Source organism: Marmota monax, unplaced genomic scaffold (genome assembly GCF_021218885.2).
Source record: "Marmota monax isolate L192 unplaced genomic scaffold, Marmota_monax_Labrador192_F-V1.1 WCK01_AAM20220418_F8-fsc00009, whole genome shotgun sequence".
Lineage (NCBI taxonomy): Eukaryota > Metazoa > Chordata > Mammalia > Rodentia > Sciuridae > Marmota > Marmota monax.
Genome location: NW_026694710.1, coordinates 10,834,418 through 11,987,850, shown reverse-complemented (window position 1 = coordinate 11,987,850; position 1,153,433 = coordinate 10,834,418). Strand labels below are relative to the sequence as shown.

The following is a 1,153,433-nucleotide window of genomic DNA, read 5'->3' as shown; positions in this document are numbered from 1 at the left end:
GAATAGACAACGATCATTGGAGCAGGAAGGGAGCTCAGAAGCAGACCCATAAAACATGATCTGAGACAAAGAAGGGATAGCAATACAACGGACAAAAGATAGTCTTTTCCACAGAAGGTACTACAATAGCAGACTTCTTTCAGTGGAAAAATGGATCTAGACACAGAGGGTACATCCATTATAAAAATAATGCAAAATACATCACAGACATAAATGTAAACTACAAAACTATGAAAATACTAGAAGGTGATATGGATGAAAACTATGGGACCTAGAGTTTGGTGATGCTTTTTTTTTTATTTTGAAAATTTTATTTTTATTTTTTATTCTAATTTGTTACGTATGACTGAAGAATGCATTACAGTTCATATTACACATATAGAGTACAATTTTTTATATCTCTGTTGAATCCAAAGTATACTCACACCCATTTGTGTCTTCATACATGTACTTAGGGTAATGATGTCCATGGAAATACGGTGGAATGAGATGGGGTTGACTTTCAAGATGCAACATGAAAGACATAATCTATGAAACAAAAAATTGATAATCTTCACTTAAATTAAATTTAAAATTTCTGCTCTGACAAAGGTTCTGTCAAAGAGATAAAAAGACAAGCCATGGATGGAGAAAGCATTTGCAAAAAATATATGCAATAAAGGACTTTCATCCAAAGTATTCAGAGACCTCTTAAAATTCAACAATAAAAAAGTAAACAATCTAATTTAAAAATGGGCCATAGATCTTAACATACCATTTACCAAAGAGATGTACAGATGGAAAATTAGCATATGAAAAGATGCTCTACATTGTATATCATCAAAGAAATGCAAATTAAAACAACAGTGAGATACTACTGCATACCTATTAAAATGGTCAAAACCCAGAACACCGACAACAGCAAATGCTAATGCGGATGTAGAATAACAGGAAATTTCATCATCATTGGTGGCAATGCAAAATGAGATAGCCTCTTTGGAAGATATTTTGATGTCTTTTTTTTTATTTTTTTTTTACGAAACAGAACATATTCTTACCGTAGAAGCCAGGAATTGTGCTACTTGGTAATTATACATAGAAGTTAAATAATGTCAACACAAAAACCTGCACACAGATGTTTATAGCAGTTTACTTAAAATTGTATAAACTTGGAAGCAACTTCAGTGGATAAATGAATGACTGGTACATCCATACAACGGAATATTATTCAGTACTAAAAATGACTTATCAATCCATGGAGGCAATGTTAATGCCTATTGCATATTACTAAGTAAAAACGCTCATCTGCAATGGAAACTTATCGTATGATTCCAACTATACGTAATTCTGAAAAAGGCAAAAACATGGAAGGAGTAAGAAAGACAGTGGCTGCCAGGTTAAGGGGAGGGAGCAACGAATCAGAAGAATACAGAAGATTTTGGATGTAATAAAACAACTTTGAATGATACGCTAATGATGGATGCATTAGCTTCAGCTTTTAGCTCGTACACCAAGAGGTGACCCTTGATGTAAACTGTGGGCTTTTGGTGATAACCGTGTGTTGATGGAAATTCACCAATTCTAATAGATGCAGTTCTCTGGTGGAAATGTTCATAATGGGGAAATAAATGCAGGTATGGAGACAGGGATGTCCAGGGAAACCCTATATTTTCTACTGAATCTTACTGTAAATGTAAACAGTTCTACAAAATAAAATCTTTTCTCAAGGTACGCAGAAAAGATACATTATGGAAAAAAAATGAGTTTTTTAAGAGTCTTTAAGAGTAGCAATTCTATGGAAACAAAGAGAGGCAGAGTTCACACTTACCTGTGGGTGTGGAGAGATGGACGCAGGGAAAAGTCAGGATGAAAACTGGGCCTCAGGCACAAACTGTTTGTAAAAGTATCTTTTAACTTTGTCCCAGTCTTTTAAGCCTAGCCCTGGTGATTCAAGAAATGAAAGAGAGCCCCTTCAAAGGAAGAGCTAGGAAACCCCATCGCCTTGATAAAAACACATCAAATGAGATGCTAACACCCCACATTGATCACACTCAGAAAGCCTGACTGAAGATGTTTATCCTAATCCTCCAATCCAGACACTTCCTGAGATATGGTCAGGAGGGCTAATTACTCCAATACATAAAAACAGAAATGCTCTCAACCCAAACAGCCAGAGAGATCTACATTAGCAGCAACAGCAGTAAACCCTGACGCTGCATCCTTGGTGAAAGAATAAAGCAATGTCGGACCAGTGACAGCAACATCCATAAAATCCAAATTGGATTCCTCCCTTGAAAATGAGCCACAGACTTCATCTCTCCTCCAATTGCTGCATATTAACAAACATGTAAAAAAAAAAAAAATCCAACCGGGAGAAGAGATTTTCCTTGCTTTATTAGACTTTAAAATCACCCTGGACTCAATCTGGCACCAGAAGTGAATCCATGACTGCCACAAAGGGAATGGATGGAAAAACAAATGACGTATTTAAGTTCCTGTATCAATCTATCAATTGAAGGATGGAAATAAGTGTAAATGGATGCCTTCAAGCGGGAAAGTGAGACAAGGACGCACATCTCAGAGCTTAATAGATGCTAGGATGAGTTACTCCCAGGGTTGGAGCCATGCCCAAGCTCAGGGCCTCTGATAAGCCAAGGAAAAACTACCTACGAGACACCACTGGGCTGGATATCTTGTGATAGTTATGTCATTCACAAGGAGGCTTAAAAAAAAAAAGAGAGAGAGAGGTTAGTGACACATTAGTAACCAAGCTCTCTAGATCCAGATGTGGAGCAGTATTTAGATGATCTTCTGGATGGTGTGATAGAGTAATGATTGATAATAACACACAATATGGAAAACAGCATGCCTGGTTGCTCATCAAAATGTGAATGACAAGAAATAAAGGATTACCTGAATTTTGTGTTTCCGGTGCCTAAAAATGTATGATATATTTCTAGCCTTGAAAGAACAGGCAATCTTTTAGGAAAAGAAAATACGGATTAGAAAACTCTTCTTAATAATAAGCAAATCCTTGATGTTTCCAAAGAGTGCCTCCAAAGTCTTTCTCCAAACCGAAAATACCAAGGAAACATATAAAGTTGTCCAATTCCCTTCAATGAAATGGAATAGTGCCGACATGTGGTATCTCAACAACGTTGTGCAAGGTATGTATGGAACCATCATAAAGCAAACCATCATGTCATTGGTGTGCAAAAAGCTTCTTATTCATTTCTCTCAATGCTCTGTAATTTGAAGAAGAGCTAAAACAACAACAAAACTACAAAATCAAACAGAATTCAGATTCAACCATAAAGGGATGTGATCACAAAGCAAAGTAATTCACATATCCTTAACTTCTTAAATGAGACTTCCTGGGTTATGTTTTCACCAAGACAATTATATTCTAATTATCTCACTTATTTTTAATGAGCATTTACATTCCAGCCTTTACTCCCCCACCGCGGGGAGCATCTTGACTCCAAGAAGCAGAATTCTAGAAAAAACATGAACTCAGAAAACAATGAGCTCTCACTCTCTCCAAGCCACTATCAGGAATAATATGCAAAATCCCCACTCTCATGAAAAAGGGACTCCAGTGAGGAAAAACGAGACATTAAACAAATAAATAGACAAGAAGAACTTTATACAGTGAAGTAGTCAACTGAGACATCGTATATGACATGTACAAAATGACCAGATGTCCATTTCTATGAATGAAGGGCCCTACAAAATGTTGATATTACCATGTGGGTTGGGACATCTTCAAAGGAATGAGCAATGCATTTAAGGCCAAGGGGAAAGCAGGTGCACAGACCAAACTGAGGCCTAGACTTTGGCTTCCCGAAGAAAATACAAAACTGCATTCTGTCCAGAAGCCAGAAGAGGGAGAGTGGAGTGAAATGAACTCCAGTATCTGGTCAGGGCTAGATCTTCAGGGCTTTGTAAATGAAGAGTGAGGATGCGGTGAAAGAAGACACCTCAGAGCGCTGCACAGAGGAATTACATAAGACTCAGGGTTTTGAGGAGTCACTCTTGGTCCCACGGTGAGAATAGACTTCCTGGAGAGAACACAGGCTAAGGCATCAACTGCAGGGGCCCAGGAGGGAGATGACAGGGCCAGGACTCGCTGCACGTTCATGGTCCTGGGGATAAATGTGAAATGGAAATTTCACATTTTCTAAAACTATTTTCAAAACCTCAAAGCCTAGGTCAAATTTTACATTTGGGTCATAATGGTTCAACCTTCTGAAACGTGTCTGAATTGAGCCAGTGTAGAAATATATATGTTTGCACAAAAACATCACTTTAAGGGACAAAGTGAGAAACCAGATGGAATTTTTAGAGGTTCATCAGTAGGAAGCTGCTTAGATAATTATGAGTTATGTATTATGTGATTATTACAAGTGATATAAGGATATATATGTTGACCAAAAAAAAAAAAGTATGTCAATGGTATAGTTAGGTGAAACATAGTTTGCATGACAGCACTTACTGTCAAAAATACATTGAATATATACAGACAGGCAGTATGAACAAAGAAAAAAATGTGAGAAGAAATTTACAAAACTTTCTTATTGACTGTTTTAATGAGAAAATTTTACATTTACCATTTTAAATGATCAAAAGATATATTTTTATTGAGGAGAAATGTATATTCAGTACCTATGCTAATACTTCCCCCCTTCCCGGGCTTTGTTTGAATTATTTGTGCACACATTTAAATATTCAGGTGTCACTTCTTTTGTCAACTTAAGCCTGTTTCTGCGAAGTAATTAATTTGTCAACCAACACAAACACCCTGAAGATCATCCGTTAAAAACAGAAGTACAAGTGAAACACCCTTTGATGAGACTATAATCATTTTAATGATAATAAATGAGCACTCAATTTTTATTTCTTCATATACCATCTTATACTTTCATCAATGAATTTTTTACAATGAATTCTTCACCCTATAGATTGTAATCTGTGCACATGTGAAGTTTTGTCCAACAGCCTACACTTATACCATAACTTAGCCTCTCTAACATTCCCAAATCACATTAAAGCCTATGGGCCACAAGCCTTCACACTCTTTAATGCTTTCTTGCCTATCAACATAAAGAAATAAAGGATTAAAAATTCTAATTATTCAAATTTTAAGATTAATGTATCTCTTAAACTTTACAAAAACCCTCTTGGTAATTATTCACTACACTATAACAAATCATTTTTTTAGATGCCCTTCAATCACTGATTCATTTATATATTCTTTCTCTTTCTTCTCTTCCTCTATTTGCCCTCCATTTTTTTTCTCTAATTTCTTCATTAATTTTGCTCAATGATTCACTTGTTTGTTCGTTTTACAAATGATTCTTGAATCTTTCAAATGACCAAGAGTTGGTAAATGTCAAATATATAAATAAGTATGACAGAAAGTGTTTCCTCCAGCAACCTAGAACCCCTGGCTAATACAAATGGCAGAAACATAAAGATATAAAACAGGGTGATAATGGCATGACTTTTTAAATGTGGACAATGTTAATTTTTTAAAAGTTAAATAGGAAATCCAAAAAAATAGTAATAATAATTTCTCCCTTGTACTGGACCTACGTTCTAGGTCTTCAGAATATGGCTAGCATTCTCTGAGTTAAGGGAATTGGTACAAAATTCGAGATGCTCTTTTGGGATGACTCCTACATGATTTCTGAAAAGCTGAATGACAACATTTAGACCAGGACCAGCCAGGAGAGGAAGGGGTGATTGAGCGGGACAGGCTGAGTGCTGAGAAAGAGCCTGGGACCTACAGGATTAAGCATTAGGAACAGCTGACACCGTGTGAAGGCTGAAAAATTGGAGGCGGAAAGCAAGTGAGAGTGTGAGAACTCCTTCCCAAGATTAGACCCGGCTCCTTTGAAACACATGGGGATCCCAGCTTTTCTCTCACAGGTTCTGCTGCTCATACCAAGAAGCACCATGCCACCTGCTGCTGCTGCCCTCCTAACCATAGTCACTCAGGTCCTGGAACTGAGTATGAGTTTTGGTTTAATAATAAATGCTACAGAGGCCGTTTATATTTGGAGATGTATCCTGTAGTCCCTGAGCATGCAGCCATCAGGGTCTCAGTCTCAGTCTCAGGTGTAAGCAAGGGGGACCAGGCCCTGAAATCCAACCTTTAAGACATCTTCTCTGTTCTTTGCCCTTACTGCATTCCATGGAGTGAGGCATTCACAGGGTCTGGTGGACATGACCTCAGAGGCCCATGCACCATCACCCCAAATCCCCAAATTCATAGGTACCTCAAGTCTCAGAATGTTCTGCCCAACTAGTCCCAAATCCTTGTTTGAGAGTCCCTGTGTGCCTTTCCCAAGAGGTGTTCAAGAGTAGCTGTTTGCAAGAAAGGGGCTGGATAGGGTCACTGTGGATATAGCTTAGCAGTACCATAGGGTTGCTAATACATAGACATCCTTGGTTGTACACAGAGGAGAAAGGGATGGGAAATATAGGGAAGACTCTATTTGGAGCTCTGGAAATGTAGCTCAGACTATATCTGTTGTTAAGGGCCAGTGGTGGAAGGGGGTCATTTCTTGTATGGAATTCTCAGGAGTCCAAGGACTATCAATTTGAAATTGTCCTTATGAGTCACTATTAGGTTTATTCATCAAGGAAGATTGATTTGTCTTGTTGTGAGCAGGAGCCAGCTCACATAGTCTTGGGAGAGCTGGTCATCAGCATCTTTTCTCAACCCCAAGGCCAGTGGACTTATGTAGGTTGCTTGCTGGCCACAGTGAGGATATCCACAAAATGAGCAAATTTTCTCTTTCAAAGACTCAATGATAAACCATTTATCATCCCACTACTGGGTGAAATAGACTTTATTAATGGCTTGGAGTTTAATTTATTACCTTTATACTTTTAGACATCTACACTGTATAGATACTAAGGAGATGACTGCCTGGTATAAGAGTGGGTGATTTCATAGCTGCTGAAACTCACTGAGAGAGGCATGGTCCTCAGCATGATGAAGATGTTTCTTCTGGAATGTCGATTCCATCATTACAAAAAAATAAAATAAAAAAGAAATTCAATGTTTAATCCTGTCCACTTCTGACAAGGGTTTATCATTGTAGTTAAATCCAGTTCTCTGACTTTTTGTTCTTGAATGAGTAGTCAAAGATTAATTCTCAGACTCCTCGTGTTTCACTTCATGGTTCAACAAATCTTCTTCCAGTGGACTAAGACTTTCTTTAACTTTACTTTTTCCTAAGGCAATCAGCATGTTCAGTTGGATCTTACTCATCAGAGATACTCATAGTTTTATAAAATTACTTGGAATGCTTCTATTCAAACAAATTCTATATTGCACAGTTCAGTTTTCAGAGAAATATCTCATTTCTGTGTGGATAGGGCAGACAGGAGCTTAAGATGAGGAGAATGGCAACCATTTAACCTTGAGGGTGAATTTTCCTTCAATTAGAGTCTTCAAGGAAATGGGAATTTAAAATGGGAATTAATGACACAGCAAACTGTCTTACTTGGGAAAATTGATGGTAGGTAAAGAAAGAGTAGTTGGGTACTAGGAAAATTTCACCCAAATGTACTTACATCTGTAAGATGTGGTTTAGTGTCCTCTTCTGAATTCCAGATATTTATCTCTAGTCACTTTTCAATTGAAGTATCTATTACAAATAAGTTAGTTTTAAGTAAGTTGTTTCTGAAAGCCTGAGAATGTATATTTTTCTCATCTCTTTTTATTTATGGAGGTAAAGAAGGAAACTCTTACTCAGTCACCATGATTATTGAATCATTTCCCCACAGGTCCCCAGGGACCCTCTGCTAATTAATTCTCATTTTCAGTTGCTGATGACTATGACCACGAGTGATAGAGTTTCCTTTCATTGGTTTTAAAGTAGGGTCTTTATGGACGGTTTCTGCATTTTTCTGTTGAAGGTGCATCTGCCATTTGTATTTGTTAAAAGTCCCATTTGAAACTCTTATGTGACTTTTATGTGACTGAAAACACCTACACAGCAAGTTCTGCTTGGAATTTCATGAGTTTATTACTGAAGAAATTTAGTCTTCAAGTATCAAATGGAACAGAAGAAAATTATATTTATTCTTGATAAGTATTATTTCTCTCAAGTGCTTTATACTAAGAATCTTGCAATATTATTCCCATTTTCTGGGAGAGTTAACTGAGGACCAAGAAGTGAAACATATTAGCATAGGTACAGAGTGACCCAAAGAGGAGAATGGCATTAGCATTCTCCATTAGGAAATGGAGATACCAGTTTTTAATTCCAGATCTGTCCAGCACTCTGATGAGGGCTCAGTTGGTCCTGTTTTTTTCAGGGTTTTCAATTTTTGCACGACTCTCGTGTATTTTTGTCTCTGGACAAATCAATATAGTTTGTCACCTTACCAAATCCTAGAATATTTTCATGGTATTCTATAGTTGGTCCAAACAATGGATTCATCTATAGATTGTTAAATCAGTTGTTTTAAAAGAAAATATTAATATAAAGTGCATAATATGTTAAAATACATATTTTCTTTCCTGTGTTGCTTATGCATTGTGGTGTTTCTATAGTCAGTCAGGTCATTCTATGCTCATTTTTCCCCAGGTAAAGTGTACAATAGGGAATAGGATTTTTTTTTTTTGCTTGTTACCCCTGCAAAATGGGAAGTTCTTCAATAACAATGAACTTGGTAGCATGCATGAAGCTGTATAAATATAGAATTCCCATGCTCGGCAGTGGTGATGGTAATGATGGTGGTCAATCACTAAAGCATGATGGGTACTTACTATGTCTCAGATACTTTCCAACTTCTGTATAAATTGTTGTACTCCTTATTTTGCAAAAGGAAAAAACCCGTCGATTTTCACACCTAAGCAGATCCACTATTCAGCCTCTTGAAATCTGGCTCCCTGGCCTGTACTCTTAAGCACTGTGTGCTGTGGAATAAAAAAATAACATTGGCTCTAGAGAAGAGGACCAATTAGAGGGAAAGGAATAATGAATAAAATGATAGTGTTCCCTTGAGAGGAGGTTCAGTAGCTTCTCAGTCATTCAGGGGCTCAATCCTGGGAGAAAATAAATAAAAAAATCGAGGTACACTGAGAGAAGAGTAGTTTAGTATTTCATCCCCAAGGTGGGACAAGATCCAAGAGTAGAAATTACTTTATGGTTTTCTAAAAGTTCTCTACTGACAGAATAGAGTGTCCTATGTAGAAGCAGTGGATAAAGCCAGTTATTAAGGAATCTAGTGGCCCATGAGTGGCAGAAGAGGTGAAAGAATTCACAGTGAAACAGCATAACCCAGTCATATCAAAAGGATTCCCAAATATCAGCTGACCCAAAATTGGCTAAAAAATAATTCAGACCCATAAGACCCTGAGGCCAAGAGGAAGGTGTGGCATAGTAGCAATCTATACTGCAGAGGAAACTAAGTACACCAAGAAATGGTCTTCCCCAATGCACAGCCCTGTGCATGTCTCCTAGCATCAAGTACCTCCACCGCCCTTGGAACCAGACACTATCCTAGGGAAGGATGTTGGAGCCCCAGCTGGACAGAAATTTAGTTTATTCTATTATAACAAAATGGGGTAGAGACATGCATTTAAATTTAAGAATAAAGCTACATTTCTTCCACATCAAAATTACAGACTGAAATTCATAAAAGTTACACGTGCAAGTGAAAAGAGCAGATACATCATTACACAAACCCTGCTTGCAGAACGATTATGCTTAGAGCCCAATGAATTTTTTTTTCTTTGATGCCATTTGATTATACCATAGCCTCTGTAGTCTATGAAGCTCAGACCCTGGGTCACTGTAAGGACTTTAGCACATCAATAAACAATTTCATTGTGAATTAGTGTCCATTGTCTTAAGTTCATCTGTATTCAATTGCTAGGTATGGCATCCCAAAGAACCACAGACAGGATGCCTTAGATATCTAAAATTCATTTCCTTATAATTGTGGAGGCTTGAAGTTTTAGATCAAGGTGGGAACAGAGTCGGTTTCCTCTGAGGCCTCCCTCCTTGGTCCACAGGTGGCCATCTTCTCCCTATGTCTTCACATGGTCTTTCCTCCAATTGGATTAAGGACCATTGTTAATGGTCTTGTTTTAACTTAAACTTCTTAAAGGTGGACCTCCCATTACATCCTGAGGTACTGGGGCTTAACAGTTCAACATATTAATTTTTGTGGTGACACAATTTAGTCCATATCATCAGCTTTGCACCAAAGTGATCTGTGCCTGTTGCACTGCCTGGTGGCACTTCAAGACCATGGAAACCTAGGGTCATCCTTATCATCAAGGACTATTGATCAAGCCAACTCTTATGCCATTCTCTCAATTAGGAATTATGGGATTGTGATGGATGCAGCGTGGGGAGCTTTTCATTAACTGACTTCTCTGGATGTGGAAATGCTGCAGACGGCAATCTACTCCACTGGCTCTCTTATTGAAATTTATCCTTCCATAGAGGTGGAGAAAGATCCAAACACTTAAATTATAAATGAGCTCAATGCTTTAAACGTAGAAAGTGTGTGATAAATATACATGATGTGAATGGATGTGAGAATAAAATATTACTGTTAAAATCCCTTGTGAGTGAATCTATTTTATGATATTTAGTAGTTGTATAACCCTGGTTACTCTTGTAACTCCTCTTTAATATGAGATGATAATTATTTACAAAGCTCTGTTGAATAACATGCTATATGACAAGAGCAACTTTTAAATTCTAATCACACTATATAGAATCTATTTTATAAATCAAATGAATATTAATTGTATATACCCCCATTATCTTTATCCATGTTCATTTCATCCATGAACATGCCCCCCAATACATCAGAGATTGTGCACACCTCTGTCTGCTAGTACTATTGTTCTTCTGGTTAGGGTGAAGGGCACCAAAAAATGCTATTCATTTGGATTCTGTGATGCTCACAAACTCCTTTGTGAAATATTTCCTCTTCCTTTATGAATTTAGAGGAAACAAGAAAGAACTTCCTCTGTCTTTCAAATAATAAATTTTCAAATATCAAAAAATAATTTTAAGCTTTTCAACATATCAGAATATTATTAGAGCAGGGAGAGGGCAAGAGGGCCTTAGCATAAAGAAATATTAAAAATGATTCTATATCAGTTGGATATAGGTCAGATTATGCTGCTGGAACAAAATAATCCAAAATCTCAGTGGCTAAATAAAGTTTATTCCTTGCCTTCCCTACATGCCAACATAGATAGGCAGGAAAGTTTTCTCTCCAGTCATTATTCTGGGATCAAGGAAAACACAGGGTTTCCCTTGGCATACACATCTAAAAGCAGAAAAAGACGATAGTAGTAAATTGCATAAACTCTACACTGAATCTTAGAGCTTCCTCCAGGAGGAGACATATGCCACTTCTGCTCCATCTCCTACCTGGGTTAAAGCAAGTGACATGGGCATGATTCACTCGTATTATAATTCTGGGGAAAGAGAGAGAGAGAGAGAGAGAGAGAGAGAGAGAGAGAGAGAGAGAGAGAGAAGCATTTGGCTAATGGTCATGATACCTATCACTTATTAAGTCACTCAATCCTTTCCACATGATGAAAGTTCAGTCTATATCAAGAAATGATCCAACCTTGAGGACATGGGAGCTAATAGATATGTCCCTACCCTCATAAACCTTATGTTCTAACATTTCTTAGTATGTCGTGATATGCATATGATGAAAAACATCAAATCAAGACAGAGGGCAGAGATGCTCTGGGGTGGAGTGAAAAGGCCCTAGGGCAGAAGCATGTCTTACAAACTCTAAGGAAATTGTGCTTAGAACACAGTGAGGAAAAGAGAAATGGAGGATGGGGTTACTGAGCAATGGGGGTGAGGGAGAGGATTGTTAGGAAGGCCATTATGAGTGGCAACCCATGTTGTAAGGGAAGAGGCACATAATCTAATATATTTCTTAAACACTAAGGACAAGGTACGAAGGCAACACAGAAGCAGGGAGAGCTGTTAGGATCTGACTGTTCTAGTGAGAAAGGATGGGTGCATGGACCAAAGCCGGGGCATCAGGAGTGAGGAGAAGTCAGTTCTGAGTATGTTTTAAAGACAGACCTAATATGAGTTGTTAATGGCTCAGCTTTCAAGTAAAGATTTAAGTTGAATCTTGCTGTCAAATATAAGCCATTTTTACAGACCACTGGTATTGAGCTGTATAGATACTCTAATATACTTTTTATATCTCCTGCTATTATTTACCATTTTTCCATAACTCATGACTAATCCCTCAAAGGGGCACAAATCAAAGAGCCCAGGGAAATCACACAACTTTATTTATCTTCAAAATGTCTTTTTTGTTAAGTGTGAATAAGTGAAAAAACCTCTTGAGACACCCTTTTAATCTTGAGTAGCAGACCCTATGTTCCAGGTTATATGCCATTATGTATACAAAGTAATTCAGTTTTTAATAAACGCTTTTGATGTACCTACTATGTACCATAGACTGGGGTAGATGTTAGGGTTATAGATGCAAATGATCCAGACATTGGCCAAGTAGCTGCAAGTGTGATCCATATTACTAAATTGAATATCAAGAACTCTATGGGAGCCATAATGTTGTTCGGGCAGTAAAAAGGAATACATTTGCAAAGTTCTTACCAACTTATAGAAAGAAAGTCTGTATCAGGAATTGGAAAACTATAACTTGTGTGCCAGCTGCATTTCTTTGAAAATAAATCTTCACTGGAACATAGCTCATCTATTCTTTTAAGTATCATACAAGGTTGCTTTCTCACTAGCATGGCAGGGTCAGGTAGCTGCAATAGAAACTGTTATGAATGACAAACCTAGAATATTCACTATCTATCTGGTCCTTTAAGGAAAAAAAATGCCCCAACTTATGGCCTATATAATGGTTAATAACCAGCCATGAGAATATTCATATTTTAACTGTGAGGTGCACAAAACCACTCTTCTTGGTTCAATCTTACAGGGTTGGCATTGGTAACAAAATTCTTATCTGATTGGCATGTGAAAGCAAGCTTAATAAATAAGGGCATTACTTTATGCTGGCCTGAAGGAGAGCTTCAGTCTTGTTGGATTATTTTTGTACAAGGCTAAAAGAGCCTTTCCAAACATGTGGCAGTTGGTCTCTCCCTCATTTGAAATAGTGAGAAAAACAGTAGAGAGGATATCTCCAGACCTAAGTGTTGATTTATTGACTTTGGCAACTCTTGAGCTCATGTTTACCTTGTCATGACAATAAAGTTATTGAAATTGAAGTTGAACCAAATTGACAGACACCAAGAACTATCGCTAAACTGGCTCAAGTACATTTTTTATTTATAGGATTCAGCATAGTGTATTATATTGGCATTTAATGAAGGCCAAAAACCATCCCCAAGCTCAGAAACAACCTAGAACAGAACAGTAAATTGACCAGCAGTTGTCTCCTCATCAGGGCTGAACACAGAATGCAGTGTGAACGGTGCCCCTCGGAGATGGCAGCGCAAGGGCACAGCGACTATTGTCATTGGGAAAAGAGAAATCCCCTCCAAAATAAATAACATTTGTGAACCTCGTACCCAAATCTAGGCCATTTTAGGGGATGTTAGTAACCACGCAGGCATATTGTCATATTTCTATGAGTGAAATCCTGTTATGCTTCCTATATAACTTTTATATTCTTATTTTCATTATTCAGTCATTTACATCTGCAACAATTTCAAGCTCCCTTATAGTATTCAACCATTTTTATTGATCACTCATCAGCATAATGAATTGATTAAATAAGTAATCTCAAAAGAGAAGGGGAGTACAGACTCTTTGTCTTTCAAGGAGACACAATCTAAAAAGAGAAAGATTATAAATTCTAACATTTTGTAAAGCACACAGTAATCAACATAATATGTGCACACATACACACAAACACAAATGTTTATAAATAGTGTGAAGTTTTTTAGCATTTTGGGCTCGTTGTCAAAGTTGTTCAGAGGAAAACATTGGGAAATGAGATTTGAATGAAATTTATAAGGGAGGAATTCATGACATTGGCGAGATATTTTAGATCAAGAGTTGGTTAAGAATTGATCCAATCTGGCTGGCTGACTGTTCTTGTAGAATAAATTTTATTGGATGGCAGTCATGCCCTGTTGCTTATGTACTGTCTACACCTGTTTTCATGCAACAATGAGAGAACTGAAGAACAGCAGAGAAGGCATACTCTACAAACCGAAAATAATTTACTATCAGGCTGCTTAAGGAAAAGCTTGCTGACCCTGTCTTAGAGGAGTAAAAAGTCTGGAGACAGAGACACTGACTAGCAAGAATATGTCAATTGTAAAGTGACTGAAGCATGGCTGTGCATATGTTATCTGTCTTCCTTGTATGATTTCTGGAATGAAGATAGATGTAGGTTAAAATTAATATAAAGGATGGTAATCACATAGTGCTTGGGCTTTGATTCCCTGACTTAAAAAGCAGAAATGATATCATTTACCCATAAATCTTTGAGAGGATCACATAGGCAAAACCCTTTCCCATGAAAGGTGACTGGGTTATTACAAATGGCCTTGGGCTGGCCTCTCTCCTACCACTGAGTTGTGAATCTCATGTAACCAATGAGAATCGGGGTCTACTTTCATATATATTTCTAACATTTTCCAAATGTTCTAGCATCTTCTTCTGAATGATGAACTAGATCATTTTCTTGCACCATTCTTCAGATTTTACTTCTGGATCTCTCAATTTACCCTAAGTATACATTGGAGTTGTAATCCATGACTTCTTTTTATAAAAACGGAAGGGAGTAGAGGCAATGTTACATTGCTCAAAATATGTCCTAAACCAACTTAGGACTTGTTGGAAATAGAAAATCATACTTTGTACGTCTGGGGTTTTTTAATTAATATTTTCAAAATTTAGGGAGAGAAACCTTTAAGAGGCCTCATATTGTTCATAAAAATCTTCTAAGTACTCCTGTGCTGTCCAACTGTGAAACTTGTCTTATCTCATGTATAATGCATCAAATACCAGTCTGTAGAACTTAAAGTAATTGTAAGAATTGTGGGTGGAGATGAACACATTTCCCTTTAAAGGTAGGACTAAAATGAAATTCATGGGAATATGCTGCAGACATTTATCCTCTTACATTCTAATCCTCCAGCTCCTCTCTTTCTTTCACATTACTGGTTAATTCTGTAATCCAGTTTGGAAGACAAATTAAAGATAGATATTCCCATATTTTTCTAATAGATTGAAGATCACCAGTATTCAGATCCCGTTGGATATACATCAGATTTGCCATTAATGCCCAAGTCTTTGACAATGATTCTTAAGTTCTTGGGAAGGGAAGTTTTGTATTGCATAAAAACTTTTCTGCAAACAAGTAACTTTAATATTATGCATGTGTATACACACACAAGTACACATATATACATATATATGTATATATATATATATATATATATATATATATATATATATATTTCTGCATTGATCTGTCTTCCTAGTGATACACAGAGAGAGAAGTTTACAAAAATAACATTTCCTGTCTGTTATGCTATGGTTATTACTCAGTATCCTTTAGGAGGAAATTTCATGGATTATGCTTCCTTTCTGCAGTCACAGCAGATGTAGGACTCAATGTTTATTTCGAGAAGGGTGCTACATGTTCCTCAATTCATGGAAACTTCAAGCCTAGAAAATGGAGGAGTCTAGTTAATATCTCCAGAGACCCACAGGGAGTGTCACGCTCCATAAAATTACTTATGCATTTATATACAGTGCGTGATCATCTCCTGGCAAGGGGACACAAGTTAAGCACCTTCTATATGCAGCAGGGAAAACCCCTTCAGCAAAAAAGTCTATCCATTGGCATGCACAAATTATACTAGCTTTAGTTTTACTATGTCAAAAGGAACATTCACCATGCTTAATGAGAAGCATTGGATTAATGTTAGCTGCTTGCAGCAGGGGAAGGAATGTTCAGATGCTTGGGGAAACAAGGCACCTGGAGAGTGCAGTGAAGGTCATTTACTCACATTGAAAAATCAATTATTTTCATGGCTGCAAATACAGTCTCCAATGTGCATATGGTGTGTGTGTGTGTGTGTGTGTGTGTGTGTTGAATATGTACATATATTTTAGGTACTTCTATTGTGAGTCATGTTTTATTTGTAAAGCTGGGAGAACAAGACCATCTTGCCTCCTATGACCAGATAATCCTTCAAGTGGTCTTTTCCTTTTCCTCCTTTGAAGAGGAAGGTTTGAGAATGTGATATGTGTGGATGTGTCTCTAGATCCCCTACTTTGTGCATCAACTTGATTGTTCTTCCCCTTAATTTCTTACACAATTGCTCTGGAGTGCTCTGAATTGGCAACTGAGACAGATCAAATGGCAAGACATCAATTTTTTCATGTTCAAGCAATTCTCATTTTAGAGACTAGGGGAATACAGGAGATACCTCTGTAGTAACACTTTTGAAAGCACCTATTAAGGGGAATTTTATGGTCAAATTCCAAAACTGACTTAAAGACATATTTGTGTTCAGAAAAATCCATTTTTTTGACCAAACTTCTTTGATGCCTATAATTTCCACCTTGAGTATCATCATCCCTTTAGGTTAAGCTCTTTGTTTTAGAATAGGCTCAAAGAATGTGTATCTGCTATAAAGTGAAGACATTGAGACTTGTGACTTGGGTGTATTGTTCCTTACCATGCAGGCTCTATTGAGTGAATTGATATATCTGAATATACTTTGAAAAGAAAATGTGTGGGACTGGTAGTTTATGATGGAGAGTAGGGAGGATGTGTTTATTCCATCACTGATTTATCTAAGCATTCCCTGTCTTTTAGTACTGAAGGTGCCTTATTAATTTTCCACAGTGGAGGTTGGATGTCCATAAGGAAAAGTGAATTCTGAGTTTGGTGAAAACAGTGACACCACAGGAGGTGTCCAGGTGCACCAGGCAGAGAGGAGGAAGGAATTAGGGGAAGGAATATTGACAGAAAAAGAAAATAAGGAGAAAGATGTAATATTAATCAAAGAAGCAATGTGGAGACTGTTCTCCCTGTGTCTTTCTTCTGGTTGATTCTGCTCACTGCCTGCATCGCTGGGGCCAAGGAGACAGAGGGACCCTTGTATGTCTGAAACAACTGTTAGGGTGGAGAGGCACCCGGTGCGGTGCTATTGCCAAACCAGAGGACACACAAGGGCTTCTTGCACAGTGACTGCCAGGTATCATCCTCTAATTCCTCTTTAAGAGTCTGGATCATAGACCCTGAGCCAAGATTTTGAAGTTAAATCCAATAAAACCATGCTTCTTCAAAGATGTAGGAAAGATTAACAGACCATTAAAGCAAGTGCAAAAGCCTTGGACATTCTATTCTCCTACCAATCAAAACCAAAGTACTTGCAGTAGCCTACCAGGGCCTCAAGATCTGGATCCCTCCCTTCTTTAGATCCCCAGTGCCTCTCCAAATTTAACCCTCTATCCCCTCACCTCAGAGTCATCTCTATGAAGAGAGGACACTGAAGTGTTCACAGTCCCTAGAACATTGTCTGGGAAGTGGCAGGTATGCAGTGTTTCTCTAAAGCAAGACATGAGCAGTGGGTGTATTAACTGCTCTGTTTCATAACTTTTTGAGTCCCAGACTCCTCAGTGGTAAGTATGAGAATGCTTCCTATCTCTCTGATAAGCTCAGAGATAAACACACACTGCACAGAAAGGTCCTGGCAGAATGTCCTAAAGGAAGTGAGTATTCAATAATTTCTTGTTTTGCTTACTTTCCTTTTTTCTTCTTCTGGGTATAATAATGGCAGTTAATATTTTCAGTGGACGTATCACATGCCAGGATCATGGGTGGGCACTTTATGATAAAGCATTGTCTCACTGACTTTTCTCAACTCTGTGAAGTAGGAAATGCACTGCTCCCATTTGTAAATGGGGATGAGAAAGGTTATTTTTTTTCCTAAGGTTATGCTACCAGGAAGCAATAGTCAAACCAGAAAGCAATTTAGGCTCAGTTGGCACCATAATCCCACACTTGACCATGACACATTAAGTGGCATAAGAAGAACCCAAGTGCACTACTGAGCTTGAATCCCACCTTGGGGAGATGACTGTGTATGTTACCTAAGATCCAATGGCTGGAGGACAAAGGTGTTCCTTACCAATGGACATCATAGTTTATTAACTTATCTTTTGTTGTCCTCGCTGTCCTTTACATCATAAGGTCATTTATACAACCCAGCTAACTTGACAGGTTTTCCGAGACTGTCCTCATAAAACTCCATCCCTATAAAGGATTGAACTGAAAGTCTTCACAATTTATAAAATGAATTTATAACCTGCCATTGATTATAAGCTTGCAGGGAATATCAATATAAAATTATATTTATACCTATGATATTGCATACAGATTATTTTTTAATCCGCAAATTAAGCCTACCTCATTGGCGTTGTTACCGCCATTTCATCTACAAGGTCACTGGATAAGTTAGACTATTTACCTGAAGTCACACAGTTAATAATGGCAGAGCTCTTAAAAATTTATGAAACCTTAATTTCAGTCATTGATTTCCACAGATGTTAACATAACTCAAGAACCTAATTCAGTCTAACCCCAATGCCTATGCTATTGACCTTTATTAAATTATAAAGTGCTAAATAAATGTTAGGATTTATTACACCTTATTCCACCTGAAAAATTTCTTCTCTGGGATGCCCTCCAAAGAACTTTCAGTTCCCATCCACAGAAATCCTCCTCACAATCATCTATGCAAAGAACCAAATTGAAATTCCTCTCACAAATATCTGAAAACAAAGGCTAAAACATCTCTTTGGCATTGCAACCCAAATGCTCAAGTATCTGACCACAGTGGCTAAATGGAGAGGCCCTGAGCTGTGGAGTAACTGGCAGGCCAGGCACAGAATTTCCATGGGCTGTCTAAAGTCAAAGTTGGCAACCTTCCCAAAGTGGCATCCCGAGGTCCTGACCCCCTGATGGGTAGGGAGGAAGGATGCAGGTGCTTTCCTTGTGGCTCATGTTCTTGGTGCCAAGACTGCTTGCCTGCCATTTACCAAATCAACTTCTGGTGGAGACTGGAGGTGGAGACCACTTCTGTGGAGTAATTAGGCATCTGGAGAAACAGCATCAATTCTGTCCAGCTGTTCAGCAAGAAGTTGGGAGCACTTCAGCATCTCATGCATTGCTTATGTTGTCAAAGCCACTGCATCTTACAGCCAGTGACATCCTTGCCTTTAATATTTTGGAAGATTTTCCCATACTTCTACTGGATGATTTGCTTTTAGAATCTCCAAATGAATCACTCAGTGCTATTGTTATCATCCTCCTCTATAATTCCTACCCAAAGCAGCCACATTCTCTTAGTTTGGATAAGTTTAAATTTCTTGGTCAGCTTACTTTGCCTCCTGAGCTCATACATCTGAACTCACTTTTATATCATAATTCCTGTTACTGTTATGCGATGGTCTACTGTTATAGACACCAGCCCTCTTCACACACACACACACACACACACACTCCACAAACTTCTACACTGTATCAAATGGTCCCAACACAGGATGGTATTATTTCTTCAGGGAGCACCAAAAGCAAGATCAAAACATGACCAAGTGGCATAAAACTGTAAGCCACCAGATTTATGACAACTCTCAAACGTTTGGCAGGAGGGCATCATTAATATTTGAGAAGATTCCCTGCTTTTTGGCAGTAGTTCTGCCCACAACCTTCCAATTAGCATGCTTTATGACTGGGGAGAAGCTGGGTTCTCAGCTGCAAGTACCTTGTCTGCCTGAAATCTTATTCTGTCAGATAAATTACAAAGGAATTTGTACAACTTTACCCAGACTCAGATTTAGCCACAAGATTAATATGAAAACAGGGCCCTCCCTCAAGTCTTCTTCGCGTTCTTCTGAGAGTTTTCTTCATTATGTCTTCCAAATGCTCTGCTTTGCTAATGGAACATTAAATGGCATTCTTACCAGGAGGTGTGGGATGGAGGTTTCAGCAGAATCTTCTCCGAGAAAGATCTAGATTGTGACATTGCATCGGGGACCGGGAGCAAATTACTTACCATGACACAATCTTCTTAGTTTCTGCTTGCTATGAGTTGAAATACAATTAATATAACTTGAGCTGAGCAGAATTAAATCTTCACTTAAAAACCCAGCCTTCACAGTGTCTCTTCAGTTTTGTGATTTGTGCCCTCTGGGCAAAAGCCCCAAATATCAATAGGGAATTTTTCTGAAGGTATTGTTTTGAAATATTTTCAATCTATGTCTGAAATGCTGCAAAGTCCTATTTGAGATGGCTTGTGGCTTAAGGATGTTCTTGACTTATTGTTGCATGAAAGGTGCCCCAAAGATTTCCCACTAGAGAGAACTTTCTCCTGCTTAAAGCAACTTTTCCATCCCATCAATCTGTTCATAGTGAAAACCTATGGGTGCACACTTTAGCTGCTCTAAATTTGTAGCATGTTGGTAGAAAACACTATTTCCCTTGTGATCTTTATGGTTTAATTTGAAAATCAGACACAAAAGCAAATTCTGCATTAACACTATGTACACACACAAAACATCTCTTGAGGTACCTATCATAACAAGGATTCCTGGTTCTATGATTAACAGTCCTATCACACATGTATTGTGCTTTGAAATTAAGATGTTACATATAATCACTCATTGCCTTTTCCAGTTAACCTTTACTATATCTGAAGCAGTTGTTATTCATATAAGACAACTAAAAGTGTCCAAGGTATATTAGAATTCAGAATAATTATCATATTATTTTTCTTTCAATACCTGACCCTTAGTAAATTTGTTAAAATCATATTTTTTGTCATATAAGAAAACAATCTGCATTCTGCTAAAAGTAAATAAACCAGGTTGCGGTTGTGGCTCAGTGGTAGAGCGCTTGCCTAGCATGGGCAAGGCCCTGGGTTTGATCCTCAGCATCACATAAAAATAAATAAATAAATAAATAAAAGGTATTGTGTTCAACTAAAAAATAAATATTAAAAAAAGTAAATAAACCAAAATTTCTTTAATAATCTTTGTGCCAAACCGAGAGTTTTCTAGAATGTTGCGATCCCTGAATTATACAGCTGTCAGGACTCAGGTCTCTTAAGTGTCTCCCTCTGAGCACATGATGTAAGGAGGCTCCAAAATACATTATAATTAAAATATTATTTTAAGACAATATGTAAAAGCCTAAACTAGTGCAATAAATACAGAATGAACAAAATATGGAATTTAAAGTCAAATCAAAATACGGATTTAAAATCAAGACAGGTTTTTTAATACTTTGCCTAAGTTCCCTTATGGCTCAGCAAGACATAACTCCTGTATTTCTTAATAGAACAATGGCAAATATTTACTTATATTGTTTGCATGATAATATTTTTAGCCCTGATGTTTCACTAGTTGTTAAGTACCAACTCACTTTAATATTTGATTCTTCGTCTCTTTCCACCTAGATGGTAAGTGGCTGAAAATGAGGAGCTCTGTGCATAATTCTCTATTGCAGTAAATTATTGATCATTGAGAACTGTTTAGCACTACTTTAAGCCACTCTTGGACAAGGAGATGAAAATTGCTCTTGTTAAGAAGCCATTTATCAAAACAAAAAATAAAAGGGGTCTACTACTTCTTAACATTGAAAGTTAGATATAGTACATGCCTCCAAAATGACATACATGATGGATTGTAGCAAGATCTAAATGTTCATTGTATCTTTAAATGAAGAGTGATGTGCACCCAGGAGACTTACAGGCAACAAGGTTTGGGGGGAAAAGTAGAGACTTGATTAATTACTTCTGCTTGGGATTAACTGTGTGACCTTAGGCAAGCTACTTAACCACTCTAGTCCTCCATTTTCTCACCTGTTATATGACTGTATTGAGTGATTCTGAAGATTAAATGAAATAACCAGTTTGAATCACAGTAGACACTGAGGAGTCTTTCCTCCCTATGTAATATCATCTCTATCACACCTAAGGATAACTTCTTTCAGTTCCAAGATACCAACTGAGTTTGTAATTATTCTTCTCTACAGATCATGATTGGGACTACTACACTGTGGAGATGCTCAAAAGTTAGTTCACCTCCCCTTTTCCTGTCTCTGGCTTCCACCCTTCCCTGCTCGTCTCACCTGGGGCATACACCAGATGGCAGTATCCCATTGAGGACAGGACCCTCCTGGCCTTTCAGCTCACTGACCAAGTAAGTGCCCAGTTGCTTTGCTGTATCTCTAAGTGAGTTACAGGTCAATGGCATTAGCCTTGGGGCCTAGTTGATGTTCAATGTAAAAATAAACATTGGAAAAACCTCTGCACACATTCCATTCCCCTTCAATTGCAACGCATTTCATTTGCAAGGTCAATTGGAAAAGGTACATATGTAATGTGGTAGTAAACATACACTTCAAGTAGATTTTTGTCAACATTTAGGTTTCTGTGTACTTGAACACGAACTGAGGATCCCTTCCGGTCCACCCAACATACACTGCTGGGCGCCAGAAGTGCAGGCACGAGCAGTGGAGGCCAGTGACCTTCAAGTAGCTCACTGTTTAATAGAAGACCCAGATTTTTATGCAACTAAAAATAGTAAAGTGTGATCAGAGTTATGCTATTTAACTCAGATGAGTTTGAATTTTTTTTATCTTTTATGTATCTGTTTTGGAGTTGGCACATTTCATGGATTTTACTAAATTCCCTTGCCTGGAGCTAAGAGCTCTGGAATCTCGTGGAGGCACATCACTCTTCATTTAAAGATACAATGAACATTTCTATCTAGCTACAATCCATCATGTGTGTGATTTTGGAGGCATTTCCTATATCTACCTTTCAATATTAAGAAGTAGTGTACCAAGCACTTTCTGCCACCTCTACTAATTTACCCTACCCACATTAACTATAGAACACCAGGTACTGCTCTTAGGAAAGAGTAAGAGTGAATGAACTCTAGTTCTTGCTCCAAAGGGCCATAAGTCTAATAAAAGGTTGTTGGTTAAAATCTGAACTTCTGATAAGAGAGTGCTCTGTGTGTGTGTGTGTGTGTGTGTGTGAGAGAGAGAGAGAGAGAGAGAGAGAGAGAAAGAGAGAGAGAGACTTAATGCATGACCTTGACCTTGCTACATACTTTTCCCAAACACAACACCATCAAGGATGGACAAACTGGGAAAATAATAACTGAAGTGTGTCTCTTCTGGTCACATTCCCATTCCTTGTTTCTTATTCACTCATTTTCTGTCTCTGTCCTGAGCCACCTCTGGCCAGGAGCAGTCATGTGCCCTCCTGTGACCTCTAAGGACTCATTGGAATCTGATTTTCCTACACAGAGCTGCCAGCTGGGGCCTGGGCAATCCGATCCGCACTTGGATCTTGGGCAGGCTTAGCAGGGGCCTTTCAGTGTAGGCGCCTCACAGATCCTGGCCTTGCTTGTGCCCCAGCATGCACAAGGACACTGCCCGTGGCATTCAAAGACCGGTTCTGCCCCTGGAGAGGCTTGCTGTCCCCAGCACTCTTGCTGCCAACACCAGTGGACGCTCAGCAGAGGCAGTGTGCTAGGTTGTCCGGCCAGTGGGGCCCCCGGTGGTGCCTATTAGATTCGGGGATGGCTGACAGATCAAAGTTCAAATTCAGCTGGATAATTATCTGAGACTTAGATTAAAAAGGGTGTCTAAGCCTTCTCTTCTACTTTCTCAAAGTGCTGATAACCATGTGATCCCCTCTGTACAAGAGGAAGACATAGAGCAGTCCTTCCAATCCTGACTTATCTGTGGTCTGTTGGAGCTAACATCTGCTTTTTTGGCTATGGATGATGCTTTAGGTACCCCAGTGCCTGCCTGTGCTTTCCCATGATCCTTAAGAAAGGAGACCCCATCTGGGAATCTGAAGCTCTTAAAAAATATACAGCACATTTTTTCTGATGCACCCTAAATGGGAATCATGACTTAAAATTTCCTCCTGAAATGATACAGTGTGATTCTATTGTCTCCAGGATACCAGAAACAAAGCGTGTCCTACAAGGTCAGATAAAAAGACAGCAGCAGGGGCCAGCTCAGATCTCGGGTCTCCTGGCTCTCCGTGGACTGCCCGCTCGCTCTCAGTACCCAGCTGACCCCCACGGAGGCCAGCTCACACCACGTGAGATTCAAGTGAGAGGTGACGACTGCACTCTGTGTGGAAAAGGGAGATGGGTGCTCACAAAGGCTGCGTGGGGCTCTGAAAACAAAAGGGACATTGTTGAAAGCAGGAGAAGGAGAGCCAAGGAAGAAGGAGTCGTGAGTTCTGAGAATGAAATGATAAAGCAGACTTCTAAAAATGTACAGAGATGCAAAGAACAAAGCCAGGGCAGGGGTGGGACGGGTCCTCAGTAGAGTCAGGTCATAAGCACGTGAGGAGCAGCTGGGTTCAGTCTGGACAGCAGGTTGTGGGCTCTGAGCAACTGGACGTCAGAGCAGGCTCTGGGGAAGAAGAGCACCATAATCCCACAGGAGACAAAAAGGTGGCCAGGAGGTGGAGGAAGTGAAGGTGCTCTGGGGACAGCAGCCAACTCCTATGTGCACCACTCAGGTCACCCAATACACCTGCTTTGAAAAATAGATCTCTAGTTCCCTCAAAATGACATTAGGATAGTGGGATAATCACAAAGGCTACTAGCTACTGAGTCACACGAGGAGCAGACCTTTGGCAAGTATGTTCCCTTGAATCAAAAGAAATGACTTACTGGGAAACGGAAGCTTACACACACCCCAGGGCCCTTGCTCGGCCTGGCATGGGACAGGCCCTCGCAATGTGTTAATTCAGTCCCATGTTTTATAAAATTCAACAAGTAGAAGAGTTTTCTATCTTTCTCATGAAGAATTGAACTCTAGGCCCCACAAAAAACTGTTTGCCCCTGGCAAGGAAGGTGTCAATGGTGATTCTGGCAGGGACATCCCCACTAGCCTCTTGTATCATGGTAGAGAGGTGGAGTTCTCTCTGAGTCTCACTGTTCTCATCTGTGACTTGGAGCTATCTGTCCTACCCAAGTTTACAGTCCCTCAGAGGCTTCAATCATATCATAGAGAATGAGGAACTCTAAGATGCATAAGCCGCTAGTGTGAGCATTTCAGAAAGTGTCTAACACTGGGTAAAGAAATGTTTAGCTTTAAAGGCAAAACGGCTTTCTCCAGGAGAGTGACTCATACAGATAGAGTCGGCTGTGCAGTCCGATGGGCCTGAATCTCCTTGTAAAATAGAACCATTACGGACACTAAGGTCTTTAATATCTATTTACCTAGAAGCAAGCAGACCCCCATCAGCTCCTCCACAGTCAACTTTCCCCACTTCAAAGACGCTTTCTCCAATCTTCCTGGGTACCAGAGGGAGTCCACACTGACAAAAATTAGAAATAGTCTGCTCCATTTGCTTTGCACAAATTGTTTATGGCCTAAGAGCATCGGGAAGGCGCCGCTGCCAAAGGCTGGCTCCCACGGCCCGCGGCTTTCCACGTGTGCAGCGGTTCACCGTGGCTTCTGGGCTTCACGCAGCCGGGGGAACATCACACAGTTATTTCTAAAGATGGAGAAGTACTTGAAAGGAAATTCTGTCTTCCCATCACGACCCTCCTTCCATAGTGTACCAGGCATTTCTTTTGATTTAGGTCCCTGACGGATTCCTTCCTTCCATCTGAAGAATGTCTGTCCTTGAAGGTCAGGGTCAGTGGCCCCTCTTATCAATTCTCATTTTAATTTGGTTTTTCCTTTTGCCCTCAGGAAGGTGTGGAAGCCTCCCTCCCCACTACCCACCATCCCTGTGAGAAGTTCAAGGGTGTCTGTGCTGAGATGGGGGGGTGCTGTGAGGAGGGCACAAATACACAGGGATCACGAAGAAAGGCATAAAGCAAGACCCAAGGTAACCAAGTTCCTATAATGCAGCAGACACTTCAGTTTATCATCTCGTTTAATTCTTATTGGCAGAGTGAGAGAAAGATGTCATAATATTAATTTTGCAGCATGGAAATCTGAATCTCAGTTAAGGGGAGTAAGTTTCTAAAAGTCAACAACCAATGAGAGAAAACCAAAATGAGACAGACCTTTGAGAACCCAAAGTGCATGTACCTTTCTCACATTGTCACCCCCTTTGAACAAAAATGAAACAAAGAAGAAGAAAGAAAAAACCCACTGTTTTCCTTGCCCTGGATATTAGGGACTGGATTCCATCAAGGGGAATGCACTGCCGCTGATCCCTGGCCTCTTCTGAGTTTGTTTTTAATTCCACATAATCGGAATGACTGCAGCTTTTAATCCCCTGAATGGCCATAGCATACATTGCTGGTTCCATGCCAATCCCCAAGGCCCAGGCACCATGCAAATACAAGAAAGTGACTCACACATTTGGAAAAATTCCTTGACTCATCCTGCTGGGGACAGTCAGTCCAGTCTGGTTGTTGGACCAAGAAATTCTGTCCTGGGCGACATCCCTGAGCATCCAGAGAGCAGCAGGGCTGCCACTTCAACCTCCACACAAAGCTCTGGTTGTGCTTCTCTGTGGCCCCCTTGTCAGCCAGGAAACGGCCCTATGTGCGGTACTCCAAGGGACCCAGACAGCTGCCAGGCTGCCAGCTGCCTTGGAGTGCTTTGAGTAGTTGGAGGTTTGAGTAACACTCCAGGAGACTGTGGTTATTTTCTCCAAAGTGGGCCATAGTGAATCCATTCTGGTTGAAGGAACTGCACCAGCTTGAGTGGTGTGTTCTTGGGGACTGCTAAGTGGATATTTCATGGCGACCTATACAAAGTGGATTCTTCCCCTCTGTTTTTATTCACCCATCCATTCATATAATAAATTTTATCGAGCAACTACTATAACCCGTGCTCTATGCTAGGAACACAGAAACAAAGATGCATAAAGCACAATCTGCTGTTAGGAACTTGCAGTCCAGCGAGCGTGGCTGCGCGTGTCAATAGAGGATTGTGGTAAATTGCTGGGTGCTACAGCCGAAGCACACTTAGGACTTAAAGGAGAATTTAAAGTAGGATCTGGGGAGAAGAGAGTGCAGAGTATTCAGAAAAAAAAATAATTATTAAGAAAAAAATTCTTAGGGAAGGCCTTCCTCACTTGAAGAAAAATAAGGACTGGTGAAGTAGAGCAAAATGAAATTAAACCCTAGTTCTGTTAACATTGAGCTCTATAATCATGACCTTGATTTCACCTGTCTAAAGCTCGTTTGTACACTGAGGGTGACATTACGGTGCCCACCTCAGAGACTGTGAATACTGAAGGAGCGTCGTGATGGATAATTCACTGTTTTTATTATTGCATGTGATGCCATACTGTCAGAGGGAAGCAGTCACTCCTGGTCTGGCAGGTGGCTGATTTTCGCAGTCAAGTTGCCTGGATTTTTGGTATGTGACTATTTCCTTTTAATCATCTAATGTCTGCCAGGAGCAGGGAACCTTGTCATTAAAGATTAGGAATGTGAGTGAAAAGAAAAGGCCTTACTGCAGCCCCAGCCCAGGGGGTGGCCTTTGTTCTCCTAGTTTACAACATAGGAAGAACATTCGGGCCCTTTTGTCTGCTCTTCTTCTAGAACAATGAGACTGCCCACATTCAACCAGGAACTGGACAGAAGGTAAACAAACATGATTTATTTTGGCAATCTTCATTTTTTTCACACCAGTCGATGATATTGTATATTGACTGTCTTTTCATACCGGTCAATTATATTATAAATTTTCTGTTATATTTGGGAGGTTGAAGCTGCTTAATAGACTTATCAACTACTCAATAAAATATAGCCGTGATTATTATTACTGCATCAGTCAAAGTTCGATATTGTAAGCAACAAAAGCTGACTCTGGCTTATTAAGAAAAGGAGTTTGTTGAAAAGATATTGAGTAGCCCACTGAATCATGGGGCAGGCTGGAGAGACAGGCTCAATGTTCATTTTTCAGGAACCGGTGTGAAGAGGAAAGCAAGGACTCTGGTGCCCTCATCACTGAAGATTAGGTGCCACTGACGTCCTCTGAGAACTTGCTGTTCCTGAAGAACTTGGATTTATGGCCACCGCAACGGGAGAAAAAGGAAGGCTCGTGGCTTGTGGCTTACTTTCTGCATTGCTAGGTCTTTGAGGTCTTTGATCAATAAAGCCCAGGCCATATGATTGCATTCTTGCTTCACGAGAAGCCAGATGAGCTCGATCTTTTATTGTGAGAAAGCAGTATCTATGTTGTAGCAGGTATCTACAATAGAAGGGATTCTCAAATTAAGAGTATGGAAAAGACGCCCTAAGACCACATGAAGGGCATTTATCCCTTGTATTAGGTAATTGCTACTTTCACCATTATCACTGCTGCCTCTAGAGAGGCGGTGAGCACTGACCTAAGTGTTATTAGCAAGTGTGATGTAGGAGGGTGAGGAACAAAGGGGGGACCTTTGCCCTCAGCCAGCTTTCACTCGGACATAATAAGGTGCATGTCCCAATCAAACAAAATCTGATTCAGTTAAGGTCTTTGTAAGAGTGGAGGCAGGAGTGAGTGTTAGAATGGCTTTGATTCACCACCGAGGAAAGGCCCAGTCCTATAGCATGGAGTGAGTTCTAAAGTAGAAGGAGAAAATGCTGGGAGCCCTTGAGCAGTTAACTCCAAATAAAGTGTATTAGAGACATTGTTGAGTCTGATACTATGCAAAGCACAGAGAAAAATAGAATAGATTTTATTTTTCCATAAAATGTATCATTTGGGTATTCTCAAGATCAAAGGAAGACTATTCCAAGTGTGAAATGGGTCTGAATGGTGGGATACCAAAGGGGAATGAAGTGCTATAATAATGACATTGAAGAGGAAAATCTATAAGACATTTGAAGAGAAAGCCCTGCCCTTGCCACTAGCTTGCTGTGTGAGCTTGGGCACATCTTGGAACCTCTCTGGTTTTCAATTTCATTGGCTAAGAACAAGTAATCTCTAAGGATCTCCCTATCCCTAAAGTAACATGAGTCTTTGATTTGATAGAAAATTGGAGAAGAGAGATGATACAATGGTGATATCAACATGATAGGCCTGAATGCCAACAGTTTATATATGAACCAGAAAATATTGTGACCTTACCTCAAAGTGGAATTAAACAACAACAAAAAAAATAGTGCCTCAGAATGTCTTTGTTTAAAAAGTTACATTCAATTTTGGAGGTTAAGAATAGATAATGTATTGGGAGGCAACAGATATGCATATAGATGAATCCTAATTCAATGCAAACCTGTTAGTTTATTTACGTTATTAATATGATACCCTAGAGGACATAAACCAATTAAAAACCCATTTCAATTATTAATTGGGTCCCCTAATTGAAGGGACATAATAAATTAATTAAAATGTCCTCAGCTCTATTCACTAAGGAAAACACCTAAGAATGGATTGGACAAACAGATCTGTCTTAAACTTTAAAATGGATCTCTTCCAACTTATTAGAAAAAGCAGCTAATCCACAGGAGGAAGTGTGTGAGTGTGAAGACCAGAAGGGAGCTAGATTTTCCACTGGGTTCTTTGGATGGGGTGCTGTAGACATGCCAGGTGATCATGCCAGGTCTCAATTTACTTAATTATAATGTGAGGACATTGAATCCAATGACTTAAAGAACACCTTCTTCTTCTGACCATCATGAGACACAGTGGATACTCAAGTTCCAAATGTCAACCTGAACCCTTGCAGCAGTTATGAGTCATTAATTGAACATTTACTGAGCAGACTCCTAGCCTCATCTTGCACTCAGAGTTAAAGGACAAGAATATGAAATGACAGCTCTTGTCTCAAGTAGCCCACTGTTTCAGGACACCAGACATGGGTACCAAACCTGTGAGGACAAGGATGACTGAAAATAAGGACTTGAGGAGAAACTGACTTGGCTTCAAATTACAACCTTGCAAGTGGATGCCTCAGTTCTGTTTCCTAGAGAGAGAGAGAGGAATAACAACATGGCAGAAGTGAGGATGTTCTTTACTGGAGGCCAATGGGAAGATGGTGTGTCATACCTGGTAGAGGCAGGAACTCACTTTCACATCCTTTCTCTATTGATCCTGACATTGTGGCTCTCCAGGGAGCTCCTTGGAGAATATCATGTTACTGAAGGAATGTGCTCTTTCCTGATGTTTTAGACTCAACTATCAACCGGCATTTAGGATGGCATCAAACAGAAAATAAGCTCAGTGGTCAGAATTCCATAAATTAAAAGAAGGTTTGGTTGAACTGAAAATTATTTTTTTCATGTTATAATTGAGAAATATGCCATACAAATCAAAACAGGATATATCAATATGTATTACAAATTAAAATATATTAATAAAAATAAATGAATTGAAAAACAAGTACCTAACATCAAGATGAAGAAATACCTTGATGGCTCCCATAATTCCCTCTACAAAAAATTCTGTCACCTTGGAGGTACCTCAATTGTTTGTGCTAATAACTTCATATCTTTCATTTACATTTTTATCACATACGTATATATCCTTAAAATGTGTATTATTTGGGTTTAGATGATGTTGAGCACTGAGTTTCATATCCCATATTGTCCCACATGTTCAGTGATGACTTGCATATTTCACATATTAACCTGAGAATCTTCTGTGTTGTTGTACTATATAAAATTATTTTATTCATCTTCACTGTTACATATAATTCCATTGAATGGACAGGCTAAAATTTATTTATAAGTCTATTATAGTTAGGTATGAGATGTCCCCCCAAAACTCATGTGTGTGAAATAAATTAGGAGAGGTCTAACCTAATCGATGGATAATCCAATCCACTGATACTGATTAATTGGGTTAAGTAGAGGCAGGTAGGGTATGACTGGAGGAAGTGGGTCACTGGGAGTGTTCCTTTGGGTTTACATTTTGTTCTTGGAGAGTGGAAGTTTCTCTCTACTTTCTGCGGCCATGTCCCGAGCTGCTTTGCTCTATCGTTTTCTTCTGCCATAATGTTCTGCTTCATCTTGGGTCCAGAGCTATGGAGTCAGCCAACCATGGACTGAGCCTCTGAAACTGTGAGTCAAAATGTTTTTCCTCCTCTAAGTTGTTCTTGTCTGGTCTTTTGGTCACAGCCATGAAAAACTGACTAACAAAATATCCCACTACTGGTGAACACTTTTTACTATTACATGCAATGCTGTTATGTCTTTCCTGATTGTCATATAATAGAATTACTCAAGACTACATATGTGCTTAGAAGTGATTGGCTTCCAAAGTGGCTGTTTCATTTTGGACCTCCAACAGGTGATTGCTCTACTTGTGCAAGACTACTTTATATTTTCAGACATTACAATGGCTTCTGATCTGGAATAAAAATGGTGTTTTAATTAGTTGTTCACTAATAACTAATAAAGTGAGACTAATTACATGTGATTTTTTAATTCACTAGTTTTTTCCCTATGCTAAAATACGTCTTCATATGTTTTGCCCCTTATTGGTATTATTGTTTATATATGAGGTGTCCCCCAAAGCTCATGTGTGAGACAATGCAAAAACATTCAGAGGGGAAAAGATTGAGTTATAAGAGTCTCAACCTAATCATTAGGTTAATCCCCTGGGTGGGGATTCATTGGGTGGTAACTGTAGGCAGGAAGTGTATGGCTGGAGGAAGTGGGTCCCAGGGAGCATGCCTTTGGAGTATACATTTTGTCCTTGGGCAGAGCTCTCTTTCTGCTTACTTGTGCAATGTCCCCTGTTACTACCCTCTCTTACACATTTCTATCAAGATGTTCTGCCTTATCTCAGGTCCTGGGGAATGGAGTTAGCTGTGTATGGACTCAGATCTCTGAAACTATGGGCCCCCAAATATATTTTTTCTTCCTAAAATTGTTCTTACAATTACCGTCTTCTAATTACTGCAGTGAAAAAGCTGACTAAATCAGTTGTCTTTTCTAATTGATTTGCAGGATTTTAACCAATTTCTTATATTAATCCTTTGCTGGTTTCATGCATTATAAATGGTGCTTGCAAGTTTGTACCTTCTCTTGTCAATGTCTATATAGTGTCTTTTGACAAAAATCTTACTTTAAAGAGAGCTTTAGAACTTAAAATTTAAGCTCATATTGCTCATGCATTTTTTTTTGAAGTCATAAACATATTTTCTTCTTTTCTTTTGGAAGTGTAAACTTGGACACCTACATTAGATACTTCATCTACCTGGAATTCTGCTTTGGAAATGGTATTAGGTGAAGATTCATTTATTTTCTTGTTTTCTCCTTTGTTAAGTAAATGCTCTCCATATCACTTAGAATTAGTCTTCCATCACTAACCTGCAGTGGGTGCTGTGTCAGACGTAAGGCTTCTCTACATGGCCAGGCAGGATTCAGACATCTCTCACCATGCCAGGCCATAAAATACTGTCTTTATTCTTATGTATTATGTATTAATTTTATATGTTATATTTTTATATCTCAGAAGACATAAATTCCTCTAGTTCTTATGTCTTGGCATTTTGGGCCCTTTAACCAATGCTTTTTATTATGAAATTAGCTTGGCAAAAATTGTCCACTAGATACTTATAGAATTACATCTAACTTCCAGATCACTTTGGGAAGAAGTCATATTTATCATATTGAAACAACAAATAATTCAGGCAAAAAATCTAAATAGACACCTCTCAAAAGAAAAAATACAAATGGCCAATAAATGAATAAAAACTATTCCCAATATCTTCAGCCATCAGTTAAAGACAAATCAAAACCACTTTGAGATGCCATCTCAACCTAGTCACAATGACTATTATAAAGAAAACAAAAAATAACAAATGCTGGTGAGATACAGGGGAGAAAGGAACTTTAATACCCTGTTGGTGGTGATATGAATTAACAGCTGTTATAGAAAATAGTATGCACATTCCTCAAAAAACTAAAATAGAATGATCATACAACTCAACCATATCACTCCTGGGTATGCACCTGAATGACTCAAAGTCAGCAAACTATAGAGATACCTGTGTGTTCATGGTTATCTCTGCACTACTCATAATAGCCAGGTTACGGAATCAGTCTATATTTCATCAATGGATGAACAGATACAGATAACATATTATATACACATAATGCAATATTATAAAGTTGTAAAGAACCACATAATGTCATTTGCGGGAAAATTAATGGAACTGGAGATCATTGTGTCAAGTGAAATAAACCAGATTCAAATACAAATATAGCATGTTTTATTTAATATGTGTAATCCAGATAATAAAAAATAGAAGGGGATATTGGGAAAGGGAACCAGATTGTGGGGAGGAAGGTAGACATGAGCAAAGCACACTATATGCGTGTATGAAGTTACTACGATGAATCCCATTATTTTATACAGTTAATATGCACTAATAATTACAGCAAAAATTTGTTGATGCTATTTATATCTATTAGTATTAAATTTTATTCTCATTTTTGTTAACTTCAAAAATGTTCTCGTTTGCACATATTTTATTTTGCTTTTAGATATTTTTGTGTGTATGTGTATTTCTATCAAAAATGGTATTAAAATATACAAATACAACCAAATTTTATGTATTGAATTGAGTTTTTACATTGATATTGTTCTGTGTATAAATAATATATTTGGAAAATGGGACTGATATATAGAAAAAATTGAATTTTCTATATTGATATTTATCAAGGTTGAAACATTTATTATTTATTATTTATGCCAATAATTTCATTATTTATGCCAATAATTCATTTGAATGTTCTTTGATTCCCTTTATCAGGTTGAGGGCGTCTATTTTTATTTTTAGTTTGCTCAGAAATTTCTCTTTATATGTAACTAATAGTTGTTGAATTCGGCAACAGACTTAAATTTATGCTTCTATTGAAATAATTATGTGATTTTCTTCTATTTACTAATGTGCAGAATAACATTATAAGTCTCCTACAGTTGAATCCAATTTGCATTCTTACAAGCAGATTGGTTATGATGTAATATCTTTTTTTTATATTACTGGGTTTAAGGTTGCTAATATATTTAGTATTTTTCCATTTATATTCATAAGTAAGATTGGTCTGTAATTTTCCTTTCTAATGCTTTCTCTAGATTTGATATCAGGTTTATACAAAGCTCATAAAATGAGTTGGATGTGTTTTCCTGTTATTTTATTTTCTGAAATACTTTGTATAAGATTGGAATTATCTGCTCCTTGAATTTTTGATAGAATTCACATAGAAAAACAGTTAGACTCATTGTTTTCATTATAAGAAGGTGTATTTTTTCTAATGACTTCATTCTTCAGTAGTTACAGGATGACCCAGGTATTTTTTCCCACTGAAGCAATTTTAGTTATCCATTTCTTTTTTTAGTTGATAATTGCATTTAGTTATAAGCTGCACCCTCAGATATATTGTCATAGGTACATACGTATTTATGTTTTATGTATTATATATTGTCCCAGCATTTCTATTCAATCTCACCAGACTTCTTTTGCTCATTTCATTGGTTGTTTTCAATGAACTTTAAATTTTAAATTATCTGTAATAATGTATTGTTTTTCCCTATTTCTTTATTTCTACTCTAATTTTTAGTATTTGTTCCATTTATTCTTGAGCTTATTCTCTTTCTTTTGTTGAAAATGGATTGATGTTCAATTTGTTAACTTTACAGTCTTCTTTTTATAAATAATTTATATTGCTAAAAATTGTGGAATGTAGCTGCCTCCCACAAAATGTGGGACACTATATTTTCATTGTTACTTTCTTCTAAGTATTTTCAAATTTCCATTATGATTTCTCTTTTGACCCTGACTTTTTCAAAAGTATATTTTTAAAATATAGTTTTAACTTCTAAAATAGTGAAGTTTTGCGATATGTCTTTTTAAATTTTTGAGCTGAGTTATATTCGATCAAAAATTACATTTCAAATAATTCTAATTTTTAAAATTTATTGGGTCTTGCTCCTCAGCCAAACTGCCTCCATTTTTTATGAATATGCTATGAATTTCAAAATAAATTATTAGAAATTATAAATTAAGAAATGTTATTATGCCTTTTTATATAGTAAACATTATTATTCTGTACTGATTCTCCTTATGCTTAATTAAATGTCTGGACTAAAAATATTTTTCCTTGCATTACTCCAGCTGTATAGTCTTCTATGATTACATTTTGACTTATTTTTCCATCATTTGCTTATAATTATATAGCATATTTCCCATTTATTATTTACAGTTTATTGTAAATAGTATGTGCATAGCTATATCTTCTTCTGAGAAGTCATTTTTAACCCAATAAAAATTTTTTTATTCTTTTTCTTTTTATTTTTTTTATCTTTTAACCCAATAAGCCCATTGACCTTGATTGTGATAACCCATATATTTTATTTCTATGTGAATATTTGCTTTCAAATTTCTTCTCATTTTTTGTTTTTGGTTTATTTTCTTCTACAATTCTTTTTTTCTTTTTATTGATGGATTTTTAATGGTACATTTGTCCCAAGATTTACTTTTTTTCCTTTAAAGTATATGTGTGTATACTTCTTATATTTTTTCCTTGAAATTTTTAACAATTCAAATAATTTAAAATAATTCAGAATGTGTCAATTCTAATCACTTCCTTCCAAAATATATTTTTTAGGGGGGATCATATTATATGGATTTATTTTTTAAATCTCATTTATTGGACAGTATTCTTACTCTTTTGAGCAGCCAGCATTTTAATTTCTTCTCTTGCTTGCCTTTTAATTTTTATAGTCATTTTGACTATTTGAATTTCCTGCTAACACTATTTTCCTTCTTCCCAATATACACCCATCATTCTTAAGAGGTAACTGATTCTACAAAAATGATTTGTTTGCTTCTGGAAATGCTTTCTTTCTGCCATATTTTTAAAAGATAGTTTGTATAGAAGCTGAAATTAGTTGACTGTTGTATTTAATAATCCAGAACTTTAAGGTCAAAATTTCACTATGTTCTGACTTCTATTCTGAAAGTCAGAGAACCGTTCCTTCTTTGTGGATGATCTGTTTTTCTTCTCTGGATGTTTTATAGATTTTAGATCTGTCTTTAGTATATTGCAATTGGAAGAAAAAAGTCTATAAACGGGTTGTTTGGCTGAGATTTGTTTTTATTTCCTGCAACTCCACTGAAGATTGCTGATTTTCATCAGTTCAAGACCCTTTTAGAACATTGTCTCTATGATTGGTGGCTTTGTTCCATCTTCTCCAAATTCTGGTTCAGTTTTTAGTTCTTTTCCTTCTAAGATGACTTCCATCTTTCATTTATGTTTTCTGTTTCTCTAATTTTTTAGATTTTCCCAATCTTAGGTAATAAACCAACCTGTTCTCCACACTTCAGATGTTGTTCCCCAAATTGTGTTTTCTTTTGTCTTCCTTTATGATGATTTTCATAAAGCTGAATTTATCAGTAATTTCCTTTATGGTGTTAGTGCTTTCTTTTTCTCTTAAAAAGTATTAACGTATTCCTAGTTTATATAATAAATATTATCCCATATTTAAAATTTTATTTAATTTTATACCTAAGTATTTTAACCACCTAGATTTTAGAAAGGATGAGAAAGAATGTTATACAAGTTCAGATTTTGTTTTCTATGTGGCAAATGCATTTTAACAAATCCCTTAACTGGATTCTATAAACTGAAAGATGCTTCAGGAAAACAGCTCTGTCTTATCCTCTTTGCACACACAGCCAACCTCTAGGGCTAACAAATAGCAAGTTGCTTTATATATTGTGAAGTGTTTTTATAAGCGAATTAATGACCTTCAATAATGCACAAGTTAATAATCTGTGTCTAAATTTCTGTCTTCAGAAATCTTGTGCAACAAGTAGTAAAGTAATGATACATGGAAAATATGGGTGTACTTTTTATGTTAGCATATTCCATCCATATTTACATACTTTATATAATTTAATAATTGATTTTATATTATTTTACTATGCTCTTGGTAGTTTTAATAATTATTATACAAACTGGCTCCAACTTACCACGGCTTGACTTACAGTTCTTTCAGCTTTACAATGGTACAATAGCAATACGTATGTGCTCAGTAGAACAAACTTTGAATTTTGATCTTTACTTTTCTTCTCATGTCTAGATACACAGTAAGACACTCTGTGGGGATGCTGGGTAGCAGAGCCAGTCCCAGCTCCTGTCAGCCTCCAGATCACAAGAGTAAACATGTGTACTCTACAGTGTGTCTTTTTCTAAGCTCTGACGTTGGGTAGGACAGGTGTATTAATGCACTTTCAACTTACAACATTTTCAATTTATGATAGGTTTATGAGGATGTAACCCCACACTAAGTGGAGGAACATCTGTATTAAATTATAATTTTAATGACTTCATCCCTTTTATTATGTTCATTTACCATATTTAATTAAACTCATTCTTTGATATTGGCCATTTAGATTGGTTCCAATTATTTTCATTAGAATAGATTGTATTTCTCATGAACTTATCTGCATAGCTAGTGATGTGTTTCTCCTGTGGTGTGGCTGGTATCGACAGCAGAAGCCTTATACTCATATAAAGTTTTGTGTTCAAATCTTACTCCACTCCTTACTAACTCAGAAATTACTTGATCACTCTGGGTCTCATTAGACTAAGCTCAGAGGGTTTCATTGGAACTAAGTAAAAATAATATGGTGGGCTTTGCCCAGCATTGACTCAACAAATGTTAATTGACCTTACCTCCCCTCCCCAGTATTCCTACTTATAACAAGTACATATGAGTAGAATTATTTAGTTAAAGAGAATGAACAGCTAATGGCTCTTGCCAAGTATTAACTATAGCAACTGTCTGACTCAATGACTCATGCATATTTAGCTTAGAACAGTACAGTAAACATGAGCATCACTCACATCACATAAATGGCATAGTCTATGAATAACTTGCCCTCAATTACAGATGAAGAAGTGAGGCACAGAGAGGTTAAGTGCTTTTCTAAAATCACACAGCTGATAAATGGCAGATATGAACTCAGGCTAACTCCAGAGATCATCTACTTAGTGCCACGGTGGAAGCTTTTACAAATATCTTTATAGTTTCTTAATTTAAAAATCACACAAGATTTAGGGCAACTCTTTCTCTACCAGTCATTTTCCAATTGGTCATAACATTTCAGTTGCATTCATTTCAGAAATATATACGCCTCATCAGCTGACTTTAAGAGGCTGTAAGACCTGCCTTGGAGATTCTTCTTTTGAATCCTCTATAACGTTTCCTATAGTAGATAATTAATAAATACACATTTCCTGATGTTTAGGCATTCTAAATGTTTCATTTCTCTGTGAAATATTCTTCTGATAAATCAATGAAAAAAGTTGTCATAAGAAAACAAATCCAAAAGGTGGGGAAAAAAAAAAGATCATGTTAGATCCACACTAAAGAGTGGTCTCATACAGAATATTTTAACAAATTTGGGGGGAGGGATTATATTTCTCTAGATACCTTAGAATGGAAGAGAGTATCAATGTTAAACTTTTGGCTAGCCATCTTGCCAGTCTGGAAAGGTGGATGAGTAAAAATCAACCAACTTAAACATCTACCGGGTAACACTACAATCCAGTAACACATCTCAGTTTACCTTATAAACCTGGCTACAATTAGCACTCTGCCTGATAAGGTGGATATTTGGATTATTGTTTCTGATTTGAGAGACTAAAGCATAACTCCAGATTCCAGGGGCAGCAGGAAACATGGAAAGATGTTTGAACCTAGGCTGATAGCTGGATTTGCCACCAACCGGCTGAATGAGCTGGAGCCGCTTCCTTGATACACGGAGCTTCAATAAAAGGTTTAGGTAACTCCCTTAACCTCACAGGGATGTTGTAAAGATTAATGTGATAATATATTATCATTGGCCTTGTAATAGGCACTTAAGAAAGGCTGCTGTGGCCATGATTGAAAGATTACTTATGAGGAGCACCTCCCTTCTATCACTCCTATAGTCATCTGGGCTTTGAGAGCTTCCAATTACTGCAAATATAAATTGAGATATGTTTAAAGGTATAAAGTATGGATATTGTTTGCAGCTCAGATCAGTAATTATATATCATACTGCAACCACTGTGACTAAACCTATAAAATCATATGAACACATTTCTACGCATTAACAAAGAAAGCCTTAAGTAAATCAATTATAGTTATTTGTCATATTGGATTTAAGAATAGATTAACTATCCTTGAGATACAGTTAGAAAAAAATTATTGGCAAGGCAAAAATTGCCTAATAAATTTTATTTTTACATGTAGGGAAAACCTTTTCTCCATTGAATGGTCTTATTTTTTTTTCAATGAATTTAAATAGCGGAGTCATCCCTTAAAAAATGAATTAAACTAGGGTCATAAAATTTTCCCCAAATCTGCCAAATAGGTGATAAGTTAAAAGAATAGTCTGATGCCTGTATGTGTCAATAAATTTAATACCACCACTGAGAAAATATTAACATATACTTGAGATTGATATGCTACCAAAATATATATTTGTTTTTGCCTACTCCATGATGAGTTGCAGTTCATGCCCATGATGTATAACAGAGTCAAATACTAAGACCTGGGTTTTATACTTGAAAACCAGTCCATTGACTCATCTAGACAGGCTTGAAATACACAAATCTGCGTAGTTTGTCCTTCCTTCTAGTGTCGGTACTGAAAGTCTCACTGCCATCCACGTCCTCTCTGTCACCCATCCAAGAGCTGAGAGCAAGATGCAGCCACACTGACTTCATCAGCAGAGTCTTGACAAGGTTCACTAACATCTCAGTTCATTGTGTCTTGATTGAAGGATGCAGAGTTAAAAAAAAAAAAAAGTAGAAAGGTTCCCTATGCAATAACCAAGGCAAGGAGAAGCAATTTCAATAAAGCAAATATTTACCCCAATTTTTCTGCTCAACCAGATCAATTAGCATAATTCAAACAAGAGATAATGGAGGGTCAAGTTTAGGAACTTATCTGTCAGACCCTAGAGTTGACACATTGGATGTGCAGAAGATTCATTTACTTAATTATGTCCAAGTGAATGATCAAGAGCATCAGAGACAGATGTATGACTTTGTTCCGAAGGCAGTGGGCACTTAGGTACTAGGGTATAGTTGCTTCATGTACATGTTCAAATCCACAGAATCTATCACGCTGATTTGAATGAGAAAAATAGAAGGAGAGAAAATAAAGAATAAAAGAAACATAGAAGAAGAGGAATTTCTATAAATTGATGTGGGCCATTCTGCCTGTACAGTTACTCAATATGCAATACCAAGAACTTGTAGAACCCGGGAGCCCAGCCTCTGCCTTCTGCTGTGGTATTGGTTCTCAGGTATCCCATGGAGCCTAATCATCTCATGTCATTAAATGTGCTTAAAGAACTTCTTTTGGGGATCAATGTGGCTTGCATGAAGAAGCCAGCTACGTTAACTGTGGTTTAACTGAGTACAGAGTGATCTATTCCAACCCTGGACAAAACCATGACTCAGCTTGATTCCAGGTCTCCTACCTGGAATCTGCTGAGGAAGCTTCCAGGGTAATGCTGAGAACACACGACCTTTGCCTTATTTATGCTCTGACTATAGATCTGATCACCCATGTGAGAAGCATTTCCATTTTGTTTCCAGTTGTGCTCAGTTGATGCAGCCTCTTAGCAGATGATGGTAGCTCATAAATAAGAGAGAGCTAAGACCATAGGTACAGAGAGACACATACAGGAAGTCCTGGGGCAAAGCGAGAAAAGGGCATCAGAGAGAACAGGCAAAACCAGGGGGTGGAAAGCACAAAAGGAGAAGCTCAATAGTAAAAATAGGGACAGGGAATGAATGTTGTAGACCTTCTGATATCTGTGACCCACGTAGCAAATGTAATTATTTAAAATTCACACTTTTGTGTCTGTGGTTGTACTTTAAAGCTTTAACTTGCAGTACTCCAGTGGATCTGAGGTTTGAAATATTAGCTTCTCATTCAGTTAATTGTAATCCCAACACTTAAATACTTATTAAAAGGATCCCTAAGTTCTCCCAAGTTGATTTGTTCTTTGAAAGAAAGAAGTTATTAGGTTTTACTTGATTTGGGCTTCTCCCATTGAAACCACATTGGAAACAACAGAAAGAATGAAAATCTCCTGCTGAACTGGACACCCCATAAAGAAAGGCAGCCATCGGAAAATCTTGTAACTTTCCATTGTGAGAACTTAATTTACCATACAGCGGCCCACCTAAGTAGCATCAACTGAGAAGAAAATTCTTGGTTGGATCCACTAATGCATCAATATTGCTTCCCACTAGAGCTTTTCCTGGATAATAAATGCTTATTTTAAAGACTAATGCAACTCCCTGCCATTAACAAAATGCTAATTGAGAAGTTTATAGGTATCCAGAAATAGGCTTGGTGAGGTTGAGAAAGATGAGAAAAATAAATGACACATTTCTGTTCCCTAAGAATTTTCATTTTTGCTCAGGGAAAACAAAATGAAGGCAGAAGAAACAGAAAATAGAAGATTGCTATCACGTTGCTGTCGTCCGCCTTATCCTGCTCCGAGTGCGGCAAGACTGCAGAAATGGGAGATCCGCATGCAGGCTCCAGGAGTCAGAATCAACCTCAATGAAGAAGGGAGAATTTTAATTAGGCATGGAAGAAATGGGTAGAATGTGAATAAGCAGACAGAGGAAAACAGCTCAACAAACGTATGAAAATGGAATAGCTAATGTTTGGGAAGAATGGGAAAGGGTAGCAGAGGCTCACCCAAATGGTGGGGAGGTGTTCCGATGCAGGGGTCCCAAAAGACACCTACAGCAGTACTTGCAGCAGAATGGCAACCTGCCGTGTCTACATTCTCTTTTCAAATCCAAATGAAATACCAAGACCTCATCTTAGAGGGAGAGAGCCTGTCCCCTTTCCTGTTTCCTGAGGATCCCCTCGGGGGTGCGGATGTCCTCCTGCATCTACTTCTCTTGTGGCTGACATCACGGGACCCCTCATCTTCTCGAATCTTTCCTTGTGCTTCTCCATCTTCTGAGCTGCCCAGATTCTATCTGATCCCACTACAGGATGCAGCCCACCCCCTTCACTACTGGAACCACTGCTAATTCAAGGTGGCATAGAACATGATGCTCTCTAACTGAGGAAAGAGTAAGGCAGCCACACAGAAGGACTTTTAGGGGGCAGAATGGGTAACAATCCAAAGCTGATACTATACGTCTATTAATATTTTTTAGCTATATCTACTCCCTAAAGGTTCTCATAATATTCTCTTTTTGCTCAAAATCCAGAGGCTCACATTTTCCAGTCTGTGGATGAGTGTGTAGATAATGTACGTTTCTAGTTCCACCTTCTCTTAGCTCTAGAATACAACAAAAGGCTCTTGCCCTCAAACCAGCCGAGACCAGAAGCAAAATTCTTGACACTTGATAATTTAAAGTATTTTGCTCTTCTTTCTTTATTCTCTACCCTACACTGCTACTGGGAACCTAATTTTGCATAACCTGAAAATTCCATCATATAAGTCTTCCTAAACAAAAGAGCTTCGACTCCAGGGCTTAATTCTGTCATTCTCCTATATTGCTGAAAACACCTATAGCCATTTCTATATTTTAGGGATACATTTTTTCCCTTCTTCATATTATTGGAGCTCAATTAGCTAAGCAAATCAGGGTCACCAACAAAATTCTTTAGAAGTGCAAAGCCCATTGGAAGCAGTCTCTGGACAATGCTTGGTTAATAATACTTGGGGAAAGGAAGATCTTGCCTTTCTTTCGATTTTGTTTGGTTTTGTTTTTGATTTTTTTTTTTTCGAATTTCTACCATATTCAACAAAATAAACTCCAGCAAATCAAAAGGAAATCACTCTATGAAAACAGGGCAACAGCATTCAAGGCACAGAGTGAGAAAAACTGGCTGTGTTGATAGCAGAGTTCTATTATTTTCACAAAATATTTTGCCCTTCACTGGTGACCCTTTGCATCTGTTGCATGTGGTGCCGAGCCAGGGACATTACGAGAGTCAATGGGGATAATGTGACAGATTCCAGTTCCCTAATGGGAGAGAAGCCTGCATTTATGCAGTTCTATGTGTACATTCTAAAGACTCACAAAACTACTTTGAAATCCTGTCGCTTTTAGATTTGCCTCAAAATCACCAAGGCCACTGTCTTACTCCGTGTAATGAGTGTGTTTAGGAAGTGTGTTTCCTTCAGTCTCTCCAAAAAGGGAGATATTTGTGAGGAAATGGTTTGACAGAGCTGTATTAGGGGAATTTTTCCTTTAATACAACTGCAGGATTAAGACCTCTATAATAAACCCAAGAGGATAAAAGATCCAACTGCCAGCAGGCGCCATACCTGGGCAGGGTCAAGGCCCCAAACAAGTCACATGGTGCCAAGTCCATCTGCCCTTCTCTTTGTCACTTAGATAAAAATCTAGGTAAGATGAACCTCGCTGGCAGCCTTCATCAATGAAACTGGAACACAAATATCACAATCTGTCATCAGTAGATAGAAGTGGTTTTGGGTCAAAGCCAAACCTCAAAGGGAGGCCCTGAGGTCCGCAGACTGATGTTGATTTTTACATCAGTGACCTACTGTGGTTATGCCCCTTCCTTCTTCTCAGAACCCCAGTCTCAGAGCTACTAAGGACAGCTCTGGAGTCGAGAATGAACTTGGCACAGAAACCGTGGCCACCTGTTACTCTCAAGGCACAGCCAAGGGAGGTAGGGATGGGAAAAGATTAAATGTCCCCTGCCATCATGAGACCTTTCCCTACTCGCAGACCTTGACTTTCCCCATCAAAAGTGTAGCCCATCTGCTTTGTCCACTTGCTGAAGCATAACCAGAGTTGCTGCTCTTTACTGTCCTAGAAAGTCACTCTGCGTGGTGACGCCTCTGTGTAGCAGATGCTTGGCTGCAACTGAACAGCTTTTGCTGCACAGTAGAAAGTGCCACCTTCCATTGCCACTAAATGTCTGGGTCTGCCTCTCGCTGCACACCACCCCATGATGGATGCGTGTGTAAATTCAAATTGCATGTCTTTTATGAGTTGCATGCTGTTTCTCCAGCTTTTTTTTTATACAGCATCCTCCTGCTTGCAATGAAACAAGCGTATTGGGTTTTATACGGTTATAAAATCCCACATAAGACAAACTATACAAAAGGCTTTTTATGTAGCTTGAGACTTCTTCACAATACCTTATTTTCCCCCACCACTCTCACACCCCCTTCTCCATTCCACTTCCTTCTTTCCTTCTCCAGTCTTGGGACTTCTCATTCAAAACATTCTGGATACTTCCATTTTTCTTTTTTTGTGTGTGTGTCTATTTCTTGCATCCTTTTATGAAGCAATGCCTGGGAATCATTCTTTTTAACTATGGAGGAGCACATGGGATGAAGGTTTGTAATGTCAACATCTGTCTTTCCTAAACAGATGTTGGGATAATCCCTGGTTGCACATTTAGTATGCTGGTCAGTACAAGCCAACATTCAGCTTGAGAGTGAGGATCCTCTGGTGTTTTGAGGCCAAGGCAGATATTTGAGTAAACTGTATGTTACTCTAAATGTAAAACTCATTTGGGGACAAAATATATAAGAATACAACAGTGTTAATCCATCTCCTGCTGAAAAATAAATTTAGTTATGTGTATTGTACTCAAAATGATGTAACATAACAAAATGATGTAACTACCTACATTGTGGAACTTGTTTACAAGAAAATGTGGGTAGGTTCTGCAGTGCCTTAGATATGTTTGTTTATGCAGTAAGCCCAGATAAACCTTCTGCTACATTGTGTGCTATTCTATTAGCAGTAATCAAATATTCCAAAAGGATTTCTTGAGTTTGAATTAATCCATAGTCAATCATACCTTTCAAATGAAATCTTGGATCCAGGAGTACTTCCAAAAGAAAACACCAATACCAGCTATATGTTTTGCCAAAGCCAGGACACTAACAACACAATCCACCCTTATGGACAGGTCAAAGAATTATAATTTAGAAGTCAGTCTGGGAATGTATCGTCATGGAGAATGTAATTCAAGGTGTCTGGGAAATATGAGACACAGGTTATCCCAAACTGTGCACTCAGGAAAAACAGCCTTTAGAGGGAAGTCATGCTTGAGCAGAAAGCTGTATGAAAGGAGGGCATGAGCCATGCGAGTATCTGGGGAAGAGGACAAGAGGCAGAAGGAGCAAGTAAGCACCAAGGGCTTCACGTGGGAGTGTGCATGGAAATAGGAAGGAGGCCAATGTTGCTGGAGCAGAGTCAGCTGGGGAGAAGGTGGGAGGAAAGGAGGTCAGGAAAGTCGCCAAGGGCAAGATCACGGCCTTATAGACCATGAAAAGAAATGTGAATTTTATTCTAAATGTGGAAAGCATGAAAAATGGAGAGCAGAGGAATGATGAGTAATTAACAAAATAGCACAATAATTATGCTTCCAAGTAATAAGAGGTATTTGGAAAAAAAAACAGGAAGCCAGAGAGGAAATACCTAAAATTTCTTAGGATTCCAAAGAAGGTAAAATTGGCTTTCATTATAGAACCAGTTGGCTGAGAGGGGGAAAAGGGAGTTTTAGAATGAGAAAACATTTATGTACAGATACAATAATACGCACAATAGCACAGGACAGGAAAATATCAGGATACACTGAGATGACTTCTGAAGTGGCCGTTCTGGTTGAGAAATGGGATGCCTGGCACATGGCAAGGCCTGTGTCAGATCCTCAAGTTCCCTTCATGTCATCCTAAGGAATTTGGACTTGAACCACTAGGACAGGGAACATCTGAAATATTTTAAGCAGGGAAGTGGTGCAGCATGACCAAAGTTTTATTTCAGAGTCATAAATCTGTCAGTCGTATGAAGAATTAATGGAAGCACAGGGGAGTGTCTGAGGTCAGGAGTACCAACTGGGTAACTTGAAATCTATATGGGTACCAAGAGATGGACTAGAACAGTGACAGTAAAGAGAGATCTAATGGCCTCACAACTAGCTATGAGTGGTAAAATTGAAGGCTGTCAGGGATAATTTCTTGGTTCATGCTTTGAGGAATTCCGTCAATGTTGATATCATTACCCAAAATAGGATGGAGGATCAGGTTCGAGAGTAGATGTATTTTCAGATTTGATACAAAACACAATCTGAAATAGAGATGCTCAGTGGAAAAAAAGACCTAGAGAAAGTAAGAGAATCCAGGAGGTAGAAGAGTGTAGGTTTACCCATTAGCTTTGGCAAAGGATGAGCAAGGGCAATTCATGAAGTAGAAAAGATGTAATGACTTACAGGAACCTGGGAGGATTAGTAGGAGATGGAAGGGGAAGAATAGTTAAGGAAGCTCACTCAGGGTTGCCTCTTTCTCCCTCTATATGTATATACATTCAAACCTAGAGCTATGTGTAAGTAGGAGTATATGGATGTGTGCACATATAGCTACATCTGTAGGTATCAATGCATACTTACAGTAATTAGGAGAAAATGCTTCGTGAGGTAAAATGGGCTTAAATAGATGGATAGGCTTTACTTGGAACAAAACAATAAAAATTGATCCTAAAATTTCAATTTTGTATGAATAAATATGGTGTCATCACCGAAAGAAGCTGAGGAAACCATTTGGGCACCGGCTGGTTGGTAGGAAAGGGAGTAACAAAGAATTACATGGCAGACATGTTGGATATCAGATGCTGGTAAGAGCCCAAATGTATATGTCCACTGCAGAATTGAAATTACACACTGGTTGTTTAATTAATCAGAAGGGGGAGATGCTGGGAGCCATTAGCCAAGTAGGTATGACAATTTCCTTGCCAGCGTACCCCATGTTGCAGTGACATTGAATGTAGGTGACCTTGCTGAAGGACCAGGGCGGATTAGGGTGTTCCTGGTTTAGGATAATCGGGTTTAGGGCGTTCCCAGTTTAGGTTCCAGGTTTAAGGTTTAAGATTATTCCTGCTGGGAATAGGGCGTATCCTGCTGCCTGAGTTCCCCTTGAGTTCTCACGGGATTCAGACAGTATTTTTGGGGAGACAGAAGCCCAGTGGATGTGGATTTGGGCAGAGAACATGGATTTGGGCAGAGAACGTGGATTTCCCCAGAACGTGTTTGTAGACGGCTGGTGTGAGTCCAGGAATAAAGAGTTGCTGTTTGAATCTGCAAGCTGTGTGGTGGCTCGTGATTGTGTGCCCAGCCAGACTGCGGCATTTGTGCCCAGCCAGACTGCGGCAGATCATAAAAAGTTGTCTGGAACAAGGGATCACTTTGAAAGAAAAGTAGTATTTGAAAGGGAAATAGTGAAAGGGAAACCCTCACACAATAGCCTCCATCATCAGCAAGGTGCAGGAGTCTTGGCAAGGGATGCAACTTGTCCCAAGACTCAAGAGTCATCCCTCTCCATGGTGCCCTAAATTGGCCCAGTACTGGCTGGATTCAAGAGGGAGAAACCTTCCTTAAGAGGTACGCACACCTAGATAATTCTAGAGCAAGAGCTGATGGAAACAGGATGAAAACTGCCTTCTCATGGCAAAGTACGTACAAAAAGTCACAAGAATGGTCCAGGCAGGACAATGAAAACAAGAACTTGGACTTAAGATTTTGGATAAACCAAAGAAGAGAGACTGAGGTCATGAGCATTTAAAATTGCTAGATTTTGCAAGAAGACAGCACAAAAAAAGTAATATTCTCAAAAAGATATGTAAACATGAACCTCCACTCCCATCAGAGATAAGGTAAATTAGCAGTGCTAAAATTAATCATTTCACCAGAGATTTTGCATCTAAGTTTAAGTTTACGGATTCTGAATTCTGGAAAAAGAAACTAACCAATATTCTCACGATGCTACCATCAGTTTTTCCTACCCATTCTGCTTAACGCAATGCCACCAAGTCTCGGATGGTCTATAGCAATGCTTATCTGTGTTCTTGGAAAATGATTTTATCTGGGATAATCGTCCTTGAGGAAAAGGATTGGCTCAGTCTGCAACTGGATGGCTGTAGGGCCAGTATTATGAAAGTCTCATGTGTCCCATTACTTCTAAGTTATCTTTGAAAGGTTAGAAGTACCAGAGCCTTGGAAATAAGTTGACATATCTTCTGAGATTCTGAAGAAAGTACACAGAACTTTTCAGACAGTCCAGGATATAGTTGCTGATAAAACCTAATGCCAACAAGCATGGAGATTATCTCTGGCTGAGACCAGGTAGAACATAAAACCTTGGAAAGCTAAATTCTTTGAATTTTAAGTACAAGGGTAAGTAGAATTCATTTTGGGGCTTTATTATTTTGGGTATTTGTCTTTAACTTGCAAGGGGGTTGTTCTAGTTTCTTTCCTCCTCATAAAGTTATTAATGAGATAGGTTTTATATTCAAATTGAGACATATCTATGTTTTCAGGATTGTATTATTGGCTTGCCCTTGTATATTTTGCTATTGGATTATCTTAATGCTATCATTCATCTGATTGATGAATTTCTGATATGCTCCATTGACAATGTGACTGGCCAAAATTTGCAATGAGATATAAAACAGGAAGTGAATTGTTCGCTCTGGTTAAAAATTGACCTTGAAGCTGATTATATAATATATACTTCTGAGCCATTTCATACCTTTATGAGGACTGTCTGAACTTCACCCAACCAGTCCAACAATAAAACCCAAAGAGCTCTCTGGCTGCTGTAGAAGAAACAGCCTCTTGGGGATGAGAGCAGTTTAACACAGGTAGAGGCTGGACTTTACTCCCTTAACAACAGTCACATCTTTCGTTAACTGTAGGTTTAATGGTAAGTTCAATGAGCAAAGAGAACAACAGTTTGAGGAATTTTAAGGACAAGTTCATCTTGTCCACTCTCCTACTCTTTGTTTCCATATAAAAAGATACGGTAAGCAAAATTATACCCCGCTCAATGACCTTCACATACAAATCCTCAGAACCTATGAATTTGTCATCTTCCATAGCAAAAGGGATGTTTCAGGTGTGATTCAGTTAAAGATCTTCAGGTGGGAAGATTATTTTGCACTATTCAGGTGAACCCAATAGAGAAGATTCCTCTTCCGTGAAAGAGGGAGGGAGAACGTCAGCATAGAAGGCAGAGAAGGAGATGCCACCATGGAAACAGAGGTGAGGTGATGTGGACACTGACGGGGTGCCACGAGTCAAGGGACATGGGTAGCTTCTAGTAGGTAGAAAAGGTAAGGAAGCAGATTGTCTCCCAGCGCCCGCATGAGGAATACAGCCCTGCTGACATCGGGACCTTGGCTTCGGGAGACTCATTTCAGACTTCCAGCCTCCAGAACTGTAAGGCAACACATTTGAGTTTAAGTCACTAAGTTTGTGGTTATCTATGACAGAAGCAATAGGCAAACTAAGCAGAAGGTACTTTCTAACTGTTCCTGGCCTCTTTCAAACCTTGCTTGTGCTCCTTGGGAGAAAGACTGTCTTGCTTGATTTTTATTTTAAGAAGCAAAACAAACAAAATGTCTGGCTTAGCTCACCTATGTTTTCTTTTGGAGAGTGTGGCTGCAAAGAGTGTGGCTGGTTCTCTATGCCAGAAACCTTTTCTGGGCACCTAGGGATACTGATGCTGTGTGGGTATCTTTGATTTCCAGAGCTGAGTGAGCAGGTCTATTTGGTTCTCAAACCTGACCTATGTAAGTAGTATGGTTATATCACCCATTTCCTTTCTGATTTTTCATCTTTTAAAATGTGGGCAAAGAGATAGGGTGCGTTTGCGATCTTGATGACACCCAAAAATACCAAGAGGAGGTGGAAAATCATGTCAAGCATTATGGGGAAAACTAGAGCCAGAAAGGAGACCAAGAAAGGCTGTTAAATTTGGGGATGAGAAGTTTTATTGTGATACACAGTTGGCCCTTCATATCCACAGATTACATATCCATGCACAGATTCAACCAACCTTGGATCAAAAATATTTGGGAAAAGAAGTCACTCCTGTACTGAAGATGGACAGACTTTTTCTCCTTGTCATTCCCTACACAATACAGTGTGGTTTTCATTCATATGACATTTAGATTGTGTTAGATATTATAAGTAATCTAGATATAATTTAAAGTACAAAAGAGAATGTTATAGGTTAAATGCAGATACTACTGCATTTTATATAAGGGGCTGAGCATTTTTGGATTTGAGTATGTGTGGGTAGGTAGATTTGGGGCTATTTCCCTACAGATGTCAAGGGAGGACTATATTAAAAATATATTACCTTCAGTGGAAATATACAGCATCTTGTTTAATTAAGAAATGTTAGAAGTATGACATTAAAGTCAAGGAAGATAAGTGTGACTCTTTATATTGTTATTTAATAGAATTTTTCTTTTAAGTTTTAGCCAACTCTATTAGATAAGAATAATAAATTATAGAAATTGCAAAAGATGAGGCCAAATTATAGGCATTTGCAGATAATATAATTATGTACCTAAAAATAAAAAAATAAACAATTATTAAGTCTCTTCTAAGAGAGAGAATTAAGATTTTTTTCTGAGTTAGAAGATGAGATTTTATGTATTCACAATCACACCTGTTATGTGCGTTTGCATGTGTTTATTCTTTTTATTTTAACCATTAAATTATTTGTTTTTGTTTTTCTTTCTTAATCGTATTGCCTAAGAGTTCAGTGAAATGTTGACTCAGAAAAGGCATTTTTGTCATTCCTGACTTTATAGTTATAAAGTATATTATCCTCATTTTAGAGTTACCTTCAGCAGGTAAAAGAAGTTTATTACTATACAACTGTGTTTATTAAGCTGTATATACTTATGGATGTGATTTGTAAACAGTGTATGTAGGATACTTCAAACAGTATTTATAATTGTGATTGGTCTTGTGATCTCTCTTTATTTCCATTTACTGTCCTTGTCTGGGTTACATATTTATAAATCATCTTTTAAACTCACTGAAAGAGTTTTTCTTCTTGTACTGATTATGAAATGTTTTATTTAGAATGAGAATGACCCATTATTTAAATTTCAAGTGAAATTTAACATGTGGAAAGTGACAGTATTCACAGAGAACATGTCTCTAACATGTATGATTTTGTGTTCAACTGTATTTTAAAAATGGTACAGTTAAACCATTTTTCTTTTATATAGTATGTAGATGGTATATTAAGATTATATATATAATTTTGCTAGATTTTAGTAGTTTTCCTTGAAATTACAACATGGGTTCTTGGCATAATACATTCTAACATAAATTAGTATTCTTACCATTTTCAGAACAGTACACCAGCTTTAAAGTAATTTAATTCCATTTCTATCTCTTCCTGATTTATAGCCTTATATTGTCTTATGTTTAATTCTATGTGTATAAGCCAAAAATATTCATTGTTATTTTTAATAATACACATATCAGTGTATTTACAAACATTTGTAGTATTGTTGTTCACTTTTATTTGTTTTTTGAATAATTATTCTTCTGCCTGAGCACCTTCTGTATTTCCTTTACTCCATCAGTGGAAACTGATTCCTTTGGTTTTGCCTATCTGCAAATAGCTTCACTTGTTTTAAAACACCAGATTTTGATATTGAATTTTAAGTTTGAACTAACTTTCAGATGTTACAAAATATCCTTCCATTGACTTGTGACTTTTATTATTCCTACTCCAGTTAACATAATGTGTCTTCTCTTGCCTCTTTTAAAATTTTGACCTTGTATTTTATAAGCTTCTCAGCCATTATGTTGCTTTACTCAATCTCCTCTTCTGTTGGTACTCCACTTACATATATTAGAATGCATCATTATATCACATTTGTTTCTAATGCCTTTTCTGTATTGTTCTTCTATTTGTCTTTTCTCACTCCAGTCTGTTTATTTTCTTTTGACTTATCTTCCAATTCTCTAATTTTTTCTTCAGCTAATAGTCTCAAAACATCCACTAAATTCTTAATTTTAATTATTATATTTTTAGTTATCTAATTTTTTATTCTTAATTATATTTTTATGTTTCCTGATAAGATATTCCATAATATGACTTAAACCTAGTAATCACGGGTATTTTTAAATCTGTGTCTAATAACTTTAATCTGTGCATTGCCCATGAATCTATTTCTATGTCCCAGTTTATTCTCTTGATATTTTAGTAAAATCTTATTTTTCCATATATCAATTTACTTTGCAATGTCAAATATTTCACACAAAAAATGTAGTAAAAATCAAATCTTTATGATACTGCATTCCTCATAGGATTTATGCTTTCTATCAGGAAAATGTGTTAAGGGAAAATAACCTTAATTTATCAATGTACAAATACTGCTTTAATTACTCCCCTATATTAATATCAATGGCTAGAATGATGCTTCTGATCAATTCATTGGCTTCTCATCCACACAGTACTCTAAAAATTACCTCCAGGAACCAATATATCCCATTTCCAGGAGTCAGCAAGGAATTAACTGAGCAACATGTATATTTACTTCAAGGTGCTGCATGCCAGTTTTATAGTTCAGAAGCTAAGCATTATCGAAATGATCATGGATTAGGTGGAAGCTTTCTCTGTGAATACTGTCTCTTTCCACATCTTTGCTTCACACTCGTTGACTCACGTATCTACTTCTACCTAATTTATTCATTTCTTCCACTGACCCAGGGAGGAGAAAAGATCCTGAATTCACAGAGCCTAGCAGACAAAAACAATATAAGTAGGATTGTATTAAATTCAAACATATGCTATGATAAGTGAATGTTAAGAGGTTTGTGGATTCTGCAGGATATCAGCTGCTTCATTTGATACAATTGAAAAAATTCCTTTACTCCTAGATGTTGGCACATGAATAACTGTGCCATTTCTTGAATGCTTAGCTATTTCTACTGAACATGAAAGGGAAAATGAAGCAAAATAAATAATCTAATGTGGCGTTTTCAAAAAGGCAAGGTGTGTGGTTCCAGAGTATGGAACTAAATATTAAATCACAGTCCAGAAGAGTTTTCCCCTTTGAAAGTTTCTCTCAATATTGATTTCTATCAAAAGAAAACCTTGATTTGATTTTGTTGGTTTTTAGGCATCTTTTCATTTGTTAATCTCTCCCCTTAATAAAGAAAAGTGCACAATTCTAGCTCTGAGCATTTGGCAGGCAATAGTATCTAGCTGCAATTCAATAACAATCCCCTTTTCTGTTGTTTTGCTTTCATTTCATTTGCTTACAGTATTACATTCTACTTATCACAAGTGGTACAAGTTCTTCTTTTGTGTCAGTGATTTTTTTTTATACTTCTAAAGCACAGTAAGTGAATGAAAAAATGAATCATTAGAAATGTTAACTCTTTGTTTGAATTCTATGAAATCCTCAATATCACACAATTTTGAACTACAAAAAGGCAATATTAGGTGGTACAAACTAATTATAATACTGTAAGAATTTTAATTATGTGATAAGTAAACTTCTAATGTGTAAAAATGACTGAAATCTGAGAACACAGTCATACCCCCTTATCTACAGTTTCATTTTCCACAGCTTGAGTTGCTTGCAGTCAACCAAGGTCCCCAAATACAACATATTACATATATAGTACAATAAGAAATGTTGAAAGAGTTGGGGGGAGTCCACATTACATAGTGTTTGTTAGTGCATATTGTTATAATCATTCTGTTATTTTAGTTATTGTTGTTAATCTTTTACTGTGACTTATTCACAAATTAAAATTTCTCATAGGTATCTATGTATAGGAAAAAAAATATATAAAGAGAGTTCAGTACTATCTGTGGTTTCAGACATCCACGGGAGGTCTGGGAACTTATCCCTAATGGATGGGAGGGACTCCTGTACCATAGCATGATGGGTAATCTTGATAGCAGCTAACATGAGTAACAGTTGACAAGAAGAATTTCTTCATTAAACAAGGAGTGATTCTGACTTTGATTCTAGCCTTCAAGTCAGCAGTGACTCATGTACTGTCTATCATTCCCTAATCTAGTGTATTAATTCACCAGATACTAAAGAAAATTAACAAAATCAGAGACTGAACACTATGCCATGGGCCGTGAACCCAAACATGACTTTAGCATCTAATTGGCTGACATATCTAAAACTTTGAGATATTGGAAGAAATGTACTTTTTAATACAAAAGTGGCATAATATTCTAATTAAAGTTACAATGTGAACTGAACAAAGAAGGGGGGAGTGAATTATTAGCAAAGTTGTTCCTTGTCAATCATGAGTCTTTCACAGGCAAAAGCCCTATTTCTCCTAAAATTCAGCATTTTAGTCTTATCACTAGATGAGTTATATCAAGAAATTGTAGAAGGCAGTTACTCACAACCAAAGGTCCAGAATACCAATGAAAAAGCTCAACATACAGTCTCTGAAAGTGAGATTTCAGTGTTAAATATCAGAAAGTGATGAAGTTAAAAAGCAAATTATAAATGCATTTCAAAAATGTGAGAAAATGAAAAGGGAACGGAAGTTGGGGGAAGATACTTGAGAAGGAATAGAATTAAGTTCTCTATCATGGGACCATCTTTTCTTGGCAGAGAATTCACGCAGCCCTTTTCTGTGACCGTGAAAATTGATGCAGTGTCACATATACATTTTAAATGTAAAATGAAGGAAGAAAATAAATAACTCAGGCCACAATTTCCAAACCAAGAGAAAGAGAAAATGGAACATCATAAAACTATACAAGCAAAGAGGAAAATCAATAAAATTCAATGCAGCACATCTTCCTGCTTACTTCTGAGCACACAAAGTTTGCTCATCTAGAATGCACCAGGTGTACAGTGTGTGTGATAAATCTTTCGAGTCTTCAGAAATATGATCTATCATTAGAAGCATTGAAAAATACCAGTTGGCTTCACTAATTGTTTTTTCTTTCTTCCTTTTTTTGCTTTCTTCCAAACTTGTGTACTGACCAGTACCTTGGTTACTTTGCCTCCCAGGAGTCAACACAGGAGTTAGCAGTTCGACACACATCAAGGACAATTCTTAACATCAACTGCCAGCTCTCACTCTCACAATCTGGAATCATTGAGTGTGAGGATGGATGGGCTCTTTTGCTTTTCTTCCAGGTGGAACCATCCCATTTTTATACCAGGATGTTAAGTTATGAAGCCTCCACTTCATCCCTGGTGATTGGCAACTTCATGATTTCAAAATTATCAAGAAGAGAGATTCTCAGGATTGCCTTCTGATCAAAATCATCTAGCAAGTTTTCTAAGATCCATCTTCAGCCTAAATAAGCAATATTCTCTGGAAGTTTTCATGAATCTTCATTTTTCAAAATAGAAGATTCTGATATAGCCAGTCATAGAACTACATATGGGTCTCTTTGCATAAAATTACTCATCCCTCCCTTTCATCCTTAGCATGGGCATGCTCCACATCTGAACAAGAAAATCCCTATAAAATCTTTCCCCACCCAAAGTGTGAGAATATCCCCACCTTAATTAGTCTAGCCTCCTCCAAATTATTCAAGTTTCTCACCTATTTTCCTTTAATTTCTTTCTAAAACCTAGTGTCTATAACTTCCAACATAAATACTTCACTATCCAGAATGATTCTAAAGACTGGCTAGCATTTATTGGTGAATCACTTTTCTTCTGGTGTGCATCTAAGTCTGAAAAACTCAAAAGATATATCTACTATGTGGCCTAATAAGTTACAAAAAAAACCCCAAAACCTTATTTTATATTTCTTAGCCACTGAACCTAAGAAAATTACACCATTCCAAATTTCCAAAGTGGCTCACTCTAAGCATTCCCCCACATTACTCAGAGTCACTGCTGAGAATTCCAATGAAGTTCCAGTGTCTGGATCAACACCCTAGCAGAGTCCCCTGCACGCCTCTTTCTGGGAGTTTTATTTAGGAAAGGTGCTGTAGTGATTTGCTCTTTTGTATGGTTCTTGATCAAACCCATTATTTCTATGGCTCTTTCCTGTTCCACCTTACCTTGTAGATACATCACGATGGATTCAGGATAACAGGCATATTTTTATTGCATACCACAATACAGAAATTCCTTGGCTAGGTAGATGGAGGCATGAGCAAGGTAGGTGATCTAGACTCATCTCGGCTAGAAGTAATCTGTGGGGTAATGCAGGATATTTATCTCTGTTTCTCAGTTTTGGTTAGACATGAATAAATACCGTTGGATGAGACAGGTCGTTTTTAAATTGCTCCTCAAATAAACAGAACAATAAAGCAAGCACTTCTAAAACAGAACATTAACAATTAACCAATTCCAAATGCTTTCATATTAAAAATCTTTTCTCCCCTACAAAATGGTATCAAAGGTTAACATAATCTATTCTAAAATATTGTATGTCACTCTCCTGATTGTCTTTAGAGTATTAAAATAGATGTGTAACTTTATAAAGATGTTCTTACTTCTCTATATGGTTGACACAACATATTTTCATAAGATATTTTTATGCAACTGCTTTTTGTTCATTGTTATTCTTTTACCAAGAAACCAAAATGTATCTATTCATTTTCTTGTCAATGGATGGGATGTTTGGATTGGACCCAGCTATTTCTAGAATAATTCTTCTATACCTTTCTTGGTATCCATGTGCATGAGCTTTTCAGTAGTATATATGATTTGGGAGGAAATTTTTTATATTTTTCCTTTGTAGGTATACATGATGATAGAATCTATTTTGATATATTTATACAAGCTTGGAATTTATCTTTTTCTAATTAGGATCCCAATCTTGTGGATGTACATGATGGTATAATTCACTCTGGTGTGTTTCATATGTACATAAGAAAGTTATGTCAGATTTCATTCCACCATCTTTCCTAGTCCCATTACCCTCTCCTTTCCCTTTATTCCCCTCTAACTGTCTAAGCCACTGAACTTCTATTCTTCCTTTCCCCCTATTTTTAGGCTTTTAGCAACCACATAACAGAGAAAACATTAGAACTGTGTTTTGGGGGATTGGCCTATTTTGCTTAACATGATAGTCTCTAGATTAATCGATTTACTGGCAAATCTCACAAAGTTGTTCTTCTTTATGGTTGAGTAATGGTCCTTTGTGTATATATGCCACAATTTGTATACTGATTTTTAACTTTATCCAATAAAGACAAATAACTTTAAAAAGTAGTTGTACCAATGCAAAATCCATCTAGTCTTATATGAAAATCCCTGTTGTTTTTAGTCCATCAATCTTTTTACTCCATTATCCCATATTTTTATTTTAAACTTTTATTCTTCTGTACTACCAATATCAATTAGAAAAGGATTCTATTGCCACAGAAGTTTCAGAACCCCAAGTTACAATGCATACAAATTACACTTGGCCATAGGGGAAAAAAATAATGTAGCAACAGAAGGATATGCATCAAGGCCAAAAGCTGCTTTATAGCAAAAGGTCAAAGGTTAAGCACAAGGTTAAGCACCTTTCTGCAGGGTCATACTGAGTACACTTTTCCTCTTGATCATATATATGGCATGCCTCAGAAACAGGGACCCCTTACAGAGATCCAGTCCAGTCTTACACCTGCTTGGCCACATAGACACATTTTTTATCACATTACCATCACTAAGGCAGAGCTCTCTGTGGGTCTCACCAAGACCAGGGGCAAATCATCAGTATCCTTGTTATTAAGAATGGTGACAAACATACAAAGAACCCAAAACCCCTTCAACCCTTGATTACAAAACAGCAATATTAATCAGTACATTTCATGCCTCACTTGGTAATCAGTGTTGTATTAGTATATTTTTTGTTTTAGTAAAACAACTGGGGCCAGTTCTATCACCATTCTTGTAATTTATAATTCCTATTCATACCTTTTGAATATTTTTTTCTCCCGGTATTTTTTTCTTCTTTTTGTGTTCATTTTTTAGAATCATTTACATTATTTAGATACCACTTTTAAAACTATAATATGCCTTCCTCTGTGCAAATTCAATTTGTCTCATTCTCTTATTCACATTTTAACTTCTCTTTTATATTTTTGTCTTTTTATCTGTCTGCACTACATTTTAAATGTTTTATGTTAGTCTTAGGATCCTTTAATCCTTTTTAACATTATGTTTAACTATTGCTACATAAAAATATTGCAAAAGTTAGTAACTTAAACCACTGATAATTTAATGTCATCCACAAATTTCTGGATGGTGTAGGGGTTGATTGATGTGGGCTGGGCATGCTAGAAACTGAGAATCTCAGCTAATGTGGATGAGTTGGAGGTTGGTAGATGAGGCTTGGCTTGGCCGGGGCAGCTTGATTGAGGTGACTCTGCTTTAGGACCTTCTCATCCCTGACTTTTTTACTCATCACAATTGCAGGACACTAGGAGAAGCAAAGGAAACATGAAAACTGCTCACAATATGAGTTCAGAAGTGGCACCCATCACATGTACCTCAGTACATTATTAGTATATTAGTCAAAGTAAGTACAGTGGCTGAAATCAAAGGTAAGATATGGAACATATACTATAATACAACAGCAGAAACCATCAAGTCCTGTGACAAATAGTGTTGATAGCAGGGAGACTGCAGAATGAGGCTAGAAATGCAACCTACCACAGGCAGAAAGAGTTGTGATGGATAACTCCATGTATCAACATGACTGAGCCGCAGGGCCTGGATATTTGGTCAAACATTATTCTGGATATTTCTGTGAGTGTGTTTTGGATAAGGTTAATATTTGAATCAAAACCAGTGATCTTTAAATACAACAGATTGCCCTCCAAAATGTAATTAGCTGAACATAAGAACAGAACAAAAGGCTGACTTTCTTACCTGGCTTTCAGCCTGACAACTCACTCTGAAGATTTTGGAATTGCCACCCTCCATAATTCAGTGAGCCACTTCCCTCTTATACACTCTTTCTCACTTCCTACACATGCATGTGCGTGCACACACACACACACACATACACATCCCACCAATTTTAATTATGTTTAGCATTTACCTCAATTTAATGTTTTTTACCATCATATATATTTAACATTGCATACTCTGTTATACTTTAAAATATATTTGGTATTCATTATGCTCCAATTCCAAGATCTGAAGGCTTTGCTTATCTTATCTATATTTTTCTCATTTGTGTACTGAACTTCATTGGCTCTTATTCGTTTTTTGTTTGTTTGTTTGTTTCTTAATTTGAGATTTTTCTCTGTCTCTGGTTTTCTGCATTAAATATCATATGCCCAGGTGCAGATTTTTGGTGGAGATACATTTATCCTGCTTGGTGTTCTCTGAGCTTCCTGGATCCCTTCTGATTTAGTGTCTATATTAAATTTGGAAAATTCTTTTATATGTTATTACTTAAATGCATCTCCAGTTCCTTTCCTCTTTTTCCTTCTGGAATTCCAATTACATGTGTTACACTTTCTGTAATTGTCCTTTGGCTCTTAGTTATTCAGTTGCATTTTTTAAATTCAGTTTTCTCCTTGTATTTTGGTTTCAGAGGTTCCTACAGATGCATCTTTAAGCTCAATGACTCTTTCCTCAGCTCTTTCCAGTTTACTGATGAGACCATTTCAGGCATTCTTCACTCTTCATTTCAGTTATACTGTTTTTGAGTTCTAGAATTTCCTGTGGAATTTTTTTAGTTTCCATCTCTGTTTTCCATGACTGTCTGTTTGTATTTGATGTCTACTTTTTTTCATTACAGTCTTAAAAAGAACTGAATAATTAAGACCTTAATATGAGGGCTTACATTTTACATTTCTTTGTTTGCAGTAGCTGTAGAAACTAAATGTTTACTCTGTGTTTCTGTTTTCCTCTCCTGTTGTCACAGGGTTTCCCTAAAGACTTCTTCTTACATAGGATCTCAGGCTTCTGGATCTTTAAGCTAGAATCTCTCATACAAGAAAGAGCTGGTTGACGTGGTGTTAGATATGGGAGAAGAAAATCAGCCTGTAATACCATGGCTAGATCTCAGTCTCTCAGCAAATCCATGTCCTTCTCTGTAATCCTCAGCAGTGCTTCTGTTTTTGTTTTTTGTTTGTTTGTTTGTTTTGTTCTGTTTTGTTTTTTACTATCTCTTAGATGAGACAGAAAGTTTAAAGGGGCTACCATTTGGTATTTCCCTTTCCCTAAGTCAGTTAGGCTGTGGTAAGAGACAAGTGTTTGAGGTTTAAGATCCTTTCTTTTGAGAAGGAGAAGGTTGTACTTTGCAAAGTTCTGTCCATCTTCAGCATGTAAAGCTAGTGGAGCTCAGGGAAGTAAAATTCACAAAAGCATGGGTGTCCCAAAGGCCACCCCCTTGGAGTGCTTAATTCTCAAGCTAGTCTGTAGGGAACCTATGGAAATTCATCAGTGATAGCTTAAGTGCTTCTTTAAGCACTGGCTGGAGAGAGGGCTCCTGCCTGGTGAGCTGCAGGCAGTCTGATTCCTGGTATTTGTCTCTCTCTCTTCAGTTTTGGGGGCAGAGGGTTTGCCTTGTGACTTCAATTCTTTGTGGATCTAGGAGGGTTGTTGATTTTTGTCTTGTTCAGCGTTTTTTGTTGTTGAGAATAGGGGAAATAACTTCTGAGCTCTTTCTGTGTTCAACAAGAAACCACATGGCTATTTCTTCATGTTTTTTATTTCTTTTATATTTTTCTGTTAAGTTCATGTTCCTTCAGGGCTTTAGCTCCTGGATTCTGTAACATCTGGGGGGAGAATGCATTCTTTGAAAGAAGATTTGCATTTGCTTTTGCTAGAAACTTAAGGAAAGTCTAGCCTAGATATATTTTACATAACTTCTTTATTTAGAATGTCTAGATATCGTAGATCCTAATCCCCAACTGGTATGATGGCTAAGATAGAATTAGAGAAAACTTTTTAAGGTTGATCACCTGAGACAATAAGGCAGAGACTGACAAGTTTCTTCCCTAACAGGGTACACATGCACATGCACACATACACACACACACACACACACACACACACACCTGTTCAGTAACAATTCTTTCAACAATACCAGTTTAAGTGTGACTATTGTAATTCTGCCCTGTGTATGGACTCAGGACCTTCTCTTCCCCATACAGCCTTAAAAAGAAGAGCTCTAGTTAGCAGAAAATCCACCTGTGCCTTTAGGATGGCTTATATTTTATTACACTCTATTTTCTATCTCACTTTGCTCTCTGTCCCTTGAGAACTTTCTCTATTTTTCTGGAGGACTGAAATACATATTTAAACATTGTTTTTTTAAAAAGAAAACATTTTTTCATGTATTTTTGAAGCAATGCTTTCAATGGCCCCCATCTACCATATTGCAATGGAATTGAAAGTCAGTTCAGCATTTATCTGTTTATTTAGTAGAATTTTCTTTAATAATATTTTAAAATGAAAATTTCTGTGGCTGCACAAATGCTAAAATCATTAAATTAGAAAATGTCCATGAGTGTTTCCTCATCTAAAATCAGCAATGTGGGCAAGAGTAGGAGCTTTGGAGTCACACTGAGTCTGATTTCTAGTTCTGCTATATATTGCTGGGTGACCTCACGCTAGTTACTAATGGCTAGTTACTCTACTCCAATCTCCTCCTCTGCAAAATGAGGACAATAAAGGCACTTATCTCAGGGCCAATATGAATAATAAATGAACTAACATATGTGCAAATACCTAAAATTTTGATGGCCACACAGCAAGCATTCAGTAAACCTCAAACATTACTATTACTTTGTTGTTATTTATTACTACTGTTTTGCAGTCATTCTTAATTGACTCTTCAAGATCATGAATAAGTCTCTGTTCTCTCTCTAATTTATAAGAGTTACTTATCTCTGGAATATACTAGCAGGCTGAAGTCATTATTTATAGAAGGGCTGGCCACCCAGAGACACCTGGAATTAGGCCTTTTTTCCATAAAACAAATGATCAGATACCTTTCAGGTGCAGGTACAGGAACATACCAACCTACAAACCTACAAACATGGAGAGTATCTTCCTTCCTTCCTTCCTTCCTTCCTTCCTTTCTTTCTTTTAAATCCAATAACAGAACTGCATCTCTCTTAAGGGTAAGAGAGAGGTAAGGCAGGGCTGAGGGAAGAAGTATTATTTTTTATTTTGTTTTGTATTTTATCTTCACAGTGACAATATAGCTGTGCTAGTATTTCTTTGTTTAATTTCTTTATACCTGTAGGCAATCAAATGGAAGATGTCCAAGTACAATCAGTGACATGGAACAAGAAGACTCTTCTACACCTACTTTGACTTAACATTTCTTCCTCCTTATCAGGCATCGCAGTTGAGGACCAGAGCTGTCCCTGAATTCTCACATTCGCTCAGTCGCCTTATCCTTGTTATTTACCAGTTTTACAACACTTGTTGTGCTAGACACTTGTGATATTGTGTTGTCTAACAATGATCCTTCCTCCCGAGATAGTCATGATCTAGTTAGAAAAATCATCCAGAGCAAGAATATATGTCACAGCCATGAGATGTGCAGACTCTGGGAGCCGGGAAAGCTGAGGGGAAAACAAGGCCTCAGAGTGGAGGTGGTATCTGAGCGAGGTCTTGAAAATGGAGAGGGAAATCTACATATTAGAGAAAAAGGGAGGGGCTTTCTGGTCAAAGTGAATTTTACTTGCAAAGGTGTATGAGCCAATCATTGGGCTAGTTCAGCATACTTGGGCTTCAGGGGAGAAGCCCATATGGCTAGAGTACAGAGTATGTACAGAGTACAGAAGATGCACAAAAATGAGATTCAAATTTACCTGGAGAGCAGTATGTTGAAGTGTGCAGCTTCATTTTGAGAGAAGAGAGTGGTAGGCCTTCCCAGGCGAAAGTTAAGCAGAGAATTACATAATCATATTTGTGCATATGGAGAGAGTAGTGTGGAATGAGATGAAGGGTGCTCACGCTGGAGAACAATGAAGGGTGGTGATAAAGGAGACATAAAATTGTGTGAGCACAGGCAGAGGACAATGAGGCTGAGTGAAAGATACCAGCAGGCAGAAATGACAGGACCAGATGAGTCACTGTAAATGCATGGTAAGAGAGAGGTAAGGCAGGGCTGAGGGAACTGACAGAACACAAATGTGAAAGTACTAGAAGAACATTAATTTGCTTTTAATTTTATACAAGGAAAAATGAGGCAACCCTCAACCTTGTAAGTGCAAACGCCTTTGCACTCCTAAATTCTGGGCCTCTGCAGCCCTGTCCTTCCCTGGAGCAGGCCTCGGGGACTCCGCCCACTCACAGCTCTCCAAAGCTGGCAACTGCAACTCTGTCCCTGGAGGATCCTTTCCCCGGGAGCTTCCCGGCTTCCTCCTTCCTTCCAGTCCCAGAAGACAAGTGCACATGACACTTTTTAAAAAAATTACTATTAATCACTACAGGGAAACAGAGAAAAGCAAGGATTACAAACACAGGGGAATTAGCATGCTTAAGAAATCTCAGAGATTTCTTTATTGTTCTCTTACTGAAAGTGTAACAGTGATCCAGTCCTTGGTTTTCCTCATTTTTAAAAAATAGTTATTTCTAAGGACATAGTTCAGCCATCTCTACAAACTATTCTGGGCCAATACTTCAAGACGAAAGCATGCTGACTTCTTTCTCAGAAAAGCCCCTGATCTTTAGACATCTGGCCTGAATTCCTTCAGGTCTGCACATTCGTTCGAAAGCATTTATTGAATACTTACTTTCCTTCAAGCACAGTGCTAGGCCCTGGGAATATGATGACATGAGTGACATAATCCATTCCCCTAAGCCTCATCAAATAGTGCTGGGGGATCTTGAATGCCCATGGGTTTACTAGGCAGCGTCCTTTTCCCAAGTGAGTAGGGGATTCAGGTAACTTCCACGGTGGCAGGGATTGTAAAAACTGCACGTTTTATTTACTGCTGCATCTCCATCACCACGAATAGCACTTGGCACATAGCTGATGCACAGTACATACGCTTTGAATCGTGAAATGCCCTCTACCCAAAACAGAAAGGTCTTCAAAATATTTCCTTTTATGATTGACATATTCAAAATAGCCCAATAAGAATAATATTTTTCATATTCATAAAACTCTTATGAAAAAAGAAATTCATTTGTTGGCATTGATTTTACTTCATTCTCAACTTCACTTGTTCTCTGTGAAGTGTATTAAAAATATCAGGCTGTGTTTTGTGTCAGGATTTATTTAACCTGCCTGCCATAAACCCTGTATATGAGGAGAGAGTAGGGAAATGGAGAAAGTGATCAATATGAGGACTTGAAGACATCACCAGTCTCCTTATACCAAGGTTCAATCTGGTTTTGATCCATATTTGTGACAGGTTGTATTTTCCAGTAAGAACTCCCAACACACAGGCCTTTCTCTCAGTGTGATTTTTGACCCTGCTGTTATGGAGAGGTGCTATCTCACCTTGAATCTGGGTGAACTTGTGGCCGTCGAAAAAAGGATGTTCTGTGACTTCTGCAGCTAAACCATGAAGGCTTGCTTGGGAGGTTTTCCAGGTTTGCTTGGGAGACCTAAAACCCTGTATTGGCCATCTGCCTGTCTGTAGGCCGCCATGCTGTGAGGAGGTCCAAACAGCCCATGGGGAGAAACCAGAGGGGAGTCTGGACATGAAACTGTTGGAAAAAAGAGAGGTGTCCGTCCACGTGCCCCAGTTTCTTCAGCTTCCTACTGTCTGGCACTGGGCTCTAACCTCAGGAGTGATTAAAGCTAGGGCTGCAGGCTAAGCCATGATGTCTTTAAGATGTAATACAATAATAGTTGTTTCAATTCACCGTATCATTTTAGTGAAGGGTTACATAGCAATAGATAATTTTAAATGATAGTAAATATTGAGGTATTTCCACTTAATACTGACTGTGGGTGGCGTTTGGTTTCCCAGGGATTGTTCCTTTTTTTTTTTTAATATATGACAGCAGAATGCATTATAATTCTCATTTCATGGCACTTGAATATATTCTTCTTTTCTTCCTTCCTTCCCTCCTTCCTTCTTTCCTTCTTCCCTCTCCCCATCCTTACCTCTTCTTTCTTTCTCTCCCCCCCCCGCCCCCTAGTTTCTCTTTCTTTTCTCTCTCTCTTCCTTATAATTCTCTTTTTCAAGAGAAACCTCTTTTTTCTTCACCTGGTCATGGTAGAGTGGTACATCAAGGTAACAAGGTTGAACAAGAAATCTAAATCTCTCCCAGGACTTCAACTCTTGGGCAGAGTGAGATAATTATAAAAGAAGAGCTGATTCATCCCATCTATCATGATGAGATTATTAGTCAATGTGCTGTAGGTTCCTGAAGGTGTTCTGGCTCTTAGCCTAGTTAAGCCTAATTTCATGAATTTTCCTTTAATTCTACACAAATTCTCTTCCTGTGTTAAGTTATCCATCATAAGTGTTACATAGGCTCTGAGATCATCCAAGTCAGATTTTTAAGTTTTTACATCCATATTGATCATTCCACAAACATAATAGTAACAGACTAATGCTAAATCTTCCTTTCTTGCTGGAGAATGATCATTTTGACCCCAGATTCCTTTGTGACATTTGATGTCCCCTCTTCAAATTGATGTTTAGGGCTTTCTGGGGACAGAACTTCCTTTCTCTCTTCTTTTTTTTTTCTTTTTTATATGTCAAACATACTCATGTTTATAAATGAATATTTATTTTTCTTTATATTTATAAAACAATGACTAACCTAATGGAAAAGAAAAGGACAAACAGTCTAGACTCTTTCCATATTACTAAGAACACAAGGTTGCAAATAAAAAGATATATATATAATTTTAACTAATTTAGTTAAGAAAGAAATGTATGTATTGTCTCATATAACCAAATTATACCAGGGCAAGAATGCTGTTCTCAGGGATGCTGGATCCAGACTTTGAACTTGTCAAGTCTATTTTTTTTTCCCATTTTCATCTCTGCTTATCTATGTGGGGAAATTTTACTTTCTCCTTTATCAAAGGAGCTTCCTCAGACAGCCTGGGGGTGGAAAGATTTAACCACAGGCAAGTTTAGGCTGAGTCTAGCATTAGTGCTGGTAGGTGACCTAGGAAAGAAATACCTCACGCTGACTCTCTGTCTTTATTTGGAAGCTGTAATCTTCAAAGGTCCTGCCTGCGAATTCCTTCCTGAGTGTGAAACAACTTGACCAGCCCCTGTAAACTGCTTGGCACAAGGCGGTTAGTTCTGTCCCCCTCAGCCACTCCCTGACGCACAGCCAGACAAGTGTTTGACTCAGACATTGGCACATAAACTCCAAACCCATTTCTACCACCACGAAAAGTCAGCCCCATGATAACCCTCAGTATGTCACTAGATATAAAGTTTCCCCTCAGCTTGGCTGCTGAATTCACGTGATTCAGAAGTCTCTGAAATTCTTAGTAACATGGGATCCTCAGTCATAGGACACAGGCTAACATTGGAAATCAATTAAAAGGCCTCTTATTTTCTAAGGAATTAGGAAACAATATACATCTATTAGATACCAACTACATGCCAGGCACATGTTAATTGTCCATCCTTGAGTATATACTCCATACCCTGTCCCTACAACAGTGCAGTCAACGCCCTGATCTGTACTCTAGGTGGTAATGACACCTCATTGCTGGGTAAGGACCTAAGTAGTTTGTTATATTTCAGGCCAAAACCAGGATTTGATGAGATTTATTCTTCATCAAGATTTGGAGCCCATTAAGAGACAGACACAAGTAGATGAGAATCAATTGTTAGCTTCCTTATTGACTTTAAAACAGTAGGTTGGAAGACTTGGCTTTGATTTGCAAATAAACAGGGTCCTGCAATTCTCTTTCTTATGCTCATTCTCCTTAGCCCCTGCTGGCCTAAGGTGAAAAAATACCTCACCCAGCCTGTCTGAGGTCAACCAAAATACAGGTAATATTTGGGAGGCAAAAAGAAAAAAAAAAGTGGAGTAGCTTCATAGAGCTACAGCCATTTAATGGCTTATCTTACTCTGCTAGAACTGTGGAGAGATGACTATTTCTATTCTATTACATGGGAAAAGGTTGATGTAGAGCAGAAATTAGAAGCAGGGGTTATTGTGTGGCATGAACTCCAGTTACAAATACAAAGAGATCAGGGTAAGTAGGTCTTTCTACACAGCATGCTCCTGGCTGCCACAGGTATGATGGAGACAGATTGGAGCATTGTCTCTGCTCAAATTCAGAAGAATCCGTGTTTCCTCCAGGTCAAATTCAGTAACCCTGAAGTTTCCTGTGCCGATAATCCAGGAATGTCATTATACGTGACTTTCCATTCTACCTCCGGTACCACCAAAGTCCCCACCTGGAAGGTCATTCTTAACTTATTCTCTGTCTCTAGATCCAAACATATCCCCATGCCCTCCCAAACCTTGTCACATTGCCCATGGACAGTGGCACTCCATCACAAACAGAATGTCCTACCTCTATTCTCAAAGCCTTCTCTGCATGGTCCCTGCCTTTCCTTCCTCTAACTGCAGTGAAAGTCCCTGGACTCAGCTTCTCAGCATCTCTCTCAGCCTTAGGCTGGGTTTCTTCCAAGTCTACACACATTATAACTCTGAGATGCTGTTTTATCCCTCCTAACTCCTCATTGATTATTTATACTCTTCTTCCTTCAGAGAACTTAATTTCTTATAAGTGTGTTTTATCAGACATTTTCATCTAGCTCTTCCCTGGTGTCAACAGCTATCGTCACAGTCCTTTCTGCTCCTTCAGGGATGGCTGAGTATATCCTTGTTCACTGCCACTCTGGCCCTTGTTTTGAAATCTTCAACACAAAAAGAACAGATATAACTAACATGCTGGCCTCTCACCTCTTCTAGGTCCTCGACTCCAAAAATACCTTCACATCACTTTAGCCTGTCATGTGATCACACTCTGAGGTTAACACCAACAACTGAACTCTAACTCACTCTCTCTCTCTCCCTCCCTTCCTCCCTCCCTCCCTCCCTCCCTCCCTCTCTCTCTCTCCATTTGTCTGGCTCTCTCTGATCAGTATCTCCTTCCAGTTAATTTTCTCTGAACTCCAACAGCAGCAATTCTCTAGTAACACAGAGTTCTCCAATCCATTAACCCTATGCTATTTATCCTGACCATGACCCTATTTCCATTCTCACCTTTGTCCTAACTTACCCTCATTTCCATAGTGTGGCATCAAAATTATTAAAAAAAAAAAAAACTCTCTCAACTTCTTTGTTCATATTTATTGCTTCTTGTACATTTTTTTTCTATGCAATGTAACAAATTTCTATGAGGTTAGGTAGCTTTAAAAGGCCTATGTATTATCTCAAAGTTTCTAAAGGTCTGAATTCTGTGCTTGGGGTATCAGTATAGACTAAAATCCAGTTTTCAGCCGGACTGAATTTTTCTCCGAAGGTTGGAGAGAGAAGGGACATTTCCCAGTACCCTCAGATTGTTGGTAGAGTTCTCTGTTTTTGTGGTCATAGAGTTCATGGAGCTGGCTTGGTCACAGCTGTTGAAAGTAGAAGGGAAAGTTCTACATCAAATCTTCATCTTCTGGGAAAGTGTGATCTCTCTTTTGAAGGACTTAGCTGATTAGGCCAGACCACAAAGGATAATGTCTTTGATTTATATCAAATACAAATATTTAATTATAGTAATGAAAACTTCACTAATACACTTTTGCCCTTGCTGGGGAGTTCCCTTGTGGCCTCCTCTGCTTGTTAGCTACAAGCTCTTTGGACTGGTTCTCTCTCCTCCTGACCCTGACCCTCTTGTTATATAGAACACTTGTTGCCCACCCTGCCTGATTTCTCCAAACTTGCCTAGTCATACCCATCCCAAGGTTCATAAAAGGACCATCCAGTTGCTCTATGAAGGGGCATTCTCCCTCCTTTGAAGGTGAAGGAGAAAGTTAATTTTAAAAATTATGTTTACACTGTTCCTCATTTTTTTTTCTTTTTCAACTTATAATAGCCCTAGTTTCTCTATATCAGTTGAGATACTTTGAGCTTCAAGTTACAGAATATTCCCATTCAAAATGTCTTTAAAAAAGTAAATGAATTCATTATCCAATACCTTACATCTGGAAGTCAAGTTCTACACTCTACTAGTACAGGTTCAAAGATGTGATGAGCTGAAGGTGGGGTTAGTTCCATTTCTGTTCTTCCCTGATCAGCCCTGGTTGACCTTCAGGCTTGTTCCCACCTTTAAAATGAAATGGTTGTCAGGGGATGCTTTACTTCACTCAAGCTGTAAAGCAAAATACTCTATGTTTGGTAATTTGTAAAAAACATAAAACTTATTGCTCACTGTTCTGCAGGTTGGGAAATCCAAGATCAAGACACCAGCAGATTTGGTGTCTGATGATGGCTCTTGTTTCTGGTCAGGACATGGCTGAAGGGGTTGAAGGCTATCCCTGTCCTCTTATAAAGGTACTAATTCCATATGTGAGGGTGGGATCTTCATGACCCAACTACCTCTGAAAGGCCCCACCTCTTAAGACCACCACCTCGGGGATTAGGTTTAGCCTGAATTCTAAAGGGACACAAGCCTTCAGAACACAGCAGGGACATTCTGTATTATATCCATCTTTACTTACATTCTTCTGAAACAAGGTGATAAAACCTTCCTCTCAAGCATGATGTAGAGGTCCTTTAATTTGATAGAACTATTTCAAATCACAGCTGACTCCCTTGGTTGAACCTTAAATGATCGTAATATTTATTTGATAATTATGCTGGGAAGACAGGTATAAACCAGGAAAGATCAAAGTAAACTTGGAATATGCTCTTTCTAATTATAGTCACTAAGTCAATGTCATAGGCTGACTTTAATCTCACTGATAGTGAATACACTTTATAATGTTTTAGTGAAACACTCTTCTGGTTTTCCACTTTGCTGGTTTCTCCTTTAAAGTCTTTGTCCATAGCTTTAATATTAGCTTTGTTAAGATTTTGCTGTGAGCCTTTCTCACATAGCATCTTCTCTCTACAGATAATCCAATCTACTCTAATTGCATCATTTATCATCTATGTGCTAATGATACCAAGTCTTTATCTCTAGTCTGCACTATATCCATGAACTCCAAATGCATACTACTATATGCAACACATGTTGGACATGAAGAAATGGTGACTCCATAAACACACATGTAACATTTACGTATTCAAAGTGTACCTGGTACTATTATGAAATGCTTACATGAGTTATTTAATTTTCATAATAACTTTATTGGCTTAGGAGGGCTATTATTATATTAATCAGGGTTCTACAGAAAAGAGAGCTCACACCACACACACACACACACACACACACACACAAATTTATTGAGAAATTGACTCACAAGATTGTGAAAATTGGCAACTGCAAAATCTGAAGGATGGGCCAGCCTTTTACAAATTAAAGAATATCAGATGGTGCAGTTTTAGTGCAAAATCTGTCACTGGGGTCAAGACACAAAAAAAGAACCAATGTTTCTAGTCAAATCTCCTACAGAATTCCCTCATTTGTGGATGAGATCAGTCTTTGATTCTGTTTGACCTTCACCTGGTAGGATAAGCCCACCACATTATGTATACTTTCCTCAGAGTCCACCAATTTAAGTGTTAATCTTGTCCAAAAATACCATTACAGAATTAGCCATAAAAATGTTGAATAGATACCTGGGCACTCTGGCCCAGCCAAATTGACACATAAAATTAACTATCACAATTATTTAGCTACTTTAAAATATGAAGAAACCAAGGCAAAAAGAGATGATTCACCCAGGTTCATAGAGCTAATAAGTAGTGGAGCTGGAATTCAAAGCCAGATGCTCTGGCTTCAGAGACCATTCTTTTAACAACTTCCATCTCTAAAATTGAACTCATTATAATGCTGGGTCTCCTGCTGTGTCCAGTAGGTCAGGGAAAGGAAAGATTCTACTTGGCTGCCCAGGTGGTCTACCTGGACATCATCTTTAACTGCTGTGTCTTATCAAATCAATTCCATCCAATCTAATCAGTTTCTACTGTTTCTACCACTTACTCCTATCCCAAATTTTTAAAGCTAGAACCTTAATTTGAAGCGCTGTCTTTTCTCACTTCTCTGTCTGCCACATGTAGAAAAATAATTGATAATCTCCTTCCTCAGTTTCAGTTCCTTGCATACACTAGCTGACCTAGGACATACCTCATGTCCCTGCTCCTATGCATTCATGTGTGCACATGTACAGAGACCCGCACTATCTACCTGAGTACTCCTGGTCAACTAGGTCTTACTCTAGCATCATTAACTGACCAAACAAGAGCTGGTGAATGGGTCTCTTCAAGGGCTTTCCCAGCCTCTTGTCTCCATGCACGTTACCTCCCAATGGTCTAGATACCTAGTGCTGTGATCTGCATGTATCCTTCAGTTCACGTGTTGGAAACTTCATCTCTCATGAAACAGTGTTGGAAAATGAGACTTAATGGGAGGTGTTGAGGTCATGAAGTTCCATCAGTCCTCCAGTGGGTTACAATTTCTATAAAAACAAAGGCTTTCCCTTATGCCTTTTGTGAGGGCACAGCTAGAAAGCCCTCACCAGATCCTAGTGCCTTCATCTTGGACTTTCCAACCTCCAGAACTGTGAGATTTCTATTCTTTGTAAAGCATCCAGTCCCAGATATACTGTTCTCATGCCCCAAAATGAACTTAGACACCTACTCAACTCTAGGTCTATTCCACTTCATAATGTAGTAGTCCATGAAATCCTACATCGCCTATCCATGGTAGATACTCTATAAATACTTATTAGGTCAACTCATTTCTTCATTTTTACTCCAATATTGCACCACATCTGTCTTGAAATTGTATAATCCAACTCAGGCATTCTGTATTGAAATCCAGGTCCATCTTGGCATATATCATCACAAAAAGAAAACACTTATTATTTATCAGTGTTTAACTATGGACTCTATATATGTATTGTGAGGTCAATACTTTGCTACCACATGGAACTTAAGATTTACCAGATCGGAATGGAAGACATTGAGTCTCATCTAGATTGACGAGTAAAGAATATCCAGTAGGAACTCAATTCACATGGTCAGCATTATCTGAGAACATCTTAGTGGGTGAATGGCATGAGTCATGGAAATGGTAGTCTCCAGACAGAATTTATAGTTTCAAGTATTCTAATATAGAGGAGCAGAAGACCAGTGCCAATGGCTGGAGAGAAAAAATAGAAGAGACAGACAAGGACCGAAGAGGTCCAAGGTTTGACTATATAAACAGACTTAGTTTTATTATAAAAGAACAGAGATCTAAGCAGTAGTAAAGGAAGGATCCTAGGAGTTTGGGAAAGTTTATTTTAATTCTGCAAGCATATGGTTACCCACTTTTCATGAGCAGCTACACATATCATGTCATGTACTTAAGTCAGCACACTGGGGACACTGAGGAAGGATAACCATGGCTACAATTAAGTAGGAAATTGTGAGCCACGCCTCCCATTGACAGAGGCTAGAGGGTACCCATAGTAATGGTAGAAATTTGATTTTCTTTGCTGACTTTTGCTCCAGAGTTTGTGCTGAACAGAAATGCAAGACAAGTAATTTCCTACTAACTTTTCAATAGAGTTTGCCTATTACCAAAGCTAAGCTGATAGGAGGTTTGGAGGCACAGACTCATTTTTGGCTTCATTCTTTCTATTCTTCCTTAGGGCTCCCTCTTATCCTACCTTTGCCACACTGCAGCACAGTGGTTAAGAGTATGTACACTGTAGACAATGTCTGGAATCAAATCCCACCGTACCACATCCTAACTAGGTGATCTTGGGAAAGATGCTCAAGCTCTCCATGTCTCAGTTTGTCATAAAAATTAAAGAGCTAAAAATATATGAAGTATTAGAATGGTGCTTGAAATGTAATAAGCTCTGTATGGTGTTCACTTTAGCGACACTTCACAGGCTTTGACCATACCTCTGCCACAGCTCTGATCACAAGGAAGACATTGTACTTTATTTCTGTATCTTTCCCATGAATTGAAGGCAGGTATGAAATTCTCTGTATTCTTAAATGCATAGCACAGTGCCAGGTACTAACTAAGGTTGAAATGTATGTTGGTGAATCAATTAATTCCCATGAGATATACAATGTCACTTTTCTTGTGTCTTCCAATATGAAAAGCAAATCACAGTGCCATTTGTAAATAATTAAAGGAATACAAAAGTCATTCCCAAACTCATGGGTCTGTGCCACCAAGAGAAATGACAGTGCTTCAAACTGCAATCCTCAAGTTGCTTCTGCTTTGTTTAAAAATTTCAATATATTACAGTAATTAAACTTCTTCATGACCCCATCGAAATCCTGTAACGCTTAATTAATGTTGGTAAAACCTTTTGTAATCCTCCCATGAGAGACTCTAGAAAAGTTAAAGAATCATTATTATTATCATTGATACCATCTTAAATGACTGCAAGCAGTTTGCTTCACCTGAATTTGTTGATTAAATCCTAGCTATGACCATGCAGAAACATAAGCAGAATTTGTTCTTACAACGTAGCCCGGTCTGTCCTATTTAGAAGATGGTAGACTAACAATATTAGTCAGATTTCTATCACTGTGAAAAAAAAAATGCATAGGAAAATAAACTCAAAGGAGGAATGCTTTATTTTGGTTCATGGTTTCAGAAGTTTCAGTCTAGGTCATGTGACCTAGTTGCTTTGGTCTTGTGGTGGCTGAAGCACATGATGGAAGGAGCCAGGGAGCCTCATGGGGTCTGGGAAGCAAAAAGATGAAAGGGACCAGGGTGCCATTTTTTTCCCTTCAAGGATGAGTCCTCAGTGACCCAGCCTCCTTACATTAGGCACAGGTCCTAGAGGATTCACCCCTGCCCCATAGGCTGGTGTTGACATTTTAAACACATGAGGCTTTTGGGAACACTTCAGCTCCAAACTATAACACATATATAAATATATGATTTTTTGAAAGTAATCATTTTTTAGAGAGGTGACATTTTAACAAGATAATAAGGAAGGGGTAAAGGTAAAAGCATGAGAAGAAGCCACTGGCATCAGCAGTCCAACCTGGGACCTTGTGTTCATAAAATATCTTTCCATGCATTTTGGAGTCAAGCAAACGTGAACTGTAAAGCTGTCTCTATAACTTATCTTCTTTGTAACTTTGAGCAAATTACTTAGTACCTCTGTTTCTTCCACTGATCTTTAAACTTTGTGAGGAGCAAGGGCTGTGTATGTCGGGTACAACACTCTCACCCAGGGCTGAGCCTCAGGTCTAACACATAGCGTGTGTTAAATATATGGAAATTATAAACATGTGTAAGTAATTATACAACTCTTCATACCAAACAGTTAAAACACGATATCCTCAGCATTTAAAAGATTAATCACCTCCATCTTTTGAAGTGCCATCATTCCATCATCGAGACTGACTTATTCCCCAAGAGTTCTAGATAACTGGATTTTACTGTGTTGTTTCCATGACTAACAATTCTGCTTTTGAAGGGCACTCAATCATGAAGTCATATCAAAGGCTTTACTCAAGATGTTCTGTTTATCTATTGCTGCATAACAAACTACCTCAAAATCTAGTGGTGAAAACATCCATTTTATTACACTCACAATTCAAACAGAGTGGAACAGGAAGACTCATCTCTGCTCTGTGATGACCAGGACCTTAGCTCAGATGGCTGGAGTGGCTGAGTTAACTGGGACACATCAGTGGGGGCATATGTCAAGGACCTTACTTCTCTCAGCTACATTCTTTAATTTTGTCTCCTAAGTCTAGACTGCCCAAGATGGTTTGTAAAGTCTGATGCTTGGGTTTGGGACATATGACACAACTGAGACTGGAGAGCCTTCCCTCTCTTCCCTGCATCTTCTTCACTTGACCAGCTTGAACTGATTTGACCAGCTTGACCAGCTTGAATATACCGAATGATTTCTCAGGGTTACGTACAAGAGAGCTGACTTCTCCCAGATGAGCATTAAAGATGCCTGGGCTAGGGCTGGGGATGTGGCTCAAGCGGTAGCGCACTCGCCTGGCATGCGTGTGGCCCGGGTTCCATCCTCAGCACCACATACAAACAAAGATGTTGTGTCCGCTGATAACTAAAAAATAAATATTAAAAAAATTCTCTCTCTCTCTCTCTCTCTCTCTCTCTCTCTCTCTCTCTCTCTCTTAAAAAAAAAAAAAAAAGATGCCTCCTGGGCAAAATTTGCACATGTTCTTATGTTCTAGCCTCAGATGTTCAGAACATTATTTCTATCACATTCTATGGATCATGAAAATTACTATGGGCATTCCAGATAAACAAGGAGAAAGTGAGACTCCATCTTTCAATGTTAGGAATAGCGAAGAATCTACATCTACCTTTTATCTTCTCCATAAAAGAAATAAATAAAAGTCCGTCTCAATCTCCCAGAAATCCAAAAATTATGAAGGATTCTGCCTTGTTATCATACTTTCTTAAAGTGGGTATCTGCCTGATCCTCTTGAAAGGGTAGGAGAGATGGGCTATGGCCATTTATTAACTGTGTTACTTTAAACATATCTCTTTATCTCTCATCTTGTCTCCTCATTTATCTCAGAGAAAAAATACTGTCTCTTTTATCCATATCATTGAGTTGCTGAGAACACAAGATAATGAAAGGAAATGTGATGAAAATGTAGAGATCCGACACAGATTCCAGAAATCATTGTTAGTAAAATGTAGGAAGGAAACTCTGGTCACCAGGATTTCCAAATCTATTCAGAAAGAGTTTATTATCTCGAATTCCTGGATTCATTAAGAATGAAGCATATAGGAATCCAGGAACCAAGTCATACTTCACTCAAATTTTATAGCCTCAGAATTGAGACTTTAGTTGTACCTGGGTCTGATTGTGCAGGGGCCTTGGCTTTTCCAGCTACGCTGTATCTGTCTCATATGGGAAAAGGAATGAGGAAAAATCTGCCATCCATGCCACTAGAAACTCCATTAAGCCATTCTGCATCTTTTTATCAATTTTGAAAATTTTTTGATTGTGAAGATAAAACATTTGCTCATTGTGGGAGCAGAAGAGAGACCCCCAGGCTCTGCTGCTTGCCAACATTCAGCCCAGCTGAATGGAAAGAAAACATACCTGACTAAGCCACTTAGCAAACACTGCTGTGTTCCCTCAAGTCTATGAGACTTAAACTGGGGTGGGTGATATTGTGTCTGGTTTTCAAAAATGTGAGTTTTTCCTTCATTTTGTGCTACTGAGTAATGTCTACATTTTTTAAAATAGCTGCATATTCTGAAGTTATTTCTAGAAAGATAGAGGTATCCTTGAATACTGTTAACATACGACCTAGTAAACCAATATGGCATAGACACAGTGGCACCTGTCCAGGACATCGCAATTCCTAGGATTTAACTCTGATTTTCAATTTCTTTTGAACACATGGAGGTCATACTAGTGGAATCTCTGGGATTTTCACATTCCAAGATTCTGTGGTCCCCTTTTTAAATACACAGACATTGTTGAGTCTGAAGCTATATAATTATCAACTAAGTATAATCTTAAACTCAAACAGTGAGATTGTCTCTGGCAAATTTCTACTGTGATAGAACAATAGAGGGTTTCCAAACAGTAAGTCTTCCTAGAATCACTTATGATCTGAGACAAGCGAACAATGCTAATTCTAACAAACCCCCAGAGGACAGATTCCCCTAAATCCTCCTTAGTTCATATCATTCTCCATACATCAGAACTATTCTCAGATCTCTGAGCCACTACATTTCACCTCTACGTGCCTTTCAGGCTCATTTTCCTTGTCTCTTGGCAGTATTTGCCACAGGGGATCAGACTCCCTTTCCTAAACATTTTCTTCCTTTGAGTTCTGAGACACACCCTTCTGGTTTTCATCCTACTTCTCTGGTAGATTCTTCACAGTGTTCCTCATGCTATTTCCTTCCATTGCCTGGTCTTTAAATGTTTGTATAATTCAACTTGTCTCTCTACATATGCTTCTTGAATTATCTCACTCATGCTAACTGTCAAAAATGTGATATCTAGTCAATAAATATTGAGTGTCTTTCATCTTCCAGGTACAATAATGGATGCTTCGAACCTGAGTGTACAGCCTGGGGCTTTGTGCTGAGGTCCAGGCACCACATAGGACCACATGCAAACAGCATCCTCTTGCAGATGCATGACACAGCAGAACCCCAGAGCACAGTGGTCACGGGCTGTGTGAATGTCCTCCTCAGAGTTGGGCAGCTTTCTGTCTTCCTTAATGTATGACTCAAAGTCAACCTACCCCGGATTAAACTCACCTTCCATTCCCAAAATGACCATTGTTCCTCTTGTGTTTTCTAGCTCAGTGAGCGAGATTCAAATTTGGCAAGTTGTGAAATCAGTATCTTTAACTTAAAAAGGTAAAAAAAAAAAAAAAAAAAAAAAGAACAGCAGCAACCTTAAAGGAGTACAAAGAAGATGAAGTGAAATAATAAAAATACAACACTCACTCTGGTGTCTGGCCTGTATTAAGTATCTCATATTTATCACATTAACATGCAAGCTAGAAATCAGGGCTGAAAAAATTGCTTGTCTCCTTCAGTAAATTCAAGCAAAAATGACTCCTTATGTATTTTTAAATTAATCAATTACATCCTTGCCTTACTATGATCTAGTTGAGGGTACCATCTTACTCTGCATCGTCCTACTAAGTGGTGTCCCCACTTCTAGCCATCTCACCACCCCCCCATCTACCATCTATCTTTAATACCACGTTCTTATTGAAATTTCAAGATATTTTTAAATATTCTGCTGTTCTGTTAGCCCTCTACATGGGTTTCTTAAGGTATTCGGGGTAAAGTCTAAACTCCTAATTGGGGATGCATGGGGACTTCATGAGGTGGCCCCTGCCTGCAATTCGCCAAGCTCCCCCTTGCACTTCAATCCACACAAACTCACCTGCTCCCAGTTCCCTTGGCATGTGCTGCTTTTGTCACTGGAAATGCCCCTCCTTCTGTCTTTAATTTGCTCTATGATTATTATTATTATTATTATTTAGAATTTAGTGTACAGGTTGTCTTTTCAAGGAAACTATCTCTGGTCACTAAGATGGGATTACATGGCTGCCTCTCTCACATCTGGCAACATGCCAGCTCCTGAGCCATGATAACTGCGTCTCACCCACCTTTGTGTTCCCAGTGCCAACCAAAGGGCCTAGACTTCTGGCATGCATTTATGGAAACAATAGATGAACATACAAATGAATGAAGGCTTTACCGTTCAGCTTCCCGCTGTCCAGGCAAGATTGTAACTATTGCCCCTGTGTACCGAGGAGTTGTTTAGCTTGCATTAGATTGCTGGGAGTGTGTATTGGGGGAAGAGGGGAGGCAGGTCCAGTCTGTGGCCCCTCCTGTCTACAGAACTATGGGACTTCCAGACAGAAATCTTTTGTGTGAGATTCTAAAGAGCTTCTTCAAGGTAGCAAAATCCTAAGGCAGTGCTTCTCCAAGGAAGCTTCAAGAATTCCAAGCTTTTCAAAAAGTATTATATTTCAATCAAATGATAATATAAATAAATACAATACACTATAAAAATATACCAGCTTATAACTGAGAGATACAAGAATTTTCAATGATGGTGTTAGTTTCTATGTGCTGCTATTTTAATTATTGAGGACTAATGGAAGGCCAAAGAAAGGAAGAGAATTGTTTAATACATGAATGTTGATTTAAAACAAAACATAAGGGTGATTACACCAAGCCTCATTGAATAACATAGAAGAGTTCATGTTAAAGTGAAAAGTGGAAAATGATGGAGGAATTTAATACATGCCACTTTAAAAACACGGGAAAAAAACTGTACCAGAGCACATCAATGCCATATTCACATTAAAGGAATTTAGTTTCAGAAAAACAATACCATCCATCATGGTACATTAGTGCTGTTATTTTAGATATTTTTTCTCTTTTTATTTAATTTATAAACTTATTTTTGCTTCATATAACATAAGAACTTTAAACATATAAATATTTAAGAAAGAGTATAATAAAAATAGCTTAGTATAATGCTAGAAACCTGAGAGAGTATCTTCTTTAAAATAATATGCACATTACTCAGGATGCAAAAAGATTATGTTAATGCAAAAGGGATAAGAGCATAACAAGCCTGACTCAGGAGTAAAAGCTTCCTTCTTGGAGTAGAATGTTGGCTTCTAGACTAAGCACACACACACACACACACACACATGCACACACATACCACACACGCACACACATGCATATCCAAACAGTCATGCTAACAGACACATAACAGCCATGAATCCTCACACAAGAGCACACAAGCAGCACATACTTAAGTACACACACAGTAACACACATGAAAGATATGTATCACAAACACCCCTATACTCAAAGGAGACAAGACACACATATTCCATGAATTTAATTCTGCAACTTAGGAAGAGAGGGATAGGAACACTAACTATTAACTGAGAACACAGTTTCCCTAGAGTTTGTGCAGCAGTTTTAATAATAGTTTCCCATGGTCTCATGGAGACATGTGCCAAGGCAAAGAGGTTTAAGAGTATCTAGACAAATTCCTTGTAGGTTTGAGAAACTATTCATAAATTTCCTCCTATATGCCCATTTTGGTATGAGAAGCATGTATGGGTCTCATCTTAATTTGCTCAACCCATTAGAATATGTATGCAACTTGCCAAATCTTAGTCATCTCAGTTATATATTTCCTGCAAACACACCCACTGTCACACAATGTGCCACCACAGGTACCATCTTACAGCATTACAGATATACTCACATCATGGCAGTTACCAAAACCTGAATTTTTGTTAAATATGTATACTGCTTTCATTGACTTATCTTTTTGAAGATCTTAAAATGCTTATATATGGAAAATACACAATTCAAAGTAGTTTCAATCCTTCATTCTTGAACATTAATTTCATTTTCTCTTCATCCTAATCCCATCTTATAAAATAGTTAACAACCTAATAATTAACAGTTGAATATACTAGCTAACTCTGATATTTCAATTAATTTTACTATGAACTTCTTTATAAAGTATATAATCTCTGTAATAAAAACAAATATCCCCAGTTATTAGTGGAGAATTCTAAAATTTCTTTCTTCTTGGTGTTTGTTTGTTTGTTTGTTTTGGTACCGAAGATTGAACCCAGGACTACTTCACTACTAAGTCACATCCCCAGCCCTTTTTTTGTATTTTTTATTTAGAATCCGGGTCTCACTGAGTTGCTTGGGGCCTCCCTAAGTTGCTGAGGCTGGCTTTGAACTCACAATCCTCCTACCTCAGCCTCCCGAGCAACTGGGATTTCAGGCCTGTGCTACCAGGCCTAGCTTACAATCTCTTTAATTGACTATGCATGTGCTCATTAAATGAAATTTACTATAAAACACTATATATTTTATTTTATAATATATAATAATATATGTATAGTAAATGCTACATATATTATTCATTTTTAGAATTAAAACTTTTACTCTGAATTCTAAAATAGTATGAAAAAAAATTTATTTTTCTTACTTTTGTCATTTAAGAATTCCATGCTATTTGAGAATTGGTCTTCATATTATTACAAAGAAAAGTATTTTGCGCTTTCATGTATTTAAATATGGTTCACCAGATATTTTGGAAAGGCGGTTAGGATATTTGATGATTTCCAAGGAATCATTTTGTGATGTGATTTTTCTGCTTTTCATATACTTTAAGTGTTCAAAGGACAAAGGACCATGCTAATTCACTCATTCATTCAACAAGATATTTACTGTTCCAAGAGCAGATGCCAGTCCTGTTTATAATGGTTTTATTGAGCTATGATTGGAAATATATATATATATATTTATATATACATTTATTTATACTTATCATATATTTATGTAAATGTGTGTATATATATATATATATATATATATATATATATATATATATATAAATGTTGACATACATTTATTCCTGTGAAACCAATACTGCAATAAGGCAAGGAGTGCACCTGTCACTTACAAAAGCTACTTGTAAGGATAATTTCTCAACCTATCTCCAGGTAGCCACTGAGCCTTCATCTGTCACTAAAGATTAGTTACCTTTCCTAATCTTAGAGTTGTATAAGAATGAGATCACATATTGTATAAGTCTTTTTGTTTCTCTTCTTTCAGAATAATTCCTTTGGGATTTGTCCATACTGTCGTGTTCTATTCATTGTTGATTAGTAATCTGTCATATGGGTACACCACAATTTGTTTATTCACTTGCCTGTAGGGCTAAATCCAGTTTGTAACTGCAGTGAATAAGGTGCTATATGCATCTAAGTGCAAGTCTTTGCCTAAACTTTTGGTTTAAATATCTGTTGTGATGATATCTGGAGGTTTTTCTTAGCTGTCTTTCATTAGGGTGAAGAAGTTTCCTTCCACTGCTGAGAATTGTTTTTTGTTTTTGTTTGTTGTTTGTTTTTGATTTTTTTTTAAAATCAGTAATAAGTGTAGGCATTTGTCAAATGATTTTTTACCAGCCATTGAGTTGATTATTATAAATTTATTTTCAGTTTGTTAAAATTGACTTTCAAAAGATGAACCAATCTTTGCATTTCTGAAATAAATCACACGTAGTCATGATTTATTAACTTTTTCATATATTATTGGATTCTCTTTTCTGAAATTTTAAAGAATTTGTATCAATGTTTATTACAGATATTAGTGTGTAATTTTATTCTCCTATAATATATTTCTTTGCTTTTTGAACCAGGGATATACTCACCTCATAAAATGAATTGAGAAGAATTCCCGTATCTTTCAGTTTGGGGAAGAGTTTGAATAAAATTGCTGTACTCTTCCTTAGAATTTTAGTAGAATTCACCAACAAAACTACCTAGGCTAGAATTATTTTTTATAACTACAAATCTATAACTTAAATAGCAAAAATTCTATTCAAATTTTCTATTTCTTCTTGAAAATTAATAATTTGTCCATTTCTCCTACTTGGGAATTTATTGATAAAATATGGTTTTAACTGTTCATTATTATCATTTTAGTATCTGTTTGATCTTGAGTAATATAATCTCTTTCTTTACTAATATAGTAATTTGGTCTTCTCTCTTTTTTTCTTCACACTGTCTAGAAATTCTGTTGACTTTACAATTTTAATTAAAGTAAGATAATTTTTAGACATAGTTAATTAATTTTTCATGGTTAATTACTTCTGGTGGCACATAAATTATAAGAATAATATCTTATATATTTATTCAAGTGACTTCCATTTCTCTGATCTTTTTCTTTGTTGCAGATTCATGTTTCCACATAATCTCTTTTTCTCTCGGCTCAGAATATACCCTCTAACATTTCTTGTTATCAGGGTCTACTAGTAATGAATAGAAAGTTGAAATACTATCTATGACTGAAAATTCTCCATTCATGTTTGAAAGACATTAGGCTACATATAGAATTCCAAGTCAAAGTCCACACCGACAATTTTCTTTTCAGTACATTAAAGATTGTTCTCTAATCTTCTTACTTGCAGTTTACAAGAAATGGAACATTTTGTTTCTCTACAAATACTTACTTCTTTAAATAAATTTTTAAAAAAGTACCCAGAATTTTCAGATACTCTTCGTTCCCTATATTATAATGTGGCACATTTGTTACAACTATTAGAATGATGTTGATATGTGACTATTAACTAAAGCTAACATTTTATTCAGATTTTCTTAGTACTTAATTAATGTCCCTTTTGAGTTCAAAGGATCTCATCCAGGGTGTGACATTGTATCACTTACCATTTCTCCTCAGTCTTGGCTGTGATAGTTCACATGTCTCCCCTGCCCACCCCATCCCACCCTCACCTCCAGATAATTGTAATGTTCTCTTTGCCATTAGTTTTGAGCAATTTGATTGTGATGTGTTTTCGGAAACAGTTTTATTAAGAATATTTAGTTTAATTTGGAACCACTTGGGGTATATTAAGTTTCATGGATCTGTTGGTTTATAGTCATCTTCAAATGTGGAAAAAATTTGGCTATTAATGCTTCAGAAGGATTTTTTTGTGTGTGCCCCTTCTCTTTTCAGGAATTCAAATGAGATATACATTGGGGTGCTTGATCTTTGTTTTGTTTTATTTTATTTTTATTCCTTTATTTCTCTGTCTTCCTTTCATAATTTTGATTGTAATAATTTTTAAGTTCACTACTTTTTTCTTGTGGGATCTGATTTTCCACTAACCCCATCTAGCGCAGTTATCATCTCACCTATTGCCATTTTCACACTGGAGTTTGATGTGGGTCTTGCATGTCCCCAAATCCACTTACCGTGTCCTTCCCATGCTTCAGCCTTGCAGGCACATGGAATACAGTCACAGTGGCTGTGTTATGACCCTGGTCTGCTGGTTTTGACGTCTGGATGTCAGCTATGTCAGTGTCATCCAGTTGAAGTTTTCTTTACTATAAGTCATGCCCTTCCCACTTCTTCCCATGCTTTCTAATTTTTGATAGGACGTCAAACATTTTGAAGTTTGTCCTTTTGAGTGCTGGATAATTTGCGTGTTTATATCAATATTGAGGTTTGATTCAGGACAGAGTTCATTCAGTTCATTTACTTGGAAACAATTCATTCAAGTCTTTCTTTTAACCTTTAGTAGGAGGGACTAGAGCAACATTTCCTCTAATTATAATCATTCTCCTTTACTGAGGTGAAACCTTTCTGAGTGTGACACACAAGACTTGTGCCTTTTCTTTCAAGCTGGTTGTATGAAACAGGTTCTATTTTCAGCTTCGTGTGCATGCCAAGCATTTTCCTCTCTAGTTCTCTGAGATGAGTTCTTTCTTCAATCTTTGCTAGTTACCTCATAGACACGTTCTGTTTTTTTCTCAGCTGTATACCTAGGGGGACCTGCTGCACATTTGCAGAGTTTTTATACCCCCAATTCATTCCTCTTCAATGTTCTACCATGCAAATTCTTACCACTGTGGTCTCCCTCAGCTATGGACCCTTGTCTCTTAAACACAAGTTGCCCACTGGGGCTACCGGGGCTCCCCTCTGGTCTGTGACCTATGGACTTTCACTCAGATTTCTCTCTGCCTCCTTGATCACTTCTGGATGCCCCTTATCTCATCTCTAAATATTGAAGGACCCCAAAGACCTCTTCTTTCTCTTTCATTATTCACTTGTTTATTGTTATCATTTTGTCTTATTTATATGCTGATGACTCCCAAGTTTATATATCTAACTTGGGCAGCTCATCTAAAATACATATTAAAGTGTTCAATGTATGAATTAACTGCATTGTAAGCCTCAGCGATCAACAAAACATATCCCAGTCTGAATCATGATCCCCTGCTCCTCTTGAAGTCTTTCCCATGTCAGTTAAGGGTTACACAATTTTTCCAGTTTCTCACGCTTAAAACCATAGAAGAAATCCTGGAATCAGAGTTGTTTGTTTTGTTTTGTTTTTAATAATCTCTATCTAATACTTCAACAAATCTGATTTTATCTTCAAAATATATTCAGGAAATTTACCATTTACACTATTTCCTTTGAAAACTGCATCATCTCTTACTCAGATGCTATCTAAAGTCTCAGTGCAATCTACTTATAATATAAGACTGATATTTGTGCCTTTGGTTAAAATAAATGTTGCAAAAAATCAATGTTTATAGAGAGCATATAATATATGGTATTAAAATATGATAATTTTTAAAGAACAGCCAAAATAATCATATATCTTAAGATCAAGATTTTGACAAAATTTCTACAGCAATATATTTTGAAACATTTTGAATAAATTTATTTTGGGGGGATTAATTTTAGATGTACAGAGAGTTGAAAAGATAGTTCAGAGTTCTACCTTTATACCACTTGCCCAGTTTCAGCTTCCCCTATTATTATCATTTTACATTATCATCTTACATTTGTGAAAGAAACCAACACCGGTACAGTCTTATAAACTAAAATCCAAACGTCATCTGTGTTTCACCAGCTTTTACATCATTCTCATATTCGTGTTCTGGGATCCAATTCAGTGTGCCATAAAACAACACAGGTGCCATGGCTCCTGGAATCCTCCAGTCTGTGACTTCTCTCAGTCTTTCCTTTCTCCATCTGAACAGTTCTGAAGTGTCCTGATAAGGTGTGGTCCATACCTTATCAGGTCCCCAAATGTGGTTTGTCCGCTGTGCTTCTCACTGTTAGAACAGTCCTTCCTATGGGCTTTTACGAAGGACACCAGAGAGGTGAAGCGTCATCTTCATCCCATGATGTCAGGCGTCCATGATTTCCACATGACATCATAGACCATATTAGTCTTGACTACAGGGAGTGCTGGTCAGGATCGTCAACTGCATAGTTACTCCTTTCCCCTTCAGATTCTCCGTTGTTTGGAAGCCAGTCACAGAGTCAATTTGCACAAAAATGTGAGGGGTTATTTGCCTTCTTCTATAAAGACTTACCTATTGTCTTCCACTTACTTATGTTTTAAATAGTTTGTCTATAATGGTATGTATACATGTTTATTTATGGTGTATTTTAGGTTGTAATCCGTAGTTAACATCATTTATTTTGTTGTTCAAATTTTTATAGCTTTGTCCATGGGGTACTCTTTCGGGTTGTTCCCTAAGTTCCTTTGACATAATCCCATATGTTTTTAATTTGTCTATTTCTTCAAATATTTTGCTTCTAAAGTATAAAAAAAAATCCAGTAATAACAACATAAAAATGTGTAGGTTTTTCTAACACTGTGGTCCGTATGAAAGCAGAACATTAGTCATTGTTTTCAATTACCAGCTACAACACAATGCCCAAGGATAGCTGCTTAACTGGGTTAAGATGCTCTGTGAAAGTGTCACTCCTTAGTCTAGCTTAAGGCTGGCTGGTGCTCCTGAGTTCCCCAGTGTACATTGAATTCCTATTCTATTATGGACACTGAAGTTATCTGTTACAAAACTATCTAAACATATCCCCTTTACATTAATATGCATGTCTGTCTTTGTTATCTAAATTTTTTATATTTAGTTGTACCATCTTTTAGGAAAACCATGGTCCCCAAAATATTTCCTTTTAGCCAATTGGAGAGGGCTGGTATATGACATATATAGCAATGGTCATGAAGAACTCCAAAGTGAATCAGGTGGCAAAAGCACGTATCTGGTACTTTTAGGCTTTGGTCCTTCCTTGTGTTCTCATGTTAGTAAGGTATGAGATGCCAAAGTATGGGCATATCCTGATACGTATATTTGAGTCATTGTAACTTGGACTTTTGTATGAATAGAACCCCCTGAATACATGACTTAGAAAATACAATATAATGAAAGTCAGTATGGGCCATGGTGATTGATATCTATTAATTTTTTAATGAAGTTAGCAGTTTTTTCGTTGAACTGCACAATTACTATGTGAACATCATACAATAAATGTTCAGAATAGACTTTTCTCCCATTTCATCTTATTTAGTCAAATGCTTTGGTTAATATTAACATTAACCAATTCCAGATGTCAACAATTAAGTTCAATCCAACAAAACATTTAGTCAGGCACTTTCCCCAGACTGAGAATAAGAAGACTTTACATAAACATGTGTACTGGATTTTTAGTCTATCTTAAGATAAAATAGTTGTGTTTAGTGACTAAACATATCATTACACAGATGCTTGATCCCCTTTCGCAGCTGTTCTTGCTGCTTTAGTTCTATGTAGCCCCCGTGGCTTGCCTTTCTATCCTGTGGCACTATATGGGGGGGATATCTGCCCACAAGGGGTTCTGGCTGATTTTGTAATGTGCCTGCGAAAAGCTAAGCTTGCATTGCAATGAGGTCAGATTTCATTTCTAAGCAAGGTCACGCTCCAGATTTGGTAGAACTCCAAGGGAAACCAAAGTGCTGACAGAAACAACTAAAAGGTGGTGATTCAGTAGGTGGCACTCTTTCCTCCCTACAAGTCCCAAATCCGGGTCTGAGCTGCGGGGTCAGGTCATCTTTTAGTAGATTTACAGCTCATCCTCTTGACCATCAGGCATCGCAGTGTAGAGGTGTTTGGTAGAAGCGGGAGGAGTGTTTACAGTTTTTTTCAGACAACAACTTTGTTTCCTTTAGTCCCTGTGTCCCAGATAAACATGGGCTCTCTATTTTTGTTTTACCTAGAATTTCAGCTTGATGAGCTGGATTATGTGGGCTCTTATATGACTGAAAGCCTTTACTCTGCTTGGAAAACATTTCATCAGCAACATATGACCTTTCCTCTTTCTGATTATCTATTAAATTCTAGCTTAGTTCCCGCAGTTGCACAGACCTTAAAATTAACCTGTCCTGGAGAGGCTTCAAATTTTAACAATGACCAAATATAGAAATAGTGCTTTCTCTCTTCTTTCTTCATGAGCTCACCAAACAGCACTCTTAGCTTTTATCAGGCTGAATATCAACCAAGATTCAAGGGATTGACTTATTAATGAATTAGTCTTCCTTTCAACTTTCCTCCGGTATAAAAACAAAACAATACAGGCAAAACATTGGAGCAGGTACTTCTCAACAACAAAACTTAGGAAGAAGACCATAAAACAAAGATTCAGCCCTCAATGTTAATCACAGAACCCCCCACCCCCCACTTTATGAAAATCACATGGAACTCCTTCAAGAAACCATTCAGGATATTTTGTTTAGATTTAATATCACTAATAGAGAAATCAAAGACCCCTCCCTGCCCCCTTCACAAAATAATCAATAATGGGTGATGATCTAACACTAAATGAAAAATGCAATATTATTCCATTTTCTTTCCTTCTTTTTAGAATTTTTCTTCTCACTTCTTTCCCTGGTTATATTGGTCTTTGTTTGCAATGTGACTTTGCTTTTGTTAAAATGTATGAAGAATGTCAGGTGTGACTGGACTCAGGATTTACAAAAGCAAAGGAGTGTAAGTAAATTCATTTGAGGTTCCATTAGTTCAACCTGAAAAGGTTGCCTGGTTATGATGGTTTGACATTTACTCAGTACTCACAGAATGTTGTGCAGAAAGGAGAAAATCACACGCACTCACTGGCGCGCGTGTCCTACCTGCTCACGTAAACACACACACTGTTCCATGGGTTCAGATGAACTTGATCAGTTCCACAGAAAAATAAAAGGTATGATTTCCCAAGAATGTGATAATAGTATTAACCATATCCTTTCTCTACTCATGTTGTTGAACCCCTGCAGCAGCTTCCTTTGGACCCCCACAAATCCTCCCACCAATTAGCTTTGACACACCAAAGTGTGCCAAGTATAAACTTTAGTTACAAAATTATATGATCTGCAAATCTCCCTAAATTCCTTTGGCTCCTATTCCTAGAACAATACTGTTCTGTACATAGTATTAATTGTTTCTGATGACAGGGATAATTTTAGAGAGGACTTGGCTGGCGTCTCTGGTCTCCTTATTTGCACTTCTTTGTGACAAGTTCTGGAAGAAGCCAGGCATAGATGTTCTGAATTCCCCTGTAATGTAACACACAATCCTGAGGTTATCTGTCCTGTTGGGAATCCTACATTCTTTTTCTTAAGCAGGTTAGAAAATGCAAAGTAAGATTTAGCTCGCCCGGTTTGTTCTTGATTTTACAGAGTTTAAGCCATCTTTGGGAGATCTTGTGATTTGCAGATTTTTGAATAAATCCTTTGACTGCAAATAAGAAATAACCACAGCTGTTTGGAGCTGGAGTGAATAAAACCACAACAAAAATTCTGCCTGTACATTGAGGTACCTCATCATATTAAATTAAATCTTTCAGCAAATGTTCACCTATGTTCTATGCTTTTGTATACTCTCTTCTTCCTCACGAAATACCTCTCACAAAGAAATATTCATCTTTCAAAATGCAACACAGATATCAACTCATCGAACAAGCTTTAACTTATTCTCCACCAATGCAAATTGAGCTCTTCTCCCCATTTCCTGTCTAAAGACTGGGCTTTGTTAACTGAGTCTTCATGTTTTGACTCACTTAGCACCATCTTTTCTATTTGTGGTGTCCTGAATTTGTGTAAAGAAGCAGACCTTGTCTAGAAACTACCACAACCCGTGCCACATAGAACCTATTCAGTAGACATTGATAAAATGAATTTATCTAAAGTAAAATCAGGAATTTCAACCATGAATATGCTAGAGTTGAAACATTTCAGATGTCATTTTGTTGGATCCACTAAATTTTTAGATGGGACAATCATACTCAAAGCTGGAATGAACTAATTTGTTTAGCCATGGTTGGTCGGGATAGATTGCCTTGGATTTGAATCCAATTCCTATGTAACTCTCCTTTCCACAGCAAGCTGTAGGCTGCCTCCAAAGTTGCGGAAATGAAAAGCTACTATTCCATTGGGAAGATACTGACTCTATAAAATTCTGACCTTGAAAAGCCTCCCTAGGGAGAGACCTGTGTTTCCTTCCAGAGTGTTGGAGGATGGTGGCGCTAACTAGATTGAGCAATCACTTCATCCTTTTCTGGTTCTCCCGTTAAATAGCACTTTATACCTCTTTCCTTGTAACATCACAGAGTTCTCTACAGGTACTAATTAGGGCCCACGACACTCCCCTGTGGAAATGATCTTATTATTATGACTAAAATGGTACTAAATATATTTAAGGTGTTTAACCTAAACTGAGGGAAAGGTATCCGGCTTCCAATACTGAAAGCCCTCCAATGCCGAAAATCTCAGCAGCATGGCCTGCAACAAAACCAGAATTAGAAGCAGCTTTGTTGGGTGCATCTTCAGAGCACCCCTCCACTCACCCTGCCTTCCATCTTTCACCTCAGCTCTACCTTCTCTGTGCATTCTTTCCAGATTCTCCTTTACCCCACTTCATCTCCAATGTTGGAAATTCCTGCAGCAACCTTCTGTCTAACCCTGACCATTGCTGTTTCAGAGGGGACATGACAAAAATGCCTTATATAGCTGACTGTTCTTTCACAAATAGTTCATAGTTGTGCCTTTAATTCTACATAACATTATACATATCCTGTATCTTTTAATTTTTCTATATCAATTCTAATCTGATCTGAATATCTGCTCAGCCTTTCTGCCTGGAAATTTATTCTGAACTCTTGGGGGCTTGGTTTTGGTTTTTCTACCCAGCAGACACCATAGTATAAAATTCCACTGAGAGAGGGTTTCCTTATGCCGTTAAGATCATTTGTAAAGAACCCACAACTTTGGGCTGCACTGGTCTTTACTGAAGTAATCATTGGTTAATTCTTTTGAGTCTCTTGATTGTAGGGAACCGATTGGCTTCTGAGCCTCCCTTGGGGTTTTATCTTCCTTTACAGATCTTGAGTTCTGAGGGTGGTATTAGAGAGGCTCTAGGAAGATCTCCATGGCTCACAAACCTGTGCTTTTTACAGTCTTTGAGAAGTTCTCTTCACCTTCAAGAGTTCAGTAACTCTCACTTTCCCATCCCAAGCTTTCTGTCTTCTTTCGGTGGGGTGGGTTGTGGGGATGCCCTGAATGACCTCCTTTAAATGGACTTTAGAAACCAGGTTCTGTCCTTTCCTTCCTTTGGGAAGGAGCGGAAGTTGAGATCATCACTGAGACTATTTTCACTTATCCACTCTTACTCTTCATTCTTTCTTGCCTGCCTTCCTCCCCTGCTGGCATACCTAAACTTTCCCCCCCACACACACCTAAATAACCATGACTCAGCCCAGCTTCTATATGGTCCTAAGAAAATACTATTTCCCTCTTCTTTAAGTGTTCCCATTTACCTAAACTTGCCTTTTCTGTCATTTGATCATCAAATTCCTACTTTCCCCCCAGAAAAACACCTAGGATGTCACCTTTCTCAATCATTTGGTATGTATTCAATAATTATTGAATAGTTCTAAGACTTAGAAATATTTTCAGTCTTTTTATAGATGTTCATTAAATATTCAATTATAATATAATAATTCTATGTATTTGTGGGGTACAATGTAATGTTTTGTAATAATTAAATCCAACTAAATCCATCACTTTACTAATTATTATTTTTTAAATTTTTTATTTATTAATCTTTTATGGTGGTTGTGGTTTGGATCTCAAATATCCCCCAAAGGCTCGAGTGTTGACAGTCTGGTCCCCAATGCAGCAGTGGTGGGACCTTGGGAAAATGACTGGATCAGGAAGGATTGAACTTCATGAACTTCATTGATGGATTCATAGCTAAATGTGCTATGGGAAGGTGATGAAAACTTCAAAAGGTGTCACCTACTTAAGTAGGGGTATATTTTGTCCCTGGTCCCTTCTTTCTGTCTTTCTCTCTCTCTGTTTCCCACTCACCATGAAGTAAGCAGCTTTTCTCCATCATGCACACCCCTCCATGATGTTCTACCTCACCACAGGCCTAAAAGCAACAGTCAGATGACCATTGACTGAAACCTCTGAAACATGAACCAAAATAAACTTTCACCTTTAAGTGGCTCTTCTCAGGGATTTAGTTAGAGTGATGAAAAGCTCACTAACACAGTAAGGGAGGTTGGGAGTGCTGAAGAGAACCCTCGAAAGCACTCAAAGGGGCTGATTTTATACCTGAATCTTTAATGAATTTGTTTCTCCTAACATTTTTTTTTTTTCTTTGGTGAAGGCTTAGGAGTTTTCTAAATATAAGATCATGTCATCTGCAAACAGTGAAAATTTGACATTTCCCTTTCTGATTAAATGCCTTTTTCTCTTTTTTCTTCTCTGATTGCCCTGGCTTGGGTTTTAAGTATAATGCTGAATAGAAATTAACCAAATAGGTATTTTTGTCTTGTTCCTGATGGTAGAGGAAGAACTCTCAACTTTTCAACGTTATGTTTGCTGTGAGTTTATTCTTTATGGTCTTTATTGTGTGGAAGTATTTGTTTCTATACTTATATTGATTAAGAGTTTTAAAAACTTTCATTCTCCACACACTACTTACCAATATCTCACTTATAAAAATATTTTATTTTTTAGTTGTAGTTGAATACAATACCTTTATTTTATTTATTTTTATGTGGTGCTGAGGATGGAACCCAGGGCTTCGTGCGTGCTAGGCAAGCGCTCTACCACTGAGCCACAACCCAGCCCAATATCTCACTTTTAATACCAATTCCCAATTTTCAGTAGTTTACCTTTTCCTGGAGAAGAGTGGGATGGCAGGCTCTGGAATCACTGATAACATGAAGACAGAGTTGAAGGAAAGACATCTTCCAACCTGCAAGCAGTTCATGTGCCAGGAAAATGGAGATAGAAATTGGAAATGACTCTGAAGCATTTTGACAGAAAAAAAGAAAAAAAAACATAGACCATTTTCTTCACAGGTGATGGAATGGGATATTTTTCTAACATATAACAAATCCGAGAACTTATAGATAAAGAAGGATGTGGTGAACAAAGAGAGATTTATCAAATTCAGAAAGAGTAGGGCATAGTGGCACATGTACTAAGGAGGCTGAGATGGTACCATGACAAGTTCAAAGCCAGCCTGGGCAACTTAGACCCTGTCTCAAAAAAAAAAGGGGGGGGGGGAAATATTAGTGCTAGGTCCATAGCTCAGTGGTACAGTGCTTGCCTAGCATGTGCAAGACCCTGTTGTCAATCCCCAGTACCACAAAAATTAATAAATAAAATTGAATAATTAAACTAAAAAAGCAAGAAGGTAAAGGAATAAAGGAATGTAGTATAAGAGGTGGTCCTCAGGGAAACAGAGATGGGGGATGGTGGTAGATTAGTGTGAGAAAAGAGATACACTCTCCCAGACTTGCAGGGAAGGTCAAATCTACCTGAAGATAAAGAAAGATGAAGAGCTGATAGAGCAGGGTTGTTGACAAAAAAGAATAATAATGATAATCGGGGTGGAGAGAAGATAAATCACCGGCCTCAGATAAAGTCACTCTTTTCAGAAAGCAAAAAAGGATATGAGAGTGATCCAGAAGAAAATTCACATTGGAGGCCAGAAAAGTTTAAGACTGTTGCAAATGTCACATGGCACTGGGAAATGTGGAACAAAATAAAGTTGGAAGGTGGGGTGTGGAAATGGTTCAGGATGAACTTAATTCATTTCTGGATACCTTGATCTCCAAGTCTCCTTCCTCACTCCAGAAAATAGAGAAATGGCTAATACCACAGATGGGCAAATGAACACAAGATAAAGTGAAATCACTTGTTGAACATGAAAATAAAAAATGCTCAAAATACCACAAGGACATGTCGAAAGTACAAAGCAGCCAGATGGAGGTGGCTCCGGAAGGCAAAGCTGAGGCCATTTGAACATCAAAATAAATAATGACACTAATGAGTTGTAACCCACTGAATGTAATAATACATGAGCCTATGCTACTAAGAAATGAACAGATAAACATTTGGAGAGAAGACATAGTAGAATGCCAACTAATAAAAAGAGAAAAAATGAAACCGCAAAATCACCATTGTGCCATCACAATAATAATAATTGAGTCAAGCGAGAACCCACAATGGATACGAAACGGATCAGTGCAAACTGCATGAATAAAATGATATTTACAAGGTCTTAAATATCTCCCACAAATCATTTATTAATTACACAGGGAAAACAGAAACTAAGTGGGAAAATGTGACAATCACCACTTTAATGGAGGAATTGGAGACAAATTACCCAAAATGGGGCAAAACAATGGACATAACAGATCTCTTGATATGATGCCTGAGAATGAAAGAAATTTACATTGATGGCATCTCTGCCTAAAATTGCCCATTCTAAATCAATTGTTAGGAAACTTTAGCAACGCCAAACAGAGGGACATAACAGGTCTTTGTACTCTACTCGTCAGGAATGTTAGTTTCATGAATGGCTAAGAAATAGTTCCAGATTAAAGGACACTAGAGTTTTGACAAGTAATTAAAACATAATCTTGCATTAAATTCTCAAAAAGAAAAAAAAGTCTATGCAGAGTAAATCTGAAAAAAATCTAAATATCTACTGTCAATAGAATTATTTATTAATGTTCAACTCCTGAATTTTCTAATTTTACTATGATTACATATGATAATGTGCTTTTTTTCTGAGGAAATATTCTTCATTTTTTAGGTGGAAGAGACTTGATGTCTGTCTGCAATTTCCTATCAAAGTGGTTAGGAAAAAAAAATAGCCAGCTTACTCAGAGAAATAAAAAATATGTGGCAAAACATTTGTATTAGGGTAAAGGGAAAGAAGAGTTCTTAATACTATCTTTAAAACTTTTCTCACATGAAATTATTTCAAAATGAAAAACCATAGTATGCACCTGTAGTCCCAACTACTCTGGAGGCTGAGGCAGGAGGATTACTTGAGCCCAGGGGTTGAGGTCAGCTTGGGCAAAATAGCAAGACCCTGTCACAAAAATAAACTAATTTAAAGTAAACAAAAAGTAATTTTCAATCAAGTAAGTAATTAATTAGAATCTACTAAACACCAGACCTGTGCTGAACATATAGAATAGTTAGATAACCATCCCTGATCTCAGGTGATTCCCAGCCTTCAGGAAGAAACAGGAGGAGCAACCAACACTCAGGTCACTGAGACACAGAGTGAAGGTAGAAGAAGAATGGATGGTTTATAAGTAACTCTTAAGGTAAAATGTGAGGACAAAAGGTAGGTTATTTCATTTATTTACCTCCTGGAAACTTTCAGAGGGTTATCTATTGCCTACCAGAAAGCAAACACAACTTCAAATGTGTCAGTCACATGGGTGTCACCTGCCTTGCTAAGCCAGGTGAATGCCACTGCCTGCCTAGCGGGTATTTTAGGACACAAACTGTGGTCATGCCAGGTACCACGGCATGGAGGATTTGGGGTGACTGGCTGCCTATATTGGTCTCCTAGTGCTTCTGTCATAGTAGCCACAAAGTGAACGGCTGGCACCACAATTCTGTGAAACAGAACCTGCTCCAGGCCTCTTCGGGTGCCCGGTGGCTGCTGGCCACCCTCAGGGCTCCTTGGCTGGGGATGCTTCACACTCTCCTCCACTCTCCTCCTCACCTGGCACTCTCTCTGTGTATGTGTTTATCTCTGATCAAATTCCCTCTCTCTATAAGGACAGGGTCATGTCAGAGTACTGCCCACCCTAATGAGTCTTAGATGTCTGCAAAGACCCTATTTCCAAATAAAGTCACATTGACAGGTACAAGGGCTTATGAATCTAGCATCTTTTGGAAGTACATAATTCCACCCGTAACACTGCCTTACTGTGACACTCACAGCTCAAAGATTTTTTTTCCCCCAAACCATGTTTCCAATCTTATTTCATATTCCTTCCTATAAAATCCCTTGTTCCAGATAACCTGCGTGCAGTGTCCTTGGAACGCTTTGTCCCTGTATCTGACCATGACGAGCATATTTTCTATCATTCACAGTCAGGTTGTTACACACCAAGCATCTTCCTGACTCACCATGTTGCTTGCTCGTCCTTTGTGGAATTTACACTGTGATCACACTGTGTTTATTTCTCTGTTACCTCATTTACTGCTAGATTATAAACTCCATGAAAGCAAGCACCTCACCTACAACTAGAGCCCCAGTGCCAAGTTCAGTCTCTGGCTCATAGGAGATGCTCAGCACAATGGCCGGCGCCTTAAGTACAAGGACCACTTATGTTTTCACCATATGCCTTCCTTCTTATTTTGACCAATTCTTGGATCACTGGTCCAAAGTAGGCATGCTAGTTTCTGAGTAAATATATAAATTGGAGTAACCTAAATGACAATAATAAGAGATTTATGGGAAAAAACAAAATGTCCCACAATAGGGCATTACTTGAAGGCAAACTAAATGAACATCTTTTTATAGCTACAAATACCAAAGAGGAGAAAAACTCAGCTGGAAGTAAATTAGAAATTGAAAATAATAAAATGTAGGAAAAAAAACAACAAAAACAAAACAAAATAAAATCCATAATACAGAAAAATGCTTTAAAGCCCATGAAAGCCTACGAATCTGCCTTGTAGCATACCCAGATTGTCAGCATCAGAAAAAACTGACAGGAAATATTCATTTTGGATCAATGTGTCATTGTTTTTGCTCACAACTTGCTTTTTTTGCAAATTGACTTAGTACATTCAGTCTCAGAGCTTTTGTTATTCTTTTTTGCTAATTATCAAAGGCATACAGAAGCCATTCATTAAGTCATTAAATGTTAGTAATTACCACTATTATTATTATTGGTCTTCACTAGATATCTTTGTGGGAAGTCGAAAAGAAAACAGATGTTAAAAGGTCTTTGTGTCTGGCCCAAGCTTAGACAGGGCTGGAAGGGGAGTACAGAGTCTCCTCTTCTCCTGGTCCACACTGCCTCTTCCTATCTGATCCATTCAGTGATAGCCTGGAACCAAGCTAGCTGGGGACAGAATGCCTGGGGTCCCGTTTCACCTGGCTTTCTCAGGCTTACCTTGCTAAGCTGCAAGGTTCTTGGGAGTGACTCAGCTGCCTGCTGTACTGCCAGTTGATAGAGTCACATGGTCAGTCCCTCCCAGCAAGGAATGTCACCATTCCTGGTTTAGTCACCTGTGTGCAGGCAAAGCAAGAGGGCCCCAAAGGTAAAATTGCAGTCACACTGATATAATTACTCAGCCGTTCTGTCCATGTACTGGAGAGCAGAAGACAGTGTGACACTGAAAAACAGACCCGATGTGACAGAAAAACAAGGCCTGGTGGAAAAATGCACCATGAGATGACACAGGGAGAGAATCTGCTTTGAGTTGGAATTTTAGGGCAATATTCAGCAAGACTTCAGAATAGCCACCTGAAGCCAGGTGCAGTGGGACGAGCTTGTAATCCTTGCAACCTGGGATGCTGAAGGCAGGAGAATCAAAAGCTCAAAGCCAGCCTCAGTCACTTCTCCAAGCCCTAAGCAACTTATTAAAAAAAAAAAAAGTAAAATATAATTTATTCTCAAAAAATAAATAGATAAAAAGGGCTGGGCATGTGGATTCAGTGGTTAATGTCCTGGTACAAAAGAAAAAAAAATAAAAATAGCTACAAGAGCAGTGAGATTAAGTTGAAATATATTTTAGTCACAGTGTGTTTGTGTGAAGAGCAGAAGGTGAACTTTGCAATGGAGGTCACAGAAGGCAACCTTGAGAATGGCAAACCAGCTCTTAGAGAAGAGGAAAATCCCCTCAAGAAAACAAGACACCCAGGCCTAACCTAAGCTGCTCCCACAATGACATATTTATCATCCCTTGCTTGCCATCTCTTCGTATCTCGTCCCTTACTGGTTTGGTGGTGGCCTTTTGCATAATGGCAAACAATGTATCACTTACGCTCTTGACACAGAAATATATACTTTTTTAATATGCAAGTCTAATGGATCCATTTGACAAAAGAAATCCCAGTGATCTATATTGTCTCTTAAATTGATCCAACATATTGTGGTGTTCTGGCCGAGTTATTTCCTGCTAATAATTTCTTAACAGAGAATGGAAAGACAATAGCATTAGTAAATCAAACCAAACCTGTGATTAAATGCTGCTGGAATACCAGGCGTTCGTTTGAGTTCCACCAGCCTGACTCGGTGGCAGCAGGCAGAGGAGGCCCATGTCATTTGCATGCTACAGCAAGGTGCATTATACAAATCACCCTAAATTATCGACTGCTGTGAAGGAACAGCATGCTGGTATATAACATCCATATATCAAAGGCAAAGCTCCACTGAGGATACACCTTGATTTCTCACTTAAGAGGGTGGTACACTTTGTTACGCTGGCAAAATACTCGCATTTTCCCAAATCCAATCACACTAGCTTCCCTCTAGGTTTTTCGGAGCCTTAGTTAGCCATCCTGGCAAACTAGGAGTAACCTCTTACTTAAAAACTTTCACATTTCTTTGCATCTGTCTCCATATGACAGCAAATTCTCTATCCCCCACTACCATTGAATTCTCATTTTAAAGCTGGCTTTTGTTTTCAACTAGAGCCTTAACACATTCGATCTCATCTTTTCGGGTCTGGCTTCCTGAGTTTAAATGACTATTCTGTCTCCTTTTGGTTTTTAATTTGGTGGCCTTGGGTTAGGGATGCATCTGAAGTCCACAGTGGTGTCTAGGGGTTGCAGTGCTCTCTGGAACACCTTTCTATTAGTGACACACCCACACATTGTCCGATCTGCCAGGAATAATGTGAGAAATGAAGGTCTTGGTAAAATTCTAAAACTCACCATTCCTTTCTGTGGCAGAGTGCCCTCCATTCTTCACAAGAACCCTTTTTTCAGGGTCTTAGGAGACATCCTTGATTTGGTTAGGGGAAGCTACTTGTGTGTAGTGAAATACATGTTTACTCACTCATTTTCCTTGTATCTTTGAGGCTATTAAAAAAATGGACAGGTGAATATTGTTGACATCATGGATAGGTGAATATTGTTGAGTGCAAAGACTCTAGTTAAGTCTAATCCTTGGTGTGTGGCACATTATTGTCTTTCACACACAACTTTCTCATTATCTATCTGTATTTAAGATAAATATTAAGAAGACCATAGAGGCTTGTGACCCCATCACCAATGACCTTACCTCTATCAGCTCTCTTCTGCCCAGTGCCACTCTCTATACTCTGCCGAGATAATCACAAACCTGAATTTCCTTCCATTGCTTTATTTAAGTACTTTAAAAACTTTTTCAGCAATGTTTGGTTTCAGTTGTTTTTGAACCTTGTAGGAAGGGCACCATGTAGCCTTTTGGGATGATTTTTTTCACTTAGAATTATGTTACTACAATGCATTTGTCTGGTTGCCATAGAGTAGATCCTCATTTATCTCAGTAGTTACATTATTTAAAGTTGTTGTGAACACTGAATTAACTGATACTGAACTATTGCTCCAAAGGGAAATTCAGGGTTAGGTTCCCGTGAGCCTCTGCTTACAACATTTTGTCAACCAGTCAATACATAACCTAGTTTTATGTGTACTTCTGCTCAAAAACACCTTATTTAATGTGTCATTGACTCATTAGCATTGGACTCAAGACCCCCAGGACTCTAACTCACACCTTTACAAACCTTATGGACACATGTACTTTCTTCATAAGGTGAAGCACAGTCTCAGTGAACTGAGGTGCACTCGACAGCAATTTGGCAATCACTTGGGGGCCACTTTGAGCAATGAATGCAGTAACAAGAAGCACAGATGTGAGAGAAATGGGGCACTAAATAGACCAGGAACAGGTCATTCGTTTATGGTATTAGAAATGAAATGAAAAGTCAGAGTCTCCTTGCGCAATCAAAGCCAGGAATGTCTACATAACAACTCAGATTTTCACCACCTTTATGGCCACAGGACCACAGAAGCACCAGGATTATTGATTGGAAATTACAAATAAATTGTAGTGAAGAGGGTATTTGCAGTTATAGAATCCATAAATGGGGATTTACTATAGTTGTATCTCATGTATTTTTACTATATTCTATCATGTAAATATACTCTATTTTTAAAAAAATCACTCTTCTGTATGAACATTTGAGAACTTTACCTGGAAACTATTAAAAAACAAATATTCATTTTTCAACTTACATGAACTTTACATGTTACTGAAATGATCACACTGAGGAGAAATGCTGTTCACTTATAAATAAAATATCCTGCATTAACAATATCAGGATTCCAACTTCCTTTTCCTAACAACAATTGTACACTTGACTTTGTAACAGAAACAAAGAAACATTGGATGAAGAGCAATTTTTATTACAAATTTTGAAGACATGTATATATTATGTTCCAAAAATAAATGATAGATGCACTGTGTTAGACCCTAAAAACACAGAGATAAAAGGCATAATTGTTTTCTGGAGGTTTCGAGTCTAGAGTTATGTTAATGGTAACATAAAATCATAAATACCACCAACATTGTGTGGACACTATATAGTCCTCCAGGGGAGGAAGTGTTGACCTCTGCCTTAAGCCCTGAGACAAAGCTTCCAGGAGGAGATGCTAATGTTGATGTTTGACACACCATGATAGACTAATTTGTACCATTCTGTGTTGCTTTCCAACAAAAAACTTGCCTGTGCCTCATTATTGCTTAGATTTGACATACAGAGAAATCAGATTTGGCTTTTACACATGATCATTTCCTGCAGCCCTCTCTGTTGATAGTAAATAAAGCATCTCTTTGGATGCTATGAGATGGCTTTGGCTCCAGTGGATTTTGACAAACTAGAATTTATCCATATCTATACTCCCTTAATCTGTCGGTTACAAGTGTATTGCATTTGTGCTGTTTCTAAGCCTGATGGTGTCCAATACCCCTGGTCACCTTTGTCCAAACAGTCAGCTCCTCTTCACAGGCACACATAACTTGTTGTGAGACAGTGGTTCTCAAAGTGTATATTTCTCAAACAGCAGTACTGGCATCCCATAAGCCCTTGTTAGAAATGTAAATTCTTGGCCATCCACCCAGACCTACTGAATCAGAACCTCCTGGCATGGGGACCTGCAGCCTGTGATTGCATGCTACACTTTGAGAACCAAGGCTAGAAGCAAATCTTTATTGATTTAACTTTCCCTAAGCACCAGGTTTTGTCAGGGCTGTGAATTGATCAAAGGATGTATTCTGACTCCATCTTAATTAAGGAGTTAGGGTAAGAATTAAGAGAGTAACTGATGAGAGGGCTCTGAGTTATAAATCACGAGCAGTAGGGGACAATTATATCATACAGGTTGTGATTGAGAGCGCACTCTGAGAAATAAAGAAATATGCCATTGTAGCCAAACCCACATGTCTGTACTGGGCACAACACTTCCTCTGGTCTCTTTAGACCCCTTCAGATGGATTTATAGGTCCATTGGAAAAGTGTTCATGTCCCTTCTATGTAAAACCCAGCCCATGAGTCAGCAGCCTTGGTCTCACCTGGGCACTTTAAGAATGAAAGGCTCTTGGAGCTCTGTACCAGGCTTCTGCTTTTGACAAAACCACCAGTTAACAATATGCCGGTGAAATTTTGAGAAACATCATTGCACATGGTACATGGTTCCCTATCTGGGTCTTCTTAATTTGAATGTGTGAAAAATGAAGGAAAACTGATGTAAGTCATTTAGCCCTTGGATGCAGAGACATGCCTTGTAAGAACAAGTACTTGTCTAGCTTCCACTGTGCACTGAACTTGACATGCTACATGTATCAATTCATTGAAACCTCACAGCAATCACAGGAAGTAACTACTATTACTACCTGCATTTTACAGAGAGGATAAATCACTCGTTCAAGGTCATTCCATTAGGATCCAACTCTCACCAGTTTTGCTCCTGGTTTGTGCTCCTGATTCTCCTCTGATTCTCAAATGAGCAGAGTGTCATTGCCTTGATTCAATTTATTGGTTTGTTAGGGAGCTTATTGGTTTTATACATCCTCAAGCCAAAACTCACGGAGAATCAAGCTTGTTCTGGACAGGGGCAATTCGTGGATGGAGTTGCAACCTTGTACCTTACTCTTCATGGTTTCTTAAAAGGGTTTTCACTAGAGAAACACTTCTAGCCTCTTGGGTTTCTGAGCTTTCTTTGTTGTTGTTTAATATTTTTTAGATGTTGACAGACCTTTATTATATTCATTTATTTATATGCCGTGCTGAGAATCAAACCCAGTACCTCACACATGCCAGGCAAGTGCTCTACCACTGAGCCACAACCCCAGCCCCTTAGGCTCCTGAGCTTTCTAACAGGGGATTCTAGGATGAAGAATTGGGCCCCAGGAGCATTAGTTGCTTCTGGACTCTCCTGGGATCTCCCATATTTCTCTGTAGGGAAATCTGATTGCTGTCAAATATCCCTAAAGAAGAAGGCCTGCCTCTATTTGTGAGGCCTGTGGTTTTTCAGCCCTACCTAGTACTGTGAGTTAAATCTTACAATCACAGAAAATTCTTAGCCGCATCGCATCTGATCTGCATCCCTCTATCTACCCATCATCACAAATAACACACATCTTTTCCCCTATATCTCTGTCTACCATATTTGACATCTCAGTTATTTCCAGAATCTATCAAGGAGTATAAGGGAGCTATTATTTTCCCTCCTTAAAACCAATAAGTTATATGCACAAAGGGGAGCAGACTACCTGTTCAGAATTTTCATAGCAAAAAATATTAAGTCATCATAACAAGCATAAGTGAAATCTAATTAAATTGATACTGACAACGAGGCAGCCAGACTTTGGGGGAATTGTCCACGTGTTTTATTCTACCATGTCTACCTGCAGAAGTCCTACTCACCTCTGGGATAAGGCCACCTCTTCAGAAGGCTCCTCTGTCATGAAACTTTCCGTGACTTCCCCAGGGTCACCCAGCTCCTCCTCCCATGCTCAGTGAAACCTTTATTATAAAACCCCAGACAGAGAAGCCTGAGGACAGGGGCATATTTTCTTTGAAAACATAGGTGTGGGCACAAAATAGAAATGTGCTAGATGTTTATTCAATGCACAAATCAATGAATAACTTGGACTTGTAAGGTGAACGTATTTTCAAATCAAATGTAGATCAGTGCAATCTTTGCACACAGAAAAAAAAATTTAAAAACCTACAAGACGCTCACGACATAATATTTTCTCTGGGCTGGTGAGAAGCTCAAAAACGAAGTTGAAATATAATTGTGTAAATTTAGAATATGTTAAGAAATTATAGTGACTTACTGCCCAGAATTTTGGAATAGTAGCAGACTGGTAAAGTTAGCCCTTTGGCCAACAAACATATTCACTGGGGAGAGACGATGTGGCCACAGTAGCAATCACTCAATCTAATCTTGTACTGAGCTTAGTGTAGGTCTTTGGGGAGCTCGTTGAAATGGCTAGGTAACACTGCCTGCAGTTGGCCCACAAGTGCTCTGTGGGAAAAGGCCCACTGACACAGTTGAAAGAGCTGAGCTCCTGTGAGCATTCTGACTCTTTTCTACAGCTCCCCCACCTCTGCCCTATCTGGTTTGCCTTGAACTTGCACAATCAATGAAGAAAGGGTTGGTTAAGCAAATCCCCGTATGAATTATCACAAATTTCAAATTGGCAAGGTCTGAATTAATGAGATTTTTTACCCCACTGTGTTCCATTTTAGCTCTTCCAGATAAAATGTGTTATGGAAAATTTGGAGGCAGTCCAAAAGCCAGCAACTAAAATGATTAAAGGTTTGACTAATATTCCCTCTGAGGAAAGTCTAAAGGAGCAGAGTTTATTTAGCCTAGAGAAAAGAAGGCTGAATAAGGAATTAATAGTAGTTCTTCAGTATGTGAAGAAGTGTGTGTGTGAGTGACAGGAAGCACACTCCCTTTCCAGAACAAGAGGAAAGTGACTCGTACAGAGGAGAGAGCTGAACTTTATCCTTAGGAGACCTTCCTGGCTACGCGTGATTCACAGCCTGGGCTGCCTTTGGGGACCGCTATGCTGGAGGTTTTATGAAAAGTCTAAACATTTACCTCCTCCGTGGATTCAGGTGAAGTCTTGCCTGGATGCAGGTGGATGAAAGTGGATGACCTCCCAGTGTCCCTTCTAACCTGGAGATTCCATTCCATGAAAGGTCATCTGGTTGAATTGATTAGGAAGTTAAAATTGCACTCCTGGGATCAGTGACTTTGTAACGGAAGAGAGAACTTCCCATTGTGAGGGGTCAGTTTGAATTTCATCCCGTTGGCAGTCACCCAAAATTATACCACACTGCCAGTACAGCCAGCACGGGCTGCGCTATCTACGGTAATAAGCCTTGTTGGCATTGCCTTGACAGTGTTCTAGCTTGCTTCTGGAAGAAAAAAGAAGAAAATGTGTCAGAGCTGCATGACCAGAACTGCAGCATCTTTTAGACTGACCTCAGGCACTAGGGCCAGTGAAGCCTTTAAGACTGAGGAAACAAGATTGTCTAAGTTTTAACCTCTAAACTCCAGAGGCTCCAAAGCAAACACACAGGATCAGAATAGGGATTCCTAGGATGTGAGTGCCTAGAGAGAAAGCTGAGGGATTTGCCATCTCTATATTGTCATCTGAAACACAGGGCAGTTTCCGCCTAAAGACCCTGAGGAGCTACCCTAGTAAACTGCCTCTCAAATGCATAACCAATTCCTCACCCAACCCTGAGCTGCTTTGCTCCATAATCATTCTTGCACGTAGCTTCTCCTTTGCATTCTCCCTACAAACCTCTCACTCAGATTCTTCTCATTCTCAGCTGGACTCTTGACATAACCTTATCACCAGTCTGTCCATCCTATCTATCCCTCAGTGCATTCTCCCCAAGAGCCAGACTGTCTCAACTGCAGTTCTAATTGTACCATGTACTGCTTAAGTTAATTCTGCTACTTTCCAAAATAAAATTCAGGCTCTATCACAGTTAGGCACTAGAGATGTGGATCTTCTTACTACTGTCTATTCAAATCTCCTATCCAAAAGTCTCCCTTGGATTTGGTCTGATTAAGCCATCTCCTGCTCCTTCAATGAATCCTGGTTGGTCAAGTCTCTGTGCTTTCACTCCTGTTACTCTGTGTGATTAAAATGTCTGTGGGTCTCCACTGCTGGCTGCTAACTTCATACACATAATCTGTCTTCAGCAAGATTTCCTAAACCACTCAGGGTTATTCCAGGGCTAAAACTATGTACCTCAGCATTCTCCTGACAGAGCCATTTTAGTAGCAATTTTTTGGTTTTTGTCTCCTCAGAATGGTGTTTTATCATGGAGCCCTTGTGGCCCCTGTCCATTTGGAAGCCTTAGTTACTCCAATTCCCCTTTAGTACTTTGAACAACTCCATAGCCCTCAAGTAAATTTCATTTTGAATTAAATGAGCTAGAGTTAGTTTCTATTAATCACACGCCCATCCCCAAATCCTAACAGAAACAACTCTTCTAGGACTTATCTATTTATTTGTGTGATTCACATAACAGAATGTCTTCTCCTTAAGAGCAGGGAGCAGGCATTAAACATTCTCTTACATTCATCACCTGTATGATGTTCACCTCATAAAAGATGCTCGTTCATAAGTGAATGAGTGATTTACATTATGGGATGAACATGGACAAAGAGCAATAATTAATACCAACCCAGAGCAAGGACACTAATGGCACATAAAAATAACTTTGTCCTTAGCTCTATTCTGGTTTACAGTATTTATCTATGATTAGTATGAAGATCCAGATGGCATACATATCACAGTTTGCAATTGGCATTAACTGGGAAGGATAGAAGATATATTCAATGACCAAATCAGTCCCAAACAGATGTAGACAGGCTAAAAGTATGAGTTACATTTTTAACATCTTTATTGAGAGATAATTTACAGACCATGAAATTCACCTATTCAAAGTATACAATTCACAGGCTTTAGTAAAATCACAAAGTTGTGAAACCTTCCTCATAACCTAATTTTAGAACATTTCCATCATTTCTAAACAAAACCCTATTTGCATTCATACCCCATTCCTCATCACTAGACCTAAGCTTAGTCAGTTCCAGATTTTTTTCTCTGGCTTCATAGGTTTCCCTTTTCTAGATACTCCCTGTTCAGGAAATCAGCCAATTTATAGCACACTGGTACAATGTTTGCAAGATTCACCCAGCCATAGCATGTACCTGCCCTTCAGTTCATCTTAGTGCTGAGTAATAGTCTATCATGGGGCTATATTTCATTCTGGAGATTCACTCAACAGTTGATGGATATATGAGTTATTTCACTTTGGGGCAGTTATAAATAATACCGGTATACATGTTCATGTGCACGGTTTATGTGGATATATGTTTTCTTTTCTCTTTAGTGTATGCTAGAGGTGAAATTGTGGGTGGTATGATATCTCTTCATTTAAGTTTTTGGAAACATTGTCCTCATAATATTCTAAAGTTGTTGCACCATTTCACTTTTTCTCCAACAATGCTTTAGGGTTCCAATGCCTTCACATCCCTGCCAATACATTATCATCTGTCTTTTTGATAGGGGTCATCCGTGGATGTATGGTATGTCTTATGGTCTGGGTATGAATTTCTTTTCATGACTGATGATGATAAGTTACCATTCCTACATCTGTTTTAGAGAAAACTTTTCAAATCTTTTACCCACTTTTAAGGTGGGTTATTCCTTTTTTATTAAATTATGTAAAAATATATGTATTTGAACATGAATAAATGTTCTTCACTGGCTGTGATCTGTGGTGATTTTCCTCCATTCTGTGAGCTCACTCTTCACATTCCTAATGGCATCATTCACAGCAAGAGTACTTTCACTTTTTCTCATTTTTTTCTTTTTTCACTGTGCTTTTGGTTTTGTGTTTATGAAGACTTTATCTAATCTAAGGTTAGAAGTATTTATCTAGTTGTTTTTTTTTTTCCTAAAGTTTTATAAGCTTAGGTTTTACATTAAGGTCAAGGATCCATTTGAGTTCATTTTTGAACCTGGTGTGAAGTAGATGTTCACCTTCCTTCTTTTGCATGCTAATACACAGTTACTTCACATCATTTGTTAAAACACTATTCTTCCAGATTTTAATTAGCTTGCTACTCTGGTCAAATATCAATCAACTGAAAGTGCATATCTGTAGTTCTGGATGCTTAATTCTGGGTCATTAATATATAGGTCCATGGCAGTGGTTTTGGTATGAGCTGGTTGTGCCCCCAAACATTATGTGCTAGAAATTTGGTTCCCAGTATAATGATGTTGGAATCTGGTGGAGGTTTTAAGAGTTGAGGCTGAGTAGGAGGTCATTGGGTCATTGGGGGCATCATCTTCAGAGGAGATTCATGTCATCAAGAACCCTGGTTAGTTCCCAGGAAGGTGGACTGTTACAGAGAGGTGAGCCTGGTTTCTGACATGCTCTGCCTTCCTGTCTTCCCTAGTTCTTTTCCTGCTTCTCTGCCATGTTGTGTTGTAGCCAAGGGGGACCTCAACAGAGGTCAGACAGCTGAAGCCATCTGATCATGAAATTTCAACCTCCAAAACTGGGAGTAAAATAACTTTCTTTACTCTTTTTCAGGTATAGCAGCAGAAACTAGATCAAGACATCCATTTACATGCTAGGACCAAAGTATCTTGACTCAATTTCTTCCCTAAGATATGAAATTGGGATATACTTGTCCTCCAACTTTATTCAAGATTATTTTGGCCTTCCTGGGTCCCTCACATTTCCATGTGAATGTCTCCATCAACCTTGGGAAATCAGAGTCCTGAATAATAGCCATGTTACATGAGCATAAAGTATCCATCAACAAAGCCACAAAAATATTGATGAATTAAATTCTTAAGGTGATCATTTCTTTCTGATTTTTGGCAGCACCAAGTTTCACAGTCATCTCTTTACTTGTCAATGGTAACTTACTGTCGTCACCATCAAACACTAATGTTTCTAGCTATTGATGACAGAAAGCTGTTGACTCTCCAATCACTATTCTGATGCCAGCCACCCTAAAAGAATAATAACAATGATTTTTATTTCTTTTAGAGCAACAGGACAGTTTTCCAGTCCTGAGAGAACTGAGCATGCACTATTTCTCTTTATAGAACCAGCATTTAGCAGCTTATATTTCTCAGGCTAACCCTGAAGTGTGAAAAGGCTGGCTTATGACACTGCCCTAATGACATTCATGTAGCCATGTGCTCACTGGTTATTGTAATATCTCCAAACATTTCCCAAAGACCCTTCCAAGCTCTTCACCAGCCATTTCTGAAAAGGCCCAGAAAATGTCTCAGAGATGGCTCCTGGCACTACCTTCTTGGTTAGAAAGTACCATCTGTCATTTCTCATGATCCAGCTGCAGCTCTGTGGAGAAGTGTAGGAGGCTTCAAGTATATAGACGCTGGAAAGGGTCCACACAGTTCTGGTGACAATTCCACTATTTCAAACATATCTCTACTGTATTCCCAAATTCACTGTGTCATATTCTATTGAAATCTTTTTCTAGTTCTCCAGGCTCTCTCTCTCTATATATTTTAATTGCAAGATCTCACTTATATGTGGACTCTGAGGAAAAAAAAAAGTCAAATATGCAGAAGTAAGGAAAGAATAAAACAGTGGTTAGGTGGGGAGGTGGAGAAAGTGAGAAGGTGGTCAGAGAATGCAATGTAGCAGACATGGAGGATAAATGAGCCCAGAGGTCTAATATACACCATGGGGACTGTATTCTCAGTATCCTCGGGTATTTATTGTCACTGCTTATCTAGATCACAATTTTGGCTGAACTATTTACATATTCATGATTTCATGTATATTTGATGTGCATATATTTGTACATGTATGTGTTTGTGTGTGTTCTCTAGAAATCATTTCTCTTCTCACTGGAGAACTTCTTAGAAGAATATTCTTTAAGAATGTTAGGAAGACTTAAAATATCTCTATCTATTGGCATTTAAATAATTCTTCAGCTTATTCAACTTTTTAAGTTTGATGTTCTTGTTTTTCAGTGGTTTGAGAATATTACCCCCATTAGTTCTCCTTGTATTGATGTGAAGAAGCTTAATATTAAATGATGTGCTCTTTTTCTCTGGAAAATTTTAACATATTATTTTTGCCTTTTGTATTCTTAGCATTCACCATAAATTGTTGAGGTGTAGATTTATCTTATCTTATTGTTCAGCACCAAAAATACATATTTCAATTTGGAATCTTCTATTATTCTCTAATCTCATAAATTCTCAGCCTTTATTTCTTAAAATATGTTTTTGCCTCCATTTATGTTCTTTCCTTTAGGGATGCCTATCATATAAAAGTTTAAACTTCTAATTTTAATCCTCATATACCCCAACTCTTCTCTCTCTCTTCCTTCCGGTTGTCTTGTGGTAGCATCCCTAAAGCTTATATTCTAGGTCAGTAAGCATTTTACCTGTATGAATTTTTCTATGTACACCTTACAGTGGATTTTAAAGTTTTAATTCACGTTTTTATTTCTTGTGTCTGAGTCACTTCTGTAACATTGTGATCCTCTATCTTTCCTTCCAGAACCTACCCTTCTGTCTTGATGCTGTTTCCTATTGCTGCTCCTGTCACCCCTCTCACTCCTATTACTTGAACTCCCTACTGTCTGCCTCTGAAGGGGAAGGCTACTGTGCTCTTTCACACCCAGAACATCACTTGCTCATTTTAGTGGTCTAACTATTTTCTATATTTTCAAGGTTGTCCTTTTTTTTTTCTTAAAGTTGCTTTTGTGTTCTTGAATGCTTCTCTCTCTATCTCTATGATATCACCAGGGAGAGCTTCTGGGCAGAAAGTACACTATACTAATTCGCAATCCTTTGGGGAAGTAAAAATCAAGATTGTCCTTTCCTATCAAGGGTAGAGAGCAGGAGGGGCTGCGGCAGCTGCAGCAAATACCCACACCCAAACTGGATTTCTTCTAAGAAAGTTCCCACCAGCATGGCTTCCTGGGACCAGGCAGGACATTGACCACATCCAGGGAAGACCGAAGACTGGGGAGAGTGACACAAAGATCAAGCCACAGGGAAATGAATTCTAACAACAAGGAACATTTTGACTGAGAAACCATTATCACCTTCCTGTAATCGATATTTTATACCTACAAAGGCAGTGATTGAGAGATAAAAAGAAAATGTTCTCTGCTCTCACCTAGGTAGTCCACCCTGGAGGGTTTCAGGAAGATGTGGATTGATCCTTAGCAACTGGAAGCCTTCAGCATTTACTGTCTTCTCTATTTGCTTCTGTTTGCCTTTATTTACACACACATACCACCACCACCACCATTACACAATTCTTTATTTACTTAGAATCTCACATTACTTGAAAACTGATTGCCCATAAATCTGTTGTCACTACTGATTCTGCATTTTCTCTCACATTTTCTGCCACTCAATTGTGTAAAGCTTCTCACTATGTATTTCAGAGGATGCTAGAGTAAAATTAGAGCAATAGGCATATATTTACTATATAATAACACAGCATTAAATAACAATTTAATGGCATTTTATAAAACTATCTTTTAAGAATGATATATATAATATGCTGTTATTTATAATATATATTTGTACATGTATATTTTATAATATATAATACCTGTTTATATATATATTCATATACATATCACATAAAACTATATAATATACTATTGTCTACAATATACTAGTATATTATAGTCTATTATAGTGACAGCATATTATTATTTTGTATTGTAAAATATCCCAAAATCTATGGGCATCTGTTTTCTTCTGATGAGTTTTCTAGTGGCTTTGGTTACCTATATGTGCGTATATGATAAAGAAAAATATTGTGTAAAATTCTTAATATTTTTCAGGTGTTTAAACTGCTGTTTCTGGGAATGGCCAGTCCTGTGTGTCTTCAAAGGCCAATCCAAGAACTTCTTGTTTTCTTTAGTGGTGTAGGAAGGACACAGGGAGGGAAGGAGACCAGGCAGAGGCGATTTTTCAGCTAGCAGGCATCAGGTGACTCTTAGAGTTTTTATCATGCTCTGCCAAAATGATAGATCCTTTCCTTCATGTGTGACTGAGGCAGAGAAAAGGCAAACACCTGAGAGACGTAGGAAGCCAAGGGGAGAACGCTGGGCTGGATATGGACGAGTATTTCTTTTGTCTCTGTGCAAACCAGGCTCATGAATAGCATTTCATCTTCCTGACAGCTCTATTCATGTTCTTATGAACTTTATTGCCAATAAGGAAACTGAGCTCCATGTTCAAAATCATCTGGGATTCACGAGAATACTGGGGAGAGCGGGAGTTCCCCAAATGCAAGTCTGAAGCTCAAGTTTGTACTCTCTCCACTAACCTGCAGGAGACAAGAGGAGTCCACTTCTGCCCTAGGCAGGACTTTCCGCTCCAGGTTTGCCCTTGCTTAAATATGAGCAGCCACAGGTTACCCACAGCTGTAAGATTGCTTTCCTGTGTCTTACCTTTCCTTTGCAGTACTCTGTCCCCAACCATTTAGGTTTCTTTCATTTTCTACAAGGGACCAATTCTGATAAACTAATTCTCACTTAGACATGAATCAAGAAACTGGAGTTATTTTTGATTTGTGTTTGTATCATTTGGATTCGGTTCTGATATATTTTTTTTAACCTTACCTGAAGAACCATAGACAAAGGATAAACTGCCCTTTATGTCATTAATTTATGTTTAATTCAAAGGATTGTATCTCTAAATGTAGAGTTTCAATCACTTGAACCTAAGTACAGAACATGTAAGCAGTAAATTTGCTGTCATCAAACAAAGTGAAATCTAGCCAATTATCCATGCAACATGAACCTCTGGCACCAGAAATCTTAATATCTGAGACTATAACAGAAAGCAGGTCAGGTGGTCTTTAAAAAGCATTCCCTTGAGACAATAGAGGCAGAAGTGGAGAAATCTCAAAAGTTTGGTGTGTGGATGTTTATCTGGCTAGATACCGTCAGTAGTTTTCTGTAGCTACTTTTTTTGAGCTAGCTAATGTTTAATTTGAGTAACCTTGTGGAAAGACCTGTTTAAGTGGCACTATCAAACAATAGCAGCAAGAGAAGAGATAAGAAGAAAGTATAAAAGGATTATTAAAGAAATGCTGGGGGTGGAATTTATCTCTCCAAACAAATCAGGGTGTGCTGAACTTAATAGAAAAATCCTGTAATGGCTGGACAGATAGGAAACTGTTATTTTCTAGAACTTTGTAGCATGTGAACGATTTTACTCTGATTTGGTGGGAGGGAATTAGGGAGAGGAAGCTGTGACTTTCAGGTCATTATATTTGTAACATAGTTCCTGGGATCTTGATATTCCAAACTATTTTTTTAAATATCTTATGCAAAGTGGCAAAGGATAGAAGGAGTAGGGTTTTGACTTATACCCTAAGCTTCTATCTGTAACTGAGCTATGCAGGAAGGAAATCTCTTTTGACCCCTTTTGGAATCCTTGTGCATCTAAAAGCAGCACTGGAACAAGTTTTGCCCTACTAAGTGGTCTGTTTCATTGCAGTTGTCTTTCTGAGTAGCTAGAAAATGTGTAAGACAGAGAACAGAGAAACTAATTACTAAAGAGAGGCTCTGTTAGTCTTTCAGTGTTTCTATTATCTGACTTACCCAGGTTCAGACCCTAGACTCTGAGTTTAGATGCAGCAAAATTTTCAGAATGTGTCCCTTGCATTCACTATCACAGAAGAGAATTAATAATGCACATGTATTGATTTTTTATTTGTATGCTTATTGGAGCACACAGGATGAAATAAAGAATCCAAGATTCTATTTGATCAATCAACTTGTATTTGTTAAGGACTTAATAAGTAGCTGCCTCTGTGAGATGTGGAGATGGGCCACCAGAGTGGGGGATGTCCCTTTCAGGGGCATACAAAAGAGATGGCCTAATAAGACATTCACAAAACAATCCTAACAGCAGGGAGTAAGAGTTACAGCTTTTGACTAGTTGTGTGACCTCTTCTATGCTAACTAGCAGTGTAAACTCACTGGACATGTTCCTGGAAATAAGGGTCCAGGACAATGGTTTGAACAACTAGTTGTGTGTCACAATTACCTGTGAAAATCCAAAGGTTCAAATAGATTGCCTGTACTCTAGACGGGCTGTAGACTGTCTCTAGATTTTGCTCTAGATTGGCTGTTAAGTCCTGTAACACCTAGATCACTGTTTATCAAAACTCAATGTGCCTCAAGGGCAGGTTTGCTATCAGAGTTCCTGAATCAGTAGGTCTAGGACAGGCATGAGAATTAGCCTTTCTAATGAAAAAGGAGGTGGTGCTCATGGTGCCAGGGTAAATGCACACAGTCATCATACCAGCTGGAGGGACAGGGTTGAGGCTGGGAAGAAGGCAGTGTAATCAGCAGCTTTGCAAAGCAGTGTAAAAACCAATCTGCAAGACGATCACAGCTTCCGTGGTTCAGATATTTTCATACACTGAGCCACATTTTCCCAAACACAATTCTGAGATTGCTGGATTATTAGAAGTGGGGTTAGGGGGATAAGCAATAAGAAAATTGCAGGCTGAGTGAAAGAGTAAATAGCATGTGCAAATCACTGTTACTGAAAAATACACTACACATTCAAGCAGAAAGGGGTCTTCCTAAGACCTCTTTTATAAGGATTTAATCCCATTCAACCCCACATGGGAAGGATCCACCCTGTGACCTAATCTTCTCCCAGAGCCCCCTCTTCTTAATACCATCTACTTGTGGGTAAAAATTTTATTGTATGAACTTGGAGGAGGGACATAAAATAGACCATAATAGATTCAGTGCAGGGAAGAGTAGCAAGTCATGCTCAGGCCATTCTTGAGCCCCAGTTAGGCCAATAGGCCAATATTCAGGGGCACATCCTTCAGAAGAATATGTATGAAATTGTTCTCTGTGTATGTAACTGAAAAGCTATAGTGGTGACTTTCTGGGAACAATGTCAAAGAGAGATCAGAGTTTGCAACTCCAGAAACAGAAAACTGCCCAGCAGTGTCCAAATGGCACTTATCCAGCTGAAGAAGAAGGAAGACCCTGCCCTGGAAGAACCGTGCAGCACAGAGTGACAATGAGCAGCCCTGCCTCAAAAGAGCAGAAAGGATGTTTTTCTGGAAAACTCTTTTATTTTCTTTCCCTGTACTATAGTTGAAATCTCCCCTGAAGCCTATTCAAAGCTGAGAATGGAAAAAAAATCACCCAGGAGATCAATGCAAACCTCATCTCAGGCAGAACAACCCTTCTCACCAAGCTGGCTCCCTTGCAGCCTTCAATTTTGCATTGTTTCTCCTCTGACTATGTATCTAATTAATTTTTTTTTTTTTTTGCTTTAAAAGCCCTTGTTGGTCTTTAAGCTGAATGTAGGCATTGAAATAAATGGTTGGGTGGTGAATACCTTAAAAAGTATGGGTTCTGGCATTAGACAGAACTGGATAGGAGCCTGAGGTTCACTACCCTTGTGCAAAATATAAAGCCTTTCAGAGAGACCCAATCGTCTCTTCTGGAAAACAGGGATGATCATATCTTTCGTCAATGAGTTGTTAAAAGGAATGCATCAAATTACACTTAGAGATCTTTGAGAAATGTGACTGGCACATAGTCAAGATTAAAATAAACATTCATTATCATAAAAACAACAATATTTTTAAAAAGAAGCCAAGTAATATGATAAATATGGCAGGGTGAAAAAAAAATAGTTGTGTATGCTTAAAACAAGAGAATAATCCATTTCCTACTAACTTTAACCACCTCATAAGCCAATTTATAATTGAGAGAAGGATTTGGTTTGACAATGAAATTTGAAGAATAAATAAACCTTAGACCTAGAAGGAACATTAGAATCAAATAGTCCTCACATTCAGATTATCAGATTAAGGCACCAAAGATGCTGTTTAAAGTCTGGGCTGCTGTCACAGGATACCTTGGACTAGGTGGCTTCAACAACAGACATATATTTCTCATAGTTCTGGAGAATGGGAAATCTTAAGATCAGGGTGCCAGCAGATTACATGTCTGATGAGCTTTCTCTTCCTGGCTTTCTACCAGGAGGGTGAGAGAAACAGGAAGCAATCTCTCCCCTTTTCTTCTTTGAAGGGCACTAATCCCTTCTGGAGGGCTCCACCCTCCTAACCTAATTTCCTCCCACAGGTCCACCTCTGATTCCCTTGCATTACAGATTAAAATTTTGACATTTGAATTTGGAGGATCAGGAGCATTCAGTACACAGCAGACATTCTAGCTCCTTTAATCTCAAAGAGGCAGAGGACACAGCCAGCATTAAAATCCATTCCTTATATCAGTCCATCACAATCTATCAGATCTTCATATTTGCTGAAGAAGTAGGTAAAGCTCTTCTTAGAATTCACACATTTGTGAATTTGCAAAGCTGATTCAGAAAAGGTAATTCCATAGAATATGTCACCCACATAAGCACTGCTTTGACAAACAACATCTCTATCCATCAGAAAAGTTTATGTTGATGCCTGAAAATAGACATCAAAGTGAAGGAGAAGAGTTTTAAAAGCAAACAAACCTTAGGCATGCTGGTAAAGGACACTTGCTTTGGAATGGAGCTCTGGGTGTTTAATTATCAACATGTGCCTTTCCATCCCCAGCCTATTAAATCATCTGGCCTGCTAATAATAGCCTGTTTAGCCATCAGGAGAAGATGGATGAGTTTTAGTTCCCATTTTCAAATCCAAGGGATCTGCCCTGTTTCTGAATTATCTACAGATGAAGATTAGTCACTAGGCATCTGTAGGTTGTGCAGAGGACACTGGAGTCTCGGCCAGCACATTTATCCTCCACAGTGGGCTCCTCTGTCTCCTCCAGGCCTTCCAGTGGTGGATGGACTGAGAGAGCCAAATTTAAAATATGGCAAAAAGAACCTTACCAATTAAAAGCTCTGTTTGCATTGTAAACTGATTTTAATCATTTCCTGTGTTTAAACTGTGAAAATATCCTGTATTTAGCTTCACAAAGAAAGTTTTGCATGTACTTGGACTGCTTTCTCAAAATTAGCTGGGTTTGTGTGTGTTGGTTTTAATACATATCCAGTGTTCCTGGGTTACCTGTTGATACATACCCAAATATTCCAAAACTTTGTAGCTTTAAACCATTTATTTGGAGATGATTTTCTGGATGAGGAATTGAAGAAGAGCCTAGCTAGTATGTCTCCTCTAGGGTTCCTGAGAAGGTAGCTGAGACTTCCTGGTTGGTGTGGTCAAGATGGTACAGAATGTGGGCTGAGGGTCTGACCTACTCTCTTGGCAGGGTGTGATCATTGGGTGTGATCCTTGAGGGCCTCCCCACAAGTTGTTGGATGTCCTTGTAGCAGAGCAACTGAGTTCCTAGAGCGGCTGTCCTTTAAGCCTACTAAAAACTGCAAGACTCCAGACCTAGCCTCAGATGTCCCAGAAGGCCACTTTCTCTGTATTCAGGGTCCAGCCAATAAAATTAAATTAAATTAAAGCAAACTCAGATTCAGAGAGATGGAAGGAGTCTCTTGATGAAGAATAAAAGGTGTAGCAGCTATCTTAAAGGAGTCAAGAAAAAGTGATCAGTTAGATTTTTAAACGGAGTCCTCCACTCTACAAACTACCTAATTGTGCACAGAAGCTTCAAAAGTATTTATTTTATTTACTCATCAGATCTCTTTCCACTCATGACATTTAATAACTATTTTGTGATGCCTGGAAGCGATGCTTTCAATCAATGAATCAATCACATTCTATTTATTTTTCTGTTTATCATTCCTTCCCTTTCCAGTCCATTCCCATATTGATTATAATACTCCAAATGCCATTCTGGATCCTGAATAACAAATCTAATCAGTGACAGATACTGAAAGCTTCGACATAACATTCACTGTGGGAGAAAGAAGGCAGACAATGGAGAAAACAATTAGAAAACACTTTCCAAGCTGGAGAAGCATCTTCACAATGCCAGTACTTTTGAGATATTTAGGTGGCTTTCATGCCACCCTTTACTTTTCATGCCCTAAGGAGTAGGGTACAAAAAAAGCAGTTTTGCAGATCTTATCAGTAGACCCAAAAGTAGAAATTAACTAGTAGTGAAAATCTCTTACATTGAGTCCCTTCTATTTGCATATATTTGCATATGAATACCCCACTAATTGTTTTGAAGTAACAATTAAGAGAACAATAGAAGAAAGAAAGGGGCTTGAGGCTGCAACAGACACCTGGGAGGCTGTATTTAAAAAGCTTCTTACATAGTTGATTTTATTTTTTAAATAAAGAGAAAGGCACTGAGTCATTCACACAAAGTACTACCAGAAGAATTAAAGAGGGAGAAGGTTCCAGACCTCTGATGTTGTTTTCTGATAGCCAGTTCTCTAACTCTTCCCACCGGAACATCAAGACCCTGCCATGTGTTCAGAACCCCAGGTTCTCCAAGTGCTAAAACAAGTTCTGAGGTGCATTCCCTCCACCAAGCCCACAGGTTTTCCCTGGTTCCTCTTCAAGATGGCAATTTTGAGTAGTTGTTTGAAGTTTCTTCCACAGAGTTGCCCTTGGACTGTGAGTGGGATGGGTGGCCTTCCGCTCCTCTGCTGTGTGGTTCTGAACCATTCAGCTCTAGCCCCACATTGACACAATTCACCTGTATTTAATTCTTCTCATTCTCCTGGCCATTTAGCAAACTTGTGCTCTTTCTTTGGCATGCTCATTAGGGATTTAGTCCTGCAAATCAATTTTGTTTTTCTTTTTCATTTTGCTTGCCTATTCCTCTTTGGATAAGAGCACTCTGGTTTTTCCTTTCCACAGTCTCATCTCATGTCCTCATTTTTGGTGGTTTCTGGGAGAACTCTCACCCCCAGCTCTAAGAATGGAGCTGAAAAAAGAGGTGCAGAGTACAGATAGAGGGAAATGAACCAGAGCAAAGTGACATAAGAAACAAAGAGGGGAACTGCAAGAAGGAAGGGAGGGAGAAAGAGGGGGAGGGGAGAGAGAAAGAGGGAGAGGGAGAGAGATAGAGAGAGAGATATGCTGCTGATGTGGTTTGAGATCTTGGATCCACTTTTGCCCCAAACTATGTTTTTAGTTCCACAAACCAATTATTCTGCCTCCTCCAACATGCTTATACACATATGCATACATAGACACTACTTGTTTATAATAGTAATAATTATTATTACCAGTTGCCTAATCTAGTATGATTTGGAATTTTTTTGGCCCTTGAAATCAGGCTTTGTTACTACAGCCCTTTATCAACCAGAAACAGATAAACAAAACATTTCCTCCAGTTGTTTATTGTACTGTACCTAAAAGACATTGACAAATCTGGAATTAAACACTAAATTAACTCCACTGGCTTTTAATGTAATATCTCCTAGCTAACAAAGGTTACCTTTCCAAATTAGTCATATGTATTATTGGGTTATTCAACATCACTAAATTATCCTATGTAAAATATTGAATTTCCATAGACTATACTTCTCCATTAATATACATATACATATCCACATATGCACTTTTCTAAAATCTCACTTCATTTTATCTTATTCATTCATTCATTCATTTTTTGTGATGTTAAAAATCCAACCCAGGGCCTCACGCATGTTAGTCAAGCACTCAACCACCGAATTGTACCCACAACCACATATTCTTTTACAAGAGGATAAAAGACCATATCACCCAATCCCCTGAGTAGGCACACCTCAATTTGTGTCTCCTGAGATACATGCATTGGGCAGCTTTTCAGAATAACAACTCCAAAAGCTCATTGCTCTACAGAACAAAAGATTTTTTCCTTAAAAATGTTACCTGTTGGGGTTGGGGTTGTGGCTCAAGCGGTAGCGCACTCGCCTGGCATGTGTGCAGCCCGGGGTTGGATCCTCAGCACCACATACAAAGATGTTGTGTCCGCCAAAAACTAAAAAATAAATATTAAAAAAAAAATTCTGTCTCTCTCTCTCTCTCTCTCACTCTCTCTTTAAAAAAAAAAAATGTTACCTGTAGGCTTCAGGCCAGTTCAGGTTCTGCTCCAAGTGTGATTCTGCTCCATGTTCCCATTTAGACTTCCGGGCTGAAGAGCAACCTCCATCTGGAATGTGCCATTTTCAGAGCAGAGAACACAGAGAGAGTCTAAGCTGCCCCATGCAACTTCTTATATCATTCTCATTCGGAATTGCCCTGGACAGGTCCAACTGCAGGACAGGAAAGCAATGCCACCAGCACAGAGGTATTGCAAGTTGCATGGGGAAGGCAAGGCCCTACGACTCCTTACAAAGAAAGAAGGGGAAGAGTTTGAACAATAATACAATCTGACCAATAGAGGTGTTCTCCCTTTACCTGACCCCTGTGAGGGACACCACTACCACTGAACCCAGGACCAAAGTTGTCCCTGGAACTGTAGATTCTTAACAGAGAAAGAACATTCACAGGAGCTAAGCCTCCTATGCTCTGCAGGGCAGGACCACCCTTTCTGTGATGGGTTTCCCTGAGGTTGTTGCTTTTCAGACTTGCTCAGTAGGTTCTGTGAAAATGAACAAGCCCAAAGTGCTGCTTTTAAATATGATTAGCAAATATTTTGACTATTTTGCAAAAAATAAGCACCTCTTAAAGGTTGATACTAGTAAGATGGCGTGGCTGCCAGTGGAACACAGATGCTTGCAGCATAGCTGATTTTAGAAATCCTTCAGTGCGTACCATTATAATAAGAGTGGGTATGTAAAAACACATCAAAAAGTATAGTGGCTTAAAACAACAATAATTTAATCATTTATTGAATTTAATAATTTATTATCTCTCATTATCTCTGTGAGTCAGACAGAAGCAGCTCATTTCTGTGATCTGATCCAGGATCCTTCATTACTATAGGACCTTTCATGTTGTAGTTTGATGACAGTTCAGTGTAGCATCGTGAAGTCTTCCTCACTCACACTATGGAGCTCAAGCTGGGAAGACTTGAACATCTGGGAGCTGCAGAGACTCCTTGGACATCTCTCTGTAGCTCTCTGTGATGTCTCTGTGATCTCCAATCTAGTAGCTTCAGAGCTATTTACATGGCAGATCAGATTTCCAAAGGCTCAGAGAGAGATAAAGAGAGACTCAAAGGGAGAAAGGTGGAACACTCCAGGTGGAAACTATATTGCCTTTTGCAACCCAGCCTCAGAAGTCAGGCAAGCATCAATATTTCCATGTTCTCATAGTGGAGTCAGTTACAAAGCCAGGCTCAGATACAAGGGGATGAGTCAGATACCCCATCTCTCAATAACATAATCACTTGTAAGAAGAGGATGTGCTATGAGATTAATATTGGTGTGAACATCATTAGAAATTCCAATTTGCCAAAAATAGGCTGTACACTCTTTTCCCTTATTCTAGTTCTGATGAAATGCACTGGAATTGAATGGGAAAAAATGTTATAGCTGAAAGGAAAAGACTATAAAATAATCTCATGCAACTTTTTCCAATTACAAACTCAAGGAGTTTAAGTGATTGCCCAAGGTAAGGTTGATAATTAGGTATAAATATACAAAAATTAAAATAGGAATCCCTATTCCAAATTCCTTCCACTGAATTTCAGCAGCATGATTTATTTTTACCTAACTCTGTTTTACAGATCGTGGCAACAGTGTAGCTGAAATGATGAATTCTGAAAGTATACAACAACTATTACCTAGTCTTGAATACTTAATTGGTTTGATGTGTTAGCTGGTGATGGTATATTTAAACTATTGGTCAAATGGTACAGAATAGGAGGCACAGAAAATGCAAATCAAAACTATTCTAAGATTTCATCACACGCCAGTCAGAATGGCAGATCAAGAATACAAACAACAATAAGTGTTGGTGAGGATGTGGGGGAAAAGGCACACTCATACATTGCTGGTGGGACTGAAAATTGGGGCAACCACTCTGAAAAGCAGTATGGAGATTCCTTAGAAAACTTGGAATGGAACCACCATTTGATCCAGCTATCCTACTCCTTGGTCTATACCCAAAGGACTTAAAATCAACATACTATAAAAATGCAGCCACATCAATGTTTATAGCAGCTCAATTCACAATAGCTTAACTTAAATGCCCTTCAATAGATGAATGGGTAAAGAAACTGTGGTATATATACACAATGGAATGTTACTCAGCTTTAAAAGACAATAAAATTATGGCATTTGCAGGTAAATGGATGGAGTTGGAGAATCTCTTGCTAAGTGAAGTAAGCCAATCCACAAAATCCAAAGGCCAAATGTTCTCTCTGATAGTGGATGCTGATCCATAATGGGGTGGGGTGCATGTGAAAAATGGAGAAACTTTCATTGGGCAAAGGGGGAGGTGGGGAGGGAAGGAGTATGAGGTCAGGAAAGATGGTGAAATGAGATGGACATCATTACCCTAGGTACATGTATGACTGCACATATGGTGTGATGTTACATCATGTAAAATCAGGGAAATGAAAAGTTGTGTTGCAATAGTGTGCAATGAATCAAAGTGAATTCTGCTATCATATATACCTAATTAAAATTTTAAAAAATTAATTTTTTAAAAAAGGATAGAAGACACAGAGACAAACCCAGACATCTACCATCATCTTACAAAGTGCCAAAAGCATATATTGAAGAAAAAACTGTCTTTTTGTCAAATGGTGCTGGGAAAACTGATTATCTTTTTGTGTAAAAATAAAACTAGACCCCTTTATCACTCACCCTGCACAACAATCAACTCGAAATGTATCAAAGAAGTAGGAATTCGACCAAAAACTTTGTGACTTCTAGAAGAAAATGTAGATGCAACATTCCAGTATATAGCACAGGCAATGCCTTTCCTAATAGTACTCCTAAAACTCAGGAAGTAATGCCAAGAGTTAATAAATGGGATGGCATCAAATTAAAAAGCTTCAGCATAGCAAAGGAAATAATTGGAAATGTGAAGCAAGAATATACAGAATAGGAGAAAATCTTTGCTAGCTACTCTCTTGTTAGAGGATTAATATCCAGAATATATGAAGAATTAAAAAGGTTTACACAGAAAAAATCAAATAACCTAATTAATAAATGGGCAAATGAATTAAATAGACACCTGTTAAAATAAGAAATATAAATTACTAATAAATATATGAAAAAAGTTCAACTTTTTAGCAATTAGGTAAATGCAAAACAAAAACTTGAGATTTCATCTCCCACTAATCAGAATGGCAGTCATCAAGAATACAAATTAAAAAAATGTGGAGAGGATGTGGAGTAAAAGGAACACTTTCACACTGCTGGTAGGATTATAAATTAGTACACCTGCTATGGAAATCAGTATGGAGATTCCTTAGAAGACCAGGCATGGAACCGCCATATGACCTAGCTATACCTCTTTGATACTTATCCTGAAGATCTGAAGCCATCATATGATAGTGATACATATCCAGGTTTATAACAGCACAATTCACAATAGCCAAACTATGGAACCAGCCCAAGTGTCCATCAATGGATGAAGGGATAAAGAAAATGTGGTATAAATACAAAATAGAGTTTTAATGAGCCATAAAGAAAAACAAAATTGTGTCATTTGCAAGAAGATGGATGGAGTAGAGACCTTTATTTAAGTGAAATAAGTCAAACTCAGAAGGTCTCTTATATGTAAAAGTTGGAGAGGAAAAAGGAAAAGAAATGCAAGGTGGATCTCATAGAAATCAAAGAAAAATCAGAAGAAAGGGACCAAGGGGTGGGAGTCGGGGAGGGAAGGGACAAGTGCTGGGGAGTAATATTAGCCAAATTCTATTGCTATATTGTGTGCATGTATGAATATGTAACTACAGATTCCATCATTATGTACAAATATAATGTACCAGTTAAAAACATAAAAAATTATTGGTAAAAATTGAAATATAGATTACTAAAGAATGTCAGGTGACTCTTGGTGAGACTTTTATTCTTAACTCAAATCTATGAAATAAACAATATTAGTTGCTTTTATAAAGCCTTTGAAACAGAATTTCTTTAAAGTTGAAATTCAATATTCTTGTTAGGTACAGGGCTATCAGAGTCTATTTTATATTGGGTAAGTAGTGATGGTTTGCAATTTTTTGAGAAAGCAATACATTTCCTCTAAGCTGTCATCTTTATATGTGTAAAATGATTCATAGAATTTCTGTATGCTCTTGGTATATCTCCATGGTCTTTAGTGGTATCCTCTATTTCACATACAATATTGATAATTTGTGTATTTCCACTTATTTTCCTTTCTTAGTCTTGCTATCTATTTGTTAATCTTACTAATCTTTAAATAAAATCAGTTCTTGGTTTCATTGAGTTTTTTTTTGTTGTTGTTGTTCTCAAGTTCATTGATTTCTGGTTTTGGGTTTATTATTTCCTTTCTCTCTTTGAGTTTATTTTGATCTTTTTCTAGGTCCTTGAGGAAGGAGCTTAGATTATTGATTTGAATCTAAGTTTTTGTTTTAGAGCTATAAATTTTCCCCTTAGCACTGCTTTAGCTGTGTTCCCCAAACTTTGATGTTTTATTTTCATTTTCATTCATTAAATGTACATTTTGAAACTGTTCTTTACCCATGCATTATTTACAAATATGCTATTTAGTTACCAAATGTTTGGAGTTATTTGTTTCTTTAAAATAATTCTTATTGATTTGTAGCTTGATTCCATTATGGTCAAAAAGCACATTCTGTATAATTTTATTTAGGTTAGAATTGTAAGATTTATTTTATATCTTACAGTAGAGACTACCTTGGTTTAAAGATTGTTGTACTTGAAAATAACATGCATTCTACAATAATATTCTCAAAAATATTAGATAGATTCTGTTGGTTGATGGTGTTATTGAATATTTCTATGTCTTTTTGATTTCTGTCTAGTTTATTTTTTTACAAATTGAGAGAAGGTTTGGATGTCTCTGAAGATAACAACAGATTTCTACTTTTTGTTTCATTTCTATGGGTTCTGCCTCACATATGTTGCAGTTCTGTTATTTGGTAAGTCATGTTTAGGATTTCTGTCTTCTGAGGGGCTTACTCTTTTATCAGTATATAATATTTCACTCTCTTTCTTGTAATTTTCTTTGTTTTAAAGAGTACTTTAAAAAACTACTTTATCTGATATTAGTATAACTACCTCTGCTTTATTTTGATTGTTTGCACACTTTATCTATATTTTATAGTTGTGTCATATTTTATAATGTGAATTTCCAATCTTTTAGATGCTGTAGTTATATCATTTACATTCAGCATAATTAATGATATGTTAATCCTGCTTTTTCATTTTTCTTTTCTTTTTATCTTTTAGTTTTACATTTTTCTATTTTCTTTTTCTGCCTTCCTGTGTTACTTGGAATTTTATTTAGAATTGTATTTTGATTTACCTGTGTTTTAGAGTATATTAAAACACTACAGATAAATAGCATATAAAGCTTTCTGTAGCTTTTTTAGTAATTTTTGAGTATTATATTATACATATGTGCATGTATTATATTTTTTTAATTTTTATTTTTTAAATTTGTATTCAGTGTGTATCTTATCATAACCTACCAATGTCATCACTTTATAAGTTCAAATGAAATATTTAAACCATACTTCTCTTTAGCCACCCTTTCTGCACCCTGTTCATAATATAATTGTATCAAATCTTTCCTCTGAATATATTTAGAACCATATCACAGTCTGCTATAATTCTTACTTCAACCATCAAAAAAAGAAAACAGAAAACTTAAGAAAAGAAGGAATTGGTATTGCATTTTTCCATATTTTCTTTGTTCTGTTCTTTCTTCTTCCCTGATATTTCACGGTTCCTTATTTGATGGTTTCCTTGTGTTTAGATAACTTATTTTAGTTGTTCATTTACAACAGGTCCAAGAGTGAATGAATTCTCTGTTTCTTTTTATCATTTTTAAAAAATCTTTATTTCTTCTTTGTTCTTTAATGATAGTTTTGCTGGCTGTAGGTTTCTGGGATGAACAGTTTGTGCGTATGAATGTAGAGGAGATTGTTGTTGTCATTTTTGTGGGTTTTTTTTTTTCTTTTTAGCTTTTGGAAAACATTGTCTCTCTTCCTATAGCTTCCATCAATTCTGACAAGAAACCAACTATTATTTTAACTGTTTTTTCCTTCTAAAATACGGTGTAATTTTTTTTCCTAGCAACTTTAAAGAGTTTTATTTCTTGTTAGTTTTCAGAAGTTTAATTGTAATGTGTATTTGCATGGATTTCTTTGATTTTTTTCCTGTTTAGGAATTACTCATCTTGATCTGTAGGTTTAAGTCTTTTTGTAAGTTTGAGAAGTTTTCAGTCATTATATTTTTATGTGATATTTTAGAACTGTTTTCTTTCTCTTCTTCTTCTGGGACTCCAATGATGTGAAAGGTAGATTATTTATTATAGTTCCCTGGTCCCCAAAACTCAGTGCATTTTTTTTCCCAGTCAAGTGTTTCTTTGCTATTTTTGGGGTGTAACTTCCATTATTATATCTTCCAATACATTATTTCCTTTGTCTCATTAATTTTCTTATGGAGTACATTCTTTAAATTTTTTATTTTAGTAAGAAAACTTTCATTTGATTCCTCATATATCTTCTAATTAATTTTTTGAATTTCTATCTTTATTTGTTGTATTTACATCTTTGTCATGTTGGTTTCAACATTTCTTGAATGTCTTTTTTCATTTAGTTTGAGATCTTCCTGGTTTTTGTTTGTTTGTTTGTTTGTTTTGCTTTTTGTTTTTTTGTCTGACAAGTGAGTCTTGATGGAAACCTGGACATTTTTGTGTTACATAAGTCTTAATCTTATTAAAACTCTTTAAGCTGGCTTTTTTTTTTTTTTTTGACATGACTCTGATGGGAGAAGAGGAGAGAACTACCTCTTTACTGCCAGGTGGAGATGATAATGCCAGTTATTGAGAGCTCGCCATTAGCCAAGGGCTGGGATAGACACTTAAACATGTTTGAATAATTGGCACATACAGCAGAGGCTCAGATGTACATGGGATCCCAGTATTCAACACTAAGGTCTCAGAATCCTTGTTAAGAAGGACAGCTTTGTAAGAAATTGATGAATAAGAGATTGGCAATTGTGGATTCAGAGTCCAGAGTTCTAAGTTTGCCTCTCAGTCTCTGTTGACAGCCAACCTGAGCAAGGCTCCTTATTACTCCTGGACAGAATTGGGAGATCTGACTTTCATGTGGGCTTCGTTGATGGAAGTGAATGGGCCTTCTTACCCCTGGATTATCAAAGGCTCACTCTGTCCAGTAGTGTCCTTCTCTGAAACTACTAGAGAAGGAGGTGGGAACCCCCAGGCAGGGGTAGAAGCCCAGGCTACTCACATGGTCTGTTTGACATGGTTGAGGATGGGGGTCAAGGACTGGAATCTTGGCTTCTTACCTGGTCTTCTCCAATGCTAGCCCAGCGAGGGTTTTGAAATTCCTTTTAACTGTACCCCATCCATCCCCCATCCCTAGGGCTGCTGGCTCAATCTATGCTGATAGGGATGGGCTAGAGTTTTAGCTAAAATGGAGCTGGTATAACCTAAATGTTCTCTGTCTCACCAGGCCATTGCCATTCCTGTTCTTTCTTCGGGAGCTTTTACTGGGGCTCTTTCTGTCTGTGCTTGTTGGTGCTTACAGGTTGCTGGCTTCCTTAGCTCTAAGTTGGGGTATGTGAGGCAAAAAAGAAAAAAAAACAGGTAACTAACCTCCATCTTATTCCTTAGGTCCTAAGGTTCCTGACCCATCATCTTTCAGAGGTGCTTTATGTTTGTTTTATGGGTAATATCCAATATTCTTAGTTGTACCTAAGAAGTCCCATTAACAAAGCTTATAAAAATAATTTCACTTGATAATTTTTTATAGTTTTTTTTTTCCTTTTCTGAAAAAGACCCAATCCAATTCACTTGAGAGATTGCCCAGCAAGTGATAGAATCACAGAGGGAACATTTCCCGCAGTGGTCAGCCTACTCGAGTGAATAGATTCAAAATGTGCTTTTGAGTGGATTCAAAATATTGATGGCTATATCATCTCCAGCTCCCAAAGAACAAGAAAAGCAGTAATGTATGTGTGCTTTCTTTTAACACTTGAACCAGAAACACCTACCACATCCTTAGGACAGATGTTAAGACCACACAAGAAATTATGGTCACAGTCCTGGGAGGACTTTCACTCTCAGGGCATCGTACTTCATCCTGGCAAAACCCCTGGGAGTTCACTACTGGAATTGATTTCCATTTTACTAAGAAGGAAAGAGAGGGTTAGGAATTAAGTAGTTTTTCCAAACTTTTAAAACTAATTAACAGGTAATCCATTGTTCAAAACTTGTCTATCGGACTATAGAATCTAGGTGTTTGACTTAGAGATAAGACACACTCAGATGAAGTGACTCGAATATTACCTTTTCAGACCAGGAAATATAGCAATGGTATGCCAGGGACACAGTAATCTCTAATCTCTGTCCAAATGATCCAACAGATGACGGGAGCCTTGGTAAATGCAATTCCAGCACAAATACTTGCTTTCAGAGAAGCCAACTGGCAGCATTAAAGAGAGGGGACAAGGAGCCTGTGTTCGTGGACTAGGGTCAGGTGGAGATTTCTAGACCTGTTAGAGGAGACATGATAGAAATGTAGGGAGCAGGCGTGGAACTCACTGGTTAATCACAGAGGATGCATGAAACAATGATCGACTGTTTAAACACAGAGGTGTGCCTTGCCATAAGAGTGCAATAAAAGTGTGTGGCAGAGGCATAAACTAGCCCGGAGGAACAGAAAGCCTTCCCAGAGGAAGCAACATTTAAACAGACGCCTTGATTCTGAGTCAGGTGGGGAAGGTCAGTGTTGGGAAAGTTCCGATCCAAGTGAACAGTCCGTGCAAAAGCCCTGAGCCTGGAAATGACACCACCCAAGGAAAAGGCTGGGAAGGCAGATGCTCACCCCTGTGACCGGAGAAGCAGGAGAGAGTGTCTTGGAGGTGGATCTCAGGGTGCAGGCTGGTGGGCTTCCTAGGAAGTGTGTCTGAAGTGCCTAGTTCAGCTTAGGTACTTCATGGGTGACAGCAATCTCTGTCTGCCGCCTTGTCTGTCTTTGTACTAAGCATAAAGGGCGAGGATGTGAAAGGTGCCCCTCTTACATCTTGAAAACCTCATCTTCTCCACAGCAGGAGTCCTCAAATGGTCCCGACTTGTATTTGGAGAGCAGTACCAACTCTGCCCTTGTGAAGACTCCTCTGCAAATAATGGAAGTTATTTCTGTGTCAGCTCCTGGGATCAGAGATAGCCTGACTTCGGGGATCCTCAGGGCCTGCTCCATGGCGTCATGTAGCCGATAAAAGGGGTCTGGAACTCTCCCAGCTACAAGGTCTAGTACCAGGGAGCTACAGCATGTGTTTTAAGCTACTTTGAAATCTGAGGATGTTTTTACCTCTTTGAAGCTCATTACAACCCTGAGCCAACTATTGATAATCCCACTGAGTCTGAAATCAAAGAGCAGTAGAGAGGTATAATTTTCTGGCCCATTCAAGCAACCTGCTTTGCTGAAACTCATTTCACTGTAAAGCCACAAGATAGTGTATATTCTCTATTCTTTCCTCCATTTAAAATTAGAATTATTTTTGCAGGACTTTTGCTTATTTATTTATGTAAAGAATGGATATCCTAATTTTGATAGACTAACTATCAACCTCATTTTGGTAGAATAATTAACTGTACGGGGTTGTTTCATATTCAACAAACATTTATTGATTCCAGCTACCTGTAAGGCAGACTTCCAGATGCTCACAAGGAAGGAGAAAGAGAGACACCAGGTTCCTGTTCATGTGCAATTCATTAAGTGAAAAGTTGAGGCAATAAGTAAGTAATGAAAAAGAAAGAAACAAAGGAAAGGAAAAGAAAAGATGGAGAAGGAAAAGAGAAAAAGGAAACATGGTGGGAAGGTAGAAGGGGGAGAAGGAAACTTTAAAATGTAATGTAATAAACCACACTTAGCATGTGTCCTGATTAACTATTGCTATGTAGCTCTCCACCTCAGACTTTTAGGGCTTATAATAGCAGTGAGCTTCAAAATTTAAACTAATAATAATAATAATAATAATAATAATAATAAAATAATACGCACAATAGTGTGTTGAAAATTCTAGAAGGATTCAATGACATTGTTTTTTTCTTTGACCCACATAATGCAGCTAGGAAAATAAGATCCACTCCCCCAAATCAATTACATGTCTAGCACATCAGAGCCCCTTGTGTCTGTGTTTGTGTGTGTGTGTGTGTGTGTGTTGTTCTCTTCCTATGTGGTATTTCATCCTCCAGAGCTCCTCCATGTGGCTTAACCCCTTCAAATTTTACTGGTCAAAGGGCAATCACCCTAATTACATGACAACTTGCTTCTAATGTGAGTAAAGACCATCAGCCAACTTCCTAAGGCCAGTGCCCAGAATCTGACACAGTGTCTCGCTTGTTCTCTTGGTTTGACCAGTCATGGATTCCACCAAGATTCAAGGAGATACTGACACCCCACCTCTCTGTGGGAGACCTGCCAAAACATACATGGGCATTTTTAATCTACCACTGACACTGCAGTGAGTGACAGAGGATAGCTTTCCTCAGAAGATGATTTTTGAACTAAGTCCTGAATGACAAGAAGAAACTAAAATGCTAATAACTTCTGGAAGCAGACAATGTGAGGCAAAGGGAATAGCAAGTTAAAAAAAAAAAAAAAAAAAAAAACTCTGAGGCATAAATGATTGATGTATTTGAGAAAAGAGTGAAGGCTATCATAGCTGCAGCTTAATGACTGAGAAGAAGACTTTAAGGAGATAAGTTAGGAAAAGTGGAGTCAATAGGCCACGGACTGAAGCTCAGGTATTATTCTGAGTAGGAGAGAAGGCACTGGAAACTTTTGAAATTAGTGTGAGCTAATTTACATATTTAAAGGATTAAAGAGGTTCAAGAATAACAGTTGGAAGAACACTAAGGGAATTATTGCAATTATTCCAGTACGAGATAATGAAAACTTTGACTACATAGATTCCAGGGAAAATGGATTTGGGATGAATGTATGTGTAGTATAGGTATAAGTTTAATTAGGCAAATTAAATATGAGCATATGTTTGAATGTAGGTATATGTGTAGATATAAGTACAGACATAAATACAGATGTAGAGATAGATTTAGAGATAGATCCACATAGATAAGGATTTAAATGGAGAGAGATTATGTTATAGATATGCATATAAAAATTGATATAGAAATAGATACATATATTTAAACATAAGATAGATAAAGATATGTAAGTAAAGATTTATGTACTCATACAGCTGGATATCAATTTAGAAATGGATACAGATTTAGAAATGGAGACACAGGCACAGATAGAGATACATTTGAAATGGAGAGAAGAAAATCTGTGCAAAATTTGAAGAAAATAGGTAAGAGGCTAAAGATATAAAGCAACCCAAAGATGACTTGAGCAATTAGCTGAGGAAAGATGCCATATACTGAGTCAGGAGAGATGGATTTATGGGAATTACTTCATCAAGGATTAAAAGTAAGCCCGAGAAATCCCTGAACTCTGAAATGCTTGTGTTGAAGGTGTCACACCTCTGGAGGAATGCTCTAATATTTTTCCCCTCTCCAGGCTCCCTTTCCTCTGTCATCAGAACATTTATTACCTCTGGACTGTTGTGCTGGGGAGAACTTCTTAGACTTTGGAGCAGAAGTGTCCTGCATTTAGAGTCCTATTCAGGAAGTCGTTGCCTATGCCTGTGTCTTGATGTGTTTCCCCTCTGATTTTTTTTTTTCTAGCAGTTTCAAAGTTTAGCATCTTATCTTTAGGTCTTTGATTGATTTGAGCTGATTTTTGTAAAAGGAAAGAGATAGGGATCTCGTACCATTTTTCTAAATGAGGATACCAAGTTTTTCCAACACAATTTTTTAGAGAGGCTGTCTTTTCTCCAACATTATCTTTTGGTCATCTAAGTCAAAAATCAGATGTTTGAAGCTTTTTGAGTTTCTCTTTATGTCTTCTTTTCAATTCTGTTGATAGCCATGCCTGCTTCTATTTCAGTCCCGTGTTGTTTTTGTTACATTCACTCTATGGTATATTTTGAAATTGAGTATTGTGATACCTCCAGCATCGTTATTCTTGCTCAGAATTGGTTTGGCTATTCAGGGTTGCTTCCATACACATTTTAGGATTGTTTTTTTTTCTTTATAGAAATAAAGAATTACATTGATATTTGGAGGGTGATTGTATTGAATCTGCGGATTGCTTTCAGTAGAGTAGATATCTCTATATTTTAGAAATCTAAATTCTTCCAATCTGTGAACATAAGACGTCTTTCCATTTTCTAGTATCTTCTTTAATTTCTTTCTTCAGTATTCTGTAATTTTCACCATAGAGGTCTTTCACCTCCTTGGTTAGGGTTATTCCTGGGTATTTTATTATTTTTAAAAACTTTATTTGTATTAGTTATAAATAACAGAAGTGTCTATTCTGACATATTTATACAAATGTGGAGTATATCTTATTCTAATTAGGATCCCAGTCTTGTGGATGTACACAATGTTGAGATTCACCGTGGTGTGTTTATATATGTACGTAGGAAAATTGTGTCAGGTTAATTCCACTGTCTTTCCTGTTCCTGTCCCCCTCCCTTCCCTTTTATTCCCCTTTGTCTAATCCACTGAGATTTCTGTTCCCCCCACACCTTGTTGTAGGTTAGCTTCCACATAACAGAGAGAACATTCTACCCTTGGTTTGTTGGATTTGGCTTATTTCACTTAGCAGGATAGTTTATTTTTGAAACTATTGTTGATGAGATTGTTTTCCTGGTTTATCTCTCAGTGGGTTCATTATTGGTGTATAGAAAAGCTGTTAATTTTTTTTAATTTTTTTTTTTTTTGCCGATTTTGTATCCTGCTCCTTTGCTGAATTTGTTTATCTGATCTGAAGACTTCAGATCAGATAAAGTATTTCAATGGAGATTGAAAAATATAAATTGAAAAAGTCTTAAACAGTAGTGTTTAGGTCTTAGAATTATATCATACGCAAGTAGGGACAATTGGACATCTTTCTTTCCTTCTGTTTCTTTCTCTTGCCTAATTACTCTGGGTAAATTTTCAAGTACTATCTTGAATAGGAGTGGTGAGAGTGGACATTCTTGTCTCATTCCCGATTTCAGATAAAATGCTTTTAGTATTCCTCATTTAGGATCATGTTGACTATGGGGTTTTTCCCTCATAAAGCCTTTAATTTCTTGAGGTAAGATCCTTCTAAATGTAGTTCCTTTGGGGTTTTTATTCATGAAGATATGACAAATTTTTCAAAGACTTTTTCTACATCTTTTGAGATAATCATGTGACTTTCATCCTACATCATTTCTATTTATATGATGTAGCATTTATTGATTTTCATATGCTAAGCATCCTGATATCTCTGGAATGCCAACCATTTGTGTGGCCTTCTAATGTGATGTTGAGTTTGGTTTGCAAGAATTTTATCAAGGATTTTTACCTCTATGTTCATGAAAGTTATTAGTCTGTAATTTTCTTTCTGTGACATGTACTTATAAGATTTTGGTGTCAGGGTGATACCACATTCATTGAAGGAGTTTGGAGGCATTCTTTCCCTTTCTATTTCATGGAATCATGTGAAGAGCACTGGTGTTAGTTCTTCTTTAAAGGTCTGGTAAAATTTAGCCGTGAATCTCTGTGGTCCTAGGCTTTTGTTGTTGTTGTTGAGAGACTATCATTTCTTTAATTTCATTGCTTGGTATTGATTTTTGTTATATCTTCTTCATTCAAATTTGATAATTTGTAAGTATCTAGAAGTGTATACATTTCCTGCAGATTTCTTAACTTTTTGGAATGCAAGTTTTCAAAATAGTCCTTAATGATCTTCTGGATATCAGTGGTATCAGTTGTAAATCCCCCTTTTATCTCTACTTATTAATTTAGATCTTCTCTTTCTTTTGGTTAATTTGGCTAAGGGTTTATCAATCTTGTTTATCTTATTAACAAGAGCAAACTCTTAGTTCCATCGATCCTTTGTTTTGTTCTTTTAGTCTTTATTTGATTTATTTCAGCTCTGATTTTTATCATTTCTTTCTTTTACCAGCTTTGGTTTTGGTTTGTTTCTCTAAGACCTCAAGATGCATCATTAGGTTATTTATGTGAGATCTCTCTGATTTTTTTAATGTATGTGCCCATAGCTACAAAATCCTCTTAGAACTGCCTTTGCTGTGTTTCAGATTCTGGTAGGTTGTGTTTCCATTCTTATTTGATTGCAGGGACTTTTAAATTTCTCCCCTCATTTTTTTCAGAGACCCACTGATCATTCAAAAGTGTGTTTTTCAATCTCCATGAGTTCGCATAGTTTCCACAGTTTCTCTAATAGCTCGTAAGAAAATAGCAAGAATCAACAAGTTGGAGGGCATCAAATTGAAAAGTTTCTGCACAGCAAAGGAAATAACAGAGTGAAGAGAGAACCTAAAGAAGGGGAGAAAATCTTTGCCAGCTCCTCTTCTGACAGAGGATTCACATCCAGAATATAGAAGGACCTCAAAAAACTTAACACTAAAAATAAGCAACCCACTTAATAAATGAGCAATTGAACTAAACAGTTTCTTTCTCAAAAGAAGTAGGACTGGCCAGTAGTTCTGTTTTCAAAAATATTCAGCAGTTTTAACCATAAGTTAAATGCAAATCAAAACTACACTGAAATTTCATCTCACCCCACTCAGAAAGGCAATCATCAAGAATACAGGTGGGAAAAAGCACTGGTGGGAATGCAGGGGAGAAAAGATCCTTTATATCCACTGTTGGTGGAAATATACACTACTATAACAACTATAGAAATCAGCACTGAGGTTCCTCAACTACTAAAATTAGAACCACCATGTGATTCAGCTATTTAACTCCCTAGTATATACCCAAAAGAATTAAAGTCAGTATACTACATAGATAACTTGCATACCATGTTTATTGTGGAATGATTCATAAGAGTCAAATTATAGAGTCAGCCTAAGTGACTGTCAATGGATGAATTGGATAATAAAATTTGGTATACATACAGAATGGGGTATTATTCAGTCATGAAGAAGAACAAAATCATGTTATTTGCAGAAAGGGAACTGGAAACCAAAATAATAAAAAAAAAAAATAAGTCAGACACAGAAAAATCAAGTATTGAATGTTTTCTCTCATATGTGCAAACTAGGGGTAAAAAGTGACATGAAAGTAGTAGAGACACTCTTTGAAAAGAGAAAGGGTTCAGGATAAGGGGAAATGGGAAGGTTTTGAAGGGTAATGGAGGGTGGGTATGATTAAAGCATGTTATTTGCATGTACAAATATGCCACAATGAAACCCATTATTCTGTATAAGTAAAATGCACTAATTTTTTTAAAAAGCCCTGTATTTAACCCCAGTGCCTGTCAAGTATTAGCTGTACACTGTGGGCAAATTGGCTCACTCTTTAAGATTTAGTTTCTTCAATTTCAAGGAAATAACTTTACCTATCTTACAGGTCTTTTAAAATTCAAAGGAAAAAAATGAGGCACATTTAACACTATATCTAGAAACTACTAGGACTCAAGAGATGTTAGTCTCCTTTTTGTTACATTCTCAAGCCTTTCAAAATTTTACTTATTCTTCAAAACCCAACCTTTCTCCAATGTTTTATGAAACTTTTTCTAGCATCCCCATTCCTCCTTGAATTATTCCCACACTATTTCCTTTGAGATAATGTAATCCCCCAATTAAACTATAATATTCTTGTAGGCAATATTTTACTCTTACTTATCCTCATTTTTCTGTAACATCCAGTCCAATGCTGAGCCCTTCATAAGTATTATATTAATTCCTGTTGATTGATTCCTTTTTCTCTCTTTTTGGTGATTTCTATTCTTCTCCAATACTGAAAGTCCAGTGGGAAAATTGACTCTTAAAAAATCTTTAATATATTGAGTCCCGTGGGTTTCTTAACTAAGTAAGACAAAGATTTTTTATTCTTATTCTTTTCAGGTGGTTTTATATTCAATAGAATGTTATAGATGTAAAAATGAAGGTCTTTGCAATGGATGAATTTTTTTCATCAAATTGTCTGAAGGTTAGACAGTCAACATCCACAAATTACATTGATATATCATAGTCTTAAGTGAATTGTATTATAAAAGAACATTTGAGAATACTAAAAGAATTGTTCAGTCCTCTTGTTGTAAAATTTACCTTTGAAGATTTAACCTGCTGGGGCGGATTTTATATATTGTTTTTTAAATGTATTCTTTACAAATAGTTTGTTTTATCCAGAATGTGACAACTGGATAAAGTTGGATTTTACAATATTATCTTACTTTCCTCCCTATTTCTACCTTGATGTGAAAATGTTCTTTCCCTTGCATATCCTGCAAAGACATGCTCCCCAAATCTGGCCTCTTTCTATCACTACAAAAATTATGATCATTCAGGATATGGTTTTGTCTCTAATTCTCATCAAATATAAGCAATGGTATTTCTGTCAGCTTCCTTGATGTGAAGAGAGTTTCTCTTCTAGGAGAAACTGAACATTGTGTTTCTAAAATTAATTCTCTGTGATTCACAAATCTTTATTTTCCAAAAAATATTTCTCACTTCATTGAATTATTGTTCTAGTATCATTGATCTTGGTATACAATGTTTTCATGAAATAATAACCTTATTTCAATAACTTAATTTCATGTATTTCAAATAGCACACAGACTAATATACCCTTACTATGTTATGTACTGCCTTTTTTATCATCTTTTTTTTATCAAAGTCACAAATTGATCATTTTAGAAAAAACACTGCACACAACCACAAAATCAATAAAATAAAAGAAAATATGAAGCTGGAAATGTTAAAAACATTGAAATTGGAAATTTAAAAAAAAAACTCCTTATCCTAGTGTAAGTATTAAAAATGTCCTGGTATATAACTTCTTAATGGGAGTTGGAGTATAGGTTATTCTATTGTTGAAAACTTGGCACAAAAATCTGTGCCTGAGGGCTGGGGTTGCAGCTCAGTGGTAGAGCGCTTGCCAAGCATGTGTGAGGCACTGGGTTCGATCCTCAGCACCGTATAAAAATAAATTAATAAAATAAAGGTGTTGTGTCCATCTACAACGAAAAAAAAAATTTTTTTAAAAATTCTGTGCCCAAAATGCATCATTCAGTACTTAAAGGAAGAAGTCAAATTTGCCCAAAGCCTTTTATTTGATACTTTTTTTCCATTGGTGCAAATGAAATTAAATACCTAACATTTCCTTAACAGCCCATAACATGGTAATATCTTTCCATCTTAGAGTTGAAACTTCACCTTCATAGGCAGCTATTTGAAGTACAGCTCTGTGTGTAGTCCTGAGCATTCTCTGTCTTTCAGAACACTTAGCGTGAGGTGTGATCTTCATACTTACCTGTTGGTGTTTTATTTTCTCTTTTACCCACTGGAACAGAGACTCCATAGGGATGTGAATGATGTTGGTCTCCTTCTTCACTCTGTTCCTGGTGCTTATGAAAGGACTGCTTCATGGTGCCTGCTCATCACATTTCCCCACGTATCGGTGAACCATGCACTTACACCATAGAAATAACATGTTGGGATGTGCTGTAGACCCATTTCCAGCTTTCAAGGACATGACTCTACATCCTTCCTCTCTGTTGTGCTCTCCTTTTACCCTCTGTCACTCTAACCAATGTATGACAAAGTCATGCCATTTGGAATTAATCTTGGGTTCAAATCCCATTTGATGAGTTTATTCATTAATCCATCTAGAAAAAGTTATGAAGTTAGGTGTTACAAATTGCTAAATAGTGATATCCCATGAAGTAAAAATCAGGCAGTGCCCAAATTATAAAAGGATTTACATGCCATTATAATTTCCAATTTGCCTATTCAATAGCATTTGAGGGGCTAGTTAAAAACTACATATTTAAACCTCCCACACTCTCTAAGACTTACTGAGTTAGACTCTCCAGGTGTAGCGCTTAGGAATCAGGGCATTTAACATCAATACATATTGTCTATCATGATTCAGCAAGTTTCAGCAATGCAAGTGTATTCCATACTAATGATTTTTCTCCTCAGAACTTAGGGAAAGTAGTGAACAAATTGAAAAAAAATAATTTTGGAAGGATTTGCTGGTGCATGCATGTAACAAGATGAAGAGGAGACGATGATCTGTATGCTAATAAGAGAGAAAACAAAGTCAGGGTTTTGCCAGTGTTTAGATTTAAGGGTTTAAGCTTCTGTTTGGGCAAAATCAGGTGGATAGTAGTTCCTTTCACTAAAATAGAACCTGGAGAAAGAGGATAGAATGAAGAGTAGAGGAATGTGTGTGTGTGTGTGTGTGTCTGCGTGTACATATGTGTGTGCACGTGCCTGTGAGTTGGTGGAGCTCCATGGTGAAGCGTTGATTTATAGGAGGAGCATGACTTCACTTTGGGACACATCAGCTTTGAAGTGTCTGTGGTACATTCAGTTCTGGTGGGCAGATGGAAAAATAAGTCTATCTTTTGGGGAGAGGTTTGGGTTAGAGGTATTGATATGCAAATGGTCAGGACAGAGATATTACATAGAGGAGAAAAAGGATGAGGTCAGACTCCCATGGAATTCTAGCATTAGAAGGATAGAGAGAAGAAAGAAGAACCTTAAAAAGAAAGAGGAAAGAATCATCTGATGAACAACATTATAGGGAAAAATGTCCGAAAGGATCTCCAAAAGAAAAATGATCACAGTATTCAATTTTGCCAAATCAAGTAAGAATGGAACCCAAACATTCATTGAAAATAGAAGTAAGGAGATCACTAATAAGATTTGGTGGAGAATGTTGGATAGGTAAAAATGGAAGTCTCACTGTAATGAACTACAATATGTGTGAAATGAGGATACAGATGCCTGTGATATTTAGGTTTCCATCTACAAGATGGACACAGTAATGTCTTTTCAATGGGCTCATGTGTAGATTAAATGATCTTACATGGTTCTAACACAATATCTAACACCTACTAGTTACTCGAAATATTTTGAAGGAGAATTTTTTCCAGTACTATTCATATGAGGCCAGGGATTATATACTAATTTAGCAGAATTTAGTTCAATATATGGAGGCTAAAAGCAAAAACTCAATTGATATAATGAAAATAGTGACTTATTTTCATAATTTTAACTTGTCATGAGGATATAGGGTAATGCTTTGAAGTACATTGAATTTATAACAGTTTATCTAGATAAAATCACTGCTGTGGTTTGAATCTGTCTCCCCAAAGCATGTGTTGGAAACTTGATCCCCAATGTAATACTTTTGGGAGGTGGGGTCTCATGGGAGGAGTTTATGTCCTGAGGGCTTCTTTCTTCATGAATGTATTAATGCCATTATAAAAGAAGTTCAATCGTGTCCTGTCCCTTGTCCTCTCTTTCCCTTTCCATAATGGAATAATACAGCAAGCAGGCCCTTGCCACATATCAGCTACTCTAGCTTGAACTTCCCAGCCTCCAGATAAATTTTCATTCATTTATAAGTTACTCAGCCTTAGGTATTTTGTTATAGCTGCACAAAAGGGACTAAGACATGCTAGAGATTTTTCAAAAATAAATAATAATTTCAGTTACTTGGAAATTCTATGGAATATCACAAAACCTTAAAATAAAACTGTGTGTATGCAAAACTGATATAATGTAACTAGTTAATATTTAGAAGTCGATTCTGCATTCCAATCCAGCATTATAGTGATGTTTATACACTGTGTAGCCAGGGAGAAAAAAAATAAACAAGAGGGTGCTATTATGGGTTTATTTAGTAGATAAGCTATATTTCCTTTATTCACAACAACTCTATCCTAAGAGTTGTCTCAGCCCCCCAAAACAAATATCTATTGATTATATACTACAGACCTAGTACTCTGTAAAATCTGTGCCTATCAATGGGTATAAGATGATGTCCTCTGATCAATTCAAGATGAATAAATAATGTTACATACCCTCAAAGGATTTATTATGATTATCAGGACTTAATAGAAAAAGTACATACACACAAAGGAACTGAAATTTTTATTGGACTTTCATTTCAAAAGTTTGAGGACTAGAGTTTTTATCCATGTTTGGAGCAGTTTTACTCTTGAGCATTGCCTTATAGAGTTGGCACTCAATATTGTTTATAGGGATCGAGGTGATGAGTTACTGTGATACCTAAACACTGTGAAATCTATGGAGCCAAATGTGCAAAATGTAACTGATCCCAATTATACCTGGAGCCAGAATGGCAAAAACTAGGTGCCACTGGGATGATGAATGAAATTTAAGAAATTTCAAACTAGAGGATGCTACTATGGGTTTGTTTGGTAGATAAGCTATAATCCACAGGCAGATGGCTCCTCCAGTTGTGAATCTATACTCTTGGAGTGGCTAACTAACACTCTAATTAGAAAACTTTTGCATCTCTGGAATTCTACTATACAGAATAATGTCTATAGTTAACAATACTGTATTGTTCAATTAACATTTGAAGTAGGATAAATCTTACAAAAAATGCAATGAAATAAAAAATGGTGTGAGAAGAAACTAGGAGATGATAGATGTGTTCTTGGTGATGATACGGATGGTTTCAGGAGTATATATTTAGCTACAAACTCATACAGATGTATACGTGGAATATAGCAGCTCTTGATATGATAAGTGTATTTCATCAAAGTAGTTTAAAAAGAAAGTGGACAAAATAGCATATCTTTCTTCTAGACTTAAAGTTTCTAATAAAAAAGGAGAAGAAGAAAGCAAGAAAGAGAACTCTTAGTCTGTATCTAGAATTGGTATCTACCTGTCCTTCTGTTATCCATATCTAGATCAATAATAATGCTTTACTATTTAGTTTAGTGGAATTCAGAAAAAAATACTGTCAAAATTAGTATCCTTTTAAATACCATGATCAATATTAAAAATGAATTTTAATGATAAAATTATTCAAAATATATGGTTTGACAGAAATACTGAAAAGAAATTCTCATCATTGCATTAACAGGATGAACAAATCCATAGAAGTCTCTAGCCTGTATTAGGGAATGACTTCTAACATTTCCTGTGCCAGGCCATAGGTTAGGAAGATCTCCGATTGTCTGATACAGACCAGAAAGGACACAGGTCCCTTCTTCTGGCCTGTTGTTAAGTCTGCATTTAAGTGTGCTTCTAAGGCAATGTTTGTTTGTTTGTTTGTTTGTTTAATGAAAGGAAAAATAATAGTTTATGTGAAAGAGAGTTGACTAAAACTTGTTGTTTTTAGGTAGCCAATGTATGGAGAATTGCCCTGACCTGCTCCTCCTTGAACTGTTTTCTACCAATAGAATTAAGTCACATACACCTCAAGGCCTTTGCATAAGACAAGCACACATGGACCAAAACATCACGGAAGAGGTATTTTTATAGTAAATGTCATCATCAAAGAGCAGGGAAAGTTCTAAGAGGCCAGCAAGAGGGTCTCCCATGATCCCACTCTTTCTCTATATTCCAACCAGGATACCCTTTCACCCTCCCACAATTATATTTCTATATGGTCCAGGATCCCAGAGAATGTTGCAGCAACCATCTGTATACCTTTCTGATACAAAATCACTTGTTCAAATAGCTCCTTACAAAATCATCTTTCAAATGTTTTTCAAAACCATCTTACATTCTGAAGTGTACCTATTAAAAATACATAGCTCTAAATACTTTGTTGACAATTTTTGAAGTCAATCTGTAAGTCTAAACTGCTTTCTTCTGCATGGGATGCAGTAACAAATGAATTTTAACAGAAAATGTTGTCACTTGTTTTGTGATACCTTGTGTCTATTTACATTACATTCTCAGGCAAGTTTGGGGAACTGACAGTGTTCTTCCCCTCAAAAAATTATATGCTGGATCAGCACAAAAAAAAATGGCTTTAACATAGTAGAAATATATCTATGCAATATTTAGACTATGTCCCTGCTTCATCTGCTGCAAACACTGATTATTAACTTCAAGAGAATATTTGCTCTCAAGCAGAGGTCATTCCATAGTTTACAGGAGAAACATAGTGGAATATGACTCTGAATTAATTCTAGAAATGTTTGGTTGGAGCCCCCATTAATTCTGCCTTTAATTTTGCATTTGGATAGCAGATTTGGTGCCAAAGCAACCCAAATTTCAGTTTTGTGTTAGGAAATCAATATTAATGACCAAGTGGGACAAGTTCTTCTGTCTACGCAGTATTGAAATGTGCCCGATGTGGTAAAACTGCATCATGGGAAGGAGCAGAGCTACTTAATAGCAAAATAAGTGAGAACTTGCCAATTTTTTCTCTCCTCTCCTATAATGACATCTAGACCAGAACCAATGTAAGAAGCATCTGGAATATTCCAAGGTCATCCTTCTGGGAGCTGCGTCTGCTCTCTTTCTTGCTATACTTTTTACTCACATATTCACCTGGGTTTCATCTGAAGAATAATTTTTAATAGAAGTTGTGCTTTTTAATATGAAATCATTTAGTTTAATGGGATGGGGGAGGAGATCTAATTTTTCACAAGGCACTGTGCCAAATTTCTCTAGTCCTGTAAACTACTTCTTCCTCATTTTGGATGTATCCTTGACACAGCCTAGAGTTAGCCCCAGGCATAAATGCACTTTTTTTAGGAAAAGGATTGCATCCTCCAATGCAGATTTGCATCAAGGTTTTTGTTGTTGTTGTTGTTGTCATTCTTACCTACAAAAAGGAGAATTTCTTAAAATGGTACATTAAAAGTCCTTGACATAGCAGCAGACAAAAATGGCGGATGCAGTCAGGGGCACAGTGGATGGCTAAATATATCTCACCTCAGTGGGCACTTTGGTATTTAGGTTTTCAGTGATCTGTTAAATGCTCTGCACATTTCCAAAGCTGTTTGCAGGCAATTCATGTAAGATGGAATAACAGGATGGTTTGGCTTTGCAAAACATGTATATTTAACAAATTAGTTTTGCTTCAGTTTGATCTTTTGGAATATTTCTTGTATGTTCATCTCTTCAAGGTTTAGAAACTTTCTTTAGTGGCTCTCCAATCTTTCCCACAAAGAAGTAACAAATGCTGTCTTTTCTGGTAATCTTTTCAATGGTGTTCTCACAACAGGATTATCAGAATTCCTTTTCCTACTATAGAATCCTGAATCAGCAAAATTTGCAGCTTTGCTGCATACTTAAAATAGGTTGGCATAGATTGAGGGGGGTACTGCCAGCATCTGTCACTTTATTTATTTATTTTAAATCCGTGGGGTCTTAAGAATATGACCAGTGTATAGAATGAATCTCTCCTCCTGAAACACCCCAGTGCCTGATGCTTTTCTTTAGTGTTGCCTCTGAGCTTCTAGAAGACATGACTAATGATTGTGAGTTATAGTGGCCTGGTGACTTGTCAGTGACAGATAGAAATGATGGGGTCCCTAAGTAGCCCTGTCTCCTCAACTCCCCAGTGTTGGTTTCTTTTTAGCCATTCATAATCAAGATTCAGTGTTCTTTTGGATACTCTTAAATCTCCCCATAACCTCTTCAAGACAGCTATTGGAAATTCAGAGAGGATACTGAATATATGGTGGAAATTATTTTATAAATGAAAGAATACTGGGTTTCAAGGCATCTGGGAAAACACTTCAGAGACAAAAGGAAAATAATAGGAACGAACCCACGAGAGTCTTCATTTGTTTCATTTCTGAAAACCCTTCTCTTATTGAAGTGGGAGGTTTCTCCTCTCTAGAACTTCTCTCTGAATCCTGATAGTTTTCTGCTTTGCATGTGTGTGTGTGTGTGTGTGTGTGTGTGTGGACATTGGTATGTTTGACCTTTCGCCTACCTCTCACTCATGGTTTCAATGCACAAAGGCTTACACTTGGGGTTGTGTTCATAGTGTTTTCCTCTGAAGATGGAAAGAGCTACTGGAGATGGTGAAGGTGCACTGATGCTGTGGCTGTTTACCATTCTGGTTGCCTGTCACCCATGGGTGCTTTGCAGAGACCCCACATTGCTTCATAGAATCCACTCTCCTCCTTGATTGCAGTCTGATGGGACTATAAGTCACTCATTTCCTGCACCTCTATTGCTGAAGGAGTCTTTGGAAGCACTGCAGGCTGCTGTGATCCATTCTTTTCCCTCCAACTTATTGTGGCCAACAGGAGGCTAGCACCTGCCTCCAACTCAAGCAACCACATGTTTTCTTGCAGAAGTTCAGCAAGAAAGAGTCAAGACCTGAAAACATGGTTGACATTCATTTATCCTAGCGTGGCACCTGGATAATCATGCTGGATAGGTCCTTCTGCCCTGATTGCTCTTGTTCTGTTTGGAACTTTGCAGGTGTGGTCTAGTTTTCTGGTCTATACATTTATTTAGAGAGCTATATAACATCTTTTTGGGAAATTTACTTTTGCTTACAATGCTCATTGTAAATTTTTATTGTTTGCAATCAAAACCAAACAAAATAAATAAATAAAGCAAAACAGAAAAGCTAAAGTATATGTATCTATTGTAAGCCATTTCTAGGACAAGTTTAATTAAGTATAAACACAAGCTCTTGGCATAATTCATTTCTTCAGGGACTATTTATCCAGAGCATTCCTTTGTGAGGTAGCTATACAAAAATTTTCCAATACTGATTTCACTTAGTTTCAACAAAACATAGTAAGCACCTACTATTTGTCATGTTGCATATGGAAAGAGACATGGAGAAAAAGCAATAAAGAAGATGCTTTTGAGAAGCTTGTAATTCAGCCTCAGAAATAAGCATAAACAGATGCTTTCAAAACAACGCCTTATCGCACATTGAGTGTTCCAGGGTGAACCTCTATTTCAAGTCCACATCAATGTAGACTTAGTACATTTCATTATCTCACACCAATGTGTTCATGGCCAATGCAGATTTCTTAAAGATGTGTAAGGAGGAAAGTGGGGAATATTAGATTGCTATGTAAAAGATCAATTGGTTTAAGATCAGCTTTACCTGTGTTTTCTGCACATATCCTTTCTCAAACTATCCTTTTGGTGCTTTCTCCAGGTGACTTTGTTCTTTCTCTGGTCTTGCTGGCTCATGTCTTCCTCAATAACCCCCCTTCTCTCATACAAACCCAATGATTTGTTTTTTCCCGAAAATGATCACTCTTCCACATTGTCCTTAATCCACCTCATTCTTCTCAATTAATCAAGGATTTTCTGGTTAAAGGCCAGTCTTAGAAGATAGTGAAGAAATGTAAGATATTTTTGGTAAAGGGCTGGGTCTCAATTTGTACCTAAAATCTGCCATTTAGCATGCATGTGCCCACACAAGTCCTCAAAACTCTCTGGGTTTTATTTTGTCTGTCCTAACCCAGACTTCTTTCCTTAAGGGACATATGTGCTCCATAACACACTTAATATCAAAGATGTGTAAGAAAATAAGTGCCACATAGGCAGATGGTTTGAACAAGATCACCTTTAAGCTGACCTCGGGTCAAGATGTCATCTGTTACATGAACTAGTACATAAAGGAAACCCAAGGGAGAGCAAGTAAATTAAAGATCACTAAGATTTTCAAAGCTACTTTCTTTGCCTTTTGAAGTTAAATACTTGTAAAGCATTTAATATTGGGTATTTTCATTCTAGCATGATCACTGGGACCTCACCTGGCTATACTCAGATACCCCTGCCTGTGAGCACCTTTCCTTGCCTGTCAGTGGAAGTGAGAAGGAGGGGGTTATGGCAGTCAGGCACACTCAGGAGACACTGAAAATGCTCCAGTTTAACAAGCAACACCCCCACACAAAAACATGGACCTTTCGTTGTAGAAAACCTGTTCTACTTGGGGCCTCTTCAGTAGCTGATCATGGCAAAAGAGGATGCTTCTGTGATTTCCAGAAGGGTTGGCTTCCTCAAGAACCAATTGAAGATCCGCACAGGAAATATTCAAAATCTAGCTGGAGATCCACTGCACATGGAACGTGAGACCAACTCTAGGGCAATCTGTCTTCCCCTTCCCTCACAGCAGTTCTGAAATCTCTTGAGTGATATTAGATTCTATTAAAAATTAAATATAGGACAAAAGCTGTGTGGTCACTCTTCCACTAGATTTGGTGGTAGGCAGCGGGTGCATCGCAACTAATGGACACAGGGGATTTGGTCACAGCTCATTACAGCTCTTGTCCTGGGCTATGTGTATTAGCCATCACTTCTAAGCAATCAATTTCACTGAAGTGGGCTTAATGGAGTGTTAGTATATATTATTGTATTGAAAATATAGGCAATGTGCTTTGCATCCTCACTCACATAATATAGTGAACAGTGAGGCACTTAGAAATCTCTAAGATAGAAATACTGTGAGCACCAGCTGCTTTGTAAGAAGCAATGATTGTGATCACCTCTGACACCAATGTGGGGAGTGGGCCCCAATGGAAGGAAGCATTGGTTGAATTCTACATGGACCTTCCCAGAAGGCATGTCTAATCAGACTGAGATTTTTTTTTTCCAGTTACTCTGCCCCAACCTGATAGGCTTAACCATGTACCACGTAACAGGCCTGTGTGATGGATGCATAACACAATTCTGTGTTTGGTGTATTTAAATCTGGAGGCTTCACAGCCATCTATCATCTGTCCAAACAAGACTTTTGGGGCAGGATGCCAGAGAGTCATGTGAGGATAGGCCTGATTGCTTCCTCCCACTGTGTGACCTACCATTCCAGAGCCACCAGAACCCCCTGAGAGTGTTGTCCTTTGAAAGAAAGCATAAGATGAAATGTGACTTTCACATGCTGAAGTTTCTTCAACTTGTGACTTCAAGTTCAACCAGTTTGAGACAAAAGAGGGATACCTTGCCTTCCTGAATTTGTAATACATGACTATCTGTGAGAACATGTTTTAAGCCCTATGGAAACATTTAGGCAAGAATTTAAAAAGTAAAAATGATAGGGGCTGAATATAGAGAATTTAGCCAGTATGCGTAAGGCACTGCGTTCAATCCCCAGCATTGCAAAAACTAAAAAAAAAAAAAGTAATTAAGATACCTCACATGCAACTCAAATTTGCATGAAAAACAGTTATTCCCTATTTTTTCAATCCCTATTGCATTAAAGTTTTGTACATAAATTTTAACTTGAAGCAACCCAGTGGACATATCCAGTTCAGCCAATTACTATGGCTTTTTTAATTTCCCTAGAAATTCCAATGATTAAAATCAAAAGAATCTCACTCCCAAGTTTACCAGCAGCCAACAGTTTTTAAACAAGACCTAATGCTGACACTAAATGTATTCTTTGCTTCATTTTAGCAGACTTGCAACATGTCCTTGAGATGGACTTACGTGGCATGAACTTTTCAGGAAAAATAAATGTACAAAGTGAGCAACTTTAGGCTCCCACCCCTAAATATGAAAAGACAGTAGCATGTTTTCCCAGTGTTTCCTGAATTAACCCTGAACCGGAAAATAAAAAGTTTCAGGTGACAGCATGAGTCCTTTCTGCCTCTCTTCTGGCAGAGGGATGTGATTGGTAAAGCAGAATGATCAGGTGAACATGGCCTAATCACCTGAGAGTTAGGCACCAGAACTCAGATTTTTTCCAATTACTCTGCCCCATGGGTGACATGCAGATGTCATGCTAGCAACAGCTCTCACCCTGTTTTAGGACAGTAGGTTTACTGAAATGAAGCTCCGTAGGTATCCTCTATTCTATATATTTCATCCTTTCTGGGAAGCACTTCCCCATCTCTCTTTCTGGTTTGGAGTATGTGGGGCTCGACTCTGGGTTACCAGCTATGGGTCTCTGTGCTCCGCCATTCTGGAGTCTCCACTGCAAACAAACTAGGCTTGGATGCAGTTGCTGTGGAATGCACTAATTAAACACATTTTACTTTACATAATTGGCATTAGGGCTTTTTGAACAAAAATGCAAATTTATGGAAATTGCTTGGAATACTTATGCAAAATAATATAAAAATGGACCCCTGAATTATTGGAAAAAATAAGGTAGTTTTAATTGAACGGCTAAAAGATTTGCACTTCTTTATATGATTACATCTAGTAAACTCAATTTAAAAAGTAAGTTCATTTGCTTTTATCTAACCCTTCCATATCTTGCTCAGTATTGTTGCTATAATTATCACCAATAAAGGGCCGATCTTATTTTCTATCTCTTTTTGCATCAAGCATTAGTTCTGTAAACAGAAATGGAATATGTTATTCTTTTGAACAGAGCTTCGTGCATTACAAATTAGGAAGTGTCAGGCCAAAGAGTTGCAAAGCAACCAATTTTTGCTGAAATCAGGGGAGGATATGATGCAGAGCCCTGCTTATTTGCTGTTTTGCAGGGGAATGACTTTCAAAGAACATGACTTTCCACCAAGGAGCATTGCAGGGCAGTTTTGAGGTAATAGTCTATGCTGCCCATAGCCTGGACAAGGAGTGTGCAAGGAGTATCTAACACTGGTGTATATGCAGTTAGAAGTGGAATACTACAGAGTTCAAAATGTGTGTGGCATGTGCGTGAATACTGGGAAATGGGTGCTTAATAAAAAAAAAAGTGTCACAAACTGCGGAATATAGATGCGTAAACACTGAATGACAGGATTGAGAAATAAAACATCACCAGGTTAAGTGACATAGACATTTACATGCAATTAACAAGCTGTTAATTATTGATGGACAACTCCCCAAATTCAAAGAGATCCAATTTAATATACATTCGGCTAATCAAGAAATTAGACTGACCTCCAAACTCCAAGGGTATAGAAGTAGTTTCACAAGATTCAAATAATTATGTTAATGTGTCAACTTTTTATTCAGAGATTTTTTTTTAATTTCCTCCTTAGACGCATTGGGGATGTCATGGAACAAATTGGGGTGGGCTTATTTTTCTTGTGCTATTTTAGTACCTGCACTTGGGTAATTATTTCTTAAAACATCCTCAGAATTCCTGGTGAATACTTTGTTCTCTCCACGTTGCAACCATAAAATGTAATGGGCGGTTGCCTAAGTCTATTTAAAAGTTGTCAGCTTCTCATCAGGAGACAGTGGGCGCACTGATCTTTATAAATAGAGGGCTACAGTTCTCAGACCTTTCTCCTCCCGAGTGATAAGTAGATAGTTGAAAAGCCCTGCTAGCAATTTGGAGTGGAGAAATGAAATTAGTAAGCTTTAAAAACTATTGCCTGGGAGATTCAGATTTTGAAAATCCAAATGGGCTATGATCTGATGATGTCCATCAACCTTTTTTTTTTAATGTGATGAGAACACTCTCTTCTGTCTTTCTCTTTGAATTTAATGCACCACCACAACATATTTTGTTGGCCCTACTATGTGCAAAATAGTAGAATAAGCCCTGAGAAGAAACAGATATATAGAATTCATGATTCTTGCTCTTCCACACAGACATATACAAAACACAGTATCAAACAATGTGTGGACAGGACTTGCTATGGTCTGAATGTCCCCTCCAGAGCTCATGTTGAAATCAGTTGCCAATGTGCAGATCTTGGGAAGTGGGACCTTTGAGATGAGATTAGGTCATGAGGACTCCACCTTCATAGGAAGTGGGTTAATTATCCTTGGGTTATTTTGTTAAAAGGGAGCTCTCTGGCACATTAGGGTCCCCTTGCTCCTGCCCTCTGTCTCCCCAGGTGATTCCTTTTGCCATGTCTTCATGAGACAAGAACACCCTCACCAGACATAGCCCTTCCGATCGTGAACTTGCCAGCTCCCAAAAGCATGAAAAATATGTTTTTTGCTCTACAAATTACCCAGTGTATGGTGTTCTATGGTAGTATCACAAAATGGCGAAAGACAGGGCTATACTAAAGGAAGCAAAGAATTAAATTTAAACAAACTTAGTCATTCCCAGGTATGTTACACAACAAATCTGATTTGGAGGCCCATTCTCCTGAGTTAGGAATTGATGTGTGTATGTATCACATTAGTGTAGTATAGAAGGCATTGAAACAATTATGTCACCTTCTCTTCCTCCATCCTTCATTCTCTTCATCTATTATTCATCCTTAAGTTAAACTATTTTATTTTCCCATGCAAGCTTTCCAAAAGTTCTCTGCCTAAATTGAAAAAAGTGCAAGTCTAGAAAGATAGGCTAAGAATCACTAAGTTGTTCACTTCAAATAGGTAAACATTATGGTATATAAACTAGATCCCAATAAAGCTTCTAAAAACCCCAAATAGCGAGCTAACTAGAAAATTTATACCAATTGAAATCATCAAAATAGAGTCTGAGCTCACTCACTCGTTCATTCACACATTAAGTATATTATTCATCAAATATTTGATTCGGGGTTGGAACTATACCTGTGAATATAAAAGGTCCCTACTCTGCTGCCCTAAGTCTAAGGAAAAAACTGACGTACCAACATGCCACTGAGCATAGGCTGATGGTGCCCAATGTGCCGAAAGGGCAAAGCGCCATGATCTGAAGATTGGGGGAGTCAGGAGGAAAGATGGGAGGGACCGGAAGGTCAGAGTTTAAGAAGGGGCCCTGCAAATGGTGAGCTCTGGTTTAGGGTTTTATAAATTAATAGACCTTTGGGATAAAGAGTACATGCATTCAAATTAGGAGAATCGATATTGAAAAGACCAGGAGGCATTTATCAAATCAGAGAATTCAGATTCTAGATTATGAAGTTCCAGTTGAGGGGACCAGTGGCTCATGCCTGTAATCCCAGCTACCAGGGAGGCTAAAATGGGATTATGACAACTTTGAGGCCCGGTCTCAGCAAAAGTGAGACCCAGACATAAAGATAGAAAGTTCCTCTCTGTCCCCAGGTGATGCCTTCTGCCATGTCATTTAGCAAGTGAAGACAGAGGTTAGATCATAAGGAGTTTTGAATGCCAGACCTGCGAGTGTGAACCTTTTAGGATATGTTGGATGGAAGTTGAGAGCATTCTGTTATGATTTTCTAAGACAACTCTCCACAGGTGTTTTGTTTTGGTTTGTTTTTCTCCCAGTACTGAGGATAGAACCCAGGGACTTGTGTCATTTAGGCAAGCACACTAACACTGAGATGCACCCCAAACCTAAAGGGTGTTTTGTGTATTTGTTTTAATGCTGTATACATCTGCATAGTGGTTCTAGTTATGAACAGAAGGTTCTCTCTAAACCAAATCTTCCTATAGTATAAGGTCCTTTCCCTTGAAGAAAGAAGGAACAACTTAGAATTTTAGTTTCTCTTCTTTTGCCAGTTCCAGAGTTCTGCTTTTAATTAATTGATCAATCCCATTTTTTAGTAAAAATTTACTATGTTCTCAAGAAAAGCAGTAAAAATGTATTTTGTGAAATTTATTAATATTAAGAGAAACCATCAATATGCAAAAAAAATACTTCAGCACCCAGTGAATTATGTTAATAGAGAAAAAGTACATGACAACAACAAAAGGATAAAGTTTAAACCAAGAGTAATGGAAATGAGACCTGGCACGTTTGTACATTTCTTCCCTAGTCTCAGAGAGCTTCAGTGAACTGACATAACGGTGTTCTGCCAACTTTCATGGCTTCGTGACCTCACTTGCTACAAGAAGGTTATGAGGCCACAGAGGTGATTACACCTGCCAGGAGCCTCACAGGTCCTGAGGACCAAGGCTGGAACTTCATGTGCAGTCCGTCGCCTGCTTTGAACCCATGTTCTTCTACCAAAGGAATCTTGCTCAGAGGCCATCCCACAGGCTTCAGAAATCTCACAGGGAAGGAGCATGTAAATGGTGGAGGTTTAAGTTAAATTATTCTGTTTTATGAAAACCCATTTATGTATGTATGTAGAGATGCTAAGGTTCTAACCCAGTGCCTCACATGAGCTAGGCATGCTCTCTACCACTGAGGTTCAAACCCATAGTCCACCTCCTTTATTTGTAGAAGCCAGGATCTCACCCATGCTAGGCAAGTGCTCTACCATTGAGCTACCTCCCCAACCCAGTATCTGGCTTCTGTACTCCATGCACCTAACACTGATATCATTGATATTTAAAAAGATGGAGGGCTTTGATGTTCAAGTTCCACTGATTCATTCTTATCCCCTCTTTCATCAGGTAACTTCTGTAAATAAATTATTTCAGCTCAAATGGGGATCACTGAATCTATACAATACCCATCAACTTTCAACAGCTATCTTTTGAATTCTAATTTAAAGGTTTTTTAACTATATCCTTCTTATTGCTTGTCTCTTCAGCCTTTCCTTCAGTACTACTGTATGTCTATGTTGTCGAGGTTCGTAACACTTTCAAGCTCTTACGATTTGAGGGATCTCTGAGGGAGTTCATGGAATTCATCCTCTATTCCTGGATACTTTTCTCCAGGAATGCTTTGCCCTTCTCTGGGATCCTGGATTTATGTCCCCTTGACCTCCTGCATGTCTTTCCACCTGACAACTGCTGTCTTCATCATTTCCCGGGGCTGCAGACCCTGCAACCTAGAAGCCATGCCTCTCCCTTCCTGTACGTTGGAATGCACAGGAGAGTAGACTGAGGTGGAGCAGCTTTCTAAGAACATGAGAGAAAAGTAACAATTGTTCCTCAATAAAGTTGATTTTAAAAGGAATAAACATTTAAAATTTTTTCAATAGATTTTTAAATTTCATTTTTTTTCATTTTTCATATGTATTTCCTTTTCCATATGTATTCCTATGTTATGTTTTATGACTCCCTGTTATGCATATTTTTGTGTTTGATCTACTTAAATATAATAAACATAGTGTACTTATAAGACACATCATATAAATTCAGTGCTTAAAGTCTGTATGTATCTCTTTCAAAGTAGTTTTATTGGTTCTGAATAATGGTGCCTTTCTTTCTTTGTGTTTGGATATTTTTGATTATGTACCATTCATTGTCTTTGAAAAGACTATTCCAGGGCATGGATTATGTTATCCAGGATGAAATTATTTTCTACCAGACTGTATTAATTCATGATCATACCATATCAAACTTTAAGTTTCCTTGGAATTTCCAAACACTATGTATCTGGGCTGCATCAAATCTGGCAAATAGGGATGTTATGATGATTATTTCTCAATAAACAGTTGATATCATTTTTAACCCCTCCCCCCACACACACACTTTATCTCTTCAGCATCTGGGCAACATCCCTGTGTCCTGTGAGGACAGAGTGACTTCCTAGTCAACCTTATCTTCCCAAAGTAATGTGGAAATGTCTCCTGTTCCTCTTTGAACATGGCCCTGCTTGCCAACACCAAAGGCTCAAGCTTGTCAGCAGCAGCAAACATCATCAGAGCTAACCCTTCTCTTTTCCAGTGCAGGGCACCACGTGTAACTCTGTTTCTATATTATCACAAATTTTCCACTTAGTAGCTCCTTACTATCTGCTCCTCTAGCCAATACTTTAAAGTACATTTCTTGAATGTTTATATAAGAAACTAAAAATTTTTGCCATGTTTAGCAAAATTATCATTCCAAATCACCTAAACACTACTACTGAAAATAGGATCCATGTTTGATTTGTATTTGTTTGTTTATTTGTTTGTTTGTTTGTTTTGCTTTTTTCCTTATCTTTGAAATTCAATTACATCACAAGTATGACTTGGTGTTGATGGTTTAAGGACAGGAATGGTGTTTGGTTTTGTTGTTATTGTTATGGGTATTGTTGTTATTGTTATGGGTGTTGTTGTTTTTATTTGCAAATACAAGTTTGGCCCTAAATTTTAAGATAGATATTTTCATTGTATATTTTAATTTTTTTAAATGTTCTATATATTCTCTTTTTATCTGAAGAATAGAAAGGCACTTTTTACATGTGTTCAATTTCTTTTTTTGTCTTCCATATTTGGTAGATATTTGATATTTCTATAATCAATTTTAAATATTATGCTATTCTGTTCCATTTTGTGAAAATTCCTCAAACCCACTTGCCATTTTCCTGACAGCTTTTTCTGTGGACAGTATGCCTTATTATTGCATCATAAGTGAATTTTCTTCTGTTGTGTTTCCATTCTCTTCTGTATCTTTCCAGAGTTCTACCTGCTTGGTTTTTACCTCTGGTGCTTGTTTTATAGTTTCTTCTTTAAATCTTGTTATGTGTTTTGTTTGATACCTTCTCTATATTCTTTGATTATTTTCAAAGATACACAAATGTCTGTTTATCCTTTGAATCTAAGACTTAATTAATTGTCTGAATCCGTCTAGTGTTTCATTGGGTCATTCCTAAAGTCTTTGGAAATGACTTTTTTTTTAATTAAATTATGATTTTTAAGAAAATAAATCCAGGTGACAGACCCAGGGGTTATTGGTTAGAAATATGTGGGTGGAGACTTGGACTTCCTCTAAATCCACACTTCCCATATAAACTAGTGATGGGCTCATGGAATCAGGATGTGACACTTTGAGTTAATATATTTAAGTTGGATAATGAGAAAGAGTTTTTCTTTATTTCAAATAATTACATAGCATTCTCTCCCTTGTGGTGTCTCAAAGGTTATCTTTGCAATATCCTAATGGATACAAGATTCACTAAGAGTTCTAACAAAATGTCTAGCACATGCGCAAAAGCATTTTGAAAGTATAATATTGTTATTATTGGTATTGTGAAAAAGTGTCCAAATGACGGGAATGGGATGTGTAATTTTTATAGCCTTGTAGTGGTTTTCTTCTGGTCTAATTCAAAGAATAGGAACAATACTTGAATTCCTTTGGCATCATTTGGAACGCAGTTTTGTTCAAGATGCCCTTGACTCCTCAAGCAATGTGGAAACATGAATATTTTCAAAGTTGTTTTGGATAAAGAAAATAGCTGCATAGAGGCCCTCAGGTGGGAGCATAATTGTGTGTTTGTCAGATTGAGGGGCAGTGTGAATGAAGCGGAGGGAAGAAGATGGGAGAACAAGATGACATAGGTCTAAAAGGAGCCACCTAGGAGATTACAGAAGTTTTGACTTTTACTCTGAATGAGATAGAGAACCACTTGAAGGGTTTTAGCACAGGAGTGACTTAATATGATCTGTGTTTCAAAATGATCCCTCCAGCTGGTGCTCAGAGTAGACTCTTTAGAAAGGCAGATGTGGGAGACCAATTGAAAATCTTTGAAATGATCTAAGTGCAATATGATGGCTGTTCATACACAAGCATTTGCAGAAGGGGGCATGAAATGTGACCAGATTCTAAGTGTAATTTGTAGCTAAAATCAGGAGAATTTTCTGATATATTGAATGTGAGTGATGAAAGAAAAACACAAAAAGGGACAATTTTAACTTTCTAGGCTTGAGAAAAATAAAAGGATTCTATTGTCATTTAAGTGAGATGAGAAGATGTTGCATAGAACATGTGTTTTGGAGCACATGACGAAGAGTTCAGATTTGGACATGTTAGGTTTTAGATGTCTCATAGATGAATACTATCTGAAATGGAACTTGAATACTAGTACCCTAGGTTGAATAATGTTCACCCCTAAAATTCATGTCCCCCTGGAACCTCTGAATTCAAATTTATTTTAAAATAGAGTCTTTGAAAATATATTCAAGTTAAGATGAGGTCATGTTGTACTGGGATGCTCTGACATTGTATATGCATAATTTGTCTTCATTGCTGTTTCTTGGCATACAACTTATAAAATCCATGCTATCTCTGAAGTAGCAGTGTCTTTTTTCATGTCAGTATGTTAACTGATGGCTGGGGGTGGGGGGGCTAGGTAGCTTCAGGATGTGAATTGGTCACAAGAAAGACCAAGGCAGGATTAGAAGGTTAAGACTTTCAGCCTCATTTCCCAACATCCCAAGAGAGGAGAGGGATTAAAGGTTAGGTTGATCACTCATGTCCAAAACTTTTATCAGTAATGTCTGTAAAAGGAAGCCACCATAAAAACCAATTAAAAAACAAAACAAAACAAAACAAAAAAACAGGTTCATGGTGTTTCTGGATAGCTGAACACCTGGAGGGTCCTGCAAGGTGGCTGCCCAGAGAGGGCACAGAACTTCTAAGTGTAATTTGTAGCTAAAATCAGGAGATTTTAGATGCCTTGATTTAAGTATTTCCTCACCTTCACCCTTTATCAAAACCAGTATACCTATATATTTCACTGAATTCTGTGAGCCACATTAAGAAATTAATCAATTAATTCAAAGAAAGGGTTGAATGAACTTTGATTTCTATTTGGTCTGTCAGAGCACAAAAGAAACAATGTGGGCTTGCCTTTGACCTCTGAAGCAGAGAGCAGTCTCCTCTCAACCTGAGAGATCTGAGGATGCTAGCAGACATGGTAGATGGTGTCAGAATTGAATTAAATTAGAGGACCCCCGGCTGGTGGTATCCTCTGTTGATCTGACCACATGCCTCGTGTGTGGGAGAAGTACCCACCCCTTCTGAGGTCACAGAAGCCTTCTGTGTTGCTGGTTGTGTGAGAGAAGAGTGTTTGTTTTTCTACACAGTGGACCCAAAAGCCAATATAAATGCTCTCCCAATGAGAAGAGGAAAATGTGGACACAGACAGACAGACTCACAGTAGAGAAGGCAATGTGAAAACAAGCAGTGAGGGAAGTAATGTGACCACACCCTGAAGGCCAGTGGCAATCAACCAAAGCTGGCCGAGGCAAGAAGGACCCACTCCTACACCCACTCCTCAGAGACAGCACAGCCCACCCACCACCCTGAGTTCAGTGTCTCCCTCTAGACCTGGAGAGGATGCATTTCTGTTACTAGAAGCCACCCAGTTTGTTGTGACAGCCTGGGGAGATGAAATATCTAATGTGACCTGCTTGGTCCTTGGTCTTGGGAAGCTTCATTTCCCACATGCAACATTCCTTGAGTTCTTTCCTGCCGGGGGTTCTCCCCAGGAGACATGCGCTTCACAGCCTGACTGTCCCTGAGGAGTTTAGAGGGGATACTCATTTTGTGTGTTACCCTAATGGCCACTTAGTTTATTCTCCATCTTGTATTCATGCAGATGATTTTCTCAACAACAAAAAAATATGTTTGAGGTTTAATTTCATCATGCCTCCCTATAAAGGGTTAAAATTATACATTTTAAAAAACAAGAAAACTTGAAAAAATATTTAACTCATTTCTTTGTATTATGAATAGTCAAATTCTAAAGAATTTTCAGGGAGTCCAGGATAGGAAATTTTTTTAGGAGATAGTATATTAAAATAAAAATTGGTTAACATTTTGTCCAGTTCATGAACACTAAGTCATGGCCATTTGATTTATGATGTATCTAAAATGGTAGTTCACTAAGCAATACAATATTGCTCTTGAGGAAATGATGGCTATTCACCTTCTTTACTTACGAGGAAGGTCTACATTCTTACACTGCAAGTGGCAGCATCTCATTCAAAGGGCCTTTGGTGTCTGTCCCCTGTTTGGAAATCCTACATCTGAATTTGCCTATGGCTGGAGAAAATAATGCACGTCTGTCTTCCATAGTGCATCCTCATCGTTTTCTCCCGTGTCATGTGTCCTCATCTTTTTGAGTTATGTGCAATTGCAGACAGAATGAAGCTGGGGAAATACCCCAGAAACTGCAGAGTTTCTCCTAGGGTCAGAAAGACAATAGGCATTTGGAAAAGTAATGGGAGATTCTCACATGGTGGGGAGAAGTTGATAGGGTTGAGCTGAAAACTAAGCATCTGGCTTATGAAAATTTTTGCTGTCTCTGCTGGAGCTAGTCAGCATTATGTAGTTCCTTGATCACTAGGGACTTTACGATCTGTCTTAAGCTATTTGTGCAGTAACAATAACTCTAACTGTTCATTCCATGATTTCTACCCTTTGTAGTGGAAAAAAAGAGTAAATGGTGTCGGAAAAATCTGAACATAAAGAGATGTTAAAATAAGGAGATTGGATGTTAAAAAACAAACAAAAGATGCAAAAGAATACCAGGAGATGCAATAAATCCAAATGGTTTCAAAACAAGAGGAGAAAAAATAGTTAACGCAAAACCAAACGGAAAGATGCCAATAAATAAGTAAATTTCTCATTCAGGATCCATTTAGGGGCTGTATTTCTTGGCGGAGTTGCTGCTTATTATTTTCATGTTTCCAGTTTCCCATCTCCTTTTGTCAGTCTATTGAAAGCTTGTTAAAATCTTATTTGCTTTTCCTGTTCTTTTGTTGCTGTTGTTTTTGCCTTAACTCCAGTGTTAAATCATGTGGAAGTAAAGCAAAAGGAAGAAAAAATCCACCCAGTGGTCACTGGAGTCGATTAGCTTTATAGATACTTTGTATATTGATCAGCTTCTGTTTCATTCAGACTTAATGGAAGAACAATTGGGAAATAAGTAGTTTCATCCTTAAGAAGTAAATTGCAATTCTGATGCAAAGCATCCCAGGATTTCCTTAGAGAGTCTGGGTAGAATTTGAAAGGGGGACTGAAATGGAAAAGAAACTGTCTACCTGTGGTGATATTCCAAGAAAAACAAGATACTACATGAAACTCTTCTGGATTAGTGGTACAAATCCTAATTTGGGAGCCTGATGCAATTTTTTTTACATATATGCATATATATGGGCCTATCTGCTTTCTGTGTAAAGTGGCACATACTAGACCTCAATAAACAGGTGATAAAGGTAAAGGAATACATTAGCTGATGGTGAGAAGTATATAAACCAACACAATTCAGAGTTATACCACTCCACAGAGCTTCTTATGTCATAATATCTTGATTCTACACTTTCAAACCAAGGACCATTTGAATAGAGACCCTATGGCTTTAGCCATGGCCCAACATTAGAAGGCACTATCTATTTGGTCTTGAGCAAATATCATAACCAGTGTGAGCCTCCATTTCTCACACCCAAATAGGATAATTTCTCAAGACATAGTTTTGAAAATGATGAGTAATAATATGCATTTCTCACTGTAATTGGGTGGTATTACTCAGGCTCCATAGTGAACCTTGCTCACAGTTAACATTGGAGACAATGAATGATGGTGTGTATGAAGGCAGAATTGTATTAACTGCTTTCTTTTCTATTCTCTTCTTCTTTGTCCTCTAAAACTTTCTTGATTCCCAGCATCCCCCAGAGAACGTCCCAAACTATGTCCCTTTTTGGCTGCCTTCCACTATGCTGTGGCTGAGTCTTTGTTCATTCTCTTCTGATAACTACCACCAAGGTCTGATTTCAACCCCACTGAGCTCCACATGGTACTAGGAACTAGAAGGAGAGCCATGGTGCCTTCTTGGCAATTTTAATCACACGTGTGGAATTCTAATGAATAATCTAATGGCCTATATTAAATCCACCTTAATTTAAGCCCTTCCTTGCTTTCTTCAGCTATTTATACCTCCTAGCTGAAGGTGAAAACAGATTCACATGCCTAGTATTGTGAATGTCTCTTTTCTTACCCCTAAGAAAAGACTGAATTTGAGAAAAGACTTCCGCCGACAAAAATCAAGAGACCCCTTGACAACTGATGCTGATGACAAAAAGTCCCAGGAATCCCAGCCACTATGCATGAGAACTTCAGGGAACACACTCCCAATAAGAGGTCTGAGTAAGGCTAATAATTTTGAAGGGATATTTTATGATGCCTCTTCTAGAAGATGCTATGGTGAATATTACTCTATACTGAAACTCAATTAAATTGGGACTAATATGCCCAAAGGAATGAGAGAAATGAATCTCTAAAAAGTTAAGATTACCTCTCTCTCCCCTTCCCTGGACCATCTCCCCTCCCCCAAGCCTGTTACTCTGGTGCTAAATATAATCTCTTGCCGTGCGTGCTCTGCATAACTGAAAATCATGCAGTGGTGATCCTCTTGAGTGTATTCCTTTCTTTCTTTATTAATGAAAAGGTTTTTATTTGTGCCCTCCGTTATTCCCAGAAGTACAACACAAAACAAAATGGGAAACCATGATTTATCTTCTATTTGATAAAAACATCTGCAGAATAAAATGAGCCTCTTGATGCCGGAATTGTCATCAATGATGACTTTGACAAAATGAGCAATACATAATTTGCTAGCTCCCTTGCGAAGCTGAAACAGATTGTCAAATAAAACACTGGAGGAGATGCATATGGGCTGAGTAGACCAGCTTTGAATAGGAACACATGCAGGTGGTAGCTTAGTAGTGGCTCTAAGAAGGAGGACTGCCCTAATTTGGAGGGTCATTTGCATTTGAAAATGCTCATTGCTAAATAGTGAGTATTCCCTATGGGAAAAGAGAGTGGATCCTGCCAAAACTGCAGCTATTTTTGTTCCTTGGTTACTCAAATAAACCAGGAAGCCCAAGGCAAAGGAGAGAATGGGTGATATTCAAACAAACTGTCCTTTAATGGTGGGCTTATAGAATACAAATCAGTAATATATGAAATGGATGTTTATAAAAATCAATTGCTTTATGGTTAAAGATGGATTTTCCATCAACACAAAGCATAGAAAGTCTACTAATGGGCATCCTCTGTATGCATTTTAAGAAATGGCAATCAAATGCTTTTATTAGTCTTTATAACTGAGAGTATGCCAAAATCACATAATTATTTGAATCTGGATTTCACAAGTCAGTACTGATTGCTCAGATAGACAATCAGAGTTCCTGTATCCTACAGATCTGGGTCCTCTACCTGAGAGAGCTGCCCCTATGGAAACTTCTGTCTGCTTTTTAATAAGAAAGAAGGAATTGACGTTTTGCCAAAATACTAAATTGATTATTCAAAATATCATTTTCCCTTCATGTATATATACTTCAATAAAGTTTTTAATCTTAGAATTGATGTATGTTCACAGAAAAATTGTGATGATGACACAAGGGTTTCCCAAATAGCCCATAACCAACTTCTTCTATCAACAGTTTCACTATTTCACATTCATGCGAACGAATAAATCCATGCCGATATATTTTTTTTTAGCTGAAATTCATACTTTATTCAGGGTTTCTTGGTTTTTGCCAAAATGCGCTATTTCTGCATCAAAAACCCCACCAGGAGCCATATTATATTTTAGGCTTCTGGTTTCCTTATGCTTCATGGTTGAGGCTCACAGGGGCTCTTTGTCCTTAGTGACCTTGACAGTTTTGAGGAGTGACTGGGGGGTGATTTGTAGAAGGAGTTGATGTGATATTTTTCTCAGAGTTAGATGGGGTGTGGGTTTGGGGAGGAAGGTCACAGAAGTGCAGCACCGTCCTCCTGGAGCACATTAGGAGGCTGTCCACTCGGCTGACATTGAGCTTACTTTAGATCCTTGAGCGAGGTTACTTGATCAGATTTCTGCCCTGTGAAATTACTGATTTTCTCCTGTATCCCCCACCCAACCCCTGCCTTTAACTGTCTTTTTCTCTGGTCTTTAGAAGCCAGCACATTCTGTATGCAGGGGGAGTTGCTACTTCTCTAACTCCAGATCAGTACTTGGTATTATTGGTTTCCTGGGTTCTGGTCAAGTTAATATAGGTGTGGTGGAATCTCATTTTAATTTGATTTCAGTCATCACAAATAATTTTGAATATGTTTTCTATGCTAACTTGCCATCTGATTCTTCTCTTTTGAGAGGTATATGTTTAGAAATTTTGTACATTGGGAAGAAAAAAATGAGTTGTCTGTTTGTTTTTTTAATTGTTGAGTTTTAATGTTCTTTGTATGTTTTTCATATAAATCCTTTAAAAGACATGTGTTTGAGCTGGGTACGGTGGTCCACATCTGTAATCCCAGCAACTCCAGAGGCTAAGGCAGGAGGATTGTGAGTTCAAAGTCAGCCTGAGCAATTTAGCAAGGCCCTAAGTAACTTGGTGAGACCCTGTCTCAAAATAAAACAAAAAGGGCTGGGATGTGGCTTAGTGATTAAGTGCTCCTGGGTTCAGTCCCTGGTACCAAAATAAAGTGTTGAAAATTGTCTCAGTCTGTGACTTATCTTTTCATTTTTTTAACAGTAACTTCTATAGAGAAAAAAATTAATTTTCATAAAGTCCAACTTATTTCTCTCTCTTTCTTTTATTTTATGTGTGTGTGTGTGTGTGTGTGTTTTCTAAAAGTTCATCAAAAGATCAAATATCACATGGAATTTATCTCGTTTTGTTTTAGGGGTGGTTATTCTTTTACATTTTACATTCTGGCCTGATTGACTTCATGTTTGTGGAAAGCCTGAGGTCTGTGTCTCTGTGTGGTCTGGGCTGTGGTCATTCTATTGATACATTGGGTAAAAACCCCTACCTTTCTCTATTGGAGTGTCTTTGCCCTTTGTCCAAATCAGTTGACTCTGTGTGTCTGATTCAGGCTGTTTGTTTCAGAACAGTGTTTTCTTCTAGAAATACATTCTGTCTGGATTACTGTAGCTTTATGGGAAATCTTAAAATACAGTGGTTGAGTCCTGTAGCTTTCTTCTTCTTCTTTTACTGTGTTGGCTATCTTTGAACTTCTGTCTCTCCATATAAATGTTAGAATCGGTCTGCCTGTATCTAGAAAACAACTTGCTTAGGTTTTTATCGGGATCATGTTGAGTCTGTAGATTACATCAAGAATTATCATTTCAACAATGTTGAGTCTTCCAATACACAAATGTAGACTATCCTTTTGTTTATTTGAACCATTTATTTTACATCTGTAATACTTACTCCTATACAGTCTATGATAATTTTTAGAATGATTCTAAGTATTTCAGATTTTGGTAATATTTTAAATGTAATTTTGTTTTTAATTTCTAACTCTCCTTGTTCATTTCTGGAACATAAGAAAGCAACTGACTCCCGTGTGTCGACATGGTATAACCAAGCTATACAGCTTCTGAGCTCATCATCCATTCATTTATTAATTCATTCATCTATATTTAAAAATTGATGCTTTGGGGTTTTCTACATAGATAATCATGCCACCTACAGATCTTTACAGCTCTGGTGTCTTCTCTTTAAGAACACTCATCCCATGAGAGCAAGGCCCCAGCTTTATGACCATTTAACCTGAATTCCTTCTTTGAGAGTCCCATTTGTAACCGCAGCCACGTTGGTGGGTGAGTCTTCAGCACATCAGAATTTCAGTGTTGGGGACACAAGAGTTCAGTCCACACTGTATTTTTACTTTACCTGAATAAATCAACATTTTTGCAAGGCAGGTTGGCTGATGATAAATCCCCTCAGTTTAAATTTGTCTTACAAACTTTCTCAATGTTTTTCTCCTTTGTTTTTAAAAGATAATTTTGCAGGATCTGAATTCTAGCCTGAAAAGGTGTTTTTGTTTGTTTTTCAATACATGTGATATCTCACTCCACAGTCATCTTGCTTGCATTCTCTTCAATAAGAAGTCTGCTGAAATTCTTCTTCTTCTCCCTCTGCTATAGGTGGAATGTTTCCCCACCTCTGGCTTTTCTCAAGCTTTCTCTCTTTTAATAGAATTTTGGGACGTTCCTCCTGCATTGTGTTTTCTGCATTGTGTTTTCTGAGCTTCTGGGATGTTTGATTTTTCTATCCTTCATTACTTTTAGAAAATTCACAGCTTTTATTTCTCTATTCTACTCTAAACACTTCTTTTCCGATGATGTGAATGTTTTGCTATTGTCTCACTTTCCTTGGAAGTCTATTCTGTTTTAAATATTTTTTTCTGCATTTCAGTTTGGAAAGTTGCCTTTGGCCTCTTTTCAAGATCCCTAGTTCTCTCCTCACCATGTCAAGTCGACTGAGGAACTCCTCAAAACCTTCCCTCATTGCACTTTGAGTTGTTGTGACATCAACGTTTCTTTTTCTTTTTTTTTTAGTTGAATTATTTATTTATTCTAATTTGTTATACATGATGGCAGAATGCGATTTACTTCATATTACACACACAGAGCACAATTTTTCAAGTCACTGATTGTACATAAAGTATTTTCCACCATTTTTGTCTTCAGACATATAACATTTCTTTTTGATTTTTTGCAAGGGATCATCTTTCTCCTTATGTCACTTTTTGGTTCTTACATGCTGTCTGCATTTTTTCATGTGAATGCTTACCATGGTAATTATAATCATTTTAATTTCTGTCTAATTATTCCAGAATACATATTATATCTGAATCTGATTCTCATGCTTGTTCTCAGTTGCTTCAGTTTTTGCCTTGTAACATGCATTGAATTTTTTTCTTGAAAATCAGACGTATTACATCAACACAGGACTGGAGGTAAGTGACTATTAATGAGGAGACAGTGTCTTGCAGGCTTCTATTAAATCCCAGCCCTGGCCCATCTCACGGGTCTTCCTCTGTATGTAGCACAGCTTTCCTCCCAACAGCCTCTGCTCCCTTCCTTAAGAGCAGTTTCCAGTCTATTCCATGCCCCACTGAGGAATTCCATTTCCCAATTGACCCAAGGCTCTGCCAAACCTTTTCCCCAAAGAAAAGTTTTGTTATTGAGAGGATTCTGGGTTCATTTCACAATAATTACTCCTCAATTCTTTTTACCAGAGCCTTGAGATATCTTTCCGGGATCGGTACCTGAAAACACAACAGAAGGCACTGAAATAAAACCTGTAGAGTCTCAGAGACTGTGGGCACAGGGAATTTTTTTGGTTTCATGCTAGACCACACTTAAACCGTTCACCAAAATTACCATTCACTATAACCTGAATGTTTGAGCGTCCAAAATTTATTCTATGGAAATCCTAACCTTTCAAGTATGGTATTGGGAGATGGGCCCCTGGCAGTTAACTAGGACAGGAGGATCTCCCCGCGCGAATGGGCTGAGTGTCCTTATTAGAGAAGCTTGGAGGTCCCTTGTTCCTGCCATTATATGAAGGCAATATGAAGAGGCCAGCAGAAAATTGGTCCCTGCAAGACAGCAAATTTGCTGTAGCCTTGGTCCTGGGCTTCATTGTTTCCTGAAATGTAAAAAATAAATTTCTATTCTTTATAAGTTTCCCAGTTTGTAGGATTTTGTCACAGCAGCTTCAAGTGGACTAAAGCACCACTGGAGCATTCCCACCGGTTGATGGCTCTGGGCAGGCAGATCCAAGGTGTGCTTCTGTGGGTACACATGCGCTAGAAATTTCGGAGTGGTGGTTTTGCCCTGAAACTTGAGTTCCCTGATTGGCCCAAGAAAATGTCATCCATTCTCAGGCTGCCTAGCTTTCTTTTGTAAGGATGTGGGCATTGACATTCAATTATTTCACATTTCAGAGCTCACGCTGGCAGTCCATAATTTTTAAGCTATTTCATTTACTGGTCTTTCATATAACTTAGTCTGGTCTTTTGAAATCGAATTTTTGAATGAACATATTGTGGAAATGAACTTTTTCACCTTTCCTGTCAGCGATCCTCCTCATGTGTGTGCTGCTACCTAAAGATGCGCTACCGCTGACAAGTCACCTCGGGATTTCGTTAATTTCTTCATCTCCCTCATCTGCTCCATGAGTCATATCAGTTTTCCACTAAAGACAAAAGTTTAAAAGAAAGCAGTTCTTAACTTTCTTATGACATAAAACAGTAAATAATCAATCAGAGTACCTTACGATTCCAATATAACTCCAGGTATCATTCATCACAGGGACACACTGCCTGTAACAGTCAAATAAAATGACAGGCCAGACAGAGTCTTCAAAACCACCATGTGCAAGTCCTGGCTGTGGAGATTTATATATATATATATATATATATAATATATTATATATATATAAAATATATAATATATATATATTATATATTATATATATAAAATATATATAATATATATATTATATAAAATATAATATATATATATAATATATATATTATATAAAATATATATATATATATATATATATATATATATATATATTTCCCTTCTCTCCCTCCTTCAGTCTTTTTAACTTTTTGGGAGATTGTGTGTGTGTGTGTGTGTGTGTGTGTGTGTGTGTGTGTGACTTTATGGATTTGGTAATTGAAAATTTAGAATCTGGGCTAATGAATGTGTCAAAGCATGGGACCAAGTGCAGCCTGGTGCTTCTCCACAACAAATGTTTAATCCTCCTTCCTTGGAGACTTTAGAAAACTCCAGTAATTGAGGAAACAAGAATATCTAACCCTGGAGTACAACATTTTATGAGCACTGTGTACTTCATGACACCCAAGGGATCTTTTAAAACAGACATTGGTGTTTGGTAAGTTTACCCTTTGACAAATGATTGTTTTACTGTATACAATACTCCATACAAAACTTTTACAACTATTACACAAAAGAGTAATAAAATAAGATACACCTCTACCCCCCACACACCCCATTTATCTCTCTCTCTCTCTCTCTCTCTCTCTCCCTCCCTCCCTCTCTCTCCCTCTCTCCTCTGTAACCAAGCGCAAGGTTTTTCTCTCTCTCTCTCTCTGTCTCTCTCTCCCTCTCTCTCTCTCTGTCTCCTCTCTCTCTCCCTCTCTCCTCTGTAACCAAGCACAAGGTTCTCTCTCTCTCTCTCTCTCCCTCTCTCTCTCTCTCTTTCTCTCTCTCTCTATCATTCCTAGAGAACCCTGTGCAGTGTTGATTAAATGAGCACCAGACCCCCCTCAGGGACAGCTCTTGCTTCTTTCTGAGTGATGCAGACACTGTCTTAACAACACTGCACCCTCCCCTCCCCATTGTCTGCCAATCCACAACCATTTACCAGGGACAGTGACCCTTCCAGAAGAATTGTCACTCAAGCTTAATAAGAAAAATCTCTCTATAAAGATGAAGGGGTACTTCCCATTTAATTATTGACATTTGCTTGCACCATCCTATTGGGAAATGGTTCAAGATTGATGCAGAAATTTACAAGTGTTACTACTCTCCCTCTCTCACCCCCACATTGTACCCAAAGAGAAATTTTTCCAGAGATGATATCATATGGCCATAACAATACATCCCATTAATTACTCTCTCTAAGGAAGAGACATGTGACACATCTTACAGAATCAGCTCAAAAGACAGAAAATCCTGAACACTCATTATGTATTTTCTCCTGACACAGCACATTAAAATTTGAAGAAAGAAGACCATCTTATCATAAAGTCAGCAAAAAAGAAAACAAAACAAAGCTCCTATTTGCACACCTCTGGCCCTTTGGAAGATTATGCATTATGCTACAAATATTGTTTTCCAGACATCCCACATAGTGTAGTGAAGGGAACATGAAATTAGTAGTCATAAATAAAGTCTCTCTGACTTCTTGCTCCATGTGATCTTCTAAGAATTACTTAACCTCTCTGTTCCTCATAGTTAAAATACTACCTATCACCAAGGTTGTCATGAGAATCTTGGTAAAAGTGAGAGAAAAACATATCATGTTAGCACAGAAGATACTCTAGCAAATGCTTATTTTTCTTTCCTTTTGGTCTTTCAATAGACACATACAACCTACAATGTATCCATAGATCCTTAGTTCCTTTCACTACTGGTAAATTCAAAGACAGTCCCTAGAAATATTCACTAATTCATTGTCTCTACTTCATCTGCTAAATTCTTCTTTCTCTCTCTCTAGGTTTCAAATGAAACCCGCCATCTTGGGCAGGCAGAATTCCAAGCTTGAAGGAGCTAGACCCCTCCCCTCTCCCCCAAAAGATACATTTTCTCTAGCCCATGACTAGATCACGGACTGAAAGAAAATTCACTTTAAGCACAGCAGAATTGTTTATAGGTATTTTCAAGAGGTTTCTGAAAAGAAAAATCCTTTCTTTCTTCAGAAATAGGAATCCAAAACTAGGTGGGGTCGTTGCATTCCCTGCCTGAGAGAGTGGATTTCAGTAGCGAGGAATGAGGCTGATGGGCAAAAGCAAGCTTCATGAACTCCTGTGCCACCGGCATCCCTCCAAAGGTCACAGCTATCAGGTGGACAACTCAGCCAGGCCCTTCAGGTCCAGCCCCAGCGTCTCCCCAGAGGGAAATCCACTGTACTTCTCCCAGGAAGTTTTAGAGCCATTGTTTCTGCCTTTGCACAGTCCCCATGACTGCAGTTCTAAGACCAGCACTCGATAGGCCACTCTTCTGCTTGGCTACCCATCCATCAGAGTCCAGAGGCACTTGCTTCAACTTTCAATGCCAAGACCTCCTCCTGGTGCTGAGCAGATCCCAGTCTCTGGGAAACAAGCAGGTTTAATTTTAACTGACTCTTCTGATCCTAGTTTGGTTCTTTGTCTGTCTGGTAGCAATCCACAGCTGTGCCACAATATTTAAAATTTCATTTTGAAGTGCCTTTACGGTTGTTTTGATTGTTCTGTTGGAGACTTGATGACTTAAATACATCTATTCTTATATTCTAGCATCTTTTTACTACCCTCCTAGGCAACAGGAAACCATTCAGCAAAACAATCCTGAATTAAAAAAATAAAAATCTGTCAGGAAAAATATTTATATTATGGTAGAAAACATTGCTTATATGCACATAGATGATTTTTTTTTTGAAATTTTTGGCAAAGAAAGAACCACACTGCTATTTGAAGTCTGTCTCATTTTATACAAGTTATCCTGCTTATAGTAATTATGAAAGTCCTTCAACCCCACACAAAATATCACATAATAAATGCCAAAGATCAAGAAAAGTCCCAGTCTTTTTGTACTTTAATTAAATTGATTTTTGCTATTTAGTTATTTAGATTGTTAAATGTGGAGTGTTTTTAATTGAATTCAAGTGAACCTAAGAGTGAAAGGATTTTCACAATCCCTAAACTTCCCTCCAGGGAACAGCAATCACCAATCAGAAGCCCAAGGTACAGATGCCCCCAGGCAAGAATGGTTTGAAAAGAGGTGAGAAAAATGCCTAAAAAGGGCAGAAAAAGACTGTGTTTCAAGGTGTTTGCTAATTCTGCTGGTAGAGAATGTTTGCTAAGTCCTTGGTAGTAAGGAGTTAACAACTTGGGGTTTTCTTAGATTCTAGTTTCCAAAAAATGCCTTCAAGCCACCATGTTCCATACCATTGAGAAGGGATTTATGACTGACCACTTCATTTAGATTACTTACTCAGCCTGAGAAGTCATGGGACAGTGGGACCCAACCCTGGCGTTGGAGCCCAGGAGATCAATCCAGTTTTCTCTAAATTCAAGCTGTGATCTTCAGTAAGTATCAGTATTTCTAAGCCTCAGTTTAATTATATGAAAACTATAGCTAAGTATACCAACCTGCAAAGGTTGTTGCATGGAAAAATGAGATTTATATCTAACATATTCACTGCAGTGTTCAAGTAGAGTAGGTGCTCAATAAAGTTCATTGTTATTCAACAGCCTTAAGAAATTTTACATTTGATTGTGTCAGGTGTTGTGCTGGGTGCCAATACAGAGGCAGGGGCCAAGTTCTTTCTATCTGAGGGCTCATGTTCTTTAGGAGACAGAAGCAGGTAACAAATAAATTATGAATGAATGAATGAATGAACATAAAATTGTAGAAAATACACGAAAAACAATAACAAACAGGATATTGGCAAGAGACAGAGAGAGATAATTTAATTTAAAATTAACAAGTGGTAAGGATTGAGGACTTACCAGTAGGGAAAGACATTTTAGACAAGAGCATATGCAAAAACCCTGGAAGAAAAGGCTCCACTTTCAAGGAAACCAAAGAAAACTAGAATGGATGAAGTTTTCTGAACAGGCTGGTTTGGGAATAAGATGAGTATACAGATAGACAACAGAAACCAGGATGAAGGGTAAGCATTTGAGTTTAATTTTAAGATCAATGGGTAAGGGGGTTTTGAAAGAAACAGAATTGTAACTTGCTCTGAGTAATCTTGGATATGGTGAATAAGCTATAAGAGAGCAAATGTTATAACAGGGTCCAAGTCTGAAGGTCATCAGAGCAGTCTAGTGAGAACAGATGGGGATCCAAAATAAGGTTGTAGTGATGAAAATGAGAATATTTGGATGGACATGTCACACGTGTTCGCAGCTTATGATTTTATTATTAGTAACATGGGTCATGGCACATCCGAGTGCCTACACGCAGTGCTACTGCCTGGCTTGCTTGAATCTGCACATCCCATTCTCAATCACTATAGTCCTTCATGTCTGTGTTGCTTCTTGTTAGATCCAAAGCTCCTGTGATATCCAGGGTGTTTTTCTCTGCTGTGACTAAGGGATCTTACCATAACAATATTAGGAGGAAGGTTTTATTTGAGGGCTCATGGTTTCAGCAGTCTTAGTCCATGGAAGGCCAGCTCCATTCCTCAGGACTCCACTGTAAGGCAGGACTTGATGGTGGAAGAGTGTGGCAGAGGGAAGCTGCTCACAACAGGATCAGAAAGCAGAGAGACTCCACTCACCAGCTATGAACACATACCCCAAAGCCACACTCCCAATACCCAGCCCTCCAGCTACACCCTACCACTTCAGTTACCCCTCAATTAATCCCGACCAGGGGATTAAATCACTGATTGATCTCAGGCTCTCATAACCCAGTCATTTCTCCTCTGAACCTTCTTGCAGTGTCTCGCACATGAGCTTTTGGGGGACACCTCATCTAAACCATCACACAGGGGCCCATTTTACCTGTCTCGTGTCATTTTTCTCCCTATTTCTTCCTTCCTGTCCTAGGAACAAATATATAACATTTGTGCAACAACAACAATGGCCAAAATAAATAAATGATGAACCTCACAGAGGGCAATTTGCAAGGAACACAAAGTTCTGGTTCTCATCCTCTCTAGGAAACTATTACAGCCATCCTTCTGAAATTTGAAGAGCATGGGCATTCTTCAGAGTGCCAGCAATGGTGCAGAAAATTCTGCCTGATGATCTACTTCAGGAGTAGTTTCTTAGAACATCCCATCATAAGCAAAGGTGAGCTCTTGGCCCTGGCATTATTGCTGGCCATAATTAGCTCTAGTTAAACTGCCTCCGTGTGTCCTGGCAGGCAGATCACCCACATCAATACTGTGACCAGTTTAAGTTTGCTCTGGGGAGAGATTGTGTGTGACAGACTTTATCTTCAGGGCAAACTGCCATCGAATGCAGATGCAGAATCCATGTCTTTGCCTAGTTCAGCTGAAGCTATATTTGATCGATGAGCCTTATGGGCAGATGAGCCTTATGGGCAAGTGTCAGAAAAATAAGGGCACGAATCATTTACAATCACATGACATCATTCGTTGGGGGACCTCAGCGATCTTCATGGGGTTTAATTGATTCAGAGATGCCTCTGTGAGCCAGGTAAGTGTTACTCGTCCCATTTTACAGACGAGGAGCAGGAATAATGAAGACATTAAGCAGCCTACCCAGGATTGCTCAACAGGAAGATGAAAACACCTCTCAGCCCGATCAGTCCCTGTCTGCCTTGTCAATTAAGCACATCAGCTCGTCATTACTTGCTGCTTAAGATGATCATGTTTTATTAATGTACACTGTTAAGCAGCTGCCACTTGGCCCAAGAGGTGTCCACCTTTCAATCAAGAAGAGTAATTCCAGTTTACAGCACGTAGGTGTGCAAATGTAAGGAAAGTCAAGCCACCTGCCTTTCTTGTATCACTCTCTGCCCTACACAAATTTTTACTTGGAAAAAAAAAAAAACAATCTGGCCAGAAACTTTGGATATTGTATTGCACCAAAAGGTCACGGGGGTCATTTTTGAAATAGGAAAGAAACATACGACAGCCTCATTGTTCTAGAAGGGATGAAAAACTGCTTTTATTGTATTAACAAACAAAACCCCACAAAAACCTCATGATTTTATATCCACAATAGATATAATGAACAAGCAAAAGCTCCCACACAATGAATCTAGGGGAGACTGAGAAACTTTGAAAGGCAAAAAAGAGTATCCAGGTAAAAATATTTAAAGTCTTTACTCGGGTGGGAGTGTGGTAAAATTTCAGCTCTTTGCAGGATTACAGAGTTAATGGAAAGGTGAAGGGCAGAGAAGCCAAGTCGGAGACAGATGTGAAGAAAGGGGAATTTGCTTTCAAGGCCCTAAGATGACCTTTTCTTTATTCACTTTCCCACACAGTGGTGTGTGGCTCCAAAAGAATCGTGAGGCTTAGGAATAGGAAAATATTTTGCCCCTTTTAGTTGAGCAAGATTTTAAATTTTTTAATCCTCTGTTTCTGAACATTTGGAATGTTGCTCGTCTCACAGGAACATAGTGAGGACAAAGTGAAACCATACCATGAGTCAGTCTACCTCAGTGCTTAGCACTTAGTAGATGCTCAAGAAAAGGTAGATCATGCTACCGTTTTTAGTAGCCTCTCCATCCTAAATATCACCCACATCCCCACACCTCCCCAGGGACGCCAGCTATTCAGTGTGTCCTTGCTATCCACCAGGAACTGACTCCCCATAGGCCATTTCACTTCCTCCTTCTTCTTTCTCACTACTTGGTTTTACAATCTAGTCCTTCGGAATGTCCTTGAACAGTAAATTGACCAGTCAGAGCCTCTGATTCTGTCTCTGTTAAATGAGAATAACAGCTTCCTTCTGCCTACCTTATCTCATAAGATTATTATAAGAAATAAATGAGGGAATAACTCAGTTCGCATTGTAAACTCAGGCATGCAGTAAATTTTAAGTTTTTAAACATTACCGTGATTATTTCTTAAGGCTTAGCTGAGAGAAGAAACCATATTTTAATTATTCACAGTAAGACATTAATGATAAAGAGTAAGTAGTTTACCCCTGCCAGGTAACATTGGTTCATTTTAATAAAAACCTTTCAAGCCTTAATCCAAAATTGGAAATAATAGTGAAAAACTTCAAGGTATAGAAAAGAACGTGGAGGAGGATTTATTTGAATGAGGGAACCCCTGAAATTACCCTCCATGTTTAACTTTCTAAACGAGGATTATCCGGGCACATTTTCCCGTATGTACAAATGCTTTCTTTGCACGGTGATCAAAGATGATCTTGATGGAGAAAATGCAACCAAAAGAACTTGATCATCTGGTCACCAAACAGACAGTGTGGCTCCCAGCTTCCCTGTCCCCTCCTCTGCCCTGCAACTTGTCTCTGCTCCTGGTATTGAAAAGGTTTTCCTGTGTAACCACCTCAATTTAAGCCCCACCCCCGCTCTGCAGCTAGGAAGAGTTTTCTGCTGCAAGTGTTAATGGCCCTGCCAAGGATGCCTGTCCTCTTAATTTGCAGCAGTGGCTGTGCTAAATGGTGCAAAATATGCAAAGATCTATTCTTACACCCCCCAATAGGAAATGCTATTAAGCAAAGGTCTTCTCTTTCATATAAAAATCCTTGCTAACTGTCTCAGAGGTGGAAAAGTAAGACCAATATAAATACAAAATCCAAGTGCCAAAAGCTAATAAAATGATAAGAAGATCCTGGCACCGATTTTCAATGCTTGCAATGACGTGCTAAAATATTCCAAGTCATACTCAGGAAGAACATTAGGCTGTTCCTATAAATGGTACCTAAGGATCAGTGAACGCAATAGAGTCTAATTACTATTATTAATAATAGCAAGAGTATATTAATCTCTCCTATCAGTAAGCAGGTATAATATTGACCTTTTCTTTCAAAGACAGCTATAATGCTATTATTTACTATGCTAGGCATTTTATTCTGCAGTAATAATCACAAAGTGATTAACACAATGATATCCCATTCTGCACTTTCAAAATTCTCTTGAACTTGATTGGACAAAAGAATGGTCATGCCCTTCAGCTGTGGAAAGTAGGGGTCACTCATAAGTAAAATAGGGTGGAAAGTAAACACCAGCCCAGCTAAGGAGATTAGCTGAAACAAAGAACCATGAGGTATCTCATGTTTACCCCCCCATCCATCTTAAATGTACCTTTTGTATTATGCCATAACCACCACCAACATACTTTGAGAGACACTCATTGATAGTAGAACCAGAATTCCTAAGGAAGGTCAGATGTAGCAAAGAGAGTTTGAACCCAATAGTTTCATGCATTCTTATACTTTTCTCATACTGGGGCAATAAAGTTTGTTTATATCTATGAATTGAGACAAAATGACATCTTTCACTTGGAGGGCAAGGCTATTAAGACCAGTATGTATCCGTGTGTAAGTCAGTCATTCATTACTGGAGCAAAACACCTGAGATAATCAGATTAGAAAAATAACTGATTTATTGTTGATCACAGTTTTGTTTGGAGGTTCTAGTCTATGACCAAATGGCTCTGTTTTTCTGAGCCCATGAGAAGTCAACACATCACACTGGGAATGCCTGGTGGAGTATAACCAATGGCCTCACAGCCAGGAAGCCAAGAGAGCAAAGAGAAGGTCAGGATCCCATAGTTTCCTTTTGTTTTTAATATTTATTTTTTAGTTGTAGGTGGACTCACATCTTTATTTTATTTCTATGTGGTACTGAGGATCAAAGCCAGTGCCTTGCACATGCCAGGTGAGCACTCTACCTCTGAGCCACAACCCCAGCCCTCCCATAGTTTTCTTGTAGGACATACTCCCAGTGACCTAAGGATCTCCTACAGACCCCAGCTCTCAAATATCCTGCTGCTTCTGGTGAGTGCCACCCTGGCCATCCTTTATCAGATGTGCCTTTGGGTAAAACTTACCATCCAAGCTGAAGTAATCCTTCACATTTTTCTTCCTCTGCTAGAACCATTTTGGAGGCCATGTGTTTCAAACAGCATACCTCCAAGAGAAGTGAAGATGACTACTCAGCCCACCTCAGTTTCATATGCAAGAGGAAGGATAGCCTTTTATTTTAGTAAGCCCTTGAGATTCTGACTGTCCATCTATTTCAACCATTGATGTAAATTTTCCTGACTAACATATAAGATCCCAGCACTGTCCTATATTGCTCAGCAAATTTGGGCATTCCATTCAACCCCTTGGAGTCTGTTTCTTTACAAATAAAATAAGAAATACCTTTCTCTCTAGCAGGCTACAGTTTGTAATAAATTCTTAGAGCATCTAGAAACTAGCAGCTATTTAACCACTGGGTCTAGTCCATGGCTTTCTCTCACCAGCACAGGATATTGTCCCATCCCTGATATTCCTAGACCTGTTATCTGCAGCTCTCCTATAGAATGTACCCTACTGTAGGCTAAATACTCACATATGCATCTCTCTGCTTTTTGCATAGGACTGTGAGCTCCTCTGGGGGCAGGGATTGTCTTTTTTTGATCACTTTATCACCAGAACCTGGGACAGTGTTTAGCAATCGATAATTGTTTTTTGTTGAAATGTAATTATGAATCTTGAAAAGAAAGCTTGCAGTAGCTTATCTGTCTCTTTCCTGCCATCACCGAGGAAAAATTGCCACGTAGGATGTGGAAGGAGTTTTGGAGAATGGAAGCGCATACAAAGGAGGGGCAGAGGCTGAAGCACAAAGAATGGAAAAGCAATTGAGGAGACAAAGAAAGAGGACAGGGATGACTTATTGATGTCAAAGGGGACACGGAGAAGGTCTGAGGGAGTTAAGCCAGATAACATAGTGGAAAGTCTAGGTCAGAGCACAAAGGTCATACATAGCAGTGCACCTGATCATTTTTGAAACAGAAAATGAAATGTGACTGAAGATTGGAAGTTCAGAGATGGGATGATCACATATCCAATGCTGTTGTTATTATTTTTTTTCTTTCAGCCAGGGACATGCATTGCTGGGATTTAAAGGGAATGAAAATTTGAGATTTGATGGCAGGGCCTCAACTCTCCAGATGTCTGGGGCCAAGGAATACAAGGCAGGGTGAATTGGTCAGGATGCTGGTGACAGTTTCAAACTTGTTTGACAAGTAGAACAAGACAGGATGATAGGACTAGATGCCAAGTGGAGTATGAGGCCTCTGCTATTGTCTCAACTAATGTAATCAGTGAAAGCAAGAGTCCCATTCTATCACTAAAAATGTCCAAGGGTAGGAATCAAGAACTACCCACTGCTCTTGAACGTATCACCAGAGTCCTTGGAAGGCCATCTGTTCTAATACTAGTTAGCAACCAATCTCTGCTTGATTGCTTCCCCTTACTGAGTCAAGGAGCCTCACTCTTTAAAGATGATGTCTTCTTGTCCCTGAAGCTGATGTTCCAATCCAGGGAAAGTCACAAAACCTGGGCAACCACACTTGACAGCAACCATCTCCTTGGCCCTTTGTCAAACCTGAACACAATGGGGACCAAAACAAGCCAGACCAAGGCACTAGCCACATAGATCTATGACAAGACTGAGTATTAAATTGTATGGAGAGAGAGAGGGAGAGAGAGAGAGAGAGAGAGAGAGAGAGAGAGAGAGAGAGAGAGAGAGACAACGGACAGAATAAAGGTAATTACAAAGCAAAGTTTTTAGGAAGTTCTAAGAGTTGAGACTAAGCCCTGAAGCTGGAGGCAGAAGCAAAGGCTAAACTAAGAAATAAAGTTGGGATAGATGACAGGAGGTGAGGAGTAAGAGGTGATGTTTCCCCATCAGTTGCCCTAAGCGTTTTTAATAGAAATATTGTCTTTAAAAAATTCTGTCTCTGTTCCCTAATCCTCTGAACCCTAATATATGATGTCTTTCTTTTGAAATTGAGTTCTGAAAGCAAGCCCATCGGACTTTTACAAACCCAGTGGCTTAAGACAGCCTCCCTGTGAGTCATTTGCAGGAATTGTCTAGAAGCTCCTGCCTGAGTCTCTCTACTGGATGTGCCTTCATTCCCCACCTGACTCTTTCATCTCAACTCTGCATTAACCTCTGGAACCTTTAACCCTTCACTTTATCCAGGACAATTGTGCATCTAGGTCCAAAGTTCCTCCTTAGAGTGCAACAGTGTATATTCTTGGCTTCGGGTACAAAACCCTCAACTTCTCAGTTTCTAACGGATTTCCAAGCTCTAATTCTGATTGTTGTTGTTAGTTGAAATTACTAATTATATAGCACAAATGTATGTGGTATCAAACCAGCCTAACTAAGCCACTAGCCCATGGTGTCTTTCCATAATTTAAATATGCCTTGCATTTATTTAACTGTTTGCTAGTATAATCTCTCTCTTTTTTTTAATATATGTGGGATGGAAAATCTTCAGCTGTCAGCTCCCTGATTTCTCCTGTTGACTCCTTACCCACATCTGGGTCACCTGTGTGGCCAAGGGGAATGACAGGGTGATGAGGATAATACCATCCATGATGCAGTCTGGAGAAAGGATCTACATTTCATGCAATCAAAGAATCTCACCTATCCCCTAAACAAATTAGTTCATTAGCAGGGAGAAAAGAGGAATCACTGTTGAAGGGACCAATGGATGAGATCCCTTTATAAAAATATAATCAAGTTAGTTAAGAAAAGCATATGTGAGAAAGACAATTTCATTAGATTTCCAATGAAGTCCTGTTTTCTTACCCTAAAAAATGCCCAAGGAAAGGTCATTTAACTATCAAAAAATGTGTTACAGATTAGAAGCTGGGATAGGTGTCAATGTCCCTGCTCCACATAGCAGGAAAAGTCATCTAGTAGGGGGAAATCATAGGAACTCTAGAGATTGGAGCAGTGGCCTACATCCCACTGCTTTATTGGCCCACCCTTAATGCACAGGGTGGGAGCATCCTAGACCTGCAAAACCAGAGAAGGAATCCCATCCCTAAAATCCCCAAAGGAACTAGCCCTTCCCCTGGCCTGTGGTGGAGTGACGGCTGTATTGATTTTAGCATCACCTCAGGGCCCTCTTCCCTTTGATTGGAGGCCAACATGTCTGTAGCCTTTGGAAAGTCATCCCTTGCCCTCAGTATCCTTCAGTCTCAGCTGGCAGTGTTCCTGCTGGTGCAGCCCACCCCACTTCCTGCTCCTGTGGTCCTCGGTCCACTCACACTCACCACGTCACATGGTTTCTGAGCTACACTCTGAGTGCTCTCAAAATCCTTGGAAAACTGGGAATGGGACCACCATTTGACCTAGCTATCCCACTCTTCCCACCCAAACAGCATACTACAGGGACACAGCCACATCAATGCTTACAGCAGCACAATTCACAATAGCAAAAAAAAAAAAAAAAGCTGACTAAAACAGTTTCTATGTATATTAGCTACTTGATCTAGTTTTCTGGGGAACCCTAATATCAAGAATTAAGGTGCTGCTTTAATAAACACCTAAAAATGTGAGGGTGGAACCAACCTAGATGCCCTTGAGTAGATGAATGGATAAAGAAAATGTGGTATATATACACAATGGAATATTATTCAGCATTAAAAGAGAATAAAATCATGGCATTTGCAGGTGAATGGATGGAGTTGGAGAAGATAATGCTAAGTGAAGTTAGCCAATCCCCAAAAACCAAATGCAAATGTTTTCTCTGATTTAAGGATGCTGATTCATAATGGGGTTGAAGGGGAATGAGAAGATTAGATGAATTCTAGATAGGGCAAAGGGAAGAGAGGGGATGGGAGGGGACATGGGGGTAGAAAAGATGGGGAATGAGATGGACATCATTACCCCAAGTACATGTATGAAGACATGAATGGTGTGACTCTACTTTGTGTACAACCAGACATATGAAAAACTGTGTTCTATATGTGTAATTTGAACTGCAGTGCATTTTGCTCTTGTACATAACAAATTAAATTTTTTAAAAAAATGCCGTCTTCAAATCATTTCTCTCCTGCTGCTTTATACTATAAGCAGTCAGGAAGAACCAAGCCACTCTTTCAACACTTTGCTGAACACATTAGAAGATGAGACTATTCACCCACCTTCTTCCTACTTTACAGTAAGGACAGCCTTTTCCCCATTGACCAGAAAGATGCTCTTCATTTCTGTCTGACTCTCATCAGAATCCTTAATGTCTATATTTATTTCAACATCCTGTACGTAATTATTCATGTCTTCTGAGAAGACAGAGCTTTCTCTATAGCTCTTCTATTTTCATCTGAGCTGTCATGACCAGAATCACCTTTAAAGTCTCTTCACAACAATATCAGCTTTTTTTAAAGTACCATCACTCAGTTACAAAACCACCCTCACATTTTTAGGTGTTTATTAAAGCAGCACCTTAATTCTTGATATTAGGGTTCCCCAGAAAACTAGATCAAGTAGCTAATATACATAGAAACTGTTTTAGTCAGCTTTTTTTTTTTTTTTTTTTTTTTGCAGCTGTGACTAAAAGACCCAACCAGAACAATTGTAGAGGAAGAACAGTTGATTTGAGGATTCATGGTTTCAGAGGCTTCAGTCCATAAACAGCAGACTTCATTCCTTAAGGCTATAGGTGAGGCAGGAGCAACATGGTGGAAGAGTTTGGCAAAGGGAAGCAGATCACATGGTGATCAGAGAGCAGAAAGAGATCTCCACTTGCCAAATACAAATATACACCCCCATTCCCTTTTCCTCCAACCACACCCTACTCACCCTCAGTTGCTACCCAGTTAATCCCATCAGGGATTAATTTACTGATTGGGTTAAGACTCTCACAACCCAATCATTTCTCTTCTGAACCTTCCTGCATTGTCTCACCTGTGAGCTTTTGGGGGACACCTCACATCCAAACCATAACACATACGCATCATGTTAGCTGTCTGTCTGTCTCTCTATATAATATGCATATATATTAGGTATGTGCACACACATGTGGATAGAGAGAGAGCAAGTGAGTGTAAGTATTGGCTTTTGTGACGATGGAAGCTATATTCTGATTTGTGTGTATATTGGAGACCCAGGAAAGCCCATACTGTAGTCTGAAGGACTGAGAGCCAGATGGTCATTGGTGTAGAGTCCAGTATGAGTCGGAAAGCCTGGACGAAGAGGGCCAAAAGCATCAGATCGTTGTCCCAGTTCAAGCAGGCAGGCAGAGGGAGGGCAAATCCAACCCTTCTCCTTTTTCTTGTTCTATTCATTTTTTTCAGTGAACTGAAGGATGCCCACACACATTGGGGAGGGCTATCTACTCTATTCAGTTCACCTGGTTAAATGCTATTGTCTTCTAGAAAACCCTTCTGAGACACACCCAGAAATAATGCTGGGACTCTAGGTGTCCCATGGCTCAGTCAAGTTGGAACATAAAATTAAGTATCACAGCTAGTCCTGCAGGTCTGTGTGCATCTCTGTTTTGACTTTAGATCTTCTCATCATCACAGAGTAAGCATGCAGAGCAAATTTCCTTGAGGAACTTACTCCGTTTTCCCCTCCCACATCATGTTAATCCTTCTCTCTCCTCATATCGCCATTGGTATTAAGCCATATGTATTTAAGTTCTCCAACTCAGAGAAAGAGAGAGAGAGAGAGAGAGAGAGAGAGAGAGAGAGAGAGAGAGAGAGAGAGCATGCTCAGTTAGAAAATGGGGTTCATTGAGAGAAAGAAACTTAAGAAAGTGTTTGAAAAACTTTCCCCATTTCATAGTTTGTGATTTTCTTGATAAAATATCTAGGAAAACACAGAAAGAGATGAGAGTGCATAATAAACCAAGAAACTAAGATTGACAACTAATCTACTGCCAAAATCTTAGAGGAATTTCCTCTAATTATAATATTCATGAAGTAGAAAAGTGAAACACAATTGTCAGGTGACATTAGCACATAACTTGTCACTTGCAAGAGATCAAAACTGCCAATGTGAAGGACAATGCAGTAGCAAATCGCCACATTTGCCTGTGCCTTGGCTCTGAAGTGCAGAATCTGCAACAACCAGCCACAGATGGATCACACAGCCACAGCTCTGCCAGACAGACTTGACAACACAAATACCAAAGCAGCCGTGTGCATGTGATGTGATGTGTGTGTGTGTGTACACATGTACATATTGCAATGAAAGAGATTACACACACACTTACAAACACATTTTACCCAGGTTCCCCAAATTAGATTTCTCCTTCTAAATATATTCAGGGATTACAATTTCCAAGAATAACTTTGGACAAGGAGGCTAAGGAGTTAGGCTCTAGCATATTTACATCTTAGAGTACAATCCAATAGCATGAAGACATGGGGAGAAAAAAAATTATAGAAGTGAAAGACTAAATTTTGCCCAATATTGTTTTAGGAAGACTTACTACTAACTATTTAGATGATCCATGAATAACTTTCCCTCAAATAATAACAGCAAACACTTATTAAATATTAAATGTGAAACACTACCTGGAAAGAAGCTGCCTGAATTCTAATCCCAGTTCAACATTTTGTAAACTCTGTGACCTTGAACAATTTACTTAATATGTATCTGTCTCCATTTCCTCCCCTGTAACGTGACAAAAAATTAATTAGTAATATTCTGCTATGAGTTAATATGTTTAAAGCATTTCAGTCCTTGTAAGTTTGATATTAATATCAATCCTCATATGACCCAATGAAGTAGGTGGTATCATAGTGCCCATTTCACAGAAAGAATAAAGTAGCTCTTGAAGGTGATAAATTACCCTTTTAATAATTGATGAACCCAGAATTCTAATGCACCTTTTTAATGTAGAGAGCAATACTCTAATTACTACTTATACTGCCTCCTTATAGCAAGTCAACAATAACTCAAGAATAGAGCGTCTCTCCTAAGACCAATGTCACCATTAGATAAATGACTGCTAGACACTGTAAATGTGGCATTGATCCATGGCTATCAACCAACCTTTATGTTTGAGATCTGAGAGTCATATTTTAACAAGAATCGAGAGCTGAATGGAAAGGCCTGATATAGCCTATCATCACCCATGGATGATAGATCCTTCATTGTTTAAAGATGACACTGAAAACAGGAAATAAAAAACGGTTCCAGTGAAAACATCCTGCACATTCAAAGGAGAAAAGGGCAATTAAGATGCAGAAAAATTGCACTTTAAAAAGCCACAAAAGAAAATAGGAATTTCAGAAGTCGTTTGCCTTGTAATCTCAATAAAATATGAAAACTGTAGTCTGAACAAAGAGATGAAAGATGAGATTATATGAAAATAAGTTGAGATAAGAAGGGAGTTGGCTGAGAGGCAGGTAGAAGCAAAAACTGGAGTAGGACATGATAAAGATTATAAGGAGATTAAAAATGCAATTATAGAATAGAAATCTGCATTAAAAGCAATAAAGAGCAACATTAAGGCTGTAGAATTAGCACTGATGAGTTAAATTCTGAAATCTGCAGAAAAAAGGCAAAATGAAGAAGAAAATCTTAAAGATGCAAACAATGATGATAAAGATGAAGTGCAGACAGACAGAGGTCAGATGTGAAGACACTTGAATTTTTAGAAGCATGGGTCACAACAAAAGCAATTATTTAAGATTTATTTGGAAATGTATATATAAGTACATGTGTGTTTGTGTGTGTGTGCGTGTGTGTGTGTGTATATATATATACACACACACACACTCATGATATATATTCAATTAGATTGAAAATAAAAATGAGTATTTAATTAATGGAATATATATATGGTTACCATTTTGTTTTTAATGTGTTAATAGGTCAGTGTTATGACCTAATACATGAATATGCACGTTGAGGAAAAATTGAACACTATGGAGAAACAAGAAAACATATGTAAAGGTATCTGCAACTCTATCACACAGAAATACTGCTAACTATACACTACAAATGGTTTAAGACTCGATATAAATATTAACATACAAGCAGACAAAGTATGTATGATGTTTTGTAACATATGTTTAGTCCAAAATTTTACTAAATGCTTTCTCTTCAAAATCAACAGTTGGGGTTGGGTATGTGGCTCAATGGCAGAGAGACTTCTTAGAGTGTACAAGGCCCTGGATTTCCCAGTACAACACACACACACACCCACACACACACGTACACACATGAAGCTAGTGAAGTCAACATCTGTTGTTTTTGTAGGGAAAGGGGCCAAAGCACAAAATACATTTACAGTTAAAATATTGAAGTAATTTCAGAAAATTATAAGTAATAAAAAATTTTAAAAGTTACTCCAAATCTCATTGACCCCAAAATAAACTCTGCTCCCATTTCCGCCATTTTGAAGATCATTCTTTAAGACATCTCTCTATGCAAATGGGAACCTATAAATACACAGTAGATACAAAATTGGCAACAGGTAAACATAGAAATAAATTGTTATTGAAATAGATTTAGAGAATTTTTTCATAAATGAATCATAACCAATGCTATATTAACATCTAAATTCAACCTAGTGTCTTGGGCATATTTCCATGTCAAATAATATAGATTTGTTTTATCATGTGGATCCCATTAGATAATCATGTTTGGCAAACCTTGATTTACTTAATATTTTCATTGCCTATCAATGTAAATTAGATTATATTACTTGCCCCTGCAACTTAGTTTTCTCATATGTGTAATGGGGATAAATAATATTACTCAGATTAATTTAAGGAAAAGATGAGTTTAAAAGTATGCAGATCTTTGGGGCTGGAGTTATAGCTCAGTGGTAAAACACTTTTGCCTGGCATGTGTGAGGCCCTAGGTTTAATCCTTAGCACCACATATAAATAAATAAATTAATTAATAAGATGAAAGATCAATTGACAACTAAAAAAATATTTTTCTAAAAAAGTAGGCAGATCTTAGTGTTTTAATACATAGAAAGAGCTATGTAAGTATTTGATATTATTGTACTAATGTCATAATTAGAGTATACTTTTTCAACCAAAAATATAACTAAGAAGAAAATTACAGACATTTTTACTAATTTCTTTATTTGTATTCTAAACAGAGCCAGAACTAAATTTTAGGGGGCCTGAACATGACATTTCTAAAACCTAAAATTCAAAACTAAGTACAAAAATTTCTAAAGCCTGAAAAGAAAATGATGCAAATGAGGAACTCTACAGCTTAAACCTTGTCACCTTCATGAACAAATATACCTCATTCCTTAAGAAAATACCTTACAGTAGGCAAGTACTGTTTATGTTATAGTTAGGTGATTTTTATACAGAACTTAGTACAAAGACAGCTATAGATTACATTGTTAATAAATATTGTTTGCATAATCCAATAGTAATTATTGGATCAAAAAAAATGAACATTTAAAATGTTGGTAGTTGGTAAACTCACTTCCAAAAGTTTACACTAATTTAAGTTCCTTTTGAAAATGCATAAGGGTTCCCATTTTATCATAGCCTTACCAATACTGAGTATTTTCTTTTTTTTTTTACTTTCTTTTTTTTTATTGGTTGTTCAAAACATTACAAAGCTCTTGACATATCATATTTCATACATTAGATTCAAGTGGGTTATGAACTCCCATTTTTACCCCAAATACAGATTGCAGAATCACATCGGTTACACATCCACATTTTTACATAATGCCGTATTAGTAACTGTTGTATTCTGCTACCTTTCCTATCCTCTACTATCCCCCCTCCCCTCCCCTCCCATCATCTCTCTCTACCCCATCTACTGTAATTCATTTCTCTCCTTGTTTTTTCCCATTCCCCTCACAACCTCTTATATGTAATTTTGTGTAACAATGAGGGTCTCCTTCCATTTCCATGCAATTTCCCTTTTCTCTCCCTATAGGTTTAATGCAGTGCCAATCAAAATTCCAATGGTATTTCTTGTAGAAATAGATAAAGCAATCATGAAATTCATATGGAAAAATAAAAGACCCAGAATAGCAAAAGCAACTCTAAGCAGGAAGTGTGAATCAGGCAGCATAGCGATACCAGATTTCAAACTATACTACAGAGCAATAGTAACAAAAACAGCATGGTACTGATACCAAAACAGGCGGGTGGACCAATGGTACAGAATAGAGGACACAGAGACTAATCCACAAAGTTACAACTATCTTATATTTGATAAAGGGGCTAAAAGCATGCAATGGAGGAAGGATAGCATCTTCAACAAATGGTGCTGGGAAAACTGGAAATCCATATGCAACAAAATGAAACTGAATCCCCTTCTCTCACCATGCACAAAAGTTAACTCAAAATGGATCAAGGAGCTTGATATCAAATCAGAGACTCTGCGTCTGATAGAAGAAAAAGTTGGCTCCGATCTACATATTGTGGGGTCAGGCTCCAAATTCCTCAATAGGACACGCATAGCACAAGAGTTAATAACAAGAATCAACAAATGGGACTTACTTAAACTAAAAAAGTTTTTTTCTCAGCAAGAGAAACAATAAGAGAGGTAAATAGGGAGACTACATCATGGGAACAAATTTTTACTCCTCACACTTCAGATAGAGCCCTAATATCCAGAGTATACAAAGAACTCAAAAAATTAAACAATAAGATAACAAATAGCCCAATCAACAAATGGGCCAAGGACCTGAACAGACACTTCTCAGAGGAGGACATACAATCAATCAACAAGTACATGAAAAAATGCTCACCATCTCTAGCAGTCAGAGAAATGCAAATCAAAACCACCCTAAGATACCATCTCACTCCAGTAAGATTGGCAGCCATTATGAAGTCAAACAACAACAAGTGCTGGTGAGGATGTGGGGAAAAGGGTACTCTTGTACATTGCTGGTGGGACTGCAAATTGGTGTGGCCAATTTGGAAAGTAGTATGGAGATTCCTGGGAAAGTTGGGAATGGATCCACCATTTGACCCAACTATTGCCCTTCTCGGACTATTCCCCGAAGACCTAAAAAGAGCGTACTACAGGGATACTGCCACATCAATGTTCATAGCAGCACAATTCACAATAGCAAGACTGTGGAACCAACCCAGATGCCCTTCAATAGATGAATGGATAAAAAAAAAATGTGGCATTTATACACAATGGAGTATTACTCTGCACTAAAAAATGACAAAATCATGGAATTTGCAGGGAAATGGATGGCATTAGAGCAGATTATGCTAAGTGAAGCTAGCCAATCCCTAAAAAACAAATACCAAATGTCTTCTTTGATATAATGAGAGCAATTAAGAACAGAGCAGGGAGGAAGAGCAGGAGGAAAAGATTAACATTAACCAATACTGAGTATTTTCTTCTGTTCAATTTTGTTGAAACATTAAAAATATGGGTTAGAATTTTTATCTTCTTAAAAAATAGCTTTTATATTTCCTGCTGTTTAGAAGGTCTTCTGTGCTCCAAGATGATAAAATAGTCACCCATGTTTCATCTCAATATTTTATGGTATCACTTTTATATTTTAATATTTCATCCTTCTAGGATTCACTATAAGGAATTATTTAGAATCCAATGTTTTAGATACTTAGTGAGCTTCTTCTGAAATTTTTGAGGAATTGTCAGTTTTGCCTGATAGAAAATATCATCTATATTATGTACTAAAATTCAGCACATATTTAAAATGGTATCTGTATTTTACATTTTGTTTTAATGATCTCTCAGGATTTCCGTTGAGAGTGCCTCATGTTAATTAATCATTAGAGGAAATAATATCTTTACAATAAATACGAAATTTGTACAGTCAGGAATTAATACATGTCTCTCCACTTGTTGGAGTCATTTTTTATGGTTCTTGGTAGATTTTGAGGGTTTCTTCATATAAATTTGAAAAATTTTGTTAAGTTTGCCCTGGGAACTTAATGATTTTTTTCTTTAGTTTTTAGAAATGCAATTTTTCTTTATTATGTTTCCTTATTGGCAATGGCTATGATCTGGATGTTTATTCCCTCCAAAACATGTTGAAACTTAATGCTCAAAGCCATAAGTTAATGAGGTTTGGAGGTAGGGCCTTTAGCAGGTAAGTAGAACTCTGAGGTCAGAGAGGTGGGGCCCTCATGATTATATTAGTGGCCTTACAAAAAGAGGAAGAGAAACCAGAGTTGGCAAGCTTTCTGTCTCACCATGTGACACCCTCTGCAGTGTCATGACTGAGCATGAAGTCCCTCACCAGGCCAAACAAATTTCAGTACCTTGCTCTTGGATGAACACAACTACAAACTAAGTAAACATCCTTTCTTGGTAAATGACCTATTCTGTGGTATTCTGCAATGGCAACAGAAAACAGACTACAGTAACTACTATTAGATATGCTAAAGTCTGTTTAACACATATTCAATTTCCTTAGTTAATTTCCTTTATTTCTTATTTATAGGTTTTCATTTGATTATTTCTATTTAATTTATCAAGCATAGAATCTTCATTGTTTTATTAATAAAACTGTACATTATAAGAAGTCTATAAAAAGACCAAATTCGATTTTTAAATTATGAGATGTTCTATTCTTTGAATTCTTCTGAGTTAAGGAAAAAATATTAAAAAGTCAAATTCATGATGTAGTCAAGTCCATATTCAATGTAGAAACCTTAAATGATTGCTTGTAATCAAATATGAAACAATTACACATTTCCTCACACTTTTTGCACCTTCTCTAATTGTCTTTTTTGATGCATACAATTTATTTCAAATTTTCGAGCATTTACATTATGCCCTGTACCATTCTTTACAGTCAGTCTTAACTATTTGTATATTTCAACACAATTATTCTATGCATGCTCCCACCATGAGCTCTTTATTTGAACCCATCTGTTAATTAGCTTTTGGTATGTGTGTGTGTGTATGTGTGTGTGTGTGTGTGTATATTTTTTATATGTTTATTTTTTTCTATGCAGACCTATGGTACTATTTTCTCCGAGTATTTTCAAGAGTATCTGTCATTTTCCTGCATACTTATTGTCCTGTCTACTTGAGCATATCTTGGTTGGGCATCATGATTTTAGGTAACATATTCTTCTCCTTAGAATTTTTTTTATTTGTTCTAATTAGTTATACATGACAGCAGAATGCATTTTGATTCATTGTACATAAATGCAACACAACGATTCATTTCTCTAGTTGTACAAGATGTAGAGTCTACCATTTGTGCAAAGAATTGTATGGAAGTTATCACCATTTTCTGTAAAATGTGAAGCCACTGTGAATGTTTTCATCCCAGAAAATAGACTTAATTTGCATATTTGAATATCTTTTAAAAATTTCATTATGATATAAATTTAGTAGTAAACAAAAAACTAAATGTATATTCTCTTGTTTAATTTTCCTAATTATTTGTTGCATGATAAAAATTATTTGGGTTTAGAGACTTAGGAGATGATAGATGTCTGATAACCATTTTGATTTGTTCATTGTACACTGGAATTTTGGTATTGATTTCCATGAATTTCATTTTTAATAAACCTAAAATATAAAACATATATGTAGATGCTTCCTATGTAAACTTTCAGGAACTTCCTAGACTATTTCAATATGGTAGCCCAGGCATTATTTCCAAAAATGATACCATTTATTATTTTTTCAAATATTTCCCACACTATGTCAGTTCTAATTTTTATCTGAGATACTGTTTGACAGATATTTGTACTATTTTATCTATATTGACTTTAATTTTTTACACATTCCTGTTTCCTATTTGAAATATTCCTTAATTCAATCTCTCAACTGATAGCTTATTCTTTGATAACTTCTACCTTTATATTTTATATTCTGTTTTTTTAAATTTAAATTTTACATTTATTAGCTATACTTTTCTTTGTTTAGTTTATTGTTTCATAAGTCTGTTGAAATAATGAATCCATATATTTAGGTTTCTAATTTTGAAGTATTTGGTATTTTAAGGTAAACACACTGACAATTTTTGTCTCTATTCTAGACACAAGTTATTTATATGTTATTCAGAAAGTAGGCATCAATATTTATAATTGAGATCAGACTAATTTGGGTCAGTGCATGTACTCTCTTTGTCATTTGTGTGGTCTGTGTATGATCACATGGACTACCAGTATCAGAATAAGTATCGGTATTAATCTAGCTTCCTAAGAAAGAACTTGGATTGCTTCGCTTTTTCTTCACATTCTTAAATAATCATCTTAAATATAAATTCCTCATAATGTTCGAAGAATTTCCTCTTTTAATTACATTAATGTATTCAATTTTTCAATTTCTTATTGAAAGTTTATTTTTCTGCCCCTTGATATAAGGCTGAGCCATTTGATTTGGCTTAGCCAAAAAAATGTTAGCAGATAATAACATGACCAGATGCTTTAAAGAAATACGCACTATAACGCTCTCTTTCTTCCACTCCGCCATTTCCAAAAGAAACATTCCCTGGGCTAGCCCACTGATCCCAGGTAGAGGATGGAAGACTTGGAGCAAAACCACATAGCCAAGTTTGGCTAGATCACTGACCCCTTTCCCACTCTGAGATTCATGAGCTAGCCAGGGTGATCACCAGAGATGCCTCTGCCAGACCAGCTGACATCAGCAGATCCAAGCCAAACTGTTGTAGATAGCCAAAACTTGGGGGATTTCTTGTTATGCAGCAGTATGATAGAGATTGGTAACGCTTATACTCACCCTGAGAATCATCTTTTGGATGTGAACATCATCCATTTTTCTTAATAGACATTTCTTTTATCTTACATTTCTTTTCCTATGAAATTTTCCATTTTTTTCTTTTTTAGATTCTACAAAATTTCTTAAAATGTATTTAACTTTCATAAGACCACTTGACCTGATGTACTTTGGCGTTTACTTCCATTCCCTATCAAAAGTATAGGCGTAATATTTTTCCTTAAATTTCACCAAGGTGCATGTTACTCTTGGCTGATTTTTAAAATAATTTTCACTGATGTGTAGCTGTTTTTTTCCATTAATATACAGAATAATACCTATTTTATTCTGTAAAAATTGCTCAACTCATCTTAATTTTGTTCTTGAAAAATGTTTCTCAAATCTCTACCTTTTCCTTATCACCATGTTTTCCCCCAGTTTTTCACAACGCATATCTACATACTCATATTTAGATGTGAATTCTTTCAGCATGTCACCTCCATGTTCCCCAAGAGAAGGATAACTCATCACACAGGAACTAAGGCACCTGAGCTGTCTACTTTCAAAATCATATACTTCTTTGTTCCTGTATCTACTTCTATTATTATTTGTTCCCACCTATTCTTTAAAATTGGTAATCTTTCCTATCTGTAAATGCCAAGTCACCACCTGTGGTCTCTTTTCCATTTTTCCCCCTTTCAGGATGTTTTAAATATTAAATTATAAATCTGTGGTTCCAAACATTTTTATTTTTTTTTGCATTCTTCTTGTCAGTATTTCAATTCTCAATTTTCTCCTAGCATGAGAAAAGCAAAGGTCTTCTTTGGAAGTATTCCATTTCTCTACTCTCTTATACAACCTGAACTCCAGAAAATGTTGCATAAGGTATAGAGTTTCTCCATCTCCTTTCCTCTCTCCACACTCCTGCACCCATTACATGACATTAGTACTGCCTTGCATCTTTCCACAGAAATAGCTTACACAAAAGACACAGCCAGCTACCATGTCAATAAAAGTATTTTTAGTCATCAGATTATTTCCCTTCTCTCTGTGTTCTCAGTAAATCATTCTCTAATTTGCTACTCCTGAAGACTCTTTCATTCTAGAATACAACTTCTAGATTTCTCCTCTTAGTCTCCCTTCCTTATTGGGTCTTTGGGTATCCATCTTTCTCTTATCACTCTACCCTCTCACTACACATTATTGTTAACCCTCTTGATTTCAATTGCTATTTGTTTAACTATTGATTCACATTCATATTTCAGAGTAAGAGCACCTCTGAGGTTACCAACTTGTCTGTGGAATTTAGATTTCTTAATCTCATCCTTATTTCTAGAGGAATTTAGAAAATAAAAAATTAGAACTGCAATAAGAAAATGAAAGATCTTCAGTAATATAAAATAAAATAAAATATAAAATGCTTCAGAAATATATTTAATAGCATCAATATTCTAAAGGATTAATATACTTATTTTATACAGAGAAATTGTACACCCATATGGAAATATGAATTAATGTTATAGAAAATAAGAAATTTTATGGTGTGCCCACATTGATGAATATTGTCTGACTATTGAAAATAATCATGTAGAGGAATATTTAATAATTTAGAAAAGCAAAAATATATTATCAATTCAACACCAAGAAGTTGAAATACAATATTGGGTATGCTGTTTTGATAGAAGAGGAAAAGTTTGGGGAGATGAGAACAGGAGCAGAGGAAAAAGATAAGAGGAGGAGGAGGTGTTAAAGGAAGGAGGAGAGGGAAGGGGGAGACAAGTAAAGGCTAAGATGGTGTTGGAAGTGAGAGATTCAATCCCTGGGTGCTGGTCAAAGTCTGGATTTCCTCTTATATGTACATTTTCTCTTATATGTATATGGAAGTTACTTGACCTCAGCTTGACTTACGTTCTTCTTTGTAAATAGGAAATGACAGAGTGTGTTCTTCTTGAGGTTGTTTGGAAGTCTAAATGCCTTGGTGTACAAAACAAATCACTTGGATTTGTGCCCAGGACATATCTTACATATCTTACACTAAAACATAGAAGTTATTTTTTCCCCCAAGGGGAAGAAAGCGGAAATATATAGGTCATAGGGTTCAGACACCTGGATTATGCCCTTGAGTTTCCCAGTTAAGATTCAGCCTCTGAGTCCGACTCAGATGAATTCCTGCCTTCTCCTCTCAGGATCTTTCCCTCTTCAGGCAGGTTATTTAACTTTTCTCTGTCTCAGTTGCCATATCTGCCAAGTGGAATAACAACAATACCTATCTAAGAAAATTAACTGAGCTCATGAATGCTTGAACATAGTGGTTCATCTGTAGGAAAATTTGCAAGAAAGACACGTCATGTCTAAGCATTTTCTTTGAAGGGGCAAAATAAAGATTTTCTTGTTTGTTCGGCTTGGTTTGGTTTTACTCTATTGTGTATGTAGGCCATATACAATAGGCAGTGCATACAGATGTTTTAAGATTTATAATTGGGTTATGTAGACAAATTTTCAAACTTGAAAAGTTTAGCTTCATTCTATCACAAAGTAAGTATTCATATACGTTTTGCATTCTTGTTAGAAATGAATGATCTGTGTAACATTTCTTATTACTAAACTGTCTCTCCATGATTTATATATTTTCTTTCTGGTAATTTGAATTTCATCTTTTAAACAAATATTTATTCATTTGTTCATTTCTCAATTCTCTGGAGAATCTTGTCCCACAAAACTTGAATGTCCAAAGTGGGATTGTTGCACATCTATGCTTCTCAATATTTGAGGTAAAAATTGGCAGTGAGAAGATAGACATTCAGACCCACATCTTCCATATGAGATCTGTGTGGAAATCCCAACCTCTACTCAGGATGATCTTCTTGACCATGAAAGAGACACTCTCCATTGAAATCTTGCACTAGCTTGTATAGATTTCTCACTCTAAGGATTTTCTTATTAACACAGAATCAGAAACATATTTTACAATTATTTGAATCACAAAGATGATTCAGTTTTTTAATTTTAAATGGATTATCAACTCCTAGGAGAGTAGCAAGGGACCTTTGTTATTTAATACCTGTTTTTGTACCTGGCACTGTTCTGGAACCTGGAGATCCAGTACAAACAGTACAAACAAGGTCCCTGTCTTCAATGAGCTTGTCAGCAGAAACAAAAAGGCAACCTTACCCATAGAATCACACAAAATACACATAAACTGAAAATTTAAAAAAATGATATTCATACCTTGAAACCTATGAACAATAAAATAAGGTTAATTTAAAAATAAAATATCTCCTCTACCTATTAAATTGGACTTAAAACTACTAATAAAATGATTTTTCATATAAGCAAAGAAATGAAAACAACCTAACTATCAAAAGAGAGAGAAATGCTGGAATGAATTATGGTGCCCTCACACAATGAAAGATTATGCAGTCCTCTGCTCTGAGGGAACATGAGATTAAGTAGTCACAGGATTCTACCCTCTGGGCATATCAATAGTAGCATTATGAATTGGATATCATTTCAGAACATTTAAGACTGAAACAAGAAATAGATCTTCTCAGCCACCATGAGTCACCTGATCCTATTTGTAAGGCTCTTGAACATTAAATGGCTCTTTGAAAATAGTCTTTTTATACCTTAAGTGCAACTAGAATCAGAAACATATATATTTTGCAGCTATTTGAATCACAAAAATGATTGAGTTTTTGTCAGTTTAAGAGGGATTATCAACTCTGCATATCGTATCTTTGAAATGCCAGTGGGCTCTCTTTTACAGGATTTTGACTGGGAGAAGCACACCCTGTGTCCTATGAAAGAACTAGTTGCTGCTCAGCCTTGACCATGCATTACCGCTGTGAATTTCTACAGTCTCTTTAGCACATGTTACTTAGCTGTAAATGGAGATTACAAGGAATCGTTTTAAAGCATTGAATTCTAAAACATGTATAACTGTATTTGTCTCATGGACAGCATTGTAAAAATGAGTTTATTTCTTCTTTTTATCCGTGCCCCCCCTCCTATTCTGCTCATCTGTCTACAAGAGGAGAAGACCCCAAAATGCCTAGATTTGCTTGGGAAAGTAAATCTTAAAGATGGAAAATAAGAAAATAACCCTAGTGTGTGGTGTGTGTGTGTGTGTGTGTGGGGGGGTACTTCTGCCTTGTCAGAGAGAACATTAGATATGATTCCATACCTTCAACCAGACAGCCCACACCTTATCCAAAATGGAACTCAAGCTAATTCACAGAATCAACTAAGGAAACTTCTAGCAACTAATAGGAGTGACAGACACCTCTATGCTATAAAAATAAGAGAATTGGGGACCAAGATCACCTGGAGAGGATTCACAATAAAGTCAGAGATGAAATGAAAGCCCACATCTGCCACTGAATAGTTGGAAGTTTAAACCTTCTAAAAGTAAGGTAGGCAGTCAGGTGTAATTTTGAATATTAAATTTTTTAATTAGTAATTATTCTCTGTGATAAGGAAAAAATGAGTATGAATGGTATGATGATTTCTTTTATAATAAATTGAAATATACTTAAAAATAGATATGAATATCAGTCCATTTGGGCTGCTATAACACCATAAACTGGGAAATTAAAAAAATTATTTCTGGTAGGTCTGAAGGCTGGAGACTCCAAGATAAATATCCTGGTAAATTGGGTGCCTTTGAGGGCCTGCTTCCTGGGGCTTTACCGGCCATCTTCTCCACTGGTCCTCACATGGTGCAAGGGTCAGGACAGCTCTCTGGGGTGTCTTTTATAGTCACTAATATGTGCTCATCCTCTATTTTCCTTCAAAAGGACCCACCTCCATACACTGTTGGTTAGGTTTCAACATATGAATTCAGAGAGACATGCACTTTCAAACCATAGCAAGAGATTTTAGAAAAAGAGTACTAATAAATAATACTGCAAGAGGTACTCAGATACAACCAAAGTAGAAAAATCATATATCTGAATTCCTGAAGTTTAGAAACCATGATCCTAAACAAAGCCAAGAAGGGTTAAAGGGGTGAAGGTGGGATATGCTTAAGCCAGCATTTAGTTAGAAGTTCCAGCATTTATTGCTCTCAAAACTACTTCAGTGCTTCTGACCTAGCATTCAGCATAGTTTCCTGTGTGCAATTGATACCTAATGAACATTACATCCTTTCTCTGTCTTTTGGCACTTCCCCTGTTCCTCGGCATTTTAAACACCCTCCACTGGTGATTAGACCCTCTCTTGTCTGTCAAAAGGGCCATTACCATGGAGGCTGAATCCCAGGTCTTCTCCTGGTCTTGAGTGCTGAGGCCTTGACTATTCAGAGAAATGTCAAGCTTGGTTAGAAACTTGGCCAAATTGCACACTTTCCTAAACTTTCAGGAGGACAGGCAATTCCCTACCTCAATTTTAGACCATTACACTGAAAAATCTTAAAGAAAATCAGTGATACTAGTACATTTCCATCTAAAGAACAGGGAAATCAAGTCAGCTTGAATTTCTCCCATAGTAGTTGAGGGTACCATTAAGTCCCAAATGGCAAAATGATTACTAAGGGAGACACTGTCATAGGCCTGAGAGCCAACTGTGAAAAGCAAATGAAGAGACACAGAGTTCCTGCTGGCACCTGGAGAGCAAACAGCCCCAATTTAATTGGACACATGAGCATACCCAGAACCTGAGAAATCAGCATGACTAATGGCAAGGAAGGGGCATTTTAAAATGTTATGACCTCCTGTCAATTCAAGTGCAGAATGGCCTGAGCTCAGGAAAAACACATGAAACATGCAATTCAGCAAGTGAAATGCAATCGTTTAAACCCATATTAACTAGAGTTCAGGGATACGGTGGTGTGTAGAAAGAATAGAGCAAGTTTAACAAGTATCTTCTGTAGCAGCAAAAGTCACTGTTGTAAGATAAAAGGAAAGTATCATTCCCTCAATCACTGCTGTGTGCCAAGCATTTCATATACATGTTGTCATTTATTTCTGCATTGAAGAAATTGTGTCAGGAGTGGTGGTGCCTGCCTCTAATTCCAGCAATTTAGAAGGTTGAGGCAAGGGGATCACAAGTTCAAAGCCAACCTGTGCAGGTTAGCAAGATACTGTTTCAAACTATAAATAAATAGGACCGGTGTGTAGCTCAGTGTCCCTGGGCTCAATCCACAGTACCTACATTAAGTAAATAAATAAGCAAATTTTTAAAAAACAAAATACTTACTAAGCCCCTAATACATCATTGCATGCTAAGGGATATTAAACTGAAGAAGACGATCTCTTTGGCTTCAGGAAGCTTAGAAGTCAGGGAGAGAGATATCAAGTAAAATAACAAATATGCAATAAAATTTCAGGTATAAGTAAGTGCAATGAAGATACATTAGGTAGGGTAAGCATTAAAGAGTGACTGGGAAGACAGGCCATTGTACACATGGTGGTGAGTGAAGGCCACTTGAGGACGAGCTTTTGACCTTGTGAGTTCAGGAGGTCCCAGTGGAGGCTGAGTAGAAATGTAGGGACAGCAGCAGGCAGGGGAAGGGCAGGAATGATCTTGGTCCTGAGGAGAAGCAAGAAAATCCACCATCACTGGGCTGATGGAGCCTGGGGAAGAACTAGAAGAAAGGAGCTGGGCTCTTCAGACAGAGAACAGATTCTAGAGAAAACCACTCACCCAGCCAGGAACTGGGGATCACCTCATCCTCAAGACCATCTGTGAGGGAGGTTTTCTAATCTTAGATTATTTTAAAATGCAAGAAGCTGGTCTTAAAGTTATCGTCAACTGTGTTGATTTTTATGATTTAGTTAGAGATTTGGGTAAGTAGAAGTGGATAATAGGTAGATTGATAGACAGAGGGCAGAGATAGAATATTAGAAGTTAGGTTATAAGACGACACCTCTAGCCATCACTTCTCTGTGGTACCATCTAAAGGAGATCCTAAGTCATTCAGAACTATGAACTAGAAGCCATTGGTTCCTCTTTCATAACTTTGAAATTGTCATATGCACAACTTAATTCTGTTAACATATAATTATCATTTAATTCTCAAGATCAGGTATGTGTGTGTCTAAAAATGTGGTTTTAAGGGAAAATTTTTAAGAGGACCCTTGCCTACAAACAATTTTCAATCTTTGTGAAGAAAATATTTCAATATCGAGTAGAATAATTTCTGAAGTTCAGACAACAGAAGGACACTAAATAAGGGACATAGGGCCTGGGGAACTGGTTGAAAGGCTGGAGTGACTGAGACTTAAGATAGACAATGGTGCCATCCCCCTGCCTCCAAATCCTTTTTCCTGAAATTAAGAGTTTAAAAAAAATTCCACATGGTAAAGGAAAAAAAAAAGGATGAAATTAAACTCCCAAAAGAAAAAGAGCATAGGGGTAGCAGAACTCTACCAGATCCTAAAACACAGTGCAGACCACCTTCCATTAAAACACTTATTACTGACACAAGAATGGAGCAAAACACAAAGTTCACCAGTATTCACAAGCAGCAGATGAAAATATGGTATACGATAAAAATGATGCCTCAAATCCACTGGGTGTGCTAGTTTCCTAGCGATATCATAAAAAAGTACCACACACTGCGTAGCTATTCTCTCAGGTCCTGCAGGCCAGAAGTTCAAAATCAAAGTATAGCAGGAAGTTGTGCCCTCTGATGACACTAGGGAGAAACTCTTCCAGGCTCTTGTCTTAGCTCCAGGGATCCCCAGTCCTTGTTTTGCAGATGGCCCTGTCTTCCTGTCTCTTCACTAACTCCTTTTAGTGTATCTGTGTGTTTAGTATTTCTATGTGTCCATATTTGTGTCCAAATTTTCCCTTTTTATAAGGACATCAGTCATGGGGGATTAGTGCTTCCTTTAATTACTATATTTTAACTTGATTTCCTCTCTAAAGTCCCTATTTCCAAAAAGATGGTCACATCTGAATTATTGAGTTTTTCAACACCTGTTTTTTCAGGTGACATAATTCAACCCATAACATTAGGGGTTGACAACAATAACTGTCCATTATGAAAAAAATCAAATTATGCTTATACTTTACATCGTAGGGTAGAAAGAAACTAGATGAAGAAGAGATTTAAATGTGAAAGCTGAAATCCCAGAGATCTAGTAAGACACTGGAGTAGATAGATTCAATAACTGAGGAAGAACACTCTTGTAATTTTAAGTCAAAATCCAAAACAATAAAAGACAATATTGATTCATTCGGCCATGAAACTATTATGAGTGTACAGAACTGGGAATGAAGTTAATGGCATCATCCCAGATATTTGAATCCAAGTGACTTTATAAAACACAGTATTTTGACAGTACATCCTCTGCAGCTAAGATTCAAAGTTTCAAGACAAGAAGTCTTGAAACACTTAATAATGTGATTGTTTGAAGCACTGTTGATACTATTATTTGGAAATTGTTTTATACTTTATAGAGTAATGCAAGTAAGTCATTTTGTTAATGTTACTAGAAATTAAGCTTTTCAGAGAAAGAGAAAGGAAACACAAGGATAGACTTAAAGAGGTTTAAAAAGAACTTTGTAACAGACTTCTGAATTGGAAACATCCATTTATAATCATGATATTTGCTATTTTAAAATATGCACTTTATAGCCCCAAAGTAATGAGACTATCATTTTGTTGTGGACCTGGAATATTTTTTTTGTTTGTTTGTTTGTTTTAATAGTACTAGGTATTGAACTCAGAGCCCTCTTCATGCCAGGCAAGAGTTCTACCACTGAGCCATATCCCCAGCCCACCTATCCTGTTCTTTAAGTAAAATTCTTTCTTTTAAATTTTTTTATTGTTGGTTGTTCAAAACATTACATAGTTCTTGATATATCATATTTCACACTTTGATTCAAGTGGGTTATGAACTCCCATTTTTACCCCGTATACAGATTGCAGAATCACATCAGTTACACATCCATTGATTTACATGTTGCCATATTAGTGTCTGTTGTATTCTGCTGCCTTTCCTATCCTCTACTATCCCCCATCCCCTCCCCTCCCCTCCCCTCTTCTCTCTCTACCCCCTCTACTGTCATTCATTTCTCCCCCTTGTATTATTTTCCCCTTTCCCCTCACTTCCTCTTGTATGAAATTTTGTATAACCCTGAGGGTCTCCTTCCATTTCCATGCAATTTCCCTTCTCTCTCCCTTTCCCTCCCACCTCTCATCCCAGTTTAATGTTAATCTTCTTCTCATGCTCTTCGTCCCTACTCTGTTCTTAGTTACTCTCCTTATATCAAAGAAGACATTTGGCATTTGTTTTTTAGGGATTGGCTAGCTTCACTTAGCATAATCAGCTCTAATGCCATCCATTTCCCTGCAAATTCTATGATTTTGTCATTTTTTAATGCAGAGTAATACTCCATTGTGTATAAATGCCACATTTTTTTTTTATCCATTCGTCTATTGAAGGGCATCTAGGTTGGTTCCACAGTCTTGCTATTGTGAATTGTGCTGCTATGAACATCGATGTAGCAGTGTCCCTGTAGCATGCTCTTTTTAGGTCTTTAGGGAATAGACCAAGAAGGGGAATAGCTGGGTCAAATGGTGGTTCCATTCCCAGCTTTCCAAGAAATCTCCATACTGCTTTCCAAATTGGCTGCACCAATCTGCAGTCCCACCGCAATGTACACGTGTACCCTTTTCCCCACATCCTCGCCAGCACTTGTTGTTGTTTGACTTCATAATGGCTGCCAATCTTACTGGAGTGAGATGGTATCTTAGGGTGGTTTTGATTTGCATTTCTCTGACAGCTAGAGATGTTGAGCATTTTTTCATGTACTTGTTGATTGATTGTATGTCCTCCTCTGAGAAGTGTCTGTTCAGGGTGGACCTGGAATATTATTTTTACTAAAACCAGGTCTCCTGGAAGATAAGGCTGAAGAATCTTTTATTTTTTTTGTTATGCTCCAAATGAGGAAGACTCACATAGTCTCAGGTACCACATCAAAATTACCCAAGGACCAAAATCAAGAGACATCTTCATTTTTCTTTTTCAGTATCAAAAAGAAAAATGCATGGAAATATTGTTTAAAACATGAGTTTAAATTAAACTAACAAGAGATAGTACAATAAATTAATGAAAATACATGCAAATGTACCTGAATACTCACATCACAGACACCTCAATGAAAGTCAGTCATGAAGAAATCAGACCACCAATTCTTTTCTCTTAATATTAGAAATTGAAAGAAAAGAGTTTAGTATTAATCTTGCCTGTTCAATAGAATCTGTAATTCAAGATTATCAAGTAAGTAGTCATGATGGGGCAGGAAAAGTAGTCATTAACTAGGAATTCTAGTTACCAAACGTGGGAAGAATGACAAGATGGGAAAGTCACCATTTTGTAATGCCCCAAATAAATAACTGATTCAGACAATAATCATCACTGAGTGAAGCCATAAGATGGATGGTTTTCTTCATGAGAACTACATTGTGGTGATCAAATGATTGCCACGTGAATGCAGGAAGGATCTTGGCCCCACAAAAGGTAAGGAGAATCAGACCTTTTGGCCACCTGGGCTGATGCCTGGTGAAGCCCAACACAGTCACCATTACAAGCTCTCCAGAAGCTGAATCTGAACAGACCAAGGGTTTACTGCCACATATAACCACGTAGGAAGCAGGAGACAAGTTAAATGACCCCCAAACAGACAAATGCACCAAGTGATGCAGGGAAAAGGGGTGAAAATTAAAGTAGGGAGGAAAGGTCCTTGAGTGGAAAATTAAAAGTGGTGGCAAACAGATATTTTGGAACCTTGTTTGCCTCAGAAGTCAGAAAAGCCAGGTACACAAGTACTTTATAGAAAATCAGAGTTCAGGTACTATTATTAGGCATATTAAGAAGTTATTGATAATTTTGGTAGATATAATGATAACTTTGCATCTGGTATTTGCTTTAAAGTATCTAAGAAAAAAAAAATTAGGGGTATACTAGAGATTGAACTCAGGGGCACTAGATCACTGAGTCACATCCCCAGCCCTATTTTGTATTTTACTTAGAGACTGGGTCTCACTGAGTTGCTTAGGGCATCGATAAGTTGCTGAGGCTGCCTTTGAACTCACGATCCTCCTGCCTCAGCCTCCAAAGCCACTGGGATTACAGGTGTGCACCACAGTGTCTGATTAGAAAAAAAATTTTTTGAAAGAAAAAGGACATCAATCCTTTATCAAAAGTGAATTTCAGGCACAATGAGGATAGCTGTTAAACATCAATGGTTGGCACCTGGAGTATTATTACACTTTTCTTTCTATTTACAAATAAGCTAGAAATATTTCATTAATTTTAAAAACAGAAGAAACAAGGTCTGTGCCTCCAATGTTGATGATTTTATTTTTGAAAGTCTTTCTTTCCCCTAAACTCTTATTGAATAGTGATTTCCTTGCACCATTGGTCTGTTACCTGCAACCAAAAACCCTGACCATAGGACTGTGAAGGCAGCTACTGTGTGTGTGTGTGTGTGTGTGTTTGTGTGTGTGTGTGTGTGTCTATCTACATATTCACACATACGCATACTGTTTACCATCTTTCAGACTGCATTTCTACAAAGTATGACCCTCTGGAAAACCATCAGACCGTAAATCAAAGGTATTTATGTACGTGATTTTTATTTACTGATGAATCATTGAATTGCAAGTAACAGCCTGCAAATGTAGTGATCAAAATACTTACGAAAACTAAACTTTAGTGTATGCAAATTTAAAAATATATATATGGGAAGTTGAAGGATCATAAGATAGAATGCAGAATGTGACAAAACACAATCTAATATACGTGGAAGACATGAAAGAAACTCACTGATGAGGTGGTGGAGCAGGAACGGTGCTAATCTAAGTCGCTCTGGAAAGTATCAGAGTCTGCAAGCTCCAAAGCCAAAGAAATTGTTCATAAGCACCGTCCCCTGGTTGGTGAAGTTGTTTCTCGTGGGGTGTGGGCTAATAGCTCTGGTACCTCTCTATGTGCATTCCCTAATTGTACAGTTAAACAGCTGGAAGATGGAGGGAGCCAGACTTCTCACTGTTGGAGTGGAGGTTATAGATACCTGGAAAAGTCTAGAATGATCTATGTTGTAAGGGATTAGAGTCATAAACATCTGTATGAAGTTACATGTAGAGTAATATAGATACAGATGGCTGCACATAGAAATATTTATAGGTATTTGTACATACACATGTCAGTCTATACAGAAACATGTTTCCTTGGTCTGTAGGCAAAGCATGCCTAGGAGCAATGGCAGCTCAGCAGCCAGGAGTTCAGTTAGAACCCAGATCCTGACCAACCCCTAGTAAATAGAACCAGGGTTCCTTGGAGAAACAATCAACTCTAAAACAGGCCTGGAAATATACAGGTATGTCCTGAAACAGCTGGAAGGGCCAGAAACACACACACGTGTGCACATGTACACAGTGATTGATGGTGAGGACCCAGGAATGGGGTCTATTTCAGTGGAGAAGCACTTGTCTAGTAAGCATTAGGTCCTGGTTCAATCCCCAGCACTATAAGGAAAAAAAAAAAGTTGAGGTCATGTGAAAAGAGACACAGAAGCCAACTGAAAGAGCTCCCAGTAGACAAATATTGAAAAACTTGGGCAACAAAATAAACAAATAACATAGTATTGGATTATGGCTCAAAGTATAAAATAAATGTTCATGAGTGCATGCTGATATAAATAAGTGATAAATAAATGGGGAGGGACAAACACTACCTACAGAAGAATTCCAAACAATTTACATGATTATTCCCTGGTTATTTCCCTCTCCAAGAGGTGGAACATAACTCCTGTCCTTACATTGGGCTGTTGACAGTGACTGCCTTTTATAGATACACCTATTATGAGAAGGGCAGGAAAAGTAACTTTTTGGTGGAGAAAGCATTGACAAACACACCCTCAGCTAGGAGACAAAGTCTGTTCCCTGGGCACAGTGTAAGAGAATTGACTCTGTTCTTGTTGTATTCACTCAAAACTCATTAGCCTACCATAATCATGAAAAAAATAAGACAGGATTCAAGGATATTCTGCAAAATATCTGATCAGTAATCCACCAAGTTCATCAAAAACAATGGGAAATGAGAAACATCATGGCCAAGAGGAGCCTGAAGAAACCAGACATAATGTGGCATCTGGGGGTGGGTAGGGGGAATCCTGGAACAGAAAGAGAATCTTAGGCAAAAACTGAGCAAATCTGAATAAAGTATTGACTCTGTTCTTAATAAGTGCACATGCTAATGGGAGACATTAATAATATGTGAAATCATCATACTATCATCTCAGTTTTTCTCTAAACCTAGAATAGTTCTAAATAGAAAAGTCTATTTAAAAAGACCATACTTGCATGTGTGTATATTTTTCTAGAGCTAGATAGAAGGAATCAAGAACTATTCCCACATAGCCCTACTCTCTTATTTTGCATTAAGGGAAACTGATTCCCAAAGGAAATAATTGGCATCATAAGATCACTCTGCATAAGATCACAAATTTTGCTTAGCATCATGACTGTTTCACATTTCCCTAAATGGCAACACAAGCTAAGATCAAGCTCAGAATTACTTGAATGCAAAATGCTTCCTCTGAAAAGGCTTATTTTCATTTACAGACCAGTAATTAATCAATTTTGTCAAAAATTGGCCAAATTCTTTTCTTGGGGTGAGGGAAAGAGTGCTGGGGATTGAATCCAGGGCTCTGGGTTCTCTAAACTCCATCTGTAGTAGCCCTTTCCATTTCTTTCTCCCTCCCTCCCTCCCTCCCTCCCTTCTTTCCTTCCTTCCTTTCTTCCTTTATTTTATTTTATTTTTTTTTTTGAGGCAGGATCTGGCTATGTTGCTGAGGTCATCACTAAGTTGTTAAAGCTGGTCTTCTTTTTTTGGGTGCCAAAATTCAGGATCAAACCAGTAAGGCTGGTTTTAATCTTGTGATCCTCCTGCCTCAGCCTCCAGAGTCACCGAAATCAGAGGTGTGTGCCACTGTACCTGGCAGAAAACTTGCTAAAATCTACAGAGAATTGTTGAAACATATTGGGTCCACCAAGATAATATTTTATCCATAGAATTAATAATGTTCCCATTGCTTGTCAAAGAAAACCAAAGGCCTCAATCACATACTGCAGCTCTTCATTTTATTCTTGCTGTTCTTATCTGGCCGACAGCTTTAAAACCCTAAGCTTCCAGGGCTTCGGAACTAAGCAGACTTGGGAGATTAATTCTCCTAATCAATCCTGGATGAGACCAAAGTTAATTCAAGAAGCCATTTTATTGATTCATATGCAATTAGACATGTAATTATCTCATAAACCAAAACTCTGGTGTTACCGGGAGTAACCTGATCTTACACTGTAGCAAGATCAAGATGAGAAGTCAAATTACAACCAGATTTTGTTTGGTTAGTACAGAAGGAGAAGAGGGAAATGTAGGTTGACTGACTGGGATTGTTTATGCAATTCAACTCAAACTCCCAGTTAAGTGCATCTTGCCACGGGAAGTTACTTCTTTGCAGTATTGACAGTGTAGTACATCTGTGCTTCTTTGATTCTTTTTTTCCTGGGTTCGTCAACTTGGCTGCACATTAGAATCACCTAGGAAACCCTGAAAAATGCTTATGCTGGAGTCTCAGCCCAGGACAATTGACCCCAGAATCTCTGGGGATAGGACTCAACCTTATCACATCAGTTCTAGAAAACAGCTCCCTGATTTGTCCAATGGGAAGTCACACTTAGAAATCACCCATCCATATTCCCCATTCTCCCTTTCCTTTCCTCTCCCACTGCTCCTAAAAGCCCAATTATTTTGTTCTGGGACTTTTATTTCAAAGAAATAAAACAGCTCAAATGACAATGAAAACTTCATATTTTAACAGACAACTGTCACGGATTCAGCAGCACACAAGAGTGCTAATGAATTTTCATGTTCAATTCAAAGAAAGCATATCTTTATTTATATACACTTTTGATCATCCTATGTAAGAAAAGGAATTGTTTCCATCAGACGTCTTCTGAAATCAGGGCATACTCCCTCCAGCTCTTCCTGGGTCAGCTGGGAGGGTTTTCATTGTTGGGGGATATGAAAGAAAGGTGAGGAGAAGTGGGCTCAGTCTTGATTAGTTTGTGAATTGTTACATAAGCAGTTTGGAACCAGTGTTATCATTCCTGGTTTTAAGTGCATCATTTCTGGGTTTCTAAATGGCCAATTTTTTATGCTGCTCCTTTCTTCCAACTGCCAGGGCTATGAGTGGGGTTTGGAGTTAGCAAGAGACATTGCATATGACTCATTCATGGGTTTGTACATATAAATTATATTCTCCTCTTCTTCCCTGCATTGCTTATGGTGTGTAAAAAATTGATCAGATCTTCATTTGAGCAGAGACAGAACAAGGACGCAGTCAAGGGTGAAAACGTGGTCCACACAGCTTTTGTGTGTTCTTGTTATTCATGTTTTCTGGTTCAATGCGAGAACACCCAGGTATTAGGAAAATTGTTTATAATTTTTCAAATGGTTATAAAATGTTGTTCCTAAAATAAAATAAGTTTAACAAAGAAGTAGTCATTTACAAATAGCAGTACAAAAGCATACAAAAAGAATCTAAATTTAAATTTTACCCACTACTTGTGCATTGTGTGGTCTAAGACTCATGGAACAGCTGTATTTCTCCTGTGTCTGAATATCAGCAGCATCTTGGTCCCCACCCACATTTACCTGTCATTTGTTTTCACCTTTCACTTCTTCCTTTCAGGTCTTTGGCTAGGAAGACGTATACATGTGTTTGCTTTTGTACATCTGGCTTCATCAAACACATCTGCCATCCTTGGGTGTGTATGTCTATCCTAAATATCTGCCTGAATCAATGCAGGCAGTATTTCTCCACAAACAGGGATCCACAAGCCCTAATCTTACTGTGTTTTAGAAATCAAACACAGAGTCTATTTTGTTTGACTCCACCTTATTGCCTTTGCTCTGCTTTCAGTCTCTCTCTCAGGGTTTAACTTTCATCCCACAAATAGTGGCCTACAACTTCCAAAATTCATTAGGAGTGATGTCATTCCAAAGCTGACACCAGGATTTAGTTCCTATGTTCCCAGGCTCTGAACTTCAGCTGTATCTCAAGACTGGAAAAAGAGTAAAGAAAGCTATTACACAGTATTACCGTTTCTACCTTTCTTTGTGCAAAGTAGTCTTCCACAAGCTAGGAAAACATCAAAGGAAAATATACCTGTATCTGTAAAATGCAATGTGCTTTAAAGATAAAGGAAAAGGACAAAATCAGGCCTTGACTTGCTCCAGTTGACAACCATTAAGAGAAATTTGCAAGGCTGCCCCAACTGCAGTCACACCCGGCACCATTTATATCTCTTAGATATTTTACTCCAATGGATAGTTCAGATAATGGAATGTAGAGCAAGACAGAATTCTACACATGCGTGATGGCAATCATTTATCTTCACCTGATTTTTCCTTCCTGTTGTCTCCCCTAGGCACCACACCACCCCTGCCTCATTCCCACTGGGCTTATTTATTTTATAGCAATAGCAAGATTACATGAAAACCTGAACGATGTGGGGACTTAGAAATGAAAGAGGATTTGGAAAATAGTAATGAACTGCTTTGACCAAGCCCTCAACACCAGTCAAAAGAAGTTAGATCAACTCCAGGCCACACCCAAAGTGGTTGCAACCAATACTGCCCATTGATGGCAGTCAGGAGAAATTTCCTTTCACCATCCATTATCTCCTCATCTCCATCTCTTTCAATGTGCATCATAGCCGAAGTTTCAAGGTTTCAAAGGAGCTAAAACATGCTTCAAATACACTGTCCTTGCATCTACTGTCAGGAAATTCAACAAGAGTTCCGTTGAGTTGTGCAACTTCTATATGCCAAGCCTAATTCATGGTACTGGGAATCTCAGAACAAAGGTGTCAACTAAGGCCAGGCATGGTGGTGTATGTCTATAATCTCAGTGACTCAGGAGGCTACGGCAGGAGGATTAAGAGTTCAAAGCCAGCCTCAGCAAAAATGAGGCACTAAGCAACTCAGTGAGACCCTGGCTCTAAATAAAATACAGAATAGGTCTGGGGATGTGGCTCAGTGGTTGAGTGCCCCTGAGTTCAATCCCTGGTTACCCCCACCCCACCAAAAAAAAATATATGTATACTAAGATGAAAAGGAAATAAACTTGAATCTGCCTTCCAGTCATTTAATAGGGAAAGGCAACCATAAAAATATGTTAATTCAACGTGATAAGAAACAGTGAAAGATGTATGCATAAAGCAAAGTAGTTATATAAGACTAAGCATTTAGAAAAGGACAGGAGGGGTACATGCTTTCTTTTAAAATGTACATGCTCAAGTCTCACTTCTAGCCTCTCAGAATCAATGTCCCCTAAGAAGGGACTGGCCATGTGTATTTTGAAAAAATTCCACATTGGTTCTCATTCATGCTGCTAGTTAAATACCTACATAGAAAATTTCAAATGGTGTAAGTGGAAATATCACTGAAACAACCTGTGAACTAAAGACCAAAGGATCCATTGCATTGATAGTATGAGGGTCTCTGACTTCTACCAAAATGAATTAGTGGGAGGGAAAGCAGAGAAGGTGGATTGCACTCAATGCCTTTCAGTTCTCTGTTGCTGCATAAACAAAGCACCACACAGAATGAGCAGCTGTGAAGAACATATGTTTATTATCTTCCACTTTCTATGGTATTTGGGAAACAACAGCCTGATTCTCTGCTTAAGGCCTCAGGAGATGCAGAATTGCAGTGGGCTGCATTCTCATCTTCAGGCTGGAGTGGGAAAGAATTAACTTCCAACCACACTCAGGTTCCAAAAAGCTGTTTCTTTGATAGTGTAACAATCAATGAGGCCCCAGCTTCTTGCTGACTGCTGGCTGGAGGTCGCCCTAATTCCTAGAGGTTGCCCACAATTCTTTATCATGAAGGTCTCTCCAACATGGTCATGTACTTCATCCAGTCAATAAGAAGAGTCTCAAGAATGCATCTGCTAGCAAGACAGAATAACAGATGTAATAACATGTCACAAAAGCTATATCCCATCACCTTTGCTTTATTCTACTGGGTAGGAACAAGTTTCAAATGCTGTCCATACCCAAGGGGAGGAAGTTATGCAAAGACTTGGGCACCAGGAGACAGATATTATTAGAGGGACTCTTAGGAACTGCCTGCCTCAAAATTTATACATTAAACATCTGTATGTTTTCTTTACCATATTTGCTGTCAGGATAGAGATAGGGGAAAGAGAATAAAGAGAAATAGAAAAAGCAAATAAGTGTATGTGGCCAGACCTTCAAGAAGCCTGTGTTATTAGTCTTTCTTTTGCTTTTATGACTGAATACAACAGACTAATTTATAACAGCATAATTTATAAGAAAGTAAGTTTATGTATTTACAGATCTGGAGGTTAGGAAATTTAAGAGCATTATCCCAGCATCTGGCAAGGGTCTCCATGCTGCTTCAATACATGGCACAAGGTAGAAGAGCAAATGAGACAGAGGATGGGGTCTAACTTATCCTTTCACCAGGAGCCCATCTCCACCATAACTGTCCCACACCCCAAGATCATAGCATTTCCCTGATCATCTAATCAGCTCTTAAAGGTCCCACTTCCTAATACTATTATAATGGTAATTAAATTTCAACATGAACTTTGAAGGCGGTATTGAAGCATCATCTTTAACTCGTCTTTGACTCTAGACTGAGTGAAGCTAGAAGGGAAGAGCTCAGAAGGACTTACACTGAGTACAGAGAAGAAAACAACCAATATGATAGTGATATTCATAGGGAAATATAGTCCTTTATGGTAAATGAGATACATTCTTCTTTTCCATAAAAGTGTTTGTATTCTCTTGGGCTGGGGATGTGGCTCAAGTGGTAGTGCGCTTCCCTGGCATGTGTGCGGCCCGGGTTCGATCCTCAGCACCACATACAAACAAAGATATTGTGTCTGCCAAAAACTAAAACATAAATATTTAAAAAATTCTCTCTCTCTCTAAAAAAAAAAGTGTTTGTATTCTCTGTTGCCTGATGTCCTTCTTGAAAGAAGGTAAAGTTTAATGATCTATCTTAAAGCCTCCTAAAGTGAAGATATTACCTAGTTTTCCTTTTCCCACTTATACCTCTCAGTTTCCTCCTCTCCCTTCTCTCTCCCTACCCCCCCCCACACACACACACACAATACTCTCTCATAGTCCCTGCCTTCTGAAATCACATCTGCTGGAATTACTAAAATCAAGTTCAATCTTCAGCCTAGTCATTTACTAGCTGGACCTTTGTTTAAATTTTTGGAATTAGAACTGAGGGGAAAAAAAAAAACTCACTAAGTGGCCGAGTTCTGTGGCATATGCCTGGTAATCCCAGCAGCTTGGGAGGCTGAGGCAGGAGGATGGTGAGTTCAAAGCCGTCTCAGCAACAGTGAGACTCTTAGCAACTCAGTGAGACCTTGTCTCTAAATAAAACACAAAATAGGGCTGGGGATGGGGCTCAGTTGTTGAATGCTCCTAAATTCAATCCCCGATACAAAAAATAGAAAAGAAAGACAACTCACTAAATAAAGCTAAGTAGAGTAGCTGCCATGAATAAAATTGGTGACAGTGATAATGTTAACAATGTTGGTAATGATAATATTAGGGAGTGTAGCAATGATATTATAACTTGAATGCATGGATTTATGGGAGGTGCTGCCACAGAATTAACTATTTTAGCAAGAAAGGGAGCGCATCAAATACCTGACACATCATGTCCTAACCTTACCCTAACCCTGACTGATGGGAAAGTTCCAGAACAAATGACGACTGGCAAAATCAATGATTCACAGTTTGAGGTACTTAGATGTTACCCAATGAAAGTAGTCAAATAAGGTTCAGAATAGATTCGGCCAAAGTGTATTAACTTCTGATTCATGTTTGTGTTCTAATGGAACATCAATCAATAGGTTAGTTAGGAACACTTCCCATTCATAGGAGGGATTCCCAAAGGCAGTGAAAGATGATACCTGAAATGCCCTTTCTTTAAGCATGTTTGATCTAACCATTTGGGGGCACTGGGTCATTCTGAATTCACACAAATGATATGCATTACACATGTGACAGATACCATCAATTCCAAGGAAGTGCTAAGAAGGCAAGTCTGGTTTGGGGCATAAACAAGAGAGATTATTGGGAGACCACACAAGTGAGAGAAACCAGAAGGGATTCATGTAGAAAGACCAAATGAGCCATTAAAATGATATTTTTGAAAGCTTTAATGGAGTGAAACAAAGCCTATGGTACAATTTTAAAGGAAAATACTACAGTATTCTAAATTGTACATTTAGTAGGTAATTTTAAAAATGTGAAATCTAGCTTTTCTCAAAATCCCTTCAACCCTACCCTGCCGGTACACACCAATAATTAGAAAAAAGATTAACATTAATGATCGGCCATAATGTAAATGATTAATGTTATTTGGTTATTTGGATGGTAGGACTTAAGATAACTTTTTCTCCTTTATATTTTTACTTTCTCAAACTTTCACAATGTGTATGAATTAGCCATGCAATTGACAAGAAGAAGAAGGATGGGTAGAGAAAAAGAAAAAGAAGAAAATTAGTTTTCTTAACTCACTGTATACACCTCTTCATCTAGCTGACTCTTACTGTTATTTGCCAGGCAGGCACTTTGTGGGGACAGTCACATATGATTACCTGGGGGCAAAGCTGTTGTCCCTTTAAATGTCAGTAAATGTTCCTTCCAAGTTGGGTCCTTCAGAGAAATTTATAAGGAGTCCGTCAAAGTCTCTGAGTCACTCTGACTCACTCTTTTTAGATAATGTACAATAAACTTTGCTCATTATAATGCTAAATTCCTCATCCAGTGGTGGTGTTCCTGTCTACCTTTTTTTTTTTTAATATGCAATGTATGAACTCGAGGTGTGTGCTCAGGAACGTCCCCATCTCTACATATGATGAGTCCTTCCTTTATGAATTCATGTAGTTTTCCCCAATTAAAGCCCCTTACTTTGCTTGAGGAGATACTGTTTTGAGAATTCTCTCCAATGCACTCCTTTGTGGCTGAAAGTATAGAACTTTCTTCACCCTTTTCCATCCTGGTTTTGCTTGTTGGCTTTGCCCGGAAAGGAGAAGGGAACATTGCCCTCTGCACTCAGTCTCTCAGTCACACCACATGCACACGTAGCTCTTACTCGACCCAGGAAGACAGCCCCATCCCAGAAAGGTACCTTGAGGACACATGCTATTATTCCCATGTCACTCCTGTTTACCACCACCACCACTAGCCATGGGCATTGTCATTGCTTCTCTGTTTCTCTACTGGACTGTAAACTCTGAGGACAGGGACCATGTGTGACTTCATTACTGTTGTGGACATCATCCAGTGCTTACAATAACTAGCACAGAGGAAGGGTAGAAAAGGGGAAAAAAAATAATGCAAAATTATACCTAAAAAAATGGGTCATGCAGGAAGTGTCACTTTACAGGTGAGCAAAAATCGAGGTGAGATGTCATTACATATAAAGGGCCCAAAGTGGCTCTGAAGAAGCACATAGTGGAATCAGGCGGGGAAGAGAATGGTCTGCTTGAAATGCTCATCCGCAGCCGAGAGCAAAAGAAGGTGGAGACAGACAGGAGACAGTCATATTACCACCGCTGAAGTTCAATAACAAAGCTGTCTCCTGATATAAGGGAGGAAGGAGACACTGTCCAGGTTTGGAGGAGAGAATTGGCATGGCCAGAAATAAATAAGAAGGAGAGTTTTATCCCTGGGACTGAACAACTCTGTGAAGTGGTGATTCCCTGGGCTCTGAAAAGGAGCCTGGGGTGCTTTGTTCCTCTTGAAGTTCTGGGAGCGCTGTGTCATCCTCCTGCTGCCACCTCTGTTGCAGGAAACCTGGCAGCAGCTCCTTCCAATCTCACTCCAGGTTCCCTGGCATGGGAGGGAGGACAGTGAGAGGCGGATGGGCCAGCGGCCAGTGCAGGGCGAGGCAAACACGTCCCCCCCACCCGCCCTCTCACGTGACCTGCAGCCCTGTTTTGAAGGGATGGGGTTGGGGGTTGTTTGTACTCTTTTGAAGAAATATATTTACAAGTCAAATATGTTATCCTGGTTAACCCACAAGAAAGCAAATAGAGCCAGAGAGGACAGAATATCTCTTCAGGACAGAACTCAAGCCAATTATGTCACCTTCTAGTTTGAAAAGCTGCTATTGTTTCTAGAGCCTAGAAGAAAACACTTGCCTCATTGAATCACAGCTGCTTTAAGGATCTGAGTGTCTAGCCTTGGGAATGTCATCCTGTTAAAGACTATAGGAAATGGGCTGATGACTTGGGTCTTCTGTTTGGCTCTGACCCCATGAGAGTTATTACAAATCCAATGCACCACTTCAGAAAGATTTTAATTACAAAGGAACTGGGGAATTAGGAGGTTATCTTCAGAACTTTGAAAGTAGCTTAAGCTGGCCAAGAAATATGTTCTCCTCAACAAAAGGTTTTAAAGAATAACCAGAGTAACAGCCAGAAAAGAAAAGCAGAAAAGAACAAAAAGAATACTATGTCGAGGATTCTGTGAAAATTCAGGAGCATGAGATAATAATCAAGGATTCCACAATAGGCTGAATTCTTCAGATGGGAAAATGACTTTTTATCCCCCTCAGCCCAACCATCTGTGGTTATATGAGAATTAATATTCAATTCAGAGTAGAGCCTAAAATGTGTTTATGACATTAAACTACCTTTCATGCTTTCAGTGAATATATTGTGGTCATTAGTGGGTTTTTTGTTGTTGTTATTTTGTTTTTTTATTGATTTAAAAAAAGAAATAAATGACAGCAGAATGCATTACAATTCTTATTACATGTATACAGCACAATTTTTAATGTCTCTGGTTGTATATAAAGTATGTTGACACCAATTTGTGTCTTCATACATGTACTTTGGATAATGATGTCCATCACATTCCACTATCCTTGTTAATCCCCTGCCCCCTCCCTTTCCCTCTCACCCCTCTGCCTTATCTAGAATATATACTTTTGGTGAGGAGACATCAAATTTGGCTTTTAATTTTAAATGTCATCTGGACACTAAACTTGCTTCATGACTAAATTTTATTGAGTTGAAAGGAGACATTTTCCAGTGATTACCTCATAAGATGGTTGTCAATGGGTGCATGATCTGGGGTCTATGCTGAAAGCCATGGACACTGATTCTGGATAAATTCAATGGAAGGAAATTTACTGGGAAGTTAAAGAGGAACTCACAGAACTAACAGAATCCTGAAGGACCACGTTTACAAAGGAACAAAACTCAACAAAGCTCCAAAATATGAGCTAAAACATAGCAGTCACTTCACAGCAGGGAAAAGCTGGCCAGCTGAAAATGAAATTATTTCCAAATGAAACTTATTCTAGAACTTCTAGGTCAAGATCCAAAGCCTCAATAGTCCAGCTCATGAAATTAGGATGGATACTTTCCATTTGTTTGCACCTTATTTAATTGTTGTCATCAATGTTTTGTAGTTTTCTATACATAAGACCTTAGTTAAAAGAACTTAGGCATTTTATTCTTTTAGGTCATGTAGTATATGGAATTATTTTCCAATTTTTCTTTTCTGATATTTCATTGCTAGAGTACAGAACTAATTTTTTTATGTTGACTTTGTATCATAAAACTTAATTAAATTCATTTATTAGTTCTAACAGTTATTTTTAGTAGAGTCTTTAGGGATTTCTACATATAAGACTATGTCATCTCTAACAGGGATAGTTTTACTTCTTTAACAATGTGAATGTCTTTTATTTATTTTTCTTCCCTAATTGCTCTGGCTAGGAATTTCATCACTAAGTTGAATGAAGTTGCAAAAATAGATATCATTGTCTTTTTCCTGATCTTAGAGGAAAAGTTTTCAGTTTTTCACCCCTGAGTATAATGTTAGTTGTAGGCCTTTCATATATGGCTTTTACTTTCTTCTATTTGATTGGGAGTTATTTATTTATTTTTATCATGAAGTTGTTGAATTTCATCAAACACTTTTTCGGCATCTAATGAGATGACCAAAACTGGTATGAAAAGTGGTCAGTGTCACTAACCATCAGGGAAATACAAACCGAAACTACAATGAGATACCACCTCATCTATCAGTATGGCTATTTCTAAGAAAACCAGATTTATCATAATGTTAGACAAGTTTGAACCACAGAACTGTTGATGGAAATGCCCAGTAGTGCAACTATATGGAAAACAATAAGGAATTTCTCAAAAACAAAAATTAAAACTAGAACTACCATGTGATCTGGCAATGTCACTTCTTAGTATTTATCCTAAAGGATTGAAATTAGAATCTGAGAAAGATCTTAGCATTCCTGTTTTTATTGCAGCATTATTCTTAATAGCCAAGATACAGAAACAATCTAAATGCTCAGGATGGATGAAGGGGTGTGAAAAAATCTGGTCTATACATACAATGGAATATTATTTAGACTTATTTTAAAAAAGGAATTCTGTGAAACATGACAATAGAGATGAACCTTGAGGACATTATGCTCGATGAAAATAAGCCAGTTCCAGAAAGACAAATTCTACATAATTTCTCTCATATGAGATATCTAAGAGCAGTTATAAAATCAAGGAGTGGAATAGTGAGTGATTGTCAAGGGATAGGGAAAGGGGAAATGGGGAGTTACTAAATGATGGACCTACAGTCAAACAAGAGGAATAAACTGTAGAGATCTGCTGCACAGCATGGCTCCTGTAGTCAGCAATATTGAATTGTACACTGAAAAATCTATTAAGTGGGTAGGTCTCAGGTTAAGTGTTCTTATCACAATAAAAAAAATTAAAATGATAATGGGAAAAATCAATATAAAACAAATTTTAAAATGATAGAGTGAGAGGAAAGTTTTAAAGTTTCAGAATATGGGTAACAGAATGAATCAAAGGGCAGTCCCACCTCTATCTCATACCAAGACTATACATAATGGACAATTCCCTAAAGGGTCAGGAGGGCATTCTTAGGAAAGAAGTCTTATATACTAGTCAAAAAAAATGGTAAATAGTCAACTGATCCAATAGTTGTAGGAAACACATGCAGAAAGAAAGTTTAGACAATCCAGCAAAAAAACAAAACAAACAAACAAACCAAAAAAAAAAAACATTTTTAAGAGTTGCACAGTTCTCCTGATTCAGGAAAAAGTGATAGCCAAAAATACAATATTAGGGTACTAAGTGAGTTAAATTTATTTTAAAACATATTTTTTTAAAATTAAATAATTTGGCTTGAAATTCTAAAGAATAAAATTGTCATTTGGAAAACTTTCAACTTCCATAGAAAGAAAAAAATATCAATCACAATTTTATGAATCCATTAAGTGAAATATTCCTGTTACTTCCTTCTGTCTTCTTTGTATGAGTATTTTGTAGATGTGTATACTTGTATATTCTTTCTTTTTTATTTTTATAATAAGAATTCATTTTCCAAAGGAATTAATTGCAGCCCCTTCCACTTCAAAATGAGAGACATCAAGAAGAGAACCACATCGATGTTCCACCATGTTGTCCTTTAAGAAAAAGGCATTTGATAACTTTCCTTGTTGAAATATAGGTGGGTACACCTACTACATGACTTTTGATGACTGATTCTAGTTGACCAAAGTACTTTTAGGGAAATCGTTAGGTGTTTTGAAACAACCTCGTCCAGGTAATAAGCACCAATCCACACAAGGGCAAGCATTGTTAAAGAGTCTTATATTCTATGTCACCTTTTCCTCCTGCTATTCTTAGAAATTATGTATGACAATAACTGGCACCATATAATACAAGTTCTGGAGCCAGACTGCAGCAGGGTCTTAGAGTGACTCCCTTTGCTACAGCAGTGACTGTACCTGGACCTGCAGAGTCCAACAGGTAACTGAAAGCAGGAAAAAGCTTTGCATCTCTGCTTTCAATTTGTAACTGTCACCTTTATTGCCTTAAACTTTGAATCAGGTCCCTGCTCAGCATGTTAATAATCTAAAAACTGGTAATACTGGTTTACTAGCCCTAAATTTACCTAACCTATCTCATCCCCCATCAAGCCAGAGGCCAGATCTGCCAGAGGATTGCAGCATCCTGATTCAAGATCTTGGAATGGTGCCTGTAAGTCCTCAGACCTTGTCCTACACCTTCCAGGAACTCTCCCTGTAGCAGGAGCAACCATCTCATGAAAACTGAATTGCCCGCTTCCAGGATCACAGGTCTGGCACATAAAAACCCTGAACAGTGAGTGGAAATTGCCCTCTCAAGTAATAAGAACTTCTCTGGAGACACCTTTTAGAACCCAAAATGAGAGACTGCTTGGCCAGACCACAGTTTGACCAAGACTATTCAATTATGCTTACCTCTCACCCAGTCCCAGTTCTTCCTCCACTGAAATCTACAGCTCATTTGGGCACCTTGAAGACGGGGCTGATATGCTCAGTCTCACTTTGTCTTCCCAATATGGCCATATTAACTATAGTTCTTTCTCTGCTTTTTACTATTGTATTTCTGTTTTCTTTTCTTTTCATTTTTAGGTGAGTAGTCAAATCTAGCTTGTTGACATTCCCAAGTCAGGTCTGTGGCCAAGGACACCATCAACAAGACTACCTTGATTCAATTCAAAACATCTTCTTTTGCACACACAAGCCTTTGTGAAATTGGAAAATATGTGAAGCTCACAGAGCATCCATCAGTTTCCCTCTGTAAATGAGTAATAGATACTATATCTTAGACTTGCCATGAGTATGAAATGAGATTATGTGTGTAAACCAACTGCTACAGATGATTTGTGTAAACCAACTACTGGCACATATTGAAAGCTCATTTAGTATTAGTGGTATAATGACAAGGATTAATTATTCAAGAATCTGAATGGGAAAAGAAAGGTTTCCAAAGTTAAGTGGATTTTGGAAATCTTGATGATAGTTTTAATTTTTTGGAGACTTGAGAAAGAATTTAAGTTATTAAAGACTGGGAAAAATCCTGCACACAACATTTTAAAAACCTAATTAGCCCCACAATCATTTGAGGCCTTTTTTACATCTATCCTTACCACCCATAACAAACAAGCATTTTGTTCATTCAGGGAATAACAATTCAACTTCTCCTTTTGGATGTAGTAATGTCAAGACAGTATTACAGATAAGAAAGACAAGACTGGCCTGTCCTGGTGGCCCACTCCTGTAATCCCAGTGACTGGGGAGGCGGAGGCAGGAGGATCACTAGTTCAAAGCCAGACTCAGCAAAAGTGAGGCACTAAGCAACTCCGTGAGACCCTGTCTCTAAATAAAATACAAAATAGGGCTGGGGATGTGGCTCAGTGGTTGAGTGTCCCTGAGTTCAATCCCTGGTACCCCCTCCCACAAAAGACAAGTACTGAATGATCTCTCTCATATGTGGAATCAAGAGACATTGATCTCACAGGAGTAGAGAGTAGAATGGTGGCCATCAGAAGCTAGATAGATTTGTGGGGAGATAGAGCTGGGGAAAGGTTGACCAGTGGGTACTAAGTTGCAGTTAGATAGGAAAACGGGGTTCTTGTGTGCTATTGTACAGTAGGATGACCATAGGTAGCAAAAAAATGAATGCCGCCTTTTAAAACAATCCCACTTCTTAAGGAATGAGAATGTAGTCTGACTACAACATCTGTCCTGCTTCTGGTTCTCGTCGGGTCCATGTTCTCATATATGGACTATAGGAATCATTTCCTTAGATAAAGTTGATATTTTCTTTGTGCAAGATATATAAGAAGTTATGTTTCCTTCTACATCTTCCATTTCATCCAGAGAACCACAAAGGCCCCAGGAAAGAGACTTTCCATCAATGAGTTTTGTGTGTATTGTTTGCATTACCAAAATGAGTCTCTTATAATTTCTTTTCCTTTAAAAAGGCTAGGGTGGACCAATGCCATTTTTTGGTTAAGTAAATGAAGAATATAAGTTTTATATTTATTTATTTAGATAGTTCAGAGAAATGCCAAGGTCTTTAATGCTGATATTGTTGATCCTAGTTTGGGAAAGTCAGGATACAGACCTTGACCCATGACATTCATCCTTCCTCTTCCACCTCCTTGGTCCAGACAGGATTATCTGATACCTTAATTAGAGGTATCAATTTTTTTTTTCACTCCCTCACGCTAACCTGCCTATAACTTGCTACGTGGTGAAGAGGTGGGTGGCATCTTCTCTGAACATTCCTCCTTCACAAATGCACCGTGACTGTTCAGGGAAAGCTCAGACACAACTATGAAGCTTCAGAGATCCTATACTACTGGCATCAATAAGCATATGTTATTCACATGCTGTGTTACTAATGGTATAGGTACCATATATTATTTGCAATTGTAAATAAAGAAAAATGATCAGAGAAGAAAACTTTGGGAAAAAATGCTGAGCTCATTTAGACCATAAGCCATGGCCTGAAGTCAGCAGAAGTATGATTGACCTGCCTTGGATAATGGGCATCCCTAAAATCAATCACCAAGAGTCAGTGTGTATGTTGAGACTGGGAGCACGGTGGTAACTATGGCAATAGGAAAAGAGGAGTCCTAAAAAGAAATGGCTGGTAGAAAATTCCTGAAGTCGCTTTAGAAGAAAAACGGTAAAAGAAGAAACTAAGATCTAGGTCCAGTACAAATTACACAGGACTTAAAGACTGCATTAATATATCTTACGTGTAATTGAAGACCTCACTAAGTTCTTCTGACCATGGCCTAAGATCATTGGCTAACTTGACTTGAGCCAGTTCTCTAAATCAAAATGATCCACCTTGACCATATAACATTATAAATCCCACCAAGTTGCCATTTTCCAATGTTCTGTCAGATATGTTTTGTACATAGAGTCAATATTACCCTTCCCAGGGACGTCTATTGGGGGGATACTGTAGTTTGATAGTAAGTGACCCCAAAGGTCTATGTGTCAAAGGCTTAGTCCTAGCTCATGGAACTTAAAAAGGTAGAGCCTAGAGGTATGTATGTCACTGAGGGTGTGCCCTTGAAGGAGATCGGGGAACTGACCACAGACTGAAGCCTCCAAAACTATAAACCAAACTAAACCTTTTATCTTCATAAATTGAATATCTCAGCTATTTTTTACAGTGATAGAAAGCTAACTTGCTTAGGTGACTTTAAGAATTTTTTTCATAGTCTCCATGACTACTTGTCATTACATTCTTTCATGTATGATTATTTGTCGCACACAAACCTCCCATATTCTAGTAATTTCTTGAATACAGCATGCTGTTACACACTGCTGTGCCAGTGTATATGTCCTGCTTCCCTCCGCAGATCTCCACAGGGAAAGCTCTTACTCATGTGTCCTGTCCTTCTGCCACACTTTTCCCGACCTCCTGTTCCTCCTCAGGAAAAGAGAGGCGTCCTCCATGTGACCCTAACTTCCCTGAGCATACTTCCATTATGGCAAACCACTGCACAGTATCATGAATTCTATTTCTATTGTCTCCTTTCCTTGTACTCAGAGTTCTGTATAATAGTGTGGGTTTGAATCAGCAGCAGCTAGCAAGGGGCACGAAATATAGTAGGCATCTAACAAACATTTCTTAAATTGGCAAATGAAGTGAGAAAATAATGCTTTATCCCTGAAAGTGGTTGTAGATTTTTTTTATTTTATAAATGAGAAAACAGGAGAACAAATATTGTTATTTATCTTCCAAAGCGATTAGAAAACAAATTGTGTGTCTATCTTGCCCATCATCATATCCTTAATTTTTTATGTTTAATATAGTATGTGTGTCCAATAAATAATCCTGAGAAGTTGTGGTATAAAAATCTCACACTTAATTAGGATTCTAGTTCAAGAAGAGACTCAAATACCATATCCATCTTTTACATGTGCACGAGGGTCCTGTTGGACAGTACTGACTGTTGTCTTTATTTGTTTTCAACAGTAAGAAAAAGCATCTATATATTTCTAACTTACTAAAATAATTTTTGTTTTACTCTGTTTTTTTTCCTTTATTTTCTATTTTGAATTCAATTCCCCTTCCTTGAAAGACTGGCATAATCCAAAATCTCCAAAGATTCAGTTCAAATCCAAATCAAATAATCAACCATGAGCAAAGAGTTGCTGCAGCTGTGGTTCTTGGGAAGCAACCCAGGTCAGTGAATATTGATATAGAGCTGACACAGAAGCCCTGGTGTTCCCTTGTCCATTTGTAAAATACCCTCACATCTTTCAAAATTTATCTCTACCATCATGGGCAATATTGGCTAAATAAATTATAGCAGCTATTCACACCAAGTTATTTTGCAGCCATTAGAAATCTTTCAGAGAATTTTCAATGAATTGGTAAAATTGTATATAATATTAGGTGATGACGTTGGAGAGAGAATTTTATCTACCATATGATCATGATTTCAAGATAAGTGGATGAGAAAAAAGACTGAAGAAACCAGATCAAAATATTGAGTGCTTTTCAAGAGTAGTGATTCTCTACTAACTTACAATGTCTTCCTCCTATATTTTTCTCTATTTTCCAAAATTTTTTTTCCAATGAACATGTGAAGCTCCTGTAAACCAGAAAAAAGTATTGTCCTATTTAATCCCAGCTCAGTATCATGAAAGGATCTACGATTAGTCATTTATACATCTTCCCAGCTTTGTTCCAACACTTGGCTCTCTCTCCGAGGCAATTTCCCTCAAGCTCCTTCTCTTTGTGAAATAAAAGGCTTTGACTCCAGTCAAAAGACTTTCAGAAATAAGAGGGAATGATATGGCAGAACAAATTGGTAGAGTGGAAAGAGCATGAGATTTTTGCAATAAGGAAGATCTGAGTTGAGTCCCAGGTTTGCCTCTTACCATAAACATGATCTTCACTATGTTGATGGAGCTCTCTGAGATCCAGGCCATTCATTTGCAAACCAGAACTGTGAAGAGCAGAAGAAATGCGCTCAGCAAGAGAAATAGATCCTAGATCTGGTGTGTTGAAGATAGGGTGGACTGGGTTAGTCAGTTAAATGGTGCAGAAAGAGGAGCAATGACCTCAAACTCCAGGTGAGCAAGAAACTACCGGAGTCTATTAGTGACTCTTACGCCCTGTAGCTTGCTTTGCTTTGAACGTGTACTTTACTGAGTTGAACTAGACAACTTCAGGTGCAGGTTGTATAAAATGTGGTTAAAAAAAAAAGTGGTTGGCTTGGGGCAGGGAATCCTAAACTGAAAGGTAACAGGTTATACAAGCAGCCATCTAGGTTAGGACTTAGATGTGTCAATCTTCCCTCTATTTACATTTGGGAGCACTTAAAAACTATTGATGTCCAGGATTTCTCTCAAATCAATGAAGGTGAGGGGGTGCGACTCAGGCATTCATCCTTTTTTAAAAAAAAAAAAAAAAACACTTTTAGGTAATTCTAATGTTCAGTCATTGTTAACAACTGCTTGGCTCTGCTTAGCTTCACTCCTCCCAGGGGCTGGACAGGCAGCTCTGGCTAGCCTTCATCTCCCCATGATTTGAGAATATTTACAACAAGAAGCTTCTTGACTGGAAGACAGATCATTGCTACTGTTTCAGCAACAGCTGAGCCTATGCAAGTGCACCAGGGAGGTCACAGGGAGCAGGGGACACAGGACAAGTTGGACAGCACATACCCTATCTCTGGGGGCACATGATACCCATCCAGCCCATGCCAATTACTATCATGTGGAATGCCTGTCCAGTGTTGGAGAACTTCATCTTTTTTAAAGATAAAACAGAACTCAAGATTTTATATAACATCTCCTGAGTTTTAAATGCCGGCTCATTTTTTTTTTTCTATGACACTTTAAGAAGCCAAAAGCAAACCATGTCTGTGGGCCAATCCAGCCTTCTGGTCAGTGGTTTGTGGCTTTTGGCTTAATACATATCTTAAGTATCTATCATAGAAGCCTTGGAGGGGTTGGTGGAATGGGCTATTTCAGTGAAATATGCCAGCTATGAAACAGAGACCATCTCCAGGCTGTTGAGGAAGGTCTCTTGCCTTTGCACAAGGGAGACAGCACCTGCATTGATGTTGGCAGTGTTTAGTTTTTAAATAAGCCTGCTCACCTGGTTTGGGCTTCTGCCCAGAGGCCTGAGCCAGCGCCTGCAGGGGCCATGATGATAATTCCTCACACACTGGAGCTAACATAGGTAAAGTGCGCGTCGCAGCACCTGGACATAGGAGATGGGTAATAAATGTTTGCTTTCCCATCACCTCCCACTTTGCCACTTCTCTCTCTCCCTTACCTTTTACCTTGAGATGTTTCTAAACATCTGGCATGTTCCTCCTTCTCTGGGAGGGCCTTGTTCAAGGCCATGGATAGCTGTGCTGCCATCATCATCTTCAGAGTTGGTGAATGTATAATTTCAACGTTTATTGAGAGGTCTGTTGTCCTCCTCCCCAACCTGAGATCAGCAAATGATTCTGACAAACTGGTATTAAAGCAGAGGTGCAAAGTATCTATAAATCATGAGTGCTGTGGAGATGTCTGTACAAATGTCAAATACACATTTGGTTTGATATGGGAATTCAGCTAGGAATTATTCTACAGTTAGGCTTATGCATCTGCTCAAAGACATGGATTTGCAATGCTTAATGCAGAAATTTTTGTGTGTGAGTTCAAAAATTAACCACAATTTAAATATTTATCTAAAGCGAGTCTGTATTTTTATAATAGGATCCTCTAAGTCAGTATTCTCAATCAGGAGGTCCTCGGCACCCCATGGGACATTTGGTAATGTCTGGGGACATTTTGTTTGTCATAAAAATGATAAACATGACTATGCTACTGGAATAGAGTGGGTGGACACCAAGCATGCTGCAAAACATTCTACAAGGCACACGACTGCCGTCCAAAACAGAATCGTCTGGCCCAAAATGTGCATAGTGCTAAGCCTGAAAAGCCCAGCTTTGCTGGTACTGAAGGGAAATAGGGAGGTCTGCAGACGCCCACGAGGAAAGATCTAGAAGCACATTGTTAAGAAATAATGCATTATCCACTCCCATTTGTGCACCTGAGAATTTACACACACACACACACACACAAACACACATTATATATTTATATGTTTGCATACGAGGCATGCATACATACTTGCTTATTCTGAGAATGTTCCTGAGGAAATGTACTTCAACGTTTCCTAACAATGGTTGTTACTGGAGAGGGATCCAAATCCACTGTAAGACAAGAACTAAATTTTATTTAATTTTGTGCACTTTTGTATTATCTTAGGTTTTCAGCAAATCAAGGCATATCACTTTCAATTAAAACTTATATTTTGGTGGTTGTTATTGTTCAGTAAAATGAAAAAGCTAGAATGAGACGGTGGCCAATGAGTCATCTTTTCCTCTCCCCCGCTCTCTGCAACCACTTCCTCCAACTTACTATATCAGTGCATTTCTCTGACATAGTGGTCTCCTAGGCAAAGCTCAGCTACCAGTAATTTTTGCTTTAATAAAAATTTAATTAAAATGTAAACTCTCTTAGGAAGATTTATGCTTTAAACCTTGTTTTTCAAATTCTGTTATGTAATGAAAGATTGTGTCATGTGTAGTGGGATTTTAAGTATGAAGTATTCTGGAATCAGGAAGACAATTTTGGACCTGCTGAAATGACGCCCCATATGGAAGCATCTCCTCCCTCTTTGTAATTTTTTTTTAAATAAACTATTTTGATGCTATGGAACACATAGATAGTAAAAAAGGTTACTATAGTCAACTGAATTAACATATTCATCACTTCACATAGTTATCCTTGTTTTGGTTGCTTTTGGGACAAGAGTAGCTAAAATTTACTCATTTAGCATAAATCCCACATACAGCACCATTTTCTTACCTCTCCTCGTGTTGTACATTAATCTCTAGACTTGCTCTTCATCCTTCACATCTGCTACTTTATACCCCTGACCTACATTTCCCTGTGTTCTCCCCTTCCCTCTAGTGCCACTCCTGGTAATCACCATTTTTATTTGTCTTTGTATGTTTTGCTTGATATTTTTTAGATTGCACAAATAATTGAGACAATGTTTTTTGTTTTGTTTTGTTTTGTTTTTCCTGTATCTGGCTTATTTCCCTTGGAAAAAAATGTCCTTCCGATTTGTTCATGTTGTGACAAATGACATGATCGTATTCCTTTTTAAGTTGAATAGCATTCCAATGTGTATATGAGTAAGAGCCTCTCCATTCATCCACCAACAGATATGTGCATAGCAATGCATAGCAAATGCATTGGACTGAGAGTGCCAATATCTTCACAAGGTGATGATTTAACTTCCCTTGGGCATTCCTTCAGAAGAGTGATTAAAAAGTCACATGGTAGTTCTACTTTTAACCTCTTTAGAAACCTTCAGTTATGTTCCATAATGGTGACTGCAGTCTACATTCCTTTCAGCAGCGTACAAGGGCCTCATTTTCTCTTTCCCACAATCATATTCGATGCTTTGTAATAGCCATCCTGATGGATGTGAGGTGGTATCTCAGTGCTCTTGGTTTGCAGACCCCTTCTTCTTTGTTCTTTGGATGAGTCTTGGAGGAATTTCCTTTTGAGATTGTATCCTTTACACGCATGTTCAAAGCAGTCACAAACTTAACCACGAATGACCTCTGCAATATGGACTGCAGATTCTAAGGAAGCACAAAAACGTTTGGTTTGATCTTTAGAATCTTCTTTTATTTCTAAATGTTTCCAACCAATCCTAAAATGACCAACTCTATTCTAATTCCAATAACCTATCATGACATTTTCCAGTTAACTGAAGATTATTCTATATTATAAGAAATGCTAAAAAATTGAAGACCTGTTCTACCTAAAAAAAAAAGAACCTAAATATAAAATAAGCTAGAATCTTCAATTTCTTTCTACAAAGAAGAAACAATCTGGAACCTGTATTTATATAATTTAAAAGAAAAAAAAAATAAAGGATGGCTGTGTGGGATAAGGGCTGGTATTAGACACATTAAATGACATTGTCATTTATAAAGGGCTGCATTTTTCCACCACCAATTACGTTGCATATATTTAAAATCCTTCAAGGCAGTAAATACTTTTTTAATATGCCACTTCTTTACTATGTAAAATAGTCTTTTATAGATTGGCCTCTTGGTTAATATCAGCCCTTCCAATCAAGCATCCAATTGTAACCCTGGCTCCCTCCCTTGAATCATTTTCACTAGTTGTATATTAAATATACAGCCAATACCATATAGTTATGATCTCCATCTGCAGACTCGGATATTTTCAATGGCCTTAGCAAGATTTCCTTTGGGTACTTTGAACAGAGACAAAATAGGCAATCGACTATCCTGAAGCAATTATAAAGCTGGGTTGTTCAATTTTGTATGGTGAGAATTCATTTGCCTGACACCTAGCCTAACATCACTGCGGATAAATGCAATAAAATCTATAGGGTTCGACTCAATTCTGGCATCATGTATCAGAACATTGTATCTTATCAAAAACATTTTCTCAGGTGAAATAAGCTGTCTATAGTTACAGAACTGCTTTAGCTGTAAATGTGATTGTCATAAAAAAAAAAACACATTAGCAAAAGGTCTACCATTTAGAGAGTCAAAAAAAAAATTAAAAAAAAAAAGCCATCCAACATGCTTTCCAAAAAGAAATTCAGCTTCTACTGGTGAAGCCCAAAATTAAAATACTTTTCTGTGAGCCAAATAGTATGGGTAACATCACTATAATTACTTATCTCGTGCGGCCACTACAAGAGTCTTCTAATTGTTCTTCTTTAACAGAGAATAGCAAAGCTTTCCAAACTAGCCTTAACACTTCTGCCAGGACAATCTTTCTAAATGACAGTCTCATCTGGTCACTCTCTAGTTTAAAACCATAATTCCTCCCTGAGATCCTAAGGGAAAGACTTGGGTGATTTCCCTCCAAGTACAAATGAGACTTTGCATGATCTTACTCCAGCCATGCTAGCTTCCCCTAATTCCTTCACTCTTACCCTACACTTCAGCAATACCTAAACGTCTTGCATTTCCCTGGATAGCTCTGCTATCTGGTGCCCACCTCCAGGAATTACGGTCAAGAGAGTAAGGCAGTTGCCTCAAGTGACAAATTTGAGGATGCCACCACAAAAAGAAAGAAAGAAAAAAAGTGGTAATTAAAATACACGTTAATGCAATATTTTTTTAAAAAATCAAAGTTAATGCAAAAATATGTAATGAATAAATTATCAAACTAATGTAAATATAATATTATATGAATCAAAATATTTATCCACTGATAATCATCCCTCCTGCTTTGTCTATTCTGTATGTGTTTACTATGCCCAAATGTTTTAATCCTTCAAAAAATGCTTCTTCTGGGAAGCTCTTGCTGATTTCACTCTTCACAGAAATAAAACTGGGGCCACTTCTGAAACACCACACTTGTACATGCTGTTATTTTGCTCTAATCACTCTGTCTTTGATCCTTTGGTCGGTTGACTGTCTCTACACCAGCTTCTGTTACAGAACTGCCTTAGAGCACACCTCTGTGAAAGGCACAATGCGTGTTCTGCCCCATGTCTCTCTCTGAGACAACATGGCAAGCAGATTTCTAAGATGGCCCTATGATTTCCACAGCTTCATGTTAAGCTCATGATGAAGTTACATTATATGGCAAAGGTAAAGCTCTCAAGCTCCTGATTAGGTTATAAGACAAGGGTAGCACTTTGCAGATGTAATCAAGACCCTGGATCAATTGAATTTAATCAAAAGGGTGATTTTCCTAGAAGTCCTGTTTTAATCATAGGAGAGGGTTCAGGTTTCCATTAAGTCAAAGGGTATCCTGCTGTCTTTGAAGAGCAAGTTCCATGAAATATGCAGGAAATGAGTTCTGTTAAAAAAAACTACTGAATGCACTCCAAAGAGAAGCCCAAGCCACAGGTGAGACTATCTCCCCAGTTATCACCTGATTGTAGCTTTGTCTGACCTGAGAAAAGCACAGTGCTATTCTGTTCTGTTCTCCTGTGTGCTGACTCCTGCCCCACAGAAACTATTTTAAGTTGCTACTTTCTTACATAATTTATTATGAAAAATAGAAAACTAATACAGAAGCTGGAAAGTAACACCCTAAAAGAATTCCCTGTGTACAATTTATCATTTACCCTTTAATCTGTTATAGCAAGCCTAGATTAATCTTTCTGAAGAAGAGCTATGAATGTGTTATTCTTTATTCATAGACTTTCATTTGGTCTTCCCCATTTCCCAGAATAAAATGAAACTCCAGAGTATATACTCTCAATGGCCTTCTTTTAACCTGTCCTTCAAAACCTACTTCCCATTACTCTATAATATTCTTTATTCCAGCCAAACAGCATTTCTTCTTTTGATATAGAACCTAGGTAATTCTTTTCTCTATAGTTTTCTCATATCTACTAACTACAGACTCGTGTTTGATGACAAATTCCACTGATTATTCAGGTCTCAATCTTAATTCCTACTTTATTGTTTTATTCTTAGTACTACTGAAGGTACGCTCTCTTAGCTTCAAAGAAAATGTTAAGTTGGACGAAGGAAAAGCATTTTTGCCCCAAATTGCCTCTGTAAAACCAAAGAGCACAAAATAAAAGTGACAAATGCCTTATATAATGGGAATAGAACATAACCACCATGCCCATCCATAAACTGTAAATAATCATTACCGAATATTGTGAAATATGGTGGCATCCAGGGACAACATTGAGAAAAGGTAAATGTTTTTACAGAATTTGGAAAGCTAGAAGAGATCTTAACAGTTGAGTAAATTATTTTGAGGGGTGAATTTCTGACTTCTTACATAGGCATGATGACATTGTAAGAGTCTCAAAGAGGTCTTTTGGAAATAACAGTCACAGAGGAAAAGGAATCAAATAAAGACAAGCATTGTATTAGTTACAGACACACACACTTAATACAATATGTGCATATATATACATATATGCTATTAATAACTGCATATATGTATGTGTGTTTGTGTGTATACTGGCTCACACAATATGGCATCTGAGATGTACCATGATCTATACATCTCAGCTTATGTCTGTAAGCTGGTGACCCAGAAAACGTCAATGGAGCAACTCAGTTTGAGTTCAAAGTCTTGGGAACCAGAGGAAGCAAGCACATTGCAAATCCAAACTAAGGACTGGAGAAGAAGAGACATGATGTCCCAACTGAAGCAGTGAGGGAGGGAAAAGAAAAAATTCCTTCTTCATGCACCTTTTATTCTATGAAGGTCTTTCATGAATTGGATGATGCCCATTGGAAAAGGGCATCCGCTTTAGTGAGCCCACCAACTCAAATGTTAATCTCATCCAGAAACACCCTCATGGACACACCCAGAAATAATATTAAAATTGGAAACCCTGCAGCCAGTCAAATTGAAAAGTAAATCAAACCAACTTTCCAAGAATCTGGTTGCAACTGAGTTGGCTGGCAATCACATCGGTGACTTTGCAGCATATGCAACATCCACAATAACCCCACTGAAACAGTCACCGTGGCAAATGAGGTTTTGCAGACCTTCTCCTGGTCCAGAGTAAATACATGCTTCTATGGCAGAATTTTAGTGTCAACAGACCTCAATACAAGATTGTGGTTCAGCACCCTTCTCAGATCTCACTACACACATTACTAGTCTTAAATAAATTGCTGGATCTGAAAAAAAAAATGGCTCAGATTTAAAAAATAATATGGAAGCATACATCCAACATTGAAATGACACAAAGACATAGATAGGAAATTAAAGTAAGATTAGAGAAATTTCAATAGAGACAATCCTAAATACCAGCATAATTGTCATAAAAAATCACTAAAAATGATGTAACCAATCTTTTAAGAAACAAAATAATAAAAATGTCACCCTGAAAGACTCAAGGTATAGATGCAAGTGATTAAAAAATAGAAAAATAATAAAATGAGAAGATAGCAATACTTACAAACAAATGAGAGAGAAAATTCAAAACAACTTCAGTTACTAAAATTATATTAAAAACATACACAACTGTCAATATTGCTAAAAAAATGAAGTCGTGGGCAAAGAGATACCCTTTAAAAATTGAAAAAATTAAAAAATAAAAAAGATTTTATTAAAAGTTATAAAGAAAATGATAAATCTGAATTATGGTAAAAATCAATAATGTACATGTAATCAGTGTCTCAGATGAAGTAAAAGGTAAATATGGAATGAAAAAAAATTTAAAGATATAATAAAAGAAAACTTTTCAGAAAAAATCTCAATCTGATGAATAAAAAGGGAAATTATGCCTTAAGAAAATGTCATACAGGTATACAGGGGGAAAAAAACATAAAAAATGATGAAGAATAAATCATCCAGGCAACACGCTTAATTTGTCTGAAAGGGGAAAACTCAGACTGGTTTCAGATTTTGTTAGTTTTAAACTTATTGAGAAACACATGAAAACTATACAGAACAATGCTGTCTTTGGAATAAGAAATAATAAAGTGTGATCCAAATGTTCTATATCGTTTTATAGAACCCATGGGCTCTTGTTAACAAAACAAAAATAAGTGGTATGACTCATTTATCAACCAATTGATGAGAAAACAGCCTGAAAATAAAATAAGTAGTAAATCCTCTAAGTAGATACTTATGACAAAGGAGGTGTGAGAATTATAGAATTCAGGGATTTATATTGCAATGTAGAATTATTACATAACTAGTATGAATTCAAAGGTGAAAAAGGGAAAGTCTGATGGAGGCATTTTAAACATGATGTTTTCTTCTCTTTTTTTAATAACTAGAAATTAATTCAATATATATTTTGATTAATGAAGGTCTTAAAAATTTAAAGGTACCAAGGAACCAAGTGATAAAGAGAGAATTACAACCAAAGCAGGGCATCAGAAGCAGGAAACGGAAATTAACTAGTAAACATGCTGTCTGAAGTTGACAGAGAAAAAGAGATTTAAATCTAACACATGAAAATTTAAATACAACTATCAGAAATACTAAAGGGAGCCCAGAAACTTTCTGAATGATCAAAAGAAAAAGGCACAAAAATGGCAAATTAGGGAAATGTGGATTTTAGGAGAATGTTAATTAAATAAAATCAAATGCAATTAATATCTTCTTACTTACTCACATATACATCAATATGAACTCACGTGTAGAAAGCTCCTAGAAGTAGGCTAGGGTGGTTGAGGGTGGGAACTTCTGGAAGGCTGAATTAGTAGAAAATATATTTTTATTTTTTAAGCTTTTAGACTGGCCATTTCATTATGTAGATGTATTGTTTTCTCAAAATTAATAAAATATGTATTTGTTGTAATTTAAAACAAATTACATAAATGTTTAAAACATTTTGTTTATATATCATAATTGCATATGAACAACAATGAAGACCTTCAAGAAGAAAATATAATCACATTTTCAATATAATTTTATTTCTTCCACTTACATGGAAAAGAAAAAAAAACAAATAACATGGATATTAATCCAAGATGATTATTATCTTTATATATTCTCCTCATTTTCCTCATAAGCATAATTTTTCATAGATTTTATTGTATTTTAATAGAGTTTCACATCCTAGTTTGTCATTAAACTGATAATATAACGAACATTTATTAGAATTATTTAATAATCTCACTAAGATAATTGTAACATCTGGAAAATATTTCTTGAAGAAGTTTGCCACATTTATTTAAAAAATGCACCACAAGCCAGAATTTTTCATCATGGTAAATAATGTTACAATAAATATTTGTTTTGCAAGAAGATTATCTTTGTTTAACACACTTGCATTAAGGTCTTGTCAAAGGAATCAGTTACCCTGAGTTTCTTTATTTCCTACCGGTTAATGCAATCTCTTCCTGATCTAAGACCTTTTAGCTCATTCATCTATTTTGGTATACTACCATTGTATGCCCTTCACATTTGTGCTGTATATACTTACTGTGTATCTCATAGGTGACTAATATCCACCCAATATGTGAATAAAGGAGATGGATGGTAATCAATGGAAGACTTTCTACCCAGTCAGTCATGACACATGGCTAACGCAGGACTCTACCCTAGAGCATGCCTCCTGTTGCAACTCTGCTTCATGTATCGCCCACCACTGCTACTTGAATATTTTCCAAGAATTTCTGAGTTTCCAACTTCTGTGGTTATTCTTTCTTATAATTAATCTCTTGAGAAGAGAAAAAGCAGGGTTTTTAAAATTCCCACCTCTTCTGGGAAAAAAAAAGTCAGTTTTTTCTACTTTAGGTAAGAAAGGAATAGTTCTCACCAACTAGAATCTCCCTCTGGCAAAGTGTCCTGGAGTGCATAAACCTCTGTGACACCAAACCAAGGGACATACACTGGTAAAGATGCTGAAAAACTGAAAGACTAAAGATTACATGACAGATCTTTTTTGAAAGTCAAGGTGGTTTCCAAATCTTTTCTTTCAGCAAAATTGAGAAGGACTAATCAAGTTGTCAGCTAATAGATTAAAAATAATTGATGATGCCTGGTGACTGTGTGAACGTGAACATATATTGCCAAAGAAGATCAAAGACTTGAGTGACATTGCCCCTTCAGTTTCCATCCACTGACATAGGAATGTGATTTCTCAGCACTTATATCTACAAAAACCAAAAATAGGAGCAGGTAATTGTGTGAAAATTCTAGTAATAAGTGAGATCCATCCATAGACCTATGGGCCAATGAAAGAATTAAAGGACATAGACCTCATTAAGAGATGACTATCCAATAAAATATTACTTTGATGCTTAATACTTTTGAATCAAATTTGAAGCATAATATGTTGTTTTGATCAATGACATGCCAATTCTATAACTCAATGTGAAAGATATTTTTAACACTTAACAGTCTTATGGTTACAGGAAACATTTAAAAAATTAAATCTCAATTTATGTGTGTGGTTTATTGTAGAAAAGTATGGCAAGGCAATCAATAAATTCCTCCCAAGCATAAAACACATGAAATTGGGATAAAATTTTTCAGAGGAAGTAGAATAAAAATACTAGTTTGAAAAGCAAAATTAATGCTGTTATATTTAAAACCATTCATGTATTTTAAATGAATGGTGGTAACTATTTAGTCATTATGATAGTTACATTGTACTGGGAAAATTTGAAGCATGATCTAACAGTTGTAATTTTAAATGTTAATATTTGCATTATGAAGGAAATTTTGATGTCTCTGAAAGTACTTAAATATATGATGAGAAATGAGACCAAAATATATATAAGTGTGTGTGTTATTTTACTTTATCATTTTAGGCATTTGGAGGCTGCCCCCCTAAGCTAGAGTCATTCAACTTTATGCTTTGTCACAACTGTTATTAACAAGTGGTGTGCACAACAGACAACCTCGCCATCCTTGAACCCTACTCCATGTCTACAACTCCAAAGTCTCACCAGAGGCTCTGAAATCATGTCTGACCAGCACCAGAAGGGCTGAGTTAAGTGGTGCATTTCTAACCAAGTAACCAATAAAGTTAAAATCTCCCATTGACATGGTAAGTGTGCCCCTTGAGCTCAACGGATAGCAAAGTGCTCCAGATGAGCTTACCTGAGCATCTCTTCTGCTAGGAAATGAGTTCTGATGGTCTAACTCTGACCACTCCGGTTGTTCCTGACACTCCCAGCCATCACTGTGCCAGATGCCCCTGTGGCCTCTTGAGTCTCCCAGTGTACTGTCCATACTGGTCCAGGGGGTATCAGGCCCTGCTGACTTCTTCAGTTCAAACTTTCAAATATGGAGCCCATCTGTCATGTGGAAAAGTATTTGAGGCTAAAAACCAATTTTCTCACCTTATTTTTTTTCTTTGAGGACTTCTGGTTTTCCCTATCTGTGGGCTATTTACAGTTTTATGTTAGAGAATTTTTGTTTTCTCTAAAAGCAAAGAATGAGTAGGGAGGAAATGGCATTGATTTGAAATCTGTATTTAAAATGTGGCATGGAAGATGGATACAAGCTTAAAGGCTAACACAAGTATATGTTATTTGAGATAAAGCACTACTAAAATGTTCCTTTATAAACCACTCTATTGAAAATGTAAAGCTTCCATTCTCCCCATGAGGAGGAGGAGACAATGTATTTCCGTTTCATAATGGAGAAGTATTAAAGGTGGCTGAACATCAAGCAGGAAGTTCAACGGGGGCTCCAGCATCTAGGGTGCCTCACAAACATGTCGAGTTGGAAGAAATTTATTTTTGACACAGTATTTCAGATTTTGATTGCTCTACCTCTTCCCCACCTCCCCAGAATGTAGACATCATTCATGTGGGCTAACTGGGCAATCCAGCTTGAGAGTATAGTGGTTTTTAATACCGAATTTAAAAGATGCTGAAAGAAAAACAATATTACCTATCCCCCATCCAACAAACTCATCTAGAATTTGAAGTTTCACAACATCACAAAGGCGCTGACACTTTCAGAAACAATATTGTTTAAGCACATAAAACCTGCCCTGGGGAGGTCAAGGTGTTGGGGATCCAGATGAATAAAAGACAAACCATTCCTCTTAGAGCTCATGATTGGTATGGAGGCAAAGTTATAGGTGATTTATAATTTATAATTGTAAACTGTAAAAAATCTGTAAGTCGTAGTGAATTAAATTTTTTTAATGATGGAAATGATAACCATTCCCTACTCTGGATTCTATTCCTTCTACATGGTGGCTGTTGGGTGAAGCATGTGTGTTCTTATTTCTCTTCTCCCAATGATGCCTCAAAGTGGATCTTATTACCCACTGAAAACTGCTGTGGGTAGCTATTTGGAGAAAATGAGTGACATTTTTTGACTTAGTATTTTAACAGTCCCTCTGATGTTTTTATCCTCCCCTCAGTGAGATGACAGTGCTGAGCTTGGTGTTTCTCAGTGAGACTGCAGTGCTGAGCTTGATGCTTCTCAGTGAGACTGTAGTGCTGGGCTTGGTGCTTCTCTCCTACCTTACAGTAAAGCTGGGAGAATTCATATCAATTATTTTCCTCCTCGGTGCTGCATGGCCTATTCTCCAGTGCCCCAAGACAGTCATTTAGTATGTTTTGACCTATTTTCCTGTTATTTAAAGCAGGAGGAAAAGTCCAGTACCAATTAAGAGGAAGCTTTAAGTGATTTGCTTTTGAAATTATCCCCTGTAATTTGAATGTTTATAATTATTTTTGTTGTCTATTTTAAACAGAACAGAAGGGGTTGGAAGGAAAATGTTCAAATTGCTCAGGAAACATACCAGCCAAGAGAAGTCTATAAAAATCCTAAATTCAAGACTCACTTGTCCTTTCCACCTGTGGTGGGCAGAGGCCCTCTGATCTCCTGGTTCATTTATTCACCTCTAGAGCATTTTAGTGTGTATGTCATCTGCCCCAGGAAGTCTCCCCAGCCTCCTTCACTGGGCGCTGGCACTAAAATCACTGGAGAGAGAACTGGGTCTTGTGGGCACAGTGCCATCTTATCCTGGTGCTCAACATTGTCTTCCTGCTGCTTTTCACCTCAGTGGTGGGTCTTGAAATGCATTTTGATTGGAAAGGGAGCAAAGGCTGTTGCATGATGGGGAAGCATCAAGATCCATGTCTGGTTCACCACTGATTTCCAATAATCTTGGCAAATACTCATTTGCTAAAAGCACCAGGCCACAGATTCCACTCTTTCCGCTTATCCACGAACACACATTGAGACATCCTTCCGTTCATTTTTAGCTGGCTTCTCTCAATCTATACAACATTTTCCTTCAGGCCTTAATAAATACTCAACTCCATTAAAAAAAAAACTTTCCAAATAATATATTTCCTGGTGTGTATGGTTATTGCTTATGATATATATTTGGCCATTAGTAATATTCTTCACTCTAAATTGGGTTAGATTATTAAATGAATAAACAACTTTTTACCAAGTTTATGAGCTCCATGGTGTGTTATATATTTTTAGACCTTCCATGAGTCTAAAAGCTAGTAATTCTCAGTGAATATTTAATGAATTGATTAATATTGTTATATGCAATTCTGTGGGCTGATGGTTCATTATGAACATTTTATTCTGTTGATCTGTTATAACAATATACTATAAACTGGGGAGCCTATAAACAGCAGAGATTTGCTTCTCATGTTTCTAGAGATCAGGATGCTAGCACCTTCTGTGTCCGGTGAGGACCCACTTGCTCATACAAAGATGGCAGCTTCTCACAATGGCCTCACATGACAGAAGAGATAAGAGAGATTCTGTGGTCATTTTTACAGGGGCAGGTATCTCATTCACAACGGCAGAGCCTTCCGAAGTTCCCACCACCAGGTCAAATCACCTGAAGATTATGTTTCAATGTGAGTTTTGTGGAAGAGGGGAGGACGTAAACATCCAATCCATAGCAATATAAATGAAAATAAAGGGCAATGTTAATAAAGAAGGAAAGTTTGGAAAATTAAAACAAAAGACATGAGCCAAAAATTCACAGTTTGGAAAATAAACCCCCCAAAAAACAACAACTTCAATTTCATAGTTATCAAAGAAATGCAAATGCTAATGTCAACAAGATGTGTAGTTTCAATTTTCAAAGCAAAGATATTTTTAAGTAATAATATTCAATGTTAAAGAAACTAGTGAGAAAGGAACATTTTTTAACTGCTAGCGGGAGTGTGAATTAGCACAACCTTTCTGAAAGTCAATTAGCAATATGTATGAAGAGTTTAAAACAATCCATACCTTTTTTATCATATTTCTAGAACCTACCCTATGGGAATAATCAAAGATTTGCCAAAGAAATGTGTGGGAAAGGATGTTCCGCATAGCATTATTCATAATAGCTCATAAAAACCAAATATCAACCAATAAGGGAGAGGATAAATAATAGTACATATAATGAGATTTTTATGTTGCCATTAAAAATGATGTTTCAAAGAATATTTAATGGCATGCAATATGACATGTAATGAAGTCAGGCCACAAATCTATATATAGAAATGCTAACAATTTTGTTAAAAGTCTAACCACATACAGAGAGAAAGTAGAAAGAAAAAAGGAACACATGTAGAGGAGCCAAATTTTTAATAAATGCAAGTAGGATGATCCTTTTAATTCCAAATATGTCAATAATTACATTAAATTAAAAAACATGAGATTCCTTCTCTCTCTTATTCTTTCTGAATAGATATGCCTAATATGATTATCTTCTTCTTGCTACTTATATTCATTTAGTGGCCACCCTAGAAACTACATCCTGCATTCTTGACCTTAATTAATAATTTCACTATCTCTCAGGCAATGCAAGTTCTAACACTTAAACATCACCACTGTTATACTAATTTTAACAATTAGTTATCAGGGGAAAATGTATGCATATATACAAATTTACTATGCAGACCCTCCCCAACTTAGGATGGTTTTTTACAATGGTATAAAGGCAGCATGCATTTAGTAGAAACCATACTTTAAATTCTCATTATTGATTTTTCTCTGGACTAGTGATGTGTGGTATGATAGTTTCTCATTATTCTGATCAGAAGCAGCCAGCCACAGCTCTCAGCCAGCTACAGATCAGATAAACAATCAGGACTGTATTGTGTTGCTATGCTTTGATGTTCAGTAGGTTAGGAGTATTAAAACGACTTTTGACATAACATTATTTTCAACTTACAACGTGTTTATTGGAACAAATTTTATCAAAAGTCAAGGAACATCTGTAGTTTCTCCTGATAAAGTAGTAATAGTAGCACTGTTCATAAATAATAATATCATATGATACTTTCTATTATAAATTTCATAGCCTAATTGATTCTTACAGAATTCTTCCAGTGATTTTTTTTTATAAACTCTTGCATCCTTTGTCCAACTATGGTTGTAGTTGATGAGAAAAGGTAGATATGACATGAATGGTTTAATATCTTACATTAATGAGCATTATAATAATGAAATAATGAAGATATATGTTAGAGCTTGGCACCTTGACATGAGAAATTTCCTTGCTAATTCTAAGATGTTCAACTAACATTCTTTGTCACTTTCCAGACAATCTGTAAAGACAATACATCAAGTAGTGCTCAGTTTTTATGGTGTAAATACTCTCATAATGATTTACTCCAAATTACAATGTAACATCACTGAATGATGCTGGGACAAGATGAACAGTCATGCATTATTACATTGTTTTTCCATCACAGAGGTATATTAGATATAAATAGTCTCAGTAGCTTAGATATAAAGAAATGTAGTGAAATAACTCAGAAGTTGTGATTTGTGTATCTACTACATCGCTATTTAATTCGATTATTTGTGATTTTTTACAATTTAATTTTTGATAATGGTTTAGGTAACACATGGAACAACTAGATTTCAAAATTAGTGAACATTAAGCAGTAAGTCCCTACCAATTGATGTGGGCTGGCTCCAGCACATGACTGGAGTCTATTTCAATAACTGAAAATAGGTTAACATTTTAAAAAGTAATACTTATCCATATATTAATTTTTCCAATCATTTTATCTCTACTTGCATTATTATTCTTGTTATTAAAATAATTTCCCCTCTTTCTGAAGAACTCCTTTTAGTATTTAACTTAATGGTATTCTGCTAGTAACCAATTCTCAATGTTTTTGTTTGTGTAATAGGCAGAATGATGGCCCCTAAGGATATCCACGTCCTAATCCTCAGAACCTGTTCATGTGTACATTTCAGGACAAAAGAAACTTTGCAAATGTGATAGAGGTAAGGCATCTTAAGGGGAGATTCTTTCATATTACACATGTTTTTTCAGTCTAATCAAATGAGCATGGAAAATTAGAGAAACATAAAAGCCTCAGGGAACCAAAGGGATGGCAGTTTGAGAAAGTCTTGGTCCAGCATTGCTAATTTTGAAGATGGAGAAAGGATAACACAAAACAAGACACAGAATGACTTCTATAAGTTAGACAAGAGAAGGAAATGGATTCTCTTAGTTTACAGAACAGAATTCATCCGTACCACAATGCTTACAGCACAATGAGACTGGTGTTGACCTTTATTGTGAAAAGACTATCAGCTTGCAATGATATGTGGCATCAAACGTGTGATTTGTTATGAAAGCAAGATAATACAGTTTGAAATGCCTTTCTTCGCCTTTATTTTTGAAGCATGTTTTAACAAAATTTTAAATCTAGACTGGGAATTATTTTTGTATACAATTAAAAATCTATCCCATTATCTTTATCTTTCCATTGTTTCTATTTAAAAATCAATAATATTTCTTAGCTCTATAACCTTTCCTTTGCAAATAATGTGGTTTTTGTTCTCTTGGCTTCAGATTTTCTATTTATTCTTATTTTAAAATCTTTCTACTATGATTGCCTTTTTAAAATTTATCCTATTTTCAGTTTTCTAAGCTCTTTAAATCTGTGGTTTTATGACTTGAATTGGTCTTGAAAAATAATCTGTTAGTATCTATTCAAAAGTAATTTTTCTCCATTCTCTCTATTGTTCTCCCTTACTCTGGGACTCAAATTAAAAGTTTATTATACATCTGTTCTATAAGTTTGTTGTGTTCTTTTCTATATATTGTATCCTTTATTCTGTATTTTTCTCTCTATACCTCATTCTGAATATTTCCTACTATTCTGTCTTCTCTTTCTCTAATCCTATCTTCTATTGCATTTACTCTTTTATTTATAAATTCTATTCAATACTTACTCTTATTTTCTTTTTTAATATTCGTATTTCCATTTTATTTCTTCTCATATTGTCAAGTTCTCTGTCAATTTTTTATCTATTTTCAAACATTAATCTTATTATCTTAAATTTTCTTTTTTGGATTTTACTCAAGATGCTTTTCTAGTTTTTGTTTATTTGTTTATTCCTTGGGGGGGAAGCATTTGGTTTTCTTTTATAGCATTACTTAATTGAATATTAGATGTTGCATGCCAGCAAAAGTTTTAAAGATTTTTAAGGTGCTGTCTTTCAGAGAGGACTTACTTTTCTTCTGACCAGTGGCTACAAAATGATCATGTCACCTTAATCAGTCAACATCGTCTACTTATCATTTGCTCTTATTCCTATGGTGTAGCACTTCCAAGCTCTCAAGGTAGCACAGACTGTTTACCTTAAGTTTTTCCCTTTATTGCTCAAATTTCATGTTTATTTCTCAAGTACTATAAAACTGATTCTTTTTTTTTTTCTTTTTAAAAATTCCTTGGTCACTTAGAAAGATTTCTCTAAATTCTTGTCTCCCAAATTTTGATTGCCTTGGTTGTTCTCTATATCTTAATATAACTTTTTCTTAGTATCTTGTTCACATTTTATAGTCATTTCTGGTGAAGGTTTAGTCTGATGCTATCTTTTCTGTTAAGTCAGAAGTAGAAGTGTTTCAGAGACTATACTTTGTTTTTGTATATGCTAAAAGTTTAATTGAACTTTGACAAAGAGTAGATATTCGGGGTTAATGGATGCAATTAATTAACCAGTGAATGAAATATAGTGTTTATGATTTCAAGCAGAAACTAGTATTTGTACAATTTATACAATACTCACTAGAACTGCCATTGATTTATGCTTTGATTTTATGCCAACTATTTACACTATTGGGCACTAAAAATAAAGAGTCTTATGGAAAGTATTATGGTACTATTGTTAGATATATTGTTGAGGAATTGGTTTATGATGATAGTAGAGTTCCCTTAGGCAAGCACTCAGAAAACATACTCATTTGGCCATAATGCTGGGAATAGTTGTCTATTGCCATGTACTTTGGTCTGATTTTATTCTGAACTTACAGTGTTATGTGACTGTTCAGGGGTTTGAGTTTTTTGTTGTTTCATTTTTGTCTTGTTGTTGTTGTTGTTGTTGTTGTTGTTGTTTCCCTTGATTGATAGAAAGCTTTGGGGAAATTTTGTAGTCTTCACATATTGAATTCACATGATATAATTTTTGGCCTAATTTCTAAATAAACTTTATGGTTTTGGTAGTTTTTGTTCCTCTTGCACCTACTTTGAATATTTTAGTTTATTTTATAAAATTTTTATTACTACTTCATTCTATTTTGGGAACATGATCAAGTACAAGAAAATTATTTGAAATTTTTTATAAAGTGCTCTCAATATATTTTAAATATCCTTTTAAAAAATCGTACTTGACTGCATTTACACTGGCAAATAGAACAACAACTATGTGACAAATATTTTATACTACAGTGCATTTAAAAATTTTATTTATTATTTAACATGTAACAAAATAGTCCAAGTGTTAGCTCTGCCATTTCTTTAATAGGTGAGGAAAGCAAAGCACAGACTCAATTAGGCAACACGTGAATAGTTAGAATTCAAACCCAAGGCCTGTATCTCAATGTAACATGAGTAGGAAATCATAAATAGAAATGGCTTTGCCTCTAAAAAAAATTATGCCAAGACTTTAGACACTCATTCCCACTATCTTTCTCTTGCTTTTATGAAAGTCTTCAATTATATCGTACAAATATTTTCTTAAGTATGATAATACTATTTTATTTTAGCTTAGTACTTACAAATCCTTTCTTTGCTTATCACCACACTTCCTGTAAAATAAGAGCCCTTTAATTTGCCTTTCACACATTTCTGCCTAAAGGTACACCTTCAAATGGATCAAACTTAATTGCATTGTGGCCCTTAGCTAGTTCAAATTCCTCAATCAATTCACCTCAGACTCATCTTCTTTCAAGACTAAACAACCCCATTTTTCTTAATCTCTTCTCATATGTTCAGTAATCCCTTCCATTCCATTTATCATTTCTGTTGCCCTATGCTCTCTCCAATTTAGCTATAATGTTCTTCAAATAAGGTCCTCTATCAGATGTGCACATGCTTAACACTCTCCCTTCTATACTTAAATTAGGCCAACTAAGAAGCTGCTCTGGTAATTTCAGTTTGTATGGTTATTATAGATCTCAAATCTGTGAAACATTGAAGGTAGTATTCAAAAGAGGTAGAAACAAATGACATTTTCTCGTGTTAATAATTTGAAAGGACATGGTATTTTCTCTAAAAAATGAAAAGGTACGTCTTCAAAGCCCAAGAAAGGAAGTGTTTCACTTGCAATATGGATTTTGTGATATTCATATTAAAGAGCAACTTTATAATTTCAGGAAGTAATATCATAATTATAAAGTAATTAACTATAGTTTCTTTTACCAAAATACCCAATGACTATTTTGTAGAGATTATCAGCAAGGAGAAGCAGCAGACATAATTTCAGGGTCTTTGTAATCATGAACTAAATTTATCATAAGATATTTGCTTCAAAAATAAATAAAAAGAATATGTTACCTAAATAAGTCTTCAGCTCTCTAAGGCATCTCTAAAGAGAAAGAAAAAAACACTGCCGTAAGAAACATCAATTACAAAAGCCCGTGAGTACAGCTACTTCCATGCAAGGAGTAATTACTATCTCCAGAGCTGACCCAGAGAATCTCTGTAGGGAGTGAACGCAATAGTGTTGTTGGCGCCATATGCCATGGGCAGCTCTATGCACTGATGGAGAGGACTCATTTGGGAGAGTTGGAAGAAGCCATGTGTGTTTATGCAAAATAATCTTGCCATCCTGTTATAGAGAGCTCAAGTGCTATATTCAGATTCTTAAGGGAAAGACAAAGGAGCAAGACCAGAAGTTGGGCAAAGGAGCTCACTGGTTAGATTTTGAGAGGAGTACTCAATTCAGACAAGGCTTGAGAGGGAGGATAAGTAAGCAAAAAGGCTTGGGGTGTGTGTCACTGTGGTGCTGAGCATTTTAAATGCATTTGGCCCTGGAAACTGAAAATTTTGGTCACATTTTAGTTTTAGATACAGACAGATCCACAGAAAATCAGATGGCACCCTTAGGACTCCATCTCTTAGCTATGGTTCTCTGTGTTGCTTCCATGGTCAGGCAGGCAGCTATCCGGTCCTCAAGAGTGATTCTTGACATTCGTGATGGTAAGAGAGCTACCATATAGTTCCTAGATTATATTTATATCCTATCTAACTCAATAGAAAGAGCACATTACTTTTCCAATCAGAAATTCAGAATGAATTCCCTTGGCTCTGATTGGCCTTGCTTGGTTGGATTGTTCAAACCAGGGTCACTCTTAAACCGCACTCAAATCACTCTTCCTCAGGTGAAGAGCAAGATGACCTCCACACACACACACACACACCAATTGCATGTGACGAAAGGGTTGACTATGTTTCCTAAAAGGAAAATCATAATGCTGGTGTCAGAAGATGTGAATGAACACAAACAAACAAAAAGCAAAAAGCTTTGTGCTGTGCTGCCCATGTGGAAGCCCAGCTACTCAAGAGGCTGAGTTGGGAAGATTGTGAGTTCAAGTCCAAACCGGGCAACACTGCTTGTCTCAATAAAAAAAAAAAAAAGTCTGTTTAATTCACTGTAGAATTAAAAGAAAAGGAGCTATTCTGGGAAACCCGATAGGACTATAAAAAGTAGAAAGGGGAATCACTTTCCACATCAAAATACTCATGTGTATTTCTGACTATTGCAATTACCCCAGAGATGTTTACCATGTTATAAGGATTTAAAATCCCAGTGGATGTCTTTGGCCATTTAAGGTTACTTTTTGTACCACAAAGGACATAGGGTCAGTTACTCCAACTGCCTCAGAAAACCTCGTGTTTCCTTGTTTGCACATTTATTTGTTTGTCTATCGTAAGGGTTGGGGACATTGTGTTACCTGATTTACCAACTTCAGCCCATTTAGTCATTCAAACACATCTGAGTGGTAGTAATAAATTTTACACATAAGAAAATTCGGTCACAAGAGGTTAAGTGAGTGACTTGTGATTTCCGCAACCATGGATGACAAAACTTAGTTTAAGACTCAAATTTCTTTGACTCTCTTCCTACATAATGCTGACATCAATGCTTTCAATGGGCAATACCATTTGAGAAGAAGAAAAAGTAAACTCTATAGTTTTATTGCTAACTGTAAACTATTTTCACACTTGCCTTACACAGTGCTCCAGATCCTTGCTTCCAATAATTGCTAGTGCTTTTACAACTAACTGAAGAGAAATGAGAATTTATTCAGTCCTGCATAGATTTGTACTGTTTGACAGCAATTATTGCATTATGGCATATAGTTAGGGGTATGACCAAATAAGTCGGATAGTATGAATTAAAATCCCATTTCTAGCATTGTCTAGATCTATGAATTCAAATAAGTTTTTAATCTATTTTCAATTTTACCAACTATTAAATATGTTTGATATTTTATATATTTCTAATAGCTATTCTGAGGATTAATAAATTATATGTGAAAATTGCTTAGAGTGGAGCCTTGGATACATAATTCACTCACCAAATATGGTTTTATTATTATTATTGCTGTGGCTGCTATTCTTGTTGAAATATTATGTAATTACCAAGAACCCAGCCAAACAGGAAGAGAACCTATGTACTCTAGGTAATAAAAAAGATTAAAATAAAGCAATTTTGTATGATTCCAAAAGCATAGTTTGGAAGGGATTTTTCAAAATGCACATGACTATAATTTATTCCCCAGTATCAAGAATTGGTTCTCAGCAGAGAAAGAAGTTGAACAACTATGGGAACAAAAGAACCAGCCATTCAAATCTGATCAGTTAAGTGAATTTGCCTAATTCTTCAACTTCCTGAACTTTGGGGTTTCACAATTGTTCATTTGAGATCACTGTAGCTGTGCCCTGTCACTTAAAGAGGCTTAAACAGACATATGGCAGTGGACATCATGACACAGAGGTCAACTCAATCCTCAGTGCAGCATTCTGCCTGATCTTTCTGACCCTAAATTGTATCCTTTTCATTAGCACTGTGTTTTTGTAAAAAAAAAAAAATTATCATTTCTCAGGTAGGTAAAATAAAACTCAGAAAGAATTTCATTCAAAATATATAGTTTAAAAGTTGTTAAGTGATTCAAAACTTCACCATCATTTCCTTTTTCAGCCACTTGAATCTCTCTCTGTTTTGAGAGATTGGTTGGCTGATCTGGGTGGTTTACCAGGTAGAATGAACCCCATCCTTATCACTGAATCTTGCCATAAATTTCAGAGATTGTTTCCCCTCTAAAATCCATATATTAAAACCTAATGTACAATAAAATGGTATTTAGAGGGGCAATCTTTTTTAAAGTATTTTTCTTTTAGTTGTAGGTGGATATAATACTTTGTTTGTTTGTTTATCTATCTATCTATCTATCTATTTATTTAATGGTGCTGAGGATAGAACCCAGTACCTCTCACGTGTGCAAGCACGTGATTCTATCCACTAGATTCTATCCACTGAGCCACAACCCCACACTCTCTACCACTGAGCCACGACCCCAGTCCCTAGAGAGGCAGTCTTGGAGAGGTGATTGGGTTATGAAACTAGAGCCTGTGAATGGAATTAGTGCCCTTATAAGAGAAAAAGGAGAGGCTTTCACAGTCCAGAGAGGCTTGTCCCCCTTCCTACCATGTGAGGACAAGAAAGTGCCATCAATGAAAGAGAAAGTGGGCCCTTGCCAAACACCAAGTTTGCTAGAGCCTTTATCTTGGACTCACCAGTCTCCATAACTGTGAGCAATAAATTTTGTTGTTTATAAGCCACTCACATTATGATATTTCTGTGACACCAGTCCAAACTGACTGAATGGTGTCTTTTACCAACACTAATGCTATTATTATAAAAGTAGCCATGATCAAGATGGCGAGGTCATTTGTGTAGAGTGAAACCTGCTTCAGGATCTTTTTTTTGCTCAGAGTTCCACTCATATTTGCCTATTTCTTGGGACATCCAGGATGTGAACTGCAGCCATATTTTAAGTATGGAATTGGGTATCTCCAGAACCTGAAGACATCTGTGAGAAAGGTATCTTTCCTCCTTCCTCACCATGTGAGGTGCAAGATGTGATCATTTGTCACTATTTAGATAGTATTTTGCAAATGTCTCAGATCTCTGAAATTTTAAAAATTCCACTGACAAATGTCCCTTGAATTTAAATTCTGTTTATCTACTCTTCTTTTGAGGACTTATATCTTACTAAGGCATGTAATACACTTGCCACATTTTGCTCATTCATAGAAATTATATGATGTCACTGCATAATGGACAAGTGTGATGTTCTGAAGTATGTCATGATCATCCAGCTTTCTTCAGTCTACATTTTGACAGACCACAGAAAAGTTTTCACATGGTTCTGGAGAAAGACTGAAAACTCATACTGTTGTCTCTTTTGTGTGAATTAAAACTGTTTAATTTTTAATAAGAGCCCAGGAACTCTAGTCAGAAAGAAGAAAGTTCAGAGGAGGAAGGATCATCAGGAAAAAAGTTGCAGCAAAAGGCTATTACTGAATACTTTTTGTTACCGGAGGGTGCATGAATCCGTGCGGTGGCTGCCACGTGCGCGAGCCGTGGCAATAATAATAATAAATATTCACCAGATTAATAGCTAAAAACTGAGTACTTGAGACTGTTTTTACCTATTATAGCAAATACACTACTGCGGCAGTCCGGCTGCAGCAAAATAACCGGGGGGTGACGAACAACTTGTGTAGATTGATACAGCAGGAGTGGAAGCTGTTTATTGTAGGACAGGAGGGGTATATATACATTCCACACAGCTTATCTTAATTAACATAAACTAGATACAGCAGTCAACCAATAAGGAATCTCCACACTTAATGGCTCACTGGTGTTACTTCACAAACCACTCCCTCTGGCAAAATGCCAGGCGCCATCTTGACTTGTTTACAGACCCTAACATTTCCCCCTTTTGTTTAATTTAAATAATGACCATGGTGGTTTTTACACAAACACCATAAATAATCTGCTACAAGCAGAAGGGAAGGATACAAAATGCCACAATACCAAGCCAATTGATGGCTCCATGCAAGAAGCCCTTGGAAAAATTATACCAGCAATGATACCGTTAGCAAAGGTACCGAGTTACAATTTGTTGTAGATTACAGTTTGTTGTCTCAGTCCAGGTAAAGCAGTGTCTCAATAGATTAACTCACAGTCCAGGTAAGCTCTGTAGGCAGCTAGCTTAAATCACAGTCCAGGTAAGTTCTGCAGGCAACTAGCTTGATCCAAAGTCTCCTCCAGTTCTCAGCAACACTGGAAATTCTTCCACCCTCGTCCTCACCTGCACTGGGACGAAGGCAGGAATTCCGGCAATGATGCTAAAGAAAATCCTGTAGTATTCCACTAAGAAAACAACCTTCTGAACAATTTAGTACATTATCTCAAGGTTTTTTACATTTGAAATAAGCCTTAATGGTGCTCATTACTCATTAGCTGCCAGGTGTGGGAGAACCATTGTAGTTACTGGCCTTGGAAATGATCAAACTTCAGGGATGCCTGCAACATCCCGGGCAGCCCCAGATGGCCCCGGGGAGAGTCTGGGGAGTGTTCCGGACTCAAACTGTCACCGGGCACAGGGAGCAAGAGCCTGCGAGACTGTGCCTCTGGGTCAGGTTTGGATTTGGGTCTCACAGTGGCATCCCGCTCCCCGGGCTGGGGGGTGGGGAAGAGCTGGCTTGGAAAGTCCTTGCTGCACCATGACCAGCTCCCGCACGTGGCAGCCACCGTGCCGATTCACGCACCCTCCAGTAACGAAAAGTATTCAGTAATAGCCTTTTGCTGCAACTTTTTTCCTGATGATCCTTCCTCCTCTGAACTTTCTTTTTGTTTCTGACTAGAGTTCCTGGGCTTCCATCAACACATGCCCTAACTATTCTTGGTTCCACTGGGGTGCCTCTTTCCCTTATCAATTTACTTCTCACCCCTTCCATATTTTCATCACAAAGACAATACAATACACTGAGACAAAACAAGACACAAACATACTGCATCAATCCTCTCCATTTTCTCGAAATGGCCATTTTTCCTCTCGCCCTATCTGCCTAGGGACGAGCAGATTTGCTCCCATCCTATCTATGGATGGGCAGCTTTTTTTTTTTCGTCACTTACCCCCGAGTGTCCCAGGGCTCCCAGTACGGGCCACCATCTGCTGCAGTCCGGCTGCAGCAAAATAAGGGGGGGGGTGGGATAATGAGCAACTTGTGTAGATTGATACCGCAGGAGTGGGAGCCGTTTATTGTAGGACAGGAGGGGTATATATACATTACACACAGCTTATCTTAATTAACATATACTAGATATAGCAGTCAACCAATAAGGAATCTCCACACTTAATGGCTCGATGTCCTTACTTCACAAACCACTCACTCCCTCTGGCAAAATGCCAGGCGCCATATTGACTTGTTTATAGACCCTAACACACTACATAGGTTATTCAGCTTTACATTACTATAACAAAATACCTGAGACAATTAACCTATAAGAGAAAAGCTTTACTTTGACTCATAGTCTTAGAGATTCTCATTCAAGTTTGGGTGGGCCCATTACTCTGAGTCTCCAGTGGTTATGCAGAATGGGAATACGTGACATACAAACTTCTCATTTTCTGGCCAGGAAGCAAAAAAGAGAAAGGAGAGGAAAAGGTTGAGGTCTCATAACTCCTTTTGGAGTATGTCCCCAGGGACCTAAGTACTTCCTACCAGGCCCCACCTACTAAAATTTCACCATCTCTCAATAGCACCACCCTGGTGACCAAGTCTTTCACACATGGCCTTTGAGGGTCATTCAGTATCTTAACCACAGAACCATGTCTTATAATACCACATCTGCAGTTGTGGTACTCTGAAAGACAAAACCTATTGTCTTTCAGAATCGATCCGACTGATAAGGTATAGTCTGGCGAATAAAATGGAGGTGTGATGGAAACTCCTCTCCTTATATGCCTTGGTTCTTTGAGTAGCATTTACTTCTACTGTTTTCCTGATTCCTTTTTCTTCTGTAGCTAACTTGATAAGAGGGATGTTGAGATTCAGAGGCTTCTCTTGGTCTTCCTTCCTACAATAACTCCTATAACAGAAGTGAGGAGTCCAACATGGGAGTATGACTACCAAGCATGCCCATTCCCATGATGTATTCAGAGGCGGGTAAGTGAATACCAGGTGGGTCCTTGAATCCACTGGACACACTGTGAACCAGACCTGGGCCACAAAGCCACATACTGCTTGGCTTCCCCAGGCTTCATCTTCACCCAGGGAGCTCTGTGGAGGCTCTGGATCCCCAGATTTCCATGTTAACTTGGACCCTCCTGCTTGAAATGTTGAATATTCACCTCCCCTATTATAAATGGATGAATCTCCCTGTAGGAAGTTTTAGGGAGACATTATATACTTGCCATGTGCTCTAAGATGCTTTCTCCCAGAGATCTGGCCTCTCCTTTAAGGTGGATGGATTCCAGATGTGGAAGTAGACTTCAATCCAGAAGCAAAACAAAAGAGCAAGAGTTCTATTGGGTGGCTCCCCTCGGAATCCTGATCATCCAGTTTTGATTTCTTTGGTCCATACAGATTACACAGTAAACTTTGGCTATTGTTTTATTTTCAATCTTCATAGCTGTGTGTAGGTCAAGTCCTCCTGGCTACCACTCCGATCCCACTCTTCATTACAATAATTGTCCCCACCTGGCTTCTGAGAATTAAGCTCTGCTCCTGGCATTTTTTATTTGGGACCCTATCATTCCTGATGCTATGAGGAGACCATTTTTTTTTTTAACATCCCCAATGTCAAGTCTGACTCTCAGAGGACAATCATCACTCAGTTACTCTGTGATGACAGAACCCTTCTCACAAGTGAACTCTATTGCTTTAATAAGCAAAGTCTTCTTTGGGTTACCCCATGGGGTCTGGGGGGCCTGCACAGTCGATCCATTCTAACATGCAAGGCTCTGTCATGAGAACTACAGTATTTCTACTCCATTTAATACAGCCCATAGCTTTTTCCAGGCTTCTCTGAGTCATTGTAGCTAGCACTACTTCCTGAGCTTTTGCCCAGATATAAAATCCTGCAGCCCAAAAGTACTCTCACATCTATTATGACATGGACAGTCACAAGCTGGTTTCAAACTCAGTGTTCCCTGGTATAATTTTCCTTTGTTAGAAAATGATTTTTGTTGTTGTTGTTTTTTAAATTTATATAGCTGATCAACAATTTAACATCCTTCTTTCTTAGAGTTGACAGGTGTTTTTTAAGAAATGGTCCAATGTAAGTGCTGGCAAATTTTGTCCAAAAATAAAGAAAGAAAAAGTAGCACAAGTAATCCATTTCCCAGCTGAACTCTGTGAATTGCCTTCATGTGCATATTGAAGAATAGGATTAGCAAAAGTTTCATTTTTTATAGAAACTTTCATTTTTATGAAATGCAATAGATCCCGCCTAATAAAGCATCTGAACTAGATTGAGATCAATCAGTTTATTGAATTAAAAATGATTAACTAACCATAATTATAAGTAAATACATGATTTAATTGGAAATTTCATTGATTTTTGTTCACTGATCAGTACCAAGCATGTAGAGTAGTACATTGAACTATCTCAACAAATATTTGTTGAGGAAAGAACCACTAAAATCAGTGGAAATGGGTTTGCATATATATATATATGTGTGTGTGTATGTATGTATATATATAGATTTATATCATTTGAATAAAGTAAATATTTGCTCATTTAAATGTTTAATAATACAGATTCCTAAAGTAAAAATGAAAATTTTATTTTTCCCTCACTCAATTTAATTAATTCATTTAACAAATGGAGGGTCTTTTACATCACAATGCCCGTGATACCTGCAGATGATAAAATGTTTAGCACAAAGAGACTGATCCTCTTCAAAGTAGCCACTGTTATTATACTGAGTTTTTATCCTTCCATTTATTTTCTTGTCTATGTTAAATACAAATACTCATACACATTTATATGTCAATTGCACACTGTTTAACTTGAATGGAACCACATGTTTATATGATTCTGTAGCAAACATAGTGAATTATACTAGGGTGTCTCAAACATCTTTATATTGTGTCAAACATCAAAAATAATATTATATGGCTCACAAGGATAGACTGGTTACAACATAACAAATAATGGGCATTTTTGTTTTTTAACATAACTCTCTAATAAGGTAATATTGACTCAAGAAAAATAATGTATGTAATCTATATTAATAAATTTTGATGTAGAATTTTTGTCTAGGTGTTTATAAATGTGACAGAATAATAGGTTTTGGTGTTTTTTGTTGTTGTTTTATTGATTTTTGTTTGTTTGTTTGTTTGTTTTTTACTTAAAAAAAAGCTACCCTTTCCCTATAGTGGTATAAGGATTTATAGGCTGAATTAAAAAGCTCTTCATTTTATTATAATATCTGTGATAGTTTTTACATAAATCAGGGGTTTCTTTGCTTATAAGACATTGATGGCTCCACTCATAAAACTTCTTTGGTTTATTTCCTTCAGCAGGGGGAAAAGGATGATAAAATGAGATCTTAATTTTACCTATGATTTCTCATCTAGTTAGATTATTTTCTTTCTTTTGGGACACATTTGTGGTCACTTGTATTTCTCTAGAAAAATCCTGTTATTTTACAATTCTTCTTTCCCAACGTTATTCCCTGTGGCTTATGTTGACATTCTCATTCACAGGAAGTCTGTGATTTCTGTCTTTTCTTGTCTCAATAGACTGTTATTACAGCAACTTCCTTCCCTGAAAGGGGTGCTGGCTGAGTGCTGTGTTTAAAGAATGTGGCTTATGGACAGGTGGACTTCCCCGAGAATCAGTGGCTTGATCAGGTTCAGGACTGAAAAACTACTCCCTCCCTCAATATTTCCAGACAAGGGTGCCCTTACTCTGGATGGAACACATCCATCCATCCATCCATCCGTGCACGCTTTCAATAGTAAGTGGAGCTACCTGTCTTTTTTCCTTTATTATGATTATTATTATCATTTTTTTCTTTTCAGATCCACTACAGAAGTGTGAAATACTAAAGTAAGTTTGCATAACACACAACTAGAAACAACCAGGAATAACTGCTAGTTTTAGCTCTGAGTCACATGCTGCAAGAGGCGTAGGATGAGTGTAACTCTGGCATAGCCACGCCTTGGTTCTGCCCACAGGGTGGCCCTACTCACTTCTTTCTTCTCTGTCATTCAGAGTTCAGCATCCTCGCAGTCTGTCTTAGCTAAACCACTCTTACCTTTTGTTATGATTTGGATATGAAGTGCCCCCAAAGTTCCTGTGGCAATGCAGAAATATATAGAGGTGAGATGCTTAGACGATGAGAATTATAACCCAATTAGTCCATCCTGGTTTGAGTGGATTACAGGGTGGTGCCCAGAAGCAGGTGAGGCATGACTGGAGGAGGTGGGTCACTTGGTGTTATGCCCTGAAAGGGCTGTTCTTCGCTGGCTCCTCCTCTCTCTTTCTGCTCCCAGCTGCCGTGAGCAGAGCAGTGTTCTTTCCTCTGCCACCATGATGTTCTGCCTCACCCTGGACCCAGAGCAACAGTCAGTCAAACCTGGACTAAACCTCTGTAACCGTGAGCCAAAGTAAACTTTTCCTTCTCCAAGATGAAAGATATTTTGATCATGGCAATAAAAAGGTGACTAATACCTCCATGGTTATGATTTTCTCTGTTGTAATTTCTGTATCAATTTGATTTTTATATGTTTTTTTCTGTGTCCAGAATTTTTCAAAATTTCTGTTTTGCCGGATGGCAGTCCTTCCTCTGTCTCAGGTCGGTGAAGAATATGTACCTGTTTTGCTGTAACCCCAACCCTGGGCAATTATAACTAATGGTCATTTTGCCATTTTGAAGGGTTGAGAAAAAAAAATACTTAAAAGCCTAAGGGATGACGTGGGTATCATATTTGCTTCCTAAATGTATTCATCTATTCCTGTGAGAAATGTAAGTGATTTTGCAGTTGTTTTCATACAACAACATAATTTATACATAAATTTACTAATTTATAGTTACGAAGTTGTCCTTTTCTTGCTTGTTGAAGAGTTATTTTCAAACTCTGTTATCTGGCAAGAACTGCCATTTTGGCAGCAGGATGTGGCCCTTGTTGGAGATGGTGATAGGGAAGCAAGTGGTCCCATTGCCACTCAAGGAGCTCCCTGTATGTGTCAACACTCCCTGACTTTAAATATGTGCATCTTTCACCACCCAGATGGTAAATGACAGGTGGACTTTTAGTGCTCCCTGCATCAGGGACTGTCTTTCCTACTCAGATCATGAAGTCCTTTCAGATATCAGCAGCATTACTCATCTCGATTATGCCACCCGTCTCTTTGATGGGAGGCTCCCCTGCTTCCTTTAAGAATAAGGTTGCGATTTAAGGTTTAACTTCCAACATTTAAGGCACTTAAGGTGCCACTTCCAATTTATTTACAGCTGCTGATCGATGACTACTTTCAGCTTGGAGCATGCACTCCGGGTCCGGATTGCCTCTCTCCAGTGCCTCACCTTCCCTGTGCACAGGGGAAGTGGACCACTGGTCCCCAGAAATGCTTGATGCCATAATCATTCCCTGGGACCTGGTTTGAGGAAGATGCCTGACTTTCTAGTTTTTGAACCTTGGGTAGTCTAATTTGAAAGGTGTTTGGATAGAAAAGCTGTTAAAACTGGAGCCTTTCTGGAAACACAAGTGCACATTTATTACTGTGAAACCAAATTTCTATTAAAGTTTTAAAATATTCTGCTTAATTTTGTTTGAGGCCACTAAAATATGTAAATGAAAGTACTTCTGTGGCAGAGTACTTGCCTAGCATGTCCAAGGCCCTGGGTTTAATCCCTAGCACCAAAAAAAAAAAAAAAACCTTAATGGGAGGGGATAGAAAATTGTTCCTCTATTTCCTTTAAAGGATGTTGGTTGTGTTTTGTTTATGATTCTTGTTTGGCTTATCATTTTTAATATAATTCTCTTGGAGAGAAAGCACAGTGCTCTGTGGTGGAACAATGATTGGCCAAAGAGGTATGTGGCATGGCTTTCAACCTCAATCTGTCACCAGGAGCTACCTGACCTTTTAAATCTCGCCTATCTGGCCATAAGCTTCCACAGCTCTGAAATCATCTTTAAGTCCCCTTTTATTTCTAAGAATCTATTTTCTATGCTACTGATTGTGTTTTATGTTGTATGATTAGGCTCTGAGAAAGTTATGAAAATTCCCATACAAGTAAATAGACAATCATAATAATGACAAAAACAAAAATTAGAATCCACAACTTCATTTTTCCCCCTAGCATGTCTGTAGTTATTCCAGTATTGTCTACAGGTATCTGATTTTATGGGAGTGCCATATTTAAACATTCATTATCAACTCATGCAATCTGACTTAAGTGCACCTAAGTACACCATCTGTCTTTTTCTTTCTTATATATTCCTCTGTAGTCACACGCGGAGATCTGCTATTCTAGTAGTGTCTGGAGCCTATTTAGCTGCACCAGTTACACTGTAATCAGCAAAGGAGGCATTCCCTTCCAAGCCCTGATTTTCAGAATTTAACAGCACCAACGTTCATAATGGCTCTACCCTTAAATGGGATACATTCGCACTTTTCTACACAGGTGTCTTTTTTTTTTCCCTCCCCGAAGCTCCAAAGGCAAAGTCTATCTTTGAGGGAACAGTTCAAAGCTTGGACCTCTTTTTAAACAGCCAAAGCACGATAAAAAAAAATGTTTTGTAAATGCAAGAGGGTTCTGGTCAAGCTGCACAGCTCTGCAAACCATTTCAAGGCTACTGCACCGGCAGAGAGTGGCTGGAAGGCTGCCGTCTGTTCCATCACTGTGGTCCCTGGAGCAAAAGCCTGGGTCTTTTGATTGGGTTCTACAGCCCCCTTGTTCAAACAGTGTGGCTGATCTTGGCCCAGGGAGGCATCAGTTCATTCTCTGCAAAGCAAACCAGAACAAACCTTTTCAACACATCAGTGATGGCTTGACGGCAGTGAGACCCAACTGTACAGGGGCCCCTGTGCTCAGTGGCAGGTCTTGGATTTGGGCAGCATAAGGCATGTCAATGAATAGGACACGGGGCTAGGGAGGAGGCTCCATGAAAACTAAAAATGAACCGGAGGATGGGATTTGGGATAATCTATCTATACCATTGAAATAAAATTCTCAGAGGATGCTGACTCTCAACACTCGTCTCCCATGCTATCTGTGATTTCTTGGAATGGAGATACTTCTAATGAGAGGAGGATTGTGTTTTTAAGTCTGAAGTCTGCCAATTACTAATCATATGGTTAGGATTGAGTGGCTTAACCCTTTTCAGTCCTGGTTGCCTCATAGGTATTATGGGAATTATAATACCCAATGCTTATGGGTGTTGGAAAGATTGACCAGACAAAGTACAGTGTGTAGATTGCTCTGAAAAAGCGAGAGAAGGAAAGGATACATATATAAGCATAAATATACAAATGTTTACATTTATATTTATATATACTTACATTTATATCTATGTATAAGTGCATATATATATATATATATATATATATATATATAATATACATATATATCACTAACTATATGCCAGACTCCATTCAGATAACTTTAATATGCTATTTCAATTAATCCAAAAAAACAAGAAATAGATATTGATATTATGAGTATCTCCATTATACTGATGAGATATTTGCAGAGAGTTTATGTTGCTTGAGTACATTCAGCTGGCTCTTGGTGGGATTGAGGTTTGAACCCAGGAAGTCTCCCCTAATCCACGCACTATCATCTGCTACTCTGTGCTGCTTTGAAAGAAGCCAGGCCGCCCTGCCAGCTGGTCCCCCACCTTCCTGGTGCATACATATGCTAAAAACCATCATTTGGTTTGTCTGGCCATCTCCAGATCAATGGGAACCACAACACCTCTCCTGTCATAGCTGGTTGAACTGCTTGGGTGACCTGGCTCAAGAATTGTCCATCCAGAAAATGATGATGTGACCAAGTGCAAAAGTGGAACAATAAGATTTTCCTCTCTACAGAATTTGAATGAAGAAATGCCAAGAATTTGTCTTTGAACAATGGGAATAAAAGTCAAAAACAAGACAGAGGCCAAGGTGGCTGGGATTAGTGATGGTGATATCAGTTTTATTATGTTCATATTAAATGTACCGTGATCCTTCAAAGAACCATAACACTGGTCTTTTCTTCTTCTATGATATTATTATTTCTCTCTCTCTCTCTCTCTCTCTCTCTCTCTCACACACACACACACACACACATACACACACACACATTCTGAAATTGGAATCATTTAATGTTTTATTAGTACACAGAGAGATTGAAGGAAATAATGGTACTAGGAATGTTCTAACCAGGTCCCTCCATTGTTTCAAATCCTTTCCAGGCATTTAGTTGATGTTTTCAATTCTTTCAAAGATGAGCTTCCCTTCATTCATTTTTTTATCATTTACATACACACTTGGACAGATCTGGTAACTAATTACTTTAAGAGTCCCAGATGGGGTTGGCTACAGTGGTAACAGGTGCCTTAATAAAAATAGTAGGAAAGTTTGGGAAGGGGATTGGGAGATGAGAGGACTGAAAAAAATGGGATGCCTTCCCAGCCCCGATTTCTAGCTCTTTCCCTAGGCCAAGCACCCCCCCCCATCCCGCCCACTGATGGTCTCCCTCTTTTCCCAACTCCTCTATCCTCATGAGAACCACTCATTTCGTAGGCTTTCATTCTGGCCACTCTTCCAGCACTGTGAACACTGCTATTTGTCTTATCAAGAGCCCTATTTTTCAATCATTTTCCCAAGGATACTCTAGCCAAAAGGCTAGAACAACTTCAGCCCTCTCCCAGTTGCAGCAGTGTGGAGGAAAAGTATAGAACCATTTTGCCCCAATACAGTAGCCACTGACCAAAAGTATTAAAGCACATATTGAATTTCAAAGGTTTAGTACAAATGAAGGAATAAAAATTAACATTTTTATTTTGGTTACTGGCTAAAAGTATTTGGAATTTGTTTAAGTAAAATAGGTTATTAATATTCATTTCTCATGTTCCCTTTTACTTTTTAATATGGCCACTCTCATAATTATGAATTTACTAGATAATTATTATAAAGCATACTTTCAGTAATTCAAAACTTTTTAAAATTATATATTTTATTTGCATTATATTTATGTTGAGCAGCACTGGTATAAAAGTCGATAACAATAATATTTCATTTGTCATTAAAATACTGGAATTAATACTAATGATAATAAAGACAGAAAAATACTTGTGGAGTCATTCCACTTCAAAGCAGCCTTGAATTGTGATGTATGTGAATAAAAATGAGGACAATGAGTCAGCAGAACTGAAGAAAGAAAATCTTAGAGAACAACTGGAGGGTCAGGAACCAGGCTGTAGGAGAAACAGGGTAGAGAAGAGCAGGTCAGGAGAGAGTCTGACAGAGGCCCCTTCTCCAGGGCTGGAGGTCTTGGCCCTGGACCCAGAGCCCTCCACCCCCTCAGGGCTTTCTGAGGGTGTGCATGTGCAGCTGGGCCCAAGCCCACCGCTTCTGGAAGCAGACTTCTCCTTGTGAAACACCTTCAACATGTGGCACACCTTCCTCTCTCTGGGAACCTCATTGTAAACACACCAAACAGGTCTTCTTTGTCTTTGTGCAGCCTGCACCTTTGTGGAAATAAGTACAACAGAAGTAATTGTTATATAACCAACTGTTAAACAATAACTAAGCCAGAAAAACTGAGGCTGTAGAAAGATCTCTGGAGGCAATAAAATGGGCTGATGTCTCAGGGGGCTTTTGTCAGGAGAAGCCACTCCTTACTCAGGAAGTGACAGTACAACCAGAGACGTGAAGGAAAAGGAAAAACCAGTCCTATAAAGAGCCAGGATTTGGGAGGGAAAATGAAGAACATTCCAGGCAACTTGTTCTAGGTCCTGGTCTCCCTGAAGTAGATCAAATTAAAATGTATTAAACTGGAGAAAGTCAAGCACCCAGTGAGAGAGGAAGAGCTTATATCTTACTGGGTGCAAAGCTTCCCAGAATCTATGGTGAGAAATGAAATTGTTTATTTTTCTGACTACACAAATAGCTCCAAAGAACTTTCTAGAAGGGTTTCTATGGGTCAGAATATTGAACCTTCTCTAGATTCTTGGCTATTTAGCATTTCTTACATAAAACAAATAATTTCATCTAAGATGTTAAAGGCTATCAACTTGAGGTTTCAAATAAAAAAAAAATACTTATTTCACCTGACTCCACATATTACTATAATAGGGACTTCTACAATTGCCCTCTGACCAGAGTTAGCAGGACTCAATGGACAGGTCATGTGGTGAAAACTCAAAACACTTGCATCCATGTGTTTCCCTATGGGCTTGTCTTCCTGGATGGAGCTGCTTGAAAGTCTCGGCAATTTTTCAGTAAACTGTGTTTATTTTACAAAGTTGTCATAAGGACAAAGTAAGTTAATAATTGTGAATTTACTATACAAAGTAGGAAATTTTATATACATATCGGAGATGTTCTCAGAGATGGAGGCCCAAACTCAAACGTCTAGAAGGTGAGCTTCTAAAATCATTAAGTAGATCACTTGGAGCTCTGCATAACTAGGATTTGTTTCAGTTCCAAATAATTGACACCACTGTTTTGCTTTTATTTTCCCAAGAGAAAAACTCTAAAGACTGACTTTTATGCAAAAATCTTCATTTTAACAATATTGACAGTTAATTAAAATATAATTTAAAATAATTTTGTCAAATAATCACATCTGTGAACGGAAGTTGAACCACGGCTATTCTGTCAGTAAAATTTTTTGTCTCCAACTTACATGGTTGCTAACACCCTCAAAGTGTCATGTTAGCACCTTTAGTTAAGTGTATTTATTGTGCTGAGTAGATCAAATATAGTCCAATCTTGTGGTAACCAATTATTTATAATTATTTCCACGATGAGGATTTTTCTCTTCAGGTGGCCAATTACTTCCTATCAAATTATCAGTGAAAACCATTATTTTCATTTCCACCTGTAGACATCTCAAGACTTTATTTTCCATTTGGTACAAGTACATGAAAAGGAAATAATAACAGCCAGCACAATTATGACTGCGATCTTATCTGTTGGATTGATTAGAACCCCTTCCTCTAATCATCTAAACTATTAATGTTAACTTTATTAAAATCTAGGTTTGAATTTGAATTTTTTAAAAGGACTTCATTTACTCTACCTTTTGTTTTTTTCTCTCTCATAAGGTAGTAGGGGACACAGGAAAGAAAATCTGAAGGCAAGCTTAGTTAGCAGAGGGACCCAATCTACCCTGCAATTTTGTTTCAGCACAGTGATTTTTGTTAAAATCCTTTCTCCATTTATCCAAATTTCATCTCTGGTGAATTACAATGAATTACAGTGGCGTGTTGCTAATTCATAATAATGACCGGGAAACCCAGTTCTGATTATCGAATACTGAGAATTAGCAAATGAGCAAAAAGGTAGAAAAAAATGATAATAAATAGAGGCCACTTCATAACAAAAGCATTCATTATGCATTTGTTTTCTTAATTATAAGCAGTTTTTAATGAATAGAAATTATGTACCTAGAATTTTCCAACATTAAATATTAGTTAAAAACTAGGTGCAAGTTATTTGGCAATGACTTAAAATAATATGTTGCCAGAACAGCAAGGTATGATTGAGATTGGTACCAAATTCACTAAATTTCCATTTAATATAATGTTCTTTGTCCTTTTCGGTCTTGAATCAGTAGTTGATACAAATGTGTTTCTGAGATTCTCATCCCAAGAAAATCAGGCAGTGTTCTAGGGAAGAGTTATCCAGTGTTGGACACTCAGACTGCTTAAAGGAATTGTGGTTGGGTTTGCACACAGGGCTACCCAGTGGCTATCCCTCTAGATAGGCAGAAATCCCCTCAGACATCTCCATATGAAGGTCAGCCAGCCTCACCCACGTTCACTTGTTAGGTGAACAAAGGAAGAAAGACTTCATGGACTGTAACAAAAATATAATTTTATTCTTTTAATGGTAAACAGAAAATGTCCTCATTTTATGGGGGAAGAAAATGTAGGTCAGAGAAAGTGCCGGCAGTTCCACTGAGAAAGAGCCACCTCATCCTCTTTTCAATATACCTTCTTAGATACTGGAAGATGTTTCCCATTCCTTCTCTCTTTTCTTTATTTTTTATTTATCTTTATTTTATTTATTTAGGTATTGTTGATTGAACCCGGGAGTGCTTAAACACTGAGTCACATCCCCCAGCCTTTTTTTCTTCTTTTTTCTTTTTTCTTTTTTTTTTTTTTTTTTTTTTGAGACAGAGTCTCACTATGTTGCTTAGGACCTCACTAAGTTGTTGAGGCTGGCCTCAAACTTGCAATTCTTCTGCTTCAGCCTCCCAGGCCACTGGGATTACAGGCACGTGCTACTGTACCCAGCTAATTATTAGTTTTTTTTAAGTGAGCAAGTTCTATGACAGCATAGATCTGGGTTTTCCTTTGCTTTTTGGCTCACACTGTGCCCTCACAGCTTAGTTGAGTTTACTGGCAAACAGAATCACTCAGCCAGCACATCTCCAGTGACTGAATATGTACCCTATGCCATGTGGAATCCCAGGCACCAATGATACAAAGTTGCGGACCTTTCCTTGAAAAAGGTTACAATCTCGGAGGAGAGAGAAAAATAAGCAAATCAATGAAGAAGGATGTTTCCACAGGAAGGAAGACCTCAGGCTCCCATGAACACACAGAGCAGGGGAACCTTGTCCAACATGGTTAGGTCATAAAAGGTCTCTAGAACAAAATGTTTGGGCTGATCTTTGAAGAATGTTAACAAAAAGCTGTGTGGGGAAGGATGGAAGAGATTCTAAAGCTTCACACAGTTCTTTGTGGAGAGGGAATAGAAAGGAGAGTAAAAGGTAGGTAGAAAGCAGTTCATAACAGACTTTATATACCACGTAAGATGCTTAAACTTCATGTTGTCTTCATCTCAAGCAGCATGGATATGGGCCCAAGGGAACAAGACTAGAGGAGCAAAATGAGAAGATTTGCCATACTACCTCTGAGATGGGACAAGGACCTCCTGTGGTCTCTCGTTGCCTTGCTGAATGTTATGGTTTGGATATGAGGTGACCCTCAAACCCCTGTGTTAGTCCTGTTGAGAGGAAAAGTGACTGGACTGTGAGAGCTGCAACCTTATCAGTCCCTCCTAGTTTGAGTGGATGGACAGGGCCGTAACTGTGGGCAGGCGGGATGGGCTGGAGGAGGGGATCACCAGAGGCTGGCCCTAGAAGGTTGTTCTTCCTTGAAGCCCCTTCCCCCGGGCTCTGTCTGTTTCCTGGCTGCCAGGAGCTGAGCAGGTTTCCTCCACTGGGTCCTTCTGCCATGACATGCTGCCTCACCTCGGGCTCAGAACGGTGGTCTCTGCTATCTACGGACAGAGACCTCTGAAACGGTAATTCCCCAAATAAGCTCCTGCCCCACTAAATTATTATGGTCAGCTATTTTAGTCACAGACATGCAAAGTTGACTAACACACTGAATCTGTTTCCTTCCCTAGTAGTCAAGAGGATTCATGAAAAACTACCCTTCCACCCACTTTCACTCTACAGTTTGACATGATTTCATCCTTAGCTCCAAGGATGTTTCTTAATTATCTTCAGTTAATCAGCACAGCCCACAGCAAAACCATAGTAATTGGAGTGGGAATAGGCAGATGATTCAAGCAGAGCAAGGAAACCAGAGGAGATCTGGGCTGGGGTTTCTAGAAGGGAATCTCCTTTGCTTTTCTTGAAGAACTTATTAGAGGGCAATTCTCTCTTCCTAGAGCAGGAAACATGTGACTGGATGTTGTTGCCACCAGACTGCAAATAGAAAGAAAATCAGTTAATGCTTCAGAAAAAAATACAGAAAAACAAATGTAGCAAATCTTACTTTAAGCCCACTCTATCTTGGGATCTTAGCAGTTCATATCACTATGAGCTATTTTCTTTGATCATTTAAACTATTGAATCTTTTTATTTTTCCTATAATTTAATGCTCTTTTTTCTTGGAAGTATCTTAACTGCTAAATTTCTAGCTGATCCAGGGATGATCAGGAGAAAGGCAGAGAGGTAATTAGATGACCCTTTCCAGTCTCTTAATTCTCACGATTCCCTTTCATTTTCCATGTATCAAGAACATACTTTCAAGGATTGGGGATGTGGTTCTGTGGAAGAGCACCTGCCTGGCATGCATGAAGACCTGGGTTCAATCCCCAGTGTTGGAAAAGAAAAGAGACTTTCAAAAAGCAGGCTTAGGACTGAAGAAAACTGGTAGGAACATCCCAAAAGTCAAAAGACTCCTCCTCAGTCCTCTGACAGCTCTCCTCCCTTCCTCTGTTGCCTGACTGTCTTTGGCTGCCAAGAATTTTCTGTTTGCTTCTCACCTCCCTCATCCAATCCACACTGAGAAGATAATGTGCCCAGCTAGCTCCAGAACAGAGAGCTGAATGTCAGCACACATTTCGCCTTGAATGAAAATAACCCACCCGTGCAGTGTGGGCCTCTGCTATCCAGGGCCGAGGCCATATTGGGTTGGGTGGTTAATTCTTCAGCCTTCTGGTCCTGGGATTTCAGCTAATGGCTTTGGGGTTTTGCACAAACCACATGCCCCTGGCTTTAATGTTGCCACTGTGGATGAGAGCTTGTCATGTTGTATAATATTACACAGTTACTCCAGAGCAGCTTTCTGGCTAAGTGACAGCATTTGACATGTCTCTAATATTGACGGTAGTGGTGACTTTCAACTGTTCTATTTATGTCAGGTAGAAAGAGAGCAGAGATTTTTAAATAAAATAAATATGTGTAAAGGAAACTTCTGGTCTAGTGTAGTACAACTGTCAAGACCGTCTGAATAAGTGTTCAGCTATTTTCTTGCCTTGAACCCTTGGGCAAGATTAAAAGAGTCAGTATCTCCATCTGTTAAATATAAACCATGGTAATGCCAACCTTGAAGGCCATGCTATCCAATGTGTCTAGGATGTTTTGGGTGGTGCCTGGCTCACCACAGACATTCAGTGATGGTTCCTACATTCATTATGACTCCTGCCATGCCCAAAGCTTTTCCAAGTAAATAGTTTCAACCAAGTACTTCACTCTGAGAATCTCTAGATAACAGTATTTCTACCACAAGACTAAGATGATTGGTAGGTGGTACCAACAAGTGATCTATGGTGTGGCCAAGAAATTATGACCTGCCCTGGTCCAAAAGTCTAAGCTGGATCTGAGAGAATGATAGATTCTTGCTGGAGTTCTGAAAAAAAAATCAGTAAGTTATTGAAGAAAGAAACTAAAGTATTTACAGAGAAGACATCATGTAGGGCCAAGGCATGTGGGATCATTGAGGTAATGGGAAAGGAAGACAGTAGGCAAGTTCAGAAAGTTCATAGTGAGAGAGGCAGATGGAACCAGAGAGAAGCAGACATATTAGGAGGGACTGAGTGATATGAATGGCAAAGTGTGAGACTGAGACCAAAAACCTTTTTGTTGAGGACTTAGCAACACCCAGTAGTTGAAATGGTGGAAGCTAATCCAGGACCAGGCTGTAGAGTGGAGATATTAATGGCAACCCTGTGGAATAAGAGCAGTCAGGCTCACTTCGGCTTTCATTTGCTATCTGTGGCAACTTGAGAAAGTTCCTCACCCTATGTATTTCCATAGGGAAATAGTGGAACCAAGTATTTGGTTCCTTATGAGGATGAAATAAGTTAATACATGTGAAGGATTTGGTATTTTACAAGAACATAGTAGTCTCTCAACAAATAGATACTAGACATTATTAGCTGTCACTCACTACGTATCAGCAGCCTTGAAACTGATACATACAGCAGCCCCTTAGTTCCAGTATGACTTCTGTTTCTCTTATGTCCAAATATATTTTGTAATTAATTGTTATTAGTCAAAGAATCTAATTAAATAAAAATGTATAATCATTTTCATTTGAAGAACAAGTTAAAGTATAAGAGATTAAATGTCAAGAACAAAAATAACGCTTACTTGTGTGTACCAACAATTTTGTATGCAAATCCTTCAGTCATATGCATATTTATGTGTGTATATATATATATATATATATATATATGAATGTATGTCTATATATTTATATCCATTTGTTCATTTTACAAAAATGTCTTGAAATCCTACAGCATTGAAATTCAATATAATAAGCAAAACAAAACAAATGCAGTCTTTGTACACCTCAAACTGAACAAGTAGTGAAGGAGGGTCATTTTTAAGCTGCCACCAAAGATGACAAACCTCCTTACTCTGTCTGCTCATTGAGGTAATGGCACCAAGTCATCTGTTTGATGAGTGCCTGTGTGACCCTGCACTAGTCGGGATAAGGCAGATGGGGTAGTGGTGACAAACTAGAACCACATTACAGACTTCGCGAAGAGCATGTGTATTTCTTGTTCACATTATGTGTCCACAGTGAGTGGGTCTGGTGGGCTGTTTCGCACACAGTTGCTGAGGAAAACTCTGCCATCTTTTATCAGCACTGGCCGGGCCACGTAGCCTACCTCTGCAACCTCAGTGGCAGAGGAAGGTCAGCTACAGAGAACCCTGCAAAGCCACTCTAAAATGCTCTGGCAGGAGTGACCACATCACTTTTACTACTAACTCATCAGGCAGAATTAGTGATTTGGCCCCATAACACTGCAAGGGGCTAAAAATTTATCTCAGGCCCCAGGGAGCACTGAGCACTCCTCTGTACTGGACAATTTTAAGGATAGTTCCAACCCCCTTTCGGGCTTGTCCCTTTAGCCTTTACCTCCATCTAACAAGCTAAGGTCAGACTATCTCCAAAACAGAATGGCAGCTGTAAGGGGGAAAGTACTCTTGTCAGTACTCTGATACAGTCCCGGTACCTAAAGTAATACTTGGCATAGATAAGGCACTTGGTAAATATCCATTAATAAATGAATAAATAAATGCAGTTGGTGTCAAGAGGCAGTGACATAAATGATAAAGAACATTTAAAAAGACCTTGAGACCAGAGGGAACTTGTCAAAAATTAATTAATTATTACAAAGTCTAGCTGGAGCAGAATGAATGAGAAGGAAATTGGCCCAATCCTGATGAGCATTTTATCTAAGGCTTGCAAGAATCTTCCAATGTAAGAATTGTGATATTCCTGGAAAATGAATTATAAACTGAAACTCAGAGAAGTTAGCAAACTTTCGCAAGGACACCAGTAGAAAATCTAAGAACCCAAAATGAGGTTGCACATTTTCCTTGGTCCCAGAAAAGGATTACTTGTCTGGCTAATTCAAACCAACCTATAGCTGCCAGGAATCAGACTCAGAAAAGTCATTGTTTTGAGGTTAAGAACAGTGTTTAAAGTGTCAGGTAGACAGGCACCAGTTTAAGCAACTCTCTTTAGTAGTGGCTGATAGGTTTCCAATGGTGAAAACATGTAGATTTACTAAATCCTGACGATTTACACATGTAACCCTTGATATGCACTAAGGAGAGAGCTAAATGTTTAACATTGAAACTCAGACACATTTCAAGTGAAATGTTTGAGCCCTGTTAGATAAACCAACATCATCTCAAAAGGGGGGAAGATGAGAAATCACCCACAATTAGCATGAACAGAAAGGGGAAAAGGAAATGCTAAAAGACAATGGGAGGCAATTTCACTCTGAGGCCACTGTTCACGTGGAAACACTGATGATCTTTTCTAAACCTTCCAGAAGCCATCATGCGGAGGCAAAAGCTGAATTTAGGAGCTAGAAACCACAGTTACATTGGTCTCAAATGTGAAACACTTCTCAATGTTTGAAGGATTCCCTAGGACACATCTTGAAAGGAGACATCTTAATTCCATTTAAAACGTCAAAACAGCGAACATCAAAATTCACTTCCTCAAAATCCTCTTCATATGTGTGCGACCTAAGCTCATCCAATAGGAGGTACCTTCAGGGGGAGAATCCAGGAAGCAGTCATCACAAACATCTAAATTCTTGTGGGTCTACTCAACTTGCAGCTGTCGAGGAGAAGCAACATCCAGGGCCCAGGGCCAGAGGCAAGGAAACAACAATGGTGGCAACCAATTGGTGTCAGTGACAGCAGTATCCCTGTAATGGATATGGATAGTCTCACAGTGAAATTTCCTACTATCTTGACAACGTTCTGAGCTTGATACTCTTTTTGTTGTTGTTGCTAACTTTCATGTTTCAACCCAACTGTCATTTCTGTTGCTTATAACTTAAAAAAAATTAAAATGACTACTACAACGTTCAGGTAATAATGAGCATGTTTATATCTAGCAAGGAGGTAACAGTAAAGTTTATGAAAGATGATAGATAGATTAAAAACTTAGCATTTATTGAATAATTATTGTGGGCCAGGGACTTTTAACTTTGCAAGTCTATGATCCAGTTCAGTCCTCAGATTTCACCTTCAGTTCCCTCTTTCCTGGTGGGTTAACTCACTTGGAAAGGTTAAGCAAAGTATTCAAGGCTGTAGATTAAGTTTTGGTTTCCTCAACACTCACTCCTTTCCCCCAACTCACTTTCCCATTGGCGGGATGTGCTTTCTTGCCCCACGGATATTGAACTTGGCCGTGATACTTGACTTGGAACCCCTGAGGGTTGAAGGTACTTCCCCTTAATGTAGCAATTGGTTATGTGACTTGCTTCAGTTGATGGTGGGTACAGAGATGTGAAGGTATGCTTGCATGTGGTTGGTCTTTTATACTCTACAGGAATATGGCCCTAGTAGCCTCCCAGTCTCAGAAGAATGAAAGCCAAATGGTGAATCTGTGGACTGGTAACCAAACCAGATGATGAGACCAGTTCAGTCAAACCCCAGCTGTCTGACAAATATCTAACTGAGCAAAAGAGTCTAGTTATCGGTTGCTTCTGAGTTTTGGAGTGATTTGTTGCTCAGCAGTTATAGCAATAGCTGACTGATATTGCTGGGCATATGTGTACCTAAAATTCAAACCCAGACATTTGATTTTTTAACCCATCTCTTAGGTCTGGAAGTTTACACTGAGTTTCTACAAAGGGTTATTAGACCCCAGTCCCTCACACCATGGAGATGGCATTAGAAAGTCCCTTAGGTAGAATGTCTATGATGGTGTCCCCACTTTTCTCTGACTAGAGCTTTATTTTTGTCCAGTAGCCTTATACTGTATGATCTGTCTCTGTGCTTCTTTGTCCCATGCTGGCCTCCGGAAGGCAATATCACCTGGCATCCATGCTAATTTACACAACCCAGAAATTCTCAGTCTGTCAGACAGCAATATCTTGAAATTCTCTTCTTAACTCAGAGATCAGCAGCAAAACCTATTTGCTTGCCTGATTTTTCTTCCATTTTTGTCCTAAATCCCTAGTTCCCAAAGCTCAGCTAAACAAGAAGTACATGAGGTGAGAGGATCTTGTGAATAACTTATGGTGATTCTTAAATATATTGGACACCTGCTGGCTCCTCCAGTGATGGAGAGTTTTGTTCTCTTTGGTTTAACAAGCACATCTGTGCCAAACACTTACTAAAAAATATTTTCCCACTACCTAAGTGCACTTTCCCATTGTAACTATTTCTTTCCTGTTTCCTGGAGATTTCTGCATAGTCACATGATGCCTTCTCTTCCCTCGTCTTGCATGTAACTTTCTCATGTCTATTCAACTGCTGCCCAAAGATTTATACCAGACTACTCATCTCAGGTCTCCTTACATCCTATTGACTTTGTGTAACTAAGGCCCAAATGATTATGTGCAGGGAGCTGGCCTTGCCTGATTGCTACCTGGAGGAGAGAAGCAAGACAGAGTTGACCCCTGAGCATCAGAGCTAATAACCACCAACCATTTAGTACCCTATCTTCACTGTAGTCACACAAGAAAAAAGATAAAACATCTTTAATTGTTTTGTCTCATGCAAAAGGCTTAGAAGCATGATATTAATAATTCCTAAAAGAGGGGTTTTGATTTTCTGAGAATAGCAGTTAGATACCGGTAGGAACTGAATCCTTCAAGCTTCTCCTTTTCAGGTAATGCACATGATTTATTGCCCACAAGGACACAGTGTGCTGATCTAGATGAGGTACAAGCTCATCCTGCTCTGTTCAGCTGGGAAGGAACAAGCCAGCACTGTCTTTCCTGATCTTGCCACTCAGGAAAACATTCTTGCTCAGAAAGCTACCTGCTTGTGTCTTGACAGCATGACATTACATTGGAGATGCTAAGGATTTGCCAGGAAAAAGACAATCAGATAGAACCACCCATGTGGATCAGCAATATTGAACCCATGCCAGTCTCAGGCAGAAGAAAAAATTGGCCAACCAAGTCTATATCTAAGTGGGTATTTACAAATACAGAGGAGGGATAGCTTGAGTCTATGAAATGAAGATAAAAACCATCAGGGAAAAGTCCTTAATCTTCTGTTATAGGTACAATCTCTTTCATCTTGTAATTTGTATAAGCAAATGTTCCTTATAAAGCCACACACAAAGTTTTAAACTTCTTGTACTAGTAACTATCTTAAAGATCAGGAAAGTCTCTAAAAATACCTAATAGGAAGGAAAGAGGTGAATTTCCTAGATGGTATTAATTTGAAAATAATCTGAGACTCAAAAATGTATAAGATGCCTTTTTAAAAAAAAAAACAAAAACGTTTTCCTCCTTATTAACAAAAATACACTGGTGCTGGGGATGTGGCTCAAGCTGTAACACGCTTGTCTGGCATGCGCGGGGTGCTGGGTTCCATCCTCAGCACGACATAAAAATAAAATAAAGATGTTGTGTCCACTGAAAACTGAAAATAAATATTAAAAAATTCTCTCTCTCTCTCTCTCTCTCTCTCTCTTAAAAAAAAGAAAAATACACTGAAAGAAACCAGTTTCTTACTCTCTTTATCTACAAATACCTAGGGACATCACATATAAGATTCTAGTAACATCACATAACATTAAAGCCAGATGCTTAGGGGAAGATGACTGGACTAAGCTGGTTGCTACCTGATTGGAAAGTGATCAGTCAGTAAGTCCATCTTCAAACTAATGGACTGTAGAAGCTTCAGATTTTGTTTTCTCTTCTGATGCGGGAGGTCATGCTATATCTTTGGTCTTATTAAGAAAAAAAATGAAACTGAAGGTTGACATTCTGGGTACTAGTCTCAGCTCTTGCAACTATCAGATTTTGGCCATGTTGCTTCAACTTTCTATTCCAACTTTCTATTCTACTCAACTTTCTATTTGATGAGGATCATGCCCTTTCTCCCTTCAATCCCAAGATCATTCACCAACTGATGCTTCTGCACCCCTCTTAAGTTTGCAAGGTATTTTCAACTTACACTAACTACATTGTTGCTAATTTACACATTTCCTTTACAACCCCACGAGGAGAAGTTGGCTAGTGGTAAATTCTTCCACCCCCAACTTCCCACTACATACCATATGGATCTAAAAACTGAGAGACAGAGAGATGAAGGGATTTACTAAATAGTAGAATAAAATTCACATGTTACATTCAAATGCCAAATTGCTTGTTTTTTTTCCTTTACACCACAAAAACATTTGTAAAATGTAAACATAGTTTAACACTGTAATCTGGCCTCCAAAAGGGATATGTTAGTAGAGGTAAGTGTGCCAAATTCCATTTTACTATTGGATATGTCAAGTCAGAAAATATAGTCTTGGTTGTGGGTCCATGAATAGCCCCACAGCAGTAAAACTAAGGGGGTCTGCACAGCCAGCACAGCAGGCCATATTTTAGTTAGTTTTTGCATCACTGTGACCAAAATATTAGAGGAGGAAATGACTATTTGGGGTTCATGACTTCAGAGGTCTTAATCCATAGATGACCGTTTCCTTTGCTTTGGGCCCAAGGTGAGGCAGAACATCATGGCCCAGAGGAAGAAATCTGCTCAGGTCATTGTGGGGTCAGGAAGAAGAAAGAAAAGAGAGAGGACTTCAGAAAAGATGCACTCTTCCAAGGGCATGGCCCCATTCTTCCAGCACATGGCCCCAGTGACCCACCTTGTCCAGCCACACCCCACCTGCCTCAGTTATCACCCAGTGTGTCCATTCAAACTGGGATGGGCTGACTAGGTCACAGCTCTCATAATCTAATAATTTTACATTCCTGCAGGAGCTTTTGTGGGGACACTTTGTATCTAAGCCATAATAAGCAAAGAAAGAGGAAATAGCTGCAGAGCAGGGCTCCACAGAGGTGGTAAAGTGCAGGAAGAGAGGGGCTTGAAAGCACTTGAGGTGGCAGTATTCACCCATACCTATGCAGCAAAGCAGCCACAGCACGGCAGGTGGGAACTGAGAGCTAGCTCCAGAGGGTATCAAGGGCCTGCTTCGTCTTGAAAAAAAGAAATTACTGCAATTCCTAGAAACGAGGACTCCCAATGCCAGCTGAGGCTGTGTGTTCTGTCATGAGGGTCCTCTTGGAACTGTCCCATCCTGCCCATGAAGTAGACAGTGAATTTCACAATGTCATGTGATACCGGTTAAGGAGTATGAGTGAAGAATTTTTAGAGAATGGAGAAACTTTCCTGAAGCCAAATGTCATAAAGAAAAAGGTTTGAAACAAAGTCTTTTGATCCTTCCATTATCCCACAAAACATTAGCCCAGGACCAAGACATTGCACGCAGTGTGAGATCACAACCCAGGATGGACCACGTCCCACTCCATAGGCTGGGGGAGGGCACCAGGTGTTTGGCACCAATCTGGGTGTGACAGCCAGCTGTCTGAAGCATCGTGAGAACTCACAGCTCCTCTACTGGGGGAGGAGTCCCTGGTCCCTGAAAAGCTGACGCTAGACATAGTCATTTCCTGAGGGGTCAATGTTGGGGAAGAAGCAGCCAGCCCACTACCTCATTGTCTAAGCATCCCAGTGAGCGCCCAGGGTCCTTTTCCAATAATTTGGCTCCTCTAGCCATACTGTGTCACTGCCAAGTGTCTCTCCAGCATGTTAGAGAACCAGAAAACTAGCTAAAAAGAACTCTGAGAGGCAGAGGAAATTTCATCCCTGCAGATGATCCTGAATCTAAGCTATCCTTTTCCCAACACATTGAATGAAATATAATTAATACTGATTTTTGTTTTGTTTTCTTTTATTACTACTTAAAAAAATTATTTCCAAAGCTTGCATTCCATAAGGGCATTTCGATATGTGGTTGAATTTAAGTAACATAATTTATGTTATTAGAGCATTCACTCTGCTGATAGAAACCGAAGCGATTCAGGGCAAACTCGCTGTCATATTGTTATTATTTAACAGGGACCGCAAAAAAAGCTGTGCTCCAGAGTTGCTGCAGAACACACTGTAAGACACGCTCTGTGTCCCAGGGGTGTGCGGCCCCAGCAAGGTTGTTATATGGTATTCATTGCAATTTGATGAACTTCGTTTATCTAGACAGCCACTTATTTAGGATGAATTGGAACCTACTGAATCATCTTAATTCAGAGGCTTCTGCGCTTCGGATGTGCAGCCGCTATTAAACTTGGGAAGATTCCGTGGCCGTGACACAATGAATGTATTATTCCTGCAGAATTCTCTGGTGTGATGTATCATGAGCTTAATGGACAGGTGTTGGGCGATACTCACTATCACCTTTCTTCCCCTTTTGGTTTTTAAGTATGATATCAGTGCCGCAGTCACTGTTACTCATCTTCCCCAATAAAGAAGTTATCTGTCACAGATGATGCTATTTCCCCAAAAGCACAATCATTCAATTCTTGGGGAAAAAAAAATCACAGCGCCTGAAACCCTGGTACAAGATGAGGGTTCCCCCAGGCACTGAGCTCTCTGAAGTAGCGAGTTAATGAGGAGAGAAGAGTTCCTTCTGCAAGTGATAGAGCCAGTGTACGGCATTCCATTCCTAATTGAGAGTAGGAACTCCCATAAACTATACATGGAGGATTTATTTGGGTTATTTACAAGGCCAAGAGAGGCAGTATGCAAAAAGAAAGGCTTGCATATGGAATGAATTCGATGGCTGAACAATTGTAAATTCTATTTATGGACTAGAGGGTCTTTTTTTCAAAGGCAGGTGATAGGTAAGATTTGGGAGGATAAAAATCTTAGGACTGTAACTCTCAAAATTCTCGGCTGTTATATCTAAGTCCAGTACCAGAGGCTCTTGCAATGCATATACCAAATGTTCATTGTCTCTGATGATGAAACTTAAAGTCTGGAAACTAAAAGCCAGACGGTAGGGCCTTATTCCAAAAAGTCACAGCAACTTTTAATCTTTTCAGACTTGAAGAAACACTCAGGGCGTTGTATCAGCCAGGTTTCTTCAGAGAAGAGAACAAATAAAATTTATATCCACATACACACAGTCAGCCCTTCATATCCATGGGTTTCAAATCTGTGGATTCAACCAGTCACACATCAAAAACATTCAGAAAAAAATTGTTTCTGTATGGAATGTGTGCAAGACTTTTCTTTCCTGTCAGTATTTTCTCAATGATACAGCATCACGTTTATGTGGCATCTGCACTGTATTAGGTGTTATAAGTAATCTAGAGATGATTAAAAAATATATGGAAGGATGTATACAGATTATATTCAAATGATACAGATTTATATAAAGGGCTCAAGTACTAGACACTTTTGGTAGGCTCAAGGGTCCTGGAACCCATTCCCCAAAGACACCAAGAGATGACTGACGGTATGTGCTATGTATATCTTTAAAAGATTGGCTTACGTGCAATTATTGAGGTTGGAGGTCTGAAATCTGTAGGGCAGACTCACAGGCTGGAAGCTCAGGCAAGATTGACGATATTACAGTGTTGGAGCAGAAGTCTGTCTCCTTGACATTCGCTTTTGCTCTTGCATGACTGGAAGAGATCCCCTCATATGATTGTTCCTTGTTACAGTCAACATCAGATGTTAATCATAGCTGCAAAAACCTTTACAGTTAGAAGACTGTTTGACCAAACAGCTGGGCACTCTAACCCAGCCAAGTTGACACATAAAATTAACCACCACAGACATCATCCTGGATCGTCAATGTTTACGCTATGAATTCCATCAAATGTTATTTCTTAAATTGGCATGTGTAAAACCAGGAGGATATGTATTCGATAAAAATAAAAACACATGGATTGAACTTTTTTTTTTTGCATTACAGCTTATACTAAAAGTTATTTGAATTTTTTAAATGTCATTTTTTGGGGGGTACTGATGTCAATTATTCTGTTGAAAAGAGGAGTTGCGATACCTCTTTAGACTCAGTAGTGGCCAGTGAAGACACATAGCTAACTTTGACCCATCATTGTCCCTTTCACCTGGCCCATGAGCTAAGAATGATTTTTGACATGTTTAAAGGCATAGGTGGCAATACATAAGGAGTTGTACACACCAAAGTGGTTATAATAGTAAACTTTGTGTGTGTGTGTGTGTGTAATTGCAACATACACAAAAGTATGTAAATACCTACAAAATATCCCAGACTGTGCCTCTTGGTCTTCAACTACTAAATTATTTACTATCTGATCCCTTAAAGTTTGCCAGCCCTTGTTATAAACCAAATACCTTATTTTTGAAGGAAGTTCAAACTACCTTGTCTAGCTATATAGAGCTTTTTAAACAAATCCTTAATTCATTTCTTAATATCATAATTCCTTAATAAGCATTAGAAATAGGGTTTTTAACCTAAAAGCTTATCTTTATTAAGAAGACTTTAAAATAATATATCAGGAGCTGGTATTTAATGAAAAAAGAACTTATTTAAAGCTAATAAAATCAACCAGACAGACTCCCAAGGCCTGCGGTGACCTGGCCTCTTGCTCTCTCCCCAGCCAAAAACCTTTACAGCTAGAAGACTGTTTGACCAAACAGCTGGGCACTCTAACCCACTGACTGCCCCCTTCCTTCCCTCCACTCCAGCTGCTGTGACCTCTTTATCCCCAGCTGCTTTTTCCCACTGTTCCCTTGGAGCACTGTCCAGCCTGAGATTACTGTGACTGTCTCTGTTCCATTGTGCAGATGTTCCCACAGATGGGACCAACTGAGACACTCCTAACCTCCCCATTCCTCATTCAGTCCACCACTGCATCTTAATTTCTATAAAGCCCCATCTGGAATTATTTGTGGGTTTGTTTATCTTTTACTAGTAGAAAGCCAGTTCAGAGAGAGCAGGAATCTTGTCTTCCTGCTCATAGCTTGTACCCCAGGATCTAGTGCATTCCAGGGCCCATAGAAAATATTCAATCAGTATCTATGGAGTTAACAAGTGGGCAGACAGAAAGCCTGCAGACAGAGCTTCTTAGTGATAACTCCCCTAGTTAAGTCACTGCTGGGATAAAAGTGAGCTGGGAAGTACTGAACCTGACTGTTCATTTATCTGAACTACACGGAGCACCCAACTTGTTTCAGGCAAAGTTCTAGGTGTTGAGAATACACAGTTAAGAAGAAACAAAGTGTGCCTGCCTGCATTCAGAGACTTCCCAAAATAACACACCAGGAGCAGTGAAGTTTGGGTATAATGCCATATTCCTGAAGTATTGTCAAATACGTTATGCACATTTTACTGAATGTGCTTTTTCTTACATCAAATACTTTCTTAAACTGCTCTTAGTCAATATTTTCTGACTTCAGTGTATGTGAGTATTCAGCATGGGGTTCCTTGAATAGGTAGGGCCTTGACTTTCTTTTTTTTTAACTGAAAAACAACATACAGAGGAATTCATTAACAACATGCAAAAATAATGATCCTCTGATTTCATGCGTGCTGATTCTGTCAGAGGTAGAATATGTCCATCAAAAGATGAACACAATTCTTTATCAATTGCTCAGCTTTCTAGTTTTCAGACATTACAGATCATTTTTAGTCAGAAAGAGTATATTGAACATGCTTACCGTACCTTCCTCCTTTTAATACTTCTTTATAAGCATTTACTTTATACTTTAAACATTTCCTGGTCCCACATTTGATTTAAAAATCTTCAGGTGACCTCCCATACCCAGGGACGCTATCCCAAGAAGAACAACAACTAAATTTGACAAAGGTTCAGAAACTTCTCAAACTAAGAATGGGAAAATAAAAATAGGGTCACTGGGTCTACACATTGTGGTTTATGTGTTGATTTTCTTCATGGTGAATTTTGTATTTCTAACTTGGTCAGCACACATTTATTAAACAGAAAAAAAAAGTCTAGTCCTACATGATATATCTTTCTTTATGCACCTGCCAATACCTGTGTGACCTTGTTTCTTGGAATGTACCCTTCTAAACACACACACACACACACACACACACACACAAACTAAAGGGGTGATTTGAGGGCCTGCTCTTATTTACTTCCTAGTAAATTTAGCAAGAAAATTTTTATTCAAATCAGGCCTTAACATGATGTTGAATATTTTGTTTTAGAATTTTTTTTTCTATCATCAAGACTAAAAATGACAGATGGGTACATACAACTGCCATGAAACTTAAAATCATGAGACCTGCTTGTGATATCACTAACCATCTTTGATCTTGAGTAAGTGACCTTGATCCTCAGTTTCTCCTTCTACAAAAGCATCTTATTATATCCTCATCTCTAATCTGCTTTCTTCCAACTATAGGTTCTATTATAAAATTTAAATCTGAGTTCTCTGAATTCACTTTGTAATAGAAACTTCAACAAATACAAATTAACAGAGTGTCAAGCAGATCCATGAATAATGAGAAGAAAGGAGATGGAGAGGAAAAACAATATATAAGATATGTATATATGTGTATGTATGATGATAAAGAGCCTCATTTTATAATAAGCATAGTTGATTTTAAGTAATATATCCAAGGATGATATATATATATATATATATATATATATATATATATATATGTCAAAACACACTTTAAATGTGTGCTGCTTATTATATGTTAACTATACCTTTTAAAGGCCCCTTTATTAAAATGGAAAATAGAAGAATGACACTTTGGCTTATAATATAAGCAGAATTAAATTGACAACCTTTTGCAGAGGAAAGTAAGAATGACATATATTTTCATAGGAGTATTTTTTTAAACTGTTGCTTGAACAAATTAAAAATAAAAAGAGCCCTTTAACAGCTACTCCAGCACAGCACTGAGTAGCCTCGTCTATATAAAAAAAAAAAAATGACTTCAAAACAAAGCCCCTGCTGGCTGAATTATATTTACTTCTGTTATTATTTTTTTAAAAAAACCTCCCAAAGTCAGCTGATATGTGTACCCATCATTTTCTAAATTACCGGTTGTTCAATCCCCACATCCCCCTACCCCCCAACTTGACTGGGAGCTGGAGCACCAAGACGCTGCTACCAACCGTGAGTGCAAGAAGGCCAACTGTTCACCTGCCAAGAACAGTCTGGAATTAGCATGATATTTAGTTATGTTGCTGCAAAGCAAAAACAAAGCATTAAAGAGAAAAAATTCAGAGAGACCAAAACAAAAAGTAAATGTCTCTGAATTCACTTTTTGATAGACTACATTCTATAAATACCAATTAACACTGTCAGACACACTCAAAAATAAGGAGAAAGGGAAAACATGAGATGAAGAGAAAACACAGGATAGGAAATGAAAGCAAAAGAGAAAGGAGAAATTGTAGTTTGTAGTTTGGGGACCAAAATTTATCCTTCTAAAACTCCCTGGCAAAATCTGTGCCAAAATGCTAACTATATTTATATAGAAAAGGAAATGGAGAAAGGAAGCAACTATCTACTTACTGAAGAATAGTATTTATTGTACATCAGGAGATTAAAGCAAATTGTTTACCTTGCATTGTCCAGAAAATTGTCTCAACACTTCATTTCTCATTGTGTTGAAAATAGAATTTAAGACAAATGAAAAGTTGTTGATCCAATTCTTTATAATATCTCATTGTCTATATATCTCAAGCAAAACATATTTGTGCATACATATATGTATTAGAGAACTTCATGGAATGGAAGAAAAGAGAATGGGGCAGTGTATTAGTCAGTTTTTGAGGTTAGGTATTTTATAAAGAGAAGAAGTTTATATACCTCACAGTTCTGACGATTCAGGGGCATGATGCCAGAATTGGCTCAGTTCTGGTGAATTACTCATTGTAACTGGTGTCACAATGGTAGGAGCATGGTGTGGTGAGACACCATGCCAGACAGCGGTGAGAGACCAGTCTCAGCACTCCCCATAGAACTAACCGGAGTCCCACATGAGCTATGTAATCCCTTCTGAAAGTGTTGTCCCCAGTGACAACCACTTTGCACTAGGCTCCACCTCCTAAAATTTCCACACCATCTCTCAACAATCACCACACTGAGGACCAAACTGCCAGTGCATGAACCTTTGGGAGAGAGTCAAACCATATCTAAAGCACAGTGAGCAGGTGATGCAACCTGCCGGTGGAATCCCCCTGTATTTTTTCGGAAGGGACAGGGATATTTTAAGTAAAGTTTTGTTTTCATTAGTGCTCAGCACTATTTTCTTTCTCTACAAAGAAATGACATTCTAAGTGGCATGTCTGTGTGTTATTTCCAAGTCCCAATTGCTTCTTGCTTGTTGCATCCCACATCAACAGCAGGAAAGGCGAGAGATTGGCCTGGACAATGCCATCGCAGTGGAGAGGTGCCTTTAGTTATTATTACCAGAGTAAATGAAGAAACTGCACACCAGATGGGTGTATATTATCTATCCAACTAAAAAAGTGTCTTGTTAACAGAGATAAATGGTCTGAAATGGCAGAACATTTTCTTGCAATTTTAAAAAATAATAGCAGCAATATTTCAGAGGATAATTCTGCAATTTTTTTCAAGGTTTCTGCTAAAAACCACATTTGATATTGATAGATACATTCTTAAAGTGTTCATTGGCACATTAATAAATATGTGAAGTTGAAAGGGGATTTTGTTTTAATCCCAACTATAATAATCTCTCTTGGAAGCTTGAAGACATGATATGAATGGCATGTAGCTTCCAGGAGGGCTGAACATGCTTCGTTCATTCTGGAGTCAGCATCCGCAAAGCAAAGCAGAGGCAGGGTGGTGCAGTGAGCTGTGCCGGTTACTACCTGTGTGACCTTGAAAGTGTAAAATAATGTTGCAGGGATTCAGCTTTGAAGACAAAATAGCGCACACAAGATTGCTATGAGAATATTAAAAGATCCCTTTTTCCTTCTGGGTTCATCATCTATGCATCCACCTCTCAAGGAGCAACGTTTGTAAACATGTTCAGGTTTTATCTGCTTGCGTAATAGAGGTCCTGGTTTTCCAAGATGGGAATGTTTTGCTTTCTTTCAATGTTATGGGCACATTGCTCCACTTGGGAGAGAGAATGAAACAAGATCTCTGGCACAAATATATAATGAATATTATCCCCTTCTATCGTCCTTGGCCTAGTTAAATCTATGTTACAGTTAAACTTAAAATCCATTATGAATATGAAAACAGCACCTTCATTTGCATTCAGCCATATCTGTGGGTAAAAGAGGTTATTTACTAGAAAAAAAATACAATTAATTTCAGAGATGTTTTATTTTATTTGGAAAGCCTCCTTTCTCCAGGAACATAACAATGACTTACTGATTTATAAAGTGCTATACTTTTGAGGCAGTCAAAACACTTTCCTTACAATTATGATACCTTGTATTTCTAATCTCAATAATACCTGGCTGGAACATAAAAACTGCCTTCAGAGAAGCTCTGGACCTGTTTTGGGGGTTGTGTCACCTCAATTGCCCTTGTAGTCACACAGGAGCGTTGAGTGCGTTTTAATCTTTCCATTTAGCATGTGGTTAGTTGGTTTGTTTAATTACTAGGAGGACTGAAATTTACAAGTGACTTATTTGCTGGTCAAGCCCAAAAGAAACTACAATGATCTATGCAATACCTCTGGGGGATGAAATGAAGATGAAGAAAGGTGTCACCCCTAACCTGAAGCTCAGCTTGGTAAGGTCTGGGTGTGATCAGAAGAGTGTCATTGTACTTGAGGGTTCCAGTCCAAGCACTGAAGGGTGTTCCTGCCGAGTCAATCACCTCTTGAAAAAGCAGGAAGAAGTCATGTCCAGAAGCACACAGGGTCTTCACCACCAAGGGTCTCTTTTGCTCTAGTATTTTCTGCTCTTCAGCTAAATGTTAGAGGAAGGGAATAGTTTGCTTGGGCTGAGAAGCCTTATCATATGAAAAAGATAAGTCTCAACCCAACTGGAAGCTGCGATTGATGGTAGCAACGTCAAATTCATCTCTTTTAATTCAACATATGAGAGAACTCTGGCACCCAGTGGGCCTGGAGTCCTATTTATGTGACTAAATGTGTCTCTGAAGTGACTCTATCACATTAATTTTCTGCACAGGAAAAGTACTACTGAGATCGGCTCCTCTCCTGATCCACCCATGAGCTCATGACTGAGCTGCCATATTATTTAACAACCTCACTTCCTCCCGGGGTTCAAATTTCAGACCACAGAGAAGGTGGTACAGGCTCCCTCTTGTGGCCAGAGCAAAAGAAAAAAAGGTGAATCTTGTTTTCCATATGCCTCCCCAGAAACAGAACATGCTGTGAAAAAATAGTAGTAGTGAAGTTGAGATGGAGACAGATCTATCTAAGCAACTTGGAGAGAAGTTCTGCAGCATTCAAACCCTGATCCCATGGTTTGATAGGCTCAACTGGATCCCTCTTCCCCCCATCCTTGTCTCGTTGTTCAACTTTGTGTAGGTTGGTAAATGACTCCTCTGGCCAATAGTTTGTTTGGGTTCATGCTGACCCCTGCAACCAAGCCAATACAGCCACCAAAGTATTATCTACTGAGCTGAATATTCTCCCAAGCAAAGATGGAACAGGAATCGGAAAAAGTCCTCATCCCTGGCATACATGTATAATGGTTTACCTATATAAGCACTTGGCTTTGACAGTCTGACTTCAAAATTTACTTCAGTTCTTTGGGTGTTAATTTGCTTATCAATGGAAATGGTCTTGGTGAACTAGATCTGAGGGACTAAGGGAGGTACACATGCCCCGGCTGTCCCGTGTCTGTACGTCCTGATCCTTTCTGAAGGACAATTAGTAGTACTTCAAGAGTCTTCTCAGCACCATCCCATACAAGATGAAATTGACTTTCCACTGGATCTTAAAAGACCTTACATTACCAGATAACCGTCCTAACAACAACCCAGGGGCTTAGATCAGGCAAGTACCTGGTTCCCATTTCAGAGGCAAGGAAATTGAGGCCGGTTCACATAAACCTGTCCAGCTGTTTTAACCCTCCTCCCCCTGCCCTCTTCAGGTCTCAGAGGGAGGAAGGAGGCCAGAGACCTGTGGCCACCCTTCAGTGCACTGAGTTTTTTTACTTGAAAGGAACAGAGTGGGCCAAGTCACTCAAAACCTTCCACATGGTCACATTGGAAATTATTTCCTTCCCTTCCCTGTCCCTTCCCTCCCCTACCTTACCCATCACATCAGTACCAGCTGGCTGTACCCCATATCACAGGAAGATGGGGCCCAGCCAATTATTGCTTGTCTGCACTAAGCTGTACCCTGGTGAACATCACTCCCCAAAGGGCTTAGCTTATGAGTGGGAAACAACAGAAACAAAGGGAAACTGGATCAGGGACCCACTTTTGAACCCAAGCAGAGATGCAAATTTGGGGTCTAAGCATGCCATTTAGTCAACCATGCAAATTAGCACATGCTCACTTGCCTGGGGCCCTGAAAGAAACCAGGAGGGGAGCGACAAGGAATTTCAATCTGTTCTGTTTCTCCTTCAGTTGACTTTTGGTCATGTTTTAGTTGGTATTTGCTTCTGTAGATGCCTATGGCTGAAGGTGAATGCTTATTTTCTTAACCCAGGCATTGGGAAACAGAATTGGATTAGAACAAATGAGCTAGATTGAATGTTAATAATAGTAAATTATAGAAATAAATAAGAAATAAAAAATACACACAGAGAGAGACATACACTCCTGAAAACTGGTGCAAAAATACAATTCCAACCTAGTCAAGCCCACATCTAAGAATCTTTCTTTTTTTTTTTTTCCTTTTAAAGGTCACCATTTACAATCACTGTTTATGGGTGCAGGGGTTAGGACGACTGTATTTAGTTGCAATTGTTCAAATATATGCTCTTCATAAAAGCAAGTGTCTCACTCTGACAAGGGTTGTAACCCTCATACATTCCCTGTAGCCAAGGCTGAATCAGAACTATTAAGTCCTATTCACTTGTACCTTTCCAGGGAAGATTCCATTTCCCAATTATTGGAACAGTGAGTCAAATAAAAGCAAATGTTGCTAAAGAAAACAACATGAAAGGAGCCTTTCAATATCTAAACAACGCCGAGGATTGATTGAAACTAAGTAGTTGGAAACACATCTCCATCCATGCCTTCAACTACAAAGGTGAAGGTGGTGGGGGTGGGGGTGAGGCAAGAGGGGTAGAAGCTTGAAGCAGAGACAAGGAGGAGAGAAAAATTCATTGAAGTGAAGAAAGAGAATTGGTATCTAGTATTTCCTCTGCAATTTAATGCTGTCAGGCTGGTATCTTGCACATCTACCCAGATTGAACACATTGCTATTACGGAAGCAAAGCTCTCTTCTAGGATAGATTAAAGAGCTAATAGGTGAAACCAGCTGCAAGGAGCATCTGTTTTTTCATCTCAGAGCAAGAGTCCTTGCAGAACTGGAAAAATACAGGTTCCAGAGTTCTCAAGAGATTACAGCCTCGGAGGGAGTTTCCACAACCTTCCAGTCTTTAAAGTGCCTAAACTCAATGAATCTTTCCAACCCGTGACTTTCCATAGCAGCTTCACCTTCCAAAACATCACTAATATGAAAGGACCTGGAGAAGCCCAGTTACCCTTTCCCCTGAGACACACCCTGAACATTGCTTCATTCTTTGACTAAGATCTGGATAGACTTGTTGGTATATCCCAGCTCCTAGGCTACTGTGAGTTGCTCTATTACTGACTTCCTAAAGGATTAGAAGACCTACCTCTCGGTCACCATAGCCTAATGAGTTAAAATGATAAGTCTCCCAAACAGTTTGAAGTCACACCACAGAATTTAAGGCTTTCTTTGAACAGGATCTAATATCTACACAACATGAATTGTGAGATGGGCCAGAGAAGTCACTCACGACAATGTTTGCTCAGCATTAGTGGTATGCCAAGCAATTTAAATCTACTCTCTCTTCACAACAACCCTACAAAGAAAACCTTATGGTTTCTATTTTCACTGAGGGAAAAAATTTTTATAAAGAATCTACAATATCCCTGACTACAAACTTAGGAGTTGAACTTAGGAGTTAGCTCATGAACCATGGAAAATATATCTACTTTTGACACTATTTGCCTTCTCTCCAAAGTCCAGTTTCAAATAGGAAACACTTCTGGGGTACTAAGTAGACCTCTGTATTTTCCTGTGTTAGGGGTTTCTGTGGGTTAGTAGCAGTGTTTCTTGAGTTCTTTTGACTGTGATGCAAATAGGAAATGGACCTTATATTGTGATCCTGTATTACATACTTATATTTATATATATTTATAGATGATCCCAGTATATATTTATAGGAATGTATATTTGGAACTGAAAACATTAATTTATTTCACATGTGCACTGCATTCTGATATATTCTATTGTATATTCAGACAAGGTTGGTATGAGTCCTCCAATGCAGTGATCAGGAATGGTCACCAGGAAACAAAAACCTCTGGGACGGCCGCTGAATACAGATAGCCACTAGTTGTATAAATTCTGTAAAGATAATTTACCTATAATAATAGTAATACCTCATAGAGATCTTATGAAGATTAAATGAATATTACATGAAAGTCACTGGCTTCTCTTATTCTGTTAAGTGCTTAGCACAATGTGGGATATAGATGGAGCCACTCTGCAATGACTGACACATAAAAGTGCTCAAAAAGTGTCTGTTATTTGTGGTAGTGTGTATTTATTATGCCTACTAAGTGTAGGAAAATATGACAGGAATTTCTAGGGAAAAAATGGAGAATATTTAAATAATTGAGGAGTAAAAAAGAGAGATCAAATAAGTGAAAGGCTTTCATGGAGACAAATGCTTTTTATACTGAGATCTGAACTTTAGTCATTTCCTTTTGTAATTTAATATAAAATAATATGATATATGTGTTTTCCTGTTCTTTTCGTTTAGACCATTCCTCCACTAGTCTATAAAATCTTTGAGGGCTGAGACTGTGTCTATTAATCCACCTCTGTATTTTCTTGGCTTGGAGCCCTGTCTTTTACATAGAAGTGACTCAGATTACTGCTTCCGGAATGGGTACACAAGTGAATGGAACAGCATTATTAGTTTTTTGTACCCATATGTCAGATCAATTTTTCAATTTAGTAGAAAGTAGGGTCTCAGAGACTTCTAGTCGTCACTGAAGTAATCAAAGCTCTCCCCCATTTTTATCCACGTTTTAAAGTCATGTTGCTATAAACAGTCTATATTTATTGAATACTGACTAGGCACCATGCTGAGCCCTACCTAAAAGAAAAAGCCAGAGTTGGAGAAGTGTCACCTGTCTCTATGAGCACATCCTTCTAAGCCTGGGGCACTTCTCGAGAACTCAGAGGGTCCCAAGAGGAGAGGGCACCCTCTGGCAGCCTAGGCCAGGAAGCCAGCAGCCTCTGAGCACCCCCTCCTTCCTCCAGCCTGGAGAAGGAGTCAAGCTGAGTGAAATAGCATCACCCCAAACTTCTATTTGTAGGGTCTTTTGATTTGTTTTTGTCTTTCTCTATTGATCTGGGCAATAGCACAGCAGAAACTGGCATTAGGAGAACAGTCCTGAAATCCAGAGGGAAGAGACCTATGAGATTATGGCACATTGTTTCCTGATCTTTCCAGCTTCTCTTTCCACCTCATGGGCCTCATACCCCAGGCCACTCTCCTTTCTACTTCTCTTAATAGAAGAGCAAGGGAATTACAAAGGCAGAATTCTCCAAAGCATTGAGGGGTCATGATTTGAAGTGGAATGGTTCTGAGTCACCTCTTTAAGTGGGACATGGTAGGAGAAGCAAGCCCTGAGATGGATGAGGCAATTATGTAGCTCTGCAGAATACCTACTGCTCACCCAGAGCCGTGCAGGGCCAAACAGGAGGAGAAAGCAGAAAGATTCAGTCCTGGTCAACCATCTGTCAAGGTTTCCTTCTAATAGGACATGTTTGACTCAAACAGAGAAAATTTATAAAGCTTTGAGGCTAAGGCTTGCTCTTTATTTATCTGAGATTCTTATGCTTCACAAACAGTAGGTAAATGTTGGTCATTAACTGATAAGTAGATCAAAGTAGGGCACGCTAAACACTTGGAGTTGGACAGACCCACACCCCAGCTCTGTCGCTTCCTAAATTCGTGATTCGGTGTAACTTGCTTGATCTCAATGTTGGCTCTCATAACTTTCATCTCATCTTAAAAATAAAAACTGAAAATTTGGCAGATCTGAGCTAAAACATTTAGTACAGTGCCTGACAAACAGCAGCTGCTCAGGGAAGTGTCGGGCTCGGTGGTCACTGTGGAGACCACGCCTGCCTCGCGCTCAGTGTGGGTGGTTCCATCTTCTGCACATAAGGGTCCCTGGAGAAAGCTGAGAGCAGAGTACAGTCCCCATGCGTATTCAGAAGCCCTTCTTGGTTCAGAAGTAGTCCCACGGATGTCCCCAATTCAATTACCATTTTCAAATCTCTTTCCCAGTCTCATTCCTCTGATCTGAGGTTCCACCCTTAGCAGTTCTTAGGTAATTTTATCCCTGGTTAATAGGCTAAAGGCAGGTTATTTTTACATCCTAGATGAAGAAAGAGAAAGCCCAGTTTCACCAAAGTGGGGTAACCAAACCACAGAGTGACATGTTGTGGAAAAAAACCATGAGGCAGGAAATGAGATTTACGTGGTAGAAAGAGGACATACTCCTTGGACAGATCTTGAGTTCAAGCTGTGAAATTCGCCAGCCTTTTGCCCTAGGGTAAATTATTTAACCTTTATAAGCCACAGATTAAACTGTAGATACGATCAACGTGGTTGTTGTAAGAATTACTTGACATAATGTTTGAGTTGTTAACACAGTTCCCGATACAGAATAATTATCCAATATTTGCTTTTAATATTTTCTCCTCTAAACTTGATATCAGAACCCTAATGTGGGAATAGCCACTTTCCTGCACACCCATTATGTCTTCCTAAAATAATTTTAAAAGTACTTTAATTTCACACCGCTTCACTGAACACTAATATTTCTCACCATTCTTAATCATGAGCCTTTTGGTTTGTGAAGAATTGATCATTTCTGTCATTGGATCCCAGAAACTCTCAATTCCTAAAATAGAGGCTTTCCCTCTTGAGCTAAAAGAAAAAAAAAAAAAACATTCATCAACAGTCATGACCAACTGTGGCAAGACTTATTCTTTCAAAGCCTCTAGAGGGCAAGATCAGTATAATTTGCTCCTAGATTTCTTCTGACTTGTGATTCCAATTTAGCCAGAATTATGAAATGTCCCTTCAAATTAAGTAAACTGCAGCAGTTCTGGCAGTATCTACAGGATGACAATATTTCCCATTAGCCTTGCTCTACAGATTTCAGTGAAATCTGAACTCTTATGTGACGGCCCCACCATTGGCCTTACTGCCCTTGATCACTACCAAGAAAGTCTATTGATGGAAGAGAGGCATCCACAATCAATAAGCAGTGTTGACTTTCAAAAGTGTGCCTGTCACTCACAGATGGTACTGATTACTTATTAGGATGTTGACAGTGTCAAGTCACAAACCAAGATATAAAGAAGAGAAAATCAAGGGAATGCATGAACTATCACATGGGAAGGTAGAAAGAGCATATGGTGAGATTCCATGTTTTAAAGGGTGCAATTGAATTAAGGACCCAAGAGTGTAGCCTTTGATACATTTCTCCAGGGAAGAAGCACTCCTTGACTTCTTGCAGACTGCTTGGCTGAAGCAGTAGACAGAGTCATGTGGGTGTTAGAGAAGCAAATGTATTTGAGGCATCTACTCCAGGAGCATTCATAGTTTATAGCATGCAATCCTTCCTACAACTCCATACAGACATTATTATTATCTCAGTTTTAAAAATTAGTGGATTGAAATTCAGAAAGGTTGAGTAAACTGACCAGGAGCTCATAGCTAAAGATGGAGGAATCAGGAGGGAACACACAGCTGTCCAGCTTTGGGATCTATACCTTAGGTTGGCAACTGGACTAAAAGGCAGATACATAAAATATTGGAGGCATATTACTTTGAAGACAGATCTAAAGAAGGATGATCTTGAATTCAATTTTGAATTCAATTCAATTCCATACATATTTATTTATAGCTCCTCTAAAAGACTCCTGTCAGTGACCCCTGGGAGACGGTATACCTCAATGGCTATGACTGTGGGCTCTAGTCAGATTCTCTTCACATTCACATTCACATTTCTGCTCTACCACTTCCAAGCTGCAGAGACCTGGGGGAATGCACTAACTTCTCTAAGCTCAGGTTTCTTCATCTGTTAAATGGATATTGAAATAATTACCTTGCATAGTTTCTGTGAAGATAAAGCAAGATGGCATATAAAAGCAAAGTGCACTGCTTGGCACAGTGTGTACACAAGGAAGCTATTGCTATTGCTCTGTTATTACAAAGCTGTCTTATAAGTTAACAGAATCTAAATGAAGAGGTTGAATTATTCAGTGGCAATGTTATGTATCAGAGGAGGATGGAATCGGAGTGGACAAAGCACTACTGATATAGGACAAGGAAGAATTTGGACTCCATCACAGGCCTCATCCAGAGTTACAGAGGATATTCAGGAGAACAGGAATATTAGCAGACTAGCCCCATGCTGGGAGCCATCCAGCAAACTGTCAGGAGGACTCTCACCTGCCTGTGCTAAACACGTTTTTCTGTTCTTCTTTATTGAATATCAGAGTGCAAATTTTTGCTAAAGTGAGTGACTTCACATTTGCTGTGGGAACCCAGTGGGCAGCAGGAAACCAAATCTTCTTTGGAGGTGTTTGTTACCCCAAGAATTTTACTGTCCTCTTTCCAAATCTATATGACCTGTTCTTCAGAGCTCCTGTTGGGCTGCTAGCAAAGGGCATTGCCCTCTTTTGAAAAAATCAGTTCATCAAGGAGAGTTTCCTCAATTCCAAGGATTGGTTTTGTCAAGGAAAAACGTTACCCACAATGGTTCCCCAAATTTATAGAAGTCACTCAAAGCTCCTATAATTCATCCTGTCCTGTCTCTTCTGGATGAACTCAACTTTGCCCTAATTTATTCAAATACAAGAAAACTCAGGGTCAAGGTGGTGAAAACAAGGCAGTGCTGAGTTTCCAGAACACTGAGAAGTAGCTCCTGACAATTCTGTCCCCGTCCAGTACTCTTTCATGTTAAAGATGAAACAGTCACATTAACTTCTTGGCTGTCAGCTCCTCGTAAGGTCTTATCATTTCATTGACTCAGCAATGCAGGTGGACCTGTACCAAGCCAACCTGATCTTCTATGATGTTTGTTTCCCATCTTCTCTAGAAAAATGCTTCTATAAGGCACATGAAGGAAATGGATTCATCACCTTCAATGGACAGGAATCAGGGATTGGCCTCTGCTCCAATGCCAAAGAGCTTCTCCAGCGATGCCCTTGACACATATCCCTGGAGAATTATTGGTCGGTCTTACTCTTTCTCTGCAGCCTGAAACTGGTCCCCTTAGCTAGTACTTTCTCACTCTTTTGAGGGGCTCATTGTTTTCCCCTCCGCCTGCCTCTGCTGCAGGCATCACATGCCTCTGCAAATCCCTGCTATGCATCCTCTCCTGTACCTTCTGAGCTTGACTCCTTCCCAGCCTTGGTCTGGGCACTTTTTCATCAGCTTCATTCTCTCTGGCATTTTCTCCCCAAGCAAACGTCTACCTGGGATTTCTTCCAAAGCTAATTTTCAGCTTTTGCAAAACTCTTACAGGAAGCAAGGTAAGCTTGGAAAGCAAGCCTTGACATTCAAAACATCCTGGAATATCACCCCAACTGGGTTCTTATTCCCGAGATGTTTGCCTTTCTCTTCTTGTTAGCAGAAGGCTGGAGTGGAAGAAAAGAAGGACACAATATGCTTGCTGAGACTGGTCTTATGAGACGGATATTTTCATGGGAACAGCCTGTGTGTTTACAGATAGGCCCTTGGGGTGGTTACCATTGGTGGTTGCTGCGGAAGCTCAATAACACCATTAGCAGGGATGCACCTCCACCCTTTCCTCACACCTCCCTCACACCTCCCTCCCCACCTCCCTGCGCCCAGACCCTAGTTACCAGGAAACAACAGAAAACCAAAATGATATGTAGACTCCTTTGTCAACAGAAAAGCTCATTTGCAGTAGTAAAGCCTGTGTTTGAAGAATTGAATCAGCCACATGCCTCTGTTTCTAAATGCCTATCCCCCCTACCCCACATCAAAAGCCAAGACACATGAATCTGCTCAACCTTCCATCAGTCTTTATGTTAACTGTGTATCTGGCTTCCTGATTAGCAATGGCTTGGAGACCCCCATGGCTGATACCAACGCAAGCTTGGAGTGATGGGGTTGGTCCTGGGCAGTATGCCTACTTTGTATTGGTCCTGTGTTGAGAGCCACAGCCGAAGGGGCCCCAGCAAACTTCCAGCTGCCAGCAAACTTCCAGCTGCTGGCTGATGATTGGCTCACAGCGGCCCCAGCAACATCTAGCTGATTGGCTCCTCGGCCCCAGCAACATCTAGCTGATTGGCTCCTTTGCGGTGATGCTCATTGGGCTGTTTCCCTGCCCTTTCAGACCACGGAGCTGCTCATTGGGGGACTTTTTTGGCTCCGCCCACGTGACCCAGCCAATCGGCCTCAAGAGCAGGAGGATTGTGGGAGGTGGAGAGAAGCTTGGGTGGGAGAGAGAGGCTTGTGGAAAGCCGGTGGTGGCAGTTGAGGCTCTGAGGGTTTTTCCTGAGAGGCTGTTTTGTTTGGCGTGTGTGGTTCTAAAAATAAAGTTAGTTTCTTTTGACAAGTGGCTCCTGATTGTGCCCAGCCAGACTGCGGCAGTCCTGGGGAAAAAAAATAAACCCATAGTCTAATTACCAAACCTCAAAAGTAGTGTTATAACTCCTGATTGGCTTTAGTCTTCCTGTTTTTCTTTCCCAATCCTGAGTCTCAATCTGGTTAACAACTTAGGCTTATTCAACCAGAGCAAACCCTGCTTCCATGCCCTTATGTTGATAAGAACTGACCTGTTGCATTTCAGATTATAAACCAAAAATTTATTATGCCACAGCTGAGTTTTTTTTTTTTAATTTGACTGTTTGTATGGTGGCAATAACTCGAATCAGCCTGAAGATAGCTCAAAAGGAACGGACATTAAAAGATCCTCTGAATTTGATGCTTTGGACTCTGGATCTTCCTAGAAAGGAAATTTATCCAGAGGGATTTGACTTGCTAATGCTTTTTAGAAGTGGCTTAAGGAACTGTATAAGCAGAAATATTTTAAAACAAATCACACATTAGTAGATGGAATCCTGGGAAATTGTGCCTCTTGGGTCCTGCCCACTCTTTCCCATCCCATGGAGAAGACTTTCCCATCCCATGGAGGAAAGAGGAAACAGGCCTTCACTTCATGCCAGTAAAATATAATGACTAAGCAATTTAAATACAATCACCAAGATTCCATGTGGCCAGGCCTCTTAGCTTTAAATGATTGTGGACTCATTTAAGCATTTGTTCACCAAGGGCCAAAAGTCTATGATGGATCACGTAAGTCAGAGCTAAGTAATGGTTCACCATGGCCTGGTTAATAGTTAGACAAGCTGTTCACGTTCGATTAGGGTTTTCTTTTCCATTGCTATAATTGTATGGTAATTAACTTAACAGACTTACATCTCATTTGGGGGAAATATGTACATTTTGAAGTTGCAGGAGTAAGAGATTCCACATGCCAAGAAAAAGTCTGAAATTATACCATAGGCCTCCTGCTGAGCCATAAAGATTGGATGGTAAGGTGTGTGCCTTGTGAGTTTCTGTCTCTAAAGGGGCTGGTGAGTTTCCTTAGCTCTGACTTCTTCTAAAGGCTCTATGCACAAAAGTGCTGCACCAGACATCTGTTGATAGATTAGAACTGCCAAGTGGCAAACAGCAGGAACACCTAATGCAATCTGACTTTGAAGCTCTACTTGAGATGGAGCACATGAGGCTTCCCCAAAAGAAAAAGCATCCATTAATGCAGGTACCACCCCCTGATCAGGTGTTTTACATAATGGAAGGAAATTCTTTTAAAGCAGATGGCAAAGTATCAGAGTGGGCATCCAGATTAAGTCATTTATAAATTGGCCATACTGATATCCACAGAGATCTTTTTTCCTCCTCTGACCTCCCATAAACTTATCTCTACCACACATTGCAGCTAATAATCATTTACAGCCTCGTGGTTATGCTAATTTCCAGAATGGCTTATATCTTAAAGAGAGATAAGACACGTTAGAGCAAGGGCCCATCTCTGTTTTCTTCTAAACTTGTTAGCTCCGAGCTGGCCCATTGGGCCTAAAACAGGTGAAGTTTCTTTAGATCTGTTTTGGTGTCAACATTTCTTAGAAGCCAACCTTGAGCATCAGCATGGGAAATTGCTTCTACTCTGACATTCTAGGGTTTTCTGAACTCATCAAAGACAGGACTCATGGTAAGATCATGTTCTCTGTCCCAGCACTATTCATGGAGGGTAAAGACTGTGGAGGTGTAAGTTTTATCCTTTATCTCGAGGAACATGTCTACTCAAAAGTTTATCCCCAATAGAGAATTGTGAATGAAGAAATGATCAAACACATTTACCTTTCTCTTTTAATGCACAGCATGAATAATATAATCATCCTTGTGATAAACAGGATATGACTATCATTTTATCTCTGTCTACAACAGAGTTTTTCTCCCACCAAGTTTCAGCAATCCTACCTCAACAGAATCTAGAAGGCGAAACATACTCCCTTAGGATGTATGAGCTCTCAGAACAAGACAGAATAGGGGGAGATGATAGAAAATTCTAAGGTTTCTGAAAGGCCAGTAAAATCTTGCTTGCTTAATGTGGCAAATGGTGAACCAATGATCACTCTCTTTTTGGCGGACAGGGTACTGGGGATTGAACTCAGGGGCACTCAACCATAAGCCACATCTCCAGCCCTATTTTGTATTTTACTTAGAGAAAGGATCTCACTGAGTTGCTTCGTGTCTTGCTTTTGCTGAGGCTGGCTTTGAACTCGTGATCCTCCTGCCTCAGCTTCCTGAGCTGCTGCAATTATAGGTGAACACCAATGCTCCTGGCAAATTATCCCTCTTAACTGTTGTCCATGACTCATGTCTCTTCTTCCTTGGACCCTATGATTTTAGGACTAACAGTCAAAACAAGGTTGGTTCCCCTGTTGTCTACACTAGACAATTCTAGAATTCTAGAAAACTAATATCCCTTACTAGAATCCTTGATTTTGAGTAGACAAATGTCCTGGAATTATTGATATTACTCCCTGTTCTCCTATTGACCTGCTATTCCTAATCTTCTACTATTACCCCATAAATTTGTATCTCTCCTTTTGGATATTTCCAAAATTGCCCATTTCTACTCTATAGCAGCAGGAAATTTTTCTCTTTCTGGTCCAAATATTGATATAAATCCCTCATTATATTTCTTCTTAGAAAAACTGAAACAGGCTGACATATTGGAGAAATACTTAAAATTATGGAAAGATAATGAGATCAGATATAGGCTACATGGTTCTTCTTATCAAGTTTAGCATTTATTTTATACATCCTTGGAAATACAGCAAAGAGTCTTCATATACCAAATCCCTGTTTCTGACACAATTCCATTCTCAAAAGTCTCTGGCTCAGTCATCTCTACGGTTCTTCCCTCTCTCCTGGCTGTCGGCCATATTGCCTGAGGATACCATCTTGCCTCTCCAGAACCCACATGTAGAACTACTTATTTATTATAACCTTCCAAGGATAACTTCCAATGTATTTAATGACAACATTTGTTGATTCAAAACTTGCAGACACCTAAGGCCTTCCCACTCAACTTCTGTTTCCTGATGGAGAGTTTTACTCTGGTGCATAAATAATCTGCAAGGAAGTCTTGTAACTGTGATCAACTTGAGAGATCTGATTTATCCACTTTGGATTATTATCAATTCTTCACATGTCTGGAGAGTGCTAAATGACTCACTAAAGGAAGCACAGTCACCCACATAGGAAGAGAAGTGATGTTTCACTTAGCCATCTAACCATACAGTTACTAAAATATATGTACAGTAAGCATGAGCACTACCTTTTTTGTGATTTATTTGGTATAGACACTAAGGTAATGGTGCTTGCAATGTCCTGCTGGTCATTCTACTGAATTAAAGGACTATGAGTGTTAAAAATATGGCTACCTATAATAACAATCATTATGTTCCATACATACATATTTATGTTTCCATCTCCTTAAAAACCAGGAGCCTCCGAAAGTCAGAGATAATGCCTTTTCAGAAATTTTCCATTCTTTCTCATGAAACACAATCTGACACTCAGTTAGCCCTCAGTAAATGTTTGATTGATTAATTAGCAAATGAACACATTGTTAATTCTAACACAAAGTAACTTTCCATGGACAATACTATTTAGATTTAAATTAAGGAAAACATAAGCAAATTCAGCGAAAGCACAGTGATTCAATTTTCTAAATGTATATGGGAAGCACAGACCTGAAAATGAAATCCTGGGTTTGGATCTTGTTCTTACCACTAAATAATAGAGATGTTATCTTTGGCAAGTTAACTCGGCACAGTTTCCTTGTCTGAAAAATGGGGATAATCATATTTATCTCATAAGGCTGTTGATAAAAGAATGTGCATAGAGACCTCAGCACAAGCCTGACACAGTCAGTATACACAAAGCCCAAGTGTCCGTTGTTGTCTTTGGTGTATCATTGTACCAATAGACAAGCAAGACATAGCTGAAGAGCCTCCTCATTAAGAGGGGTCCTAGAAATCTGAGCAGCTCTCTGTATGAGGCATCAATCTACAGAGAGCTGAGCCTCCAACTGTGGATTTAAAGGTTCACAGTTAAATCTCTGATCTCTGGAGACACTGACAAAGGCGAAATAGGGTCCTTTCAGCATATCTGAGAGTTTTGAATGAACATTGACGCATGCTCTGAGCAATGGGAGCAGCAGAAGTGCTATCTGACTACGTGCAGACAAGGACTAGTAAGGGTATAGAGCTGTGACTCATGGCCTCGCTCTCAGAAAGAGGCATCAATACCTCATTCCCTGGGTTCATATAAAGTCCCTAATGATATATGAAGTACCTGGGGTATTGCCCCTAACTAGGATGAGCTAGGGGAGCTACAGCAGGTCAACAGGGACCGGGACAGTGTAAAGCATCCAGAGCCCAAGGGATGACCATGGCTTTGGAGTGATGGATGTTAGCTAAAGTTGCCCAAAGAAAGATCTGGTGTGGCCAGGCCCTACTCAAACGACACACACTCTGGGCATCCATCAAATTGAAATCATGTTCAAGGTGAAATCATGTTCGCATGACCAACAACAGTGCATCAATCAAATGTAAATCTGAGCCCAGGATGTAGTGAGAAATCAGAAATACATCATAGTATCAAATGTTTATGGCAGTGTGACACAGCAGAAAGAGAGGATATTTTGAAAGAAATTTTATAAAAAACAAAATTATGGACATATATCATTCCACAAGACTATGTTGACCCAAAGAGGCATGTTCCACAATGTGTCCTTTCTAGTATTAAACTTGTGAGAAGCTCCAGGAGAGAAATTGTTTCTGTGCTCAAGTAACTGAGAAATGCTGCATGCTAAAGCCCTTTAAGAGTTATATTATATTAGCATATTAATAACCTGAGAAATCCTGTTAAAAAGCATGTTTATATTGTTTAATCTAACATTTCCCAATCTTCTAGGGTCACCGTTTTCTTTTCATAGCACTTAATATTCTGTAAAATAACCTTGGGAAATTCTATACCAGGACTGCCCATATTATAGGAACTATAATATGCCTTTTTTTTTCCTTTCTATATTCTCCACGTCATGTGCCATGGTACTATTTTATACAGAATATTCAGGAAGGCCCTGACCATAGGGAATTTCCTTTAATTATTCTCTCTGCCTAAATATTCTTCCCTGAAAAGAAGAATATATTCTTCACTGCCTCCTGGTCACCTATTTATAAGTCCCTCTCTGATCACATGACATAAAAATAACACCCATGACACATGATGTGGTGAAAATGTAAAACTGCAAAACCAAAAACTCATATGGGCGTTCCAAAGAGTTGTCCATATTCATGATTCTTTATGCAGGAGTGATTTTTCTTTCTTTCCTATAGGGCAATAAAGTAAAACTGCTGTGTCATAGAGTCCATGAAACTTTAATCTTAATAGATAAACCGAGTAAGTCCCTAAACAGAAAATGTTACAATACTAATTGAGACTGACCGTGAGAGAGATGTGGCTCTACTGCTTTATGGGAATTGATCATTTAATCCTCACAACATTTCTTTGAAACAGAAAACATTAGTGATTCCACGTTTTAAGATAAAAAACTTAAGATACATAGACTGTACTAATCTTCACAAGGCCGCTCAGTTAAAAGTGGATGAGCTAGGTTCCTAACCCAGGCATTTCAAACTGGAGGTTGGTGTGTTTATCCACAGAGTGGCCTGTGTGTCCTACGCATCTCTCCATTGAGGTACACATGGAATCCACTTCCACTGATTCAGCAGACAGGACTGCGGAGCACCCAAGATGTGGTATGGTAATGGTCAGACATTAGAGGTAGCCAGGGTTCAAATCATCTACGGTCCTGCAGGCACTAGTGAGGGCCTTCAGAGTTGTTCAAGAGTATTGATTACTTTGGCATCTTATGTGCAGCACTGATTGCTGAATTGAAAATAAACTGTAGAGGGCAAACGAGGAAGCTGGGAGGTCACTACCTATGTATTGCCAGGTCCTAGTCCCCTGGATTGATGATGGATGGATGATGGAGGTGACGGATGTGGTCTAAGGTGAAAATGGTAAGGATCACTCAGATTCAAGATATATTTCAGAGCAAAAATAACAGGATATGCTGAAGATCACACACGTCTCCCTGTGCTTTCAGGTCACCCTGTTGCGTTCTACCATATGAATATCCCATTGCTTATTTCACCGTTCCCTGTATTTAAGGCATGCTTCCCTTTTGCTTTTTTAAGAATTACAAAGTATGCTAAAATGTCTGTCCATATTCATGGTTCTTTATGCAGAAGTGATTTTTTTTTTCCTACAGGGCAATAAAGTGAAATTGCTGCATCATAGAGTCCATGAAACTTTAATCTTAATAGATAAACCAACCAACCTGCCAGCGCCCAGGTGCATTTTTCACTCCACTCTTCATAGGGTTGCCAGTGTGGTCTCAACGTGACATTGAAAATGCACCCTTCTCCTTGTTCCCCCAGTCTGTCTACAGGTTCTGCTGGGGCTCAGCATCCCCTGTTTTCCAGGGATGGAATGGTCCTGGTTACACCCCGAGCCTTCCCTTGCCTGGTGGTCACAATCACAAGCAAATCCCGACTGGCTACTGTCCTTTCTAGGCAGAATCAAGGAGTCACAGAGGGAGGACAGGTGTGGTGACTTTCAGAGGAAATTGTAACTGCTGTATTTAGCTCCCCTTGTAAATACGTGAGTACAGGGAAAGGGCTCACCAGTCCAGTAGTTATTGCCCTGTCAGGAGAGTGTCTTTTCACAGCCCTGGTCCAAGGTCAGCAAGTACCTTTAGGGGCTGTTAGGAACAGGTTGCACCGTAATTAACTGATTTGCTACAGTACAGTAGTAAGGCACGTGTTCCCTCTAACCTTGAATATCACCCAGGACAGAGGTGCTCATTGACCTGCAAGTTGAGGGCTTTCAAGGAAAAGAGATAACTGTGTCCAATCATCTTTCTTATGAAGGTTTCATAGCCCATTACTATCTGGCACACTCCCTTGTAGATTGCCTATCACAACAGACTGTCGACTTTCTGATAAACAGTGCCTTGGATACTTTCTCAACATTCTCCTATTAACCCTTTCAACCTCACATGCCTGGGAGCCAGGCAGCCAGGGATATATTATTCTAAGTTTACTAAGGTCAGTCAGAGGAATGGAAAGGTTAATTGACTTGGCCAAGGTCATAAAACAAGGTACAACGGGAATCAAGAACAGAATTCAAATCTCTGGAAATGTTTCCAGTCTAGTGTGGGAAATACAAGGGAAAGTATTTCCTCTAAGTCTGTATCTTTCTACAATCTCATCCACCAGGAATCTTTACACTGTCTGAATTCTTTTTTTTTTAAGAGAGAGAGAGAGAGAGAATTTTAATATTCATTTTTTTTAATTATCGGCGGACACAACATCTTTGTTTGTACGTGGTGCTGAGGATCGAACCCGGGCCACACGCATGCCAGGCGAGCGCGCTACCGCTTGAGCCACATCCCCAGCCCCTGTCTGAATTCTTATCAGTCATGTTTTTTCTTCATGCCACACACAGAAATTAATGTTATACGTGAGTCACTAGGATAAACGGATGATAGAGTCTGCTGTCCAAGGTGACTGACCTTGGGTCTCAGACACACCCGGTCCTGCCAGGGTGTTCTGAAGGTTGAAGGCATCAGAATCTCCACCAATTGTGACCTATATGGGGCAAACCTATGAGGAAAGACCCAGCTTCCTATAAAGTTCCTGCAAGGAACAACCTGGCCTTGACTGAGGAAGGATACCAAAGTATAGGATTACCCACAAATTGGGTCAGGTACCCTTGGGATCCTCAAGGCTTAGGGTTTGTAGTGGCTCCTGACTGGAGCTATAAGAGGTCAAGGATTCAGGATAAGTAGCTAGGGTAATAGCCCAGGTAAGGATGAACTACAGGATCATGAACATGGCCATGACACCTAATTTAGAAGAAATTCCTCAGCATTAGGTGACCATCTGTGTAGAGTGTTCTAGAAGTTAGCAATGTCTTCAAGACAGTCCGCCTTTTATTTTTTTTTATTTTTTTTTTTAATTTTTCATTGTTGGCTGTTCAAAACATTACATAGTTCTTGATATATCATATTTCACAATTTGATTCAAGTGGGTTATGAGCTCCCATTTTTACCCCATATACAGATTGCAGAATCACATCAGTTACACATCCATTGATTTACATATTGCCATACTAGTGTCTGTTGTATTCTGCTGCCTTTCCTATCCTCTCCTATCCCCCCTCCCCTCCCCTCCCCTCCCCTCCCCTCCCCTCTTCTCTCTCTGCTCCCTCTACTGAGATTCGTTTGTCCCCTTTATATTATTTTTCCCCTTCCCCTCACTTCCTCTTGTATGTACTTTTGTATAACTCTGAGGGTCTCCTTACATTTCCATGCATTTTCCCTTCTCTCTCCCTTTCCCTCCCACCTCTCATCCCTGTTTAATGTTAATCTTCTTCTCATGCTCTTCGACCCTACTCTGTTCTTAGTTACTCTCCTTATATCAAAGAAGACATTTGGCATTTGTTTTTTAGGGATTGGCTAGCTTCACTTAGCATAATCTGCTCTAATGCCATCCATTTCCCTGTAAATTCTATGATTTTGTCATTTTTTAATGCAGAGTAATACTCCATTGTGTATAAATGCCACATTTTTTTTATCCATTCATCCATTGAAGGGCATCTAGGTTGGTTCCACAGTCTTGCTATTGTGAATTGTGCTGCTATGAACATCGATGTAGCAGTGTCCCTGTAGCATGCTCTTTTTAGGTCTTTAGGGAATAGACCAAGAAGGGGAATAGCTGGGTCAAATGGTGGCTCCATTCCCAGCTTTCCAAGAAATCTCCATACTGCTTTCCAAATTGGCTGCACCAATTTGCAGTCCCACCAGCAATGTACAAGTGTACCCTTTTCCCCACATCCTCGCCAGCACTTGTTGTTGTTTGACTTCCTAATGGCTGCCAATCTTACTGGAGTGAGATGGTATCTTAGGGTGGTTTTGATTTGCATTTCTCTGACAGCTAGAGATGGTGAGCATTTTTTCATGTACTTGTTGATTGATTGTATGTCCTCCTCTGAGAAGTGTCTGTTCAGGTCCTTGGCCCATTTGTTGATTGGGTTGTTTGTTCTCTTATTGTCTAATTTTTTGAGTTCTTTGTATACTCTGGATATTAGGGCTCTATCTGAAGTGTGAGGAGTAAAGATTTGTTCCCAGGATGTAGGCTCCCTATTTACCTCTCTTATTGTATCTTTTGCTGAGAAAAAACTTTTTAGTTTGAGTAAGTCCCATTTGTTGATTCTAGTTATTAACTTTTGTGCTATGGGTGTCCTATTGAGGAATTTGGAGCCCGACCCCACAGTATGTAGATCGTAGCCAACTTTTTCTTCTATCAGACGGCGTGTCTCTGATTTGATATCAAGCTCCTTGATCCATTTTGAATTCACTTTTGTGCATGGCGAGAGAAAGGGATTCAGTTTCATTTTGTTGCATATGGATTTCCAGTTTTCCCAGCACCATTTGTTGAAGATGCTATCCTTCCTCCATTGCATGCTTTTAGCCACTTTATCAAATATAAGGTAGTTGTAGTTTTGTGGATTGGTTTCTGTGTCCTCTATTCTGTACCATTGGTCCACCCGCCTGTTTTGGTACCAGTACCATGCTGATTTTGTTACTATTGCTCTGTAGTATAGTTTGAAGTCTGGTATCACTATACCGCCTGATTCACACTTCCTGCTTAGCATTGTTTTTGCTATTCTGGGTCTTTTGTTTTTCCATATGAATTTCATGATTGCTTTCTCTATTTCTACAAGAAATGCCGTTGGGATTTTCAATGGCATTGCATTAAACCTATAGAGAACTTTTGGTAATATCGCCATTTTGATGATGTTAGTTCTGCCTATCCATGAACAGGGTATATTTTTCCATCTTCTAAGATCTTCTTCTATTTCTCTCTTTAGGGTTCTGTAGTTTTCATTGTATAAGTCTTTCACCTCTTTTGTTAGGTTGATTCCCAAGTATTTTATTTTTTTGGAAGATATTGTGAATGGAGTGGTTGTCCTCATTTCCATTTCAGAGGATTTGTCGCTGATATACAGGAATGCCTTTGATTTATGCGTGTTGATTTTATATCCTGCCACTTTGCTGAATTCATTTATTAGCTCTAATAGTTTCTTTGTAGACCCTTTTGGGTCTGCTAGGTATAGAATCATGTCATCTGCAAATAGTGATAATTTAAGTTCTTCTTTTCCTATTTTGATGCCTTTAATTTCTTTCGTCTGTCTAATTGCTCTGGCCAGTGTTTCGAGAACTATGTTGAACAGAAGTGGTGAGAGAGGGCATCCCTGTCTTGTTCCAGATTTTAGAGGGAATGCCTTCAATTTTTCTCCATTCAGAATGATGCTAGCCTGAGGCTTAGCATAGATTGCTTTTACAATATTGAGGTATGTTCCTGTTATCCCTAGTTTTTCTAGAGTTTTGAACAAAAAGGGATGCTGTACTTTGTCAAATGCTTTTTCCGCATCTATCGAGATGATCATATGATTCTTATTTTTAAGTCTATTGATGTGGTGAATAACATTTATTGATTTCCATATATTGAACCAGCCTTGCATCCCAGGGATGAATCCTACTTGATCATGGTGCACAATTTTTTTGATAAGTTTTTGTATCCGAGTGGCCAGAATTTTATTGAGGATTTTTGCATCTAGGTTCATTAGAGATATTGGTCTGTAGTTTTCTTTCTTTGAAGTGTCTTTGTCTGGTTTAGGTATCAGGGTGATGTTGGCCTTGTAGAATGAATTTGGAAGTTCTCCCTCTTTTTCTATTTCCCGAAGTAGCTTGAAAAGTATTGGTATTAGTTCCTCTTTAAAGGTTTTGTAAAACTCTGCTGTATACCCATCCGGTCCTGGGCTTTTCTTAGTTGGTAGTCTTTTGATGGTTTCTTCTATTTCCTCAATTGATATTGGTCTGTTTAGGTTGTCTATATCCTCCTGACTCAATCTGGGCAGATCATATGACTTAAGAAATTTATCTATGCCTTCACTATCTTCTAATTTATTGGAGTATAAGGATTCAAAATAATTTTTGATTATCATCTGTATTTCTGAAGTGTCTGTTGTGATATTGCCTCTTTCATCCCGTATGTTAGTAATTTGAGTTCTCTCTCTTCTTCTCTTCGCTAGCATGGCTAAGGGTCTGTCGATTTTGTTTATTTTTTCAAAGAACCAACTTTTAGTTTTGTCAATTTTTTCAATTGTTTCTTTTGTTTCGATTTCATTAATTTCAGCTCTGATTTTAATTATTTCTTGCCTTCTACTTCTTTTGCTGTTGTTTTGCTCTTCTTTTTCTAGGATTTTGAGATGAAGTATGAGATCATTTATTTGTTGGTTTTTTCCTTTTTTAAGGAATGAACTCCAAGCAATGAATTTTCCTCTTAGAACTGCTTTCAATGTGTCCCATAGATTCCGATATGTTGTGTCTGTGTTTTCATTAATCTCTAAGAATTTTTTAATTTCTTCCTTGATGTCTTCTATAACCCATTGATCATTCAGTAACCTATTGTTCATTCTCCAAGTGATGTATTCTTTTCCCTTCCTTCTTTTATCGTTGATTTACAGTTCCATTCCATTATGATCAGATAGGATGCATGGTATTATCTCTACTCCTTTATATTGTCTAAGAGTTTCCCTGTGACATAATATGTGATCTATTTTTGAGAAGGATCCATGTGCTGCTGAGAAAAAAGTGTAACTGCTTGATGTTGGGTGGTATATTCTATATATGTCAATTAAGTCTAGGTTATTAATTGTGTTATTGAGTTCTATAGTTTCCTTATTCAACTTTTGTTTGGAAGATCTGTCCAGTGGTGATAGAAGTGTGTTGAAGTCTCCCATGATTATTGTATGGTGGTCTATTAGACTCTTGAACTTGAGAAGAGTTTGTTTGATGAACATAGCTGCACCATTGTTTGGGGCATATATATTTATGATTGTTATGTCTTGTTGGTGTATGGTTCCCTTAAGCAGTATGTAGTGTCCCTCTTTATCCCTTTTGATTAACTTTGGCTTGAAATCTATTTTATTTGATATGAGTATGGATACTCCTGCTTGTTTCCGAAGTCCATATGAGTGATATGATTTTTCCCAACCTTTCACCTTCAGCCTATGTATGTCTTTTCCTATCAAATGCGTCTCCTGTAGACAGCATATTGTTGGGTCTTGTTTTGTGATCCATTCTACTAGCCTGTGTCTCTTGATTGGTGAGTTTAAGCCATTAACATTTAGGGTTATTATTGAGATATGGGTTGTTCTTCCAGCCATATTTGTTTATTTATGTTACTAAACATGGTTTGTTTTCCTCTTTGATTGTTTTCCCCCCTTTAGTGTCCTACCTCCCACTGTTGGTTTTCATTGTTATTTTCCATTTCCTCTTCCTGTAATGTTTTGCCAAGGATGTTTTGAAGAGATGGTTTTCTAGCTGCAAATTCTTTTAACTTTTGTTTATCGTGGAAGGTTTTAATTTCATATTCCATCCTGAAGCTTAATTTCGCTGGAAACACAATTCTTGGTTGGAACCCATTTTCTTTCAGTGTTTGAAATATGTTATTCCAGGATCTTCTAGCTTTCAGAGTCTGTGTTGAAAGATCAGCTGTTATCCTGATTGGCTTACCCCTAAATGTGATCTGCTTCCTTTCTCTTGTAGCTTTTAAAATTCTCTCCTTATTCTGTATGTTGGGCATCTTCATTATAATGTGTCTAGTTGTGGGTCTCTTATGATTTTGCACATTCGGCATCCTGTAGGCTTCTAGGATTTGGGGTTCTGTCTCATTCTTCAAGTCTGGGAAGTTTTCTCCTATTATTTCATTGAATAGATTGCTCATTCCTTTGGTTTGAAACTCTGTCCCTTCCTGTATCCCAATGACTCTTAAATTTGGTCTCTTGATGTTATCCCATATTTCTTGGATGTTCTGCTCATGGTTTCTTAACAGTCTTGCTGAGCTGTCTATGTTCTTTTCGAGTTGAAATACTTTATCTTCATTGTCTGATGTTCTGTCTTCTAAGTGTTCTACTCTGCTGGTAGTATTCTCAATTGAGTTTTTAAGTTGGCTTATTGCTTCCTGCATTTCTAGGATTTCTGTTTGTTTGTTTTTTATAACCTCTATTTCCCTGTATAGTTGATCTTTTGCTTCTTGGATTTGTTTATGTAATTCATTGTTGAAGTGATCTTTCATTGTCTGATTTTGCTGTCTGATGTCTTCCTTGAGACTCCAGATCATCTGAAGCATGTATATCCTGAATTCTTTATCTGACATTCCATCTGCTGCAGCTATTACCTCTTCTAACGTTGAGTTGACCTGCAATGCTTGTGGTCCTTTCTTTCCTTGTCTCTTCATACTGTTCGCGTTCCTTTCTACTTGGTGAAACTGTTGTGCTATTGAATTTTCCCCCTATATATTTATATTGGTCTTGTATAGTTGCAAAGTCTCCCTGGCAGGCGCGGGGGGCGGCTCTGTCCCTCTGCGGGCCGCTAGGCTTGTTCTGTCAGTGGTCACAGTTCTGTCTACTTTGCAGGCGCAGGCAGCGGCACTGCCCCTCTGCAGGCCTCTGGGGCTGTACTGCCAGTGGGTCGCAGGTCCGCCTACCTTGCAGGCGCGGGGGGGGGGGGCGGCTCTACCCTTCCTCAGGCCACTGGGCCTGTTCTGTCTCTCGGTTGCAGGTCTGGCCTGTTCTGATGGTGGTCACAGTTCCCTCTACCTTGCCGGCGCAGGGGGAGGGGGCGGCTCTGCCTCTCAGCAGGCCGCTGCTCCTCTTCTGCCGGTGGGTCGCAGGCCCGCCTACCTTGCAGGAGTGATTGGAAGCTCTGTCCCGCCGCGGGCCACTGGGCCTTTTCTGTCCGTGGTCACCGTTCCACCTACCTGGCAGGCGCGGGGGGTGGGGGGCGGCTCTGCCCCTCAGCAGGCCGCTGGGCCTGCTCTGTGCGTGGTCACAGTTCCCTCTACCTTCTAGTCCGCCTTTTAAAAATTCTTCTTCATGTCCCCTTCTTAGTACTTTGACATGGCATCTCAAACCTTATATAATTATCTTCTGAACACAGAAGTTTACTCACATTTCCTGTGAAAGCTTTATTATGTTTTCTTATTGGATGGACACAGAGGAGTCCAGAACCGTTTTTTGGGTTTTTGTTAGTGTTGTTGTTGTTGTTTGGCATACAAAATCCTTGAAGAGCAGTCCTCAAGAATAAAGCACCTGATCTCCCTCTCCTTCTCTCTAAGCCTATCTCAAGACCAGATTTGAGTCATACAAATGGCTGCTCCTTCCCGTCCCACACTGAACTCTTCTGCACCTTCAGGAGGGTCTTCGATGTGCCCTTTCACCTGTTCTCTGCCTGGCAAACTTCTACTCACAATCCTGCTCTTATGCTACCTCCTCTTCTAGATTTCCCCAAGTCTACCTAGCAATGTGGTTTTTATCCCCCTTGTCTGCCTACACTATCCTGTATGTTTCACGTATTCATCAATGGTGCGCTTCTGTCCTGTTTCTTCCATTGGACAATGCAATTTTCCCCAAGATCAATGTTAAGACTTATATCCAGCATCTCCCATGGTATAATGTCAACATTCCACAAGTGTTTGATGGATTAATTGATGTTTAACCATGTTTAAAGGCTAAGAAAATGTTTATCGTTTCCATCTTCTATATCCTTCCAGCAGTGGATGCCAGAAGTGCAAATGGGCTTAACGTCCTAATTTTGAATCTCTTTCCTAACTTAAGATTTTAGGTGAGTTACTTAATATCTTCAGACCTCCTTTCTCTCACCTAAAAAATAAAGACAATGAGATGAACTTTACAAGGCTGATGTGAGGGTCAGAGTGATGCCAAGATACACCACAAACCAGGATATTAAGGAAACACTTCTTTCTTCCTGGTTTTCTCCATTAATGCACGTTGAACAATCATAAAAATGCTTCTGCAATATTAGTCTTTATTTACATTTAAATCTACTCTCTTATCAAGCTTACACATTTACTTTTGATGGTACTTATCCATGTGAACACAGCACATTTAAGTACATTGGATAGCTGTATCTTTATATATTCATGCCAAAGTTTTAGATAACATTTCAAAGAAATATATTATTGTTGCCAAATAAATATCCATACAGACACAATGCATGAATGGCTAAAAATGTAGTCATTCTGATGATAACCTGGCAGGTAATATTCTATGGAGGTTAAGAGCATGAGCTAGGAGTAGAAAACAAACCTGGATTTGAATTCTGAAAATGGCCCTTCCAAGGTAAGACTAACTCATGATGCCTTGATTTCCTTGACTGTATCATGGATGTAATTAATGTATTTAATTCAAAGAGTTATTGTGAGGACTGAAAGAAACACTAAATGCAAGCACTTGGCATAGAGCCTAGCACACAGTATATTCAATAGCTGTTATTTTTATGGCTCCAGTCATTATTATTATTTTTTTTTTGGCTTTCACCCAAATTTGCTATTGCAGACTTCCAGAACCCTTCTAATGTCTCTCACCTATGCTGATGATTCCCCCATGTGTCTGTGAAGATGACACACCAACTTTGCCACATAAGCACAATAGTAAAGGGGACAATAGCTTTTGGCATAGACTGGCTATGCCCACAGCAGTTCCACCGAGGAAGCTGTGTGACTCTTCTCTATTAATCCCATGGGTGCTCACAAGGTAGTCTCCCTACCCTTTCAAATCCCTACCACCCTTCTACCCTCACACTGTTGCTCTGATACAGCTACCCCAAACTTCCTGCCTCCTGCTCCACAGTGTTCCTGGTGTATAACAACACTGGGTTCTGTGCTATTGTGAAGAGGATGATCTGTCACCGTCTGTTGTGCTGTGCTTGTGACATAGGCACAACTATAACCTATAGGTCTTGTGTTCAAATATTTGACAGAGTTTAGTGTGGGGAAGGTGGACATTAAGGCTATAGTTTGGGGTGCAATCTGAACGATTGAAAGAGTTCCAGTAAAATCTCTATTATTTCCTGTAGAGTGACAGAGTCAAATTGCTACACCCAGCCAATTCTTTTACTTCTCTCTTGTGTTAGAAAAGAAAATCACTATTGCAAATATTCCTCAAACTTCCCTACCCAAGTTCCATGCATAGTGAACCTGAACCCTTGTGTGGCTGAGAACAGACCCAATGGCCTAACACAAGAGCCAACTCTTTTTGATGTGTCATCTTTTATCTTGAAAAAAAACATTAATTTGGCATCCTCTCCATAATATGACACTAATATGAAAGATGGAATTGCTTGTCCAGATCTGAGTCCACTTCACAACTGTGGTGACCCTCTGGAATTCTACACAGACTTTAAGAGAACTCATCTCTCCAGATTGAGATCCCAGATCAGCCCTGGAATAAATGAGTTCTTCCTCAGGAGGTTTCTCCTTTGTTAGCACTTTGTAGAAAAATAGATTTCTGGTATGTTCTTTTCACCCACTTGTCAAACATGCTCTGTAATATTTAATCCCAGCAATGAAAACATTTTTAAGGCTGAACTTGATTCCTCTGTCCTCCAACAGATTTAAGCACAGCCTTGGAGGCATAATCAAGAGCCTCAATTTTTATTCTACCTGTGTATTGCCTGATAAGTGTGATGTTCTATCGACTGAATGGTCAAGAGCAGAAGGCTTACTGTGCATGATTATTGTAGGAAACCATAGTTCTTCAAAGTATGGGTATGCACAAGAGAGGCATTACAAAAATGCATCTTAATGATTTTCATGGAAGTATAGCTTTATATGAAGAAATTTGGAGATATCCAAAGGCATTGAGGGCCTTCCAGTAAATAAAGCCCATTCAATTAGTTCTCTCCATGTACTTAAGCATTTAAAAGCAATGGATTCATATAAATTATTACATTCCATATTCACACCAATTAAAAATTCCTCAGATGGTTCAGTCAATGGCCCATATGTATCATACTTCTAGCGAATCTCATCTCCCTTGAAGAAGCAAGTCAACCATATGCGAAGACGTAGGCTGTGCCAGAAGTATCAAAATGCTTTTTGGAATCCAATGTCTGCATTGTGGCTTATTGAAACACCTGTTAATGATTAATATAAGCCCAGATCAGCTCAGCATCAGTTGAATGACATGAAGCTAATTTCTAAAATAAAGGGAAATGAACAGTGGGCAAAGACCAAATGTACAAGTCATAAGGTTAAGCCATGTTACTGACACCTCCCACTGCATGTGGTTTTCAGCAAAATAAGCAGAGTTCACTGCATTCCTCTGAGACACAAAGATTTATGTCCCTCATGTGGATTATGCCACCATAAGGAGGTATGAAGTACTGATGTATGCCACCACATGGGTGCATGTTGAAAATAGGAGGCAGAATGAAAGCACAGGCACGAAGGGCCATGTAGCCTCCAGAACAGGCAAAGCCACAGAGACAGAAAGTTAGATTAGTGGTTGCCAAAAACCTGGAGGAAGGAAGATGGGAAGTGATTGCTAATGGGTATGGATTTCTGTTGGGAGGTGATGGAAGTTTCAAAATTCAATAGTGGCAATGGTTGTATAGCTTTATGATATACTAAAACCACTCAATTGCACACTTTAAAATAGTGAATTTTATGCCAGATGAATTATACCTCAACAAAGCTGCTAAAAAGGTAGAGGCTGTCAAAGGCCAACCAGTGTGGTACTACATGGAGCTCAGGAACAGGGAAAGAGAAACATAATGGAGGAAGCAAAAAGAGGCCTGGTCACAACCAAAAGCTCCAGAGGAGCTGCATTAGAATTAGCCATTTCTATGGAAGCTTCCAGAACAAAATCCAAAATCATTCTTGGACCTTACAATTTCCATTTTCAAGATCCAAGGAGCAACAGTTTTCTAGTCACTTAGCATTCCCTTTCTTTCTTTGTTTCTTTTTCTTGCCCTCATTGGATTTTCTAGTAATTTTGAGTCAGGTGGAGAGGAGTCCGCTTTGCCTGTGCTGTTCATTATGGAAATTGATTTGACCCTCATTTGCATCTATTTGCACCGCCATCAAGCTGATTTAGAATCCGAGGGTGGCTGCAACCTCCTCTGAAGCTGGCAGATTTGCTCTAAAAACAAAGCCCTGGAACTTTGCAACCAGCTCTGAGGAACTTGTTCTTTTGCCCTTTTGATTTCTGCGCAACATGGGCAGAGTTTCAGAGAAATACAATTCGAGGTAAAGGAAAGAAAGGAAACCTTTGTTGCTGTCTGCTATAAATAGACTCCATTCCCTTGCTTCCCTCTAAGCTGCTAGTCAACCCTGCAATACTGGGTTGCGCATCAGAAATAAATACATTGGTCTGTGGAGCAGGTAACCCCAGGCAAACTCGAAGGCTGGCAGCTAGAAACAAAGGAGTTAAATCTTAAACAATCCAATGTGGCCTGACCACTACAATAATCCTTGCTGTAGTGACCCACAGGTAGCTTACCAGCCCCAGGAAGGCAAAAAGTGCTGCACACACCTGGGGGCCAGAGAGCAAGCTGATAAGAACCCGGGATATTGAAGCTTTTCCTGGAATAGCTCTTCTTCCCTCTGCTCTTTCCTGGATGGTCATTGTCATTCTACCCAACTCCCCCTCACACTGGCTCTGTTGGGTCCTTCATGTGTCCAAAAACAACTGCCATCCTCATGCAACCAGCACAACATTTTATTGTCAGAATGGAAATAGCTTTATTGCTCTTTCTAATTGTAAACTATTGAATTCCCATTGTAAAAAAAAAAAATTAGTTCATATCAAAAGGGAAGTAAGAGGGCATAAAAATGAACTACTCCCACCACTTAAGAAACTCAGCCAGACTTCAAATGCATGGTCTCCAAATTCCAAGGGAATATTTCTTTTTTCCAAAGTGAAACCTAAGACACAATTTTCACTTAGAAATCCATCATGTGCATCTTTCCATTTCAATAAATATAGATCTGCACTATCATTTTTAGCAATTTCTATAAATGTCTCTATAATTTGGGTACTTAGTCTGTTTCGTACACACACACACACACACACACACACACTTATAGATAATATACACATTCAGTTTTTTTCTTATCCCCAAATTTATCCCTAAGGCCCTCATTCTGTCCTCAAGTCATCCAAGCTTCCCTGGTTGCACCTGACATCTGGGCCTCCTGCTGCACCAAACTGTTAACTCATCAGGATAAGTTCCCATCCTGGGCCCCATTCCTCAGGACATCCTTCTACCTGATGATCACAAGAAAACTGAAAGGAATAACATGATCTAATGGGTTAATAAGTATAGTGGCCTTTATTTAGTTTCCACCCATAAATAGAACAGGAATAGACTATAAAAATAACCTGAGGGAGCACTTCCCCAAGTCAGGAGTTCATAAAAATATAAGTTGGGTTTGGGGGTTAATGTGAGTATAAAAATCCCTGCTGACCCCTACTTCAGAGATTTCATAGTGATTGGTATGGAATGGGCCAGTAAAACTATCATTTCACAAGTATTCCATGTGATTCTTTGGATCAAATATCAGTAACCATTGTTTTTACCCATAGATATAGTTTGTCACTTCTACAGGGACATTTAGGGGTATAACTTGAGATGATGCCTGTATTTCCCTATCCTCAAGCCTGTCATATTTTCACTGCATCAGAGATATTTAGTCCAAGGAAACATTTTATTAGAACAAATGACTTCTGCACAGAATATTGTAGCAAGAAGGATTTTTGCCTGGCACATTAGTGACAATTCTGGAATTCAAAGTGGGATAAAGGGAGATTGACTCCAAGACAAAAAGAATCTTTTATTGTCACGCAAATCACATTTCACACAAATAGCTGCTTATATCCTATGTGAGCATGGGTATATGTGGGTGCACATGAATATAAACTGGTATCAGATAAATTAATTAAAGTTAAACATGATTACAGAGCCAATAATAAAAGCATAAAGCCTTTGAGGAGCTAGTCCTAGAATTGTCCCCAATGAGAAATCTATATCTACCAAGATATATATCAGTGTTTATACTGAAAGAGTGGATCTAATAAAAAACAAAGTTGTTTTTTCATCTGAGTCTATTTTCATCTGTACAGAACTGCTTCAGCAAGATTTTTCAACTTTCATAAGAAATGCATGTAACACAGAACAACACAGAACATACACGGGCAGAAAGAAGACTCCTTAAAAAAAATTCAATAGTGGGCTACTTATCTGGTCTGGTGGTCCTCAACCTTGGCATTTATATACAATGAGTACTTGAAAGAATCCTGTAATTCAGGACCTCGTAAAGATAGCAGAAGTGGTCATTTAAGATGCTCTGACCTCATGGAGTAGTAACTGTGATGGAGACCTTCCATTTTGCTACGAAAAAGTCATTCTTCCAGGGGTACTTCAGGTGATCGACTCAAACACTCGGTGTGGAAGGAGAAATAGGCTTATTGATTGCTATGGCACCTGTCATGGGTTGAATTGTATTGTATCCCTTAAAATTCATATGTTGAAGTCTTGACCTACCAACCATGTCTCAGAGTATAACCTTATTTGGAAATAGGATCATAGCAGATACAATCAGTTGAGTAAGAGGAAGTCACATAGGTGCATGGTTAGCCATTTATACAATGTATCTTAGGTCCTTATAGAAAAAGACTAATTTGTGAATGGAAGGAGACACACACACAGGCACGCACATGCACACACACACACACACAGGGAGAATACAGTGTGGAGATGGGAGGCCTGTTGACATGAGCCATGAATCACCAGAAGCTAGGAGAAAGGCCTAGAACAATCCTTCCCCACAGAATTCCCAGGAAGCATGGCACTGCCACATCTGACCTTGGACTTTGGACTATTAGATCTGTGGGAAAACGAGTTTCTTTTTCTAAACCTCTCAGTCTGTGGAACTTTATTACACATGTCTGGAAACAGTACCCCTCAGAATAGGACCTCCAACCAGGTGACGCATTTTAAGACAAGGGCAATGCAACAATAGGCACGTAATGCTAATGACATTCCTTGGTTTAGCTCTACGAAAGCTTATGTATTTGGAGATCCTAATGCCAAAGGAGAAGCACCTGGCAACAGGATGCTACCCGCTGACTCCCTTGAAATTCAAGCTGATTCCTCCTCAGCCATGTGTGGTTCCTTGTGGAGATGCACCAACAGGCAGAGAAGGGGGACTGTTCCTACCTGCATGACTGATCCTGGCCGGATGGGATCAATGCCAGGTGACAACTCTATGAGGGTGATTGCTGCCATCAGTGAGCACAAGGGGGACTATGCTTGCAACACAGGAGGTCCTCAAGGAGACTTCTTATTAGCCTTTTACCCAACAGAATTTATGATTAAAAATTGAATCTACTTACATCCCCTCCAAAACCAAGAACAGTACGGACACAGACCTGTGGGAATGAAGGTTCAGGCCACCACCTATCCAGCCAGGTACAGGCAGAAGGCACCAGGAACCTGAGTAGATGGCAGAAGATGGTAGTCATGATTAGCAAAGTAGGCCTCACACCAGCAATTAAAGCAAGATTAAGAAAGCTAAATGTCATGATTATTTGTTTTCCACTAATTTTCACCATAACCATTGGCTAATATTTAAGTTTCATGTAGAAGAATGAAGGAACTGGCGTCACCCCATGATACACTAGCAACATTAAGTCATATAAGTTTTTGTTGCCTGCAGGACAGCATGGTTGCTGAGGGCCTGGGGGACTAGACTGCAGGCAATCTTGTCTCCGTGCCTTTGCTCACCTCTCTTCCTCACCCCACCTTTGCCTTGAGAGGCTAACCTATACACCCTACAGCAATGGACTTCCATGGGCTCTGGCTTCTGTTGGAGGTAGCCAATGGGGCCACTGGAAAGAAGCAAGAAGAAAGGAGAAAAAGTTTTGCTGCCTTCCTCACTCCCCCATGAATTCATGGTGCTCCACCTGCTAGAGTCTCATCAGAAGATGAGATGGCCTATGAAGTGGCCCACATTGACTATTTCTCTTCTTTGCTTCCTGTGACTGTTTTTTCTCTCTGCCCTTTATTCCTAGAAATAGTAATGGGTAACTTGTGAAGCACTACTTCACTGCTCTATTTCTTGACTTCTTCCTGTATCTTCGAAATCATTTTCTCTATTGAACACTCATCCAATTATTTGATTGGAGTCTGTAATCATTTATTTGCCAGGACCCTAACAAAATAGAAACACTGGCTTGTTTAGCTATAAGTATAATGTAAACAAACCTATATTTAGCATAGTCAAATTGTATGTAAATACCACTCTCATTTTAATTCCTAATTTTTCCCTCCTAAGGAATTGATGAAAACCTCTTGCTGGTTGTGGGTCTAGTCCACCCCGGATTTCCATCTTATCAATGGCTGTATTGGGCTGGTCCTCACTTGCGGGAACTCATCTGACTTTGTCCCCTAGCAGTCTGCACTAGGTTTTACCTTTCCTAAACACAGATCCTTGTTATATCCAAGTCAATTTTTCTCAATCTGCAGTAAAGTTTTAATAATCTAAGTTTCACTTGGATTATCTTCTTCTTTACCAATGATATTGGTAAAATTTGTTCTCCCCTTAATATATTTTGGGGGAAAAAAACCTGACCACGTATCATCTTTACTCTGGCAATTGTTTCATCTCCATATTTCTCACTAAATTCACCCTCTCCCTGTCCCTCATCACTTCCTTCCAGCAAACTAAGCTCAAAGCAGTTGTGTCTTATTTAATAGCAGCTCTTGCTTCTAGAGAGGGACTTACCCTTCAACTATCGCATGGGTAAGTTCCCCTGGGTTAACTGCAGTCTCTCTGCTACTTGTTTTTTGTAGGAATTCTTCACAGAGCACACCAGCCGTTGGCGAGGGACTACCCTGTAAGCATTTTGGAATAAGAGCAGATATTTGAGGATAAGAGGAAACCTTGGAGTCCACAGGGCACCTTGTCTTCACTATCAACAATATGTATTGATGCTCTGGTATCATAGATGCTTTAGGGTGGGTTCTTGAGTTCCCTTAAGTGACACCTTGTCTTCCAAACACCATGTCACAGAGTCATCTCTTTGATCCTGAGTTGAGGCCACTCAATTCAACTCAACTTGATTTGTTTTAATTCAAATCTGAAGATAAAGATGGAACAGTTAATTACACGTGCTTCTTGTGAAAGTTTTGAGGAGCTTAAACCCGCTCTTGTTTCCTGCTTGGCCCTTTCCCATCCTCAATTTCACTTTCTCTTGTTTGCCACCCATATATTTTTGCCCCCCACATATCCAGGTCCCTGGTGCTTTGTGATGCTTGGGCAAACCCTGGTAGTTCTGTGTCATCCCTTTGCTTGGGTCTCAGGAAATGAAAGCTCTTCTGCATTGATTTAAGGAAATGCCCCTGTTCTGTATATATCCCTAGCAAGGCTGGCTTTAATCAATGAACAGAGATCTAACATGCTCATCTGCACTGTTTTTCTCTAAGGCAAAACAGGAGTGTGAGGAACTAACGTGATTGCCTCTCTCTGGGGAACAAGTTTGTGTTTGGGCTTAATGATGGAAGGCAATGGGGTCCATTCTTAATAAAAATCAAAGTCTTACTAGAAAATAAATTGGGGGAAAAGACTCTAGTTGGGGGAGGGCCCAGATGTTTTCCATTGATTTTCATCTTGACAGTAGGGTTTTTTTCTCCTGCTGTTACCACATGAAGATTCTTCTCCCAGAAGTTCTTCTCCATGAAACCCTTAGAGCCTTCTGTGCTTTGCATCTGTAATTGAAGAAGAGATTGCATCAAAGCAAAAACACTCTGTGTGAAAGGTGATGCTGAGAATAGTTCAAAATCATTTACACACGGCCCTATCATTCCCCTTCAGAGCACTTTTTTTCCATAGAATTGTGCACTCTACATATTTTGAGATATATGTCACATACAACAAAAATTATTTGAACTTTAATGTGAACAGTTTTATCCCTTTTGAAAAGTTTTAATAATTATTGTCTTATCACCACCTAAATACTCAAGATGTAGAGTATTCCCATCACCTTCCAAAATTCCCTTTTGTCTCAGAGCACTCTCTCTATTTCTCTTTGGTGAATACTGAGCAGCCTAGAATAGCAATGTGTTAGTATTCCAGTTTCACTGCATCCTCACTGACATGGTATATTGCCATTCTTGTCTATTTTTCTTTTTTACTTGAGCTATTCTAATAATTGTGTAGTAGTATTTCTTTCTGGTTACAATCTGAATTTCTCGAATGGCTAATGCAGTTAATGTGATCATTTGCCATTCAGTTCAAATATTTTGCCAATTGGGGTGATTTGTTTCTTATTATTAAGTTTTGAGACTTCATTATATATTCTGGCTTTTCAGTTCTTTTTCAGGTATGTGTGCATGTGTGTGATGCATGTATGTTTTAACATAAGTAATCCAAAGGAATATCATAACCCAAAGGAATCACATCCTCATTCTTTCACCATCTTTAGAATATCACTCATTCATCCACAACTATCATATTCCTCATTCAATCTTTTAATATTAAAACTTTGATCAAAAACATCTTGAAAGTCAAGTGAAAACTAAGGATGAACTCTCTCTCCATAAAAGTTTATAGATATACAAATTTTTGTATTCTTTTCTAGGAGTCCACAAGCTGTCTACTCCCAAAGTTGCACATGGACCATGAATCATGGATCTGAGGTTAGAAATTCACGTATGTACCCAGTTCATGCCAATTTGCATCACTGTAATTATCTGCAATTTTAATTTTAGGTAGACCCAAGCTATTTCTGGATGCTAAGCAAATCGTGTAACTGTGAAAATTGCTGCACAACAGATTCATTCTTATTCATCTTCAGCAAAGTCTGCACAGCTACAGGATGACTTTTCCTCTCCGTCTAGTTTCATGTTGAGTTACTGGAGAAGCCAGTCCCAAAGTCAGCATTTACAATTCTCTTTATCACCTCTATCCCATTCACTCTCTGCAGATGATCTTACCAGAGAAATGGAAGAAATAAGGTATGGATGGATTGCCCACTTAACTCAAATATAGGTGTGTATTCACCCTTTCATCTCCCTTTAATATCAAAGGAGATGTGACTCTGCCTCAGACAATGGTGATCCATCCTTTGGGACTCTTGAGCTCATTTAATCCTAAGCCTTGTTCCAGGAAACTCCTCCACCTATTTATTAATGTTACCTCTTTTTATATTTTCTTGGTTCTTTTTAGTTATATATGACAGTAGAGTCTGTTTTGATATAATTATATAAGCATGGAATATATCTTATTCTGAGTCAGCACCCCTCTTTCCCCTTCCTTCTACCCACCCCCTACTCCTTTGCCTCTATTGATATTTCTGTCACTTACCTATAGCTATTTTTAACTAATTTCTTGTGGCTGGACATGATGGGAAGATTCACTGTGGTATATTCATACGTACATAGGAAAATTATATAATGTTACTCTTAAATCACTACTTATTCTCAAGATGTAATATTGCTTATTTTTTTCCCATTTAAAAACTTAGCATCCCCAACTCAAAAGCTGATTTCTCACCTTTCAGTATTTTCTATGCCATCCATTCTCTTTTTTCACAAACAAGCTCTTTAGAGGAGGGTATTATACTCACTGACTCTAAGGATTCCATTTCTCATTCCATCACCAACTTTGTAGCACCTCCAACATCCCCGATGACAAAAAACACACTTAGGGAGCTGCTGGAGGCATGAATCAGTGATAGAGCCTACTATGTGTGAGGCCCTGAAGTCCATCCCTAGCACTAAAAACAAACAAACAAAAATAACACACACACACACACACACACACACAAACACACACACATATGAATTGATCATTTTCAACCCCCTGTTATACCTGTCATCTTGGAAATATTTGAAAATGCTAATTCCTGAGACTTATTCCTTTCTTGTCTTCTACAGCAATACTTCTCCAAACTACTTTGTTAATGTCTACAAATCCCTCCTAGGTCTCCACGAGTGCTTCTCCAGCCAAGCACCATATGTTGGTGATCCTCAGGGTTCTCTGTTAGACATTTTATATTCTCAACGCACACAGTGTTCCTGGATGACTAAACTGCATGACATTTTTAACTACCACTTACCTATTCACTGATTAGTCGCCACTCTTGACCTCATGCCAGAGCGCTTTTATGAGTTCTTCTCCTAAGCCACTCAAATTCAAACAGTCCTGAATAGATATCATTATTGTCACCTTTCCCAAACTATTCTCCCAACTTGTTTCTTCCCCTCTTCCACATCTCAGTGATTATCCCACCATTTTCTTTTTTGTCCAAGCAGATATCTGAGAATCTCACTAAACAATTCCTTTTCTTAAAATTCTCATTTCTAGACAGTCATTTAGTCACTCATCTATTCATCCATATAGGAAATACTTTCAGAGTGTATGCCAGGTGCCAGATACTCTGCTAACATTTTGCTGGGTTGAATCAGGCATTCTCGTTGCTCTCAAATTGCTTATAATTTAGTGTTGCAGAGGCTACATAGGATATTCAATGAAAGCTTAAAGGAAGGGGTATCCTAATCAGACTGAGGTGAGAAAGGCAGAGAAAACTTGCCAGAGGCAATCCTTAAATTGAATGACAAAGGACAAACGGTAATTATCTAAAGAAAGGAGAGGGCTATAACACAAGAAGGAAGAGCACACTTCAAGTCTTGGCAGTGTGGTCTATAGCCTCATTCACTCCTGATCCTTTCACTTTCTCTCCAGATAGACTGCCAGAAACTTAGACCCAGCAGGTCAGCCATATTTCTCCCCAATATCTTTGAAGAGTCTTCCTGTTACTTCCTCTGACTTTACCTCCCTCCTAACTGAGTCCACACTACTGCTGGAGGGCTCTTTGTAAAGCACCACCCACCGTGAGCATATTCCTTGACTACCTAAAATCAATCAGTAGCACTCAATTTTTTTTTTTTATTTACATCAAAATACACGATTGTTTAGCTTCTCAGGAGACTTACAGGTCCAGTGAGACACCAGAGTCATCAGATGCTTCAGTGACCGCTTAGTTTTCATCAGTTTTTACCCTTTCCACATCTCGGCTCTTCCTAACAATTGCTCCTTTCCTCTTGTCCCACGCCTTCCCACTTGCACCTTCATCAAGACTCAGTTAGGTGCCAAGTCTTTAGATACTCAGGAAGAAACGTGAGCACTATTTTTCTATGTTCCATAGCAACTTATGCATTTATTTATTATAGCATGCATCATATCATAACTATTTACTCCTCTATTTACCCAAACAAGCTTGGAATGTCTTTAGGAAAAAAAAAATATGTCATATTTATCTCCATATCCTCAGGGCTCAGAATAGTTCCTGGCATATTCATAAGAACTCGAAGTATTTATGGAGTAAGCACGAATGAATGAATTAATATTAGATACTTCCCTTGATTGACGAGGATGATTTCTGTTGTGAAGCAAACATTTCTTTCCCATAACCCTAAAGAGTTGGCATGAATTTACCAAGATCTCACTCTATGGTAGCTATTGTGCTAGGCACTGATAATTTCAAGGTGAAGAATGCATTTGTTTCCAAGTGGCTTATAATCTGTGGGGAAGACAGACATGCAAACAGGCAACTCTAAAAAAGAATTGAGATGAACTCTGGATAGGGCAGAGGGGTGGGAGGGGAAGGGAAGGGGCATGGGGTGAGAAATGATGGTGGAATGTGATGGACATTATTATCCAAAGCACATGTATAAAGACACGAATTGGTGTGAATATACTTTGTATACAACCAGAGATATGAAAAATCGTGCTCTATTTGTGTAATGACAATTGTCATGCATTCTGCTGTCACAGATAAATTTAAAAATTCATTAAAAAAAGAAATTTGATAAGGGAAAGAAAGAGAACTCTTGTGGGATGGATTAAGTAAAGAAAGTTTCCAGAGCAAATGCGGATTAAGCCAAGACCTGAAGAGTAGATAGAAGTCTAGGAAGGCTCTTTCATACATTGAGAATCACAAGTGAAAGTCCTAGGTGAGAGGGAAGGAGCACCCCACCTAGGAAACTGAAAGATCAGCCTGGATGAGCCATAGTAATCCAGGGGAGCTAATGGGAGGCAGGTTGTAAAGTCTCTAGTAACTCTTGGGGATGACAACAGGGGCAGAAAGATAAGGCTGGAGGATATCCAGGATCATGGCAGAAGTGTAGGGGGAGAGTTAGGAAAACTGGTGTTCCAATCCTCCAGGCAAGAGCCAACGGGGCTGTCACAGGAACTCCCTCGGATCCACCTTCCTATCAGACGTGGCTCCATGACCATGGAGGGAGAAAAGTCGCTGTGCTTGAAGAGCCTTGGCAACAACAAGCCATGGAATAAGAACTTGTGGCAAACTGGCAAGAAGGAGCCCTACACCAGAGGCCCATTTGAATATGCGAGATGATTCTTTTCAAGATAAGGCACAAGAGACTTAGATTCAGCACTGGGGCCAGTGCGATAATTCGGCCTGAGCTAGCCACACCAGAGACAGAGGAGTAAGCTACAAACGTGGCATGAAACAACCATGAAGGTGTGCTCCACAGGCCGGAAAAAAATCCCTGCTCTCAATGGTCTGCTGAATAGCGGCGGAAATGACGGGCAGTAAAATATGAGTCTTTTCAATTGGACAAAAGTTAAATTCATTGGGGAGGCAATATGATTCCTAAAAGGAGTCTCTATCATGAACTTCCTGGTTAGGAAATGGATGAGGAATGAGGCTTCTCTGGTTTTCCGTCACAGCCTGGCTTGGGCATCAAGGTTGAGTCTGGATTCTTCCAAGATGCTACTGTCATTTTTGCTTCCTTAGAATATGGCTCCAAGTCTTTCTTCCCTTAAAGCAAAGGTCACTTGGAAGGGAAGGTAGGACGTTGGTGTGGCAGCGTGGCAATTTTCTATTTTACCCCTTCTTTCAAAATAATTATCTTGGGAAGAGCTCCCCCAGGTCTCTCCATTAAGCCCCATATTTCAATGCCTCACAGCATAGCTTCCTCTTGGCTGGATAGCTTCAGAAAAAAAGATTTCAAGTGTCAACCAAGCTCCCTAATGCTTGAATATAACTCATTTTTTTTTTGCCATAAATGTTGGGCCCTATTTTTATAAAAATGAGAGATTATCTTGTCCTGTATTACCATGTGTGAAAATGTACATTTTGGAAGCATAGGTTTTCCATAACCTCTCAGGCACCCAATTAGAAATATGGTGTGAGGTCTTATTCAGTGACGTCTTCTCCAGATGAATTGCAACATATGCCTGACATTACACATTCCATGAGGAAGGCCAAGAGCAGGTTCTGTGGAGGATCTCAAACCTCTCATTATCCCTCCATATCATCCACTTTTCTTCATCCTAATGGCCATTGCCACACCTCAGCCCACTACCCCCTCTCACCTGGAGGCTGTATCTGCCTCCCAAATGACATTGCCTACAGTCCTGCCCCATCCAGTCCATCCTCCACACTGCAGCCAGGGCAATGCTTCTAGAATGCGAAATAAATGAATCATGTCTCTCCTCTCCTTAACACTCATCAAAAAGCTTCCCGGTGTCATTAAGATGAAATTCAAGCCCTTCAGAATGCCCTTGGTAGCCTGGCTTCCTGCCTTCCTTTCTTTCCTAATCTCTTTTCCTCTTGTTCTTCCCATTTTATGTTTCAATTGAGAAATGTGCACCTTTCAAGTTCTTTAACAGAATTTCCTCCTACTCGCTGAATACTTAGTGACCCTTTGTTTGTCAGTTCGGATGCCTTTTGGGAACCTTTTCTGCCTCTTGATAAACAACATCCAGGGCCCCTTTGAAGTTCATGTTGCATCTTGCATCTTCTTCTATTACCTATCACACTTTATCACAAGGGATGATTTCGCCATCTGATTCCCTTCCTGGACTGTAAAGTTCCAAAGCAGATAGCTACTCAAACATGTTCACTTTTTTATTCCTAGGACCTACAATAATAAATTATATACAAACTTCTTGAATGAATGAATGAGTGGAAGGATAGATGTTTGGATGGATACTTGGATAGATGGATGAAAGAGGATGGGTGAAGTAGAGAGCCTAGGTAAAGGATGTTGAGAGTTATGGAGGCTTATATGTCCCCTCCTTAATATGAAAATGACAAAAATATCATATTGTTGTAAAGGTTAAATACTCCTTATATCAGTACATACTATTATATAATGTTAACACTTATTATATTGTATTAATCCTTATTCTATGTAAAACACTTAGAACTATGTCTAGCCTATTGTAGGCATTCCTTCTCAAAATGTCAGCTATTATTAATCGTTAATAGCATGCTTTCAAAATTACTATAAATAAATGAGTAGGTGAAAAATTAAAAAGCAAAAAAAAAAAAAAAAAATAGAATCCAATAGTAAAACCTCAGTAAGGTCTCACTGGTATCTTGTTCCTGACTTTAATCACAAAAAATCGTTTTGAGACTTCCTGACAATGCCCAGCAATTCATCCACATTCAGCAGTGATAGTAGAATACAATGGAGTACTTTCTGCCCTAGGGTCCAAGTTCAGTTCTTATTACCAGAGTTATTTCTGCCAAACTCCTAACCTCCTAGACTCTGGACCTGCCTGTGTTCTGAGATCTATTACACCTTCATGCTCCCCCGTCATAGCCGACCTTCCAGTCTTTGGGTCCTGGCCCGCCTACACTGGTGGTACCTGATTAATTGGGCTTCTGCTTTTGACCCTTCCTTGTTTGGCTTGTATCCAGGATGGGTCAATGGCTTTAAGGACATGCCCCTGGGTAGTGCACTGTGCCAAGACACACAGGAGAGGAGAGCCACAGCAGTTGGTCTACATTAGCATAATTATCTCCCAAATCTACTTTCAACCAATTCATACTTTGTCTCTAACAAACCTATTTTTGACTTGCTCTTTATTTTTATTACTTCCTTACAACTCCATGCTGTCCTTTTTAAAGGCTTTGATTAGCATTTTCCTAAAGTGACATTTCCTTGGAAAATGTTCCAGTGGGTCTCAGGATCCCTTACACTGAAGAAAATGTACTTCAGTAATTCCCTAACTAGGAATAAGCCGGAAGTACTTAATGACCGACATCTTAGTCAACTTTTTGTCACTACAGTGACAACCTTCTCATGAAGAACAGGCTTATCTAGAATGTGGTTTGTGAGGTTCCACCTCATGGTGCTGCCATTGCCTTGGTTCTGGTGAGGCCTTCCCTGTCCACTGTGTCACCTCATGGTAGAGGCACATGCGTGTAGAGAGCTTGCGTGATCGGACAGGAAGGAAGTCAGAGAACTGTCACAATTCCTTCCTTCCAAGGGCACCCCCTAATGACCTAAGGCCTGTCTTCCCAGCAATGCCATCCTGAGGGTCAAGTCTTCAATCACAGTAGACCTTTGGGGGCACTTGAACTAGGTCCAGACGGTAGCAGCTAGTAGAGCAGAGGCAAAGAAGAGTTAAAATAAAGCTGGGGAAGGATCATCAATAGCCATGTACTATGTCAAGCACTAACACTTAAGAGTGGCATCTCAGGGTACTAACTGCACATGTGGGTAGGCAGCAGTGAGAATAGAACACAATGCAGTATTACATATGCATGAAGGTGAGATGATGTACAGAACATAATTGTGTTACATTCATTCCATATTTCTTTCCCCTTCCTTCCTTCCTCCCTTCCTCCTATTCTCCTATTTCTGCTCCACTGATCTTCCCACATCTTTATGATATCCAAGACCCCTCCTAATGTTTTTTTTTTCATTTCTTCACAAGGCATTGTCCATTAGTAACTAATCCTGAAATTTAGACACTAGGAGACTCTTGTCTACCCCTACGTGGCCTTTCAGTTACCCAAATGAAAATTACTAACAAAATCCCTGTGACTGTTAGCTTCGTGAGCCTACAGGAGTGAGAAATAAATTAGGGAAGTCATACATTTCCTCAGAAAAGGATATCTTCTCCTAGGTCTACTTCAGAGGTGGCAGTGAACATCATCAGCCTAATGACCTCCTGAGTCCTCCCAGATCTTAGCAGACCTCCTAGAAAAGACAGGAATGGGCAAATGGTCTCATGTAAGAATTTATTCCACTGTCAGTACAAAGTCTTTGCTATTATAGGCATCAGGAAACAATGATTTGTATGTAATTCCCATTCTTTTTCCAAGTTAGAAAGCCATTGTTCTCCTGTCCCTTTATTGCGTGACAGGAACAGACAACTGGCATTTTGTCACCAGACCAGAAAATCTACATCTGGATCTGATGTACTTCACACAATGATGCTGCATTTCAAGCTGTACTTTCAAACAAATTACATGTGGAATTACTGTGAAAGACAAATGACTTGAATTCATTTGGACTATATATATGGTGGAAAGTCTGTGCAGGAATGCCTGCCAATCAAAGGTGTGATCGTGATGAAAGCTATTGGTTGATCAGTCAATACTTACCCCCAAGGCCTTCCTCTCTGGCCTCCTTCACCACAGAGGCCAGGAAAGCTACATGTGTGCTTTTTCAGTTTCCCCTGCAACCAGGGTGAGCCTCAGGACATCTTCCAAACAGAGAATACAAAGTTCACAGGTCATGTGTGAAAGTTTTCTCTTTACTGATGAAAGGAGCAGAAGTCACAGATGCTTCACCGTGCCCTGTGTTTTGTGACATAAAGGTAGGCATGAGATGTAGTCCTGGGGTCCATGGCTACCATTTGGTAACCATGAGAAACATTCCAAGGGTATCAAAGAGGTGCAGTCCGTGATGTTATTGTGCAATTGAACAAATATCAGCAACCACCCATTTCCTGAATCTTGTGGTGTGAATAGTTAGTCACATAATTTTAAACCATTGTTAACTGGGTTTGCTGTTGTTTGCAATTGAAAGCATACTTAACTGACAGAGCTCTTTGCAAAGTCATTGAAGTCTCTAGCATCGTTTCCCTAATAAAAATAATAGTGAATTTATATTGCATATCTCTTTGCTTTCTTAGATCAAAATCTGTTTCTTCACAGTCCATGTGGGATATTTGCTCTCTGCTATGAAATCTGTCAGAGGTGATAGATAGGGTACAATTTTGTAATAGCCCCAACTGGGCAAACAATACAAGAGCCAGATGGCTATTATGATACATCAATCTTTCTAGAAACAAATTTTACAACATCAAATTTAGAAACCAAAAATATATATATATATTTTCCATATATATATACATATACATATATATGGAAAAAATAAAGCATACTATGAAGGAATAATTAGACAAGAATCAACAATGAAAATTTCACAGAACCCATGCTATCACTTCCACATACCATGCCCAAGTAGACATTGCTGACGATTAAAGCACATTTTCCCACACATACCACTTGCTACTGAGAAGCTCCTAACACAGAGTTCTAGGCAGCCACGACCATTCAGCTGGAGCTGGCACACAACGTGAAGCCCAGCTGTATTTCTTAGCGATTGCAGACACTCATTCTGGAGGTATTTGGTTCATGATCCAAGCACAAGTCCTTGCTCACTGGGAATTGATGGTATTTTTTCTGTTAAAGGGAGGATGCTAAGTGAGTTTTTTAATCATGTTTTTTGCCCTCCTGTTTCACTTCAGTCTTAATTGACTTTGTTGTCTTTATGATTATTCAACATGATATGCAGACTCTCATTGAATTTATTCAAGGCTTTGTTATTATGATATTTGTTTTCATCACCATTCATCATATGGATAATTGATTTCTTTTAGTTCTGCCCTTTTGCCTTTATATCTGAAACTTGTCTAAAACTGCATGTACTATTATATACACAAAGATGACTTCACTATCTCTTTCAAAAGATTGTTTATCTACCCTTTTAGACAAACCCATCGCTGTCATTGGAAAGAACCTGCTTGTAGGTACAGCTTTTAGAAGACTACTCCTCCTTATCTAGGAAAATAGATCCTTGCTCAAGTGACCTTCTGTTTCCCAATTCAAGTCTATCTGGATACTTAACTTAAAGGACAACTAAAAAGGAGTAAGCCATTAGGAGTTAATACTTGCCAAGAACATTGAAGGTACTTATTTGGTCTGACCCATATTGAAAGAGTGCTGAAAGATGCTGTGGAAGATACAAAAATAAAGAGAGATGCTATCAAGAAAACTCAGGCAAATTGCTGTTTAGTGACTTGAAAGGGAAGAACTATCTACGAGAGGAGCAAATTAGAAGGTATAAAGAAAATAAAATATAGTTTGTGGGGAACAAAATAAAGCATAAAATGTGGTTTAATAACATTTTAGAAATAAGTGTATGCACATAAAGATAACCTAAAAATAGGTTTCTACTATAAGTAAAGCCAGAAGTAAAGGGAGAGTAAGAAAAAAAAAATATACAGAAAGACTGACTTAAAATCAGCTGATGTTCGTGAGAAAGATTGGTCCTGGGAATCCAGCTCCTTGTATTAGGATGATGTGATGTTGAAGAGGACTCATAAGGTCTCTCCTTGTGGGGTTACTACATGCCCTCCCCAAAGGAAATACCAGAAAACTGCAGAAACCAAGAGGAGAAGCAAAGACAAGAAGGTATCCTAACCATGTATTCAGTCACCCAGTTACTCAGACATTTAGTGAGTTTCCACCACACTAGGCACTATTCTGTATGATGGTAACTCCAGTTAACAAAAGCCTAGAAGCCCTTGCCTTCATAAAGCTCCATCTCTACAGAGGGAAAGTGATGATACAACAATAAGGAGACATGAGATGATATCATCGCATATTGTATAATTATGCAAAATGAAACCTGAGTACTTGATGGCTCCTCAGATGCCACAGACCTGTTGTTAACAAAATCAGTGTGAGTAGATAAATTATGTATTTGCATATATGAATCACCTTGCCTGTTCTATGAGTCAGCATCTCTCCCTGTAAGCAACCAAGGCTTGGTAAATGGAAGAAGCTCAATTTCCTAATCAGGAGACGTGCATTTTACTAGGCAGACTGTAGCAGATCGCTCTCTCTGACCTTGGATTTGGCCAAGAAAGGTTAAACTGAAAAGAGAGGGGAGTATAATTGTCACAAACAACAACCTCAGAAAATAAAGAAAACCTCAAGGAAATAATACATACAAGGATGGAGGAAGTCCACAGCTACATATTCTGGCAGGATTGCCATTCCACACAGTCCGTCCCTCCATTCCTCCCTCCCTCCCCCTCCATCCATTAGCTGATCCACCTGTGTATTCTGAGGGAACTGAGAAACCTATCCAAAGGCATAGGCAAATTTATTCTCCACCGAAAAGAGTTGCCCTGATTTAAATCGGCTTGTGAACTCAGAGTTGGGTCCCACGGTGTTTACTCTGTAGGCTTTGCAAATAGAGATGATTCCTGGGAAAACAAAACAAAACTGTGACATAAGTCATATTTATCTTCAGTCCAGACTCTTTTTTTCTCTTTCTGTACTTTGCCATATCTGTACATTTCCTGTTCAACACTTAAGCCTGGGTATCCAGTTTCCCAGAGAAGCTTGTGGTCCCTATCCTTGATAGAGAAAGTCACAGTAAAATCCTAAAAAGAGAAAATGTGCTGCCTGTCAGAGTTATGACATGCTCTTTCCATGAATGATACAGAGATAGGGAGAGATTCCGTAAAGCTTTCAAAAAAAAAAAAAAAAAAACCTGGGAAATTTACATTAAATACCATCAGCCTTACATGGACATATGTCTTTGAAGTCCACTCTTTGACATTTCGTCAAGACAAAAGTTGAATAATAACCTTCCCTAAAAACATTCAAGATCTGCTTTCATTAAAAAAAAAAAAGTGAGCAAAATCCCTGGACACTTTTAACCTCACCTTCTGTTTAGACCACCTCGAATCCCCTTTGACAGACTTCCTGGTCCACCTTCCAGCAGGAGAGATTCCATAAACTAGAGATTTATAACATATGACAAGTCAACCCAGATTCTTATGAAACGAGATATGAGTCAGCAACATTAGAGCTGCTTGAAATTCAGGGCATTTCAGAGTGAAGGGGAGAAATCTCCAAGAATTTCACAGAGAATGTTTTACTCTTCTGAAAAATTGCTGAGAATTCTTCAGAAGCAAAGTGGTGCCTGGCTTTCTATTTTCTGCAGCCAGGTGGTAAATGAACCAAGGCTTTGCAAACAGAGATCAGACAGTCCACAGTAAGGAGGACCACATCATCTTGGGGTATCTAGTTGCTTCCACATAACCTTTACTGAAAAGTGGCCAGCCCTCAGTGGCTCCACCCCCTTCAAGAACACACTGTGTGTGCCAGGACACAAGGCCTTCAACAAACTTTCTGCCTAACCATCCACATTGCGTGGCTTTCCCTCTGTTTCCTCATCTTTTACACCACTGCAAATAGCAGTTAAGCAGAAAGTCTTTTGTATGTGCAGTAGATCATGCTCAAGTTTCAATTATCATTGAGTTGTTCCTTGATAAATTCATAACATATAACAAGAGTCTCCATGTATCAATTAGCTGCACATTATTGAATATGAGTTTAGAACTTAAAAATAGTTTGCTAATTTTTAGAAAAATCCATGAAAAAACAAATAGTGGAGCTCAGGAAACTACATTTTGAGAGAATCAGTCATTTGTCCAGAATGACACAGGTCACGTGTGGTGGAGTCGGCATTCGAGCACATGTCTGCTTGATGTCCAAACACAACTGCCTCTGCTTCTTCCCCTAATTAGTTCATCCCTGACTCTTCTGACTCAGTACATTGCAACTGTGCCTAGAAAGGTTTCCTCTGGTGCTCAACTACCCCTGTGGTGGAAAACAGGTGCTTCTTGTGCAATTTGAAAAACAACTATGAACTCTATGACTCATGGCCTTTAATTTCCTACTAACTTACTGATCTGTCTCCCCCACTTAGACTGAGAGCAACAACCAGAGACTCTTTCTTCTCAGCAGCCACATTACCCAGCATACAGTAGGCACTCATAAAACGTTTCTTGTACATGCCCACAATTAATGAATGATTTTAAAGATGATAAAGGGGAATCCAGGGACCAGGTGAAGCCCAGGAAGTAGTCCGCCAAGCCTTTCCCAGTCAGCACCATCTGAAGCCATCTTTCTTGCTACAATAATTTGCTGCCCAAACCAAATAAAATAACTAGACATTGCTAAATGCTCAGCCCCACCCTCACTATCCTAACCAGCCCACATGATCCAAAATATCTAAAAGACCAAATCACCTCCCTGCAAGGAGGTTCAAAGTACCATGAGTGGCCCTTCTGCAGGTTGGAGAGGGGCAGGATGGAGGCCATCAGGAGTCTCGATTGAATCGTAATCAGGAGCAAAGTGGCTGGACCCATCAGAATATGGTTAGGGAAGCTACAAGCAAATTTTACTGATGACTATGGATCCCATAAGAAGAGTAGAACAAAGAAAAGACCAAGACCGGAGGCCAGCAGCCATGGACAAAGGAGACCACAGTCGGGCAGGAGCCTAGTGGAAGGGCTTCTTTCCTTTCTTCTTCAAGAAGAGCAAGCTCTCTGCAGGGCTGAGGTGTGGGCAGGCTGCACCAGGGACAATGCAGAAGAGGAAATGCTTGTATTCCTGTGTTCTGCTAGGCTGGAAACTTCCAGAACAAACCAGAGAGCAGATCACAGAATCAGGGCATATGGAAATATTTCTCTCTCTCTCTCTTTCAACAAGGAATCACTATTGCATATAAATAAATCATCACATTCATTTTAATAGGTATTTGTTATGGTTTGGATATGGTCTGACCCCCAATGTTTTGTGTACTGGAAGCTTGCTCCTCAAAGTATGGTTTTGAGGTGGCAGGATGTTGGAGAGATGATCAGATCATGGGGACCTGCTCTCATAGAGTGATGGATGCTGGTTTCTCAGAGTGGATTAGGTTCCCTCCAGAGCAGGCTCTTGTAAGAGTGAGCCTGGTCCCTCACCAGAAATCGATGCCATTGTAATGCTCTTAGATTGCCATCGTGTGAGCTAAATAAACTCCATTTCCTTATAAAGTTCCAAGTCCAAAGTATTTTGTTATAGCAACACAAAATGGACCAGACACAACTATATATTTTATTCAATTAAATGCCTAATGCTATAATTAGAATGTTAAATGTCTCCCAAAAGGTCTGTGTGTTCAAGACTTGATACCTTGAGGGGCACTATGGGGAAATGGTGAAAATTTTAGGATGTGGGTTCTACCAGTAGGTTTTAGAACTAGGGCACATGTCCTCAAAGGGGATTGTAGGATCCTAGTCTCTTCCTTTCTTCTTTTTCTGGCCCCTGGATCAGGAGGTAAGCTGTTTCTTTCCATGACTTCTGCCATAATGTGCTGCCCTTGCCAGAGGTCCAAAGTGTTGGCATGGCTCAATCTTGAATTGGAACCTCCAAAACTGTGAGCCAAAATAAACCTTTTCTCTTTATATGTTAATTACCTCAATTATTTCATTATAGCAACAGGAAGATGACTAATACACCTTATTTTCCCATTCTGTGGAAGGGGACTCTGTGGAAGTTGGAAGGAGCACTATTTGCCTGTTGAATTCAGAAGAACCATATGTCACTTATTAATAATGCTTACTCCACAGCAGTGATGATTGACACCAAAGTTGTACATCCATTTGTACTTTTAAAACTATATCTATAATATTTTACTTCTAGCAATTTCTAAACTACAAATCATGATTCTTGATAATACATATAATATCTAAGTGATACTATCAATACTTGTAACATTTTTAGCTCTTTGGAACTATGAACATCCAATGAGGCAGTGCCTCAACAGAGAAATAATCACTTTATCAATGTTTGCTATTATTATTTGCCTTGATACTATTATCCCTATTCTGCAGTTGAGGTAACTGAGGCTTAGAGAAGTTATATTTTTGCCCGAAATAACACAACTAGTAATCTGTGGAGCTGGATTTGATTTCATTTGGATCATAGAATGATCTATAGAGACTTCTTGATGGGATAGAAATGGATATAGAATCAAAAGAGCAAGAGCATTCATGGAGCAACTTCTTTCTTTAACTTAAATCAGAGGACAATGCCAAAAGATACTTTCCAATTGGTTAAGAAAAGATGGCCAGACACTGTTTCGCATGGTGAGAAAGCATTCATTTCCTGGGCTAATTTCAACAAAGGCACCGGTACCCATCATCTCAGAACAAACTCATTCACTCCATGTTTACTGGGGAACTTGTGGAAAATCCTTGGAACTCAATTGCATTCTGACATCCTATTCATCTTCCAGCTTATTTCCCATCACAGGTCCTGATCTTATTAGAAGGACCTGGGAGAATAGCAGCAATGGCACCTTTTCTTTTTTTGTGTGACAAGTCATTCTGGAATGCATTTAATATCTTAAAATTGTCATTGATTGAAACTGGTAATTCTAAATAAGCAGTTCAAAACTAATATCCCTCTTATTTCCCCACTTAATCTTTTTTTCCTCCTGAGCCACATACTTGATCTTTTCAAAGGTATCTTCCTAAGTGGTCAACAAGCTATGGAATCATCCGATGGGAGGAACATGGAGGGAAAATCTCCAGTAGCACAGACCTCCCATGCGCTTGTCCTGTTCCTCACTGAATTTACTGCCTAGAAAGGAGCTTAGCAGATAGAAGGGGCTCAAAAATATGTAACAGACCCCCAAATAGAACTTATTCTTGAGAAAATTAGAGACTTGGGTCTCCACACCTGATTTTCCAGCGGGGCTTTTGTGACATGGAGATGGAAAGGAGGACGGTCACTCTGGGAGATTTGAGTGGCACCAGGTCTGTCTACTTTAAACATTCCTCCCAGAAATTTTTTTGTCAACTAAAATTCCCATCCTGGCCTCTGGATTTAGCATTTACAGAAGGATTCTGCCTTTGGAAGAGTTCTCAGTCAAGATAATTTAATTAGCTAATTAATGACCTTGAGCACCACAGGACAGAAATGTGGTGAGCTCTAGATTTAGGGGATAACCAAAGGGTGCTGGACCAAAAGGGCATCATAATTGGTTGCAGTCTGAACAGAGGAGACCGAAAAGCAAATGCTACAGGGAAGGCTTTCTCTTAATTCACAATCCAACTAACCCTGGTCCCAGTGCCTAATGAATGGTGTGTATTTGTTCCAAGAAGCCACATTTGCATGGTCCTTAAGAGAGAGATTGCATTATTAAAACCATGAGGTTGAACGCCTGCACCATCATTTCTCAGCTACCCAGTGAAGTGACGAGCCCCACGCTGGCCCAATTTCCTCATTTGTAAAGTGGGTATATTTGTCCCCTTTTTCTCAGGGTTTCAGGAATCAGAATTGAGATCATAAAAATGGCTACTGTAGGGCCCAGTGCAAAGGAAGCACCGAGAAATTGGTGGCTACTGTCCTTGTCGATCAGGCTTTTCAAGGCAATCTTAATCTTTCATAATAAAGCAAAAAGGAAGAAAATCCAGGAAGAGAGGACACTCATCAGGGAGAAGAAGCAAGGATAGGTGTAGGCATCAAGCACTGAGTACATGCCAAATGTTTACTCGATTACTTTTCACATACAAACACTTTTTGAGAGGGAATGAGATTCATATTTATGAGTTTGCTTTTTTTAATGTTTCTCCTCTCACTTCACCATGACCCTCAGACCCCAATTTTTCAGAATCCTCAACATAAACCTATGGGTCTGGGGATGCAGCTTAGTGGTAGAGAGCTTGCCTGGGCTTTATTCCCAGCACCAAAATAAACTATAATATTTACATAAACACTGATGAAAAGAGAAACAGACAGTACAGGAAGAACAAGGAAGTTCTACATAAACCAAAAGTTTACCTGCCTGAGGGCCAAACCAGGCCCTTAATCTTACAGGTCCCATGGGGGAGGGTGTCGGGGGAGAGGGCGAGCCCCACATGGCCAGTGGGAAGCCATCTCTTAGCAATAAAATCCTCCTGTCGAAGGGAAACTTGGTGTGCACATGGCTCCTACGACTTCTACTCTTAAGATTCCAGAGAAAGTGGCTAAAGGGGGAACTGATCCATTGCAATCCCAGAGTAACATATTCAGGGGACATCAACTTATAATCGTGGGATATCTTGAAACAGAAAACGTTCCATCCCTTCTGCTATTTTTCATCACCTCCGCAGAAATATTCAAATGAGTTGAGACAACTGCCTCACTTGGCCTTTGGATCTGTCTGTTAGCTACTCCAGGGCTCCAGTGCTTAGACATTTCTTAGCTCATGTCACTGACACCCTTCTCACATTTGACACTGACTCCAGTGACCTTGTAGCATCTGGCCTCCCAATTCCCTTGAACACCCGGAGCAGCCTGCTTCCACGAGCACTCCTTTGAACGTCCTTTCTTCTTCTTCTCTCTCTCTCTCCCCCTCTTTTTCCTTTTGACAAGGAAAAGAGCTATCAGGTGTCTGGAACATTCTTGAATAGCTGATTCCTGGAGTCCTTGTCCTCACTTCTTCCCCACTGCACTCCACTGGCATTTGTTCCAAGATCTGCTCCTTTGCAAACAACGACCTGGCACGGAGCTGAGGTTTCCAAATGTTAACTCCCTGGCACGAGTCCTGTAGGTGCTGAAAGGATTTTTCCCTGATTTGCACACAAACATTTCATTTTGATGCCTATCAGGGTCAGCTCAGCTTTTTGCCTTGCCTACAAGGTGGTTTGGAGGCCATGGCCCAGAGCATAAAGAAGTCTTTCTCCTCTTTTTTGGACTGCTGTTCAGCCACTCTCTCCTGGATACACGCAGTCCTCCCAGGCTCTTATTTATACCTCCTGGGCAGAGTTCCAGGGTGGACACTTACCCACTAACCAGTTTTTCAGACTTCCTCAGGCAGGTAGGTAAAGTTCCCTAGCAGCTTGGCTAGGCCTGCTCTCATGCTTTTGCTCAGATAAAATCTCATCTAAAGCTCCTTTAATCAAAGAACCCTTCCTCTTCCAGTGCCACTGTCAAAACTCTGATTTCCTAAGAGTGCCCGGGGACTGACTCTGCTGTCTACTTCAGGGGAAGGAGCCATCTCACCTGCCTAACTCTTAGAAACAAAAAGCAAATGGAGCATGGTAGAAGAAAAGTAAGAGAGAAGGAAACCCAGATCTACCACTCTGCCACTTATTCACTCTCTCATTCACAGAAGTCTTCTTGACCATTACCATATGGAGCTGGGGAAGGGTTTGGGGATTCTGAGATGCAACTGGTGAAGTCTTTCTCTGCACTTTGTCTTTCTCCAAAGCACACACTCTTAACATATGAGGAAACCGCCTGTAGTCTCTCTGACAGAGGAGAGAGGGCATTCCAATTAGAAGGAACAGCTTTTGCTAAGTACTGGAAATATGATAGAATATTCCAGAAGCCTTGACGGAGGCAAAAAGAGTGAGTCCATAGTGCAGAGGATCAACAGCATGAAGAGTTTGTAGAAGTAATATTTGGAGGGGAGGTAGATTACTCAAAGATGATTACCATAAATGTCAAGGACTTTGTCTGGTTCCATGGAATCATCTGAAACCCACTATAGGCTCTAAGTAAGGGTGGGGTAGAGTACAATTAGAGTTTTAGAAGATATATTTCAATGGCTAAGCAAAAGATATAGTGGGATTAATTATAAATGAAATAACGAGAATGAGAGGATAAATGTGAGAGTTTTGAAAGAAGTAAAATATACAAGGTTTAGTGGTCAGTTAGATGTGGTCATGAAAAATAGCGAGTGCTCATTATGACTAAGTTTTTGTCAGAGCAGTTTGGGTTGATGAAAATCTCTGAAAACAGGAATGGAAGTAGGTTCTCAGGCAGTAAGATGAAGTGTTCATTTGGGGACACATGGTGTTTAAACTTCTGGAGGACACTCAAAAGGAGGTACCCAGTAGTTAGGTGTCCAATAGTCTGAAGCTTGAGAAAGTGGGCAAGACGATTTCAAAGGCATCTTCCATAGTCTTAGGTGAGTCAGTGTTATCACGGTCACTGATGCATCCCCAAGGAAAACATGACAAAGACAAGATAATTAAAGGAAATAGCCAAGGAGATACCAGCATGAAAAATATGAATGGAAGCAAAGAAACTAATGGAGATGATACAAAGAATGACTAGGGCCACAAGGAAATGAGACTTAATGTACAAGTCTATTTTCCTATTTTCATGGCATGTCAGGATTACAAGCCATCTGTGTCACTTTAGAGACGTAGTGGGGGCACCTGGAAGGAAGACACACTGGCGAAGTTCTTTCCACTGGTCCATGGTAAAGCCAGAACTGGCCCATAGTAAACCAAGAGTGCCTGGTTCCAGCACAGGCTGGGGTTTTCGTTTTTGCTTTTATTTTTGTTTCCCTCACTGTCTAGAAGAGGGTATAGAAACTGAAACAAAGCTGAATTAAAACTTATATCTTTTGGCCCTCAGATTTCAGCACAAGTTTTCCATCTTTGCAAGGACATCATCCATCTGACCACTAAGAAAAGGAGATGTGTGCCTGGCTCATCCAGGTTCTTTTGTTTAGATTAGCCTAGGAAATGTCATATCTATCCCACCAAATTGGCTTTAGGTTCCAATTTTCTATTGAGGAAACTGAGACCAAGATATATAGAAACCCATGCCAAGGAGTCACATAGCTAGGGGTCAACAGTCATTTCACTGTCCATGGTCTTAATTATTTCTGTATGTCAACTTCTGCAGATTTGGTGCTGACTCCATATGCATTCTACCCAGCAGGGTCATGTTCAGGGGGCCAGCCTTAATAACACTTAGAAGATGGTAGACTGATAAAAAAAAGTTTTGTTCTCTATATTGGGGGACAGAGATAAATTCCAATGTGGAGCCATAGCTTTTGAGAAGTTAGCCACGTCTTTCAGGAAATGCCATCAGTTGAGAACTAGCTCCGAGGTTATTAATGAAGTCAGTGCTTTCTACTTTCAGAGCATGCCTATCATTGTGTGGGGCCCTCAGCCTCTTGTGTTGGAAATGAGTTCATGTAGCCCCCATATGACATGCTATTTTTATTCCTTGCCCAGATCAGCCATAGTCTAACAATGCATTTCAAAACACCACTGATGGAAGCGCCACCTGAAACCTCTTCTCCCAGATACGTATCTTCCTCCCATTTATCGTTTCGAGAAAAGAAAAAAATCTTACTGCACCGCAACATTTTCATCTGCTTTGGTTTCAGCCAGAGATAAACCGTGCCTGCTGCAAACTAATTAATATCACTCACCTGGAAAGCAGAAAATGGGAGACTACAGGCTTCTCTCTCTTGATAAACAGATTGCTAGGTAAGGGATACACATGGATGTGACATTCATTTGGCCGTAGAAATAGCAAAAATAAGACATTTTTAGACAGATATTTGGAAGTCATGAGCAAATATCCCCAGGCTCCATCCATTTGAGCTCAGGTGAGTCTTTTGCACTAAGTTTCAAGCTTCCGTAAGTCCCTAGAATCAGCAGAAATTTCTAGGCCCCTAGGAAAACAATGACCAGAGTTGTTCAAATAATGGCCAAGTCCTAAGAAAGCCGGCTGTGCATCCCAACACTGGGCAGCTCCTTCCCTGACTCAAGTTTCTATTGAGGCCCTGAGGTAGTCTGGACCAAGAGGAGTTGGAAAGCTCAACCCTCATTCTGCACAGACTGGAGCTCACTGTGACCCTCTTCCCATATGAAGAAATCACACTGTCACTACTGTAGAACTGTTGGGGTCTGGGTGGTTCTGTGAATAAAGCCAGGAGGAGGAAAACACCACCACATAAATATGTCTTTCTAATTCTCAAAGAAGGATGGAGGGATCCTTTTCTCATAACATAAATGGCCATAAATGGACATTTTTATATAGGACCTTGAAAAGAATGATATTCCAGAAGTGACTCAGAGCCAGGAAATTGGTGGATTAGTTTAGCTAAACTTGAAAATTCTTTCCATTTTTTATTCATCCACCCATTCAGTGAGTCGACATCTTTACAAACTCAACAGGCAAAATACAAGTCAATGAATAATTTAGAATATGATATCATCAATGTTATGACAGATGTATGTGTAGAAGTTCTACAAATCCAGGGACAGACAGTAGGGAGAGATGGGTCAGGAAAATTTTTATAGATGAAGCAACACTTGGACTAATTTATTGAGCAATAGTAAGTGTTCATAAGCAAATAGAGAAGAGAAATTTTGATTGTTCTCAACCTCAGAGGAGATCTGGGAAAAGGAAGTTTTGCGACTTCTGCTGTCCCTGTTGGCTAATGCTGCATATCTAGGGCCAGTTCAGACAGGACAGATTCTGTGGAGCCTCCACTGTCCTTCCTCCCTACAGAGTAGAGGAATTAATCCTATAGACCTTGGGACATTGCTTGCTTCCATAGTCATTGCACCATGTGCGTCTCCTGGATTTCAAATTTTTTTGAGGATAGTTGTCTCCTTAATCCAATTTCACCATTTTGGCAATGAAATAGCATCTGGAATATAGTAGGTGTGTTTTTTTTGTTTTGTTTTGTTTTTTAAAAAAGTTTGTCAACTATAATGTACGTCTTTGTACTTGATTAAGAGTTTCCTGGAGGTAGGAGGTATACAATTCTGTGCTTGGCACTGTGCTTTAAGTAGATATTGATAGATGTTTGATGAACAAGGAGTCACTCAAATTTGAGCCTAATGGTAAAGTTGATGACATGCTCACTATGGGACCTTTCTGTGGGCACCCAGTGTCACTGTTCTTCCTCCAGGCAGTGAGGACATGAGTGTCCAGATTTCTCTCACTTTTGCCCTAATGCAATTGCCTCTCATCTTGAAAATAGCTTACCAATGTGTGCTCTGCAGGGTTATCATTTCTAGCTTAATTTAAAAATACATAAATCACCAGATTTTGAATTCCCAGTATCATCTGTAAGCCATAGAAGAGGTATTTTGGAGAAAAGGATCTACCCTGGACTTTCCAACTCATTCTATTGATGCAGCTGCCTAATCTGTAATAAGACTTTTTCCACCTTCCTTTTTGGCTATACCTGAAGGAATTGTCAATATCACTACTGTTCTTATGAACTCCTTTTTTATCTGCATGATCTTGTTCTTGTTCTTGGGTTTCTGGTTCATGTTCCAATGTCATATGGTGCTAGACAACCCATGGTGTACCTGAAACACTAATGGAAGACTACATTCTTACTGAGGCTCTACTACTATATGACCCAAATCTTACCATTTTTGACCCTGACCATACTCTTTTGTGTCTTCTTAAACCCACATCCTGAGGTTACTTCCAATCCCTAGAGTTTACCCTTTCAAATAAAGTCTATGAAATGCACTGATACAGCCTTTCTCTTAAACTTCTTGGATTTCCTTTGGGAGCAGGAGGGGGAACCTGGAGGGATAGGCGAATTGCCATGGATTTTATATGACTTGTTACTGAAGATGTTTCGTTAAGCTGCCAAGAGATTCACAGCCTACCCACATCTCTAAAATAACCCGTTTTATTTCAGTCCTTGACCTGAGCTTTGTAGTAATCGAGAAAGTCACAGCAACTAAAAGGTGTGGAAATGGAGAGTTGTCTGTATATGTGTTGGGTGATCAACACATATGTCAGCAAATGGGGTGGGGACAACAAGAAGAGAAAGGGGCTGGAAAAACTGAGAAAAGCTTCCTTTGCTCTCCAGGTTTTCCTCGTGGCCATTCGTTTCTTGGATTTAGACATTCATTGATTATGGACAATGGTCACGGGTACAGAAGGTCCACCACCTAGAGGAGAAGTATGCCCTCCAACCAGGCTCATAGACCAAGTTCTAGCCAGATTCTTCCAGAATAACATGCTGCACTTCCTCCATTAAGCTCAATCTCCTCAATAATCCCCTTCTTATTTGGCCTGTGAAATGAATCACGAAGAGATTATTTTCGGGGCAAATCGGTAGAAAAATCCTGATGCAGACAGTTCCCCTTCTGATTGCAGCCTGACTCGTACTTATTGAATATCACATCAAGTAGTGGTTCAGGGGTTTCAAAGGAGAGTTCAGCAAAAAGTGGGGGGCGGGGAAGCCCACAAAGTTTTTCCAAGTACCTACTGCAGAGTTATCAGGTCACAGATCTAAATGTCAGCACTGTATGCCTGATTTGCACATTCCAAACCAATTTGGTAATTTTTTAAGAAATTTTTATCTGCATGCATGAACAGCTTTGGAATACTGAAACAATTTAGAATCATATTTATTTTGCTACAGTTCAATTAACTTAAGTGCTGAAACAGGCGCTCCTACTAGTAACTAGTTTAATCGGTTACTATTACAAGAAATCATTTCCTCAGTGTTGGGACTCTCTGGTGTCCTCTCTGGATAGGGCAAGATCTCACATAGGTATGCGGGACTGGGAAGGTGAAGAGTCTGGCAAAAATCTCTGCCCTAACAAAAAAGAAAATTCAAAGAGCTCATTCTCTTATTTAAAAAAAAAAAAAAACATTATCCAGGAATCCAAGGTGGGTTTCCATCTTCTGCTGTGATTTTATCACCTCCTGTTCCCCTGGAACAACTTTACAGCCAGCCACTCAATAAGCACAATGAGGGTGTGGATCAAGGGTCGAAGAGTTTTAAAGCTATTGCATAAATGCACTTAACCATGAACCAAAGTGATAAATAGGAAAGCAAAATGAATGTCAGGAGCCCTGAGAAGAATGATTAGCAAAATTAGACAATAAGAGAACAAACAACCCAATCAACAAATGGGCCAAGGACCTGAACAGACACTTCTCAGAGGAGGACATACAGTCAATCAACAAGTACATGAAAAAATGCTCACCATCTCTAGCTGTCAGAGAAATGCAAATCAAAACCACCCTAAGATACCATCTCACTCCAGTAAGATTGGCAGCCATTATGAAGTCAAACAATAACAAGTGCTGGCGAGGATGTGGGGAAAAGGGTACACTTGTACATTGCTGGTGGGACTGCAGATTGGTGCAGCCAATTTGGAAAGCAGTATGGAGATTTCTTGGAAAGCTGGGAATGGAGCCACCATTTGACCCAGCTATTCCCCTTCTTGGTCTATTCCCTAAAGACCTAAAAAGAGCATGCTACAGGGACACTGCTACATCGATGTTCATAGCAGCACAATTCACAATAGCAAGACTGTGGAACCAACCTAGATGCCCTTCAATAGATGAATGGATAAAAAAATGTGGCATTTATACACAATGGAGTATTACTCTGCATTAAAAAATGACAAAATCATAGAATTTGCAGGGAAATGGATGGCATTAGAGCAGATTATGCTAAGTGAAGCTAGCCAATCCCTAAAAAACAAATGCCAAATGTCTTCTTTGATATAAGGAGAGTAACTAAAATCAGAGTAGGGACGAAGAGCATGAGAAGAAGATTAACATTTAACAGGGATGAGAGGTGGGAGGGAAAGAGAGAGAGAAGGGAAATTGCATGGAAATGGAAGGAGACCCTCAGGGTTATACAGTGGAGGGGGTAGAGAGAGAGGAGGGGAGGGGAGGGGAGAGGTGGGGAGGGGGGATGGTGGAGGATGGGAAAGGCAGCGGAGCACAACAGACACTAGTATGGCAATATGTAAATCAATGGATGTGTAACTGATGTGATTCTGCAATCTGTGTATGGGGTGAAGGTGGGAGTTCATAACCCACTTGAATCAAAGTGTGGAATATGATATGTCAAGAAATTTGTAATGTTTTGAACAACCAACAATAAAAAATTTTAAAAAAAAAAGGATAAGAGTGAAAAAAAAAAAAAAGAATGATTAGCAGGGACAGTCAGAGCAGCTGCGAAGGCAACACCTGAAACAAGGAGTCCCTTCTGGCTTCCACGGAGGATCAATTGTCCTAATTGCATTTGCATTAAAAGGCACAACTGGCAAGTGGCGAAAAGGATTCCTTACAGGAGAAAAACATATGTAAATTTTCAAAAGACACAGAGTAGTTCTGCATGTTACTTTTGTGTATGTGGAAATGTAGTTGAAGGAAAAATGAACAGAAATTGCACACACGAACCATCTGGGAGAGATGACTGCGGAGGCAGGAGAAAGAAAGGGATTGGTGTGTGATTTGTTTTCACTTTGGGTATTTTGGATAAAACGTTAAGATCTCATAAATCTGGGTAATAGATATGCGGGACTCAATTCTATTATTTTGTGCACTTGCATGTTTATTTGAATGCTTTTCTAATTAAAACATAAAGAACACTTTAAAAAGAGTATGCTAGTGTCTGCTTTGTAGCCATTGTTAAACCATTTAATGAGAATTCCTCTCCCACTCTGGATAGCACAAGCCCTAGATTATTTTTATGTAGGTTCATAGAATTCCATAGATGGAAGGACGTGCCCACCTTCCCCTCCCCCCACTTCTTCATTCTAAAGGGCATTTTCACTGAGTGTGGCCACTGGATTGGGGCCCAGTCTTTGTAACATTAGAAACAGAGTTCTCTTTCCCTACTAATATTGTACTTGTTGTTCCAGGTACAACCTCAAAGAGGCTATCCATAGGCTGAGACTGTGAGTGTCTGGAGATCAGTGTCGACAGAAATCCCAAGACTTAACTGTAGAGAGGTTAGCATGGTAGAAAGACAGGCAGAGAATCTATTTGAGAAATCTGAAGAAGTTCCCTGTCACAATCAGACGGTAGTCAACCTAGCATTCTGTCAGAACAATGAATAGAGCCTCAGGATTGAGGAAGCCTGTGGTCAAAAGGTGGCTTGTCAAAGTGGCCATGGCTTCCCCGGTATCCTAGCCTTGAACCAGAAAATTTTAAAGCCACTAGGAAAACCATGAAAAGTGCTTGAATGTTGGCTCATTTTGTTATTTATTTCCTCAAAAGTAAGGGTGAACTGAGCCTCCAAATCCAGGCTAACATAGGGAAGTTGTTCATCGGTCCACTCAAATGCAGCTGGACGCTGGGGTCTTGGCTCTGTGCCATTCTCTGCCCTAAATCCTCATAGACATGGATGATACAGATAGTCCTTGACTTTAGATTGTTCAAATTATTATTTTTAACACTTTAAGATGGCATGGAGATGATATATAATTGGGAGGAAATATGTACTTTGAATTTTGAATTGGCATCTTTTCCTGGTCCAGCTGTACACAGCACAACCTTCTCAAGTGACACTGGACCATAGCAGTGCTCCACAGCTCAGAGTTAGCTATATAAGCCACAATCTCTGCAGCAAGTGCATTTTTGACTTGGGATCCTTTCAACTTAGATGGGTTTTCCAAACATGACCTGTATCCTCCATCCTCCATGACAGAATGACAGCAATCATTTTAGAAAACACAGCATGTGTAGATGAGAGAGAACAAGAGACTCACACAAAGGGTCCTGGCAGGAGTGTCCTACCTCTATTATTAGGAGATTCACATTTTGCTTTACTCTTATGCTGTTAACTAGATGTGGAATAAGATCTGTGTCTATTCCTGTGATCTCTGCTTAGAGGAGCTCAATGACTGTAGAATAAATGTAGTATATGAAGAGCTTGGCTTTAATCAGATGGGAACAACAAAACTACCCAAACTTTTCAATCACAAATGGCCTACAACAGGAAAAAAAATGTTTTCTATTAAACATGAATATTTTATTCTTGGAGGTGTTATAGAGAGCACAATAGATCAGAAAATAAGTTCTGAGGTCAACTGGACTTTGCCCAATGTGGAAAATAACTTCCTTGAACTTCTATTTCTTCATCTGCAAAATGGGAATAGTGGTATTGCTACTTATTCTTTAGGTAGGAGGATTTAAAAAAAGCATATGTGAACAACCAAGCGAAGTGACTGAGAGATGGTAAGTCCACAATATATGTATCATAATTATCATTTTCTTCACATCTTTCATAACACTTTGGGTCAACTGAATTTTCAACTGGACAGTAACTTTTTATATTTTCTTTCTGCAACAGGAATATTCATCTTATTTTGAAATGGGGATATAAAGGAAAAGCGTCAGTTAAGGAACATCGTTTCTCGAGACTTAATTTCTGGGAATCATATACCCAGCAGTGTCTCAGAGCTGATTCCAAGAAAGAAAGTCTGCAAACTGATCAAGTTTCTAACAAGAATTGATAAAACCCAGTTTGTAATAAAAAGAAAAGAAAAGAAGAAAAGCAAATAATGCCTTTAAATCTCCCCAATGCCATTCTCTATGGTATCTAGCAGATAAGACTTTTTAGGAAATTCAAATTTAACCTTCGAAATGCTGAAACCCTGTGAATGCCCCTTGAAGCAAGTAGCTACTTTCAGGTATTAAAATTGTATCAATTAGAAGAAAAAAGGGGGCCTCCCTGAAAGCATTGTTGAAACATGAAGAGCCTTTTCTTATTTGTGCAGTAGGATCATGCTTTTATCATCCCACAAAATTAAAGTTGAAAAGTTCTGTCCACAATCCAGGATTTGGAAATCCCTGCAGGCCTCCCGTCAGTCCAGCAGCACGGCAGTGAACAGGATTTTAATCGTCCCCTCCAAGCAAGCACCAGGGTGGCAAAGGCCAGCTGCTGACAGCTGACAGGGAACCACCCACACACAGGGCCCAGCCCTAGAAGTTTCCTTCTCCACAGCTCCACTGCCCTAGCTGGACAGTTGCCTCTTTTGTTTATATAATCCCATTGATAGTGTCATCGTAAAAGGCAAAAAGGAAACCATGGGAAATCTTTGTCCAAACCTTGCTTTGTACCTGAAGTTCAAGTCTGTTTGGTTAACCTTCTGTTTCTACCTTCTCTTCCCTTCAAGTGACCTTTTTACTCTTAGTCTTCGCCGTGGTGTGCTATGGCAGGCAGTGTTTCTATGAGCCCCTGGCACCATGTGACAAAGGAGCTCTTATGGGTGTCCATGAATTCATTCATTCATCAGGTGCATGCACAGGAACTCCCCTTGTGGGCTACCAACGTGCCACTGGAAATGGGAAATATCAGCCCAACACTCAGGTAGGTCCCATCCTCCAGAAGCTGAGGCCAACCGATGGGTGGTGAACTTCAATTTGCACTTTCCCTCTAACTGTGGTTGGTTTACACTGTGATTCATGTGGTTGACCCTGGAAAGGATGCTTTTCCCATGAATCCAGCTAAGTGGAGGAGAATGAGTGCATGCATTGCAAGTGATCATGAAGTCACCTGACATGAAAGTAAGACGGCCACATCACATGCTGTGTACCAGTTCACTAACTTACCCTTCTCTAGGATGCAGAGTGATTTACCCCCATTCTGTGATCCATACACATATTCCTGCCATCAAATGGGGAAGTGCTCACAGAGGGCACTATCTCTAAGTCCTGTGAAACATTACTCATACATTTAATTAGAGGGTGCAGTGATCAAACTAAAAACCTGTGAATGGTTCCACTAAGAATAAGCACGGCTTCATTTTCTTTTAAGAATTAAGTAAGTCCTTTAAGTGCACTGTGATAGGAATAAGAAAGGGACCTGGTTGGAAATGAAGTGAGAAAGCAATGATACAAATGGAAACAGAACGGGGGTTTTCAACACCACCAAAGTCAATCACAGGAAAGTACCTGTGAATTTCCTTAAATGACTTGCTGGAGGGTATTGTGCGGTAACTATATTACGATAGCTACTTTTTTTTTTCATCAATTAGTATTGTTAAAGAGAAGCTTGACTATAGACTTCCTAACAGCAGCAAAAATAAATTCCTTCCAATTAAGTAGTCTAATAAGCTATTTAGGGTTTTACCACTTAACATTCTTTCCTTCCCATTTAATTTCAGCTTTCACTTGGATGTCATCTTGTTGAAAATCCATCACAGAAAACTATGTGGAAAAAAAAAAAAAGATGATGTTGCTAAGTGTTCCTGATGTTCAAAAACCAGCAGAAGCACAATATTTTTTCTCCATCACCCCAGGATTTTTTGCTAATAATTTAGCTTCTTCCTACTCAAAATTAATATATGAAAATATATGAAAATGGTCAATATGCAAATTCAAATATCACACTAGCTACTTGCCTTCAGTTAAGTGCTATATGCATAAATTTGAAACAATACAATATTTTAAGGTTCTTGATTATAATAATGCCAGGGTGTGCATATGTGCATGTATAATTATGCTCATTTAATTTAATCATGAAAATATTATAGGATCATTTGGTTTTCTCCTCTAAAAGTTCTTTCACTTTTTTTTCAACTAATTAATTCCACTCTGCCGTATCTATAGGAGTGCTCATGGTGAGCAATGAGTGCTGATCTGAAAGGAGCCTCGTCACATTCCTATGGAATTATGGACGTGAAGGTGGCATGCGGGAAGGTGGGCAGCCTTTTGCCCAAGCACACATTCTCCTCATGGAACAATGCTGGGCTTTTCAGTAGGACCTCGTCCTGGTCCTGGAAATACCTGAATTTTATGTTCACTTCTTCTTGCGAGTTCTCAGTGTCCTTGAATGCTGGGAATGTGCCCTGGGGCAGTCACCTGATTACACAGAAGGGACCTGGACACCAGCCCGTGAGACCTACACATTCCACATGCTTGACTGGACTGCAGCTCCGGGGATTCTGCACAGTTACTGGAATCACATGGGATACATTGAGGGGAATGAGAAGGTGGAGGACATTTAACTTAAGCAGATCATGCCACAGTTAGTAGGAGAAAATCAGCCATGGCAGAGATGAAGCACGCCAGGAAGGTTTTTGCATATTATCTTTTCCCCCACCAAGGAAATAATATTTTTCCTTTCACAGAAAGACTTTGTTCCTTTTCTCCAACATGTTAACTGAGACCGGTCTAAAGCAATAGGCTGCTTTGTACCCATCAATAGAATCTCTACAGCATCTTTTCCCCCAGGGATTAATTCAGCTTTTGATTAAATCTTTCTGAGATTTAGATCATGATGTTACAAACCTCCAAGGAACTCCTCTATGAGTTGTGACCTTCTTTATTACTCTCTGCTGTTTGATAAAGTACAAAGATTGATTTATAATGGTGTTTAGTGTGTTTGAAAACAAGGAATAGCAAGGAGAATTGGAAAATGTGAGATTAATGTAAAGTAAATATTTCCAAAAGTATGCTTTGGTTAAAATATTCTATAATTAATACTGAGTTACAACTGTGTAGCTAGTAACACTGGTGTCAAATGAGTATAATAATATTATTAGGGCTGTAAATTATAACCAGTGATTAGCTAAATAACCCTACAAAGAAGGGAGAACTGGCAAGGCTGAAAAAAGAATTTCAACTCAATATTACACATTGTATATAGTTTCGGGAGATTTAGTTTGGAGGACTTTTAAAATGAGACAAGCTCCTTTTAAATAAACTAATCATATCAAGTGTTCACTTATTTTTGGTTTCAGTAATTATTTTTGCCATTAGTATCATCAAGGATGGAAGTGATTTAACGTTTTGGGGACAACATAAAATGAATCCTTTATCTTTAATCAGGACACTCCAGTACCAAACTAGTAGCTATTTCTTGCTTTTTAAAATTCCTTATTTTCTCTCTGTCCTCAAAGCGTTTATTAGAACAGAAAGTTAACCCTTTAAGCAAGATATCCTTCTGATATCCTTGCTGCCTCCCATCAAAAGATGAAAGAAGCCCTACATAATTTAAGCAAAGTGAAGGCAATAAATACAGTATTTGAAATAATAGTAACTTCATTTTCTATATTGATAAAATACTGACAAATTTTATCAGTGGTATAAAATAGAAGTAGCACCACAGGGAGCACTTCTGAATGTTGTTTTCACATTTTTAAAAGTATTTCTTGTGACTTTTGATTGGCACATTATAATTATACGCGATAGTGGGATCCATTGTGCCATAGCAGTACATGCACATAACGTCATTTACCCAGTCTCCTTCCCAGTACCTTCCTTTCTCACTTTTCCTCCCTCCCTCATCCACTTATTCTACTCTATTGATCTCCCTTCTGTTATTGTTGTTTTAATTAGTGCATTATCTATCTATCTTTATATAGGGCATCCATTGTTGTATATTTGTAGGTGGACATACCATCATTTGGTCAATTTCCTTCCTCAGTATTACCCATGCCCTCCCCTCCTCCCTTCCTTAACATAAAAATCTAAAACCTCAGCAGAGACAATCCATTCATTTGGATGCTGGATAGCATTCTTGATAGCTCTATCCCATTTCCAATATTTACCAATAAACATTCTTTACTTTCTAGGGGACTTTTGGGAGAGGGCTAGGATACACTTAGCCCCCTTGCCCCAATGCTATGCTGATGCTAGATTTTGCAGTGCAAGAGGTTGAGAGTGGCAAGGACCATCTGAAATTGGGGAGGGCAAAAGGCTAACAACGGATTCCCTGTCATCAGGTTGATGACCCTGTCATAAACCCCCAGGCACAACGGACATCCTGACAAGAAAACACATCAGCAATTACCAGCTCATCCCATAGGTAAACAGATGACTTACAGATGACAGGGGCTATATCTCATTATACGTCTTTGAGTCAGATCCAGTCCATCTACAGGAACATTACTTCCTACACTGACTATTTAACAGGACCCTCCCTAGGGACAGTGGCTTCTACTTAAAAATACACACTTTCCAGGGCTAAGAACAAAAACTGAGCTAATCGGTTTGATAAAGTCCCATGTCACTTTTCACCTCCGAACGTTCATTACAGAAATCACCACGACTGCCTTTACAGCTTGAAAGAAGACAAGGTAAAATACAGGAGGCACCCATTTCCTTAGAGCCGAAATGCATCCATGAATATGGAAAAGCAGGGAGAAGGGGTACAGAACCAGAGAGGAAACAGAATAATAATAAGCAAGTAATGTGTACTGATCTGAGAAGTATGCCAGCAGTTGGGTTACGATAAATAAGAAAAGCAAAAGTAGATTTGAAACATTCGTTTCCCTTTATTAGCTCAGTGAGGCTGATGTGTACTGCACATTAAAAAAAAATCACAGGAATTTTCATACAATGAATAAAACCACAACAATACATGTAGAATTGGCAGGTGGAAGAAAAAGCCCAGCAAGGGCTCAACTAATCTCTCACTTTCCCTCTTCAGCATAGTTCAACCAACAGTATTACACTTTCACCTACAAATCTTAAAGTAGCTCTTTCAAATCAGCAGTTCACATTATTGAAAATGTCTGTCACATAGGTACAAATTTAGAATCATCACATTATATTACATGGCTATTCTAGGTCATCTATAGATCAGGTCTTAGACTACAGTGATTGAAGTTCTCGTTACAGCCATCAAAGAAGGACACAGAATCATCACCTACTGTAAGCTCACATCTAAAGGCATGAAAAGGTTTCCTTTTTCAACTGACCCAAACGTCCTACCCCAATAGTGCAAAGTTCCCTCTCTGCTGCTTTGAATGTTGACAGCCCGACTGGTGTTCCTGGAGTCATTTAGCAAAAATTGACTTGGGTGCACTGGAAGAATTAGTCTGCTACATCTCTTTAAAAAAAAAAAATCCCACTTTTCTAAAGCACCAGTTCGGTTACCAAAATTGTAGATGTGGTACTTACCACAGTATGAAGGCAATGGCCTGGGTCTTCTAAAAACCCTGCAGATCTATGCTGAAATTGCCTCCTGTGAAGATGGGGTGCACGTGTTCACTGGAAATATTCTCTCCAAAAAATAAAAAAATAAAAATAAAAGGAACACACCTTACGTTTCGATGGGCTACCCACAGTGTCTGCATAAGGTACAAATGCTCCACTAATTTGAGATGCGATTTGACATCCATGGAGGAAAACTATCTTCATGGTGACAATATTTGTCAGACTGGAGGGGAGGGGATAAATTAATCCTCAACATGAAGTCTGTAGTGTTGTCTCTTGATAAGTGAGAAAAGAAACCAAATAGTTCACTCATGTCAACAATCCAGGGCGAAAAAGAGAATGTATTTAAAATTGGATCACAAAAATTTAAAGGCAAAATAGAGAACGCATCTGGTCCTTAAACACATAATAGGATTTACTAAATATCGATTTCTTAAAAATAATTTATTGCTCTTAATAGTCTTTTTTTTATTATTATTCTACAACAGAAGATACCCAAAATTCCAAAAGAAAGACTGTAAACTTTAGTTTGGCGTTCACAAAGAGTTAAAATACCTGCATTTAACCTACAGAACAACAAGAATTAGGCGGATTAAAGGTGTGTTACTGTTGTAACGCAGAACCTGTGAACAAGTTCTTTTATGTTGTCATAGTATTTTTATTGCTTTCTATCTACTTAGAAATAAGAAGCCAAAAACTCAAGCAAGCATCCGACAGGACAGACAGTGGATTCACTCAGAACACAGTATGCTGGTGATAAATGACTGCAGCCGTCAAAATCCGCTGCATTGGCCTGGGGGTGAGACCCATTGTATAAGATCGTGTTGGGCGAGAGAAAGGAAAAGAACGCTTAAGTAGTAGGTATGTCACATCTTCCAGAAAAGTCACGGGAGCCAAACAGTAATCGAATCTCAATTTAGAAACTTGAATACACACTCCAAACGTCAGTGAATTCCATTCCAGGGACTCCACACTCAGATGAAATCCTGATGCTCAAAATGGAGGTTTTTCTGAAGTTTTTTTTATTGAGTTTAGCAGAAGCAATGTCATCAAGAACAACATCATGGTCACGTCAGAGGCCATGCTAGTGCAAGTAGAAACACTGCTTCTGCAAAAGGCGAGTTTCCCCAATGAAGAGTTTACACTCCCACCTGACAACCGCCATGCATCCTAGGGGAATTTCTTCTGGCTTTATTATTTTTATCATCTCATAATTTATAATAAATAGGCTATCTGCAACTGATAAATATGTCTCTTTAGTAAACAAAGGAATGAAATATCAGTATTTATACAGGATGCATAACTGTAAAAAATACAGATAAATACCATCGTCATACTCTGCCAAGGGAAAGAGATACTGGCTTCAAAGATAGTCTTCAGACACACATTAATTATTGTAAAAATCATACTGTAATTATTACCTCAGCATTTTGTATCAAATTAAAATCACAAAAATTAAAACAGAACAGCATTTTAAAAAGATTTTTGACCTCTATTTTCAAAACTACTGTTGATAGAGAAAATAAAAACATTTCTTAATGGTTACCCATTGAGAGACTTTACATAAAATCATGATATCTTCTAGAAAAATTTTAGATGAGAAAATTTCATTCCCCTAACAAATCCAGTGTATAAAACTTCAAAGAAAAACAAGCAACAAGAAAATGTGGAAAAATATCGCAGAAGTGGTTAATACCTTGAGGGGACTAGGATAGTTTTTGACAAGATGCTCAGATAGAAGCTCACCTAAGAAAGGAGGGATGGATGTGCGTAAAGCGTCATTTTTTTTTCTGTAGTTGCACTCAACGGACACACACACTGTCTTTTGTTTTTTGTTTTTTGTTTTTTACAATCAAATATATATAAGCAGTAAGTTCAGCTTCTAAATATGTTAGTGTACAATAATTGGTTCACCTCATAATTACATTTGAATATTCTCGATTAAGAAAAATTTAGCAGTTTCGAAAAGAAGGCTGCATATACAGTGCATAGCTGTAACAAAAAAGAACATCGTTGTATAGTATGTACATAAAATAAAAATACTCCATTTAACATCTGTAAATACTTAACTACATCAGAGAATGTAGCGATTACACTATCTGAACACATCCAGAGAGTTCTACTCAACTCTCCTTTGTAATGTAACACCGCGTCCGCGTCTTGGGAAGAACTGCTGAACGAGCTGCACGCTTGACCATTGACAAGGCTTTTAAGATTTGCAGTGGAAGATCAACGTTTTGGACATTTACATGGGTGTCAGGACAAAGGACGAACTACAGAAACTTCAAAATGTTAGGAAAGTTTAGCATTCTGGTGCCCGCAGCATCCTCTCCCACCCAGATTCCATGGCAAAAGGAAAAGGGAAAAGAAAGAAAGAAAAGGGAGAGAGAGAAAGAAAAAGAGAAAGAGAAAGAGAGAAAGAGGGAGGGGGGAGAGAGAGAGAGAGAGAGAGAGAGAGAAAGAGAGAGAGAGAGAAAGAGAGAGAGAGAGAGAGAGAGAGAGAGAGAGAGGATGTTAGTTCTACGGAACCTGTGGTTTCTTCGGGATTGTCACATAATCATTAGGTGAGGAGAGAAAGCTTGCTTCAAGTTGATTTTGCACTTTCTTAAAAAACAGAGTACGGAGGCCAATGCCCTGGACATCAGCAGCTGTCGTATTAGGGTTGTTTTGTGGTTGATTGATTAGTTTTCTTTCCTTTTTAAATTTATATGTTTATATGTGTATATATACTTTTTTCCTTTTGAATAGATTGTGAACATTTTGAAGTTCTAGGTTTTAAGTGTGTCTTCATGGAACTGCTGCCATTTGAAGTGGTCTGCCCTTGCACGTTCTGGTCAGGTGCCCCTAGTCCTCACAGGTGCACACACACACACACACTTCCCCCAAACCAAGCGTGCACATGTGCACACGTACCCATACACATGCATGCACGCACGCACGCACATGAACACACACACACACACACACACACAGTCACCAAGAGACTCCGGGGAAAGCAAAGCTGACACCCATAAATAAACTTGTGCTTACTAGATATCACTCTGTCTCTTGCTTCTTCAGCAGCTCTGCTCATGTAAACCATTGTTGTTGTGGTTGTTCTTGTTCTTGTTGTATTGTTGTTGTTTTGCTGTTTTGTTTTTGTACAGAGAGTGTAAAGGAGGAGAAATTCATAAGTATGACTTGAAATAGTCTGTTAGGGAAGGGCGCGCTGTCCCGTGAGGTATTCACCATCTCTGTCGTCCTCAGCCAGGTAACATGTTACCTGCGCAAGCTTCTCTGAGCTTCTTTCAGTAAACTATCAAAATCCAGAGAGTCATACTTGCTCTTGGTGGAAGCAGGGTCAAAGTCATCTGAGTTTGAATCTGAAAGAAACCCAAGCCAGGTTAGATACACTCCTTGCTGGCAGCCATTAACACAAGCATCCCAATTCAAGATTATCCCATTCACTTGCAATTTAGCCAATCAATATGCTTTATAAAAGCAATGCTCAGATGTTATTGGATATATGCATATATATATATGCAGAGCAGGGAGCCATGAAGTTCCAAAAACATATACCTATCGATTTTTTTTTTTTAAGATTGAAACACTTCTGAGAGGGTAGGCAGGGCACACTTAATACCTATGTTTTATAGATAACCATCCTCCTCTTTTCCCTGACATAAGTGACTTGCTTAGGACTTCTCAATAACTTAGATGCAGAATCAGTACAAACTGGAGCTAATGTTCTCCTTACAGGGGTTAGTCTCATTAAGCATACAAGCCAGTTAAGTGGGACAAAGATAACCATCAGAACTTCTCGTGGTTCCCAACCTGCTATACTCCTTTTGGAGGACATATAGTCAACCCCTGCATCTACCCCTGAACCTCTAAGCATTGCAGCAGCAGAGGTGCAAACTCGCCCCAGATTGGACCCAGACAAATGTTTCAGATCCTGGAGGGTACATTCACCCTCTTTACTCATTAATAGAAACAAATATACAGCTATAAATAGAACCAAACTCTTGGAACCTTAAACTAGCCCAAGTCAGATTTTGTGCAAAATTCCACATGTTCCTTCAAATAACTCTTAACAAAACAGATGTGCTTCCACAGTGTGGAATGTAAAATGCAATTCTGTTACATAGTTCTAATTTTTCTCCATTGACATCTACAAAGAAGTCAGATATTTCCTGCTGGTCTTTTGCAAGTGAGAAAGGTTGGCTTGGAAGTATAATAAAAAGCCTCTTACAAATACATTCATTATTTGAAAAACATTAATTTGAAGGGAAAACAAGACCTTTCTGGAACACATTAACAGTTCTACTAAAATATGAGCATTCCCAAGTCAATTACAAAAGAAATTCTCAAAGTGATAGAAGAGCGTAATAGATAAAATGGAAGTGCAATCGTTGACAGAATTGTTTTGCTGAAAGAACTGCAGTGCTCTAAGTGCCCCAGCTCCAGGCTGATTTTCTGCTGCCCTCGACCCCCTCCATTAACTTTCACTTGCTTAGATTTTAAGACAAGGAAATTCCTTCACTTTTCTTTTTCTTTCATTCTTACCATCCCTTGTTCACGTTTCCACACAAGATTGTCTGGGTAAGAACAACAAGAGTCACAGTTTTGCACAGACATAAAAACAAAGATAAAAAGGTTCTATCTTTCCCCAGTAATATCCCAAATACTCAATTCTTAAATTACACTGGGTATGGTCCTCTTTCATGGTCTAATGAATGGTTTGCTTAGATTACTAAGGCCTCCTGAGCAGCTGTTGTTCAAATCAACTTTTTTTTTTTTTTTTTTTGTAGAAACAAAGTGTCATTTGGTGCAAAGGGGTTTGAGATCAGCCTCCTTTTGCCTACTATATCAGGATGGGTGATTTGTCCAGACGGTGGTTCATGTGACAAAAGGCAGCCTGAAGCCATCAAGAACATGAACACATACTCTTCCTTCATTTTGAGAATTTTGAGAATAATTAAATTTCCTAACTTTGGATTATTCTAAGTGACACCAGAACTTCAGTGTTTCTGTATTTTTATTTTCAACAGTTTCTTAACTGGAAAGTGTTGACACCTATACTGTTGTACAATCATGCTATGTCACCCAACAGGTAACCACCCCCCCAAAAAAAAGAAATCTATCTTATTGCATGAAATAGAATGTGGTCACATTTCTGACACAATAATATTCACTTTGCCCCTTTTCCTCCCACTAACAGAAGGATGGTGGAATTCAGAAGATAGGAGAAGAATTTTCTAGGAATAACTTAAAAGCCACTCTATTTTTCAAAAGGAATTATTATAAATAATGATACTGTATTAACAGAAGCAAATCACATCACATTTGTAAACATGGACACTAGGTAGGTATTCAAATTAATGTTTGTTGAATGAATATATGAATCTCAAAAGCCTGTATATTATTCAAACCATGGTTGAAAATATTTGTATTGGGATCTGGGAATTATTTACCAATAAATGGAGAGGATGTATGTAAAATTATGCATATATTCAAAATGCTAATAATTTCAGACACTTCTGGGTTAAAAAGGAATTCATGATGGATGTGTTATTTCATTTTCCTTGTATGTTGGAACATCAGTATTACACATAACTACTTCCTGATCAAAAGTTTTACGTTCAAAATACTGACTCATCCTTCTATTATGATCCTGTAGTCCCAGTATACTTTCTGTGTCTTTCCTCTTTAATATTTTTTATCAAGGTGTATTAGAAAGATCCATTTGCTTATAAGACAAATGGTAGAAAGACAGATACTGAAGATTCCTATAAATCAGGTCTCACATCCTGGCCTCACCAGAGTGGCCTCTAGCAAGTCACATTGAACTTCAGTCTTATTTATAGAAAGGGCTCAAGAATGGTAGCTGAAATCATCATGTTTTGCTTATTTAAAAATATTGTTAGTTTGACTAGTTTCAATAATAGAAAAATGGGATGTGTAAGCTAATTTTACTTAGAGGAGCATATAAAAACAAAAAATTGGTCCAACCTGTCTAATATGATAGGTCATTTTACTGTCTTGGTAAAATTAATCTGTATTTCATCACCATCACTTTATTCTTGAAATACATAAAAATTCCCAATTCCTTTAAGAGTCTAGTGTATTTCATTTTCACCATAGTCAGTGCCCATGTGTTCCCTGAAGCACTTAATTTGCATTCTTCAGGGAATAAAGACAAGACACCTGGGGAGAATTTCTTAGAGTTCTAAAGCTTGCCCTGGTGTTGATTCTTCCATTTTAAAACAACTCCAAATTTCTAACTTCCCATCGCTATAATTTTAAATTATGATCACGTTTACTATTTATTGAACACCTATGTTCTGCCAGACACTGGGATAACAGCTCCTCAAACTTTTATTTAATACAGCCTCCACAACAGTATTGGTAAGGTATTTCACCAAGGAAGAACCAGGAGCTCATGGAGTTGAATCATTTCCCCAAGACCCGTGGTAAGGCAAGTTTCAAAGCGAGGCTGGCAGGGTTCCAACGCAGGGATCTTTTGATTACACCATGCCTACTCTCAGAAAAACTACCTCTCCTGCCACCAGAGAGCTTGAGGGAATTGGAAAATCCCATGCCACCACAATGCACATCAAACACACCTCTAAGAAAATACAGAATGAGCTTAGCAATGGCAAAGTTTCTATTGCTGCTGGCTAGGCAGGGAGATGAGAGGAGGGGAGGAGGCAAGCTTCTCAGAAATATTTCAGGGAGGTGCCAGTTCAATTTGGAAATACCATCCAATCCTCCCTCTACCATGATGAATCGTGATCTAAAGGCCCCTCTAGGTAGCTTATTTTAAACTCTAGATGTTTTGAGAGACCAGAAACACCCTGGCCTTCATCACCGAAGGAAATAAGTCAAATCAACTCAAGGCTTCAATCTGTCTTGAGTGTTTTTATCAGCCAACATTTGAACAAATGACTTGCCACGTTTTATATTTTTATCCCTGGGCCTCCATCTCTCTAACAGTCAGCGGCCTCTCCCCTGCTCCACACTATCTATTTAGCTTGTGAAGTGAATTATAGCATATTCCCTCTGAACAATGCACACCACCAATATCAATTACTCCAGAAGACATCACTTTGTGGAAAGGGAAAAAAAGAAATCCTTGTATTTGGTATTCATTTCTCTCTTTACACCACGCAGGAGCGATAGCAATGATGTCTGGTAATGCTGAGGAATACATGCATATGCTAATTTTATGATTATAATAAATTAATTTTGAATAATTACGTTATATGCACAAGGCATTTGCCTTCCTTCACTCCTTCCTCAAGGAATCAAAAGGCACAGGAGATAAGGAATGACAGGCAAAAGAAGAAAATCAAAATTGGAAAGGAAATTAAGATGTCCACTGTAGCATTATTTATATTATCAAAAAACTAAAGAGTGAATAAATCTGTCTCTAGAATGGAATGATTAAATACAATGGTATTATTTGCCCAATAAAATACTGCATGATCATTAAAATGTGTTGATAGAGTATCAATCCTATGAATCACATCCTCAAACATAAGAAAGTAGACATTCCAAGACAAAACACTGCAAAGCAACACAGTCAGAGGGTAATAGTGGTTATCTCTGGGAGATGGGTTGATAGGGGATTTTACTTTTCTTCTTAATAATTTTTATATTTTCCAAATTTTATCCCTTGAGTCTATACAACTGTTATCACAAGGGAAACAATATCTGTTTCCTTCTCATCAACTGTGAAATGGGGATGACAATGGTATCATCCACCCCCTACAATAACTGGGGTAATTCAATGAGAAAATGCTTGCAAAGCCCCTGGCACAGTGTCTAGCACATGGACGCGCTCATCTTCTTATCTACTTCAAAGAAAGTAAATGTGGGGTGATGTAGCCTGTGAAGCTTTCACTTTTGCCTCTCAACTTGCAATTCATAGAAAATAAGAATATTTTTCAGAGTTTGTGAATTAATAAGGAAGAGAGAATAGGACTTTCTTCTATTCTGTTCCATTAAACAAACATGGCACTGCTAGGTTTACAAAAAGGATTCAGGGTAGGTATGGAAAGGAAAATCAGATCACAAACATACCCACACAAAAGACACATGTGTGCACTTTATACACTACAAACACACACACAACACATGTAAACACACACACACACACACACACACACACATACACAGTGCAGTGTAAGCACCTATGCAGCTAGTACAAGAATTTATTTCTGCCAGTTATTGCCAAAATCTGGGACCCCTTGATTCTGAAACTGTTTCATACATTTAAAAAAAAAAATTCATTCAAATATTCCCTCCAGTAAAATAAAGTGATGAGATGCTCCTACCCAAAGTGCCTGCAGAGTACGTTTGCTTCCGTTTTGAGCTCTACATTATGGATTCCTCACTCTACGTACAATAAAATCCATACCTAGGTCTGCATAGTTAGACTTGAAAAATTGCTTGCGTCCACAAAAGTACAGCTGGAAGTCAGTTTCGTTCGACCTGCGCAAAGTATATCCATTTTCAAGAGCAGCAAAAGCATCACAGGTGTAGCGGTAGGTAATGAAACCATAGCTGTCTCTGCAGTGGACAAAGAAGAGAAATTCAAAACTGGTTAAGGAGCATTAGCATACAGCACTGTAACCCTTTCTACTTTGGGAGACTTTGCTGGGGCCAACGTCTGAGCTACTGCATCCATTTATCAGTGTGATTGTCCTGTCAAGCAGCTAAATACTTATTTCTGGGACAGGAAATCTCAACTAGAAAGATTAATAAATAGGGATGAAAGAAAATAAATAAGGTTCTGAACTCAACATGTCATCTGTCAAAGCACTTACACTGGCAACTCCCATCCCAGTAATCTTAGGGCCATAATTTTTTACATACGTCAGCTTCTAAACAAGAAATAATCTTGAAGATTCTCACCCATCATCCCGCAGATTTACTGTGCACTCCTCAATTTCACCAAAAACTTCAAAGCGGTCCCTCAGTTCTGTCCGGGTAGTGTCAGGTCTGATTTTACCAACATAAATCACGCGGCGCTCTTCCTATGGGGGCAATGTAAGCAGAGACTTTAGCTAGTTCTGGAGACAGCAAAGAGGATGCCCCTCTAGAAGCATCCGTAAAGTACAACCATGCACAAGAGAAACTCACAGAGCATGCCAACTGGAACAAACCATGTACCATGCCCAAGAAAAAACTACCATGGAATCCAAATTCACTTTCCTTTTCTTCTGTATCAATTTCTTCTCTCTCACCCATGCATGCTTTTTCTGTGTCTCCATTCTTTCCTACTTTCCCTATCCATTTGGTCCTTTCCTTACATAAAATTGCATGTACTGGGAAAGAAATTTGTGCAATGAGATCTTTTCTTTTCTTTTTATCAATGGATAACTGACTAATACCTGTGAAAAGTTTGAATACTTATATCTTGATGATTAATCTTGAAAAATATTACAATACTGACCTGGCTTGCAAAACTATTTAATTTCTTACCAACTCAGAATTGTAATAAGGTGTTGTACAAATTTTAACATTCTTAAAAAATGGTTCTTAAATTCTAGTACACAAAAAATGACTTGGGGTCCTTGTTTAAAATACAAGCTATTGGGGTCTATCCCACCTGAACAATAAAAAAAGAAATTGTAAGACAAGGTTCAGCAATCTTCATTTATAACAAGCACATCCCAGTGAATCTGATCCAAGTGGTCTAAAGACAATAATTTGAGAAATGTAGTCTTAAAATGTAGGCCATTTTAAGCCATGAGTCTCTGAAGAGTGAGAGCTAAATAAAAGAGGCTATAAATTTCACTTTTCCAATAGATCTGGTCTTATTTTAGGAAAAGACTAGAGGGGTGTGGCCTAATTTTCACAATTGAAGTCAATATCATCATCATCTGAAAGTCATCAGCAAGTTGTAACTCACAAAATATGGGAAGAATATTTTGTAGCCTGAAGACAGATTACCTTAAAAAAAAAAAAAAAAAGATGCATTCTCTTTCTCAGTGTAAGAAGCAATCCTGCAGCTCTTGCTCTAAGGTGGCAAAGCCAATGGTGATAGTGTCTCTCAAAACTGGGAGAAGGGTTTTAAGAACACATGGAGTTGAGAACAAGGATGTGTTTACCAACTAGTCTATGTCTAGCAAGGCCAAAGGAGAATAAAATGAACTTAAGTTTGCACAGCATTCAGTTAACTGAAGCAAAGACCAGGAAACACAGGACCAAACATAGACTTCACCTGTCTAAGAGTTCTCCCTGGATGCACTGAGAGTCTCCATTCTTGGATGGTAGGAAAGGTAATTTAGGCTTGGAGTAAAGAGACATCCTACAATACCTATTGAATGCTTTTCCTTTTCATGTGCCAGATATTTAGCAAATGGCAGATAGGGAGCACGTGATGAACACTCATGAAATGTGACTGAACACAGACTCCATACCTCCTGGATGGACGGCTCATCTGTGCTTGGCCATATTTTACATACGCAATACTCTGGTCTCTATTTTCAGAGTCTGGGCTTCAGACTCAGTCAGCTATCTACTTGACATCTCAGGCTGGCCAACCCCCAGGCATCTCAAACTGGACCAGCCTTACCAAACCAGGCTCTCCAGCTGCCCCTCTCTTCAACTGGTCCCTTTCATAGGCCCTTGCACCAGTGAAGTTAACACCATCTAGACAGCTATTCAGGACAATAATCTGAGCACCTCCTTTAAACATATCTGATTTCTCCTTGTCTCCTTCACATGTCCAGTCACTAGGTCCTCTTGAGTTTAATCTCCTCAATCACCTTCTAGTCTGTTTCCTTTATTCCCACTCCCCTAAGCCAAGCTGCCAGATTTTCTTTCTGGACTAGTGTAACAACCCTGTAGCTTAGATCCCAGCGTCCACCTTTTCTTTCTTCCAGTCTGTTCTGCTATTGCTGTCAGAATAGTCTTTACTAGGGAAACAGGAATTTAATCATGTCAATTACTATCAAAAACATTTCAATGGCTTCTTATAACTTTTAACAAAAAGCATAAATCATTAACAGACCTGGTAGGCAGGCCTAGCATGATCCAGAACTATCTCCCCAGTCCATTCTTTCCTTGACTGGTTTCCAGCCACACTGAGCCTCCTTTGGACCCCGGTATATACCACGTTCCTTCCTCACCAAGGTCTTTGCACAAACCATTCTAGTGCTTCCTGGAATACCCTTCTCATACTGCACCCCAAGCCCCTTGCATACACTTCCTAGAATTACATTAAGCTTAGCACTCATTTCCTTTCTGAGACTTGAGATGAAATCATACATCTTATTAGTTGCTGTCATGGAATGCAGCTATTTCTATTTCTCCTTTGTAGCTCTATGCCCAGTTGTAATTAAATAATTAATGGTTTCTTTATTGTTCAATGTCTGCATCCGTAGTACCACACAGGACTTCATGAAAATAGAGACCATATCTTTCCTTTTAACCACTGTATTTTAAGTATAACTGAAATACAATCTCCATGAATAGTCCTTGTAAAAGAAACCAACTGCCAATTAGTTAATCATTTTGACACTTAACCTGTACCCTTGGCCACATTAAAGATGCCTAAGTGCCTTACTCTCCAACACAAAGGAGATTGATAGTTGGGTTGTTGCTTTTATTATAGGAAAAACTGCCCAGGTAGCTCAGCTAAGTGGTGTCACAAAGTGAATAAGTTACATGTTTGCAGCCTTGGGGGTCTTAAAAAATGACCTCTGGAAGTCAGAGGTGGTACTGTACTGAAATACTGGGTCCAACATAATTCCTCTGACAATGGCTATTGAGCCTACAGAAGTGGCCAGATGAAGCAGAGCACACAGCTCAGACTGCCTGGTCCATTTCCATGTAGATTGTATGTCTCAACTGAAGGCTGTGGTTGTGCTGTTCCACGGCACCCAGCACATCCTGGCAGTCGATGAGTAGAAGTGGATGGTGAGGCTCATGCTGGAGCAGTGCGCACACATCAGCAAGGCAATCACAACACCACATTCCATTCTCTTTACACAGCCAGCTTCAGCCAAACAGCCAAATGGGATGGGACTGTTATATAAACTTAAATTTCCTGGCTCCTGCTTGCATGCGTGTTATGGATTTTTTTTTAATGAGCCTTTTAGGAAAGTTACTACTATATAGAGGGAAAGGAGATGGAAATGCAGAAGGAGAGAAAGAAATTGAGCCATAGCAAAGAAATTGCTCAGCTACCATTATGGGAATACACACAGTCTACGTATTCAAGGAAATTTGAAGCTAAAGCTAAAATCGACCATATGTACACCCATATGCAGACATATAGGGGCTGCTCCTGAACTGCAGTGTTACACAAAGTTGTATGCAACAATGATCCACAAAAAAGAATATGAACCTAGAGGACCTTTTAGAATGGACACTGATGCATTCTGCAGGGAAAAGAAGAGACAAACTAGAGGGAAGAAACAGGAAATCCGAGGGCCGTTCTGCAATTGTTTAAATTACCTTTTCACCTACCATCTCTCTTTATGAAACATAGGAATGGGACCAGGCCTTGCTATCTTGCAGTCCCTTACAAGGAGCAGAGACTGAATGCATGTTGAAATTTTCATTTGAGAAAATTATTGAAGGGCTTTGTTTTCCAAGTGCTAAAAAGGAAAATAGAAGGCATCTAAAGGTCTAGAACGTAAAGACAAAAATCTTTCCAAGACTGGCCAAGATGTCTAGCAAAGAACCAATGCTTTTTAATATGTTGCAGTTGTATTAGACAGATGAATAGATTTCATATCTTTAAAAAACCTTAACATTTGCAGCCAATTTTTCAAGACATTAATTTCTAAACAGGAGATGAAAGGAAAAGAAATCAAAATGCTTAATAACATTTCCAACTTCTTAAAGGCTTGAAGGAACTCGAAACCTTTGGAAAAAGCTCCTTGAAAAATGATTTTCAGGCCAGTTTTCACTATTGAGGAGGACGGAACATTTATCAAATAACTTTTAGCTTCAATTTTCGCAAAAGCTAGTTTGCTGATGGGTGGGTAATAAAATTGAAGATTTACGTTGTATTAACAGCTATACTAAATCCTCGTTATACCAAAACACAGGAGATAAATAAAAGGAAACAAAAATGACCAAATTAACCACTTTGCTTTACCAAAATCTTTATCAAAAACAGCAGAGAGCCTCCCAGTTAGCCAAGGAAAACAAACAATGGTTGTTTCTCATCAAACAGTGAGCTGCTTAGTAAAAAGAACTAAGGAAAGACAGGAAGCAGTAGGGAGATGAACACTTATTGAACCCTATGTAGGCCAAGGACTGTGTTTAATGCATTTTTCTGGATTATCTCATTAAAATGTTCTATAATGCTAGATCCCTACAAGGAAGAGCCTGTTGTAACCTGGAATTTGCTTCTCAGAACTTTTATTCTACATTTCCAAGCCAATAATGCCAAACTTCCTCCTCCCCTGCTAACTGCTTATCGACCTTGACAATGAAGGGTGTGTGTTCATTTCCAGATTAGTTGCAATATGACTTCCTTGAAAAGCCTCAAGATAGGGCTGGAGGTGTAGTTCAGGGGTAGGGAATGTGCTTAGCATGCTTCAGACCATGAGTCTGAGGCCTAGCACCATACACACAAAACCAAAATTCCCAAGAGATTATGAATACCGGGGACAGGAAAGGGTGTACAAAGGTACTCTACTAAAGACAAAGCAAGAGAGGTAAGTGTTGAGATGGGAGGATACGGATGGCAGAAAGAAACACCAACTCTATGAAAAAATGCATTAAAAATCTTTGTTTTCCTTCTTTCTCTTTATACTGATTATACTCATCTAATTCAGAAGTCTCGCAATAAGTGTTTGCTACTCAGAGGCGTCCTTAAGGGAGAAACAATTTTCCAGTCATTTTGCAGTCACCCCATTCAATACTACCCAGGAATCTTCCTGCTTGTCATGGAAGGCTAATGTGAATAAATCCAGCCTCCTCTACTTCAGAGCTACTGTCCAACTAAAAACCAAGATGCAAGTAAACACACTGTCCAGTCAGAAAATATGAAACATGGCAACTACTTTCAAATAAATGTAATTGAAGTATAATTAATGTATGAAAAGTTGCACATATTAAATGTCTAGTTGGGGTGATATACGCACCCCATCCCAGCAGTATAACCAAGATAGTAAACTTATCTGTCATCTCCATAAAGTCCCTTTGTGTTCTCTCTCTCTCTCTCTCTCTCTCTCTCTCTCTCTCTCTCTCTCTCTCTCTCTCTCTCTCTTTCCCTCTCAGGAAATTTACTACTATATAGAGGGAAAGGAGAGGGAAATGCAGAACATGTAACATGAGAATGATCCTTTTAGCACAATTCAAAGTGCACACTCTCATATTATTAACTATAGGGAATATGTTGTACAGCAGAACTCTAGAATTTGTCCATCTTACCATAAACTGAAAATGTGTAAATACTGAATTTAAAGTTGCAATCTAATATTATAATCACATACATGAAACTGCTTCTTAAAAAGGCTTGACTACTCCAGCACTGAAAGAACACGGGGTGTGGTAGGCTGATGGGCTACAATGAAAACCTAATGCATTTCCTTCAAAAAGAATAACTGAAACAACTTCATTGTTTTCCATTTGGAATAAGTTTATGGTCATGGGTGATGACATACTGTTCCTGGCTCCAGGGCTGCATAGTGACCAACAATAAAGAGCAATGAAATGGATGGCCACTGCCCAGGCTCATCTGGGTTTGGTTTTAAGCACTGAGCCATATCATAATGTCTAGATTTGTCCTTTAAATTAACATCCTATTATCATGTTTTCTGGCAGGAAACTGTGCAGATTGCAAATGCAGTTAGAAGTAGAATGCACCAAGAAATTAGAGCAGTAACAGTTTAGACAGTAAATACTAAATTCTGGCTTGCAGAGCCCAATGTAATTTGAATTATTTCAAGTTTAGGAGACATAGAAAGGCAGAGAGTCAATTGGCTTTTGAGAAAGAGTTTAGGTGGGAATTGTAAGAGAATAGCTGAGGAAACAATGGTGATATTCAACCACACTGTACGATTCTGTATTAGTAATAACTAATAGTGTTCTCTTAGTTTCTGATTTGATGCCATGAAGTTTGGCTGGACTTAGATTTTTGGAGGAACAAGCAATGAAAAGTTTGCAGTCATCCTAAACTATGGAACTAAAAAAAATGCTATATAGTCCAAAAGACAAAGCTAGAAAACAATAATTCTGTAAATATTTTTATATTTTGAATGGTTCTTTAAAATTTTCCTTTTGGAGTCTCTGTTTTGATGGTCCCCTAAATATGTGAAGGATTTGATTAATGATTAATCCAGCACTGCATCCAAGATATTCCAAATTTAATTTGCTAATCATTCATCATTTTGAGGGTGTCTCCAAAAGTAAATGGGAGTCACCTACCTGGTAGGCAACTTAGAGGACTGCTCTAGTTCCCTTAGCTACTTCGTAAATGAGTTTTAAGCTAATTTTAGTCAAATGAGTCAAAAATTATTTCATGTAACCCTGTGCTCAAGTCCATAAAAACATACTTTGCAAATGCATTATGGCACAAGAAAGCAGACCATTTAGAGAAAGGAAATCAATCAGAAAATCCTCCTGTGGGTAAATTCATTAAATAGTTTCACTGTGCCTTCAAGATAGATTTCAAAATCTTTAGCATGAGTTATAGAACCCTTCAGAATCTGCCTTTCACCAAACCTCTCAATTTGTTATTTCCTGCTCTTCTTGTGCCCTAGTATTTTAGTTAAAAGACTAGTAGTTTCCTAATATATTGAACTGTTTTCCTGAAACTTAGTATGAGCTATAGCCTCTGCCTTGGACAGCAATATTAAAAAAAAAAAATGCCATGTAGGTAATTTTAAATTGCCAAAGAGCCACATTTAAAAAAGTAAAACAAACTAAAAATTCAATCTTAATAACACAATTTAGATCAATGTGTCTAAGCCATTATCAGATAAAATTCTGATTGATATTAAAGTATTAATTAAATATATTTCCATTATATTTTGTATTTAGTCATTAAAATTTAATCACACTCTGTATCATAAATCTGCCTACTTGAACTATCCCTGGGCTAATAGCCACCATACTTGACATTGCAGGTATAGGAAATTGTTGCCCTCCCTTCCTTTAGGGTTCAGATCATTTCAATCTACCTAGGGATGTCCTTCCTCATTCCCATGTCTGGGGGTTCACCCATATGCCAGTACAGCACCCTAGACAGACCCTCTATCATATCATTTATCACACTGTTTTGCCTGTTCTGCAACTCTATCAGACTTGAAGATCTCTGGTTATGGGGACCAGGTCTTATCTAATTTTATATCCTAAGCATCTAGCAAATGTTTGTCAAAGAAAGTAATGAGTTTTCATTTGTGTTAAACAAAAATAGCACATAATTGTCCAAGGGAGAATTGGTTCAACAGAAAGTTCCAAATTTTCCAATGTACATACCTGAATATACTTCAGAGTTTATATACTACTATAAACTTACTATTATAGATATCCACAAAATTCTAATGTAAAAAAATGTAAATAAATAGAAAGGCCAGTGGAGTGGAGAGAAGGGAACAGGGGAACAGAACCAGGAGGGTAATGGTAAGTAGGGTAGTGAATTGGAGCCAACTATATTCCATGCATTTATAATTATGTCAAAATGGATCCCATTATGTATAGCTGTCATGAACCAATAAAAATAATGAAACAAAAGGAAAGTTCCAAATCTTCATTAAGCACTTACTACCTACAGGTCCCTCAATTTGTAAGAATCTATTTGTTTTTGTTTTTGTTTTTTTATCTGCTTCTCAAAAACAAAAACTAAAACATATTCCCAAATGAAGATTCCTACCAATATCTAGTTTATAAGAAATGATTTAAGAGAAGCCAAGTTGACATTTGCAACACTACAAGTCCTCTTTTGAAGAGAACTTATAAAGATTGTCCTAGTCAAAGAATAAACTGAGGAACTCTTCAACATGTGAGGCACAAAGAAAAGCAAGGTGGTCTCTGCTTTTAAGCTGAGGATGGAAGCCCCAATGAAGCTTCTGATTCATGTAGAACAACAACACTGTCCCATCTGTTTGGAAAGAGTCAAACTGACAAAAAGACAGCTTGTTCTCTTTCTTGCAGATTGATATGAAGGTATTAATTAATTTTTTTATTAATTTTTGTATTTAGTCTTTAAAATTCAATCACATGCTGTACATTAATTCTGCCTAATCAAACTATCCATGGATTAATAACCACCATATTTGACATTGCAGACATAGGAAATCTTTGCCCTCCCTTCCTTTAGGATTTCTTTGCTCTAATTAGGAATTGGGAGCTAAATCATCTTTGAAAGGCTTAAAATACATACATGTTTTATATATATATATATATATATATATATATATATATATGGATAGATTCTTTCTTTCTTTCTTATATTTATTTATTTATTTATTTATTTATTAGGTGTAGATGGACACAACACAATGCCTTTATTTTTATGTGGTGCTGAGAATCGAACCCAGGTCCCGCCCATGCTAGGCGAGCGCTCTACTGCTGAGCCACAGTCCCAGCCCAATTTATATATTTTTTGATGAAAATATTAATCTGGCTTTCGAATTCAGTTATGTTTTGACCAAATGAGGACATATAAGATGAAACTATTAATCTCTATCTTTAATATCCTATTTAGCGGGGGGGGGGGAATCAAGAATTTTTTAAAATACAAATTTGCAGACACTAAAATAACTATTTTCCTACATGCTTGCTTAACATGATTCTCTTTTGTAATGATTAATTGTAATGTGCCATATTAAAAGGCTTTGTAAACTATATGGCATTATATAAATGTGAGTTATTATAATTATTGAATAGGCCATTAATTAAACATAGCAATATTAGAAAAATGGAATTTTTAATTGTCATTAGTCTTTGTAAGTGTTAACTAATGATTCTCTGGCAAATCTTAATATCACAGCTCATTTGAAAGTTGGGAAAAAGGAGGAAAAGTGTTATAATTTGCACAGGGCCTTTGATTTAGTCTTTGGTAGGTTCAAAGTTAAATGGCAGCAAACACCCCAGAACTTGGGTCTAACTGTTCAATTACCTCTCGGTTCTTTCCCCTCCATGCCTGTGATTAACAAACCTCTCATTTAGCCTCTTTCCTCCAGCTGGCTTGAGTTGGACTCTATGAGTCAGCTCTTTTATTTAGGTTTTTTTCAAAATTTTGTTGATGTTAGTGGGTTTTCTTAAAGGTACCATAGAAATCCAACTTCTATGGTTTAAAATCATTTCCCTAAGCCCTGGTTAGCTCAAAAGCAAAACATGTCAAATGCTGATGTTCACTGAACTTAGCAACTAGCACAGACAGGCCTCAGGTGCAATGAGCCAAAATAGAGCCATATCTGAATGATTAGCCAGGGCTCTCTGGAGCACCGTGTTGGGAAAGACCCTAAGACTCTGTGGGGGCTTGGTGGGGCAGAGTTCCAGAATCGATTAGGAGTGTCTGCCATGGACGCGTATGGGGTGTTGACCGTCACAGAGCTTCATTATGCCATCTAAGGTCTAGGTGCATAAGCAGCAGTATGGAGCTGGGAGAAAGTCTACTTATTAGCAGATGTCAAAAAAAAGAGTACTGACCCTAAGAGACAAATGAGTTAGGGGCTGACCCATCTGAACTAAGAAATGATGACTTCCCCAGCAAATCTTCCTCTACAGCCGCCTTTAAATCTAACATGAACCCAGTCTCTTCATGGACAATCCAATCCTTGAGTCTGTCAAAAAGATGAAAACGGAAACCAAACAGCAATACCTCCCCCTTGTCCACTCAGAGAAAGAAGCAACCAGAAAGAGTGAAAAAAAAAAAAAAAACTCATCTCTAGCCAGATGAAACCAGTATCTGCCCAAATAAACCTCTACTCCCTCCATTCTTCAAAACAAAACTCAAAAACAGTAATGAACTTCCAAATGCAACTAGAATGGGAAATCTCCTGACACAGCACTTTTTTCCAATAAGTTCTGTTAAGCGCGACTGAAAACTCATTGATATTTTAAAGCCAAAAGGCTGATTATAGCCCATTTAGACAAAGCCTTAGCTTTTGTTTATTTTCTAATCTACCAAAAAGAGAAAAGGAAAAAAAAAAAGCACATAGGAAAAAAAATAGCAACCCTCTTTTAAAAAGAAAGTTAGCTCCCAGCTGCTTACAATTGCCTTCTGCCTCTGCCTCTCTCTCTGCTTGGCCCTTTCGGATTCCCGCTTCTCGTACTCTTTGCGGTGTTCTTCCCTCTTCAGCCTTTCGTGCTGATACGCCTCATAGCTGTCATACCTGGGAAACACAACTTCGTCATTAAGTCAACCACCTCCATTTGCAGGAGCAAGATAAATGGTAATTTGGGGAGGTCAGAAGGGCTTTAGATACCATCTTGTCATCTAAAGGAAGGGATATAAGGAGCCCAAGGACAAGGACACGCCTCATTACCTGGGCCGCCGGCTGTAGGGCGATCTTGAACGTGATCTCACGTATAAGGGAGAATTTCGGTGCGTGCGGTGTCTGTAGTGGCTTGACTCATAGTAGTAGCAGGACCTGGGAAAGAGGAGAAAAAGGAAAGGGACATTTGCCACTGCCACTGACCCCAAGTTTACTGGCGCTACTGAACATCCCGCAGAACACCGGGCTACATAAACTGGCTTTTCCTTCCTAGTTCCTAGTGAGATTTCCCAGTGACAGCCTGTGATCAGCTAGTCAGCTCAGGGGCCTGGGAGGGATGTGTTCTCTCTCTCTGTTTCCTTATTGATGTGAACACTGAGCACCAGGTCTGGTACGCTGTCAGCTTTATCTCGCATGGATCTCAACTATCCTGGCACAGGGTAGCTCTCCAGGTAATGGAAAAAGTTAGATGAACAAGTTTCTTACAAATTGCTCTCTCTGATCGCATTGGCTCAAGGCACTGCGCCCAGGCCTGAGAGCTGAAAGGGAACTTGGGGAGGGAGGGACACTTAACAATGTGGTTTCAGCCAAGAGGAAAGGCCGGGGGAAGGGCTGGGCTGGCTCTGGGGTTTGGATACTTCTTTGACTTCCTGAGCAGCACCTTAAGGCCCGGGTGGCTTTTGACAAGGTTTACCTTGAGGAGGATCGACTGCCTGGGGACCTTGATCTTGACCTGGAATATGGTGATCGGGAACACGACCTGTGTCGAGAAAAGGACCTTGAACGAGAGCGCATCCTTTGGGGTCTTTGAGAAAATAAGGATTTGGGTGGTGACACAGAATCTCTACATGGAGAGTTAAAAGAAGAGCAAGAAGGCGACACGTCGAACAATGAATAGGATTGCGTGCCATCCCAAGGGCAGCTCAGTTTATCACTTTCATCTTCGCTGTCATCGAACAGGCCATCCATGGCTAGTCCTGAATTTATAAACATAGGTAGTTTGGAGAATTGTTCATTACTGAAATCACTGTCCCTCAGTTCACTGGTCTTGTCTGCTTCGTCGTCAAAAACAGCTTGACTGGGATGACCGAAGTGCTTGTTCAGCTCGGCTCGGATCTCCTGGTCTTGGAGCTGTTTTCTGGTGCCGCAAGGAGAGACCTGCTTGCTGGCCTCCAGCGTCTCTCTCAGGTAGAGCTGGTCTGAGTCTGTGGAAGAACAAATCTGCCTCTGCCAGGCAGAGGAGGCATCTTTATAGTCTAGTTGTCTAGAGTCTGGGAGCTCCTGTGACACGTGAATAAGTATTTCCGTTTTGGAATTAATTGACTGGCAATAGTCATGGTCACCAAACAGGCGTGGGCTGGGCCGTTTGGCCTTCCTTTCCTCGTGTCCACTGCTGGGCACTGAGGACTTACTGAGCTGCGCGTACAACTCAGACTGCTCAGGCCCGTTTTTGGTAGAGTTATTGCCTTGGGTACCAGAAGACTCGCTGTACCGGGCCTTCTTTGATGGCGGTGGCACCACGGTCTTGCAGGAGGACTTCGGCTTTGGAGAAGCCCTGAAAGGGTTATCTTGGTTGGCTTTATGAGGAGGAGTTGTGGGTGGAGTGAGGCCTGAGGAAAAAAAAAGAAAGAAAAAAAAAGAGTAGCAATAAAGAGAGAAAAGAGACAGAGATGATGTTCTTAAATGACAAGACACGTTTCTTAAGTTTTCTGAGATTTCAGACAAGGGTTAAAACTGAGTGAAGAAGCAGGAAGCTGAATTCAGGGCAACACTTGAAAAGCAGACTCTTCCCCTAAGCCTCTGTCACCAAGAAAAGATGGATCGGCGGCGCCAGGCAGCAGCAGGAGCTGTGGATATTTTGTATTTCAAACATCGATGCTAACAAATCCTGCTTCCCAGGCAACATGAAGGTGTCACCCCCGGCCCCCACAGCTCCAGCCATCACACTGCTCATTCCTTCAAGGATACGGTACAGGCTGCCTCATGGAAATTCAAGAAATGAGACTCAGGAGCCACAGAACAGGCCTCAGTTCCATTTGTCTGCAAAGAATATTGCAAAAGAGGCATGCGCTCAGGGCTCTTCAGCCCATCAAGAAAATGTAACCTTGAAGCTGGGGAATTAAGCAATTTTGAAAATTGGAAAAAAAAAATGGAATGAAAGCAAACGTTGGTCAGGGTGGGAATGGCAGAGGCATCTTCCAAGTCAGTAAAATACGACAGACCAGACGAATGCAGGGAACCAGAGTCACTCGATGACTTGACGGCAATGATTCTTTGTCTCCACAGTTCATTAGCTTAGTAAACCATGGCTAATGTAGGTATAATACGTTCTTGTAAGCATAACTAATACATTCTGTCTAAAATATGGTTCTGCAACAGAAACCTAAGTGAATGGTAACAGTAAATATCGCTGCGCCAGTGGACCATTTTATTTAGAGCACATCAGTGAGGGCGATGAGACGGAAGGATTGAAATGAATCCGAGCTCTGGCAACTAATTAAATAAAGAAGAAATAAAGGAAGAAAGAGGAACACTCGTCAGTTGTTGCCCTTCTTCCTCTGCCACGGAAGGGTGGAAAATTCCATCCCAGGCCAAGGTAGGAGGGTCTGTGCAGTACGGTAGCTACCGCTAAGTTTCACCCCTCAGCAGATTCTCCTCCTCCCTCCACACCAAGGAAGAAGCCTTGTGAAATGGCTCCAGAGTCCAGGGGACTTTGAAGAAGGGCAGGCTGGAGTTCAAATGACTTCATGCTTACAAGGGAACATTTTAGTTTACAATACACTGTCTATTTAGAAAGATGGGTGAACGCTATTCAGCAAAAAAGAGTTTTCACCCCACTAACAAGCCTGGGGTTAGACTTGAGGCAACTGCACGTTTTTCAATGAAAAAAAAATCCTACCTTACTGGGAGGAAAAAAAAAAAAAAAAAAAAAATATATATATATATATCTCAAGAACCAAGTAGGTCACAGAAAGCCACATGAAATTTTGATATGAAGAGGAAAATGCTGCCTCACTCTCCTATTTTACACACATACAAAAAAAAAAAAAGAGGTAGGAGAACTCAATGCTTTCTCCCCCCAAATGAACCATTCTACACCCATTTTTTTGGCAAATTTGAGTAATCATGGGTAATCTTACTAAATGAGAGGATGAAGGACATCAAAATAGGAAGGAGTTTGGCCTGATTCCCATTCCAGAAAATCCTGGAAGGCCCAGGAAGGCCGTGCAGAGGGGCAGACTCTTCTCTCCATGCTGCTGGGCCTGGAAGACTTGCTTTGGCTGGCAGCTGCTCTTGAAGCCCCTCCCTGCCCTTTGCTGCCGCTGACAGGCATGAACATTCGACTGAACAGAACACCTGTGCCACTCAGGTACGCCCCCTCTGCTTCCGCTTTCTTAGAAGAGTAGTCTTCTGTTCAATCTAAGAAGTCTGATGTGGTCCCTTTCCTCTCCTCTCTCTTTTTGTAGCTCTGTATACCTGCTCTGATCCATTTCCACCTCCCACTACCTTCAACTACCAACACAACAAATTTAAAGACACTGATGTCCAGGAAAGAGATGGCAAGTTTTCAAATATTCCTCATGGGCATCTAAGATGCTTAGAAAATAATGATGCATAAGCTGTTTTTCGGAATAAATATCAGTTAAATATGCCAAATGATGGGGCCCTTAAATTGGAGGAAGTGACGTACAACTTCCAACAACCCAACTGCGTAAATCTTTTCATTGTCACTCCAAGTTAGGGTCGTTTGTACCTCTCCGATAATTTACTGCTAGGATCACTCACTTCCTACAGGAAAGAGAGGGCTGCCTTCTTGCTTATCTCCTTTTCAATGTGAACTGTATCTTCTCTCGAAATAGATCTTAAACTCTTTTAGGGATGTCTCTCGGGCTTATTTCTCACAACCTGTTTTTGCTCATTTTTATTTTTCCAGCTTCTCCTTGAACAGAAAATCTCTCATTTCAGGGGCCCAAGATTCGCTTCAGAAGCTGGCTAAACATTTTTTTTTTTTAATTTTTTATTGTTGGCTGTTCAAAACATTACATAGTTCTTGATATATCATATTTCACACTTTGATTCAAGTGGGTTATGAGCTCCCATTTTTTACCCCATATTGGCTAAACATTTTTAATGAGGAGGTGCCCAGACCACATATGGAGCACCAGGGCCCTCAAGAATCTCCATAGGACATCGCCTCATACTCCCAAACCTGTGTTTCGACGGACACTGTCGATTTATAAAAAGAAACCCTAAACTTCAGAAACACCAAATTAGGCCACTATTAGAGATGAGTTCTAAAAATATCTCAGCTATCTAGGGATTTTAAATATAGAAATTCTTTTTAGTCTTGAAAATTCGAAACCCTGTCCCAGTACCTAAGCTCATTATCGCTTAAATAACTGGTTCTCAAGTTGCTCTTGGAAGTGGCAACACTATACTTTCTTTGAGTTAAAAACAAAGCCTTTTACCTCCTCCATGTATTAAATGGCTTCTGGCGATTGAATAGGAGTTCTTTAAACACCTACTATGTGCCGAAAGATATGACTGATGCTGCTATGTCAGGGATTCCACCCTCAAGGACCCCATGGTTCATTTTAATAAAAAGACAATTCTTTCAAATTTTTAATCAGTATATTTTTCTTTCAGATATGCTTGAAATTTATGAAAATGCTCAGAGACAACCCAACATGTCCAGTGAGTGAAAATATCAGGACTGTGAATTTCTGTTAGTATCACCTGTTAAACCAAACAAGTAATATTTGCTTATTGGATGGGAGATACTTTAGGATTAGTCCCGAGGTGACCAAAGGAAAATAATTTAGATAGTTCCCTAAATTTTTTACCCTTCATTGAAAGATCTTTAACCAGAGAATATCTCAGCTCAAGATTGAGAAATAGCAAGAATGACAAGATTTCCTATCGCCAAGTGCTTAATTGAAAATCTATCTCCAGATATGGTTGAGACCCCAGGCCAAACAAAACTAAAGGGCAAAGAGTTTTTGTTTTTTTTTTTTCTTTTAACATAGCGCCAAACTTTCCAGAGCTGCTGATGGGATCCCCAACCTTGCAGTGTCCCTGAACCCAGGGAATCTCTCCAACCTCACCTCCTCTGCCCACATTTCCTTTCCCCGGGGCAGGAGGAAGGTCAGTACTCAATTCCTTAACGTCGCTACCTTTGCTCATCTTCCCGCTAATCGCTGAACTCTCAATTTCATGCCACAAGCCTAAATCAACAGTGCTAATGCCTCCCATAACCTCCGGATTATTTCCTGTGTGTTGATTTTCTGGAGAATGTGTACATTTTGGTGTTGACATTACAAGGTATATTCCATGCTCTCTCTTGAACTTAGCAGGTTTTGACAGATTTATGTGAGGACAGATGGCCATTACAGGCTGAAGGCTGACAAGAGGCAGTTCAGAGCATTGTTAACACACTTGCACAAACTCTCAGCAGTGCAGCTCTGTGCAGAATGTAATTCAGACTATAGCTTTTTTATTGCTGCCTATTTTCTTTTGTCAAAAGAGCCTGCTGTGCAGAGCAACAAATGGCTGCTATTACCCAGAATGTAATGGGTGTCAGACAAATCACGTAACACAAACAATCAAGAGGATGTAGGTCATATTTCAACAGAGCACAACCTTAGCAATATTTATGATTACTGCATTGAAATGTGCTCTATAATAAACAAGTACCTCTACATCACTCACACTTCTGCACGGCAAATCTGGGCGAAGTGGCACACACTCTTACAGTCATCATTTTAAGCAGCCCCTTTTATTAAAAAAAAAAAAAAGTCAGAGACAAGTTTAGTTTTGTTTGGTCTTTCATTGTATACTCTAAAACAATTTTCTTTGAGGACTCCTCTTTGGGGGTTGTTTGTTTAATTGCATGACTTTGATAGATGGAGCAGCTTCGATCCGTTTCTTGGGCTCCACCATCCATCCAACTTCAGCCGGACTCTTTTCTTTTTTTTTCCCCTGTTTTGCTTCAGAGTTTTATAACATTTTATAGCATCTAGTGCTAACTCTGCAACTTAGTTTTGAGTTTATTTAACAGCAGGGATTTGCTTGAGGAGCACATCAATTCAGGTATTCAAGGAAAAACAAATAAAGGATTTCTAATTTGCGTAAAATCTCACCAAGACAGGGAGACCGGATAAAGAGAATGTGACTCTTCCTTCTCATATTTTGTAGGCTTCCAGAATGTGGAGTGGGTGAGACAGCAGGGGAAGGCTGGGGACCAACATCACCCCTACAGCAGTTGCTATTCAGTTGATAAAGGACCTCGCCTGCTCTCCACACTCTCCACCCTGCACTTTCCCAGGAATCATGGGTGCTGCATGCACCCCAGGCATTAACGTATCAGCACTTGGCACAGAGGGGCTCCACACCCTGCTCTGGCAATCTGGTTGACATTAGTTAATTCTGACTGAGAAGGTGCTGACTTTACTGTTTCAAATATTTCTTGTATCACTCTTGATTATGGAGGAACAAACGGGCCTTACCATAAAGTTCTGAACATTCCTATAACATGTACCCAACTCTCCCACTTGTCCTCATGGAAGATGAAGATATGATCTGGCCCACACGCACCTTCCCACAGAGCATTGCAGGTGTCCACCACTAAAGTCTAGAGTTGATGTGGGAGAGGAAACTGCTTTGTTATTCTGGGCATCAAGGAAATGGGACAGTACCTTTTCCAGAAAAGAAAACTAAGGAAGAAAGGATTGATGGTTATACAGACTGGATCTTGAAGAATGAGACTGAAAACAGAAAACGAAGGATGTGGTTGAAATATGGAAGAAATTCCTGACTGTGAGAGTTGCCAAGCATTGGAATGGGCTGTAAAGAGAATTTGTTGGGTCTCCCTTTCTTGAATTCTCTCTGCACAGGAATGGATTATATGACCTGTCAAAATCACCTTCCTGTTCTCTGATGCCATGGTTTTCTTTTTAAAACTAACGGACCACTGCTCATATTTTGCTTTGGTCTATTTTACCCCAGTTATGTCACATACAAAAAAAAGGCAGATACCCAAAGGATGTATCCAATTTATGCTGTTTGTTAATATTCCTTCCAGAAAAGTGAACCTTTATATGGTAAGTCCAAAAATTACCATATAAAAATCTACATGAAAGAAGTAGTTGATGAGTGTTTTTCTTAAGCTACAAGTTCACCAAAATAATGATTGTTGATTTAAGTGAAGGGAAAACATTAATTGAAAAATAAATAACATCAAATCACATATCTACTGTGATTAAAACCATAAAAGAAGCATGTATCAATGGAGAAAAAAAAGTTGCTAAAACATAGTTGTGCTAGGGTGATGAGATTGCTGATTATTCTTCTTGTTTTCTTCCTCAGTTATGATATAGTTACATTGCTTTTCCAGTGTTTGTGGTCATAACAATAAAAAAATCTACACATACATATGCACAAAATTTGAGGGCCAATTTTGTCCCTAGCCATATTCCTTCATGTCTGTGGTTAAAACCATCACCTTTTGGAGCTGACATTTGGCACTTCCCTTCAGAAGCAAACAAAGAAAAACCCCGTAGTACTCTGAAAATCTCCATATGCAATAGATTTAAATGCCTTCTGCCAAAAGAGCATTCTCTTTCCTCTCATCTTGCCTTACTAACAGCTATTTTGAAATCAAATTAGTTTTTACACCTGTAAAAGAGAAGAATTTTTTTTTATCAGCCAAAATGAGCTAGTTTAGGACAATCACAAAGAAGTCAGACCAGCTGGCAATGCCTAATAAAGCAAGCTTCCCATCTCATCCCTCCTGTCTCCCAAAGATACTGCAGATGGGGCAAAGACATTATTCGGGAGGTCTTAGAATTTTGTTGACTCCTTACATTTCCACTTAAATGTTTGGAAAATTTCACTAAAATTTGTGAGAGTAAAGAAAAGGAGGACACCAGGAGGCTTGGGCAACAGCTTGATCTACTTCTTCTGCCTCAACCAAACAGATGAAGCATGTAGAGCAAGGATCAAGAAATCAACATACGAAAGCTGTATCCAACCTATCCACACCCGTGCTGCACCTGCGGCAGACATCACTAATGGATCACGACATTCCCCACTGAGTGCAGAGTGGGCCTTGGAGTCTTTCTCAACACAATGCTCCTGGCAGCCAATACCAATCAATGACATTTGGCAAGTGAAATGAAACCTATTTAATATAACAGATGTCAACTATTATCTTTAACTTTCAGACTTCAGGAAAGAGATATCCACTCTAATCAGAAGATCTACTCTGAACCCAGAGTCAACATATAGCTTTTTCTTTAATAATAAAGGGGCAGAGAGTCCAAAATATATGTAAAGTGCCAATTATGGGATGATTTAATCATCGGAATTTATAAAAATAGAAGTAGTAGTTGTTGAGAGAATATGAAAGAGATGCTGGTTCTGCTGTGAGTGACTAAATCCCACACCCATACCCAAAGCAGTAATTGTTTGGTTTTGCAGAAGTAGGTGTGTTGGGGGCTGCCGGGGCGGGGGGGGGGGTGTCATGCCACAAAACAGAATAAATAACTTCATACTTGAGAGAACCAAAGAGAATACAGCAGCAAGATCACCAATCTTAGAGAACAGGTGAAGATAGTCAACAGGTGAAGCAAGGGACAGTGGCCTCCACAGATAGAGTTAGCTGTGAACTAGTAACCAACAGGCTAATATTTATGAATACTTGTATAATAGGCTGGCACTCTTGTTTTATCTCATATTTAATCTCCACAGCACCCCGGACATGCCAGTACTATTATTCCCTTCATCTGATGCATAGGGATCCTGAGTCTTAGGGAAGATGAGCAAACTAAGCCCATATGCTACATGAAGGTAGATCCACATTTTGAACTTGGGTTTATCTCACGTCAAAGCAAGGTTTTATACAACTTCACTGAGATATGCTATCTGCTTTTCAAAAGTCATAACAGTCTACTTTTATTGGTGACTTTGCTGTTTATAGAGTATTTTAATTCTGGTTGAAGCACATGCAATTGCCATTTTTTGTATGTAAAAAAAATGGTGAAATACTGGCAATATTATATTTCAACACATACTTTATTCCTTTGAGTCAGACAGTAATTTCATTTGGGAGTTATGAATATGACTTAAATTTGAGAAAACTAAGGACAAGAAAAAAAATAAAAGATTAAAAAAAAAGAGTATTAGCAACCAAAAGATTAAACGAGGGAAGAAGCATTTTGTCACTGCCCAGGCTGAATTTATGCTATTCAACCATCTCTGTGCTTCTTGCCTTCCTGTTTCTCTTTTTATGTGAATACCTTCTGTCCTTTTCACCTCCGTGCTTCATACTCTGATGCAGATGTTTTTCTCCCATAAGATTTCCCAAGTCAGTGGAGTCTATTGAGAGCTCAATGTCCTCCAGACTCCATTCCATGGGTCACCTACCTCTTTCTCTAGGATATGCTATTGTCTTAATGATTTTAATTCTTTTGCACAATTGCTGTCTTTAACTTTGGAGCCACGTTACAGGTTCCCTGTGATAACTCCCTTTCCTCTTTTGTGATTCTGAAGTACAATCAATGTTGGTCATATCCTGCAAACACTATTAAATGATGCATTTCACTAAAAGTTTTTAGAGGAGATGGAGACCATAGACATCATATACTGTGTAGCATTTCATACCTAGAATAATTTTATTTTTTTAAAAAGTCTTTCCTCTTACCCCTTTCTCCTCCTAGATCCCCCTAGGCAGGTTACAAACTTCACCTTCCAGACCCCTTCTGCACCCTCCAACCTCTTTCTCTTCTCCTGTTTTCCTGTAGCTCTAGATTCCTTTTCTCATGTAATGCAATATGGCTCTACCTCAGCTTCCCCAGCCTACCTCTTCACAGTTCTTATCATCATGCTTAACAAATAAAACCCACCCTATTTGCCTATCTTCCTTAGAAAGTGGCAAAACATTACATTCAATAAATAGTTTTTCTTCCTATGATGCTTATCAATATGGGTTACTTTTCCAATAGACTAGAATCTCATGCCTAAACATGAGAACATTTATCTAGCACCTACTAAGACCAAGCCATATTATGCTCCATGCTTTTTATGACTCTATCTTACACTTGCTATAAAATATGCCAAGACCTGACATATTGCCAGCATGGAGCAAGAATAAAAAAATATGTTGATAAATTGATTTCTATCAGACCCAATAATCTTTCAACAGTATCAAGAATGAAAGATTTAAACTAATAAGATACATATTGTTACACTGAATAAATAAATCTACTATATAAAATTTTAAAGATTCCTAATATGAACAAATTTTTTAATAAGTCTTTACCTGCCTTTTAGTAGATTGGGCTACTAAGCTTTCAAAATTATAAATAAGTTCTTTATGTAAGTTTTTGGACTTGGGATGTGACTCAGTGTTAGAGCACCTGCCTAGCATGTGAGAAGCCTTGGGCCTGATCTCCAGCACTGCAAAAGTAAGTGAGTAAAAAACAAATAAACAAATAATCTCCCAGTAAGAAAAAATGTTCAACTTCTACCAAGAATAAAATAAAATTAAGTGGTATTTTATGACACCATAATCTCACTAATAGAAGAAGAAACACGAATTAAAGGATATGTTCACGTTTGTAAATTACATTAATACTTTAAAAAGTATTAATGTCAGGAAAGGTGTAATGAAGCAAGGATGTTACTGAGCATGGTGGCACATGCCTACAATCCCAGCAACTCAGGAGGCCGAGGCAGGAGGATCATAAGTTTGAGACTAGCCTGGTCAACTTAGCAAGACCCTGTTTCAAAATAAAAAATAAAAGGGGCTGGGGATGTACCTTATTGGAAAAGTCCCCTGAGTTCAATCCCCAGTAAAAGAAAGAAAGAAAAAAAAAAAGAAATGTCCATTCAGTGCTAAAAATGGGATATAAATAAAAGTATCCCCTTTGGAAAGCAATGGGGGAATGCATATATAAGACCCTCCTAAGATATTTATATCATTATTTTTGACATTAACAACTATTAAGAATGTATTTTGAGAAAATAATATTTAAAAATGTATGAACAAAGATTTCCACTGCAGTACTGCTTCCAAATAGTAACATTAAAAAACAACCTTAACATAAAACAATGGAAGTATGATTAAATAAACAAATCAATATTATACAGGACCCTAAAAGCCTGATAATAGTTTGAGATGATATAAAATCCTTGTTAAAATGTTAATTGAAAGATTGGAATGCAAAATTTTATATATATACACTCACATACACATATAGTCATTATGAATGTATAAAACTATCCATAGAAAACAATACTGTGGATATCTTCATGTCTTAGAACAAAGGATAATTTTCCAATTGGTTTATATTTTGACTTTTTTGTAGTAGGCTTACATTATTTATAATCAGAATAATAAAAAGTGTTTTTGAATTGGTACATACAATTGGTTCAGAATCACCGACTAATCCTCACAACATTCTGAATACTCCCTGTTAATAGATTCCTTTCAGCTGAATTGTTACCAAGAGCCCTTGGATAGTTTCCCAAACCAGTTAATGCTCATTGCACCAAGGACTGATATATTGTAAGGTGGTAAAACATCACGTAAATGAATGAAATGTGAGTATGAAAAGTCACTTCTACAAAAAGACACATTGAAGGTACATTGCTAAAAGAAGGGTTGCAATTAGTTGTGAGAAGGTGGTATTACAAAACTTTTGGGAAAATTTATAAAAATCTAGAACAGTTTTGCATTCACATTGACATACAAATGTCTTTAATTCTTTTACTTTCAAGAACAAGAAACAAAAACTGGATACCATCTATGATATAATTTAAGTGTGATTTGTGCAAGCAAGTTGAAGAGATCCTTAGTTAATACACTTACATTCAAGGTAAAGGTCTCTTTTTTCTACCATAAATGTGACATTCAAGTATCTACTCATATGTTTCAAGCAAAAGTAAAACTCCAAAATTTTGTGTGCTTGTATCAATCTTGTAACTAAACCACAAATTATTGGTCCTTACTGGTCCGATAAGAGGGTCACTGTTGCATACAGTATGTACACACAGAGTTACTTCTAGTCATACAAGTAAGTTATAATTTGTTTAAGAAACCATGTTATGCATATACTTATAAGTAAATGTATATGTATGAATATAAAGACATATTTGTATATACATGTATATATGCATGTGTCTGCTTTCACCCACACACTATTTATATACCATGAAATTAACCACTCTACTGCTTGACCAAATCATGCATTCATGCAGTAGACCTTTCATAAGTAGGTAATTTAGCAAACTCAAAGTGTGAAATTAAACTTGGTGACAATGACCGTGGTGCGTGTAGGCACCATAGTTCTGGTTGAAAGCATCATGTTTAACTTACTGTTCCTTTGTCCTTATCAGCAATGGCCAGAGCCAAAGAATTTCTTGTTCAGCCACCTTAAGATTCACTTTCTGGGGGAGCTCAAGTACCTAAACCTAAAGCACTTAGCTCAGAAGCACTATTTACAACCAACTCAGAAGTTTGCCTAGAAAGTCTTCACTTAGTCCAACTCGGTCAAGCTCCTTCTTCTTCACATCAGGCCAGAAAAGACTGGCTAAAGGAGATCAGAAGTCCCAAATAAAGAAGGAAATTGTTCTTGTTGAAAAACAGATAAAAGCATTTTGTTTTGATGAATGGACATATTTTCAGTATTCTCCTTTGCTGGAAAGATATAAAAATAATGACATACAGGGTGGTGTTACGCTGGTGAGTGACAGAGAGTGAAAACACGTTCTAAGGGAGGTGCTGATAAATAGTTAAGTCTGAATTCAAATGTTTGCCCTTTGCTTTCCATCTCCATGATCTTGTGCAACTTACCTCATATCTCCAAAACTTATTTCCTCATCTTAAAAATGAGAAAACTATGACCATCCTCATGAGACAACTATGAAATTAACCATAATCACTTATAATCCCTGGCACATTTGTTGGGTGGGAGATCAAAATATTCATTTCTCCTTCTACTCAAGTTTTGGTGTCTTAATCAGGAATAGGATTCTTTGAGGATCCAGAGGGAAAATGTAGATCAGAAGGTCTGGTCCAGTTTTGACACAGGATAATCGCCTTCTCTTTAAAACACTTTTTTATAATTCATTTTTAAAAATAAGCAATGGAAAATATTTACAGATAATTTTGTGTCCAAATTTTTTGTAATCTTTATGTCATTGAGAATGCATTCTATTAGTAATATGTATTTCTCTATTCCTCTCTCTCTCTCTCTCTCTCTCTCACACACACACACACACACACACACACGCACACACACGTTCCAAGTGAAAAGAAAGGCTTACCTGCAGTTCCAGAGAGTTCCACACTTAAGGTTCGTTCAATAGTCTTGTTCTCAAATGGGGAACCCTTGGGGTCACTGGAAGATATGGCACATTTATAAAAACAAACTGAAATGGAGTTGCTGTAGCCAAATGTATTAGAACCCCCTTCCCTTTCTGAAAATGGTTACATTTCTTAATACTTACTTTGGTGACTCTGGGGTCAAAGGAAGAGATAAAGTTGTTGGTTTGGCTAAAGGAGAAAAAAAGAACTAATTATGAAATATGGAGTATTTTTTAGATTTATTTTCTTTCTACTACAGTCAGGTTAGAAACATGACCGGAAAATTGGAAAGCTGAACTAAGGGAATCCCTGAAAACTGGATCAAAGTCAGAGAACAGTCCATTATGCTAAAACAAATTCCAAACAACATTTGCATCAGTAAACTATCATTTGAAAACACATACAAAACCAGAATTTTTCCCAAAATGTACCATCCTGTTAAGAATACAAAATTTGCATCATACCATCAGAGAGAAATAATGCTTTCTGTTTTAATTTGGAATACAGTACATGGTTTGTTTAGACAAAAAAAAACAGCAGAGTAACTACAAGGTGACAGAACGTTATGAATATTCAGTTGATTTTACTCCTAAAATGTATAATTTTATATCTAGCCCTGAGAATAGGTTATTTCTATGAGGCTGAAGCTCAAGCAATAACCGTTCCATTCACTGAAAATTAATTGAGCGATTATGGCAAATTGTGGGCATTGACCCAGATGGCTTAAATGGAGTTTGGAACCCCAACTCCAATAGACAACTGAAGTTAGATATTGTGTTTATCAGTTGAGAGATCCATAGACTTGCAAAGAGAGCTCTCCAATTTCTTTCAGTCTTTCCTAAGTCCTATTTCCTATAGGAGGCATATCCCAATAATGAGAAGGAAGTGGGTGGGAGTCTTCTCATCACAAAATCTCCATGTCAGTCTTATATTCTGAACAGAAATAGGGACTATGTGATGAGAAATGTACTTGAGCTAGACATCCAAGTTTCATTTGTACTTAAGCTCTTCTATGGAGATACACTTGCATGTATACAAGTCTATATCAACATTTTTCTCATCAAGCAACTACTTTCAGAAGGTCAAAAGTAGTTATTTATGCAATGAAAATCATGAAGTTGAAACCAAAAGTGTCTTTATAATAAACTTTCTTATTTTATGGATGAAGAAACTGACACCCAACGATGCTAAATGATATTTGCGGGGCCATAAAACTAGTTCCTGGCAGAACTGGTCAAGATGTTTTCTTTCTCCTGTTATCAAAAGGAATTACATTCAACAGACTTTCAAATAAATTAATCAAAGCCAGTAATTAAGGTCCTTTGAAATGGGAAAATATTATTTATGTCCAAATTAGCCTGAAATTAGGTGCTTTACTTGGATAAATAGTATTTACATATTTAATTTGTAGATTTAGATTTAGTTTTTAAACAATCGAATGGTATATTATCTATCTGATGTGCATCCAGAAATATGAAGCTCATGCTGTCTTCTACAAATTAGGCACATCGATTAATTGGCTTTTACATATATACAGATAAATGAACTGATTTCACATTAATTTTTGAGTATGTCTAATTTAATGAGCCTTTCAAAAATAACTCATTTATGAAGGAACTTTGCCCACTTTTATGATGTTCAACTAAGAACTAGGATAATTCATACAGGTTCCATAGAAAATATAACCAGATAAGGAACTACATGCTATTTGACACAATAAATGTACATTGAAAATCAGAAACTGAATTCCAGTTTCGAGATGTAGTCAGACTCTGAAATGCTCAAGGGAAGACCCCTACAGTTGTGGTAGTTGTGCATAGCTAAGGCCAAGGGCAAGGGAGGAAAGAAGATGAATCAGCATCAGTCATATTTAATAGGACCAATGGCAAAAAAGAAATTAGAACTATAGGAGAAGTGCAGTCCCTAAACCATATTCAGCACTTAATCCCCAAATCAACCAGGCTCCTATACTCAAAGAGAATTGGTTTGGTTTACTGGGAGTTTAATGGACAATGTTTCAAGGACTGGTAAACTAGAGACTGCTGGGGTCCTTAAGGACAGGAATGCCTCTTTTTCATGTAGATGATGCTTTTTGGATAAACACATTAGGGAATGAATGAATAAATGGGACACCAACACATACCAAAGACCAGTGGATCATCCTAAGGAACTGAAAAGCACATGACCCCACAATATTACAGAGAGCACACGTGAAGTTCAGGGGAAAAAATTTATAGCACATTTGGAAAGGGGATCTCAGCATATCCTCTTCATTAGAGTCTTCAACTGTTCATGTACATTTTACTTCTTGATTTAACGACTTAATCTCTGAAGCTGAGCATTTATTGGTTATTAATAGTCAGCCATGTTTATTTCTTTAGGCCTTTAATAAATAGAATTGTATTCCCTTAGTAACAGGAATTTTTTTCTTTTTTAACCAATGGGTTTTATTTTGGGATAAGATTTTATGCTTTGCCACAGACACATACCTTAACAAAATCCACATGTAACTGGTCTTGCCTAGAGAATAAATCCTCCAGAGGCCTATTTAATTTCTTACTACCATGATCTGTAAGTTTACAGTGATTAATATTAGTGGATGTGGACTTATAAAAACCTCAAAATCTAAAAGGATCAGCTTTAAAAAAAAAGTACAAAGACTTTTAAGCCATGTGCTGCTGGGCTGGGTTCACTGATCACAGGATTTTAGGGAGCTCAGGACTTCAAGTTCAGCTTCAGAAAACCAATGTCTGAATGACAAGGTGCAGAGAAGCACAGCAAACTCTTGTGCTCACTTTCTATAGCTACCCCAAAGGTTACCCTTCCCTGTAGGCCTGCAGCAGAATGGGCCGCTTAGCATGGGGGTTCTGTCCCCCCAAAAAATAACTGTGACAGAGCTTGCCATCAGGAGCTAATCTGCACAAAGGGAGCTGTAAGGGAACTTGGCCCACATCATTAATATATATCTCTCCAAACAGACAGAAGATGGACAATGAACTTGACATATCCACCACAGAAAACCCAATGGAGAGCCAATTAGAATATTAAAGGGAAGTTCCTAAAAATCTTGTGCTAATGTGGAGGAGATGAAGGGAGGGGATTCAAAACAGTGGGGAAGAAAATACTCATGAATATCAGCAGCAACAACAGCATACCTGTATGAAACAATCATGGTTCAAAACAGGGATCAGGGACTATCATTCTGCAGCTAGAAGGAGAAGTTGGAGAAACAAAAGGAAAAAAAAACAGGTGGGTGTTTATAATGGTTATTTTAGAATATGCCTCCTTCTAGATAATGTTAGAGGTAGAGTAGGAACTGGCTTATTTTAAACAGCGGTCACTCACAAGGAGCTCTCTTTGGGCCTCCTGGACTACAACATTTTGAGGGGGAAGAACCAAAGAAGAAAATTATATGTTTGCCAAGAGATTTTCCCCAAATAACCCCAATTGACACTGGAAGCATCAGCTTTCTAGCAATGTATGGAAATAATAAAAATCAACCCAGAAGTTTTGTTTAATCTAGGCAATTTTTTTTTTAAAAAATGAGGAAAAAAAAAAAGAAAGAAAGAAAGAAAATTTTAGGAATTTCTAAATCCTTACATACAATATAAAATCTGTAAGCACAGCATGTGGTGTATAAATGAAGAAGAAAAGAAAAATGCACTTAATGAGGAGAGGCTACATAAATCGTGTTTACTACTTCTTAAGGTATAGAGAGTAAATCTATAGCGACTCGGTTTTTCCATTACCCAAAGGGAAAAAATAAAAGCTCTTTAATGAGTGGGCCAGCCCGGATCACACCTAACTTCTACCATCTCAGGGATTCAGAGATTCCCCTAAGCCTCAAGGATGTCGCAATTCCTTCCCACTCTGCTTTACCCTCCACCCAGCTATAATTTCAGGGATCTTTTGGTAGTTGCAGCTACTGCCTATCAGCGGAATAGGATATGCTCAATCTGTGTCCAAGCAAGGGTTTTCTTCCCCTCGGTAGTAAACTGCTGAATTCTCTTTCCACGAAGACACCCACGGGACCGAGCGCGCAATCAGCGCTCAGACCTGGAGTCTTTACTGAGCTGTGCCACAGCGCGGGGGCCCGCCTACCTTGTACATGGTGCGACTGCGATTGTGTGTGGGACTTCTTTTTGGAGGTGCATTTGTCTCTGCTGCTGTTCCTGTTCTCTGTGGGTTTGGTGTGAGGAGGGTCATCGTTTGTGGTCAGATACTTGAGAAGCTCCGAGCATGGACGTCTTTGTGGCTTTTGCTGTTGACAAATGCTCTTCGCTTTATTGCTCCATGAATTCTCGGTCTTAAAAACAAGGCAGAGAGAAAGCTAAAATTAGTGAACTGAACCTTATCAGAATGGATATAGGTTTTTTGAAGAGATGAGATTTCCAGTGAAGTGTTCAGTCTAAGTGTACTAGATCTATGAGCTGTGAATAATTGTTTGCAGAACAAGGAAAGAAAATTACATTTAAAATTCCTAAATGACATTTATGCAGCTTTTTATTTCATTTCTCCTACATTTCAATGTTCCTACTCAGCAACATGTAACTAACAAGACCCTACAGCGCCTTTACTGTGAATAAAAAAAAAAGTAAGCTGGTTTAAACCTTAATTTACAGCTGATTGCTGAAGCCCAGTATTCACAACTCTCTTAAGTACCCCTTAACGCTCCGTTTTCACTCACAGTGAATGGCAAGACAAACATTGTTTAATACAGCAAGCATTCCATCCAATTAATGACAGAGACAGATCTTTTGCAGCGATTCCAAAGAAATGTTTCTCAGGTTAGACAGCTGGCAAAACAGCCACCCTGCATCTTAAAGTCACTCATAGGCAACTACAGCCAGTCGGCACATGTTCTTGGAGTCTGGACTGCTATAGTATTCATAAAGTGAGCAAGGGATCACACTCTGTTGTATTTCCATTCCAATCATCCAAAGCCAAGGCCAAAACAAACTCTTTCGAGTTTTAAGTAGCTCCAATGCTGTTTCTGGAAACCCATTTCATAATCTTTGTCACATCTATGAGGTGGCTGCAGGACCCGGTTGAATTAATATATACAAACTTAGGGGCTGTTTCTCAGCTTTAAGCAACAACATGTTGCTTATTATCCCCTGTTGTATTAAAACATTTATGTTGGTACCTTAACAACTGCAGGGCTTGTTCTGATCCTGTGATTGTGGTTTGCATGATTCTGGGTACTGAGGCCACTGCATTCATTATAACTCAGCTGAGTGTTGGCCGGTGCCAGCAGGAGCTTCTTAAGCTGGGAACATCAGGGAAGGAAAGAGAAGGCAGTTATGGATCTGTTACACACTCAAATCAGCAAGTGAAATTTTAGACTTTAATTCATTATCATTACAAAAATTAATTCTACCACTCTTTAATTCTATCACCCCTGACCACAATAGTGCTCAAGGAAACATTTTTTAAAAAGTGAAGAAAAAGTTTGGCATTGTACTACCAACCGTGAAAGTAGTTCCTTTGCCTCCATTTGAGACTGGGCATTGTTCAGAATTTTTAAAATTATTTTTTGATATCATAAAGCAGTTGTTCCTAAAGTGATTTCCAAAGCACTACTATGAGTTAAGCAATGCTGCTTTGCTCAATGAGGACTTGGGCGTAGGAATCAGATACACAATTTTCCTCTAAAACTCAAATCAATCAAGTGGCAATACATGAAAGATAGTGTGATGCTTTTAACAGGTTTCACAAGCAACCCTCCAGATTGATTGACTCACAGAATGTTTGGGCAGAAATAGTGGCTATCCTGATCTCAGAAGGGAAAGAAAGGACATGTGAGCCGAGTTCTGTAGGTCAGCATGTAGGTTGGAAGACGAGGGCTCTGATACAGACAAGGCTGTCCTCCATGTGTTTCTGCATTTGCCTGGATGACTCTCAAGCATCTCCCTCCCTTATACACAGAATGTCTTTGGGCCAGCAACCCACCTCCCAAGTTGAATAAATGGTGCAGATGAAAATCATCTGGTTATCAATATAAAAAATCAGAGTATTAAACAGTAAAGCTAATGACACTAGAAGTGGAGAAAAGGCAAAATTAAACAAGAGGCTATTACATATGAGATATTCTCAAGACCAAAAATCTCAAAATAGAAAGGAATACAAGTATGGTCCCCATGTTTATTCTTTCAACGTTTTAAAACCTAGAGATGTGATAAAACTATGCCTCCAAATGGTGTACCCAAAGCATGTTACTAGAGTCTGGATGCTGGCGTTTCATAATTTACACAGCATGCTCTTACATCAGATTTATGGCAAATGACAAATGGCTACCATAGCTGAGAAGGTAAACTGTGTCTTAGAACTAATAAAACTCTGGTCTAGCACTGCATTGAAAAGAAAATTCGCTCTTCATTGCCTACCATAAATTTTAAGTAACTTAGGTTGCAAATGTGCTATTATTTTTCCAATCTTCATAAGAAATATGAACCCAGCGTCTTCAAATATTGCATACCCCTAGATCCAACAACTCTATTTCTAGAATTGTATGCAGAAGAATAAAAATGCAAGCATGTCAATTATTAGACAATTCATAATATTGAAAAATAGGAAGCAAAAGCCTAAATATCCAACCGTAAGTAATTACATAATAAATTACATTCCCATACAATAAAATACTATGAGACCACTAAAAATTATGCATATACTTAAAATTTTACCAACATGTTCATGGTATATCTTAAATCAAAGGAGAATCCAATCATTTTTTTATGCAATAGGTTTTTGGAAATCACAGATGAACTTTTAGTCCTTTTTAGTCTACTTTTTTCAAGTTTTCACCGTGAAGTAAATACTAAGAAATAAAAACATGCACATGTAAACAGCAAAAAAAAATTATATTTGATATATCTGTATTTATCTATATCTATAATTTTGCAGTTCTAGGGATCAAACCCAGCACCGCCTGCAGGCTAGGCAAGTGCTGTAACACTGAGCTACATCCTCAGCTTGAATGGTGGTTTTAAAAATACTTCAAATACTACATAAAAACTGAATTATCAAGACTTTTAAACAGAGAATGGCAGAATGTGCGACTATGAGTGTGCCTCAGGATTGTTTTGGCATCAGTCTAAAATCCAAACCTTCTACATCATGCCCATGCAGCCGGTAGCCAGAGGCGGCTCGTGGGAGTCGAACAGTAGGAAGGGTTCTTACTAGAGACGGCTCTTCTGCCTCCTGAGGTGGAGGGGTGCCGTCAGGCATGGAGGAAGGACTGGCCTCGTTGTCAGTGGTCACGTCTCCATCTGTCAGTGCATCAAATGAGGGCAATCCGTCTTCATCCACAGGGAGACTGTCTAGTGTCTCTGTGAGGACTGCGAGCAAGTTTGCCTCATTTTCTTCATCTATCTTCTGGAAAAGCAGAGAAGAAGGTGGAAGAAGACAGGAAGTGAGTTGACATTGGGAGGTGGGTAGCACTATTAATCAGCACGGGCTGCACACGCTCAACAGAATGAGTAAACTGTATGTGGAATCCTGCACCCTCGCCAGGACAGGATGACCGTGGCTTCCCCGGGCTCCTGACTCATATTGGGTCTGAACCACATGCTTAATGAACACCTCTGCAGTACTGGTCTCTGATTGCTGACTGTCCAGCTTAGCAGCCTGTATGTCAGCGCTTGATTCAGCTGTGGGTGATTCTGTGTCTTTCACCTTTCCACAGACTTGTGTCTTTGTCTTCTAACTCAATGGTAAGATTTAGGAAATCTGAGGGCTGAAGAGAATCTTAATCATCCTCTATTTAATCTGCGGATGCGGTGTTTAGATCTCCTATACAGCACCCTCAAAAATGTTTAGATAACCTTCCATTTGAACACTGCCAGAAACTTAAAACGATACCAGGAGAATCTACACACTTTCCTGATTTCAATTATAATCTCATCACTGAACACTCTGAAATCATTTATTTCTCTCCCTGACATCTTTCCCAACTTTAGTCATAAATCTCTAACTGCCTACTGGACATTTCTACTTTACAATAGCTCCCTCATCTTCAAAACCCAAACTTTGGACCTTTATCACAACAAAGCTGCTATTTCTCCTGAATTCTTTAGTTTGGATAACAATACCCCAAATTTAAATTCTGCAACTACCTCAATCCCTCTTTTTTGGATTGGTTACTAGGTGGAATCTTATTTTGTAATGACTTAAATGCACTCTTTTTCTTGTAGCCAGGGTAGTATTCTTTCCCACCTCCCAGATTCAGTTTCACCAAAACACCTATTGAAAACTAATCTTCAGTCATTGATTCCACAGACATGTTTGGAACACCTTATTTTGTGCCACAGCCAATGGAGGGGGTAGAGATACAAAGAGAAATAAGACAAAACTCTGTCCTTCCAAGAACCCTCCAGTGGAAAGGAAGAACATGTGAAAAATTGATTATAAAAGAGAATACTAACTTCAGTCCATGTAGAAAAACATTCAAGGACTCCCAACCTGGGATTGTGTACCTTGCTAATAAGAGAATGTGTTAAGTTCTATGCACCTGGACAATCAGTTCCAGGGCTGGGCACAAAGTCTAGGTAGTCAATGATTACTTTCTGAATAATTCATTGATCTGCATTTTTTTGCCAACAATATAGTCTGTGTGGATCACTTTCTTTTCCTTCTTTTAGCACTTTATATTGTTTGTCTAATTTGGCTGGCTTCCAAAGTCCTTTTTCTAAAAGTTTGGTTCGCTATGACATTAACAATATGTGCTAAATTATCCCACACAGATTCTATTACAAAATGCACCTAAGCTGCTGACATCTAATGAAGCCAACAGTGCCCACACTTCCTTTCTCTCTAGCACTGAACTCCAGTTAATTGACCTGACAAAATTACAAGAATCACAGAATAAGACAGCTAATCAGAAAATCAAATTGTATTACTAAAGAAATTAGGCAGGGTTTTATCACGTATACATTCTATTTTCACATAAAAATTGTTTTCCCTCATTACTAATCAGTCTCTATCCGGGAGTAAAACTATAGGCTTCTTTTTCTTTTGGACTCAAGAGGCCCAAAAGAGCCATTTGTACTCATGGTGGATATCAGTGCACATTTTTACATTTGCTAAATGCATCTCCCTGCTACTCCTAGATTTGAGATTGTGAGTCAAGTACTTTGGACACCATGTGGCGTGACCACTGAATGAAGCTTAGACGCCACTGAAGAAGGTCAGTCCTGACCAGAAGTGAATTATCAACTTCAAAATGGCACACTTACTTCCACTTACTGACCAATTCAGTAGCATCCAAACTGCTCAATTCAAAACAGAGCTTATTGAGCACGGCCATCCCCGGTTCTCCTATCCCTATCTGTGTAGCCCTAATAATAAAGGTAGGGAAAGATTTTCTCCTTATTTTCTGCAGAGAATTATACTCTGATATTCAAAAATGCCAGTCACATTCCTCTTTAGGTTCCCACATATGCAAACAGTCAAATTCAGACTATTAAACTATTCTAAATATAATTATATTTAAATAAAATATACACTATTTAAAATCATCACAAACTCATGAAATAATGACTATAAATTTCTCCATATTATCTCCATAAAATATTCTTTGAAACTGTGTCAAATACACATGTGCACACAGACACATACACACATTTTCAGTAAACTGAACTTTTCTCCAGGTATGCCATGATTCGAAAAGTCTTCTTTAACTGAAGTTCAAAAAAGAACTCAAGAAAAACAGTTAAAAATGTTTACCAATAAATGAGTAATTTTGTTTACCCTGATTTAAATTTTGTGTTTGGCTTTCCAGCAATATCACAAGCTGCTATTTGCTTTCAATCACATAATACAATAGTGCCTTAGTTCTATCCCTTGTGTAAACAAACTATGATAATTCCAATCAAGTCAAAATGACAAAGAACACTTAAATTAACTATTTTTCTCCAATTTCTTTAATAAGCCTGAGTGAATGTACACCAAATACAATGGCAAAAATATTGGAGGTTGATAATGTCATAATTAATTTACAAGATCTGATTAAACCACCAACTACTTTACTTTTCCTCTCTACTGGAACCACAATGGGAGGAGGTGGGTGTGGGGGGGTGGGAGATTGACATGACAGGCATGTGAGTGTGTGTGAGCAGGCATGCACACTCATATGGGCAGGGAGGGCTTGTAGTCAATCAATGTGTACCAGTAGGTCTGTGTTCATTATTTACAGTCAGTGTACACTCAATGTAATTGTTAAATATTTTTATTATCATCCCTGAATGTGAGTGGCTCAGAGATGCTCAAAGACCATTTATTGTAGTAACATTCTTTTTGAATTAAGGAAGAAAAAAATATTATTATTTCAAATTCTCTCTATGTTCTTTAATCATGGAGTTCTGGGAAGAAATCTTGCTATTTATTGATGACACTTTTGTGTCAAAGCTCAACACAAACACAACAACAACACAAAGTTGAGTGGACGCTGCCCCTCACTGTGGCAATTTCAATTAGTTTCATATGAGATTCAACAATCACATGTCCCAGACAAGGCAATGGATATGACAAAGAGGACTCTGTTAAACAATTAATGTCACTTTCTATTATTGCTTCAGTCCCAATTTACAGAGCAAATAAATCAAAGTCGCCATAGATGAGGTGCACTGGCCTATGAACACATGTCTGTTCACAAGTGACAGGGTATGGAAAGACAGTAGTCAGTAAAAGGACATCGCAAGGTAACCTTTCAAAGACTTGGCTGTTGATACTGCTCACTAATTCTTTGAAATTAGAAATTTATAAAAAATATGTTTCTTGTGTGCAAGTTGAAAAATAAGAGAAAGGAAAGCAGAGGGGCAAGGAAAGAAGTGAGGATCAACCTCTCCACAACCTAGCGCCATCTTGGCGCTGGCAGCAGATGTAGAAAGCAAGAGAGGAAAACCGGCCAACAGATGTCCCCACTGCTGAGCTCCTCGGCTATGGAGCAGCATTGCCTATGGTGGGGGGTGTCCAACCTTGGCTTCTCCTTACACAATGCTATTCTGCTGCTGTTCTTCCAACCTAAACCAAGGTCTCTGTGCCTGTAAAACTTCACTCTCCATGGGCTCTCCAGGAAGAAAGAAGGCACATCTACACAACCTCCCTCCAGGTACAAAGAATCTCCAGTGACAGATGATGCACAGGCATTTATACCCACAACCTAAAGTGTAGAATCCACAATGATTCCAACCCCATGCCACATCATCAATAAATGAGAGCTTAGAGCAGTCAACAGAATCTGAAGGCTCAGCACTGCTCTTTGGGACTGCTGGGTTTCCATATGACCTGGATTAGGTCTGACACGATTCAAAAGGTACAACTGAAAGAAAGTGGACAGTGCTCCTTTGGGTGTCCACAATCACTTTCAGATTACAGTGCTGGAGCTGTTGTATGATCACACGAACTTCCTCTTGTGTGGAGAGGTGACAAAAAGACTGTCCAACTGGTTTGCATGGGCCAGGCCGTCCAACTCACCCAACTCCACACCCCAGAGAGCAGATAAAGCCACTGAATCAAGGAGGAGATGAGGGACTTGGGGATGCTAACTGACCCTGAGGACAGCAGCACAGAGTGAAAACTGCATGTGGTATCCCAAAGATTTTTAAATGTGGCCTGTTATGGAAGGACCCTGCCCTGCTTATGGTAGTAATTTTTATCTGCATCTTGTAGAATTGCAATTACACTCAGCGTCCCCAGATTCTCACACTCGCTTGATCTCTGTTTGATAAAAATAGTTTAATAGCCATTTAATCACAGCTTCATTATCTTAGCTCTCTTAATGCGAATTAGGCCAGGAGAATTCTTGCTACCTCATTATTCAAATCATCAATAAGAAGGAAACAGGGGGGTCTTCTTATCATTCATTAATCAGTTTCAGTTTCTTCTTAGGTACTGTTTACTCAGAGACCAATCTGTGTGAGGGGTCACTTAGCCTCTCTGAGCCTCTATTTTTTTTTCTGTACAAAATTTCAGGGTTTTTTTTTTTATTATTTTTATTTTTGGGGTTTTTTTTTTTGGATTTTTTGCCTAATTCCCATTATGGATTTTTTTTGGATTAATGATTAATAGGATAAAAAATGAGCTGATAAACCCTGAGAATTCTTCAAGACGGAGTTCATACACATTCCAGTGTACATGCCCATCATCTTGAGTTCCCGCACTTGAATTTCATTCCTTGAGTAAAAGATCTACTGCCGACTTTTAGCTCTGGGCCACCTTCCCCCAAATACCCAGCATGCCCTGGGCTTCCTCCTTGCCCTATCCTGCTGATTTGGAAACAGCTAATGAAGACAAAATTAACTTCTACTTTAAGTGAGGCCTAATTAGGAAGGGAAATCTGCTAGAGTAACATCTGGTAGTGTATTCCAAAGCCAAATATAAATGACATTTTGGATTATCCACTATTTTGGATTATTTGTTCCACTAGGCCCCACCAGGAGTTCAAACAACTGAACAGGGAAGCAACTTTTATGATGGATTTACAAGTTGAAAGAAGGAATATAATTGATAATAGGTGTCCCACTCCTGAATCTCCACACATAAAGTTCCATACATGGTTTCATGTACAAATACAAACAAACAAAAATAAATAAAATGTTAATAATGTATAAATTTTGGTTTGGGTTTTGATGTGTAAAGTTGGATTCAAGAGTTTTAAGAAGCTGAATTCAAAATAAAGAGAAACTAAGTTATTTTCTGAAATGAAATTAAAAGGTAATCCAGACCAACCCGATGAAATAGAATGTGAGGTTATTAGATTTTTTTAAAGCATTATGAGCAGGAAAATGTCTCCTGATGGTTTATTGCACATTTCTGCTTTGAGTGATTGGAGCCTCTGCAGAAGAGGCTGTTAAATTTTTTTAAATTTATTTATTTATTTATTTATTTTTGTGCCAGGGATTGAATCCAGGGGAACTTAACAACTAAGCCATATCCCCAGCCTGTTTTTATTTATTTATTTGTTTGTTTTTATTTCGATAAGTTGCTCAGGGCCTTGCTAAGTTCCTGAGGCTGGCTTTCAACTTGTGATCCTCCTACCTCAGCCTCCCAAGTTTCTGGGGTTACCGGCCCTCGCCACCATGACTGGTTTGTGAAATATTTTGAATGCCCACCTTTAATACGACTCTCTTTGTCTCCCTTGACTCTTTCTCCACAATCCACAGTGGTTTTTCTTTCTTCCTTACATTTAGTTGCGGGCACTGACAGCGTGTCTGCCTCCCCTCTCACACACCCCATCAGGAAATATGTAGAATCCCCATATAGCACTATTTATAGGTTCCTAGCTCCCACCCCATTCAATAGGTGTCTCTAAAATAACCCACTAACTTTTTGTTTAACACACAGAAGACAGGGCTTTGAATAAGGGACAGACACTTGAAGATGGGGGAAAAAGACTTAAGAAATCTCAAGAGAGACCAAGCATGGTGGCACACGCCTAAGGCAGGAGGATCACAAGTTCAAAGACAGCCTCAGCAACTTAATGAGGCCCTGAGCAACTCAGTGAGAACCTGTCTCTAAATAAAATATTAAAAAGGGCTGAGTATATGGCTCAGTGGTTAAATGCCCCTGGGTTCAATCCCCAGTACCAAAAAAAAAAAAGTAAGAAAGAAAAAAAAAAAGAAATCTCAAGCAGATGTGTACAACAGAAAGTAATCAAGACAATAAAAACCACCTTGCCCTTCCCAATATATTATAAAATACTTTTGTATCTATTCATTTCTTACAAATGCTTTGGGAGTTTTCTTTTTGTTATTTTGTTATTTTATTCCCAGGACAGGTAAGTTGAATGCTAAAGTCACTAGGTTTTAGGGGCTAGTAGAAAGAGAACAAATTTTAATTTCACTCTTGGGCATAAAGACTACTTGAAATATCATGTATGTATATCTGTCCATATACCTCCCCCCAGCATCCACAAGTTCATTTACCAAGTACACATATTTAAAACAGAATGCATACATACACACTTCAATCTTTGGAGTCTGTTCTCACATATGCAACTGTAGCTGACACATGAAAGTATTTAGTCAGTACATGTGTTCTTTATCCCCGTTATCCACTCTGAGCAAAACAGTGATCAAGAACTGAGAGTAATGCTCACAAAGATAAAATAGAAACCGAATGGAAATAAAATACAAACAAATCTGAAGAATTTCCTCCACTGATATATTTAGACCTGTGGGAATCCATTTAATTCCCATGAATACGTATGCTGCTATTTAAGCAGGCATAAAATTTATATCACATCTGTACTTAGACTCCATTCTAACTTATTAGTTTATATCACACATTCATGAGTTAATACATATGTGCTGAACATGTGGAGTCTGCTATTCTGGAGAGGTTACAGGAGAGCCAAAAGTGTAAACAAACAGAGGTTGCACGGAAAGGCCTGAACACCCTGGTTGGTGCAAGCAAATGAGCTATTTGGGATCAGTAGGGAGCAGCAGAGGAGATGCTTCCTGTTTCTCACAATGAGAAGAGGAAGAAGCTGGGTTGTGCATCAAACAGGAGGCTAATTAGACCTGTAGAGCTCCAGCCAACATCTCAGTCATCCTCAAGTTTAAACCAAGAGAAAAGCAGGGTGCGGGAGAAAGAACCCAGGATTGTGAGGCGGGAGAACAGACTCACTTCCATTTCCACCCGGGTCTCACAACCTGGACTGGACCAGGTCAACCCTCTGTCTGTAATGCATGTTCTACAACAACAATGCTATAGGCTCCCAAATGGCCCCCTGTTTTGACCCCTTCCACTTGCCAGTCCACCCCAATACTCCATGCCCAACACTGGAGACGAAGGGGCACTGAAAAACCCAGGTCATGCCTTGCTCCTCTTCTGACCACCCCCAACCCCCACCCCATGACTTCCATGTCCTAAAAGAAAAAAACAAAATTCTAAGAGTGACCTATTATCCTAGGATCACCATATAATTTATCATCCAAACCAGGACATTTTGAGGGTGTGATCAACTACTCAGGGCTTAACCCAGACTACCACAGGCTAACTGGGGAATGTGAACACTCTCCACCACCTTATCATCATACATTGTCAACACCCCATTTACCTGAATCCTCTGCAGTACTCTGACCTCCTCACTGGCTCACAGGAGAGCCAGAAATTTTGTTCCAAGGCCTTTGCTCTTGCTGCTTCCTCTGCCTATGAGGGTCTTTTCACAGATGGTCACAGGGTTTCCCTTTCATTCCTTCATTTATTTAAATGTCACCTTCTCGGTGACACCTTTCCAACTGTGTTGGAGACATCCTAGCTTCCTTCCCAAATTTATTTTTTCTTTTTGGCATTCATCTCTATAGCTCAACATCAATCTTAGTGATTTATCCAAAAGGCTATCTAAAATAGAATCTCTATGAGGCCTATTTGATTACTGTGAAGGTACCTGGCATATAGGGATGTGGGTACAGCTCAGAGGTAGAAGTCTTGCCTAGTATGAGCAAGACCCTGGATTTGATCCCCACCACTCTAGCACTGCAGGGGGAAAAAAAGACATGGCATGTAGTAGATGCCTAATTAAATGAATAAGAATAACTTAAATTCCTAAGAATATAATGTAACTTTCCATTCTTCTTTTGTTGTTATTTTCTCTGTATTCCCCATGCTGAGCACCTTTGTCTTCTTAATAATCTCTATTTTAGACTGTGATTGTAAAGAAGCTTGCCTTTATCTCACATAAACCAGCTGATGGACCAGGTAAGTAGCCAATATATTCTGAGCTGGAAAGAAGAAATTTGAACAGAGTGGCTAATTCGGAAATTATTCACTGGGCTTTGAGTTGGAACAAATGTGACAAGCACCTCTTGTAAAGGATGGAGTGGGTCTTGTAAATGCAGAGATTCATTCTTCCCAACTCTGTTTTTTGGAAGTATACTGGTATATATCACCAAGCAGTCAATTTGCAAATGCCTTGAAAGAGCCAAGATGGTTTTTGAAGAGGAAATCATGCCAAATAAACTTACTATCGGCCCCTACAGGAGTCTCAGCTCACCAATTAAGAGGAAACAACTGATGTAGTCTAGAAAGACTAGAGCAACCCCTCACAACCCAACACTACTACAAGTGAGGCTGTAGTAGGTGCTAAGAGAGGTTAGAAGATACTGATCACTGTATCAAATCCCAACTTCACTCTTTTCTGTTCATTCAGAACTGAAGCAAAGCAAAGTACAAAATGCTATTTTAAGTTTAAAATGGCAATTAGCAGCCAATCCTTACTAAATGCTTCCTATGTGTCTAAAACTGAATCGATTTCTGTATATGCATTATTTCATTTAAACAATTCATTTAATGATATTATCAGTTCCAAAAGTCAATATTCTCAGCCAGGAGTTTTCAAACTGTATTCTGTGGAACCCTGAACATTAGTACAATTGCTGTAAGGGCTGATAATCAATATTGTAGTATAAGGTATATTTTGTGTATTTAAATACCAATATAACTATTTTTTAGAAAGCTATGCTCACACTTACATGTGTTATTTGTCTTATCATGAACATTCTGGAGACTCACCATAGCATTAACCATCAAAACAGAATCATTCTGTGCTTGTCTTGGGAGAAAAGCAAATATTTTGAAAAACGAGGATGAACAGTTTAAAACCTGTTAAAACCATTTAAAAACACTCATTTCTATGAAACAGGATTTTCTCAATCCTCTATGACCAAAGCAAAGTACAAAACAATCAGTTGCTAAGATAGTTACAAGATACTTATCATTATCTTAAACTCCAACATATTTTTTTTCTTTCCATTTAAATAGTGTCATAATTCTCTTAGGGAAAAAAAATGTTACCTTAATTTTAAAATGGCAAATAGCTGCTGATCTTTACTGAATGCTTTCTACGTGTTTGATGCTGAATTAATATCTATCTATGCATCATTTCATTTAAACAATCCATTTAACACTATTATCGGTCCTAAAATCACATGGCTAATGAGAGGAAGAATTGGTATTAAATCAGATATAGCTAAAAAATATTATTTTCACTTCCTTCTTTTATATATTAAAATTTTACTGAAGAGATTATTAGAACAAAATGGGCATAAACATGCACGATTCCAATCTATTTTAAATCAGAGGATGCAAAATGAGTTAGAAAGGCATATTATTTATTTACCAACAGATAAAACTAAGGTGATGGATATAGTTATATCCCATGAAGCAGAGTTGGTCTTCTGTGCAGAAAGATGAAGTTGCTTTGAAATTTCTTATCACTCTATGTTACTGGTCCATGTGAACTCACAGCCTATCTCTGGTCCTACTGGGAATGGCTGACTTTTCCACTAGAATGTTCTTTCCTTTCCCTTCATTTGCTTATATACTATCCCTATCTCAAATCCTATTCTAAGCTTTCTTTCTCCTATAAGATATCTTTCAACAAGTCCAACTCATCCTGATGTCTAGAAATTTCTAGATGCTTTGTTGGAACAATCGGGGTCCCTAGATAGAAATACAGAAGTCTGAGCCCCATATGGACCATTAATTAAAAAGAATTTGAGCTGGATATGAAGAAATGAAGGGATAAAGGAAGAACATTTTATACACTATAACCTACCCAATATATAAACTGTATGGTCAAAACTATACATGAATGCTCAGAATCCTACAGTTTGTATAAAGATCAGTGCCTACCAGGTACTTGTCAAGTTTGAGATACTAGATTGAAGAAGCATGGTTAGTTATGATTGAGTACATGAAGTGATTGCTTGAAATCAATACCACATTGAACACAATATCTCTGGTTGACACACCTTCCATCTGTGCACAAACGTGAAAGCTTATACCACATTTACAAATATATACATATATTTGTAAATAATATATATTATTGCTTACACATACTTGAGTGCCTAGTACATGGTATTATCTGATTTTTTAATACTGACTGGGAATGTAGCTCATTTGGTAGAGTGCCTGCCTCATGCCTCATATGCACAAGGCCCTGGATTCAATCCCTAGCACCACCAGAAAAAAAAAAATTGGTTTACCCTATTATCTGGTTTTATGATTGCCTAGTATATGTTATTATCTGTGTTTAGGAACTTACAGTTTAGTCTGCTGGTGAGAGGATGGCAGGTAACAAGTCCAGCAGCCCCTTCCAGATACAAATAGGTAAATATATAAAATACATATAAAGAGAGAATATATTTAGCTACATGTTTTCACACACACACACACACACACACACACACACATATATGAACATGTGTGTATGTGTTCATACACACACATGAAAAACCTATGCAAGTTCCCTTAGTAACTACAAATATATATGTTATATATGCATGGGGGGATGGCATTTAATATAACAGCTATATTACCTAAAAAAGAAATGTTCTAGGCAAAGAAATGAGTAAAAGCAACTTTAAAAGTCCCAAGGTAGGGACTTGCAATGAGCAAAAATTAATTGTTCATGCTTATTACGAGTTGTAAGTGGGAAGGAGGGTGTAGTCAAAATATTTAACAAACATCACACAATAGCACAAATCATCAGACCATCAGCACCAAGACTTCAGAAAGGAGGCCTACTGTAAATAACTCATAAGGCTTTCTTGCTGTAAATTAGTATACTATGCTAACCACAGGCATAAGCAGTGTTTTTTAGACTATGCAAGCAGTGTTTATAATAATCCTCTATTACAGCTAAAAAATTACAAGATAGTTCATTTTCTGCCTAAAAGAAGTGCTTAGAAGGCACCTTTGGAAAGGCCAACGTGACTTGTTCACAAAGACTTAGCACCACGAGATGTGTGTGAATCTGCAGCTGCAGGTCTCTGACACCTGGATCTGGATGACATTTCAGGTTGGGTACACTAAGACACAGGCATTGGCAAATGATCTGATTACTGCAGTATCCTAGCAATAGCATTAGAAAGAGAGAAAATGGCCTCAAGCTGGAAGCTACTCAGGGGCAAGTCTGCCCTCACTGTGGGGCCAACCAGGGTAAAGGAAATCAAAGTATGCTTCCTGATAATCCCCTGTTTCTTCCTTGGCCCTTCCCCAAGAAAGCAGGAGTCATTTAGAGTGGGAGATTGGATCTAAGACTCCTTGAGCAACTTTCCTATTCCACTTAAGAGTTCTGCACAGTCGTGAGCTGTCAATAAATACTTGCCAAATAAATACAATATGAGAGCTTCATTTTCTCAATGACTTTGCATCTAAGAATTCTACAAGGTTTAGGTTTCCAAAGCATCTGAGTTTGCAATCTCCTAGGATTTAGAAACTGAGCTTCTTTTAATGCCAGACTGAGTGCACCCTTCGTGAAGAATCTTTAAATACTTTCCACTGAATCGGCTCTAAATGCAGACTCATTCATGATTGTGGGTGATTTGTATGCATCTGTAAGTGAGCGTGCAGAGAAGTAGCATGTGACTTTGGATTAAACAAAGTGACTGATAACACCAAAGAGGGTGTTTGTTGTTGTTGTTGTTGTTGAGTTTGATAATGGGACTCAAAAAGCATATGGCCCCGCAATAGCATGGGCAATGACAAGAAAGGGAGGGGCAAACCAATCTGGATAAAAATTCCAGAGTTGCAGATAATGAAAAGAAAAAAAAAAAAAAGAAGGTCACTTAATGACTTACTTAACAACTCCCATTAAATAATAGGCCAGGCTGAAATAACACAGAAACACCAATTAATAAGTTCTGCAAAGAGTTAAGTCATCCAATGATGTGATATTGGAGATGAGAACACAGACACCCAAAGGGTTAAACAGGCTTCATCAAGGTCTATTAGTAACTAATCTAAGGCTGCATTTGTTCTGGGTCAATGGGCTCTTTTGCTTTGCTACCTATCATGTTGCTTCCCAAGAGAATAAAAGAAAATGATGGTGAGGTCTTTCCCTTAAACTTTAAGCTTCTGCATTGTTTCAAGGATTAAAAATGTGAAATTCCAGCATATCGAGTTCTAAAGAAACAGTGAGCTATGACTATTAATTTTCCTATCTGTGTTTTCAATAGATCATAAGCTTCTTGGAATTAGGAATCATGATTCCTGCATTAAAATGAGAGTCAGGAAATGTTACACAAATATTCATCAAGTACTTACTATGTACCAGGCTTTCTTGACACTGGGGATATAATAATGACCAAAATAATTTAAAAATCCCTGCCCTCAGAGTGCTTCTAGCAGGAGAAGACAGATGATTAAGAAATTAACTGACTATAAACACACACAAACAAAAATGTGAGGAATAAATGAAAAGTTAAGACAATTAAAGAAAGCTAAAAATATTTTAAAATCAGATGTATAAAACCAGAGCATATGAATATTTTTCTAAGGAAGTATTTCTCACTGAGATAACCTAAAAACACTTAAATCTTTAAAACTGTTGAAAATATAACTTACAGTACAAAACCCTGACTCCAAGAATAGTCCTCTACTTTCTTTTATACAAAATCAAAGATGTGTGTACAGCAGTAACTCTCAATTTTGGCTATATAAGAAAATCATGTGTGTGTTTGAAAAATCTATTTTTGCTTGGACTCATCCCAGAACAATTAAATCAGTATTTTTGGAGGTGGGAGTTTGGACTGAGCTTTACTCACTCCCATGAACGATTGAATGGAGAGGTTGTGGCTCAGCAGTAGAACACTCACCTTACACGTTCGAGACCCTGGGTTCCATCCTCAGCACCACATAAAAATAAATAAGTGAAATAAAGATATTGTGTCTAACTACAACTCAAAAATAAATATTAAAAAAAAAGATTGAATGGAGAGCCTTTGAGAACAATGGGAAATATTTGCTATGATCCATTCCGTGGGCTGAAGCAGAGAAGGCTTGCCTGTCAGTGAGGACCATCTGACCCACTTTGAGCTCCCCAGAATCCCTCCTGTGCTCCACCGAGAGTGGATTCTTCATCCAAGCCTGTCCCCTTTACTGAAGGAACTCTCTTTTCCGAATACCAGTTCTCTCCTTAATTCCCTGCTCAGATCTTTCTTCAGCACTTGTAAGTCCACTCATCAGACCTCTTTGGTATACGATGGGCACAACCTAGCAGCAAGAACCTCATTACAATGACTGCTAATATCAAACTTTAAAAAAATCATCAGAGACAACATTAGAGTTGCCTCTGGCCAGAGGTTGGACAGGCTGTGGGATTATGGGTGTAATGATAAAAAGACATCCGGGGACTCCATGGAGTGGAATGCGCGTCCATGAAAACGATAATCTAGGTAAGTTTTTACTAAAAGGAAGCATACCCATTAAATATTATTAAGCCGATCAAGGAAGTAAGCAAATAGCACTGCCCCGCCCATGGCCTAGGCACATAGGCTAAGAAACATCTGAAAGAATAAACACCAAAGTGTTACAAGAGCTGAGACTTCAGATGACTGTAACCTAAATCAATTAAAAAATAAAAATCCAAGGTGTATGCTCCTGTTTGTGGTGTGGGGAAAGAGGAGCCAGAGAAAAGCTCAAGTGTTAAGGTCAATTAGTTAAGGTCAGATCAGGACAAGCCAACTTCACGGACTCAGCTTCCAATTGACCTTCCTTGGGCCTTTTCTCATCTGTAAAAAAAAAAAAGTAGCAATGAAACCTGTCATGGGTATCCAATAAGGCTATTGGACATTAAACATATATATATGACTATGTACTTTGAGGAAGAGTTAAGAAGCATTATGTAAAACTGGAGTACTAAAGATTCATGCATTTCAGATAAAATCGTTAAAAAAAATATCTACTGAATTTCTCAAGTGCCATGCTTATACAGTTGAACCCTTGACTTAGATTTATTTCTTCCTCGTAACACTTCACAATAGTAGGTAGACTATAATAAAACTGTATAAAAACAGTCACAGAATCTGTACGAGATTCCATACAATAAAGCCACTGGAGCAGGAGAGAAACCATGATGCCCTCCCACTAACCTGTTCCCGGAATCCTCTTTGCCTTAGCTGATAGCAACAGTGGTAGAAAAACTACCAGGGCTGTCTGTTGGGATAATGTCATCCAGCTGTAATCTGCTCAGGGATAAAAGATCCAAGGCTATTAGTGTGGGGTAGCCCTGGAGTAGATGCCTTCGCCTCCAGCCACAATAGGAAAACACTAGCCTTTAGCAATTGATGGCAAAATAATTTGATGCCATTTATAGCATCAATTGCTGCTCAATTTGGCTCTGGAAGAGCAGTCAATATTCCTGAAACATGCACCCAGGCACTCTCATTTGGCTGCTATTCCCATCAATAGTATGTCCATTGTGAATAATTCCAAAGTAGTAGTCTAAATTTGATGGGATTTTGCCCTACAAGAATAGAATTCAAGTTCTAATTTTAACCTCTATAGGCATGGGTCCCTTGTGGAGGCATCTGGGCTGTACAACCTGTAAACATGGAGACCACTGCTTGATGACATCATGGTAAGGATTAAATGAAACATTGGGCATGAAGGACACCATGGAATACCAGATAAATATTTCCAACTATTTCTTTAATTATGTTCCTTAGGTAAAATCACTTGAAAAGTATTACACTGTCATAAATGAGAAAAACTTAAGAAGAAACCCCAGGAAACTCAATGACATAAGAACTTAATCTATTACCTAAAATGAGCCATATCACAATCCTTATAAACTGGGTTTAGCTTAGATGGTAAAAGACTCAGAGATATTGCCTTAAATTCACAACAGCTGAACTAGGACAACAATGTCATTTTAAAAAGTAACCAAGAACCTCCCAGTCAAAGGAAATACAAACAAAGGATATATGTGAAAAGGAAATTTATTGTGTTTGAACATGATAACAGGAAGAAGCTAATTAAAATATTTTCTCAAAAATAAGACTAGGGGCCAGTTGCGGTGGTGGTACACACCTGTAATCCCTGCATCTTGGGAGGCTGAGACAGGAGGATCATTGAGTTCAAAGCCAGCCTCACCAACAGCAAGATGCTACGCAACTATATGAGACCCTGTCTCTAAATAAAATACAAAAAAGGACTGGGGATGTGGCTCAGTGGGTTGAGTGCCCCTGAGTTCAACCTCAGTACCAAAATAATAATAATAATAATAATAATAATAATAATAATAATAATAATAATAAGTCTTGAATAAAAACTATAGGTATTTTACTTAAATTATTGATAACATTAAAGAAAAAGTCAGTCATTATCATATGCATGCATCAAATTATAATGTACCCACAAATATGTACAAATATTTTGTCTCAATAAAAAAGAGAAGACTTAAAATACTAAATAGGGGTGGGGATGTGGCTTAGTGGTCAAGTGCCCCAAAATTCAATCTCCAGTACCAAAAAAATAAAATAAAATAAGGGAAAAGGTCATATACACATGTAGGGTTCTTGAAGGCCATGGCCATGTTTTACTTGGCTTTACTCATTCAGTTCTCCTTTTATTCATTTGTCGATTTAGAAAGTGTGTTTTGGAAGGCTGGTGTCTCAGGTGTGTGAGCACACAGCAGTGAACCTGGTGGACAGTATCCCAGTCTTCATGCTGTTTCGAGGATCCTAGCTAGCCAGTATTCATTCATCCGCAAAGTAATATGATTATTTGCATGTTGTATGAGGTTAAAAAAAAAACTAAACCGAAAAATATGGAAATGAAAATCAAGAAAGGGAATTAGAAGAAAAAAAAATGGAAGAATCCCTAATGTTAGACTCATTTTTAGTTGTAAATGAAAAACTCTTATTCTTATTATACTACTTTTTGGGGCTGTGGACTTCAGAAAATAATCACTGTCTTTGAAATGTGAATTAAAGTTTTAATCACCACTCACAACGCCAACAGCTCTTCATTCTTAAACATTGCCAAGGTCTTCTGTAGCTACATCTATATATAATAAAGCACTAGAGGAGAAGCAAGATTTCTCTTTGAGCCCCTGTGAAGTGATTGGACTCATGTTGCCATAAAGACCATACAGGCCAGATAAGAGCAACCTCCAGCTACCAGGGAACTCAAAAGTCAGCTCCTGCTTTGGCAGAAACAGTTGATTCCTATAAAGTACAAGCATGGCAGCAAGATGCAGCCTTCTGACTAGTAGATAATACCCTGAGCTACAGCACTTTTTAATCATTACACCTTCAATCTTAAAAGATGAAATCAAACATTTCAAAATAAAGGCAAGACAAGAAAAATGACTAGGTTTACAAACAAATGAGTGACAGTCACAGTCATTGACTAAATTTTTCTTGGGCTAAGGATATTGTTAAGCACTTTGCACAGATCATTCCCTTTTATCCACTTCACAATCCCGTGAAATAACAATTATATCACCATTTTACAGATTAGGAGACTGAGGCTTCCAGAGTTTAAGTACTTTAAGAAAGGTCATATAACAAACATGTGGCAGAGTAGGAATTTGAACCCAGTTTCCTGTCCTGAGTGACCCTAAATTTTCCCAAGCATTTTTCCAGTGACAGAATTCAGACATCCTTACACTTTTATAGATAGAAATTTAAAATTTAACTGTTAATTTTATTTTTAAGATTTCTTTGGGGGAAAACACAGCTCAAGGAATATTCTTCTAGGAAAAAAAAGTCACTGTTTCATGGCTTCTAATGAGTTGCTGCAGTTCAAAAATCTCATTACATTCTGACAATTAAGTTGCTAATAAACTGAGGGACCACTAATTGACTTATCCATCTCACAAACTCCAGATCCAGCGAGCAACCTAGAACACAGTTTCCATCACTTGACTAAAACTCCTTGGCATTTGCAGCGCATTGGTGATTAGACTTGATTTGGTAAATGGCATATTGTTCTCGTACCTGACAGGAAGTTCTGATTGGGATGCACATGCCCGCCCACGGTAGTAGCCACATGTTGCACTGGTGCCGACTGTATTACCAACCAACCGTACCATATTCTTATGCTGAGGCCAAAGCAATGGCTGTGTGGGCCTAATATCAAAAATTTATGGTAATTGAAACCATGGAATCTTAGGAAATGCAGTCAATTTCATAGAATACCAAAAGGTCACTGTATTCAATTTATACTTGAAGCTGAGCACAATATTGAAAATACACGTGAAAACAAATGATCTTATCGGTTGTCTAGGATTCAACATTTTACTGACTATATAAGGTAATTTACTGATTACCAAATAAATGCATTATCTGTGTTAAGCCTTGTAGTTGGCTCACCAAGTTCTTGTAAAGAACTTAACACTGTGAATACATTACTAAATATGTCAGCATTACCATATTAACTGCTCTGTTGAAGCTTCAGTATAGGACTGAATCTTTTTCCATCCCATGTTCCACTAGTAACATTAAAGATTCTCTGAAATGTTGCTGTCTACTCAAACTTTTGCTAATATGCTTCTTCTTCAAGGGCTCTTTAAAAACAAGAACATTAAGTTCACTAAATTTGGTGCTTCTCAAACATTAATGTGCACGTAGAATACCTGGAGATGTTAAAATGCAGATTCTGACTGAGGGAAGTCTGGGGTGTGGCCTAGGATTCTGAGTTTCTACCAAGCTCCCAGATGATGCTTGGGCTGCTAAGCCACAAACACCAATTTAGTAGCAAGGTCCTAGTTTCCATCCACGCAGCACATTTTCTCTAGTACATCACCCCATTATGCAGGGCAGAAAAAATTTGGTTTGATTACAGAATAATCCCCACTAGAGAGAGAGAGGCATGCCAGCAGGTTCTGAGTTAAGACTTAGATGTTTCTATCATTTCATTCATTCTGGCTCAGGCTGCAAATTGCAGGTCTTTAACCAGAACAGGCCCAGACATGGCCCAAATGTGGTTCTTGACTACAAGATATTTTCAAACAGTATTAGAATAAAAAATAACATTTATTGAACTGAAAAGTTTACCTAAAATTTCTGCATTTTAAAAATAAAGCAGAAAATCTGGACAGAGGGAATCAGAGGGGGCAACTGATCACGTCCGTCAGAGTGACTTCTCTCCTCCCACAGCCCTGACCCAACTTTCTGTGGCCAGGGACTGGCCTGCCCTCTCAGCTATGTCACACACTTGAACTTCTGCCCACCTCTCTGACATTGAATCACCCTCCTCTCTCCTCTATTTTCCCCTTTTAAATCTTTCTCCATTTTCTCATATCCTTATTTTGGCACCCCTGATATGAAAAAAAAAATTTTTTTTTTCTCCTTTTCACTTTTTTTCCTCATAGAACTCCTTCAGGTTTCTGATCTTGCTTCAGTCCTTCTGTGTCACCAACTTTTGGTTAAGCACATGAACCTAACTTTTTTATACTATCTTAGCACACATCCATACCATGTTTTATGTTTTATTATATAAAGTCTAGTTTTTATATTTTTATAAGCACATTTTTAAAAATTTTTATTTCTGGCCAGGTGTGGTGGCGCACACCTATAATCCCAGAGGCAGGAGGATTGCAAGTTCAAAGCCAGCCTCAGGAATTTAGTGAGGTGCTAAGCAACTCAGTGAGGCCTTGTCTCTAAATAAAATACAAAATAGGGCTGCAGATATGGCCCAGTGGTTGAATGCCCCTGAATTCAATTCCCATTATCACCTCCACAAAATAATTTATTTATATATATATATAGTTTCTGGGGTTTCTGTGTGTTTGTTTGTTGTTGTAATTTTTGAACCTAGAGCCTTATGCACCCTAAGCACATGCTATACCACTGAACCGATCCCAGATTCCTATAAGCACATTTTTATCAGTCTTTATTTGTGCAGCCAAATAGATATGTAAAGAAACATGACCCGTGATCCAGATAAGCATATATGTGCTTGGAGGATTTTTCATATGCAAGTCCCTGGGTGGTAAAGCAGCTGACACCTGCAGAAGCTGCACAAGGGACAAAAAGCTAAGTGGGCAGGAACTGGGCTTGCTCTGCCCTGGGGGAGCAGCCAAACTTCTCTGGGTCTCAGTTTTCCATCCATTGGGAAAATAAGGATGAAATACCTGACTCAGGCGGTTGTAAAGAGTAAATGAATTAAAACATGAGAAGGGTTTAGAATTTTGCCCGGCACATAGAGGCCTTCCGTAAATTTTAACTCTCATCCCTGTTAGTTTTATTATCCACAAAGAGTTTATAATCTAGTCAAAGAAGTGAGACAGGAACAATGAAAATGTAACTGACTCCACAAGGCCATGTGTACATGACAAATGTCAGACGAGTCATTCAGATACGAAGTGTTAGTTCTGAGAAGGGAGAATCATGTTGAGTTTTAAATGATGTTGCCAAGAACCTGGAAAAGGGATTTCTTATCAGGTCACAGGATTTTTAGCATAGTTGTGTTATTTTGGTCATGGAAATCCCTTCGACAACCATTCAAAAAATAAGGCCCATTCTGAGCACTTCTAGACTTCACATAAAACTTCATGATCCTGTCCAGCAGCCAGAAATTTGTCCACATGCCCCCTCCACCCCGCCGTGTGTAGCCTGAGAGTTCTTATAGTCAAAAGGTCCCGCGGGCTTAGCAAAGGAACGCAGCTTGAGAGAAGAAATAAAAACTCTATGAACGAAGATGCCCTTGTCCCACCAAGATGAGTTTTTATACTGAAGATAAGCATTGGACTAAAACGTTTGGCTCAGCAGAGAGCTCGCCTCTGAGCATTATTTAGTGAGGTGCATTTCCTGGGGAGGGTGTGACATTTATGTCTATAGTCCAAGTACCTAATAAAATGGTTGGAATACACAGACACAGATAACTCCCAGATGGGTGAATGAGCAGACAGGAAGGAAAAAAAAGTGGGGGAGAGGGGCTTTTTTTTTTAAATATATAAAATAGGCTGAAATATTTTACCAGCCTCTTTAAGTGATCTTCGGACCTAGCCACTTTTCCTACCTCATTGTCACACAAACCTACCTTTTAGCACTCAAGACAAACAATTTTTAATTTTATATGTATTTTAAAATACTCATCTGTAATTTCAAATTGTTGGCAACTCAGAACCAACCAGACATTCAAAAACCACCTGTGAAACATATGAGAATGGTTGAATCTTAACTGGAGCCTTCTTTAGGGCAATCAGGAGCTTACTATGCTTGGTACTTCTTAAATTACCTATTGTTGTGCTTTGTGCAATGTACACATTCCTAATGTCATGCACCTCATAAGCATGTACTGTTTCAGAGGCTGAGTTAAGTAATGGAACTATTGAAAATTAACCCAGACCCCCAAATAGTTCCCCAGCCATAAGGACAGAAAGAACAGATGAGGGGCAGGCAGATTGAGAAATCATGGGGACAGCACAGCTGCTACAGGACCCAGAGTGGGGGTATCTGAGCTCTCATAGGGTTTTGGGGGTTCAAGGTCTGAGAGAAGAGACTTAGAAGGGAACCTGAAAAGAGGGGCATGAAGAGATGCACTACATCAGAACAAAACCAAACCATGCAAATTGTACCCCCCAAAGCCAGGGTCACCAGACCTGGCATAGAGCAGACATTCATTCAACATTCATCAAAGTAATGAATAATTACACTAGTACTACATCACAGGAATCAATCACATGATACTTACTCCGACCAAATTCTTCCACTTTGAACCAAAGTAAAATATAGCATGCACAAATTTGTCACTACTGTTATAATAAAAAGCAAAGTAGCTGGGTCCCCTATCCCCATCCCATAAAGCTCACACAATGTATATTAGCACTTCCTGCCTTTCCAGAATGTGCCACCACAACTGTAAAGAAAATCAAACAGCAGTTGTTAATGCTAAAGGCTAAAACTTATGTAGCCCATGCTCTGAGCACAGATTTTCTGTGCTGATATTTTCATAGTGTGGACCACACTTCCTGCTTCCTGGTTTCGGCTTACCAGGACTCATTAGTCATTGTGAACATAGTTGACTAAATGTGTTTCACTTTAACACACAAAAAAATGCCTTTGCGTAGGTTCTCAGCTGCATCAGAGGGAGGCCCAGGCCAGGCTCAAAGCTGCAGGGCACTCTGAGAAGACAGACACACTGTGGCTGCTTGTCTTCCCTCCAAAGGTTACATTTCACAACAGAGATTAAACATCTTACCCATTCTTAGATTACTTTTTAACATTCTACACTAATGATAGCCACTGGAGCAAGTAATTTTTGTCATGTCCCTGTGGCTTCTGTCTAGAACTTCCCAGTGGGGACTTTAATACATTTTGTATTTCTTAGATAGACATCATGAGCTTGGGAACTGTGCTAGGTATGGGGTTAACTCCATGTAAAATGGACCTGGCTCCTCCCTCCTGGAATTTGTCGTTGATGGAAGTGCACTTGGATCCATATTGGGGAACCCATCAACCATTTTCACCAAAGGCTCACAGAGGCCAGGGACAGGTTATTGGATGCACCCTCCCTGGAATTCGAATCTTGACCAAAATTCTCAAGCAGTTTTGTTCCCAAGGACACTTTTGGTTTTACAGAGCTATCCAGGAAATTCAGTGTATTGGATGTTCCTACAAATTGCCATTTATTGACTACCAATTAAGCACAAGCATTGAACTATGCACTCCCCTTCTATCTCTACCTACATTATTTGAAAAGTTAAAAAATGAAAAAGCTAATGTTATTTGGCAGATATACATAAAAGATTTCTCAGGGGCAGAAAATATATATCATTACAGAATATAATGTAACACATCCCTCTATGTCCCCAAAGCCTTCTGGACTCACAAAAGATGCTCATCACTGAGGCTCTGTAAGTGTTTCTGAAACTCTTGTGACAATATAAAAGGCAATGAGTGCATAGTGACAAATGCAGAGATCACAAGAGGGCAAGGAGTGCTCACCTGTGACAAATGATGTCAGGGAGGAGGTTTCGAGGAATACATTTACTGAGTGTGTGCCTATATCTACAGATAAATAGGTATCAGTATTTTAAAAGCAAAAAAATAACTGAAACATCAGCACTAATTTCAGTTGATGGAATTTCAGAGGACAGCCACTGGGTGGTAGAATTCCCACTGTTTAGTGGGGAACAAGAACCCCCTTCCTCTCCTTGTCAAGCAGTTTCTGCTCACAAGATCTCACATGCAGCCTGCAGACCTCAGAGCTATCATGCATTATTTCTTGAGTGCCCAACAAGTTTGTAACAGCACCACAATTTCCTTTTACAGAACATCCTTTCTCCCCCTGGACACGTGCAGAGAGCCACTAGGCAGAAAGCCCCACTCTCTCCTTGCCTCCGGAGAGCTGGCTCAGACCCAAGGCAAGCCCAGTGGAAGCTGAATCCTGATCAGAATCTTCTTGAAGTCCAGTTCCCAGGCTCCAGATTTTTCAGTTGTCAAGTCTAATTCAACACCCTCTCATCAATTCCATCACCACAGATATCCTCTGCCCGCTGCTTGAGAAAGCTGAATTTGATTCTTTTTGTTATTAGGTTGTTATTATTATTATTATATTGTTGTTGTTTGCAACCAAAGAACCTTAAATTATAAATCTCATCTCCTATAAGTAATTTATTAATGGTTTCCATGGAAGGAAATGGTGCTTGGTAAAGCGATAGCTTTGTTAATATTATATCGACTCTCCTGTTGGCTGTATTTGTGGAAGAAAGGCAAATGCCATCACCCCCAGGTGTCTATAGACTCTGCATTCATTTTGTCAAAAAAATATTCTTGCAGACCATCTTGTTCCTGGCACTGGGCAAAGCACTTTCAATGCCCTTTCATTTAGACCTAATGAACACCCTTTGCAATGAAAGGCCCATGTGGGCCTTTTAACACCAGCCCATTCCAGGATTGTGTTCTCCTGTTCATTATTCTGTCCTTAAAAGACTCTCACACGTGATAGATGGTCAGTAAATATTTGGCTGATGCACAAATGACCCTGTGAGGCCAGCATCATTTTATGAAAGGAGAAATGTATCCATGGTCCCAGTCCAAGTGGTAGAACTAGGCTTTGAAATTCAGGCTTCTCTGACTCCAGGGCCCAATCTAACCATCTTGCTCTACTGCCTCTTGCCTCCTCCACACAAGCAAAGGAGAAAAAAAGAACTGCTGACCTCAGGGAGCTTGGCAAGCCTCTCGAGTCACTGTTTTCTCAGTGTGAAGTGGAGATATGGCCCTCATTTGGTTTTTAAAGGCTTAATGCATTCCCACACGCATATGGAAAATGCTATGTAGAAGAATATCATAAAACTGGGAGTGTGTTTAATATTCAGAAGATTGAAAGTCAAATCCCACCTTTGCGATTGCTAGTTTGTGTATCAGCAAGGGTCTTAACTCTGAAACGCACTTCCATACCCCCAAAATGTTTGGTTTTTAGTCCATTTAGGAAGACAGAAAGAACAGGTGAAATTGGTGTGGACTAACTCTTGGAGTTGAAATATAAACATAAATTTACGTAAATCAATATATAATTTATATTTTATCAAATAAGTTAAGTATAAACACAAATTAAGGTAATATTAAATATGTTTATATGTTATAAGTGAATATGCTTATAAATATAAATTAAGGTATTATTATAATGACTTTTAATACCAGCCATTCCAGTGCACAGTTCAAATGAAACAGTCGACTCCGCAGACTTCCCAGGGAACTAAGTGCTACTGGGAAGCTGTTCAAGCATCGTTTCCTGTACTATTCATCCTTGGGGTCCCTCTGTTAATCAGGGAGGGAGGTATTGTTTAAAATGTCCATCCCACAGTCAGGCCAAGACAAGGTTCATAGCTCAGTGGTGATGCTAACACAGTCAGACACAGAGGCCCTGGGGAGCCACCGCAGACGTGGTCTTGAGCTTGCTGGGTTAGCGTTAGTCTGCATGAGTGCTGGAAGTGTAGGCAGAGGTGCCTTCAGGGTCTCCTTGCAAAGGAAAAGAAAAGGTATGTTCAAAGAAGATGTATTCAAAAAGTTGGGAGACTGTAAAGAGGAACATTAACAAAAATTCAAATATTTATTAAAAAAAAAAACAGGGAAAAAGTTTCACTACAACCGAGACAAATGGAAAATACTTAAATAGCATAGAAAATTCAAGAAGAATGCGACCTCAAAAAGGGCTTTGGTAGAAGACCATAAAGAAGTCTCTGGATAAAATGGTGGATATCGGGGGCAGAACAGGAGCAGGGCCAAAGAAGTGAGGAGACCTAGGCCTAAGGGTACAAACTCTGATAGAGGCAGGATGAAGAGTCTGGAGACTAATGCCCCACATGAGGACCAAAGCCAATAACACTATATACAAGTATTTTGCTGAGTAGATTTTAGTTGCTCTTACTACAAAAAGGTACATCCGAGTGTCAGATATGTCAATTTGCTTGACTGCAGTACCCATTTCACAATGGATAGTGACACTCCATGTTGTAGACCTTAAATGTACGCAATTAAAATAATTTTTTAAAAGAAGTCTCCAATGCCATTAGAAAAATCACCATGAAACTCAAGAGCATGGAGATGTAAGCAATGATCTTGTTTCCCCCTAATCCTTCCAAAAATAAATGACAATGTGACTGCTTCAGCAAGAATAAAAAGAATGAGTGAAGAACAACAGAAAGAATCTAAAATGTCAAAGGAAATGTAGAGAAAGAGTAAAAAGATAGATGCAGGCAGAGATCAGAGCGAGAATGCAAATAATGTTCAATGGAGGAGTTAGGTACCATGGACTTGCATGTGTCTGATAAGTGTAGATAATATTCTTTCTGACCATTCCTACAGAGGCCCCATGGGTGACCAGCCTCCACAAAGTCAGGTAATACCAGTTGCGTTCTTGGATATTTATCCTCATTCATTCAGCAGTATAGCTGTTACCATAATACCCTGATCAATAATTTGCTACCCAAACCAGAACACTATGACCTCCAAGTACAACTTATTTCAAACTAAGGACAGAGACACACACCAGCTCTTTCTCAACGTGCTGCAGTGGGAGTGGCCGTGAGCACTCTCATGTTTAGACAGCAATAAAACACTGTTTTGTCAACATAACCAGAAATGCAAAATGGACACCACTTTATCCTAAACATCTTTTGTACATCTTAAACATGTACAAAAACCTGTGTTATTCACAACGAAGAATGAACAAGCTGAAATTGAATTACTGACTGATTTGAAAATTTTGATACAATTACCAGACCCAGCCCAGCAGCTACTAAACATATCTTTTTACCCAGGTAATTTTTCCAGGGTGGTTTAAAAGATCACAAATTCAATGTCCTTCATTCATCCAATCATTCGCCAGCTACTGAGTACCTTTTACCTACTTGATTTTGAATTAGCTACTGAAAAATTTCTAGGAGAACACAGGTTCCAAAAGAAATAAAAATCATCATCCTGACTTATAATTTAGCTGAGGAATAACTCAAAGGTTTATGTCATGCTATTATTGGACTTCTATTATATGAAAAAAATTGTACATAAGAAAAAGGTGAATATATCACAATTTCAATACTTAATTTGGGAAGCAAAGAAGCCAAAATACCAAAAAAAATGCATATCCACTAATGTAAAATGATTTGGTGCCCCTCCCCTACAAGAGTTTATTTGGGAGTATGTGTATATTTCAATTGAATTTTTAAAGAATTTTATTTCCTACTAAACTTATCTTTCAGGAGACTTTCTAATAGGCATATTCTATTGAATCTAATTTACAGGCATGCCCAAGAGTCCAATAAAGCCAAGTTTAGGATGCATTATCAATACTTTGTAATTGCCTTCCTTCTTAACCAAATGCCAACAAAAATCTTAGTCAATCATTCAACAAGTATCAGCAGTATTCACAGTAGGGTGAAGAACCTACAGTTCCTAGCCTGACCAATTTAATATATGCTTTTAACTATACTCCTTTTCAAATGAAAATGTCCAGTAGGGCATGAACTCTCGTCCGCTGACCAGTCTGCAGCAGGGTGGATTCATGCTGATCTCTCCACTAAATGACACCAAATCTATTCGGACAAGATCAGGCAGCTCTGCCAGCTGTTGAGGGAGAGGTAGAATTAATCAGAAAACACTTCCTGACTTCAAGAGGTTCCCGTGATTTTAAAATTCAGATAGATTGAAAATGAGAAGATAGAAATAATTCCAGGCATTGGGAAAATTTGAAAGGGGCTGGGAGGAGAAGGAGGAGATGAGAAACTGGGTGCCCAGGCATAGAGGTATTCATTAAGAGGCAGTATAACAAGTGGTTGAGAACTGACCTTTGGGAGTTAGGCAACCTTAGTTCTTCTGATTGTCATTCTGTGACTTGACCCTGGTCGAGGTACTTATCTCAGCCATCCTTTCCAACCTGTAAACTGAGGTAATGTTTCCAACCCATTGTGATGATGATGAAGAGAATTCCAGATTAGTATTTAACTTAATAGAGCTAAAGTTTTTTGTTTTGCTTTTGTTTTTCCTTTACACTAAAACATAGCTTTAAATGTTTAACCTCAGGGCCTGGCAAATGCAAATTCCCACCAAAGCTACCATTACTATTGGCAAGAAGATTCCAGTAGATTATTGGCCTCAAAGCAAAAGCAAATCACCTTTAATAAGTGGGACAAAGGGGACCCCTGATGTCTCTCCTCCAGTATATTGCCAAATAAATGTTTTCTTTAGGACAGCTTTCAAAACTACTCAGAGCTCAACTATCATGATATTTTGTTCTAATGGCAGCCAGCCTACATGCCTGGCAATACACACGTCACACTCTGGATCCTTCCTCTTTGCTCCTCCCTGATCCTGTATTTTTCTTCAGCTGATCCCATTTCTCCAAATCACCCAAGTGTGAAGCCACAGCCACTTCTACTCCACCTTCTCTCACCACAGCATCTAACCTATCACTTTCTATGATAAAGATCTTTATCGATCTTTTCTCCACATCCATCCCTTCCTTTCACAGTCCCCATTCCCTCCTAATTCAAGCCCCATTACCTCAAGCTTGAAAACCACAACAGTTTCCTCCCTGGGCCCCCATCTGCAATCTCTGTCCAAGACAGCTCTTCTTCCCTGTGGTCTCCAGAAGAGTCCTAGGTCCCCAGCAAACCTTATGATGTCCTCACCCTGCTCGTCCTGACTTAAGGTGGATGTTCCTTAAGCAAGTCATTGAATAGCCCTGGGCCTCAGTTCCCCTGTTGTGCAATTAGCATGCTAAACTAAAGCTCATGTTAGTTTTTCATAATTCTAAGATTCTGTTCACTTGTACCTGGCTTGTCTTCTGCCCGATGAGTCCTATTTCCTAATCATCGCTTGGACGCTCCTCATCACCGTGACTTGTTCATACATTGGTACTATCCTATCAGTTTCTCACTTTAACACATAAGTCCTTGCACACAGAAGTGATAAATATGTGTTAAAATAATAATAACAACAGGAAAACTAACATTTTTCTTTTCTGCTGATGGAAGTCTATTCAGAGGCACCCTCCACCAGGGCAGGGCAACTTTTCTGTTGCTAATATCTTACCACTAGCCATACTTCTTCATGCAACAGTTTCTAATGGACACTGGAGGTGGGGCTAACTCACTGATTCTTAAATTCCACAGAAAGCTTAGAACAGGGTGGTGTTGAGTGACTAAGTCCATTGTCAAGTGACAATCACCCACTTGAGTAAGTCTTTTTGCCAAAAAGTCACTTGAGTGAGTCTTTTGCCAAAAAGCTGTGTAACCCCCAAGAAAGATCATTCTTAAAAGTTCTTATGCTTCTTTTACATGGACCATAGTTTCTGACAAAGTTCTAGGCACATAGCAGAAGGTGAAAAAAATAATGGTTGGATTCATGATCAGATCTGGTACATATGGGATGGGATGCCCTCAGGGGTCCTGGGAGCAACACGGGGAGGGGGAGGGGTGCCTGGGATCACCAAAGTACAAGTGAGGGAGTATTCAAAAACATGATGGAAGGTTGTGAACATTCACCAAAGAACAAGAAGGGAGCCTTCAGCAACAGAATCTACATGGAGAACAAAGGACAGACAGAGACAGTGACCCAAGGCTCCAAGTTTGGGGGAAAAACAGCAACCCGGCTCTGATCTCTGGGAACACACAAACAAGAAGTTAGGCAACCTGGTATGCGCTGTATTGCAGTGTCAGCCTTGTGCTAAAGATTAACAGCCAGACTTAAAGGGGACTAAAGATCAAGCACAAGCCTGCAAGGCTCCAGGCACCTCACTGGCAGGAGTCTACAACTGCAGCCCGGGAGAGCCTGGACCACGCCAGCTTTCTGCAGAAACAAGCACCATTTGATCCTGTAACAGTCAATAGAGTATCTCAATCAGGCAAATAGATCTTAGAGATGGTTATGCTGCTGGCCAATGTTTCTGAGGCTTCCGGATAGAAAATGCCAGTTGCACCTGACTGACACTTAGGAGAAGCAGTGGGAACCAGGAAATTGGAGTTCTGGTTAAATGCTAACTTCCAAATTCCTAATCTGTGGGAAAATGGAAAGCATGCGCAACCAAGGGTACTGTCTGGCACTTTGTGAAATGTTTCATGAGAAACCTGGCAATTCAGGTGGGATCAGATTCTGAAGAGAGGAGACTGGAGGCATGGTGTCTGGGACATAGTGGGATCTCTACACGGGTCCCAAACTTGTTTGATTGCCATTTTGTGGGTGTGGCATCTCATCTCTGCTATTTGGCAACTCATCTGCTTGAGGACTGGGTCCTCGTGTTGACATGTTTCCACCACTCACTGCACCTGGACTTGCAAGTCATAGAATTCATTCCTATGTACATACATGAAAATATCTAAGTGAATACCACTGTTGTCCACATCCACAAGAATGGGGTTCTAATTAGAATAGCATATGATCTATGCATGTATAATTAGAATAGCATATGCATCTATGCATGTATAATTTTATCATAACAGATTCTATTGTCATGTATAACTAAAAAGAATCATTAAAAACAAATAAGTAAATAAAATAAAATATAAATAAATATCTGGTGATGATTGTCTCACAGGTATCATATATGGCTGAAATCTATCCCACACTAGACTGGAAATTGTACTCTTCTGATTTGGGGTAGACTAGTCAACCTGGGAATAATCTTAAACTTCATCCATCAACAGAACCCTGCCTGATGAAATGAATAAAAGCTAATATATCGTGAAGTTCTGTAATTCTCACAGGTGGTTGTACAATCCACACCTATACCCCTACACACACACACACACACATACACACAGTGGAGGTGCTGAACACTAAAGAGCTGATCAAGTTGTTTGTATACACTATATAGAGACAGACAGACAAGAATTGACAGAGCAATAGTCTCACAAAGACTTGTTAATATGTAAGAACGAAAGACACCAGGAATAGCCAGCCCAGAGTTTCAAAACTGCATTTTCTTTGCTTTCCGTGTTTAAATTACACACTGCAAAGTCACTGAGGAGAAAGCTTTAAGAAAACTTTCATTTGCTGTGGTACAGCCGGTCTTTCTTTGCCTAAAAAAAAATAAATAAACCCCTAGAAACGTTTCTTTCTTCTCATAGACATTAATAATGATAGCTTGAGCCGTAAAGACTTGGTTTTACTGAAGGTAATGGAGTAATGTTTATTTCCATTAGACTAGGCCTATAAAATCCTCTTTTTATAACCATGAGCCTACAATTTCAAAACAGCAAAGCTTGACATTTTGGTCTCTGACAGGCAACACTTAATATTGGGATGTTTTAAAAATCTATATGAAAAAAGCTCTTAATACAAGATAGGCCGAACATTTTCCCCGCAAATGGTTTGTTTTAGCTATCTCTCTTCCTCCCGGACGGACAGGGAAATCAGACAGCTTATTGGCTTAGTTTGTTAGCCAGGTTAAAGGGATGCAGTACTGGAAGACTCTTAGAGGAGCTTACCCCTGGGCTAAAAATAGCAGGCACTAGAGAATTATCTTAAATACGACCAAACTTGCTCTGTACTGTGAATGCAGATAACTGTAATATGTTTCCATTTTTGGTCATTTCAGAGCTTTTTTATTTATTTATTTTAGTTTGTCTTGTTGTAGCTGACTATTTAATTCACTTCTGATTCTATTTGTCACATTTGCTCTGAGATATTGCCCAGGGGTGTTTGAGGAATCCTTCTTATTTAGCTGGGCTGCTTTTGTTAATATCTAATGAGCTGTTGGACTGCCAAGCAGGCATCCATGAGGCTCATTAGAAGGCAAATTCATGAAAACATGTGATAAAGAACCTACTATGTGTAACCATTCTCTTGTCTTCCTCCTAAGAGGTGGGAAATGCAATTTACTACATTTCATAAATAAGTATGAATATGCTGAACTTCTGATTTACTCAGGCCTCATGAGTAAATTCTCTCTTTTCCTCTTTTTACTCCTCTCCTGGTGTCCTGGGTGGTGCTTTCTTTGTACCTTTGCTGCTGATCTCTTCCCCTTCATGGTTTAGGGCCACCTTCACAAAAGTGACCTCTGAAGGAGAAACCCTGCATCTTACATTTCATATGCATGATACACCTCTGTACCATGAGCACCTACATCAGTGTCTCATAGGTAGGTGCTGCTCTTTAAATAGGTGATAATCAGGCCAATTTAAGAATGAGTGAAATTAGTTTTTGTACTAGAGTATCCTCAGAGCTTACTGAACATGCAAAGTCATCCTCAAGTCCTGACCAGCTTCTCGATTCCATTCCAGAAAAGTTTACAAAGCCCCTGCTGAAGTAGCCAAGATGGCCACAAATGCAACTGCACAATATAAACCAGGAGAAGCCAGAAAATTAAAGTGAAGGGGATTCTCTTCTCGCTATCGTTGCACCCCAGTACCTACAATCATAATCTATAGAAAATTCACAACTTCCAGAAAGCCCAGAAGCCATAGACTTACCTTCCTTCCCTACCCCAGGACTTCTCCCTAGCCCCTGTGCTTAACTTTTCCAAGAAATCAGGTAACTGCTGTACAATTATGAAACAGTAAATGGGTGCAATCATGCAATCACTTGTCCATAATTGGCAAATTCTTTTCATCGTAATTGTTGACAAGGAAACTACAGCAATGATAACAAAATATCTGCAAAAATTTTGAAGTTTGTACCCATTGAAAGAATCAAAACTGACCAGGAAATATGGGAAATGTTGGGAAGAGTTTGCTGGAAATTTGTGGCCCTGAAATTTCATGAATTCCTAGGTAACAGTTGGTTCCTTGTACAGAAGCAGAAGTTATTTGAGTTCTCTAGAACCCCTGAAAGGTACCTGTTCTTCAGCTCTTCATTAAGTGTGAGAAATGACCTCCTTCTGTAGGGGACAAGAACAAATTCTCCCTGTCCTTAGCAGTGCCTTTGTGGACATGCAATGGCTTAATACAACTACATGTCTCTCAACTGCCACTGAAACCACTATCTATCTTAATCTGCACACCAAGTCGACCAGTGAGTTAGAAGACAAGTTCACAGCCACTCTGGCAGACACACTGCATATTGCTGTCACTGTTGGCTCTGTTTATAAACCATCTCTTGGAGAACATGTTCTCAGATCTTTGACATGTCTTATTTTTAGCCTGATTGGTCAGAATTTCTGGGAAGGTCATTTTATTAACTCTCACTCTCTGAGTTCAGCAGAACCACTGTAAGTCCAGGGGTTAGCAAGTACAGGAGAGAGCTCCAACGTGCATCAGAAGGTGCTGGGCATTGAGGAGGTGAGGAGGTGCCAGCTTCTCTTGTGTGGTTTATAATATGGTTCAAGAGACACAGTCAAGAAGGTACCACCTAGACAGCAATCGAAAGCCCTCAGCGGAAGGAGAAGATGCTCCTTGGCACATGAGACAACCACAGCTCTGTGCCAAAGAGGGCCACACATACCTTCCTAAATTTAGGGACTTAATAGTTTATCCTGTGCCTGGTAAAGGCTCCAACTAAACAGAGACCAAAACAACCCGTCTTTAAAATAGCACATTGTCACAATGCCATTTATGGAAATGGTATCTATGGAAAATTTCCTTTGGATTCTCCCCTCCTTAAGACTCATTTCCAATGGCACTCAAAAGAGGACTGATTTAATTTCCGATAACCCCCGCCGCACACCTTGTATTCCTGCTCTGCCCTTAATTTGCATTGATGCTCTCCTTTCCACGGCTTGGCTCCATGGAAGGGACGGAGATGGCAGGGCAGGCTGCCTTGAACACAGCCCGGAATCAGCTTTTATGCTACGAGACGAAAGGTCGGTGGAAAGGCCCACCGCCGGCGCAATTAATCGGGTAGCTCAGGGACCATCCACTGGTTCAAGAATAGCTTGCAGGTGAGTGATGGACAGGGTCATGGCTGCCTGACGGCATCAGGGGCTATTATGACAGCCATAAAGAGAAAGGGGAAAAATTGAACAAGGGGAAGAATTACTCCTGAAAGGGACATGAAGAGAGACACAAATGCCTTCATACAAAGGATAAGCGTGAGAAAGTGCCAGGGGAGCTGGACAGCTTACAGTGGACAAGGAGGACAGCACTCTTTGAAACTGCCCAAGTTTGAATATTAATGAGGGGTCATGACCTAACCAAGACTCAGGCTCCACCTAGAGAAGCCCAAGCTGTCCATTTCCAGGTGCAAGGACCAGAGCCAGTCGAGAGAGTTTGGATTAAAAAAAAAGATACAGCTGGAGGATTCTCTGAGTTTCTAGACAGAAATTAGATTTAGGGAACTTGGTCTTATATATTAACTGAAATCTTTTATCCAAAACCAAGTAGCACATTTTAATGATTGCTTTGCAAGCCCTGAGGTGGGTAATTTTTTATTTATAAGAGACTCAAAAAAAAATGGGAAGGAAAAGGAGAGTAATTACTCTTGGTACTAATATTTTGATTTAATGTGCTCCACGTGCCTATGTACAAACACATTGTGCATTGTTGGAGTGGTGGTTTATTTGGAGGCTGGGTAGGATAAAGATGGAAAGCAAAGAAGAGAGGCATGTGAAAAATTTCATTTTAAGGTAATGTGGGGAATGACCTACTTGATGTTAACTCTATTGGTTGTATTTGTCTTCACTAATGTCTCTCTAGCCAAAGAGCTTTACAATTGACAGGTAAAGGAATTGGTGGTCTCTTAGGTGGAGTAAATCTCAACAGTTGTGTTTACTAGGGGAGAAAGTATTCTTAACAGATTTTCAAATTAACTTCAACATTTCTTGGAGTATTCTCTTATTGACCATGTACACACTGATTGGGAAACACTTACAGGATAGTATCAAGAGACTCCATAAAACATTTTAAATCCAAAATCACGTGTACAGGTTGTACATATGGTGCACCTTTCTCTTTCATCATCAGGCATTAACAGACATAGGCACTTATGCAGATAGATGAATTTTAGAAGTTGACTTGTGCAAGCAGCAAATATTTTATCAAAGTATTTTAATAGAAAGATTTCAAAATCATTTACATATTTCCCCCCATGTTAAAAATTATGGGAATTGATTTTTGTAGCATTGTATGACATTGCAAAATAACTGTAAGAAGCTGTAGCTATTTGCCCTCTAACTAAATGGCCCCAGATAGTTATATTTTGAGTGTTTGCTAATTTATAGTCTTTTAGTCTTATCTTTTGGTCAATTCTTTCATCTATGTTCTCCTTTACCATCTTATTAACTTTCTAAATCATTTATTCTCATGTCTGATGTACTCAGGAAACAGGTAACTGGATTCATTTAAACTGTAAATTAAACAAAAGGAAGAAAGTGCTAAGTGAGGGCTGGGAGAAGCTTATCTGGAAATAAAATGAGCTAGGTGTGAGGGAATTTTTCTGAACCTAGTTTGGCTTCTCGAAGACATCTTTACAAAATGGTACATTTCTCGGCTGTTTAAAACAATTACTAAATACTACGTTAATAATGGGCAGAGAAATGAGGTTTTCTAGTGTGAACTATAAAAATAGCCCTCTGATTACATGAAACATGCATCCTATCTATAAGACATACATCTTCTCTTTCAGCCATAGAACACCTAGCAGGAAATAAAAACGAACCAGTAACCAAATGGAAAATGTGGAAACGGCGTTTTGTTTTTCTTGACCACAAAAACAGCAGAGAGGTCATACGGTCCCATTAGAGGGTATCATCCCTTCTGCTGACTCAGAAAAGAAGCACATTTGCCATTCAAAGACAAACTAAACAGGGCAGGGCTTGTGCTATGTGGATTCATAGACTCAGTTATCTGCTGAGACCAGGCAACATTTAGTTACCTCCTAATGCATCTAAACACAGAAATTTCTTTAACTCCGTGTGGACAGAATGTCTCTGTCCAAATTTCCAGTTTGAACAAATATTGCAAAGCAGTCCAGACTAGATTTACCCCAGGAGAAATTTGACACAAATTCCTTTAGGACGGGGGGCAGCCACCTCAGCGACATTGCTGGGATTGCGGGTGATAGGATTAAAGGAGCTAGACAGTGGCATTGTGACCTAATGTAACTCTCAAATCTGCTGCACGCAGTGCCCTGGAATTGGGGACCAGCAGGAGAAGGAAGCTACTTATCCTATGCAGCATCACTGCTTTCCAGTTCTGAGGCATTTGCCAGACTCTTCTCCAATGGGAGCAGGAGCTGCCCACTAGGCAACCCTACCTCAAAGAAAAAAACGGGCTGAGCTATGTAGCTCAGGGGACAGCAGGGTGTCCCCACTAAACACAGGCTGGCAAGACACAAGAGGATCCTGACATGACAACATTTCTAGACAGAATCTGAGTTGGTGAGCATCCTCAGACACCCAGGAGAACTACGTCTGGAACACAGAAGCTCCAACCTCACGTCTGAGCAGATGAGATGACACCCACCGAAGCCAATATCCTTAGGCCCATGGAGAAACCAAGAGCATTCCTGTAACAGGGGACTTTTTCCCCTAAGCAAGGGCCACTTGACTGTAAAAATACACTTCTCAGAAAGGATGAGGTGGAAGAGATTGCAGCTAGAGTATTATGGGAATCTGAAAGGGACCTAACGGAACAGGGCTTCCTAGGTGTGTGATGCTTGGTTCCTGAGAGAGAAGGGGTCAGGGGTCAGTTCATTCTTCTGCTCAGGCTCCTTCTGAGGAGGAGGATGACATCACCCTGGAGGCGATGAGACAAAATCAGAGACAAAGTCTCCACGAGGGAGAAGAGCCACATATACAGCGTGACTGAAGTATCCTTCTCAGGAAGGTCAACAGGCCTACAGGGTACAAAATGGCCCTTCTCCACAGAAGCCCCTCACGCATTGCCAGGGGGCTGCATTCTGGCTATGTCAGACTTGTACACTGGTGAAAGAACTTCCTACTGACAGTCGGGATTCTCCCCTTTGGATGGAGTCCTCTTATTATTCTTCAGCAATTCCAATGAGTAGACCTGTTTACTCTTAAGCTTGTTTACTATGCATGCGGGACAACATCAATCCCAGGTCTCCCAATTTCAAAGACTGTGACCCTTGCATTGCTTCTGTTGAACTCTATGTCTGCACTATCCATGGGGAATAGAAGGTGCTCCTAGCCAGGAGAAATAGATTTCAGTAGGATTCCACTTGGGTGAAGGTATTTCTGAAGCTAAGACGTGCAACAAGGACAAAATTTATCTGTTAGTGATGGCCAGGGTTAACAGAGGGGTGGAGAAAATCCTTGCTAGGTTTTGTCTATCTGGGAGCTTCTCTTACTCTTTTTTAAAGGTCTGCGTTCAACACTAACCATGAGTTCCATGGAACCAGGGACTGTGTCGACTCTTAAACAGTGTGTCCTCAGAAATGGGCCAGAAGCCAAGCGTGCTCACAGTCGATGATCATTTCTTTTGATGAGAGGGTAAACACATCAGTGAGAAAGGGGAAGAACTTTTAAAGTCCACAGGCATGAAGAAATGTGAAAATGTGTAAAAGATGGAAACCAAGAGCTTTGGCCAGTGACTCGCTTCTCATTTGAGAAAATGTGGCCACCCTTACCCCAAGGGATATGAGATGAAAAGAACAGGATTAGCACAAATCCTCAGTAATATCTGCATAGTGCTTTAGAAGACCCAAAGCTCTCTCCTGAGGTCTTGAAGTGAGCGACTTAACCAGGTAAGTCCAAATGATTGCAGACAGAGGCTGCAACGCCTTCTTGTCTTCAGGCCACTTGGGAAAAGATGGGGAGAGTTTAACACATCTAAGAATTTCTCAAAAGCAAAAAATAATAAAAAAAAATACTTGCATCAGTCTCTACTCATGCCTCTGGTGCAGAAATATCAGCCACTGTGGAAACTGGTCTCTGAGTTGCTCCCTAGCTACTGGCAAGTACATTTCATTTGTCTTTCCTCATTTCAGTGAGTTGAAAATTTGGTTCAATAATTTTTTTTCCTGCCTCTCTCTAAACCTTCTGTCTCAGGAAAGTTTGAACAAAGTCTCTGGCTGTCACTATTTTCTAATGCTCTGGTAATGAATTTAGAGTTAACTGGGGTGCAAAAGCAAGGAGAAAGCTGGAGGGAATTTCATGACAATTAGCACCGATTTGCACTACAGGCATGGAGGGAAAAAAAGCCCAAAACTTATTATAAGGAGAAAAATATGCCACTCACACATACACAACCCAACAAAATCCACCAAGCACTGGCTGAAAATGATACCATTGGGTGACAGAAAAGACACAGCAGATTAACCAATTAGCATTCACCCAGGAAGAGCTAGCTCTGAGGAAGGAGGGAAGAGAAGGAAGTCCATCAACAGGAATATCAACTTTATAATAGCCCTGACTGTTTATCTACCCAGAGCAAGTGCTACAGCCCCACTTTTTTTTTGTGACCCTCTCGACAATTCTGGGGGAAAAAAATGTTAGTTCAACATTATCGCAAGCCAGAATATGACTCTATTTATGTGACAAGTTGACAACATACAATTTCATGCTTGTTGAACTGATCGGTGTTATATATTCACTGTGAATATTATGAAGCCTCACCATTATAAATATGAAACAGTATACACTTATTCAAAATAACTCCAGCAGTGGCAATTTATAGCTCAGTTGTTTGTGTTCTTACGAAGTCCAAATGCCACCTTAAGAAGCTGCAGCTCACAGAAACAGATGTGCAGTGTAACTGTGACCAAAATGGGTTGACGGTGACCTATGTGAAAGCAAGCTATTACATTCTGGTCTGCATGGCAGCTGACACTGGTTTGTATTTAGATACGTGAGTGTTGAGAACACTGTGTCCTTAAAGCTCTGTTTAAACATGGGCCAAGACAGTTGTCTGCTGGACTAATTATTTTACCATCCTTTTATGGCAAAGATCCCTTTAATCTTTTTTCTTAAAAAATTATATGTGTGTGTGTGTGTGCATGCGTGTGTGCGTACACACACACATATATATTTAACTGTGTGTGTTCATGCATGTATGCACACACACATACACATACACACACACAAGCACACACACAAGCACACACACACATTTCCACTCTGTACAAAGTTACAGCAAGGAAGGACTTTAACCCTTGGTCATGTCAGGTGAATGTTGGCAAGATTTTCTGAATGCCTGCTGCATAGCATAACAGGATTGTACTACTTTCTTGATCAGGTGCCTGGGATCTGGACAAGGCCGCAACCCATCAAATTGTGAACGGTTGCAGCAACTGTTTTTGGTCAGGATTTTTCATTCACTTCCCTCCTCCCCTCCCTTTCTGTCTCTTAGTGAGCTTCAACCAATTTGCAAGTGTTCACTTCCACAAGGACAAATTTGGAATAGTGAAGAACAACACAATTTATCCAAATGTGGAAGGAAATTAAGGAACCAGGCACCTTGCTAAAGCTAGATATCAAAAATTTGCATAAGTGGTTTCCCAACAACAGAGGTGCTATTTGGAACAAAATAAATTGCTTGTATTGTATGCAAGGGCACAAACCTTGACCAACTTTGTGATCGCTTTCCTGCTAGTACATTTCCTGACTACACTCAGATATTCCTGCTTGGGAGGCTCAACATAGCAGCCCTCAGGAGGTAGACCTAAACAGAGAATTGTTTCCAGCCCCAGAAGTCTTCAACATCTTTGATGAGTAAGAAAAATAAATTCATTCAAAATATTTGAAATCCGAATTAACTTTTCTGTGGACTTTTTCAGTAATTCTTTTGTTTCTTGTTTGTTACTAGATGATACCCCTACCTCTTGTTTTCAGACTCAGCAGAGGATCTTTTGAACCACTTTAACTGCAGAGTTTTGGAACTCTCCCCTATTCCAACAAAGTTTGCTATCCAAAATCTGCATCTCTTTTACTTTTCCTGTTGGGCTAAAGTGAAGGTGGTGTTGGTTTGTCTAGTAAATCCAACCCAGGAGATAACATAATCACATACATTCATTTCTCAGAGACCTTGGCGGCTCTTATCTCTTGGTTTTATGATCTCTTATGAACAGCCAGGAATAACAATTTGCAGCCTGTTTGTAAAGTCATCTTAGTCTGAAGCTGGCTTTCTCCTCTTTTATCATGCAGTGATATTCGCGTCTAAATCCTGTTCACCACTGTAAAATTTCCTCTGAGCTCCATTTTAGAATAATGTAAGTATTCCCTGTGAGTATGAAACATACCAAACATATAATGGAGGGCAATTATCATTTCAATAAACTATTTATTAATAGAAGATGTTTTGTGTGCTTTGCTTAGATTTATTGACATGCTGCCCACTGTACAGCGTAGCCCCGAGCTATTTAGTTCAAGTTCATCAGCATCTCAGGCAAGCAGCGCTGCCGTTCACACACTCTGGTTCTTCTATGAGCTTTGCTCAACTTTATTTTACCATTACATCACCTAGAACATTAAACACAATGCTCTAGTTCTATGTGTTAAATCACTCTGGTTTCTTATTAAGTGTTCCAGGCTACCCATTTTTATTAACAGTTACTTTATTAAATCCTTAATAACACAGATAGAATAGTTAGTTAATTTGTGTGTTGAGCCATGGATGTTAATTTGTAAACATAATAACATACTGCAATCATTTGCATAATAGCATTTTAATCTTTTTAGTAAAAGCTGTAATTCCCTACAAAGTACACTGCAGTAGAAACTAAGTGACTATTGGTAATAATACAAAAGGCCTTAAAATTCTGATCCTATTATGGTGTTGGAACATACCCAAACTGCTTCCATAATCTCTGAAATGTTACTGTTCTCTGATTTAGGTGTCTGTGTCAAGAATAAAAATGAAGTATAACTGGTAGCCGTAGACTATTTCCTAAATGTAATTTAGTATTCACTAAGCACTAGCACTTTGCAAATAGCTCTGAGGCTTTCCTTCAAAGTTCAGAGCTCCAGCTCTGCCTATTGCGTGAAGAACCCTGTAGAACTCACTGAGCTTAAAAGGGGGATCGCGTAAATCATGCTGATATGGCACAGGGAGGGGTGATGTCCACCAGGGATCTGGCTACTGAATCTCCGCCCTCCTCCAGGCTCCACCAGCCTGATAATGCCTCCTTCAACGACTGCCTTGGAGTAGAAGTTTGGGAGAGAATTAAAAGGGTGGGGGGCGGTGGGCAAGTGCTTTACAAAAGCTACTTCTGGGGAAAAACATGGTAGGGGACTCAGTTTCTAGAGCTAAGAGTGGTGAGCAGGAGGAGGAGTAGAGTCAAGGTAATTGTATAAAAGTCAGGCCAGGTCATTTCCCCCAAGATCTGGTAATTCATTAATCCACTGGGCTGCAAACCTTGAATGAATAACTTGTGGTAGTAATGGAGATGGGCAGGTCTACAAAACATGAGTATATAGAATCTGAAGCTGTGCGAATTCCTCTATCATTTTGGAAAAGAAAAAGCATGCATACAGGTATCTCCTATCATCTTTTCGGGACAACTTAATGGATAAGAAGTCACTTATCTTTGAAAAATTTTGCCCTTGTCAAGAGTAAGCGTGTGTATTTCACAGTGGATCTTGCCCTGTGCTTTTCCTAGCTCTTGTCCTCAGCATCTTTGCAGCCTACAGAAGAACACAGTGTATTGCTTGGCTTTCAAGCTGTACCTGAGAGCACACAGTCTTAAAAGTAACCTGAGAGGTTAAGGAAGAAGATCGAAATGGTCCTTACAAAATTGTTTCACATCATGGGCAATTCATTTTATAAAACTCACAATAAAATTTTTCATTGCTAAAAGAATAGGAACATAATTACAGGGACAAATTAACCTTGTTAAAGATGTGAAGTCTGGGATAAGGAATGGTGGAGGAACAATTTGGCTCTCAGTTTAACAACGTGGTCTTTAACTTTCCTTATCTTTTTATCTGCTTCGTGTGCTCATCTCATTCAGAGGTGAGCCATCTGCTGGGCTGTACTTCCATGGCATGGCATATAGATAGAGGTACACGGGTAAATAAATTCAGCATGTGTACATGGTTACTACCCAGCACACACAGCTGCTACACAAATAGACCATTTATCTGATACAGCATCCTGAATGAACCTTGATTTCTCTCACCTAGACTAATATCTTTGAAGTAAACCTAAAAGGTAATGAGCCATTTTCCCCCCCTGATTCTACTCCAAGATTTCCTTGTGTGAATTTGAGTCTCCACTTTTTTTGGCCTCAAAGAGATCCAGGCAGAGGAAGTTTTATTTAAATTACCCACTTGAGAGTCGGTGAGGTTGGAAAAGCCCAAGACAAGCCCATAAAATGACTCACCTACACTTCTTGGAGTGTCCAGAGCAGCTAACAAGAAATCATTGGTCTCTACCCTAAAAACATAAAATACTGTTTTCTAAAATTATTGTGCCTGATTGAACCTATAGATTCTCACTTTCCAGACTGCAAAGGCTGACAACTGGATCAGCTTCCACAATAAACAACACTCAACTTCATATCTTGTGACCACAAGGAAAAGCCACCCAAGAAAGTTAGAGCTGGTGAACCTGCAACCTGTGACCTGCTATTCCCCTGGAGAGGAATGATACCATAGACACAGCCCTGTGGGCTGGAATTCCTGAACCATATTTTCCCAGTGGTCAGCATAATGGTGGGGAGGAAATAGGGCGATAAACCAGATGTTCCCAAGATAAGCCAGATGTTATCAAACCAAGAAGTCTGAAACAGTGTTTAAGGTGTATAGATGAACACACACACACACACACACACACACACAGTTTCAGTTTCCCTGCAAGATAAACTGACGGTAGAAGATGAAAATAAAACAGCACACAGACTGGATTAGATTGTTGCTTCCTGATTTGTGAGTCTCCAAGATGAACATCTAACTGATTTATACCCAGAATTTGGAATTTTGTGGTAGACTACAAATGCAAAGATAAGTACAACATAAATTTTTAAAATACTCCATAAGTCTCCATGAGTTTCAACATTCTTCAATGTTCTTATGTTACAGCCAATTATCTCCCCACTTAAATGGCCATTATTTTCTTACTTGAAGTCTATGTTCTCCATAAGTGTCATTACCAAGTGTGGCAAAAATCTGGTGGTGGGCCATAAATTTAATTTAAATGACAAACATTTATTGATTGCAAATTGGAAATTCCAGAAATCTTTAAAAAGCAATTATTGTAAATTCATTCAGTCTCTCCACATAACAAAGGAGAATTTATTCTCTTGACGATTAAATTAAGGTGAGGTTGTTTTTACACACACTTTTTTTTTTTCCTGTCTGTTTGCTTTGTTAAAATTCCAAGAGGTTTGCCATTCATAGAAAAGTCTGTCTGACCACAGGCACAGTCAGAAGCAGGAATTCATTACCATGGAAGGCTGCAGAATTTCCTCCAAGGAGACAAGTGAGGAAAAGCAGGCACCATTTAAATTTGTGGATTGGGTTAAATATGTTCTGCCCCTGAGGCACAGGGAGATGGAGAGCCCCCTTTGTAAAAAGATTCAAGTCTGAAAAAGCACTGAGCCTCCTAAAGCAAATGAGCACGTCACCAGGAATGGCATCCATGAAGTCCTGACTCTCTTGGGAATATGTTTGAGTTAGCATTCCTTGCACCTCCCTCTGTACCCAACTCACAATGACCAGGAGTGATGGAATTTTCCTTCAGGGAGTTTGGAGTCTGTTCCCTGGATGCCATCCCCTCTGCTATCACCTTGACCCTTCCCTGCCCCTGAATCACACTGGGGTTTGGTATATAGCAGTGCCTGCTGTCTGGCTCCCCTACTTTCTATTTGCCTATACCTCTGAAAACAGTCGGCACCTGCGTTACATTCTTCTCCTGGAAAAAAAAACAAAAAAAAAAACCTTCAATTATATACTAATTTCTACCATGTAAGCTCTGTACACTTCCAAATGGGTTCTTTTGGCTCCCAATAATTTTATAACTACCCTACATCCAAGCTTACTTTCCCTACTCTTGTGTTCCCATTAATATAGATTTTACTTAGAGTAACTAAGCTCCTCACAACCATGCCTCCTTTATGAAAACACTTTGCTCATTCTCTCACCAGCCTTGGTGAATTTATTCTTGCTGTTTCCTTCTTCAGCAAGCATGTGCACACATGCACACGCACAAAAGTTTGTCATGGTTTCTAATGACTAATTTGTGTAATATCTATAATTCCATCTGTGTACATATACTCACGTATATACACATGAATATACATCTCATATTGATTTCCAATCGCTAATAAGTCAAAACATGCGTGCACATTCATTTATGTCTACACACAGTCTTGCATTGTTTGCTAATTTTTGTTTTACATTTGTTCATGCTCCCTCCCAAACAGCATTTAAACTTCTGTAGAAAGTAGACCTTTTGTGCTTGGTAGGCACTTACTTTCTGCTAAGCAAACATCTAGAAAACCTTCAGTGAACAAGACAGGCAGAATCCCTGCTCTCCAAATTCTCATGGTCTGTTGAATTGCCAAGATTTGTTATTTTCACTTTTTTGATAGGTACATAATATGTGCTCATTCTTTAAAAATTTAGAATAAAATGGAAAGCCAAAAGAAAACATATATATCATCTATGTTCCCACCAGAATGATCAAGTCTTCCTGAAAGCTCTCACTACTCATTTCCTGGGTGCCATGAAGAAGGCCACCTTATCCCCAGGTATCACGTGACCACCCCATACTTTCCTCCTACAAAAAGTCACCCCCTCAGACCTTCAGGAGTTCTCATAATTACCAAGCACAATGCCGGACACGGCTTGTGAGTCCTCTCCCTGTTAGCAAAGGCAGGACTCAGATGATGTCATGAGTAAAGACCTAGGGACAATGACATTCTCACTCACTACTCTCCTAAGGAACCCCAAGTTGCTGCACTCTGCAGTACCAGGTGAATGAATGGCTATTCACTTATATCATGGAGGCATTCAAGCAGGTATTAGAAAATAAACCTGGGTCAAGGGCCCACAATGATGCAGAGAGGCCCATGTGCTATTGAAATGAACCCCATACCACCCATCTTTATACACTACCAGGCTGTAAAAGCAAGCCTTTATTCTCCTTCTTCATACAATGAACAAAGGCAAAAGGGAAGGAAGTTATGTTGCAATATTCTGAAACATAAATCTTGCTACCAGCCAGGGACAGTATCCTGTTTTCCTTACACATGGATCTGATTCACTGGAGGCTGGGCCTATAGGACTTGTGTTCTGTTTTTCAATGGAGTTTCTGCATTATACCTGGTGGCCTGCGTTTACACATCTGGACATGGGTTGTGCAAGCATTTGTGTGTCCAGTTAACCAACCACTGTGTACAGATGTTCATTGGCACAGTTTACACCCACTCAGAAGTCTTCTTTCCCAAGTTGGGACATGCAGCTTCTTTCTTTTTCTTTATTATTATTTGTTTTATGTTTAAGAAGTTAAATAAAATTAAATTTCAACTCTAATAAAAGAGGAAGAGATTTTCATGTTTTCTCCTTGCTGTAGCAGCCTGCTACACCATTCCATCACCCTCAATCTCACTTTCTGCTTTGATTAGAATTTAGTAATCCCAGAGACAGTTTCCAGGGGTGTCATCAGAGTGCTACTTGAGTCAGGGAAATGGTTGAACTGCTCAATGCTTTTTTAATTCTGGGAACCAGAGGTAGATAATGCTTATTAGTGGCAGATGAGCAAAGGCAGAGCTGTGGCCCTGTGGCTTGCTGGTAGAAGCCTTCTTAGGTGAGAACACAGGGCTTTGAGAGGAGGGAGGAGCTGTGTACCAGGGAAAAGTCCACTAGAAAGGGTGGCCCTGGGAAAGGAGTTCTCTGAAGCGCTGCTTTGGAAGAGACGCAAAGCTGTGGCCATTCAAAGGTTATCTTGCACGTGAACTTTTTTTTTTTTTTTTTTGCCAGGGAAGACCAATTTTAGAATTTCACATCAGCTGAAAACACACTTTCTTTTCCTATTACAGAAGAGATGTCTGCGCTTAACACTGGAGGGCAAAGAGTAGAGGTGTCATCACTCTATGCAAATGCTCATGACGCTGCTGCGTGTTGCCACAGAGGACCTTAACCTTTGCCTGGACAGAGAAGAACAGGCCCTGTGACATCAGAGAGGCTGCAATGGGAATTATCTAAACAGTCACTTTTTTTTTCTGTCACTAAGAGCATACCTGACATGTTAGTACTGAGGCCCTGAACAGCTCGATAATTTTATGTGGCTTCTTATTCTTGATATCCACCACCTCGCTGTGTTTGGTCTCAGCCATCGGACCAATTTATCTTTTACACTTCAAACAGGGGATGAATTGGTCAGATCACTGAGACTTTCAAAAACAATTAAACAAACAAACAGGGTTTCTCAGCCCCAGCACGACTATCATTTAAGATCAGAGCTCTGTGCTGTCGTGAGATTTCCTGTGCATTGTAAGATATTTAGTGCCAGCTCTCAATGCCAGTTGTGCCCACTAAATACCAGTAGGACCACCTTTTCCCAGTCCTCACAATCAAACACACCCCCCAGAAGCTGCCAAATATCTGAGGGGGGGGGGTGTTGCTTTTGTTGAGAATTATTGGCTTAAAATGATCTCATGTGAGATTAAATTAAGTAATCCTTGTGTTTGGGGCACTAAAAACAATTCTATCCGTTGTTGAAAGTTATATAGGGAAAGAAAGGAGAGTCCCTGTGTAGATCAAACATCTATAGGTAGATAAATGACAGGAAGCATCCTGAAGAAATAAACAGGGAGACCCCATGTAGGCACCCCACAGCAAATATGGGAACCTAAGGCAGGAAGAAAGTGGTCCTTTTTGAAAGTAGGGAGGCACTGAGGACCACGCCTCTATCCCCCATCATTATCTCCAGAAACCGTGGCCTTCACCCAATATGGGACAGTGGATTGATTATTAGATAAGAGGTCTATAGATGGACATTTTTTAAAGCACTGTTTATTTAATGCAGCATGACTTAGAATGGGCCTGTAACCTGACAAGTGTACTGAATGAGGAATGTTCAATTTACCAGTTCTAACCGGCCAAGTCCTCACATGAACTTTCTAAGACCCAGCTGAAAAGCCTGGGAAAGTATAGAAACCACAAACCTTCAGCTGTTCCTCCCCCTCGCTGCCCTACCTGAAGCATTCCTGTGAGACCCACTTAATGCTCCAGAACTGTTACAAGATCTTCACCCTGGGCAGAGCCCCCATGGCTGACAGACTGCCCCGGCCTCCACATCAACCAACACCGAAGGGAAAGATTCTGTCCTATTTTTTAAATGTATTGAGCAAAGAAGCAGCTTCATACATGTTTCTAAAGGATGGCGATCACCCGAATTCACTGTTTCCCTATTTTAATCAATGATATAGACTTTGAAGTCAGATAAATTTAGAATTTAAGTGCCATATTTATTTGTCAACTCTGTGACTCTGGGAAAATTGTTTAACCTCTCTGAGCCTCCATGTCTGCATACGTAAAATGGGAACAATACTAATAGTACCTAAACAACAGGTGGTTTTGAGGAATGTGTAAGATGACAGGAAAGTGTTCCAACACATTGGCCACTGTTGTCATTACTATTATGGTTGTCAACATTACTATATTCATCCTTCACTCATTATACAAAAAAAACCATTTATTCAGCAACTTCCATGAGCTTCTAATTGTTAGAAAAACTCAATTAAAATTATAATATTGACTTTCTTAAAGACTCGGAATTTTAATCAAATAACATTGAAAACAACCAATAAAGGTCTTCACTGGTGGGTTATGGAGGCTTTGAATAGAGTCAGCACATAGTAGGTTCTCAAAAAAATATTAGCTCATGATGATAGCATTGGTAGTTCTGATATTGAAAATTAGGTGATTTTGCAATCTTGATTCAATTTACTTGTAAGTCCCTACAAGAAATGATTTATTTTCAAGCAAATGAATGCTGATCTTGCAAGAAAGCACATCTATTCTCTAAACAACATGTTCATCAGGGAAGGGTAACATTCTTTATTATAGCATATAATAAGCATCCAGAGTCTGGGAGGTAATTCTCACTATTGAAAGGAAAATGAATTTTGACTAATTTGTAAATATAGATTAGATCTGTTGAGTTTATAAATTTCCACCTACAAAGAAATTAGTGGTATGTACCAAAAATATAAGAGTAATAGTCAACACTGCTCACCTATTTGATAAAAAAGGTAGATTTCTAAACCCTCAGTTTAAAATTTTTCTTCTTATAATATTAATTTATATTAGTCACCATTTACGGCTAAGACTCTCTCCATGGGAAATTGGAATATAAACAGGTTTAGACTTTTGTTCTTGTCATCAATTCTTTCACAACCCCGTGTATTTCAACACAATTTAATGCAGTCTGTTGTCAGCTCTCAGCCCCTTAATTATCAAAAGAAAAAAAAAAAACTGTTTGTTTTCCAAAATATTGTTTCACCATCAAAAAGAAAGTATGACAAAAACTCTTTTGATAACCATACGGTAAGAACCCAAGATGTTTTCAGGCCTATCCCATGTCAGACTGGCCCAAGCCAAGGTCAAGGAGAAATGAACTTTCCAAAGGAGGTCCTTACCTCAAATATGTTTGCAGGCTCATTGCTGTACTGGTTGGATATAATTTCTGATTGGTCACTGCACCACTTGAGTCCACCCAGAAAGCTGTCTGTGTCCAAGTCGTTCACATCTAGTTCAGAAAGATCAAGCTCAGGAAGATCTGGGCAAAGAGGCTGGTCTTCACCAACCAGAGCAGCACACTGCAGGAGGCAAAAAAGAAAAAAAAAAAAAAAAGCTTTCATTAACTGCAGGAATGTATTAAACCACAATAGCATGTGATAGGAATTAAGCCTGGTTAATTCAACGACACCACCAAAGCTGGCCTCTGAGGCTTTAATCACCAGGGAAAACACCCTAAATTCTTTTCCCACTTGGCTCCCAAAGGATACTTTGCTTGATTTATTCCATGCAAAATTCCATCTCTAAATCCAAGATAAGTACTTCATGAAGTCCTCTCTGAGTCTTCCAGTTAGAAAGCCACGGCATGTTTGTACCGCTTGGAGAGTTAGCCCTTACCACAACAGACTGTCTTGTGCTTAACTCTATGTAAAATCTTACTCTACCCTGAGAGTGTAATCTCTTAGAGAAGAACACAAGCTTGATTTCACCTTGGAATTATCATGCTTTACTGGACTTTCCCTAAACAACTGGCACGTGAAAAACAGAAGACAGGAACTACATGAGGAGAGCTTTCTCCACTTAGACTCTTTTTAAACATTGTCATCCTTATCCTTCATTCAGCAACTAATGATGCCAGGCCTTTGACTCATCTGTGGTCCTCTTGAATTATTTCTTAAATCATTTACTCTCACTGACTTTTTATGAGTTACTGGACTTCATCCTTAACAGGTCAAAGCAGGTTCCTTGAGATGAAGAACAAAAATCATATTTTTTTCTATGCGGCCTTTATATCTCACTCTGAGTTACTTATAAGACATGGGGTGTGTGTGTGTGTGTGTGTGTGTGTGTGTGTGTATTTGGGATCACCTGGCACCTGGAGAAGAGGAGTCACAATAACAACACACCACAATTATATTTTGTTCATCATTCAGGTGTATCTCAACTATGTTTCAAATAAATTCAAAATAGCTATTTTCGTTCGGAGTTATAAAATTATTTCAATATATTGAAAGGTTTAAAATATCCTCTACTGCAGCTGGACTGCTTGTCCCCAAGGCCATTTTAGATTGCCATATTCTTTTTCTCCCTTGCGTGTAACAGATATCACTTTACGGCCCCACCCTGGTGCTTTCCAAGGAAAGTGGACCCCATTACCAATGAAGTGGTCTCCTAGAACTGAATCAGCTAACTGATGGCTGATTCCAGGCTGCATACCATAAAGAACCCTGCAGAAACTCCTACGGCCAGGGTCTGGGGATGCCAGAGTCATAAGGACATTGTCTACCTGTGGGCCAAGCTGTCTGAATCCAGGCCTCCCACTCAGAAGCAGGACCCTCCTGCCTCTACCTTACGAGGTCAGGAGAGATGCTGTCCAGTTGTTCACATCCACGCAGTCCTTGGGCATGAAGTTGCAGATATCCCTTGACATTTAGATTTTGAATAAGTTTTATGTAGATTTCTTTTTCCTCAAGCACCCCTGTCATCCCTGGCAGGCTGCATTACACGGATCATATGCAGCAGTGTGATGATAAGCCACACACTGAGAAGTGGGGCCTGGGTAATGGAGTGGGCAGTTAGTAAGAGAAGAATGGGAGGAGTCTGCAAATCACTGCAGTTCTTCCCTAAGGCTACCAGCCCAGTGAGGTCCCCAGCTGCAGGCAGAAGGTAAGAGAAGGAAAGGGCTGTCCTCTCTATCCAAACTCCTTCCTTATCATTTTATTGGTCTTTCCTTTTTATTATATGAGCCCAAAGTTACAGATCAGTCTACTCAACTAGGTTGAAAGCAATGGAAGCTAGACAGGAGAGAAGATCTCGTCCCAGTCCAATGTTCTTGTTTTGTTATGGGTGTTACACTCCCCGGGCACATTCTGGCCCACCCTGCTTACAGTCCAAGCACACACGCTCAGCGTCAACTCTGCTTCGACACCATCCATTCAGAGGCAAGGGGAGAACTTTGCCCACAGTGCAAAAATACTAAGCTTTCACTGGGGGATAGTCCTTTAAAATAATCAAACATAAACAGCATCAACAAATAAAAATGTTGGCTGTCTACCTCTGCCTTAAGTTCCCGTTGTGGAGCTCAGGAACCACGTTTTGGGAATACTGACGGGTCATACCAATGGACTGGTGAACAATATCTAACTGCCCTCTCCAGGCACACCCTGTACAAAACCCCAGAACTTTCCAGAAACGTGTAAGTCCCTTTTGAAAGCCATTGACTAGACCAGGTCAGTTTGTTGTGTGTTACTGTCTTGTACACATCCTTTTCTCTCTCCTCCAGTTCTCCCTCTCCTATTATGCTTTTACCTTATGGTTCCAAAAAGTGCCTGTGCTCTTGCCAATGTTGACATGCTAATAAGATCAGTGCTTCTGAATGTGGCATTATTCTGCTAATCTAAAACACATTAGTAGTAGCAAGTGTCCCTGTTATTAATTTATATTTGGCCTTTGGATGGTGGCAGACACAGTCCGAGCCCTGTAACTGTCCTCATCTGACACGCTGATATTTATGACTTCCCCATACATCTGTAACAGGTGTGCTTGACTGCACTCACACAGCCTCGTTCTAGTGCCTCCTTGCAACGATGACAGCTATGTCACAACTGTAGCCTTAATTTTATAATAAGATTTAAGAGGATAAAGCAGTCACTAAACACAAAAGGCTAATTATTGTACGTTATTTCACCCCAACAGACTTTTCTCTTAGTTAAGAAGGAGACAATAAATTAGCTTAACTGCACTGATGATAATGAATCATTATAATTAAGTATAATTCTCCATTAACCTTTTGGAGGTTTTGATGCTAAATTTTAAAGAGAGAGAGAAGAAAAAGTGGACTCAGCCACATTAATTATATTAATGAAAAAAAGAATCTTAACTTCTTTAAAAAAAATTAGTCAAGACAAGGGAAGGGGGTGGCGAGGAGGGCCATAAAGAATGACAGTCTTGGTGGAGTGTATGTCATGTGAATTGAATCTATCAATCTTGGTAACCTTACTGTACATCACCTTCATTAAACTGTGAAACACGGGGACTCCGAGCACCTCCAGTGATATGGGCCTTTATTAACCAGTGTGCTGTCCTGTCATTATGTGCAAAAGGGCATAAGACGTTTTAGGATGACAGCAAACATTAATGATTCAAAAAATGAAAGCTGCCTACGCTACCTGCTGCTCTAATATTTGAAACTGGCAGAGGTGATTCCCAGAGCGGCTGTCTCGAAGGCAGGGCTTCTAGCAGCTGCTGCCTACAGTGCAACAGCGACTGGCCAGCCACAGCGGACCTGCGACTCAATCCACGGCTGGACAAGGAGCCCAAGACCTCTCCCCCTTCAGAAAAGAAAACGTAAAAGGCCACCGTTCTGAAGGGCCTGGATACTTATTGGAAAACGACTGCAGGAATTCCGGTAGTTAACATTAACCTTCCTTATTTCCATATGAGCTAGTTCCTCAATCAAGTAGCAGCATCAGGAAATTATGCATGATGGAAAAACGAAACTACAGCAGCAGAGACCCACGGTGCCAGCCAGACAACCACCCACAGGACACTCCAGGCTACTCAAACAATTAGGACTTTGAAGCCACTTAGAACCCCGACTCTTAATCGATACAGGACATATGAATTCTCCATATCTATTCTGCCTTACCAAGAAATCACAACAAGATAAGAAGGATTACAACCCACAAAATACAATCCACCAAGGCAAGAAGCGCAGCCAGAGCCAACGTTTGCAAACCCAGCAAGGAGTTAAGAATCCAGGGCATGCCTCGCTAGATAGGAAAAATGCATTCGCAGCCGGCCTTGGCCAAATTATTTTCACTTTAGATGTGTATCGCCACACCACATGCACATCTTATTTAATCAAATCACGTGTGGCACTTGATCCTCCCCCTTACCCTACGTGCCCCCAGCTACCCGGAGGAAGCGCTTGCAGTCCTTTGCCAGTTTCATTGTTAGCAGCTCGGATCCTCCATGCAATTCAATTCGGGTCCATCTCAGCAGAGTCCTCAGAAAGTTTCGCTTGTTTCCCAAGTTGCCCAAACTTTCCGGGAACATTCCATTGTGCTGAATGCAAACACACCGAGGTCCTCCGTCCCCCAGCTAGACTCCAGAGATTACGAGGAAACCGCTTGCGTTTTTTTTTCCCCCTGTATGAATTGTAGCCAGCACAGACTGTGGAATTGATGTATTGCCGTCTATTTTTACACAAGCAGTGAGCAGCTCCACACACGGTCCTGCATAAACTCTATTCTCTCTCTGGCTTCAGGCAGCTCTCCGTGGTACAGGGAGATTTAACCATTGGCTTCCCTGCCACCGGCTCAAACAGGAAACCTTGCACTATAAGGTTTTTTTTTGTTGTTGTTGTTTTTTAATCCCTGACCAAATCTTTCAACCACACATAGGAGTTTTAAAGGAAGCAGCAGCAGCATTTTATATTTTGTGGGAAAAGCAATCTAAGACAGTCCAGCAGGAATGTTTAGGATTTTGTAAGTTCTCTGTCTGATGAACAGAGAAAGAAAAAAAAAAATCCGGAGTAGAATCAAAACGGACTATATTTGAACGCATCCATTTTAATATTTTTATCTTCATTTTCTTATAAATAGAAATGGCATTTTTCCAACCAGGCCACTAAACACCACTGGAAAGACTTCAGCTTCTGATTCATATCAATATCTTAGAGCATAAATATTGCATATGAGTAGAAACAGAGCCAAAGGCACATGGAAAGAGTTTCTAACTGCAACAGATACTGATGACAGCAGCTGAGCTTTGATTTGCTCAAGGCATCTCAGAGCCACCTTAAAATAGCAAACTTATTGGAGTTAAGATAAGATTGAGATTCCCTTCCAAAAGCTCCCGCCCCGCTCCGGCTACTTTTCTGCCTCCTCTCCTCGCCCAAGCCCATCCCCCCTTACAGGGATAATTGCATCTGAGGGAAGCTGCCATCCTGGCTGCAATGCCTGCGGAGCCCAGCCCCAGCTCACCTCGATGTCACTCCATACAGAGTCCTGGCTGCACATGTCCCACGCCATCCAGCTCCTGAATGACGCCAGTCAAGCTTTTTCAACTCCAATCCACAGTGACACCGAGCACACACTCATGCAGGCAACCAGCCCCTTACTGAGAGTGAACTGAAGGCACCTGTCTTACTACAGTCCCCAGTCACATGACAAAGCTATTAAAAAGTAGGCTGGGCTGTCACTCACCCAGCCTCCCTTCTCCTGTGCAGCTTGCTGCTCAAACTCCTGACGTCACTCAAAGGCAGCCCTCTGCCTCAGTGAAGTAACGCTTTAAAAAAAAAAAAAAAGAAAAAGAAGAAAGAAAGAAAGAAAAGAAACACTTGGACTTTTGGAGGTTTCAAGCATCATGCTGTGATTAAAGCCAGCTTTGAATGCCACAGACTCTAAACGGAGCCCTGGCCATATAATAACTAAAATCCCCTACAATCTTTTTTTAATTTATTTTTCCTCCAAAATGAGCAAGGGGCAAAGCTCCCTGTTTCACGACAGAACAACTATATTCTTAACTAGCATGTGTATTCTCATAGGACCATAAGATCTCCAAGGGGACCCAAGCTCAGTTTGGGACTAAAGCAAGAGCTTATCACATGATGCATTTTTATGAGACATTTTCTAATTGGGGGAGTGTTTGAAAGCAGCAAATGAGGCATTTTTTGCTTGTTTAATCAACAAAACAGCCTGTATTTGTTAAGGTATAAACAAACTCCTCTACCCAGAAATCGGTTGTCCCCGTGTGGGTAGGGAACACCAGCTCTGGAATTGTTACTGCAGTTTGCTTTGCTCCATATAAGGAGAGCAAGCCACAAAACCTCATCCTTTCAGCTTCCTTCTCATTATTTCCATTTCTTTCATAGGCTCCCAGAAAACAAATGTTAGTAAATACAGTCGCGGCTGCTGTGCTGAACAGCTCCGGCTTTCAGCTGCCTTCTTCCATACATGTAGCCTTTCCTCCCTGACTGCCTTAGGGTGCCTTTTTGAATAAACATTGGATTCCAACCCTCGTGCCCTGGGTCGTGCAGTTTGCGTGCAAAATCAGAAATGTCCATGGAGTGAAGGGAAAATATCCACATGCCATTAGCAGAAATATTCACTTCTTGAGCTTCACTGTTTTATTATTTCTCAGCTCGTACCTTGAGACAATGAGGGCTAATGCAGGTGCTACTGTTTTATGATGACACTACATATTGAATACATAACAAACCCAAGGTACTAGAGACAGCGGAAAAATACTTCCCATAACATTACAGTGGTCAGACTTAACCCTTCCAAGTTCCAGAGGGATGTACACAGGTATGTATCTTTGGGAAGACAGGTTTCATGGAACTCCAAACCCAATAGACTTTTAAAAATCAGCTTAATTCTTTTACCAGACAATAATTTGTCTGAAAATAAAGTTCCCAGGTATCTAGAAATAATTTTGAGAGCCCTATTAATTTAAATTCCTGTTCTACTGAGGTTGATTTAATGTGTTCTTTATTGTATATCTCCTTATGAAGAAAAGAAAGTGGTGGTTTTTCTCTAACACATACTTTAAATATTAAGTTGCTCAAATTGTAAAGTGAAAGAAAGAAACACAATAAAAAACAAACAAGATAAAAAGCCACCAGACTACTGTTTCTTTCATACCACTTATATTAAAGACTTCTCTCCTCTGATATCTGCAACAAGTTGCTAGTAAATTTCTGAATAATTGTGATTAAATTGACAAGTTTGTCATTACTGGACATAAAAAGATGGCCAACAGCTTTGACATTTTAAGTGAGCTGAATATATTTCCCTGGCACATTTTCCCTTATAATTAGCAGAAAGTTGCTGTAGTTTTAATTTTCCATGTTAAAAAAAATTAAAAAGGAATATACAACTTTGAGAATGTTTTCATGAAGGCAAATAATGGCATTACTTTGTGTTCCCCACCCCACCCCCCAAAAAATACTAATTTTCCTCCCAATTATATTCTTACTTAATGTAAAACTTCAGTAAATTATTAAAATTCAGGACAAAGGTCATTGGCTATACCCTCAACACAGTTAACTGTGAAATGATATTGGTCATTTGGCCAAGAGAAGTCGATGTTTATTAACTATTATCAAATGATTCCTGCATCGTGAGAGTCACTGACGATTTTCTCTGTCTCCATCCAAAGATGGGCAACCACCATGCTTTTTTAAAAAATCCCATTCACACCTTTTAGAGACGTTCCTTTACACTAGAGCATGTTGCATTATTGTTTTTGATATTTTAACCTTCACACTTTGTGTAGCTTCGGGATCCATGCTCCTCTTTTTTTGCCACCTAATTCCACTTCTTAAAACGGTCAGATCAACATAGCCACCCAGATGACAAGTGGTTTCATATATGCTGTATTTTTAGGAGTCAAAACATTGCAAGGTCTCACAAACTCCAGCATATTGCCTTCCTCCCCCCCCGCCACCTTCCATCTCTACTAGTATAAAAATCCAAATTTAAACCTATTCGTAGGACAAGTTAGAGTACCTGCTACTATTTCTTTTTTAAGTCTCAAAACTATAACTCAAAGGGATATTTTAAAGTTCTCCTAATTTGGTTAATGAACTCTTCAGATTAAAAATTATCTACTGTCCAGTTTTTGTGTTTTTTTTTTTTTTTCTTTCCTCAGGAGAACTTAAAATTGTTAGTTGCTCACCAACCTTGGTCTTTTCTGGCTCCCCAGGCAGTTTCTATATTTAATTCTCTTGACGGCTGATCTTCCCCTCTCCCTGCAGCCTCTCTTCCACCCCTTCTACAACTCTGCCTCCAAGGTTTCCAAATGTTTGATTCAGTCAACGATAATCTATGGAAGCCTTACTGTGTGCCCAGCAATCCATCGCAAGGACTGCTGAGAGGGGGTATGACTGGGACACAAGGGACCTTGAAATTTTAGGGGGATGACAGACCTGTGGAGAAAAAAAATGCCATGAAAAAGCAGTATCATTTTCTTTCAATATCCAGATTTCTTTTTCTACTCTTGAAAGCACACTCTATTTAGGTACAAGGTCCTTTCACTAACCACAACGAATCTGCTCCAAAACAACCCCATTTGCTCCCAACAATAGGAAGAGGTATTTATTAACATCTGCTGGATGCCTATAATATAGTATATCTACACAGGGCCTGGATCCCACCCCCTCATGGAATCCACCACTCAATAGTCCTGTTAATGTATTCCAAAGTCCCCACATTGGTGGAGGCGGGAGAATCTGTCTTTTGAGTTGATAGGGGGATGGTGGGGGGAGAGAGAAAGAATAATTCAATTCAATAATTCGTAAGAACAATTAAATTCTATAACAAAAATATTTGAAGACGTGTTTAAAATTTGGGTTTCTTTCCCCACTCCTGCCCCCAAATTACAAGCTTTGTCCATCATCCATATTTCAGACAACTTCCCATTTCTTTTTTATTTTGTAATTATTTTTTATTTGTAGTTGGATATACTACCTTTATTTTATTTATTTTTATGTGGTGCCGAGGATCGAACCAGGGCCTCGTACATGCTAGGCGATCACTCTATCATTAAGCCACAACTCCAGCCCAACAACTTCCCATTTCTAAAAAATAAATACAATCAAATTGGAACACTCAAACTCATTCCATAGACTAAAGCAAAAACACTTGGTGTCAACATTGTATCCAGGTGAGCACAAAAGGAAACTCCGAAGTAAATACTATTAGTATAAACATCTCTTTGATTTGTTCTTGTAGACTTACAATGAGAGGAATAAATTTAAGGTGGAACATTTCAAGGAAGAAAGGGAAAGAGGAACACATATAGCCAAACTTGCACAGGCTAGTACTGAGATCGTCACTTCAAATTCTACATGTCCATCAAGGTAGTCCTAAAACTTCCCAGGAAAGATCATCTGTGCATCCATTTTACAACTAAGAAAAATCAGGCAGGTAAGAGTGAAAAGCAGTTGAACACAGTGATCAGAATCCTCCCCAAATCTAAGGCACATCAAGGACCTCTGAGATCACTTTGTATCTAAGGAAGTGTCTGGAAAGAGGTATTCCTGAGAATTCTGCATGCCTGGAACAATTCTCCCAGAAATAAAAGAGACCTGCCCAGAATTGCTAATATTTTTAAAGTTAATTATTGCTTATGGCTATTCAATTGCTGGCTCTTAGTTCCTAGAGGGAACCATTGATCCTTGTATCCCAAGTCCATTTCTGAACATGTATTTTGGGTCTCTGGTTTGAAGCTGAGATTTTGCTGGGCACAAAATGTGGATGCAGAGTAGGGAATACCAAAGATCTTTATTCTTATAAATACTCTCAAATTAAATCTTATTTTACACAAACTGCCATGGTGATGTCAATGTGAGCAAAGAACCTTTTGGAAAACCATTTCAGGAAGGTTGGTGGACAACATTAATGCCTCCTAGCACTTTTTTTTTTTTTAATAAACAAGAGGTGATAGACAACCACAACAATACAGCTCTCATCTCCAATAAAACCTTCTTCAGAACAGACCTATGTGCTTTTGGCATTTTTCATATTACAACAAAAACAATGTGAAAATTAATCTGAGTTGTAGTCAGTGGACTAATATGAACATAAAGCAAAACGAGAACACAGATAAGTAAAGGGGTAATAAAAGAATGGTTAAAATCTGATATTATCATGTGCAACTCAGTCATAGTTGTGAATGTACAGACATTTTTATCTACCTTAATTATTTTGGATTAATTCACCTATAATCGAGTTCCTGATTATTGAGGCAAGAAATGTTCAATAAGGTTATTTACCAATGTTTTAGCTAGAAGAAAAAATAAGGCATACCACATTTATTTAATCTGGCATTGTTTAAAATTTAAGATGCTACTGCACCTCAAAAACATAATATTTCAATTTAAAGAAAGATTTCATCCCACTAGCTGCAGTTAATAAGGGCTGGGGAAAACTAGGGTTTGCAGATTGTTAAATCATAGTCAGGCTGTTCCCCTGGCACTGTTTTTTGGAACTTGGTCCTAATTAGCTTAAGTTTTCTTAATTTTAAGGGAGAAAACTATATTTTGCACACACTCTCAAAAAAAAAAAAAGGATGAATGAGTGAGATTCTGGGAAATTCTTGGTTTGTTCTTTTTCTTTATCATATCAGACAGAGCCTTGGAAGAATTGTGGAGTATTTTTCTTTTGTTTCTGTTATAGACCTTTTTAAGCACTTTGATATTTGTATTTTATTCTAGAAGGATAACATATACACACCTCAAATTTGGGAGAAGTTGAAAGGAAATAAATTCTTAAGAAACAATGAGCTTTAAGGTCTTGTTAAATTTTGTGGTAATATGTAGAATATTACATGATATTTGCTAACTCAGTTAGACCCAGGACTTTTGAAGAAACATCCTTAATGAAGAAGATCTCCTCTACAATCAACCTTTACTTTTAGCAGTGCAGCAAAAAGGCAAATAAAAAATGCCAAATACTACTGGCAAGATTATAAATGGGAACATTTTTTTCTAGAGAACAAATAGGTAATATGTATCAAAATATTTAAAAATGGACAGCCCCAGAGAGACTCAGAAATTCTACTTCTAGGAATTTATCCTAAAAAAAAAAAATAACAGAGGAATGTATACAAAGATTTTTAAGGATCCTCAATGCTGTATCATTTACATTTATGTTGCTCAAAATGTGACTGAGATGTTACTGTCCACTCTGATACACAGTTAAGTAAATTATAAAGCAATATACATACATATATACTCAAGGCTTCATTAAAAAACTGAAGAATACATTTAGTAGCATAATGAGAAATGTTCAATATATTTTGGGTTTTATTATTAAACTGGAAATAACTATAATCATAAAATGTTTATTTCTAAATATATATAGTCAGGAGGAAGGAAGATGAGGAAGAGAACATAAATGAGCTGTTTATTGTAGCTGATGAAATTATAAGTCCTGGTTAATTTTCTTTGTGTGCTGGTGCTTTTCTGTAACTTTCTTATTCTCTGTGATAAATAAGGATAACTTATACATTCAGAATATCTATTCATCTTTGAAATGAATAGAGAGATTCAGTATTAGGGTGTGCATTCTTGACATACACGGAAGAGAACAAACAGAAACAACCTCTGACATCCCTTATCTTTCTCATATATTCATCATCTGTTTAAAATGTAGTCATTTCTATCACACTGAGTCTAGCAGCTACTGCACTCAGGCTACAGGCTTGGGAGCAGCACTGAAGAAAGCCACTGCCTGACTTGTAGGAACCCTATGAGGCCTGAATTATAGGGTCAGAGAATCTATCCACCACCACTAGCCACCTCAGACATGGACCCAAACAACTGAATCCCGGATGTCCTTACCGTCTTCACTTTGTCTCTCAACACATTATCAAGTCATGTTAAACTCTCCCTTCAAAATTAAAATTCAAAATTCTTGGTAGGGTTAAAATTTCATCCATTTATAGAAAAGCTTCCACTTTTCATCACAGCTTACTAGCATAGCATATTGTTTAGAGACATACAGCAAAAAATGAAAGAAAGAAAGAAAGAAAAGAAAAGAAAAGAAAAGAAAGGTGAGAAAGAACATTAGTATCTTTAAAAAGTCATATAATGAAACTCTTAAGGAGATTTCTCAGCAAGAGAGTCTTGTCTTCTGGCTAGGGAGGCAGGAAGGGCAGGCAGAGAAGACTTAGGGGAAGAACTGAGAGAGAGGTAGCTGTCATCAGAGACACCTGAAATTGACTTAAGGAGGAAAACACAGTCCAAGATTCGAACCAGCAACTTGGAAGTGAACTTCTAGAACACTGCTTGTCCAGAAATGGGGAACCATCTGTGTAAAGGCTGTCATGCTGCAACCCTGCTTGTGGGTGGGGAGCTCACTCGGAGAACTCTGCAGGTCACACGAAGGACTGACCCACCTTCCTTCCCCTGGAAGTCTGACTATATCCAAGAATGAAGGCTTCATGACCACTTTAGGTATTCTTGAAGTCTCCTGGGTTTCTCCTGCACATCTCCCTTCCTGCAATTGGGTGATCATTATTTTGACCATCAATAAAAAAAAAAATCTTATGTAATAAGGGGAATAAGGAGGTTGAAACCAAGGCCATATGGCTTAAGTTCACATAAGGCTCAATTCTGCCTAATATATAGAGTGACGCTGAGGCTCTTGATTCAGCCCAAAGTGGAAGGCAGGATGAGCTGGAGGAACATGGGACCTCACTCAGCCATTTCGCTCACTAGCCATCTGACTGGGGGCGGTTCCCACAATGAATTTGAGCCTCAGTTTCCTTTTCTGTCAAAAAAGATGGCCAGATTCAATTACACCAAAAATATTGGCCAGCTCTGAAGTGCTGTGTGTGACTGCATCCCAGCCAACTCTGGAAGGCTTTGCTGCACAAGGTGACTCCAAATGTGTCATTGCACGGACGCTGGAAATCAGGGACAACATGCAAGAAAGCTAACTGGTGGTAAGCTTTGCTGAAAAAGCACAGCTTTATCGCACTACAGATATTTAACTACTAACCATTCTAGAAAAAGAACAGAAGAAACCTGGGACTATAATACTTTAAAGCTAGCTGTTGGCTAGAAGGAGGATGTTTTCTATACACATGGGTTTCTTACAAATCCCAGGTAGCTTACCAGAGAAAGGCAGCTCTCATACTGTTGATCATTAATTCTACCAAGTGGCACAAGTCACATGTAAGACCAAGTGTCTGTTTGCACAGTAAATGTGAGAAACACACAACTGATAGTTACTGTTTTCTTACATCTGCATATGTGTGCAATATGATATATCAACATGTGCTCTGGTTTTGTGAAAAAAAAAAAAAGAAATAGTGTTACTCAGATTTAGAAAAGAAGGTGGATTCTAAATTTAGGATTTTGTAAATATGAGTGAGTTTTGTAGCATCTGGGGGAAATAAGGGTTTTAAGTCACCCCTTTTCCCTCCTAATATCAGAGCGCTGCCCCCTTAAATAAAAAGATCATTTTATTTAATAAAATAAGATCCTATGTCTTTTTAATTTAGGGGGGAATCACCTAAGAGATTACTGTAGGGTGTGGAGAGAGAAAAGAAGGTGATATGCTGAAAATATTTTATCATGACATTATGAGCAAATATGTTAAATCAAGGCCATGTCACAGGATGGATGGCTTATGTATACCTGAGGGTTACAGAGTTTTACTCTTCAACTCTTTTCTTTCTACATGGAAACCCCTGTAGCAAGACATAAAGGGTTTGAGCTTCAGTGCTATCCTGCACCACCCAGCTTGGAGGTTTCCTTCTAGGGCTGAATGAACAGCAGCAGGCACACTAAATTCCCTACCAGAGAATTTGGAGAAAGAGCAATGATAACGTGGAGTAGGCAAAGTTAGACCAGGTAAATGATAAACCTCAGTCAGAACAATGGCTTGATAAACCACCGGCTCCTCCCCTCAATGCCCTGCTCTCACGAGCAAACTCACCAGCACAACATACTTAACTTCACATTTACCTGCCACTGAAGAAAAGGAATTAAAAAAAAACTAACCTAAGGAAGCCTGATTTCTGTGCCTGTAAGACAATCTGCAAAAGGAACTTGATAGGAGTTTCCCTTTTAAACAAACTATACTATAGAGTCCAGATTGCTCTTTGTCCGAGTGGAGGATCACAGTGGATTCTTTTCCTACCTCCTTTCAAAACAAAAATCCCTAACAGCTCTGGGATGGAACTTTCTACCATCCATCTTAGTAGATTTCTTTCCAGGCAGGACACCTAAAAATAGGCCACACCTAACCTTTTGCACAGCCGTACAAAGCAATGAAGTGGGAACTCCGGCCCGGCGCTCTCCCGTGGGTATTTTCAGCATGTGTGCTTTGTCTCTCGATCACATTACCCAATGTCACATATTACATAAGAACACAAGACAAGAGTGGCTCGCGGGGACCTGTCCTACCTGCAACCACTGAGGTACCGAATCTCAGAGTTGTTATTTTGTCTTGAGACTGAATCAAACAAAACATGGCTAATAATCCCCCCATTTAAAAAAATAATCATTAATGTTAAATAAACCTACAATAAAATGTCTGTTGGGTCTCCAATACTTCAAAAGCTTGAGAATGAGTGAACTGCTCCGTGCCAGGAAGTGGACAATAACTATATAATGTGACACTCAGACTCACACACAAAGAGTGCCTTGCTTATGATTTTCTTTCTACGAAACCCCGAGGTAGACATGTCTAACCTATGTGGCTGGACGTCAGGAGAGAGGAGGCCCTTGTTGGGGGCAGGAAGCCAGGCACGACAGACTCTGGGACCCAGTTGTGGTCTCCTTGTTGTTAGTGCTGGTTATATGGGCTTGAGCAGTTAGGAAAATTCATTGATCTGAACCCTAAGGGTATGGGCACTTTACAAAATCCATATTATATTTCAATGAAAAGTTTAAAATACACAAAGAAGTAAAAGAAATATTTCTATATAAAAGTATTTTTCTTTTTCTTAATTAAAAAAAAATCCCCCACACTCAACTATCTTCTTTAATAGGCCACTAAACCACTCAGACAAATAGCACTGGGTCAGGAATCAAAAAACCTGGTATTGAGGTTGGTTGTTTTTTTTTTTTTTTTTGACTTTGGACAAAGCCACTAAACTTTCTAGATCTATTTTCTCTTCTGTCAAAAGATGGTACAGGTTTAGGTGTTGTCTGCATGAATTTCTTGAACAAATACAATAAGGGAATCTCCCAAATCGAAACTATTAGTACTTTTATCCTTGCTTCAAAGTTCACTGTTGAAGGAGGTCATTGACTTGGCTTGACGATGCTGTTCCCCTCTCTGAGAGCATGGGCCTTAGAGTCACCTGCCACTTCTAACCCATCTCTGAGGTCTCAAGTATCTGAACTGACACTAGCTGAACCTCAAGCCCATTATTTTTTTAAAATGGCAATGTAAATGCCCACTTTACATGTTTGGCGTTGGGGTTAAATGAGATTATATGAGTCCAGTGCTTGGCATAGAAGTACTCAATAGTGATACTTGTTATTCACGTATGAGTATTTAAAACTCAGTTGAAAATCAAGCAATATTATAGAGGATGTATGAGTTTGCATTTTGCCTGGCTTCCTTATCTTAAAAAATAAATAAGTAAAAATTCTAGAAGCTGAGCAGAGCAGAGCAGACTTTCTCTTTAAGTCCTATATTAAGCTGACTTTCTATGCATGACAAAATCATCACAAGTGGTGGAGACACAGGGATGCCAAGTGCCTGTTGGTTTCTCTGATTACATGAAGAAAAGAAAAGAAAAAAAAAGAAAAACAAAAACCACAGCTTCATACCAGTTCTGACCTGACTCTCTCTCTAAAGAGACTAGAAGCAGCAAGGGCAGAAAACAGATTTGATTCCAAGAGGCCGGCCATGATGTTATTTGAACCAAGAGTCTTTCAAGAATCTCTCTGTTAAGAAACAAGACATCCATATGGTGCATGAAAACTGACAAGACACCGTGAGTTTGCAAATGTGGGAGGAATCACCAAAGTATCAAATCATGTTAAATGATGATATCTGAAATACACACAGAAGGCAGAATGGAAAACAAAGCCAAGGGATCAAAAAAATTCAACATGGGACTGGGGTTGTGGCTCAGTGGCAGAGCACTCACCATGCTGGGTTTGATCCTCAGCACCACATGAAAATAAATAAATAAAATAAAGGTATTGTGTCTGACTACAACTAAAATACACACACACACACACACACACACATATATATATGTGTATATACACACACACACACAAAACTCAATATACAGCCAATTTTAACCCCAGTGGCCTATCAGCTACATTTTCTTGGCATTCATGTCTTGAAAATATGTGGACAATCATACAATCACTTTTTCAATTGATAAAATGACATAAAGGATTTACTATATTTCATCATCCATATTTAAGGGTTCTTTAAAGTAATTTCTCTGTGTAATGGAGTACTGACAAGTATGGAGACAGGTTGAACACTGTATTGACCAGTCCAGTAGCCACTAGCCACAGGGGACTCCTGAGCCCTAGAAATGTGTCCAGTCAAAATAGAGATGTTCTATAAATGAAAACCATGCCTGCGGTTTCAAAGTCTTGCTATGAAAAACAGACTGCAAAATATCTCATTAATAATTAATAGATTGCATGTTGATAAAACAGTTTGGATATATTGTGTTAAATAAAAGATATTGTTAAAATTAAATTTATCTGTTCAAAATGGGGTTACTAGAAAATTTAAGGTTATATGCAAGATGTGCATAATATTCCTATTTGACAGTGAATTTAAATTACCAGGGATATCCTAGATGCAAATCAAATTAATGAATTACAGGCTTAAGGAATTTCAAAACTAAAGGAGTCATAGAGGTAGAGCAGAGCCACAGGAGGGCACAACTGCAGGGGGCGCCACTCCCATCATAGTCTAAGGAGTAATCTGGGAGCTTCACATGCTCAGCTTGCATGGTCCTGTATTAAATGCTATGCAATCCATCCTCCTTACAAAATCATTAGGAATCCCTTTTAGAACATCCCTGGGGCAATCCCATAAATCTTTCCAGCACCTTCTGCACCTTTTCAAAACATATACATAATAATGAGATGCAAATGTGTAAAGTGAGGTTTATCCAGTATTCCAGAACTGGGAGGGTGGCAATAGAACCAATTGCATTGTAAAACTCTAATAGGAGGCAGGAGATGGCCAGAGCATCACCCAGGATGCAAAGTCCAGATACATACAAGGATGCAACGTTCTCAAGAAGACTCTTTAGGTCCTGGAGACTAGAGGCTTCTCCGAGGGTAGCATTTACTTTAATTACCCTCTCTCTTCCAAGGGAGAAAAGCCTGTTGTTGCATCTATAATGTAGTCTTAGTTTTCGATGCCAAAAATGATTCAGTAAACACAGTTATGTTATGGTATACTATTTCTTATTCAGTACTCAAATTAATCTCAAGGCAGTGCTGGCATTAATTCAATTTGACGCCTGTACTTAGGATTTCACATAGGTGCCTTCATCTAATTCTTCTTCTCAACTAATAAAATCTTAATTCATGGTAATATATTTATTTCTAGTTCAGTTCATGTTAAGGAGTGCAGTACTTTACAGAAAACTAATTAATATCAATCATATATTATAACACTTTTAATGGTTCAGAGGAAAATCCTACACTAGAGGAAAGATTAGATGAACCAAGGGGTCTTAGCCTAGCCTATTTACTCTATTTTTAGAATTTGAGAAAAAGATACCAAGCATCTTTTCAGATATAAATTTAATTGAAAGTGTGCATCATAGGAAGGCTGGGAATTAAAAACCCTGGTACTGATCCCTAATAAGACATTGATTTGATGTGACCCAAGAATGTAATTTATACCCTCAGATTCTGTTTTCCACCTATTTTGTGTAATAACCATATAATTTGCAAGTTGGTAAAGATATTCAAATTCAGGTGCAAGCCTCGATTAAAATAATGAACAACTTCACTAATAGCAAGCCTTCTGCCTCTGCCATTGTTGGTAACGATTCTATTTTTATGAAATGTTTGAGTAAAGTTGATGGCATCGTATTTCCTACAATTGTATAGTCAGTGGGAGAGTTGGAGTGTGAGCCCCTGACTGTGACACAAAACCTACTCCCTGGAGATGTGCAGCCAAGTGGCCCTCATACTTCCTTAGGGAGCTACATTTAAAAGGCCTCATTCCCTCCCAGGCACCAAGAACTGGAAGAATGAGTTACACACCTCTGAAAAAATCTTTTTTTTAATATTTATTTTTTTTTAGGTGTAGATGGATACAACACAATGCTTTTATTTTTATGTGGTGCTGAGGATCGAACCCAGTGCCCCATGCATGCTAGGCGAGCACTCTACCACTGAGCCCACATCCCCAGCCCCTGAAAAAATCTTAAAACAAACAAACAAACAAACAAAGACAAATGACCACAATAGATCGTCTGAAATGCACAGTCATAATATCCAGTCTTTTCTAATTAGGCATTTCATTTACTTTACAACAATTTCTTCACTTTGGTACACTACCAGCTTAATGAATAAACAAAAGCATACTACAGATTAATCTTTTTTTAATTGTTTCTTTGATAATATAGAGATAAAACTCCAAATCTGATAAATATTTTTAAATATTTAAATATTTTAAAAATATTTATTTTATTCATTTATTTATATGCAGTGTTGAGAATCAAACCCAGTGCCTCACACATGCTAGGCAAATGCTCTACCACTGAGCCCCAGCCCCAACCCCTGATAAATATATTTTTTTAAACTCTCACCCATAGAAATAAAGCAAAGCCCCAAATAACAACAGCGCAAAAGCTCTTAGGTACAAAGATAATTCCTCCTGATACTCACTTCCAAAATTGAATCCATAGACGATAACCCCAGGACGAGTGTCATTCATTTTACTGCAGTGCAAATACTTGAATCACTAGTTGGGGAAATGCTTGCAATGGGGGCTTACACTTGCTACTTTTTAATTCACAAGGGTACAGTGACGTACGAGGGCACCTCAGAGTCACTGCTCAATGAACTCCACGATAGGGCACAAATTTGAAACCTAATCTTAGCCAGATATGGACGTAAGAGCAAATATGTACAGTATCATGTGCTTCCCAACCAGCCCTGAGTCTCGAGGGAGCTCTCTGACATCAGCAGTTGAGACAGGTGGTTCCCTTTCCAACTGTGGAAAATAAACCCTAGTGCAGAGGCACTAAGTAAATATAGCAGTACTGTAATTTTTCCTGGGTGCACTCTCCTTGTGGATTCTATCCTAGGATGGTACTTTATCCAACAAACCCGTTTGGGGCATACTTGCGTGCCAATAACCGGCTACACATTTGCCAACAGGTTGTTATTGGCATTAAAACTACTGGGAAAGGCTCTGCTTTGCTGTCCTAGTTGGAGGAACTACAGTTTTCCTCCTCTGGTTTATTCAGAATATGTAGTCAAGTGACTGCCCAGACCTCTGCTGGACTATGTCACCCTTTGTTCCCTGTTATTAATACAACTCAACAGAATGACAGACAAGAGTAGACCATCTTAAAATCACATGCATAGGGCAGGTCAATACCAATCATATCCAGTTTGAGTCTGCCAGCTAAAATCAGCTGAGATGGACTGAGCCCTTTGTGGTCACAACTATTTGCTTTAGAATTTAAGAATGACTAGCAGAAGGGCACCCTGTAACGTGTGTATAAAATTACTTAATTCAGCTTCTATTTCCCTTTCGGAACATAGATACTTTTACACTCTGACAGCCACTGGCTCTTAAAGCATTCTCCTTTTTGTTGTATCGCCTTAGAAACACAAATCTTGTTCCCTGGCAGCAGCCTGCTAAGTGCTGTACCACAAGCCCAAACTAGTTCCCCCTCGCAGCTTTAATTCACAGTAAGTGGCATGAAAGGAGGTCAACCCTCCTCAAAAACACTCACAGTTCTTTTCGACTTCAGAATCTATTTCAGAAAGCCACATTCCCTGGTATGTAAAGAGGGGCTGCGGTTTTGAGACTCAGACCCTAACTATCGACAGCTTTTTGGAATGGTCTACACAGGGGCAAAAGTAGGGAGATGATCTGAGTTTCAACTCCTGATCCTAGTTTTCCGTGAATTCAGAGAACTCGGAGACAAGGAAGGCGGCAACTTCTCCCCTATAAACTTTTCTTCTGGAAACTGTGATGGCATGCACACATGTTATGGCTTTTCTCTCCAGAGGTGTTCATTGAATGCTTAACTCAATAATGCCATCTTAATCCTGAACGTCTCCATGGTAACATACGACTGTAATAAACAAGTCTAAAGAATGGAAAATGAAGCAAAGTCCTCCTGCTGCCCCCTAACCTCCAACTTGGAAAAAACCAGGTCCTCTCTGCTACATAGTCTGTAGGTCTTTCGGCAAGTGTGAAAGTAAGTGTCATAAAGAAATGACATCAGCTTTTGGTGCATGCATATTTTGCCAAGCAATATGCTAAGCAGTTAGGTGGATTATCTTAATCCTTACCCTAATGGTAGGAGTAAGTGCTATTATTCTGCTGATTCTAGGGATGAGTTCACTGGACGTTACAGAGACTAAGAAACTTTTCTAAAGACAGAAAACAGGTGTGTGGGAGACTGAGTTGTGAGGCCAATTCTGTCTGACTCCAAACATTTTGCTCTTACTGACTGGCTGTGCAGAAAAATGGCACATAACTTATATATCTAGGAATTTCACCACAAATCGAAAGGGAGCCACAGTTTCAAGTTCACAAGGGCAGTAAAAAAGCACAAATATCTAGCTAAAACCACTGAGGATATTTGAAAAATAGATTAAGAACACAGCCTACAAGTTTGATCAGACACCCTGCTCTGATCAAAGGAAGACCTTCTACAAGTGTCTATGAACTTGATCTGATGTGTCACTTAAGAGAATGCAACTCTCTTTGCAGTTCAACCTATAAAGTGAACTTGGGGTGTTTGATTCAGGACACTGAAGAGCAACCCCAAAGGAGAAAGGGCTCTGACTATAATACCGCCCTTCTCTTTAAATGAAATGAAAGACTCCTTTTGAAGTGGCAACTCCAAACAAGGTCCAGAGTTAACACATAATTAGAACACAAGGCAAACCATATTTTGAAGATGTTTTATATGCTACAAATGAGCATGCAGGCCAAGTCTATACCATGAAGCATATGTAATCTGTTTATCTAATCTGGAACAGATCTTGACAAATAGACCATAGTTTCACCTGTCAGCAGCAATATTAAAATCAACTTCTAATGGATATTTTATAAACTTTGCTTGGAAAAGTGGTCAACTATGACAAGGTCACATAGTTTTGGGACATTCAAAACTCTTATGGTGCCAGTCTTTAGAGAGAGGCTAAACTATGTGGTTTTCAAAACTCCTCTGATTATAGAAATGTAAAAAAAGAAAAAAAAGATAGAAATTCATTGAACCTAAAGAAATGTGGGCTTTGGGGATTTCAAGGCCCTGGTTTTACAGCAATTATAACTGAGGTCCAAAATACCTGCATCCTCTGGTAGACCTTTGGGCCAACAATGAAACAGTGTTCAGAATAAATGGCCCAGAACACAGAGTCAGAGTAGGCTGCCTCCCCTGATGTCTGCACACCTTCTGGAGCCTGGAAGACCAAAGGCAATCTGGGATGGCCTATGGCCATTTGAGGAAGTAGGCAAGGGAGTATTCATTCTCAGCTAACCACAGCCACTATCACTACCACACCTAAGACCAAAACCAAAACCACACTCACTTGTATAACTTAGTGAAAATGAAAAGTTGCACTCTTTTGGTTATGCAATATCAAGAGCATTAGGCCAAGTTCACATTCATCATCCTTTTCTGTTTATGCAAATTATGCTGCCAGGAACACACACTTCAAACAGAATGAGAGCTCAGGTGGACATGGAACACACTGGCTGAGCTGAGGTGTCCTCACCAAAGACAAACAAGCAGAGACAGGACCAGGAGTGTGAAGTCCACTCTGTCCACACTACGGCAATACCACAGATTGAGCTGATCAGCTTCTCTTGAGTCTCAGTGTCTTCCAGGTGGGAAATGAGAATAATATCTAGCCCACAAGCTTTTCATCAGAATCCAACAGGATTATGTAAAGGACACACATAGATAAGGAGACCTCCAGAGTGCCTGGAGGTGGTGCCCATTTCCTCCTTTAAGAGGCTTCAACTAGTTCTCTGTCCTCACAGCTTTCTTCTCTCTCCTTACTCAGGGATATTGATTATAAAATATGTGCAATAAGCTTCTATGCTTTTTATTCCTTGGAGTAGACTTGGGATTTATGAAGACACAAACACAGGGAAACGCTCATGCTTCCATTTGGGTGCCTTGCACATGGAGAGGAGAGGAGGCAATGCTGCCCAGAGCACAAGGTAAGCCTGCACAATAAATGCGTAAGAGAGAGGCCCTTCTAAAGTCCAATGCATGAAAGAAAAAAAAAAAAAACTCAAAACCTTTGAAATGGAAATAAAATGAGATTGGATTCACAAGAACCAATGCTTAATCATTGCAAGTTTGGGCAAATAGCTGAGGAAAGATACTGTGCAAATTGCCACAAAACAAGCTCTTTTAAAAGAACTAGTAGCAATGCCTGTTTCCTATTTCCAACATCTCTTTAGGTTTTTACAGGAAAAAAAATCATCAAAGATTACATATAAAATATCAAAACTTAAAAAAACCTCCCAAACCAGGTGAATTCCCCATGGGGGAAAAAAAAAACTGAAAGTTGGATTGATTATAAGCACTGAATGTCTGCATCATAAAATGACTCTATAAATGCCCAGAGTTATAAATAAGTAAAATAAGTTGGTGACATAGGAGAGAAGAGATATATTCATAAAATCCATGTGTTATTTTTCTAAATATTATCAATAACCACTGACACTTGAAAGAGAACAGAAAAGAAAATATCATCCTGCTTGGAAAAATTAACCACAAGGAATCTGTCTCTTCAATTCATGTCTGCAGTTGATATTTATAGTCTCAGACAGTAACTTTAGACATGTCCAAGGGTGCACAATAGACTTCCTTCTCCCTGACATGAACTCTGCCTAGTATATGCTGAGTGTTTTTTATCTGAAGTGCTTGGGACCTGAAGTCTTTCAGATCCTTTTTTTTGTTTTGGATTTTGTTTTGGATTTTTAAATGCTTGCATATATGGAATGAGATATTTTGGGGATGGGACTCAATTCTAAACATCAAATTCTTTTATGCTTCACGTAATGCCTTATACATTCTGAAGAGTAATGTCATACAATACTTTTATTGCACCTGTGTTTGGGCTGAAACTTATCAGCTGTGGAATTTTCCACTTGTGATATGATGGTAAGTTTCAAAAATTTGGCTTTCAAACTTGGAATGGGGATGTTCAATCTGTAGATATTAACTATTCAGACTATTTTCACTTTGTAAAGCTAGATAAAGATGACCCTAAAAATTAAAATTAATCTAAAAATTCTTGAGTAAAGAAATTCCAGTAAGCCAGGTGTGGTGGTGTACACCTATAATCTCAGGGGCTCAGGAGGCTGAGACAGGAGGATTGCAAGTTCAAAGCCAGCCTCAGCAAGTTGGCAAGACCCTGTCTATAAATAAAATATAAAAAGGTCTGGGGATGTCCTCAGTGGGTAAGTGACTCTGAGTTCAATCATGGATTCCAGAAAGAAAAAAAAACAGATTCCAATGAGGTTAAGTAATTTCTTTATCTCTGTCATGCTATGACAAAGACACACTCCATAGACCTCTCACATATAGCCCATGTGTGAATTATATGTATCTGCAACTGTGCAGAACACAAGAGAAAAGGGGAAACCTCAGCAAGAATTTGGTATGCTCCAAAAGATGGCCCAGGAACATGCTAGGTGCTCAACTTGTATAAGGTTTTATGACCATCTTCTCCAAAAGCATTCACAGTCTTAGAGTCAGACACACACAACCAATCAAAGATCCACATGCCAATACAACAATAGTGAGTGTGTTAGGGAAGGAAGGGTGGGGTTCAGTTAAGAGCTTGAAAATAGATCTAATTAACCTTATAAATATAGCCAGGCCCTACAAAGACTTTTATAGACCACTGCCCCATATATAATTCAAAATTAAAACTAGACTCATCACTAAATTATGAACATACAGAGATGCCCAATAAAGTTTTGATCTCTGTTATAATGGGTGTTTCAATGATTAGTTTAAAAGATCAAATAGCATAATGTTTCAAAGGAAGAGTTTTGATGCCCAACTAGGTGCCCTGCTTTGCTGGGGGCTTGGACTGATAGATAGTGTAGTATTGGGCAATCCCTATGGATACCAACATGAAAATACAGGAAAACAGCAAAGGTTTGACACGATCTTAACCACCCATTCATGGACCTCCTAATACAAGTTCTGGGATCCCAAACAAAGGACTGCAAGGGCCGTTCTTGTCTGGAAAGTAGCATGTGTATTCCTCTGGCTATTGGTGGGCTACCAGGGATGGGGATTGCTGGGACCTTAGAGAGGTGTCAGACAGAGAGAGGAAAGATAAGGAGGCAGAGACAGCTTTTCCATTGACATGAGACACAACTAGGCCGTGACAATTCTTAACTTTTTGAATGCTTTGAGATACTTAATAACCCTGGACTTCTATAAAATAGAGATGACACCACTATCCTCATGAGTAGGTAAGGATCAGACGCTTAGCTTGGTACCTGGTAGGCATTTGGTAAATGGTAATTCTCCTTAATGCTAAGGGATTGGAAAATAAAAAGTCCTGATGAGAAATGATGAATCACACAAGGGTTAGCTGCTAAGAGAAACGCAAAAAGAAAAAGAAAAAGAAATATATGAATATGAAATGTAGTACGAGCTTAGACTTGACTCTCAACAAGGTGGGTGGTAGATACAGCTGCTAATGTGATCTTAACATGAAAGCTGGTCTTTAACCTATGAAATGCCAGTCACCAGAAGACCAGAGAAATAAGACTTAGAGTAGTTTAAAATGGAACCAGGATATTTTTTAAATATCTAAGTTATAATGTATATCAGGTACCACCTTCCCAAGTACTTCACAGATATTCTCTTAGGCAATGAGAACTATTGTTTCCCTCTTTTTTTTCAATGGAAAGACTGAGATGCAGAGACTTAAGGAAATTGTTCAAGGTTACATATCCAATAAACAGAAAGGTTGGGCCTGAGCCTGGGCAGCCTGCTTCTGGGGTCATGCCCCTAACACACACTTGGCCTCCAACCAACAAATTGACTCTCCCTATTAGCTGCCAAAGTTTTAGAATTTTACTGCTTAAAACTGGGAAGCATTTAAGCCACAGAGTTGGGTAAGACCTGGCTCCCAGTCTCATGGGACGCAGTCTAACAGAGAGAATGGGAGCTTTGGGAATGGAAGAAGTAAGGAATCTATAGAACATAGTGAACACGGAAAGCAGAACCCAGCGTGGCTGCAACAGAGTGAGGCATTATCAGGACAGTCTGTCCCATGTCCCCACTTTAAAACCAACCTGTGTGTTGGGAACACTCAGTAAAATAACCCGTTTTATCTTTGTATTATTAAGATCATGATATTTTCCATTGTTGTTATTTATATGTATAAACAAAATATCCATGAGGCATTTGTGATCTTGTAGGGTCAGAGCTGTGGGCGTGAATAATTGTAATATAAGTTCCCATGTTTTCTGATTACTTGAGGTCTTAGATGAGACATGACACGCAGTCTTGACTTAATCTCACTGCTAGCTTCTAATAGTCATCTGATGATCCTCCTAATGGGCCACATGTCTGAAAGTATTTGCTATTGATTTTTGATATAGACAATTATGAATGTATCTAAGAAACACATGTTTATCTACAACTAGTCAATAAAGTTCCAATAGGACATAAAATTAGGGGTCCATCAAGGATCAGAGAAATTATGATAAGTGAATGTGAATTTTATCAACAAATATATATAAAATGCATAGAGTAGCTCTTTAAAAGCACCCATTTATTATTGTGGTAAGAACCATCAACATGAGATCTACCTTAAACTTTCATGTGGAGGATACAATTATGATACTTAAAGCAACAAAGTCATACTGCATTTACCTCACATGACTGAAACCAAAAAGCATCTATTCTTAAAAAAGTGTGATTCTGGAGTCTCTTTGGGAATTGCATGTTCCCAAACATAACAAATCACAAACTGAATAATCACAAAAGAGACAGGTTGACCCACAAAGAGTTCATTAGGATTAGTTTGAAAAAAAATACTTAATCAATGAAACTGATTTTTAAGTTAAAAATGTATTAGGAAATATTAAGAGAAAGAGAAAGGCAGAGAGTGTTCCCCTAAGGAGATCACAGGTTCAAGAGCAGATCCTCAGTTGGGTTTTTCAGGCCAAGGCAAGAGGCATTGTGGGAGAGCAGCTCCTCATACCCTGGCCTGACTCTGACCTCAGCTCACAGCCTGAGGCCTGAGGAAAGTTGGGAGGCTCCCTGCATCTCAGTTTCCTTAACTATAAAGCAGAGCTCACCAGTGCTTACCTCTATGAGGAACATAAGAGATAATACCCCTGAAGGTTAATTTTTATGTTTCAATTTAGCTAGGCAATGAAGTCAAAGTATTTGGTCAAACACTAGTTTAGATGTTGCCATAAAGGTACTTTGTAGAAGGGACAAATATTTATAACCAGTTGTGAGTATACCACAGCAGATCAGTCGGAGGACTTAAGAGCAGAAACTGAAGTTTCTTTGAGAAGAAAATCTTTGTGAGAGTAAATCTTCTACTTGCTGGCCTGTGTGGCTGTCCTGTGCATTTTGACCTTATGACTACAGTATCAACTCTTCAAGAATTTCTAGCTGGATGACCTGCCCTACAAATTGGATCCCTGACAGCCTCAACAATCATGGTAATGCCTTAAATCTCTCTCTGTTCCCACCCACCACCCAACATAGTCAGTGAGCATATGAAATAAAGTAGAATGAAGGCCCTTTATCACCAGTTGGTTAACTAGAGAAATGTGTAAAAGCTCAGGATTGTTATTTATAATGTGATTATTTTTCAAAAACAAATCCAGAACCTTCTGAGCAGAAGAAATGCGAACGGGTTAACATGAGACTTAAAGAAGATATTTAGAACACAAGCCACATGAGGACAAGGCCATTGTCTTGTTGCTAGGTCGTAAAATGGTAATGAACAAGTCAGTAAACACACATGGAATGAAGGGAGGAAGGCTAGAGTTCTATAGCTCTATAGGTTGAGCATCTTTTCCCTATTAACTGATTTGAACCCAAATTATTTTACTTTTGAGCTAATAACAGAGGAGGGAAGAGGAGGTAGGTATTCATCCATCCATCTGCACAGTCATCCGGTTCCAATGAGCATGAATGCCTTCCACATTCCCCAGGCTAGACCGGCCTCAGTACTGTGAAGAGGACACAAAATTCTTACCTTTGGAGCACTCACATGTTGGAGGTGAGCACATAAATAAGCAAGTATAACTACCTCATTACTAGATCCTGGAGTGAAGCCACACGGGAGGTACCTGGAGAGCCCAGAGAACACACACACCCCTCACCTCTTTTAGAAGGGATTCATTCATTTATATAGGTATTCATTTATTAAATAAATCTTCATTATGTCAACTCAGTACCAAGCATTATGCTGTACCCTGGAAATACTAAAAAAAAAATCCCAGATAGTAATAATGACTCAATTGCATTGATGATTGATGGTTATTGATGTTTCAAATATTTTTCTAGGTCATTTACATTTACTTACTGATTCTCTTCATGCACCAAGGAATCTGGTATGTATTTCTCACACCCTTTCCTATAAGCAATCATATAGGCATAAATTTGTGTGTTTATTTTCCAAGTTCATTGGTCGCCCATTAACCAAAAGGCATACTGTTAGGTACCAATTTAAGGAACACATAATATGTGTCCTTAAGTCCAGTGGAAGAGACAGAGCCACAAACACAACTGCAGATCTCCTGACTTGCCCCACACTGGAGAATATCATTTTGAACACAACTAGTTAGATGCGTCAAGAGTGTTTTGTCTCATTATTATCAGGCAAACAACCAAAAAGAAGTACTGTTAACATGGGTGACAGATGTCTTCAAAATCTTATTTAAAAACAAGACTCTGTTTTTGTGACTAACCACATTAATTGCAGGTCAGTGTGGCCTAAGCCTATCACAGTTACCTGGGACACGAGGCAACATCATGGCTTTGAGTGACCTTCCAGCCATTGACAGTAACATAAAGCACTGCTTCTCAAGCACTCAATACCGAAAGTATAGACACAGCAACAGAAGATGTGGGTATTAATATCCTGCATTATTGATAAATAGTATGTATCTGTCATCAGTTAACAGCAACTATATACTGCAGCAATTTCTAAATGAAGCCTTATAAATAACTGTAGTTTTAATTACCCCCAGAAAACTACAACATCTATCAACACTCATGACTCCTGGTAAGAATCATGGAGGTTCTAGAAAGTTCCACAGTTACTCAAAAAGTGAGTGGCAATTAAAGAGTAAAGTTTTTTGTTTTTTTTTTAATCTTAAGGGGAAAATTCCATCTCTATTCAACACACAAATCTAGATCTTCTCAGGGATGGAAATCATGAAAGAGCACGCACCACCTAATGCGTGCACACACTCTTCATGTTGGAAAGAAAGCAATAAAGAAAGAGGAAGAGTCCCCAGTCAAATCAGAGATGAGATTATGCAATAGCCAATATGGGTATAAAGGAAGAGGGACTCCTTTGGGATAGAGAAAATGGGTTGTCTCGTTTCTTTTGTACTTAGGACTGACTCCATTCCTCTTTTTAATGTTTAAAATTGGTATCCTATCTATCTACAAAAATGGGATTTGGGATTACATACAAAGTTAGACACATGAAACAAGACAATAAAAATGAAAACTAGATCAAATCAGTTTAAAGGGAGCAAGGAAATAAATGCTGCCATATACCTGGAGTGCACTATATTTTTATAACTAAGTTCTACATTTAGCTGTGAGTTTCCTGGCAGTTTGAACAAAAATTAAAATGCACTGGGTTTAATAAATATTCGTAATCCAACAAAAGGAAACAGGACTTCCCCATCCTCCTTACTTCAACTCTAACCAATTTCCACTCCTTCCCAGATACAAGTATTCTTGTTTCTTCCTCTATAGCATTTATCAATATTCTAAATTCTAGCTTTTTTATTTATTTTCTCTTAATGCTACTGGACTGTAAAGTTCATGAGGACAGGAGTTGGTTTTTTTGATTCGTTTTGTTTTGTTTTTCATTGTTTTATCACAAATTCCTAGAACAATGACTGGCATGTGGTAGAAAACAGAGCGGGGTGGATTTTATTCCCACTTCTGAATTTTGGGAGAAATTTATCATCAGATCTCTGATGGTTTGGATATGAGATGTCCCCCCCAAAAAACTCATGTGTTAATTCAGGAATGTTCAGAGGTGAAATGATTAGATTATAAGAGCTATAACTCAATCAGTGGATTAATCCATTTGATGGATAATTGGAAAAGACCACTGTGCTAGATATTAACAATAGGTGGATGGAGGAAGGAGATCACTGGCAGTATACCTTTGGGGATTATATTCTGTGCCTGTCTCTTCCTTCCACTCCCTCTCTCTCTCTGCTTCCTGAGCCACCAGCCCAGCAGTTTCCCTCTACCATGCCCCTCCACCATGATGTTCTGCTTCACCAGGAGCCCAGACCTGTGGAGTTGGTCAACCATGGACTGAACCTCTTAAATCATGAGGCTAGAATAACTTTCCTTCCCCTGAGTTGCTCTTGTCAGGTATTTTGGTCATAGCAATGCAAAGCTAAAACACAAAGTCCTATAACTAAATTACTCCTGTACTCCTGGCTATGGGGCAACACTGAGGTGGGTTGGTAGGAGCCTGACATTCATGATCAGCTTCAAATGAAAGGCACACGCAAACATGTAGTCACAAGGACACAGAATTTGGAGCCAGAAGATCAAGCTTCAGTTACCTGGGCCACCAGGTCTTCTACCAGGCAACAAGGCATAATGAGAGATTCTGGACTCAAGGGACCTGGCTATAAATCCTGGCCCTGATACTTCAAAGCTTGAAAGCTGTGTGACCTTTGACAATTTACTTAGCTTCTCCATGCCTCAGTTTCTTCATCTGTAGAATAGGGATAATGAGAGTACCTACATCTCAAAGGATTTCTGTGAAAATTCAGTAAGTATATATACATATATGATACACACACATATATGTACACCTATGTATGTGTAGGGATAAGTACAACATGTACAACAACTGGATCATTGCCTGGCACACGGGAAAACTAGTGTTAGCAGTAAACTGAACTCCTGTTCTTCATTTGTAAAATGTGGATAGTAATTACCCATTGAGGTGGTTGTAAGGATTCAGTGACCTTAATAAGTGACAATGTGCCTAAGTTTTTCAAAGGGTGACTTTGTTGTTGTTGTATATTTACATGGAAGTAGAACTCATTCATCCTAAGCTTTTTAGAAAATGCAAAAATCCCCTGTATCTCAACAAATAGTGAGAACACTATTAGAATTTTCTTGCATAAATTTCCACATTTCTTTCTACGCCATAATCACAGATATGTGTTTATGAAAACACAAATTTTCACATGATATAGTGCTCTGAAAACTGCATTTTAAAACTCTTCTCATGGCGCTCTATCAGCAACTAAAGATCCATGTCATTCTGTGTAACAGCTGCCTAGCATCTCATGATATGAAAGTACCTTGATTTATTTGGCCAATGCCCCATTCACACACATTAGGTCATTTCCAATTTGTGAAAGTGCTCTGTAAACTATAAAGAAATATACAAATGCTAGTTATCATCACCATCATCTTAAAGACAAATATCTAGACATTCTTATTAAAGTCTTGAAAGGCCTTTGTCCACCATCTCTTTAGCCCCCTAGAAATGCTGCTTCCATCTAGTCATGTCCATGCCATCATGGACAAAGCATGACATTTAGGAATTCCACATCTGAACACACACACAAAAATGTGAACTAGTGAGTCGAAACTAGGGGAAGGTGTTGAGGAATATTCCAGAGAGTCTATTTCTCAGCACAAAGACGGTTCTCCCTGGCTCCCCTTTGCTACAGACTGACATCACTCGCTGTGGCTTCCCTTTTCCCTAGAATCTATGCATGACCTCAGAATTTTTGACAATGAGCTCCAAGTAGTCATTATGAAGCAATTGGAACAGGCAGAAGAGATAAAATGTATTTGCTGACCCCAGGTTGAGGATATAAAGAATAAAAAGGAAGATGTCTATAAGTACTAGCTGAGTAACTCCCATGGAAGGGATTCGTCCTGTACGTAAGTGGCAGATTCCGTGGCTATATCCATTCACACTGCTGTCCCCACTATGTGCTGAGCTCCTTGAGATCAGGAAGCACATCCTATCCTCTCTGCATCCCTGCCTTTGCCTAGTAGAATACTACATAAGAACAGGTACTTGAGACGTGTTGTTCTCCTGTGGGTGAGCGGTTGGAATAAAGACCGGAACCCCTGATCTCACGTATTTTACAATCTCATTAATTCATAACCAGAATTAAAATAAAATGGCAACATATTCTCTGAAGATAAAATCTGCTGTATTATTTATGGAAGGATTTTGGTAGGATATCCAAATGCATGAAAACAAGTAAATTAGAATTGCTACTCTTTTTTTTAAACAATAAATTTTCCCTATTAATTAATGTTGTGACTTAAGAGCAAATGTGCATGGTAGGAAATGGAGGGTCCTGCTGACACCAATTTTACTGAAGAAGGTAGTTTATATGTTGAGATATATTGCAGATATGCCACTTCCTGGCTGAGATCCCAGCATGAGCTGGATGGATTCACCTTATAAAACTCTGGCCTTTCACCTCTTTAAGGCTACAATTAACTCCTCCATGAGTTTCATTCATTCAACAAATACTTACTGCATGCCCCACGTGTACCAAACATGACAGGAGGTGCTAGATTTGGGGAGGTCCCGTAGGAAAAAAATATATATATTTTAAATTTAAAACTGGTAATATGTAAACATTTCAGGCCTCTTCATGAAGGATCATCATGAAAAATATTACCTAATTTTTATCTCCTAATATTAACATTTGAATTCATCACCCTGGCCAGGAAGGTCTTTTTTATCCAAACATGGAGGTTAGCAAATAAGTTCCATTATCTCCTGAGTGTTTTGACTATTTGATACTAGCCACCAGAGATTTTTAATAAAGACTGAACTCTAGGAAAAGGACAGCCCTCAATGAGTGATGTCTGCCATGAAAAAATGAGTAGAGCAAGTGACTTTTGTGCCACGTTGTTATGGGTTGGACCTGGAAATGTCCACTAAGTCCCATGTATTCAGAAATGGGACATTTAGGAAGTGATTGGGTCATGGCCTCATTAGTGGATTAATCCACTGATGCCTGAATGAGACTCCTGGGAGATAGTTGGGAGAAGTAAGTAAGTAGGGGTTGCCCCGCAAAGGTTATCTTCTCTTCAGCCCCTGTGTCTGTATGTCTGTCTGTCTCTGTCTTTTTCTGTCTGTCTGTCTCTCTCTCTCTTCCCCTGCTCAACCCCCCTCTTATGGCTGCCATGAGCAGAGCAGTTTTCCTCCCTGACACCCTTCCACCATGATGTTTCTGCCTTGGAGCCAGTTCACCATGGACTAAAACCTCTGAAACGTGAGTAAATCTTTTCCTTCTCTGAGTTGCTCTTCTCAGGTATTTTGGTCACAGCCACGAAAAGTTGACTAACACACAGCATTTGCCATTCCTGTCCTAATACTTCATGCCAACTGTGCTTCTCCATCCTCTCCTGGTCATGCTACATAACTCTGTTTTGCTCTCTCTTTGTGACTTGCTTTAGCAGCCATCTACTTTGTAAATCGTGACTCAACGTGGTTAGTATCCGTGCTGCTCCTGACCACATTGCACCATCTGGCACTTGGTTACATATCAAGCCTCACCTTTCTCTAATTTCTCCATTTGAATATATCTTATTTTTCAAAAAAAACCCATAAAGCAGGTTGAGGGCAGCAGTCTTATGTCTTCATCCATTCTAGCCTGTATAGCACCAAGAAGACAGTGAGTGATATCAAAAGTACTCAACAAACACGTTTTGTGTGACTGCATGGGGACTGTCAGTCTCAGGGCCCTGATAACCTGTCTGCACATACTAGTTGTACACTTGCCAAATGTATAACTTTGGATAAAAGCATGCAACTGTAGCCTACCTCAGTTTCCCCATCTCTAACCTAGAGAGGTAACAATACAAAGTCTCTAAGGTGCTAAATTGAACTACCATGCAATAAGTTTCTATATCTTAGAGGACATTATACTGCAGGGAGGATTTTGCAGTTTGCAATATCTCTTTTCATCTAATAAATCGAGTGTTTTCTTTCCTTTAAAAAGAAGTGAATTGTAAATCCCCTTGAGAGGCAGCTCAGCTTTTACTCACTCTCTATTCTAAGTTCCCAATAAATGAATGGTGATTGTCTCCTCTTGCTTCAGCCCTTAAAAAAAGTCCACCTTCTTACTAATAGAAAATAGGATTTGAGTGATAGCCCTTACACTAATTGGTCAGGAGCCCTAGATGAAATATTGTTATTGACAGAATGTTCTCCCTTTTTCACGCACTGATAAAGTAGCTTAGCAGAGCATGCACAGAGCAAATGGAGGACAGAGAAAAAGCACCTGAAACTTGGATCAGATCGGAAGAACCAAGTCAGCACAGTAAGGTTCTTGTTAATAAAAGATCCTGCTAAGAGGATACAACAGAAGCTAGCATATTCAAGAAGACAATGGGAACATGGGAACAGGCATCGCCAGTGGTGGGTGAGAGGCTAAGAAAAGAGCAAAGACTCAAAAGCTCCGACGTGCTCTATTTGACCCTTGAGGTCCACATAGGATCAAATGTAAATGAAATCACTTTAGAGACTGTAATTTTTAACTCAGCAAGAAGAGTGGTATGCATAAAGAAATCCCATCACAATCTGTCAAAAACTATCTATTGATTTGAAAAGATAAAACATAAAATGTTCAAAGGAGCATCATAAATATAATGGTATGGGCTAAGATCAAGTGCAGAGAAGCTTCTACCAGTGGGACTGTATTCTGCTGTGGCAGGTGATGAACTACCTCAGCGAGCTACCAGGTCTTTTCCTGGAGAGCAGCCTCTGGCTACTATGACTTGATCTAAGTCCTTTTGAAAAGACAAAAATGGAACCAAGGTTAATGTCTATATCAGTCCTCAGGATGGTAGTTATACTCTGGTCAACATTTCGCTTTGCCATCCGTTGCCACTAAACTAGGGGATGCGGCAGCTGGGAAACAGTGTGGGAGGAGATGGAGCTCAGGAGGGGCCAGCAAAGCCTTCTGCCCCTGGGTGATTTGATTGAGGCATGATCCTTGGACAAGTCAAAACTTATTTCCCCCTGAAACCCTAAATTTATAAACAAAACTGAAATTACTCATCTTGTCTTTTTTTCTGTTCACCCCAAATTTCCTCCACTCCTGTCCCTAATCCCAAACCTCCCCCCACCTCAGGAAAGGGCAAATTGGGGAGAGTGTTGATGGGATTCTTTATTGTGGGCTCCTCCTCTCCCGTGGTGCTATCACCCAGCCTCTGGAGTCCTTCCTGCTGGAAACCAGACTCCAGTTTGGAAGGAGCAGAGAGGTTCCTCCCATCCTTCAAACCAGTTGCAGCCACCAGGAACCTGCCCCAGCCAGGGCTCCAGCTCTGCTGACATACCAGTCACAGGACCCAGCCCGGGCTGGCCATCTGGGTACAGCAAGGAGCCAGCTCAGAGGAAAACCCAGAAGACCAGGGGTTCTTGGATTAAAAGGACAATTGAGTCTCCCCCACCACCCATCCCCTCCCACTACCTTTCTCAAAAGGAAAGGAGTGGGTTCTGCCACTCTGGGCACCATGCAAAGTTACCAATTCCTTTCTCCCACACTCGCTCCATTCTTCTGAGGAATGAGGCTGACTTTGATTCTTCAGATTACATCCACAATTAAACTCTTCAAGACTTTGTACCCTGGGAAAATAGTAAACAACCCAACTCTTGTCCTCAGATAACCAAGTGTGTGTGGCCAGGGGGGAGGGGAAGTGGAAGGCACTGAATTGAATGAGAAGGAATTCTTCAGCTCCCCCAGAAGGTCTCTGCAGAGAGAAATGCAAGGGGGTGAAGCACCTTGTAATTTAAAACTGTTTCTTCCGGGCCTTTCCAGTGCTCAGCCTGAGCCAGGCGTGGGATTTGATTTGGCTGCCCTGACGTGAAAAATGCGCTACACAGCAGACACCAGGGTGCCAGGCAGCTGGTCATGTAAAGCCCCCAGGCACACTGAACACCATTTTGTTTGACATTTCAGAAGGGTCTGAAAACCCACTCTCCCATCCTGCCCAGGCAGGTGGGAAGGGAGGGGTTAACAAGATAAGCACAACTTGGTGTGGGGCTCTTCTGGAATTTATTGGAAAAGGCAGAGGGAGCCTACTGAAAGCAAGTTTGTTCTTACTGGTGCATATTTCCGTGATTTAGTTGCTGGGGAAGGGGGAATTATTTGGACTCAGCTTTCAAAAGGAAGTGCAATCCCCAAAAGGGAAAATAAGAACAATCCTATGGCTTAAAGGTAAATATGGCATTTACCGAAATAGAATATCTCTGCTGCCCCCAAATTATAGTGCAGTGCTAAAAATGCTAGGGGGCATAGTGACAGGGAAGAATGTCATTCATTCGTCACACAAGTATTTATTGAATATGCACTAAGTTCATGATGTTCCTCCCCTGCCAGAAGGTGGGCAGAGAAAGATACCTCTGTAATCAGAGATGGATTTTGACCTTATGGAATTTGCAGTCTGATAGGGGAACTCGTAAGCAAACAGCCGAGATCCCTCGGTGTGAGGAAGAAACGTCGGGCATGGTAGAAACAGGCCTTCAGTGGCCTCTGGTGTCCGGCACTCCAAGAGAATTGATTCCCATCAGAGGAAAATATATCGCTTAGCTTCGATATCCACCAGAAGACAGGGAGCCCTCCACATCCCATCACATCCAGAAGAAAACATCTCAGACAACTTCACCTTCTCACCAAAATATGCAGGCGCACATGCACCACGCGTGGTCTGAATCTCTATAGCCATGAGGGGTTTCTCCTGTCTCTCTCCCCGAGTAACAGGAGTGAAGTGCATCTGTTCATAAAGTGGCTTTTATTTTTTTTTTTTAAACTCTGCCATTCTTAAGAGGATTAGTTTTTATTAGTTCAGTTAATTCACTTTCCTTTGATTTTTTTTTTTTTATAATGATTTAAAAGCAGGAGTTGACTTTGGTGGCCCACAGTAAGTTTCTGATGCTCTAGGTTTGAGGTGAGGGTTTTCAGCCGCCACGGAGCCTTGTGGGTATTTGTTTGGTATACTCCTGACAGATACAATGGAATGCTTCAATGAAAACATGCCGGACTCATTTTCCATCTCTGAATGAACAGAAGGCATCCCGTCGTGGCTAAGGAGGGACAAATATTCCACCCCACTGGGGCCTGCTGCCCGGCCTGGGCTGCACCATTATTGTTCCCACTCCGGCTTCCACATGCAATTTACTAAAGTTTGTGCTCTCTCATGGCAGGGTGATTTATCACTGACACCTCTTTGCCACTTCAACTGGGGGCCATTGCAATGGGGCAAGGTTCAAGGAAGTTGGCCAAAACCGAAGCAGACATTTTATCAGCTAACTATTGCGTTTTCTAGTTCTTGACTTTTTCCCAGGAGCTTTAGTTTTTCATTTTGTTGGCTGCTTTTAACTCCTCTGGTGCTGTTCAATCCTGGATTATTTTTTCTGAAAACAATAAAGTATCTAGTACACTGAGTTTGTTTGTTTGCTTGGCTTGGCTTCATTTCTTTTGGTAAAAGGATATCAAGGCTCCTTGGCTCTACCCAGTGAGACTCACCCTGGTTTCGAGTATTAGAGAACTATTACTGAGACACTGGTCAGGTGGGCAGACCGAGGTATGGAACTGTGTCTAGCGCCTTCCATTATTGACTATTGCAGAGGTGACTGAGAAACATGGCGGCCTGCTTGGCTCACCCATTTGAAAATGATCCCACCTCATTATCCACGCCATTCCTGACTTCTTCACCTGCCTGATCGCCCATTGATTTATTCACTTATTCACACATTCAACAAATGAGTGCCCAATATGAGAAGAGTCGCTGGGCAGTGATTAGCAAGTAGTAGAAGCAAAAAATGAATAAATACCTATTCTCCTCTCAAGGAATTTGTGACAATGTGTGGAAAATAGTCAACAAATATTTTTGATACCCCCCCCCAAAAAAAAAGAATGAAAATGACTGCTAGAAAAGGCAGTCCATTCAAAGCTGTCAGAGTAAAGAGGAAGGAAAGAAAGAAGGTGTGGCTAAAAGGAAGGGTCTGCATGTATTTAGAAATGGATTCCCTAAATGCTCCAATTGTATTGAGGTGAAATTTTAACTTGACCTTCTGAGATGACACAGGATAACAGCACATTCTGTCCCTTAGATAAAGTATTTCCCCAAAAGTCCACCTTCAGAATGACTTGCCAACCTCCTATCCCTTACTCTACTCCCACCTTCAACACGGTCTTCGTATTTTCATTTTTTTACTCATGCTGAAACGGCTTTATTTACTTTAAAAGGATCACAACACAGAGTGCACGGAGAACTCATGAGCTTCTTCCCCAGGGCTGGCCACACTCCCATTCTGCACTAAGAGGAGATGCCCTTTCTGAGTCCAGCACGCCAGGGCAATCCCATTGCAATGCTGGCTCAGTCCTGGCCCCTCCTGGGCACAGGTAGAAATGATACCAAAGCACTCTGGATCACCCACAGTGCAACTAGGAGGAAGATGATCCACCACAGAAGAGGAAAGGACCATCCCATTCATTTTATAATACTGAAAACAGGTTGGAGTCCAAGTGGGGCCAGCTTAAGCTGCTTGCCCTCCCTCTTGATGTTGGCACATGCTTCACTCTACCCTTTCTTGAGATGCCTTAAGCCTTTTTTTAGGGATTTCCAGCTGTGTTTGGAGAAAGGGATACACAACAGCCACAAAAGATGTCCAAGACAAAAAGTAAAGAAATAATTTTTTTTCATTTCTTATCTTTTCTTAGAAAGACCCCCAAGTCAAAAGTAGACAGAGTCTACTCACACACATAAACTCCCGTGCAGCCCCAGGGCTGGGCAGGACCAGTCGCTCAAGACATTCCTACCCTCCTTCACTTCAAAGTGTCCACAGGACGGAGCTGCTGGTCATGGGCCACCAGTTGTATGCAGTTTTCATTGACAACCCTCCTGATCAGTCATGCTTTGCACACCAAACAGGAGGCGGGTGGTCTGTCCCCCTTTGCTGTCTTGCATGAAGGGTGACATGGTCCTGGTTCATATCATCAGAACGGGTCTATCTCAAGTTCAACACATTATCCTTTGAAGAGTGGAAAGACTCAGACAATGAAAGAGCCTGGAAGACAAACCTTCAAGTGTCCTCAGAAGAAATGTATGAGCACGATTGTCACAGACCTGGAGACTAAGCGTGGGCCTGAAAGCATTTTGTTTTTAATTAACTTTTGTAAAAATCCTCTCAATCTGAGTGATCTTTCACTGACCCTTTGTCAACGGGGGGAAACAATTATTTTGGTCATTGAAAGAGCCATTTTTACCAATGAACTGTCATTATCAATCAATCTAGGGTTTCCTGCACTAAATACAAAAATGAATAGGAGAATAAATCTGTAAAGGAATAAATTATCCACACACCAATCCCCACAGGCCATGTGTTTATAAGTCAACAGCTTAAAATGAAAACATCTGATGAAGGTAATACACCTGTTAAAGGAGCATAAAATCCCAAACCCAATGGTAAAATATAAAGATTATAAAGCCCCTTAAAGGAGCCATCAAAACAAACTAGTAAATGAATACATCTGCTCCCCGCTAGACTCCAGTTTATAAGTGCCACTCAAAATAAAAGAGATTTAGGACAAACATTTCGTAAAAGGATGCGAAAAGCCATGAAGAGAACATATTTGGAGGATGAGAGAAAAACAGAATGGATTCAGTTAAAAATGAGAATTGACCTAAACCCAGTCACGTCCTCCAAGGAAAGGTTTTATAAATCTGGTTTTCACTGGATGGGGTGAGATGGGAGGAGATACAGCAGGACCAATTTTCATGTCCCACTTTACGGTTTGTTTTTAGTTTACAGGAAAAAAAAAAGTGGATTCAGTTTAATGCTAAATGGTTACCTGCATTGAAAACTAATAACCATAAAAAAGGAAAGAAAGAATGAATGAATGAAAAATACCTTAAAAATAAAGAAAAAAGAAACCTTCAGTCAAGGCAGTTCCTTCCAAAAGTCAACCCTATAACGTTACCTAGGAAATGGGATGAGAAAATGATGTCAATTGTACATGGTGGCATGGCTACCTGCCCTCTGGATTTGTTCTTCATCATGCTGTATTTTTCTGGTTTCTCAGCTTTTCTAAATGCTGTTTGTCAGTGTCCCAGCCCTTAGATGTAGGTGTCCCCTGTGACTCTGCTCTCGGCCCACCCTGCTTGTCCTTCTTGATCTTCCTTGGCCAATCCCATGCCTCTCAAGGTTTTAACTGCCATCGCTACACTGAGGGTTCCACATTTATGTCTCCAACCCAGACCATCCTGTGCGGCCTGAAAGCCAGAGGACTGAGGACCACTGCTGCTCGGCAGGTCCAGGGAAACTCAAAATATATCTCAGTGGGCCTCACCTTCCTCCCCAACTCCAGCTGCTTTTCTGCCTGTTCTCTCTATGTCCTTTGGAAAGTGGTAACACAATCTACCCAAACCACGAATGTCACCTCCACTCCCCAAGTTGGTCCCCTTCTTCCCATCCCATTATAGATTCTTTAGTTCAGGCTCTCCTCAACTCATGTCATTGGTATCTCTAAAACACTGCTGGCCATACATCACCCAGACACCGGTCATTTATGGGCCTCCACATGGACCTTGAGGAGCTCTTGAACATGGTGGGGTCTCCTCTGCTTTGGCCTTGCCTATAGCTCCAGCCTGATCTCATATCACTGCCTGCTTCCAATTTCCAAAAGAGTGTTCCACATCTAGATCCCTTTGTCAGGCTCTTGCTCAAGGTCTGTCCAAAATCCCTCTCGAGGCCCTCTCCTTATCTACTACTCTTCTTCCTTTAAGAATCAGCTCAGATGGCGATCTCCCAGGAAGTCCCATTAACCTCTGAAGACTAAGTTAGATGCTTCTGCTCAGACCCTTCAAGTGCCTGATGTTCTTGTCCACCACTGCACCTGGTGCACGATAGTCAGTGGTTTAGTCATCTCTTTCCCCCATGAACACTTAGCGGATTGACAACAGGGGCTTTCATATTCATCTCCGCATCCTCCAAACACCTAACACTGAACAACTACCCAGTGTGTGATCTCACCCACAGAAACACACACATGGCTATACTTATACATGGATGTTTTAAGGATTTATGCTATTATGCCAGTGAAACAAGAATTTCATGTGTGGTCATGCACAAAAAAAGTTTTCTTGTTTTTGTTTGGTTTGGTTTTGTAGTTGGGGAAGGGGGGTGATTGCATAGATTTCACCTTATCTTTCCTTCTTTTTTTTTTCTAATTTTACCATACCTCCTTTTCTTAAAACCAATCATCTTTGAGTTTGAGTTCACCCAACTTTCTAATTATAATAAATAAGCAACCCTTCCTGGGCACCTGCTATGTTGAAATACTGTTCTCAGTGCTTTCAATGTCTGAATTAATTTATCCTTGCATTAACCCCGGATAGGTTAGAATGAGAATAACCTACTCAAGACCACACAAATCAAGAGGAATATAATCTTTTATTATTATTATTACTTAGTTGTAGTTGGACACAATACCTTTATTTTATCTATTTATTTTCATGTGGTGCTAAGGATCTTACCCAGGGCCTCGCACGTGCTAGGCAAGGGCTCTCCTGCTGAGCCACAACCCCAGCCCAGGAGGGATGTAATGGTTCTTCAACTCCAATATACTAACCTCAACTGAAATCTAACATCCATAGACTGAGTTCTACATCATGGAACAAAACTGTGCTATACCCCAAACATGCATAGGTACACTAATCATTATGGAAATGGACACCAGCCAATCAAAATGTGTCCTAGGAACTCTGCTATGGCCAGGATTAATCCTTTATTTCCAAGATATCAAGGCAGCCAAGGAATTCCAAGAACAGGAGCCACAGTGACAGGGGACTAGGCACTCAGACTGCCTGAGTAGCAGCTAGTTACAAAATGGCATCTCAATATTTTTACCACCAATAATGACATAATGGTTCATCTCAGATGAAAATCAACCCTGATCTGAGGCATCAGGATGCAGGGCCAGAGAGAAGCATCTAGACTGTTTTCAGGGTTTGCCGTTTGATTCCCCCAGGGGTCACTGTTCTTATATGCAGCTGCCATTGAGTAAAATTTCCTTAGAGGTAAAAACCTACAGCTTTTGGTGGAAGAATGAAGGAAACAAAATTAGTTTAGCCTTCTGGGCTCTTTTTCTCCAGGCCCTGGAAGAACATCTGGCACAAAATAAGCATTCAACATAAATAAATGAATAAGGAGCTCACCCAAACTTGATTAACTGTTAGGTCAACCAGGGAGATCCACAGAGCACCAGTTTATAAAGGATAACTAACGCCTTGCTTTAGACAAATTGAGACAAGTGTGCTACACGTGCTAGAAAGTTGGTCAAGATATAAAAGGTGAAGCTCTTAAAGTTGTGCTCACATCACAGATGTTCCTAAATCCACCATCTAAGGATGTAGGTTAACCGTACCACAGGTCTTTGTATGGTTGAGCCACTTACACAAGTTTGGGGACAAGGGTGAACTTCCTGGAACAATAGTGGGAGGCTGGAGCTGTTTCCTGGGGTCCTACTCACTCCTGCTGGGAGTGGTTCCAGTCCCTGAGCAGTGGCAGACTGTGAACGCTGCTGAACGTCTGTGACAGATGAAGTAGCAAGCATTTGATGTTGAAGAAGCAAGGTACACCTTGTGGGAGAGGGGTAGGGGACGGTTCGGGAATGGCTTTAGCTTCCATGGGAAATGACTGCATTCTCCTGGGAAAGTCAACATCTCAAGCCTATATTCAAATTTTGCTGCCTTTCTGATAGAGAACATTTGCCTACAGATAATAACAACAGCAGGAATAAAACTAGGACAACACCTGCCACCTTTTATTAAGCACCTTTTATTAAGGCTAAGCCTTTATAAGTCTCTTCTCATTAAATCTTTTTAACAATCCTATGAGGAAGGTATTATTATTATTCCATTTTAGAGCAGAGTGTTAAGAGGGCCTACGCTCATCAAAGGAAAGCTCAAGACGTGGCTGGTGTCTGACCTCTCCTATAGGTCTGCTGACCCACCCTTTGTCATTCCAGGGGAGCACGTGAAACGTACTTGTGTCTTAGCACCTGGATGTTTGGCAATGATAACATCCGTATTTTCATCCCAATGCTCTGCTTTATTTACTTTCCTGTCTCCAGATCAGGTTCGAAATCCCTTTTCACTCAAATATAAAGCCCCTTTATGTCGAGGCCCATGGCTCAAGTGAGTGAGTGTGGATTTGGTTTTCGGGTCCCAGCCCTCGTGCAGCTGCCTACCCTTGTGCCACTCCATGTAGACTCGGAGCAGCATATAAATAATAAATAACAGCATTTCCCCGGTCTGCTTCGCTCCATCCAAGACGCCAATCATGCGGAGGGGAGCGGGGGCCCTCTCACCGCTGACATTTAGGTACACCGCTGAAGGACTATACTCCAGCTAGGACTTCAATGCGGCTCTCTAATATCTTAAAGATCAACCTTAACAACAACAACGACAAAGGCAGAGAATTTTATCAGTACAAGGTGTAAGAAAAGAAAGGTTTTGAAATATGAACAACCTTCACCATTGATTTTTTTTCTTAAGTCCAAAGAGCATAGACCATCAAGCTTTGGGGACAAAAATAAATTGTGGCACAGAGAGGCCATCCAAATGGGAGCCAGTAGACCCTTTCCGGATCCAAGGGACTTCTGTGTTTCTCTTCCTGGCCCTTTGGGCCCAGACCCAGGGGGTTGAACTCCCGTGGGAAAGTGATCCTGGAAAGAATGGGTTAACGTGAGCCACACAGCGCGCTCAGTGATGCCTTAAATAATCGTCACATGGCCCCTATAATCTGTCCCATGCTGTCAGCACTGAGTTAGTCATAATAATATCAGATAAGAGCTGTTCAAAGTGACACACTAACCAACATGAGAGTCGCATGACTTCCTGGCTTGGCGACTGCCCTTCAGCTGAACTTTGGCTCAGAACACCAGGCTCCCAGAGGCAGCCGGCACATGCCGCCGTGTGGAGTGTCCGGTGGCATTTTCCGTTGCTAGGGCCTCTGTTGCTCCACAGTCCCAGCAAGGGGCAGCTGGGGCTCAGTTATAGGGAGTCGCCAGCTTTCCCCCAGCTCTGGGCCAGGGACAGGCAATGTGCCGCTGTGGGCGCCGCTGCCTCCCTGGGCTGTGCTGGGACTCCCTGTGCCTTCCACAGCTGATTAGTTTTGCAAATGTGTGTGTCACACGTTATGCCAAGTGCCGCAGCAGGGAAACTCGGACCCCCAAAGGGAGTTTGTGCTGGAAGAGAGAGAGAAGGAATGTGACTCTTGGCTAAAAGGACACAGCAGTGGGGGCAGGAAAGGGGGGAGGGAACAAAGGAAGGACAACGGTTACCTCTGGGGGCAAGGTGAGTCCAGACTGGCTGTGCCTGGCTCATGTTTTTCCTGTATTCCCCACTTTTTCCTTTTAACCTCCAACATTTTTCAGATTTTTCATTTTGAAAAAGTAAAGTGTCTTTTTTTTTTTAAGAAGAAGGAGAATAAAGGAAGCCAAGAACAGTAGAAAAGAGGAAGAGAGGAAGGTGACCACACACTCACTGATTCATTCACAAGCAGAGAGGAAAAGGGAAGCGAGGAGGGAGCTCATCTGACATTGGCTTTGAGAACATTTGTTGGCCGTGCGCCTCCGTTGTACTTACCTAACATCTCTCTCCAAGCTTTATTATCCTCAGCAGTAAAATGGAAAAATAATACCTGATCTACAAGACTGCTGTGAGGGAAAAAAGAACTGAAGCATGTTAAGAGGCTTCCAAGAGGTAGGTGCTCAATAAATAGTAGCCATTGGGAAGCCCAAGAGTTCCAAGGATCTCTGCAGTCAGGGATACCCGGGGCCAGAGCTGGGCTCCACCACGGACCAGCCCGTGAGCACTGCAAGTTATTTCACCTCGCTGAGCTTTGTGCACAAATGGGGAGAATAGGACACAACTGTCAGGGCTGTGAAGAGGAATTACTGAGATAAAGGTTTACACTCAGCCCAAAGTCAGGCTCCTTGTAGAAGCACAGCAAATGTTAACAGTGGCTGTAACACTGCTGGTGGTAATGGTGGGGACAAAGGAAGAGAGAAGGAAAATCCATTCATTTATTCAACAAATGGTGATAGCAAGCCACCAATGTGAAAGCAATGATTATTCACAGTTATCGGGGAATAGATAAGAACCAAAGGTACTGGTGGGAAAAGATTGGAAGATTCTGGAAGGATATCATACATGAAAAGGTGGAGATCAACAGAGAACGCCTTGAGTGGGATGACTCATAGCTCTTTGGTTGGAAATTACCAGGTCCATCCTTCTTTTCCCTGTGGAGATATCATATCACTCTTTCTATTTTAAGTATCAAAGCTCAGAGACATCAAGTAGTTTTGCTAAAATCACACAGATAATGAGTAGCAGAAGGGGGAAGTAAACCTGGGGCTTGTGCTCCTACTATGATCTTTCAGAAAACAAAATAAGTAAGGAAAAAAGCATAATAAAAACCACAGAAACATTAGCAACTAAACCCAAAGCGATAAATGGCTGCAAATGAAAATGTTTACCATTTATAGTGGAGGAATTGCAAAAAAAAAAAAAAAAGCGACTTTTTTTTTTAAATGAGAAATAAAAATTGTGTTCGGTCAAAAGACATCTTACTAGAGCTCAATCAAGGAAGGCAGAACTTCACGAGAATCTAAAAAGGAAGAATTCCCACGTGGAAGAGTGAAGCCAGAGCCTTTCTTGCTAAGGTACTGATGATGGGGAGCTGCGTGATCTAGATTTTCCTGACAGAGTCACAGCTTCCTGCTCTGAAGAGGGAAAGCCACACCAACGGGACCTGAGAGATGGAGACCTGCTGGCCCCAGGTGCTGACGTTAGGTGTTCAAGAAGAAGGAAGGCTTGCCCTGGCCAGGTAGGTGATAGTGACTCTTCTGGGATAAAGATGAGAAAGCCCCAAAGAGAAAGTCAAGCATAGCAGGAAGGAATTCTCCCCAATTATCCTGGTGCCAAAATGTCTGAAATCTCTGTGCAAGTTGTTCTTTTTTTTCTTTTTTTTTTTTTTTAAGTGGGGGCCATTCATTTCCTCTGAAGAAGCCTGGCGGAATGCTAAAACAGAACAACCACAAACAAGGAAGTCCACCTTTCTTTCACTTCTCAAGAGCCCTGCACTTGGGTCTGTCCCTGAAGCTCCCCACCTCCATCTCAGTTTCCTCCTAAGACAAAAGAAAACCGCCTGTCGTCTGTTCTGAGGGTTAGATGAGATGGACAGGCAGCACATCTGGTGCCCCGTGTGTCTCACACGCCCTCACCCTGCTTCCTGGAGTGGGTCTGGGAGCCTCCTCTTCCCCACCTCGCAGGTTTGCTGGACTGTCCCTGGATCCCTGCAGACTGCCTCAGAGCTTCTAAAGCCGAAGCAGGAGAAGCCCGTGTGGAAATGGATGACAGTAGAAAACAGAGGATGAGAGAATGAAGAGAAACATGATTTAACATTCAGGGAAACAGCCCCCTGGCCCAGCTCACTTGGTGACACTGGAAAGCATTTTATTTCAGACAGCTCCCTGGCTATCACCTGAAGTTCATGAGCGCTAGCCCTGCCTGGGCCACGGGTATAAATCACCTCTGCCCGTTTAATAATGATCCTAACGGCTTACTTCATAGAGAGTTCTTTAGTTTAGAAGGCATGTTCGCGTACATTACTTGATCACTCTTGGCCCTGCGGCATTGGTGCTGCCAGCCCCTCACTTGCAGGGGGGTGGCAATGAGCCTCTTTCCTTAGTTATGTAACCAGGAGGCCCACAGGCACCAATTCCATCAGGGAAAGATGCAATGAGTCCTGTGTGGCCTTGCAAAGAGAGCGTCTCTCAATGTCCTTTGGTATGGAGAATTGTCTGCATAGGAGAGGGGAACCGGTTGGCCTGGGGGCTAGGGAAAAACCTTTGGAAAGAAAAATTGAAAGGTCCCATTGATGTCCACTGCTATTTGGAACTCCTCTTTAAGACTGGGGCAGACTCCACTAAGGAGCTCCCAAAGGAGGACCCACAAGAGAGATAGGGAGACGCTGGGTGACATGGGGACAGTTAGATTTGGCTAAATCTGGAAATCCAAAGCCTGCTACCTCTGCCTTGGTATTATGCTGTGAAAAGCATTGACTTAGCCTAGAAGGGAGAGCAAAGAAAATGATAGTGTGGAGCCCCAAAGAGGGGTCATTGCTAGGCCTGCATCCAGATCTACAGTCACAAAGTTCCCTCGTGGTACTGAACCAGCCACTTCTGGGCCATTCGGGACCTACATTCCACAGTGACACTGTGTGGTCATAACTGAAGCAGCTGTCCCAGTTGACAGCATGGCATCCACCTCTTCCCCTCAGCCTGGTAGTCAAAAAAGAGAGAAAAAAATCTGAACCCTCTAGATTAAATCAACCCCTAGTTATACAGGATAGCTATGATGGAGACCTGATAGAGAGACTTCATACAGACAGCTCAGCTTCCTGCTAACATCGGCCCCTGAGGTTTTCTGTAGACTAATCACAATAATCAGGGATAGAACTCGGTGGGTCCCCCACTGGTGAAGCTGGCCATATGGGTGACATTTACAACGAACATCACTGAGGCCATAACTCTGGGCCAGACACTTTGAGATTGGCAGAACAATGGTTATCAACCTCAAGTTACAGATGAGGAAACAGAAGCACATCAGGTTACATGGTTGCCCAGACCCCATTATCTAGGAAGTGGGGGATCAGACCCCTTTTCCATTGGGGAGGATTCCAGGTCAGCCAGAAGTGATGGCCACTGCCTTTTCTGCCTTGGATCATGGTGGAGTTCTCAGCAGACCTGGTGAACTGTCTCCACATGTGAGCCGCATCACTTCACAAAGGCCCCCTGTCTTTTCCACTCCCTACATGTACTTGGGCAGACACCAAGCTCAAGGCTCTGCTCACATGCTTGTGGTTTGGCTCCCAGCTGGGGATCACATTCTCTGCTCCACAGGCAAAGCCAAGGATCCTTCTTGCAAAATACTACTGGTGTCCTGGTGCCACCTCCCAAAAGAGCTGCCTACAGTGCCGCATGCCTGGGAGGTGGGTGGACTGGACCAAGCCCTGGCACCCGGGACATCTAGCAAGAAATGAGCGTCTGCTCTTTCCCGTATTACATTTTGTAAGAACCATAGCCTTGATCATTGATAAGTACAATACACATTCAGGAAAATCTCTCAGACATTGATTGGTGAAATAAAAGACAACTTATGGTAGTACCTGATTCACCGATTTTGAACACTTTGTTTCTGCTTACATACTTGGCAGAAAAAGAGCAAACTACCATGTCTGACTCACGGGTACTTTCCCTACCTGTATCATCACAATGACAAAATTAGTAGGTGATCGATTTTTGTATCAGGACCACCTATTGCATAACTCCAAGAGATGTTATATGATACAATGTGAATAGTGCCCCTCCAAAGGTGTACAATATGACTTTTTCTACAGAACTATCTTTCTCCAGGCCTCAAAATTATTTGCGTGCCATATCTCATTTTATCATAATAGCAAACCATGGGCTGGCATTAGGATCTCTGATTTACAGATGAAAAATAAAATAAAATAAAAACAGTAGACATTGAGAGTTTAAATAGTTTGCCTATGGTCACACAGCTAGCAAATTGTGAAATCAAGATTCACAGAATTACAAGAGTCCAAATCTCATGTTCCTAACTATTTTACATCTGAGACCCTAGTGAACCTTAGACTTGAACATTCAAAAAGAACTGCAAAATGGCTTCATATCTAAATTTTTAACTCTCTCTCTATAACTAATCTTTTAATTTTATTTTTGCAGAAAAAGAAATAAAGCAAATGACTGACATGTTCTTCTCCTTTTAATATGTAAACTGTTTAGAACACCTGTTTAACTTAGTGAATATTAAATATTGGCTTTACTAAATGTTAATTAATGTTCATATCCACAAAAAAATTTTATCAGTATTGTTTAATGTTAAATGAGACAATATAATTAAAAAGCCTTTAGATACATTGATCCACCAAAATGATTCCATGAGATAATAACAATATCTGTCTGTATTCAGTACCTATTGTATATACTGTTCTAATCATCTTCATAGATTATCATGTCCAATCCCAAGACACCCAGATACATTAGTCCCACTTTATCAGAGGGGTATGTTCCAAGATCCCCCTTGGATGTCTGATTTGTAGATATTACAAACCTCTATATCCAAGCACTGTGATACTGTGACAGTTGATCTGATAACCAAGATGGCTAAGTGACTCCCAGGCAGATAGCGTATACAGCATGGATCCACTGCAGAAATGGACGATTCACACCCCAGGCAGGATGCAGCATTAATGCATGAAATTCCATCATTCTATTCAGAATGGCATGAAATTTAAAACTTATGAATCATTTATTTCTAGAAATTTCCTTTTAAAATTTTAGACAGTGGTTAACTGCATATAAGTGAAACTGCAGAAAGTGAAACTGTAGATAAAAAGGAATTACGTTAAGGTAGAGATGCTTGTTATCCCTCCTGGACACTACTACTGTGTTTCACTGCATAATTGTCACAGATTTTATGCCAAACTCTTTGCAGAAAAAACTGGGTGCAATCATTATGTGAAGCTTTAAAAAAGACACTTGTGCTAGTACAACTTAAAAATCCTTCACTACTAAACTGCCCTTGGTGCAAGATTAGGAGGCACAGAATACATGGGAATATATGCTAATGCAGTGGTGACAACGATGGCAGGAAATAGGATATGTTCAGAAATTTCCTTCAGATCACAGAGCTACTAAGTGACAGAGCTGGACAGTCTAGTTCTGGGTTCTACTCTTCTGTCATAAAGATCTAGAACATAGTGATCAATCATCAGTCAGATGTGAAAAGCAGCGGAAGAAGCAAAAATGGCAGAGCACGAAGTCCCATATGCACGGGGACATCACAAGTGATGGACCTCTAGGCAATGTCCAAACAGAGGGAGATACGTCTTGGCAAAGTCACTAAGACCAGAGACCATGAGGGGTCAATGAAGGGGGGGTTGCTATGGCAACACATCACAAACTTCAGGGACCACAGTAATGCGACCTTTCCAACCACACCTCCCTGACATGGCACAGAGAGGGAGAGAGGACAGGAAGTACTATAAGATCAGGATATCGCCAGGTCCCTGTGCAGCTTCGCCTAATGTATCTTACCTTTGCTTTCTTCACAGTAGCTGTACAAGTGAAGTCCATCTTTCATTAATTGTGTCTTTCTCCCACCAACATAAGGAGCTGGGTTGTCTTCCAAATAGCCTCATGCAATGTGTGCAGATGCATTCAAAAGTGCTTCTGATCCCATTCTGTACCAGGAAATTGGGGCAGAAAGTTCTGCCACTTCTGCCCAAAGTAAAACTTGGCCCTGAGCCAGAAGGAGAACTGTGGATCATACCCAAGAGTTCCTATTCCCCTGCCCACAAATTCCCTCTTCTTTGCACTGGAAAGAAAAAAAAAATCATCCCAGAACATAAACTCTATTGACTTCCACTTTTTTCCCCATTAAAATCAACAAATTTTCTGCCTTAATAGGCCTACTTCTTCCAGAAAAGTAGGAAGGTCTAGTTGACTTGTCAATCATTGAACACAAACTCACTTGTTGGGATATTATTCTCCCACTTGACACCCTGAGAGTCTGAAAAGGTTAATAGCTCTGCAAGGGACAGAAACAATCTCTCTGCCACTCTGTCCCCTGGAGGAAGAGCAGAGCTGTTGTATGGTAATATTTTCTGCCTTATCATCACAGTCTATTCAATTATACAACTTCTCATTATTTAGGATCAATCCCTTTTCGCTATGTCCCAAAGGGAAGTGCCTTGAAAAACATCCCATTCATCTCGATAGAACTTTGCAAAGTCAGAATAACATGCATAAGCACAACTGGGCTTGGAGGTAGGTCCAAAAGAAACTATCTAGTGTGGAATCACAAGGGAGGCTCAGAATGGCCAAAATGGGTTCGGTGAGATCCAGAGTCATGGCTCCTGAGACATTAAAAAAATAAGTGTGCTGAGGAAGTGGAAGAATCACCCAGGGACAGGAAAACCAGCAAGGATTCATTTTTGGCTAAGTATAGCTTTCTTACCTCGGATTTCATTTCAGCACAAAAACACGGTTCTTCACAGAGATGGTGGGAGGACCCACCAGAAGTCCCTCCTGGAAAGTGTCACCAAGGGACACTTCTTCATTTAAAAGACAAAAAAAAAAAAAAATTCATCTCTTTTCTTGGTCTAATAACTCTCTAGGTCAGCCCTCCGTGCCTTCATTAAATTATTGACACTTGGTATATGGCATAGGTCCTGGCAGGGAGTCACTGGAGGATTTAGTGACAGATAAGACATGCCTTCAAGGACCTTGCAGTCAAGACAGAAAAACAGACTTTCAAAGACTGGGATTTGCAATGAAATGCTACAGAAGTCAGGAGAAAGACCCCCTTGAAGGTGTCACGTGGGAGGCCCCCATACGAAGAAGGAAGGCACAGGAGGCCCAAGGGAGCCAGCGAGGAGGCTTCAGCGAGTGGCAGCACCAGAGTCCTTTGGTGAGGCAGGAGTCATGCAGAGAAAAGAGGTACAGCTGAGCAAGAAAGTTAGGGGAAAAAAAAAAGTCAGAGAAGTTGGAGAAAGACAATAACAGGGACATCAACCTTCCTTCATCCCTGTGGGACATTGCTCTCATATTGGGGACGAAAGAGCTGCCAGGAGACAGTGTGTCTGCTGCCCAGTGAGCATTGGCCTTTAGTGGCTCGAAGGCATCCTGTGGCTGCCCGTCGGGTGCCCCCTTGGTGTCAGAGAGACGCTGCCGCAGCTGCGCTTGCTCAGATGCTCAGAAAGGCTATTTTGGGCTGGATGGGGTCCACGGTGATGACTGCCCGGCCTGGGCAGCTTACCCAGTGTTGCTTTTTAGCATTCTGTTTTCCTTGTCATTTAGCTCTCTACCGTACAATTACTCAAATAAGGAAAAAAGAGAGAAAAAAAAAAGAAGAAGAAGAACATGCCTACGTCTTATTTTTAGTACTCAAATCAATGGTGGCAACCTCTTCTGCATTTCAATAGGAACTTTGCATATCAAAATCTTCCCAAATAAAGCATAGTAAACATATTAAAATCCATAATGACATTTTTTCTGTGCTGTTTCAAAATATGTTTGTTTGTTTTGAAATACCAAAATGGCTCAGCCCAAATTAAAGACTAATTCATTGACAGATGGGCAAAAAAGAATGCATAAATGCAATGAGAACCCTCAGGAGGGCATGTGTCACCTTATCACCCTCTGGGTCAAAGGATATTTAGAAAATAATAGCAACTATATTTTATATGTGTACACTCTCCCCCTAAAAGAATCCAAAGCACACCTTCCAAGATTATCGTGGTCACAGAATTCTATAGTTGTAGGGGAACTCAGAGGTATCACTACCTTTGCCCTGTGCTTGAACGTTCTCTTAGAAGTGAATTTCTATCCCATTTCAAAATGTAAGAAAGGGAAAAGATTAGAGGAAGCTCACTAACAAATGCCCCAAACCTAGGAGTCAAAGAGTCACAAATCAACACTAACAGTGGCTCTCATTTAACCTCTATGTGCGACTAATTTGCCCATAATATGGTAACTTTACAATAGAATACCGTAATTTAACTCTATGACAACTCTCCAGGAAGGTAGTATTATCCCAGTTTCTCCCAAGAGAATACCAAGGCTCAAGGACATATAACTATTAAAGAAAGGACAGAATAAGAACTTTCAAAGGCCAGTTTTTTGTTTTTGTTTTTCAAATATAGCCTGTTACCTCTCAAAAATAAGAACAAGGTCATTAGTTCAAGTCATGTCCTCTCATCTTCCCTCATGTGGAAGTGTTCAGAACCTGTATATAATAACTGCATGGATTTGAAAATATATTTTACTTCCTTTACTAGAATCATCCCTAGAATTCCATGTTCTCAAGTCTTCCCATATCCATCTAAATATTTAGAAGGCAACCCATGGTTTAATGGAACCTATAAAAAGTGTCTGGAACTTTCTTCACTCAGTAATTAATCTATCAAATACATAATGAATGCTTTTTTAATTTTTACTTTTTGTCATGCACTTATCCATTTATCTACATAGATTAAAAAAATGTCATGCCTATCTTGAGGAACTCAAGGGTTATGTACGAACTAGGGGTAGCAATGGAAAAAAACCCATCTTGCAGCATAAACTAGGAATGGGAGCACATGGAGCAGGGAAGAGAATGTTCTAATTGTACCTTTAACTTTTGGGAAACTCCAGAAGGAGGTGATGTTTCATTTAAAAGATGAGTTAGATTTTCTCAGGTAACTTCAGTGGGTGGGGGGAGAGGAAAGATTTCCATTTGAGAATATGCTGCAGTTTCTGCTAGCACATTAAAAACAAATAAGACAACAAAGAGAACATCCCCCTGACACCCTGACTCTCCTTGCCTATGATCATACTGAATGAATAGTAACTGTCTGATCAGTTACAGCAGCATCATGGAATGGATGATAGCAGGAAAGAAGGAAGTGAAAAAGTCAATTAGTTCACAAAATGTGTGTAATTAGTTCATGGAACTGTCTTGTTCTCTGGGCTTCCTGTCAAGTCAACCTGGGCCTCAGAAAGAATCAGTTTATAGGACTCAATTCTAATTTCCCTGGGTCTTTTTTGTTTGTTTTAGATTTAAATACCAGCCTAAGATCATTTCCCTCCGGACTCCATAACACAACCTACCTCTGTGTGAAATAGATACAATTTAAAGCCTCAGACGCAAAGAAATGTACACCAAACATAGGCTGAAATGTAGCTTTCTAGAATATGTCATAATACTAATGTCTATTAAATAGACACCTTGGTAGAAATGGAACTCTGAGTCACTGAAAATGGATTTTTTTAAGTGCTTTATGTCTAAGATGGGTTAACCAATCCGCATTGCTGTGTAAGAGAGAAAGCAAAAATTCAACATATAGATGAGAGTATGATAGCATCAGCCTGGATCAGACAGGCCACTGATACAAACAAAGAATTTCAGGGTCACCTTCTGAAAGGGAAATAATGACCCACCTTTAACCTTGTCCCTGAAGGGACTTATAAACTCCACAGATAGGATATATATTCCATTTCACATATACTCATATTAGAAAGGAGAACGGCTCTGGTGATGGATCTCCATGTCAGAGGGCACCTAGTGTTGCTTCTCAGAGCAGAAATTCTGATGGGGCCATGCACAGTCCTGGGGCACAGTGTCACCACTAAGTGGGCTTCATGGTCATCGATTCTCTCAGGTGTTATTTCCCTGGATATGCGTTGGGCATTGTCACTAAAGAAACTCATTGCATGAACCCAAGCCACAGCCCTGGCCACCACTACAATTACATTACAAAGAATTGCTATAATATCTTTCCTGTTCCTGCTTACCTGTACTACTAAGACAGATTTTAATTGGATTTGGAGACTAAAAATTGGCATTGTTTCACAGTTTGGCCAGAGCTCTTTGTCCTCCCTACTTGAAGCTGGACAGTCCTTAGCTCTTAAAATCAACAACCCAAGAAAACACCATAACGTGAGCAGATATGGTCTTTCCACTGCAGAAGATGGAATATTTCCAGAAGGCAAAGGATAAAGAAGAAGAATCGCCATCATCTCATGGAATTTTTACCTTAATGGAATAATTTTTGATTTCTTCTCTTGCCACACTGATCCATGAATGCTCTCAAACAACCATCAATGGCACAGTTCTTTTGTCAGAGGATATGCAAAGAACCAATAAGAAATGAGAGGAAGCAGTTATTGAATTCACCCAAGAACAGCAGGAAATGTCCCTCTACAATAGGACTTAGTAACATTTGGGTTTTGATTGCAGCCAAATGATTCCCAATCTCCTATCAATTCTGCCTGTTCCGGTTCAGCTGAACATGTGGACTTTGCTGTCAATACCCTCAGATTCTTTTTTTCCTGTTTTGCTCTATTTAACTTATCTAGATAAAGTACACAGATCATCCCAATAAGTAAAGGGTTTATAGGGTAAATCCCAATCTCTGAAACACCCACGTAACTGTTATTTATTTAAAATTCACTTCTGCACTTATTGAATCTGTGCAGTTCTGTTTTCCCCATATCCCACTTAGCGCTCATACACTTAGTATTAGTAAATTGGTCCCTTTGGGAATCTAAACTCAGGCGCATGTACCACTACATCTTGGAATTCATAATTCTTTCATAATCACTTCCCATTTGGCATCTGTGAACTCACAACGGCAGGTTCCTCAGTGAAGATCTGTTCAGAGCCCAATATTTACATAAAGAATTTCTGTTTGGAGTGTAGGTTCCTTCATGCACCAATAACCTCTCCATCTATGTAGGTCTCTAAATTTCATGTTAAATAAATTTTAGCACTACAAAAATACTTCAAGCAGTCCTCACATTTTTTTTTTCAGCATGAAAAGTCATGTAGACAGAGTTTAAGGCGGTGCTTTGTGAATTTTTAATGGAATAAATGTAAGTACAATTTGAATTGTAGGTATTATTTGAGTTGCAGGAATAATTTGAAATTTTTTATGTTGCCTAAATCCCTAGTCTGAAATATCCTTGGGAGTAGGGACTAGTCACCTACCTAGCACATGGCCCAGCAAATATCCATTGAATTAACTTTTTAGTAAACTTAAGTTTGTTCCATTATTAAGTTTGTTCCATTATAAGTTGTATAAAGGAAATATAATTTTAATTTCTCAAACAAAAAGAGGACTTTAACTCTATGGTTTTCCTTTAATTAGCACGACATGTCTAAATTCTCTGCTTACCAAACCATCAATGATCAAGAATAATGGGCAAGATGTCTGGGGAGAACACTTGCCCTTTGGCCCAAATTTATACAACAGAGTTTATTTTAAACAAAAAATTTGAGGAGTTCAAGGATATTTGTAAAGAATGCTCATGTGTCATTGCTTGTAATAGTTAATAAGGTGGTAAAACCTCCGTGTCTAGCCTTAGGGGGTTGATAAATCAGTTCTGGAACATTCCCACACTGTGGAAATGCAGTCATGCTCCTCCCTCAAGGACACGGAGCATAACTCCCCACTTTAACTGTGGCCTAGACTTAGTGATTTCTACAGAGTACATTAGGAAATAGGGGTAGGGAGTGATTTCACAGTGGAGAAAACTGACACATCTGACCTTAGCCAGAGGTTCAAGGTTAACGTCATGTTACCAGCATATCTCTTAATACATTGAGAATGGTGCTTCACCTTGTGGTCTCCTCCCCCAACACCCAGACGAATCCCGATGGAGGAACATTCTACTAAACACCGACTAGTGTTCTCCTCAAAACTCATTAAGAAGAAGAAAAATCTGAAAAAGTGGCTTGGCCCAGAAAAACCTAAGAGATGTCCCAGAAGGAACCCTGGGACAGAGAAGGACATTAGGGAAGAACTAAGGGAATCTGATCAGGAGCATGGAGTTTAGTTATTCATCATTGTATCAATATAGGTTCATTAGTTGTGACAAATGTGCCAGAGCAAATTAGGTAAGCTGCGACAAGATACAGGGGAATTCTCTCTACTTCCTTAGCAACTTGTCCATAATTCTAAAAAGATTCTGATGTAAAATGTTTATTTGAAGAAAGTAGACATGAAAAAAGGATGATAAAGAGATATGTGGACCACCACCAGGTGAGGTTGGGTGCTCTGTGTGTCCCCACAACACCCTGAACTTCTGTCATAGAACACAGATCACACCTTGTTTGCTTTTACAGTGTCTCCCTTCTACTTCATGAGGGTCAAGGCTGGTACTATCCCTTGCAAAATGTCCTAACACTATGCATGGCATGCATCAACTACTTAATAAATACCTGCTTAATAAATGTATGCATTATCATGTTGTCAAGTGAAAAAAATCAGATTGCAAAACAGTCCAATGTAGTGGTTCGCGCTTGTAATACCAGTGGCTTAGGAGGCTGAAGCAGGAGGATCACAAGTTCAAAGCCAGCCTCAGCTACTTAGCAAGACTTTCAACAACTTAGTGAGACTGTGTCTCAAAATAAAAAGGGCTGGGGATGTAGCTCGATAGTAAAGCACCCCTGGATTTAATACTGGGTACAAACAAACAAATAATACTCTATTACATATGAAAACTGTATGACCTTGGGCAAGTCAGTTTAGAGCTCTGAGTCTCAGACTCCTCATCTTGAGAATAAGAATGGTCATAGAGGTTAAAATATGTAAAAAAAAAAAAAAAAAAGTATACAAAACAATACCAGGCGTCACACTGAATACCTCTCCCTGACCCCACCCCTTCCAGATGGCATAATTTTTAAAAAACTATGTTGAACTTGACGCCTAATATGATCAAAGTGTGCATTGTGTATTTTCAATTTATTTTTGTTTATCTCTCTCTATTCACGACTTTGAGGTACTAAACATATACTATGCTTATTTAAAAGTTGGTCAGGAGAGAAATGAGCATGAATACATAGACACCCATAATAGAGAACTAAGATACATAGAATATTATTCTGTCCCCCAAGGAGTCAGCAATCCAGCTGAAGAGAAAAGGAACAGAATAACTATTGAAACGTCAAAGAACTACTCAGTAAAGCAATATGAGAGACACCTTTAAAATGTCTCTGATGAGCAGGAGAGTGACCAGAAGAAGCAATCCTGAGGGCAGAATTGGAGGACAGGATGAGGCCCTGAGATGACAGACAGTTGGACCTGGAGAAGGTGGAAGTGGGCAGGGCTGGTGACCCCCGCAGGAGAGACAGTCTGAGAGCAGCACAGGGCTGAGGCAGCTGGGCACACTAGTGTCACAGGCACAAAGCCTGACTTCTGCATCTTTTCCTCAATCTGAGTCTTTGAATTGTCCCCGAGTTCTCATATTTGTTTTTGTAAAAACTCCTGATCAAACAATAATGAAACCCTTGTCAAACCTTCCTAATCTTCTCCCATTGCAAAGAAAGAGAAACAAAAGACCAAAAGAAGCCTAACCTGATTTCTGAGTTTGTATTTCCAAGGCCAGTGACGTGCGTGTCATGATGGTCAGCTTCATGTGACCTGCAGATGTGAGTCACAAACGGCTGCAGGTTCAGAACTAGCACGACCCAGAACAGCTGGGGGCAAATGCAGAAGGACAGGCAGACCCTCCCTTCTCCCCTGGCGAGGCCACTTCCCCACGTTACAACTTTGCCCGGGAATCTTTAGAATGCCAGGCTCCCAGAGAGCACAGCGAGGTGCCGAGAGCGAATCCTGCTTCAGTCACTTGACAGCCCAGCATGGGGTACAGGGTCTCTTCCCTCCCCCAGAAGAGCACCCCTCTTGTCTCCCAGTAGGATTTATGGACTTTTTAAAAAAAAATAGATTTCGCCCAACCATCGTGCGGGCTGACTCGCAGCCTGGGCAAAAGTAAAGCAGGTCCAATATTCACAGAGAGACAGCTTCAAATGGAGGCACAAAGGAGAAATTCACTTTTTGTCTGCATCAAGTGCAGCCCCTCACGAGCCAAGGCTGGGCTGGATTTAACAATTGCCAAAATACAGAGTGGCGTCAGCATGAAGAATGGCCCCGCCACCACCCAATCCAGGACAGGAGGATTTCCCAGCGCCCAGCTCCAGCACAAGGAGAGAAAAATTCTTTCCTACTCTGGGGTGCCAGGAACTTGACAGTAGAATAATATTAGTAGGAAGAACAGCAAAAGCCCAGTGCAGCCCAGACACGCAAGAACGAAGAGAGGACATAAATAAATCTTGCTCCCAAGTAGAAGCCATCATTTTTATTTTGTTTTTTTTTTTGTTTTTAAATCTATTATGGCTTTGTCCCCACCCAGAGTGGAATTTGGCCTCTAAGCTTCAAGTCTGAGAGGAGTTTTCAGGTGCATATGTTTCTTTTCTGGTGGATAAAATATAAAATATGTATATATACATAATGTATATTTATATATATGCTTAAGCCATGCATGACCATATGTATACACATACACACACACAACACACACACACGTCTATACACACAATATACATACACACACATTGATATGGTCATGCATGGCTTAAATATAGAGATACATTCTAAGAAATGCAGACAGGTAATTTCATCACTGTATAAAACCTAGACAGTGTAGCCTACCATAGAGCTAAGCTGTATGATGGTGTGTGTGTGTGTGTGTGTGTGTGTACATATAGTGTAGTCTATTGCTCCCAGAGCCAGGATGAACAAAACTACATGAGATTAAATCAAGCACAAGAGAAAATGATACAATCAAGAGGGGCAGTAAACACAAGCTGTGCGAGGCTGCCGCTGGCATAGCACCGCATCCTCTTTTACAGTAAACTATTTCCGTAGAAGGAGCGCATACTAAAATAATGATTAAAAGTATGGGGTAGTAAGCACGTAAACACAGTGCTTTGTTACTGTTACCGAGGATTCTGTCCTGCACGTCATTATAAGTGCCGCACTTTTAAACAACGGACAGCAACCATGCATTTGTTCCCACCAGCCACCACACTACCACGTGAGTAATGCATCGCGCTGGGATGTCAGGACAGTTACCTTGTCACTAGGTGATGGACATCCTCATTCCTGTTCTAATCTTAAGGAACCACAGTTGCATATGCTGCTAGGCATTGACCACAACACCTTATGTATATGTGTGATGTGTGTGTGTGTCACTGTTATTAACTGATACAGAGATGGCATTTTTAATATCCTCATGGCACCTCTAGTGTAAAAGATCTCCTTACAACAATCAAACTGAACCTACAGAGCCCAATTGGGCACTGCCTGCCTCTGGCAAGTTAGTATGAAACTCCATTTGTACTAATCAGCCCCTGGCTATGGAAACATGTAATAAACTTCATATGACAACTCCATATCATACAATATATACACACCCCAGGTGGTTTCCTAGTGCCAGCTAACTAGAAAAAAATCACCTCTCTGAGAGAATTTGGTTGAACAAAAGATCAGGCTCAGAACCCACTAATAATGAAGATGACGATGATGATTCTACTAATTAGTGTTGATATGAAAAAATATCAGTTCACAGTCATTGTGTGCCCATGATGTGCCAAGCTCTGCACTAAGTATCTGACAGATGATCTCATTTTACCTTCAAAATCATCCTGTCGGGTAAATATAATTATCATCCCTTTTACAGGTGCAAAATGAAGACTTAAGGAATTTGGTCCATTGGGTCAAGGTGACAATGCCAGGAAGGTTGGAGGTGGAATTTGTGCCTGGAGGCAGGGGTGCCTCAAAGCCTGCACTCTCAAGTCCTGACCAGACCATGACCATAGCCTCCTCATGAATATCTGTTTGCAGTCCACTCCCCAAAGCTGGCTTAAAACTCCTAGTGAAGATGGGAAACCAACAGCCACTAAGTCAAGACACAACCCATCAGACTTCACAACCAGCACAGGGGACCCACGCTCCCCCCAAGTCCACCATGAGAGCTCACGGTCTCAGGTTCCTGATCTGTCTGTCGCACTCTGGGCATGTGGCGGCCTGTTTGAGCAGCCTCTGAGGCACAGACTATGTAATTGCCGGTGTGGAAGGCAGAGAGTGGGCACATGGGAAATAGCATGTGTCCTCCTTCTGTGCCACGCTGCCTTCCATTTAGGCTTCTGATCCGTCTCAGAAACTCAGCAGGAACTGGGAAGCCAAGAGGGGAGAGAGGGCCGAGTTCTCCCTGGACTAGGACAGGCCCTATTGTTTTGCCACTCGCCTTCAGTCTCCTCTTGGGAAAGACTGCTCTGTGTCCTCTTGCCTCCTGGACTGAGAGCAGCCATGAACGAAGCCATGTTCTCCCTTGTCTACACACCTCTGCTATAGAATGGCTACTCATCCTTCCTTCTCAAATTCATCCATTTATTCAACCAATGTTACTGAGTAGGTCCTCTGTCCCAGGCACCAGACAGTCAGGATAAATGTTTCATAAGGCACCTTCCAAGGACTCAGCATTAGTAGGGAATACAAAAACACTGTCCCTTCCTTTAAATACATGCATTAATTGCTTGCCATATTGTACAATTATCTGCATGCGGCAGAATGAAGGGTAGGAGGAGCACAAAAGGACCATAAGACTGACTAAAAAATAATTCCTGTGATACTCCCTGTCATAGATGCTTCTACAGATTTAATGCTTCTACAGATCTGAGAGGCAAGGACTATAACCAGTTCAGCCACACGTTTCTCCAAAGCAATGAAGATTTCAAAGTTTCTTGGTGGGGAGTTTTGGAGGGCCTGAAATCTAGTTGGAATACAGAGCATGAGACCCCTGTCTTGAAGTTAATCTTCAGAGCACACTGTCCCCACCTGTGGATACCGCACATCACAGTTGCCCCAAATAGTCCAGCTGCATGCCTGTGGTCCCTGAGTAATTATTTTGAATTCTTCTTTTCAGTCTTGAGTATCCCATTTGGGTGAGAAATCAAATGGGCAGCCTATTTTACTTCAATTGGACTCTTATTTGAGGGAGTTTGGAGAAGATCATTGGTAGACATTATTGAGCTAAAGTCTGTCTCCTAAGCCAGTCCTTGGGAGGAGCCAGGGCCAAAGGGCTGATGACCAACCAGAGTGAGGTTCTCCCTCGAATTATCAGACTCCAAATCCAGGGCTCTTTGATCTAACACAGCTGCTTCCTATAAGAATCATGACTGGGTGCTGAACTAGAACCCAACTCCCAAATCCCTGTTACTCTTTATTTGCCTCAACTGTTTTTTCCCTTTATTTTTTAAGTTGTAAGGCATTTGCTATCTTGATGGCACAGCACTGGTTCAGTGAACATCATTTACGAGTAAGCTGTCCATTATTAGGAAATTAGAATAAATGTCAACTCACAGGCCACTCAGTAACTCAAGGAAGCCCCCTACATACCTGGACCAAGTACAGCTTCACTTTCCTGCAAAAATCAAGGCAATTTCCCATTTTTTCAAGCATGTTTGGAATAATTTTTACAAAGGAAACAAAGAAAACATCATGATGCTTGCAACCACGGCTCTGTCTGTGCTGGCCTGTTCCATTATGGAGGTCCCCAAGCACCAGGCAAAACAGTAAATTACGTACAGGTAGAGGCTGGATATAGGCTGCCAGCCGGCTTTCAGCAACATCCCCCATATGGCTAGGAACACTTGTGCCAGTTAATTAGCACTGGCATTAATTGAGAGAAGGAACATTGACCAGGACATCGAGGTTATCCTTAGACTATTTAAATATGTCATGTGATCACTCGTTCCATCTGTTATCAACATACTTCACACTTAATCCAGTAAATAAACTCCCTACCATTTTAAGCAAATGGATTCCATTTTGCTGGGCCTCTTCAGACTTTGCAAATCTCAAGATGTTTTCTTTCCCTGAAATCTGTATTGTCAAGTGTTCCGAGGTCTAATAACACAGCCTAATGGGAAGGGATATTGACCAGGACATCCAGGTTATCCTTAGACTCAAGGACAAGAGCCACCATCCCCTCCCCTAACCATGAGACTCTGGGGAAGTATCCACAAGAGGTGGGGACTAAAAACAAGCACCTGCCATCACTCACTCAAATGCATAATTTTCACTTTACAGCTACCCTACAAATCTGCCTTGTTTTCTTTCCTTGCTCTCAATTCTGCTGAAAGCACACAGAAAATAAGGCCTATTATTCAAATGAATTTCCCAGTGCACTAAAAATGTGGCTGAGTTGAGATGGAAACCCATTTTAAAAGTGCTCTCCTCTGAAATGGATGATGCCCGGCAAGGTATAAAGCACTTGGTACTTAGAAAGGCAGATGGGAAATAGTCCAATCCCCAAACCCTCCATTGGCAAATTGACTCATCATAGGTATAACCCCAAAGTAGATTTCAAATTCACTTCCTAGAAAGGTATATATTCCATACATCTTTAAGAATGCTAATATAAATCTTCTCCAAGAAACTTATCTTCAACAGTCTGTTTTCTTGCCCTAAGAAAAATTATATATTCACTATCTCATCAATCTCTAGCATTTTTTCATCCACCCCTTCTATAAACTCTCTTCCTCTCCAACACTATTTCTAAAGCCAATTCTCTGTAAATTGCTAGAAATAGGCATCATCTGCCCAATGCACATGATGTCCTTTAAAGAAAGACCAAAACCTCATCAAAATTATAGAATAAACATTGGTGGATGAATGTCAGAGTCAGACCTGGTCGTGATGGAGTGTTTTCTCAGTGCTGAAAGGTATCTTGGAACAATGGAGAGAAAGCAATGGCCCTCACCCAGGAAGATCAATGTATGAATTCTACCTTCTTCAGAGTGTGACCTTGGGGAAATTATTTGATATCTCCCAGCTAAAAATTGACAAGTCAAATCCTCATTCTGTCCACATCAAGAGTGTGTGTGAGGACCTGGTATGGTAATAGACATCCTCATTACCACCTTAATTTGCTGTGAACATGGTCTGATAGTGGCAATCATGTTTAGTTCTCTTTCCTACGACTTCATATAATAGATATTACCTCATCTGCCCTTTTAAGTCTTAACAAAAAGTACAACATACTCTTTCAGGTAGCTTAGTGTGATGAAGCAGACACTTACAGGTCTAATTTTACCCTAAGCATAGGGAAAATCCAAGTCATCTCAGGAGCCAATTAATCAGAGAGAGATAATTAAATTTTACACATTGGACTAAGTTTTAACTAGGACACTAGGGCTACCTTGAGGATTACACAGTGCTTTCTGCTTTGGGGAAAATGAAATTTTTTGCAATTATCCAATTGTTCCGTTCAACAAATACTTATTGATGACTCACTATGTGCCAGAGTTTGCACATTCTGGAGAAGAATTAGACTAGTTCCCTGACCTGAAAAGCCCTCTAGTGCAGTAGGCAGAGCAAAACATACAGATTTCAGTGTGATGTGTGACACAGAAGTGATGAGACAGAGAGACACGGGGATTAGGGAAGCTTTTCTATATAGGATTCCAGGACTGAGTCAAGACAGTCAGGACTGGATGAGTGGCTAGAAGCAGGAAGGGTCTGCAGGCCAAGACAGCAGCACAAACAGAACCCCATGGCCGTCTACAGGGGATACATGCTGGTTGGTTTTCACTAGTAAGAAAACTTAAAGGAGCAACATCTGGGACAAGAGGCTAGAGACTTTGAGAAGCAGATCACCAATGAATAGGAGACAAGACACCATGCATGGTCAAGAGATTCTCTGCCATCCACCCATGACACAGTGTTTCTTAAACTACAGGTCAAAACATGTAAGCAAAATGCATTTCAGTTTGAAAAACCGACCTTACAATTGTTCCAAAGAAAACATCTATTGCCCCAGTGAGGAGCAACAGGGTCATAAAAGGTGGTGACAGTCGTCTCAGGGAAGCTGGAAAGCTGACTCTCTCCACGAAGCCTCACTTAAAAGCTACTTCAGAATTCAGAAGAGAAACCTATAGCTTAATTAATCCCTCTCCCAACCTCCTCAGTTTATCCACTTGAGTAAATTGCAGTCACTCGATCTAGAACCCATCCATGAAAAATGGGCTGTCTCCATTCTGCCCTACCAGAAAAGCCCTTAGCCTCACCTCCAAGAGGACACTTCAGGAGTCCAACGCTCACCAGTGTTCATCAGTGAGGTGCAAGTGTCTGAACAGTGGTTAAGGAAAGCTGAGGTTGGATGGTGGGTGTTCATCTGCAGAGCGTCTGTAGATGGGACGATTCTGTTTGTGACTCATGGCTATTTCCTTCCACTGTAACTGCAGCAGGGCTCCCTGGCCCATGGTGTTTCTTGTTCTGAACAAACCCAGTCTGGAGAACATACCATTTTATTTATTTATTTTTTTTTAAGAACATACCATTTTAGACACTATATTGCATTTCATTCTTTATATAATCTACCATCAGAAGAACCTCCTTGGTTTGTAGGCTCCCAGCAGTCTCCAACAGAAAATCCAAACCAAAGAATCATACATTCGATGTATGAAAAGTGAGAAGTGAGAAAACAGATCGCCAGGCTGATTTTTTTTTGCCACTATTTACTGGCTATTGTTCTCCCTTGCTCTTTCCTCTCCCTGTCTCCCATCTGGTCTCCTTCTTTTTCTCCTCTATTTTGCATCTTGGGTGCCCATACCCAGCCTCACCCAGGCCCCTTGGCCGCTGGCTGCCTACTGGACTCGGCCAAGGAGAAGCATCATCAGGAAGCCAGTGGGGTGAGAACGCGTTGAGGAGTTTCTTTTCCAGTTCCTCCTGCTTCCAGGCTAACCTCCTGGTGGCATGTCTATCTCCCTGCAACTTCACCTCCTCCTGCCTGGCTCCCCAACATAGCATCAGGTCTCACGGTGTTCAGGCCACCCTAGGTCCTCTTCTTGTCCTTTGGTCCTAGGACAGTTAGGAACACATACAGGTTTTAAGAAACGCAAAACCTGTGTAGATAAATTTTCAAATTTTATATTAAATATCAAAATGGAATACATTCCTGACCCAAATCAGGGACTTAGCAGGGGGCCATAAAAGATGACGCACTGAAGCTGAAACTTGGTTCGCCTCATTCTAAGTGTCCTCTCCTAAAATCTAGTGTTTTGCTAATCTCTTCGTGCTCCAACATATTTACTTATTCTTTTTACATTGTAATACCTCTCTAAGTAGTCCCTTTATTAAAGTCTTTCCATTTAAGCAGTCTCTATGGATCCTGTGTCCTGCAGAAATCCTCATTCAGAAGTCTATTAGAACTCACCATACAAACTGTGATTGACAGCCTTTCTTTCTGCTCCTGTCACCTACCTACCTGGAAAACATGGAAGTTCGCTATAACTTACATAGGTCTAACCTTTTAATCTTAGCTTTCTTTCCTAAAGCAGTAGGCTAAATAAATAAATAAAACCAGGTAGACATAGAAGGAAATGCTTCATTCTGTTAAGAGCTTTTCGAAACAGGTGACAAGTTAAATGTGCTGGGTATATACTCATTAAATGTGTAAAAGAACTATGTTTATAAACATAGTGTAAATGTGTAAAAGACAAGTTTGGTCAGCTATGCATGTAATATATGTAATGCACCTATATCACATTTCTAATACACTTCCTGCTGCTTTTTTTTAGCAACTACCTAGAATAAGGTACTATTATGTTACAGAAGCAGAGAGAACTTTATTATGGAATAATGTTGGTTTGGCTTTAAACATACAGAATACACAGTCTGCAAGCATTTGATGCAGATATGATGTGAATGATCAGCAACTTGCCTTCACTGTGACATCCCTGGTGTGTATTAAAGATGAGGAAATCATTAGATTATGGAGAACATCTCCAGTGATGTGGCCAGCGCCCCTGTGCATTCAAAGCTCACTGAGATTAAGCCTGCAAGTATTATTGCAAGACCCGCAGATTCTTTTCAGTTTTCAGAATGATGCAATTACTTATACTCATTGATGGACTACTTGGGAAAAAACCATGTTGTAATTGGCTCAAGCCATCAAACAACTTCATCTAACAAAGTTAGAAACTCTAAGAGATATGTGCCAAGAAGAAAATACAAGACTATGTTGTTGCATGCAAACACACAATGATATTCCAGGCACCTCATGAAACAAATGCTTCCAATTAGAAAAGCTCACTGGCTGTTACTAAGATTTTTCATAAGACTACACCATGCAATAAAAAAGCTTCAGTTGAATTTCTCTTGAAATATGACTGTATTCTCTATGACATCACTTACGCACCTAACCCCTTACAGTCAATAATTTATTTTTAAATTGTGCATAGCAATTTTACAGCTAACAGTTTAAGTTGTTTATGGTTGCTGGCTACCTTTCTCAACCAAGCTAAAATTTATCTTCTCCAACTTTTAATGTCAGTATTACTGGGACTGAAAGAAAAAGGATTGGTATATAAAAGCTCATAACAAATTCACCAAACTAAATGCAGTTCAGAAAAGAAACTGGCTTAGGGTTTCTACTTCAGTAGTTTAGTAATACTAACTGTGATAATGTAATTTTCATAAGTTTTCCATTTACTCTTAGTCTGGTCCCAGACAGATGTTAGTACCAAACACATATTTTCTTTATGCAATAGTTATCTTAGAGGCTCTTTGGACAATTTTGTTCTATTTATAATGTAAATGTAATACGTACTCTTTTATATTAAAAAGAACTCAAGAGACTTCTTTTATATTGAGTTACAACTTAAGGCCTTCTAGAAAGAGCTCGCATTTAGAAGTTTATTTGGATAAGTTTCAATTAACATCTGAAATTCCCAGTAACTATATAATGTAGCTTTAGAATAATTCTAGTAGATGCCTATCCAAAATATAAATGTTTGATTTCCAGTTGATGAAAGTAGCACATTAAGATGAAAATTAATAATGTAAATAGAAAAATATTTACATGTTTTGTGAAGAGTTGTGAACAGATAGTTTCATATTAAGGGGTAATGTTCTATTATTTTTATTCTTAATAACCATAACTTGCAAGGAATCTGAGTCAGTTTTTCTATTTCCTAACTCTTACAGACTGTACTGAGAGACGATATTTACAATAATTGAAGATCTAAGGAAATTACTTGATACTTAACACTGCAGCCCAAATATTATTTTCACAACCAGAAAATAGTGCCATATAAATCCCCAGCTTTTCTGTTGTCTTGCTCTTTTCACTGAGCATCCCTGGATATCAGAATTTGCTAGAAGAGATATCAGAGTGTAGCTAATAAGAAAAGATGGAGGTAAGGAGAGAGGAGCATTCAATTTTTCTTGAAACAGTATCTTTCTTTTGAGGAAAAGTTATACTTCAATTGAAGAGATAACCAAAATGTTTATCTACATTCAATTTAAGTTCAAATCAAGGTCTGGAGCATTAAATACCAGCATGGTTATATTCAGCATTCTCTCAAAATGGAAAAAAATATCCACAGCAGTGACTTCTTTACTGTTGTTTTTTTAAATGTGTTCAAAATACCCAGTGCTTGTGTTACTATTAATAAATGTTAATTCTTTACCTTAGAAAACCTCTGGAAATACACATGGCATCTGCCCAGAATATACAACAGCATTGATTTATGCCTCGAAAGTGAGTTACGATGAATAACAAACAAATTCATTATGATGGCATAAAAATATCAAAATAAATTACTCCCTAGTATCTATACCACATTGTGGGCTATTAGTTATTAATATCATTATTCATGACAGACCCAGCTACTGATGTAAAGGAGCAATTTTCTTTATTACTGTGCATTTCTCTGAAATTGGTTAGTTGGACAAGGGCAGAAATCAAGATAACCTGGAGTGAATGTTCAGGAGGGCCACAGTCCTGGGTGTGGATGAAAGGAAGGTACCTCAGGAGAAAACACAGAACCAAAGCAAATGGCTGGGACACTGCTGCTGATCATAAGAAGAGCAGCTAATATGCACTGAGCTCTTATGATGGCTAATATGCATTGAGCACTTATTATGTGCTAGGTTTGGGGATAAGCATGGTAGATGCCTTATTCTTACTTATTCTTGATATCATGAAGTTGAAATTTAATCTTCATTTTCCCAAGTAGGAAGAATTAAGGCATAGAGAATTCAAGTCAATAGTTTTGTGTAGTGCAAATAAAATGAATTAAGTAAATAGTTATTTCACAGCATATAGTCATTTATGTATTGGTACATGGCAGTACCAGGACTAGAATGAGGTCTTCCTGACTCCCACATTCTTTCTTTAGAGTAGAAGTCAGGAAATTTCCTACAAAAAGTCAAATAGCAAAAATGCTCATCTTGGTGAGTCGTCTGTTCTCACCACTGCCACTGAAGGAGAGAAGCAGCTACGGGCAGCGTCTCAGTGAATGAGATGTGGATTTTAAACAAGGCTGTGTTTCAATAAAACTTTATTTATAGACACTGAAGTTTGAATTTGAATTTTATATAACTTTTAGCTGGAATATTTTTCTTCCTCTTCCTTTTTGTTTTTTCAACTATTTAAAAATACAAAACCCATTCTTAGCTCATAGGCTGTACAGCCAGTGGGCTGGATTTGGTCCAAAGCCATAGTTCACCAAGACCTATTCCAGACCCATGCGTTTTGAACTGTAATGCATGCACATCACTTGAAGTTTCTGTTAAAATGCAGACTTGATTCAAAAGATCTAGGGTGGGATTTGGACATTCTGAATTTCAGCAAGCTTCCAGGTGATGCTGCTGCTGGTCCGAGGACCACACTCTGAGTAGCAAAGCTTTGCATTATAAAGAGGTTCCTCAACTTACAATGGATGAACTCATGGTAAGTTGAAAGGCGAAAATGCATACCTGGCCTACAAAACTGCATAATTTAGCAACCCAGAGTGCTGCACAGTGGGTTATGAGCTCCCATTTTTACCCCATATACAGATTGCAGAATCACATCAGTTACACAGTTTTTACAGAAACTACCTACTGCTTTCATATGATAGTAAAGTCAAAAAATCATAAGTTGAAACATCTCAAGACAGAGACTGCCAGTAATGCTATCCCAAGGAATCCCTGAGGATGTTGCCTTTCCTGTATGCAGGGTTTGGGACTGTGACTTCCCTTGACCACACAGATGTCTAAGCTGGGAATTGTAGCACCCCTTATCCTTACCATTCTTCCTCTGAAATACTTTCCAGAGATTCCACCTCCCTTCAATCCCCCCTCTGTCTCTAGTGCAATCTTCCAACAAGTCTCTAGTTCATCCTTTTTTTTTTTTTTAAGTTCCTCCTCTTTAAAGTCTTCCCTCTATTTGACAATCCAAGAGTTCTTTCTCTCTAAATTAAAATCCAAATATTTTCCTCCCAGACATGCAGACATCTCAGCAGTGACTTACCACATATTGAATACCATTCAAATGCAAGATCTCCACAGTCTCACTTAGTCAACCTTGCTAATTTTGTCTCCTACTATTTCCTATAACAGTGATAACAATAGCCAATGATTTTTGCTCAGCTCATATTAGGTAGAAGGCACAAATGTGCTTTACTTAATATTTTTGTTGTTGTTGTGGTTGTGGGGTATTGCAGATTGAACTCTGGGGTACTTAATCATTGAGCCACATCCCCAGCCCTATTTTGTATTTTACTTACAGACAGGGTCTCACTGAATTGCTTAGCACCTCACTGTTGCTGAGGTTGGCTTTGAACTCGCAATCCTCCTGTCTCAGCCTCCCAGGCTGCCAGGATTATAGGTGTGTTCCACTGCTCCCACCTTTACTTAATTGTCTCTTCAGATGACTGTATGAAGTAGGTACCATTAATTCTATTTTTCAGATAAGAAAATTAAGACACAAAGAACTTAAGTTGCCCCAAGTTATGGTACACATCAATTACAAATCCAGGATGCTTGGGTGCTCTGGATCCAAAGGCCACATTCTAAGCACTACAGTGTTACTCCTTTCCCAAGTTGTTTCTTATGCTCACTGCTTTGGATTGCTAAGGAGACGGGCCATGTTATTCCTGCCTCCAAGTCTTTGCAGTTGCTGGGCCTGTGCCTAGCACCCTCTTGACCCTCATCTTCTTCTGCCCGCTTCTCTCCTCTCCATAGTAAACTCCTCTGAAAGTCTCCCCTTTATTACTGTCCCCAAGATGTCTGCAAACATATTCTACAGTTCTTGTACTGCTGAATTATAATGTTCTATAGATTGGTTGAATTTCTCCTTGCATTTTCAACTTATTATGGGTTTATGAAAACTTAACCCACAGTCATGACTGTTCCTTTGCCTGTTTCCCCTATGAACACTGACCTCCCTGAAACTGCTCTGTGTTTTATTCTTCTCTGGTGTCAATATGAGTTAATACTATGCTTGGTGAGTACTGAATGTTCAATAAATAGTTGATGGATGAACAGGAGGAGTGAGAAATAAATGCATGAATAGTCAATCAATTTAGAGAACTATCCTTGGACTAATTTCCACATCTGTATAAAGAAGGGACCAAAACAGATAAATTCCAAATGGTTCTTGTCAAGATCCATCACTCATTCATTCACAGCTATTTTACTGAGAGTCTATGGCATGCCAATCTCTGCTCTAGATCCTGAACACACAGTTTTGCAAAAAAGCCCTGCCTCCTCTTGTGCCATTTATGGACTGCTGATGAGAGAGAGAAAGAACAATGTGTGGTATGACAAATGTCATAGAAGATAAAAAAAAAAAAAACAGCTAAAGGAGTATCTCTTACATAGCTCTTCACATACACATAATAAATTTATAGCTATTTATAGGTGGTACTTATAATTTTGTTGATCGATTCTTATGTGTGCAATTAAGAAACAGCTCCATCTGGATTTTAAAGTACATGATTACCAATATGGTGAGAACCTGGAATGTTGACCAAAGGAGAAAGGGACACCTGAGTATAGGGTTCACTTGGGGCCCCAGATTGTAGCTGTTTTGCAATGGACATAATTAGTTGCTAGCACTCCCTTCCTGGGCATGCATTTCAATAAGGGTATTTCAAATAAGAAAAGTGGAAAGACAAGAAACGTAAACTCAGAGTTTAATAAACATCTTTGAGGAAATGAAGTTATACTTGTTCCATTGTATATAAAAGACACAAAAATTAACTCCTTCTGATTCAAGTTTGAATCATGTGCCAACCACTGAACCATTTTAACAATAATCATTTACTTCCTTTTTCATTTTACTATAGATAGAATTAAAGTTGTACTATAAATATAAGCAGACTTTTACGGGAAAAAAATCTGAAGTCTTTATAAAATGTTTAGAAAATTCCAGAAAGACAAACTCTTAGTTGATATATTGAAATTACAAAGGACTGATAAATTGACTTGAGACCTACCACAAATTCATAGCAAAAATAGATTTGAGCCCAGGGGCCTGAACAGTTTCCAATTTATAACTTGGAATTTACATTATTTAAAACTCCAATTTAAGTACATGTATCTGTATTAACTGTAATATACTCTAAAAATGTCAAATAGAATAATAGTCATCTTAATTCCTCAAAGAATATGTTTATTAGTGTCATTTATCCCCAAAAAGTTTATTCATATTGACAGTAGGAGTGGGATTTGGAACATATCCTAGAACTTCAGTATGCAAATAAATGGATTCAGCTAGTACTCTTGATTTATTTACCAAAATAAAATAAAATTAAAAAGTCTCCATCATATGGAAAAAGGGAATTCTATTCTCAGTTCTGCTCTGAGCACCGACAGGTTCCCCGCATGGGAGAGGAGCCTCCCCCTCTCTCCCCCGTGGATGATCGGGAATGTGGCTGGGCTGATGGAAGGGGAGGCATTGCCCACCATATGGTCCTCCTCGATGGAGTCCATGTGAGGAGCAGCTCTTTGCTGACAGAGAGCTAAGCAGGGAACAAAGTGAACACCTGGTCAGATAAAAATCCATCAGGATATATGAATTGGCTGCCCAGGCTCCAAATTATTTGCAGGCATCAAGTCCAAAAATGAAATGTGCCCCTCTTGCATATTTCAGTAATTATTATGGTGTTAGGATGTGTATGACATACTCCTAAATGGAAAAACCTTCTCAGTTGGCCAGTCTGTTTTTTGACTCCACAGAAGGTGATGATAAGAAGTGGTACACAGAGCAATCCAGAGAAGTCCAGAGTCCTCCCTGTTGGAACCTTCAATGGGCCATAGCAGCGCAATGTGGCCTTGGGGAAAATCACTCACCCTACCTTCATCCTGGCCATTTGGAACGAGGCCAACAGGAAGATAACGACTCTTACTGCCCTTCTGAGCCCTCAAGAAGCTGTGGATTAGACTCTCCCAGGAAGGTGCTGGGAGCAAGGTGGGTATGACATGTTAGTCTTCCTCCTTCTTAGCTGTCCGCATCAGCCCTTCTTCATCCTTCTGCTAACAGAACTTTGATAACACCCGGGAAGGTGAGGGCAGCAGCAGATTTCAAATGGTGAGACACACAAGTAGAGGCTGCTTATCAGAAAGTGTGCCAGGCCAGGACAAGCTGAGGAAGCTCTTGCAGTGCGTGCCCCAGAGCAGAGGGGAACCCTGAGTCTGTCAAAAACCAGCTCAGCCTAGAAACTCCATCAGCCTGGACAAGGGCTCAAAAAAATGGCAATTTTGAGGCCAGACTAATGAGCTAATAAATTATAGTCACTTCACACGCAATGTGGTATGATTTTTCCTGCTGAGTTGAATCAGGTAAAAACCCAGACTAACCTTTAAAAACCGATTTGAAATCTGATAAGGTGGCCCGAAAGATTCAGCCTCTATTTTAGATAGGGAGGCCTACATTCTCATCCTTTTGTGTCAGAAATATCTCTAAAGCTGAGCCATTTTATCCCCTGGAGGACACTGGACAATGTTGGGGGGACACTTTTGGTTGTGATAACTGGTAGGATGGAGCAGAGAATATTACCAGCATCTAGTACATAGAGGCCAGAGAGGCTGCTTTGCCCAGGAGAGCCCCCCTTCCCCCCACAATAAAGAATTACCGGGCTGGCTTAAAATGTCAATAGTACTGAGGTATTACAAAGAAACCTTTCTGTACAGTGTACAAAGGTAAATCACAGCTAATTTGGCCAAGAAAAATGAGCTGGCAATCTTTGGCTCCTAATTGGAGAGGGAGACGTGGGCCAAACCCACAAGTCTACTTGAACTCCGTTGAGCTCTCTTTGGTCAGGTAAATCCTCCATGAATGACACACTTATCTCGTGAAAATGACTAAAAGGAAAAAGAAGCAAAATTATCCTTATGTCTGGCAGTGAGCCCATCATCTTGAAGTGTATGATGTGTCCTACAAAAGGGTAAGACTTAATGAGCATGCTCAGTTAGCGCTATTACCTCTATCTAGGGTGAACATCATCAGTTGGTATATTGCCTGGGGCCACAGGCTCCCCTTCGTCTACCCAAACTTATGACAAAGTTAGGCATCACTAAAATAAGTCATTCCGATTCCTCTGGGAATCTGATGGTCCAGTTGGACTTATAAGTAATGGCAAACAATAGTAGTTAGATTAACTGCTCAGATCAGGAAGTGCTCTCAGCGTTATCAAGGAAATAATCTGTGAAGGGTTGCACTAATTATGTTTCTGTTTTAATTTAGGGAAATCAAAATATTTGTGGGAAAAAAAAACAAAGTTGGCTAAAAGGGTATGTATGTATGTCCTTGAGAGAGAGAGATTTCTAGATAGTGCTCTTAAAAAATATCACACACCTAGGTAACATAACAATGCTAGGGAAAGAGCAGAAACACCATTTTGCTATTTTCATCTCATAATAATCCTAGCTCCATAAAGGTTTGCCACTGTAGCAGAAGTTCTGATGACAAAATTGCAATTTAGGTTCAATTTCCCTCTGACCAAAATTTCGTCAAACTTGAAAGAAGGAGGTCAGAACCTCCTGAGTTGAGGACTGAGGCAGAGACTCGGCGACAGTGTACGGCATGATTTACCCTTACACTTCCATTGAAACCACAGGACACCAGGGAGTTCTGAACAAGCTCAAATGTGCCTTCAGAACCTGTTGGGGAGACGGAACATCTCCTCTGCTGACCCACACACCTCACCTTTCATTAACGGTTAAGGCAAGTGTGGGTAATTTCAGTCTGATTCCAATTCCCAGAGCAATGTATGACAATCAGGCTGAATGACAATGGCCTCTCTCCCACACTCCCATGTCATCTGTGACTGCGTCATGATCACGTGGTACAAGAACTGGCATATTTTGCTGTGGTAATTGGGACGGGTATGAAATGACCATATTCTCTGCCTATCCCAGCCCCGTGTGCGTGTTAGGCAGTGATGAGATGCTAGTCACAGCAAACTCTTCTGAAATCATCCTTTCCCCATAGGGTGACAGCAACCCACATGGTGACACCAGCCCTAAAGGTGTCGAAGTGCATACTTTAACTAATAAGCTGTTTTGAAGGCTTGGGACAAAGAAATGTGTTCGGGGATCATGACCAATAAAGCTAATGAGCATTTGCACAGTTAGGTGCCATTTCCAACTAAATCAAACCCTCTGGCCAGTAAGAAAAGGACTAGGGGAGAGAGAATCAAATGGGAAATCTGCTGAGAAGGCCAAATGGGGCCATTTTTACAACACCTCCTCTTTTTCCTTTTTTTTTTTTTTAATAACACCAAGAAGAAAGCATGAAATAACAAGGGGCAAATTTTCACCCAGATAAAATATAGTGGGATAGAAAAGTTCAAATATCCACTCAACAGTGATCATCAAATGCTGTTGTATATTGTGGAAGGGAAAGGGCCTAAAACGAGGCTGGTCACCTAAGCCCAGCCTGTTAGGACAGTTGGGTCATTTGGCTAAACACCCTCATTTTACAGATGAGAAAGCTGAGGCCCAGAGAGGGTGACTGGCTTGCTCAAGGTCAAGCAGATCTTCAGTAAGGGCACCAGGAGGCAAAACTCCCCATCTCACCATGTGAGCTTTCCTTATGCTCCACCAAAAAGAGAGTTCCAGAGCCAGCAGTCTCTGAGGTCAAGGCTGCCGAGACAATGGGACAGTCAGAAATGGTCAATGCTTCCTCATTCCCAAATCCAAACTGGGAGTTGGAATTTGGGGCCGAGGCTTCCTCACCAGGAAGTTATTTGTCTGGGTCTGAGCAATCCCAAAAGTCAATAGGAGACTCCTGTTTGCCCAGGGCTCACTGCCTGAAGTCGGTCTGCTGGACGCCTGCGCATATAGATTGTAACCTTGACGGAGACCAGAGTGGAGAAGATGATCCACACGGCTGCCATTACTCTGTGCCTTGCCTTTTACCTCGTCCATTTCGATTGTCTCCTCCTCTTACCAGAGCCCTCAGGAAAGCTGCACAGCAAGAAGCACTAAAAGAAGAGAGGCCCCTTAAGCTCCTGGGACTCAAGCTTCTAGCTGCAAATTTCCTTTCATTCAAAAGAACACTCTCCACCTTTTTTCTCAGCACAACACTTAGCATGCCCATGAGGGGGGGAAAGTGTTTCTCACCAGGAATAAGCTGTAAGGTATATTTGAAAATTGAGATTTTTGAATTGCAATTGGCATCTCTCGGTGCCTTTCAGATGGGGGCCATCTAACTGCAAAGTGACATTTTGTGATCCTGACATGGTGGAGACCCTGTGAAAAACCACAATCAATCAGTTTCTAAAACATAGGCTCAAGAAACGAGGACCTAGCGTTAAACCTGGAAGATCTTTTATGACTTTTCATCAAAGGAAATAGCAAGGGACATTCATGTTTCAAATTAGGCTTCCTCCCTGGCCTCTCTCATGCTATTACCATGAGCAATATCATTCTTTACCCACTGCAGGAAACTTTTGTGAGCAAAATACCATTGAAAATCTTTACTTTCAAATCCATTCACTCCTGGTAAGAAACAAAGCTGGATGAACTTTCAGTGTACCCAGCTGAGTAAATGAGTGACCTTTGATTGATCTAATTTACTTGTCTCTTTTTATCCACATATGATTTATATTACCTGGGTATTGAAGTCCTGCCTTTGTCTTCCAGCACCTGGAAATCCTTCACAATCATTAGCTAAGATTTAGTCCCCTTGAAACAAGAGGCATCTTCTTTTTGTAGAGGTGGAGAAATCCGGGAAGAATTGTGGGGCCACGTGGAGGCAGAGTCTGAACTCGAGCCCCAGAGGGAAGTCAATACATTTCCCAGCACCCTCTGGGCAGATTAACTGTCCATAAATGCATGGCCATAACACCCAGTCCCTGCTAACCGCGAAATTGCTTTCATGAACCCCTTTCCTGGCAGCTGTGCCCTCACTCCTGGGTGCTCTTGGAAAGTTGGCCAAGGGGATGAAAAACGAAAAACGAAGGTACCAGACAAAGCATAATGAAACAGGAGGAAGCGCCCGCGTGGGAGGACATTTTCAAGTTTCTGATGTCCTGTCTTCCCAATCGTGTGTTCTTGATAAATGCAGTCAGGCAGCCACGTGAGGACACTAGAGGGAGGCAAAGCTGGAGGCCAGCAGACCAGTTGGGAGGCCTTTCTGGAAACAGAGTGGGCAAGGCATGGGTTTGGGCTCCAGTGTGTTATGAGTTAGAATGCCAGCTCTATTACCCTCCAGATGTGTGGGGAGATTATTTTCCTTCTTGAAAGATCAGTTTTCTCATCTATAAAATGGGAGTACCAAAAAATCCCTCGATGTGGTGGAGATTCAGTGAGATAAAGGCCCAGGACTCAGCACAATGTTCTGCACCATAAATGTTCACTTATACTTGCAAACACCTCAACAGTGCTCACCTATGCTAGGAACTAGTCTAGATTCATTAAATCCTTGCAGCAATTCCAAGAGGTAGGTATTCTATGTGGTCTCTGTTTGATGCAGGAGGAAAGCATCAGTGACTTCAGTTACTGAGCCAGGAACCTCAGCTGTTCTGTCTATAGAATCTGTGCCCTTTATTGCTCCTTTAATAATAGCGACACAGATGAGAAATGGAGGTAGATATAGTAAGGTCTGAGTGATGGTGGGCTGTAGAGAGGCAGAGAAAAGGGATGAGCTAGGTTGGCCACCGGGGTTTTCCTTGGTCCACAGTATCTCTCACTGTGATAGGAAATGACAGAGAGAAACAGGCTTGGAATCTTTAGAACAGGTCTGTTAAAAATCTTAGTGGGCAGGGCTGGGGTTATGGTTCAGTGGCAGAGTGCTCACCTGGCACATGTAAGGCACTGGGTTCCATGCTCAACACCACATAAAAATAAATAAATAAAGCAAAATTATTGTGAACTAAAAAGCAAACATTTGGAAAAAATGTTAGAGGGCAGGTGGAATTATAGACCTGGATCTCAACAGGAAGGTGGGCTGTTGTGGGATGGAGGGATCATCAGAAAACACATGGAGCTGAGTCAGGTGAGTGGGTGGGATGGCACAGAAAGTATGTGGACTGAGAAAGGAGGAAGGCTGGAGATGACCCCTTTTGGGACAGGGAAGGGAGAAGACATCATCAATGTTGAATAAACAAGTCCTTAAAGGAGAACCAGTAGAAGTGGCTGCAGAAATAGAGGGGGCTCGTTGAGTTGGAGAAGTGGAATCATGATGCCCACAGGCTGGAGAGAGGATGCCAGAACAGGAGAGGTTGGTTGAGGGAAGTTAAATTACAGTTAGATACGAAGAAGGAGTTGTCCTGCTCTATGGCACAGTAGGGTGACTGACTAGGCCAACAATAATTCATATGTATTTCCATGGAAGCAGACGGGAGGCTTTTGAATGTTCTCACCACAAAGAAAGATGTAGGTTAGAGGTGATGGATCTGCTAGCACATATGATCACACATTTGATCATTACACATCATAAACATGGATCATAGTATCACACTGCATCTCATAAATATGTATAATTATGTCACTTAACGTAATGAGTAAGACTGTATTCTTTAATTGCAAGAAAAACTTCATCTTCTCCTACTTTCTTCTTTAGGATGCCATATACCGACCAATCACAAGGAATTTTAAAAACCAGTGTAGATGGATCAGTGCAGCTCATTTCCTTGGAAAATACTAGGTCACACTATAAACTGGACGGGTATTGGTTGGTCCACCTTTCTCTCCATCTCTGATAATTACGGACCCATCACTGTCTAAAAGACCAATTCCTCCATGAAGCTCTCCCACACACTCCACCTGGGAGGTCAAAGGAGCCTCTGTGGCCCCAGAGGACTCCATACGATCTGTACCACATCACTTTTTTCCATGGGAATCACACCTCGGTTGTTAGTGTAGTAGTTCCATCACTTTCTAGCTCCATATTTGCTGGATGGCAGAGGCCATATCCTATCATTCCTGTACCACTAGTGCTTGGTACTCTGTCAGGCACATAGTGGGTGCTTTATAAGAGCTGTGAGTCATGAATAAAGTTTTTTAGTAACAGCATAGCAGGTACATTCAAATCAGCATCCACCTTGTTCTGTCTGTCTTCACCCCTATTCTCTGTACTTCTTGGGACAGTGGAACAGTACAGTTTCCACATTTGTAAGATGATTGAAATGGCAAAAAGTGGTGGGAATTAAGTGAGATTATACACAGAGAGTGCTTACAACAAAAACAGGCGCCCAGTCCTCATTAACTGTTCAACGCCAGCTCCCGAGCTTGAGAGATGGCCCTGCATGAGGCATTAGGAATCTCCTGCCTTCTCTAGCCTTCCTACAGGCCCCTGACAGACCCAGGAGTCCTGATCTCCAACCCATTCCGGTAACTTCTGTCCTACAGGATTTACAGCCTGACTGTGACAACTAATTTTGGAACTGTAATGCCTCCTGTCATCTTCCATAAATTTGACATAAATAAATCACAAAATACCCTTTTTATATCGCTTTTTATCTTGCCACGCTTCTTGTTTCTTTTGGAAACAGTTTTTATGGCAAATGCAGAGTGTAAATCCACCCGACAATAAAGCATGCCAAACAAGCATGTAGAACAGGCACCTGAGAGGAAATTACCCACCATTTGCGGAGCTCTACACAATTATCAGCAGGATGTTCTGGAGTGGGCCTATTAAATGCACTGCACTGGATTCCTCACCCGCAATTTGCATAGCTCCAATGGAAATAATATTGCCAAACAAAGGGAGATGGGCACACCCCAGTCCATGTCTGCCTGATGGCCTCCTTTCATGGCAACATGGGGTCCAGACTTTGTGTGACCTCTCTCATGCCTGTTTCCTTCAAGATGTTGTCTCTTGTAGGGTAGTGATGTCCTACAGAACCTTCTATAATGATGAGACTGTGCTGCGTCTGTGCTACCCAATATGGTGGCCACTATGGGTTTTGGACACTTGGAATGTGGGTGGGGAGATGGATGAGCTCAATTTTTTTTAAATTAGGTCAAATCAGTTTAAATGTAACTAGCCACATGGGGCTTATGGCTACTACATGGACACCACAGTAAAGACTATTTAAATAGACACCTTTCATTTCGAGTACCTTGTCCCACATATCTTCATGGCAAGAGAGAATCACATTTTAAGTATCCATTAAAGTAATCTCTCATTCTAATGTTGATCCTGTGGAGTAGCTCTTATTATCCCCATCAATTAAATGAGATATTTGAAATTCAGATGGTTAAGTAACAAGTCCAGGGTCTTTGAATTAATCTGTGATGGAACAGAAATTCAAACCTAAGTTTGTCTGTCAAAGCTTTGCTGCTTCTAGAATAGTTTTTAGACTAGTCATTTGGCATGGAAGTGATTATACCTGAATGGTTGGAGCAAACTGTGTAAGAATTTGTTAGCACTGCAAATTCCACATCCTGAGGGAAGGGCATCTGTCTAAGACTGGAGAAACCCAGCTTCTCTCCATGCCTTCCTGCACAAGGGCTGTTGGTGTGAGGCCATGTGTTCCCCAACACGCTCCTTCATGTGTGAGTACAGGAAAGAGTGTCTGCCCTGACGACCTCTCAGGCTTGTGCAGAGCAAGTGTGAGAGTCATTTGAGGATGTGCTAAAGACCAAAAGTGCTGTGCAGATGTAAGGCCTTATTATTAAAGGAAATTCTGATGATCCTACTGCACCCTATTTATTTCCTGCCTAAGTTGCCACAAAATCCATGTGCAATATCATTACCCACATCAATACTTACAGAACACCCCGAAAAGGCGACACTCTGCGCAACAAAATTAAAGGAATGCATCCCGTGGCCTTTCTGTAATACCAAATTAAAGCAATGGCAATCCACAGCAGAAAACTCACCCCACCGTGCACCGATTATTAACATGTTAATTTCTATGTCCCGGCTTTTGAAAATGATTCTGGGAACTACTTATTGAATTTTTAATTTGCAGATTATCGACCAAATTGGCTGCAATGGCTCTGAGCTATGGGGCCCACGTGCCAGCAAAGCAGGTAGATGAAGGCAGATGAAGGCAGACAGCGAACGCTCATGTTCTGATAGGACCAGTCTGCCTACCCGGGAATGGGCTCCTCTTAGGCTCTGGGGAGCTTCAGGGCTAAGGGAAAGCATAACATATTTCCCACCTGTGTGCACTAGGAGAGGATGCAAGAATTCTGCTCTGAAGTGGCTTCAAAGAATTATTTCACTATCTGAACCTCAAAGTCATTATTGCCAGGTTTATCTTTGATGAGACCCACCCTCTTTCTTTCTCTTCCTCCCTTCCTCTCCCTCCCTCCTCCCTCCTTCCTTGAATCCATGTTAACAGTCAGACTCTGTCTCTGTTCTCATAGCCCTCCCCATGCAGCTGAAGGCTTTGGACACAGAAATCACGTGTGACACAATAAGCTGCACTGGAGAAAGCAAACAAGGACAAATAGCAATGAGATAGGGGAGAAAAAGAACCAAAGATGTCTTCCCAGGAAAAGCAAATTAAACGAGGAGCAGGAGAGAGTCAGATGGTGACGTCTCTGCCACCTTTGCTCCTGAGGAGGCAGCAGAGCCTAGGTGACTGAGGTCCTAGACCCCAACACCAGCTAGAACAGCATCTAGATCCCACGAACACCATTTGTTAGCTGTGTGTCCTCCAGAAAGTGACTTAGCCATTTAAGCCTCAGTTTCCACCTCAGCAAAGTAGGAGTCATGACAGGATTTTTTTTTTTTTAAATTCGAGAAAATGTCAGCAGTGCATATATCATAGCACCCACGAAGAGCTTCATAAACTCACAGGGTCTGTGACCTTGTTATCACACCATCGTCTTCATTCCCACAAAATCATTCTCTAGTCTCTGGTCCCTTCCTTCAGATCTCAGTGCTGATCCCATTCCTGCCATCAAGCCCTCTCAGATGGCTCTGGAGTCCCTCTGAGGATCTCTAGCATCCTTTATTCATACTATCTTATAGCAGTGGTCATCTTTTTCTTCTGAATACCTTATACCTTCAACTAGATGATGGTCACCTATTCTACTAACAAATGCCTCATTAACATAAGACCGCCACAGCCTTCGCCTTTGTCCAGAACTTCACAGCTTGCAAAGGGCTTCCACCAAGGGACTGCTTAGAGGGGCCTGCAGAGTAACCTTCTGGCCAGGGGAACAAGTCTGAAGACTCCCATCGTATGAATGAGAATGCCCTGCTTCAGCAAAGGGCAGGAGCAAGGACTTGCTGAAGCCACATGGCAGCTTGATGGTGGAGATGAGGCTGGACCTCAAGCTGGACAGTCACCGTGCCAAGGTCAGAGTCTTCATCAGTGTCTGGCTAGAGTCACAGTAGAATGGCTAGCATTGATTTAGTGCTTACTGTGTACACTTTTCTATAAATGCTATATATGTGTGAAGTGCATTAACCTCACAGGAATCCCATGAGCCAGGGTCTACCATCACGGGCTCTGAGCCACATAAATGTTAAACAGCTTTCCCAGGGTCATCAGGTTATCAAGTGATGCAGCTGTGACCCACAGCTGGGTGGACTCTACAGCTCACACCTATAACCACTATGCAGACTGCCCCTCTTCATAACAGAGTTTCCTTTAGAATTTTCAGGACACTTCCTATGCCAACAAGAGTACCATGAATATGGAGGTGCTCAATGAATACTTTTGGGGGGTGCTGCGGATTGAACCCAGGGCCAGGCACATGCTAGACAAGCATTCTACCACTGACTACAACTCAGTCTGCTCCATGAATATTAATTTATTAATATTTACATGAGTTTATTTTATTTAAGTACTTTAGAAATTTGTAAGATTTTAATTGCTGACTTTCTTCCGAAATTCTCATGATTCCAGCTGTCTGTGAACCTGTGTTCTCTAATGACTTTATATTCGGCTCTACCTCTAGACCTCTGGACATTTTGATGGTTTCCTTCTTTTCTCCACTAAGTTATCATTGGACCCACCCACCATGGGGCTCCCAGCCATATGCCCACCTTAAAGGCAGCTCAGAGCATAAGTGATACTCTCAGTAGGAGGCAACTTCAATACTACCTGCTAAAATGTCCCTTCATGTCCCTTAATATTTTCTCCTGGGGTGAATGAGGACTTTCTACTGTTTCCTTTTGGGTTTTTGTTGTTGTTTGTTTGTCCCCCCCCCCGCCCCCAGAGAGATGAGGAAACAATTCTCCTAAACATTCCAAAAGCAAACATAAGATAGGAAGGTAGTCATAAGACACTGATGTATCCTAGCTGCCATGAGCATCCAGGGTGGCTTAGAATAGAACTAACCCCCACCTCATGTACTAAAAGCCATGAGGGCTTACTAACACCCAGATAGATTTCCTTTTTCACTGCCTGTCCTTCACCTCTTGGTCTAAGGATTTCCGTGTCAGTCTGCAGAGAATGAGAGAAAGCAGTTCAGCACAGCAAATTCCATCTCACCATAGCAGCAGCCATCTGATTAGATAGGAAACCAAATGGCACCAGCAATGCTTTGCCTGCTGGTTCAGAGGTCTGAGGGGTCCTGGCGCAACCTCCTTGGGCTCTGCTGCTGGAAATGAGCCAAATGAATTAATGGTAGGCTCTAAAGTCAGGTGCGCCTTGCAACTCTGAGCACAGCCCTGCTATTTTGCAACGTAGCAGAAAACAAGCTGTTAGCCACATGTCCCAGTCTAGCCCCTCCAATTTTTCAAATCATGATTTATATGCTTGGCTGCTGATATCTGGTATAGACACTACAACTTGTGGTTATAGAGGGGTAGGTGACCATGGGGAGCGCCACCTGGAGGCTTAGCTACTGAGCTAGAATTTGACCCTCAGAAAATGGCGGATTCAATTCACGGAGTCACATGCTATTTCCTTGCCTTGGTGGAATTGTTCCTGTGAATGCCTGCCAATACTCACAAAATGTATTACCTGCACTAAGGGACCCAAGGCCACTATCTTCCATCATTTCTTCCTACAGCAACAGAGAGAATATCAGAATTGGCATCTGTTCTGCATAGTGTCAGTGGCAATGATTTTGATTAAAGGTCAAGAGGTCTTGACACCTCAGATTTTTGTCTTCTTTTGTGATTTTTCTAAAATAATGAGAATCATTTCTATTTCTATATCCCAGTATCCTTTTGATGACACAAGCCGGCCTGATATTCAGCACACAGCACAGCTGCATTGGTTGTTAAAACACTAAAACACACCCATGCTGGCCACTTGGGGACACCAGTGCCCACCCCATAATATGCTAGGCCTTCCTAGAGCCTGAGAGCTAAAAGGCGAACACCCAACACAGCATTGCAGGGGGCTCCAAGCTCCTCTCCCAGGCTGGACCCAGATCATTCTCTTCGCTCATTGCCTGAGGAGATAGAGATACAGATATTCTGAAGTCATCCCTAGATATCTATGTTACTAAATGCAAAAATCCTTAGAGATTCTTGAAAGTGAGGTTTCATACAATTCTGAAGTAAAATGTAGTAATGACTCTCATAATCCTGATGGTTGGGGGATAGTGCATTTGGAATTACCAAAATTATTACTTAATGAAGGTTAATCTTCATTAACAGGGAAACAGTTCAAAGCAAGGGCATTCTCCCCCAAACTACAGATGGCATCTTGGACCTGTCTTCCAGGTATCTAATTGCATTTGTTGAGCTGTCTCATTCACATTTTTAGCAGAAAACAGCATTTTGTAACCAAATACAAATAAAATCTTTCACCTGGACGATCTTCCATATTTCAAAAGAGCATACTGTGGCTGCCAACTTGCTCATCCAATGATGTTGGTTAAGCAGGTTGGAAAAGAGGAAATTCACCCCCCAACATGACACCAGAATAAAGGCACAGACGTTTAAAGAAATAGAGTGAAATTTGAAATGTGAAACATCAGAGGTGGTGCTTAGGAATAATGAAACTGTAAGAAGTTAAACACAATCAGGTTTAAAGAGATGATGATAAAAATGAAAATCTGAAATCTCTTGCCAGTAGAATAAACCTAGGCTAGGAAGATGGATCCAATATTTCCTGCAAATAAACAGCAGCTTCTAAAAATAGAAAGCCCAGATGTGCAAAGCAGAAAGTTCCAGAGGACTGTAGGTTACAATGACCAAAGTATGACTTTGTTACTTATTGGGACTACAGTGAAGGCATGCAACCCTTAGGTGACTGACAGTTTATTAAACTGACAGTCTGCAGTTTAATACATCCTCAATGAAATATATATCTGCTTGCTTTTTAAATATAATTTGTATGAAAGTATTTTGTGAAGCACTCTACCAGGCTATCTTCAAGTGCGTTCCAAAGAATCATATACCTATGAGATATTTATCGCAAAATCAAACTACTATTTCATATTGTGTTTCTATCTTAGGTATTCACAACACTCATGAGTACATTAAATGCTCTGAGAAGTCCTGAAATAAAATTGCTTTTTGTTTCTTTAATAATATTCCCCAAATTTATCTGCACACAAAAGCTGTTTTTATATGTCCCAATTTGGTAAATATTCCATTAAAATATATGAAGTATGATCATTATGTATTGGAAGATTTTTTGAAAGATACTTTTTCCATGGGTATCTTCAGTTGTCCTCCTCTGAGGGTCCTCCAAGGAACCGTCTCAGACTTGGACATCAACTGCCTCTCTATGCCAGTGATGTCAGGTGAGGATTCTTCGGCTGCTGGTTAAGCAAACATTATTAGCTGTATTGTCATTCAGTTCAGGTTAGAGTTCCCTCCACTGTGGTCTTAGGCTCAGGATGGGGCTTGCCAACTTCTCTCTCTTGTCTCCTACCCTGCATTTTTATCAATGGCAGGTGTGCGCGGGAGGGCAATCCTGTGACTGAATAAGGAAATAAAATTGACAGCAAGTGCCTTCTTTTAAGGAGAGCAGCCTTAGCAAAAATGTCACAAATTAGCTACAATATCAGCTTCTCAATTTTTTCCTGATTTCCTCAGGGGCCTGCACTTGGTTCTCCAAAGGCTTTCAAACTTTATTTTCCTTTCTTTGATTGTGCTGGTATAAAGATGGAATTCTAAAGGAAATGCATCATAAAATTTATATTTGGGCAGTCTTATCAGCATTGGACATGCAGAATCTTTCCTTGCAAAGGTTCTTCTCTGAAATTGCACACAAATTTGTTTCTTAAAAAAAAGAGAGAGGAAACCCTCTATGTCCCTATGGTGTTTGATGTCTATTTATATGTTTCTTAAAGATAAAGCATTTATTCTGTGCATGATTTGAATTTTATGCATCTCTTCTCTTTGCCTTAACGGAAGTGAATTCTTATTGCATAGCCAAATTTCACACTCAATTTATTCTGCAGAGTAACCCCCTTCCTCCAGATGGGACTGTAAACCAGTAGAGAGAAGTTTTTAAGTGTTCCTAATTGAATGTATGGAATCCAGTTCTGAAATGGAATCAAAAGCTCAGGGGAAAGCAGGGAACATCATTGAGAGAGGACACTAACATCCATGAAACAAAATGACTCTGCTGGTGCCAGGATGGCTTGGTGACCTTCGAGGGGCTGCATCACCAAGATGCAGAAAGAAAGGGCCCACGAATGTCTCATGCGGAGAAGAAAGAGTGGTTCGTGAAGTAAAGGAGATACTTTGAGCTGCTTTGAAAGCTCCTGGAGATCAAAGAGAGGGTCTTCTAATGGCCCCTCAAAATGAAAAGGGAGAAGAAGAACTGTAAAGTCCTAGAGAACAGGCCCAAGTCTCGGGTAGATTGACAGCCAACGATCAATTGCATCATGTCCAATTAATGACACTGAAGATTCAACTGTGATAACATGACCAAAAATTGTTCTCTGCTCAAGAATGTGTACATGGAGTGAGCAGGAGTGTACATGTATTTCTATAAAACATCTGTTTGAGCATGTTTATGGGATCTAAAATGATACTGTTACTAACAATAATAACACCATTCCATAACAGTGGCTGAGCGGTCCCTAGTCCAGGAAACTGTGCAAACCTTTGCATGTATTATTTAATTTAAAACTCACTAGGACCCTTGAAGCTGAAACCCTGTTTCTCATGTTCACAGTCATATAAAAGATACTAAATACTTAGAGAATTGATGAAACACTGTCTTGATGTGGTTAACATTATTTTCCATATTTTACATAGAACAAAATTGAGTCCTAGAGCCTTGAAGAGGTTAGGAAACTATAAGGCTAATTGCACTCAAGCTGGTGCCTGTGTTTTTTTAGGCAATACTACCTCCAGCAAAGTAGCAGGGGGACCTTGGGGACTGAGAGCCAGGACTGGGGGCACAGTAAAAAAACCCCGGGAGAGGAAGAATACAAAAAGCCAGCTAGTTAGAGCATTGGGCCCATTATCAGCTAATCAATTGTGTGCAGCTTTAACCTCTTTGGGGACATTTGTTTCTTCATCTGTAAAACGGGGGCATTGAAATCTCTTACTCCACTGTGAAAATTTGAGACTATGTAGACGAAGTGGTATTTAAATGTTCAAGACTGGTAATAAAAAAAAAATTCCTCTAATAACAATAATAATCCCAGTTTCCCAGAGTGTATTGAGGGAGATTTCACTGTATGACCATATGAAAATAAAAATCACTTGGGACCTTGCATTTTCATTTGTTAAGTAAACCTGAACTATGAAAATCTCTGGGTGTCTACCTGACCTAAAGTTATGCTATAGACTTCCAAGAGCATAACAGTTAATAGTGCCAGCATTAAAACAGGCTTCCTGAATTCAGATTCTTGTTCCGCCAGTTATAAGCTCTGCAATCCTGAGCAAATTACTAACCTCTTAAGGACTTTCATTTCTAATTTCTAATATGCAAATAGCTAATGGCTCAGTTTGCACATCTGTAATACATGAATCATGATAGTAATGAGATCCTACTGAAGACGGTTGTGAGGATCAAATAAACCATAGCGGCCCAATAAATATTAGCAATGATGTTCAAGGAAGCAGTGACAAGTCCCTCCTCAGCCAGCAAGTGGAACTTGAAATTCTCACGTTGCAAGCAAGTCAGGTTTGGGATTTAGCAAATATGAGACATCAGAATAACGAAGGGCAGAATGTGCAATGAATGGACATCAGAATGGGGAAGCTTTGGGGTGAACAGAAAAGAAGAACCATGGAACTTTTATTTGGTCATCAAATAAAGAGGACTCTTAAAATCTAAAGGTTCTGCCCAAAACCAGCAGATCACTAGGTTCAGGACCCTGATAAGGAAAGTAGTCGATCCCTGAGAATAGAGATCTCCCAAAACAGAGAAGTGGGATATTAAAGGGAGGATGGATCTTGGGGTGTCACCACCTTTACAAAGAGTCAACACCTTCACATCTCTTGTAGAACTTTCACTCTCCAAAAATGGTCTGAATGAGTCGTTTATTCAGACAGGGATAATGGGACTGTTTAGTTTGTGCATCCCCTGTTTAGTTTGTGCACTCCCCCACAACCACCACCACTTTTATCTGTCAAAGCCCTGACCTAGTACAATGTGATTCCATTAAGAAACAGAGACTTGCAGGAAGTACTGGTTTAAATGAGATTATAAGGCAGGGGTTTGTAAAAAGAGGAGGAGACATCAGAAATGCGTACACATACAGAGAAAAGGCCACACGAGAACTTCTGAGAAGGTGGTACAACCCGTAAAGTCAAAGTTGCTCAACTCCATGGAGCAATTTGATCCTGGGCTTTCAGTCTTCAGAACTGCAGGAATACATTTCTGCAGTGTAGGCACCCGATCTGTGGAGTCTTATCATGGCAGACTTAGCAGACTCACACAGTCACTGCAGTAACTTGCCGTCCCTCTGATTAGCTGTTGAAAAAGAAGAAAGGCAAGCGAGAAGGAGTTGGAGGGGGAAAGATGGAAAGGAGAGAGAGAGAGAGGGAGAGGGAGGAGGAGGATACCGCTTCTCAGTGTCCACTCTGGAGCACAATATTGTAGTAATCATTATGGCTAAAGAATTTGTTTTACATCATCTTCCCCTAAGGATGGAGAGCTTACCTCTCCACAATGCTCAGGCCCAGGATCAGCACCCCATAGATCCTGCCTTCCTCTGCACATGCCCTGAAACCATTAGGATTTGCACCCGATCAACCTCCTAGCCATTTGCATTTACTGAAACTGAGCCAAGGTCAAACAATAGAATGTGTCTACTCCAAAGAGAAGACTAGAATGGAAGTTTAGTTATCTACCAAATTGTTCATTGTAAGAAATAAGAAAAATATATATATATGTAAATTTTCTATTGTGTTTACATATACATATATATATATATATATATATATATATATATATACACATATACACTAAGCAAAATCTCAAGGAAGCTGTCTACCTTAAATATGGCTACAGTGGAAAATTAAAGCATCTAAGAAATGGATAGTTTCAAGGATACAACAAATACTGCCATGATCATCATCCCCCCCACACACAGTCCCTACTTGAAGGAAAAACATGGCACTAGCTTGTCAATAACTTAAAGGGAAAAAGTAGGTGTATATTGAGGTAGTTATGTAGGATAAGCCATCTGAAGCATCTGCATCACAATTTATATTAGTTTACCTTCTGTTTTCACATACTGTGGGCACCATGCTAGCATTTAAGAACTGCTAGTTTATTGTGTAGCAGGGCAGACAATCACATCAAATGACAAGAGTTTCAGCTGGCATTTATAGAAGGACTCCATTCAGATCTGAGTGGCCACAGTCAGTTCCCCACCCCCAGCCTCTAAGCATTCAATTTGCATCCAGCATTGCTTACTTACTAGCTAAAGAAAAGACTCCAGTATCACATTGAACCCACTCCAAAGTGACAGGGGAGGACCATTTGAAAAGAAATAATGCATTCAATAGTAAAATTCTTGCATGTTGAGGTCACCTAACCATCCTTCCCTATTCTGTTTGAGTTTACTGCCTGGAGACTACTTTAGTTCATTTTTGTAGCAGAACAGTTAGATTATGTTCTATTTATTATAAACATTTGGTTTGCATAGAAGATTTGTTATGTTTTATTAATCCATCACATAGACTTTCTAAAAACATGATGAACGAGGTAACATAAAATGTCATTCTTCATACACTTTAGGTGGTATGGCAATTAACACATCCAGCCTCGGCTGCTCCTCTGAATCAAAGGCTATTTTCTGATATGGATCCATCTTGCCCACATCATCTTTGGAAATGCAAAACATATGATAAATCCAAGCATTTGACAGTGTTATTTCTATCAGGTTATAACCCTATTTGATAAACTCAAATCAACAGCAAAACTATACCAGATTAATGAAAACCCATCAGAAAGCGTACGGTGCCATTTCATTTCTGGGGAACTACAGCTAAGATACGTTCTAAAACATTCAGAACAAATAGGGCAGGCTTTTTAGAAATGTGTTTTATTTAAAGTGACTAGGGGGTGGGCAGACAAAAAAGAAAAACACACGCACAGGATTGTATGTTCATTGCTTCATGCCCAGGAAGCTGCAGCAAAAACAAAATCAAATGAAATGTGTTCTTTGCAGACCACAAAAGCGTCTTCAATTATAAAAGAGTAAACTGATAATGGAATTCCAGAGACAAAGACGTGGTAGGGACACATGGCTTACCACTTACTGTACATACAGCAAGAAGGCTAGCTACACCCTCTTGCACATAGAAAGAGACCAAAAAAAAAAAAAAAAGAAAAGAAAGGAGAAAATGGAAGAAGAAACATAAGCTGTACATTTTTCTACAGTTAGCTCACATTACATTCAAAGGATAATTTCACGTCTAAAAACGTCCTAACCCAATAACGTAGCAAAAATTCTGGCTTGTATGTAATTATTGAGGAATGCTAGCACCATCTCTCTTTTTTTTTTTAGAAGATAAAATTGTCATATTCAGATGTTGACCTTTTACCATGCAATACGATACCATTAATAAGAATTTATTTTAACACCAACAAGCCCAAAATGCTTTGAAATATCAATTTTAAAGGATACTTTTCTCCTGTATCCTTTATTATAAATGTTACACAGACAAAGGCAGAAACCAAAAATCAATTTTTAATATATTTCTTCCTACCACAGGGCATGAGGAACATTAATGGTTTCTGCATCTACATGGCTGCAATTATTAGCTTTGCCTTCCTAACGTGGTGCTCATAAAGTAGGCTTGGCTTAGGATTGGGGGGCTGGGGGGTGCTCTTCTTGAGGTTTTTCTAGATGTCAGTTCATAAGCAATAATCCAGGGGCTTGAAAGTCATGCCGTTACTTGCTCCCCCATCCAGCATCCTGATATTTACACGATCACTTACACGGAGACAGCAGAACAACTTAAAACTTAATGATCCCAATTCACAGCCCTGCAGGGGGGACAAGAAGCCACTGTAAACCTATTGAGGGATGTTGCCACAGGCCTTAGCTGTACAGGGAGGAAAAAGAACCCCACAGACAGTTCTGTTTCACCTCTGCTTAGTAGGCACCCATGTGTGCTTTTGGTCCTCTGCACCCCCAGGATGCAACGCCTCTAGACTGTTGCCGAGGACAGGGGAAGTGGACATCCTTTCTCGCCTGCTTACAGCATCTGACCTCCCTGGAGAACCCTGCTGTCTCTGTGGGTGGTCTTACTAGGGCTGTTAATCAGGGTACACGTTCTTCCCTAGCTGTGGGGTAAGCACAGGAAGGAACCCAATGAACAGACTCCCTGTGCCTGGTTCCTTGGGGAACCTCTGGCCCTGTGCTCCTAAAGTCTGGCTCTGCCCACTTTCCTCTGATCCGATAGCTCCCCCATAGCCTGTGTGCTCTGTTTTTTGATTAATTTAGCCAGCATCCGTCCCTATGGCTTGAATTCAAACATCCAGCCAGCAGACAGGGAGAGATCATGGTCTCTCATGGTCTTCATTTTCCATCAAACTCATATTCAAGAATGTCATTTATCTTCTCCCATATCTTTGAGAGTTCCCCTTTCCTGTGGTTTTAGATCCTGCTTCTTCTGCCAGGCCTTCAGTGCCGCCGTCACTGGGTTCCACTCTGTCTATCCCAACTTAACTTTGGCTTCTCGCTACAATGAACTCGCTGTTGGTGTGAAATAATTTTCCTTGCTTACCACTCTATTCTGAGAACGTCCCCGGTCTCTTGGTCACTTTACTTAATGGATCTCCCGGTCTTTATCAGTTGTGATTCTTAGTTGGAAACAACACAACGCTTTTGTGCCAGTTTAAGCAGAAAAAAAAATGATCAAAGGAAATGAAGAACTTCCCAGAAACTCAAGGAAAGCATCAGGCGGGAGGCTGAGCCCCCAAGAGTAATGTCAGCGTCACTCCGGGGCAGTCAGTAGGGAAGTGAGGCATCTAGGGCCACCGTAGACTTCCCACTGCTAGGGTGGAGGCTGGGCATGGGAGGCTCCGCTGCATCCTTTCTCCCTGCAGCCTCCAATGTCAGGCTCTAAGGGAAGCCTGCTCCCTTGGAAAGACACATTTCAACTACATTATAATTTTTTTTTAAATTTTTTTATTAGTTCTCAAAACATTACAATGATCTTGACATATCATACATTTGATTCAATTGGGGTATGAATTCTTATTTTTCCACGTGTACAGATTGCAGGATCACATTGGTTTCAACTACATTATAATTTGCAAAACACTTTCACAAATCCTCATCTGATCTCCCAACATCCCGTCAGATGGGGCTCCCGATTTATCCTCTCCTGTAAACGGGCTGTTAGGGTTTGAATATGCAATGTCCCTCAAAAACTCATGTGTGAGGCAACGAAAGAAAGTTCAGAAGTGAACTGACTGGGTTATGGGGGCCTTAATCTAATTAATGCATTAATCCACGTGAGTGACTGTAGGCAGGTGACTGTAGGTGGGTGACTATACGCTGGAAGAGGTCAGTTACTGGGAGCATGCTTTGGGGGGTATATGTTTTGTACTGATGAACAGAACACTCTCTTTCTCTCTCTCTGCTTCCTGATTGCCAGGTCCTGAGCTGCTTTTCTCTACCACACTCTTCCACCATGATGGTCTGCCTCCCCTGGGGCCCAAAGGACTGGAGTTAGCCATCTATGGACTGAGACCTCTGAAACTGTGAGCTCGAAAATAAGTTTCTTCTCCTCTATGTTGTTCTTGTCAGGTCTTTTGGCCACAATGATGATAAAAGCTGACTAAAACACAGGCCAAGAGAATTCTGGTGAAGATGAGACCTACTCAGCCTCCTTCCAAAATACCCCAGATGCATCTCAGTGAATACCCCCTGAGGACAGAAGTCAGAACTGGTGCTCCTTGGGGGTCCGTTCTCTGAAATCACTGGCCTCCTATCTAGAAGAACACAAATAACTTTGCATGAGTGTTCCTTCCTTTCCAACTTAGGTAACCAAGGTAAACAGCAGAGTCACCCATGGACATCAACTTTCCAAGAAATGGGAGAAACATTCCAAAGAGACCATTGCCATGGACATCCTCTCTCAAGTCTCTTCTCACACTCACGGGAGCTGAGGGAAGTCACCTGTGGGCTGGAAGAGGAGCGTTCCTGGGAGACAGGGGTCAGGAGGAGGCAGGGAGAGAGGGGGCACAGGCCCAATTCCTTTGAAGGGCACCAAGAAGTGAGGACCCAAGACCTCCTGCATGAAGAAGTGCTGTAAGCCTTTTAAGCCTTGTAACTTTCCAGTGTGCTATTTTTTTTAAAATGATTGTTATTATCCCCTGTGTATTTTCATTTTTGTTTTGCTTTGCTTTGGTATGGTTTGATCACAAAATGACCAGCTATGAGATCTTCTACACTTTTCTTTGAGGCCATAGGAAGGGGGAAGCTGAGGAGACACTGCACTGAGTGGGAAAAGAAAACCAAGGGATCGTAGGAGAATGACTGCATTAAAGCACAAGAACCCAAAAGATGTAAGAAAGAGGCAAGAAAGAAAAGTCAGGATCGAAGGACAGAGGCGTTCAGAAGAAAGAGCAAGATGTTTGGACTCGGGCACAACAAGAACATGACACTTTTTCATCTCATTTTTCTCCAGACACTGAAAATATATTCACTTCTACCCATAAGGAGAAGATATGAATCTTCTCAAAATATGCCCCTCTATCATGTAAATGGACTTTTATATTAGTCAGTGAAAAGGTTTAGATGCTGTAACAAAAAAATACTCAAAATACGAGTTGTTTAAATATGGGGAAAGTCTGTTTCACAGAGCTGTTCAAATAACACACAGTCTTGCTCTGAAGCACTGGTTCTACTCCAGGGCCTCAGGCAGAACGTTGCTGGGCACTCAGTGTCTTCAATACACTGCTGTCTACTCATGGCCTAAAGAGCTGCGCTCGCACCAGCCAACAAGACAGCACTCCAGCCAGTAGGAAGAAGAATAAGACAATGGGATGACCACACCCCTTCCACCCTGGGCTAGGCTGTGCCTGGAAATTGAAAACATCGTACCCATGCACATGGGTACAATTCCCCAGAACTGTCACAACACACCCCATGTCAATAAGGCAAGGAAATGTTGTTTATAACTGGGCAATAGGAAGCCCAGAAAAAAACAGAGTTGCTTTACTAAAGGAAGGAAGAAGTGGTGGAGAGACCAACAACCTACAACTAGCAAAGACCTCGGACAAAATCCTTAAACAAATTACTTCTCATTTTTAAACAAGGATTAAAAGCACTTGCCATACAGAAGAGTTGTGGGAAGCAGAGTCAAGGGAAAATGTACGGAAACAAGCCTACAGAATGGCAGCTGATAAATGACAGTAATCAATACTGTATCTTTATTATTGCCTTTAATAGAAGTTGGCCAACCACAGACCATGGCCCCAAACAGCGCCCCACTTGATTTTGTAAATAAAGTTTTATTGGAACACAGCCATGCCCATTCATTTATATATGGTGTCCCTGGTGGCTTTTGTACTACTATGGAAGAGTTAGGGAATGGTGAGGCCTGAAAAATCTGAGCTCTTTACTCGCTGGTCCTTTGCAGAAAAAGTTTTGTCGACCAATCTTTCTTTTTGTAGGTCACATGTGTTCCATTTTCTGATTTACATTATAGAGTCACCAGATGTGCTTAACAGCATTATTGTAAAAAGAGAGAGGGGCAGAGAGAGAGAGGCTGGGGACAGAGCTGAGTGGTGGAGTGCTTGCCTAGCACACACAAGGCCCTGGGTTCCATCCCCAGCAGTGCCAAAATAAGTAAGAGAAACTATGTAAAGTAGCTAGCATGGTGCCCCACATACAGTAAACACTCTAAGAACTTTAAATCCTGTTTTATTTCTACCTTGATATATAGCCACCACTGGTCCTAAGAAAACACTACTATATGCATGGGAGACATCATGAGACAAATCAAGTCTTTCATTTTGATGTGCACACATGTCAAATTGGATGTAATGCCTTTAAATCATCGCACAGCCACCCAGGGCAGCAATGTCTCGTGAGGGATGCAGTGTGCACCCTCAGTGATTATTAGAAGTGCACATAAGCGTCCACCTACACACAGGGAGATGTTCTTTATATGCGGGAGGTTTTGAATGAGGAGAGGCAAAAATCTAAGCCAAGAATTTTAAGAATACAGGATATAAAAAAAAAAGATAAAACAATGTCTATCAAAATGAAATATGTATTAAATGAAGACAATAAAGGGAGAGAAGACCATAAAAGGAAGAAGGAGACAGAGAAGAAGCAATCTCCCATGGCTTTCCTGTGTTGAACAGTAAGGAAGAAAGTTCTCGCTGGCCCCTCCCTCTCTGAACAGCTCGTCACATCCCACTTGCCCTCTCATTTCCTCCCCTACTACAGTTCTGCTCTTCTTGAAGCTTCTTAACTTGCTCAGGTCTAGACGTCATTACCCAGGGTACCTGTATGACTGTACATATGGTGTGACGGCTACATTGTGTACAACCAGAGAAATGAAAAGTGGTGCTGCAATTGTGCACAATGAATCAAAGTGCATTTTGTCGTCATATATATCTAATTAAAATAAATTAATTTTTAAAAAAGATGGCCCATGTCATTCCTTCTTTTGCATCCTCTTCTACCTGGCTAAAATGCTGTTCTCTTACCTTGTTTGATTATACATTTCTTTTAGTAAAAAGGTTTCAGCCCCCCTGACTACTCAGCTATGCATCATATATAAATATATGTATACATACACACATACCTGCACTCATGTGATACATATGTATGTCCTCTTAAAAGGCTAAAGCAGAAATACAAAAACTAGATAAAGAATAATTATAAAGCTTTACTTTTCCTCAGTCCTGGACACACACACAACCAAGTTTCTCTCCCCAGCCTCCACCTTCCCTCATCCTTCTGGTCTTTTCTGAAAGGCCACTTCCTTCAGAGAATCCTTCCTATGCTCTGTGTGCTCCCTTGGGTCTTTCTAAATTCTCCTTCGTGATACTTATCACAGTTTAAATGTTCATTTGTTCACTTCAATTAAAGTCTGTCCCTCTCCCTCTACCAACCCCATCACCAGTTCTAACATCTATTCAAATATCTATTTTAACCTCTAATGAGGGCAAATATCATGTCTGTTTTCCTTCCAGGGTGTCTTGCCATCTGTGCTTTGGCACAGTGTAGATAGATAATACTAAATATTGATTAATTAAAGAACTGATACGAGAACTGTTCTATTTTAAAATGGATGCTTTTTAAAAAAGCCTTCAGGGATTAATATGGAAAATATCCCGTCTCCAGAGGGAAGCTGATAAGACAAGGCAAGATGGGTGACCACGCAGGCATCCCTTTCCATGGGCATCTTCATGTTTCAACACGTATTTTCTACCTGTCACAGTAGCACATTCCCCCAACACCTCTTCAGGCAGATGAGGTGAGGGATTTGTAGCCCCATTTTACAGGTGAAGCAATGGAAACCCATAGAGTTGGGATGCTCCTCCTAAAGCCACATGGGAGCTGGGAGCGGAACCAAACTACACTGAGTCTCCCCACCCCCACTCCACAATGGCAGTTGTCAGGCAAGATACCAGACACAAACTTAGACACTGGGGGATTCTTGGGACCTTCGGGAAGATATGAATTAGAGCTGTCAGGAGAACCCAATAAGATGCAATGCCATCTAACACTGACAAACATTTCAGAGTGGCCATAAGACAGAAATGGAAATAATTAAAGCCCTGGGAATTAAAAGGGAGAGAGATTACAGAGCTGTGGTGAAAGTCAGGAGGACAGAAGCTGAAAGATGAGTTACTAACAGCCTTCAAGCCCATCAGCACTTAGGACAGGGCGGGTGGGAGCCAGCTGATCTGCAGTTCCAGAGGCTACCAAACAAATAGGAAATGATCTTAAATGATACAAGGACACACGCTCCATTCACTATGTAGACACTGGACGCTGGATGACAGAATTCCCTTCTGGTGTCTCTTCCTCTGATCTGAAGAGTGAGAAGGCTCACCCAGGAGGGTCCACTCTGATTCAAAGTCAGTGGAAAAGACAGGTTCAGTTGGGTCCTGATGACCAGCCCTGTCCAAGACTCAGAGGTCATGTTTATGTAGAAGACTCAAAAGGTCAGAAAAATTAGACATATTCCACATTTTTTTTCTGCCAACCATGCCTGAACTGTAATCATTAATTCTCAGTATTTTTAGGAAGAAATATTTTGGCTAAATAGAGGTAAATGTACATCTGGTGAGCATGGTGATTTTGACCTATTATGTCTAGGTTGAAGCTGTTTTCAAATTTGATAATAGAGGAGAAAAAATTCTATAATATCACATGCAAATTACAATTCTTAAAGAATTGCAGAAGAGAGAATAGAGGAAATAGATGTTCCCCCAAAGGCCCATGTGTTAAGACACGATTAGGAGGTGGTAGAACATTTAAGAGGTGGAGCCTAGTGGGAGGATGTTAGGTCACTGGGGGTGTGTCCTTGAAGGACAGAGTGGAACCTAGCCCCTTTCTTTCTTTCACTTCCTGGACTCCATAATGTGAGCAGCCTCTTCTACCATACACAAGTTCCATAATATATTACTACATCCCAAGTCCCAAAGCAATCGGGCCAACAGGCCATGAACAGAAACCTCCAAAACAGTGAGCCACAATAAACTTTTCCTCCTTATAAGTTGATTATCACAGGTATTTTTTCACAGTAATAGAAATTTGGCTAACACAAGTAAAATGTGTGTGTGTGTATGTATAAAATAAAATATACATAATATTTTATTTTATATATATATACACACAACAGTCATGTCATGTATCACACACCAATCATTTTTTTTAATGCGGAATATGGTGGTCTAAAATGGTTAACTAACTTGGAAGTCACTGGTCAATAAATCAGAAGACCTGGTCCCCCAGCTCCAGTTCCAAGACATAACTCCAGAAAAACCTCTGTGTCAGGCTATGTGATCTTGGACTCTCTCATCTCTAGACCTCAGTTTCCTTACCTATAAAGTGAGAAGACTTGATTCGGCACACCCTCAAGCCTATTCCAGTTTTAAAACAACCTGACTCTCTGATATTAAATCTCCCAAGAGTTATTAAAGGTAAGCTATATATTGAAGCCCACCTTAGCGTCATTGGAAAATCAGAGAATTTCCAGTAAACATTTGGAAAGGAAAGTGTTCACTGGTATGCATCTCAGTATTAATCGAAATGCCTAAAGGCAGATTTTTAAAGTCTCTAAAATATTTACATACACTTAATAGAGATCAGCTAGGGGAAAAAATTTCATTATACTTTGGTACATGGCATTCTTCATCAATTAAACTTAAAGGCAATGGCATTGTGACTCAAGTTCTCGAATTAAAATGACTTGTATATGACCCCAGGTAATGTCCAGTTAAAAGTAATGGTTAGCAAAGCTCTACTTGCTAGGATGGCAGCACCATAGCTACTCACTGGACGCAGTCAGAATTGCAGGCTTCTCAGAAGCTGAAAGCAATTGAATTTCCCTTGCAGGAGGTAGAGCAACCCTTGGAGAAAAAGCCTACAGAAACCTAGACTACATTAGACATTTTATGTACATGATCTCATTTCATTGTTTTAATCTCACAATCACAGTTGGTAGTAGCATTTACCTTTTACAGATGATGAAATTGAGACTGGAAAAAAAGTCAAATTTGCCCTGGGTCACACAGCACATAGCCCAGTATTCAGCAAAGAACAAAATTCACACGAAGGCACACGGGTCCTCTCCATCATACCTTTTAGCCTCCATATGGCAGAGAGTCCAACACGAAAGCATTATTGAGCCTCCATATCAAATAGATGACATTTTCAAGGAGACAAGCACAATGAAAATCACAACATGTAAATCAAACATCATCAGGAATATCATTTCCATTCATCATGAAGTTCTTCTATATAACCTAGAAATAGCAGGTTGCTTAATAGTTTTCCCTTATTCATGCTACTGCCATGAGATGGAGCATAGGGCTTGTAAAAGTGATCCCCAATATCAAGGCTGACTTTCAGCTGTGAAGTTCAGGATACCTCTTAATGTATGTTATGGATATTTGATGGATGTGAAATGGAATTCCTCATGGTAATCTGTCGGGGGCCACCCTGAACAGGAGCTGAGCACTCCCCCTAAGCCTTGAGTAATGGGGGTGTGGAACTGGCATCGCACACAGTAGGAAGCAAGTGGGTCTTAACTTTGCTGGGCAAGGATGTGCAGCACTGGGATTGGGCATCCCCCAGTGGGACTGGGCTACACCCCCTGTTTGTTGTAATACAACCTTTGCCTTATTTGGGTGGAATATTCTATGGATTGTCTTTCCCCTAATAAATACAAGGGTTCAGGGTGTGCTCCTCTCTCTCGCCTCCCTTGCTCCTTTGGCCCTCCAGCACCGGAGCTGACACCTGAGGTCTCAGAGCCCTTACGACCTTCGCAAAAGGTATTTCTGTGTTTGTGTGGTCTTCTTGTTGCCAGCCCAATTCACGCGGAGTGACCCTGTATCCATCACCCGCGTGGGACGTGGGCGATAGTCATCCACAGGTCAGAAATATTAACCCAAAGGCACAAAAGCTCTTGATGAGAACAGTGCTAAGGTGACTGAGTTTGTCCCTTTCCCTCTCAGGCAGATTGCACACCACACGTCACCCATAGGATGCCCTCCACTACAAAGGACTGCAGAAAGCCACCTCAGGGGTCACTTCCACAGATTCTAGGCTTTGCCGGTTAGCACTCATATCCACGCCATGCCTCACCACAATGCCCTGCACATGTGCACCCTTAGTGGTTTCCTAAGCCCATGATGCCATCCTCACTTTGTTGTGAGGATGGGCAGATGTTGTTCACTGAGCCCAACCATCCTGCGCTCCTCTCCAGGGCCCACCTCCCTCCCTTCTCTCCCGCTTTAGAGATCTCTGCATCCCTGCCCTCTCCACTGTGTCCCCAAACAGTCCCTCTCCTGCATGTTCCCACAGTGTCTCATCATCTCCACGTTCCAGCCCATGCACTTCTAAGTCACACCCACCTGCTGCTCGCCGACCTCCCCTCCCAGCTCGGGGGCCCAGGAGAGCTAAGCACCAGTTCCTTCACTTTTGCCTCCATAGCTCCCAACTCACTGCTCGAGCTCTGGGGCTTGTCTGTAGATGCTCATTAAGTGAGTGAGAAAGAACAACCCAGTGCTCAGCGTTGCTAGAAATATCCAGATGCAAAAGCTACTCTCAAACAGATCAACATTTGAAAGACGAATTTGTCAGAAATTCAATATACTGAAGATGAATAACTCTCCTGCTCTCTTAAGAAATTAGAATATATCCATGTTTTGCATTAGTAGAAATCATCCCAATAGTACTATACACACACGCACACACACACACACACACACACACACCTAGAGGTCAAGAAAATAGTACACTATTGTATATACAAATTTAAAATAGAAATGATATATTAATAATATTCTATATACACTAGTATAATATAGAAAATCATTTAAACAGAAATATATTTCTCCAAGTATAAACATCATGTACACACACACATATATGAAACAGTATCCCCCTCCCATAGCCTCTTGGGAACAAGTCTTACACTTGAACATTTTCGGACACGGGTATTCAGAAAAGTGGAGTTGGAAAGGTTGTCAGTAAGTATATATCTATCAAAGTGTTTCTAATGTCCCCATCATTACAAGATCTAATACCTACTAAACTTTCAGATTAATGGCTTGAAAACTTGGGGTGGAGTTTTCTTTTAATAATGCACATTTTAATCCTCAGTTAACACGAGGTCATGTCAATAATTAATGGTTTCTGTAGCAGTTGAACAGTGCATCGCTTCCTTGACAGATGTTTTTAAATGTATGCTCTGTGTTCATGACTAAGTGCGGGGGGCTAGGGCCTGGGGCCGCACGCGGGATGCCCTGGCCGTGTGCTTTGACGTGCTCTGGAGCACTCTTACACAGCATTCCATCTAACAGGCACAAGAATCCTCAAGAAAACTGGGGTGAGAGGAAGAGGGACAGGCAAGAAAGGTGGACACTGTGTCTCATGGAATTGGAGAAGTTATTAACTGGAGAAATATTAACCACACTCACCCAAGAGGGAAACTCCACGGACAGCAACATTGTCTACTTCTATCTCTTAACCCTGAACATGTAGCTGCTCGATAAATATTTGAATTAAATAATGAATGAGTGAAGAATGAAGAGGCAAATGAATACTGAAGTTTACAAAACAGGACACTGTGGAAAGTGAACCTCAACTCTAATTTCTGATTACTGAACTTACTAATATGAAATCTTTTGATCTTTGGCTACTATTTGACAAGATTATAAATGACTTAAAGGAAAATAATTACATAGGTGAAAAACAGACAGCTAATAATTTTCACCCATCTCAAAAGGCAAAAAAAAAAAAGCTGTTGCAATGTTTTTAATTAGCTTCTTTAAATAATTGATTCATATAGTTAATGGTCACTTCAGAATGTGTGTGTATGTGTATGTGTAGTGTGTGTGTTATAAATAAAATTAGGAAAATAGTATACCATTATATATGATAAACAATATTTATATTTTATCAAGATACTTAAACTATTGTCTACATTATACTGTATATACAATTATATAAATAACTAATATACTATTAATATATCATGCCATTTCATATGTGTACATATTGATATACTGTTTCCTTGACCTCTAAATGTATACATGCTCTGGAGTATACAAATTTATACAAATACACACGCATGCACAAACACACAGAGACACACACACATACACACCTATTCCATGGATACTAATAAAAAAGAATTGTCTGGGTGCAGTGGTACATGCCTGTAATCCCAGCAGCTCAGGAGGCTTAGGCAAGAGGACCATGAGTTCAAAGCCAGCCTCAGGAAGAGCCAGGCTCTAAGCAATTCATTAAGTACCTGTCTCTAAATAAAATACAAAGTAGGGCTGGGGATGTGGATCAGTGGTCGAGTGTCCCTGAGTTCAATCCCTAGTACCCAAAAACAACAACAAAGAATTGTGTCTCTTGCTTAGAAGGTACTCCTAAGACACAGATTAACAATGCCAACAATCCAGGTAGCTACACTGCATCCCCCACACAGCTCCATAGGCCAGGTGCTTGAGCTCAGCAGTTGCACAACCTCTGTACCTCAGTAGTGGTACACCATAGGTTGTAGTAAGCAGAACTAATACACATTAGGATGGATCATTTTCCTACAGTAATACTACATTATCCATAAGAAAATTGCCACATGCTTTCAAGAATCGTGAGGAACCACATCCATCTCCCATTCCGTCGCAGTAAGAACCCAGTGGCCTCTAAAGTCTAAGCTCCCTCTGAAAAACACCCTGCCTTTCCAGATCACTGATCAGCTGGGCCCTGTGCTTGGGTCCAGCTTGACATGCAAAGGTGAGCTCACCCCAGAGGAGACCGGCAGAAAGGGAGGAACACCCATGACCAAGCATGATTTTCATTTTCTTTAGCTGGGGGGATAAAGTAAGACACAGCAAAACCAAGTCCAGGAGAGAGGGAAAGAAGCATCTCTGAGACAGAAACTGACCTCTGTTGCTAAAACTGCACCCTGAAATGCAGAAATAAAGTGTCTAAATATCTTAGCCCTACAAGAGTTTGGCAGCTGCCCTCAAAACATTCTTCTGAGTAGATCTGCTTAAATCTAGTTTCAAAATTCCCAGTTTAAACTAGGACTTTCCAGAGCTTTCCAGAACATTTCATTCACCAAGAGGGACTGCCCTTCCCAATTCCAACCTTCAAAGGCCAATCCCAAAAGATAGGCTCAGTCCCCTTTCCAGAAATGATGCCCCTTCCTCCACAGTCAAGGCCAAGTCAGAAAGGGATGGAGAGACGGCTTTTCTGTTTTGAGAGGTAGAGAGGAAAGACTACTGCAGAAGTTCTATGAACTCAAGAACAATGTTTTCTCCACTCTTGTCCCCCCAACGCCAAGCAAAGTACTGCTCGATAAATATTTGTTCAACAAATCAATTGATTAATCTAGAATTAATAAAAATCCATCAGGTCAGAGAAGCCCCTGCCCCTGAGGAAAACACTAAGACAGAAGCAGTCTCTGCACCCCTCTAGTCTGGAGCTTCTCAGCCCTGATCCCACCTCAGGAACATGGATTTCCACCCTGAAAGAACTTCACAGAGATTGTAAAAGAAAACACGGGGTGGCTGAGGCAGTGACAGACAAGAGCCTCTGAGTCTAACCCTGCTCCAAGCACTTGACCTCAATTGTCTCAGTCTATCCCCCATCAGGCCTGCAAAGGAGGTCTTTGTTGTTGTTTTTAGTGGTCGTGGAGATTGAACCCAGGGTGTCACAAATTTTAGGCAAGTGCATCCCCAGCTCTTTCTTAAATTGTATTTGAGACAAGGTCTTGCAAAGTTGTCTAGGCTGATCTTGAACCCCTAATCCTCCTGCCTCAGACCTCCAAGTAGCTGGGATTGCAGGTGTGTGCCACCTGGCTTTAAAGTAGTTTTTAAAACCTACATTTGACCAATGAGAAAACTCAGACTGGAACAGCTTGAACCAGCTGCCCCAAAAGATAGTCAGACCAACCAAGGACACAGCAGAAACATGAACCCAGGCTTCTAAAAGCCATTGCTGGTGTTTCAGCACCTAGATGGGAAAATTATCATGAAACAAAGATCACAAGCCAAGACATAAAGAAAGAGGAATGGGGAAAATAAATAGTAAGACATCTTAGCAGAAGAACTCTACAGCACCAAAGCACAAAATAGTAGACAGTGAGTTTCTTAGCATCTAACAATTTCCCACTCTCTCATTCTAGGCAAGATCTCAGTTCAACAGGACAAAACGTTTTTCAGGCTTGAAACTTGGGAAGGAAATGACCCTGGGATTCAGTTTGTAGCATTAAATAATATCAAGTAATTCCTCCATCAGCTTGCTCTCGGCAATTGTCCCTCTCCTTTTACACAGCCAGTCCTTACGAACTTAAGGAAGTTCCAATCCTATCTCTCTGTGTCAGTCCCATGGAAACTAGAATCCTGCTACGCATTCTGTTCATATACAAAACCTCAGGAATTGTGTTGCTATTATGACATCATCGTTTCTGCTACATTATATTCTTGTTGTGTGCTACATCATCACTTTAAGCACCATATATATATTATTTCATTAGAACCACTGTAAAATGGGTATTCTATTTTTTTCAGGTTAAAAAAGAAACCAGGAAACCAATGCCTGAAAAATCACATATGTCCCTATCAATTTGCACCCAGAAAACAGCAGAGTTGGGATTTGAATCCAGGTGGGTTTGACACCAAGACTCGTGTTTAAGTCACAGCTACTTGCAGGGTGCCTGGTTTGGTGAGTGTTAATCATACCTTTGGACAGGCTGCGTGCTCCCATTTTTAAAGAGTGATTGAAGGGCTAGATATAGCCCATTAATCTTATACCTGCTTGTATCAAAATCTCTTCAATTCCCTGTGTAGCTTTTCTGCTTTCATGTTCAACTTCCCTTCTCTCTGCCATGCTTGCCTCCATGTGCACACCTGGCAACAGGCTCTACACACTCCTTCTGGTCAAAACTTTTTAACATTTGAAGACCAATGAAAGTACACCCTCTACTTTCATTTAAACAATACTTAATCCACATAACACTTTCTTTCTGAAAAATTCAAAGAGCCTTTGGTACATCTAATCAGATCCTCTTAGTAACTAAACTACTATTTATGTTTAATTGTGACCCCTATAGATGACAAATGAGCTTCATCCCTTAATCCTAGAATCTGAAGGAAACTGGCCTTATTCTGTCTCCTCTTAAAAACCAAAGGCCACAAACAAAGCAAAACAAAATAAAAGGGCAAACTCTGCATACACAGAGATTAATAAGTGGTAGGAAAACCTATGCCGTGTGTTACCCCGTTTTATAGAAAGTAATATGAAGAACAATGGCATTTAATAATTACTGAATATATACAATATGCCATGTGTCTTTATACAGATTATTTCTTCCTTCAACCCTGAATCATAATGTCAGGTACCAGCCCACTGCAGATGGAATAAATTTAACCCCTGCAAAATGACAGAGGATGCTAGAGGAGAAGTCTCACTAGATCAACAGAGTAGGAAGAAATCACTCAATGATCTCCAGCCAGAAAAAAATGAAACAGGATGCGTGATCTAAAATAAGTTCACGTTTACAATAGCATATTCAAAATTAGCTACACTCTGCTTAGTGTAGCTGGTCATTTATATTGTTTATAGTTTAGTTTTATCAGCCAGTGACAATGATCCTCAGCTCCATTTTACAGATATGAGAGTGAGGCCTGGAAACAGCAAGGTACTCGCCCAAGGACACTCAGCTCAGCAGGGCTAGAGACGGGGTTTGAACCAGGCCCAGGTGAACTGCTGAGTTTAAGTGCTCTCAAGGTTTCTCATCACCTACCTACATGGACATGGCAGAAGGGGAGGTGGTTCAAAAGTCATCTGGCATCTAGAGGAGAGAGGGAAGACAGACAGCAGTGCTTTTACGACACAGCTCAGCTAAGGCGTGACAGTGACCGGATGCCATTTGGTGCACTCAAGAGTCATTTTCTCAGTGGTATCCAAAGGGCTGAAAACAATCCATCAGAAACCTTTTTCCTTCCTAATGGGACTTCACGATTAAAAATGTTGTCATTTGTGTTGGACAATTTCTCCTGAGGTTAAAAAAAAGATAAGAGTAAAGTTGCCAGGAAATGCGAATCGGAGATAAAATGTCCTCTCCTGGTCGGAGGCTGTGGCCATGAGCTGGTACTGAGCTGAGGATTAGAATCCCCGACACCCCATTTTCAGGCGATCACTCTTTGTGCTAGCATTCTGGCCTCTTCCCTCTGTCTTGGCTTAACAAACCCGTCCGGCCCCTGTCCGTGTAATCCTGGGCTGTAGGCTGTAACCAGTTGAGGGCCCCTGAGCAGATTTAAAAAGTTGTGAAGCTCCAGGAGCCCAGAGTTCTTTTGATCCTGCTTGGAAGATTCAGCAGAAAGGCTTTAAAGTACACCTGTCAAAAAGAACTAGAGAAAGGACCCTTTCGTTTCCTGGGATAAAAGTCTTCAGGGGCTTGAGGAGAAAAGTGGTCTCTAGGGAAGCTGGTCTTCTGCTAACAACATAGGAAATAAAATGATGCTGGGCAGAGAAAGGGAGAGAGAAAGGCATTACTAAGAATGCACTATGGACAGCCATCATTTTGCAGGCATATAAATCACAGCAGGCACGTCACACATATCTGATTTACAGCTAAGGATGACCTGTGAGGTGGGTTCTAGTAATTTCATTTTTACAGACGAAGCAGGGGAAAATGAAAGAAGCAAACGTTTTTTTCCAAGGTCATAAAATGAATACCTGGTACATCCAGGTTTGCACCTCACATCTGTCAGGTCTTAAAGTGCATCAACCTTGCAACAACATGCCCCTTTGGTCAGCTGCCTCCAGACCAAAGCCGCAGCAGCAATGCAGAAGGAAGGAGCGACAGGTAGGAGCACACAGGGGGAAAGGCATAAAATGGCATAGGAAAGAAAGAAGCCCAGAGGGCAAGTTAAGCTTTGCAAGAAGAGCCCCAGAGTCCTATCAAAATGACTGTGACCAGGAGTGGATCTGGTCACTGCCATACACATAGAAGATGAGAACAGAAGCAAAAAAAAAAAAAAAAAAAAAGGAATGGGACAACCCAGCAGAAATGAGCCCATTCTAAGTTTAGAAGGTTTACCAACCCCAAATGATTGCTGACCAAAAAGAAACTCATGTGCAATGGTAGGTTTGAAATTGACAGCTCCACCTAAGTTAGCAGTTTAATATAATTTAGTATGAGTCAAAATCACTGTGATATGATCAATCTCTTGTGTCAAATTCCAGTTAAAAACAGTGATCATATCAAAACTCAGGTCTGGGCCAAGCCCACAGCCTGGGAGAGCACCCATCTAGGACTGGTGGGTTCCCATTGGTCCTATTGGTATCCTGGGCTACTCAGTAGACAACAAAGAGGGAAATTCGTGTAGACTGATTTCCCAAAAGAGAGGATGTGGAGAATTCCTTGCTCAAAATCTTCCGTCTTGTCCTGAAGCTCTTCTTTCCCCTGCAAGTGTAGTATTTCAGCTGACAGTTCCTCTTTGACGTCCAAAATGCAGTCTTCTTTTAAAGACTTGTCCACCATTTGATCGTGTCACTATCCTGCTTACCATCCCTCAGTTGGATGGCAGCTAGAATGCAAATTCCCTTCGCTCCACACAGAAAGATCCTTGTGATTCTCTGCAGGACCTCTGCCCACCACGCTCCGGCTGGGCCTCTCATTTCGACTCTTTATCACCTCCTAACAGTTCACAGGCCCTGGCCCCTCACAGTTCCTGTCCTCCATTGCACAAAATTCTTCCCATTTCTCAACTCAGTCAGAGTCCCCTCTGAGGGAGAGTATTTGCTGACCACCCAGGAAGGGAGCTGGACTCTCCAGAAGCCTCACCAGGGACCTTCCTTCTCCAGACTAATGGTCGTTTACTCACCTGTTCCTGGAAGACTGTGGGAGGGAGGGTGGTATTCAGTTTTCCACACTCCTTGGTTAGCTGAATGAAGCCATGGAGAGCCGCTCTAAGCCACTGGGAGGGTTTGAGAAGGTGAGGTGATTCTGGTCAGCCTTCCACAGGACTCCCGACAGTGAGCCAAACCCAGTGGCCTTTGAGAAGCGTCTTCAGAGGCGACTCTTCTCATCTTCAGAGGACACAAGAGGAGCACAATTCCAGGGGCCTGGACACAGTAGTTGAGCAGCACTTTGTGAGCTGGGATGGCATTGTCCAGCAACCCGAAGAGGTCAGCACCAGTCCCACTGATAATGCAAGGTCTGAAGTCACACAGGAAGTGGAGAGAGGTTGTGACCCCCACTCGGGTCTGCTAATGGCAACACCTAAGCTCTCTCCACTATAGAGCAGCGTCCACAGAAGTCCCTCTGTCCAGAGCAGTCCCTCTGGCCTGAGCTGCTTTCAATCAAAAGGGATTTCCCCCATGAAGCGACTTCACTGTTTCTGAGGCCTGCATCAGGCGGCTCTAACCAAAGCCTGTAACATCCGCTCACCAGCCCTGGTCGGGCATCTGAATTCAGCTCATCCATTTTTTCCACCCATTCCTCTCTGCTTCTCCTGAGAATGCTTCCAACACTGTCCATGTCTGCTAAAAAGGAAAGCCTCACCAGGAAACACAGAGATCTAGGCCAGGGTTCAGCAATTTTTTTTTTTTTTTTGTAAAGGGCCAAAAGAGTAAGTATTTTTAGGCATGTTGCCATAACTCCTCAACCTTCCTGCTGGAGCTTGAAGCAGCCTTCGACTACACGTGAATGAATGACCATGGCTGTGCTCCAATAAAACTTTATTTACAAAATCAGTAGGACAACCAGATTTGTCTATGAGTTATAGCTCGCCAAGCTCTGGTCTAGGCCAAGGACAGTAAATAAATTCAATTCCATCTCTCATGCCACCTTTGATCAATGAGTAGTTGGCTCTGTGGAGTTCAGTGTTCAGGAAGATTCTAAGGTTCTCATGAGCTCTGTAGTAAAGATGCTGTGTTCAATGAATAGTATCCATCATAGTTAATAGAAGAATCTCAATGACACATGTGCCATATTTGCCATCTTTGGTTAAGCTTTGAGCACACAAATGAGTTTCTAAAGAAAGAGACCATGAAACAACAGAATTCTCAAGCAACCTGAGACCCACCAAGCCGAACAATCACCAAGCTACCACTCTGCCTCTGCCCCTTTCCTTAAGAAATTTCTTCTGTCTTTTAAAGGTGTCATAAATCAGGAAACCATGATGTGGAAAAAGGACTTCAAAAAGTCTATCTAAGGACAAACTCCAGAAGTAAATCACACTCTGAGTAGCTGGATTAGGCAAAAGTCCTTTTTGTTATCTGAGGCTTGGGCTTCAGATTACCTCGATTAAGAGAGCATCATGCTTTCTGTAGCAAAAGCGACTGTAGCAGGTGGGAATTGTTTTTCTTTTTTGAAACAGACTCACTATTAATAACCGCCAAGAAAGCCCTTTCTACAAGCAACGCTGTAGTCGACAACAGGGATGGTTTGAGAAGAGTACTTGGAGTTAATATTGAACTTGCCAGTAAATACATAAAGCTTCAGAGCCATAAAGCTAATTTAAAAGGGACATTTCTCTTTATAGTTCCCTGGAGTATCACAGACACTCTGATATTCTTCTGCCATAATGTAGGATTCATTAAAGGACCAAAGCCATAATTGTCTATATCAGTACATATGGGTCGGCTGGATAATTCATCCAGACGAACTGGTTAATACAACTTCAAGTCCTTGGTACGAAGTTCCCCTCCTGACCTCCGACAGGTGGACAGGAGACTAGAGGCTGAATTTTAGTTATGAGAATAGCAGAGAAGGGAATTACCCAAGCATACGAGACAATTTCCACTTTTCAAGTTTATCCCTGAAGAATGGAAAGTGATAAAACAGATAAAATCATAACACATAAAACATACCCATGTGTATTTTTAAGGCTTAAGTAATAATTATGTATATGGTTTATTTTGATCAATGTTCTCTTTCTCCTTATATCAGTAATGGGAAATTTAAATGTTAACTAGGAGAGCACGTATCATTTGAGGGCAAATACACAGCAATTCTTTTCTTCTTTTTAGCTGGTCATGTTTCCAGAATTTCCTCTCCATGCAGTGGCAGATAAAGACACAAAATAACAGAGAGAGACAGAGAGAGTCAAAAAAGCAAAGAGAGCATGCAAAATAGTATCTTCATTAATCAATAGGTCATGTGGTGACAGGAAACTGAGAATAACACAACTTTCACACGCAACTCAGAACCAATTTTCCTGACAGCAATTTTGGAAGAGTAAGAAGATTCAGAGTACCTGGGCCAGATATAGATACGATTTTGTCTGTTTAAGATTTCTGTGCATTATCATTCATAAAATATGTATGACTTTATTGACTTCCTAGGGAGAACAAGAGGTTGCTTCCCTTTAGAATACCAAAAGTCAGGGAAAAGTTGGGGAGTCAATAGCTCTCAGACGCAATACTGTGGTAGCCTGAGGAGTGGCCTATATTTGAAGGTTCTGTTCTTCCTCAGTTATTTTCAAGTCTGAGGATGACTTCAGTGATTAAAATTCCAAATGGGATACTGGGACCAAAATCAGAAATGGCGATGCTTGATTTAGTAAGTATCATGCACATGGCGATCAACCTACAAATACATATTTATTTATTACAATAAAGAGGCATCTATGAGAACAGGGAACCCTGGAGAGTCTTTTGCCCAGGTTTTATTTGGGCTGGTAACAGACAACAAAGAAAACAGCATATGTAGTACTTCCAGCAAGTGTGTGACTACAGGAATACCAGGGCTGCTTCCAGAGCAGCGTCTCTCTAAGCCCCAGTATTCCCTGCACTCCTCTGTGGAAGTCATCACTGTATTAGATGTTGTTGAACATATTTGATATGAAAGCACTGTCTGTCTGCTACCAGTATCTAACGAGTCTCTCCCCCAGAGTTGCCAGCAAGGTGCTGATTAATTAACTGAAGTAGTGGAGCCGAATCATACAACAGCTGTTTAGAGAATTGTCATTAACTTGGTCTCCTTTCCTGTCTATTAGCTTTCTTGCAGCGATCCCACAAAAATGCAAATCTGAGAAACTCGACATTAGAATCCACCTTCACCTCTGTGCCTTCTTGGGGGGCTGAATTGGCGCTTTCTGGTGGGGAGGGGGAGGGCCTCAGTGAGGAAGCAGGTTGGGAAGAGTGGACAAACCAAACAGAAGTGAGGACGGGATTTGGGAAACTTCCTAGAAGCCAGTTTGTCTTGTCACTCGTCATGGGCAGGTGACGAGAGGACATGTCAAATGGGCATTGCGGATCTCCTGAGCCGCTGAACAGTTGGGCCATCTGACAGTCTCTCCCTGGGACTTCCTGCAGTGGGGAGCAGAGGCACCGTGCATGGAGGGGGGCTGTGCAGAGAGGCAGATGTGGCTGCTCCTTGGAATGATGACAGTTGGCGAGCGATTCCAACCTGTGGCCCTCCGCTGCCCCAAGAACAAGGATGATTATTCAGAGAAGCAGAGTCTATATTAAGTGGCAGATTGGAGGGAGGGCCAAGCTGACCAGACCTGAGCACGTCATTAAATGTGCTGGTGAGGTGTCGTGACTCAGACCCACGGAGACCATGGGGATTTTTAAGTCCCCTCCTACCTTCTTTCCCTCTCTCCTTCCTTTCCATCCATCCCTGCCCCTTGATCCTTCCTTCCTTCCTTCCTTCCTTCCTTCCTTCCTTCCTTCCTTCCTTCCTTTCTTCCTGTTCCTCCATTCTTTCTTCTCCTCCCTCCCTCCTCCTTCCTTCCTCTCTGTTCCTTCCCTCCCTCTGTTTCTTCCCTCCCTCTTTCCTTTCTTCTCCATTCCTCTTCCCTGTTCTTTCCTCTCTCATACATTTCTAAGTCTACCTGCAGATTTTGTGAAAGGCAGCAGTGTCTGCCACATGCAGGCCAACAAAATTAATTCATAACATAGGCTGTCACCGTCTCATCCCAGGCATCACCTGATAACCCCGCTAAGCCCCGCTTATTCCCCCTGACATGAATCGCGGAGACTTGGTGCAGAGAGCTCCGTGTTAACACCTTCTGTCACTGTAGTGGTCACCCCTCACCATTCCATTTGCCGTGGCTCCCCTTCACATCGGACTCACTTTATCAAGGAGCTGAGAAATTTTCAACTCATTAAAAAAAAAAAAAGGAGAAATTAAAGATGTGCTTAAATAGCACAAAATCAGGTCATCGGGGCATATAATAAAGAAGCCAAATACATCCCCCCAATGCAGCAGGTGCTTTTTCTTTTAATGAAGCAGATAAATGCAGAAATGAATGCACTGATACAGACAGAGCATCTGCCTCATGATAAAATTAAGTCTTGTGACAGAAATAAATCACTGTGGGGGAGAATGTAACCCATTATCCAATAGGATTTTTTCTTTTTTCTTTTTTCCTTATGTGACAGGACTTATTGGATTCCCTGACGCTAGGCAGCTAAGTGCATCCACAATTTGATGATAAATCAGAAAGACTGCAGGATTTGAAATCTAACAACTAGTTATCTTTCTGTGATGTAGAGATAAGGGGAAATTTTGGTAACTATTAAATTGGGAATCTCCTTTTTTTTTTTTATGATCCTCTGATCCTATGTCACAGCATCACACAATGTCAACAACCAGCCAGGAGTAAAACAGATTTTGGACTAAGATAAATAAGAGAACTACCTGTCTTTCCTTTTCTTCCCAATATTCAGTTTTATCTAAAGAAGACCACAGAAAGGTTACTTTTGACATAAAAACGTACTGATCTTATTACAGTTTCCTTTTTATCCTTTTCGGTACTTTTAAAAATGGTAATACAAGCATGTTTTTCTTTCTAAAAAATTTTCACATTTGAACAATAGAAAGAGAAAGTCCATACATCATGTTGAAAATATGCAGGGACCAACAGAGCCCAGGACTACTTTACCATGTTTGATGAATGTGACTTGCAAAAACATACCTTCACATTTTAATGTTTCCCTTTGTTATAATATGCTATTAATTAGTGGGAGTGGGGCAAATGATTCACCTCACCAGGATGTCCCTTTATTTCTCTGCTCTGAGTCTTTAGAGTACCTGAGTGCTTTGCCAACCCCGGTACCTGTCACAAGCTCTCGTGCTGAACGATACAGATTGCCCTTGTAAGGAACAGAAAGGGAGAAGCAAATGATCTTTTTTTTCCTCCCGGTAATTTTTTTTTTTTGTGAGAACCTGGTACTGTACATCTTCAAAAGGAGCCAGATCCACTGTGCAAAAACATAGCAACGATGTAGCAACTAACATCCCAGACGAGATCCAGAAACTGTGTTTTCAAGCCTAGGTATATTTCCAAAGCCAGGCTAGACTTGTAAGCAAAATCCAGCTCACTGTAAAGCCACTGATTTATTTTCTTTTTTTTCTCCTTGCGTCTTGTCTTGTAAAGGGGCAAGGTGGGGTCTGCTGGACAGACATTAAAGGCTGATCACGGGTAATTACAGTAATCTCCTCCAGGAGCCTAAACTGCCACAAACTCAGCCTTGTTGTCAGAGAGTGTAACTCCATGTGAGGACGCAAGAAAAGCTGTTAAAGAACTGCAAAATCGTACAGTGGGATCCCAGCCTTTAATTAGAGCGTGGGAGTGAAATGGATGTTCTTCAAGTATCCGGAGAGACTTAATGAATCTATTAGTCCAGGAGGAAAGGGTGATGATCAGATAAATCATACATCGAGCACAAACATACCACAAAATGGAGCAGGAAGACACATAATCAGCCTCCTATCATGACCGTCAGGGAAAGTCATTCACAGTGGCTCCTTATTCACTTGTTCTGTTTCACAAAAATTGGGTGATAAAAACAAAAAGAAGAAGAAGAAGAACTTGAAAACAAACATTTTGGGGAGCTCCTGGAAATCTCTTCTGCTTTAGAAGTTCAGTTCAACCTCATTCCTCATTTTCAGAGAACAGAAATCACTGATTTCCTTGCAACTTGCTACTGAGATAGTAGAAAAGGGTTAAAAAAAAATCAAGCAAGAGATCCTGGCATTATCCTAGTGTTAATTATGGTTCTCAAAAGTGCTAGCTGACTTTTTTTAACAGTCATGACAATATTTTTCTAGCTCTATTTCCCACAAAAACACAAATAAAAAGGACTAGAGGGCTGGGGTTGGGGCTCAGTGGTAGAGCGCTTGCCTAGCAAGCATGAGGCACTGGGTTCCATCCTCAGCACCACATAAAAAAATAAATGGAAAAACCAAAGGCTGAAGGTTTTCTTTGATATGAGGATGCTGACTCATAATGACGATGGGTGGGAGCAGGGGAGGAAGGGAGGAATTGGGTAGGGCATGGGGGAGGGAGGGGTCAGGAGGGGACCTGGGGGTAGGAATGGTGGTGGAACGACTTAGACATCGTAACCCTAAGTACATGTATGAAGACACGAATGGAGGGGAAATACTTTGTGTACAAGTGGTGACTTGAAAAAGTGTGCTCTATATGTGTAACATGAAATGAATTGCATTCTGCCATCATGTATAACAAATTAGAATAAATAAATGATTTAATTTAAAAATAAAGTTATCATGTCCATCTACAACTAAGAATTCTTTTTTTAAAGGACTAGAGGCAATATTAAATTGTCACGTTCTCCATAGGAACTTTGGAATAAAGAACCAGAAAACACATCTAGTAGTGTCCTTCACTGAATATCACCGTCCCAGGGTCTAGCTTCAGCTACCCGGCATGCCACATTTTCTTTTCCCATAATTTGTTCCCAACAGACCTGCTAAACACAGTGGGAGAAGAGACGGGACATAGGCACCTGGTAGGGAACCCAGCCACCTCACAGAGTCTAGAATCTTCTCCAGAGCATACAACCCAAGTCTGAAGTGGAAAGTTGGGTTCAGTGCAATATTAATAGGTTCAGTTAGCCTGATTCCTCTATTAATTACCACAGAGAAATGCACTTTTAGGATCATATAAAAAGATATGATCATATGTGAATGAAAAGAAGATGGAAGCCAAAGTCTCTGGTCATCCAGAAGAAGAGGAGGCTGCCTGGGCTACGGGGAGCCAGAGTGCCTTCTCTCAGGCACAGCCCCGTGTTCTTACCTGTGCCGTCAACCCCCGTGTTTTCTTGCCCTCCGAGTGAGCAGCATGGAAGGGGGAATCCTGAGGAAATCACAGCTGTGCTCCTTCAGCCTCTGGGAAATGAGCTGAATATATTTTCGACAGCATGTGAGGCTTAGCACAGCTGTAGAGTAGATGAAAGGACAGACGCAGATGGGAAATGTGCCCCTGAAGATTCGCTTGAGGAAGGGGACTGAGGTGGGGCTCCGGAACAAGGGAACCTGTCCCACTGGATGACCAGGCTCTGGGAGTCACTCGACTCACACCTGCTCCAGGTGTCCAGGGGCCAGCCAGGCAGACAGGTGAAGGGAGAACGTGCAGAGACCCTGGAACAAAAAACGAATCCCAGGAACAGAAGTCCAGGGCCACTACTTGGAGCAGGAGGATGGAGTGGAGAGGAGGCAGGGGTGAGGTACCACAGGCACTTTTAAACCACGGGAAGAAATTTGGAATGTATTTCAACAGCAACAGGAAGTGAATGGAGGGTTTTAAGTGAGGATATGATAGGATCAGATTGATTTTTTTTCCCCAAAAAAATCACTTTAACTGCAGTGCGAAGAAAGGATTGAAGGACGGAGATAACACACATGAAAGTCCTTTTGAAAAAAATATGTTAAGGCAAAATCTAAATGGGGGCTCTGGCTCTCGCTATATAAACAGCAACACCACAACCTTCAAAAGCAATAATGCAGAGATGTTTTTCAAAGAATGTCTTGAACTTTGGCACTGGTCAAAGGCATATGGTTTGTCCATGTTCTGAAAACACTGAGCGACAGATCTTTGAAACAGAGGCAAGATGAAACTGATGTGGGCATCACTAGGTTGAGGAATCATTGGAATTCAAGCCATCTGTGTTGCCATAGCAGCTTAAGAGAGCCCAACACTCCAATGCAGGAGAGCCTCTGGTGCTCCAAGCTGTGACCACGTCAGAATTGTGCCACCGAAACTTCCCAAGTTGGATAGAGGGCAGCTAAAGCCCAGAGATGCTCTGATTTCCAAAACAAGTAGCATCAGTGATCTAGGGGACAGACATTGGTCCCAAGTGGAGAAGGGCACCATTCCATGACTTTAGGGTTCACACTGCAGATCAGTAGGGATGATCAAAACGCAACTGACAACTTCCTGCAGTGAACGGGTTGCAAAGTCCTCCCTGAGAGATGCATTAAAACCGATTATCTTCATTTTACCAATTTCCACTCACTAGTGACTCTGCACTATTAACGTAAGGCAGATTTCACCTCTAAGAAGGCCGCTCGTGGATGATAAATTCCCAGGGATGTTCAGATAAGACAGGAAATGAAAGGGACAGTGTATAAATCTCTTTAAGGAAATCACGGATTGCGTAACTGGTCTCCAGTAAAAGATAAATAATTCAACAGTTCAAGAACGAACTAGCCACACATTATGAAAAATTGAAGTTCTTGGATTTGGGTAGACAAATGGCTAACAGAGCACCAAGCTTCAGAAGAAATAGATTTGGGTTTGAATCTTGACTCTACCTCTTGCTACTTGAGTGACTTGTAGATCCTTATTTGTAAAGTGATATTGAGTAGCCCGCAGGATCGATGGAAGGATTCAAATGAGACCACATTGGAGAGACCCAAGAAAAGTCCATTCCAGACCAGCTTGATTTTTCTATTGAGGGCTTTTCAAATGCACTGGCAACTTTACAAACAGAGGTGATGTCTTCCAAAAAATGAGAATCCCTAGAAGGGCCCTGAAGAAATGTCCTGGGTCCCTACATCATGCCTAAGAAAGAGGATTTAAATAAATAAAACAGCAAGAGTCTTAAAACTGGTGGTTTAAAGAAAACTATAAGTACTCTACACATAAGGCAATTCATATTCGTATTTTAATGTGAAATTTAAAAGAGAGGTTTTGATAAAAAGAAGTGTATTTTTTCTCAAAATGGATTTTGAAAACTCAAAAGGTGGAGTAAATAGAAACTTAAAAGAGAGTACAAGAATCTATTGTCCTGAGCATTGTTGAGAATTAAGTCAGTTTGTTGTCCTGGAGAGAGCTGGGGTGGTGGCCTAGAGAGCCACATCCTGGTCCACCAGCACCAGCTGGGTCACCCTGTCCCCTTGAAAGTCTACTCATCTGTTAAATGAGCTAATTAGCTGAGACAATCCCCACAGATCCTGTCAGATCCGTCTTTCTAATACTTCAATGGCCCTGAGATCACAGGGACCGGAGCACAGAGTAAGTGCCACTGTTCTCGAAGGTTCACTTCTATCCCAAACGGGAGCTTTCTGGGTCTGGGATGCTACATCTGAGCTGGAGAAAGGGCCAGAAGGCCAGGCCTATGACAAGAACAAATACCAAGAGGCAGGAAAAGAGGGGGGCAGAGGGCAGAGGAGGCAGGCAGCATGGCCTTGGTAGAGCGACTGTCCCTGAAATGTGTTCAGTGGTTAAAAAGAAATGCAGAGCAGAGTCAAAGGAGGAATGCAGGGAAGAGAGGCCATTCCTGCCCCAAACCCAGAGATCCTATGACTGCAGTGTCACATGGCTGGGGTCAGAGATCAAGAGTGGTGGTGGGAAGATCCTTGGGCACATGTCACCCCACTGAAGCTCAGGGGTGACATGGTCTGACAAGGGCACCTAGCTAGTTATACACCCGAGACTCCCTCAAGACTCCTGATTTTTGACAAGTTAGTCTTTCTCCCAGGAGTTCTGTAAGAGTGGAAGGTAAAGCAAAGGTTCAGCACCCCTGTGGGGAAGAGCTGCTGGGAATTTCACTGACTGGGCAAGAAGAATGGCTTCCCCATGTATTTGTTTGCCCACGGACCTTGGTTCAAACCACTGTTCATCCATCCCCTTCAGAATAACACGCTGCAGATACAATCTCAGACAGAGGCACCCACTGGCCTGAGCTGCTCTTTGATATGCGTTCTGTGACGCTGTAACTTGCTAGTCCCCGGCTTGGTGCACACCACTGAGTGCTATGAGGTCTTCTTGCCATTTGGTAGATGTACCTCATAGTGTCAACCACCTGCCACTCGAGAGCTATAGCTCACCTGATGACCAAAGCACTCGTGTGTGACCAGATGTGGCCCAACCCATATCATATGATCCGAGGGGGGACCACTGCTGAGATCCAAATTCAAAATTTAATACACAGTAGTACCAGTTCACATGGCCTGCCCTCTCGTCCCACCCTGTGTCCATTCACTGCCCAGTAGCTCCCTTTTCCTGGATTTAAGGTATCTTAATTCTAAGGTGCATCATCTCTAAGATGCACAGATTTCTACATTTTGTCATCGGATATTTTGATGTCTAAAATTGTAATGCATCTTGTCATCATCAGCATGCCCTAGTTTAATTGGCAGAGTTTTGGTTTTTATTTTTTTGAGGGAAGGCAGTACCAGGGATTGAACTCAAGGGCACTCGACCACTGAGCCACACCCCCAGCCCTATTTTGTATTTTATTTAGAGACAGGGTCTCAAAATGAGTTGCTTAGCACCTCGCTGTTGCTGAGGCTGGCTTTCAATTCACAATCCTCCTGTCTCAGCCTCCAGAGCTGCTGGGATTACAGGCACGTGCACCGTACCCAGCACTTTTTGTTTCTTAGTGGTGTGTAAAGCAATCAAGTACCATACAGTTATGGGGTCTTACACACAATGAAATAGGATATCTAAAGCAGGAGTGGACAGCCATTCTGTCCCTCCTGTCCCAGGCTACTGGAGAGTACAGCACTCACCCCCTCTCCCCACCACCTTCTCATACACACATATACATTTTCACCAAGACTCACTCAATGTTTCCTTCTTAAGGTTTGTCAACACCCACTGCCAGACAGGCACTACACCAGGCACTGGAGAGGACACAACTAGTCCAAAAGGAAGTGACCTCTGCCCTCAGAAAACTTATTTGTCATTTACCAGGGGGAAATTGACATGCATCAAATAGTGCAAAGCAACTATAGTAAGTTGCTTCAAAGGGGGGTGCGTGGTGCTGTGAAGGAGGACAGGACAGGGCAATGATCCAGGCTGGATGACATCCTGAGGAAGGAAGAATGAGGGGAGAGATTAGCTTGGGAAGAAGTGACAGCTGTGGCTAAAGGCGGAGCATTTTGTGCACAGGGAGGGTCATATGCAAGGGTCCTGTGGCTGATGTAGTGAAACTTTGTGAAGGTATGTTGCTGAGGCTGAGGGAACAAGGGAGGCATGGATGTGGGGTGAAATAATCAGGCAGCCTGACTCTGGTAGGGCTCTCTGCCTTTGTCTTAGGGGAAAGTGAATGGCATTTAAGAGAAAAAAAAAAAATCCCAGAGGAGGGACAGGGAGGTAAGATGCTCAGATAAAAAGCAGCATGATAGATGTTATGCAGAACTGCTAGGGCGGGGTGGTTAGGAGTTAAGAGACAGCTGCAGTGGTCCCCAGGAGAGCTCACAGGGAACTGGAGGCTCAGGGCGGCTCTCTGTGCCTGCCCAGCCACAGAGACCTGAGCCTTGCAGCACAGCCCCTTCCCATAGGCTCCGACTCCCTCCAGACTTTGCAGTGACATCCTGGGAGCAATCCCCAGAGAATGAGGTCAGAATATTCAATAAAGGTTCCTGCTACCAATGGGAGAGAGCCATGAACAAAGCCGGACAGAGAGGGGTCTTGGGAATGCAGGAGGACAGGCAGGAGGCCGGCCCACACGGTCGGCCAGATCTGGCCCAGCTGGGAGGTGATGTGGGGAGGCAGACTCGGGGCTCGGGACTCTCTAGTGCTGAGTCAACCCATTGTGCCTCTGCCTTGGTCCTCATTAGATGCACTGAAGACCTCACAACCAACTTGGGGAAGATAAAAGTTTATTTGAAGCCCGGAGAAAAAGAGCTCTTTATTTAAAGGGAACACAAAAGATCCTTAGGAGCTTTTTTTCCTCCCCCCTTGGCAGATATTGACTTACAAACTGATCTTATTCCACTCCTTGGAATATATCTATTTCCAGTCCTTGTACATCTACCCTATGAATTGCGATTTGATGAAGCCATACAAACAACTAATAAAGTCTCCGTATAAAAATGCTATATGTTCTTAGGAAGCGAAAACATAAAACTTCAATCCATGGTTTATTAAAATCCCTAGGTAAGCACGGTTTACAAAGCTAAATGCCAATACCTATAATTCACCCCCAGGATGGCGCCGGTGTGGAGTACCTGCTATCTCTAACTGCATTCAAGTTTGGTTGCCCTTCAGAAATACTGAAGCTCTCACTCCTAATGGCTTTTTATATAAAAACAGGCTTTGATTGACAGAATCTAATCACTAGAAGGGCAGCAAACAAAAGCTGGGCAAGGTGTCATTCCCTGTCCAGTTTTCCCTTTCCTGCAACATCTATAGATGTCTGATCACACAGTTGGGCAATCATTTGCTAACTGAGAATGTTATTATTCTGTTACTGTCTTCGAAAAATAGTAACCTTTCTCGGCAAAGATAAAAATATGTGGGTTCCTTTCCCGCAGTTTATATATCTTAAATCTTAGGTCATTTTTACAGCAGCTTTCTTCTTAACTTTCCCACCATTTATCTTTCTTTCTCAGCAAGGGCTAGCTTGCTTAATACAGGAAGACCTTCACATAACTTTCTGGCATTAATTATTATGGTGGCACAAACTCCCATGTGAAATAGTTGCTGCAATGTATCCTGGAGCCTATTAAAAAAAAATACAGTGAAGGAAAAAAAAAGAGAGAGAGAGAGAGAAAGAGAAAGCAAAAGACTCTTGATGCTGATTCGCTATTTTGTAAGGATTCTACATAATTAATTGAGATGCTGATTGTAAAGCCTGGGAATTAATAAGCCAACAAATATTTTGATGTCGCTTCTGCAAGGGAAGAAGGTGGTCAAGTTTCTTCTACAGGCTGCCTTCTGAGAACAGGGTCTGGTTTTACTCTTGTTAGAGGTGCCTTCTGGCGATGGCATGAGGGTTATGAAGCATTGTGAGTGACATTAAAATAATACAGCCCTAAATAAAACCTAATAAGCAGTTCTGAAGAGTCCATCTGCCCATTAGGATGACAAGCCGTGAATGCCATGCCGGGCAGGGCTGACAGTGGATCTGGGGCCTCTTCCCGTTCTCCTCTTGTGACTACCAGGCAGGCCCTGTAAACTTCCATTTTGAGAAGTGAAGTGGGTAAAACACAGGCCAAGTCAAGAACTGAAGAATCTGGGTTTAGCATGATTGAAGGGAAACCGACAAGATCTCAGGTTCAGAACACAGCATGGGAGTTGGTTTGGGAATCAGGGCAAGTTCCTGCAAACCAGCTGTGGGGCATGTTACCATCCACTTCCCCCTCTACTGGGAATAGCCAGTTAGTAAGTTTGCTGAGATTTGTAGGCTTCTTTGATAGGCCCCCCATCACCTCATCCCCAACCCCTGCCCTGAATACCCCTCAACATACTTTTGCATATAAAAAGGGCATGGACCATGTTGCCAGGCTCCAATATGTTAACTTGCACTAGAAAGCCCCCAGTAAGAGCAGGTTAATGGATTGGTCGACTGAATGAACGAATCTAAGAAAGATACTGGGAGCCACCTGTAATTCAAGGAGTACAACTGGAGCTAACAAGACCTGAGGTCCAAGGGTTGTCACTCCTCTTATTAATACCGTGTTCTCAAGCAAGTCTCTTAAACACAAAATGGGTCTAATCATAATTCATAGCTCATAAGACTGTAAATGAAACAACTCATTTGTATGTTCCGGAAACCATTCATCCAGTACCCAGGACACAATAGACCACTCAGTAACCGTGAGTTTTCACAGTGGCTTTATGAGAGTACTTGAAGGACAGCGGTCCAGAAACATGCTCAAAGTGCAGCTTACAATTTGTTTGCGCACCCTGTCCTCATGAGTGATTCACGCAGTTAATGGACATTTCTTAGATACCAACCCTAAGCTTGCTCTGAGAAAACAGCAATGAATCAAAAGCCCCTACCCTCATGGAACTTATGTTCTGTTGGGAAAGACAGAACAAAAGTACAGCAAGGATTTGTAACATTTGTAACAGAAAATTAATGGTGCCCAGAAATTCATCTATTTAATGTACACAAGTGACTGCTTTCTACAAAACACTGAGCTTATGTAACATTGTTTTCTTTTTTTTTTTCTGATGCTAGGGTAGTAACTTTTAATAAATATGTACCTAAACTATCAAATGGGGAGAGATAAGAAATTAGAATTGTCACTGGGTGAGGAAATTAGAATTGTCACCCGGAGCAGTTGTACAATCCTGTAATCCCAGCAGCTTGGGAGGCTGAGGCAGGAGGATCATGAGTTCAAAGCCAGCCTCAGCAAAAGCCAGGCTCTAAGCAACTCAGTGAGACCCTGCTTCTAATAAAATACAAAATAGGACTGGAGATGGAGCTTAGTGGTTGGGTGCCCCTGAGTTCAATCCCTGGAACTTCATCCCCACCCCCAAAAAAAAGAAAAAGAAAAAAAAAGAAGTTAGAATTATTCACATAGCCTCCTGGGGAAGATAGCATGTACCTTAAAATACCTTCCCAAGAAGCAGGGAAATGCTGAAAATTGTGATAAATGACACACTCTGGTTGGGACAGGGTCTCTACATACCAACACTGAGATCTTCGTTTTCCAAATAACAGAAGGCCCAGGAGTGTTAATTTTCACTTGGCACCATACAGAAATCCAGAGGCGTGCTCAGGACCATCTGTTCATCATGATAATGAGGGTTAGTGGGTTTCTCTGTGCCTAGATGTATGAAGAACTCGTAGCAAATTGGGACCTTTGCTGTTCTGTGAAAAAACAGAAGTGACCACCAGCACGCTGTGTGCTACCGGTGAAACCACAGACTGCCTTCCCTGCTCCCTCCTGTTAACTGCAAAGCACGTCATCTGCAAAATAACAGACCTGAAAGTCAGGTCGTCTTTCTAGAGAGGACAGAACTTCTATAGTGTCTCTCAGGAGCCCTTGGGTAGCCAGGCAAGGACTTGACCATCAGCCATCAGGAGATTTGATTCCCATTTTAAGGGTCTGAAGGAAATAAAACAGCACGTTCATACACACTCACAGGTAGGCCCCCTTGCACTCACACCTGCAGATGCATGTTGGAGAGTCTCATTCAAGGAGTTTATAGAGCATTTCGCTCCTGTGCTTGCAGAGTAAATGAGACAGCTTGAGCCCTAGAGGAAACATGCCAACACTGCTTGGCTTTCCAATCCATGGGCTCTGTCGAGAACCACCTGGGATATCTGCAGGCTGCTCAAGGATTGCTCTCTTGCGTTTACAGTGTCCTAGATGTTCCTTCTCACCGACCTTCCCTGGCCCACAGTCCCCACAACCAGATGCAATAGCTCTGCCTCTTTCACACTCAAGATCCAAATTCAGGCAGCCTGGAAGCTGCAGGGAAATGGCGGAAAGAGGGGGAACTTCAGCAGGAGCGTGGGGCAGCAGCTTCGTGTGGAATGTGTGGCCGGCCACCTGATACCCTCTCTGAACAAGCATTACCTCTTTAAGGACAATTAGGTCTGAGGTGCAGTATGTAATTTCTGCTGGAGGTTACTGGTTTATGAAGATACGGGAACTGCCAGCTTATCTGAGCTGCAGTTATAAGTAATAACAAGGGTTATAATTTACATTTGAATTCTGTTTTTAAGTTAATGAGGTATCTAACGTGCAACCCAGCAAAAGGCCTTTTATGCACATAACCTATTGCTACCTAAAATAGGATTTGAGTTTTATATTATACCTTGCACACTCCCGGCCTCCTCCTAGAAGCACTTAGAATATTCACTCAAAACTAGTAATAGAGTGACTGCTCAAAATGGAGCTACCATCATGTGCCCAGAGAGTCTTAGAAACCAAGAAGGTTTTTTGTTTTTGTTTTTGTTTTTGTTTCACAAGAGCGTTATCAAGAGTAGCTCAAGCTAAAATTGTCTGTATACAAAGAGGTGGTAGGAGAGTATGTTTAGGATTACCAGACTTTCTCTTGGACAACCACAGAGTTGGTAATTTCTAAGTGAGGTGGTGATATTTGGAAAGCCTATTGTCGAGAACAATAAGCCATCTCTCAGTGCTGACCTGTACTCGGGACACTCATGATCCATCTGTGTGTGTGTGTGTGTGTGTGTGCTGGGGATGGAATCAAGGGCCTCCCACATGTTGGCAAGTGTTCTACCACTGGGCTACAACCCATCCCTTTTTATTTTATTTTGAGACAGGGTCTTGCTAAGAAGCCCAGGCTGGCCTCAAACTATGAGCCTCCTGTCTCAGCCTCCTGAGTAGCTGGGATGACAGGTGCATGCCACAGGGCTGGCTTGGGCATATGATTTCTACTATTCACTCTTGGCCTTCCCTACACAAACGAGCTCTAACCTGGACTTCTGCCTTTGACAATTCTATGGCCAAATTCATCTAAGTTGGACTGTCCCTGCTCCAGGTCTTTGGTGGCCTATTAGCTGTTGACCTTCTCTATTGCTCTGAAGCTGTGCTTCATGAGACGTTCTAAATCTACATCTCTTATCTTGAACTCACGCTTAGCTTGCTCTTCAGCCTCCAAAACTCTTCATTGTCCCTACACCTGGAAAAACACCAAAGAGAAGAGCCTTCCAAACCTCAAAATCTTTACTCATCTAGAAGATCAGATGGGAAATAAAGGAGATAGTGTTTTTAAAAACAATTTTTAAAAATATATATTTTAGTTGTTGATGGACCTTTATTCCACATATGTATTTATTTTTTATATGTGGCACTGAGAATTGAACCCTGTGCCTCACACATGCTAGGCAAGAACTCCAACACTGAGCCACAACCCCAGTCCCTAAAACAATTTTTTGATATGTTCAGAACACATTGAATCTAAGCGGGCTACCCAAGGATTCATTTCCAATATTCCTTTGTAGCCCTACTCTAATGAATAGGAAACAGTTCTATTAGAAAACCCTTATAACGGGTTGCCCAGTAGTGACAGTCATTCACTAAGTGATTAGCACTCACTACAGGCAAATATCTCTTTTAGACATTGTGGACACAGCAGAGAACAAGATGGATGTGACTCCCACCCCTGCAGCACTTACATCTCACAGATTCTAAATTACTGGTGCATTAATTAGTTAATTTTTATTTTGTCATGCATTGGGAAATACAAAATTGTTTCTGAAATTATACCCAGTTTCAAGTCCAAGTTCAACATGTGCTGAAGAATTAATGAGTCCATCATCACCACATATTCTCCTGCTTCTGGCCAATTTCCCCTTATCCTTCCCACGGTAGCCCAAACACCAATCCTCAGATGCCTCCCCTACTGTCTCCTTGTGGTCTCCTTTCTCTCTTTGTCTTCGTGGCTACACAGTTTATCACAAATTCATGAATGGTCATTCTTGCCACCTGCTTCCCTAATAGACTCTAAGCTCCTGTGTCAATCAGCTTTTTGTTTCTGTAATCAAAATACCTGACGAGAGTATTTTGAGAAGGAGAGATTCATTTTGGCTCAGGGTTTCAGAGGTCTCAGTCCATGTTCAGCCAACACCACTGCAGACACATCATGGCAGAGGGAGTGGGGGAGGAAAGCTGTTTAGTTCATGGCAGGAGGGAGCACAGGGAGAAAGAGACAGAGAGAAGCCAAGGACAAGATATGGTCCCAAAGGACACACCCTCAGTGACCTACTTCCTCCAGCTACAACCATCTGCCTTTAGTAACCACCCCGTCCACCCAGTAGTCCATTAAAATTATTAATCCACCAAATGGATTAATCCACTGATTAGGTTACAGCCCTCATAATTCAGTCTTTCACTTCTGAATGTGGCGGCACTGCCTAACACTTGGACTTTTTCAGGGACATTTCTAGATCTAAGCCATAACACTTCCATAAGAAATGGCTCAGCTTGTGAGAACTGTCTTCTTCCAGAGCCCCAGAGGATACATGTAAAGGAGGGGCCTCGAGAAATTCGAGTCTCTGTTCTCCGGGATTCTGCACCAAACCTCATATGAATTCCGTCCTCACTCTCCTACGCACGCAATCACCATTCCTATTTCTACCAGGGCAAGTTCAATAAACGATTAAGTTTTTGGCAAAAGGAAAGGCAATAATTGCACATATCCCATGCTTGGACATTTAGTCAGTCAATTCGTACCGAAGGAAGTCACAGTTGTGGAGCACAGTTGTGGTGCCAAGAATTAATTACCCCCAAATAAGCTCTTGGGGCGGGACCAAGTTTTCCTCATTAACATTCAAGGCCAATGCCACCACACAAAGGGAAAGGGGAAGGAAAAACCCAGAAGCCTGGACAGGAAAGAATGTTAAAAAAGAAAGTAGGGACATAAAAGAAGTAGATTGTGGCAGCCACATGTCTTCCTCTTCACCCAGTGCCACAGGACGACAGGTCTGCGGGGAACGGCAGGGCAATTCCAAGACCCCATTCCCGGCATCCAGGGTCTGATATTTCTAGACCAAGAGCAAGCTGAAAAGAGAACTTCTCCCTGTGGTAGTAACAGACTTAAGCAAATGTGAATAAAGCTGAGTTCACAGATATGGAGCAAAAGCAGCAGCTCAGCCAGAATGAGCACGAGACTGTGGATGCCTCCAACTCTTACTTGGATCCCTCTTGGATCCCTCCTGGGTTTCACCTCTGGAGGAGGATGAAGCAAGATGCAGGGGAGCAGCCTCAGGCATCGGACCCCATCTGAACAGATATTTGATGTGTATATTCATCTTGTTGCATTAGCCATTCTTAGTACCTAAGTGGCTTAAAACAACACACATTTGTCATGCTGTGGTTGCTATGGGGTCAGAGGATAGCTTTATGGTAGCTGGGTCCTCTGCCCAGGGTTTGCAAGACTGCAATCAAGTGTTTGCCACTTTTCTTCTCATTGGAGCTCCGGGTTCTCTTCCATGCTCCACCAAATGTTCCCCATATTCAGTACTCTGTGGGTGTAACATTAAGTCCCTCTGCTCCTGGAAGACATTTATCTCCATAGGTAGCTCACAAGTGAGGAGAGAGCCCCTCACCATTCCTCTCTTAAAATCTTTTACCTGGTTAAGTCTGACACACCCAGGATGAGCTCACTTGATAAATCAATAGCAGCTGATTTTGGGCCGAGTATGATGGTGCACACCTGTAATCCCAGTGGCTTAGGAGGCTGAGGCAGGAGAATCACAAGTTCAAAGTCAGCCTCAGCAATTTAGGAAGGCCCTAAGCAACTCAGTGAGACCCTGTCTCTAAATATAATACAAAAAAGGGCTTGGGGATGTGACTCAGTGGTTGAGTGCCCCTGGATTCAATTCCTGGTACACACACACACACAAAAAAAAAAGTTGATTTGGGGATTGATTATATCTGTCTTCTTGTACAACCTAACCATAGAAGTCACATCTCTGCATGCTCACTGTCCTGACCATACTGGATGGGACAGCATTACTCAGGGCATATAACAGGATACCCCGGTCTTAGGGCCATGGTGAAATTCTGCCTCCGGCAATGCTGCAGTCCTCACTTGACATTTCCAGCTCCCAGTCATTTCTCTAGCACAGCAGAAAACAAGAAAAAGAGGTGCAGAAGGAAGGCAGGACCACTGGGCAGTCAGTCACTGGGCTGACCCAGAAAAATGCTGGTCAAAAAATTAGAAAACATACACTGGCATATATTTCATATATGGAGGTGGGTATAGATTTGTGTATGTATATACACACATATACAAGTATATGTAGATATTTAAGTAAATGATATAGATATGGATGATATAGAGATAGATCAGACTCCTTTTGTAAAGGGAGATCTCTACATCCTTCCAAACTACTCTGTCACTGGGGTACCCACGAGGACTTTTTTAAGTATGGCTCATCTTATTTGGATTTAAGCTAATATTTCAGTGATTATATGCTAAAACAGTTATATTAGCTCTGCATTAAAAGGGGTTCTCTTTCTCATTTTCTTATTTATTTATTCATTCAGGCTACAATAAAGTCCCAAATAAGAAAGAGACCAAGAAAAACTGGGTCTGAACCTGGCTTTCACTTCTGTCGAGCCAGCCTCGTGACTGCCTGTATCTTCAGCAGCTCGGAGCTAGTCTCAGTTCACTATGGTGTGTGTGTGTGTGTGTGTGTGTGTGCTCATGTGTATGTACAACTGGGAGATTCTGAAAGGAAAAAGCATCAAACTACTCTTTATTTCTAGAAAATGAGTAGAGTGTGCCTAACAGAAATGCATGTGAGGAGTGTAAAGCTACAGACATGTGTGACGCAGGGACACAAAGCAATATGAAACTCAAGTTCAGTCTGTAATGTGGAGAAACTTCAAGAAGACACCCATATTCAGTTACAGGACACGTACTGGCTTCGTTATCAATAGTTGCTAAAAGAGGTAAGGTTCTTCCACAGAGAATCCCAAGAGCACAAAAGCCTGAGTTCTTTTGAGGTTGACAAGACCTGCACAGATAACTTATTGTGTGTTCTTTGGTTTAATTAAATCATTGCCAACACAGTGGTGCTAAAGTTTGCAATATTTGCAAAACAAGCAGGAAAATATGAACCCAGAATTCCACCAATCATTTCAGCAAGGAAACAATTTGGTAAATGTCCTGAAAATTGGAAACCATGATTTCATTGAAATTTCAGTGAAACCAATGATTTCTGTTGGAAGCACAAACTAGAATCAGGATCATTGGTATATAGGACCATTTCAAAAATTCATAGTAAGTGAAAGCTGAACCTTTACTGAGAAGGTTGGTCACAGTGTGATGGGGATTGGGAAGAAACGGGGAGAAGATAGCCATTTTATCATGTAAACAAACGTTGGGGCTAACTGACCAAATCTAACCCATTTTCTCCCTGATTTCATGTGTGATCAAAGGCAAGGTTTTTTCCAACCTCTGATTCATAAACATATGTAAATATGAACACACACAAAAATGTTGGTTCATTTAACAAACATCTGTTAAACGCCAGGTGAAGACCAGGCACTGATATACTCCTGGCAGATTCCAAAAGATCTCCACTTCTGGAAGGGACAACACCAGGGAAAAGTTGTCATACATTCGTGGGCAAATGAAAATTCAGATTCGATTCTATGAAAGACACCAAGTCCCAGAAGAGCTGCAAATATACCTGCACCATTGGAAATTAAGTCCTTCCACATTTGGTTACTATTCAAATGGTGATAAGGTATATTGAAGCTTACCTTATGGCCCCTAAGATTCAAAACACAAATAACACACTGGAAGAATACCAGATGAGAAATTATACTAATAGATCTAAACAGTTGATGGATTCAGATGTCAATGATCTTGATGATACTATCAATGCGATAGCAACGTTCTCTGTCTCTGGTCCATTCACAGGAACTAGAATTTCCATTGTCCTTCCTGTTTCTGTAGAGGGAAAAGGAGGTTCCCAGGAGGAGAATTATAGAAGCAGGAAGAGCAGCAAAGTGAAATGCCTTCAGGGATCATGGAAGACCTTAGAGGTGAGGGCAGGACTGGACTCCTGGAAAACATGGACGGCTACCCCTCTCTACCCCCACCCCCCACCACACTCTTCAGCTCACTATTGCATGTGAAACACAGCCAACCTGGCAAAATCTCCTGATAAAAAATTTTTAAGTCTAAAATTTCATGTAAAACTTTGAAACCCTGGCAATCCATTAAACTAATTAAACATTTAAAGAAAATAACCAGGTAGCCAGTTTTTGACCTCCATGGTAGAACGTAAAACATTAAAACCTTTTCATCTCCTAATTCTATGCATGCCATTAGCCCCAACTAGTGATTCCTGACCACTGAAAGGGTTCTGAAGAAATGAATGGCCAGACTAAGTCTCACCAGGAAACTCAGGTCTCCACTGCCCTGGGAGGGCAGGGCTTCCAGAAGCTAGGGTGGGGTGTGCTCTGTACATGACAACATGAGCACCGGAGAGAACCAAAGAAAGGGGAGACAGACAAGCAGAGACAGAGGCAGCCAGCACAGTGAGAAAAAAAACACAATGAAAGAGAGACACTAAGGCATTTCAGGGTAGTCGATTTCATCCATCCAAGTTGGTACTTGGAACAGTCTTCCTAGCAAAGAAAACTTTGTGTTTAGAAAACTTTGGCAACAACAACAATGTTGCCAATATTTGTAGATAAGTAGCACTCAGCACCCTCTGATGCTCAACTTTCAGGATGTGTTAAAGATGAATGAAATCCTAAAATAAAGCTTGTTATTCCTGAAATTAAATACTTGACAGAAAAAAAAAAGTGTATGTGGACATTCTGGAGAGTATTATGGCTTGGGGACAAGTATCATTTTTCCCTTGGAAAACGCTTGAAGTAAAAAGGACCAAATACTCATAAATGTGCCTTAACCCTTCAAGGAAAATAGGCTTATTCACAAGCATTTGGGTATGGGCTTACACATGAACACATGCACCCTATTTCTGAAATATATTCAGCGGGAAGTCCTGAAAATTCCAGAACTCTAAGGGTCAAGTTGTACTATCATAAAAATGATAAATCTCTGTTCGTGAAAATAATTTCTCATTTATGAAGAAAATTAAGGGACCTGGACCACTCTTGAGGTATGAATATAAATAGATATTTATAGCAATCATGTTCTCCTTCCAAACATTATTTCAATTTTTACAAAATCCGTAGGGATTTAGACCCGACTATTTCAATAAAGACTTGATATGAAACTATTCTCAGTTCTTCTCGCTGTTTCTTTCTGAACAGGTACAATTTTATTTTTTTTTCTTTATTATTTTTTTTCCTTTTCAACAAGAGTCAGTAAAAGTGTTTAAAATGTCACAAGTTGCTTTTTTCCAACTTCTATCCAGATAAGTCATATTTGAAAACGACAACTAGTCTTTCTGCACGTCGTCATTTTTAGAAAGTCTTACCGCTTATACAATTTAATTCAGAAGGTGGATGGGTGAGGGTTTGGATGTGGGGTGAAGGCGGTAGAAGGGGGGCAGATAATGCCTTATACTGCCCATAAATGCCAATCAACCTCAAGCCAGTGGCACAGGTCTCCATTTTTCAAATGTCAGTAAGTCTTCTAATAAAAAAAATATATGAGGCCAAGCGACTGTATGGTTCTCATTCCTCATGATCTCATTTTCAAATGTTCCTGATCTTTCATACCTTGCTTACGTTTTCTGATGGAGTGGCTCAACCCCCGGTCTGTCTGCACTCATGTCCCGAAGTCTCTCTGACAAAACCTCACTGATGCTTTGACTTTTTTTTTTTTAACCATTAAAGATTTTCCCCAACTGGGAGCCTTACCTCATTTTAAGGTTTTCTTTCTTTCAATCAGAGACAGATTTCAACCAAGAAAATCATGTGCACATTGCAAAAAGACACAAGCATTCAAAATCACGGTCCTATCACCCAAGACACAGGTATACTCCTTGTATCTGTGAGTATGTATTCATGCTTGTACTATTTGAACAAATGGTGGGAAGATACTGCTCTGCAATCTAATATTTTATTTAAATTACTGTGAATGTTTTCCTGTTAATAAGTGCCTACCACATGGTTCCTAATAGCCAAATAATACAGTAGCCATGGTCTATGTATGTCATAGTATATTCAATTAATTCAGCTTTTCAGTATTGTAAACAATGCCAAGAGGGACATCTTTCCAACTCTGTCTTGTATTTATTCCTCTCTATTGTCCTGAGTTAGATTCTTCAACAGCAGCAGCAACAGTAACAATAGAAATATATCCAATGAGGCCATGCCTGGTGACAGGCTCTGACTCAGCACATTTCATGGAGTATCTCACTTAAACTTTGTACCAACCCCAACATAACAGGTTAGAAAACCAAGATATGGTGAGGATCAGTACTTTGTCTTCGGAAATGGTATTTGCATATTCCCCCAGATCTGTCTGACTCTAACACCCATTCTTTTAACCACTCACACTATTCCACCACCCTGCAGATAAAGGTCTCAGTTCAAACTACATTCACGTTTCAAAGTATTTTCAGGGCACTCACCAGATGGCCCTCCAGTGCCCACTGTCTCTATGTATTTAAGAGTTAGGTTTCCCCGCTCTTCCAGCACCCTCCAGAAACATCTTCCCAACCCCACCACCACCACTTAAACACCACCTTCCAGTCAGCTTTAACACCTCAGAAAACAGGGCTATAAAAATAAGCAAAAGACCTGGGACTCCAACTGAACATAAAAGTTGTTGCAGATATTGTTTCTTGACAAACAGCCTCTCCAAGCCACATAAATTGTCCAAAACCTCTTAAACCTTTGCTCTCCATCACCCACGTAGGACTGCGAAGGGAATACCGCAGAGGAACTCCAAGCTAATTGAAAAATCATTCACTTGAGATGCAGTAAGGATCCTGCTCCATTTCTACAGACAGAGGAGAACAGAAACACACGGAAGGCGTCCTGAACTCAGCCACCGGCTCATCAGCCCACTCCTCGCCAAATCATCTGCGTTTTTCTCCTGTGCTTGGCTGGATTCGTATTTAATAATTCATGGGAATTGGGGGGGGGAGGACTTTAAAGAGGAGATTGGATATCCAAACTCCTGCCACCCCTCCACCCGGGCTTCTTCCAATTCAGAGGAAGAACTGCAGTATTGACTGGGAAACTGGTCCACTCCCTGACAGCCGAGGCTTCTAAAACCTATTGTTCAAAGATCATTATCATGGGTTTCCATTAGCAGAACTAAGTAAACGCTTTCCTAAATAATCCTGTCAATGCTTTAAAAAATATATTTATTTTTGGAAGAGAGCTCAATACAGTACTGGCCGGGGGATTATATTGATCCTCATTTTGGAGGGATTTCTTCCCCTGCCTTTTTTTGGAGGGACAATTAATATTGACCGTGCCTATCATTAATTTTTCACAGTCAGCAGGGGCTTTTAGGTTTTATAAGTATAATATCAATACGGACTGTCTTAGAAGCTCTTATTTATTTTACGTTTTCTCTTGCGCTCAATGTTCTCTAACCCCACAAGACAATACTTCACAGGTTTAAGGCCATCAGCTGCTAAACCAAGTCACTCGGAGCCTGTGAGGAGATGGGCTGCCCTAAGCTTTCCAAAGGGATCAGGGCATGTGAATAAAATGGTGTGATGTCACAGCCCGGGAGGAGAGGGGAGGGTCACCCACCTCTTCCTCATCTTCATCCACACCTCAAGTTCTCACGCCCCTGAGCTCTCTGAAGGGATGTGACCATGTAGCCCATGAACCTCTGGAAGTGCATTTGTCTTCCAGTGGGGAATATCAATACTTGGGTGCGATTTTATTCTGGAAAACACCTCTCCCAGTTCTGCAAAGAGACAGACAGAGTTAAATGCTGCCTCCAGCGCTCTGCTCAGGCCAGTGCAGGCTGGGTCAACCAGCCTAATGGTACCAAGGCTGCAAAACAAGAGGAATTTCAGCCAGCTCCCTGGGCTTCTCCGCAAAAACCTGTGTGGTCCTTAGGGCATCGGGGCCCTGGTAACCTTTGAAATGCCACCTGGAGGTATTGGCCTGGAGACAGAGCACCCATCCCTTAGGAGGGAAGCAGGGCTTCCCTGGTCTGCCCCTTTCCCATTTCAAACACACGAGACACTGCAGAGATTCTGCTAGCTGGGCAGCACATGTGGGCACCCTCACCTGGATCACCCCTCCTCTGCCATTCTGCACTCCCTCAGGTAGACTTGTCCTGGACAGGAGGCACTCGGGTCTCCTGAAGTCATGGATGAGAAGTTCCCAGGTTCCGTGCCAATCCTTGCATTGTACCCATGTTCTAAGGGTGACATGTTCTTTCCTTCCTCGATAATGTATTTGGAGCTGTCCCCTGCCAGGTGCCAAGCTCTGCATCAAAGTTGTTTGTCCAGTCCTCAAATAGCTCACAGGATGTGTTATCTGGGGCGGGGGGTGGGAAGGACAGGGAAATAGGGGAGATATGGAAATTTCAAAAAAATTGGGATAAATTTAGTGTTAGGAATGAGTACAACCTGCCCCTGTTTGTTTAGAAGAACAGGCTACTCTGCTACTTACAAGCTGGGTTATTTGGGGGAAGCTCCTATGCCTCTCTGTGCCTGAGCCTTATTAGCTCTAAATGAAGAGGACAACAGCACCCACTGTCAAGTGTGGTCAGGAGGATGAAGCCAAGCAACGCCCAGGAGGCGCTGAGCCTGAGAGTGGCCCTTGGAGAGCATGGCAGGTGTGGGCTGCGTCCACGTTAGCACCCCTGTTTCAGGTCACCAGGGAAGCTGAGGAGCTCAGAGAAGCCTTTGCAGAGGGAGAGATGCAAGAGCTGTCTGCGGGAAAAGCCATGTGGTGTGATGTGCGACTTGAGGTGACAGTGAGAGTCGAGACTGGAGAGAGAGGGACGGCCGGAGCCAGAGGAAGATCTTCCCCCAAGGGACTAGGAATGCTCAGGCAGGAAGGGAGAATGACAGAGTGGCCAGAGCAGAGGAATAGGAGGTGCCCAGAGGAGAGGGCAGGGCTGCAGCGCGAGTTCGAAGGCTGAGTCCAGGTGGCAAGACGGAGCAAGGCTGATGACATCTCTGCTCCTCAGCACAGCCAGGCGCTCCTTGCTCCCTCTCTGCCTGGCTCTCTGCGGGTCTCACTCCGTCTGCCAGCTCCTCACTGGCCCTCCTTCCTCTTTTTCTGGTTCTCTCCATCCCTGGGCATCTGTCTCCCTCCTCTCGCTCCATCTCCACCCCGTCTTTCCCTCCCTGGCTTTCTCCCCCGTCCCTGCCCTCTTCGTCCACCGCCCTTACTGCCTTCCAGCACGTGCATGGTCTCCCTGTGGTACCCACAGCCTGCCCTTCTGATGCCAAGCCTGGGACTGAGATTTCCTGCCTGCCCACTCGCTGACAGATCCCAAGCACCCCAAAGAGCCCTTGGCATGTCAGAGATACCCCCATCTATCCAGAATTTGTTGTGATGGTGGTGAAGGTGAGCGATGCACCAGGGAAGTGAGGATGAGGCAGGAGCTGAGGAGGAATAGGAGAACCTCACTTGAAGAAGGAACAACCAGTTGCCTCAGGTTGGAGAACAGCCAGAACCCCTGGGGAACACGGTCTGGGGGCTAGGTCCCCAGCCTGCTTGGTCCCTAGATTCTGCTGTGGTTCAGGCTTAGTGTCCCTCTCAACCCCATATGAACACTAAGCCTACATAAGACACAACCTCCTGTATTTTTAGGTATTGAAATTTCAGGGTTGTTTGTTATGGCATCAGAACTTCATCCATCCTGACTCATATCAAACTTAAATATGCCAGCAACTATACCTGAAATTGGGATGAATAAGATAGGACCCTTCACCTTGAAAAGCTCTTCATTTTGAGAAAGAAGAAAAAGAAGAATCAGAAGTCAATGTGTAAAGTATTAATTAAAATCTTTAAAATATTTTACAATTTATTTTTAACTTATTCAACTTTGCTTTTAGTTAATATTATTTTATGATCAATATACAAATATATTCTTGATTTTTATGTAGTTATTATATTGGCTGTATTGGGGGGGATTTTGCTTTTTTATTTAAGATTATTGACAAATACCTAACACCATCAGTTCCCCTTAGTCCTCACTGTTATAATGGATATGCAAGATAAGATTAATTCTGATTCCTTTATGTACTTTGGGCAGCAAGTTTCAGGGAAAACTCAAACTGACTTAAGTTATGAGAAAGGTTAATGCTTTATATACGAGGAAGTTGAAATCTGAGTTAACAGAGAATAGACAGGTTTAGAAAAGAATAGATAAGGGCCCCTCGAGACCCTCAACAATAAGTAGGGAAAGATGAAAGACCAGTGGCCCCTTGATACTACACAGGGGCTCCCTGCCGTGATATTCAGGCCATTCTGGATTGTAGACTCCAGAACTTTCTAGCCATGATACCTTGAGGATTATGAAGGTTGACATCACAGGAAATATAGACCCTTAGGGTCATAGACTTAAGTTTTGTTTTCTTTGAACACTTCAAGTCGAGATGATATCATCATTGGCCGAGAGAAACTAAGACAGGTCAATAAAATCTTCCCCCTACCTCTAAGCAAATACGTTGTTCATTCAACAAACACTGGCTAAGCTCCTACTCTAGCCGAGGATTATACTGGCTGGTCTGACTGCATCAAAGCTGTGCCACACAGGAATTTGGTCCAGAGGAGATTAAAAACCTGCAAACACAAGGTAGAAGCACTAAGAGGCATAAGAAAAGTAAAGATGAAGTGTGGGGGGTGAACAGAGCAGGTGGCATCCTGAGCGGAGACAGCTGAGATTGTTTTGTTACAAACCTCTGAGCAGATGAAATCTAAGCTTCTCCTAGGAGTGCACTTACTTCCTCAGGTAGCCAACTTCGGTGGCAGTGTGGAGCTAGCCTGCCAGCTTGGGAGGTCTACGTTGCAAACAGGGGCACAAGTCTTTGTTTCTGCCTTTCCTGTGGGCAGAGTTGACTCTGGGGACCATACTTGGCTCACACTACCAGGAGACTCTAGACCAAGAGGGCAAGCAGCCTCTCTGTGTGGATCAGTATTCACTTGTAACTCACTAATGGGCACCTTCCCAAGTTCATGGTTAGGCTCCTGATGCCTCTGGGACCAGCTCATACAAATTTCCTTGTGCCTACCCCTGACCCAGACCCCTCGTGTGGCTCACCTGCAATCCTCCCCGACCCCAGGCACCCATGTTACAGACAAGGAGACCGAGGCTGAGAGGCTTTGTCAGTCCACACAGAGGGAGCTATGAAACCAGATTTTGAATCCACGCGTGTGTGATCCCATTGACTGTGTCTTCCACCCCATCGGCCACCTCTTCCCTGGCTAAGGTCACCCCAAGCAGCTCCCAGCCTCCACCTTCCCTGTCTTCCTACCTCCTCCCATTTGACTCCATTTCTGGTTTGCTCACCAGCCTTGACACTCTGCTGCCCACACCCAGTGTGACGGCCCCTAAATTCTGATGAGCACCAATTTACATCCACTTCATTCTGTCCAGGTCCTTGTCAGAGACAGACTTCAAAGCTTCTCTGGAAATGAAAAGCACGATGGTGTCTAGTGGTGTTTTATACAGGGCAGCCCATGGCCAAGCTGTCCCATCGTCTAAGTTTATCAAGTTATCAGCACCTAAGAACTAGATGGCTCCATAGCACAGGGCAAGGATGGGGAAGCCCTGCCAAGTAGCTGCTGTGCTGCAAGGTTCTGAAACACTTACCTAATAGCTAATTTAATATCAAGTGACAGTTGAAACAGGCTACTTTCACTTAATCCGTGCATGCTGTATGCAAAACAGCTCTGACCCTGGCTTGATTCCTTAAAGCAGGTAGGATTTAATTATCTCCCCCTGTTATAGAAGTAATGATATTTCACTTAGTACTTTCAATACTGATAAATACAGTCCTTCTGACAAGTGGGCTGAAAACACACTGTCTTGCAAAGTGGCAGCATTCAGCGATCCCTGCCCCTTGACTTGGCGTTTCCTTTCCTAAAAGAGAAAATAATTCCTGGTCTTTCAAAAAAAAATAATAATAATCACAACAGTTTCTTACAAGAGGTCCTCCCAGAGCCATGGCTTTTCTGGAGAGCAGAAATCCTCAGGTGCTAAATGAGACCAATTAAGAGAGAGAGAGAGAGAGAGAGAGAGAGAGAGAGAGAGAGAGAGAGAGAAGCAGGAGGGGAGAGAAATAGAGATGTGGCTATGTGTTTTATGAACATAGAACTTCAAATAAACATCCGTGGGAGTCTCCATACACTTGACTACACACCATCTTTATGTTCTAGCTAAGGCCCTGGATTTGGAGAGGACAGTAGAGATTTATCTGCAGTGATAAACTCTCTAGTTTCTCTCAATTCACATTCACTTCTGGGTCTTTCTTAAAAGAGTCTTCTCTCTCCCCTTCCCAGGAATCAGGCTCTGTCCCCATGCCTGGCCCCGCCCTCTCCTAATCTCTTACTTGCCCAGGTTTGACAAGTCCCTAATACTTGTGCAGAGATGTCACTTCTGCCCACTGCCTCACCCCCTCACAAATGGGTATTTGGTGCTGCACATTGTCACCATGAAAGAAGGTACAGATGTGAGTGCAGGTGGTACAGAAGATAGGGAAGACTCAGGTAAAATAGCTAGGGGCGACTGCAGGAGGGACACCGTCGTGCTTAGATGCAGTGCTCCTTGGATGCAGAGTTGCTCTCCACTGACCTGATCATCTCAGCAGGTCTAGGTGGTGTTCTTGAATCACCATCCAATGCAATAGGAAAAGAAGGGAGAGAACACTGGAGTCCTGGAGCTGGACTGTTGTCCTCTGACTTGGTGTTTATCTGTGTGTGTTAGATTGTGGTCCTTTTCTATAATCTTATTAAAGTTATAGATTTGTTTCTTGCAAACACACAGTCCCTGATTTGCACCCATTCCAAAGTTATGCTATGTTTGGCTTGAGTGATACCTTAAAGATCTTTTTATGAGTCACCAGCATTTAAAAGTGAAATATTTTACAAAAAATCCATAAAACTTCCTTGTCTTGGAAGTTCAAATGTCTGACAGTCCTAGGTTAGCACCAGTCTGCAGTAGCAAGTGGCTATTGGTCAGTTATGACTTTTCCTGACCATGGGGATATATGGCATTCAGTTAGCCACACTTCCCACCAGTCCCCACTGCCCTCCACCTGTCACTTGTTCTCATCATCTGTGAGTCCATATATCTCAGTCCGTATACCTGCCATAGACGCTCTCCAGAGAACTGTTTGTACACATACAGCTCAGAGTGGGTGGCACTCTTGATATAGAGCATCCATTATCTAGAGTGTCTTGGGTTTGAGTAAGTCACCTCTCTGACCTTCAGCTTCATTGTCAATAGAATAAAGAGCATGCAGGATCGTCTTTTAAGTCCCTTTCTCCTATTATGTTTAAATGAAAAGACAAAAAGCTCTTTTCAAATGAATACTCGGGATGAGTATGAAAAGCTCAGAATTTCAAAACATTTTTTAATTCTGCAAACCAACAAATGAGCCACTCCAACAGCACAGACGCTCAAAGACTCCACAGGGGGAAATTGGTAGGTCTTTAGACACGCGCTTCCACCAAATCATCGTCATTCAAAACTCTGAGCCATGGAGTGTCCACTTTGCAAAACAGGCAATCATCTGCAGTTTGTCTAAGGAGCACGGTGTACAGAAAAGCTGTAGGGTAAGGACCGCAGCCGAGCAATCTCTCCATCCAGGAGGCAGTTGTATGTGTTTAGGAAGAGAACCAGCGCTCTGGGATTAAGTCCTGGACAAGGAGCTGATAACGTGCCTTGAATGGCTCTGCTGGGCCTCCCATCCTGCCTTCTTTCCCCAAAATGTTATAAATAGGGCCTAAGTGTAAATTAAGCCATTTCCTATGATGGCTGTTCTCCAGCAGGTCAGTAATGTGGTGGAGACACAGAAGGAAAGTTGTATTTTGTCCTCCTACCTGCAGAGTCATAGGCTCTTAGTGGCAGAAACGATTTTCAAGAGGCCTTAACATCCCCTTAGTTTTCAGAGAATGACACCAAGAGCCAGGACAGAGGAAGCATTTGACCAGAGGGACAGGACCATGCACACCTGTCCCCAGGCTAGTGTGCATGACTGCATGTCCACACATGACCACCCTTCATTCATGCCCAGCATGGGCTATAGAACCAGACTGTCTGCACGTCAGGCTAGGCTCCATTCTTACCCCTTGAGCTTCCATGTCTCCCTGATCTGTTTCTTCATCTAGAAACAGGGATCGTGGTAGTAATTAGCCCATAAGATTATGTGAGTGAAAATAAGATTCTTCATATAAAGTACTGGGAACAAAGTCCAACACATAGTAACAGATAAGTAACTATTAATTATTTTATCATCAGTTTGGCTTCTGATTAGAATTAGCTGGAAAACAGTGTGAGTACAGACAGGCTTCCTCTGGTTTCAGCTTGTGGGACCTCTATGCACTCACTATGGGACACTGAGTAACTAACTTAATCACCTTGAGATTTAATCTCATTGAATTACTGGTCAGAAAGATTCTGAGACAATTCAAGGAATCATGTGTGACTGCTCAGCACCATGTCCAGCATGTAGTAGCTGCAAAAGAAAAATGTTCTGAGTTAATGCTTAACATCATCAATTTCATGCTAGGTGTGGTGGTGCACATCTATAGCAATCCCAGAGACTCAGAAGTCTGAGGCAGGAGGATCACAAGTTCAAGCGCTCAAGACCCTAAAGCAATTTAGCAAGATCTCATCTCAAAATAAAAAGCAAAAAGGGTTGGGGATGTAGCTCAGTGATAAAGTGCCCCTGTGTTCAATTCCCAATACCAGTATATATATATATATATATATATATATATATATATATATATATATATATATATATATATATAATATTAATTATCCCATAATAATGGAATTAATATTCATTAATAATTCCACAGATTGCTTTTGGTTGAATGCAGTGGCTCCCATACAGTCAGTGGGTGATATCTTGGGATTCCATCATTCTCTTATTTTCCAAGACAACACTCAACACCAGGAATAAAGACTGATATTGGCTAAGTGCTTATTATCTATTAGACACTCTGCGGAAAGCATTGCCTGCACTGATTTACTGAATCCTGCCTGTGACACTCTGAAATAAGTCCTATTATCATCATCCCCATTTTATAGATGAAGAGACTGAGGCTTGGAATGCAGTCACTCAGCCAGAGGTCCACAGCTCATCATTAGAAAAGCTAGAATTTACAACCAGACCTTGGAGGGAAGATTGCCCAAAGAAGCACAATCTGTTGCTTTACTGGTTCTCCAAGGAAACAAAAATCCATTCTCATGATAAGCTTTATTGCCGGTCATTTCTGCTACAGGGTTAAGTAATAAATGGGCAGAGATCTTAAATGATAAAATAAAACTTAATTTCTTTCATAGAATAAAAAACTGACAAACCGTTTTCTGACAAACATGACAGTTGAGACACATTGGCATGTGGAATATTAACTGCATCAAATCAAATAATCCCCCCAACATCATTATCAAAGTGCCACTTGGAATTTTGCCCTTGTCAGAATGAATGGCTTCTATTTGTTGAGCACCTACGCCACTCCAGGGGCCATCTGTGAGCCTGGGAGATGTCACTTAATCCTAATGTCATACAAATGCTAAAGACTGAGCCAGGACTCGCTCAGGGTCTATCCCAGTCCAAGTTCAAGATCTGTACCCTGTGAGTGAAGGCAGAATCCAGGGAGTTTGACAGGGAATGTCCAGGGAATGTTCTACAGCCAGCTACTGGCCTTCCAATGTCTCTTCCTTATCTTGTTAGCTCTGTAGCTAGCAAGAATGACCCCGAGAGACCTACCAATTCCCCCTGTGGGAAATTTTTGTCCCCTCCTCTGCAACATGTGGAAATACGCCTCTCAAGAAGGTCTGCATGTCAGTGGCTCAGCAAAGGCTCCCCAAAGAATACAGTCCACAGACCATGCACCCTGCATCCTGTATGTCACCAGTCCATCATCAGATAAGTCAATAAAACTGATGGTTGACAGAGTCAATTTCATGTCCACTAACTATAACATTAATTAAAACAAGAAGCTTTTTAGGCCATTTATAATCTCATCTTTCTATTAATTATTTTAATCATATTTTAACAGGCAATGACCAAGACGGATTTGAAATATTCACGAAAGAAAAGATAAAAGAAAGGGGGTCCTTCCCCACAAGTAATTTAAGAAGCCCTAGATTAGAAGCGCACATGTTGTGCAGAAAGTTCTCAATAATTGTTAGCTATTAATATAGTTATTTGCCACACTGTTCCTCTATTTTCTACCAAAAAAAAAAAAAAAACCAACTCAAAATTCAAGCAGCACCAAGTCAGGGACACAGGTAACTAGACTGGCCAGTGCATGGCTACCTGCAACCTCTGGTTAATGACCTAAGGGGAAAATCCATGAGGAAGTTCTGAAGATTTCACTGGGCCCACTGGCAGAGCCCCCTTCAGTGGAAAGAATAGAAGATAATTAAACCCTCTCCTCTTTTCCTCCATTCCACACCCAGTGTGCTCCTATTTTCCCAGCTGCAGATATTTTCTCTTGCCTTACCCTTTCGATGTCTCTTCCTTTCCCCTCACATATGGGATCTGATGGAATTCCCCAGAAGGCTTGAGCAAAGACCATTCTGTATTGGAAACCCCAGTTCTCCACTTAACCAGCCACACGACTTGAGCTGGGCTCCAAACCATCTCAGGGCCTTGACCATCTGAGTTGTCAGGATGAGGATGCCTACCTAAGAAGAGGGGTCCAATGGCCCTCCACACCAGGGCCACTCAGCGGATCAGTCCCCTGCTCCATTCCGCTCTGCAGAGCTGCTGACGGAGTCATTGGTGACGTAGGCAAAGAGAGGAAACTGAAAAGTCTGAGAATGGAGTCCCTTTGTTCTTGTTATTTAATTAATGCTAAGATTCCAAAATGCCTTTGGACTCCAAGGAAAAACATTACTATGAACGAGCTTTTATACCATAGCCAGAAAAAAAAGTGCCTCAGTGGACAAGACAACTTCATTGAAGCCTGGGACTCCCTAGGTTCACTGACTGCTGAGATCACATGCACGGCCAAGGTTTTTAGACAAAGGAGGAGCATTGGCCAGCTAAGGGGTCTCCAAGAGGAAGCTATAGGAACAAAGGCACCCCACTGAACCATTAGCACCCATGTAGGCAGAAGGCTTTCACTGGTGAGGTGGAAGTGAGGGACAATGATGTAAATTAACGCTAATAACCTATTGACAAGGACAACACACCAGTAACCCATGTGAGTGAGAACTGAACTGGCAGCTACACAGTCGTGTTTAACCAACACAGTCAGTTTGTGAGGGTCGTGAATGTCTTTGCAGTGAATCAGACTTTCAGTTTCAATGAGAGCTGCAGGTGACAGAAGATGAAGTCACCTCTAAAAAGTATCAAGTGCATTCTAAAATCCCCTCCCACCCCCAGGTCTTAAGATAAAACCACAGTCACTACTGGAAAATACAATTCTCATCCCATCATCGTTCACAATGGCGGATGCCACCCATCTCAGAAAGGTTTCCATGCAGTATAAACAGGTCTCATTTGAGATGGTGACGAGTTCCAGTACCAAAAGCCCTCTTTATTAATTCACACAAGTTGGAGACACCTACTAAAAACAATGCCTCCCGAGCCATATACCATCTGTATACCATCTGTATAGAGATTGTGAATGTCTCCCCCATAACAGAGCAGTTCCTGGTCCCATTATGTCCCTTCATCAGCTTCATGCTCCTGGCCCACAGCACCCCTCTTGCACGGTTCTCACTTGTGTTTAAATGCTCTCAGATCCCTACAGCCTCCCTTTCTCCACGTGACAGTCACCTCCAGGCAGCCTCGTGCATCCTCAGCTAGAAAGCTGTCCTCCTTGCCTCTCTCATCTCATTCCAGTCGGGTTGAACAGAGCCAGGTGGGTCGGAAGGGAAATGGGAGGAGTCTTAAAAATTGACTGAAGACTGGTCTTTGAGGCCAGACCTTGGTCCACTCATTCATTTACTCACTCATTCTTTAGGAGAAAAAAAAAAAAAAAAAAAAAAAAAAATATATATATATATATATATATATATATATTTGCGTCTCTGTTCAATGCCAGGCATGAGCAAGGTGTTTGGGATACAGGAAGTCATAAGGCCTGGTCTCTGCAGGGAAGAACATGCCTGCAGAGAGGGGTCAGAATCCAAGCGGAATCTGGAAGGAGCAGCAGGACTCCCTGGGAGGTGGCGGGGGTGGGCACAGGAAGCCTCCTCTCGTGGAGCAGACCCTTGCCCCTCTTTGCCCTTTCAATATCCCCAGCAAAAGCTCACAGCCATCCCACCACCAGGGTGCCACAGATAGTGAAAGAGTTACTGTCAAAAAGGATTCCCACAAGAATCTGATCACTCACAGCCTGCCAGTCCCTTAGCAAAATAGAGTGGCCCATTTCCTTCCAGCTCTGGCCTCAGTTTGCGTAAGATGCGTCCTACTCTCCACCCTAAGGCATCCCTGATTCCATTTCTTCTGTCCCCGGCACCTCCCTCTGTTCTCAACTCCCTGTCACCTAGCGACAAAGAGAAGGAAGCAAAGCCCGCTAAATAACAAAATGTGTGTGTAGTCCTCTCAAATGACCAAGATGCTTAGAATAATAACTGGATGCAGGTCTCAGTGCAATGACACCTGGGGCTCAGCTCCTGATGTTCTGAAAGCACAAAGTGAGCATTAAGCAAGGACTGACTGCTCAACCTTGGCACCATTAACATTTTGGCCCAGATGACTCTTTGCTGCAGAGGTCCGTCCTGTGTGTTGCTGTAGGCTTGGCGATAACCATGGCGCCTCCGCACTGGATGCCAGTAGCACTGCTCCCAGTTCACAACCAACAATGTCCAGATCTTGCTGAATGTCCCTGGGAGGGGAGTAGTGGAAATTGTCCCCAATTGAGAATTAGCACAGAAGGCTTTAATTAGTGGTAGATGATGTGTCTCTTGTTCCTCCTCACCTCTGGTGGGGAGGGGGCCTCCAGTGGCCAGATGTGCAATCTCCGTGACTAGAGAATCCCAGTGTTACCTTGGAGGTCATCCAATCTAACCAGAATTTGCCTGTGAGAAGACTGAAGCCCAGAGGGCTGCAGTGACTATCCTTAGACCACCCTACCAATGATGGTAGACTAAGCCCCAGACCCCTTACTCTCAGACTGGAAGCACTCCACCACCCCACAGTGCTATACGACATGGGTTTTTGAGACTTCTTAAAAGAAAGAAAACTAAAATTGATTTAACAGCAACATAGACACTTCTTTGCAATAATAAGGTTATATGATAATAACAACGAATAATAATGATGATAAAAACCAACACTAAATAGTTGCAATAAACCAGATACCTTTTAAAGAAACTTTTTGCATTTTCTCAAAACCTTTTGACATAAAATCACCAAAATCCTCCTAAATGCATATTACTATGTGTATATATACGTGTGTGTGTATACACACACACACACACACACACACGTATATATGAGACATTAATATATATGGGACAGAAGTTCACTAAGACTAAGAACCTTGTCCATAAACCCAGAGAGGCCAACAGCAGACCCAGGACTCCTGGCTTAAGACACCTCTTGTCTTCCCACTGTCATGGCATCCACATGCTGCTCCGAGCTGACCACTGCCCTCCAGATTCTCCAGGCTTGTGTTGGCCGCAGTCCCCACTGAGTCAGCCCTGCCCTATCGACATACTCTTCATCTCGACACACTCTTCATCTAACGTTTGCATTTTTAAGCCACAGGTCCTAGTCTTCAGTGGCTGATGTCGTCCATCTAATCCAACAAGTATTTTTGCTCGGATTCCTGAACAGGCCGAGCCCAACACTCGGCTGGCTCAGGAAAACTAAGAGTAGTTTGTTTCTTCTTTAACACTTGTCAAGATTTGTCAATGTTGATTTTGTCCATAAGATTAGCATCTCTAAGAGGGCATGGACCATATCTGTCCTGGTCACATGTGGATCCTCTGAGCCAGGCACAGAGCACATGTCAGGAAAGCTGTTTCAACACCCTGCATTGGTGCAATACCTGCTTCAGGTATTAAATATCTAGCACTTAGATATTTAATGTTTTCTTATTTGGTCTCACAAAAACTGCATATGAGATTTTTTTCTTCATTTTAAGAATAAAAACCCAGGAGCAGAGGTTGTTAAAGGATTTGTTCCAAATCACACAACTGGTATAAAGAATTACCCCAAAATAGTTCAATAGTTCTTAAGGAGCATATGAACCCCCATGAATATGTACAGTTAGCACATGTTAAGCAAAAATTAAATTAAAAAAAGTAAAAAAGGAATATATAGTCTAAATCGTGTGTATCTATCTATTCATATCTATTTTCATGATTCATATGCATGAGCCAAAAGAAATTGAACAGAGTAACTTTTAAGAGCACAGGCTCAGGTGGTGGACTCCTGGGTACACCACTTATTATCTATGGAATCTCTCTGCCTCACCCTTCTCTTCTGTAGAATGGAGGTAATTAAAGCACTATCTCAAAGACTTGTCAAATTAAATGATTTTTATCTCCTTTTCATAGGTGAGGAAATTTAAGCACAGAGATGTCAAGTAACTTGCTGTTTCAACCCCACAGGTAAGTGGCAAAGGGCTGGGATTAAATAAGCCAATACAGACAGAGTCCTATAAACATTGCCTGGTAGAAGATAACTAATATTCATTTGGCACTTTCTGTTTTCATAATAAAGGAGATAAAAGAAACAAGCAGATACCTAGTTGTATACACATATATACGCGCACGCACACACACACATACACCAATTAAATAACAGAGAGCAGTACAACAGAGAATCAAGAGGTACAGGGAAAAGGTGTCACAGAAGAAAATAATCTTTCCCTGCCCTACAGGAAATAACACCTTACACTCAGGTCCTTGCTATTCCATTTAGAGTTGAAAGAGCACATCCTTGTCTCTGACATAAGCCACCCTTTTTACTAGCATTGAATTCAATTTAGCTTTATATGCTGTTTAAAAAAAAAAAAAGCACACAATTCCAAAATGCCTTCGAGTGGCTGATAGAGGGAACCAGCACACGTGCAGGCATACAAAAGCCGTCATTCCTGTCTCATGCTGCTACCCTGTGTGAAACTGACTAGGCGGAGTTCTGCAGAAATGGCTCCAAATGGCTGGAAGGGCTGGGGGCTGCGTGCAGCCGGGTGATGGGATGCTTAACTCCAACTCATATTCATTTACTGCTACATTTAAGCTGCTTTCAAACCAGTTTTCCCTCAAAAATACCATTCATATCCAAATGGCAAAGCTCTGGCTCTGAAGCCACAGGATGCTTGGCGGAGCATTTGCCTTCATCTTCCTGAGCACGTGGGGCAGAGTCTTGGGGAGGTCAGCGGTGCCACAGCATCATAAATAAATGATTATGTAGATATCTGCCGGACGTGCAGAAACGCATTCCAAACAAAGAAGCCTCATTATTTCTCCCAAACAGTAGCTCAGAAGTCAGCCCTGGGTCTCTTTCTTTCAAGATTCTTAAGATGGAGAGAAGAGAAACCCTCCAATATCCATATTGCTTTTTACCACTCTCATCTCAGAAATTGGAAGCGACTGGTCATCCTGTTCTTAAGTAAAGCAAATGAGATGGGGAATCTATAGATTAAATCAAACTTAAAAGTCATTATCAATCAATAGCAATACGTGGACCTGAGTTAGGTAGGTATAAACACACTGTCAAACAGAGAGCATTTATACAATTAGAAATGTTAACACTGACTGTGAATTTGATGACAATGAAAATAAGAATTATTATTCAATTTTCACTGCAATTATTATTCATTAAACATACACAATGAAATATTTACAGTAAAATACTATCTTGGATTTGCTTTAAAGTAATATGGGGGAGGTGAATATTAAATGAATCATTCATTGTTGAAGCTAGGTAACAGGTACGTGGTGGTTGATGGTACTAGTATATTAAAATTTTTTTGGTATGTTGATGATAAAATGAAACAGATTAATTTTTAAAGAAGTAAAAAGGCAAAAAAAAATTTAGTAATTGAGAATATAGACAGAATGGCTTTTTCTCCTTCCAATCAAAAAGTGGCACATACAATTATCAACGGCTCATCTCAACAGTCTGTTGGGAAGTGACCAGGCAACATGGCAGAGAGTGACACAGAGCCCTCTGGACAGCCCAGGAGCACAAAGCCCAGCCTGCCTTCCAGTGCAGAAACTGGTGGCCATAGCTAATTACTCCTCCTCTGCTATCAGACTGTACTCTCTGTGAGAGGAAACCACCAAGCCCAGGTCTTGCTTATCATTCTACTTCTGGAGAACCCGGAATGAAAATCTGAAATATAGTAAAATTTTTGAGAAACAATTTTTTAAACTAATAAGGTAATGGGTGTATCTCTGTAAGGCCAATAAATTGAATTTAATGTTAACTTTCAATCATCATATAGAACAACAAATTTTTAAAAATTTGACAACATGGTTAATTTTCACAGATGCTACTTCAAGTCAATGTTTCCCAAATTATGAATCTGCAATAGCATGCAAGATCATTTAGTGTGGTTCACATGCAACTTTTCTTTGGGAATTATATACTCATTTTTAGTGTTTATTAAGACAAAAGTAATGAGCATTTACCTAGGTAAAATGGTTTTAAAAATGGTCACAATGATTTTTATTTTAAAGTTTTAAATAAATATTTGTATGGTTCATAAGGAGCCACAACGAAATTGCTAGGAATTACTATTCCGAGACTTAAAGAACTGTGGCCTTAAATAATGCTATCTCAGGGGCTGGACTTCTAGCTCAGTGGTAGAGCGCTTGCCTAGCCACATGTGAGCACCATATCAAAAAAAAAAGTAGATAAAATAAAGGTATTGCATCCATCTACAACTAAAAAAAAAATTTTTTTAATAATGCTATCCCAGGGAACACCTGTATCTTCACTTCTCATAAATACCCGCAAGGTGTAGCAAAGCATTTTAGAATATGAACTCTGGAAGCAGACTGCCTAGTTTCAAATCCTCTTTCCCACTGATGACTTGTGTAACCTTGGTCAAATTTTTTAACATTGATGCCTCAATTTGTTCATCTATGTAATGGAGACATAATAGCACCCATCTCGTGGAGTTCCTACAAGATTAAACTTAAGGGACTAGATGAAGAAGAGCAAAGGAGGTAATATTGTATACCCACCAGAATAACTAACACTAAACAGACAGCACCAAGTGTTGACACAAATGTGGGGCAACTAGAACTCTCCTATATTTTGTACCTGAGAAGGTAAATTAGCTCAACCACTATGAAAAACAATGTGGCACTATCTACTAAAGCTGAGCACATAGCATCATCTGAAATTCAACTCCTGAGTTTATATACAAGAAAACTGAGCATATATGCTTATATAAGCTTATGTACAAAAATGTTTCTAGTAGCTTTAATTATATTAGCCCCAGAGAAACAACCCAGAGCATCCATGTTCAGGAGGATGACATAGATTAAGGTAAATTAATACAGTGAAACACTACACAGCAAAAAAGCAAACAGTCACTAACACATGTAAGAACATGGGAAAATCTCACAGACATTGGGTTGAGCAAAGGAAAACAGACACAGAAGAGTAAAATACTACACAATTCCATTTATGTAAAGTTCAAGAACAGACAAAACTAATTGCTAATGACAGAAGTAATCTTGGGGACTGGTTACCTATTAGGTAGGACATTTACTTGAAAGCAGTATTGGAAATAGCATGCATACATGCACATATCCACCAAGCTGCAAACTTAAGATTAATGTGTTGTATACACTTTACTGTAGTTTCAATGCATGAATAAAAAGCAAACTGCAATACAAAGTGTTTTGAATAATGTCAGGTATGTCTTAACCATTTGCCATTATTATTTACTCTCATCTGCTAGTGATGTATACACTTTGAAGAGACTACAAGCATTTCTTGAGAAGCCCCAATATGTTATGATTCTACAAACATTAATACAGTCCCATCCTAAAAGTTATTTGACAAGTGATTACAGGAGACCGGCTAACCAGGTCCAATTACTACTCTGGAAGCATCGAGGCTTAGCAATTAAATGAATCACCATGAATTCCTGGTTCTTCCATTTGCTGGACTTGGCAATGTTACTTAACAACCAGAGTCACATTTTCTTTATCTTTAATATATAGCTGATAACAGAAACTGCTTCATCAGGTCATTTGGAGATGCTTATAAAAAAGTTAGCTACTATTACTATTTTTAGATTGATTTAATCTTTAACTTTCAGAGAAAAATGATCAAGGCTAACTCTGGAAATTTCAGTCATTAATTACAATGAGTTGGCTGTGTTCCTGGGCTCACCTTCGTTTGACTTATTTCAGAATGTTTATGTAGGCATCACCTCAGAAAGGCTACGTGATCTTTCCAAATCACAGAGGAGTATCAACTCCAATTTATTTACAGCCATACTTGCGAAAACCCTGTCAATAAGGCAGTCAATTCCGATTTTATTATTAAGTATGATCTCCATTACCAGCAGAGAGAGCAGGGCATCCTAACTGTATGTTCATATCCACCTTTTGATAACTAACAGGTTTTCTAAATAACATAAAAGACAAGACATCAGAGTAGGCATGGATGGCATGTGCACCTGTAAATGCACCTTAGTGACCTTGCCCAACTGCCCAAGCACCCCTCTGTGTATCCACGACATGCTGTGTGTATGTGCTCTCGTCCCTGCAGATACCACACCACAGCTCCTTCCTCCATTTTCCTGGCTGTCAGCACCCCCAAGATCCTAGACACTAAAGAGCTGACGCTGGCTTGTTCATTCCATAGCCACCAGAACTTAGCGTGGTGCCTGGTACAAAGTAGACACTCAACAATTTTGTGTTGACCTAAATGTCCACAATGATCCGAGCTGCTACTAGCCTAAATGGCAGGCTTTTAAAAAAATCAAAGAAGATACCCCTTTCTTCCAGCACAAGCAGCCCACACCAGGACACACAGTTTCGCAAGCTGGGGATGGACTGGATTTCAGTCCCCTACTTGCCTTCTCAAATCAAGTCCCCCTGTGCAGTAAACAAACCATCCAAACACAAGCGGGTGACCAACAGGATGTTCTGACCTTGCAGAGCAAAATAACATAAAATGCTTATGGCTTCACTGGGCACAACCCTTTGATTCAGGATTACCTGGAGCCCCCTCTTTTACACAGAATGGGGATGTCTTTGTCACCTCTAGCTCAGATTGCTGGAATTCAAAGGCACCCAACTAATAGGGAGGTGGATCTGTCTGCAGTGAAGGTTGCTGAAACCATCCTCTAATAGTCAGAATCGGTAGTACCCATCCTCCATAACCCGGTTTCTCCTGAACCAGTGCAATGACCTCAAGATTGGACCCAAAACCTATAAGTGATATGTACAATTCAGGGACCAGGGGCTAGAGTAATCTTCTCTCCTGACTCTGACCCTCTGAGGTTATTAGCTTGCAATTCGCTGAATCTAGAGCAAGAACATTCTGTATCCAGGTCTTCACCCCATTCCTGGTGTTCTCCCTGCAGGTGTCATTCCCTCTGAGATCTCGAAGGAAGGGGAAGAATATTTTCCTATGAGCAAGTGGATTGAATTTTTTTTAATCTTTCCTTTAATTGTATTTCTGAAAACAAATGGCTATATCCAACCACAGCCCCAGCTCCACTTGAATTCCTATTTAAACCTCGTAAATGCACCCCAGACATTACATTGAGATGGACATTCAGGATCCAAATAAAGCAGGTGATATATGGCAGAAGCTAGAGATCCTCCCCTCTTCACTCCTCAGTCTTGGTACCCCACCCCCACCCCAGAATGCTGGCAGCCTTAACCTCCTGTCGCCACAGAGATTTAATAGCTAAGAGCCACAGCGAGGTCTTGTCTTACACAATTTAATTACACTCGCGGAACAGACAACAGTGCATTTACTGGCCCACCATTAAATATTATCATAAGTAATTTAAACTCAACATCACTTGTCCAAATATATGGACAAAATACATTCTGTCATCTCAGAGCTGTGATGTTCCCTCCGTAACTGTGAATCATCGACAAATCCATAGTAATTTATTCTGCTTTCCATTTGGAAGCATATCTTAAAGGGAGAAAAATCAGAATGTGAAACACTTCTGATAGTAAACTTGTCCACCTGCTAGCCAACATAAATTAGGAAGCCATACTTTAGTGATTCAATTACACCACTGAGTAATTGAAAATACACAATTACAAGGAGTTGAGGTTCTTAGGAGAAATATAATGCCTGCATTTCAGATTCCCTAGTGTTTGATTTATAATTGGAATATTGGCATAATATTCTATGTTGGAGATGAATTGCCACATTTGGACAGTCCTGAAATTTGAATATTTAAGGCTACAAAAACCCTTAGAGCTCATTTTGCTTAATCCCTTGTTTTGTGTCTGGGAAAAAGGAGCCCAAAGACCAGTCAGCTCACAAAACGCGAAAGGAGGTCACAAAAAGAGGCCTCCGATCCTAAGTTAGAAATTTTAGGATCATGGTCAAGTACATCATGTCTACAATTGGACCAAACTCAACCTCCGTCACTGCTTTTGTTTCTTTCTCTATTAAAGAGAGATGGTAACCCCTAGAACAAGTAGAGTCTGTCACCTGGTTAAGCAGAGTTGCCTTTGTTTCTGGCCTTCTTAAATACAAACAATAACTCCTAAAGCAACCAGCAACAGAGAACCTATGTCTGCATTAGGGGCAACACTTTGGCAGACAGACTCTCCTAATCCCTGTAACTATCAGTTATAGACTTTGTATCTTAATATGCAAATATTTAAAAAATCATAAGCGATTATCCCCATTGTTGACCTCCATTCTGTCTCTTGACAAAAGAATTCAGAGTCTCTTTAAAACCCCAAATAAGCACATGTGATCAAATGCTAATTTAGCAATAAACAGAAAATTGACTTCAAATCATCTCTCTGTCACTCTAATTGATTAACAGTCACATGAAAATTGATAACATGATTTTCAGCAAGAAAGTGCGTGGCACAAGCTCTTTGGTTCTATTGGCTTTGGATATTGACAGTCTTCCAAATAAAGCTTTTTAAGAGTACATTAGTGAGTCTGCTAATAAACTTAAAAAGCAGTCTAATTACAATAATGAACTCCATACAATGAGTTAATGCAATACTGGAGCTTACAGATCTGAGTCACTGAAATCAAAGCAAAGTATAACTTGTGTTGAAAGTAATGCAACCATAGATCTGTTTCAGTGGGAGTGAATAAATGATTATTTTTCTTCTTTGCTTCTCCAGTATTCTGGCTCATATGACATCTACCTACCTAAAAATTTTTCCCAACATCCACAATAATGAACACGAAATTAATTTTAAACTGATAACCCTCTAGTGTTCACATATCTCAATTAGAAACCATCCTCACAAAGCTGAAGATCGAAAAAAAAAAAAAACATAAATTAAAGCTGCATTGGTCTAGATTGTGACTATTTCTGGACTGAGCAAGTAATCATAGCAGGACTTGGCTCCAGTTCCCATTGGCACTAGGAGAGCAGACATAGGGACTGCAATAAAACAGGCTTGCTAAGTGTCCTGGGCCAGGCTGCCTCCATTCATCCTTCCAGATGTCAGCTTCACCCTTCTCTGCTGCACGGGCCCCAGGAGACTGACCTTTAAAGATTTTGTCTATGGGCTTCCTTGTCTTCCACTTCTGAGGAGGTTGAGATCCTGGGAGGGACTAACAATAGATGGAAGGCCAAGAAGAAAATGAGGTGGAGCATTTCCCCAAGTCCCCCCTGCCGGGCACAGTCGGAGAGGACAGCATTCCTCCTATGCCAGAACCCACCGGCCCCCTGCTCCTGATACCCCTCCCCAACAGCTACTGCTGTGGTTCTCTGGGCTCCAGCACCAGCTCCCTCCCTTGGCATCTCCAGGTCTCTCTGAGTGTTTCTGACCTGCCATCATCCTCCGTCCCTAGCCCCAGGGAATTCATCACTTGTTGATTTCCTTTAACCCTTCCCACACCCCTGAAAATAGTCTCTTCATTACACTCTCACCCTATTTGAGTGTGCCATCTGTTACCTGCCAGAATCCTGACTGATGTGGCCACCTTCCATTAACCCAGCGGGCCTCGGCCTGTTGAGGGTTACAAACCCCTTTGTGAGTCCAAATGAAAAAAAAAATACAGAACCCTCTCTTTGTAGCAATTCACACAGGCAGATACACGTGAATTTTCTGATATAATTTCAAACAGTGAACAGACACCTTAAAGCCCATGCATGGTCCCAGGATATGACACCCTACTATGAAAAGGTGATTTTTAAGAAAATGACATCCTTTTTCATAAATGAAATAATTACATGAATACGATGTTGGTCTTTAAAGAATCCTACTTTGGGGTATCAGATTGTGGAATATGAAGTCATAAGAAGACACCAAAAATCTCCGAATAAAGAGTCAGTATAAAAGCTATTGCTCCGTGTGGCCTTTTTAATGTTACTTCTTCCCTTGTTCTTCATATCGCGTATTTTAATCACACACACCCTCAGAAATTTTTCCCACCAGCCATGGTTTCACCTACTTGTAAAGTTTATTATTCATCATTCCAAGTGCCATCTGGACTGCTGATAAGTAAATGTCTCTAAAAATCTCTAAAAGAGATTTCCTCAAGTTTTATTTATCACCTTCCAGACCCACTCAGCATTCCAAAGCCTGCTCTCCAAGGATGTTGCTATGTATTCAGCTGTTTTTTTCTATTAACACTGGTGGCTTCATAATATTAAAAATGTATACACCAAGTTACCCCCATAGAAAACACGCACGGATTGTGATGAAAAATAAATTCTACTTCAAATAGTCACCCACTCTGCCTCCGTGCCTCCTGCCACGGTCCGGCATGGACATCTTTCTATAGGGGAAAAAATAGAAAAAGAAAAAGAAAGCTGAAGCCCAGCACTCCAGTGTGCACGAGTCTCTTGAGGTCTCTATCAGTGGCTATTAAAATTTAAAGTTCACTGCATAATCCTTGACTCCAGCAAACACATGCTACTTATATTCCTTAAGCAACTAGCAGCTGAAGCTATTCTGTGTGGTGCAGAAGGGAACAAAGGGACCCATGCAGTAGACGCCGGGCCACATAAATGTCAACCGAAGACCATGTGAAAGAAAACCTTGGTTGATATTGTCTTTCTAATGTCAGTCATTTTAATGATCCTCTATTTAAAAGTCACCTTTTCTAAATAAATAAACTTGTTTAAATATCATGATATGGTGTATATACACTCATGTGTTCTAAATAAATAAACTTGTTTAAATATCATGATATAGTAGATAAAAACTCCTGTGTGCCCTGTGGACATATAAATTAGCCTTTCTACTTCTAGGCCAAAAAGTCATGTTATTATAAAGGATATCATTAGCATCATAATTCTAAAGAATACAAAGATATAGAGACTCCGTTGTCTCCAGGGTTTACTAGCAGTGGAATACCTTTCTTTATTATCCATCTCATTTTCTTTGTTAATAAAGACCTCCTTGACTATTTTGGTCACTGTCATTAACATCAGTCATCAGCAATACTAAGAAAGTGATCTGCCTCAAAAGTCCCATTTTGTCCCTCAAGATTTACTCATCTTCCTGAAGTTGCTGACTTCATAGGTAGCTTATCTAGGGTCAAGTAAATAATCATGTTGTCCCTTCATCCTCTCCCACCTTGGTCCTCTCCTACTGAATCAGGATATGAATTTTCTTTCATCTTGAAAGAGTCAATTTGCAACTAAGAAATCCAAAGGAGAGTTCTCTCCTTGCTGTCTCCTGTTCACCTATGGACCCCACCTTTGACGCCATCTAAGACATGGTTGCCAAATCAATCTCCCTAAAAGCACAATCCTGTCAGTCCCCCCAACCCTCCCCACAACCCACCTTGCTCAAACCCTTGAGTGCTCAGCATGCTGTACTGCAGGAAGAAGTTTCTAGAACACTATTACTTGGGACTTAGAGCCTTTATAATCTGACGTGGGCTTTCCTATAACTTCTTTTCTATTCTGTGCTCCTGTGGGTTCCAGATGAATTCCATTGTCACTCCATGGAGGTACCATGTACTTTATAAATGTATCTTTACTTACCTTTTCCTCTCTATCAGTACAGAAAGTCTTTCCTAAGACAATGCAAACGTTACCTTGTCCATGACATCTTTTCTATGTATACCTTCCTACATACTGCTCTCCTGCCCAACCTGATGATGTAACTGGTAATAGTCTATATAGCTGAATAGTAAGTAGTATACTTAATTGGAAACTATCAGGCTCAGTTTACTTATTTGTAAAATGGGGCTAAGCAGGATAACTAGCTATGAGGATTAAATACATAAAATACTTAAAGCACCACTATGGGTTTTGGGGTGGTTCTTGCAGTCAGTGACCTATCTTAAATCAGTTAATAAATAGCAAGGGAGTTGAAAATTGAAGAGGATTTCATTCATTTTTTTGCATCTTCCACTGAGTGCCTCTACCTGCAGTAGAATGGAGAAAGCATATGTTTAAGAAATCTCATGTCCTCAATTCTGGGGTAAAAGGATGAGCCAAGAGTTCCACATTCTGAGTGTATCACCCATCAGATCAATTTGGCCTGGAAATGTGTTTATGTGCACGACTTTCACTTAGCAGTGTGGAACTGGGTCACTGCACTGCCACTAATTGTGTCAACTGCTAGATGTCAACAGTAGTGCTTGGGCAGAGGCTCTCTCAAGAAGATGGCAGTTAAGTGTAACAGGGACCCTCCCACTTTTGCCAAAAGACAGCATCTCAGAGTCGGCCCATTTCCTCCTTCACAGCCACCCTGAGCACTCCCTGACAGAGAAAGAAAATGAGATGCCACTTTGTCTTCTTGGTCCACAGTTTCTTACAATGTCTTCCTCTTTTAAAAGACCTTGAGGGCCAGATTCTAATCTGAGTTGCACCAGTGATAAGTCTCTTAAAAGAACTGTTTGATGCCTGCAAGCACAGCACCAAGTATTAGAAAATAAAACATCATTAGTCAAAATCATGGTGGGCTCCCAGAAGCCTCACGTTGGGTCAGAGTGGCCATCTTGGATTTGTTTTATGCACGCCTGTGCTCCTCCTAACTCTGCACCAAGACTTAACGGGTTCTGTGCTTTTGGAAGATAGCATCTTTAATCCTGAGCTTGGCATGAAAACTCTGAGCTCAGACGTATTCAACTGCTCTGAGATATTTTAGGCATTGTACACATTCAGCTTGCAGAACCTCTGAGCCATCGGAGCACAGGGTACATCTCAAAATGACATGTGGTGACATCGAGTTCCACAAGAGCACAGGGACACCCAGTTAATTGGCAAGGCTGGTCACTGGAAAGCACGCTCCACTCTCCAGCAGCTGGAAGGCCACTTGTGCAACACCCAAAGAAACATTTTAAGCGGACAAGAGTCCTTAAACCGCCATGCACACAGCACATGTGACAGCCAAGGACAACTCATTTGCACTTGTCTTTTACACTTCCAGGCAATGCTCAGAGAGGGAGAAAGGTACGCCTTTCCAAGCAGGCAAGTATTTTAAGCCCTACTGAACACAGAAGTTCTCAGGGGAACCACCCAGAGCCTGCAGGGTCACTGCCTCCTAATTTCCCTGGGTAGCACCTGATGACTCAGCAAGAGCCTCCATCCTAATTCTTGCAAGGGAATCACCCTCGTTCCAAGAATGTGTATTGGAGCCAGAGGACCTCAATTCCATGCATCAGCTCTGCGAACTGGGGCAAGTTCCTTAGCTCACTAAGCCTGCGTTCTTCTTCTCGACAGTGGAAATAATGTGACATCAGAATAAGAATGGATATAAAGGTAGTTTGACAATTGGGGAACATAAAAATATTTTTATAGGAAAGTGGATGGAACTTGAGGACATTCTGTTAACTGAAATAAGGTCAAACTCAGAAGGGTCATATGTTTTCTTTCATATGTGGAAGGTAGAAAGAAAAAAGGGAAAAGAGGTGGCAGGGAATCTTATGAATACTGAAAGGAGACCAGTCAAATAAAGGTGAGGGACCATGGCGAGGGAGGTGGGGTGGAAAAGGGAAAATACTGAGGAATAATATTGGCCAAATTATATTGTTACATTGTATGCATGAACGAATATGTCACAATGAATCTCGACATGTAAAATTATACCGTACCAATAAAATACGGAAAAACATATTTTAAAATTAATGATTACTTTAGATGCTAAGTAAAGGTATACCACTTCCTCTGTTAAAATACCTCCTTGCTTTAGTTATTGCTAGATGCGAATTGCATTGGTTCCTCAGGGCTACTGCAGCAAAGTGCCACAGACTTTGTAGCTAAAGGAAATAGACACTGATTCTCTCAGAGCTATGGAGGCTAGAAGTCCAAAAGCAAGGAATCCACAGGCCATGCTGTCTCTTAACACTCCATTCTATTCCTCTTAAATCTTGTGGGGGTTGCTAGCAATCCTTGGTGTTGTCTGACTCCAATTTCTGCATCTTCCCCTATCCCTGTGGGTCTGTGTTCAAATTTCCCTGGTCTTATAATGACACCGTAATTTGCATTAGGATCCAGTATGACCTTTCTTTAACTTGATGAATTATGCAAAGACCCTGTTTCCAAATTAAGGAGGCCACATTCTCAGGTTCTGGAGATTAAGATTTCGTCATATCTTTTTGGAGGATGAAATTCAACCTATTAAAAAATACATTGGACATCCCCTGACCTCATAATCTAAAACCAATACAATTACTAACAGTAGGCTAATCAATAGCCCAGGAGACCCTCTTCTTTAGCATCAGTCACTAAGCCATGCTAGTATTTGTTTCTGGTAATAGAGACCATGACTTAGTTGCAGGGGCCAAGAACAATTCCTGGCACATTGCTAAGTCCTCATTAAATGTTCAGTGAGTATAAGTTGAGAACAAATAAGTATACAGTATGGAAAACAGTAAGTACAAAGGAACTGCATCCTACATTCCAAGAAAATCCTGATTACGAATACGCTGGCCCCGTAGCTTCACTGTGCCCATCAGGACACATGTCCCAATGCTCACTTGGAGAACAAGCTCACCAAAAGACAGCAGTCAGGAAAGGGAATCCTTTGTTCCCCCAACTCCTCATTTCCCCTCATCCATTGCTTCTTTTTCTGGTTCCTCTCTCAGTGAATGACAGATGGGAGTTCTTGAATGCTCCCCACTGATTCCTGCCTTTTCCACTCTCCATCCACTAATTTTTAGCCTTGTCCAAACTCTTCCATGCCTCTCAAGCCCCTCCCCTCCTCCCCACCCCACCTCTGTGGGTCTTAAGTGACACACTTGGCACTTGGTTAATTTGGACAGTGATTGCCCTTTACCCTGAGGATTACATCCAGACCCTTAGCATGAAATATGTGGCAGACGCTGCTGCTGGCTGTGTGTTCATCAAAACCCATTTCCTGTCTCCCAGGCTTTCAGCTGGAGTTCAGTGCTCTACCTTCCTGGACATTAAGTGTGACCATGTGAAATTCCTGTCATTGGAATGTCAATGCCAGTGACCTGTGCTATACACAACTTAGTTCCAAAGCACCTTCCATGCTATTTCCTATGCTGTGTCTGTGTCCCAGTCTGTACCGGATGCAGAAGGTCCATCCTAGGAATCTGAGGCCCTGAAAAATTGAAAAGCTACAAGACAGAAGGAACCCAAGCTTCAGGATTAATTTGAAGACTACATGCTACGTGAGTGAGGGGCTCATTTCTACCTTGGCAAGAAACTGAGTTGTGGTAGATGCTCATCATAGCAGCACACCTACTCTTATACCATTCGAGGTTCTCTTCTGCCCCCTACCTACCTCTCCAAACCTGTGACCCATTCATTTCTCTTCTCCATTCCAGGCCATCCTTCTGCCTGGGTGAGCTACTAGCTCCCCATCTCACCATCTCTCTCTTGGTTTGGGTCCTATTGGAGTGGTGCTCTCTACTCTCTGCCCTGACCTCTTTGCCTGATTTATGCTTCTTCATCAGCCTTATCACTAGTGGACATATTACATATTAATTTGCTTATTCTCTCATTCCCACTAGAGATTAAGTCCCTTGAACAGGACCGTCAATCACTTCACTGTTGTGTCCATAGCTCCTGAATTAGTTGGTCTACAATAGACCCTTGAATATTTCTTGAATAAATAAAAATCCTTGAATATTTCTCACGTAAATAACACCTAATAATTTCGAATACAATGTGCCTTGCACTGTGCTAAGTGCTTCACATATATTATCTCTTTAATCCCCACAAGAACGCTGAGATAGCATTGCTCTTTGCCCCATTTTACATATAAGTAGACTGTTAGAGAGGTTGGTTCTTGCCAGCTTGTATGGGTAATATATAACCAGGTAAGTATTTGAACCCAGGTGGCTACAGAACTCTTACACTTGACCACTCATTCATGAATCAACAAATGCTTCATAATAAGTCCTTTTCAGCCAACAGCAAAATGTACCTGGGGTCTAGCCATCACCAAGCGGGTGAACTAGGTCTATCCCAGGGTACCCTGAAGGCTGAGAAACCAGCTAGAAACTGTGTTCTTGAACATACCCAGAGAAGTTACACTACCTCCCATACTTAATGTCACTCTTAATCTTACAGAGCAGTTAGTTCATAATATCATTCCTTGAAGGTAACATAAACACTTAAATCTTTTCTTTCCAACTCTTCAGACTTTACACTTCACTTACCTGCCTTTTGGGGTTCAGCACCATTGAACTGAGGGGGAAAATGGGCACGTATATATCTTCGTAGCATAATAAGCACGTCTTTTGATGTGCCCAAGTCCCAAAATGAATGTCACTCATGTTACAACCTCTCAGGTGCTTAGGAGTATTAGTGGCTTCCCTCTGCCTTTGCTAGTTCTTTCTCTAGGCTATCTATGCTATATTACTTCAATCTCTCTTCATACAGTAAGCCATGCCCTCTAATCCATTTATCATCCTCGCCATCCTTGCTTGCAATCTTTTCTTTTCATCTATTTTTAAAAGCAAGATGTGCTCTAACAAATACATAGACACAGACACGTGCTCCACTGTCTCGGGTATCCCAGGACCATCTCCCCATCAGTGCCCTCTCCCAACCCAGGTGATCTAATTTGAGGTCTCTCTCTTCCTCGGTTCTTCTCTTTAGACAACATTTAATTTCTCATTCTTATTTGTGATCAGTTTTTTTTTTTAATGGTTACAACTAGCTCTTTGATCTCTTCGGATCCACATGAGGACTTTTCTTAGGTAAACACAGTTTATGACCCAATTTTTTTAAAACTCAAGAATTCCAAAGAGTGAATGTAAGCGACCATCGGTGAGGCCTTGCAGCACTCTGTGAAATCCAGCCTCAGGATTCAAGCCAGTCTTCCTAACACCCATGAAATGCATCTTACCCCAAATGGGGCCTAGGAGAACAGTACCTCTGTCTGACCTGCACCTACAGGATCTATGAAGGAGAGAAAATTCTTCATTGCCCTCTTCACGCCTTTTTGTAATTCCGCCCGAGTCATCCCCAGATTGTTTTCCCAACCCTCCAGTGCTCACACTCCGAGCTATTTAGATACTGACCTCTTCCTGTCAGTCAACTGATTTCATTTAATTCCAACTAAAAGAAATTCCAGAAGTATCTTCTTGACTTGAGCCAACATAGGCCATCTCTGGACCTCCATTTCTTTCTGGGTAAAGAGGAGATAACATTCTGCTTGACACACCTCTGTATGTAGGAAATGCTCATCATCCACATGCTGGTTCTGTGGGTGATAGGTTAATTATCACAGCCTCTGTCCTTTACTCCCCACTCCCAAGAAAGTTCTTGGTATTGGCATCTTCTCCTTTTTAGAGTTCTGGGCCATAATGTCTTATATGGGAAATCAGGAAAGGGGATCACCTGAGAAGACCACACGACCAGGAGGAAAAATAACAGGTTCAAGAAGAGGGTGGAAGGGAAAGTCAGCCGGCATCTGGGGCAGACACCTGGGGCAGAGTTGGGGGGAATTTGGAGGGCGAGGAGAGTGAGCTGGGCAGGGCATGGTTACTGTGTATCTGAAGTCTAGCTAGGAACGGAGGAAGGAAGCCGTGAGCCTTACACTGTCCCACTTCCTGGGCTTTCACTGAAGAGAGAGGATGGTGAAAACAAGTTAATGTCAATGGATATTTTCCTTTGCATCGAACCTTGCAAGGACTTTTCCATGAGGGGGTTTGGCTTTATAAGGTTTATCCATGGGTTATCCATTTTTCTACTGTGTAAGACGGTGGTGGGTTCCACCTCCCCCAATCCCAAACAGCCCCCTTCAACCTCTTCAGTGTTCCTGGAGATGCCGCCTCCCAGCCCTAATCAATGAATGGCACCTGGACAGTCCAGCATGACATTAGAGAATATGGTTAGGAGGTTCATTCTCCTACTATGGATGGGACAAACATAAAAGCACTTAAAATATAAAACAAAGCTTGAGGATTGTCCACAATTTGAAATGTGTACATTCTTCACCGTTAATATACTGAATCAATGATTGGGTAAAGATTTACATATTTCCATGGTTCCTAATGTTCATTCCGTGATTTTCTGTAGATTGTTTCTATGAGTTGTCTCCCTTGTGAGCTCTTTGAGGACCCTCAGAATAAATAATGTGATCTTGCTGATTTATATGGTATAGTTTAGTGGCTAAGAGTATCCTTTTGTTTAACCTCTTATGTAGCTTTCTAACTCTCCTACCAAACACTTCCTCCACTTTGGCTCCGATAAGCTTCTTCTCTCTGCGATTTAGTGAAAGGAGTGGGCCAAAATTGCTAATTAATTCCCTCGCATCAGACTTCTCCAGCAGTCTGGCTCCCCTCTTCACATGAAGTGGCCTGTCTGGCCACTTGTTCTCCTTCACTTTCTAATTCTATTGCTTCAAAGGAATATTTTGGTCGTGGTTGTTCTTGGGCATCATGGAATCCATCGCTACAGAATGCAGTTTATCCAAGGAAAGGCTGATCCTTAAGCACTCATTGACAACCAGCTTATTTCAAAAGCAATTTTATCAGCCCTGCTACCAAATCCAATCAACAGTCTATTTGGAACCTAGTCTATTCATAGAGCTCCATCAATTTATTCAAATATTTTATTGAATGCCTGGCTCAGTACTAGAGTAGAATATGATAAGAGATATGGTTCCTGCCCTCTGGGGGAAAAAGGGAGGGGTTCAAAAGAATTATCTTTGTATTTGAGAGAAGTGGAACACTTTAAAAAGAAAAAAAACCTAAATTCTGTATCAGGGATGTCAACAATAATGACTGCTCTTTGTGCCCTCACTCCACATGGACTCTCTATGCCATGGGCTTTAGGTTTACTATGACAGTCCTGGGTTAAGGGCTATTTATTCCCATTCTTCCAGATGAGAGAATGGAGGCTTAAGGAAATAAAAGCACTGTCCCAAGTCCTTCAGTTCACAAATGACAGATCTGGGATTCACCCCAAGTTGTCAACACCTGGAGTCCGTCCTGGAGGATGTAGAGGTAACACAGTCAGTGCCTGGTGGGCCATCAGTAGAGGAGGGGCTTTGAAGGAAGTAATGGGGCTTAAATAACACGTCTGATCAAGGAGCAGGAAAGCTAAGGATGGCCTAGATCCCTGGTGGTTATGGAGGGAGCACAGGACCCAGCTTGGGGTGGGGCAAGTACCAAAGCCTTTTGAGCAGAGGCAAAGCTTGGTAAATGTGTGGGACAGTATGTGGGACAGTGATTCTCAGCAGTGATGTTTGCAAAAAAAAAAAAAAAAATCAAGATTGGAGGCCTCATGATCTATTAAAAGCAAATAGCTCTACTCCAGGGGCTGGGATAAGAGCTAATGAAAATAACAGGTATAGAGGCATCACCAACAAACCAAGAACAAGATTTGGATATTAGACTCCGTTGGAGAATATAAACAGTGATTCCAAAGTTCTGAAGCTGCTAACTATTATTGCTATTATTGAAAATCATAGAAATCAGGAAAAGGTGTCAGTTTGAGCTTGACAACGACTATAGTGAGTACACGGTGAGCACTCAGATATTCTTACAATGAGTGAGAGTCTGAACGAATCGATACAGGATTGAGTAAATGAATGAGGTGTTTTAGAAAAGCCAAGTTTGAAGGAGATAGAACAGCTCAAGTAGAAGCTGGTCCTACAGAACTATCCCCAGGATCAATCCATATTTCCTATGCTCTTTATTTCATTTCCCAGCACAGTCCGCCATGCTGACTGGACCTTCCTGCTCCATGTCTTCCTCTGAGTTATTTTAGGTAACTGGGTAGATAAACATTTTGATTTACAGATATAATCCCAAAGAAACTCCCCGGTTGTGCAGCCAGATTTTTTTAAAGTCCAGCAGGATTTGAAGCCCAACCAATGCCCCTCTCCAGTTAATTTAAGGTTTTAAACTCTCGTGCAGCATATAAATCAAGTAGAGGATGTAAAACATCACTTTCATAACCAAAGAAATTAGTCTTAAGTTGCTCAATGGACAGGAGCCATAGAAAAGAGCACAAGAGAAGACAAAATTGGATAATACGGGTGTAGACTTATGTACATTAAGGGTTAGGCACCAATTTTTTTAAGGCTTTATGAGTAGCCTAAAGAAAAAGATGAGGGGCAACAAGAAAAGAAAAAAAAGACCCTGTTCATCTATTAAATATTTGTAATCATTGAAAATGGAATTTTAGTTGGATTCCTCCATCCAACCAAATACTAAATTTATAGTGAATAAGAACACAGGCCTCAAAGTTCTGGGATTAAAACTTAACCACTTTTGCCATTTACTAACTGAGATGAGGCAAGATGCTTCATTTTGTGCCTCAGTTTCCTCATATGAAGATGAAGGCTCAGGTTAGTTGCAAAGATTAAATGAGATAAATGTCCTTAAGCTCTTGGTATTGGACTAGAGCACAACAAATCGCTCAATAAAATATATATCCTAGGACCCAAGTATGAGAAGTATCATCCCATGGTACATCTTAAGGTGAACAACAACAACAACAACAACAAAAAATCACTGTGGCTACACCTGTGATCCCAGTGGCTTCGGAGGCTGAGGCAGGAGGATCTCAAGTTCAAACCCGGCCTCAGCAACAGTGAGGCACTAAGCAACTCAGTGAGACCCTGTCTGTAAATAAAATACAAAATAGGGCTGGGGATGTGGCTCAGTGGTCAAGTGTCCCTGAGTTCAATCCCCAGGACCAAAAAAAAAAAAAAAAAAGAAAGAAATCTAAGGTTTGCTCAGCCAACCAAAAGTCTGGACACAGCACAACCTGCTCTTGTTCAGTACCAAAGCACCCTAAAGATATGAAGGGAAGAGGAAAAACTATGGAGTAAATTATAAAAATATACTCTAGTTACTGATCTAACATTCTGGTTGCTCAGGATTAAGAAGATTTGGGTCATCAACTAACCAGTGTTGCTCAAAGTAGTGTTGAAATCTCTAATGGAAAAAGGATTAGAGGTCAGAACCGGCTGTTTGCAGTATTGGAATTATAAGAATCTGAATGTGATTTTAAGAACAGATATCCTAAGGGGAAAAAGAAATGCTCATTTTTATATGGACGTTATTATTTGCAACTGAGAAGAGATGGTGTCTGGGAATGGATGAAATACATTCCTTCTTAATATCCTCCTTATAAAAAAATTTTAAAAACCCACCTTGTATAGGCACTAAGACGAGTTTGTTAGAGGACGTTACCCATCTGAGATAACAGCCCATTATTAATACCTTCTTTAAAAATGAGAGAATGTTGGAAACATTTATTCCACTTGAATTTTTCAACCTTCTTCTTATGCATGTCTATTTAGGGTTTAAAATACTAATGCTCTCTTCTCCCAGTCACTAATCTTATTTGTACTCTGGAATACGTTACACTCGGGTGTTGTAGGTGTTTAAAGACATCTTTTCAACTGAGGAAAATTTTCACATAATTTACATTTACATACATATTTAAATCTCACGGTAAAAACATAATCTTGCTCAACTGGCAAATGAGTTACTATTAACATACTTTATTAAAATATGAAAAATCCTGTTTAAATAAAGAAATGTCATCCCTTTAGAACTTGAAGTCAATATAGAACACCGAGCAATTGTGCTTGAAGGGATATTTCTCAGGATACATCTGAATCCAAGAAACGGTCATAAAATGGATAATGCTTTTAAGCAGGAAAGTGACTCCATCATAGCAATAATGGAAGCTGTAGAAGTAATAATACTAATTGTGGTAGCAGCAGCGGTCGTACCCACAATATTGCTAAATCACACCAGGAATTGCTGCAAATGCTTTATGTATATCATCACGTTTATTCTCACCACCCTATGAATTAAGTTGTGTGACTAGGCTCTTTGGACAGACCAGAAAGTCAAGGCACAACAAGGAGGTTATTGTAGCTTGTAGCTTTGATGTGGCAGAGCTGGAATTTAACTAAGAAAAGCATAAGAACCAGAGTTTGTAACTCTGCTCTAGAATGTGGCTCACTTGCACAGCACAAGGAGGGAGCACGTGCCTTGCAGCCACGTCTGTGTGATTCTGGAATGTATTCTCTGATACAAGATGGCAGTCCTGTTGCAAAGATTCCCTTGTCCTTTGGGAAATATTGACTTGGGGGACCTACCTCCTTAAGTCAGAGTGTACGACCAGCCACCTTCATTCAAGAAGTAGCTATGCCCTGGAACTGGAAAGGGTGGAGATGGAGAGGAAATAAGCATGCAGCAGAAGTGGTCCATAGGTTTTGTTAAAAACCTTGCTCATCTCCAGAGCATCAGTGGGAAGGATAGAAGGAAGGAGAGAGCAAGAAGAGAAAGGAAAGAGAATATGCTTACTGAACAACTGTAAGTGCCAGAAAAATCTCTCTCTCTCTCTCACACACACACACGCACACACACTCTCTCATCTCATGTCACCATAGAGATCAGTAAGAAGAACCATGAAAGGAATCAAAAGACAAAATTATATTAGCTTTACAGAAAGAGTGAAACTGGGGAAGAGAGCCTATTCATTTTACAGAATCAACTAGCACCTTCAGCTGGGGGCGCTTCGATGGCCTGCCCCAAGTCACACATCAGCTTGGCCAAATTCAGGCTGGACCTAGGCCCCTGAATTTCCCCCTGCTCCTGCCTCCACATTGACATCCTCCCCCAGAGAGGACATCTTTGCCATGTCCCACTGCTTCCCCACTGTGGCTTGGTACCAGATCAGGTCTCAGCTGCAGCATCCAATGCCCCAGGGTTGCAGAGTGACGGAGTCAGTCTGAATCAGGGAAATCTCTGTCCAGCTGAACTAAAGAGAGCATTCCTGAATGCTGAGCTGGATTTCCTGTATACATAAGAGGTTTATTTAGTTTGTATTCTCTCTTTGGGAAGAAGAAGACAGATGTGATGAGCTTGATATTTTCATTCCCATTCTGTAGATGAGAAGACAGAAGTTCAGAGAGGTGAATAGATTTGCCTAGGGTGGCCAAGATAGGAAGTGGCAGATTTACAGCTCAGATATAGGATTGCTAAACAAAAGGTTCACAGGTGGCGATGACACGCATGCATAGATATTGTATGCCTTTGACCTTAGATCTGAGATAAGACCCTCTGGGCTATCAATTCTCTTTAGAGGTATGTTTTGCTTAGAAAACAGGAAATAGCCAGTCTCCTTCAACCCCTAAGAGGAGTCACCAGGTCAGTTCTTATTGCCAATTAGGAAAATTATTACGGCATGGAGAATAAAGTGTCCCACTGGCTGGCTTATTTCCCCTTTGCTTTGCTTAGAATAATAAAGGAAGAGAGTCTTGTGTTCACGTGCAATGAGCCTACCTCTGTCTCCCTGAGAAGCCATTAAAAGGAAAAAGGAAAGTCCCCACATTGATATATTGTCAATGGCCAGTACACAGAATAGGCACCTTATTTTTCCTATGGTGGCTCTAAGACCAGGTAGACTTGAATGAAAATGGCTCTGTGGCCTGGAACAATTTACATGACACCCTCAATCCTCTGTGTCCTGATCTGTGAAATGAGGAAAATGACACTGCCCTCTGCATGGAGGTGTCATGAAGCACAGGGCCTCATGCCCAGCAGGACAGCCCCTGTCAAAAAGAATGAAAAAACAGAAATGACAAATGCTGGTGAGGACGTGGAAACCCTGGGCCCCATGCACACTGTTGGTGGGAATGTGGGATGCTTAGCTGCTACGGAAAACAGCATGGCGTGTCGCAAAAAAGAAATAAAAATGGAATTGCTGTATCATCAAGCAATTCCATATCCATATCCCAGAAAATTGAAGGTAGCATCTTTGGCAGGGGAGAAGGGGGTACCGGGGAATTGAACTCAGGGGCACTCGACCACTGAGCCACATCCCCAGCCCTATTTTGTATTTTATTTTGAGACAGGGTCTCACTGAGTTGCTTAGCGCCTTGACATTGCTGAGGCTGGCTTTGAACTTGTGATCCTCCTGCCTCAACCTTCCAGGCTGCTGAGATTACAGGTGTGCGCTACCACACCCGATTGAAAGTAGCATCTTAAACAGATGCTACCATTGAGGCTGTTCCACAGTGGAAGTAACTCTACTGTCCAGCAACGCACAAATGAATAAACCCTGCATGGTACAGCCATGCCGTGGAATATTACCCTGCCTTTAAAAGGTGGGAAATTCTGACACACCCCACAGCAGAATGAAACTTGAGAGCACCATGCTAAGTGAGAAGATACCCTGTGGTTCCACCAGAGAGGTCAAATTCACAGAAACAAAGAGGCACAGTGGTGGACAGAAAGAGGATGGGGACTGGGGAGTAACTGTTTAATGGGTACAGAGTTTCATCTTTGCAAGATGCAAAGAGCCATAGAAGCAATGGTGGTGGCTGCACACCCATGTGAATGTGCTTGATGTCACTGAGCAGTGCACTCAAAAATTATTGTGCTGGGAAAAGAAAGCCGGGAGGACAGCTGCTGGACGTAGGCTGGACGTTGGCGAGCAATGGCGTACAACAGAGTGCCTGAGTTTTATTTGAGCGTATTTAGCGCAGCTCGGGTCGTTCCTTGTTAAAGAACACTGAACTGGTGGGAAGATGGCAGGGAAGGCGGGGATGGAGGTGGAGGGCAGCGGGGGCATGTTCCTCCCCAGAAGGGGCTGGCTTCCTGTGAGGAAGGGGCAGGCTTTCAACCTCAGAATGCAGAGCAACAGGAAATGGGTTTGCTGCTTTGGGGGCACGGATGACCCTCTTCAGGAGGGAACACAGGGCATGAGCTGAGTAGGCCAGCTTGGTGGGGGCAAGGCGCTGCATTCAGGGAACTGCTCCAGCAATTGAAAAAAAAAGGTGTGTTAATTAGGTTGGTTGGTTGGTGTTTCCCAAAGCCATGGGCTCTGAGCAGGAGGCAGGCGGTGAGCACACGAGTGCTTTTGAGCATGCACGTGCGTGTCAGGGTGGAGAGAAGATTGAAACAGGATGGAGGGAGAGGGAGCACCTTCTGTAAACTGCCCTTCTCCTCTGATCCGTTCCAAACACAGAGAGCAAACTCTTGCACTTCTGGATCTTTGAGGCCAGTGGCATCTTTATGTGGCGCCCAGTGAGGAGCCGCGCCAAGAGGGAGAGACTGGGAAGCCGGCCCCGGGCACCTGCACTTCCTCCACTGACCCTGCCTGCTTTGGGAAGTCCAGAAGGCAAGGGAAGTGAGTATCTCATGGTCCAAGGCTAATAACAATCATAAACCTCCAAGAACAAAATTGACTGAAAAGAATAAAATTTTTAAAGTGAGACAGTTCTCTGTCATTTCTGTCTCGGATTATGTTGGGGAAGGTTGAACTCAATTTTATTGAGAAATCAATTGTAATTTGGCACTCTGCATGATCCCTGGCAGAGGACGCTGATAACAGTCTCTCCTGAAATCTGCAAGCTAATTTACTTCTGCTGCCTACACACTCACAAACTAGCCAAGCGGGCGTGAGAGGCCCCTCTGCCCCCACACACCCAGGCAGCCATTGATTTGCAGCCCCCTCCTCTTGTTGATGAGATAAGCAGTAAATTTAGGAAAGGAAACAAAAGGGAAATCATTCAGATCAACTAGTGAGAAGTGCAGCTGAGAAACAAAGATAAAATGCAGGATTGGAGTCTTGTTCTAAGGACCATGACTTTCCAGTATACAGTGGACCAGAGAAAAGATGGGGAATGACTCTGTTTATGCAGGGCTGGGGGGAGGGTGATACTGGGGATGGGCTTTGATTGTGTTCTACCAGTGAAACCCATCAAAAGATCTATTAGGCTCATTTCCATGACTATTTCAATCAAGCGCCACCACTTTAACCAAAGAGAGCATGCCAGTCCTGTAGCAATCCCAAGGGAAAACATCCGAACCCACTGGGTACCGAGTCACTGGGAGTCAAACTTCCAAATGTGCTTCTCACTGCAATACCATCCTGACCTTTTCAAGGGGAGCAGCAGCTGGCTTGCCAGGCTCATGGATTACAGGACTTTTCTCAGCATTTATCCAACATATCGATGCAAATCCACCCAAAGTATCATTTATGTTGGTGGGAATTGCGATGGCGCAGGCTTCTGGCTCACCCAAGTGTACCACGGGATGCGTCGTCCCCACAACAAGGCCGAGAGAGCTGTTTTCGAACATTACTCTAAACAAGCAAGCGGCTTTCGAACTTCATACTTAGCAATTCATCTTCCTGACAAGCCCGCCGAGCCTCTCCTGAGGTTGTCTTTGGTGTGGGAGACAGAAAAGGAAGAAGGACTGCAATTGTCAGCGGCATCGATTCTGTACCCCTGCCCATAGCTCCCCAGTCCCACATCTGGGCACAGCTGTGGCTGTCACACACTCTTGTCAAGGGTCATTTCCCTGAAAAGTATCACAGCATCTTCAAGACAAGCCCCGTGCAGGACAGCCCAATGTCATCATTTTCCCAACTGTGCACACAATTCTGAATTCAGCACCCGGAGGGAGAATTTCTCTCCCATCCTCCCCTGCGGGGAACTCCAGCTCCCTTCATCCTTTATAACAAGGATGCTTTTTCTGCATGCTATTCCTACAGCCACCACAATCCAGGGTAACGTGGCCTAAAATGATGGCTTCAAAACTGCCATACCCTAGAGCCTCCCGGGTCTTTATGTTTTCTTACCCCTACTCTGGAAGAGCAAGGCTCTGGATGGACCCCCTTATGCCCCCAGCATACTGCACAAGCAGGGCGTCCCCAGCAGACACCCACCCCAGGAGGGCATTCAGCTCTGGTCTTTCCAGAAGGCTCACTACAAAGCTGTTTCCTCCAGACCTGTGAGCTTACCTTTAAGGCTTTGCCTTTCAGCTCTGAGAAAGACAGAACCTCACCTAACCCAGAAGCCAAATCAAATCAAAAGTTAAAACCCAAACCAAACCGATAGGTCCAATCAACAAACACAATGAAAGTATCCACCGGTTGCCTGCAGGGCCACGCCAATGGGCGCCAGAAACGGGCTTTCTTTCATTTTGCAAGCAAGCGCCAACGGAGCACACTTTCAGGAAATATACACCGTTAAAGAATATTCCAAGCAGCTTACCACAGTAATACCTATAATTTTTCATTCATTTTAATATTCCTGTTTTTCATGTTTAGAATTTCTAGAAACTCTACCTTATTATGTTCTCTTGGTTGATGTGCTTATATAATCGGATAAACATTTGTCTAATACCAGGTTGTGCTATTTTTAAAAGTCCTTTTGCAGAATAACAACAACAACAACAACAAAAATCACTGTAAAAACAAAAGCCCTCAAGCTCTGTATTTTAATATTTAAGCCTTTTGAAGGTTGGGAAAGATGGCACTTCAAAGAGGGAGCGGGGATGGCGGTACAGGAAGGGCTTCTGCACACACACTCTGGTTGTCAGTCATCACAGTGTCCTGGCCATCTGGACTTTTCAGTGAAATCTTTCTTTTTTTTTAATTAGGTAAACAGGACAGGGACTTGCTTCATGATATCTTCCTTGGAAGTCTTTATATGAATTTAGAAAAACAATAGCAATGAGCATGTGCTAGTAAGAAATAGCATTTAATGAGTGCTTACTTTATGCCAGGTGGTACGTGCCAGGGTATTATATGAATTAACCCATTTAATTCTAACAGGAACCTGGTCCACCATAGTGTTTAACCCCATCTGACAGATGAGAACATGAAGCTCCCTACCCAGGCCAAGCACTGTGCTGGATACTTAGGCACATTGTCACTTTAATTTCAGCAGCACTTGTTCTCACAGCATAAGCATCTTTATTTGTCCTTTAAAATGCTGAAAAAGAAGCTGAAAGAGTTACAGGATGTGTCCATGTCCCCCCGGGGTCCAGCCTGGAGCCAGCTCCTGGAGTCCATACTCCCAACCACCATGCTAAGGTAGTTTGTTTTTTGTTTTATTTTTGTTTTTGTTTCTGAAAACTGATCCATTTTCCCTGTTCCAGCTGTAACTGGGTGGGTGTGAGTGGGAAGCCAGATTTGGCCTGAAGACTCCATCTCTTTCTTCTGACAACTCAGCAGAGGCTTCACCGCACACACTGAAGCAGCCCTGTTTGGCCAAAGAGAATGCAGGGCAAGGGTCTTAGAAATTGCACGGAATTTATGGGGACAACCATCCTGCTTCTGCTTCTCAGGACTGAGATCCACCACAAGAGGAAGATAAAGATCCTTCTGTTCCTCTAAGCACAAGAACGTCTCTTCCTCAACACAGGAAATATTGGTAGACAGACTCACTCACTTCGTCGAGAAAGAGTCAGGAGGAAGAGGAAGCTCATGATCTGAGCAATGGTGCTGTGGGGTGCCGCGGGTATGATGAGGGAAGAGCTCAGGTTGTTGGGGTCAACTCTCTGTGGATGCTTTGAATCCAGGCTCTTGGGGCCTCTTGCTTTGGGCTCTTGCTCTAAATTGATGCTCACCTCTGGTTGGTATCCTAGGAGAGGCCTGGAGCTCAATCAGAAACCTGGAGAAAGAGGCCACTCAGTTCCGCCCAGTGTGAGTACAGGAGTTCTCCACCACCCTGTCTAGGCCCAGCCGGCTGACTGGTGCTGGCAGCTTGGATTCCACAGAGTTTGGGAGAACCACAGCTTCACTTGTTAGTTTAACATGGCTTACTGACTTTGTCATCTATACAGTCTTCCATACAATCTTCTTCTTCCTCAGGGGAAGAAGTAACAACAGCTATAACAGGTCTACTCAAGGCTTTGGCCCATTGGACCTGAGACCCTGGCCACAAAACTTGTTCTATTATCTATTTATACTCCTAGCACAATAAACTCAGGACATTTTTCTAACTTTACTGATACATACCTGAGAAACATGGAAACAGCACACTTTGCCTCTAAGAGAGTGACTTTGATGTCTTTCCCTAATGGTACCCAGGGGGTACTACAGGTGACAATGACACTATAGTAATACCTACAGGATTAGACATGAGACTCTTGATGTCTCCTAAATTTCCATAAGCCATGACTTCATTCAACTAGGTCAAGTGCTTTTGAATGGCTTTTGCTGACTCAAAGAATGAACTGGGTGACCACCATCCAATTCTTAATGGGTAAAATGTGCCAGCCTCATCCAGGCCCGTTTGGGAAGAATATCATCTGCAAGTGGAATGTCCCAAACATGAATCACCTCTTCCACTGTTCTCCCCAAGCTCAGGGTACTGATATCTAGGGTGGTTTATCTCACATTTCCATAGTCATTCATCCGCATGTCTCCCAAACTAACCTGGGGCCCCCATCAACAGGGCAGAACCTCCATTTATGTGACTCCATATTCTGAGGCCACAGAACCTATGACCCAGCTCAGCGATTTACAAACAGTTAGTAAATGAGTGCTAGGTGGGCATAGCACTGTCTACCTCTATTCTAGTTTCCTTCCTCTTAGCCAGGCCACCAAGAGCTGAGAACTAAAACCACAGCATTGCCTTTCTGTTAACAAGACAGATGATAGCTAGATTTCTTCAAATGAAAACCTCTTAAATTATTTTGCAAAATCCATGCATTTCTCAAAGTCTCGTGTTTACACAGAAAATTGTAAAGCTCCCTTTGATTTCTCCTGAACAATTTCAAGTTCAAGATGAAAACATGCCCACAGATCTAGAGTTCTGGCCCTGCAGCCAAGGGTGCATGCTATCTAAATTCTTCGACACTCCTTCAATTTGGAAAACCTTCTTCCCCAGCCTCCTGGGTCTTTTGATGGTCTTCTGAGGCCAGTCGCCCTTCTTCTTGACCATCATGGACATCCTTCTCCCAAGCAAGCCCTTTTGTATTTCCTGAAAGTTCTATAAGGGAAACTGGCCACGGATTCTGAACTGGCAGATTTAATTGGCAAGGTTGGCGGAGAAGTGAGAAATTGAACGGGCCGTGAGAGTTGACTCCCTCAAGCCTGACAAGAGGGGAATAAAAGTCAGTGTGAGGAGGCGAGCTGCTCGGCCGCCTGCCTCTGGCTTCTCCGGGGCACTCTGTTTTCTCCCCGTTAAACAAAGGGCATTCTCCCATTCTGCCAAGGGCTCCGCATACTTTTCTGGGATCTGTCCCAGGGCATGGCCCCACTACTCAGTGGGTAGGGAGTGACTTCTGCCAAGTCACTTAACCACCCAATCTCAAGTTCCTCATCTGTAAAATTGGGATAATATTTCTCAACCGACATCCCAGGTTCCTAGCGATAAATATTAATGTCCGTAGAGGGCTTTGAGATCCCGGGGTGAAGGATGCAGCAGAGTGTTATTTTTATGACGTTGCAGGTTCCATAAAGCATCAAATTCAATGAGAAAGAGGAGAGAGGGGGCACTGGGCTGGAACCAGGAATAATGCAGGCAGCTGCTGTTCAAGCTTCCCCCACTGCTAATGCATCGCGACAGTCACCTGCGCGCCTGCCGCTCCTCCGTCCTGGGGCTCTCGTTTTTACTGGTGACCTCGTTCGGTGCTTCCCCTCCCCCTCTTACAAGAGTCGGAATCCCTATTTAGCATCATATTAATATGGAACTTCATAACGCTGATATGGATCTGTGTATTACAAACATCAGGGGGCCCGCCTGGCAGTCGGCTGGCATCGACAGGCTGCTCAGCGGGGAATCTGTGTTCGAGACTCGAGTGGGCCAGCCTTCCGGAGCTGGCCAGACGCCTGCATCCGAACTTCCCCTCCCTGAGTCCCCTCCCAGAAGATGCTTTCCAGGCCCCCAGGCACCAAAAAGGAGGGCAGACGGCATAGGCCTCTGTGTCCAGAAAAGAAGCTGGCTTTATTTTGGAAATAAAAACTTAGATGAGGAACCCAATAAGGAGAGAAGAACTGGGAAGATGCTTCCCTGGCCATAGGAAGGAGGACCTAGCCTGAACAGTAAAGCACCTACTGTGTGCTCGACCCAGGCCTTTGTGCTCTTTAACACCTCCTGTGGGCTCCCAGAGGTCTGAGCACATTGCCTTCCCCAGTTACAGGAAGGAAAGTAAACCTTGAGGAGTCAGGAAGGCAGCAAGAGGAAGAGGCCAAAGCCAAGGTCAGTCCTGTGTGTCCATTCACACGTCTGTGCGTTTTTCACTAACTTGATGAGGAGCCAGCTCATGCTGGGTCCTCTAGATGGGATGGAAACCCACTGAGAAACTAGGCCCAGGCCCTGCCTCGCCCTGCACTTCCTTCCCAGTTGCTCCGGGTGTTACTAGAATCACCCCAACCCTGGAAATCAGAAATCGGACTTCCTAAGCAGGTGGGCTACAGCCCTTCCAAAATGTCTCAAGCTCCGGCCTGACCCCTCTTTGCCTTCCTTCCATCTCTTCAGGTGTCAAATGACGCTTCCCACAGAGCACCTGGCAGACTCCTCCCTGACAGGGCATCACAGGGGACAAGGATGAAGGCTGAGCTCCAGGCAGGTCAGGCAGAAGGTGTCTGACCCAGAGGTGGAAAGAGAGTCACCTCCCACAAACTCCTGCCAGGCGAGTCACATTGCATTGACGTTTTGTGGCGGCAGGCATCGTGGGTTTGTGGGAAAACAACAACAAAAGTAATATTAATATTTAAAAATTCGTTTCCCCGAAAGAGAGTTTTACAAGTAGAATTATGACCCTCTGCAAAAGAGCTGACACAAATCTCTATTAGCATAATGGCAACCATTATGCTCCCAGAGCCCGTTAAAGCAGCCCTCTGTCCGTCTTTGAGCGCCAGATAAATGGAGCAAGAATATTAGTTAGGGGTTTGCTCCTCCATCAGAGGGAGGACAGTTTGCATTCAGGGAGCACCCATTAGTGCTAATGGGACCTACAGATGTAAATCCCCAGGCGTTGGTAGGGGAAAGGTCCTCTGGGATTTTCCGCCAAGAACCCATCCACTTTGATAGGTACTCAGGAGCCAGAAAGTCCTTCCTCATTAGTGCGGCTCCACTCTGAGGGTGATTTGCAACTTCGCCCGTGGAATGAGAGACTGAACTAGTCCTTCTTTGCCATGACATCTATAGCTTTCCATGTTTTTGCCTTTAGATGGTGCGCCACCAGAATCTAGTCTAAGACAAATGCCACTTTAATTTGCTTTAGGCAGTGAAGGCCAACACACATTTCAGTGGAGAAAGTTATGTGTTTTAATTGCTTTATGAAGACATAGCATATGCCCTGACACAGTTAAATGATTAACAGATTACTCCAAATGCCTTTGGCATAGAATATCTATACATTCATTAGCCAGAACAATTTATCTTCTTGATAAAACTAAAATTACTTATACAGCAGGTTTACTTTCTATGATTAATAAATGATAAAAATCTAAATTATCCATCTGAAATGTCTCTTTTTGGCCATTAATCTCACATTTATCAGCTTCTACAGTACTTATTATTAAGACAAAAATTCAATGTTCCAAGTATTTTAATCTGCTAAGAAAACGAAACACATTTAATGCAAAGAAGCATCTCAATTAATAAGAATTTCTATAGTGATTCCTAAACAGTTAAGAAGTAAACAGAGTTAGCTGTAAACATGCGTTATAAAAACAGGACATCCGTGTCATATGCAGACATCAAAACGCTCCCCAGAGGAACCCCTCTTTCAAATATATTTTCAGTCGCAAGACATCGGAATGAATGGGGCATTTGGTAGCCTTCTGAATGTGCTCAAAAGGACAAAATTAAGATCAAGCTCAGAAACAGAGCTGGAACACTGAGATCTGGAATCTGCTAAAGGTCAGAATTCAAGCCTCACACGTGGCCAAGTGAGTGAGCTTACAGGCACAGGTTTAGCTACAGGGGAAGCCTTGGGAATTGGATCCTTCTGTCAGCTCTTTTAAATGTTTAAGACCGTCTGTCCTCCAATTAAACTGATCAAGGGAGCCCAGGACGGTTAGTTAGCGCCTCTGCTCTGGAGAACACTCATTAAAGTCCCGAGACTGATTATGGACTTCCCGGCTCGGATCGCCACTCTGCTGTCAGCTGCTCGTTTTTGTGAATTCCAACTGCCAGAGTAACTGTGGAGGCCGAGCCATGCTTCCCTGCTGCCAGAAAAGGAGGAGAGAGACATCTGCCACCGTCCTGAGTCACCTGTCACTTACCTTGGTGACTCACTTGCCCAGAGGGGCTAAGACAAAACGGCATGTGCGTGGGGTGCACACCCACTTGTGTTCGCAGACAAGTCCTGGTCCTCTGGGGAGGCTGTCAGTCCGTCCACTAGGCTCAGGCAGGGCACGTGGTGCTGAATAAGAACACCTGTGTCTCCATCTCCAGGAAGCCACGGTGCAAGGAGGCATCCAGACTAATGAGGGGATTGCAGTACAGTGCAACCCATGCCCAGGTGGGGGGAACTGGGGGTCCACATCTATGTGCACCCAACTCAGATTTAAGAAAGGAGGAGGGGAAGCAAGGTGTGCATCTAGAGGAGATGGACAAGAACCAACGGGTTAAACAGAAGGCACATTGTTACAGTCAGAAGGAATAGTAGATGCAAAGGCCCAGAGCTGTGAGAGACCCTCATTACTCGGCCATTCACTTTCCCATCACCTGAGCACCTACTATGCACCAGCACGATGCCAGGTAGGGACACAGTCAGGCCCGAGGGACAGCAACCTGCCCTCACCGGGCTTACAATCCAATGGGGCTCAGAAATTAATTCTGTGAGATGGGAGCACAGCAGGGTTGATGATTAAGAGCCAGGGCTATGTCATGTCACGTTTAGCATCTAGATCATGCTGAGTGTCACCATGTGCGTTGTGTGTGCACACACATGCACTTGCACATGGCTGTTTGTCCCAGGAGGTATGGGACATCAGAACAAGACTCACAAGATCTGGCCTGAATTAAAGTGGAGGGGAAGGGATGAAGTCATAAACATGACCTTTTGCCCAGCCAGACTGTTTAAACAAGCTTTGCAGGGACACACTGGTACTTTCCTCCACAAGCTCAACTTCCTTTCATGCCACTCATTATCCCAAATCCTCTGCTTCATCAAACTACTCTCACCATGAACCCTCGTGGCACCTCCACAGGGACACATTCTGCCTCCCTGCATTCCTATCTCAGTTCTGCTCTTGACCCAGGTGCCAGATGATGAGCAGTCTCTATGCAGGCTATTTACGGAGCGTTTACCACATGCCAGGTGCTTTACTTGCCTTCATTCATTCAAACTTCACAAGAAAGCCACAGGTAGGGATATAAAGATCTTCGTTTTTAAAACAGGAAACCAAGGCAAAGGAAAGTTCAGAGCTTTGCCTGAGCTCACATGGCTGTGAAATGGTGGCGCCTAGAGTCACACCAGGAAATAGGGCCCCAGAGTGTTGGCTCCTCCTCACTGAGCTCTTCTACCTGTCTTGGGCGCCTTGTTTACTGCAGATTCCAAGTGGATATAGTAATACCGCTGACTGGCAAGGATTCAAGGAGTGACGTCATGCCCAGCACAATTCAAACTCAAGAAATGAGTTTCTCTGCCCCTCCCAAGCCTACCCATTTCCTGAGCCTGGGTCAACTCTATGAAATCACAAACAAGTTTCCAGACATAGTCTGTTTAGACACATTCCTTTTTTTTTTTTTTTGCATCCCTGGGGTCGGGGGGCATGAAAATACATTTTTTTAAAGTCCTTTCCAGTTTATCATAAGATGAATAGTAGCTCTGGTCATACCATTTTACATTTTTCTTGAATTATTTCAAGCTTCCTTGTTTTTTCCAAGAACACTGACTGCTCCTTGGGCTAGTAGTTTGGTCTCATTTTCCCCAGGAGCCATTGCGGGGAGCATGACTTTTGGGAAGTTTGGCAGAATTAAAAAATAAGGGAACGCTATAGGCATTCACATTTGGAATAGATACATATTAGAAAGAAATCAAGTAATTAGTTGAAATAAAAGTTATATATATATATATAAAATATACTTTTATAAATAAAAAAAGTTATATATATAAAATATACTTTTATAAATAAAAGTTATATATATATATATATATATATATATATATATATATATATATATCTCCAGTAGATCCTAGGAATTTAATTTTGAAGTTGTGTTCTCATTCTTAAGTTAAATTCTCCGGTTTCCTTAGTACCTATTTTCTTTTAATGTACAAAGTAAAAAATCCCCATGACCAACAGAGGGGAAGAGGAACTAATTGCTCAACAAATTTGAATGTGGGTATTCATTTTTCACTCTCTAAGGCATGAAATGTCCTCCTACATGCGAGTCAATGACTTTAGCTTAGGAGGAAGCAAACACATTAATAAAATGCATAAACACTTTCTACCGACAATAAATTTTAAGAATAATTGACCTCATCACATCAAACTTTACAAGTGGCTTTGGAGCCCAAGCCCTATAAACTCTAAACTAGAGGAGGGCTGCATGGCTGAGCAGAAAGAGTAGCACAGCTGGAAGCCAATTTGGCTTTGAGCTATAGTTCCACCAGTTTCCACCTGTGTGACTTCCCTCTGCCATTTACAAAAGAGTTTTTATGTGGAAGACACTCACCATCTTGAAAACATGCCATCAGTACTGTATTACTGGCAATGACCAGGCCAAGACCCAATCAAAATTGTGAGGATTACAAATAGGAATTGTGCTACATGCAAATGGGCGATGGCAGTGACAGTGAACAACATAGCTGGGTACTCTCTGCTGGGTGCACTAGCAGAGTAGAACTGCTATGATGGATGGGAGGGAGTTGGGACCTAAAGGACATGTGAAAAGGTCTTCCTCTGGAACACAATCTCCAAAGAAATAGCCAGAATGCACAGTATAGTGCAGAACAACAAAAATCCTTAGAATGGCCTATACCTTATCCTGATGAAATACCCATTCAGCAGCTGGCCCGTACAATGAGGTAAAGACCCTCTTTATTTATAGGAGTACTTTCTAGGACATCTGGAAAATGGGGTATTAGAATGAAAAGCACACGCAGGTCTTGCTCTGTCCTATATCAAGACTGCTGGTCTACAGAAAACAAAGCAAAATCAGAAAGTACTTAGATTCCAGAAACTACAAAATTGGGGAGAAATTAAAAAAAAAAAAAGAAAGAAAGAAAACTCTTCTCTGTTTTCTGGGACAGAAGAATCCTTCCTTAAAAGGTAGATTCAAGCCTTTCATCCATCCAGCCCATATGGTCTGTGGGCCATATCCAGCAGACCACCTGAGTTTGAATGGCCCATAACAAAAGAATGGTTTTTACATTTTTCTAGGCTTTGAAAACAATAGTAAAAGAAGGAGAGTATTTTGTGACACAAGAAAATTATATGCAATTCAAATTTCTGTCACCATAAATGAAGTTTTGTCAGGCCACAGCCATGCTCATTGGTTTCCTTGTCATCCACGGGTCCACGGTTGCTTTTATGCTGCTGTGGCAGAGCTGAGTAATTACGACAGGGACCTTATGTCCGGCCAAGGCTAAAATATTTACTAGTTGGCCCTTTACAGAATAATTTTGCCAACCCCTTGTCTAGGCCAATTATGTTTTCTTTCAGTTTGTGAAACTGACCTAACATGGCTTAGCTGCTACCTGATTCAAACTCCTTGTGACCTGAAGACTAGATTTCAAATGTGTCGGCCTGTGTCAAAGACAATTGCAAGAATGTCAGGGCACTTTCTTGACACTTGCCTCCAATGTACCATCACTGCCATATAAAACACACACACACACACACTTGCATATATCATATATCCCAAATTCTCATTTCTATTTCCCCAATCTTCATACTCTCAAATTTCCTCTGCCACACTCTGACATGATTTCTTATAACCTCTGAATCAGCAATATTCTCTTCCTTGTCTAAAGACAAACCAGGGGATCAATCAGCAATAGAAAGAAGGAACGGAACTTAACATTGAAAAGCTCCTACCAATCACACTTCATGATATTACATAACTCCCTTTATCAATAATGTTTCATGTTTCCTATTCCAAATTGCATGTTCCTTCCCTTTTTTTCTGCCAAACTGGGTCAATTACATGGTCCATTGTAATATTTCTAGGTACACTCTACTTTGCACTGGTCTCTGAATAGCAAACACATAGTTCCTAGTGCATTCACCTTAACTATCATTTTAAAATAGTCTAATGTTCTAAAGGTTTGCTTATAAAGCATTATCAGCTATGCCTGAATTGTGCCAGAACAATCCGAAAACAGTACGGTAGTGAAGACGGGGCGTCGGACCCAAGTTTTACATCACAGGGAGTCATAAACTAACTGACTCGGGCAAGTCACAGGATCTGACTGGACTTTGGTTTCTTCATTTATGATATGAGTGAATTTGTTTGGATCTTGAGGAACTTTTTCATTCTCACCTTCCCTGATTCTAGGAAAATAACTCACTGATCAATTCTACATAATGATTTAGCATTCTAGAACAATTTAAAATGTTAAGTGAAAGATTAGTTGAGATTTAAGGTTTTACTTCTCTTGTTGCCATTGTTGAATCCTGAAAGGCAGGAAGGAGAAAAACCATTTGCCTCTAAGGAATAAGGATAAAGCATACAGCAGGGAGAGGTGGCCCAAGACACCATTTTATTGCATTGATTTTTATTACAAATCAAAAACATTTGATTTTTCTAAAAAAAAAATCTATATTATAAGTACACACACTATATATATTTTTTTGTACTAGAGATTGAACCCAGGGGCATTTGACCACTGAGCCATAGCCCTGGTCACATATCAATGTGTGTGTATGTATGTGTACGTGTTTATACACATACTTACACACACACACACGTGTGAGTGTGTGTATACACACATACTTTTTTTTTTAAATTTCAAGACAGTTGCTGAGGGCCTTGCTTCCTTGCTGAGGCCGGCCTTGAATTTGTGATCCTCCTGCCTCACCCTCCCTAGTGACTGGGATTATAGGCATGTGCCACCACGCCTGGCTTACACATTCATATTTTAAAATGTTTAAATTAAAGCTAGAGGATATTTTATATTTTTTTCCAATTCATATCTTGGTGAGTGACAATGATATACTACTGAATTTTAGACATGCGTATTGATTTTATGGACTTATCAAGTCACTGTGGGGCACATGTGGGTCTAAATGACCCTGATCTCCCTTACAATACCTGGCTCCATTTCTGCCTCTCCTGGATTCTTTCATTTTTCTCTTTGAACTGTTCTCAGCTCATGAGTAATCTCTCCTCACTAGGAACTAGGCAGGTGGAAAGTTTCAACTTTTAAAGTTCATTTATGTTTATGTCCTCCCAGAACAACAAAAAAAATTAATGAGATTAAAGTAAAAATATTTTATTTCTTCAAAACCTCAAAAAATCATTTAAAACAGATCTTGCATGAGATTTATCCCTTCGGGCTAAAATAAAGCATTAGAGTTTTTCGCTAAGGGAAACATTTCCTCAAACTGAAAGAAAACAGAGCCGTAATGGAAATATGAACGCAGGCTTAGCACTTGCAACCATCAAATATAACATTAGAATTCTGCATTTGTGAATTGCTCTAATTTTATGTACATATATTATTCCACAAGAATAGCATTTCTTTAGTTTTATAGATTTTTTTCACTCATTTAATTGGTGATATAATTACTTGCTCTTATAAATCTGAAAATCAGGAATTCAAACACACACAAAAAGAAACTTGATTCTTAATGGCTTAGCCAGTCTCCCCAGTACATTCTCACCCCATTCAGTGGTAATCCACAGTCTTTGTGCAACCGATGATCAAAGATTTCTAAACTGGCCTTAAAATGCACATGGAAACTTGTCTGGGTCAATTCATGTCCACATTCTCTCCCCCTCTTGAGTCCTGACCCCTTAACTCACCCCAATTCCTGTAAATCAAGCTTCCAATAGCTGAAACCAATCTCAGGCAAAAAGAGCACCTACTATGCGCACACTCTTGTAGATGTCAGTGGTATATCGATGGTGGTGGTGGTGGGGGAGATGGTGGTAGTGGTGATGGCAAGGATGTGATTTTTCTTATTATTTTGGCAGCCCTTCAGTGCATTTACTATTATTATTGTTATTGAGAAACACAGAAGTTAACTCGAAGAAGGCAGATAAATTAAAAGTTACCAAGTGTAGAACAGTTACTGATGGTAGAACCAGGATTTGGAACAGTTTGTGCTCCTGACTAGCTCCGGGCCTCTCTTCCTTCTAGGCATTCAGGAAGAATGGTTACCAGGATGTGGGTATCAGAGTGGAACATGTGGGTACATGTGGAGGGGAAGGAAAGAGGGCAGGAAGAGCACAGGGTATCTGTGGACCCCTGAAGGCTCTGGGTGGGCTCTGTCCAATGAGTGACAGACAGAAATGGACAGGCCTGGGTCTGGGTACCACAGTCCTCTTCACCCATGCAGATTCCATCAAAGCAAGTCATTACCAGGAGGAAAAGTGGATTGACCCAGTAAACACTAGAAGGGAGGTTCCCAGACACTGGAATTAGCATTCCTCTAACATGAGGGAAAGAAAAGGATGACCTTTGAGGACAGAAAGGTGGAGACGGTGTTACCTCCTACTACCACGGTGAGCCTGGACATTGATGGAGAAGCAACTTCCCATCTTTCCCTTCTCTTGGCTGTCAATGGGGATTACTGTATGAACATGTTTACAAGTTTGCCGTGAGAATCAACAGTAAACAGCCAAACACTCTTGAGCAACTCGTTACCTCAATTGTTGTTTCCTCATTCCCTGATGCAGAACTTTTTTTGGCGGGGGGGGGGGGGGTTTTTTAATTTTGTTCACAACTTTTTAAAAATATAGTTAGCCAATAAAATTATGTCAAGTTCAGTTACTAATAGAATTGTATGAATTTCATCAACATGATGATTCGATAAGCAGAACACTTTATTTTCTTCTTTATGTCACTTTTCTCCACGGAAGTTAGTTCCCCCACATGTTCCTTCTGGCATCCTGGTGAGATTTCGTTTCCTACAGTGAAATCAAACGTGCCCTTTTATCTCCTCAGATAAGTCTCTGAAATTTGGGGTGGAGGCTTTTCCCTGTGTAGGTCTTGCTGATTGACAGGTTTGCCCAGCACAGTAGGATGCTAATAATTGCATGCTTTAGCCCTTAAGCATCTGCCTCTGTGTTTCGTACATCCCTACCTCCGCACAGAGACACCTGTCCTTTGAACCATGAGGATGATAACAGTACAATGAATGGGAAGTTCCCACCTTTCCTAAGGGGCACAGGGTGCTTTTCCTAAAAGCAAAAGGATGGAAAAACTCCCCGTGTCTACCCTCCAGGATTCTAGCTTCTTGCTCCAGGGACACCTGCTTGAGCCCCCAGCACATCCTGCCTTCCCTTCAAGTCTCAGGGGCTAAGTAGCAGTGCCCAGTGATGGAGAGAAATACATCATTTCCCTAGAGGGGCAGAATAATTTCTGCCCTCTGCAGAAACCTTCAAGTTTCCACGAGCCCATCTCCACCTCATCTATCAGAGAACAAGACTTGTCATCGAATAATACATCAGGTTTGGAAAATACTCTGTGTCATAAGAGTTGCATTTCTTAAAAACAAGAAAATTGCAGTAAAGGTTTTACAGGATAGACCAAGGTCCATTCTTGTGAAAATACATGGTTGGCAGTGGTCTCTACCAGGGTCACCTGGTAAAGGCAAGAGGTCAAAGCCAAGCAACCCACTTTTGCTTAGTGACTTCTTAGAACTACACTCATGAAATTTTCAAATAATTCTCAAACCAGATTTCTTATTTCGAGATATCCCATGGAGAAGTATTCTGTGGGTAGCTACAAGAGATAACAAGCCTTGCAATGTTGATGAGAGGAGTTCTGCCTCGACTGTTCAATACCACTCACAGCAGGCTCTGACCCTGACACCAGTGCTCAGTGACAGCATGAGACCTGGAAATGGTCCCATTCATTTGGACTAGTTTCTCTGCATATCTTAATGTCCCTCTAAGATATTTATAGCATAGTCTCCAACAGCCAGTAATAAAATGATAAGATTATATATATATGTTCAAAGGGCTCAATAGTTGTAGTAGGATACTGGGACCAACTGTTCTCCCTGTTTTCTACCCCGCAACTACACTTCCGGTCCACCATGATCATTAACAAGTCCAGCTCCTCCATAATCTAGACAGTGCCCAACATTCATTATCTTATTTAATCCTGTGAGATGCCTACTATTTTAAATTCCATCTTATAGATGAGAAAACCAAAGCTTGGGATAGATGAAGTAGCTTTCCCAGATTCAGACAGCTCAGCAGGGGAAGAGTCACCTTCAGACCAAGACCCAGAGTAAGAACCAAGCCAGCCCACACGAGTCACAATCCATACATGCATTCTGCTTACTCTTGCTAAAGACTTTCCTTGAGAGTCCTTAGGACAAAACCCACATGGAATACAATGAAAACTACTGGTTACCTATCTTAATTCAAGTGCTGGTTGATTGAGAAGGGAACTTGTATTGAGCCATCCAGCCTGAAGATATGGGAAGAGCAGGAGAAAGGCAGAGGTGTATCTTGGCCGACCTCTCTGCCATAGCTCAGTACCAAGCCTTGGGGACCTTTCAGCTAGGATCTAGTTGTGGCTTTACCTTGGGCTTTCTTTGAAACTTTGAACAGATCCTTTAACCCCATGCTTGTTTCCTTGTTTGCAAATTTAATAGCCCATTCACAGATTGTTGTATCCAATGTTATCCACTGAGTGTTAAATGTGGAGAGGAGGGGTAGGTACATGCCCTCTTCACACGGCCATTACCCCTTCTCACATCCTCCCAATGCAATTATTTTATAGTTTTTAATTAAATAAATATTCAATGTTTGTGTTATTATTTTAACTATTTAAATTTCATTTACTGCTCACTTATATAGTTGGTCATAATTTTTTTTCAAAAATATTATTTAGTGTTCTCTGGATTTATTAATTATCTTCTCCTTTTTCTTTTTTCATTTATGTATATAATTTTGTTTTTCATCCTATGCCAAACTCTTGCCAGCTTGAAAAATTCCTTTGAATATATGCAAACACATCAGACAACAGATTCGTTCCTTTTCTCCTCACCACGAGACAGATGTCTCCAGGAGCCCTTAATCCTTCTGCTCTGATCTGCACTGATTTCTCTCCAGGCATCCTTCAGAGCTAACATCTACGAGCTCCGTTTGGATCATACCAGCAATATCTTTGGCCTCTTTTTTATTTGGACCTTCTATTTCCTGGATCTTGTGTTTTCCTCTTATTTTTATGACATACATCCTTTAGTAGCTTTCTGAAAAACGTGTAAAGAACTTGCATCTATAAAAATGCCTTATTCTATTCCAAAATCTGATCAACTTTACACTTGTTATCTTATTTACTTCCATGAAACAGCTTCTGTTTTTAATTCTCGTGGTAATGGGAGGCAGTGACACGACATTGACTTCTAGACTGAGAGTCAATTGCAATTTTGAATACAGTGTTGTATTTTCTTGGGCTTCAAGCAGTGTTTTTCCAATGATTTTCAAATCTTTTGGATGGAAACTTTTTTTTCTTTCTGAAATTTTTTAGCATGTTCTGAAATTCTTCAATGACGTGTCCAGGAGTGTGTTGTGCAAGTGTGTGTGTGTGTGTGTGTGTTCCATTCACTATACACTCATTATGCTGACCCTGAAGATCTGTACATCTCCCATGTCAAGGGAATTCTCTTGTATTATTTCTTTAATCGTTCCCTTCCTCCCATTTTATCTGGTATCTCTTTCTGAAATGCCTATTGTTTGAAATGTTGGACTTCCTGGGCTGTTCTGCAGATTTTTAAAAAGGTTTTCTATTCCTATTTTTCGCAGAGATTCTTAACAAATTAATTTTCCACTTGCTTCATTAGGTTTAATTTCTGCCTTTGGATGTTTAATTTCTGAATTCCTTCTGATTTTTCTGCCTGCTCCTTTCTCTAGTGGCTTGTTCTTGTATCACTGATGCAATATAATCTCTTCCCTCTCAAAATAAGCTGGAGATTTTTTTTGACATTTTCATCTGTCCTGCATGTCCAGAGCTCCTCTGGGTAGTTCTTATTTCTGCTTTGGTCTCTCTCACTCTCTCCTATTAGAGACCTTCCAGGAATATCCCATCATCTGCTCTGTTTCAGAGTGAAACATCAAGGCTGACCAGAAGTCCCAGGAGCATAGTGAGGCGGGCAGCAAGGGGTGGCGGGCCTCACTCCAGAGGCCGTGCTTGGACTGGTCAGATTCTTCAGAAAGGAGTTCTTTGCTCTTGTCCGTAGCAAGTGTGAGGCCAGCTGTCAGCTTTGGAAGAGAGGAGAGCAAATAGGGTCTCACTGTGGAGACTACAGACTTTCACTTGGACCTGCATGTTACCTGTCCCTGTGCAGTGCCTAATCTCCAGCTCCTCTTCATTAGATGAGGGACCTCATGCCTTGCCCCATGGGGGATGGGGGTCTCATCAACTTGCTCCTTTTGTGACCTGCTCTCCTGTGTTGAACTCTGCATGCTTCGCCTTCCAAGACAACTGGCCCCTCCACCTCCTGAGCGTTTCCAGAACCTGGCAGTACTTTCTGTAGATTTCTCCCACTACCAGCTTAAATTTCACTATTATTTTAATGTCGTGCCAAGTCAGTTACCATTTGTTTATTCTCTTTTGAGCTTTCAAAATGTAGCTGACAGTTCTTCACCAATGTCATCTCCTCTTTCATTTTCTTTGTCCTTTGAGGTTTAAACCTTCTTTTTTTTTATGTCTTTGCTGTCTTTTCCTAGGGTTTAAGATGCCATATATAACCCAAACCAACACCTCTGCTTTTTTTCACTTAGTTTTATCTCAAAAGCTCCCCCCACACACTAAGTATCAAAAACTGGTGCATTATAAGCTAAGTATCACCAATGCAATATAATCTCTTATCTCTCAAAATAAGCTAGAAATTTTTTTTGATGGATACTTGGATCTTTTTAATGTATACCTCATTGTGTCTGACTGTTAACCTGTGACTGGAAATGTAGGCTGAGCCAATATTTTATTATTATAAACAATATCAAAATAAACATCTTTTTACAGAAAGTTTTGTCTTTGATAATTTCCTCCAGATCTATTTCTGGAATAATATTGTCATTTTTTTAAAAACTATTGGTTTCCCCCTTCCAAAAAAAAGAAAAGACACAATAGCTATGGGATGCATCCCATAATCACCAGCGGCACTGACTCTCCAAGATCTCCACCATTGATGTCTCGTTATTGTTTTAAATGTCACTACATTTTTTCATGCATTTACGGTTCACATTTAACTCCTGCCAGTTGCCATGAACCAGGCTCGTCTTCTTTCTCTAATGGGAGGTTGGGTTATTTCTTATTTGTATGAACTTTTCATCTGTTAAAGATACATTTTAGCCAAGTTTTCCAAAACCATTTCCCATGTTTTTATTTGTTGGGTTTCATTGTTTGTTTCTGACATTTCTCAGATAAATAATTTTCACACTTGGATATAATCTAAATTATCACCCTTTTCCTTTATGCTTAGAAGCATATCCCATGACCAGATACATGTTATTCTAGATGTTCTCCTTCTTGAAAAAAAGCTTTGAATTCTCTCCATGTTATTGTTTATCCTCTGAAGTGCAGTTGGTATCTTTTCTCCCCGTCACTTAGCCAGGAGACTCTGAACCACTGACTGCAGAATTTTTCTGTCCTTTAACTAATATGTAATGTAACTGTGACCATCTTCTAAACTCTCATCATTCACAAAGTCTGTGTTCTGGGGTATTTTGACCCCATTGATCTGTTGATTCTCACTCCAGAACATCCTATTTTGACTATCATTACTGCTACAGAACTTTATAGTATCAACCAGATGGCTGTTTCTTCCTCTCTTTCTTTTTTTTTCCCCCTAGCTCTTCCACTCTATTTATTATTCAAGATGAACTTTGGAATACTTGGTCAAATTTCCAGGAAACAACAGGAGCAACATGATTTCGATTAGAATTACATTAAATATGCACATTCATTTGAGAAGCACTAAGGAGCTGACAGTATGTCTTCCTCCCTTCTAGGACCACGACACCTTTTCCATGCATACAGGTCCTCTTTTACATCTCCTGCTTGGTTTTATTGTTTTCCTCGTATAGCATCTGCATCATTTCTCAATAAGTTTACTCCTGGACATTTGATACGTTGATGCTATTCTGAATGGATTTTACTTGCATATAATCTAACTGGTTATCACCACTATATCAGAAAGGTATTGATTTTCACATGTATCTGTTTTATATTAAATCAACTAACACAATTATCACTATTTCTAATAATTTTTCAGTTTTTCTGAGTATCTTTGCTTCCCTATGATTCCACCTGATGATATGAAAATTTTCGTCTCCTCTTTTCTGTATCTTCCCCATATAGTAGTTGGTTAGCAGGAGCAGAATTGTGGACAACACTGTCCCGACCCTGATCTTAATGAAAACACCTTCATAATGAGAATAATAATTACAGATCTTACCAAGTGCTTTCTGGATATTAATCATTCTGCCAAGAGAGTCAGAACTGTTATTTCCTGTAATTCTTACAATGGTTCCAAGAAAAATATAAAATTGTGATCCCATTTTAAAGATAAGGAAATTGAAGCTTTAGTTTGGGGAGTATATTGAAAGTGGCCCAATCAGTCAATGGCAGAGTTAAATCCTCGTTGGTTTTCCTCCAGAGCTCAGATTCATAAATAGTATATTTTAGTATTTCAATGTCCTATGCATTGGTGACAGGAGTTTTTAAAGATGACTGTGAGGGTTTTTGTGTGTTTCTTGTTTCTGTTGGATCTTTTGTTTGTTTGATTGATTGCTTGAATTGAGAAAGGAGATGAGAGAGAGAAGAGAAGGTTGATTCTAAGCAAACACAACCTAGACACAAAGCATAGATTAATGATGCAAGAAAAGTACAACATAAGATGCTGGCCCACAGTTCAAGATCAATTACAAACCAAAAAAAAAAAAAAAAGAATGCATCTAAGAATTTTAATATTATCCCCACAAAAAAATAAAGCTGTATCATCTAACCACCTGACCACTTCAGTTTCCAGATTTTCTCATGAAAATATTTGGGTGTCATTAGTTCAGATCTTTGTTTCATGAATATTTACATAAAGAGTGAGGTTAAGGTGATTTGTGCTGTTTAAGTCATGTCTCTGCTGAGACGGGAAAGATGGTGTGCCTCCTTTTCCAGTGTGTGTGTGTGTGGAGGGGGAAGGAATCCAGCAATGCTAAAAATAAAGTCTTTTAGAGTGTTACACAAAATTATGTATTTCTGCAGCATATGCCCGGATTACTGACTGTGTAATAGCCCTGTTGGACTCCCACCGCTGCAAGAAGCCCAGGCCCCAAGCATTATGATCAGCTCAGGAAGCATGAACATCTTGCTTTTCCACCAACAATTTCTTTGTTGGGGTTGGTAGGAGAAGCTGTTCCTTAGAAATAATTACATAGAATTTTTTAGCTTTAAATGCCACTCTTTTAAGAGGGGGACAATTGATTGAAGCTGATTAGGTATTTGTGTAAGAACCTAATTTTGCACAACCTTTAGGAAAAACTTACCTTTGACCAGTGAACAGAGAGGCAGCTCAATCTGAGCAAAATAGCACAGGATTGCCTCGTACCCAGATTCTAATCCTGACCCTGCCAGGCCAGGCTTTTAACCTACCACCTCTCAGTTCATTTGATGACTGGTACTAATAACATTGCTGCCATTTCCTTTGTAGGGCATCCATGAGTTTGGAAAAGGATTATAAATGGAAAAGGGCTTTTGAAAACCGAAATACTCTTGACATGTGTAAGGAAAGATCCAACAGTTTTCGGCACACTCCCTAAAGAGCAGTCATATTTATTGCTCACGAAAACTCCTCTGAAAAAGACAAACAGTCAGCAACAGTAATAGAGTTCTGCAGAGAGCCAGCCGGTTTCCATTTCAATTCAAAGCCCTTGAGGCAGCCTGCTTTTGGTCCAGGCTCTGCCCCTGATTGCCGGGCACATTTGTCTGTTTCCCCAATATATGTGGTGAGCATTTTAAAAGATCACAGTCTCCTATCAGGTGGTGATAATCAGAATTTAAAGGCTAAAGGAGGAATGACCTATTTACATGGACTTCATGAGCGCGCTGGAGAGGGATGCCACGTGGTCCCAGGATGACTTGGTAACTCAGGCTTTGGGTCACCACGTGGCTCCTGCTTCCCCTCAGTCCCTTTGGCCAGTCATTTCTTTTTACACTGTATAGTGGCTCTGTGTACTGGGGACTGGGCTTAAATTGAGCTTGAGACAGGGGCCATGGAATGATTGAGTAGTGAATTAGATAGAAAACTGCAGCTCTTTTGCCCTAAGTGAGAGAATCGCCACATTCAACCAGCTGCTACAATTTGAGTATTTCTCACTTCTTCTGACATTTTTTTTCAACAGGGGAATTTGATGTAAAACATATCTGTCTCCTTAGATACTCGAGAGCTGCCTTTTCTCCTCCACCTTCTCTTAAAAATCAGACTTCCACATCTCGGATGTTCCTTAGACATCATCACCAAGGATTGTGGCCTCGGCGAGTTGATGCTTGGGAAAGCCAGGAGAGGGTGGGCCTCGGACCCGCCCAAGGTTCACAGGAAGCAGGCAGAGCTGAAAGCCAAAAAAGAGGCACACAGAAGGATAAAAGCGGAACGTGACAGGCAAAGATGCCACAGGGAGCAATGAGCTCTCAGAGGGACTGCTTGGGTTTGACACAAAATTGTTCCTGTCCTCAGATGTAACCGAAATGGAGTCACATTGGAAAAGTGTAAAATCCCTGGATGGTTGATTTGCATGTGTTCATTCATGCAGGGGCACAACTGGGTGTTCCAGGGGGTGAGAACAAGGGTTACACATGGCAGACTCCATCTCAAGGCACGTGGTGGCTCAAGTCCACTCTGACCCTGGAATTGCTTTCAGTCCCCAAAGAAATAGGCAAAAGAATGTGATTTGAGTTCTGGCCTCCAGGATTGACCCAGAGCTCTGGTCCAGACAGAAACAAAACTACTGCAGATATATGTTCTTAATCTAAAATGCTTGGGATCAGGAATGTTTTGGAGTTGGGTGTTTGTTTTGGATTTTAGAATATTTTCATGTACACAATAAGATATCTTGGGGATGAAACCCAAGCCTAAATGTTAAATTCATTTATTTTTCATATATACCTTATGACATAGGCTGGAGGTAATTTTATACTCTCTCGCATATGTATACGATATGATATATATATATATATATATATATATATATATATATATATATATATATATATATATATATATATCACCAGACCTTGAACTCAGGGATGCTTAATCACTGAGTCACATCCTCAGCCCTTTTATTTTTTTTTTAAATTTTGAGTGGGGTCTCACTAAGTTGCTTAGGGCCTTGCTAAGTTGCTGAGGCTGTCTTTGAACTTTTGATCCTCTTTGAATAGTAGTGCTCGCCTCTGAGATTACAGGTGAGTGCCACGGTGCCCAGCACAATATTTTTAATAATGCTTCACAGAAAAAAAATTTTACATTGTGGTTTCAAAAAATTGTGGATTCCGGAGCATTTTGGATTGCAGGTTTTCATGGGGGGCTCACCCTCTAGAGGGGAAATATCAAATGCTTTGGCCACCTCTCTAGTGATGTACAACTACAGACTTAAACCTACACGTATGGACTAGTTAGGGACAGGCAAATAGTTCAGCAAGTTCCCTTCATAGTCTGATGCCACCTCCCGTCACCACCACAACACAATCAGCCACTCATTGTTCTTCAAACACATGTCACACGTTTCCTTCTCCAGGTCTTTGCCTGCAAGGTTCTCTCTGCCCAGAATGCTTTTGGACCATCTCACCAGCTTAGAAGCCCTTGTTCTGTCCCCTAAGGGCCAAGGCAGCCTTTTCAGGGTGAAAATGCACAGTGAGATGTCATCTCAGGCCCCTGACAGTCCTTGAGTCAATGCAACCTGAGTCCAAGAAGTACCTCAAATGGTCCACCTTCCCCACCCGAGGCCATCTTGATTCCCCCAGGCATTCTTTCTCTTGGATCTCTGAGCTTCCCACACACTTCTACGGCTATTAAAACCCTTAATGTGCTAAATTATAATTACTTGTTCATTAGCCATTTATTAGTTTATCCTTCCAAGTAGAATGGGTACAACTCAAGGTCAGAGCCTGCATCTTATTTCATTTTTATTCTATTTGTTAAAGAGTTACATGACCATAACTACATGCCAACCACTCTTCCAAAGTGTTACGTGTGCTTATTTATTACTCCTACACCTCTATGAGACAGGGACTATCGTCCCTGTGCCCATAAGAGAACTGAGACACAGTGAGCTTTAGTAATATACTTCCAGGAGCTTAAGTAATATACTTCCAACTCAGCAGTCAATGAGTAACCCGTGACATTCAGGCTTTGAACTGCTATGCTTTGCTGTCCTTCACCTGTCCATGGTCCCGCAAGGAGCAGCCCAGAGCTCTAGTATATAAAATGTGGAGCTCAGTAAATGAGTATTAACATTAAATGAATGAGCAGCTCATGGTGGGCTGTGAGCCCCGGGTCCATCCTCCTGAAAAGTTCCCAGCTAGAGAAGGTAGGGGCAATGGGAAGATTTGGAAAAAGTTCAAAGAAAATCGAGAAGATGGAAATGAAGAATTACACCTACGGGTTTAGGCTGCTCAGCCTTGAGAAGCAAAAACTGAAGACTGGTTTCATAATGATCTTTAAGGCCAGGAAGGCTGATTGCTGAGGACAGTGACTGAGCTGTTTTTCTCCACCTCCAGGGAGGATGAAGGAGTGGAACCAGTTCCCAGCCACAATGGGCGCAGTTAAAATCCTCCACGAGGAAACATTTCCCTAGCCTAAGAATCGTTTGTTAGGCCCAGCCATGAGTTATGGAGAGAGGCGATATGAGGTGATCCATCTTCAGCTTGTGGACTTGCATCTGTTCAGAGTTAGGAACATGTGGGATGAAGCAAACAATCCCAAGGTCTCTCCCAGTCTTATGAATCTATAATATTTGAATCGAAGACATATATCAAATACTTCACCTTCCCTGAGCCATGAATGAATAAATGAAGGATTGGGTCCCGCACTTACAGGCAACAATAAAAAAGTGACAACGAGCCATAAGACAAGGGGCCTTCTCAGAAGATATCCTTGTGCCAGAAATGTAACAATGGATGAAGAACAGGACTTGTTCCCTGATCAATGTCGACTCCTGCCGCTTCTACACTCAGGTCAACCCTGCGGGCTCCGTTACACACTTGATCTGAAGTTCCTGCGGTGCTGATTTGGGCCATCGTCACCATTTACTCACTCGTGGCTGGCAGAATCTTGAAGCAGATGTTGATGAACCTGAAGCCAACTCAGAACATGAACCACTCTCAGTGCCCAAGAGGAAGCACTTCCAACATGGCGGAAACACTCCTTCCCTAAGAACAGGAAGCAGCACCCAACCTTATCTTCCTTTCCCCATGAACACGGAAACACAAAATGGTAATGGGATTGGGAAGGAAGGTCGAGAATACAGAACACTCTTTTTATATATGTTATCATTTCAAAATAGGACTCTGCTTTATTTTTGGTTGATAGCACTAAAACCTTACATGGGTCGAATTTCTACAGTAGGCAAAGTTTCTTTCAATCACTCATTACTTAATTGAAATCTTGCCTAGCAGAGGGATATTTTTTCTTCTCATCTTAGAGAGGAGGAAATAGCTCAGAGGGGTGAGGGACTTCCCTGAGGACCCATAGATGTCCAACTCAGCCCCTGTTTCCAGTTCGTTCATTTCTGGTATACCTGTGCTGCGCACAGACCTGTTGGCCCTGGCTAGTCTTGCGAGGGGCCTCCCTCACAGCTGCTGGGAACTGTGGAAATGGCTGGCCACACCTCGAGAAGCTCAGCTGCTCCAGGAGTCTTGGGATACCTGGGAAAAAAGAGCCTATTCTATCTGCCTTGAAGAGAGACTATCCACCAGCCTGCCTTCTAATTCAGATTTTCCCTGCTTGCAAAATTCTGTTTTTCCTGAAAGATCGGCCTCACATGTCTCCTCCTCTGTCCCAAAACTCCAAGGAGATGGACATAATCCTAGTGAGGTTATAAGCTCTCGATCCAGGCAGCTTGGGTCCAGTCCTACATATTAGTTAAGTGTCCTTACTTTCTATGAAATTGTCTCTTCAGCAAAATGGGGAAAGAAGCAGCATCTCTACTTCACAGATGGGGAGGAGTTAATGTAGGGAAAGAGTTTGGAACCACCCTTGGCACAGGAAACAAAATTTTTGATATTACTTTCTCTGAGTCTTCACAGGGCTTTGTTCATCGTCTGAGTATAACATGCTGCACATTAGTGTCATTTATTACAACTCTCTTTTGCTATTTGGTTGGTTATGACCCACCCCATCTTGAGTTCATATAGCACATTTCCTCCAATGATCTTTTCTCTGATGGTGGCACCCATCTCCAGCTGGTCATGCTAAAGAGAAACCTAGAAATCCTTTGACTACTCCTACACCCTCTTCCATGCAATCACCAAGAGAGCCCGGTATGTTCTAGATACTTCTGGAACCCACTCCTTTGCCTCCATCTTGTTTCCATACTCCACCCAGCCCTCACTTGGAGTCATGAAGCAGCCTAACTGGATTTCTTGCCTCTAGTCTTGTTGTATCCCAATTTATCCTCCACACTGAAGCTGGAATAATCTTTCCAGAAGACAAGTTTGATTCCTGTGTCCCGTCTCTGGTCTCTGGTTAAAACCCATTTCTGACTCTCCTCTGCCAGGCTGAGCTCTTTGGTCTGGCCCTGCAGGACTTGTCTCCTGCCTGTTTCTTTAAACTTATCACCACCACCCCGGCCTCACTCTGAATGGCCACCGCAGGATACCTGGCTGTTTCTTCAACACATGTGCTACTGCTTTTCTCCCTTCTGTCTCTGACATGTTCTCTCCCTTGGACTTAAGCATCATCCAGGTTCTTTGTCTGACTTAACTTCTTTTTGAAACTTCTTAACTTCTTTTTGAAAATTAGTATTACCTCCTCTAAGCACTTCCCAAGACCAGCCTGGAGGCCAATATCAGTGCTCCCGGGATACAGGATTCTCCCCAATTCTACCATTCATTGTGTTTCCCCCCTGGAAGGGCAATGCCTCCCAGGCTTTCTCATCCTTGAGAGGACAGATATACTTTGCACATAGTAGGTGCTCAAAAAGCACGACCTCCTGATCCCATGAAATAGATAAGTGGGAGATACTTGCTGACACAATGTCATGATGGGCGCTAAACAGTACATATTAAAGTACTCTCCTGAACACTTTCCACAAATTAATTCATAAATCACCCCAACAATCTCATATTGAATAGCTGCTATACCCATCCCCACTCTATAGGTAAGAAAACCAAGGAACAGAGAGGCTTTAAAACATTACCCATGTTCTACGGTGGGTAACTGGGGACACCAAGGCTAGAACCCAGAAGACTGGCAGGATTTCCTGGACATGCCTTATCACCTGTCCAGAGAGAGGTATTGTAGTAAGGAGAGATATCTAAACAGACACAAATACTCTACTTCTGAGTTCACAGATGAGAATGTGGAGGCACAGGGAGGAATTTATATCCAAGCGGAACAGGGAAGAGAAGGAAGACCAAACTAAGAGACCATAATCGCTGCTGCCCTCTGCAGAGCCTGGAACTTGGGGAGCTACTTATCCTCCTTTTTCAGTTGCAAAACCAAGGCCTCAGGGCCAGAGCCTGCCAGCACTTCTTACAGATCAAATATGCAATTCCATTCTGCTCAGCAAACATTCATCCAAGGTTTATCAGCGCCAGGTCTGTGATGCACCTCTGCCCTTGAGGAATTTATCTTCCTGTGGGGAGACAGGCACACAGAGACAGTATTGATAGATGAGTTCAAAATGGCCACACAGCGGTGACATGGATTATTTTAAAGCCAGTGGCGGTGACGCACACCTAGAGTACCAGCTCCTTGGGAGGCTGAGGTGGCAGGGTCGTTTGATCCCAACAGTTCAAGGCTAGCCTGGGCAACACAGTGAAACCCTAGTTCAAAAACTAAACTAAAATAAATCAAAGGAACCAGCCCAAGATAAAACACTAGCCAGAAATGAGTCCTCAGCCCTTCCGTGTTTTCCAGCTGAAAATCGCCCAGGTCAATGAAGCATTATCAGGGCTCACCCAGGCAGAGTCACCTCCATTTACAAGTGAAGAAGTGACACCTGGATTGAGGAGTTTGCCATGGGCACAGGGTTACCTAGAGGCATAAGCCACTACCCTCTGTGCTCCAGAGCTTCTCTAGAAGAGATACAAGCAGTGACCTGGACACCACTACATCTTGAAGAAGAAGTAAGCAAGCAAGGCATTTTTCCCAACTCCCAATTTACTAAAAAAAAAAATTAAAATGAGGACAATCAGGGGAACTTCTCAAGGACAAATGTCATTACGTCATTATGAGTGGAGAGAGTTAAAATGTGTCTGGTCAAAAAATAACATAAAATATACTCAGAGCCTGCTGAACAAGAGCACAGACTCCAGGATCAGGCCGAATGGGTCCATGCCCCTTTCAGCATCTCAGTGGTCATGTGACCTTGCACATGTTCCTTGACACCACCGAGCCTCAGTTTCCCCATCTGTACAATAGGAACAAAAAATATCTGCCAGAGAACTCGGAAGAAATTTTAAGTTTTGTTTAGAGCCTGGTATAGAGCGAGGGTTAAAAAGATAAACTATCAAAAACATTTTATTAAAGTCTTAATGATTCAGAGATTGATTATTCCATTAGAAGATCATCATGCTTTTTCCCTGCCTCCCGCCTGCTTCCTGCCTGCCCACGTCACAGCTGCTTGTAAGCTATTATTCCATGAGATAAAAAATGAGATGAAATTCTACTCAGAAGGCCCACTTACAAAATCGGAAGAGCCCACGCCCTGGAGTCAAGCAGGCCTGAACAAGAACCCTGGTTGGCTTTGAGCAGGTTACGTGGCTTCACGAGCCTTCATTTCTCCATCAGTAAAATGTAGGCAATAGCGTCTGCCTTCCAGACGGCCTATGAGGCCTGGGCTCTGTGTGGCCAAACTCAGACCCCGTAGTGCTGTGGCCGGTGAGTGCTAGGCAGGTAGGAAGCACCAGATCAGTTCTGGCAGGAAATGTAGTATTTGGCTACACCAAAGCCTAGCATCTGTCACAGTTGAGTTTCAAATGCCTTTTACTTCCCCCATCTTCATGACTACCATGGATGGATAAAAGAAGTCACTCTCACCACACGGGCCTTTGTGTCAACTCAAGTGGGTGACTCTGTGCACATGGGGAGCCAGCATGGCAATACAGATGACTGGAGAGAGGGAAGAGTGGGCAGAACTCATGGGGGGAAGGGAGGGGAGGCAGAAGCAGGTGACACTGTAGCAACACCTGGAGACGTCCTTTCCACCCACTGCCTTGCTGTGCCAAGTGTCAGGGAGACCACAGCAGGGCCTAGGGTGCCCTCTGCTAGCTATAATGGGGAGCCTTGGTTGTCAGCATGGAAATGACAGGGGTCAGCCGGCTGCAAAGGATCATGTCCTTAGAGGCCAGTAGCACAGAGAATATTTTCATTATGTGCCTTTTGGGAAATGAATGAGCTAAAGGTCCCTGAGATGCTAACCGTGACAGGACACGTGCAATTTTACATAAACATTTGGACTTGGTGTTTCTAGTTTAAATATTTTATCCACAGAGATGTCTGAGTCATCTCCTCACATCCTTCCTCCCTTCACTCTTCTTTGAAATGAAGATTATATAGAAGATGCCAACTTTCTAAAGGAAAACATAAACAAAAGACAAAAATCTAAAAGTCACATTAGCATACCATAAGATATCTTAATATTTGTTTGGACCCCTAGAGACTACTCACGTGTCATTCTCAAATTAGCATGCAGGGATTTTATTCTGTATCCCTCCCTACTTTCTAAATAATTCCCCACCCAAAGCAGAAAGACTCCAATTTCATGCCAGGGTAGAGGAGATTTTTCTGAAGCTCTTTACTTAACATCACATTGCAGAGAACAAAACACACCTGTCAATACCAGTAGTACATTTCACTCAAATTCTATCGCTGGAGAGAGAAGAAATCTTATGAAAAGTCCCTCTCTTTTAAAAAAAGGAGAGAATTATTTTTTTTAAAAGCGATGATGAAAATCTACTCCTTCTGAACCACCATCTTTATATGAAACTTCCTGCTAGAGACAAAATGGAAATCATTGTTTCACTTTAGCCAAGACCACCCATCAGAAGGGCTCATTTTCTAGAAGGAGAAGAAGGAGAAGGAGAAGGAGAAGGAGAAGGAGAAGGAGAAGGAGAAGGAGAAACAATAAGCCCTGGCACTGCTTTTCAATATTGTTGTCTAATTAAATGGCAATGGAGTGGAGGCATAAAAATATGCATTAGAGGTGTGTAATGTGTAATGTGAAGAAGAGTAATCAAAGCCATTCAACAGGATTTAGGAAGGGATTTCAGTTGGCAGCTTACGAGACAGCAGCATATAATTTTGCTAATTTGAAATAGGTATTGTAACGTATAAACATTACTACTTTGCATATTTTAATGAAAACTGCCTCTACGCCAAAATGAATTCTTTAGCTTGAACTCTCTGCATACCACCGAGTTCCTACCTATTATGAGTTCAGCATAAATAAGGGAGGAACGCGGGCTGCATTAAAAGAATGGTCACCTCATTAAAATAGGTTAAAACCAAGCCCCTTATTCCAAGCTGCTCTAACACTGTAAAGTAAGTCTGATGACAGGTGTTGTATTAAATTTTTATATTGCAATGAACTTGTACTCGTACAAACCAAATCTGCACGTTTCCTTTTGATATACACCTGCAACTTGCTAATTCAAGGGCCTTTATTAAGGAAGTATAAATTTAGCAACATCTATAGATTTGTAAAACCCTATTAGCTTGCTTGAAAATCCACAATAAATTCATTTGGAGTCTTATTTGCATGGTTTTTCAAAGACACGGAAACTAATGATGACTTGTCCCAAATGGATATGTCTGCAGATAATACAGTTCTGCAAATAGACTTGTGTGTATTCCTGAGACTTGAGGCTAAAAGAATTGAGAGAGATTTGGGTCCTGTCTGGATTGAGGACATGGCTTACCTGCCAGCCTGCTTCTCGCTGAAGTCCTTTTCTCCAGTCTTCTTCCAGCCTGGGAGAGCTCTCATCCATCGCTGGTGCTGCCTGCACAAACCGGGTTCGCCAGCGGCTGTTACTCTCTTTTCTTGCAAGTCTTTACCAAAGCAGCAGCGAGGGCAGTTCAGGGGCAGACTGTCATGGAGAAAATGCCATGCCAGAGGATGAGGGATCAGGCAGGGGGAAGCCACTCCAGGAAAAAAGTTAGGATACGTGGGGCTACCCAGACAGCTGCCAACTGGCCAGGCTGAAGGACAGCTCAGTCATCCAGCATCCAGATTAGGAGCAACCATGCTTCAGGGCCAGTGGACCAGGGGTCATTCTTATGCTTCTGGTGTAAAGGTCAGAGGAGCAAATGTGAAGGCATGCTCTGTGCTGTGGAAGTGTGCATTTCTATGTGCACTTCCAGCTCCTTGCCCCCAAACACACACACACACACACACAGAGTGCAGAATCTGCATTGTTCTGCAGGGTTGCATCAGTAGGCTGGTGTATCCTAAAAGAAATAATCTACTTTACGTAGTAGCAAACACATTTCATTTGAACATATCTCCCCCACCAAAAGCACCGTATGAATCACTCAGCTGCCAGTAAACATGAATAATAGCGAACTACTTTGGGTGAAAATAGATTCATCCCTGTAGTTGAATACTGGTATCAATGTTCCCTGCTTTCCCCCATGTTAGTTGTTCCACAAGGCAGGCATTTCAACCTGACCGTGAACTTCAGTGCCTTTCCCAAACCAGTTTGAATGGACTCCTCCAAATCTGGAATTCAACCAAGCCAAGTCCAATCAAATTATCCTGCTTTGTTACTGCTCCTCACACAGAATGTTACTGTCTTCTGCTATTCAGAACCAGGCCCAGCCCCGGAGATATAGATCTAATTGGTCTATGATAGGGTACAAGATACTGATATATTTTTTTAAGTTCTCTGTATAGTTCCACTGAGCACCCAGGACTAGAATCACAAACTCCATCATGAATTCCTATTGAGTCACTGCCAATATCCACCCAAACAAAGCTTATAATCACCCATAAAAGAGTTCCATGGGTGGTTACTTTGCCCACAATGAACCAATACCCTTCTCCCTACAATTTCTACACATGGATGTACTCTTCTTAATCCCATAAGGAATAAGTCAGAAGCCAATTCTGTAGGACAATCCTTCAAAGATCCAGAGACCATGGTGACCCATGCCCTCAAGTTCTACTCAAGATTCCATTTTCCAGATTAAATATTGTTAGTTTTTTCAGCAAACTATGTAAGATGGTTTCAGGTCATTTCTCCATCCTGACTGCCAGCCTCAAAATGTATTCTACTAATCTCAAGTATTCCTCACAGTGATTGTAATATCCCTTCAGTGACCTATCATTACAAATAGAGCCAAATAATCACATGCCTTGTCTGAAAAAAATCACATTATCGACCATCAGCATAATAAGAAGAGCAACCAACATTTATGGATCATGGAGCTAGGTGAACAGCACTGTGTTAATTGCTTCATTAGGCTCATCTTGATTCTCTGAAGTCATCATTATGCTCCTGATTTACAGAGGAAGATGCCAAGGGAGATGAAGACATTGGTCTAGGTGAGAAGACCAGGAGGCACAGGGATGTAACTTGGAGGCCAGCTCCAACCTACCCAATGCCCCTTCACTGATGGCATCAGATTCCATAGGCTATTGTGACAATGACATCTCACTGATCTGAAATCACGATGACTACTTGGGTCGGTTCTTATCTTCAGATGATATGAGAACATGTTTCATAGGCTGTAGTTGCTAGAAGAAGTGCGATAGTTTGGATGAGAACTGTTCCCTAAGAGAAAAGAATAGTCCTGTGTTAATGCAGGATGTTCAGCAGTGAAATAATTCAATTATAAGAGTTGAAACCTCATAGGTCCACCCCCATTTGGATGGACTGATAGGGTGTCAGCTATAGGAGGAGGTCATGGCTGGAGGAGGTGGTCACTGGGGATGCACTCTGGCAGGGTTGTTCTTCCTGTGGCTCCTCCCCGCCTTCCTGCTGCGTGAATTTAGCAGTTTAATGGCTCTTCCCCCATGATGTGCTATCTCCCCCGGGACCCAGACCAATGGAGTCAGCCATCTATGGACTGAGACTTCTGAAACCATAAGCCCCAAATAAATTTTTCCTCCTCTAAGTTGTTTTGGGATATTTTGGCCACAGAGATGAAAAGCTGTCTAAAACCAGCTAACCCGCTGTTATCCTCCTTGCGATAATCACAAGATCATACCTTCTACCAGCCTCAAGCAAAGAAGATGAACACAAAACTCTGCCTTTCCCTGATCAGTTCCTATTTTCTTGGGAATGTGCAGATGCTTCTCAGAGGTTCTGATGAGGTGTAAGAAAGCTACAGGAGCAACCGTCCAGAAAATTACCCCAGAGACCAGACTCAGTGGAAGCCTCGCCAATCATCTGGTTCTTCCCTATCTCCTTTAAATTCTTCTCAAAAGCACCCCATAAGGAAAGTGGGGAACAATTAGTTTTTCCCATTTGAATCTCACCAGCTGCAGCGAAGTTCTTGTGGAAGGCAGCACACGAATGGTTGGGAACACAGCCTCAGGGATTAAACAGACCGAGCTTTGAGTAGCATGCTGCTCCACTTTTCTAACTCTGTGTCCCTGGGAAGGTTCCTGAGCTTCTCTGAACCCCGGTTTACAGTTTCCATGTCCATAAATGGAATGTATTATCATTTCAGGCACAATATGTTCACCAATACCTGGTTCCCTCTACTTTGAGGCACAAAGCAAGACTTCATTCTCTCCTACCCTTCTTAAAATTTGGCCTAATCACCTGACTTCTTTCAGTCAAGGAAACTATGGATATCTTCTCCCCAAGCTAGGTCTTCATCACTAGCACTGTCATTCGCCTGCTTTGCCCTACCACAGTGATTGCAGAAGCACATGCTGGTAACACAAACCTTCTCACCAGAACAGACTAGAATGCTGAGCCAACTCACAGAGAATAGTTGCCTTGAGAGTTAACAACAGAGAATATGTGAACAAAAAATAAACCTTCAGGGCTGCTTGTTGTCACAGCACAACCTTGCCTATACTGACCAATACACTGTCCTTACTCCACAGTTTGTTGTAAGAATAAAATAAAATATGATGCAGCTGGAGCACAGATCACAAGCATTGGGTGAGACTGCAATATTACATTAAACCTATTCCATTACAGGCTCTCTCTGTTCTACTCATTCCTTTCACCCCCTACTATTTCTTTCTTTTACAGGCTTTTTTTTTTCTGCTAATGAAATAGGAATGTTAAGTGTGGGAATTCCTAATGATGATGCAGAAATATTAATTTTTAAAAGAAAAGTGTTCAGTAATGTAGTATCCCTCTGTCTCAGAATGCAAATTCAGAAGAGCATGACTTTAATGCTACTTATCACTTAGCAAGGAAATTAATGAAGTAAAATGAAGCATCAAATAATAAATGTAGCTCAGTATGAATTCACTGCTGATAAAAAAAAAAAGTGTGGGGCTCCAAATGCAAACATAATGAGGACATGAATACAGGAGTTTATTAAATAGCATAGGTTTTATTCACTATTCTAGCATCAAGAAATCAAAAGGAATTAGTTTTGTTTCTGTATCTGTTAAATGTTTGCATTAAATGAAGGTTCACCTATGGAAGCCAAATCTAAGAAAAGCATGGCTAACAACTCTGTCCAGATTACAACACTGACATTTCAAGAATGTCAAGTCTTCCGTATCAAGCTCCTCTGCCTCTTAAGACGACACACCTGAGTCTGCTCTGGGACACTTCTTTGAGATTCTTTTCTTTTTTTCAATGTTTTCAAATGCAAGTGCTAATAAATATGCCTGTTCTATGGGCTGAATTGTTTCTCCTAAAACTATAAGTGAGAGTCCTAGCCCCAGTACCTCAGAGTGTGACCTTATTTAGAGATAGGGTCTTTACAAAGGTGATCAAACTAAAATGAGGTCACACGGGGTGGGCTTTAATGTGATGGGATTGGTGTCCTTACAAAAGGGGAAATTTGGACAGACAGGTGCACAGGAGAAGAACACCATGTAAGATCAAGGTGGAGATGAGGGTGATGTGTCTCCAAGCCAACAAGCACCAACGACGGCCAGCAGCTACCAAAAGCTGGAGAGAAGCAGGAAGCAGACCCCCTCCAACAGAGGAACCAACCCCGCGGGCACCTTGCTCTCTGACCCCCGGCCTCAAGGACTGCAGGACAAGACATTTCTGTTGTGTAAGGTGTCTCATCTGTAGTGCTTTGCCTGTGGCACCCTTAGCAAATCAGAGCATCCTGCATTCAGAATAAAACAAATTTAAAAATAAAATGTATGCTAGAATGTAAGCTTTAAGTAGAGGAAACTGAGCACTTACCTTTCATCTCCCCTTCCTTGCCTCAGAATAAACAATATGCATTCACCCCACCACGAGTGTGGGCCTGCAGACCGTTGCCTGGACCATGTGGAAATTAATATCAAATTGATGCCAAAAAGGTAACGGAAAACTCTCACTATTTTTCCCTCAAGATAAGCAGCATATTAGGAATATGCTGACTAATGAGAACAGAAAGAGTTTCAGAATCTGTAACACTTTCCTTATGAAAAAGTTACATGTAAAAAGAAAAAAAATCTATACAAAATGCATCCATCAGTCTTGCCTTGATTTTAAGGGAAATTCCCTTAACTTGTAGAATAAACATGAGTTAATATTTCACTTTAAGAATCGAGACCCTGCTGCCCACTAGATTACATATTCCCATTTTAATCCATTTCAGTGAAGTTTTCCAAGATACAAAAACATGAGCAGCACATCCCCCCGCCCAAACTTTGTCTTGAGTTTTTGTCTTATTAAACACCAGTAGAGTGTCTAAGACCCTCAGAATTTTGTTTCACAAACATATGCTAAAGATACAACCAATCTCCACACCAGAGCTGTCTGTCTGTTTATTCCAAAACAAACAATGGCAAGTATGAAAACCAGCTCTGTCATGAATAAATCTGAGCAGGCCCAGGGGCACACGCCTGTAATCCCAGCAGCTCTGGAGGCTGAGGCAGGAGGATTGGGAGTTCAAAAACAGCCTCAGCAAAAGCAAAGTGCTAAGCACTCAGTGACACCCTATGTCTAAATAAAATACAAAATAGGGCTGGGGATGTGGCTCAGTGGTCGAGTGCCCCTGAGTTCGATCCCCAGTGTCCCCACCCCAAAAAAAAGAATGATAAAAGATAAATCTGAAACAGTGAGACGTGACAATATATTCATTGTGTTTCTGAGGGGAAAAACCCCACAGCGCTGGTCTTGGGCTCACTCTTCCACTGGAAATGTTCTGCTCCTCACTCCTTCTGTACAGTGTCTCAACTGAACCACCAGGATCCCCTTGGCATCCTGGACAGCAGGGGACCTGGGGCCAAGGGAGCAAATACTTTCTAGTGTCCTCCGGCTCCTCAGCTCCATGTCTCTGGGCTGAGAGCTTACCAAGATTCCTTTGCATCTGTTCCCAATCCTATTTATGCCAGTTGTGCTACTAACGGAATTACATAATTTAATTAAATAAGAATGTCTATAAAATATGAGTTTGTACAAAAAGAAACTTGCTGTATTTATGAAGCACGTCTGGTGCTTTGGAAAGACCCCATAGAGAAAAGTTTTAATTTTTTTTTTAATTGTGTTGGGGAAGCCAGTGATCAGATCAACCTAGATTCTGTGCTCAGGTTGCTGGTTACCACCTTTAGATTCTTAATTCACTTTAAAGTAAGGAAAACTGAAATTTGTAGAGGCTCCTTTAGAAATATAGCTTACATGGGGAAACTTCAGAATTCCATTCTGTGGATTCACACAGAAAAGACTGTGGCTGCTCAGCAGAACAGGGCTCAACCCACGTGCCTTGATATGTTTTAAGCCAAAGTTGAACATGTTGTGTGTATACATGAGCTATGGTTCCCTGAGTTAATCAACTTACATGATTAGCCAGTCAACTACCATTTTCAGAAGGAGGCTTTTTTATTAGAAAGAAAATGGCAAAAACAGGAAGGGCTTTTCCTTAACCTACGCCTAATGAACAGAGATAGAAAGCAATAGACTCAAATATTCCAACCAAGAAACAGAATCCATTTCACTACCTAAGTGTACTTACATTACTTAAGTAAGAAGCAGCCTGGCTGTAACTATAAACATTAAGCTTTGTATAAATCTGAGCCATGTAGATACCAGTTAATTACTGAGTGGCATTACCATGCTTTTCTATAACTGCGTAATAATGCCAACTGCCTATAATCAGAAGGATTTAGTAGACATTTATTGATGGAAATCAGATGATTTCATCCACTGTGTCTGAATTACTTTGATATGTTTGAGCCCGAAGCAAAATAATGTAATAAAAACAACATATAGATGAGAACCTCAATTTTTCTCTACATGTGAATCTGTCGCTGATTTGGGAGGAATCAAATCTAAGTCCAACCAGGTGAAGACATTCCATACATCATCCTTCCCAATTCAGTATAAAAATAGCATTTGCCTTTCCAGGATGTTTATATCCTGTTCCTGACTTTTTGATGTTCTGGAGAACAAGAGAGCCCAGAGAGTCCTGGCAAATATTAAGACCAGCAGAGATAAATTACAGAATACTTTCTTCAAAGAGCTTCCTTTAAAGAGCATCTCTAGGCATAAGCCCCCCAAAGTAATAATGAATATACTAAGTAATAATGAATATATTAAGTAATATTGAATATACTAAGTAATATTGAATATACTAATATACTAATAATGAATATACTAAGGACTAGAGTGGGAAGGCAGATCGAATGAGTAGCTAGAAGAAACAGGCTGTGATGTCTATGGAGCTAGCTGGAAACCTCAACTCCCTCCCCGCAAGAATCCTCCAGCTGTCTAGAAACTCCACCAGTCTTACGGTTTGGTTTTAAAACATTTCTTTCATTGTCTACAGAATTGTAAGTACTCTTAGGAGGCGTAGCCCAAAGTTTCATCGCCTACCACTTTATGACAAGTTATTTCCCAGATCAACCTAGAGAGAGACTCCTTTCAACCAGTCTAGGAATAAGAAAGGGGCAAGGGGGATCTCAGAAGATTAGATAAGAAGAGGTAAGGGATGGACAAAGCCCCTCTAGGCACCAAGTAATTTAGAAAATACTAATTCGAAGACTGTTGAACACTGACTTTGTAAACCACCAAATTCTTCTGATTGCAGATGATTAAAACTATCCAATTGGTTTGTGTACTTGTAGGCCATAACCAGGTTCTCATGGCTGTTATAAAATCCACACTGGGGGAGGGGAGGGGGCACTTCCTCCATCTCCATTCACTCCTGATACTAACATGATTCAGGAGGAACCTCAGATGCAGTTGTAGAATTTCAAAAGAAGAGAGAATGAAGATGGCAATTTGTTGGAAGGTGGGCTAAGGCTTTGCTACTCAACATTTATAGACCCTGCTGAGGAACTTTCTAGAAATGCGAAAGCTCAAGCTCTTCTCCAGACCCACAGAATTTCATTTGCATTTTAACAAGGGCAATTCCTTAAGTTTTAGAAGCAATTAGCTAGGAAGATTCACCTTAATGGTCTCTTTGCACAGCAAGATTTATTTATTTATTTATCTGTACGTTAGGTGGTAGGTTTAGAGAAGCTTAGGAACAGAATGACTGACAGGCACTATGGGGAAGAACTGAGCCTCTGCAGAACCTTCTCAGTGATCTCATTTTCAAGATCCTGCAAGGACTTCTACAAGCAGGATCCAGCAGGTGTGACGGGCCAGACTCCCGCCCCTAAAAATCATCCAACACCCTCAACATCCACGGCTGCTCCCCTTATTAGTCCAGAAAAACAGCTGATGGCAAGCGGAGGCCTCCTCCTCTGGACATTCAGATGACTGATTTTGTATAAATCAATACTGAGTGCCACAAAATGTCAGAAAATACCAAATGAGGAAAAAAGAATCAATAGATAACCTTGGAATTAAATGAGTGATGAATAATCTTTACCAACTAAAATAAATTAAACCATGAAAACCAAGTTAAAGTAACATCAAGGGTCTGGCTTAAAGCCACACATATGCACACACATACACGCACGCACACACGCACACACACACACACATACATGTATATAATTTAGAGGTTAGACTACTGGCTACAGACATGTTTTTTTTTTCTTCTAAGAGAGCATTATGACAGGAACTACAAAATAAGAGCTGAATTCATACTTCCTAGCTTCCGTCTGAACAGCCATAATTTTTAAGGTTCTACAACAAATAAACTACAATTTACAGGTGTGGACCACGCATTAACCTGGCCTCTGTGAAATCCAGCAAACATTTGTGGAATACTTTTAGAAAGCAGGTGGCAAGAGTTGGGAGACAAAGTCTATGATTTATTTAATCCACTTTCTTTTAGATTTTAAATGTGCCTATCAGAGCTATCAAGCAAACTATAAATTTATAGATAGACCAAACTGAATTTCAGAATTCAAATTTAAATATTTTTCTGATCCTAAACTGACATCCTAGATATATTTCATCTGGTAACAGAAATCAAGATAAACGTCTTCTTCAGGAGTCAACAGATGCAGAGTTATGTTTTTATGTCTTTGCGTTGCCCCGAAGATATATGCATGGATTCAGAAAGCACACATTGAAGACCTACTATGTGCTAACCTTTACATTAGGTGTTAATGATTGAGATGCAAAAGACACATCCATGCCTCACATTCTGGTGAGACAGACAGCCAGGGAAGTGAATCACTGTGGCTATAGGCAGTATTTGAGCTCCAGGGATGTGCCTGCCTTATTCCATGGATCCAGCCCAGCCCAGCCCTCTGCCTGACACAGTTCAACTCCAAGAGTCACAGCTCATAGTGTGCTTAGGAAAAAGCACCCTGGAGACCCTGCCCTGCCCTTAGTATAAAAACTTGGTTTAAAGTGGTAGTGTTTTCAAATAAAATATCTTCTGAAACAAATCTACGTCAACATTGACAGGCACCAGGAACATTTCCCAGTATTCCAAACCATGCATTCTCTTCTTTTCTTCAGCGTCAATCCTAAATCCAAGTATCCATGGATGTCTACAAAGAAGTGATATCCACACAAACCAACAAGCTCTCATTTATTACACTGAAGTCAATGATTTGTATAAATCAAGAAATCTGGGGCTGGGTGAAGTGGGCATGCCTGTAATCCCAGCAGCCCTGGAGGCTGAGGCAGGAGGATCATGAGTTCAAAGCCAGTCTCAGCAACAGTGAGGTGCTAAGCAACTCGGTGAGACCCTGTCTCTAAATAAAATACAAAAAAGGGCTGGGGATGTGGCTCAGTGATTAAGTGCCCCTGAGTTCAATCCCTGGTACCCCCCACCAAAAAAAAAAAAAGAAATCTGGAGACAAGCATCCTTCTGACTAATAGCCCTCAAAGCCCTACTTCCCCCAAGGTTCTCTTTAGAGGCAGGGCGACCCAGAACAGGTGGAGATGGTAACAGTCTTTCAGATCACACTGAACAGCAAAGAGTCTGAGAAGTGTGGCTTCCTTTGGGAGGGAGGTTCAGGGAGTGGGTGGGACTGGACTGCTGGACTTGGGCAGAAATGGTGCAATCAGAGACCTTTTGATTTCCACCTCTGTGAAAGAAGTCCTCCCGTTTCCACTGCAGGTCAGAGGTCATGGGCTGCTCCTGTTTATTGAGGATCAGCAGGCGAAGCCAGGAGCAGAAGGATGAGAGGAGGTCTCTTCTCCAAGAGGTGGTCCACCTGGAGCAGAGATACAACTTCCCGTCTAACACTGAGACTGTCCTCTACTTAGAACAACATGAAGAATCAGGGCTGTGAATGCATCAGGAAACCAAATTAATTCAAGCCTGTCCTTCGATGGTTGTTAAAGCATAGTAAATATAGTCGCCCCTAGTTATCCTGAGAGACTAGTTCCAGGACCCCTCAGGTACCAAAATCTTCAGATATCAAGTCTCTTACATAAAATGGTGTTATACTTGCATATAGACCACGTACATCTCCCTGTACTTTAAATCAGCTCCGGATTACGTCCAATACCTAATACAATGTAAGTGCTGTGTAAATAGCTGCTGTACTGCGTTGCCTAGGGAATAATGACAAGAAAAAAATCTTTTTGTGTTAGGTATAGATACAATTTTTAAAAATATTTTTGATGTCTGGTTGGTTGAACCCATGGGTTTAGAACCCATAGGTATGGAAAACCAGTTGTATAGCACACTAGGGGCTTTACATCATGTGACTAGTCTAGAAGCTTCACCGGCCTCTCCTTTTGCTACAATATCAACACCACACATGTTATTGCACTTCAGCCTTTAAGACAATTCTGTGAAACGTTATCATCATCCCAGTTTTACAGACAAGAAAACTGAAGCATGGAGAACTTCAATATTTCCCAGAGTTCCCGTGGCCTTAAAGGGGCGGCGGGGGGCAGCATTGACCAAGCGCATAATTTGATTCCTCCCTGTCAGTCACACACCGGAGGTCTTCCCCACAGCAGACCAGACCAAAGATGATGGTGGCAACCAGAGTAGGTTCAAGACTCACTTAGGGGACTTTGTAAACCACATACCAGATTCTGAGAATCTAGGGGTTCACCCAAAACAGAAATGATGGAGCCTAGAAGTGTGGGGGACACAAAGGCATGAAAGAACGCGCAGGCCCTGTGACACTGAGCCCTGCAACACAGGCCCGGGGGCTGACAGCAACTGTGATGAGACTCTGCATCTCCTTCTGGTCCAATGGGTACTCACAAAGTTATTGCTTTTAAGATGTGCTTAATGCCTCCTTTAAAAAAAGAAAGAAAGAAAAAGCCTTGTCAGTATAAAACGGACCAGAATTCTAGCCTCTGCTTTGATGCTGTGAGCTATTTTGGGTGAGTGTCCCGCGCCTCTCTATCCCGTTGGTCGAGTGCTGGCGCTCACTCCAGTAACGCAGACTGACTGCTGTCCCCAAAGGACCCTGAGCAAAACAAGAGGAACTATCTCGCAGTCTGCAGCAGACAGGGAAGGTTTAACATAAATAAACTCCCACTTAACGTTTTCTCCAAAAAGGATCCATTCATTATCTTTATTTCCGACACAGTATTTATGAATTTCCTTTCAACAGGGCCCATCAGGGCAAGCGTCACCGCTCCATGGTGACACGAACTGTGCATTTTCCTTTCCTCCTAGGAAGATTAAGGCCAGTGAATAAAAGAAAGGGGGATGTGGCCCCTATATTTAGCTCTCCTTACAACAGCATGTCTCACGGGTATTAAAAATAGACCCAAATCACTTGAAGACATTCTGAAAAATCAAAGACAGAATAGCTTTCCAAGAGGAAGTTTGAAATGCTCTCTGCCTTCTTCCTCCTTGAGTTTTACTAGTGAGATTCTTAAGCAGCAAAAAGCTCCTTAACAGTTGAGTAGACTCCGGTTGGTAAGAGGCCAGGCCAAAAAGGCTAAGGCTTTTTGAACACACTGCATCTCTCACTCTTCATCTCCTTAGCCTGGGTTATCCGTGGACTCTCTTTTAAGAGCAATCCGGGTTGGTCCTTGGTACAGAGTGTACAATAGCCTGTGTGGACAAATTCTCCTCCATCAACAACCTTCCTCCCTCACGGGCTCTGACACTCCCAAGGTCCCTGTCAGGGAAATCAGCTCAGATTCAATTCACTGAACAAATACGAGTTATTTGTGATAGGGACCAGGCACAGTGCCAGGCGGGGCGAAGGGAGCAGAGGGGAGCAAAGGACACAGCGACCTTGCTGGAGTGGGTGCCAGGCGATTGTACAAGTAAGCAAGCTCCAAAGACCGCAGGCAACAACAGCTCAAAGAAGAAAGGCCAGGCCTAGTCAGGAGACAGCAGGACAGATGAGAAGCTGCATGGGCATTGGAAACACAGGATGCAGGGAAATACCTGCGCCTCGGTGCAGAAGAAGGTCAGGGGTTATCTGAGTGTGACGCCTCTCCCTCCAAGATGTGTGTCTGGTAAGCCCCAAGGAAAGAGCCTTGTAGAGGCAAAGAAAGGAATTTCCATTTGGAAATATCCACAGGATACTGCAACCTCTTTGAAACACTGCAGTTTTCCGTCCCTCAGCCTCAGTTTCTTCATCTGCAAAATGGGGGTCATATTTCACTGGGCTTCTGTGCTGATTAATTCTTATGAATATTCATATGTGGCACGTGGTTCCTGGTCAGGACCCAGTGAAGGGACATAACTCACTCAAGTGGGAGCTATTTACTTGATTATGTTTCTAGTATGCCTCGAATCACACACACCACCCACTCTCCTGGCAGAAAGGTTTGATTCAAATCAGGGCACCGTGAGGGTAAGATAACATGAATGTGGCTTTTGGCAATGTCTAAATTTTCAGATTTCTTGGTGCTTCCTATTACCTTGCAAAGTAAGAAAAACCTCACCACCATCAGCTTCCAATTGCCAAAGCAAACATGCAGGCCTGAAGAAATAATTCTCTTTTAATGGGACTTTATTTTGTCTCATGGCAGAGCCACCCGTCACACTTTGGAGTCACACTTTGGAGTCACTCATGTGGAGGTTGGTGAAAAGTTGGGGAGCGTTTTCTAACCTAAGACAAGAGCCAAAAGGGCCAAAAGGGAGATGAACACGGAGGAAAGAGAAATAGCAGGGTGAGAATCACCGTTAGAGGAATAGTGCATTTTCCCAGACTTCTGCGAACCCACAAATCCTCTCTGTATCTTACTTGCTGAGGTGCAGGCTCTCATTTAGCAGGCTTGGAGTGGGGCCGGAAACTCTGCATTCTCTAAGCTCTCGAGGGAGGCCTGTGCTGTTGGTCCATGGACCACCCTCTGCAAAGCAAGAAAACGCTATTTGCTTCAGGCCTAAGAAAGGGCCAAGTGGGGGACCCAGGAGAGCCCCAAATGAAAGAAGGGAAACTTGACTTAGAATGAATGATCAAGCAAGATGGCAAGCAGGCCAGAGGACTTGAGGGGCTGCCAAGCCGGAGATGTAAATACCGAGACACGGAGGCCAAGGGGAAGGTTTTCAGAGAAGAGGCCCCAGCTCACGAAGCCCCAGTGCATTACTGACATTGGCTGTGAGTCACTCACAACCTTTTAGAATTGTTGATGGCAAACATTTTGGAGAGTGCTGCGCTCAAGGAATGTGCTCACGGCCATTAGCTGTGAAGCACTAAGTCATTTCAGCAGACTGACACAAATTATGCTCCGCACTTGAAAAATAGGTATTGATCAGTCCCTTCTTTCTCTTGCCTTCCAATACCCCGGATCAGCACTTCCAGTTCCTCCCTCCTCCCCGATGCCCTCGCACACCTAGTTAGATCCTTCCCAAACCACAGAATATCCTCCAGACTTTCCTCTTCTGTCTTCTAGATTTTGCCTTTGGAAAAAAAAATGCACCAAGAAAGAGCCATCCCAAAAGTTTCTTTCCACATCTGCTTCCTATGAACTTCCGAAAGTCATTTCTCTATTCATTAAAGACACAAAGGCAACAAATCAACCGATCTGTCCTTTCCTATGTTTAAGATAAGAAACTAAGAGGGCATGAAAAGGACAGAATGTAGAATCAGCTTTGAAAGATCGACTCCACTGCAGGCACAGGTCGAAGGGAGGCACTCTGCACCTTCCCTAGCAGCTTGAGGAGCCAGCAACGGGGAGAGAAAAGGCAGCCCCCCGTCTTTCAAGCATCTTCCCTGGTCTCAAGAAAAAATGATGAGGCATGTAGATCCGTGGTCAATGGACGGCACAGATGTCCCTAGTGTTCTATCCCTCCCTGTGACCTTGGCCATGTGAACCTGCAACTTCTTCCTGCAAATGGGATGGCCCAGTCCATCAGGCCACTTCTGGAATCTCTGTTGCCTGGTCGTTTGCTTTAGCCAACAGAATGTGGCAGGGTGATCTGAGCCCAGTCTCTCTTTTTCCTCTGCTTTCACCAAGAGAACAAACCTGGGCTAGCCTGAGACCACTCAGCATACAGCCAAGGTTAGACTCCACCTGCCAGGCCCCTGCCCACCAGCCAGCGGCCCAGACACAAAAGAGAGCCCTGCTGAGATCTGCTGAGCCCAGCTTAGACCCTCAGATTTGCACAGAGAGACCCTGGGCTCTTGAGAAATAAGAAATGGTGGCTGCCTAAGCCACTAAGTTTTGGAGAACTTCATGACTGCAGCTTTATTTGGCAAAAGCAACTGACATGGCATTCTTTGGAAAAGTCATGATAGAAAGGTCGAGAATACAAATAATTCCAAAAGGATACTGACTTTCCTCTGGCAAAATGATTAATGAACACAAAGACAGCATAATAGCGTAACTGCATCATTTGTAAAAACAAACAAAAAAAAAACACATTAGGGAATTAGATAATAAAAACTCATTTCTATATTATTTTTCATTTTTCACAGACTTTCATCTATTAATTAGTAAACCATATTAACTTGTGTAAATTTTTTTTAACTCCACTAGACTTCAAATTCTGTTGGTCATTCCTTCTTCTGGGTATTTATTTGTTGAGGGTTATGAACACAGAATCGTACAGACTTAAGAGGTTTCCGAGGATGAATAAGACCTTGGTCTCTGATCTCAAAAAAGTTCCATGTGCTAGTGCTGACAAAGACACACACTCAGCACATGACTACAGGACATGTCACGCTCTCTCTGCCCTCTCTACCATGATTAATTTTTCACACCTTACAGAAAGAGTCTTTATTTTATTTTTTTATTTTTTTGTATCTTCTCTAATCTCAGCTTTGATTTTCCTTTCCTTAGCCATAAGTGGACCTTTTCAACTTTATAAATACAGGGTAAGAGGTCTAAAGCAGGTTCAGGCCATAATCTAGGGAAATCCAAAAATTTTAAGTTCAAAAAAAGACTAATATCAGATCCATCATGAAGGGCCTTGCGTATTGGCTACCATGTATGTTCTTGATTCTGCAGGCAATAGGGAGCCATGGAAGACTTATGAGAAAGGGAGTATGTAATCCATGCTGTCAGTTAGGGAGGATTATTGGGAGGCTTCGGGTAGCTCAAGGTGGTAGACTATCAGAAAGGAGGAGATGGTCAGTTTGAAGATGCTACAAAGAGATCAAAGAAGATGAAAAGCCCTTTGGGTTTGCCACATAGATGGTCAATCCTACCTTGAAAAGAAAAAAAATTCAATAGGCACAAGAGGCAGAGAGATGGAGCAGATGGGATGTGACAGTTTTCCACCCAAGTTTTTCTAAGAAGGAGGTGAAGGTGTGATTGATTGTCATCAAAAGAAATTTAAAGATGTATGTACAGCAGGTGGGAGAGTAGCTGAGGGGTAGAGTGCTTGCCCAGCACACCCAACACCCTGGGTCCCTTGTGCCCCAGCACAGCCAAAAGAAAAAAAGAAAGATGCACAGCATTTGCGGAGTGATGGGAGTCAGCCCCTCCCATGCTCAACAACTGCCTTGGTTGATCCAGAAGTCCTAGGAAGCCTATGTTTCTAGAGTGACTCGGAGCTCGCTCTTAGGAGAGAAGATGGAAAGGAGATTGGGAGGTGCATACGATGTGTGGGCAGGAGCCAGGCTTCAAGCTCCCATTTCAATGATCTTGATCCTATTAACCTGCCTCTTCTACAGGACTCCACGCCATCTCTTTCAGAAAAAAAAAAAATAGGGCTCCTTCTATTGATTAAAAAAATAATTTGAAAACTATTAGACCATGTAATTTCCATGATCCATTCCAGTTATAAGAAAACGATAGTACACTAATTATCTTTCAAGACTAAGAATGAGGGGGAAAAAATCAGGAATTGAGCAACCAACAACCCCCAGGCATATTCTAGGTCAGGCAATAGGCTGAGCTTGCCAATCACTTTCCAAGGATCCCTTCACTGAATCATACCATAGATCTCTGAAGGAGGGATCATCATCCCCATTCTGCAGATGAAGAAATTAAGGCTCAGAAAGATCAAATCCCTTGGCAGAGACCTCAGCACTAACCCCAGAGCCTGGACTCGTTTTTTTTGTTGTTGTTGTTGTTGTTGTTGTTTATTTGGGGATTAAGCCCAGGGCGCTTACCCACTGAACCACATCCCCAGACCTTTTTCATATTTTATTTAGAGACAGGGTCTCCCTCAATTGCCTAGGGCCTCACTGAGTTGCTGAGGCTGGCTTTAAACTTGTGATCCTCCTACCTCAGCCTCCTGAGTGGCTGAGATTACGGTCAGGCTTCACCGTGCCTGGCCTTTGAGCCGGGACCCCTGGCCACTGTATCAGGGCTACACACATGCCATGCAAACCCACCAGAGCCTGGCCTTCACATGTGTGCCCAGACTTCTCAGAATTTGAATTTCTAGGGTAACTGCATTTCATGTGGGGGTAACTTTGGCCAGTAAATGCTACTAAACGTAGAGTCCAGAGGGGATGTACTGAGAGGAAGACGAGGGAGGGAGAAGGCTGAAAACTGGAAAAGATTGGGGAAAAGTTAGTGGATTTGTGGCACTTGGAAATATTGGTCAGAAAAGAAATCCTGAATCCAAAGTTCTAAACATCACACACACAAACACACTCACACATACTCACACATACACACACACACACACTCACACATACATAGATGCAAACACATCATTTTGAAAAGGGCACAGTTTAACTTATGTAACAAGACAGGCATTCTGTACCCTAGGTTGAAATAAGGTTTTAGTTTGAGAACTATTACTATTAATTATTAAAATATGAGCAACAAGGTCTTGTGTGGTTCACTCCCTTCCAAATTTCACCTTTCCCCAGTTCTTCGTCTGCCCCTCTGTTTCATTTTTCTCCATAACCCACCCTTCTGTCACGCTATGCACCTTACCTATTCAGTGGTCCGTTCCCTGTCTCTCCACATGAAAGCCTCAGTGCCCCTTCAGTGTGGAGAAGGGCTCCCTCTCGTTTTACGGGTGTTCCCTCTGTATCTCTAGCACCTTCCTCAATGTCTGGTTCCTAGGAGGCACTGGATAAATATTTGTCGAACAAACAAATGTGTTGCTTTGTTGTGATATTTATGAATAAGCCTTTCCGTCTATTCATTCCCATCCCACCTTATGGCATCTGAAACATTAGAGTCCCCATCAATTACAAGTCTATTTAGCATTTATATGGCACTTCATATTTAAAACTCGCTGCTGTTCAATTATTGATCCCTACGATCGACCTTGAAGATAAATGCAAGTAGTGGTGAGGCCCACACCTCTTTCCCTTACTATGCTTCTACACAGACGTGAGCAAGCCGGTGTGGGGAGGAAGAGCAAGTTCAAAAATGTGAAGGAGGATGGGAGGGGCAGGGAGGTGAGGTGCTGGAGCCCTTGCTGTTGGAGGTGCAGTCCCTCCTGTCCTTAGAAGTGGTGGCCCAGAGCCAAGGACCCTCCCCTCCAGCTGCTGCAGATGAGCTCAGCACCCCTTCAGAGAGGAGGAGAAGGAAGAAGCCCCAGGTGCCTGGAGAGGAGGGGCTGCACATGAGCAGGAGAACCTTCCAGCAACTGTCTCCTAGCAAGAGTCTCCAACTCAGCCCTCTGAGCCCCGTTTTTCCAGGTGGTGACCAGACTGCACGTCTTTCCACACCACTTCTTCACCACGCACCAGTGCTCAGCTGTCCATGGCAGCCAGCCGGAACACCTCGGCCTGGACGCCAATGCTCTCACCTGGCCATCTGGTCCATCCAACCCATCTCCACCACCTGACTTAGCCTGAGATGGGAAGACCAGTGGGTACGTCGTTATGGAGAAGTTTAACCTAAGAGCTCGGTTTGCTCTGCTTCAACCTGTGGCTTCTGAGAGGAGGTTCCCTGAGCACGAAAAGGAACTAGATGCTGTTCTGTGGTTCAAACTGCACCTACTAAAGGAACGCCTGACTACATCACTTAATTCAGTACTGTGGGACTTAAAGTCTCGGCTTCAGGCCAACCACTTCTTCCCCAGCTCTGCAAGAAGAATCACCAAATTATCAGAAAAATAATTCACAGGAAAGAAGGTCCAGGTATGTCACCACAGGGGCAGTTTTGGACAAAGTGGGAAACTCAGATAAGAACAATGAGATCATTTTCATGGACTGTGACACTAATATTGGCCATATCTAGAAAATTCCTAACATACAACATGCACAAAAGGTTCTCTTCGTGTAAAAGGAAAGATAATTAACACTGACCAAGCACAGTAAGCATCTCCAACGTGCCCAGGACTGTGTGAGCTCCACGTACACTTAACCTCCCAAGAACCCAAGCAGGTACGTCTATCTTCACTTTAGAAAGAGAAGCTGACAAGAACTCAGAAATGCTTAATCACTTGTTTCAGCTTCCCCAGTTAAAAAGTAGAAGAACTGTGAAAACCAGGCCTTCTGACTTGTAAGCCCAGCACTACATCATTCAAGCTGGTCATTATATATAAACCACTTAAATATTATTTTATCTCCCACTGATTTTCACTTTTTGATCATTTCGTGTATCAGAAGCTTAAGGGAAAAAAAACATTTAAGGTATTTAAACTTTCTTTGTTATTACTGTTGGATCACACACATTCTCCATTGCCCCAGGGAGATCATTGCAAACATTACTTATTATCATATTGTTTGATCTCTGGGTATTTATTGAATACCTATCAAATGTTAATAGGGATTTCTGGTTGACAAAGGGGTAGGAGAGCCCATTTCTTTTATTTTTGTGTACATTGAGTTCATTATTCAAAATCTTCATCTTAGACTCATGAACATTCTCCAGACATTTGATTCAAAGATATGTTCTCTCCACCAACGTTCCCAGCCTCCAGGGGTCATTCATTATATACACATCAGCCAGTAAATACTATTAAGAAGATATTTTTAACACAAAAAAAATCACATTGCTGGATAGTTCATGCAAGAAACTTCCAAACAGCTAACTTGCCACTAGACTGTTGATAAAAATGTTGTGGAAACTGCTTCTCAAAGATGGCAATTAGCCACAATGATCAGACAAAACATGGCTTCACATTAAATTAAATTGATATTTAAATGTAATTGTTTTTAGCTCTGTGGTGTCAAGGTACTGCATAAATCCATTATTGCTACTATTTAACAGCAATAGTAACAACTGCAATAACTCAAACCAAATTTTCCAAGATTGTAATTTGCAGTGCCCCAATGAAGTTAATTGCATTCTTGGGAGGTAGGTTAACTCTTTCTGGTCACTTGAAATCATTTAATGAGAGTTCTAGAAAGAGTTAATTGCTTCCAAAATGCCTCAGAGTAGAGAGAGTTCGTGTGTTTGTGTGTGTGTGTGTGTGTGTGTGTGTTCTGAGAAAGCATGTTAAACTTAGCTAGATTAATTGTGCCAAAATCGTTTTACTCCATTTAAAACTAACTGTAATGTTGACACATTACTAAGAAGGCTATTAGCAATTCAAACACTAAAGTTATTCTTGATTTTAGACAAACAAACAAAACAATAAAACTTTTTGAAGACAGTGTTGAACTCTGCTGGGGACTTTAAAAGATAAGTAGACTGGTTCCTAGAGGAGGAAGTGTATCAGTTCTGCTTTGCCTTGATCTGAACTCAAATCTCTAAGTCAGGGACACCAATGCCCACAATTTCCATTGTCAGTCAGAGGACTCAGGAGTCCAGTGGAGTTGGGATGAGACAAGTGGGAACACAATGGTTATAGCAAACAGGGGGGCACACCCTTTCTAAAGAGGTTGGGGCACATCAGTTTCAGACAGTCACTGCAGGAACATGACACAAAACTTCTCCATTTTTACAAAAAAACTGATTTTTTTAAAATTTCTTGCTTTTTAAAACACCATGTGCACCCAGTAGAATGTGACCACAGCATTTGACCCCCAAGTCTCAAGTGAGCCCCTGTGCTCTAAACAGTTTCCGACATCAAATATCAGTTGGCAGGTAGGCCGTGTGTAGGTGTATGCCTCGCAGCTATTTATGTCAGTTTGTCCTGGAAATGTGGTCAGGTGCAGGGCTGTCTCCTTCCAAGAGGGAAAAAAAAAAATCAGACAACATCAATGTCATGATCATTCATCACCGTTAATGTGGCTGATGACTTCTGTTCCTCCTCTTGGTTTTTGCTGTAGTGATCTTGCCCCCAATGCATCACTTGGAGTCACTGGTGATATAATTCCAATAGCAATCTCATCAAAACCAGCCACCCAATTCATCTGCAGATTCAAATGCACTCATTATCAAGCAGGTAAAAGCTTGTGGGGCCCTGTCTCTTGGCTGGTCACCACTCCTTTCTCAACCCAAGACCACTCCACCACACCAGGTGTCACAGCATGACAAGAGAAGCCGTCAAAAATGACTCCAGAGAGATTGTGGAAATTTTATTTTCCGATGAGAGAGCTTCAGAAAGAGCTATAATGCTTAATAGGCGTTAGACAGAAGTAGGCTGCTCAAGTCCCCTGTTGTTCCAGAAAGTTTCCCTGATCCCCACCTCTGATTTCCTGGTCCAAGTCATACTTCCTGTATTGGGCATGTGTCTGATTTCCAAAATATACCAGGGTTCTTTCCAGCACACAATCCATGTCTGATTTATCTCTGTATCCCACAAATCAATTGATACATATCTAGCAAGTGGGAACTACTTTCAAATGTTCAGTAGGCAAGTGGATGGGTGGATGGGTGGATGGGTGAATGGGTAGATGGATGGATGGATGAATGGATGGAAAAAAGGAAGGATAGATGTGAAAAATCTTCTCTATCTTGATGCGGAAAGCAGAACCTCAAGTGGGACTAGTAAGAACCATCTGATCAATTGCTTTGTGGCCAACAAGGGAGACAACAAATTTTAAGTGTTCATTACCCAATAGCCACAACCTCACTTTGTCCCTGAAGAGAAGAACCCTAGATCAGGGAGCAGATCTCAGGGAACTCTCCATGCCCCAGTCCCATCTGGTGATTTGACTGATCTTTCTTAGTAATTTTTTTTTGGGGGGGGAGGATAGGGTCCAATGACCCAATTCTGACAGATAAATCTTAAAGGACACATGTGCAATTGGGAAAGAAGCTTCCTCTCACTAAAAAAAAAAAAAAAAAAAAAAAAAGATAATAAAAACTTACAAGCCTTTTGCCCCTGCCCTTTCCTTTCTGCTTGCAACACTTATGATATAAGGATATGATACTTGGAGCTATGGCAGCTATCTTGAGACCATGGGGAAATAAAGATGATGAGAAACAGCTGAGAACAATAGAAAAGAGGGCTGTAAAGACCCTGTGTTCTTCATGGCATTGCTGAGCTAAAGAACAAGCCCCGGGACCACCTTTCCTGGTAAATAAATAATAAATGTACTTACATAGTCAACAACTGTGAGTTGGGTTTTCTGAATCTTAGAGAGGAAATTATTCCTAAGTGATAGAGCCTTTCACCCAAAGACAGATGATAATGAACAACCACAGACTGGATGGTAATGAAGCAGAGAAACCAGTGACTGGGTCTGAATTACTTCCACTATCCCACCCTGCAGCAACGCAAAGACCCAGAAAAGCAGAGTTTTAACTGTAATAGCCCAGAGTCTCCTTGCTCCATCTCGCCAGGCAGACTGGCAAGGGATGGCAGCCACGGACGCCAAATGCTTTTTATTCCTGAGGCTGATAACTCAGGGTCTCCTTCCTTTGTTCCTATTTGCCTCCAATCGAGGCCCTCCAGCACGCCTTCTGGACACTATTTACGCAGGGCTGAATATATGGCTCACTTTAGAACCTGCAGAACTTCCTAAATTGGGCAATTTGTGACTTTGCACCTCAGATCTCACTCATCCCTGGTTTGAAATGCACTAAAAGCACATTATTACTGTTTAAGATGCAAACTACTGCCCTGAAAAATATTGCTTTTTACCTGAGGTGAAACAAGTTATAAATTAATGGTTGGTTGAGGGTAAGGTGCCTGGGTAAATAGAAATTCCTTAGACCCGCACACAGACCATTCTGCTAATATGATGAGGCTATACTTGCTAGCGGATTAATTACTCTTTTCTTCTAACTTAATTTATTTCATACTTTAAGAAACCAAAATGTCCAGTAGCTACTGTGCTTGTGACAAAGAAACACAATAAAAGCAATTTCTCCAGTACAAAAAAATAAAGCGTTCCCAGTAATGCATTTTTGAATCCAGCATACCTTCCCCTAATGAGGTTTCGGCATGCTATAAATAACACTAATGAGACTTTGTCTTGCCCATGTAATATATTTCCTTGATATAGCCTTAGATTCTCCATGTTGCGTGGAAAACTAACAGCCTCAGAAAGAAATGTCATCCAATAGCACATTAAAACGAAAAGCACAATTAAATATAAATGAATTCAGTAATTTAATTGCACAATTGTCGCTTTAAAAAATTCAGAAGAAAAGTAATGATGTCATTTTTTTAAATCGGTAAATAATAAAAGTGCTTGTGGGGACGGTACAATATTTAAATAAACATTTTTCTGGTAGAGGGTAGGTAGCAGAGACAATCAACTGTGCTTGGGAAGATCCCGGGGCTTGCAAAAAAAACCGAATAGGGTGACATACATCATTCTGCCTGCGTGATACCGCGTGAAAACAAATATCTCCATTTCAATCTCATCTTGAGCGTTTATCTTGGATTTGGAGGGTTTTCGGATTCTGAGCATTATCAAGCAGCATTATCATTTTATTCCAATTAAAATGGAACACAGAAGGGCAGCATACCTAAGAGGCTCTGTAAACCAGAACCCAGCAAAACGAAAGCTCTCTCCGGCTGCCAGAAATGCTATGTTTCATACACCGATGACGTGGCACTTTAATGCTGACAAAGTATTCGAAAATCATTAATGGCTATTCTTCAATGCTCTCTTATCCAAAGACTGACCCAGCACACCTTCCCTTTGATTGTCCTCCCTGATAAGATCAGAGACGTGAAACTTTGGAAGATCTAAAGGTAGCTTTGGGCTTCATTGGGCATTGATTTTTATTCAATTCCAATCAAGAACATATGCAAGAAATTTACTTAACTCGATTCCAGCATTATGGTGAGGATAATGGGGAGAAGAGGCTTTCTAATTTTGAGTTGGCTATTATCTTGCCTTCCACTTATTGGAACTGACACAAGCAGATGAGAGGAAAGACCTCATTCAGCCGCCTAAGCAAGTTTTCTGAGCGAGCATGTTGGTGCATCTAAACACCCTAAGCAAAATCTGCCCCTTCGTTTTCATTGTGGAATGAAATACAGGAGTTTGTACAGATGATTTCATTTACTTTATCCCAGACAAGCCTCCAGTGGTCGGTCACTCACTCACTCACCTTCACTTCACTCTTTCAATAAATGCTACTGAATGTCCTCTGTTGCAGGCAGGGTTCTAGATGGTCACGCTTCCATTTCAGGAGCTCCTACTCTGTGTGTTTGGGATTGCAGACCATCAACAAGTGGAAAAATTAAAAGATAATTTCTTGCAAAAAAAATGGGGGGTATGATCATTTCTAAATGGAATAAATGCTACAAAGAATGTGAAGGAAAATAACGATCAGAGTCTCTGGAGTACCATGGTCAAGAGAGACTTTGCATGCTGACCTGGGAGCATGATGCGGACAGCTCCCCACTGTGCCCTGATGCAAAGATCTGGGAGGAGGAATCCTGGCTTCTGTGGAGAGAAAGGTATATGCAAAGGCAGGAAGGAGGAGCAAGTCCAGCAAGGAGCCATCAACACACAGCAAGATGGACATCGTGGCCCCCACTTTACAAGGAAGAAATTAAATACCAGACACGATTCTTCCAAAACTCATTGAGTCTCAAACTCATACCTTCAGACTTCAAATCCTCTCTCTCTCTGTACCCCTGTGCTACTCTTAGGTTCAAAGATTGTGTAGTGTCCTTGGGTGCAGATTTCCTAATGGACTTGGGGAACCTAACCTCTCAATGGTGCTGCAGCCCCAACTGGGTTCTCTTCTGACCTTCACAAAGTTTAAAAAAAAATTGTTTTTGAGGGCTATGAGCCTTCATGGTGGAGCTGGTAAATGATTATTTCTCCTTTGGGGAAAAGGAGTTTTAGATGCCTCTGGAAGGATTATAGTAGTTACCCAGCGGGCTCTGGACTCTTAAAGTAATCATATCCCCATAACTGGACAGCTTCACACTTCACTCCAAGATCAAAGGGACTCCACTTGAGCCCTGCCAGCTGAGTGGCCTGGGGTTCCCATGGTGCCTCAGTTTCCTTCTTGGTCCAGCAGGGCTAAGGATAGTACCAGTGCTCTGCAGGTACTGTGACCACTCAGTGGGGCTGTCACATGCAATACCATGGAGGACAGGGCGAAGCACACGCCAAGGCCACTTATGCTTTTGTTGTTATTGACATTGTCTCTTCAGGAATAAGTTCATTAAGAAAGGCCCCAGACAAGAATCCCTTCTACAGGTCCCCGTTCTTTTTAAAGGGTCTTTTGGAGGGCGGCTTCAGCACATTTGGGGTGTGCAGTTCACATCTCTCTGGCCCATGCGCCTCGTGGGCAGGGAACGTTTCTAATTAACTCTCAGCAGCACCTGGCACACCACAGCCCTTACAAAAGGACTCTATGGCTCCTCTGAAAAGATCACAGCCCCTTCCACAAATATCCCCCACTTGCTATGAAGATAAGACCAGATGACAGATATAAGGACACTGTGGAACTAAAACGCCCTTGGCAGGAACAAACATAATGGCTATTAATAATCAACAGTAATCATCAGGAAGATCAATATTCTCTGGATGAATTAGCCTCCTATTCACCCCAGTTCTGGAAGAGTCACCTAAAAGTTCTGAGCATTCCTTCCGGTGTTTTCGCTGAGTCCCCACACTGTCACATGAGTGGGGCCTCATTTCTAATTCCCAGATCGCCAAGGCACCATCTCCCTGGATGCAGCCTCTGGAACTCCACGGGACGGGAGCAACAGCTGGGCCAGGCCGACCCATCATTCATCTCGGCCCTCGTTGCCGTAACTCAAAAAGCCCGTGATCACTTGGAAACCACCTCTGATCCATAGGAGGCGACGGCAGATGGAATTTACAACAAAGCCCTGCCTGCAGAAATCTTCCTGTCACCTGCAGGCCACATAAACCATTAGCATCCCAGCCATAACATGCGGTCAATGAGCTACACGAGCGTTTCAAAACCCAGCACTTTGCCGCTATTTATGGGCCAAGTCAGGGACGCCAGCAGCTTTCTGATTTTCTTGTCGGCCTGCCAGAGAGAAGCTACAAAGAACAGCTGTGCTAGCCACCCTCCTATGGCTTGAACATTGGAAGAAAATTAAAAGAAAAATCCCCCCACATTGAAAGGTGCTGCTGTCCCATGAGTCTGTCTCCTTGCGGTGATTCCCTGGTCCTTCCAACACCCCTAGGGCCACTCTTGACCACTGCCCTCTGCTAAAAATTTTTGTCTAATTGCCCTATGCAGAGCTCTTACCAAAGGCAAGCCACAGCGGAATATTATTATTTTTAGAACACTCCCCGGTTTTAACATTTCAGCAGCCATGTGATCTCTAGAACCACAATGGTCCTTAGATGAACCATTTCCCCCCATTCTCAGAAACAGATAAATATAGACATATATATAAATATATATTTATATGTATTTAATAAGCCTTTTACCCTTACACGGGCTGATAAAAATATGTTCAAAAGCTCCATCACATCTATTTATAAGCATCACATATACACACGGGATATTTAAAGTGTTGATTGGTCCTCCGTAATAGTTTTTTCCACTTGCATAGAAAATTAAGTAGAGGTCAACACAATGAAGCATTTTCTAAGTCACTGCTGTTTATTGGGAAGTTCAGAATAATAGGCTCCAACCTGGAAAAAAAAATGTCAATGCAATCTAAAAATAACAAAAGGTGCATAACAAATTTGTCCTCATTTTGTTCTTAATAGAAGGTGTTTCTAGTGCATCGGCAAGAATGACCTATCAAACGCATCACCTTGTACAGTCAATTTATTCCTTTATCAGGAAGTCATTGGAGAGGGACTTTGTTTAGCTTTGTCTCAACATAAAACGGAATGCCAAGCCATCGCTCCCAGACGTGCCAAGGGAAGCTTTTTTTGTCAGGAAGTCTTTCTAAAAGACATTTGATCAAAACGAAGAAGGTAAGACCTGGCCATGTTCCTTCTCTCTCCCCCAAATGCAGCCCCCACCTCTGTAAGACAAAACCTCTCCGTGGAAGAGCAAAGAATTGAGGCCAAAGAAGGGCCCCCTTCACCAAGGTGCACCCAGAATGTTCTCAAATGTGCACTCTCTCACTCCACGGGAAAGTCCTGGTGGTAGGAGGCAGGACTCACCCTTCCAGTGTCTCAGCTGTGGAAACCAGAGCAGGAAGAGATAAGAGAGAGTCTCTGCGGCAATCCAGCTGAGAGTTGTCAGGAGATCAAACCAGCACCCAGGGAAGGACCCGAGGGGGCACTTCTTCACCTGCACCTCATTATCTTAACAAGCCTAAAGAAAAGCCCAAGTCCTGCCCAACTTTACAATAATACAGTGTACATAGTTGGCAAAAAAAACAAAATTATAAATGGGACTGATTGGAGGGTTTTAATTTGGATAATAGGATACATGCTTCCACCCAAGAGGAAGCAAAGAAAGAAATGCACCCATTTATCTGAGATGACTTGAGATGTGTGTGTCTGAGTCACCCTCTACTCCCGGGCCCCACTGAAATCCACCTCCTATTTACATACTCTTAGAGACATCCAAAGTGATCTCATACTTATAAAAGGTGCATGGAATTTCTCCATCTAAAGCATATTCTTTGAATCTTAAATCCTTTTTTAGTTCTCACAAATACCCTTCCCTGGCTCCAGATATCCCTGGGACAGATGACACCAAGGGACCCAAGAACAATATAAGAACAAGACAACTAAGAGAAGATAAGGAAACAAAAAATCTCACAACATGAAATTCCTGCAATGTACTAGGAACAGATATAGTTTCATTTAATTTTTGCAGAGAAAAAACAAATACCTCCTCTAAACTAGACATGAGTGTCACCAATTTATATTGAGGAAACCGAGGCTCCAGGGCTCAGCCAGTTGGTAAGTGGGATCTGAACCTCAGTGTGTCTGGTGTCCACACTCCCCATCCCAGGACCTCAGGATGGAAGGGATGAGGAGATGATGCCCAGACCCCACCAGCTGGTTCCTCCCAGCCAGCATGAGGCAGGTAGGTGCAGGAACAGCTTGGACGGTAGTTCCACCTTCTCTGCCAGAGGCGACAGCACTGTATTCCTGACAAGATTTAGGGATCACTTAGGTACTGCTCCCCCTCCTTTACATGCAATATCTCTTGTAACCCCCTAAAGACTTTGGCCGTAACCGTTGCTCCCATTCAACAGCTGAGAAAATCAAGTAAGAGAGAATGAGTAACCTACAGCAGGTTTCCTGGGTATGAAATAGCTGCTGTGTTTGTGTCCCCCTAAAACATTCATAGGCAAATCCCAACTCCCAAGATGATGGTGTTAGGATGGGGGGTCTTTGAGAGGTGATCGGGTCATAGGGGCAGAGGCCTCAGGTGTGGGGTTAGGACCCTAGTGAAGAGACCCTAGAAAGACCCCTCATCCCTTTCATAGTGTGAGCACAGGTGTGAGGGTGCCTTCATAACCCCAGAAGGCACCCTCAGCAGACACTGAATCTGCCTTGGTCTCCGACTCCCAGTCTCCAAAATTGTGAGAAATAGGTTTCTGTTGTTTATAAGCCTCTCGGCCTTTAGGATTTTGCTGTAGCCGCCTGTGGACTAAGATAACAGCAAAGCCAAGATGCCAACCAGTAATTAGTCTCTCCAGGTCTCCTCTCTCCAGCAGTGATGAGTAGGAAATCACTCGGCACGCTGGCCGTCATTCCAGGACGCTTCTTAACCTCTGCTCCCTCCCCCGAAGAGCAGGGGCATTAGCCACTGCCTATCTATGCATGCAGGTAACCGTAGGGTTCTAGGTCACGCTCCTGGGAACTCCGCTGCAGCTGGATCAGAAGCCCCACACCTGCGTGGCCAAGCCCCCATGTCATGGCATGGAGGTCAGCCCCTCAGAAAAATAGGCTTGGCCAGGAAAAGACATCGAGCAGCTGGTTTGAGGACTTCTTATTCCAACAAGCCAGAATCCCAAATGACCCTGCCTCAGAAGCCTCTGAGCAGGACCCTGGATCTCAGGGGTCACACTTAGCTGTCTACATCTGGTCCTTCTCCTCAGTGCCAGACCTGCCTAAGCACAGCTGCTGGGAACAGGAAGATCCCTAGGGACACACCGTGCTCCTGAAGGAGAGCTGTTCACACCACAGATGCCATCAAACCCACCTCAACTCCAGCAGCCATCCCTGATGGGCCAGGTCACCTCTCCCCTGCCCTACGCTCTTTCTGGACAACCCACAGTGACAAGGGAGAGGAATGCAGAGAAAACCAGGAGTCCCATCCACAGCTATATATTTTAAATAGCATCTCCTCTCTGCAGCCTACGTGGGAGGGGAACATATGGTCCTACATTCATTATACTCCTGAGTTTAGGTTTGAAACATCATATTTTCATTACAAATAGGCTTTGATGACACTGCCTATTGCAATGATTTCAACGCATGGTTAATTTTATCTGCGGCGGTAGTGAGAGCGGCATACCAATTTACTGCCAGAGGAGAACAATCTGATTTTAGCATCTTAACCCTGAACTCGAGTTCCCTTTGTTCCCGAGAACCTCGTTTTAGCAAGACTCAAGACTCCAAGTGCCTGGGAAGAACGCGTCACTGATGCTGACTCAAAGGGGGTGGAAAAGTCAAGGGGAAAAGGAGGGAGTGGAAGAAACAATCGGACTGGAGCTGGTGACGGGGGCGGTGGGGACAGTGGGAACAGATAGGGCAGAGCGCCATGCAACAGTGTGCCCTGAGCTTCCAGAGGCACATCCAACCCTCTCAACTTGGCTGGCGATCTGGTGAGAGCAGACCTACTTGTGAGGTTCTTTTCTGCTGCAGCTGAGTTCAGGCCAAGCCAGGAAACAGCAAGAAAGGCCCCCCTCACGGGGCACTTTGTTCTGGGCCAGGAGGTTTAGAGGAAAACAAAAATGTGGAATAATGTCACTGGTGGACGGGGCGAAGAGGATGGTACTCTAAGGTACTCTAACTTCTTAACCCCTGTGTGTGCATGTGTGTGCATACAGAACCCACACAGAAAGGAGAAAGAGACTGAGACAGAGAGACAGACATAGAGAGCCCAATTTATGTATATCTCTCTATATACTTTTTTTTTTTTGCTTCACTCTTACTTGGAAAACCTTTCAGCAGCTCTTGGGCTATACTGCGTTTTAATTCTTCAATCATTGAACAAATGTGTAAAAAAGCAACCAGGAGGCTCTGGGAAAAGAAAAGGGTATTGAGAATACAATCTCTGTCCCTGAGCCACTCTGGGACATAAAAGTAGAATGAACCAATTACAGAGGTGCAGTAGATTGTTCAGATACACCAAGAACTCTGAAGAGGAAGTATCTGATGCCTACTAGGGGCTTAGAGAGGGTTTCAAGAAGGTGGATAAATAGGAGCTGAATCATAAAAGATTAAGAGGAGTTAACCAGAGTGAGGTCCAGAAAGAGCAGCCCTTCCAAGGCCCAGCAGCTAAATGTAACCAAGCTGCCATTTGAACAACTACAGGTCCAAGAAGAACTCAGGATGGTTTGCCATGCAATTATGGGAATTTAGGGATAATTAAGAATTGGCCCCTGTCCTCTGTCCAGCCCCAGTTCTCAAATGGAGAGGGCTAAAGTTTTTTGCTGTATGTTTGTGCGAGTGTGTGTGTGTGTGTGTGTGTACACGTGTGTGTGTATACGTGTGTACGAATACCCATGTGGTGTGCATGTATGGAAGAGAGACTGACAATGAGTCCCACATATATACCAAGTATTCTCCCAACCTAATTGTTCCAGAGTGAGCCAAAGAAACAGATGACAACTAGCTAGAGACTCCTGGAATCACAGTAGCTACCCTGGAAGTCCCAGCCCCAGCCAACCACGATGTCTTCCTTTTCAACAAGTGAGCCAGAGCAGACCTCCACCACCAGGTGGTACCATAATACAGATGGGACTGGGATGGCCATGAGCTCCTGCAGCTGGTGCCCGGCTGCCCAGGGTGACCCAGTCATTTCATGCACCTCAAAGCAAATGCTCCCTCCTCCTTGTTTTCCACAGTGGATTTTCTGGAACCCATTCCTTGTGTTGTATAAGGTTGTACACTAGTGGGCTCAGTGTGAATGGCAGGGGAGGGGCATGAATGAAGTCCAAGGTAGAAGATACACACAGAAATGAAGGCCCAGTTATTAAGAGTGGCATATTCCATGCTAAAGAATTTAGTCACTATCTCATGATCCGATCAATGGTGAAACAGCAAGGGACTTCAACAGGATCAAAGTTGAGGCTGGACACAGATGCAATTTGTTTGGCCTGTAAAACACCTCCAAGGCATTCAACTCCAACCTGGATCTCTGAATTCCCTTGAGAAACTGGACCCACCTCCCCAGTAGCCAGAACATCATTGCTTTCTTTGTTGAAGGGTCTTCTCCTCATCTTGACAAGCACCATCACACCTAGCAGCTCTGTGCCTTTGTTGAGCCTGATCCCTGTAGAAATCTGTTTGCTTTCAAAAAAGAAAATGCTGCAACAGAATCAAATTTGCATGTTAAAAAGTTCACTGGAGCAACAGTACTAAGAATGGGTGATAGGATGGTGAAAGATGGGAGGCAGGAGAGCCTGTTGGAGGGTTATAATAACCATCAAAATTCTACATTCAGAATCCAGGGAAACATGTCAGAAATGGCTCTGAATACCACCTTCAAAAACCAAACTATAGCTGGATACACTATCTCACAGCACTAACCCATAACCCCATAATCTAAATGCAAATGTCGAGGTGTCAGAGCAGCACCACAGTTTGACAATACTGATGGGAAACACAATAAATACTGAGGCAAACACACCAGTCAGAAGTAAAGTAAATTAATAGTACAGCTTAGCTGGGATCACAAATGAATCACTCCAAAAACCAATTTTGTCCCGTTGCAAAATGAGATAAACACCTACTTGCCGGTTATTTTAGGAATAACACAAATCAGCCCATCTGTCTTAATTCAGTGGTGCTCATCATACATTTTTAAAGTTATCGCTTCCTGAAGAGTCATCCTATGGATGCCAACCGACACTTTATGTTGACAGTCTATGGCATGACCTGCGATCTGGGTGTCACTGCAGAGCAGAGTGGAAGCTCCATGTCTGCACCGGAAGTGCCTTGTTCTCTAGACAGCAGAGGAGGGAGGGCCCTGGTTGCTGGCCAGATACGTCTTCAAATGACATTGGGGAGGGAGCTGAAGGTGGGCGCCCATTTTTAAGAAAGGAGATACAAATGTTAGCAGAGAGAACAATTTACTGCCAACCAAATTACTAATCAATACCTGATCGTGGGACAGACTGTCCACCGTGGCTGTCAGCGTCATATTCCACCTACAACGGGAGAGGCAGGGAAGGGAGACGGCCCTGTTTAAATTTTATTCGTGTTTTGTATTCAGACATAAATAAGCTTGCTGATCATATCACTGTCTCAGATTTATGGTAAACACAAGAGAGCACAAGAATTTCAGAAAACCTCCCTGGGTCTTGCAATTTCTTAGAGTAAATACTCCACAGTCCCTCCTTGAATGGAAAAAGGCATGGATGAGAATGAGTCCAGAAAAACTCCTGAAATCATAGTTAAAAACTTAAAGCATCAAGGAAAATACTAAGTTAGAGAGCCGGAGGCTGAGAGTAGGACGGTGAAAAGATTTCCAAATATGTTTTATGATCAGCCCAAACTGCATGCAGAATAATGATCCTCTGTTATATAGTGTCCAACAATGGTATTTCACACATCTTAAATTAATAATGATGGGGATCACATAATTAACTCCCACTTATCATTATCATTCTGGGCTCTCGGAGAGCTTGCCAGGTCCTCCCTCTGCAAGAGCTCCAACAAAATGCCTATAAATTCAATTTTGTCACACACAGTGAGCACACAGAGAAGCTTCCTCCTCACCCGCATCTCCAGGGTGGTCTCCAAGCAAACACTCACCGCCTTCCTGATCATGTGATCTGGGGCTATGGACTCTCACTTCTGAGTTTTCCCGCGGAGACCCCACACACCCCAAAGCATCTGCCATTGGTACTGAAGAGAGGTGGCCAGGGACCTCTCTTCTGACAGAAGCAGTTCTGCAAGTCAATCAACCCCCTACTTTTATGACACTACCTGACTTCGATGGAAAATTCTACTCGTGCCTACCTCCTTCCTCCTTCCCTACAACCTGTCCTCTGTATTCATAATTATCTGTACAGGAGAGACCCAGTCTTTATAAATCATGGCATCAAACCCACAAAGTAGCTAACAAGTTGTATAGATTATTAGGTATATGTATAAGAAGAGCTGAGTAACAGCCCTCATGCCCTATACTTGTTAAATGTGCCTTATTTTTTCAGTAAAACAACCAGCTCCTTGGATTCTTGAGGTAAAGCTGCCTGGATCCATGTGATCACCCAGCTCCCTGCAGGGGTCTCACGGGCTTCTTGAATCAATCAGAGAGCACCTTTCTTTGCCTCTGTGACACCGAGAGCAAAGCAAGAAGAGTGTGATTTTTAAAAATCTCTGGCTGGCTTTAAAATGAAGGTTGCAAAATGAGATAAACACCTACTTGCTTTAAAATGAAGGTTGCAAAATGAGATAAACACCTACTTGCCGGTTATTTGCTCTGACAATGACCTAGTGAAGTAGTCATCGTTATCTCCACTTCACAGCTAAGGGGACAGAGCGAGGATCGGAGAGTTAGCAACTTGTGCAGGACAGTGACTGTCCATTGTAAGTGCCACACCAGAGTCAAATCCAAATGTCCTTGCCTCTGCAACCCATGCAGATGCCAACAGAGCACATGTGACAATGACTAACGTTTTCCTTGTTGTAAGGATTAAATAGTAATTCAAGTCATCTGATGATCCTGGCTTCTCACTACACACACACACACACACACATCATCATCATCATCATCATTGTCATCATCATCTTTTTACATGGGTACATTGACTCGGAGCTCTTCTAAGTTAACAATCAGCAATGCTCCTTGCAGTCTGAAGTTCCACAAGGGGACAGAAATCGCCTTTCTAGCTCTTGGTTTTAAGTGAGCTCTTTGGCAGCAAGCAGATTGATGGCGACCTCAGGAGAACTGAGCAGAAACCTCATAGCAGGATGAAGTGGGCACTTTCCTGAGTCACCGCAGGACAGGTGAGTGTCAGAGACAGGGAGCAGGAACATGGTGAGTTTTCTGGCCTTTTCTCCCTGCCTGAAGATGACGCGTCTTTTGCTGTCTAATGGTGGCAGGAAGCCCCCAAAAGGTTGCCCCATGTACATCAAATCGTCAGCAGAGGTGGAGAAGGGCGGGGTGAGCCAGGGGCTGACAACATCACTGACGTTAATGATGACCTCCGAGGGCCGTCCTCCAGCAGCCGGTACTGGTGACTTCACCCCTGGGGCCTGAGCTCTCTCGCTCTAGTGAATGAACCACCACCGCACTCAGCCCACTGGCCAGTTTCTCAGATGCGAGTGCTTTGTTACGATGAGGTTCAAGGAAACTCAGGGCATCAGGGTGACCTCTCGGATCCACACTCAGTCACACAGCCCTTGTCCCCAGCTTTCGTTTGATAAGGGACGAGTCAGCCTGGGTGGCCATTCTCCATCCCGGCATCAAGCTGTGGGTGGGCAGCTGCCCCGCCTTCCTCTCCCACTGCAGGTGACCTCCTCCAGTCCCGGGCCACAGCTGACTAAATGAACTGGATAATTAAAGAGGGGATGAACCATGCCTTGAGATTCTGCCGGCCTCATCAAAAGCACTGTGCCCTTTTTTTTTTTATCAATCTGCTTGGTTTTTATTTTTATTTTTTCTCCCTTTGAAAAATGTTTAGCCTTGAGAAACTTCCTAACCATGGCACTGTCCACCATTAGCTGCCAAGGCCAGACGGTCTGAAAAGTTTTGAAATGCCCTGCACTTAGAAAAGCCAACTAAGAAAAACTAGGAGGGGGAGCCGAGGGGTCAATAGCCTTTTCTGACCTTAAACCAAAGCACCAAACTTTTAGAAATCAAAGACATCAAAATATTTGTTTAGAAACATCCTGTTCCAGGGGGAGGGGAGATGGGAATGGAAGTGGGCAATCCTCTGGTTACTAGAATTCAAGTACAATCCTCACGAATCATGATTGATTTATATGATTAATTCATATGCACATTAATATACCATATGGTTAGTTATACACATGTTTATCTATATACATACATACACATGTAAGTGTTCGTGTGGGGGTGTATACATATTGTTAAACTATGGAGAAAAATTTAACTTCATAAGAAATTAACCCACTAAGTTCCTTCACAACTTTCCATTTCTTCCAGGAGAAAATCCCCATGATCGAAGACACTAAATTAAGCCTGGAGGATGGTCACTTCCTTCCTCGCTGTACAGTGTTCCCTGCACATCGGGAAGTAACAGGAACTCACTGGTCACGTGTGGATGAGTGACATTAGTACATCAGCAAGGGTGCGGGTGCAGAAAGACACAGTGATACCAAGGGCAATGCAGACATAAAGGACTAGTAAGAACCTTGAAGCTGATTGGGTTCCAGGCAACAGAATCAAAGACTAGCTTCCAAGTTTTTCCTACTTATAGTAGCTCCGTAACTAACGTTTTCACCAAGTTCAAATTCCAAATGCTTCTATCCATTGAACATCTGCTCACCTGAGTTGTCATGACTCCACACCTTATTTGCAACTACCTCCTTTTGTTTTGATGTCCTCCGTGCACATCTGTAGGAGGGTGGGGCCCTGATCAAGAGTGGAGTCTACACCTTGGCCGACCACTCGCCAACTCCAGACCTGTGACTTTGCTTCACGGCAGCTTAGATTTTGCTCGTTTGTACCGTGATGGCTATACTAGAATGTGTATCATATGGGTATGGTGAAAATCAAATGGATCAAGACATCTATACAGTCCTCAGAACAGTGCCTCATAAATACTATGTAATAAATAAGTGACATTTTATTTACTATCATTTAATTGAAAGAGTGAATCATGGACCTGGTCCTGAAAAGTTGCACACAACCAAAGGACTAAAGCTATTCTCGGCACCTGGAGTCACAAGCAACATTCAAGCTCCCCACGCTTGTGTGTGCACACACATGTGCTTGTGTGTGTGTGTGTGTGTAAAATGATAAGGCACAAACTAAACCAAAATTACTATTTGTGTAAGTAGGGGGTTGTGGCAGCTTTTACCTTTACTTTCAAAATTTTCCTACATCATTATATCACATTTATAGAGATTAATTAAAAACCCACCCTATCTTCAAAACAGCTTCAGTCAAAGTGAAAGCCCTGCCGTTTTCCTATTCCCCAAATAAAAAAGCTATTTCCCACTCATCAGTTAAGAAGATCTGAAGTTTGTGGTAAAATGAAGCAGGGTCCCCTTTAAAACCATCAAAGGCTCATCAAGAGAAAGGCCACAGCACATGACAAAATGCTCTCCCCCTCGAGTGGTGAGCCGCCCTTACTGACACCATAATGAGGAGCCACAGTGCAGCCTAGGGCTGCACCCTGTAAGGGGAAGCCATACTTTATGGACGCCTGTATTTCACACTCAGCTACAATGACTTTTGGGGTGTTCTCATCATCTGAAACATAAAAAATAAACGACAGGACCCCAACTAGTAAATAGCAATAATAATGAGAGGAAAGGGTGTGGGCAGGTGGAAGCTTTATTCCAGATTTCAATGCTTCATACAACCACTGAGACTGAGGAGCACTCGGTTATGAGGGGAACCTTAGAAAACCCTGTAGCTGGAGCCAAGGGCTTCCAGGAATAGCTGGGTTCATCTAAGATGATGCCCAAAGTCCTTCAGGTTTAGGACTAAATAGCCGAAGTCGACTGCCATCAGCCAGTAAATGCTGGTCATAGCAGCATCTAGAACAGACATTTCATCAATTGTGACACTTCTGTGGATTTGGAGCTGTTTTGGACAGAATCACTGTATATTAGAAAGCCCACTAGACTGATAATAATAAAAATAATAAATTAATAGTGGATGATATATATTAGGAACTTGCAGTGTTCAGGGGGTTGTGTTTTAACAGCATTGTCATTTAATGCTCATGACAACCAATGCTGTAAAATATTATTTTGATCCTTATTTATACCCAGAAATCATAAGGTCTGGGATGTTAAGCCATTTGCCCAGTGCTGTCCAGTTTGAAAGTGGAAGAGTCCAAGTTCACACTCAGGCAACCCGAGACCAAAGAGCAGGCTCTTGGCAAATAATAGGCACATTTCTCTAACAAATCCCACTGTCAGATCTTCATATGCATTGCCTCAATAACGCCTGTATAGAAGGCTGTATAGAAGACTGAATTGCTGTCTCCACCTTAAAGATGAAGAAACTGAGGTTGAGAGACTAAGGGACTTGTTTGATAAAAAACAGTAAGATGGCCAGACTCAGTTCTGACCACAAACTGTCTTCCCAGAAGTTACTCCACCCAGCCTCCTATACAATGTGATCACCTCCAGATTACTTCACATCTCCAGGTCTGAAATTCGTCAGTAAAACAGGGGGATTTATCCTAATTCCACTTCAAGCTCTGACATTTGATGCTTCTGTAAATGAGAATCAAATTAACCCATACCACACACTACCAAAGACCCACCAGCAACCCCTCACTACCTATAGGATGCTGTCCAACCACCTGGGTACCAGGCATTGGGCCTGCTATCTGCTCCAGGATCATCTCTCAAGCACCCACCTCTTTCCCATGCCTAGTCCCGGCATCCTGAGCCCTGGCGTCCCCTTGCCTAACGCACTCTCCCCCCCACTACTCTACACCCAGAAAAGCTGCTGAGATTTTCCCACACACTTCCTGCAGGAAATATTTCCTGACTCTTCCAGATAGAACTGGCCTTTGTGGTTACTGTGCACTTACTGCCCTTCCACTTTACAGGACTTCTTTATTTATACATCTGCTTCCCTCTGCCGAACCCTTGGCCTGGTCTCAGGGACTGTGTCTATCTTCAGTACCTAGCACAGAGCCAGGCACACAGCACTTCTTTGACAAATGTTTGCTGAGCAGAGGGGAAATGTTGTCGTCTGAGAAAGGATTTAAAGCAGTTTGGATCAGAGCACCAAGGTTATGCTAACAGCAAAACCACAACCCATTGGTTGATCTAAAAGCCTGAGAAACTGATTTCGCAGATTCTCTCACCAAACTACTATTACAACTATGCTCAGTCGACAGAAGGTAACTGAGTCTAGGACGTCCCAGGCATTGTTCTGAGAATATATGTTGTGTCAGTAAGACAGGGTCCTGGTAGAATAAGGATGCTAACCAGAAGTCAGTGCACATCAGTAACTGGACTTTAGTAGGACATTTGCGTATGTGCTACAAAAGAGACATGTTGTACCACAAGGAAGGAAGGAAGGAAGGAAGGGAGGAAGGGAGGGAGGGAGGGAGGGAAGAAAAAGGCAAGGTGAAGCGGTCTTCTGAAAATGTCTCCAACTGATTAGACTGGAAAACGGGAAGAAGCCACTTACTTTGCTTCTGTTGTCCCTCCTGCAACTTATACGACTAGCCAAACCAAATCAAATCACATTTTGTTAAAATACCATCATTTAAAGTAAAAACCAGAATGTGAAGAGATCTAAAGGTGACCTTGATTCTACTTTTTAAAAGGAATTTAATAAGTCAATCAATGTAGAAGACAAGATCAGAGAAGAAGGCAATTCTCTTGAGCACTTTAGAAGGCGTCTCAGGAAGGAAGCGAGAGGCTAGCAACTCTGACGTGTGAATTAGGAATCACTCCACTGAACGGGTCAAGGCCCAGCCCTCTGGACCTCACGGTGGGATTCTCAGGGACATGAAGCCACCGTAGTGTTACAACAGGGCTGGGCGCAGGCTTTGCACCAATTCTTCCCCACCTCTGACTTTGCCTTCAGCATTTCCTGGGTGCTGAGGAAGACATCTTCGTGAATTATAGTACTGAATCCTTCCAAGGACCCCACAAAGTGATGCTATCACACCCCCACTGGGAGAAAGGGGAAACTGAGGCAGAGATGGGAAATATTAAATAGGTCTTGCGAGGGGTGGAGCTAACTTCACTCACTTCTTTCCCACCACACACGCTCTGCTCATCCCCTTGCCTGTTCCCTCAGAGGGGCTTTCCATGGCAGGGAAAAAAAAAAATTCTTTATCAAGGTCGATTGTCCAATATCTCTCTATTTTATGAAAAGGCAATCGCTGCTGTAAAGTCTGGGAACCGCCTGGAGTTCCAGGAAGTTTTCAGGGACCACAGGCAGGGTTTTCCCTCTCGGCAGTGGAACAGGACAGAAGGCTCCGGTGCTACACAGCTGCTAACAACATTGTCACCACTGCATTGTTTAGTCAGCGATTGCACCTCAGCGACTTTCTCCTCTGAATATGTGCTTAGGTTACCAAGAGAAACCCGAGAGCCTGCTAATGCAAAACACATCTCATGCAAAATGCTTTCCCTCCACTTTCTGCTCGCCCAAAACCGACCTTGGCACTGGGGACCTGAGGATAAACTTTCTTGTGATTTAAAGCTTGATTCAAAATCTGGTGTAAGGGGTTTCCCAGGTATTCATGTATTCACGTTTGCAACTCAAGATTTTTTTTTTTCCCAGACAAACAACATCCTTTCAAAGGGTTCCTGCGGTACCTTTCTCACTTGACCTACCTAATTTAGAGCAGTCCCCAGTGCCATCTTGGTGGTGACACTGCTCTGTGATAGCTAATACACACGCATACATTACTGCTGACATTTAAAAACATTCCTAACAGTTTGTGTGAGTACATGGTAAACAGATGCTATGGGATTTTTTACCCATTATCAGTCATCTCTGAAGACTGCAGTCAAGTGACAGGTTTTGGAGACTTTTCGGTCTAACAGCAAGAGATTTATTTTTAATAGAATATTGATATTATGGTACTAACTGGCATTTGGTGTTGATTTTCTTTCCCCTCTAGCCAGGTGGTTCAGCTTGGTGGGTTATTGTAAAGCCCTAGTACCCTCTATTCTCTCTGTTACTCTGTTGTGGTTATTTTTTTTTTCTTGGTGGGGGGGGGGAAGTAGCAGACTTTTATGAACTGTCTGATTAAAGTACCTCCATCTGAATGCAGATTAAAAGTTCCAACACCTGAGAGCTCAAAACCAATGAATATTTATACCGAAAACCAGCAGATGAATACACTCTAAATCTTCAAATGCAAGTCTAGTCATGGGTTTTATCTTATTTTAGGACTTACTTTTTATTAAAATGAACTCTTGCATATTTACACTACAGAAATAAATGTTATTTGCAAGCACAATACAGTGGAGACCTTACAAATGCATTGCTTCAGGGAAAAGCAACTTCGCTCCTTGGGCAGATTTTATTTCTTCATCAGCTCTTGGTTGAAGAGGGGTTTCACTGTAGATGATTGGCATAATTTGGGACCCAGAAAATATTTTCATTTGGGGAGATTATTCATTTGGTAGCCAAGATAATCATATGCGCCTCCCTAGGTGAAGACTTTTGTTGATTTAACAATTTTCCTCCTTTTGTTGGGAAAGTTTTTCTGGGCAACTTTTCTAGAAGGTAGAAATTGATATAGGCAAGCATAAGGGAATATTTTTTTTGTATTTTTTTTAAACTGGAGATTGAACCCATGGGAGCTTAACTACTGAACCACATCCCCAGCCCTTTTCTAATTTTTTTAATATTGTGACAGGATCTTACTAAGTTGCTTATGGCCTTGAGCTTGTGATCCTCCTGCCCCAGCCTCCCAAATGGCTAGGGTTACAGGCATGTGCCAACACACCTGGCACAATAAAATATTCTTTTAACAAGTTCATTAGGCTTGTCCCCAGTTGGTTTAACATATTTTGATTTTATGTCCATGTTAAGGGTTAATGTCCAGGCTAAGAGAGTTTCTAGGTGCTCCTTTTGCCAGAAGGGAAAGCAAGCTTGAAGTGCACCCTCAAGACATAATCCGCCTCTTCAGAGTACAATCAGAGCCCACCAACACTGGCCCTTGGGAAAATTAGCTCTAAATGGCTGAGGCTGCACAGTCAGGCCAGTTGAGGTTCCTAACTCAGTGGCTTCTTCAATAACACACGTGAAAGTAAATATCATCACCAACCAATATTAGAGGGATAAGTCAATGACTCACCAACATGTTTAAAGTGATTATTGCAAAGATGGAGAAATGTTCCTTCTTAGCTCATTTCTTCCCTAACCCCTTTGCCATCTCTTGCTGTTCATTAAAATGCCATAAATCCCAGAGAAAAGCTAAGTGGGGTGATCAGAATTTAGGGAAACACAACTTCCGACTGAACCCACGAAACATCTTGAGTTGTCCGTGCCCTTGTGGGACCAGGACTCGGGATGGGCAAATCTGCCATCAGGCGCCTAAACTTGTTCCTTCTTTTTCATAAAGTAAGCTTAGAGATAAATGTTTACAAATCAACCCAGTCATCATTTCTTCATTTTAATGCTTAAACGCTTCATTTTGATTGCTGCCTTTTTGACATTTCACCAAGGAAATATGTTTGCGTGTTCGCAATGCCATTGAATCAGCAATTAGATCTCCATATTCCAGATGTCATGAGAGTTTTCAATGCATCTCTCAATAAAATTTATTTCTGAACTTTGAGAGGAAAAAAAAAACGAATTTACTTTGTATAAATTGAGCACATTATCCTTATTTTTCTAATTGTTACACTGCATATCGTGAAGTCTTCTGAAGTTACTGATTCCAGGATTTCCCATTATTCTTCATATCTTCTCTTGCAATGAATACGATTTTGCATTTTTTTATACAAATGGCTTATGCATTTTGATTCACTAATATTTTTTTTTCCGGTGAATAGCAGGCACAGAGATGAATTTGTGTTATTAGCAGTGTGCTACCTTCTCCATTCTTGTGAGTCTCTCTTGAGCCTTGGCACTCTGGCTAGGACAGAAAATGTATTGCCTAAAGTGGACCAAAAAATATATATATATCATTCTGGTCTCATCTGTGCCTTCATTAAGATTTTTTAAATTTTCTTAACTCCCTCCCTGCAGAACTCCAATGTTCTGCTTCTGCTTTCATGCTCAGAGCCAGCTTGAAAGTCCTGTTTCTGTGGCCTGTTGACCACCACGTGTCATTCCAGAGCAATCCAATGACAACCTTGTCCTCTGTAAGCCCTTGGAGAACTGAAGCCTCCCAGCTCTTTACAACAGACTCTAATTGACTCTTTTAAAAACATAATAAACCAAAAGGACTGCTCAATGTACCATTTGGCACCCCTGAAACATTTAAATGGAGCACAGAGGTAACTGTGAGCGCCCATCCTGGGTGACTTCAGACATGGTAGGGTGGAGGAGAAAAAGAAATCTCTCCAGGTCTGCTCACCTGAACTGGGAGGAGACACCAGATCACATCCTCATTAATGCAGGTGCACGGTGAGGTGAGCAAACCAGTGGTCCTTCCCCAGGGCCCTGTTTCCAGGGAGTTCTCACCACAGAGGGCCTAGCACTCAGCTGAGGTTCCACACCTTCCATGCTTCCTGCAGCATATACTCCTTGGCATTTTCTCCTCTAATAAAAACTGACACAACCCACTGCTCCTTCTGATGGAAGAATTTTGCTGGGTATTTACCTGGTTCCCCAGGATAACACTAGAATAGAGTCCGACTCCCTGTTCTCCGCCCATCCATGAAAGGGTTTTGCAGATGGCTCCTTCTGGCCCATCCCACCTCCTGAAAAATGCTCCTGTGCAAAAACTCATCTGTTAGTAATAGAACTGAAAAATGCCTCATTCCGGCTAGAAGTGGTACGAGAGCTGCTACTGCTCCAGCAAATTTATTTTGCCTTTCAAGGGTTTAATTGCACACAACATGGTGCAGTTTTGATTAATCCTTCAGAATTTAATATATACTCTGGGGGGGTCAATATGTTGATTCTTCATGCATCGCTATCATGGGAGTCACTGGAATGTGTTTAAACACCACAGGAGGTGCACTTCTCAAACTTACCTGGCCCTGACAAGGGTAGAAAGTACTCATTAATGACTCCACCCAGGAGGGGAGCCAGCAGAGGGGTGCACTTCCTCCCTGACACTATTTCTGGTTTGCTTGGCAGGCACATTTCCCTTGGGGAGGTCCCAGGTGAGGCACACACTGGAATCTTCCAGGCTTATGCCCTGATCATTTTAATGAGGAAGCTGTGTTGAAATATTGGCACCTTGCACCCAGCCAACATATGGAGATGCTACACAGGCACTTAACTGAATGGTCTGAAGATTATAAAGGGTAGAGTCAACTGGGCCAATGAGCCTTTTTCTTGATCTTGGGTTAGAAAGAGTTCATTCAGAGGTAATAACAAGCCCATTTGCCATTTCCACAAAGAATGGGCTCTTCAACTCTTAGAGCCGTATTGCGTAGTTAGATTTCTCATGGTGCACAGGAAGACGGTGAGTTATGATCCCTTTCTAAACCTGGGAACATGTGTCATAAGAATCAAAGGTAAACAGCTACAGGAACAGGGCTATGGAAACACTGTACTCGATCAGTCATAATACCAAATGTCCCCAACAGGAAGGTCTGCTTCCACAGGACCACAAAAATAAGAGAGAGCACCAAATATGAAGAGAGACAGACACTCGCCTCTGCACTCTCTCTGTGTAACAACAAGTAGACTTTCCCAGCCTGTTTTCTCACCTGAAATTTTTAACATTGGCCCCACCTCTTGGGGGACATGTCGTGGGCTGAACTGAAGGCACCTAAAATACTTATGTTGAAGTCCTAACCCCCAGAATGTGGCCAAATTTGGGTATTTGGAGATAAAGCCTATCAAAGTAACTAAGGTCAGATGGTCAATGCAGATCCTCTGGGTGGGCCTGAATGTAATGTGACTGGAAGATGAGATTAGGATGCAGACATCTACAAGACCAGGGGAGAGAAATCGGAATGAAATCAACCATACTGACCTCTTGATCTTGACCTTCAGCCTTCAGAACTGTGAGAAAATACATTTCTGCTAAGTCACCGAGTCTGTGGTGCTTTGTAAGAGCAGCCTGAGTGGATTGAGATGACCCAGGAATCTCTAGCACACTTGGACACACAATTGCTTAGCATAACTCAGGCTCTTAAAGAACGTGGGTTCTCATTCCACTCTCCCCCACCCCTTTTCACAGATGGACAAGTAGAAGTAGATCCATCAAGATGAGTTGCCAAACAGCAACATAGTAAAGAAAGAAGGAGGAAGTTACCTTCCAAGAATCAGAGACCCACGCCCAGTCAACTGCAAGCAATGGTAGCACAGGGAGTAGAAAGAATCACATCAAACAAAAAGCCTGGATAATATTCCTGGCTTCTGGCCATGAACAGATTCATATCTCAGTGTAACCACCTCCACACGTCTATGTCACAAACAATGGGTCCAGGGAGACCACTACATACAAACAAACAACTTTTCAAACTCCTTTCCCCAAAGCACCATCCAAACAATCAAGCAATGTCTAACCTATTGTTTTAACTGATACACAGGCAAAAACTACTTGATATTTCTATGATGAAACAGTTTGGGTTACTAACTATCCTAAAAAGTCATCTTATACAAACTTTTCTCAATTCATATTTGTGAGCTGTCATCAGGCCTCTGATGGGCTCCTTGGCAAAGGAAAATCCAGGGCTCCAGAAGGCCAGGGTCGGTGTGGAACCCAAGGTCTTCAGTATGCAACCGCCCACACCCCTGGCCTGGACGCTCACCAGATCAAACCAGCTAGAAGACATCTAAAAGTTACAACAACAAACACACTGCCAGGTCTGCAGTCACAATGCAATCAGACAGGGCCACCATGTCATGTGTGTCCATCTTCATCCCCCCCGAGGGTCAGGTAACTCACCCACAACCTGAGGAACGTGCTAGCCACCCACAGCCTGTTCAGATTCAGTTTCTCTGGTTAAGTCAGGTCTCTCTCTAGCTCTGATTCTCAGCAGTTTTAAGAACCACAACCAAAGGGACAATTGGACACAGTCCAATTGCAGCAAAATTGGAAGCTGCCTTAGAGACACCAGGGTGTACAGAATAGGCACTTGTTTACTCAACATATAAGTTCAGGTCAACAAGGGAAGGTACGTTTCCTGTTCATAAGTCCTTTAGGGCTGTTTGTTTTGGGGCCTCTGCTTGTTCCTGGTAAAATCCCAGAGTATGTGGCCGGGAATAAGCGGCTTGGTCACATGAGAAGCATTTGCTTTTACAAATCACTGAAGTCTTACCAGGCCTGACAAGATTCAGTTCCTGCTTATTCTTGTTAAAAAGTGAAAGGGAAAAAAAAAAAATCATCTCTCGTCTCACAATAGCAAAGGGCTTTGATCAATAACGTGGTCATCTCTCCCAGGGGCCTACTGACTTGGTTCAACTGGAAACATCAGGAGAAACCCTTGTGAATGCAAAGATCCTAGTGTGTGCATATGAATCCATTCCACCCTGTCCAAAAACACAGCAGAGACTGTCTATTAAGCAAGAGTATTGATTTTGAGACTCGCACCTTTGACCTACAAGACACTCCATGGCCTCACTGCAGCAGGTCTCTTAACTTCTTGTGTTGGGGGAGGTATTTTGTGATCTACCCAAGGAAGCTTGTTTCCATTAGCAGTGTCTCCTTGGAAACTCCACCGTGTTCTCTGCTGTGGTTTTTCTTCCTTTGAATTTATGTTAGATGCGAAGTGTGTTAAACTATTTCAGTTGAAGCAAGTTACTAAGTTGTTTTTCTCCACCCAAGAGAAGCTTCTGACACATTTGCTAGTGAATTTTTGCTATACAGTTATATGTTTTAAAAATCAACTGTCATTAATGACTCTAAGTGTGAAATACACAAATTATAAACACGATTATAAATCATGTTTACAATCGTATCTGAAAACCAGGTTTTCACTACTAATTTATGCAATATCATCCAAATAATGCCATTTAGTGACAGATCCACCAAATTCTAACATGATCATTATTTTCTGACTTCCTTCTCATTCACGTGGTTCTCAGGATTTTTTTTTTTTTTTTTTTTTTTTTTTTTTTGGTACCAGGGATTGAACTCAGGGACACTGAGCCTCATCCTCGGCCCTTTTAATATTTTATTTAGAGACAGGATCTCACTCAGTTGCTTAGGGCCTCACCATTGCTGAGGTTGGATGTGAACTTGATCCTCTTGCCTCAGCCTCCCAAGCTGCTGGGATTACAGGTGTGGGCCATCATGCCTGGCTGGCTCTGAAGATTTTGACACTGTAAGGTAGCATCTGGGGCATGTTCCTCTATAAGGACACACTTATGTCACCTACTTCCTGTACACATGTTAGCAAGCATTTGAGCACAAGCATCAGGAAATGAAACCCTTGAGGGTGCACAAGGGAAGTGCTCATTTAGGAGCCTAAATGCTGGAATGGAGTGCACCAAAACAGGCCCGTCAAGCTCTGGCCCATTACTACTCAATCATCCACAGGGCTAAACCTAAGAGGCAGCATCTCCCAAACAAGCTCATCTGAAAACCTGACTGGATGCCTTTCCAAAAAATAAGCAAACAAACCCAAACACACTGGTTCCTTCTTCCCTGGGAAGAATGAGGAAGTGCTGGGGTACTCGAGGTATCTAGCAGAGGCAGGCCGGTCTTCTGCCCTGCTGATCCAGAGATCATGTGGACAGCCTTGCTGGGTCAGGAGCCAAAAGCTGCCCTCGATGTCTGCTTGCCATCTGGCTGTGAGATGCTAGGCCACAAGGGCGCGGGTAAGAGAGTACATTCGCCCTCGGCACTGAAACCAAGGGTAAACAAACACAAGGCGTGGTGCAGGCCAAGGCTGGAATAAATCCATCTTCCAATGCAAAGGACACATGCAGAGATAAAGGTGGGGACAGGTACAGATAAACTTGAGTTATATTCGGGAAGGCATCCATCTTGGGTCACCTATCTGATCACCGGGCCCTGTGATCACATTGCATTGAGACAGGAACAAGGAATTTCTTTTGTTCACAACAACGTCAAGGATCTGTGATTTTGTGGCTGATCATTTGACAATGCTACATAGAAGACCTTCTGAAAATAGCTTTATGTCTCATCAGAAGAGGACCATGATAACACACTGCCCTCGGCTTCACGAGATACCCTTCATGGCTCTGGAAATTCCTAAAGGAATGCCAAGACCTGGTAAGAGATGCTGAATTATGTGCCAATGGCCTGAGAATAGGATTCTAATGAAAAGAGAGGCAAAGAAAGGTGACTCTCTTTCTTTGTGCTCACATACCCGAGAGAAGGGTGACTTAGAGGATTCTTTCAAACCTCCATTTCCTGTTGAACATGCTTATTCCCAGATACCCAGAGACACCAGTCTTTTCAGACTATGAGGAGCTATTTCCTCCACCTACCATGCTCTTCCCCAAAGGAAACAAAGATAGAGATGGTCCCATTCAACAATGATCAAGAAGGTGTTCTTAGCAACCAGGACTTAATCTATTTTTTTCCTCTGAACCATACTGAATAATTCCCCAGATAACCAAAGACTAATGGGAGTTAGGAGGACTGTAAGGAGAGCTAATCACCAAATGCAGGCTCCAAACTGCCTTTGGAGGCACCAGAAGATGCTGAGCCAGGATCCGTAGAGCAGTGAATTAGGAAGAAAAGTGGAGAATGGAGAACAGGCGAAATGCCTCACTCCAGAGGAATTCAACAGAACACTGACAAAGTGCCGTCTGTGGCTCTCAAGATGGCAGCCCAGGGAGGAGACACAGAGAGCAAATGCTGGCCAACTGGCCGCAGAGTCTACCCGTTCAGTGTCCTGTCTACCAGAAGGTCACTGCTGGAAGCACTTATGCAGACAGTACGACACAGGGAGGGTGTGGATTCTGGTCACCACACTCAGCATTGACCCTGTGCTCAAAGATCATTGGGCTGATGCAGCTCAACCCCAGATCTGGCATTTACTAACCAGTTACGTGGAATTATGTACTGCTCAGACTAACTTTATCCAGCAGAAGCAGGAGGCCCAAGGGAAAATGGCGCCTACCCCCCTTGCACTGACGCAACTGTCCAGAATCAGCTACATGTCAAAATGACCAGTGAGGCGACGGAAATTCAAACGGGGAGGGTAGGGCCGGTGAAGGAGAGTCGCTTGTTTTTATGGCGTATCTTACTTGCTTGGAGGCAAAATCTGTTGTTGCATTTGGGCTCCTGAGAGAACGGGCTGCTTCTCTCTCTTCAGGATCTAAAGATGTGACCATCTGAAGTAAAGAAAGAAACACTCAGTTTCCTTCAGTGAGAATAGAAAGCACCGCAGGTTGACAGGTTCTAGGGAAGGCTATCAGGAAAAGGGACCAGGCTTCTAATCAGGACACAAAGTCTGTGACTAAATAGTGGCTCAAAAACCCTGGCATCAAACTAAAAAATGATCAGCCATAAAACTAATTTATGAGTCTTTCCTGAGGCACTCAAGGAACCATTTAGCTTTCATAATATTATCCTGTTATAAGAGAGCCGCACACAGGGCACCTACACTCAATCAGTTAAAGCATTATGGCCCCCACAGTCCAAGCATCTGACGTGAGCGCGTTGAAGGGTGATTAATTCCACAAACACAGATGAGGCCCGTCTCAATGAAGTGTCCCAGGCACTGCTTTAGGCACGGAGGCCGCAGCACAAAAAAGAAAATGAGAAAAATTCCCTGCTCCCCTGGCTCTTGCCTTTTAAGGCGGTGGAAAGAGGACTCACAAGTAAGAAAAACGTGTGTTCCGTCAGAAGGTGCTAAGTGCCGTGTAGAAACGCCAGGCAGGGAAAAGAAGAGAGGGGCTGGGGCTAGGGCTGGGGCTGTCATTTTAAGATGGGGAGGGGGGTGGTCAAGGAAGAACCTGCAGAGAAGGTGAAAACTGAACAAGTCCTAAAGGACATGGGGACATTGGTCATGTGGATTTGCATAAAAAAAGGAGAGAGAGAGACTCCAGAGAGTTGGAGTAGGGTGCTCAGAGGCCCCACAGCGGGAGCATCCATACGTGGGATGTTCAAAGAACAGTAAGGAGCCCACCGTGGCTGTGGTGTATGTACATGGAGAGGGCCAACATTTATGATTATTACATGTGGAAAAAGCAAGCAAGAGAACAGTCAGCATGGGAACTATGTTTATTTAAAAAGATATACATATGTGTTCCTTTCAAAAATAGAATATACACCAAAGATTTTAATGGTGGTTGTTGGTGGGGGGGGTGTAATTAAAAATCAGAAATAATTTCTTATTCCTTTCATTTTTTGCTCCTTGAATTGCTCATTTGGCAAATGTTTGCAAAGAGCCTACTGTGTACCAAGCACTGGAAACATAATGGTGTAGAGACAGACAGAGGCCCTGCCTCCTAGACTAGCATTGCAACAGGGAAGTGGGACCACAGAATTGGGGACTCAACCAGAGCTGGGACCCTCATGCTGATGAGAGGGAGTAGAGACCTAGGGTTTCAGCGAGGGAAGAATTCAATGAGGAGGTGACTTAGGTTCAACCCGAAAGACCAAAAAGAGCAGAGCTGGCTGGGCAAGAGTTAAGAGAAGGGCTCTTCAGTTGGAATAGCATGAGGCTATATAAATACAAATAGCTTTTATAATAATAAAAAATAGTCTGCCGTACAGGTAGGTAGGTGGGTAGAGAGAGATCGAGAGCTTAGGCCTCGTTATAGGATTGTGCCAAGTATTTTGATCACTTGTTCATCAATAAGCATTTATTGAACATGTATCACACTCAGGCAACTGTGCTGGGAATAGAGTTATAAATAACACAGACATGGCTCCTATTCTCAGGAAGGCTTAAGTCAAATCAGAGGCAAAACTCGGATCTCAGAACTGCCACTTGGCACTACAGCAAATTGGGGAAGAGCCAGGAACGAATAGGAACCTGGCAGTCTTATTCCAAGTTTGCTGCAAGCTTGAAGCAAAAATAGCAGCTAAACTGGTTCTCTTCAGCCTGGTTCTGACTGAACCGCGAGCGTATGTACTCTTCACTTATCCGTCCGTTCATTCAGCCAGCCTCTGCTGACCACATGCTCTGTGCCTTGCAGTGCCAAGAGGTACAGGGACAGAGATGGGAGAGAGTTTCCCCTGCAGGGGCTCACAGCCTGTTTGATAAGATATGAAAGTAAACAATGACTATACACAAAGTATCCCAAGAAAGTGTCTGCACATTTAATCCTGGAAGATTAACGTGTATTTTAGCAAATAAAGTGGACAGCTGTTAACTGTTTTGATTATCTCCAAGTCACAAATGTTCCCTAGGCCCTCCCCCAGGGCCGACGTGTGAGATTTACAATGTTAACTTTAGGAAGGTACAGATTGTGACGAGGACACCTGCTAACCTAAGGAACACTCTGACAGAGGTATACATGGGCCTGGGAGTAAGAAGTAGAAGTGGGTTTGGTAGGTTTAAGGACAACTGCTCAAGGAAATACTGAGTTTTAAAGACAGTGGGAGTTAGGCAGGGGGCCAGTATCCACAGACAGATTTGCAACCAAGAGAAGCGTGGCTGAGTCCCTTCTCCATATCATTTCTGGCCTCCTGTGCCCACTAAGGGAATGTAAGAGAAGGACACGGACACATGCCCCTTGCTGTACGGTGCTACACGGAGGAGAAACCTGGCCCCAGGTCACCTGGCCAGACGAATGCAGGATGAGAGTTCTGAGAAGGGGCACTTTTTCTCCTCTTTGCCCCACTTGTTTGTCCCCTTCTCTCCACCGTCTCCCTCTCCGCCTGCCCTTGAACCTCACCACAGTCCCCTCACCCAGACACTGGAACAGAGTGAGCACCCCTGTGCAAAGCTACTCTGTTCAAATACACATTAGCCCTCCTCTGACGCGGACAGTGGACGGAATCCCAGAGGAGTTTTGTACCTCAGCCAGGGACATGCGTATTTTCACTTGCCAGTTGTGTGAGCAACATTTACTTTATTTTATTTTTACTTTTGATCTGGATTCTGAAGAGCTAGGATAATTACGATCTTGCATGACTCTCTCTAGTTTTCCACAGTTCTGAGCATATCTATTAAATGCAAGAGCTCCGGTGTGTCTAGTGTGCACATGCGTATGCGGGCTCACACACACGTGCACCTAGCACAGGCCAAAGCACTTCATATATACTGATACAGTCAGTTCCTATCATCGGCTCCACTTTACAGAGGAACAGAGAGATGAAGTACACACACCAAAGTCACTCAGCTGATCCCAGCAACCAAGGCAGACACTCTACTTCAAACTCACCCCCTGCACCTGTAACTCAGCGTGGTGTCCCATGCCACCCTGTACGGTAGATAAAATCATATTACCACCTCTGCTAACAGACAGTGGCACAATAATTCAACAAGCCTGAGTGTCTTGCCAACGTCACACCATCATACCCTGAACCTGCTATCTGTTGCTGGTTTTTTCTGTGAAACCCTGGGGTTCTGAAAGGCCTGGTGATCAGAAAGCCAGATGTCACCTCAGCAACTCCAAGAACCATCCTTCTTAACTTTGGTAACGCCATTTGTAGGAGAGGATGTGCCTTTTAAAATTACCTCATTCTTTTGGGTTGGACAGAAAAACAAAAGAATACCAGATCCGACTTAGGTTTATGAACACCCAGGACGAGACAGCTACAGACAGCCAGATAATTCCAGATGCATAATGAACAAATAGCAAATTTAATAGTGTGGGCCTTGTTTATACTTCTGCCATCAACTTTAATGATGAGCCTATTTATGCTAAACTTCACTACATTATTGGAGTCATTAGTGCCTGTAAGTGAGCAATAATGTGCTTGAAGCTTCCACTGGTGTGCGTGGCTTCCTGGGAGCCTGACATTTCCATGTTCGGAAAGGCACGTCCAGTGAGGATTTTCATACATATTCCTGGGACAACTATCAGGAATTATGCCCCCCAAAGTGGACCAGGGTCCAATCCAGTTGGGGAGTGAGTTAAAAGGGTCTCTTTCAACTCTAACAAGGCATGAAGATCCTACAGGGTCCTCTGAATCTCCAAATGGGACATGTTTTGTCAGAATTTTTGACACCAGGATCTTGTTCAAGAAGTGACTGATAACTGCCTCTTTAATTATTAGCCCATTAAAAAATATATGTTGGATCAAATAACTAAAGCAAAAAACAGTATTTAATGCAAAACCAAAAGATAAACAGAGCATGCGTTGATTCAGTACTTAGCATTAGCCACGTGTATGCCTGGGCCCAGCAGAGTGCTGGAAAACACATTTCTGCAAATGTGAAGTCCGGGCGACAAAGGACTCGATAGAGTTGACAACAAAGTTGAAACAAAGAACCTCAAAGCTCTGGAAGAGTGAGTCCCTTCGGGTCAATGTGAGCCAGACATTGCATGTGATGACCTCAAGTATTTCTACTTGGGACTCCGGGCACCTTCGTCCACTGACTAGGCAAGCACAATGTCCTACTAGAAGGTACACATGAACCATCCCCATCTGCATCAGCACTTTTCCCAAAGAGTCGTGATTAGCCGACAAGTTACAAGCAGCCTAAATGAGACCTGAAAGATAAAATCAATATAGTGGCCAACACTGGACCTTTGGAGCAGCTCAGGAAGGGGCTGGCAGGAGCAGGGTTCAAGCCCATCCTCACCCAGCAGGTTGTACAAGCCTCCCCCCTCGGACCTCCCCCTCTGCCCCAGCACTCCAGTGTCCCTCCAGCCCACTCCCCCATGGTCATTTCTATAGCACCTACTGTCTCGCATTCTCTTGCTATTTTTTTTATTGCCTCTCTCCCCTCCCCCGAAAACAAGTTCCATGGGGTCAAGAGTGTATGGTCTACTTTGTCACCACAGTCCCTAGGCCTGGGAGGGAGTAGCCACCCAATATATAGCTGCTGAGTGTTGAAGGCACATTCTACTTTTAGGAAACTTTGATTGAAGTTTCCTAAACAGATGCCCTGCTTGGGCATTGACTGTCTTAAAGTTTTATTGACAACATAAGTGTCACCTCTCCTCACACTCGTACCAGCCCCAACCTACCCCAGGGCCAGAGAAGAGAAGAACTTAGGAGGCCAGGTGACGGGGGCCTGCTCTGGGGAGGAAGCAGATTGTCCCATGCATGCCTGGGCTAACGGTCAAACCAGAGGCCCGGCAGTTTGGGAAGGCCCCATGGTAATATGCACCACGAGAAAAGGGTATTTCTCAGAGTCCTAAATCAGGATGGACAAGGCCGAACGTTTCCACCGGCCTTCTGGCTAGAGGGCTCACACCAAAGCCTGTGGGAACTTGAGAGAACCCCTCGCCATGCCTTTTCTTGCTCCCCTCCCCATCAGCACTGGGCATATTTTATTGTCTTCTCTGCCTACAGCCCATTTTAAAGATTCTGAATCATGCAATCACCTGAACAGATCCTTCCTTACCCAACCTTGGCCAATTGGACCAGCAATGGCCTCAAGTTGGCCAGCCAACTCACAACTGAGCAGTGGTCAGTAGCTCAAATCCTCCCGAGAGAATACCCAAGAGCTCCAGAGACCGTCCTGTGGGCCAAGGGCAATAGAATGATGAGGTCTGACCAGTTCAGAGCATGAAGCCAACTGGCCCATGAGGGAAAGAAGAAAACGAATCAAAACACAGAGGACTGGGAGAAAACAGAAATGGAGTAACAGGTGGCTTTTCAACTGGAGACACTTGAGAAGCCAGGCCCCACCCTCGAAGGGACAGTGGGAGCTGCTTCCCACTTCTCTCGGGTGCCTCACTCCCATCCAACCAGGGTCTGAACATCTCTCATTTCCCATGCCCTGTGTTGCTGCCCCCATACAGACACCCTTTACTCAAACTATCCCGGGTGCTGATTTTCGTGCTATAAAGAATGCACTCCTGGCCAGAACACTGGCTTTGAGTGTAAAATGCATGGCATTCATGTGTGAAATGTCATCCCTCTATCTGTCAATCAGCTATGCCCATGAACCCTGTTTTCCACCCCTCCTTCATGGCTGGGCTCTGATCCCATCTGCTCTCTGAAGTCTTCTTTGATCCTCAGTGGAATGATCACCCCATTCCATGAACTCAGCTGTGATCCCCAACACCACGTGGCATCTGCTGAGATCCCTTCTCCCCTTCCCCTACTTGTTGAGCATCTGCTCTGTGGCCTGCCAGGTTCCAGGTATAAGACGACAAAGAGATATCATCTCCCAACTTGAGGAGCTCCCGCAGGATGAAGAGGAAACAGCACATCAGTATGCATGAAGCACGAGGGGATCAGCCCTGCCCAGAACAGCAAATGGGCTGGGAGCTCTGAGATCTCCAGGGTGGGTTTGGGCTTAGAACCTGCAGGTCAGTAAAGAGTCCTGCATTCAAACAGGCTAAGTCAGGTTCATAGATAATTGACTCACCTTAGACCAAAGCTCGAGGTATCTGTACAACACAGAAAAAAACTACTTAGGCTTCTGTCACGTAGACTTGGACATGGACATGTGTGTCAAGGCAGATGAAAAGTACCTCCTCTTCATAAGTAAGGGCATTCACAAACAGGAGCTGAGACAAGCCAGTTCTGACATAAGACTAAATGCCAGGCTAAATGCAGTGTAAACACACGCTCTTGATCTATCTGTCAAAACCCTGGCCTGCTCACCAGCATTCAAGGCTGCATTCGGATCATGCTGCGTCTGAATATTAATCTCTGGGTGGTCTTCCCTTTCACACGCCCATTAAAATTATTACTACACTTATCCTCAAATGAGGGGGGAAAGCATGCTTAAGTGAATTGCAACAGTAAAATAAGCAAATTACAAAAAGAATGCTCGCAACTGCTTGGGAATGGAGGAGAAAAGGGTTCTGATCAAGAGTTGCCTGTATAAGTACAGTTATTATTAGCTCTATCTATCTTACATGGTAAATCAAGAATAATGAAGATATGCCACCTGTATGCATTTTCATAATTCATTATTCGCTCCTAAAGCCAATATTTCTAAAAGATAAGACTGAGGTAAGCAGCATTAATGCATTGTTGGATCTAGCAGTTTTAAAAAGATTTTAATATCTAGCATCTTTTATGACAATCTTCTAATAAAAACAATAATTTGGCAGTGAAAGACAGAATCCGTATCCACAGAACGAGGCTGAGGTTAAAGAAAAAAGAAGGTCTGTTGGGCTGCCGTTTTCATTAGTAATTTATTTGTTCATTTAGAGAATCAATTTGCTGCCGTTCAAGGCTGGGTTTTGTGTATGTTATGCTTTACACACATTTCCTGATGTGAATGAGCTGTGCAGTTTGTAAGAGCACAGACAGGCTCTCCTCTAATTGTCCAATGGATGCACATGTTCTTACACGCACTTGCAAATAGAACGGAAGTGCCACCATGCCTGCCGTCCTACACAACTGCAGGAAAGACCGAGTGGCGCGGAGGCTTTGTTCATTGGTTATGTATTTGTATAGAGCCTCCTGCAATCAGCCAGTTATGAAATAATAGAATTAAGAGGGGTCTTCCTAGCCTTAACTGATTTCATCTAAATCTAATTTTTATTTACTTACAGCAAACCTCCTGGGAGAAGCTGCAATGCATTGATTTGGAATAGGATGAATGACTATCTTTCCAAAACCCTGCAGGAAGGTGGAGTGCCCCTAACTTTGGGGACAAAGGAGTTTTCTTGGATCATAGTAGATCAATAACTCATAGACAGGAGGACAGACACAGAATATCCTGAGCGAAGATGAAAAACAAATTGCGCATTGAGATCTTTAATCGATAAAAAGCTAACAAATCAGCAGTGCAAACAAGATGAGAGAATCTTATTTCATCCTCAGTCATGAACTGAAAAGCCACACCAGGCTGTGTTTTGTGGTTAAAAATTGCTCCCGTGATGGTGAGCTTGTGAACTATCGAGTAGGGAGGTCAGCGGAGACCAGCTGGGTGGCTGCGGGACTGCAATGCAGAAAGGACAAGTGGGTGGAACCGAAAAGGGCACTGGACACAAATGTCAATTAATGTATTATTCTTCTCCAAACTTCCTTCGGCAAGTATTGTGGTGGCTTTGAAGCCTCTGTGCTCCTCATGGGAGCAAGAATGAGATCTCTTGCTTTAGACTTTGATTAAATGTTGTTCAGGAGAAAAAAACCTATCAACATAGATTAAACCCTTTACATTAAAATTTGAGGGCTTGACCCACTACATTAGACCGACTCCTTTGAAATTTTACAACCAACAGGTCCTTTCTCGTCTTGCACCAGGTAGCTCTTGAAGGTTGTGGCTGGAACAGCTCTCTTTGATTCTAAAACCTCCACGCTCCAGACACAGGAGATATGCTAATAGTAACCATCTTCATGACAGCATATGACACATGCAAAGATGCCCATTTTACAGATGGGACTCTGACACCTGGAAAGGTGCATGGATGTCCCCGGGGTCATACAACTGAAAGAGGCAAAGCTGGGATCTCATCTAAGTCACTCTGATTCCAAAGTCCATTCTCTGTGTGTCATCCTGTGGCCGGGGGCTGCTCTCAGGGGCCTCCAAGACTGCCCATTCCCATTTCCACTGCCCCTTCACATCCTCACGTCTCTGTTCTCACATGTTCCCTTCATGTTCTGAACATGCCTTGGAGTTTGACACCTGCAGGGTTTAAACAAGGGTTTCCATTTCTAGGATCCCCTCCACATCGAAGTCTACCCTCTGCCCCACCTGCTAGGAAGGCTGTCTCCTCTATATTCCTGTTGTCTCCTGCTACCAACAAGTATTTCTCTACCGGGCCACCATCCCCAAACGAAATGTAGCCTGAGGGCAAAAACTGTGTGCTTAGGGTGTTCGCTTGGACTGTAGCTTGCGGGGCTTAAGTAGAAATATATTTCTCACATTTCTAGAGGCTGGAAGTCCAAAACCAAGCTGCCAACAGATTTGGTTCCTGTCGAGGGCTCCCTTTCTGGCATGCGGATCCCCTCACATACTAGAAGGAGAAAGGGCTCTGGACTTCTCTAATAAGTAGGCTTACGATGGGGCCCTCCTTCCCCACCATGTCTGAACCTACTCACCTCCCATCCATAGCACCTGCTAACATCTGCTGGGTGCATTTGGCTGCACACCCAGCACTAAGTTCTGTTAGTTAGAGATAGATTCATTTATTTGTTCACCCCAACAACCTACACACAGTCACCCTATCCCACAGATGGGGACATGAAGGCACAGAGACAGAGGTAACACAGCCCATCTGTCACGGAGCTAATGAACAAACTCAGGCCTTTAGATTCAAGAGGTCACAGCCTCAACTTAGACACCATGGCATCCCCATATAGGTCCTGACTTCTCAAACAGTACCCAGTAAAGTGCCTCAGACATGGACAGAAATAGTCATGTGAAGTGGTTGGAACCATCAAACTCAATAAAACTCAGAGCTTGTGGCCTTAGGAAGCTCTAGTTCATCTGTTTCACCAAAAATGCATGGGGGCGGGGTGCGTGACTTGGTGACAGCACAGTCTTTTTTGTGGACAAACCCAAGAACAGAGCCACTCCTCAGCCATGGGAATTGCTTGGCGCCTCAAGGTTATTCTTTCTTCTCTTTAAGCCCCTTCCACCCAACACGAAGATAGTTAAAGGAAGCAGCTTTTCATTAACCACAAGGTTCTGGTGACTGTCTCAGGTTTCTATCTGTACTTACGTACTTCAAAAGAAGCAGCTTTAAAAGCAAATACTTTTCCTTGGTTGGTCTTAAAATCAATGAAACTCTGACAATCTGCCTGCTATTCATGCAAATATTTATGGAACACCTGAGATGTGTCCAACACTATGATTGATCTTGGGATCCCAAGACATGAGCCAACACCCCCGGAGTAGGAAGTGGCTTTTCACACCATGCAGAATATACCACCATGTGAGAGATACACCTAAAGAGTTAGGGGGTGACGTGGAGGAGGCAGAGACGGAGTGGGACCTTGGAGGCTGAGCACACTCGGAAGCTACATCCATCTAATACGACAACATGAAATGCCACAGAGCTTTGGTGAAATATCTGAATACCTTGCCATTCATTATTATTACCAGCCTTGGCTTCGAAGTACCTTCAAATGACTGCAAAAAGACATCAGCTAATTTAATTAATTAACTAGGTACCTAGCATTCCCAGTGTTAACTGTTGAGATGAAAATATTCCAACCCTAATTCTGGGCCTTAAATAAATAAACGTCTATTTGCGTATCACAAATAAGTTGAAATTTCTCAAATCCCACCTTGTTTGCTGCTCAGCAACACCTCCATGTGCTAACACTTCTGTTCAAGACAGAAGACATTAATTAAATAATTAGCCTTGAGCTCAGACATCTAAACAAACACAATTGATGAATTTGTTAATTGTTCTTCCCTGCTGTGGACAGGAGCTATTGTTAGCAACAGTAATAATAGCACTGATCTGATTTCAGGGAGACACTTTGGATGCAGGAAAAGGTAACTGTAGAGAAGCAGAGAGTGTTTGCTGAAAATACCAATTCTATGATTGCTCTGTTTATAAGTCACATGGAAGGGGACCAGGAATACCAGTGAACCGAAAATAACCTAGTCGTTGGATATGTGAATTTGCACCAAATACTGACAATTCGATTATTTTTGTCAGGTTCCCAGCATTCAGAAATAAAATAATTTTAAAAGCATCTCAAAGAAATGGAATGCTTTGAAAAAAATACATCAAGCACCACACCTCCCTTCTCTCCACCAACGGAAAGATATGATCGGAATAAAAATGAAGTTAGATGGTGCAGATTGGAGTTCTAATGTTCCTCCAGGATTTCTTTATAAATGAAGTATAAATAGCAATTATCAGCAGACATGTGTACACTGGGCATGGAAGACATATGCCTGTTGACAACAGGTTTCCAATGGAAAATACAAGGATAACTAGAAAGCAAACCAAATATTTTTCTGCTGTTTATTAACATGTCAATCACTCCTTAGTCCATAAAAATTTCATAAAATGCTGTAAACATTTCCCCATGTTCCTCATTCACATGAAAACCTGATTATATTCTTTCCTCTGCCATGTTAATGGCTGTTGATAGGAACCGAGTTGATGAAGGGAGAAAGTATGATCTGATTTTTACGTAGGGCTTCTATCACTACAAATCTGGAAATAAAGCCAAATTGAAACCAACCTGAGGGATACCTGACTTGCCAAACAGATTCCTCTAAGTGGCAAGAAAAGGAGAGCACAGGACAAATTGTCTCAGAAAAGCAGGATTTCTCAGAAAGACAGAGGATGGGGGGAAGGAATCCACAGAGCCAGACTCAGGAGCTACCTTTTTCATGAAGACACTTGAAATGATCAGCACTTTATTTTCTTCAAACATGAAGGTCCAGTTCAAATCCCATTTCCTCCAGGAGGTTGTCTAGGGTTCCCTGAATGCTGTGACCCTGGCCCTGTGACCTTGTGCACCTGTGGCCCTGGGAAACTCATTTCCCCACAGGGATGGATGTGTCTGTCTTGTGTGTCCATCAAATGTTTCCAATTGTGAGACTCTGAATGGCAATTCTTGAAGTTGCCCACAGGACCTGGACATGAATGTCCCGCACACAGAGAATGCTCAAAACATGCCTATCTAGTAAACTAACCAAGTGAATGGCCTTCTTCTAACAGTCCTAGAATCTGAACACTTTCATTGTCCAGTAGAGTTTTTAAAATGTTGATTAAACATAGCTCACATTCTATAGGAAGAGATTATTGCAAATCTTGGTCATCTGGCACTTGAATAAAATTCAATATATATGACCAGGCAACCCAACTAAAGACCCTTTCTGCTTTCTAGTATTATTTTTTGCCACTGACATCAATCCTGGTGAAGCTCATGTCCCTTTTCCTTCACAGTCAAGATCCAGTTGTCACATGAATGAGTGAATGAATGAATAAGGGAACAGGCCAGAATCATAAATTCAAAGATTAGTGAAGCTCTCATCCCTATACTCAAATATGCACAATCACCCAAGAAACACAAAGCTAGACACATGTGGAAACAATATTGTAACAGGCAGGAAATATTAAATTCCAAAGAAATAAGACTGATGTTGATCCAATTAAAAGAGAGATTCTAACTGGCAAGAGCATCAGGAAAAGACCCTTGCAATAGTTCAGCTAGATCTTGAGATATGCTCAGACATGCTCTGAGCAAGTGAGGGACAAGGGTCTCCCTGGCCCAGAAACTAAGAATCAGAATATGCAACAAAGAGCTTGGCTTTGCTCTTCGAAGAGCTACATTCTATTCTCAGGTCAGCCACTGAGAAGATGGCTGGCCTGGTATGCATCCCTCTCCTCTTTGAAACCCAATTTCTTTATCTATAGGTAGAAAGATCACTCATAACCTCAATAAAGTCTAGTATTAAATATGAACATGTATTTTAAATTGGCTAGCAGAAGGCACTTGATATTTTAGGGTGCACCTGGGAAACAAGTCAATCAACATAGTATTTACAAGAGGGTCATACTATGGACCCCTCCAACCTCCACCATCAAGACTGTCAAAGCTACAAGGGGAAGAGGCTGTGGCTGAGCTCCGCCAAGGCTGAGCACGTTCAAGGCCCAGTATTGAAAAAAATAAAATATGAGGGGAATATAATAAGTTTCCTGTGCCCTCAGGAAGCTTGAGGTCTAGCTACAAACACACAGAAACAAGTGTGACCCAAGGCTCAGTGGAAACCAACATCTGGGCTTCACCCAGAAGCACATTCCTAACATGTAGGACTTTTCTGTCCTAAAATCAGAGGGGACCTGGGAAAACCATAAGGAGTCAGTCACCTGGGGGAGATGCAAGAGATCCAACAAAGAAACCACACTGTAAGTTGTATTCCCAGGGGAGTTCTGTGCACAGGAAGGACTTTCAGACCCCGACACCCAGCTGTTTCTTTCTTCCAATTTCTGGGATTCTGAACATTTTTTTTTTGTAAGAGAATCTACTCACCTTACAACTCAAAATGAAACAGGACCCTCAGCTTTGAATAGGAAACCTGGCTTTCTGCTGGGTGTAGGCAAACGCTGTTTTTCTCATTTTGAAGATGGATAAACTGAGCTCCACGCACAGGTTAAACAACTCGTTCAAATCAGCAACACAGCTGGAAATAAAACCCAGTTTCTTTACCTCCTGGTTCAGTATGTATTTTGGGATATATAACATAGGCTTCAAACAGTGTTTAAGTTCTGTTTAACCTTAGTGGGGAATATTCCAATTAACATATACACCCCCAGGGGTTGGTCCCAGTGGAAATTTTTTCCTTTTTTGTAAAGTGAAGGAAACACCCCCACCCCCACCGCACATTCCCCTCTTATTTTTCCCCCTTACTAAACCTGGCAAATAAGAGTGCCTTCTTTGGTTTCTGCTCAGTTCAACTCAAGAGAAGCTTGAAATTCATTCCTTTTTTTTTTTTTTTATAACAGTTAGGATAGGACTGTTAAGGGGCGGGGAAGATCAATCACTCGTGAGAAATGCTAGGTGTCCCATTATGGTCTGATAAGTTCAGCAGCATAGCATATGAATTTTTTGGCTCTCTGAATAAATGGCAGAAGTCAGTTCCCCATAAATTCAAAATGTATATTAGAACATGAAATCATATTTTAAGTGGATTTCACATATTGCTCCTCTTCATCATTCTAAATACCAAAGATTAAGCTTGCCACTTGGCCCTTGCCATCTTTTCTCTCCCTTTTTTTTACTTTTGTTTAATCGAATATGAATAAAAGTTGGTGGCTTTTATTGTTCAGAACTACCTGAGGAGGAAAGAGAGAAAATGAACTCTGCCTGAGCAGGCAGAGTTCCAACAATATTTATTTTCCATTCCAAACAATATTTATTTTCATTAGGACTCTTTCTAGCTTCTTTTAAAATGGCGCTATTCACCAGTGGGGACGATGACCAGAACCCTTCTCACCAAGCCAATCTGCAGTTCCCATCTCGGCTCCTGAGAGACAGAACACATACGATGGGAGCTAAAACCTTCATGACGAAGCAAAAATCCCGGGTTCACATCCCAGCCCTACCACTTCTTGGCCAAGCTTCTACCACCTTGGGCAAGTCACCTAAATTCCCAGTATTTCAGTTTTGACGAGATGAAAGAAGACTGCTCCTCTGACCATCATCAGTATCATTCCAAGGACATCACCCTCCTGAGCGTTGCTCAGCCCATGACGGGGAGACCACTCCAGTATCAGGATCCTGCATGCAACATCTTTAATCTTGTTTCTTTTTCTCTTTTTAATTTTTCTGTGAAGCTCTCCATCTTCTACTAGATGAAGATGAAGCTAGGAAGCTCCTCCGTTCCGAGGGAGCTCCTTCAGCGTTTCCTTTGGGGGCTCCCCACCCCCCGTTCTTGCTCTACATGTCTTCTCAAATCCACTTCCATTTTCTCCTTAGAAAATCTCACCTGGACATGAAATAATACCCCAGATGTATATATTTATCTTTTCCTCTGAACTCCTGACTCACGTTCTGCACCCTCTCTACCTCTCCTGGGATGACTGACACACATCTCCAGGGTCATGGACCCCGGATGTCTCCCTGCATGTGCTCCCTCCTGGCTTTCTCCTACCCTAATAAATGGCATGACTATCCTTTCTGTTGCTTAAGCCCAATGTTTAGGAAATCAGTTTTGATTTTTCTGTTTCTTTCACCTTCCCAAATCCATATCCCAAGACTCCATCTCCAAAACCTGCCCTCATCGGACCACATGGCTCCATCTCCATTCCTTCCATTTTAGATCCGGTCTGATCTCCGTGGCTTCCTCCTAGCTATTCTCCCTGCTTTGATGACTGACCCCTGTCCTCACCCCATGCCTTTCTCATTTTACTCTGCAGCCGGAGAAATCAAAAAAGTTAAAAGCAAAAGAGCAAACTGATCTTCTCTCTTCTCAGCTTAACACCCCGATCCCCAACCCTCCCTGTTCCTTTGTATCTTTTTACTTTTAGAATAAACTCCTCTTCTGCTCTTCTGTCCCTGGAATGCCCACCATGATCTCGCCTCTGCCTGCCTCCTTTTCTTCTCTCCTCTACCGTTACCACACTCTCTGCTTGTTCCTGATTTTCTCAACAGTCCTTTCCATTTCTACTGCAGGAGTCTTAGGGATAGGTGTTGTCCCTGACCAGAGCACTCCTGTCCCCTCCCCAGAGTGACCTCCCTCCTGTTCCACCACAATAAGGTCAGCTTAAGTCACTTTCCCTTCCATTTCTCTTCTTTATTTTTGTCATAGACTTCATGATCATTCGAAATCTTGTGTATCGGTCACTTATTTATTAAATGTTCCCCAAATTCCACGACAGCGGGGGCCTTGTCCAATTCGCTGTCCCTTTTCAACAATGAAGAAAGACAGGTACGTGTTTTGCTCACAATTAACACCTGTTGAATGGATGAACGGCTGGCTTTTAAAACCTCTTAATTCCCCAAGTCCATCCACATTACACTGGCAAGACGTTTTGCAGGCCTAGATAATTATACTGTAATTAGTCTGAAAGAAAGGCATTTAAGTTATAAGTTAACAAGCAGATGAATGACTGTTCTGGGGACATTGACCACTTGTTTGTTATCTCCACAGTGGAAAAAAATAAGCAAAACTGGCTTAAATTGTTGTGGGACAGCTTGACTTAATATAAGAAGATCTTTCTTGATTTTGAAGGTCATTAGCAATTGAGAGAGGCTATAAAGAAAGGGGCCAATTCTCATTCCTACAGCCCTTGACAAACACCAGCCAATTATTTGCCTTTGATGCTTCAGTAATTTATTGTCATTATTAATGGGTTACATAACCTATAATATACACAATATTTCAATCATTCAAAAATGCTCGTTTTCCCATCTCTCATATCATAATGGAACTTATACTTGATAGTTCATGATAGTTGAATTGACAGCAGCTTTCCTCAGTTTTATGTAAAATAATGGTACTTAATATATTGCATCTTAGACTCAATAACGTATAATAGTTTATAAATCACATTCATTGAATGCTGGCTTTGAGCGAGCATTTACAAATGTTGCCTTATTAATCCTCATAATTAGCCTAAGGAATAAGTCACAACAGACCTATTTTATAAGTAAGAAACTAAGAATCAGGGAGAGTAAGTCAGTTTTCTAAAATCATATAGTTGGTCGATGTTAAAATCCATAATTTAACCCAGATTCATCTGGCCTCCACACCAATCTGCATCGCCAGTTCTCAATAATAATTAACATTAAGTTAGATTCTCTGCAGAGAATGCAAGATGCCTGTCACAGACGTCCCACATAGTAGGTACTCAGTCATGCCAGTTCCCTTCCTCTCTGCTCTTTCACACCGTATGTAAGAGCAGGATCCGTGCTGATTCCATGATTTATGTAAAACCTCTTGGAAGGCAAGCTTTGTCAGTCAGAGTTTGAGGTCTGGCTTTTGAAAAGATCTGAGCCCAAATCAAAGGCAGCAAGTGAGCTGGGAAGTCAGTGGGACCACTGACGGAGGACCGACCACTCCCCGATGAACCCGAGCGCGCCAAACAGGCAAATTAACTCCCTGCCTCAATCTTGACTGCAAGAACGCTAACGAGATTAGACTCTGGAAGCAGGTGGATCAAACACACCAAACCAGGCAAGGGAGGCGCAGCCCGGTGCGAGAGCCATTGGCTTTGGACACTGACAGTCTCCGGCCTGGGCTCAAATCCCGGAGCTCCCTCTTAATGACCCTACCCGCTTAGCCTCTCTGGATCTTAGGCTTCTGATCTCTAAATTAGGGGAGGTGCAGGTCTGCAGGAAGGAGTTGTTTATTTCACAAATATTCATTAAATGCTTTCTTTTTGCCCATATCATTATTGGTGCGTGGTAGTGGGATTCGTTGTTACACATTCATACAGGCACACAATTTAACAATATAATTTGGTCCCTACCATTCCCCAGTATTTCCCCCTCCTCAAGCATGTCCCATGTGCATGCAGAATACATCATGAAACAAAACTAATAAATAGCCCTGCCCTCACTCGACTTGGGTTTTGGTAACTGCTGCTAATCTATGCAGAGTACCTGGCAGCATATCACTGGATGATTGTGAAAACTATTAAGTCGAAATCACAGGAGGTATTAAAACCAGAACTGATCACCAGTTGCTCGGGAACTCTGACTATAGCACCGAGTTTGTCCCTGGTGCCTTGCATCTCCTCTCCTGTGAAACTTCTTCATCAAGTTGGCCACATGGCCACCTCCTCATTAAACCATATGCAGCCAGATGTCATCTCCCCCAAAGGAGAAGCTATCTAAATCTGCCTCTTCCCTCTGCCTTGTCCCATGTCTCAGTACTCCGACTTAGTTATTCGTCCCATAGCCCTCACCACAATCTGAAAGTCTCCTTTTTACATGTGTCTGCTTATTTATCGCCTATTCCCTCCTAGAACATCAGTTCCCCGAACACATGGACCCTCGTTCTTCGTACCCAGAATGGGTCCTGGCACCAAATATGTGCATGAGTGGAAACCAATGGTGTACCTTCCACTACTAGCAAATAGCTGCAATGGATAAACAGGCTCTGAACTCAAGGACAAGTGAAACACTCAGACCATTGCTACTGGGAGCCATGGGGTGCAGGGTTGGCAGAGGCTTCCTCAGAGGCTGGCTCCCAGACCCTGGAAAGATAAATCACTCCATTGCATTCAGAGATCAGCAAATTCTGGGAATCCAAGTTTTCAGGTCACTGAACACTGAAGACAACAGAACCAGCAGAAGAGGAGCAGGTTGAGGTAGGAGGCAGGGCATCCCTGTCTGTTTCATCATGCAAGTCCTCTGAGAAGGCAAACACTGGGAAAAGGAGAGACAAATTCATCCAGCTCATTTAGCTTCAAAGAGACTTGTGACAGTATTTCAGTTCCAGGGCCATTAAAACACGGAGTCATTCTGGGATCGTGGGAAGGAGTGAGACAAGGAAAGGGGATCGATGAATCAACCAGATATTTATTGAATACATACTATATACCTAACCTGTGTCAGGTACGTCAGCTTAAAGATAAGACAAAGTGCAGCAAGAGGGAGCCCCAGAGGGCCTCACTGATCTTGGCCTTCTTTAATATTTTTACAAATGATCTGGATAGAAGTATGCACCAGATTCCCCAGCTCTGCGAAGCAAAACAAACTTCAGTTCCACAAGTGCTGAGCTGATTGAATAAAAGGGCAGAGAGAGTTCACAATGCTACCTGAAGCTCAGAGAAATAGCAAAGGAGCCACTTTGTGGGTGAAGAAAAGTGTCACTGAGCTGGGAAGGGTCCCCTAGGGAGAGCAAACTCAGGTGAGGACAGCAGGGACCTTATCTACCTTGTTTGCCACAAAGCCCTGAGGTCTAGACCAGAGCCAACCACATCACAGGTGCTAGTTTCGTGAAGTTGGGAGGAGGTCAGGTATGCCTTGCACTGGGTTCTCAAGGCACTCACTGGTCCCAGGCGAGGCCTTGGACAAGAGGAGGGGGAGCCAAAACTGTGCTCATAGCTGGCCTTGCTTCTTCATTCCTGAGACCTGAGCAGACACCCAACTGTTTGCCAAGGACAACAGTCAGCACCCCTGATTCTCACAGCAACGAGGAAGAAGTAGGCCAGAGAGAAGGTGGGTAGCTCTCGGCACGGACAAAATCGGCCACACAGAAACCTCTGTTGGCTGAGAACATTGGGAAAACCGAGACTGCTGTCTTCCTCTGCCCAGCAATGCAAGACCTAACATTCAACAATCCGCACATCCCCAGGCTTTCAGGTTGGGCCAAGTGTCACAGGAGTGCAGCGCAGACTGTCTGCCGTCTAGTTTCTGAACTGCAAGAGGCTCCCTAGACAAAGAGGATGAGAATAATAAGAAAAGCAAAAGTATTTCCACAGGAAGGGCTGGGGGCACCACAGGGAGGGTGTTTTAGCTCCACGCCTCGCTGTGCCTGTGGAGGGGAAACTCCAGTTGGGGACTGGGCCAAACCATCCGCTCAGCCTAGAGGAAGGCAGCACCCAGAGGTGCGTGGGTGCTCATCTCTCCGGACACGAGGGAGGCAGTCAAAGGACCAGTCACCTTCCACTTAACGTTCTCAAGTCCTACTGACTGGCTCCAATGGGGACGAGCAGGAGTCTGGATTGTAATAGTAAGGAAGAGCACAGAGCGTGGTTAATGACCTGGTCCCCGCAGAGAATGACTCTGACACACCTGCATCCAAAGACTGTATTCAAAGACCCCAGTCTTGAGACTGGCTGTGGACACTCCCACTCTGTGCTGTCACTCACACTTAACGAATTCAGCTGGCCTCCGCCTAGAGCGTCCACCTCACGATGGTTCCAGCTCAAGGCCCAGCTCAGATTCCATGCAGAAGGAGCCCCCACTGTGAAGCAGCACAGATATGGAGACTGATATCAGTTGTGGGGCCTCCAAGTGTGTGCTTGGGGGAAGTCACTGAGCTCCCCTGAACCCACTTCCTCACCTGGAAAAGGGAGGCAACAGGATCCACCTCAGTCTTGAAGCTGTCATGAGACTAGGAGAAGATTATCAGAAAAGGAAATGAGGCTGGACAGGCAGCAGATTGATAAATGGGCACAACCAGACGGTTTGGATTTCACTGGAGATAAACCATGAAGGGAAGGTCAAGGGGACGAGGCAGTTTGCTGAGGTTTAGGTGGTAAATTCAGAAATCGGGGAAGGGATTGACTGAGCTATGGAGTCACCGAGTGCCAGCCACCACACTGAGCCCTGGGAGATGCAGACATGAGCAAAAGGGGTAGGATCCACTCACTCACGAAGCTTCCCTTGTCACGGATGAAGTGGACTTTGGTGCCTGGTCCCCAAACGTGAACTTAGCTCAGCCATGTTCCAGCAATGGGTCTTGGGCCATGAGAAGCTGCCCAAATCCATCCCCATAAACTGTAAAGGGAGGTTCCTGTTAGCTACAGTGCAGAATTCCTAGAAAAATTAAGAAGGCCACGTGTGTAAATAGCCTTTCCTATAGGCCAAGGTTCTCATGACGTTGTTACTTTTTTTATTTGTTCTAATTAGTTACACATGACAGTAGAATGCACTTTGATAACATCATACACAAATGGAGTAAAACTTCTCATTCTTCTGGTTGTACATGATGTAGAATTACACTGATCGGGTACTCATATATGTACATTCTACTATCCTTCCTACCCCCAAGCCCCCTCCCCTCCCTTCACTCCTTTTTACCTAATCCAAATGAACTCTTCTTCCCTAGCTTCCCTGCTTTATTGTGAATGAGCATCCACATATCAGAGAAAACATTCAATCTTTGGTTTTGGGGGGATTGGCTTATTTTTCTTAGCATGATAATCTCCAGCTCCATCCATTTACCAGCAAATGCCATCATTGCATTCTTCTTTAAGGCTGAGTAATATTCCATTGTGTATATATACCACATTTTCTTTATCCATTCATCTGTTGAAGGACACCTAGGTTGGTTCCATAGTTTAGCTGTTGTGAATTGAGCTGCTATAAACATTGATGTGGCTGCATCACTATAGTATGCTGATATTAAGTCCTTTGGATATAAACTGAAGAGTGGATAGCTGGGTCAAATCTATTGGCATTTTCTACCATATCAGAAATGTCCAAGTGGTTTTGTCACATTTTCTTCTAAAAGTATTAATATAAAATGTATGGAGAACAGACATCATGTTTCTATCTTCCCTTCTAAAAAAAATAATATTTTACTAACTCTGGCTAAAAGTGCACTGTTTTGTGTGTGCATGGGCGGGCCTTCATGTAATATTCTTTATTTCCTCCTGAAAAATAAAGTATCTAATGATTTGAATGCTCCCCAGCCTCCACGATCAACAGCAATGCCGATTTGTATATGTTTCCACTAAATTATGTGCCATACTAGATAAAAGATTTGTTTTGAAAAACAGCCACTTCCAAAAATAAGAGAGTTTATCAATTCCAATCATTCTTATCCAAAATTAGTTGTCAAGTTTCAATGGCTGAAATGAATTTAACCACATAAATTCAGTACTGCTGCTGAATGGCTAATGTAACCTTGCAGAGCAGTTCTGAATATCCAGCCTGGCTGGGGTTCACCAACTACGTTGAATATCAGCACTTCCGTGTATAATGGAGCCCATTAACAATAGTTGACTGACAGTAGATGAAGTCAAACTAAGCATCAATTAAAAAAATATGCTGACCTCACCCCAAATTAAGAAGCAGCTGTCCCACACTCACGAAATGAAATCGGAATAATTACTGTGGCATCGTGAAACCAAGTGACTTGACTAAGAGACGGCAATATTTTTCACTGCCACAAAAAGCCGGCAAATACATTATAATGCTGTAGCAATATTGATATTCATAAAATCTCATTAAGCCAACTGGAAGTCAAACATTAGCCAATCATGCTCCTGATTCCTACTTACAGATCAAAGTTAAATGCGTGCTTTAGCCAGTTAGAAGCAAAATTGAATTTGAGATCCGCATCGCTCTCATTAAGTACCACTCCATTAGGCTGTGTTTAAGACCAAGCAGCCCATAGGGAGCTTTCTCCAAACCAGTGAGAAGGCCTTCTTCCCACATCACCCTGGAACACCAGGCCTGCACATTTAAACTAGCACATTCTAAACCAGTCCGGACCTCCACCGCCCAACCTTCTCTTTCCTTGGTCATTTCAACTAAGACTGAACTATTTACAGCAAAATGAAAAATCCTGTTGGAACAAAATAATTCTCATTTGCAGAACGAGCATCTCCATAGTTCATCCCTCATACAATCGGCAACTCTCTTCCTTGCACGCTTCCTTTCCCTCTCTGACATTAGCTCTTAATTAAAAGGAAAAACAAATAAACGGATTTAAACGGGTGGTACAGGCAAGCCAAGCTCCATGCGGAGGAAAAACAAATTAGTCAGTTAGGAGCGGGGCCGAGTGACACCCAGGGCAGAGGCTAAACCTCAGTATGACTGGTCGCTGGGATGGAGCAAGGGCTCCTTTGCCAGAGGAAACCACATTTTAAAATTCCAATAAGCAGCCCCAAACCAGCAGCACCGGCAACATGTGTCTCCCTTCGTGCTGAGTTGGTTGAAAGCCTCTCCTACATCATTTATACCCCACAGCTGGAGGTGATTCCACAGGGTCACCAGGTCCAGGGAGCAATGCCCAGAGTCTGACAGCTCTGAGCAGAGCCTCCCGTCCTCCGCCTCGGACTGTATCTCCATGGTGCCGCATGCGCGCACACACACGTGCCATCTAGTTGGTTTACACAAGGGACATCAAACAGAAAGAGGTTGATTTGATTTTGTTTTACCCTTTCAAATTAGTTGCCTTGGAGAATGGTTTTTAAATTGCCGAGAGTGCTACCACGTTCCGTGCAAGGCACAGGCTTCAGCTCGCACGCAGCACGTGGGGAAAGTATTATTTAGTCTTTGCTTTTGTTCCTAGTGCACAGATTGGAGGGTAAATAAACCTTCTGGCTGTACACATTGGCAGACCTAGAATTTCCATCAGAGGAGGAGGATGGGAAGACAGATTGGGACGGGGGTAAGGGGACTGTCTCAATGTGACATTTTGCATAGCAAGCACACTGCTTTGACTTAACACATTTTGTGTGTGTGTGTTTGTGTGTGTGTGTGTGTAAGGAAATCCTGCTAAAGGGGAAGGCTCAAAGTCCCCCTAACTTTTCTGACATAATTCCTGGTAGTAGACACAATAATCTTTCGATCAGAATGTGACTTATCTGTCGAATTTTAAGCCTCTTAAAATGTGGAGGCATCTGCAGAAAGTAAATGTAAATAAAATTTTAGGACATTTTTTAAAAAAATTCTAGTGCCATGTTAACAAATTAATTCCAAAGTTAAAAGTTATGGTATTTGGGGTCCCTTTGACAAGTGATGCTGGTATTTGGGGTCCTAGGCTTGAATGTTCATGAAATTTGATCAGACTAAATTCAGCAGTAACAAGGCACCATATATGCAAGAGTTTTAGAATGATGAAAATAAAGCCCATCTTTAGGTGATTTTTCAATTTGCAAAATTTCATCAAATGATAATGAACTCCCTGGATCTTGGCTGTGATCCTGCTAATGAAGTGAGCAAAATACCAGTGTCCTCACTTTATACATCATGGAGGAAGCTGAGGCTCAGGTGGAGTGGCTTGCCCATGCTCACACTCACACTTACATGCACAAGTGCATGGTCTAGTGCTCCAAATATCAGCTTGGAGCTCTGCCATGTCACAGCTGTGTCTTCCATAGATATTTGTTTTAAAGATAAAGATAACCCTGCAAGTCTAGAAGCAATCCCCAGTGAGCACTCAAGCAGCCCAGCTCTTCATTTCTAATGCTGTTGTCCATCACAAAGAAACCTGGGCTCCTTGCAGAAGTGACTGGTCCTTGGACTGGTGCAGGGAACATAACAAAATGATCCTGGAGCCAGTAGTGTTTCCTGCCACCACTACATTTCTCAGTACCAGGACGAAAGGACACGCTTACACACACACACACAGAATGATTGGGAACTTGTCAAAGGGACCCAAAAGCCAACTGAAAGAGCTCTCCCAATGGCCAAAGCTTGCACAAGACCAGTAACATAGTATTTTATACAGTATTTTATAACTCAAAGGATAAAATAAATATCCATGAGTTTATAATGATACAAACACATGACTGGATGCATAAGTAAATGAAGGAGAGACAAATCTCCCCTTCAGCAAAATTGCAGATCATTTCTGTATGTACGTCACCCTCAAGGTGGCAGAGTGTGGCTGCAGTGGTTTAGGGGTGCAGTGTGTGGTGACTTCCTTCCAAACCCTACAGCGTGGGAGAAGAGGAAGTCAGAGAAGAACTTAACAGTGAGATGCCTGGTGACACTGCATCGCCAGCCGACCAGGCTCAGTGAGGACTCACCCCTGGTAGGATGTGATAAAAATAAAGAAGTAAATAAAATAAAATTTAAAAACAAATAAAATAAAAATGGGGCTCTTGCTCCCCCAAACCTACAAGCCCAACCTCATCATGAGAAACACACCAGACAAATCTCAGATGAGGGGCATTCTACAAACTGCCTGACCAGCCCCTCTCAAACCTGTCAGGGTCATCAATAAAAAAAGAAACAGACTGTCACATCCAAGGGGAAGCTAAAGAGACATGACAACAAAATGTCCTGTGGGGTCCTGGATCCTGGAACAGAAAAAGGACATGAGGTAAAAAAAAAACAAGAATGAAGTATGGACTTCGGTTGATAGTAAAGTATCCATATCGGTTCATTGATCGTAACAAATGCACCATATTAATGTAAGATTGATAATGCAGGAAACCAGGAGCAAGGGCGTATGGGAACAATTTCTCTGCAAATCTAAAACCACTTTAAAATTAGAAGTTCATTTTAAGATAGCCTCTTTGCACCACAGCCATACACATGACCCATAAATTATTTTTACATGGTCAAAGAATGATTTTATTCCAGGGTAAATAAGAAAACTATGATTTCTATGCATCGATCATCACCGTATCCCAAATGCTTAGTCATTTAAAGGTTTTTACAATGAGCATAACAACAAAAACAACAAATAATAAGACCCATGAGGAGGCCCTCTGTAACCTGTGGGCCATCCTTTCTCACTATTGACAAACTGGTATAAGACCAGATGCAACAGCTGCTAAAGAGAAAAAGCAAGCTCTCAAAACACAGTGTGGCAGGTGGCTCTCTCTGGGCTACCTGATTCTAGCCCCAGCAATTCTCCACTGAGTGGTGGTGAAGGGTGGAAAATCAGTTAGTCCCTCACAGCTGGGGGTGTGCGAGGCAACAACTCCAGCCTGAATGTGTCTGCACCCGGCGTGAAAGAGATCCTAAAATTGCAACTTTAAATGCCTTGGGTATTGACAGAGCAATCCATGTGGCAGCTAAGTGGACATTAATGTACTATAAAGTACCTGTTGGAGCTGCACAAACTAAATTATTTTCCCTCCTACCTATACACCAAGAGGGTATAATCTACTGAGGGGGAAAAAAAGAATTCTTGATTTTTAAATTGATCTAAATTGCAATGCCATGGCAGGGAGGGGCCCAGGAAGACTCCCGGGGACAAGATGAAATGTCGTGCTGAGCTCCCCGGAGGCTGCTCAGTGCGCATCTCCACTACCCCCCTCCCCCGTGCCAGGGGGGTGTTCCCTCAGCTGATGGGAAGAATGAGGCTCCCCAGCTCCAATGCCACTCACTCACACAGCCCACCCAGGGTGTACAAAGCAGCCACTTTCTAGTGCACAGAATCTGGTGTCATCTCAGTTATGCAAGAGACCTGAAAAGTTCTTGCATCCAGTTGATCATTTGACACCTGACCCACCCGTCACCAATGGATCCCTGCCAAGAGCTCCTTCAGCCTCTCCCTGGGAAAATGACCTCTCTACTTTCAAGGCATGTTCCAAGGGTGTCACTGCCTCTGCTTCATCCCACTTCTCTGATAGCATCTCTTTTCCTTCACTCTACCATCCTATCTGACCTCCTCACTGGTGCTTGAGCACACCATGTACCTTCATGCCACAGGGTCTTTGCACCTGCATTTTCTTCTGTCTGGAAGGCCACCCCTCCCCATAAACTCACACAACTTGATCTCTCACCTTCTTCATATCCTTGCCCAAATGTCACCTTTCTCAGTGAAGCTGTCCTTCATCATCTTGTTTAAAATTCTCCCATTTCCACCTCCAGCCCCATCATTCCCATTCACCTTGACAATCTAACATTTCTGTACATCATTTATTGCCATATAACACACTATGCATTTTACTTTATTTGTTTTTTATTGTCTTAGTCTCCCCTCTACAGAATAAGTTCCCTGAGGTCAAGTCTGCTGTACCCAAGCACTCAAAACTGTGTTGGGCATATGTCACTAAATATAAATTAGTGACTGAATCAATTCTCAACACTTGAAATACTTTAAAGCAAACTTTCTATTTGTTGATCATGTCATATTTACAGGAATCACACATGCTACATCTATAAAAACATTAAAATTTGGGATATGCAGATATACTGTGTGGCATTCCACTTTTACGGTATTATAAAATTTTTTATCAATGTGTATTTTTAAGACTGATTTTGGTGTGGAAAAATGTAACCACCTTATATAAGGAAGGGGGGATGATAATGTCTCAGGTTTCTTTTATTCCTTACTTAGGTACTGTGTGGGAAACTCACAAATACATGTGAGGTTCATTTCTCATTCCTCTTTCCTCTCTTCTGCATACTGCTTTCCATGTTGGAAGAATTCAGGAGTATTACCATTGTGTTCTGAGTCAATTGAGAAGACAGAGGCAGGAGAACAGCCTCCAACAGCAACCTCTACTAGAGCAAAAACAACCCATAACATAACAAAGTAGAAAAAGGCTGATCCTGAACCTCATGGCCTTCCAAGATATATTACTGTATCACGGCAGGGCACTGAAAGAGAAGTTTAAGATCAATCCCTGTCTCTCTGGGTATTTCCAACTGGAAAGAAAGGAGATGTTCAGATAAACCCCCAACTCAAGAAGGTTTTAATGAACCAGCTTCCCTCTCCCAAAGAAAATCTATCAGGCAATTCATTTATTCATGTTTAAAAACATTTATTGAATATCTACTTTGTGCATCCAGTTGCTAGGTTCCGGGGACACTCAAGTGCATCAGACACAATGATGCTTAGAAGTTCTGGCATCTTAACAGGTCAGTAAGACCAAACGGAGAGCGCCCTCTATCCTCTCCCTCCAGCTCAGATTTCCTGGGAGGAGAGTGGTGGAAGCTCTGGGGACCACAGATCTATCTCCCTCCAGGATTCCAAGAGAAGGATTACAGCCCAGGAACGTGCTCAGGGGTGGGAGGAGACAGAAGTGAACGCCTGGGGTGTTTTCTATATAATTCCCTCCCTCCCTTGAAGGACCCAGTGTCTGGGACTCCCTTCACTGTCAGTCTCTTCCCCCAGGCAGACAGTTCATCCTTTGAAATCAATAGGTGGGAAATCAATAAAATGCAAACATGGCACTTTACCCTTGCTGGTTGAGACTCTCTCCCTTCAATCCTGAAAACACTGTGATGTTTCCTTTACATCCGCCCCTTGGTGACTTAAAAGTCTCTTCAATATCTTTGCTATTTTACCATTCTCTTAGGCTTCAGTGTGAAGTTGAGTTGGAGTTTTTCCAAGGAAGACAATTTTTCCAAAACCAAAGGACCCTGTGTGCTGGATTCAACCAGCCATCCTTTTTTGAACACCATTTTCACACCCGTGAGTTTCCCCACTACACCATCATAAGACTGTACCTGGAAGGGTATGTGAACAGGTTGCAAGGTCTTCCACCACTGTCCACAGACAGCCCGGGGCTGCACAGGCTGTGCCCGGAGGCAGTCAGAGAGGCTGACGGGGGTCAGAGTGCTGTTAAGATGCCGACATTGTTTCAAGACTGGTCTAAATAAATGTTAAAACCATTTCTAATTCTGATTCTGTGATTCAGAATGGAGATCTTCTAAAATCAAGACCCATGAAATCTTGTACAAAAGCAAACCAGTGATAGTCAACACCCGACTGTGCAAATAACCCTCCTCCCTCCCAGACATTTTCAGAGACGTCTGGAGAAGGCAGGTTGCCAAGAATGATACAAACTGGACTCAAGGAGATGGAGCTTGGGAGCATGAATATTAACAGGACTGAACCCAGCAGTTGGAAAAGACTAGAACATTGGGATGCATTGTGAGAACATCACAGCAAAATGGTTCAAAGTTCGAGGCTGAGACTGGGTTCCAGTAACATTTCTGCCTTCCCTAGAGCAGCTCAACAATCTTGTGTTGGGTTTCATAACATCTTCCAAACATCAGTCTCCTCATCAATAAAGTGGGAAGAACAACTCAAAGTGTTGTGACGAAGATTAAATGGAATGGCACTTGAAATGTGGGCCAGTCTCCGGTACATGTGAAGCTTTCAGTATGTTGTGGCTCATGATTATAGTTCTTATTTTACTGACGTGCCTAATTGTCTAGATCATCAACATGGAAAGGAACTATCAGATGCCCCCAAAACTACACTAAAGTGGTGAAGCTCAAGGCAGAGGGCCAGGCTGAATGGACCATGGCGCCAACTCATGGGCACCTCTCAGGCATCTTACCTGGCTGAATGGATCCAGGCAAGCTCATCACCGCTGCGGGAAGAACATTTTAATGACAGCTCCATACCGTTCAGCATCCAGCACTGACGCTACATGGAGCCTCCGAGGTCAGCTCCGAGAGAGCTGGGCAGGCTTGTCACTTTGATTTCTATCTCTTTGGGACATGATTCTTGGACCGATATTCATTTTAAGCTTAGACGACATTGAGTGCCTTGCAATTTGGACTCATCCCAACCACAGCAACAGCAAAAAAATTTAATCTGTCAAAGAAATACAGCCAAGCCACCCTGAGATGGTCATGAGAGAGTCAATGGCCACATCTGCACCACACACCTGAGTCAATTCTAGTGGCTCAGCTCTATTGCTAACTGCAGAACTCAAGGCCACATGAATGGGACGTAGAGCAGAAGAAACCACGTCCTTGATTTTGTCCCATGGATGTCGAAGACTACTGAATGCATCGTTTTGCACCTTCTTTGTCTCCTCTGCCATTTTCCAACCACATCTGACTATAAGAATCATGTGGACAGTCATTGAATACCCAGAGATTTAAGAAATGTTCTCATGTCTTGCTTCTGAAGTCTCTGAATTAACAGGTCAGGTAGGAGACCAGGAACTCTGTATTTTAACAGACTCCCCAAGGGATTCCCAAGAGCAGGCAAGTTTAGACAACACTTGTTCTACTGGCCAAACCATTCTTTGTTGATCTGGCTTCTTAATGAACTATCACTGAAGGCCCCGTTATGCCAGGAGCCTTCCTTAGTGACACATAGGAGCCCCGTGTGATGTGGTGCTGCTTAAACCCATTTTCAGACAGACAGTGTGGCTCAATGAGATAAGTAAAATTGTCAGCTCAGGTTCCAACCCAAGTTAAGAACTGCCACTCAGGGCCTTTTTCCGTGATCTCATGGTCACCTCTGTAATCTAAATCACTCCTCTATCCCCGGCTCCGAGGCTGATGTTCCCAGCTGCCATGTGGGACTAGTCATGGGATCTTCCCACACTAATTCGGACATGTCTTTCATAGCAGCGAACAGCAGCTGCACTTTGAATGGGATGTCACTGGCTGAAGTGGCGGGATGTCACTGGCTAGAAATGGCATTCCGCCCAGCACATGGCCTCTTGGAACATCCTGTGAAAATGCCCTAAGAATGTTCTTGCAAAGTGTTTATTTTCTCTTGTAATACCAAATACAAATGCTGTCTCCCTGGAATCCTGGAGCGTGGGGCCCTAGCATAACTTTATAAAGTAACTGCTGCCTCTGTACATTCTCCTGCAGTGGCCTCACTATATGTACCATTAGTTCACAAGTTTCACTGTTGGGTTAAAAAAAAATGTCATTAGAAAACATATCATTTACCCAATAGACTGAAATGGATCCCAAGGAGCTATTCCCATCTATCAGGTAATTATGGGGGAAACCCTATATTATTTACTGGAGGAAATGGAATGCCACCCTGGGAGGAAGGAAGGTCCTTCCCTATTCTTTGTGATAAAGAGATGATCCCATTTTGTGACAATAACTATTGAGCTGATTCTGATTTCTGGCAAATTGTTTTTTGCCTCTTTGTTGCTTTCCTCTTATTTTATATATAGCTAATGGTGCCAAGCTAAGCATAAATAATAAAGAATCTTTAAAATTCATTTTAATCTCCTTCATAGTGATACTTATCAGAAGAGAGAGCAAAATCCTCCAGAATCTCATTTTTTTCATGACCACCATAATGACCACTTACCCAGGCAGCATATGGCATCCTCTCTGGAAGCTTAGAACTTCGTGAGCAGCCTCAGAATCAAGTTCAAGTGTAGCCACTTGGAATTCCAACTAGAAATATGGTGAAGAACAAGGACTTGACCGTCACTCTGGTCTTGTCAAGTCTTAAGGCTCCCTGGGTGGGACTTCACCTCCCTCCCCAAAGACCCATTTCTCAGAACCTTGAGACTAGAGAATGGCTATGGAGGACAGCAGTGTTCCCAGGGCCATCGACAGCTCTTGGAAAGTCCGAGGAGGTGCAATAAATGTAGGTTGCATAAAGAAGGCCTCTTCTTTCAGGTCTTGCACCCTGTAAGCCAGTCACTATTATACACTGCTTTGTCCTCAGCACTGACACCAAACTCCCTTTTTAGCTAGTAACTTTCTTTTCTCATTTTATAAGATGCTTCAGCTGATTTATTACCTGCCCTTCACTTCCTGAGTCTCCATCATCACCCACAGTGCTGCCACACAACAAAAAATGTGTACTGGAAGCTGGGGATATGGTTCAGTGGGAGAGTGCTCCCATAGCATGCATGGAGTTCTGGGTTCAATTCTAGCACTGCAAAAATAGAATAAATAATTAAGCAGACAAACAAAAGCGTAATTTCTAGGAGATGAGCTGCAATTTTGAAAGTTCCCTTGTGAGGACATTGTTTCCTCTGTAGGTCATGAATCGGCGACCTTACGGAGCCACACTCCTGCAAACAGCATGTGGAATTGCCTCTGGGGAGAACCACACCACTGAAAACATTCTTGGGTGGGAGGCCTGGGCTAGAGGATGGCCTCTGGACATATAATATATATGAGCCACAATGTTCTCCATAAACCTCGTTCATCCATTCTTCATTTTAATATGCATTAATTAAGCACTTATTGCTTGCAACCACTGAAGTCTAAGTAAACATCTAGCCAATCCATGCTTTTCAGATTCTAGTGCAGGAAGCCCAGGCAAAGGGCCCCTTTTGCTAGAGGATGCATGGTTTATGATACCTAGATGTTTGCACTTTAAAACAATGCCTGTGCTGTGTAAAAACCACAGTTCTAATTGGCACGTTGCTATTGGTGTTTTTGGTTTTTTTTATCGACATTACTCAAATAACACTATAAACATTGTGAGGCTATACAGGAGGAAAAGAAAGAAACAGCAGAAGTACCTCATCCTTTCTCGGAAGAGCAAACAGTTTGAAAACCTTTATTATTCTTTTTTCTTTAATCTGACTTTGTGCAACAACACAGCATGCTCTACACTCTTACTTGAAGCAGTTAACTGTAGGGGGAAAACGTTGAATATTTCTTGGGAAAGATTGTCCATTTCTACCTGCTAATGCGCAATCTAAAATGACCATTTATATGCACAATCATTTACCTGATGCATAATACTTAACTTGAAAATTATCACTAAGAGGTATTGCCAGTACCAGCATTTGAGCAGAGTTTGGGTGCAAGCACTAAAGCATTTCTACAGATAATGAAGCACTCAACAAAGTGCCCTTTGTTAGACAATAACAATAAATGATTTCAAAAGCCATCAACTGGTGATGAACAAAGACATTTTATAGCAAAGCAGTTGTGGATTTGGGGGTAAGCTCATATTTCACTACAATGGGTTTGTCTTGTCTCCTGTTTTTGTTTCTTTTTTAATCACAACCTACTCGATATTCTCTACCTATAGTTTATCTTTTTTATTAATAATAAAGGTATCGCTGCCATTTATGGGCTCTCTCCTTGTGCCAGAACTGGGACAAGCAGTTTGTACACATAGCATAACCTATGACTGGTCTGATTTGGGCTACCACTGTGATGGCTGAGTGACCTGTGGATTATCTCTTTGTTACACACCAGGATGCAAAGACCTACAGAAGTGAAGTGACTTGTCCAAGGTGACAAATTTGCCAAGTGGCTGTCAGAGACTGGGGGCAATGACCACCATGTTTCCCTCTTCCTTTCCCCCTCTTACCTGGAGATAGAGTTGCTTTTCCTTTCTATCTCAGCCTTAGGACTTGCTTGGACAAATCTGTGTACCCAAAACAGTACAGAATTGTGGCGATTCTGAGACTCAAGAGGTCTCACGCTCTTCTATGTCCTCTCTCTCTCTCTCTCTGAAGATCCTACTTCTCCCAGGAGAACAAACCCTTACTAGCCTTCTGGATGAGAGGCATGTGGCCCAACCATGCCCATCACCCCAGGTGACAGCCTGCCAAGTCCCAAATGCAAAACTGTCTAGCAAACCTAGACAAATGCATCCAGACCAGACAAGGTCAAACTGCAGAACCACAGAACCCTGAGCTAAATAAGTGCTTATTATTTGAATGTCCAATCTTGGGGTGGCTTGTTACATAGCAAGAGCTAGCTGAAGTGCACCATTGTTAAAGAGAGTTCAGATAGTTAAGGTTAACTAACCTTCTCAACTCATATGTTTTTATTACAGAAAAACTAGAATTATTTTATAATTAAAAAATAAAAGTTGGACTAGGGATGTTGTTCAGTGGTGGATCTTTTGCCTAGTATACCCAAGTCCCTGGGTTCAATCTCTAGTACTGGGGGAAAATATGGGGTTAATAAGGTTAAAATAATGCAAAAAGATAAAAGAATGGAATTATCTGATTTAAACAATCAGTAGAGATTAATTATTCTTCTCTGTGTGTACATTTTATTACCAGATCCCACTGTTCTACCAAGGAGTGATAGCTCTCTGGGATTTACCATCATTATTGTCTTACTTCTATTAATCAACCCTTCTTTCTATTATAAACAACTGCATCCACTCTGACTACATGCCCAATTTGAGCTCTGAAAATATAATGAGCATGAAAAACTTTTACCATCATTTACATGCACAACATTACATTTTTAATTAACATTGCATTAGCTCAATATTCTCCAAACTATACTCATTTACATATCACTTTCACAATCTTTGCTAATCTGCAGACTACCTATATTGTTATTTACTGGATATTTCTCTTTAAATGAAATTAAACCTGACTTTCATTTTTCACTTTGCCTAATCCTAAGTGACAATAACCATGAGATCATTTGTTTTATAAACTAGTCATATTTTTTATACATTACTTAAAATAAAAATGTATTCATCTGCGTGCCATTTAAAATCATCCTGCTTAGTGCACTCTGAGAAATACTGCTTTACTCATATCTGACCCACTGCAACTCTTTACTTTTGAATATTGGCTATAGGAATGGCAGCTTACAGGGCTTTTATCAGCCAAAGGAGCTCTGTGAACAGGATAACTCATCAGGCACTTGCTCTAGCAATGCCTTGCCACCTGAAGAATCTGGTGCAGTGTTCTCGCCCCGGGCCCACAAGCAGGCCAGTTTCACTCTTCCCAGCTGATCTTTTGACTCTCTTCAGCACTCATGATCCCAGAAAGCAACTTGAAGTTGGGCCTAGTAAATATCACCAGCCCCAATGGCTCTGAGGCTGTGGAAAGGGTCATTCTCATCCATGTGGACTAGAAGATGAATGTGCAAAAGCTGCTAGACTATTCCCAGGGCCCCACAGCATTTTTTTTGAATACTTTCAATCCCCCACATAAGCTTTTAAGCAAGACCATTTCAAGCCATTGTTCCTGTATCATTTACAAAATTCAGGACGTGACTTCTCTGGGACAAAGAAGCTTACCTGTGCTTCATTCAGGTAGGTAGATGCAAGTCCCCAATAAACCAGTTTCCACCTTTGGAAGCATATTTTTGTCCCTTTAATTATTTCATTATTGCCCACCCAAACCAAAAAAAAAAAAAAAAAAACCGACACACGTGCACACACAAGAAAATGCCATGAACAGAATGAATCTCAACTTAGTCAAAACATTGGGAAAAGTGCTTTGTGATTTCTTTGAGCATAAGATGGTATGTTTAGGTGAATCACTAATAGTTAGGCATCAGTGTAACCAGGAAGTACTGTAAAGAGGAAGTGCCAGTCATTGTAACCAGAAGTACTAAAAAGACAGCACCTACAAGAGTTATCAGAAGATATCAGGAATTATTAGAATGAAAAACAGATTCAAATCCCCTTCTATGTGGATTCCAACTCTGCCAATTCTGGATAAATTGTCTGATTTCTCTTGTTAGTTACTTTGTTTCTCCATGTATATAGAGTAATGATAGTAGTTATCTTGTAGGCTTTTTGTGACATTCGATGAGCTAATTTATTGAAAAGTAGAACACAGCCTCACACGCACTAAGAAACACGAGCTATTACTATTGCAGAAAATTCTGTTCAGATTTTCGATAAATGCAGGTGTACAGGGTCCACATTGGGTTTCACAAGTTCTGTCTGCCCCCACAGGCTTGCAAGATCCTTGAAGGAAGGTGTATAATCCTGCAGCTTAACTAGGTACAGGTGAAATGAAGATAAGAGCAAGCTCATACAATAGATGTCAGAATGAAGGTTCCAAGATACCTTGACAAACAGAAACTTGGGTACAGAGCCAAGAGAACTTAATTTATCAAGGACAAAAGTAAAGTCCTGCATGGTCAACTATAATTGTTCAGGAAAAATCTTGCTCCAATAAGTCTATTTGCCCAGCATCTAACGTGTGAGTTATCTGACTGAAACTGGTTCATTAAAAATATCTAGATAGCCACCAAAAACTCACCCTGAGAAAACAACATGGGGGTCCACGTTCCTGTGAAGGAATAAACATATCCAAAGTCCTCTGGGCTGACAAGATCACGTCTGGTATATGGTGCTCAGGTCTTGGCACCACATTTAAAGAGGAATAAGATGAATAGTGGTTTGGAGGAAAATGCTAAAAGAAAATTATTTGAGAGGGTGGATCAAGCTCTTGGGGACAACTGTGCTGAACCAGAAAGCCACATTGGTCAACATCAGGGAGCACTAGACAAGGCTGGCTTTCCTGAGCATGAATACTGGGTGCATTAACAAGACACCTGTGCCTCTGCCCTCAGCAAGCTGATGTTCCAGGTGGGAGCAACAGGATAAGCACCAAAGGAATAACATAAATGAGTCCAGTCGCTGAGAAGGGCCAGCAGGAAGAGAAAATAGCTTATAGCATGTCTTCCTTGGGAGATGACTCCAAGGAGAAACAATATCAAGACCAAATGGAAGGAAGGACAAAAATCACAGGTTTGATGGGAAGCCTTTGTCCAGGTGCCTGGCACAGAGTAAAAGATTTAATAGCTGGTGGGACAAACAACAATCACACAAGCAAATGTTTTTCTGGAACTTACTAAGTGGCCCACACTGCAGATACGAGGTCACTCTGCAGACAGAGTCACCCCTGTCAGGTAGGAACCTGCACTGCCCCCTTTTTATACACAGGGACACTGACACCCAGGGTGCTGAGGAAGTTGCTTAAGATCATAGTCACTACAAGCCAGGACACCCACGCAGCCTGGCCCCAGAGTCTGATCCCTGGGCCACTGCACCTTCCAAGGACTACATGGTTATGTCATCTAAAGGTGTGTCAATGTTCAGTGGGACACCTGAAGGCAGGAACCAGATTGAACTCAGGAAGTTTCTTTAAGCTCTTGAGAAGAGTTGTGTGATGGTCGCTGGGTAACTGGCATTTTTCCAGCACCCTGCTAGGTGCTAGATTACGGTGAAAGCCATGTTTATATTCAGAACAGGCTTGCAGCCAGTGGGGCCCCATTTCTGTGATACAAAATAATCTCATTGTGCGACTGGATTTCCTTCCTCACTCCACTCTTTAATTCTCCCTTCAATGACCTTGTCACCTCTATCGGGGACATCTGATCTTGCAAAGGATCTGCTTGTGATAAGAGGAAAAAGGCAAGATTCAACTTAGTGCCTCAACTCATGGAAATGTGTTTTTAATGGAATGTTACGGGAGCCAAGCTTCTGCAAACCACCAGTTTACAAGTTGAAGAAAAGATACACGACTACACCTTCACAAACCTCATGTGAAAAACACTTTCTCACAATAAGAAAATAAAAAATCCTTCAGAAACTTCCTTTGGTGTGCCCCCACTTCCTCTTTCGTCACCATCCAGCCCTCTGATAACAGTAGGTGAAGGCTGATATTGTGGAGGCATTACTGATCTACCTGGAATCCATGATAAAAATTCTAGGAAGCCAATAAAAACAACAACAATAATAGTTAACAAATATTGAGCATGGAACATGTTTGATACTGTTCTAAGTATGTTATCCAGAGTCGGGTACTTTTATTAGCCCTAATTTAGTAATTAGGAAACTGATTTCTTAAGGAAAATATGTAAATTGACTGGAAAAAAAGAAAATATTCTGTTTTCTGGTGAGGCAGAAGGTGCAATCATGCATATTAAACTCAATTTTTCTCCCCCACCACCCATTTGGGTCTTTTAAGACCTCTGAAACTTGTATTGAAAAAGTGTGGGAGAAACCAATCAACCTGGGCTGGGGAAATAGCTCAGTCGGTAGGGTTCTTGCCCCGAATGCACACGCCCCTGGGTTCAAACTCCAGCACAATAAAAAAAGAAAAATTAATCAACCAGACCTTAGCAGTTGCTTTTCCATACTGGGATTGCAAGAGGTACGTGAGTTTTTCCATCATCTATCATCAGGTGCAGAGGGAAGAAATGGTGCTTCCTCAGAACCTAGCTGGGTGACTTGTACACAGTAGGCGCTCAGTAAGTTCTAGCTCAGTGATTGGTGTTCATCCTCTGTGCTCAGCTTTAGCCTGGGGCAGATGAAAATGATGGCTGTTCCTAGAGTAGTGGTGACTGTTTGCCACCTCTCTGTCCTTCAGAGTCAACTTGAAATTCCATTCAAGAAATGGAATAAAGGGCTAAGCTCCAAGACAGCCCAGCTAAAATCATTTTGTATGGTCAAGAAATAGCTTTTCCCAGAAGAGAAAGGGGGAAGAAAGAGGAGGTGATCAGAAGTAGCAGAAAGTGAAGGGGAACAGGAAAAAGAGGCAGAGTGGGGAAAGAGCCAGAGGAGAGAGCCACGCCCACTCCCAGGCTCCTGTGGGGGATCCAGCAAGTTTCCCTAGAGCCCCTGCGCTCTGGGCGAGCATTTCTTTTTTGCTCACTGCTCTGTCTAACAGGTGTAGAGGCTTAATTATGATTTTAACAGTGTGTTCAAGAAAAGTGCAGACACTGATCTATACAATTACTCTCCTCAAATACAGGCATTTGCCTCTGTTTTCACACATAGAAAATGAAATCATCAGACGTACCAAATGTTGACATTTTCCTCATGAAATACTAGCTATTTCCTGAAACTTGGGTAATTATGTCCTTCACCAAAAAAAAAAAAAAAAAAAACCCTCAACCTGTCACAATGTAATTCCAAAATCATTAAAATTCTTCAGTTATAAACCTGAGCAATGGGAGAGGTGCATGATTTTCTCATCTTAAAACTATATCAGTCTCCTACTTACAAAGCAAAACCTGGAATCTTCCAAAGTCACTAAGATGAACACACCTCCAGTACCCCCAGAAATGCTCACCTATGAAATCACAGTATTCCAAATGTTCACCATCGATATGTAGCCACGGTTGCCTCTCAAGGGGAGAGACATTGGCATTGCTTTTCTTCCAGTCCAAGAAGCAAGGTAGAGCAGTTGACAACTTTCAGTTTAAAGATTAGACTCTTTGTATGGGTGATTTATTGCATGTTTATAGCTGAAGAGAATAGATTTTTTTTTTAGTTGAGAATATTGCTTTCTTAGAGGGCTTCAGAATTCTTACCTTTTTCCCATCTTTTAAAGCAGCAAAAGTATTACATGTATGAAGAATCCTCCCTGGGTCAGATTCTATTTCCAGATATGAGGGTGGGGGAACAGGAGGAGAAAATTCTGATGCCAATCTTTGGTTACTCATGTATGGCAAGTTCAATTTGAATGTTCATGAATTTGTGGCTTGTCGATGCCTCTACTATACATATCAATTATCAGCTGGACAGACTGCGTGCAGATTGGAGACTTTAGCCTGATGTGAGGCAGGGAGAGTGGGGAAAAGAGGAGGGAGAGAATGATACAGCAAAGGAGATCAAGAGAGACGGGCAGAAAGTTACACAGGGACAGTGCTAAGTTCTCAGGGTGCAGAGCCCCTCCTGGGAATCCATTTAAAGTCAAGCAACCCAAGAGATATTTGGGCTTCAAATAACCTCACCTGTCACACACCTGTGCCTCCTCTGAGTGAGGATCACCCAGTTACTAGGAAGCCGGACTCCTGTGTTAGATCACCTGCATTCAAACCCAAAGCGTGCCTCATCTTTCCCGGGTGATCTCGGGCAGTTCATTTACCCTCTCTGGGTCTTGATGTAACCTAGCAGGTTGCTGGGATGAGTTGTTAAGCATGAAGGCAGGAAAAGGGCTCAGAGTCATCCACATCCACTGTTATCACTTACACTTTATTAGAGCGTTAGTCTCTCAAGGTAGGTTGCAAGGAGGTGAGCCCCCAGCCGGAACCAACTTGGGCATGCACAAATTGATTTGGGAGGCAACTGATCTTCTCATTTATTCAGTGCCACTGGTGGCCAGAGCTGTGGGCAGCACTGCCAAGAAATAGAGCAACTAACCGCCATCAAAATGCTGTGTACTTCTTGTGAGCCCTGGGGCTGCTTCCCACGTGCAGCCAGAGGGGGTTTTCAGATGAGCACCTATTTGGACAAAAACTTTAGGCACACTTGGTTTTGAATTGCCAAATGCTACATTTCCTCCAGAGAGGACCATGTGACAACAGCTCCTGTTGACTCTCTGGAGACTTTTGACTTTTAAGGCAATAAGATTCCATGAATACCAGTCCCATTTGCCAACACACCTGAAGATGGAGTTGCTTGACATCTGCAAACGCCCTCATTGAGTGAAGATCACAATGGCGGTGTTGCTGGTGACATGATGGTGACGGCTGATGTTTGTGGAGCACTCTGCTGAGCCTGCACTTCTGTAAGTCCTTTACCTAGGACGTCCCACTTGCTTCTCATGAACACTGGACGAGGAGGTCGTCTTTGTATGCCCGTTACATAGATGAAGAAACCAAAGTACTGAGGAGACAGGTACTGTCTGAAATCATCCAAAGTAAAATCACTGGTAGGAGTTCAGGAAACTCAATTTCTGGTCCAGAATCGGCCACCAACTACATTATTGTCTTTAATTTCAGTCTCTTACTCTTTATCTTTTTTGTTAGGTATCTACTAAGGTCCTTTTAAGATCAACAGTTATATATTTATTCATTCATCTAGCAAATAATAACTGAAGACCAGATAGCTACTGTGGTTTAGCCACTGCATTTGTCTTTATATGGCAGGGGTAAAAGAATTAAAAACACTAGGTATGCTCCCTGCCTTCCAGAAACCAGCAGAGGAGATAATGTTAAGTAAGCATACATGCAAACATATGGTCACAAACTTTCAATAACTATCCTAGGGGACAAGTAGCAGGTCTCTTGAAAGAGAATAACAGATTGATTCAGATTGGGGGAATCTTTTGGGGATGGGATATTCAAAATAAGGCTGCAGGATGACTGGAATTTGGTTAGTTAAAACATGCAGGGGAAAGCATTCTAGGTTGTGGGAACAGCATATGCACAGTGAATAGGAGCCTCTTGGGTGAAGCCTTCCTTAGTTGCCTCTATAACAAGTGACAACTCCCGCTCAGCCAGCCACAGCTCTTGCATTGTTCCTGGCACAGGTGACTGTGTTCCTTCAACTTGCATTCACAATTTGTTCACAAGGTTGGCAGCACCTTGAAAACAGAGGCCGGCTTGAGTCCAGGAAGTCATGGTCGCCCTGGCTCCTTCCCTGTCAATGAGAGCTCAGAGTGTCCATACTCGTCGGCCCTGAGCTCCACACCACAGCACCCTGTGCACCACGGTGCCTTCCACTACTCCTTGGCACCCTACTTGCAGACACGCCTGCTCTGCATCCCATTTCTGCAAGATGCTGCCTTAGGTACGAGAACAGGAACCAGTGTCCCCATAGACAAGCCCTTGCTAACAGGGCACCTTGCCAAGGGGGTGCCCTTCCAGGTGGCCTGGTACTATTCCCCAGTTACAGAAGGTCTGTGAGAAACACGGCTCCCTGGCTGGTAGAGGCTCCTTGCCATGGGTGAGTTTTGGGTAAAATCACAACCCATAGGTGGCTACCAACTCCATCTCTGGACACAAATGGCCTTGAAGGAATCTAATGAAAACAATGCAAATGATTGCCTCTGTAACATCCGGATCCCACAAACTCCCAGGCTCTAATCCTCTCAGAGTCCCACAAGCCCCGCTTTACAAAGCAGGAAGTTGGGCTTCAAAGAGATGAGGCGACCTATCCCATGTCATAGAGCTGTTGCCACAGGCAGGAGGCAGCGGCCGGTCTCCATAGCCTGGGCTCCTTCCTGCCTTTAGAAATCCAGGTGAAGTCCAGCCAATGTCCGGCCCTCACTCTCTTCTCTCACTCAGTACATTTCCCACTGCTCACGCCTCTCTAGAAAAACATCAGTCTGTCCTTCACCAGAACAAGAGACCCAAATAGGGAGCAGAAGTGTCCCACACAGCCCCAGATGCTGCCTCTCTGGTGCATTGGGGCAGCTCTGGGCTTCCCCAGGTCCCAGGAGGTGAAAGACCCACACAGATACCGGGTGAAGAAAGCAGCCCCTCGATCTATGCCCAGGCCTCTAACTGGGCCTGAGCACATTACACATCCCACATCTGTGATGAAGAATTGAGCCGTGTGTGTTCTCTGAGCAGAAGTTACAACTCATCTAAATGGATTCCCTGTCAGCGTGGACAGGAATGAGGCAAGAGAAATGGCACCCAGGAGGCACCAGGTACCAGGCTAAGCATTTTACATACCTGATCTCTGAACTGCCTTCGGAGGGATGCATTAACTGGAGCCCTGTTGGGCAGGAAAAGGAAACTGAGGCTCAGAGGGGTGCTTTGCAAGGGGCTACGTGGTTCGCCAGCGGCAGACTTTGGAGCCCTGCCCAGGTCTGTCTCCCTCCCAGGCTGATGCTTTTTCCATTATACAATAATGTCTCGCCTTCGCATGCTTTCTGGACTCCATTTGTTGTGATTTTCAGCTGCTTGGATAGATTGCACACTTGGAAATCCACCAACAGCAGATCCTACATCTTTAGCAAACCACGTAAAGGCTAGGCCAAATTCCAGCCATCTTTTTAACAAGAGAACTCTCCAGGCTGAGTAATGGGGCTTTAAAAAGAAGAAGAAAAGGGGAAGGAGAAAGGCAAAAAGTAATCTCCCCTGGCAGGGGACGCCTGTGTGACGAGGGCCGGTGTGGGTGGCCGCAGCTGGCACAGATGTAATTGCCGCCCATCATGAGAACAATAAGGCCGTGACTTCAACTTCTGATGAATGCCATTCATTCGTTCATTCAGCAGCTATTTTTGAGTGCCACATTTGAACACGGCAAAGCACCGTGGGAGTGACAAGAGAAAGCAAAAAGACCCAGGGCCCTACCCCGAGGGAGCACACAACCTCCCATTCAGAGCTCCCAGAGCAGGAAGGCGGGGGCCTTATCACTACAGAGGACCGTGGAATCGTTCACACTGGCCTACGGACGACACAGGCACCTCTGTCCATCTCTAAGCCCACGTGCTTGATCCGTGGCTCTGCTGGTATTTCTTCCTTACTTTCCAGTTCCATTTTGCATATGCTTCTAGTCCTCTTTCCTTACCCCTCTGGTGGACGGTGAGTGGGAAAGCCACCGTCTAGAGAAAGAAGGTTCACGCCTGACCCAGCTTTGCAGCCCTCTAGCCCTGTGACCTTGGGCCAGTCCGCAGCCCCACTGAGCCTCATGCTCACGGGGAAACGAAGTGTAATGATCTCCATCTCAAGGGTTACGTGGGGGTTAACTGAGATAATAACATGCAAAATCCTTGAAAATAAAATTCAGGTGCTGGGGGGGAATGCACTTTTGCCACCCGTGCTTAGAGTTCTTCAGGGATCATGTTAATGGTTAATATTTAGCTGAATAAGAAACCCTGCTAACGGACTTTCTCTCCTTTCTGGTCTTCCTTGGCCAAAGGCTGGTTAAGCAGGAAGAAAAAGCGAGACAAAGAACACTACTTGGTGAATTCTCCCCCAAAAGGACAGCATTGTAAGCCTGCCGTGAATAAAGAGCATAAATTATATTCAGCATGATATAAGTAATGACATATCAATTAACTGTGTCAACAAGGTCTAAAAATATGCAAATTACTGTACTTCAATTAGAAAAATCTACATCCTTAGAGAATATTGTAAATCAGGAAATTTGGGAGACATTAAGAGTAATCAGTGAGGGAAAGCATGTACTTTTTGCTGTAACCTATTTTTATACATACATAATGAAATAATTATAGCTACACTGTATTTATGCCTCTGCAAAATATTAAAATCTTAAGATCTTTACAATGATAAGTTAAATCTGTATTATGTTTTCAGACAACATTAATTATAAGAAAAAGAAATCTATTATCATTCAATATAAGTAAGTTGAAACCAATTTGGACATGTAAATTAGAAATACTATTTTTCTCAGGACCAAAAAGAGAGATAGGGATCAATTACCGAGTCTATAAATGCAAAAGCTTTGTGGTATTTGAGCTGTAATGCAAATTTAAAGGTGGCTAGTAACTTTTCTCGCAAATATGCAACTGTTTGGCATTTCAAGTTTTTAAAGGTCTTCTGGTTTTCTTTGTTTCAAATGCATAAATCTACCTGTTTGAGATGTATTCATCTCTCTCCAAGCTGCTCCCTAGCTGTAAGTCCCTGGCAGATACCAGGAGGCCAGGCTGGGAACACTGAGGTAATGTCCATCTTCAGTGACTCAGATATTCACTATGGTAGTGAGAAGTACCTTGGCTTTGACATTGGATTTGCATCCATTCTAGAGATGCCAGAGGAATGCAAGGGAGAGACACTCAGATCAGCAGCGCCTCCCCCCTTTTCAGCCTTCCAGAAGTGAACCCTGGTAGGGAACGTCTCTCAATGAGATCTCGAGGGACTCGTCTATTTTACCCTAATCGCAAGCTACACAAGCCTTCAGTGGGACCTGAAAATTCTTACTCTAGAAAGATATTTTCCTGAGAGGTTTCCATTCCCTCCCACTTCCACATGTGGGGAATGAAGATGCCATTCATGTTGGAGGACCCAGAGTTTGATGTCACCTTTAATAAAACTTATCCCAATGACTCCTGCCTGAGTTCTAGGAAGCCCAGCACATTTTGGCTGCCTAGTATGTCTGTGAGGGAAAGTTTGTGCTTTTTCTCTCTTCCTGCTCCAGGGCCACAAATCAGAGTTCCTCCTTTTTCTTTTTAACTTTATTTTATTTGTTTATTTATTTTTTAGGTGGTACTAAGGATGAAACTCAGTGCCTCATACACGCTAGGCAAGCGCTCTACCGCTGAGCCACAAACCCAGCCCAGGAACCGGTTTTAAGAGTGCTAAGCGGATGTCCCTGAAAGCATCCAGCACTGACTCGACTCATTTCTTGGCTAATCCAATCAAATAGCCAATGAGACCTGGGTGAATGGCAAGTGGGAAGAAGGCATTTGCCTCCATGTCCCTTGATGTCCCTTGATGTCCCTTCAGCCCCACTGCCCCTTCCAATGACACTAGTCTTCACTCACCTCTCTACCTGGCCTCATCCAATGCTGCTTTTTTTTTTTTTGATGTTTTTATTTAGTTAGTTTTCAGCAGACACAACATCTTTGTTTTGTATGTGGTGCTGAGGATCGAACCCGGGCCGCACGCATGCCAGGAGAGCGTGCTACCGCTTGAGCCACATCCCCAGCCCCTAATGCTGCTTTTCTAGAAAACACTGTTAGAATTGTTGACAATAAGTGCGGGGCATGACATCACACACCTTGCAGAGTTTAGTCCTTGAACATGACATCAAATGGTACACCAAAAGAACCAGTTAACTGTGTCTTTAGCAAACCACGTAAAGGCTAGGCCAAATTCCAGCCATCTTTTTAACAAGAGAACTCTCCAGGCTGAGTAATGGGGCTTTAAAAAGAAGAAGAAAAGGGAAGGAGAAAGGCAAAAGAGTAATGGAAGAGGGGACTTTTAAGTATCAGTGGCTCAGGAATGTATTTTAGGGAGCAAATCAAATTTCTACTCTGAACACACACACACACACACACACACACCCTCAGGAAGCTGTTCAATATTCCTTTGAATGCCGGCTCTGATGGGTGCAGATATTTCTTAAAATAAGACTGTATGAAATGCTTTCAAAATGATTGTCTTATTGATGGTTGGGATGGAGCAGACAACGGATGCTATTTCTGTGGGAATAGGCTAACACACAATCTTACGAATAAATACTAGCTAACCAGTGTCTCTTCTCGCATATGTTCTCTTCTGAAATAGAGAATGTGGTTAGCTATTACGATAAAATGTCAGCTTCCTAGGCCACTATCAATCCTGGCTTATAGAGACCAGCAGCTAGGGTGTTTGTTATGGTTTGGATCTGGAATATCCCCAAAAGCTCATTGTTGAAGACTTGGTCCCCAAAGCAGCAATGTTCAGATTGGTGCTTTGGGGAAGGTATCAAACCATGAGGGCTCTAACCTCATCAGTGGATTAATCCATGTGATGATTAATAATTGGAATGGACTGTTGGGAGGGGGTGGAACTATATACAGGTAGGTGGGGCATGGTTGGAGGAAGTAGGTCACTGGGTGCACGTGCCCTTGAGGACTTTATCATATCCTTGGCACCTTCTTCTCTCTCCCTGTCTTGCTCTCTTGCTCTCCCTCTCGCTCTCTCCTTCTCAGCTGCCAATGAGCTAAGTGGCCTTCCTCCTCCACACCACTCCACCATAATATTTCTGCCTTTGAGGCAGACAATCATAGACTGAATCCTTTGAAGCCATGAAACAAAATAAATCTTTCCTCCTTTAAGTTGTTGGTGTCAAGTATTTTGGTCCCAATGATGAAAAGCTGACTAGCACAGTATCCACTGGTCATAGTATACAATCACAGATAAACTTACACACACATAGATATATAAATTGTTTACCTCTGCCTGTTTGTAAGAACATAAGAATATGCATAAAGAGAGAGAGATACAGCTCCCATCTACTCTGTTAGATGAACAGAATATGTGTGTGTAAATATGTAAGAGTTAAGAATATAGGTTCTTAGAGCTTCATTACCTAAACCTGGGTTCAAATCCCAGCTCTGTGAACTAATGTAATTTTGGACAACTTATTTAGATTTTTTAAAGCTTATTTTCTTTATCTGTAAAATTGAAAAGATTATGATTTTTACCCATAGGGCTCTTGTGAAAATTAAATAAGATAATGCTAATATAAAGTTTAGTATGGTGGGTAATCTTCAAATGTTTGTAATTTTTAAGCATCTCCTTCGTGCTAATTATTAAATTATATCTGCCAAAAGTTTTTCCTGCAAAAGTGAGTTTGGAGACAGGTGGTGTTTTACAAAACTAGGACTTACCACAATGTTTTGTGAGCATGTCATAACGATTCCTTGAGTCCACATGGCTCACAGTGATCCATCTGCCTTACTTGTTTAAGAACTTAGGGAGGTAAATACTTGGGCCAGATTTGCTTAGCCAAATGAATTCCCAGAAAAACAAGAATACTAAAGAGCAAGCGGGAATTCAAATAGCAATTTTAAGACCATAAATTCAATATTTGTTTTATTTGTGAATCATCCTGATATCACCAAGCTTGTTTTTCTTTGCTTTATCAATTAATTCATATTTTCCTCCCCCTTTCTTCACTTTCCATTCTTTTTTTTTTTAATTAGGTATATACGACAGCAGAATGCATTTTGGTTCATTGTACACAACTGCAGCACAACTTTTCATTTCTCTGGTTGCACATGATGTAGCGTTGCTCCATATGTGCAGTCACACATGTACCTAGGGTAATGACGCCCATCTCATTCCACCATCTTTCCTGCCTTCATTCCTTTTTATTTCCATGCCTCTCATCCATGGTTTTGTGTTTTTCTTGCTCTAGGAATTATAGCAAAAGCACCAGGTTTATAGGTAGCTGAGGTTCTGCTGATTGATTATGCTAATAGAGAAACATGCTCAAGCTTTAATCACCAAACTGTCACCTAAACCTCGGAGTATAAGGGCCACCAAGAAAGATGTTCCAATCAACAGCTTATTTAAAAGTTGAGAAGTCAGGAGAAAACAGACCACACTAAATCTGCCTCCCTCCCAATGAGGCTATGGGGTTCTCTCCAGTTCGTCTCATCAGCTTTCCCATTTGGGGTCCTCTGGAAACAAGGAAAAGGAAAAAAAAACTTACCAGTCAAGACTTCTGATTAACACCAGTTCACTTTGGTGAATGCCCACCCCCCACTCATCCTGATGATTTGTAAGATGGATGTTGGATTAGGATAAGGATAAATTCTACACTGTTGACTTAGTTATCCGTTTGTGTAAAATATAGGGGAGCCAGGGAGGAGGACCAGTCACCCCAGAGAAGAAAGAAAAACAGGACCCAGGAGGAAGAAATGCTTGCTATCAACACAGCCCACCTTTCTCTGGAGTCCTCCTGCTCTGTATCCCAAGGCTTTGCAATTATTTGGCTATTACTTATCTTTAAACATCAGCTAAAGAGATCTAGCGTTTTGGAAAGGTAATTATACTGTAATGCAGATGGTAGTAATAACAATTACCCAAGATGAGCCCTTGCAAGGCTCTCTATAGAGCAGAGAGGAGTCCTGACTCGTGAAGGACCTCCTGTGGAGAAGACTGCAATGCAGCATCCGGCTGCCCCTGCAACAGGGACAGGCAGGTGCCACCAACGTCCTCTTAGCAGGGTGACACAAAGGTTAAGCACTTCCTGAGTTCAAAAAATGCTCGATATGGAAACAATTCCTGAAAGCCTTTGTTGGATGTGAGTCCTAGCCCACCTAGAGGGCCGGAGGAAAAGATTTCTTCCCTTTCCTTGTGCAAACAAATTTTAGCCTCTATTCTTGTATCTGAAACTGCCTGCCACACACATTTCTGTGGGGGAAGGATTCATCCTACAACATGATAGTTGTTGGAACAGGGGGATCTAATTGCTTAGAAATCATTAATTGCTATAAATAGATGACTTATGGGAGTCAGTGAACTATAAGCAGAAGACACAGTGCGCTTGAATGTCACGCTTGTACACTGGATATTTTTATGACTTGTCAGTGGTTCCGGAAAGAACTCACAGGGCGAAAGGTGCCTAGTCAACCTGGACTGATGGAAATTGCCAGTTAGGAATAGATCATTCTTGTTTCAAACCTTGACCACCCTTCTAACAAGTCAGGAAGTGCATTATGATACATTACTAAGGAGAGTCACTATCAGCCATCCAAGAAGATAGGGTGGGAGAGAAAAAAAAAAAAAGAAGACACAGACAAGGATCTTTCTGATCTTTGCTATTTTGCAGGAGCATAAAATAACAACCTGTCATCTACCTTTCTCAGGTCATTTTTATCACGTTGCAGGCCAAAATGAAACTTGACCTCTATTTTCCAGCTACGTCAGTGATGATAAATTTAATGCACACAGAGCAAATGAACAGGAGGCCCAGAGAAAGTCAGATTAGTGTCAGATTATTTATTCCTGAATTTCCAAACAGGAAAGGGACATTCCTTTGAACTTTCCACATTGTCCTTTCTCTGAGCCCCACCTTGAGGCCCACACCTTGACCACACAGTCTGGCTAATCCCACACGGACTCTGCATCTCCAAATCACTAGGTCCTTTGGCTCCTATGACTTCAAGATGAAGGAACATTATTTCTCTGAGTCATCTTATTCTGTGATGTGATCCGTGTGCTTGTTTTGAAACAAAGCCATAAATAAATATCACAAAATATTATATACAACTGTAACACACCAATTAAAAACTACATAAATACATAGAAGGAAAAACCAAAAGAGTAAAGGAAGGGGATGGGAGAAGGAAGAGGAGAGGGAAGAAGATAATACTGAATTGAAAAAGACTATTGAAATGGAAAAGACTATGTTACATGCATTTATGAATATGTCAAAACAAATAGTTATACTCTTATATATAACCATAAAGCACTAAAAATAATAAAGAAAGAGATTTTTTTTTTAAATCTCAGCACTAAAGGAAGAAAGCAGCTCTTTGTAAAGGAGAAAATGCTATAAAACTCAACAATCCTACATGGCTTCGCCACAGGGAACACAAAAGTAATTGAGCTGCCAGTTAGCAGTTTCTTACTCACCGACTGATGAATTAGCTAACATCCCCTTTAGCTGTGGGCTTTGGTTTGGGGAAGGAAGCTTACCTTTGCTCACATTCCACCTGCTAGGAAACGTCACTAAGCAGTGGACACTGTGACTTAAATCCACCCATCCTGAAGCAAGAAGTAGGCTGTAACCTCTTTGCGGCCTCACGTGTTATTTTCAAAATCCTTAGTACCTGGTGAAGTTCCATCTGGCCTTGGATCTCTATCGCCCACCCCTTGTTCCTGCTTCTCCTTCTTTCCCAGGCTTAGCAAAGCAACTTCCAAGGGCAGCCAACTTCAGGGGTACCTAAGCATGGCATCAAATCAATCCTGAATGAAGAGTTGGTTGGGGTTCCACACTGTCTCATGAAATATAGTTATCCTTCTAGTATGCAGGACCTGGAACCTCTAAACCCTCAGATTATTTGGTTAGGTCAGTTTCAATGAGAAGTACACCTGCATGCATTTGTTCATCTCAAACCTGAGCTTCATTCCACCTCTGTTCAGACCCATCCATTCTTCATCCAGAATAAATGCATTTCCTGCAGGGTCCCCTCTCATCCTCCAACTTCATTGCTTACACATGTAAGCTCATTGAAAACAGAGTTGTACCCTGGGACACCCCAACATCTAGAAAAGTGCTTGGCCGATTTTGTTGGGTGATAAATTCCTAATTAATCATGTATTATGTAACAAACGTTTACTAAGCTGTGCCTGGTAGAAATGTAAAAGTGTCAGAAGTGAATATGATGCATATTGTCCCTGACCTGGAAAAGTCTCACCGTCCAGTGATGGAAACAACCACAGAGAGTAGCAATAATCCAACATGCTAATTGCAATAAATGAGATCCATACAGAGAGCCATGAGAACAGGAGGAGGGAATGGTCACTCTGAGAAAGTTCCACAGAGGACATTTTAACTGGGACCTAAAGAATGAGTTTGCCATTCAATAGCAAGAAACGTCTTCCTGACAAAGGGAATGGCATGAGCAATGGTAAGGTGGCCAGGCAACATGACACCAATCTGGAGCCTAAAGCACACTGGCAGGAGTTGAACTTTGTAACACAGCCATTACCAGCCAGAAATAAATTCCCATTAGAAAAACCAAAAGAGAAAGAGTCCAAGGACACCAAGTGTCATGAAGAATATGCAGGAGCCGGCAAGTTCCTATGCAGTCGGTTGAGAAAATCAAATAGAACAGCTATGGGGAGGATATTTTGCCAATATCTACTAAAGTGGAAAATATAATTCCCCCACAACTGAGCCATTTTACTTCCAAGCACATGCCTGAGGCAAACATGCTCCCTCACAAAATAAAATGTGCAGAAAGATGCTGTTGATACACTGGTAGCAACTGTGATCCAGGTGTCCATCAGTAGCCATAGACCAACAGGCAATAAATAAGTCAGGGAAGTCAAATGAAAGAACTAGATCTACTTCATCAACATGGCGAAATCTGTTCTAATACTGAGAGCAAAGCAAGTCACAGGAGGGGTCTATACAGCAGGATGCTGTTATGGGAGCTTTCAGGCCCACAAGACTCTAGATGGAATAATATGTTCTTACATGAAAAGTGAAAGTATCAAAATCATGTGGCTTTCTGTAGAGCAGCCACCACCTCCAAAAGGTAAGAGGGAAATGGGATTGGAGAGAAAACAAACAGCATTAACATAACTGCAATGTTTTATTCTTAAGCAACTTTAAAAAAAAAAATCTAATGCAAACATGACAAACTGTTAGCATTTGTTAAATATGGATATTGAACACATGGGTGCTTGGTAGGCATTTGTATTCATTATATTATTCTCTGTGTTCTTACTGTTCAGAAAGATTTCACTAAAAAAAAAAAAAAAAGGCCCAAGGAATTTCACTGAAAAGACAGATCTATTCTATATGGCTTTTAGTCCATGACCTCATTTACATTGAGTTGACTCTGTTTTCTAAACGTTTCCTATTAGAACAATAAGTCACAAGCGACTCCATTCATTAATTCATTTATCTAATCCACAAGCACTTCTTAAGTGTCCAGTGTGTAAGAAGGTGCCATTCTGCAGAGTGACAGGGGATACCTACAAGCTAAAAAGACAAGATCAATGACCGCAATGAATATATAATCTGTCGAGAAAAAAAAAGAGCATATACATTCAAATAGCTCCTGAGCGGTTCAGTATATAGACATTGCAAGCCATAAAACGACATCATCATAACGCACCTTATTTTTTATTAGCATGTGACTGGGATCAATGTTAAAATAAAATTGGAGCCATACAGACAAGACCAGCTCTCTCATATCTCAGCAGCTGTCAAGGTCTAAAAAAGCAACCGCAGAAAGGGACCTTAAACAGTCATGTTAGGACTTTCCTGAGGATAAGGAGCCAAAAGTTACATTGCCAGCCCTCACCCCCATTAACACAAACGTTTCAGATAGAAGGAGCAAATGAAGACAAATGGTGGGTGCCTCCATCTGGGTGTTGATCACAAGCACAGTCAGCCATTTTTAAAGTCATATTGATTCTCACGGCTGTTCCCCAGGCTAGGCCCCTAGGAGAACTACCTCCAGCCAAGTCCCTGGTCTTCCTTCAAGCCAGGCAGAGGCTCAGTGTCCAGAGTCAAAAAGGAGAATCTTCACTGCAGCCCTGTTCACTGAAGCCCTGTGGCTTCTCTCTCCTGATCACATATAATGACACCTACTTCCTTATTCATTTTTTTACATTACATAAGTAATACATGAATACATTATGAAATAGAAAAGCAAAAGTACACATATAAAAATTCTGGAAGTCTCTCCTCCTTGCATTTATCTACATTCATGAACATATCTAAGTATTTTCAATATAAAATGGCTCATAGCAAAAGTAAGATTCTCTCATTTCCACTTAACGGAGAGTGTTGGCAATCTCTCAATGTCATTGTCTATGGTTCTATTTATAGCCCTCTTTCACAGGTGCAGTCTACCCTACGGTTGGTTGGATCCTCATTTTCAGGCCTTCCCAGCCTGATGGACATCAAGAGTGTTTCTAATTTCATTGCAATTTTAAATAATGTTGCAAGTTCATTTCCATGGGAAGCTCAATTCTACCCAGCTGGACACTATTTTTCTAGCTGGATTATGTGTCCTTGCCTTGGGCTTCAATATTATTCAAACAATTCTTGGTAGAGGGGGACTATTTTGTCTTATTTTGTTGGTGTGATTCCACGAAACCTAACACAGAACGAGGAGCATGCAAGGTGCTCAAGAGATGCTCACAGGTTGGGTGAATGAGTGACTGTGATGTTCTAGTCCTCTGGGGACTGTGTCCTGTGTCCTGGGGTGAAAGCTGACGGGTGGCATCTCCCACATTGTAGACACTGTGGTAAGTATTAAATGATTCTGGTAACTTAAGTAGACCTAAGAATTGTGCCCAAAAGCTGGCAAAGCGTCCCTGTCAGTCAATTCTCTTCTTGCTTGTCCTTTGGGGACACCGGAGACACTGCCTTTTTCCCTGGGGTGAAGTGTTGGTCTTCATCCCACTAGGCCCTTCCCAAACAAGACACCTGTGAGTTCCTCTTCTCACCAGTCTCTCAAGTGGGTCCAAGTAAGGTCACTACTTATTTGCCCACCCTGGTTTCAGAAAAGAGTCCCTGAAGCTAGGATTCAACCTTCCTTCCAAAGCCATTTCCCAGATAAACCAGCCTCAGGGATCCCATAGAGTGCAAGACCACTGGAGAGTCGAATCCTGGAACCAGCAGGGAAGAGATCCAGGAGGCTTCTGCCCACTTGCCAGGACAGACTCCTCTTTCAGAACAGCAGGTGGCCTTGGAAGGGGCTTATAGGAGAGACAAGGGATTCCCAGAGATGCAGCTCTGAAAATTCAACCATTCTCCATTTAATAGGGCCCAGCTTTTAAAATACCACCTGCAGTCAAGTCTGCAGATGGGAAGATGAGGAGTGTCGGAAATAGGAAGACTTCCTGATGGGAGGTGTCGGGCTCCCCCAAGTAGTGAGAACACAGAAACCTGAGCTGCTTCCCTGAGAATGGGCAGTCCTAGACTCCATTCTTCCAAGACAGGAGGAAGGAATTATTCCAAGGACATGGAGGAAGGAAAAAACGAAAGAGAAAGACAGATCATGGAAAGAAAAGAAAGAAAATGGAGAAAGAATACAGAAGTATTTACAAGTTCACCTTTAAAATATAAAAGCATAAATCATCTTGGAATATAAAAATCCATCCTTCTGCTCAGAGGGCGAGGCCGTAATGAAGCCCCATCGTGAATGTCTGGTGGATAATGCGAGGATCAAAGAGATAAAACACACAAGTTGCTCTGAGCTCTTTGAAGAAAAGGAATGTGCCAAAGTACTCAGAGTGGTTTCAATTCTGGATCCCTGGAACACAGAGGACTTGACTCTGTGCCTATGGGCGCTTTGAAGTGATCATTTGAAAATGAACTCGTCATTACTATGAAATTAAGTTGCTGGCGTAGAGCATGACCTCTAGAAATAAATGTTTAAGGGATTTGCTTATTATAGATACAGAACTGAAACCACCATTGAGTCCACTCCTGTGGAGCCCCTGCTTGAAAACGAGATAAAAGTCAAAGATGTAGAAAACTAAATTTTAAAGGAAAACTCCAACGTCTCTTGGGAAACTTGCAGAATCAGCCAACTAATCAACAAGTACTTAACGAGGGCCTCCTATGAACGCAGCGTGATGTTAATAAAACTCACACTGGGCCAGCAAAGAGTTAAAGGACTTATAAGGAGCCAGAGGGACTTTTTGCTAAGACGCAGCAGCGGCAGCCGTGAGTGGCAGCGGAAACGATTACACGTGGAGTTTTGAAATTTGGTGGTCTCATTGGTGCCAACCGGCTGCTCCAATGGAATAGAAGCTCTTTGAGGGCAAGGACCTTGTCTGTATTTTTCTTCATTGTATCTCCAGCCTAGTAAACAGCAACTGGTTAATAAATGATAGTTGGGCCAGGCGCGGTGGCTTCAGGAGGCTGAGAAAGGAGGACGGTGAGTTCAAAGCCAGCCTCAGCAATGGCAAGGAGCTTAGCAACTCAGTGAGACCCTGTCTCTAAATAAAATACAAAATAGAGCTGGGGGTGTAGCTTCGTGGTTGAGTGCCCCTGAGTTCAATCCTCGGTACCCCAGAAGAAAAAATAAATAAATAAAAATAAGTGTTAGATGGATACATTAGAGATGCTGGAACAACAGAAGGGAGGAGGAATCTTTCCAGGCTCATTCTCTAGGAAACGATTCCTGCCCCCTCCACACACCCTGAGCATCCTGCAAGGCGGAAGCAGGAAGCAGAGCGTAAGAGCTGGCAGGGAGCTGGCAGTGGTGGGTGAGTGCCCAGCGCATTACCTGCCCCTGGGCGCCAATCACTGTTCTTGACCCAAGTTGTCATTAGGGGTCTGTTTACCTGACCCTGACCTTGGAGACAAACCACAGGAGCCACGCGAGTTCACAACTGAGAACTAAGAGCAGGAAAACTCCACGCACCAGCAACCAGGATTTTGTCGTGTTTGTTGATAAGGTTGGACTCTTGGACATGTGGTGGCATTAACCCTAGGACCTGTCAAAGGCGTCACCCAGCCGCTTACACCCCATGCTCATCTATGAAATAACTTAGAACACAGCAAGAGTTCAATATAGATTTTTTAAATGATTGAAAATCTCCTTTCAGGCCAGCCTAGCTGTCGTCACCACCAATGTGACCAAGAGTCAAGACAAGAAAAAAGACAGAGCCAGCGAGAGCACTGGCTAAAAGATTAAAGCTTCCACCCAGAAGGAGAGACTTGGGGCATTCGATGCATATTTAACACAAGGTAAGTACATCTCGCGGAGAGAATCTCTCTTGAAAATTATAATGTGAAAATAGCAAAAGACATGATTTAAAGAAGCAGATGTTTAAGATGTGCGCCCTTGACCTCTCTGGACACCCCCATTCCCTGATTCTGTCCTTCCAGCCTAGATGAAAGCAACCACAGATTTTCTTACGGGCATGTGATCGGGACTAGCACAGTTTCTGCCCTAAGCATAATACCTATGTACAAAATCCTAATGTCCAAGTCAGGATATTTAGGATTCATTCTGCTGCAAGATCACGTTGGGAAAGTTCGTGACGATGGCTAATAAGACATACATTTTCTGCATAAAGTAACCTATATTCCGTAAGAGCAAGATAAGGCTAAACATAAGAAACTGCAGACAATTTAAGATTAAAAGCAGGTTGGAGAGGAGGCAAACCTTTAAACTCAGCTCTAAAAGGCAAAGCAAAATTCATTTACTCTCCTTCCACCACATCTCCCTTCCTGGGGCAGTCATCTCCCCATACAGGGTCAAAGAGTTGAAGGTGATGGCAGTAAATCACCTGAGTCCTTTATGCTTGAGACCAGCCCTTGCTAAAGATGTGAAAATCTTAATAAAACAGTATAGGGCCAAGCAGCACAGGTCAGGTTGCTTAGTGAGGAAGATAAATGAAGACCACAGGAGCAAGTGTAACGCAACCCCAGAAGTACGACACGGCATAAGGACTTCAGTCAGAGCCTTTTTACCTACTTCAAAAGTCTGCCATTTTGTACAACAAAAAATAATGGAAACAACCTAGATTTCTACAATAGAGAAACAGTTTAGTCAATTTTGGTTCACTCATTAACACAGATATTCAACTGCTGCAAATTTGCAATAACACAGAAACATGACTGTAAGATACCTGAAAGAAAAAATCAAGATGCAAAAAAGAAAAATGTACAGTATTATCTCAACTCCTTTAGGTAAAGCCATTTATAGAAAAAAAGACCGAGACTATTAAAAATGCTAACAGTAGTTGCAATTATATGGCAGAACTGTATACAACTTTAAATGTTTTTCCTCTTGACTTTTTAAATTTTTTCTACTTTTTTCAGATATGTTTATAATTGGTGGGGTCTGGGGAGGACTGGCAACCCTTAGTCTCTCAGTTATTTACTTCCTTTGAGTCACAACGTCCTTCCCTAGACACAGTGGGAATAATGGGACTTGTCTTACTCTCAAATGTTTTTTTAATGTTTTGATGTGGCTAGGCAATTACATATAATTTAACATAAAATCAGTCTGAGTGATACCAGACGAGGCAAAATGGAACTCCTATTCACTCATTCCATTAATACCTAAAGAGAGGTTATTCAATGAAGTTGAGAGGTAATACATTTTTTTTGAATGCATGCTTTTTGAACAAAAGGAACATTCCAACTGCATATCTCATTTAGGTTAAACGACAAAACCACAAGCGTACTTATGTACACAACTCTCTAATACACTCCCAACTCCCATACAAACACAAAAACAAGCCCAAACTGCTAATTCCACTTTTATAAAACATATTCTGAAAATTATAGGTTTGAGGTGCTGAAAATTTCAAGAACACACAACATGAACGAGTCAGAAAATGGTGGAAAATTTCCCCCTTTTTAATGTAAAGATGCAAATCATCAACAGTCATTTGCTGAAAAGAAATGCTCATTTTTAAACAAGACAGAAATTAAAACGGATGTTGCTCCTGTGTTTGTTTGAGTAATGACGCAACCAGGCATTAGTTTAAATCAGCTATTGCTGCTGCAATCAATTTTCTCCTGAATTTATCAAGCATTGTTATGTCTGATTTATAGATGATTTCTTATGCATTCTCAATAAAAAAAATTCCTCTACCTCCTAAGTTTTTTTCTTTCTTTCTATAAAGCCACAAGAGTTTTAATTTTTCTAAAACTAGCCAGAGGAAAAAAAAAGGAATAAATCAAAAACCTGAAACCAGATAAGCAAAGTTGCATTATGAAATGGAATTCCAGAAAATACTACGACATAAAGTACCACAGTCAAATCCACAAGCCCAATTAGACAGTCCTGATGATTAAGTTTCTGCATTTCCATTGACGAGATAAAATGGTGAATTCCCTCTTCCTTGAACTTGAAGTCATAAGAAGAGAAGCTGGAGCTTCCTTCCCCACTTCCTGCAGGTACAGGGTACCTTCCTCAGGTGCACAGGGTAGGGAGGCTAGAGCACATCTGCAGGTGTTACCCAGCCGGGCTGATATGTGTCACATTAAAGTAGATGGAAAGAGATAATGAGCACACACGGCGTACAAGAAAGATGGCACATGCTCACGGACTCGTTACAATTATTGACCCCTAAACATTGGTCAGCCTTCGGTCTCAATCATGAAATGCCTGAGACAATCAAGTTATAAAGAGAAATGGTTTATGTTAGCTCGCAGTTCTAGAGGTTCCAGTCTGAGGTCAGGTGGCCCAATGGTTTTGGTCTCTGGCCATGGTGACATGTCACGGTGGACATACATGGCAGAGCAAAACACTTCCATCAAAAGCCAGAAAACAGAAGGAAATGGAGAGGATGGCTGGAGTCCCATGATCCCCCTTCAAGAGCACAGCCCACAATGACCTAAGGACCTCCCATAGACCACATCTCAGAGGTTCCACCACCTCCCAATACTGCCACCCTGGGGACCAAGTCTCTGACACATGGAACTTTGGGGCATATTCAACATGTAAACCATGGCAACCTATTATTCTATATCAGGCTGGACTAGGGAACGGGAATCCAGTGGCCAATAAGACAGTTCTGGTCCCCACTTCGTGGAATCCAATCAAACTCAGAAACATACAAATTATGATAGAATGTATAATTCAATAAGTGCTTCCTATGTACAAGGCAAGAGTCTGATCTATGTAATCATTGCCATCACCAGAATTATAGCCACTGCTATTTAATAAGAGCTAGGAACGGTAGTGGTGCCAAATACTATTTAAATACCATGATTCAAAAATGACCTTTCTTGTGTCTAATCACTACTTGGTAGATGAGCTTAGAGAGATCAGGGAGTAGTTCAAGGTCACAGATAATAACGTCAGAATACAGATTTGAACACAGGTCTACCTGGGTCTAGAGCCCAAGCTCTGAACTACCGTGCTGCCCACACTGGACCACCATGGTCTTCCACACTGGGCCTTGTCAAAGTCCATCAGCAGTGAAGCGTGAGATGTTAAAATTAGACATGATAGGCATGGGGACAGGAGCCATCTAAAGACTGCTATCCGCCCTCAACAGCTGGACCTCCGTTCTGGCTGGCCACCCTCAGGAGCTAACAGATACAGGCTGGAACCAAGCCCAAGGGTCCTCTGGATGAATCTAAAATGGGCCAGGTGAAACATCTGCCTTCTTCTTGGGACATAAGGAGGCTGTTCCTACTGATGACCTGAAAGCAGTGGTTTCCACACCCCCCCCATCCCTCAACAAGGGACATTTAGCAACATCTGAAGACATTTTTAGTTTTCACAGTTGGGGTGGGGGTGCTACTGGCATCCTGCAGACAGTGGCCAGGGATGCCACCCCACAATGCACAAGAAAAAATGTTCTGTCCAAAATGTCGCGTGCCACTGCTGAGAACACCCTGCCCTCACACATGCCAGTAATGTCCAGAGGGTTTTTCCAAGAGACTGAGTTACAGCCATGAACTCTGTGTCCCTAACTTGCTGAGAAAGGAGCATATCTTCAAAATGGGGTGCAGAAATCAAGCCCTTCTTCTGCTCATATTCAGGCACCTTTGTCTCCACCGCCTGCCTGCTTTATGATGCACACAGGGTAGTAGGCCACAGTGCGTGCAGGTGATTTGTACTAGAGGGGCTTGCTCAGGGGAGTTTTCTGAGAGGTGTATATGATCAGAGAACATTAGAAAGCATGCAACTGGAGAAAGCAGCCTGCTTAACCCTTTGTCAGTCGCATCTGACCACCAGACTAGTCTCCTGAACACACATAGCTTCCTCACGGTCAGAGGATCCTGTCCAATGTCCTGCACAGGACTATGGAGACTTTTCCCAGCCCAACTTCGACCTCCCACGTCTTCCATGCCTGCCCCATGCTCTACGTCCACCATCCTTAAGCGCAAATCACATAAAATCAAGGATGCACCTTGCTTACCTAACATTTGCCTTTAATACCCTCACAGTCTGTAAAAATGTCCTAGGTGTTAAAAACAAAGATTAATTGAACTGACTTCACAACTGAACACTGAATATAGATTTGGAATCAAGGACATCTATGATCAAATCTCCAACTTAACCAGCACTAATTAACTGCCTGACCATGGTTTAGCTACCTGTAAAATGGAAATATGAACACTTAACCCTATAGAATTGTGTAAAAAAAATACACTAGATTGTATATTAAATACATAGAACATAGTAATTGCTCAACAAATATTTATTTCTCTCATTCCCTCACCCTCTTTTTTTTTGTTTTCTAGTCTTATATTTAAGAGCCTTGGATGAAAAAAAAATTCATCCTAGTGTCATTTATAATCAATTACAAATGTTCCACCTACTTTACAATGTTGGCATGAAGAATTAAATTAGAAAACTGATATTAAAGTGCTACTAAAAATACAAAGTCTTTATAAAGTTGTTTTCTCAGATTGCGATCCCATACAACCTTTTATCAAGGTATTCCTGATAATTACTCCTTTGCCCAATTTGGAAACTCAAAGGTCAACATTCAAAAAAGGAAAGGATTTGATTCAAATACATACGCATGGCTTTTTATTTTCTGCTTACCCTATTTTACCTTCTCAGCTGAGAAAGTGCTTAAATATTGCAAAATCAGGAATTTCAACAGTAGCATATCCAGCTAATCAGCATGGTGAGTGGTTGTTTTTTTTTTTTTTTTTTTTCCTAGAGGGAATTGATTCACAGGCTGTGAAAACACATTGCATCACAGAGTGACCTCGCAAAGGAGCACAGACGCTGCGCGCCCCCTGGATGGGACTGACGTCAAATCCCAGGGCACGTGGCCCCTGCACACTCAGCACAATCCGCCCACCAGCTCGTGACCCGGGATTAGTGCTTGTTCATCTACAATTCCAAGTGGGTATTTTTAAACTTTTGAAAATGAAGTGTGTTCATGCAAGCACTCTCCAGAAAGGTCAAAAGCAAGCGGGAGCCATGGCACCCGTATTGGAGGGGACTGCACTCCTGGAACCTCTCCCAGTAGGGGCCTGGGAGATGCAGAGAGCTCAACCCCCAACCTAGATTTCTCTGGCATTTTCTGACTTACTCCCCTCACTCTCCCTAATAGAGTTAATAACAATAATAGCTCACCATTTCAAAGCACTTCAGATTTTTAAAAGCAGTCATGAATCTCATCTCCTGATTCTTGGAATTGCTTACTTACTTACTTGAACCAGCACAAAATGCTGATCCGCTTAAGGGTGCGTGCAGGGACATTTTCTCGGCTGGGTATCCACAGTGCCTCCCTAGCATGGGTGTGGCCCATAGTAGGTGCTCAATATTTATTTCTTGACTCATGCCTAGAAGAATAAGCCGTCCTGAACAATGAGCAGTGTGAAACCCAGGGATCTCAAGCTCCTGTTCAAAGCATGCTTTCATAAGTTACAGACCGTCCTGAGCTCAGGTCTTCCGATCTCAATTTCACCAGACTCCAGTGTAGAAGGTAATTCCTACCTAAGTGAGGTAAAGAGAAAGAAGTCTCAATGTCGCTCCCCTGAGACCAGCCGTGAAAGGGCTGCCAGGATTCAGGAGGCCTGAGCAGAGCCAGCACTCAGTGACGCTGACGCCTGTCCCTTGCCCTAAATCTATGTTGTCCTGGGTTGCCATATAAATGCTTCTGTGTGCGAGGACGCCTGGCCTGAGCAGGAAAAGGTAAGTAGGACCCTGACACTCCACCTCCATCTGGGGTCTGACACCAAGCCAGCAGCTCACTCGGGATCTCGGCCACTTACAAACTATGTTACCTTGGGCCAGGTGCTCACCAGAGGTTAAGCGCCTCAAGATTGCCTGTCTACTCTGTCCCTCCATCTCCTCACCTGGAAAACAAAGGAAATAACACAGCTTACTTCCCAGGGTATTGTAAGGATGAAATGGGTTCATGCATTTTTTAAATGGGTTCATGCATTTTTTAAATGCTTAAACAATGACAGGTGCATGGTCACAGTGTACTAATAAATGCCAGCTGTCATCACGTGTACGCCGGGTTCCCGACCTCCCTGGTGCTCTTTCCTATTATTTCACCACCTGTGCTGGCCAGCCCCTTGCCATCACTCATCTGGGTTGTTCCAAAGGCTTCCTAACAAGATGGCTCACTTTCCCTGAAACTCCCTCTTTCTAAACCTTTCCTAAAGCTCTTGTCTGATCACGTGACTTGTTGGCCTGAACACCCATGGCTTCCCACAGCCTGGAGGAGGCTATCCAAACTCCTGCACAGCACTCTCAAGACCTTCAGTCTAACTCCAAACTCCCATTTGAGCCACATGTCCCAGCCTTTCCCAGGCTCTACTTCTGTGATGCTTGAGCCAAACCCATACAACATCAGTGAAGTGCATTGTTCACCTATTATGCACCTACGATATTTTTATAGGACTTGTGTAGTCCCATAAAAAATATTCTAAATGCCAAAAAATATATCCATTGAATTAACTTCATAACATAACTGAATATTCAGAAATTTCACAGTTAAAAGTCTGGCATGAGGCTTTTGATCTCAACTTTAATATTTACCTTGAGCAAGTTACTTAACCTCTCTGAGTATGTCTTCACTTGTAAAATGCAGACACTGTCTCTTTCACAAAATGTTGCGAGGAGTAAATGGAGTCCTGTATTCAAAGTATTTGTGTTTATTAGAATGACTGATGCCTGGTATATTCAAAAAATGGGAGCTGAAACCAAAAGCATCTAGCGCACATCAACAGTTTAAAAGAAAAGAAAAAAAGAAAAAAAAAACAGCTTGCTGAACACCCTGAATATCGAACTAAGCCTAAGCCCGATAATGTGCAAGCCCCCAACAAGAACCCCAAGGCCTGCTTCTAGGAAAAAGCCAGTGAGCACAGGCGCCGAGGCAGCGTTACACAAGCCCAAGTCACCGGCAGCCCACACGTTGTCCTCACCTCTTGAAAACTGAGAAAGCAGTGGGCACTGCCCCTTCTTACTCTCTCAGCAGGAATGACCATGGCCTTGGGCAAGTAGGAGGTGATCCCAGATCCACTGTGGCAGCCTGTGCCCAGCTCTCTAGGCCACCAGTGGTTCTGGGAAACAGAAGCTGAAGGTTGGACCCTGCTGTGATCTTGCAGCCTGACCTGGAGCAAAGACCTACCGTGGTCGCAGGAGGACCTTCGTTTCATGTTCCAACCTGCCCTGGGGGACTCACGGGCTTCACCCAATGGCCTAGGGGTCTTCAGCCGACCAGAGCACAGATGAATATGTTTCTCAAACTCCCAGGCCCTGTTGTGCTGAATCCTTCTGTAACTCCAGCCTAACCCAAAGGCACAACTCTGGATGTCCAGACAGGAAGCCGTGACATTGTGGCCTTTCTCCTGAGAGCTGGAAGCTGGAAAATGACCCCTTTCCACTAAAGCATCATAATAAAGCATGGATGCTAAGTAGGCAAGAGTGTGTGTGCGTGCACATGTGTGTGAGTGCACATGTGTGTGTGTGCTTGCATGTGTGTGTGCATGCATATGTACCTGCGCCAGCCTGCTCTGAGTGTCCGCGTGTCTGTGTATGCACTCATATGACCCAAAAAGAGAAGGAGAAAGACATTTTCTCTGCCTTCAAAAATTCTTTAATTGATTATCTAACATGGCGTGTTGGCTCAGGTAATTTAGGAAATTGAAATTATATGTTTGTGCAGAGATAATCTACATTTAAAAATATCTGGCATGGTAGGAGGAACACTGATGAACAGTTTAGAAACTGGCTTCGTGCAGGCTTCAATATGGGGCTAATTCAGAATTACAGAGCTGGAGTTTCGGGACTCTACATAAAATGCACCAGTTCACCGAGCGCCAGAGCGACGGAGAAAAGACACATAAAAATTCTGATAAGAACGGAATGTGAGGCAAAAGCACAATTTCCTCCCAATCTGGAATATCAGCAGGATTTGCGCTTGTTGGTGGTTTTCTGGGGTAGATGGGACATTAGAGTGGAGCTCAGCACTAATGCCACGTGGCAGCTCCTCACAATACCATCTGCTTCGCCGGGAACTGTTAATATAGTTGTAATTATCTACTTCTAAGCGCTTTATTGGGAATATCATTTGCAAATTAATCAACTACAGACCTGTAAAACAAATGACGTGCCTCGCCAAGAACAGCAGCCCCTGCTCCGAGTTCTCTTGCTGAGGAGTCGGGGAAGCTGGAGGCCGGCGGGAGTCCACACAGGCCTCGAAAGCCACGCCAGGGGAGAGAAGAGAAGCAGGAAGAATTACAGTACAGGGTTTTCTAGAAAGGTCTGGGGAGGGATTGGGAACAGGGAAGGGGAGGAGAAGATAAAAAGCAAAGAGATGGGTAACATGCAAGGGCAAGAGGCAGACAGACTCACAATGGTGGACACAGACTCCCAGAGTCCTCCGCCACTGCTGCCTTGACCAGCACATGCCACCTGCAGCCACCTGCCACCACCTGCCAAGTCATTTGGATGGTTTGTGGTGTAACGACAGCCCCCACCACCAGACAGGCCATGTCTGTCTGTGCATGTTTAGGGCGGACAGCGCGAACACTGGAAGGCTGATTCATCATCCTCCTGCCGCCTCAGAAATGCTCGCTGCGAAGAAGGTAAAGATCTACGGGCAGAAAAGCAAAGCCACCCTGGAAACCACAAAGGAAGAACACAAACTCAGTGGCCGAAATGATGCCAGAGAGTCGGGGTGCTCACGATGTACACCATCTCCAAGCTCACGGTCCTTCGTATGCAACAAAATGACCCTAAATCGTGGGTCTTTAAGTCTGTGGCTTCAACCCAGAAATACAGCAGAAAAAAATAAAGAAGGAAGGAACCCGGATCACTTTAGCCCTAAGCATAGCGTCCACTCACAGCACACTTAAGGGTCAAAGGGCAAGAACACAGGGCCCTGCCTCCTCCCAAGAGGTGCTCCCCCCCAGCCAGGCTCTCACCTGGGGGACAGGGGTTCTGGTCTCCCCAGAATATCCCCAGGCTGTGGACAAAGAAATGGCCCCTCTGTGGCCTCACCAGCATCTTGTTGGCTCATGTTCCCAGCAGAGAGGGGCTGGAGGGCCGCAGAGAGGAGGAGGTCAAGCCCCCTTGCCTGGGCCCTGGAGGGTGCCTGGAGGGAATCGGCTTGGGAAGACCTGAGCTGCATTGCACTGATTAAAGTGCCTCCTTCTTATTGGCCTCGTTAAATTATTTTTAAAATTTTTTACTAAGATCTTTCATGAAAGGAAAACAAAAAATATTCGAAATCATAAAATCCTGATAGTGCATTTTTCCCTTGTTAATGACCAGTTGCTTAATACTGAACTTGAATTTTCTTTCACCTGTACGGTTTTGATATGTTCTTAAAGGGCTTACCTGCAATTTTAAATTAAGACTATATTTATCATGGAAAAAAAAGAGAAGAGAATTCAGTTTTATACCAAACTTAGAAAAATTGGACAGAGAGGAGCCAGAAAAAAAAAAAAGAATTACATTGTGCAAAGTTCTACATTCTCCTCCTCTTTTAGGCCTGGGGGAAATGATCAAGAAAGCCACACTGGGGGCATCCACATTGGATTAATGTAAAAATGTATTTGTGGAGCATTCACTGTACTAAATAGCTTGGATTGTCATATAATGCCCCTGGAGAGGGCACACCTGTCTCATTGGTTCTTACAGCCCCCCGCTTACCCTACAAAAAGTGAGACAGAGCAATGCCCTGGCATGGCGCCCAGCTCTGTGGAGAGCGCAACTCGACCTACTCTCCCCATCTCCTCTTGAAGCTGGCATGTGAACCTCTGAGGTCATCTGTGGGCTGCCCAGCCCTTGCATCTGGATAGACCCTACCAGCAACCCATGTTGCAGCTGATTCTCACAAGATGGCGCACCATGAGCTGACTTAATGGAAATCAGCTCTTCTTCCAGAGGCCATAATGAGGTTCTTCATAGTTGAAAAGATACACTGAGAATACTATTTCTGCTCTTTGGTGTTTTGGTTTTTTAACTTTCTGGCTCAAACTATTTCTTCCATGAAACATAGTTTTAAAAAAAAATCTCAGGGTACCAATATCTTCTTTATTCAAATATTTGAGGTGGATTTAAAAGGAAAGTTTTCTGGATCTCACAAACAAAACTTATTACCTGAGAAAAAGAAAATCTTATATAAGAAGGAATTAACTTAGGAAGCACCTCTGGGAATATTCATCAAGCATCCCAAACCCAGTGTTGTGACCTTGGGTGCTCTGTTCAAGTTCTCTGTGCCAATCCTTCTCAATAAAGCTGAACTAAACAATATACATATCACCATTGTAAAGATCACGCAAGAGATAACACATGCAAAGCACCTGGCACACACTAGGTCCTCAATGCACTAAGTGTCCATTTCACTACGGGTCTGGAGCACACTTTGGCAGGCCTGAAGTCATTATCTGGAATGGAGGTGGCATGTGAAGCAATGCCCGTGATGCGCAGAGGTGGGGACAAGCACAGGCTAAGGATCTAAGAAAATGAAGAGTTTATTGTTCCCTCAGGTATTTTCTCCAAATATCTTGAGCAAAACTTCAACTGACTTGTACCACACACATGCTCCCCAGAAACAGTAGATCACAGAGGTGATTAAAGAAGTGTAAACTCACTTTCTCTACCAGAGACGTGAAGGCAGAATTAATAATCAGTAGAGAATAAGGGGCAAGGCAACTTTCATTCTTGATCATATGGTCTTGTATGGACCCTTCTACACCTTCACAGAAGTGGCCTCCAAGGACACCGGAGTATAGAGAATAGAAGGTGTCCAGTTAGAGACTACTGTCATTGTTCAAGTGAAAGAACAGGAGGATACAAAAGGTATTGGATGGTGACCAAAGGGAGAGAGAAGAAGCCCCATACAAGAGAACATGGAAAAGTAGGAATATCTTTGTATGATAACTGGTTTGAAATAGCAAATGATTTCCCCCCCAAGTTTAGGTAGTGGGATTTCCTTAGTATTTCTACAACAAATGCCTAACATTTACACAAAAATACTGAAAGTTTTTACAAATTGTTTAAATAAATAACAACTTCAGGAAAGGAATGCATTCATTTTGGTGCCATTCATAGGAAATTAGAAATAAAGGAGTATTCCAACATATGGATTAGAGAATGGTAATGAATTTTCCCAGAGGCCTATTGAACCTAAACTATCAGTAGAGCACACATTAGCAACCGGCATTTAACAAAAGCTCTATAAATGTTTGTCAAAAGAATAAATAAGTGTCACATATTATCTGCTCTGGAAATTAAGGATCCCCAGAGGCAACAGGGAGACAAGATTCCTGCCGATCCTAGTACACAAAATCTGAAATGGCAATGGTTGTCATGGGAATAGAACATTCCAGGATGACTTTGGGCACAACTTTGTACACAAGTTTCTCTGAACCTTGAAGAGTTCAGAGAAAGTACAGGTGCATGGAGAACCGGCCAGGGTTGGACTAGAGCTAGCAAGCTGCAGGCTGGACCAGTCACAGCATTGACTCCCTCCAACCACGTTTTATTCTTCTGAGTGGAGAAGTTTGACATTGCATTCCTTCATCCCCAGTTCTGTTTTATTGTCCCTTGGAGAGTTACATCCCAGTGGCCTTGATCCTGCTTTGCCTGAGAGGCACGGGCATGAGGTATTGCTCTTCCGGTACAACCATCAAGACCAAGACAGGGACCACACAACCCTCTTCCAACAAAAATAACTGTCATGCTGTTTGGGTGAAGGGGGATACTTGCTTTCCCTTTGGAATTCACACTTTGAGCTGACTCAGATGTAGTGGTAGCAGAAAGGTGAACACACAAGGTAACTGGTTCCATGCCAAACCTCTTGGAAGTACCATGGCCCCATGACCCTTGGAAAAGGAGCCAAGGAGACAGCTATGCCTTTCTGTAGGTGCCAGCACACCGCCGGGGGCAGTCACACCTGGACCAGCAGCGTGCTCTGAACTCTTGTTATCTGGCAGCTGCTGACCCTGAGTCTCTCTCCAAGGCTAAGAGCAGCTGTCAGATCAGTGCCTGCAGGCTGGGATCGCTACATTCCCAGGCGGAATCTCACAAACTGCAGCAACCAGGTTGTCGGCTCCATCCTAGAGGCTCTTGCTTCTCCTGAGTTCTCTGGTCAGTTTTCTGTCATCACCTGAATCAGAGCCTCCATCCCACGGGAGTCATCATCAAGATAGAGCCTCAGGAGCAGGGTCCTGCCTGGTTAACAATCAATCAGTAATGACTTGTCTCCACTGTTCCCTTAACTCTTATCTGTCTTCACTAAACACCTGCAGCCCCTGGCTGGACTCCAGAGACCTCCCCTCCTCCCCCAGTCATGGTTGCCACAGAGACACGGGACAAACATGGAGACAGACGACATTCACATGGCTGGCGCTCTATGTGGGGCACCTGGGACCTGACCCCAGAGGCCATCAGACACAAACCAACACACAGGCCATGCTCCACCGCCTCTTCCCTCCTGTCGAGAGGCCCTCCGAGGGCGCTTCCTGATGAGAACACCCAGCCGTAGGATCCCACCATCCAGCAGGAGCAATTTCACTCTTTGGACATTTTAGATATAAAGTTTGAAGACATCTCTCCTTGGAAATACATCACCTGTCTAGCAATTCCTTTCTGCAATTCTAGAAATGAACTCCTACCTATTCACTGAAAAATGGTGGGAAGAAAAATAAGGGTATCTCTGATGCTCCTTAACTAAGCAGTGTTATTATGTTTTCGAATTTCTACAGATAAAATAAATTTCAATTATTATACCTTTTAGATAAAATGTTTGGAGGAGAGAAAAATCCCAAAATGCAGCCATGAAGGAAGTTAGGAGTCCTTGATTAAGAGGACAGAACAAGAGAAGATGCATCCCCAAAAGAGCTGACTTTGAGCCTTACCTAAATATTTTTTTATTGTAATCTGGTTTTTTTTTTATTTTTTTATTTGTTTTATTTAGTTACACATGACAGTACAGTGATCTTGACATATCATACATTTGAATCAGATGGGGTATTTCATTCTATTACCTATATATTATTATTAGCAAATTTATTGAATACTTACTATGTGTCATGTATCATATGTGCATTTTATAAGCATTAGCTCATTCTTTTCATTTACTACTTATAGCAAACCTATGAGATGCGAGGGTTTTATCCTTATTCTTCTATATCAAAGGGAATCAGACAACTTGTCCAAGGTCACAGAATAAGAGATAGTGGAATTTTTCTCCAGGACTTTCTGACTCTAAAACCTGTGCTCTTAATCATTGGTCTCAATTAACTTTCAAACAACAAGAGTAAAATTTCATATAAATAAAACATTATTACTAATTGTTCACAACTGAGCAGAAAGGAAACATTTTCCTACTTTATAATAGCATAAAATGATATTTTTGAAGAGCAAAGAAATAGGCATGAAACTGGTGAGTTAAAATGGTTTGGTTTGTTCCAAATAACGATAAGACCTTTTTTCAAAGTTCACCATTCTTTCAATGGGGAAATCAAAACGTTCTAGAAAATACCCCAGATACTGCAGCACTGGAATGTTTGTGTTAATTTTAGCAAGTCCCAGTGTTCCAAACATCTGCCTCTGAGAGATGCCCACTGATAACACAGGGGGAAGGTAAAGGGGACAAGAGAAGGGCGTGATTCAGGGACCATATCCAAGGGCAAACGCTGTCATCAGGGTGTTTGGTCCTGGACCTGAGTCAAAAGGCAGAGGAGGCTGAAAAATGTGCTTTCGGTTGTCAAGAGACTAAATCTCACCCTCCCATCCTAGAGGTGGAAAGTGAAGCTGATTAGCATAGAGTCGGAAGTCCTCCAGGACTCTTTGTCAACCGCCTGTCCACACCGCAGTGCGTTGTTCTGGAAGACGACAGTACCTGGAGGTGCTGAAGGAAGTGGGCTGAAAGCCAGTCTGTGTCTTTTGTACCCCAACCTGAGCTACATCAACTTCCCTGGGTCTTAATTTCCTCCTCCATCAATGGGAATAGAGGTGATAATACCTATCGCACGGAGTTACGACAGTTCGATGAGCTCATGTGTACACAGTGAGGTCACTGCCCAGCAAATGGCAAACACGATATGCAAATGTCAGTCACTGTCATTGTGGTGCAGTCCGTGATCACACTCCTTACACACTCTAGCAGAAACAAGCAGCATCAACGTTCCTAACAGAAATTCTTGAAAACTCCAAGGTTAGAAGACAGCACCTTCTTTAAAGGTCCTTGGGAAATGGCAAAAGTCTAATTAGATTTGTTCTCAGAAACAAAAATTGATTTCCTTTTTCAATAATTCTATTAATTTAATCTCTCCTCCACCTCAGCCAAAGGCCAGAACTTTGAAGAATAAATGCCTGTCTTTGTCATCTAAATGAGATCAGCTTGTATCACCCTGTCAATAACAACACCTTTCCCTGCAGTTGAGATACATCACTAAGTCTGCTACTAATATGTGTTCTACCACCTCCCACGTAACCAAAATAATGCAAATATAAACCACCCATATGTATGTAAAGACTTAACAAAAAACAAAAGTAAACCAAAAAGCATAATACCTAATGCTGGCAGAGTTACAATCAGGCATTGATACTCAGCACATATTTGGGGTGACAAGTATAAATGTCTTAAACATTTTGAAAAACATCATAGCAGCATGATTTAAAAAATCATAAAAATGTTTGTTTCCACATGAATGAGTACCAAGAAAACCATTCAAAAGATGAAGGTATTGGTCCATAGACTTCCACAGCAGGAGATTTTCGGTACAAAAAGCACATTGTGGCAAATACATACTATGAAGTACTTTATTTTCTCAATTTTAAGATAACTTTTTTTGGATAAATTTTCAATTCTGCTGAAATTAGACTACATCTTGTAATCAATGTGTACATTTAATGTGGTGATACTTCTTTTCTTCTTCAAAAAGCTTAGTTATGCAAACAACGGTACATCTTAAAAACAATAGCATCTCATGATCAAGAAAATGTAGGGGTAAGCCATCATTAAAATAGTCACTGTGGAAGTTAGGTAGGAACATGAAAATATGGAACACTAAATCTGTGTGATTGGAGTAGAAAGGAAAGGGAGATAAATGCAGGGGGTTTTTATATATATACAAGGATTGCTTTTCTTCTTCTCACTTAGAGTTGCATTACTGCTACGATGATATTATGCATGTGTTACTATTTCTTCCTTTTTTTTCTTTTTCTAAAGAAAGACATTCGCCCTTTTCTGGGAGTCAATTCCCATGGAACCCTGGGCAGAAATACCATAAATAGATGGGAGTAAAACGTCGGCCAAGTTCCATTACACATGGTAGAACCAGGTAAGAGTTGCTTAATCCTCATCACCGCCTTACAGAGCAGGAAGACCAAGTGGACCTTGGGGAGGAGGACTGCGGCAGTGTGAGTCCTGAACACCCATCCCGTCCTCACACGCTGAGCACCGCCGTGCGCTGGAGGGAACCTAAAGCAAACCAGCCCTCTAAGGACCTGCTCAGACTGCACAGCCAGCGCCACGTCAAAGAGAATCAGGGCCAAAGAAAGAGGAGGAAGTGAAAATGAAGTGGTAGGGACAAGTGGGTTGTTTGAAAAAGAGAACGAAATCAGTAAGTTGAGGTGGAGGAAGGGGCAAAGAGAGTTCTGGAAGGATAAATGAGTCCACCAGGAAGAAAGGGAGGGTGTACAGCACACCAAGGCCACGTCACCCAGCTTCTCAAAAATATTTGTTAAAGGCATACTTAAGTGAAGGGATGATCTGTACCCAAGCGCTAACCCCATGCCTGGCCCCAGCTCAGTAATGTACTCTCTCACCTACTTTTTTCATTCATTCAGCAAATATTTACGGAACGCTTTTCCTATGGAAGGCTATTGTCTAGACAGGGGAGATAAAGCACTGAACCAAGCGGACAAGAACCCATGCCTTCCGGAGCTGACGTCCTAGTGGGGATGAGGACGAGGTGGAAGGGTCAAGTGGAGATCACTGACAAGAATTAAAAAATAAACAAAGCAGACCAAACCTGGGATGTTGATGTGTGCTATGGAGAATATGGGAGCACCTTGGGGTAAGAGAGAGGTTCGTGGCTTTAAATAGGATACTCAGGGAAGTCCCCACTGAAAGGTGACCATTTGAGAAGACTTGAATAGACAATGAGACCAAGCCACCCAGGCCCTGAGGAAGGCAGAGGAAGCATGTCATGGTCACGGAGAGGAGTGTGTCAGGAACATTCAAAGATCAGCAAGGGGCCGGTGTGGGTGGGGCAGGCTTATGGGCTCAGGGAGGGGAGGGAGGGGAGAATCTGGGGCCTCGGGCGCCATTTTAAGACCAGAGCTTTATGCTCTGAGTGACATGAGGAGCCTTGAAAGGTCTGGAGCAAAAGAGTGGCACGCCCTGACTAACTTTAATAGATCAGATCTGCTACTAAGTTGTGAATGGTCCATAAAGGGAAGGAAAGAAAGAACCAGAGACATCTATTTGAATAATCTAGCTAAGAGACGAGGACCATGGTGACTACTGAAATGCTTAACCGTGATCAGATTCAAGGGATGTTTTGAAGCCACATCCCACTAGATTCACCAATGGATTAGCTACAAAGTGTGTTTGAAAGAGAGGAGTCAAGGGTAACCCCAAGCTTTTTAGTTGGAACAGATGGAAAGTGGGATTTCCATGTGCCAAGGTGGAAATGGCAGGGACAGGCATAGGCTGGGCAGAAAAGAATAAGAAACTTCTTCGGGAACTTTCTAAGTTTGTGAAATCACCAGACACTCACAGTGTCCAGGAAACCGGAGCTGACACGGAATGGAAATCTGAATGAAACTCCGAATGAATGACCAAATGGAAACAAACGGAAATTAAAATTGAGAATAGGACCAAAAGAGGAGGGTCAGACAGCTGAACCAATAAGAGAGGGAGGCAAAGAGAAGGAAAGAGCTGGCAAAGGATGAGAGTCAAGAACCAGCTCCAAGTGATCAGGCTTCCAGGGGCCTGGACCCCACCCGTCCCGTCCCCACTGTGGCCATTTCTGCTAAACTAGGAGTACGAGTCTGACTCTGCCACCATCTGACACTGTAAATACCAGTGACATGGTGAGTTTTCACACATTTGTCTTCCATGAGCTCATTCTGGCCAGACCACGGGATGATGGGGAATGAGGCTTGATAGCCGGGCGGCAGCACCCAGCCTCCTGCACCCGGTGCAGCAGAACCCCCCTGTGTCCCCTTCAGTAGCTGTTTGCTGTGGAATAAGAACCACTCCAATGTCTTTTTCCTCTGCAGACTTAGGCAGGTTGGGAAGGGCTGATCTCCACTGTGAGGAGGATCAGGGCAACATGAACAGGGGGAGGTGGTGCCGTAGGGTCCCCAGCAGCCACTTCCCAGCTCTTGACTGTGGTCAGGAGGGAAGGCCCCTTTAAAGGCAGAAATGAGCTGCATCAGAATAGGCACAGGACAGCTCTCTCACAGCCTTTCCTCCTGGGTTTATTTCTTTGGCCCTTGTTTCCATATCACAGGTGAAGGAGATGAAGTCCCCCAGAAGTCCCAGAAGTGCATTTACCACTGAGTCATCTTGGACCAGTCAAACCGCCTCACATACTCAGCCATCTTATTAGGAAAAATTAGGATAATTAGCAGTTGCCTTCCAAAAGGCAGGCTGTCCCACCCAGGGTCAGGCTCGGACCCTTCCACCTTAGGATCTACAACCATGGGAGGTTATAGACAGTGAAATGCAGAAAGGCAGGAATTGAGAGACATATGCATCTATGTCCCCTCCCTCACCTCCAGGTACAACTTCTTTTGGAATCTTTGGTAAAAAATGGAAAAGCCCCTATCTTACCCTTTATTCTGTGCAGAGTTGTAGAACTTGAAACATTGGAGGAAAACCACTTATTTTGCATTCAGCTAAAGATGGGTTTGAATTCTTGGTTGCAACCCTCCATGAGATCATTGGCAGATGATCTACACTGTCCACATCTCAGTAAACTTAACTGTAATATGGGTATAGAGTAGCACAAAGAAATCCAGGTCACCAGGAGCCTCAAAAAAAGATGAAAAATGAAAAATGCCAACTCCATCAGTCATGGGCCAGACACAAGGGCAGAAACCACTCTGGGTATTTTAAACCAGAGAATTTAATACTGAGGGATGTTGACTCAGGGGATGGTCACACCCCTAGCTTCAGCTCAGACTCCAGTCTTTCAAATCCCCCAAACCCCAGGCTATGCTGAAGACACCAGGGTACTTATTTCCTGGGAGGGAAAACTAGACATTAATGAAAAATCTGAAGGCAGGTTCCAGAGAGGAGGACACTGGATACTTGAGTTGTGGGAACTCAAGTAACTTCAAAATGGGGTGAAGGTTGCCTAGGACTACAGTTTGACTGTGACCCCCCTCCAAAGTTCTCGTGTTAGAAATTTAATCTCCAAATTTCTACCTTAATGGTTTTTAGAGGTAGGGCCTTTGGAAGATAATTATATGAGGTCGTGAGATGGGGCCCTCATGATGGAATTGGTGGCTTTATAAGAGGACAAGAGATCTGAGCCACACATTTGCTCTGTCTCGCCACATGACACTTTCCATTATGTTATGCTGCAGCAAAAAGGCTCTGGCCAGGTGCAGAGCAGATGCCAGAGCCATGCTTTGGGAATTCACAGCCTCCAGAATCATGAGTCAAATAAACTTCTAATCTTTATAAATTACCCAGTCTTTGGTACTCAGCTACAGCAACAGAAAACAGACTAAGATACCCAGTGGCTGACAGCCACACCTTTCTCTTATTTCACGTTTTCATGGGGAAAAGATTCCTCTGGAAAACTGCTGCCTTTCCCCCATCCCTTTATAACAGGGGAGTGGAAAGAACACCTGAACAGGCTTAGCTCAGCTCCATCCTGCTCATCTTGGACACATGCCACCCTCAGGAACCCAGCATTCCTGGTAATTACAATAAGCCTCAGTGGAAGGGGGTGGGGGGATATCCTGCCACAGTCAGATGAAAAAACCTATCTAATCCTGGGTTATCATGTTGGGCCACTTGCTTCTCGAGGCCAAACCTAGTATCAGCTGTTTAAGTCAGCTTTTTCACTGCTGTGACTAAAAGACCTGACCAGAGCAATTATAGAGGAGGAAAAGTTTATTTGGGGCTCACAGTTTCAGAGGTCTCAGCTTACAGACAGCTGGCTCCATTGCTTGGGGTTCCAGATGAGCAGAACAATATGGTGGAAGAGTGTGACAGAGGGAAGCAGCTCACGTGATGATCAGAAAGCAGAGAGAGACTCCAGTCACCAAATACAAAATATATACACCAAAGCCACACCCCAATTCCCACTCCTCCAGCCACACCCCACCTGCCTCCAGCCACACCCCACCTGCCTCCAGTCACCACTCAGTTAATCCCATCAGGGAATTAATTCACTGCTTGGGTTAAAGCTCTCACAACCCAGTCATTTCTCCTCTGTACTTTTTTGCATTGTCTCATACGTGAACTTTTGGGGGACACCTACTATCTAAACCACAACTAGCTCTAATGGGAATAAGATGTTCGGCCTCCATTTTTAATTTTTTCATTTCTCAACTTATTCAAAACTCAGATAAGAAAAATGATAACCTCCTCAAAAGTCCCCAATAATAAGGACCAGCTCTGGTCTTTGGTCTAATGCTATCTTGCTATGCCCTTTATCATTAATAAGAATTATCACAAATCAATTTAATCTACAATTTTTTGTGTTATTAAAAGTTGATACTTATTGGCAGAAGTTCCTATTTTTGTTTGCCAATGAATTTACCTTTTTCTCCTGTTGCCAAGATCACCTGGGATTCTGAGTCAGTAACTATATTTCACAACCCCAGATGACAACCAAGCTTTGGGAGGCAAAGACTTAGAACTAGGGGTTCTCTACCTCCGTTGCTCAGTGCAGTGACCCAAGGAGCTTTGCTGAGGTCTGGGCCCCACGCCCAGGAATTCATGTTCAGCAGGGCATGGACAAAATTTCAGTATTGGGACTTCCTTTGAAGTTCTCCAGGTAATTCTAATGTGCAGCTTGAGTGAGACCCACTGGTATCTCCCCTCTAAAGCAATCTTTCCTTAAAGGACCTGCTATTGTTGGCAGGAAAAGCCTTCAGTTCAGGGGATGCCTCTGGTCTCTGGAGTTCCTATCACTCAGTGTGGGACAATATGGTTGCCAAAGGCATTTTTAGAAATGCAGACCAGAATCCAAAAGTCCCATTGCCAGCATCAAACCTGCACTCGATGGCCACCCAGCCCTTCCTCCCACCATGCTCCATGATGGATCCAATCCACTTTCAAATGAAGTGAAATTTGAGGCCTGTTGGTGTTATTACCATTGCAATGCTATTGATTGCAGCTCTGTTCTTAGCAACACGTCCAATTTATCATCTTTAGTCATCCTTGCATGACTACATGTGTATAAACAAGCCCCAGTGTTTGGAACAACACACGTTTTGGGGTGAGAAGCATCATGTTTAAATCCCTAACCTGGCCGTGCAGTCAATACCAAATAGTAAAAGCCCCCACTTTGGGGATTCCCCTCTTCCCCTTCCCCCTAGCCCTCTCTCTCTCTCTCTCAGACCCTCCTAGAAGTTCCCTCTGAGGAGGACATGGGTAGAGCAAGGATCTGAGAACAAGTTTAACAAGGGTCAGTTTCAGTCGGATCTGGACTGCCTTGTTTACAGATGAGGGAGGTGAGGACAAGGGACAGGGAATGTACCCAAGGTCACCTTGGCTGCGGCTGGAGCAGGAAGGTCCCTCCCTGGGCCCTGGGAACCACCCTTACAGAGCCTTCCTTTGTTCCAGGATTTGGTCTCTAATTTGAACCAGGAGAACAACACGGGAAATGAAGAAACCTAGGAATAGAAGGCACAGGTCTCTGACGGTGGGAAGAGAGGGAAGCAAGGCAGAGTGAGGAAGGTCCAAAGTGGAAGGAAGCAGACAGGGCGGCCGACTGCGCCTCGCCAACGTGAGACAGACACACCAGGCTGGACAGAGAGCACTGCCAACCGCACGCTGTCAAGCACATTGGCTGGGTACTGACTTCCAAGTATGACGTGGAAAGCCATAAGGGGCTGTTGATCTGAGGGTGCACCTCTCTGCAGAGGAGCAGGGAACCAGACAGATCATACCAATATTTTAATATTTATTGTTTGACAAGAAACTATGTCACTATGCCTTTATAATAAAGCTATGGTATGGAACAGAGGGGGAACAATGAATGATCCAAGCCAAGTGACAGGGGACTCTGTGGTGCTTCCAAGAGAAAATTCCAAGTCCACAGGCTTAAATTCAAGTTTCTCTATATTTCAGCCCCTGCCTGTTTCCTGGGCCTCATGTCTAGGTATCCCATAATGATACCCACTCAGCAACTATGGAGGCACCACTAACATGAGCCGAAGAGTGGGGAGGTAGAAGCAAGGGACTTCAGTCTTTCACTTATTTTCAATTGTTGAATTATTTTGTGACACCAGGGTAGCTTCCATCTTTCCCTGTACGTCATCTCTCCAGCAATCTTGACCTGTAAATTCCACTGAAGAACCCCGGACCATTCAGAGTCCTTGGACAGCCAGTATTTGCAACATACTTAAGGCACTCTCCAGGGAGCTCTGGTCAGTCTCCTAAGGGTGCTCGGTACATAAGATTTGCCCCAAGGCCAAAGGGCTCAATTCCAGGAATCTTGGGAGACAGAGTGTATGTCTTGGGAATTTACCCAGGCAACAGATTCCCTTGGGGTGGGGAGGATTGCAACTGTCCCCAGATTAGCACCGCAGCTGCAGCTTATAGCAGAGGTCAAACCCCATCAGAAACATCCAATTGGAAAGCAAGTATATTTCCATAAGGAGCACAAAGACCAAGGGTGCCACTCAACATTATTTGGGTATTTGGGACATACGCTTTTTTTTTTTCCTCCCTTTTTGCCAACTCAAAATCCAGTCCTTTTCTTGTCAAATATAATACTGCCAGAGTGAAACTGACAAGACATACAATAAAGTTGAGGAAGAGAAACACAAAGACCTAGATAGTAACCTATTTATTTTTCTAGGGGGAAAAAAAGTAACAACTATTCTAGCAAAGAAAATAGCCCTGCATTTGGCCCTCTTTTTTTCTTTCCTGTTTTCCCTTCAATTTAAGAGAAAAACTTTTCAAAATTCACACAAAATGGTATATACACTGTCTACTTTTCTGTGGCCGTCTTCAAATACATCACCTTTCAGGTCACCATGAAACACTTTTTTGAAATATGTCTCAATCTGTCTTTCAGTGTGACAATGAAATTACCAGGCAGTTCAGCATGTGACATGACTGAATTAGGCTGTGGCTGGCCAACAACTGTCATTCTCATGTTTGGTTCTTTACTTCTGGGGGTGGGGGTGGGGGGTAGTTGGGGGGGGCAGTGGAAAAGTCCTGCAACAGAATCACACCTCTTCCTGTGCACAAGTGACCCCATGGAATGACATTGTCCCTTCGCCACGAGATCTCAGATCAGTTTAACCATTGATGCAAAACCTGATTTGCTTAAACTCTCCTGTCACCTAGTTGCCAGCCTCCAATTTGTGACTCTATTAGTCACATACACCTGTCCGACTCCCTTTGGACCGGCAGGGAACATCTTGGAATGTCTTCAGACTAATGTTACATAGAAGTACTTGACCTTTCTAAAAAACACTGATCAAATTTGCCTTGAATATTTTACTATATCACGGGAACAATCATAAATGGCATATAAAAATTCAACAGCTGCTAGGATCAATAAGCTGCCCACCCAGAAACATATATATACATAATACATAAATAGATTTTTTTTTAAATCACAAAGACATGCTGCTACTGTCATATGAGAGCTGGTTTAGTTCTCCAGCCGATGCCAGGGAACCAGCTCTCAGCCTGGCCTGCTTAGGAGATATTCACAAGATCAAATTGAATTCTTGCCGTGAGCACCAGCTTTTTGACTTAATGCTTTGCCTCGAGAAGGATTCTGTTAAAAATGCAAATATTTTTCTCTAGAAAGAGTGATGAATTGGCTAACTAGTGTCTGCTCACTCATTTTCATGGATGTGTTTACTGATTTAGCTCACAGGAAGTAAAACTCCCAGGAAAGAAGACAAAGACTCGCAGTTGCAATGTGGAGATGGGCGGAGGACAATGCAGGGCAGATAGGTGTCGGGAATGCCCAGTAGCCACTGGAGAACCCACAAAGGCAGGGGACCAGGAGACACAGTGCCACTTGCTTATTCATATTGGCTTGGACCCACTTTTTGTGTAAGGAAAGTCCAGAGACCATGTGTCATCCATGCATCTTTGGAATTCCTAGAATCAACTCGAAATGCGTCCCTCAGAGGCACAGGCAAATAAAATGAAATTGGAGAATTTTGTCTCCAACTGAAAACCAAAACCAAAAATACTTTATCAAATCACCAATAACAAACATGTTGGCCTGATCATATATCATAAGCCTTTAAAAAAAAAAAAGACATTAGACTAAAAGCCCCTGGCAAACTGGATTTACTGGAAACTAAGATAGGATCCCATTGAAATGGCAACCAAACACTAAAGAACAGAAGAAATGCAAGGATGGATCGCATCCTACACCTGCGGGGCTCTGGTGGCTGCAGCCTCCCTGGGTGACCTGCCCCTAGGACACACACATGCTCTCTGGCACAAGGTTTGGCAAAAACTCCAACTTGAAGACCTTCCAGACATTTCTCTTCTCTCTCCAGAATGGTGCTACCTCATCGTCAGTGAGATTCTTCTATAAATTTGCTTCAATGGTCACACAGGTTAAAAAAAAAAATTAATAGCCTAAGAAGCTGGGGCTAAAGGCCAAAAAGTTAAAGCGCTTACCAGGCAAATAATTCGAAGAGGCAGGATAAAATCAAAAACAGAATTTAAATGGCCTCAGCCTAAGAATTTATAAAAGACCAAGTCCTGACCTATGACAGAAATGAGAACTTTATTGGGCACGTAATTCAGAAAGGCAGGAAAAGCTGATACACAGAACACAATGAATGTCAGCTTAAGGATTTAAATCTCAGTCTGACAGGGTCGGAAAACCAATACAATAATGCCAGCGAGGGGGAGAGGCGTGCTGGGCAAATCCAGTGCGGTTTAGAACTTGGACTGCATAATTAGCCTGTGTTGTAATTATGAATCTAGAGGGTTTATTGAAATCAAAGGACAATGGGTGAATTTGGATTTGGCCGCATGGAGCCAGAATGCTTAACACAGTAAGAATCTTCCCCAATTTTGGCCGGAGGTTTGGGTAGCTGGTGGCCAGTGAGGCTGATCATCATGCTTGCACTACCTGTTTATAAGTCTTCGTGATGACAGAAGGGAAATACATTAAAAGTCCTGATGTGGGGATCACATCTTTGGGGTTTCTATTTGATTCAGAAAAAAATCCTTATTTATTTATTTATTTTTGGGGGGGGTTATGGTTTCCCTCTCTGATCAGAGGAAACCGAGTTCATGACAGGCACGAGGTCAAGGCTGAGTTGATCTCTAAGCCAATGATGAGCTGGCATTGCAGGCTTGTTTTATTTATAGGGACCAATGATATCAAATTAGACGAGACGGAAGAGGGAGAAGAATGTAGCTTCATTTAGAATAAGTGTCTCTGGAAGGCATCTACTACCAGTTTTCTAAAAATATAAGACAATGTCACAGATTCTATCTTTGTCTTTTAAAAACTCAGAGGCGAAAAGGAAGAAGCTTACACACCACCATGGTATGTGCTAATTCAAAGGACCCAGCTTCACGTAGAAGAAGTAACATGAGGAAAATAATACATTCCGTTCATTTCCACTGTTCCCTCCTGTAATCCAATAAGAGACCTGAGCAGCCTGCCATACCAATTGGGAAAAACAAAACCAAAAGAAGACCGTGTTTTCATTTTCTTCCTCTCTTTTCTTAAGATAGTCTTTTATTACAACTACTTGCAACATGAAAAAGACAGAATCCCATTCTAGAGGATTAACAGAGAAACATTAGTCTCTATAAGAGCTTCTATAATACAAATTCTTGGTTCCCAGGGTTCTGAAATGTTCATAAAGCAAAGATTCCTGAAACAAAGTTGTTTTGTTTTGTTTAAGATAACTGCCCTCCAGTAATGTCAAATTAGTAATGAGCCATCAAGAAAAACTCTGCTGGCCACTTAACACCCACCAAGATACCCAGAATAAAAAAAGAAAGACTGTCAGGCGAGCATCCTCTCTTGGGTTCGGAATCCTTCATCCAAGAGAGGCAGCGACTTTAAGGAACTGACATTTACAAGAACCAAGAAAGGAAACCTTCAGCAAAAATGTGGTGAGCAGAAGCTCCTAGACCCTTAATATAGTTTATCTTTCACATAAAGGTATCTTGAAAACCTTTACACAAGTCCTTTATGAGGGAATAATTTCTGAGCCTGGGCAGACAATGGTCTTTCAAATCCATTCTCAGTTTAGAAAGCATTTGTAAGGAGGATTTTTTTCCCAGCCAGTGCCTGAGAAGAGCGTGAGGCCCTTGGAAATCTCTGTAATTAACAATAAGCCTCTCTCCCAATTGAAAGTGGACCCTCATAGCCTAAAGTAGCACTGAGGTTTCTATTTCTGACCTACACCCTTCATTTTATGCAATGTCTTTGTAAAAACCAAGGGCAAGAACAACCTGGAGAGAAATTTTCAAATTTTGGATCAGAGCCACCAAATCAATAATGGCGGAACAAAATGAATTATCAGCCTCCACTGCTTCAATCAGAGGGAGAGGCAAGGAGTTAGCCAAAAGAGAAACTGCGGTCAATGTTAAGAAACAGAATGAATTGACTTTGAGGGAGGCTTATATCTAATTAAATGAGACTGGGGGCAAAGGCAAGGGAGACTCCTCTGCGGCTGATAAGGAAGTGATCAGAGCAGGTGACTCAGCTCAATTGAACTGCCCTTTCCCAGCCTGAAAGGAAAAGGAGAGCAGAAAGTGGGGTGGGGTGGGGGACTCAGGGGGCCCATGGCAGGTTCTTCAGGGGTGTTTCCCCTCACCCTGTGACTACCTGTCAAACTCCCACCACTAGCAATTAAGTTCCCACAATATCTAAAGTCTTAGCACGAGCCCAGAGGAAAACCTCCTGCTGTGGGTTAGATCCTGCCAGGTGCAGGAAAGAGTGGGGACCGTACCTGCTGGTGGCTTCCAGGGACGGGCTGGCAGCTATGAAACTAATGCCCTTCGCCTTGCAGCTTTATAACAAGAGTTCCAGACTCTTGAGTCATGCCACCCATGAGGGGTCTTTGGGAAGGATGCAAGAAAATTTAGAGACAGAAGATACTTCTGCTGGATTCTTCATGCATATGCTTGGGAACTTGGCACTAGGAGAGTCATAAACTGGGATCCTAGCCCAAGAGGACCCCACAAGTGATGGATCTCTCTCTCTCTCTCTCTCTCTCTCTCTCTCTCTCTCTCTCTCTCTCTCTCTCTCTCTCTTCTCCCAGTTGTGCCTGGAAATGCTGTGTGTCAGGCCCCAGGAAGCACCTGCTCTGAGCTAAGACATTTTCAGGTGCGGAGATCGCGAGCAGAAACATGAAAGCCCCTCTCTCCCACCCCTGCCCGTCCAACCAACGTCGACCGCTAGTTACACCTGCACCCTGAACTAGAGCAAAAGGCACTGGACTTTTACAGCAGATGCTCAGATCAAAGCAGCAGCTTTTCCCGCTGTGCCCTGGGCCTTACAAACACGTACTCGCTTTTCCTGCTCCATTTGCAAACACAGTGTTCTTTAAATGTACACAAGTGACACCCAGTGCTTCAGAGACTTCTTAAATAAACCCGAGATGAATCACCATTTTCTGGTCCTGTACAGCTAATTATATGTTCAAAATCCCTTTAAAAGTCACAAAAATCTCTCTCAGTTCTTTCAATGCTTTTAAATGGCAAAAGGGTTAGACATGAAGGAGTGGGACTCGCCAAGCCAATAAGAAATTCACATGAACACTGAAAATAGGCTTTGGCCCTTCATCAGAGCTAAACTCACAAGAGTCGTACACACGCTTATCAGGAAATTATAGATCTTATTATTGGGGAACTGGGTGGCAGATGCCAAAAACATTTAAATTCTCTCCATTTACAATTCATGAAGCCCATTGTAGCTTGGTATTATGGTTTTATTAGATTTGTGCATTTAGCTGGGAACCTATTATTATAATAAAATACAAAATATAATTATTGCTTTCTTGCAGTGAGAACCTGAGAATTATCTAACATTTTATTGTTTCCCCATTGAAAGAGAGCCCAACTTTGAATTTTAACCGTAACGATTTTTCAAGAAATGTCACATCTTCTTTTCACTTTCCATATTAGTTCTTGCTTATGCAGCTTAATGGGGAAAGAAAAGAAGAAGAATTGAGATGGAGGCTATAAGTCACATTGGTTTTCCTTTAATTACAGTATTATACTTATATTTCTCATATTTTCTACTGTTCTCTCTGCGCAGCCAAATCTCATTCCTCATTCGGTGCCCATTAATTGCAGTGGTGTCTGGGGAAAGTTGATATATAGATATGAGTTTCATATGGCCAGTGCTCACCTACTATCACTCACCAAATGGAGTTCGATACCCATAATGGTCAATTTAGCTGCTTGTCATATGATCCCCACTCCTGCAACCCTCCCTGACCCAAGCTCTTACGATTCCTCTTTTCTCCTCTCTCTTTCCACTTCACATTATTATTTTCTCTCTTCATCAAAGAATGAAAACATTTTAGGAATACCAAGGGGAGTCACATTCCATGTCAGACACCATGTAGGTGTGCTGGGATCACTAACGTTAAGGTTGGAAGAGGCTTTACGGACACGTCACCAACCTGTCATTTTCCAAAGGAGGAGCCTGTGACCCAGAAAGATCACATTGATGTTAAGGAAAGAAGTCAATACCCATCACCCCACTTTTTAGGTGACTGTCCTTGAGCCCTGAGGACATGCCCAGCACTCAGAAGTGGTCTCACCTTCCACAGTTCTTGAGGTAGTATCACAGGCTAATTCTGCTTCCATTTAACAGATGAGGAAACTTTCAGAGGTTAAACAACTCATCAGGAAACGAGCGGCAGAGTCCAAGTTTCCCTGGGACAGAGCCTTACCTCTAACTACTATACAAAGCAACATTCTCGCTATGAAACCACAGGCTGCCTTGACACTTAGTTAATATCTATACACATTTACAGATTTTGTTCTAGAAGCTCCCTTAAAATAAATAAAATAAAGCACAGCCTTTGATGAGGCTGACTCCTGACTCGCCATTAATTAGGAAACCTTCATCAGGATTATCAACTTCTCTGAAAGTACCTCATTTGCTAAATAGGAGATTAACAGCACCCACTTACAGGTTATGGAGAAAGAAATATATACATAAAGTATATCTATTGGGTGCCTACTCTGTATCAGGCACGATGCACTGCGTGGAGGTTTTGGGTGGGCAGCATCTCTCCCCAGAGCCAGCCCCCAGTGGCCACTGTATGCTAATACTTTCATGTGTGGAATGTAGAACACTTTACAAAAGTAAGTTATCACATTGATTGCTGGAATGGTCAAGTTACAAATAGGCTTCTGCTTCCTAGGAACACTTACCCCCACCCCTACACACACACACACACACACACACACACACACCCCTGGGCATTGACCTCACCAGAATACCTGTTAAGTGAATTCTACCAAACCAAGGTTGCCTGTGGGCGCCTGTGCCCATGTGCCCACCTGTATATCTGTAAAGTGTGCTGTTTCCCCATATTTTATTGATTTAGACACTTTAGAAGTTTTTACGCTGCATTTTATGTAGACACCTAACTAAAGTTGGGGAAATGATGGTGGTTCACATTTGAGCCATTGCTGCTTCAGGCACTAGGCTACCACAGCATGGGCGGTATTTTTAGACATAACTATCAGAATAATAAGTTGAATATCAAATAATTAATCAAAAATTTAAACTCCTTATTAGAATGAAATTTGCTTTGGAAGCTTGGGTTCAACTTGTCAGGCTTTTTCCCCAAAATCTACCTAAAAAATCCGATTTGAGTATCTACTATGCATGAAGTTAGGCACAAAGACAAAGATCCTGCTGCCTCAGGGCTCATAGTCTGTGAGGGAAACTCACATGCAAATGAACCACAACAAGAAAATGGGGACCCTGCAACAACCCAAGCACTGTGGACACAGAGGAAAAGGTCTGCCCCCCACCGGAAAATAAAGAGGGTTTTGCAAAAGCTCAGAGAAAAGAAGCCACAGACATTTCAGGGCTGGTACAGTTCCACTTGCCCCTGACACTGCCTGTCTGCGTGGTCCTACACAAGTCACTTAGTGTCCCTGTGCATAAAATAAGGTTAAGAATACAAAATAGGCCTGAGGATACCCAGCTCACAGGATTCTGAGCATCACAAACCTGGGCAGAAGTTAGAATCTAAATCATCACACGTAAGGAGGAATCGGGGAAGGCAGAATTCCTATTGAGCTCTAGAGGACACTCCTGGGGTAAAAATGTGGTACGAAAAGCAAGCCATTTTTCTTTGAACTCTGGCATATCACCAAGAGTGGCCAATGAGTACACTTCCTCTGGACCCAAACTTCAAGTGACAGAATAGGACTGGGGTTAGGACAGAGGGCGGAGGACTGAAGGGGAGCCGGTTGTGGGTGTGGGCCAGCTTGACTGCTACGGTTTCTGTCTCGATCCTCTCTTTCCTTCTCTGACCTTCCACATGGCCATGTCTCTGCATGGCCCTCCCCTCCTCCCAACCTCCTTTCCCATGTTCATACTCAAATTCAAGTGTGTTCAATGACAGTAAGGTGGGCCTCGCTCTATGCTAAAATGTGTCGCCTAAATGGGAAGTGTAGTACAAATGTTGGTGACTGTTATTAGTACAAGTTAATGCCCTTAAAAGACTGCCCATAATTTTCCAGAAAGGTATATCTTGCATGGAGACCCACGGGGAATATATAATAGACTTTGGAAGAAGTGGAAGGCAGGAGCTGGGGTCCTAAATCAGAGGCTCGGAGACCCAGCAGTCCTTGGGAGGGAGGCTCCGTGAGCCAGGTGAGAGGAGGACGCGACTCACTTCTCTTTTAATTATCTGATGTGCACACTGCCCTCCTCGGTGCCTCCAGCCTGAGCTGATAAGAAAAAGCACCAATAAATATCTTGGCGGTCTGAAGGGAGAAGCCATGTTTCCTGGGACTCCCTGCTTCTACAGCTGTTGTTAAAATATTACTGCTAATTAGCTGGCTAGTTATATATAAACCCTTACAAAGGAGTATTTTTACACAATCATAAAATAAATTAAACTACCAAAAATTCACGCTGTTAATTAAAATAACCCCTGTAGGAGGGGGAAAAATCGCTACAAGGCTGAGGTAAACAGGAGGCAATTTCACAAGCACAAACTGATTAATTTTATTTCCCATTACATGTATTTGCTAATATCATCAAAATTAGGAAATAAAGCAATTTTGCCTTGACAGTAGTTCCAACGGAGGCAGTTCTGGCAGAGGGTTGTCGCTGGCCAGATACGCCCTGGGCCCGAAGCAGCTCTCCCGTCTAGAAGGGGGAAGGGGCTTTTCAGTAGAGTGGGGTCCTCTAGAGGGACACACAGCAGGTGGGACGAGAAAGCCAGCCCCTCCTCAGTCCACAAGAATAGCCTCACCAAACTCTGGGACCATTGGCAGCAGGACCTGTGACCGTCACATCCGTCTTGCATCCAAAGATAAAGATACTCGGGGATGGGAGAGGAACTGCTGCTGAGGGTGTGGAGGTGTAGCGAGAGCTCACCCAGGCCAGTTCAGGAGTGGCCAGGACAGTTTACCGTCAATTATTAGCACAGATTCTTTCATGCATGTTTCCAGGCCCTAGATTTTGTAAGGTAGCTGCACTTTCCTAAAGTGTATATATAATTCCTTTATTTAAATGATTGCCCAAACCCCTTGCAGATCATTCTTTCATGAAAGATCCCAACCTGTGAATCAAAGAGCTTGGAAGATATTTTTATAACAACAACAACAAATGCTATTTAGAAAAGAATGGGCTCAAGCTTCAAGACCTTTGGCTCTTTGCCTGCCAGCCAGGTTGAAGGATGAACTTTAATTCAACTGGCATCCCCTTCCATTGAGGTAACACTGAATTCTCCCTTAACTTCCCCACTGTCCATCTGAGAATATTCATTCACCTGAGAACATTCCCAAAGAGCTCAAGTACACTACTGCACAATCCTTTTGGACAATCAGAAAAATTCTCCATCCCTTTGGACCATGATTACTAGCACCTTAGGACTCCCTAGCACCTTAGTGTGGGTTCATCCACTTTCACATCCCTGGGAGTGGATTCACAGCTCAAGCCTTGTTGAGCTTCTAGTTTTATGAGATGGCTGTTCACAGGGACTCCTGGGCTTTGTCAATGGGACACCAAACAGCTGGGAGAGGAGACAGAACTTCAGGCCTAAATCCAGATGTCTAATCTGTGCAACTCCCAATATCCAGATGTTGAGGGAGGGGGAGACAGCATTTTATAAATAATACTCCACTTTGGACAATGAAAGTGAACAGGTGCATGGGCTATTCTATAGAGCAGACAAAGGGGAAAGTCCTATGGCTTCTGTAAGGGGTCGCATATTTTATCAGTTTGCTCTGCTGTCACTTCTTTCCAAGTCTCATTTTGCATAGATTACAGTTCACAGGAGCCAGCACCAGCTATTAGGGAAGCAATAGTCAGCATGACAGTGGCCTGCCAGAGCCCCAGCTTCTGTCTTTCGAAACTCCGCCCGCCATTCTGCACAAAGAGGAAGATCTCTTTCTTCCCAGCCATGACTGCAGCACAGTCCTTGCGCTGGATGCCCTGGGCTCCAATCTCTACCTCCACCCAGGGGTCACGTGGCAGTCCTAAAACTCCAACTGTGGCCCTTGCTCTTCCATTCAGGGCTCTGCAAAGCCTTGCTCTCAGGACGGAGCCCAGCACGCTTGCACCGTCTGCAGGGCTGTTGGTGACCTGGTGATGGCCAACTTGCAGCCTTGTGTCCTAATGCCTGACACTGACCCTGGCCCTGTGCTGCAGCCTGTGCAGGGTAACTGTGTGTTCTGCAGCATTCCCATGAGTCTCCAGGCCTGGCTCTTGCTGCAGTTGCCACTTCCCTACTGTCTTGCTAGCTTGGAAGACATCCACTCGTACTTCCAAGGAGTCCGATGTCACCATCTGACCACCAGAGTCTACGGCTCCATCCTCAGTGCTCTAGGGGCATTTAGCTCAGTGTGTCCTTTATATCCACTGATCTGACCTTGTTCATGTCTAACCATGACAAAGTCTGCCAGTTTCAGCCCCTAAGCAGCCCTTAAAATCCCTTCCAGAGCCTTCATGTTACCATAAAGACCAAAATATACAGCCTCCGAAACCCCGCTGAGCTCGCACCCTCTGCTCTGTAGACCCCAGTCCTGCTGACCTCCACCACTTTGTGTCCCCATGCTTGCTCCTGTCACAGTACCTGCCACCCCCTGAGCATGCTAGGCCCTCCCCACTCCTCCAACCTCAGAACCCCACTAATGCCCACTCATCCTCCACAGCTCAAAGAAATCTCCAATCCCACTTTCCACCCAATTTGAGTCAGATTCCATGGTTATACGCATTCAGAACCACACACTTTCCCCCACTACAATCCTATTTTGTATTCTTTAAAGTAAACTTCTGACCGTCTTTCTCTTCCATTAGACTGCGACCTCCAGGAGAACAAAGATGTTCTTGCTCGGTTGTATCCCAGCCCCTAGCATCACCAGAATGGCTCACAAATGTTTGTTGAATGAACAGATGAATGATTTATGTGCATTCAACACATCACCATGACCACAGCCTACTCCTTTGGGTCCTGACACACAGTTGTCACTCTATACTTGTTGGGAGAAATGTCAGGTGCACATGAGGAGATTAGAAGGAAATTTCTGCACCTCAAACAATGAGAATCCGTGGTTCAGCATGGACTTATGGTAGGAGTGAGCTCCCTGTCTCAGAAATCATGCAAAGAGAAGGCAAATGGAACATGTTGAGATCAGTCTGGAAGCAATTCAGCCAATGAACCTGATGATCTCTCCATTTCCTGCCTTTGCATTCTGTGATGCCATTAGGAAAAAAAAAATAGAGAAACAGTGGACATAAGGCAGAGCAAGCTACAGAAATTAGTGAAAATTCAACACTCTCAGAAAAGGAGAGTTTCAGGTCAAACAGGAAGAAGAGGTTTTGAGCAAGTTTTCTTAATTGCTGGCAGGTAGCAGACATGAGAGTCTCTGTAGAGTGTAGGTGCGATGACTGGCAGAGATGTCAGAGTTTACAGTTGTAACCGGCTGTCTGATGTCTACTCCTTCCTTAGCCTGGCCCTTATTTTTAGATTCAGATACAGCTCAAAAGGGACTCAGGCTTTGAAAATCCAGGCAGAAAATTGCGCTAGTCACATGGAATCATCTCAACTGTTTTCTCAGCTGCTTCCTAAGAAAACAGATTTAACATTTGTCACCCTCGGTCCTGAATAAGGAAAGAGATTTCACTTTCTCCTGACGCGAAAGATACAAGGTAGATTTGGCACTTGTTGAGTGCAGAACAGGGTTCAGAAGAGTGATGTTTGGAGGGCGGCTTTGTTTTTACCATCTTTCCATATTTTCACATTCAAGATGCCAAATGAACTGTCAAGACTCTTCATGGGGCTCTCCAATCGAAACCGTCCTACGGGAAACTGCTTCTTCCCCACACCTCGCCCTTTCTCTTTCCATTTTCCCAGTCTCGTGTCTTTGGCCATAATTAATCTGTTTCTGGAATATAAGATTGGCTGGGGCTGGGAGTTGATGGGCAAAGGAGAAAACCAGAACTCAGCAATACGTGACAGCAGGGGCTTATGGCACTGCTTGGGCTTATTTCTCTGCAGATCCAAGTCGACCACCATAACATTTTGTATTTCAGGTCAGATCATCAATTTTTGAGAGTGTGCTATGTACCACTTTCTTTATACGTATTAGTACATTGATTTTGAATTAACTTAGCTGTTACGTGCTATTATCCCTATTCTACAGATCAAGAAGCAAAGGCTTAGATAAGTTAAATATCCTGCCTGAAGTCACACAGCCAAGAAGCACCAGAGCCAAGATTCAAACCCAGGTTTTCTGCCTCCAGACTCAGACGGGATGACCACATCCGTGCAGGCTCAGCGAGAGTCTCATTAACAAAGACCTGGTAAGTTGTCACGCTAAATCAACCAGGGCAGGCTTGCTCCCAAGAGGAAACTTGGGACTGTGTGGAGACATGTTAGTTGTCACAAATAGGAAAGAGATACTGGCATCTAGTGAATAGAGGCCAACAATATCCCAAACACCCTGCGATTCACAGGAGAGCCTGCGGGATCGAGGTCTAACCAATCCAAAATATTAGTAGCCCCAAAGTTGAAAAATTGCATGCAATCTTGCCATCAGTAGGCAAAGTGGTTCCCTACCACCCACCTGTGACCTTGTCTATGCAAAAGGGGAACCACTCATAACCACTTTAGGCATAGTTGAATGATTAACAGCTGGGATTGACGAAGGGTCTTTTTAAGAATGTTTTTTTTTTTTTTTTAAGGAGGAAGAAATGGAAAGTGAAAAGAAAAGAAAGAGAAAGGTGAAATCCAACACTAGAAACAGCCATTCCACAGCCTTCAACAGCTGGATCACGCTACACGGAAGTCAGCCAGAGTGACAGGACAACAGGCTGCCTTGTGTCTTCATGAATAAAGCAATGTGCCGGGTAGATGCTCTTCCCCATTTAGAAACAGGTAGTTAATGGGAATTGAAGTGATCCGATGCTGTGTCCCCCAAGGTTACTTTCATCTCGGGCCTAGGTGGCTCGGAGCTCATAAATAAAGCATCCGGGTGTCTTATTTTAGGCCTGGTCAGATAAGCAAGGAATTGCATCATGAGAGCACAGCCCACAGCGCGATATGACACTGAGCCTGGTAATTCCAGGAGCTCTTGGAATGTGACATTTCAAGCACAGGACACTGAGTTCAGACCCTGTGGAAGCACCGAGACCCACCAGGCCTTCATATCCCTTCATCTCCTTGATGCAGCTGCCACGAGAGAAGGCTGTCACTGAGCCGCGCTCTAAACTATGCCAAGCTCATTCCCTGCCATGCAGAAGTTAATTTGGGCCACATTTGCAACTTATAACTCTGATTTACTCATTTGCTGGTACGAGGACCACACACAGCTTGACAGCTTGCCAACTCGCATAGACCATTCCCTCGGAAAAGATTTCACCCAAGTTATGACCCAGCTTGGCTGCTCCAAGAACAGCTGCCGGACTCTGGTGAGACATGGAACTGAACATCAGAAAAACATCTTCTCTTTGCCTCAAATTTTTACATGTCATTAATGCATCATATCCCTATTCAGATACTTTGACATAAATCATGCTTAATTAAATTGTTGCTAATGTGTTGTTTTATTATTAGTGCATAGTTTGTTGCTGGTGTGCACCCACGAACCATGTGTGTATACACACACACAAACACACGAGCTCAGTCAGAGCAGAGTTATTGTCTTACAAGTCATGAAAATGCTCTCTATGAATAATTTCTCTATTTGACAGACAACTAAAGATTTCAAAGCATGCTCGTTCCTATGGTGTAGAAATGGCTGGATGAATAACTTTAATGGGATAATTTGCAGGTATTATTGTGTTTTCCCCCCACAGATTATCTACAATCTGATATCAATCAAAAAATAAATTCTCTGCATGGAATAATTTCTATTGTAAAAAAAAAAAAAGATCGATTCCTGTAATATGTTTGTCTGAGATGTGTATATACAATTTCTCATTCAGATCTGGGGATCTAAGGGCCTGTCTTTAACAAATGTTTGTAAATGTTTGTGAAACTGAGATGCATGGTCTGCGTTTCCTATGAGACTGTGTTAGTAGCTGGTCATTGACTAGAAGCCACCATCAACCCACTTATGGAACCATCTTCTAGGAATGTTTCCCTCCAAACACATTCCCCTCTCCTGCTTCATTGGGAACTTGCTTAGGGGCCAATTCTGCCTCTGACATTGTTTCTCAAAGTGTGGGCCACAGGGCACCTGCTTATTAGAAACAAGGATCTTAATACCCTTGTTAGGGTACTTGTTAGAAAAATACAGGGAACTTAGCAGAAACAAAAATTCACAGTCACCACTGCAAACCAATTAGATCTGGAGCTCGGGGGCAATCTACACTTCTAACAATATTTTCAGGTGAAATTGGCTTTCTTCTTTGAGTTTTGGAGCATATAGATAGGGGATTGTCTTCGTTTGCTGAGTATTACTATAACTGAAAGACATGGACTGGAAATTATATAAAAAGAAAAAAAAATGTATTTCTTTGAGTTCAGGAGGTTTGCAAGTCCAAGGCTGAGGGGTTGCTGGAGGGGACTTTCTGCAGAGTTGCAGGCAGCACAGAGCATCAGGTGGGAAGACAGAGCAAGCATGCCAGAGACCCTCTCTCCATAACCCACGAGCCCATTACTCCCTATGAATGGATTAATCCACTCGTGAGGGCAGAGCCTTCATGACCCAGTCACCTCCCCAAAGTTCTCACCTCTCAAATACCATCAGCAAGTGACTCTGGGGATTAAGTTTCTAGCACAAGAACCTTGGAGGACACATTCAAAACACTTTCAGAAGTGAAAGCAAGGTCACCTTCCCTGGGATGAGGGGCACAAGAGCGATTGTAGAGAAAGTGCTCTTAAACTTACTGTATTTGAAAAAGGCCAACGTCAAAAATTTCTAGATAATAAGTTGACTAAAAAAAAAAAAATCCACTGTTCCAAATGATAACCCATTCATTCTCTACGAAAAGAAAAACTGAGTTCCAATCCTTATTTCATGTATACTCAGGAAGAAAGAAAAACACACAGCTATGGACGTAGAAATACATTAGAAGGAATTTTCAACCAAAACTGTAAAAAATGACAGTTTTCCCTAGATAATATGATAAAACTCGACTTACTTTCCAAGCATTCTAGTTTATAAAAGGTTTTGCTCTAATTCACCAGATAATTGTCCCTTTAGTTTTCTATTCCAGCTTATCATCACTATTGTGACAGAGTAAAGTGACTTTAATTCAAATTTCCAAAAGATGCTTAAAAGGAAAATTGTAACATAGCTTACATCAAAGAGATCAGCTATATACTCAAAATTATGCCTGAACCCCACTTGGCACACATAGCAATCACTCGCCCAGAATACCAAATACCTGTTAACCTTATTTTAGGTAGGTGCCAGGATTGACTGAGTAAATGTGTACAGTACATTGAATTAGCACATTGCAATTGTGCAGTATTATTGCGTGTGTGGCTGTGGTCCTATGAATGGAGTCACAGGGCCTGTTTACCTTGCACATAGGTCTCCACAGCCCACAAATGAAGGTATCTGTGGATAACAGATTGGCGCTGAACCATACCACCAATTAAAATGTAAGCTCTTCCAGTGGGGCAGGGGGAGTACCTACCACACCCCTACCATCCCACCTCTATCTGGCTGGGCACAGAGATACAGTCGGCATGATGAGAACCATCCTGTGAAGGTTAGCATCCAATGGGATAAGAAAGTCCTCTGCCTAAATGTGTGGCTGCAAAGACCAAATAAAGCACATTTCTCTGCCAAAACTCAGAGGAATCCTCTGATTTCTACACAGGGCCTTGGGCTTCTTCCCCAGAAGACTTTGAGGTAAGATGACCGCCTCAGCACACCTGGGGAGAAAGTGGATCGTCAGCAAGCTTTTTGCAAATTCACCTGCTTTCATTCTGTAACCACAGAGAAGGAAAGTGCAGCCCTCTCACCCGGGAACCATGACACCTCCGTTTACAACCCAGCCGTATTCGAGATTTACCGTGTGGCCTTGGGCAGCTCATTTAACCTCGCAGCATCTTAATTTCTTCAGCTGGGAAATGAAGAGGCTGCCTTCATCGTGGGCACAGCGTCTCAAGGTTAATGCGGGAGGCGGATATTGAAATGCAACTTAGCAGGGGGAATGTGTAATTCTGGGGAGGAAGTCAGGCACAGCAGTGCGCTTCTGGGTGGTAAGAGCATGTACAGGATCACGCAGCTGAGCCCTAAGGTCAGTCACCGCACATGAGGAGCTCAATAAGGCATTCACAATACACCACCTGGAGTCTTTCATTGTTATTGCCAAGCAGAGTTGATAAAGCAAACAAAACAAAGGGTGGGGGCCCTAATTTATCAAATGCTATTGATGCAGACCTCACATTGACAAGCAATACGCTGCTTTTAGATTCGGATCAATAAATCCATTTCATAATACAGTCCGATCCCAACACTTCGCCCCCAAATCCATCCATCCAGATATTAGAGATCCATCCTGCTTTGCCTGCAGTCTGTCAAATGTCACCATGGAGTGCAGAAGCCACCCTGCCAAGCCTATATCCTGAACTAAATCCCAATGGAAACTTCCCAGATACAAATAACCACTATGAACATACAGGAAAGAAAAATAGCTATGAAGTTTCACGCTCACTTTTTTTTTTCCTTTTAGCCTGTGACAAGTAAAAATCATAGAGTTACTCACTCTCCAAAAACAATCTGAAACCAGAAGGTTTAACCAATTCAATTTTCTAGTCACTGTGACAACTATTCTAATCTGCCAGGCGCCCAGGTGGCCCCTGCTTCCATTCCTGGCCTCTCGGTGGGCAGTGGCCTTTGAGGATGCTCAGGGTCTCTTGCCATGAGGACAGAACTCTCTATTTCCACTCACTAGGGTTTCCTTCTACTCACGATTGACCAGCCTTCTACTCACGATTGACCAGTAAGATGCTGAGGAGTCAGTTGTAAGGAAACCCTAGTGAGAGGAGGACCTCAGGGTTCCCAAAATAAGAAGTAGCACAAAGGAACAGAACCCAGCCTGAAACCCTCAACATCTGGACCTGGATCAACAGAGCCAAGAGTGTGTGACTTAAATCGTGTCACCACACTGAGCCCAACAGGGAAAGAGGTCCGTGGCAAGATTCAAATACTCTGAAATCACCAGATATAATGCCTATTGCATCGTAAGTACTGAATGAATGTGTTGAGACATAATCTGAATCAAGAATATTATTGATATCCCTTGTTAACCAATGGGCAATAGTTCATTTATTGACCTGGGCATAGGGGCACTCGCTTGTAATCCCAGTGACTCAAGAGGCTGAAACAAGAGGATTGTTAAATTTGAGGCTAGTCGGGGCAACTTAGCAGGACTCTATCTCAAAATGAAATTTAAAAGCGGGGGGCAGGGGGAGATGTTGCTCAGTGGCAGTGGACTCTTGGGTTCAATCCCCAATATCAGAAAAAAATCTGAATTGAGAAACATTGAATTATTGGTATCACTCATCAATCGATAGGCAAAATAGTTTATTTGCTGAGTGCATATACCATAGGCCAAGGAGAACACTAAATTCTGGGAATAGAGAGGAAAAATCACGATGCCCTTTCCTGGGAGAAAACAGAGGAAATGGGCAAAACTGGATGAGGAGACTGGTCATGTCTAGATCTGAGAACCCAGCATCACCAGGGAAGAACACTGCAGGCCCAGAGCCCAGGGTGGGACAGGCACCCCACGGCCAGGTTTGGGGGACTGTGAAATTACCCCTGCACTCCTCACCCAGAGAGCAGGCTCCACACTGCTGCAATCTAGAACTAACCCCTGTGCTCATTTGCTCAGGGAATGCACACCCATTTCAATATTAGCTTCAAACAGGTTGTTAGGAAGGTAAATCTGCTGCAAATATGAGAGCCTATGCATGGATTGGTTTAGGATTATCTGGGCTTTTAGATTTTCCTGACCACATCGAAGGGAGAGATCCGGGGCAGACCCAGGTGCCTTCCTGGGATCTGGAGGTAAATTAAAATGCCATCAAAAGCATTGAACTCTTTTTTCTGTTGAAATGCTGAAGCATCTTCATGCTGGGGCCTCTTTCAAATCTGTTCCCATGCACAATAAAAAGGAAGAGAGGAAGAGGCTAAAGAAAAGAGGGAAGAGGGAGGAGAGGGGTGGAGTGAGGAGCAGAAAAGGGGAAGACACTAGGATCTCTAAATTGCCCACATCCCATCTGGCCATTCAGCAGAGACAGGCCAAGAGGGGATTTCTGGCCCTTCCCCTGGAAGGCGGGAAATGGGAGAGAACTTGTCCGGCTGTTAGACCTTGCCTTCCCTGAGCATGCTCTCTGTGGTGATCAGACTTGCTTCTTCCTTAGAGTTGAAAGGCTTCCTTGCAGTTCACATGCAATAATTTGGAAGCAAAAGTCTTCCCCAATATTCCCAATCTATCCTTGCCGCTTTTACTGTCCTAGAATTTCTTAAAGTCATCTGGACAGCCACAGACAGAATGCTCATCGTATCTGCTGTTACACCTACCGTTATTCATCTTAAATGATTCGTTTAAGATCAAGTTACTTTGCAAAATGTTTCTATTGCTCTAGATACCAATATCTATGAACACCATCATTATTAATGTGCTGGTTACCTTTTCCAAATGAACATAAGTCATTATTACAACGGCATAGCACAGACATTAGGAGTCCAGATGTGAATGTGTTCAAATCCTGGCTCTGCCACTACTGGCTGTGTGATCTTGAAAAACTTACTTGACTTTTCTGTGCCTCAGTGTCCTGGTCTGTTAAATAGAAAATACCTATTTTGTAATCATGATTAATTACTACTCATAAAACTTCCGCACCATCTAGAAACTTCTATGTGAAAACACTAAATGGCACTAAAAGGGTTTGCTTTTGCTGTCATTCTTCTTGGGTATTCTTTTGACACCTTGTTCCGGCCCCTGTTAAAACCAAAAGCAAAACCACCCATCCCCTGCCTCTGAAAGCCTGGGCATTTGAAGGTCCAACAATTGTTAATAGTCATTTCAGCCACTTACCGAGCATCTGTTGGCTTGCAGGTCAGGACTTTCTACCCATCATCTAACTTACTGTCCATTCTGACCTTCTTAGGGAGACCCAGGGATTGGACCATTTCCCCAAACTTCCACAACTTGTAACCCGAAGAGTCAGGATTTAGACCCAGAACCTGTCTAACCAGAACCTGTGAGCATCCCCCTGAGCCATGAGGCATCTCCAGGAAATTCCCTCTGCCCAGAGCCCCTCATGGTACCCCACAGGACAGGGGCTCTTTCCTTTCCCGTTGCGGGGACCTCTCCCATTAAGTAAATTCCGCACTGTGATAGAATTATTTACTTGCTTGGCTTTCCCTCCATTAATCAGGGTAACTGTTTCTATTTTAACCATTTAGAAATAAATCATCCTATTTGAAAAAGAGTGACAGTATCCTGAACGGAACTTTACACTTTCCTTAGGAGTCATCTTCATCAACACCAAATACTGCAATGCTCTATGATGTGAACCGACTTAGGGCAACTTCATGCTGAGTAGGATAAGGTAACTGTTAAAAGACTGGACTCCCGAGACCCTCCCCAGACCTGTTGACTCGGAATCTCCAGGTTAAGGAGCAGGAATCACTCAAGTTTAAGAAGCACAGCCTTAGGGCCTGGGGGGGGGGGCATTTGACCCCTCTTAGCACTGCTGGATCCAGCCAGGTTTTAGCTCCATGCCTGCTTTTCATGGTTTTTCTGACCTCTCCCAATCTTCAACTTGACAGCTATCACTTCTCCCTGCCAACCTGCATGTATGGGGTGATCCTCTCCTATTCTTCTGCTCACTAAAGCTATGATTTCCAAATATTTCCTTCTTAGCTTTAGAACATTTTTGTGTGAACTGATTCTTAGGTAGATGCCCAATATCATATAAAGCACGTAATATCAGAGCTGTTTGATGGAACTTGAGAGATGGCCTGAAGTCCTACCGTTGATCTCACTGTCTCCCCTCTGCCCCCATCACCACCACATTCCCTGAGCTTCCTCAGACAGCATTTCCAAGACCACTGAAATAGTGCAGTCTTCAGACCAGTCTTGTCATCCTCTTTTGTGACAGATAACTTATTTTGAATAAACACCCAAGATTATTGGGAAAAGAGGTTTTTCTCAAGTTTGTCAGGGGTGGCCCAAAATAAATTCTGTAGTCCATCCTATTTGTGGCTATACCCCAGATTTTTGGTATAGCCTCTATGTCGTATTTGCAAAGTCATTCCTTACAGTGAATCCTCTCAACTCGGAAAGTAAGAATCTCGTTGCATGAATAATTGGACTACACTGATCTACTTTTGAAAGGCTCTCCGAAAAATAATGGTCAAAGGAATTTGCCTTTTCAAAAAAAAAAAGTCTGTCCTGGGTGGAAGAGAATGTCAGGGCATCCAGAAAAACGTTCTAACCTTTAAAATTGTAGGTATCCTATATTGGACATATTCTACATACATTAGTAAATTAGAGTCTAAAAATAAGTTGTGAGCACCAGTTGCTAAGCTTGAAAAAAAATGTAAACAGAGTTCTTTTAATGATCTCTTTGGCTTTTTCTTCCAAAATTTATTAGTTTTTGATTCCCAGTTTAGGAAGTCAATTGAACATCATGTGCACTAGAGGCTGGGGACGGGAATTTCACATGGGAGATGCAATCAGATTTCAATAGGGGATTATGTGAGATCCAAAGTTATACATATCAAATAAAGGTACAGTAAAGGTGACAAAATATTACCCACTGCTGCACGTGGGGAAAAGGTTCACAAAGTTTGGTGGGCCATTCTTTCAACTTTTCTGTAGGTTTGAAATTCTTCACATTTGAGGGGAAAAAATTTGAACACCTGTTCCAATAAGGCAGAGTGCTAGGTATGTATGTGGGAGACAAGAATTCCACAGGACCTGGCCCATGGGGAGAAGAGTGAGGCATCTAAGACACAAAATTTAAGAAAGCACTTGTAGGACCCCGACAGCAACGCCCTCTTCAAAGTTGGTTCCTCTCGTACTTCACCTGACCAATGCCAGGCCTGGTGGCAAACAATGGCATTCTCAAACTGACTTCGACAAACGCTTTTGACTTCTAATAAAAAGTTTACAGTCGGGCTGGGGATGTGGCTCAAGCGGTAGCGTGCTTGACTGGCATGCGTGCGGCCCAGGTTCGATCCTCAGCACCACATACCAACAAAGATGTTGTGTCCGCCAAAAACTAAAAGATAAATATTTAAAAATTCTCTCTCTCACTCTCTCTTTAAAAAAAAAAAAAAAGCTTACAGCCAACTTTATCCGTGCATTCATTTTCTTATTTATTCTCCGTGTGTGTATCAAATGCACTACATGCTAAGTGACTACTCTGTGCTAGGCATGTCCTCCAATCTAGTCAACTACTTTGACTTTCAAAGCAAATAATCTTATGCCAAATTCTAGATGTGTTCAATTCAGGGGACACCATCACAGGCCAGTTCCTGCTAAAATATCTATAGGTCTGATTCTGTTTTAATATATGATTTTTATGACCATTGTCCTTTTTTTTTTTGGTACTGAGGATTGAACTCAGGGCACTTAACTACTGAGCCACATCCCCAGCCCTTTTTTGTATTTTATTTAGAGACAGGGTCTCACTGAGTTGCTTAGGCCCTCACTAAGTTACTGAGGCTGGCTGTGAACTCACAATCCTCCCACCTCAGCCTCTTGAGCTGCTCGGATTACAGGCGTGCACCCAGCATATCACCATCATTACTACCAGCAGCAACAGCAGCAGCTTCTACCTGCATGTCTATTTTCCCACTGTGGTTGAACAATTCCAGGGCAGGAAATTGTATTATTCCTCTTGTTTCTTTGACATCCAAGATGGCGGTGCATAAATCATTCAAAAAATATATTTCTTGAGTGAATAAAACTCTAAACCTATTTATTTGTTTTTACTCAAAGATGTGCCACAGTTCTGATGAATATGAAATTTCTCCCTGTATGGCCTGAGAATAGTAGCTAACATCTATTGGATGTTACAATTTGCCCTGAATTTTCTAACCTCTTTCCATATGTCAACTGAATTAAGCTTTGCATCAAAGATGTAAGTGCTACTATTCTTCTTCTACTGCTAACCAGAAAGGAGCAGTTGAGTACCCTTTCCACTGCCACAGAAAAAAAAAAGCCACACCAGACCTGAACCCAATGAGACTCCACTAAGCTGTCTCACAACCACTACCCAGAGAGGTGCCCCTCTAAACAGGTTCTGAACAGCACATACTCTCAGGTTGCTCTGCATCAATTACTATGTAAAGAGACGTAAACAGCATCCGGAATACCTTCAGCAAAGTGATCTTCAACTCCTGTAGCCTGGGCAGGCAAGTCAGACTTTGGGGACTTCCTGCTTAATTTCACCTTGTCTAAATACAACCACTAAAAATAACCTGTAAGGGAAGTGTCTCAGAATCAGGAGAGGAGCTGCAGAAGGCTGCAGGGGACATGATCCCGGCCTCTGAAAACACTGCCGAAGCTTTTCAGCATCAGCAAGTTGCATATTGGGATGAGAAAACAAAGTTTCCAATTATTGAAATTCCACAGTGTATTTAATTATGCAATTATCTTATTGTATTAACAAGTACGAGGGCACAGAAGCAATTGCTGAGATTTTTGCAATTTGGAAGCACAGAATTTATTCTTTTCCCCGGCTGATTACTTCTCAGGAGTCCATCCATTTTTCTGGGATTATGGAAATGATCCCATTTTTTGAACTGCTTCATTCAGAAATTGAAAGCCAGTCAGATCCCCACTCTTGGCACTCCAAATTTTAAGTTTGACCCCGGTACAGACCGAGCATATTTCGGTGGGGAGATAAAGTCTGCAAATTCACATAATTTTTGTTTTCATTAATCATGTTAAGTCCTTTTCTCTTTTGAAATTCAAATAAATAAAATGTAAATATAAATTTTAGAAGTAGCTGTACAAATTACATATTTTCAATGATGCGAACACAAATACATTCTTGTTCATTTGCTTAATAAGGATTTATCCCAAAGGGTTCATATATTAGACTGTAAAACCCAGAGTATTCCATCAAAACATCTAAAATAGGTATTCTGTGATGCTATTATTCATTTCTATTTGCCTCATTTACTTCAGCAAATATGAAATGTAATCATGCAAAATTAAACATTCCATACATTTTCTATTCCTTCCCTAATATTCTCCCTACACTCCAAAATAGGCTATCATACTTTCAAGTTTAAGGGGACAAATGTGAATCAAATTTCTTGTTTCTGAAAGCATCATGAGTAATAGGTCTTTTTTTACTTCGGGCTTTTCGTCAAAGAATCACCAGGCTCTTTACACATAAAACATAATTAATCCGTAGAGTCTGCTACATCTCTACCCAATGAGAGCCCTCTTTGCTGAGGGAGAAACCAAATTTGCATTTCCTCAGCCTGAATTTGGTCCAGGCTTTTAAAAATGATGTTTCATTTACTTGTGCATGACTAAGAGGCAAAATCGCATGCAGGAAAACCTGGTTCCTCCTCCCAGATAAGAAATAGTAAAGAACACAAGCCTGGACCCCAATCACCCAGTGTCAGAACCTCAGCTTTTTCAACCTCTTAGCTCCGAGAGGATGGAACATTCGCTGAGCCTCGCTGAGCTTCAGTTCTTGTGGTGGTTCAATGAGGATCGTGAGTGTTCCTATAGCACAGGACGGCTGGGACGAAATGAGTGAGTAGGGTGGGTCACTTCACATTCAGCCTTAATAGCAATAAAAGCTATGATCTTGTCCTGCTCAACTGACACCTCATGCCTTTTAGAGTCATTTGACAACAGTTACCTCACGGGGGTCTCACCGCCTTTCTGTGATTTAGTAGACGATGCTGTCATTCCCATTCTACAGATGATGGAAGTGAGCTTCGTATCAGCACCTGAAGCCCTGAGGCCCGGACTCCCACCACGCCTCCTTCGATCCTGGAGGAGGTGATCCAGACCGTCCCTGCCTACGTTGTGGGGGAGGGAGGAGGTCTTGTTTCCAACGAGACATGGAAAGCATCCTGCTGCCAAGACTTGTCTTGCATAGCAAAAAAGATCCAAATCGGCAGGAGACACGACAACAAGACCGCTGTAATCATGATTTCTGCTAACTATGAAATGAAAGTTAATTTCATGCCTCGCATCCACAGACAAAAAGATTCAGAGCTGTTTAAATTCTCTTCAGCCCAATGACAGTTAGTAAACAGGAGGCTTCGTGTTCTAATGCTCGAAATCACCCTTCGTATCTCAATATATTATTTATGCACTCAGCTTAAAATAAACAGCAACTCCGAAGTAGGTGAGTGGTCTCATTTAGCATGAACTTTTTTTTTCCACTGTGACAGTTACTTTAAAACATCGGTAAACAACCTTAATTCACTTCTAACGAATTAGTAGGCTACTGCTGTGTCTACAGGAGGCAAGCAGATTGTATTATCAACCAAAACAACTTTCTCCCTGTCAATCATCGGCACCTCACAGAGGGCTGTGGGTTTTGCTGTCTTGTTACTCAAACCAATCCACGGGCGCACGTGATTCCAGACGATTTCTTCCGAGGTCATCCTTCCGGTATCTTTGATTAGATCTCTTGACTGAGATGCAGAAGGGGACCTGGTGAAGGTAGATTCTTAATGCTGCTTGTTAAGAAAGATATAGACAAATGAGAACCTTCCCGAAGAGGCAAAGATTGTGGAAATTATGACAACCACCTCTCCTGTGAAGCGAACTGAATCGGACAAAAAGAGACCACGGTAAGGGGACCCAATGGGTGCCACCTAATGTTTAAAAGGGGGGTCACTCTGCAAGAGGAAGACTCGTTCTTGGTCGGTATATAGACTAACATTCGGACCCAAGGGTGGAGATGACTGGCAGAAGCAAAACCGCAAGGGGCAGAGGTTCTGCCATTAGGGACCCCCGAGCACCAGGCAGATGGAAGCCCTCAAACAGGCCAACAGACATAAGGTCCTTCACCCTGTAAGTCCCACTCGCTAAAATGGGCTTCAATAAGTTTTTAAATATCTCTACGGTAGGAGTTTTTAAAAGGTGTCAGCCACCCTTTTAAAAAAGAAAAAATGCCACGGGTTAAGCACCAGGCAGATAGCCAGCCACTCCATGGCCATACACAGAATTCCAGGCCACTGCTTGACCTAGCAAAATAAAATGACATGCCATTCAGTGGAGAAAATCAAGTGAAACAGTCGCTTTGGGATTGCACCGTCTCTGCCCACTCTTTGGCTTGTGGCTTTTGTCATCTAGTGGACAGGAAGCAACTCCCACGTCACCTGGGCTGAAACCTAGTTTAAGAGGGTTGATCCACACCGAGCTCACCGTCCTGGTTGGCCTGCTCTCCTCACCCCAGGTCTGGCCACACAGTACTTAGCCAACTGTCACCATGAACAAAACACCGCTTGCCCTCATTGGAACATTCAGCCTCTGCCCGAAACCAGCCCTTTCTCTGAGAAGCAAACTGCTCAAAACACAAGTTAAATACAATCCAAAAGAACAAGGGGTGGGGGAAGGAAAATCAAAACACCATGCATTTCAATCCACAGTTTATATCCACATTTTGACATAATGTGCAAACATACATTCTTCCAAATTATCTAGAAAACATTGCTTGAATTTTTTCTTTTTTTTTAACAGAGAAAGATAGCTTTTCTGCATCCAAACATGTTGACAAAAACATTAGAGAGTTCAGAAATATTAAATTCCTCAAAGGAAGTCAGATTATCAATATCTGGGTGTGAAACATGGTGTTACTGGATTCCTGATACGGCAAGAGCAGACATCTGGTATTTGCACTTTGGAGTAATAGAAAATGACATGACAATAACGTGTTATACTTACAAAGTACCCTTCATCCATGGGGCTCCAATTTTACCAATATTAGTTCACTGATTTTCGCAAAAAACCTGAAAGGCAGAGGGTAAGTTTGTGTTACCCCCACTTTGCAGATGGGGATGTTGAAGCACAACAGGGGAATAAACTATTGGTCCATTGGGGGGAGAATTCAGAGATGAGAGGGCAAGGATTAGGACTTGGTTCTTCCCCATCACAGAGCATCTTGACCACCCATTGTCCCCCTGGAGGCTGCCATCTCCCATGTCACCTTTCATCACAATCTCAACTTATTGGACATGCTGCACCCACAGAAAAACATTGTTGCATGTAACCCCATGTTCACATGAGCCCAGAGGCCAGGATTCCCTTCATACCAGAGAAGGGGGTGGGAAAACTTCCCACATTCAGTTTAAAACATGGAGGAAAAGTTAGATTGACAAAATGCAACCATCCAACTAAAATTTGGCCAGAAAATAATGTTACTACTGTTCAGTTTGTTATATACTTATGTTCACATGTCAGCATATGGACTTGTCTTCAAAAAAAAACATTCCAAAGAAGTCAGGATGCTTCAGAAGTAATCTCGCCAGCAACATTTTTAGAAGGGTGTATTTTTAACCATCTTTTCTGGGACATCCCATCTTTCCTACCACTCTTGGGCCATTTATTCATGCATTGAAAAAATAACCAATATTGGTTGAGTTCTTACTAGGTTTAAGTTTATCATTGCAACTGGTTTCTTGGAAGATACAAAAATGTGTACCACCCAGGTCCTGCCATTGAGAAACCCACAATCCAACAGTTTGGTTTTAGTGCCCTCCACAAAGATCTGCTGGTTTCTGGACACCCCTGGTGAGTCACAGACACCTATTCCAGAAGGATGACACCTTCAGGGAATAGTCTCAAAAAAGATGGTTTGTGCTCTGTTTATGAGCCATCCTATGTGGGTTGGCAGAAATGCTAACAGATGGGTCTCCTGGAAAAGTGCCCATGACTTGAGGGTCACGATTTCCCACTGTTCTCCTTACTCACCCTTTTCTCACCCCGTCAGATGCCCACGCACATTCCCACCTCCAGACCTTTGTCCTTCCAGCCATTCCCCTGGTACGGAACCACCCTGGGCAGGTACTGCCACGGCTTGCTCCACCCCTTTGATCAGTTCTCTGCCCAGATACCTGCTCCCAGAGCTCTCCCTGAGTAAAGCAGCTGCAGCCCCCACATCTGCCCCTCGAAGCCTTTCTCTTTTGGTAAGACTTACCCTAACCTAATATCACATTTTCCCACATGTCCCCACTAGAAGTCCCAACAAGCAGGGCACTTATTTTTATTGCTGATAAATTCTAGAATCAAGACAAAACCTAAATATTGACCAAATAAACAAATCACAGCACAGCATTGGGGACTGGGCCTTTCTTGTGTACCTGCTTTTTTCTCTCTCTCTGTGAGACCCTGTTATAATTACTCACAAATTTCAGTGCTGGATAATAATAGATTTTTCCTACAGAAAAGAAGAAAAAAAACTCCACAATCACCCAGTGACATGGTTCCAGAAAGTGTAATATACACCATTTTGGATCATTTTTATCTTTTCCTGGTTGCTAGAGCAAGAGTCAGGTGGCCTTTACTGCCTGACGGGCTCCACTGGGGGCCCCTGGGTGGCCCTTCCCATTTCCTCTCCCTGGGCCTTTGTTTCCCGACAATAAAGTGATTTCCAAAATTCAGACACCATAGAGATCCCTAAACAGGTGACATGCGGAACACGTCCGTATTTTTACATCTTCTGACTTCATAATACTTACTAAAGCACAAAACAGCTCCGAGGTGGCCACGTCACCATTGCATGGTAAGCAGAGTGGAGATCCCAGAGGGGCGGATTTGATAATCTGGATATTTCTACAAGCACACCAGCTTTGGACTAACACCACAGGCATCACTGGAAAGCTGTCCCCCACCCACCCCCCGTCACACCCAACATATGACAGACAGGCAAGAAAGATGCCACATCAGCTGTGCACGGCGTCTCGAGCCACAGACACTTCACTCGGGTCTCTGAACAGATTTCTTGTTTACTTGCACATTAATAAAACTCACACCTTCGCCAGTCAGAATTTTTTTTTTCCCCGAGCATCTGAACATCCAAAGAGATTTAGAAGCAATTAACATTCACGAGTAACAGAGCAATCAACATGGGAATCGCTAATGGGACTGGACAGAATCCAAGAGCAGATATTACGATAATAGTGAGCCCTGACATAGGCTGTGGTGTTAATTCTGCAGGGCAGAGTCGTGGTCTGTTTTCGGTGGCTTTGTGTGGCTGCTATCACAATCACATATGCCTCTTCTATATATGGTTCCTCGCCCCCCACAACATACTTTTTTTTTTCCAATTGCTATCGGAAAAATAGGCTTTTTTGCATCGTTATAACACAACCTCTAGCATTAATAGTATGTATTGAATTCAAGTTTATTTTTAAATTGCCTACCTGACAAAAATGTTAAAATGTCATTTTTTTCCCGTACTTTGGGACTCTACACTATCTTCACCTGTTAGCTTTTGTAGCTAGAGGCCACAAAAATAATAGCTATGAATTTCTACCTGACACTCCCCCCGCCCCAATAACTTTTGCCACAGCCTGGTGCTCACGTGGTTCATCCATCCCTCCAACACAGAAGGACAGGGACGTCCCTATTCCACTGAGCCCCGGGCTTGCCTCCTTGTCAGCTTTCCCGACCCGTTTTCATAAAATTCAGTGCAAACATCAGCCTGCCCTCCCCCACCCCACTGGGAGAGTCTCTGGGTAGAGAACGCCTCCGTTGTTACTCTACTTGCTTCTCCTTTTCTAGCCTTCATCCTTCATCACCACCATCCATCAAAAGTGCCAGGGCCAGGCAACCCATCTTTGCCTCCCACTGGGCAGACTTCTTGAATCTCAGCCCTGGCTTCTCTCTTCCCTGCAGCCTAAAGTGCAAAGTGTCCCGACCTTCAGAGCCTCTGCCCTCTCCAGGCCACACACCCCTCTGCATCTGGGCCCCTTCCCAGCCCTCTCCTGGGTCATCCTGTTCCCCTCACCACCAGGACACTCACCTCTGGCTCAGGTCACCTTCTCAGTTCCAAATGGATAGAGAATCGGGTCGATTTCCACACCTGACTTTGGGCGTGTTTAGTGGAAACCTATTGTGATTTTATTATTCTGTAGGGGGTCTAAGAAAATAAATGTGTTTCAAGGAAGGGCTTTGAATTTTTTCAACCACGTTAACAAAGACGCGTGTGTGGGATTGGATAAATGCCCTTATTTGGGTTAGAACATGTTTCTGGCTATTCCCTTCCTCCCATGTCTTTCTCCTTCTATTTTGCCATTTCTGGCTCTTGAAGAATTCCTTCTTTCTTCATGATCCAGCTTTTCTATTTTTTCCTCCACATCCCCACCCTCAACACACACCCAGAATGAAAGTGGGTCTGTTGTCAAAGCTTTGTCCTCTGAATACAATCAGCTCCTGATCCCCAACCTGCCACTACCAAACTGTGTGTGTTGAAAGCCTGTTTTGATGAAGATTTAAATACCACAGAACCCAAAATCCAGGGACATTGTCAACAGACCCTTTCTTAGGGACCCACTACTTTATCTCTGGGACAAATATTCCCAGCGTGGCCCCAGAGCTAGGAGGCTCAGCCTCCAGGAACCTCCTCGCCACCCTCCCAGGCTCCCCTCCCCATGTAGCTGCAGTTGAGATTAAAGTGCTTCTGGGGCTGTGGTAATCCCATCAGGGCTGGGCTCCCTTCAGTCTCCACTGGAAAACATGTTGGCAGAATGCCCTTCAACTACACTCTGCATTCCACGCAGGGCCTGTGCTCATTTCTGATGGCCCCACAGAAGTAAAGGTGGCCCTGCCCAGGAGCCAGGCCTCACCTGCCTTCCGAAACTACAGGACGTGTGTGTGTGTGTGTGTGTGTGTGTGTGTGTGTGTGTGCGCGCGCGCAGGGAAGAGGGAGAGAGGGAGAGAGAGCCAGCTCTGAGTGAGTGCTGGGGAGGGTGCAGGGCAGGGGCAAATATTGAACAAACACATAGATTTTTTTTTAACGTGAAAGATTAAAGAAAATCCATTTTTCAACCCTTTGCCCTTACCTTGACACCAACCAGAGTATCCCATCCAGTCTATTTACTAGCCAGGGCTTTTTGGGGGGTCCATAACCTTTCCTAGTCCCTTTGGCAATCTGATGAAATGCATGAACCCTTTCCAAAAACGGTCTATAAAGGATTGCCAAGGAGATTAACTACATTGAAACACCTTTCCTCCACCTTCCCACCCCACATGAAGAAGCACAGCACAATGTAGTTTGGGTGGACAGGAAGGGCAGCTGCTATCTGGAATTTTTTCTTTTTTCCAACTTTTGGTTTCTGCAGAAGATAGTTGTGCCATGCAAGGAGTGAGCTGAGGCAGGAAGCAGAGTGTGACTCAACACACTGTCCCTGTGGCTGTAATCCTACACATGCACAAGTTTACAGCTGCATCTAGCAGGCAGACAGCCCCATGCACATTAACCCAGAGCCCTTTAGTATTTGCCACACTGGAATAGCTACCAATGTAGCTTTCCCTTATTTACAGCCCTTAGTAGATTTTAACTACTCCTGAGAGAAAAGTAGATGAATAAAGCAAGCAATTTGAAGAGCTTTTAGAAAGTAGAAGTAATAGTAAAAACTTGTCATTGGACCATTTATTCTTTCACCAAACATTTACTGAGTATGTATTATGGGTTCACAGTAGTGAATAAGTGGCCCAAATTCCTTTCCCCACGACGAATTTACGTGCAGACATGAGGAGGCAGCCTGTAACAAATAAACAAGTAAATATGTGTCCAGTAGTGACAAATGCTCTCATTTCATGTCAGTACACATTGGTCACCAAGCATCTATTATGTTTCAGGCCCTGGAAAGGATTCTGTATTCTGGGGAAATTGGCGCATGCGCGCGCGCGCGCGCACACACACACACACACACACACACGGTTATCTCTGGGCCCCACATCTGCAGACCCATCCAAGCACAGATCCAAAACATGAAATTGCATCTGTACTAAACATATGCAGACTTTTCTTTCTTGCCATTATTCCCTAAGTGACATGTTACAATTATTCACATAGCATTTACAATGCATTGGATATTGCATGTAATATCAAGATGATTCAAAAGTAGGATACTTTGTTGAGATTAACCTAAATTTATTTAGATGAGATGCAAACACTCTACCATATAACATATAACATATAACTCTACCATATAACATATACTGAGCATCCACAGATTTGGGTATCTGCAAGGGATACCGGAACCAATCCCCTGCCCTCATCTCCAACAGGTTGGAGAATCCCAGGTTGCTGTGTTTCAAATGTAGTAATGTAAGAAAGGACCGACTCGGTATCTGGTACTAAGAAATCCGTGGATGGATCACCTCCCTCATCTTCTAGTCCAAAAATAAAAAGGACAACATAAATACAAAAGCCCAAGCAGAGCAGACTACAACCCCAGAGCGGGAAAACAGAGCTGTGTTTGCTTATTCATTTTCCTTGTTCATTTTTAATGGCAAAACAGATCTTGAGAAGACCAGAAGTATGATTGAAAAGTAGAAAGAAAGAAATCTCCACCATCAAATGAGTTTCAGAAACAAGGAAATGAAGCAGCCAGGTCCTCTTTGTGCATCCCCTACCCCACGAAAGTTCAACCGGGGTTGAATGTTTTCCCAACTTATTTGAGTACAGAACCCTTTGGCATGGAAAAATCACATACTTTGAGAAACGTGAGTTTGCAAAAACAAACCCCCCCACCAAAAAAAAGAATAAAAATATGCCTATTTGGTTTTGATGTGCTCAGATGGCTTTCTTGGAAAAGGCAGACTTGGGCAAATTTTATGCAAACCCAGAAATCCTAGCAGCAGTGTTTCCTATCCACTGGACCTCAGCAACTTCTCCTCTGCTTCCAATAAAAGAAGTCATTATTCTGGGACCACAGTGCATTCCAGGGAAGTGTCGGCAGCATCTCAACACTTCTCATTCCCTCAGACAGGTAATTCCCCTCTTTTCTGCAATAAATAGGCCCTTAAAACGAGTTTCGTTAATTATTCTCTTGAAAGCCAAATCCTCTTCTGGCTACGTGGAAGAAACCTTCTGCTTAAAGTCACCCTAGGTTTTCTTTATTATCCGAATGCCTCACAGTGAGCATGCATTACCTTCATAACAGGAAATCAATGGTAGGGAAGAAAAAAGAAAAGAAACTCTATAGGGATGTGTTGATACACCAATGATGGTCCCCAAATTACCCACTTGGACATGAAGATTTGTATACATGTGGCTTTCATGAAGACCTGTCTCATGTACTAGGTGGATAGATAAATCAGAGGTGGGGAGGGAAATGGAGTCAAAGTGCTTAGAATTCAGGGGCAGGAAGAGAGAATCCATGACTCACCCACAGTCTCTGATTCAAGAGAAGACAGAGAGAGAGAGAAGAGGGAAGAAGAAAGGAAAGAAGGGAGAGAAAGAGAACTAAGAGAGTATATAAAATGAAAGAAAGGGAGGAATAAGTAAAAAGTGAGAAGAGAACAAATGAGAGAAGTAAGCAAGATAGTTGTTGAAAAAAGTCTCAGGTGGAGGAGAGAGACCAAAAGCTCACAGATTAAGTTGACCCAAGTCAATACAAAGGCTTGTGCAAGGGCGCTGGCATTAATGGGATTTGGACTGCTAAAGCCCTGTGAATCGAGTACAGAACATACCCATAGATGCCGGAGTTATTTTTGAAATGGATGTCTTCAGTAATATGAAGCTTAACTAGCGGGGACACTCTGCAGCATTCTGCATGACTGCCAGCTTGGGCCCTGGCTGGGAAGCGGAGCTGCCCAATTAGCTCCAGCCTCCCACTTGGGACCAGACGGACTGGGTGAGCCTTGCCCGCAGGTGTGCCAAAGGGGAGTGGTCTGCATCAGTGCCATAGGGAGAATGTCCCTGCTCTGTGGAATCACTTTGCAATGCACCTGATAGGAGGAGGCCCCCCCTTCCAGCCCCTGGTTTGGAATCAAGCATTCCTCCTTTCTATCAGGGATTTCATTGGGCCTCCAAGGAGCCCGGAATTGTTGGGAGGCTTGTGGATTCCATGACCAACAACACCAATGCCCTGCTTTCTGGGAGCATGTGAGCTCCCAGAGGAGGGTAAGTGAGCAAGGAAATAGGAATTTCTGTTGATGATAAGGGCCTGGAAGAAAATGACAATTAAAAAAGAAAAAAAAAATGAAGGTATGAAGGAAAGAAGGGAAGGTAGAGGGAAACTGTAGCTCAAAGGAGTCTATGGCTTAGGGACTGGGAAGATTTGCTCAGGGAAAGAATTTCTGAAGCAGGAATTTTTCAATTAAGACTTCAATAACAAGGAGGATCCCCACCCTGCAAAGATCTGGGGAAACAGCCTAGGAGGAGGGGGGACCCGCGCTCAGATCAACCCAGGCCACCACCTCCCAAGCCTCACTTCCAACTAACTAAGCTTTCGGCAATATGAAATTCAAAAGCACAGACATGTTTAATTTTAAAATCTTAAATTGCATACTATGCCGCTAGGAAAATATATCCTGAAACATAGATATTTTTAGAATGGTCCACTTCAGATTCCTCAAGTGCTTTTTTTTTCTTCTCTCTCTCTCTCTCTCTCTCTCTCTCTCTCTCTCTCTCTCTCTCTCTCTCTCTTTCCCCTGTTCTACCAGAAGACCCAAATAGCCCAGGTACATCAGTCTCCTCTGAATACCTGAAACTGCATTCATCAACCACTTTCTAAAAATTGGATCTTCCTTCAACGCTGAGTGACTTGATTACTCCCATAACAGAATACATTACACTGATTACGGGATTTCTCACGTGCTGTTTATGAGGTCGGGCGACACTCCACCCACCAAACACAGCAGTGACGGTGGTGAGATTGAGGTGACCCCATGCAGACGCCCCTGCCTTGGTGATACTACTCTCCACTCTATTTATTCTTTTTAACTGATTTTTAAAAATTAGGGGGTTCTGGTTATTTGCATACAATCCAACCCACAGAAAATAAAAGGAAAAGCCCCGACGAGGAACCAACAGAGATGGTTTCACACACACGGGGCTCTGAGGAAATACAGGTTCTTCCTCCTTGCCCTCCCCTCTTGCATACTGAAGCCCAGAGGACTAACTTTTGTATCAATAATTTTCCAATAGCATATTCACTGGCTCATATTTTGATATGTTTCAGGCTAGGGCTGGGTTTTCAGCTTCGGGTAGTGTTTAACCCTCATCAGTTCAGCAGGGTGTGGTGGTGCATGCCTGTAATCCCAGAAGCTCAGGAGGCTGAGGCAGGAGGATCTCGAGTTCAAAGCCAGACTCAGCAACTTAGCAAGGCCCTAAGAAACCCCCCAAAAAAAACATCAGTTCATACAGGAGGAGTGGCCTGGGTGAAGAGGGAGTGAGAAGGTTAAAACTCTATAGGCCTGATTCACTACTAATCAATATTAGCATTTTATGCTTAAGACGATCGAATTCATGTTATTTTACATTTTTTTATATTTGAAAAGGAACACTTGTTAAAAACCAAAATGAAAAACAGGGCATCATGAGTTCAAATAAGCCATAAATTAGACGAAGAAGCATAATTCCAAGAACACCATTTTATTAGCTAATCAGCATGTCATTTTTCTTCTATTGGCATCTATTTACTGTCGTGTAATTTCCATAAGGGTGCCATCTGTATTTATTAAAGAATTATCTTTGTGGTGATCTAGCAATCTACAAACAACAGTGATATTTAACTTTTCTTAGTGGATCAATTGTAGAATTAGGCTAAAGGATTTATAAGACTCTTTTTCATGATGAACCTTAAAAGGACTTATTCATACATCCCAGTGATGCTGGAATCCAAAGAAACAAAAAAAATACACATATGTAATTTTGATTTGTTAAAATGTGAAAATTTGATATGTTCCTTTTGGATATTGTTCTATATATTTTTTTAATCAAGCATGATGAGTTTCTACTATAAAGTCAAATAAAACAACCATAAATGAAACATTTTCTTTTATCCATTTGGGCTGCAAAGGTGGGCTGATTTTCAATGAAATTGATTTGTCACCCTGTGACTCAGACAGAAGCCAAGGTCACTGCTTTGAACTCAACCATCAACCAACCACCCAGCAAACTCACTGTAACACATAGTCAACTCCTGCCTTGCCTAGTTCCTAGGGCTGGCCTTGCAGATGCAAGCCACTGGTCCAACAATGGCTACTCAAGGGAACAAGCCCCTTCCCACCATGAGAATCAGAAACTCACACTTGCTGCCCTTCTGCTGGGCACAGACTTCATAATTAAGTGGCACCAGGTGAGTACAGGGAGAAATTTCTTACAGGTGTTTCCATGGCTACCAAACAGGACCTCAGAGAGAGTAGTCTTCAGTTATACAAAGGTATATTACTTCAATCCAAAAAAAAGTAAGATGCAGTTTGAAAATATCAATCAAAGGCATAAATCTCATGCTTGGTTGGGATGCAATTTCTCCACCAACAATCGATTGCTTTGTAAATTTAATTTTAAGCCAGATTTAAAAGGATTATGATTAAAAATACACATGACATATTAACAAAATAAAAAAGTTAAACATATTTGTACTTCATTGATCAATTCTTTAATCTGTATATATTCATGGAATTCTTGCCAATATAATCCAACCCCTGAGGCAAACATAGTGTCCTTGCCCTCATGAAACTTTTCTACAAAAAAAAAAATGTAGACAAGCCATTGAGTGTAGAGCCAGCTGATCATATTTGTAATTGAATTAAAGTATGTAACTACTCTGTTTTATTCTCTCTCTAATGTAGTTTTCTTGTTTTAAAAATCTAAAATATTTCTTTCTTATAAATAATTTGATTATTCACCAGGACCAAAAAATAATCTTTCTGGATTTTGGTTTTTGTATTTGATATTTGCTTGTTTGTTTGTGTGTTTCAGTTTTTGTCACTGACATGTTTACATTTGAATAAATTCTGGTGGTCAGACATTTGAAACATTCAAAAAAGGGTATTTGGGGAAATGCAAGAGAGAGAGAGAGAGAGAGAGAGAGAGAGAGAGAGAGAGAGAGAGAGAGAGATGCATATGTATACTTGAGATTGAAACTGTGTCTTCTCAGGAAGGATAAGGAATTAGGATGATTTTTTCCAAGAATTGACTTCATTGTTATGTTGGTGGGGAATGAGTAAGAGAATGAACTCTGGAATCAGACAAGTCCTGTATTCAAGTTTCAGTTTTGCCACTGTGAGAACTTTCCCACATTTCAGTTCCTTATGCAGAACGGGCTGTATCACAAGGAATATATAAATATAATAAATGTAGCTAGCTTAAAAGAATTGAAGTTTTGTTGCAGTAAAGGGTAGCTGTAGAGTCTCCCAGTGATAATAATCAGTCCTGGAAAAAACACTAGAATTTAATTTAGAAATCTCCAATTTGAGTCCAAGCTTTTCACTTATTAATCTATGCAAACTTAGAAAAGACTCTTAAACTTCTGAGTTTGTACTTTCCGAGCTCTAAAATGGACCTAATGAAACTTGTTGGTGAGATAATATGTGTGATGGTTATTTTTATGTGTCCACTTGACTGGGGCACAGTGTGCCCAGATATATGGTCAACTAATATCCCGAGTGCATTTGTAAGGGTGTTCCTGGATAAGGCTAACATTTGGATCAGTAGACTGAGTGAAGCACATTGCCCTCCCCAGTGCAGAGAAATCTCATCCAATCCACTGAAGGCCTGAATAGAATAAAAGGCTGAGTAAGAGAGAATCTGCCCTCTGCCTGATGGGACTTTAGCTGGGATATCAGTGTGCACACTCAGACTGGAACTTACACCGTCAGCCCTCCTGGTACTCCTGCCTTTGGGACTTTGAAACTTGTATCTCTGGCTCTTCTGGGTCTTAGGCCTTTAGACTGCAGGTCTGGGGGCTTCTGAGACTTCAAACTCATGTAAGCCACATAAACTAAGGGGTGTGTGTGTGTGTGTGTGTGTGTGTTTTCTCTGGAGGACCCTAACTACTACAAAAAAAATAAGGCATTCTCTCATTCAATATAGGTCACTACTAATTTCCTAGGTGATATGGTTTGAATAAGTGTCCACCATGGACCTATGTGTTAAATGCTTAACCCCCAGCCTGTGATGTTATTGGGAAATGGTGGAACCGTCAGGAGGTGGGACCTAGTGGGAGGAGTTGGGTCACTGAGGCTCTGTCCTTGGAGGGGATATTGGAACCTGGCCCCTCTTCTTCCTCTCTTTTTGCTCTTCCCCATTGCCATGAGGTGAGAAACTTCCTCTGCCATTCACCACTGTCATGATGTACCACCTCATCACAGGTCCAAAGGCAACAAGCCAGCCATGGCATGAAACCTACAAAATTGTGAACCAAAATTAACTTTCCTCGTTTCAGTTGATTGCCTCAACTATTGTGTTACACTAACGAAAAGCTGGGTAACCAATAGGGATGTACACTCTGGCAGGAGTCTACTATAAATGATCTCTTATTAACCACCTAGAAGAAAAGTCTTGAACTTGAATTTCAGCTTCACAATGTATAAGATGGGGGAAAAAAAAAAAAACTCTTAGATTCTCTGGGCCTCAGTCATCTGGTCGGGAAAATGGAGAAAATAGTGTATGGATTATGGTGGCTATTAGAAATTTAATGTGCAAAGTTCCCAAGCACACCAGAGAATCACTGACAGGTACCATGATTCAGTAGGTTTCATTCTTATTATGCATGTTCCGATATGCTAAAACTCTTAAAATGAAATGTATTATAAATAACCTTTGGATTATCTTTAAGTAATTCTTTATGGTTTGGAAGGGGAAAATCCATAGATACATAAAATACCCAGGATGTCAACTATACAGTATAATCATTTTGTATGATTGCTGCTGATACAGTTCAATCTAAATTGCAGTCTCATATTTGACATAATTATACATAACCAAACACTAATAAAAATTGCTGCCTTATATTTCAAATTGGTAATTATGGTAGTAAACATTAACAACATGTCAGATATAAGATGGTGATTTGTTCTGAAATGTATTAGAAATCATTATACTGTATGATAATTTTAATTACAGTTTGGTAGCAAGAGAGCACGCAGCGGTCTATGGCTCCAAGTGCATGATGGGAACTGGCAGCTCTTCAGCCATAGCTCTGACTGCTGTTATTTGAGCTGAAGAAATGGGCTACTCTTTCTCTGCCTTGAAGTAGTGAACTCAGTCTCCTCTGCAGAAATGTATGGTATGAGATTTGAAGTCATTCTTCCAGGATTTAAATTCTTTCTCTTCATGTCTTGCCAGAAGACCTTGGCTAATGGTCATTTCTCGGTGCCTCAGTTTTCTGTCCTTTAAAATAGGTAATATAGTAATGCCTACCTCAGAGGGTTATATGACAACTCAGGTGACCCGTGCTGTGCGTGAGGCTCAGTCAGCGTCCCCAGCATGCCAAGTCGTCAGTATGCACCATGGTGGTGGTTATCATTTTCTATTAATACATCATTTTCCCAAATTTCCCAGGTTCTGGTCTTGGTAATCATGATCTAACGTCCTATTTAATGTACGAATGTGCTGGATGCTAGCTTCTATCTCTCAGGTCACTCTGTATCCTTTAAAATTTAATCTTTCTCTTTTCTTCTCTCCTTCTAAGTTATCTCCATTCCTTTCCCTTGCTCAGTATTGTGAGCCACGCTCTGCTCTGTCAGCTCTTGGGAATGCCACCTGGCTTTGGCTCATCTCCTCTTGACTCTGCCGGCTCCTGCCATGGCCTTTGAGCATGTTGCCAGGATGTACCCTGTGCCCCATCCATCACACTGGAGAAGACCTGAGGAGGCTCCATTGCCCAGCAGGTGAGTACAAGGAGCCAGGAAATCCCCACCTCCGTCCACAGGACATTTGACTCACCTGACCAGTAGGCCATAATTCAAAGATTTAATTCCCCACCCCCCCAAACACACACACACCCCTTGTGAAATTTGTTATTCTAACGTAAGAACCATTCTGCTCATTCAGTTGCCCGTTTCCATCTCTTTTTAAAGATCTCTGGGCCTCGCAACATCTTTATATGACTCTCCCAGCTCCAAGATCTTCATGCACAGTAGGCAGGACTCCCAACACCATGATAAAGCACCTTTCCTGTCTACATTTCCATTCCGTTTCAGGTAAAATATTCAAGGGAACAGACCGGACTGCTAATTAGAGAACTGTCTGGAACCACCATGAACCGCATTTCCATCGGTGCAATAAGCAAAGACTCTTCATTAAAATCACTGTCCTCTGTCAGGGAAAGCTGTTTCAAGTGCAATAGATCTAATTCACAGGAGTGATCATGCAGACCCAGGTAGAGTATTCATTATTAACTTAAAAAGTATGCCAAATCAATTAAAAACCATTTTAAAGGGAAGGAATAAAATTTAGTTCTACCTAACTGCAGCTCTGCTCTGATTTATCTTCCAGCCACTTTCAAGGGATTTTACTTGGTTCTTAATCTAACATTCATTGGAAAGGGTAATTCTCATGAAATTACAATGGCATCTCTTGCATCGTTTAATGCAAATGTTCCCATTCTTCAGGAATAGAGAGCGGCTTCTCCAATAAAGACTCCCTTCAAAGTGCAGAGTGGAAGAGCCCTGGGAGCCGCTGGTGCAGAATAAAGCATGGCATCTCAGAAGCTGCTCGAATTTAGAACTCTGCCCGCATCCTTGTGACAAATTGTATTCCAAATATAGGTTATTCACAACATGTTTGTTATAAGGCGAGGCCTATGAATTCCCGCCGTGTCTTTCTTTACAAACATGTCAAGACTTGTGAACCCCTTAATGAAATGCAGCCTTTTAGAGGAAGAGAAAGCCACAAAGATTCCAGGAAGAAAAGACTCTCTTTCCTGGGACTGGGACCTTCTTGTGCTAGTGATAGCAGCCCTAAGCAGAGGTACTGTGTCATCTCCGAGGTCCCTGAGACCAGCCACTTCAGTTTTCAGAGGGAAAGACTAGCATCTGAGAAAGAATGAGATTTTTCCAAAGTGTCAGAGGCAAAACAAGCAGGGCCGGGGCTCACCTGCCCAGCCCAGGACACCCTGCCACTGTACTGAGTGTCTCACGGAATTCTAAAACACCGTTGGTCCTGATTGGGGCACTTTTATAAAGTCCCATGGGGTACCAATCTTCCGTTGTTCAGATAAAGTGCCATAAAACTTGGAAGTGAGCTTACCCCAGTAGGATATTTCCCGTCATGCTACGGAAGTTAGCTGTATTGATTTCCCTTTGGGCATCTTTTTTAGCCAAGACCCAAGGGTACTATCCTTTTCATTAGTTAATTCATATTTTGCCTTTTGGGTAAAGAGCCACTATACACTAGTCAGCAGAAGTCCCAAGCTCAGGATATATCTTTTTCCTACCAAGACCAACTGGGGGCTTTCCAATGTGGCTAGACCCAGCAGTCTACCCAGTTCTAACTTTGTTTTTGTTTGTTTGTTTGGGTGCTGGGGAATGAATCCAGGGCCTCATGCATGTCAGGCAAGCACTCTACCACCTGAGCTACATCCTCAGCCCTCCCAGTTCTAGTTTAAGGCAGAGGCCAGCCAATGTTTCCTATAAGGGCCAGATAGTAAGTGACTTATGTTCTGCGGACCACTTGGTCACCAGTGTAATTATACCACGACCTGCCGAAGAAGCCATAGACAATACGGAAGCAAATGAGTGTGACTGTGTCCCAATAAAACTTTATTTGTCTACCCTGGAACTGAATTTCCTATCATTTCCATGTGTGGTGAAGCAGTATTATTCTTCTGATTTTTATTCAATCATTTTAAAATGCAAAAATCATCCTTTAGTTGACAAGCTACGAAAAAAGAGGTAGCGGGCCAGACCCACCTCGCCCACCATGGCTTACCTACCTTTGAATTGGACTGACAGGGAGCCCAATGTAAAAAAAAGTTCCTTTTGCTACCCATGATAAATTATTTTTAGCATGCATCTGGCAAATGTGTGTTTTGTATTAAATGTGCATGTTTTCCATGTGTTGGGTAGGTTTAATAAGATTATATCCCTCTTGTTAATGACCCCATCAACCATTTAGAGTTCCTGGATCGAGTATCTTCCTTCATGTGAAGTATAACTTAAAGGGCTCCCTTGGCCACCAAGAACAGCTGTGGGATCACTGTTCCACCAATCAGATGAAAGAGAAACCGCTAGATCCATGACATGGATGACATCCAGTTGCCATGCTTTCTAAGACCCGGATGTTTAGCCTTCACATGTAAGTACTGCTTTAATTTGGGAAAGAAGTATTTTAGCTGCATGTATGGCCAGTATCAGCATCAGCAGATCAATCATTTGGAATCATTATCAATCTTTTGTCTGTACAATGAAATAAGTAGGAACGCTTTATTTAAATACCTTTACAGCACAACTCTACTAGCATCAGCATATTACAAAAACCAATTTTCTTACATCAACTTCTATCTACTTCTAATTCTGTAGCATAGCTCTGGGGAGTTGCTACAAGGTCTGTGTAAACTGAAAATCTAAATAACATTATGACGCCTATTACAGAACTAATTTATAATCTAATACCCCAGTTGAATTTAATATCCTATTTATTTATTCAAGCAAAATATCTGGAAAAAAAATATGTCACATCATAATGTAGTTGTTATGAAAATGGAAAAATAAAACAGAATTTTAGAGAAAGCATGATAATTGCTAGGGGCAGGTATGAGCAGGAATTTCAGAGCCCCTCACACGCAGGAGAGGCGGGAGCCCTTTAATAAATAGAATTTTTGCTTTATAATGCAATTATTGTCAAATTTAGTATTTTACATCAAATTTACAACTTTAAAATGTGATTCCTATTAACGTTATCTGCTTAGAGCTACTGCAGCATAAAACTGTTGGCCAACAGATGCCACCTCATCAACTGTCTTTAAAAACTCCATTCCCATCCTGGATGGAGGAGCCGCGCTTTACGACAGCGTTTATAAGCACACACTGCCAATCCCAATGCATAAGTGAGGTGCATCTATACAATACCTGGACGCTACTGGGAAGAGCTATTGAGCTGTTCTCAGAATACCAAGTGCCATGCTGATTTCTTTACCTTAAGATAGAAGGCGGGAAGGGAGGAAAGATGGAAGGAGGAGAGGGAAGAAAGATATGATGACATTTGAAGAAGCAAAGCATAAACATAAAAACACTCTGAAATGATCCTTGCATCCTATCCCTGGACACTTTGAGAGGCAGTGGGGGCCTCTGATGAAAGTTTAGTGGACTCAACAGGACATTTGAACTATACTTTCCAAAACTCAAAAGAACCAACGGGCATGTGGGCCCTTCTGGTACATAGGGAAGTGACTATTGCAGTCCACTCTGGAGACAGCATCCATAGGTGCAGCTTAGGAAGCAGCCCACAGCCATTTTATGAGGAGAGATGCTACCAACTCAGAGCTCCAGGGCTGGGCAGCTGCATTTACACTGTGACTTCCACTCATCACCAAAAGGCAGAACAGGTAGCACCCTACATCCCGGGGTCTCAGACGTTGAGGTCCTTGCCTCCTGCTCCAAAGTTGCATGTCTGGATTGGGAGGCCTACTCTCAACCTCTTGTATTTTTAATAAGCTCCCCAGGTTATTCTGATGTACTTCTAAGTTTAGGAACCTGTGGCTGCCATGACCATCTTTGAAAGACATCTGGGAGGAGCCCTCTGCCCTTGAAATTATTACAACACTACTCTCTCAAAAACCTGGAAATCCCATAATTAGCAATTCATTCCTTTGTCTCTTAAAGGTTTTCTGGTCTCTGTGGGTACTGAAATTAGACTCAGATAAACAGGGGAAAAGAAATAGCTTAAGTCCTCTTAACACATCATACTGAGGCCCTGAAGAAATTAAACAGGCCAACTCCAAACAATATGAAAAGGGCGATTAAAAAGACTCAAAAGGAAGGTAACAAAGACACAGGAGTAGACTCTCTCCTGCACACGTAAACACACCTGGGTTCTGTGATCACATGTAACCTCTGACCAAAATGCATGGTGTCATACATATCCACCTACCAAAGAAGGACACTGAGTATAGGCTCACATCAAAAAAAAATTCCCACTTAGGTCCCCCAGGGGTTCTAGGAGGCCCTTAGCTCCAACCGAGGGATCTTACACAGGTGTCTATTTTCAAAACCAAGCATGTGGAGACTTTGGAGAGGAAGTCTTGGTTTCCCCCGACAGAGGGGCTTCTTCTGATGGGTTGCCCCTTCCAAATATACAGCTGAACCCTATTTCCCAAGAATCCTTCCCAGCGCAGCTCCTGCCCATCTCCTCTGAGTCCTCCAACAGCATCAGCACAGTTAGGAAGCTTGGGAACAACAAAGACCGTCTCCTCCCTGGACCATTTCGTCTGTTCTCTGTGCAAGGTGTGCATATGTAACAGAATTCCAGCTCAGCAGTCTATTGATTATTACCTATAAATCTAGCTACTCATAAAAAGGTTCCATGAAATACAATCCAGGGACATAAATCTCTCTAAGGGAGATGAAATCTGATGGGAAATAAAATTCTCTCATTTCATTTATTCCCTTGTTTAAAAGACTGACTTTCCAATCAACTATGAACATTAATGTGAGACAGCAGATAGATGGGGACAGAGTATCAGCTTGAGGGTCAGACAGAGACAGGAGAGCAAATGCAACCCTACCAGTCACTCCTTTGCACTGCTATGAGATTAAATTAGATATATTGTAATGTACCAAATATGTGAGTTAGGAGCTCAAGATGGTAGCTGTAACAAGAAGCACATCTCTACCTTTCAAAACTCTTTAATACAAAAAGAAAATGATTAGCAACAACAACAACAACAAAATTCATACTTTCTCCAAGTCCAAGGGGTAGCTAATAAAAGGTATTCATTTGACTGACATTTATTGAGCACCAGCTGTGTGTCAGGTTTTGTCCTAGGCCCTGGGAACTTGCCCAGGCCCAATGTCTCATCATAAAAATTATAGTTCCAGCCCTTTTGGCTACATCTGAGAATAAACAAATAGTAGGGAAAATATTTTTTTTTTTTTTGCAAAAATTCAAATATTGCACACAGGCCCAGTGCCCATGTCCTTCGTAATCCTTGAAGAGGCGTGTCCATTCTCTTGAAGCCTCCGGCCCAGCTCCTCCCCTACGACTCCTGAAAAGGGGTCATTTTCTGAATCTCCACACTGTTCTGCTATTTTGACTCAACAAAATAACACCTCCCCACACTGTGAGATGTGTAAAAGAAGGGACAGGCCTCACTAATTCTTAGGGCCCCCCCTAGAAGAGCACTGAAGCATAGTGTTTAGACCTCACTGTGGCAACGGCCTCCGCATCAGAGAGGCCCCCTAGGCCCTCCCAGTCACCAGAAAATCGGTCCCTGAGCCCAAGCAGCTGAGTTCCACATATATCTTTCCACAGTAAAAATGACAGAAACTGTTCCTAGAACAAGAAGAAAAGCTCACCAGGCTGAGAAAAATGTTGCCACTAGCCTTCTCCCACTGGCCAACAAAATCTGCCACATTTGTTCTCACCTAACCTTTTCATTCTTCCACCTCCATATTTCTGTGACCTGTCCGTGTGGTAAAATCCACATTCTGCTCTCTTCAACATGCTTGAACAATAAGATGGTCTTTGGCTTGAGTAAGCCAATACTCTCTTTGGTCTGGTCTGGTCTGATTTGGCCTGGTTTAGTCTAATCTGATCTGACCTGCCTTGTTCTGGTTTGATCTGATCTGATCTAATCTGGTCTGATCTGGTTTGGCCTGGTCTGGTCTGGCCTGGTCTGGTCTGATCTGGCCTTACCTAGTCTGGTCTGGTCTGATCTGGCCTGGTCTGGTCTGGCTTGGTCTGGTCTGGTCTGGTCTGGCATGGTCTGGTCTGGTCTGATCTGGCCTGGTTTAGTCTGGTCTGGCCTGGCCTGGTCTGGTCTGGCCTGGTCTGGTCTGGTCTGAACTGGTCTGGTCTGGTCTTGTCTGGCCGGGCCTGATCTGGTCTGATCTGGGCTCATCTGGTCTGGTCTGGTCTGGTCTGATCTAATCTGGTCTGGTCTGGTCTGATCTAATCTGGTCTGGTCTGGTCTGATCTGGTCTGATCTGGTCAGCTCTGGTCGGCTTTGGTCTGCATTTTTACCTTAAATATGTGGTACAGACACACAAGTAGCTTTGAATAACCAAATTCTGGACAAAGAGCAAAGCAAAGTTTAATGGTCTCCTAGACATCCTCCAGGGTATGGGGGGAGCATGAATCTCTTGAGGAGTCCTGTACAACCCCCTTCTTGGCTCATGAGGAGGGAAGAGTGGAGCTGGAGGGAAAAACATGGGCATGCTCAAGACAATCATGAAAGAAGTCATGGGGGCGGGGAGGGGGAGGAAAAAAATTTCCATCTTGAATCCCGCAGAGTTAGGCCAAGCGTTTGTTATCGTTGTGTCTAGCTCTCTAAACCAAAAAAGAAAAATCAAACAAACAAAGAATTCACCCGCCAGAACCAGGCAGACTCTCCCGCGTTGGTTCACACATGGTCTCTTCACTCCCCACTCCTGCCACAGATGGTGACAAAGCTCCAGTGACACACACAGCACCCTCAGGCACCATGGCTCCCTGCAGCCCCCTGCAGGGGTGAGTGTCATGTTCACGGCTGGGGTGGAGCCATCTCGGACGCCCCTTTTCCATCTTTCTGCCCCCATCCAAAAGACACATTGTTAGAAATGTGCTTGGGATGTACAATTTGGGGCAGATAGTGGCCGGCATTCCCATATGCTTAAGGTACATAACTGGGCCACTGAGAAAAAGGAATTTAAGCATTCTAGAAAACAGCAGGAGAGCAAATTGGCCTTTCCCTCTGAGAGCTATTATTAGAGAGGCCCAGCCCAGTTCAACCAGAAAGCCAATATCTCGCCATCCGCTCTTCCCACAACAGTGCCCCCCGCTCTTCCCACAACAGTGCCCCCCGCATCCAGCCCCCTTCCAAATAGGACTGCCCTGAGGCTCCCAGCCAGACTCGCATCTCCTCTTTAATGTTGAGCCCTGGCTTCCTGAGACCAGTGGATGCACCTCTTCTCGCACAGCAACTCAACGGTCCAAAGTCTAATTCCACACAATGCCGAGAACTCACGCAACACGACCTTACGTTTGATTTGTACTCGTGGAATCTGGCAGCTTGCTAGCTCTCCTCCCTGTGTACCTGCTGAAGTCACAGCTGCTGCCTAAACTTTGTAAATAAATGCTAAACAAATGCCAAATAAAGCAACCAACTTCCCAGGAAGCGGAAAGGGCAGGAGATCACAGTTTCTGTTCTCAGAAATGTGCTGTGACCTGCTTCAGAGCTGCCTCCCAGATTCCGTATGTGTCTGTCCTACTGGGTCTGGGACGCCCTTTAACCTCAGAAAGAGAGAGAGGGACAGGGACAGAAACTGGGATTGGAGGGCAAGCAGCAGAAGGAGGGAGAAAGGGAGGGTGGGAATGGGGGAAGAAAAGAGGAAGAGAGGAATTGAGGGAGGATAGAAGGGGGAAAAACTCTTTCTTGCCTTCCAGTTTATGAGTAGAAAATGTTGGTCTGGAAGACATCACACAGCCTCCTTCCTTCCTTCCTTCCTTCCTTCCTTCCTTCCTTCCCTCCTTCCTTCCTTCCTTCCTTCCTTCCTTCCTGAACCAGGGTTTGAACCCAGGGGCACTTAACTACTGAGTCACATCCGCAACAACCCCCAGCTTTTTTTTTTTTTTTTTTTTTTTAGAGACAGGGTCTCACTGACTTGCTTAGGGTCTCAACTCACTAAGTTGCTGAGGCTGACTTTGAACTTGCAATCCTCCTGCCTCAGCCTCCCGAGCACTGAGATGACAGGCGTGAACCACCAGCCATAATATTTCTTCTAGCACACATTTCTATGGGAATTAGAGATTTTGGAGTGAGCTTTTTTCCAATGAACTTAATCTCTCACCATTTAATGAAAACGAATGAGCAAGTTGGTTTCATCTCACGTGCTCTCCACCTCTCCAGCCTGTATTCACGGCGCATGTGAAAGCATCACTGGGTGGGCCTTTGTGTGGCTCCTGGTCCTTTGGTTCTCCAGGACATGTTTCTCAACAGCTACTTCCTGCAAAGACTTATGGGGTTCATCGCTCAAGCTATCCTGGCATGCTGCAGTCCATGTTCTCTTGGGTACAGGTAATGCACAAACTGAATCGGCCAACCAAAGCTGGAGGAGCCCAACATTTCTCCTCGTGGGTAAAAATACACTTTATGAGCAAGCTGTCAAGCAGCCACCTCTATTTTCCCGCCTATCTCAAAGGACACATCCATCCCATATGCAATATGAGGAATGAGAAGGAGGTCCAGGCAGGACAGGAGGGCCACACATGATGTACAGCTCACCTCTGCGTTTCAGATTCCAGCTTCTCATGTCTCAAGCCTAGTAAATTCAGCAACAACGACACTTGCAGCTGACACTTATTGAACACCCACTGTACACCAGGCCCCTGGCCATAGCACTCTGTGAGCCTGGTCTTCCCTGTAATCCAGGGGTGACCAGGGGGCAGTGATCTTGCCTTCGTTGATTTTGCCTTTTGTCTGTGTTTGGTGGGTCCTTATCCTTATCATAAAGCAGTGGCTGACACATAGCACGGACTGTGGGCCAGGCAAAGTTCCAAGGGCTTTACAGACAGAAACTCATCAAATCCTCACAACCGTCCTATAAAGTAGATGCTGGAATTAGTCTTATTTTTTATAGATGCAAAAACGGATGCTCACCGGGCTTCATAGCTTGTCCAAGGAAATGGTGAGACCAGAATTCAACAGAGATAGTCCGGTTCCAAAATCTATGCTTTTAACCTCTGTGCTATTTTAAGATGTTTATTGCATCAATAAACACTTTTTAAAATGAATGAAGGATCTTATGTCAGAATGACAACAACCCTGTGGGGTAAATGAGACTCTGCCTATCTATGAATTAGGAAACTGAAACTCAGAAAGGTTAAACAACTTTCCAGAAGTCACACAGCTAAATGGGTACTTGAATCAGGGCATTGTGACATAGAGGCCCAGGATCCTGAGAGAACCTCAGTATTGTCAACGAGATGATCAAGGAATCTATCACCCAAGGCTCTCTCCATCTTATCACTAACAGAATTTCTGCAAAGAAACCTGTTTACAATAATGCAGATACAGCTCTTTAGGGGTCATCATGCCTTGGTTTTGTTTTTGGTTTTTCCCTGAACCTACAAGACAAAAGAAAGGCTGATGTTTGAGATGATGAGTGAGAAATGGGTCAGGGACCTGTCTGCTTTCACGGGTGCCTGTCTGTCAGAGACTGTCACTGGAGAGGATCTTCTCTGTGTGGTTCATTCTGTAATGAACATTCCCCATATGTGACTCTACATATTCTTTTTTTCTTTTTCTTTTTGATACTGGGGTTTTTTTAAATATTTATTTATTTATGTATCTTTAGCTTTAGGTGGATACATTAGTTTGTTTTTATGTGGTGCCAAGGATCGAACCCAGTGCCTCATGCATGCTAGGCGAGCACTCTACCACTGAGCCACCACCCCAGCCCCTGATACTGGGTTTTGAACCCAGGCACATTTAACCACTGAGCCACATCCCCAACCCCTTTTTAATTTTTTTTTTTATTTTATTTACAGATAGGTCTTACTAAGTTGCTCAGGGCCTCACTAAGTTGCTGAGGCTGGCCTAAAACTTGCGATCCTCCTGCCTCAGCCTCCGAAGTCGCAGGGAATACAGGCGTGAACCACGTTGCTCAGCACTCTGCACATTCTTACGCAGTACTGGAAACACTCAGCACTAGGTGACGGAGAACCAAGTGGCTCTGATGACACACACAGTGGCTAAATCCAGGGCCTTCTTTCCCTGTCTGTCCAGGAAGAGCTCTGGGAGCCAGGGAGGTCTTCCACAGCCAGGGAAACTTTTCCCCCTCTCCAGCCCTGGCTCCGACCGCTCGCTCCTAAATGACTGTTCTTCCATCTGATTATTTTTCTTCCATACACACCTGTCACCCAACTTTTCATTTTTTAAAAAGTTTTAAAAATTTATTACTCCTGAAGCGAGAACCCGAGAATGAGCTGGCGATTAACGGAATCATTTGACTGACCTTCAGGAGACCCCAGGCAGCTGATTGATGAAACGGCTACAGGTTTAAGCAGAAGGTCAACTTCAATAATACGGCTGTCACTGCCCGTGGCCCCTACACACCAGCTCAGCCACTGGCCTTCACTTCTCCTTTGCAACAATTCTTACGCAAAGACCCATGAGCCCTGAGCCACCACAAGCCACCTTCTCACGACGCTCCTTATGTCGAGACAAAGATGTGGCAATGGTATTTGATCCAAAAAGATTAGAATCCAACAACAGACATGCCCATGCTCAACCACGGAGTTCACTGTCAGTTTCCTTTACACCATACCCGCGTCTGGCAGGAGGTGACAGACAGGAGGCATGACCACACGTGGCTGAGTAGCCCGGGGCTCCCTAGTGCTTCAACCCCATTCCCATATTTCAGAATGGAGGTTACGCAACCTGCCCCACCCACCTGCAGATACTTAACACTTGGATGTTCTCCTTTCAGGTGGTTGCACTTGAACTTGAAAGGGAGCAAAAGAAGAAAAAAAGCTGCATTTAAATTTTTTTTTCTGGAAATTTCCAAGGGTCAGTAGTAGATGCCCCTTGAACCTAACTCCCTCAAGAACACCCTTCAGGCTTTCTCCAGAAAGTAACCCCACAAAATGAAAATAATAATAACGACGGTAACACTAAGGGCCCCTCTGACCAAGCCCACCTCATCTGAGTGAGTCCTCCACGGAATCCTGTGAAATCAGGGCAGTGGGCCGTTAGGCGCAGGGCTGGGGCCCTCTGACTTAGGCTGACGTCCTGGTTCATCCAGGGATGAGCTGTGTGACCTCACCCAGTCATCCACACGTGGCTCCATACCTGGAGAAGTGACAGTGACACTCAGGTCTCACTGTGTCCGTGAGGATGATAGGAGGGGTCAATGTGTAAGGCCAGGCCCAAGCACACTGCAGGGCGGGGACAAGCCTCGCCCCTTGTGGCTGTCATTAATCCTGTTCCACAGGTGAAGGAGCCACAGTTTGGGGAGGTTCATTAGGTGAGGTCTCCAAGGTCATGACCTCTGAGCAGAAGCATGGAATTTGAACCAGGCCGTGAACTTCGAAGGCCAAGTCCTTAACTGCCTGACTCCTGTCTTCCTGGGGCCGGTTTCCAGCTGTGGGTTCTTCAGTCAGCCTTGAAAGTTCATTTAAAATGGACATTTCTGGGGGAAAGGGGCTGACAAGGGCCACTCGGAGCCATGGCTGAATGGAGAGAACCCTGTCCCCATGTCTGCCGAACGCCCTTCGGGAAGGTGGTGCCAACTTAGGGACAGCTCTGGTCTCTCTCCTCTGACCTTTTTCAAAGAATGAATGAAACCTCCCAGTCTGCCCTGCCCTGTGCAGGGATGTGACAGAATAGCTCTGGCCTCTTAGAAAGGAAGGAAGAAATTGCCAAGTTGTTCACCGAGGCCAGGAGAGCCAGGGTTATATCCGATCCTCATGTTCTAACAGCAACTCTGCATTTGTGAAATCCATCTTGGGCAGAGAAGGAGTCAGTTTGCTAAATGGGGTGATTTAAGATGGCACCAAAGGACACAGCATCCCTCACCTCAAACTTTTCCTACTGACGTCTTCCCAGGCATGATTTATATCTCTGAATTCAGCCTCCTCGCTCCATCCAGCCCTCCTCTCTCAACATGCAAATAGGCCTGAGATAGTTAAGAAAATAAATCCTTGTCCCTCGGAGCCCTTTCCATATGGTCAGATACCCAAACACGTGGACATCCTCAGAGAAGAAGGAGGAATGGGGTGGGGGTGGGTAGGTTTCCTAATAAGAGTTAGAAAAATGGAAACAAATGCCCAACTTGAAGATTCGCTTGGCTGTGAAAATCAGGTCACTTCTTGGCTTACTCCGCCAAGTGTTTTCATCTTCTACCCATGATGAAGTTGAGCCTCAGAGAGGTTGAATGACTTGCCCAGAATCACACAGCAGATGAGGTTTGAACATGCCTGTCTCCTAATTCCATGATCTTATCCTCGAACCTTCTGCCTCTGGGTTAAACCTACTCTGGCAGCTCAGATACCTCTTGATTCATATCTGGAAGCCAGAATGTGTGTTCACCTGTGCCTTTGCAGGGCACTGGTTCACCAACTTTTCTCCCTCATTTGTATTCTTCACCTTCCCACCGCTTCCAATGCAGTCATGAGGATAAAAGAGGTGATTTCGTTTCTCCCATAATTTCTCCTCTAGGAGAAATGAGCGGCCACCATGAGTCAGAAGCAGCAGGGGTTCCACCAAAGCTAAAGGAAAAGCAGACCTTTGAAGCACAGCTCATCCCTCCTCAGCGACCCTGCCTGGGCTGTCAGAGGGAGCACTGCTGTCGTTGCAGGAACACTTCTGAGAGCCAACCAGTGGTCAAGAGCATGCACCTGAAGCCATCTGGGCTTCCCTCCCTCCCTTACCAGTCCCCTGTGTCCACGCGGACCTCAGTGGGAAAGCCTCTGCTATAAAATGGGAGAGGCGAGTGATACCTACAATTGCCCAAGGGGCGGGAGTCCAGAGACCTAAAAAGCATGGCAGAGTCAAGATAAGGCGACTGCCACCAAGGAAGAGTTGTCCCCTGCTAGAGCGTCCCACCCGAGAGGGAAAAGCATGGGGTTCTCTCTTCCCCAGGCTGGCTTCTCCCTTGTTAACAGAAACCACTTCTCACGATAGACTAGGAACGTCTGCTATTTCCTTTCCCAGCCTGTCTTACAGCTAAGACGTCGGTGATTGTTCAGTGTGTGACCAGAAGGATCTGAGGGAAGAAAAAGTCCCAAGGTGCCTCCAGGGAAAACTTTTTATTCTAAATAAAAGAAATGCCCAAGAAGAGGGTTTCTGTCCTGTCTGTGGCTCTGAGTGCCTGGGGCCACTAAGTAGCCGCTTGGGAACTAGACGAGAAAGTGGAGGACCACACAGAAGAGGGCGGAGTGAGGGCACAGAGAAGTCTAGGCCCAAGCACATCTCTAGTCCCTGATCCGGTTCTGGACCCGCCTGGCCTCAGGACCCCCTGCAAACTGGTCATTTACTGAGACTCCTCATGTCACCCCAAACTTGAGTGACGTGGAAGAACATGCGTGATCTCGACACTTTGGTCGATCAGGAATCTGGGGTGTCTCTGGTGGGGGATTCTGGCTCTGGGTCCCCATAATGCCACCATCAAGATGTAATCACACCGAGACCCCCCCAGGGATTGGCAAGCCTCAGAAGGTCCACATCCAAACTCCCTCACGCAGGACCCTCCCCACAGCAGGGGCCTTCCCCAGAGCAGGCGTTCCAGAGGGGTGATGGAGCCCACCCCAGGTGGACTGTAACCTAATTACAGCTGTGACGTCCATTATTTTCTGCCATATTCTGTCCTTGCAACACAGGGCTGCTCAATTCTGGCACCGCTGACGTTGCTGTGGGATCATTCCCCACCGTCAGGGCGTCCTGCACTTCAGAGGGGAAGTTTAGCAGCCCACCTGGCCCCCACCACTGCCTATCAATGCTACCACCTTCATGCCAATTGTGGCAAAAAATAAAAGAGAGTCCCCAGACATTGCCAAGTGTCCTAGGGGACAAATCATCCCTGGCTGAAAACCACCGGTTTATTATGAGTCCCCAAATCCATCCCTATTCAAAGTGAGGGGCGTCAAGAAGCAAGGGTCACAGGAGCCGTCTCGGGCTGCACACTCATCCTGCCTTGTAAGATAACCAACTCCTTCAGTGTTTAAGTCACTTATTATTGACCCTCTGGTTACCTGAAGCCAAGAGCACCCAGCTGATACAAAGTGATTAGTCACTTATTTTGCCTATTAATCAAGCTTTTCCTTGACCATTTTTCAAGAGTGTTAAGTAAAAAACTAACTAAATAAATAAACGGAAAATAAAATCAAGTTAAGCACCTTGCTTAGCAAGGAAGGGACACACCACTAGTGTCCTGGCGTAGAACCAGTATCTCCCTTTTCAGACCAATAAAATGCTCAGTACCCATCTCTACATATTCTCTCTCTCTCTCTCTCTCTCTCTCTCTCTCTCTCTCTCTGACATACACACACACACACACACACGTTTTTAAAGGGAAAACATCAATTGCCCCCACATCCCGTGTATTTTTCACTGGATGGGCAGAAAGTCAAAATATAAAAGAAAACAATTTTTAAAAATACTACCACTTCCAAAAACCAAGGAATAGTCACTTATTTTGCCTGTTTGCTATATTCCATCAACTGGAATTCTTTACAGTTTCACTAAAGGTCACATGATCAGAAAAAGACTGCTCCTGATTGGGCACAGAGTGGAAATGCCTTCTGCCATTCAGAAGCCTTGAGTGCTGCCAACACACACCTGTAGCACCTACTCTCCCCTAGAGCCTGCCCACACCCTGCCCCCACCTTTTCCGGGCTCCCCCCACCCATCCCCTAGGGACCCAGTGGGGCCATGGATTCCCCCTCCAGGCCCACATTCGTTCCTCAGTCTTTCAGCTCTGGCAGTTCTCCCCTCGACCTTCCCACCACTCCCCAGATCAGAACTCAATTTGCCACCAAGCCCAGGTTCCAGTGTGAAGATCCCACAGCTACCCACGGCTCCGGACCGCCTCCAGGGACTAAGAGCTCCTTCCACCTGATCATGACCCTGGCTGGGTTTCTGAACCCCACGGGCTTTGGACACATGGTTCCAGGGAAAATCCGTATGTTGACTTTTGTTCAAAAACTAAGGGTCTTCTTAGCATCCCAACCCAGCCCTTCACTCAGCTCCCTCCGGAGACTGCAAAGCCCGAAACAGGCATCCGAAACCAATTATCAGCCAAGGGGCCGCAGTCCCAGGAATAACTATGGAGTTCAAGCTGAAAGGCTCAAAATGAAAGCTATTTCCCACACAAATATCTCTTAGAATGGTAGAAATAAACCTTGGGGGGGAAATAACATTATTGTAAAGTGTGTTTTATGACACCATAATGATTAATGGCATTTCACACTCATAAAGTTGACAGGAAAAGGATGTGAACTACTGACGAAAGTGCAAATACAAATTTCCTTTTCATATCACCAGCGTTTTCCTACAAGAACAAGACATGCACCAACAGGATAAGAGCAATGGCTATTTTAAAAATCCTAAATAAATAAATAAACAGCAGCAGACGTCCACAGCATGACCAAGTGAATAGTTAAGTTTCATTTGATGGATTCCCCCGAGAGTCGACTGCATATCTTCCTTCCGCTGAGCAAGGGACCCTGAGACACATCATCTCATGGCTCCAAAAAAGTCAGTTGTCTAAGTCGGAGTCCCTGCTGCCCGTGGTACTGCTGTTTCAGGGGATCCACGCCCCACCCCCACGCTCTCGTGCTTCTCCACTTAAAAAATAACACCATGTGGTCTTATGTCCCTTCTTTCTCTCCCTAACTCCTGGGATGAGCAGTCTCTGTCTGTTTCCCCACCTGGATTCCCTGGGGAGACTGGTCACAGGAACACCATCGTCATCGGGCTAGCTTTCCAGCCAGATCCAGAAATCTCACTCTTTACCCCACTGAACTTCTGGGGTGCCTGGTCTTGCTCCCTCTACTCTCTGCTTCCGAGTTCTCTCCCACTCCTCTGCCTCTCCTTTACCTCCTCCCCTCTTCCCAGCTCTCCCTCTCAGCTCTGTTGGTGACTGTCCTGCGAAGCTCAGCCTTGAGCCTTCTGCCTCCCCTCTGCAATAGCCCAAGTCTCCATTTCCTCATCTATGCAATGGAAATTGTACCTTCCTCACTGAGGTGTCATAAGAATCAGTGACATAATGCCACTAAAGTGCTGATCCCGCTGCTGTCCCCAAATCAGTGTGGGTTATGGTCATGATCTTGAGCACCCACCAAGTCCCATAAGAGTGTAAACTCGGGAGGACAAGGACATTGCCACACTCACATATCTCTAGCTCACAGAATCATGCCAGGCACATAGTAGGTCCTTAATAACCATGTGTCACAGTAATGAAGTGAAAAAGGGTTTCAATGAATGACTTAATGCTGGAGACTCCCAAAGACAGCCCTTTATTGCTGACTCCATTCGATTTTAATTTTGAAATCCATTTGACGTGACATTAGTCAGTCTGCCCAAAATTCAACTTGATGTCTCTTTTCCTACTGATTCCTTTCTGCAAAGTCCTCATTTTTATTAATTTGAAATATTTCCATGATATCTTACAGGCAAACTCTGAGTTCACCCACTCTCTCCTCGTCTCCATGGTGACCCTACTGTTTTGTGTACCCCATGTGTCCCTCATCTCCTGTTGGCACTGCTGACTCTTTAATCTGGGCCTTTCTCCCACTTACTGCCTCTCCAATCATCACCGTGGCCCCCCACGTGTGTTTCCTACCTCCAAGCTCCATAAGTGTTATACCTGACTGCCAAACGAACCCCTAAAACAAGTGCCCACCATCAGTCCTTCATCAAAGAAGCTGCTTTGCTTTTTATAACAAATCCAAATTCCTAAACCTAACAATACTGCCTGTTTAAAGTTCTCTCTCTCTCTCTCTCTCTCTCTCTCTCTCTCTCTCTCTCTCTCTCTGACATAATACATTAAGCTCTTCCACCATTTACCCATCTTGATTTTGTAGTGGAATAGAGCTTATTGCAGCCATTTTATATAAATGCCTATAAGATGTAAACATTTAAAAGTACACCTTGAACTTATCTTAATGTATTATGTCAGAGAGAGAGAGAGAGAGAGAGAGAGAGAGAGAGAGAGAGAAAACTCAATAACTTGTCCCCAAACACTCGGCTACTAAAGCAGTAGAATAGCTCTATCTCAGGCCCAACGCATCCCACTGCCTGGGATCCTGACCAACCTGAACACTGGTGGTGAACTCAAGGGCCAGGGTGCCTGGGGTGAAGAGCACAGGACATGAAGGATAAGAAGATCGATTAAAAGACCAGTAAGTCAGAGAGAAACATCTGGTGTGGAACTAGTGAAGAGCGGAAGAGTTAGGGAGAGAACCCTTTGGAGAATGTGAGAAATGAAGACATCATTGAATTTGGGAAGAAAATGGCTAGAGCGGCTGGAAGAAACTAACCAGGCTCCTGTGAGCACAAAGGGAAAGAGGACTATCACCTTGGACATCAGACAGCAGCAAACTCCAGAAACCTGCGAGAGAGGCCCCCAGAAAAGAAGGCAGGACACGGACCACGAGGAGGACCCAGCACGGAGGTACCCTCACCTGGGCTTCAGCCACACCCTGACTGCACTCCTAGACCTCTTGGTCCAGAGAAGCTTCCACAATGTCACCTGTCATGGCTGCCTTGCCTTCTCCCCAGGGTGCTCCTCCCCAGCCCTGTGCTGTGATCTTCTGTCCTGGGAGACTCTTCAAAGCCAGCCTTCTTTCCAGCCTAACTCAGGACTTTCTAGAATGACCTTGTTCCCCAGGTACCTTCCTCTGACTCTGAATTCTGGTATTACAAGTCACCTACGTTGTCTTCTGCCTGTTACAGGCACCAAATGCCTTCTCATTTCAAACTTAAATCAAGGACTTAAAATATCAAAATTGTATTTTCCTGATCTCTTTCCTACTGCATTTTCTTAAACCTGGGCCAAAGCTGAGGCTATTTTTATGGTATGAATGGAAAGATGGATAAATATATAAGTGCAGTGAGTTAATTTACATAAGACTTTGGGAATCAAATTTGGCAGATAGAAAACCAAAGAGGTGTAGGTTATTATCATAATTATTATTTTAATAGCTGCAGAGCCTCTCCTATTATGAAACATGACTTGACCATGCTTCCCTCCCTCCATGGAAGGTCAAGGTCCCTAAAATGTACTATGGCTCCTCTGTGAAGGCGTCAATCTATGAGCTTTCATTTCTGAAGCCTCTTTCTCTGGGAATAAATATTGCATATCTATTGCTACAAATTCTCCCTTTTCTAAAATAAGTAGGAAGCGATTCAGAAATATGGCTAGCTCACAATTTAAGAAATCAGAATGAGCCCAAGCCAGCTAGCTGAGTTACCAAGAATCCTGGTGAGGGCTCTACCACCTTCCCCTCCCCGCAGCCCACCCCCAAGGACTAGTGTTCTGGGGGTGAAGAATCAGGACCTTTGGAGATACCTAGCAAGAGTCAGGGTCCACTGGGTCTCCACCACCAATACCAGCTCGCTGTGTGGTCAAGTTTCCATCTTTTTCCTGGATAAGAATCCAGGAAAAAGATTTTCTTTTGTATCCCCGCCCCTACAACACACACACACACACACACACACACACACACAGAATTCCACAAAGATGCAATAAGGCAAGAAGGAACCCCTGTTTTTCCAGACCAAGTGTGTCTGTGGCTCTGGGGTGACACCCATCAGGATTCTTGAGGGTCACAGCTCTGGCTATAAAACCAGTGCAGAGATATGGCACAGCCCTCCTAAGCCCTCCCTGGCACCAGCAGGCCCCTGGGAAGGCTTCTGAGGAGGCAGTTTCATGGGTGACTGGCCATGCCATGGTCAATCAGAGGCAGGCATCAGTAGCTGCCTGCACCCCAGCTGCCTCCACAATTAGTGCAAAGCTGTTTACTTAGTGCCTTGAGAGTTGGGACGGAGAGCCAGCCTCAAAGAATATCATCTAAGGATAAGAGCAAAATCTCACCATTCCCTCAGACGAGATGTTTTTGTATGTTTGTTTTCGTTTTTGTTTCGTTTTTTGAGTTTATCCAAAAAGGAAGAGGATGGTAATAATCTCCCGCCCTCCATCACAACTTTGAGAGATGTTTATTGAAGCCAAAACCTCTCTTGACGTTTGCCAGTTGCTAAATAGGAGATGCTTCTCCTGCCAAACATACCCTCTCTTTTGCGGTGCTTATAAATAGATTATATATAAATAGGATGAGTTAATGCTGTTCATCTGATGAAAGGGATTTAAATAGATGAACACCAAGTTAAGGTAAAACAAAATGCTATCGGAGTGTGTGGGAAAAGCATCAGAGAGATCATTGGACCAGAACCCTGGGTACCAGGTACCAGAGACAAAAAAATCCCAACTTTATCTTTTTTTGTTTTTTTTTTTTTTTTTGGTTTTTGTTGTTGTTGTTTTAATACATCAGCAAGATTAACAGGGTGGGCACTCTGTGGACCACAAACAAGATGTCAGGTTTAGGGGAAACACACCCCCCCCAGCTATCCAGCTAAATTTGAATGCCAAGCACAAATTGTGTTGAAGTAGAAGCATGCTTCAAATCTTGTCTATGGGACATACTTATACTAAAGATTCTTCATTATGTATCTGAAATTCAAATGAACTGGGCATCCTATTTTCTACCTTGCAACCCTATCCCTGAAGAATTTGGCTTAATCCCGAGGAGACAAGGATTAAGGCCCTGTTGACAAACTCCCTTAAAAGCCAGCCTCACTTAGGTCAGCAGAAGATTTGCTTGAAATATTCACAGGTTCAGGACAAGACCCTCACACCAAGGTGGTGAGCGTTGTGAAGAGGTGTACCTGTGACACAGAGATGTGGCTACCCACTCCACACTTGGCGTTGTCAAGAACTCCTTGATGCCCGGATGTGCTGAGTCTCTCTGCCTCGTCCTTTGTATCCAGTCTCACGCTGGGCCTTCATGACCAAGGTCACTCATTCATCCCATCCCAGTGTGAGGCTGGTGGCTTCTCACCTGGCGAGCCGCAGAAAGTTGTCCAGCATCACACAGCTGGTAAGTGGAGGTGCCAGGATGCAGAGGGCCTGGCTTAGCACCAAGTGAACATCTTCCTGTCTCCCTGGTCCACGCTGCTTTGGGTTTTTGTTTTTGTTTTTTGTTTTTTGTTTTTTTTTCAATTGCATGGAAAACCGTGTTAGAGACATTGGTTAGGTAATGGTGGGGGAAGAAGATAAAAGACCATGGAATCAAGCATTGTTAAGATAAACAGACACGGAAGCATAACAGAAGACAGGAAGTGTCTAAGTGTCACTCCCAAGAAGCACATAGGATCATTACCATCCTCTTCCTTTTTGGATAAACTCAAAAAATGAAAACAAACATACAAAAACATCTCATCTGAGGGAATGGTGATTTGGGTACCAAACTGTTATTACAAATAGTGAGTATCACTTAGTAGACTTTACTGGGTACCAGGCACAGGTGGGCGTCACCCCTGAGAGTACAAGTGAGGAGGTGAACAGGCCCAGGAGCAATGCCGGGAGAAACAAGCCCATGGCTTTGGGGTCTCGCCCCACGAAGCCCATACTCTGAGCCCCTAAGATGTGATGCTTGGATACGTATTCTTTTCAAAAATGTACTTTTAAAAGCATTTCCCTTATGCCCTTGAGCTTCTCACATCCTTCAGCTCATCTCAAAACACAAGCACCATTTACCTCACGAGCCACAGTGGGAATGGGTGACACCCCTTTAAGGCCAATGGACAGATCACATTCATTCATACATACTCTTTGTATCCAGAAGCAAAGGGTCAATGGAAAAAAAAAAAAAGATTCTTACCATAAGGTCAAGAAAAGTCAGCCTCGATTGCTTGTTTTCATCCCAGAGATCAGAAAATAGCTAACACCCTGAGTTCCTATGAGCTTTGGGGAAAGAGAAAGTGCTATTCCTCATATTTTTGATTCAACTCTTTAATGAGAATCCCACTTGTGCACAGGGGAAAGTAGCCACAACTTTTGTTTTTCTGCATTCAAAGCTTCTACCATTCCACACCCAGAGAAGGGGAGACGCAAGTAGTCACTCAGACACAACCAGGCCCCCATCAGCCACGCTCAGGGTCCGTCGGGACTCTTCCACTGCAAGCATCAGAAACCGTATTTGGCTAATGGGAGCCTGAATGATTTTTTACATGTGGAAACCACAGAACCAAAGGAAAAATGGAAGAGTGAGGCTCTACAGGGAACAGGGACAGGAGTCGCTCAGGAAATCTAGGTGACAGGAACCAATTAGACCTTCTGACCACCCACCTCCACGGAAGCTTGCGTCAGCCACAAGTATGGGCAATAGCCCAGTTCCTGGGAGAGAAATTCAGATTGGCCTGATCTGAATCACAGAGCTGGTTGGAGAAGCAAAATTGGTGCTCTTACAGAGAGAGGGAGGGAGGGAGAGAGGGAGGGAGGAAGTGGGGCGGGGAGAGAAAAGAAAAGAAAAGGAGAAAAACATAATGGCTACAAAAATATCCTGTAGTGGTCACAGTCCTGTACTGTGAAACCAGACTTCCAGGTTCTAATGCTGGCTCTGAGTCTTGTTAACTGTGCGACCTTGCATAAGTTATTCAACCCTCTGTGCCCCAACTTCCCGGTCTATAAAATGGGAGTGATAATAGGTACATCTCATTTGGTTATTATAAGGATTCAAAGTTTTAAACCATGTAAACTATTTAGAATAGGGTCCACCATGTTGTCAACACTCCATAAGTGTTGGTCCTACTTTTTGTCATTTTATCACGTATGATCACCGTCGCCCACCATGATCTGCAGACCATTCATTACCCTGTTCTGACTACCGTACTTTATCTCCATAACAGTCTAGTTCATTCTAACCAACAAATACTAAGCACCTTACAGGTACCAGATTCTAGCACAGTGAACACTCATAGAAAAAAGGCCCTGTCCAAGCATAAAGTGTAATAGAAACTACAGAGTGTCTCAGTAAAACATGGCTTTTAATATGTTCAATTTGACATCAAAAATAAAACCTAGAAACACATGTCCAAGAGGTACTGTTCCCATAAAGTTCTTGGGTTTTACTGGTATCTGTCGTACAAATTTGCTCCTCAAAATGTAAACATCGAGAAGCACCTATTCCTCCCTTCTGTGAAACTGCATTTACACCACATATGTGTTTAATAAATGTGCATACTAAATGTTTAATGATAAGAACCTAAACAACTCCTCTTGCTACAGTAATAGAGCAGCTAATAGGCCACTGGTGGACCCAGCGGTGAAAAGAAGCACAGCATCGAGTCGGCTGAATCCATAGGTCTCATTACCAAGAAGGGGATAAAACATCCCCTACCCAAACCAACGCACAAACACTGCCAAAAGCCACAGCCAAACACACAGATTGAACACAAAGAACAGCTGCAGGGAAAATTTTATGCTCTTTATGACACAACTCCTCGAAGGGCCCAATTTGGAATTCGGGCACTGATCTCCTCATTTGTCAGCATGGATCGCCACCGCCGACCACAGGCCCTAGCTGATGAATGGGTCTTTGGCTAATAACAATTATTCACTGAAGTCCTCGTTTCCCTTGTAATATAAAGTGTATTGACATCCCAATGTTAAAAGTCCGTGTCTTGTGCATAAACATTGTTGCCTAAGCCATGGTGACATCCGATACAGTGATGGGCTTTCTGAGGGCACACTGTGGCCTGAAGCAGGAATTTGCTAAATGAAACCTCTTTGGGGGGTGAATGGTTAGCCACCCTGCTAGGCCTTGCTGGGGTTAAGAAGCGGGCTCTCTGAGAGGAGTGTGACACTTGTGAGCTACAGGTCAGTCTTCCTTCTCTATGTAAATCAAAATACAGCTCTTCTATAAATGATCATATGGGCATGGACTGCTGCCCCATCCAATCTCTATAGCACACAGCTAGAAAAACTAAGCACTGACTGATCCCAGCCCTAACACAGAAATGTCCCTTCCATTGGGGACTATCACAAGAGAAACAATTAACTAGAAAGCTAGTAAATTGGCTAGGAAGCACCGTTTACAGAAATACGAACTCATTGTCTATTAATTTTGCATTAGTCATCCTCATCTGTAGGAGGCGTGTTTGTTGAAATGAGAGTCTGCCTCAAAAAATCATGTGGATTTGTGTTTGTGATGTGAACATTCAACATTTCCATATCTGAAATTTAAACTTTTACCTAATTCATCATTTTCCATCTGATTCATCGCTTCCAATCTGGTCCCTGGCATCAGAGCCTTCCAGAGGTCAGGCCTGATTAGGTGGGAGCAATGCGAGGTGGACCTGAGGACCCGGCAGTCCTGCTTTGCCATCTACTCCAGCTTCCTTTACGGGAACAGTTTGCATTTGTTATTTCGTCTTCCTCATTTTTCCATACCATTGTTCCATTTGCTACATTTGATACCTAGGACCTCATTATCTAGAAATAAGGCAAAATCACTTTGCAGCTACTCTTGTGAGTTTTTTTCCTTCTTCATTTAAGCAATGAGATTTTTCCAAACTATAGCATTTGTTGCGTAAGTTAGAAACTTACATGATGTAGGCATATTGGCATATATTTGCGTCTGTGTGATGAAGCATTGCATAAGTATATCAAAATACATGACTGTTTAAAAATAAGTTTGTGTAGACACCCACATACATAACTATAAGTGGAGAATATCAATTTCCAGATAGGTCAACTTATTTATCGTTAGCACCCAACATCTGCAATGAACTCATGATTCAGTGGACCCAACGGCAAAATCAAGACAGAAGATCTACCTAATAACTCCTAGGCAAGCTGCCTACCTAGCATTTACTCCCTCCCCTCCTTCGTAATAAGAGCTAGCTGCAAGGGACGCTGTGACATGCACCGTCAACAGTTGGTCCCTTCAGCTAGGTGTGCAGGGGTCACTTCTGCCCAGTGAAATGCAAGCAGAGGTCACTGACAGGGACGGCCCAGAGACGACTCAAGAGATGACAGAGACTGGCCATCACCTCTTTTTGGCCCCTTACCCTTCCTCTTTTCAATCTGAAACATAAAAATAGTGACTGGAGATTAAGCAGCTGTGGAAGAGTGTAAAGAAAAGATCTGGGTAAGCTTTCAAAGCTTCCAAGCCTCTATCACCAGTGGAGGCCCAGCCCTGGGCTTTGTTCATAGAGACAAAAAATATATCAGATTTGTTTATGCCTTAATGGATTTGCTATCTAGCTTAATATGTACAAAGGATCCCACATTAAAAGTCAAAATAATCATGTAAGAGCCCATTAACAATGAATAAATGGATTCAATTGAGATTTTACCTTAATATAAGTAGATTCATTTTTTTTCAATCTTCATCTTAAAAAAAAAAAATAAAAAAGCACAGAGGGCTGGAGCTGTAGCTCAGCAGTAGAGTGCTTGCTAGTGGCACAAGGCCCTGGCTTCTATCCTCAGCACAATTAATTAATTAATTAATTAAATTATTAAAACACAGGATCTTTCAGCTGCATGAATCGGAAGGATTTTTTTTTTTCTAGAAAAGTCATCCAAGTCCAGGGTTAACGAGTTTCGTGTTGCTGGGAACTGGACTCTGTTGAGTACATAATGACACCAGCAGAGATTCAGAGCCTTTGGTCTCTAAAACTTTGTAGCAAATGGCAACTATTTCTATGGGGTGGGTGAAATTATGTACTTAATTTTATTGACAGAGAAACTGAGTCATCAAATCAGTAAATAGTCCAGGGTCCATTTAGAGAGTATAAAGATGAGTTAAGAAAGATTGTCACCAGGGCTGGGGATGTGGCTCAAGCGGTAGCGTGCTCGCCTGGCATGCGTGCGGCCCAGGTTCGATCCTCAGCACCACATACAAACAAAGATGTTGTGTCTGCCGAAAACTAAAAAAAATATATATAAATATTCAAGAAGCCGTAGGTTTCTTGGTTTTTAGGACCAGTAACTGCTGAACAAGCAAAGGTCCCGTCTGTGGCCTTCTATCATCAGCCCAGTGCTGGCACATGATGAGTGTCCCACAAGTGTTCCCCAAGGGAGTGGCCGCTGTGGAGACTGGCCTGCAGGGCAAGCTCCTCTGAAACCAGGCCTCCGAGGTGACTTCCTAGGCTCTGCTTTTCCCTCCAAGGCAGATGCTGCCTCCTCATGAGCCCCTTGCTACCCTGGACTCAAGTCACCTCCAAACACCCATCCTCCTTCTTCATTCATCTTTCATCACGAACCAGGAAAATGTTCCGACAGAGTAATAATTGATGGTTATGTTATCTGATGTTGCATAAAAGGCTTGATTTCGTGGCTGCATCAGTATTTATAAGAAACCACCTACAAAAAAAATAATAATAATAATAAGTCTAAATGTCCTGAGTCAGTGTCCTTGCTGGAATAGATTTCTAGAGATGTCTGCACTGGCCACAGAGACGGATGGGCAACTTTGAAATGAGTAGGCGCAGACATGTCCGCTCCGCCTTGCAGGCTGTGGTTATGAATGGACCGCATCTGGCGATCCCCTCTCTGCCCCTGCCCTTCAGGCCGCTGTGGCTACTTGTCTTACACCAGGGCACTTTGACAGGGTGTTTGATGGAGGTGGCCCTGAGGCAGAGGGCTGCTTTCATTGAATCTAAATGCTGAGGCTTTGCCGAAGACCTTTCATGCACCACTGTTGAAGGCCTCCCAGGCCCTCATTTACAGCAGGTGGACCACGCAGACGTCCCACGGTCACTTAGCGAGTCAAGGGGCAGGCAGGGCATTCCATAATCAAGTCCAACGGCCGTGAAACCTCCATTTCTGCCATTTGTCACACACTCACATACACAGAGTGCTTCTGAAATGGCAGTCCGGAATTATCCATCCAAAGGGATTTCTGGGAAAGCCAAAGGTCCAAGGAATAAAGTTAAGGGGAGACAAATGAAGGAGGCCGGGAGACATCTGGAGGCTGAAGGAAAGCATCTCGTGGAACATTCTTCCCAGTCGCTCTCCACTTTAGGAGTCCTTATATTCTGTACAGGGAAGCCAGCCCTCTGGGATGGAGACTCAGACAAAGAAAAAGCCAACATCCAATCCCAGGACTTGCACCTTCCCCTGCCTTGAAAACTCTGCCGTGAACCACGGTCCCCTTCCCAAGTCACCCTCCCCACATCCCCTCCCCATGCACAGTCTCCTAGAAATGTCAGCTAGACAGGAGCCATTAAAATCCTGTAAAGAATATTCACTTTATTTCCAAGATAGAAGTTATTTCTGAGCCAAAGGGAGGGGCAGAAAACAGAGATGAGGTTATTTACAGAAATTAGTTTTAGAGAGAAAAAAAAAAAAAACATGTGAGTCTAAATGGAGAGATTATCAACGTAGAAAGATGTGTCAGAGCCTAATAAGAAAGACAGGATGCACACGAGAGATCTGAATAGAACCATTAGCGGCATGGGAGAGAGGCTGTTTACTGTATTAAAGCTACCTTTACTGGTTGTATAAAAACAAAAAAGGATTGTATTGGGGCCATCACACTCTCATCTTTTCAATTACAGAGATAGAACAATCTCAGATTCCGAAGCTAACTACAAATCAAAATTGTGTTATGTTATCTGCTGAGACACAAATGGAAAATAAATACTGTTAACTGTCACTTTCCATTAGGTAACAGAAATTCAATTACATTTCAAACAAGCCTCCATGTCAACAGAATAAATCTGTTTCATAAATGAGCAGGTAACCATTTTTGATTCCAACTTCCCAAAGGGAAAAAATCAATTTTAATCACAATTCTTCAATTTTTTTTTTCCATATGAATGTTTTGGAGTCGAGTACATCATCTGGTCTAATAAACAGTGTTGTACAGAAGAAGGGAAAAAGCTGAAATTGGTTATTTTTCCTTTCTGGTGCCTTTTAAACCAGAGATTTTTCGTGTCCAGCTTAACTGAACACGGTATTGCTCAAACGCTCTCACTTTAAAAACAAGTGCTGGAAAGAAGGGAAATTGTACAAGTGAGATTCTTTCTACCATGAGGTTGATCCCAATAAGAAATGTACATAGGAAACATTCATCTGTATATCTGTTTTAGGGAAAGATTTGGGGGGACAAGCCCCAACCCCAGCTCCCTTGAAAGGGGAGGAGACCTAAAGACAAGTTTCTGTTCTGGAAGATTCCATCAACCAGAGACAGGCCAACAAGCCCAGGATGACTGAAGCTTCACTTGGTACCAGGGTGCTTTGATCTCTTTTTCCTGACTATTGCCTGCTAGTATCTCAGTGCTGCAGGCTTTGGGAGGGGACCCTTTGTACTTAGTTTCATGTTTTATGAGTGCTGAAGGATAGATATTTCTCATACAAGGTTCCCAAACTTATTATAAATTGTTAAAAGCCATATTGTGATTGCTTAGGGTAGAGTACACCCAGAAACTATCACTTAGAGTTCTTATAATGACCCAGGAATTCCTGCAAAATACTTTGCACAGTTATTCCATTTAACTCTTCACAGTAATTCTGTAAGTTAGACCTTTGTCTTGTCTCCAAGAGAAAAATGAAGGCACAGAGAGGTTAAGTTACTTGCCTACATTGCACAAGATGTATCTAGTTGAGCTAAGATTCAAAGCCAAGTGGCCTGTTCCAGAGTCTGTACTTGTGATGCTCTCTCCCCCCCAGACTTTCAGACTCAACCTTTTGCACTCAGAAATGTTTTCAGTGTAATATACAGATGACAACATGATCAAATTAGGGTGCTTTGGAGAGGGACTAAAGGTCTTATTAAAAACCTTACCAAAACAATAGAAGCAAGCTGGAACGGCTCTTGGCCGGTGGTGGAGCATGGCCCCTTAATGACAAGGAAGGTATATATTCTATAAAGAGAGTCCAAATGATAAAGAAAAGTCTAGGAAAAAGTCAGGGGCTACTGGCTTTTAAAAGAGGGTGAACAAGATGACCCACTCATTCAAGAAAACAGTATTGAGCACCTACCTTGGGTCAACTACTGTGCCAGGTACAAAGATCATGACTGAGATAGGTCAGACAGAGTCCCTGCCTTTTTGAGGCTTACATTCTAATAAGTTGTTGTGAGGATCAAAATCAATTAAATGATCTATATACACAAGAATGCTTGAGGTGGACTCTAAAATAAAGTATTCACACACACACACACACACACACACACACACAATACTATCACTGAGAAGCAAGAGGTCATGGTGGAAAGAATGTGACCTCGGGAGTCAAAGACCTGGATTCTAATTTGGCCTTTACCATTTATCATCTGTGTGACTTTGGGCACATTAATTAACCACTCAGTCTCCATGTCTTGATCTGTAAAACGCGAGTAATAATGTCTTCATTGAGAGGAGATAGTGAGAATTACAGGTGATGTTTGCCATGTGCCTAGCATGACGTCTGCTGCTGCCTAGAAGATGCTGCTCTTTACCATTAAGGGGACGTCTGGGTCCTCACATCCTAGGTAGACCCACAATCCATCTAGTGCACAGAGTGCGAAGGGCACTGAGCTGGCTGAATTAACACGACAGGCGAAAATGGCCAGAAGGAGAAGAGTATGGTAAAGGCACGGTCGTGCCCTTGTCTCATGGAGAAGATCTGAAGAACACCAGGAACAAAGGATGTAGGGAGCAGTCAATGTCCATATGTTAAGAGAACACAATTGATAGACACAGAGGACTAAGAAGGGGACAAAGTCAGCATGCCCCTAAGGTCTTGACTGGGTCACAGATTCACTGCAAGACCTTGGGCAACACAGTGAACAACCAGCACACTAGCTCCCCTATCTGCAAATTCCGAATGACAGTTTAGTCCAGAGGAGAGCAAACTTGATGATCAAGGGCTTACCCATAAATATGCTAGGCTTTGCAGTCTGTACTTTGCAACCAGTCAGATTTGTCATTGCAGTTCAAAACTAGCCATAGATGAGGAAATGAACACAGCAGTGTGGTAATAAAACTTTATTTACAAACACAATTGGTGGGCCAGATTTGACCTGCATGTCAACCTTGGCCAACCCTTGATCTAAACTCTCTATACAGAAATGATACAAAGGAGACAAACACATCAGCTAAAGGTTGACAACAAGACATCTGGAAACCAAAAAGGTCTTTTTAAAAAGTGTATGTCTTGCTTACATTTAAACACAACATCACCATTGGCACTAACCAGGCTTTTCTGGGATCTGGGGCACAGAAGACTTGAATTTGAATTATTTTCATAAGTATTAGTGTTGCCTTCATTCAACCAGGAGATGTGAGCCCATCCGAGCCCTAGGAGAAGCAACCTGGAGTCAATCTTAAGTTTGGCCAGAAAAGAAGAAAAGTGAACCACATTCCAGAGACGTCTCCCTGAGTTAAGGACGCACTCAGGCCTCCTACATGAGGAATCAAAGGCAGCCTTCCATTTGTGTTTCTGGGCCACGTTCCCCCTCTGAAGACATCATCAGCACAAATACTACTACAAAATCCAAAACTGGGAGAGGGTTTCTGGACTCCAGTTCTGCTTTACCGTGATCTGGGATGTCTCCCCAGAACCCATGTATTGAAGGCATGGTCCCCACTTGGACTATTGGGAAGTGGAAGAAACTTCAAGAGGTCACTGGGTGTGACATTGAAGGGGATTGTGGGACCCTAGTCTCTTCCTCTTCCTCTTCTTCTCTCTCTTCACGGTTCACCATGAGGGGAGCAGTTTTGCTCCACCACAAGCTCCCTACCTTAATGCAGTGCCTTGCCACACACTCAGAAGCAACAGGGCCAAGAAATTGTGGACTGAAACCTCTGAAACCTCAGAGCCAAGATAAACCTTTCCTCTTTTTAAGCTGATTATCTCAGGCATTTTGTTACAGTAACCAAAAGGTCTTAACACAAATTACAATTCTAAGTCCAGTATACCTTGAAGAGAGTGGCATGCAATAGAACAGATAAGTAAGCTAGGGAGAGTGCTAGGTTACCAAAAGAAAAAAAGTTTAAGGGATACAAACTTTTGAGAAGAAACACATATAAAGATCCTCTCCCTGTGACCATGAAAATCATTGTGGAGGAAACTCATTAAGAAACGAAAAAGAATCAGATCAACAAGATAACAGGAGTTAAGATCTGGCTGCAGGATCTCTGGAAACCATGACAGCTTATCATCATTGCCCCCAACACCGACTTGAGTGTTCAACAAGCTCACTGTACAAGGGGATGGATGGATGCATAGGTAAGAAGTGAGTGAAGCTCTCAGCAGCACCACTTTAACTAATAGTCGGTGTTTTCAGATTAATGATGGAAGAAAGAAGAGTCAGGAGGTCTTGGCACTGACGATGATAAGGTGGGAATGAGTCAAACTATGCAGAGCAGGAAGCTCGCAGATGTTTTGAGGAGGAGTATGATATAATTGGATCAGAAGGAAGGGAAGAATATGCTTAGGTGTAATACCTGAAGGAGATGAGCCCAAAGACAAGGAGATCTGTAATCTAGGTAGAAAGGGATAGGGACCTAATCTAAGATCTAATGGAATTGACAGGATTTAGTGTAGAAAACAAGAAGACGCACCTATGGTTTTAAGTATTACCATCCAGAAGGACAATGGCAGCATTATCCAGAGGAGGCTTATGATAACCTGGAAGCCATGATAAGCTTCAAGTGTCCAAATCTGGTAATAATTGGTCAACGATAGATCCTTCTTGGGCTGGGGTGGTGGCTCAGTGGTAGAGTACTTGCCTAGCATGTGGGAGGCACTGGGTTCCATTCTCAGCACCACATATAAAAACAAATAAATAAAATAAAGGTCCATCAACAACTAAAAAATAAAAAAAACGTAAAAAGCAATATATTCTTTTTTTTACATGAAATAATGATTCTTACTAGAGCATTCTAGTCATGCATAGTTGTTGAGGTTATTATCACAAAATCATACACGCAAGGAATTTGACTTCAATGGCCAATCTCCCCCTTTCCCTCCTCTACCTATTCTCCTTCCTCTGCTCTACTGATCTTCCTTTTTCTCCTTTATTTATTTATTTTCGATCGGTACTTTCTAAATATACATAAAGGTGAGATGCCCTTTGGTACATTTAAGTACGCATATAACATCCCTTTATTAAATTCCTCCGTATTCCTCCCTTGCCCATCCTTCCTCCCTCCGTCTCTAATCCTCCGTCTTCTGCCCCACTGATCTTCCCCATAAACAACACATCTCTCTAAGGCTCATCCTCCACTTCTCCACCTTCACCACCGTCCCCCAACCAAAAAGCTGCATGAACTATAACAACCAAACACAGCGTGGAACCCTTCCACACTAAGCCTGCTGTGGCCTGATTTGTCAGTCTAACGGTTCACGAGAAAACAAGTGAAGTTAGCTGGATTCCTTTTTGTTGACTTTAGTCCATCTTCTTTATTCTCTAGGTTTGATGCCTAGCTATTTACTTCTCCAGAGTTTTACCAGATTTTTCTGAAGATTGGTAGAATATTCACTGGTCTGTAGGGCTTCCAAAATCTACTTAATTCCTCTTTTAAAACAAGTTAACTCCTCTGTAAGTCTGAGCCTGCTGGCCTGGCTCTCTTTCTGTGGGATATGCCTATGGTGACAACAGTCGTCAGACAGCACATATCTCTGTCCTACTGTGGTACAAAGAAGAGAGGAGAGTCCCCAGACTTCACAGTGCAGCTTCATCCATTCTATCAAAACATCTGAGTTCCCCAGCTCTCATTGGGAATAGACTTTCCTTCTGTTGACATTGAGTTTTCTATAACAAACACATATTATTTTTTTTTCCTTTGGTACCAGGGATTGAACTCAGGGGCACTCAACCCTTGAGCCACATCCCCAGCCCTATTTTGTATTTTATTTAGAGACAGGGTCTCCCTGAGTTGCTTAGCACCTTGCCATTGCTGAGCCTGGCTTTGAACTTGCGATCCTCCTGTCTCAGCCTCCCGAGCTGCTGGGATTACAGGCGTGTGCCACCGTGCCTGGCACAAATACATATTACTTTTATAAAGAGGAACCAAGGCTCTTCCTAACATTTGTTTGAGCTGTGCAATGCCGAGGCACGTGGTAGATGTCTGGCCTCCTGTCAGGCGCTCCGGGAACTCGAGGCAGTTCTAAGACCCTTCCTGGGCCTCAAGAAGCTTACTCCATCATAATAAGAGAAGGCAAGGAAGAAACTGAAAACCTTTCCATTTCGATCCTGGACATAACTAAAAAGAACCAGGAGGGCTGAGTCCTTGTGTAGCAATTTAAAAACTAAAGGATGACCGCGTACTTGAAAAGGCCAATTCTCTGAGGAACACAGTATGTAAGAGGAAAAGGAGTCTGGACTTAGTAGCAGCAGAGGAGCTGGTTCCAAAGATGAAGTGGGTTTGAGCCATTAATTAACAGTAACCAGGCCCAGCTGACTTGGGAGCCCACCCTCCCATCTCGTCCAGCCCAATCCACTAACCTGCCCTCTCGTTTTTAATGAATTCCCAAGACAGGACTGCAGCAGCCAGGTCCCTGCCTGTCTGTGGAGACTGGGTAGGGACACAAACCCTTGCTCCGGAGATTTGATCCCACAAACTTGCTTTGCCAAACAGCTATGCCCTCAGGCAATCAAAAAAAAATTAAGAAGCTTGGAGAGCATGTCTTCTCCAAAGTTCATTTAAAGCAGGTCAACGTTTATTTAGTTTGCTGGGTCAGGGATCATATTTTCCTGCCTCCATTTTTTTTAACAAAAGTAAATATTTTTTGATGTGTCTAGTACAGAGGGATTAATTATTCTTTTTCCACAGTGGGAAGCATGGGATTCACTTACCTAGAGTTCACCTCAGAGAAACTGATCATGTGATAGAATCAGAGTCTGCGTAGGGTCAAAGGACATGGCTCCAAGCTGGAATCTGAGGCGTCTCAGGGGTCAAGCGTGAGAGGGAGAGGAAGGGCCATGGGCCTCCCAACTGACTGTGAATGTAGCTCTTTGAAGTTCAGCAAAAGACTTCATTTGCAGGAAAAGAGGAGAAGGTTTCCTACTGCTTACAAAACTGTAAACTACTGGTCTTCCCTTTACTTCGTCCCATCAGAGAGGAAAAAACTGGACCCCAAGAAGATGGGAGACTCCCTCAGTTTCACCCAGCTAATGGAATGAGGGCAAAATCTCAAATGGGGGGATACAAATAGGGAAAATCAGAGTTCTGACAGTGATTTTTATTAATCTTTGAGCATAAGGTGTCAGAGAAAACATGTAGATGAGTTGGCATTATTGCATTAGAGAAAGATATAGCTCTGTATTCCTGACTTCATTCACTCAGCAAATATGACTGAGCACCTTCCGCGTGCCTGATGCAATGTTGACACTGAGGAAGAGCAATGCAGACAGAAAGGATTCTGGGTCCATGGGGCACATGCTACGGTGGGGGGGGGTGGGGGTAAAAACTTAGGGCACTTTAAGAAGGTGATGTTTGAATTTAAGCAGGAGGAAGAGGTTCCAATAATACAAAAGGAGTAGAGAGAGACTTCCCCGTGAGAAGCATGCCAAATGCAAAACCCCAGAAGTGAGAAAGATTGAGACCTGTTCCAGGCACAGCAAAGGACTAGGACCTGGTGGAGACAGTGGCCAAGGTGAGATGGGAGAGGCAGATGGGAACCACATTACGCATGACCATGGGGACCATGGGAAGAAACTTGGATTTTATTCCATGAGCAAGGAATCTGAATCCACCCAGAAAGTCACATAATCTGATTAATATTGGAAGAATACCTGGCTGTTGTATGATGAAAACTCTGAAGGAGATGTGAGAAAGATGCAAGGAAGGGTCCAGTACCAAGAGGCTATTCTAGCACTGGCATCTGTCCAGGAGAGAGAGAGAGAGAGCATGGAAATGCTAGAGATGAAGAGAAGTGGGTTAACACAAAGTTTATGTTACATGAAGCCAATAGGATCTGCTGATAGATTGAGGATTGGTGAGGAAGAACATGTCCAAAGTGACTGCTAGTTGGAAATTAAGGAGGGTGGAATTTGAGTTATTGAGAATGAGGGTGACAGAATAGCAAAAGCAACTCTAAGCAGGAAGTGTGAATCAGGAGGTATAGCGATACCAGATTTCAAACTGTACTAAGAGCAATAGTAACAAAAACAGCATGGTACTGGTACCAAAACAGGCGGGTGGACCAATGGTACAGAATAGAGGACACAGAAACCAATCCACAAAATTACAACTATCTTATATTCGATAAAGGGGCTAAAAGCATGCAATGGAGGAAGGATAGCATCTTCAACAAATGGTGCTGGGAAAACTGGAAATCCATATGCAACAAAATGAAACTGAATCCCCTTCTCTCACCATGCACAAAAGTTAACTCAAAATGGATCAAGGAGCTTGATATCAAATCAGAGACTCTGCATCTGATAGAAGAAAAAGTTGGCTCCAATCTACATATTGTGGGGTCGGGCTCCAAATTCCTTAATAGGACACCCATAGCACAAGAGTTAAAAACAAGAATCAACAAATGGGACTTACTCAAACTAAAAAGTTTTTTCTCAGCAAGAGAAACAATAAGAGAGGTAAATAGGGAGCCTACATCCTGGGAACAAATCTTTACTCCTCACACTTCAGATAGAGCCCTAATATCCAGAATATACAAAGAACTCAAAAAATTAGACAATAAGATAACAAATAACCCAATCAATAAATGGGCCAAGGACCTGAACAGACACTTCTCAGAGGAGGATATACAATCAATCAACAAGTACATGAAAAAATGCTCACCATCTCTAGCAGTCAGAGAATGCAAATCAAAACCACCCTAAGATACCATCTCACTCCAGTAAGATTGGCAGCCATTATGAAGTCAAACAACAACAAGTGCTGGTGAGGATGTGGGGAAAAGGGTACACTTGTACATTGCTGGTGGGACTGCAAATTGGTACGGCCAATTTGGAAAGCAGTATGGAGATTCCTGGGAAAGCTGGGAATAGAACCACCATTTGACCCAGCTATTGCCCTTCTCGGATTATTCCCTGAAGACCTTAAAAGAGTGTACTATAGGGATACTGCTAAATCGATGTTCATAGCAGCACAATTCACAATAGCTAGACTGTGGAACCAACCTAGATGCCCTTCAATAGATGAATGGATTAAAAAATGTGGCATTTATACACAATGGAGTATTACTCTGCACTAGAAAATGACAAAATCATGGAATTTGCAGGGAAATGGATGGCACTAGAGCAGATTATGCTAAGTGAAGCTAGCCAATCCCTAAAAATCAAATGCCAAATGTCTTCTTTGATATAAGGAGAGCAACTAAAAACAGAGCAGGGAGGAAGAGCATGAGAAAAAGAATAACATTAAACAGGGACGAGAGGTGGGAGGGAAAAGGAGAGAGAAGGGAAATTGCATGGAAATGGAGGGAGATCCTCATTGTTATACAAAATTACATATAAGAGGATGTGAGGGGAAAGGGGAAAAAAATCAAGGGGGAGAAATGAATTACAGTAGATGGGGTAGAGAGAGAAGAGGGGAGGGGAGGGGAGGGGAGGGGGGATAGTAGAGGATAGGAAAGGCAGCAGAATACAACAGACACTAGTATGGCAATATGTAAAAACATGGATGTGTAACCGATGTGACTCTGCAATCTGTATACGGGGTAAAAATGGGAGTTCATAACCCACTTAAATCAAATGTATGAAATATGATATGTCAAGAGCTTTGTAATGTTTTGAACAACCAATAAAAAAAAGAGAGAATGAGGGTGAAAGAAAAACAAAGATAAATGAGGGTGAAAGAAAAACAAAGATAAATGCATCTTAGGCATATTGTGTTAGAGATGTCCATTGCATTTCCAAATGGAGAGGACAAGTGACCCATTGGCTGTATACTCCAGGAGCTCAAGAGAGTGCTCAGAAACGGAACTTCAAGTGTGGCAGGCAAGGAGATGATATTACGAACATGAGGTGGAGGAGATCTGCTTCCAATGTAGCTGAAAATACTCGTACCTGCTTGACATCCTGCAGACAAAACCCAGCAACCCTGGACAAAAGAGCAAAAACAACTACGTGAAGGTTCTAGAAAGTAAATAAAACCAGGCAGATTCTGGAGAGAAATTAATACTGGGGAAAACATATTGTCACACATTTCCCATTTTTATGGTTTTTAGCTGACTTAGGGGAATAACCTGCTCTTCTGGTCTGAAGAATCAGAAGACAGCAAATCTCTGGTGACCATGAACCACAGCTGCGTGGGGCCAAGGGAAAGCAGATGAGCTAAGGACACAATAACTGAACTGCAATTTCAGCCGCTGCCCGAGAAATTGTTTTGTCAAGGTTCAATCAAGTTAATTGCCTACTAAAACAAAAAGTATCAATACTCCTTGAGGAATAGAACAAATCTGAATCTCCACAACATAAAATTTACAATGTCTGAGGGACAAGACGGCCCAGATGCTGAAAATTAGACTTTGGTTTTAGAGCAACTATTAGAACTTTGCTCAATGAGGTAAAAGAAAACATGGTTGTAATGAATGACTAGATAGGATATCCGACAATGAAAAATAAATACAATCAAAAAGAACCCAGTAGGATTTCTAGAAATCCAAAGAGAATATCTCTAACTTTTTTTTATCACTAGATAAACAGTAGAACAGAAATGACAAAGGAAGGGTTCCATGAGCTTGACTACTGATCAGAAGATATTGTACAATCTGAAGAACAAAGAAGAAAGATTGGAAAAAATCAATAGATCCTCAGAATCATATAAGACAATATCAAAAGATCTAACCCTATATACAGTTAGGAATGTTAGATGGGATCCCCTCGCTGCACAAAGGAGGGCAAGTGTATAAGGATTGAAGCTCTGTAAGATTCAGGGAATTCTGGAAAAGAAAGAATCAAGCAGAAAGATGAGAAAGAGCCTCTTTAATTTTCTTAATCAGAAAATGAGCTTTGATGGTTTGTTTTTTTTTTCTTTTACTTCATTCTATGACTCCAGTTTTCCCCAAAAGGGAAAAGGGTTTCATCAACTAACCAAAAATCAGGTTTCAACTCACTGACCCACTGCCCAGACAGCTGCCTCCGCTCTCACTGGGATCTATCCAGAAGTACAGAATGCAATGGTTTGTTAAGACACAAGAAAACTTACTTTCCTAGAAGTTTGTTTCTTTACTGTTTCATCCCACAAATAAACAGTGTGTAACATTCTTCCTGTGATTTTCTCATGAAAAAAAAAAATCCCCTGAAAAAAAGAGAGATTTCCAATTTGAAATCCATAATCAGAACAAAAATTAAAAACAGTGGCCCAAAAAAGAAAGAAAAACACCAAGATTCAGAAGCCTATTGAGACCAAAGAAAAAGGATCTTTCAAAAAACTGAAATCCATTCCAGTGTGAGGCTTACAGAAGAATAAACTTTAGCAGGTGAGATGTAAAGTATAGATTAGAAGGGATTAAAAATGGTGTCTGAAAACAAACAGCCAATGATAACACAACAAATAATATTAAATTCTTTAAGTACATCAGAAGTAAGACGGCTGCAAAGGGATCAGTGAATCGGCTAGACAAGCCGTGCACAAAGGAGATATTCAGAAGGATAAGGAGATTGCAGGGAACTAAATAATGTATTTGCATCAGTTTTCACACTGGAGAATAAAGCAATAGAGGAAAGGGAGGAAAAGCCTCACTGTGTGAGAGGAAGGCCCAGCTCAGATAGAGACATCAGAGGGAGCCACGAGTCAACGGCACAGGGAAAGAAGTATTTGCCATGTTCCAGCCAAAGCAAGAGGCATGCACCAGAGGCCACAGAGCCCACGATGCCTAACATCTCATTACAGCTGTATCACTTGCCAATTGCAAGGTTCCATACAGTGGTGAGCTGGAGACAAGTCACCTTCTACCATGATTGGAAGTGTGCCCCATTTCTGTGGTAGAATTATTTTCAAATTGCAAAACCTCCAGCCAGGATAGCATAACCCCACTGGCTGGTTGATCAGAAGTCAAGCAAAAGAAGGGCACTTTAGTGCAACCCACCCAAGAATGTGCACAGGAGGCAATTCTGATACACTCATGGTGGGAATGTCAACTGGAACCACCAGCTTTAAAGAACATTGATTTTACCCACTGTAGTTTAAGATGTATATGCCAAATCCAATTTCACTGCTAGGGACGTACCCTAAAGAAACTCTCAGAGAAATTACAAGGTTATTCGCTGCAAGGTTATTTGTACAAGTGAAAAAAGAGAAACATAAATGTCCATAAATAGGAGAATGGATGACAAAATTTATTCATACAATGAAATGCAAAAAAATATGTTCTACTTCTAATTGACTAGATCTATATGTATCCATGTGGATAGGCTTCAAAATTACAACATTTTGAGGGAAATGCATTTGAAGGGAAACGAAACAGTATAACAAAATGTATGTTAAAAAATTAAAAGGGCACCTAATACATTTTTCACAGATTCATATGAATGTAAATAAGAGTATAAAGTATACTAGTAAGGTATATACAACTTCAGAATGTGGCATGCTGCTAGAACAACTGGAAGGGACATGATATCAGGAATGAACTATATCACTTTATCTATGAAGATCTCTGCTATGGTTTGAATGTTTGTGTCTCTCCAAAATTCATGTTGAAACTTAATCCCCGTGTGGTGGAATTAAGAGGTGGGGCCTGATGGGAAGCCTTATATGTGTGGGTCAGTGCCTTATACAAGGACAGGAAGAAACTAGCTTAGGTCCTTTCGACCCTGTTCTTCTGCCAAGTGAGAACACCTATTAGTGCCATCCATAAGGAACGGGTCCTCACCACACACAAACCTGTTGGTGCCTTGATCTTGGACTTGCCTGTCTTCAGTGCTGTGAAAAAATAAATTTCTATTGTTTAAACATCATCTAATCTTGGGTATTTTGTTATAGCAGCACAAATGAACTTAAACAATCTATTTCTTAAATTTAAAAAGGATATTAAAACAAATATGACAAAACATTAACAATTTTTCTGGGTCATAATAGGAGTTTCTGTTTTAGTGCTTTCTATATTTTATCATTTGGTTTTAATTTGCAAAAAAAAAAAAATCAAAAAATGTGTTCTGTCCATCACCTGGACAAAAGGCTTAACTTTAGAAAATAGATTATTGTATGTGGAAAGCTATTATTAACCCAAACTTGAGATTCGCCTGGGGAATCCAGAGTAGTGACAGGAATCGTCTCTTGTGCTCATTTAGACAGATGTCCTCAGTCTCCAAAGCTATCTGCTTTCTACCATCTAAAAATCCTTCAAGGATAATCAACAGCACTTATGGCACTGCTGTTCCTACCATGAAAGTTTGGCTCCATTTCATAGAATAAACAAGGGACAATTATGGATGTAAAGGGGGGAAAGGAAACGAAAACAGAGTCAAAAGTGGAGACCCTCTTACCCCAGGAAGGCTTTTCTACCACCATCTTAACATTTGACAATTCTCTTGGAATTGATTCCCTAAGGTCAAACCCATGGAAGATGATAAACAGGTTACTAATTCTAAACCACGGTAGTTTCCTACACCCTATGTTCAGAGAATGCTTATGCCACGAAGGTCCACAGAAAAGAATGTTATGATGGGCCTCGGTGTCCACCATGAGCACAGGAGGGGTGGGGGCTGTGAGCCGCCTACTGAGTCATGTTGAAACTTAATCTCAGAGGTTTAGTGACTTGAAGCAAATGGCCCTCTTTGATACATGAAAGCTAGAACTTCAAGGTGTTTTATGCAGACCATTAGACTGCAAACATCTTCCAGAATTCCATCCAAGATAATGGACTGCTTTAGCTGCTGACTCACAAGTAAACCTGGAATATGAGATCTGTCCTCGTACAAGTTGCCACTGACTATCTGCCCAGGCTAGGACTCACTAGCTAATGACCCTATAGCAGCGCTCCTCCCCCAGGGCCAATTTTGTTCTATTTCCAGGAGATATTTTTTTTAATATTTATTTTTTAGTTGTAGTTTCGCACAATACCTTTTTATTTCACTTATTTATTTTTACGTGGTGCTCCGGATCGAACCCAGGGTCTCGCACATGTGAGGCAAGCGCTCTACCACTGAGCCACAACTCCAGCCCCTCCCAGGTGATATTTAGCAATGTCTGGAGATACTTCAGTTGTCACAACTGGGAGATGATATTGATATTTAATAGGTAGATGCCAGGGATCCTGATAAACACCCTACAAAGCAATGCACAGAAAATTCCATAAAAAGGAATTACCTGGTCTAAAATGTCCACAGTGCCATGGCTAGCAAACTCTTCCCTTAGACCAGACAAGACTAGATAGCATGGAATGATCTAAAGATTCCAATCTGGACCTGCTCTTCTTAAAGGACAGTGCCTGCCAAGAACTCCAGCCAGCATGAAGACCCCGGGTCAGCGTGCATCCAATGCCCACATAGGCTAGCCCAAGGGTGTGGCTTCTGAACCTGGCACTTTTCATTCTTATGGGCTGTGGATTCTGCTCAGTTTGTCTCTTTTCTTGGAATCCAGGATGATTTTCAGGATCATTAATGCTCTCATCTGTCTTGGTCTAGCAGGATGATCACAATTTCTCCTGACACAAGGGGCCAGCCAAAGTGATGCTGTATTTGTCAAGACCAAATGTGTCTGCCACAGTGGGTTCTATCTTGGATGAGCAGAGACAGCTGTACCAGGAGAGATAGATACATGAGCCAAACAACCAACCATGTTTCAGTGGCTGCTGAGCCAGTACAGGTGCACGTCAAGATCCCAAACCAGACCTCTGGCTGCAGTTAGCACTAGGCCAAGTGCTTTGCTTTCAATGGCTACTTAATGGGGTGTTCTTCAGTAATGTGTAGTCTTATCACCTTTTCAAGCAAAAATGAGGGGGCATGATTATACCATTGAGGTGGGTATTAGTTGCAAATGAACCGTTCCTCAAAGATTTATATAAGAATACATTTTTTTAAAAACTTCCTCATCTATTTTTATAAAAGCCACTTTCAAATTAAAGCTGGTTAGATGGTCTCATGGACAAGATCCTAAATCTTGGGCTAATTTAGTACAGTTATGGCTGTGACTGTCCTAACCATTCCCAGTCCTATAGCAGAAGCCATGTTCATTTCTGCCTTGTGCACAGGTGGGGGGAGGGGAAGTTGACCTCATTTTGATTTAGGAACAAAAATCAAAATACCATCAAACTGTAACATACTCTATGAGGTAGGTAATATTTTCCCCATTATACAAATGAGAAAAGTGAGGCCTAAAACGTTTGGATTGGAGCCAGATATGGTGGCACACTCCTATAATCCCAGCGGCTCAGGAGACTGAGGCAGGAAGATCTCGAGTTCAAAGCCAGCCTCAGCAACATCGAGGCACTAAGCAACTCAGTGAGACCCTGTCTCTAACTAAAATACAAACTAGGGCTGGGGATGTGGCTCAGTGGTCCAGTGCCCCTGAGTTCTATCCCTAGTACCCTCTACCCCCCAAAAAAAGGTTTGGATTGGGATTTGGGATGTAGCTCAGTGGTCCAGAGCTTGCCTGGGAATATGCAAGGTCCTAGGTTCAATCCCTGGCATTGAAAAGGGGAAAAGAAAAAAGAAAAAGAAAAAAATGTGGGATGAGCAGCTTTCCCATGGGCCCTCAGCTAGTGAGGCCCACACTGCCTGCCCTTAACCATGGTTACTCAACCCTATTGATTTGCTCATCATGGTTTGCATCGTAAAGTCCCACAGAGGCTCCTGTCTTGAAGCACTGAGCTCCAGCTACCACTACGTAACGGAACCTTTAGGAAGTGGACCTAGTGAGAAGAGGTTGAGGGTGAGTGTGCCCTTGGTGGAGATATTGGGACCTGGTCCCTTTCTCTCTCTCTCTTCTCTCTCTTCCTCTCTCTTTGCTTCCCAGCAGCCAGGAGGTGAATAGCTTTCTTCCTCCACGTACTTCTGCCATGATATTCCAATTCACTGCAGGCCCAAAGAAACAAAATTACCATGGCTTGAAATCTCTGAGACGGTGAGCTAATGTAAATTTTTCCTCTCATAAGCATCTTATCTCAGGTATTTTGTCACAGCTTCTGAAAGCTGACTACCACACCCATTCATACATTGATTAACCAATATTGACTTCTTGCTATATTGCAACTCTGCAGTAGGCCCTGGAGACACAGAGGCCGTTCACTGAGCAGATGGATATTGACTGAGCGCTCACTATATCCCAGTCACTCTGATACATACTAGCACATGGCAGGAAAAGTGTGACTAGTCTGGGGAAACCCACAGGTAAATAAAGAATATCAAAAGTGCTACAGTTCCATGGTGGAATTTCGTAGAAGGAATCAGGAAGCCTCAAGGAAGGAGAAGTCCTACTTGCTTTGAGGGCTGAAGGAGGAATGAAAGACTGGAAGGTGACTCTGAGGAGCTGGTCATTAATAGACCTGGAGCAAGAAGTGAACACTAAAGGGCTGGCCCTAAAGAATATGCAATGAGATGGGCCCGCCGGGGTCTCGGAGAGGAGGATGACTGGAAGGCTGGATTTCTTCACTTCAGACCTGCTCCATCCTCCTCAGCCCCAGCCTCAGCCCCCGGCTCAGCCCCAGCCCCAGACCAGCAGCCACCTTGACCCCAGGATAAGGAGAGAAGAAGCTCCACAGAAAGGCCTTTCAAAGCGCCTCCCCAGACAAACATGCACTCTGGCCTGGTTTTTTGTTTGGGAAAATTGTGTGCTAAAAACAGCAGATAGAAAGAAATCTATGGGCATAATTTATTTAGACTTTCTAAAGGCTGCGAGAAGGTCTCTCCTAGGAGGCTATTAAAGCCGGGCGGGCTAGTCAGTAACTATGGGGTAAAAGGTGAAGTTCTGTCGTGATTAAAGCCTTCTTAACCGAGAGGAACCCAAGCAGGGGAATAAATAGCCAATTCTCCACACGGGGAGCTGAAAATAATGGGGCTGCCCAAAGATGCGTCCTGAGGCCAGTGTTGTGCTATCTATTTTTAATGATTTGTCAAATGAAGGACAGTCAATAGGAAGATGCAAGAAGCTAATGACTGGAGACCACGTGACTGAGTGGAGACAGCAGCAGGCTGGCAGGTCAGCGCCCTGGCCCCACCGAGACCTCTCGGTACTCTCCTCCGTGCTTAGTTGCCCTCTCTGTGAAATGACGAGATCACAGTCTGCTTTCCTCTTGGCAAAACGATGGGTCTTTCAGATCCTCTGTGTAAAGAGCTGAAACTCTTCAGCTTGAAGATAAGATAGAACTCGGACCAAAGGAACGAACAAAATTGAACCATGATCTAAAGAAACATCAGAAAAGGTGAAGCAAACACCTACACTCTGTGATTTTTGTGGGTCTTGGTGGGTTCAGCATGAGTGGTGACTTGTCCCCAGAAAGCTCTCCACATCCCAGTGGGCGGCTTCATGGGAGTGCCTCCTGCCATCAGCAAAAGTGCCAATAACGTAGGCAGCGTTGTTTAAAGCACTGGAAACCCACCGGAAAGTGTTGGGCTACTGGCTCTACTGCCTTATCTTTGGCTCTGAATTTGTCAGAGTGTCTCTGTGTCAATCAAGCAGTGAGCGGGGATGGAGCCGAGGCTGAGCTATGTGGGTAGCCCTGAGCGCATGCTTGCCAGAGCCTGCAGAAGAGATAACGAGGTGCTACTGGCTGTGCCAAATTAGTGACCCAACCCGTAGAATTTGAAGAGCTTCCAGGGCCATCAGACAAAACAGGATGTGAACTTGACCTTCAGCCGTGGACACTACTCCCTGTGGATGGAGAGAGAAACAGCAGAGCTTCCAGATTCAAAAGGAAAAATCAATCGAGATCAGAGAAGGAAAGAGAAGAAATAAGGAAACTCATCCATTTGAGAAAGGACCTCATTTGTCTTGAGATGAGAGTTACTTCATTGTGAAAAGGAGGTGTCAAGGAAGATAAAAAGTATGAACAAAATAATTAATGAATGGGGCTCCGTGGCTGTGCTAGGAGGGTGCTCTTAGTTACCCTGGGCCATAAGGCAAGACCAAGGAAACAGCCATGAAATTAAAGACAGAAAAAAATAAATGGGTCGAGGAAGTGTTTTTAACATAATACAATTAGCTTCTGGAGTTCACTGCCCTAGGTACCCTTTCCCCAAGTCGCCTAGTGAGCTTTATTTTTTTAATAGAATTACACGTTCATACGAGCAACAGTTCTATCTGCAGTTAGTGCTAATGTTATTGATACTCATAACTCAAGGTAGACATTTGGGGTCCAGGAGAAAAGTTTTCCTCCCATTACATTTTTGCAGAATGAGTTAAATGTACCATAAGAAGGATGTGTTCCTTTTCTCCTAAGTACCTGCTTCTGGCCAAGGGATGGTTCTGATTTCATAGTAATTTTTATAAAGGCTTCTTCGTGTTTGTTGTTCAAAAAGCTGGCTCATCAAAAAGAAAGACAATTCCTCTGAAAGAATACTCCTGGACACAGGTGTACCTCCCCTGATGTAGGACAAGGCCACCAGAAGCCACCAACATAAGACAACCAGAATCACCAACTCTGAAGCGCCTGCCAAGGAGAAGGTTTTGCTTAAAGGAATGCGAGAGAGGATTTCTTGTCTTTATTTGGATAAACTTAAATTTCTAAATAGTGGATTTCTTTAGAAAATCTTCCCTTACTGGGAACTACTGCCAGAACCCTCTTCAACCTTTCCAGTGAGATTTTGTTTCCTGAAGGGTCAAGGAATGTTTTCTACAACTATCATCTATCTTCTGTTTTATATCATACAAAGAAAGGAAGAAAGAAAAGTTTAGATCTCTTTTTTATTCTAGAATAAACAATATAGCTTCTTCACAGAAAATAAATACCACACTATTAGTTTTCTGTCTCCTAGATTCTATTCTACCAGATTTGCATTTCCTTGGTCAAGTGCAAAGGCAAGTACTTATCCTTAGCATTCAGTATTAGTCATGATATATACAGCCCTTCTCTTACTCCTTCTTTTCTCTCCATAAAACTGTGCATTTAAAACAAAGACGTGGCTTTTACTATTTTTGACATCTCCCAAATGTTATCTAAGCGTTCGGAATCTGAAAACATTTCACCAGGTAATGAACGTCCTTTGAAGGCAAAGAGCATCCTTGTAAAAACAGAGATGGGTTTTGATGTCTAAGCCATCAACAGGTGTCTCTCTTGTGAAAAGCTCAGTGAAGCTCCTGGGATTGTGTGCCAAAGCTTGACAGAAGAACACCGCTCAGCCTGTCAGAGAGACCCTCCAGATTTGCAGATTAAGGGCAAGAGACACACATACAGACAACATTACGGGGATGAATGATAAACTTCGAAATACCTGTTTTGTTATTTTGCCATTAAGTGAATCTATGCAAACAAGATCAAGAGGCAGAAAACAACTCCCAGAAGACCGTCCCTGATAGAACTCTGAAGTCACAAAACTATACCAGCCTTTTCCAGAAATCATCCTGACATAGACCACTAAGACATCCGGGACCCGACTCCCTACCCAGTCCCAGCTATGCTAGGGAAGAGTTTCAGAAACAGAGGGTCTGACTCCTCTTTGTGCAAGCTTGAATTATCTAAGCAAGCTCCTAAGAAGAGGAAATTCATTTCTCTGCTAAGTCATCATGTAAAGCTTCCAAAATAGAGGTGCCCTTCGAATTAAATGTGCCAGTGTCGATTCCCTCATCCTCAACGATACCGTGTAAGAAGGATCAAGTGATTAAAACGAAGCAAAAAGAAACAGAGGTCACCCAACACCTGGCTTTTAAAAACTAGGTACTTTCCAGGCCTCAGAATGCTTGGAAAAATGAAATGTGGGTGACGCAACTATCAAACCCCAGGGCCTGCGAACGTGTGTCCCATTAAAATGCATAATCCTATAATGACGAAGCTGGCAATCTCTCAATAGTTTGACTCATTTCCCTGCTAAATATAACTGAAGACAGGTTTTCCACTAGGAGCTACTGTATTCTTTTCTCCAAGTGGGAATCAGAAACTGATTTCGATATGTAAAGAAATCAAGACAAAAAGGATGATACCAGTATTTCTGTGACTAATTTCTTCACAGCAGTATCCCTGACGTAACCACTTTTCCAGAACCCAGAGAGGCACCGAACGAGACATTTATGGATGGATAGGGCAATGTTTGTCAGAAGCTGTAGAATGTGAAAATCACCATCTACCTGCTCCATGCAACTTGACGGCAATGATTTAGGCATAACGCGTGATGATGGACAGTTGGTTTGTATTATTTAGCTAGACAAAGGCCACTTCCAAAGAGACCAGCATTTCAGCTGACTGCTATTTCTTTCCAATTCAAATGAAAAGAGACTTAAGAACAGACAACAACCCAGCAGGATGCCTATTAGAATTCTTTGTAAGGACTTCACTTGCAAGAAGCAACTCTGGACTTGTCCCTAAAACAGAAATAATGGGCCTCTGACCAAGGTGCTCAAATCAAAAATCTCACGGCCTGGCCGTATGGGATTGTTTTTTCTTCTAAAATAGATCACGGATTAATGGAGAACACTGACCTAATAAAAGCATCAACCATTTTTAGATCATAGCTGCCCCCAAGAAGCCGCACAAGGAATTATTCTAGCTACAATACTGGAGAATTCGTTCATTACCCGCCGAGTTAAAATCAGCTCAACTCCACTCGCTCTTATGCGGAATTTCCTGATTATAGCCTGCACTTATTTTGCCCACATACCAAATCTGAAAATGGTTTTTTAAATTGGTGACTTTCAAGCTAGCGTCACTGGTGGCCAGGGTACAAAATTATTTTTTCTCCTCAGTTGAAGCGTATTTAAAAAAAAAAAAAAGCATTTGGTGAGAAATGCATTTTGAAAATGAAACTTGACTTTGTAGCTTCACTACAAAGGGGAAACAGAAAATAATCAGACTCCAGCTCTCCTTGCAACAGCTCTAATGGCTCATCTTGTAACACTTCAGCCACTTGATTCCCCGCTGGACCGGTCCCATATGTCATTTACAACTTCATATTCTTGGAGAGAGAAAAAAATGGGTGTATGTGTACCTGGGCATATTTGTGTACCTGGGCGTACCCATGTCTATGTATGCACGGATGCTATCAAGCTAATACTCACCACAGACAGGGTTGTGCTGGAACTGTATTAGGTTGGCTTTGCAAGAGCTGATTGTTAAATTTGCAGGAATTTTGTAAGCCAATCAATATCACTGGGTTGCTTGAAATTGGCATTGGTGGGACTATTCGTGCCACAGAAATTGGCATATGCCATAACTCAGGGCTTTCTGGAGAGTCTGTTAAGCATATCCCAGACCACCACTGGCTACTGTGACACTAGCTGTTGACACAGGCATCCCTCCTGATTGGCCACAGTCTCCAATGGGTCATGCTCCTTCTATCACCATTGCGCAATAGTTTGAATATCATCCTCACCTTGCAGCCAAGTGAGGTAACCACACTGTCTATCTTTATCTTTGCACGTATGTAAGCTTTGAAAAGTAGCATAGACAATCACATCATCTATCATCCAAAAAAGAAAAAAAAAAAAGAAAAATGTTTTGTTTTGTTGAGAGTGGAGTTGGACCTCAGGTATTCTGCTATATAAATTCTGAGCAGCTCAACTGCTGCTATATCCCAAACAGATCATTTGGGTAGGAAGAAACCATGCTGGGCCTTAGAGAAAAACAAAATGACTGAGTTCTCAAAGCTGCCCCTGGCCAGTCCAAACCCTGAAGTCATCCAGCATGGGGGAGATTTTTTCCAGTCAAAGGGCTGTGGGAGGCAACCACTTATCTGCTTGAGCACGTCAGAAGATGGATAGGAAATTGCTGATAACACTGAAGTCTTCCCCATCCTGCAGAATGGAAATTAGCAGGCCCCCAAATCAGAGGATTAAGACAAAGATGCACCAACATGTGATTTCAGTAAACAGAGTAATTTGGACTTTGGGAGAGCATGAAAATTCTGTCAGGATTATAATGTCTTCCACCACAGACCTTAATTTCTTCTGTCATGGAGAATATGATTAGGCTCAGTCCCATTTGATTGTAGGGAATGTCAGTTCCCATTAACAAATGAAAAGAAGCACTCGGAAACATGTTCCAAGTGTTTTTAACCCCTTTGGGCAAGGAGGACCTTTTTATGGAAACTGCTCATGTGAGATATTTAAGCATTTAAACACAGGCATCTTAGCTATAGCAGGTAGTTAGAGGAGTTTACCCACCAAAATAACATTCCTTTCCAAGAGAGGCTATTTTTATTTCAATGGTGGCACACAAAAAAGTGACAACCCTGTGTATTTTTTGTTTTGAAACTTGAGGGCTATTTTTCCTCCCCACCACCGCCATCCATAAGAAACCTCCCTCCTTGCATGATTGGAGCTTGTTTTAAATGGCCCCATTCTTTGAGGGAAGTGATGAGGAACCAATGTCCTTTGTGGCTGTCACACTGCTTGGCCATTCAGCCCAAGAGTGGCGTGTGCATGTGCTTTGCACAAGTGCCAAGAAATGGCAGTCCCAGGCCCAAACCTGTGTCAGTAAACACCACTACCTGGGCCCGGCCACTCCAATTCTTGGAACCCTCTGCAGTTCAGACAGGGCACCTGGGGCCGTCTGAGAGCTTAGCAGCCATGGCTGGCCATGGCTGACCCCGGCTGCCCAGCAAACAGTTTATGTTGGGGAGCAATCTAGAGATTTCCTCAGATAGGGATGCTATTACAGGCTGACAGATGTGGAGGGGAGCAGAGTGGGCTGCTTTTGTCCAGACTGACCCCGGGTGAGAATGCTGGGATTATCGCTGATTGGGGATAAATGGCAACCGGTGATTTATTTGTTCAAGTGAAACCAGCCAAGTTCATCCCTCAACGCCATCTCTCATCTCTTTAAGCTTTTTTTTTTTTTCCCTCCTCTTCAGGGAAAAAAAAAAAAGAGTTAGCAATTTTGGGAACTCTTCAAATACCACCATTCCAGTGAACCCCATTACCCTTAGGATAAAATCTGCAATCCTTAAGGAGATTTTGAGGCGATGGGGTCCCGCCTGCCTCTCCGGCTCCAGCTCCTGCCACTGGTCCCACACACACTGCACTCTACACAACAGCCACCACTCAGGTTGCTGGCGCCCCCAAGGCCTGGCCACTGCTGCCTCCTCCTGGGGATCTCCCCTCTCATCACCCACCATCTCCTCATCCTTCTTGTTCCAAGTCGAATGTCATCTGCAAAAACCATGCTAGGTACCCATTACACTCTCCTGGGTCCCCTGTAGTCATTCTTCATGGTCTTAGCACAACCACAGTCACTCACTGGTGACCTTTGACTTAAAAGTTTGCTCCCCACTAGTAGGGATTCTGTCTGTCCCATCCACCTAGAAGTTAGCACAGGGCCTGAGTGTTTTGTGGCTCAAATACAGAAATGAATAAAGTAGGTATGCAAGAGATACTGACTTCCTTCCTAAGCTGACAATGCAAACCAAATAGAATAAATTTTTTTATTTCAAACGTGCCCACGCTAAGCACTGAATTTTCTCGCTACTCTCTCTTTTCCTCTCCTATCATTCTAGCTTACAGATTTCAGATGACCCCACCATCCCATCAAGGTTATTCTGTCAAATTCCTGCCTGACTTTCAAGACTCTTTCTTATCATTATCACCATCATCACCACATCACCATCATCTTCATCAAATGTGTACCACTGTTATGGTTTGGCTATGATGTATCCTGTGTCGATGCAGGAACTTCTGAGATGAAATGATTGGGTTGTGAGGGCTGTCATCTAATCAGAGCATCCTAATCTGAATGGACCGAGTGTAACTATAGGCAAGGGGGCATAGCTGTAGACAATCCCACCCACCCCACACTGCCCAGCACAACTGCTGTGCTCTGATCTGAGCTCGTATCTTCCCTCTTCCAAGAAACCTCCCCTGGAAACTCTAAAAGAGCCACATCTCACCACCCCTAGCCAACCATTCATCATCTCCTTACCCAGCATTATGAGTTAGTTGTTCCTTAATTCCCTTAACTAGAAAACATAAGGACAGTGTTCACACTTGTCTGTCTTGCTCATAGCTTGACTCCCCATTTCTGGACTATGGTAGTTTCTCCAAAAAATTACTGTTTGAACCAATGAATGGTTGTTAATTGAATCTTCCCTCTCTCAGAACATTATCTACCATGCAAAACCTTGCATCTCCCTTGAAAAGGCACCTATGCATGGCGAAGGTGAATTCTGTTTGCTTAGCCAGTTGCGGGTGTTAGTCACCTACAAGTTTGTTTGTTGTCCAAACCACCAACCACCATTCTTTAACTGGGGTCCTCTGGAGATCAGTGGGTTCCAAGCTGGTCTCAAGGGATGCTTCCAGACTGAACCCAAGATAGAGGGAGACTGAGCAGGCCTACCAGCAGGAAGAAAGACCACACAGCTGGAGGTGATAAAATGAGAATACTAAACGAGAATAATAAATGGAGGTCCATTTTACTCACTACTGTAACACAAAGATCCAACCTAATGCCCAGAACAGAATAAACCCTCAATAAATATTTCTTTTTTATTAATTTTTTATTTATATATGACAGCAGAATGCATTATTACACAAATAGAGCACAATTTTTCATATCTCTGGTTGTATACAAAGTAAATATTTCTTGAATGCGTGAAGCATCTTTGCCTTGTGATTTCAAAATGTAGCAGAACCCACGGTGTGTTGTTTATTTTGTATATATGAAATTTACCAAAATATTCTAGATAAAAAGCTGTAAAACTTATAGCCAATTGGTACAAAGCAAAATTAAAGAATGAATGAATATCTGTGATCCCCAAAATACATAACGTGTAAGAGGAGAAGCCCAGGAAGCAAAGGCCATGGGCTAAGTCATCATTAGATGTGACACTCAATTAACATTAACTAATTTTCTGAAGAGTGTATTTCAGAAAGTTACTCAGCTTCACTGAGGCTCAGTTTCCTCATCTCTACACTGAAGACAGTCCCCTGCCTATTTACCAACCTGAGTATAAAGTAAAATCACAGATGAGTAGACACTAGAAGAGCTAAAGTTATGCTAGGGATATGGGTTAATGACATTCTTCTATGTTCCCCTCTTTCTGATATTTTAAACACTTCCAATGCATTCCCAAAAGATGATTCCATGTTTATTCCAAGTATTTAGTCTGCTAACTTTTCCCTAATCATTTTATAATTCTCATTCTGTTCTCCCTACTTTGCAGGGAAGGCTCCTGTGCTGTAGAGAGCTCCTCAATCTTACCTGAGGCAGAGAATAAGTTTGAAATAGCAAAATAAAAAATCAAACTCTCAAGTGTCTCTCTGGTGGATCATATTATAGAGCCAAGAACCTCTGGGCATAACAAAAGAGCTGCCCAGAGAGAGCCAGGGAGAAGGAAATTGGCCTAGTGGTCCCCAAACTTAAGAGATGTCGGAGTCCCCAGAGGGCTCATTAAACACAGACTGCTGCACCCCACTGCTGAAGTTTCTGATTCAGGAGGTCTGGGGGGGCCCAGGATTTCAACTAGTTTCTGGGTACTGCTGATGCTGCTGGTCTGGGAGCCAGGTTTGAAAATCAAGCACCCCACTTTCTCTATTGATTCTCCCCAACAACACTGCAAGGTAAATATCAAATAACCATCTTATAGATGAGGAAACCAAGGCTGAAGAATAAGTTTGGCCCTCATTCCAGCTTGCCAATCACCCAAATCAGTATGACCTACAGAAAGTCTGTTACCTCCTGTGCCCCACCCCCTTTTTTCTTTTTCTTTTCTTTTCTTTTTTTTTTTTTTAACTCTACTGAAAAACTATCATGAGAGATCTTGTGAGGTCAAAAGACAGAAGGGCCAAGTGCTCAGCATAGTCAAAGGCAGATGCAACTGCTGAGAGCGCCTCTGTCACAGGATGTAAACGGGCCATGACCCCATGGGGATGAAGGCTAAACCTCATCATCCAGGTGGAATTCCAGGAATCTCACTTAGCACCTGCTCATGGTTTGCTCTCTCTCTCTCTCTCTTTGCAAAATTTTAACCACCATCTTGGCAACGTTCTCCACTATATCCAAGCATTACTATCTTCGATTTTTTGGTTTGGGGTATTGTTTTTTAATTACTGGGAATGTTTTTCCAAGAAATTACCTTATGTGCTGTGTTGGGGAAGGGGGGAGTGGAGGCAGGGAGTTACCTCCTAACAGACTGAACATTTTCCTGAGACTCATTAATTGGAGAGACCACATTCCCTATGACGTGACACCTGGATAATGTGAGCATGTTCTCCTTTTGTGTAAGGTTTTCCAATTTGGCTTTCAGAGGATGCAGGGTATCTTGACTTCTATATTTAGAAAACCAGGGCTTTTTGGTATGCTACGAATCACACCGAGGCAGGACTAATTGTAAGCACTTGTATTTAAAAATTAGTTTCAGGAATAGAAACCTTCAGAGGTTTCCATATTGTATTCCACTAGAGTATCATTAAGGGAGGCAATTACTTATCAGGATATACTCAAAACAACTTTATTGCATTCGAAGGAAATAATAGGAGTTGTCTGTCTAAATTACTAGAGAGGGGCCCTGGAAATCACTTAGCATTATTCCTGGCTTAAGGTAGGTACACAACAAATGGAACGGAGGCTCACACCAGTGACCACCCAGTATGTGAGATGTTTGTCATTGAGTCTTCATAATAGCCCTTGAATTAGGTCTGACACTCCTCATTCATCAGACAGATGGGGAAAGTCAGAGAAGCTCAGTGATGTCGGTCAGGTGTTGGGGTGAAGACACCAGCCCATGGGTGCTAGATGCCAAAAGCCGTTTTCCCCTGTACTAAGTTGTGTCCTCTTTGTCTTCTCTTTTCTAGCAAGCTCCTTTCACAGATGTCACAAGTCTTTGTAAACACCAGCCAATGACAAATGTCAGCAAGGTAGTCCCACTTTATGGGAAATTGGTCACTAGCTAGAGTGGATTTCAGAGGATTCTGTATCTAGGAAAACAAAAGATTGGGGTGCAGAGGACAGTCACACACAATCAAACCCCAGGCCGACGGTCCCAGCACTGTATGCTCCAGATGACAGATGCTTGGGAGGAAAAATTGGTCTGGCTTCCGATTCAAATTATAAATGCTTCCTAGAGATGGAACTAGGGTGGATAAACCCATTCGTTTATTGCTTAAGGCTACAATTGCAATAGAGCAAATTTTTTTTAAAAGCATCTGTTGATTGACCATTCAGAATCCAACCGAGGCCCAGAGCGACAGAAGGGGTAGCTGGGGTTTTCTTCACATTCCCCTCAAAACACCAGGTGTCTTTCTCTTCCATTTCTTCCCATTTTGTCCCACGCCTAAGCTCCATGCCTCTTCTCCCCACTCCCCGGCTCTCCTCTTCCTCCTCCTAATCTCTCTCTGTTCTAAGGACTCTTCTCTTCACTCCCCAGTTCCTCTCCCTGGTATTTTGTGTCTGGTTCAAGGATGACACATCCCCCCGTGGAGTTTCCACCTCCCTGTCTGCGAGAGCTTCCTGTGTCACTGTCACTAGACACCTCATCTTTCAGTCTCTTTGGCTGTTGGGAGACAAAGGAGGTAAAGGTATCCTCCAGGGAGGGCACTCCCTTCCAAAATGCACCCCGAAAGTTGTGCCCTGTGTGCAGCTCTAACTGTAAGTGGATTAAAGGAACTGCCTCCTTCCAGGTTTCCTTTTCTCATTATAAAAGTAATAAATATTTATTGACAACACAGAAAAATAAAAAATGCATCAATCACTCATTGTTCATACAGTATGGAAGCAATCACTCTTAAATGTGTATGTGTTTTATTCCTGTATTTTAACAAATATCATAAATTTGCATATATCACTAATTTTGCATAAATACATGCACCGTCCTTTTTATTACAATTATCAGCAGCATCAATTTTAAATGCTGCATCTTATTCCAATGTGTGAGCATTCCAAAATACATGGATTCATACTCCTTTTGGCAGATAGTTGATTTTTTTCCCAAATTTTTGCCATTACATAATGCTACCACGAACACTTTGTGCAAAGTTCTTTCTGAAATGTTCAGTTATTTCTTTTGAAAATTGTTCCAGAAGTAAAATTCTTGGCTCCAAAGTCATGAAGCTTTTTTAAGTTTCTTTCTATTGTTAAATTCATTCCCCCACCCAGAAAAAAATGCACTCTTGGGTCCCTTATCAAGCAAAGAATCTTTTTATAAATTGTATAAAGGTGTTTTGTAAAGTAAATAATCACCTCTTGATTTGTCATTTACAAAAAAAAAAATCCCATCTGTACCCTCTCACTACTAGTACCCTATGCCGCCTACAGGGGGTCACCAGCTTATGCGCCCTAAGTTTTGTCCTCCTATTTGCCAACAAGTCAAAGTCATTCTCTTATCCGGTCATTCAACCAGTCACTGAATACTATTGAAAGGCCATTTTCAGGCCTGGTCCTGGGTGCTGAGTTGAACAGCATCCCTAACCTCAAAGAGCAATGCTGCTGTGGGGCAGACTGGATATAGGTAAACCACACCACCAGGAGACCAGGGCTCCCAGGAGGTCACCTGCAATGCCCCTTAGGTTCCCAAAGGGCAGCCAGGGAGGGTCAGGGAGGATGCCTCAACATTCCTCCATGGCATGATAATTGCTGCGACCCCCTGAGCACCTGCTCTGGAATTACCAGCCTTTCATCCTTGACCCTCAGAACACCTCCATGAAGGAGAGATGGCTGCTCTTTCACAAATGAAAAAAACTGGGTTCAGAGAAGTCAATAACTTGTCCAAAATCACACAGTGAATAAACAGTGAAGCCACATGTAACCCTAGCTCTAAACTCAAATTGCACATCAAGCTCGTCCAAGGTCCATCACTGCACAATACAGTTGCCCCTAGACTCAAGCTAGACTAGACTCCTCAGTTCCCAGAGCTGCCCTCCCTCCCAACCTGCCTCCTCCCAGACACCTTCCCTCACCTTGCCCTGCGAGGGGTGGCTGGCTTCCCTCCGCTGCTGGCCCTTCCTTGAGCTTGGCGCACCTGGCCTCATCTTTCCATTTGTTTCAACTGCCGGGAACTGGACAGAATCATCAGAGGTCAGGACAGCTCTGGGTTGGGACGAGACGGGAGATGATGATTTGTGAACCCCCTTGTGATTCTCCTGCTGTGAAATCCTGCGAGCCAGTGGACCACAGGGAAAGCGTTTAGAGCTGCTATTAGAATGCAAAAGCAAAGGATTGGTTCAGACTGCAAAGGCCAACACTTGTGGCCTCTTCCAGGGAAGAGAAAAGGAAAGTATTTTAATGATGTTTTTTAATCATTCCCTTGGAGCATACAATGAGAATATAGTTGCTGGAGAATGAGAAAGAACACAACATCAATTCAGTGCACAAAACCTAAGAATCTATTCTCACATTTTTCATTAATTCCAGGCGGATAGCTTTCAACATTAGGCCTTGGTGTTTCGTCCAACTCATGTTTTCCAGAAGCTCACACAAATCAAAATTTCTTTGGCACTGCCAAAAATCCTCAAATAGAAGGTTCCAACCTTGGATTTAAGTCATCTTTTCCTGCCCAATTCCAGTCCCAACCATGCATTCCCCATTAGAAGCTTCTACCTATCCATGTTGTTAACTTTATCATAAAACTATAGGGACTGAAGATTCATCTTCCCGTGCAGTAGAAGTAGAGATGGTCTCCAACACAGCTTGCCCATCAAAGCACAAAGCTAAAAGAATCAAAAGCCTAATGCCAACACTCTACTGGGATCTCGTCATCCCTTCCAGAAGAATCTTTGATGTCTTCCCATTGCTTATGAAATTCAGTCCAGTACTTTTTCTATTTTCCTGTTGTGGTAAAATAGACACCTAGAATTTACCATTTTAGCCATTTTCAAGCATACAATTCAGTGGCATTAAATCCATCTGTTCAAGTTGCTCCCAATGCCTGCCTCTCTTCCCCCACTCCATTCTACTCCCCACCTCCATGAACTTGACTATTGTATGTCCCTCCTACAAGTGAATCACGTAATACTTGTCCTCTAGGGTCTGGTTTATTTCACTTAGCATGATGTCTTCAGGGCTCATCCATGATGTGCATATATCCGAATCGCATTCCTTTTGAAAGCTGAGCGATATTTATTGTGTCCAGTATTTTTTGCACGATGTCTTAAGATCCCCACATTAGGGAATTTTTTTTTTCCTTCCCTTAACTTATTTCCAATTACACAGGTCTATCTGCCCTGGGGCAGAGGTGCTCAGAAAGGAGTTCATTGCCTTTCCCCAGAGATTTCAAGCCTTTCTACCTTCGCTCACACTGGTCCCCCAACCAGGCACACCCTCCCCCGCTGTGTCCCCAATCTGGGTTTGTTCCCTGAGCACCATTCAATTCCTGCTCCTCTGGGGAGACCCACACAGACTGATGAGCACCCTCCAGGCAGTGCTACCAACTCAGAACTTTGTGCTTTTACAAATAGCAATGGGGTCTCAGTGCTGCCTTCCCTAAAGAAAATGGCTCCAAATACAGGCATGGATCCACAATGCCTCTTGTGTTTTCAAAAAAAAAGAAGAAGAAGAAGAAGAAGAAGAAATTGTTTTTATTTATCCTTGGAAAAAAAATGACACAGCTAGTGTATACTGAGTAGACATATACAATAAAATATATCACATATATAATATCTGTTTTAAATTATCTTCATGAATAGTCTTTGGGGGCACTAAACTATTTCTAATGTAACCGGTTTGAACTATCCAGCAATATCACTTGGCTTACAGACTAGTACAAATATTCATCTCCTCCTGATTTTCCTTCCCAGTTATAAATAAAAAATATATTAAATGGCATAAATAAACTGACAAACCAAGAAGGCACAACTTCCCCCTCTATCATTTAAACTGCTTACTAAAAATTCTGACTGAATATTTCTCTTTTAAGATTTGCAATGACTTAGATCTTATATATCCTTTTTGTGGTTAAATCAGTAATAACAGCATTAAAATCTTAAGAACTGTATAGTACTATACTTAATTATCTCCTCCCATAATTACACTGATTAAACACAGCATAAGAGACCATAAAGACAGATAAAACATTATGGCTACAAAACTTTTTTTTTAATGTCCATAAAATGACTATTAAGCCGTAGGTGACTAAATTAATATCACCCATACAATTTTATGGGGTTTCAGTCCACATCCAACAGTATCATTTGCCTTGATGGCAGATTTTTTTTTTTCATAGCACTATTGGAACTTTAAATGAACACTTTTCAAAAGATGGAACCACAATAGCCCAGCTTAGTCAACTCAGCCAAAAAGAAGAGTTTTCTGTCTGAGCCATGCTCGTAGCTATAATTGCCTGCCCGCATTGAAACCCAACATCCTCCCCACTTCCTCCTCTGTCTATCCCCTACATGGGTAGCATTTGTTCAGAATATCATCCATTTGTTGCTTCATCTTCTTCTAAAAGTCATCTCCAGAGATTTGTGTTTACACCCATGACATGGGCAATTTATGGGAGAGGCTTTACATTTTCCTACTGAACAAGGAGCCTCTGCTACACCCAAGGAATTTAATTCTGAGTGACCTATGCTATTTCAAAGATTAAGGAACTTGCCAAAATCCCAAGGGAAAAAAAGAAATCCCTCTATAAGCTATGCCTATAGGGAAGAAAAGAAAACTACTTGAAAGCTTTTCAAAGATAAGGAATAGCTCCCCAGGATCATACTTTAAGCAATTAAAAAAATTATATATACACACATATATAAAATCAACTAGAAGAACCAAAATAAACCTACCAATCTAAATGGATTATCACCACTAACAATCTGTACAAATTTTCCATCAGTGCTTCTAAAATGAAAATATATTTCAATATTAAATCAATTCTTTAATTAGATCAGCATACAGTTTTAAGATTCTGTTGGGAACGCGTTAAGTCCTAGATGTGGTGGATTAAATAATGTCAAGAGTCTTGTGACCTCATAGAGCTCACAGTCTAGTGCATGAGGCAGTCAACGAGCAATGATAGAAATGAGCTGTGGTATGCATTTTGAAGTAAAAACAAAGGATACCTTGAGATAGGATAATGGTGGGATTTCATTGACGGTGACTTGGGGTTCAGAGGTCAACAAGATGTGAAGGATAAATATTGTGGAGAAGACATCCAAGAAAACACATTCTAGGTAAAGGAGGCACATAATTAAAGGCCTTGAGGTGAGAAAGAGCTTAACATGTTTGAGACAATGGCAACTTATATCTTCCATGAAAGCAGGGTCCAAACATGCTTTGTTTACCACACCACATGAAATGGTGTCTCGCTTATAGAAGGTGCTCACTAAATACCTGCTGAATAGTTGTTGAGTGAGTGGCTATGGCAAGTGTAGCTGGAGTTTAGTGAGCACAGAGGGGAGAAGCCTAGGAAGGGGCTGTTTACACAGGCAGAAGCCAGAGCCTGGTGGGTCTTGCCGCCATTTTGAAGATATCTCCATCATCTCACCACAACATATAACAAACCCAATGTTTTCTTCTTTACTGAAACTCAGACTTCCCACACCTTATATCTTTATAAGATTCTCCAAGGCAGAGACCATTTCTTTCTCATCCTGGTGGCCCCTGGAATTAAAAGGCACCTGAGGACTGATAGATGGAATATCTGTTTATGGAGCTCTTAATGAATGCAAGATGATGTCTTAAGCATTTTTCTTGTATTAGTTCACTTACATTTGAAAGTATTCTTCAGGAAGTACACATACATGTGTGTATGTGAGTGTGAGTGTGTGTGTGTGTGAGAGAGAGAGAGAGAGAGAGATTTTTATTAAAATTTCGTCTCAAATTAAAAATGAACAATCCAAGATTTACAGTCTAGGGAATTTGCCCAAGGTCGTGTTGCTGACATTTACCAAATAGTTTATTCCTAAAATCTATTTTATCTATTATACTATCCTGCCTTCCTCGACTAAAATGTAAGAATGAGAATCCTATTAGTTTGTCTTTCAGAGAGAACTATATGTCATTGATACCACATGATAAAGATGGAAGACTTTACTATATTATAATACTAAGACCAAAATTTGTGATGCAAAATGTACTTCCTTCCTGAGGGTATGCTAAAATCAAAGGGATTGTTCTTTAAAGCAAATGAGTGAAATGATTAAACACAAAAACTTTCTTTTAATTAAACTAAGTTTTGGAACAGTTGAAAAAATTTACAGACTCTGATCTTGAGCCTTTGATTTCTTCTTTGGGTTCTACCATGGACATCCAACCCAGTTTGATGCGCAGGAATCGCCTCGCTTTGCTGACAGGGTAGAGTAGGGGAGCTGAGTTCCCCAAGATAACCTTCTGCTATAGCCCTGTCAGGTTTTCCTCAGTCCTGGTGACAGAAAACTGGGCAAGAGACTGGAAATCCGACTCACTGTGGCCTTCTCATTTTCTGATGTTCTCAATGAGCTACGCACTAAGCTCTGAAGGTCACTTGGCTTTTGGGGTTTATTTGGAGGTAGGGGCCTGGGAAACCAGAATAGAAGATTTCAAAATAGCCAAACCACCACTAAAACACTCTGCTTCTACCGTTTCCTGATTCAAACCAAACCCATATTCTTAGATGAATTAATCACCTCCTCCGTGCCCTGAGCTAGTATTAGTCGGCTTTCATTGCTGTGACCAAAATACCTGACCAGAACAACTTAGAGGAGGAAAAGTTTATTTTGGTTCATGGTTTCAGAGATTTCAGTGCACGGTCAGTGGACTCCACCGCTTGGGGCTCAGGTGAGACAGAAGAGCATGGTGGGGGAAATCTGCTCAGATCATGGCAGCCAGGAAGCAGAGGAAAGAGAGAGAGACTGAGAGCGAGGCCAGGGGGACAAGATAAAATTCCCAAGGGCACACATTCGGAGACCCACTTCCTCGGCCAAACTCCACCAGCCTACAGTTTCCACCCAGTGGAGTCCTTTCAAGTTCCTAAGCCATCCAGTGGATAATCCACCAATTAGGGTTCGGTTCTCAAAATCCAACCATTTCACCTCTGAACATTCCTGCATTAACACAGGAGTACGGATTAACAGCGGGGACACCTCAGACCCAAACCATAACAACTAGTGTCAGTGACATGGCAATACATTTAGGAAAAGTGATTACTGTGGTTTGAATGTGTCCCGCCCGAATTCAGGTTGACACTTGATCCCCAACACAGCAGTGTTAAGAGTGGGTCTTTGGGAGGTGATCAGGCCATGAGGGGTCTGCACTCATGGACGAGATGAGAACATTATGAACCGGCTCGAGGGGTGTGTTCCTTCTGCCCTTTTATTCCCTCCATCATGTGAGGACACGGCATGCATGCCCTCCAGAGCATGCAGAGAACCATCCTGAAACAGAGAGCATCCTCCCCAGACACCAAACCCACTGGTACCTCTACCTTAAATTTCCCAGCTTCAGAACTATGAAAAATAAATTTCCATTGTTTATAAATTAGACGGTCTATGGCATTTTGTTATAGCAGCAGAAATGAATTAATATAATGACCCAAACCTGAAACTTGTTTGACTGTCTCAATTAAAGGTAATACCTAGCGTGTATATGCAAATGATTAGAGCTGAGCATAACAATTTGATATGTGGGTCACTTTGGGGAAATTCTTTAGTTGGTACAATCTGAACTAGCAAAGTTCCCTGTGGTTGGGTGCACTGGTTCCAATAATATTGGCAAAAACTTCCAAATGCTATGCCAATTTCAGGTTAAGCCTAATGCAAGGATACATACACCCAGGATGTAAGGGAATAAAGAAAAGCAAGATATAAATATTTCTCTTGGGGCTGGGGTTGTGGCTCAGTGGTAGAGCACTTGCCTAGCACATGTGAGGCACTGGGTTCGATCCTCAGCACCCCATAAAAATGAAATAAAGATATTGTGCCCACCTCCAACTAAAAAATAAATATTTTAAAAATAAATAAATAAATATTTATCTTATCCACATCACAAACCATTCATAAGAAAATATTATCATAACTCACAACTATTGGGCACTTACTGTGTTCCAGAAAGCATTCCACATGCAAGAATATACTTAATCTTCATGCCCAATCCTATAAGATGGGTCTCATTACTACCCCATCTTACAGATCAGGAAACCAAAACCAACTAAGCATGCAATTTTCCAAAATCACACAGCTAAAGGATGAGGCTTAAACCCAGGAACTTGGGCATCAGGGTCTCTATTATTAACAGTAACACAGTCTCTCATTCATTACGAGCAGAACATGGGGAAAAGACAAGAAAAACCCTTTTGAAAAGGTAAGTGCCAGGTGGAGCTAGATGCTGGAAGACCTGGAAAGTCAGACTCTGAAATTTAGATTATAGGAAAAAAAGAGGTCAGTAAGCACTTCAAAATTTCTGAGGGGCTGGGGTGGTGGTTCAGTGGTAGAGAACTTGCCTAGCATGCGTGAGGCACTGAGTTCAATCCCCAGCACCACATAAAAATTAACAAATAAAATAAAGGTACTGTGTCCATCTACAACTATAAAACATAAATAAATAAATAAATAAATAACCTATTAAAAATTTTTCTGAGCAGAGGAGGGATATTTTGAAAGCAGTGTTTAAAACAGGTGTTTTAACAACAGGTGTCTTGTTTGAAGTGTGACACTTTTTTTTTTTAAGTTACAATTTACATTAAAGGATTCTATTTACAAAAAAATAAAAATCCGTTCACAAAAATAAAGACAAATACAACCTAAAACCTTTTCCAAAAAAGACACTGACTATCCAATGTAAGAAGTGTAAGTCTTGAGTATTTAAAATCATCTTAGGAGTTGAGCTTGGAGAGTGGGGATAAAAAGATTTCATGGTACAGAAAATGTATGGCATCCTGATTGGAGGCATAGTGTACCCTGATACAATTTTTTAACCTAAAAGTCACTTTTTTGGGGGGGTTGGGGGGGTATGGAATATGAACTTTTAAAAATGGCCTCCTGTTTCCAACAAAGAAGAGAGGTCTTACTTTTTTTTTTTTTTTAATTTCAGTAAGAATTTTAATTCTATCCTGTGAGGAAGGAGCCTGTGGAAGGGTGCAGGGCTGGGTCTGATGTTTCTTAGGTTCTAGGGCCCCAGCAAAATCCTCAGAGAGGAGTTAAAACCCTGATGGGTGGAAATCAAGGAGGCAGAGGGACTGGTTTGGGTTCACTCTTGCTATTCCAAGTCCCAAATGAGGCCTGCTGGGACTTTCACAACACAGAGCCATGAGGTGGGCAGGACCCACACAGATCCCAAGGTGAGAGGCGGAGAGGACTTTGACCCTGAAGGCAAGGTGCAGGTTGTGGCAAATAGGACCAACAAAAAAAACGCAGAGGTAGGGGGGCCACCGACATCAGAAGCTGGTGAGAGTGCAGGGAGGGCAGGAGTGGCCAAGAAGAGTGGGCAAAACCCTGGCAGAAGGTTCTAGAAGCTGGATCAGGGAAGGCTCTATGTAAGAATAATGGTCTAACACTGACATCCTGTGGGTGGGGGTGCACAGGAGATGCCCAATATCCTCCCATCTCGGGGAAGGGGTCTAGATGACCACATGACTTGCATAACACACTGAGGTCCAGTCCTCAAAGTCTGGCCACGGTCTGAGGACTTGGTTCTAGGTTGCATCCTCCCAAAACGATCCCTGAGCAAACAAACACCACCTTGTAGACCGCTTGCTGGCGCCAATCCGGGGCATGTGCCCAGGTGACCTCTGAGTTTCCTTCCCACCTGTGGAGCACAAGAGGAGCTGTTCAGAGAAAGCTGCTCATCTTTTTAAGCAGATGGTCCTCAGAAGCAGGTAGACTTTTAATGCTCCCTCTCTGTTCTCGTAGAGCCAACACCACGCGGCAAGTGCTTTAAAGCTGCCTATTAACCAAAGCCCTGTGGCAGGCCTCCACCAGTCCTCCTGCTGAATTCTTGGGATTTCCAAAGCATGGTGCACACATCTTATCCACCTGGCATTGCCAGCAATGGAACCCAAATCTGCCTTAATGCAGTAGACTGCAAAGCCCAACCCAAGTGACCCTTTGAAATACTCCACCTTTTCTTTTTTCCAAATCCTCTTTCATCTTAAACCAGTTCCTTTACTAACAAATTAGGCGTCCATTCCACATTAGTAATCATGGAAGCTGAACAACACCAGAGGGGACTAAGTGGAGCCTGGCTTGAGCCCTTTTCCCACTCGGGTTTTGTGGAGGAAGGCATGTCTGACGCTCTCCACTTTTATCCATGGTTTGTTTTTTGTTTGTTTGTTTGTGGGTGTGGTAGGGATTGGGGGGATGCCAAGGATCAAACCCAGGGCTTCCTGCATGCCAGGCAAGTGCTGTCCCGCTGAGCCACACCCCCGGCTCTTCCTCACTCTCTATCAGCAGAAGAAACATTAAGGAAAGACCGGAAAGTGGTTCTATTTTCTTGTTTTCTACAGTGGAAGAGTTGGCCACCAAATTGTGATGTCCTGACTCCCAAGTCTTCCTAAGAAGGATCCAAGAATAGAGCACAGGACAAAGAACATATTCTCTGCCCACCCCACCCCACCAAGGATACATGTTGAACAGTCGCGATTCATCAAAGTTCCCCAATACCTAGAATGCTGGGACCTGGGCCGTGGAAATCATTCTGGAGTAGCCCACCATTTGGTTCTCTCTTATTACCTAAAATTAAGTTTCCCAAGGCAGCATAAAGGGGTGGGCAGGGGATTATGTCATACATAATTTAAAACCATCTCTTTGTTTTTAACTTGTATTTTACTTAATAGTAAGCATTTCCTTTGGCCACCTCAGCATATACCAATGTGGGAAATAGGTACAGGGAGTCTAGCCCTAGCAAAGAAAGGTCAGGGAACGAGTCTCGGAGCCCAGGATCAGCTCCCTGCACAAGACTGAAGTGACTAACAATGCTACGTTTGTCATGACCTCCTATTTTACAAACAGAAACAACGCCTCTTACAATTCATGACTGATGGGGTAGGAAGCAGGAGCCAAACAGATTTTAAAAGCCTTGTCCATCATCCTCTCTGCAGCTCATGAGGCATGGCCAGGCATCCACCTTATTAGTCAAGGGACATGCTAAGCGACTTTCCAACCACGCTAAGCAGGCACTGGTGCCAGGAAACCAGGCAAGGCAGGCCAGAGAGGGATTTCCAAACAGACACAATAAACACACGTCTTTTATGGCCAAAAGGAAGAGCTGCAGCCTCACATCCTCTTCTGTTGCAAGCTGCCTCCCTCCTGCCCTCACCCCTTCTATAAGTTGGATTTATAGTCTCTTCTGCAGAATCCCAGGGGCCGGTCAATGGCTGCCACCCCGAAGAACAAGAGGAGAGCTGACCACTTCCTAAGGTCTTGTGGCCCCAAGGCACAGTGGTACCCTTTGTGCTTTTGTTGTTGTTGTTTTTCAAGAAATGCCCAATTTGTTGATAATGTTAATGTATCTGAGGTTTGGCTGGAAAAAAGTACACACAAGTCACACACCAGCAGGAGAATACTGAGAAGCAGGACCCATACTCCTATCCCATTAGGATCCCGTTTATATTCTGGGCATCTTCATAGACAGGAGGGCTGAGGCCAAGCCTCCTCAACTCACTGTGGTCCACACCCTGGCCTCCATGAGAATCAGTTTCCCAAGCGTGCATGAATTCTATGTGGGAAGGTACAGGGATTCTCTCTCAGTCAATATTTTCATAAAAAGTCACTTCACAGCAATGTCCAGGGTCTGACCTAAACTAATAAATGATTATCCTTTGCTACTAAAATCGGGACCCTAATTAACTTGCTAATTGTTGGTCTCTGTACATGGACATTAACCTGAGTTATCCCACTATATACACCTGTAAGTAAATTACAGGCTCTATACTCAAGATGAACCTTCTGTCCAAGTGAATAAATGTCTTCAATGTGTTGGCCACACATAATTCTTTTAAGTGTCCAAGGGTAGAAGATTCTATTATGGGCACTTCTCCAAGCAAATTAAACGGACACAAACTCTCTCTAATAATTTATTTCCTGAGCAGTGTCTGTGGACTCTATTCTTTGGGAGGTACAGTCTCCTTGTTCATCTAATTCTCTTCCATCACAATAATAGCGATCCTCGCTGGCTTTCCACAAACCAAGCCATGAAGGTTAGACATTATACATTCATTATCTCCCTCAACCCCCACAAAGAACTTCGAGATGATATACATTAGTATTGTTCCATTTTCTAGAGGAGGAAATTGAGATTTGGAGAAATCCAATGACTTAGGTTAGCAGATAGTGTGAGGGCCTACTCTCTGTACACATAGGTCAGCATCCAGAGTTTCTTCCCTCCAGCCAGGACCCTATACCTGAGTACTTGCTCTGGTCACAAAAGCATCTTTGTCCCTGAGTGGAGCAGTTCAGGAGTGTGAAGGACTTCCTGTACCCCTCGGAATGACAAAGGGGAGTTGGTAGATAATACTGGACTTTCCCCTCTACTTGCCTGGGATGATGCTGAGACAGGAAGGATACCATTACCCAGAAACCCCAGCAGGAGTGGGCTCCAGGTACCCCTAGCAATAACCTGCTCATTAACACACCTAGCATGGCTTCTTTACGCTCTTCTCCTGGAAGCAGCCAAAGAAATTTGCACCCAAATAAATAACTGCAATCCAAGCCTGAGACTCAGGGTCAGATTCTAGGGGAGTCAACAGACAATATAACCCCAACAAATTGGCGGGAACCAAACCCAGGCCAGCTAATGCTAGAGGCCATACTTATGGGCCCTAATTTATACTGCCCATTCCATCCTGAGCCGCCTGGTATCCCTGTCAAAAGTTCAACATTCCATACCTGGCATAATAGTTTATCAATGCATTCAAGTGATAAATTGGAAATCCATTTTTTCCCATTTTTTTGTTAAATTTTTTCCTGCCATTTTGGTTCTAGCAGCTCCCTTTGCAAAAACAGTCTGAAAGTCGTAAGAGATCTTATCTCAGACCTTCCTTCTAATGCAAGCCTTCATCCCCTAAATCCCTGACAAATGGCCACCATGCCTACCCTCCATGCTCCATGAGGTAGGCATCCTACCTCATGCCTGCTCCCAGGGTGGTTAGTGCCTCCTGTTCATAGACAGCCAACGTTTATGAATGCCCACAATGTATCTGGTGGCCTTCCAGGGACGCCATCCACATTATCTCACTAATCCTCACAACAGCCTTTTCAAGCATGTGTCATTACTCCACCTCGGAGGAGGAAATCAAGACTGGTAACCTGCTCAAGGCCGTGCAGGTGGTATTTGGCAGAGTCAGAGCTGAAACCCAGACCCACGGCTCTTTTTGTGTAACAGAGTGTTTCTGTGTGCCACATACTGCTCCAAGATCTTTAAATAGTAACTTCCTTAATCTTTAAAAGAACTCTATGGGAGCCGGGGTTGTGGCTCAGCTGTAGAGTGCTCGCCTGGCACATGTGAGGCACTGGGTTCTACCCTCAGCACCACATAAAAATAAATAAATAAATAAAATAAAGGTAATGTGTCCAGCTACAGCTAATATATATATAAAAGAACCCATGGATGAGGTAGTATCATTATCCCAGTTTATAGATGTGATAACTGAGGTCACGGAGGGTTAGCACCTTGCCCAGGACACACAATAAATGACAGAGGCCAGATTCAAGTCAGACCCTGGCTCTAGCCCATGCTCTTAAAACATGGTAACTCTCTCCACCATGATGCTGCATACTGACCCAAATTCTCAAGCTACATTTAAATGTCCTCAGCCTCACTCTGCCTATTGTCCTTAGTTTTGCTTCCAGAGTATAAAACTAGAATCATCCCTTTCCCTCCACCACAGTCTCCTTCTCTAGCAATGCCTTTATTTCCAAAGTGCTTCCCATGTCATCCATGCCCTGAAGCACCCCAGCATCTCCATTTTTCAGAGCCGAGGTCCTCCAACATGATCTAAAAATGACTTCCTGGGGCCCTGACGCCGTACCATGATTAGTAAACCTGAGGGTGGTTTGTCTTGTTCAGCAGCCAGGCCAACCCTCCAGAGCTGTGAAACAATACATTTCTGTTGTTTTAAGCCGTCTAAGTTTGGGTTTAGTTGTTACAGCAGCCCTAGGAACTAATACCAGAAATGCAAGTCCCTCCCCACCAATCAGGTCAAGTTCTTCTTCTAGAAGCTCACATTCTGTCCATCAGGAGACATGACAGGCTTGACATTCCAATATACCCTGAGCCTGACAACTTCCTACCATCTCCACAGCAGCCAGCCACCATCGTCACTCCCTAGATTGGGGCCAAACTTCCTAACTGGTCCCCCTACAGTCACCTGCAGCCCTCCACACAAGGTCCGCACTCCACCCAGCTATGGAATTAGTTTTAAATACGCAATCAGTTAGGTCTCTCCTCGCTCATCCACCTCTGGCTTCAGAGTAGAACCCAAACTCCCACAATCCACCCTCCCCCTGGTCCCACCCCCTGTCCCAGACCACATCTCTTGATTGTCACTGCTGCTCCACAGTTGCCTCCTGTCTGGGCAGAGACTCTAGACAGCCCGCCCTTCTGACCCTGACCCGGTCACTTTCCTCTTAGCCCCCCTCCCCCCCACCACCCACAACCTGGGCTCCTGTGTTCTCTGCCTCCCTCTCCAGAGCAGAAGTGCATGAGAACAGGACCCAAGCATTTAAGCACCACTATAACCAGGCACTCGGAACAGCACACGGCTCATCAGGGGCCTTCCATACAGCTGCCAAGGCCAAGAGGCGCTGGAGAGGCAAACACTTGGCAGCTGGGGCGCTGCGGGGCAGTGCCTGGTTCTGTCTTAGGCTCAGCTTTCTCTTCATGCCTGGAAGGGTAATAAGAAGAGCATCTATCCCCAGATAACGCAGGGCTCTACAGCGTAAGCTAGAGCAGGCTGCATCAGTCCTGGGGCTTCAGTGCGGATCCCGATCCACACCCTCTAATGAGCTTAGGAGTCAGGAGGGAGACTCTGGGGCCTGGATCAAGTTCCTGGTGGGATTCAACAGGACACTGGCTCAGGCCCCATTAGTGCAGAAAGGGCTTGGTGAAGGAGACGCCCTTGCACAAGCTCTTGGGAGGAGGGGAATGTGGGCATATGAGGAGGCAAGACTCGTGCAAGGTGCTCAGGCTGGAGTGCAGAGATGACAGCAGAGAGAGGAAGGAGTGGCAGGAGACGGGGTTCCAGATGCAGCAGGGGCCAGAACCCAAAGACTCCAAAGGGAAAAGAGAAAGAGGATGTGATTCAAATGGCATCAGGACCTCAGCACGTAGGAAACATCAGCACCTATAGCCATAAGGTCAGCAAGGCCTGAAATGTCTTCTTCCCTTTCTCTCTACACACCTCTCTCCCTCCCTCCCTCCCTCTTCCTCTCTCTTTCATTGCAAAAGCATCATTAGCAAAAATTTTCATAAACTTTGCTCCAGAGGAAATCAATTATTTCTCTGTCCTTCTGTCTCCCTCTCTCTCTTTCTCCACGTTGCCTTATATGTCCTTTCCTACAGATGGGATGTGTGTGTAACGCCTGAGTGTATCTGCTGTTGGAACGGCTCCATTTTCATTTGTTTGCCTAAAAAAAAAAAAAAAAAAAAAAAAAGTCCAAAGAGAAAAATATTGGGCTATTTTAAATGCAGGTCATCCAGGTGAAGGCTAGAGAAACTGACACTCGGGACCCCCTCACAAAGGAAGCAGCAGTATCCTCATGCCACCTCCCCAGGGGGCAAAGCCCTCGCCACAGCTGAAGATGCCTCCTTCTGACTCCAGGAGTCAGAAGGCCACAGGGGCCAAGGGACAGGCTCTCAGTGAGAAAGGAGCCTAGTCCTTCCCTTGGACCAAGAGTCTCCCCCATCCTGACCCATGGTCTGAATGAGTTCGGATGCAGGAATAATGACCAAAAGTGTACCCGAACTGGGTGTGGCTTAGCCGGAAAGCGCTGTCCTGGCCTGGTGAGGCCCTGCCTTCCATCCTCCAGCACCACAGAAAGAGAAAAGATCAACCAAACATCAGCCCAAGAAGTCCTGAGAGAGCCTCTCTGTCATAGTTAAGGCCTTAATAGCAAGACTAAGTCCCTTAGGAAACTTACACTGGCTTCGTGCTACATTTGATCCAGAACATTCTTCACATTGCTGCCCCTGGCATTCTACTCTGAGGACTCCAGTCCTGGGTCCCCTCCCTGTACCTGCCCTCTCAGAGCTTCACCCGCTTCCAGAGGCTGACTGTGACGAGCTTCCTTTTCAGGAATATCCATCTCCCACCCACTTGTTTTGCTGCCTTAAAACACAGGTTCCGGATTCCTGTGTTCCTTCCAGCATGGAGCCTGGTGCCTAAGACCCAGCAGGCAATCCATAAGAGTTTGTTCAACAATCAGCTGAATGAATGAATAAATGAATGAATGAGCAAATGAATGATTTCACAGAAATCTGCCCTTGGGGTTAAAGAAAAAGTAAATACATTTAGAGTTTGATTGTTTGTTTGTTTGTTTGTTTGTTTTTAAGCAAGGTGCAAGAGAAGATAAAAAATGGCTATATTTTTTTCCCTCTTCCACAGCCAAGAAGTAGCCAGTTACAGCTACAGTGCCATAAAATGAACAAAAACACTTATTGGCCCGCTCTCCCCACTTTCAGAGAGTGAACGAGAACCTGGCCTCTGACTTTCCAAGAAACGTCAGGAGGTTGCCTGCAAGTCTGCTCATGCAGTTACACTCACTTCCATGAGCTGAGAGCGGCGGGCACAGCTCATTCCCGTTTCCCAAGAAGCCTGGTTAAGCACCACCACTCACTTCCACACTTGGGAGAAGCAGAAAGATGGAGCACGTGTTAACCTTCCTTTTCGTGAAGCAAAAGAGGTATTCAAGCACGCCCCGGAACTCCTTCCAAACACTGTGCAACGAGCGTCAAGATTTCCTCAAGCTCCTTGAAGAAGAATCTTTATGAGATCCTCCTTGCAACAAGCCCTAATGATCATCAGGAATTTCTATTCTGATGACTCCAAGCACGATCCTCAGGTCTCCCCCACTCCACTCCACGCCATTCTCTCCCCGACAGGCCACAAGCGATGCTCCAGCACTGGATTCTTTTCAGAAAAACGTGTCCGAAAATTGCTCCTTACATATCTCCCTCTGCCCCGTGAACTTCAGTGAATCCTCTGAAAAGCCAACCTTGACTGCATCTCCAGGGCACTTCTAAACCTCGTCAATGTTCCCAAACAAACACATGTCCCCAAAGAGAACTGGCCTGCCTCTCCTGGCCTGTGTTTTATTCCAAGACTGAGTTCACTTATGTGTTGGGACCCAACCCTCGTGCTGGTTCAATACAAACAGGTGCTACCAGCTTGAAGTCATTGTGGCACTAATTACTATTGAATTATAGTGGAAATCATATAGAAATACTTACAACATTCAGGCGAGGACAAGAAGGAGTCCACGTGATTAATGTTATTAACATAGCATTAGTTCAGTAATATACCATAATGATCCAGCTATTATATTAAAGTGTTACTAAATATTCACTTAGCTCCAAAAAACACAGTGGGTGGGAGGTTTCTTTGTCGGATTTGGAATTTAAACAGCACTCTTTGTCAGATTTAAGCCCGGTATGAAGCCCCGACAAACAAAATCTGCCTCCTAACGGAATGTTTACAGAGGCACAGAAAATGCCCGCAGAAGGAACCCGTTTATCATAAACAATACAAATATTTACTTGATTATTTAATGGGTGCCCAGCATGTCTGTCCTTAATGTAGCATTAGCTGACATCAGGAACACACCATATGTGCAAATAATTAATTCAAATGATGCTTTCCTTCCAGTGAGTACTCTTATAAAGGAGCAGAATGGATGGAGAGGCATATTCAGAAGCAGAGAGTTGGAGGCCCCTCTCCATGCCTGCCCTTACGAGCACCTAGTTTTTAATACTTCCTCCTCATTGTCATTCCACTGCCAAGAGCCGATGGCATTTGAAATGCTCCTACAGTGTTCCTTATGTAATCAGTAGGATGACTAACACAGCGATTAAAACCTGACTTGGCTAAAGATTTTCTTATGAGACTCAGCTTTCGATGCCCAAGATCTCCAGAACAAGTCCACCCCCTTTGAACAACTGCAAAATAAATGGTTGCAAATATCAGCAGTGGATGATCCAGTATCCTGGCTCACAGGGGCAGGAAGAGAAGCAGCCTATCTGGACCAGAATTAAGTGTTAAGGGGCTCGGGGCTTATTTATAATAAAGACATTCAAATTACATAAAGGGATCTCCTGCGGGCAACAACACCGTCCCTTTTCTCTCTGAATTAGTACATGGCAAACTTTGGTTTGCGTGACATTTCCAATGGCAAAACATTTAGTGGAAGTGATATTCAGACACGAAACATGTTAAAATCTGGAAGCAGTAAAACCATGGATTCCTGACACACTGGGTCTACAAGTTGCCCCGGGGCCACCCTCCAACTCTGCAGAAAGCCAAGGTCTTGGGCATCTCCTCCCTTCTCAAACCAGACTAATCCTACATCATTTTTCTCTGATTGCTCAAATGAGTACCAGTGGAAACTTCTCTTCTAAGAATAATAAGAAGAAAGGAAACAGAATTTTAAACCTACCTCTGGTAAGGAGACTGATCTTTCCTGAAAGCAAATTATTCCACTTCTATTATATAATTAGTCAGTTATATATCTCTGTTTGAATGCGTATATTTGCGTATATGTGTGTACCTATATACATGCATGTATTGCAGAGATGTAGTAAATGTTGGATTAGATACTGTACATGAAATGACTGTCGCAATATCCAACAGCTAATAAGCTTTAGCAAGCGTTGGCTATAATCATCATCAGATTATATGCAGAGTACAGACACAACAATTGGTAGAGTGTGGGCACTCACTAAATAGCACATAAATTGATTATTAGTAGCCCTTGTAAAAGAATGCTTATCAACAAAGGAGACTAAGGCTCAATGAGGTTTTGGAACTTAACCAGGGTGTTGCTTCTGGCAAATGCTAAATCAAGGATTTGTTGGAACCAAACATGCTCGTGTCAAAAACCCTGGCCATTTCTCCTACACCCCACACCTTCTGAAATCCCTACCATAATAAAAAATGCAGAGATGGCACTGACACCTTGAAAAGTTCATTGACTGACTTCAGGTTCCAACAGGACTTTTAAAAACAATAAGGCCCCCATCAAAAGAAAGAGGGAAAAAAAGCTCACAAACTATTTAAAAATATCTTCATGATAATTCTCAATATTTTATAGCTTTGAAAAGTCAACATTCAAAACCATAAACTTGTTCCCTACCCAGTGACATTTTCTCCTTTCCTAACGAATCAGTATTTAAAAGGAAAATTCCCAAATTGAAACAGTGGCCATGATTGAGTAATTCATGGCTCAGTGCTATATGAGCAATTAATTAAATCCATCCAGCAATATAGAGAAACCAGTCATCTCCCTGTATTTATTTTATTTCACTTCATTTCCTGAATCTAGTATACTCCCCAAAGCAATTCTTTGCAGTAATTTTACCTTCCATGCACAAATCTAATAATTCCTCTTGTTCTTAAGCATTGTAGGTGCAGCAGCATTATTATCATCTTATTAAATGTACATCAGATAAACCCCAGTGGTGCTGCATTCTCCAAATTTCCTTTTTTCCCAATCACGGATTTTCTGTTCCTCATAAGAAAACATTGAGGTCTCTATTAGCAATAGGTTTCTTTAATGTATGCTTTGGCTTTTTTTTTTCTTTATACATCTTGTTGCCAATCACAGGATTTAGTCAATCTCCTATGCACATCCACGACTCTGTAATCTTAAAGAGCTATATGCAGATGATTGACAGATAATACTTGACAGGTTCAAAATTAGAGAATATACAATGAAAGATTCAGAACAGCCAGATTACTTGGTATGCTATACTTTGCCAAGTCTGGCTTCTCTCATAAGGAACTTGGGAGGGGGAGGGAGTGAGGCGGAAGAAAGAGCTAACCACTCTTCCCCCTGTGACCTACTGGGTGGAGACCACTGAGCTTGAAACAAGTGTTGAGGACTCATTGGCCAGAAATTTCCTAGCCAGGAATTAAAATTTGTGCCATCGAAGTATTAAGTCAGAAATGCGATTCCTTGGCATTTAAACCAAAATGCCAGCATTTCTTTTTGGGAGACAGCCAGAATATTCTTTTCACAGACTTTATTCAGTTTCCTTCATTGAAGAGACTTGTTGTCTAGGTAGCATAAGTCCTTAAATCTTTAATGAGAAAAGAAATCATGTCATGTTTATTGAAATGATTAGGCCAATTTTTATTGATTCTATACAATTTATGTGAGAACTGGTATTTACCTGAAGACTTTCTAGGCCAGAAAGGATTGTTCGGCAACTTTTTTCTTTTATACTAATTGACTCCACTACGAGTAATTTAGCTAAGAAAAGAAATGTGCATACTTTATTTCCTTTATCTTCTATTTTAAGCCTCCATACTCATGACCAACAGCAAATAGTTTTCTACTGTTTCTGGAAAATCAAATAGCTCAAGACGGATGCTGATTGAACTAGTTAGAATTCAGTGTTTTGGAAGCTCCAAAGGCTGTGCCTACCCAAACAGACCCTTCTCCAAAAACCTGAACCTGGTTCAGTGTTTTCTCCTCTGCCCTTCTCAAGATGTAAATTCTTGTGCTATTTTTAGCCAACACCCTCTTTGTAATGAATTAACAGCCAGCAAAACCTAACCGGGCAGCCCCATCTTAGAGGTAACTCACAAAGAATTCCACTGATGGCAGCCATCGGTAGGAATTTTTGTTCTCTGAAATTAAAAAGAACTATTTTCAACCTTGGAAGGTACCAGAAGATGACCGTGCTGGGATTCCACCCAGGAATGTTTCAGGAGGGAAGAAATAAGTGAGTGAGGGGTGCACGCTGGTGGAGAAACGAGAAGGCTTTTTCTAAACTCCTGCTCTCTTCTGGGGTATGCGTTCAAAATAGGTCACGATTGGCTAAAATTGTTCCAAGGTGGCTTGAGTCATTTTGAAAAGCAATTGTGGTCTAGAAAAGCATTTGGGTTCATGGTTGGCCACCACTATTAAAAGCCCAAGGGTTAGTAACCCCTACGGCATAAGGAAAGGTGGGCACCTGAGGAAGAAGTGGGGTGGTCTCAGGAAAATCACAAAGGAAGGTGACCCGGCCTTTCTGTCATCCGTCAGCAAAATGTATACTAAGTAGCCACTACTGAGCCCAACTAGTTCAGATGGTTTAGTTTAGAATTGAGAAGGCAAACGGAGAAAGAAAACTTCTGATCCTCAGAGCTCATCTTGACTTTAAAAGCACATATTTAACAGCTGAAGTGTAAAAGGTTCACACACCAGAAAATTCCAGATGACAGGGCTGGGCACTGAGCTCTGGTATGTCAGGAATCTGGTCAGCTAAGCCAGCCCTGCCTGCAGACAACACTGGGAGCTTCAGTTTTGAAAGATGAGACTAATTCCACATTAATGCAAGTAAGAAGAAGAAATGTAGATGGAACAGAGAGAAGATGTCAAGGACATGTTTAAAAAAAAAAAGGCCTTTTCCTTTCTTGCTTGCTTAGAAATGGAAGTCAATTTCTATAAACATGTATTAACATCTATACTGCCTTAATGAAGATATCATTGTTTCTTTGTTGTTGGAGAAAAAAAATTTAAAAGCAAATCTAGCCATTTTCAGGGTCCTTTTGTGCTTAAAAACATAGGCAATGGCTTCAGACTAAACCAGCATAACCAGAAATTATAAAACACTCCAATAAACAGGGACAATCATTGCAATCATAAGCCAGTCCCTCCCAGAATGTGGCTAGGAAATACATCCTTTTCTTCAAGGGACACAAATATCTTCAGTCCCCAGAGTACCAAATTTCTATGCACTCACCTATGGTTTCTACATGGAAAAGTGAGAAAAGAAAAGACATCAAAATTATATAAGTAAGTTTTTCTAAAAATACCTTCCTATAACTTGCCAAAATGACTGAGATATTTCTCATTTACTTTCAAGTCACAGAAACCTAAATGCTCTGCTCTGTGAGACAGGAATGTCTTAACCAGAGGGGTCAAAGGTGAACTGGAAACTACAGAAGGAAGGCGTTCTGAACTCCATTTGCATAATAACTGGACTTCCCCAAGTCAAACTCAGCAATCAAAGGGGCAATTCTGAAGCACTGTACAGTCTTAGGATAGCAATCCTGGGATACAGCTATGGGTGGGACACCAAGAAGGTTAACAGATGCTTTCAATAAGCAATAAAGATATAGGGTAGTCATGGTAACCTGCATGCAAATTTAGAACTTGGGAAAAAAAAAAACTTCTCTTCCCTTTCCCATGATATCACATTGGAGTTTCTCTTCAAGACATTACTTGGTAATTTTAAGGCAGATTTCCTAAACAAAGACTTCTAAAATATCAATATTTTATTCTAAAATTTGTACCATATAATTTACACCATACAAAATGAAGGAAAAATTAAAAAAAGAGAGAGAGCTTTAAGTGTCCTGTTCCCAGTGGGCTAGGCAATAAACTGATGGATATGTTTAATCAATGTCTTAAGCAGAAGGGAGATAGGTGAACCTAACAGGCATAAAGTCAGACATGACCTGGAACAAAAACCAGAAGGAGGCACTTCCACCAGGACACACATTAAAAAACAGGAAACAGGCAGAAGAGGGCAATTTTTTTGTAACCTGTGACTCAGTTTCTTTCCATTTTCCTCTCTCCTTTGAAAAAAAGACACACAAACCCTCCCAACAATGGAGTGGAGAGCCGTCAGAGACTCCTGGGCCTCACTCTGCCATCCCACTCACCCAGCTGGCTCTGACCACGGCCCTTGAGAAAGGACAGTCATCTCTGACCCAGGCCACGGAATGTAAGGACACAGGAACTTGGACATAAGAACTGACAGAGAAAAAAGACTGAAAGACAAGAGGGAGAACCCAGTGTGCCTCCCGTTTTTAGTTTTGTTTGTTTGTTTGTTTGCTGTTTGTTTTGCCACTTTGCCAATCATTTTAGTCAGTGTTTTGTTGTTGTTGTTGTTGCTGTCACCAAAAGATCTGACAAGAACAACTTAGGGGAGGAAAAGTTTATCTTGGCTCATGGTTTCAGAGGTTCAGTACAAGGTCAGCTGAGGCCATTGCTCTGGGCCTGGGTAGAAGGTATGGAGGAGGAAACATCATGGTAGAAGGGTATGGAGGAGGAAAACAGCTCAGGACATGGCCACCAGGAAGCAGAGAGACAAAATATAAACCCCAAAGGCACACCCCACTGACCCACCTCCTCCAGCCACACTCTACTTACCTAAAGGTATGGCCCAGTGAATCCATATCAGTGGATTAACCACTGATTAGGTTACACCTTTTATAATCATTTCACCTCTGAAAATTCTTGCATAGTCCATACTGAGGTTTTGAGGGACACCATCTGTCTAAACCATGACACCAATGTTTTAATTGAACAGATACATCGTTTTTATAGAAGTAATTTTAAAAAAAAAAAAACATTAAAATCTAATGGTTTCCCACCTCATATTAAAACTCTGAGCATGACCACTCCATTGAAAACAAGTAACATTTCTAACAGTTCCTAATCGCTGATAAGGGGAAGGGGGAGGGGAATGTTCTTAGTGACTGGGGAGTTACAGGTAAGTTAATCTGAACTAGAATAACAGCAGTACTTTACATCCTTAATGCACTTGCCAATCACTGTCTCACGTGTCCTTATTATAATCCTATGAACCTGGTAAGAGAATCAGGACAATCTCCAATTTATACACGAGAACACTGAAGTTCTGAGGGAAGAGAAAGACTGCTCAGGGTCACACAGAGAAAGAGATAAAAAAGTAAACCCATTCACTTTTTTAAAAACATGATAGCTGGGCGCGTGCCATGCTTTCTTAACACCCTGCATAGCTACAGCTATAAATGCAGCCCGAAGAGTTCCGGCATACTTGCTGTTCCATAATTATTCAAGAAGGCACAGCTGCCCCATCAACATATTTGAGTCTGTCACAATGAAGAAAGGCAGCCAGCGCCTCGACCCACCCAGGGAGCAATAGTCGGGCTCAGCCACCACGGTCTCCTGCGGGTCCTGGTAACCAGGGTGTAGGATCAATGCACCAGCACAAATACTACAGAGGTGCTCCAGGGCCCCAGCAGTGCCAAGTAACGTGCTGACTCCTTCTCAGTCCTGCCTTCCATCCCTGTGATCCTATCAGAGAGAGCCGGAGTAAGACACCTTAACACCCCTGTCTCCTGCCCAGCTCCCCACTTCTAAAAGCAGAGGAGAAACGGGTTTCAGGCTAAGAGCTCTCAGCAGGCCTCTGAGACGTTGATTTTGTGGTGCTCTTTTACTTTTTTTTCGGTATCCTTCGATTTACAGCAAGTGATACTGGTTTTCCATTTAAAATGATGATGTAAAATTTCTTCTCTGAATAAATATATGGAAATTAAAACAAGTGAAATAAAGTTATTAGGCCAAACTACTCAAGTTATTAGACTAAGCCCCTGGAAGTTGGTTTGTTTGTTTGAGATCACAAAAAACTGGTACTTTCATAAGGCTTGGCCTAATGGATGGATACAGAGTAAATAATAATGATGGCATAAAGATGAAATGCAGAGATATGTTTGCATAGATAGATGGGACCTACAGAAGTAGATGTATAGAGATTGACACGAGAGAGAGAGAGTAGATGAATGACTTGGATTTGAGAAGCCTGGTTATTAGGATGGTTGTCTTATTAAGCTGAATCCCATTCTCAAAAACATACTTTAACCATGACAATTTGATTCTCAACTCAACTTAGAAAAAAGCATCCAGTTTCTCTAGATCGGCTCTCTCTCTGGTCCTGTTAGCCACAGATGAGGAGCAAAAGTGCTCCAGCCCGGCAGAACTAACATCATCAAAATGGCGATATTACCAAAAGTTCTCTATAGGTTTAATGCAATGCCAATCAAACTCCCAAAGGCATTTCTTGTAGAAATAGAGAAAGCAATCATGAAATTCATATGGAAAAATAAACGACCCAGAATAGCAAAAACAACTCTAAGCAGGAAGTGTGAATCAGGTGGTATAGCGATACCAGACTTCAAACTATACTACAGAGCAATAGTAACAAAATCAGCATGGTACTGGTACCAAAACAGGCGGGTGGACCAATGGTACAGAATAGAGGACACAGAAACCAATCCACAAAACTACAACTACCTTATATTTGATAAAGGGGCTAAAAGCATGCAATGGAGGAAGGATAGCATCTTCAACAAATGGTGCTGGGAAAACTGGAAATCCATATGCAACAAAATGAAACTGAATCCCTTTCTCTCGCCATGCACAAAAGTTAATTCAAAATGGATCAAGGAGCTTGATATCAAATCAGAGTCACGCCGTCTGATAGAAGAAAAAGTTGGCTACGATCTACATACTGTGGGGTCGGGCTCCAAATTCCTCAATAGGACACCCATAGCACAAAAGTTAATAACTAGAATCAACAAATGGGACTTACTCAAACTAAAAAGTTTTTTCTCAGCAAAAGAAACAATAAGAGAGGTAAATAGAGAGCCTACATCCTGGGAACAAATCTTTACTCCTCACACTTCAGATAGAGCCCTAATATCCAGAGTATACAAAGAACTCAAAAAATTAGACAATAAGAGAACAAACAACCCAATCAACAAATGGGCCAAGGACCTGAACAGACACTTATCAGAGGAGGACATACAATCAATCAACAAGTACATGAAAAAATGCTCACCATCTCTAGCAGTCAGAGAAATGCAAATCAAAACCACCCTAAGATACCATCTCACTCCAGTTAGATTGGCAGCCATTATGAAGTCAAACAACAACAAGTGCTGGCGAGGATGTGGGCAAAAGGGTACACTTGTACATTGCTGGTGGGACTGCAAATTGGTGCAGCCAATTTGGAAAGCAGTATGGAGATTTCTTGGAAAGCTGGGAATGGAGCCACCATTTGACCCAGCTATTCCCCTTCTCGGTCTATTCCCTAAAGACCTAAAAAGAGCATGCTACAGGGACACTGCTACATCGATGTTCATAGCAGCACAATTCACAATAGCAAGACTGTGGAACCAACCTAGATGCCCTTCAATAGATGAATGGATAAAAAAAAATGTGGCATTTATACACAATGGAGTATTACTCTGCATTAAAAAATGACAAAATCATAGAATTTACAGGGAAATGGATGGCATTAGAGCAGATTATGCTAAGTGAAGCTAGCCAATCCCTAAAAAACAAATGCCAAATGTCTTCTTTGATATAAGGAGAGTAACTAAGAACAGAGTAGGGTCGAAGAGCATGAGAAGAAGATTAACATTAAACAGGGATGAGAGGTGGGAGGGAAAGGGAGAGAGAAGGGAAATTGCATGGAAATGGAAGGAGACCCTCAGAGTTATACAAAAGTACATACAAGAGGAAGTGAGGGGAAAGGGAAAAATAATACAAAGGGGAGAAATGAATGACAGTAGAGGGGGCAGAGAGAGAAGAGGGGAGGGGAGGGGAGGGGAGGGGGGATAGTAGAGGATAGGAAAGGCAGCAGAACACAATAGACACTAGTATGGCAATATGTAAATCAATGGATGTGTAACTGATGTGATTCTGCAATCTGTATATGGGGTAAAAATGGGAGCTCATAACCCACTTGAATCAAAGTGTGAAATATGATATATCAAGAACTATGTAATGTTTTGAACAGCCAACAATAAAAAATTTAAAAAAAAATAAAATTAAATTTAAAAAAAAGTGCTCCAGCCCACCAAACAGGTTAACAGAGAGCAGGACAGGAGCCCACGAGCTCCCACCCCATCTGTCCCCGTCACCTTCCCCTTGGCTTCTCTCATCTCCACTGTATAAATTATGTTCCAGCACAGCGGAAATACCCACAGCCTCTTTAATCCATCAGAAACAACTCCACTCCGTCTTCAAGCCACCTCGCCTTTCTGTCCCTCCTACACTTCCTCTAGAATAATCCAGGTGCTTGGAGACTTGGGAAGGGCCTTGGGTGGGGGTAACCACCCTTTGCACTGTCTCCAGCCAACATCTCTGGAAAAGGAAAGACGAAAAGTGAACAAGATAAAGGAAGAGGTGTGGGTGGCGGACAGTCCTCAAACGGTATATGACAATAGGAGCCTGGACCTTCTATGAGTGGAACATGGCAAGTCAGCAGAATGGGTTCATCTGTGCATAAGACCACCTCTCTTCTGAAACCCCTGGTGCTACTCAACCTGTGGAAGGGGCATTAAGAATTTCCCCCACCCCACACCCCATCTCCAGAGTTTGGGAGAAGCACGTGCACTTCTGATGGAAGAAGTTTTAATGGACAGCTCCAAGCTCATTCCACTCACGCTGAGGCAGCACCGAAACTAAAGAATGACTATGAGCTATAATCTACTTCAAGCCTTTTCCTGTCTAACTGTGTGACTTGTTGGCATTTGAGTTTACTTAAATGCCAAATGAGGTGCTTGTCCTAAATCAGAAGTTGGTTCTCAAGCTTGTTCCATATTAGAATCATTTGAGAAGCTTTATAAAAATATCCACACCTGGCTGGGTGCAGTGGCACACCGCTGTAATCTCAGTGGCCCAGGAGGCTGAGGCAGGAGGATCTTTAGTTCAAAGCCAGCCTCAGCAACTTAGCAAGGCCCTAAGCAACTTTGTAAGACCTTGTCTCAAAACAACAACAACAAAAAAAAAGAAATTTAAAAGGGACTGGAGTTATGTCTTGGTGGTTAAGCACCCCTGGGTCCAATTCCTGGTACCAAAAAAAAAAAAAAAATGCCCACACCTATAAATTGTGGAATGTGTTAGTATGTGCTGAGCATTTGTATGTGTTTGAGCTTTCAAGGTGCTTCTAACATGTGGCCAGGGTAGAGGATCTCTGATTTAGATGACCTCTAGGGTCCTATCTAGCTCTAACAGTCTTTGGGAGCTCTAACAGTCTTTGGGCCCTTGATCTCAATTTAGGGACCAGTGACCTTTTCTTGTTTCCTTGTCTACGTACCTTTTATCAGTAAACACATTTGCTTTATCCTAACTGCAATTCTTACTTAACCTTTTCCAGAGAGCTGATAATACCAAACAGCTGAGGTTTATTTCTCTACCAAAAAGGACTTTATGTTTTGGTGAAATACACAGCCTTTGGAGCTACACAGACCTGGGATCAAATCCTCAGGTGGTGGCCTTAAGCAAACCATGTAATCTCCCTACATCTCCACTTTCTCATCTCCAAAAATACAGATAATAATACCTATTTCATGGGTCAGTATGAGGAGTGAATGTAGCAAAGCACTAATGCTGCATTCACATCAGCTACTGTCCCTTCCTACAACTTGGAGGTGACAGGAGGTTCTGCAAGCAGAGAAGAAAGAGCTGGAGGAAAGCCAGACTGGATTTTTCTAGAATCCCCAAGTCTTTGGCTGAGCAGATCAATGCCAGTCAGAAAGACACTTAGAGCTTCAAAGCTCAGCCTCCCCACCATGATCAGCAGCCTCCTCCCTCCATCAGCCGCAGAGAAGCAGAAACACAAGCCAGCCCTCCACCCTGGAAGGGAGAAGTTACAAGTGTGAACTCGCAGAACGGCAGGCCACGAGATAAGTAGGCCAGTCCTGGCCTCCTGCAGCCAAAAGAGCAGAGGAAAGGAGGCCCACGGTCAAAGGCAGCTAATGAGGAAACAGTCGGGTCTAGTGATAGCAGGGCAAAGAGGTGCCTGCACAGATGGAGGAGGAAAAAAGACAAGCAAAATAAAAGATATTTGCCCTTTCCATCTTTGGCAGGGCCATCGAACGAATTTCTCAGACCACTGAGACTAAGCAGCAAGACAAATGCTCAGCACTGAAGCTCTAAGTAAGATTGCTTCTAGAAATTAGCTTTGTCCTATTGATGCATACACAGATACAGGGAAAAGGGCTAAACAGAAATGTGCTAAAAACCTGTGAAGATGGTTTACCTGCGTGAATTGGACTTGTGGGTCATTTCTAGTCTCTTCCATATGCATGTCTGCAGATTGCAAATCTATAATAAATGAAAATGTCTTTTATGATCAGAAAAAAAAAATTGAAAGGAAGAATTAAAGCATGCTATGCATGTTTATAAGTGAGAGAAAAGAGACAAGGAGAAAAAAAGGCCCCTGGTTGGGATTGAGGGCAAGGGAGGGCACAGGATTATGACACCAAAAAAGAGGGCTGTATTTTTAAGAATAGATCAAAAAAACATTTGATGGGTTACTCATTAATGAGACCATATTTTTGAGGGTACTGGGGGCAGAATTTGCCCTTGCAAATAGCAAATAATCTGCAGGCTATATTTTCTTCTTTCTTGCTTATAGTGTGGACATGGACTTTGCCAGGATTTGGGAAGTTGCTGGGAATTGCTGTGTGACAGCAAACACAATGCCCACTGAAATTCTCCAGCCAAGGAACTTAGCACTGAGCACAGGCATACAGAAATCAGAACAAAACCAAGGAGGCACTTACATTTCTTAAAACATCATTTGTCAGGATTTTTCCCGATCTAAAAATACAAGAAACCTCATATGGGATGCCATGGAGTTTTAAGAAGCAATCCCAGAGAGCAGACTTAACTTTTCCTACAATGTGGAGAATGTGCCCTGGAAAGGGACAGATTTTTCCACGTGGGAAAAATCTATTCCACTGACCCAAGGTTGTCATTTATTTTCTTCCCTCTGTATCTACTCCTGGCCTGCTGGAATAGTCAAGTCAGGAAAAGTGAGGGAACAATCCTTCCCTGTCACTCTATCTTTAGAGACCTTTCCATGTGGCCCGGCTGCCAGAAGTCATACAGAAATCTTGTGTCGATCATCAGCCCTGTCAGGCTGAGGGATGTGAGGACTTTCAGAGAAAATAGCTAAATATCCACCATTAGAACTCCTTGTTGATTTTCACCTCCTGAGACACTTTTAATCTCACCCCAAATGTTAGGATTTGAAGAAAACAGTATCATTAAAAAGGAAAATCGGGTTGAGGTGGGTTCAGGTTAGGGTTAAGATTCGTGAAATTTAGACTCCACACATTTCAATTAAATGGTACATCGATCCATGTACCAAACTGTACTGAAATCTGCTCAAAGTCCCATTTGTCAAGTTTTATCTGCCACCATTTGGATTCAAGATGACAGACTGCGTTATAAATCCAATTCAAGATGGGCCTTACGCTGTGCAGTGTACCAAATTTTATCAAAATCAGTCAGCTTCTTCGACGGTTGGACAGGGGATAGACCAAAAGACAGCTAAAAAGGAAAATGTCATGTCGACTAACTGAAGCAAGAATTGTTCTTAAATGGGTCGTCTGTATATCAATTAATTCATCCAACAAATATTTATTATTAAGCACCACTCTCTGCCAGGTGATGGAATAGACCTGGGAAGATGGAAAAGTGCAAGATAGAGGCTAAAACTTCCATCAGGGTGTGGGGAGGAAGGGATTTAAAAAGATCATTAAAACTGAGACTAGAGCCAACTAGGAAATAAAAAGAGTGGTGCAGTAGAAGAAATCAGAAATAGCAGACCTAGGGTCATGAGGGAAGCCTTCTCTGCAGGAAGGTATTTAGGTTGCAAGGGATGGATGGGAGGAAGCAGCCTTAGCATCCCAGACAGAAGAAAGGAAGAGTCCAAGTCCTAAGGGGCACTTGTTATGGTCCTGGACAGCAGACAGGGGCCTGCAGGTGAAGAGGAGAAGCAGGCCCACAGAGGCTTGCCAAGTGGTGACCAGAGATGCCACAGAATACTGGAGAAATCACTCAGGTGGACCATGGGACACCAGAGACTTGACACCAAAAGAAGACCACACACCAAGCTCTTCTTCTTCCTGCAGTGCTCTCCGGTTACACACTAAATAGTACCCCACAGTCTATACATGTTTAACTTCTTTAGGAAACTACCATTGTTATTATCATCAACCTCATTAAGGAACTTTGACGTGGGGTACATACCATCAGGGGTCACTTAGCGACAGGATACACGCTCAGAACCGTGTCCTTGAGCAATTTCATCATTGTGTGAACATCACCTCATAGGAGTGCTTACACAAACTTGGAAGGCTAGGTGTCACTAGGAATATATCTCACCTGACCACTGTTATTCATGGGGTCCATCACCGATGGAGCCATCGTTATGTGACACGTGACTGCACTTTGTTAATGCACCCAGTGCATAGAAGCATATAAACTTCCCACCAGAGGCCAAGAAAGAGCTCTCCATCAAATCAGTCAATTCCAAAGCAATCGGGTATTTACTGCATGTCCTATGGAGCAGATGGCCCTTCAGCCCTGCAGGGGGTGAAGAAGAGGGGATGCAGAAGTGGACTCCAGGGAAGCCTGTCACATTGGGGACATTCCCATTCTGCACCATGGTAAGGTCCATTTTTTGGTCCATCAAAAACAGATGCCCAACTATACAAAGCATCCTTCCAATTCCCCATCCTCAGAAAAGTGACAGATTTTATGAAAGTCCCATCTTAACCTTCTCTTGATCACACTTCAGTCATTTGGAAAATAAAACAGATTGCAGAAGAGTTTATATGATCAGCTCACTGATCTCGGACACATCAAGATGAAAAAAATTCCCCATTTGATTAAGGGTCAATATTCTAGAAATATTTGTGGGTCACCAAAAGGGGGATATTATTCAGGAAACATTTGCTGATTACCTTTGCTACTGTCTTCTTGCTGTACGGAGTACTAAACATACTTATGCTACAGCTTAACCCACATTTTCATGATCACAGACCCATAATGTGCTATGCATCTAAGGCTGGGGGGGTTCTTCTCATGATGACTTTAAGTTCTTTCAAAGAAATGACTAAATATTAGCTACAATTTTTAAAATGTGCATGATTTTAATTCTCTAAAAATGTGCATGATTTTAATTCTCTCTAGGCGATATTTGATGGATAAGTCTAAAATAAAATGGTCAAATGGCTTAACCTTTTAGCAATAAAACTGTGTGCAATAAAGATGCTAGAGGCATCAGTGATGGAACTGTCATAGACTGGAGAATTATTAGACCCCAAAATTCTGTACTGCAAAACCAAATCTGTAGATTTTTTTTCCAAATGAAAAAAAAAAAAAAATCCAGGAAATTAAATGGAAAGACCTGTAGTAATGAAATATTAAATACAATTTCAAGTGTACAAAAAGGTCATAAGCCAAAAAAAAAAAAGAAAGGTTTCTAGAGAAACATTAATTTTGTCATGCTTCATGTATGCCTGGATTTAAACACCCCTAAAAACCAAGCAGGCCCAGTCTGGGGCAGGAGGCGGTAACATAGAGTTGGGGTGACAGGAAGAAAGAGGCCAGGAACAGAAGAAAGGAAGAGCTAAGAAAAAGCAAACAAAAATGAAATAGAGAATATTTCACTTGTTTCCTAAAGTCCACATCATATTGAGAGGTATTAGAAAAAAAAAAGCAAAACCTCTGGACAGCTACCATGGCTCGCGGGTTGCTCCTGAAGTTTGGCCTGATTCTTGGTTCCTTGCACTGCTACAGCTCTGATTCCTGTTCTTAACCTTCACCATAAATGACATTCAATTCTAGGCAAAGAAAGCACGTAGCAAAGGATGTTCTGGAGTTGGTCAGTTAAGGTGAGTCTGGGAGGAGACTGCTAACTATAATCACAGCAATGGCTGCAAATAGGCAGCATTAGTGTCAGGATGTGTCAGTCATGCTTTGTGTTAGTAACAGGCACACAGGAAGCCAGGGGGAGAGCCAGAGAAGCTCTAAAGGCAAGAGTTTAAAAGGAAAAGTCATCGTGTGAGTAAAGGGGTCTCACATTAACATCAGACACCGTGAGTTTGGGAGTGATGATGTTGTCTAGGTAAGATATAGTTTACAATGCACAAGGAGAGAATCCTAATTTAACAACACCTAGCCACCACTCCAGGCCTGTCACCCACCCAGTCTTACTCTCTTTCTTTAATATGCTCCAGAAGTAAGATGATCTGTAATTTACGATTATTGCAACTTTAAAACCTAAACAGCACAAGATGAAATCTTTTTCTTCAAAATACCAATCTGTGTGGTTGTAATATTGGATGGCAGAAAGAGAGATGTATATTTATGGCCAATTTTTATTTATCCTCGCCTATTTATAAATTGTGCTACAGCTTCAATAACCACGGTTGAAAAGAATAATGTCATTCCTAACTTTGACTGTGAAAACAATTTCACCATAACACGAAACTGCTTCAGGAATAATCTATAAATGAATCCTGGATTACTAGTCTAAAGATGGTGGTTATAAATGATTACATGAAAGAGTTGATGCTACTTTGAAAATCTTAGAGTCTGTCTATGGATTTTTGTATTTTATATGTAACATTTTTATGAAGTGATTTTGCCTTTACATAATGGCTTTCATCTTCAAAGCACTTCACAAATATGAACTAGTTACATAAAAAGCTATATTACTGCAAAATCAGAAGATGGGGAAGCTCAAGTTCTCAGCAATATTCACTCTGGCACATTCTGTATGTTTAATCCACAGTAAAGGTTGTGCCTTTTTAAGTGTGTTTAATTATCAACACTCTTCTTTAAAAAATCCAAAGGGTTAATAAAGCTTTGGATGTAACAGGCATTTATTGATTTTCATAAAAGTCTCCCTTTGACTGAATTTGACTGAATTTTGAAGAAATTAGAATTTTACAGTGATAAATCTTCTTTTTATTCTTCTTCTAGTTCATAAAATCTGTTAAAATATCAATAAAAATATTGTTCAATGAAGATTCAGCATATTGAAATTGAAAAAAATTAAGCCTGTGTCAGTGAGCATTGTTTACGTAAATTATGGTATATCTATAACAACATCAAATATAATTCAACCGTTAGTAATTATATTTTTAAAGAATATTTCAATACACAGGGGAATTTTCACAATATATTAGTTTGTTTAAAGATTACAAGATTCTCTATGCCCTATGATGCCAATTTTGTAATACAAATAATTATATCTAGATATGTAATCAAATTAGATGACATATATATGGGTAGTGGGTGTCCAAGTAAGACTTATAGTTTACTTCCTTCTTTGGACTTTATTATTTAAAGTCTTCACAATAAAATATACAGAGATTTTTGAAAATCATGGGACATAAATGCTTTTTGAGGAAAAACATTATCCTTGCCCTACCACCTCACACTCTGCTGGGGAAATAGAAAATGTCAGACCCTGTGAGAATCTTGTTGAGAGTAGGGAGCTCGGAGCACCTGGGAGGGATTCAGGTGGAAGTCCAGAGAAGGAAGACAAATGTGCCCTGAGTCTTGCAGGGTAAGCAACTGTTCAATAACAGCAAAGAGCAGCCCAGACACAGAGGCAGGAGGCACATGGAAACAACATTGTTTGCAGTATCATGCAAATAGCATGGTCAAGAATCTTGGAAGATGATGATGGATATGGCACACCGTGGATCATGGAAGATGGTGGCTAATGCCCAACATATCTTCTCTAGATGATGCATAAAGATGTTGAGAAAATCAGCATGGGGAGGGGTGAGGTCAGGAGAGAAATAGGATTAACTAAGTAATCAGCCACTCCGGATGAAGCAAGCAGAGAATTGGAGGAAAGCAAGACCCCAGTCAGGGATACAAGTTAGGAGATTCCCACCGGTTTAACCCAGGCAGAAACAGTGTCAACAGAAAAGAGGGATGGAGTTCCAGAGCCATTAAGAAAAAGAATAGGCAGTCTTAGTGGCCAACTAGATGTGGGTTGAATAAGAAAGTTTCTAAGGTACATTCCACGTTTCTAGATTGAGTAGCTGAGTGGATAGTAGGACCATAAACTATATGAGTTGGACTTGGACAAAGATCCAGGAATTCTGACTTGGGAAGGGTAAAATTAGTGACTCTGAATACCCAGATAAAAATAATTAGTGGGCAGCATGGATTAGCACACAAGTCATAAGTGAAGGGTAGAGAACAGCCTTGAGAACACACAACATAGAGCTGTGCACTAAAAAAAGGATGGAATTGCTATAGAAAATTGGGCAAGTGAGGGGTCCAGGAACCTCAGTCACATCAACAGTTGGGTTGGGAGAGTCAGAGCCAACAAAGCAACCAAGATGCCATGGTCAGAGCAAGATCATGGGAGCCGAGGAGCAGAGATTTTCAGGGAGTGCCCCCAATTGTGAAATGCTATAGGGGTCAAGTAAAATAAGGGCAAAGTTATCATTGAGGTTTGATTAAAAAAAAAAATCCTCATTGACCATTGCTGGAACAATGTCAATAAGGAGTATAGGCAGATGCTTAGAGGGAGGATTGGTCTAGATTTAGGGAGAGTGTAACAACTCCTTCTATAAACTTAATTGCGAACTATGGAAGAAAGCACTATTCTAAATGAGAACAGGGTTAGGAAAGAAAAGCCCGAATGGTTTATCAGTAGGTAACTACCTCTAAGTGTACAGTACCGTCCCCTCAAAATGAAGTCATTATTTCTTACCTAATGAAACTACAGTCATATAGCTGCAAAGCAAATTATATGACAATACAAGCCCAAATGTTTGCACTTAAAATGTCAGCATCGTCTAGCAAATCCACATTCACCAAGTCTTTTGTTGGTGCAAAAGAATCCTGAGATCCCATTTTGAAATTCTCACCTTAAATTTTTATGTTACCCGGGTCATTCAAAAAGTTGGCTACCATAAAGAATTCAAGTGTTAGCTATAAATAATTTGGCACCAGGATTGAATTATTTTGCCTAAGCTGTCTACTGAGTAGGCAAGATTAAATTAACTGAACAATTCTTTGAATACGAAGTAGACTTAAGGATGATTAGATAAAAATCCATTTGAATATTATAAACTAGTTGAAGAAGTTTGGACAGAGATTGAAGAAACTTAATTTTTGTTGTGGTCTTCATTGGGGTATTTAATGTTAGGGATTTTAGCCCATAAAGAGGTCAAAGTCTATATTTTTCTTTCACTTCACCTAGAAATATCAGTTTCATTATATGCATTGAGATTTATTGAAAGATTTATTACCTCTAACCTAGTAATTTTTTTCTAACCTAGGGATTTATTATATAACCGGAGAAAAATGCTATCTGCATAAATATGTTCACTAGGAACTATCTAAAAGAACAAAAACTTAGAAACAACAAAAAAAATCAGCAGTTAAAGAAAACCATGAACATCAGCTTAATGGAATAATGCACAGTCATTAAATATAGGAAACAAAGCTGCATAAAATTATTTGTTCACTTCAACCACAATCCTATAATTATAAATTATGAATGCAAACCAAAAAAAGTCTTAAAGATGATATAATATGCAAACTCAAAAAACTAGAGCTGTGTGGTAGGAATAAGAATTATTTTTGTTTCTCTCTTCAAATTTCCCTCTAATGTTCTTATAAGAACATACAGAATTTAAAAGGAAGGAAGGAAGAAGGAAGAAACACAGGAAGGTTGGGGGGGTAACTGAGGACCAAAATCAATAGAAAGGAAATAGTCCTAAGTAGAAAAAAAGAGACCTAAAAAATCTATCTAAACATGCTTAGAGACTATTTGTGGACTCTGACTCATCCGTAAACTCTGAAGCTCTGTTTAGAACTGATGCAAGGTTAAATGGAGTTATCCGTTTGCCAGTATGACTCATTTAAATGATACTGACAGGTTCCCTGTTATCTATACACTCTGTGTCCGTAAATATACTTTTTAAATGCTTTTTTTTTTTACCAATTTTCCCAAGAACAAAGAAATGATGACGGCAGACAGTTCTAGCATAAACTGCTAGTGAAGTGCTAAATTACAAAGTTTCTCTGTATTTTTAGTTGAATACTATTCGAAATAGACGATTTTTTTAAAATAGTAATTATTTAGGATTTTAACTATGCACAACTAAGAATCCTAAGGTAGAGTTAGATCCATCTGTTGTTAATAGGTCTTGTTTCAATTTTAAGAGATGTAGGTTAACAAAAACTGTTTCCCAACAACTGAACTTCTTGCCACCTATAATAATGCCTCAGATAGCACTTATTTTGCTTACTATTTCTAACTGCAATAGTTAGAAAAGGGGCAGCAGAATCAGAGGGCTTCAAACTCAAGCTCCCACATTATTTGCTGGAAGATCCTCCATGAGCAATGGAAATGCTATGCGCTATGCGCTCCCGGTTCCTCATTTGCAAAATGGGGATGATAGTATCTATCTCATGAGATCTTGTAAATATTAAGTGAGATTAATGTCTGCAGAGCACAGAGAGATATTTCTGGAACATAATAAGTACACAGATAATGTTAGCGCTTATTATTATTAGATGCTACAGGGATACCAGAAGCATTGGAGCTCTGGTATTGAGGGAGCCTGCCTGTATCACTGATAATAATGATAACATAAATAAGGATAATAGTAATTATATTATCACTTTCACATGCATACCATTATTTATATGAATTAACTCATGATTAAACTACAACTCCATAAGAAGAGCCTTAGACCCATTAGATAGCTCAAGAAACCAAGGTCTAAGAGAACAAGTCAATTGACAGGCTGCTTCCCCATCAGTACAGATGTTAACTAAGGGCTGAGGGCGGTTTTATTCCAAAGCTATGAATTAGAGGAAAAGCTATAAGTGGTGTCAACCGTCACGGTATGATCCAGTTGAGAGTTTATGAGCTTCCTCTTTGTTGACAACATAGTTTGGATGGGTTTGAAGTTTATAATGGTAGAGAATAATCATTAATAATTAATAATCATTAATCAGTGCCTAAATGGTGCACGACTTGATTTTTCCAGAGAATATGATAAGAAGAGAGGATTTCCAAAAGCAGCAATGTGAAAAATATATTTCCGCAGCCATATCCTATAGTTCAGGGTATATGATAACTTCCTCAGACAAAATGTGATCAATCCTGAGACAGAAAGTTATCATTTTTTCCCCTTTGAACACAGATTAAAAGATTGCCATTTGAAATTACTATGAGTATCACAAAAGGTAAGATTTAGCAATTTATATAATAAATTCTGACCCCTTTTATGCATTACTTTAAAGAAATAGGAGTATTTTTAATCAGGTTTTATTGCTATAGAAGAACTATTGTGGGAAATTAGGAAAAAAGAAAGCAAAAAATCACCCTAAATTCCACAACCCCAAAATAAACACTCTGAATACTGCAAAGGTTTGTATGTGCACGATATATACACTTATACTTATTTACAGGTCTGCAAAATAAAACGGTATATCACTTCCTACAGTTTTATCATAACAACTTGTTGTTATTCTCATAAACACTATTCCCTCTTATCATTGGGATACTGTAAGTGCAGTTTTGTCCCTATTTGTTTTCATTTAACATGAGAGCGGGAACATTTCCCACGATATTAAATATTATTTGAAACTTCTTTTGGGAGCCTTTATATTTTGATCTCTTACCTTTTTTAGAAAAATAATAGGGCTGGGGGACCTAGCTCAGTGGAGAAGCATGTTCTTAGCATGCACAGGGCCCTGGGTTTAATTACCAAAACCAAGCAAACAAATTTTAAAAACCTTGAAAAATAAGTAGATTCAAGAATTTTCTGTGTCTCAAACCTCTTCTGAGATGATAGCAGATCTAAATTTCATGACCTCCTAATAACGCCAATTAGCACATGTAAAGTTGTCTACAGCAGCTTGGGAATGTAATTAATTGTGTCTTAAAATATCTGGAAAAAGCTTTTAGTAAGGGGTAAGTTCTTGTGTTTGCATTTTGACAGAACTGTTTTGAGTACTTCAAATATTTTGGCTATGAAACTTCCTTAGCGTTATGATTTTCACTTCTTAGAATGTAAAAATAAAATTATAATATTATTAGGAAGTTCCTAAAAATCTAATTGTGCTGGACGGTTATAACTCTTCTGAAGTCTGTTTCTGGGTGGATATTGTCCTTGATATCATATTTCAGAACCAGTCTGCAGTTTTATACACACAACAATGATCTCTCCAGAATTTGAGTTCAACTTGGCCATATCTTTTTCACAAGCTGTGTGCTCCATAAACAGAATATTCAATCCACATAACATCTCTGACGACCCAATAAAGCTGGGTCATCTTTATCAAAAATCTTTTCCTCACTGGGATAAATTTACCTCTAAACCCACAAAAACCCTGTTTCATACCAGTTAGTAACGCAGCATGGATTTGTTCTCCTAATTTCCTGGCTCCCCACCTCAATATGCCTTTGCTGAAATCGAACTTTATTGGTTCTGATTGGCAATCGAGCGGTACGTGGTGGATATGCTGATTTTTAAAAAAGAAAGAATGAACTACAATAATGGTTTGGTCTCCTGAGAACACATTTATTTCTGCAGTATAAAACAAAATTAAATTCTTCAATCTCAAAAACTATTAAAAGGTTGTATTTAAAATGCATGAAGCATTAAAAAGACATCAAAATTAAAATAATCTCATAAATCTCTTCATTTAAAAGACTTATTAGAATACAGATCGAGGCAGAAAGCAGCTGCCCGGCACTCCGGAGCAGTAAATTATGACTATTTTAAATTTTTTTCATTTTCATCATTGAAAATTCTTTTCCAGAATAATTGTATTGCTGTAGCAAGACCAACTGTCCCATATATTTAACATGTGAATAGCAAATTGCTTTCAATGAACTCTGAAACAGATTCAGTGTATATTCTTTTAAAGATCAGCAAACCACAGGATTGTACCCCAACCCAAGGATCCAGGAGATACAAGCAGAAATTAGCTTTTCATGTAAACTTGATCAAATTAATTATTGTTCCAATTCAGTTTGCCAGAGTACTAGGAAAATCTGATAGCATGAGAGCATTATTGTCAGCGGCTTCTTCCCCAGATCCGCCAAGTAAAACCCAAGGAGAAAAAAAGGAAATCAACATGGTAAGGACAAGGTAGACATGTCCGATTGCCATCAATCATTAACACCCAACTCTTTTTATAAATGAGTGACAACTAGGTGAAGACTTCTGGGGAAAAAAAATGAAGATTCTCACTCCATAGACCATCATGTGTCGGTCTTGATAGTACCAGAGCGTTCCTCAGTGTGCAATTAAACTATCATGATGATTGGACCTCAGTGTAGGTGAATCTAAAAGGGGAATGGAGAAACCAGATGGCCGACCAGGAGGCCCCACGCCCCTTGTCCCCGCCACCGAATTCCTTAAGAATGTACTAGGAACTGAGCAGAGCTATTTTTGATAGAAAGCAGCCAGATATGCTTTGAAAGTCTCATAAGAAGATAAAAGGTGTGTGCCCATAAAGCTGCCTCCTATTTTTATCACCACCCTTCCCCGGGGGGACTCTGACATCATTCCTCCTCGCAGAGATAAGATTAGTAAACAGGGGGTTTATTAGGAGCTGCTTAAACACCATTTATCAAACCGAAGGGACAGGGGTAGTGATTCCAGATTTTTCTGCTTTCTCTTTCCAGAAGACAACATGGATAGCAGAATCAGACTCCTTTCCAGAAACAGCATCTATCTTTGTAATTCTGCACACTTTCCCATTGCCTGGCTTGTACAGGCTGAGCAAAGCTCCTTATCTAAGACTCTGAAAAGGATAACAGGACTGCTCAAGTATAAAAACTGCAAGTATTTTATTTATCTCTCTCTCTTTCTGCTTAGATTACCATTATCTTTGGTCACTGAATTTTGTCTTTTGGGCTTCAAATGAAGAGCGAAGTCAACCAGAAGGCACAGCTCTGAACCCAGTGGATTACTGCCCCACCAGCACACGGGCGCACGCACACAGACACACACACACACACACACACACACACACACACACTTCTTAGTCTTTCTTTGGCTTTACCTTAAGGTTCACTTGCCCATGAAAGGTTTTTAGATGATTCCGTGAACTTCCTTGCAAAATATTTATGCGAAGAACAATGCAGGTTCCACATATGCTTTCGTAACTACTACCTATAATGAAACTTAAATGTAAGCCAAGCAGATGAGCTGTCTGATCCAAGACTAGGCATCTGAAGGAGGGGAAACTGCACACAACAATGGGTAACATAATTTCTGCTGCATCCACTCATTCTTACAGCCACACAGAAGGCCTTGATGAAGCCATGGGTGTGCATTAAGAAGGCACCCCTGTCTACAGAAAGCTTCCAATCCCAGCAGACATGGGAATGCCAATGATATCACCTAAATAAGATTAGGATAACAGAGATATGAAATCAAATGTCAAGAGATGTCCTGTGGATCTGCACAATTAATTCTCACTGGAAGGATCATGGAGGAGGAAGTTCAGGAATGCCATTATCACTGAGTAGGCTAAAGAGCAACCAAGATTAGGAAACCACAGGATCAAGCACGTAGAGAGGTCCTCACAGAATAGATCACAGGTGTCCCTGGGAAACACTGGGATCCAAGTCCTAGAGGATCTGGTTAAGAAAAGAAGGAAGGAGAGAGAAGGCATGGGGAAGATGTGGAGATGTATGGACCCTAAAGTTCATGTCACCATGTTTGACCTGTGTATGAGACTCTAGTGAGTTATTACAGGGAGGTGGTCCTTTAAACAGAAAACGCTGGTTGGAATACAAAACAGAATTGGCCAGAGAAGGGAAGAAAATCTGAGAGATCAGCCTGTTTGAGAGAACCCAAGGGTCTTAACTGGAATAACAGGAGAAGGGATGGGAAACAGGCTGTTCCTCCCGAGGGGCACTCACCCGGCCACACTCCCTGGTGTTATATCTGTTTCTCCCTACTCCCCTTTCTCTAAACCTAGTCATTATTACTGCATTTCATCAAATCTAAGATGCTATCAATTGTGAGATGCGCCATTATTTTATATGCCACTAAGAAAGAAAAATGCTGCCAATTAAATGACAATACGCCATCGCTTCTAAGAAGCATCCAATTTTCAGAGATGTTAAAATGTGGGGGGAAAACGCTTGTCTTGGAATCAATGAGACACATTATTAATCACTATTGCTTAAAAGCAAATAATATAGAGCTTGGAAGTTAATTGGTTTTCAGAAAACAATGAAAAAGCATATCTGGTACAATGTCCTGCTCGATGTAACTAGAGCAATAAATTGCCATCCTTTTGAGACAAGACAATACAAACAGGGATTCACAGCTGACCCGAAAGACCTGGATTCAAGTCCTGCCTCCTTCACTTACTAGATGTGGCACCTTAATGAGCAACAAGCCCTCAAAACCTCAGTGGGTTTATCTGCAGTCTTCTTTGTGTCTTTCAATATTTAAACACATACCCCCCACCCCCCACCCCGCCTTAGGAAACATAAGGATCTTAGCACTTTCCTGCCCAGATTTTTCAGAATTGATTTAATGAAAGCTAATTATCATCGGTAACTAATATTGTCAGTAAAGCTGCTCTTCCTTTTTTCTCTATCAGACCCAAAGAAGCAGTACTCATCGCTCTCAGCTTTGCTGATGCTCACTTAAATAGAACAGAAGATCAGGACTGGTGAGTCAGAAACAGGGTTTGGTTCCACGCATTTGGCTTGGTCCTCTTATGACCCCAGATTTAGGCCCCTTGTGATTTTCTGCTCCAAGGCAGAAAATTCTCCTGGAACAGAATCATCCTGTAAATGCGAGTCATTCTGAAGAGGAAATATGGAGTGAGCTACCCCTGGAACGCGAAGCCGCTCTTCTTACTGGGAAAGCAGTATTTCTTTAATATGTGGATTATTTCCCCAGGAGATTTCAACTTCAACACCATCCGAGCCTGGGAGTGAAATAGGACAGGCATTACTCTTCCAACCCAAGAAGGAAGAAACTGAGGTTCAGAGAGGCCACCATGGTAAGCAATGGGATCAGGAGAGAATCCCAAATCTGGCCCCAAAGGTGGTCTTTGCCCTGCCCACTCCATGCTTCCACATCATGGAAAACATTTTTGAAGAGAAGAGAAGGAGGTCCATTACCCCGTTCTGCTTTCCATCGCTTCTGCTGTCTCATTCTAGTTTGGTGACTCCTCCATCCATCCTCCAAGCTCACAGTGGCCCTCAGTCTCTTCCTCACATCTGTCTAGTGCCCTAGAGATAAACCTGCTTCTAGTGTTCTGAGAGCTGCAAGCTGTCTGTTTCCACATTTAGGTTCCGAGCTGGGCAACTCTGAAGGTATCTGGCAGAGAGACTTGGTCTGCAGCCATGCCACTCCAGAGCAAGGGTGAGGTGCAAAGCCTGTGGGCAGAGGTGGGATGATGGCAAAGGCTCCCAGGCAGCCAGGCCCCGAGGCATGTGCCACCCTAATACGGGGGCACTAGCTCTAGACCTGCTGCCACCCTTGACAAGCTGGGGAATGGTAGGCAAGTTGCCTCCATACTGTGTTAGGAAAAGTGTTTGCTCTATTAATCTCCAAGAGAAAGTCTCTCTCTAAGGGCTGTTGACTTAAGATTTTTAGAGTCCAGTGCCTAACAGCTCTGAGAGCATCCTCCCTGTGGGTGGACTGCAGTGCAGCTCAAATTAGACGAGGTGCTCCCAACTGAATGACAGCCATCTTGGCTGTCAGTAGAGCGCCCCCTAATGGACAGGTGGCGTCCTTACAACTTTCTCTACCTTCAAAGGAAAGTGAATTCGTATGTTAGTACAAGTCCTCCTTTTTTTTTTCTTGTGAGACGCAACAAAGCAGGTAGCCGTAGCCGCTACAATCTTCCTTAAAATAATGTGGCAGACAAATGTCTTCTTTGATATAAGGAGAGTAACTAAGAACAGAGTAGGGATGAAGAGCAGGAGAAGAAGATTAACATTAAACAGGGATGAGAGGTGGGAGGGAAAGGGAGAGAGAAGGGAAATTGCATGGAAATGGAAGGAGACCCTCAGGGTTATACAAAAGTACATACAAGAGGAAGTGAGGGGAAAGGGAAAAATAATACAAGGGGGACAAATGAATGACAGTAGAGGGGGTAGAGAGAGAAGAGGGGAGGGGAGGGGAGGGGGGATAGTAGAGGATAGGAAAGGCAGCAGAACACAACAGACACTAGTATGGCAATATGTAAATCAATGGATGTGTAACTGATGTGATTCTGCAATCTGTATATGGGGTAAAAATGGGAGTTCATAACCCACTTGAATCAAAGTGTGAAATATGATATATCAAGAAACATGTAATGTTTTGAACAACCAACAATAAAAAATTAAAAATAAAATAACAACAAGAAAAAAAAATAATGTGGCAGAACATATCAAAAGTTTTGTGTTTGGAGTCATGTGTACAAAATACTAGGGCCATTTTTAATGTACTGTGGTCCTCTGATACCCATTCTCCCTTCCTCTTTAAGAATAAAATCCCCGATTTTTTAACTGGCACAAAGCCATATGTAATAAAGACAACATGTCCTAATGTCCTTGTACCTAACCATGACCCCATATATGTTCTATCCTGAGTAATGTAAGTGGGAGTTATGTGTGCAAAGTCCAGGTAGTACCCTTAGAGAGAGACACACTCTCTTCCCCCACTGTCTCCTTTCCTTCTGGCTGAACTATAACTACAAAGGCCATCTTGGATCTCTAGGTAGCTTGGGAACGGAAGTCACACAGTGGTGGACCAACCAAATAGAGCTATGTCCATTATCTTCACATTCTTAAATTTGGAAGACAAACATTTGTTTAAGCCATAGTAAGAGTTTTACTTGCAGCCAAACCTAACCCCAGATAATATGTATTAATATCAAATGCATGGCAAAATATTTGACTGGACAGAGAAAGACACAAAATGGTGTACATGTGCTACTGTTTATATTTTTTAAAGAAAAGAAAAAAGCTTATGGCAGCTAGGTCTGTCCTGAACCAGGTCTCCCCGGTTTCACACTGTTAGGTGTGAAAACATGCTACCTAAATCTGAGATGGCCATAGAACTCACTTAATCCAATAGAATATGGAGAAAGGAACACTGTGCCTTAAGAAGGTCGGGCAGCTTCGGTCAAGTGTTCTTTGTAAATATTGTTTATAAGGCAAATAAATAAATTCCAGAATATCTGCAATATAGCATTTCTTTATAGTACACAGTGATGGGAAAGATGACACAGAAAGAAAATAATAGCATATGAAATTATACTTGTATGGAATGTTCTACTTTTCAAGTCTGTATAAGAAAAACTTGAATGAATTATATAAAAATATTAACATTGCTGACCTCTGAGTGATAGAGTAATTGTTAATTTGTGAGGGTCTATAATTATTTTCAAAGTTCACTTTTAATTTCAATAATTCTATTTTTATTTCCAGATGTTCTACTTGATCCTTTTTCAAACCTTCCTAGTCTTTTTGATATATATATATATATATATATATATATATATATATATATAAAATTTGGGATTAGCCTACTTCTTTGCTTATGCTTTCAGTTCTCTGATTTCATAGAACTTTTGAAACCTACTTATCTCGTTCCTGTATTCTTTTTTCTGTGTCATCATAACTCCAATATGTGAAGTATTTGAGGGTCTCATTCTGTTATTTGTTGCTTCCCTTGACTTAAGTACAAGACAACTAAATGTTTCACACATTTGTAATTCTGAATTAGGAGGGACATGAAGTTAATCTGCACCTGTGGAGATGCCCTAGGGACTGGGATAAAGGTGCTTTTTTGCAGAGAACATTTGCTTCTGCATCTTCTTAGCGCTTCTAGCCACTAATTTTGGGAAGGAGACATTTTTTCTCTGTCCAGAGCTATGCCTGAGAAATCTCATCCAACAGAGGGTCTCTCTCTCTCTCTCTCTCTCTCTCTCTCTCTCTCTCTCTCTCTCTCTCTCCCCACACACACACTTTTTCATGGAGGGTGTAGTCTCTTGAGAGTCTAGGCTTTATGTTGGAGTCTTAGTTTCAGCTTTCCACATGGCAAGGGTCCAAAGCCTGGTTTCCGGTCCCCAACAGAGCAGTTAAAACTCAAGAATCTAACTTTCTGCTCTCAGCAAACACCCTCAGGGCAGAACATCCACTATTGCTTCCAACCCCAGCTTCCATCTCCTTATTTATTTTTAGCCCATGAAATTTCACTTACTTTTTTGCAGGTCTTATGAAAATGTTATATTTTATCCACTATCCTTAGGTGCTTTGAACAGAAAAATATATCAGACTATCTGGTCAACCTGCCAGATAGCCAGAATTAGAAGTTTGGGGTTGATGTTTATTTTATAATCAGAAAAAAAAATTAAGTAAAAAGGACTTATCCCTATAGACTGAGGAATATCTTACCTATTAAGTGTCCTGAAAGGCCTCTAACAGGCTGCTTTATCCATCACCAAAAAGTAGCACTAAGAAGCAGTTCTAGGAAAAACCCTCTGCCTCACTGGGACTGAAATTAACTAATTCATCACCATAGTGAAAGGACATTATATGTAAATCAAAAACTTCCATAGGTGAACAGAGGAAGCAGGGTATTGGAAAACAATGAGGTACCAGAACATAGTAGATGTTTGTTAAATGTTTATATTAACAAGTCCAAATATTCATGTCCACTCAATGGTATTTTAGAAATGGGTATGTATCAGTCAGCTTTCAGTTACTGTAATAAATACCTGAAGTAATAAACCTAAAGAGAAGAAAGGTTTATTTGGCTCACAGTTTGGAAGGTTTTAGCCCATGGTCATTGGCTCCCTTGCTTTGGGGCCTGTGACAAAGCAGCATATCAGAAGAATCTGCCTACCTAAGAGCAGCTAAGAAATAAAGAGAGGAAAAGAGGCAGGTCCAGGATCCCAATATCCTCTTCAAGGCATGCCCCTAACTTCCTTCCAGTAGGCCCCACTCCTGAAGGTTCCACCATCTCCAGGAGCACCAAGGATTGGGGTCCAAGCCTTCTACGTATGGGGACACATTCAAGAGCGAAATTATAGCAGGGTACCAGCAAAGTATTGCCAATATTTTTATATTCATCGTAATACACACACACACACACGTACCCCAAAGGAATCTCTCAAATATTCTATGGAGAAATTCTTAAATATTCAAAGATCTGGTATGTACTCCTCTCCACTCCTCCTGTGGTGACCACAGTTATAATGACAGCTGTACATTTGCTTCATCTGTAGGTGTCTAATTTGAGGAAACCTTCATTGTATGTTCTAATGGAAGGATGAAGGGGGTTGGCCAGGAAGAGCACATGATCCCTAGCACAGGGTAAGAGCTTGTTATGATGATGCTGGGGAGGAGGAGGAGGAGGAGGAGGAAGAGGAGGAGGAGGAAAAGGAGGAGGAGGAGGTAGCTTTTCAAGGCATCTATGGACAATGTGAGGTGGACATGCCCAGTGACCCACTTCCTTCCACCCATCATGCTTCAAAATGGAGGACGTGAATGAATGCCTGGGAGGTAGAGAGAGAGATCCCACAAGCTCTCAGACCTGGCAACTGCCCCTGAATTTAGGTCTCCCCGGTCACCAGAGACAGTGGCCGATTCTAAGAAATACATAAGAGGCCATGTCCTCCCCACCAATGTGTGTGTTGAGAATCCACCCCATAATGACCAGCACCACCAGTGACCAAGCTCAGCAATGAGCCAGGCCTTGTGCAGGGAACTGATCCCCAAGACAAACCAATGAGCCAGGGGCTGTCACTTTGCCCTCTCTGCAGATAGAAAAAACTGAGAATGAGAGAAGCCAGGTAAATTGTCCAAGGACACACAATTAGCTGCAGAGCCAGAGCTCATCCCAGAACTGGGTCATAATCCATCTAACTAATTTGTCCTAAAATGGTCCACACCAGAGATGATGACTGGGGGGGGGGGGGAATGACTCAATTTGCAATAACAGTGAGCTCCTTTCCCCAGAGGACAAGCAGACAAAGCCCACTAGTCAAAGACCTTGTGGACAAAGACTCCAACATCTGAACTTGGCTCTCACTCTCCTCTACATTCACTGTGGAACTTTGTACCCACCAGTCACATCTACCATCCCTGTCGGAGGAACTATTATGTGCCTGGTACTAGATTGTAAAACCCGTGACAACAAGAGCCGAGTCTGTCGCATTTCCTAATATATCTCCAAAGCCTAGGTCAGTGCCTGACTCTCATTAGGGGCTGAATAAATATTTCTAGAATGAATCAGGAACAATTGAGCAAATGAAAACATTTGTCCTTTGAATCCTCTGCATGTAGGGAAATAAATCAAGTTCAGAGCCATCCAACTGCCTGTTCAAGGTCACACAGTTAATGTGTGGTACAGCTGAGATTCAAACCCAGGATATCTGGATCCCAAATCATAGTCTTTCCTCTGTCTTTCTCTTCCTCAAAAGGAGACAATGTCACTCGCCTGCCTTGAGGGGCTGGTGTGGAGATGGAATGAGATAAAGTGGATGAATGTGTTTTGCAAACTCTGCACTTGGAAAGGTAACTGTGATTTTTTTTTTTTTAACACAAAATCAAAGACTAAAGCCAAAGCAGCACAGCTTAAGTGGAATTTTAAGCACTAAGAAGAAGTAGGAGTATTAGGGGCAAGAAGACTGCCACTAGCTTTGAAATCAAATTATATGGTGTATAGGCAGCCCTGTTCTCAGGAGGTACATGGAGAAGAGACGTCAGGATTCATACTACAGTCTTGCAAGATTATGCAAAGTGCACCCCAAACAACATTCTACTCATCGTGGGACCCTGGACAGATGGCCAACTCCAAATGAACAAAGGTGACACCATATCCCAAGCAAGAAGTATCATAGATTGATGTGAGGATCAGAACCAGCGGCCACAGCACAAGATCTCTTCCCAGAAGGGCGCCTAGGCTGGGTGACCCCGTCCAGCGTACAATTTCCATGGTTAAGTTAAATGATTCAATTAAGCTCACACAGCAGATTTGAACTCAGCAACACCTAACATCTAAGCAGCTTTCAACACCATGCTCCTCTCTATTTCTTATAATAGCCCTCTCCTCATTTTCTTAGTTAAAAGAACCTAGATACAGCACAAAAATTTGCCTACAAAAATCAGGAAATCAAGGCCCACGTACAAAAGTGAGAACTAGAAAGACCCGGCTTCCCACTCTTTATCCCCCCAAAGATGCCTTCAAACAGATCAGAAAACAGAAAGCAATTAAATAAAATAGCAACCATGAAAGCTTTTTCAGGAACACAAGTGGAATCTCAGCCGACAGTGGTAAACTAAGAAATCTTTAGTGAGTCTCCAAATCCTGAATCATCAGGATTGGGAACCCCCTGGGGACAATCTTGCCTAGTTTTTTTTTTGTTGTTTTTTTTTTTTTTAAGCTGATAAATTGAGCCATGGAAAAACTAAAAGATTATTTTGAAAACGGTGCAAGAGTGTCACTCCAGGTACAGAGGACTCACATCCTTGTCCTCCCAGGTTTGGTGGAGGGGAAAACTCAAAACCTTCAGGGACCAAAGCTGGGCACTTTCATGAGTGACCTGTGGGGCACAAAGATGTGAGTGTGGTGGCCAACAGCCACTCAGTCCCTCCTAGAGGGAGTATAGGTTCAGAGCCTTCATACTGTATATATTTCAAGAGAAGCCAGAGTCCTTTCTTTGAGGGTTAGGGGATAGAAGAATAAAAATCTTCTGATTCCTAAATATTGTTAAATTAGAAGTTCAGTCAAGCAACTGTGGGCTGCTGATTTGCAGTAACACTCTTTCCTCCACGGAGTGACGTCATGGTACCTACCGCACAACAAGCCCAAAACAGGGTCTGAAAACCAGGTTCCAGTTCTCAATCCTTCGAGTCCCAGTGACACACACTTCCCAAAGGTCACTGGAACTCCCTAGACCTCAGCTCCCTCGTCTGCAAAATGGACCTGATGATGCCTGCCATGTTCATTTCATCTAGTTTTTTGCGTAAATCCAATAAAAATAAGTTTTTAAAAGCAAAACCCACTCATCTTTATGGCCTCAGGTCCCTTACTCAGCCAAAATAATAAAAATACAAAGTTGATCAAACAGAAAAAGCCCTCTGAAAACTGTACGGCATTATTAAATGAGAAGCGTCACACAGGTGTCCTCCAAATCCTTCTTGGTTGTACAGAAAAGTTTTGTGCAGCACTTTTTATTTTTTCAGGAAGAAACAATGTGTTTCTTCTCTCTCCAAAAAAAGTTGTTCCGACACAAGTAATTGGCAGTATCTGGTTACTGATTGAGAAAAGAGGAGAGAGAGTGGAGAAAGGAAGAGAGAGAGAGAGAGAGAGAGAGAGAGAAAGAGAGAGAAGAGCTTTTATGCAAATTTGATTTCCCTATAATAATCTAAAGCTATTCTGCTAGAAGGAATTATCTCGGCAGGCTGGCAGCTGTGGTAGGCAGTGAATTAAAAATGGCTCTGTATATGGGAAAATCTGTTCTATAATCAGTGCTATTCTTGGAGAGGACATCAATCCAGCTCTACTCCCATGATGCTCCACCCGTCGTGAGTGACATACAAGCATGAGGTAGAAACTCCCATGACATCACAGCTAGGGGTGCCCCAACGGGCAGGCTGCTCTCCCAAGGTGAAGACTGAACCCAAGGTGGCCTCCAACCAGCCAGGGAGGCCAATACTCTTAACTTAGGAAGGAAGATGGCAGAGGACACACAGTGTGTCAACAGTGCTTAATTCAACCTAATGAGCTGCTCAGTCTTAGGGGATCATAAAGATAGCTCTTGCTCTCTTTTCTCTCCCCCACCTCACTCCCCTCTTGTTTTCTTTCTCCCTTTCTCCCCCTTTTCCTCCTTCCATCTTTCCCTCCATCCCTTTTCTCTCTCTCCCTCCCTTCATTCCTTCCTTCACTCCCTCCCTGATGTTCTGATACAGAATACAAACGTCCCACCCCTAGCTCACAAGACAGCAGGCGAGGAAGTACTACACAAGGACTCTTTGTCCATGGGAAAGGCACGGGTGACACAGACACAGTCACCACACTGCACGTAAAATGCTAACACATTTTTAACGAGGCCACTGCCATGTCAGTAAAAACACCCTCGTCCTGAGCAGTTAATATGTTCAGGTTAACATGGAGGCTCCACCTGGCAGCCACAATCGCTGTCCCACAAAAAGAAGTTGGGCTGCAAGTAAATAAAGCCATAAGATACCTCCAAGTGAATCCTGTCTCCTAAGTGGACCACAGAACTGTCGTGGGACACCTTCATATCTGCTGGGAGGAAAGGACATCAGAATTAAACAGTGTGGGTGTGTCTTCACACGCATGCTGGTCTCTTTTTGTCCAAAGGGGTGATTTAAGTCACTCGGTGTCCTTTAAGATAACCCCAAGCTAACGCTAGGAACATCAAGAAACTGCATCTTCTAAATTGGAACCAGTCACCTCCCCTTTCCACACCTCATTAAAGAAAGAGGCTCTGTCAAATTGCAAAACCCCCCATCCTAGAGACCCCAGCACGGCAAAGATAGGGATTTCAGAATGCCCTGCACTGGGGATGCCGCTGGCTCCTGGGGCCCCAGCAGCCTGGGAACATTTGCATGAGAAGGTGGAGAACAGGAGACAGGAGCTTGACTGGTCAAGACCACACTGAGGGCAGACATCCAGCCCCAAGAGGGCGCTACAGAGCTCCCCAGAGATGCCCTTTGGCACTGCTCCCTGGAGAAAGGGCACTGCTCCTGCTCCCAGGCAGGACCTGTCAGGGCTGCTTCCCCAGTGCTTGCTGCCCACTCTGGGAGAGACAGGGATTTATTTTATTTTGTTTTGTTTTGTTTTATTTTGTTCATTCATTCATTCATTCATTTTTGTACTGGGGATTGGACCCAAGGGTGCTTAACCACATCCCCAGTCCTTTTTATATTTTATGTAAAGACAGGGTCTTGCCGAATTGCCAAGGGCCTCACTAAGTTGCTGAGGATGACTTTGAACTCGTGACCCTCCTGCCTCAGCCTCCCAACTCCCTGGGATTACAGTCACGTGCCACCACGCCCTGCCACAGGAACCCTTTCTGTGCTCCTCCTGGGCTCCGTCCTTCCAAGCTTTCTTTTTCAGCTCCAGCAGCTATAGATACACCCCAGGCACCGTGGGGCATGCACATCATCTTGAGCCCCACTCTGCTGTCTCTTTGAAGCTCCGGAGGGCTCCAAAGTCCTCAGCAGAGGCACAAAAGTGCCTACGTTATCACTTGAGGAGGAAGTGGAACTGGGTGGCACCGCAGGGTTCGAGTAAGAGACAGCTGCATCCATTTTGCTCATTACTCTTCATGTATAAACTGCAAATTGCATTTGCAAATATTTTCTTTAAAATAAAATTGTCATGGCTGAGCCTCCTGTAAGCACCCAGTGTCTGAATAAAAGCAGCAACACTAATGTGAGACCGGGCATCGTCCCTGTCCTCCATGGAGGCAGCAGGACGCATCCTGCTGACCCTTCGCTCAGTGAGTAAGGCAGAGAATGGGGACATGTTCGTGTGACCCACATACAGAGGGAAGCAGGGACAGAATCTGTCTCCCTACCTCGGAATTATCCTGGATCAGTCCAGTGATACTAGATCTTAAGAGAAAGCAATTAAATGTGTGAATTCCTCATTGCACTCTCCCATAGATCTTGCTCTCTTCTCGCAGACCTAAGTTGGTTTCCCCCAGGAATCCTGAAAATGAGAGCTGATCCTTCTGGAATATGATAATACACAGAAGGCATCCACTGTCTATAGAGAGTAGGACCAAGGGTCTGTGCCTCAGTCTCCCCTTCCTCGAAAAGACCTCTTTCGTTGGGTTGTTGATGAAAAAAATACATCAATCGATTCAAATGAACTATCAGGAAGGGTGCTTGGCCTATCCCACACCATAAATGCAGATATACATACATAGATACAGACCCGTTCCAAACTCATTTCCTGAGCCTGCAAAATGGGAGACGGCTATTTCCAAGCTCCTTTTTTAAAAGCCTCCATTGGAGTAAGAAGGGCTGGATTCAACGCCGAAGCCACAAATCAGTTTTAACATCACCCAAAGAGAGTAAAACTGATTTCACACCTCCCGGTGTGATGCAATAAGAAGTACACACCACCACCCACGATGCCTTTCCACATGAATCTTGGACCTGAACTTGATCGAGCTTCTGGACCTAACAGTTTATAAGAAGGAAATGACAGAGACAGAGGCAGCAAAGCCCAGACTGGGAAATCTAACAGGACAAACTACTCTGCTTCTCCAACAAATAGATTGCAAGCAAAGAAAGAAGGAGAGGGGTTATGTTAGAATAAAAGAAACAGAAAAGTCATATCCACCAAATGCCATGTGTAGACCTCATTTTGATCCGGCTTTGAGGAGAAGAACTATAAAATACCAACGGCTCAAATGGGGGCAATTTGAACATCCACTGGGTATTTGTAATATTAAGAAATTATTCATATTTTCCCTCTGAGTCTCCTCCCCTTCCTTAGAGTCTGGGGTGGCCTTCATGATCTGCTGCTCCAGTGTAATGTGATGGGAAGTGGTGGTCTATGGCCTCCAAGACTAGGTCATTAGAGCCTTGTCACGTCTATGCAAGTGTCTCAAAACCTTGCTCTTGAGACATTCCCTCCTGGCACCCAGCAGCCAAGCTCAGAGAAGCCCCCACAACCTGTACACAGAAAGACCATTCGCAGGAAGACAGTCAGCAGCCCCACCTGGGCCTCCAGCAGAGCATCATGAGTGCTTCACCCTGGAGACCAGCCCACTCACACCTTCAGACCACGCAGCCCCAAATGATAGGTGATTATAATCACATCAGAGACCTGAGAAGAGCACTGCCCATGGGAGGCCAGCCAGCCCATGGAGCCAGGAGCAATGGCAACAGAATATTGTATTGAAGGTGGTTGGTTATGTAGCAAAATATAATCAGAAAACTGATCTCACGGAGATGCATTCTTAAACATCTACAGAATAAATGATATTTCTGGGGTTTTCAAATTAATTCAGTTAATAGTTAAAACAAGCTTAGCCATGTGTTGCTAATTGTTCAAAAGTGGAAAATGGATCTTAGGGAATAATTATACTCTTGCCTTCTACTCTTGGATATTTTTTAAATGTTTCCTAATGGAAAGATTTTTGTAAGAGTTATAGATATGGCAAGACAAAGCCTGAAGTTTTCTGAGATCAGAACACTAGTGACTGGTGGCCAGGCATGGTAGCACACTCCTGTAATCCCAGAGACTGAACTGGGAAGGCTGAGGCAGGATGATCAAGAGTTCAAAACCAGCCTTTGCAACTTAGCAAAGCCCTAAGCAACTTAGTGAGACCCTTGACTCCAAATAAAATATTTTACAAAGGGTTGGGGATGTGGCTCAGTGGTTAAGCATCCCTGAGTTCGATCCCAGTACAAAAAAAAAAAAAAAAAGAGTATTAGTGGCTAGCAGGTGATTTCATCTTGTAAGCAGCCATGGGGCTATTTAAATGCAGTATTGATACATTATTACCTGTCCAAGCACAGGGTGTCCATCTCTGAGAAGACAGCAGACCTAAGTGGAGTCCAGGGTGGAATTCAAATACCAGCTCTACCCTTCTTCTAGCTGGGAGTCCTTGGACACATTCTTCAACATCTCTGGGCTCCCCCACTTCATGTGAAAAGAACTTTTTTCCTGATGAAGTTGCCTGATTCTTAAAGAGTTAAAGGGACAGCACCCATGGTAAAGTGCTATAACTATGCAGATACAACTGTTGCAAGCTGTAATGGAAAGGGAATCACTGACTCTCAATCCCTGACGATATTATATCACTATAGATCATCTGCCTACCCCTGTAGATAACTTTGGATCTGTGTTCTAAAATGCACATCACATTCAGGAACCAGACAGATTCTACTTCACTTAGGAGGTTGAGTGTGGGATGGCCCGAGGAAAACATAACCACGTGAGTCCTATAAGTTTCCTTTGGAGTTGGGAGAATCTTGAGATTCAGTCAGAGTGGCACACACCTGTAATCCCACTGACTTGGGAGGCTGAGGCAGGAGGATCCCAAGTTCGAGGCCAGACTCAACAACTTAGTGAGACTCTGTCTCAAAATTAAAATTAAAAAGGACTGGGGATGTAGCTGAATGGTAAAGCACCCCTGAGTTCAATCCCTAGGAAGGAAGAAAGGAAAGAAGGAAGGCGGTTTTACAGGAGAGCATGTGATTGTCAACCCCGAGTGAGGCTGTTTGGATCAGATGCTCCAAACGTGCGCTCCAAGTGGGACTTCAACCAAGCCGCTTCTCACTCTGGGCAAGTCCAAGTGGGAGGTAAGACAGCAAGCAGCTCACAGACGCATCTACTTTAGGATCATTGATTATTCTCACAAACAACACCAAAGAGGTTATCAAGTCATTAACTTCACTAATAAATTAAATTAATTCACTAATATGTGTGCTGCTATATCAAGAACCATAATTCTATGTACATCTGTCTTCAGGTAGTGAGTTCGGGGGAGAAAAGAACAAATATCTGTAACTGAAGCAGATTCTTCTGTTAACTTGCCTCTCCATGTCAATGGTCTCTTGTTATTGAAAAAAAAAGGGGAAAATATGAAAAATCTAATTTCATAAATCACATTTGCCAGTGATTTATAATTTTCTAATTAAGTATAATGCTATGCTAGGAGGAATTATCAAATGGCAATAGTCCTGGTCCGTTCCCCTCCACCAGATTTGAAGCTCCATGAAGACAGGATTTACACGCGGGCGTGTTTCCGTGGCGTTAATTGAAACGCCTTGGACCAGTACCCCAGAGTGATGCAGACCCTGTGCCTCGGAACACCACCCCCCCCTGCCGGGAAAAACAGGAAGCTGACTGTCCTTGGTCACTACATGGCCAGCAACTTCATGTCCTGCTTCCTCGGTGTCCACAATGCCCCAAGGCTCTCCTTGGGTCTGCTGGACAGTGAGTTCAGCTGAACAGGTATCATCAACCTTTTTATATTTTTAACAGATTTTATTTTAAGACACATCTTAGGGTCACAGCAAAACAGAGTAGATGGCACGGAATTTCCCATATGCCTCTGTCCCCGTCCCCACACAGGCACGGCCTCCCCACTATGCACAACCCACATCAGAGTGGTTCCCTGGTTACAGTGAACCTAAATTGACACATCCGTATCACCGGAGGGGAGCTGACCCTGGAGCTGACTCTTGGTGTGTAGGATCCCTGGGTTTTGACAAGTGTCACAATGGCCCCCACCATCATAGAATCGCAGAGTAGGTTCTCTGCCCTGAAGGTCCTCGAGGTCCACCTATCCATCCCTCCTCTTCCGTTCCAGCCCCTGGCAGCCACTGATCCCTTTACTGCCTTTTCCTGAACGTCCTAGGATTGGAACCCTACAGTACAGCTTGTCACTCGGCCCTCCTTCCCTCAGTAACTGGCATTTAATTGTCCCAGGTCTCTCCATAGTTTAATCTCACTCCTTCCACTGTCTGTCCACCGGCAGCTCATCTCCGTCACTTGCTGAAGGACACCTTTAGGGCTGAACCAAGGCTTCCCCACCCCATCCCTGCTGTCCTTGGTGCAGGGAAGGCAGGGTCAGCAGGCCTCGCCCAAGGCCACATCCCACCTTCCACCTGGTGTCCTGCCACCCGTGAACTCAGAAAGGTTTCTACATCTTTTAAAGGTTGAAAAAAAAAATCAGAAGAATAAATTTAATGACGTGAAAAATATAGGAATTCAAATGTCAATGTCCATAAAGTTTTATTGACAACACAGCCACACCCCCATCCGCAGCCGCTTCGGCACAGAGCAGCTGACTGACTGGTTGCCAAAGGGACCGTAAGGCCTAAAATACTGACTGTCTGATCCTTGGCAGCTCAATTAGAAGAATCACCTCTATGAAGAAAACTGCACAAGCTTGGAAGAGGTTTTCCACCCACAAACTGGAAATACGTTGAAAAGCAGGTGACCAGTGCTGGCTGTCTTCTCCCAGACGTCTTAGCATCGTTTAGGCAGTGCCACAAGTAGAAAGTGTTGGATTTGGAAGCTTCCAACAGTAAGTGCACACTGTCTCTAAGATTCAGACCGTTTTCCCCTTCGAGGGAGCTAAGCTAAGCAGCATCCTGCCCGGCTTGCTTTTTTTTGCCTTAAGGTTTGTTTACACTCCGCGGGAAGAAAGGTAAGGAGATAAAAGCAATGCAGAATGAATAAAGGAAGACAAGACTACAGCAAAACACGGAGCAGGCAAGATTAGAGGAGCAAGCCCCGGGGAAGAAAGTTTACAAGTTAGCAACTGAAAGGATGGAAAGGGAGATTACGCCACCCACCTGGTGGCCAGAAGTCAGAGACAAAATCTCCACCAGCAAAGGTGACTTCAAATGCACAGATCTCCCCAAGGGTGGATCAAGTCACCGAAATAATTAATTTAATTCTGGCTATTAGCTTCTTGAGCTGACTGGGATACCCCCCAGTATCCAGCCCTCATCCTTGTTGGGGGGTCAGTTAAGACCAGACAAGGAGAGGGGAAAGATGTGGCAGCCAGAGGAGGAAGGACCCAGCTGAAAGTCCCCCAAGAAGACCCTGACACCTAAATTCTTGAGAAGCAGAAAAGAGGGCCTTTCTCAACATCCCCCAGGTGATCTTATGAATAATAATGGGGCTCCACACCTGCCTGGGCTCCCAGATTAAATCTTTTCCACACGTTAATTTCTTTAATCCTTCCAACAGCCCCCTGAGCCAACTAATATTCTGGGGACTTTGGAGCCATTTAGAGAAGCCAAGTGACAAAGCTAGTAGGTAGCACAGTCAGGATTCGAACCCAGGGTCGAGGGCCTCCACATGTACTCTTCAGTTCACCACCTAGCACGGCTCCCAAGAAGCACCCTGTTGAGAAAGTGACCTGAAGGAACTAAGCTAACCAAACCCAAGCTCTGAAGTCCAAACTGGTTCCTTCCAACCATCGTGTGCACTTATTGGCAGTAAATTATAAAGATATTTATAAACATATCTTTCAGCATTTGCATCTAAAATCTCATTTTTGCACCTTTATCTCACTTAGTCCTGCACAAAGCCTGAGCAGAATGGAAGAGCATCCCGGGTTTGTAGCTAACAGCTCTTCTCCCTCCAGAGCCAGCCACCCAGCAGAGAGGGGGACAGGATGAACAATCTCTCTGGGTTCACCTGGGACATTTGCCCCCTCCCTTTCACTCTCGAGACCCGCCTCCCATTTGGATTATCAGTTATACAGTCTCTAGCTCAGTGGCCTTCAATCTCTGCTATACAATTGGTTCACCTGGGTTGCCTAAAAAAATTGAATCCTGAGCCCAACCATAGACATTCTGATTTAACTCATTTACAGTGAGCCCCAAGTAGAGGTACCTTTTTCCAAAGCCCAGATGTATTTAGAATAAGCAGTTGAGCTAAGCACCGTATCAGTTCTAGACCAAAGCTATTGAATAGAACTTGTGAAAAAAAGAAAAAACTGTTTTAAATTGTTTAAAGACAGGTTTCAAGGAGGAGGTGGTGGCTTTCGCCCTTTCTTCTTGCTGGAAATCCTGAGATGATGATTGAAGCCCAGGCAGCCATCCTAGTCGGTGAGGCTACCGTGAATATGAAAGCTACACACCAACGAGCAAAACAGAACAAGAGCTAGGTTTGTGGATGGCCTTGGAACCCTGGCTATCTCCAGACTTTATTTACAAGAAAGAAAAAGAAGTCTTTTTTTTTTTTTTCAAACCACCCATATCAAATGCCTGTTGCCAATAGCCAAATGAAACACTGAAGTAATAAAGTAATACATTGCCCTTGACGGAGGTTGCCCAGGATTACACAGCTTCTAAGTAGCAGAGGCCAAACGTCTTGATTCCAGGCCTGTGACCTTCCTGCTGGAAGGGGTGGGGCAGAGGATATTTTAAGGACAGAGAGAAGGGTTCCCACTTACAAAAGTGGAACTTCCTAGCCAACTCCACTGACCTTCTGAGTAGCTATTTATGAAGCCCCTTCATATGTGCTGCCAGCACATTGAGCAAGAAGAGGGTCTGATAAGCACAGTTATGAAGACACAGAGTTTGTTCTGCTTTGAGAAGAGCGATAGCTAGCACTTTTTTTACACTACAGTTGAAAACTTCTTAAATCCCAAATTATTATATTACATATTATATCATATAAGTATATATCATATTAAATATTATATAATTATTATATAGCAGTAGTTTCAGGGAACCTGGCACAGGGGTCACTCCTGTGCTGAGGAGGAGAGGGGAGGTGGCAGGGGGTGGAGAAAGCCCCATCTCCCATCACGGGACAGTGATTCTGAGATGAGTGAATCACAGGCACAGGAGGTCCCTCGATGGGTGTCCAGTTCCATCAGCAAAGGACAGGACTAACCCGAGAAGGACGCTCACCGTGGGCTTAGAAGCCAGGGGAGACTTCGTGGAAGATGGGCCTCGTCGTGTTTCAAGATCTGAAACGGCAGAGTGGGGCGGGCACTCCAGGCCCGGAAGCTGGCCTAGTCGAGAGGCTCAGCGTCACTTGTGACCAGGGTGTCAAGGGAGTATCGAGGAGTCCAGCTTGACAGACATGTCTGTGCTGGAGAAGAGGGCAGACCAGGCCAAGAAGGTAGTTTAGGGACAAATTATGAAGAGTCTTGACAGCCAGGCCGTGAAAGCTTCGGAATCTATCTTAGTGTGGACCAGAGTGGTGACCTCAAAGGACGGATCGCCAAGCCTGTGCATGCAGGGTGACCCAGAAGAGAAGAGAGGCAGTGGGACCTCGTGAGGCCCCACTGACTCGTTGGGGCAGGCGGTACTGAGTGCTGGGACGAGGGCAGAGGGGGCAGGTTGGGGAGAGAAGGGCACAGACTCGGAACTGCCTGGTCTCAGCAGCAGAGGGGAGGTCCAGTGCGGACCAGGGAGGAACCAGGCCACTGAGAGTCTAGCCGGGGAAGAGAGTAGCATTCACGAGAAGTTTTGGTTCCAAAGATGCAAAGGTCAGGAAGTGTAGACCTGGCCTCTGGGAAGACAGCAGGCCTGCATTTCAGATCTGGGCAGCAGTCGCCTGCGAGTGGTAGAAGAAGCCATTAAAATAGGGAAAGAGAAATTCCAAGAACAGAAATTCCAAGATAGAAGCTCAAGTAATAGGGGTCATTGGTGGGGGGGGGGGGAGGAGAGAGGGGAGAAATATATTGGGAGGAAGAAAGGGAGGAAGATCAGAGAACCAGGAGGGAAACTGAGCAAATAGAATGTTATAGAAGAAAGGAGCCTAATAAAATAAAAATTTATGAACAGTATTCAAGCAATAAAACCGCTATATCTGCCTTTTTTTTTTCTTTTTTGGAACCAAGGATTGAACCCAGGGGTGCTTAACCACTGAGCCACATCCCCAGCCTTTTTTACATTTTATTTAGAGACAGGGTCTCACTAAACTGCTTAGGGCCTCCCTAAATTGCTGAGGCTGGCTTTGAACTCACAATCCTCCTGCCTCAGCCTCCAGAGACACTGGGATTACAGGCATGAGCCACTGCACCCAGCAGTATCTGCCTCTTTTTTAACTTGACTTCTTTTCTGGGGATAGCATGGCTCTGTTTCTCAATGACATCCAGCACACGTCAAGAGTCCCTCCCTTTCCACAAAATGCTATACAGGGAATGGCCACACCCACCCGACCAGCCTCCGCTGCTGAGGCAGAAAACCCAGAACTGCTCAGTGGTAAGAGCCTGAAGCCTGGTCCAGCTTCTGTCCATCAGGCAAGCTCCAGAACCTCTCTGGGTCTGAGCTAATACATCAATAAAACGAGGGTCAAGATTAACTGCACGAAGACACTTATTCAAGGGTATTCATTGTAATATTGCTTTATTATAGTAAAAATTTGGAAACAACCCAAATGGCCCACAATAAGGGGTTGGCTAAATAAATTATGATATGTTCATCCTGCAGATCACTTTGCAGCCATTAAAAGTTATGATGTAGAAATAATTTATTGACACATAAAGATGTGTACAATACATTAAGCTTCAAAAGCAAATTACGAAACATGATCTCTTTTTAAAAACATGTATACACATGGAGGAAACTACAGATTCTATAAATGTTTATCTCTAACTTGAAAAGAAAATGATAAGTGATTTTCATCATGATTTTGCTTTGCTTGTCTGTACTTCCAAGTCTTCCAGAATTAACATTTATTATATATAAAAGTTTAAAAACATATTTTTAAGTAAAACGGCTTCTATAAGTCAATTCTACTACTTCCCTATTCAGATTACTTATTTTGTTTTTTTTTTCTGCATGGATGTTTATCCATATATGCCTTAAAAATAGGAATACTATTCATTATATGTACTTTTAATTTACAAAAAATAACGTGAAGGGTAGCCCCCCTAAAGATGCTTCAGTCAATAGTCAGATAGTCCAACTCAAGCACCACAGCCTCAAGGAGCTTCCTGAGCCCAGAGCTCCAGCTTCCTCGTTTTGCAAAATTCGGTGACAGGCCCCACCCCAGGGAACTCGTGGTCCGAGGTTGGGTGGATGAAATAAAATAAGACTCGGTCCTTCTCAACTATAAAGAGATGCTCAAATCTGAAACTGCTCTTACATTCTATGCATCTAGGAGCAATTAGTTTTCTGATTACTAATTTCTAATTACCAATTAGTTTTCTAATGAACTAGTTTTCTAAATACTTCTAGGTCTGCAGTACCTATTTATTTATTGGTTGAACAAATCTCTCTTGAGATCCCACTGGGAGCCAGCCAGGTACTGTGGCCGGTCCTGGAGAGACAAGGAGAAGCAACCCTGACATTGCCTCTGCCTGTATGTTCCATGGTCAAGTCATTTCCTAAACGCCAAGACGCCAAGTGTCTGAGCACAACAGGCTTTCTAACCAGAGCTTCTAACCAGAGCTTCACAGGTCTCAGGACCCAAGCCAAGTGCCAACCCATCAATGCTGCATGTCCATATGTACCAAACAGCTTGATAATATCCACTTCAGAGGTCCAAGCTAGAGATGTGTGAAGCAACTGGCACTTAGTAGGACCTCCATAAACATGGTCCTTACCACTTCCATTAAGAACCCGTTGTTCACCGATTAAATTACCAATATCCTAAGCAATGTTTCTTCAAGTCATTGGGGAGCAAACTTGATTTCAATGGGCCCTTTTCAATCAATATCACATCTTCCACTAATTAGGAGAGATATTTGCCAGATCCCTGTATTTTGGAGCAACTGGGATTGCTGTTATTCAGTTTTCACCCTTGACACTCTCACTAGATTCTTCTGAGTTTCTTTTCTTCTTTGAGGCAATAGTGACCCTGGTGTCTAGGCTCCAAATATTTAGCTTCTGTTTGAAAAGGAAAAACAGAAAGTATTCTTTTTAACAACAATATTTCTTTTCTCAGTGGTTAAAAACAGAAAGAAAAAAAAAATAAAACCTGGAAGAGAAGCCTGGCATACAGAGAGATGCTATGATACTTAACATCTGCCAGAAGCTGGTTGTCTCTACTGAGAACATTCTAGTACATAAACACCAAAGAAAAAGGCCCAGGTCAGGAGACCCTCTGCTGCTCATCTGGAGGAGACCATGCTCTCCTGGCCACGGAGGTGTGAAATTGCCCTTCAATTCCCATCCCCCAACCAACACCAGCCCGGGCAGATCTTCAACATGTGAGCATACATGCATACACATGCATGTGACCGTGACACTGACACAGGAAGGGTCGTATCCCAACCAAACAGCCCTCTTCCCTTTCAGCAGCATCCTAGATACCCAGAGTATGCAGCAGAATCCAAGGAGCCCTCCAATGCTGGGGAGCCAGAAACACACAAGCTGTCCCCGCCCAGCTTCAGCCTGGGAGGACTCCTTAATGCCACAGCCGAACTATGTAACTGTGACCACACTTCCTTGTGGCTGCAGTGCCACCTAGTGGCCAGGTGAGGTAGGCGTGCACTCGTTCTCATCCGTCTGCAAAAGCAACTTTATCCGCTGACTTTTCAATTACTTCCAGAGAGAAACAGAAGTGTCTGGTGCACATGACAGCCAGAATTAGGAATCATCAGGGTTCTATCACATTCAAACTATTTCCTGATTATAATCACATCCAAATCACCCAGAAGACACAAAAGAGGATAGAAAAATTCCTGCCAACTTTAGGTTTTCATGTCCAAATGCATCCTCATACAAACTCACAAATGTGCACAAATATTTAGTCTAAATCCAGGCAACCCTGTACCCATACAGTTCCCAAGACCTGCAATTACATAAATAAAATTACTTTCAAGCAAAAAGGAAGATGAAAAAATAGGCTCTAAAGACCCGTAATGAGATTCCTCTTTTCCTTCTTCCATAAATGGCTCTGGCGGTTGCTGACATTTCTCATGCCATCAGACGCTCACAACTGAATTATAACTTCATCCCTCATAGAACAACCCAAAACACGCATGCCCCTTGCAAAGATGACAGTTTAAATAATGTGACTTGTTTGGGACTTAACCTGAGGGTACACAACCTAATTCAGTTCATTTTTAAACCCAAATTATTCTGGTTAATAGCCTGATGGAGCTCGGAACAGAATGTGTGCATCGCCGCTAAATATTCCATATTAAAAATAGTTTGTGATGGGATATGCTTTTTTTAATTAAAAGTTTAATGTACATTAACATTTTTAGATGAAAAACTGACAATCCGAGAACAGTTCTAAATTCTCCTTTGATTATTTTTCCAGAGCATTGAAGGCATGATGTAGCTACATAAATAGGCTAACGTTGAGGTTCTTTGAAAGATTCGTTTCTGCCCTCGCACTTGCCCTTCTTTATAACCCTCCAGTGGTTTTCTGGTACGGAAATTGATGATGCACAAAATTCTGGCTGGGATTCCAAGTCACAAGAATCTGCCTTAATTTCTGACCCAGACCTCTTGATCAGGCCAACTGACTCCCTTTCCCCTGCTGAGACCCACCATGGACTCTGTTTTAAGTAGGCCACTTTGATGCTTCTCTGCCCACATTTTCCACACTCACCAACCCCATCACCACCACTTGGCATGTCCTCAACATGACCCTTGCTGTGGGGCCACAGTAGGGTTGCCGGATATATTAGTCCATTCAGGCAGCTATGACAAAATTACCTTTTACAGGGTGTCTTATAAACAACAGAAATTTATTTTTCAAAGTTCTTGACTCTGAGAAGTCAAAGATCAGGCACTGGAAGATTCTGCGTCTGGTGAGGGCGTGCTCCTAGCACATGGCTGGCACCCTCCGGCTCTGTCTTCTCATGGTAGGAAGAGCAAGTCAGCTCCTTCAAACCTCCTTTTTAAGGGTGCTAATCCCATCCATGAGGGTACAACCATCTCCCAATGGTCCTGCCCCTTGGTATGATTGGAATTGAGAATTTAGGATTCAATATACAAATTTTGGAGGTTGGGGGCCGGGGGCATGTCCATTCAAACCATAGCACTAGAGCCAGCAAAAAAGATGAGACTCTGAGTTAAATTTGAGTTTCAGATAAACAAGTGTGTCCCAAATATTGCATGGGACGTACTTTTCCTAAAAAAAAAAAAAAAATCATTTGTTGTTTATCTGAAATTCAAGTTTAACGGATGTTCTAGTTTTGATCAAACAACCCTAGACCTCGAACTCTCTTGGAGACATCATATAATGGCCTGGTCTTTTATACAGTAATTCCTGACCCAACCCTTACTCAGCTACTACCTCCATGGTGACGCCTGCCTGTCTACATTCTTTTAAGACACCCAAGGAAGCAGTCATCATATCCGAGAGATGAATTTTAAGATATCTTCTTTGTTACTGACAATAGTTTTCGTCAACGTTTCCCAAAACATGGTAAGCACACAAATAAGTAGTACGTGATTGTACTGTTTTGACTTCATTGTATTTAATTTGTAGTAGTCCTCTATCGAGAAGACATACATTGCTTTTCCATGGTAGTGATATAGAGTTCTTGGTTAAGTACATTTAAGTTGCTTTTTTTTATAAAGTAAAACAATATAAGCTAGAAAGTTATTTAAACAATAATGCTGGTATGATTCAGATTTAACAAAATCCTAATAGTAATAACAAAAAGACAGAAGTTCAGAAAACAGTGACCTAGAGCAGGAATCACAGACTATAGCCCACAGTCAGAACTGTCACCTGGTTTTCCAAATAAAGTTTTATTGGGACACAGCTGCACCCACTCACTCATGTGCTGTCTACAGCTGTGCTTGTGCTACAACGGCAGAGTTGAGCAGCGGCCACAGAGACCATATGGCTCACAAAGCCCAAGATATTAACTGTGCGGTCTTTTACAAAAGAAAAAGAAAACATTTACTGACCTTTGAGCCAAAGCATCACTCATCCGAGATGGTCAAATATACAGATAGAACTTTGAAAGTCTCTGTGCTGGAGATGGTTTGGGACAGAATGGATACATGGCCCAATAAAGTCTGAAGTTGACAGGATCTTCTATTTTCATTTTGAATTCTTTTTATTAACCTCTTTCCCATGCCTGGATCTTTCTAAGCTTTCCATCTTTCACTCTCATGCTTTAAGATTCAGAATAAAACCTACTTCTTCTAGTAAGCCTTCCCTTATTAACTCAGACCTGCCTTCACCTCCAACTACATACGGTAAATGAAAGACACCAACATGTCTTTTATTGTGTTCCCCTTTAAAAAATGAAGGGAAAAAATGTTCTCATGGAGAACTATGGCCACATAAGGTAAGGTTTTTTTAATATTTATTTAGTTGTAGATGAACACACAGTATCTTTATTTATTTTTAATGTGGTGCCAGGGAATGAACCCAGTGCCTCACACATGCGAGGCAAGTACTTTACCACTGAGCTACAGCCTCAGCCCCAGGTAAGTTGTTTTTAATAATCTCCAAACTTAACACTTTTAGTATGGAATATGTAAAAACATAAATTGGTAACACAGTAACTTTCATAATCATGCCCAAATTATTTCTGAAACAATGGATAGTTCTGGAAATAAAGCTTTAATCAGTTGCAAATGCCTGAGTAAGCATAATCGCACCCCACTAACTAAGCATCCTCAAGCATGAGAGCATCCTAACCCATAGGTCAGCAGTATTGCAGCCTCTCAAGCCAATTCTCTAAGATGCAAAGACATAGACACCTTGAGTGTAAAATAAAATTAATATGTAGCTCCTGTTATGCTGTTACAGATAGCAAATAATTCTAAAATTTTCCCCAAACCTTGAATGTATGTATTGGACTTCCACTTCAATGTCACATCTTTGGTAAACCTTCTCACACTAACTGGACAAAACTCAATGCCACTCCTGTTGATGGTCCATGGACACTGGATGGTTACCTAACTCTCCAACTTGACATCCATTGTGTATCTGGTGACAAACCAGTGACCTGTTGGCTCCACACCAAGGCCCGTGTTGACTTTGGTTTAACCAATGCATAACGCGTTGGTTGCAATAACTGGGGTTATAAGGGGGGTTGCCAGAGGTCTCATTCTACTCACTTATGTCTTCACTAAAGACGGATGAAACTCTCAAAGTTGTTCCAAATGAGAGTCAAGGAAAAGATGACCACACAGTCTATTAAGCTAGAAGAATAAAATAAAACAAGCACGTGTTTCTTGATCATCAAATCTTTCTGTGTGCAGCACAGCCTTCTTGACGAGTGAGGACTGTCAAGGCAGGATATATCATGGGCCGTTTTGGGTGATAGCTGGGTGTTCAGTGACCTCTAGCCTTTCTCTTTTTGTATGCTTTCTCTCCCTGTCAAGTTCTGATTATCTTCCTGCTGCTGCTGTTTTTCCTCTTAGGAAATAAGCCAGTATCAATCATTTGCACATTTGTAAGAACATAATAGTTACCTATCCCAGCCTCCTTTCTAACCATGGCTGTGAAGACTGTAAAAGCATTATCCCAAATTAAAGACACTAACAACACATGCAACAGGCCAAAGATAAGTAAAAAATTCCCCCATTGGGATGGGCCTGCACTTCAGCCCATCTTGATAAAGCATTACTGTGGCTCAGCCCAAGATACAAAATGGCGGCTGTCATGGTCAAGATTGACATATGTACAATGACTATTTCCAACACTGTTTATGGAAATTGGAGTCTCACTTTGTTGATTTAAGAACATAATAACACATTTTGTGAAACTATCTGGTACACGTATAAAACTAAAGGTCTTGAGATAAATGAAAAACTTCAGGGAAAATTTTACTCTAAGAAAGATAAAAACATCCTAAAAAATGTTTTGTACTCTTGTGTGATTTTTTCTCCCAATACTTTACATGTCTAGAGCTAATTTTGTTTACACTGTTTGGAGAACCCCAGTGATTATGTCAAATAAAAAAGGGTGAGGGTAGGACTTGGGAAGAGCAAGGCTGGACAAACTTTTTAAGTATCCACCTAGTAACAAGGAAGTGGCGGTGACCAGTTGTTGTGCGTTCCAGTATCTACCCCAGTTGGAATGCCACAATCCCAAGGGAGATGTGCTATAAAAAGCATAATTTGAGTATCATCTCTCATCATTCAATATAGTTTTTCAACCCTTTCAAAAATACATTGAAAAATCTATATAATGTGTGCTTAGATTAATGAACTGTTTGAATCTGGATCAATAAGCACTCGAGGCTCTGTACCGTTGACACCTGCTGGGAACATCTAGAAGAATGCTTCACAGAGAGCAGAGCCAGTCGGCACTTTGTAACTACAGGGGCTCCACTTAATAAACAAGCAATCTAATATATGACCTCTGCAGATTAATTTCCTGAGAGCAAGTAAATAATCTAGATTCAAAATTTCCCTGATTATGCATATAATTACAGTATCACTTACCAATTAACACATTGATTTAAACCTTCTTGGGATTGTGTATTTAAAAGTATAAAAGATCATTCTGTCATCATCTGAGTACTCAATGCCCCTCTAGTTTGCAAAGGATCACATGGAACACCACTCTCCACCCATCTGATTTCTCTTATGAAAGAAAATACTATAGTGACAAATAATAGAGAATATCTTCAAATCTCACGGATCATAATTATTGTTGCAATAACTGGGCCACAGTGACACACATTAGCAAAGGTTTGTACATGACATAATAACAAAGTCTTGGGAAAACCCAAATATATCTCCTGATATATTTCTGTAAAACCACAGATTTATAAAACTGCTTCTGTAGCTTGGATTATTATTATTTTTTAATTTACTGCAGCAACTAGGGTATAATTTATCCACCATCAGACAGTTACATAAATAGACAAAGATATATGGTGGAGATTCTTCTCCACTTTAGACAAGTATAATAATTAATGTTAGTTGTTTCTTAGTCCTACATAAAATCTCCCATTAAAAATGTTAATATGCTCCTTCATAAGTCCACGTAGCGATGGGAAAAAAAAAAGATACAAGGGAAATCGCTCCCTGGCATGCATACATATGTAAAAGAAGTTTAAAATAATAAATCAACATGGCAAATATAATGAGCCCTGCTGTCCAACAGTAAAAGCTGTCAAAATGAGGTTTCATTACTAAGACCTTTAAATCCAACGGCTCTGCCGAAGGAAACCGTCCACATTCCCCTGAATTTGCACGGAGAGAACTCCCATCTCAGATCAAGTCCTGCCCATGCTGCATTCCTGATTCTTACCCCTTGTATTAGTTTCTGAATAATTATTTGAATTGCTACTAAAAAAAATAATGAAAGTTGACTGAAGCTAACAATGAAATAATGAGCTTTTAAAAAAAATCTGTGGTATTTTATTTAACAGTAAATATTTCAAAAAGAAATGCTTACACATTTGAAAAATAAAGATCTTACTAATTCTCATTCCAGCACTCCTGTTTCCCTGGCAAGATAAGTGCCACAATCAATCACAGGTGTGCTTTCCAGTGACAGTTGAGGGGAAATGCCTACCATCGGCTCACTTTGGACCCCATTCCAATTTCTCTTTATACAGAGGTAATAGAATGCTTTATAATTCCAGGATATTTAGTATTGATATTGTGATTCCCTTGAGACATAATAACTAATTATTCAGAAAAGGTAAGAAAATAAACAAATCCACTCCTCCTCCCACCTTAGGCTCTAATTGAAAGGCAGAGAAAAACATGGCTCCTTAGGGTGAAAAGTCCCAAGTGCCATTTAAAAATAAAAGGAATGTTTCAAATAAACTCCAGTCTCGTTGACAGTCTGCGAACAAAACAGCAGCTCTGTACCACCTCCTCCCTGAAAGAAAACCCACCGAAATGACTGAGGGTTTCGGCTACTGTAATCCAACCCTGTGAAACTCTGGGGGTGTTCGCAACTACTCAATAAAAAGGAAAACTGAAAATAGTACAGAAATGGCCCCTAATAGCAATAATGTATAGTTCTGTGGTCATTACCGGTCAGATAATAACCGGCAGTGACCTTGAAACCATGCATTATAGCTTAAGTATGGTGCAGCGCACATCGCAGATGTGTAGCTTGGAAATAAGCAATACGATCTTGCTGTAAATGCTCACACTGTTCCGAGTCTAGCTTGCATGCATAGATTTTTCCCTCTCCAGAGTTATCACACCAGGAATCTTATAATGATCTAAAAAATATGTACCTTAGGGTAATAATGCTACACTGAAAAGATAAATACACAGACCCATGTAATCGAAAACATACATAAGAGGCCCCTGTAAGTCAGGAAAAGAGCATTTTGACCTTTTTAAGCCTCTGCTGTCAGGAAAGCAGCAAGGATCTGAGCTAATATCTTCTTCACCTCTGTGGAATGATATAGCAATATTCCCATTTTACAGGTCAAAATAGTGAGGCACAGTTGAACTAAATACCGGGTTGGGCAGGAAGCAAGGTAAAGTCGCTGAGAGAGTTGGCTGCTGTGTGGGCCAGTCTGGTTCCCATATGAAGGTTAATTTGTCCTCAGTTTCCTAATGTCCTCATCACAAATCCAGTTGTATATCTCTCCTGCCTCCTGTTAACTAGGGATTGTGCAGAATTTAAAAATTTTTCAAGTTAATCTTAAAGAAGATGAGAGTAGGCCAGGGAGGGTCGGGAGGGATAGGGAGGTTGGTCAATGGCACAAATTACCGTCCAATGGGAGAAATAAGTTCTGGTATGCTAGAGCAGAGGAGGCAACTCTGGACAAGGATACAGTTCTATGCGTGTCAAAGAAACATAACAACGGAGGTTGATGCTTCACCAAAGGGAAGTGGTGCATGTTTGTGGAGCTTGTAACGCTCACCCTGACTTGAGCACCATACAGAGTGTATCCAAATGTCCCATGGTCCCCCATCGATAGGTACAATGTTTATGTCAATTTAAAAATCATAATTAAAAAATAGTTTCAAATATACAAAAAGAAATTGCATCCATTTCCTTCTTTGCAATCTTCCTGCTGCACAAATGAGAGGTTTTATCTGAAATGATTTCTGGCCAAGATGGAAGGAACTGTGCAGTCTGGGAGCGAGGCCTGGTGGAGGACCGTCTTGGACATTCCATTCCAAGGCTGGAGAACAGAGTCCTGCTGCTGTGTCTAGACTTGCCAGTCTCCCAAGAAGCCTGTTGGCCAGTTTCTGTTTGTTTGTTTGCCTTGCATAGGGGGAGAGTACAGAAAATTGGGGACTTTAGAAAATGGATGACATGAGCCAGGCGTAGCAAGTGTTTTTCAGCTTGATACACCCACACCAGCTCCCCAACTCTTCTGCGTCTTCCCCTGTGAGCTTGCTCCTCAGGGTGGATGCCTGCCCCATTCCTTTGGGTCACGGTCACTCCCAGATTCTCACCTCATGAACATAATAAGGTTGTGTCCTAAAGTCACTAAATAAGCATGAGCCCTGTTTTCCTGGTTTTCTTATTCTAGCTTTCTCATTCCCTCCTGTCTATCTGGAAATGTCACTTAACGGATCTTTGGTAGGGTCATAAGTCACCTTTCTTTCAAATCCTATCCTCTTAGTCCTTTTAGGCGGTGACCTGCCCAACACTGTCAGATCTGCCCACGGCTGCAATGTGCCATAGGAAGGTGGGAAAGCCCCTGTCTGGAGCAACGGTTCGCAGGCTGGACATGTCTGGGTGTCATAACTGGAGCAGTGGGGGAGGGATGGCTGCGGGTGTCAAATGGGGAACGGCCGAGGAAGGCACAGGACAGCCCCCACCCTACAGAGTGATGGAACCCAAATGTCAACAGTGCAGAGTTGAGAAACTCTGGTCCAGATCCCTTGCCATTCAGAACCAGCATCTCCCTGATTCCAGAGCCTCTCCTGGTGTCTAGAAGAGAAGGCCTGGGCAGTGCTAGCCCAGAGAACTGCCAAAGGTAAGGGGTGCCCCGGAGGAGCCACAAGCTGGCCAGTCCTCTCACCTGGTGTCCCACCTTCTCCTTTCTTTCCTTTTCCGGGTCCCATTCCGTCTCTCATTCTGCTCTCTATTCTTCACACATTCCAAAGAACTTTAGCCGATGCGATCTCCAAGGCAGCGCCACAGGGAAAGCACAATTCCCTCGCTCAGAAGAGTGAAGCCAAAGCTCACCAAAGGGAAAGCATTTGCTGAAGTCACCTAAGCAACTAAGTTGTAAGGCGACACTAGACGTATGGCCACCTGCAGGACCAAGTTTTTCCTCTGAGTAAAGACGACCCTTGGACATGACTTGGTATAGCTGCAAGGAGGAGGTAAACCTACGTTCTAAAATAAATCCCAACATGCATGTGAACTGTCACTGTGAAGTCCCATCTCCTTAGCCTGGAAGTGACACTCGTAGTCAATGTCTGGCCTCTGGCACTGGGAAAGCTCGTAAATACCCAGAAAGAGAGAACTTGCAAGTGAGCTGCTGCGCATGCACACACACACACACACACACACACACACAGTTATCCCTGACATAAAACTAAGGGGCATCTTCTTTTGCACATATGCACTTTCTTACACAAACACACATGGTTTCCTATACTTCTTGAAACCTCTGTCCACAGCCCTGGGCTAGAGGCCAAAGAGACAAAGGCGAATTGGCCTCCCATCCCACCCTCTACATGGCCTAATGAGGGAGAAAAGGAATATCAACATAAATCGCATTCCCAACAGGCCAGTGCTGATGGGAGGTCGGAAGCCTGGGGACGGATGCTCAGGAATGAAGGGAACAAATAACCCTGAGCAGGAGGGACCAGGGAGGGGACACTGAATAGGACAAGAAAACCAAGGTGGGGTTTCCCTGCAGGAAAGAAACGTGGTTCAGAGAGCAGTAGGGACAGAGGCACGGAGCAGGGAGACCCCGGAGCTGGGAGAGCCAGCAGGCTCCCAGCAGTGAGAAGCTGCGTCCATGTAACTGCAGAAGAGCTTCCTTGTGATGGGGTCCTGGGTAGGACTTCTCTGAGGAAGACTGAGGCCAGACTTAGAAGGGCCTTTTATGCCAAGCAAAGGATCTTAGATCACCCTAAGGAAGCCAGGACTTACAAAAACTTTTCTGAAGTTGTGCAGAGAAGACACACACCTGACATCACAATTGGCACATTCCACGCACACTTTTATGACAGAAACAAAAGGTTCACAAAGCAACCCTGGCCCTTCCTGGGTGAAATTCACCCAGATGTTCTCCAGTTCATATTTTAGAATGGTTGCTACCACCCTTTAAAATGTTCTCATGAGCCACTGCTCACTGTAGCCTGTGATTCCCAAAACCTGGCTGTGGGCCACAGGGTGACAAGGGATTTTTTTTTTTAATTGGGAATGACAAACTCAGGTATTTGTAGGGTGGATAATGTTGGCAGCCAGGCGAGAGGTGGACTGGAGTTGGAGAAGCCAGATAGAGGTGAAAATCTGGACTGGCCCCATAGGAGTCTGAACTATGGTGCACATCCCAGATGGAAAGCAGGGGAAAGTTCCAGAACCTTTAATCAACTGCCCTGAGCCACTTGTTCCAGTTAAGGTGAGGGAGAATCTTCTAGGTCAAGGGGCTAATACAGTGATGTCAACATCACGCAGGGTGGAGAACACAGAAGCTCGGGCAGGCGGGTGACAGAAGGTTGGACATGGTACATGTGAGGTGTCTACAGGATGCCTGAGTGGAAATGTGCAGCAATGGATAGAAATATCCAAACTTGGGAAGATATACCTGAGGTGAACAGTATAGTGCAGCTATAATCAGCAGAGATCTCGGAGTGGCTGAGATCTCTTAGAGGATTATCTAGAAAAAAACGAGAGGAAAGCAGGCTGTCACCCTGGGAACACCAATATCCAAGAACCCTCTAGAAGAAGAACAGAGAGCAGAGGTCTTGCAAGGGAGAGGAGTGGCCAGAAATGAAGGGCTTCTTGGCCTCACTGTTACTCAACATGACGCTGGACATTCATCTCCAAAGTCTTCGCTGCCTGCTTGATCCACTGGAATACGCTACACTGCTGCATCTCCAGAACCTCAGATAGGGCCCCTGGAACACAGTAGGGACCAGTAACTATTTATGGAGTGAATGAATCAACAAATCAAGGAAGGAAAGGATTTCAAAACATGAGAGTTGTCGACCCAGCCAATTGCTTTTAAAGAATCAAGAAAGAAGAAGACAAAAATAGGTCATTTGATTAGAAAATTAGGTCAGTGGTAACTTTAGCCAGACACATTCAATAACATGTGGGGACAGAAGTGAAACTGTTAGGACTTCAGAAAAAGTGGGGGTGGGGTGCTGGTTCAAGGGAAGGAGAAGTCCGGAGACGGTTCCCCGGGGAAGAGAGATGGAAGCAATCTGAGATCACGAGTAACTTGGACAAGTGGGCCAAAGACACCATCTGAAGACGGAGAGGGGAAAACAAGGAGTAAGGGAGTAGAAGGAGGAAGGGGTGAGGGACCCCGTCACACAGGTGAAGGACTTGGGCTTAATCAACCAACAAGGAGAGGAGAAGATGTGAGCCGCCAAGGGCAACGCCCAGGTCTACAAAGAAAACAAGACCATCCTCAAGCAATAAGACTCTTATTTTTCTCTGTGAAAGATGGGGCAAGATTGCCGCCTCATATGACGAGGGCGACAGGGAGCTCGTTTGGATGGTCTGCCGTGAGGAATCCACACACAGCTAACCAGGGGGACGCAGAGACCTCCAGAGGCACAGAGACCTGGTCCACACTGGAAACCATGACTCGTGTGGGTTCAGGATCACCGTGGGACCCCCTTTAGTGAGGTCTAGAGCCCCGGAGTCGACTCAAAGGAAAAAGGAATTGGAAGCACCTGGTGTCCGAGCATGGTCTAAGGAGAACTGCCCTGGAAAGAAGCCCACGCCCCTGCTCTGCCAAGGAGAAGAGTTAGTCTTAGCCCCACCAGATGGGATCCCAGGATCCTGAGCATGTCATCAATCCTCCCTGAGCTTCTGATCTACAATTGTGGATGTGATAGTGCCCTCGGGCTGGGGGTGTGGCAGAGCACTTGCCTAGTCCAAGAGATGCCCTGGGTTCCATCCCCAGCACCACAGGGGGTAAAAAAAAAAGGTATATATGCATCCATATGTGTGTGAGTGTGTATATGCGTGTATGCACAGATGCACGTGTGTATGTGCGCGCGCACACACACACACACATCTCCAGTCTCACTGGCTTGTAGTGAGGCACAAACAGGACACTTTATTTGAATAACTGTTGCCAACTCCTAAATACTGCTCAGGTGACTGCTTAGCGACTTCTCTGTCTTCTGCCATCTTTCCCAATGCAGTTCTTAAGGGACACACTGAGTGTCCCCAAGGCAACTGGAAGTCTCCTTCTCCCTAGCTGTTTTCCTTGCACCCTGGGAGTCATATTTTTGACCTGTCAAATAAGAAAAATTCACAGAGACCCTAAACTCGTTCCATATCTATTTAAATTACTTCCCCATGAAAAGAACTTCTGCCGACTGCAATGCCTTGGAGATGGAACCGGGGAGGGAAATTTGCTTTTGTTCGTGGAGTCCATAATTACATGGAGATATGTCCACCTGGGTAATAACTAATGGGATTTTTTTTAACTTTTTATATAAATATTTCCGTTTCTTACCTTGCTAGATTGACTTTTTCCTCGATATTAATTGCCTCCATAGTCTTAATCTATAGCAACATTCCTAACCAGTGTCCCTGTACATTCTATTTCTTCCTCAGGAGGCTGCTCCTGGAAGACTTCATTTAAATTTTTTAATACCATGAATAAATATTATCTGACTTGGCTCTGGGGGGACAAGTGAGTCTCTGGAGGGTGACTGCCAAGTCTTCAGTTTACTTCATGAAATAGGTCACCAGGTTTTAGTTTGGCCTACAAGTTTCATAAACTAGAAAAAAGAAAAAAGGTCTGTATCTTCCTCCAGCGGATGCTGATCCCCACCGCCTGCAGAAGGGCTGCACCAGCCCTCACCCGAGACACTCCTTTCTAGAGGCTGTCAGTTGGCGAAGAAGGAGAAATCTTGCTCAGAGGAGGATTTGACAGGCTTTTGCATTTCAAGTTTCCTCTTCTTGAATTTACACATCCCAGACCACAGGTGACCTGGGACGCTCAATGGCAGCCAGGAATTACTCCTTTCTGCATTCTTGGGGCAGGTGTGACCGGTCCTCTGGCAGTCCGTCTTAGCTCCCACACCCCACCCCTGCCATCTAGGATGCACTCTACCACTGGGCCACCTCTCCCCGCCTTCCCCTCTCCTTTGAAATGAGCTCTAGCCTTTCACCAGTCCTGAGCTCACACTGTTCCCTGGACGGCCCCATTTTCTCTACAGAAACTCAAGAGGCTATAAAGTCTTCTCCACCTGGCAGGGGCCCAGGACCAGATGGTGTTCTCCTGGCTCTTATAAAGCCTTTATTAACTACACAACACCAAGCCTCTCTGGCTGCTTTTTCCCACCCAAGGAAGACCCTCAACGGGGAGGACAACCTGTTGATGGCTCTTCTTGCGGTCACTGTCTTGCAATCTCTGAGTTGTCTGGAATCCTCACTTGAGTCCCTCTGATCCCTGGCAGGCCACTGCTTAGAACCACTCCCTCGACCCCAAAGCAGGAAGAAAGTCCTTGAGCTAATGAGGGGCACAGACAACAGGCGGTGGGAGAGTTTTGCTATGAACCCGCCACCTCTCACGTGGGATTTCTTTGCAGTTTGGCAGTGAGGACCCCCCTCAGGGAAGCCGGAGCTGTTGATTGCTAAGCTGGCATCCTGGATTCCCATGGAGGATTCACTTTCAGTCTGGTGTAGCTTTTCACTGAGAGTGCATGCAGCATGCCACAGAGAGGACCCTCTCAGTGTCACAGCTCCATCCGGGTTCCCAGGAGAGCTGAGGACTTCGTAATGGAAAATAGAATTTCTCACCTCTCAGTCACTAGTTCAAATGCAAAGGGCCATGAAGAGCCGCTTCCTTCTGATGGATTCAGTGAGGAGTCCCAGGCAGTATCAGCTGCTGTAAATGGCACTTGTGTGATAACACACTGCACAGCATTCATGGAGGAGGGGCTCGGAAACCCATGCTCTTTGAGGTCACCCCTGGCTCGGGAAAGGATGAGGCTGAGGGACAGAATTAGTGGCCCTTTTCCACCTGCTCTGTGACCTCCAGGAAAAATGGATTCTGCCAATGTCAAATCCCCTCAATGCATTGCTGTGATTAGATTCAACAGCTTCATTTTCCTTCTCTCCTAATTTTTTGCCCATTCAAGAGAGGCCCATAGAAACCTGTTACCAGCTGGAACCTTGAAGTTTCCCCCAAAACTCCACTACCTGGCAGGAAAAAAATGGGTCCCGTCAACAAGGGATGCCTGAACATTTTGTTCAAAAATGTTAACACACCAGGGAATTTTTTTTTCCAACACTGGCGCTCCACGGCTCAGGACATTTTCTTGCTGATTACTTATCTCTAGAAAAATAACTTTTATTTTCCAAGAAATATGGCAACTGACACAGAAATGTCCCTTCTTGTTTATTCAATGTCCATCGTAAAGTTGGCTCTTTTTTGTGGTTTAACTCTTTCCCCTCTTTCTTCACTCCATTGGGCTGCACCTGCCCCTTTCTGGAACATTCTCTAGAAATACAGCTCCATACCTAGAAGTCTTCCTGAGTGTGGCATTAGCCAGCTCCCCACATTACCCAGAGCCCAGAAGAGAGGCTGGCAATGGGAAACCACACAAGTGAGCACCCCGCACGGGGGTCACACGGGCAGACAGGCCAGGCCCTTCCCCGCTCTGTCTTCACGAGCCGTTCCCCCTGCTGAGGGGCCTTCCTACCTGCTGTGGCTGGCGCACTGGCTGTCTCTTCCACTGCATCTGCATCACTGCTTCCACGAGGAGGCCCTCCCTGGGCTTCCTCACATGCGGACGTACCACACGAGTGACCCAGATGAATGTCCACCTACCCCTCTGGCCTTCAGGCTCTCGGAAGAGTGAGACAACATCCCAGTGCCATTTCCTCACCTCTGAAACCCAGAGCCCTGAACAGAGCTGGCACCTGTACTGCATAGACAGGTGCCAAAAGAATCAATCATTTAAGGATCACCACAGCCCACCAAATAGGTGGTTTGTTTAAAAAAAAAAAATCTCTGTTTTTAACTAACAAAGATATTAAGGCTCAAAGAAGATAAATGACTTGCCTGGAATCATGCATGCAGCAAATTAGCTGGTAAAAGCAAGATTTGAACCCACCACCATGAGAGGCCCAAGCCCTGCTCTTTCCACCATTTTCTTATGGCCCTGCTTCTGGCCCTCAATGCACTGAGCCATTTAAAAATAACCCTGTGAAATTTCCTAGTCCCTAAGGTGTCCTGTTCTGAGTCATTTAGCAGGGTGGGCAGCTGGAGGGCACGTATCCAACTCTATGCTCACCACAGACAACATTCTCCCTCTTCTATCAACCAAAATAAGACCTCTGATTCCTGATATATTTCTTATTTATTCCTGATCAATACAATGTTCTGGGCCAGAGTACAGCAGGTTAGGCACTTGCCTTAGATGCAAAACCTGAAGGGACACTACCGAACTCTCTGTAAGCAATATGGCATTTTAACACAACGTTTAAAAATCGACACCCAAAAATGGATGATAAACCAAATGTCTGAACTTTGAGTAAGGACAGGACGGGTGTTACTGATTTTTTTCCACTGCCTCAGGCTCCAGCGTGGCTCCATGAGGCCCTGCTCTGAGCTGTGCCAGGGTCCCAGGTGAGCAGAGGTGGCAGACGAGTTGACATGTACCAGACACCCCAGCGTCCAGGTCCACCGCAGGCGAGGAACGCCTGTCTGGCCTGTTTTGTGGAGAGCGCAGCAGAACATCATGAACACACGGGTAGCCTGTTTGCCAGAATGGGATGGTGTCTGTCCCCTCATCAGCTGTGGAACTACAAGCCTGGAAGTCACAAGCTTTCCTGTCCTTTAAAGACTGGGCTTTTGTTTAGTCAAACATTTGACAATAAGCAAACACACAAGGCATTGTGGGACCGGGATAAGGTCATAGAAAGGGAAGGAAAAGATGAAGGACTGCTTCCTGGCACAGCTTCAAGTGCCCCTCTCACCCATGCCCTGGAGGACAGGCGCCCCCTGGAGGCATGGAGGCCACCGCTCTAGTGCAGACTGGACTTCAATGGAAGCCCCCAGTGGCCACTTTATCTGGGGTGGTCAGGAAAGAGTTTCTCAAGAAAGGGGTAGGTGGGCAAAACCCTGAGGGGTGGACATGAGCAGCTGAGAGCTGAAGGAACCGAGTCTGGGGCTCTGGACTGCTGTTCTAGAATCAGAAGAGAGACGTGAAAAGCCGAGCACAGTGACCCAGGGAGAAAAGTACATGCGATGAGGTTGGGGATGCCACAAGTCTTTAAAGACTATGTTAAGGAGTTTGGACTTTATTCTCTAAGAAAGGGAAGTCAGGAAGGTTTTAGCTAAAGAGGGGTTGACCCATGGCCATATGGCAGGGCTTACTCTGCAGATGACCCCAGGAGAAAGGCGTATACAGGCAGCCAGTCGAGCCAGGTAGAGGTGACACTGTGGTCAGGATTGGACTAGGGGCTGCCAGAGGGGATGGAGAAGAACAAACTGAGTCAAGACACCATCCAGGCACTGGTGGTAGGTTCAATATGGAGGACTGGGGAAAGGCAACAGGAGCCTGAGTTTATAGGCAACAGAATTTCTGAGATAATAAAAGACTGAGTAAGAAGGAGATGTGCAATTTGAGACTGGAGTGAACCAGCATGATAGATTTCTTTCCAGAGGAGGGAGTTTCCATGAGGCGAGGGTATGATATTGGAGGGAAGAACACATTCCTACTCATGATACCCGGACCCCTGGCTGAAAACATCACCCCAAATTTCAGTCTGCATCAATCCTCCCACTTGCGTCTCACTCATAGCAATAAAGTTTATTCCCAATAACACAGCTGCAATTTTTTATTCATCATCCATGGGTTTTAGAATTACCATGGCACTGAAATTTATATTCAACAGCATTATTACAATTTTCGGCTACTAATGAAATTATTGTTTCTGTTTGTGATGTGTTTTGGAGCTATAATGATAAACATTTCCTCTCAGAAATACCACTGCAATGTTTATGTCCTCAAAACCTGCCATAAATGACAAATTACAGAATGCCTAGGCTTCTCATTTCTATCGTGGTGGGATCCAGGTCCCTCAGTAGAAGGAATTTGAAATACAAAAGATACTCAAAGTCTAGGAGAGTGGTCTCCAAACATTTTTGACCCTGTATGTCATTGGTAAAATCAAGGTCGCATACATATCACCAAAATGTGCTTTTGAATTTATAATATAATAAAATTTATAATGCCATTCAATTATAAATTAGTTCTACTGAACTGATATATTATGCATATCATAACACTTACAAAAAAGAAATTGAGAAGGATAAGATATAAAATAAATCAACATAGAAATTCTTGTATCTCCTTCCCTCTCCCCCTGGCTTCGGACTCCTACCTGCGGGGGGGGGGGGGGGGGCGGGGCGGGTCAAAGCCTTGCACTTTGGAAAGCACTGGCCTGGAACACTGTCTTCCCCCAATTCTTCTCCATCCTTCTCATTGTTCGAGAGAAGAACTGATGCAATATTGGATTTCTAAGCCGCAGGGATAAACACAGCACCCTAAGGGAAGGCTGGGTGAGAGGAGGTAGGAGCACCATTTTTATCTGTTTTCAACGGAGGGGTTTTGAGTGAGAAGTTCAATTGAGCACAGGGCTTTGCAGTTAATAAGATTGGGCCTGAAAATCACGGCTCTACAGAACAGCTAGTGCTCCTTGGGCATGTCACACAGAAGTTATCTATGTGTTCCCTCCGTCCTTCTATAATCTTCTTCCAGGTTCAAGACTAGAAGTCGTTCTAGCATTTCCTAGTGACTATGTATCATGCTCAACTGGAACTGGGCTGTCTCACGCCTAGGGACTATATGGCCACCATCTGGGTGCTACCAGCAGCCATTTTCACTGTAAAATGATTTCCAGAAAAACAGAAAAAATGCAAGTCAGCCTTAGACAGCTGCCAACCTGCAGGTAAAAGGACTCTTCAGTGGCTCTCCACAGGCTTCTGTTGGTTGTGACCACTCTGAGCTCTGCATATCAAAGGTCCAAGTTGACTGTTATGCTCAAAGAGTCCAGGGGTTCTGGGTCTGAACTTGCCGTGAATTTACCATGAACTCATGGGCAAGTGACTTAACCTTTGGGGCCAATTCCCTGAACTACAAAAAGGAGACTTTTTCTCCAAAAGGAATTCCTCCAAAACAGAAACTGCCTCAGTCTCTTTCTATGAACCTCTCTCCTCTTTACCCAACTTGTTTTGAAGAATATTCCTAATCTTTTGACCCTTTGCTATACCAAACCCAAAGAGACATCTCCCTCCTTCCTCTGAGTTCCTGTAACAGGATGATCTGTGCAATTCTCGTGACACTGAACCCAGGGAGGCTTCGTATTGTTCTCCTGAACTGTTCTTTCAATATGGCGGTGGTGGAGAACTTTCCAGAGACCCTGCCAGTGCTCTGAAGTAGAGCTGAAGTACCCACAGGGCCGAGGCGGGGAACTACATGGCCTCTGGCACATAGCAGGTGTTCCGAGGACATTGGTGGAATGTTTTCTTCCAAATTCTTCATCCGTTTCTTCCTTTAATTCCTGGAAAAGGGACTAGCAATCGCAGCATGAGGCTGGGCTGCCAAGTGGGTCCACTAGCTCACGGTAAAGAGCGGGACAGCCATGGCAGGCAACAACAGGTCCAGTCATGGCCTCCAGCCCCAAATACAGTCATCCCAACATATTTATTTGATAATGTTAATTTTTGGATTTTTGTCTTTAGCTGCCCAACATTTTTAAATCCAAAGATTTCACACACACAAGAAAAAAGCAGACAAACAAATAATCCTGGAACACCCACTTCTGTCGACATTCAGAGTCCATGCCCAGTGCTGCTGTCCTCGTGGCAGTGACTGGTGAGAAGTGGCTGCCCTGGGTGGCTCTCCCTTTGGCAGGGCAGAGGTGCCTCTGGAGAAGCACAGACTTTCTGGTTTACAGTGCCCCCAAATTCCCAAGAAATCTAGCACAACAGTAAGCTAAGACTTAAAATAACATAAAAATTCATGGTCCTTAAAAATGGTCACCGCTTATAGAAAGACAGTATGGGATGGTGGGGACGATGACAAGGACAAGGACATGCTCCAGTCACCATCCAGCCATAATCCCATCTTTCCAGGCTCCTATACTCACAAGAGCCTCCCACCCATAGTAGGTTCTTAGGAAACCGACGTTCCCTGACCCACTTCCTGTACCCTTACATTCTTCTTCCAGCTTTGATTTATTTTGTCTCGCAATAACCTAATTGTTCCTGTGTCCTTTTATTTCCCTTTCAGATTAGTATTCTCCTGCCCATGGGATCCCGCTGGTAGGACATCTGAATCAGACCTTACCTCATTCTTGGAGTCTAAGCCACTGCAGCCTGACTCCTGAAGAGCAAGTAAATGAGAAGTGCCATCAGGGCTAGAGGCAGGGGACAGGTACCACCCAGAGCCCAAGCAATTCCTGAGGCTCACTGGCCCTGGCAGAAGTGGGGACCCTGGAGACATGGGAGGTAGGAAGAGAGATAGTCACCCCCAAAGTAGAGTTTGCTGCCTTAGCCCAAAGCTGGACTCGCCTCTGTCACACCCACAGCCCTGGCTATTTGCCAAAGAAAAGAAAGAAAGAAATAGAGAGGAAGGGAGCAGAGGAAGGGAGGAATGAAGAATTCATTTAAACTGGGAAGAAGAAGGAAGGAGAAGGGAAAAAGGAGATCCAGCCCCTGCCCCGTGGGAGCCAGGAGTACGCTGCTATCTTATTTAAGCAAAGCAACAAATGCAAAACACATCTTGTCCTTAAAATTCAGTAGCACTAGAATGAAAAAGAAATGCTCCGTGGAGTTGTGACATTTAAGTGGTCATGCATTTTTCAACGTATCAGTTATGCAAAGATGTTTCTATTCATTTCCTCCTCAGTTATGTCTCATTTAAAGGGGGATGGGGGTGGGGGTCTTCAAAAAGTTTAATTACATAAAAAAGAAACATGGAAATCAGTTAACTGAAACAGACGTTAGAGTTTCAGAACAAGGAAAAAAAACATAAATTCCATAAACAATAAGGGGGAAAAATAAAAGCAGAGGAGTAAACTAAATAAATATTCTTGTTATCTCTACCTCTTGCTGTTTCACCTCCAAGTGTACTTTTATCTTGCATTATATTTCTAAAAATCCAGAAAGAAAAATGTCAGCAGATGACAACATGAAAGGGTTCATGGGCTGCTGAGTTAATCTAAAACCTTTAGCAGGAAGGGAAAAATTCTTCATTTAAAGAGGCAGTTTCTTAAAAAAAAATATGTGGGGCTGCTTGGGTAGTTCTGATTCATAATCTTACAAGCATGCAAAATGAAGTTCAAAATGTCTAATAGAAACTCCAGCTAGATTCGAGATCATCCATCTCATGCCTACGTCCACATGGAACAGCTTCAATGTCTAAGATAATGACCACAACAATAATGACCTTAACTTGGGTAATCCATTTGTTGACAGCAGGTGATAATTTGGCCTTCTGGATAATAATCTGTTTTTTGGCAAACAAGAAAGAAGGCTATTTGCCACATACATTTATTTTTATGGGGAGGACATGTTTTATAAAGCTGGATACAGGACAGTGCAGGTGTGGAATTAATTGTCCAAGTTGCAAAATATGTTAGAGATGGTATGTTAAATCTATGGCACACAGTGGCCCTGACATGATTAAATGTTCGCTTCTATTAAGTAACCACAAGCCTGTATTTCCAATTATGGTGGTGAACTGCTTTCTGCTGAGTGGATTAGCTTAGTACTTCATTCTGCTGGTAGTTTTATGATCTGAGATCTTTAATTTTCCCAATTCAACTCTTAGGGCCGCAAAGACAAGCTGCCTGACTTTTAAATAATATATTTCCCTTTTAAATTTCTACCTCCTACCATTTCCTAGGAGCCCCATTTCCTGTCACCATAATTATAATAATTTGTATGTAGTTCCTGGGATCACATTTCTAATTGAGTCCTAAATTGGTTAGCCTCATGAAGTTATTAATATGCTTTTTTAACCTGCACAAATTATATATTTGTCTGGTTGGGCAAATAATGTTCATTATTATACACATTCTTTACCTCTCTTCCTTCACTTTTAATGTCACTATTTTAGTTCAAAAAAATGTATTTTTTTTAAATAATATGATAATAATTACAGAAGCACAAGAGCTGGAGAAGTCTGGGCAGGGATCAAGACTCAGCAGAATGAGGGCTTGTGTCACATGACACCAGGAAGGAGCTCCTGAGGAAAGGAGGGTGTGGAGGCAAGGAGGTGAGACCAGGAAAAGCAGGCACCACCAACCAGGTCACCAAGGACTGGCCGGCCTTGGAAGTCCCACAGAAGGCAAAGGGACCCACAGGGATTACCACAGCCGGACTGATGTTTCAGAAACTCTGTTTTTAAGTGGTTCCATGAAGATTCTACTGCACTTGTCCAAGCAAAAAGCAGTGAGAGTATTAACTAAAGTTATAACAGAAAGGGCAGGTCAGTTTTGAGAGCTTTTCCTACAAAAAAAAAAAAAAACTATAATTCTATTGGAAGATGAAACCAGTACAATAAAGCAGAGAACAATACAAATACGAATATGGTTTGTCCCCTGAACTCATGTTCAAATTTAATCCCATTATGAGGTATTACGAGGTGGGACCAGGTGGGACCTTTAAGGGGTGATTAGGGCTCTGCCCTCATGAACAGATTAATCCATTTGTGGGATAAGTGGATTAATGGATTAATGAGTTAATGGGTTATCTCCAGAATGGATCTGCTAAAAAAACCAGTCTGGCTGGACTGCCCACACAGTCCCTGTCTCTCGCCACGCGGTACCCTGTGCCACCTCAGGACCCTGTCAGCAAGAAGTCCATCACCAGATGTGGCCCCTAGACTCTGGACCAGAACCGTGAGCCAAATCAAACTTCTGTTCTTCATAACTGTAAAATTATGTTATTTGCAACAGAAAATGGATGGAGACAAAGACTACTCACAATCCGTTGCTAACTGTGTGAGTGTGAGATGGGACGTAAGGCAATGGAAAGGAAAAAGTCAGGACTGGCCTCCTAGAGAAGGCCAACTTGAACAGTGACACAGGCGACGGAGGCCTGGGAGAGGGTTTGGGTGGATGTGAGGTGTCCCCCAAAAGCTCACGTGGGAGACAATGGAAGAAGGTCCAGAGGACAAATGATCGGGTTGTGAGAGCCTCAACCCAATCAGTAAGTTGTCTCCTGAGGGGCTTAACTGAGTGGTAACTGGAGGCCGGTAAGGTGTCCCCAGAGGAGGTGGTCATTGGGGCATGCCTTTGGGATATGTATTTTCTATCTGGAGAGTGGACTCTCTGCTCTCTGATCATCATGGGAGCTGCTTCCCTCTACCACACTCTTGCACCATGATGTCCTGCCTCCCCTCCAGCCCTGGGGAATGGAGCCGGCTGAGACCTCTGAAACCGTGAGCCCCCAAATAAACTTTTCCTCCTGAAATTGTTCTTGTCGGGTCTTTAAGTCACAGCAACCAAAAAAAAAAGATGAATAAAACACTGAGCCACTCCATTCATGTCTGCCTGGAAGAGAGAGAGAGAGACAGAGAGAGAGAGAGAGAGGAGAGAGAAAGCACGTCTCCTTGGGCACCCTCAAATTAACTGTGAGGCCAGGCAGGGCTTGGCACTAAAGAACCTGAAGGGAGCTCAGCACATCTGCTGCTGTTCTCACTCAGGTCCAGAAATGAAAAGGCCAGTTCTGCCCAAACAGCCGCAGGTGTTAAGACAATCCCCAGGATCCAACCCAACAGCGGTGGCTTTCACAGACATGAACATTAAGTAAGATCTCAAGACTGATGGTCTTTCTGGGTTGAAGACTTCTCTAATCTCCTCTCTTGACTGGCCTTTCATCTCAACGTTTCCTAGATCATGTGTCAGTAAGGCTGTGTTGATACAAAATCAATATCTTGACAATTCCTCTTTGTCTATTCCGATGGCACAGATTGTCAGTACTGGCTTCGAGCATTTTACTCAGGCTCTGTGCAGAGTACCAGCCGTGGGTTTTATTGTTATTATAAAATAACAACGGTTTTGCATGTGCAGGGTTCAGTTCTTCCAAATCTCTAAAGAAATGGGTTGCTATTTGCTCAGCTTTGAGTTTAAAGCATTTCGGAGGTCAAGGGTACAGGTGTAGCTCTTCTGAAGTCCTCGGATCTGGGTGGGGCAACAGGGGCTGGGCAGGAGCACATGAAAATGATCCGAAAATCTCACCAATAGGTATTTCTAAGTTAATTGAGCAGAGGGGCTTGCCTACTTTTGCCAAATGTATTCTGAGACTCTATAAAACATTGCTGGTTGAAAGATACTCAGCAGTAAAGCAACACACCCTCTAACGCCTGCCTGGTTCTATACCCCGATGTGTAGCAGACAGATCAGGGTAAGGAAGGGGACCGTTGACTGTCTCCACATCCTCGCCAATGTGGTTGTTCTCTGTTGATTGTTTTTGTTTCTTGCTTGCTAACAGCTCTCCTAACAGATATGAGGTGACGTCTCATGGTGGTTGGGGTTGGCATTCCCCCGATCATTAGTGACTCTGAGCATCTTTTCATACCTGTTGGCCATTTGTGTATCTGTTTGAGAGAAATGTCTATTCAAGTCTTTGGGCCCTTTTTAATTAGTTGATCTGAGTTTTCACTATTGAGTGTAGAAGCTCTATATGTTCTAATTCACTCAAGGGAAAGAAAGAGACAAAAACTCACCCAATAAATAAAACGAAAGGATACTCAAGAAGCTCTGAGGTGGTGAAAGGTGGGTGAGAAGGAAACGGGGCACTGGTGCCTGGTAGTGATGGGGTAACACCAAGACCAGCAGCCCTGTGCGAGGAGAGGGGCTGGGAAGGGAGCATCCTTCATTCTAATTGCAGCACCCGGTCCTGCTTCCCATGAGAGGCGGCTTCATCCTCCTTCCCAACCTTGGATCCAGGATGTGCCGCATGCCTCTGTGTTTGCAACGGGGCCACTGTTGGTGCACAAAGAGCTTAAACAAAACAGAGGACAGGGCCACGTCCTTGGGCTCCTCGGTGTCCTCGGCCCTCTCCTAACCTCTCCCACGTCCACACCCAACCCCCTCCTGCCCCGGTGGGGTCGTACATTTCAGGAGCACACTTGGGTTGGAACAGTCCCAGGAGACATCCTTTCCCACGGGGTGACGGCAGAGATGACTCACAGCTCCTGGAGATCTCCTCTCCAAGCACTTCACCCGGGGACGTCGTCCTGCTCCGCAGCCAGCAAGGCAGAGGTCTCCTTGATTAGATGATCAACAGGTTCATTTCTAAGACCCCCCAGGGGCTCAGCAGAGGACACGCCCCTGTCCTCAGCCACGGCTCCATTCCCACCTACCGTGGAATTCCAGCTCCTGACAAGGAACCGGGGACACCTGCCCTTGGCTTTTGTCACACTGATTTTCTTAACTCTCTCCTTCCGTCTGTTTCCCTTAGGACTGGATGTGACCCTGCTCAGCACTCTGCACGAATCTGACTGCATGAGCCCCGGAGCAGGAAGCCCCTTTGGTGGAAAGGTGCATCCACCGCTGAACGTCTGAGGAGCCAACTTCAGGTTTATCATCGTCACTTCTTACCAAACGGGCTGCTGGGCAGAGGCCACTGCCCAGACTCCCTTGAGCCGGGCAGACGGGTCTCCGTCTTGAGTCCCTGCCACCAACACCTCTGTCACCTGCATTACCCAAGAGCCTCCCACTGTCCTCCTCCTTCATTCGTCCCTCCCTGTCACTCATCCACTGCAGAGCATCCAGGGGGATCTTCAAATAAAATAAATCTAGCTGGGCTCACTGGCTCACACCTGTAATCCCAGCGGCTCCAGAGGCTGAGGCAGGTGGATTGCAAGTTCAAAGCCAGCCTCAGCAACTTAGCAAGGCGCTAAGCAATTCAGTGAGACCTTGTCTCTAAAGAAAATACAAAAAAGGGATGTGGATGTGGCTCAGTGGTAAAGTATCCCTAGGATACCAAAAAAAGAAAAATCTAAATCCACTGGAGACAGGAAGCAGGTCCCTCCCCTATTTGAGAGTCTCCAGTGGATTCCAGTGTCACTGAAATAATTTCCAAGCTCCTTACACCAGCCCTGGTCATATCTGCCTTGGACTACTACCTCGGACCTTATCTCTGGCCACAACCCCTCACTCCCCCAGACTCGATCTCAGGGGAAGTGCTTCCCACTCTCCCCCCACCAGCACCTCCCAGCGAGACTCCTCTGACCATCCCCCTTCTTTCTCTGGTCACTGTCTATTGCACCACTTGGCCCCGTTATAAAACCATCATAGTAATTTTCAGAAATTGTCCTGTGTCTGCATTCAGTGTTACCGTTTTAATTCCGCCTGCACCTGCCAGCTGATAAATCCCACAAAGCCCTCGCTATTCTCTCTCCTTCATGCCATGTGACAGAACTGCCAAAAGCATTTGTCGCAAGAACCATCCTCCAACTTGAGCACTAAAAAATTACAAGTTTTCAGGGGCCCAGGTTATAGCTGAGTGGTGGAGCACTTGCCTAGCACATGTGGAGCACTGGGTCTGATCCTCCGCACCATATAAAAATAAATACATTACAGAAAGATATTATGTCCATCTATAGCTAAAAAAATTTAATTTAAAAAAAAAAGTGACTGGTTCTCATATCCTTTTGCTCACGAGACTCGCCCATTTCTAAGCCTGAAGTCCTCATTTCTACCTTAAGATTACTTTTTCCACCGATAGTGGAAATAATAGCCACTGTTTGGTTTGGAAATATCACTTGTATATTAAACACCTAGGCAATCTGCATTTATTATAGGTCAACCAAAAAAGACCTAGATATTACCTGTCGCCTATAATTGGATTGTATTTTCTGAAGAATCATGTTTTTCTGGAGTTTTGCCTTCTAATTTTATTTGGTATTTTAAGTTTTTATTCCCTACAAATAAATGGTCAGATTTTCCCTCCCCATTTTGTGTGCCAAAATCAGGGGAAAATAGTAAAATCTAAATCAGACAATGGACCTTCTAGAAATGGCCTGGCTGATGTATGTCAGGACATGAGACCGAGCCAAGGCAGAAATGTGTGTTCCTGGAAAATATTGCATGGTCTCTTCATCAACAAGTTCTGTGGAAATAAATCCAGAGGAGACGGCGAAATGACCAGATCGAATGGATTTCAGTTTCCCCAAAAGTGGTCTCTTGTACACCGGTTGGCATTCGCAGGTGCCATGTCCCTGTCCGTCTCCCTGCTTTTACACTAGCGTCATCATCCCCCCTTCTCTGTGCTTCCCACATGCTGAGCACAGTCCTGAGCTTTCGTGTGTATTATCTCATTTAACTCTCAATGACCTCACAAATTTCATGAGGCGAGGCCCATTGTTGCTGGGAGCCATTAGCCAAGTAGGTATGACAGTTTCCTTGCCAGCGTACCCCATGTTGCAGTGACATTGAATGTAGGTGACCTTGCTCAAGGACCAAGGTGGATTAGGGCGTTCCCGGTTTAGGTTCCAGGTTTAAGGTTTAAGATTATTCCTGCTGGGAATAGGGCGTATCCTGCTGCCTAAGTTCCCCTTGAGTTCTCACGGGATTCAGACAGTATTTTTTGGGAGACAGAAGCCCAGTGGAGGTGGATTTGGGCAGAGAACGTGGATTTCCCCAGAACGTGATTGTAGACGGCTGGTGTGAGTTCGGGAATAAAGAGTTGCTGTTTGAATCTACAAGCTGTGTGGTGGCTCGTGATTGTGTGCCCAGCCAGACTGCGGCACATTGTACAGGTCAACCTAGGGTTGGTGACAGGCCCACGCCATCACCTATCCTTGGAGTTCCTTCCAGAACTTCTGCCTGCGTGGATTCCAACTTGGGAAGTCAAACCCTTGAAGCAACGTGCGATTCACATACAATCCTGCCTAGGGAGACGTGTATATTTGGAAGATTCTTCCCGATGAAAACAGAAGAATCTGAAGCCTGGATCACACTCACTAGTAAGAACGATGACAGTATCAATGACCACCTTGTAGAATCTATCACTACAAGTAACATTTCTCTCTTCCCTTGATGCCATAAACACTACATCTGACGTCGGGGCCAGACGCTTACTGTCATCTTCACCAGCGAGTGAAGAAAAGACAGCAGCTTACTCCAGACGTGTACCTCTCTGAGTGTCCTCAAGGCCCCGTGGGAGCATGGCTGTCGGCCTCTTGCTGCCCCTCAAATGACCACCCACCGACACCTCTTCTGCTGGGAAGGACTGTCTCAGGAACCAAAAACTGCCTGAGAAAACAATGATCTCTTTTCAGAACTCTCCCAAGTCTGCTCAAAGACCAGAAACTACAGGGAATTGGATGTGAATCATGAATAGATCTGAGAGTAATAGTAAGGAAGATAACTAAGCTGAGATAATCAGCACTCCAGCTTGGGTTTCTAATCAAATAGTTCTTTGATTTTCATTGTTTTGTTATCTATGATATCTGCCTTCCCTACACAGACCTCGGCTATGATTTCATTTTTGCATAAAAAAGAACACTGTGTCTATATTTGTGTTGTCTTATTGATGGGAACTGAATTAATATCCTCAAATAAGGATAATAAGGTTTCCTTAAATACTCGGAGCTTATCATGTCTTACTCCAGCACCTAAAATCCTCTTGAGACCACTGAATATCTTTTGAAAATGCTGGCTGACACATCAGGCAAGACTCTAATGGCACTTTCAGTGACGGTGTCTTCTGTGCCTCTACATACACCAGTAAGTGATTTTAGTCCAGCCTTTCTGCCTACAGGAACAGATATTGCGTTCTATACCATGAAGTGCCCCATGGGACCAGCAGGGCTTGACTATGTAATGGTTAATTGTATACATCAACTTAGCTGGGCCATCATGCCCAGATATTTGATCAAACGTTATTCTGGATGTTTCTGTGACAGTGTTTTTATGGATGATTGACATTGAAATTGGTGGACTTTTCAGTAAAGCAGAAAACCTTGCCCGGGGCAGGTGGGCCTTGTCCAAGCAGTTGAAGGCCTGGAGAGAACACAGACTGACCTCCTCTGAGCACAAAGGGAAAGCTCCACTAGCACGAGAACTGCAGCTTTTCCCCGGATCTCCAGCCTGCCAGCCCGCCCTGTAGATTTTGGCCTTACCAGGTCTCTACCAGGGCCTGAGTCCATTCTTTAAATTGATTGATCAATCAATAAATACTTAGAGAGACGACAGACACCCCTCTTGGTTGTCTCTCTGGAGAGGCCTGAAAAGTCTAAGGTCATTGTCATAGCGTGCAGCCCATGGCTGTAGTTAGCAGAACGTGTTCGAGCTGCACACGTTCCCAGGTGGTCCTAGGCGGCCCCACGCCCTGAGCCTTCCGTCGTCCTGTACAAATCAGATTAGGACTCAGAACAAGTTGGGGGCCAGAATCACGGCACTGCAGCCAAAAGGCAGCAGGCCGCATGCCCACCCCAGGTCCCCAGAGATGGGGGGTCTGGAGGACCGGCTCCCCAGGGTCGTCAGCTGCACTTATTTTTTCATGAGCAGAAAGTCTTCGCATCATTTGCCTCGGTCACTCTCTACTCCACGTGCAGGAGACACAAAGGCACGTCGCGGTTCTGCCCTCGCGGGCTCACCGTCCAGGAGAGGAGACCTAAGAAACAGGGGCAAGACACATGGGACCGCTGGCCGTGGCCATTCTAACAGAGGGCCTGGTTCCAACCCGGACTCTCACAGCACTGCCTCGGTCCAGGAAGAGGCCGGGAGGGCGGGAGTCTGGATGGGCAGAGCTGCATCCCCTCAGAAAAAATCACGCTGAAGCCTGACCCGGGCCCCTCGGAAGGTGACTGGGTTTGCAGGTGGGTCTTTACAGAGACGGCTGCCTTAAAATGAAGCCACAAAGTGACCCCGATGTGGGTGCAGTGAAGCATAGGAATGGCGTGAACCCCCCCACCTGCCTGGTCTATGATGTGGCCGAAAGGACCCTCCCATCAAGAGATGGAGCACCTCTGCACTCCCTGAGCGTGAGACAGAGGAAAGCTTTTCGGGTTCCAGTCCAGGCCTCACAAGACCTGGCCCCTTCCGCCTTGTTCTCTTTGGGATCCATGATCACTGCTGTCAGAGGGCCCCGGGGGGCCACTGGATGATGGAAAGCTGGGCACATGGCGCCCTTGGCCTCCGTCCCCAGCCAGTAGCCAGCTGTCTGTAGATCCATGAGTGAATCGACTGTGTCCACCGGAAGGACCGTCCGCTGAACTCACCCTGCTGATCTGTGCGAGTTGACACTGACTTCCACGTTTGGTGGTTGAGGTCGCAGAGTTTGGGGTGGTCTTGGTACACCACAAATTAGCTCGTACGTAGGATGAGTAGCGTGGCCTTGGGCCCAGATACGGACTCCAAGGGCAAAGCAGTTTGGATGAGGCGTGGTCTGTGACATAACATGCTGGAAATCCCGTGGGGCTCTGGGTGAAGTAGCTCTGAAGCTCAGGAGAGAGGTCTTGTCTGGAAAGAGAGCCACGTGACTGGTTCCACACGCGGGGAGATGGCTGAAAGAACCAGGGCAGAGTGGAGAAGAACAGATCCCCAGTGGGACTCCAGGAACCCCAGCGGTGGAGGTCAGGAGGAGGAGACCAGATGAAGGCAGGAGAGACATCCCAGAGGTCAGAGGACTGCTCAAGAGTCAAAGTCAGAGACGCGTCTTTTAAAACAAAGGAGGAGTTCCAGGAAGTGTTGAAGGCTGAACTCTGATTGAGGCCATTAAGAAGTGAGTGGGAGGAGACAGAGAAGAAATGATGAGCGTCCACAAGCTCTCCTGAGGCCCGCACACAGAGGTCACCCCGCCTTGAACTTTGCCCCTTTGCTCCAGGAAACTGTGAGTTCCTGAGAGCAGCCAACCTCAGTCACACAGATTCGTGTCATTCAGATGCACGGTCCCCAACATCAGCTGACCTTCCACCCCACGCAGCACAGGGAAGAGGGTGCTGGTCAGCCACCCCTGCTGGCAGGAGGTCCCCGGAGAGGCTTTCCTCTGGGAGAGATTTTGGTCTGCTCATTCTAACTTGGTCTGTGACGGGTGGATCCTGGTCCAGAAGAAGAAGGGCAGGTGACATTCCCAGCACGGGTGGAGGGAAAGCTGGGAAGGTGACAGAGTGAGACTCTCCTCACCTCACAAAGAGCCCATCATGGCCAGGGAGCTGGGGACAAAAGGTGGTGGGCGGAGCTGCGGCTGTGGACAGCAAGTGGACCTGGCCTCCATGTGAGGCTTGCTCAGTGGCACTGAGGTTGGGGACGGTAAAATCACCGTGGCGTTCTCTGGCATGGCTACTGTGTCACTGCTGTTTGGGGTTCTGTTTGCTTCTCAGCTGCAGGCGGCGGCCCGCGTGGAGGGCCAACAAGGCAGTTTGCTGCACTGACCTGAGGCTGGGGTTCTGTGGACGGGTGGACACGGGCAGGAGACGGTGGTCCTCGAGGTTCTGTCAACAGAGTGATCGCTCACTGGCCAAAAGAAAGAGGAAGGGCCTAGTTGATGCTCTTGGAAGCGGGAAGGTCGGAGAAGGAGCCAAGACCTTGGAAATAAGTGGAAATGGGCAAGAAGCCTGTGGGGCCAGCAGCAGCCACACTGCAGCTTAAGGCTCCAGAAGCAGAGACAGACCAGGGGACGAGGCCAGGGAGCCGGCCATGTGACGGGGCTGCAGAGGCACAGGGGGTCCAGTGTCACTGTGAAGCTACGTCCCTGGATAGCCCTCCACTTGTGGATGCTGAAGGCATCTCCTGGTGGTGACCATGGGATGGAGAAGAGAATGAGGGCCAAGGACCTGAGCCCTCAGGGACAAGGGGCGTAACAGGAAACTGACAAGATGGCCAGGAAGAAGAGAACCCGGGGTGGGCCCACAGGACGTGGGCACATGGACAGTCCCTGCTCTCGCCACACACCCTCTGAAGGAGGATCAGATGGTAGTAAGGGCCGGACTGAGGGGAGGGGAGCTTACTTTAACGGACAGGGTCCAAGCGCAGTGTGGAAGTTGTGAGGATGACGACTGAGAACCGAAGACAGATAGGCAAGCTGGGGTGGGGGACCGTGGCAGGACACTTGCCCAGCAGGTCTGGGCCCTGGGTTTGATCCCAGGCACCACAAAAGGTTAGTTTTAATTTCACAAATATCTCTAAGGTTTGTCGCTTCCAGGTCCCAACCAGAACAACAAAAGTACGTTGCATAAGTACGTAGTCAACATTCCTCTTCCCTCGGGATCCTCTCGGGGATGAAAAGAGGTACTGTGTGCAGCTCAGGCTGATAAGTTAGTTCAGTGAATAGAGGAAGAAAGGCTTTTCTCCACAGATCTCCACAGAACATAAGTCAGTAGGTATCCACAGAGATGCTGGAAGGAAAAAAATAATCCTCCCACCTGATAACCAGAATGAAACTCTTGACATAAACTATTTGCTTGGCTCCTGTGACCCACGATTTGTTCCAGCAGCCAAAAGAATTTGCAAGACCTAAGATGAAGGAAGGTTTTCATTGTTGCAGGTACGACCTTTGACTGAGATGGTAATTAAAATGATCTAGTTTTGAGTTTTGAATTAGACAAAGAAAATACCATAATAGGAGAACTCCTTGAACAGCAGCCCCGTCCGGGCCCTCACGTGTAGCTGTCAGGAGAGTGTTTTGCTGTTGATGTGTTTTCAGGAACATAAACTGATGCATCTTTTTGGAGAGACAATAAATACAAAAGCCTTACAGTTCCTATGTCCTTTAAGCTGGCAGAGTGGCACACGCCTGCCACCCCAGCTACGCAGGAGGCTGAGGCAGGAGGAGCTCAAGTTGGAGGCCATCCTGGGCAGCACAGAGAGAGACTGCCTCAAAAACAAGTTTCTGTGAGTCCTTTAACCCAGCAGAACTAACTGGGTCTTATTCTCAAGGAATAATCCCAGATGCGCACCAAGTTCAGTGACAACTGGTGACAACCTAAACACCTAATAAAAGGTAATTATATAAATGGTCCTATAGTTATACCAGAAAACTGAAAATGATGCAGAGGTCCATGGAATACTACAGGATATGAGCTAAAATCAGATCATACACATACTCACATGTGAGGCTCCTCTACACCTGAAGTACCTAGGCCTAGGAAAAAAGATTGAAGAATATACATCAAAATATGATCTGCGGTTATCTTTAAGTGTTTGAATTAGGTATAGTTTTGACTTTCCTCTTTTTTTCTGAGCTTTTCTAAGGGAAAAAAAAATCCAAAACAAAACCTATCACATTAAGAAAAACCTCTGATATCCTTTCATCAGTTTTTTGCCTTACGGTTTTCAAACACTGCCCTAGAAAACCAATTCTAAATATGTGTTTAAAATTAAACAGTAAAATAAAAAGGACAGTATTCCCCATGTAGGAAAATACAGAACAAAAGAGATATTCATCCTACTTTCAAGAGAAAAATTCCCTTTTTTAGGAAATGTCCTTTGGGGGTCAGGGGAAACACTTCAAGAATATTCCTCCCTCTCTAAGTTCTGATCCTTGGTGGCTCATAATTATGTGGCTGTTAGAGGCTGATGTCTTTAAATTCCTAAATGGGTTAAAAGATGATTTTCCTATTCGAATGATCAGATTTTAGTTTGCAACTATTTCGTGTCCTGAACTGTATTTAATGTGGTGGGTGGTAAAGATAATGTTTACACACACAAACACACACACACACACACACACAGAGAGACACAAACTCAAGACATTTAAGGGAAACCTGTAGCTATTTACTCTAAATACCATAGGCATAAAAGAACTAATAACAACTAGCATTTGACCAGTGCTGAATATTGACAAAGATTTCTTCAATATGGTACATGCCCAAATAGAAAATGAGGCATTTTCTCAAAATTCTCTAGAAAGGAAATATTTTGAGTATTCTCAAAGATCCCTATATTACAGTACATTATCTGGTTACTTTATTTAAGCTACTTGCTTAGTTAGTGATGCTTGGGGAAGATTCATTAGCCTGAAATGAGTTCGGTCAAAGCTTAGGGATGCTTGGAGAGGTCACTTGACCGATCTGGCTACAGCAGAGGCAGAGATTTAATATGGATTTAGTCATTATTGCCGGGCTGAGGCCCACGATGCAACTGTTTAATATAGTGTAAACAAGCATTTTAAATAACCTCCTAATGAGTACGATGTATATTTGCTTAAGATCAACTTTATTTCTGGGTCTGTATCCTGTGCTAATGCCTTCCCTTTTCATGACTCAGGCAGTGCTTTACAGTTTGCCCAAAGCATCGTCACACTTGATTTAAACTAGTGCAGTCAAAGAAGGAACATGACCAAGATTCTGGAAAAATAAACCAGTATTTTAAGACCTGTAAATAATGAGTCAACCTCATTGTTTCTTGGCAACTGGTACTTTAGGACCAGTTTAAGTAGAGGAAATAGTTTTTTAAATTTTTCTAATGCAACTGTTACTATCCTACTTCCTAAAATAGCAGCCTTTGACAAACAGTGTAAGGATAACTCCATCCCCATTTGCAATGTGTTTGGCTGTTTTCATCAAAGCCCTTGTAGATGGACATGGTGCAGAGAAAGCCGCCCAGGACTTCATCAGCTCTGCTCTGCAGGCCTCAGAGCCGTCCCCGGCTTAAGGTGCTAGTTGGCTTTCTAGCCTGTTAGTAATCTATTGAAGTGCAATAAAACCCCAAAATAAAACTTTATCTGGTTTACTGATGAAACTGTTCTTTTGCCATTGTCAACCGAGTGGGTTTAAATGAGTCAAAGATCTTAACTTTCAAGTTGGAGAGCCCCCACCCCCACCCCACCCCCGCTCACTCGTGACAGAACAAGAGGGTGGGAAACACCTCTCAGTCTCCACCGCTGACCCTGTGGTCCCAGCTCTGCTAGCTCCTTCCCTTTGCTAGAAGAGGTTGGGAGGGGGCCTGCTGATGGGAGGATCTGAGAGGAGAACGGCAGATTCACCATGTGAGTCCCCGCTTGTCCATCTCAAAGTCAAACCTCCTGCTCTCTCTGTGCATTGTCTTTGCTTCTTGGTACTTGTTGTAGTTTAGAAGAGAGAGTGATAGCTGAGTGATAGGCAGATAAATGATAGATGATAGATGATGGAGGGGCGTATATATGGATGATAGATACGACGGATAATATGTGTATATAATATATATGCATATGCATAGGGATATCTATATTCTTCTATCATACACAGAAATATATATTTATTATATATAAATAAATTCATATAACATGTATTTATATATAGAGAGAAATATATATTTATTATATATAAATAAATTTATATATATATATATAAATATATATATTTCTGTGTATGATAGATATGTACACGGCATAGATGAAGGGTGGATGTCCTACTAAATTATAGCTCCTACAGGCAGGGGAAAAGGCATAACTTGTGCTCCATACATTTATTAAATGAAAAGAATTGACCAAAACGAGACAAATGCTCCTCCACCACAGTCCCATGATAAATTCCTCCAACACTCACTTCTGCCAGGAAGTGTCCCTTCTTGCCCCATTCCCACCCCTACTCTCACCTGCCCAGATCCTCTCTGCTTTTTCCAGCCAGGAACAAATGCCACTGCCTTCTGCAAACCTCCTGTGATTCCTCCAGCCACGAGCAGCCCCTCCAGAGGCCACAGCACTGGGAACTGCTCCCTCTTCTCCCCGAGCTGAGCTCCCTGCTCTCCCAAGCTCATGCTGAAGGCGGCATGTTTTATTCCTATGTCGCTCCTCCGTCCGTTCACCCATCAACTCGCCCTTCTAAAGGCAGCCTTGCAAATAGTTAGCTCACACATGGGCCCCGCGGCCAGACACATAAAGCCTGGCTCTACCACTTACTAGCTGTGTGATCTTGGTCGTGTCCCTTCAACTCTCTGGGCCTCAGCACCCTCGTGTGCAATGTGTAACACTAATAACCCATGCATTGGGTTAATCCATGTAAGGTACTTTAAAAGGTTTCTGGAATGTTCTAGTAGGTGTTCAGAAAAGGAATTGACTCAACATAATTGACTGAGAATCTACTATGGACCAGGCACTCCAATAGCAGGGGCTCCATAGACAGGAGGAAATGAGTGAGAAGACCTAACGTTGACTGGGCCCTTTATCAGTGGATAACAAAGGTCTTCCAGGCCCCAGGTCTCATTTAACCCTCACCGACAAGTCTAAGGATGGATGTCACTTTCCGACCCTCGCACAGGAGCAAACAGGAGTCTCCTGCTCTGAACTGCACAAGCACGTATTTGGTGGGTGAAGTCTCCACCGCGTTCACCTCACAAGCCCTCCAACTTCCAGAGATTTTTTCCATTCCCTCCCGCGGCTCCCTCGACTTCACACGAAGCATCTTTCTTAGCATCTGTTCAGCCTGACTCCCATCATTAGATACATTCTTGTGTGTTTATAATGCACCACTGATTTGTTTCAGACTAAATCGTGGGATCTAAAAATAAAGTGATGTTGAACATATTTCTTTGCATATTAACTTTAAAGAAATAGATTAATCTTTTAGAAATAATCAAAAATGAATGATCCGCTCAGCGTGTAGCAGTTACCCCCCAAAAAAAAATGAAATTAAAAAATAAGCCCCTCGGATTCTCACTTTTCCTCCTCTACCCTTCCTGACTATTAATTTAAATATATACTTCATGATTTTTCATTTTAAAAAACAAGAGGTTTAGTAAGCGTATGTTAACCCAATCTTATTCTTCCCCGGGGACACTTAAATGGAAACGGGAGTCAGTTATTCTCCAAGTCAAATTCCCATTTTCAAAAAAAATGACATTGCAGAATTGTCCTCATCATCCCAAGAGATGGAACAAAGAAGAATAAATAAAGTGACACATGTAAAGGCATAAAGGTGTTTTCTGAAATTCCTGCACCTGGGTCCTGCCTACCCCGGGCTGGACCTGGCCAGGAATCTGGAACTAAAATTGGCCTGACTTTCCTCCATAGGAGCCTCCTCAGCAGCAAGGGAGGTGAGACCAACATATAAATAATGACAGGACAAGATAGAGAGGGTTATGGGAAGAGAGCAAGAGGAGCAAGAGCCTTCAGTTCCGGCTGGAATAATGCCATGATTTGCCTATCTGATCAACTATTTCAAAAGTTCCCCTTCTGGGGCTGGGGTTGTGGCTCAGTGGTAAAGTGCTCACCTAGTACACGTGAGGCACTGGGTTCGATCCTCAGCACCACATAAATATAAATTAAAGATATTGTGTCAACCTAAAACTAAAAAATAAACATTAAAAAAAATTCCCCTTCCATGTATACCCACTCACATCCATCTTGATGATTTGCTTCTTTTCTCAGGAACCTGAAAATACCCTCTCTCATCAGCCCCTGGATGTCCATCTGTCACCTAGACCTGGTGATGCAATTCAGTGTTTTCTTATAGAAAGCATTCTGTACACAAACAAGCATACATTCTGGATGCAAAATGAAAGAACGAGGCAAACCGCAGTTTATAAAATGCAGTTGTTCCACGCCACATTTTGTTTCGGAAGAGGGAGGGCTACAGCCAACTGTGAACAATTACCAAATTGTCAATGGAATTCAATAAATGTTGTTTAAAAAAACTAATTATTTGTTACAATAACCAGCTACTACTGCCACTTTGTATTTGGAGGTTTGTAAACTACTTCCATTTGAAATGTAATTGATTCCATTTTTATCATTTGTTCAAGTTTATGTGGTTGTTCTCATCCTAAGAGATGATAACATCTATTTTCAGCAAATTATACATTATAATTCCTCATTCAAAAGCTGTAACAGAAAACAAAATGCTAATTTATGTTGTAAACGAAACTACAGAATCATAATCACTCATTGTTAACATTAGGGACTAAACTGCTACTGGAAATAATAAATTGGAGCAAAATGTGGTTGGGGGTGTTGGCTAGTTCCTTTTTCTCTGCGTCTTTTTGGCTCGCTTTGTTACACAACCAACACACTTTCTAATACTTTTTCTAGCAAGAAATTACCTGGATGTCTGATGTTCTTCCAGATACAAGGCACACATTCACTTTGGCCCTTAGCTGGCCTGCAGCGCCTTATTTCAAATGTGCAAGATGTGCTCAGAAAGCAGCCAGACGTGCAAGCTCTAGAACCACACACCTGCTCTTCCCCAGTTCCCCAAGTCTCCACACCGACATTGTCCTTGACCCCAGCCACTGTCCCCTCCTTGCCTATTTAAAGGATCCCTCCACAGCCTCTTCTGTGAAAGGGAGGCTTCCCCGGCGACAAACTCCCCCCTCTTCGGCAAATACGCTAAATAATAAATAAATAAATGCACACAGGCTTAGTCACTTTCAATAAATCAGGTCGATTCTCATTAACCAAAAAAGGAGGGATGATCTGGTCCCCCTTTTCCAGACGCCCTGCTTTGTCTGAATAACTCCCTTTCAAGTGAAAAGTCTGTGACATCACCTAATGGCGATTTTTCCCTCCTTGATTCTTTTTTTTTAAACACATAATCCAAAAGAAAAGAAATATTTAAATATAATTATTAAATCAAAAATGTGAATGCTTTGAAGTGACCAAAAAGTCACACTGCCTGGGAGAGTCCGTCATTTTCGGCTGTCCTTTTATTTAATGCCATCTGCGGTACACATTTACCTCTTTGCTGGCAAAGTGCGATCATTGATTTCCTATGGTCTCTCTGGAAGGAAGTTCTGCTTCCTTGATGATGACTACAAAAGGGAGGTGACCCCATTCTCATTCCAATGCAAACCCTGCACTTTTACATTTCCGCTCGGGCCACAGGAACGTGAAACCAGAGAGACACTCTGCCCTCTTCCTAGAGCCCTTTCCAGTAGCTACTTGCTGTAGCTACTGACATTTAATGTTTCCCTCCCCTTCCCACCACTATGCCGTGGAAGATCACAATATCAGGGCTACTCCACTAAAAGGCATTAGTTCATGATGGACGTAAATGTTAGGTACATGATTTGGTACAGAAGATACCTGTTACAACATGGCCGTGATAAGAAAGGGAAATTTCGGACTGAACTCAAACATAACTCTCTCTATATATAGTGCAGGCCCAAAATGATATGGGTTGTTTTACGAAATGAAAGCTGGTGTATACCAAAAATTGATATGGATGTATGGATAGATATGATAGGGTTTTGATGCATCTGAATAATTATTTATAAAATAATTAATGTTATCTTAAAATTATATGTCTTCTGTACCGTGTTATTTCATCGACACTCATATACATTTGAAACGAAGCCCACGCTAATTCATGGTCATTCAGGAATGGAAGGTGGCAACCTGAAGACCCCATCAGTTTCTCCAGTTGGATCAATTATTCAAACCAAAAAGAATGGCAAGCTCAAACATCTAGTCCATGTCACCATGAGCATTTAAAGAGCTTTACATAGTTATGGTTGATAACTTCACCTCATTCACCAAAGAAAGAGAGTTCTATTTGGTTTCACAAAAGAAAGAAAAATGGGCAAACGTGGACAAGCAACAGGGATCTCTTCTATTTCATGAAGCTGGCAAATGTACGACACCATGGCAAATTAGCTAGAAATGTACATGTGGCCACGCAACATCTGTATGTTGTCCTGGAGAATGAACAGAGTAAGTGCAACTGGCCCCAGGCTTCCTGGTGGACCCCAGCTGTGCCCTAACTAGCACCAGGGCTTCATCTGTAAAACAGAAACAATAGTAAAAGTACCTTGTTATGAAGAGAAATGAACCACTTATGTATAAAGTACTAGAACAGCATTAGTAAACGGTAGCTACTGTCACAACTCTTCACTTCCCAAGTTTTAGGTTTACAGAAATTTATGAAAAGTGAAGAATGTTTTCAAGTGGATACTGTAAGGAAGCTAGGTTTTTTGAAGACCCACCAAAAAAAAAAAAAAATCTGTCATTCCAAGTCTCTTTCACTTTTCTTTCTACCCAGGAGAAAAGTTAGAAAAGCAGAATAATATGAGCTGGATTTATGGATGAGTTTCTAAAATAGATTTAGAGTAAATATGTAGAAATGCAATTTGAAACTATTTTGCAAGTTGGGGGTTTTAGTTCAGTAGTAGAATACATACTTAGCCCATCCATGCCAGTCTCTGGGTTCAATTTCCATGAAAAAAAAATACTATGCAATCACATACACAAATCTTCAGGAAAATAAAATCAAAATGTTTAAAGGATACAGATTCCCAGTTTATGTTTTTTGAGCTTTGAGATACTGACTTTCTAACAACTTTGTCAATGGAAGGTATCCTCAAGCCTTGACCCGTCTCTGCACTTTTTCATTTCCATTAGGGCCACAGGAATGGTAAAAAGAGAAACTCCACCTTCTTCCTAGCACTTGTCTTGTTGTAGCTACTAACACGGTTGCCACTTTAAGAATTATTGCATATCGAGAAAGGAAGAAAAAAAAAACATTGAATTCCTTATGGTACTTGGGCTGGATGGTAAAGCAGCATTCCTCAGTGGGCAGCTTCCTGCTTTGGCTATTTTCCATGTTCATGGAAGTAGTGCCAAGCCAAAAATAAATAAATTAATTCGTTAATCAATCAATTAATTAATTAAAGGCTTTCAGAACAAGCTTTCAACAACTTACCTACATCCATTAATGATTCTGCATTGAAACTTCTACCCTGCTTGAAAAGATGGAGTACAAAGAATCACAGGTACTGGCTAACCCAAGTCCAGGGCTGACTTCAAAGCAGTCATGGCTCATTCTGAGAAGATACATAGAGGAGGCTCCTACAAGGATGCCATTTTATATTTCAAGCCTGGACAATATGGATGGGGTGGCAGACACAGGAGATAGAAATAAGAAAAGTTAAAAAAGCACAGCCAAGTGTGGTCCTCAGGTCTTATTTTAACACACTTGGGGTAAGCTACCCAGGGAATCAAAGAGCTGGCCAATCAGCTGTGGGAAGTGAGACGTCTGGTCCCACGGACACCCAAGCAGTCAGCGAATTAGTTCCATTTTTCATTTTCAATTGATGAATTCTGTGTCATACAAGCCTGGCCTGCTTCGAACTGGACTTACAAAGTGACGATGAAGAAGGTGACCTGGGTCCAAAATGCATGTAGTAATGACCACTCCACAGTCAGCTTCACGTTGAAGACAGAAAGCTTAGGCAATTACAGGGGGGAATCCCAGGTTGAAAAGCACAACATGAAAAGATAAGGCTCCGTTTTGAAGCTTGCACTACTGCCATCCCTAGGCGTGAAACTGTAAATTAAAGAATGGTCTGTTGTCTGCTGCACGGAGCCAAATCAGAGACATTTCACACACACACACACACACACACACACACACACACACTTTAATCCAGGGTTCTTTCTAATTGAAGAAATAAATTCCACCTAAGCAGATGCCGCCCCCACCCCCACACATACACTTGCTATGGTATGTTTTGCATATTGGCAAGTGGGTGAGAAAGCTCTGCAACATGGTCTGCTCAGATATAGGATGGAATTTCCCAGTTTTTAAATGGTAACAGATGTAGTTTCGGCTGTAATACACATTGGGCTCTCTCCAAAAAAATCGCACACCCCAAGCTTTAATAATAAAATGTCACAGAATAACTACAAACCTTCCAGTCAGCAATGATTTGTGGCTGGTTGGTTTGTTTGCTTGTTTTTGTTTGCATGTTTTAGGGCTGAGTAAATGCCCCAATCCAGTTGTTTCCAGATTTCCAGGTCTATCTATCAAGAACTTCCATCTTCATTATTTTTTTCACTTGCTTGTTTATAAAGAGAGATGTCATAATCATGTTTCTTGTGAAAATGAAAGTAATCAAAATGCCTTGTGGTTCCAGGAAAAGAGCTTCTTAGGGAGGCCTGGCTGCTATTGATGTTGTAAAAAGGCTCCTTTTACATGGTATTAGATGTTGAGAGCACATCATATTGATCTAGAAATAAAAAGCTTGATTTTTTTTTTAGTACAGTCAACTCTTACCTTCATAAGCACTTTATAACACTAGGAAGAAGGTTTTATTTTTAATTGAGGTAGAGTAAACAAATTACATTTGAAGAACATTGCTATTTTTAGGGAATGGAGGATTTGTAAGCTTTCTGGCAGCAATTCAGGTAGAATTATGAATAACTCTCACTCTTTCAAATTTGGCCCAGGCCTCCCATAGCAGCTCTGCCCGAGTCCGAAATGGGATTTAAACTATTGTCTTTGTTTTCTCCTTTTTCTTCGCAGGAACAGTTAGGAGCAGTTTTCTCAGTCCTTTGCCCATGCTGGATGCCGAAACGCACCCTGGAGATCAGTAAGGGCCTCCTGCACACTCTGTACCTTCTTCATCCCTGAAAATGGTGATGGTGGCTGCCCTGGAAGCTGCAACGCCTGGTGAGACGCACTGCCCTGGCTGCATTTGCCAACAGACAGCAAAGCTTCGGTAGCATTTGATGGCACCTTCCCCTAATGATGTACACCTCTCATTTGTTTCTGTACTTTATCTTAAAGTTCATACCGCACCACTGGAAGAAGAAATCAATACTTCAAATAATCTCCCTTTCCCCACCATACGATTCCGCTGCACTAAGAGAGTAGCAAGCTACCCAATACCAGCCTGTGAGCTAATCATCCTCCCATAGAGCAGAGCCAGCTGCCTTATCAGAAATTCTTTCGATTTTCTTAGCAACATGAGGCTCCCTTTCTAGAAGAAAGATGTTGCCTTTTGGGGAAATGCTTTCCCAAATCAAGTTAAACTAACTTTACCCGAAGAAACCGATAGTTTTTTTTTTCCTCTTTTCAGCCCCCCCCCCCCCGCATTGCTTCAGTCCTTCCTTTACCCCAAACCTGCCCCGCACCCCTCCCTCTCGCCCACCTCCTCTGGTTTCCAAGGAGTTTGCACGTGATTGCCTGTCTTGCGAAATCGGGCCGCGGCCCTTCGCTTGCAAATGCTCTTAAATGACTTGTTTCCTATCTCATTAAAGATGCTGCGAAACCTCCCGTCGCTGTAAAACGGTATCACCGCGTGCCGGCTCACATCGGATCTCCCTTCTCTCTTCCCAGGGAGGAATACTAAGTGGCCGAGTTTCGCGGCCCCGAGGTGCAGGTCGAAGATATGCGCCTGGAAACTTATCCTAAAGCATCTGATTTCAGGACTGGGGGGCGCGGCGCTGCCGAGGAATCCCGAATGCAGGCCCGGCCAGTGCCGGGTGTGTGGTTCAAGCCTTTCGTACAGGCTCCGGTCCTCAAAGGCGAGCTGGCTTTGCTTTCTGACTCACTGACACACACACACACACACACACACACGTATATGCACACACACGCACACACACACGCACACACACAAGCACGCGGACGCCCGCTCCTGGACAGCTGGAGTTTGCCAAGCTGGAGGGGTCGTTGGCTCTCAGCATCCCGAACAGGCGCGGGAAGGGTGGGGAGCCCCCGGGTTGGTCTGGAAAAGGAGCCCAGCGCCGGCTGTGGGCGGCCAGGGCTCTCCGCTGGCCCTATTCGTGCCTCTCCAGGGTCCCCAACTCGAGCGCCAGCCAGACCATCTCGGCAGCTCCGGCAAGTTTCCATTCGCAGCGGGGTTTCCCTCCCCTCCGCCAGCTGGCTCGCCGCGAACCCCCTCTTCACGCAGCAGGGCGGCCTTCCCTCCCCGCAGGGGCCCTACGCCAGGCCACCGACCGGCGCGATTCCCGGGGGCGGCTCAGACGCCCCCACGCGCGGCGGCGGCCGGGCGGTCTGGCCGGAGCTCGCGCCGCCTCTCGCCGCTGCTGCCGCGGCGGCGGGAGCCTCTCCAAGGCTCCCCGGCAGCCCTTATGTATTATTCACTCGGGTGGCCACGGCGCTTTCTGGAGAGCCCACGCCGGAGAGGCGAGGTCTTCACCTGGCAACTACTAGTTTGGCAATTTGTTTCTTGGAAACTTGGGGTGATACCGGGGCGGCGGAAAACATTTGTCGGCTGTTTTGCTTTGGGCTTTAGCTCTCTCTCCCCTTCTCTCTGCTTTCTCTATCGCTCTCGCTCTCTCCTCGCTCCCTCTCTCTCTTCTTATTTTTTATTTTTTTCCTTTGCCGCGAGCTCACAGGAGCGCGCTGCGCCCAGGGCCCGGGAGAGAGCGCGCCAGCGCCGGCAAGCGCGGCATGCAGCCTCGTGAGCGGCCCAGGCTGCCGGGCGGGCTCCGGAGAGAGGCGCCGCGGCGGCCGGGCGAGCCGGGCCCAGCCGGGCTCTTTTCCTCGACACCCCCACCCCCCGCGGCGCGCGCTCCACCGGGCCGGGAATCCCCGGCGCCCGGGTCGGCCCACCGAGTTGCTGCTGCCTTTCACCATTGCTCCTCCACCTAGCCTCTGGCCCCAACTTTCTCCAGCCCCGACACGCGCGCGCGCACACACACGCACACACACACTCCTCCCCTCCTTCGACCCCAGCTCCACTTCCCCATGTAGTTTGGAGATGACAGATGCCTGTAGACTTTCACCAAACAAGCGGTGGGGGCAGCAGACTACAACATTTATTTAATTAAAAGGCATTTTTCCTCTAATTCTCGCTCTGGCTCCCAGAATAGCTTTTTCATCCCTAGACCCTGAGCACATGCCTGTCTCTCCAGGATACCAGTGGCCCGCTGACATCCATCTCCTCCCATGCCCCCCTCCGGCATCTACCCCCATCTTTCCCCAGGTCCCCCATATCACACCGATACGCACACCTACAGGCCGGCGGCCGGGAGCGTCTAGGGCACGATGCAGCCGGACTGCATTGCACAGTCATCAAAGTTAAGTGTGTGTGTGTTTGTGGGGTGCTTGTGCGCGCCGGGGGAGGCGCGGGGTCAGGAGGAGTGGAGCCTCCACTCGCCTCCCCCCCCCCCACCTCCGCGGGTCAGGGGACGCCTCTACTTGAGATTGCAGCCATTTTAGGGAAAGAGGTGGCTCGGGGCCCGGGGAGGGGGGAGTGGAGGGGGGTAACAGCACGTCGCGGGGGGCTCGCGGCTCCGCAGCCCCTCGGCGCAACTGGAGGGCGGGCAGGCGCCGGGCGCACAGGGGCGCGGCGCCCGCGGCGACTTGGGGAAGGTTGCGCTCGAGTTCCCTGGTTTCTGCCTGGAGTTGTTCGGGGTAACGCGCCAGCTCCTGCCTCTTTCTCCGGTTCCCCCTGGGCTGGGAGGTGGTGGGGGGAGGTGTCGTTGGCAGAATGGGCATGGGAGGGACGCGACAGACCCTGTAGACTGGAGATCTGGCGCTGGGGGAAGGGGGGACACCTCCTCTCGCCGGTTGGCGCTGACCCAGACAGTGCGACCCACTTGGCCCCCCATCCTCCCCACCCCCTCCCGAGCCTCTGCCTCCCCGCCGAGCGCCAAGTGAGCGAGCGGCTGGGGGCACGGGGCGCGACGCCGCCCGGCACCGAGCCACCCCTTACCTGGTTGGAAGGGGTTTCCCAGGAGGAGCCGTAGTTGTAAAAGAAGGAAGAGAAGAAGGTGTCTTCCGACAGCCCGCAGCCCGCCATGCTCTGGATGCAAATAAAATGAGGAAAGAAAAAAAAGCACACACACACACAAAAGCAACCAAAAATGTTCAAAATCAAATTAAACCAATAAGCCAAGAAGAAATTCTCTCGCAAATAAAGAAAAGGAGGGGGAAGGGAATGGCCAAGGGAACGGAAACTCTCGGCTGTGCTCCCTCTCCGGGTGAGGAGGGATGCTCGGGCTGCCGCCGCCGCCGCCGCCGCCGCCGCCGCCGCTGCCGCCTTCTCAAGACGGTACCTAGAGAGGTTCGTCCTGACTTGGGCAGCCGCCGCCGCCGCCGCCGCCTGTGCCGGCTGCGTGTGTGCGCGCGTGTGTGTGCGTGTGCGTGTGTGTGGTGTGTGCGCGCAGAGCGAGAGACCGCAGGGGAAGCAAGAGGGCGAGAGAATGAGCGAGCCGGGATGGAGGGCGCAGAGGCAGAGCGGGCGGGCGGGCGTGTGCGCGCGGGGGTGCGTGCGTATGTGTGTATGTGTGTGTGTGTGTGTGTGTGTGCGTGTGTGTATGTGTGTGCGCGCGCGCGCCCGTGTGGCTGAGTGTGCGTCTGTTTGGGGAGCTCACCGGAGAGCCGGGGCCGTCACGTGGGCTCCCTGACTCCGCCGGCTGCCGGGGACAGCCTGTACTACAGCCCCGGCCACTAAATCAGCCCGCGCCGCCAGACCTTTGCAGCCCCCGCGGCCAGCCCGAGCTCCTGGCTGTCCCCGCCCGGCTGTGCGCTCCCTGGGACGACAGGGGGCGCGGGTGAGGCTTCGGGCAGGTGGGTGGATGGAGAGGGGCAGCCCTAAGCCCGTGAAGGGAAAAGAAGGATGCCCGGGAAGGCACCCAGGCCCCCGTTACGCCTTGCACCTCTTGGCAAGCCTTCCTCCATCCTGCTTGAAGGCTTTTTTTTGTTTGTTTGTTTAATTCCTAAAATTGCTTTCCCGTGCACAGACCCTTTTTTCCAGCCACGGGGAAATTATTCTCACACAGTTGCTCCGTCTCGATTTTCTTTCTTTCCCACTCCCTCTTCCCCCAACCACCACCCCGCGCGCTCACACGCAGGCACACACACACCCGTGGCCGCCTCCTCTCATCCCAAATGCAAAAACCACTTCCTTTTGCCGGTTGCTGTAGTTAGGCTAAGTCGATGCTGTATCAAACTAGGCTAGGCTGAGAGGACTGGAAAGTGGATTTAGGGGACAATACTGCCCCAGCAGGAAGAAAGGATCCAGTTTGGCGTTCTGTTGATTTAACAGTTTAAAACGAAAAAGGATTTTGTAGCTTCTGTACTAAAACCCAGATCCCTTCAGTCAAAAATTTTTAAGGGAGATATTCTCTTAAGTCCATTATATGTTATAAAAATGTAAATAGATATATAATTTCCTTCTCGGCCCCCATGGTATCTCAGGACCAAACCTTTCTCTTAATAATTGAGTAGCTAAAAGTTGTTTTATTTTCTGCAAAAAACAAAACAAAACAAAACAAAAAAGACATTCTTTACTTGCTTCCCCTGACTCTTTAGATAGATATTTATGGAAAGTAAAATTCATATAAAAACGGGCCTATCTGTGTAAGATGCTCTTCCAAGGACTTGAATCCTCGAAGGACAACTTGAAAAAATCCTGAATGGCAGCTTCTGTTATTTTCTTTCTGAATCTTTCCTTCAAACCAATTTTGTTTTTCCAGGAGTTCACACTTCCTCTTGTAAATTCCCCACTTGAGGTCGAAATCCTCTGTGAAATAAACATTTCCACAGCAACCTAGTGATGTCACAAGCATCGGCTGATGATTTCAGGAGGGAAATAAAGGAAAAAGAAAGGATCTCTCCAGAAAGATGCTCCTTCCCCCCCCCCCCATGCAAACAGCATGGCTCCTGAGTTTCTGAGCAGAAACTCCGAAAACAGATTTCTGGCTAAATACCTGTTTTCTTTTTCTGAGATTGACTTGTTTTTCAATGATATGTCCATTGACCTTTTTTAAAAAATAGGTCACCATCCTGTTTTCCAGATCCAGTGAAAAATGGTGTTACAGATCAGTGGTCCCCAACCCCACCAGCCACTATAGGGAGGAAAGAGATTTTTTTTTTTTCTAAAAAGTGCCATTGGAGAGAACATTGCAAGATATCATTTAATGTACCAACTTCAGACCCAAATAATGCTCACTGACTTGACTTCAGAAATATGATAGTTTTTAGAAAATATTAGACCCCTGGAAATTCTATTCAGTTATCAAAATTGGTGCTGATCTCAACCAACATTGAATAGAGGGGTGCTCCTCCATGGTCCCATGTTGTTTCCGGTGTCCTCTGGCTGGGAGAAAGAAGGGAAGCCTTCTTCCTGGTGCCCCCATTTCTATCTCCCTGCAGTTCCACCCCTATAAACATCACATGTAAAGAGACTGGAAAATAAAAAATGAGGCCCAACGCCTGGGGTTCCTTGGGCTTCCTGTCTAGATAAAGTCCTTTAGATAATATTTCTGTAGAGCACTATAGAAATGTACTGTTTGCAAAGCGCTTCTCCTATATGCATGAACCCAAACGAGATGTTTCTGTCCCTGCATCCAATCATTTCTTCCCTGATTTCAGCCCAGGTCCCCCCTCCTCACTTCTGTCTCTGTTGATCCCTCTCCTATTTGTTGAATGAAAATTTATTCATTTAAAAAAAAGATCCTTGGGCTGGGGTTGTGGCTCAGTGGTAGAGTGCTCGCCTTGGCGTGTGAGGCCCTGGGTTCGATCCTCAAGCACCACATAAAAATAAATAAATAAAGGTATTTAAAAAAAAAAACCGTGAGAAATAATTTTTTAAAAAATCCTGGGAGAAGCCGGACTCTTCATCCCCATCCTACTGACAGGAAAGTAGGCTCATGCTAAGTAACCTGGCCCTGGTCCCCCCGCTACAAAGTGGCAGGAGTCAAACTCAAGCTACCTCTCCCATCCAGGTCAAAATGCCCCAACATTTCACCATTCGTATATGACCCAGAGGTTCCAAATGGGCATACAAAATGGTCTACAAAAGGATCAGTGGTTCCAAACCTCTCGATGCCCCATACTGATAAGTGCACTTCTGTCCTGGGCCCTGTTAGGCAACGACTATCACTTTTGTCTTGTACATGAAGAAATTGAGACTCTAAGAAAGACCTCCAACTGCCGCTCCTACCTACGGCTTGTAAGAGGCAGAGCTGATTCTTAAACCAAACACTTCTGGCTCAAGATTCTCTTTCCCTGAAAGTTAGTCTCTCCTATTGACAAACACAGGGAAGTGAGAACAGGCCCAGGGCCTGCAGAGGTACCCGGGAGGCGGTGGGAAGGGAACCTGCCTGGCGCATACCCAGGGGAACATTTGTATAAATGAAGTCTGGCCTCTGGCCATAAGCATTTGGCTCCCCTCAAATCTCCAGCTCATTCTTTTTTAAAACAGGGAAGCCCCAAAGAGGGCTGCCTGAGCACATTTCTGAGAAAATGCCTTCTTCTCTGTCCTGCTAGATGCCCCCTCCCAGGGCAGTCTTGCCACTCCAAAAGAATTCTGCCTTTCTCAGTAGGTTGACTCACCTGGCATTAGCACAGCAACATGGAGGTTTGTTTGCTAGTTCCCAACAACATAAAAACAAGCCATCCTCCCCTGTACCCCCACTGGGGCCAGAACAGATGGAGACGGCCCCTTGGGGAGCACAGAGAGCCGTAAGCTCATTGAGAAAAGATCACTGCAGCCACCTTGCCAACTCCTTGCTGTGCGGTAGGCAGAAGTCTGAAGATGGAAACCCAACACAGAAAGCCTTTCATTTCCATATCCTCTGTGGTTGGTTCTCCCAAGACAAACCAAACTTTCTTCTGCATGCATTCCTGTGTCACTTTGGCAAGTCACCATTTGTTGGGCTGAAATGCATGTTTTGTTGAATTGATAGTGTCCCATTAATGAGCAATCCATATTTATTCATAAACACTTCCCCCTCCCAAGATATAAGTTCTGCATTAATCTCGTATTAGAAATAACAGTCCAGATGATGGTTAACAGTCCAGATGATGCCCGGGTGGATTCCTGTGTCTAAATGAGGTGCATTAACACTCTGGTACCACTAGGGTGTCATTCAGCAACTGGATGCCCAGCTCTGCAGACACAAGAGGCCAAATTCTTGTGCATGTGGATAAAAAATGATCATTTGGGCTAAAACTGCAGATGGGAAGCAGATGTAATGTACAGAGGAAGTAGATTTCATTCAATCTCCTTTCTTTATTAAAAGAAAGTCTGCTAATTTGTCTTAGTTTGGAAAAAATAAAACTCTGAAAACAAACACATGTGTTAACTCCAGGCAGAGTGAAAACCAACATTAGTCCTGCTTTCAAGAAAGTTCCAGTCTCAGCAAATATCGTCAGGTCTATCTGGTTTTTTGGTTGCCGATTTTTCTTTGTAATGGTTTAAATAGTGACATCCTCTCATCAAATTTATAATTATCCTGGGGAAAGAGTAAAATTAAGAAGCGGTGAGACAAGGTCAAGGAAAGAGGGAAGGGGGATTGTTGTGACCAAAGAGGGAGACATCCGGGACAGGAAGAAGGTCATGGCAGTTGCCACGGGGAGAAACGAAGGCAGAAGTGAACCTAGAAACCTGGAAGTGAACCTATGACCACAACAGCAAACACTTGTTGAACACTCATGCTATGTGCCACGGCTCAGAGATGCTAAATAACTTGCCGTGGTCACTCAGCTACAAAATGGCAGGAATCAAGTCCACTTGGTGACTCATGTCAGAGCTGGAGTTTAATCCCCTCTTCAAGGCCAACAGGGGGGACCTTAACCTAATGATGGTGTTTAGAGATGAGGCTTTGGGGAAGTGATTAGGTATAGACAGAGTCACCATGGTTGAATACTGGGGTCTTCCTAAGAATGGAGAAAGAAACACACACACACACACACACACTTCCTGTCTCTTGCCATGTGATGTCTTGGGCCACCTCGGAAGGTGGCCGACTTCTCAGCAGAAGGCTCTGCCAAGGGCTTTTGGTTCCCAACACACCCAGCCTGTGGCCGTCATGGGCAAAGTGGCCACCAGCAGCCAGAGAAAGTCCCCCCAGCAAGGGGATCAGCTGCTGATGCCTGGGCCTGGGGCCATGTACGTGGAAGGGCTTTGGGCATGTGGGCCGGGTAGGCACAGCATCTGTGGCCCAAGCCTTAACTCGTTTAACTTTACACACACCTGCTGCAGTGGGGACTATTGCATTTCCAGTGTTCCCAGGAGAACACGGCAGGCGAGCATGCGGAGTGGCATCTGCTGTTTTTACCCACCTAACATTGGTTCTCTCTTCCAAGAATAGCCCCCTGCACTTCCTTGGAGAAACATCCCCTCTCCTGTCTCTGCGCTCAGACCTAACTACCTCACTTTAGGTGGATGCAGGGACCCAAGGTGACCCGGCGAATCCTTGCCTCAGATTATCACTGGAGCCACAGAGAGACAGGAGTGTTCCTTCTGTCAAGAAAGCAAAGCTGGAAGAATGTAAGCCAGGAGCTCTTCCAGGCCAAGTGACTCCCACAAGAATGGACCCAATTGCTGGAGAATGAAGCCCACCCAGAGGAAAGAGCCTGAGCGGAAACATCATAAATGGCTGTCATCACTTAAGAGCAGCTGGATCCAACTTAACCTGAAGCTAAACACCTCCATAAACTCTCCATAAGCCAATTTGAGCTTTATTTGTAGAAATTAAGTAGCCTTCCCAAGATCACACATCTGAGTGTGCAGTAATATTCAGACCCACATACCCTTGGGGCCCATGTCCAAAACCACCATGCTCTACAGTGCATCCACAGACACAGCTTAGAGCCACATCACACTTCTCATGTGTGGCCCTCGCCTGGAGGCCCTTCCTTCCCAGAAGTAGTTGCCAGCTTGTTTAAGGGGATAATGGATCAGGGTACACCTCAGCTTTATTTGAACTGTTCGTTCCATCCAGTCATTAAAAGGGTGGCCATGTCCTGACCCTGTGGAGAAAGGCTGGAGAGGAGGTGATAGAAAGTGTTCATTGTTATTGCTATTATTGTTGTTGTTGTTACTATTTATTTATTTGGTACCAGAGATTGAACCCAGGGGTGCTTAACCACTGAGCCCCATCCCCAGCCTTGTACCAAGCATGTGTATTTTTTTTTATTTTGAGACAGGGTCTCACTAAGTTCCTGAGGCTGGCCTCCAACTTGCAATCCTCCTGCCTCAGCCTCCTGAGCCACTGGGATTACAGATATATGCCATGGTGCCCAGCTGTTTTGTTTTTGTTTTTGTTTTAAATAGGAAGTTAAGACCTTCAACTCTTTTGCAGACCAGGGAGTGAGAAGATATTTATGGACAGCTTCTGTATTTAGCTACAAGTGACAAAAACCCAACCCCCTTGGCTAAAGCAAAAAAAAAAAAAAAAAATAGAGCTCTGTTGGCTCACCTAACTGAATAGTCCAGGAGTGAGACTATTTTGGACAAAGCAGATCTATGCACGTCTCAAACCATGTCAGCAACACAATTTGTTGGTTTTGTTGCCTTGGAGTGGACTTCATTATCAGTTCCACATGGAACCTCCTACAGCAGCTGCTCTCCCTGCCTTTGAATCAGGGGTCCTAATAGAGAGAGAGTGGACAGAGGAGAGCCTCCCCTGCCCCGCAGAAATGTCGAGATTCCAAATAATTGGCTCTGTTTGGGCTGTCTGCGCACCTTTACAGTAATTACAGCAGCCAGGAGCACGGGTTGGCCAACCTTGACTCACACACACATCCGGGCTCTAGAAGTGAGGTCGTCACCATCACCCAAATGAAGTGAGACTTGAGAGGACGTGGTCCCGGGGGGAAACTGGGGAACAACCTGTGAATCTATCTCCAGAAGAAAAATGGCTGCCTATCAGGCAGGCAAAAGTGTCAGCAATCCTCATCACACCTACTGTGTGCTCGGCCCTGTGGTTGACATTACAGAGGACAAAGGACCTCTTTCCTGTCCTCTTGGAGCTCGGGCTGTGTTCCCAGGGAAGAACCCCTACCGGGTTTTTAGCTATCTGGCTGCACCGTACCCAAGGGTACAGAGGGAGAGTGTTCCAACTGACACCAAGTGAGCTCCGTGTCGTCTCTGCCACCCAGAAGACTGGAGATGGGAGGAGAGGAGAAGGCGGAGGCGGCACTCAGGATCCGGTCTTCCTGCTGAAAACTGGGAGGATCTGATGCCATCCACAGGACGTCCACAGAAGCCACCTCTGGACACACCTGGAAGACCAGGGATGCACTTACAGAAGGATGCCGGTGAGTGCGACTGTCCCCGGGAAGGTGTCAGGAGCAAGTCTGGGCTGTGCTGCAGGAACAGTCTGGACCCCACTGACCCGTGGACACGTAACCCAAGGTCTCTCCTGAATGCTCCCGCTTCCCTTCCACTTGGTCACCCAGACCAGGCCACCTTGCTCTCTTGCCTGACCTTAGGCAGACGCCTCTTGGACTTTCGCGTCACTTCTTGCCCCCCATCACCCACCCTTCGGCCCTCGGACAGCATGCGCGTCTCAGCGTAAACCCAACCCTGGTTTCCCTTCAGCGGCTTCCACTGCCCTTTGGATCAGAACCCAAAGCACAGAATTCTTCCAGTTGGGTTGCCCGCCCTCGGACCTGGCGTGACTTCTGCTCGTCCCACGTGGCCTTCGAAGGAGCCACAGGGCCCTGAGGACCAGATTCCTACCCCACGCTCTCTAGCCTCATCTTCAGGAACTTTCTCCTCGGCTCCTTCTCCTCGCGGGTCTCCCGACCCACACTTGGCTGAATCGCCTGGGGATATCCTTCCACTCAGGGGCGGCTCTGCCCTGCTACTCCCTGTGCCTGCAGCAAGGTTCCTGCCTGGCGAACACCCTCTCAAGATCTAGCCTGGAGTCACATTTTGTGAGGGACAGTCCTGTGTAAGAGCCCCAGAGGTCATCCCTTGCGTGTCCCTTCTCTCTGTCTTTACCACTCCCCGTGAGCTGGCCTTATTCTCTACCTGGGTTTTCCAAACCTACTCAGGACCACGTTCAATAAAAGTTGACTGAAAAAGACGGAATAAACTTTCAAAAGAAGAAGAAGAAGAAAGCAGTCGCCCTACACGGGAAGAAGCAATAAAGACAACGTGTTCTACCACCACCTTGAGACCTCAATTAATGTGCTGTTCTCCCTGCAAGTCCTTGCTTCAAACAAACAGAATCTGACAGACCGAATTAAATCATTTATCTTTCTAGTTTCCTGCCTTGGCTTCAACACTAGTGAAAAAGCCCTGATACCTCATAAGAAACTGGCAAAGCCAACAGAGAAGTCCGGGGCCTGGACTTCATCTGGTTAGGCAGCCCTTGTACACGCACATCCAGAAGAAAGGGTGCGTTTCAATGCTTTTGCCCAGGAGGAACTGAACAGCACATTAGCAGATCTGATCATCTTGGTTTCTCACGTACACCGTAAGCAGCCTGTGTGTGTGTGTGTCTGTATGTGTGTGTACGCACCTGTGTACGTACCAACCATGTTATCCAGCTCCATGCCTGGCTGCCGGTGAATCAGACTGCAAACAGGCTTGGTGAGGAGGAATACAGCCAGAAATGCAGAAAACTTATGCTAACTGTTGTGTTCCGGTTCCTCCTTATACATTTTAATGCCTTTTGATTTGGAGTGACCTACGTACGGGCTCCCAACCCTGGGCGAGCGAGGACACAAAGCCTATTTCCACTCAGCCCTGTATAATTAAATACCTAGATGAAGTTTTCTCTGCTTCTGCTTTCCGAGCCAAACAACGCTTGTTTGCATTCCATCATCATATACAAACACCCCGGCTGGGAGAATTTACCCTTGCCGTTCTATCGCTAGACCCTTAAATCAGGGCGCCTGAGCCACACTGGAGCGTAGCACAGAGGCCTCTGATTATGAAGACCGCAGTGTTTAGTTTTCCTTAAATAACAAATATCCTATTTACAGTCCACTATTTGGAAAAGGATAAAAATGGATATCGATGCTCCAGAGATAATCCATGTCAGGTCCACAGACTCCAACATCTCTTTTCTTCCAACCTTTGTCTCAGAACTGCAGAGTGGTTACTGGAGAGAGTGGCGCGATGCCCCTGCTGCTCAGTTCTGCTGGATCTGGAGAGGAGACCTCAGGGAGCTGGCATCAGAGAAGGAAGCCGACGGTGCAGGTCTAGGATGAGTTGGGGGCTCGGCCCAGCGGGACCCAGGAGACACGGAGGTGCAGAGGGGCTTCTCCAGCGGGGCTGGGTGCAATGGGGAGCCAGCCCTGGTGAAGATGCTGTCTTGGCAGAGCTGGGCTGGGGCCTGAGGTTCTGTTTTCTAGAAAACTCCCGGGTGACATGCTTCTGCTGTTCTGTGGCCCAGAGTTTGTTCGGAGAGCTTCAGACCCCAGGCTTGAAGTCGGACAAGTCACCTACGAATGGCTTCCTCCGAAGCTGGGCACCTCTGGACGAATTACTGGACTCTCTGTGTTCCTTGCCTGTGTAATAACAATCGTAGCACCTGTCGTGCAGGTTTGCCGTGGAGATTGACTTGGAGGATGCAGGAGGGGCTTAGCGTAAGGTCCGAGAACCTTTTGGTGAGGGTTGCTTATTGTTCCGAGGTTCGGATGCCTCTTGGACTGAAGCGCGGTCCATAGGGATGCATGGGACCGAGCTCCTCCCCGGTCCCCGGGACGTGTGTCTGTCCTGGTTCACTATTGTATTATTTTTAATATCTGGACTTTGCTTGGTTTTATTTCCTCACTACACAAAGTAATCCACGTTTGTGAAAAGAAAGAAAGGGAGAGATGCACAGAGGAAGAATGAAATAAAATAAGGAAAAGCGTTTGGCCACAGGGCTCCTGTGCCATTCGGGTGCACGAACTCTATCCTGCAGTCCTGTACCCACAAGCTCCCACCCTGCCCCATCCTGCACTCATGTTTTCACTGGACACGTGGCAATAACAGCCGCGGGGACAGTCACAACTGCTGCAGTGTCAGTAGCAAGGTGGAGCCAACACCCCTCCCCCATCGTCAGTTCGCCAACTCGTGAATTGCCCCGAACTCATCATCCTCGTTTTATAGATAAGGAAACTGAGGCACAGAAACCAGAACATGGGGAATCCGGGGTGGGAACCAGGCGGGCGGGAAGCCCAGACCCCGAGCGATCTCCAGGTGCAGCGTGACAGCCTGATGCTTTCCCACTAACTCATCATGAATATCCTCCTCGCTCCTCGGTGTTTTGGCCTATTTCCGGTGTTTGCAGACCCTGTTTTGTCTACCATTATCTCTGCTTTGCACACAAGGAAAGAGAGGCCTCAATGCTCAACGCGAGAGTCAGATCGAGTTAAGTCTCTCGACCTGAAACACCGGCTTAATGGTGACCCCAGGGAACGGCGATCAGAAGCATCTTTTACCTGCAGCAAAGGAAAATACGTGAGGGACGGTGGGAGACGGAAATAACCAGGATCCTGGGCCAGAGCTGGGGGCTGATGCTGGCTCTGTCCTGTGTGGCCTTCCACAGTCACCTTGTGTGTAAAAGGGGCTGTGGCACTCACCTCACGGCAGGGCTGCAGTGAACAGGGAGTGAGCCAGTGAGGTCTCCTGCAACGGTTGCCATGACGCTCTGAGTGCTGTGGTTGGAATAGGGTTCAAGTGTGGCCTCTAAGGACAGGTGTTTTGGAGACTCCATCTTTGTTATGGCAAGGTGAGAGGTGGTGGGACCTTTAAGAGACAGGGCCCAGTGACATGTGATAAGGTCACTGGGGGCGCTGCCCTGGAAGGGATTGGTACGGTTCACATGCGACCTCTCACTATCACAGACGCTCCTGCGATGCCACCACCATGAGACCTCATCAGAATGGAGCAGAAACCAGTGCCATGCCCTTGAACTTCCAGAACTGTGAGCTAATTAAACCTCTTTTCTCTATTAAATAGCCAGCCTTGGGAATTTCATTATAGTAACTGAAAACTGCCTAATATATCATGTTGGACTGGCCTTTCTTTTGAAAAGGCAAATATGGGGTATGAAGACATCAGCAGTAATCACTGGTAGAATAGAGAGATATGAATTCACACAAAACACTCCTGTGAGCCTGCTGGGCACCATCATAATATCATGACTATGACCCAGATACTCCTTTGCACACCATTTGCTAAGTTTCACCACTGGGGAACTTGAACTTCCAGAGTAAGTCTCTTCCATTTCTCATTTCATCTGTGTACTCTGATAAGCTGAGGGAACTAGAATCTATCTGTGACCACTTCTGATCCTTCTCAGCTCTCAGGTGGTGCTATTGTTGAGACAAATGCCTTAGGAGAAAAATTCTTTCGTGTTCATCTCTACTCACGGGGATAAATAATAGTAACGAGGGCTCGGACCACGTGCCAGGCACCGGGCTAGGCACATCCGTCAAGGAACTTCACCCTCCAGCCTCCTGCGTTGTGTGCAGGTGAGGGGGCCATGTTCTGAGTGGTCCCAGAGCCGGCCAAGGGCCCGCGACCAGGTAATCAGCGGCTGCAGACCCCCCCTGCTCAACTCCCACCTCCACTCAGATCAGTCTGCATCACCTCCTCAGTGACATGCACCTAGGACGGTCACCAGCTCTGCCTTCCTCTCCTTCTTCTCCCCCAACCCTCTTGGGGGTGGAACCCAGGGCCTAGCACAGGCCGGGCAAGCGCTCTCCCATGAGCTTCATCCCCGGCCCTTTTCAGTTTTTCCTCTGAGACAGGGTCCCACGAAGTTGCCCAGGCTGCCCGTGGACTTGCACCCCTCCTCCTCAGCCCCCTGCAGAGCTGGGGTCACGGGCGTGTGCCACCAGGCCCCTCTGCGCTCTTCCCCATCCCTCCAGTCACGGCTGCAATTGCCACCCAACCACGGGAGAGCCTGGACCCACGTCCATAGGAGGGGTTAAGGGCACAGGCTCAGAATTCAGGCATAAGGGTTGGGAGCGAGCCCACCTCTTCTCGGAGTGACTTCAGGCCCCTCATTTTCCTGGTCAATAAAATGGGAATTAAACTCATAACTACCTTGTAGGGTGGTAGTGATCATAAAGCTCATGTCTAAAGGGCTTGGGAAAATGCCCTGCAGATAGCACTCAAGACATGTCTGGGCCACCAGAAGGCCATCCCCCACACAGCAACCTCCACGAGGGCAGGACTGTGTCAGGCTCGGCTCAGGCCACCCGAATCTCTGTGGGACTCCATCAAGGGCTCTCACAATCATTCTCATTTACCAGCTGGCGGCTGTGTTGTGTGTCTGCGGTCACCCAGCTAGCTCAGAGCTGAGCAGAGGCCGGCCTGGACCCTGGGCTCATCTTCTCTTAGCTCTTCTGTTGGCCACAGGGTCAGGGTGGTGCCCCCCTGTGGTCCAGGTGGGAGAGGGAGCAGGAGTCACAGCGGCGTGTGGAGTGCTGTAGTCTGGGTCTCCAGTGTGCCCACGTTAAAGACTTGGTCCCGGGCTTGGCACTATCGGGAGGCGGTGGACCTTCAAGAGGTGGGCCACGTGGAAGGTCTTCGGGTCATTGGGGGTCTGCCCTGTAAGTGGGCTGTGGGACTCTGCTCTTCTCCTTTCTTGCTTGGTCTTCTGGACCTTGAGGAGAGCAGCTCTGCCCCGTCATTCACTGCCACCTTGATATGCCACTACAAGCCCAAAGAGCAGGCCTCGCTGGCCATGGACGGGAACCTCCAAAACCGTGAGCCCAGATAGAGCTCTTGTCCCCCTAGCTGACCGTCCTGGGGGCTGGTTAGAGAGCCCGCTCACCCGGGGACCCATGTCTAAGGTAGGTGCCTCTCCACGCCCTCTCCTAAGCCCTGTGCCCAAAGAATGGCCCTGGACCTGCCCCCCTGAGCAGGCTGCGCCAGCCAGAAACAGAAGGGCCCCCTTGGGCCCAGATCTCCCTGTCCTGGGCACTGGGGCATCCCACTGGGCCTCCGTCTCCTGCCCAGGATGGGGACTGGGACCTGCCACTCTCCAGTGTCCCGGCTGTCAGCTTGCTCGACCTTTCCTCTGGGGCCTCGTGTCCTACCCTGGGCCTAATGACAGTCCCACCAGGGGTTCTCCTGCATCTCTAGAGGCGGGACCCACCCAGCCAGGCCGCTCCCTCCCCTCCCCTTCCCTGACTTGGACCCGACCAACCCGGCCTTTTCTTTCCCTCTTGAATTGAAGAGGCTTTGCTGACTTAAAGATCCTTTTAGCTTTTAGCATATTTAATAATTTATTATTTATCTGGTATTTTTGTAAATGTGTCCCTCTGATCGTGCCTCTGTGTCTCCGGTTTCCAATTTGCACCTACCTGACACAGTTGATTTTACAGTCCCTGGGCTCTGAAGGCAGGGCTCCCTCTTTCAACTCTTTTTGATAGTTCTAATGAACCTCATGCTTCATTTACTCAAGGAGATGTCTCTCTCCCCCTTTTACATTTTCCTGCTCACAGGCATACAAATCATACGTGTCACTAATACAGTGTTGATTTTCCCTGGGTTGGTTCTTTTTTTTTAAACATGTTTGCCCTTCAGCCTGCTATTAACCAGTTTCTTCCTACTTTGAAAACCTCGCTCTTTTAAATTTCATCATTCAGTGTTTCCTCGGGGATTTTACCCTTTATTAAGAAGTCAAAACCAATTTTGGAGCAATCATAGATACCAAATAGTCTCATGAATCTTTTGTATCCTCCACAGCTCGTCAGATGAGTGGTCACACGGCAGGGGCCTTGAAAGTACTTGTTGGTTAATCCAGTAGTCAACAAGTGGTTTTTAGGGAGACAGGCAGGTTGGTGTACTGGTTAAGCACAGGGGTGTGAAATCAGACCGCATAGGTTTGAATGTTGGTTTTATCTCACGTTAGCTGTGTGACCTCAAGCAAGTTACTCAAGTGCTCTGTGCTTCAGTTTCCACTGTAAAGAAGGAGAATCATGTGTACCATCTTCCAAAGCTTGGTATGAGGATTAAATATGTAAAACACAAAAGACAGTACCTGGAAGAGCAAGCTCTCAGTAAACACTCTTGTTATCACTGATTGCTTACCATTTGCAAGGCATTTAGACATTAGAGATGACCTTGAATCACAGACAAGATGAGGTGACTCATACTTCTCCTGAATCCTCAAAATGAAGAATGACACACGATTTTGTTCCTGGGTGTCCACACAAGCGTTCAGATGTGTGGAAATGACCCATCCCTCAATCCCAGTATCATGTGGACACTTGAATGACCTCAAGGCCAGCATCTACAAAATGGGGATGGAAGCCAAAGTCTCTGTCCCCAAAGTCCCTGTCACTTCATTGAAACAATTTCTTGCCTTTTTAGTCTAAGACAATTGCCCACGCACCTCCTGGGGACAGTAAGTAACAAGCCAGCCAGGGACAATCCAGTCTTCTCTGCTATTGTCTCAGGAGGCAGAGGCAGAAATGGCCACCAGGGGGCGAGCACGTTCACTCATTGCTCCCCCAGAACCAGACACTGACGGGCTCAGGGCACCGCCTGGGTCCAGCTGTGTGTCCACGTCCACAAAAAAGCCCCCCCCCAACCCCCATCATGCCCATATGTTCTCTCCATATTCAACCTGAGAAATCGGAGGCTCCAGGGAGTTAGTTATTTGCCCAGAATCCCAGAGCAAACAGGAGAAACCCTTCATGGAAGCCAGACGTCTCTTGCTCTACCAGGCACCTCCAAGATGCCCGGGACGGACAGCACTCACCTGCGCCCATGGGAAGGGAAGGTCTGCAGACACCAGAAGTGGAAACGCTGACCAGTGCTGGGTCACTGCATCTTCTCCTCGTGTCCAGTGAGACGTAAGTCCTGGGAGCCACCCTCTAAGAGGGATCCGGGGTCCTGCCAGTCTGGTCCTGCCAGAGCAGGGTTCTCCGCTCTCTCTGAAAGGCCAAGTACACATCAGTTTGTTAACTTCCAAGAAAGTCCTGCAGGAAAGGAACCTGTTTGCTTGACTCTGTTTCAGCAGTCAGCATTTCCTTGGCCAGTCGTTATAGACACATGGGATCTAGGAATGGTCACTCTGAGAAACGCTGGTTTTGGAAAGCAAGGAGCATAGTGAGTAAAGAAGTGGACTTTCCCATGGGAACAGTGTGTCGGAGTAGTCACCTCGAGGACGGAGGCGAGTGTGCCCCAGCACGGTACTCGTGCAAAACCTGAGTTGTGAAACAAAAACACTCAGAACCATAAAGAAACCCAAAGTGTTGACGATACGCAGGACCATTTCAGCCCTGGGATGACCCCAGGAAGGAATCCAGGAGACACACTATCATGGCAGCCAAGATGTTTCCTCCACGCCATTGAGAATAAAAGCTGTACTTTGTAAGTTCTGGATCTTAAAAGTAGGCTCAGAGTTAATCTTAGTATGGAGTGGAAGTGTATTCACAAATTTTCTGCGTTCACCAACACACATACACACACACAAACACACGAAAAAAAAAAAAAGAACACACAAAAACAGTTTTGCTACGTCTGCACTGAATGGCTTGGAAGACAGAGTCCACAGAGCAGAGAGTCAGACCCTGGCCAGCTCCCAAAGCTGCATCGTCCAGTTCGGTGAGAGGCCAGCAGAGACAAGTAAGAGCCAGCTGCTGCTCGTAGCTGGGGCAGCTGGAGAGACTGGACCCCCACAGCACAGCAGCCAGCAACTCGAGCTGACCACAGGCCTCAGAACGGCATGCAGTGAATCCATCCGGCAGCTCCTGGTGAGTTAAAGATGGTGGCACACCCTCACAGCCCTCCTCTCAACAGGTGGAGACTGACTCTGTCCCCTGGAACCTGAGCTGGCCCTAGTGACTAGCTTGACCATGGAAATGAATAGCAGAATGGCTTTGGGGATATTTGAAGGTAGGTCACAAGAAGCACGGTTGCTTCTGTCATGGTCTCTTGGAACTCACCACTCCTGTGACAAAGGCCAAGCAGCCCTGAGGAGAGGCCGTGGGGGGCTCAGGCTGAGCTCCAGGGCACAGCCAGCACCATCTTGTCAGTGAGCTGTCTTGGATGGGCCAGCCCCTGATGAGCCACCTCAGCCACTGAGGATCACAAGCCATCGGCCCTCCCCTCCAATACCCAGACGCTTACCTTCATGAAATACGGGAAAATGGTTATTTTAAGCCACTTGAGATCATGTGTTAAACAGCAGACAGTGGGAACACTGCTTTGTTGAGCAGCTACTCTGTGACAGGCACAGTCTTCGTCTTTCATTGCATAAATGTGATAATTAAGACTAAGCCCTGGACAAACTAGGAGACTTACCCAAATCCACACTGGACCCTGCTATGTCTGTCTCTAAGATCTTTAATAGCCAGAAAAATCTTTAGGAAGCAAAAAAAAAACTACAAAATATGTTAATTAGGTGGTAGAAAAGTAGAACAAAAGGTGAATTTGTGTGGGTGCAAAAGAATGCACCTCAAGTTCTGCCATGAAACAAAGTCAGTTGCAGGCCCTTGAGACTTCCTGTGGAAATATCCTCCTCTGGCCTCAGTTCTGTCACTGCTGGGCTGACTAGGAAACAGGAGGCAGGAAGTGCCTTCACAGCACTAGCTTCTTCTCCCCTTAACGAGTATAAGCCAGTGCGCCAGCTCGGCCCCTGCTTATCTTTGCTGGCAGCACTCAGAGGCAGCACCTACTATGTGTCACGTGTGGCTGCAGGTGGTCACCTGTCAGGGGGCCACAGGTCCAGTTCGCCACATTTGCAAGGGCTTTCAGATTTACGGAGTACACTTACCCACAGGCTCTCAGTTCATCTTTGAGAGCAGATGTGTTTCCTGGGGAGCAAATGGAGCCCAATTAATCAACAAATGACTAATATTCTCAAGCACCTATGTTTCCCTCAGGAGTCTACATGCTACCAAGAGCCTAGAGCAGTACTTGAGGCAGAACAGGCAAGTGCTGCTGGTGAGATGAGTGGGTGGGTTGATGGGTGGATGGAGGGATGGGTGGATGGGTGGGTGAGTGGGAGGATAGATGGAGAGGTGTATGAATGGGTAAAAGGCGGGTGGGTGGATGGGGAAGTGGGTGGATATATGGATGTATGGGTAGAAAGTGGGTGGATGAATAGATGGGTGGATGGATGGATAGATGGGTGGATGGATGGATGGATGAGTGAATGGGTGGATGGATGGATGGGTAGATGGATGGATGGATATGTAGATGAATGGATGGATGGATGGATGGATGGATGGGTAGAAAGTGGGTAGATGGATGGCTGAATGGATGGATGGATGGGTGGGTGGATGGATGGATGAATGGATATGTGGATGGATGGATGGATGGATAGATGGGTGGATGGATGGATGGATGAATGAATGGATGAATGGATGGGTGAATGGGTAGATGGATGGATGGGTGAATGGATGGATGGATATGTAGATGAATGGATGGATGGATGGATGGATGGATGGATGGGTAGAAAGTGGGTAGATGGATGGCTGAATGGATGGATGGATGGGTGGGTGGATGGATGGATGAATGAATGGGTGAATGGGTAGATGGATGGATGGATGGATGGGTGGATGGGTTGATAGATGGATAGGTAGATGAATGTGTGGATGGATGGGAAGAAAGTGGGTAGATGGATGGATGAGTAGGTGGGTGAGTCAGTAGATGGATGAGTGAATGGGTTGGGTAGGTGGATTGATGGACAGATTGAAAGGATAGATGTATAGTTAAGTGGTTAAGAGGGATCAGTCCTCTGGAATCACTAGCCCTTGACTCTGTGTTTCTGGCCCAGGTACATCACCGTCTGGGCAGGGATCGTGTTACTTCCTTCCACAGGGTTGATGGGGATTAAATGAGCTGGTGCAGGTAGCGAATCTCTCACAGTGGCTGACATAAAGATAAAACAGCCATGAGTGAAGGTCGGGAAGAGGAAAAAGGGGAGACAGATGCTGAAAAGAGTGAAGGGCCAGAGGTGGAGACCCCACAGGAAAGGAAGGGAGACCCCACAGGAAGTCATCCAAACAGACACGCCTAAGGAAAGAGGTGCCTTTAAAGTAAGATCTGGTCCTCCAGGGGCCCACAGCCTGTCACAGGAGGAAGGAAAGACAACAGTCTAGCAGCCCTTAAGCTTCAAGTGTCAAGAGTCTGCGCAGACACCAGCAGAAACAGGAACAGGGAGGTTTCAAGATGGAGCTAGTGGGAAGGAGGTGACCTGGGGACAGGGCCCGGGTGGGGAAGGCAGAGGGAAGGAGGGAGACCAGCACGTGAGGACACCGAGTGAGAGGGCCTGGTCCCACAGAGGGTCAAAAGGAGGGAGAAGACGGAGATGGGCTGGGCAGGCCTCAGAGGGGGCAGAAGTCCTCCAGTGGACCCCATGTTCACTTGAACAAGGAGGCGCTGGGGCCTGAGGTGGCACAGGGACAGGACGGCAGGGGCCGTGGCAGTTCCTGAATGGTGCTGTGTGCAGAAGGGTTAGGGCTCATCCCCTGGTAACCGCGTTCCCAGCCTGGTCCTCCCTAAGGCCTCACTCATTCCTTGCCCCAGACTCGCCTGGCAGGTGCCATTACCCCGTTTTACAGGAGAGGAACTTCTCATGGCTGCCTGCCCTGGAGCAATACAAGCAGGTGACTGGCGGCCAAGCACATCCCCTCAGAGTGCGTTTTGGACACTTGTCCTGTTTCCTTGCTCACCAGCCCTGTTGAACAGGGCCCTGTGCCAGGCGACACCACACTCGGCCCTCCCCTCCATGCCAACGCCTGGGGCCTCGCTTTCCCAGCCTCCCGGGCAGAGGCGCTCAGGCATGAGACCCGGAGTCCACTGCTCAGGGCGTCCACAGACTGACTCAGAAGAGAGTAACATGGGGTCCGTGCTGCCAAGAAGGCTGCTGTCTGAGGGCGGTGGCGGCCACGAAGCTGACTTTCTGGCACGGAGTTGGCATCTGTGCTGGCAACAGGGGCATCTCTGCTGAAGCCAGGTTCCTGTTAGAGAAGTCCACTTGCCGCTTGGTGGCAGCATGTCTGTGGCCCCTTCCTCCTCAGCCGGACCCATGCCTTCAGGTGAGGCTCGTGGACTCTGCGCACCGTCCCCAGCACCTCGACAACTCCTCAGGCTCCCAACACGCCCTCCATAACCACCTCCTCAGCCCAGTGAGCCCACGTCCACTCCTGTCATTCACCATGCAGAACACTGACCAAGTGCTTGGTCCCATCCAGAGCAGTGAGACACAAACGTCACTTGTACCTACTGGTGATTCCTGAGTCAACAGAAGTTCTGCCAATCAGCTGGACAGGTAGCATCTAAGGTCATTTTGAGAGAGACAGAGACAAGAGACCTTAAGGAACTGGCTCACAAGATTTGGGAGTCTGGTATTCAAAATCTGCGGGGTAGACCAGCAGGCTGGAGATGCAGGGAGGAGCTACAGTTTAAGTCCAGATGTGGTTGGTCTGCTGGCAGAATTCTCTCTTCTTCCATGAAGACCAGTCTTTTTCTCTTAAAGTCTTCAACTGACTGGGTGAGGCCCACCCCACATTACAGAGGGTAATGTGCTTTACCCAGTCCACTGTGTGGAAACGCTGGGCCTCCGTTGTAGAGCACTTGCTGAGCATGTGCAAGACCCTGGGCTTTATCTCTAGTAGAAAAACAAACAAACAGTTGAACATCTTTTCATATCTGTTGGCCATTTGTATGTCTTTTTTGGAGAAGTGTCTGTTTAATTCACATTCCCATTTATTAATTGGGTTATTTGTGGGGGTTTGGGGGTGTTAAAGTTTTTTGAGTTCTTTACATGTTCTAGGTATTAATCCTCTGTCAGAAGAGAAGCTAGCAAAGATTTCTCTCCCTTTCTGTGGGTTCTCTCTTCATATTCCTGATTGTTTCCTTTGCTATGGGAAGGCTTTTGATTTTGATACCACCCCATTTATTAATTTTTGGCATTATTTCCTGAGTTTTGGGGGACCTGTTGAGAAAGTCACTACCTGTACCTAAAAGCTGGAGTGTTGACCTTGTATTTTCTTCCAAGAGTTGCATGTTTTCTGATCTAATTCCAAGGTCTTTATCCATTTTGAGTTGACTTTTTTGCAGAGTGAGAGATGTTTCATCGTTCTATGTATGAATAACCAGTGTTCCCAGCACTGCTTGTTAAGAAGATCGTCTTTTCTCCAATGTATGTTTTTGGCACCATTATCAAGGATCCTGGCTGTAGATGTGTGGGTCTGTCTGTCTTTATTCTGCACAATTGGTCTATGAGTCTGTTTTATGTCAGTACCATGCAGCTTTTGCTACAATAGCTCTGCAGTATAGTTTGAAGTCAGGTACTATGATGCCTTCAGAATTGCTTTTTTTTTTTTTTTTTTTGGCTTGGAATCACTTTGGCTATTCTGAGTCTTTTAACTCTTCTAAATGAACTTTAGGACCAGGAATTCCATGTGGAAGGAAATATTAATTGAGGACATTCCACGGGTCAGGCAATGTTCTGAGGCACTACGTTAACTCTCTGCTATGGTCTGAATGTGCTTGTCCCTACCCCCAAATTCTAATGTTGAGATTGTAACACCTAAGATGATGGTATTAGGAGGTGGGCCCTCAGGAGGTGATGAGGACTGAGGGTACAACTTTCATGCCTGGGATTAGTGCACTTATAAAGAGGCCCCGAGACCTGGCCTCTCACTCTGTGAGGACACATTGAGAAGGCACCACCTGTGCACCAGAGAGCAGCCCTCACCTGACAGTGAGTCTGACAGGGCTGTGACCTGGACTTCCCAGCTTCCAGAACCGTGGGAAATAAACTTCTGTTCTTGGCTGGGCAACATGGCACTTGCCTGTAATCCCAGCTGCTCGGGAGGCTGAGGCAGGAAGATCATGAACTCAAAGCCAGACTCAGCAACAGCAAGGCCCTAAGCAACTCAGTGAGACCCTGTCTCTAAATAAAATACAGAGTAGGGCTGGAGGTGTGGCTCAGTGGTCAAATGCCCCTGAGTTCAATCCCCAGTATTCTACCCCTCCCCCCAAAACTTCTGTTCTTTGTAAACCACTTAGCCTATGGCATATTATTATAGCAGCATGAAAGTTCTAAGACACAACACTTTTTGTAGTAGATACTATAATTGTTATCCCATTTTATAGATGAGGAAACAAGTTTGTCAGGTAAATTGCCTAAACCCACACCCTCAGCCCCATGACAGCAGAGCTCCATGTTTCCCTGAGGAACCCCTAGTCCCATCAGTCCCATGGGGCTCCATGCCCCATCGTCCTCCACCTCACTCCTGTCCGGGGTTAAGTGAGGACCCTCCCTGGCAGCCAGCAGGGCTCCAGCTTCCCAGCCACAATTGGCTCAGCGGTGTGTGGCTGGCAGCCGTCTCCCAGGAAGAGCCGCGTCTCCGCTGAGACAACTGGCAATGAAGTTGGTGAGCTACCTTTGGTGCCAGGCTGCTTCTGGGGCCATCAACTCTTCAGGCCTGCCCTGGGGACACAGGAAGAGCCTCAGGCAGGGGCATAAACCTGGCAGGTGTCTTGCTAGAGCTTGGAAAGTATGGGTCTCAACCCGGCAATGGGAAGAGCTGGCTGTTCAGGAGTGGGGTGCTTTTCTTAAACTCAGAGCCCAGGGAAACGTTTCAAAGACAAGGAGGGAATCCAGATGACCTCCTCGGCCCTCCCGGGTCAGCTGACCTTGGCTGGTGCATTAAGATTGGGCTTCACCGCTCGGGGCCCAGGTGAGCCATTTGCTCAGCGCCACCATTCACCTCTGCCCTTGGCCCAGCACAGTGGCTCAAAACCTACAATTATGGTTTTAAAAAGCTGCTGGCCCTGGACCAGGTGCTCATTTGCAGTATCGGGTGGATGCTGATTTCTTGTTGGCAATATGCCGCACGCTTGAAGCGCCCCAGGATTAAGCAGTGTCCTTGCTTCATTGAAAGATCGAGGAAGTATGTAAACAACACCAAGAGCACAGGTGAGGCGGGACTGTCGTTTAGGAAGCCCCAAGGTCAGAGTCAAGGCGAGCACCCTGCTTTCTTCACAGAGTTCCTGCTTGGTGCCAGGAGAAGCGGGCACCTCGAGCGAGGCCCTGCCCTCACTTCTGTTGCATGTCAGGTGGTAAGCATTGCTGGCAAGAAAAGTACGGCCTATGGCAATGGGGTGTGTCCCCCTGGAAGCGGACTCCTCTGAGTGGGGGGCATCTGAGCAGGGACTGGGGTGAAAGAGGCCCAGGGACTTCAAGGACAGAGGATGCTTCTGGACAGGGACAAAGAAGGCATGAACATCCTGATTTGCAGCTTTTGCACAAAGCACACACAGGTTGCAGGAGCTCCCATTGCTGCGACACAGTGACCAAGACGACACGCATTCATTGTCACAGTTCTGGAAGATCCTGAATGGGCCTTAGAGGCTGAACCCTGGTGTCAACAGACCCATATTCCTCCTCTTGTGCTCGAGGAAAAGGTCTGTCTCCCCTTCTCTGGCTTCTGGAAGCCACCGGCATTCCTTGGCGCTTGGTCCCTACCTCTGCTCTGGCCTCATGTCTCCTGCTCTGTGACACTCCTGTTCCCTCATATGAGGATGTTTTGATCACACTGGGGCCACCGAATAATCCAGGATTGTATTTTCATTTTAAGATCCTTAATTAGTTACCCCTGCCAAGCCCCCTTTGGAATGGAAAACAGTCTATCCAAAGGTTCTGTGGATTTGGACAGGATCAATGTTGGGCCCACCACATGGTGTACAGCCAACATTTGATTAGTTAGAAGGCTGGGACCCTTAGTCTTCATGGTCTGGCCTGGGTGAGGTGGCCAGAGAGGACCCAGGAGTAGGTGACTGGCAGGCAGAGAACGGGGAAGACTAATAGAAAAGCAGTCACGAGCTGGGCAACCTTCATCCACCCAGGTGGGCTCCCACAGGAAGGAAGGCCGCAGATGCACAAGACAGAGGAACAAGCTAGGTGACACCAGGAGGAAACACCCTAAGGGAAAAGGGTGCCTGCTGGGATAGTGGCAGGTGTGTAAAAACACCCTGCTTAGGCTGAGCTGCAAACTAACTTATGAGTGAGATGACGTGTGGCCTGGGATTGGCTTTAACTTTGCCTCTGGCTGGCTCCATGGTAATGCATTTGCCTAGTAAGTGTGAGGCCCTGGAAGCCATCCCCCAGCAACCCCCGCTCCAATAATAAAAACTTAACTGATACACATAAAAAAGTGTGGGGGATGGCTGTATGAGGTTGGCAAAATGTTAACTGTTGATGTGTTTGGAGAGGTACAGGGAGTTCACTGTAAAATAACTATCCTTTGGGGCATGTCTGAAAAATCTCATCAAAAAATCTGAAGTCTTTTGAGAAGAACCACCTGAAGGAAAGAAAACTTCACTATGCAAATGAACCATGTTGAAATTGATTAACAACCAGAGAAATGGAAATTAGAACAATAAGACACTAACTTGGCCAAAGTGAGAAGTGGACTGATACCATCTGCAGGCAGTGATACAGGTGATAGTGTGCACTGGGCCACCATTGGAAGAGCAATATGGCGCTCCATGCTTGCATAAGTCCTCTATGGTCTGGAGTATGACACACAACATGTGCAAGAAAGTCCCCACTCTAGCTTCACATTTGGCAGGGAGATTTGGAGACAACCTGTGTGTCAATAGTTGAGTGGGTGGGTAAGAGGTGGTGGTAATACTCACCAACAGTATGGAGTAGTCAGAAGCCATCAACTAGAAGCACCCATAACAAGAATGGTCCTTAAGGATCAAGTGGAGGGCAAACAAAAGGAAAAAAATTAAGAGACAAAATGATACACACAATGTAAATTCAAAACACAGCCCCAGAAAACAAAATATTCATCTGGAAGGCTACACATAAACAAAAAAATTCACATGAAATGGAACAGTTATCTGAGAGCAGAGACCAGCAAATCATGGCTCTTGAGTCAAAACCACCCTTAGCCCATTTCTAAAAATAACAATTTATTGGAACACAGCCATGCCCATTCATTTATGTACCATCAGAGGAACTTTATTTGAACAAATGATGACAAAGTGTCATTGACTAAAGAGTGTGCATGATTAACTCAATCCTTTGAACCTGAAGTTACAAAAAAAAAAAAAAAAAGGCTTGTCTTCAATAACTGAGAGAGCACTGGAAATCGCTTCTGTTTGAGCATCAGTTTTTACTATTGCAAAAGTTGGGTAATAAGGTTCAGATCAGAGACAACAGACCCGCAAGTGCCTTGTGAACTACAGCTTCTCAAATGTGAAGGGGTGACAGAAAGGTAGGAATTCAGTGCGGACATGTGTCCTACTTCCCTTTCCCATTCTGGGCAGAGATACTAATAAGGAGGCAACCAGAGGGAAGGCAGAGAAGGGAAACTGCAGACCACCAGGACCCACAGTGGGAAGTGCACTGGGAAAACCTGAGATGGTCCCAGAATAGCAAGGGGAGGAGGGAAAGGATTTTCCACAATAGTACGTGTGGCTTTGTGACCACTGTCCATCAGTCCTCTGAAGGGGGGGCAGCCTTTGCAGTAGTGTCACCTCATCCCATCTGATGAGGAGGGATGGAAACTGGCCATTTCCTGTAACAAGGTACAACTAAGGTAGCCCCATCAGCTGGGTGTGGAGTCTTCACAAGTACCCTATGAGGCTGGTACCAGTGTCATTGTCCTGCTTCACAGATGACATTACCATGGTCTCAGTACTTAATGACCAACATCACACAACTGGGAAATGGCAGTCAGTAATATTCAGCTCCCCTCACAGCCCTAAAATGTAGGCAAAATCGCCAATGAACCCATACAGAAGCCGACCCTCAATTGGGAAGGCACTGGGCTGGCAGTGTAAAGCCAGGGCCAACTCCAGTGTCCCATCATTTCACTTGGGCATCTTACTGAGGCCCATGTCACCATTCCCTTGGCTTCCCCAGCTCCTGAGGGCTGTCACCAACAATGAGAAGTGGGGATCAGGAGCAACGGGGAGGTGGAACTGGGTAGGTGCTCAGGTACTCAGGGCTGTCGTTCCTCTTGGAAAGATGCTGGACTCATTTCCCTTGGAATGCTACTGATGCAACTGAGAAGGTGAAATTCAGAGTGGGCGTGGTGTGGAAAGATGACAAAGAGATCTAGTTTGGAGGAAGAAAATAGGATCCTAAGCCTAGATACGCAAACTTGGGCAAGTCACTTCTCAAACACGGTCCAGTTGGGTTTGCATCATTGAAAACAGACATTCTTTCCAGCTCTGACCCATGATGTATACTTCCCACAAACCACAATAACTTACTTGACTGTGGCTAGGGACTTTGCTATTTAACAGCTATTAGACTTAATACACTTAACCTACGATGGCAGATGCTCTCCCCATTTAACAGACGACAACACTGAGAGGTTAAGTGACTTCCTCAATGCACCCAAATTGAATGCAAGTCTGACACGGGATTTCAATCCCACGCTTCTCAACCCTGGATTCGTGTTAGAACCACACAGGACCTTATCCCAACACGTGGGCCCTACACTTTTGATTTAATTGGTTTGAGGTGAGGTGTTGAACTGAGAACCATTGTTTTAGCCATATTATAAAGCAGCCCCCCAAATACTAGTGAATTGCTGATCCCCCTTTCCTTGTTTGTGCATAGAAATGCATGTTTCTTTTGACAAGAAGCTTTTTAGTTTGAATCCATCCCATGTATTGACTCTTGGTTTCAATTCTTGTGCTATAGGAAGTTGGGGCCTAATCCGACATGATGGAGATTTGAGCCTACTTTTTCTTCTATTAGGCACAAGTTCTCGGTTTAATTCCTAGATTCTTGATCCACTTTGAGTTGAGTTTTGTGCATGGTGAGAGATAGAGGTTTAATTTCATTTTGTTACATGTAGGTTTCCAGTTTTCCCAGCACCATTTGTTGAAGAGGTTATCTTTTCTTCAATGTATGTTTTTGGCACCCTTGTCTAATATATGAGATAACTGTAATTATGTGAGTTTGTCTCTGTGTCCTCTATTCTGTACCATTGGTCTACAGGTCTATTTTGGTGACAATGCCATGCTGTTTTTGTTACTATTGCTCTGTAGTATTGTTTAAGGTCTGGACTAGTAATGCCATCAGCTTCACTCTTCTTGTTAAGGTTTGCTTCGGCTATTCTGGATCTCTTATTTTTCCAAATTAATTTCATGATTGCTTTTTCTATTTCTATGAGGAATGTCATTGGGATTTTGATTGGGATTGCATTGAATCTGTACAGTGAGGTGAATACAGAGCCTACAGAATGGGAGCAAATCTTTACCACAAGCACATCAGATGGAGCACTAATCTCTAGGCTACATAAAGCACTGAAAAATCTTAACACCAAAAAACCAAATAACCCAATCAATAAATAGGCCAAGGAACAGAAGAGGCTATACAATTAAGCAACAAACATGAAAAAATGTTCAACATTTCTAGCAATTACAGAAATGCAAACCAGAGCTACTCTTAAGATTTCCTCTCACTCCAGTCAGAATGGCAGCTATCAAGAATACGAACAACAATAAATGCTGGCAAGGAGGTGGGAGAAAAGGCACACTCATACATTGCTGGTGGGACTGCAAATTGGTGCAGCCAATATGGACAGCAATATGGAGATTCCTTGGAAAACTTGGAATGGAACCATCATTTGACCCAGCTATCCCACTCCTCAGTTTATACACAAAGGACTTAAAAACAGCATACTACAGGGATACAGCCACAATATTTATAGCAGTACAATTCACAATACATACATATATATATATTGTATATATAAATATCTATATATTTGTGGATTATAGCTATACATCTATATCTATTATCGGTGGAACCCAGATGCCATTCAGTAGATGAATGGATAGGAAAACTTTGGTATATACACACAATGGAACATTACTCAGCATTAAAAGAGAATAAAATAATGCCATTTGCAGGTAAATATGGATAGAGTTAGAGAATATAATGCTAAGTAAGTCAATACCCCAAAACCAAAGGCTGAATGTTTTCTTTGATATGAGGATGCTGACTCATAATGGCAATGTGGGGAGCGGGGTGTGGGAGGAATAGAGGAACTTTTTAGATAGAGTGAAGGGGAGGGAGAGGAAGGGAGAGGGCATGGGGATAGGAATGATGGTGCAATAAGTTAGACATCATTACCCTAAGTACATGTATGGAGACATAAATGTGTGAAAATACTTTGTGCATAACCAGTGTCTTGAAAAATTGTGCTCTATATGTGTAATATGAAATGAATTGCATTCTGCCGTCATATACAATTTAGAATAAATAATTTAATAAAAGTGAATTAATAAAGCTACATAATAAACCAAGATGGATTTATAATGTGTGGTAAATGATATTCTGAAGTAATTAAATGTCACAAACTCAGCAATTCATAGTAACTTGTAGTAAATGTAAATGAATATATTTGGCTTTGCAATTTTTTTAAAAACCTGAATTTGAAAGGTGTAGCACTGTGATAACTCACCTCACATTTGGTTTTTGAGGGCTTTTTCTTTTCAAGACAAGACATAAACACAAATCAGGAAAATAAATCAAAGGGCTCTGGTAAAATTGAGTCCAGCAAACACTGCCCACACAAGAGCTAGTTAACATCCAATAGCAAAGGACAGGTTCACCCGCCAGTTAGGGATTTATGTTGTTTAGCTCAGGGTGACATTTGTCTTTTTTGGATAATAGAGACTGAACCCAAGGGCACCTAACCCCTGAGTCACATCTCCAGCCCTTCTTATTTTTTGAGACAGGGCCTCACTAAGTTGCTGAGGTTGGTCTTGAACTTGCAATCTTTCTGTCCCAGTCTCCGGAGTTGCTGGGATATCAGGAGTGCACCACCATGCCTGACTTCAGGATGACTTTTTGCAAGGTCAATAACAGCGAGAAAAGTGAAGAGACCTGAATGTTCCACTTTCAATCCAGAATAACCCTTAAACTGACCTACTAAACTTCAGCAAGTAGGTAGTCTTATCAAATATCTAGGTTTAAACTGAAACTAGCCTTGTGATGTTAAAGTACCTCGCATTGCTCTGGGTTGACATTAGGACTGACTGATCTCACTGTGCAAACAGGTCCAGCACAGTCAGGGCCAGAAAAGGTGATCACAAGAGATAGCAAACCTCCACTACTGCTCATGTGGGGCTAGTGGAAGAGGTTGGCTCAAACACATTGCTGGAGAATCTTCCACTAAGAATTCAGAAGACAGTTTTAAATACAATTCACAACTGTACTTTCACTATAAACCTCACTGACTACAAAACTGAATAGCACAAGACTGCATTAGACAAAGTGTCATATATTCAGTGAGGGTGACTGTGCTAAGCCTTATGGTAAGTAACAATCCCCAAATGTCAGCATGACTTCTGCTTTTAAGAATTGGCCTAAAGTTTGATGCCTGGCTATGAGGTGAGATGCCACTGCATTCTCCAGTTGAAGAGGGAATGGTGTCTTAGCAGTTAAGTGGCTCAAAATCTCCACCTCTTTAAGGTTAAGGAGTCAGATGAAACTCAAAACTGCATGGCTCTCCCCTATTTCACAATGGAGATGCAGTAAGAAACAGGTAGCTAGTTAACCCCCACAGGAGTGGTCTACTTTCAAAGCCTAAACACTGGGTATTATCAGGCTTCAGGGGAAGGAAAAGAAATAAAGGTCTATCAACCCCACTTCATTATGCCAACTGAACTCAAAGGAGTGCTAAAGGAGTGAAAACGAGCTGGCCCAGTGTGTCAATGTGTCAGGGAAAGCTTACTGAACATTCATCTGCATACATCAGTAAGTATCTTTCCTACATCCATACAAATAGCTCATTAGATAACATGATCATTATCTAGATAAATAGCTCATTCTCTAACATTAGATAGCATGATCTCGATCCTTTCCTCTGGTTTAGAGATTAAGAGTGGTCCACTTCTTTACAAATTCCAAAAACCACCAGAAAGTTTCCTGCAAAAAAACATCCAGAGAAAAAAGGAAGTAAATAAAACACCTTTCCTGAGCTTATGAGGAAAACAGGGGAAAGTCCTGGGATCAGGTGAAAGGAAGAATTGCAAATTCTAACAGGATGATGTGACTTGGTACGCTTTGACACACAGGGACAGGACATACAGTGGGACTGAGGTTTTCACATGGGCCGTCAAAGGGCAAGGCCCAAAGGGCACAGGGCAATATATTGGCAGTATGTTTGTGTATTATAGTGGGGGGAAGGTCGAATGGGGTAGACTAAGTGGAGATTAAGCTGATGGGCAAATGTTCCCAAGATCTATAACCCAGTTCTTTTTTACTAGTCCTAGCCTGTCACATAAGTTTCTCATTTGTCTTGCTGGGATATTATAAAGAAAGCATAAATAGCATATGTTATGTGCTCAGCACAGTACCTGATTCATAACATAAAGTGTTCAAAGAAATGGTAGGGGTAAATCAAAACCAGAAATGTTTTATCCCAGAATTGAACAAACTTTTCCTTTAAAAGTCAGGATATGGTTATCAGTTACCCCCCCCACACACACACACAAGGTGCTGGGGATTGAACCTAGGGCCTTGCATGCAAGGCAAACACTCTACCAACTAAACTATACCCCCAGCCCAGTTACCTGCAAACTGAATGAAAAATAATCATAATCTTTAGTTAAAATAACCAGGATTTCATGGCATTATCAGAAGCTAATCAAATCATTAGGAGGAAAAAAAAAGTCAGAAATTAGCAAAGATTTAAAACATCCTCCATAGTTAATCAGTAAAATAACAGGGAAAAGACGTTCTTTTTTAACTACCATCAAGTTTCACATCCCATTATCTTAATGACACCACCATAGTTCAAAAAGTTTGTTTATTTAGGGAAAGCAGAAAAACAAAAACAAAAAATCCCATCAGAAATATACTACACAGAGAAGAAAAGTCCTCACTTGGGATGAGGAGAAAAACAACAAATAGAATGACCTTGGGCATAACAGAACTTGGCTATCTGGGCTTTGGTTTTCTTTGAAAATGAGAGTTTAAATCAATGACTCCTGAGGTCCCTTCCAACATTTTCTGATTTTATGACAGTTATTCCAATTGCAGAAGCAACTAACTACCCATTTGGCCCTCCTATTCCACAAAAACAAAACACACAGTATTATTTTAAGAGCCAAGAAGTCAGATTCTTGTTTTGAATTTAAAAGTGCTACATGACTGCAAAGGTTAAAACTGTTCTCTTTCAAAAATCGAAAAGGTTGACTCATCAGAGGATAAAACCCATCACCACTGCAAACCAAAGTGGATTTTCACCCTAGTAGAAAATTTGAATTGACAAAGCATGCAAAAATTAGCTCAAATGGCTGCAACCTTCCTCTATGAGTATCCTGATAAATGCTCAGTGGTTTGAGTGTTTGTTGTTTATGCTGCAAGAAGCAAAAGGCTGGGCAAACAGCAAAGTCTTCTTCTTTAAGTAGAAATAACAGCTAAAAATTTACAGAATTCTTAATCTAAATTGTTTAATAGTGTTGTTTAATAACAATTTGGGGGTTATATGGAGATAGGTCACCAACTGTTAATTAAGTGTGTGCAAGTTTCCAATTTTTTACTATCACTGGATTTCCATACAACCGAATGCTGAATTTCTCCATGAACATATATGCTGTGAGAGACATTTTCCAAATACCTTTGATGTAAAGTGGAACTTAAGGGGGAAAAAAATCACTAAGAAATCAAATTTATATACTGTAACTACTGCATTCACACATTTGGGGATTCCAAACGCTTATCATAAACAGAAGCAATGCAATTAAACTGCCTTCACTCAAAATGGTGTCAGAAGGCAATTACCCTAGCCCTGATAAGGTATGACAACACTATTTCATAGCCTGTCATTGTATTTCTTTTAACCCCTCAGCACCAGGTCGAGGATTTCCTCAATGCCAAGGGCTTACCTATTGCAAATGAAGAGATCAGGTCGCAATGCCACAGTCAGACTTCTATTTTTCTTATCTCCTCTTTCTAACTAAGAGTAAAACTTTAAACATGCACTACAAAAATAAATCTAATAGACCTAGGAATTATATAGGAAACCCAACAACTATGGGAAACTTTTAGATCACTACTAGAATATACTGTTTGGATATGATGACATAATATGAAAATGGGACTGGTGCAATTCATACTAACTAGATAATATTTGGGGGAAAAAAAGAACTTACAGAATTATTTTTGAATAAATTACTCTTGATCTCACACCTATAAAAAGTTATTTTTGTGAAAAATTATTTTTGAATAAATTACTCTTGATCTCACACCTATAAAAAGCTATTATTTTTACTTCAGTACAAAGTACATAACAAGCTAATTACCTTATTTATATTATTTCAATATTACTTTTCTACCTTTATTTTTTCATTAAAAAATTTTTTAGTTGCTGATAGACCTTCATTTTATTTATTTATACTGAGAATTGAACCCAGTGCCTCACACGTGCCAGGCAAGTGCGCTGCCACAGAGGTCCAGCCCCAGCCTCTCTGCCATTATTGAACTAGGAAAAAAGAGACTACAGAAGAAAAGCCTGTATGCAGAATTCAAAATCTTCTCTAGGCCTATACATGCTCCTGGTCTGGCTGTGCCAAAACCCTCTCAGGAATTGGAAGGTCAAAACAAATATAGCCTCTCCTGCAACTGATTCTTAGAATTCAATGCTCTGGGGCCCTAGAGAGACATTTTGGTCATAGATTTATAATCAGATACTGACTTCAGCAGATTGCAATATCTATATACATTGTAACTGATATACCACTTTCTGCTCACAAATACATGTGGATTATCCAGCAAGAGCTCTGACTCCTTTCCATACATTCTTTCTGGACATTCCCCTTCAAGCAACACCTCACATATGAGGAAAAGGGAAGTGTTCAGGAGAAACCCACTAGTTAGTATCACAACAGTATCGACACTTACACACAGGATCTCTTTCCAGATTAAAAATAAGAACCCTGCAGGTCACAATATAGGCCTTACCAACTATCTACTTAATCCTATCTGTAAAAGGAGGAGAGCTGCTCATGTTATTACTTCATTTAGTGAATACAACCACTTTAGTAACTATTATCATCAATCTTTCTTTTAAGAAATGAGCAAGAGGCTTAGCAAAGTCACTATTCCACTACCTCACTGCTAGGTGAGGGCAGAGCTCGGATTGGGAAATCCCACCAGTCTACTTACAAGGTGCATGCTCTAACCATCACACTACACTCCACACCACACACTTGGACAATCCAGTTTCTAGGCTAATGGGTTAGATAAAGGTGGGCAGGAGTGTGTGTGTGTGTGTGTGTGTGTGTGTGTGTGTGTGCAGGAGATCTATGAGGTAAGAAGTCCTATCACCACCAGTAAAAAGGTGACCAGCACTATACAAAGCAAACACAAGAAAGCCACAGCAGTCATATTTTATAATAGATTTGTTAAAAAGTTATCACATACTGGACCTGGTACTAGGGACATAGTGCAAGGCACTAACCCTTAAGGAACTCAACAGTCTGACAGAAGAAAACAGCCTAGAATACTCGAATACTTTATTCCAAGTACAGATAAAAAGACAATGATCACCATGGTGGTTCTAAGTCATTGGGAAAAGCAATATGATGTAAATAGCAGGAGAGAATGTATGACCATTTTGGAAATATTTCCAACTAAAATGAGCAAGTTACTTTTGGATTGATTATGTTCCCTTCAATTAGCCACATCACTCCTCCATTTAAAAAACACAATTAGCTGGGCATGGTGGAGCACACCTGTAATCCTAGCAGATTGGAGGCTGAGGCAAGAGAATCATGAGTTCAAAGCCAGCCTCAGCAAAATTGAGGTGCTAAGCAACTCAGTGAGACCCTGTCTCTAAATTAAATACAAAATGGGGCTGGGGATGTGGCTCAGTGGTCAGCATGCCCATGTTCAGTCCCCAGTACCCCCCTAAAAAAAAAAAAAAAAAAAAAAAAAAAAGTGTACTGAAATCCTGTAGAGCAAATGCTGGCAAGCTAAGGTGCTGGCATACTGAAGAAGACACACGCCTGCTAAGGGCAGATAAGACCCCAGTGTGTCCAATTATTGCATGATGCTCATGTAGTGTTGTTTTTTTAGTTTGTTTTGTTTTTGAAGCGGCTTCAGTGTCTCCTCCTCTGGCAATCCACCCTTTATACTGAATCCACCCACTTCAAGGTCCTTCACAGCTCAAGCCTAACCTAAGCTCACAACCTCATCTGTCCTTACTCTTTGTACACAGGATATATGATGCTGTAGGCCACTGCACCCGTGGTTACCTTTTCTACACACCCCGACACAAAAAGCACAAATCATTTAAGACAACACACACAAAAACAAGATAAACTGGACTTCATCAGTATTTAAAAGTTCTGCTTTTCACAAGACACTCTTGGAAAAAAAAGACATGGCAACGGCCCAGCAAAACATTTATCTCATGAAGGTGTAGAATCTAAAGTGCACTCTCTGAACAATAAAACAAACTAATAATTAAAAAGGGCAAAAACTGTGACCAGTCACTTAACCTAAGACACATATAATTCCATTTATGACCTTCTGAAAAAGGAAAAACCATAAGAACAGAAAGTTCAGAAGTTGCCAAGCACTTTGGAGTAAGGGGAAATTATTAGCTACAAAAAGATGGGGGGGAATTTCTGGGGTGATGAAAATTTTACTTATTGACTGTGGTTACACAGCAGAATGAAGCAGTCAAATTTTATCAAACTGTCCATCTAACAAGGTATAGCTTATACATGTTAATTGTACCCTAATAGAACAGAACTCTTTAAAAAAGCATCTTAAAGATGCTGCTAGAAATGCAGAGAATACTGTTGAAATCCTAGTAATTACTCAAGGTCCAACCAAAACATTTTTCTTCTCCATAAAATTTTACCTCATTACTGAACCCAGAAATTGCAAATAGTGGCCCCAAATCCAGCTTTTTTATTTTTTTAAGTTTTAAATTTCTAGTAGGGAGACCCTACATATATAAGATTTGGGTTTCTAGCTTCATTATATGAAATACCACTAGCACTATGATGTGGCTACAATGGCTAGAGCCAGGAAAGTGCTGATCTGCCTCTGCCTGCCAGGCCTCCCCAACTTCCAGTAGCTCACACTTGACCAGTTAACTTAAAGGGCGGCTCATATTCATTCCCAGCAGCTCTGAGGATGTCAATTCTTAAGACTTGTTTAACCTTAACCAATCTTTCCTTTTTTTGATTTCTGACAGCTCTTTCCTTAATACTGTATTCGTCACACTTGGCTTTATGTTAGTTCTTTTTGGACAGGTTTTAAACTTCACTAGACCATAACTGGAGAAGGCCTCTATCAATTTATCTTTTTAGCTAGCCTCATACATACGCCTCTGAGTTGGTGCTTAATAAAGTGAACAATGGTCACTAATCAAATTATAAATCCTACAAAGGAATACCACTAAGAAGTAAAACAAAACTAAATAGTTTTTTAAAAACAATTGTTAAGTTATATTTATGACCTGAGTTCTCAGTTCCAATTTACAAGACATTAATTACAAATGAAGAAATATAACCATGAAACTCCCAGGTTTGAGCTAATCTTTGCAACATAACTAATGAAGCTGGCAAGCAAGTGCTGCCTTTCTTAGGTTAAGAGCAAATGTCCTAGAAATGAGCAATTATCCAGAGTCCAAGTTAGAGAATCACAGTAAGTAAAATACATCCATTGCCACACCAACAGAAGTAGTTAAAAGGCTTTAATTTTTTAAATGTTGTTTAATGAGTTTAAAGATGCATTTAAACATTGCCCAAGTTCTGTGAAGGATCATTCTCAGCCCTGAGCCACAAAGATTAAAACTCTCATGTAATAATTAGGTGCCTTAAATTCAAAGTAAGATTAATATGAGCCAAAAGTATGCTGTGGTTGCTTGGAAGGTTAATGTAATCTTAAGTTGCATTAACAGAAGTGATGGAAGGCGTGGTCTTCTGGGAAATATAAATTCAATTGAAGTCTGCTAGTTGAGACCATAGTAATCCAGAGACAGCAATCCAGACCTACCTGGCAGGTTAGCCAGCAATGTTCAGGATATCTAGAAACCAGGTTAGAGGAAAAATGACAGGAAAAGGAAACAGGGATGACGACAAATAACTTCAAATAGCTAAATGATCACCAAATAGCCTATGTACAGAAAAAAATTAGAAATATTTTTAGCTCAGCCTTTCTAGTGAAACTACTAAGTAGCCTTAAGGTAATTAAATATATCCGAGCAAAGGGGATATCATTAAAATTAAAATTATTCCCAAGTACTATAAACCTAGGAAGGACTCAGATAACTCTAGGAAGGAGTCAAATGCTGTATGAAAAGCTGAGGGGAGAATGCTATCCTATATAGGATTTAAGTTAGGTTATACTTTATACTGTCTACCATCTTACAAGTTGTCTTTCTTTATAACTGTCTAATTTCTTTCCTTAACTTCTACAGGGCCAAGGGTTCTATTTGCTGATGACGAACTCTCCTTAGATCACATTCACAACAAAATGGAGCTCACCTGGGGCTATACCTCAGTGGCAAAGAACAAGCCTTGCATGTGAGGACCTGGGTTTGGTCCCCAACATGCATGCACATACACAAAAAAAGAAAGGAAAAAAAGGCATTGTATAAACTGAGAGCCAAGGAAGAAAACCTCTTAGCAAAATCTTCAAAAAGGATTTCCAAATATTAGTGTTGACGGTAATTTTAAAATTTATTTATTTTTTGGTTCTATACCAAAGTTACTGACAGTGTAAATCTGTAGAACGAAGAAAATTGTGACACCTTTGTTGTCTAGTTGCCAAGTCTGTAAGATAAAGGTTAAAGACCATAATTTTAGAAGTCATACCTCAGCCAACAATATGTAAGAAACTCCCGGGTTTGGTTGTATGTGGCCAGTTTAGCAAAACCTGAGGCTGAGGGGCAGATACCATGATGGGGAATGAAGTTCAGCTTGCACTGCTGTCTCCATGTGGTTACTTCCAATGCAGGCTCATAGCTTACAAAATGGACAATGCATTCATAATTCCTGGAAACTCATACCAGTATTTAAATGTAATCTAAAACATTATTCCATGGGAACAAAATGAGGTACCTGCAGAAGAACGTAAATCACAGAAGCCCCTAGGCATTATTTAGTAACAGTGACCCACAATAAAAAGTATCAGCCTGTAATTTGCCCAACTAAGCCCTTATATCACATACTAAAAACATTTCCAAGTATATTTAAATCTAATACATCCTATAAACTTTTTCTTGAAATTTTAAAAAAAGGGAGGAGAAAGGGGGAGTCCAGACATTAATGAGTACAGTATTTAGTCTTCAAGTGAAAACAACTGATTTATTATAGAATCTTTGATGGGCCACATCAAACATCCCATTTTTGGTTCCAAAGGGGTATGAACCTGTCTACTGCCTGTTATAGGAAATGGAAGATCAAATTCTTATTTTAACACACTATACAAATGACTTTGTATATTGCATAAAACTTCCAAAACTCAAAATTTAGTAAAACTGATCAAGATATACAACACAATATCATTTCCTCCTATTTAATACAAATAAACATGTTTCAGAGGATAGAGTACTTTAAAACATTTATCTGTTATTAAAAAGATCTGGCAAAAATGCAGTAACAAGATAATAAATTATCAGCTTTATGAAATGAACTGTAAGAAAAAGAGGAACCTATCCTTTCATTCTCTTTCTTAGGATCCAATTTCAAAAGATATTACATACTGTATCTCATTAGATCACATACCAATTAAACTAACAGAGATCATAAACTGATTAAACTAACAAAGTGCTACCTACTCTATGCTCTTAAAAATATTGCTTTAACTACTTAGGGAGTACTCCTTGTGGAAAAAAGCTAAGTACGTAATAGTATAATTATAATAAAAAAGAAAAAGCCCCACATTTGGGAAGAGAAGCAGTTATACTTAAAGAGACAAGAATAAAGATACCAAAGGGCTTTGACCAAAATTAGTATAAATAGACTTTATTGAAGTCAGTGCCTCTGTACTGAGACAGAAGATTGTGTCTACATAAGCACAAGTTGTAACATTTCACAACTTCTAAAAGGAATGTCAACAATTACAACGATCATGCATACCATGGTCGATAATCACATTTTAGAAGCATTTTCAACCATTTCTAAAGAAATGCTTAAACATTGTTATATATAGAACTACTTTCAATAAACTGCAAAACATTGATCGACTTTTCCAGTATGAGCTACAGTGTCAACACAAAGGGGAGGCATAAATGTTTAATTTATGAAATCAGAATGGAATATTTACTGTAAAGAAAAATTAAAAAGCTTTCAAATAAAGGCCATTATTGAACCAACGTGAAGAGCACAACTTGAACTTTTGAGTTCATTCATCTTTTAAAGCTGTCCTCTGAATAACTTCAGTTCTAAGCATGGAATTCAGTACTGTGAATATTCCTTGGATTGAAGTTTGGCAATAATGCGGTCCAACTGTCTCTTTGCTTCACACTGTGGGAAATTGCTCATGTCATAATATTGAGGGGCAATTTTCACCAACCTGTCCAGAACAGGAAAAATAACCAAATTAACATTTAACTCAAGTACCAGGGTTGCTTTATAAGCTAGCATTAACCATTAATAATACTAGTGAATAAAGGCAAATCTACCAATCCAAATCAATGACAAAAATACCTCTTTTAGAAATGCATTTAGTGAAATATAAAATCTCTGTGGAATTTATTCTGAACTTTAAAAAAGAACTTCATGATATATTCTTTTAAAAGTATTCTTTTTGTCCACATGAAGATATATATATAAGGTTGTTGACTTGATCACTCCAGCTTACTAACTACATCAATCTGCTTATCCTAGATTATAATACAGGTTCTATGGAAGAAAACATCTTAGCATTCAAATCATTGCATCTTCTCATTTTCAATCTTTTAATAACTATAACTCTAAACAAAAACAAATATGCATTTCAAATAAAATGGCAAAGTTCTATATAAATGTTAAAGTCATAAACCCGTGTAAGAAAAAATCTGCACAGTAAGTAACATCACCCTAAGTGTTTCAGTCCCACCATACTTGGTAGACATTTCTCATTATTAAGTTACAGAATGGGTCTGGCAAAAACAAATAGATGGAGGAAAAAAAAAAAAAACAGGGTTATTTTGCTTAAAATTAAAGTCCATTCTAATTACATTTAAAAAAAAGATAAGATACAAAGAGCAGGTTTTTTAAATATACCACCACATATTAAACAGTTAACTTCAATGGGACAAATAAAATATAAGACAGACAGACTTCTGGAACCAGAAAAGTTAAGAGTTAAGAGTTAAGCACAGCAGCAAAGTAATGGCTTCATAGAAACTTTTGATGGTACTCATCCAAATCCTGTCCATACAATGCTTCCACTGTCCTACCACAACAAAGACAGAGATACTAGAGTATAGACTCCTAGTTGAGGAGAAAACCAAGTTCTCCAACAAGCAAAGAAAAGGCCATGACCCCTGCTGTTTTTGTTATATTAAACAAAAACCATGCTTACCATTCTGGCTTGATATCTGTACATGTCCGGATGTAATTCTTCGTCGTTAGAACAAACTCATTATAAAGCACCCATTCAGGCTTGTGGTCAAGAACAGTAGAGGGGTGCAACTGAACCACTTGGTTATCTTTCACAGTTAAGTAATGCCCTGTTCGTTCTAAATGTGCCACCTGAAATCAAAACCCAGTAAATTAACATAACGATTCTGAGAAACTAGTTACAAAAGTATAACTAGTTAGTGTAAAACTAACCACATAACAAAGAAAGGTGGGCTTCATGTTTTGCCTTTTATTCTATAGCTATTCCTATTTATCACTAAAAAAAAAAAAAAAAAAAAAAAAAGCTAAAAATCAGCAAAGCACAGGCCAAATTCAACTTACAACCTCTATTTGTCTAAATACCTTCCAATGTTTAGAGCAGAAAAAGAAAATCAAAAGAAAACCATTTTGTGAAGCAAGACAATCACATGAAATTCAAATTTTAGCATTCCTAAGTTTTATTAGAACACAGAAACACCTATTTGTCTTTGGTTACTGCTCCACTACAAAGGATTATGACAGGATTTAATGGGTCCACAGTCATACTTCTATCTGATCTTTCTTGCCTTAAGACTATCTAAAATGAGCTATCTAGCACCATGTGCCAACCGCTGAAATAGATAAAAGGGAACAGTTACATCTAATTCTTCCCTATAATTCTTTTGTAAAAAATCAAATACCTTGACTAGTGACACCTAATATTTAATGAACAAAGAATCAAAAGACAATTGCCCTTTCCAATTCTAGAATTCTGTGCATAAAGACTGTGTGTGAATAATAGAAAATAAACTCAAGTTCATTCAATAAGTATTTATTAAGTACCCACTAGGTGTTGGATATTACATGGAATGCTGCTTACAAGAAACTTTACAGAGAACTTGAATATAGCTTTATCAGTCTTTTCAGATATTAACCGCAAACTTAAGAAATGTAAAAAACTAAGTTAGTGCATACAAGTTCATATTTAATAAATAATAATGGGCAAGCATCTGGAAAAAAGATTTTTCATGTTCAACTATAGTATTCACCCATTTCTTAATAAGCAAAAGATGTTTTGCCAACATGAGTATTCTTACTATTATTTTGATTCAAGTACAGATACCCCACAGATCTCCTTTGATCTTCGACTCTAGAATTGTGTTTAATTTCACTAAACTGAGCACAAGGGGCCTTAATGTTGGCAGTCTGTTTAACAGACAAATTCAAAGACAAAGATAAAATGAACAACCAAGCAGGAGATAGAGCAAACAACTAAAAATCAATCCCAAGTTAAGTAATGGACTATTCATTTTCAATTTTATTATTGGAAGTTTTTTTTTAAATTGTCAAACATAATTTCTCCATGTTTTATACCCCTTAAAATAAAATGTTCACAGTAATTACCCAACACTTTAATTTCAGTTCTGATAGCCTTCCATATTGTACTCTTCAACTAAACTAAATGAAATCTTTTAAATTATTTTTCATCTTTATTGCTTATGCCAAAAGGCATTTTTCGCTTTGTAATGCCCAAGGGTCTTATAAGCAACAATCACTACAAACTATCAATAAAATCTACTCACTGGCAAATTTAAATTTGAGGGTGCTTAGTTTCTAGATAAAGTGAACTGTACTTCTGGATGCACCCAGATTAATTCTTTCCTTTTAGTACTTTTACATTTCCAATTAATATCAAGATCTAGGGAAACATTAATACATTTACCAAAAGCTGAAACTCATTCACCCCCAGGACCCCCAAAACTTGCCACCAAGTACCCATTTGCTATAACAAAGGCTCCTGGAGTAAAAAATGTAATTCTAAAGTTGCATCTAACATAACTCAACTACTAACTTTACCACTTAGGACATTAACTTCTTGTTAAATCATTAGAACAATTTTTAAACATTAATTCAAACAAATTGGATGCAACAACACTTTTAAGATTAACTCTTATTGGTGTTCTTTAGAAACTGACCTTGGCGCTTAGGTGGATTCAAGTGTTTAACAAATCAATTAATATTATGTAAGCATTTAATCATGAATTCTTTTATAATCTACTTACCTGCATAAAATACCCAGTAACCAAAGCTTTTCTTATGTTAATATAATAGTCCCTGCTTGTAAAGTCAGTACTTCTACGAGGCAAATTAAATCTATCCATAATTCGAGATAGCTGCTGGCGTACATTGTCTGCGGACATCAGGGACCGGTAGTTAATGAAGTTGTCATAACACCACTGAACCGACTCATGATCTAAAAAGTTGAAGGAAAGGAAAAACAGGGGGACCATGAATCATCCACACAGGAATATTTTCTATTAACAAGCAAAACTACATAATCCAGAAAGAAAATTTTACCCATATCATTTTCTTTAATCAGCTTCCTAAAGATCTGTATGACCTGTACCATGATTCAAAGTCAGAAACCATTCTAAGAGTTTTAGACTAGTAGATGTCAAAATAATCACCTTTTTGTGAACAGACTGATCTACCATTAACTAAGCCTTGCTATTTTCAAAAGATGGTTTATTACACAGGGCTAGGTTGAAAAATTTGGTCATGTTATGCCTTACATTAAGATAACTTTAATACAACATAAAAGTTATAAAAATGCAGTGGCTAAGGAGTCTGAAGCAGCAGGATCCTAAGTCTGAGGCCAGCCTCAGCTACTTGAAAGTCTGTCTCAAAACAAAACAGACTAGCTAGGGATGTAGCTCAGTGGTGGAGTGCTCTAGGTTCAGGCCTCACTTAAAGTTAGAGGAGTATAAACTTCAAACAATTATTCTAGGCTATTCTTTAATTATGCTGGACTTAAAGACCCCTAAACCTCAAGAGGTTAAAGTTGGATTACAAAACATGTGCCTCTCAGCAGTTTACAAGCAAGGTCTAAAATACAAATGATAAAGTTTTCAAGAAGTCTGAAACTTCAACTCATGTTTAATAAGCAAGCACTTAAAGTAATTTCACATTATCAAAATTGTATTTCTCTACTGTAAATCCTTGGTAAATTTCCAACTAACCTAGTTCTGCTCATCTAAAGAAAGAGTTCAAAGTAAAGTATCACTAAAAAAATTTTACAATGACATCTTTATGTCCTAAAAACCAGTCATGGTAGAAAATTGCATCATTTACTTCACAGGTCCTTAGATAATAAAACTGAGAGGGGTCTTGGGAAATGGGTGGGAATAAAAGGCATAAAATTAGAACCATGTTCATCATTCTCCAATTACTGTGAAATATAATTTTTTTTCATGCTAGAATTCTACCCTTAATAATGCACAACTTTGTCTTTAATAGATTTTTAGAGAAAACAAACAGTAAATTCATTTCAGAAATAAGAGGGGAGGTAGGAAATAGATCTTTAATGAGTTGAAATATCCATTAATCCATCAAAAACTAAAATAAAAAGACAACCATTTAAAGTTATGCTTTAGAGGTATTTTTATTTGTAACTCCCTTTAAGGAGACAATTATATCAAATATCAAGTCATTTTCTTTCCTTTGACTTATTAAGGCAAGTATACAGATTTGGGTTAAATGCCATCCTTTGTTTTCACCTCCCTCTGGCAATAGGAAGTATTCATTAGACTATTACCCCACATGTAGTAACTCAATGCTATAGTTCTAATTCATTTGATACGGGCCCTCTGACTGCACCAGCCATCTTTAGATGTGTACAATTTATTTTGACAGAAAACCCCTTACTTAACAAGCCTTACTTAATTTCACCATCTTAAATATTAAATTTTTAATTTCAAATATTGTACGTATTCATAGCATATAAAAAGCACATATAATGTATATAAAGTAAGCTGTATAAACAGCTTCAGAATATTATTATTCCTTCATATTTCAATTCATCTTCAAAACATCACTATTAAACCCAAATATACTGCCATTCCTAGTTATCAAAAGGTTACATGAGAAAAATATTAATTTCCCAATTTTAAAATAGTCTTTAAAATGTGTTGAGAATAACAGGGTAGAAGGCCACGCTGTTACTTCAAAAAATCTTTCAATTATCACTTAAAATAGTATCTTAATAATAACATCAATGGAGATTCTGACAACCAAGATGGACTGAATCTGTTCCTTTTCTCAAGGGCAGGTTATATATCCCCTGGTCAACCAGTATGATGTTTGGTAAACAGGAATACGGGTTTCTTGAACTGACGTATCCTGTTAGGGACAGTCTTTAACATCATGCATTAGCAATAAGTGGACAGGAGAGGGATAAAATGAATACACTGAAGTAAACCATGTGCTGGTCTCTACACTGGATTTCTCACCAAGTTTTCTTTGCCTCCCACATTTGCCAGTTTCTTAGATTTGTGAACTCAAGGTCTCCACCCTTTCTTTCCCTAATAATCAGCAATGCTACTCAAATCATACCAGTGTATGTAAGTAGCAACTGTGCAGCAATTTAGGTGCTGTTGTGTTTCACATATTGCCCATCTACCACTCTTAGGCCACCTTTGCACTAGTATCACCCATGGAGATATGCCAGTGTCAACAGGCTTAATTTTAGGAATATAAATGGCATTTTAATGAAATAATAAAAATCAGCTCAAATATAAAAGGTACAAAATTGGGAAGAAAACTTTATAAATAAGAAAAATTTTCTTTACAAAAACCCATAAACTCACAAAGTGAATGATAATCTCACAATTTTATATAGAACTACCAGTTTTTGGTTGAATCATATATTAGGTTAGCTTTTGGATATGCAGGAACAAACCTTTTCAGATTCTGTTGCAGTTCATTTCTGTATTTTTCTCCCTTAAGGTTCCCTCTCATTTAACTTTTATAAATGGTATGTTCCAACAAAAGCAGCTAGTGATAAATTGATTATTTCATCATGTGTCTGGAGCAAAATTCACAAAACCGTCTTTCTACTTCCAGACACTTAGGTATAGTTTCCAACTTTTTACTATCATTAATTCTGAGATGAAAATCTTTAATCATAGTTATTTCTGGGTTAAAAAGTATTAAGTTGTTAAGGTAACAGGTAACACAAAATCTGCTTTTTGTAAAGATCACATAATTTATATTTCAAGCTCCTGTGTATGACTGTGTCACTAAACTGACTCCCACACAGGTAAGGAATATTTGTTTCTTAATTGTTGCCACCTTTACATGAATGTAAGAAAATGGTACCTTTTTCAACATACACATTTCTTTTTTTAAAATAAAAGGAATAGAAATAAAAGAACAAAGTATACAATAATTAGTATTTCCGTGAAGAATTTATGTAAGTCTTCCATTTTTATCACCTTTATTTTTCAGGATTTTTATAATTGGTGTCTACTACTTTGATTATAAACAAGCAACTTAGAAAAAGATTGACAATTTCTATTTTAAATGCTAGTCAGGAGTTTTTCTAAAGTACCTCTGGGTTTCTAATGTAAAGTTGTCAGAGATAATAAATGAAAGTGAGATGAAGAAACATCTTATATGCTGGAAATGACATTTAGACAAAAAAGTGCCTTCAATCTAATTTTCACTTACTTTGTTTAAAAGCGTGGTAGACATTCAGCAGTGTCAGATGATCTCCATCTATGTGGGCAAATCTCATCTTGGCCTCATCTGCAGCTTTCTTGGCCTCCGTGGGGCGAACAAAACACTGTGGGACTAAACAAGGTTGGTATGGGCCCAACACAAACGCCCATATCGATGAGTCACGCATTCACAGATAGAGGAACAAGGCCTAGCTAGGTCAGTTCACAGAGCATAGGGCAGGGCAGGATGGCCTCCAACTGCATCTTGGACTGTTTACTACCTTGATTTGGTACATCAACACCTAACCACATCTGTAAGACAAGAGGGTTTCAAAGCTACAGAGTACCTGATTATTTTAACTAGATCTAAAAGTAGGCATCAAAACAGCTATTCTGAAGGCCATCAAGATACTAGAAAGCTCAACTTATTTCAAAAACCAGTGCTGATAGCTCTACCAATAACCAGAATTATGGTGACAATAGCCTTTTTAGTTCATTTTTTAAAAGGCCATCAACTGAACCCCTGAATGGCCGTGCAAGTTAGAAAACTACAGTTGCCCACTGCAGAACTAAAACAACTGTGCAACCAGTCTACTGCCATATTTCTATCAGAATTTGTTCCCTCATTCTCCGGCTATTACCAACTGGTGGGTATCACTATTAGCACTGGTGAGCAGAAGCATACGTAAACATAAAGAATATCAAGAAATCTTGAGTTTGATGATAGCAGTAGTGGTGGAAGGTTAAACCGCCTTAGAATTAAGAATATTAAAAAAAGGCTGGGATATTCAGCTAATGTTCCAGCATTTTAATAAAATGATTAGTAAACAAAGCCCCAAGTTAAAAAAAAAAAAAAAAAGGCTTATTTGGATCAAAACCTCAAAATAAAAGGAAACTCCATTATTTAAAAAATTGACAATTAGTCTGAAACAATCATTATTTTCAAGGGTCATCAAAATATATAACTACAGTATTTGTTTAGAGCCTCAATATTAATTCACATAAAACTTTTAAGTTGTTACAAAGTGTGCAAAACATTTTTTGAAATACAACTTTCCTTAATTCACTTTAGCAATTCCATAGTCATAGAAGCAATATGAAAATAAATACTTAACAAGCTTGGGACTTTTTCAACACATTTTTAAAGCTCTTAAAACTTTATCAGTAAAAAAAATAAATTATCAGTTCAGATAAAAGATAATGGGAATAATCAACAACAAGACCAAATACAGTGTGAAAAATACTCTTTCCCATACAGTTTCCCCTTTAAAAAGATGCCAAGATAGCCAATAAAGACAATGAAACATGATCACAGTAAATATTAAGTCTTGCTTAATAAGTGAAGCAAGGTAATTCATAAAGTACAGAAACGTCTCACAGCTGTGAATGTTAACGTACACTAGCCACCAGAGTTAAATGGGAATGAATAAGCAGTGTCCCATAAGGCCTCTGATATGCACCTAAAAAGTTTTAAAAAATATTTAAGTGGCAAACAAAGCTCAACAGAACTTTTTATTCCATGATTTCTTCCTCACTCCTTATTTTAACACTTCCCACAAATGGTCTGTTTAAAAACTGCTGCACATAAATTTTTATTCTCTAAAAGACGACCACCACTAAACCCTATGTTTTGCACAATTCCTATTATAAATAAGATTGAGCTATAGTTGGAAGATTTTCAACCTCACCACAATGGCAAATATTATAAGAATATTCTAAACTCAAACAATGGTATTATACAGTATGTCTATATAACACAAATCATCTGCTAACTCTTGCCCCACACTTTCCCTACAAACTAAAATCTTGGGAGAAGTACAACCCTGAGAATCTAGCAAAACATGTAAGAAAGGCAGACAACAACCTACCACCACCTCCGCAAATGAGACTACAATTTAATTAAATGATTCGATACTGCCCTGCCCATCTGCTCTGAGTCTGATCAGTCATAACTCTGCAAGAAAACATTTTAGCTACTTCTTAAATAAAAAGTTCACACCATTAGAATATACCACGCATCTAAACTAAGCCATAATTAAATATTTAGAAAAATTTTCAATTTATCCTTTAATTCCATAGAAGATTTTTAAGTACTCGTGGCATTAAATAGTCAAGATCAATACACCACTCCACAATTAGAAGTTAGTTCTCTCCAGTACTGAAACTAGTAGCATACAATATTTAGATTATCAGTAAAAGCTTAATTTTCTATTTTTAGCTGTAAGAATAACCATTTGTTTGTTAAGAATATTCCATCTCCTTTTTGGAAAATCTAAATTTCTAAATTACTAATCATCTGTGGATTACGTTTTACTACGACTAAAAATAACAAATTCCTCAGCTTAATATTCCAATTTTCAAAAATTAGCAAGTTTATTAATATATTTCTTTTACCAACTGCTTTCCTGCCATTGTAAAAGAACATTAATATCAGATTATATTTTAAGCCTAAAACTACTTCTAATACTAAATTTGAAATTCAGGTTTGTTTGACTGTCACTGGAATACACATCTTACATGGAGAAAAGGTTCAATTTAAATATATCACAGGCTCACTGAATAGTGCCACGTACTAGAACAAAGTTCTTCTTGTACTTTTCAGTAATAAACCTCGAAGATAGCACTGATGGACCTACCAAAGAATTCAGGTACAACTGCATTCAATCTTATTCTTACTGGAATTTTTATTTGCACTCAAGAGAGCCAATGTTTTACTATGTTTTACGCACAAAGACATACTTTACTTCTGTAAGTACTATGTCATTAGGATGCTATTTACAAGGTATTTAGGAAACAAAATGAATTCCTTAAAACCATCTCTAAAATCCACTACCATACTAAATATTAAAAAACACAAACAAAAGTGAAGTCCACCCAAACTCTGAAGAGCTGGGCTATTTTTAGTTCCTTTCCCTCTATTACCTGACAACATAGCAGTAATAGATAGGACCTCATTAGAACAGTTGTAGTCACAACTTGCAATAACCATTTTAGCGAGCTGTGGATCTAGAGGAAACTCTGCCATCATGGATCCCAATTCAGTCAGATCTCCATCATCATTTAAAGCAGCCAGATAATTCAAAAGTTCTAAGGCTCTCATCAGAGTTTCAGGAGCTGGGGGGCAGGGGGGGGGGTAGAGAAGGCAATCTATTAGACAAGTTGCCTTAAGCAAGAAAAAATGTGACAAAGTGCAAACTATTATAAGCAATCTCATTTTTCATTTTACAGTGGACCTTACTAGAAACTTGAAACTGTCAAATTCAATTATACAGACATAGTAAGTAAACAATGAATCACACAAAATTACAATTTTTTCCTGTAGTTTAAACTGTCTTTGTCTTAAATGTATGTTAATTTATTAATACATTTATCAAACTATGTTTTATAAGAAAAAATAGAAAAATGAAATTCTCACATTTTTAAGCCCAGACAAAAACTCAATTAATCTAAACTCCCAGAATAACTTCGAAGGGAGGAAAAAAAACAATGCGCTCATGTATGTCACACCCTTTTTGGGGGGAGGGTACCAGGGACTGAACTTAGGAGCATTTGACCACTGAGCCATATCCCCAGCCCAATTTTGTATTTTATTTAGAGACAGGGTCTGAACTGAATTGCTTAGCACCTCACTTTTTCTAAGGCTGGCTTTGGACTCGTGATCCTCCTGTCTCAGCCTCCCAAGCCACTGGGATTATAGGCATGTGCCACCATGCCCAGCTATGTCACCCTTTTTGTTGTAATGTTACCATTTTAGACTTATCTTGATGCATGCTAGAAGAAAAGTTAAGTAAAATGTATTTGATACATACATTAAATAGTATGCCAAGAAACAAAGATTTAATTTTGGTTAAAAGATCTAATAAAATGTATGATAAGCCATACCTGGTGGATCCATAAAATCAAAATGCACCAAATCATCAATACCAAGTTTCTTCAATTGTAACACAACTGATCCTAAATTAGAACGCAAAATCTCAGGATAGGTGTTATCCTAGAGAGAGAGAGAGAGAGAGGGAGGGGAAAAAAAAAAAGTTAGGCTTAACCTTACTAGTCATCCCTACAGAGGCAAGAAATCCTATCTCTGTTCTCTGTCTCAATAGCTATTTGCTACAGGTCATCTGACTCAGAAGAAAAATACATGTAAACTAGACTAGAGAGAAATCAGATACTTTCCCAAACCATCTTTATAATGCTGGAACTGCTTAGTACTGTCCACCTTAACTCAAAACTGGGGGGTAGGTGTACTGGTAGATTACACTACAAATCTCATTCAAAACTAAGCAGCTTATAAAAGGTAAGGTACATTAAACAAGGCAACTTTTTTCTGGTAACACAATTCAACCTTCCAAATACACAGTAAGAACAGGGCAATATGTCTTACCTGCATTTCTGTTTTATAAGCTTTTTCTGTGTAAAGCCTGAAGCATTTCCCAGGTCTGGTACGTCCAGCTCGACCAGCTCTTTGTTGAGCTGAAGCCTTACTAATAGCTGTCACCAAAAGAGATTCAACTCTGATTCGAGGATTGTATACCTATTAGAATGAACATAACAAAAGAACAATTCTCAGCTAAACATAAAACTGGAACCATTAGAAATAGCCAAAGACAATAGCTGATGCCAAAATAATATTAATGACCAGTGTAAATCGGCTATCCCCAAAAGGAACTTGCTATCTTGTGGCCTTTCTTTCTAGCATTCTATTAGTACAAAAGAGTTAAGCTAACAAGAAAAGATCCAATAACAGAGTTAGCTTACAAAACCTTCACTCCTCCTAATTTAACTTCCCTTCCACCATGCTGGACAGTGGAGAATTTTTCCTAAAAAGAAACCTGCAGTTTCAACACCCAATGTTAAAAGTGGACATCACAAAAATTATTTTTAACTTGGTCCATATTGTTAAATATATGCTTTTAATGTTTTCCATTGATAACATACCTACAAACGTAATCAACTTAGTCAAAAAATATGTTGTCTGGGGAAAAAAGAGGTATTCGCATACCAGCATTGTCCAGCAAAAGTGTTCAGTGTCCATCACTGTTATCTATATTCAAACAGTGTGTTCAGCACATGGCAGGAACTCTAATGTTGGATGCGTGAGTCATCTGCAGGGATTGAACTTTATTATCAACCCCACTCTCCTTAAATAAGCAAACGAACCAAAATACCCAGTAAACAGACACCCCAAAACCTTAAGAGGTCGGGGCTACAATTAAACCAAAAAAGTGCTACCTTAACTTCTAAAGCCAGCTAAATGCAAAAGGATCATACAGCAGAAAGAAAACTTAAAATGAAACAAAAATAAAAAAGTAATTCTAAAAAGCAATTTTTAGTCATTAGATGAATGGGTGGTAAAAACTGTCACACCAATTTATAAAGTATCCAACTAAAGCACTAAAATACATACCTTCTGTTTTGCAAATCCAGGATCAATCACAAATACCACACCATCTATTGTCAGTGATGTCTCTGCAATGTTAGTTGACACAACTACCTATTAAAAAATACAGTATACAAATTTTTATTACACATCAATAAAGTTAACATGACATTTAACCACTACCATGACTTCTGAACCAGTAAATAAATGGAAGTAAAGATTTATCTTCAGTAGTTAATGCTCTATAAGACAAACTAAAATTTAAAAATATAAATTTTAATTTAGCTCACAATAGTAATTCCCCTTCCCGACAAAGCTATTCCTTCAGATTATCACTCAACTACACTACATTTGGATTATTCAAACAGAAGTACAACATCCAAAAAAAAATACAGATAAGGTCATTATGTAAATCTAAATTACAAAATGCCTTATTGCTACAATCCACTTTAATTAATGACCAGCTTCATAAAACATGCATTTCTTTGAATTTTTTTAAACATTTATTTTTTATTTACAGTTGGACACAATATCTTTATTTTATTTGTTTTTATGTAGTGCTAAGGATCAAACTCAGGCCCTCGCATGTACTAGGTGAGCGCTCTACCACTGAGCCACAACCTCAGCCCCATTTCTTTGAATGTTTACAGACAATATTTATTTTTATTTTACAAATGAAATATTCATTTCATTTTTTTAAAAAAATCAACATTTTAAACAAAACAGCACAAGAAAAAGCTACATTCCAGTAAGAACTGACAGATCGGGCCGGGGCTATAGCCCACTGGTAGAGCGCTTGCCTAGCATGCATGAGGCACTGGGTTCAATCCTCAGCAACACATAAAAATAAACAAATAAAATAAAGGCATTCTGTTCATCTACAACTACAAAAAAATTAATTAAAAAAAAAGAACTGGCAGATCATCACAAATGTAGATGTTTTGGAAAGTGTCCAGTCTCAAAGTGGTGACATGTAATGTGTTACACTGCAAATAAAGCAACTGTTGGGAACCACACATTTGTTACATGGAATAATGTTTAAATCATTTTCATACTAATATGATAGCTTATTTTTGCATATGAGACCCTTTGCAATTTAGGAAATTGGAGACAGTCCAAGGAACAAAGATATAATTTTCTTCCTTTTAAAACAATAGGAAATGTTACTCTCTGTTAGTATTTTTACCAGAACATCTGATTTTCAGGAACAGATTACTGGCATTCAGCTAGAGACACATGTATATGTAAGCAGTTGACACAGAAGATGAATCAGATAGAGTCTGCTCTTCCAGCTTTCAGTTTCTAAGAGAAGATTAGACATGGATAGAAAGTGTAAATGACACTGCAAGATGTGCTGTGAGATTATAAAGGGGTTATTTCCACAATGAAGACAAAGAAGGTTTTACCAAGAAAATGGCATTTAGGACAGTATTTGAAGGTAAGGTGAAAGCTACTCACAAAAGAAGAAAAGGCACAAGCCATAAAAGGGTCTACTCAGAAAAGAATATGTGCCTAAGAATGTCCCATGGGAATATCTAAGAAATGAAAGCACTTCTACTTATCCCTATTCTTTTATTTCTTAAAATTTTTAATTTTGCAAATCAAATGGTTTTAAAAATTCACAGGATTTCATTACACTATTACTTGGAATTTAATACTAAGAGTTTCATTTTTTGATTTCATACTTGCAGTGGGAGATTTTTTTTAAATACTGGCAAGAAACTTTGACATTTTATCAACAGGTATTTCATATTATTTACATGTCAAAAAGGCTTCCTTTTTCGTCAATTAAAAGGAATGGCAAAAGGCAAAGGTTTCTTAACTAAAGATGATCCTGTGGTTATTACTGAAAGGCATTCTTAAGGATAGTTACAGCATATAATCAGAAGTGAAACAAACTTTGAAGGTAAATAAGGTTGACAGGTAGACTCCAGAATAATCCCCAACATTCTGGAAAGTCAGGGTTGTGGATTTTTTTTTTGGTCTGTCTGAATCTCAGTGAATCAGTTAATCAAGTCCTAAACAGATGACAGGAGGCACAATCCAATTAGGAACTGGTCAGAAAAAAGTGATCCTGAATGTCAAGATCTAGCAGAAATCTACATAACTGTCATAATAACTGTTGTCTTTGCAATAAGTGCTCAAAGAGTCTTCAAAGTACTGTGAAATCTCACTAACTATATTAGGTAAACAACTCCAAAAAGACTAAATACCACGGTAAAGGTTTGGCATCACTGCAAAAATACGCAGAGGACCCCTCCCCAACTGTCTTCTAATGGGACCCACTTTGATTTAGTTCAGTAATTACACTTTAACACAGTACAACTCAGAGCACTTGTGTTGCTCTACTTAAATAATGTTTGAACACAATAATGCATTTAGGTTAAGCTAGTTTGGATTTTTATTCTCTAGGGAACTCTGTGGAGTTGCCCAATTTAAAGACATTAATTTATCTGCTTGTACACCAAGCTATCTTCAGATTGTGGATCATTAAGTCTCCCTTTAAGACTATAGAACCATCTTCACATGGGCCATTTCCCTTTTTTATTGAGCAATCTACATTCTGAGCCATATTATTCAGCAAGCTATAGGAAAGTTACAGAAAATCAGCTATGTGTGTAGATAAAATTAATGAAAACTAAGTATTTTAATCAAAGACTCATTGCTGGATTTAAATAACACCAATTCTATAGAACAATAATTATAAGTCTTGGGATGCCCAGAAGAAGAGATTTACCAATAAGTATAATTTTAAAATAGTCTCCTAGAGTTTTTAGTTTACTGAAATACTTGAACAAACTTTAAAAAGCATCAACAGGTAAAAAACACCCTCATACAAATGCATTACCGTATTCTCAACCTTTCTCAATAGTTAAAAATTGCAACCTACTACACTATTAGTCCAATGTTAGAAGCTACTTAAGTGCTCAAATGCCCCCAAAACTTAACTTTCACATAGCCCATATTTAAAAATTCAGTACAAAAAAAATTGTTGTTGGTTCTACACAATCAGGTTACAGAATTTATTCTGCATAAACAGAATGAGGAATAAAGAATAACAATGCCTTATAAAAGGTACATAAATAGGGGCTCAGTTGGTAGAATGCTTGCTTCCCATACACAGTCTTGGCTTCGATCCACAGCACCACAAAACAAACAAACAAAAAAACACCATAAAATAAAGCTATAATTACAAATATTTCGATGTTATTTTATAAACTCTATTAAATATTCAATTTGTTCAAAAACTTGCAATAGTCTCATAACCTATTCTATGCTAGCTGTTATCTTATGTTTGTTAGGAAAAAAGTAAACCATTTTACAAAATAGTTATATTTTGTTTTCTCAGTAAAAAGCAAGAGCGTAAACCTCTAAATGTTCCTATATAATTTTAAATTAATTATGAACATCATGGTGACAGTAAACACTTCTAGTAACTGGCACAGTAACATTAACAACAGCAGAACCAAGCCTTAGCCCTTACTCCTCTACTCGCTTAAGGTGACTATTATAAAAGCTGCAGCGTTTTAAACAGAAATAAGAAAACAACTGAATAGCAGTTCCTCCTGGTCTACCTCCTACCTCTTCCCACAATCCTCTAGCACCTTTGCAGCTCTAAATAGGACTGTCAAGTCCTAAGCCTACTGTTCACCTCTTCATCTTGCCTGCTGGTCAGTGCCTAAACAGAGCATGGGGCATGTTTCAATTATCTCAGGGATGCAGTTACCCCCATCTCAGCCGGGCAGCCATCTTGCCCAGTACTGAAAAATTGTGGACTTGATGTTTAGATGCTCCTCCATGAGCTAGCCCTGCATGAAAAAGTTTCACTGGTGCTTTAACAAGCTGGGGCTCAGAGTGTCTTTCCCATCAGAATGATGTTCTTCCTTACTCTCACTCCCCCTGGAATCACGACAAGACTGTTCTCAAACCATTTGATATAGTTTAATCTTCTTTGCAAATTTATCAGATCCTCCAAATCTCAAAAACTAAATAAAAACAGCTGCTGTTTCAAACTGGCACTCAGCTCTTCAATTTCCCAACAAAGTATATGAGAGACAGGGTTGGAATAACTTTGTTCCCTTCCCTGTGCCAAGCACACATTCCTCCCAACAGGATCCAGACATAGTTCCTGCCTTCAAGGAACCCATGTATTTATGCAGTGTGATTTGTGTTAGTGCTATGAAGAGTTCTGTGCAGTGTCAACACTCCACACCTATATCTGAAAATTTGATTAAATCAGAAAAATAAGTTAGAAGCCAAAACACCACAGAATGAAGTGCTTAGTTTTACCAATCATTCACTGAATGGAATAAAGTACTTGGCCACCTTCCCCTTCCCCTAACCAATCTACCATTTGTTAAGGAGGAACTCCCTACGTGGGGAGAAAGAAGTATATTTTCTTCTGCTATGGTCAAAAGATATATACGGGGCTGGCACTGTGGATCAGTGGTAGAGCGCTCCCCTAGCATGTGTGAGGCACTGAGTTCGATCCTCAGCAACACATAAAAATAAAATAATATTTTGCCCACCTATTACAAAAAAAATATTAAAAAAAGAAGATATATACACTCCACCCAAAAAAATTTTATTCTATTTATTTTTGAAATGAAGATTATTTTGTTGTTTCACCCAAATCACAATTACCCACAGCATAGCTTGATATCTCACAAGTCTTTTTATATTAATGAAATATTATAAAGAATGTTTCTTTGTTACCTTTCTTCCAATGGCTCCATTCTGTTTTTTTGGAGGTGGAGGTTCAAAAATGCGTTGCTGCTGCTGGGGTGGAAGTGTAGAGTACAGTGGAATGATTTTAATGTCACCAACTTCAGGACCCAAATCATCAACCTCGCGCTTTATTCTTTTACAGGCTTCATCAATTTCCTACAAAATAAGTTTTGAGTCTAAAAACAAAAATACTGAACATTTCTATGCAGTTTATTTTAAGTATATGATGTGCCAGATACCCTATTTTCAATGTATTGAAACTATTTTAGCAAATTTCAGTGGGATTTCCAAAACCACTTCAAAAATGCTGATTTCTCTATTCAATTGAATATGTAGCTACCTTATTTGCATTCTACACCCCTATTCTTGAAGAGTCAGATTTCCTAATTAATTCTGAACAAATTGTACTAAAATTGAAATTTCTCACCCAGGAATATTTAACTGCACTTGTGACCTTTTCAATTTTCACAATCTAAAAGAAATTGATGTGCTAGATATTTTAAATAAGCCAATTAGGCTTTAATGTCACGTATCACTAATGCAATTATATGCAAGATTTGTTTCATTGTGCCTAATGAGAACAAACACCTTTACAGTACCAACATAGATATTTAAGAACTAGGCTAACCCAAATATCTTAGGGCAGCTTCAAAATTTCCCCTATCACCTAAATCTATTCCAATGCACTTGTATTCAAATCAAAATTTAAACGGAGGAGACATAATGAATAATACTGAGAAGAAGGGAGGAGTGGCCACTTTAGGGATGGTTAAAGGGTTTAACATATGGAGGGTAGAGTATACAGGGGGATAAATGTTACCTAACCCTTACTGAAACAATAATTCAACTTGGAAGAAAGAACATTAAGGTTAGGGTTAGGGTTATTATAATACTATAAAATAGTAGGTAGTCTAACCATTGAACAACCCAACCTGAGACTATCCTCATTAATTATCTGTTATTCATAAGACAGAATGATTCAAAGAGGGGGTAATTTCAGGTGATTTTACATCAAACTAGAATTATTTTCCTTAAAATGACTTTAAATCCAAGTACAACCCTGCATTAAAGAATACAAAGTTCTTGGATATATTAAGAAAAACATTGTTTTCACCTACCCCAAACATATAACTTTATATATCATTTAAGAAAACTGGTATCTGTCTCAAAAACTGTGACACCAGAAAAATCACTACAAAGAACCCGATATTAACAGTGTCCTCTAAGATCCCAAACTTCCAGGAGAAAATGAAAATATAATGCTATTCATCAAAAGAACATTAACAAAGGAAACAAGTATTTACAAAGAAAATTGCTTTCGAATGCTGAATCTAGATGAGAATGCCCCCTGCTGGTACACAAATACAAAATTAAGACCGCTAACAAATTTTTTAACATAAATACAAAAATCACACTTCCAATATTTAGAGTATCTGCAATTGTTAATTTTACAAAAAACACAACTGGAAAATAAATGGTCAAATGTCATCTAACATCCAGATTCCACATCTTAAAAAATTAACAGCCCAAATCATATATTTGCTTTAAGACACCAGTATTTTAGATAATTACAAATTGGAACTAATGTGTTCAGCCATGTATGGAGCTAAAACAAAATGTTGACATCAGGGATATAAATAATCCTCTGAAGTGAAGGAAAAAAATCCATATCACTTGTGTTTTTATATAAATAAGGTTCTAAACAGTTTTTAAAATTCCACAATACACTTTTCCTCAAGTTTTAACCATTCTTAGTCAAAACTATCAGTTTAGAATGCCATTAAACTCTCCTACAATCATCAGAAAGACAGAAATGGCAGATTCCCTTCCCAATCAGTAGCCATCTGCTTGGTCATGAAGAGTTTCTGACTCGACGAAAAAGACTTTCAGCTTTACAAGTATGTTAATTAAACTGGAACTTACTTACGAATTCATTAAATGCTGAAAAAGCATATTACTAAGAAAAATTATGTGCTGCTCAAGGAATGAAGGATCTGAGAATCTTCAGATCTTCAAGCATCCACTTATAAATATTTGGTACTGCAATTACAATCTCCTACCTGATCCAGTAGTATATAACTTGCCTGAGGACTTCTATCTTGATAACACTTATCATAGGTCCAGATTGATTATTTATTATTTTGCACTAGTGGAGATTGGGGGAGGAGGGGACAATCTTCCACTGAGTGACATCCCCTGTTAGAGTCTGTAAACAAGTCTGGATGGCGCCTGGCATTTTGGCAGAGGGAGTGGTTTGTGAAGTAACGCCAGCGAGCCATTAAGTGTGGAGATTCCTTATTGGTTGACTGATATATCTAGTTTATGCTAACTAAGATAAGGTGTGTGGAATGTATAAATACCTGTTGTGTTGTCCTACAATAAATGGCTCCTACTCCTGCTGTATCAATCTACAAAAGTTGTTCCTCACCCCCCCCCCCCCCGTTATTTTGCTGCAGGCGGACTGCGGCAATGCCCATACCTTTTTGTTTTTGAGAAAGATTTTCTAAGTTGCCAAGGATAGCCTCAGACTTGGCAAATCTCCTGCCTCAGCCTCCCAAGCCAATGGGATTTTTTAGGCATATGCCAACACGAACAGCTTAAGTCCAAATTGTATGCACTGAAATAATAAAAACATTCTAGATTTCCAATTTTCACCAATTTAAACTGGATGCGTGCTCTCTCCCACATTAGCTCAGATGAGTTCAGGAGCACCATTGTTTTCAAAAAGGGATTAAAATGGTAACGTCTTTAAAAAAAAAATCTTTCAAATTTCACAAGATTACTAGATTTCAAGGAAGCTCGTCAAATTTATGAAGGCAAGTACCAACTTCCCAGAATCTACCATTTAACCTACCAACTAAAAATACCAAAGTTTCACCAAAAAGGGAGAAACAGTAATGTTTTATTTATCTTTATATCATATCTACTAAACAAAATCAATAAAATCCACCTTCTTCCCAAAAGTCTCCAAATTCAAGACTAGGCATCTAAAGAGAACTTCACACAGCTATAGTTCACAACTACAGTATCACTTTATTTTGTGAAAGACATACTCCAGTACACATATGAAAACCACTGGGAATACTGCCTTTGTTTCCCCAGCTAGAGAAACCCTTTGAGGTCCTTACCATGAGGCTATCTGATACTTCTGATATGCTTGGTTATCTGCGCATAATGACTACTTTAGTCATTTAAGAAAATACACTATGCACTTTGAAAGAAGTGATTTAGAGATCAGACACAAGAGGACAAAATGAGTACCTCAAAAATGAGTTACAACATACATGTCATTTATATGCCATCAAAAAAAAACATTTAGTACTCCAAAATGTAAGGAAATTTCCTAAGCAAAATGCATAGAAAGGATGACCAGTACACCAAGAAGGTAACTCTGGGAAACTGAATTTGCAACACACCTATTTTCCAAAAGGACAATTATATTTCTCTACAGGGAATGACTCTGCAACATCCTAGGGGATATTTTGTAATGTCTGCAGACATCTGGTTTTCACAACCAAGGGAAGAAATAGTATTGCATCTGATGTGTAAAGCACTGATATTGATGTTCTATAATACATATGGCATCCACATCAAGAGACCGTGCTCTAAAGAAAGGAAATTAAGGCCAACAAATTATAAATCACAAATGATCAAGACAAACCAGAAGAAATCCAAAGATTAAAAAAAAATTACTCAACATTAATAGCTCTTAACAATGACATCTGCTCAAGAATTGTCTACCAAATATCCCTGTAGAATGTGAACATAAATGAGAATTCACATTTACTGCAGAGATGTTGTTGCTTAGCAGACCTTTGGTATCTGAGACAAATGGCAGCAATTTCTCTTAACAATGTTTAGGCTGTCATTATCGTATCATAGGCATCATACTATAAACTATTCCTGTGGAAAAGTGACCCTTAAACCAAAAGGACATAAAAATGGCCCCAGGAGTTTACAGAAGATGCAGATTCCTACATTTCATCCCCAAACTTCATCTGTTAGAGCAAGTTTGGAAAAGAGACAAGTATTTGCTTTGTTTTAAAAGAATTATCTTCCAGAAGCGGGCAATCTACCACACCTGAGGAAAAAAAAGTTCCAGAAGAGAAGCCAGATCTTTTGGGGTGCCAAAACACATTAAGTTTTTCATTCATCTAAGATCTCAGTTGTCAGGTTCCTTTATCAGAGATAACCTTTTAAAAATGCAAAAGCAATTCTTAACCAGTGGGCCATGCAAATACAAAAACAGGATGTGGGTCAGTTAAGTGTTAACTATTTAAACTTAGACACAATTAAAATTTAGTCTCTCCTCATACCAGCCACCTTGAATTGCTCAAAAGCCCTGTTTCTTGGTGGCGATCACAGTGAAAAATGCAAATATACAATGTTCCCAGCAGTGCAAAAAGTTTTGTTGGACCTGCTCTAGACCCTGACACTAAGACCTGAAGAAAAGTCAGCACCACCAGCATGCTTCTTAGAGGCAGGCTCTCAGGATCCACTAAGACCCACTGAATCAGAATCTCCAAATTGTCTAAGTGATTTGCATGTACATTAAAGAGCACATACTAGAAAATTCTAGTGCATTCTAGAAAATTCACAAAACTCAACAAAAAACTTTAAGAAACCCTTTACAAAAACATTTTCTAAAATTGCTTTATCCAAATAGTTTTTCCTGAACTTCTTTAGCCACTTGAGAACGTCAGAACCCATGTCTAAAAACACCCTATTGGAAGAGTTTAGAACACAAGACAACTGAGATTTGTATCTCAAAATGAGGTAAATTCTAAAGAAGACATGCTATCCTCACAATTCTCAAAGAGTACATGGAAGATAAAACACAAAACAAGGTTTTTTGATGACTGATTGGCACTTAAGTGTACACACAAGCTAAATAACTGATGAAGACTGCCTGAAATCATAGGAGCTGTGATGCAAATTCATGTCCCAGTTTGCTGGCCTTTCCAAAGTGAAGATACAATTTGCTAAATCTTGGAATTCTAAAATCATTTAACACTCAGGATAATTAACCCTAACACAAAAGCATTAGTGGTTTAAAAAGTATTCCTAAGAGTAGAAAGAAAAACGGTTACAAATTTTATATATTAATTTTATATATAAAAACGGCTACAAATTTTATATATCAATATGAAGGAAAAAAAGGTCACAATAAGGAAACTATGGTAATATATGCCAAATTGTTTAAAGTTGCCATTTAATAGAAATGACAGGCCAAAGGCTAATAATAACGGTACCTCTTGACCAGTTAAAAAAAGTAGAAGATCTCCCTCCTCCTCTTCACACATATGTATCTGGATCACTGTTCGAATTGCTGCTTCAAGATAATCTCTCTCTGGTTCTGGAGTATAAAAGATCTCAACAGGATGCGTGCGGCCAGGAATAGTTAAGAGAGGACAGTTATCAAAGTAAATCTGGAATTTTCCCGCATCCAGAGTAGCACTCATAACTATAACCTGAAAGAAAACAGTAAATTACTTGAGTCACCTTTAAGCTCTTTCATGGCCTCAAAGAAAAAAATAGAAAAGTACTGATTTACTGTTCTGTATACAGTTATAAAGAAAACTGTAAAGATCTTTAATAAACCACTTTAAAAATGAAATACAGAAAGACTGAGGTACAGTAAAAGCTTTTTATTCAAAGATATTTAGAAATATCTAGTTAAGTAAATAAATTACAATTACCTTGAAACAATACCAAATGAAAGTTTGTGAAAGAACTAGTGGAGAACCACATTAATGTCATGATTATTGCTACATTTATTCAAACAAAACATGTTTCCACGTGAAAAAAAAAAGAAAATGCAATATTAACTAGTGGACCAGGTGTAAATTTTCTCAGTTCTTCCAAGTCATCTTTAATACACACATCTTTAAAAAAAAAAATCCTAAAATAAGCAACGATCTTCTATACTTGTTGTACAAAGGCAGAGCAAAAAAAAAGTCTTTTCAGGTACAGAACTTCATGATTATGCAGTCACACCCCCATACAAATCATATATCATATAAACTAATAAAATTTTACTGTAAGTCTCCCTCATACATCATTCCACTAGAATTCTTAATTTCTTATTTTAAATGAGATTTCTCCACTGAAACCCTGACAGCTCATCCATAATTTTTAATAGTGATAGTACTTATATGGTGCTTGTACAGCACACATACTAACAAGGAATGGTGAGATGATGAGTTTTAAGTTTCAAAGTATGGTACACGCACACAAGAAAGCAAAGGGGGGAACTTCCTAAACTTTGGGTCAAAAATGTAAAAAAAAAAAAATAAATAAATAAATAAATAAATATATATATATATATATATATATATATATATATATATATATATAAAAACTATTCAGACAGTTTTAAGACTTTAACATAACAACACTGGCCAAGGTACAAGTGGTAAAGAAGGGGTTTAAAAAAAAACAACAAGATTTCTGAGGAGCTGATTGTCCTGGATGTTCATGTTGGAAGATAGACATAAATCTGAGGGATAAAAACTGATCCTTTAAGGTCTCTGCACTTAATGATGAATAGAGTGACTAGTATGATCAAAAAAACAAAACAAAATGTTAGAATACGAAGAATCAGATGGGTTAGAAATTAGAAAGATTTGGTTTTAAAGTACATTACTAAAAAGTAGGAGAAATATAAGTTAAGTCTAAAATGAAGCCACATCAAAGCAAAAACATAGGCAGTACTTGGACATTACTTTTAGAAGTTATTTTTTAAAAGAGCTGATTAATGATCAGGATATTTCCCACTTTAATACATGCATACGCACAAAATGAACTAAATGGGTAAAGAAAAGTACTTCACCTTTAAGTCTGATCTCTGTCTTACAACTTCTTTTAAAACACCCATGAGAATATCTGTAGCCAGTGTTCTTTCATGAGCCTCATCAAGAATTATCACACCGTAACGTTCCAGGAGGGGATCGTTCATGGCTTCACGAAGTAACATCCCATCAGTCATATACCTATATTCACAAAAAACATGTTGGTCAAGGTTCATTTAGGTCATTTTAAAAGAAAACTTGAAAACAGAGAGATGAAACAAAGAATTTTGGTAAATAAAAACTAAACTTCTTCAACCAGGTACACTGATGCACACCTATAATCCCAGTGACTTGGGAGTCTGAGGCAGGAAGATCTCAAGTTCAAAGCCAGTCTCAGCAACTTAGCAAGAACTTGTCTCAAAAAAACGAAAAAGGTGTAGCTTGGTGATAAAGCATCCCTAGATTCAACCCCCAGCATGGGTGGGGACAAGGGAGGACAGGACTTTCCCCAAAAAAATGTTATTCTTTCACGATTAATTACAAAATTAAGCTTCAAGAGAATGTCTTAAGAGCACACACCAAACAAGCTATACATCATAAAATCTTCTCAAATACTGCAATGTACTGAAAAACACAAAATATTCCTGATTATGGAAGGCAATGACCACACACGTTTCACACAAATGCCAAATTGGACACTTAGATATAAATGAATATCTTAAAAATAATCTTAGACGTAAATATTCATCCTGCAAAATAAAACCAATAAGCCATTTTCAGTTGCTTTAAGACATCACACCACTAAAATGTTACCACATGCAAATGCACATTTCAAAAAAGTAAAGCCCTAACAATTCTTAACAAAGCTCACAGGCTCAGGTTCTTGGTTGAAAGGGGCTCACAGAGAATACGTCTACCATTTTTTCCCACCTGAAAAAACACCTTAATGAAGCATAAAAAGAAATCATTCATAAAGGTTTTAGGACTGAGGGGCAGCAACAGCACTGTGGAAATGCTGGTACATAAATGGAATATAAAAGGCAAACAACATTAAGAATGATTAATGAACCAAAGAGAGGGAAACCAGGATTAGGAATGGCTCAAAAAAAGGCAGTTAATATGGAATCTAAGCATCATAGGAAAAGCACCATGTAAATTAAGTATCAGCCATTCATTCCCAGTCCATTCCACTCTGCTAACACTCATACAAAACAATTATATCCTCCGTTTGGCCCATGGACGAAACACAATACGCCTTTAAATGCTGAATTCACCGTTCATTCAGTAAATAAAAGCCCATGATTTTATTTACAGATTTAAAAGCAGTAGAAATTATCTGAAATCATCATTTATGACTTCATCCTCTGGCTCTTTTTTCATGATTAGTCTAACCTAATCTTTCATGAGCCAACTTGATATTTTTAGCTAATGCCATCTGCTGGAGCAGTAAGTTCAGCAAACTGGCAGGCAGTGTACAAGAGAAGTGAATCCCTCTCTTTACTCCACTAAAACTTAACTCTAAATTTAACCAATTTTTGGGCAAACAAGTCCATTTCGTCCCAATTGAATATTTCCTATCTTCTACTTTGGTGGTGTTATTTTTTAAAAACCAACAACCTGGACTAGGTAACCTGGACTAGGTAACCTACAAGATTATTTTATTAAGATTGTGAAAGAAAAAACACTGCCAATTAAAATATGACTCAATGCCTTAAAGTCAGTCCAACACAGTGCATGAGTCAGCTACACTATGGCCTCTAGATCCTTTGGAATTTCTTTGATCTATTTGAGGACATTTGGCAGTTTGTACCTTTGGATGTATTACTGACACAAGGCGGGCAATCCTCTTGCGCATTACCTCAATGGCAAAACATAATCCACTTGTGGGTAACTTCCTTAGTTTCAACAGAACTAATTTGTGGCTTTAAAGAATAAATGTTTGCATTCGAGCAAATACTATTTTGCCCAAATACTAGAAAATTTATATCCTATCACTGTTTCTCAACTTTCCAGATACTAAATAGCTAGCTATTCATTCAACAGAGACTCCTAGGGTAACATTTTTGAAGGCATTTTAATTAGCTAATTCAGTACGTGTAGTCCCAATAACTAACAATACTCAAATGAAGCGATAACATATACAGCCAGATCAAGTGCAAGCATTCACAAGCAATGGGAACCACCAAATTGCCACAAATTATAATGATCCCACATAAGATATGCATCAATTTGGACTTTAAAAATGGGGGAGGGGGAAAATCACAAAACTAATAATACAACTTGAACTTGAAAATTTCTTAAAACTCTTTAAAAAACCACTCTTTATTTTGATCTTTTTTCCCCTGCCCATTTCTCAAGCGTTAGGCAACCACAACATGGAGATACACAGAAGCATAGCCATTCTTCTGCATTTTTCCTAAGAGGACATGAACATCACAAATCAGTTAATGGAACTATTATTTGCCATGCTTTAATCAACAACCATGTTTATTATAAGTACTAAATTAAATGGTCAACCACATTCAAACCCTGTCTTTCAGATTCCGGAGAAAATTCCTAATGTTTCCTCAATGTTAATTTGATTAATCACCCAGTGATACAAACCATGAGATGCTGCAGTTAAATATCTCCTACATCACAAAATATGTGAAGTTTACTAACAAGTGAAGCTTGTTGTCTGAACAACAGATTTTACAAAAAATGGCAGTTCTAAGGTTGGAAGGTCAAGAGAGTCAAATGTGCTCTTCTTTTCCAATGAAAACATCTGAATAATAGCAGTTAACTTTTCCAGAGTCTCAAAACCAGTTAAATAGCTTATTAAAACTAGTTTATATGTTATATTGATTCCCAATCTTATGTGTGCTATGATAGCACACTCCTACACTAGCACACTTGTCCTAAAACCTAATATAAAGGAACACACCTACATGTATGTATATCAACAAAAAGGTACCTATAGAAAGATATGACCAAGTTCTAACCTCTGGTACCTATGAATGTAGGTCAAGTTAAAATCTTCATATGAGATTGCAAACATTTATGGTGCTCTCTAAACCCAATCACACATATCCTTAATGAAAAGAAATGAGAGGGAAATGTGAGACACAAAGAGTAGCCAGGTGAAGATGGAGAAAGAGACTGGAGATACATAAGGCAAGGAATAACAAGGACTGCTAGTTGTCATCAGAAGCTAGGAAGGAATCATGAAATGAAAGGCTGTTCTCTCAGGATCTCCAGAAGGAACCAACTCTGTCAATGCAATGCTTTTGAATCCCTGGTCTCTAGAATTTAGAGAATAAATTTGTTAATTTAAGACTAAAGCAAGAAAAAAGAGAGTACTTGATCATTTGCTATACTGCTAAATTTAAGAAACCCTTTGCTTGAGAGAGAGAGAGAGAGAGAGAGATCGAGAGAGAGAGAGAGATCGATCTGACACATACCACATAAAAGACCTAACAAGGAAGATACTGGTGGTCCTAAAAGCCACAGACCATTTCCCTATACCTAAGTCAAGTTTTACTACCTTTCTTACTAGTAATAAATATTTACCCAGGCTAAAAGATGAGTCATAATTCTAAAGTTTTAATAATGGATAAGTAAACAAAAATGCTACAAGACAACCAAACTTGAAATGATCTATTCACTTAAAGACATACAAATTATCTGCAACTTATTAGAAACAGAAAACTTGTGCCTCACCCGATTTACTTAATCAAAAATTTTGAAGGTAAGGCATAGCAATCTGTGTTTTAACAGAACTGTTAAATTCTATACACTAGACTAAGTCTTAAACTCTTGCTAATGTTTAAGACTTAGTCTAAATTAATAAAGTTAAACAAGAGGCAGATTAAACAAATAGATGCCTACTGTAGCATCAGACTCCCTTGAATTAACTCATAATTCAAATATTCAAGCACTGTTTAATTACTGAAATAAACCCAAAACTCAAAGTGCTCATAGCACCAACCTAGCTTAACAGTATTCCAATCACTACATGCAGAAAGAGTAACTACAAGCTAACCAATTCTGATCCAGCCAGATGACATCACCAATTCTGAACAAAGCATAGTAATGCATTACATCCTTCACATATATTATTTATAATTTTGAACTCATGTATTTTTTAATTTTTGAAACATCCCATTCCTTTGGCTTAAGGAAAAATCATAAACTAAGAAAAACATTCATATTTTTCTAATTGAAAATCAAACAAGGGCTGGGGATATAGCTCAGTTGGTAGAGTGCTTGCCTAGCATGCACAAGACCCTGGGTTCAATCCCCAGCACCACAAAAAAGAAAAAAAAAAAAAAAGAAAACCAAACAAGTTATTTAAAAATTTAATAATAAACAATATATATATAAATTATTCCTCACTTTAGTGTCAGTGATTAAATGTTGCAACTATGAGTGGAAAAAAATTAACTATACAGGGAAGTAAGCCTCAATAGCTCAATGTTATGTTATTTGGTATAGGTGGCAAAAGGAGTGGTAAGAGAAATTACCCTAAACCTTATGAATTCCTCCCCAACCAAATCCAGATTGGGCAAAAATGCTTAAAATAAAAACACAAAAGTAGAATATAAGAATTAAATAACTTAAAACAAGCTTGGGCAGGTTATGTTGTAAAGCGTGGGACATCATATAAAGCGGTAAGTTCAGTACTTGATCAAAATCAAAAGTTTTTTCATTACCTGTAAGAAATAAATGACAACCTGGTCAAAAATTGTAATTTATATCCAAAATGCTATTTTGTTAAGAGCTTCTACAAATCAGTAAGAACCAACCACAGAAAGATAAGTAAAGAAACCAAATACCAAATTTTATCAATTGTGTGATACTGTATGTTTTGTCAATTTTCTCTGAAATTTGATATGCATTTCAAAATACCACCTTATAAACTGCTGCCAACCAGATAGCAATCCTTCTAACAAATGAAAAAAGCATCAGTCTCAGATCCCAAAAGATATACATACCTATAAGATGCTCAATTTCATACAAAAGAAATGCAAATTAAAACTATAAGGAGACTACATTTTTCACTTACAAGATTGACTAAAGATAAATTTTACTAAGCTATATGAGGAAAGGCAAAGAAACAGACACTCATCTGCTCATTCCTTACTGGTGGGAGTAGATAAAATCTTCATGAAGGGCAATCTAGCAAAAGCTGATAAAATTCAAGCAAAACCTTTGATCCAACCAATTTCACTGAGGGAGTTCATTTCACATATGCCAATGTGTAAAAACTGTCCATACGAAGTTGTAAGAGGGTGCTGAGGACACCAACTGTTTCTAATAGCAAAAATTACAAAATATTAATCAATCAGATTAGTCACACTAGAAGACAATAAAAAATGCCAGGCAACCATTAATAAAAGAGTGAAATAACTTGATATTACTGTTCTAGAAGAATCCCACAGCACAAAAACAAAAAAAATCTGTTCTGAAAATCCTAGTTAGTGCTATTCCCATACTGTCAAGAGTTTGGTTGCCTTTCAAGTATAGACTCTATTCTGGTATAACTAACTATGCAGATAACTCAAAATTGTATCTAAAGATCTAAAACATGCATCCACATCACCCAAAGAAATTATTGGATGACTTCAAAGGTTGGCCATTTTCTTACTGATTTGTAGGAGCTCTTAACAAAATCAGCACTTTGAATACTAAATGCAATTTTTGACCAGTTTCTCATTTGTTTCTTGGCCATATTGTTTCGGATAATGAAACTTGCATTTCAATCAACTACTGAACTTACCACTTTTATGACAAATTACAAATTATTACATTTGACATGAAATGATAGCCTCTAAGCACAGAAAAGAGAAATTCTACATATGAACCTTAAGTATTGCATACTTTAGAAAAAATGAAAAAGATGAGCCTCTCTCACTCACATACACACACACACAAACTATCAAATGTGCAAGACAATTCTTAAAGATTGGAAGGGGTCTAGAATTCTAAAATTTCAAAACTGAATTCTCTCTCCTATTCCAGAAAAGCAACACTTATGTACTTTTTTAAGTATTCCGAGTTAAAATCCACCTTAAGAACCAGATTTTTTTTTTTTTGGAGACAGGATCTCACTAGGTTGCTGAGGGCCTTGCTAAAGGAACTAGATTTTTTTAGCAAAACGGAATTCTAAACAAAGAGCCCACACTCAACAAAATGATGTTGACCCAATATTAATAAACTGATGTATAGATAAGTTTTATATTAAAATAAAAATAAACATTTAAGGTATATATAAATTTTCTATCTGCCACTGAGTTTTTAGATTAACACACTACATTATAGTTAACTTAAATATGTATCAGAAGACAGAATGGTTACAGTCAGGCCCCAAGGCCCCAATTTAGGATGGTTTGACTTTATAATAACAGGCTTACTGGAATGTAAATTAATGACATAAAAGATAAACTTTGATCCATGTGAACATAGCAGTTTATGAAAAGACATTTTGTTTTTGAATATTAAAATCTCCTGATTAATAGCCTAACCAAGGTATAGGCATTCAGACAAGGCACATTTATTTTATGTGTATGTGTATATATATCACAACCAATTAAAAAAAAAATCAAACCACTTCTTTGGATATAAATATGTCAATGAAGACTCAATGTATTTAACACCGTATTTCTGGTGAAAAATAAATATTCTCATCATAATGATTTAAATCATAATTCATACCACTGTTTTCCATAATCAACATAAGGACACCATAGTAGTTCAAAGTGACTCAGCATTTCAACAGGAGCCATACATTCCTATGGATGTTTTACATAGGCTCAAGTTCAATTTGACATATTCTCAGCAACAATATTACACTGTAGGAGCAACACCAATCACCATAACCCCAAAAGCACCATAATACTGATTACGGTAAAAACTACTGTATGTAAATGGTCACAAGAAAGATGTGGTATTTTGAACACCTTGGAATCTCTTGTTTTACTGTTCTAAATATAATAAACTAGACAAAAAGAATATATCAAATACCCTTTATAATACGTATGGATTCATTCTTAGCTAAAATGTTAAGACACCAGAACTTAAACCTCTGGTATGACCAACAGCTAAAATATATTTAGTTATGTTTCAGAGCCAGACACCAAATCAAGCAAAAAAAAAAAAAAAAGCATAAGAAATCAATGATAAAAAGTAAAGCGACTAAATTTTTTCCCAACATTCATTTCCAACTCTTCAAACTTTCACAAGTGTTGAAGGAAATGCCTTCACCTTCTCCACAGCACTTACAGAAAGCTGAGATGAATGTACCAATTCTGTTCAATATTTTCTAAGATGTCACACTGTGCAAAGAAAGCCTTCTAAAATTAATCCCTTACAAGTGTATACGTTTATACACAAAATTTGAATGTAATAAGGAGTAGAAAATCAAGTTAACATCTGATGAATTAACAAAAGCCAAAAAATTTTTACTTCTAGGGTAATAACTTTCTTGTTTTTGTTTAAGAACTGCTTAAAGTGGTAACCAACCACTTTGATTTTTTTACTCCCATAACATAATTGCTATACTTGAATGAGATGTTCAATAAATTAGTTTGTAACTTGTCTTTAAATTACCACACCTGTTTTCACTTCTGACCTCCAGCCCTAGAAGAATATATGGTTTCATTCATTCGACAACGTCAAGTTTGAATTCAATTAACCCTTCTCAATTACAATTCAATTACTGTGTTAAAAGGAACTTCATTAAATTGCTTTTATAAGTTCCTTTCTTGTTTTTATTAGCTAATTAATAAGAACCAATAATTTCTCAAGCTGGAAATCTCCACTACCAGCAGCAATGGTGGGTGAAACACTGCTAACTTGAGTATCAGAAAATTATTCTTAAGGGTTACATACAAATTAACATGAATCTCAGAATAACCCCATAAGGTAGTTATTATAATTTCCATCTTCTGAAAAAGCAGTAAGTACAGGAAGGTTAATTAACAGTCAAAATCATACTGCAGAGCTAGGACACAACTTAGGTACTGTGACCCCAGAGGCAGTGTTCTGGGATCTACTTACTTTCAGTTCTCGTCTCAAATCATCTATTTTTAATATGAGGGTGCCTGTTGAACAACCACTCTGAAATTCTGTAGTAGTCCTTAAACAGAACTGCTTCAGTTTATTGTTTCCTGGGGAACAAAAAGAATCTGCCAGGGACATGAAAGAATCTGCTATGGCCATGCCTTACAATGACAGTGCCCACCTTAAAGGTTAATGCACCCTCCAGCTCTTTACTGTAGTAGTGTTTTTATTAAGCTCGTATTTGTTAAAATACTCTGGTATTCTCTTTCATCTTCTTACCTACAGAGATTATTTTATTTTATTTAGATTAAAAACAAAGTCTACATGTTTATGATCCAAATTGTATGGAAACACGTTCTTCGGCTGGTCTGTTCAAAACTTATCTCACTCAAGCTTTCCAAGGGACAGTTTATCACACCCTGAAATCCCAGACTGTTCATCTCTCTAGTCATTCAATTACATTTCAACCGTATCTTCCTGTCTTTACCTTTTCTTGCCTTTTTAGCAGTTTGCCCTGAAGTTACACACCAGATAAACATCTCAAGGTGGTACACAGTCTTACAGTGCTAACACACATGTTCTTTAAAACCTGCTCTGGTTCATAAACTTTATCTCAGATGGGGTCCTTGGTGTTGTAAAATTCCAAATTTCAAATGAATCCAAATGGACAAACTTAGGCAGGAAAAGGCAAATTAGATATACTATACCCCATCTTCACAAAAGAAATTTTAACAAAGTCAGAGAAAATGTCTTTTCATGAATTATCTATCCATTTGTCATAACTATGCTTAAGTCATCCAAATTCTACAACACAGTGACAAAATTTCAAACTCCTGTTATGACTTTAACTTCCTCAGATTAAAAAGGAACAAAAGTTCTATTTGTTGTGTGCATGGCAAGTATACACAGATACAGACACAAACCCCATTCCCTGTGTTTATGGTTTAATGAAGCAAGAAAGACCAAAAAGGCTATCTTCAATCATCTATCTATACATGGTACACAAACAAGTCCTTTAACATCTTAAAATTGATCTGATATGAAAAGGTTGACTTAGACAAATCAGTTGGATATTTAAAGAATATACAGTAGGTATAGGACTATAGGACCTTCTCAAGTAAAAAGTCATGATTTTTTCCATTCAGAAAACAAAGTTTAAAAAACAAAAAAACCCACTGTTCCATCTGCTTGGAACACACTCACCCTGCACCCCAATCCCTGTTCTGGCTGGTACTACTTTTGTTTTAGGCCTTGATTTAAATACACACTTCTCTTTTCCAAATTGAGTTGAATCCTCAAAGCATACTTCCATATATTCTATTTTGGACTCTATCTCAATTGGAAATTTTATAGTTATACTTGATTTGCTTTATGGGGACAAGAACCAGATTTCTTTTTTGTTACTATACCTAGCACTGCTCACCCTACACAAAGTACTCAATTAAATGACTGAATGACTAAGCATTACATGGTACATAAGTCGATTGCCTTGATATCAAAACACCTCAGTAATTTTGCAGCTTTGGAATAAAACAAAAGGCATATCCCCTAAAATAACAATGAAACTTGCTACCAAATTAACAACCAAATATTGTGTTTCTTCACAGGCACAAGATTATCAAGTCACTGTCTTCCCTAAAAATTAATCAGTTCAGTGGTAGAGCAATGCCTGGCATGCCCAAGGCTCTGGGGTTCAATCTCCAACACCTCAAAAGAACAAACAAAAAACTCATCTGCCTCAAAAAAAGTGATGAATTTCTTAAATCATGTACAACTGCAAATGCTGGGGATATAGCTCAGTAGGTAAGGTGCTTGCCTTGCATACACAAGGCATGGGTTCAATCCCCAGCACCATAAATAAATAAATAAACAAACAAACAAATAAATAAATAAATCCTGTAGAGCTCCAACTACAAAATGCTTCTTAAAATCCACTGCAGAAGTGCTAGATGCCATCGATACCAGTCAAAAACATGGCATGGCATCATTGTGTTTTACTATCTGGTCTTCTCTTCTTTAGAGCCATCTCAATCGGGCTGCCCCCTTCCCCGCCCCAAATTTCTAACTAAGACAGCAACAGGAAAATAAATATGTTGCTTAAGTTTAAGAAGTAAAGGATGGGAACAAGCAAATACCTAACAGAACACAAAAACCATTTAGCAACTTGTCCACTGGGACTGAGTAGCTACTAACGACTTCAAAACCAGAGTACACACTAACTTATATGAGATCTGATCCTCTGAAAACAGCACAATATTAGACTAATCATCTATGCATATGTATCTCAAACCATGAAGAAACTACCTTGGACTCTGTGTACAATTAAAAAATACAGCAATGTGGCTGTTCTCAAAAAAACTCTTAAATTCTGAGTCCTTCAAGCAGAATCTTCAGAGAATATTCTGATGAATGCATTCTTCCTACCCAATTAACTATATAACTGATGTCAGTCAGTTACAACTTTAGATGTTTATAACATGTTGGTTCTTAATGGGTTGATATGTGACTTTATGAAATACACCAAGGGAATCATAAACCACTGTTCTTAATGAAGTATTCTTATCAGTCAAAACTGCCATTAGTCCTCTTCATATTAAATAAGAATTACACTGGAAATTTTAACGTTTCCTTTTAAAGCAATTTAAAATAATATATACCCTTTTACTAATATAATGTCACTTAAAAACAACACTGGTTACTCCCTACCTTAAGGAGGAACATTAATAAATTTACCCTGTCTGGAATAAATTTTCTTGAAGAGGTTTAGTTATAGATAACCTTTGGGAACTGCTCCACAAGAAAACATCACAATGCTAAACATATGTTTTACTGATGTATATTTATATTGTCACTCCCTACTAAAAACTTAAAATCTTGCACAAACGTACTCCCTACTAGACAGACACACAAACACATACACACCTCTAATACTGGTAACTTTCTCACATTTGATTTCTAAATTCCAATCTTAACTGTAACTTGCCCAAATATGATACAGCGAATCAAATGTCAGAAAGGTATGCCTACTAAAGACAAGTAAAATCTTACTCTATTTTCTTCAAGTCCTAGACATTATCTGTACTTTACAGTAGTATCAAATAAGCTATGATTTCACATAATTATTGTCAATTACAATGTAATTACAAACAACCAATAAATAATGTGATCACTAAAATTTAGTTAAGATTAAGACTTAAACAAAAAATACCCCTTATAAATCAAAGTTAAGGAGACTTAAGCATTTTAAAGCTCAAATGCTCTTAAAAATGAAATTGTATATCAAATTCTACTGAAACAAAATATATATTTCAAAAGACTAGAGGAAAACTGGACACAAAACATTAAGTGATTGAATATTTTGCTTGAAGGGATTTTTTAAAGTTGTGACAGTTATATTTTAAGAAAATGAGACAGAAAATATTTTAAGATGAAACCATGATACCTAAAATTTGTTTCAAAATAATATGAGACAGGGAAAACACTGGGATATAGGTGAAACAAGGTTGAAGATGCGTAGTAAATACAGGGAGTTCACTAAACTAGTATACTTCTGCAGACATTTTTAAATACCTATAAAATATAAAATTTTCAAAAAAGAGACAAGAATCCCATTGATTTCCTAATCCTATAGATGGATACAGATAGATCCATCAACAAAGACTCATGTCACTGACCACATAACATTTTGTTCCAACGTGTCTTTTTTTAAAACTTTGGGAAATTGCATTGTGACACAGGTTTTTTGTTATGTTTACAGTACTGGGGATTGAACTCAGGGCCTTGTACATGCTAGACAAGTGCTCTACCCCTGAGCTAGATCCCCTAGCCCTGTGAGAAATAGCATTCAAAAGAAGTTAGTATGAAAACTTCCTCCAGAATTAATCCAGACCTTAAGCACTATTTCATGGATGAACTCCACAGTACAGGCAAATACCATGACCATGACAGCCTTGAACTTGCAACCTCAGCCTCCAGAGTAGCTGGGATTACAGGCATTTGCCACTGTGCCAATCAAGAAATAAGCTTTTTAAATAACTTAAATGTCATATAAATGCAGATAAACAAAAGCAGTAAGGAAAAAAAATGAGATTTTTAAAGAAATGACTATCCGGAAATATATACCACTTGTGCAGAATGCAACTATATAAAATGAAGAAAACATTTTTGTCAAGTTAAAACATTCAAAAAGACCAGTATGACCACATGTACCACAGCTGTAAAGAGGAACCAACACACCTTCAGGTGCCCTGAGTACATTACATAACAAGATTTGGCCTTTTAGTTCATTATGTATGCATATCAAGATCTGCAAAATTAACATTAAAAGTCCCTTGCCCACAATTAAATCATATCCCACCTTACTCACATATCATTCTTTCTAACAGTAGCTGTCCTTCTACAAAGATAAATCCATTTTTTTTTTCTTTTTGGCAAGGCTGGGGTTGAACTTGGGCCCTCATGCAGGCACTCTACCATTGCTACATCCGCAGACTAAGATATATCTTACTTTTCTATCATATTTAAATGATATTTCAGAGCATGTCTACTAAAACTACACATTTTATAGGAACATTTTCACTTAAGATACAACCTCAAGCAACTAAAACCTGATCTGCCAACTTCAATTTCTACTAAAAAGCAACATATATTATAACCAAGAAAAAGAATCCACATTAAAATGTCACCTGGCAAGTCAAAGGTGGCCTACTTCAAACTATTCAAATTTTAAATTTTTATAACTTGCAAAATTCTTAACAAGTGGCAGAAAAGCTACAATTAGAAAAAGCATCCATTTTTAAAGATAAAGTACTTACTTAAGGATGGTTTTTGCGCTACTGCAGTCTTCAAATCGAATGGAATAACCAACTTCCTGGCCCAACATCACATCCATCTCATCAGCAACTCTCTGAGCCACGCTCATTGCAGCCACTCTCCTGGGTTGGGTACAGGCAACTCCTCTCTTGGGTCCCGGTAATGATCGCATATACTCCACACACCACTGTGGAATCTACCAAATAATTTCACATTTAAATTAATTCTATTCTACCGCATATCAACTATGTTTAATATAAAGCACTTTTATTAGGCAAGTGACAGAGAATTGTTTATAACAAAAACTTAACATATCATAACTCCTTTAACATATATAATTTAGATAGAAAAATATCCAAAAAGAGGTCATGTGTAACAAGGATGTGATGTGATTACATTCTGTGCTCTAGATCCATATAAGCTTTGCTTGGTATGCTCACCAGTGTTTAAGTGGTCCCATCATTAACTATTTGTCTACCCAATGGAAAAAAAAAAATCCTACCTGAAACAAATTCTACTTAATAACAAAAATGTTAGTTTCCAATAAGTACAGCATCAAAATTCATACAATGAGTTACAATATGCAGATACAAGTAGAAAATATTCCCTTGTTGCACAAGTATCTTTTAATTCAATTCAAATTCTGTAAGCCAGCAGAAGCCAAATCCTAGCACCTACTAGTACTTCAATCCATCTTTCAGGAATGTTATGCACAGTGGCAACACTTTAGGTACCATCTTTAAAGTAATTACCAGTCTCAAATTCAATATGGCCTACAGCAATAGCACTTCGCTGAGTAAGGTCAATCAAGGGGAAAGGGGAAAGAGAAAATCTCAACCACAAGATGGTTGTCAGGATGACAGCATATTTCCTTCCTAATTATCCACACACTCATAGATTCTCTCATTTTATGGTTCTTCTCAAGTGACTTAACTGAAAAAGAACCATGGGAAAAAAGCAAATGACCATCGCATAAAACTGGAATCTACTGCTACAAGGACATGATTTGTCTTCACCAAAGCTTCCAAAAGCCTATCAGGTGCTAATGCTATAGAAAAAAACAAGGGGTTTTGGGTACACTATGTGTACAATGACATCTGATAAATAGTATTGATTATTGCATTATTATTACATTTTAGTTAGGTTACTTTTTAATTTGGAAATAACTTGTAACTGGAGAAACAAATGAAAGATGATTATGTTGCTTCTCTGAGAACATAATAATATTTTTACATGGTTTTAAATGAACAAAATACTTCACTAAAATAGTAGAGTCTTCCTGGTATTGCAAACCAACAGACCCATGTTAAGTGGTCTTCTTATGAGGTTTTAATTATCTACCCTCATTTTACCAATCCTCAAAAGTACTGACTTACAGATTAAAAGTACTTAAAATTAATTCGTAATTCTTAAGGCAAGATTATTCACATTTTAAAAAATTTCACTCCAGTGAAATTGATAATTTAAAAATATATAGTTTTGGTTAATTTAGCAGTTCTCTTTTAGAACCCCTTATACTGTTAAAATAAATGAGGATACCAAACAATTAATACATTTATTGTATTTGGAAGTTAAAACTGAGAAGCAGCTAGATTGTTTACTAATTACTAGTAACAACCTATCTTCTATTTTTAAAATGTATACTTTTCAAAAAAAAACAATACTTAGCTAGTAAAGCACATTTTATTATTTTTACATACCTCTCATGTCTAGCTTATTGGAAGAAACCTCAATTCTGTCTCTACATTCAGTATGTTGCAATATTTTGTTTTGTATGAAAAATACTAAGAAATTCTTGGACCCTGGAAAAGGTTTCAGAGATTTTTAAGGGTTCCCAAAACAGCTTATGATAAGGCATCTACTCAAACTTTCTAAGGAAATATAATTTGGAAGGGATGCATATCTTGAAAGATGTGGGTGACTGGTCTCCTCAAAGTAGGCATCTGTTCTGCTCTTCCTTCCTCCACTTGAGGCTATTTTCCCAAAACCTAATCCTTGTTCCTTGGGGCTTTCCAGTTTTATATATTGTCCTGAGTAGCCTTTTCTATTCTCTTAAATTCCAACATTGCCTGCAACAGAACAAAGTCAATCCTAACTCTAGTTCCTACCCCCTAACCTGGTAGTCACACCTCCTTCTGAATAATGAATATTTTATTGGTATCTCAAATTCATCAACTTCAAAGCAAAACCATTTCTCACCTTCCTTCAAGTTCTTTTAATTTTTCCCATGTCCCCTATTCAGTGACAGTAAAAAACAGACTCCATTCTTTGTTCCTCATTCCCACTAACCTTACACACAAAGTCAAAACTTTTGTTAGGATCTCCTATATGGTCTTTCATAACTGAACATTTTAATAAAAATTTGTGTCACTCCCCTCCAATTAAACACTCTGATGGCTTCCTTACCTATAGCAAGAAGTAGTAAGGCTCAACCTAGGGCTCCAGTCTCACCTACCCCATCAACCCTTCACACACCCTGCACACTAGTCAAAATGTGCAGTGTTCCCTTCTCTAAACTTGTACCCTCACTCATGTTTTTCCTCTGACTGAACTAGCTTCAATTTCTCAAATATAGGCATAGTATGTGCACACCAAGCACAATGCAAAATGTCTTTTCTATGGCTCTTTCAAAAGTTAAAGACATTATTTCAAATTATGTTTGATTTCATTTTCTGACAGGCAGGGATAACCAAAACAACGGCTAAGTACTCTTTATTAGGTTTGTGTCCAAGTTTGGTAACAGTATACTAAAAAGCATTTGGATGAAATTTACTGATTAAACTTTCTAGTTTTCCTTTCACATCCCCAAAATTCCCTGCAGTCTTCAATATTCACATAAAGTAACCCCTGAAAGCATGTGTAATCCAAATCATCACAAGCCTCTTGTGCCTTGAATCGATTAAATTATCCATACTAACTACTAATAAAAACTCCTCTGAACCACATCAGACCACAGAACAGCAGTATGAAATAAATATAACTGGTTATTAAAAAGGGACAAAATTGTTAATGCTGAACTTACCTAAATCCAGAAACTATTTAACCCAGAGCAGCCCACTAAACCAGAGTTCTCTCATTAATCTAAGCCTCATTCTGGTCCTCCATAAAATGTGATTACTTTCCCTGCAGAGTCGTATATAAACTTAAAATGATATAATACATGTAAAGTACACAATGCCTGATTAATTAACAGGTGTGTTAATATTCTGCAAACCAGTAAAACAGTTGATATGATTATTTAAAATACTCTGACAATGCTCCATTTTGTCCTATTGTATTAGATGTGAAACATCTATAAAAATATATAGTATGTAGCATTTAATTAGTATAGTGATATAATTAATTAGTATTTCATTATTCCCAATGTATCTGAATGCACGTGTCCATTTCATTGAAATATTTGCAAATTTGAAAACACGGGACTTAATGAAATAGATTAGCATAATTAAGAGTTATAGACTTGCACATTTCTAAAACTTTTTAAAATTTTGTTTAATTAAAGTAAAAAAAGGCTACAGTTTCTTTTCCTAACATCAGCACTAAGTTTTCCTTCACTTGAAAATAGTACTCACTAAAGTTCAGTCTTCAATAAAAGCTTTTCTATTTTGGTTGCTGTAGTAGCTTTCGAAAAGCCTCCATGAAATACTCAAATTGACTTGCAGTCCATATAACTTAAAAAAAGATAGTTAACCTCACTCAGGGGAAACACACACACACACACAAATTAAAAATTACCCCAGGTTCATTTTTTTCACCTATTAGATCTGTAAAAACTCCAATCCAGTGATACTCCCAAACATGCTCTCACACTTGCTTATGGAAAGGTAAACTGACAGGTTACTTATGAAGGGAAGGCAATTTGGCTACATGTATTTTAACTGCAAATGATATCCTGGCCCAAGTTTCCATTTCTACAAACATACCTGCCCATGTGAAGCCTACATATCTATTAACAGAAGCCCAGTAAATAATGACTCATCCATGTTTGAAAAATATCCTAGATGTCTTATTACAAACATACCAACAACAGTATTTAGTTCTGGCATAAGGTAGGGATGACTACATATGCCTTCTACTTTGTGAAAGAATAGGTAATATTCAGTTCCAAACAACTATAATAAAAAAAAAAAAAGAAAAAGTAACTCACCTGTGTTGTCTTACCAGACCCAGTCTCGCCAACCAGCACAAATGACTGATGTCTAACCAGGATATCTGTAAACCTATCCTTGTATTCCCAAACAGGGAGCTGAAGTCGTTTCTTTAGAATATCATAGTATCGAGGTGTATGGGGTAAATTGGTGAATGGATTAATGCACTGTGGAAGTGATGTGTGTCCTGCATGTCCAGTGTGTGTTGAATGAGCAGAATGTGTCGAATGTGTTGAATGAGCAGAGTGGGTTGAATGAGCTGAATGGGAAGCTTTCAAAGGTGGTAATCCAGCACTGATAAGCATGGCATTGGTTGAAGCTCGCAATTCCTTCTCCTTTTCTTTCTCCCTCTCCCGCTCTCGATCTCCTCTATCACGTTCTCGGTCCCGATCTTTAGACCGATCTTCACGATCCCGGTCTCGATCTCGTTCTTTCCTAAAAACAAAAATTTTAGAATTCAGATTCTAAATTTTAAGCATAATGTTCGAGGCAATATTACAGTCATAAGAGCACAAATGTTCACTAACCTAATGAAAAAATTAATGTAAAATTTCAATGAATTACATAACTATTAGAAATAACAATCAAGAATTTCCCACACTCCACCATAAACTTTTTCCTTCCTTGATGATGCCTCAAATTATCTTACTACAAACTTCAACATAAGGTTAAGACATCCTAAGAAACAAATCTGTAAAAAAAAAACAAACAAAAAACCTTCCTATTTCGACAACAGAAGTCAGAGACTGCAGCTAGAGTGGGCAAAAGAAGACAGCCCCACAATCTTTCCTAGATTCTCCTTCAACCTGCACTTTGCTTTATGTTCTAATGCTAAATGAAAAGAACACAGTACAATGTTACACACAGTATCACAAGTAATAAAAATATGAATTAGAGGATTATCTGCAAGTTTGCTTTCTTAATTATACTTTCCAGTACTTCCTCAATTTTATTCAGTTAAGTGTATACTGCTTTACAAGAAAAACGAAAATTCCAAAACACTTTTATTCCTTTGCTTTCAGTATCTACTCTTGCATTTAGCCTTTGGGGATAGTAAAACACTGGAAGTACAAGGTAAATCCGCATATACTGGCCAACCATAAATGAAATATAGCCGAATTAAAACTAGCTTCATTTTACCGCTGTTTAAAAAATGCTAAAATTATGCAGGTAGCCACTTTATTAAACTTAGGCCAGTTTTAAGTAGTCAATTATGATATATACTTCTAGTTACTAGACTGTCCCAATACAATGATAACTCAACTAATGTAGATGAGGAAAACTGACAAGCAGCAAGACAAAGGGCTGTATCTGGTGGCCTCTGAGGGCCTGGTGACAGAAATAAAATAATCTTTGCTTGCTCATTTTACTAATCCACTTTATTTCAGACAAACTCCTGTAGCAAAAAAGGAGTTTGTAGCAAAGAAACTTGCCACAAGGTGTTGGGACCCAGATTAAAAATAATGAGGACCAACAGGAAGCTAAATGTGTCATTGCTCCTTATTCACAATACACAAATGAGTACAAGTTTCCTGTGCTGTAAGTATCAGTAGCAGAGAAAGAGCAGTCATTCTCCATAATGGTACATCAATGGGGCAATAGTAAATTCTTGACAGACCACAGCTAAAATACTAAACCCAGCACTGAGTCAGAATGGTCCATTTATAGAAATGGTAAGCTGACCAATCAAATTGGATCTTTTCCTTCTTAAAATATGCCATTCTATTCCATTAAAAAAAAAAAAAGACTTAAGGGGGAAAATCCTTGTTTTAAACAGGTGATATTTTTCCTTCTTCCATTTCAGTGTCCACATGCTACAGAATTATAGGGCATACAAGCTAGAAAGTTTTACTCAAAACCAAAAGAAAATCTGAAAAATGACTAACCATAAAACGGAGTCTCACAATTCAAAATTTTAGAGTCCTGACCTATCTTTGAAATATGCTATCAACTATCTGCTTTCTTTCTCTCCTTCCACCTTATCATAGTGCTCAACAAATTTAATAAGCATTCATATTAGCCCAAAATGTGGATGGGGAATAGTTTACAATTGGGCAAGCAGAAATATGCTCACCAAGTGAGAAGCACTATAGTCACAAATAATTCAGAGTAGACATCTGAAAGATAATGGTACACAAAACTAGAGTGAACCCTTTAAGAACATCTGGTCTAAATGAAAAGGATTGTTTCTAATACTCATACCATCATGGGGAAGAAAAGAAGGACTGAGAAAAGAAAATGTTTAATAAATTCCTCTTGTACTTCTCACATAATATCAGATACTTAAGATATGGACCAAAAATTCAATAGTTACAAAACTGGGGGGAAGAGGGATTATGGAAGAAGTAAACTATGTATTACATACTCTTGTAGTCCTGTGCCAACAAAGAATGGTTTTCAGAGATCAACTTCATCCATAGCTTCATTAAAAAAAAAAAACAACCCCTCTACAACACAGGAAGCAAATATCAAATACATTCTGAAGACACAAAGATTAGGAGCTGACCAAGAAATGCAGGCAATCATAGTATAGAAAGAAAAGGGGTATAACCACAGGTAAGGCGTAAGCCTCAATTTATTAATCTGCATAGTGAAAAGTATTAGTAAGATTAAAGTAAGAAAGTAACAGAGAAGACTCTATAGGGTCATGGAAAAAAGGAAAGAGGCAGATGTAGAAAATAATTCAGTCACCTAGAAATACTGCCTTATGGTTCAAGCTATCTATCTTCAATAGGATAGGGAGGATAAAAATTAAGTCTGTTAAGTGGGAACTTAAACCCTCTGCTTCATAAATATGTATAGGCTTGTACTTATGCATATTTTCTTTTTTAAATATGTGTTTTTGTCAAGCACAAAAATTGTATGATTCTATATAATTTTTCAGCTCAATTCTGGCTCAGCACTTAAGGTAGCTATATAACAGTATTTCTTTTCTCATCTCAAAACACAGCTATTAATGCCTTGTGAGGTACTGAAAAGATTAAATGAATTAACACGAGAAAGTGTTGTCTAACTCTGAAAATGCCCAGTAAATGCTGGTTATTATTAAAGTTTTTCTTTTTTTTTAAGTTAGAATTACCATGATAAAAGCCAGGCATGGAGGGACATGCCTGTAATCCCAGTGACTCAGGGGGCTAAGCCAGGAGGATCATAAGTTCAAAGCCAGCCTCAGCAACTTAGCAAAACCCTATCTCAAAATAAAAAATAAAAAGGGCTGGGGAAGTAGCCCAGTGGTTAAGCAGCCCTGGGTTCAATCCCTGGTATGGTGGGGGGTGGGGGGGATTTAAAATTCACGAGGGATAATAGGTATTAAAATGCTGCAAATGAAGATGTAAGCTGGTCATCAAAATCAGAATATTTTTAACACACACTGCTTTTCTGGCAATCTTATTTCCACAAGCTTCCAATCCCATGAGTGTGCAAATATGTATACATAAGGATGTGCATGATACTTTTAATCTATAAAATGACAACTGGGAAACCACCTAAACAGCAAGGAACAGGATACTGGATAAGCTATGATATATCTTTACAAGTGGAGTACTACACAGCCAATGAAAAGGATAGTTAATGACATCCGAGCAAAACTAAAAGCACATAATAGAGATTCTACTGATATTCATATTATACTTCATAGTCATGAGTAAAAATGCCAAGACTGTCCAAAATTGTTCATCACAAAATGTTTTTCGTAGATTTCCAGGAATTTGCCTTTTCTGTTTTGTTTCTGCAACTTTCTTCACCTATCATATAGGACTGTCATAAAAATGTGTTTATACATGTAAAAAGTCTGGAAGTGTCACGTGTACATTATGTGCTCTATTTGTATTATATCAATGTATATAATAATAAACAACCAATGTATGGATCAGGAAATATCAAAAAGCCACCATCTAGTGTGTTTTCCCAACTTCATAGAGGTTTGTTTTGTTGTTTGTTAGTAACATTATATTGAAGACTCTATAGGGTCATGGAAAAAAGGAAAGAGGCAGAATACGTAAGGGACCTCTAACTTCTCCACCTGCTCCCAAACAAAAAAATGCCAGGAGTGAATAAACCCTTATATAGTATACTAGCAAGAACATGGATGAAATCTCCCACTAAGTAAATGACCCTCCCTTCTTAGTACTAGAGAAATGGGACAATCATGTTTAACAAAAGAGTTCACAAAAATGATATGCCTGTGCTCTCAAACAAATACGCCTCCTAACTATCAGCACTAAAACACAAAGACAACAACAAAAAAACACTTCAGGTTTGTTGGCCATTCAACAAGTTACTTAAAATTATCAAATGGGGGAAATTTGATATTTCACGCCTTGAGCCATAACGAACTTCAGAAGTCCACTGCTAAAGAAAACTAGCCCTGTGAGAAACAGCACTCAAATGACACAGAAGTTAGTTTGAAAACTCCCTCCAGAATTTATCCAGACCTTAAGCACTATTTCATGGATGAACTCCACAATACAGGCAAATCTCAAATATCATGGGGAATCAGAGACCCAAAAAATCCACTTAGGATATCTGTTTTGGAACATTCACCTAAGTGTATCATGAGACTATTAATCCCAAGGAAAGCCATTTTAAATGGTGCCTATACACAATAAACCTGATGAGTCAATTCTCCAGTATACTTTGATCCAACCTGACCTCTTACTGGAGATATTAGCTGCATCTTAGCCAAGGACAAGCAATTTTATTTTTACTTGAAAGGAAATCAAGAACCAAGTGTTCCCTGCTTTACCAACCTATTATAAATGTCACTAAAACAAGCTGGAATGATTCTAAGTACAGTATCAGACTGTGTGTCAGAGAGTGGAAATTCAAAAAGCAGCATTCCAGATCCCACTATAAAACTGTTAACTTGCACAATCCACTTAACTCCACCCCGTCTGCATTTCTCATTTCTTGAATGGAGTTGATTATACTCTTTTGAAAGTTGTTTCCAACTCTAAAGATCTGTGACAGAGTTTAAACGTGCTCATGTTTTTTGAGGGAGCAGTCTAAGATGCTGTGTTTTTATGTTATTGTATGATTACTATACCTAATATCATAATTTCTAAAAAACCTACAAAAATAAAACAGCATAAATATTTCTGTATGTAACAAATATATATGTAAGGTATCAAAAAGTACATCCCATTCTGGTTTATACTCCACCTTGACAGTAAAGATTACGTGGAAAACTGATGAAATTATGCAAGGTATTTGGACATTCGAACTTTTGTTTGAGGTTTTTCTTTTTGCCTAATTACCCAGAGAATTCTGCTCTTCAAGAGTGAAAACACACACTGACTGGACAAGAAAATGACTGTGATACAATTCCTCAAGTTATCTGCTAAATTCCTCGGTACCTTTAGGGAAAGGCTAAGGAAAAGGAATCCGGAACACTATGAATCTTGTATTTCTCAACCTCCACATGGCGACATTTTGCCATGAGCATGAAAACCACTTCTTGAATAAGGTCTCCGTATTTCAAAAGCTCCTTCAAATAAAAACTTAGGTGGGAAAAGTATGCCTGCCAACTCCTAGCCCTAGCACCGTCTTCACCAAAGCAGGAAATAAAGGAGATGGCGGGAGAGGGGGCGGCCGACGGAAGTTTGCCTGCCGTCTACTCCGAAGTGTTTGAATGGACGGAGGGACGCGCTCTCCCGCCACGCTGCGCCCCTGGGCGCCGGACCCGGCCCCCCAGGCAGCCTTCCGGTGCCTTCCTCCCGCAGGCCTCCGCTCCCCCTGCCCCCGGACTCCGCGCTCAACTCCCGCCACCCCCGCCGCAGCCCACACGAGAACCCACGCGCTCCCCGCCCTCGCAGCCCCGCGCCGTCCCCTTCCCAGGCCCTCTCCCGGCCCTCGGCCCGGAACCCGGTGCCCTTGGGCGCGAACGCTAGCCGCGCCCTCCCCCACCCTCGCCAGGCCTCAGTCGGGAACCGAGGCCACGAGGTCCGCGCTCCGCTCCTGCTCCGCTCCGTCCAAAGTGGCTCTGGCAGGCTGGGCCTGGCGGAGGCGGCGCCCTGGTGGCCGCCACAGGCCTCTCCACCTCCCGACCCGGCCCCGCCAACATCCCCGGCGCCCTTGCCGGGCCGAACAGGCGCCGCTCCGCCCGGACCGCCGCTGAACGGAGCCCCAAAGAAAACAAAGGCTCGGGCTCCGCGACCTGCTCGGCCACGCCGGTCGTGGCCCGCTCCCCGCCCGGACCCCAACAAAGCCAGAGCCGCTGCCTCGCGCCCCCGGCCTGGCTTACCCATCGGTCCCCGCACGCTTCTTGCCGGAGGGGTAATCCTCCCCCAGGTCCAACCGGTGCCGCTTGGACATCTTCGCACTCTTCGAGCGAGCGGTTAAGAAGGAAGAAAGGAGAAAAAAGCTGGCGGCTGTATCGGCACAGTGGAGGACAGCGACTTAACTCTTGGGGACCTCCACCCCTCCCGCTACAACAGCCCACACCGTGCGGCCGGAACCAGGAGCTAAAATGGCGGCGGCGACGAGGGCTGGGCCTGCGCGCGCGCTTCCGCAGCGTGCGTGCTGAGCGTGCGTGCGTGATGCGCGCGCACGCCACCCAGAGGCGGGAACTGCGGTCCCGCCAGCCACGGGATTGGTCAGAACACGCTCCTTTCCTCCCATCCTGTCCCTCCTCCCCGAGCTTTGAGCCAGTCGGAGCCGCTGCTAGGGCGGGGATGCGCCTGGTGGCTTTGACACTCCATTTCAACCTCTCATTTGGGAAGTTGAAAAAGTACAGTCCTAGTTAGGAAGGCTTACCCATCTGCATCACCTAGATTTAGGAAAATCTGAGATCCAAGGAGGCTGAGAAACTGATGACGATCATACAGCCAATAAGTGGCAAAGGCAGAATTGGAACACAACTATTTAATAACTCCAGATCTAGAACTTGCAGGCTTGCACCAGACATTAATTGCAATGAGAAAACTGAGGTGAAAAGAGCGTTAAGACTTGCCATAATTCACTTTGTCCTGTTTTAACCTAGTACAGACACGTATGCAAGCTGTAGATAGATGTTTTTACTAGAAAATTATCTATAGGGTCACTATTCGCTTTATTTTACTTTTTTTTTCCTGTGTGCCTTTTATGCACTTTCACAGCGTTAGCCCTACCTCCGTCCTCATTTTGTACAGCAACCCTGCAAGGTATTTCATAGACAAGGACGTTAACGCTAAGAGAGATCAATAAATCACAAAGCCATTATGGCTGCCCCTAAAAGAAAGCAAATTGGTGGGGCAGGATGACTTGGGGGAAGAATCTGTCTGCCCATTGCATTCATTCTCAAAGAAGAGAAAAAGGTCTATGGACTAACCCAAGCAGGGTTAACCCTTATAATTTTTTTTTTAACTTTTAATTTTTTGCTGTGCCAGGGATCAAAACTAGGGCTTTGTGCATGCTGGGTGAACACTGTTATCAATTGAGCTTCATCCCCAGCCACAGTCTCTGTCTTTCACAGGAGCCTATTTGATTGCTCCCCTGAAGACTGTTATTCTGGTTCTCAGCAAATTCTCAGAGCTGAACTAGCTAAGATAAATACAACTGAAACTGATAAGATCCTACCAAATCCACCTACCAAAATTGGCACAAAGAAAAGTGAATATCCTTTTTTTTACTTATAAAATATTCAGTAAAGCTTTCCACCCTACATCTACATTGACTGCATGTATTGTCTTTTGTCAGAGATCATGATGAATAATCACTGAATTGTAATCCTGAAAAAGTTTCCAGCTGATTTTCTGCCCTATTTTTACCAATGAGAGAACCTGCAATCTCCTTGGTAATATCATGTTCACACAGCCAATTAGTGTCAAAGACAGAATCAATATCCAGATTTCATACTAACTAGTCTAGTCCCAGATTCCAGGTTCTGTTTGGTCGCTGCTATAAAGTGCTCTAAAAATGTGGAGAAATAGGAGAATAACAAAGAATTCTACCTGCAGATATTCCCCAACATAAGAGAATCAGCCTCTCAATAATGTACAAGGAGACTTGGTAAAAGGGGGACAGAAATCAAGAATGAGATTTTCCCTTTGGACCTTGGGCCTGTCTAAAGAAAACTATCCGCAGCACAATTCACACTAGCAAGACTGTGGAACCAACCTAGATGCCCTTCAATAGACGAATGGATAAAAAAAAAAATGTGGCATTTATACACAATGGAGTATTACTCTGCATTAAAAAATTACAAAATCATAGAATTTGCAGGGAAATGGATGGCATTAGAGCAGATTATGCTAAGTGAAGCTAGCCCATCTCTAAAAAACAAATGCCAAATGTCTTCTTTGATATAAGGAGGGTAACTAAGAATAGAGTAGGGAGGAAGAGCATGAGAAGAAGATTATGATTAAACAGGGATGAGAGGTGGGAGGGAAAGGGAGAGAGATGGGAAATTGCATGGAAATGGAAGGAGACCCTCAGGGTTATACAAAATTACATACAAGAGGAAGTGAGGGGTAAGGGAAAAAAAAACAAGGGGGAGAAATGAATTACAGTAGATGGGGTAGAGAGAGAAGAGGGGAGGGGAGGGGAGGGGGGATAGCAGAGGATAGGAAAGGCAGCAGAATACAACAGACACTAGTATGGCAATATGTAAATCAGTGGATATGTAACCGATGTGATTCTGCAATCTGTATACGGGGTAAAAATGGGAATTCATAACGCACTTGAATCAAAGTGTGAAATATGATATATCAAGAACTATCTAATGTTTTGAACAACCAACAATAAAAATTTTAAAAAAAGAAAACCATCCTAACCAATTGTGTTGTAACCTGAATGAAGAAAGGATAGTGGCCTTTCTGAAATCCAGAATTTAAAAGGTACAGAGGTCCAGAGTCTGCCAGGATATTCACACTCCTTGGGAGAAGGGGAGGAGTTCCAGGACTAAATAAACAATACTGGATTTTTAGGTATAATTATCCTTAGAAAGAGAAGAGCCTCCCACTATGCTCTGCCCCAGCTTGCTGGAAAATTTCCAGAGTATATTCTATTTCCTGTACTCCTGCTATCTACTAGACAACCCTCTGATCTATTATTTGAACTTAGTCACCTGATAGAAATGTTCTGTGCTGCTTATGAGCTCCAGGTTTCAAGCCAGAGGTGTCTCCTAACCTAAATTAGTGAACCAGACACCCTTCCTTGCATATTTGATCCTCTTTTCATAGTTAGGTACTGTGAGTTTTACTCACTTACAGGTGAGGAAACTGATGCACAGAGAGGCTAAGTATTGCAACCAAACAGACAGCTCTGGGATTCAGCCCAGTAGTATGTGTGATTAACTGCTGTGCTGAGCTGCTGCCTGCTAAGTAGATATTCTCATTCTACATTATTCTCCTAAGGTATGGTTATTGAAGATGAATTCTCCCAGTCTGATATCGTCAATGTGAATTGACAGTATTGTCCAAGTGGAGAATTAATATTGAGAGTTCTCAGTAGATGAGTCAATATTTGGGGGATTAGAACCCAGTCTGACTTCAGAACCCACATATTTAACCACTACACTGAATTGCCGTTGCCCGTCCCTTAATTTCTTCATTCATTTGTTGATGCAACAAATACTTTTTAAGCTCCAATGTTTAGGCACTTAACACTGAGTTAAGTGCTGAGAAAAAAGAACAATATAGCCACAGTTCCTGACTTCATGAAACTTGTTGGAGGGAGAGAGAGAGATAGACAGTAATTAGCTAGTCTCTTTGTTGGTAGAGCTATGGCCATCTATAGAGGACAGGCACCATGAGCAAGTGTAGCAGGTGGCCTTGATCTAGACTGAGAATGAGGGAAGGCTTTTTGAGAAAAGAGACATTGAAGGAGGGTGGGGAGGAAGGAAGGAAGGGAGGGAGGGAGGGAGGGAGGGAGGGAAAAGAAATTGCTAGGCCAAGAGGGAAACAAACATTCCAAGCAGAGGCCTGAAATTTCAAAAAGTCATGTGCAACCCATGGAGAGAATGCCCTGTGTGCCATGAGTTGAGGAAAATGTGGTCCTCCAGATGCAAGGAAGAGCTACGTCCTGCAGAGCCCAGGGAGCCCTGCTGAAGATGTAAGACACGATCCCTGAACAATTGGAAGACAGCAAAATGATTTAAGTGGGAAGACAATATGATCACTCACAAAGACTTGCCAGGATCAACCCACCAATCTCCCTCTCTGGAGTTATCTTTAGTTACAAAATGCTAACAAATTTGAAATAATTTTCAGTGCTATTTTTAATCACCGTATCCTCTCTACTATTTAAGAGATAGAAATAGTTACAAAATATAGTGGGCGCTCTGACTTGCAGTGAAATCCCACTTGAGAATGAGACACGGCTCTGCAACCCACAGTGCTGCCCACAGACAGCCCCCAGCTGTCAGCTGTGTTCAGAAAACCTCTTGGCTAAAGAGAGCTGCTATGCCAAGGGCAGTCAGAACACATGACAGAGATGTGAAGACTTGGCCCCACTCCCAAACTCCAGGCAGTTGTGTGTTGGAGAATCTGAGCTCCCTGGGGAATCAGCTGTGTCCTTTCTTATGGTGGCATCTGTGGCCCACAATGGCAATTTGGCCATTAACCTTCCAGAGCTACCTGAGACCCCACAAGTTAAAAGACAAGAGTCCCCAACAAGACTGAAGATACCCTCACATCAGAGCATCCACAAATTCCGGGGCCCACAAACCAGCAGTACTTCTATAAAGTTTACAAAGTCAGGGTTTCTCCCAATTCCATCATATTTGATAATTTGCTAGAATGACTTGTGGAACCAAGAAAAGCACTGTACTTATTATAAAGGATACAAATCAGAGCCTCCGTGTCCCCTTGACATTAGGACATGTGACCCTCCCACACATCTGTGTTCTCACAAACCATGAAGCTCCACTGAGTTTCAGTGTCTGGAATTTTAACTGGAGTTTCATTATAATGGCTGTGATTGTCTGAATCACTTGTCCCAAAACTGAACTCAATTTCTAATCCCCTTCCCCTCCTTAAAGTTCAGGAGGTTGGGCTGATATGTGGCTCAAAGCTTCAACCCTTTAAAATCACGTGGTTGGTCTTTCTGGCATGACTAGCTCCCCATCCCTGGTTGGAGTCAATCAGATGGGGCCCAAGGGCCCACCATAAATAATGAAGATATCACTCAGGAAATTCCACAAGTTTAGAAGTTACTGCCCAGGTACTGGGGATGGTATTTTGTTGGTTTTCTTTTTTTGTGTGTGGGAAGGGCACCAGGGATTGAACTCAGGGGCACTTGATCCCTAAACCACATCCCCAGCCCTGTTTTGTATTTTTTATTTAGAGACAGGGTCACACTGAATTGTTTGGGAACTCACCATTGCTGAGGCTGGCTTTGAAGTCACGATCCTCTTGCCTCAGCCTCCTGAGCTACTGGGATTACAGATTGAGAATGAGGGAAGGCTTTTTGAGAAAAGAGACATGGGATTACAGGCATGGACCACCACACCTGGCGATCTTTTGCTACTATTATGTTTAAGTTGCTTTTTTGGTGGTGGTGGTTGTTTTGGGGGGTTTGTTTTTTGGTACCAGTGATTGAACCCCGGGCCATGCTTAACAACTGAGTCACATCCCCAGCCCTTTTTACTTTTATTTTTATTTTGAGACAGGGTCTAGCTAAATTGCTGAGGCTAGCTCTGAACTTGGGATCTTCCAGTCTCCACGCTAGGCTACTATTACATGTAAGTCCTGACACTGTGCCTCAGCTTTCTCTGCCTTCCTTGCTCCTCAAAAGGGCTTCTCATTTTCACACTTAGCTCTGATTTGCAGAGTAATCACTCTAAGGCTTTCATTGTCTCTCTCAATTCTACTTAGCAATAGCATCAAACTCCAGTCCCTTTATAGTTACTCCTTTCCCTGAACTTGAGAACACTGCACCCAGTTTTGCTGTATACCCTGTGGTTTTCCCAGCACAGGATCGGTTCCCTGCTTGCTTATGTTACCTGTGTTGCACCTGACACCACTGATTCATTGCTGGACAAAACAGGTGACCAACTCCAAAAAATCCAACCAATATCTGCTTTCTTGGACCTTTCCTGGCATCAAATATTTCACGTTTGTTTCCATGAAAAGTAGGCCCTGAGTCAAAGGTGAGTGTTTAAGAAGTTTATTAATGAGTATAGTTGGGATCAACATCAGTGCAAAGGTAGGGAAGAAAGCAGGATCAGAGAGGGAGAAATTAGCAGTGATGCTGTGGTGTAAAAACACCATCCTCAGCCGGTCATGGTGGCATACTCCTGTAATCCCAGTGGCTCAGGAGGCTGAGGCAGGAGGATCTCCAAGTTCAAAGCCAGCCTCAGCAAAGGCGAGGCACTAAGCAACAAGTGAGACCCTGTCTCTAAATACAAAATAGGGCTGGGATGTGGCTCAGTGGTCGAGGGCCCCTGAGTTAAATCCCCAGTACCCTTCCCCCACAAATAAATAAATAATAAATAAATAAAAACAGTAGCAGAAGATTAAGTGGGAACTTCCCAAAAAAGCTAAGATCTCTGTGAGAGGAACTCTGAATAAATCCTCTACTTGCTTTTAGTTGACTTTAAAAATCACTAATTTAGGAGGTCCTGCAGCTGAGCAAGACTGTATTATTGGTCTCCCACCAGCTTTGCTGTAGACAACACATCTGACACACGCATTATGAGGATACCAGCTGCCTAGGTTACTTTTCAGGGATTCGAAGCTGCTTTTGTTATAACTACTAACTCTTCGTTTGGGCCTGGGGCCAGAAACTCTCCCCTCAGACTAATACTGCCATTATCTGAATATGTGTCCCATGAGGGGGTCACAAAGATTGATTGCACATGCACAAGCCACTGAATATGTCACTTCCTATGGCCTTTCCCCATGCCTTGTATCAACCTGCTTCTTTTTCTGATAAATATTCCCGAATCCTGCTAAGAGCCATAGCCAAGTAGTATGATGCATGGCATTTTTGGTTGAAAGGTGACGCCAGCAAGCCATTGAGATGATATGACTATGTTAAGATCTGCATTCGTATGGATATTAGACCCCTGCTGTTCACCTGGGCCTGCTACAGGACTCGAGGAGAGTTCCCATTGGTTGGGGAAGTGCAGTAGGAGGGAATTCCGGAGGAGGGATTTCCTGTTGCCAGTCCAGGAGAACGCCATGTGTGTGGGTTGGCATATTTCCCGAGAGTTTACAGGCATTGGCGGGAGTTTCAAAAATAAAATTTGTTCCTGTTTGAGTGGCTCGTGATTTTTGTGCCCAGCCAGACTGTGGTAGAATCCTATCCTTAGGGAGTCATATTTGTGGATATTTGTGACTCCCACCTCCTCATATATGAAGAATCCCTTGCAGAATTTGAAATTGTCATGTCAGTGATTGGCCTTCTGCACAAAGGGAAAAATGGTCCAGCTTTGGAAACACCTTGGTGATCCAGTCAGGAAGCAAGACAGACCTTTTGCCCATGGCTTGTTGGCCTTTGCTGGTACAGAGAGGCCAAGCAGCTGCCTGGGACACCTGAGAGCAATCTGGAGAGTCAAGATTTTTCAGGTATTTTAACCCAAGGTTCCCCACCCCATGTGTTAGAGTCCCACTCTTTCTCAATTGGCCAGTGTGACACAAAGGCATTTGGGTTCATTTAACAGTTTTAAGTAATGTGAGTTCTCTTTAAGCCAATTTGAATGCAATTAATTAGGAATTTTATCAACATATAACATGCCTACAAAGATAAAACACATAACTCACTGACACAAAGATCTTATAACTTTTATTTTATAATATTAGTCATGAGACAAAGTGATTTAATAATAAAAAAAAATTATAGCTACGCATGGTGGCGCATGCCCGTAATCCCAGCATCTTGGGAGGCTGAGGCACAAGAATCACAAGTTCAAAGTCAGTCTCAGCAACTTAATGAGGCCCAAGCAAATTAGCAAGAACCTGTCTCACAATAAAACATAAAAAAGGGTTGGGGATGTGGCTCAGTGGTTAAGTCCCCACACCCACCGCCCTCCCTACCTCTGACAGCTACAAGCCCTGTACCAAAAAAAAAAAAAAAAAAAAAAGAAAGAAATGACCAGTTTATAAAAAGTCAGTTAATTCCAAATTATATTTATGGCAAAATGGAATAAGTTAAGGTCACCTGTTCAATATGAAGATTTTTATTTGTAGTCTTCTGAAGGTTGTAGACCAAATTTTTCAGGCAAAGCCTCTCTCATAGCAGTTTGATTTCCAAAAAGCCTCTTTTACCTTCCCCTTTTCCTTTTCTCAGTTTCAAAAGAGATTAGGAGTTAACTCTTAGATGTAGGCATTCCAGCTAGGACTGGCTGAGATAACCAACCTCCAAGCAACCTTGAATAGCACATTTATCTTAACATAAGAAGAAAAATATCAGCAGGACAAAAAGAAACTAGAGAGCTTAAAAGTCATTACATGCTAACCCTATAATTACAGCTTAAGATTTATCTTAATGGTTTTCACAAGAAATGTTTTAAATTAAGAATGTCAATCAAATGAAAATATTAAATTCAGCCTGCAGAACCCAATGTGAATTCATTGGAAGAAGACCACTGATGTATCATAAGTTCAATTATGTTCAAAAGTGCAGGAGAAACTGCCAATAAAAAAAGGGGAGGGGGCAGCAGATTGGCCTTAGGAACTTTCCACCAAAGTTACTCTTGAGGATTCTGGGGACAGTTTACATTGCTGGGTTTGACTTCAGTTATACCCAATGCCATCTCCAGGACCCATTTTCAGTCCATTTCTCTCCTGAGTTCCAAATACAGTGCTTTGAAGTAGTATTACAGGAAAAAATCATCTTTTTCCTTTTCATGGATTTGTAACTGAAAGTTGCCCAATTTTGGGAAACTCAACCCAACGGTTTGCTATGAGAAATGAATTAACATTTTCTATTCCTTCAGAATTTAGATATAATTGGCAAAAAGTATATAGTTATGCCATTTATTCCACAGCTAGAATCAGATCTCAGAAGTCCAAAGAGAACCTCTGTGAGCAGAGATCCTTAATCCTTACCCAAACTGGGACAATCACAGTGAAAGTCAAACCAGAACTCCCTTTTGGAAGTCAAACATTGGAGTCCTGAAATAGGACCCTTGCAATTAAGGCCAACGGAAGGGAAAGAGAAATGGCGTTAGTCACTTGTATCAGTTACTCATGTGATTAATGTCTTTTGGACCCAGGAACCATCTGCCTATTGCAAAAGTGAAATTATGCTCCAAAGGTAGGTGGTTCCAAGACAGGAAATTCCTGAGGATGCTGAGCATGCCAAAATGCCCCAATCCTTCTTATTAAAATGAGTGCACCTTCCTTGCAAGATGATGTGAAAGTCTCTTTCCAAAATAACATTCACTGAAAATCCCACCAAGATACCTCCCCTCAACCCCTTCTGATAGCTGGACAACAATTAGGGTCAAATCATTATATTCCAGGGCATCATAGGGCTGATAATATTGAAATGCAATCCTATCCCAAAGAATCAGTAGGACCTAGCCAGCGAGGATCAGAAGGAGCAAAAGAGAGCAAGCAGGGGACTGAGTTCTGAAGTTTATGGGGTGGGTGACAGATGGAACATAAAGTTAGATAGTGCAGAATTCATCAATTTGGGATCACTCTCCCAGGATATGGGATTCAGGTGAGAACCCCAGATGGAATGTCATCAGGAAGCATGGTAAATCAACAGCCCACAGCACAGCAAGTTAAGTAGTTAAGTAGAAATGCTGGTATACTTGACCATGTAAGAGGGATCAAAACAGCTCAAATAAGGTGGCATGCTAGAATGAAGATACTTACGTAAAGCTGGACAACCCAACAGATGAATATCTTTCATAGGAAAGTTCAGAGGATAGACCACTTACCAAATCAATAAGAAATTCTCTGGTGCCAGAGAGGCATCAGCATTACCCAGAAATTCAGTGGTGGCTTTTCCTATAATTCAGGTTAAAGGTAGAAGAGGCCACTTCAGAACTGGGCTTATTAACAGAAGTAGGGATGATAGATCCTTGTAACACAGAGGTCACATGTGACATTTAAACTTCAGAAGCCAGATGAATGCTTCAAGGGAAGAGCGGTAGTCAAGGGGATTTGACTCACAGAGGTTGGGGAGAGGGTGAATAGAACCAGGCATATAGTCCTCCATCTAAACAACAGAGATAATCAAAGCATAGATGATCAAAATGTTGAGGGCAGATGCCCTGATAAAAAGTCACCATCACTTTCCTCGTTTCTGGACTTGAGCAAGGTTTTGGGCATGGACTACACTGACAGAGGAGCAACCAAACTCCAGGAGAAGGGACTCTGCAGCACTATGACAGGTGTGCTTTCAAATGGTCATCCTAACAAGTTGCTAGGGGCTAGGTGTAGACTAGGTGGTAAGAGACTGCTTTAATCTTAAGGAAGTCCCCACACTTTCATGGGTTTTACCTCCAAGAAACCCACCAACTTTTCACAATGGAATACTAATAAAGATGCCATCATGACTCTCAGAGACAAGAGAAGACTAATCATTGTGAAATATACCCAGAATATTATTCACAGTGAAGGCCTACTTTCCAGGGAAAAGAATACCAGAAAATTTTTAAAATTTTTATTTGTTTTAGTTTTACATGGCAGTAGAATTTTGACACATTATAGATGGAGTATAATGTCCCATTTTTGTGGTTGTACATGATGTGGAGTTACACTGGTGGTGTATTCACATGAAAACATAGGAAAGTTATGTCCGATTCATTCTACTGTCTTTCCTATTCCCATCCTTTTCCCTTCCCATCATTCCTCTTTGTCTAATCCAGTGGATTTCTATTCTTCCCTCCCCACTGCTTAATATGAGTTATCAACCTCATATCAGAGAGATTTTGTTTTTTTGGGGGGGCAGGGATTGGCTTATTTCACTTAGCATGATAGTCTCCAGTTCCAACCATGTACTGACAAATGCCATAATTTCATTCTTCTTTATGGCTTAGTAATATAACAATGTACCACATTTTCTTTATTCATTCATCTGTTGAGAGGCACCTAGGTTGGTTCTATAGCTTAACTATTGTGAATTGAGCTGCCCTAAACATTGATGTGGCCATGTCACTGTAGTATGCTGATTTTAAGTCCTTTGGGTGTATGCCCAGGAGTGGGGTAACTGGTCAAGTGTTGGATCCATTCCAAGTTTTCTGAGGAATGTCTATCCTGCTTTCCAAAGTGGCTGCACCAATTTGCATTGATGTGATGCATCACTATAGTATGTTGATTTTAAGTCCTTTGGGAATAAACTCACTCAGAAATGGGATAACTGGGTCAAATGGTGGTTCCATTCCAAGTTTTCTAAAGGAATCTCCATACTGCTTTCCAGAGTGGTTGCACCAATTTGCAGTCCCATCAGCAATGTATGAATGTACCTTTTTCCACACATCCTCGCCAACATTTATTGTTAATTGTATTCTTGATATTGATACTTATATTTTTGATGGTGGAATGAGATGGACATCATTACCCTAAGTACATGTATGAAGACACAAATGGTGTGACTCTACTTTGTCACACCATAATTGCCACATGACTGGAGTGAGATGAAATGTTAGTATAGTTTTAATTTGCATTTCTGTAATTGCTAGAGATATTAAACATTTCCGGAAATTTATTCTGCCTTGTTTTTCTTATACTTAAAGAAGTATAAATAAATATATAAATAAATAAAAATTTGTGAAGGTCACACTGCTCAGGGGCATAGCCCATTAAAAGACAAAGATTTAATCATAAGAATTAAAAAAATTTCCCTCCCTATTTCTTACCAGCACACCAATATGGTTCCAGAATAATAACTGGATTATAGCTAAAGAACTGCAAGATGCAGATTCTGAGAAAGAATTCTTAGGGAAGCCCAGCTTCCACAGGGGAGACTACACAAGGACAGTAAGGAATTTGTCTCCAGCTACAGGGAATATTAAACGTGGACCATCTTTTAGCTAGATTAATATAAAACCTCACTTTAAATGCAATTTCTTTCAGTTCATATTTACCAATATATTATGCTAAAAGGCAAGAGGAAATATCAACTGAAAAGACAAGCAAACATTAGAAGCAGGCTCAGATATGAAACAGATTTTGGAATTGTCAAATGGGGAATTTAAAATAACTGTGATTAATATGTTAAGGGCTGTAATTTTAAAATAGACAAATTGCAAGAGCATATGGATAATATAAAAAGAAAGATGGAAACTCTAAGAAAGGATCAAAAGGCAATGCTAGAGCCAGGTGCCATGGCTCACGCCTGTGATCCCAGCAACTCCGAAGGCTAAGGCAGGAGGATTGCAAGTTCTGGGCCAGTCTCAGCAACTCAGGGATACCCTCAACAACTTTGTGAATCCTTGCATCAAAATTTAAAAAGAGCTGGGGATGGCCTGGGGTTATGCTCAGAGGTAGAGCACTTGCCTAGGACAGGTGAGGCTATGAGTTCGATCCTCAGCACCATTTTGAAAAAAAAGTAAAGAATAAAGAATGACAGTTCTCTATAGGTTTAATGCAATGCCAATCAAAATCCCAACGGCATTTCTTGTAGAAATGGATAAAGCAATCATGAAATTCATATGGAAAAATAAAAGACCCAGAATAGCAAAAGCAATTCTAAGCAGGAAGTGCGAATCAGGCGGTATAGCGATACCAGACTTCAAACTATACTACAGAGCAATAGTAACAAAAACAGCATGGTACTGGTACCAAAACAGGAGGGTGGACCAATGGTACAGAATAGAGGACACAGAGACTAATCCACAAAGCTACAACTATCTTATATTTGATAAAGGAGCTAAAAGCATGCAATGGAGGGAGGATAGCATCTTCAACAAATGGTGCTGGGAAAACTGGAAATCCATATGCAACAAAATGAAACTGAATCCCCTCCTCTCGCCATGCACAAAAGTTAACTCAAAGTGGATCAAGGAGCTAGATATCAAATCAGAGACTCTGCGTCTGATAGAAGAAAAAGTTGGCTCCGATCTACATATTGTAGGGTCGGGCTCCAAATTCCTTAATAGGACACCCATAGCACAAAAGTTGATAACAAAAATCAACAAATGGGACTTACTTAAACTGAAAAGTTTTCTCTCAGCAAGAGAAACAATAAAAGAGGTAAATAGGGAGCCTACATCATGGGAACAAATTTTTACTCCTCACACTTCAGATAGAGCCCTAATATCCAGAGTATACAAAGAACTCAAAAAATTAAACAATAAGAAAACAAATAACCCAATCAACAAATGGGCCAAAGACCTGAACAGACACTTCTCAGAGGAGGACATACAATCAATCAACAAGTACATGAAAAAATGCTCACCATCTCTAGCAGTCAGAGAAATGCAAATCAAAACCACCCTAAGATACCATCTCACTCCAGTAAGATTGGCAGCCATTATGAAGTCAAACAACAACAAGTGCTGGAGAGGATGTGGGGAAAAGGGTACTCTTGTACATTGCTGGTGGGACTGCAAACTGGTGCGGCCAATCTGGAAAACAGTATGGAGACTCCTGGGAAAGCTGGGAATGGAACCACCATTTGACCCAGCTATTGCCCTTCTTGGACTTTTCCCAGAAGACCTTAAAAGAGCGTACTACAGGGATACTGCTACATCGATGTTCATAGCAGCACAATTCACAATTGCTAGACTGTGGAACCAACCCAGATGCCCTTCAATAGATGAATGGATAAAAAAAATGTGGCATTTATACACCATGGAGTATTACGCAGCACTAAAAAATGACAAAATCATAGAATTTGCAGGGAAATGGATGGCACTAGAGCAGATTATGCTTAGTGAAGCTAGCCAATCCCTAAAAAACAAATACCAAATGTCTTCTTTGATATAATGAGAGCAACTAAGAACAGAGCAGGGAGGAAGAGCAGGAAGAAAAGATTAACATTAAACAGATACATGAGGTGGGATGGAAAGGGAGAGAAAAGGGAAATTGCATGGTAATGGAGGGAGACCCTCATTGTTATACAAAATTACATATAAGAGGTTGTGAGGGGAATGGGAAAATAAACAAGGAGAGATATGAATTACAGTGGATGGGGTAGAGAGAGAAGATGGGAGGGGAGGGAGGGGGGATGGTAGAGGATAGGAAAGGTAGCAGAATACAACAGTTACTAATAGGGCATTATGTAAAAATGTGGATGTGTAACCGATGTGATTCTGCAATCTGTATTTGGGGTAAAATTGGGAGTTCATAACCAACTGGAATCTAATGTATGAAATATGATATGTCAAGAGCTTTATAATGTTTTGAACAACCAATAAAAAAAATTAAAAAAAAAAAAAAAAAGAAAAAAACAACAACAAAAAAATAAATAAATTGTAAACCCTGTAGAATGTTTTCAAAAACAATGATGAAATAAATACAAATGCTGAGAAAACTAAAAAAAAAAAAAAAAAAAAAAAAGAATGACAAATAAATAAAGGTTAAATTCTTTAAAAGGGGGGCGCTGGGAATATATCTCAGTGGTAAAATACCTTGGGTTTGATCTCCAGTACCAAAAAAAAAAAAAAAGGCTAGAAATCATAAACACTGTAACATAAATAAAGATTGTCTTTATCGTCTTTGATAGGATCATTTGTGCACCAGACATGGCCAAGAAAAGAATCGGTAATATTGAAGATAAGTCAACAGAAACTTTCCAAACAGATATGCAAAAAGAAACAAGAGTCAAAAACCCAAAACATAACATTAAGAACAGTGGGTAAAAATTTTAAAGTATAACATAAGTATAATTGGAAAATCAGAAATAAAGATAGAATGGAAGAGAATAAAATATTTGAAGTAATTATGGCCGAGAATTTTGTAAAATTAATGAGAAACATACATCCAGGAAATTCAGAGAACACCAAGTAGGATAAATACCCAAACACATAGAACTAGATGTGTTAACTCAAACTGCAACAAAGCAAGGACCAAGAAAAATGTATTGAATGAAGTCAAAGGAAAAAATGCCTTACTTAGAAAACAAAGGTAAGAATCACTGTGGAAACCAAGCAAGCAAGAAGAGAAGGAAATAAAGTCCTCAAAGAAAAAAACTCATCAACCTCCAATTTCAGATAGAGCAAAATTACCTTTTAAAAGTGAAATAAAGACTTTCTTAGTGAAGAAAAACAGGGAATTCATTGCCAACAGAATTTTATGCAAGAAATATTTTTAAAAAAATTCTTCAAGAGAAAGAAATGGTGGCTGGGAGTGTAGCTCATCAGTAGGATATGTTTAGCATGTGTGAGGACCTGGGTTCAAACCCCAACACAAAGAAAGAAAGAGAGGGAGGGAGGGAAGAGGAGGTGAAGGAAGGGGCAGGAAGGGATGAGGAGGGAGGGGAGAGGAAGAAGAAATGATATAAGTGAGAAACTCAGATCTACATAAAGTATTGGAGAGGGAGTGAATGAAAGTAATTATTTTCTTAATTTTCATTGATCTAAAAGGTAACAGTTTGCTTGAAGTAACTACTCACAAAGCAATATAATGTTATTTGAGAGTTGGTTTAGATTAATCAAAAATGTATATTGAAAACTCTAGGGGTTGGTTAGATTGGGGAAGAGGGTGGAACAGAACGCATCAGAAATTGGTTTCAGACCCCATTGCACTGGCTGAATCTATCTGATGTAACCCTTTAGGAACTCTGGAGTCTACTGAAGGCTTGCAACTTCCAGGGGAAGTCTAGAATGTAAGGTGCAGTTAAACTCGGTCACTTTCAGCTCTTAGCACCATAGTAGCTACCCATCTCCACACCACACCGCAGGCCCCAGTGCTGGTTCTTGGAGAAGTTTACAAATAGCTGGGGGAGAGGACTGGGGGAGGGGGCAGGGGAGGGGCTGGGGTTGCACCTCAGCGGTAAAGCACATGCCTAGTGTGTGTGAGGCCCTGGGTTCTATCATCAGCATTACGTATAAATTAAATAAAGGCATTGTGTTCCCCTTCAACTAAAATATATATTTTAATAAATAAATAAATAAATAAATAAGGATGACCCAGAGTGGGCAAAAGTCCTCCAAGTATCAGGGATCTGTGTTTTGATCACTGATCACTGCTTCTGATCACAGGGGCAGCCATTGTTGTACCCACTCCCATCTGTTCTAAGTCCCTGCAGCTAAAGTTACCTCTGGGAATTGAAAGGGCTACCCCCCCCCCACCTCTCCTCCTCCTCCTTTCTTCTTGTCCTTCTCCATCTCCTTCTTTTCCTTCTTCTTCTTTCCCCCTTCTCCTCCTCCTCCTTCTTCTTCTTCATTTTTTCCCCCATTTTTGGAGCCAGAGAGGAAAAAAAAAAAGAACATTAAAAACAACATATATAGAGAAAATTAGAAAATGCACATTCCCAGAGAAAATCCCTAAGGTCTTAAGAAGACCTTAAGTTTACACCTCAGGGTGATCATCAGCACAGACAGAATCAACTTTTAAAAATAAATGCACAAAAACAAGTTAGGAAACCAGTAAACCCCGGGAAAGGGGGAGAATCTGATTTCCAGAATTACCATATTATGAGATTAAAATGTCCACTCTTCTGCCGCAGTCCGGCTGCAGCAGAATAATCAGGGGGGTGACGAATAACTTGTGAACGTTGATACAGCAGGAGTAGGAGCCATTTATTGCAGGACAGGAGCCGTATTTATACATTCCACACAGCTTATCTAATTAGCATAAACTAGATACATCAGTCAACCAATAAGGAATCTCCACACTTAATGGCTTGTTTTTGTTACTTCTCAAACCACTCCCTCTGGCATTTTGCCAGGCACCATCCAGACTTGTTTACAGACTCTAACATTCCCCTGGCAAAATGCCAGGTGTTATTTTTGACTTGTTTACAGACTCTAACACTTTTTAATTAAAAAAAAATCACAAGGCATATAAACAAACAGAAAAATATGCCCCCCTCCCCCTGCAAAAAATTAACGACACTGTCTCTGAGAAAGCCCTGATGACAAATCTACTAAAGAAAGATGATGAAACATCTGTCTTAAAGATGCTCAAAGAAGTAAAGGGAGACACAGAGAAAGCCAGGGGAAAATGTACGAACAAAATGGAAACATCAATAGTAATAGGAAACCTAAGAAGAAACCAAAACAGAAACTCTGGAGCTGAAAAGTACGGCAACTCACTTGAGAGATTCAAAGGCAGATTTGAGCTAGGAGAAAAAGGAATTAGCAAACTTTAAGGACAATAGAAATTATGAAGTCTGAGAGAACAAAAGAAGAGATAGAAAAAAGAAACCACTGGGACCCTGTTATAGGTGGATTTGGAATGTCCCCTGGAGTTAAAGGTTGGTCCCCAGCTTGGCACTGTTGAGGGATAGTAAGTCTTTGAAGAGTGTAGTAGTTAATTTGAATTGTCAACATGATTAGATTAAGAGATGCCAATGATTAAGAGGCTTCTGGGTGTGTCAGTGAGGGTGTGTCTAGGAGTGATTGGTATGTGTGATAGCCAGCTAAAGTGGAGACCCTCCCTCAGCATGGGCAGGGCCACCCAATAAGATGATGGCTTTGATATAATAAAAGTTGGAAGAACTAGGAAACAGCGGCAGATGCAAGCTTGATTCTTCTTGAATGGGTTCTTGATTGTCGCAGTGATTATCTGAGGATATCAGACCATTAAGCAATTGCCGCAGTCTCGCTGGGTACAATTCAGGAGCCACTTGTCAAAAGAAACGAATTTTATTTTTAGAACCACACACGCCAAACAAAACAGCTCCTCAGGAAAAACCTTCAGAGCCCAACTGCCACAACCGGCTTCCCACAAGCCTCTCCACCTCCCACAATCCTCCTGCTCTTGAGGCCGATTGGCTGGGTCGCGTGGGCGGAGCCAAAAAAAGTCCCCCAATGAGCAGCTCCCTAGTCTGAAAGGGCAGGGAAACAACTCACCACATTCCTTTGGAATATGCAACACTGTCCATATCTAGCCTTGCTGAGAGCTAGGTTAACTTCACTGTCCTCTGTCATAACAGGGTCTGACCAGATATGGACCAGCTGGATGTCCCACAGGGTATCGTGCTAGGCCAGTCCGTTAGCAGCCCATTAATTCAAGCGTAGGAGAAGGGGATAGGAGGTTGAAGGCCTTAGTAAGTCACATGGCGCTCTTGGGGGAGATGCCCCTTAAAATATTCAGGAGTCTACCACACACGTGACTTTTTAGAGTCCAGTGATCTGGGGCATGCTGAGATATCCCTTAAAAAGTAAGGGAAATGACCGCATCTTATAACTCCCGTCACAAGAATGGCAGCCCGGCGACTGCTGAGTAGGCTTCTTCAGGTTCTGAAGGTCATGTGGTCTCAGAAGCAGCGCTCCAGCTCACATACTACATGACACAGTGGGATGGCATTTTTTTTATTGGGATCTTTAGCAAAGAAGGACTCTGCATCAAGTCTGGGCTTAGGGCCAAGCAGCTGCCCTTTTGGAGCACACAACCCGTCAGATCCTATGGTGTCCCGGGTATGGTGGAAAAGAGTGATATGCAGATTTTATGGGAAGCCCAAATGGGAGAATCTCAGTGCAGATCTTGGATCAAAGCCATACAAATTGCAGAAGAGAATTAGTCGCCTCTCAAAAAGTAGCTCTGAGAGTTGCCCTAATAGAGGCCAGTATCTCACCATGGAACATCAAATGACCACTGTTATGGTTTGCAGGTGAGGTGTCCCCCCAAAGCTCCTGAGTATTTCAGAGGTATTAGACGGTGAGTGTTGTAACCTAATCAGTCCATCCTGGTTTGAATGGACTGACTGGCTAGTAACTATAGGCAAGTGGGGTGTGACTGGAGGAGGTGGGTCACTGGGGATGTGCCCTGGCAGGGTTCTCAGCCTCTTCTCTCTCTCTGCTTCCTGGATGCCATGCATGGGGCAGCTTTCCCCCTCTGGGCCCTTCCCCCATGCTGTGCTGCCTCAATTTGGGCCCAGAGCAACGGAGTCAGCTGTCTATGGACTGAGACCTCTAAAACCGTGAACCAAAATAAACTTTTCCTCCTCTAAGTTCTTCTTGTCAGGGATTTTGGTCACAGCAAGGGAAAGCAATCACAATACCAGAACCATCCTTCGCATGGCACACGCAGAGCCATAAGTTGGGATGGTCCTAGATGGAAGAGGTTCCTCTGGGATGAGCATCAATGAAACCAGAGGGCATAAGCAAGCTGCTTGAGCAGGCAGCATGCAGGCAGCTTGGTCATCCACCACTGTTACCCAGCACCTCTCCCTCAGCTCCAGTGGTATCCTGGAGCCAGTGGTGTGCTGCTGTGAATCTGTTCATGAAAGCTCAGTGTTCAATTTTTAGGGTTCTTATAAGCCTTTTGATATCACACTGGTCGCTTGAAATGAACCGCACTGGAAATGTACCATGGGAATAGCTGATACTACAAAAAGGGATTTCCCCCTTTTATTCAGAAAATGTCTGCCACCAACTCACTGCTCAGCTCGTGTCCATAATTATATGGGGTGGCGGTTTACCTGATCAGCTCATGTAGGAGGGAAAGGTCTGAGTTTGGCTCACAAATGGCACAACTAGGTGTGATGGTGCAAGGTAGAAATGGACAGTGGATGGACTGCTGGCAGCTGGAAGTACAATGTAAATTGTTAAGAAAATTGTTTTCTTTTAGTGCCTTCTGGAATGTTACATAATTTTTTCTTTAGCCATTATTGCCAGAATTCCTATCTTCATCCCAGTGCTGGTGAAGTCAAAGATAAAACCAATCTACAGCTTCTACAATAGCCATCACTGAACTGCTTGCAGAACTTGCCTGGACACATTGTGAGCTCACCTGCATGCATTGTGAACTATCTGTTGGTGCAGCGACTTGTGGTAGTGTTGGGGTATTTTTGCTGATGATGTCACCGGTGGTACAATTTTTCAAAGGAGCCCTCAATTGGCTTAATGTCATGGCATTTTGCATCCTCCTCTACTAGTGATGGTCTAAAATTTGGGGGCCAACAGAGGTGAGGCAAAGAACCTCACCCCCCCACTGGTGCAAAGGCCTATCCACAAGTATGGCTGTATGCTGGACCGGTAGTCAGTGACGGGTATGATCCAATTGCAGTGGTACCAACCTAAGACAGGAGGCTGACGCCTAGAGGTCAGTTCATCCGATGACGGGTAAGGACCATATGTTGAATTGGACTGCCTAACAGGCACGGTCCCTAAGCCACATGCTTGTTGTTTAAACAGAGAGGGGGAGATGTTGAGAGCCACAGCCAAAGGGGCCCCAGCAAACTTCCAGCTGCCAGCAAACTTCCAGCTGCTGGCTGATGATTGGCTCACAGCGGCCCCAGCAACATCTAGCTGATTGGCTCCTCTGCGGTGATGCTCATTGGGCTGTTTCCCTGCCCTTTCAGACCACGGAGCTGCTCATTGGGGGACTTTTTTGGCTCCGCCCACGTGACCCAGCCAATCGGCCTCAAGAGCAGGAGGATTGTGGGAGGTGGAGAGAAGCTGGTGTGGGAGAGAGAGGCTTGTGGAAAGCCGGTGGTGGCAGTTGAGGCTCTGAGGGTTTTTCCTGAGAGGCTGTTTTGTTTGGCGTGTGTGGTTCTAAAAATAAAGTTAGTTTCTTTTGACAAGTGGCTCCTGATTGTGCCCAGCCAGACTGCGGCAATGGACAGCATCCTCAACCGGGATAGTCTTGAAAGATTGACATAAGGGGAAATCTCCCAAGGGGCAGAATTTCAGGCAGTATACCTGGCCAACCACTTGGTGTGCAAAGAGAAGTGGCCTGAATTTAGAATACACAGGGCCTCATGGACACTATGATATATCCTTGCTGGGTTGTGGAAGGAGAGTGCCTTGGGCAGATTGGAAGACAAGAGTCCTGTGATAAAGCTACATGGATGGACATATGACAGTAGGCACTTCTTTGTTTCACAAGTTTGTGTCTATCAGAACGCATCCCTTAAGTAATATAGAAGGTACTAAAAATCTACGTATCATCCAATTAATATAAGCCAGGCTCCGTCATCAGTAGAAGTTCCCACACCTATCAACAAAAGGCTCACTTAACATTAAAGCAGATGCAGAAACAGGTGCACAAACGTGGGATCCACTGTTTAAACCACACACTGCAATACCAAGAGGCCAATGGCCTGATAGAAACACCAGCTCAGACACAACATATGAAAGTGGTATGCTACTCTTCAGAATGCAGTGTACTTTCTAACTGAGTGATCTTTACACAGCTATTTCCTCAGTAGTTAGACTACATAGGTCCGAGAATCAACAGGTTAGATCAGGAACAACCCTATTTTTTTTCACTCCCAGTGATCCATTTTGGGAAATTGTGCTTCCTATTATTGAAACTCTGGATTTTTAACACTTAAGAGTATTAGTTTCTAAAAGGGAATAAGTCCACCATGGCCACCCACTGGGCTTTTTAAAGTCTTTATACCAAGGGGACAGAGCAAGAAGAGTAATCAGCATCCTGGCAGAAGTAATTGGTTCTGATCACAAGGAGAGGGTAAGACAACTGTTATATAGTGGGGGGGAAACGAAAATTTTATTACCCACCCCAGGTGACTTATTTGAGTACTTCTTGTTATTCCATTGCCCAATTTTAATAGCAAATTGTGTAGCAAGTACACTCTGAGAAAGATGTAGCAAAGAGGCACCCGGACTCCTAAGAGCTGATGATCTCGGTCACACTTCAGGTAAGACACAAGGACCAGAAGAGACGCTAGCCAAGAGAGGGAGTAAAAAAGATGGTGGATAGAGGAAGGAGAGGATGAGTATTAGTTGCAGCCCTGAAACCTCCTGGTGGTATCTGCAGAAGATCTCACCAACTTTCATTTTCTAAGCTTTATTCCAGAACAAAAGGTACTCCAGAATTCCAGAAGGACTTTTCCCAGGACTTTATATAATGAAGTGGCTCTAAGCAGTGCCAAGGGGTAGACTGTAATAGATCATGAAATGTGCCACCAGATCCTCTTACAGGAACAAAGGCCTTATTTTTCCGTTTTCTGCAAATGGTGCTACAGTGTATAGCCCTAAGTTGTCAGTCCCTTTGGGAATTTCTTTAGCTAAGGATAGACTCCCTCTCCAGAGTAGTCTCTGTCTAACTATTAATCATCATGCGAGTATAGATTCTGGCCCTTCCTTTTGTAATATGGGCCAAATTGGAAGGACTATCCCAGCTTCAGCATTTTCCTTGGGAATCTACTTAGGCCTTTTTGGTAACTGCATCGGGCAAAACTCTACCCTCTGTCCAATTCTGCTTTCTTTCCTTTTCCTTTGCTAGAAAGTGGAAGGGAGATTGATCCCAGGAGCATGCGGTAATAATCTAGAGATTAGCATACCAATCTCAGCTCTGACACTGCTTCACAAAACCCCAACTTGTAATACTAGGGTTGGTTTGTTTTCAATTTGAACAACCTCCAAACAAATTCCATATGAATTTTCAGAGAGTTTTACTCAGTTTTTTTTGCCACTGTGACCAAAAGACCTGACAAGAGCAATTAGAAGAGGAAAATTTTATTTGGGGGCTCAGTTTCATAGGTCTCAGTCCATAGATGACTCCACTGCTCTGTGCCTGAGGTGAAGCCGAACCTCAAGTGGGAGAGAGAATGGCGGAGGAAAGCAGTTCAGAACATGGTACCAAAGAGAGACAGGGCTCTCCTCACCATGGACAAAATACAAACCACAAAGGCATGTCCCCAATGACCCACCTCCTCCAGCCACACCCTACCTGTCTTCAGTCAACACCCAGCTAAACCCGATCAGAGGATTTCACCTCTAAACTTTCTTGAACTGTCTCACACATGAGCTTTTGGGGGACACATCATATCTAAACCATAACATAGGCTATAGCAATGAACAATATAGATGTGATTTCTCTTTTTATGGCACCTACATACTAGCAAATAATGAGCAAGTGAATAAATAAATTAAATGATGACTTTAGATGTTGAGAAGTGGCGTGAAAATATAACACAGGGAAGTCTGGTACTGCCTCAAGGTTCTGGAGATGTGAGGAGCTACACTATAACAAGGTTAGGATCTTCTTAGTGGATGACTTTTGGACTAAGATAATAGTAAATCAGTTTTTATTTTTTTTTTAAATTAAGTCAGGGATTGAAGGCGGTGCACTTAACCATTGAGCCACATCCTCAGCCCTTTTGTGTATTTTATTTAGAGACAGGGTCTCACTGAATTGCTTAGAGCCTTGCTCAGTTGCTGAGGCTGGCTTTGACTAGTGATCCTCCTGCCTCAGCCTCCTGAGCCACTGGGATTACAGGTGTGCACCCTGGCGCCTGACAGAAATAAGCTTTTTAAAGAACTGGGGAATACACCAGACAGACAAAAGGGCGATTATAGGAGAAAAACAAGTATGAGCGTGTAAAAAAGAAAACAAGGAACCGAGATGAGGTCCTGTAGGTAGATGGGGCTAGATTGTGCAGGGCTCATGGGTCATTGAAAGGAGTTAGAATAGGTTCTGATTTCAACAGGCATCCATTGGAGGATTTTACATAAAGAAAGAATATTTTGGGGGCTGGGGTTGTGGCTCAGTGGTAGTGTGCTTCCCCTCATGCATGAGGCACTGGGTTTGATCCTCAGCACCATATACAAATAAATAAAATAAAGGTCCATCAACAACAGAGAGAGAGAGAGAGAGAGAGAGAGAGAGAGAGAGAGAGAAACAATACTTTTAATTTTACTTGATAAGTCACTTCAATTGCTGTTGGAAAATCAATGATGGGGAAATAAGGCAAAAGTGGGAGCTGTGGTGCTGTGGTGTTCAGGTGATAGGGGAAGGAAAGAGTCAAATCAAGAAAGGGACTTAACCCACCGGTTCTAGCTTTAAAATTGAAGGAAGAGGGCCATGAGTGAAAGGATGAGTGTGTCCTCTAGGAATTGGGAACAACCCTTAGCTGATGGCCACCCGGGAAACAACCCTACAAACACAAGAAACCAAATTCTGTTTATAATCCGAACGAACAAGGACACAGACTTTTCTCTGGAGTCTCCAGAAAGGAACATGGCTCTGCGAATACCTTGATTTTAGCTTGGTGAGTCCCGCGTGAAACTTAAGAACTATAAGATAATGCGATTCTTATTATTTTAAAAAGGCGAAGTATACAGCCATTTGTCACAGCAAGTTTACCAACCTAATAATACAGGAACGAGATGGGGTAGACCACTGGATAAGGAATCATGGAGGCCAATGGTAATCTTTATATGAGCTGTTTCCAAAGAGCTGTAGGAATGAGGACCCAAACAACCTGGTCACGTTGAGTGAATGGGAAATGAAATGCATGCAGATGATTCTTTCCATTAGACAGAGACAGGACACAGAGGAACAGGTGAAGGCATGATTTCTGATATCCTGCCGGGCCCCAAAGAAAGAGTTGAAGCTGGTGAACAATAATTTGAGTTGCCTCAGCAAGAAGGGCTGAGTATTAACCTGCAGTGCAATCAGACCTCTGTGGGGTGCCAGCAGTTTCACCACTGATGTTTGAGGGATCTGGGGCAAAGAGTGGGCCTCCCTGTAAGGACACCATGGCACAACTGTAATGGCTGCAGTCCAGGCTCCCAGGAGCAGGGACTTCAAGTGGCCACATTTCGCTGGCCATGAGAACACCTTGCCTGTGGGTGAGTACTGGCCTGAGGACAGCTCCAGTAGAGCTCTGTGCCACCCAGGTCTCAGGGCAGGAGCCCTGGACGCCTGGACTAAGAGAGGTCTGCTCTGGGCTCCGGTAATTTGTCCCAGTTTCTCCTCTTCTCATGATAATAGAGCAGCAGGAAGCTCAGAGCAGCCTTGTTCCATACAGGTGCTTAGTTATTTTAGAGGTTCCTAAGGAGAATGGAAAACTGTAAAGGAAACAGAAAGGAACAGAAAGTGAGGAAGGAGACCATTAAACGGGGTAAGGCTTGAGGACAGGGACCATATTCTGTCCAAGTTTGAAGCCTCAGCACAGTGCCTGCAACTTCTGAGGTGTATGGGGATGGCTTCTTTTCCATCTCTGCTTTATACACTTTGCAGACCCATCGTCCGCTTGGGGAAGTGCCAGAGAGGAGGCTCTCTGCACTGGTGCAGTGATGGGCTGGCCTCCGCTGGCCAGAGCTTCTCCATTGAGTGGGGTGGATGAGTCGCGGTGTGACCTGACCTGTTGGTTCTTGTTCTTGGGGCTCCTCTTGCATTCTTTTTCAACACTTTCTCTTCTCAGGATATACTGGCCAAAGCAGAGCACCTACCCTCTTGGCACATCTGAAAATTTTATTTTCCTCCTTTACAGTATGATGGACAAATAAAAATTGGAAAATTTAAAGTGTGCAAGGTGATGTTTGAAGATACAATGTCATTGTGCGATCATTAACAGAATCAAGCTAATGAACATAGGATTCACCTCACGTGGTTATCTTTTTGTGTGTGTGGCAAGAACACTTGAGATCTCCTGTCGGAGAATATACATTATTATCAACTATTGTCACTGTATTGCACATTAAGTGACCAGAACATATCCCTCTTGTAACTGAAAGTTGCACCCTTTGACCAACACCTCCTCACTTCTCCCACCCACAACCCCTCAGCCCCCGGCAGCGACCATTCTGCGGTCTGCTTTTATGAGTTTGAATTTTTGAAATTCTACATATAGTAAAACCATGTGATATTTGTTTTTCTGGTCCTGGCTTGTTTCCTTTAGGATTATGTCCTCTAGTTTCATCCTCCATATCACAAATAACAGACTCTTCTTATTGTTTAAGGCTGAATATTATTCCATTGTGTGTATTTATACTTCTATACCACATTTTCATCCATTTATATGTCAATAAATGCTTAGATTTTTTTCCCCTTTATCTTGGCTATTGTAAAAATGCTGCAATGAACATAGGAGTGCAGACATCTCTTTGGGGTAGTGGTTTTGATCTCCTTAGTATCTATACCCAGAAGAGGGATGATTGATGGATGATATAGCTCTGTTTTTAACTTTTTGAGGGGCGTCCATACCGTTTGCTGTAACAGCTGTACCCATTTATCTTCCCACCAACAGTGTGCAAGGTTCGCTTTGCCCCACACCCTCACCATCTTGTTTGATAATACCCATCCTACAGGGGAGGCAACACCTCTATGGGACTTGATTGGCATTTCCCTGATGACTAGTGATATTCAATATCTTTCATATATCTGGTGGGCATTTATGTGGAAAAAAATGTCTTTTTAAAACTTTGGTACACTTTTTTTCTTTCCACATTTTTAATTGGTGTTTTGTAGTTGTACACAGTCATAGGATTTGTTGTTATCTATTCACGTGTGCACAAAATGTAACAATATAATTGGGCCAGGATCACTCCCCAGCACTGCCCCCACCCTCCCCTGCTCCCTTTCTGCTACTGATTTTCCTTTAATTTTCATGAGATTCTCCACCCCCTTTTCCTTTTCCTCTCTAGCTTCCCCCATGTGAGAGAAAACACATGACCTTTGACCTTCTGAGTTTGGATTATTTCGCTTAACATTACGGTCTCTACTTCCATCTACTTTCCTACAAATGACATAATTTCATTTTTCTTTATGGCTAAGTACAATTCCTTTGTGTATATAAAGCACATTTTCTTTATTCCTTCATCCACTGATGGACATCTAGGCTGGTTGCTTGTCCACTTTTTAATTGGGTTTTTTTGTTTGTTTTTGCTATTGAGTTATATGTATTCCTTATCTATTTTTATACTAACCCCTTAGCAGATATGTAGTTTGCGAACATTTTCTCCTATTCTGTGGATTGCTGTTTACTTTGTTGATTATTTCCTTTGCAGAAACTTCTTTTTTTTTAATATTTATTTTTTTAGTTATCGGCAGACATTACATCTTTCTTTGTATGTGGTGCTGAGGATCGAACCCGGGCCGCACGCATGCCAGGCGAGCGTGCTACCGTTTGAGCCACATCCCCAGCCCCTGCAGAAACTTCTTATTTGTAAATGGTTCTACTTGTTTATTTTTCCTTTCTGTGCCTGTGCTTTGGTGTCCCATCAAAAGTCACTACCAAGGTAAATGTCATGGCTTTTTTTTCCTATGCTTTTTTTCTAGGAGTTTTAATGGTTTCAGGTCCTGGGTTTAAGTCTTTAATCTCATTTTTACTATTTTTTTTTTGGATGTTATAGAACAAAGGTCCATTTTATTCTTTTGAGTATGGACATCCAGTTTTCCCAATACCATTTATTGAAGAGAATATCTTTTTGCCATTGTGTTTTTTCTTTTGTCAAAAACTAGTTGACTATAGAAGTTTGGGTTTATTTCTGGGCTCTCTATCCTGTTGATTTGTCTCTACGTCTGCTTTTATGCTGGTTTTGATTGCCACAGCTTTGTACTATAATTTGAAATCAAGAAGTATGAGGCCCATAGCTCTGTTCTGGCTTGAGATGATCAATTCAGAGTTCTTGTGGTTCCTTATGAATTTTAGGATTATTTTTTTTCTGTTTCTGTAAATCGGAATTTTGATAGGGATTGCACTGAGTAGGTTGCTGAACATTTTAACAATATGATTCTTCTAGTCCACGAACGTATGATTTCTTCCCATTCATTTATTCATCTTCAACTTCTTTCATCAGCGCTTTATAGTTTTCAGGATATGAGTTTTTTCCTTTCCTGGCCTAAATTTATTCCTAATTATTTTATTCTTTTTGTTGTCATTGTAAATAATATTATTTCCTTGATTTCTTTTCCAGTTTTTGACTTTTTTTTTTTTTTATCCAGGAATTGAACCCAGGGCCTTGTGCCTGGTGAGCAGTGCTCTTCCACAGAGCTCTGCGCCTAACCCCCTTGATTTCTTTTTGTATAATTCATTGTTAGTTTTGATTGAAACTGTATTAATTTTTGTATTTTGATTCTGTATCCTGTAACTTTACTGAATTTGTTTATTACTTTTGACTTAAAAGCCTATCTTGCACATAAAGAACTCAAAAAACTTAACACCAAAAAACAACCCTTAATCAATAAATGATCTAAGGAACGGAACAGACACTTCTCAGAAGAATAAATACAATCAATCAACAAATATATGAGAAAATGTTCAACATCTTTAGTAATTAGAGAACTGCCAATCAAAACTAAGATTTCATCTCACTCCATTCAGAATGACAGTTTTCAAGAATACAGATAACAGTAAGTGTTGGGGAGGGTGTGGGGGAAAAGGCACACACATACATTGCTGGTGGGGGGCTGCAAATTGGTGCAATCAACCTGGAAAGCAGTATAGAGATTCCTTAGAAAATTCCTTGGAATGGAACCACCATTTGACCCAGCTATCCCACTCTTCCTCTATACGCTAAAGACTTAAAAAGAGCATACTCTAGTAACACAGCCACTTTGATGTGTATAGCAGCACAATTCACTATTGCTAAACTGTGGAAGCAACCTAGATGCCCTTCAATAGATGAATGGATAAAGAAACTGTGGTACATATATACAATGGAATATTACTCAGCATTAAAAGAGAAGACAATTACAACATTTGCAGGTAAATGAATGGAGTTGGAGAATATCATGCTAAGCAAAATAAGCCAATCTCAAAAAACCAGGGGCCAAATGTTTTCTCTGATAAGTAGATGCTAATGCATATGGAGGGGGTGTGTGGGATAAGTGGAGGAACTTTGGATGGGGCAAAGGGAAGGGAGGAGAGGGCAAAGGGATAGAAAAGATGGTAGAATGGGTCAGACATCATAATCCTAGGTACATGTATGGTTGCATGAATGGTGTGACTCTACTTCATGCGCAGAGAAGTGCAAAATTCTGCTCCATTTGTGTACAATGAATCAAAGAACATTCTACTGTCATGTATAACTGATTAGAACTAAAAAAAAAGGATAAAAAAGTCTATCTTGTCTGATACAATTATCATACCATTTCTTCTTTCTTTTAGTTTATATTTGCATAGAAAATCATTTCATTTCCTTTTACAATTTTAGTGTATATTTTTCCTTAAAGTTCAAGTGACTCTCTTATACATAGCACATATTTTGGTACTTTTATTTTTTTCCATCTATGAAGCCACTCCGTGTTTTTTGATTGGGGAATTCAATCCATTTCCTTTTCAAGTAATTATGGATAATAGGGATTTCTTATTGCCATTTTATTAACTGTTGTCTTTCTGTTTTGTAACTCCTCATTCCTCCCTCCTCGCTGATTTCCTTTGTGATCTGCCAATTTTCTATAGGGGTAGCTTTGATTGCTTTCTCTTTCTCTCTTGTGCATCTATTACAGGTTTCTGATTTCTTGTTACCATGAAGCATGCATTAAGATCTTATCATTATAAAAGTGTATTTTAAACTGATAACAATTCAACTCCAATCACGTGCAAAACCTCTACGTGTTTGTTCCTTGACACACATTTTATGTTTTGGGTATCATAATTTACTTTTTAAAAAATACTGTTTGTCCATTAGGAAGTCCGTATAACTCTCATCATTTTTAATACTTTTTCTCTTTTAACTATTATGCTAGAGTTACAAGGGATCTACACACCACAATCACAGTACTAGAGCCTTCTAATTTGACTGTATACTTTCTTGGACCAGTGAATTGCATCCTTTCATGTGCCTTCATATAACTAATTATCCTTCCATCTCGTCTGGAAAGGCTCCCTTTAGCATTTCTTGTAGAACAGGTCTGGTTGTGATGAACTCCCTCAGCTTTTGTTTGTCTGAGAGATTCTTAATCTCGTCTTCATTTCTGAAGGATGTCTTTGCTAGGTAATATTCTTGGTTGGCAGTTCTTCCCTTCAGCCCTTTGAAGGTATCCATCCGCCCCTCCCTGGCTTACAGGTTTTCTACTGAAAAATCCACTGACCATCTTAAAGGGAAAGGGAGTTCCCAGGTCTGTGACTGGTCTCTCTTTTTCTTGCCACTTTTGAAATTCTCTCTGTCTTTAACTCTTTGTCAGTTTGGTCATACTGTGCCTAGATGAAGTCCTCTTTAGGTTGACTCTTGTTTGGAAGACTTTTGGACTTCGTTTACCTGGATTATCATATCTCTTCCCCAGTTAGGGAAGCTTTCAGTTATTTCTTTAAATAAGTTTTCTGCTCCCCATTTTCTTTCCCTTCTAGAATTCCCATATTTAGTTCTCTTGAAGTTGTCCTGCCAATCCTGCAGGTTTTCCTTTATTCCTTTTCTTCCTTCCTCCCCACCCCTCTTTCTTTCTTTCCCTTCTAACTGGAAAATTTCAAATGACCAGTCCTTGAATTTATAAATTCCTTTTCTTTGTTTTGACACCAGGGATTGAATCCAGGGGCACTTAACCACTGAGACACATCCTCAGCCCATTGTAATTTTTTATTTAGAGATAGGGTCTCATTTAGTTGCTTAGGTCCTCACTAAGTTGCTGAGGCTGGCTTTGAATTTGTGATCCTCCTGCTTCAGCCTCCTGAGCTACTGGGATTACAGGCGTGTGCCACCGCACCCAGTTAAATTCTTTTTCTGGATCAAGTCCACTGTTGACATTGCCTTTTGTTTTTTTTTTAATTTTATTCATTGCATTCCTCAATTCCAGAATTTCTGTTTGGTTGATCTGAGTTCTAGCTCTTTGAGGCACTTTCTGTTTTTGTTTCATGTATTGTTTTCCTTATTTTGTTGAATTGTGTTGTTTTTTCATTTCTTTTTGTGGTCCTGGAGATTGAACCCAGAGCCTCAGGCGATATAGTCAAGTGCTCTACCAGTGAGTTAAACCATTGGCCCTCATTATGGTTTCAATGTGAGGAGTTCCTCAAAATCTCACATGTGAGACAGTGTGAGAAGGATAGGAGGAGAAATGACTGGATAGTGAGAGTCTTAACCTAATCAGTCATTAGTCCCCTGGTAGGGATTAACTGAGTGGTAAGTGATATGGTAGGATGTGGCTGGAGGAGGTGGGAATTGGGGCCGTGACTTTGGAGTATATATTTATATTTAGCAAGTGGAGTCTCTCTCCGTTTTCTGATCATCATGTGAGCTGGTTCCCTCTGCCACACCCTTACACCATGATGTCCCACTTCACTTCAAGCCCCGAGGAATGAAGCCTGCAATCTGTAGATTGAGACCTCTGAAACCGTGAGCCCTTAAATTAACTTTTTCTCCTCTACAATTGTTCTGGTCAGATCTTTTAGTTACAGTGGCGGAAAAAGCTGACTAAAACAGCTCTCTATTTTGTAACTTGCTGAGCTTTCTTAAACTGGTTATTGTGAATTGTCAGGCACTACATCGTTCTCCATTTCTTTAGACCAGTTACTAGAAAATTGTTGTTTCCTTTAGTGGTATCATATTTTCTTGATTTTTCATGTTTCTTGAAGTCTTGCATTACTGTTTTTTCATTTGAAGAAGTAGTTATCTGCTCCAGTTTTTACTGACTAAACTTAGAGAGAAATACCTTCACCACTCAGCCTACATAAGAAGTCTTAGGTTTCCTCAGATTTTTTTCTGTGAATGTGTCTGGTGTATACCTCTTGCTGTCTCTTTTTCGGGGGTGGGATTCTGAGATTGTTTGCCTTCCTTTGATCCTGCAAATCCAGGTTGGATGCTAAAAGCTTCTCTTTGCTGAGTTCTGAGACCCGGTTGATGTAAGTCCCTGCCTGTTTTCCCTGCTCCCAGCCTCTCCCATGTACTCAGTTATGCCAATCACTTAGTATTCCTGGTGATGCAAGAAAGAAGTGAACCTCTGGAGCAGCATCCTGTGTGCATGGGGGACTCAGACACCCACTCATTATACATTCATTTCCTTGATAGAAGAAATTGCATGATGAAGGGGGTCTCTCTTGGCAATGAGCTGTGCTGCTTTGGGGGAAGGATGATAATAATAAAGTAAAATTCTTCTTCTTGCTCTCTTCAATGCATCTATTCTCAAATTTGTTGCTCCAACTATGTGCTGGAACTTCTCCACTGGACTCCTAGCCTCCCACATAGGTGCTCTCATTTGTGGGTTGTGTCAAAATCAATCCTTCCACATGGAGAAGAAGATGGTAGAAAAATCCTATTCTGTCATCTCACAGACATCACTTTGAGTCCTAGTAAATTTTACTGGATGCCAAATACTTTGAATTTTGTCTTATCCAATACTGAATTTTTTGTTTCATTCCTTTAAATGTTTTGGGACTTTGCTTTTGGACTCAGTTAAGTTACTTGGGATAAATTTGACTCTTTCAAACTTGCCTTTATGATTTGTTACTTGGGTCAACTGCCTTTAGTCTAGGACTAGTTCTGGGGATTGCTCCAGCTGGTCCATTATGGTGGTCTTTTTCTCATGTAATGGCTAATTTGAATTGTCAATTTGATTGGATTAAGAGGCTTATGGGTGCATCAATGAGGTTGTGTCTAGGAATGATTGACATGTGAAATGGAGACTCTCCCTCAGCATGGCAGCACCATCCAATAGGATAATGGCTTATATGGAATAAAAGTTGGATGAAGAAGGAAGAAGCAGCAGATGCAAGCTTGATTCTTCTTGAACCTGTTCTTGATTGCTGTTATGATCTTCTCAGGATATAAGACTCTTTCTTCTCCACTCTTCCAGATCAAACTCTACGAGTGAGTCTACAGAAGCCTTCAGTCTCGTACTAGGGTAGCACCGCTGATCCCTCTTGTTCTGGGGCTTCAGCCTCTTGGGCTGTGCAGCTACTGGTTCTTCCAGCTCTGCAGCCTGCAGACGCCATTGTGGACTATCCAGCTTCTGGTTACATAAGCCAACCTGATAGATCCCCTTTTTATAATTATACTTCCTGTTGATTCTGTTCCTCTAGAGAACCCTGACTAACACACCTCACCTCATGTGGTTCTTCATTCTGAATGGACTGAATGCTGTGTCTTCCCTCAAATTCACATGTTGCAACACTTTCAATGTAATGCCATTCAAAGGCAGGGCCTCTGGGAGGTGCTTAGGGTTAGATTAAATCATGAGGGTGAGGCACTCTTGATGGGATTCATGCCCTTACAAAAACAGGAGTGCACATAGTCCTCCCCCAGTCCTTCAAGCAACAAAGAAGACCAGGTGAGGATGTAACCAGGAAGAAGGGCCCTTCACCAAGATCCTGATGGTGCAGATACCCTAATGTGAGACTTCCTGCCTCCAGAATTGAGAGAAATAAGTGTTAAGCCACCAAGTCCACGGTACTTTGTTAGAGCCTTTTGAAAAGACCACGCATACATTTACTAACTGGTTCTGAGCTGGGCTCTCAGGGGGAGCCCTCTGGACCCTCAGAGCCCCCCATGTGGCTCTGAGCTGCCTCGCTGTCCCCTGACTCTGCACCCTGTGCTGTCAAGTTAGAGTCACGCTGGGGGCTTCTGGCATGAGCTGCAGCTCAGAAATGTTGTCCTCACAGTGAGCCGAGCTGTGGAAATGTTAGCTTGGCCATCCACATTGATGGTTTTCCTTTTGACGCTGCCTATTGTCAAGTGCCTGAAAACAATTATTTTGTTTTTGTATCTAGTACTATACTTGTTTTAGGAGGAGGTTAAATCTGGGCTTTATGACTTCACCAGAGCCAGAAGCAGAAGACTCAGTATAAGGAAATCCATACTATAGACTGGAGTACTATGGCTATACTGTAGATTCTTAGGGTACACTCCAAAAGCTTGGCAGGGGGGAGTCTTCCCTCACTTATTTTATTATTTTAAAATTTCTTGGCCATTTAAGTGCATTTCTCTTATGTGAATTGTCTAACCAGCTTATCAAATTGCCCTAAAAAGTCCCCATAAAATTTGGATTAGGATTGAATTAAATTACATACTAACATAAGATTTGACGGATATCCTCTCGTTTTCACATGCCTTGTCCTTGAATCAGAAAAGTTAATATCAAAAATAAAACTTCTCTCCTGTGGAGGAAGGGGAAGCACAACACAGCACACTTGAAGACCCACCGAGGACAGGCCAGGTCAATTCAAAGCTGACAAGAACCTGGATGGTGTGGGAACTCCACAGGTGACAACATCCAAAAGATCAGAGACAGGAAGTGATCTCTGAGATTAAACAAGACAGAAGAGTACACAGCTTTCTGATACATAACTAAGAAATAGGAGATACACACATATACATATGCTATGTATGTACATATATGTGTAAAAATCTGTATCACTTTATATTTGAAAATGGAGTTAACTACAAAGTCATTTTTAAAAAATATTTTATTAGTTGTTGATGAGATTTTTAATTTATTTATTTATATGTGGTGCTGAGAATCAAACCCAGTGCCTCACATATGCTAGGCAAGCGCTCTACCACTGATGCACAACCCCAGCCCTACCAAATCTTTTTGTTGTTGTTGTTGCTTTTTGTGTTGCTGGGGACTGAATCCAGGGCCTTGCACGTGCTAATCAAGTGCTCCAGCACCAAACCATATGCCCAGCTCCTAAAAACAATTTTAAATGACTTCCTGTGGGAGATATAGCAGAGAAAGAAACTGGGTCTTTCTGAATATATCTTGTTTATAGATTTCACCACCTATTTATCTATCCGTCTATATATATGCCTCTATGTTCATAGAGAGAAACATAATTATATGACCATCTTAACCCTAAAAATTTGTAAAATAAAATCAAATCATTCTGACTGGAATCAGGTTGGTGGCACAGCCACATAGATACAGCCTATTTAAAGTGACTTGAAAGCACTGTCATTGGATAGCCCATCCCTAGTGGGTTATGGCCTATGGCAAAAAGAACTGCAAAATATATCTTAAGTCACTCACAGAAATCTCATGAATTAGAAGAGGCATGAAGACAGTTATTCCAGGACTATTGTGTATACCGAGTGGCCTACAGTAAACAAGGCATTCCATTGGGATTGTTAATGACTGCAGTTGTTCAGTGCACAGAATTGCAATCAATGAGTTAAGTAGAAATCCTGTAGTTGATTTGGAACTGTTAGTAGAAACTCATGACATATGTAATCTTATAAATAAACACCATTTTCTACTCTGTTCACAGAAAAAGCTCAGACACAGTGACTAAGCCAGTAAAACCAAGTGCACAGATGTGGTTCCACATTCCGTTTTCCCCAGGAGATGGCATTTGGTTCCACATTCTATTTTCCCTCAGATTGCAACTCAAGAAGTCTAGGTTTAAAGAAATGCTCCTGCCCTAAACTTCGGGTTCAGCCTCAAAGATTCTAGGGTATATCCACAGACTCAAGAATTAATTTAATGGGTTCCCACAGGTCCATGAAATATAAGCATAGTGATTATAATAGATTGAAAACACACCTAACATGGTTCTACCCACTAGATCATAACAAAACAAACCACAGAGGCCACCTTTGGAGGACTCTGGGAGACCAGTTCATTGGAAATCAACCCTTTACCTTGTTTCCCTGCATGAACTGCAGTTCTGGACATCAGGTGGTTGAAGAGGACACCATGCCTTTGTAGAAGAAACTTCTAAAGATGCTCCAATTAACCATGAGGAGGAATGATGGGATCAAAACAGTACCACCGTGCATGTCCTTGTGCACTAATTTCTATGTTGAATACTTGCCAGAAAAATTGAGCCTTACTCTTGATCAAACCTCTAGATGGAATCACCAATATATATGTGGGAACTACAGGGGATAGAAGAATACATTAAATGACACCAGAGGGGTGCAGTTATCAAAATTCAGTCTAGGGAAATGCTACTAGGAAAACAACCTATCTTCTTTAGCAAAATGCCAGAAAACATGTGAAAGAATCTAGAATCTATGACTTCAAAAAGATTTAGAGACCTTGTAAACCAATTTCAATTTATTAGATCATGAGTCTAGCAAATGAATTAATTATGAGATAATTAGGGAATTAGAACAGTGATTAGACATTACTTATATCAAGAAATTGTTGATTTTAAAGTTATGATGAATAGGTTTTTGGAAGAAATAACTACAGACATTTTTACAGATTTTAAAAATACAAATTATCCCCCTAAGTTAATAACTATAGCATAATTCTACCTATTATCCCAATAGGTCTCTTTTTGAAGAGTAGAGTCAGATAAAATTATTTAAAAATCCACATGGAAATATAAATGCTTGAATAGCAAAGAAAAGTATGTAGGAGATAAATAATGAGAGCCTCACCTTCAAGTGAAAGGAGCTGTAATCAAAATCACTGTAATATAATCCACATGGTATTGGTATAAGAGCAGACAAACCATTGGAACAGAAGAGTGAATCCAAAAATAGATCTCAGTATATATCATAATTTAATATGTGACAAAGGTAGTATTTCAATTCTGTGGGAAAGAATGGTTTACTTAATAAATAGTGCCGGCATAACCAGCTATTCATCTAGAACAAAATGAGCTTGTATCTCAATTTCACAACAAATCAAAAAATGAGTTCCATATAGATTAAAAACTTAAGTGCAAACAATAAGTCTTAGAAAAACACTTTGCAAAACTAGGAGATATAGAACATCTTTAACTAAAGCCAGAAACCCAGGATGCATAAAAGATAGATATATTTGATTGTATAATAATTTAAAACTTTTAAATGGCAAAATGTACCAAAACAAAGTCAGGTAAAAAAAATGCATTCAGAGAAATATGTGCAATTCAGATAACACATAAAGGGTAAATATTTCTTATATACAACCAATTCTTACAAATTGATAAGCAAAAGATAAAAAAATTCCAATTTTTTAAAGAGGCAAAAGGTATAAAACTTATTTCGCAGAATGGCAAATCCAAGTGGCTAATAAAGATATTAAAGTCAACCAAACTCTCCAGCAGCTAGGGAATTGCAAATTGAAATAATGAGATATTACTCTACACCAAGCAGACTGGAAAAAATTAAAAAGAATGATATTATCTATTGCAATCTCATGCATTGCTTGTGAAAAGGTGGACTGTTGTGTTTTGAGAAGAAATAGTCTAGCAGCATCTATTAAAGAATCCACATAGCCTTTGACCCAATGCAGTCTGGGATTGCAGCCAGTGGGGATGCAAGAACAATTTCAGAGGGCTGTATGTAAACTTTAAAACCAAGTTAATAAACATTCATGAGGATGGTTGAATAAACTGTGTGTCTGCATCATAAAACTCTATGCAGCTACTATCAAAAAGGAATTAGAGCTACTCCACATGAACAAAAACCATCTCCATAGGGTGTTGAATGAGAAAGGCAAGATGCAGAGAATTGTGTGTATTATGGTTTCCAGTAATGAAATGGTATTTATGTGTGTGTGTGTGTGTGTGTTTGTGTAAATGTCTACATTTGTATACACACTTCTGTTTTTAATGAACGTGGGGCGAAACCATGAAATGCTCTACATGGAGTTGGTAATGGGGCTATGTCAAGTTGGGGAAAGGGAGGTTTTGGGGAGATACTGAAAGGAGAAAGGGGAAGAAAAACTTGATCTCAATTAGCATAATGATATTCTATTGGTGTGTATATATATATATATATGTATAATGTATGCATATTTTATGTATAATGTGTCTGTACACATATAATTTTATATGAGGAATATTAGGAGAATACATTGGCACTGAATCCGTATCTACGTATTTGTAAGGATATGCATGATATGTTCCTAAATTCTAAAAAGCTAGTTGAACATGGTGGCCCACCCTGTCATTTAAGCAACTGGAGAGGCTGAGACAGGAGGATAGCAAGTTCAAGTCCGGCCTCCACAAATTAGTAAGACCCTGTCTCAAATGCAAAAAAAAGGGGGGGGGAGGCTAGGGATATAGCTCAATGGAAAAGTGCACCTGGGTCCAATTGCGACTACCCCTAAAATAAATAAATAAATTTTAAAAAGCTAGTAACATGTATGATATGGTTTTATTTTGTCAAAGTGGAGCGCATGCAAACACACTCCTGTATCTGTGGTCTGCCTAAATGCTTGGCATTGTGAATGAGCCATGGAAAAGATGTGACGGGCTCAATGCCAGGTTGTTGACATTTGTTACCTAGGAGGCGGAAGAGCTGGGGATGAAAGGACAATAGACTTTCTCTTTGACATCATTGTACTGTTTTGATTGTTCAACAAGTCTTCATAGCTTTGTAATTTGAGAGAGGGAAAAAAAAAACCCCAAAAATATATACAGAGAGACGTCCATCTAAGGACATGATGTCTTTCCTGACGCACGGAGGTCTCTGTGTCTTTCCAGCCTGCTAAGGATTCCGTGGTTTCTGAATGAGGAATGGACATCCGAGGCTAAGCACATCTCTTGGGGGCATTCATTGCGACAATCATTGGCTTTTTTCTCCTTTCATCAATGAACATCATTTTTCTCTTCCTTATCTACAGTCCCCCCATGTGGCTATTTTATCCAGTTTCATGGCTTTAGACATGATGCGTGTCCCAACAACCTCCAAATAGAGACCTCCGGCCCAGTCCTCTCCTCTCAACTGCAGCCCCTGGACACTGCCCGTTGACAGCTCCACATGAACATCTAGTTGACATCTCAAGCCCAGTATGATCCCAAATGGGATTTTTGATACCTTCCCTCTCTTCCAAATGCCACCAAACCTACATGACCTTGGGATAAACCTCATTAGGGATCTGTAGGGGTCCTGTCTCAGGTGGTTGGGCCAGAAAACACAGGTCACCTGTGACTTTTCTCTTTCTCACTTATCCTCTAACCAATGCATCAGGAAATTCTGTTCCTTTTGTCTCCAAAATATATTCAGAATTGGCCACTTTTATTACTTGCCCTGCTTCTCTCCTGCTCGGAATGGCCACCCGGTTGCTGGCTACCCTGGGTCTGTTGCCCTCCCCCTGTGGCCCATTCCGCAGGCACCCATAGTCCAGCCCTTGAGCATGGATACCTTGATAGGATCACACCTTTGCTCAAACCTTGTACATCCCTCTCTGCACAAGCCCCTATGATTGTCCCCATGTCATTTAGAATAAACCTCAAGGCCCACACAGGGGCTGCTTAATCTGACTCTCTGTGACCTCTCAACCTCGTCTCCTTCCACTCTCCCAATTTACTCTCCACGGCCGTCCTGGACACTCTGAAGTCCCTAGCACGCCTGATGTGCTCTCCCGCCCTGGTGCCATCAAGCTCACAGTCCCTTTGGTTCAGAGTGCCCTAGCTTTCTTCTCTCCTCATTCAATACCCACCGTCTTCCCCTGTGTCTCCTTGCCCTGATCTGCTGGCTCATTTTCCCACTGCACCCATCCTTTCCCGACGTACTGACATGTTTATTTACCAAGTTCATCTTTTATTGTATATCTCATCTCCCCAGAATCTATGTTACAAGAGAGCAAAAATCCTGCTTGGTTCACTGATGTGATAAATGCCTAAAGCAGTGGCTAGACCATAAAAGACGCTTAACAAATACTTGTTGAATAAAAGAACAATTTGGGGCATTGCATTAGCTGGGAGCCTGGTCCTGCTCCATGTTTTAACCCAGGATATTCTCTAGGACTGTTTTCCTCCTAAATATAATTCCTGCTGCCTTCTCTCTTTTAGAAATCATTCCAATATCTGGCTCAGTGAGGGAGCTTTCTATCATTTCCCCCACATGGTTATGAAATCTTTCTTTTTAAAAGTAATTCTTTGGTGATTCCATTGACTTTGACCAGGAAAGAAAGACAGGTGCATCTCACTTGCCCATTGTTGTTCAATCTTTATTGTTATTATTTTTATTTTAGTTGTAGATGGACACGATACCTGTATTTTGTGTTTTTGTTTTGTTTTGATGCCGTGCTGAGGATTGAACCCAGGGCCTCACACATGCAAGGCAAGTGCTCTACCACTGAGCCACAACCCCAGGCCTTGTCATTCAATCTTGTCCTCACAGAATTGAGAATTTGTTAATGCTTCAAGTCTCTCCAAATATGAGTGCATCTGATGAATTTGAGTTCTGAGACTTTGGGTTTTGGTGACCCTCCCAGTAAAAGGCAGTCTTGTGAAGCCTGACTTGGCCACCTTTCTCTAATAGCTCCACTCCAGCCTTTAAGTGTACCAGTGCCCACATTAACCAAGCGATGATGAAGTATGTTTTCAATTCAGAGAGGAAATGAATCACATAAATTCTGGATAATAAAGATGAGGTTCTAATGCCTGACACTACAATTCCTTCCTACTGATCGACTCAATCTTAAAATCAAAGATATCCACCCACATCCTGGGGGAATTCATTGAAAATCTTATGCAGCTGAAAAAAATTTCTATTCTCTTTTCACCATGGCTCTAGTAGTCAATTAAGAGCTTTTCAAAGAGTGACATATGCATCTTTATGTCTTTCTTCAAAGTCACTAAAGACCAGATTTTGACCATTGACTTCTGTGCTGAATATGCATGCCCCACGAGAAGAAATTTGGTTAATTTGGGACTTTGGGGATGTGTTAAACTATTTTTATCTAATTTTCTCCCAGCATAGCATTTCTGAATGACAGAAAAATGTTTTTTTTTTTTATTCTGTCCTTTAAAAGCATCATATTCTCAAAGTTTTTGGTTTTTTAACGTGGCCGTGTTGGACTTGAGGGGGGAACCTGTCACCGTTAGCCCATGTGTTCAAGGCCAGACATGAATTAATACAGATCACAAAATCACACAGCAGTGACTACAACTGTTATTTTTAAGAAAGTGACTTGCATTTTGACGAGTACCGTGAATCAATGCTGAGAAGCGCTCTGGAGCCCTCAGATGACTCAGCTCCCCACCTGTACTCAGAGGCAGGGCTGACTGGTTTTTTCAGATCTTTCTGTTTAGCCAATAGACAGACCCATATCCTAACATTCCTGTCCTCTTCCTTAGCCTTCTGCAAACTTCTCCAAAGAACTCCAGCTGCAAACCATTGGTCTGAATCACTGAGGAGTTTATTTTCTTGGGGAGACCTATGCTCTAGAAGACTCTGGTCTTATTTTGAAGTTTATTTCATTGTTCTAGCTCCTTGGTAGTAAATAAGTTCTTCCCTGTGTCCTTGTGTTCCGCTAAAACTGTTACTTTTTTTTTTTAACTCATTTTGCTGTAAACACATTTTCCCTTAATCAAAATTAGTGGACATGGAAAATCATGGCTCATCATCCTCTGTATTATTCTTGGGGACAATATTCAAATTCTCTCTTTGATCTGTTCTATTTTAACTTTTACTTGTGAAAAATGGAAAGCTACTTTCATTTCTCATCATTTTTGGATGCTATTCAGAAATTCTATATGACTGTTGAAATGTGGTGGCCAAAACGGGACCCCATTTACTGGGTCTTTGTAGAGATGGTGGCTTTTGAAAGATTGAAAACAATCAGAGAAATTAAACAGGAAGTGACAAATTTAACTGTAAAGTTTTTGAACTTCTGTACCATGAAAATTAATAAAGCTAGCTTGGAAAGTATTTGCATCTAATACAACAGTTTAAAATTAATTTGTATATATTTATATGTAGTGTATGTCTAATTCACTCACACGTATGAAAACTGGCTTATATATAACATCTAATCTTAATGAATACTTCTGTAGAAAGAAGATAAGTCATTTTTAATTAAAACAATCATTTGGAGTAACATCAAGACTCCAGTCAATACATGAATAGATAATACTCTTTTCAGTCCACACCCACTTTTCTTCAAAACTGAGTTGACATATCATATCTTGGAAACTCCCAACAAACCTGCAGGAAAGTAAGCTCTTTTCCAAACTCTCTGATCTTTTATTCCATAGATTATTCTACTGTTCCTGCCCCTTGTATAGCAGTCACTAAACTATACTGAACTTTTTTTTTTTTTTTTTAGTACCAGGGATTGAACTCAGTGCATTCAACCATTAAGCCACATCCCCAGCCCTATTTTTTTTTGTATTTTTTAAAAGTATTTATTTAGTTATAGATAAACACACAGTATCTTTATTTATTTTTATGTGGCGCTGAGGATTGAACCCAGTGCCTCACACATACGAGGCAAGCACTTTATCACTGAGCTACAGCCTCAGCCCCTATTTTTTTTTTTTTTTGTATTTTATTAAGAAACAGAGTCTCACTGAATTGCTTAGTGCCTTGCCATTGTTGAAGCTGGCTTTGAACTCGCTATCCTCCTGCCTCAGCCTCCTGAGCCACTGGGATTATGGGCATGCACCACCCCATCAGGCTCTATTGAACCTTTTCCATCTATATTCTGTATCAGAAATGGTCATCACATAAGAACGTGTCAGAACAAGGACTGTGTGTTCACTTCATTCTTTCTTCATTCTCTAACATTGTGCCTGGTACATTAACAGGTGCTTCAAAATTGCTTATAGAACGGGTTATTATTAAAACAAATAGTAATTATAGAATTATAGAAAAGATCTCCCTCCTCAAGCTCTCAAAGATATGCCACATAATGCAATATGATTTTGCTCAAAGAGAGTTTAATACATCAATAGATATGTGTCCCTTTGTTCTAGCAGTTGAAAAGATGTGAACATTATTAAGAATATATTAAAAGATAAATCTCTCTTGAAATTAATTTGCAAAACCAAGGTAATGCCAGTCAGAATGGAAGGTTTTAAAAAAAACTTGATGAAATTATTCTGGACTTCATCTTGAAAAACAAACACGGCAGAAGAACCATTAAAAAGTCTTCGGGCAAAAAAGGAATAATGAGGGGAAATGCTTCTATCAAATATTTAAATTTTCATTACATTATAGTAATTAACATGCTACAGACTGGTATGGAGACAGGAAAATTCTGTTAGATCAACAGAATGGTAAATTCACAAATGAACATGAACGTCATTTTAGGATAGAGCTGGCTTCTTAAATAGTGGAGAAAGATTTTTTTCCCCATACTTTTTCATACTTCATCAATAAATTATATTATGAAAAATGGAAAGTCATTTGACAAAGGACACTTGGATCTTTACATCACTTCTTTCAACCAAATGAAATTCAATGGTTCAAACTCTCAAAGAAGTACTACAAAAACAGAAACATGAAACTAGAAGAAAACATGGATTAATTTAAAAAAAAAAAGTTTGAGTGGGGAAGGCCATACTAAATATGACATGAAATCAAGAACTCACTAATTATAAGGCTAATTCTTTGAATATTTTTAAGAACCCTGAAAGTTGCAAGCAAAAAAAAAATCCCACCCAAACAAATAATCCTCTGTAGACAAAATAAAAATAAACAAGAAACACAGCGAAAAACATTTGCCATCCATGGTGCCCAAAGGATTGATCTCTAATATGCAAAGATTTCCTGGCATTCCACATGGAAAAGACCAATAGACACATTGGAAAGATAAGCAAAGGATATAAACACAAAATTCAAAGGAGTGCTAATAAATCTATTAAAAGATAATAAGAGCATCAGAATACAGCAGTGAAATGACCTACTTAATTAGCATTTTAAAAAAATTAATAACATACAATATTGGCCACGGAGAGGGGAAATAGAAACTCTCTAAACTGTTGATGGAAGGTTTAAAAAAATAGATAGATTATTTGGAAGGGCAATTTGGCAACATGAATAAAACATTCAGCTGGGGACGTAGCTCAGTAGTGGAGCACTGGCTTCTTGGACTTCAAAGCAAGTCTGAGCGTTAAATCACTTTCCTCTTCTCTGTCACTCAGTGTCTTTTGTGTTCCACAGGTCACTCCTCTGAATGCTGATCAGAGATACCTGTTCCTGGCCTTTCCTTAAGCAGAGGGAGTTAAGAAGCAACTTGTGGCCGGGTGTGGTGGTGCACACCTGTAATCCCAGCGGTTCCGGAGGCTGAGGCAGGAGGATGGCAAGTTCAAAGCCAGCCTCAGCAAAGGCGAGGCACTAAGCAACTCAGTGAGATCCTGTCTCTCAATAAAATACAAAATAGGGCTGAGGATGTGGCTCAGTGGTCGAGTGTCCCTGAGTTCAATCCCCAGGACCAAAAATATATATTAAAAAAAAGAAGCAACTTCTGGTCAGCTGAGTGCCTTCAATGGGCAGCATCCCTGGAAACACACCAGGGCACTGCACCACATGCCAAGGGGAATCTCCCCATCCTTGCAGTTCATAGACCCCCCTGTCCCCAGTGCCTCAAGCTGATAGTCCTTTCTGCCACTCCCTTTCTGCTCTGACCTTATTTCTCATTCTCCTACTTGGAGCCTCTCTGTACCCATCAGGCTTGATGGACACACAATCCTTCCCCCTGTGTGTTTGGCTTCCCCTGAGGGCTCCCCATGCCCTTTCTCACTGCAGTTTTCAAAATAATCTGCAAATTCTTGACGCTCCTTTGTTCCAGAGGTAGACCCCAAGTGTACCCATAGACTTAAACGCTGGGGACCACGGGACACAGTGTCCTGGGTGTTGCTCTGATTTCTTTAGGCTTCCAGCAAGGCTTACCTGGACTCAGCAGGTCCTGAATCCTGGGTGCTGGATTAGCCCCCCATATCCGTCAGTCCTTGCCCTTCCTTACCCCGCTGCTGTCAGCCTGCCTCCTAATCCCCCCAGGGTTCTCTTATACTTTTTCTAAACTAATATTTTTCATCCAAAATTCCCTTACCTGCAACTCTTGAACTGGCTGTTACGTTGGCGGGGAGCTTGTGAGTTGGTTGGCTTCCCAAGGACAGCGCCCTCATGGTCAGGGGAGAAGTACTGGCTTGGGGTGTAAATGTGAAGCAGCCCTGTCCCAGAGCTGGTTGTTAAGGCTTTCCAGCACACCACTGCCCACCTCTTGCCTCCCACAGCCTCTGTCTACATTTAATTCAGAAGTCACCATTTCCACTTACCATGGAGTCACACAACATTTGCATTTGGGAATGTAAAATGGCTTAGAGCGGGTGGCGTCACCTCTCTGAGCCTTGTCTCCTGTCTGTAGAGTGGTGATAACAGCATCTCCCTGGCAGGTGGTGGTGCGATGAGACGAGGTCACCCCAGCAACGACTGCGTACTAGTCGTTCCCATCCTCCTCTTTATCCACCCAGCCTTGAGTTACCCACTTGTCAACTGACACGTTTTGGTGCTGTTGTTCTTTGAATCAATGACACTAGTGATTTCTAAGTGAAGTGTTTTAAGCTGGAGAAATGGTTTTAATTGAGGGGAAGCTCCCCAAAACCAGTCCTCGCACTTATATCTGTAATGAAGTGTGAAACCCAGGGCTCTCTGCAGTGCTAGGCACGGAGAAGTTCTGTAGTGTTCCAGATGTGAGTTCCTGGGTTCCTATCCACATTGGCTTCTTGGACTTGGACAAAGCTATTCTTCTGGGAGTCCCCGCCTGGCACTGACCTCTATTCGACTTTGCCTTCATTTCACAGGGCCAGCTTTCCCAGTGTTGTGGTCACTGTGCATCAAGGTCACTTATGAATAGTCTGGGCAAGTCACGTTCATGTCACTTATGTCCTCTACCCAGAGTCTGAAGCCACACCATGCCATCTCAGCATCCTCTGACCTGGAGTGGGGCTGTCAACGTGTTTTGTCACATGGAATTCACATCTGATTCTTCCTGCAAGACTGATTTTGCTTTCTGTGCTCATGTTACTGTATTTGATGAGATTTCCTTTACTTTATAAAATGCATTATTTTAATGACTAACAAGGATCTCAAGAAATGTATAACGTAAAAATATTTTGCATAAAGTTAAAAACAAAGTTTATTTATTTGACTTTGGTCATGTTTTTTGCTGCACTGAAGTTCCTATGGAACTTGTATTTCCAAGTTAGGTTTACATGCCGTTAAATTTACGTATTTTAGTGTAGAGATCTATGAGTGTTGACAAACACCTGTGATGTGTAACCACCATCATAATCAATATATGGAACATTTTCATTCCTTCCAAATTCCCTAAATCCCTAGGGCCCCTTGGAGCTGACCTCCCTCCTGTAAGCCCAGGCCCTGGCAACCATTCATGTCTTCTGTCCCTGGAGAATCGCCTTTTCCAGGAAGTCCTGTTCATGGGAATCACACAATATGCAGCCTTTTGAGTCTGGCTTCTTGATTTAGCCAGTGTACTTGAGACACGTCTCTGTATGTCATGCATGTGTCATTAACACAATCATGCACCACATAAGGACATTTCAGATGGCAACAGGCTGCATATATGACAGTCCCACGAGATTACGACAAAATTGAAAGATTCCTGTCCTTGTCATCATGCAGTCATAGTGCACACATCACTCATGTCTGTGATCGCGCTGGTGAAAAGAAACCTACTGCTCTGCTGGTCACACGAAGCAGGGCACCTAGAATTATGTACAGCAGAGAACACTTGATAATGATACCCCACAGCTGTGTTTCTGCTTACCTGTTCACTGCACTTTCCTTCTATTGTTATTTTAGGGTGTGTTCTTCCTTCTTAGAAACGCCTTTTGTAAAAGGGTCTACCACACTGTGCTGGCCACAGCCTCATCGATGTGTCTCTTGATTGCCTCAAGAGGCCACGTGGGACATTCCCCCATTCCGTCTAGACTGGGGTAAGCATGTGCTGTGATGTTCTCACAACAGCAAAAATTGCCTAGCAACTTGTTTATCAGAACATCCCCGTCCAAAAGTGATGCACGACGGTAGCTTGCTCTTTTTTATGGCCAAACAATATTCTACTGGATGAAAGTGCTGCAGTTTATCCATCCACCAGTGGCAGGACACTGGGATCATTTCTAGTTTTTTGGCAATCATGAAAAAAATCATTATAAACATCTGAAGAGAGACATTTATACAAACAAAGGTTTTTATTTCCCTTGGGTAAATTCTGGGGACCGTTTTCTTGGCTTCCTCTACTCCTGAGGCTCGCTCATTATCCTCAGAAGTCACCAGCCTGGGGACCTGAGCACACGGCTTTTCCAGCACACATTTTGTGCTGTGTGAAGTTCTGGAGTCAGGGAGCAGTTTCATTTTTTTAGGTTGCTGGACAAGCGACCTCCCCTCTATGGAGAAGTGAGCCGAGAGATGGGAGAGATGGACGTGTGATAGACAGAGGGAGGAGAAGTGAGGAAAAATAAGGCGGCCGAGCGCAAGCCAGGGCTTGTGTCAGGTGCTGTAATTAAGGGCTTCTTCTTAATTAGCAGCCCAGCTGCCTATAAAATTGAATTGTGCTTCTCTGCTTATGAACTGGAATCGTGACTCACTGAGTTATGATTTGCTTCAACCCACTCTTGCCATTTGCGTGTGTGAGCTGATGTCTTGCAGCTGATATCTGGACGAAAGTGAGATGATGAGGAGGTCTCTGGTCAGCAGGGACTTCTATTAATAATTCTATCTGAATAACAATCATAGCTAGCGCTTCCTGAGCTACTGTGTACAAGATCCCGTAGGAAGGACTTTACATATGCTAACTCATTCAATCCTCACGACAGTCTCCATGCAAGCTGTAATTTTCTCCACATTACAGATTTACAGAATCAGAGGCACAGAGAGGTTAAGAATAGTCAGCAAGTAGCAAAGCTGGGATATGAACACGAACCATCTGGCTGGAGAGAGCCTAATTCCTTAACCGTGGACTGTCCTGCCCCTATGTGCTGGTTATCATGAGCCAGACCTCTAGCATTTCTTCTCCAGCCTGCCACTGGCTCTACAGGTGGCTTCTTTTTATCCCTATTTTACAGATGAGAGAATTGAGACTCAGAGAAATTCAGTAACTAGGTCAAGATCCCCCAACGGGTGGGTGGCCCGGTGGGGAATGGAATCCAAGTCAGTCCACGTGCTCCCGACCACCTCTCCCTGCCTCTAACAAAATCCCTTGGTTTGCCGTGGACTTGACCTAAGTGGAGAGACTGTCAAAGACATGAAATGAAGATGAATTTGTCCGAGTCTCTGTTAACCTTGCTGCCCGGGCTGAGCAGGTGCACAGAGGATTTCTGCCGGGAGCTGGTTCCACGCAGCCTGCTGGCCCCAGAGAGGCATTCTACGGGGACCTGGAGGTGTATTGTAAAAACATTCTGATTTTTACCATGCCTTTTTCCTCAAACAATAAACTCCCCTAGGAAAGTTGGGAAAGAACAAAAATAAATACTTGTTAAGGATAGATTTACAATAGATGTCCTTTTGCATTCATCTGACTCAAATTTCTTTAATAGGCTGCTTATTCTGGGCACTTGCTTGCTCTAATTAGTTTTTTCATCATGTGATGGTTGTTCTCTGGAGAGAGTGGGGGAGAGAGAGAGAGAGAGAGAGAGAGAGAGAGAGAGAGAGCGCCTGAATGCCTGAGCTGCAGCCATGACTGTAAAACCACCAAAGAAGCCCATCACTGCCTGACCAGCTCTCAGGCGGTGGGGGTGAAGGCCAGCTCTCCTTATCAATCTGACCTTCCAGGCAAATGCCCGGATTTGGTTTTTAGTATTTGCTTCATCATTACCGAGCATCTTTGTGCCTGCTCTGTGCCCACCACTCTTGAACATTTGCTATCTCTAGTCCCCACCATAGATTTTTATGTACATGTCAATCTCTCTGCTGAAAGATGGGCTCCTGAATATAGGGAAATATGTCACTCGGAATGAATTGGAAACTGGATCTAGTTTTCCATCATCCAGGAGCCCCTAGTTTAAAAGGAGAAACTGACATATAGACAAATAACAGGAAGGCATGGTACACTCTGATGGCGCGATAATGACTACCACAGTAACAGTTAACATCTAAAGAAAAGGGATGGTGGTCCGGGCACCACGCCAAATCCTGCACATGTTTATATGCTTTAAAAATCCTCAGTGAAACTGGTGCTGTATCAGTTATCTATTATCATAATAATGCTGGGTAACAACCATAAAACCTTAGTGGCATACGACGTTTATTTTTGCCCATGAGTCGTCGCATTGGCTTGGCCGTTCTGCTTCCAGAGCAGCTGGCTGTTGGCTGAGGCTCCTGGGCTCTCTCATGCATCTGGGTGGCTGCAGGCTGGCAGGTCTAGGGAGGTCTCAGATGGGACAATTTGCCTGAGTTTTATGGGATCTCTTCTCTAGCAGGTTAGCTCCCCTTCTCCTGGAACTGGGAGGATTCCAAGGAGCACAAGGAGGTGTGCACAAAATTCTAGACGCTGAGACTTGAGAATGGCATAGTGTCATTCCTGCTGTATGTGCATTTGGCCAAAGCAAATTTACAAGGGTAACCCGGATTCGGGGAGTGGGGAAAGAGAATGATGGAAGGAGATGTGATATTACATTGTCAAGGGCAAGGTTACCAGAAGAATAAAGAATTGCAGTCATTTTTTCTCTTTGTCATGAGGTCTATTCTCTTCCCCATTTTACGGTTGAGGAAACTGCGGCATAAAGAGATACCTAAGCTCACCCAGAAAGTAATGACCATGCAGACAAAGGAGCTACGGTTATCATTGCAAGGGGGGACACTGATGCTTCTGTAAAAGATTTGAAGTTTTCTTTGGCATGGAGATGAACTTGACCTAGGGCACTCTAGCAGAGGCTGTGCTGCCTTGCCCATGTCATACCAGGGCCTCCCGAGTTTACGGTCAGCCGTAGTGGACAGCTCCTGTGTACTCAGAGCTCCTCACCTCAAAAGACCCTCTGCTCTCCTGCTGAGGCTTCCTCGGGGCCCTGAAGTTGTGATGGGGCAACCTGCCAGCACCAGACCAAATACCCCCGGGGCAACCCTCCACTAAGGTGCCCCAGGCACTCATGAATCAATGCCCCACACCCCCTGGTCCATGGTGGAACACTTCTGTGGCACAGTTTGCAAAGTTCCTCTGAAGTTCACGGTGGGGCTTAGTCCCCAGATTACTCTGGTAGGAAGGAACCTGCTCAAACATTTCACTGTCTTCCTTTCAAGTAAGCCACTTACCAAGCCCTTGACTCGGGGTCTGCTTTTGTAGGAAGTCAAACTAAGACACCTTGAGGGAGGGATGAAATGTTGACAAAGAGAGGAGGCGAAATGTTCCTGGGAGAGGACATTTTGGACACTTTTGAACATTGTTTTTAAATTTTCTTTGGACACATAGTACTATATTTGTATAATAATGATTTATATTAATTTCACATAATTTATTTTCAGATAAATTCCTAGAAATAAGGTTAGTAGGCTACAGGGCTTAAATATTTCATTGGCTTTTGGCCACAGTATTATAAATCTTAACATTTAGGGTTTGTGTAGCACAGATATTTATCTTCGAATCTGAGGGGAAAAAAAAAATTTTTTAAATCTTTTTGCAGCTCTAGGGATTGAACCCAGGGTTGCTCTATCAGTGAGCTATGCCCCCAGCTTTCTTTCTATCTTCTTCTTTTTTTTTTTTTTAGTTTTCTATTTTGACAGAGTCTCAATAAGTTGCTGAGACTGGCCTCAAACATGTGATTCTCCTTCCTCAGCCTCCTCCTGAATCACTTGGATTATAGGTATGTGCCATCACACCCAGCTACTGAAAAACTTTTATAAAGAAAAGAGACTTATTTAGCTCATGATTTTGGACTGAAATTCCATGATTGTTTGGGTCCATTGTTTCTGGAGACGGCCCCTTTGGCTAGGTAACAAGATGGCAGAGGTAGTCATGGGAGGAGGGAGAGATCACATGTTATGACAGGAAGCCAGAGAGCGGAAGGGGCCAGGTTATTCTCTTTACAACAATCCATGCTGGAGGGAGCTATCTGAGGTTCCATGAGAACCTCACTAATTCCTTCTAAAGGCAGCATCTCCAATGACACAATCACCTTCATTAGACCCTTCCTCTTGAAGGTCCCAGCACCTCTCACATCACCCACTGAGGACAAAGTCCCTAACACACGAAGCTGTGGGGGACAAACTCATACAAACCACACAGTGGATGACTGTGAACTCAGCACTCCACATACACCTGAAATGAAATGACATTAAGCACCCTTAATCTGAAAGTCCATGTACCATGAACTCCTCACCAGCCAGACTTCCATAAAAACCATCATCCATCCCAAATTCTCCTCTTATCTCTTTTTTCCTCATCTCTTCTTACCTTTTCCACTTGGGCTCCAACCCAACCACCATCTCCTGGTGACCTTTTCCTCAGGCCATTTGCCCTCCCTCGGTCGCCTCCAACCCGAGTGCTGGTCTTCCCTGGTCAGGAGCACTCATCGGAATCTGCGCTCAGTGAAAGACGCTCTCCTTCAGGAAGCCCACAGACAAGACACTGTGTTGGTGGAGTCGGGGTGGGAGGGAAGAGCACCACAGCAGGGTTCAGACAATCGGGGGCCTTGGGAGAGGGCATTAAAAAAAACAGTGAAACTTGAGAAGAAACTGGACCATTCTCTGCTCCCCCAAATATCACTTCACAGCTTTCAACTCCATGCTTTGTTCTTGTGGCCTCTGAAGGCTTTTTGGTCTTCAATAATTCTCTATTAAAATGCAAATACCTACTGGGAGTTGTTAAGCCTTATCAACTAATAGTTGACTGCGGAATGAGCCTGCCATCCTCCTTTAATGGGGCACAGAATGGCAGAGGGAGAGGCCAAAAACGGCGGAAGGAAAAATAGATTCGGGAGGAAGGAGGGAAGATATTTATGGAAGGGGTCATTTTTTTTGGTCTTTCTTCTATTTTGATCAGTGAACTTTGCTTGCCATTACCCACGGCTTGCTCCTCTGCCTTCTCAAGAGCACCAATTTTAAAATGGTCGGTTTGTTTCTCTTTGACGTGAGTGTACACTGAATTAAAGAGGGAGCATCTCTGCTTTGCCTAAATTAGGAGAGGTAAAAGTGATCTAAGAAAAAAAGCAGTAAAAATCCCTTCCCTGGTTTAATTTTGCAGCACTTGGTAGCATCGGTGCCAAGGTATATATGTGGCCTTGGTGGCTCAGAGGGTCACAGCAAAGCCTGGACATGACCAGGTGTGCTTCCTGCATGGTAGGAAGCAAGCCTCGTTCCTGCTAGTGGGTTTTCCCTCCTGTCCCATCAGGGAGGACCACAAAAGAGTGTGATGCCCCTTGCCACTCTATCCTAGCTTCTGGAATACTGCAGAAAAGGTCACCTGAGCGCCACAGGAAATGGGGGTATCCACCGGCTGAGACCCAGCCTCCCCGCTGTAGCACCTTCTCCATCCCCTGTGGCTGGGCACACACGTGTGTCCTCTCTCCTGTTGGCCTGTGAGCACCTTCATCAGGACCCAAGGCCACGTCATCACTCCAGCCAGTGTCCACAAGGCTTTCAGGAAAAAAAAAAAACAAAACGTGTCCATAAAACTCAGATGACAAGGCAGAAGCTGGATCACTCCAAAGCAGTAATACAAAGTAAGTGCAGCCTTCGTCACCCCACCCCCGTCCCTTCTTCCCGCCCTGTTTCCCCTTTCAAGTGTGATATTCAAGCTACTGAGGGACCAGTGAAGTACCAGCTCTAGCGAATCAGAAAGGCTTACTTAGAAACAGGGTCCTGGGGCCACCTGGGGTGTGGTGTTCCTCAGTTCCTGGGGCAACACTCCCGGGGACAGGGGCTGGGTTGGCAAAGGTGCCCACGGTGGGCTCAGACGTATTCGGATATTTCAACAACCTCACCACCACTCTTGTCAGGTCTTGTGGTCACAACGATGAAGAAACCGTCTAAAAGGATACACTTACATCTACATCTGTATCTGTAGAGAGAGAGAGAGATGTTCAGACATCGCAACTGTCCCCTGGTGGGGTGTAAAATCACAACACATAAAGTGCTCAGTGGTACCTCGCGTGCAGGAATCCCTGGGTTCGATCCCCAGCACGACACACACAAAAAAACAACAACAACAACAAAACAAAATCAAAACTTGAACTTTTATTTATATATACAAATGTATTTACATACATCCAAGAAAAGGCTCCCTCTGACATGGAGATGTTCTTCTATATTTTGTTTAGCTTTTTATCACCACTAAAAAAAAACATGCTTTCCCTTTCGGCACCATTGCCCACCCCTCATCAGCCTCAAAACCCACTTCTGCTGCTCCCTCCAGGAAGGAAAGAGCTCTGTCATTTGCTTTAGGGGAGGTGGGATGGTGGGCACACGAGGTGATGCCGGGGGTTCACTTTTACTACCTTAGGCCCCACTACACCAGTGTAGGGGCGGACTTTGAGGGTAATCACGGACCTGCTGCTGGGCTGGAGGAGGAGAGCAAGGGAATGCGTTATTTTCAGTTTTTTGGTTTTTTTTTTAAAGCTAATGGAAATTATAGATTAACAGAGTACTCTTGTGTGCAACTAGAGAAATTCAACTTGAGCCAGCTTAGAGAGAGAGGAAAAAAGTGAAGTTAATTGGCTCATGAAATCAATCCACAGGAAGAACTGAAGCGTGCTGAGCCTCAGGGACAGCTGGAGCCAGGGCCTTCAATGTCACCAGGACATGCTCTCCTTCCCTGTCCCTCACCTGTGCTCTTTTCAGAGTGTCGGCTTCATGCTCTAGACTAGTGGTCCTCAAGAAGGGATGGAGAGAAATCCGCGCCCCCTGCCCAGGAACATTGGAAATATCTGGAGACATCTTGGTTATCACAAAGAGGGGAAGATGTGCTGGCCTCTAGTGACAGAGGCAAGGGTGCTGCTAACCTCCTACCACGCAGAGAGCAGCCTCCCCAAACAATTCTTAGACCTCAAGTGTCAGCAGGAAACGAGAAGCCCTGTTCTAAGGCTGTGTCTGAATTAGTTTTGTGCTGCTGTGACAGAATACTAGTCTGGGTAATTGATAAGGAACCTGGTTCTGGAAACCCCATGGGAAGTCCAAGATCGAGGGTCTACATCTCATGAGGGCCACAGCAGAAAGGGTGGGGGGCGGGGAGAGAGAGAGAGAGAGAGAGAGAGAGAGAGAGAGAGAGAGAGAGAGAGAAGGGAATGGAAGTCATCCTTTTATAAGGAACTCACTTTTGTAATAATGGTATCAATCCATCTGCATGGGCACAGCCCTCATGAACTAATCCCCTCATGAAGGTCCTACCTCCCAATACCACCATTTTGAGGCTAAAGTTTTGGACACAGGAACTTTGAGGAACACATTCAAAGGAAGCAACCAGCTTCCTCCAGGTAGCGGGACACGTGGCTGCCGGCAGCTCCCCTATCCAACAGCTGTGGCTGCTCTGTGGGGCCCGAGGCTTTCTCACTCTGACTCAATGTCTGAAGCTTCAGGAAAGTTCTCCTTGGTCCAGACTGGTCCAGGGTTCACCCTACAGTACTCACTATGAACAAAAAATGTGTGTTTTTGGAAGATCATAGAAACCCTTTCTAGGACCTCATGGTTGGAGTTGGAGGGGAGTATTTTCAGAAGAGGGTGAAAGTCTATAAGTGACATTACTAAGTTAGTTTACTTTTTTGGAGAAACAATACTTTTTAAAACTCGAAATACAGGGACGCGTTATTGTTTGAGTTTGAGGTGTCCCTCAAAAGTTCATGTGTGAAACAATGAAAGAAGGTTCAGAGGAAAAAGGATTGGGTTATAGGAGCCTTAACCCAATCAATGGATTAACCCCCCTGATGGGATTAACTGAGTGGTAGTTGAAGACAGGTAGGGTGTGGCTGGAGGAGGTGGGTCACTGGGGCTGTGTCTTTGAGTTATATATTTTATATCTGGAGAGTGGAGTCTCTGCTGTGTGATCATCACGTGAGCTTCTTCCCTCCGCCATGATGTTCTGCCTCACCTCGAGCCCCGAGAAATGGAGCCCACTGTCCATGGACTGAGACCCCTGAAAATGTGAGCCCCCCATTAAACTTTCCCTCCTCTCCAGTTGTTGTAGGGTCTTTTAGTGACAGCAGTGAAAAAGCTGACAAACAGGGCACAAAGGTAACAAATGGTCCTGGTGGAGTGAAGGTTGAGAACCATGTGGATCTAGACCCGCCATGACATCCTGTAGCACAGGCAAGGCCAGCATCCCTTACTCTAGACCCTTTCTCTCCCACTCCTCCTGTGAAGACAATTCCTGGGGGACCCCGTCTCCAATCGGAATCAATGGGTGGTAAGTGGCTATTTAGATAAACTAATTATCTCTAATGTTTAGCTAGCTAATGAGTTATTCCTTCCAGATGACATAATGCCTAACCCCATTATAATTGCGTATCCTTTTAAAAGTCCTTAAAGGAGGAAAAAGTAGTAGAATTTGCAATCAAAGAGAAATGTGATGGGAAAGTACTTTTGTTCTGGAGGCTTCTAGATACAGGTCATTCAGGCAGGTAGAAAGTCATACTCTATCTGAATCAGACTTATTTAAAGTCAACGTTTTCTGAAGTATGTTCTCTGGAACACTGAGTCCCTGAGATAGTAGTAAACATTATTGAAAATAAAGATTTTTGCAAATAAATCAGTTTGGGAGAAGCTGGCTTAGGTGACATTTATCTTTACTATAATACTCAATGCATTTAACAGAAGGCTGTGTGACTCTCTACAGGAAGTTTAGCATACAGTTTCCAAACTTATTGGATCAAGGAATCTCTTTGTTGAAGTGCACTTCATGTAGGGTGACCAGCCCTGTTTTACATCCTCTGTCCCTAAATGTTTGCTAAGACACCCCCTTTCATTCCCAAAAGTGGAGGACAAATGAACCAATCACCACATTCTAACTGGAATACACTTTGGAAAATGCCTTTCTGTTATCATCTCAATTTGTGGAGAGCAATTTTTTTAGACCTTCCTGCATCAGCATTAAGACTTTCTGTTTATGGCATATATTCACTATTTTGGTATCAAAGTTGGAGAGAGTCAGTTCTTAGCATCTCTAGAGGAACCCAGAATCAGCAATGACCTCCCTTTGTCCCCCAGAACACTTCTGTATTGACTTCCATCAGTATTAGTGTCAGAATACCCAAATCAAAGCCTAGAATGTTTAAAATGAGACAGACCCTAAGGTCCTTGTAAGAGATAGAACTTCAATTTGAAGAAGGCAAAAGAGAAAGCAAAGTTAGTATTTTGGGGAAGAAACTTTCAGAAGGACAAATGTCAGAAACTAGAACACCTTTAGGTATCTAGGGGTTGGACCCAGTTTCTTGATGCTGCTAGAATTCTCTCTCCAGTCACAGTTTGTTTCTACCTTATTTTCAATCTTTCCCACTGGGGACTGGGGACCATGCTGCCTCCGTAAATGCTGGTGATTACAGAAGTCAAAATTGATGACCTTCAAGAATTCACATAGTAAGCGCCAGACAAAACAAATGATGACTTCAGAATCAGTAACACGAGCCCCAATGCTAACTAACATAGAGCAATTTCATGGGGCTGTGCTGTAGGGTCAAAGTGTTGGAGGAAAAAAAAATTCCTGTAAACACAATGGCTCCTGGAAGTCCCTCCAGTCACCTCTGACGTACAGTAGACGTGTGTGATTTCGTGTATCCAGCTTTCAAAAGCACCAATGACAGAAGTGTGCACTCATCTGTCTACAGAATGTAGAGAAAATAATGGGGAGAACAGATGCAAAACATTGCATCTGTTTCTGGATTTTTACTTACATAACAGAGAGATGAGAAGGGAAAGAATAAAAAAGAAAAGAAAGACTACAGATGGTTTCTTGTAGCCACAGGCAGGGCGAGGGGCCCTGTGGAGCCAGCTCCTGTTCCCACTGGGCGGGGCTACTGCAGGAAGCTGGGAGGAGTCCCTGGTGTCACTTTGACTACTTGTTTACTTTTCCTCTGTTCCCTCTCTCTCCCTCCCTCTCCCTGCCTCCCTCTCCCTCCCTCTCCCTCCCTCCTCTCTCTCTCCCCCCCCCTCCCTTCTTCTCAGGCCCCACCCTCTCCCTGGAGCCCTTGCAGCAGGCAGAGTAAGGTAGTAAAACCATTGATGTTCTGTGATCAACTACTATCATTTTGGGACCTCGGAGAAATGTACTTAATCTCTGCACCTTGTATATAAATCGGGAGCAAAGATCGCACCTACCTTATAGTTTTATGTGATGATAAGCAGAAGGCACTTCAAAGCATTCATCATGGCACCGGGCGGGCACCCGCAGACCCTGCCCTGGCGGAGTCCACTGTTTGCAGTAGGACCCAGGGTCTCTGCTGTCCAGGGAGCTTCTCTGCGTCCCCTGTTTGTTTCTGCACCACACTCAGTATTTTGTTTTGGGCTTGTTTGTTTTCAGCCGTCTTTGCACTGGTTGGCACCTTATGGAGAGAAACCTTCTTTGGATTGCTTCTTTGGAAGCCATACTGCATTTCTCATTCAGGAATTTAGGAATTCACTTAATAATTTTTTATTAAGGGACTTCCACGTCCAGGACCTAATTCCAAGTTCTGGAGAGACAGCAGAAAAAGAGTCAACACACATGCCACCCTCGTGAGTCCTTGACCTAGTGGGTGGGAGAAGGAGGCTAGGAAGGAAGGGTTAGCAGCCATTCCCCTCTCCTGCTTGGATTCAAGCAATGTGTCTCTCTCCCTCCGATGCCCTGGCTTGCTTGTGTCTAGTTTTCCGATGCCATCTTCCTGATGCAAACTTTTTCCTCTTTCTGGTTTATTTTCAAATCCCATAGGTTGTTTCCAGCAGCTTCTTTGCCTTTTGGCCTCATGGCCTCCCAGAGACTGGAGGCCTCCTCCTGTGCTGTGACGCCTTTCTTAGGTGCTGGTCCAAGCTGGCTCCCTCTTCTGCCTGGTCCTTTTAGAGTCCCTTCCTGTGGTGCAGGCAACAGATCCCAGTTTAGCATCACTCGTGATTATAATTAATGTGCTGTTTCTGCCCTCTTCCAGATCATTAATGAAGATGTTAAATGAGACCAGAATGAAACCATGTCCCCGTGGCATGCCGCTAGACACCTCCCCACAACTCAACACTCTGCCATTTGCTGTTTCATTACCCTTTGTTTACCTTGCGAGCTCAGGCCCTCGATTTTGCAAGAGACAGAAAGCTTGGTATTTCTACTGCTGCAGAAATGCCACATAAGGGCGGGCATATTAAAGCCTGGCAGATTGTAAATGCATCCTTTTGAGTTTGAATTAAATGTGGATTATGAATAGAGAGCATTGTCGGTAAATACTCTGTTGCTCTCATCCTCTCAGATGCCTTTGTTTTCTCTTGACTTTCTGCAGCTGTTCTGTCTTTCCGGGAGCAGAGAAGGGTAGATGTTTGCTGGATGCAAAGAGGTTGCTTGGATCAGCTTAACTATGACTGTGAAGTTCTTCCAGGGCATGTGAAAGGCGCAGCAGATGCATTGCATGAACGACCCCAGATTTTCTCCCCTGTCAAAATCCATCTCCTTCCAGTACAGCTTTGCAACGCCGTCTCACTCTGACTTTGGTCTCACCACGGCCTTCTATGACAAATGGGATTTGAGCAGACATTATGTCAGTAGAGGCTCTGGGACAAGCACTCATGTGTCTCTGCTTGTATTCTTGCACCTATACCATTGCCATGAAGGACATCCTGTTGGGCGATAGGACACAACGCTGCAAAGCAGAACTGCCCCAGTTGTTCTGCCAGGACCATCCTAGATATTCTGACAACCATTATCTTCAGATATGTGAGTGAGCCCAGCCATGTCAATAGACTCTCCAAGCCAATCACCAGATGCATGAGTAATAAACATATTGCATATGAGCTCTTGTTTGTTATGTGGCATCAGCATGGCTGGAGATAGCTCATACAATAGCAACTATTTTTAGTTTCAGAGACTGGGAACTCATTAATATCTCAAAAGTTTTCCTGAGAGTAGGTCCCTGGCATGATCCTTTATAAGAAAGTAGTGGAAGGAAAGTGGGTATATTTCAATGGTAGAGTATTTACCTGTGTTCAATTCCCAGTACCTCAAAAAAAGGGGGAGGGAGGAGTGGTGAGGGAAAGTTTTTTAAACAGAGATTCAGAAGAACAAAATTGAAAACAAATTATCATACTGGCTGGGGAGCCCAGTGGTAGAATGAGTGCTTAGCACACACAAAGCCCTATGTTGGATCCCCAGCACCACACATACACACATAAAAAGAGATTATTACAAGTACAAAATTGGCACTGGAGTCTGGTTTTGGGATTTGAAAAAGTAAAAAGCATAAAATGTGTATGGGTTTCCTGCTCAAGATTGTTAAAGCTTTTATTGAGCACCTCCTGTGTTTGCATGCCTTTAGAATTCTGATCATTACAAGTAAGCTTTAAGGGTCAGCGGGTGAGGGGTGGGAGAAAAGAAGAAGAGCTGCAGAATCCACAGTGCCCCCGAGCTCCTTTTTCTAGTGAAGACAGGAAAGAGAAAGGAGGCTGTCCCAAGAAGACCAGGAGTATCCCAAATACCCACTCCCAACACTGAGCAATGGTTTGCAGCATCCTTTCCAAACATCCATCCTGTAACGGCACATCAGTCCACAGCTGGCAAATGTTCCTTTGTTTTGTGCCAACACAGTGACAGACGTCCTTAAGGTCGTGGGTAAAGCATAGATTATTTGCTTAGCTGGAATGGAAACCACATTCTTCTGCCGTGCGGAGGGGCAGCTGCTAATTGCTCCCTGGGGCATTTCTTGTTCAACATCTCCCTAGGCTTCCTCCTCCTCGCTGACACTCAACCTTAGGACTATGCTACTCAAAGTGTGGCCCCAGGCCAGCAGCACAGCATCACCTGGGAGCTTGTTAGACAGCAGAATCTCAGCGCTCACCCCAAGCCTACTAAATTCAAGCCGACATTTTTACCAGGACCTCAGGGGATTTGTTCACACATTCAAGTTCAAGAAGAACTGGTCTTAAGGGACCAGAGCTCTTCCAGAGGGGCAAATAATTTATTTTGGGGTCAGTCACCTCCTTTAGTTGATGAGCTCTGGAGGGCAGAATCCTGTCTTCTGAATCGTTGTATCTCAGCACTCAGCAGTAGGAACTCAAGATAAATTTGTTTACCTGCAGTAGCTGATATAACCAAACGGCCAGGCCACGGGCGCTTACTCCACTAGGTCATGAATAGATCTTTCCTCTCCAGGAGTCCCAGGTCTCCTGGAGCAGAGACCACCTTCAATGTGAAAGTTGGCTCAGGCTATGTACAACTCTGCCCAGCTCTGACCATTTCAGACATTTGGATGATGTAAAGTGCAAGGTCAAGTACATTCAAATAAGCAAGTTTGAGACTAGCTTTCTACACATATTTGAATGTCTATGCCGAACCAAAGTTAGAGCCCTGTGAAAAAAAAATTGGCTAAGCATCCAGCAGTGGACTCCAAAGTGGACCAGCAGGCAGGAGGGGAGGGAGAATGGGAAAGAGAAAGATAACAGGAAGAATGATCTTGGGGGAGGGGGAACCGGGTGGGGCCATGGGACCTAAAATTTGTTTTCTTACTTGCTATCAAAACTCGGAATTTTTCACCCTCGCTCATGGTGTCATTGACATTAACTATCCAATCTTCTCTGGCCCACATCAACTTGAGTAATATCCACAGCCAAGGTTGGCTGCATCTGCTCTCTTCCTCCTTACTCAATTCACGTTAAGAATGCTCACACCACACAGTACTATTGGGATTTTAAAAATGATTTATTTTGCTACACAATTCAGACCTTTGAACCATATTGGATGCCGGGTGCCATGTTGACATAGTAGTGAGGGATAAAAGGGGCATTCAGGGGATTGTGGAATTCTGACTTTCTATAAATCATTAATTTTATTGTAGTAAATAGAGGTCACCTCCTGAAACTTCAAAAGCCTGCCTTGAAAAATGGTGTGAAACTATCAGTGTCCATCAAAAGGAAAAACAGGACAAATAAAGTAGAGGGAAAAGGATATTTCCTCAGTTTTAAGCCAAGGCCACTCCAAGAAGACAGCTACTGTGGTGAAAGCTATGGGTTTTTTTTTTTTGTTTGTTTGTTTAATTTTGTCAATGTTTGTTTGTGTTGTTTTGTTTGTTTGTTTTGTACTGGGGATTGAACACACGGGTACTTTACCGCTGAGCCTCACCCCCAGCCCTTCTTGTTTTTAATTTTGAAACAGGGTCTTGCTAAGTTGCTTAGGGCCCCATAGGTTGCTGAGACTGGCCTCGAACTTGCAATCCTCCTGCCTTAGCCTCCCGAGTCTCTGGGATTACAAGTGCGTGCCACCATGCCCAGCCATGAAAGTTACTTGTAAGAGATGGACCAGAGGCTTTCCATTGCTTATTTGAGCAAGTTGTAAATTGTCCCTGCCCTAGATAAGATTAGAAACTAGATACAAATATGCAGCTAAGTAGCTGGGAGCATGGGTCCTCGGCAGTCAGTTCCCCTGGGAGCTTAGAAGGCCTCGGTCAAAAGGAGAAACTCAAGAGCAAACTTCAAAACTGCGTCCACCTTAGGGAGAATAAAAGCAGGCCCACACCACAGCAGGGCACGCAAATACAAACACATCTAGGACCAAGACGGAAGGCCCGTGAGCAGCAGGACGTGGGGAGCCTGCACAAGCTGAGGTGCTGCATTATTCAGTACTTGGCAATTCCCTTGTTTCTTAACTGCAGAGGCAATAAGCCAAGCTCAATTTCCCAGCCCAACTTGCAGCCAGGTGTGGCCACCATGGCTCACTTCTGACATTCAAGATGTTAGTGGAAGTCAATGGAGAGCCCTCCTCTCCTGTTTACAAGGGCAAAGTCTTGCTTGGAGAGATTTTGTCCTTTTCCCCTCTACCAATCTCTCCTCAGTTTCCTGTCTGAAGCAGATGCCATGGCTGGATGTGCAGCAGCCATCTTGAGATCCTTAGGACCATGCACCACGTGCTGAAGGCAGCACAACTGCAAGATACAGGAGCCTGGGTCCCCGATGGTGGTGCTCAGCTGGGGCACTGTCCTTGGCCTTAAAACCTCTGCATGGGGAAAATTAGCTTCTGACTTATTAAAACACCTAGGGTTGGGGTTTTCTGTCACACACACAGTGATATATTGCCCCCTAGCTCTGGCCATTGTACCTTCATTCTGGAAAAGCTGTGGCCATGCAGGGTACGCTCCTCCCTTGGGGTAACATTAGTACAAAGCAAGCCAATGGGCTAGCCTGGAAGTCTCCAGTTTGGTGTGTTTGCTGGGATTCCATTGGCCAAAAGAAGCTCTGAAGCCCAGCCCAGCAGCCGGGCATAGGGACCTGGGCGTAGCTCACAGGAGGAAGGAGAGGGGACTGCCCGGCAGAAACTCAGACAATCACCACCATTCTGCACAGTCCTGGGGAAAGCTGGCCTTCCCTGTGGGAAACAGTCCCCCTTTCACCCACTGCCTGATTGCAGAAATGGCCAGTGGTGCCAAGGCATGGTAAGTGGGACACAAAGCCACCAGAGCTGCCTACAACCAGGTCACTTCAGAGATAACATCACCCTCTCCTGATACCACACCTTGCAGAGGGTGGTCCACTTCAGCCTCTGGGAGGCAACTGGCAGAAGGTGGGGAGGAGTGGTGGGGAGGAATCCCAGCCCCCCTTCCCTCCGGGGACAGTGCTCATCTCGGGCTGGTGACTCCAGGTGCCTCCTGCCCTGGATTCTGCCTTGTTCTCTTTCTTTCCCCTTATCCTCACCTACATTCTCTCCTCCTCCCATACTCTGGACTGTTTGTTCATCCAGTCGTTCAATCAATAGGCATTTATTGGTCATTTATTTCCTACGGCGTCCTGTTCTTGATGCTGCAGAAACAGCGAGAACAGGTTCACTGGTGCCCTCACCCAGTAGAGGTAGACAGAGGACAAGTGAGGAAATAGAATGAGCGGGGCGTCAGGAGAGTGAGAAATAAAGAGGGGAGCAGGGAAGGGAGGAGGGAGAGGTCCAGCCCGCAGCACCTGCCTCGCCCTTCACGGTGAGGTTGCCTTTCCGGGCTCTCCCCAGAGCTGTGAGCCGCAGTGGGCTGGACCGCGATGGATCCAGCCATGGCCAAGGTCAGGGGCACAGCTCCCACAAACACTGCCACGCAGCAGGGGGACAGCTGGCTTTGACCTCATACCACACACCCCAGCTCTGTGAAAAGGAAAGGAAAATTATGATTAAAAACAACAACAACAACAACAAACATTGAAAGAGCTTTCAAAACGGAGGGGAGGGGTGGGCGCCCAAGGAGCAGGATGGTGTGTGATTCCAGCTGCTGCCTGGGGCGTGAGCCTGGGCCACCTCCACCCTGAGCCCCTTGTGGGCATCTGGAAGTTCCAGAACTGCTGGACGATGACTCTGTGCCCAAAGTCTCACCTACTTATCAAGAGGTTGTTGATATCAGTCTCGGGTGCTCTGGAGAAGCTTGCTGGCCTCCCCTGAACCCCTGCAAGGCTCCATTTAATCTCTATCATTCTGCTGACCCTGAGAATGGGTGGTCCACACCACCACAGCCTCCCACAGGCACAGGAGCACTCATAGTGAAGTGTCCGTCTCCTTCACCCTCTCAGCCCTCCTCCTCGTCCGCCACAAAGACCAGTTCCTGCACATCTCTGTCCAGACACTGCATATCTGAGCAGATCCTGTTAGCGCCCGGCCTAGTATTCTAACACACCAAAGGCTGTTCATATATGTACCCAAGTGTGTATATATTTTATACGGATTATCATGTACTACATCTCGATATTTCACTTAAGTTATCTATAACTTGGTATTTTTTTATCAGTACAGAGTTATCTCATTCTTTTATTGTCAGCATGATGAATCATTTTATAGATACGCGGACATCTAGCTAGATAACTTTCAATCTCCTGCATATATCAACTTTGCTGAAGTTATTTATTTCTTTCAACAGGACTTGCAGATCTTGAGACATGTGCACTTAAAAATTAAAAAGAAATTTTTTTCTAGTTGTAGATGGACAGATACCTTTATTTAATCAATTTATTTTTTTTAATTTATTATTTTATTTATTTTTATGTGGTGCTAAGGATTGAACCCAGCACCTCACACAAGCTATGCAAGTGCTCTGCCACTGAGCCAAAGCCCCAGCCCACATTTAAATTTTGATACCATTCCCAAATTATCCTCGGTAAAGCTTAGACCAGTTTACATCTTCTCGCCAGTAAAATGAGTTAGAATTCCATCCTGAAAAGTGAAGACCTCTGTTTCTGTGGCCAGATGTGGCCATTCCCTGCCTGGGCTACTCCTCAACATGTTCTCTCTTCTGTACCTGGGAGGCGGATGTCAGCATGGGACACCCAGGCTGTGGCACCCCAGGGTGTGAAGGGAGCCCTGGGGCACTTGAAGGAGCATGGACACACACGCACAGGTCCTCTGCTCACACCGAGAGTCGGAATCCTGGCTGCCTGCATATGACAGAGGAGCAACCCGAGGAACTCCACAAAGGTGAAGCTGCCAAATCAGATTCAATGGGGAGGTCTCCAGGGGGATATGTGCATTTTTCTTGGCGGAGTCCCTTGTAATTTAATGGTGACAAATATGTCCTGAGTGCTCACTGTGTGCCTGGTAGAGCTAAATGGTTTCCTTGCTTCCTCTCACCACCCGACCCTGTATGGAGGAGGATGTTCTTATTCCTGTTTCTTAACAACACCGAGAGACAAAGATGCTAACTGGCCACACTTTAGGAGAGGCAAGCACTTCAAGGCTTGGTTGGTCCCTATCACCCCGAGGGCCCTGGTTAAAATCCTGGTGCTCTCTTTAGCAGGATAACCTGCGGCAAGTTGTCTTTTCCAGTGCTTTACTTTCCTCCTCTGCGAAATGGAGACATGGTTGTAAAGTTGAAATACGTAAATAGGTAGAAATACCCAGTACAACCAGCCCTCCATCTCCGTCTACCTCTTCAAGTTGGGATTTAAATCACAGTTTATTTTACTGTATCCTAGGGATCCAGTCCATTTTTAAGATTTGAAGAAAATAAACGAAAGGGAAAAAGCAAAGTTTTATTCCTGAAGTAAGTGCTGTTTTAAGTGTTGCTGGATCCACCCTCACCCAAGCGGTGGGGCTCGCTGGAGGCTCCAGGCTCAACTCCCTCCATAGATGTGAGCAGTGAGCAGCGGCCAAGGCAGCACAGGTCTGCACCCCCCAGGATGCTCATCTGCAGAAAGCCAGGATCTCTGCCTTCTAGAACTGTTCCGTTCACACCATCTGGCCACTTAAAAGGGAAAGAAAAAGAAGAAGAGGGAGAAGAAACCACAGCCATGTATCATGAACGCAGATCCTAATCTAACTGATACACTCGCGTTTTCTTCATGTAACAGGAGCCAAATTTAAACATGACAACATCTCAACCACTGCTGATTTTTCAAGTGCTGTATGATGCATCTGGTGGCCGCTCATTGAATGTTCTTCAACGATGGTGACGTGAATGTATTTACTCAAACACAGCATACTGAAAAAGCAGATAGTATATTGTGATGTCCTTTGTCTGTGTTTTCATAAATTGGGGGCTCTCTGAAATATGTGGATTGAGATTTTAAAAATGTGGCTATGTTTTTATTTTATTTTACTTTTTTAGAGAGAGAAAGAGAGAGAGAGAGAATTTTAATATTTATTTTTTAGTTTTCGGCGGACACAACATCTTCGTTTGTATGTGGTGCTGAGGATCGAACCTGGGCCGCACGCATGCCAGGCGGGCGCGCTACCTCTTGAGCCACATCCCCAGCCCGTGGCTATGTTTTTAAATGTTCAAAGGATCATAATTAGAGAGCTTACCAGCATCGAGTCCGTTCCGCCTCATCTTCAACGTAAGAAAACAGCCCAAGGTTAGTCTGATAGCGAGAGAGGAGAGAGGGAGTCAAAGGACCCTGGACCCCCGCAGCGAGATGCAGAAGCTGGAGCAGCAAATTCTGGAACCCAGAGAATGGAGCCTCCCCTCCCCTGCCCTCTTCTGCTGTGACCTCCTGGAGAGGCCGCAGATGCAGCTGCTGACCACGCAGAGCCTCTCTTTCCCTTCTCCTTTCAGTTTGCTCTGAGCTGGGGATAGCGCACCCGAGGTTTATGAGGAAGGGCTCTTGGGAAGGGGAACGCTGGGTTGTGGGGCAGTCCAACCAACCCCGGATGTGTCAGGAAACGAGGATGTGCCTTCAGAATTGCCAAGCCGAGGTGAGGGGGTTGGCATGGATGACCCCACACTCACAGCCCTTAGGTGCCGGGCACCCCAGGTGAGGCAGGTCTCTTCAGCCCAGGTAGCTGCTAAACTGCCAGATGCCCGCAGCAGCCTCGGCAGCTAAAGGAGAGGCCCTCTGGCTTGAAGGCTTCTCGGGCAGCATGTCACACAATGCCCACCGCAGCAGGACCAGGCCTGGCACACAGTGGGCTGTGACTCAGTGGATATCTATTGAGTGAAAAAGCCGTGGGACAGATCTGTGAGGGACAGAATGGATTGTCACCTTCATGGTGTGACTTAGGGACATTAAGAATCAGTTCACTCAACCAAAGGCGAGATGTGCTCTCTGATATGCAGATGCTGACTCACAATAAGAGGGGGGAGTCGAAGTTCAGTGGATTAGATAAAGGGGAATGCAGGGAAGAGAATAGGAAAGACAGTAGAATGAACTGGACATAACTGTCCTACGTTTATATGTGAATACACACCAGTGAAGCTCCGCACCATGGGCCACCACAAGAAGGGGAAGTTATTCTCCATGTATGTATGACATATTAAATTCACTCTACTGACCTGTATAACAAAAAAAGAACACATAAAAATTTTAAAAAAATTAAATCAATTCACTCAAGACAAAATACAACTCCTTTCTATCTGCCTCAATAGTATCTGAATTTTCTCAAATTTCCCAGGCAAGAGAGGTGTTCCCAAGCAAGGGCCAGTCCTCAGATGTGCAAGTCTGAGACCCAGCTCACAGTGCTATGCTCAATACCTTGCTCCATTCCATTTTCATATGCAAATCTCGGTTTGCAGCACCTGGGCGTGATGCATAATGCAAGGGACTTTTGGACTTGACATCCCGTTCCAACGTGCAGTTCCCGGATGCTTATGTTTGAGCATTTACGTCTTGCTATTTTAATTTGCATGTTTCCAATAGCTGCCTCTACGCATTGCAGAACAGGGCAGGCGTGAATACACACGTACTGTGCGTTTATCATCTTCTCACATCACTCGCTGGTCTGGGACCCAGTCTCACTGACATTGTCTTTCTTATGGGGTGACCTCAAGGATGACAGATGTGGTCAGCAGGATCACTCTGGGGTCTTTGACCCGATGTCTTCACTTTGGAACACCTTCTTTTGTTCAGCAAATCTATGGTAGTCGTGCCTTTAGGCTCTGAAGAGCATTCCTTATAAGGATTAGTTGTGTGAATTTTTATGGCATGTGACTTTATGTCCTGGATGTAGTTGTTTATTAGAAATGGGCCTTCAAAGCACCCCTGTTGGGGCTGGTGATAGAGCTCAGTGGCGGAGCACTTATGGAGCATGTGAGAGGCCCTGGTACAGCAAAAACAAGGACAAATAACAAACAAAACCCAAAAAACCCACACCTGTTGCCCTTGAAACATAAATAGACATTTTCAGTTACAATTTCTAGTGATTTGGCTTAAAAAATGCCAATATTCAGATCCTTTGGGACAAGGGACAACTGTTCCCTCCCCCTAGTCTCTGCATAGATGGCGTTGGGCTTACCCCGTATGCTTCACAGGTAACCCTGTGGATGGCTTAGATGTGGCTTGTCCTCCAAAAGTTCACGTGCAAGGGGTTGGGTCCCCCGCGGAGTGGTGTTCAGTGGTGGAAACTTTATGTGAGGCCCCAGAAAGGTCCCTAGGTGATGAGGCTCCACCCACGAGCGGAGAAATGCTGTCTCCCGAGAGTGGGTCCTTAGGAAGCCAGGGCAGCCTGCGTGCCTGGCCTCCTCGCACGCACGGCCAGTTCTCTTTGTGCTTTTCCATCGTGTGGTGATGTAGCCAGGGGTCCTCGCTGGGATGCTGGCGCCATGCTGTTATCCAGCCTTGGGGATTTTGTTATAGCCACCCAAAACAGACTAAAGCACCTGCCTTTGAGGAGACAGCAGCGGACATTGTCAAAGTCAAGATGTCCTTTACAAAGGCTGCTGCCATCAGAGTTCATGCAGGCAGCAGGTTTAAGATGAGTAATAAAGACAAGTCAAGTCAGCCGTGAAGGGCGTTGTTAGACCTCCTATTGTTGAATAGGATTAAGATGGTACCATGAAAGATTCATCCCAAGTTGCAGCCCCTGCCATATACTAGGCTTTGGGAACAGACCTGACTGTGGCCTTGTGGGTGCTGGGGCTCCCGAGGGATTTTTCCATCTGCACAGAAAAATGTGCACTACTTGAACCCGGAGTCTGTGTGTCTATCTCCAGAGCAGAAGTGCTGGTCCCTCAGGTCTACAGCTGGCTACAGACTTTGGAGAGCTTTCAGGCCTCTGGAGCATGGAACCTTCACTTCATGATTTATTTGTTCATGTGTTTACCTAGTCATTCAACAAAGACCTGCTGAAACCCTGCAGTGACTCAGGCACAGGGAGTGGGACAGGCAGAGAAGGAGAATGACACAGGTGTGGACTGCGTTAGGATGGAGGTAGCACAGATCAGTGCAGGCCTCAAGAGGACCAGGGCTCCTCTCCCAGGAAGATGGCCCAGGCGGATGACCCGTGTGCGTGATGCTTTCTCGAGAATGGCTTACTGGAGGGGTGGAGGAAGTCTGGGATTCTGGAAGCACGCAGTCCGTGTGGCTGGAGTCGAGCAGTATAATGACACAGTTGGATTTTCGCTTTTAACGGATCAATGATCCGGGGAAGAGATTATTGCCACGTGAACTTGGACCATGACGGAAGTGGGTACACTCCAAAGACGCTTTAGAGGCAGAACTGCCAGACTGGGTGATCCTCTGGCCAGACCCTAGTGGTGGGAAACTGGGGGCCAAAGGCCAACGTGCTGCAAATACAGCCTGCCCCGTCTGGGTGCAGGGTCTCACTGCCAGAGCCCCCTCGGCCATGGGGCAGAGTGTACCTGAAGGAACACCTGTTCCCTGGGAACGATTTGTGATGGGGATAAGAACTTAGGATGGATTTGCTTAGGGAAAAAAAAATGCAAAAAGGCATTCCAAATTGCTGGTCCCTTAATCTCTGGCATTTCTCTAAATTGGCCCAAGGCTGCTCCCACTCTGGCCCTGATTTCTATTGTAAGCCGACTTAATTCTGAGCAGTGGAGATGCATCGCTCTCGGGAAGCAGGCTAAGTCATCAGTTTCAGCCCTTAATCAGGTGCTTAGCAGAGAGGCAGGCCAGCTCTGGGAACGTGTGCAAATGAGCTCAGTAAACAGCAAAGGGCTGGACATGGCAAGGTTAGAGGCTGCTCGGAAGCAAGCTGGTCCCCTTTGTGCTCAGTGGGAAGGTAAGACTTGGTATTAACTTGCCCCAAATATATTTATTGAGCAACTACTACATGATCTGCACAAGAGGTAGATCATATAGTTTATGTATTTCTTCACTTTCGATCCCTGGCATGGCCTGGAAGAGAGAAGGTCAACATTTTCTGTGCTGTGAAATGAGCCTCAAACCCCTGCAAGTACATCCAGGCATCTCAGTGTACCCCATCCTACTATGGCTGTTCCAACCACAAGCTTTGGAGTTGGGCCTGAGTTAAAGCTCCAATGGATCACTTACCGGCTATGTGGTCCTTGTCAAGTTGCTTAATTTTTATAAATTTCAGTGACCTTACCTGTAAAATTGGGGGAACCATTAGGTGCAAGAATACAAAATCACCATTTTTTAAGCCAAAAAAATGTCTCGCTACCGAGAATTTCATGATTGACCTTCCCGTGATAGAGGGTTATGGTGAGGATTAAATGAGATTATATATTGAAGTTTTAATCTAGTTCCTATTTGTAAAGTAGGAAGACCTCTTGATCCTACTCTTCTTGGTGTAATAATTATTAATGATATAAATATAATCCTTACTATTTATGCCTGAATAGGACAGTTTAAAATGTGGGTGTTGGAGGGCAGACTCTTCTCCACTAAGAGTTTTCCTGAAGCATTCCTGCCCCTGGCCACACATCCTCATTCCTCCTCTTGGGTGTGGAATGTGTGGCCTAGCTGGCGGGCACACACACACACACACACACACACACACACACGCCTCTCTGCTCTCTCCCCACTCCACCACCTTTATCTGGACCAGTGCTGGGAAGTGGTCCTGGAGAAGTCTCGTGGGGCCAGAGACTCCAACATTCCCCTGCAGTTTCTCAGCTTCAGAAGGGGGTGGTGGTAGGGGTGGGAGAATCAGAAGTCCGCAGCTGAGCAGCACCTCCCACCTGGTTTGCATGGCAAGGAAGCACAGGTTTTGACATCCATCTCCTCATTCGTGGCTCCCTCATTTGATTTTAAATTTGAGCCCAGAGGAGAGTGATGTAGTTAATTAGTTCCTGAACCACCCTCTGCCCCCCCCAAAGAAAGGATCTGGGCCAACGGGGTTAGGGAAGGTGCAGCGGCAGAAAGCGTGCTCCTATGTATTGGAAGAAAGTCTAGACTGGCAAAGAAAGAGGAGTGGCTATGGTCAGGCAAGAGAAGCAGTTTCAGGCCATCAGCTGGGGATGGGGAGATCAAAGTAAGGACAGGGAATTCCAAAGAGGGGAGGCAGAAAACACTCCTCTGCCATTCTAGCCAGAGGGGACTTTCTCCCTAGGGAATTCTCTTCTCTGGTCTCACCTTTGACCTTGGTCTCTGGTTTCTTGCCCTTAGGTCCTCAGATTCTCACCCTGGGCTGTTTAGCTCCTACTTTCTTGCCCTCTGTACCCAGCCTGTACCTGACCTTGCTGTTTTGAAGGGCTCCTAGCTGCTCCCTTGCACAGAGAACCCTATGGGTGTGGGCTCTGCAGCATGGCTGCCCAGGGATCTGCAGACCTGGAAGAGAAAAAAGATCATCTCTCTATTTCCTCTTGCCTTTGTTTTATTTTATTTTTTGGTACCAGGGTTTGAACTCAGGGGGCTCAACCACTGAGCCACATCCCCAGCCCTTTTTATTTTTTATTTTGAGACAGGGTCTTGCTAAGTTGCTAAGGGCATCTCTAAATGGCTGAGGCGACTTTGAACTTGTGATCCTCCTGCCTCAGCCTCCCAAGTTGAAGGGATTACAGGTGTGTGCCACTATGCCCATCCTCCTCTTGCCTTTAACTGAAATTTAGCTTTTCCTTTTAGTATGAATGTAGGCCACAAACCATAATAGTGTTAGCAGTATTTGTGAATTTTTCTTTTCATATTGCAATTGTTATAATTGATATCTTTAAATATCATTACACTCATTGAAACTGTGAAATTATAGTACTTATGAGACCTGCTGCCAGAACTTACTAGGTATTACTAAATTATGACTTAACTAAACAGTTGAATAGTTGTTTTCATATATCTGATTTTCTCTGTTGTATTGCATTTTTATTTTTTGGTCTTGGAAACATTATTCTGAGCAAGGCACTATGGTCACATCTGTAATCCCAGAGGCTCAGGAGGCCGAGGCAGGAAGATTCCAAGTTCAAAACTAGCCTCAGCAATTTAGTAAAGCCCTAAGAAACTTTAGGAGATCCTGTCTCAAAATATAAAATAAAAAGGCTGGGGATGTAGCTCAGTGGTTAAGATCCCAGTACCAAAAAAAGAAGAAGAAGTAGAGGAGGAGGGGGAATGGGGAGAGGAGTGGGGGAGAGGAGTGGGGGAGAGGAGGAGGAGGGGGGAGAGGAGGAGGAAGAGGGGGAGAGAGAAGTTTAAAAAACTGATTCTGTTGGCTGCTGGACTTGGTGGAGTACACCAGTAATTCCAGCAACTTGGGAGACTGAGGCAGGAGGATCACAAGTTCAAGGCCAGCCTCACCAGTTTAGGGAGGCCCTGTCATAAAATTAAAAGGGCTGGGGATATAGGTTAGTGGTAAAGTTCCTCTGCCTAGTACCAACCACCACCACCACCACAACAACAACAACAAAAAAGAAGAATTATTCTGAGGAATCCACAGATTTTTCATATTGTCAAGGGGATCCATAGCATAATAAAGATTTAGATTCCCGCCGGCAGAATCTAATTCAAGTTCCTGTAAATGTGGCCAGTTCCCAGCTGGGGCTCCACCTGCAGCCAGAGCCAGCAACCAAGAAGGAAGAGACGCCACGCTGTCCCCATGAAACTGAGGCTCAGGGCAGTTTCCAAGGTCCCCCGTGAAGAGCAGGCACCTGTGTTCCCACTCCTTGTACTGAGGGACCTGAGACTTCTCTGTGTGATGCTGAAAGTGACTTCCTGGGCCAGGTCATGAGAGGTGTTGCAGCTGCCTCCAGGAGAGGCCCCAGGGCTTGGCCATACCATTACAGACCCAGGAGCCGGAGGCTGGGTGCTGATGGCAGCCCCACCCACCAGGGGCAGTGGTGGTGCCCACACCCCTGGTAGGGACCACCGCACTCAGTCCAGGGCCCAGACCAGGAGAGACAACAAAGTGATCACTTTAAGGTACTAGTTCTGGGGTGGCCTATTCTACAACAGTAACAAAATAGGTTGCCTGAGGTATCTTTTTATCCTTCTAGCAATACTGTATTACTGCCCTATAACCATTATACAACATCTAAGGTATCTTCAGCCCAGGTTTGAATATATATATTGTTTTACAAATGATTTCGAATTTAGATTCTAGAGCAACACTATCCAATAGAAAATTTCTGCAATGGGGGCCGGAGGTGGAGCTCTGTGATGAGTAGGTGCTTAGCATGGGTGAGGTCTTGGGTTGAAGATCTCAATTAATTAAACAAATAAATAAAAATCAAAACAACAGCAACAACAAAATCCCTCAAAAGAAAACCTTTGTGCAATGATGCAAATGTTCTCTGTTTGCATTCTCCAACACAGTAGGCACTAGTTGCATGTGGCGTTTGAGCCCTTACAATGTGCCTAGTGCAGCTGAGGAATAATAATTTAATAATTTAAATATTATTTAAATTTAAATAGACATATTACTGTTTGACTGACTGAACAGTACCATTTCAGATTCCATGGACTTACGTATATGTAAAATCTTACCTTTTTTCTATACCTGTTTTATTTGGCCTAGGAAAAAATTACCTGGTTGGTATATTATTAAAGACTATTAAAGAATCTGCTTTAAACAACACAAAACACTGAAAAACTGGGAAATCACCAACTCTATCAAATTGATGCTTATGTACCAAGTGGCCATGAAGCTTCTAAGGCTGTGTTATTATTAAGGGTCAGGCAGCATCCAGCCACCAGAAGCCAAATGAGAAGTGAGCCCAGCCCCAAAGCTGTGGACGTGACCTTTGCAGTACTGTATGGGAACCGGAATCCTCTGTCCCTGTGGGTGAATCTGGGCGAGGTGGGCTGGGGTGAGTGTCCCCTTACTACTTTTACACACTTGGGTGTTGCCTACATTATATTTTATTCAGTGAGCCATACTAATACTTCAATTCACGTCACACACAGTCATACCCACACCCATGTCCAATGTGGCAGGGATCAAACCTGGGATCTCAGGCACCTCCGGCAGAAAGAACATCATCTTTTGTGTTTTTAAAGCCATGCTTTTATCTTATGGAGGGATGCGCTGGGTTCCAAAATAGAGTAAAATCTGAAACTTAGAAGAGCACAGAAGATCCACTCAAGTTATTGAGCAATTTCTGAATAATATCCACGCTGTTTGTAAGGAAAAGACGTGTTATTTTCAATTCTGACAAGTAACACAAACCAAGAGAGAACCGAGCCCTGCCAGCAAGAGATTCTGCCAAATCAACTCAATGAGTTATAATCATTTGTAATCAGTCCATTAATTAACTGGGCACAAAAGGACACTGTAGAGAGTTCAGAAGTATTTTCCAGAGGAGGATAAATACACCCCTCCCGCCTACGCAACACTTCACTCAACAAACCCTAATTTTATTCAGAGAAAAAAAAAAAACAACAGTTTCAGTCTTGTCTAAATTCTTTCCACAAACTAGAATTAAAAAGGGTCCAAATGAATAAGCTTCTGGTATAAAACAGGGGAAGAAAAGAAGGAAAAAATAGAGACAGAGGGGGACAGAAGAAAGGAGGTAATTGTGAATGTTCACTGAGCACCACAGAAAAACCGAGGGGAAAAGACCTGGTTTTGCTGCAGGCCCTTGGTTTTTAATCCGTGATTGACAATGTAATTATAAAAAAGAAACAGTACTGGCCAAATGTGAGTTTTTGGCTCGGATTTGTATTTCTCCTTTCAGTAGTGGCTAAAAAAAGAAAAGAGATGTTTCCAAATTCTGGACCCTCAAGCCAAATGTTTTAGAAAGAAGATTCCTAATCATTTCTAATAATGGCTCAAAGGAAAGAAAAAAAAAAAAACTAAAACAAATGAAGTGCTCAAGGTGTGCAGGCCCATTGTAGACAAATATCTAAAAACATACAAAAGCAATAGAAGGTAAAAATACCTATCATCTTACGCTTCAAAGATAAGCTTCAATTTTACATCCTCATGAATTTTTCTATGCCCGTGTGTGCCTCTTTATTTATTTTCCAAAATGTATTGTTTGAGGCCTGTTTTTTCCGAAACTTAAAAAGAAATCATTGACATGAAAAACAACAAGGGGGTGGGGAGTCATCAACATGTTTCCATGGCCATAGATAAGCAATCCCAACACCATCTTTAATGGCTGTGAAGTGTGCTACCTGACCAGTATTCCATATTGCATTTGACCAGGTCCTACTATTGGACATTAGTGTCTCTTTTTTTATATAATAATAAAAAAGGAAAACAATGCTTTGACCCAATCTTGGGGCACCTATGCATACACCTTGAATTATTTCCATATGAATCGACATTAATGGGCAAAATAGCATGGCGTGTCACTTTTGTAGGAAAATATTCCTCGGTTTGCATAAAACTCAAAATAATTAAATAGTACAGGCCTGGAGGTTGACAGATGTCTGATGAATTAGCTGCTCGAGGTTAGGCAAGTAAACTGCTGAGTCTTGGGGGTCTCCCTTTGCATGTCTGGTGGGGGGATTAGGACTGACTGCTAGTGGTTTGTGCGGGGGGAGGTTAAATGAAATAACAGGAGTTCAGGGTACAGGGCCCAGCACACAGTAGGGGCTTCATGCATTTCAGGCCACTTTTTCTGCAGTTCCCACCTACTATGAAACTTATGTCTCCCCCCTGATCCAGAGGCAGGAAGGAGGAGAGGGGTTAGAGAGGGGCAGAGATGGAGGAGAAAGAGAAAAAGAGACACAGAAGGAAGAAGGGAGGAGGAAAGGGAAGGGGGGGGGGCGGAGAAGAGGGGCGGGGAGAGAGAGCAGAGGGAAGGAGGGAGAAGGCCAAGAACCCAGAAGGGCAGGGAGGCAGCAGAGGAGGGATTGGGGAAGGAGAAGGAGGCCCAGCACTCACAGCCCTGAGCATGACTTGCCTCTTCTTAGGACAACATGGCTCAGGACGCTTTTCAGGCCTTTTTATTTGCCTGTCTGTCTCCTGGCTGGAATTCCCCGGCCTGCCTGGAAGCTTGGCAGCGCCTCTCCCAGCATTTCAACCTGCCCTTGGGGATTAGGAGAGGTTGCAACCCACAGAGCAGGGCCCAGGGAAACCTGTTTACTGCGCGATTCGTGTCTGGTCTTGACAGGTATGTCCTCGTTTGCCCCACAACCACCGACGGGGAGGAGGACAGACGCCGCCGAGCGAGGGCTCGCTGGTGGAGAGGCGCGCAAATCGGGCTCCGCGCGCCCACCTGGGAGGGCGGCGCCCAGCCCAGCGCACACCTGTATCCGCGCCCAGGTGACCCTGCCCTCATCCCCAGCCCCTCTCCTCTGGAGGCTCTTTGCTGTGCCGGGGTCTCCTAGGAGTCCTTTACACGCCAGGACACATTTCAGTTAACTGCCGCCCCTCCCGAGGGCATCTAAGCTTCAGGATGCGGCGCTCTCTGGGGACGCCGGGTGTCAGAGCTAAAATGTTTACTAATCATCCGCAGCCGAGCTTCCTTCCCGGGCCTCCTCCCAGCCACCTATCAGACACATCATTTGGGCTGTCACACACCACAATCGCTAGGAACCGGGCGGATGAGCCCTCTGCCCTCTTGAAGCTTACGTTTTGAGGCTGAAAAGACAGACATAACCAAGTGCGCAAATGCACACCCAAGGCGAGGTTCCCAGGAGAAATATGGCTGTTCTGATAAGGTCTCAGGTGAAACTGAGGAATAGGGTATTGAGTAAAATTCCTCCTTTCTCTATAGCAGAAAACTTGGCGAGATTGTGTCTGTGTCCCAGGCTCTGTGGAAGGTTGGATTCGAGAGCAGTGAACTAGTACACCCCGCAGAAGAATCAGCAAAGCATTTGAGCTGCTGTGTGGCTGCTTTTCACTGCACTCGGTAAGATGTGGAAATAAGAAAAATGATTTAAAGATAGGGTTTATAATTAAAAGCGAGGCAGAATGGGAAGATTTGGAAATTTTGCATTTTGGCCATCAAGAGTGAGAAAGTGATTTCTGGAGAGAATACAGAGGGTGTGGCCAAGTAACCATCTGCTGGAGCTCCCTAGAAGGATAGAAGGGTACAATTCACCCAGATGATAAAGACCCCAAGAATGTTTTAGGGATCTTCAAGGTTGCACCTTCCATCACAGGTTTGGAAAGTTAGGGTCTTGAAGGCTCACTGGCCAGGGCAGCCTCAGGACTTTGCTCCCCGTATTCCAACCACCACAGCTCAAGCAGGTCAGGTGTGGCTCCGGCTGCCACTTGGTGGCATGCAGGACTGGAATCAAAAGGTTATTTCCCCAGCTTTAAGGTTTAATGCCATTTTCCCTGTTGGGCTTTGGACATTTGGGGACCAGCTGTTCCTCCTTTTGTGCCTCCTTTCCCTTTTGGAACGGGGGGGGCTCCTATGCCTGTCCCAGCACCGTATTCTGGGAGGACTTGCTGGGATCCCACAGGCTCATGGCTGGAGGGAATTTGCCAGAGGATGAAGGGTGCCTGAGTCTCGTTCTTGATTTGGGTCAGTCTCTAGACCTGGGGCTTCAGAATTGGTGTGGAATAGTTAAGACCTTTGGTGCCATTGGGATGGAAGAAATATATGTGGTGTGTGCATTGGGGGAGCTGGGGTGGGAGGCCATGCCATGCTTTGAATGTCTCCTCCAAACTCATGTTGAAATTTAATTGCTAGTGTCACAGTGTCCGGAGGCAGGACCTTCAGGCTGGGATTGTGCTGTGGATTAATGCATGGTGGAGTGGGTTGTTGGTCCGAGGTAGCAGGCTCCTCATCCTCTCTCTGACTCACATGCAAAGGCTTGCCCTCTGCCATGTGACGAAAAAGCAGCAAGGCCCTTCACCACAGGCCAGGGTCATGCTGTGGACTTTCAGCCTCCAGAACCCTGAGTCAAATAACCCCTTGTTTATAAATACTCAGCCCTTGGAACTCTGGTATAGCATCAGAAAACAGACAGATGATGGATTCTCAGTGTACTTTTTAGTAACCTGACTTTGAGGGGACAGGATGAGGTTTTTAAAAGCATCATGTGCAAGTTGATCAGATCGCTTGTGTGTAAGCTCTGCACAGTTTCTTTATTGCCCACTGCAGCACTACACAATCACCATATCATCACTGGAGAAGGAGGCTTGGGTCTAATAAAATAATAATCTTTTGCTCAGTGAACGCCCGCTGTGTGCTAGGCAGGCGAACAGGCATATTGTGGCATATGCAACCAACCTTTGACACAGGAATTATTATCTCCCAAAAAGCTCAGAGAGCTTTTCCCAAAGACAAGCCAGAAATGCGTGTCAGAGCAAAAATCCAAACTCAGCTGTACTTGGCTGTGTCCTGGTGTCTTTTGGACACACCAAATACCTTCCCTTCCTCGTGAGCAAGGGTCCTGTTTGGGAGGTGGGTTGCCCTTCAAGCTCTTGTTCCCCCAGCGGCATGCAGTTTAATTCAGTGGAATCCATGCACTTGACAAAGCCATTTTTCTAAAATTCTCCCTTTCTTCATCTCATATTCCTCCAGTTCTCTCTAATTCTTCCCTTTGGAGGAAAGAGTCCACTTGGACCTGCTGGTGTTCCCTTGCCTTGCCAGGGCTGCACCACCCCTGGGGGAGAGGGGCGAGCCCTCCAGGCCCTCCCTTCCTCTCTTCACCCCCCCCCCCATTGAGGCTTATTGACAGAACCATCTCCTGTGGGCATATTCCTATCTGGGAGCCTACCATCCTTACAAATTCACGCAGCACCCCTTTCTCTGATCCCCCTGAGATGGCATTTATGGAAATTATTGACATGCGACTTCTAGGACACAGGGACTTTGTCGGGTCAGGGGCTAGCAAGGAAGCACCTGGTATTTCCCAACCGGAAGTCGGTTCAGTTTTCTCTTACGATGCAGGGGCCCCTTTGAGGAGAAAGGCCTTGAGTCTTTCCAGTTAATAATGTAACAAGGCTCAGAATCAATAGCATTTACATTTGTGTGGCCCTTCTCAAAGTACTTTCATTTACATTAAATTCTGTGGCCTTCTCCAAAACCATGGCATGGGACTCCTTTTTCCCTGCTGTGACTAAAGGATCTAACCAGAACAACTGTAAGGAGGAAAGTTTGTTTGAGGGCTCACAGCTTCAGCGGGTCTTAGTCCCTAGAAGGCTGGCTCCATTCCTCAGGGCTCAAGGTGAGGTTGAACATCCTGGCGGGAGAGGGTGGCAGAGGGAAGCCCCTCACATCGTGGTGATCAGGAAGCAGAGAGAGACTCCACTCACCAGATACAAATATATGTCCAAAGCCACACTCCAATTCCCACCTCCTACAGCCACCCCCTACCCCTTCAGTTACCACTCAGTTAATTTCTATCAGGGGATTAAATCGCTGACTGGGTTAGACTCTTACAATTCAATCATTTCTCCTCAGAACCTTCTTGCACTCTCTCTCACGTGGGCTTTTGGGGGATACCTCACATCCAAACCATAAAGGCCTCACACCATTGTTTCAATTATAGACAAAGGTGTTAGAGTCTGTAAACAAGTCAGGATGGCGCCTGGCATTTTGCCAGAGGGAGTGGTTTGTGAAGTAAGGACATTGAGCCATTAAGTGTGGAGATTCCTTATTGGTTGACTGCTGTATCGAGTTTATGCTAATTAAGATAAGCTGTGTGGAATGTATAAGTACCTCTGTTGTCCTACAATAAACGGCTCCCTCTCCTGCTGTATCAGTCTACACAAGTTCCTCGTCACCCCCCGGTTATTTTGCCCAGCCAGCCGGGCTGCGGGGAGCCCATCCCTCCTATCACTCAGCTGATAATTGATCAAAGGTGGGCGCTCAAAGGCTCTGAAAGGCCTCGGGTGCAGCTGGAATAGTGGAACAGCACTTGCCCCAGAGGGCGAAACAAACAGCAAGCCAGCAAAACCTAAAGGCTCTGGAGTTGGGGTCAAGTCCTTGTTCCAAACACCCAGTTGAAATCCAGAGAGCAACTATTAAGGTTTCACCATCTGTGGTTGCTGCCCGGAAGGAAGGATTGGGGTGGGGGGAATGGGATTTAAGATAAACACAAAGGCTGTAAAAGCAGGGTGTGTTGGTGCACACCTGTAATCCCAGCAGCTCCAGAGGCTGAGGCAGGAGGATTGCAAGTTCAAAGCCAGCTTTAGCATTTTAGTAAGACCCTAAGCAACTCAGCAAGACTCTGTCTCTAAATAAAATATATTAAAAAAAGGGGGGGACTGGGGATGTGCCTCAGTGGTTAAGCACCCCTGGATGCAATCTCAGGTACCGGAAAAAAAATGGTGTAAGGATGGATTGGTTGAGTGGATGATTCATTCAGTCATACATTTATTAAACACCTTCCCCGGCAGTATCATCTGACAGGAGAGTCTGGACACGGGAGGATGCAGTTTATATACAGTAGACACCTGCTTGCCTCTTTCTTCTCCCTGGTCTCACAGACCACATTTCCCAGCTCCCCTCGTGCTGAGTTCTAGCTAATAGAATGCGAATAAAAACTCCTCCTGGCTTTCTCCCTCACGCAGATGACCAGGGACATCTTGTGAGCTGGGAAATATTGCTCCTGCCAATTCAAAACCTTGGTATTGTCTCAGACACAGACTGGGCTATATTAAGCCAATGAAAATTTAGAGTTTATGTTTTTGTTTTTGTTTTTGATACATGGAAAGAAACTCAGGGGCACTCGACCACAGAGCCACATCCGCAGCCCTATTTTGTATTTTATTTAGAGACAGGGTCTCACTGAGTTGCTTAGCGCCTCACTGTTGCTGAGGCTGGTTTTGAACTTGAGATCCTCCTGCCTCAGTCTCTCAAGCCTCTGGGATCACAGGCATGCGCCGCCGTGCTGGGCTAAGAGTTCATCTTTTATATTGATCAGTGTTAAGCTCACTAGGGTTCTTTAGCCAGGTTGTAAAAGAGAATAAGGATCTGATGGCCTAAGGCATCCATTGCAGGCAATTCTCTTCTTTGCATCTAAAATCACTCTAGTTACATATCACTCTTAGGAGATCAGAGAAAGTTGTCACTGTTATGGTTTGGACCTTAAACATTCTCCATAAGCTTATGTGCTAAAGACTTGGTCCCCAGCTGAGGGTGCTATTGAAGTGGTGGAACTTTGAGGAGGTGGGGCTTCATTGAAGAAAGTTGGGTCTCTGAGGGTGCTTTGGGAGGGTATTAGGACCCCAGCCCCCCCCCCCCCCTCTCTCTGCTTCCTGGTTGCTATGAGGTGAGCAGTTTTGTTCCTTGAGGTCCCTGCCATGGAGTCCTGCCTCACTGAAGCCAGATTTAAAGATAGGTAGTTAGTGGAGCTAGGTAAATCAGGTCTAATATCGAGTCTTATAAAGAAACTGGAGTTCACAAAGAAAACGGAGTCCATTCTGAGCCTGGGAAACCAGAACAACACCTGGGAAATTGAAATGTTAATGTCCCCAAGGCAGCAGGCCTGTCCTAAAGAACTGTCAATGAAGCAGCTCCCAGCAAAACAGGGAGATGCTAATCAAACCACCCTAGGCCATTCCTGCCCAGACTTCTCCTCTCTGCCTAACCGGTCCACCTATTTCCTACCTTTTGGCCTTCTCACCTGCATCCCCCATCACATGCAAGATAGAGGGAAATAAAGGACAGGAATGTGGGAGGTCAAAAGATGACCTTAGATATAAAAAAGGGAGAAGACTTCTCCTTTCCATGGATTCCACCTTTCGGATCCCTTTCTTCTTGGGGAGGGGGTGGGGTATCTGCTGCTATCCCTTGATAAAGCTTCCACTTTCCACTCTACACCAGCCTGGCGTGCTTCTCTGGTGTTACACTTCAGCATTGGGGAAGCAAGGACTTGTCACGGTAAACAGCGTTAATGTCACTACAGGTCCAAAAGCAACAGAGCCAGGGACTGGAACTTCTGAAACTATGAACCTCCTTTTTAGTTGATCTTCTCAGGTGTTTGGTCAGTGATGGAGAGCCGACTAACAGGGCCACTCACATCACTTTTCAGGGGGCTTCATTATCTTGCAGAACTCCAGTGCAGAAAGGCTGGGTGCGCGTAGTGCAACCGCTGTTATGATCCAGCTGTGGAAACTGGGCAGGTGTCTACACTTCTGCATGTGAATGTAGAGGGGGAAGCTCATGGCTTAACTTCATTCCTATGACAAGCCTGGGAAGGAGACCTTATCTTCACCATTTCATAGACAAAGAAGCATCGGGGTTAAGTGTCCGGGGTCACTCCGCTAGGAAGAGATAAAGCCAGATTCCAATCTAGGTCTGAAGGTCTCTTGTTCAAGCCAGGGCTACACACTAAGTAAATTTAACCTGACCCCCAGTGTCCCTCCAGGCTGCCACATTGGCCAGAGGGCCCAAGCCATATTCCATTCTCAAGGTCAAAGTTAACCCTACTTTGACAGAGATAGAGGTCACTCTACAGCACCCAGGTCGGTGGTCTTGGTCACCCCTGATCTTTCTTTATCAGAATTTTCTCACTCCAGGCCTGTTTATGGGAAAGTGATACAAGTAACATTAAAAAAGCTTTAAGGAGCGAATCTAAAAAAAGAAGAGTCATCCTACATCCTGACTTTAGGAAAAGGGGACTAATTTATGAAAAGTTTGGGAGATGTGATTAGGAAAGCAAAGGATTGTTAGTTTACAGAGAGAATTAGGTTAACTAACAACCATCTTCCAAAAGCTTAATTAAGTCTCTCAGCCCTCGAGTGAGACAAGGAAATAATTGATTTTTGCATTGCTGGTGGGAAAGCCAGGAAAGGAGGTAATTTGCTCATGGCCAACAAGGGAACAAGCATCTGTCCTGGGATTAAAAATCTAAGCTTTTCTAGCTCTCCATCTTTTGTTTTACCTTTGAATCTGGAATGCCCAAGGCCCAGAAGACTTGTCGTGTGTGAGAACCCCAGAGCAGGACCAGCAACCGAGATTCTCCATGCAAATGAGACCAAATAATTAAGGATTTATTCCTTAGTAATTTTCTGTCCTTCAAAGAAGTTAACACAAACAATGCACCACTTCTGAGCACGGAGGCCTCCTGGGCTCAGTTTAATAAGTGCTGGCACTTCCCACTGTAAGGCCCGTCACCCCCAGATGCCAGAAAGTATATGGAAATCTCAGAATTCTAAAGCATGTCAGGAACAAATAGACCAAAAAGAAAGAGAGAGAAGAGGAGGAGAGGGAGGAGGAGAGGAGGAAGGGGAAGGAGTGGAGAGAGAAATAAAAGGGAAAAAAGAAAAGGAAAAGGCGTAGCAAAAATAAAAGCTGGAAACATTCTAGAAGAGCCTCTGATTATTGGATGCTTGCTCAGTGCAGGGGCTTTTCAGAGGTATCCTCCCAGAACTCCCTGAGGGAAGCGTCAAATTACTTTAAAGGAATGTGAAAGCTGATACTTAGGGGGTTGAAGGGACCGGACTAGCATTGGAATCCGGCTGTTAGCTCAGTCTCCAGCCTTCCCCAGGCACCTACCACCCTGGGCCTATAGGTCTGATTAGAAGTGGGGGCTGGGGGTGCGTTAGGGCTAGAATTCTGTTTTCCTTTACTGGACTGGACTGGATGTTCCTTGAGGATCAGAGTCAAGATTTAATATCCTTTTCCCCCCAGAGCCTAAGGAAATTCTTGAAAAGTCATACATAATAAATGTTTGATGCATGATAAAATGAATGAATACCTTCAACAAGGCCAAGGCCAAGGATCAGATCTCCCCTTGCCTCCTAATTCCGAGGGCATCTGTGGTCCCTCACCTCTCAAAAACATAGGTAAGATTAGCTTGTTTTCCTCCATCCTCCTGACACCCAATTTCGTGGCCTGAGAAGTGAGCCCAATCCCTGTCTGGGTATCTGAAACTTCTGTATTAGGGGATAGCCTTGGGCTCCCACCTGCCCAGACCTGCTGACCCTGCTAAACTAACCATCTACACCCCATGAATTAAATGTGGGCTGTCTCACCTGCCCCTTCTGTGACTGTAGGCCAGGCAATTTTGGATACTGAGATTCAGCTACTTCTGTAAAACAAATGCCTTTGATTTAAATAAGGACAGCAAAGCCCCAGTATCTGCCAGGGTGAGGCCAGGGGACGGGTGATGGGCACAGTTGGGCAAAGACAATAGAGGGAGGGGAACATGGCCAGGGGGAAAGGGCGCCCCCTGGTGGAGGGAGAAGCTACTTGTCCTCCCCAGCTGTGCTCTACAGGAGTACTCAGGGTGGCCCCATTCCCAGCTTGTTTCAAAAGATGTTGAAATCTGGATTTTCATGTGAAATTACTCGATTCTTAAACGTTGGTGCTATTTTTTTTTTCAGGAACACAAAGCAAGCCAAACTCAACACATCTGTGTGCCAAGCTCAGCCGGGTGGGGGGGCCTCCAGGGTGCAGCCTCTGGAGCAGACGATATCTCCAGTCCTCCCCACCTCTGAGAGGCCTTGGCCAGGTGGCAGAGTGCCCCTTCTGTCTGATGGTGTTGGCTCTCTGTACTATTCCTGGTACCGTTTCAGCAGAGTGGACCAGGGCTTAAGTGTAACTGTGTTTATAAACACCCTGAAGAATTCCATATGGTGTGCCGAATGTGAAGTTGGCTTAATTTGAAGAGATTAAATGTACTCAGGCAATTGCGGAGTTGTCTGTTTTGCAAATCAAAGCAATTTGTCGGTGGCAGGCTGGGAAGGGACAGGCTCTGGGAAGTGCAGCTGGTGTGACCAGCAAGCCCAGGGACAAGAGCCTGAGAGGCAGGTCAGCAGCAGCCACCTCTGGAACGCTCACCTGTCCTTCTCTTTGCACGACAGGAGGACACACACGTGCCCTGCACACACACACACACACACACACACACACGAGAGCGCACATCCCCTACTCTCCTTCCCCCTTTGATTTAGTTATTTGCTTTTTAATTTGAACTTTATCAAATGAAAAAGTTTGCACATTCAGGGACCCTGTGGGAAAGAAACACTTATGAATCTGGAGGAGGCAGGTTTGAGTGCTGCGGGAGCCCCCAGGGATCTGAATGCCAGGGTTGTGGACCCTCCTGGGGCAATAACTGACTGCGGGGACTTGGACAGTTATCTTACTGCCCCATCCTTGCCTCGCCTCAGGTCTTTATCTGTATAATGGGAGCACATCAAGATGTGTTAGGGCTCCTTAGCACAAACAATATTTGGGATTCACTCCTGATCTCTTGCCTGACAGTGTTTCTGTCATGGGCCGTGGGTAGCACGCTAGTGGCCTTGTGTCTAAGTGTGTCAATGACATGGACACCACTTCAAGCAGTTGGAAGGTGTCTGGTCACCCCATCCTGTAACCTAGGGTGGACTCCAGGTACATGTGGATGCCACGAAGTGTCCATACCTAGGCCCTGCACAGAGGCCCCCTTGCTCTGCCGCTGCTAGGACACCCTCCACAGGCCCAAAGGGTGTCCAACTCACGTCACCTGGTTGCTGATCAGTGCTTCTCAACCCTGTGGAAACAACAAGGATTAAAGGAGGGAAAGAGCTGTGAGCCAGGATTTTGATCACACACACACACACACACACATGCATATACACTCCCACACACATACCACACAAACATACACTAAAATAAAAAAAAAATAATAAAAAATAAAAAAATAAAAAAAATAAATAAAAAATAAAATAAAATAAAATAAAATAAAATAAAATAAAACCAGAAAAGCAACTCAAGCCTGCTTAAGTAATAAGGGGGTATTTTAATGACAGGAGAAGTCCAGATTTATCCTATCAGCTCTGTGGATGGTTAGGGCAGGAACTCATGGATGTCGTCAAAGCCCCATGTCCCTCCCATTTCTCCATTTTGTATCAGACCAATTCTCCTCATTGCGACAAAGCAGCTGCTACAGTTCCAGACATCATGTCTGTATAGCAATGTTTTTCTAGGTGTACCTTCTGTAGAGTGAAGTAGTTTTCAATTAGCCCCCAAAAGACTTCCCAAACGTCACACTGGTGGTTACATGTCCATGCCTACAACAATCATGAACAAAGGAATAGAATTACTCGGGTTGATTTGGAGCCAAACAATCCAGATCCACCCTGGGGCAGGAGGAGGTCCTGCCCCCAGTCTGAGGTGCAGGAAACCCGTACCTGAGCCAAATCAGGATTCTCAGCGCAGGGAAGAAGGGCAGGCAAAGGCTGCCAGGAAGACCACCAGGGTTTCTCCCCAACCCCTTGTTCCCCCTGGGGAAGGAAACAGGCAGAGTTGGGGGGGGGAGGGAGGAGGGAGAAGAGCAGGGCGGGGAGGGGCGAGCTGTGTGCCCTTGGCTTGTCCCCGAGCCCGAGCCCGTCTGAGCTTGAATGTGTAAAAGGGAGATAACTGGGATCTTTCTGAACTTCAGGGAGAAGACAGGAGGATGCCAAGCCCAGGTCTGCTGTGAAGCCATGTCCAGTTACTGTTAAGAAGAGAGGCAGGAGTGGGCTGGGCAGGGCTTTCCAGTCGAGAGGCGCTTCTACCGCCTGGACCTGATGGCATCTCAGGGCCACATGGGTCCACTTAGGGTAGAAAGAGCAGGTCCTCAGAGTTCAGCAATGCTCAGAAAAAAGGGAGTCACAGTGGAGAAGCAAATTGAAAAGGGGGGCAAGGCTGCAGCTTCCTCAAGGTAGGAAACACGTCCTTGTCCCTGCAGAGGGAGGGGGCCTTAGAACACGGAATCTGCTTTTGGAGACTCCATCTCCCAGACCATCCATTTAGGACAATTAGATTCAACTCAACAAGTATATTGAGTGCCAACTGTGGACAAGGCGAGGTGACTGGTCCCTGGGATACACAGATGCGGGTGGACTACCCTCTCTGTACTCGGGGAGCTCACAATCAAAGAAAAGCACAGAGCAGTTTTTACAGTACTTTGCATTTTTTCAACAAGCAAAGTGTTTCAGTTAGTACTGTCTTCAGATTTCACTGGTGGTATCTGAGAGTCCAAGACCCTCATAGCCAAGGCTGAATTAGACTTCATGTCTATGGGGGAGGCTGTTCTGGTGCGGTTGGCTTAGGTGCCCGCTAAGGTTCTTTTCGGAGAGAATATTCTGGAGGACAGGAGATCTGCTCTGCCAGAAGGGGATTCTCTGAGCCCTGGCCCAGCCCGGCACCCTGGAAGATGATGTCTTCCTCCTCACTGGGCCAACCAACCTTGGCTCCTCCTCATCCAGAATTCTACAGCCAGGGCCTGGGTCAAGCTGGGCTTTGACCTAGAGTAAGTGGCGCTGTGCTTGGCTCAGGTTTTGGTAGCCTCCTGGGTAGCATCTGACCTGGGGTCTCCTGGGAAAGTGGGCCAGGAGGCATCCTTATGGGAAGAGAGTGTCTAGTCCCTTGTCAAAGTGTCCCTCTACCTCTCAAACTGACCTCTGGGATCATGCCCTGATTTGAGGATAACCTGAGTGAACATTTTGGGCCCCATGTGGATTTGCCTTGCAAGGTGGGTTGAAGACACACAGGCACACCTAGAAGAGGTGAAAATCCAACCAGCTGAACTAGAGTCCCTTCTGTTGGTATGTTAGTTAGGGTAATGCTAGTCATTGTAACAGGTAAACCTTACCTAGACATGATTAACACACGAGGAGTTTGTGCTTGGTTCCCAGGAAGCCCTGAACAGGTGTTTCTGTTTGACAGGCAGCTCTCCTCCAGGTGGGGATGCAGGGACCCAGGTTCCTTCCACACGGTGCCTCAGTTCTCTCCATCACTGGGCTTCCAAGTCCTTCATGCTTCTCTGCATCAGCATGGTGATGTGGGGAGAAAGAGGGGGCTTCAGTGGAGATTTGCATAGGCAGGCCAGGCCATGGTGGGCATAATGCGTGCTCCTATGCTAGAGATTAGAGGTCAATTCACAGCCACACTGAACCACAAGGGTGACAGGGAAATGGGACCTAGGTTAGGGTTTGGGGAACTCCTTTGTACTCAGCCCTTGTGATCACCAAATGGCCTTCACACCCTTCTTTTCACACATAGGTATTTTCCCTCTTCAAGGGAGACAATTCATATCCCAGTCCAGCCACTGTGTCCAGCTCAATGTCCCAAATCTCTGGGTGATAAATAATCTCTCTGCCAGAGAAGATGGGATGCAGTATTTCATGCTCATTGACCTGGAAACTAAAAGTCAAGCTCTCTGCCACCATCCTCCTTGTGCTCCGAGTATGACCATGAAATAGGGCTAGGACAAGGCGATAAGGGCACAGTGTTGTCACATGTCAGTCCCTGGTTCATGGCAATGATGCACTCCTCCTGAACAGGCCGGTGAAGCCTCCGCTGGCCAGTAGGAGAACTTCCTTGATTAAACTAAATTAAACTCCCTCATCTACAACTCTCTGTGGTCTGTTATTCTCTGGGTCCCTTCTCTGTTGAGAGTTGGGGACACCGAGGGTTCCCAGCTCACGACTGTCAACATGAAGGGCCAGATGATTCTTTGTCGCGGGGGTCTGTCCTGTGTATCGGTGTTCAGGGACCTTTTGGCCTTTACTTATTAGATGTCAGTGGCCAGAGGCATCTCTACTCCAATTAAATGACAACCAAACCATCTAGACATTGCCACAGTCCTCTGGAAGGCAAAATTTCCCCCAGTGCAGAACCCTTGGCTTAACGCTTAAACAAAATCCTGGCTCTTAGTGTCTTGGCGATACGGCCCCCTCGGAAGCTTAATTGGCTTCTCATTAATATGCTTTCTGTCAGTTCCACGAACAGTCCCCATGACCAAGTTCTTCCCTAAACAAAAATATTCACATCTGATCTCTCTCTTTGCTTCGCCGTGTTTGGCTACTACATGGCCTGCTCTCCAGCCATAAAGATGCCATCACTTTTCCTGCCACTTGTCACTTGTCACTGATCATCCAGGCCATGGGAACGAGGAGCCTGATTCTAGAGCCTGGAAAGATTGCCACGGCAATAAGACCCCTGCGGTGTCTCAACAGGCAGACCACAGGGCCAGGGCCACAGAGGGTGGTTGTCCACCAGGGCAGCCCGGCTTCAGGCAGGAACTTCTGTAGTGGTTCAGGTCGTGATTTCTCTCTAAAGAGGGATGAAGGGTCTATTCCCCTGGCTCTGCCTCCTTCCTGTTTATCAGTGAGGAGCTGGGACTGCAAGTTCAAAGCTGGACTGGCTACCTCCTGGCTAGGACAAGTAAGAGGTGAGCTATGGGGTTAAGTGCAGGGGACAGAAAAAAGCTAGCGACTTCCACATGGTTAGGGGAGGGCAGCAAGGGAGCCTGGGAAGCAGGGGACTGCCCCTCTCTGAGGTCTAATGTGGGTGAGGAGGAGTGAGGGTTTGGATCTGGAATGTCTCCAAAGCTCCCGTGTAGAAAGCATGGCTCTCAGTATCAGGGCTCTGACCGTATGGGTGGGTTAGTCCATTTGCTGGATCAATCCATTGGCAGCTGAATGGGCTACTGGATTGTAACTGTAGGCAGGTGGGGCGTGGCTGGGGGGGGTGGGTCCCTGGGGGTGTGGCCTTGGACTACATCTATCCCTGACCCCTGTCCCCACCTTCCTGGCTGCGGTCAGCTGAGCAGCTTTCCTCGGCCAAGTCCTTCCAACACGATGTTCTATCTCACTTCAGGCCCAGAGCGGTGGAGCCACTTGACCATGGACTGACGTCTCCGAAATTGTGAACCCAAATAAGTTTTTCCTCCTCTTAGTTGTTTTTGTCAGGTTCTGATCACAACAGTGAAAAGTTTACTAACACAGTGAGCCAAGTTCATTCAAAGGGGTCCCTGTGGGGTGAACACCACCTAACCCTCAGGTGGTTCATTAACCGGGTCTTGCAGAACCCATATACACATTAGCTTCTCAGCTTCCAGCATGTCATTTAAATCTTATGTATATGTCTTAGGTCTAGTGAAAGGAAAACAAACAACAATCACAACAAAAAGATATTTTCATTCTGGCTATAAAATAATAAAAATGGAAATAAGGCTAAATATCCATCCACAGGAGAAATGCAAACACGTGGCGGTGTGTCCGCCTGTAGGAGCTAGTGACACGGTGGTGAGCTCAGGGGCAGTGCAATGCTACCATGAGCAAGAGAAGCCCTGCAGCACCCTGCGTTGTCAGGAGGAGGCCTATGAGCAGGTGCAGGAGGAGCTTGGAAAGCCCCCAGGTCCTGGCTGGGGCTGACGGGATCCGCATGGGGTGATGGTTAACAGGACTTAGAAGCAAGGACCTTTCTAGAATACGATGAAACAAAATTTGATAAAAATTAAAAGAATGGGATGGAGCTGTTTGCTCTGGTGCACAATGGTTTGTTATTTTCCCACTTTGAAGGGAAATATTAACTATGTTTATCTTTGGGGAGAAATTTCCGCTATTAATTTGGACTTCTCTAAATTTTCTAACCATGTTTCTATATTACCGCCCCCGCAATTCTAGCCAGCTTTTCTAGGTGATAAGGTAATGGGCTTCTCTCTGCTCTTTGTATTCCTCTCTATGAAAATAAACCAGTAAAGATTTTTAAAAAGGAACTTACACAAAGTAGCACACGATCCATGTTGATTATTTTGAAAATAGAGGAGAGGGTAAAGAACAGAATTGAAAACACCCATGGTTTGTCTGTCAGGCACAAAATTCATTATGAACATTGGGATGAAATTTCTTCCAGTCTTTTTCTTATATCCATAAAATGTCTATTTTAATAAAATTGAGTTGTAATTGATGTTCAGTTTTATACTGTTTCTCTTATTTAATAAGATATTCTGAGCATTGTCCTGCCGTTCAATGTTCTTTAGACAACATACTCGGCAATTGCTACAGAACAGCATGCACGTGATATGCAGTGGTCAGTGTGTCACCAGCCGTCAAGCAGGGACGGTTATTAAGCCCTGGGAGCTCTTTTTATCTGGCAGCAGCTGGGAGGAAATGCTATCATCCCATTCTATGGATGAGGAAGTGGAGGTTCCTTAAGGAACAAGGCTTCAGACCCAGGGTGTCAAAGCCACCAGTGGCTGAGCCCGGTCTGAAATCACATGTTTGTCTTAACGACTGTTAAACAGCCTCTGAAACAATCCTTTATGCAATTGGGCATATGATTGTCTTAAGGTTTTTGTTATCTTAACTGACACTGTGATGAATATCCTTGTCCACCCAGCTTCGGCCCCATCTCAAAATTCCTGGCTAAGACTGAATTCCTAAGCGTAGAAATGACCAGGTCACAGTGAAGAATTTACCAGGTCTTTTAGCGTCTTGCTACATGTCTGCCAGGGGGAAGCAGACCCTTCCGAAGACCCACTTTGGAACCGCAGACGGCCTTTCCAAACAGAAGGGGGAGCTTGGGAAGAAGTAGGGACTGCAGTAATCACAGCTCTCCTTGGCGAGATCAGAACTGAGGCCCTCTGACACTGTCCTCTAAATGATGGCACCCAGCTCACACCTGCGCCCGGAGAGCTTTATTGAATTTCCCTGCAATGCCATTACGCTCTGTAAACACAGGGCCAGGCAGAGGCGGTGACCAAGGCCCCTATTACACCAGGTAAGTGCACATCCTGCGACACGGCTCCTCTCAGGTTTCTATTATTTCAAATGTCAAATGCACTTTGCCTGAAGCCTCCTCGGCCTTTAATTTTTAAATCCACATGCACTTAATTTATTTATTGGATTTCTATGGGACTTGAGGGGAAATTTAATTCATATACTTCTGGTTCATCTTCACTTAACTCACGGCTGGTTCAAACAATGTCGTTTGGCTTCTCTCAAATACGATTTATTTTCGTGTGCAGTCTCTTTCCAGAGGCGGGAAGCTGAAGAGAGAGGAAAAATAAAGTACAAATCCAGGGAGGTGCTGGCCTTGGGAAAGGGTAGGCTCCCAGGCATTCATTAAAACAGTCTCGCTAGTCAAGAGGTTGCAGCCAGGTTCAAGTAGTGGGTAAAACAGCCTCTTTTCCTTGGCTTAATTAGCCTAATTTGGGAGCTCACCTCTACCACAGGGATGCGCCAGGAAGCTCAGGGGCACCTCAGATTTTTAAATTTTCTTATTAAAAAAAATTAATCGATGACATCTGTAACTTTTCAATTTGTCCTTAATAAGATGAAGGAACTTAGTATGCCGAGATGATTCCCTTCCAAAGCAGCCCCTACTTGATCATTTCTTAAATAATTTCAAACCGAATGTGGATCCAAGTATCATGTCCACTGGGCTTTGTTCTCGTCGTCATCGTCTTCTTCTTTTTTTCATTTTCTTCTTTTACTATTGTAGAAAATGTCAAACATTCAGAAAAGTTGAAAAAAATTCTATTGTGAGCTGGATGGGTGAAACACACCTGTAATCCTAGCAATTTGGGAGGCTGAGGCAGGAGGATTGCAAGCTTGAGGCCAGCACGGTAATTTAGTGAGGTCCTGTCTCAAATAAAAATAAAAAGGTCTGAGAGTGTAACTCAGTCATAGAGTGAGTCCATTCCCAGCAACACACACACACACACACACACACACACGGTACTGTGAACACTCATTTACCAACATCTTAATCCTACAATAGTTAACATTCTGCCCTGTTTTCCTTATCACACATCAATCTATTTCTTAATCCATCTTATTTTTAAAATGCAGTTAAAGTAAACTGCAGACATCAATATGCTTCATTCCTAACCATTTCAGTATGCAGATCATTAATAAGCATTCAATGTTTATTTATATTCTTTCTTTCAGGTAAAATTGATGTCAGTGAAATACACAAATTTTAATGATCCCGTCCAACGGGGTTTGATGAATACATTTTCCTGAGTAGCCCATAAGCCTGTCAAAATGTATAGAAAGTTTTCAACACAAAAGAGACTTCCTTGATGCCCCTTTTGCAAGGAATCCCTCACCCCTCCTGGCCCAGGTGATGACTGGTCTACATTGTATCACTATATAGTAATTTTTAGAATTTCTTTGTGTTAGTCAGTTTTTCATCACTGTGACAAATTCCTAAGAGAACCATCTTAAAGGAGGAAAGATTTATTTTGGCTCATGGTTTCAGAGGTTCTAGTCTGTGGTTGACAGCTCCATTGCCCTGGGTCTGAGTCCGTGAAATATCATGGCAGAAGGATGTGGTGGAGGAAAGCTTCAGTGGCGCATGGTAGTCAGGAAGGAGTGGGGTGGGGAGGGAGGGAGAGAGATAAGAGAGAGAGGTGTGTGCCAGGAAGGAGAGGGACATGCCTTTCCAGGACACATCCCCAGTGACCACTTTGTCCAACTAGGCCCCACCTCCTACAGTTCCCATCAACAATGGCACCAAATTATTAATTCATCCATGGATTAATCCACTGCTGAGGTCAGAGTCCTCAAGCTCCAATCACTTCCCAAAAGTCCCACGTCTGAACATGGCTGCATTGGGGACCAAGTCTTCAACACATGAGCCCCCAGGGAATGTTCCAGAGGTCAACCATAATAACACTGACCCCAGTGGCACCAGACAGTATGCGCGATTTCCTGAGCAGGTGTTCTTACTCTGCAGATGCCACTGCGTGAACCCGTATTCTTCCCTTTTACTTGCTGATGAGCAACCTGGGTGCTTGGTGGCCCCTTGGGACCACTGGACTCTTTCACTTTGAAGCCGGCCCCTACAGAACTTTCTTCAGCAGGAGCCTGTGCTTTCTCCAGGCTTGGTCAAGTTCAGAGGAGGTTGTTACTTGTAGCTACAATCCTCCAAGCTAAAGCGAGACGTCTTTGCTCTCTCCTGCTTTATGGGAAGAACTGGAATTTCTGATTGACACATGAAAATGCAAGTGAAGGCACCCTCATTGGAAAGAACCTTGCTGCAAGGAGGGCAGATGAGGGGTTATCCTCCTCCACGGAGAAGCACTTCGTGAAGAGACCCTTGTGTTCTGGGGGAATCCCTTCCTCCTTGGGCGGCCTCCGTGCCCGCAGAGCCACCCCGCCCGGCGCCATCATCAGTGTGCTGGGATTTTGGCGGGCTCTCTATTGGCTCCTCGCAGTACTTGGACTGGAGGTCCCTCCCTGGGTCCTGCTCAGGAGACTCTGCAGCTGTACGGGCTGGAGGTGGAGCAGGCTCCGGTAGGTGGCGCTCTTCCTCAGACCCACCCCCAGCCCCCGGGCCTCGGCCACCGTCTGAAACCAGGAGCTGCCCCTGCAAAAGGAGCCTTCTGATGCTCCTCACAGTCCTGGAGGACACTGAGGGTTCTGTTGACCCTTCCCAGGGGCTCTCACCTGGAAGCAGTTTTCCGAATCTCAGGACCGACCCAGCATGTGACCTAAGGGGAAAAGGATCCCAAGTGCCCAGGTCTGATCACTGTGTGTTGTGCACATGGATTGCAAGGTCACACCTACCCTGTCAATATGCGCAATTACCATGTGACGGTTAAAAGTAAAAATATGTTACAAAAAAGAATCATTACTACAAAACCTGGGAAAGAAGTCTGGTGAGGAAACTGGACACTGGGTCGGATCTGAACGCCAGCCACTGATGTTAGTACAATGCCACTAAGGACCGAAGCAGAGGCATTTGTCCCTTTAGTCTTTTATTCGTTGATTTAATATTCAACATGGAGAGGGGATGGGTATGCCATTGAAGGAATGGGTGTTGGAGTTAGGAGGACTTGGTTTCTATCTGAGCCGATCACTGAGCCCCAATTTGTTTTTCATCTGTAAAATGGAGACCATGTCCTTAGGTCACAAAGCACTTCTTTCCTGGAGTCAAGGAATGTTGGTTGAGCACCTACTATGGGCCCCACGACGCTCTGGTGCCATGGGAACAGTGTCATGAGTCACTGTCACTGTTGTCTGGAGCTCTCTGAAGATGGTGTCTTCAAAGCCACCACGTGGGTGTCCTAGTCCTGCGTTCTCCTCCTACAGCGTGGTACTGGCCGTTGGCCATGAAGAGCCGGGACTGTTCCCACCCTGAATCAGGGAGGCCTGCGACTGGGCTGGAAGCCAGGCTGCGCAATTCCAAGGCTTTATCACAGAAGGTGAGCCAGCGTTCCCCAGGCCCTCTCCTGGGACGTGAGCCTTGAGGTCCCCAAGTTGATGGTCATAAGAATGCAACTACCCTGCAGCCGCGTTGCTGGAGAGACCCCCTCAGGGACCGAGAAGGATGCCCAAAGGGCCCCACAACTTCCAGCCAGCGGCCTTTGATCTGGGGAAGGCCCTAGAGGTCAGCCATCCCTGCTGTGCCTCTGGGATCTGTGAGCACAATAGACGGCTGCTCTATGCCTTAAGTTTTGGGGGAATTTGTTTTGCCACCATCGTAGCTTCAGCACACCATGTGCTAGTTGGGCAAATAGAAAATGACCAGGGGACAAATAACCAAGATACTGTCAAACCCAGCTGCTATGAACCACAACTAAGGGAGTAACTGAGGAGCAGGGAGAGGAGACAGTCCCCACTCCTGCGAGAACATCTAGGCCACGGAGACCTGGAAATACAACGAGGGGCCAGAATGAGTGTTCTGGGGACAGAAATAACAGCAAATGCAAAGGCCCTGCGGCTGGCTCAAACTCGGCTCACTCCAGGACCTGGAGAGGCACATGGGTGGTGCCTCTAGACTGCAGTGAGGGCAGGTGGCAGTCCAGGAGGAAGTCACGGCTGACAGGGTGACCTCACGTAGGCAGCTGCCGGCCAGGGCCAAGGGTTTGGACTCTTATCCAAGTATAATGGGAAGCCATTGAAAGATTCTTGGCGGTGGCGGGATGTGGTTTTATTTACATTATCAAAATCCCTCCGGCTCTGTGTGGTGATGGATTGAGGGGTAAGACCTAAGCAGGGAGGAGGATTGAGACTACAGACTGAGGTCAGCAAGGACAGACAGCAGCTCGACTGGCCCGGAGCTGGTGACATGGTAATAATAGCACCCACAGCCCGAAGTGGCCCGGTTCGTGCGCAGTGTGTGTAACTTCAGCCTCACGACACCCAATGACGTGCGTCCCATTATTGTGGCCGAGGAGAGTCCTTGTCCCTTGCCTCCTAAGTGGTGGAGGCCAGCCCTGGCCTGGCCCCTGACCCTGACCCTGTGCTGTTCCTGGGAAGGAAGCCCGTGGAGGACTCAGATGTTCAGGAGGCAGAGATGGCGGGGCCTGGGGAGCAGCTGGACTTGGAGAAGGGCGACCAGCGACCGGAGGACGACGCCTGATTCTGACTTGGACGGTTAGGAGGGAGGGGTGCCACCTATCCAGGGGTCTAGGGGGGAAATCGGGGCAGGAGAGGCAGGACCGTACGAAGGAACTTTGGAAGGAGCAGTGAGAGTGACCCAGGGAGCTGCCATCATGGAAGGACAGTAAGTGACGAGCTGAGGTCCACACAGTCTGGGGTCCCTGCCCCGCTGGCCAAGGGCAAGCACCCTGCATGTCCCAACGCATCCAATTCCGTAACAACCCCAAGAAGCGGGTGCCGTTACTTCCTCATTTTACTGGGGATGGACCTAAGGCATCGACAGGCTGAGTGACCGACCTGGTACCTGGGGCCTCGGGACTTGGGCTGGCTGGCTCCTGGCTCCGACCTCCGCAGACACAGTGAGTGAGCCAGTGTCTGGTGAGCACCAAGACAGAGCCAGGTGCCTGGTAAGGGGTCAGGGATCGGAGGTGACTGCTGTGACCTTGTTCAAAGGTGACTGACGTTGCATTAGACATGTGGGACAGGACCCAGGCCCTGAGGGAAGATGCCCTGCTTGCAGGAAGCCCAGAGGCGACCACACTCAACCCCACGCAGAGGAGGTGCTGCCGGGACAGCGCCAAGTGCCCATGGGTCTCCCCAGGCAGATGCTCTCCAGGTCCAGAGCAATCAGAAAGCTCCTGCCAGGATCACCAACACCCGGCAACGGAGGGGTCCCCTCTACAGTGCCCTGTCAGGACCCACCCCAGACGTCAGAGGTCGGAAGAGTGACATTTACACTGTTTTAATTACCCAGCAAGATTGGTGTTTGTGGACAGGAAATGTGATGGTTCTGCTGGGCGAGGAAATTCGCCTCCCTCCCCCTCCCTCCTACCTCTCCCCTCCCCCTCCCTCCTACCTCTCCCCTCCCCCTCCCTCTCCCCTCCCCCTCCCTCCTCCCTCTTCCCTCCTTTCTCCCTCCCACCTACCTCCTCCTTCTCTCTTTCCTTCCTCCCTTCATTCCTTAGGGGGATGGAAAGGAGGACACGTTTTTATTAGTACAATCGAGACAAATTCCTTGAAGTTTTGACACAATGAGAAGAAAAAAAAATATGAACTGTTCCCAGGGTTTTTGCATTTTATGAATTATTTTTCCTCTGTGGTTCCCCAAATGCCAAAGATTCAAAGTAACAAGTTAAGCCATTTGGGGGAGCTTTGCACATCACTTTTTTTTTTTTTCCAAAAAATCCCAGGGAATTTTGAAATAGAGAATATGTAAAAATAAAACCGATCTCACATGATCTCACACTGTAACATAACTACTAATATTATTTTGGTGGGTTTCTTTATAGTCTTTTTTTCTTATGTTGGATTTACATAGTTACACTTCTACTGTATTTATAATTCCGTTCCTGCTGTATATATAAATTTTTATAAAGCACATCTTTCTTTGCCATGTAATATTCCACATTTTACTGGAGGAGTTCATTGAATCAACATATCTTAATGTCTAAACATGAGTAAATCACTTTTAGAATCAGGAAATGAATCAATAAAACAAAACACAGAAATTAAATACTGTTACTCCTTCACCTAATGTTGAACACTTGACAAGGGCTCCTGTGTACGGGTGGAGAGTGTAGGCTCTGGAGGTCTATCTTTGCTCAAGTTCCATTTCTGCCACCTGCTGGCTGTGTGATCTTCGCCGACTTACTTCACCTCTCCGTGCTTCAGATTCTTAATCTGTAACACATGGAAAACGAAGGTGCGTACTTCAGGAAGGGGATATGTCACATGGTGCATTTTCAAGAAATGTCAGTTGTCATTACTGTTTTGATCAGCATCATTATTATTTGAACTTTTATCAGCTTCCAAATAGGAATCTGGTGGAACGGGCACTGGATCAGGAATCAGGAAGGTCACGACGTTCTAGACCTGCCGGAGTCTGAGACCGCCTTCCCGATGCTCCTGGAGATGGAATGTTGATACCCATGGTGCCTCCTGCAGGAAGAACTGGAGGCAGGAGAAGTGGCCGTAGGAGCGCAAGGGCTCCTCCAGGGGGCGCATCCTCGAGGTCCGAGGCGCAGTCGTGGCTGTGGGTGTAGGCAGCACGAGGGGTTCTGTGGCCCTAGAACCAGCTGTTCCTGGGGATGCAGTAGGATATGGGATTTAGATACCTACTCAGGCTGCTTCAATGAAATGGAAATGTTTTATTGGGGAGGGGGAGGGGCTTTCTAGAATCTGTGGGTTGAAAGCAGAGCTGAAGGAGGATGTGGGCAGAGGCACACTCATACCCTGCTGGCGGGCCTGAAAATTGGTGCAACCGCTCTGGAAAGCAGTCTGGAGATTATTGGGAAAATTGGAACGGAACCACCATTTGACCCAGCTATCCTGCTCTGGGATTTATACCCAAAGGACTTAAAATCAGCATACTATAGTGATTCAGTCACATCAATGTTTATAGCTGCTCAATTCACGATAGACAGACTGTGGAACCAACCTAAAGGTCCTACAACAAATAAGTGGATCAAGAAAATGGGGTATGTATGCACACAATGAAATATTACTCAGCCATAAAGAAGAATGAAATTATTGCATTTGTTGGTAAATGGATGGAGTTGGACACTATCATGCTAAGTGAAATAAGCCAATCCCCCAAAAAAACAAAGACCAAATTTCTCTGATATGGGGATGCTAACACACGATAAAGGGGAGAATAGAAATTCCTTGGATTAGACAAAGGGGAATGAAGGGAAGGCAGGGGGATGGGAATAGGAAAGACAGTGGAATGAATCAGACATGACTTTCCATGACCAGTGAAACCCCACATCACGTACAACCACAAGAATGGGATCCTAATCAGAATAAGTGATGCTCCATTTATATTCCATTTATGTTACAATACACTCTACTGTCATGTATATCTAAAAAGAATGAATTTTTTAAAATTAAAAGAAAGTAAAAGCATCGAGCAAACAATATGTAGACGTGGGTGTTGAGCAATCAAGGGACAGAGAAATAGCCTTTCCCAGGAAATAGAGGCACTGGTTTGAAGTACGACCCTCTCCCAATCCCCATCTCTGAAGGTCAGTGGGAGGGAACTTCTCCCAGTAGAATCTAGGAGCTAAGGGGAGGAGTCTATCTCAGGAAGGGTTTTCCCATCAACGGGGCCTTCCATTCTGACCTAACACTTTACTCTTATTTCAAGGTAAGCCAAACATTTAATTGTAGCATTATTCCCTCTCGTTGGCTGGGACATTCTATTTGTCTTTTTATTTTAAAGCAAGGAATCCACCAGTACTCCCTGGGGATCAGAGCTGTTCAGTCTGGACTGTGACAAGGAATCCCTGACCCCGCAGGTGATAAAATGTGCAGAATTCAATGCAAATAAAACTGGTGAAAGTGAAAGTAAGAAAAAGAACAGAAGAACAAAACAAAACAAGACCCCGAACCCAGAGCCAGACCCTTTGGGGAATGGGCTGGGAGGTGAGTGACTCCCCCACCCCCTGTGGGGGTCACCTGGCGCCATTGAGCCCCTGTAGGCCTGGGGAGCAGACTGGGGGAGGCTGGAGGCAGTGTGGGCCTGGAGGGAACTCCAAGGACTCTGTGTGGCTTCTTAGCTGCCGTCCAGGGTGTGGACAGTGAGGACCGGGAAGCGGGTGTGGTGGTGGAAGGAGGAGGTTGGAGGGCAGTGGAGTCCAAGGTGAAGCCCCTGTGTGCTCAGCTCGGACGCTCACCCGAGGCCCCAGAGGTTCAGATCCCATGAAGGAAAGTGGAGTGACCAGTCAAGATCACGTGGGGAGAGGAAGGAGAGCTGGACGCAGGGAGACCCAGGAAGGGGCCTCGCCTGCCAGGGTTTGAGGTGGACATCGGCCTTGTGTTCTGCCCACCGGCCTCTGGATGCACTTTTTATGTTTGTTTAGGGGATTTGTCCCTTCATAAGTGTCACCTCCTGCCGCAGAAACGGGGAACATGGGTATTTGCTTTCCTGGGCTCACCTGCAGGGTGACAGGGACACGTAACCTCAGCTCCTAGTTCCCTTTTCCTCCTCTCCCTCCCCCTCCTTCCCCTCATTTCCTCTCCCCCATCCCCCCCTGCTCTCTCAAGTCTCTCTCTCTCTCTCTCTCTCTCTCTCTCTCTGCGCCACGCCCCCTCTCCATCAACAAGGTAACAGGGGATACTGTGAACAACTCTACAGACGTAAATTTGATTCCAACCAAGGTGCAAAAGCAACTTAAGGAGGCAGTATGGTGTTTTCAGCAAATGATACCCAGGGACTTAATATTCACAGGCCATAAAAGGGAAAAAAGAATCTTGACTTAAGCTTCAGACTTTGTACCCAATTAAATCAAGTGGATCATGCACTTATTTAAATGTAAGACAATCAAACTCGTAAAAGATAATTTAAGAGAAAATACTTGACACCTCAGATTTGCCAGAGATTTCTTAGATATGACTCCCCTGTTATTTTTTTGGTGATGCTGGATCCGTAGAATGACACCGCGCTTCATTCTGGGATTATTAATTCGTGTGTGCTCTCTCTCTTTTCCTCTGCCAATCTTTTTCTACCTTTCAGTTATGTCTTACTTTTATTCATATAATGTCCAGGGTTTTTAGTTGACCTTGGTGGGAGGAATAGAGAGAAATACGTCTACTGTCTCTTTCTCTCAAAGTAGAAGCCAGTCCTGGTCCTTGAGGTCAGCTGTTTCCCCGATTCCCCACTCAGAGTCTGCTTTTGATGTCTAAAACTAGGATCAGGTCTGACGTAGAATTCTGGTAAGTCACAGAAAGCCAAATGTACCAGAACATGAAGGTATAGGATAGCAGGAAAGCTCTAGAATCTCTCTTTGTCCCCTTTCCATTTTCCCAGCTTTACTGAGGCAAAATTGACGCGATAACATCCTATATATCAAGGCACGGAAAAATGATGTTTTTGATATAAATAAATATTTTGGAATGATTACCACAATCAAGCTGATTAACATATCCGTTACCTTCTAATTTGTAACAAAATCAGAAGTTTGTAAATAGAAACTATCACCATGAACCAAATTCCGGAGGTGAAGGACATAGTGACCAGAGGGGAAAAAAATCCCAGTGACAGCTTCCAGAGCAGGCTGGATCAGTCGGGAGACGAAATCAAGCACACTGGAAGAGAGGTCATTTGAAATCAAGAAGTCAAAGGAGCCAACTGGAAAAAAGAAAATGAAAAAGAATGAAGACAGCCTGAGGACTTAGAGGGCATCATTGAATGAGCCAAAGTATATTCTGGGAATTCCAGAAGCAGCAGGGAAAGGGTTAACAAAGAAAGGGACAGAGAAAGACATAACGTTTAAAGAAATACTGTGAGAAAAGTCTCCAGATCTGGTGAGAGAAATGGTCACGCAGATTCATGCATCCCAAAGAATCCCCCAAAGATCCAACATGAAGAGATCCTCACTGAGACGAAGATTGTAGTTGAATTCTCCAAAGTCGGAGGCAAACAGAGAATTTTGAAATCAGCAAAAGAAGCTCATCATATACACGGGACCCCCCTTCAGATGCAGCAGATTTCTCAGCAGAAATCTTTCAGGTCAGGGGAAAGTGGGATAATTTATGCGAAGTGCTAAAGAGAACACTGCCAACCCACACTACCCAAGTGTCCCTTGGGAAGTGAAAGACAGATAAAGAGTTTTCCAGACAAACAGACGCGGAGGGATTTCGTCAGCACTAGCCTTACCTTACAAGACATGGAGGAAATTCTCCAGGTTGAAATGAAAGGACTCTTACAACAGGAAGCTCTATAGAGCATGAATCTCAGTGTAAAGATAAGAGTATGATCAAATCCAGAATGCTCTACTACTGTGATGTTTGTGTATGAATCACTGCTAAATCTAGTATAAGAGTTAAAAGGCAACGTATTTAAAATAAGTATAATATCTTAATTAATATTACATGTTAATATATAAGAAGATGTCAGTTTTGACATTAATAACAAAAAGTGAAGGAGAGAACGAGTTATTTGGTAAAAGTTGTTATCTGCTTCAAGCAGACTCATAACTATGTTTTATTTAAGTCCTTTTGTAACTTCAAAGTAAAAGGCTGAAGCAGACACACAAAGAGAAAGAGATCAAATCGAATTATATAACAAGAAATTAATGAAATCAGAGAGGAAGTCATAAGGGCAGAGTCCTGACTCAGTAGGATCAGTGTCCCCATAGGAAGAGACACTTTAGTGCTCTGCCTCTCGCTGCGGTGTGAGGACACAGAGAAGGCGGCCATCTGCAAGCCAGGAGGTGAGCTGTCCCCTGAAACCGCCCTGCTGCCTTCGGACCCCAGAACTGTGAAAAACAGCTGTCTTTTGCTTTAGCCCCAAGTCCACTGGATTTTATGATGGTCGGCTAGCCAGACGGACACGGGTTCTGTACATATCTGTGATTGAGAAAGCCGACTGCCATCTCAGTTCTGAGCTCTGAGAACAGCCCAGCCCACGGGGTACTTGGATGAGAGCCATTGGATGATATATGTGAATTCGAAAGCAGTTTGTCAAAACACATAAAGATGACCTTATAACAACTACTGTTAAAAAAATGATTTTTGAAAGTTAAGTCACAGTTTTTTGAGAAGATTTGGAGGACCAAGGAATGTCACAGAGGCCCTGAGTTTCCTGGTGATGGTACTTGATAAATGATGTATAGCAATTAATAGCAAAGTGGGGTTCCTGTTAGTGACCAGGAATTGGCCTTTCTTCTAGCCCCTATTTGCTATACTGTACCCCAAACTTTGAGACAACGTGAGGGTATGAGGAAAGTGTGTGTGTGTGTGTGTGTGGTGTGCCAAATGACAGAAAGAGGGTGAGTATAGCTTTGGGGAATATCTGAACTTAAAAATGTCCTGGCTGGTTGGCCAGGTGAGGCCATGTGTGCAGTGGACCCAGAGAGGGCACCTGTGGTCGAGATGAAGCAGCTGACCCTCTCAGAAACCTACCGATGTCCTGCAAGAATATATTTTCATGTCACAAAACATCTCAGGACAGAATTCTGCCAGAGGACCCCAATGTGTGAGCCCCACAAACTCCAAGAGGGTTTACTGTCAGATATTGATGACCTCATCCACGTTGTGGGTCGCAATTCAGCCCTGATGCCCGGTGAGTATCTGAAGTGCAGATAATGTCAAAACACTTACGGCCACAAAGCAACTCTTTAAAAAGTAATGACCATATCAGGGCTTTATGACAAGAGTCTTCAGGGCGGGCAGCCTGCTCTGCTGCGGAGCGCAGTTTTCTTTTTCATTTGCTTGGTCTCGTTCCGACGGTGTGTCCTTCAGTGGGGGTTTTAAATGGGGTAGCAGCCTCCTTCCTCCAAGTGCTTGGTCAGGATATTTGTTGCTGTTTTGCAGCCATGGCAGATGCACACCAGGATTGAAAGGCCCAGTTCATGCAACATTGCTCAAAGGATTTGAGGCTTCCATTACTGCACAAATCCTTTAATTAAAGCCGGTTCCTCCAGGCCCCTGTTGCCTGGGCTCAATCCACATCGTCCCTGGCGACCTTGGGATGGTTGATTAATTGACGAGTTGGCAGTGCAACCCTTCCTTCAAAGATCCCAAGATATATCTGCTAAAACAAAAATGCCCCCGGACACCACACGGGCCCACGTTTGCGGTGTCTCTTAAAATCTATCTGCAACCTCTTCCCGCGTGACTAATGTCTGCTGCCTTCGCTCGGTGACTGTTGTGACCCTTCGCCCTTCTTCTTTGAGGCGAAGAATGCTGCAGCGAGGAGGTATTTTTGGAAACTCGAGAGAGGACATCTTTGCAATTTGGCAATGGCAAGTAACGTTCTCCGCTGGGCCCCAGTTGCTGTTGATATGAAGTGGCCAGATTTTGGAAAAGTATCTCTGCCTTGGCTTTTCAGGGATTCAGCAATAAACAATTCTATTTGGGAAGCACCAACATCTAGATTCTGCTTACAGTAGCGTGAACGGCAAGGAGACTGGATGGAGAGAAGTCAGCACGCTGCAGGCCACGGTCTTTGTCCACGACGACTCTTAAAGGTAACTCTGAACACTGCTTCCTTGGGATGGTGGGTGTGCACCCCTGCCTGTCAGCACCCTATGGACACCATTCTGGGGAGACTGATTCATCTTCCCAGCATGTGGAGGAACAAAGAATTCAACCGACGGGGAACTTTTAGAACTGTCTGAAGAATTCTAGGAAATTTGTTAGCGTTCGTCCATCTGAGCACAGGGATGGGTGTGGGCATGCGTGTTGGAGAGGAGCCACTTGATAAAAGCTGTGTAATAAAACCCTGGAGGAGAGTGGCAGGATGAGGGGAGGGTGGGGAGGCTGGTGGGGAGGCCGGAGACGAGGCAGAGGACTGAAATCATGCTGCGATCCCATCCTGTGAGTGATGCTGTCCGTCTTCAGCAACGTCTATCAATCAGGCATTGTCTTGAAAGCCAAATATTCTGGGGCACCACAGACTGGGGTCTCAAGTTGGTATCTTAGATAAAGTCAATGTGGCCTGAACCTTTACTTGAACGTCTTGAATATCATAAAAGGAAATGCAGGTCATAAACCCCACAGGAAGGACCAGAGGGCAAGGGTAACAGCAGGCACTCTGGACCAGGCAGTCTGAATTTAGATTTGCTGTCCTGCTCATAAGCTGTGGGATCTTAGACAAATGGCTCAACCTCTCTGAACTTAGTTTCTTCTTCTGTAAAATAAGAATGACAAGGGTACCTACTTCATAGGGTGGGTGTTGAGAGCTCATGAGGAGTATTTGTCAAGCCCTCAAAGCAGAACCTGGGACAGGAAGAGCTATGTGAATGCTAGCTGAATAAACCACTCCACCTGAAGGTCCCTTTTCCATCTGAAAGCACCTTCTTGGTTTCCTCTCTCTATGATCTTTGAGGAAATCCTCCTCGTTTGCTAATTGATTGATTCTCATTGAGTCTCCAGCTCCGTCCTGCCCAGGGAGTGCCCAGATCTACAAAGTAAGGCCAGGAGCAGGGTGGGAGGGGAGAGGCCAGGAACGCAGAGTGGACCAGGGCAGACTGGCCGGCCAGCCAGCCGGAGGGGCTGGAGAAGAGCCCTGGACGCGCGTTTCCTCATCTCCTTTGCTGTGACTGTCAAGGGGACTTCTGAGGAAGGACCCACGTGCACAGTGGGCAACAGACTGAGGACGGCACAAGAGGACAGGGGATCTGCAGGTGACCCCAGGAACTGAAGCCACCTAGGAGTCACAGAACCTGGCAGCTTGACCCCCGGGCTGTGGAAACCAGGAGTGCCATCTGTGCCCTTCACAGCTTCAGGGGCGGGAGGTGGGATGTCACGGAGAGGCACAGAGCTGGGTTCCTTTAATGGGAGGCCAACACTTCTCCGAACCCTTAGCCACGCAGGAAGCTGGTGGCCAGCAGCCAGGAGGTCCCCTGTGCAGGAGGAAGGACCTTTAGTAGGTGACACAGTGAGACAGGAAGATGCACTTGGCGTGGGCACTGCAGCAGGCACATTCCCACTCATTGCCACCCTCGGAACGCTGCCTGCTTACGCGGAGATGAACGTGTTCCATGAGTGGAGCCAGCCGCGGGAGCTTGGTTAGGGACACACCTGAGCCACCGAGTGGAGGTCAGATAAGACCAACGGAAACGGTGACCACGAAAATAAAATAACAATAATAAATGTTAAGTCTAACAGAGTGAAATGTCATAAAAATGTAAAGATGATGTAGAGAGAACATAACGTAATAAATACATGGAGATCTGATATAGTGAGATATAATAAATAAATGTCAACATAATAGAGTGGAAACATCAGCAGGATGAGGGGAGGCCGGCTGGACCCGGATCTTGGGGTTAGTGGTCCCACGGCAGGATGATGCCCCAGATCCTCTCCTGGGTCCTGGGGAGGGGCCTCTCTGCTCGGGCTGTGGCGCTGCGGTGAGCAGACCCACAGGCAGGTGGAGTGCTGGGAAGGGCTGGAGGAGGCCAGCCCCAGACATGGCCACGGGCTTGGACGTCCATGTGGCTCTTGGTTCTCACTCTGGCCTGAGTGTAACCAAGGCCAGCTGCCCGTGCTGCCTCGCCTTCCTGCAGCTGGACGGGGGAGACAGCATCGTCTCCTGGAGGGCTTGGGGGCTGGCATGAGACATGGACCTTCATGGACCTCCCTGGCTGAGCAGCCTCCAAAAGAGCAGTGGAGGCCGGGCCCCGCTGGCCCGTGGGAGGCAGAATCCCACAGCCGGCTTGCCATCCTCCTGCCTTCCCCGGGGAGATGCACGCTTGCCTCTTGCTCAAAGGCCACTTGTGGGTAGTAAAATGTTCTTCGATGACTTTTGGTTATAAACACAGAATCGATTTTGGTAATTTCAAAGAGCTCAGTCCCACCGGAAGTGATGACTACCCTCATTATTCAGGTAAGGAAATAAAAGTTCAGGGACGAGAACTGATCTAACAAAACCCCCCGTGGGGAAGCCGGCCTCCAAAGCTGTGCCCTTCCTCTGCAGACCAAGCTTGCCCTCCTGCCAGGTGCCCCCAAGGAGAAGCCCCTCCCCTGCCTCCCTCACCTGTGCCAGGGGTGGAGGAGGGTAGCAGCCCTTTTGCACCCCATTCTCTTGGCATGTCCTGCACGGGGATGCTCTTGGGGGCAACACCCTGAGGTCTCAGGACATGTCCTGCACCCCAAGAAAAATGGATTGTGGGCAAAAATGGATCATTAGCCTGTAGTCTAGGAAGGATCTCCTGCAGGAAGACAGATATTTTCTTTCAGATTTTTGTTTCTGGAAATTAACTTGTGAAAACATGTTTTCCTTAAATGTGAGAATATTTTTATTTGTGTTTCATCACAAACCAAGGTAGATGGAAAGACTGTTATAGCTCGAGGTTAGTAACTGACACCCAGTGACCACCCCCCCCCCCCCCCCCCCCCCGTCAACCCGTCATGAGAGGAGCCTCCCGTTGACAGGAACGAGTGCAACACACACTCTCATTGTGAACGTGCGTCCCTGCCTTTGTTTACCAAGGGCCCATTGAGGTGGGAAAATATCAGTGAAAAGAAGTGATGTCCACATTCTCACATCCCCTCTCACTGGATATGAGGACTCCCTACCAGATGCCCCAGTGCTGCTTCCGAGGCAAAATTATGTCTCTCCATCCTGACAGTGGACAATGCAGATATTTTTTCATGAAAAACCTTGATATTTAAAAAGGCTGCAACTATATATAAACTTGTATTTGTGTCAGTGTACAATCCCTTTGTTGAAACATCTTACACAATTGATTATTCATCCTCCAAATAAAAGCAAGCATACCGTTGAAGAGATTTTGTGAAGTCCTTATTTCATGAACCCATCCTAGCTTGTTTGGGACTTAAAGTAAAGAACACTGAAGCAAAAAACATTGAGGCAACACCCCTCTGGAATTGTTGATATGTCTTTTTAATGTGAAGATGTGTTGTTTGGAACTACTGCAGCCACCTTGTGACCATGAGGGAGAAGCCAAGAGAATTTCAGAGCAGCTGACCTAGAACTCTGACATTGCTGAGCTGCTGAACTAACACTGGAGATCCCTTTCTTCAGACTTATTATCGGGAAAAAGACATTCTGAGTTCAAACTTATTTAATTAGATATTTTGTTATTTACACTTGGAAGTAATTTACCATTGTGGATAGGACCCATGATTTAACCTCTGCCTTGGAGAATGCTATGGCTTGTTAGCACAGGTCTTCATTTTGTCTCATGTAGCAAAGAGAGCCAGAGGCACTGATTTCCTGTGAGTCAGCATTTGATATGTTCAAAAGGAAAGTCAAACTAAATGGATATCAAATCTGCCATGCACAGACCATGCCAAAGGTATCCTGTAGTTTCAACTTCTGTTTCAAGGCAAAAACCATCATGGTTTTAAAGTTGAAATGACTTTTGAGCATATTTAAGATTGACTTGAGCTGGGTGCAGTGGCACATGCCTGTAATCCCAGCAGCTTGGGAGGCTGAGCCAGGAGGATCTCAAAGCCAGCCTCAGCAACAAGCGACTCAGTGAGACCCTGTCTCTAAATAAAATACAAAATAGGGCTGGGGATGTGGCTCAGTGGTCAAGTGCCCCTGAGTTCCTTCCCTGTTACCCTCCCCCCCACTTCTCCCCACCAAAAATATCGACTTGTTTTATTGCACATTTTTTTTCCTTACTGGATTAGCTATCAATTTCTGCATCGTCAATTAAAAGTGAGAGAGATGACTTAACAGAAATGTTAAACACACGAAGTGCACACACTTAATCTTTCCCTTATGTTTTCGAGAGCGTTTTTCTTTTAGGGGAATCTCTGCCTCTCATCAGATCCTCACAGGAGTCTGGGACAGAAAAGGGGTTCCTGTGGACAGTCTGTCTGGGAGGTGCTGTGGGAGGAGAAGCAGCAGCCGCGGCCTTGCTGGAAAGGGACCGTGGGTAATGGAGGTGACATGGTGCAGGGGTGAGAGTATGGTTCTCAGAGCCTCTCTCAGAGCCCCTGTTTTCTAATGCAAAACACTGGCAGCCCAACAGCCCCTCTCCACGTGCTGTATGCACAACCTATTCCACATCTAACGGTTCTGCAGTGTGCGATGCCTTAGTGCAGTCATTTCTAGAATATGACATGAGCTCCACCCCTAACAACAAACCATGAGACCCACCTTCAGGCCTAAAGCTGGCTGCTGAAGGATGGACGTCCTCCCCACCCCCCGCCCCCCTCCTCCCGTGCAAAGGGAGGGAGGAAGCTGGGCAGGGGTGCCCAGGCACCTTGCTCTTCTGATCTGCAAGCTGGGATGACTGCGCCGCCCCCGCCCCATGTGGAGAAGCCTGAGGGGGGCCATCAGAAGACGGAAGTGACCTCCCTGCACCCAGCCCCTACCCCATGCTAGTGACCTTCACCCCTAACCTAGACCTGCATGTCACACGCATCACAGGTGAGCAAAGGGCGAGGCCTCACCAGTGGGTCATCACCACTGCAGGCCCCGGGGAGGCTGTTCCCATCCTGCCTGGCAGGAGGAGGAGGTTGGGAGGGAGGGGGCGGGAGAGCGCGCTGGGTCTTCCTGGGTTCAGGTTGGTCTCACCGTTGTCATTGTGTCGAAGCAGCCATGTTGCCTTCCGGAAAGCTCTAAGAGGGTGGGGAGGGATAAAGTACAATTTGGGGACACCATCTGACTCATTTGGTTTTCGCCAGCCCACATCAGGTCCCACAGTGACTCTACCGAGTCCCTTTCCTTGCTTTGCTTTTCTTTGTAGCACACTGTCCCCAGGGACAGGGTCCGTGTTCTTCTGAACTGCTGCTGCCCTCCTTCTAGAAGGCAGGTACTCAGGCAGGGGCTAGATCCTGTTCACAGAGCCCAGCACCATGCCTGGTCCTCTGCAGGCGCATGGCCATCTTGCTGGATGAACGAAGGGTTAACTGTTTAAAGAGAAGTATTTGAATCGATGCGACAGATTCAAAGGCTAAGCTTTTGCTAGATTTCCACCTACGCTTTATCACATATGGACGGGCGTTTGGGTCCAGGGTTCTCATCCGTGGTCTGCCCTTCCACCTCCAGCCCTTGCTGCTGTGGTAGAATGACACGTTCCCACCGCCTCCCATCCAGGTGTGGCAACATGACCTGCTCTGGTCTGAGCACAGAGACACTCTGAGCTAGTATGCAGCTCATCACGCTCCCTTGGTCCTTCCTCTGTGGTCTGGGAGTGGCGTTGAGGTGGAGCTTCTGCCAGCCTGGGTCTCTGCGTGGGTGGGAACTGAGCTTGGCGGATTCCACGGCTGAGGTCCCAGGTTGTCATTGCAGCACGGCTTTGCTGATCCTCATCGACCTGGGGCCACCTCCAGATTTTTCTGCCCTGTCTGTTCACATCTCTGACCCCAAACGCAAGGGACCAAGGAAGGGAAGACATTGCTTGTGGGTGTCAGGCAGGAGCAGGGTGTTATTCCCAAGCTATTTTATTTCAACCTGTCCAGAGCCCCACGAGATGGGCAGGGAGTCCCGGCTACCACGAGGGCTGAGGAAACTGAGGCTCAGCAAAGGATGAGCGCTTGCTGCAGGGCCCTCGGCCTCGTTCCGAGATCTCTGTCACCACAGCAACCACCTCGCGCTGAGATGCTGCTAAGGTCATCCTGGGAGAGGTGCTTTGGATCTTAAAAAAAATAATAACCTTTACTAATGACCTGGTAATTGTTTTTATAGCTTCCCAATGAAGTGTGAAGTGTTCTAAGAGACAACACAAGACAATTTCCTTTGATGGTGAAGTTTTCCAAAGAATGATTACTTCTCTCTCCTGGCTTCCCGTGCCCTGGCTTTGGTGTGATATTGAACTGAGCCACAGGCTGGGAACCTTGCACAAGCTGTCAGGTCAGGGGGAATGTTGATTTTTCCTCGTCTTTATTTTAAAGCTTAATCCTGTATTTTTTTTTTAATGGCCACATAATAACATATGAACAAAAAAATAAATAGTCGGCATCTATCACGCGCTTATTCTACCCACTGCCAGCCTCGGACTCAAAACCATCCCCCTTTTTATCAAGGGCCCCGTGCAGGGTGAGGCCTCCATAAATATCTGTGTAATGAATGAATTATCCACAATAAACATTTGTTGGATCTGCTGCTTTGAGCTCTGCTCAAATGCAATGAAATGCTTTCTATGTGGAAACTTACTGAGAGGGGGGAAGAAAGGTTAGTGTTCAGACAACTTGGTCGTTTAATTCACATTGAAAAAAGCCATTCTAAATCCCAAGAAGGCGAGAAAATTAATTCTAATTGAAAACATTAATGATGATGCTAGCTAATGCATTAGAGTTAGGTCAAACTTATGGCATAGTGCAGTTGCTTCTATTTGCTTTGGTACAAATAATTGGACTCAATCTGTCCAGAGCTTTGTGTGCCTTGAAGGATAATGCCTGATATTAAGACATTAAAAGTTGACTTACCAAGCCCTTCCCCAAAGCCACCTTATTGGATTCTTGCCTTTCCACATTTCCCCTGCACATTTGGCAGGCCAGATGTGTTTATTATGAACTGCAGCGAAGGAATGAGAAAATCTCTGGGACCTGCCAATCAAGGGCAGAGGGGACTTGAACCTGGGACGCCAGCTCCCAGCCTGGATATTGGCTTCATACCAGATGTCTTCCTTCCCTGTGGCTCTGGAAGGTTCTGATGGGGTTAAGCAGGTGAGCTGTTAATAGCATATAGTTAATCCCAGATTTATTCAATGATCATTGCTTGTGGCCAGGTCAAATTTTCTCTGAAGCAAGAGATAACGTACCTGCAATAGTTAATTTTTAAAAATATTTATTTATTTATTTTTTTAGTTGTAGTTGGACACAATACCTTTATTTTATTTATTTATTTTTATGTGGTGCTGAGGATCGAATCCAGGGCCTTGCACGTACTAGACGAGTGCTCTACTGCTGAGCCACAACCCCAGTCCATGCAATAGTTAATTTTATATGCCAACTTGGTGAGATTGTGGTGCCACTCTGTTTGGTCAAACACCAGTCTAGATGTTGCTGTGCAAGTGTTTATTCGATGTAGTTAACATTTAAACCAGTAGACTTCAAGAAAAGCAGATTACCCTCTAGAAACTCATGTGGGCCTTGTCCAATCAGTGGAAGGCCTTAGAAAAGAAACTGAAGTCCTTCAAAGATGAAGGATATCTGCCTCAAGACTGCCTTTGGACCCAAGACTATAACACCAACTACCTCCTGGCAGCATTTCCAGCCTGCTGCCCAGCCCTGTGTATTTTATTTTGGACTTGTCAGCCCCCATAATTGTGGAAACTAATTCCTTAAAATTTCCCTCTCCCTCTCCCCCCACCTTTGTGTATCTCTATCATTCACAGTAGCATATACGCACACATCACATTGGTTTTGTTTCTCTGGAGAATCTGACTCATAAAGTACCTTGTGCCTTCTTTTCTGGTAGATGGTGATGAAGAAGGTGCGCCCACGTCTGTGTGCCCGCTCTCTGCCAGGTGCCGTTCCCGAGTGACCGCACACAGTTCTCATACTCTAGGCGTTATTTCCTCATCACACAGGAAGAAATCAAAGTGAGTTGATTCTCAAAGTCAGAAAGCTGTAAAAGACAGAGAAGGTAGTCAGGTCTCTAGTCCTAAGTTCTCGAAGAAATATTTCCAGGACTCATCTGGCCACCCATCTTCTAAGCAGCTAAGAGCCCATCACGGCAAAAATTATGCCACTGTGTTTTGCAGACAAGACATCTCATTTGGGAGGAAACAAAGTCTACTGGTAAAATAATATCTGGGTAGGCATAGGACTGTGATCTAAAAAAAAAGGAGGAAACCTTGCTGACTAGCTACTTCTTTTCCAAATACATTCCACAATGACTCCAGCATCTGTCACCTGGAAACCTCCAAACCATGTCTCATTCATGTGAGACCATCAGTTTGGCTTGGGGTTTGGAGGTGCTGGGCACCCGGTGGTGAGTGGAGAGAGATGATAAATGAGCCCCAAGCCTTTGCTTTCTCTGCAGGCAGCCCTCTCAGGGGCTGAGGTTCCCAGAGATAGCGGAGGGTTGCTGGTCCCCTTGACTCTACCTGTCCCGTGTGCACAGATACGGGGAATCTCAGGGAAATCAGCTTTCCATCTTTCTCTGGGAAACTTGCTTTGGAAATTAGAAAGAAGAAGAAGAAAGGCGGTGCCTCCTTCACATGCTCTTATTTTTAGCTCCTTTCTCCTTTGCAGAATGGCTAACGCCAACTCACACTATTTCTGAAAAGAGTTGCTGGGGACAAAGTGGTGATGTGGGCAGGCCTCGAGCCGGCTCTCTCGGGGAGATGCAAGATAAAGCCATCTCTGCAGCCGCCTTTGAGGGAGAGCTGGAGATTTCCTCAATTAGCTTAATCCTCTATCCCTGACACGCACGGTACAGGGACGCCAGTGTCATAATTATCCCCCGTCCCCGCTAATCTCCATCTACAGGGCACCGCGACAGACGCTCTTCCTCCTGCCCGCGCCACCTGACTCCTGGAACCCTGTGTCACCAGGAGGTGGGTTGCGGGTGACAGATTGCTGAATCTGGACTCCTCACGTAGAGGACGCGGCTTGCAGGTTGTGCCGGCTGCTCTTGCCTCCCTGTGGGGCTGAGGCAGGCCTGGCTTCAGGCAGGCCCAGAAAATTCTGGAAGGCTGCCCTGTGACTCAGGCAATGCTGTGCAGAGAAGGCCAGTCCTCCACTGCTGGCAGAGCCCGGTGTAGGTGGCTCACCTCGTTTAGGATCTAAATCTGGAAGCTTGCCCAAGGAAGGCCTTTCCCCTCCAAAGTAGAGGTCCAGTGGGGTCCAGCAACCCCCAACCCTGCCACGGCAAGCACCGGGCCATCATCTGGCGGCAAGGAGAATATGACCTGGTCCCGCCCTCCCAGCTAGCACAACAGGGGACCCTCAGCTGCTGCCACTTACCCTGTGCATGGGAGGGACATAATAGATGTGGTGTGTCAACGGGACAACCATGTGCTACCACTAGCAAGAATGCTGAGGTAAATACTGTGTCCCCAGTTTTTTGCTTTTTTAGGTGAGGTTTCAATATTTTGCAGATGACAGATATCAGGAGTTGGCAAACTGGCAATGCACCGATTGGGCCCACTGTGTTTGTGGATAAAGTTTTACTGACCACAACCACGATGCACTCAGTTCTGTGATACCTGCGGCCTCTCTTGAGCTGCCAGGCAGGGTTGAGAAGTTCAGGCTTGCAAAGCCCACAGTGCTCCCATCTGTCCCTTTGCGGAAATTGCTGACCTCTAAGGGAGGTTAGGAGACCATGAGTGGTGGACCCAAGACTGATATAAGGTTCACATCTGCTGAGAGTCCAGAGTTACACTGGGTCACACCTGCTCTAAATGAAGGATAAATCAATTCATTAAATGATGGCAGTCAATGGAAACATATTCGTCACATGCGTTTTTCATGCATCCGAAGCATTTCTTTGCAACCCTGGTGCAGGACTCACAGAGGGCTCTGCAGTGCCCAGCACTGAGCACTGTAGGCGACTGGCCGGGGGCCCTGGATTAGTCCACTGCAGGCTCATGGTAGAGTGGGGTGGAGCCAGAGGCACCTCTGACGAGGGCTGGTCTGTTTCCACGCTTGTGTTCCCTGTTACCTACACGCGCTCCTTGTCCTCCCGTGCCTGCCCCCCACCCCCAAACACAGCAAGGAGTGCGTGGGCTCTTGGAGGCTCCTGGGGGCAGTGTCGTGTGGCTTGGGCTGTCCTCGGGGGAGCACTGCTGCCCACCCTCCAGCAGCAGCACAGCCCCCCCACCCTGCACCACGTTCCCCGAGTGTCGCTCTGGGCCAACTGAATCCTGGTGTGGGGAGCCTGGAGGGCGGGTCTCGGTGGCCTTTTCTAAGGAACATGCAGTCTAGTGAGAGAAAAGGGGGTCAGAAAGTCTCAAAGCAGGGATAAGATAGGATAAATCTGCCAAGGCCTGAAAATCACTCACTAGGTCTGGAGTGGGGAGCTGGGGCCTGGGGGGCTCTGCGGAAGCCAGGGAAGCAGAGGAGGGGAAAGACCCCCAGACCTCACATCACAGCTCTGGAGTTCGGGGCCTTCCTGGGGACTGTAGAGAGTCCTGAGGGCTCAAGGCAGGGCCTTGCTCACGTCTCGGGGCCACCACCAGCTGCCGGGCCCCCTCTTCCCTCCCCCACTTCTGCCCCACTCCGGTAAGCGTGCTCTTTCTCCAGTCTACACCCGAGCTCTGTCTACACCCACCGCGACTACGAGGCTGCCTCTTGGCCTCACCTCGGCCTTGGTGCTTACGGCCCCATCTTCAGTGGAAGAGTCCTGGGCGGGCCTAGAAGGGGGTCAGGCTGGGGGAATCAGTGAGGTAGGGTCCTGGTCTGGAATTATCCGAGAAGGGGGCAGGTGGGAGGCGGGGTGTGGATGGGCTTTGGTGGGAACAGCCACTTAGTCCACAGGGGAGGGGACAGCTGAAAGGGAGCCAGAGCTGGGCCCTCCACACTGGGGTCCCAGGAAGGGAGTCCAAGGCAGTGGTGATGGCTGTTGTCTGACGATTGGGCAGGGGAGACCCAGGGGGGCCAGCTGTGAGGCTGCCGCTGTGCTCCACGGGGTACCCGGATCTCCAGGGGGTCTGAAACAGGTGGAGGCACAGATGGACGGGAAGACCATTCAGGAAGGAAACGGACAGGGGTGTCCCTCCTGGTCGGTGCTGTCGTCTTGTGCCTGTCACGTGAGCAGGGTCCACAGGGGAGCTGAAGAGGCCACTGTGTGCATGCCCAGGGCCACCTCTGAGCACAGAGGGTGACCGAGTGGGAGATGCAGGGTTCTCAAAAAACCATGTGCCTCTCAGAGGAAGTGTGACCTGAAGGTGAGGTGGGCAGTCCCAAGGTGGGAGAGGTGGGGGCAGGAGGTGGCAGAAGGGACAGTCCAAACGGAATCATGGGAGTGAAGGAGCCTGCAAGGGTTAAAGAACCCAGCCAGAGTGATGGCAGGAGGTGGCAAATGGTACAAGGCAGGACCCCAACCGTCTGTGGCAGTGGCATATGACTGCATGTGCACGCACGTCTGTGCCTGTGGGGGCCAGCACGCGTGTCAGGAAGGGGAGGGCACATAGGTGACACCTCTTTGAGGGACGCAGATCAAAACAGCTGCCCATATTCCCAGCAAGTCAGGCTCTGGCAACCCCGATGTTCTGTCCTCTTTGCTGCAGGGACAGGTAGGAGCACAGGAGATTCAGCCTCAGGAAATGAAGATTCGAACATGACAGCACTCACACACACTCTCACACACACACACTCACACACACACAGCAAAATGAAAGGCAGCTGGACACAGCTCTTTATCCCACACAGAAGGAGAGGAAACTTGACATTTGACACGACCATGTATCTGAAACGCAGGCAGAAGTGACATGACTTAGGTGCCCATCACGCTGCTCTTAAGGAGGTCTTCAGACACGTGGGCGTCCAGGGCCGAAGTAGCCCTGAGGACTCCTGGGTCAGTCATCCTCCACTGGAACAGCCTTGGCACAGAACAGGGCCCACTTCCAAGAAGAGATTAGAGTCCCCATCAGCATGGCTTGATTTTTATGGTGCTTAAAATCACACTAGCGAAACACTGGAATTGTAGCCGGTGTGGAACTGGTTCCAGGACCCGTCTGCCAACATTCATCATCCTCACGAGCTCAGATGCCCTAAAACATTGCCCTTGAGGTTCTTCCGGACACACTGGCTTTGCCAATTTTGCAATGGTCTTGGAGTAAGAAAGAATCCACCAAAGCTCTGGAAGCCCTTTAGAAAAGACCACGCCCTCCCCTCGGGGCACACTGGTAACTGCTCTGGAGTGTTTTATTCAGTGCCAATGTCCACCTCGCGTCCTCCTTACCTGAACCCTTGTTTTCTCTTTCCCTGTTCCCACAATTCCACAGCATCTGGTGAAATCCGGAGGGCCTCAAATGGCCTAGCCATAAACCCCACTTCCCACCCTGCCCAAAGGTAAGGTCCTCGTTAACCAACAACCTTTCTCATTCAATGAACCAGTGAAGCTTGCCCAGGTGGCTCGTCCCTGAGTGGCCACCTTCAGGTCCCTGCTGGCCTGGAGAAGTATCCAATAAATCAGTGATCTGGTCTGGTGGGATCTGGGGGCGCCCCACAAACCTGCCTCCCTGGGTCCTAGGGCAGCCCTCGCGTGACCTGGGTGGAGCAGGGACTCCCCCTTTAGGCTCTGAGTACATGTGACCAATAAACCACCATCAGCGTCTTGGGCCCAGCCATCCCCCGACTTGGGAGAGAACCCCCTTCAGTGAGGATCTGCAGGGGGCCAGCCACAGAGCCTGTGGAGAGGAAAAGGAACAGGGTTCTGTCCTCAGAGAGCCAGTGTCTAACAGGGAACATAAACAAGAAGCATTTAGAAATTAATGGTGTGAAGTGCTCTGAAGAAAAAAAAAAAAATCTCAGATCACAGGAGTGGGATGGCATGGGCTGGGGTGGAAGCCGGAGGTGGGTATGAGACATGGCTATCTTGGCGGCCCTCTGGGGTGGGGACAGTTATTATGGACGGAGAAAACAGCCAGTGCAAATGCCCTGAGGTGGAAGCTCCCCAGACATGATAGAGCAATGCAAGAGAAATCAGTGTGGCTCCAGTGTAGTGGGGGTGTGTGGTGCTTGAGGGCAGCAGGTGGCTCCCCCAAGTTGGCCCCCAAGGTCAGAGTCCTCCACTACAAGCACTTCAGTGCCTGGCAGGACCACATAGCTCTGTGATTCTAATCAGAATCACACAAAGAGGGCGTGAGAGGCAGGGGAGGTTCGCGGATGGTCTGACTGGAGAACGTTTTTAAAGAAAGGCAGTTTATCCAGAGATCAGAATATGAAGAGGGCAAGACCAGGTTTGGCTAATAGAGATCGTGCTGGGAACTGCTTCAGTGAATAATTAATAGCCACTTGAAACTAGCACCTCCACTAATGGAAATAGCAGGCTTCTAAAAGTTACTTTTAAGTACTAGGAAGGAGTTCAATTTCTTCCCTGCTGGCTGGGCCTCACATCTCCTTGGATTTGCATCCTATCCTCATTACTTTCTAGATATGCAGAGCTTGCACAACGTTATTAACCAGCACAAGCCTCAGTTTTCTCATCTAGAAAATGGAATGATCAGAGCAGCATGTATCCTGGAGAATTATTGGAAAGATTAATTGATATAATGCCTGGAAGTATGTGGCCCTGATAAGAGTCCCCAGAGTTAATAAATTAAATATTTTCTGAAATATTCTGCCATTATTAATCACTTGCCCATTTTCAATACAAAGATTAAATTCTAAACATACAAATGGCTTTGGCTTGACTTGAGGCACCTTCTGAGTTACTGTCATGTTACCAAATCAGCTTTTCCATTGTCTATCTGCTCAGTGTTCGTTGGGGTTAAGGGGAGTACGCGGTGTTTTGTAAACACCATCCCTTAAACTTTTCTTAAGGAAAGAAATTGTTTGGTTAAAATTAATTAGGTCCACTGTAGAAACTGTAGAGAAGTCAGACAAGTGTTCAGAAGAACAAAACATCTATACTTTCATGAACCTGATCTGTCACTAAGTTTGTTTCTTTTAGACTTTTCTTTATGTATTTCAAGACATAATTTATTTCTTCCACGTATTATTTTCCTTCTTATTTTTGAGTTAACATTGTATCAAAAGCATATACATGTTATTATTAATTTCCATAAACATTTTAATAGATATATGATATGATATGAAATACAGAATTAAATGTAGGAGAACACTGAAATGGCCAAGGATAAGAAAACCATTAGGAAAATTTGGTCAATGCAAATAATATAATATGATGCTTGTACAGCAAATGAAGAGACCTAATCTCTAACTCCACAGCTCTGAGACTTTCATTAAAGATTATAATTCCTTTATTCCTTTGATGAATTTCACAGTAAAGGAAAGGAAAACTGCAAGTGATATAGAACAGGGGTTGGCACACTATGGCCAGATGCAGCCAGTGTTTTTGTAAATAAAGTTTTATTGGAACACAGTCATGTCCATTTGCTTCCATGTTGTCTGTGGCTGCATCCATGCTGCAAAAACAGAGTTGGGTGGTTCAGGCTTACAAGACCTATGACATTTACCATCAGACCTTCCCAAAAAAGGTTTGCCAGTATCTGGTGTAGAATGTGAGGGAGCTCAGGCTTGCTCATTTGAAACTCAATAGTACTAAACCATGCATTTCCCGCTAATATTGTAATATGCCTTTATTTAATTCACTATGTTGAAAGTAGATGTAGGGAAAATTAACATATGAAAATAAAACAGACAAAAATGACATAAAATTCAAAATGCAGACTTTATGGGCATGATCAGTCTACCCCCGACACCTTCCTGTTCTGCATTCTAGAATTTTAGCCTAGACCAAAGATTGATAAAATAAACACAAACCCAGGAGCAGAGTTTGTTGTGTATGGAGGCTGTATTGTAATGTCATCAAAAACCAGTGGGGTGAGGGGAGGGAAGATGATTCTGCATGTGGAGATGGATTATGGTGTGAGGCAGGGATCAGAGTCAAACCATACATGAAGATGAACTTCACATAAAGAAATCAGTGTAGGGGCTGTGGTTGTGGCTCAGTTGGTAGAGTGCTTGCCTGGCATATGTGAGGCACTGGGTTTGATCCTCAGCATCATGTAAAAATAAATAAATAAAAAGTTATTATTTTCATGTATGATTTTTTTTTTAAAAAAGAAATATGTGTGAAAACCACAGCTGTAAAGCAGTGTTCTTAACATATATGCTTTTGGTTACCTGAGGATACCTTTGGACTCCTCAGAACAATATTTTTAAAATGTGAAAAATGAAATACAATAACCAAAGAAACCAATTATTTAGAAATTATATAAAGTGAAGTAAATATATGTTTTCTTATTTTGACATTAACTGATAATATTTAGCAGCAAATCTTATCACCATAGCAATTTACAAATAGTGATGTGGCTAAACAAAATTTTAAGAAATCTACAACAACTGTAAATGTAAAGTGAAAATGAATACTCATTTATTTGGGTGACAAAATCAATAGATTGTTAATACTCTTGTGATTTGTTGCCCACAGTCACAATAAAAAGAAATACTGTATGTTTATTAGAGATTAGTGAAAATAAAAATGTAATTATTTTCCCTCATCCAAGTTCATGGACCCCTTGAATTCTAGGTTCACGCCATTCTGGTTTAAAAACCCTCCAATAAAGTTCAGGAGACCCTTTTTGCGGTCCTTACTGTGAGGGAACTACTTCTAAGATAGTGACCCCCAAGCCCAGAAAGAATCAATGAATTTGACTCTATTAAAATTCAGAGGTTTTGTTCATCAAAGCTCACCAGACCAGAGAAAGGCGGCTGGCTGGAAGAAAACATCGTTAAGCTCTAAAACCAACCAAGGATTGGTATCCGGAACACACAGAGAGCTTCTGAAAACGAACTAGGAGAAGACAGGAAGCCAGGAGAACATGCAGAAGGGAAGGGGCAGACGGTTCCCCCGGGAATCGTGAACGTGTAAAGATGGAGAGATGCTCAGCCTCAGTTGTAATAAATAAAAGGAAAATTAAAACATTAAAAAATGGGAACATCTCATGTTCCAACTACCAACTATTCACAAGGATGTGAAAAAATGAGAACTCCCAAGCACTCTCGCTAGAATATGGATGTTTATAACCATTCTGAGAACCTTCCAGCAGTAGTTACTGACATCGGGAGCATATATCTTATGAGTCAACTCTCATATCCTGAGTATATGAACGGGGAACTCTGGAAACCGTTCTTTATTGAACAACGTGAGGAAATTGATCTCAGTGCCGTTAGTGTGAGTGGGAACTAGAGACCACTTGATGTGAATGTGGAAGTTGTATACTGGTGGTGCATACTACGGGGCCCATGCAGCCATATCATTCTTCAGCCAGGTGGAGGCGCTCAAGATGACAGAGGAAGCGAGTGGCAGTCTCCACATCACTTCTCTGAGCCCCAGGTGCAGACACCAGAGAGAGCCTATCATAAGGTCCCTGCCATAGCTGAGCTCTGAAACAGAATGGCTAAGGTAGGAGTCTAGACTCCAGATTTCCCCCTACGGCCTGGCTTTATCTCTGTTAGAACAGAATAAGCCCATGTCCTCTTTTATTTTACATATTATATATATTTTTAGTTGTTGATGGACCTTTATTTTATTCATTTATTTATATGCGGTGCTGAGAATTGAACCCAGTGCCTCACAGCTGTGAGGCAAGCGCTCTACCACTGAGCCCCAACCCCAACCCCATGTCCTATTTTACAACCACTCAATGCTGAAGATTAAGGGAACTGAGCCCTGGTCTAGAGGAGCCAACCCAGGAAGCCAGCCTGCCGTAGTCCATTTGTAGGCAGTTGGACTGCTATAAGGACACTCTGTAGGCAGTTAGTCTGCTATCTCAGAACAGTCCAAGAAGCCAAACGATAACTTTTAAAACAAGTAGCCCTGAATGCTTCTATAATTTTTGTTCCCACTACCAACTTAGGACCAATTAGAGAAAGCCAAATATGCACCTCTAACCAGGACAGGGTCACTTAGGACACCCTGCTTCTATTAGCCCACCTGCAGCTTCCCCAGGCCCACAGCCTCCGGTGGGGAACACCTGGGCTGGCTGTCGTTTCCACTGCTATTTTCCGGCTCCTCTGCCAGATTTTGAGTCTCTGCCAGAAGCAAATGGCAGCCGCTGACTCCTTGCAAACTGCGCATAAAGCAACTGCTTGTTGTCCACTGGTAAGCTTTGGCTTACCCCCCTACACTCTCCAGAGGATCTTCTGCGAGCACTTGAGTGTGGCCCTCTGTTGGGTCGGAGTGTCCACGTGGACTGCATGCCATGAACCAAGAGAGTCTCCAAACCCTCAGAGATTGACAAAAAATAAGTAACACATTTAAAAAATCAGTCGATTTTTCTTTCTTTCTGCATTGCCTCTCTTGAGAAATCTCTTCTACTCCTGCGATTTTCCAGGCTTACATCAGCTTGGGTTTGGGGGCTAAGTAGTCAGATCATCTTTCAGCCAGGTGGGGGCGCTCAAGAGGACACGAGAAGCAAGCGCAGTCTCCCCATCAGTTCTCTGAGGTGCAGGTGCCCAGACCAGAGGTCCTATCTAGGTCCCTGCTGGAGCCCAGCCTCTGTAAGGAATTGCTGCAATGGCTAACGTAAGAGTCTAGACTCCAGATTTCCCCCTACAGCCTGGTTTTATCTCTGTTAGAGCACAGTTTAAGCCGATGTCCTCTTTTTTAACCAGTCAATGCTGAAGATTAAGGGGAAAAAAAAATATCCCCAATGATTCCATCTCCGTCTTTTTCAGGGAAAATTACTTTTCAGAACTATTTAATCTTCTGTGAAGGTTATAATAGAGGACTTAGGTTCGGGTTAGCCATTTATTAAGATATAGGCTACCAAGCCCCCATAGAAAAAAATAAACAAACAACTAGCAGTTTACTTGGATTTATGCACAGTCTGTCTAATCAATCAATCTGTAAACATTATGCAAATGTGTGTAAACCCAAACCTAGCCCAGACTTTACGTATGCATTGTTATGTAAACGATCAATCTTGTTAATGCAAATATTAATATAAACCTGACATTAAACACAAGTTTACATAGCCCTGCTGGTTGAAGTCAGCTTGATTTACATCGAAATGTAAATAGCTATAGTGCTCTTTCTGGGGCTTTGGAAAACAGACTGATTAGAGGTCACTGAGTGGCCAGTCCCCCCAGTCCCCCAGACTCCCAATCCTTTCGTCCAATGCATCTCATGAGGAATTTGGGGAGCACTTGGATGGCCATTCATCCACCCCTTATGGAGAGTACTTTTTTTTTTTTATGGTGCTGGGGATTGAACCAGGGCCTTGTGCATGCAAGGCAAGCGCTCTACCAACTGAGCTAGATCCCCAGCCCAAGTCCTTGTTTTTGATATTTCTTCTCACCAAAGTGGGATCTTTCCAGGGCCACATTTAGGCCAAGTCTCAAAACCAATGATGCAAAGAGTGTCATTCACCAGCTTTCTCTCCAGTATTGGTTGAGGGCTCACAGGCCTGTTCACAAGATTTGCTATTAGGAAGAGCTCTGGGCAGCCGTGAGGGGCAGGTCTCCAAGGACCCTGCTCAATCCCTTCCTCCTCCTGGCTGGCTTCTTATCTTAAAGTCTGTGTTAAATGGCTCCTCTTCAGGCAGGCCTTGCTTGACCATCTATGCCAAATACGTTTCCTCCTTGACTGTTCTGTAGCAGGGCACTCTGTGCATTGCATTCAGAAATGCTTTTCTCGATTTGTGATGGCATTACTTATTTATCCATGTGTTTGCTTTTTTCATCCTCCCCACTTGTACCTTTTAGGAGCTGAGCTACATCAGTTCACCATTTTATACTGAGTGCCAGGTACATGAGATGTGCATAGAAAGAGTCCACCGGAGTGTTGGACGGATGAGTGGATGGATGGGTGATGGATGGATGG

At 41.4% G+C, this 1,153,433-nt stretch overlaps 2 protein-coding genes and 3 long non-coding RNA genes across 9 annotated transcripts; 1 reads left to right on the top strand and 4 right to left on the bottom strand.

Moving 5' to 3' along the window:
• Nucleotides 1-227,977: 227,977 nt before the first annotated feature.
• On the top strand, nucleotides 227,978-234,869 carry LOC124078608 (uncharacterized). Its single transcript, XR_006846959.2, has 4 exons — nucleotides 227,978-228,342; nucleotides 228,978-229,216; nucleotides 231,936-232,016; nucleotides 234,297-234,869. It is a non-coding gene; the product is annotated as an uncharacterized LOC124078608 (long non-coding RNA).
• Nucleotides 234,870-314,861: 79,992 nt separating this feature from the next.
• On the bottom strand, nucleotides 314,862-319,567 carry LOC131423366 (uncharacterized). The gene is made up of 3 exons (XR_009224805.1): nucleotides 317,776-319,567; nucleotides 316,870-317,064; nucleotides 314,862-316,462 (listed from the first exon to the last, which is right to left on the bottom strand). It is a non-coding gene; the product is annotated as an uncharacterized LOC131423366 (long non-coding RNA).
• Nucleotides 319,568-340,121: 20,554 nt separating this feature from the next.
• On the bottom strand, nucleotides 340,122-948,051 carry Ppargc1a (PPARG coactivator 1 alpha). 5 transcript variants are annotated; one of them, XM_058572389.1, is made up of 14 exons: nucleotides 947,774-948,051; nucleotides 775,663-775,727; nucleotides 428,223-428,402; nucleotides 380,749-380,943; nucleotides 378,716-378,838; nucleotides 377,671-377,875; nucleotides 373,713-373,758; nucleotides 373,530-373,603; nucleotides 360,898-361,813; nucleotides 360,255-360,359; nucleotides 359,981-360,101; nucleotides 349,708-349,829; nucleotides 349,211-349,362; nucleotides 340,122-344,171 (listed from the first exon to the last, which is right to left on the bottom strand). In XM_058572389.1, exons 2-14 carry the CDS (start codon nucleotides 775,678-775,680, stop codon nucleotides 344,068-344,070), a joined length of 2,361 nt encoding a protein of 786 aa, XP_058428372.1. In that variant the 5' UTR covers nucleotides 775,681-775,727; nucleotides 947,774-948,051; the 3' UTR covers nucleotides 340,122-344,067. The 5 variants fall into 5 exon arrangements, with proteins under 5 accessions (XP_058428372.1, XP_058428370.1, XP_058428371.1 ...); XM_058572387.1 differs by lacking the exons at nucleotides 775,663-775,727; nucleotides 947,774-948,051 and adding an exon at nucleotides 626,957-627,105; XM_058572388.1 differs by lacking the exons at nucleotides 775,663-775,727; nucleotides 947,774-948,051 and adding an exon at nucleotides 446,681-446,800.
• A 36,675-nt stretch (nucleotides 948,052-984,726) lies between these two features.
• Dhx15 (DEAH-box helicase 15) lies at nucleotides 984,727-1,032,175 on the bottom strand. The gene is made up of 14 exons (XM_046423706.1): nucleotides 1,031,938-1,032,175; nucleotides 1,025,696-1,026,131; nucleotides 1,021,551-1,021,744; nucleotides 1,008,738-1,008,897; nucleotides 1,007,158-1,007,376; nucleotides 1,001,894-1,002,061; nucleotides 997,205-997,291; nucleotides 996,182-996,331; nucleotides 995,683-995,791; nucleotides 994,723-994,914; nucleotides 991,811-991,933; nucleotides 988,366-988,556; nucleotides 986,286-986,455; nucleotides 984,727-985,292 (listed from the first exon to the last, which is right to left on the bottom strand). Exons 1-14 carry the CDS (start codon nucleotides 1,032,006-1,032,008, stop codon nucleotides 985,175-985,177), a joined length of 2,388 nt encoding a protein of 795 aa, XP_046279662.1. The 5' UTR covers nucleotides 1,032,009-1,032,175; the 3' UTR covers nucleotides 984,727-985,174.
• Nucleotides 1,032,176-1,127,612: 95,437 nt separating this feature from the next.
• On the bottom strand, nucleotides 1,127,613-1,143,093 carry LOC131423376 (uncharacterized). The gene is made up of 3 exons (XR_009224852.1): nucleotides 1,143,022-1,143,093; nucleotides 1,142,369-1,142,540; nucleotides 1,127,613-1,128,226 (listed from the first exon to the last, which is right to left on the bottom strand). It is a non-coding gene; the product is annotated as an uncharacterized LOC131423376 (long non-coding RNA).
• Between the last annotated feature and the right edge of the window lie 10,340 nt (nucleotides 1,143,094-1,153,433).

Coding starts and splice junctions, on each gene's coding strand:
- Ppargc1a (XM_046423680.2), bottom strand. CDS start 432,378: ATGTTCCCGGAAAGTTTGGGCAACTTGGGAAACAAGCGAAACTTTCTG. Junction 373,604..373,712: donor TTGACCCCAGAGTCACCAAA/GTAAGTATTAAG, acceptor CATATCTTCCAG/TGACCCCAAGGGTTCCCCAT. Junction 361,814..373,529: donor GGAACTCTCTGGAACTGCAG/GTAAGCCTTTCT, acceptor TTTTTTCCTCAG/GCCTCACTCCACCCACAACT.
- Dhx15 (XM_046423706.1), bottom strand. CDS start 1,032,008: ATGTCCAAGCGGCACCGGTTGGACCTGGGGGAGGATTACCCCTCCGGC. Junction 995,792..996,181: donor CTTATAAAACAGAAATGCAG/GTAAGACATATT, acceptor CTCTCTCTCTAG/GATAACACCTATCCTGAGAT. Junction 994,915..995,682: donor TGATTTTATGGATCCACCAG/GTATGGCTTATC, acceptor CCTGCCCCCCAG/CTCCTGAAACTCTGATGAGA.